The sequence below is a fragment of the Periplaneta americana genome, chromosome 10 (genome assembly GCF_040183065.1).
Source record: "Periplaneta americana isolate PAMFEO1 chromosome 10, P.americana_PAMFEO1_priV1, whole genome shotgun sequence".
Taxonomy (NCBI): domain Eukaryota; kingdom Metazoa; phylum Arthropoda; class Insecta; order Blattodea; family Blattidae; genus Periplaneta; species Periplaneta americana.
This window is the reverse complement of record NC_091126.1, coordinates 108,721,333-109,874,765: the sequence shown is the minus strand read 5'-3', so window position 1 is coordinate 109,874,765 and position 1,153,433 is coordinate 108,721,333. Positions and strand designations below refer to the sequence as shown.

The 1,153,433-nt window shown below is 35.9% G+C and overlaps 3 protein-coding genes, 7 long non-coding RNA genes and 1 other non-coding gene across 24 annotated transcripts; 4 read left to right on the top strand and 7 right to left on the bottom strand.

The window, feature by feature from the left end:
* Positions 1-21,367: 21,367 nt before the first annotated feature.
* Positions 21,368-195,055, top strand: SerRS (Seryl-tRNA synthetase). 6 transcript variants are annotated; one of them, XM_069838017.1, is made up of 10 exons: positions 21,368-21,432; positions 54,137-54,207; positions 106,643-106,918; positions 122,930-123,172; positions 140,461-140,601; positions 171,687-172,064; positions 181,129-181,318; positions 194,239-194,336; positions 194,547-194,676; positions 194,759-195,055. In XM_069838017.1, the coding sequence occupies exons 2-10, from the start codon at positions 54,202-54,204 to the stop codon at positions 194,869-194,871; spliced, it is 1,575 nt and encodes a 524-aa protein (XP_069694118.1). In that variant the 5' UTR covers positions 21,368-21,432; positions 54,137-54,201; the 3' UTR covers positions 194,872-195,055. The 6 variants fall into 6 exon arrangements, with proteins under 6 accessions (XP_069694118.1, XP_069694117.1, XP_069694120.1 ...); XM_069838016.1 differs by having other exon boundaries at positions 21,388-21,656; XM_069838018.1 differs by lacking the exon at positions 21,368-21,432 and adding an exon at positions 25,895-25,899.
* Positions 142,864-149,386, bottom strand: LOC138707949 (uncharacterized). 6 transcript variants are annotated; one of them, XR_011334474.1, is made up of 6 exons: positions 148,750-149,380; positions 147,629-147,785; positions 147,278-147,528; positions 146,888-147,013; positions 146,464-146,671; positions 142,865-146,235 (listed from the first exon to the last, which is right to left on the bottom strand). It is a non-coding gene; the product is annotated as an uncharacterized lncRNA (long non-coding RNA). The 6 variants fall into 6 exon arrangements; XR_011334477.1 differs by having other exon boundaries at positions 147,629-148,909; positions 148,994-149,380; XR_011334476.1 differs by having other exon boundaries at positions 147,629-148,909; positions 148,998-149,380.
* Positions 183,819-189,191, bottom strand: LOC138707948 (uncharacterized). Its single transcript, XR_011334471.1, has 5 exons — positions 188,311-189,191; positions 187,494-187,682; positions 185,862-185,970; positions 185,563-185,768; positions 183,819-184,320 (listed from the first exon to the last, which is right to left on the bottom strand). It is a non-coding gene; the product is annotated as an uncharacterized lncRNA (long non-coding RNA).
* A 22,861-nt stretch (positions 195,056-217,916) lies between the features above and the next one.
* Positions 217,917-217,988, bottom strand: TRNAY-GUA (transfer RNA tyrosine (anticodon GUA)). The gene has a single exon. It is a non-coding gene; the product is annotated as a tRNA-Tyr (tRNA).
* A 75,368-nt stretch (positions 217,989-293,356) lies between these two features.
* LOC138707947 (uncharacterized) lies at positions 293,357-824,844 on the bottom strand. 4 transcript variants are annotated; one of them, XM_069838011.1, is made up of 6 exons: positions 824,576-824,844; positions 757,734-757,846; positions 654,889-654,951; positions 528,322-528,472; positions 405,262-405,508; positions 293,357-293,957 (listed from the first exon to the last, which is right to left on the bottom strand). In XM_069838011.1, exons 2-6 carry the CDS (start codon positions 757,821-757,823, stop codon positions 293,480-293,482), a joined length of 1,029 nt encoding a protein of 342 aa, XP_069694112.1. In that variant the 5' UTR covers positions 757,824-757,846; positions 824,576-824,844; the 3' UTR covers positions 293,357-293,479. The 4 variants fall into 4 exon arrangements, with proteins under 4 accessions (XP_069694112.1, XP_069694113.1, XP_069694114.1 ...); XM_069838012.1 differs by lacking the exon at positions 654,889-654,951 and having other exon boundaries at positions 824,576-824,843; XM_069838013.1 differs by lacking the exon at positions 757,734-757,846 and having other exon boundaries at positions 824,576-824,841.
* On the bottom strand, positions 353,498-358,432 carry LOC138707946 (uncharacterized). Its single transcript, XR_011334470.1, has 4 exons — positions 357,911-358,432; positions 357,523-357,648; positions 357,089-357,296; positions 353,498-356,872 (listed from the first exon to the last, which is right to left on the bottom strand). It is a non-coding gene; the product is annotated as an uncharacterized lncRNA (long non-coding RNA).
* LOC138707325 (uncharacterized) lies at positions 554,835-555,805 on the top strand. Its single transcript, XR_011334174.1, has 3 exons — positions 554,835-555,325; positions 555,532-555,590; positions 555,736-555,805. It is a non-coding gene; the product is annotated as an uncharacterized lncRNA (long non-coding RNA).
* LOC138707945 (uncharacterized) lies at positions 581,950-586,261 on the top strand. The gene is made up of 3 exons (XR_011334469.1): positions 581,950-582,571; positions 582,793-583,000; positions 583,250-586,261. It is a non-coding gene; the product is annotated as an uncharacterized lncRNA (long non-coding RNA).
* Positions 824,845-926,182: 101,338 nt separating the features above from the next.
* On the top strand, positions 926,183-927,609 carry LOC138707944 (uncharacterized). The gene is made up of 3 exons (XR_011334468.1): positions 926,183-926,348; positions 926,967-927,295; positions 927,375-927,609. It is a non-coding gene; the product is annotated as an uncharacterized lncRNA (long non-coding RNA).
* Positions 927,610-1,012,418: 84,809 nt separating this feature from the next.
* Positions 1,012,419-1,089,878, bottom strand: LOC138707943 (potential E3 ubiquitin-protein ligase ariadne-2-like). The gene is made up of 4 exons (XM_069838009.1): positions 1,089,766-1,089,878; positions 1,053,043-1,053,252; positions 1,043,246-1,043,534; positions 1,012,419-1,012,971 (listed from the first exon to the last, which is right to left on the bottom strand). Exons 1-4 carry the CDS (start codon positions 1,089,775-1,089,777, stop codon positions 1,012,736-1,012,738), a joined length of 747 nt encoding a protein of 248 aa, XP_069694110.1. The 5' UTR covers positions 1,089,778-1,089,878; the 3' UTR covers positions 1,012,419-1,012,735.
* A 15,951-nt stretch (positions 1,089,879-1,105,829) lies between these two features.
* Positions 1,105,830-1,107,798, bottom strand: LOC138707324 (uncharacterized). The gene is made up of 3 exons (XR_011334173.1): positions 1,107,469-1,107,798; positions 1,106,753-1,106,873; positions 1,105,830-1,106,061 (listed from the first exon to the last, which is right to left on the bottom strand). It is a non-coding gene; the product is annotated as an uncharacterized lncRNA (long non-coding RNA).
* Between the last annotated feature and the right edge of the window lie 45,635 nt (positions 1,107,799-1,153,433).

The following is a 1,153,433-nucleotide window of genomic DNA, read 5'->3' as shown; positions in this document are numbered from 1 at the left end:
GTGACCGAGAACCTCCCACTTCAATTTTTGCAAGAGTACCGTGATTTTGTTGGCCGTATGAGGCCTTACATTTTCTTTTGCCATTAGACTCTTTTTTTTAGGGGACTAAAAATGACGTTATCGCAAGGAGAGTTCTGGACTGTATGTAGGGTGACCGAGAGCCTCCCACTTGTATTTCTGCAATAGTGCCTTGATTGTGTTGGCCGTATGAGGCCTTGCATTATCGTTTTTGCCCCTCACAGCCTTATTTAGGGGACCAGAAATGGCGTAATCTCAGGGAGAGAGGTTTGGACTGTATGAAGGGAGACCGAGAACCTCCCACTTGAATTTATGCAAAAGTGCCGTGACTGTGTTGGCCGTATGAGGCCTTGCATTTTCGTGAAGCAGAATAACCCCACAGGTGAGCTTGCCTGCTCGTTTAGATTTGATCGCTTGGCGAAGTGTTATCAAGGTTTGCGAGTAACGCTGGGCATTCACTGTTGTCTTGTGCTGCAGGAAGTCTATCAGAAGGGGCCGTCTTGGTCAAAGAAGAACATCAGCATAACATTTCCTGCACTTGTGTGGATGGCCTCGGATTGTTTTGGTGGTGGTGACCCTGGATGCTTCCATTGCAGACTTTTTCGTTTCGATTCTGGTTCGAAGTGATGACAACAAGACATCCTGCAGCACGTGACAACAGTGAATGCCCAGCGTTACTCGCAAACCTTGACCACTCTTCGACAAGCGTTGAAATCAAAACGACCAGACAAGATCACCCGAGGGGTCATTCTGCTCCACGACAATGCAAGGCTTAATACGGCCAACACAATCACGGCTATCATGTAGAAATTCAATTGGGAGTTTCTCGGTCACTCTCTATAGAGTCCAAACCTCTCTCCCTGCGATTACGCCATTTTTTGTCCCCTAAAAAAGGCTCTAATGGCAAAAGACAATGCAAGACTTCATACGGCCAACACAATCAAGGCACTATTGCAGAAATTTAAGTGGGAGGTTCTCGGTCACCCTCCATACAGTCCAGACCTCTCTATCTGCGATTACGCCATTTTGGTACCCTAAAAAAGGCTCTAATGGTAAAAGACAATGCAACGCCTCATACGGCCAACACAATCAAGGCACTCTTGCAGAAATTCAACTGGGAGGTTCTTGGTCATCCTCCATACAGTCCAGACCTCTCTCCCTGCGATTACGCTATTTTTGGTCCCCTAAAAAGGCTCTAATGGTAAAAGACAATGCGAGGCCTCATACGGCCAAAACAATCACGGCACTATGCAGACATTCAAGTGGGAGGTTCTCGGTCATCCTCCATAGAGTCCAGACCTCTCTCCCTGCGATTATGCCATTTTTGTTCCCCTAAAAAAGGCTATGAGGGGCAAACGACAATGCAAGGCCTCATACGGCCAACACAATCAAGGCACTCTTGCAGAAATTCAAGTGGGAGGTTATCGGTCATCCCCTATACAGTCCAGACCTCTCTCCCTGCGATTACGCCATTTTTGGTCCCCAAAAAAAGGCTCTGACGGGCAAACGATTCACCTTGGACGATGATGTCAAGCAATACCAGCGGAACTGGTTTACAACGCAGTCCTGGGAATTTTACGAGACAGCCATTCACCGCCTTTTGTCGCAGAGGGACAAGTGCCTGAACAGCCAGGGCCAATACTTCTGACATACAGGTACTGGTTTCTGTTCCTATGCCCCCGGCTCGTTTCTTTTTTAATGCTCCTCATATATTACACGTTAGAAAATACGTAAATAAGTTTAGTTATATTACACTGAAGGGGGATGTCCGCTAAATAAAAAAGCCTATATACGCTACCCAATGGTATTTTCTAAGCTCCGAATGCTTATAATTCGTGCTCCCCAAACATGGCGTCTAGCGAACATGCGCGAGAGGTTTCAAATTTGTACACGACACCAGCGCCAATTGTGTGTCTAGTGCAGTTAGGCCTATTACACTCCTACGATGAAAGAGGAATGGAACGGAGAAAATTCCCTCCGGCGCCGGATTTGAACCCGGGTTTTTAGCTCTACGTGCTGATGCTTTATCCACTAAGCCACACCGGATACCCACCCCGGCATCGGACAGAATCGTCTCAGTTTAAGTTCCAACTCTTGGGTTCCCTCTAATGGCCGCCCTCTGCACTACGTCGTAGATGTCTATGAATGTAAGACTGAAGTCCACACATGTGCTGAGGTGCACTCGTTATGAGTGACTAGTTGGCCGGGATCCGACGGAATAATCGCCGTCTTAAATCTCGAAGTGATTTACGCATATCATATATATTATTTTAATGTACCGAAGTACATATGATATTTCCATGCAGAAATTCTGCGTCATCATACGATGAAAAAGTAATGGAACGGAGAATAATTTCCTCCGGCGCCGGGATTTGAACCCGGGTTTTCAGCTCTACGTGCTGATGCTTAGTGGATAAAGCAGAATATCTGCATGGAAATATCATATGTACTTCGGTACATTAAAATAAACTACTACACTCCTGTAATCCAGTACAGAAGTCAGTTCATCATGTGGTAGTGGTAGAATAAAGGTAATCGCGTTCTCTAGTTTATCCCTTAAAACAATTAAAGATTTCAGTTTAATAAATGTTTAAGGTAAGATGGAAGAATTCAGTTTAAATTTAAAAACATGATGGTACAGTTCAGTTGCATCTACACGGTTCAGTTTTTCATGCTCGTAAGCATGCAATCTGGCAAGAATATTGAAAGAATAAAGTTGAAAGCGCATGTTGAATTAAGATGCATTAAGATTTTGTATCTACATGGTACGTCGTATTAATATTAAATACCAATCTTGCATGCATTGCTTGAATGTGTGAAGTTGAAAGAAAAGTTGAATCGTGTAGATGACGTGACGTCTTGTAATCTCAAACGTATTTCATTCTTACCGCGAAACTGATATAACCTCTGCAGTTGCGAGCGTAGTTAAATAAAACATAATATTTAACATTTCTTTCTTACCTTTAACGTTGCGAATTATGTCGTTGCAGGAAAGCACCAGTAACTTCTAAATTAACTCGATCTCTTCAAATTTCTTCCTTAAGCGTCTATGTTCGTCCGTTCCATAATTTATACAATATTTAAAGAGAATATAATGCCAACATCCAACAATTGTTCAACTGAACAAATGAGGTTAATAGGTCATACACAGTAGAATAATATGGTTACTTTGTCTTCGAAAGAAAATGCAAGTCGGCTATATAGTAATAGCAATAATAATCCTAATGTTATAAAACTGACACATTCTGTAAATAATGGATATTAATAATATATGTTTAAAACTGTCATATTGGCAAAACTTATAATCACAGATTTTCGAAACCAAAGAGTTCTGTACTGCTAATTTTACAAACGCTTTGATCGAAATACAGCTAGCGCTGTCCTGACCACTGCGGCAAACTAAGGAACATCTATGAGCATCCAACATCTATCATTTAAGTTAAACGCCCCCCCCCCCTGCTCTATAATCTCTTTGCCTCAAAGTTAACGAGTTAGCAATAGAATATAGGTCCCTATTTACACTTGTTCAATGTCGTTCGATTTATAGTTCGGGCGCATGCGCAGTACGGATTTCGTTACTTCCCTTTCGATATCTGTTGAGTAGAAGTTGGTTCTATTTCTATGCGACAATTCCGAAGTTGGTGCAGCCGAATTCACGCGACAGGACTCGAACATGGTTCGGAAAGGGCAGTAGCAGATAACTTTTAATCAGCTGTTTCTATGTTTCCGCGCGCTTTGTAGCATCATGTCAGAGTGGAACAAAATTCAAGTCATGAAATTAATCGAGCTTTAAGAGCAATGTTCATGCTTATATGACATCAGAAGTAAGGACTATCACAATAGGATTCGGAGGGAAAATGCGCTGGAGTTTATTTGTAAAAATTTGGAGTCGCTTCGTCCCAATACTATTCCGTCCGACATCAAAACAAAAATAAAGAACATCAAGAGTCAATATGCAAGAGAAAAAAATGAAATTGAAAAGTCTAAAAAGAGTGTAATGAGTACAGACGATATATATATATATATATATATATATATATACTCCGAAGTTATATTTTTTCGAACATCTTACGTTTTTGGATGACTTTAAAAAATGCACACAATCTGATTCCAACATAACAACACAACAGGTAAGCACTACCGGCACTATTCTCGCGCTCTATTTGTATCACTAGAAATTAACAGTATTAACAAAAATTATTAATTGCTAATACATATTGACAATTCATTTTAATACAATAAAGATTTATTGGACAATTTTTTTCCAGTTTGAAATCTTAGCTTTAGTTTTTAGACAGAAAAAAATGTTATATAAGTATTTATTGTATCACATTATAACTTATCTGAAAATATGACATCAACATTTTTATTTTATGCCTAATTTATTTATTTCAGCTAATAGAATCTGGACAGGAAAGTACCAGTGTTTCAACTGAAATGCCGGGAGAGGTCACTAGGGCCGATTATGTGCCGGTAAGTTAGAAAATACACTGACTACATAAATATAAAAACAGTGAATTGAATGAGTACATTTAGGTTCCATCCGAATTCATTACTCTATATTTTCATCTTGCCAGGATACTCTTCCCTCATTGGAAAAGTAGTTGGCATATGAATCTCGTATTCTTCCTGCTTGTGTGCAATACTTATCGACACTTGGTTGTTGCATGTTTCGTAGACTGTCTAAAAACCCTGCTTCACTTTCTATGTAATCACTGTTACGTTTCAAAGAAAATTGTGGAAGACGCAAGCTGCTTTCACAATACTTTTCACATTTGTCACTTTTAAATCAATTGTGGTTAGTAACACTCTGAAAGGATTAGCCAAGATTCCAAATTAATGTTAAACACAACGACGAGCTCTGCTTATTCTATAATTAAAGACCCGCTTCTCTTTCGATCGCAATGGGTAGGGCTTCATAATATGTTCTTGAAGTGGAAAAGGTATCATCAGTCACAATAACGTACGGTAGATTCCTGTTATTACCAATCGTTGCATTTGGTGGAAAGTGTTCTTCTGCATTCTCTACAAATTTGAGATAGTGTACTACGCCTGTATAGATCACCGTCACTTATGTGGCCATTACAGCCAATAACAATGTAAGTCAACTTATAGTCTGCGTCTGTTAAAGCGAGCAACACTTTACCACAGTCTACTACATACAGTCACGAAGCTTGGGATGACTTTTTGCATTTCTCGCGATAGTTGCTAGCCGCTTGGAGCGGGGAAAAAACTAGGACCAATAGACTGTGCCACTGCCATCGTGATCTAAGGCCGGCTACACACTATACCGAGAGATGTGTAATGTGAAATGTGTGCCGAGAAATGCGCAAGCGAGGCGAGACAGCATTGTCCACACACAGCGCCGAGAAATGTGTAATCGAACCAAGAGTACAGAATAGAAAATAGTTGCAGGTGTCGCGCGGTAGCCATCTTAATTTAACCTATCATTGTATCTTATTTGTGTAATTATTTTGTTTTAAATTGTTTAGTAATATTTTGATAAGTTGAAATATGTCGATCCGGTGTGCTATTTGGTAGAGGAAATAAAGTGTCCAAGAACTTACCTGGAATAACCTATCATGGGTATGTATGACAGACTAATGGCATTATATTCGTAAATATACGGAGTTTTCGTCTGTAGTTTATTAATATTTAAATTTAACTTGTGTTACAGCTTTCCAAAGGATCCTGAGGATAAAGCTGTTCGGACACCTCGTGTTGTCGCAGCACAATTTGTTCCAGTCACTTCAGGGAGGAGGATATGGATCGCACGACCTCATCATATATGTATCAGAAAGGGGGCTGTGCTGTAGGCCTATATATTTCCACCCTGAAGAAATAAAGGTTAAGTAGATGAACATTACACTGATAGTTAACCATAGTAATATAGGTGTATATATTCGCTACAGTGTGTAAAGTAGGCTCGTTATGTTATATGAATTATTATTTTCAGGAAAGAAGCAGAGTAAAATGGAAGTTTGCTGAAATCTTTCTCTCCCTCTCGCTACTGTGACAGTTGTAGACGAAGTTGGGAGCTCCATTTTGGCATTGGAAGCTGATACTGAAAATGAAATTCGGGTTCTGTCGAAGAAGAATAAGAAAGTTAAGGAAACAATAGTTTTGTGCACCAAAAGAGAATAGACATTGCAACCGTATAAATGGCGAGTGGTGAAATCAGTGGGTGATTTGAAAGATGTGTTGCAAATTGTGAAACAAAATCTTGTTTGAACACGAGTTTTGTGATATGTCACGTTTAATTTCAAAGACTTTTGTATCTCTTCTCCAGAGACATACTGTATGGAAGGGTAATTCTAAGAACCAAAAGAAACAGTGTGATGAAAACGTACCGGTAACATTTAATTTTCTTTCCCATAACACATAACATTGTTAAAGAATTTGATACAGCTCTTCCTAATCTTCGGACTCTATATAATTGGTGCAGTATCGTAAATGCAGTTCATTGTAGGCTACAGATAAATGAGATATTAATATTCTCAGTATAATATGAATAAAATGTTAATATACAAATAATTGTGTTTTTTCTATGTTTATTACGTTACAGCCTATAGTTTGAACCTTATAAATCATCTAATTTCTTAATAAAAATATAGCAGTGGAACAAACCAAGACTCAACAGTTTAATAATACTAAAAAGGTACTAAGTAGTTTACATAATTTCGTGGTGCAAAACATGAATTAATGAAATATTACGTTTATTTTCTTTGAGAAGTTTGTTGCTCCATTACCATGAAAAGAAAAAGATTTATATTGCATAAAACTGCAATAAGTGTATTTGATAGACTAATTCTAAAGTGATTCTGGAATTATGCGTTTTCAATTTTTTTCACGGTCTTCAGTAATTATGACAATGTGGTCATATTATAGGAGGTGATGGAGCTTCTTTCCATGACACCAAATTATATAAAATATTTGGCAAAATTATCAACACAAGACGCAATAGTTCCAGCACGAATGACTAGGGAAATGACCAGTTTCCATAGTATTGCATCTTGGACCTAGTGAGTGTTATATTTGTAACAATTGAGGGGGGCTACAACAATGCATTAAAATACAGAAGAATCAAATTTGTATAATTTTAACATGTGTGGGCTACAAAAACATATTAGAATACAGAAGTATCAAAATATTTTTATCCTGAAAGTACAATATTTGTGGCTGCAAACCAAAACCATGTTTTTACCACATTATACATCTCGCAGAAGCCAGTGAAATGAAAGAAAATTGTGCCTTCTTTGGTGCAATTTTTCTGGAGAAATACCATTATTCCCTCACTACATTAAACGGCATGCAGAAAATTGTATTTCACTTTATCGCGAAACGGAATGATACTGCTCACTTTTTCATTAACAGGAATAGCATTCTCTTCAGTCCAATATTGCAACCCCTCCATCACGAATACAATGAAGACAACTGAATCCTTAATAAATGATCGTGTTGACTAGCAAGTAATACATACAGTAATATCTACTATAAAATCATATATTTTCATTGTTAGGTATTACGTGATAATAAAGTCATAATTTCATTCATAGCATTGCAAATCAGACACATATCCTAATTAATGTCTGATTAAATCGGTTGATATCTGCTTCCAGATTTCTTCCTTTATGTAAAGACCTCTCCGGAATAAGGACATAACCAACAAAACTGTAAATTCATGTTTCAGTAGAAAGGAAAATTATTTCAGGAGCATGTTTCATTAGTGCAATTTACTATCACAAACATTTCACTAAACAGGGATAAAATTTATTCAGCCATTGAGTTCAATTTATTGTTATAAATAAATGCTTTAAAATTATTTTCCTACCGACATCATATATTTTAATAATTTGATGTTACATTCCTTTTACCGGGGAGGTCTTCAATTTAGTATTATTATAGTTGTCGTCTCGTGTGTCATACTTATTTGTATAACATCAAAAATTTCAATGGCCGATCTGACATATTAAAACAATTTTGCTAAGTTTTCTGCATTTAAAACAGCTGAAAAATGTTTTCCCGATATCTGTGTGTAATAGTAATCGTTGACAGAGGTCGAATGTGTCTTGAAAAATTCGCTGGGCTAGCGATCAGAGCGAGAAATGTGTTTACCTCGCTCGAGGTGGGCGAGAAACTCGTTGTAGTGTGTGACGTTCCAATTAAAACAATGCTTTTGATTTCACGCAATTCTCGCCAACATTTCACATTACACATCTCTCGGTATAGTGTGTAACCAGCCTAACAACAATACGGCCTACCCGAGACTTTTACAGAATTTTGGGTGAAAGCGTCGAAAATACAATTTTAATATTTTATTGCTATTATTTTTTAACTGGGTTTGAAACGGAATTCTGGTTTTATCCATATTTAGTTTAAGTGCATTAGTAGTGAACTATTTATTTGGTTTATCTTTTGTCTTCGAAATATGCCTACTTTTCATAAGCTACAGCTCATTGTCTTCTTCTATAAGCACTAAGGACACAAGGAGGAGAAAGAATGGATGCTACTGTGGAAATACAATTTTAATATAATATTGCTATGAATTTTTCACTGGGTTCGAAACGGAAATGTAATGTTTTTTTTTTTTCCCCGTATTTAATTTCGTCCATTACTAGTGAACCATTTATTTGGTTTATCGTTTGCCTTCGAAATAGCTCTACTTTTTATAAGCTACAGCTCAGCGTCTGCTTGTATAAGTAGGAAGGACACTAGGAGCAGAAATGAATTATATTACACAATTATTTTTTTCGTTAATAAAGCAATCAAAACGTACAAGATTTTTTCTTCAGTACATATATTAATTATATATTAAATGAAAGAAAAAAAAACACTTTTCAATAATAATAATAATAATAATAATAATAATAATAATAATAATAATGGAGAAACTGCACTTAGTGTCCAATGATGGGACACTGCGCATGCGCAAGACACAGAAAAGTAAAGGAGCTACCACACCATAGATAAAGCTAGTGCTCTAATAGTAACATCACAGTCTACTATATACAGTCGCGAAGCTCAATATGTAGTAAAAATGCAAACATGGGTAGTTGCCCACCACTAGGATCGCTACTATCGCCTCATCATCGCAGATCTCTCTCCTAGCAGCCGACAAAATATGTTACACTTTTGTTGTCGTGTTCTTTTGGAAAAAATTAACACCTTCCTTCCATTATTGAAATATTAAATGCATAAAGTTAATTTATTATTTTAATGAATGCATATTAAATTCCACCATAAGCTCGAAGATACCTGCAAGAAATAAGTTAATATAATTTTTGTGTGTGCAAAACGAACTGAAATTTACTATAATAGCTTCACTCATTCAAGATTATAGCGATAGCGATAATCAATTATGAAACCAATAAATATTAATTTGCATTTCTCTTTACAACAATAATAATAATGGAAATATGAATTAATGGAGTAACTTACGTGTACCGGTACTTCTAGTGTATGCTTACGTAGTTAAAGTGGGATGAGGTTAAGCAATAATAATCACACCAGAATTGGAAATAAAACGTGATCAATAAATGTTATTGTAAGACTTTTTCTACGTCTCTAGTAAAGCAACAAATACAAATAACAACAAAATTAAGAGCTATAATTAAAACATATAGTTTGAAAAAAAAAAGTAGGCCTAAGCAATAATAATCCCACCAGAATTGGAAATAAAACGTGATCAATAAATTTCATTGAAACAAAATTTATTTTTCTACGTCTTTAGTAAAATAACACATAAAAATAATAACAAAATTAATAGCTACAATTAAAAATATATCCTCTGAAAAAAAAAGTAGACCTAACCTTATTTCTCTGGAAATTTAGCAGCCTAAGTGACAGAACTTTAACCGGTATCTAATGTCCTTTCGGTTAGACTGAAACATTTCATTGTGAAATTTAAGGATATGATGTATTCTAACAGTCACAAAGAACTTCAAATTAACAGTTTTGTTTCTGCACAGTTTCTCAATCTTTCGGAAATCGGATAACTCTGGCCTCTTTCTCTTACTGTTGCTAAAATTTATAGCACTACAAAGTCTCCTGCTTGTCCCATATTATTATTCCGATTATTATATTTTAGCCATTAACATTTTCATTACAACCAATAACGAACATTTCACAAGCATCAATGTGAAATACGCAACGAGCTAGCACTCGATAGAAATACGACACAGTCCAAAGTCGATCATGGACAGTCTATTGTTTCTAGTTGCTAACCGCTTGGAGCGCTTTATCACGAGATTTGCAAAAAAACACCTCAAGCTTCGCGACTGTATATAGTAGACTGTGGTAACATGTACTTAAACCGTTTTAGCAGGTACATTTCACAATAGCTGAGACCCAACGAAACAAATGGCGGCAGTTATATTGCATCGTTTAGGGCCGTTTTTTCCAAAGTTAGTTAAACTTGGGATAAATTAAACCCGTTCAACTTTACTATTCAGTTTAAACATGTTTCCATTTTCTCCATAAATGTCCGGCAGCCCATCCGTTTAAACTAATGTTGGCACTAGATGCTCATGGCTTCTCATGTGTTGGCTACACTGAACAATAACTTGATTACTGATGGCGTGTCAACATGTCAGCTGTTTACAGAGAATTAATCCTATAATCAAATCAACGCAAATAAAGAAGGAATGCATCTACTAGTTTCACAAATAAATAAATCTTTTATATCCATGTGAAGTGTTGTCTATCATAATAATGAGTAGTTTTCTTGAATTTATTGGAAAGTATTCTCGATTCCACTTTTCTATGATAGGCAAGATCGTACAATAACTTGTGTCTTGTGTTAATGTGCATTATCTGATGGCATATGTGGATTCATTTTAATATAAAAATTAAGGTAATTTCATAGAAGACGGGCACTTGGTTGAATATAGTACGTATTACCAACTTTTTTATTTCAGAGTTAAATGTTAGTGATCTTGATAATTCTAAGGGAAATTGCTTTTATTTTTAACATTGTAGTATGTGATCTAATCTATTTATGTAATATTCACATGCCCTAGTTTATAATTGGCTAGAATGGGCAAATACCCAGAGCAAGAGAAAGTATTTTAAGGTAGGATATTGAAATAATTGTTAAATACATGCTCAATAAAAATGAATATTTATAAATAATGTAATAAAAACAGCCTTTTGTTTGGTGAATTGGTACAATTATTGTTTCACATTTTGTTTGGTGAATTGGCACAATTATTGTTTCACATTTTGTTTGGTAATAGAATGAAGTTAAAGAAAGAGGTTAGAGTGCCAACATTTGCTCTGTCCAGTTTTCCAGTGACCTAAACCCAGGGCCTAAATATTCATAATAGGTGTCATCCTCTTGTATTATTTTTATTTCAGTAAACGGTTGGTTGCACTGTGTGATTGGTTCATCGTCCATTATGAATTTTGATCATATTATCATAAGCTGATTAATGTACACTGTAAGGTCCTGTGTTCAGAAATGGAGAATTCAGGGAAAAAAAGTAAGAATTTTATTCCAGTAGAAATTGATTTACTGCTCTCTTTAGTTAGTACAAAGAAAGATATATTAGAATGTAAGAAAACCGATAGTATATCTTTAAAAGACAGAAAAAGCTTGGCAAGAGCTAGCAGAAAGTTTCAATGAAATTAGTGGAACTGTAGTACGGTAAGAGATTGGAAGATATTAAAGGGGAAGTATGAAAACCTCAAAAACACCTGTAAAAGGAGATTTTCCGAAGATAAAAAATACACATAGGTGCAGGTGGAGACCCAAATCAACCGAACTTAATAATAACTTATATTAAAATAAAAGAGATTATTGGCACAATACAACTTGAGGGGCTACCATCTGTATGTGACTCAGATTGTACTGGCCAGTCATCACTACTCGCATCTGTGGAGCACCCATCTGCAAACATTGGAAAAGCACAATTTCCTCCTCAAATCCAATCAATTCAAAATTCCAGTGTAATTCCCTTTTCATCTGTGAATCTATACACGTATGTAGCTTCAGAATCCCAAGCATTTGTCGCAGATGACGATTCAAATCCCACTGATCAGGTAACTGAAGATATACCAATATAATAGTATCTCAGGATAATATACAAATTAATGAAGTAGAAGCCATTCCATGTAGCAGTCAATTCAGTATTAGGGACCTAAGGAAACCTACTTCCACTCCACTCCTAGTAAAGAAGAAAAGACCATCACAAGACAGTTCATTGGCAGGAAAGAAACTTATGGCATTATGGCAAGAAAAACAAGTTCTGCAGTTACAAAAACAAGCAATAGAGGATCAAATTCAATTCCAAAGGATGGAACATGAATTTAAAGTACCGGTAACATATATTATGAAAGAAGAACATACAGTGAAAATGAAACTCACAGAACTTTATATAAAAAAATAAAGAGTTTGATCTTGAGATGAAAAGAAGAATTCTTGAACTTGATGTTAGGAATAGGGAATTGGACCTTAAAACAAACAGCTAACCGAAATCACAAGATTTTGATGTAATTATGGTGTTTGATTTGTTCAAGTCTATATGTCCTTTTTTATTTAAATTAAAAAATTTAATCTAACGTATTAAATCACTTTAGGTACCGGTAACTTATATATTTAAAGACAGTATTGATAACTTTAGTTTTGTAGTGATTTTTACTGGTCCTAATATGTTATGATGTCATTTTGATATTTTCATAAAGTCATTCGGTTTATATCATTCACTGTATTAATAATACCTTAATCAACATATCACATCAGGTTATCATGCTACTTAAAACAGAAGATATTTAAATTTATGTAGCTTCCTAAGTAATTGAATAACAAGTTAATCACTGGTAGTTTAACTTAATTCCAATTGAAAAACAAAATTTATTGCATGTTATCACCTATCACATAATATATATGGCTTATTTATAATATAGTAATAATACATAAGAAAAAAACAGTAGGCCTAAGCCTAATTATAACATGACATCAAAATGTTCATAAATCAATTGTTAGTTTCATTTCTAATTATTTTAATAGACATGAACATAATACTGTATGAAATATACAGTATATTCCCTCCAGCTAATTTCTTATATGTTAGAAAATAAACACGCTGCATATTTCAAGTAATTAGTTACGTTCTGTCATTGAAATCCGACATTGATATAATTTTGATACAAATGCAGATATATATCAACTTGTAACATCACTGCGTAATTAAAATAAAGTGGGATTTTTACATAAGTTGTGACTACACTATAATGTGTTAAAATGTTTGTGTATCAGTAGTAATATTTTATACAACACAGTTAAAGTTAAGTCAGGTCATCATTAGATTCTATATTATGGAGGTTGTGTTGCATCTGAAGCTACACCACACAAGATAAAAAGTCAGGTTAAAAAAGTAATTTTAGGCTTAATAATTATGGTGTAAGTTACTGGTACTGCTTAATTTTCAGTGAAGTAAAGTTATAGTATATACTTTTGAAAAATATTCAAGTTTAACATGAATAATAAACAATGTTACATGTACTACAGTGAATGAAACTTACTTTATGTTAATTTCATCCCTTTGTTTCACTGATTCACAAACAAATTTTAGTCATGAACGTACTGATGGAAAAGGTGCTGGTAATGCTTAATTTCCAGTGAAGTAAAGTTATAATATACTTTTGAAAATATGCAAGTTTAACATGAATAATAAATAATGTTACATGTACTGCAGTGAATGAAACTTATTTTATGTTAATTTAATCTCTTCCTTCACTGGTTCACCAAAAAATCATGGAAGTACTGATGGATAAGGTGGTTTCACCTGACATTATTTTCTGCTACATTTCAGTGGTTGTTAGCTGCTTGAGGGAAGTTATGCACAGCATTAATGGCATCCAACTGGTCATCAGTAACAGGAGGTATATTTTCATTCTCATTGCAAGCTATATTGTGTAAAATAGCTGTTGCCGCAATTACACTTTGAATTCTGTCGAATTTTAGTCTGATTCCAGTAGCTAAAAAAGGAAATCTTTCTTTTCTATACCCCATAGCTCTCTCTACTGGACTTTTAGTCCTTATGATGGCCTCCTGAAATAGTTGTTCCTCGGGCGTGTCTGTAATTGTCTGTGGTGTAATGAGACAATTTTGTACAGCATATCCACTCTCTCCAACTAGTATGGCTGCACAAAATTCTCCATCTTTAAATCGCCTCTTAATTATTGAAGAATTAATAATATGTGAGTCATGAGATGAGCCTGGCCACCTAGCCACAATGTCTCGAATCAACAAGGAAGAATCAGACACAGTTTGCACATTAATTGAAAAAAAAAAAATCCTTTCGATTTCTGCATATCCTCCACCTGGTGATTGTATTTTCACATGTGTTCAGTCAATTGCACTTATATAGTTAGGAAAACGCCAAATCGTATAACATCCGTGCTTAACCCTTGCCGTTCCTTTAGGTGTTGTTGGCATGTTGATATAACGCTGTGACAAATGTCCTATAGCTGTAGAAACTTTTGCAAGGACTGAGAGAACAGAGAATGGAATTAGAGTACAGAGAGTGGATTGAGAGGACAGAGAATGATTTGAGAGTACAGAGAGTGAACTGAGAGGACAGAGAGGAGCCTGGGAGGATAGATAGAGCACTGTGGGATAGGGAGTAAGCTAAGAGAACAGAGGGAACAGAGACTGAACTGAGTGACAAGAAGGTGGAGAGCGAGGATGGTGAGTAGACTGAGAGATCAGAGAGTGGACTGAGAGGACAGAGAGTAGACAGAGGGGACAGAGAGTAGACTGACAGGAAAGAAAGTGGACTGAGAGGACAGAACGTGGACAGAGATTACAGAGAGTGAATTGAGAGCACAGAGAGTAGACTGAGGGGCAGAGAATGGAATGAAGGGACAGAGTGGACGGAGATGACAGTGAGACGACTCGGACAACAGTGTGTAGCCTGAGAGGATAGGGAATGAACAAGAGAAATGGGAATGAGTGAACTGAGAGAAAAGAGAGTGGACACAGAGAATGTTGAGTATATTGAGAGAACAGAGAGTGGACTGACTGAGAGGACAGAGAAGGGGCAGAGATTACAGAGAGTGAATTGAGAGTACATTGTGTGGATTGAAAGGACGGAAAGTGATACAAAGAAAACTGAGAGGATGGAGTGGGCTGAGGGGAAAAAGAGTGAACTGAGAAGACGCAGATTGAACCGAGAAGAGAGAGAGAGAGGACTGAGGTAGTAGAAAAGGGAAAGGAAACAGAGTGGACCGATATCAAAACGAGAGTACCGATACTGAAATTACAGTGAGTGAGCACAGAGAGGACTCAGAGGAAAGAATTCTGACTCGCAGTTTCCCCAGTTCACTCTCAGTCTTTTCTCTATCCCCTCAGTCCACTCTCTGTCCTCTCAGTTCACTCACTGTACAATCAATCCACTCTCAGTTTTTCACCCCACTCTGTTCTCTCAGTCCAATCTCTGTCACCTCAGTCTACTCTCTGTCCCTTCCTTGTTCTCTCAGATCACTCTCTGTTCACTCTATGTCCTATCAGTCCACTCTTTGTCTTCTCAGTCCACTCTCTGTCTTCACTCTGTCCTCTGAGTCCACACTCTGTGCTCTCAGTACACTCTCTTTTCTCTCAGTCAACTCTATCCTCTCTGTCCACTCTCTCTTCTCTCAGTTCACTCTCTGGTCCCGCTCTTTTCTTTTAGTTCCCTCGCTACCCCCACAGTGCTCCATCTATCCTCTCAGTCTACTCTCTTTCCTCTCAGGCCACTTTCTATTCTCTCAGTCCACTGCCTGTCCTTTCATTCCATTCTCTGTAGGCCTACTCACAGTCCACTTTCTGTGCTCTCAGTCCACTCTCTGTACACTCAGTTCACTCTGTCATTTCTGTGCCTTCTCTGCCCTCTGCCTTCCCTCTGTCCACTCTGTCTCGTCTCAAAGTTCAGTTCATTAAGGAAAGAGAAGAGTGAGAATAAAACAATGACTGAGAAGACAGTGACGACTGAAATTTAGCGGAAGGGGTTCAATATGTAAGGTTTTTTTTTAGATTTAGGTTTTCCAGCAAATCCTTCATACCCACATTAATGAATTTTAATTTTGAGGGGCTCGAACTAAGGAGATAACACGCTCACCAGGTTCAAACTACAGTCCGATATTAAACGGAGGGGGTTCATTATGTATACAAGTTTAGATTTTTCCTGCAATTCTTTAGTCCTACAATAAGCAATTATACATTTTCAGGACTCGAACTCAGGAAGTAATTCCGTCATTGGGTTAAAACTACAGACTGTAATGTGGCAGAAGATTTGCATTGTGTATACAAGTTTTTAGTTTTTCCTGAAATGTTTTATTCCTTTAATAAAAAATTATAAGTTTTCGGGGCTCAAACCCAGGAAATAATGCCGTTACTGGGTCCAAACTACAGACTGTAATTTGGCGGAGGTCGAGCAGTGTGTATACAAGTTTTTAGAATTTTCCTGGAAATTTTTATGCCTCTAATAAACAATTATAGCCTACACTTTCGGTATTCGAACTCAGGAAATATTGCCGTCACTTTGTCCAAGCAAGAGGCTGTAATTTGGCTCAAGATGTGCATTGTCTATACAAGTTTTTAGATTTTTCCTGCAATTTTTTATGTCTCTAATAAAGAATTATAAATTTTCGGAGCTCAAACCCAGGATATAATGCCGTCACTGAATCCAAACTACAGACTGTAATTTCGCGGAAGTGGAGCATTGCGTGTACATGTTTTTGGACTTTTCCTGTAATTTTTAATACCTATAATGATGAATTATATATTTTCGGGGCTCGAATTCGGCCTTAATTGGTTCCTATGTTGGCGGTTCCATAGATGAACCGTTCCTACCTACTACAAACATAATCTTTGTAATAAGACAGCAGTATTTTACACTCTTTGCGCGTCTTGTACTATCTGCTCGACCTGCAATAGGTTTTATCGAGAGGAAGATTGGCATAAGTAACAATTTTCGTTACAGTGGAGGCAGATATGGTTGGTAGCGCAAAAAGCGCTAGAAATATGTTGGCACTCCTTCAGATGTTACAGCCAACGAGTTAGATACTATAGAGAGGCTAAAGACCTCTGATAAGCGCTCCCTGCGGAGGCCAACAGTACTATGGATCGTTCCCTAAAAAACATGGCGTCTTTAGTACCGCCAGCCTCCGCAAGGAGTGCTTATCAAAGGTACACTGTAACGAGTTGGTACATGTATTATATTTTTCAGATACATCAATATTTAATTTAAACATTTCGCTATAGGTTTTGTAAAAAGCTGATTTATAAATGAAAAAGTAATAATTAAGACTTTAAAATTTCCAAAAATGTCTCATTCCCTCGGATTTAAATGAAATGTACCGTAAATCATAATATTCATTGCTGGATAATTAAACCCTCTCAATACAGGTACCATTGCCGCAGAGAATTATAAGATAAGACGGACTGAGCATAAGCGAAATACCTGTATTAATAAGTTTGACCATCAAGAGTTTAGTATTTATTGTGTTTATAGGGCCTACTCCAATTTTCTTTTTATTAATGCGTAGGGCTCTTTTTGTTACCAAAGAGGAAAGTTAGCACTTGCATCACACACAATTTGTCATTATTGTTCAAAATAATGTAAGAACAGTTTTATTCTGCAAAAGCCTCTGCTTAGTTGCGAGACACGTGTGAGATCAATGCTTGTTTCAAATTATATTAGACTACACGATGTCTCCATCACGCGACAATATTTGTTTCAAATTATATTAGACTACATGATGTCTCCATCACGCGAAAAGAAGTGTAGCTAGCTGTGGCTCCTGTTGTTTCTGATAACAATGTTAATCGTAAGTATCTTATTGTTTCAATCAATGTGGTGAGTTATGATCATGAGTAACTTTCTATTAGTGTCATTCTTTAATTATTATGTTGCATGCTAAGAGATTATTTGTAGTTTTAATAATTTCAGTTTTCAAAAGTTCTCTGTGTTAATTCCAATTTCAAATGAATTTTTCTCAATAACTTAATTACTGGATATTTTTTTTAATTTTCGCCACTACCTTTCCTATATTTTACTACTATTAGTTAAATACGTCGTCTCTCTTGAAATCACCTGGTGAGCACTGAATTACATGATTTCATATTAGGCTAGACTAGCTGTAAGGTAATTAAATTTGTGACGAAGTCAAAAAATTATTTATTTTTCTTCTGCCGATTAAATTCATCCGTCTTTAGGTGCTTTGCTTTGGTTGCATCGAGTATAGCTTGTCATTTAATATCTAGGCTATATTTAGTGAAACTAATAAAACATAGGCCTACAGCTGTTATAAAACGTAAAGTTTTGTGTGTATTTTACTTTTTACTTATTAACATAGTCTTAATATGTAACTCAATTCACAATAATACTAACTTCATCACAGTCATTTCCTACAACATCCGAGCCACGCCCCTTTGTTTTGACTAACCGAAACATGGCGGACCAATGTTCAATTGTCTTCAACTTTCTGAGATCTTTGTCCTCTCTATAGTATCTAACTCGTTGGTTACAGCATAGCGGGACAAATACTGCAGTAGAGCCATAATAATCAACGAGCACAGAATACAATAGAGTAGACACTAGCATCTTAATACCATTGGACGCAGTGAAGCCGGTTTGATGGACCTGACGCCATCTTGTTGCTACCAAAACATTGCAAAATAGCTATTACGTTATAGAAGATCTTATGATAATAAGAATTCCATATGTCCCTAATTTCTTGTAGGACTCACACGTTCTTGTTTGTTTCGTAATACAGAATCGCTATGCACGTATTTTTAGCAAAAATTACGAAACTGTCATCGATAAATCACATATATATATATATATATATATATATATATATATATATAGGTTATTTAAATTGGCAGCTCTTCAAATTGCAGTATGGTATTTAATAGATAATCTGGAAGGTTAAACAAACAATAATGATAAAAAAGGAAAATAACAGTTTGACCTTATTTTGCTACTAGTCCAATAAAAATGCTACCCTATAATAATTACTTTTATAGGTTGATCCATTTGCTTCGATTTAATAATGAAACTTGCTTCTTAACGCAAATTATCATTCTCTTTCTTTTGCCAGTATTTCGTATAGATGTCCCGATTTTGTTTGCAGAAAAAATGGAATGCTCTTAACCATATAATATTTGATAGGCTCTTCGTTTATAGTATATAATTAGATTATAACGGCGAACAAAAGTGAAGTTTTATTACCAAGTGGGTCAAGTCAGTTCACGACCGAGATAATGAAGCTACTAAGTCTGTAAAGCATAAGTCTGATTTCGTGATTATAAAAATTAATTACAATAATATTAATACACTATTTTTCTTCATCAAACGAATACGTGCATTCGGTTTAAGAGAAACCTCGGTACACCCATTTTCTATAGCACGCGACACAAACTTCCAACTTGCGTTGTTAGGTTAGCTTCGCTCGTAAATGCTAAGTCTGCAAAGCATATCTGATTTCGTGATTATAAAAATTAATTACAATAATATTAATACACTCTTTCTTTTTCATCAAACGAATACGTGCATTCGGTTGAAGAGAAACCTCGTTACACCCATTTTCTATAGCACGCGACACAAACTTCCAACTTGCGTTGTTAGGTTAGCTTCGCTCGGAAATGCTAAGTTTACAAAGCGTGTCAGATTTAGTGATTATAAAAATTAATTACAATAATATCAATACACTAATCCTCTCTTAATCAAACAAATACGTGAACAATACGAATCTAACCGACTAACTTAGGCTAAATCATTCATTACCGTATCTAGCCTATCGGTAATAAGTACATTTCACACATGCATATTTACCCGTGAAAAGTTATTCCAGGAATTTGTTTTGAAAACCTGTTTGTGCAGCCATACGCAGAACATGTAGGCATATTGAAATTAGTTAATTTATTAATTAAAACAACGATGCAACATCACAATCAACTGTCCATGTGCTAACCAGGAGCCCAATGTTTTGGTAGCATCATAATGGCGACTGTCCACAAAAGCGGCTTCACCTCCAAGCTGTTTATATCTACTCTATGCATTCTGTGCTCGTTGATAATAATAATAATAATAATAATAATAATAATAATAATAATAATAATCATCATCATCTTCATAATAATAATACTTATGAATTTAGTATATATAACAGAGAAATCTACACCTTTCTTTTAAAGAACAAAAACTTTTTAAATCAGTGAGTAAAAAAAAAAAAAACACGAAAAGGGTTAAATGGCATCATACGAAACACAGCTCCCTATATTCTTCACATTCAGAAGACAAATATATGTACAGTAGTGGCAAAAAGAACCGGACCGACCCTTGTGGGTGATTTCAGAGCCTTGTTCACTCCAGAGCATGATAGACTGGTAACTAAGACTTTCATGGTTCGAATCCTGTTCCTTATTGAAATTTATTCTCAATACTTTTCGATTGCAGCGATATTTTACTACTTAATTAAATTATTATTCCCAGAACATGAATTTTATCAGCAATCGAAAAGTACTGGGAATAGATTTGAATAAGGAACAAAAAAAGTGTCCTTGCCAGGCAGGATTTGAACCACGAAAGTCTTAGTTACCAGTCTATCGTGCTCTGGAATGAACAAGGCTCTGAAATCAGCTGCAAGGGTGGGCCCGGTTTTGTTTGCCACTTCTGTACATGACAAACAATAGGAGGCGGTTGTTGACCATCCAGTACAAACAGTTGCTGATTTTTCTGCACATTTACAGAAGAACATGAACTCTAGATCACCAAAACTGCAGTAAATAATGTATGGACTAGAACAATAGGTTGTGTTAAACTGCAAAGAAAAGAAAAATACTGTACACACTAAATTTTTTCTTTTGTAATTTCCTTGGGCTACCGGCGGTAGCCCGCAAAATACGCCCCTGACACACCGCATGGTATGCGGTCTTTGTTACACATTTACGCGTGAAAAATATGCTGCTAGTTAACAAAACTATGGACTTCATAAAATTTACCTGAAATATAATATACCAATTGCCTTTTTTCTTTTGATATTACAGTTATATGCAGCACACACAAGAGGCATATATATATATATATATATATATATATATATATATATTCGTAGCTGTTATATTCGTATACCCAACGTTGTAAGCAGACGAATTTTTACTACGGTAGGCTCTTATTTCATATGTCGTGTTTCGCGGCAACATCGCAAAGGGCGGTTTACAGGACAACTTGGCCACTCGATAATCTCTCTTTAACTCGTTGCTCAAAGCACACGCGCGCTATCTGTTGGTGCTAGTTCAGGATGTCCCTATAAACGTAGCGAAATGTAGAGGAATTTTGCAGCTCCGTTGCGGATTTGATGTTGCTGGGGTTGGGCACACTGCAACAGAAGTACCAGTAGTCCAGTAGTAAAGTTGGCATAAAGTTTCAGGTTTGTCATTGAACGTGTAAAGAATTAGGTTTAATAATCTGTACAATAGAAGGAATATTGTGTGATTCTGTGGGACAAGTTTTCGGAAATGGTTCTGGATTTGGATCTTTTCCGAATCGAGAAGGGTGGTGACCCCACTAAAATAAGGAAAAATCAAGAAAAACGTTTCAAAGATGTGGGGTTAGTTGATAAAGTTGTAGAGCAAGACACCATATGGAGACAATGTAAGGAGGTTAATAACTGCCTATGAAAGTATATCATATTTTACAATCAGTTATTTTTGGCTAAACTAGCGCTGAGGTAGTTCCCTTCGTATTGCGCTTATGTACCTTGCACGTACGAATCTGTGACAGGTTAGGTTCAGTCTTTTCTTATGCTTTGCATATATGATCAACTGCAGTTCCACAAAGGAAAAAACTCTTATAAATTGAGCGATTTTCACTTCTGAAATAACCGGAATTACCTCAGCGCTAATTTTTACGTTATTTTGTACTATTTGTTTATTTACGCAAATTTTATTTGGCTAAGATTACCTTTTTATTTCTTTACAGTCTTTAATTTTTTGACATGTAAGTGATACAGCGGATGATTTTAGATTATAATATTGTACGATGTTTACCTCTTGTATAATGTACTTTATTTATTTATAGTTGCGTTACCGCGTTAAAGTGCAATTGCATTTATGTACTTGGCTTGTAATCGAGTCATATTTGTCAAAAAAGAAAAAAATGAATAATATGTTTTTCTTTAGAGTTGCGTTACCACGTTAAGGTACGAAACTATTTTCGTACTTGGCTTCTAGTCCAGTCATATCAACCTTTCTTTGCTATTGGTCTCGAAATATATTCGTCAATGGAAACAACTGTGAAGAATATCAATACTTTATTAGGCCTACGTATGTTTTACAGGCTAAAATGCATGTGCAGAGACTCATGGGTATTAAAATGGTATCTTTCAATGGAGTAATGAATATAGGCCCATAGATTCTTTTAAAAGAATTAAAAATTCGTCGTAACATATTTTTCGCGGGTCTTCAGTTTACTTATCAATTAGGCCTCTCATGAAATCCAAATATCACTTAATTTATTTATTATACATAATTTACTAACTGGTGGACTACAGCAATTAGTTCAGCACAGTACTGTTAACACTTCTAATAATTAAGATCATCAAGCTTTTATTTGTTGGTCTTGGCAATAACATGTCATTACAGAAAAGTAGGTACATACGCAATAGCTGTTGCTAGTGTTACTACTCCTACCACCTACTCTCGCCACTACTGCTACCGGTTGCCCAGCGACCAGTCCCCCTCTCAGAACATCATTATATAAAATAAAGACTAATAATGTGCATGCTACACATCCATACTTCGTAATATCAAGACACGTAAAATTAGGCACAACCAAATATGTACATTCGACACGTCTATACTTCGTAATATAAAGGCACACATTATGGTTCTCCCTAAATACATAACTAGTAATCTTTTGTTCGGAATTACTGATCCACGCAGGTTACACAAACAATGAGAAACTGTGATGTGGCATGCCTTTCCTTCCTCTTTCACCCCCACCCTTACTAACCAAAAGACAATGGAAATCACCTCTGCCATTTCTCGTCAATCCATAGTGAACTTATGTAGAATCATTTTCCCTCATCTCGTTTTGTTAGCTGAGATGCTTAGCGTGCAGCTCGCTTACCATTAGCATGTTCGGTAGCCAGGTTCATCAGATTGAAACCCACTCTTGACGAAGTAGTAAGCGGGGAAGAGAGAAGGAGCGAGGAACACAGGGAAGAGGCACATGGAAAGAAGTTCTATTTTTTGTTACCAGATTACATATGACAATTTTCATTTTTACCCGCTAGACATCACCATCCTATTCCCCACGCATTCTGTAGTGTGTCTGGTGGAGGCAATACTGGGCAGGGCTTATCAGCAACAGTCATTATGGTTCTCCCGAAAAGTATTAGGAAAGAAATTACTCGTCCACTGCTGTGGAGAAATGGTTAGTATGTGAGACTGTGAAACTAGTAGGCCCGGGTTCAAACCCTGGTTGGGACAAGTTACCTGGTTGAGATCTTTTCCGGTAATTCGGTAGAAAACATTGGTAAAAATGGCGGACATAGTCGAAGATCAATTACTGGTTAGGTTTCATTTGTTAGGCCTATACCTACTAAGAAATGTAGTCCTATATGCAAGGCATACCAGAAATCTGAACAAACCAAACTGAAGTTGTCACTGATCCTCGATGTCATTTTTGTTCGTCATATTGACCAATGACGTTTCCTACCCAATTACTAGTTGAAGGGTTTAAAAAAAAGAATCATAGTCCAAAAAATGTAAATTTGAGATATTTAACATTTGGTGAGTGCATTGTAGCTGCCATCTATTGAATTAGTTGTTAGTGGGGAAAAAAAAGACCATAGTCCAAATACTTTTTTTGTGGATATAGTCATTGTCCAGAACGTTGGTAGCATTTACAAATATCCCATTTATATCATCTTAACACATTTATCCATACAATTTGAAACTGTAGTAGATTGACAGTTCTTATGTATGCAGCAAAAGCAACCTCAGAGAAAAATACTTTAGCACGTGAATTATTGTATTAGTTATGGAGTCATTTTTAGGTGGAGAAAGAGTTCCATGGAAGAAACGTAGCAACAAAAGGAGAAGAAACAGGATATAATAAAGAAGAAGAAGATTAAAGGAGAGGCACACTTCAATCACAACAGAGAATATTTTCTTAAAACCACCATTGCCCAGAGTTCCCTACATTTACACATGTATTTCTATTAGGCAATTTAAGTTATAAATGTAGGCCTACTTGAGTTTTCCCAAGTTTCTGCAACACCCTAAGAAATGACATGATGAATTTCATACTTTAAGTGTCAACAACACCCATGCAGATAGGGTTTTGTTTCTCCTGAAAATTTATGTTTTTGGACTATGGTTGTTTTTCTAAAAATCCCTTCAGTTTTACCTCAACTCATTAAGAGCAAATGCTGGGTAACTTTCAGAACTGAACCCTGGACTCATTTCACTGGCAGACCAGAAACCTGAACAAACCAAACCTAACATGTCACATCCTCCATGTTATTGATGTCCGTCATATTGACCAATGATGTTTCCTACTCAGTTATCGGTTTTCCCTCAACCCATTAAGAGCAAATGCTGAGTTACTTTCTGGGCTCATTTCTCTGGCATTACCACCTTCATTTCTCTCAGAAAATAGATAACCATGGTAAATATTTACAATATCATTACAAAGGAACAGGGATAGGAAGGACCCTTCCACCTAGGACACTATGGGACAGCATGGGTAGTGATATTCTTAGACAATTGTGAGTATATGCATGGCCTACCAATAACCTGACCTAACACTGATTTGATCTTGCGAAAACTCATCTTTTCTCTGTGATCAATATTGAAATGCACGAAAATGAGTTGTATTTGGGAAGTTCCCTAAAAATGTCAACCAATGTGTCATATTTTAAAACAGACAATAAATTCCTCTCATGTAACATTTTGTAGCTATCAGTCCCTGAAACATTATTTTGGAGTTGAAGAACCTATAAGTTGTAATTATGTAATGTCTTTGTTGTGAATGGAAGTTATATACAGCCATTTGTTAAGTCCTCACTTTCTGATAATTTAAGATGTTTCTTCTAGCTCTTGTAATCGATAATTTAATGGTTGTTAGACACTGTCTCTGTGTTAAAAACATATTTCACATCTAGCACTTCTGATTAATTAGAATGGAAGGCCTTAGTAATGTATGGAGTTCACCAATATGTGCTACAAAACTTTGCACAAAATTTTATTTACCCCCGACACCAAAACATGTGAAAAGGTATCGAGTAAATTAATAAACTTATGAAAGAAAACTGTGACATATACAAAGCAAGAGCTGACTTGGTAATTAGGCCTACTTGATAACAAAGTTTTTTTTCTAATTGTAGTTTTTATAGGCTATGTGGTGTCGAGTGTAAAGGCAGTAGGTCCATAAGTTTTGATTATTTATTACTCAGGAATAAAATTGGTTTTTTATTATTTAGATGTAAAATCTTTCAGCCTACTCTGATTACACTGCCCAACAATGAAAATGTTTCGGGCTCAAAAATAGCTAATTCTTATGTATTTCCACCCGCTGAATTCAAAAATCACCATAAAAATGACATTAGCTCTTGCTTTGGAGATAAAGTGACATTTCATTTTTTAGACACAACATTATCAGTTTGGGGAAAATTTTGTTATGGGAGTTGGCACACCTGTCAAATAACAAAACACAAATGTTCTTCAGCTGTTTGTAACTTACAAACATAGATATTTTTGCTGTGAATGTGAATTTCATATTGTTTTTGCTGTAATTAATGCAGAATTTCTGGTTTGGAAGTGTTTTTAAAGTGTAAAATTTGTAAAAATGCCACGAAAATTGTGTGTTTAAAGTAGAAAATGGAGACAGTGTGGAACAAGAAGAAGAACCCAACAAGCCTTCCACATCCCATGACCCTGATTTTGAGAAAAAGATGATAAACTGCACAGACTGAGTCAAGCGGAACTGAGTGATCTCTGTCAAAGAAGAAGGCAGAAATTCTAGGGTCTAGACTACAGCAATGGAATCTTCTCGAACGTGATGTTAGGGTCTCACAGTACAGACAACATCACAGGGATCTGCTTTCCTTTTTTGAGAAGAAAAACCATCTTGTTTGCTGCGACATTAATGGCTTGATGAAATGTTTGAATTTGAACCATGATCCAACTGAATGGAGGCTATTCATAGACTCCTCCAACTTAGTTTGAAAGCTGTATTATTTCACAATGGCATCCATCTTCCTTCTATTCCTGTTGGTCATGGAGTTCACATGAAGGAGACTTATGCAAATATGACGGCCCTCTTCGACGAACACAAGTGGAAAATCTGTGGTGATCTAAAAGTCATTGCTGTACTCTTGGGAATGCAACTGGAGTACACAATATATTGCTGCTTTTTATGTATGTGGGACAGCAGGGATAGGAAATCACATTATATTCAAGCAGACTGGCCTGCAAGAAATCTTAACCCTAGCGAGAAAAATGTCGCTGCCGAGCCTTTCGTGGACCCATCCCTGCATATTAAGCTGGGTTTGATAAAAAATTTTTTCACAGGTATTAACCAAGAAGGACAAGCCTTTAACCACTTCCCTGATTAACCCAAGTTAACTCGGGTTGCTAACTTGTGTCAAAATTTATTAACCCGAGTCAACTCATTTGAGTCCCATTGTCTATTTCATAGTGATTTTTTAGGTATGTAAGAAAATTAGTGATGTACAGTGATTCTACAATATTAAATGACTTCTTTACGAAAATAAAAAAATGACACTTTTTTCACGAAACTGGTAAAATATATAGTAAGGGAAGAGGTTAAGTACATAAGAGAGAAATTTCCTAAATTAAGTGATGCCAAATTCAAGGAAGGTATTTTTGTCGGGCCACAAATTCGAGAACTTGTAAAGGATCCTGCATTTGACCAAGTTTTGGAGGGGAAAGAAAAGGAAGCTTGGGAAGCTTTCAAGGGAGCTATTCATGGATTTTTAGGCAACAAAAGAGATGATAACTACACTCAGTTAGTGACAGTGCTCCTGCAAAAATACCATCAACTCGGATGCAACATGTCCCTTAAAATCCATTTTCTTCACTCCCAACTAGACTTTTTTCCCTCCTAGTTGTGGAGTTTTCAGTGATGAACACGGAGAAAGATTCCATCAGGATATTTCTGTTATGGAACAAATAGCCTATATCAGGGCTGTTGGAATGAAACAATGCTTGCGGATTACTGCTGGTCTTTGCTTAGGGATGCTCCGGAACTCACAAGAGGCAAGCTAAAAGACGACGATCTCATGAAGCCACACATGATTCTCTTCAGACCCAACCATCTGCCAGGTATTCTTCCATAAATTTAGAACACTTAGAATGTAACTACCATTTTAAAAAATTTAAATGCACTTTTCAGTGTTGTTGGCGTATGTAATTAAAATGTATCGTTTTCTCTTAATCCATTAAACTGAAATACTTCCACCTATTGTGTATCACAGAAACAAGAGCTAAGAAAAATTTTTCATTGTCATATTCGTTTTTCTCAACCCAAAATTAGTAAGAATTGACTCATGAAGTGCAGGAAACATTCAAAAATTTTTTTTTGTTGGCCAGTGTTACCTATATTTGAAGACCACACGGGAAGAACGAGGTAAATCACTTTTTATTTTTTTTTTTAATTTTCAATGGAGCAATTTTAAAGTTTGAAACCCAGTAACTCACAAACTCTTAATGATACTTTTGTGAAAATTTAAATATACTGTCATGTATTACAAATTAAATAAACTTGAAAATTTCAAGTCTTACGATTGCACTATTGTTGAGAAATAAAAATAAGAGCATTGTTGTGCTTCTCTGTACACCAGAAGACTGAGGTAAATACATAATAAAATTCAATATCATTTCTATAAATCTTAAATTATATACTATATCTTATTACTACAACTCAATATCCTTCCTTCTTTCATTTTTAACAATGCTGATTCCCTTTTCTATAAATGCAATGTTAATGCAATTTTCTAAAATTGCCAGTTAGTAGGCCTAAACACAAAATTAGTTTAAGAAATATTTATTACGTTTCAACCTGACTACCTTCAAACATTAATTCATGTCTTCAGTATATACAAAATTTGGATAAAGAAACATTATTTTTCAACCTGATGTACTTCAAACACATTAATTTATGCCTTCCTTGGAAGGAGAGACTAATACTGTTGAGCCTCAGGTCCTACAACTTTCTTGAGTTGTTGATCATTTCTTTCAAAATGCCGTATTTACCTGAATATAAGCCGCACGTACATTTTTGGGAAACAAAAATTTCAGTCCCCTACTTCAGTGTTCCGCAACCTTTTTATACTCACGGCACACCCTAGATGGGCCTCGACTCAACGACTCTCTTAATATAATTACGTAATGTAATTAAATTTATTATTATTATTATTATTATTATTATTACTACTGCTACTGTCATTATTATAAAACAGAAATCGACTCTAGCATTTATTAAGAATTTATTAACTTTAATCCACTGTAGAAAATACGCATTTTTATTATTAATATTAAAGTAAATAACTTTTCCCACACCTTCAATGTGATACTTGGGCCTGCTTAGCTGCACACAGGTGGCTGAACCATGTTGGAATCGTTAACAGTGCAAGCCTCATTTCTTCATCGTTGGATTTGAGTCTCTCCCTCTTTGATGTTTTAATTTTCAGTTAACGTCGAGAAGCCTAGTTCACACATATATGTAGTTGAAAATGGCAATAACATATTAACTGCCATCTCGGAGATAGCCGGGTATTCACTCCTCATTGACGACGACACATTTTCAGGCATTAACAACGTTTCAGCTATTATGTGTGTCTTTTTTTTGGCCTTTACGATAAGTTCAGCTACTTTATAGCTACCTTCCTGTACTTTTTGTGAAACCTGTGTCGACATCGTCATGAGCGTCACTTGTCTTTTTTTTTTTTATTTTTTTTTCAACAACCAATGATAATAATATACATATAATATAGGCCCTATATATTTTTTGACAGAAAAGAATGTTTTGTTACCAAATGTCATTTCAATTTACTGGGAACCGTAGCATTACTGATATTTTCACTACACACAACACACTAGGGGATTGGGCATGTTTTGTCAACACACCATTTTAATTTCAATTAATTTTCGCGTCACACCTTCCATCTTTTGAAGGCACACCAGTGTGCTGCGGCACACTGGTTATGGAACACTGCCCTACTTAACCCCTCAGGACAATGCCTTCAAGAAGGGAGCAGAAACACACTGGAATAGGACTTAACGAGACCACAGTAGCTGGAGAGATATCCAAAGAAGGAGGCAGGAAGTGTTAAACACGATCATCTACTGTCTGATTTGGAAGAAGGGAGGAAGTGCGCAAAATGCGGAGTGATGAACACGATCACACAGTGCCCGATCGCAAAGAAGTGAGAAAGGAACAAAGAGATGAAGTGCGGAAGTGATCCAGTGACTGCCCAGAATTGAGTGAATCCCAACAAAGCTAACCACTTATGCAGACTAGCTCCCCACGTGAGTGTTACTGAGCTACCCCTCGCAAGAGGAGGCCTTAGCCCTTCAGGGACAAATCAGCTGTTCATTCATTCATTCATTCATTCACTTAACCCCTCAATGATATACTGATATGATAGTGAAATAGGTATCAAATGGATTAAATGAAGAGACTAAGTTACACCCAACCACTGATTTTATGCAAAATTAATTTTTATAACTCTGTACAGTTGTCAAAAGAAAAAGTGGCCGCTCTCTTGAAGCAAAGTTCCCTTCGGGTATCTTCGCTATAATTCAGAGACAGGCGATGTTACACGTTGTTGGACCATGTTGCCTGATATCTACAGTTATAATTAAAGTCTCCTCTGTGTTACTTGATAGCGCAAGGGTAGCGTTCTCGCCTCTTATTCGTGAGGTACTGCATTCAAATACGACCTCGTGCTTTTTATGTTATTTTTTGTTTTGTTTTTAAGAGAGAGAGAGACAAAATATACATAATTGCTCCATTCTCTTTTACGATTATTTTAGTAATTATCATCAGGTTCATTAATGTATTATGACATGACTTTATCATTATGACATTGTGGCTGTAAATGGAAAGAAAAAATATTTTACTCTCAACAAAAATATCGTTCATGGCATAAACAAAACAAACTTACTGGTGTCTACCTAAGAACATTCGAATAATTAAGCGTTCAAAAAAAGGAAACGAAAAGCCATGATTCAACATTTAGTCTACCTTCCCCTTATCTCGATCACATCTTGCAGTCGAGTGGGCATGGAATCGACTAGTCTTTGCAAATAGTGACTATTCCTAGACACGACATTCCAGGCATTCTGAACATACACACATAAGTGTTCTGCCCATGGGCAGGTCTTTCATTGCAAACCCAGCATTCTCCAATCTTTCCTATTTTCTGCCTTCCTCTTAGTCTCCGTATATGATCCACATATCCTAATGTCGTCTATTATTCTTCTCAACCAGAGACCCAACCAATTCCTTTTCCTCTTTCTAATCAGTTTCAGCATCATTCTTTCTTCACCCACTTTTTCCAACACAACTTCATTTCTTATTCTGTCTGTCCACTTCACACGCTCCGTTCTTCTTCACATCCACATTTCAAATGCTTCTATTCGTTTCTCTTCATTTCGTCGTAATGTCCATGTTTCTTCCCCATACAATGTCACACTCACTAGTCTCTGACTTAGTTCTTTCTCCAGAGGTCCGCAGAAGATGCTCCTTTTTCTATTAAAAGCTTCCTTTGCTCATGTTTGCAGTTTTTCTTGAGAAGGATAAATGCGATAATTTCCCGTTGCATTCCGCACACCACTGTCTCTTTCGCATCTTTAGATGTCAACGTCTCAGGTTCAATTTCTCGTCACTTCTTTTCATTTTATTGTGGTTCAAGATAGTACAATGTAATAATATAAAAAGGAAAACTAAAGCCAGTATTATGCAACTGTATTGTTCCAAACCTAATATTAAATTTGTTATTTATATAGTTAAAGAACGATAACAGAATACAAATGATGACTTGAATATCATTTACATCTCTAAAGAACGATAACAGAATACAAAAAATTATAACTTGAATATTATTTATATCGCTAAAAGAACGATAACAAAATATAAATAACTTGATATCGATAAAGAACAATAACAGAATATAAATGATAATTTGAATATTATTTATATCTCTAAAGAACGATTACTTACTTACTTACTACTGGCTTTTAAGGAACACGGAGGTTCATTGCCGCCCACACATAAGCCCGCCATCGGTCCCTATCCTGAGCAAGACCAATCCAGTCTCTATCATCATATCCCACCTCCCTCAAATCTATTTTAATATTATCCTCCCTTCTACGTCTCGGCCTCCCCAAAGGTCTTTTTCCCTCTGGCCTCCCAACTAACACTCTATATGCATTTCTGGATTCATCCATACGTGCTACATGCCCTGCCCATCTCAAACGTCTGGATTTAATGTTCCTAATCATGTCAGGTGAGAAATACAATGCGTGCAGTTCTGTGATGTGTAACTTTCTCCATTCTCCTGTAACTTCATCCCTCTTAGCCCTAAATATTTTCCTAAGCACCCTATTCTCAAACACCCTTAACCTATGTTCCTCTCTCAAAGCGAGTTTCACAACCATAAAGAACAACCGGTAATATAACTGTTTTATAAATTCTAACTTTCAGATATTTTGACAGCAGACTGGATGATAAAAACTTCTCAACCGAATAGTAACAGGCATTTCCCATATTTATTCTGTGTTTAATTTCCTTCTGAGTATCATTTATATTTGTTACTCTTGCTCCCAGGTATTTGAATTAAAATTAATTAAGAACGATTAAAAAACAAAATAAAAACTAGAAGAAGGCCCGAACCTACAACCTTCTAATCATTAAGCAAGCACTGTACCGCTGGTCTACGAGACTCAGACATGGAATATTTCCATAGTTCCGGAATTTCTTCTACAAGCACATGCATCGTGTAACATCGCCGTGACCTGAAGTGGACTTAGAAAATATTCACTGTTCACGAGTGCTGCCACTTTTTTTTTTTTTTGACAACTGTACAAGTTGGCTGTAAAGAACAGAGAAACAAAATATGTACACACATATTCACTCATTCACTTGATCACTCATTGGTTCATTCACTGTCATTTTCTTCTTCTGATGAGTCTGAAACATTGTCATTGTCACAAAGAACATAATCTTCATACGCATCAAGGTTGTTTGTTATACAGCACTTCTTGAAGTCTTGTTGCATATTTATGTCGTTCATGCCTGCATATTACTCGTATCTGATTTTAAACCGCAGTTATATTTCATCAGTCTAATGGCCGGTTTGTCCAAGTATTGTTAGAACACTTAACGACTGTTAAACCTTCAACAGTTTAGTTTGTTAAATACAGTTTTCCCATTTGTTCAACACTAGTTTGGCTTAACAGATTCTTAACTGTTTGTTAACTTTAAATGTAGAATTTCAGGCCGTTAACTCATTTAACAAACAGTTAAACATGGCGGATAACACCACAGCTGTTCACACAAAAGTTGTGAAAATAATATGTTATGTTTCTCTTTGAGGAATGTTTAGATTAAGGGCCGGTTTCACCAAGCTTCAGTAAATCAGTCCAAATGAAACATTAACTAGTACTGAACATTAAAATATTTACACGAGTACGTTTATATGTGCGCTGTCTCTGTAGACTTCAAGCCGAGCAGCTATATGTGCCTCGCTGCGCTGGTTACATCATTGCTCTCCGATGGAGCAATCAGTATCGAGTTGGCTTGCCATCCCTGTGGCCCGTGTTCGATTCTCGACGATAACTTTTTTTTATTAATGTAACTAATTTTTATACATGTTACCTTTCTTCATTTTTTTAATTTTGTGTAGTGGAACGAATTATTTTGCAACTCTGGCTCCACTAGGAGAATTTAAAAAACTCTTGGGAGATCAATTTTCTTCCCGAAATAAAACAAAGATAAACAAACAAATTAAAGAAAAATAAAAGAAATACACATGTGGATCTAATACGTTGTCCACATGCCACCAGCGTCTATCACTGCCTGGCATTTTTGGGGCATTGAGTCCACCAGATCACGGAAATAGTTCTGGTCCTTAGCGAAATCTTCCCAGGTAGCCAGAACTTGATCCCAGAACTGATCTGGATTTTGAGGTGGAATGTCTCGATATTTGTCAATCCTCCTCTTTTTCATGCTTTTCCATGAACCGTCTTTGAACGTTTATGGTGGTGTGCATGGGGTGATTATCCTGCTGGAAAATTAAATTTCCATCAGAAAGAAAATGATTATAAATTCCAAGAATCCAGCTCTGTCGCTTCTGTTTTAAAGCCAGTGCAAACATATCTTATTGCTAGCTATAATATAATTCTAATAAATGAAAGTTAATATACCAATTAAGTTTTGTTATGTTTGAATGCACATTATGTGTTAATTTACTAATATTTCTTAGGTACCGGTATGTAGTTATAATAATCACTTTCATGTCTTAAAATAAAACTCAGTTGTATGTTACCTAGTTGACTAGTTTCAGCTTTGTCTCAGCTGTTTTTATGATATTGTAACCTATGATCAGTTTCTTCTAAAATTTTGAGTACCGGTACCACGATCTTCATGACCCGGTATCTTTTGTGAATTTTTGTGTCATTCAAATTTTCAAAATGATCGGTTTTTAAATGGTTAACTTTATCTCCATTTGACTCTTAATTTTCGAGCAGTTCCAGATATAACAATTCTGCGTCGAAACGTTCCTCCATTTTATATTGCAACTAATGAATAATTAAAAATTTAAAGACGGAAATTTCTGTCACTAAATTTAATGATAGTTTTACTGGTTCGTTAGGCAAAAGATGCTTGGTGAGATATAAAAATGATTTAATGAACCAGTAAATAAATTAATGAATCATTAAAACCTTAATGAAGCTTTGTGAAACCGGCCATAAGACTGGTAATATAAATAATTTAAAAGATATTTTGTAATATTAATATAGGGAAGATAATCTTTATGGGTGCTATTCATAGACGTTTCACAGCACGCGCTACGAGCGTACTAAGCTAGCCCCGGCTATCGACTGGTTAGTTGTACAGAATTCAAGTCATATTCTATCACTAACACTGGTTTATGAATACGAAAAACGCCGATCATCCACCGGAAACCCGCGCTAAAAATGTCTATGAATATGGCCCTATAAGTCAACTGATTATCATACTGACGCTTATTTCGATGCTGAGCTATTATCCATTTAATATTAAGAAAATGTGCGATCTCAACGTGGCAAGAAATTGAAGTCAGATTTGAATATCCTACAAACAGAAATAGGCCACTTGTTCCAGTTCACCAGCTACTATTAACTCTAGATTCTATTTTTTTTATTGGGTTATTTTACGACGCTGTATCAACATCAAGGTTATTTAGCGTCTGAATGATATGAAGGTGATAATGCCGGTGAAATGAGTCCGGGGTCCAGCACCGAAAGTTACCCAGCATTTGCTCGTATTGGGTTGAGGGAAAACCCCGGAAAAAACCTCAACCAGGTAACTTGCCCCGACCAGGATTCGAACCCGGGCCACCTGGTTTTGCGGCCAGACGCGCTGACCGTTACTCCACAGGTGTAGTCTAGATTCTATGTTACTGGCTCTTCAACTATAGCTGATGTCAATAGTACTTCAAAATACGCAGTGAGTAAATAATAAAATGTTTCAGCAGCAATTGCTTCTTTAGGACGAAATTACATATAATTTATACATGGACCTGAATTGGAGAATTTTATATGATACGGAATTCTCCTTGGGGTTTTGTGTACAGTTGACTATACACACATTCGTGTAATTATTGTCACCTGGTGGTCATAATGCTGAGATTTTTCTAAACAGAAATTCATATTTAGCATTATAAAATATAACCATACTTATAATAATTATTATTCAATAGTAGTCAATGCAACTTTTATTTATCAACTCTCTGTACTGTATGAATCATGACTACTATAACAGGTTATGATTTAACACATGTTTCATGACTTACTCTACAGTACAGAATTTAAATAATAATATCAGCCAATAAGAACTTGTCTTTTATATGCAAAATCATTACCAACTGCTGTTGAGTAGTTAGAATAGTATTAACGAAAGTTAAAGTTAAGTGTTGGTTATTTTAAACAAAATTATGTTGAAAAAATGGAAAACATCTTAACAAAACGTTAAAAATAAACCAGCTGCTAATTTAACATTTGTTAAGCTAAATTAAACATTACTTGGAAAAACTGGCCATAAATCTAGCAAAGTGCGGCTTATATTAGGGTAAATACGGTAGGTAGCAGATCTGAGATTGAAAAAAGACATACAAATTAGAGTCGTTTATAAAATTAATAATAATGTCCGTAATCTTATTATTTTAATTTAATCATCTGCTGTGATTAATTCTTATGCTGATTACACTGGAATTTATTCAGTTATATAATTTCTTTTTATGTGAAAAAATGAGTCACACAACTTCATCTTCATACCTCTTTTTAATGGGCAACATAGTTATTAACCCTTTAAGATGAGAACTTTGTTCATCCCATTAAGTTATTACAATAGGTTGAAATCCTTTATTGAAGCAAATCTTTCATCTTCAGTAATCACTCTGTAACACTTGTACCTTTTACACCTGGAATCTTTGCATGGTTCGTGACTCTGTATGCTTAATTTCTTGTTTACATTCTCAATTCTTCCTATGATTTACTCTTTCTTCTTATGTGTGTCGGTATTTAGCCTTCTGAATCTGATGAACTAATGTTTAAAACTAAATTAGCCTCACAGGATCCTGCATAATTTTAGCATTGTTAACAATGGTACTCTGATAGCAATGCCAACAATGCTACTAGTTCATTGTTGCAGGTACACACACTGCACTAACTAATAACACGTCAATACAGAAATCATTGCATTGACTTACCTCATTCTTGTTATATTCTAAGATGACTTACGTCATTCTTTTCCTGTGCACTGTTTTCTTAATGTAAATTTTACAAGTGACTAACCTCATTTTCAACATATACTTGCTATGGAATTATAAATTAGGCATTGGGGAACACAATGAATGCAATATCTCAATTTTGCAAAAAAATGACTTGCCTCGTTTTTCCTATGTGGTCTTCATTGTAATCGCTGTGTATACATTTATAGTTTATATTCTTGGCTTCCTAAAAAGTGTATTTTCCACTGTAAGAAAAGGCAACATCTTTTCTGATAGTGCCTGATCACAATTTAAACAGAGATTTCTGTTTTAAAATGTTAAACATTATGAAACAGCTATAACGTAAGACTGCAGTGGAACTTTTTTGTCACTTCTCGAGCAAAGGGATTGTAGGTGGCCTGATGGAACAGTGAAGAGGACAGTATGGCAGCAGGGAAGAGGAAATCACATTAGCAAGTGATTTTTGTGTGATAGCTCAGTCATGCAATCCTTCGATTCATATTAAATATAATAGACAAAGAGGAAATTCTGAAGAATATCACTTTTCTGGAACATTGGCTCAATATCCTGTCTGTAGCTGCCTGTGAAAAGTCCACTGTGGTAAATGTTCGAGTGAAGGTTGCATTTTAGTAAGTGAGACATCTAGTGGCTCAGTAATGAAAGAAATCAGACTTAGAGGCACAGAAGTTACTTTACCAGATCCAACAGGAGATGAAGAAGCAGGAAGAAACACTGAGTACTGTGAAAATGACTGGATTGTTATTAAATATGATAAAGAAAGTAATGAAAAATGGTGACTTGAAAGTTAATGTTATGTCCATTTCAAAGTCAGGAACTTATTATAAGTGGCCAAATCATGAAGATAATTCTTTATATAATAAAAATAATATTGCGAAAAAAATCGGCCCTTTCAAACCCATTGACAAGGGGCAATTAATTTTTAATGAAAATGTATGAATAATAAGATAAAAGTATAAAAATTAGTTAAAACTGTGTTATTTAGTATAATAATTATCATATTTAAATGTGTGTGAAGTTCTGTCATTGTTTCATTTTGTATTATAGTTCGTTGTTAAATTAGTGTCATTATACCAACATTTGTACATTTTACACTTTTTATATTTTCGTTTATGGCATATTTCTTTACAACTGTGTTACTACAGTATATTAAGGTACAAATCTGTTTACGTACTTGGCTTCTAGTCGAGTCATAGGCCTATGTACCATAAACTAAAGAAAATTGAGTTGTGACGCCAATTTTGCAATGAAATAGGGGTGGAAAATGCTGTGAATGTGAGATTGAGCGAAGATTTGTGGATAGACAGGGTTATCCCATCAAGATGGAAGGGATAGGTGATATAGAGTGGCAGGAAATGCATCTCATATCCGTGTGTTTCCATGCTGATCACAGAAAAAAGGTGAGTTTTCACAGGATCGAATCAGTGACGGATTAGGTTAGGTTAGTTGAGGCTTTTGGTATGCTTTACATATACTCACAATTGTCTAAGAATATTACTACCTCACCCAAACTCCTCTCTCCCATGTAATCTCGTGGTGTCTTTGGTGGGGGGTCCTTGCTAACCTCCTTTCTTTGGTAATGTTGTTGTTAAGTTCTACATGTTTATCTACACTGACTGGCAAAAAAAGTGGATCACATAATGTTTTTGAGAATTGTAATAATTTTATGGCTTATGCTTTATTGTTTCTATATTCTGACAAAGACATACTGTAAAATGAAGTAAACATGTGCCCTGTGCACTTCATTCCCGTCAACAAAATGCTTTTGTTTTCAATTTATTTTTAAGTTTTAAAGTGTTGTAATTTATGCAAAATTTCTAGTAATGCATTTCATGGAGTTATTGTTCAATGGCTTACATTAACAAATGTTTATGCCACTGAAACTGTCACTGTGCATGTATCTTGCCTTAATATTGTGTGTTACTACTTCTTGTGGTAATGATATCCTCTATTTGTCACGCCATTCTGACCATCAGGTCCTACAAAGTTTTCTGATGGATGAGGTTCCACTTCTCCTAAAATGCTGCCCGCATTTCGTTCAGGGTTGGACATTATGGCGCAACATATCCCAGATTTAAGTGAGGACTGCATGCTGATCAGTCCAGGGTTGGTATCCCAATGTCACGAAGGTAGTTTGTCCTGCAGCGAGCAGCATGGGGGTGGGCGTTATCATGCGTATGGATGGAATTTCCACCAGCGAAGTAAGCGGAGGGGATTACATGGTCTGCTAAAAATTCCACTATGTATTGGTGCATATTCAGAGTGCCTCCATTGACGAAAACAAACTCCGTTTGAACTCCTAAAGTGATATATTCCTATACCATGACAGAACCACCTCCAAATAGCGTTCTTTTGGAGAAGTTGCAAGGTGAATATCGCTTCCAACACTTTCTCCATACTCTCTCTTTCCCATCAAGTGACCAGAAGCAAAATCGCGACTAATCCATGAAGAGCACCATTGACCACTGGTCCATAGTCCAATTTTGGTGTTGACGTGAGAACTGTAATAGCGCTGACCTGTGATGGAGATAAGGTGTGGAGAAATAGCGGATCTTCTTGAGGTTAAATTGGCTTCCAGGAGATTTTGTCTAACATTCCTTTCACTCACTGTAACCTTCCTCACTGTCTCGAGATGATTTCTGACCTGGACTGTGGTCGTGTGGAGATATTGTAAGACATTGAGAATCAAAACCTGACATTCCTGGTAAATGTAAACCTACCACGGCCTTGTTCCAGTCGTCTGTGGTAGGCACCCAGTTCACAAAATTATGTTAGTGCACATTGGATGCTTCCAAAAGGCGCACCGATGACATTAGCCACAAAATGAATGATTCCTCCACCCTCAACCAATGCGACAGTACTCACAATGTCTTCTCGAATAAGAGGCATATTTCCTAAATCATAAAACCTGTTCAGTTTAATAATACTATCTCTAAATTGGTGATTTGTTGACGATGATTAGGTTTTCACGAAGTGATCCACTTTCTTTGCCGTCAGTTGTATTTTCTGAATGAAATGAAGGTGGTGATGCCTGTGAAATGAGTCTAGAGTCCAGCCCCGAAAATTACCCAACATTTATTCTTAATCTGTTGAGGTAAAACTAGTAATTGGTAGAAAACGTCATTGGTCAATATCACGGACATTAATGACATCATCGAGGATCAGTGACAAGTTAGGTTTGTTTTTTTTTCAGATTTCTGGTATGCCTTGCATATACATTCCTTGGTAAGTACCTATACCAAATGAAACCTAACCTGTGACCTATCCTCGATGTTCGCAATATTGACCAACATTTTCTACCGAATTACTGGAAAACCCGGAAAACACCTCAACCAGGGTTTGAACCCAAGTCCACTTGTTTCATGGTCAGACATGCTAAACGCTTTTCCACAGCAGTGGATGAGTAATTTCTTTCCTTTACTTTTGTGTAATGACATGTTACTGCCAAGATCAGCAAATAGAAGCTTGATAATCTTAATTATTATAAGTGTTAACAGTATTGTGTTGAACTAATTGATGTAGCCTATCAGTTAGTAACTTAGGGTGCTATTCATAGACATTTCGCTAGCCCGCACTACGAGCGTGCTAAACTAGCCCTGGCTATCGACTGGTTACTTGTATGGGATTCATATCATATCGCTAACACTGGTTTATGAATAGGAAAAACGTTAGTTAGATCATCCCCCGGAAGCCCGCGCTAAGAATGTCTATGAATACAAGCCTTACTGTATACAATAAATAAATCAAGTGATATTTGGATTTCATATTAGGCCTAATTCATAAGTAAACTGAAGTCCTGCAAACAGTGTGTTATGATGTTTTTCTAGTTTTTTTTTTTAAGAGGATGTAACTTACGTATTAATTTCGCCATTGATAGATGCTATTTTATTATTGTTGATTTTTTGTATATGCATTTAGGCCTATAAAACATGAGAAGGCCTAATAAAGTAACCTTTTTTATCACAGTTGTTTTCATTAACGAATATATTTTGCGAAACAAATTCACATTTTTCGGTATTTCTTGACTATTGTGTTACCATCTTCAGGTACAAATGTATTCATATCCTCGGATTCTAAAGTCTGTGTGATGTATCTTGTCTCACTGTGAAAAGAGAGAGAAAGGAGATATGTCTTACTTCGTCTGTATTGTTATGGCAATGGGGGAGTGGAGCGGTGCCGTCTATCCATCCAGTGGCGGAAGGGACCAGTTGATACATTCTGTAGCGCAAAATAAAATTACAAAATATCTCTCTTCGTACTGTGTAGTGCCGTCACTGAGCTTGTCTTTCAAGAAATTGATTCCGGTAACCTGTACAATAATAAGGTTTTGAAAGGAATTCTGAAAATTTACAACCCTCCTATAATCTCCACCCTCATTTGAAGGGACTTGGTTTTATTCCTACTGAGACAAGATAAACCTTACCAGGTATAGTCTAGTCATCCGTATCATTTAGAAAAAAATTGAGTGCTGACGTCAATTTCACAGTGAGAATAAGGATCGAAAGTTTCTGTGAAAGTGGTGGCCAGCAGAGAGCTGTGCACAGGCGGAATCACTTGAGGAAGTTGGAAGGATTAGGCAGCAGAGGGGGGCAGAACATCTCATTTCCGTGCATTTTCTTGCTGATGACAGAGAAAACTAGTTTTCGTGAGTTCGAGTCAGTGACGGGTTAGATTAAGTTAGTTTAGGATTTTGGTGTGTCTTGGGAGAAAGGGCACATTCTTAGATAATTGTGAGTATATGCAAGGCATACCAGAAGCATAAACTAACCTAACCTGTTAGTGATTCGACATTACAAAAACTCGCTTGTTCTCTGTGATCAGCAAGGAAACACACTGAAATAAGATGTAAGTGCTGCCCCTCACTGCCACCTACCCCTTCTACTGCGATGGAGTGATCCTGCCTTCCAGCACCTCTCCATCGGCTCTAATTTTTTTTTTTTTTGCCATATCTGTGACTCGTCTAGAACCCAAAAATATAAACACATTTGGTACCTTAATGTATTAATGCTATAGTAAAGAAATACCCACAGTTCGAAAAACATTTCTTTCCAGAATAAGCTTATGTATACAGAATTTGTGCTTTTCATGTTTTTATGTCTACAAAATGTGGAAAATAACATTTGTAAAGTGAAGAATCTGGAATATCAGTATAAGATATATAAATTAGATGTTTATTGGTTAAATGCAAAATAACTGTCTCTCTATAATAATGCGAATTATTTTGGAATAAGTGGGTAATTCTGACAGTACTGCAGTGCTGACCATGCTCGCCATTAGTTACCGGGCTATACCGAGCCATGTCAAACAAAAGAAAATTGAAATGTTGAGAGTAAAATTCGTGACTATATTCTTTAAGAATTCACTGCACTAGTCGAATTTTTACTGCACTAAAAGAAGACGTATGTTTTCGAAGATATAACACGTTATCACAGCAAAGTAAAGTAGAAATATGTGGTCCAGAGAATATTGTTCAAATCGACCTTTTTGGGAAATGGAAATATTACTTGAAAGGGATAACGGACCTAACATTCACTTGTATCATTTTTGCGCGAATCACTTGTTACTAATACAGTAGCTTGCAAATTAATCCGAACAACGTAATTACTTATGCAAAAACACTCAAACAGGATAAAAAAAAGGATCTAAGACATACCTCAGTAATCTATGTGGCCTCCCTTGTTCCTAATAACAGCTCTGAGACAATTTGGCATGGATTCCACTAATTTCCCACAAATATTCTTCATTTCTTCATTGCAAAACCATACACCAATGAGGGCAGAAATCATCTCCTTTGTAGAACAATCCATTTTTTGCATTCTTCTTTTGCAAATTGACCACAAGTTCTCAATGGGGTTGATGTCAGGTGAGTTGCCTGGCCAGGGGAGTACCTGAATATTCTTCTTGTTGAAGAATTCTGTAGTTTTTCGAGACGTATGGCATGATTCCAGGTCTTGTTGGAACACACCTCTGCCATCCGGAAATGATTTTTGCAGCTGGGGTACGATTCTGGTTTCCAATAAGTGAATATATTTGTCAGAATTCATCATTCCCTTGATAGGTATTAATGCTCCAAGCCCTTCATGTGTAAAACAACCCCAAAACATTACTTTAGGGGGGTATTTGAGTGCTTGTTGGAGATGAGCTGCTGTTACTTTTTCAGATCCTTTCCGTACATAAGAAACACGGTGGCTGTGGACCTCGAAATGAGAATCATCGGAAAAAAGTACATTCTTCCAGTCATTCACTGTCAGTGTTGATGTAATTTTGCCCACATTAAGCGTTTTTTGCACATAACAGGGGTTAGCAGTTGCTTCTTAATAGGCTTACGAGCCCTTCGTTCAGCTTCCAAAAGCCTATATGTTGACGACATCATGTAGTTAGTTGCAATCTAATTCTCCAACTTAGCGGAATTATGTAACAACTTAGAAGATATAGAAGAAACTTTAAAAACTGAAATGTCGAAAATTAATGCCCGTTTGACAGGGTATTCAGGTGGCTATTGTTTTAAATTACTGTATCTAAATTGATTTTATTAAATTTCAACAAAATCTGTGTCCAGAACATTATGGGCTTCCATTGTAATTAGTCTTCTAATTACCCACAGGAAACCCAGGTCGCACATTGAACTGTATGGATTTGTATAGTATGTGACATTCCACGAGTAGAAGAGTTACAATTTTTTTCCTTTTTCTTTTCTATTTAAATTAAAATATAGATCAATAGAAAAGAAAAAAGAAGCAAAACACCTATTGAATTTTTAACAATAGCAAAGAAACTTTGTTTTTATGACTCACAAATTTTACTTTATACAACTATAAGTACACCTACAGTACAGTTACGTGTAGAATTGGCAATTAAATTACTCCATGAGGGCAAGCATTGAAACATCACATGCAGTACACAAATGATTCACCTCGATTACTTGCAAGACCCAAGTACAAAAATTATGTTATAGAAAGGGATAAATGAGTAACAAAATATAGAACTTGAGACTTTCCCGGCATTGGATGTGGAATAATTCTTCTTGGATACTCAACCAGGTGAGCTGGTTTCTTGATTCCAAGCTTTCAATGACTAACTCCGCCATCTTCTTGAGAATTTTTCTTAAAAATGTAATTTCATAACTTTCTACGTCAACATAAGTCACTTTACCCACAAAATATTGAGTGTACTTCGTTCTACAGAATACACCACTAAGGCAAAGTTCTCTTAACCCCTTAATTAATTTTTTCTTTCTTTATCTCTTACCTACAACATGTCAATAATTAAGAAAGAAAGGCTCTAACATTTTTTCAAGTATACTTTGTGAAAATTTTACAATTGCTGTATGGCAACATTAGATGTTTCCTTGACATGTTTTCTCCAGACATGATTCTCTGCAACAGCTTTCACTTCACTCCAGGGATTCTCAACACTCTTCGACTCATTACAGACAGTTCTCCATGTTCCAAATGGTCGTTCTACATATCTCGCACCTTGATGCTTCCAATCTAAAGGGCGTTTTCCAACAGGGGCGAAGCTGAAGGGTAATCTGTGAGCCTTAGAATACCCATTGGATTTTCAAGAAATAAGGGCATTTACATTTTCCTGTTTTCATTGGTATAGGTAAATGAAATCTCTCTAGTATTACGCTCTCTAGTTACGGAAGGATTGACGCCAGCTCCTCGGCGCGGAACCAGCGCACAACTACATTGTGGCTGAATGATACTGTTTCAAACCAGGCTCGCTACAGCAGATAGAGAAAGCATATGCGCATGCGCCAACCGGAGTGCTTGCATACGTCACTATTGCTAGACAGCTCTGTGAAGAGCCTAGACTCTTGAACATGTTGCCGACCTGGATGGCTCAATCGGTAGGGCCACGGCATGTCTCTATCGCTTGGTCCGAAAGGTTGTGGGTTCGAGTCCCGCCTTGGGCATGGGTGTTGTGTACGTACTATAGTTTAAGAAAGCTGAAAAAAGAGAAAAGGAAAAGGTAATAGAAAGGGTCACGAAGAAAAAAAAAACTTGTCATTCAGCGTTACCAACCTCGACATGAGCGAGTCGGCAACAAATGTCCCGAAATTCAGCTACAAATACCAAAATGAAGCCACACACATTCAGAAACAGAATCCATGACCTATGCTATAGTTACAATGTTGGAAGGCGGATGTGTTGGATAGGCCTATGTCATTAATTAATTTAGGGCCAATTCATTTTTGTTGCATAGACGACTCCCAATAAAGACACTGTCAGGTGTCGGCGAATTCACGAATCCAGGAATTTACCGTTAAACAATGGGCGCTATTCACATAACGGAAAAGAAAACTGAAAATAATAAAGCTTTCCTTGCCATAAATAATGGTTGCAGTGTCCGGAATTCAGTCCTACCTTAAATTTTCTACTATGTTTTCGTAATTTTTTTGAGGAAGCGAGAAACTTCTTATGGCTATTAGAGTGTGAGAAAATAAAATTTGATAGAAGAACGTGTTTACACATAAAATTGAGTATTCACAAATGGTCATTCGATCGAATCTCATTCGGCTACGACCATTCTGCTAAAAGCTATGTTTAGCCGAATTCGGCCACGGTTGGCAACGCTGCAATCTGTCAGTGTGTGAGAAATTAAGGTATTGAAAAAAAAGTATCGCAGATCTTTTTGGCCCCTGAAATTTTAAATGTTCAGTAAAGAAGCGAATCACTATCCAACCTGCCAAACGCTGTGACAGTAGAAGTACACTCAGAACTCGTGTAAATAGACATATAATGCCGATAAGTTAAAAAAACCAAATGTAATAAAACTTACAGACTGTGCGTTTATTGTTATTGTTAGAAAATTTTGCCAATACACTATCACTACTGCTTTTATTGTAATTTGTTATTATTATGATCTCCATCCTATCTGTCCTCTTATCATTGACTTCTATGTATATAGTTATCTTCCCCATAGAAAATTAAATTATGGTTTATTTAACGACGCTCGCAACTGCGGAAAATATTATTTGTTTACATTGACCACTTATACCTTGTGTTGCAAATAAAGTGTACATCAAATATCAGCATTTGCAATCATGAAGTAAAACTTGCTGTAACAAATGTAAAATCTCTTAGAAATCAGGAAACTGTTGAGGAGTGCATCAAAGATGCCAAGGCACTCAGGCAGGATCAGGATAATTTATGACACTACAAGTCCTAGCTTTTGAAATAATTGATACCATAGTGATACAGATGGAATCGAGTTTTGAAGATCTTAAAAACTTTAATTTTGTTGAATTACTCGATGAAAAACAGTTCTCTGCTTATAGATCAGTGTTTCCGTCACTTAAGTTGAGTGCATTGGTAAAAAAAGTATCCATACTTTGACAGTGAACAGCTTCAAAATGAACTAACGAACGTTTACTCTGACCAAACAAAGCATTTGCCTGCAGGTTTGTTGCTGAACTATTATTTTAACAATGGCCTGTCTATCAAGAAACAGTGCGGCTCATAAGATTGATTCTCACCTTCCCTTATCTACTGCGTCGAGTGAACGAAGTATGAGTGCACTGAAGAGAGTTAAGACATTTTTGAGGAATTCCATGTCAGATTCTAGACTGAGCAATTTGAGTACTCTGGCTATTGAGAAGGGTTTGTTAAACAGTCTTTCCAGAGACGACATCTTCAAAGAACGCATCATTGACATCTTTGCAGAGCGAAAAACACGCCGACTGGAATTTATCTACAAAAAATATAAGGTTTGAAGTTTAGAATACCCAGTTGCATTAATGTAGCTTCGCCACTGTTTTCCAATACCATTACAGTTCTTCCTCAGGATACAGTATGTCAAATCCATAGTGACTTCCTTTTCCTGATTTGTATTGTATCTCAGCAGGTTTCTCATTTGCTAACTCCCAGTGTAAATGAATGAATACTTATTACCTCAGGCCAGTGATTGTTAAGTATTCTTCACAAACCTCGGTTTATAAATATCTGCAGCTTAAAATTTATTGTGTTGCTTACTAGCCAGGTTTCTCATCTATAAAACAGTACTGATTAAACATTATTTCTAAATATCTTCAGTATGTCATTTGTGTCCCAATAATTTGTAGCATGGAAACATCACATTTCATCTTCAGTTTTCTTCGATCTGTACAATTGAGAAATGAAGCATACCATCTAGTTTTTTCAACAAAATGTTCAATCCATTTACTGTCAATAAATTGCTTGTTAATTATGTAGTAAGCATGGGCCAGACCATCATCTTCCCACAATAGAGGTCCAGGGAACATATTTTCTCGTTAGAGACCAACAATATTTCAGTCATAAGAAAACGTCGAAAATTTAATTAAAATACATGTATGTGTTTGGTAATGTATTTGCCCTTAACCTCTGTTGCTGGAAGATGATCTGGCTGATGCTTAATACATAATTAGGCCTACCAATTGCTTAAAATTTTCAGTTATTGATACACATTCATACATAGAGTAATCTTAATTTGGAAAAGTATTTTTTTTTTCAATGTCTAAAACTGCTCCTTAAACCATCGAATACTATAGTAAAGGAAAATTACTTTTCACGTTTATTCGTGAAATATTACCTGTGCTATTGCTTTAATTTCTCTTTATTTTTACTGAAATGTCTGATAAAAAGCATTGTGAAAATTATCATATTATCTTAGATTTGCTAGGAACTAAATAATAATAAGTACAATACAGTACTTATAATTGTATTAATTTATTATTATTCATATTATCAAGTGGTAATTTACAAATTACTTAATTCTTACTTTCACACTGTAACATGTGGGTAGATGGAAACTACCTGCCACAAATACAAAAAGTGAGAGTCTTGGAAAACCCTAAATGGGTATAATGACCCCTTCTTTCTAATGTCTCACATTGAAACTGTAATGCAGCCTATAACCTATAATCATCTTAGTGGAAGTAAGAACAGTAATACAGAGTGGTTAGCACAGCCTTGGGTTTGAAAGTAATTAAGACTGTCCCCATGAGAGATAACTAGTTTCTCGACAGGTAAGTCTGTTGGTAGGGATGCTACTTTTTGGTCTTCTGACAGGCTCCTGTACGTGATATTTCCTCCAGGGTAGATGAGACAGCTATACCACTGTTACTCAGTTGTCAGAGCCTCGTTAGTAAAAGCAGGGTAGACCATGAGCAAGTGAGGTTGACAGTTGATCAGGAGAGGCTATGTATCACTGATCCTTCTTCATCCCTGTTGTCTTTGTCATGGTCCTTATCATGGTCCTTTTTGTCTGTCTCATGGTCTTTACCATGGTCCTTTTTGTCTGCCTCATAGTCTTTACCATGATCTTGTCTTTATAATGGTCCTACATTTGTCGTTTCAAAATTGTTCCCCCCCCCCCCCCCCTTTGGGAAGTGACTCATGTCATACGGTACCTTCCAGACTTTCATAAGAGATGAAAGATCTGGGAGGAAACAGAGACCTATACCAGAAATAGACAATTGATAACATTTTGCACTGGTGTGTACTTTGTAGTAGAGTGAATATATGCATTCACAGCCAGACGTATTCCTGCATGGGTCCATCAATATTATGTGAATTGTGCTATCAAACTTACACTTTTTACCACCAGGATTTGCCGTATTCTTTTTTTTGGGGGGGGGGCGACTGTACAATATTATTTCAAAATTTATTACTTGGACATGACAGCTTTGTTTAGTTTATGATTGATAACAGAGAAACCATTGGGGCTGCAGGCATGGCTCTTGACCAGTTAGCTTCAAAATGTTGTCCTGTTCAATAAAACGCAAATAATTATTCTCTATTGATAATATTTTCAATGGGAGCATTGAAACAATGAAATGAGGATTTCTTAGCGAGACACCTTGCCTCGTAAACTAGGCAACACTGCCTTCTTGTTATTTGCTAGACATGCTAGGAAAACCTCTGCTAGTTCTGCCCGATATGCAATCTAGTTTCATACACAATATAGTATACTTCTGTTGTTCGAAGTTCTCAGTTGCTTATGAACTTCCTTAAAGTCCAAATTTTAAGTTCACTATGAATTAATCTCACAGGAGTGGCATAAGGTAACTCCAACATTAGTCGTAATATTATTTTTAAAAAAACTTTGAATTTGAGGTAAATACTGTATTTCTGTGAGGTGTGCCTCCAGGCAGAACAGGCATATTTTCAAAATTAGTCTAATTAGATTTTATATAGTGTTACTCCTGTCTTTATATCAGATCACAGTTCCTATTTAGGACAGGATGCAATTGTCCAGTACTTGCATGGGTTTTAGCTTTTTGTTGATGTGGTAAAGTTTAATCTTCTGTCTAGCGTGAACTTCAGGTGTTCACTGAAGTCTTGGTGTTCCGTATATGTGAGGTTGCGTGTAATTATTATGACGTAAAATTTCCTTTACCTTCTGATTATGATGGCCTAGGTTTCTTAAATATTTAATTTTATACATGAATTCTGTAGACAAGGTTTAATTTCCGTTAGCTGTCCTTGTAGTTTATTAATAGCTGCTACATTTTGAACAATATTGTCATAAAAGCTGAGTTATTAGCAAACAGCCCCCAGGATGCTGTTATGATCTCCGTTAAATGACAAGTTATTAATTTAAATTTAAATAGATTTGGACCTAGCATGTGCTACTATTAATGTTTGCTTGGAACGTATGGTCCAGCAAGTAGTTTCTACTGAGTTTAACGAGTAGAAGTTATTCAAGATCATTTTGAATAATAGTTCATCATACTTGAATGTATAAGAAAAAGCGCATGAACGGCCTTCTATTCTTTCTCATGCTACCTGACTGAAGTATATTGCTGTACAGGTAGCATTGACAAAAGACAAGGTTGAACAAAATTAACATTAAATAAAATCGAGTTACAATAATTCTTTACACTTTTCTGTACACCTTTCTAATAAATGCAATAAAATTATTTCATAACAGAAGATGTTATATGTGTGATTTGGAATAACTAACCAAAAATTACTTGTACATTATACAATATCGAATGAATAACTTAAAAATAACTGCTTCCTCCTATGAAACTTTCCAAACTGTTGCAGTATTGCATCATAGCCATTATAATAGCATACACTTATGTGAAGATAAACCTTTTGAGATGAAATTTCGCCAGAATCACTTCAATTTCCACCTCAACATCAGCCTTATTATGTCACATAAAATGTTATTTCAAGAAGCAAATCTAAGCATAGTGTGCCTACCATAATCGAGCTTGTCCCTTATTCTTGGCATTGTTAAGTTAATAATAAATACCACCGGTATAGCTAAGACACTTGCCTGCCAATCTAGGGTTGCACTCGGGCACAGGTTCGATCTGTGCTTGGGCGGATTTTTTCCGAGATTTTCCACAACCATAAGGCTAATGTCAGGTAATCTGTGGCAAATCCTTAGCCTCATCTCGCCAAATACCATCTCGCTATTATCACTCTCATCGACATTAAATAACCTAGTACTTGATACAACATTGTTAAATGACCAAGTAAAGAAAATAATAATAATAATAATAATAATAATAATAATAATAATAGTGATCATATTTGGTTCACTGTCAGTAGGCCTACATAAGTGCTGTTAATAATCTTGATAATTTTCATTGCGATTTTAAGAATCTTTGGATGTATTTCATAGTTTAAGGAATTGTAAAGCTATGGAAGCTCTTGTCATTATACATCCATTTCAGTAGTGTATTATGTGACAGATCATTTATTTCTTGCTACAACTGTGGAGAAAAATTTTCTGCTCTACTTGACTTGTGCATGGACAACCTTTGCACCGCTACTCCCCTTTCAGTGCGTTCTAGTAAGGGAAGTATCCCATGCACAGAAAAATCTGTCTATCATGCGCAGTAATCCGTACAGGCTTGAATATGCACTATTGCATCATACTAAGCCCTATCAAATGCCTGTGTGTAATCAAGGAATACAGTAGCCATTGAGCGATTTTGAAGACCGTCATGATAAATTCAGTTGATCTCATCAGTTGCTGAAAACACAAGTACCCAGCTCGGAATCCAATCTCCTCATTGCATGGGAAATTTTGGAACTAATTTCTGAATAACTTTATCCTCAACTTTGCCAAAAAAATACAGAAAGCTAATAGGCCAATATTTGTTAGGATCGCTTTTATACCTTCCAGGGTTTGGAATTTGAATAGTATGTATTCAGATAGCTGGGAACTACTCTGTCTGTAGAAGAGCACTACTGATATTAGTGAACAAATTCAAAGCATTTTTAGAGAAAAAAAATTTAAGTCTTCAACAGGAATACAGTCTGGTCCTGCAGCTTTTTTTTTATAGGCATATGACTAATTAGCCATGTAACCTCAACCAAGCTTTCAGGGCGAATGTTTGTAGTGTCATTTGCCCGTAAGATTTTTAAAAATGTCTGCATCCTAATCTTAACTTCATAGTGTGTCAGTCTGTCAATAACATTTGCATGTGACATAAAAGAATGCTGTTGGACACATGCAAAAATGATGGCTTTCTCCACAACACTATAATAACACGTTCTCATTGTGTAGGATGGGCTGTATATCTTTATAGGATTTTGTGGAAAATTGAGTGATCTTCCAAACTTGGTTCATGTTGTCAGTGTCTTAAGTTAGGGATCGACAAAAATGTCATCATGATCACTAACAATAGTGACGTCACAGGGGCAGCACAGTAAAATGTGTTTGCTTCACCCCCTCCCTTCCGTCCAACTCCCCTACAACTCTAGTTCACAGACATCAGTGGTGGATTACTTGATTAGATGTAGATTGCTTCTTTCTCAAAACTTTCGTCTGTTTGGTAATGTGTGGAGTAACGGTCAGCGTGTCTGGCTGCAAAACCAGGTGGCCCGGGTTTGATTCCCGGCCAGGACAAGTTATCTGGTTGAGGTTTTTTCCGGGGTTTTCCCTCAACCCAATATGAGTAAATGCTGGGTAACTTTCGGTGTTGGACCCCAGACTCATTTCACCAGCATTGTCACCATCTCATTCAGATGCTAAATAACCTAAGCTGTTGATAAAGCGTCGTAAAATAACCTACTAAAAAAAAAAAGGAAGAATGGTAGGAACAGTATTTGTTGTGCACATGGTGACAATGCAGACCCTTCTTTTGTTCGAAAATTCTAATAGGCACTTATAAATCAAACATCTAGCTACATTACGGCACGTCATAAGATTATCACGAAATCATAGGTAAGCATGAACATATCCAATGTAATTTAAAACGGAAGTATATACAGGAAATAAGTAAAAACAATTTTCTTTTCGTAGAGCTGGACGGGACGAAGCAATTAAAACATTAAAAAAAACTAAATTAAAATAGTAGTCCCACTACTAAAATATGATGAAACAAGCTATGAATCAAAGGGAACTCCATGCAAGTTATGTTATTGCTTTGGAAATCGCAAAATCATTGAAGTCTTATAATGAAGGACAGTTCATTAAAATATGTCTGAATAAAGTTGCTAACATCATTTGTCCTGAACAATTTGATGTTTTTAACTGTATAAAATATCCACATGGACAATAAGGAGAATAAGGGATATTGAAATACTAGCTTAACGAGAAATAAAAAATCAAAGATTCATAAACAGTGGTCTAATCTCTCACTTTAGGTGGAAACACAGATATTGATAGAGTAGAATTGATAATGTTCACCCTCGGAGTTACGTAGGATCTCTCTGTATAAGAATATTTGGTTGATGTTATTGCACTTAAAGAAAATACAACAGGAGAATAGTTATTCCACGCATGAAGAAAATATATAGCAGAAATGAATTTGAACATACAGCAACTTTTATTTGTAGTAACATACGAGACTCGAACTAAAACTTTAGAAAAGTCTACTAGGTGGATTAACATGTTATTAAGAGAATGGAAATAAGTGAGGACATAAAACGTTGCCATTATATAACACACCAGACTGGCTTAGATTCATTTAAGATGCTCTCCATAGAAAAAATAATACGTGTAGTCCTATATAGGTCGCCTGCCACTACCCTGCATAGCTATGTTTTTCTCTATATTCAGTATATTTTGGAACACTTGTTTTCTGAACGAAAACTTGTAATATCTAAACAAAAGATTGTGACCAGCAGACAAAATTTTACTAGTTGTATTAGGAGTGGAAATTTTTTACGTATTTTCCTAGGTTATTGTAGCACAGTAGCAATAAAGATGAAATAAAATATAATATGTCCATCTATAAATCAATATTGTAAATTTTATACTAAACAACAATGTAATTTTATTTAAAGCAACAATAATTCCTTTCTACAATTCACCTTAAATGCTCCCATCAACAATAGGATTTGCACTCAACACAGTATTCGTTATTGCACTCCACAGACGACAATGGCAATTTACTAGGATTATTGAGAGCAACAATGAACTGTTAATTTTAACTAATGTTCACAAAGCACTATTTACAAATCAGAACTGTCAGTTCTCAGTTCATTTGCCTTGGCTAGTAAGCTCTTCTACAGTAGCTCAGTCACTCGAGTTCACAGTATCTCGAACCCCAGACCTTCAGAGACAGTCCACTGAACTTCGAACTCAGGTCCCTCCAACTGCGATCCACTGCATTCGAACTCAGGTCTTCTGGCTCTACAGTTACGGACACAAGTCGGACTCTGGCCTCGAAGCTGGCTTCACTGCTACCAAGACTGGCTGGCTTGCTCTCCACTGACTTTAACAACACTGCCTTACTGACTGACTGACTGTTCTACTGCTCACCCACGTTTCTTCTTTTATAACTAAACCATAGTTGCGGGAAATTTCCGGAAGATTCCACTCTCGAATAATCTGGATTTCTCTCCTTTCTGCCGCGGTTGCTCTTTCCCCTTTCTTCTCTCTGCAAGCACCAGATGCGCGCGCAACCTCCCCTCGCCGCGTCGTAGTACACCGCCCCTCTGCCCTCCCTCGCATGCAGTCGCTCCTCTAGCCGCCACACCTAAGTGACCAACGTTTCGTCTGCTGGGCGCCCTGTCGGACATTCGTTTGAATCCCGACGCAGCTGTCACAATATTGTGTAGTCTGTCAGATGATTGGGTTGAGAGTCTGCCACTGGGATCTGAACGGAGTGCTCTTTACTCCTCAATTGATATTACATCTTATGTATTGTGGCTTGCGTCCAGTGATGTCATCGTGAGTACAAATTTGCCAACAGTTGGCCTAAGTTCATAACTTTACTAGTCCAGGCTTGATTAGTACTTACCTCAATTTGGCTACATGAATGGTTCACACGAGGTTTCAGGCGAGGATCGCGAGTTCTTTGTCATGTTGGGGAGAGTTGTTCCTATATCTAATTAATATCAAGCATTGAGTTCATTTCCGCCAGGGATACTCTTTTTATTGAGAATCACTAATATTGATTCCTTGACAGTATTATTTAGCATAGAGCAGCACATTAGATTTCATTTTCTGTATTGAGAGCCATTTCAATTATGAAAGCATTCAGCTTATCCCTGAACTGCTCCCAGTCTGTTTCTTTTATGTAATGGTAACGTTTTAGTTGGTAAAAATATATATAAGTTGTGGTTTCAGTGTTAGAAAAACCAGTTTGTCACAATTAGCTAACGAATCTCAAGCATCTGGTTGTGGAGAGTAATGTTTTTTCTCATTTGTGGGAGCATCATTAAATAACCAATTACAAGAAACATGGATGATTTCAAAATTAGTGCCCAGGATAAACTTTATAATTGGTAATATTGTGGTAAAGAACACGAAAACACTAGTCTGTCAAATTTATGTGAAATGAAGGACAGCATTTTAGTGGAATGAAGTACAGTATATCACACTGTAAGTCCATGGGAAAATTTGTGCCTGGATATGATAATTGATCCATTTTATTTCATGGTTAGTGATGAAACATTTTAGTTACAAGCATGTCCGAAACTTAAAAAGGGATGACTTATTATCATACAGTGGATTTGCGGCCCCGATGCTGAATGTTAGGTATATGTCCGTTGCAGGGATGTCATTGAACTCACTGCTACTCTCCTTCTGTATGCCATGGGACGTGACGTCTTGTCACTGTATAGGGACCGAAAATCCACTGTCTGCTTATTATGTTTCTGAAATATGCATATTTATTATTTTCTAATTAGTCACTACCTTGTTTGTATTACAGTGCGCCACAAGGCTGATACTTTGAATAAAGTAAAGAATTTATGCAGCAAAGAAGTTGGTGAGAAGATGAAGGTAAGTTTACAATTTTTTATAGCATGTGTATGAATTTATTGGCGTAGGTATAGCTTCTGTAAGCTCCTTTATCTTACAAGAAAGATATGTGCAATCTTTTTCCTTTTTTTTTTTACCCTGCACCTTTGCTTACGTGATAAAGAAATTAAAATGATCTAAATTTTATATTAAACCAAAACAAAAGTACAGCTTTAATTAGTTTTTATAACGTGAAAAGAAAACGATAATTTACTTTCTGATACGATAATTTACAGCTCCCACGAAAGATCTGAAAGCCTCGTGACTGTTAAGATTTAAAGGACAGGTACCGGTTCCTGGTCAGACATAAAGTCCACTTGCAAAACATTTGTCAGTCTTTCGCTCGCTCGTAAGTGCTTATAGTGAACCTGTTTGTGTTACTTTACGAAAGTTTTATACATATTCAGAGGATGCATTTATAAGTGTGTATGTATTTAAATTGTGTATATAGATTTTAAGTGTTGTCCACACCTGTGGAGTAACGGTCAGCGCGTCTGGCTGCGAAACCAGGTGGCCCGGGTTCGAATCCCGGTCGGGGCAAGTTATCTGGTTGAGGTTTTTTCCGGGGTTTTCCCTCAACCCAATATGAGCAAATGCTGGGTAACTTTCGGTGCTGGACCCTGGACTCATTTCACCGGCATTATCACCTTCATATCATTCAGACGCTAAATAACCTAGATGTTGATACAGCGTCGTAAAATAACCCAATAAAATAAAATTTTAAGTGTTTGTAATTTGCAATTGGACGACGATTAGCAATAGTGATCCAAGTGCCAAAATTCAAATATTGAGATTATCACTTCAGTGCTTGCAGACAGGCCTATTCTAGTTTAGCAAAAATGATACAAGCAACTGCTGCAATGTGCTGCTAGCTAGCGGCAGTTTAAACCAAGCGTCATCTCCATATCTCATATTTCCATTTTAGCAAACATGATCTAGGCACCATCTGTTATGCAGTAGTGATCCAAATGACATCTTTGAGAGTAATCAAAACTGTTTTATAGTCTCTTGGTATATGAACATTCTGTTAATCTCGAACAATATATGAATCATGGAACTTGCAAGAAATGCAGCTGCAGAGGAAGGGGTAAACCAGATAAACAAAATTTCAAGATACAAAGCACACTATTGTCGACATGTAACAGACAAGGAATGTAAATAAATACAATACAATACAAGAAGACTACAGTAATGTGATGAGGACGTGTAGGGAAAAAAATCCTCCTGTTGTAAGACTAATGGAGACCAGTGATTTTGTTGGATGTTCTAAAATAGAGAATTGAATTGTTAACCATAAGGTTGACACCACAGGAAACAAAATTGATTGGATGAAATTCGTGAAATAATATTAAAAAAGAAAGACCCATTTAAATTATACATAAAAACAGTTTATAATGATGAGGAGTATGTCATTGTGAATATTCAGAAGAAACAGTGAGGAAGGCCTTGTAACTCAAATCTTTATGAACTCTTTGAACCACTTTGATCTCAAGAAAAAACCAGAAGCTTGAATATGTAATATCTATGTTGCACTTGATTCCCAGTGATGCCAAGCACTTTTATCATTCCCTTATTGTAGATGATCAAATCATCGATGATATCGAAGGGTTTAATGAAGTAGTTGATTTCGAAGAAGACATCAGTGACCAAAAACTAAATAGTTTCCAAAATAGAACATTGGACTTAAGAAAGGTTACATATTACATCTCTCTCTATTATATTTGTGATGTCAAATTATTGCTGATGAAAAAAATTTGATCATGTTATATTTACGTGTTTATTATAACCATACTATTTGCATAAATTAAAAAAAAATTAGTGGATGATCCATTGTTGCTAAATTTAGAATAATAGTTTTATAATTAAGCGATAATGATCCAAGTGCCATTTTTTTAACAAAACATGACATAAGGCTTTAATATTCGTGAGAATTAACATGTGCCTAGTAAAGTGTACATTATTACTTAATTAGCTTTTACACAGATTTTAATATGTAAAGGTTTACAATTGATCAATTATCTCAGTTCGGGATTTTGGTGCTTGGATCACTATTGCTAATCACGGTCCAATTGTAGTTACGGAAATGGATCCAGCAGTTATTTCAAAATTAGACGGGAAGAAGCTTCATAGTGAAACCAAAGAAGCTATAAACGATGTAGTGGTGTTTATACCCAAAAAAGCTTCTCAAGGAAATTAAATTACTCTGCACATAGTTCAAAAGCAAGTGGTAATGGCTACAGGCGTGTCCCGTAGCAGTGTGAAAACATGTTGCAGGAAAAGGAAAATTGAGAGTGACAACAGTACATCTTTCGAAACGGTGTATAAGATCTTCGAACTAGACGCATATGACGAAAGTGTAGTATAGAGTCGGGCAAACAGCCTCTTACTCCCGCTCGTCTCGTAGGCGAGACTGGCTGGCCGATAACGCCAGTTCCGAGAATCGTATTCTCGAGATTGGCACTCTCGGGAACGAGGAATACCGGGTCCCGGCCTGTTATCGCACGGCCGACTTATCGTTATGAAATGCGTACACTGACTGCCGGCTTAATTGCCGCTCATCACTGAAATTCGTGACTCTTTCTGAAAAATATTAATGTTCATGAAGTAATTTAAGAAGGCACAGCAGTGTGGTATGCAATAATACAGCACATTATGATTGTCGACATTCTTACAGAAGGCACACTATTTTAATGAACTACTTATTGCCTTTCTGGAGAAGCAAAATAATGCAGCACTTTCAGTCGTTACCTAATCCTAAGCTAGTCTAAAACAATAACAAGTTATGGTTGGAGCTATGATATACTTTCTCGCTATCAGCATTTCGTTGGCATTGCATATTTAATCATTCGATAGTGTTTTGTATACGCTATAGTAATGGATAACACACGACTGTATTATTATATTGCGCGTTCACATCTGGATGTTTCGTTGTTATGCAACGGCATCTTCATCAGCATGGGTAATTATTGTGCTGTGTAAGGACGAAATAAAATAATTAATACTTATTTATATTATTATAAAGGACCAAAGACTCTGACAAAAGATATTTTTGTTTCCCAACTGATAAAATGCTGCATGTGAAATGGAAACACTTTTGCAAGAGGAAGGACAGAATTACGAAACAGAGTAGATCCTTTCACAGATTGATCATAATTACTTACAAATGCATTTTAAGGAACCCGGAGGTTCATTGCCGCTCTCACATAAGCCCGCCATCGGTCTCTATCCTGAGCAAGATTAATTCAGTCTCTACCATCATATCCATTTTTATATTATCTTCCCATCTACATCTCTGCCTCTCCAAACGTCCTTTCCCTCCGGCCATCCAACTAACACTCTATATCCATTTCTGGATTCGCCCATACATGCTAGATGTTCTGCCCATTTCAAACCTCTGAATTTAATATTCCTAATTATGTCAGGTGATAGTACAATGCGTGCAGTTCTGCGTTGTGCAACTTCCTCCATTCTCCATCCCTCTTAGCCCCAAATATCGTCCTAAGAATCTTATTCTCGAACACCCTTAACCTCTGTTCCTCAAAGTGAGAGTCCAAATTTCACAACCATACAGAACAACCGGTAATGAAACTGTTTTATAAATTCTAACTTTCAAGTTTTTTGAGAGCAGGCTGGGTGACAAAAGCTTCTCAACCGAATAATAACAGGCATTTCCCCTCATATTTATTCTGCGTTTCCTCCTGAGTGTCATTTATATTTGCTTTATCATAACAACAGAGAATAAAAGAGGGTTATTATTATTATTATTATTATTATTATTATTATTAAATTAGTTACTTTACGAAGCTTTATCAACTGCTATAGCTATCTAGCGTCTGAATGAGATGATAATGCCAGCGAAATGAGTCCAGGGTCCAGCGCCGAAAGTTACCCAGCATTTGCTCTCAATGGGTTGAGGCGAGAAACCTCAGCCAGGTAAAGGCTGGTTCACAATAAACCGGGAACGGAAACGACAACGAGAAATAATCTATACTAATAATAAATCTGTAAGCGAAATTTTTCTGGTAATTTTCGCTTTTCCAAAAATAATTGGTGTTAACATATATAATTAATTAATCATCCTGAAACCGAAAATCGCTTTTTTGAAATTTTTGTTTGTATGTCTGTCTGTCTGTCTGGATGTTTGTTACCTTTTCACGCGATAATGGCTGAACGGATTTCGATGAAAATTGGAACATAAATTAAGTTCGTTGTAACTTAGATTTTAGGCTATATGGCATTCAAAATACTTTATTTAAAAGGGGGGTTGTAAGGGGGCCTGAATTAAATAAACCGAAATATCTCGCTTATTATTGATTTTTGTGAAAAATGTTACATAACAAAAAGTTCTCTAAAAACGATTTCCGATCAGTTTTATTTCAGGCAAAATTTTGATAGGACTGATATTTAAGTCTGTCTGTCTGTCTATCTGGATGATTGTTACCTTTTCAGGCGATAATGGCTGAACGGATTTCAGTGAAATTGGAATATAAATTAAGTTCGTTGTAACTTAGATTTTAGGCTATGTAGCATTCAAAATACTTTATTTAAAAGGGCGGTTGTAAGAGGGCCTGAATTAAATAAACCGAAATATCTCGCTTATTATTGATTTTTGTGAAAAATGTTACATAACAGAAGGTTCTTCAAAAATGATTGTCGATAAGTTTTATTCCAGGCAAAATTTTGATAGGTCTGATATTTAAGGATATAAAAGAGTTTTAAAATAACAATACAATACATTTTCACTGCCGCCTCAGATTATAGCGTCGTTGTTCCGTAACTGCTATGTGCAAACTATTAATTTTTTTAGTAGGAAGAAAAACAAATTTATTCGTTCTATGGCAGTAGTGCATAGGAGATCGTGAATTCTTACATTTTTACACAATCAACTCTATTAATTTGGAGTGATTTATTAAAGGATGCATTCAAGACTAATTTAGAAAAATGTTAAACGAGTTTTATTTGCACCAAATGAGTGGTCTCTGGACCAAAATGATAGCATTTTAATTATTTAAATACAATTTAAATTAAGTAACATATTAAACGATTTATTCTTCTATCAAACACGAATGTTCCCTGGACCCAATGTTCTATTTTAATTATGTAATTACTTTATATTTATTTCTAATAAGTGCAGCGGAGCGCACGGGTACAACTAGTGTTAAAATAAATGTATTTAAATGTGAACATTCACAATTAACGAGAAGATTGCCGGAGCCCGGAAACGGGAACGTGAAAGTTAATTGTGAATGCTCACATTTAAATGTATTTATTTTAACAATATTTCCGTTATCGTTGTCGTTTCCGTTCTCGGTTTATTGTGAACCAGTCTTAACTTGTCCCAACCAAGATTCGAACCGGAAGCCGATCGTTTCACAGTCAGGTGTGCCAACCGTTACTCTACAGCGATTATTATTATTATTATTAGTATTATTATTATCATCATTATATCATTATTATTATTAATATTACTGTTATCATCATCATCATCGTAATCATTAGGATGATTAAGATTATGATTATCAGGATTATTATGATGGTTATTATTTATTACTGTCTTGTAAGTTATCATTAGGTACAAGTATTAGAAATCTGATTAATTCTTAATTTGTTATTCTCGTTCCTATAACATAGGATAATTATTGTAAATCATATAGGCCTATATAATTTTATATTGTAACATGGCTAGAATACAATAATCATTGTTCTGTAACAATAATTTATAACGTGCACACCAATAGAAAGTGTAGTTTTCTATAGTATAGGCTGGTTCACAATAAACCGGGAATGGAAACGAGAACGGAAATAATGTTAAAATAAATGTACAGTATTTAAATGTGAGCATTCAGAATAGTTAATTGTGAATGCTTACCTTTAAATACATTTATTTTTAAAATATTTCCGTTCTAGTTCTCGTTGCCGTTTCCGTTCTCGGTTTATTGTGAACCAGCTTTTAATATTTTCATGTTTCATATCATTGTGTTACAAACAATTTTTTTATTTAGTTGCTATAAAAGATAGCCTAATTACTATAAAGTGTAAACCATCTTGGACTATATAGCCTCATTTTCAACTACCTTTATTAAAATACCATTTAATACTATCTGTACAATAAAGAGTTTTCATGCGTTGAAGGGTTCCGTACAAGTTTTACGGAACAAACGTTTGAGTCATGAGTCCCGCGCTAACAGGTTAACTCGCCGTTATTCGAGAACCGGTAAAAATTTTGAGTGGCCATCACTTTTAAAAGTAATTTCCATCCTTTCTCAACATTTCTCTCGCTTTGACCCCCCATCTAACGTGAAAAACAAAAAAGTTTTCAGCCTACAAAGGTGAAGTTGCAAATGTCTATTCTGAACACATCAATCTCCATCGAAGTTGATATTTTTTTCTCACTTTCCAAAAAATATTTTCAGTTCGATTTTTTTCCTATGTTTTCCTTAGACATTGAGCTATCAATCCAAAAAATTACAGCGCGATTGATTAAGTATTATAGGAGCTACGACATGATATATGTTTAAAGAACCGGGAAATGTATAAAGCCAATGCTTCCTATAGGAGCACGGCCCGAGCGATATCGCTTCCTTATCAGTACTACAGTCCCGTCTAGACCTCAGAGACTGTCGGGAGTGATCTAGTATCGGTAATCTCGGGAGCAAGAGAATCTCGTGTTCTCTATCAATGAGTCATTTGGCTACATTCGGTACGCGCGCACTAAGCGAGACTGTGGAGATTACGCAACCGAGAACGGACGATAATATGAGGCAGTCTGCCCGACTCTAGTGTAGTATGTACTACTTTACATCACTGAGAAACGCATTGCAACAGTCACTGCATTTAGAATGAAACTGAAAAACGCAATTGACGTTAATAGGGCAATAATAGTGTTAGAACTTTCCTAAAAACTGTTGAAAAAAAAACGAAAAACAAGTACGTTGCTATTAGTTGAAAATGGGCAAAGGAGGGTACACCACTTGAGATTATTTCTAATTATTGAGCTGAGAGAAGAATATCTTGTATCTCCCAGCGACTACTATGATTAATAATACACGTTAAAGGTGAGCTGGAGTTTGTTCCTAATTGCATACAAATTTCTAAATCTCAGACGAGATCTGGGGAATAACACTCTCAAATAATCAAAGTTAATTGTGAGAAATGAATTCGAGTGAACTTGATGCAGAATTTGACCCCACATTCTGTTGTATTTGGTAACACCCCTTATCATAGTGTAGCTTTAAATAGAGCTTCCACTTAAAATTCAACAACTGTAATGAAGGAATGACCTAAAAATGAGGTCATTCCTTACAGTGATGTTATGTTGAACCTCTGTCTGTCAAATATTCCATAGATGCCAATCTTGAAAGTGCTTTCCTTTTTGTGGAAATGTTGCAACATTTGGAAAAAAAAAAGACACTACTGTTTGTGAAAAGTTCAACACCCAGAAAGAATGGCCCGAACGACTCTAAACTCGGGAGATGTGTAGAACAGTGTATCACCAGTAATAATGATTACGTTTCCAGAGAGATGGCATACACATAGGCCCAACAGTGACGTTTCTTGTGTCACCAGCAAAGTCAGTGTTATACCTTGCTCAGTCGGTGCAGAGCTTCCAAACGAAGTGGAAACGTGAAAGCTAGTGCAGGTATGACTCCTCGACGTGGAAGGGCTCAATATCAGCACGTGAGTTCGAAAGGAGCAGAATTGTTGGTCTCCGAGAAGCAGGTTTGTCATACTGTGACATTTTGGCTCGTACAGAGCATGCTGCTATGACAGTGATGCGTGTGTGGAACCAGTGAATAGAAGAGGGTCGTACGCAGAGATGAGCAGATACTGGACCACATGTTGTGACCACAGCACGGGATGACTGCCATCTTGTCCGCATGGCCGTGACGGATCATACAGCTTCATCCACAGTGTTGAGTCGACATTGGAGTACTGCAACAGGTGTGGGCCTGTCTGCGTCAATGGTTCATCGCCATCTTTTGAGGGCTGGACTAGTGGCTCGCATGCCGCTGCATCGGCTTCCATTGTCCAGAAACCACCAATGGGCACGTGAACGCCGTCACTGGCATGCTGAGTGGCAAAATGTAGTGTTTTTGGACGAGTCCTACTTCAACTTGTCCTACAATGATGGCTGCATACATGTTAGACGCTACCATGGTTAATGCAATTTGAGAGCCTGCATTGTTGAGCAGCATAGCCGACAAACGTCTATTGTGATGGTTTAGGACGTCATTGGATAAAATATGCGATCTCGCCTCCTATGTATTCAGGGCAATCTGAACAGCAATCGCTACATTAAGGCGCGTCCACACTATGCCGATCGGCAATATGAAATAGGTATGGACGTATCGTTCGGCCTGTGCCGACTGGCCGATTTGTGCCGAGCGGCTTGCCGAATTCAAACCGACTGATGTCGGTCTCCATGAAAGGAAGCCGAGCCGAATTTCATGTGTGGACGTGCCGACCCGTGTCAGTATGAATCAGTGAGCTGTGAGCAGTGTTTGCGCTATGGAGTGGTCGAACGAACAAGTTACCAAGTTACTGGATCTGTATCGCAGTCGTCCTGTTTTATGGGATTGTGAATATAAAGACCGTAATAAATGACACGATGCCCATATGGAACTCACAATCTCTTTCGGTGTTGGCAAAGAAGAAATTGAGAGAAAAATAAAAAAAATTGCTAAGCCATTTTGCTACGGAAGTGGAAAAGGAGAAGGACACCAATAAGTCGTGTTCCGGTAGTGATATATGTTATAAAAGCAAATGGTTCTGTTACGATAGTATGCTGTTCTGAAAGACAGAAATAAACCAAGAGGAGTTACAGACACAGAGGTATGTATAATTATATTTAAATTTCACTTGTTTTCTAACACAGTATAGGCTGTTTTCTCATGTTTTACTGGAAGTCCAACTTCCCTTCAGCAGAAATAAAGTACGCCTACTCTTTCTGAGGAAATGGTGCAAATAAAGTATTGTTAGTGTTACTTTTGTTGCTTTGTCCTGTTCCAATAACATTGACTTTCGAAGTACTCGAAAGATGGAAGATATTAATCCGAAAACGTTTTCAGCAACTCTACGTCCTCTACTTAATCGATAGTTAAAAATCCTTTGTCTTGCACTCCAGGAAATGGTTTCATAATGTTATGGGATTAGGGGAATACATCATCCGCAAGAAAAACGGAGTAACAGCAGTTCTCCCTGGAAGGGCGCAGGCTGGTGGAAGATTCATTGTGTTAACTTCTAGACATTTCTTGAATTTCGTCTCATTGAATAAGCCACCATCCGATATTCTTCCCTAGCATCCTACACTTGCGTATATGAAATTATAACTTGCGTCGATTACTGCAAATAAGACAATACTGAAGAAACCCTTATAATTAAAATATTCAGTTCCACTGTTGGAGCTTGAAAATTTATGTATTTCCCATCCATTGCTCCTACACAATTCCGAAAGTTCCACTTGCCATTAAAATCCTTTGCTATCATTTTCCATTCAGATTTTTTTGGGGCATCTGAAGAAAAGATGATAAAGAAATATTAGCTGTTAAATATATATAATTTGAATTTAAAACAAAAAAAGTGGAGTTTTGAAACAATGAAATGATTTGATTATAAACAAAATGTTCGTTGTTAGGTTCAGAAGAACTCAGAGCCAGAAGAAAGACCTGATGTAGGTGCTCTTCCTGAACATGAAGACCAGACATCCGAGCCATCGCCGCAATCCGAAGATAGAGGAAAGAAAAGGACATTTATATCACCGGAGAAAGGCTCTACTGCATCACAGAAAGGAAAAGAACGAGCAAAATGCAGCAAATCTTCGGTGCAAGATGAGGCACTTTCAATTATGAGGGAAATTAGGGCAAGGAGACAAGAAAGAGACGAGTACACTGTGTTTGGCGAAAATGTTGCAATGAAATTACGCAAACTCTCGTCACCGCATGCTACGATCCTGGTTCAACATAAACACTACACTATTCGAAGAAGAGATGGGGAAGTACAACAATCCACCAGGACCCCAATACCCAACCTCCATGAATTCGCAAAAGCCAGTGTTTGGTTTTCCTCAACCACAATATGGACCAGTGTTTCCAAATCCTACAGTTACTTCTCTCTCGCGCACCTCAGTGTCTCCTCTCACTGTTCAGTCCCTATATTCAGATTCTGATGCTCCTCCCTCTACAGAATCTCTCGATCTAGAAACTACAGACAGTGATTCAATTGATAATATTCTCCTCAATCTTTAATATGTTCACTTGCAATAATTGTCATTGTAATTTTGTTTCACTGTGTGAATTTTCTAATAAATAAATCCATTATACAAATGTTTGTTGTTTTATTCACTTACCTTAATAAAATCTTGTAGAGCTTCTATAAGTCTATCACACACTTCTGGAGTAATAATTGAAATCACTTGCTTCGAAATCTTACAAGTATACATGAGAGAATGATAGGAATCCCCTATTGCAAGAAGCCGTAACGTTACAGCAAGACGCTCATTGGCAGGAATGGCTGTCCTGTATGAAGTATCACACCTGCTGATTTTCGGCCCAATCATAGTGAGAAGAGTTTCAAAATCAGCACTGGACATTTGAAAAAAAATTATGAGACCCCCTCCATATCTATACTCGAGATTTAACTGGTCTACATCGTCCAATATCAAGTCTTTCATCAGATCACTTCCTCGATATATCTTTCACTCTGGAGACTGGGACGTACCCAAAATCTACGCTTTCGGAACTTACGGCGATTGGCGCTTAAGATTATTACTAAAGCTGCTGAGGCAAGTAGAATGTCCTCCTCGTCGCACATTTTCACTATAGATGCCGACCGATGCTGACCCATGTGTGGACTTACGAAACATTTTCAACAAAGCCGATTGACTTTGCCACTCGGCAATGCCGATCCCTGCTGATCGGCATAGTGTGGATGCGCCTTTAGGGAGGATTTAGAGCCCGAGATACTGCCTCTCATTCAGGCAACGCCACATGCCATATTTCAGCAGGACAATGACCGGTCACATGTGGCGAGGATTGTGCACGCCTTCTTCTTCCCTGGCCTGCACGTTCGCCAGACATGTCGCCCATCGAACATGTCTGGTATATGGTTGGTCAGCAGCTTGCTCATCATGGTCCTCCAGCATCTACGCTTTGTGGACTCGCATACAAGCTGTGTGGAGGGAGATTCCCTAAGAACATATCCAGATTCTCTTTGAACCAAAGAGACGCCATGACACTTAGAGGCTCTGATTGCAACACATGGAGGCTTCACACCATACTGAAATCTCATGGTCACAGATCAGGTACAGTTCTGTGATTCTAATCATTTTTGTATTGTCATGTACCTAATGTGTGGTATCAATTTCATTGCAGTCACTTGTATCCTTCTTGGTGTTGCAATTTCCACAAGCATTAGTGTATATATATATATATATAATATATATATAAAACACACACACAGAGTGGAAGTGAAATAGCCTTGCAGATTTTCAGAGCAAATAGCTCATGTAACAAAAAACTATAATATTTAATAGTCTTTTTCGGAAGAAATGTTTCTTCTCAAATGTTAAACTATAGTATTTAATACTTTTTTCGGAAGAAATGTTTCTTCTCAAATTTTTAACAACCTCTTATTCAGTAAGTATTGCGAGTAGGATCGTGATTTTTGTCCATATTGATAGAAAAGCTAATAAAGAATAATTTATGCTTCCAATATATTTCAATACAGTGGACGGTTTTCGTGTAAATTTAATTTTAAAAATCTCTAAATTCAAGCAATTGCATGCAGTGAGTTGGTTGCAATATAGCGCCAGTTCATCTAGCGAGACACACTGAGTTACTGAGTTCGTTGACCTCTTACATCTGTATAACGAGAAGCATGTTTGCTGAAACTTCAAACTTAATTTTCTAATTACCATGCATTTAATCATAAAACGTAATGTAGGTTTTCTATTCATTTCATTGTACCCTACCATCACTTTCAGTCTGCAAGGTTATTTCACTTCCACCCAATATACATTTACTGATCGCAAATTGTTTGATGACATCACAGCCCCAGTATCATAAGTCTCAGTAGTATCAGTGATGACGATAATGATGGTTCCAACTGTGATGATGAAATAGACAGGATAGCAGAACTTGAGGACTCATACTAGCAGCTCAAGTTAACAGGTCAGTGTTTTCAATTCGATGTTTAGCACACACTTGTTGCCGTTTTCACTCTGTTCTCCCCCTCCCAAGTGACATAGATCAGGCTTTCAGACCTTTCGTGCGAGCTGTACTTTCTGATCATTAAAATTATTTATTCGAAATTTTCTTCCTACTGCTCTTTTAGGAAAGAAAGATCTTTTTTAAAGGAGAAATGTTAAGTTACTTTATGCACACTGATTAATGTCACAGATTTGTTTGGGAAATTTGGTGAATGTGCCTTGAAATAAGGGAGCATGTATTTTGGCTTTCCCATAATATGTGCTAGCTCTTCCAAAATAAAATAAATATGGTAAAATTGTTCGAATTTTGAGCATGCCCAAAACAGCATTTCTTTTAAACCAGGACTTGGGGATGTTTTGTGTGATATTGTTTCAAAAATGAAAGGACACCTGCCTCCGCATTTTCACTTATAAAACTTAAATTGAGAAAAGTAATTGTTTAAAATTCATGTCATCGCCGCTAAGACATGTATAGTTCTTACCCCAGATCATATGTATCAGATTGATCAGTCTTAAGGGCTTTGAAGGCAAAAATTTTGTTATTTTCACTATGTTGCCATCTAACGACTGCAGAAGAAGTTACGTTATAACTCTCATTTGAATTGCATGGAGCAACTGTATCTCCATCTAGTGGTTTTTACCAATTGACAGTGGTGGTCCTGGTGGTTGTTCTATTCCACATATTACTGTTTTAATATGGGGATGGCCAATCTATTATACAGGATGGAAGCGATATAACCCTGCGCATTGAAAGGAGGAATAGATTACATGAAAATAAACAAAAAATCTATTATATGTTTTGAGGTTAAGTGCATGGTTAATTAAATAATTGCATCGACATTTTAAACTCGCTGGTAACGTCACAGTGCCCATGATTCCACATGAAGGCATTGAACTCATCCGACGTGAGATGTAAACAAAAGGCAACGTATTGCAAAATGAAGCAACTACTTAGCCTGAATTTTTCTGGACCAAATTTAAAATCTCTTCCCTGTCAACAATTGTTAACCCCGATTGTGAAATGTTGGAATTATGCTGCCTGTGTCACGGACCAGCTAGCAGACAGCAATGAATATCTCTGCACTTGGTTATGAATGAATGATATAGTCATGATGTCCCATGTTGAACAAAGACCTCCTGTGCTGGGGATAGGACCCTCTATACAGGAGTGGCTCATGAGTTAGCATGGTGAGTCAAACCAGGCAAGTTGTAGTTATTGTCATTGCAAGGTTATTAATCCTGTTAAACTTTACTTTGTTCTTTTGTCCTTTCATGCACTGTCCACATATTAGTAACCCCAGCACTTCGATAAACATTGAGATTACTATTTACAATATTTTAACTAGCACTTCCATGAACACTCACTTTACTATTTAAAATATTTTAGCTAAGTTAGTACTTTCACAAACACTGACTGTACTATTTACAATATTTTAATTGACACTTTCACAAACAATGACTTTACTATTTACAATATTTTGAGACGTATGTTTGCTATTTTCAACTAGCACTTTCAAAATCACTGAGCTTACTATTTACAACATTTAACATCCTACCAGAAACCTTTCTGCATACTCATTTTAACGGCATGCCAGTTGCGATACACTAAGCTGAATGGCAATACAAACTTCACTTAAGATCGGAAGATGACGTAATACTGGGACAAGATGACCTTGATTACCAATTATCCCCTACCCCTACTGAAAGAAAGTCGAGAACAGCTGATCAGTGTTGCCATGTCTAGTCTTGTTAGTCAGGCAACAAATTTCAATAATTTTAATTTAATTTACATGAAAACCGCCCATTCTATTAAAATACGATAAATTTAAATTCTTTATTACACTCTCTATTAGATTAACAGAAATCAAGATCCTGTGGATAGTAATTATCCACAATGACGAAGTTAAAAGTTTTCGGAAAAACTTTTTTTCCTGAAAACTATAAACTTCCACCGATACGGTATTAGACTTTTTTTGTTATACTCAATATAACCAATTCGCTCTGTAAAGCTGCAGGGTTATTTCATTTCCACTCTTGTACTACATCCCTGATCACTTATATAACAGATTGCTCACCCACATAGGCTTTTACAGCAACCGTATGAGTAGTTTCAGAAATCGACAACAGATGAAGCAATACGACTTATACTATATAATGCCTTTATATTGATAGTGTCTCATCTCGCAAGTTGCAAGCAATCAGACTGGCTGAGGCTATTGATAGTTGTCATGTGGGCGAAGCAAGAGATAAGATAAAATATCTTCTTTATATTGTGGCCTGTCTATAGAATTAAGAAGTGAAAATCGTTGAATTTATAAGGGATTTTTCCGTTCTGTTCAGCGATCGGTGTTGGAAGGAAGCTTTATGTTTATAATTAAGCTTACATGTGGTATTTTTGACAGTGCTTCATTGACTGTAAAACGGCCAAAACGACAATACTTATTAAACTAGGACGATAAAATTACATTATATTGTAATTCCAAAATGTGCAATAGTACGTACTTTGTTTAGGGCAGGGGTGCCCAAACTTTATTTGTGAGACCAGTAACTATAAGGATGATCGATAGTGGGCCACATGTTATAAAGATAATCCTTCAAAATAAAAATAGATTTACATGTACCTGGTATGCATCTATGTATTAGTACTGCAGTTAGGTATACTCCTGGTAGCAGTGATATACAATATACATTAAAATTACAATAATTACAGCAATAAAATAAATGTAAAATTAAGTTTAATTATAAGTAGAGACTGAATTATAAATAACACCTAGGCCTACTATAAGGATCATTCCATGCAAAACTAACCAAACAATTGAAGAATTTATTCAACCTTGGATTTTAATTGAAACTTTCAGGAATCATTCTCCCCAAAGATCTAAATTAAAACATATTTTTAGAAAAATTGTATCTTGTTAGGTTTTGATGTAAATTATTTTTAAAGTCTGCAAAACAACTTTTTTTTTTTATTTACAGTAACTTTCAATCTTTAATAATTCTGATTCTGTAAGCCTTACAGAGTTGTTTTACACATCATTTTAAAGAGAAATTCACGAGTTTCAATGTGATATGTATTTCTATTGTCAAATCTCTCATTTCTTCTATGTTGATTTTTAAAGTAATTTCTTGTTTGCTCTTTGAGTTTCAGATTCTATTAGTCAAAAAATTCTTCCTGTTGTTGTTGTAGAATCCACTTTGGTCAATGCGGCAATTTTGTTTACATGTACTGTAATATATCAGGAAATTTAGGATATTTGAAGGACGGAGAAGGTCCATGTGGTTCCAGAAACTTACTTTTACTTCATTGTCTTCTACCCCCTAATACACAATCTATTCATCATTAATTTCAGCATTGGCATGCAACAAAACCGACAATGTCATTGATATCCACATCATCAACCATTACCATTGTTTTATACTCTGAAAATTAGTAGCTTTTCACGAAAACTCTAGTCTCATTTACAGAACTATAACTGTGGATTTGTTGAGTACCCTTTATTGGTTTGCTGATTGAAATCTACTCTTCAGGATCTTTTCCTCTGACTCGTGGCTCTCCTTATTGGAATACAAAAAATTAATGTTCGTGATACTGTCTTTAGTCCGATTATACAGTTGGCAAGGGGTCATAATTTCTCCATTAGAGACCATAAGAAGACTTGCCAGTGCTGCTAAATATTTTACCATCCCTCCCACATCATCACTCATTTTTCCCATGTGAGAGAGCAAGAAAAAATTTCACTCAGCCTAAATGTTAAATTCTTTCTCATGATAAATGCATTTATTTACACTGAAAGTGGGCAAACATCCAGTGGCAGTGGTAACTTAACTACACACATTAAAAATTAATACACAATCATTGCAAAATACAGAATAATTATAATTAATAATAATACATAAAATAACCTAATTAATAATTGAACCTAATTTTCCATTACAACCTGTGTATGTATAGGCCCTACATAAGTTTCGCATTGGTACTAACACTCTTTCACTTCATTCTCATCTCACTCATTGCACTGACACTATGACACATTTCACTGACACTTTAGAACACATTTCTCTGACACTAAAAAACATTTCATTGGCACTATATGTGTCACCTTAAGTAATGTAACATCTTTTTTTTTTTTAATTTACACTTTATACACAACTTTTAAGTTATTTTTGAATCTCCTTGAGAAAGAGCAGCCCTCAAAGACCGCTGCAGGTAGGTTATACCAATCATTTATAGTTTTTTAAAAATGAGAATTTACCTACATCCGTTTTCTGTTTTCTACATTTGATTTTAAAATCATGATCGTTCCCACTATAGTACATTGGCTTCTCTAACCAAGCCATTATGTCTACCCATGCTTTTAAACAAAGATGACAAAGATTAAGAAAGTGGGTCTTATTTTTGTACTGGGATGCTGCTTCATCTGAAAAGTAATGGAGCTTTTCAGGTTTTCGAGGCAGTTTTAGTTTTAAGAAGTCGGTCATGAGGCAATAGAATAAATGAACAGCAACTGTATCATGAGTCATATAAACAGAGTAATAACCAAGCTTAAGTGCACCAGCTTTTTAATTTCCTCACCTACATGGTATATAACAAACATATGCATTGTCGTTTGAGCATTGTTCCAATGAAATCCTTGTGCTGCATCTTGAATTATAAATTAATAATTCTCAGCGAAATCACAATATATTGTATGAAATAGATTTGCTTTCAGATGTCGCAAATAGGCAGATTGTTGAGTAGCGATAAATGTCTTAAAAGTTTTGGTAAACTCTCAAATAAGTTATCAAAAAATTCTTGTAATAGTTTTTAGTACAGACGTGTTATCATTCTGCATCCATTGTTTGAGAGTCACATTTTCAGTACTGTTTAACTCGAAATGTCTTCAAACCTTGTAATTATTAGAAATTAGAATAAAATACTCATGTTGGTGTAGGGCTACAAGCCAGGGCTTGAGGTGCAGGAATGCAGCAGGATGGCATCCTGACACCTTTTGAAATGGCATAAAATCTTCCCTTTACTCGTATGACTCTATTTTAACGCAAGCTATTTAAATTACTGTCATATGTTTGTAGGTCTAGATGAAAAACAGACTGTACATCACACGGTATATTTTCATAACTTACAGTATATCTATGAATTAAAAGGGGGAAACCATCCCAGTTCTTTTTTCATACCACCTCAAGCACTCCTATTTTACCACTACTCCTGATTCCATTGAGATCCTATTCTAAAAGTTTCAGGTTTTGTAGCCTGTAACACTACTGAGTACATATATTTTTTCAAAATTGAAAAAAAAAAAAAAATCTAAAAAATTCTTTTAAATACAAATTTGATCTCTTCCAGTTTCTTTTTATTTTACCAAAGATAGTCAAGTTACATATCAAATTGAAGCTTGTGAAATTCCCTTTCAAATGAGGTGTGAAATAACTGTGTGGGACTTATAGAATCAGAGTTATTCAAGTTTGAAAAAGTTAGCGCAAACAAATTTTTCTTTTCTTTGCAGATTTTAAAAATGAATTACATCAAACCCTAACAAGAGACAATTTTTCTAAAAATATATTTTATTTCAGACCTTTGGGAAGAATGATTGCTGAACATTTCATAAAAATCTGAGGAGGTCAGGTTGAGTGACTGATTGGTTTGGCATGGAATTACCTGTAAAGCATATCATATCTAAGCAAAAGTAAATCTAACTTACAAATAAACCTATTTATATTACACCCAACTATTATTAGTTTAAGTAATTAGAAGTCACCTTAATTAATTACATGACAGCTTATATAAATACATTGCACCTACATTACATTACAATGCACGAAGTCTGGCTTTTCGTCACCTTCATTCAAGCAAATCCCACACTAAGTCTTTCATTATCTCTTCGCCATTTTGACATATTTTGCTGCCCTGCATTAGACCTTTTCTATTGAATCAATTTGGGTTTGTTTGTAAGGATCCCATCCTACCACTCCGTAGCCTATTCCATTATTGGGTGAACAAGGGTTATCTGTTATCTTTTAGTCCCCCTTAAGGGAGGGGCATGGACTGAGACAGATCCCCCTGTGCACCACCCCCTAACTTTCTTATAGCCTACATGATCCCTTCATCTTTCCATGTAGGCCTCAAACACTGGTCTCACGAGTTACCGTGAGCCCAGTGGAGAGCCCACGGTGCATAGTGTTACCACCACCAACGATTGACCACATATTCACAGGGTCCAAATTCGGTAGTGGCCCGCAGCTGACTCTAAATCAGAGTAAGCCTGAAACCTAGGAAAGAAACGAAGATGATGATGAAAGAGGGCAGATGTAATTATGATGGCGAAATGAATCCGAGGTCCAACACCGAAAGTTACCCAACAATCCTTCTTCGATTGGTTGAGGGAAAACCTCGGAAAAAACCTCAACCAGATAACTTGCCCCAACCAGGATTTGAACCCGGGCCTACTCATTTCGTCAGATGTGCTAACCATTACTCCATAGCGGTGGACTGAACAAGGGTTATGTATACTAATTCTTTTGACACTCAGGAGGAAATTAAACACAGAATAAATATGGGAAATGCCTGTTATTATTCGGTTTTATCATCTAGTCTGCTGTCAAAATATCTGAAAGTTAGAATTTATAAAACAGTTATATTACCGGTTGTTCTGTATGGTTGTGAAACTGGACTCTCACTTTGAGAGAAGAACAGAGATTAAGGTCTTTGAGAATAAGATTCTTAGGAAAATATTTGGGGCTAAGAGGGATGAAGTTACAGGAGAATGGAGAAAGTTACACAACACAGAACTGCAAGCATTGTATTCTTCACCTGACATAATTAGGAACATTAAATCCAGATGTTTGGGATGGACAGGGCATGTAGCACATATGGATGAATCCAGAAATGCATATAGAGTGTTAGTTGGGAGGCCAGAGGGAAAAAGACCTTTGGGGAGACCGAGACATAGATGGGAGGATAATATTAAAATGGATTTGAGAGAGGTGGGATATGATGATAGAGATTGGATTAATCTTGCACAGAATAGGGAATGATGGCGGGCTTATGTGAGGGTGGCAATGATCCTCCAGGTTCCTTAAAAGCCATTTGTAAGTAAGTAATTATTTTGATTTTCGGTTAGCTTACTTAAGAATACGCATTGAGAAATATAGTGCTTTCCAGACTGTCCTTGTAATACAGTAAAATCCCTCATATTCAGCACCCAAAAACTGGCAATACCAAAACAATGGCACTTTTGGCTAAGTAAAAAGAAGTCATTCATGCGAAAAGTAAGAGTTGGACGAAGATTTGAGTGGTTTTCGTAGATCGCACATGCCGCATATTGTTTATTCTTTACGTTGTTCACACATGAAAACATTAGAAAACTCCGTTATGTCCCTGGAATAGATCGGGTAATGTCAGTAAGTTGCCGCTTGGGCCTTGGAAATAATTTGCAGAGACGATATCTTTCAATTTATCACTTGAACTCACCCGTTTCGAGAATGTGTTGGATGAGTCTAAATAGGAAAGTGTGAAATTCTCTGTTCCTACAGTGCATAAAAGCTTCATTCGCGTAATAAATAGCATCATGACTGCTACCGCTAAGCACAAGAGGAACATCCTCACACTAAAGCAAAAGCTTGAATTACTCGAAAAAATGGAGAGAGAAGTTAGTAGATGCAAATTAATGGACGAATATACAATATAAAGAAACAAGGCAGTCAACTCTGATGATCCATAAGTAACACTCAATCTACGAAAGTTGTGGAAAATTGGAAAACTGTACATCGATCTCACTGTGAAGAATTAGATCGTGTTCTATATGAATGGCTCGCAATTAAAAGATCTGAGGCAATGTGCATTTCTAGGCTGATACTACAATAAAATGCCAAGGAATTGCACCAGAAAATGAAATTGCAAGGTGAGTGTGTGGATTTTCTGTTGGGTGACTTAACAGTTTCAAAGAGATGCATGGAATCCATAAATTAGATGTGTCCGGTGAACAAAGGAGTGCCAACGAAGTGTCCACAGATCAGTTTATTAATCAGTTTCAAAAAATTTTCTGAGAGTAATGTTAGTGTGGAACAAATATATAACGCAGACGAGACTGATTAATTATGGAGGTGTCTTCATACAGCAACACTGACGTGTGCGACAGAAACCTCGCCTAAGGGCTTCAAACAAAACAAAGATCGTTCAGTGAATATTCAAACCGAAAATTAGTGTATTTTTGTGTTAAGCGATGTGTTTTAATAAAGAAAATCCACACAGTTTTATGTTATTTAGTTATGATCAAGTGACTAAGAAATAAGCTTTATACAGCTGCACTTTCAACAGGTTGACATAAAATACTAACAGGTAATTTGTTAAAATACTTATTCAGTTATCTGTCAAAATCTCGTATCCAGAACTTGCCTGGTCCCATTAGTGATGGTTAAGAGGGATTCTACTGTATTAGTGACTTATTTAAACCAGTTTGTTACTAAAATATATACAGTACCTAGGTATTTACCAGTGTTTTACTTGTGGCACTGGTAAGCCATTTAATTGGTATGTGAGACGATTTTCTTTTTGTTTCCTACAGAAGGATACGTATTGATTTACTTTTGCTCACATTGATTTTAGTTTTGTTTGTTGTTGTCCAGTTTTCAATAATCTCAAGATAGTTTTTGCAAACCGGTGATATATTTATCACTAATTTTTCAATAACTATACAGTCATCCGCGAATAATCTTACCTGAGACGTGGTATTATATATGTATGTACATATATATATATATATATATATATATATATATATATATATATATATATGGGTCTGTCCAGTGTTAGTATCCGGACACTTTTCAGATGTTTCAATTACAAAACTTGATACCACATGCAGTATATAAATTAAACGACAATGTTTCTGGTATGAATCTGTTAACTATTTAGCCATCTTGTATTCTTAGTTCTTTCATTAACATTTTCCCACTTGTATATTGAATAAAACACACATGTATCTTCCGTTAGTATCTGGACAAGGAACTTGGTAAGATAAAGTGGTACATAAATTACAGTGAAATCTCTCCTCATTGTAATGATTTATTAATGTTTTCATTATCAGGGAACATTTATACAACATCTGTTTTATAATTAAGCATATTTATTTTATCTTCCAGTAACTGCATTATTGTGAAATATTAATAGCTACAGAGTTCTGCTTGTTAGTATCCGGACGTTAGTATCTGGACAAATATTAATACCCGAAAACAAATGCAGTAAATAATGTTCGTGTTGACACTAAACTTTAGTAAATCTTTACATCAGCCTCTGGAATTACAGAAAATTTATTATGTGTAAGAAAGACAATAATTAACCAAAATAGTTATAAACAATTTTGAATTTAAATCAATGTGACCAAACTTGAAATGATACATTCTGCTCTTCCCTTATTCCTTTCAATATTTTAAGATTCTCATATTTACAACCTTCAGATTAGTTTCTGAGTCCATTGAATGATATTTAAAGCCAATAACATAAGGGGAAAGAGCAGTCACCTGGTGAATTTTTTGTGTACCTTTAACTGTAATTATGGTTTCCTACTTTTGATCAAGGTTCGTCTTACAAGATTCAGTTTTAGTTAATGGCACAGAAATAGTAGAAATAATGAGATTTTTGCAGAGTTCATGAAAGTAGCATTACAAACCAATGTTTTTTGCGAGCGTGCATTGTTCCAAACATGGAGCTTTGCCACTGCTCAATACCATATACAGCACCTTTCCCGTGAGATGATGGAGAAAAAAATGTTCATTTGAGACTTTTCAGATTGAAATCAACTTTCAAAGGAGTAATATTGGCAAAATTTTATTTATGTTTGAACTGCGATGCAGCTCCATCTGATAATACACGCAGATATTTGAACAGAGGATTCTTTTCGCCATGGTTGCTCAATATAGCTCGCAGAAACGTGTCAACACAATATCTATCATGTGATATGTTGTCAGAAACTACTACATAACTGTTCTATGTATCTTTTCCTTACCATACCATAGCAGTAAACAGCGCTATTTGGGGATTCAACCAATGTGCAGATTGTATTCTCGTCTTGATAGTTGCAAGGATAGTTCTCTGCGAAATCCATTTGCATCGCAACATTTTCACTTAAGACATATTTCTGATAGTCTTAAAGCATCTTTGTGATTGCTCTTGATTAAAAATGAGAGTCATGAAGAACGGTAACTGCTCTTTCAATTCATCAATGGCATCATTTAATCCTTCCTCCAATGAAATGTCTTCATACCGCTTGTCAACCATTCTCCACTGGCGATACTGCACTTGAAGGCTACATTTTTCGTCATTCAGGAAATCTTCAGAGTGATAAACTTTGATTTACACACAGGACAATTGTAATTCATACAGTTCTTATCACTTGGGCCACAAACAATGGAGTGGACAAACTAGAAAGATATTGTGAAACCAAAACTTGTAGATTTTCGAAGTTCTCGTGGTACCAGCAAACACACACATTGTGAGGAATGTCACGGTATGTTTTTACTTGTGAGGGACGTAATTCTGCGAATTTACTACGACCAATGCATAAGTCATCACAGAAACAGAAACTTGCACTGCAGGTAACAAAATGGTTTCAAGGATCAGTTGTTGTGTTAGTATCTGAACACAATAGAGAACTATTTTGTAATGCACTGAGGGATATTAAAAACTTGACAGCTATTCCCACCTCTTGAGCAACAGTAACACTAGCAGATTTAGACGTGTCCTGGAGATGGCTGCAGTCTACAGGATTTTATTGTAATTTTTCTAAAATTTCGTTAGTATCCGGACAAAGAAGATGATCTCAATTAAGGATACAATTTTTCTTAATAATTGGTGACGAAATAAGAAATTCTTTCTGATAAACCACAGTTAAAGATGTCAAGAACTGATTAATGTAAAAAAATTATTCAATACTACAAAACTTTTATGTTCAATAATCTTGCAAATATACACCTTATTTAGGGATTTTTTCAATACTATTTTATCTTGGCATATATGCATGAAAACCTATATAAATAAGATAATATAATCACTTTTAGTGTCAAGAATATTAACTTCAATGCCTTGACTTCAATTTTAATTGAAGTAAGATCCAACATTCACACTTTTATTTTTCACCAAAACAGGACACTTTCTCGTGGACAGACCCATATATATATATATATATATATATATATATATATATATATATATATATCCTACAATAATTTTCAGTAAATATTTTACAAGGAGAAGCTATATATTATGCATTTAATTTTACCTCTGAGACCAGTGAAATATATGTCAATTTTCGTAGAAAAATGCATGTATAATTGTCCAATAGCATGATGGTACCTGCAATAAAAAATTAAAGGTATGAAAAAAAAACTTAACACATTAAGGCTGTGATTCTTAGAGTCCCATTAGAGTGACATGTTCATTGTCCACCGAAAGTTGTAGTTCTCTATTGAAGTGTAGAAGAAAAACTCTCAGAAATTATCAGAAACAAAGAAAGGCATCCCCCCCCCCAAATATGTGGGCTAATTAATTTGATAATGTTATTACCAAGACTTGAAAAAAGCAATAATCTGTAATGGGTGGGGGAAAAAATACTTTTTAATTGTGCTTCTGTAGTTTGACAATGCTGACTATTCAGATTCTTGCCTGACAGGTCTCTACTAACAAGAGTCTGTTTTATTTATACTTGTTAAAATGTCATTCATAGCCTAGTTACCTCTTTCAATTTTGATATCATATCCAATGGAATTGGTTTATTAATATTTGTTATCTTTAAGTATTGATTATATGATTCGGTCTACCTTCATAACACATCTCATCAACAGTGCTCAATATAGAGTTAAATTATTCAGGTGACATGGGTACATTATGTTTCTGTGTTTTGAGTTCAGATTTAATAAGCTTCCATGCTGCATTATTTTTGTGATGATTCTATAGGCGTAGCAGGAATATTAAAAAGGAATTCCTTAAAGCAGATATATATTCACTCCTATACCTATATTTCTTCACATTTGGTTACTTTATAAACACTATGTTAGTGCAAGAACTCTCTTTTTCATATTTAATAATTCTGGAATGTGCCAATAAATATGCGAGGCTTCTGTCTCTCTGGATTACTTTTTCTAAAACTGACCAGAAACATATTCCAAATTTATATAAAAGAGCATTAAAAATCCTCAGAATTTAAAGCATAAGTTTTCCCGAAATAATCATCCTACATTAAATTATTAAGGTAAAAATGATTCATCCTATCGCTTGTAACAATACATTTATGAGCTTAATAAACTGAGAAATAATTTATATCCGGCAGATTTATTTTAAAATGACTGCAGTTACCATCTTGAATTTTGATTTATTAAGGTACAATAAAATTTCATCAAGTTTCAAAAAGAATAATTCCATCTTTCCAACAGGGGGACGATAAATACTTAAAACAATTAATGCTAAACTCGGAAAACTTATTGATACAACTTAATTTCATATTCAATACCACTGGTGCAGTGACGAGGTTTTAGGGGTAAATACTCCTCCCCTCAAGAGCCTTCCAGAAAAAAAAAAAACAATACGCAGTTGAAGCTCTGCAACATTATAATATTGACTTACTTCCAGTAATATACAACCTTTTCACAATAATGGCAATTCTCCGTGTATCTATTTGTACTCCTGAAAAGTCATTTTCGTCACTAAGAAATCATACCTTAGAAACATCAAAGGGGAGAAGAGTAAATTAACTGGCTCTCATGTGAATATATACAAATATGAAATTAAAATTTGAAGAGAGTCTTGATGGGAGTCCACCTGTATTCATTCATTCATAGTGTTCTGCCCAAGGACAGATCTTTCACTTCACACCCAGCATTCTCCAGTCTTTCCTATTTTCTGCCTTCCTCTTTGTCTCCTCATATGATCCATTTATCTTAATGTCGTCTATCATCTGATATCTTGTTCTGCCCCGAACTCTTCTCCCATTCACCATTCTTTCCAATGCATCCTTCAGTAGGCAGTTTCTTCTCAGCTAGTGACCCAAACAATTCTTTTTCCTCTTCCTATAGACAACGATTTCGCACGAATGTCCACATATATACAGGGGCTCTTGTTTACTGCACATGCACAATGTGTTATAAGTGAAACTTATATATTAAGGAAGCTCCAAATTTTATATCCGTGTCTGTACATGAGAAGGGTTCTTGTGAATTAAAATGGTCTGCTCAAGGAACTAGCTAAGAAACGCAGAAAATGGCCATCGGTCATTTAGTCGCACTTTATTTTTTTTTTATTTCAACATATAAAAATTTTCCATTTCATCATATGAAAATGAAAATTTAAGTCTGGCTCACTTATTCTTCATATACCGTGCTCCTCAAGCATTGTATACTGGTACTGGATATCTTGTTCAAAGTGTCAAGATGAATAGTTTCTTACTTGTTTGTTCATTACACTTTTTTTATTTTTACTGTCCTTACCATTTCTATTTCTCGCATTTTTAGTAGGTACTTCACATGTAGTACAGTAGAACCTCTATTATCCGTGGTAATGAAGGGGGTGGACTGAACGGTTAATCCGTACCATAAAAAGTTTTCATAAATGAAGTACATAATATTTTCGTAATTTCTTCCATGGTCTTTTCTTTTAATACGCTAGGTAGTGGATTAGAAGTTCACTGATTTGTCTGTTTTTTTTTTTTTTTTTTTTTTTTTTTACAATTCATGTTTGATTTTCATATAAGTCAGTTATTAAAACATTACTTATTGTAATTAAGTCTGGGTTTCAACGACGGGTTTTTAATGGCCAAGGAAACTCCTTGTGACGACTGTCTGTGGAAAGATAGGAATAGTGAAGGTCTTATGTTGTAATTTTATAGCCTACAATTTATATTTTGTTTTTCATTATCCTAAATCGCGCATAGTTGTAATTCCTATCTCGTATTGTGATGTGAGATGAATCACATTTTCTCTTTTCCCAAACCACTCAATTACTTGCACTTTTCCCCGTAGTACAACATGTTTTCTTTTGACAATTGTAGAAGACATTTTGTATAGAAGTTAAAGAGTACGGCCACTCGAAGAGTAGGCATAATGAGTAAGGGTAAAGGTTTGTAAAAACACTCTGTAGAAAAAATTCGTACTAATAAAATGTACAGTACTTCATTCTTTTTTCTTCGAGAGAGAAAGACAGTCGGATAATTCACCAATCGGTTAATAAGGTGACGGATAATCGAGGTTTTACTGTATATGTTTTTACTATAGAGCGGTTTTTTATGTGCTAAAAATTTAAATATATTTATTTTTTATGCACTAAAAAGTACGAAAATATTTGCTAAAAATAAAAAAAATATATATTTTTTTAAATATGACAAAAATACCTTACTCAGCTTGGAAAAAAAAGTTACTAGGTACTCACCAACCACACTTGAGTGCTAGTAGTTGGCCGAGAATTGCAGTGAACAGCAAAGGTCATCTCCAAATTCTCCATCACAAATGCATGCTGATTATCTCTGAACAACGACTTATACTGTGAAAACACTCTTTCCACATCACAGGACGTCAGACGTGCATATTTAAAGAGAGGAATGTCACAAACACAAACACCGTCAATTTCACTTACAGGCACACCCTCCAATACTTGAGCAACTTTACGCATTTTTTTATATCCACTGTTTTTCCCAAACACATTCTGGAATTTGTCCCTTAGTAATTGTGCTACTGCACCTGGTAGCAAGTCTAGTTTAATTTTCACGGCACGCACCTCCTTGTTTCAGACAACAGGTTTTTGGATGTTTCGAATTTTTTTAAGGTGTCACACAAAAAGCTTAGATTTGCTAATAGGAAAGCCAAATCGTTTTTTAAACAACCATCTTTCAGTATATCTTGAAGGATATCGATTGACGAACCCCAATAACAGGCAATCACAACAAGTTACTTACTTATATTGCCTTACTTGATAGACATGAGTGAGAGGCGAGAGATTTGTTTAAATTAAATAATGTTCGTGCCCGAGCTCTTATCTGTTGTGTTTGACAAACAAAACGTAGAAAGAAATCATCTTCAGTAACAATAAACATTCTTAATTATGTGTTGCAAGATCTCTCCTCCTTGTTCATGTTAATTTATTCTCTAATAATATCACTGATATGCTACCTAGTAGTTCTCAGAACTTGAGGCGATACTATTACAAAAATGGATACACCACACAGCACTTAGAAACATGAAGCAACCAAGAATTCTTAAAAAAGATAACGTACTTCTGAGTGATATAAAAAAAAAGAAGGTAAAGGTATCCCCGTAACATGCCATGAAGGCACTTGGGGGGCATGGAGGTAGAGCCCCATGCTTTCCATGACCTCGGCACTAGAATGAGGTGGCGTGGTCGGCACCACGCTCTGACCGTCTTTTACCCCCGGGAAAGACCCGGTACTCAATTTTATAGGAGGCTGAGTGAACCTCGGGGTCGTTCTGAAAGTTTGGCAACGAGAAAAAATCCTGTCACCACCTGGGATCGAACCCCGGACCTTCCAGTCCGTAGCCAGCTGCTCTACCAACTGAGCTACCTGGCCGCCACTTCTGAGTGATATATTTCTGAGTGATATAATTGATTTAATTTTAAAATAATTCAGGGGAGTGACGGCTCATAAACATTTAATGCCTGGTGTCAGAGATAAGGATAATAATAAACAGCAACAATAATGACATTATTATTATTATTATTATTATTATTATTATTATTACTATTACTATTATTAAACTCACCAAAATGTATACAACTGTACACAAAGTCCAGACAAATTAGAGGAAAAATGCACATTTGTCAGTTAATAGACAGGCATTTCATCAATAATGTAACGTAGTTTATTTATTTACTTGGTTATTTAACGACACTCTATCAACTGCGAAGTTTTATTAGCGTCGATGGAATTGGTGATAATGATATATTTGGCGAGATGAGGCCGAGGATTCGGCATAGAACACCTGACATTTGCCTTACAATTGGGGAAAACCTCGGAAAAAACCCCAACCAGGTAATCAGCCCAAGCAGGAATCGAACTTGCGCCCGAGAGCAACTCCGGATCCGCAGGCAAATGCCTTAGCCAACAGATCTACGCCAGTGGCTCTTAACGTAATAGTAGGAGGAGTTGAAACATCAGTCGTATGGTAAACAATGATAGAAACATGTTCTATAATCATTAGTTCTTTTTTATTCCTATATGGTACACTTTCAATGTGCAGTCAAGCAACTCGTTTTGAATGATTTTAGAAGTATCCTTAAATGCTGTTGACTTGATTAAGTGCTCTTTTAACTTTTTAAGCCTTAACTAACTCAGAACTGAAGTGAACTAATTCACGAAACACGTTCCTGTATTCTAAGTCGTCGGATTTATCATACCTTGTTAATACTAAATCTACTGCTGCTTAAAATTTTATACACTTTATTATTAAATTTAGGACATATCTGTTTTCTTCAACTTGCTTGTTGTGTTTTGCAATCGCGAGTCTGTAATGTAAGTTTAACTGAATTTCAATATTCTCTTTAACCAGCACAGACAAACTGAAGACATTATTCATACAAACCTTTGATTTTTTGTGTTTTAGTTTATCCCTTAGCCCTAAGTGTAGTAAATCTGTAAGACCCCTTTTGACTAGTTACATTCACCTTGGAACAGAACACACGGGAATCAGAAGAACACTTCTCCATATCTCATCCCCACAACTAGTTGTTTTTTTATAATAGGCATCCAAGTTGAATTTACCAGATCTGTTAACTTTAGCACTTTGCTGTTTTTGGTGAATATTTAAATGCCATGTATGTCAATTATTTAACAGGAATTTAGTTTTCATAATATGTTAATACTGAAAACAGAGATTTTAATAAAGTGATAACTGAATTAATTTCTTCACAACTTACATAACACGATAACACTTCACAGGTTTACAGTTTCGCACTACAGTTAGAAATATACTGAAATAAAAGCATTCTTAAACAAAGTATTTTAACAAACCCGCAAGGATTTTATTACCTTATTTTTGCATCCTTTCCTCTAAGAAACTTTTCTGACAAAGCGGGAAAACAGACAAGAGTGCGAGGTAAGGGAGTTAGATAGTAAATGGGGTTATATACAGCTACCCAAGCATTTAAAAACAAAAGAAGTAAACTGTGCCAGGCACGTTTTAGAAGCTGAAATGGGCGGGAGAAGATGAAAATTGCGCGTGCATCCCATTATATTTCTTATGGGATGTATAGTGCCTGGCTCAGATCCATGCTTCAAACACTGGTTACAACGTGGTTGGCAGCAATGATAATATTGGCGGTAGAGTTTGCAAGTACAAGGATAACTTGTTTCTCCGGTTTTGAGCGGAAAATATGAATTCTCCTTTTTTCTCTTGTGTTCTGGTAGTGCCATGGTACGATGGCACTGCCTCTAAAGCCACCCCTGATTCAGGGGGGAGGTTGATGTTTCAATGAAGTTTCCAGAATATGAGAAAATTCAAAACATTCACTAATAGGAGGGACCTCTGATATTAGCTTTCCAAAAACATCTGATACTTCTGATGCTGGTAAATAAAAAAGAACAAAATATTAATATTTTTAACCGCTTTCGAATTTAAGATGTTTTTTTTTTTTTTTTTTTTGGAGCTGCTGTTTGATATACATTTCCTTTAATTTTCCAGAGCAAAAACTGCCCTAAGTTAAATTTAGACTCTGTAATCTTAACACTGGGAAAATTTATTTTGGCAGCATTGTCTGATGCATTTCTTCAGGAAGCAGCACATGTTATATGTTTAGGTATTGGCATTTGAGAAAAACAAATAACCACAGAAATATTGAAAACATTAACATACTAATGTATGCTGTCCATTTGATAGAAATGGTTGGGAGCATAATCAAAAGTACCACCAGCCCAAACAATTATGCATTCATTATTCATGACAAAAAGTCGATTTGTTTTAGAAGACAATTTACAATATGGTTACACACATGTTATGAAAATGTTCTGCAATGTGTATAACTACATTTTCGGCAGAACCATGTTATAAGGCTTTATCAATGGAAGAAGGAACAGGAGAAAGCATTTCGCAAAGTTTCCCTAAACTATCTGCCTGGGTGGATCAATTTTAGAGAAAAAAAATCTCAGAATTATTTTCTTTAATTTCGGCCCTAATCAACTTTAAGGGTTTTGTATATAAATCAGTTGTTACATTTGTTTTCAATGTTGTGCGAATTTCTTTTTTTGTAATTAGATATGATGAAATGTTTTCATGATCATGATGTCTGTTTTATCAACGTTTAAAATTTTCTATTTCTCATGGTCTGTTTCACTGTAAACTCCAATGTTTTGTTCTCTGTTACTGTCGATTATTTCAAAGTTCATGTTTATAAACTTAACACGTTCAAATACACAAACTTATGTAAAACTGTAGAAGAGCATTTGTTTAAAATAAATTTGCTTAAATGTTTTGGGCCTATATTGAAGGCACGTTAATTCCCTAGTCACTATACAGAAAAGGCAAATGTAGTACTATACACTACCACAATCACTAAGCAAAGGCACTCTTTGCCTGCCCTACAAGATAGGCTACAGTAGCATACACTGCACAACGTTTCTAAACCAAGCATGTTGAATTCTGAATGTGGTTACATTAAAAAAAGAAGTTTGATGAAGTAAATCAAAATCCAAAGGGTAAAATGTGACAAAATGTACTACAGTGAGAAAAATTTACATTTCATGTTTGTGCATCAGGACAATTAAGTGATACATGGTGTGAAAGATGAAGTCAAAAAGGATTTTTTTTTTGCAGTACTGGTATGTCATGATAACATATTTCGCATTTGCATAACTGCATTGTTGCTGAGAAAGCATAGCCTATGTTGCGTTTGTGGCGATGTGAACTCAGCAGCGAATGATTTTCTGTTAGCTTTATTTGGGGACCTGTTAAGTCCAATGAGAAATTCTGTTTCATTCAAACTGTAATTATAAAATAATGGCACATTAAAGTTTTGTTACCATATTTGTCAGTTTTTGAAATTTTTTTTCAACCCCCCCCCCCCCAAAAAAACCTAATTCTGGCTGCGCCACTGTCTTTATAAAAGGTTCCATGTCAGTGCCAGACTCTTAAGTCTTCCTTCACATATAGGCCTATACGTACACCTCCATTCTTAAATTGAATATGACAAGAACTACAAGCCATCAAATAGCTGTTCAATTTTAAAAATTCTATTTCATTTTCCCCCGAGTCACTATTTTTCAGCCGGTCGAGGTGGGTTCCACAAAGTTGGTGACTGGGGGATGCAATGGTGGCTCTCGTGCTTTTCTTTTCGGACATTAATCGCCTTATCACCACCCAGCCCTTTTCATTCTGTCATCTTTTTCATCGCTGTATTTCTCCTCGCTGGCCACCATTGCATGCGGAATGCCCACCACATCATAACAGCCATTTTCACCTCTCCATCCCCTCTGTTAGTTTTTGCCACGTCCGTTACCTTGACGGGATTTGTTAAGAATGCCTGATGAGGCTTCATTCTTCTTCCCCTTCTAATTCATATATCTATTATTAGGTTAAGCTTCTTAGGTTTATAACTCCCGTCTCACCAGCGGGGATCTTTCCTATCTCCGTGGTCCTGTCCCACGGTTTCGAGCGCGACTTCCGACTTGTGTGGCCCGATAGGGCGCCCAGCAACGAAGCAATAGTGGATCCTTCATACTGCCCCTATATGCAAGTCTAGGTGCGGAGCCCGGACCAGTAGTCATGTACACTCACGTAGAGCCCCAATGGGGGCCCTGAGCAACTTAAACGTCCCGGTGACCGACTCTGCTCGCCGGGGCAGATATATCGCTCCGACTTGTTACTGCTGATGTATGGGTGTTGCAGTGTAATCAACCACAAGTCCCCTGAAGCTACGTGCGATCTCGGATTGCTCCGGCTTTGGGAGGGTAGGTCGGAGTTAGCCGAAGTAGTCTGGCGGTTGTGTTCAGTGTAGAGCAGGGAGCCACGGGCGGTTATTCCCGTGGTAGGGGCATAAAACTGCACACGCCTTTGGTGTAAGACTTGCCATTAGGTGTGTAATGACCAGTTTGAAAGGTAACTTGCGTGAAGTGGGTTGCTTGGGATCGGGCTGTGGGGGGGGGGGGGTCCCCACGGCCGGCACAGACCGAGAAGACTTTTTTGGTGTCTTTTTCTTCTGCCCCCCCCCCCCCGGTGGCAGGCTGACGCCGACGGTTCCGTAGGGGGGGGCCAGTTTCAAAATGGCTTCTACACGCTCATTCTCTCCTCCGAAGCAAAGAAAACAAGATCAGAGACATAATATGACTGGTGGTCAAGAAACAAATACTGCTATGGACACAGTCAATGCAAAGATAAACGTAAAAATGCCGCCTCCGAAATTCATTAGTATCACACTAGAGGGAACAAAAAAAGACAATGAAGAATATTAGCCCCTTCTATGTGAGACGCGCACTCGACAGTCTTGTGGGGAAGGTCAAGAACGCAACTAGACTTCGCAACGGCAGCTTACTGGTTGAAACATTGTCTCCGAAACAAAGTGAAATGCTGCTGAAGGCGAAGTTGCTGGGGTCTTACCCTATAAAGGTAGAAAGACACTCCTCGCTGAATACCACGCGGGGAGTGGTACACACAGATGCTCTGGATGGCTTGTCTGACGACGAGATACAACAAGAGCTCGCAGAACAGTCCGTGTCCAAAGCTTATCATTTGTTACGCAAGCGGGAAGGACGGACGTATCCCCTCAGCACTGTGTTCTTGACGTTTGAAACATCTGTCCTACCTGAGTATATATTTGTTAGGTATGAGCGTGTCCCTGTCCGAGCGTATGTGCCAAACCCAATGCGGTGCTTTAGGTGCCAAAGGTTCGGACATACGCAGAAACGGTGCACGAACAACATCATATGTGCGAAGTGCGGCAGTGGTGACCATGGGGATTCCCCATGTCCCAACGCCGTACACTGTGTCAACTTTGATGGGGACCATAGCTCAAATTCTAAAGGCCACCCGAAATATATCACAGAGAAGGCAATTCAAGAACTCCGGGTAAGAGACAATATTACCTTCTTCGAGGCGCATAAACGTATTCTTGAAGACGAACAGAAACGCCGAGAAAAATCGTATTCTTCAGTATTGCAGAAAGCAACGGAGGGTATAAATATGGGAACTCAAACGCCACCTCTTGAAGATCTACTTGGGAAGCGAACAGAGACCACAACCCAGACATTTGCTGACGCGGGCACTCAGACTGACTACTTGGACGACAGCTGTGGTCTTGAAATCAGGCCCTATAAGCCAAAAAAGATAGTCGCTGTGACATCCCAGACAGATTCGGCGCCTGTGAGGACGTCACGACGTCGCACTCCTCGTCGGGATGAGAAATCTAGAACCCGCTCTCGATCTCGTACTCGATCGAGATCTGGATCTGGAGGGCGACGTGCTGAATCGACCACAATCGAAAATTAAGCTGTCGCAGTCTAAGGCACAAAGTCATAGAAAAGAGCAGAAAAGAAAATCTCCAGTAAAGCCACCATCATGATATAGCTCCTCGAGATGATTGATATTATACAATGGAACGTGAACAGTGTATGCAGCAGATACGCAGAACTACAACAGTTAATCTATCAAGAGAACCCTGCTATTTTATGTCTTCAGGAGACACACCTCTGACCTGAAAACTCCCTGAATATCTCGGGATACTATGTTCACCGGTATGACCATCTTGCCGGTATCCATACCAATGGAGGTTGTGCTCTTCTACTCAACCAAAGTATCTTTTCCTCTGTCATCAATGTTACCACTCCTCACCAGTGCATAGCTGCCAGAATAAATTTACCGAACATTGAGTTTTCTATAATTTGTGTGTATATACCCCCTAATACACCTTTCACAGTAAATGAAATAGAAGATATTCTGACGCAGGTACCTGCTCCATATCTGTTAGTAGGGGATTTCAATGCATCCCACCACTCTTGGGGCTCCAATTCTGATGATGAGCGAGCTGCTACGTAATCTGTAACAAATTCCCTTAGCATGAACTTCACAAACCTATCGTAAGAAATGTAACAGATATAACAGCGGTCAAATAAATATTAAGTCCCCTATTCCTATTCAATATAAATAACATAAAACCACGATCTTGTCCATAAATTAACTATTTGCTGAACAATAGTCCGACTAAGCAAAATTACTTTCGGCCGGGTAAATTCGTGAGTGAAGCTTACGGATATTACTGACAAACCAGACGAACTCCTAAGTCAACACCACAACACGATAATAATAATTCACTGTATCATCCTAACTGCATAAAAATGAATTGCTATATTGAACGCTCGATGCAATGACGAATTTCCAAGACTAACTTTCATATGACGACTGCCCGAATGATCTTAACAGTACAAAAATAAGTTCGTAATTTTGACTTAACTGCTCAATGATAAATTCAATACAACCTTGCACGTCGCCAACAAGTTCCCGAAATAATCTTTACAATACAACTAGCTCTGCTGTTCAACTAATTCACCAAACAACCTTCCGCGTCGGGGCTGAGTTCCTGAGTAAAGTCAACTGATCAACTAGTTCTCGAAACAACCTTCCACGTCGAGACTGAGCACCTGAGTGAAATTCCGTCCTAATCAACGTAAACACAAAGACTCGGTTCTCTCTCCCTCAATTGTTTCAAACCCTAGCCAACCAATAGGAATTTAGATATCAAAATTGAAAGGAAAAAGATGGCGCTGTCAGCTGTGTGCCAGCAATGCGAACTCTGTCGGTGATATAGCAGGCAAGATGATCCGCTGATACGTCGAGCTCGGCTCAAACTACATTGTGAACATTTTTCTGGTTTGTAACATTGTCTGAATGTGAAATGAAGTAGCAATATTTTCCTAGGGGATTGTACTTCTTCCTGGATTTACTACATCTACTATAGTGACAGCGGTTTAGACTTTCATCACATAGTCTACCTCTATGACCAGTGGACAGGACTGCAATCTGTTGCCCCAATCCTCTGATCTTAGTCAAAATGTCATTTATTGAGACTTGACTTTGCAGGTGATGTTTGTCTTCGTCACATATCACAGAATATAACTCATGATGAGGATTCATTTCTGAAATTTGATCTGTCATTGTAGCTATTTCCTGTAATTCTTCTTCACTATCAATATGTTTTTTTTTTTAGAATGTGACAATTTTTTTAACCCCATTGTTTAAGAACCTTGTCTGAGACATCTGCTCTTGATTCGTTTATCTTCACTTTCTTTTAAGATATTTAAAAGACATTCTTTAGCCAAGGTTTATTTGTTCATTTGAGAGACTTACTTACTTACAAATGACTTTTAAGAAACCCGCAGGTTCATTGCCGCCCTCACATAAGCCCGTCATCGGTCCCTATCCTGTGCAAGATTAATCCAGTCTCATATCCCACCTCCCTCAAATCCATTTTAATATTATCCTCCCATCTACGTCTCGGCCTCCCCAAAGATCTTTTTCCCTCCGGCCTCCCAACTAACACTATATGATTTCTGGATTCACCCATACATGCTACATGTCCATTTGAGAGACCAAATGATTCAATTTAGTCTGTTCTTTTTTAATGTGCTTAATACTAAACTGAGCCTTCACGTAGTAAGACCCAATCTCAGGTTTCTATACCAAAAAGGAGGAATTTTAATGCTAACCTTATTTGTTTCCAATCTGTTTTGTGATCTGCTTTCGTTGTCTGACTTCTTTTTCTTTATCACGTTGTGATCACCAAATATATATTGCGTATACAATCAGAAATTAAAATCAAATTAAATTAAGTACTTCTGAAATATTTTGTTTCACACAATTTTTCATTTAAAACATTACTTCCATTCAATAAATAATATTAATAATGCAATAATCATGGTAACATTTTGTCTATTTTGTATTATCTACTTCATTATGTACCCTACAAATGCAATAGCAAAGCAATTTACAATTTTAGCAAAGGGCCTAATAATTTATGATGAGGATCCTATCAATTTATGTGAGGGGCGAATTTTTCTCTGTTATTAATATATAATAATTTTTGTATGGTTAAGGGGATTCAATTTTGTCTAAACAAAACCAGGCATTTATATTAAATATTGGCAAGAGGAAGAGAATGTGTAACATTGCTAATATAACATGCATTAAGGAACAAATGATTCAGTCTATATATGAAAGTAATTATTGTAGGTTAACATTGTTTGTGGGACTAGTGGTAACATAAAGTCAAAGTCCTTTTTAAAATCTTACAGTGTATTAATTAACATACTGTATTTTGAAGATCTATAAATTTAAACAATCTGTGTGCGCGTGCACGTGCGCACGCGCATGCGTGTATTTAGGTAATGTAATGTATGTATGTGATTTATCGATGATAGTTTTCCTAATTTTGTAGTTTTCATTCTCTGTTATGAAATAAAAAGAAACTGACTCTTTCAGGACATTATGGACATCTGGGATTCCTATAACATAGGATCCTCTATCTATAACATGGTAGCAATCTTGCAATGGTTTAGTAGCAACAAGATATCGTCGGGTGCTTCATAGTGGCTTCATGTCATTCAGTAGTTTTAACATGCTAGTGTTGACTCTGTAGTCTTCTGTGTTCACTGGAATCAAGTGCCTACCAAAGTCTAATGTTGTCTTCTTAGATTATTGCAATATGATGGTTGGAATGTTTATTTCTTTAATACACGATAGGCACTAGAACAGTGATGTCAACGAGAGTGCAGATGTGCTCACAGTCCGTATGCGCTGATCAGAGCACGTAAGGCACTCAGGTATAAGTCACTGGTGAACACAAGGGTTGTACATTACACATTGACGAAGAAGTCGTTCAGTAAGTTTCACACTGACTAGACCGGTGTTCCACAACCTTTTTCCACTCACGGCACACCATAGACAAGCCTAAACCCAACACGGCACACCAAAATGTTAATCCCCTCAAAAATCTATAATGTGATTCTCTTAATATAATTATGTAATAGAATCAAGTTATTGTTATAAAAAATAGATCGACTCTTGCATTATCTTACTAACAATTCATGAACTTTAATTCACTGTAGAAAAGACACATTTCTATTACTAATATTAAAGTAAATAACTCTACTCATACCTTCAATGTGATACTTGGGCCTGCTTAGCTGCACACAGGTGGCTGATCCGTGGTGGAATCGTTGGCAGTGCAAGCCTCATTTCTTCATCGATGGATTTGAGTCTCTCCCTCTTTGATGTTTTAATTTCAGTTAACGTCGAGAAGCCCAGTTCACACATATATGTGTGGTTGAAAATGGCAATAATATATTAACTGCCATCACGGAGAGAGCCGGGTATTCACTCCTTATTGACAACCAAAATGTTTCCAAAGACACTTCGAGAAGTTTTAATTTCAGTGTTCTGTCTGCTCTCAAATCTGCCACCTCTTGTACGAGTATATTATTTGGAAGATGTTTTGAATGCACAATGAATGGATCACGAACCCAGTCAAAATCTTGAACACACTGTCCAAATGATTCTTGAACTTCTACTGCAAGATTACTAAATGTTCTTTAATTAAGTCCATCAACACTTCATTACCGTCAGCAAGGGACCATACAGTTGGGAACATCTCAAACGACCATTTTCAATAATCTGTATCCACAAATTCAGCTTATTCACAAATCCTTGAATCTTATCCATACTAGTCAGAATATTTTCGTTCCTACCTTGCATTTTTCTGTTAAGCTCATTCAAATGTACGAAGATATCGGAAAGATATGCCAACTTAGATACCCATTCATCATCAGCAAATAAATCCGCGTACTCATGCCCCTCAATAGTAAAAAATGCAAGTACCTCATCTTTAAGTTCAAAAATTTGCGCTAACACTTTACCTCTTGATAACCATCTCACTTCTGTATGTAGCAGGAGTGTAGTGTGCTCTGATCCCATTTTCTGACACAAAACGGAAAAAAAGCCGCGTATTTAGGGGTCGCGATTTGATGAAGTTCACGACTTTTACTACTTCATCCATCACAATTTTCAGAGGAGATGGCAAAGACTTAACAACAATGGCTTCGCGGTGAATGAGACAATGGTTGCTCCATATGTTTGGATTTACTTCACGTACTTTAGCCACGAATCCTTTCACTTGGCCTGTCATAGAAGCGGCTCCGTCTGTACAAACACTAACGCAATCCTCACATGTTAATTCATTACAGACCGCATATTCATTAGTTGTACGAAATATTTCTTCACCAGTTGCTCGCTCGGGCAGTTCTTTGCAAAAAAAGTAATTACTTGCAATTACATGCCCATCAATGTACCGAATGTAGGAAAGAAGTTGTGCGTGACCTCTAATATCGGTGGACTTGTCGATCTGAAGTGAAAACTTCCGGCTGCTCTTTATTTTCTCCTTCATAATGTCTTCAATGCCACTGGACATGTCACTAACTCAGCGGCTGATTGTGTCAGCAGAGAGAGGAATTTTTTAAATTTCACTGGCAGCTTCTGAACCCAGGATTATTTTCACCATTTCTTTACAGGCAGGCATTAACAATGTTTCAGCTATTGTGTGTGTTCTTTGGCCTTTATAATAAGTTCGGCTACCTTATGGCTAGCTTCCTATACTTTTTGCGAAATGCGTACCGACGTCGTCATGAGCGTCACTTTTATTTTGTTGCAACAACTGACGAAAATAATTCACATCTTTGCTTGATAGAAAGGAATGTTTCGTTAACAAATGTCGTTTCAATTTACTGGAAACCATAGCAACATTACTGAGTTTTTCACCACACACAACACACTCGGGGATTGGGCATGTTTTGTCACCACACCAAGAAAACCTGTAAGATAAATAATTATCACTATATTGCTGGTGCACTACTTTTTGTTTCTTTTTTTCGGGCTCAATGGTTTCACTACTTGCACTTGAGGACGAAATACTCCATATAACGAACTTGTCCATCTTGAAAGTATAAAATAGTTTAATAATAATAGAAAATAGTAAAACTGTCTAACAGTCACAATTTTACGACCACTTCAGAGCACAACTGTGATAGAACTGAAATAATTGTCACTATTGTTGCTTTGAGATATGAAATAATTGGTGTCTTGTGATTGGTCATCCAAATGACCAATCCTATTTGTCAAAATTTTTTCTCACGCCGCCTTCTAGCGAAATTTTAAATTTGGAAAAATCATGCAGAAACATTTCTTGAAAAATCCTCTCCTAAAGGTAATATGACATGTTTTATTGAACCTGTATGTGACATTAAGAGATTTGAGTAACTCAGACATACTGTCTGCGAAAATTGTAAATGTTCTTAAAAATGTCAGAGAGGGATCGGTTATTGTCGACTATTATAACAAATATCTTAAGGTTGTGAAGCTGTCAGTTATTATAAGAAATGGGAAACTTCAAACCTGGCGACAGTTTCTATATAGTCAGGTCAGCCATGCTCCCAGCTTCTGACAAAGTGGCAGGCAATAAAGTAATAAAATATAATGTTTCGAAAGGCTTAGGTATGGTACACAAAACATACGGCGTTACAAAGAAACTGCAAATAGCCAGCGCAGCGGTAGAGGTGAGAATATAAAAATTAATATATCAGTAAGCAAACAACGATACAACAACATTGTTGAGTAAATAAATTACATTTAATTTCTTTAACGACATAAAATTCGCGGCATGTAAATAAGTACCATCTTACTTAAAATAGAGAATTTTATTACTTTAGTTTTAATTTAATTTCATTAATTTCTTACAATAATAGGTAAAAGTTCGCGTCACACCTTTCACCTTGTGGAGGCACACCAGTGTGCCACGTCACACTGCTTGCATAACATTGGGCTAGACTCTTGACTTCTTATGTAAGTGAAAGATGAGGTGATGCTCTTTGTTGGTTTGTGGAAATTATTTAGTTACAAAGACAAGCAGTGTTTAATGCCTGAAATTGTTAGTTAATCTACAGATTGATATAATATTCAAATTAGTTTGTTTTTATTGACATTAAATAGTAGTGAATGTATGTGAAGATGTATTGTAGAGCTTTTTCCTCACAGCATTTTTTTTATGTTTACAGAATAAAGTACGAACAAGCGTGTGTGCTGCTAATGGCGTAGACTCATTACATATCCGTTACGAATTGTGTCTATAAAATTGACCTGACTTTCGTACATGAATTCTCAGTTTGACGATGTTCCTTACCATTATGATATCCTTTTGTTAAGCCAAGAAAAAGTTCTGTCCAGATATTTTGAATTGCGTAAATATTTATCAGAATTCATAACAGTAAAATAGAGACAGTCCAGAACTAGTTGACTCTACATGGATCGAAGAACTTAACTTTTTCAAGGTTATATTCGAGCATCTGAACGTTTTTAATTTGAGATCGCAAGGAAAGAATTAATTAATTAATTTGTGTCGACATTCATTCATTCATTCATTCATTTATTTTATTCCATAGATCTTACATGAGCAATGAAGCTTTAAGATGTGGAACATGTCAACATTTTACAATATTACAATTACAATTTTTACAAATTTTTATAGTTTTACAATTTATTAATTTTCTACAATTTTTACAATGTTGTACAATTTTTTTACATTTTGGCGAGATGTAGTGAGATGAAATGAGGTCCGAGGATTCGCCAAAATATTACCCGGCATTTGCCTTTTCGGTGGGGGAAACCTCGGAAAAACCCAACCAGGTAATCAAATCAAAGGGGGTAATCAAATCAAAGGTGTTGATGCCAAGGACTCGCCATAGACCATCCGGCTTCAGTCCCACGGCTGTGGAAAACCTCGGAAGAAACCAAAGTCCAAAGGGGGATCCAACCCAAGCCCGAACGCAGCTCCGGATCAGCAGCCCAGCGAGTCTGCCGACTGAGCTACATCGATGGCTCTACTAAAAGTATACAATACATAGCCAATCAGATTATTAAATTTACAAACGCAAACGATCATTCATAAGTTGAGCTATATTATAATACAAAACAATTTAATTAAATTTAAGGCATAAACAATTCAACCAGTTGTGATATACAGAAATTGATAATACATATCATGCAAACTACTTCAAATTACAAACACAAACAATTTATCAGTAGAGCTATATAGATTACTATTCAATTTAAAGCATATACAATTCATCGGCCAAAACTATACAAATATATACAATACAAAGTAGCATACTTTCATTAAGCTATACAAATTTGTGCAATTAATATCAAGTAGATTAATTCAATTTATAATCATAAACAATTCATCAGTTGAGCTATACATATTACCATTCAATTTACAGTAGGTCTATATACAATTCATCAGTAGAGCTACACAGACTAGTAATCATTTTAAGAACATATACAATTCATCAGCCAAACTATACAAACATATACAATCAAATTAGTTCAATTTACAAACTTATTTTCGTTAAGCTATACAATTCATATGAAGTAGATTAATTCAATTTATAAGCTTAAACAATTCATCAGTTGACCTATACAGTATACTATTCAATTTACAGTACATACAATTCATCAGTTATGCTAAACAAAAAATACAATACATAGTAAACAGATTAAGTCAATATAAAAACATATTTTAGTTGAGCTATATAAAATTGTACATGTCATTTAAGTAGAATAATTCAGTTCACAAGCATAAACAATTCATCAATTGTGTAGAAGGTATGAGTATGTAGAAATTTGGTTAATTCTTTTCTGAACCTTTTCTCGTTGTTCTTCAAATCTTTAAGATAATTAGGCAGTGCATTGAAGACTGTTATACATGAATAGCGAACTCCTTTTTTAAAACAGCTTAGACTAACAGAGGGTAGACGAAGATCTGATTTATGTCTTGTATTAAAATGATGAATGTCTTGATTAGTACTGAATTTATCTTGGTTCTTAATATACAGCATCATTAAGGAAAGAATGTATTCACAAGGTAAAGTCAAGATTTCTAAGTTTCGGAAAATATTTTTACATGAGGTCCTTTTATGCACACCGGCCATTATTCTTATAGCTTTCTTTTGTAAAACAAAAACGTGTTTAGCTTCAGACGAGTTACCCCAGAATATTAATCCATATTTCATTACAGAGTGAAAATATGCAAAGTATGACATTTTAAGTAAGTTTATATCACCAATAGTAGATAAGGATCTTAATGCATAACAGGCAGAGCTCAATTTACGAGTAATACATTCTATATGCGTTTTCCAGTTCAAGTGATTATCCAATTCTAAACCAAGAAACTTTGTGCTTATAGATTCTTTGAGATGAGTTCCATTTAATCGAATACTGTAGGAAACCTGAGCACTATTGTGTGTACTAAATTTGACTGCACTGGTTTTATCAACATTAAGTGCTAGTTTATTTGCATGGAACCATTCATTCATTAGATTCAGCACTGTATTAGAAGTGTTTATAAAATGATCGTATTGTTTGCTTGAAATAATTACACTTGTATCATCTGCAAATAAAATTACATGGGATGAATTGTTTATGGTCAAGGCTAAATCATTAATATAAACTAGAAACAACACTGGACCTAAAATTGACCCCTGCGGAACACCATGTTTAATATTTCTAAATTCTGAATAAGTAACTTTATGACTATTTGGTACATTTATTTCTACTTTTTGTTTTCTATTTGATAAGTACGATGTAAACCAACCCAACATCTCATCTTTAATACCATAAAACTTCAATTTTTTTACTAATATACTATGGTCTACACAATCAAATGCTTTAGCCAAGTCACAAAAAAATCCCACCTACATGTAGTTTCGAATTTAATGAATTTAGTATTTCATCCACCAAGCTAAAAGCAGCATTCTCTGTCGATTTTTGTTTTCTAAATCCAAACTGTTCTAAAACTAATATATTGTTGGACTCCAGGTAATGATATAATCTATTATACATAACTTTCTCAAACACTTTTGAAAATGTTGTTAATAATGATATGGGTCTGTAATTAGCAATAGTACATTTATCTCCCTTTTTGTATATTGGTTTTACTATTGAATATTTGAGTCTTTCTGGAAAAATACCACATTGCATTGACAAATTGCATAGATAGCTTAATGGAGGGGATAATATTTCAGAACAAGCTTTCAGAACTTTACTTGGAATTTCATCATATCCAGAAGAATATTTTGTTTTTAGTTGTTTTATCACATGCATGATTTCTGCTGCGGTAGTGGGAATAAATTTGAGACCTAAAAACTCAGTGTTAAATGCATCAGTTAGGTAACCAAGTGCAGCATCTTCTGCACAATCTTGAATGTTTAAGTTCTGAATAATATTTATATAGAAGTCGTTAAAATGATTTGCAATTGATTTTGGGTTATCTATTTTACTATCATTGATTTTAATGCAAGTAATATTTTCACTCTTTGAATATCGATTAGTTTCATTTTTAATAATATCCCAAATAGTTTTAATCTTATTATCTGAATTTTGTATTTTTTCATTCAGATACATTTTCTTTGCATCTTTTATAACTTTTGTCAAAGTTTTACAGTAATTCTTGTAGTAATTAAGAACATGAGGATCATCACTATTCCTACTCATTAAATATAGATTCCTTTTTCTAGCACATGATATTTTAATTCCCTGAGTTATCCACATGTTTTTACTGTTACATTTTTTCACCACCTTGACTGGAAAACATTCATTGAAATAATTCGTAAATGTAGTGAAAAATGCATTAAATTTAGTATTAATATCAATGGTATCGGTACTATATACATTTTCCCAAGATTCATTTTGTAGACATGTATTTAAATGATGAAGAGATTCAGCATTTATAATCCTTTTTTTTTTATTTTTAGATTAACACTTTGGAATTTTTCACTCATATTGAAAACACTTAGAATTTGTGCATCGTGATCAGACAGGCCATTGACTAATGGTACTGTTGAATAGGAATTCAATCTACTTTTATCTATAAATATATTATCAATGGCAGTACTACTTCCAGCTTGTGTTCTGGTTGGAAAACTTATTGTGTGACTAAGATTATAAGTTTCAAGAAGTGAGTTTAATTTTCTTTTACGTGAGCTTTCTGATAGATAATCTATGTTTATGTCACCACAGATTACAAATTCGGTATGTGGTTTATAAAGTCTTTTCAATAATGAATCTAAGTTAGTTGTAAATATCTTATAATCTCCCATTGGCGCCCTATAAACACATAAGATAATTAAATTTGATATCTCATAACCAATTTGTATTCCACAGATTTCAATATCTTGTTCAAGGCAAAAATCAGATATATCAATTTTACTAAATAATAGATCCTCTCTGATAAAAATACAGGCACCCCCTTTTTGGAAGACATCTCTACAGAAATGAGACCTAATACATATCCATGTAAAGACAGTTGTAGTATTTCCTGTTGCTTCATATGATGTTCAGTTATACATAATATCTGAGGTTTATGCTTTTGAGTTGCTCATCAGTTTTTTGTTTTAATCCCCTAATATTTTGATGAAAAATAGTGAAGTTACTGTGTTCATTACTAGAAACATCAGAGCATTTACAATTTAGTTGAACTTGTTTCAAACACCTTACTGGTGGGAGGTTTAACCTAAAAAAGGAGAAGCCCTAGCATTAACTAACACAGGAATATTACAACTCTGCTTTTTAACATGGCTGCCTCTGATGCTATTAGCAATAAGAACCGAAAGGTGCTCCTTGCCTCTACCATTCAGATGCAGGCCATGTGACGTATATTCATACCTTCTTATAGGGCTTACATCTATCAAACCAATGTGTGATGCCCCAGGTCTCATCAGAGCCCGCTCAAGCCGCACATTCACACTCCGCACCCTCCTATGAAGATACGGCTTGTCGTACCTGCTGAAAAGACTGAGAAATCCCACATTGGTATGGCTGCTCATCTCAATTATGTTGTTGACATCTTTCTCAATAGAATAGTTACGATCGTTATCAATACTATTACCTGGCCCACCCACTATAACTACATGATCCCTCTTAGAAAAATCTGAACTCAATTTCATCATATCCTCAACAACATTGAGAGGAGCATTAGGCTTACATACACTAGATACTTCAAACTCATCGCCCAGTTTCGACTTCAAAAATGAGGAAATACCTCTTGCATGGCTGCTTCCTAAAATCAATACTTTACTCCTACAATCATTAACCTTATCTGTTTTCTGACTTACCTTTACTAGTGTCGATACTGGGTCTGAGTTCTCCTGATCAACATTCATTGCTTGAAGAGCACTGAATTTGTTGGTCAGTTTGATTGATGCAGCATCATCCGCAGAGAAACGTCTACTCCTAGATTTGGAATTCTTCGGTTTCATCCAAGTGTGAGATCTCCCTTTATTCGAAACACTAATGCTATCCTTCAAAGCTCTCAATTTATTAATTTCACACTTTGCCTCATCTAATTCCAATTCCAGGGCTCTGATTCTCTCCAGTTGATCGCGCATCTTTCTATCATATATACAATCACTACATTCCCAACTACCTTTGTCAACAAAATTATCAGGATCTATATCTATACATTTCCAATGAAAACAGAAATTACAATTATTACATACCAATCCTTTCACTACAATCCTTCTACAACTACGACAGTTTCCAGACAGAGCAGCCATAGCACACATTATGTATGTACTGTATCTTATTTACAAATTCAATTTCACTCACTTTTCAATTTAATGTACTTACGTATATTAGTTTTAGGTTATTTCTACCCTTTAGTATCACCACACTATAATATTTCAATAGGCCAACACTACACTTTATCACTTCACTATACCACACTTTTCGACGTTGAAACTACACGACACATCACTGCACTTATATTTCGGTCTAGATGAAACTTCACTATTTATGTTTTAAATTATTTCTACTTTGAAGTATCACCACACTACAATATTTCTATGGACCAACACTACACTTTATCACTTCACTATACCGGTACAACACTTGTCGACGTTAATCTACACGATATGTCACTTCACTGCACTTATATTTCAGTCTTGATGCAACTTCACTATTTATGTTATTTAACACACGCAATTTCTTAACCAACAATAGTATTTATATTGAAATGTGCTATTAATAATTTAGCCTAGTCCTTGTTAAAATATGTAAACACGTTCTATATTAGGTGTTACAATTAAGCCTACTTATGTATCAATTAAATATTTCAACTTTACAAATAACAAAGAGCCTTAAAATTAGTCAACTTATGGGTTAAGAATTACTCAAGTTAAAAGAAGAAAAGGTCGGGAATAGTGACCAAAGTGTTGATTTGAGGTTAACTGTTTACAATATGGCGATTTATGTTGTGTATGAAATGCGAAGTATATAATTACAAAATTGCATGGAAAATGGATGTTATGAATTTATGATTTATATATCAAATGATTAGTGAGTACAGTAGCGTGCAAATTAATCCGAACACGACATATTTTTTAGAGTTTCTGTCATTGTTGGCCTCACAGCTGCTCATACCGCTTTAATTGGCATCTGTAGTACGTGTAATTCCATTGTTGAAGGTCTGTTGTTATTATTTTTTTTATAATATGTGACATTTTGCCTGTCGTTTTGTACTTATAAGCATTTCAGTTGTGTTGAAGACTTAATACTGCAATCCTGTGTACATTCTGTCGTCTTCACAAATGGATACAACTCCACGAAAAAGGTCTAAAATTATAACATTAGCAGAGCATTCTTCTATGACACAGAGGCAAATTTCTGCAGAATGTCACATCAGTTTGGCTACTGTTAATTCGATCATAAAACGATACAGGGAGACTGGATCCATCACACCACAGAAAAAAGGAAACTGTGGCCGGAAAAGGAAGACTTCACCTGCAGATGATCGTTTAATTGTCAGGAAAAGTAAATTAAATCCTAGACTAATTGCTGTTGACTTAACCCGCGAGTTAATGGCTACCACTGGGGCGAATATTCACGTCACAACAGTGTGGCGTAGGCTTTTGGAAGCTGGATGAAGGGCTCGTAAGCCTATTAAGAAGCAACTGCTAACCCCTGTTATGTGCAAAAAACGCTTAATGTGGGCAAAATTACATCAACAATGGACAGTGAATGACTGGAAGAATGTACTTTTTTCCGATGAGTCTCATTTCGAGGTCCACGGCCACTGTGTTTCTTATGTACGGAAAGGATCCGAAAAAGTAACAGCGGCTCATCTCCAACAAGCACCCAAATACCCCCCTAAAGTAATGTTTTGGGGTTGTTTTACAAGTGAAGGGCCTGGAGCATTAATACCTATCAAGGGAATGATGAATTCTGACAAATATATTCACTTATTGGAAACCAGAATCGTACCCCAGCTGCAAAAATTATTTCCGGATGGCAGAGGTGTGTTCCAACAAGACCTGGCACCATGCCATACGTCCCGAAAAACTACAAAATTCTTCAACAAGAAGAATATTCAGGTACTCCCCTGGCCAGGCAACGCACCTGACATCAACCCCATTGAGAACTTGTGGTCAATTTGCAAAAGAAGAATGCAAAAAATGGATTGTTCTACAAAGGAGAAGATGATTTCTGCCCTCATTGGTGTATGGTTTCGCGATGAAGAAATGAAGAATATTTGTGGGAAATTAGTGGAATCCATGCCAAATCGTCTCAGACCTGTTATTAGGAACAAGGGAGGCCACATAGATTACTGAGGTATGTCTTAGATCCTTTTTTTTTATCCCGTTTGAGTGTTTTTGCATAAGTAATTATGTTGTTCAGATTAATTTGCACACTACTGTATAAGAGGGCTGGGGTTGGCAAAAATAAAAAAAAGCACTTCAGAATTACGCGAGAAATCAGAAATTTAAATTTGTTTCATCTTGCAGTGGTAGGCCAATAGAGTTCATTTTACTCACCCATTCTTTTTCACTGCTACTACCTGCAGAATAGATTCATTGCAACCCGTGCACGCTTTGTAGCACATACAGTCTGTCATGTACTCTGACCTTAACATCCCTGCACTAGAAACTGATTTATGATACTGCAACAGTTTTATAAAGTTTTTATATTACTATTGAAAAGCTGAAACTCTTAACATTAGTTAATAATTGAATAAGGATTCACCTATTGGTGATTTGATAGTTGAACGAGGTAAAATTTATTGTAGGCTTATAGTAAATTACCAATATGCATATCTAAAAAGAAATCCAGAAATAGACTTGTTACTGAACATGATCTAAGTCTTCATTTAACTTCTTTGGTTCCTGACTTGAAAAGCTCTGTGGCATCAAAAGCAACCACATCTTTCTCATTGTATTTCAGATGAAGAGGGAAGTAACTCTCTAATGAAAACTTTTAGTCTTACTTACAAATGGCTTTTAAGGAACCCGAAGATTCACTGCCTCCCTCACATAAGTCTGCCATCGGTCCCTATCCTGTGCAAGATTAATTCACTCTCTATCACCATATTCCACCTATCTCAAATCCACTTTAATATTATTCTCCCATCTACGTCAACCAGAGGTCCCGGGACCGATACCCGGCCCCGGAACAATTTTTCCCTTGAAATTATTCAAATCTGTTTTACAGGAAGCTTCACCTGAAAGACTAGATTTGCATAATATATACGTCACTCTGTACGTTAACAGAAAAACCACAATTCCAAGTAACACAGAGTTTGTGTGCACTCGATGTGGGTCTCTGGCATTTCGTCAGCCCAAGCGAGTTGTGTGGATATAAAGGGAAAAGTTGAGATGGTGTCGGGTGGAGTTACCAGGTAGCTCAGTTGGGAGAGCGCTGGTACATTCAACCAGAGGTCCCAGGATCGATACCCGGCCCCGGAACAATTTTTCCCTTGAAATTATTCAAATCTTCTTTACAGGAAGCTTCACCTGAAAGACTAGATTTGCATAATATATACGTCACTGTGTACGTTAACAGAAAAACCACAATTCCAAGTCACACAGAGTTTGTGTGCACTTGATGTGGATCTCTGGCGTTTCGTCAGCCCACGCAAGTTGTGTGGATATAGAGGGAAAAGTTGAGACGGTGTCGGGTTGAGTTCCCGGGTAGCTCAGTTGGGAGAGCGCTGGTACGTTCAACCAGAGGTCCCGGGATCGATACCCGGCCCCAGAACAGTTTTTCCCTTGAAATTATTGAAACTAAGTTAAGCTCACATGAAATTCTCTCACTACATAAACATTACAGTAATATCAGTGTAGTAATTCTTAGTGTAACTTATGTTTAAACTGAAATGTGTGAAATCAAATAATCTGACTTTAAAGGTAGGAAAATGCGCTATTGTGTTATTAACTGACCTATTTAATTTTGGTTTTAATGTTTTAAATGTTAAATGAATGTATAATTATTTGAATTTAGGCAGTTTCAATATTTTAAGCTTTGTTGCGTCACTTTGGAGGGGAATCCTAAGGTCGGGCTATTTACCATAACTGCAACAACATTAATTTAATTTAAAATTGTTCAATATTATTTATATTAATAAGGGGTTCGCTCAATTCAGAGCTTTGTGAAAGGACTTCGCGAGTCAAAGTTTGGTAACCACTGGGATAAGGGGTAGATGAATATAAAAGCTTAAGATGAATAGTGTATAAATCGCAACCTCTGGAGGAAGAAGAGTGTTTCTTTTGCCTGAGGAATTCTGTTAAAAATACAAGAATATTCCTGTGAAATGGCAATTTTTATGAAATGAAAAAGCATTATAATTATGACGTTAATTTCGAGATAAAAGCAGTAATATCGTCCTACCACAAAGCTGTAGTAATATCAAGCTTATTGATATATTCTGCACTTTTCATAGCATATAGCAAATGAATTAGCTCTGCCCTTGTCACTTGTCATAGTTTTTCACAAACATAAATAAATACCTATTATTGGAGAAAAATTCGTTCCGGCACTGGGAATTGAACCCAGGACATCTCAGCTATGCGCGCGCTTTCCATCTGAGCTATGCCGAGACCCGATTCACGGTGCCGGCTGAATAGCTGAGAGGTTCTAGGTTCGATTCCCGGTGCTGGAACGAATTTTTCTCAAATAATAGGTATCTACATGTCGATTACTTACAGAAAGTAGTCTTGATTATTCAATGAGGTTGGAGAGGCCTCATATGTGAATATATATAAAACAAATAAAACTTTTCTTAACTCTAAAAACGCACAACATCCTTAAAAACAAATCTAATTCTGAATTACTCTGTTGCTCGAACATAAGTGCCAAACATTCCATGTGTTTCACATACACCTCAATAATATCCTAAAAACAACGAATAATAGTATTTCATAGGCTTACAAACAAAACTGGTGCTAGCAACCTAGCTATGGCAGGACAAGAGACTAGTGTACGTAACAGTTATAAAATATTATATATTTTTATGGGCATGCCTATGGGAGAGAGAGCTGGAATAAATTGTCCTCTTATTTTCTATATGTGTGCAAAAAAAATGCAATAGAACCTCATTAGTCCGAACTAAGTGGGACCAGGGGGTGTTTGAATTATCGAAATTTCTGATTAAGTAGGGAACAGGAATGCAAACAGGGAAACCATGCCTTGTCCCCTCCCTACTTTGTCAAGACTACCTACTCTTTGTCAGAAGAAGCTGACCGATTATCATAATAGAATAGAAAACAAGGACTAATTCATTTATTAGTGATAAAGTATGTTGTACTGTACATTGTATATTTTGAATTTTTAACAAGGACAACTTTTCACCACACCCCTTTCACATTTTAATGGAATATAGCTCATTTCGAAGTTCATGAAAACGAGAATAAGAAACAACCTTGAAAATATGCCGAAGTTGCTTCCAAAGGGTGTAAATCTTAGTTAAAAGTCACTATATGCCAATAGACATACTGTAATACTTTATCATTATAGCATTGTTTGCATAGCTCATCTGGTTAGTGAATGTGCGTTTAGAGTAGAAATTCTAGGTTCGATTCCCTTTCCTTCTTAATTTTTGTTCTTTCAAAAACAAAAATGTGTAGAGGAGAGGACTTCTGAATACCGATAGAAATATAAAGATCCCTCCTCAGTTGGTTCTAACTGAATGAGGAAGAAGATTCTTGCTGTGCATCTACTTGATCTTTCAGTTTGTTTGTTACATATGGTGCATTAGATGTTGAATTGGAGACAACTTTGGTTGCTAGATGAATCCGTTAAATACAGCTCGTGACTTTTCAAACTAGTGCATGGTCATTTCGGAAATTTTGAAGTGTTCGAATTCCCCAAGACACAACACTTTTGCCGAGTACTTGTATAAGGACTTATTACACTTAACAATTAATAGTACAAATGTTTCAAGTATGACACTCTGTCATTTATCTGTTGTAGCATAAGCGTAAATATGTGTTTTTTTTTTAATCATTTCTTCAGTAATGAGATCTTTCACTGTTATTCATTGCAGAATTAAGTTGTTTCGTTTGCAAGAAAATGAGTAAAAAATACTTTTATTCTATTGATTTAGAGTAATAACACCGATTTTTTGTCATTAGAATCCAGATCATGAAAGAACAATAAAAAACTAATAAAAATGATTACACAAGAAAACAAAACATTATAAGAAAAAAAAAAATGACAAGATGTATATTCGATTTGAACACGGTCCCCTACTTAACAACTAAACACGCTATCCGTTGAGCTAACTCAGTGTCTTTCCAAAGGCATTCCATGTTCATTCATGTTTACATAAAACTTTTCATGATTCTTGTAACGTTATTTAAGCCTTTTCACTCACAACTTCGACATGTTTTGATTTCATATTCTGATTCAGATCTCCCAGAGCAATAAAATAAGCTATCATTTGTTAAAATCTTAAGGGAGAGCAATGAAAAGTTTCCCTTGTAAGTACTGTAGCATTAAATTGAGTTTCAGATCACATAGCCCTTCCCCCCCCCCCTTCCTCTCTCTCTCTCCCTCTCTCTCTCTCTCTCTCTCTCTCATGTTCTAATTATCCAGAATTTTGGATTAGTGAGGTTCTACTGTACTTCAAAATAAATCTGTGACATCAGTGTGACTATTTCAGTGGTTTGTAATGGGAGAGTACATAAATGTTTTCAGAATTTGAAGAATATTATATCCACATGCCACTTTGTATTTATTGCATAATTCTTCATTTTCATAGAAAACTTAGGTTAACTTCATATTATTTGTTTTGTTTCTTGATTGTTGCCAATAAAATTTGTTTAATTTCATACATATGCAGCTTATTAATCCTACCTGCATTTTTTGCAGGCATTGGGCAGGAAGAAACCTGGTTTATCTAGCAATACAGGCAGTCATATAATTTCGTCTTTTCGCTTCGGTAATGCCACTAATATTGACATGACTTACTTGAATAACTTTCTGAGTGATAAGAGTTATGTTATGGGATATATTCCAAGTCAAGCTGATATGATTCTATTTGAAGCAATAAAAGACCCACCTTTGCTTTCTCACCCTCACGCCCTGAGGTGGTACAATCACATTGAGAGTTACGGTGATGGGAGGAAACACTTCCCAGTTTCTAAGGTGAGGTGATTTTGTTTGTGTCTGTGAACTGGAAACAAGATGTCTATTCTAATCTCTACATTTTAACTTTCTTAAATGTGATTCTTAGTATATGTGAGTATGTGTACTATGAAGGTTGAGATAAATATTCACCAGGGAACAATATATAGAGCTCAGGAAAATTTCCAATTAGCTATCCTTCTGTTTGGACTGAACATTTTAATATATGCTTTGCTGTAGGTGTCTTTGCGAAAATTATAACTTGTACAAAAGGACATAAATACGTTTGAAGAAGAAAGCACTAGTCTTGCATGCTAGAAATTGTAGTTAATATTTTGTCATAATATACAATGACCTGCAAAAATGTGAATAACTTACCATTAACTAAAATTATTACATCATGAGTTCATGACTAAACTCAACTTCAATACAGCCTTTAATGTATGAGGGGCAGTCAAATGAAAGTGGATTAGATGCCAAAAAGTATAATAGAATATTTATTGCTTAAAAAGTAATCTCCAAAACTATTTATACATTTATCCCACTGCGAGACAAGACGATGAATCCCATTCTTGAAAAAGCTTGTTGGCTGTCTACTGAACCAGTTCTTTACCCAGTCATACACGTCTTCGTCCGATGCAAAACAAAGTCCGTGAATGTCTTTCTTCAACTCTCCAAAAATGTGAAAATCCCATGGGGAGAGATCTAGGCTGTAGGGGGAATGTTGAAGCGTTTCTCAACCAAATCTCTGAATCGTATTCCTCAGAGAGTTGGCAGTATGTGGGTGGGTATTATCATGAAGAAGGATAACACGGTTCAATAGCATTCCAGGGCATTTTGACTTAATGGCACATCTCAGTTTCTGTAAAGTTTCTTCATATTGCTGTGCATTGATTGTGGTCCCATGCTCGAGAAATTCAACAAGCAGAGGACCCCTAGAATCGAAGAAGAATGTCATCATGATTTTACCGTAACTTGTGCGCATTGCTTTGGACTTTTATGGTGGGGAGAATCTACGTGTTTCCATTTTTGGCTCTGCTGTTTGCTCTCCGGTTCAAAATGGTGGCACAACCATTCGTCCCCAGTGAAAATACAGGACAGAAATGCATACGCTTCCTCATGATATGTTGCAAATGACCCAGTGAAGCAGCCATTCTGTTTGTTTTTTGTTCCTCCATCAACTGATGTGGAACCCATTGTGCGCAGATTTTTCGGTAATGTAGGTGCTTCGTTGCAATGACGTGTATGAATCCGTGACTTATTCCCACCAAACGACGAATTTCTTCAACAGTGAATTGTCGATTTCCCCATATAAGACCATGTACCTCAGCAATAACATCAGGAGTGATGGCACGATGAGCCTGTCCTGAGTGAGTATCGTCTTGCAGCATTGACACGCATCCCTCTCGGAATCTCTTGTGCCATTCCAGTACACGCGAACATAACATGCTGTGTTTGCCTTAAACAGCAGACATGCGACGATGGAGTTCTCGTCCTCCTAGTCCTTCAGCTGTCAAAAATTACACTACACCTTGTTGTTCTTTACCTGTCTCCATTAGTGATGTTGGACAAACACATGTATCTCTAACCTCACTTCCAGCACAATAAACGAATGACTAGTGTGTAATCACAGGTTGTAACTGTGCTTTCGCGAGTCGCCATCAGATAGCCATCAGATATCAGTTCAGCAATCAAATTCCAGTGGTACCAACTTGCCCACTGTGAGATAATCACATGGTGACCCATTTTAATTTTACTGCCCCTCATATTTGGGGGTGTTACGAAGTGATCATGTAGTTACGAACACTTACAAACCTTATTAGCATAAAAGAAGGACCATTAACCACTGTCACTTGTATGATTTGTCTTGTCATCAGTACTTCCAGCTTGATTTATCTCTTTATGTCCAATCCCACGTAAAACATTTTAACCCACAATTACTCATGCTTTGTTGTGTAACGCGATCACTTGCATTGTTAGGTAGTTCCTAACATCTAATAATTTTTTATAAATCATGAAATTTATAATGTATTATTTTTATACATCTTGATTACACAACTTTTAACACTATGTCACTTTGGAAAACGTATTATTTTTTTATTGTTTTATTTGTGTGATATTATTAAAATTCTTTATTTTATTGAATGTACAAGTATACAAGTATTATAACTCTGCACCCAAAATTGTTATTTATAAAACATAATTGGCATTTAATAAACAAAACATAGGCTTAATATAACTAGTGCCAGTATAAATGGTATTTAGTCTTGGCCTTCCATCTCCAACATTCTCATTAGACGTTTCAGTATCACTTTCATCTGACTGTCCTGAAGCCGTATTGTGTTCACTATATTCAGTATCTCCATCTGAGTCAGAAACTGGAGTTGGTATAGAGTGTTGATCATTGTCCAATTCCTCTTCTAACCAGCTAATGATTTTCGTTTGACTCATGATGTCCAGAATAACAGTGAGACTGAATTAAATTAAACATAACGTTAAATTCACACTCGTCTTGTCTTGTAATATCACACACGTGATCACTCGTGCTGTGAGACAGGAACTAACACGCCGCATCACTCATTGCTTCCCACACTTTTTCCTCCCATCCCAAACATTGCATCTACTCGACAAACACACCACAGCATGGCCAAATAATCTAACTAGGTATTTTTAAAAGCAAAACAATTCAAAATTAAAAGCAAAGAAATTATAGCAAAAGTATAAAAATGTTAGATTGAACCTCATAGCGTGAGTGATTGTAAGTTTTATGACTGGATAATCATGTGGAATGTCAGTAATGTGGTTGTTTAGGGGGTTTGTAAGCAATTTTACACAATATTATTCAGTTTGTAAGCTCATTTTTCAAGTTAAAGATGCCTTTGAATCATGAAGATATTGCAAGAGCCAGTGCAGTGGTGGAGGATGAGTGGAGCATCTGTTACGTGGCTAATGATATCGGAGCTTCATTTGGAAGTGTCCAACATGCAACACAGTGCTATACCCTCCAAGTCCTTACTTGACCACCATACAACAGCAGTTGAGGCCAGGAGTTGTCTTGAAAATGTGAGGAATGTAAATGTTAGTGAAAGGATAGTCAGTCTAAGGTTAGAGGAAGCCAATCTGTTTTCAAGAAGACTAGCATAAGAGCCACACCATAGAGTAATGCGACTCCAATTTGTCAGACATCATCAACCCTGCACTACAGAACAGTGGGATCCTGTTCTCTTTACAGATGAGAGCCATTTTTGCCTCAAGAGTGGCCGAGAAAGGTTTGGAGGAGGCCTGGAGAGAGATATCCACCCAGTACTTTCTCCTCCAAGCCACTTTTTGTGGGAGACTGGGTTACGTTGTGAGTAGGCATAATTAGTTTTCAGGCTCGCACTGAGCTTGTCATTATTCTCATAGTCATTGGTAGAGAGTCTGGAGATCCTGTGCCATTTCCATCAATAATTGGAGAAAACTTCATGCTCATACATGCTGCACACTGTATGATTGCTAGTCAGGATACAAACACTGAAATGGCCGGCTCACAGCCCTGACTTAAATTTCTGAAACATATGTGGGATATTTTAGCACATAATGTTCAGCGTTATAGTCCCGACACTCCTGAAGAATGCTCTATGTGAAGAATGGGAAATCATTCCCCAAGAGTCGATTTGGGATGTAATGTGCAGTATGCTCCAAAGCATTCAATATCTGTCATTGAAGCTGAAAGTACTCGATGTGAGTGTGTGTATGAAGGTGGTGTGCTAGTTTTTGATAAACAGAATTGCCTTACCCCTTCTCCGGGCAACCAGGGTCCGTCGGGCCCTGGCACTACTATTTTTGTGAATAAAATTAAAACTATGATTTCTACCTACTTGAAATTTCATGACTTTGTTAATTTCTGTGTTTTTTATAGTTAGGGAGAAGGAAAATATTGTAGTATTTTGCGCAAATGTTCTAGAACACTTTTACTTCTTTAAAGTGTTGACCGGGCATGCAGGGTCTATTGGACCATAGTATATTTTATTGGTTTTTCTCACTTCATAACGATGTTTTACTCTTTGAAACCATTCAGTGATAATCTGATGGCAATGGAATGTTAGCAAAATTATTTCCGAAGCTAAACAACAATGAAATTTAAAAAAATGGACCAATTATGCATTATAATAAGTTTAAATAAGTCATTGTGAAGTTATGCTAGCCATAATACGGTGTAGTTTATAATAGAAAGAGTGACAATCTCTCACCTTTACTTTATTTTTATATAGGAGTAATTATTATGGAAAAGCCGAAGAAAGTCAAAGAAACAAAGGTACAGTCTTTAGATGTTACAGTATATTTGAATCCATCTTAGTTATGCTGTTATACTGAAGAGTTGTAATTAGGTCAAATATTCTGACAGACTCAGCGTAAGTACTTGTGTGAAGAATCCAGTCAGGATTTGCTTATAGAATCTGACCTAAGAAAAGATGATTCTAGCTACAGTCCAGACGATAACGCCGATAATAGCAAATCTGATCATCAGAGTGAAGCATCAGAAGTTAGTAATCATCATTTAGAGCCACCATATGACCCTGAAACCCCTCATGATGAGGATCTATCTATCAATGAGAAAAGCAGTTATCACCAATGTGATCCACAAGAGGTTAGTGTCGACCGTCTACAACTAGGATATGGGGGGAAGCATTCGTTCAAACTGCTAATTTCTTTGGTAAAGATGGTACCACGTGGAACTCTCAGCCTTTTTCGACAGGCCGAGCTAGGGCTCACAATATTATCAAAGGGTCAATAAATAAAGTCACTCTTTCACCTGGGAAATCTATTGATGCCTTCAATCTTTATACTGATTCAGTTATAAGTGACATAGATAAATGATCAAGAGGCTGAGCGGCTGTATTTAGAAAGAAATGTTGCACACCCATGGAAGTGTTGTAACGACACTGAATTGCGGCCATTTTTCAGTCTACTAGTAACTGCAGGACACCTCAAAGCAAATTGCACTAATTATGACAGTCCCTGGAGCAGCTTGTATGGTGTTCCAGTATTTAGAGCGACAATGGGTCTCAAGAGATTCAAATCTTTGCTAGCGTTTACTTGCTTTGATGACAAAACAACAAGATCCATTTGCCGTGAGAAGGATACGTTTGCCCTGGTTATAGATGTCTGGGATAATGTTAATTCGAATTAAAAAAAAATATTAGGCCTATATTCCTTGTACTGATATAACGGGTGATGGGCAAATTGTTCCATTCTGTGGTACATGTCCTTTCAAGGAATACGTGCCATCAAAACCTGACAAATATGGCATGAAAGTATGGTGGGCTTGTGACTCCAAAACCTTCTATCCTCTAAATGGTCTTCCATACACCGCAAAAGAAAACTGTAAGGGTACACTCTGGAGTAGGTCGAAGGGTTGTAGAAACACTGTCTTATCAAAGAACAAACAGAAATGTAACTTGCGATAACTACTTTACTGACAAAGAACTTGCTGAGAATCTCCTCAGTAATGGCCTCACCTTAGTTGGAACAGTACACAAAAAATATGTATATTCATCTCTCCTGAGTTTCAGCCAAACAAAAGATGGCCAGAGTGTTCATCCATCTTCGGATTTACAAAATATGTAACATTGGTTTCAATGTACCAAAACCAAATTAGGCAGTTGTTGTTCTTTCTGCAATGCATCACACACAAACCATTTCGGAAGAAGAAAAGAAACCACAAAGTATTCTTCACTGTAATAGCACAAAAGGAGATACTGACACACTCGATCATTAGTGAATGCATATGCGTGCAAGAGAAGTACAAATCGCTGGCCATTTGCATTTTTATGAATCTTTTAGATGTATATGGAATTACTGCATTTGTTGTGTGGATGAGTCTTCATCCTTCGTGGAATCTTGGAAAACAGAACAATAGGAGGTTGTTCCTTGTAGCTGTTGCTGAAAGTCTCATCGAACCTCAAATTGAAAGAAGACCTAGAGTAGGATTTCAGAAAAAACTGTAATGACCATTGCTCCTTTCCTGCCAAGAGCTAGTAGGCCTCTCCATCAACTGCGCTCCAACCACAGGAGAGCACTAAAAGGTGTCATATGTACCAGTATGAAAAAAGTCACAAACAAAATCAAAGCTGTGACAATTGTGGCCAGTCTGTGTGTAATGAGAACAGTGAAGTGACACCTGTGTGTAAAAACTGTAAGAATGATGATGAGTGATGACGTGTGAGAGTGATGACGTGTGAGAGTGAGAGTGATGACGTGTGAATATGTGAGAGTGTGAGTGATAACGTGTGAGCACATGAGAGTGACGACGTATGAGAGTGATGACGTGTGAGTGTGTGAGAGTAATGACGTGTGGGAGTGTGTGTGTGTGTGCTAGAAATTAGAAAATCTAAAATTTGTGTAAATCTGTGTGAGATTTACGACGAAAGTAAAAAAAATTGTAGATCATACACTAAACATGTTTCTTTTATCGCATGAAAAACCTACTAAAATTATATCATTTATGTATATTATCATGGATACATTGGTCACTATAATAATATCATTATTAAAGAAGATTAATATTGTGTACAATAAAATGATTTCCTTATGTCAATGTATTAAAATGGCATGTGGGTCCGACGGACCCTCCTTGCCCATCAACATTACAAAAGTAGGTTGCCCAGAGAAGGGTTAAAATGTCTGCAAAAAAAAAAAAAAATAGAAATTAACCAAAATCGCTAAAAATATAAAATCAGTGATACTTCTTTATTAATGTATGCAAATGAATTTAAACACAATTGTTCATTTTTTCTTTAAACAATATTTTGAAAACAAACAAAATCTGTCATTAGAACTTCTTCAGAGAGTAAGAAATTGAGCATTTCCAAACTGTCTCAAAGTGAACCCCCCCTTTTTTTTTTTTTGCTAGCCACTGTTTTTATTGTTTCACATTAAGCATTTAATAGAAACCTCTAATTCGCAATATTAAAAACGAGAGATATAAAGACACTATTTTGCAGTAGTACTTCCACTGCATACTTTTCCTACGTTCAAGTTGGTTCTTTACTGTTTGTTTTATGTGATTTTTTTCCTTCTCTCATAGCAGAAAACACTCTGGCTCTTAGAAAAGTCGACTGGTTAAATGGTGGTCTTCCAAACAAGTCTTCATCACATAGTGTTTGACTGCTCTCTCCTGCCACCACCCATTCAGATCCTCACCACACACTAGGTCTTGACATTTCTGCACCCACTCGTCTGAGTTTTGGCCATGCCACACCCCTAGAATAATGCTATTGTATCTCCCAAAAATTGAATTTTGAGTTACAGGCAGTTTCATAATCTTTATGTAATTCTCTATTAAACAGTAGAACTGTCGTATGTCTTAAGTTCAAGGGCAAGGTCTGCAGGACTCACACTGATACTTGGCAATCCTGATTTTCATATGACTTTGAAATGTTCATCTTGAATTTACTCAAAACTAACTTCTGATAGTTATGACAGTATTATTTTAAGGATACTGATCTGGATACTGTTGCATGACCAAGGTAACGACTTTGTGGTTCTTCTCATAATACATAATGTTCCTCAGTCGATGTGCATCTGTGTGTTTTGGTGCACATCTTTATCATAGTTAACATTTCATCCCTTTTGCCATTGAAGTATAGGCTATGAGGTTTATGGTTTTCACTCACCTCCTTTTTACTACCAAACTACGATTTTTTGCTGCTTAATCTATGAATTTTATTTTTGTCTATCACTTTTTGTTCTTCCTTTGAAATTATCTTCATATCTTCTAAAACAGCTGAGGCAATAACGGCAACCTTTCTCAGTAGAACACCAGTTTTGTCCTTCATTTTTGGGACATTTTGAAGAGGTATGCTAATTTGCGTGGATGATTGTCGTTTTTGTAGTTTTTTAATTGGGTCCCAGATCCAGAGAATATGACTGTTTGAAATCAGAGTCACTAGATTTTTTCTGTGATGAACTGACACTAGAGCTTCCAGTTTCACAAATCGGTTTCATTGCACTAGTAGAAAGTTGTTAAAAAACTTGTGTGAAGTTGCGTTTCTTTCCTGTTCTTTCTTCCCATTTCTGAATTTTCTGGAATGGTATTATGTCTACACCAGCGATAATCATTTGTCTATCTATTCTCTGGTTCATAATAAATTCTCTTTCTTCTTTGGCAATCTTCTTTGATTTTTCACATTGAATGCATTGCAGCATCACGGAACTGACATAGAAACTTGTGAATGATACAGTCATACAATTTCTTCAGGAGAAATGTCTCGACTAGAAATATCTGTTGTGCAATACTATAAAGCATTATACTGATAGCGAACAAACATAACACAAATAATGTTCAGTAACAAGTGTAGTAATGCAACACCAGTCGGGAATTTTAGGCCTATCTTAATGAAACTGAACACCCGCCCATGCCGCTACAGCTAACCGGTGAGTCACGCAGTAGATTGCAGGCAATCTGTTCCCTGACATCCCCTGCCTAGTGCAGTAACTTTTTGCTGCCTCTCTCTGTAGTTCACTTGGCTAGACAAATTTTTAACCTGAAAATTGTAAAGAACATTTCACTAAGGACTTAAGAGAAATACTATCAAATAAGAGTTCTTGAGGCTAAAATAAAAGAATTTGAGTCTCTTGATTAAATAAGTCAACAAGCTCCTGGGAAGATAGATCTTAGGTCTATTAAAAACAATGTTACAGGAAAGAGAGAACTAATGCTAGTCCATCACATGCTAATGCATATTGTTGAGGCCCATGCTGAACTCAAAGAAAAGTATCCTGATAAAAAGGTCTTAAAATCCAAATTTTTCTTCTTCAGGTCAGAGTATGCTCTTATAGTTACAAAGATTCCTCATAATATTTGCATATGCAAGCAGCATTTAAATTTTTCCTTTTTGGTCTATACACTATATGCAAACTTCGAAAATTTTCCAGTAAATCACAAAAAAGATTTGAATGTTGTGTGCTATGATGAAATAAATGAAGAGTGCGTGTTTAATCAGTGTGATAATCTTCTTATATAAAAGTCAATGTGACTGTATGTATGTATGTATGTATGTATGTATGTATGTATGTATGTATGTATGTATGTATGTATGTATGTATGTATGTATGTATGTATGTATGTATGTATGTATTTTTTAAAAATTTAATACACATAATCGGCATGCTCCGTTACTTGTTGGTAACACTACATGCCTCTATAAACATTTACATTGATTCTTACTAGTTAATTGCAATTATTATTCATTGCATATAAATGGCTTTCACTTTACCTATCAAGTTGTTCTTTTGTTGCTTTATATCTTAACCTAGTCTGTCTCTTAACTTTGTAATTATTCATAATTTCGTTATTAAATAACATGTCTCTTAACAGATCACTTACATAGCCTCTTTTAAGTTTGTAATCCATTCTATTACTATCTCCCTACCATTATTACCACAGTCATTATTAAATACTTAGCCTAGCCTAGTGTGTCCTTTCATTATCTATAAATGAGTCAGTTTCTCAAAGTATATTGAATTTACAAATTTTTATGAAACAGTTTCTATAAGTTCTTTATTAACCTATTTTTCGACACTGGGCAGTTTTCCCTTTTTAGAACCACTATTCACTAGTTTCTCTCTTCCACTCGATATCACTAGGCATTTGTAGAGGATGTGATCCACTGTCTGGTTCCCTCTGTTGCAGGGGTACATTGGAGAATTTACTATCTTGAAGCTGTGGAGATATTATGATCTTGTTTTGCTGTGTCCTGTAACTATTGCAGTGAAGTTTGATGTGGGCCTGATGTTTGTTTTTAACCTGTCATTGATGATTGGGAAGAACTGCTTGGTTTCTACTCCTTTTGTTGTCTGGTTCCATTGCAGTTGCCACATTTCTGTACTCTGTACTTTTATGTGGTGTAATATTTCCTGTCTCGGTATCTTCATGTGTAATGTATGTATGTATGTATGTATGTATGTATGTATGTGTGTATGTGTGTGTGTGTGTGTAATGTATGCATGTATGTAATGTATGTACAGTAGCGTGCAAATTAATCCGAACATGACATATTTTTACATTTTCTGTCATTGTTGGCCTCACAGCTGCTCATACCGCTTTAATTGACATCTGTAGTAAATGTAATTCCATTGTTGAAGGTCTGTCATTATTTTTTTTTATAATATGTGACATTTTGCCTGTCGTTTTGTACTTATAAGCATTTCAGTTGTGTTGAAGACTTAATACTGCAATCCTGTGTACATTCTGTCGTCTTCACAAATGGATACAACTCCACGAAAACGGTCTAAAATTATAACATTAGCAGAGCATTCTTCTATGACACAGAGGCAAATTTCTGCAGAATGTCACATCAGTTTGGCTACTGTTAATTCGATCATAAAACGATACAGGGAGACTGGATCCATCACACCCCAGAAAAAAGGAAACTGTGGCCGGAAAAGGAAGACTTCACCTGCAGATGATCGTTTAATTGTCAGGAAAAGTAAATTAAATCCTAGACTAACTGCTGTCGACTTAACCTGCGAGTTAATGGCTACCACTGGGGCGAATATTCACGTCACAACAGTGTGGCGTAGGCTTTTGGAAGCCGGACGAAGGGCTCATAAGCCTATTAAGAAGCAACTGCTAACCCCTGTTATGTGCAAAAAAACGCTTAATGTGGGCAAAATTACATCAACACTGGACAGTGAATGACTGGAAGAATGTACTTTTTTCCGATGAGTCTCATTTCGAGGTCCACGGCCACTGTGTTTCTTATGTACGGAAAGGATCCGAAAAAGTAACAGCAGCTCATCTCCAACAAGCACCCAAATACCCCCCTAAAGTAATGTTTTGGGGTTGTTTTACACATGAAGGGCTTGGAGCATTAATACCTATCAAGGGAATGATGAATTCTGACAAATATATTCACTTATTGGAAACCAGAATCGTACCCCAGCTGCAAAAATCATTTCCGGATGGCAGAGGTGTGTTCCAACAAGACCTGGCACCATGCCATACGTCTCGAAAAACTACAGAATTCTTCAACAAGAAGAATATTCAGGTACTCCCCTGGCCAGGCAACTCACCCGACATCAACCCCATTGAGAACTTGTGGTCAATTTGCAAAAGAAGAATGCAAAAAATGGATTGTTCTACAAAGGAGAAGATGATTTCTGCCCTCATTGGTGTATGGTTTCGTGATGAAGAAATGAATATTTGTGGGAAATTAGTGGAATCCATGCCAAATCATCTCAGAGCTGTTATTAGGAACAAGGGAGGCCACATAGATTACTGAGGTATGTCTTAGATCCTTTTTTTATCCTGTTTGAGTGTTTTTGCATAAGTAATTATGTTGTTTGGATTAATTTGCATGCTACTGTATGTGTGTATGTATCTACATGCTTTGACCAACATTTGCCAAAGTTTGCACATTTAACCTTCATAACCAAGAAAAGAACATAATCTACATTAAAATTGGACAAATGGACGTTAAATTAAAAAAAATATATAGAAAGAAATACGGCATGAATTTTATATACTAGTATTTTATTTATGCTGTCTCAAACAAATTTACCATACAATTATGTGAATGTACATATGTAAGCTCACTGAAAATAACAGTGTATTAATTCTAAAATATACACCTTTCAAAATATTGTTGTTCATGTCCGAATATGTGTTATTGCTAAATTATATCTGTATTAATTATGTCGTGAATATACAGTAGTATGTATTGGGTTATTTTACGATGCTGTATCAACATCTAGGTTATTTAGCGTCTGAATGAAATGAAGGTGATAATGCCGGTGAAATGAGTCCAGGGTCCAGCACCGAAGGTTACCCAGCATTTGCTCGTATTGGGTTGAGGGAAAACCCCGGATCAAACCTCAACCAGGTAACTTGCCCCAACCGGGATTCGAACCCGGGCCACCTGGTTTCACAGCCAGACGCGCTGACCGTTACTCCACAGGTGTGGACAGTAGTATGTATTTTAAGCCTACTGGAAAGAACAATCTGTTAATTTTGAAATAAACTTCTCTCAAAATATTATTCTTCATGTCCAAAAATGATTTATTGCGAGATTATACTATATTCTGTAGATAAAATAAAAATGACATAATTAATATACGAATATTTGTAAGATGTCATTTTTAAGTCATATTTAAGAAACTGGGTATGACACAAGCAGGTGTGAAGTAGACACGGAGTACAAAATTCTCCAATCCTATTATATAATATATTTCTTATTTACATATTGGTTCTTTGATACGACTGATAAAGAGGTAAATTTTAACTCACCATGATACCCCAAGGAGTTCAGAATGGGAACTAGAGAATTCCCTATTTGTTGTCAACTGTCTTTAAACGTCAAGTGAAAGCACACATAGACAGGAAATTACATTAAATTTGTGTCAGCACAGCTTTAGATCAATGTAGAACATTGAATCTATGCTAAACAGATGTAAAGGGACCCAGGGGGATGTTTTTGTTTAGTTAAACTACAAGAGAAATGTAATTAAAAAGAAAAACAGTAAGGTGCATGATGACATCTTTTCCTTTCAGTGCCTGATCTTCAGCTGTTTTAAATTACGTTAATCTTGGCAGGCGTTTTGTCTAAGAAGGTCATTAATTCATGTATGTGATGCTATGTAAAGATTCATCTTTAGGGACAAGGAAAACTTAGTAAAGACAGTAATTTATTTTGATTTTCTATAGTTGAGTTGCCGAGATCTCCTTAAAAAAAAAAAAAAAAAAAAAAAACGGGTGTCCACACCTGTGGAGTAATGGCTAGCATGTCTGGCCGTGAAACCAGGTGGCCCGGGTTCAATTCCTGGTCGGGGCAAGTTACCTGGTTGACGTTTTTTCCGGGGTTTTCCCTCAACCCAATATGAGCAAATGCTGGGTAACTTTTGGTGTTGGACCCCGGACTCATTTCACTGGCATTATCACTTTCATCTCATTCAGATGCTAAATAACCTAAGATGTTGATAAAGCATCGTAAAATAACTTACTAAAATAAAGAAAACCTGGACAATGCCAGGTGCTTTTAGCTAGTTAGCTAGTGTATTTTATGTTTTCAAAACCAAATCTGACTTACTGAATACGTTATATATTGTTTTTAGTAAGAAAAGTTCATTTATTTTGTTTCTAATAGTATATTTTAACTATGAGACAGTCATTAATAATCGAAGTTTCAGTAATGTCCAAAATATTTCGTGCACTATGCAATAAAGGCAAGATATTCCGTGGTGGTGGTGGTGGTGGTGGTGGTGGTGGTGGTGGTGGTGGTGGTGGTGGTGGTGGTGGTGGTGGTGGTGGTGGTGGTGGTGGTGGTGGCGGCGGCGGCGGCGGCGGCGGCGGCGGCGGCGGTCCATTATTGTTCAGTTTGTTAGTGAAGTGGTTCGTCGAGTGAATTTACTGTACAAGTATGTAATAGTAATGAGGTACATGACAGGCACTATATTTTTTACTAAATAAAATGCAACCTTTCATCAGTCACGTCTTAGTCTCCTCAACTTTCAAACCCACCGTCCACCACTGAAGCCTCGGAGTTCCTCTGAAAGCACCTGAATTAAGAGATGTGACTAAACTTTTGGAGAAGCACTTTGGGACTGATTGGCTAGAGCTAGCTAATACTGAACCTTTTAGTGGAGATCATAAATTCAAGTAATGTCTTTGAAGATGAAGTTGAAATTATTCCTGATTAAATTTACAACTTCTTTACCATGTTAATATTTAGGATTTACCTTGCTTGACTAGTTTCGAAGTCTTGTGCTTCATTGTCCAAAGCCTTATTAATCTTGAGAAAGACGAATGTGAAAATATTTGTATAAAAACAAACTGTACTAACTCAAGAAACTCTTGCACTTTTTAAATCTGTATTCTAAATTGATACTGCTTTGTAGATGTCATTCTTTATAAAATAAAGTTAATGTTTTATATTATGACATACACATATAACTATTTTCTGTCTAGTTTTCATTTGTTACATAATTTACTATGATTAAAATAAAAATATGTTTCTCTTTTCCACATATGTTCGGAAATACTTTCTTTACTTTCAAAAACCTCTAAACCCACTCTTAAGTTTCAAAAACAGTCAAAATTAAATAAAAAAATAGAAAAGAAAAAAAAAATGTTACTTTCCATGAAGAGGCAAGCCTGGAATTAACCTTAATACATCTAATGTTAGTAAACTATTTTATGAAAGCATTACTTAGATTCCAAGAATGTTTGTTCGTATAGAAACTGTTTCCTTTGTTTTCCCGAAAATTTAGTTTTTGTACTTTGCTGATTTGGATTCTAGGCACTTCATTTGTGAAATTATACTATTTATTTTCAACATATAAGTGTTTACTGAGAAGCCAGGGTGCTTTTATTTTGACAATTTATTTATTTTCTTTAACTGGTGTTATATATTTGTTTGTGGTTTATCTAATACTTCATTGAAATGAAAAAAAAAATTCAACAGTAAAAAAGACATGTGTATTGAAGGTCTAGTGTTATAATATTTGACTGTTAGTGTTGACATAAGCACACCTATCATGTAACAGGAAAGCTAATAATTTTTCGATTTGATGATGATAAATAATTTGTGATTCGTTATATCTGCAGTGGTTGGGAAAAGTGACATGTCAGTTTCCACAAACCTTTTTTGATAATTTATTGACAACTTACGGAATATCTGCTCGCTTAGAAAAAAAATACGTAAGTATTTCTCCCATTACAATAATTCATACAGAAAAAATCAAATGGACATAAACCAGTGTAAGTTGTCAATAAATTATCAAAAAAAGGTTTGTGGAAACTGACTTAGGCCTATGTCACTTTTCCCAAGCACTGCAGATATGATGTATCGTATCTTTCAGTGGGACAATACAAATAAATGTATCGAGTTTATTCTTATACATTTTAACGTGTTTAAAGTATAGTGAGTCCCAGGAAACATTCTCGGTGTTTCTATCTGTTGACCAGTAGTAGGTCTCTCTGCCACCACCCGTGCTTACATCTGTGAACTCACAGCGCTTCGCCAGATTAAAACTTACATACTATGTTATACTGGCTATGGACTGGAAGGTCTGGGGTTCGATCCCGTAAGGTGACGGGATTTTCCTGTTGCCAAACTTCCAGAATGGTCCCGAGGTTCACTCAGCATCCTATCAAATTGAGTACCGGATCTTTCCTAGGGGTAAAAGGCAGTTGGAGCATTGTGCTTACCAGATCAAGGAAGCTTCAGGCTCTACCTCCATGCCCCCAAAGTGCCTTCCTGACATGTGAAGGGGCTATCTATACCTTTACCTTACGTAAGTTTTAATCTGACAAAGTGCCATGTGCTCACTGATGCAAGCAGTGGTGGTAGCAGGGGAACCTGCCACTGGTCATCTGACAGAAACACTGTGAATGTTCACTGAGACTCACTGTATAATTATCATATTTTTCGCACCATAAGATGCACCGTGATTTTGGGATACTTTATTGAAATTTAGTTTTTGTATTTTCATCTCTTGATTCCTTGCTTTTGTCATTAACAAAACATTTTTACAGTTTTATTTCTCCTGTATCATTACTATGTGTTTATATTTTTTCAACTTCAAGTTTAGATGCTGCATTCTCTGAAAACTTTTTCTGTACAGGCAACATTGAGTATAGATTTATAGCATTGTACTTCACCACTGTGTATCACTACAAACAAACAACCTGCTACTGAACAACAGTATAAATGCAAAGTGAAATGAAGGTGAATGTAACGTAGTTTTCGTTTTTTTTCTATCCCTTTCATGACCATTACTTCATCTAACGACTGGGTGGTAACATGTAAAGCTCAGTAGCATTTTTGTCGAGCTTCAGACCATAATTTGCAGTTGAATTTCTAGCAGTATGTTTCAAGGATGGGATCTTCTCTCCGAGAAATATGATAAATAGCGTGTACTGTTAGTGTGAAATATTTCAAATTAGTTGTAAAGACTTCCATGCACATACTATTGCAGTTAATACAATAATAATATTCTTGCATAGAATTTGTGTTAGTGAGTAGAATTTGTTTTTTAATTTCTTTTCAGAAAATGGAACTAATTGGTGATGACGAAGAAGTTTCGGAAGAAATAACAAAAAATTTGTACATTATTACTTCGGAAATCCTAAAACCTCTGACTGTGAATCAAATTAAGAAAGTACGTGTTCTTGTTGATGAAGAAATAGAGTCCAATTGTAATGCACTGCAACTGACTATAAAAGAAAGAAATTGTGCCTTACGTGAAGTTGGCAATCATTTACATGAATCTGTTCCTGTAAGTGATAATGAGGTAAGCATTGACTTGTGAAACTAAACTTTTAACATTTGACTCTAGTTACCATTTCTTCTTTGTATTTTTAGGACGAAAAAAAAAATTAGCCCCTGGTTTCTAATGTCACTGTATATGATCAATTAAGACTTTCTAGATACTTGGCATTTTAAATCCAATTTTGAAGTTAATGGCATCTGCAAGTTGGAATTTATTATTTCCAATAATAAGATGACTAGAAGATAAGTTTTGACATTTTTCCTAATGTAAGTACTAAGGAACACTAGAGGCTAGCCAGCTTTACATATAGGTGACAGAAAATGTGTTTTAAGAATTTTGCATATGACATTAATTATACATCTTGATTACACAACTTTTAACACTGTATCACTTCGGAATATGTATGATAAGTCTTTCTTGTGTTAAATTTTAACGTACCTTGTTAACATGTTTCGACCCATTTTGGGTCATCTTCAAAACTGGTTGTTGTTGGCCCACATCCATAAGTTTCTTTTATAGCCACAAACTTTGTGACATAGGATCCCAGTTTTACTTCCCTCCCACAATATGTATTAAATAGTTGCTGTTTTTTCATTTACAAATGATATTTTGTTAGTAATTCTGCCTTTATAATCTCAGTAAATCTGGGAATATCATTAAGATATAGGTCTACATAAGTTATATAATTCCAGATCCCATTTGTTCTATTGAAATAATATTTACAGGTGAAAAAAATAATTAATTGTAATAATGTTCTAAACAAATAGCATAAATAAGTGAGCCAACTCCATTTCACTTTCATGTTAAAATCACAGAGTACCATGTTCCTCACAATTTGCTGCACTGCTGTCAGTACATGGCTTGAAAACGTGCGCAAATGTGATTGAAGTTGTCGTGAAAGTGTCTAGCCATTGAATTGTGGTTTATTTTAAAGACTTCCTCTACTATGGAGTAACAGTTAGTCTGCCTGACTGTTAAACAAGCAGATCCAGGTTCTAATCCTGGTTGGGACAAGTTACCTGGTTGAGGTTTTTTCCGGGGTTTTTTCTCAGTCCATTAAGAGCAAATGCTGGGTAACTTTCGGCATTAGACCCTGGATTAATTTTGCTGGCATTATCACCTTCACCTCACTCAGACACTGGATAACCATAACAGTTGATGAAGCATTAAAATAACCAATTTCGAATACTAAAACTTTCTCTCAATGCTTCATTATTTGTATTGCAATTAAAATACTCTCTTTAAAGAATTACATTGTGTTGGTATTATGATTTTAACTCATGTTGAAATTTTCCTTTAATGCACTGACAATTGCTGGGCAAACTTCTAGGATTATTTGTTCAATAGCCTGTTTTGAAATTCGCAGAAGGTATTGAAGGTTTGTAAACGAATCCCCTGTTACCAAGAATTGTAAAGTCAGTGCGAATCTGTAATATTGACATCTACAGACAGTCAACCAAAAATAGTGTTTTACATACATTGTTAATTACTTTCTGCATAGAATGAATTGAGTTTAGTACAATAAATTGACTTGACTTGAAATTGGTTCTTGCATGTTGGTGGCTGCGTTTTTAAAGTTTGGCCCAATTTTCATCAATAATTCTTCAAAATTGGTGGAAATCATCCGAGTAGTTCTAGAGTTTTTATACTGATTATTGATTTTTTGAAATTTTATAGCACTCAGCAGATTAATCCCTAGCTGCTTCCTGTACAGCTCTGTAGGCCTACGTTTCTTTCTGTTGAAAATGTATGCTATTGCTACCAAAGCACAAATAGCAGTTAGCAAAGCTCCCTTATTTTCCATAGTCGTGCATTGTGTGAATAGAGTGACACTAGAAAGGTGTTCGAGGCTTGTGTGCCCTATTCATATGGTTCGTATCATGCACACCGCTTGCACAATTTACTGTGCGCATTACATGTAATGCTGCGGCGTGCCTGTGTATACCAGGCCTAAGAGATTTAAACAGATTAACACATGAACATTTCTGTGTATACTTATTCAGAGAAATAGCTGACAAACAAATATAGTTCTAAGAAAATTGGAAAGAGAAATATTACAAAATCTTCGATAAGTTGTTTATAAGTTCTTTGAATCATTTAATTACCTCTTGAAACAACACTTACAACAGACATAGAAAATCCATGTGGTTGATAGAGGACGAAATTCGAAATGAAATAACCGACAAACAAGGAATACTGAACACATAGACGAAATGTGTAGAAGAGTTATATGAGACAGGGAATCATCCAGATAAGTTAGTCATAGAAGACAAAGCAACTGTATCAGAAGACGAAAAGGATTTTCTATTTTAAGAGAAGTTGAACTGGCGCTTAGGGAAATGAAGAATGGGAAAGCAACAGGAGTTGATGGAGTCCTCATTCAGTTAGCGAAATGCTTGGGTGAAGACAAGAAGGAAATTCTATTATTATGCAACGAAATATATGAGAAAGACGAATGACTTGAAGATTTTACGGAGACAGTGTTGCTTCTAATACTGAAGAAAAATAATGACAAGAAGTGTAACGAGTTCAGGACTATCAGCCTGATATCGCACTCAGCGAAGATGCTTCTGTGAATACTGAATCGATGTTTATATTCTAAAGTGGAAGAACAGTTGGAAGAAGAGCACTTTGGCTTCAAAAAGGGTAAAAGTACGAGGGATGCAATTGAACTACTACAAACAATTGACGATAGATACCGAGAGAAGATTAAAGAAATGTATATAGTATTTGTGGACTTAGACAAAGCATTTGGCAGAGTGGATTAAACAAACTGAAGGACATCCTGAAGAAAATAGGTGTGGATTGGCAAAAGAGGAGGCTGTTGAGTAATCTTTATATGAAACAACGAGTCAAAGTCAGGATAGGAGAAGAAATGTGTGAAGGAAGTGAAATAGGGAGAGGAGTATGACAAGGATGCCCTTTGTCACCTACCTGTTCAACATCTACTTGGAGAATATGATGAAGAACTGTTTTCAGAACATGGGAGGGGTGATATTAGGAGGAAGAAGATTAAAGTGCATAAGATTTGCTGATGGTTGGCATTTTTAGCAGAAAAGGAGACAATACTAAGGGATATGCTACTGGAGCTAAATGACAGCTGTGAGCAGTATGGGATGAAGATAAATGCAAACAAGACGAAGACCATGATCATAGGAAGAAAAATAAAGAAGGTAAACTTGTGAATACTAAATGAGGCAGTAGAGCAAGTGAACAGCTTCGAATAATTGGGGTGTACTATAAGCAGTAACATGAGCTGCTGTCAGGAAGTCAAAAGGAGGAGAGCAATGACAAAGGAAGCTTTTAATAGAAAAAGGAACATCTTCTGCAGATCTCTGGAAAAAATAATTAAGGAAGAGACTATTGAAGTGCCTTGTGTGGAGTGTGGCATTGTGTGGGACAGAAACATGGACATTACGTTGAAGTGAAGAGAAGCGACTAGAAGCATTTGAAATGTGGATATGGAGAAGAATAAAGTGTGTGAAATGGCCAAACAGAATAAGAAATGAAGTTGTGTTGGAAAGAGTGGGTGAAGAGTGAATGACACTGGCTGAGAAGAAACTGCCTACTGAAGGATACACTGAAAGGAATGGTGAATGGGAGAAGTGTTTGGGGCAGAAGAAGATATCAGAAGATAGACGACATTAAGATAATATATGTATCATATGTGAAGACTACAGTCTATACAAAACTAGAAAGGTATTGACAATCCAGTGGCTTCAAAGCGTCACCATCGCAACAGCTCAAACTAGCCAATCAGAGTCCATGGCAACAGGCCGACGTTGTCGACTGTTTCGCAGTGAGCACGTGTAGTCAGTTGCTTTGTTCGGAAGTGTTGAATCTTTGTTATTGTGTTACAGCAAGTACTGGTGTTCTGTCGTGGCTATTGTTTTCGTAGATATTTTGTTGTTGATGAAGGTAGAATTAGTTTGAATTTAGTTTTAAATTTTATTTAGGTGTGAGTGTATTTATAACGCGATTTACAGTGTCCGTGTATTTCACTTATACAATGTCGTAAGGCATCACTCCAGCAGTTAGTGGCACAAAACGAACCACAGACTCAGAAGGAGAAAAGAGTGCTACAAGGGACAGCAAGAGGTCTAGATGTAACAGAAAAGGTGCTCGTCTTACAAGTCAGGCGAGAGAAATGGTTTGTAATGTGCGGGACTATTTTGAGAAAGAAGAGACAATGAAGGGTCTCTTATTTTTGTACAATAGAGGCTCTCAAAATAGGAAAAGCACCACTGTTAAAATAGGAAATGAGAAATTTAATTTGAATGAGAAAGAGGATGAACTTTCCTGACTTGAAACTCCAGGAAAGAAAAGGAAAGTGGAAAAGCGGGTGACAAATTTATATGCCTTCCAGAAGGAGCAATCCGGCAGCATGTATGTTTGTATTACCGAAGGAAGGAGCATCCTACATTAAAAAGCCGCAAACTTTGCTTCGAGATGGGGGGTCTTTTCCATGGAAGTGTTTTTTCTCTGCACACCGTCTTAAAGAATTTAGGTTTCAAGTACAAAAACATCAATGATTGTAAGGTATTAATGGAGAGAACTTATTGCTATGTATCATATTCGCATTCATTCATACGTTTATTATTATTATTATTATTATTATTAATATTAATATTATATTATATTATATTAGTCTGGTCAAAGACTACCATATGAAACAAATTTATGAGTTTACGAGTTCGTGTCAGCTGCTTAGTTCTGACACGGCAGACAGGCGGCACAAAGAACTGCACTGCACTGCTGCACAATTTCACAACGTCACTCCCTTCCCGTGTGTGCGAGAGAGAACTGTCAATACCTTTCTAGTTTTGTATAGACTGTAATAGGAAGGCAGAAAATAGGAAAGACTGGAGAATGCTGGGTTTGCAGTGAAAGACCTGCTCTGGGGCAGAACACTTATATATGTATGTAGGGCCTATGTATATTTTGATCAAAGAATGTAGAGGGAACAACAGAGACGTATCCAGGGGGATAGTACAAGAGGTTCGATTTTCCCCGAAGATAAAGATAAAATAGAATGACAGGTATTTCTGACCTTGTACAGTGAACAGAATTTTTGTTTGTTTGTTTTTTTTTCATAAACGCATTTATATAAAGGATTGTTTTAAATAATTAAAGCTTTGAGGTAGAACAACACTGACAAGTGATGAATAAGTATGAGCGTAGAATGATTAGATAGCTCTGTATTTTTTGTTTGAAGACACATGTGCTGTACAATTGATAAGTTCTTCAAGCCTACAATTGCAAAACCTGCACCTAGTAATGATAATTGAGAGTCACAGCCACCAAGCAAGAAATCTGTATCACCAGTTAATTCTTCAATCCCAATTTCACTTTCTGTGGTTGAAGAAGAGGTCCCTGTTCTACTTTTAAATCAAGTGAACAGGGAAAAAAATTTGTGGATATCAGCCTAATATCGGACAATCATGTTTAATATAACTACACCATTCCTTAATACAACAGAATTAAGATACACATTATTAAATACCCATAACATATTTTTGCCTGATGAGTCATTTAGTTTTCCAGCAAATGAATTCGGTAAAAGAAAAATATGTTACAACAAAACTGACTTCGAAAGTGGCCACAGCTAACCTGTTTTAGGGGGAAAAAATTGAGCTTCTTCCAAATACTCTGTACTCTTTTGTTCAGATTGTGTAGGAAAGGTAGCCATAAAAAATAGGACTTCGATGGCATCTCCATTTACCAAATAGAAAGATGCCATAAAAAAGTTTGACGATCATACGAAATCCACCTACCACAAGTTTTCAACAAGTGCTGCAGAGCATTTTTTAAAAGTAGGTAGTGGCAAAACTGAGGATGTGGTTGCAGTGCTGGATAGCTAGAAAAAGAACGTGAAAAAAATATAGCTGCTTTAAAGCCAATAATATAAATCATAATATTTTTTAAAGAAAATGAGTTATCACTGCAAGGACATGATGACAGTGGTCCTCTCTCTATGGAAAAACTACAGAAAAAAAATGGAAAATTTAGAGCTTTACTTAGATTTTCTTGTAATACTGATGAATTTGTATGTATCTAATGTCTACCCACTTCACTTTACGTAATTCGGTTATATATTGATGAAAATTTAAGGCAACATATTGTCCAGCGCTGTGGAGTAATGGTTAGCATATCTGAACATGAAATGAATGGGCCTGGGTTCAAATCCTGGTTGGAACAAGTAATCTGGTTGGGGTTTTTTCCGGAGTTTTCCTTCAACCAATCAAAACAGAATTGCTGGGTACAGCCCAGTTACTTTATGGTGACAGCTCATCGATGTGAGAGAGGAGAAGGTTCAACTGTGGGAGGGAGACCGATCAGAGATGGAGCAACATTTTCTGAAAGGAGGGAGGGAAATACAGTCATATTAGAAATGAAGTCTCACGTTGCTCTCCCGCATGTTGCAGCATCTACATAATTTTGAGATCCTGTCACTGTGTTCACTTCATATTCCGGAACAATAGTCACTAATAAACACTAAAGAAGTAAACTAACATGGAAATAGAATGAGCAGCAGTTCGGAACAATAGTCACTAATAAACACTAAAGTAGTAAACTAATGGAAATACAATGAGCAGGAGTTTGGAACAATAATAAACACCAAAGAAGTAAACTAATGTGGAAATACAATGAGCAGCAGTTCGGAACAATACTCACTAATAAACACTAATGTGGAAATACAATGAGCAGCAATCAAATCACTATATTTAACAGTGAATCACCAATTAACAATGAAATATACTCATGTGGAAATACTGGTAATATTCATCAGTGCTTCACTGTTAGCTTTCCCATCATCATCATCATCATCATCATCCATGTAGAAGATGGAGTGGCCTTCTTCTCTGTACTTCTTTATTTTCCTCAAATACTGCAAACTTTCGGCCCTAATGCTGTGATGCTCCATAACAATTTGGAGATTATTTTGTGTTTTCTTTTTCCCAATGAAATCCTAATTTCAAAATAACTTTCCTCAAAGTCGAGATACCTCCCTGAAAGTCTTTCAATTTCAATAATGTGTATGTATATATATATATATATATATATATATATATTTAAGTGTGGGCTGCTATTTCTGTGAAATATAGAACTCGTGCTTTGGTTCGTCTTATGACAGCTTCATTAAAGTTGTCCACAGTTGATTTTGGCGCCGATTATCAATGTCGTTAGTCTCCCTTATTATTTGGCTAACACAGCTCTCAGACACAGTGGTAAACTCTGCTACAAATTTTCCAACATTCGTTAGGTTTTTTTCTTCCGATGCTATCTTCATAAAGCGCTACACGTTGCTCACAACTTCTCGCGACTGCGAATGCAGTACGCGACCTTTCAGTTTGCTTCTAACAGGCAGCATTTTCACAAACAGAAAATAACAGTGAATCTAGACAATAAATACTACATACTAAACAATACAAAACAGAAGCACTACAACTATTTAAGTAACTAAATGAAATGTACGTAACAAACACACTAAATTGCAATACACAAGACAGTGGTGGTGTACTACGTCCTTAGCGCGACTGTACGCCCATACTAATGTTCCCGAGATGTGACTGCTAATGCAGCCAGGGGAAGACTAAAATGAACACCCCTTCGAACAAACAGTGAACTCGCCCAAACCACTGCATCACCAGGCCAGAGCTGTCACCATAAAGTAACTGGCCTGTAACTTTCGGTGTTGGATCTCTGACTAATTTTGCCATCATTAATTCAGATATCATCAACACCCATACCATAGCCTGCATTAAGTTCACATTGCAGCATGCTGTACCTGTACAAGAGCGTGCTCGTTCGGCTACCCAATCATTCACAGGATAGGAGTAGTAAGCACAATAATCCTCAGGCTGCAGTGTAAGCCTTTGGGCCTCTCCTCCGTACAAGAAAAAATGGCAGCAACATATTGCTCATTGTTTGCAAAATTCATCTTATATGAGCTCTAAAATTGAAAATGACATAAAAATGTTTGTGGACAGCTAATCCAACACAAATGTATGAATGCTATCATCACTGCAGAATTTTGTTATTTTAGGAGATGAAACTCTAGATGTTTCAGGCAAAGAACAATTTTCATTGTGCATCAGATATGTAAAGAATGTCTACCAATAATGGAAGTAACCAAAAAGTAGCTAATTTAAGCAATTGGCAACGAAAGTAACAAAATTAAAAGCTGATTAAATTTCCAATTTCTTTACTGTGTTAATATTTAGGATTTACCTAGCGACTAGTTTCGAAGTCTTATTCTTCACTTAAGCTTTGGACATTGAAGAACAAAAGTTCGAAACTAGTTGCCAGGTAAATCCTAAAAATTAACGCATTAAGGAAGTTGGAAATTTAATCAGTGATATATAAGTGTTAAAAGTGTATACAGAAAAATGAAGAAATTAAAAGACTTGACTGATCCTGGGTAATGAAATTGTGCATAATATTCTGCTTCACTTATTTCATATTGATGCTGCTGTCTGAGATGCCATGGTTGGTAGTCAGTGATTACTTAATATTATGCGAGTCTAATACAGTCTAGAAGTTTGGGAGAAAAGTTGGCTGCGTGTCCATTGAAATGAAGGTCAGAGAACTTAAGAAACAAGTTTGATGACAGATCATAAAATGACTTAAATATAAGGTTTTTTCAGCTTATGAGTAATTATTAAATTGTGATAAATAAAAAGTAACTAAGTTTTGTTTCACATTTTCGTTAGATACTATGTATGTATCTAATGATAAAGTCCTAGGCTACGTTAAGGGACTACATACACCTTCAGGAGTAAGAAAAAAAAATTCTATTTTTATTATATAATAATTTAGTATGAACTCTTAGCTTTATGACTGTGAAAGACATTTTAAGATATCTCTAAAATTGACCAAGTCATGCATTAAAATGTTCTCCCATGCAAACACAATATCAGTTAGCAATCTGTATTGCTCATTTATTCAAACATATGATTTTGAGTGTGAAAAAAAAATGTTTTTTCATTTTTCTTATGGTAATTTAATATGAACTTTTAGCTGTATATCTGTAAAAGAAATTTTAAGGTATCTATAAAATTGACCAAGTTATGCATTAAAATGTCCTGCCATGCAAACATAATACCAGCTAGCAATATGGAATTATCGTTTATTTCCTCAAAACTGTTTAAATGATATGTTTTCACAGTTGTTTTTAATAGATAATTGCATGAAATTTCGCATGGAAATTTTTCTTAGTAAAATAAAAAAATTGGAGATTAATTTTTAACCTGTCTTTAACAGAAATTAAAAAGAAAAGTAATGAAAAATGTCTTAAAAATTGAATATATATGTTTTTTTTTTATTTTATGCAGCTAAGAACTTCACCATTGACCATTCTCCTAAAACATACAGTACATACAATGTGTAAACAAACAAAAAAAAATTGAAATATAATATGAAGAAACTTTTCTTTCTTCCTTTTGCAGTGCAGATATTCTAACCATTGAGCTAGGGCTTGTTAACATGCATGTTACCTTTCAGGCAAAAAAAAAAAAAAAAAAAAAAAAAAAAAAAAAAAAAAAAAAAAAAAAATACATATTTAAAGTCTTATGAGTAATTTTTTAAATAGCAGTTTAGTATAAATCACAAAATGAATATTTTGAAAATCCACAATTCCGAAAAAAATATATATATATGTAGACAAATATATTCCTCATTTAGATTAGAGATAAATTTTCAGACATTAAGTAATACATATATAAAATTTAATTAAAATAGAGCTTAAGTACATGGAGGAATAAAAGTTATAAAACATACATTTTTGAATGTGGAAGATGTATACACCCCCTTAAGAGAAGATTTTCTCTGCTTCATTGAGATCAATGATTTATCTGCTGAAAATATATCTACAGTTACTCTGGAAACTTGCAAAATATTGGGACTTACCGGTAATATGGATAAAGTAGTAGGCCAAGGATATGATGGGCCAGCAGCTTTGAGTGGCATCATAAGAGATATTTAACAGAGCATTCACGAACTTTTTTCCAAAAGCCACATACGTACATTGTGCAATGTACATTGCTCATTCTATCATTCGAACTTGGTTCTTAGTGATTCCTCTAGCAGTGCCTTTCATCAGAAACTGCCTTGCTCTTGTTAGATTTAAAATATTTTAGGAACAGTGCTGAAGCTAATGACTTGTTAAAAATGAACATTGTTAAGCTGGTGCCAAAATCAAAGAAAATATGGCTATTAGGCCTTTGTGAGACAAGGTTCATTGAACACCAAGATGTGATCAAAACATTTACTGAATTATTTCCTGCTGTAGTTACTATTCTTCAAGAGTTATTTTGTACAAACAGGACCATATCAACAAGTGCTTCGACTCTTCTGGCTGCCATTGAGAAAAATGATTTCCTAGTTACTCTGATAGTTTGAATATGTATTTATTCCTTTCAAACTACCTCCAAAACCCAAAGCATGATCTGTCATCTTCTCTCAAATATGCTGATGATATTACCAAGAAACTGAATCCGGAACAAGTGAATGTGATGTACAAGAGTTCTGAAAAATAAAAAAAAGCCAAAACTAATGCCAGAGGAAGTTTTCAACAGTGTGATTGACAGTCCCCATACAACATTGATACAGATGAATAGAGACAACCACCCCCACAACTCCCCCGAAAAATTCTTTCGGTAAACGATCTGTTTGTCAAAAATATGGATATATTTTCTGTAATTGAAGTTATACTCCCCCAAAAATGTAAGTCCAAACAGTGTAGAAAATATTTCTAAAACTGAAAATCTTCTATGATTATATGACATCAGAATTAGTTGTCGAAGCCGAGTACCATTTGCAGTGTCAAAAATGACAAGGAATTACTGAAAGACGAAATGGAAGTATGGCCATTTTGGATAAATGTAACAAGAAGTTTTACCCGAAAATACACTGTCTGTGTGTATTAGCAACATTGCCATTTTCAACTACTGAAGTTGGAAGGTCCTTCTCTTCGCTTAAGAGAATTAAGATTTTTCTTCAAAACAAAATGGGAAATGAATGTGTAACTGGATTGGTTCTCATTTCTATCCACTATCCTGCAACTCCTGAAAATGTTCTGGGTGTGATGGCAAGAAGTGGAAAGAGAAAGCTGCTCTTGTAGATGGAAAACCTTTTTTTCCATATACCTGTAATGTATTGATGTAATGTTATTTATACAGCATTGAAAGTATGAAAGCTATTCCTACTGCTATTCTTGAAATAAAAAAGTTAATTACACAGTATTGAATGTAGAATTGTATGAAGTACAAAAACTATTCCTATAGTAGTTCTTTAAATAATACAGACTGAAATAAATAAAAAAATTGTCTCCTCAGTTACTAATCTGTAAACTGCTGCCCACTTTTGAAAAATACTACTGTTAGCAAAATTATATGATCATAACAAGTTATCTTTTACTCTTAAAAATAACAGAAGATGGACCCCCAAAAAACAGAATCCTGGCTGTGTGCCTGAGGAACAGGACAGGATTATTTTGTTGTTGTGTTGCTTAGCACTGCAACTTCTTTTGTTGAGGACGAGGAGAATGTAATGGAAAGTTGAGTATCAGATCTTTTCTGGTGGTAAATGGAAACTGAGGTATGATTGTGATCAAATCCCCTCCTAGTGTTGAGGTTCGGAAAACATAATAACACTAATGGCCGGTTTCACCAACCATCGTTATCATTATAATGTCTCGTTAAATAATTTAATGACACATTAGTCAGTTTTTGTGTTTCACCAAATATCATTATTGCTAACGCATCTTTAAATTCATCGTTAATTTATTAGGACCTATTCGTCGCGTTAAAACAGTAACGATGTGTTAAGAAGTCAACAACATGGCGGACGTAATTATTCGATGATGAAGTTCTTTATTTAGAACTTAACATAACGACGAACTTATATGTTGTAATAACACTCGGAATAATCATTTTGAAAATTTAAGTGATAAAGAACTCCACGAAAGCTACATATTAAGGAAATAAGTAGTAAGAATGATTCTAGAAGAAACTGAATACCAGTATACTGTATAGGTTAGAATACGACAGATAGAAATCACCCACTTAACGCCTCTTCAACAGATTCTTCTCGCTTTAATATAACGTTGCGGGAAGTTTTGAAATAGTAATAGTGAACGGGGTATCAAAAGCTGTATTGTCTAGATATGTGAATAAAGTATCAGACGTACTATCAACATTACAATAGTCATTATTTCTATAGGCCTAATAAGCTTATAGCTAAATCATCTGTTGTCATAGACATCATAGATTGTGTACATGTTCCAATCGTATATCCTGGCAGTAATATAGCCAAAAGATTCTGCAATAGAAGATCCTATTTTTCCTTCAATATTCAAACAATTTCGCATAGAAAAATTGTGGCTAAACTAGCGCTGAGGTAGTTTCCTTCGTACTCTGCTTATACATCTTGCACATACGAATCTGTGACAGGTTACGTTTGATTAGTAGGTTTTTGTTATGCCTTGCATATACGATCAACTGCATTACCACAAAAAAAAATCCCTTATAAATTCAACGATTTTCATTTCTGAAACCAGCAGAACTACCTCAGCGCTAGTTTATTGAAATTGTAATAGGTTAGAATACGACAGATAGGAATCACCCACTTAACGCCTCTCCAACAGATTGTTCTCAGTTTAAGATAATGTTACGGTCTACACGGATAGCACAACATTCCAAAGGAGGATGCCTTTTAAATGGAAAGAGTGCAAAGAGATTTTCTTTTAGGAGACAATGGATACCCCTTAAAATCCAAATTAATGACACCTCTCCTGAATCCTGCCACACAAGCATGGCAAAATTGTTACAGGGTACTAATAAATCTGCATGAAATACAGTGGAAAAGTAGTATGCAATTTATGGAAGAGGCGATTTCCCGTCCTAAATTTAGGCCTAATATAACTGCTTAGAATGCTTTGTATATAATTAATTTTGGCATCAATTTTGAAGCTGTCGACCTTATAGTCCGCTAAATTTTCTTAGATTTCCTTTAGAAGTTACAATTTAACTGCTCTACATTCCTACTATTTACATTTATTTGGAAGCATCTGTCTTTTTTTTAATTGCGGTATGACAACATACTATATTTAGGAAGATGTTCTTAAAATTACTGCCTCTTACCCGTTTGCCTATGATTGTTTCCTCATGCCAAACAAAGTCAGGCATGATCATATGTAACCAATGAAATTCGCGATTTCGAAGCCATGGTCGTATGAAAAACAAAACATGCAAGATACAAGTACAAAATCCCCTCGTTAGTAAACGCCTGTTAATTTTAAAGATACGAGGCTTGGTGAAACAGTCAACTTTTAAAGATCCCGTTAAAATTAAACGATCCATTTGTTGACAAGTCGTTTGTGCTGATTTAAAGAAGCTTGGTGAAACCGGCCATAACTCTTTTTCCCCAATATGCCTCATTAGCATTGTCGCACTTTTTTAGCTGCAACAGTTTTCAGAGTTCAGTGCTTGAGGATAATACTGATTTATTCTTTTACTTCAGAAGTGTTATTGGCGACTTTAATTGTTAATATTTGCTTTTCCCTATATGTTACATTATATTATATTACATTACATTACATTATATTATATTATATTATATTATATTATATTATATTATATTATATTATATTATATTACATTATATTATATTATATTATATTAATATTATATTATATTATATTATATTATATTTAGGGGTGTGATTTTATGTGATTATTTTACCCTGATTTCTGTAATGAATATGGTTTAATTTCGGTGAATATTTCCTTGAAGAAGAAGCAATTTCGTGCATATTTCACACTCAAAAGATATTTAAAAATAATAAGATAACATTTTTTTAAAATTATTATTGAAACTATCCCTTTGATACTAACAGAAAATAATTATTTGCATCACTAATTAAATTCATAATTAAATTTCATTCACCTGTGAGAGGGTGGTGCACTGCCTTCTTGATCTGATGAAAGCGGATGTTGCAGGAAAGAGAAGTAACAGTTGTCTGCTTTCACTGCTACTTGGAAATAGTACCTGTAACTATGGGTACGTCATTGCCAAATGTTACATGCATGTAATGCTGATTGGACAAACATGTAGAAATATTCATGTATATTTTATAAGAAAGAAAATTTTCACTTTGTATTTGAAAGAAATTTTTCCTGCAAATTTTCCATGAAACTTGTTTTTTTGAGGATATTTTGATCATGAAGTAATTTCATGGATTTCTATCAATTTTGTGAAAATTGGCGGATATATTTCACTTAATTTTGGACTTTCATTAAGACATTTGCATTTTTCATGCATAAAATAAAGTTTTTAACACATTTCGCGTATACCGTTAGTACCAACAAATCACATCACTAATCATATTTTGTTACGTTACGTTATGTTACATTGTGTTATATTATGCTATACTAAGGGTCGGTTTCACCAACCTTCAGTAAATCAGTCCAAAATGAAACATTAACTACTGAACATTAAAATATTTAATGATTCACTAAAATGCAAACTGCTCACCAAACAAATTTTCTTAACATTTAATGAACAGTAAGTAATGGCTCATTACGGATAAATAAGTGCACTCTATGAATTTTTCATAACTGTATCAGAACATCTTTCTACGAAACTACAGTCTACTATATCGCAAATCGTATATAGTATTAGAAAACAGTTTTGTTGTATCTCTTGGTAGTGGAAATGTTGAAATTTTGACCGTCATTTACACGAGTATGTTTATATGTGCACTGTCTCCGTAGACTTCAAGCCGAGCAGTTATACATGCCTTGTCGCGCTGATTACGTCACGGGTCTCTGGTGGAGCAGTCAGTAGTTGGCTTGTTATCTCAGGGACCCGAGTTCGATTCTCGGTAAGAACTTCTTTTTCTTATTAACATAACTAATTTTTATACATGTTACCTTTCTTCATTTTTTACTTTTTTTTTTTTTTTTTTTGTATTGGAATGAATTATTTCGCAACTCTGGTTCCACTAGGAGAATTAACTCTTGGGAGATCAATTTTCTTCCTGAAATAAAACAAAGATAAACAAACAAATTGAAGAAAAATAAAATAAAATACACATGTGGATCTAATACTTTGTCCACATGCCACCGACGTCTATCAATGCCTGGCATATTCTGGGCATTGAGTCCACCAGATCACGGAAAGAGTTCTGGTCCTCAGCAAGATCTTCCCAGGTAGCCAGAACTTGATCCCACAACTGATCTGGATTTTGAGGTGTGTTGTCTCGATATTTGTCAATCCTCCTCTTTTCATGCCTTTCCATGAACCGTCTTTGAACGTTTATGGCGGTGTGCATGGGGTGGTTATCTTGCTGGAAAATCAAATTTCCTACAGAAAGGAAACGATTATAAATTCCATGAATCCAATTCTTTCACTTTTGTTTTAAAGCAAGTGCAAACATATCTTATCGCTAGCTATAATATAATTATAATAAATGAAAGTTAATATACCAATTAAGTTTTGTTATGTTTGAATGCACATTATGCATTAATTTACTAACATTTCTTAGGTATGTAGTTATAATAACCACTTTCATGTGTTAAAATAAAAACTCAGTTGTATGTTAACTAGTTGACTAGTTTCAGCTTCGTCTCAGCCGTTTTTATGATATTCTAACCTATGATCAGTTTCTTCTAAAATTTTGAGTACCACGATCTTCGTGACGCGGTATTTTTCGTGAATTTTTGTCATTCAAATTTTCAAAATGATCGTTTCTTAAATGGTTAACATTATCTCCTTCAGACTCTTAATTTTCGAGCAGTTCCAGATATAACAATTCCGCGTCGAAACATTCCACCGTTTTATATTGCAATTAATGAACCATCACTAAATTTAATGATAGTTTTACTGGTTCATTAGGCTAAAGATGCTTGGTGAGATATAAAAATGATTTAATGAACCAGTAAATAAATTAATGAATCATTAAAACCTTAGTGAAGCTTGGTGAAACCTGCTGTAATAGTAATAACTAATACTAAGCTGTGTTGTACTATACTAATACCAATACTAATACTAAAGTCCACATGCATCAACGTTGGTTAGTGTAACAACTGGTTAAAATTGCCACCTAACCCCAAGTTGAACATTTTTATGGTGGATCGACCTCGGTTAGGACTTAAACAGGAGATTAACAACAGTAATCTCTAACTGGCCATATTCAAGCAGTTAAAGGAGATAACCAGTGGTTAGTAGAGCAAGTAAAACAAAATGGCGGCCAGAGCCACAGGTGATTATTTTGAAGACGATTATTATTGTGCAATACTTGAATTACTTGGATAGAGATGATGGTGAGCGTGAAATTTCCTTAGTGGAAAGAGAGAATTCTTATGAGGAATTAGGTGACAGAAAATTTCAGGATGGATTTCGTTTATCAAAATCTACAGTATCATTTCTGCTGCAACAAATGGATCACTTGAAATAACACAAAAACAGTCATATTTCTCCTATGGATTGGCTACTTATATTACAATTCTATGCAACTGTTATTTTCTATATTTTAAGCGGGAACACTCGAATATCTCTTTCTCTTTGTGACTTGCTGAACAAAGAGAGGTTATGGATAGATCTTAGGATAATGCCCAATTCCCTGGTGTAAATGGGTTCTGGATTGTACACACATTCCTTCTAATCTTCTGCATTCTTTTCCTTTATGGATATTCCATCTTTTGTATATAATATATTTAAATCTAGTAATTAAGTAAATGCGACAGGCTCATGTCAGTAGATTTACTGGCATGTAAAAGAACTCCTGTGGGATAAAATTCTGGCACACCAGTGACGCTGATATAACCTCTGCAGTTGCGAGCGTCGTTAAATAAACCGTAATTTACTTTTTCTTGCATTCAATTTTCCATTTTGTACGATTTTAACCTAACCACTGAAAAACAAAGAAATGCAACTTGCAAATATTACAGCGCCCAAAGACAAACAAATGCAACGCGAAAATATAGGACATGTTTGTTTCGTTGTAGAATGGGATATGTGTAGTCGTTTTTAGATGTTGACTATTATCTTTGCAGAGGTATGGATGCTTTCCTTTAGTCATTTTGTAGAAACTGTGTACCATCATAGACTTTACTCTGGTTAAATTAAGTATCAGCTAACCGTGTTTAAGTAATCTGTGATTATGAATGGTGCACAGAAATTACATTTTAACCACGGTTACTAACTAATTAACTATGATTACTGCATTTTTAACCGAGGTTGATGCACTTTGCCATAATACTATACTATACTATACTGCATCATATTGTATTATATTATATTTTTCAGGATGAGAATAGAGTGGAGAGAACCTTTGGAGACTGTAACTTGAAAAAGATGTATTCGCATGTCGATTTGATACATATGATCAGTGGTATGGATGGTGAAAAAGGAGCTATGGTGTCTGGTGGAAGAGGATATTACCTTATGGTATGTTTTTACTGTAATACAATCTTGCTGTTTCTGTGCTGGGAATAAATATTACATTTGTCATTTCTTCTTCCTTTTTTTTTTTCCATGCACCAATATCGTCAACATTAGTCATTTTTTTTCTGAACAAGTATAATACCTCATCTGCTGCTTGCATCCCACTTCCTCAGGATCATATCTGTAAAACCTAAATTTCTTCTACAACACTTAACAGAGCATTATAATGAATTACAAACAATAGAGTATCTCATATTTTCAAAACATCTCTATTCGAACAGTTTTATGAGATTCTACATCCATCTAGAGGGTCCATGGTCGGTTTTTAGATTTTATAGTCTGGGTCAGCTTACTTCATACCCTAAGGCTAAACCTAACAATTTTTTCCCCCATTACTACATATGCTAGTGGATTGTGGTGATTTTCTAGTTTGCAGGTTGAATTATCTTTTGCCAACTTTGTTTCGAATTTTGATACTGACAAATACTACAAATGGTAGTGATTTTGTAACTGTTATGTTGGCAGCTGAGACAGACGTTATTGGTATTGGAGTTCCCTGGAATTAAAATTGTACTAGATTTCTGAACTGGTTACTGGAAGCTAGTGAAATTTGAACACACTACTCCCTCCGTTCAAAAATTTGGTATAGTTACAAACAAAACAAGTTTGATTATTGCACATGCACACATAAAATGTTTTTCAGTGTGGTATTCTGTTCAATAGTAAAGGGACTATCAGACAGTGTGTGAATGTTTCTAATCTTCTGTAGTGCATCAAACTATAATATTTAAATAATTCATTATGAACAGAAATCAAATGGGCACCTGCTATGGTGCTCCTGTTGCAGAAAATGTAACACCAACCCAGTCACTTTTGAATAGAACATCTAAGGCTCAACAATCATACAAAAACAGGTAGTAATTTATTGCAGTTTTTATGTTAATTGGCCTCTCTCAAAACAGTGTTTGTTTTGTATTTTATTAATTTTACATCACACAGAATTAAATGTACCAAATTTTTATGATTTTCTTACGTTAATTTATCAAATAAATAAGTATCTAGAATATATATTACAGTTACATTATATTACTGAGAACTTTAACAAACGTACAGGTATAACATATTTTGGAACAGAATTATATCTTTCTATACCATATTTTGGAACAAAGGGAGTAATAATTAATTAATATCAGTATTAATATTAATACATAATAGTTATTTTGTGTGTTGCGTTGTGGTTACAATTCAAGACTATAGTCAGATAAGTGTAAATAAATATAACATACTTGGATGTGATAATGCAGGTGAGTAATCAATAGAAATATCATTTCACAATTTCATGAATTTCTTTCGTGTTTAGATTTTATTACAATAATGTCAAAAAGAGGAAAAAGCATAAAGCATGCTGCCAGAGTGTAGATAGGCCTAACTTCCCCTACTGGCATTCTGTTCTTTCAGATTTAACTGAAAGAGATAATGAAGAAGGAATTATGCTCATGGAGACAGCAATAAATTTATAACTAGAATAGCAAAATTATTAGAAATAAGTATTCTAAGGATACATTTCATGGTAAAATTCGGTTTTCGGAGGGTACTAATAATTTCATGCGGTCAAAAAAAAAGATACATTTTTAGGTTAGGTCTCGTGAATCAATCGTTTAGTCAAACCAATGAATTTATATTCTAGAGCGAAGTTAAAAAGCAAAGGTGATAGTATATCTTCTTGCTTTAGCCTGCAGTGAATTGGAAAAGCATCAGATAGAAACTGACTCATAAGGACTCTGCTGTAAGTTTCACTGAGACACATTTTAATTAATCGAACTTGTTTCTTGGGAATACCGTATTCAATAGGAATATTATATAAAATTTCTCTCTTAACCAAGTCATATGCCTTTTTGAAATCTGTGAATAACTGATGTATTGTAGCCTTATATAGTGAGGATCACGTAAGTTCAGTTCCCAAACAGCAAATATTTCCGCCTTGTCAGTGTTGCCAACTGTTACCAGATATCACCACATGTAGTAAAATCACGATCCTATGTACTGAATGACTTCTTTACTCACCGTACTTTACCTTAATGTTGGAAGGTTATTCTAAATAGTTTCAATAATAATGAGAAATGTATTGCTATGTTCTATTCTTTTATTCCTTTACATTATTATTAGTATTAGCATTAATAGGTTACTAGACGTAAATATACAACAAAGTATAGTATATAATATTCAAGAATCAAATCTGTTCCAAGACCAATTAAATTATTGTCACTTCACTTCAAAGATTCCAGCGTACATATACTGTACTTCCTAAAGGTAGATAAATTAATAACCAATTGACTTTTGGTTGGAATTCGAATGAACTTCTGATTATCTTTTGAAATTAGTAAGGAAATGGATAATACAACTAGGCTAAAACTGAAATAATAATAAATCAACTTACAAAAATAATTTTGGTCCTTAAAAGCCATAAGTAATTTCACTTCTAGATACCTTTTTAAAGATTTCATTTGTTTGTAAATTGCTTAATAATGTTACACTTACACTTATTATTTCTGGAACTCCACGTCTGTCATTGAAAAAATGTATGATACATAACTGTGAAGTCTCTTTTTGGCTCTTGTGTCCTAAATTTAAATAAGAAAAAACAAATGATTCAAGAAATGTGAGCTGGTGAAAATTAAATACTCAATTAATAAAATAATTACTACCAAAAGAGTATTTTATTAATTCTATACAAAAGATGGATTACACAGAACAGATGGCCAGAAATCATAGATTTATACACAACATACAGCATGAAACGATCATAAAAAAATGCTTTTTGTACACAATAACATCTTTCAAACGAAGTGAAATAGCCAATAAGTTCAATAAATATTATGCTAATAAGTAATAACTATAATTAATAATTATCTACTAGCTGTAAAAGGGAATAAAATAGTATATTGTTGAAATTAGGGGGTATGGTTTATTACGTGTAATTATAATTTTAATTACTTTTTCTACATTTAATTATATTTTAATTTCTATTAGATTAGTTGGTGGTGTGGGTGTTAGTTTTATCTGTGTACGTCAGACTATTAAGGAAAAACTGAAAGAAATATTAAATCTACAATCTACTTTATATAACAATATTTAATCAAGAACTTAATATTACTATTCATTTAATAACATAAGAACCAAAACATCTCCAAGTCCAGACAATACACATGCTGATTTTCTTAAATGTGTTGGCAAACAAGCAAAGTCACTACTTTTATGTTGTAATCTCAACTAAAATACAATATCTGTCTGGAGAAAATCTATCATTAAATCAATTTTGAAAAGCAATTATTCAACTAATATCTTTTCGAGTTATCGACAGATACCACTTACCAGTATGATAGCCAAAATTATGGAAGAGATGATTTCATAGATTGAATTGGTTCCTGGAATCTAGTAACTAACTTTCATCTTATTGAGTTGACTTTAGAAAATTACATTCAACAAATGGACAGATTTTAAATTTTAGTCAAGATATTAAAGATATTTTAAACAGAAAACAAAACACCTTAGCAATTTTAATTTATTTTCAAGGATCATATGGCTCTGTAAATATAAATCACTTAAGAAATTGCAAACTTAGGGTGTCCATGATAAAGTGTTACATTGGATCAGTGACTTGATTATTTGATTCATTGTCACAAATATGTAAATAGAGACAGATTCATCTGGGCTTCCCACATTGTTGTTTTCAGGAATACATTTTCCAATATTAATGTCGATGGTCTAACTAAAGAAATAGGTCTTATGATAATCTCATCATTTGCAGATAATATGGTTGTCTAGAACAAAAAATCACAGTCCACAAATATTAATAAACTGAGCCAAAATCCCAACAGACTTTTTGACTCTACTTGAAGAACTCAAACTTGCTCAATCAAGGGAAACTTTACTAATAAAACACAATCCCAAGTTATTTCAAAATGAATAGTATATAAGTTAACTTTAACAGATGATGTTAAGAAATGTGATACTTCTCCAGACATTTTAAAAATCACTAGAAACGATAAATGATCTGGTCAGTGAGTGACTACATATAGTATTTTTTATAGATGGATCCTGTTTACCAAGCCATAGATGTAGTGGTGTTGTAGTACAATACCAGTATATTCCCTTTTACAGGGAATTATATTCAAACACTTGTTTGCCCCATTTTAACCGTGACAATGCTTTTTAGTTTTTTAAACTTTCTGGTTATTGTATTGTGTTTGTGTTTAGTGAAAGATTTTAGATAAGGGTGCAAATAGCCATAGTAGCTGACGCTCCCTTTTTAAACGCCACTAACTAACTAACTAACTTCAAACACTGACTAATTTTGATAGTGAAAATTTAGATACACTTTTAAGCTTACAAAATCTCCAGTATCAACTTCATAAATCTGAGAAGGCTGTCATACTATCAGACTCAAAATCAGATATTCTTGCTCCAGTACTGGACGTAACAGCATGAAATCTCAATATTTTACAGTGTTTTAATATTTTAAGCAAAATGGTCTAATTACATCGACGACTGGTACTTCTGAGGATCCATGAACTTTATGGAGTGGGAGGTAATGAGGTAGTTGAAAGGTAGCAAAATTACTGTAAGGTTATCTATACCTGCATCTTACCACACTGTTAAAAGAATAACAAGATCAGAACATGACAATGTGGTAACAAAAATCGGAATGATTCTAAAGCAAATGAAAAAATTGCAATAGGCCATCCGGCATCCGCTCCACGATGGAGGAAAATCCTCAGAAGAAACCAACTAATCAGACCAAATGGGGGATCCAAACTACCCTCGAGTGCAGCTCTGAATTTGCAGGCCAACGAGTCTACCGACTAAGCTACATTGGTGGCTCCACTAAAAATATGAAGTACATGGCACTCAGATTATTAAATTGACAAACCTAAACAATTATTCATCAGTTAAGCTATAAAATATAATACATAGCAAGCAAGTTAATTCAATTTAAAAGTATAAACAATTCAATCAGTTGAAATATACAGAAATTGATAATAAATATCATGCAAATTACTTCACATTACAAGCATAAACAATTCATCACTTGTGGTATACAGCCTACTATTTAATTTATAGCACATACAATTCATCAGTTAAGCTATAGGCCTACAGTCTACTATTGAATTTACAGCATATATAATTCATCAATTAAGCGAAACAAAAATATAGTACAATACATAGTAAAAATAATACTGTACACCTAATTTAATAACTGAACTTCTATGAAAATCTACAGTGGCAGTACTCATATTATCACAGGCCATGATTGTCTCAAATATTTACAAAGAACTGATATTTCAGAATCTCCCCATGCCATTTCTGAAATCTCAATGAAGATATGGATCATTGTCTTGACTGTTTAACTTTACACAGCTTTCAATCATCTGGTTAAATATTGGAGTGCAAGATAACAAATGACATCAACTGCTGAACACTTGGTATCAATCAACCAACAACTTCATTAGATTAAAGGGGAAAAAAAAACTGAAAGAATTAATTGTATATAGACACAACACATAAGACAAGGCCGCTTCAGAACAGTAATTGGCAAGGCTCTGTTGTTTTAGGATTCTTATGTAGATTCAATTTCACCTGAAAGAAAAAAGTAGCATCTATAAGTATGCCTAATTATGAGAAATAAGAGAAACGGTTGCAATAGTAGTAGTAGTAGTAGTAATGATAATAATAATAATAATAATAATAATAATAATAACTGCAAAGTATGGAAATTAATATTGAAATATAATATCAAAAGGTGATTTCACACCATCAACTCTTATCATTTAGTACAACAAATCTATTATATTCAGTTGCAATCACCAGTAGCTGTTCTTTCCTCCATTTTGTTGTTGGCTGATTTTTCACAAGTCTGCTATGATATGCAGCACTATCCATGACAATAACACATTGCCCTAATGTTCTCAGGTCAACAACTGTGTTTGCACCCACTTCTCAACTACAGGGCTATTCATAGCACTATGGTAGTCCTGACTTTTCTTTCAATTGCATGAAAAAATTAAATCAGCACCTGCAATAAAAATTATACCTGGGCATATAATTACGTCACATGAATTCACAGCATTTAAATAAAGAAAATAAAACATAACATAACATGACATGAGATCCTCTTTGGTGAAAGGCTTTCCCACGTTTTTATTTAGTCACCAATTTTTATATTTTTGTACCCTGATTTAAAAAATTACTCTTGCCAAATTTATGTAAAATATAAATCAATATAACTTACCGAGTATAAATCCACCTTTCGTTCCGGCATCTAATCTTCCACCCTCATTTGTTGGTCTATGAATAACACCATTCATGTCACTGGAAACTTCACCTGGTTTATTTCATGAATAAGTGGGTGATCCTACTTAAAAAAAAACAGAGAGAGACAAGCAATTCACATTGACACTCTAAGAGACACAAAAATTTTAAAGACAGGAAAACCGTTCAAGAATTTTATAACTAACCTCTAGTTATAATATGAAACTATTAATTGCAAAACATGTTGTTCCCACTTGAATTCATTACTAGTAGCCTATATTAATTGCAATTTCATATTCCACATAAGTGTTAACCTATTTGTTAGTAAAAAATTCAATCACTCAATGTCTCACAATACATTGAAATTTACCATTCATAAAAATCCAAGTCTCATCCAAGAATAATACGGGTTTAGGGTTCTCAAGCTCCACATTTCTTATATATTCTCTTAAAAACGAATAACATCACTTTCTCGTACATGTGTATAAGGATCCCCTTTGCTCCATAGAAATTTCATCTCTTTCAAAATTTTTTTCACCGATGATAAGGATACTCTAAATAAATATGTTTCATAATCATCATTCATATGTTCCAGAACTTTTGCTGCTGTTAGTACTTCCCCTGTAACAGTAAATGAAAATTATGCCATATTTTTATACATATGACTAATATCAGAATTACATTCCATAAATCAACACAATAATTCCTGTAACTTCCCTACCTTTATGTAACTTGTCATAAATAAATCTCGCAATTGCATCTTTCGTAAAATCATCAGCATCAGTCACTGGATGTTTACGTAGTCTATGTTTTCCTGGTGTCACAAGTGGGGTCCCCTTCTGTGAATTTCTCACATTCGTGGCTGTAGTAAAGCCAAGCTGTAATAACAAACAATAACATAACACTTCTAAAAATTGTTATATCATAAAATTCATGCATGATACCAACATTTGCAGCTATATGAATAGAAAATGATCAATATGTTAGGTTGGGTCTACGATAGGTTTAAGTAGGCTAATATTTAGGTAATTCTCCAGAAAAGCTACATCAAAGAAGGCATAATTTTATTTTGTTTAATTGATTTCTGTGATATTTACATAGTGATGAACACGTGGTTTTAGTGCACAGCCACAAATACTTTCAGCACAAAAATCCTTTGACACTTACCTGTATATTCTAATGCATTGTTGTAGTCCCTCCCTCAAACTTGTTACTAATTACCAATATAACATGCGAGAGGTCCATGACGAAGAGAAATGGTTAGTTTCCCAGTAGTGCGTCCTCGTCCTCTCGAGTGTTATATCTTAACAAGTACTTTGGGTGGGGTAGCTTTTCTGAAGAAACACCATATTTAATATTACTTAGACCAGTCATGAATAAATTATTCAGCCAGAGTCAACGTTCCTATGCTTTATAGAGTATGTTATATAGTTATTATATAAAACTGAATTATTTTTAAGCACCATAACAGGCCAACATTCATGTAATATTTGCTGCAATATCAAGTTAATAATTACAATATGACTTGTATTTTCTTCGGCCGATGTGGCATGTAAATTGTGATCTGAACGGTTAATTTAATACTAAAAGAGAAAACTGGAAATTTACTTTCGTGCTGTTTGATTATTTGTTCGTCTAATTTGTAAATGTATTTAAGCTATCACCTACTGCAGTATTACAGTATCTTAAATGTATTTAGTTTGGCAATATGAAAATCACTGACTTGATTAAACATCTAGGCCTAACTTAAAAATTTGTTTTGTTTGACCACAATCATGAAATTATTAGTGCAAACTCCTAAAACTGAATACCACTTTGAAATGTATGCTTAAGAATACTTACTCCTAATAATTTTCCTATTCTGGTTGTAATTGCTGTCTCCGTTAGCATAATTCCTTCTTCATTATCTTCTTTCTTCAACTCATTATACACGTGAACTACAGATTTCTGAAGCGTACTCTGAATGCCACACATTTTCTTCCTTGGAGGAGACACTGCAACACTATTTCATTTTTTTGACATAGTAATAAAAATCTAAACACGAAAGAAATTCATTAAAATTTGAAATAATATTTCTATCCATTACCCACGTGCATTATCACGCCCAAGTATATTATATTTATTCGTACTTATCCGACTATTCTTGAATTATAACCACAACGCAACACATAAAATAACTATTATGTATTAATATTAATACTAATATTAATTAATTATTAATAAGTTCGAATTTCACTATCTTCCAGTAACCGGCTGAGAAATCTAGTACAATTTTAATTTCATGGAACTCCAGTACCGGCAAATATTGTCGATATTTGCCTCAGCTGCCAACATACCAGTTACAAAATCACTACCATTTATAGTATTTGTCAGTATCGAAATTCGAAACGAAGTTGGCAAAAGAAAATTCAACCTTCAAACTAGAAAATCACCATAATCCACTAGCATTTGTAGTAATGGGGGAAAAATAGTTAGGTTTCACCCTTAGGGTATCAAGTTACCTGGTCTTCCCTATACTGGGTGTTCATTTCAAAGTGTGTCATGACGTCACTGTTGTTGGGTCACCGATTTGAAGCGAGTTTCAGCTTATATGTTAGAGAAGTTGCCTATTATTTAAGGCGTTCTCCAATCTGAACTTGTGAACGTGCATGGTATAACTTGAACGTCGTAGCAACAGATGGCGGTCTGTATGGTCTGTGTGCTACCATAACCTCTTTCGAACTGTGTTTTGCGCCTGCAAGTCGTACGCAGGGTATTTGTTATCATCGGTTGTGTACGGTAACATTCCACAACACAAATCAAATGCTCCATGTCCAAGTTGACCATCGAAGTTAATGTCAACAAATACGTAAGTAATCGTCTTAACCCTCTTCCCATATCCCGACAGTACGTATTTCCAAACAGTTTACATTCCTGCCACTACCGGCGTTACCGTACTTATCGGTATGTACTCTTCAGAATGAACGCCATACTTGCTAGGCAACTTCTCTACCTCATAGGTTATACACCTCTGTGGAAGTGTAGGAAGATTGAATTCTCTAGGCTCATCGGCTAGCCATATGATGGCATACAGCGAGCCATGACACACTTTGAACTGAACACCCAGTACTCCCATTTTTCTCCAATATCTGTCAAATACAAAAAACTGATCAATAGTCAGTCTATTACGCCTAAGACCACACTGATGATCCACAATAATTTCATCTACATATGGAGTTAATCTTTTCAAAAAAATATTGGACAATGTTTAATGCATCACCTAACTCAGTGTCAGTTAAGAAGTATGGTTTTTACCTCTATTAATTAAAAAATGTGATTTATTATTTTTACAACTACACATAGCGATATTTAGCAACAGTGTAAATTCTTTAATAGTACATTATGCAACGAGCCCATAATGATAGTAATTAAGACACAAGTATGGATATTTATGAAATGAGCGCAAGCTCGTTTCATAGTATTCATACAAGCGTCTTAATTACCATTATAGGCAAGTTTCATACGACTTCTTATGCTCGACCATATTTCTAACTTGAAATTATTGAGATGTATACATTTTATTTGTATCTGACAAGATCGGAAGTGACCTTGTTCTAGGTCGTGAATTGTGAGATGTGCGCAGACGCGAAAGTATTGATTTTTTCTGAGGAACAATAATGTCATTGACCTTGATGTAATCCCATTGAACTTGATATAACCTTGATTATTGAATTCGACATTGAAAAACGAGATGACAAATTGAATTTATTTGAATATTATTTACAATTAACGCTAATTATTATAGTAACAGAACATAACCTTCTGCGACAGTATTGGATTTCCAACCTCCGTGACTTTTCGCTAATTCTCTTTCGATTGCATTTCCGAGAATAATCGATACTTGCGGTTTTATAACGGTACAAAGCTGACTTATCATTGGCTGAACACCTGTAAGCTGAGTTGTCATTGGCTGAACACCTGTACTTTAATGAGTAGGTGTACTTTAATGACATGCATTAAAGGACTGCTACCAGGTGTATAATTACTACATTTCAGCATGGTCGAGCATAAAAATTCATATTCTGTGTACATTAAACAGAGACTGTTGAGGAATTTGCAGGTAGCCGGTTACCGGTATGTCATCACTAGAGGGTATATTTGCATGTTTTATTCCTTGAAGGTTAAAGATATGCATGTATGGGAGGAATGTGTTTCATGCTATGGGGAATCAAAGGGGGAAGTTTTATAGTACATATAGATGCATATTCAGGTGGTTAGTGCATATTTGTCAAATATGTGCATGTGGATGCATATATGACACTTTTTACCCAAAGATCGTTACTAATGAATGACTTCTCAAACCTACGTTATATTAACTGTTCAGTGTTTAAATCCCTCTACTTCAGTGCAACGACAATCATTCTTAATCGTTGAAATTTTTTAATTATTCCATAACTGTGGAGAAATATTTAGTATACATTTTATATTTAGTTGTGTATTGTAACAAAAATAATTGATCAAATGATCATGAAGTGATTGGTGAATGATATTTGATATGATGAATATAATGATTGACATGAGCACATGACTAATGAGAATTATGTAAGTAAGCCTAATTATATTATTACCAAATAAATTCAATGAAAGAATAACATTTAGCAGTGATCTCGGCTGGGGGGAACACGTTACTGACACAGCGGGAAAGGCATGGAGGGTGTTACACTTTGTGATGAGGGTACTAAGGAAAGTCTCTGATAAATCCAAAGAGAGTGCATATAAATCACTAGTTCGTTCAGTAATGGAATATTGTGCTGCATGTTGGGATCCTTACAGATTAGAACATATTAAGACACTGGAAAAGATTCAAAAACGGGCTCTCAAGTGTTGTCGTAATAATTCACCATTAAAATGGGACATACTCACAGACCAGAGAACACAAATTCGATTATGCGCAATGTTCAAAACATACAGAGGTGAGCCTGCCTGGAGAGAAATAAAAAATAGGTTGCAGCCGCCAAATTACTCTTCAAGGAACGACCACTCATATAAATTCAGGGAAAGAAGACAGAGGACGGACACTGGAAAGTTTTCTTTTCTCAATCGTACCATCAGGGACTGGAATGCTTTACCTGCAGACTTACTAAAGTCTTTACCAATAACCAAAAATGTATTTAAAAATAGGCTTAAGGACTTTACTAATAGACGGTAGTATATTATACACACTACTTACAGGGTGTAATTGATATCTTGTTATTTGAAGTGTCCTGTCAGTGAGGAAGTGTGTTGTGTCAGTGAAGTCTATTGTGTAAGTGAAGTGTGTTGGTGTCAGTGAAGTGGCTGTGCAAAGTATTTGAACAGTGAAATGGTTAGAAGTGTTAGTGAAATCAGGTAGAATCAGTGCAGTGAGTGAGTTGACAGTGAAATAAGTGTAGTGCCGAAAGGTACTTGTGCAGGTATGAACCTGTCACACTCGTGAGTCTTAGTTCGAACTTAGGGTTAAGATACAAATTAGATTTACTTTAAATGTTATTTTAAGTGACCATACTTCATTTAATTTAGGATGCTCCTTGTTATTATTATTATTTTGTTATTATTATTATTATTATTATTATTATTATTATTATTATTATTATTATTTATTCTTTATTAGTTGTGTTTATTATTAATTGTCATTATTGAGTGTAATTAGTTACCACTGACACCGGGTATGTGCCCGTTTGCGGTGTGAATAAATACATACACATACACATGAGTCATTCCACCTCAAATCACACAGCAATAAAACACGACCTTCTCGTAAATGGTCGAATTTTTTTTCATGAATTCCAGACATCAAACAAGGAGACCTGTATTTTTTTATTTTCACAATTATTAATTATTTGTGTAGTTATGACTCTTTGAAATTACCCAAATTATGCGCGCACTGTTACAAAAACTCACTTGGAACTCTGTGTCTACATATAATTTAAATTTGCGGTTGGGCGCATTTGAAAGACTAAATACAACACTTTTTATTACTTGAGGCTTATCACAAATAAATTTAAAATTTGGCCTAATTTTTTAATCATTTATTTTTCAAAGCAAAATTACTATATTATATAGCCAAGTTAAAAATCTGGAAAAAATATAGACTTGTTTCCTGATGTATTACTGCATTTAGAAATGTGGGATCTACACACATACATTTGTAACAATTTATTTTCCGGAGGCATGCACGCGCTTGCGATCCCCAGCTAATGAACTGCTTGTGGCCGTGGACTAGAAGGCTGCCCATGGAAGGTTTTACGAAATCCCCCGATGTCGCTACACTACCAAACAAATGCATTCATTCATCAAATGATTAATACCTTAAGGAACAGTAAATATCTTATCTAAATTTATTTTATTATTGTCAGCTTAACTAAGAGGGGGAGCCCTTCACAATGCTGTATGTTTATACTGTATCATAGCCAAGTGTTTAACGCTAGCAAGGCTGGGTAAGGCAGTAAACTTTATGACAGTAAACAGATGGCAGGAGACAAAATATAGAAGAGAAAAATAATCACCTTACGATTGGGGAAAAGGGTTTGAATTTCATGGAGTGGCATGACTTCTATACAACATCAGTGACAGCAAAGATTGCATAATATATAACAAGTGTTTAAATCCATTTGACCTTCCTAATCACTCTTTTAAAAAGAAAAGTACACTAAGACGCGTAAGTCGCAATTTATTGATAAAGCTCAATTTAGAGGAGTCTTTGAATGTGCGAATATGTGATTCTTTCCGTAAAAAATCTATCAACTTCTGGATAGGTCAGGTGAAATTATATGTGAAGCCGGTAGTTCTTGTGATATTAATAAACATGAATCAAATGAAGTGATTATCCCAGTTCTTCTTCTAGCAGTTATATGGATACAGTGCTAGAAATCAGTAATATTGAGGAATTAAACAAGAGTTCGATATCAATAGAATCCCCTATCAAGAAAACTACAACAAAAACGATACCCCCGTGAAAAGTTTCAAAAAGGAAAAGGCTCCCTAGCAAGTAAAGTTTTTCATGTAGAAGATGCATCGTCATCCCTTCAAAGTCGGCCACATTTTATTCTTGACGGAATGTAAAGAAAATGTACAACCTGAAAATTACATAGTTATTGCAGACTTTTCTGAAAATTATTCATTTGTAATACAAGATACAGTACAAGGTGTGCATTGGAACAAATGCCAAGCCACAATACATCCTTTCATAGTATATTTCAAAGAAGATACAGAAATTCGTCACTAAAGTATTGTTGTCATCTCAGAAAGCATGAAACATGACACCGACTCCTTTCACTTTTTTCAGTCTGAAGCAATCAATTTCTTAAACCAAGAATTCAACGATATGAAAAAAATTCATTTACTTTTCCGATGGATCAAGTTCACAATACAAAAACAAAAAGAATTTTTAAAATAATTGCTAACATGAAGACGATTACGGAATTAGTGCCGAATGACACTTCTTTGCAACGTCGCATGGTAAAGGTCCATGTGATGGCATTGGAGGAACTGTTAAAAGACTTACCACGAGAGCCAGCCTATACAAGATCCTATAACAACACCCAAAATAAAGTGTTTGATTGGTCACAAAAACATTTCTAACGCGTCATTTATATTTTGTCCATTGAATAAGCACAAAAACCACATTGAAAATTTGTAGTACAGATACCACGATCTAAAACCAATAACTGCTACATTAAAATTACTTTCTTTCACTCCATTGTCAGAAACTGAAGATTTAGTAAAATAATTTTCTTTCGAGAAAGAAAGTAAGCAAATGAAAATTTAAAGTGTAGTGTGAATGAAAACAAACGTTTAAAAAAGCATAACGTACAAATATTTGAAGATATCATAACAAGTAAATTAGCAGTGTTTCCTCAAGTGACTTGGTCCGTACTGGGTGTAATGTTGCAACGTTCACTCGATCATCCAGCGCCGATAAACCTCCCAGCGCGCTTCTATGCTTCCTGTCCACTGCTGCTGCACTGACCGCTACACATTGTTTCGTAAGTAATTAAATTTCCATTAAACTATTAGACATCGCATTGTGATTTTTTCTGGAATTATTAAGAATACTTCAGTGCACCTAGTAGGCATTTTTTTAGATTTTTAGTACGGCTATTTCACATTGATATCTAACTTTTAAAAATTGAATCATGAAAAAATATTTGTAATAATTATATTAAAATTAGTTAGTAAATATTAAAAAAAGGCAGTACTTTAAGCTTTTAAATGCATTTTTAAAAAAATTATTAATATCACTATCCTCAGAAATATGACGCTTTAAATGTTGCATTGCGCGACATTTTTAACGAATTTTAACATGCAATATTTTAAAAACATGTGGACTTAGGAGGAAATGAAAACAGATTTGTTGGTTTATTAGACCCATAGAGTTGGTAAAAAAAAATATAAACGCAATCAGAAATATGAAGGTCAAAATTTGTATAATTTTATGCGATTTGACGTGGAATGACTCACATACATCATTCCATTTTTATAATTAGTTCATTACATTTATTACTTGAATAAATGTATGAGAAAATTGTGAATTTCATTGAAAATCAACACTTTTTTTTGGTGCATATTTCTCAATTTTGAGAGCATATTTCCTATGTTTCTACTGCATAAATGCATGCATATATTCACTATTTTAGTACATATAAATCCGCCCTCTAGTCATCACTCATTAGGAACCAACACCGATTTTAGTTACTGTGACAAAAGCATTTTACTGGCCAAGAACTGGAATTCTAACAGAAGAGCAGACTGTGGGGTAGGCCAAACTCTTTCCTCTGTTATTCCAACAACCCTTTACAAGCAAGGCCAAGTTGTGTACCGTACTCTAATTTAGACATTCAATTCAGACTGTAATTTTAGGCATTTAGTTTGCAAACTTGTGTTATATACAGTACAATGGAGCAAAGAAAAGAGAAGTTTCAAGTGTGGAAGATAATGTTAATGGTATAAAGCAAATCGAGAATGGCAAAAAGAAAGCTTATGTATATTGTTAATTTCGTTTTGTTAGGGGAGAATGGAGAATGATTTATGGATGTATTTCGCAAAATGGAAGCAGAAAAAAAATTGCTGATTTCTTCAACATACGTTTTTAATTACTGTTTGTATTTTTTTTACTTGATTATTTAACGACGCTGTATCAAATACTAGGTTATTTAGCATTGGTGGGAATGATGATAGTGAGATGGTATTTTGGTGAGATGAGGCTGAAGATTCGCCATAGATTAACTGACATTCACCTTACGATTGGAGAAAACCTCGGAAAAAACCCAACCAGGTTATCAGCTCAGATCAAACTTCTGCACATTTAAAGGACAAAGCAAAAATTCTTTCAATATTTATTACCATAATACAATCAATAACTGTGGCGCATCAAACCTCACAAAGATTTTGGCCTCAATCACAGTTTTGCTCGAACCTTCTCTATCTTTCACCATGGTCTTGTCCACACCTGTGGAGTAACAGTTAGAGCGTCTAGTCGTGAAACCAGGTGGCCCGGGTTCGATTCCCGGTCGGGGAAAGTTACCTGGTTGAAGTTTTTTCCGGGGTTTTCCCTCAACCCAATATGAGCAAATGGTGGGTAACTTTCGGTGTTGGACCCGGGACTCATATCATCGGCATTATCACCTTCATATCATTCAGACTGTAAATATCCTGAGATGTTAATAAAGCATCATAAAATAACCTAATAAAAATAAAAAAAATAAAAACCATGGTCCTATTTCCTTCTTTTCATTCCAGATCCCTTTGCACCTGATCATTCCATTGGGTCTTCCCAAAGGTCTCCTTCCTTCTGGTAGTTCTTCCTAAGTAATTTTTATCAGGGATTGTTCTTCTCTTCTTATTACATGTCCTAACCAGTTCAGTCTTTAACTAGTGTTACAACATCTGGTTCGGGTACAGGCTTCTTAAATCCCTATTTTTCCTGATTCACCGCTGTATTTTTTCTTGAATGGAGCCAAAAATCTTGCTCAATATTTTGTTTTAAAAAATGATTAGTACCCTCTCTATTTTCTTTGTTACAACCCACGCTTTTGCTCTATATATTAAAATGAGGAGAATTGTTGTTTTTTTGTGGCTGTAGTAAGAATTTTGGAAATCATTAATCAGAACAAAAAAAGCATCTGTTTGCTTTTGAAATTAGATGAAAAATTTCGAATTCTATTAAATTTTTATCTGTGATTTTATGTCCGAGATATTGGAATTCATCAACTTTCTGAAGTTCTTGGTTACTTATCTTAAGTGCCTCTTTGCTGTTGTCTTTTTTTCGATACATTCATGTATATTATTTTTCCCAGATTTATGAATAGGCCAACTTTATTCACTTCTATTAATTCTTCCATTGAGATTAGGACCCATTCTTTGTTCTGCCTATTAGTAATATGTCATCAGCATGGGCGAAAACTGATAAGATATTTGTCTCCAATTGTATACCATGTGTGACTCTTTTCAGGATTTTATCCAAAACAAAATTAAAAAGAAGTGGTGACAGTCCGTCCATGGGCATATTTAGGTCTAGGCAGACTGCCTAGGGCGACAGATTTGAAGGGCAGTTTTTAAGTTATTACTGTTAATTTTTTCACATTTTTTTTAAATTTTATTCATAACTCCTTAAAAGAGTACATGAACTTAAACTCACAATGAAAAGGATATGAATAACATTGGCAACAATCAGTTCAAATTTAATGAATGGTCTGCCAGTAGAAAAAAGGACAGTTTCTCAATAATAGTGTTACAATGCGATCAATGTTACACCCTCTCACCGTGAGAGTCTCACTTGATAATCTTGAAGAACTTAATGGTATAATATTACAGTATGTTAGGAAGGCAAATCTCATTGGTCGCAATCATAAGCTTTGTGATGAGAGATGCTGCTAACTCTGTCATAAGAGTAGCTGGTACAGGCCTCGCTAAAGATTTTGAAGAATGACCTTGATCATCATATCCAAGTGACGAGCCTAGTCAGTATCGCTTATGTAGGAAATCCCCGCCACACACGTGACTGTACCAAAACAATTTCCTTTCCTTTGCTCAGATCACGTCAGCGTAGAGTCCCTGGAATATTCCGAACAGTTGGTCTGATGACAGCAGTTGGTCTGATGATATTTGATGTCTTGTATCCAAAGTGGAGCTACTTATAATCGTCCATGTGGGTGGAAGGTTTGGGTTTATACCAAATGCTCCTATTTACAGGTCGCAACTGAAAACTGGAGACTTTCACAGGGAAATGAATACTGATAACTACATCAAATGGGTTCGTACAATGTTAATTCCAAATTTACTCCATAACTCTCCTCATTATCGACAATCATATCATAATACACAACTGAATAAACCCCCCAAACTCAAATTCCTTACAAAAAGATATGTAGGCTTGTTTGGTGAAACAAAACATCCCAATTGATGAAAGCAGTAACAAAACAAAGTTGTATGATTTAATCTTAGCCAATAAGCTAACACAGAAGACCTATTTGATCAAATATTAGCCGAATATAACCATACAGCCTTAAGACTTCTATCTTACCATCCCACCTGATTCCCATTGAATTAATTTCGGGACACGTTAAGCAACTGGTTGGTAGTAGAAATACCACTTTTAAAATAAAAGATGTCAACAAAGATTTGAAGAAATTGGCCAAACGGAAAGGAAGAAAGTATGTCATAAAGTGGAAGAAATTGAACCAGAGTATTGTGAGAAAGATGGCATTGTGGAAAAAAGAATTGAGAGGATTATAACTGAAGATAATGGGATGGAAAGTAGCAATGAAGACAACGAATGTGAAAATGACCCAATGGAAAATGAAGACGAAGACATGTCGGGTGTGAAAGAAATAGAGGACGATTAGTTTTTGAGTTTGTAAAGTGTGTGATATTATGTAGTATTTAAAACAGTAACAGAATGTCAGTATTATATTTTTGGTAATGAGTGTACTTTGTCCGTGGATCAACATACTGTAAATACGGAGAGCGATAAAATTGCTTTTAAATATCATTTAATACCGGTGTGGGATTTAAAAAAATGAACAGAACTCCTGTATTACATTTAGTCAAGTAGTGACTGTACTTCCAGTAGATAAAATAGTGTTTGTGTTATCGATGACATCTGACACTGCACTGGTTATGAAGTCTGCTGTCCCCCCCCCCCCAACCTCCCCTTCCCCCGAGCCCAGGATTGGTGAGTAGTAACTCGCATCTTAGCTTCCATTACAAATTTTCATTCGTCTAGAACAAATGCTATACCTGTATCAGTACTCAATAACACTCATTCAGATTTCAGTTCAAAGAAATTACTGCCATGCATTGTAGCAGCCAGACGTTTGGCTGTTCAGTTGAATTTTAGTTGTTTTGTACCTAGGTGATTTATATTTTAATATTCATTATAATGATTGACAGTCGGAAAAAGCTAAGTAGTTATAAATACTGGAAACTCGCGAAAGACAAGGCAATAAAAAAAAAGAGGAAATTGTGAGAAAGCGTGCAAAAATACATGTGCTATTTAAAAAACAAACCAGCCAGCTTTTCCTGTTCGGGTTCAGTTAGGTCAGAGTGTAATAATATAATGAACAGTACCGAAAATAGTGGAGCGTGTGGTTTATCTATGTCAGGCATTTCCGATATTAGAAACAGTAATAATTATCCAGAATCAATAATTTCACTTCATCCAAATGATGCATATAGGGCGAATGATGATAGTGATCCAATTTCTGACAATGCTGCAAAGTGGATAATAAGTGAATTCCTTCGCTATCATATCGCTAAACAAGTTCATGTTGCACAAAATATGGACAGTGATTGTGATTTTATGAATTCATGCGAGAAATATACTGACTTTAAGGGCAAATGCTGGGTAACTTTCGGTGCTGGACCCCGGACTCATTTCACCGGCATTATCACCTTCATATCATTCAGATGCTAAATAACCTAGATGTTGATACAGCGTCGTAAAATAACCCAATAAAATAAAATAAAACATACTGACTTTCCGAGATAAATAAAGGTTTGCTTCTCAGAACCCTGAAAAATGGCGAGAAACAATGAAGACAATTTTTAGTATACTCTCAAAGCAAGGGTAGAGCATTTTGTGTCTCATGTTTATTGTATATTGGAACATAGCAGTTTGCAAACCCTAAATGAGGGATTTAATGACTGGAAAAACGACCAGTCCTGATTAACTGCCCATGAAAATTCAGCTGAACATAGAAAATTTGTGTTAACTTTATGAGCAAGAGGACAAATCATGGAGAGAATAGATAATAAACTAATATCTCAGCTTGAGGCAGAAGTTAAATATTGGAGGGACGTGTTAAAACAAGTCGTTGCTGTGGTGAAAAAAAAAAAAATCTGTACAAGTCCTATCTTTCAGAGGTCACAACTATGAGTTTGGGTAAACACATACTGGAAATTTCGAAATGGCTCTAGAGCTAATAGCAGAATTCGATCCCTTTCTAGCCAAACACGTAGAACTTTATGGAAACAGGGGAAAACAGAACACATCATACCTTTCTTCTGAAACATGTGAAGAGTTTATATCTATTCTGGCACGAAGAGTGGTTAAGTATATTGTAGATGAAGTGAAGAAAACTAAATATTTTTATCCTTATTAGATTCCACCCCCGATATTATAAATGTAGATCAGCTGTATTTTGTTATAAGGTATTTATCAAAAGATAGATTTCCTGCTGAAAGATTTATCTGTTTTGTCTCAAATTCAGGGCACAAATCAGAATTAACTAGCGCATTAATAAGTTTATTAAGTAAATATGATTTAGACATTCAATTATGCAGGCTCAGTCATATGACAGTGCGAGCAATATGGCAGGTACATACTCTGGTCTCCAAGCTAGAATTAAACAAATCAGTCCTCTTGCTGTGTATATTCTGTGTGCAACACACTTCCTTAACTTAGTAGGATCATGTGCAGCAGAGTGTTGTCTTCAAGCAGCTTTATTTTTCCTTTTATTCCAACAAATTTACACCTTTTTCTCTGCTTTAACTAGTTGTTGGAGTATTTTTCAATCAAAATTAAATAGTGCAGTCTCTGTAAAATGGCCTTCAGAAACACTCTGGTTAGGTCATCATGATGCCTGTTATAGTCTCAATGTAAATTGGGCAGAAATAATATCAGCTTTGGAAGTTATTCAAAATGATGAATCTCAAAAGACTTCACAAATGTGTGAGGCGACTGGAATGCTGAGCAGTGTACAAAGTCTGGAAACTGCGATAATGACAACATTTTGATTAGCGATCTTGAAAAGATTTAATGCTGTAAATAAATTGTTGCAAAGTGTTGATATCGATATTGGGACTGTAATAAACTTGTACAATTCTTTACTTGAATACCTTCGAGAGAATTATTCTATGCATGACATATGAAAATGCTAGCATCGAAAAGAGCAAGATAAATATGTACAAAACAGCTACGAATAGGAAAAAGTCTAGAAAACTGAAAGTGGACGAAACAGCCGAGTTTCATACTACTTTTGAAGGAAAGGAAGATTTTCGGGTGAATACATTTCTGGTTATTATAGACAGATTGATATCTTAATTTGGAGAAAAGGGGAAAAATCATTGGAAGAGTTTGAATTCCTAAGTAATTTGCCTGGATGAGACAACACTGAACTATTGAAATGTGCTAGAAATTTGCAAGAGTGTTACAAAGACGACTTGGAAAAATTCTTGAGTGATGAGATTATTTATTTTAATGTATATATTAAGAGCAAATGAAAGTATCCTCCTTAAGTACATTTTATAGAGTGTTGTTTGAAAACCACATTCAAGAACTGATATTCTTGTCAACCGCTGCAACCAATTGTTTGGCCGAGTGCTGACTCCTCAAAAGACTCAAGAATTATTTACGATCATCCATGTTGCAAAATCGAGTCAACAGTCTTGCCGTCCTCTTCATGAATTCTGACATTACATTACTTTACACAGCAACTAGACTATGAAGATGTGATCGACGAATTTGCAAAAAAAGAAAGCACGCCGAAGACCACTCATTGCCTGAGTTGAGTTTTGTGAGTTCAGTATGCATGTATTTACTATTATTATTATTATTATTATTATTATTATTATTATTACTACTATTATTATTATTATTATTATTATTATTATTATTATTATTATTATTATTGAGTTATGATATTGTTGATGTTGGTTACTTGGTGGTACATTCATGTCGAAATAAGTGACGGAAATAATTTCTCTGCCTAGAGGTGCCAAGTAGCTAGATTCACCCCTGAATCGATCACCCTGTCTTACATCAGTGTTAACACCAGAATTTTCTGATAATTGACCTGAAATTTTGATTTTACATTTTCTATACACAATTTTAGTAATCTAATTTTTCTGGTACTCTATTTTCTCTTGAAGCATTCCATATCTGAGTTCTAAACACACTGTAATAATTTGAAAAATCTACAAATAATAAGTATATATCTTTATTATATTCCCAGTATTTTACAATATTTGTTTGAGGGCGAAGATTTGGTCAATCTTTGATCTTTCTTTCATGAAACCAGCTTGGTGGTCTACAGTACGTTCTGTAGCTTAAGGTTTTATTTTGTTTAAGAGCACATTAAAAAGGACTATGCATCTGTAATTTACGCATTTTAATTTGTCTCCCTTTTTGAAGATAGGTACTATAAGAGCTTGTTTCCAATCTTCTGGTATTACTTCTTTATGCCATATGTTTAAAATTAATTTGTGAATTGCTTCAATGATTACATTCCCTCCATGCAGTGGCAGCTCGTGTCTCAAATTAGTAAGTGAAGAAGTACTTACATACAAAAAAAAAAATCACTAATTTAAAAAAAAATTAAATATTGGCAAATCAGTAAGTCAGACATGCATAACTCACCTATTTTTTTGTAGATCAGTCCTTTCCCTTAGGCCAGCAGACCTATTGATAATGTCATTGTAAAATGGGTGGTGTTCAGTAAGTTGAGCTAAAAGTTCCTTTTGGATTGCAATGTTCGACAGAGACGAAAGTCGGTCCTATGATGTCGTGTTCCTAAAGCCTTGGTTTTTCTGAACTGACGCATGCGATGTGTGAGGCTTGCATCGCACAAATCCGGACTACACGAAAGATAGTGAATGGTTTCTATAACTGCGAGATGCGAGCTCTTGCACGAAGCAGCCATAGAAACCACTCACTGTTGTGTAGTCCAGATTTGTGTGAGGCAAGCCTCACATCTCCCATGTGATATGCGTCGGTTCAGAAAAACCAATGCTTTACAGAAGTTTTATTCTTTATAGGTAAGAAAAACTCCTTTCACCAATGTACTAGTTGAGAGAATCATCACAGCAAGAGAGAATAACTTGCATGATTCCTGTGAAATTCTTTTAAGACACCATCCAGCAACTGAAAAAGTATTTCTGCTGATCTGTTTGCACTTACTTTAAGAAACCCTAAAATTTTCTCTACTAGTTTCCTCTTTGCATTAACATATTTCACCATAATAGAGCATTGGGATGTCTGACAAATCACTGTGGTATTATCTACTTGCACAGAAAATAAATACGAGCCCTTAATTTCAATTTTTGTATGTTAATATATAGGTATACACATGCACGCACACACCGACACATGCAATCTGAAATGCAATCAATAAGTTAGTTTTGAATTGTCTTAGAGTCGCCACTGAATACACTCTTTATTTTGTTCTAATGATTCTATACATCTAACTAAGGAACTTCTCGTTATAAAAATAGTAACAAGTTCTTTGGAATTTTCAAGATTTAACTAAGAAACACTTTCGTCATGACTCCTGAATGGAAGTTCCTATTTGCATCAATTACCACCTCTAAGAAAAGTCTATTTAATCGTACATTCTCATTAAAACTTTCATTTATAAGTCTCCTATTCTCACGAAGGGCGTCAACTATAATATTTCTGTGTTTTATGAATGCGTTAAGCTGCAATTTACACTTCAAATGTTCTCCCGAATCTGCATGTTTATGGAGAGATCAAGTAATGTGAATGAAGTCAATAAACCTTTCCTTATTCCACACGTTGTCTTTATTACTAAAAAGTAAACCATGGCCAACAGAATGATTGCAAACATCAGCTAGGTACTTTATAACCAAGAAAAGTCAACAAAATAAGAACTTTTAAATTTCGTATTGTATGACTTCTTGGTTTTTAATTGTCCCTTTTTACTGAAATATCAAGAATATCAGTGGGCCGGCCACAGTTTAAACCATCTTTCTTGTCTTCACCTTTATACCTAAAGAAAAGAAGTCTGTAACAAATTACAAACAATATCCTTTACCGGATACATTAAAACATTTCACTAACTCACTATGGAAAACCCAAACACCTTGCACTAAAACTGAACTCACAGTAAGAATAAGATGTGAATGACAACATCAGGATCCAGGCAAGGATTCCTTCTAAACTAGTATTCAGTCCCGTGAAAATATTTCCTTTCTGGTAGGATGTTGTTCACTCTCGGAGTATGAATGCTGTGGGCAAGTGTTCTGTTTACTTTGGTTGCCATGGCAACTGAACCTGATGATGCAAACAATTCTCCGAAATGTTCTCCTTTGGCACGTGTACCACCCTGCGAGGAGTGTGAGGCAAACCTTGAAGGTCATCTACTTTCACTCTCACCCCAGCGCCATCCCCATCACAACTGAAAGCCACAAGCTGCCAGAATAGATTAGGAACCAGGATATTCGAAAGATAGGTATTCATTTCAAGAATGCCTCTTCACCTTCTGCACTTGAAAAGCCGCTACTGTCTCCATATTTCAAAAGTTCTGGGAATAATTCATCTTTACCAGGAGTTCTGTGACATTTTAACGATTCTATTGTTAGTTCTGTGTCTAAATGGTCTGGCTCTGGAGTAAGAGGTTGAACATTATGATTTTCCTTATATTCCACTTCTATTTCTACTGATTGACAGTTCAGAAGGTTGTGAAAATAAGCTTTCCATTCTGTTAACAGTGCTTGTTGATCAAGAATTAGGTTGTTGTTTTCATCTTTCAGTCCTACAGGGCGAGGGCGAAATTCTTGTGTAAAGTAACATATGGGTTTGTAAAAGTTCCTTATATTGTCTATCTGATTCTACTTTTGTTAAGATTTTCTTTATGTACGTTGTTTTTGCACTTCTCAATATTGTGTGATTATATTCTTCTCTCTTTTCTGGTACATCTAAGTTTAATAACTTTTCTTTGCATATGTTTCTGGCCTGTACGGCTTCCTTACATTCTTTTGTGAACCATACTTTCTCCTCTGTCTGTAAATTTTGTTCCCTTAGTTGTTCTTCAGCCTTATCTTTGACAATGTTTTTTGGAATTCCATATGTTACTTGGATCAATATTTTCTTCATTTACATTTTCCGGCAGGCTAAATCGGTTTTCTATTTCTAGCTGATATTGAAATTTCATACTGTCTTCCATTATCATCATAATTTCATTATAATAATACACTGCTCTCTTAAATTGACTGGACATATTTGAAATTAAATCAATGGCTTTCCCAAAACACACTATGAAATGTTTCATATAAAACAACTTATATCTCTAAAAGGAAGCAAAAACGAGCAAAATTGTTCTAAACTTTTTTCTTTGAAATATCTCAAAGCATAACACCCTGAAATTAATGACATTACTTATTGTTCATACTGTATATAATATAGTCCGCAGTGACATATCTTATTTTGTATACCACTGCAATTTAATTTGTAATTTTATAATGGCCTGCAGTTAATACTAATTTTTAAACTACTTTAAACCAGTCTTGTTTTTTTTATTGTTTTGAAAAATAAAATTGCTGTACTGGACTGTAGAAAATCGTGAAAAACAGAGTAAAATAGTATAATTTATAGTAATTAAGATACAAAAAGTACTGCCCACACATGTGGAGTAACGGTCAAAATGTATGGCTGCGAAACCCGGTGGCCCGGGTTCGAATCCCGGTTGGGGCAAGTTACCTGGTTGAGGTTCTTTCTGGAATTTTCTCTCAACCCAATACGAGCAAATGCTGGGTAACTTTCGGTGCTGGATTCCCAGATTCATTTGACTGGCATTATCACCTTGATTTCATTCAGATGCTAAATAACCTGAGATGTTGATACAGCATCGTAAAATAACCCATTAAAATTAAGAATGTGGGTTGAAAAAAGCCGCATTTTTTTCTGCTTCCATTTTGCGAAATACATCCGTAAATCATTCTCCATTCTTCCTTAACAAAATGAAATGAATGGTATACATAAGCTTTCTTTTTTTCCACTCTCGATTTGTTTTATGCCGTTAACATTATCTTCCACACTTGAAACTTTTCTTTTCTTTGCTCCACTGTACTGTAACACAAGTTTGCAAACTGAATATCTGAAGTTACAGTCTGAATTGAATGTCTGAATTACAGTATGGTACACAAATCGGGCTTGATTGTAAAGCACCTTTTTCCCCATGTGCGTTTGCATTGATGATTATGACATGTAAATATTTACATTTTACTCGTAACTATTTTTTTTTTTTTTTTTGTTATTTATTGCTTTAAACTTCCGTATGAATGTTAATATTTTGTGGTTATAAAGCCTGTTCCAAATTCGTGTCTTTTTGTACTTGCATCTATAAAAAATATGTAATTGTTTTTACTTATGCAACATTCCCCTAACAATTTTGTTTCTTGTATGCTAACTATATCATGTAGTGACATATTTATGATATTGTGTTCATTAAAGCTCCCACTCTATACAAACTCAATATATTCCAGGTTCCTACATTCATATATCTTACACTGTAGCTTCTTCCATGCTTATTGCTAATCAGTCTGGCTTTATTTTCATTCTTATTCATAACATCTTAATTTTTCTCTTTAAAGAATATTAGAAGAAACATGTAAATGCTCTAAATGAGGTGATGTTAGAGACCAGAGAGATTACCTATTCAGTTGGGCACAATAAACACAAGGCTAATCTGGCCGACTGACCCCCAACAAAATAGACGACCTCTCCGATCTTACCCTGATGATGGAACTTGTATGTAATTCCGAAATGTTGGAAATGTCAAGTTTCAGGACATGGTGGATTACCCAAAAGTCTAATTCCAATGTAAAAAGTTGTTGGTGAAAAAACAGTGTGTATTGAACTCATGACCATGTTCTTCAGCAAGGTCCGTGGACGGTCGGTCGCTATCACTCTTGCAGGTCCCTTCATAACAGCTTTTAAAGAGAAAATGAAGGCGCTGTAAATCTGTGACGTCACCACGGGAAAACACTCCACTGTCAACTCCTTGGCTTGCGCTGCCTTTATTAGTAGTTATTGCCATTTAGAAAACGTGGAGTGTGTTTGTGATTTTGTATAGACCTTGCTAGTGTGCTGTTTATAATAGGCCTATATTGTTACTATTGTAGCATGAAAAATGCCAATTTGTGTCGGAATTATAGCAGGAAAATTAAAGGCTCGAGTGTTATTTATCATACGTTTCCCTCTGATCCAAAGCTGCAAAAGATTTGAGAGATTAAGTGTTACCGAAAGGATGAAATTAATCTTGAAACTGCGCGTGTTTGTTCGGAATATTTTACATATGATTTCTATGAGCGTGATTTGAAAGCCGAGCTTTTGAACATACCAGTAAAGAAAAAATTGAAATTAAACGCCCAATCATCACTGAATTTACCAGTATGCTATGTGAAAAATAGTGAGATAAACAGTGCTAGAAGTAAACGTGTAGAAGAGAGAATTTGCAGAAAGAAAGTTTTGTCTGAGGTAAGTGAACAATTAGATGCAAAGACAACAGTGCGGCAGGATGATCCATTGGGTGTGTTATCTTTCGCCTGTTCAATAGAAAAAGCATTACAAATAAAATATAAAAAGCAAGCATATTTTAGGGTCAACCAAAATTCACAATGACAAAGAAAGTGTTTAAATCACTTAGTAAATGGAGAAGTAAAACATTTATTAGCTAAAGTGTTCACTCCAGGGCAAATAAAATACTTATCAGCAGGAAAAGAAAACAAAGATGGGAAGAACAAGACATAATTCTGGCAATAGCTCAGCGAGCAATTAGTGATAAACTGTACAATCATTTGAGATCTCTGGTGGGAATTCCTCTACCAAGTGTTGCTACCCTGCAGCGTTGAACAAAAAAATTGCCCTTTTCTCCTGGTATTCTTACACCAGTACTGGAAATTTTAAACGAGAAGGAGGTGTCTTTGAGTGAAATGGATAAGTTATCAGTGTTACTATTTGATGAAATGAATGTCAATGGTGTCATTTGTTACGATCACGAGAATGATTCGATATTGGGCACTCACTGAAATGCTCAAATCATAATGATCCGAGGATTGACAGGTGAATGGAAGCAGCCCATCTATTATGATCTCGACAAAACAATGAACAGAGAGCTACTGTTCGAAATAATAAAACAGAAATTGAAGTGGAAGGTTTCAGAGTAGTTGCAATTGTTTCTGATCTGGGTGGCGGCAATAGAAGACTGTGGAATGAGTTACAAATAAATGTAAATCAAACCTGCTTTTCAAATCCTGCTTCAGACGAAAATATTTGGGTTTTTGCAGATTTGCCCCACCTGATCAAGTTATTAAGGAACCATTTAGTGATAGTGGGTTTCAATTGAATGACACAATTATAGAAAAAAATGTAATTGAATGGATTATTAGGTCCGATTCTTCTGAGTCACAACTATTCACGAAATTACATTGGAGTTACATTACTGTGCAAAAGAATGATAGGCGTGGAGTTGCAGCAGCCATGGAACTTTTTTCGCATCACACTGCTGCTCTGATTAAATATTTGGTAGCCAAAAGTGGAGGAGTTCATTAATTTTTTCAACTCATAAATGACTTCACAGATGTAATGAACTCGGGAATTCCGAAATATCCTGAAGTGCTAGTTTAGCAGAGATGTAACCATTTTAGATTGAGCACCATCTTTTTCTGCTTTGGTGGTTACTTCGCTCATACACTACCCCCAAATTGTTTGGAGGGCCACACCCTTCGTTGGTTGGTGGGTTCATTCAACCTAGCTGGGAGGATTACCAATGTAAGTCCACCGACCTTTTCCCCTGTTTACCAGCGAGGGGATGTCTCACATGCCATGACGGGTCAGCATGTCAATAATTGTCATGGTTATTCTTCTATACAGAGGTGTTGGTCGTCCTCTTCCCATGTTGGGACTATTCTTAGGTTATCCTCACCTCTTACCAACCAGCAAGTTAGAAATGTCCAACTTTCCTGATTTGATCACCTGGTTCATTGGATACTAAGCCCACCCTAATGCAGCAAGGTGATAATCCCTGGGGTGGACTTCAAAATCTTCTGTACAGAATAGCAGAATAGCTCAATGCCAGCAAGCAGTAATTCTTTCTGACTCAAAAGCAGCCATTTTAGCTATAACATACACTTTAACACCAAAAATGAAAAAAATTCTTGAGTGCTGGAAATGTCTATTTCACCTCAATAACCTAAAGAAAAAAATAATTTTTCAATGGATACCAACACATTGCAGATTGACTGGCAATGGCGCTGCTGATTATCTTGCCAAAAAGGGCTGTGGTATTATTAAAAAACCTGCTACACAATTATCCTACTATGCAACAAAAAGAATACTTACTTCACAATATCACAAAATTATAACAAATCATCATCTCCAAATTTTCAGAAATAAAAGGTGGGAATCTGTCTCAAACCAAAATTTCCCTGGATACCCAAGGAAGAATGCAGTTGCAATTTTTAGACTGTTTACGGACCCCACAACTGCTTAGCCAAACATCTCCACAGGATTGGAAATATATCCTTCACAATTCTGCCCCTTATGTGATCTTCAAGAGGAAATGGATCAAGATTATCTTCAACACTGCCCAGCCACTAATAACTTGGCATCCTTGAGTGGAAAATACTTGAGAGCAAGAGAATTAATGATTTCATTATCAGAAATTCAGCATTAGCAAACAACATTTTTGTAAAAATTAGTTTTATAGTGGAAACTGGAACTCCTTAGATAGACTCATTGATTGTTACAAAAAGGGTATTTTTTCCATGTTTTGTTTCATTAGCAATTGGCAAGCAAAAGTGTGGTTATCTGCAAATATGGAACTTGTGCTCTACAACTATTCTTTTTGTTGATAATGAAAAGTGTGTTGGCTACCAAATGAAGTGTTACGATAGAATGTCTGATGATATGTGGTCTAATATTATGCAGCTATTTAATAATATGAATACAAAAGATGAACAGGAAAGGTCTTATAACTACTAGAAATGTTGTTCGTTGTAGAAATGCTGCAGAAACCAAAGGAGGTCCACCAAGAATGAGTAGTTCCTTGTACTTTGTTGAATTTTGTGGAAAGCGCTTTCACATCTGCAAAACTGTTTTTACTGCCTTTCATGGAATAACTCCAAAGAGACTGTGATGAAGGACAAGGTAGAAAGATCCCAAATGAAGTATGCGCCCTCCTTCTTGATTACAGTAATGAGTTATCTCGTAATGTAAAAGAACTCACTCTTTTAGTGGCGCATGTGCAAGGCAGAACCGTAACCATATGCTGGTGTGCTTTCCAGTGAATTGGTTGATATTGGATGACTGAAGAAATCTGTGATATCTTTCCTATCAAAAGGCACTCATTTTTGTCCTGCAATAGAGAATTTTGGTACTGTTAAGAAACTTATAAGAAGAGCAGACAGAATCTACACTCCAGAGTAGCATGCAGAACTAATCATTTCTTCAAGTGCCAAAAGGAGATTTTCTGTAAAATTGGTTACTTCGGCTGACATATTGCCCTTCAAGATCTAGTGGCCAACAAGTTATAAGAAAACAAACATTTTCGAGGAGTCAGCACACAAACCACGAGCAGAGAGAGTGGTGTCCCATATTTTCAGATCTGTGCAGTTCGAGTATGAAGATGCCAATTAATGTCATTTAGTGCAAGAGAGTTTGTGAATGGACTAGTAAACATACTTTCTCACTTGGTTTTGGTCCACCTCCACTGCTACCTCAGAAGTGTGGATATCCCACAAAAAAAAAAAAAAAACTTTCCATAAACCAAAAGAAGCTTAAAGATTTAGCTAAACTAAAACTTTATGTTCCAGGGTATTAATTTTATGGCCTTCCACACTCATTGAAGACTATGCATATGATATTGGTGAATAATCTGCTTTAAATTGTGTAGTGACAAAACTTTAGACTTTCTTAGCAGGATAGTAATGTTACAATATATTGAAGAACATTATTCGTAAAAAAATTACATGATAATATTTCATCTTTTTTTTTTTAAGATAATCCATATTCTACACTATAATATATCTTTTTCTTGCACAAAATGCGTATTGTTGTACTATATAAGCCAAATAATAAAATATTGTTCATTTAGTTCTTACAAAAAATGTTTGGTCTGCAGAAAGAACATATGTTGCAAAATATTTCAATTTATTCCAGGTTACGAAATAGTGATTGTTAGAAGGTGATGTTGTATTTCAGTTACATTTATTGATAAAATTTAATGTAGTAATAATTTCAGTATCAAATTTTCAGTTCTTTTCCTGTAATTCAATTTTTCTTGATTATCTCAAAACTATAAATTTGTAATGTGTCCTTTTTGCAGAAGTCAATTCAGAGGAGTAATTGTTCTGTTTTTAATTTGTCGAAGTTTATCTGAATTAGGGCCTAGTAGTAGTAATACTTAAAAATGTGCTTTTTATTGGCTGTATTAGGAACCATTGTTAGTTCGTTAAATATGATTCATGGTAATAGTGTTCATGATTTTCGTATTTTGTATATAATTAATATATATTTTTTTCTTCAGGGACCAGCTGTGTTCTTGGAACAAGCCTTAATTCAGTTAGCACTCCGAATGCTCCATGATGCCAGCTATAAGCCTATGTATACACCCTTTTTCATGAGGAAAGAAATAATGCAACAGGTTGCTCAGTTATCACAATTTGATGAAGAGTTGTATAAAGTTATTGGGAAAGGTAGTGAGAAAGCTGAAGAAAAAGATATTGAAGAAAAGTACCTCATTGCCACATCCGAGCAACCAATTGCTGCTTTCCATTCTAATGAGTGGATTGCAGAACAGCTTTTGCCAATTCGGTATGCAGGTATATCAACCTGTTTCCGACAAGAAGTTGGCTCCCATGGCAGAGACACAAGAGGGATTTTCAGAGTACATCAATTTGAAAAGGTATGTGAACTACAAAGTTTTACCTTCATGTTGCTCAGAGTTCAACTTAAGCAATTAATTCATTCTCTTAAGTTTAGCATTTTAACAGGAATAAATGGAAATTAGAGTCATTGTAAGTTTCCTTGTATCAATTATAGATAGGATAAACCATATAGTAATTGACCACCTTATAGTGATTAGCCAACTGAAATTCATTTTCCACTTCCCACGTATTTATGTATTTCTGTTTTTTTTTTATGCTGTGTAGCAGCACTTGTTATCCTTGTTTTTTGGTTACAGTCCATTTTTCTTTCGCAAAATATCAGCACTAGTAGCAATGATGGATTGCATATCTAGGTGTGCAGATTTTGTGAATTTCAAGGCGTGTTTAAGATTTTATTAAGCAACAGACTTTCCTTCAAATACATTTTTTGTCATTAAAAGATGTCATAAGCACTTGTATTATATATAGGCATGAACATCAATGTTAGTACATGTTATTTTACTTATTATTCTCTTAAAACAAAATGACATTTTGTATGAAAATGGCGTAGCTAGTCACTGTATTGTCAAATGTGCATACTTTTAGTGATTGGCCATGTGGTCTATCATTATAATATGCACTGGCCAATTGTATGAATTTAATGCAGGTGCAGAAAATATTCAAGATGCTTAAGCAACCCATAAAACCATATGACAGAGAGACAATGGAAAAAACCATTAGTGAAGTGCAATAACCCATACCTTACTAGCAACTTGTAGCTCAAATGTAGCTCCTGTGCTTCATCCTGACTCAATAGAAGAGATCCATTGTTATTCAAGATTTTCTGACACTTTGTAATGCCAATTTTTAAATATGGGAATTCCCAACTAAATATAAGTTACACATAGACTCAATGTGTCACGTCAATGACGAGTTATGTATCAAAGATAAAAATTTTCATGAAACTCATTTTTCTCATTAAGTTGTGTACATATTTATGTTGCCACCACAATGCAATGATTAATTTTAGGTACTTGGCGCTATAACCGAGGTCAAAAAGAAGTTATCTCTTGCCTGTTTTATGACTGCCATTATTTTTAGATGCATGAACAAAAAGTATTTAGTAATTGAAAAGAGTGTTTTTTTTTTTAATTACGTCTGACAATCAAAGTGGTCTTATATGGCACTAAACACAGGAATGCATTAATTTACTGAACATAAATCGAAATCTATATTCCTATCACACTTTCTTTTGAAATTTTATGCCCAGACAAAAACAATCGCATAGAAGAAGAATCTCTCCAGTGTGACAAATCTACTTTTAAAAAAGCCCACCAACCTCATGTGAAGAAATTATTAAGTAAGGTGTATTTCGTCCATTGTTAACATGAGACTCATTTTCAATGTCTCTTATATAATTGCTCTAATTTTGGTCTTTTTCCCTGTGAAAAGAAGCCCTTCTGCATCTAGAATATAATGGCAGTCTCTGCTCAGTTCGTGAAAAAATATCACATAGGCACTTACTGACTTGGTTGTTAACTTATTTTCACACAAAATCAGTAACCCACATGTGTAAACTGTGGAGGAGCACACTCAGAAAATTTTAAGGGTTGTAATTAGGAAAATAAATTATTACACTTCAGAACTGTTTTCCCCATTTCATGGGGGGGGGGGGGGGTTAAAATCATTTTACTCGTAAGAGAAATTGTCAAACTAGCTACGATATAAGACCTCTTTAGAGATGTCCAGAATAACAAACTACTGGTATATCATTAAATGGATAACTCCACTCTTTTACATATCATATGAATGTGTCATAGTAATCATTGACCAAAGATTCTAATTTTCGCATACTAATTTCACTCACAGTCTCTGAATTAGCTAAAAGCTTTTTCTCTTCCATTGTGTGGAAGTTGCTGGTCTTTCTATCACCTATGTTCATGATCGGAACTTTAAATTTTCATTGTACTTCTGCTCCCGAAATATGTTCAATGTCTTTATGACAGAGTTAAACAAATATTGAGTCTGGTTGTACAAAAATATAAGAAACAGCAATGAATTTTCAGTCAAATAAATGTTTTAACGTTGTTGGAAAATTTTTTTTTTTCTGGAAAGTAATAGGATTTTAGACCTGAATATACATCCATTAGTCTCTCAACAGCAGGGATCAATGAAAGCCAACTACAGTTTAGGTATGACCTAGTATTCTTTATATTAAACTACTACGAAGTCACACACCATATACATGTAAAAATGTTTAAATACTTTGCCCACAATTTGTTGATTATCCACAGGTAAACAGCAACTGCCTGTACAGCATTATGGAAATATGTGCTGCAAAACCCATGCCTCTTATGTTCCTCTTCGTCTTATTTTGAGTTTGTGTTACATATTATTCGTCATTTTTCCTTTTTGCTCCTCCAGAGATGCAGTTTGTGTTATCTGTTGAAAATGATGTTATTTCATCTATTAGCTGGCATCATCAAGTACCTGCATTTTGTGATTTGTTAGCATACCGGACATTTCAGTCATCAAGTTTGAGAGAGCTATGGAACAAAATAACGACTTAACACTGAATAGCCTTAATGTGCTTGTAATTAGCTGAGTCCACCATCTCACATATGTATTTTATTTCTGCAAGTTTTTCTTGAATTTGCGTATATGCTAATGAAGCAAGATCATTTACCAAACAAGTCCTTCTGTTATTTGCGTATATGCAAATGGAGGAAGAATATTTACCACTAATGCTTTTACCTTACTCTGAGCACAAGTAAACTTCGGTTCTATTGACTGGAAACTTTGATTGTGACACATTGTATGAAAATAAAATGTCTCCTCTCTGGCCGCGAGAACTGTTTCAATATCACCCATACATTATTGGTTAAATATGATTTAATTGTTTTGCTTGACACCCTAGCAGAATCTGCTTTTGTGTTCCTTAATATTAACATATTTTTGTGTATCATTTCATGGTCAATTGAAAATCAAGACTCAAACAACACAACATTTATCCTTGTCGTTTTTAGCATTAGTAAGAAAAGAAAATTCACATTTTAAAAGATCGGAAATCATGCAGCTACACATCGGGGGCATATTTCCACCACAACGCGTACTCTTACAACTTTCTTCTGTCAGATACTGTTTAACATTGAGATTTGAGAAGTTTAGGTGTTACGATAATCACATGATCACAAGGTGGACTCATTGATGTTTAACAACAAAACTGAAAGTGTGTTTTAATATATTACATTTGTAGCTGTATATACAGTAAGTTATATTAAAATAATTCACATGAACACTTATTTTCATTTTTGAAATATTTTACTGTCTTCAGTTTCCTTCTTATTGTTCATGTTTGCGTTGTCCATTGACTGAAATTATGTAATATGACAGATACCACTGCAACAATCTATAAACTACCAACATTTCTCTGTTTGAAGTAAGCTCATGAATTCATGAAATAATTGGCATAAATTAATTCAAATAAATAATAAATTAAAAATTCAACATTTTTAAAGAGTGGTACAGATGTTGATCTCACGAGAATATAGGCAGGAAATGGAACAAAGGTCTTAAAATCTGTACTGTCCTGCCAAAATTGGGATGTCTATGATCCCTATGCTAAGTTTTTTGGAGGACAATTCTCTTTCATTGCTTTAGGGAGCATGCATGCACCTCGGAACAGAGTGCTCTGGCGGGGTTTCAGTGCAAAACCCTGGTTTCGGTGTGTATAGAGCAAGTGCTATGCTAGACTGGGTGGTGCGGCTTCTTTCTTTCAAGTCTCGCATCATGTCGTAAATATTGTTTTGTGTTTGTGTAATGGAAGTTATAATTAAATATGGGTTTGAGTATACTGACTACATGAATAGCCATAAATCGATAGTGTAAAAAGCACAGCAATTAATTGAGAGCAGTCATGTTTTACAAGTTCGAGATAAACGAACTGCCACAAGAATTACAATTACTAGTTCTACCATATGGCAGAGAGACAAGTGTCAGCAAAAATTCTTGTATGGTAGTATGTTAATATTCTTACAAAATGTGTATTAAAAGTGCCATTGTTGTAAACAATTATTTATGATGTTTTGGATTTCTATTACAACTTGACAATCAACACACAACAACAGTATAAAATCTAAAATAATTACTTTATTGCGAAATTAGCAATGTATGAATTATGGAAAGAAAAGCTCTAATAAAGGTAATAAAAAAATTGTAACTCAGTTTAAACTATCTGAGCAATTTTTAGTTAATAAGTATCAGGTATTAAATATCGAGTTTGCCCAAACGGGTGTGCATTACATCCATAATGTGTATTTATTTAGTATTATATGTAGCAATAAAATATACTATACTCAGCACGTTTTGAACTGGCAGATCAAGGTCATGCACAAACGTACAAACCACTCATGAGTCACTGAACTGAACTGAACTGTGAACTGGAGCATTGGTAATCTTGACTGTCCCAGCTGACTTTGATTGAGGAGAATGATTCAGGATTGGGGGTAAGCACATGTGGCAAATGCAGTCCATTGCTTGACCTTGATCGGCCGGATCAAAATGCGCTGAGTATAAATATCAAAGGACCAGACTAGTGAAGTGTTTTTTGTGGAGTGTGGCATTGTACAGGATAGAAACATGGATATTACGATATTAGTTTTTATTTATGTTTACAATTTGGACTCTGTCACTTGTTAAGAATGAATAAATACTTTTTAAAAGTGACGTAGACTACTAAAACTGTTGAAAATAAAATTATACTTGAATACATATCGTCAGTATGAAATTACAGCAGCCAGGCTTATTCAACCACCTTTACCGCCATAAGCAAAGTTTTGCGTCTTTATTACAGGTGGCAGTAAATTTGCTAATACAGAAGTAACATAAATAAAGTCGTTGGTATAAGGAAACCGATCTTTTGGAATATGTTTCAACATTTTGAAATTCTTCACTCTCTGTATGCATCTGTCAGCATGAGTATGCACACTTGCTCCGACAGTTTTTAACATTTCATTTTCAGTAAATCTTGCGTTTTAAAGACAGGGTGGGGTAACTTACTAATGAATGAGGTAAAAGTGTGTTAATGCTTGGGAACCCTTTGTCTGCTGGCATTCCTTATTCCTCACTCAAAATATTCCCACTAAAATCACAAGCAAATTAGAAAATCGTTACTTCAACCTCAGATGCTGCTTGCTCATTGTCACTAGGGCGAGCATTTTTACTAGAATGTTTAATTCTTTTTATCGATCTTTAAATTGAGAAATATGAGGCACTCAGAAGCAAAGTGATCCAAGTGACATTTTTTTTTTTTAAATTGAGATAAGTGTATATTCTAAATCTTTAACGTCACTTCTGTTCAGAGGAAAAGTAGTATAAGTGCAGTTCCAGTCAGTGCTGCTCCATATTGGCCTTACACTTGTATTACAATGCATACAGAGTTTTGACTGAGATGCAAACTAATACAAGTGCGTTGTTTACATAGTGTTGTTGCGTTTCTTTCTGTTTATGAATAATTCATTTGCCACAATGGAGAGAGGTAACATATTACATATTCGAAACGCCTTTGTGGAAGACCTCCACACATTGAGCTGGACCAACTTTACAATAAGGATAATTTTTGCTAAGTGGAGCAACTTGCAATAGCTAAAGACATTCATCCAACCCATACACTACTCTTTATTTGATGACCTGAAGCATGAAGGATGGTCGTATAATAAGGATTGCAGGACATGGAAGAATGCGTGGAAGAGAAAGTTCAAGGAATACTCGCGGTAGGAGTCCTACAGATACACTTTATGACAGAAACATAGATGTTGCAGCAGAGAGAGATGCGACTTCTTCAGATGAGGCTAGTGATGTATTCAACCTATCAGACACTATGTATTAAAAAAGGATCTAAAAATACATTTCAAATTGCAAGCCTCATCCACATCTCAGATGTTATTCAAACTGTCAGATAATATCCTGGGTAATTTCTACAAAATAAACAAAGAAGAAATACCAGTCTATATTACAGACACACTTATTGTTAAAACTTCAGTTGTGAAATTCCTCCATGGAAATGGGTAATTCCAGAACATAGCATACAATTCCAGGAAATCATTCCAAAAAATATCATCCATACATTCTTAAGTTAGATGCCATGGAGCTACTCTGCAGCACATATAAGGATCATCTTCAAATTTATACAGATGAATCTCTAAACCCTGATGATGGGACATCAGGAGAAGGGTCTTATATTCCAAATATCAAGAAGTTACTTCATACCATGTTCATCCTCCTCCGTCTTGACACTGAATTGCTAGCTATTGATGCTGCTCTTCAGTGTGTTACTCAAGGAAGCTATATTTAATATAGTTAAATATGTACCCAACCTATACACACATAGAATTATTCCAATTCAGAAACAATAATTAAACTAAAAAAAAAAAAAAACTTCAAAACGAAATAACATTTCAATGGATACCTAGTCATTGTGGTATACCTGGAAATGAGAAAGTCAATAACGTTGCGAATTAGCCACATATTTGCTACCAAGACCTCTTCAAGTGATATCTCTATCCATTGCCTTTGCTTCAGTAAAATCTCATTTTATAAACTTATGGATCAACAATTGGCTCTCTTCTGACAAAGTAAAAATTTTACAGTCCGTTCAAAAGAAACCAAATGACCTGGAAATATACAAAAAATTGCCCAGACATGTTCAGACATTTTTAACAAGAGCCAGAACAGGTCACATTGTCACACATTTGTACCTACACTGATTTCACCTTTCTGATACTCCTACTTGTCTGTGGTGTAATAATTATGATGAAGATCTGGAACACGTATAGTTCTTCTATACTGTCCATCCATAAACCACAAGAGAAGTAAATTAAAATCATCAATACCAATTGCAGAAGACACAGCTCTGCAGTATATATTGACTACTCTGGCTACTAGCAACAGGCGTCTATAATGAACACCGTTCAAAATACCTCTCACTTCTCATGAAAAACAAAAACTGAATAGACTATAGTGGACTTTATGTTGTCAGCAAACAGCTGGATATGTTAAGAAGATTGGTTATACAGACACATTTTGTGTTATAATATGATAATCAGAAAGCTCAAGTGCTGTTAACACAGAAATGTTTCGATGTTGTAAGCAATGTTCTTGTACTTGTTTTAAATAATATACAAATACTGAAAACTGTTGCACTTATATTACTTATCCACAAAAATATTTTCGTGGCAAAATAATACAAGTGACTTTAGGAACCTATTTTATCCAAAATGTTTTAGAATAGATAATTTCTATTTAGAAGTTAAAAAATATAGGTACCAACATACACAACTGTAAATTTACAGCAACATAGTCCTGTAACAGATTTTTAAATTTCCTTTTCAACTTCAAAGTCATTTATCTCAAAACTTACTAAATGTCACTTGTATCACTTTGCTTCTGAGTGCCTCATATCTGATTATGTTTTTCGTTTTGTCTTGTAATTCTCTTCAAATACAAATGACACATATGATGGATGATTTTCAATATCATCATCATCATCATCATCATAATCATGGGAATGTTCTAGTGTAGCTAAGCCATATTTTACACCGAAAAAGTGATGTAGTGCTTGTTTGATTTGGGTTATAATTAATTATTATCCTTTAATTATTTGTAATCCAAACGCCAACCACCCACACATCTCCAATATTCCCCATAAAACACTGACATAAACACTGCATAAAAGAAATACTTTATTCTTCTCATTCCTAAAATCCACTTCCTCCATCTTGTCTGTTTTTCATGGACGATTATTAAGAAATGACTGAAATTTGATTTCAGTTCCCTCCATGTTTTGTGCTCTATTGTGGTAATTGTCTACACAATAATTCCGCTTTGATTTAGGCATTTTAACGTATTATTACTGCACATCTAAACCAATGACTCCATTGCTTTGTATGGTCGTTCATGGATAAAATCACCGAAGTTTTGTCACTTTATTTCGCATGCTCCCTATTCCATAATGTCTATTATTTTTCTTATTGTCGTCCTGGCTAGCACAATTGGTATAGTGCTGGCCTTCTATGCTCAAGGTTGCGGCTTTGATCCCGGCCCAGGTCGATGGCATTTAAGTGTGCTTAAATGCGACAGGCTCATATCAGTAGACTTACTGGCATGTAAAAGAACTCCTGCGGGACAAAATCCTGGCACACTGGCGACGCTGATAATATAACCTCGACTGTTGCGAGCGTCGTTAAATAAACCATATATTTTTTTCTTATTTATCATCATCATCATCATCATCGCCCTTGTCTTGTCTATAGATCCAACTGTCATGGATTCAATCCTGACCAAGTGTGATGGATTTTTTTTTTCAAACAGCTTCCTCCAGGAGGGAAGTAAAGTGTTGTACTAAGTTTTGCAACATATAAAATAATCTTAGGACATTTGATTGAATAATTCATAAGCAAAATTATTCTCAAATTTGATAAGACTTCATTATCACTTCCTGTTACCCTGGACTATGGAGTTCTCCCTTGTAATACATACCTCAGTAACATAGATGCTTATAAGATTCATGGCTCTTCAGAATATTCCGTTTTCCCTTCTGTCCGTTCTTCCTTCTCTTTCCATTGGCCTTCCATTCTTGTTCTCTCTTCCGTCCTCCCTGGGTATCGTGTAATCAGTTAAAAATGGAAATGTGAACCAGGAAGATCGTCGTCATCACAATCATTATCGTCTGTACAATATACCTCCCAATTTTTCACTAGGCATTATCTAAGACAGTAAAGTGATCTCTGTGTCTGTGGCACATTATCCTTTTTGGGGGAATAAATGAATGAATCATATTAGAAAAATCAATATCGGCCATTGAGTTGGAGGAATACATTTAAAAGACGATTGTAGAATATCAGTTATATTTTAGTCTATTTTCTTTATCTCAAGACTGATGTAGGCCTAGTAATTGAGGGAATGTTCATGACAGCGTTGATCCCAAAATGTCTTGTATCGGTAAGACCATTGTAAAATATCGTATTCTTGCAATACTTATTTACATGCAAATTAACTTTTGTCACACATTAAGTAGTAAAATTATTTATATGTTGGAATTTTTAGGTGGAACAGTTTTGTTTAACGTCCCCTCATGATAATAAATCATGGGAAATGATGGACGAAATGATTGATAATGCAGAGAAATTCTACCAAGCACTTGGTATTCCATATCGCATTGTCAATATAGTGTCTGGTGCTTTGAACCATGCAGCTGCGAAGAAGCTTGATTTGGAAGCATGGTTTCCAGGATCAGGTAAGCCATGATCTTTTACTCTTCCTTTCTCGAATAATTATCTGTCTATAAAGATAAAATGGTCATTAGCTGTAAACATCAATGATTGACTTTAGTAATTGAAAATCATTTAGTTTAATAAACTACGTAAGTTGCTTTACTCTCACAAGGGGGGGAAAAAAAAAATATATATATATATATATATATATATATATATATTACTTGGTTGCAGAGACTAAGAGAAAAGCAGATTTGCAGTCAAAGATCTGTCCAGGGCAGATGTATGTATGTATGTATGTTTGTATGTATGTATATAATGTATGTATGTATGTATTACTTGGTTATTTAACGATGCTGTATCAACTGCGTGTTTCTTTAGCATTGATGGGATTGGTGATAGCAAGGTAGTATTTGACGAGATGAGGATTCACCATAGATTACCTGACTTTTACCTTATGATTGGGGAAAACCTCGGAAAAACCCAACCAGGTGATAAGCCCAAGTGGGAATCGAACCCGCGCCTGAGTGCAACTCCAGACTGGTAGACAAGCGCCTTAGTCAATTGAGCTACACCAGTGACTAAGGAAAATATATATTGGTCATACAATACAAATTAGTTACAGGATTTCTAATGAGATACAGATCATCCCATTCCCAGCTTAGTTGCCTCATGAATGATGCCTTATTGGTTCAAAACTGTCTTCAGACAGTTGACTAAACAACAATTATATTTTTATTCAGGGGCGTATTTTGCGGGCTACCGGGGCTACCGGCGATAGCCCAAGGAAATTACAAAAGAAAAAGTTTATAATGTAACATAATGTAATAATTTTGTATTATTAGTTTTACCATAGTAATTAAAATTAAAGTAATTGTTAGATATATTTTGTGTAATAATAGGGTAAGCGGTAGCCCAAACCCTTCAACCAGTATACGCCACTGTTTTTATTTCATAATGAGTGACTATAGTCCATGAATTTACAGCTACATTACAATGTCGTTGTTGTTTTTGTTGTTGTTGTGGTAAAGAGACTGTCAGCAACTATGGCTAGATATTTGTGCTCTTGAACTGAAGTCCATAACTGACTAACATGACAGTGTCTCCTAAGTCAAGTGAATTTGGTTTACGGAACATTGATATATATTTGTACTCCAAGTCACTGGTCGAAGTTATATTTTTGTTTCATTTAGCTCATGTTACTCTGTTAGTAGGTTATGTTTAACCGTTGCCTACACTATAGTATTCAAGGCCTCTGCATTGCTGCGATAATTGAACTTAGATTTGACTCCATTGATGTAGTTGCAAATGCACTGATAGACGGCAGGCGATTACACCCTATTTATACATTGCTTTCAATGGTGTAGTTGTCAAATTAAATTGTACAACATAGCATAAATAAAATTAAGAATTTAAATAGTTATAACCAAGATATATCATTTTAAGTGCGATTTATGTGAAAAATTGCGTTACAATAAATTTTCTGTTCAAATTAATACTTTGTATGAGCTTACCTTCTGTCTACAGCTTCAGCACTTTCCTACTTAACGGCTTATAGGAAAAATGTTTTGAACGATAGTACTTGTCTGTCGCTCTTCTACCGATGTTATCTAACAAGGGATTCAGCAACTTGGTCAATAGAACAAGATACAACTTCTGTTGTTACACTTATTGCATGCTAGTTCCCTAAAAAACCTTGGTCGACAGTAATGTAGCAGAACTGATCTTATGCCTTTTCCTGACATCACTGATATGGGACTAGAACAAAAGTCAACAATAATAATCACTTGTGACACAAACGTTGGGCTTGGGTATACTCGGCACAACATATAGTGACGTACTAAAAATCCAAGATGGCCGTACTTCAGTTTTACCAACTTTGAATGTAAAGCACTAATATTAATTCTTTTCAATAAATTGAACAAATTGTCAGTGGAGAGCATTTAAAAATTGTGAATCAGAATAAAACAAACTCTGAAAAAAAGTAAAACAATTTATGCCACGAAAGATGGTATTATGTGCGGTAAATAAAATTTGAAGAACAATTTAAATGGTCATGTCTTAAAAAAAAAATTATTCTTAAAAATTACATTACATTCATCACTATTACTTTCCATTTCTTTTGCTGCACATATTCCTCTTTAATAGATATAGATACGTATGTATAAATATAATTAAAAAGTACAATGAGAAAAGTGAAATTTTATTTTTAACTAACCAAGTAATGAAAATTTAAAAATCATACTTACTTTTCACGACCAATCTCTATACAAAAAGAATTAAACTTTAATTTTTTATAATAAGGATTTGTTTCAACCAAATAATAATAATAATAATAATAATAATAATAATAATAATAATAATAATAATAATATTTATTAATACTATACACTTGAGCTACATTAGGCATTGCAGCCCGAAAGAGCAGTTATACAAAATATATCACAAAATTACGAGAGTTCATTGAGCACAATCACATTAATAAATGGTAAAATATATACAGCATGTAATAACAGGGTCTATATACAAATAGAAAGGACAACTTAAGTATTTTTATTATTTCAGGATTAATGGAAAAGGGTGATGTAATTATTATATTGTTGTATAACATTATGGAATGCTGACAAGTTGATGTATTGAATCAGCATTACACAATTCTAATATCCCGACTTTTGCCTCAGGACTAAGGGAATACTTCGACAAAGGACAGATTGCAAATAACTTTATTTTATTTCTTCATTATACAAATTTAACATAAATCACAGTTAGGCAACAACAAAAATACACAATGAACAATCAACTGTATTATTTTCTGTGTAACAGCACACTTGCTTTATTTTTCTGAAAAATACAAAGTGATATAAAAAGAAAATAACTATGGTTTTGGATAGACATATTATGTTTGCTCCAGCATTTGCATCAGCCATAATTCTTAAATTAGTCATTATATTACCAAATTTCCAGACGTCCTCTTCCTTAACCAACCTCTTGATAATGTTTGGTGGCATCATGGGATCCTTTGAGACTAAAAGAAAGACAGAATTTGATTTAACACAGAAATTGTCAATGTTAAAAGGGGATCTGTGCATGTTTAATATAAGAAAGTAATTACACATAGCCCCATTTAACAATAACTGAATTAATTTTTAGTAGAATTATAGTGGGCATTATGGTGACAACACTGGACTGGACAATTAATCATGTAAATATCAGTAGAAAAAGGGGGGAGGAATTAAAACTAAAATAAAAAATATATTATGTTGTACACAGAGTGAAAATTAATACTGCATAAATAACATTGTACCGGTATCTAAAATATGACATCAGGCTTTGAAACAGAAATGTTGAAAATAAGCCAAACTTTCAGTTCAATCTAGCTCAAGGATCTGGCAAGTTTTGTAGCAAAATACCACCCTCACAGAATTCTTTGCTTTTGAAGGTACACAAATCTAACTATACCATATTTCGTGAAAAAAATAGTGGTACTGATATAAGACATCATATTATCAGACACTTTCACTTTCCTCTGAATTAATGGTGGCCTCTGATATGCCTGTCTAGCTGGAAGTCATTGTGCAAAATGTTAACCCTCATGGCATGGATGTCAGAGAGGTTGGTGTATCTGAGAGACCAATGAAATAAGCCTCACTGGCTTCTTGGAACACCACGATAGCTAATCCCTGGAAGGGAAACTCTATCGTTAAGTCCTAAGCAACATAAAAAAAACAACTTGAATTTATCAATGATGAGATCGTCTAGCATCCTTATATTTGAATGTACAGCAATCTATCTGTAGGCACGTCATATTTTGTTAAAAAAAATAGTGGGTTTTGATATGAGGTGTCTGATCATCAGAGATATTTTCACTTTTCTTAAATTAGTGGTGGCCTCTGATGCACCTGTCCTGCTGTATGTCGTGCAAAATGGTAACCCTCATGGCCTGGATGGTGGAGAGGTTGGTGTATCGAAAACCAGCCTCCTATGACACACCTTGGGCAATGATTGTGTTGATAAATTGGCCTACACAACTCGCTTTATATGGCTGAATGACAAATAGTCAATTAACCACCATTGGGGGGGGGGATTACTTATGAATTACTTACATTTAGAGAATCACCTTTCCAAGTGTCGTTTATTCCTGTTTGCATTGTCTGGCAATGGTAACCCCATTCTGTTTCAGTCATGTCTACAAAATTCACATTTAAACATAAATAATGCAATTTAACATCACAGTTCATTACTCAGATTCTACAGAAATTATATTTACCATTAACTGATCTCGTCTCCTTTTGTTGTGGGTTTGTATTCTGCAATTTTATTGTGGTAGAAAGCATTATCCATAACAATAATCGAGGGACCTAAATTTCTCAACCCAACAATAAGCTACCTTTCCACCCACTTCTGGATTGTATTCATGGCACCATAGTAATCTTGGCCAGTCTTCAAATTGGATGCAAAAAGTTAAATCTGCATCTATAAAAGAGACAAGATATTTAGATTCTTGATAGAACACATAATAAAAGTTACTACACTATATATAGTTTAATAGTATTGTAGTTACATTACCAGGTTCCAGCTTGTACAATGACCAGTCTTCCTTCCACAGCAGGTCGATGCATAACTCCTTGAACCTTACCACCAACGATACTGGTTTGCTCCATGAATGTGTTGCAGTCTATGAAATATACATGGAATTAATAATGTTACAACATTTATTCCCTTTACTATCTTAAAATATTGTAATAAAGCATGCCATTCATAAAAATCCACGTTTCATCCAGAAAAACAACAGACTTTGGACCCTCACTTTTCATATTTCTCACATATTCTTTTAAAATTAATATTTTTACTTTCTCTTACTAATGTGAGATTGCCCTCTTTTTTCAATTTAAACCACATTTCCTTCAAAATTGTCCTTAATGACGAACGTGATCCTTCAAATGAAGTATGTATCATAGTTTGCTGTTACATGGCCCAGTACCAGCATGGCTGTTACTCTTTTTCCTGAACAGGAATGAAAATAGTGCCGGTAGTGGTAAATAAGAAGTAATTATAAGAGTAAAGTCTACAGTCTTTTAACTTATTAAAATTAAAAAAAAAAAATGTTACTGCCATAATTTTCTTCATCTCGATTCGGTCTATTATATACATATCTTGCAATGACTTCCTTGGAAAAATTATCTGATGCCAGTTATAGATTGTGGATATTTCTTGTTTTTCCCTGGTGTAGACAGCATATGCCTCTTTTCAGATTTGGTAATAATTATTTCTACTTCATTCTATGAATGCTGTGATAAAAGTATGGAGATTATATATTTTATTTATAGTATTTACTTACAAATGGCTTTTATGGAACCCAGAGGTTTTTGCTGTCCTCACATAAGCCCACCATTCGTCCCTATCCTGAACAATATTAATCCAGTCCCTAGCATCATATTCCACCTCCCTCAAAATATTATCCTCCCATCTACGTCTCGGCCTCTCCAAAGGTTTTCAAACTAACTCTATATGCATTTATGGACTCACTCATTCGTGCTACATACCCTGCCCACATCAAACGTCTGGATTTAATGTTAGATGAAGAATATAATGCTTGCAGTTGTGCGTTGTGTAACTTTCTCCATTTTCCTGTAACTTCATCCCTCTTAGTCCCAAATATTTTCCTAAGAACTTTACACTCTAATACCCTTAACCTCTGTTCCCCTCTCAAAGTGAGAGTCCAATTTAATGCTTCTTATACATACATGCCTGTGGTGTAACAATATCTGGAACAAGTAAACATATAATAAGCTCCTTTTTAATTATTCCTATAGCCTTAAAGATTATGGTAATACATTGAAGTACTTGGGACAATAATAAAAATATTCTTCTGCGTTATTGAATACATATTTTTTTTTACTTAATTTCTAACAAGAATATTTTTATACATACGAAAGGTTATCAGTGATGGGACTTTACTTTATTTGGGACTTGTATTTCTAAGTAAGCTTAAAATTTTTCAAAATTTAGTTGCATGTAAACTCAACCACATGCATTAGTTTATCATGAAGTTGCATTAGATTAGGTTACAGAAAAGTCTTCGTATGTTAAATTATGTGAAAATATTTTTTAACACACTATCATGGATGCATCCTTATGGAATAAGATCTGTACTGATCCTGTCAAATATTATCTATAAAAACAGGTAGGCCTACTTACAAGAGATTTGCAATTCTTGCCATTAGAACCGCTTTGGTTTGACAGATATCTTCCTATTCTGCTTCAGCCTTCAATTGTCTGTACATATTAACCACTGCTTATTGTAAGCTGCTCTGTAACGAAAGTATTTTCTTTCCTGATGTAGGCCTATAAGTTCTTCAGACTCTTTCCTTCTGGACATGTTATAACCTTAAAATAAAGTGATTATTGCATTTTAAAATATGAACTACAATTAACCTAACTTCAACCTTGATTTTATTCACTTTCATTAGACTGAATATTTGTAAGGTTATGTAAAATTATATTACGTAATTCTCCAAAATAACTGCACCATAGGAGACACCGTTTTCCTTTGTTCCACTGACTTCTGTGAGATGATAACACATGGTTTTAATTTGGAGCTATAAATACTTTCAACATAAAAGTCATTTGATACCTGTATATTCTAATGGATAGTTGGAAGTTTTTATAACAGCAAACTAATAAACCACGTGTTTATCACTATATACATCTCTCATAAGCCAGTGAAACATGCCTTCTTTGATGTAGCTTCTCTGGATAATACCGTATATTATGATAAAAATGTAATTGTTATATCATATAATTTATTTTTATATGGATAATGTTTTAAAGTTAAAATAATGCTCTTACCTCAGCAGAATCATCTGTAGGCCTAATTATAAATTTCACTATTCTAGAATATAAGTATGCCTATCTTAATACATACTAAATAACAGTGAATCTTAATACAACACAACATTCTAATATGTTAATTTATTGTAATATTGCAATGTAATGCTCCACAATTTCTACTTACCTAGAAACATACAATACCGGTAGTTCTGATAATAACAATAATTGCACCACAGAGTTGTATTATGTGATGTGATGGAAATAGTAACTTCACGTACAACTCGCAATTCCCGGAATATATTATATATATTATAATCGCGATATAAAATACACGCACAATATTACGTTTGAATAAATCTAGTGAATTTTAAATAGAGTAGCAGGTAGGCCTGAATAATAATTCCAAGTGTACCAACATAAGAACTACAAAATGACTAACTATCATGATATCTAGAACATGCGGGTGTTGAAGTAAGTGTTGCCAGTAGTGAAGTGAACCTGGGGGCTGCAAAAACACTAGATTTCAGCTGGTGATCACGTAATGGGGGAAAAATGTTGAAGTTGCACCTTAGTACCTCAAGATATGCTGTGCCGACAATATCTTAGTCCTCCTCTGTCCTGAGTTTTTATCAGCATATTCAGAGGCGCATTACTAGCAACTGTTGTGATTTTGTTTAGACATGTATCACAGGTCGTGTTTTCTTCAGCCACTCTCGCAAGGTAACCACATACAAAAGAAATAGATGCAGATTTCAATGACACAGGAGAAGCTGAAAAAAAGGAGAAAAGTTAAGAATTGAGTTACTGTAAGCCTATGTGTAAATAAGTGTAGTCTACACATAACATAAAATTTAATAACATTAATACAAATTTTATTTACCAATTAGGGGACGATCTAGCATCTTCATCACAGAATCTGGCAACTGAATCTCCGTTAGTTGTGATGAACCTGGTGCTGTAAGGGTCACTTGCTCTGAAGTTACTTTTTCATTTGCTTCCACACTTCCATGCACAGATGCTCTTATGATTCCTGTTTTTAATGTGGTCTCTATAGCATGTATCCAAGAACGAGCATCCATCATATCGTTGAAGCCTCCTAATTGTCTGAGGTGACTGAAAAATAACTCTTATGTCGTCACTGGAAAAATTACGCTTCAGAACATAGTGGAAACCCATGTTTAACAAATAGTGTATGCAGGTAACAGTTGACTGAGTAGTGATGAACAGGGCATTGTATGTTTCTGAACTGAACATCTCTTGTCTGATTAGCCCTTCCCTTTGAATTTGCGCCACATACGGCAGAAATGTATCTGTGAGCCATTGGAGACGTTCATCACTAAGTGAAAAAAAGTGCAACTTGTCCTCATTGCGAAAACTGTAGGTCTGTGTTGGATTGCATACGTCGTGATTGTCAAAGCACTTTTTTATCATTCTCATGAACTTGATAGTTGCTTGTAGGCTCTCCTTTTCACCGAAGCGTTCGCCTTGAACAGAACTGCAAGTTTCAAGTACAGGTATGACAGAATCTGAGAATAATAATTTCGCACATTTGACATTCATTTTCTCAAGATTGGATGGGTATACCATTTTCCTTGACAAGCAATGAACTGGAGTGAAAATCATGTTAGTACCAGCACTTTGCAGTTTGTACAGTGTCTTCACATGCTTTCCAGTAATTTCCCTTCCATCTTCACGAAACGATTTCTCCAGGAACTGAGATCGCACGTTTTTTATGATGTGACTTTGATCGAAGCTGAGAAATAACTTGCTGCTTTCATCCAAAGGGTGTTGTGTTTCTGGTGCAGTATTACCACCACACATTTTTTCATACAACGAAATATTTACTTTACAATTATCTGTCACAATCCGCAAGATTGAAAATCCTGTTTCTTCAACAGCTGCAATCACTTTTACTGTTTTCTTGTATAATTGGGTACTGTCCAGATTAAAACAGAAAAAGAATGCCACAGGAATTCATTCTTTGTTGAGAGACCTCTGAATATGAAACAGAGTAATCTGTTTCCTAATTCTTTGCTGCCTTCATTTGCCTGTTCATCAAACAGTTCGTTCCTCCCATGAAATTGGTCTAGTTGCCTGTCATATTGAAGTTTGGGTTGAATAGCCATCTCATCTATAATGAGGGAACCAAATTTCTCTTGTTCTGTGTTAAGATTTTCTACTTCAATTTTTAATCTCTCTCTAATGTCCTGGGTAATGCCTGTCTGTCTGGAGGATAAGCCAATATATTTCTTAAGGGTACTTCTGTGAGGTAAGTGCAAAATATTCATTGATTTGATAAACTCATATTCTTTAGGAGAACTGTTGTGCCAGAGAACACAAAGTTTTAACAAATCCTCAGTATACTTATTTTTTTTCTTTCCAAAAGTTCTTAGTTGTTCCAACAGGAATGTTGCTAGTGAGCTAGCAGCTAATAAAGAATTATATACCTTTTCCTTCTCTGCAAATGATTTTTAATTTTTTTTCTTGAGCCTTGCAGACAACTTGGCACATTTTGTCCTTAGTTCAGTTACGATTTTAGTTTTTCTCCTTAGGGCTCGTGACAAAGTATTTTTGTTTTTATTTAAGACTGTTTTGTTGTTCAAATTACGGACAGTATTCCTATCAATATCAACTTGGATGGCTACAGAAACCTGGTTTTCGTCACATGCTAATTCTGGATCTGGCCCTGTTGGTTCTGGTTCTGAACTTGACTCCAAAATTCGGCTTGTTTTCGGAAAAGCAGAACCATAATTTCTTTTAGCCGCGACATTACATTTGCGAATGCCTTTGTCGTTTCCTTGAAGATATGATGGATAACCTTGAAAAGTGGTTGGGATGAAATTTGGAAGGAGTCGCCTGTTTTTAGTGGAAATACTAAAACAGGTTATGTCAAAATGTGAACTGCACACTACAGATCTTTTTGAAGGTTGCCACAAACTACTTTTGTTTAGATCTTGCCGTGATATTGATTTAACCCATTTTTTCACACAAATCAACATTTGATGGAAATTGATGGAAAGTGATGTCAGTTCCATTTTTATCTTCACTTTTACAAAAGGGTATGCAACAGTAAACTGTTATGAATCGAAGTGTAGATTAGATTATTAATGCCATAATCTGAAAACAATAAGACACAGGTATTCTCTATCTAGGGTTCTAGTCCCCCTCATCAGAAATCTTAATTCACACCCTGGATAAAACTGCGCTATCATATACACTTACCTTTTATAAATCATAATTACATTGCCTTATATTTAAAAAAAATTCAGTGCACACACGAAAAACTTTTGACAAGCTTTTTCCCGCTTTATCTAAACCAAAATCACAATTAATGCCCCAATTCCCCTATACAACCAATGTAAATTCGGAGTAAATAATGGTGTAATTGACTGACAACTAGCGGCGGAGTTGGAACTACTACGACTGTAATGACCCGCAGACGACGATACAGAGGCCTTATATAATAGCGTAGGCAACGGTTTAACAGTACAGTACATGCTACTTATTGTGATCATTTTGGATTGCTGCTAATCTAATAACATTAATTGAATGAAAACAATGACCGAAAGAAGTTTTTTTCAGTTTTCAAAATTACTTATTCATACAAACAAGCTTATTCACTAAATAAAGTACAGTCTTATATAAAACTAGAAGACAGTAGTATAGTATGACCACTTAAATAATTCGTTTGTTGTTAATCTTTCATTAAAATTAGGTAGGCTTCTACTGCAATACAATATAAAATAGCAAGAATAAGTTATATTACCTGCACTTAAATAAATCATATATTCTTGTTTGTCTTTGACTAAAATCAATTAGACTTGCAATGTAATACAATATATTCGCAAAACTGGAAGACAAAATTATATTATCAGCACTTAATAAATCATCTGCTAATCATGCGTTCATTTGTACACAGTATTTTCCCATTTTTTCTATTGGTGGAACCATCAAAATCTTTTCCCATTTTCTTAGTAAGTTTCTCATCTTTTTGTCACATGAGAGGCCTTTCAACACGAACCTAGTGTTAAAGCTGATTACCTGTCTTTCCCACTATGATTCTGCTTTCCTTTGACGCTTATAGGATACCATATTGTATCGATTTTTTAACAGCTTGCACAGAAGGGCCTGTGAAATTTGTAACTGCACTGCTGCATTTCGTTGACTCATTTTTGGTAATTTGTCATAACATTCAATAATTGAAAGTTTATCTTCAGCGTTTAAGTCTTTACATTTATTTTCCAAATTTGCCATAGTTTCACTGTGTCAATAAGACTGCCACAAATAAAAAACTGAAGCTATACTGTTGGTATGTTTGGTTTTACAGCTGTTAGCACACAATTTGAAAAAGAGAAAACTACCATAGCTTCCATCATGTTTTTAGGGTGTTAGAGAGAGGAGGCGAATGTGACTGCATTGTGTTTCAATCACCTCTATCCCTCTCTCTTTCTTGAAATTTGTGCAACCGAGACAATATGCACTTTAGTGCTTGAGAGGAAAAACTACTCTCTTCAAATGGTGATGTCAGGTGTAGTTCCTGGGTAGCTCTGTCGGTAGAGGGTTTGTGTACTAAGCAAAAGGTCCCAGGATTGTTACCCAGCCCTGGAACAATTTTTTTTCTTGAAATTATTTAAGTTGCTTCACAGGGAGCTATACCTGAAAGCCAGATTTGCATAACAAATCAATCTTCTCATATCCATATAATTGTGCAGGGGAATAGCAGAGTCTGCCCTTAAACTTCAAAATACCAGTAAAATATAAGTGTTACTTCTGTTACTGTATTGAAATAATAATAATAATAATAATAATAATAATAATAATAATAATAATAATAGGCCAAATAATTAAAAATCCTTGCATTTTGTTAAGTTTCAATACTCTGTAATGCATTGTGGCTGTCGGCAAATTACTCTTTCTCACTTTTGGCTCTCAAGTAATTTCTAGTGAGTACCACTGCTCTATGGAAATCTCGGACTTCATGTAACATGAATAAACTGCCATTTTTGAAAGAATCTATAAAATTGTGATGTTAGCAATGGACCAAAATGAGTTCTGTTTTCACTGAAAAACTTTCCAGGAACTCCATGACAAGAGAATATTGATTTCAAGTGGCTAATAAGTTCTGCCTCTTTTACACTATTAAGTTTTACGACCTCTGGAAAGTGAGAGTAGAAATCATTGACTAATAGGTACCATTTTGCTTTTAATTTAAATAAGTCTGTTTCAATATTTTACCATGGTCTTTGTGGGAGTTCTGATGATATCAAGGGCTCATGTCAATTATAATTCTCACTCTTTGATACATTCCCTACAGTTATTTATCAGTGATTCAATTGCCTTGAAATAACTGATCACAATACTGCTTTACATACACACTCCCTGCACTTTTGATTCCTAGGTTTCCATAATGAATTTTAACTAGTATATCTTTGCACAAGCTTGATGGTATCCATATTCTAGATCTCTTCAAAAGCAGGCCATCTTCCACGACTATTTCTCAACGATGCTGCCAATATTCTGTCAGATCTGTTGAAGTATGAAATTTTGGTGGCCATCCATTTGGAGAGAACTGAATTAACTTTTGAAAATTGTCGTCCTTGTTTTCATCGAACCTAATTTTTTCCATTCATTTATCTGTTGCTGGGAAAATAGAGATTAACATGCCTTGTGTGCATATTCCCAGCTGGGAGCTGAATGGAGACTGCAATTTTCATTCTCTGTGATAGTGGATGAAATTGTTTTTTGTGAAATAAATTATGATTTGAATTGTTTTTGTTCTGTAGTGATGAGGCTCAACTTATTAGTTTTCTGTTTTGCATTCCAGTATGATCGAAAAATGTCATTCTGTTGCTGGTTTCTTTTGTTATAATTATTAACACAGAAGTGGAATTTCTGACAAAATCAAACCAGATATCAATGAATTGAGATTGTTAATGTGTCATGACAAGTAGAAAAGGGAAGAAGAAAAGGACGTAGTCACACCAAATACTGAAGCCACATTAAAAAATACGCTAAAGAAAAAATCTGAACTTAAATATTGGAACTAAACTGGTATTAGGACATTATCTATTTAAAAGAACATGAGACATGAAGGCACTTTCTTTTCTTACAGGTGCTTTCAGGGAGTTGGTATCGTGCAGCAACTGTCTTGATTACCAGGCAAGACGATTATTGGTACGATATGGGCAGACCAAGAAAATGAATGCCCAAGTAAGGACAAAAATTATTGGTTTTATCCAACTGAATATAATTTTCTTCATCACTGTCAAATCAATAAAAATTCCATTCAAGTGATTGAAATGCTTCTATTCATCAGATGTGTCCATATTGAAGCATTGTGATATTGAGATTAGTTATAGAGAACTTCATTATCTGCTAAGCAAATGTAAAATGAACATGTGTTATTCCCTTTTGTTTCAGACTGATTATGTTCATATGTTAAATGCCACGATGTGTGCTACAACAAGAGTGATTTGTGCCTTATTGGAGGTTTATCAAACAGAATCGTGCATTAAGGTCCCATCTGCTCTGAAGCCATATATGCCACCAGGTAGATTTTATTATTTAGTTGTACATTAAAACAGGTGATATGAATCAGAATATGCCATTTGTCTTATATGTGTGTTAAACAGCTTTTCAGGAAGAAATTCCGTATTTGAAACCAGCTCCCATCCATGAAGCTGAGACAAAGAAACAGAAACGTCAACGAGAGGGTATGAAAAAAAAGGGAGTTGAGGAAGAATGATAAACTTCGAATTGTTAATACATTGACATTGATGTTAATAAGGAAATTGTGAATAATTACAAAGATATGGTAATTAATAAAAGACACTTTATACCTGCCACTTTTGGAGTTAAGCTATATCTTCTTTAAATTGTAAACAAGAGATAAAACTGCAATAAAAATATTGGTTATCGGTTTTTAATAATTATTTACATTATTGCACTGAATGGTGTATATCAGTTTTCTGAGAGAGCAGAAAGAACACTTACAATGTTGCATTTCTTTTGTTTGTCAATGATCATAGTTGAAGTGAGAAAATTGAATTTTAAGATAAGCTACTAAGGTTTCCAAAGATTTAACCCTTACTTGGACAGAAGAATATTTATGAAGAATGCAGCTTCGTATACCTTATAGGAAAATTGATTTTAGTCCTATCAAGTTACTGAATATCTAAATCATTCATTGAATATGAAGATGATGATGATGATGATGATGATTATCAGTTACTTAATACTGTATTTAAATACTTCAGTGAATATGTTAATAATAATAATAGTAATAATAATAATAATAATAATAATAATAATAATAATAATAATAATAAACAACATAGGATATATGTTCCACTCCTGTTTACTTTATTTTTATTTGCTTCACATGTGTCAAACATAAATATCTAATACTTTAGAGCTCTCATTCACTTATTTATGTAGAGGAGACTGGAGGTATTTGATACACAGGGATATATGATATGGCCTGATCATTAGCATTACTGATCTGTGATTCATAGTTCCTAATAATCACTTGTTGGTTTATTGTCATTTGTAGCAAGTGTGCAGTTGAAGAATCTGATCTAGAGCTGGAATTTCAATCCTGACTGATCAAAGTAAGTGTTATGTAAAATATTCCTCATCATTTTTCAATAATATGGATAAGATTGATCAATAATTATTTTGTAGGATTGCAATCTGTATATCTTTATGTAATTATGTCTGGCACCCGTGAGACCTTGATTGGTCTAATTCCTTTTCGAATAAGATTATGTGTTCCATTATGTGTTCCATGGGAATGTATGATACAAGTGAACAGGGGATATGTGATACGTGTATCAGTCATCCCTGTGTGAAACTGCTTTTGCATTCATTATCTCCTCCCACAAACATACGAAGACCATGGATGTCTGAAGAAAAATAAAGAAGGTAAACGTGCGAATACTAGTAGAGTAAGTGGACAGCTTCAAATACTTGGGGTGTACTATAAGCAGTAACATGAGCTGCTGTCAGGAAGTCAAAAGAAGGCCAGCAAAGGCAAAAGAAGCTTTTAATAGAAAAAGGAGCATCTTCTGCGGACCTCTGGAAAAAGAACTAAGAAAGAGACTAGTGAAGTGCTTTGTGTGGAGTATGGCATTGTATGGAGCAGAAACGTGAACATTACGATGAAGTGAAGAGAAGCATTTGAAATGTGGATATGGAGAAGAATGGAGCATGTAAAATGGAGAGAGAAATAAGTAGGTAGGTAAATGGATGGATGGATGGATGGATGGATGGATGGATGGATGGATGGATGGATGGATGGATGGATGGATGGATGGACGGACGGACGGACGGACGGACGGACGGACGGACAGACAGATAGTTTAATGTCATTCAGCAAATTTACAGCCCATAGACAACGTCAAAATATAAATATATAATACATGGCCTACAATAATATGGATAGATATTGAAATAAAATCAAAATAAATATACAATTACCAGACAATCACAAAGATAGATTAAAAGTGTTAAAAGAAATGGTATAAGATCATTTTAAAATGTACAAATGTGTCATTTACATGAGGTTAAAACAATAGTATCTAAAACGTGATATTGCTAAACTCATTGACACTGTAGAGTGGATTTGCCATCAATGCCTTTGTCACTAACCTTCTGAAAGTAAAATATAACCTATTTCTTATATTCATGGGTAAAGAGTTGTAAAGTTTTTATGATATGGAAATAAAACTATTGCTTGTAGTACTAGTATTTTACTTGGTTAAATATATATCAAGTCTGGAACAGATTGAATAATTATGAATAGATGAACAAATAAGAAGATTATGCACATTACGCTTAGCATACAGAAGGCAATCGAGAATAAACATTGACGGTAACATAAGTATTCCTAGTTGAATGAAAAGTGGTTTACAATGAGTTCTAGAAGAGACACCACAAATAATTCTCACTGCTCTCTTTTGAAGAATAAACAACTTAGTATGGTTACCCTACAAAAGCATCCCCTAACTTATGTGACTATAAATATGGGCATAATAAATCGAAAGTAAAGATTTATAACATAAGAAATGAAGCTGTGTTGGAAAGAGTGGGTGAAGAAAGAATGACGCTGAAACTGATCAGGAAGAGAAAAAGGAATTTGGTTGGATCACTGGCTGAAATTTTCAAAAAAAAAAAATATGACGAGTTCAGTTGAGGACGTTGCCTCAATGAGATCTGATATGAGTGATGATGACTTTGTGGAGAAAACTGAAGAACCATTGAAATTTTTTTTTAGTAGGTTATTTTACGACACTTTATCAACATCTTCGGTTATTTAGCGTCTGAATGAGATGAAGGTGATAATGCCGGTGAAATGAGTCCAGGGTCCAGCACCGAAAATTACCCAGCATTTGCTCATATTGGGTTGAGGGAAAACCCCAGAAGAAAACCTCAACCAGGTAACTTGCCCCGACTGGGAATCAAACCCGGGCCACCTGGTTTCGCTGCCAGACGCGCTGACTGTTACTCTACAGATGTGGACAAGAACCATTTAAAGAGAAGATGGAAGTAGGTGAGTAGTTTCATACAAAGGTAAAAAAAAAAAAAAAAAAAAAGATTAGTAGATTTGTTACATGCATTTTAGAGTCAGGACCTATAGAAGAATGGACTGTGAAATTCACAAGACATGTAAGTGACAGAAAATTTAAATGACCACAAAAGGTGATATTTCTGTGATTGACAGTTCTCAATTTGAGACTATACTTTCACAACCTACATTTATAGATAAAAATGAACGTTTAGTTGGTTTTTATTTTAATAAAAGTTTTGAAGGACTCTCTGTGGAATAGATGTAAGATGTTAAAATGTATTGTGATTAGCTTTAGCAAAAATATTATTGTACAACTTTGAAATACCTTTTCAAAATGGACCATTAGCTTTGTGAACTAAAATCTCATTTAAATTTCGTGAATTTTGAATATAAAATAACTGTATCATATACTCCCATGATAGGGAGGACTGATACATTTTGCATACAGGTAAAAATTGACTGATTTTTGTGTGTTCAACAATGTTTTTAAATTGTGTATTTTGTTAATGTTATCAATAAGCTCTGTGTAACTAAGCAGTTGTGTAAAGAAAGCTACAGGACGCATATTTAAGGCCACAATATTCATTTTGTATCCATGTGTATCAAACAACTCCAGTCTCCCCTACATAGAATAAGGAGTGTATATATACACCAGTATATAAACTAAAACCCTAGCATAATGCTTGGTAAATTAGGATTCTCTCGAGTGAAGATTTAATAATAATAAAACTTGGCTTTTAGAGAACTCAGAGGTTCATTGCCACCTTCACATAAGCCCAACATCAGTCCCTTTTCTGAGAAAGATTAATCTAGTTCCTAGCATCATATTCCACCTCCCTCAAATTCGTTTTAATATTATCCTCCAATCCACATATTGGTTTTTCCAAAGGTCTTCCAACTAACACTCGATATGCATTTCTGGATTCATCCATATGTGCTACATGTCCTGCCCATTTCAAATGTCTGGATTAATGTTCCTAATTATGTCAGGTGAAGAATACAATGCGTGCAGTTGTACGTTGTGTAACTTTCTCCATTCTCTTGTAACTTCATCCCTCTTAGCCCCAAATATTTTCCTAAGCACCTTATTCTCGAACATTCTTAATCTCTACTCCTTTCTGAAAGTGAGAGTCCAAGTTTCACAACCATACAGAACAACTGGTAATGTAACTTTTATAAATTGAGGGGGTCCCGGCAAGAAAGTGCCAAGCGACATTTTTGGCCAAATTGAACTAATCATGCCATCTCATGGGAAATAATACATTTAAAATTATGGTGTCAAGAGTTTCCGCAGAAAACCTAACAGATGGCTCTATTATCCGTTGTATGTTCTTACCCTAATACTTCATGCATCTTCTATAACGGCAAGACAATGTCAAGTAACAAAGGTAGTTTGGAGAGAATGGTACATAGGAGGAACCTGAAGTTTTCTAATGAATCAAATGATGAAGGAAGTAATTCCAGCTCTGATTCTGAATATTTGCCACTTTCTGAAGAAGAATTAACATCAAAAACTGAAATATAGTTAAATGTTGCTTGGCATTATATTGCCCTCAGAATGTTAAATGTAGATGTGTTGCTTGGACAAAGTGCGCATTTTATTTCATAAAAGATGTTTCTAATTGCTTTTTCATTATTTATTTAAAGTAATAATACTGTCCATTAATGTCTAACGTTTTGTTCCTTTTATTACCTTATGTGAGTCAAGATATTCTTAAATTTAAAATTGTTGCTTGGCATTTTCTTGCCCTAAATTTTTGCAATATGTTGCTTGGCATTCTCTTGTCCTAAATATTTAATATTTATGAGTGCATTACCATATTATAGAATTACTATCAAGTAGATTTTTTTATAACACGATATTTTATTTCTGGAAGAAAAAATTCATTATTAAAATATTGTTTCAACCATATCAGTAATATATTTCCTTCAAGATGACAATAGAACTATCTTGCCACGAGAAGAAGAAAAAGAGTTAGCTCATGGCAGATCTTCATTCAATAGTCCTGAAAAACAACCTACATTGAGGAAGCAGGTATCTCTTCGGCAGTATTGAGGCCAGTCATATAAAGCGAAGGTACAAGAAGAATTCCCCAGAAAATTACTACAAACAATATACTTTTATTTTCAGAGTTAAAATTAATGGAAGATCAGTGAGAGTTTGGGAAAAAATCATTTATGAGCATTGACGGTCTTAAAAATCATAGAGGACGAATGAACAACAGTAGAATGAATATGGAGTTTGAAGAGGTTTCTTGGAAGAAAGGGAACGCAAGTACCATGATTGTAGACAAAAAAATGTGGTACTTCTGAAAATAAAGAAAATCAAACTTACACATGTAATGAAGCTAATGGAATATGTCCCCCCAATCCACCATGGCTTTTACCTCAACTTGATATCTGATAATGATGGTGATGATGAGGAATATGATGGGAAAGATGTATAGGGTATTTAAAAAATCAGCTTAAACATTAAACCGCTATAAATATTATAATATTTGAGATAGGAGAAAAAAGAAAAACATCAGAGTGCTGGGCAAACAGCAGGGTTTACAAAACATTGGGAAGATGTCCGTCGTTCTCTTGTTCAACGTATAACATTCTGTCTGCGACAACATGCACAGCATTTTGCAGATAATGTCTTGGAATATTGGCAGTTTCTTGCGAGATGGCATCTTTCAGTTGCAGTAGGGTTGTTGGATGTGTCAGAAAAACTCGTTTTTTAAGGTAATCCCACAACCAAAAGTCGGCCGGATTGAAATCTGGAGATCGTGGCGGCCACATTGTTGGAAAGTGCCTACTGATGTCACAAGCGCCAAACATCTGCGTAATTGTTTTGCAGGGATAAAGATGTGGGGTGGAGCGCAATCTTGCATGAAGATTGTTTTCCATATCGTGATTAATCTGTCTAGGGATGACGAAGTTCTGTAACATGCTATAGTAGTGCTCCCCGTTTACTGTAACAGTCTGTTTTATTCCAGTATTATCCACACCTGTGGAGTAATGGTTAACGCATCTGGCTGGGAAACCAGGTGGCCCAGGTTCGATTCTCGGCCAGGGCAAGTTACTTGGGGTTTTCCCTCAACCCAATATGAGCAAATGCTGGGTAACTTTCGGTGCTGGACCCCAGACTCATTTCACCAGCATTATCACATTCATCTCATTCAGACGCTAAATAACCTAAGATGTTGATAAAGCGTCGTAAAATAACCTACTAAAAAAATTAATGGTGGAGTTAACACGCGTAATTGAGGTTCGTTTTTCGACCAAAGTCATCAGTAAGCACTTTCCAACAATGTGGCCTCCGCGATCTCCAGATTTCAATCCGGCCGACTTTTGGTTGTGGGGTTACCTTAAAGAACGAGTTTTCCTAATACATCCAACAACCCTAAAGATGTCATCTCGCAAGAAATTACCAATATTCCAAGACATTATGTGCAAAATGCTGTACATGGTGTCATAGTCAGAATGCTGTTCGTTGAACAAGAGAACAGCGGACATCTTCCCAATGTTTTGTAAACCCCGTTATTTGCCCACACTGTGATATTTTTGTTTTTTCCCTATCTCAAATATTATAATATTTATAGGGGTTTAATATTTGAACTGACTTTTGAAATACCCTATATTTTAAGTTACTGTTTGTCTTTTGAGAAGTAATGAAATTAATATCAAGTTTGTTTGTCTTAAAAATGATAAATAATAGTTGAAAATATAACATTTCTAATGTCAATAAAACTTCACACTATATAATTAGTAATTCTTTTGTCCAAGACAGTGTCAAGCCACAGAACAGTATACACTGTACATTAAAATATAAATTTGTAATATAAAATAATCATTAAAAATGTATCAGGGAAATTAATTATATCTATAGAATCAAAATTTAACTTTTTCTGTGATTTGAGGATTTGATGAAACATTCAACTTGCATTATCTCAAAAGTGTAAAAATGTGGCTTGGCACTTTCTTGCCTGGACCCCCTCAATTCTAACTTTCAGCATTTTTTAAAACAGACTGTATGACAAAAGCTTCTCAACCGAATAATAGCAGGCATTTCCCATATTTATTCTGTGTTTAATTTCCTCTCGAGTGTCATTTATATTTGTTACTGTTGCTCTAAGGTATTTGAATTTTTCCACATTTCCAAAGGATAAATTTATAATTTTTATGTTTTCCATTTCATACTACGTTCTGGTCACGAGACATATTCATATATTTTTGTTGTTTCTGGATTTACTTCCAAACCTATCTAATTACTTGCTTCAAGTAAAATTCCTTTGTTTTCCCTAAGTCCCTGTTTACACAGTCTTGTTTCTGCACCTGCTTTCAGGTGCCTGGCTCTCTGAGTATGCACACTAAATTTTTTCTTCAAGTCAGGGAAAGAATTGAGCTCTGCTGAATTCTGTTCCTGTCCTTTCCGTCAGGAACGTGTTGATTGGTTGTTCCTTAAACAACTGGTGCACTCATCTGCCTCTGTTGTCGTCATCTCTACAGAGCTCTACAGTTTGCTTGTGTCTCACCATGGCTGAAGGGTAAGCAGCTTTGCTTGCGACATTTTTAGTTGCAGCAGCTGGCTCAAAAAGGAAGGGAACTTGTTGGATAAAATCAACTTTTAAATAATAATGATTTGTGTTTAGGGATGTCTTAGTGTGTGTGGGAACTATTTGAGAATGAGTGAAAGTAATAATCGTAATAAACTTCTCAGTTACTTGGAAAAATCACTTAAAAAGCAAGACACATATGAGAAAGGCAATTTTACCTAATGAAAAGTTATGTGCTACATATCATTTCTAGCAACTGGTGAATCATACTAGAGCCTGGAATATCAATCACGTTTGTCCAAGTCCTTCCTGAGTAGAAATACCACTTATACGTGAAGTTACATACAGCTCTTTAAATGGAGAATACTTGAAGGCAGCCTATGGAGATTTTTTTTTATATTTGAGGGAATCATAAAGGGATTGATATTGGGAACTGTTGATTGGTTAATGATAATACTGTTGTTGTTATTGTTCTTGTTGTTATTATTGTTATTATTATTATTATTATCATCATCATCATCATCATCATCATCATGACATCATTATTAAACTACAGTATATAGTTAGGTCTACTTGTTCTGGATGGTTGGTGCTCGCAGCAATTTTTTCCTTATTATGGACAGTATAGCCATTTGAATTTCTCATTTTGTCTCATAAACTTCATCTGCACCACTTTTCTTCGACTTTACTATTAATTGCTTCTCATTGGAATACTGAATATTTTAGATTTCATTTCAGTCACAGTAGTTCCACATTTTATTTTTCCGAGTTCACCGGACACTTGTTGCACAATTGTTTCACGTTTTAAAACAATATTGATAATCCTTGTTTCTTTTATGTCATTAAGGCGTAATTATGTTCTGTTCATACAATTCTGTTAAAATAATTATCACTTCCCTACTCCACTTGGCCATATTAGTAATTTTGTACTGTATTGAATATTAAAAATTATGCTTTACAATTTTTTCGTAATTAACTACACTATGATTTATAAACGAGGAAAAAACTAAGTAGTGTTTTAATATTATAAAAAGTAAATAAAGTAGATTAAATATAATTAATGCTAAGTGACACAAAAACGCCTTATCTTAAGAAGACAGTAAATGTACTGCATGACAACTTTCACTTGAATGCACGGCAGGAAACAGAGTGGGTGTGGGACAGCTGACAGGCACCTGGTTTCAAGATAGGAAACGGGTATGTGTAGCTGCACATCCGATTTTCATTTCTTGGCAGATTATTCAGGTGCCTGAAAGCAGGCGAGGAAACAAGACTGTGTAAACAGGGACTAATAGTTTGTGGATTTTCTCATATCACGTCATCTGCATAAACATGCAGCTGATGTAACCCATTTAATTCTAGATTCTCTGTTTTTTCCTGGACTTACATAATGGCATATTTTAGAACAAAGTTGAAAAGTAAATGTGACAATGCATCTCCTTGCTTTAGCCCACAGTAGATTGGAAAAGCGTCACACAGAATCTGGCCTGTACGAATTCTGCTGTACATTTCACTGAGACACATTTTAATTAATCGAACGAGTTTCTTGAGAATACCAAATTCAATAAGAATATTATATAAAACTTCTCACTTAACCGAGTCATAATCCTTCTTGAAATCTATGAATATCTGATATACTGTACCCTTATGTTCCCATTTTTTTTCTCCAATATCTGTTGAATACAAAAAAATCTGATCAATAGTGAATCCATTACATCTAAAACCACAATGATCTCCAGGAATTTCATCTACATATAGAGTTTCAGTAGCGCTCAAACGTATTTTGTTAAGGTTTTATGTTGTCATTACTGTTTGCATGCAGTTACAACAATGCAAAGCTCACAGCTGTGTCATTCTATGAGTAGCATCACATTGTTGTGTTTACGTCTCTAGGAAACAGACAAGTCCATAGAATAACACTACAAATGTATATTCCATTAGCTCATATGTATTGTGTGGTTTGATTTGTTGGCATGGTATATATTAAATGTTGGTGTTTAGTTATTTAGACCGTGCTTGTTTATTTGTACAGATCATTGCAAGCATGCCAAAACAAAAGGAATATTCTGTGAAAGTGAGACACGCTGTTTTAAATGCTTTAAAGGGAGGAAACTCGAAGTCTAGCATTGCTAAAGATTTTGGTATATCACAACAACTCATAAGTGTGTGATGGAGTCGATGGTAAAAACAAGAAGGGTCAGTAGACAATAAGCCAAGGTCTGGTTGTCCTCGAAAAACAACAGTGAGGAGGACAGAATGATTTGTAAGCAGTTGGTTGCTGCTCCACGAAAATCGGCTCGACAAATTAGGGATGATCTAGAGCAGCACCATCGACTGAACCTATATGTCTCTACTGTGAAATGTAGCTGGTGATTTAAATGGTAGACAACCATGACGAAAACCACTCATAAATTCAAAAAATAGGAAGGCCAGGTTAGAGTTTGCAAAAATGTATCAAACATGGAACACTACAGACTGGTATAAGATGTTATGGAGCGATGACAGTAAATTTAACTTATTTTCTTCTATCAGCTTCTTGTCCATGTGGATGACGTGAATATGTTAGGAGGAAATTCACAAACGATTAGGGAAAACACGGAAATTTTACTTGAAGCAAGTAAAGCTTGGAAGTGAATTCCGAAAAGACAAAGTAAATGATTATGTCTTGTGACCAGAATATTTACATTCGTGGAAAAATTCAGATATCTTGGAACAACAGTAACAAATATAAATGACACTCAGGAGGAAAGTAATGCAGAATAAATATGGTAAATGGCTGTTATTATTCAGTTGAGAAGCTTTTGTCATCTAGTCTGCTGTCAAAAAATCTGAAAGTTAGAATTTATAAAACAGTTATATTACCGGTTGTTCTGTATAGTTGTGAAACTTGGACTCTCACTTTGAGAGAGGAACAGAGATTAAGGGTGCTTGAGAATAAGGTTCTTAGGAAAATATTTGAGGCTGAGAGGGATGAAGTTCCAGGAGAGTGGTTTCTCCACTCAATGCAGAACTGCACACATTGTATTCCTCAACTTACATAATTAAAAAAATTAAATCTAAATGTTTAAGATGGGCACAGTATGTAGCACGTATGGGCGAATCCAGAAATGCATATAGAGTGTTGGATGGGAGGCCGGAGGGAACAAGACCTTTGGGGAGACCGAGACGTGGATGGAAGGATAATATATTAAAATGAGTTTGAGGGAGATGGGTAATGGTGATAGAGACTGGACTAATCTTGCACAGGATAGGGATTGATGGCGGGCTTATGTGGGGGCAGCAATGAACCTGCAGGTTCCTTAAAAGCCATAAGTAAGTAAAATGGTTTGCAGTATGTATGTCGGTTGATTAAAAAGGAAAGAGACAACAAAAAATACCAGGTACCGGCCATTAAGCACGGTGGTGGTAACATCATGATGTGGGGATGTTTTTCTAGAAGTGGAGTTGGTCCTCTAGTCCTAATAGAAGGGAATATGGATTGTTTCATGTACAGTAGCGCGCAAATTAATCCGAACAACGTAATTACTTATGCAAAAACACTCAAACGGGATTAAAAAAGGATCTAAGACATACCTCAGTAATCTATGTGGCCTCCCTAGTTCCTAATAACAGCTCTGAGACGATTTGACATGGATTCCACTAATTTCCCACAAATATTCTTCATTTCTTCATCGCGATACCATGCACCAATGAGGGCAGAAATCATTTTCTCCTTTGTAGAACAATCCATTTTTTGCATTCTTCTTTTGCAAATTGACCACAAGTTCTCAATGGGGTTGATGTCGGGTGAGTTGCCTGGTCAGGGGAGTACCTGAATATTCTTCTTGTTGAAGAATTCTGTAGTTTTTCGAGATGTATGGCATGGTGCCAGGTCTTGTTGGAACACACCTCTGCCATCCGGAAATGATTTTTGCAGCTGGGGTACGATTCTGGTTTCCAATAAGTGAATATATTTGTCAGAATTCATCATTCCCTTGATAGGTATTAATGCTCCAGCCCCTTCATGTGTAAAACAACCCCAAAACATTACTTTAGGGGGGTATTTGGGTGCTTGTTGGAGATGAGCTGCTGTTACTTTTTCGGATCCTTTCTGTACGTAAGAAACACGGTGGCCGTGGACCTCGAAATGAGACTCATCGGAAAAAAGTACATTCTTCCAGTCATTCACTGTCCAGTGTTGATGTAATTTTGCCCACATTAAGCGTTTTTTGCACATAACAGGGGTTAGCAGTTACTTCTTAATAGGCCTTCGAGCCCTTCGTCCAGCTTCCAAAAGCCTACGCTGCACTGTTGTGACGTGAATATTCGCCCCAGTGGTAGCCATTAACTCGCAGGTTAAGTCGACAGCAGTTAGTCTAGGATTTAATTTACTTTTCCTGACAATTAAACGATCATCTGCAGGTGAAGTCTTCCTTTTCCGGCCACAGTTTCCTTTTTTCTGGGGTGTGATGGATCCAGTCTCCCTGTATCGTTTTATGATCGAATTAACAATAGCCAAACCGATGTGACATTCTGCAGAAATTTGCCTCTGTGTCATAGAAGAATGCTCTGCTAATGTTATAATTTTAGACTGTTTTCGTGGAGTTGTATCCATTTGTGAAGACGACAGAATGTACACAGGATTGCAGTATTAAGTCTTCAACACAACTGAAATGCTTATAAGTACAAAACGACAGGCAAAATTTCACATATTATAAAAAAAAAATAATGACAGACCTTCAACAATGGAATTACACGTACTACAGATGTCAATTAAAGCGGTATGAGCAGCTGTGAGGCCAACAATGACAGAAAATGTAAAAATATGTCGTGTTGGATTAATTTGCACGCTACTGTATAGTGACATTTTAGAGTAAGTTCCACATGGGTGGAAGAATATGCCACATAATTGGATTTTTCAGCAGGACAATAATCCAAACACACTTCCGGCCATTTAAAAAAAATCTTTGGAGAATAAAAAATCAAACTTTTGGGTTGGCCAAGCCAGAGTCCGGATCTTAATCCTATTAAACATCTTTGGGATGAATTGGATCGACATGTTCGTCATAGAAGTTACTCAAATAAAGTTTAGTCCTTTGCTGCCTTATTGAAAGAATGGTCACAATTTCCACTCAAGTGACGGCAAAATCTTGTGAATTCAATACCAAACAGATGTGCTCCTGTGATCATATCTCGGTGGTATGCAACAAAGTAATGATTTCTTCCTCAGAATCCAGAATAGTTTTGTTTTGTTATTACATACTTGAACTTACAAATTACTTTTGATCCAGAAGGATTTTCAATTATTTTTTACGCAAGATAACTCTGTTCAAACTAAATGTGTTTTCATACTAAATGGATTAGAAATACAGTAGCATGCAAATTAATCCGAACACGACATATTTTTACATTTTCTGTCATTTTTGGCCTCACAGCTGCTCATACCGCTGTAATTGACATCTGTAGTACGTGTAATTCCATTTTTGAAGGTCTGTCGTTATTATTTTTTTTATAATATGTGACATTTGCCTGTCGTTTTGTACTTATAAGCATTTCAATTGTGTTGAAGACTTAATACTGCAATCCTGTGTACATTCTGTCATCTTCACAAATGGATACAACTCCACGAAAACGGTCTAAAATTATAACATTAGCAGAGCATTCTTCTATGACACAGAGGCAAATTTCTGCAGAATGTCACATCGGTTTGGCTACTGTTAATTCGATCATAAAACGATACAGGGAAACTGGATCCATCACACCCCAGAAAAAAGGAAACTGTGGCCAGAAAAGGAAGACTTCACCTGCAGATGATCGTTTGTCAAGAAAAGTAAATTAAATCCTAGACTAACTGCTGTCGACTTAACCCGCAAGTTAATGGCTGCCACTGGGGTGAATATTCACGTCACAACAGTGTGGCGTAGGCTTTTGGAAGCTGGACGAAGGGCTCGTAAGCCTATTAAGAAGTAACTGCTAACCCCTGTTATGTGCCAAAAACGCTTAATGTGGGCAAAATTACATCAACACTGGACAGTGAATGACTAGAAGAATGTACTTTTTTCCGATGAGTCTCATTTCGAGGTCCATGGCCACCGTGTTTCTTACGTATGGAAAGGATCTGAAAGAGTAACAGCAGCTCATCTCCAACAAGCACCCAAATAACCCCCTAAAGTAATGTTTTGGGGTTGTTTTACACATGAAGGGGCTGGAGCATTAACACCTATCAAGGGAATGATGAATTCTGACAAATATATTCACTTATTGGAAACCAGAATCGTACCCCAGCTGCAAAAATCATTTCCGGATGGCAGAGGTGTGTTCCAACAAAACCTGGTCCCATGCCATACATCTCGAAAAACTACAGAATTCTTCAACAAGAAGAATATTCAGGTACTCCCCTGGCCAGGCAACTCACCCAACATCAACCCCATTGAGAACTTGTGGTCAATTTGCAAAAGAAGAATGCAAAAAATGGATTGTTCTACAAAGGAGAAGATGATTTCTGCCCTCATTGGTGTATAGTTTCGCAATGAAGAAATGAAGAATATTTGTGGGAAATTAGTGGAATCCATGCCAAATCGTCTCAGAGCTGTTATTAGGAACTAGGGAGGCCACATAGATTACTGAGGTATGTCTTAGATCCTTTTTTTATCCCGTTTGAGTGTTTTTGCATAAGTAATTATGTTGTTCGGATTAATTTGCATGCTATTGTACATACTTTTAAATTAACCACTGGCATTTTTTCTATTCAATACTTATCTTTATGTAATTGTGACATATGCTATCTACAAAATACTTTTGAGCGCTACTGTAATCTTCTCAAAAGAATATTGAACAAATTTAGTACACCAACAAAAGTGATATTTCTCGAAAATTACTACAGTTAATCTTTGCCCCTTCTTAAAGATAGGTAGAATTATGGACTCCTTCCATTGTTCTGGTACAATATTCTTTTCCCAAATAGCAAGTACAAGCTTATAAATTTCACTAGGTAATGAGCTTCCAACCTCTTGTATTATTTCTGCTGGATTTTGATCGATACCTGGAGACTTGCCCTTTTTCAGCTTTTCTGTAGCAATTTCGACTTCAGAAGGTGTAGGTACGGTTATAAATGGTTCAACAGTTTGTATTTGAATTTTGTTCCGATCATTTCTATTTGGCTTATGTAGATTTAGTAGTTGCCGAAAATTGTTTTTCCATCTGTTCAGGATTGAATGAGAGTCTGCAAGCAAGTCATCATTCTCATCTTTGATCATGTTTACCCTTGCCTGATATCCTTTTGAAATTCTTTTATGCCCTTATATAAATCTCTAAAGTTTTTATTCTTACTATTTGTTTCTACTTCATTCAGTTTTTCCTTCGAGTATTCTCTCATTTTGTTTTTGAGTGTACGACATTCATCCAGCATTTCATTGAATAGTTATCTCTATTCGCCTGGATTTGATACTGTAAGAATTTCAATTTTGCCTGTTTCCTTCTTTCTACTGCCATGGAACAATCTTCATCCAACCGTGGTTTCTTTTTCTTAGTTTCGTAATAACCTCTGCTCTGCTCAGCTGCAATTTTGATATCTCTGATATTTTCCCACACGCTGTTAATACTTAACTCCTTCTCAACTTCGTTGGAACTACCTAAAGTGGCAAACCTATTTTAAATTTAGACCTGATAATGTTGCTTAGTTTCCTCGTCTTTTAATTTTGGAATATTGAATCTCCTTATATTAACTTGTTGCTCTGCTCACTTGGCTACTGATAGTCTCTCTTAACCTGTCAGTGGTCGCTATGTGAGTATTTCCCTCACACTTTCTTTAAAAAATGCGCATATTTGTTCGTATCTTGATTCTGAATTCTGGTTTTCTCTGTAGTTGACATTGTTACATGCTGGTATTATTTTCAAGGATACTAAGTCTTTACCAAGCCCATAATCGCGGTCTTATTAATCCCATGTGCTACCTGTGAGGGATACTCTCATTGCATGACCAACCATACTGGGTTTTTCTAAGCCCCTTCAATACCTATGATGGATTCTCTCATTGTGTGACCAGTAGTGCTAGAGTTTTCTAAAATTCCTAGAATGTCTATTACGAACATCATTCTTTGTAAACTGCCACTATTGAGATTCCGTTCAGTTCACAGGTGTTCAATGCAGTATGGCACAAAATTGTTTTCATTTCATATTGAGCTCTAATCTGTGAGTGAAGTTATTAGAAGTGAGTGACAATGAGTCAAATACAAAAACTTGTTGAATTAGCTCTCCAACAATATCAAGGTAAGTTTTTGTTTTTCATAATTAGTTAGCATTATTATTTTGCCCACTCATTTCAGAAATAAAGAAATTCATTAGTCTGTATCGTAATTTTTATTTTCCGTAGTTCCAGAAGAAAATGAGTGACTGCAGGAGAATTAAGTTCCTGAAATTCCGATGCGGAATAATGCAGATGAGAGGGATTCCAATTCAGAAGATAGTGACAGAGGTAGTGAACATAGTGACCATGATAATAGTGATAGTGGCAACGAAGATGATAACATTGAAGGGATTACATATTTAGGGAGAGATAAACATATTGGTCAGTGCCAAGGTCCATGGACGGTCGGTCGCTGTCGCTCTCACAGGTCCCTTCGGTAACAGGTTTAAAGGGACAGTCAAGAGGGTTGTAAATCTGTGATGTCACCGGGAACTATACACATTGTCAATCCTCAGCTTGCACTTTCTAGCGATAACCAAGTGATTTAAACATCTATATTTATATATTTGTTAGGGCCACATACACACTGAAGGTGTAAAGGCTTAGAGGTAGAACTCCCACTACAGTATCTCATTTTTTTTTAATTCAGTGATAGTTCACTTTCCAAATTCTTACAGCAATATAAAAACTATTATGAATGCTTCATTGTACTTGCTTGCTTTTGTATCTCTAACCTTTGTAGAATATTTCGGTTCAATTTTAAAGAAAGTTATTAACGAATACACATTGTACAATATATTTAGTTTATTTTACACTTCAATTTCTGTTTCCGAGCTTAAAAATATTAATTAGGCCTATATTAAAGTAGTATTCAATAAATAAAAACTACACATGTGAACGATAGAATTTACATTACACATGCAAAATGTATTAAATTTCCCTTAATAACACTGGAGTAGATTGTGCACTGAAACTAATTAATAATTAATTTTATACAGGATTGTTAAATGAATATTTTGTAAATTAACTTATTTTAGTGAAGTGGTTGAGGAGGGATTTCAATAGCAGTGGGGAGTAAAAATATCCCAATTTTAACACTGAGTTTACAAATAGAACAATTTATTTTAAGAATATTTCACAAAATTTAAACTGACTTACCTAATTTTCAGAAGGATGGGACATCCTATTTTCTTCTATTTAGGGAACGAATAACTCTAAAAAATGTCCGTGCTCTACTAAATAACTTCAAGAATTGCGGATCTTCATTTGGAAGTTTTTTCCTAAAAAATCTAAATAAACAGCCTATTACATTCTTTTTTCTGTTGACTGGTTTTTTATGAAACTTTCTAAATATAACTTTACACTCTTCAATAAAATTGTTGTTATCCACTGAGAAGAGAGATAAACCAGCCCAACACATGAAACGATCTCTATCTATCCTGGAGTTTGTTGACTGGAATTACATCTGAAACAGCACTTGTGTTATTACATTTTCTAGCAATATAACCAGCAACATATCTGAGCGCTTCTATTTCTTTCCTTTTCATTAGATCTATAATGTCAATTATATCATCAATATTTACCTCTATTGGGTTTATTTCCTCAGGGATTTCGTTCACACTTTCATGAGAAATGTCCACGAGATCCTGAAAGACTTACTTTGTTATTATTACACTTCTACTGAAGCAGTTGTAGGATGGACAGACGACATCCTAATATTAATAGGCGTAAGCGATTTTTCACTTCAATGGGCAGAGGGTTATTATAAAATGTCCCATCCCACGAATTTGGGAAAATAGGTTTCCCTGAGTGTCCTGATTGAGTTTCCTGGTCATTATATAATCAATTCCCTTTTCCTTTAAATTGCTATAGGCCTACAAACATTTCAAGCTTTCACTAGAGGTAAGGAAGCCATTCTGAAAGGTAGAAGAGTATTTTTGCTTCTGACTCTCAGTCCTTTTATTGTTTGCTCCATTCTATCTAATATCTCTACTTGTTCCTTGTGTTAATCCCGAAGGCACATTTCAATTTATTGTGTGTAGGATCTTTCGGAATTCCCGAGTTCATTACATCTGTGAAGTCATTTATGAGTTGAAAAAATTCATGAACTTGTTCACTTTCGGGTATCAAATATTTAATCAGACCAGCAATGTAATGTGAAAAAGTTCCATGGCTACTGCAACTCTTTGGCTATCATTCTCTTGCACGTAATGTGACCCCAATGTAATTTCGGGAATAGTTGAAACTCTGAAGAATTGAATTTAATAATCCGTTCAATTACATTTTTCTCTACAACATTGCCATTTGCCATTCAATTGAAACGCACTGTTAATAAAATGGTCCCTTAATAACTTAATCAGGTGGGGCAAATCTGCAAAAACCCAATATTTTTGTCTCAAGCAGGATTTGAAAAGCAGGTTTGATTTATATTTATTTGTAACTCATTCCACAGTCTTCCATTGCGGCCACCCACATTAGAAACAATTGCAACTGCTCTGAAACATGTCGCTTCAATTTCTGATATAATTTCGAACAGCAGTTCTCTGTTCATTGTTTCATCGAAATCATAATAGATAGGCTATTTTCACTCACCTGTCAATCATTACAATTTGAGCATTTCTGTGGGGGACCAATATCGAATCATCCTCACGATCGTAACAAATGACACCATTGACATTCATCTCCTCAAATAGTAACATTGATAACTTATCCATTTTGCTCAAAGGCAGCCCCTGTTCTTTTAAAATTTTCAGTACCGGTGTAAGAATATCAGGAGAAAAGGACAATTTTTTTGTCCAATGCTGCAGAGTAGCAATGCTTGGTAGAGGAATTCCCACCTGTGATCTCAAATGATTGTATAGCTAATGCAGGAATTATGTCTTGTTTTTCCTATCTTTGCTTCCTTTTACCACTAACAGAGCGGGTAGAAGAGAAAGTGACGTTACTTCGTCTAGTTGAGTGGTTTGTTGCCAAGTGGCGCTAGCTCTTTTCCGTTCCCAGTTTCAGGATCCCTATTCGAGCGAATGCAAAAGGTTTTTAAAAATAACTCATTAAATAAGAATGTATTGTAGAGTACTTTGTTACAATATTTTACTTGTTAAAGAAATGTAATATTACTACATTAACAAATTATGAGTTATATAACACAACCCTGAATAGTAAATATAATTAACCGAGAAATGGAACATTGTGCCAGCTTCAGCCAGAAATACACAAAAAAAAGTACGGCTTCGCAAAACTGAACATTTTTATGGCATTATAAAATACGCATTGATATGAAATTTTAGTTTTTTTTATACACAAGAAAGAATGTAATATAGTAAATGAGACACTTTATTTTCACCAATAGTTTTTATCTACTATTTAATCATTAGTTGCAGTTGTGTCTGGTTTATACGTAATTCAGGGGAACAAGAAATATTACGTGCCACTTAGACTCATAAATTAAGCTTCGATATTACTGTATCTCTATGCTAATGTAAGTTTTGAGCTTTTGAAATACCTAGGTTTGTGTTTTGTAAAATTAAAACAATTTAGTAACACTGTATTAACTAGTTGTATGCTACTTATTGGAGAATATTAAATTAACGACTTTTCCATGAGAGCTATTACTTTCTCATATGCTCGATTAGAAACCTCTTATGATTTGGAAACGTAATATACAAATGTAATAAATTGTAAACCAGAGTAAGTTGTAGCCTAGATGCAAAGTAGAATTATACTGTACTTTTGTTACCGAAATAACTTTTACGTTAATTACGACTAAAGTGCTATTATTAAAAATAAAATAATAATTAAACATGTATATTTAATGAAGTAGAAGCTAGGAGCTTGGATTCAATTAGGAGTTCACAATTAGAACTTGAATACAGCACATTTTTTAACCGGCACATAGATTGGAAAATGTTCAGATGTAGAAAGTCTATGGTGATCATCACAAGATAATCATTTTCTAATTTAAAAATGTCGCTCTAGAGGATCCTGGTTAAATTTTTTCTGTCAGAATATATTTAAATCTGCTATCCCACAAGAATTAATATATTTCGTGAGTGCTCTGAATTGTCACTCTAAATAATCCAAAGGTTCTTTCTTACGCAAATCTGTTCTGTGTATTTCCAGTTACGTGTAATATATTTTCTAAAATCGTGTAATGCTAGGATCCATTGTACAGGGCAAAGGGGGCGTCTTTGAGTTCCGGGTATCTGCAAGGTCGTTCATTCTTCTTCTAACTTCTTTTGTATTTTCACTTCCTTCGAATACATCACAGTTTATGATTCTAAAAAATGTATCGATTTTGAAAAACACACTAAACAGCTGAAATGCTGGTCTGGAGTTCATTGGCTGGAAGGAATTACGGTCAGTGTAACTAGACATAATTTTGGGCAGTCAGGTGTGGAGTAATGGCATATAAATGCACACAAGCGCAAGTATAGCTAAGGTGTTCTTCTGATTTTCGGGTGTCACATCCAATTATTTTTTTACTCGGATATTTAACGATGCTGTATCAACTACTGGGATATTTAGCGTCAATGGAATTGGTCATAGCCAGATGGTATTTGGTAAAGTTACATTGTTATGAGAAAGGATTGATGTCCTCTTGGTTGGATATTTTCTCTTCTTTTCTTTTTTAAGATATCGAGGCAAGTTTGGGAAAATATGTGTTATGGCATATGGTCTTGGTCACCAGTTCTTGAGTGGAAGTTCTACCTCTTTACCAGCAATAATAAATTTATCGGCTCTTACAATCAAAACCGCAGAAAAATGGATATCACAGATATAAGAACGAACATACAGTTTTCTGTCTTCGTGGGCTTGCTCTACACCACTTCTGAAGAATAGTGTAGTCTTTGGGTAGATAAAAGAAACGTCTCTTCCTTACAGATTATATAATCGGATTTACATCAAGAACAAAACAATTAGGCTTATTACTACTCGCTCACATAAACGGCACAATAAAAATCACCTGAACACCACAAGAAATATCTCCTTAATTCCATAGCAGAACGAGTTCTACCTGCTCTATCCACAGTATTAAGAGGAAAACTGGAGTCTTAGAACGATCGCCACGCCACTGTTGCACTCATTTGCCTTGGCGACAATAGGGGGTTTAAAAGTCCCATTAGACCCTTGCCGAACTACCACACATTCTATTCTAAATGCTCTGCCACTAATAAGCATTTTTATTTGCCCTGGAGTGAACACTTTAGCTAATAAATGTTTTACTTTTCCATTTACTAAGCAATTTAAACACTTTCTTTGTCATGAATTTTGGTTGACCCTAAAATATGCTTGCTTTTTATATTATGTTTCTAATTTAGACTCTAATGTTTCAATGTCTAATTTAAGGTTTTCCATTTGCTTTACTTCGTTCTTCATTTTCTTTTTTTCGAGATCCAGCCCCTCATTTTCTAATGAATAAACGAAATATAACACACTCAATGAATCGTCCTGATGCACTGTTGTCTTTGCATCTAATTGTTCACTTACATGTACCTCAGACAAAACATTTTTCTGCAATATATATTTTGATGTACCGAAGTACATATGATATTTCCATGCAGATATTCTGCGTCATCATATGATGAAAGAGTGATGGAATGGAGAAAAATTCTCTCCGGCGCCAGGATTTGAACCCGGGTTTTCAGCTCTACGTGCTGATGCTTTATCCACTAAGCCACGCCGGATACAACCCCGACGCCGGTTAGAATCGTCTCAGATTAAGCTCCATCTCTTGGGTTCCCTCTAGTGGCCGCCCTCTGCACTACGTCGTAGATGTCTATGAACGCAGGACCGAAGTCCATATATGTGTTGAGGTGCACTCGACTGAGTGACTGGTTGGCCGGGATCCGACGGTATAGGCGCCGTCTTAAATCACAAAGTGATTTATTACGCATATCATATATATTTTGATGTACCGAAGTACATATGATATTTCCATGCAGATATTCTGCGTCATCATATGATGAAAGAGTGATGGAACGGAGAAAAATTCTCTCCGGCGCCGGGATTTGAACCCGGGTTTTCAGCTCTACGTGCTGATGCTTTATCCACTAAGCCACGCCGGATACAACCCCGACGCCGGTTAGAATCGTCTCAGATTAAGCTCCTTCTCTTGGGTTCCCTCTAGTGGCCGCCCTCTGCACTACGTCATAGATGTCTATGAACGCAGGACCGAAGTCCATACATGTGTTGAGGTGCACTCTACTGAGTGACTGGTTGGCCGGGATCCGACGGTATAGGCGCCGTCTTAAATCACAAAGTGATTTATTACGCATATCATATATATTTTGATGTACCGAAGTACATATGATATTTCCATGCAGATATTCTGCGTCATCATATGATGAAAGAGTGATGGAACGGAGAAAAATTCTCTCCGGCGCCGGGATTTGAACCCGGGTTTTCAGCTCTACGTGCTGATGCTTTATCCACTAAGCCACGCCGGATACAACCCCGACACCGGTTAGAATCGTCTCAGATTAAGCTCCATCTCTTGGGTTCCCTCTAGTGGCCGCCCTCTGCACTACGTCGTAGATGTCTATGAACGCAGGACCGAAGTCCATACATGTGTTGAGGTGCACTCGACTGAGTGACTGGTTGGCCGGGATCCGACGGTATAGGCGCCGTCTTAAATCACAAAGTGATTTATTATGCATATCATATATATTTTGATGTACCGAAGTACATATGATATTTCCATGCAGATATTCTGCGTCATCATATGATGAAAGAGTGATGGAACGGAGAAAAATTCTCTCCGGCGCCGGGATTTGAACCCGGGTTTTCAGCTCTACGTGCTGATGCTTTATCCACTAAGCCACGCCGGATACAACCCCGACACCGGTTAGAATCGTCTCAGATTAAGCTCCATCTCTTGGGTTCCCTCTAGTGGCCGCCCTCTGCACTACGTCGTAGATGTCTATGAACGCAGGACCGAAGTCCATACATGTGTTGAGGTGCACTCGACTGAGTGACTGGTTGGGCGGGATCCGACGGTATAGGCGCCGTCTTAAATCACAAAGTGATTTATTATGCATATCATATATATTTTGATGTACCGAAGTACATATGATATTTCCATGCAGATATTCTGCGTCATCATATGATGAAAGAGTGATGGAACGGAGAAAAATTCTCTCCGGCGCCGGGATTTGAACCCGGGTTTTCAGCTCTACGTGCTGATGCTTTATCCACTAAGCCACGCCGGATACAACCCCGACGCCGGTTAGAATCGTCTCAGATTAAGCTCCATCTCTTGGGTTCCCTCTAGTGGCCGCCCTCTGCACTACGTCATAGATGTCTATGAACGCAGGACCGAAGTCCATACATGTGTTGAGGTGCACTCGACTGAGTGACTGGTTGGCCGGGATCCGACGGTATAGGCGCCGTCTTAAATCACAAAGTGATTTATTATGCATATCATATATATTTTGATGTACCGAAGTACATATGATATTTCCATGCAGATATTCTGCGTCATCATATGATGAAAGAGTGATGGAACGGAGAAAAATTCTCTCCGGCGCCGGGATTTGAACCCGGGTTTTCAGCTCTACATGCTGATGCTTTATCCACTAAGCCACGCCGGATACAACCCCGACGCCGGTTAGAATCGTCTCAGATTAAGCTCCATCTCTTGGGTTCCATCTAGTGGCCGCCCTCTGCACTACGTCATAGATGTCTATGAACGCAGGACCGAAGTCCATACATGTGTTGAGGTGCACTCTACTGAGTGACTGGTTGGCCGGGATCCGACGGTATAGGCGCCATCTTAAATCACAAAGTGATTTATTACGCATATCATATATATTTTGATGTACCGAAGTACATATGATATTTCCATGCAGATATTCTGCGTCATCATATGATGAAAGAGTGATGGAACGGAGAAAAATTCTCTCCGGCGCCGGGATTTGAACCCGGGTTTTCAGCTCTACGTGCTGATGCTTTATCCACTAAGCCACGCCGGATACAACCCCGACGCCGGTTAGAATCGTCTCAGATTAAGCTCCATCTCTTGGGTTCCCTCTAGTGGCCGCCCTCTGCACTACGTCATAGATGTCTATGAACGCAGGACCGAAGTCCATACATGTGTTGAGGTGCACTCTACTGAGTGACTGGTTGGCCGGGATCCGACGGTATAGGCGCCGTCTTAAATCACAAAGTGATTTATTACGCATATCATATATATTTTGATGTACCGAAGTACATATGATATTTCCATGCAGATATTCTGCGTCATCATATGATGAAAGAGTGATGGAACGGAGAAAAATTCTCTCCGGCGCCGGGATTTGAACCCGGGTTTTCAGCTCTACGTGCTGATGCTTTATCCACTAAGCCACGCCGGATACAACCCCGACGCCGGTTAGAATCATCTCAGATTAAGCTCCATCTCTTGGGTTCCCTCTAGTGGCCGCCCTCTGCACTACGTCATAGATGTCTATGAACGCAGGACCGAAGTCCATACATGTGTTGAGGTGCACTCGACTGAGTGACTGGTTGGCCGGGATCCGACGGTATAGGTGCCGTCTTAAATCACAAAGTGATTTATTACGCATATCATATATATTTTTTTTTGATGTACCGAAGTACATATGATATTTCCATGCAGATATTCTGCGTCAACCTCAACACATGTATGGACTTCGGTCCTGCGTTCATAGACATCTATGACGTAGTGCAGAGGGCGGCCACTAGAGGGAACCCAAGAGATGGAGCTTAATCTGAGACGATTCTAACCGGCGTCGGGGTTGTATCCGGCGTGGCTTAGTGGATAAAGCATCAGCACGTAGAGCTGAAAACCCAGGTTCAAATCCCGGCGCCGGAGAGAATTTTTCTCCGTTCCATCACTCTTTCATTTTTCTGCAAGTTCTATCTTCTACACGTTTACTTCTAGCACTGTTTATCTCACTGTTTTTCACATAGCACACTCGTAAATTTAGCGACAGTTGGGCATTTAATCTCATTTTTTCTTTACTGATACATTCAAAAGCTCAGCATTCAAATCACGCTCATAGGAATCAGATGTGAAATGTTCGGAACAACTATGCGCAGTTTCAAGATTAAATTTATCCTTTCGGTAACACTTATTCTCCCAAACCTTTCGCAGCTTTGGATCAGAGGGAAACGTATGATAAATAACACACGAGCCTTTAGTTTTTTTTGCTATAATTCTGACACTCGCTCACCACACAATTTCGCATTTTTCAAGCTATAATAGTAACAATATAGGCCTATTATAAACAGCACACTAGCAAAGTCTATACAAAAATCACAAAGACACTCCACGTTTTCTAATTCCAATTTTCTAATCTTCTCATCTTATATACAGAATCGTGACTCAGTCTACTATGAACATTACAGAATTCAGAGAAAGAATAATAGAAGATCTATTATTCTCAAATGAAGATCTGACTGATCCATCTGAAGACCCACCACCATCGACATCTAGGAAAAGAAAAGCACTAAATACACATTCATTTAAGAAACATGAAGGCCCATGTCATAAGATGAGAAAGTATTACAAAGGATGCTGTGAATGGAAAATACAGTAGCAGGTGCGATATTCAAAAACAAAGTAAAGAAAGTCACAACTTACTGTGAAGAATGCGAGTGAAAGCCTCACTTTTGCTTAGAGTGCTTTGCTAATTTTCATAATTAGTATGTTTGAGATTCTCAGTACTATTCAATTTTTATAACATTGTTCAATAAATCACATATTCATTTTTGTATGTACTCCTGCATATATGACTTTATCGTCTCAAATGCAGGTAGTAAGGCCATAAAAAGCATTACGAGAGGGGTTCGGCTGGTGCCGTGGATCGTGTCCTGGCATAGCTCAGTTGGAAAGAGCGCTCAGAGTGCGGAGCTGAGAAGTCCTGGGTTCGATTCCCGGTGCCGGTACGAATGTTTCTCGTATTAAATAGTAATAATTGTCCAATAAATTAATTTTCGAGGCGAATATTTTCTAATAGGTTTCAGTAGTGTATTTGTCAAACAAAATCTAATGTAAATTACTCTCCTTCAAACAAGATTCAGTAATGTAATTTTTCTGTAACTTAAAAACTGCATTTCGAATATTTTCAACCAAGAGAGTATGATACAATGTTTATCATCAGTCTCAATGTTACTGTAAGTATATTAGAAAACTTTCGGTGTTGGACCCCGGACTCATTTCACCGGCATTATCACCTTCATCTCATTCAGACGCTAAATAACCTAAGATGTTGATACAGCGTCGTAAAATAACCTACTAAAAAAAATATATTAGAAATGGTCAAAATAAAATGTTGTATTCATAGTGATATACATCTTATTATGTTTAGATTTGAGGCACTCAGAAGCAAAGTGATACAAGTGACATTTAGTAAGTTTTCAGATAAGTTACTTTGAAGTTGAAACGGAAATTAAAAAATCTGTTAGAGGACTATGTTGCTGTAAATTTTCAGTTGTATATGTTGGTACCTATATTTTTTAACTTCTAAATAGAAATTATCTATTCTAAAACAGTTTCGGTAAAATAGGGTCCTAAAGTCACTTGTATTATTTTGCCACGAAAAAATTTTTGTGGAAAAGTAATATAAGTGCAAGGGTTTTCAGTATTTTTATATTATTTAAAACAAGAACAAGGATATTGCTTACAACATTGAAACATTTCTGTGTTAACAGCACTTGAGCTTTCTTATTATCATATTATAACAAAAAATGTGTCTGTATAACCGAAAGAATCAATCAATCAATCTGCTTAATGTATCCAGTTGTTTGCAGACAACATAAAGTCAACTATAGTCCACTGTAGTATTTTCAGTTCTTCTTTTTCATAGTAAATTAGGGGTATTTTGATCGGTGTTCATTATAGACGCCTGTTGCTAACAGCCAGAGTTGGGGTGTAGTCAATATATACTGCAGAGATGTGTCTTCTGCAACTGGTACTGATGCTTTTAATTTACTTCTTTTGTGGTTTATGGATGGACAGTATAGAAGAATGTGTTTCAGATCTTCATCATGATTATTACACCACATACAAATAGGATTATCAGAAAGGTGAAATCGGTGTAGGTACAATTATGTGACAATGTGATCTGTTCTGGCTCTTGTTAAAAATGCCTGAACATGTCTGGGCAATTTTTTGTATATTTCCAGGTCATTTGGTTTCTTTTGAACGGACTGTAAAATTTTTACTTTGTCAGAAGAGAGCCAATTTTTTATCCATAAGTTTATAAAATGAAACTTTACTGAAGTAAAGGCATTGGATAGAGATATCACTTGAAGAGGTTTTGGTTGCAAATATGTTGCCTGTTTCGCAACATTATCGACTTTCTCGATTGCAGGTAGACCACAATGACTAGATATCCATTGAAATTTTATTTTCTTTTCGAGTTTTTTTAGTTCACTTAGTTGTTTCTGAATTGGAATAATTCTTTGTGCGTATAGTTATGGTATATATTTGATCATATTAAATATAGCCCCCTTGGAGTCAGTAAGTATTCAAATAGATCTTTTAGAAATCTGAGTAACACACTAAAGAGCAGCATCAATAGCTAGCAATTCAGTGTCAAGACTAGAGGAGGCTGAACATGGTACGAAGTAATTTTCTTGATATTTTGAAATATAATACCCTGCTCCTGATGTTCCATCATCAGGGTTTAGAGATTCATCTGTATAAATTTGAAGGTAATCCTTATATGTGCTGCAGAGTAGTTCCATGGCATCCAACTTAAGAATGTATGGAGGATCATTTTTTAAATGATTTCGTGGAATTTGTAGGCTACGTTATGGAATTATCCATTTTCATGGAGGAATTTCATTTACAACTGGACTTTTAGCAATGAGTGTGTCTGTGATATAGACTGGTATTTCTTCTTTGTTTATTTTGTAGAAATTACATAGGATATTATCTGACAGTTTGAAGAACATCTGAGATCTGGATGAGGCTTGCAATTTTAATTGTATTTTTAGATCCTTTTTTAATACATAGTGTCTGATTGGTTGAATATTATATTCAATTTCTAGAGCAACAGTTGATGTGGTTTTTGGTACTCTGAAAGAAGAAGGCTAAGAAAATTTCAAATTTTAAATGAAATTCAGCCTTAGTCGCTGTTCATTACGTCACTAGCCTCATCTAATGAAGTCACATCTCTCTCTGCTGAAACATCTATGTTTCTGTCATGAAGTGCATCTGCAGTGTTCCTACTGCGAATATTCCTTCAACTTCCTCTTCCACGCACTTTTCCACGTCCTACAGTCCTTATTACAGGCGCATCCTAATGCTTCAGGACATCAAGGAAAGAGTGGGATGAATTTCATTAGCTATTGCAAGTTGCTCCACTTAGCAAAAGTTATCCTTATTAAATCACTGTATAGTTGGCCCAGCTCAATGTGTGCAGGCCTTCCACGAAGATGTTTCGAATATGTAATCTATTACCTCTCTCCATTATGGCAAATGAATTAATCATACAAAGAAGAAACGCAACAACAATATGTAAACAACGCACTTGTATTAGTTTGCCTCTCAATCAAAACTCTGTATGCATTGTAATACAAGTGTAAGGCCAACATGGAGCAGCACTGATTGAAACTGCATTACTTTTTCTCTGAACAGGAGTGACGTTAAAGATTTAGAATATATACTTATCTTACTTTTTAAAAAAGATGTCACTTATATTACTTTGCTTCTGAGTGCCTCATTTATGGTTTTATAATATACCACATCCAAACCCCAATAATAGAAAATCTTTGATAAGGGCCACAGCGGTCCGATCCATATTTAGAATTCAATACTGCAGCAGTCAGCTGGCTTGTACAGTGCGCGAAATAAAGTGGGATGCTGGCGGCCATATGGCGCATGAGCAAATATACTTAGCAGACCCCAGGGACCGCTCAGGTGCTTAACGTGTCAATAAATAAACATTTTGAAAACTATAACATTTCGTTATATGAATACGAAAATGGTATAGTGGGCGTACTTCCATTACCTTTGGTCTCTGAGTAGGAAAGTGGTGATACTAAGGTAAGACGAATGTTTTTAGAAAGAGTTGAAATGGATATGCCTGCACGCTCTGAGCTTGAGAACCACAACCCATACAACCCCCACTCCTCTACCTTGCTGGCTGGCAATTTAAAACTTCATGCAGGTTGGTGCCATAACATCTCATCTTGGCTCTACATCTATTAGGATAAAATTACACACTATGTCATTTTACCCGAATTTATAAGTTTATGCGTTTTAGGTGAAAAGCACATCCATTCTATATGAATTTGGAATGTTGATGAATTAGCACTATTCACAGGTATTCAGAGACCACAGAAAATCCTTGCAGCTCGAGGAAAGAAGCAAGTAGGGGCTATAAAATATGCCAGGCAAGATCAACAAGCTACAGTGGTGTCATATGAGCTCTCCTGGAAATTTTGCTCTGCTTGCTTTGATATTTGCCATGAAGTCAAAACAAGAACTTTTTGATGAAGTGTCATTTGGAACATTAGGACTAGTGTATGAATTGGCATTGGTGACGGGGGAGTTGTTTACGCAGTGGCTGAAATGCTTGAACAAATATGCCAACACATCCAAAAACAACAGAGTATTTCTCCTGGTTGGTGATCATTTGGGCCTCTGAAAACATATCACAGCAGAAAGACTCCAAATGATTGAGGGTTCATCTTAGGAGAGTTGAGTGACCCAATACCAGATTTGGTAGTTTATTTTCATTGGCCTGCAGGAAAGCAGCCATCATCCACAATGGCATTAGTTGATTTGCACAAACAGAAATTTGGCCTTTGAATCCTGATATATTTCCTGATAATGTTTTTAGTGCTGCAGCAATAACTGAATAGCCTATCAGGAGAATGAAAGCCCAGAACTGGAAAATGCAAATGCTGAAGACATTGCATAACTGGAAGTACTTGCTCTGATCCCTGTAACTGCAACTGGATCAGAAATACCAATCAGTATCTTCAACAGCTGATCTGAAGTATCTGTGATGATCTGAAGTATCTGCCTGTAGGTCATCAAAGGAAACTGCATCAAGCTTATTCGTGAGATCATTTTACATATCCCCACTTTCGTTTCAACACAAATTGGGCATCTCTATAGGAAAAGAAGCACAAATGGTGATCTGGAATGCAACTCAGATGACTGTGATGATGATGATGATGTGTCATGCCTCTATTGAAATGACTTATTCAGCCATTCTTGATCTAAAGAGACTTGGCTCAATTGTATTAAGCGCAAAGAGACTAGGCGAAATTGTACTAAGTTCAATATGTGGGCACTCAGCAAGTGTGCTCGTCTCTCCAAAAGAACAAAGTCATTTTCATGCCATATAGTCAAGTAAAAACATTCAATATGTCACTAAAAGATGGGTATGTCATTTTACCCAAGTACTATTGATAAAACAACAGTGTTACATTTTTTGAAAATCTGTATAGAGGACATCTCATTTAAAATATTCTGTTTTTAACTATGCCGTAGTATAAGTAATGTAATGTAATATTTGTATGTGAGAGGCTCAGAAGCAAAAGGGGTACAAGTGACATTTGTAAGAATATGAGTTAGGTGCATCCAGGGCAAGCTAAATCATCTAAAGCAGCGGTAATCAACACACTGCACTCTCGGGCTAGCGTCTCTTACCAGCGGTGCATCCGTGGCTGCTGACGGATATGCTCTCTACCTCTTCCTGCTGCATGATGAGGCACATTATGTTGCTCCACTTATTCTTTACCCATTTCAGCAAGTGCTGACAACCACTGATCTAAAATGTTATTGGCACATCACACACTAAAATTGAAATAAAAAATTTTATGAAATTTACGAAAACTTAAGTACTTTCAACCACATTTTCTAAAAAATAACTTAAGTGCACTTATACCCCTTTGCTTCTGGCCCCCTCATATGTAATATCAGTACAATGTTCTAATTCTAAAGAAACACACCACCAACAGCAGTTTTTTCTTATGATATGTCACTGATAGGAGTCATAGAGTAGGTAGGAGAGACGAAAATCGACCCAGACCAAAAAATTGTGAAATTCGCTAGTTATGGGAAGAGAAGCGAGGTCTTCTGAAACAACAGAAAATTAAAAAATTCTGGTTGGACAATTCGCGAAGACTTGACGAAAACTCGCCACAACATATTACGCGAAGCGATTACCAAATTTGGACAAACTAACGTGTGGACTCAAGATGGCGTCATCATGGTAAAAAGCGGCGACGCGAAAAGAAGGATCACCCGTATGGCTGAGTTACATAATTAGTAAGTCAAGGCAACTCCTCATAAATTGTTTTGCTATATTAAGAAAGTAATAGTTTAATAATTTAATACTAATTATTTAATTATTGTATTAATATATTTAGTTGCATTACATTACCTCAGTAAATTTAGTCTATTTTTAGTTAGGTTGGTACTGTTGCCTACATCGTCCCCCTTTCTGTGGCGTGCCCTCAGGCTGATGGCGACTCTAGCCTCTCTGACCCTCCTCACTGTCGACAACCTGTTCCCACAACTCTATCCACTTGTCTGTCATCCTCCCCAACCCCTCTATTATCTACCTCTCAGCTGTTAAAGTAGTCTTTCTCACCTGACCCCAAATCTTTGAAAATAGCACACTTGAATTCTCAGAGCATTATTCCACACTTCCAGAAATTGTCTTCTATTTTCACTAATATATATGTCCAATGTATTCTTGTTGGCGAGACGTGGCTAAAACCCTCATTGTCTTCTTCACTTGTTCACTTAAACGGCTATACTTTATGTAGAAATGATAGATTATACAAACTAGGGGGTGGAGTTTGCGCATATATTAGGAATGATCTGCACCCTAAAATTATTCTAAAATCACAAGGCGATTAATTACAACCCGAATATTTATTCGTAAAAATACAAGCAAGTCTTCATAAATGTCTCTTAGCAGTTATTTATAAGTCTCCCAAAGCTGGACATTTATCTGATTTAGAAAGCCCATTAGCTGATCTTTTACTGCAATATGAACATGTCTTAGTTATAGGGGATTTTAATATTAATCTTCTTGCTGTCTGATCAAATGGGACTAATCAACTCCGTAATTTGTTCGAAACTTTCAATCTAACAATTCTTCCACTCAATCCTACCCACACCTACTTCCGATACTTTAATTGAGCTAATCATTACGAATAATTCTGATAGAATTCTAACTTCAGGACAGTTACCTGTTCCGGGAATATCTGGTCATGATCTCATTTTTGCCGAGTACTCTCTTCAGTGCCCAGAAAATGCAGCTAAGGTCATTACTTAAAGAGATCTAAAAGGCATTGACAACGACCAACTAACTTCTGACGCCCTACAAATGCCATGGCATACTATTTTTAATTTAATCACAGTTGACGAAAAAGTTGCCACCTTTAATGACATGGTAATACAATTATTCGACAAACATGCACCTTTGAAGAAGAGACGTGTCACCCACTGACCCACCCCATGGCTGAATGACAGTATTCGTAATCTTATGACGTCACGTGACGCTGCTTTCCTGAAGTACAGACACAACAAATCTGCCGAAAACTTTAACAACTACAAAAAAATTAGAAACAGAACCACACAAAGCATTAGGAATGCTAAATGCCATCATGCCCTGAGTCTCGTCGACCCGTCCATTCCCCCACGGTGTCTCTGGAATAACTTATGTGATATGGGAGTAGGGAAGAAAGCATCAGAAGCTGAAGTTATAAACATACCACTTGATAAACTCAATGAATACTTTACCTCACCTCCCACTATATGGCCTGAAAAACATTCAAAACTAAATAGAATTAATACTCTCCTAGCTAATCCCCCTCCTTCTCGCGAAAAATGTTTCTTCTCGCACATTACTGATTCTGAAGTAAGGAGGGCTCTTAAAAGCATTAAATCTGAAGCTCAAGGCACTGATAACATAAGCATAGTTTTTATCAATAAGTTAGTCGATGTCATGCTTCCCGCAATAACCCATATTTTCATTTCTTCAATTATCACTCTGTTTATCTGCAACTATGGAAAACAGCTTTGGTACGGCCACTTCCTAAAGTAAATTCACCTACTTCTGCAAAAGACTATAGGCCAATCTCCATTCTTCCTGTTTTATCTAAAGCCCTGGAACACATCATTCATAAGCACTACCTACCTAATAGAATTTAATCTTTTAGACCCTTTAAAATCAGGATTCAGAAATGGCCATAGCACTTATACTGCTTTGTTTAATGTTACTGAGGACATACGCGCAGCCATGGATAAACGACAGGCTACTGTACTAGTTTTATTGGACTATAGCAAAGCCTTTGATTCTGTTGACTTCGATCTACTATTGACTAAACTACAAACGCTACATCTTTCTGATAGTGCTATCACCTGGATGTACTCCTACCTTACTGTCCGCCAGCAGCATGTCATATCTAATAACCGTTTCTCATCCTGGCGTACTGTAGACACAGGAGTTCCTCAGGGATCAGTATTAGGCCCCTTGCTCTTCTCTATTTATATAAATGGAATTTCTAAATCATTTAAGCACTGTAGATATCAAATATATGCAGACGACGTTCAATTGTATATTTCAGCCCGTCCTGATGCACTAAATGATAGCATTAATAGTCTTAGTGAAGATCTTGATTCCATCTCTTCCTGGTCTCAACAATTTGGGCTTAACCCAAACGCATGTAAATCACAGGCTATTCTGTTCACGAACCGTAGATTAATTCCTGATGTCAACGACCTGAATATTCCACCTGTGAAACTGAATAAAACAATCATCCCATTTAGCTCTACTGTAAAAAATCTCGGAGTGCATTTTGAATCTAATCTCAATTGGGATACACATATTAAATATACATGTAAGAAGGCATTCTCTATTCTCCATTCACTAAAAAGATTGTATCATTATCCATCTAAATTAAAACAGACGCTGGTACAGACATTCATTCTACCTCACTTCGATTATTGCGACATTTTGCTCAGTGATCTCAGGATTGATTTTGCTCAGAAACTACAACGTGTTCATAACGCGTGCGTCCGCTTCATTTGTAATGTTCGATACTATGATCATATCTCACCTTTCGAGAAGTTATCATGGCTTAGGTTACATGAGAGGAGAAATCTGCACTCATTTTCTCTCTTATATCGAATTATGCACACTTCATCCCCCTATTATTTATTCGCTCGTTTTCATACTCTTTCTCGCTATCATAATATTAATACTCGATCACAACGCGATAACACGCTAGAAATTCCACTTCATACATCATCTCTGTATTCCTCATCTTTCACTGTTGCTACCTCTCGTCACTGGAACTCTCTGCTGCCTGAAGTCAAGGGCTGCCGAACATTGAAATCTTTCAAATCCAAGTTAGACAATTATCTTATAATGAGTTGCCAAACTAACTTACTATTATGACAAGTGTTGTATTGCATGTTACCACGTATTCACATTTTTTTCTGTTCTAGTGATATTTAACTAATATTATATATTTTTGTTTTCATATTTTCCGATAATGGTATATCTATAATGTGATAAGTTTAACTATATATAATCATAATTTTCCTTACTGTGTGTACTTAAAAATATTGTATTCATTGTATGCTTTGTACTGCACTATTTTATTACTACGATTAGTATTATTATTATTACTATTCTTATTTTTTATCATTATTATTATTATTATTATTATTATCATTATTATCATCATCATCATCAATAATTGTCTTATTTTTTATACTCTGTATGTTTCATGTATTTTGACCTGCTGTTCACATTTTATTATGCTTTCTCCTTTTTCTGTATGTTATATATTATGTCTGATTTCTACTTACTTGTTTTTACATTTATTGTTATTATTATTATTATCTTATTCAGTTTTTGTGTGTAAAATTGTAGTGTACTTTGTAAATTTGTAGTGTTTTTTTGGAACGCAGTTTTACTCCTGGTTGAGTGTTAGAGAAGGCCGTATGGCCTTAACTATGCCAGGTTAAATAAATCATTGTTGTTATTATTATTATTATTATTATTATTATTATTATTATTATTATTATTATTATTATTATAGGATGGTTTCCCCTACTAGGCTATGCAATATTGTGACTGATGTTCCTGGAGTGAAAGGGTTGCGAAAAATGCAGAAACAATTATCCAGGATGTTTCAAAATTACGGGGCATAATTTCAGGTATGTATTTCCCACGTGTAGACAATCAAAATAATTCATTACAACATGTGTCCGGAAATGCTTCATTTCCGAGTTATGGCTTTCACAACATTGAAATTCACCGGAACGTTTTTCTTTCCGGAGGTCGTTGTCATTACAGAAGATGTTCAAAATGTCCACCTCCTGCTTGAATACAGACCTCACATCGATGTCTCATTGACCTGCGAACACGATCCCAAACTCCAGGAGTATTGCGTATGTCCTCAGAACATGCCACAATTCGATTCCGAAGGGATTCCAAATCAGGCACCAGAGACAAATAGACCAATGATTTTAAATGGCCCCACAAGTAGAAATCGAGAGGGTTCAGATCAGGTGAGCGTGGAGGCCAAGCAATTGGGCCACCTCTACCTATCCATCGACCAGGAAACCTTCGATCCAAGTACCTACCGGCGAGCTGTACGACTGAAGTGTGCAGGAGCGCCATCATGCAAGAAGTGAATGTGTTGACGATTGATCAGTGGAGTGTCTTCTAAAAACATGAGGTATGGTGTTTTCCAGGAAGTTTGTGTACGCCTGCCCCATATGTCTGCTTACAAGTACATGGGGTCCAACTAATCGATCACTAATGATACCGGCCCACATGTTGAGGGAGAACCCCACCTGGTGCACGTGGGTTTTCATACGCCCATACATGCTGATTGTGGAAATTTGTTATGCCATCTCGTGTGAACTGTGCTTCATCTGTAAATAATACTAAGGCAGGAAAGTTCGGATTTACACCACACTGCTGCAAGAACCACTGACAGAACCTAACTCGTGCAGGGTAATCTGCTGGTGACAGGGCCTGTACACGTTGCAAATGATAAGGATACAATTGATACTCTTTCAACAGTCTCCAGACAGTCGTATGAGGAACATTGACTTGCAACGCTACCCTTCGTGTGCTGATAGAAGGAGTCATGTTCACAGCCTCCAGAAACGTCTCCTGTACTTCTGGAGTTGTAGATCTTGGTCGTCCCCTTCCCAAACCAGGAGAGTTAAATTTTTTTATACTCGCACAGACGGTAATGGAGACGTACAAATGTCTTCCGATCTGGACATTGTCGCTGTGGGTACCTCTCCTGGTACAAACGATGAGCCAGCGCAGCATTGCCGTCTGCCTTACTGTACATGAAGTGTATCTCTGCCAGCTCTTGATTTGAATACATGTCGCACAGTCTAACGCCTACACAACACTGAATGTAACCTTCGCCTCGGAATGAACTGTCAGAGTGCCCTCTTAATGTCTCCTTTGACGGCAACGACCTGCGGAAAGAAAAACGTTCCTGTGAATTTCAATGTTGTGAAGGCCATAACTCGGAAATAAAGCATTTCCGGACACGTGTTGTAATGAGCTATTCTGATTGTCTACATGTGAGAAATACATACATGAAATTATGCCCCGTATTTTTTAAACACCCTGTAGACTGCTGGAAATTATTTTTCCCCGATGTTATTAAAGATAATTGTGGAGAACACAAATATATCAGTAAAATTCGCTCAAACTACAACTGCGAACGAGACTATAATCACATTGTTTTTGAAGAGATTTCCGCTTTGCTAGGTTTGCTATATATGGCAGGAATAAAGAAGGCTCAGCACACACATTTGCAGGAAATGTGGGTTGATAATGGAACTACTTCAGACTGCTTCAGAACTAAGATGTCGATGAAAATAATTGATCTTCTCCTTTGTGCTATGAGGTTTGAAACCTCACTCAAACCGATAGCCGTGCAGTTATTCACAGAACAAATATCCGTCAGGTGGGCCAGCTTGGACGGGCCCCAATGAAGCATATATTTGTAACTGTAACTTCATAACACTTCGTGAATTTCCATCGGTAGCAAATGCGACATTGCGCACCAAGCACCATGGCAATTGAGTGCTAAAGTGATTCAAGTTTTCAGGCCCTTTGATGCGGGCCCAAGCTCTCAATATTTAGTGTCATACAATCTTTGATGTTTTATTGATACACATTGCATAATGTGATGAAATTTACTGAAACAATCATGAATCCAGTACATTGTCTTGAACAAAATTTACTAATTTTAAATGCGAAAAAAAAAATTATGGGGGACGAAATATTAGTAGGGCATGGCCCCGGTGGCCCCTAAGGACGACTTTTGTAATGTAGCCCATTGGCAAGGTTTCACACATGATAGCACAATATTCCTCATGAGCAGGTTATGTGCTCAGTTTGTAATTGGGGAAATTGAATCCTGTTAGGTGACGGTAGCTATTCTTGCTCTAATTTTCTGTGGACACCTCCATCTAATTCAAGGACTGAACCAGAGAAACTGTATAACACAACTCACATGTGAACATGGAACTGTAGAGAAGAAACAGTTGGGTTGTGGAAAGGAGATTTCCATGTTTATCAATGGGTCTTAGCTTCAAGCTGTACAGGGAGCGATAAACTACACTTGAGTGCATTATTGCATCAGTTTTTTTTATTTTCAATAATATGTATATATCCGTCCACTATATTTAATAATAGAGATCTGTCAGGGAGCTAAAATTTGGATCTTTTGGTTTCTTCTTATTGAAATCACACATCTTGATCTCCTAACCTTTAAAAAAGCATATAATAATGAATTTAAGTCGCCCTCAGTAGCATAGTTGGTATAGCGCTGGCCTTCTATGCTCATGGTTGAGGGTTCGATCCCGGCCGAGGTCGATGACATTTAAGTGTGTTTAAATGCTACAGGCTCATGTCAGTGGATTTACTGGCATGTAAAAGAACTCCTGTGGGACAAAATCCTGGCACATTGGCGATGCTGATATAACCTCTGCAGTTGGGAGCGTCGTTAAATAAACCATAATTTAAACATTTTAAAATAAATTTAGTGTTTATGTACTGCTGCTAAACCGCTGAAGGTTGTATTGGGGGCTGATTTGGCACAGTTGCCATGTTCATTTCTCAGTCAAATCGACAATCTGTTGACCATAGACATCTGATCATACATGAACTTTTCTATAACTCAATCTGTCAGTCAGTTAAGGGGAGGCAGAGGTGAATATTTCAAAATCCACAAAATTTATCCGATTTGTTTGAAATTGATCATGGATACTAAATATGTTATTAGTAATGGACATACCAACTTTCAACTTTCTAAGTGCAATAGTTCTGTAAATATTAATAATTTTATAAAACTTTATATCGTTTGATATAAAATGCTCCATGCACCATATTGTAAGAAATTTTCAATATTTCTTTTTATTTATATGTTCTGAGAAGGTATATAAATAATGATAAGTATTAGTTTATTATGGGAATAATATAGTAATACAAAAATAATATAGTAATACAGTTATCTTGGTTTTAATTTCATACTTTTAAAGGGCACAAAATCAAAAACTAACATTGGAATATGAAAATATAGTGTATAAAGATAATAAAAAACAAATTTTCATTTTTTTCATCAGTTTTGTTCAAAATTTCACCTCTGCCTCCCCTTAAACGAGACATCAACTGATCTCCGATCACAATCAGATTTGATCAACGTTTCTGCAACTGGTCATAGACTTAATGGCTGCCGATCTATACAGTCTGTTCTATAAGCTTACTTGACACAAAGCCATATGAGGGGGTTAGAAGCAATGGGGTATAAGTGGACTTAAGTTATTTGTGAGAAAATGTGGTTGAAAGTACTTAAGATTTCGTGAATTCCGTGAAAACTTTTATTTCAGTTCTAGTGTGTGATATGGTTAAAAGATGTATTACTTTGCCACTAAAATTTTGAATGTTTTAGCTTGTCCTGGGTGCACTTAATGCATGTTTTTAGAAATGTCACTTATACCCCTTTGCTTCTGACCCCCTCATATACAATCTTAATTTGGCCAGTAACAATCTATCAGCAAATATCTCTACAATATTTAATAATCACAAATATAGGGTAGACCAACCCTGTCCAAACGGTGCTCATTGAAGGCGAGCACTCAGCTGAAGGAGGAGAGTCGAAGAAATAACTTGCGAGTGCAGAGTAGGGGTGGTATCTTTGCAGTGGAGGAGAAGGTGTGGGGTTCTCTAGTTAACTGTTCAGAATTCTTCTATTTTCTCTTGTCTCTTGATTTGTGATTATCTGTAGTGCATAATGAACGTTATGGGAAAGCTGTTATTTTTTTGTAGCAGCTGGAGAACATTCTCAGTACCTTGTATGTCAGAAAATTATAAAAGGAAGACGAAAACATAATATAATGCACCACTATGACACCATACCGTAAAATGGGGTGAATAGCTACACTTTCAGAGGAAGAATACCATATACATTATTCACAACACCTAATAAAAAATCACAGTTAGGCTAAAACTTGCGTCTATACTAGGGCTATCCAACAGATTTATAAATATTTTTTATATTTTTAGATTTTCGAGAAAAAAAAAGTTCGTTGTAGCTATTCATCCCTGAATAGGGGTCAATAGCTACAAACATGTAAAAATGCCATATTTAGCTATTGGCCTCCTTGAGGAGTGAATAGCTACACGTTTAATGTTTTTAAAATATTTCTGAAGCTGGATAATCAAACAAATGACAAAAAAAAGTTAGGAGAGCATTTAAACAATACTTATAAAAGTACATTATTTTGAACATTACAATGTAGATAGATTTATGGTAAATTTAAACAGACCACGACCATAATTAGTTGGTGGAACCATGTTCCCACAATCTGGCTATAACTGAACTCACAAATGTCAAGAACATCAGGGTACCTATAGATGTATCGATTGAAATCTCTTGTTGAATTTGAGCGGAGAATTGAGCCCTGAAGTGGGTTGATTTTCAAGACCTCTGCAATGGATCATCGAGTTTTGGATGTTCCTGGCTTATTACCGATACTTTCTCTTGGAAATTCAACCAGCAGCCAGTCGTCAAAACTTATTCCTGTCTCTTCAATTGTATGAACATTAGCGGTATCAAATGGTACTGATGACTTGTTCCGGGACTTGGTTATTGCAGATTCCATGTCTGCTAAGGACATGGTACTGCACTAGGTTCTGGCAAATCGTCTTTAGACGTGTCATCTTCAGGCAAGCCCCTACAGCCAAAGCTGCACAGAAGTTTAGAGTAGGGACAAATTGAAGCATGTGTCTGTCGTCATATTTTGGGGGAAGTGCCAGCTAGCAGAAGGCTGTGCTATGCAATGTTGAATGTTTAATTCATATGTTTGGTGTATCTTAGAAATCAATCTGAATGGATAAATGCAAAAAAATCTTATTAACATTTAAAGCAACCACATTATGGACATAATCAAGCTTACAGTAGTTACCGTTAGTTTCATATGAAATAAAAGAAGACTGGAAAAATTTGATACCATAACCAAACACGTATAGTTATTTGACAACATATAGAGGGAACAGAAATACACATGTAGCCTATATTGTTCAGATAAAAAGAAATTATTAGACTACACGGCGTTTCGGAAGCGGCCAGCTGCTATATGCGCCATACCATTTCTCACATATGACGTCACAAGCATGTACAGTATAATCAATGGGAATCAGTCTATAACAAGTACTTCCCGAGTTCGTTTATTCATGTGTGAGTATTTCAATACACTGAATAAATAAAACCAACATTTTTTGTGTGCGTGCGTGCGTGCGCGCGCGCTTTTTTTGCGATGCTAACTTGTTGGTTCTACAAAACTTGATACAATCAATAATAAAATTCTAGACAACTCTTCTCTGTTTTTTTTTTCTGAGAAAAGACGAAAGCAAGAGAGTGTGTTAACAGTGCAAGAAGATTATAAGAGCCTTTATTGTGTAATCTATGACACGGCAACACTGCAGCTTCAGTCACGTTTTGCTTCACTGCCAGAATTATATTTTCTGGAATTCATGGATTGTTCAAAATTTTCACAATTTTCACATTGCCTGGAGTAACAATTTTCCCAGTTAGAGAAAGTGTACGGCATTTTTTTTTAATTTACTGCGATTGAAAGCTGAACCAGAGGCCTTTTTAATTCTGACCATTTCAAGGGAAAGTGTTTGGGAGATATTCACCAGTGTTTAATTTCAAACGGCCTTCACAACGGTCTGCAGGAACTTAATAAATTTTGCGAATATTTAGGACTATTCCTTCAACTACATCATCAGTAGAGCGTTCGTTTTCGACTTTGAAACATATAAAAAACTTCCAGAGAAATTTTCATGGGCAAGAACGTCTGACTGCATTGGCAATGATGTCAATTGAAGAAGATCTACTTTTAGACATGAAAATCAACCCCGTCTTCTTTGACAGATTCACTGAGGAGTTCTGCAAAAAGACCATGAGGGTGGAATTTTCCTTGAAACAATAGGTGAGTGTATATCACTTTTAATGACTGAACAGAAGCTGTTAATGTAATTTATATACTACTGTTTACATTGGTATTTCCTTTTACGGTATGTCTTAATTATGAAATGTGTTTAATATTAAGACTTACATGTTATGAAGGATATCATAATCATTTTTAAATGTCTGATTGATTATTGTATTACAGGAGCAATATCAATAGGCCCTATATATTAGGGTCTATGCTTCTTAAGATAAATATTTTTGTGTTGCATGCCTTAGCTTAAAGTTCAGGATACGGCACTGAGAAGGGGGGGTAACTGTCACATGGGACAAGCACGTATGTAGGGGTGTAGAAATGCAGGGAAAATGTGCGATTCCACGTCAAATTCGGTTTTCGATTATTTGGTCCAGTGTACAGGCATTCTTCGTTGAGAATCAGTAGACAATTTGCAGTTCAAATTAAAGAAATAGTACTTGCCTTCATTGCATTGAAATACATTTCCCTAGACAGAGGAACAGAATACAATGAAGAGGTTTACTCCCATCTTACGTAAGGGATCTATGTTCTAAAGCAGCGGTTCTCAACGCTTTTCAATGACGTATGTAACACTATTTTAAATTTAGAACATTAGCTAACCAAATTTATAATGGCAAATCATGAAGTGTCGCTCCCAGGGTCGTAATAAACGTTTCTATGAACCAGTAGTTGTAATTGATTCCTTTATTTACGCGTGTTTAATTGAAAAATTTACTATTTGAATTTATTTAATGGAATGTTCCATAAAATATACAGGCAACAGCTATTTATGTTTATATTTTATGATAATTTATGTTTTTATTTCACACTTTAAGCACAGTCTAGTATATACAGTCACGAAGCTAAATACGTAGTAAATATCATCTGTAGATAGTTACTAACCACTAAGATCACTACTATCGCCTCATTACAGACAATGCGAAATAGTATCGACACAGTCTATTGTTCCTAGTACCCTCAACAACTCAAGCTTCGTGACTGTATTTACTAGACTGTGCTTTAAGTACCACTCAGCAGTGGTTCACGTACCACCAGTGGTACGCGTCCCATAGGTTGAGAACAGCTGTTCTAAAGGATTAAGTAGTAGTATAATGAAAGTATCCAAGATCTTCCCATGCAGTTGCCTCCACATTAATTTATTCCCACGGAACAGTTGCTGTTATTGTAGGTGCAAGAAGTACGTGTGTATGGGACTCATAGGATTGTTTTATTTCCTTAAAAATTGTGTGATTTCTATTAAAATAGCCTTCTCTTGGTTACAGGCAAAAGTTGACAATGCAAAGAAGACTTGGGCTAAGGGCGGAATCGATTGCAAACTAGATGCCAAATACTTAATCGTCCTTGACATTGTGGGAAGAGATTCATCTGTAATAAGAGAAATTGGCGTAACAGATTCGTTAGGAGGTAGTGGGAATATCAATTCAATGTTTAAAAAGCAGACTGTAGTTCTGTTATTATAAATCTGGAGCCTTCGGTGCCTCTTGCCTCTTTTCAAATGGACACTCAAACTGATACAGCAAATCACTCAGGACAGATCCATGTAGCCGGGTGCAAAAAACGAACAGCAGATACACACGATGTTCCCAACATCGAAGACAAAAAAAAAAAGAAAAAGTTTGACCTTCAAATAACTCAGCTGGAAATAAATACCTACAAAACGAAATTAGAACTAAGACAGTTGGAAAAATCTTGAGGCTATCCCAAATCAGAATATACGAAAGATTTACCTATGTCACCTACAAAATTTGTATTTAATAATGTAGAAGTGTTAGGAGATTCAGTATTGTTTGGAATGAAAATGACTGATTGAGTACTCTCAGTTTACAGAGTTCTAAGTTATTAACTTATTATATATTTAAAATGTTGTATTTAAGCTGCTTACAAATTATAATAATTTATTGTGATTGAAGAAAATGATCATTTTAAACTTTGTTATTATTAAAGCAATTTGTCAAAATCAATACATAAACAATATTATCAATTAATTTGTAATTAACAATATCATGTCAACAACGGACTGAGCAGATATTTTATCATGGATATTAAACTTTTGTTAAATTGTTGTGATATTTTGAATGTTTTAGGTATTACAGTATTAATAATAAGTCAATTAACTTTTTTTCACAATTTCAGTCGTTATACAGTTAACTACGTGTTGTGTGTGTCTTGTACACAATCAGCCAAATAGAATTACTTTATACCTATCTGCTGAAGGAAAAAAGAAAGTACGAAACAAAGAAGATGTTAAAGTAGCCTGATAAAGTTGATAATTTCACTCAGTCTTTGTACTCCAGAGATAAAGTTTTCTACATTTTCGACAGCAAGCTTTTCATTCAAATTATCAGCATCTTCATTCTGCTCATCATTATGAATTTGCTCCTCAGGCTCCCGAGAGTAATTGCAAAGTGTAACACAGTATTTCACAATTTCACAATTTCACACGAAAATTTGGGATTTACTTGGAGATGATTAAAGGCACGGAAATTTTTCCCTCAGAATTCCAATGGTATTTTCAATAATCCGTCTCGTTCTCTTGTGGCTCCTAAGGAAATGTTGTTCTGCATCACCAATCGGGTCCCCTCAAGCGTTATTAACCACTCTTTAATGGGGTATCCACTATCACCTAAAATAATTCCATTAGGTACAGGTCTCCTTCCAGTTTCGAAAAACTGACACAGTGTGCTATTTCTCAAAACCTGAGAATCATGAACGCTTCCAGGTCAGTTAGCATTGACATGATAGAAATGCATATCTGGGCCGCACACTAGGATTACATTAATGGAATGGTTTTCATGTCTGTCAACGTAAGCTGCTTCATCCACACTTGGTGCATCAATGTTAATGAGGGTTCCATCTACAAAACCACATACTCTTTGAATTCGTCCTATTTCATAAAATTGCTGTACAACATCATTCATGTTGATTGGCCAATTAACTATGTTCACAGTAAGATGTGTGTTTATACCCTATAAGACACTACTTTATGGAGTATACGACAGACGTTTGACATTTATACCGTGCAGATCAGCAACACCATGATATTTCCCCCCATTCCCTAACCAATGAAGTAGTACTTGCATTTGAATGCAAGATGACAATGCATAATTCCTCCGAGTTTCAGAGCGTAAATAAGGCTCTGCAGAAGCAAGCAATGTCTCAAATTTAATTCTAGATATGTGAAATCTTTCTTTAAATTGAAACTCTTGAAAGTCAATATTTATTCTTGGCCTGAATGTTCTCCTCCGCCTACATATGAATTCTTCTTCTGTCACTACTTGAAGTTGAAGTCATATTACATTAAAAACGTTATTACTACACTTTCAAGAAAGTTTACCAAGAAGAAATGATTAGTGGAAAATGTGCTCGCGATTCAAACTATTTTACAAATGACAAATTTCTATGTAACAAGTCGTTGGTAAAACAATGAAACTACTGTATTAGTAATTACTAGTGCTTGTCACTTGTGACAAATTTACCAGTACAGATTTATGCAACAGAAATAACTAGATCTTCTACTTATTTACTAATTTGTCGCTAGTGAAGTAGTAATTTTAGCTTCATGCAATAGGCCTCAGATGTGTTCTTGGCTACATCGATATCGAGTGAACAGCGTTGTAGAATTTTAACTTTCGACGACCAAGAGTAGTCTCATTCTTTTTTGGGGAACTGTACCTAATGTTTAGTTTGAAATATAATAAGGCCTGTCACGCATTAGCTTAATATCACAGCTGTAGTAGGAAATAAACGTCACATGCATGAATTAGTCATATAATAGAACTCAGGTCTAGTTTACAGAACAACTTTCCTATTGATTTATTATTATTATTATTATTATTATTATTATTATTATCTTCGTTAAATGTTATCTTACAACTTTTTTATATAAAGTCGTGTTGTACCAGTAACTTTAAGCTGTGTGCTGATATCTGCTCTTTATGTATGCTATATTTTAGTTGGTTATTTAACGACGCTGTATTAACTACTAGATTATTTAGAATTGACGGTATTGATGATAGCTAGATGGTATTTAGCGAGATGAGGCCAAGGTTTCTCCATAGATTACCTGAAATTCGCCTTATGGTTGGGGATATCGAAAAAACCCAACCAGGTAATCAGCCCAAGCGGGAATCGAACCCACGCCCGAGCGCAACTCCGGATCGGCAGGCCTTAGTCGACTGAGCTATGCCGGTAGCTCTTTATGTAAGTCTACTTCTATTATTAGTTTAACAAGTTTAAAATGTAATTCTCGGAAGAATCTGGGGATCCATTATCTAAAATATGTTGCAATAGTTGTAGAAAGATTGTACAGGTGTTCTAGTGTTATCACGTTGTTTTTCACACATGTAACCGCTATTTCAATTAAGCGGAATATTTCTATAATATGAGATGATGATGCGACAAGACTTCCTTATTCTTTCGTTAAAGAAATAGAAAACAGATTTTGTTTACTGCTGGTACTTACCATAAATTGAATCTCTAGATTTGTTACACCATATTTTCTTAATGTTAACAACAAACCCAACAATGCATACAATCACATTTTCACAATATTCTGTCATTGACAATGATTTAAGAATGAGAAAAATGTAATGAATGTCTGCAGTTGCAAGTTCTGAAGAGTCATATCGCCTCTGATTCTCAAAACACTGAGGATTATTATTATAGTGCGTTAGGTGTTTGGAAAATACATTGGGTATATAGACATCTTTTTAGCGGACATCCCCTCTTTGTAATATAACTGAAATAAGTTATTTACGTATTTTCTAACGTATATAAAATAACATAAGTAAAAATATTCCATGTATTTGGTCATTGGAATTGGGATAGAAATAAACTAATAAATCTATTTATGAGCAATATAAAGCTTTTTATATTTAAAACAATCATTGTGCTCCCAAAACATGGCGTCGCGCAAACCTGCGCGAGAGGTTTCAAATTTGTAGACGACACCAGCGCCAATTGTGTGTCTAGATATATAACTACAAGGTCTTTGGTACAAGGAAACATTGATATGAGCATAGATTAGATATTAAGGGAACGAACAGGTGAAAAATGTGGAAAAATGGAAAAAAAATACAAATTTTTGTTTTTATGTTCATAATTTTATTTAAACCTTCTACTTTCATAATATGGCCTAATTTTTTTATTTGGGAGCCCTTTAAACCGTGTCACATGACGTTTAAATGTCTGCTTGCACGTGCTTCGTTGCCCTTTAAACGAGCTGTCAGCTCTAAAGTTTATGTTGCGCTTTGTAATTTGAATAAAGCGGGCTAGTTTTTTTTCTGGTGTGTATCTAGTGAAATTAAGTTTGTTGTCACTCCTGAATACACTATCAGCTTGTCTGTCAGCCCTGCAAATACTTTGTTTTTAAACTGTGAACGGCAAAATATTGTTCGTGGATCGTTTCTTCTCGAGTTTGTGCGTTTGTACGTGAATATTCATACTTGTTTGGCTGATTTCTTGTTATTTAGGATGTTATTAAAGTTTTACACTAATTTTGTATTCAATTAGTTGTATATATTAGTGTGAATAAGTTAGTATAAGTGCATTAGGTTAGGAATCGTCACAATAACATTCAAGACCACGTGTATAACTCAACATTTAGCATTTTAGGCATAGTTTTAGTTTTCTAAACATGAATAGACTAAGTGACATTCATAATAAGGGCAAGAAACGATCAAAATATGCTAATAGGGCTAAAAATTTAGCAAATATAAGGTGGAAGAATGCCAAAACTATTGTGGAATGTGTGCAACAAGAAAATGTGTTAGGCCTAGTTGGTGATAATGAAGATCAAGTGTCAAAAGAACCAAATAATAAACAAAGTGCTAGTGAGATAAAGTTGATAAAATATGGCAACTTGCAGGAGAATTCAAATATAAGTGCCCCCCAGTGTAGTGAAGACTACACATTAGTGCATGTAAGTTTGTGGAGTGAACTGTATAAAGGAGTAAAATGTGGTGAATGTGGAATGGATAGTGTAAAAGCTGAGCTTACTGAACCATCAGGCTTTGCATTTAAAGTGATAGTGAAGTGTTATAATTGCAACACAGTGTTGAATGAAATGTATACAAGCCCTAAGGTAGGTAACACTGAGTCAACTCGACCTCCTTTCGATGTAAATAGGAGAATGGTCAACGCCTTTGTTACCATGGGAAAAGGACACTCTGCTATGGAACAACATTGTATGGCTATGGGTATGGCAGGTTTGAGCTCACCATCCTTAAACTCTCACCTGATAAAACTGACGGAAGAAAACAAACTTGTTAGACAACATGTGTTGAGAAATGCTCACTCTGCAGTTAGACGAGCTCACATGGAAGTGGACAGTTCTATTAGTGATAGTGATGTTATAAATATTGGTGTGTCATACGATGGCACATGGATGAAGCGTGGACATACATCAAAGTATGGTTTAGGTTTAGTCATAGATATTTTAACAGGGCTAGTGTTAGATTTTGAAATAATGTCAAAATATTGCAGTACTTGTGAAAAGACAGAAAAAAAATGGATGTTGCAAGTGACGAATATAAACAGTGGTATCAAAGTCACAAAGATGCTGGTGTTTGTGAGAAAAATTTTGATGGATCTTCAAATGCCATGGAGATGAAAGCTGCAGAAATTCTCTGGACCCGGTCCATTAGGTTGTGTAATATGAGGTACACAACCTTATTGTCTGACGGGGATGCAAAAACACACCATCACCTTCAGCAGCTTCAAGTTTATGGTGAAGGCATTGACATTAGAAAAGAAGAATGTGTGAACCACGTTGCTAAGAGAGTAGGTAAAGGTCTACAGAATATTGTTAGGGAATGGAGAGGGACAGATTTCTCAATCGGAGGCAAAAAAAAGGGAAGTCTGACTGCAGAAATGATACCTCGACTGCAAAATTACTACAGAAAGGCCATTATTGATAATATCCCCGATGTAAACAAGATGAAGAAAGCCATCTATGCAACACTTGACCATGCAATGTCCACGGATGACAAGCCCCTGCATTCAAGATGCCCTAGTGGTGAAAAGTCATGGTGCTTCTTCAACCGGGCCATTGCGAAGCAAGAAGCTGTTCCGAAGCATGACTTGAAAACCATGAAGACAGTGTTGTGACCTGATGTTGTGGCTAAAATCATGCCAGTGTACTGTAGACTAGCTAGTGATGAACTTCTTAGCAAGTGCACTGCAGGAAAAACTCAAAATGTGAATGAAAGTGTTCATAGTGTGATATGGCGGAAGTGCCCAAAAGAAATTTTTGTATAAAAAAAAAAAACTTGAAGTGGCTGTTACTTCTGCTGTGACTGAATTTAACATGGGTTGTACAGCAAACATTTCCATGAGAGATTTAGTGTCAACAGTGAAATTATCTCCTGCAGCATACAAAATTGGCAATAGGAGAGACAAGCGTCGACTGCAGCAAGCGGCTACTTCAACCAGTGAGAACTTCAAAACAAGCAGGAAGAAGCTACGTTTGTCAAAAAGTGTCACTGAAAGTAGGAAAAAGCAGCAGGAGGGGTCAACATATCAGGCAGGAGGGTTTTAAGCAATTTCCATAACGTGTAAGTACTCAAACATAGTGTTATACTTTAAAACTTGATTTTCTCCCTTTTAAATTTTATTACATTTTAACATATTCAAATTGCTCCATATGATGCATTTCTTAACCAATTGTGATGAAATTTTTACAAGCCCACATTACCTAAAGGAAAAAGACTGTCACATGGATTTTTAAAATATTTATTATTTGCCAAGATATAATTGATTAAGATGCATCAAATTAATTTTTTTCTTTAAATTGGCACTCACCCAGTTTTGAATTTTTTTTTTCTCAGAAACTAAGAAGTGCTAACTAAAAATCATGTGATAGATGTTTTATTATTGTTAGAGGAACTGTTCTATATTTTTTTTAAATTCATAATGTTAAGCGTTCATCGTGCAGCATTTTTTAAATATTAATTAGTATTAATTGGTAAATAATTAATTTCTTCAAAACTAATTAAGATACATTGATGAAATTTATAGGGATGTTTTAAATACACATCAGCACTCTGTGGTAAAAATTTCAGTCCATTAGCATCACAAATGCATAATTTGAATATTTCACCTGTTCATTCCCTTAACAAGACCAGAGGCTCGCGGAATGATGTGAGTGCACCAACGAGTTATAATACAGGGTGGTTATAATTAAACTGACGGTGTTCAGTGTGGCACAGTACGGACTCTAATGATCATAGGAGTGTGAAACCTCGTAGATATGCTAATTAACCAATGCGCTAGCGAATTATGCCAAAAAGTAATTAGTTCCTAGTCTCGCCACCAGGTGAAAATATGGTGCTGTAAGCAGTCAGAACGTGCAGTTGTCTGTAACTCTGAGGTCAGTATGTTCTTCCCAGAGACATTATATAAAGCATTCGGAGTTTAGAAAATATCTTTGGGTATATAGGCGTTTTCTTAGCGGACATCCCCTTTCACTATAATATAACTAAACTTATTTACGTATTTTCTAACTTATAATAAGTAAATCTAAATACTATAACTAAGCATTGCTTTAAATATAAAAGCTTTATATTGCTCATAAATAGATTTATTACTTTATTTCTATTTTCTATGACCGAATACATGGAATATTTCTACTTATGTTATTTTATATATGTTAGAAAATACGTAAATAATTTATTTAAATTATATTACAAAGAAAGGGATCTCCACTAAAAAAAAGTCTATATACCCAATGGTATTTTCCAAACACCTAACGCACTGTAATAATAATCCTCAGTGTTTAGAGAATCAGAGGTGATGTGACTCTTCAGAACTTTCAACTGCAGACATTGATTGCAATTCCCTCATTCTTACATCATTCTCAATGACACAATATTGTGAAAATGTGATTGTATTCATTGCTGGCTTAGTTGTTAAATCGTTAAGAAAATATGGTGTAATAAATCTAAAGACTCAATTTATGGTAGTACCGGCAGTAAACAAAATCTCTTTTATTTTTTTAACGAAAGAATAATGGGAGTCTTGTCATACCATCATCTGAGATTATAGAAATATGTCGCTTAAGTGAAAGAGCGATTATACAGATGTTGGCAGTTCAATGGGCTATTACCACCCACTCTTACATCGTGTGAAAACAATGTGATCGAACAGTAGAACACTTGTACAATCTTTCTACACTTATAGGAACATATTTTAGAAAATGAATCCCAGATTCATCCCGAGAATCATATTTTAAACTTGTTAAACTGACCATAGAAGAGCTACATAAAGAGCTACTGGCATAGCTCAGTGCGCTAAGACCTGCCGATCCGGAGTCGCGCACGGGCTGATTACCTGCTTGGTTTTTTTTCCCCGATATCCCCAACCGTAAGGCGAATGTCAGGTAATCTATGGCGTATCCTTGGCCTCTTCTCGCCAAATACCATCTCGCTACCATCAATACTATCGATGCTAAATAATCTAGTAGTTGATACAGCGTCGTTAAATAACCAAATAAAAGAAAGTATATACTGCATAAATGGTAGATGTCAGCACACAGCTTAAAGTTACCAGTACAACACGACTTACATAAAATTGTTGTATAACAACATTTAGCGGAGTCAATAATAATAATAATAATAATAATAATAATAATAATAATAATCAGTAATAATAATAATAATAATAATAATAATAAATAGGCAAGATGTTCTGTACACTAGGCCTGAGTTCTATTATACGACTGATTCATGCATGTGACTTCTATTTCATACTACAGCTGTGATTATAAGCTAATGCGTGGTAGGCCTACTTATATTTCAAACTAAAACATTAGGTACGTGTTTTTAATTTACAGTTGTATATTATGTGATATGAAAGCGGATAAATAATAATTGTTCGTTTCTCGTCCACATCAAAGCAAACATGTATTTATAATAATATAGGCCTAATGTAATGTCTTACAAAGGCTGTGTTTTGTTAATAGTAATAGTTAATACTAAGAATTTTCTTTTCATCTTAATTATTGCTACAATATTCATTTGTATTTCTGTTCGCTCTATATGCTGTCAAATAACTATACAACATCTTTGGTTGCGGTATCAAATTGTTACAGTTTTCTTTATTTTCATGTCAAACTAACGGCCAGCTAAGCTTGATTATGTCCATAACCTGATCGCTTTAAATGTTAATAGGATTTTTTTTTTCATATATCCATTCAGATTGATTTTTAAGAGAGACCAAACATATATATTAAACATTCAACATTGCATACTACAGCCGTCTGCTAGCCGGTGGTTCCTCCAAAGCATGGCGGCGGACGCAAGCTTCAATTTGTCCCTACTCTAAACTTCTGGGCAGCCTCTGCTGTAAGGCCTTGGTTCTTCCGGTGACATATTATTCTGGACGATGCATTGAATACACAGAAATGTCGCGTATAGGGGTTCGACTCCTTTACATGTTGTGCAGGAATAACCATTGCACTCAGCTTCCATTACTGTTTGGTATTGTTTCACAAGCTCCTTCATTCTTGGTCCTTTTTTTTTTCTTTTTGAGGAGATGGCACCTCGCGGGCCTGTTAGATGTACAGAGACATATCTGCACGTTACAGGACTGCTTGCGCAACATGTGATTCCAGCTTTGCAAGAACACATCTGACCACTTCATTATGTTCATCCAACATGGGGCAACACTACATGTAGTCGACCTGGTTGGCGAGTTGGAATAGCGGTGGCCTTCTATGCCCGAGGTTGCGGGTTCGATCCCGGGCCAGGTCGATGGCATTTAAGTGTGCTTAAATGCGACAGGCTCATGTCAGTAGATTTACTGGCATGTAAAAGAACTCCTGCGGGACAAAATTCCGGCACATCCGGCGACGCTGATATAACCTCTGCAGTTGCGAGCGTCGTTAAATAAAACATAACATTAACACCACATGTCGCTAGCCAGGTGAAAGATTTGCTGCGAGAAACTTTCAATAACGACCGCATCATCTCTAGCCAATTTCCAGGTGCGTGGCCTTCAAGATTTCCCAACCTGAATCCATGTGACTTCTGGTTATGGGGATATTTGAAAGATAGTGTCTATGAGGGACATATCCGGTCTATGCCTGATCTAAAGGCGACATGTCGCTCTGTTTTACCAGATATGCTGCAACTGTCGACCATTCCATGTTACAGGTGCAACATGTTGCTGAGGTGGAAGACCATGTTGAACCAGTATTTGTAACCATAGTTTCTAATAAACGTGCCAGAACTTCCATTGTCATGTGTTTGATCTTCCCTGCCTTTTTGCTGCGCCCATACCATGTTCTGGCTGCTTACAGCGCCATATTTTCACCTGATGGCAAGAATTGGAACTAATTTTTATTTTTCATAATTTGCGAGCGCATTGCTTAATTAGCATATCTACGAGGTTTCACGATCATGCGATCATTGCAGTCCGTGCTGTGCCACGCTGAACACTGTCAGTTTAATTATAACCACCTTGTATTATAGAGATGCTGTATAACTTTGATAAGCGCTCCCTGCGGAAGCTAGTGGACCACCATTTTTTGTTTGTCATAGGGAAGCAGAATGTGCTGTACTTAACACGTGTTAACCTTGTCAGTTTGGCGTGAAAGAATATTTTAATGCTGGAACAATGCTGGCTGTGTGCTTAGCCAAAGAGTTTGTAATATATAACTAGAGACACCAACGGCGCTAGTTTCGCGTACAAAATTGAACCGCTATTCGGCCGCCATTAAAGGGAGTTGATGCTTTGCCAGGAGTGCAAGCACTTCATGCTTATTGAGGAGTACGAATAAATATAAATACACTTGAAGGGAAATAATAGGAAAATGGTGAAATACTGCGCCACAAATAATTGTTCGAACATAGCTACTAATGTAGGATGCCCAGGAAAGCATGCATATTTTAATATTTGGAAGAATGTTCCAAATGCAGTTCCTCCTTTGAATGTGTTTACAGAATGTCGGAATATTTCTTGGATAAAGTTTTTCCAGAAACACATTAATCAGGTTTATAAGGTTGATTTCAACAATGTATGTAAGGGTTAGGCGCCATCACATTACAGTGGATTATTATAGCAGAGTGCACAAGAAAATCCTCAGACTATGTCTAAAACTGTTTTGTTTCACAATAAATGAATTAATCATGTAATTTTCGTTTTGTACAGTATGTATTTCCAGTTTTTGGTTGTATTAAATGCAAAGAAATTAGTGAAAATATAGCTGATGGCCTAGCTAGGCCTATTATTACCACTACTACTAGTGCCCGTGTGCACCATTCTTGATTAAAATTCGACCATGGTTAAGTTGGCACTTGACCATCTTCAACGCCAATTTGCGGAGTATCAATCTCAATCAAAGTTAAACAAGCGAGTTGATGATGATCAAATTTGATCACAGGTGTGGGACCGATTATCTTGAATTGAACATGGTCAAGTCGATTTGGCGGCACGATTTGACGTACTTGACGGAATTGAAGATGAAATGATGTATCTTGAACACGCAAATTACTGCGGAAATAACAGAATTGGTGTTATTGTAGAAAGAGTAAGTTTGTAGATGAATAATAAAAATGTTCTTTTTTCTCAAAATAGACTAATGTTTTATATCAAGGGCGTATTTTGCGGACTACCGGGGCTACCGGCGGTAGCCCAAGGAAATTACAAAAGAAAAAGTTTATAATATAACATAAGGTAATAATTTTGTATTACCGTATTAGTTTTACCACAGTAATTAAAATTAAAGCAATTGTTAGATTTATATGCGCTCTCTGCTCTCGAAAAGAAACAAGTTGCCAAGGCGGCATCACTGGAGAAACCGCTGCTACAAGGGGTAGCCTGTGACAGTTCCGCTAAGCTGTCCTGTCGCACAACTGCCCATCCCCCGCTCCCCTCTGTTTCCATCGTGCAGTGTACTAGTGTAGGCCGGGTGAGTTGCCGCTCTCGCGATCGGTTTCTTCGCAGGCGCGAAGCAACATTACGCTTAGTACGCTAGCAATTGAATGTGATTGTGTTCTTGCAGTGCAGTATTTTAAATTTGTGATTTGTTCAAGTGTCTAAGAGTTATATTAATTGTGAATTATTAAGTTTTTAATTTCCCAATTAAGTGATATTGTGAAAAATATGGCAGAACAAGTTTCTGGAGAGGTTTGTGTTGAAAATGACTGTGTAATAGAAGGTTTATTAAAAGTGCCTTTTAACCGTCGTACATACAACGAGAAAGTTGAAATTGTGAAAATGGAAAGACCAACTCCTGAGTTAAATTTGTCCATGGACGTAAAAGAAAAACAGCGTGAGTACACACGCCATTTCACTTCAACATCATATGGTAAGTGGAATTGGTTGTGTGGTACTTCTAAACTGTCTAAACTATTTTGCTGGCCATGTTTGTTATTTAGCCGCGAAACTAATGTGTGGTCAAAAGAGGGGTTTTCTAATATGAACTCCCTTCGAACGGCAGTCCTAAAACACGACAAATCAAAAGCTCATATTTATAGTAGCATGAACTTTGCAAACTTTGGGAAGACAAGAATTGATTTACAGCTAGATAAGCAAAAAGCTCTACACATCAACCAACACAATGCTCTGTGAAAAAAAATCTGGAGATTTTACTGCGTCTTATTAACGCAGTCTGCTTTCTAGGAAAACAAGAATTGGATTTTCGGGGTCATAATGAGAGTGTGAAATCAGACAATAGAGGAAATTATATTGAATATTTAAGTTCCTTAAGTGAATTTGACCATTTACTGGCCAATCATCTTGAGAGTTCAACAGTATTTCGTGGTACTTCTCTCGCAATTCAGAATGACTTAATATTTGCTATAAGTGGGGTTATGATAAATAATATGAAACCTTTTGTGGCCATTGTTGTTGATGAAACAAGTTACTGCTCTAATCAGAGTCAACTGTCCACTGTTTTAAGATACGTCGACAGTACTGCTAATGTTCAAGAACGGTTTATGGGATTCACAAATGTCAGTTCGGGCAAAACTGCTGCTGCTTTGTTTCAGCATGTGGAAGGTGTTATAGCAGAATACAATGTCGGAAATAAGTTAATTGCACAGACGTACGATGGTGCTTCAGTTATGGCGGGAAATATTAATGGCTTAAAAACAAAAGTTCAAGAAAAGTATCCTCAAGCACTATTTGTCCATTGTTACAGCCATGTTCTCAATTTAGTTTTGCAACAAACTACTTCAACCATTCCAGAATGCCGCATTTTTTTTTCAAAACACTGTCGGGTTTAGCTGCATTTTTCTCATCATCTCCTAAAAGATCAGAAAACTCAAGGAATTTATGAACAAGAAACTCCCAAAAGTAGCATCAACTAGATTGAATTTTACATCTCGGCTTGTAAATACAGTAAAGGAATACAGAGAAAAACGGACTGCTTTCTTTAAAAATATCATTTGTAGTGACTCTGAAGAAAACTGGGATGATGCTGTAAATGTGCAGGCTCAAGGATATTTGAATTTTTTCACATAGTTTCAGAATATATTTCTTCTTGAAGTCTATGCTAGAGTGTTCGCACATACAGATGTGCTCTACAATATTCTTCAGACAAGAAGTCTAGACATAGCATACTACTTGCAAGAGGTATCAAAATTAAAAAAAAAAAATACTATATCCGAGTTCAGACGTACTGGGTTTCCGTCCATATGGAGTAATATGGAAAATGAAAATTCTTCAGCCAATACAATGGAACCACCATTGAAGCGAAGAAAAGGAGATGATGAATTGAAATACAGGCAGCTGTACTACAGCATACTTGATCGTATGCACATGGAAATTACTGACAGATTTTCTGATTATGGAAAGCTTCAGTTCACACATCCTCTAGATTCTCAAAAATTTTTTGCTTATAGAGAAAACTTCCCGAATGAGGCACTTAACAAATTATTTCAGTCCTATAACAGTCACTTTGATCAAGTACGTTTGAAAAATGAATTACGTGTAATATATTCAGCAGAAGTTTTTGATTTTTCGAACAAACCTATCCATGAAATATTATCTGCCATGAAAACCATCTGAACCAAGTTATTCCTGAAGTCTTTAAATTGGCAACATTAATTGTGACAATACCAGCTACGTCAGCATCGGTAGAAAGAACATTTTCTGCGTTGAAGACAATAAAGTCCTACTGTAGATCAACTCATACACAAGAACGTTTATCCGGCTTGGCACTGATGTCCATTGAAAAGTCATTTCTACAGAAACTTCGCAAGGGGCCCAACTGTAATTTCAATGACGAAGTCATCAAAGTATTTTCGTCCCAATCAAGACGTCTGGAATTCACATATAAATAGGTAAGGAATTTTATTATAGGGATTTTAAAATATATTTTGTGTAATAATAGGGTCAGTGGTAGCCCAGACCCTTAATCCAGTATACGCCACTGTTTTATATATGTTTCTGCTTTGGAAGATCGGGACTTTACTTGACAAAATATTATTTAGGCCTATTTGTCCAATTTTGTTAACATAATAATAAAGCAGTTATTCTATGCCGGTAATAATATAGCAAAACTAAATGACCATTTTGTAGAATGCGAGATTATCACTTATTAGCTATAGATTTGCCGTTTGAAACTATTGGGACCTACATGACGTTTTGGACAATTAGGCTATTTACGATTGAATTAAGAGAAATTACACGGATACCTTCCTTTCCCTCTTACTCCAAAATTCGAACCTTGTGAACACAAAATAAATGGATAAATTTCAGAACAAGGATACTTTCCTTTCCCTCTTCAAAATTCCAACCTTGTGCACACAAAATAAATTGGCACTAAAAACTTCCTTTTCGTATGCATGATGATGCGTATTCGACATACACAGACGATTTTTTTTTTAAATTTTAAAATAATTGTTAGCGAGGTATCCGTATACTGAAATTTTCCCAAATAAATTATTGGCACTGCAATGTGTCTTTTCGTAAGCAAAATGATGAGCATTCGACAAACACAAATCTGCTCTTTTTAGTAGCCTATTTCAAGATAATTGTCAGTGAGGTATCCATATACTGAAATTTTCCAAATTATTATCAATAATATGAAATAAGCACTGTATAAATTACGTTACAAATTATGTGGAATTATGTAAACATGTATAACTCATGTGAATTGTGAGGTTAAATCCAACCAGGTAGCCTGCTTTTCTCTTAGAGAACTTCCGTCATTACTTTTATTCTGTAATATGGATGCATAATTGCTGACAAGTTCTAAAGGAATTCTCACTTCGAGCTGTGAGAAGTTCGGTGCTCTTTTCTTTTTTCCTTCCATGATTAGTGAAACTTGTTATTTGAAAACTGCGAGGATGTTTGAAAGCAGTCCGACAAACAAAAACGAAGCGATAATTGACAGAGTGCGTTCGTTCGCTTTTTCATACGCGGTAACCTAGCGCTCAGATGATTCTTCTCAAGCGAGCGTACCGTCAGCTGACGGTACTGAGTTGATCGAGGGAAACTGTCGGTGCACCGCATCTGTAACTTAATCATTGTCAAGAATTAACCATGTTTCCATGATTGCTCATAAACGCGCTAGATGATCGAGAATGGTGCACACGGCCATAGGTCTACTATGATCACTACTACTAGGCCTATTACCACTACTACTAGGTCTATTATTACCACTACTACTAATTAGGTCTCACTATTACTAGGCCTACTAATACCACCAAAACTAGGCCTACTATTACCACAAAAACTAGACCTACTACTAGCACTAATACTAGGCCTACTATTACCACAAAAACTAGGCCTACTACTACCACTAATACTAGGCCTACTATTACCACTACTACTAGGTCTATTATTACCACTACTACTAGGCCTACTATTACCACAAAAATAGGCCTACTACTACCACTAATACTAGGCCTATTATTACCACTACTACTAGGTCTACTATTATCACTACTACTAGGCCTACTATTGCCACAAAAACTAGACCTACTACTACACCTACTATTACCACTACTACTAGGCCTACTATTATCACTACTACTACGTCTAATATTACCACTACTATTAGGCCTACTATTACCACTACTACTAGGTCTATTATTATCACTACTACTAGGTCTATTATTACTACTACTACTAGACCTACTATTACCACTACTACTAGGCCTACTATTACCACTACTGCTAGGCTTACTATTACCACTACTAATAGGACTACTAATACTACCAAAACTAGGCCTCCTATTACCATTACTACTAGACCTATTACCACTACTACTAGGCCTACTATTACCACTACTACTAGGCCTACTATTACCACTACTCCTAGGCCTACTATTACCGCTACTAATTGTATTAAAAAGTCTGTACTGACCTCTAACTTGGTGGTCATCAACTACACAATGAATAGATTGTTTTGTGATAAAATTTATTCTCATCATATTTTAAATCAGTTTTCAGAATTTTTATGATGTCATATTTCACCACTAAATATTTTCTAAACCCCATATACTTTCCTCTTCCTTTGCATGAAAGGACTGAAATATAGATCATTTTAAATATTACAGTAAATATCCATTATTAGTCCTTAAAACAATACTAGTAATACTGAAAATTAATGTTGACATTTCCATTATTCAGTATTTCACATACTTATCCCGAGTGTATATGGGTGATTTAATTTATTTTTTAGAATATCGCCAAAGATGAATCATTATAATACTTTAATAAATATAGCGCTCCTGTGCCATTCATGTTTATTTCATCACGACTCATCCTTTGTAAAAGATGTTTAAAACAGTGTCAATCTCCAGGCTACATCAATGTATTGTGGTACTGTTCTCTAATTTCGCGCCGCAAACACTCCCTTTAATGACGGATGCTAGCCGATTCAATTTGTGACATTTTTCTTGCCTGCCACTCACGGGTATGTGTCTCTAGTAAGTATTACAAACTCTTTGTGCTCAGCATACAACTGCATGCACAGAAGCAACAAAACAGAAGATATATCTTATTTTAAGCAAGAGCGTAAGCTTCGTTAAGCATAATTCTTTTGGTGTATATTATCTTATAGGCTTGTACAATGTACGGATGGATATGTCAGCATACCTATTTAATTACAATAAAATTCTTGATGCGAGTAAATAATATGAAAACTAAGTCTTTTAATATCATTTCAAAATTATTACAAGTTTGAAATTATGTCAAGTGGTAATTAGGTTATAATGTGACTAACGGAAACAACGGGAGACTTTAAATAATAAGCTTTCCCGCAGTTTTCAATGAATACTTGATTCCATATTCTTGTATGATATAGTTTCAATAATATTATCTATTATTATTATTATTATTATTATTATTATTATTGTTATTATTATATTATTATTATTACTTATATATTTGTATTAATTGTAGAGTCGGGTCAGTGGAAGAGAAGGTCTTAACTCTGCCGGGAAAAATAAAATAATTTTTATTATTATTATTATTATTATTATTATTATTATTATATTTTTCGAATACATCAATATGTAATTTAAACTTTTCGCTATTGTTTTTGTAAAAAGCTGATTTATAAATAAATGAAGTAAGCCTAATGGTTAAGACATTAAAATTTCTAAAATTGTCTTATTCCATTGAATTTAAATTAAAAGTATATCCTAAATCGTAATATTCGTTTCTGTATGATTAAGCCCTCCCAATACAGGTTGCATTGCCCCAGAGCATTATGAGATAAGACATACTGAGCATAATCGAAATATATATATTTAATAAGTTTGTACGATCAAGAGTTTAGTATTTATTGTATTTATAGGGCCTACTTGGATTTTCTTTTTATTAATGTGTAGGACTCTTTTGTTAACAAAGAGGAAACTCAGTACTTAAATCAAACACAATTTGTCATTACTGCGTCAAATGTAAGAACAGTTTTATTGTCCATAATCCTCAGCCTAGTTGCGAGACACGTATGAGATCAATATTTGTTCCAAATTATATTAGACTACACAATGTATCCATCACGCGAAAAGAAACGTAGCAAGCTGTGGCTCCTGTTATTTTTGAGAACAATGTTAACCGTATCTTATCGTGTCAATAAATGTGGTGAGCTATGATTAACTTTCTGTTAGTGCCATTCTTTAATAAAATTATTATGTTGCACGCTAAGAGGTTTTTGTAGTTTTAATAATTGAAGCGTTGGGCCGAATAACAGTCTATGTTATAATCTGATAATTGTGCAGGAGGCCCAAGAATATTACATCGTAATTCCGCTCATAAATTTACTATCGGACGGGCAACATAGACCGTTATTTCATCAATATGTTTTGTACACTAAGCGAAATATACGATTTTATGTTATTGAAGCGTTGGGCCGAATAACAGTCTATGTTACAATCTGATAATTGTGCAGGAGGCACAAGAATATTACATCGTAATTCCGCTCATAAATTTACTATCGGACGGGCAACATAGACCGTTATTTCATCAATATGTTTTGTACACTAAGCGAAATATACGATTTTATGTTATTGAAAGTTTGTACTGTATTACTTTTAACTCAACAGAAATGCTACTGGGGAATACAGACAATAAACAGTTTTGTAGAATCAAAATATTATGAAATATACAAAATTAATAAAAAGGTTATATTATGAACAAAATTATTATGACATTTACTTTTAAATGTTATATATTAATAATGAATTGACATCATATAATTTATTAAAGTTACACTCATTGTCATATTATGAATAAACATACAATATTGACCAAATAATAACACTATTATTAAAAAATAACTGCAGTATTGAGATGCAGGGACACCATTAAATTAATGAAAGTTGTAACAATAGCAAATGAATAGAGAAAATTAAATATTACAGTTATAAATTGTTGGAGGATGGAATTTGAACCCCTGGCCCGAATATTCAGTATCCATCCCAACAGGTAGCTTATCTGTTAAGTATAAATTTTATTAATAATTACAATCACAGTTTTTAAATACTGACAGCTCCTTTCAAACATCAAGCGTAACCTGTGAGCACATCTCCTTACAAGAATTTCCACAAATCTGTTCCTGATACGAACTACCTTGATAAAATTATAAGATAAACTATAGTGGCAAAACACAACATAGACCAACTAACACTAGGTAAAGTGTAAATTAAAATACAACTAATAAATTACTACAAAAAATAGACAGGAACTTACATTAGTCGGGGGATTTTTGGCACTAACTTGCGACTTCGTCTTCTTGTTTTATACTCAAGACCACTATCTCTCAGCGACTTCCGTGACACACCTTTCCACATATTAATATTAATTTGTCTGGATCCTTTTCTTAGATTTATTTAGCCAGTCAATATCTACCGAAGAAATTGTTACTGTCTTGCAGTCGTCGATTTTACGCAATAGATCAACCGTAACCTGATAGAGTTCAAGTACCCAATCAATATTCGTAAAGAGAACAAACTCCCATGCAATAACTCCCTATACGATGTAAACAACTGGATACGCTAGAAGTGACTAGTGACATAGACCGTTGTTCCAACCAAGAAATTTATGGTTGTAACTCGTGTAGAAGCGCCTCTGATACAGATATTGAAAAACAATTTTTGTGTAAGACTATACAGAGCATTATTCCATTAAAAATTCGATTTTGAAAAATTGTAACATAGATCGTTATTCGGTCCAACGCTTCAATTGCAGTTTTCAAAAAGTTCCTGTGTTATGTTCCATTTTGAAGTTAATTTTTCTAAATAATTATTGAATCTTTTATAATTTTCGCCACCACCTTTCCTATATTTTACTCCTATTAGTAACATAACATTGCCACCCTTAAAATCACTTTGAGCACGAATTATTACATGGTTTTGTAATACGTTAGATTAGTTGTAAGGTAATTAAATTTGTGACGAAGCCAAAAATTATGTATTTTTTTACCGTCTTTAGATGCTTTGATTTGGTTACATTGAGTGTAACTCCTCATTTAATATCTGGGGTATATCTAGTAAAACTAATAAAACATAAAGCTGTTATAAAACGTGAAGTTTTTTTTTTTAACATAGGCTTAAGATGTAACTCAATTTATATACAATAGTACGAACTTCATCACTGTCATTTCCTACAACATTCGAGCCACGCCCCTTTGTTTTGACCAATCAAAACATGGTGGACTAATATTTTATTGTCTTCAACCAGAAGTCGTTATCGCCACTCTATAGTAATATAACTCGTTGGAGTGCACTCACCAGCCTCAGATGCCACTCTCTGTAACTCATAGGTTTTGTAGCTATTCGCCCCACAGTAGCTATACACCCCATTTTACGGTGCATAAAGCTGTGTATGATGATTTTTTGTTTGCGAAGATCGCAAGCGAAAAGTTGACGAATTAAAACTATCTCTATACCCTGAGGTAAGTTATAAATTTATCGTCGCATATTGAGTGGTTTTAAGCATTTAAAATATATATTTTAGTTTTATTTATAAAATACTACAAAATTAAAAGCACAAAATTAATTTTATTTAGTAATTCTATATTACAATATTTTAAAATGTTGTAATATTTATTAATTTATGTGCAATATATTTCTACATTTCATAAATTATTTAAATCAGAAATGCAATATTTGGAAGAAGACAACACTAAAGAAAACTACTAATACTAATGAAACTACTACTACTACTATTACTACTACTGCTAATAATAATAATAATAATAATAATAATAATAATAATAATAATGATGATGATGATGAAACAAGATCGCAGAATTGAACGTAAAATACATTGAAAAAAATATTTTCCCATCTGGAGTGACAATAAAGTTAATGAAATTACATTCAAAGTTGCATAAGTAGAAAACTATTTCTTTTCATTCTTTCAATATATAGGACTCTGACCAATATACTCTCAAAATAAATACAAAGAAAATCAATTAATTCAAACTCCATATGAAAAAGCTCTTTCTTCTGTGTATGCGTATACCAAAGAGTTTGTAATATATAACAAACTCTTTGGCGTATACATTTTCAATCGCCTGTAAACTCCCAATCCCTCTTTCACCTGTTATGCCCTCTCACTCCTTTTCCGTACAGCGGCCGAGCGTTCTCAGCAATCTGTTCCACTTGCGAGTCGCGAGTGTCTTCAGTGAGTACAAATCGTGTACAGTCCTCGCCTAGATTGATGAAAGGAGGAAAGTGTGCCAAATAGAAAACAGCCAGTCAACACTTTACCAATTTGACGAATCTCTGTTAATACTCAATAAACGTCACTATAACCTGACATCTTGCGGAATAGTCCATCATAAGGAACATGTGGCTTCAGCGTTCTCGGGACTTCTGTGCAACATAAATCTCCGCGGCACAATTCCCAATATTATTATCTTATACAACGACGATTCTCAACTAATGTTTTAACAATATAATCTTCAATGACCATACAATATAAATCTCCGCGGCGCAATATCATTTCCATGTAACCCAAATCTCCGAGAATAACCTATCTTCACTTCCAAGCAGAAGGCAAGTTCCCGAGTCTATTGTTCACGTGTTTACACGACAATTTTGCGAGTATATCGCAACACTAATTCCAGAACAAAACTGAACTTCATATCTAGACCTAAACAGGTTTCCAAGTTTAACGATAGCTATCACAGACCGTAAGTTAACTACTTCTCTAGGCCGAGGCAGGTTTACGAGTTTAATGAAAACTATCACTGAGCAAAAATTAGCAACATGACTAGACCGAGGCAGGTTTCCGAGTATTTAATGAAAACTATGACTGAGCGCAAATTAACAACATGACTAGGCCGAGGCAGGTTTCTGAGTACTTAATGAAAACTATGACTGAGCGCAAATTAACAACATGACTAGGCCGAGGTAGGTTTCTGAGTACTTAATTAAAACTATGACTGAGCGCAAATTAGTATCATGACTAGGCCAAGGCAGGTTTCTGAGTACTTAATGAAAACTATGACTGAGCGCAAATTAGTATCATGGCTAGGCCAAGGCAGGTTTCTAAGTACTTAATGAAAACTATGACTGAGCGCAAATTAGTATCATGACTAGGCCGAGGCAGGTTTCTGAGTACTTAATGAAAACTATGACTGAGCGCAAATTAACAACATGACTAGGCCGAGGCAGGTTTCTGAGTACTTAATGAAAACTATGACTGAGCGCAAATTAAGAACATGACTAGGCCGAGGTACGTTTCTGAGTACTTAATGAAAACTATGACTGAGCGCAAATTAGTATCATGACTAGGCCAAGGCAGGTTTCTGAGTACCTAATGAAAACTATCACTGAGCGCAAATTAGTATCATGACTAGGTCGAGGCAGGTTTCCGAGTACTTAATGAAAACTATCACTGAGCGCAAATTAGTATCATGACTAGACCGAGGCAGGTTTCTGACTACTTAATGAAAACTATGACTGAGCGCAAATTAGTATCATGACTAGACCGAGGCAGGTTTCCGAGTGTTTAATGAAAACTATGACTGAGCGCAAATTGACAACATGACTACGCCGAGGCAGGTTTCTGAGTACTTAATGAAAACTATCACTGAGCGCAAATTAACAACATGACTAGGCCGAGGCAGGTTTCTGAGTACTTAATGAAAACTATCACTGAGCGCAAATTAGTATCACGACTAGGCCAAGGCAGGTTTCTGAGTACTTAATGAAAACTATGACTGAGCGGAAATTAGTATCATGACTAGACCGAGGCAGGTTTTCGAGTGTTAAATGAAAACTATTACAGAGCGCAAATTGACAACATGACTAAGCCGAGGCAGGTCTCTGAGTACTTAATGAAAACTATCACTGAGCGCAAATTAGTATCATGACTAGGCCGAGGCAGGTTTCCGAGTACTTAATGAAAACTATCACTGAACGCAAATTAAAACATGACTAGGCCAAGGCAGGTTTCCGAGTACTTAATGAAAACTATCACTGAGCGCAAATTAACAATATGAGTAGGCCAAAGCAGGTTTCCGAGTACTTAATGAAAACTATCACTGAGCGCAATTTAACAACATTTCTAGGCCGAGGCAGGTTTCTGAGTACTTAATGAAAACTATGACTGAGCGCAAATTAAGAACATGACTAGGCCGAGGCAGGTTTCTGAGTACTTAATGAAAACTATGACTGAGCGCAAATTAACAACATGACTAGGCCGAGGTACGTTTCTGAGTACTTAATGAAAACTATGACTGAGCGCAAATTAGTGTCATGACTAGGCCAATGCAGGTTTCTGAGTACTTAATGAAAACTATGACAGAGCGCAAATTAGTATCATGACTAGGCCGAGGCAGGTTTCTGAGTACTTAATGAAAACTATCACTGAGCACAAATTAACAATATGAGTAGGCCAAGGCAGGTTTCCGAATACTTAATGAAAACTATCACTGAGCGCAATTTAACAACATGACTAGGCCGAGGCAGGTTTCTGAGTACTTAATGAAAACTATGACTGAGCGCAAATTAGTATCATGACTAGGCCGAGGCAGGTTTCCGAGTACTTAATGAAAACTATCACTGAGCGCAAATTAACAACATGACTAGGCCAAGGCAGGTTTCCGAGTACTTAATGAAAACTATCACTGAGCGCAAATTAACAAATTACATTTGCCAAAATGTGTTCGTAGACTTCTACCGTAATCCGACCGTGGATGCGTTCCAGAAGTCCTGCCCCATCGTATGACATCCACCTCCAACACGCGACCCTCACGCAACCTGACCTGTTAAGTCGTCTCACGAAAAGTTCATCGTATCGATGGCCATCCATACGATAAACTATGGCAGGACTATCGTTGCTACTGGGGACAATTACCTCGTCGGAGAAAATTACATTTCTCCAATCGAAGTCGTGTCGGAGAGTAGCATACGCAGAATAACCTATGCGAACCAGGGCAATGAGTTATTGTCTCTGTGCCATCTTCAAGCGTAATGACGAGACAGAGCGTTTTATTAACAGATAGGAGTATTGCTTGAAAGAGAGAGGGAGGTTTATTATTTATTAGAGTTTGGGCATATTCTAAGAGATATCGCCACATAATTATAGCTTTGCGAGACATATATGATGGCACATTTGTAATTAAAATAAGAAGATTGGGGGAGATTCGAACCTTGAGCTACTACTACTAACTTGTTCAATAGACCAGTACCGTAACGACTTACGCTATTGTGACTGTTAATGTCATTTCGGCATAATACGTGGTGTTCCTGTTCATATTCGCTTCTGTTTATTGTGTGTTTATCAATTTTATTACTATTTCACCCTTCAGAGGACTGATGTATCTAGAATCAACCCTACATACGGTTTTATAACATATTTTAGACTTTTAAACAAAATACCGCAAATTTAAATGGTTTAATTGTGTGTTACCTGGTGAACTACGGCTTTTTACGAGACGAGCATGCGCAATGTTATGTGTCTAGAACTTAAGAAATTGTCGCCGGCTCATTCTTTTTGCCGCTAAGTGTACTTCTAGATCCGGTTTCAAGTTGTCTTATATAGGAAATTTGTATTATAAACAAATAACCAACAATAATAACGGACGCACATACTGGTTATACATTAGGAAAGGAATGTGCAGGGGCGGAGCTATTACTTATGGTCACCCACAGAGACTTTTTAAACACACCGATATCCAGGCCAGGAAAGACGCGTCCTATTGTCATCCGCTTCACAAAGAGGAGAAGTCGTGATGAATGGCTCCAGCTGTTCAGGAACGAGGCCAAGAAAGACGACAGCGGCCCTGGGATTGCGACAAAGAAAGTCAACAGGGAACTTCCGGAAGGAAGAATCACAGCAGGTGACCAACTGACAGCAGTGACCAGAGACCTTTTGAACAAGACAAGGGATGCAGCACGACTGAAGAATTATAAATTTGTATGGACAAGAGACGGTAAGATATTTGCAAGAAAAGATGAAGCCAGCCCCGTGAGTAAAATCACTAATGTTGACGATGTAAATAATTTGTAAATACTATTGTGTCGGTAACCACGTTTAATTATACAATATAATTGACTTAAAAATGGCTAGTAATACTATATTAAATGAAATCCATCAGTGCAAATTTAATAACAATAATAACACAATGGTTTTTAACGATTTACTTCACTGCAATGAGTATATTACCAATATTCTATCAGATCTTAAAATATATCACTTAAACATTCGTAGCATCAACAAAAATTTTTCCGAACTCTGTGTTTTACTTAATAATTTTTCCTTTTACTTTGATATTATAGTTCTAACTGAAACCTGGCTTGATCATGACTCTGGCTATGATATTAATGGTTATAAAAAATTTGTTAAAAGTAATAAGTATAATAAATGTGATGGTATAGTTGTATATTTCAAGGAAAACATCGTAGTGTCTTTAAGTGATATTGACATTTCCCATTGCAACGCTATACATTTTCAATTAACACTTATTAATGATACTCTTGTTAACCTAACTGCAATTTACAGATCTCCAAAACTATGCAAAAATGAATTTCTGAAAAATTTTGAAAGCTTCTTGTCAATATACAAAGATTTAAACAACCATGTTATTCTTGGTGACATAAACATTCAAATTTTAGAAAATAGATTAGATAATTTTGGCAACACGTATTTAAATATCATGCATGCATATGGATACGTGAAATACTTAAATTCCATTACTCGTCCATCATCCAATTCATGTCTTGACCATATTTTCCTAAAAACGGGAAATAACTTAAATTTTATACCTGGAGTATATGCAAGCGCAATAACAGATCATTATATGACTTTTGCATTGTTGTCAATCAGTAATAAAAGTATTAGCAGAGAAGCCACTGAACCTTCGGACAATTATAAGCTAATTATAAACCATAAAAGCCTAATATCAAATATTAATAATATTAATTGGGAATCTATATTCTACAATGAAGACGCAGATACATGTTTCGATAATTTTTATAAAATACTCTGTAACCTAATTTGTAAATATTCTAATCATGTCCCTCTCAAATTCTCAAGTAAGTACAAAAAAATTAAACCTTGGATTACCACAGGTATTGTTAAATCAATACGATCTAGGGATAAGTTAGCTAAGCAAGTTAAACGAGACCCACAAAACAATGTTTTATTAAATTACTACAGAAAATATAGAAATATTCTCACTAATATAATAAGAAATCAGAGAATCAAATATTATTCTGAAAAATTTAACAAAAATAAAAATAATCCAAAGCAATTTTGGAAGACCATAAACGAAGCTACTGACACCCAATGTAATAAAGATAGTATATTAAAGACAATTATAAGTCGAAATGGAATAACAATTGAAAATAAGGAAACTATCGCAAATGAATTTAACGATCATTTTACTAATGTAAGTCATGACATCGTATCTAATATAAAAAAGAAAGTATTTGGTACTCATCACTATAAGCTTTATAATAAAAGTATATCATCTATGTTTATGTTTCCTGTAAACGAATGTGAAATCATTAATATTGTAAACAGTTTAAAAAATAATGTGGCTCCTGGTATTGATGGTATTACAACAAATACCCTGAAACTTATTATCGAAGCTATTTCTAAACCACTTGCCTTTATATTTAATTTGTGCATATCTCAAGGTGTATTTCCCTCAGCCCTAAAACATGCTGTGGTGATACCAATTCACAAGTCTGGTGACAAAAGTAATCTTAATAATTACAGACCCATTTCACTATTACCCAGTCTCTCTAAGGTATTTGAAAAATGTATAAAAACACGGTTAATAACATTTTTAGAAAAAAAATAAACTACTAAATGATAATCAATTTGGTTTCAGAAAAAATTTGTGCACTGATGATGCTATTATGGCAGTTACCTCAAAAATAATTCAAGAATTAGATGTAGGAAATAAATGTCTAGGAATTTTTCTAGACTTACAAAAAGCTTTCGATACGGTCAATCACAGTATACTTTTGAATAAAATGGATAGATTAGGAATTAATGGAATTGCTTTAAAATTATTTAAATCTTACTTAAGTAACAGAACTCAAGCAACTAAAATAAATGATCACCTTAGTAAATCACGTAACATTGATATAGGTGTACCTCAGGGGACGATTTTAGGTCCTGTTTTGTTTTTAATATATATCAACGATTTACTTAAAATTGACATTGAGAAATATTCTGGTACTCTGTATTCTTATGCTGATGATACTGTGGTTTTATTTAGCGGTTCGAGTTGGAATGAAACTTATCAAAATTCTAACAGTGGTATTAATATTATTAAAGAATGGCTGGATGCTCACTTACTTTCTTTGAACGTTTCTAAAACAAAATTAATACCATTTTCATTAACATCACATGGCCTTGAGCAACTAGAAATAAATAATAATATAAGTATAACTATACATGATTGTAACCTACCTACTTGCTCATGTAACGCTTTGAGTATATCCTCACAAGTTAAATATTTAGGCATTATTATTGACCAACATTTAAAATGGGACAAGCATATCTCCTTTCTGTGTAACAGATTGCGTAAAACAATCCACAAATTTTCCATTCTACGCTCTTATTTACCTGTTTATGTTCTGCGTACTGTGTACTTAGCTCTGTTTCAATCAATAATTCAGTATGGTATTTTAGGTTGGGGAGGAATGGCAAAATCGACTCTCCGTCCTTTAAATCTGCTCCAAAAAAGAATTATCAAAATTTGTCTATTTAAACCTTTTGATTACCCAACAAAATTAATTTTTCAGGAATTTGGCGTATCAAATCTAGAACAAATTTATAAACAAAAATTGCTGATTTACTTCCATAAAAACCACAATAAATTTAAATATGATCCTCATGAATACCAGACGAGACAAAAATACAGTTTCTTTCTAAATACTCCCAAATGCCACACAACTGCTGGATTAAAACACAGCAGAAATTTTGGACCCAAAATATATAATACATTAATTAGAGCTTACCCTGAGCTAAGTACACTTAACACACATAGATTTAAGAAACAAATCAGATTAATTATTTAATTGTTTAAGCTAATTGAGTTAAAATTGTTACTCTAATATTCATGTATTTCTGTATTTTCTATTTGTATATAGACCCTGTTATTACATGCTGTATGTATTTTACCATTTATTAATGTGATTTTGCTCAATGAACTCTCGTAATTTTGTGATATATTTTGTATAACTGATCTGAACTGCGCCCGAGCACGAGCTTCTGCTCTTTCGGGCTGCAATGCCTAATGTAGCTCAAGTGTATAGTATTAATAAATATTATTATTATTATTATTATTATTATTATTATTATTATTACCGAGCATAATCGTGCTTCGAATCATGAGGCAATACAAGAAAAAAAAAATTAAATGACATCTCTCGACAAGCTATGGAGGATCCAGAAGAACCACCAGCTAGGATTCTAAGGAGGAACTTGTCAGAGGTAGGTCCAGGTATATTACCACATTTACCAGAACCCTAGATCATATATGTAACAGATAACTCCTCGCTACGTTAAAATCGGCAGCACTTTGAAGAGAACAACCGCCAGGATCGCCACCCGTCCGCCGTAAACGAACACGAGATGGCAGCACAGTCGCTAATGCAATTCAAATGGGAATTATGATGTGACTCCTTATGTAACAACTAGATGGCAGCGTAGTAAACCTGACAAAAGTTGTTAACCTCAAAGCCTATAAGCCCGGCATATCTGTTACATATATGATCTAGGCCAGAACGGAAAGCACCGACTCGTAAAATGAATAGACACTGACAGTCTGTTCTTCTACCAAACACAAAAGGTTTGGCATATTTGACAGAATTGGCGCAAGAGTTCACAATAACCAATAGAGGCGAAAGATTTCTCTTGTACAACTTACGAGGAGACAATGAAAACAAAATCTTAGTGTTTGCTGCTACTAAAGATCTACGCCGATTAGGTGAATGTGATGTCTGGTTTATGGACGGTACGTTTAAAGTGTCGCCCAATATTTTTGTTCAACTTTTCACAATCTACGGTTTCTACATGGAGAATGCTTTACCTGTTGTGTACGCACTTCTATCGTCTAAAGAAGAAGCGATATATACTATAGTGAGGGTCACATAAGAACAGTTCCTAAACAGCAAATATTGCCGTCTTGTCAGTGTTGCTGTTACCACATATCACATGATCCTACGTGCTAAATGACTTATTTACTTACCGTACTTTATGTTGGAAGTTTATTCTAAATAATTCAATAATTTGTAACATATTTTCGTAGGCAAACAACACGGGAAGGGGATCAACATGTCAAGTATTTTGTCTGGCAGTACGAAATTCATTGGTTTGAATAAACAATTTACTCACGAGACCTAATCTAAAAATGTATTTCGTCTGAACACATGCAATTATTAGTACTAACTCCGAAAACTTACCTGACTATAGTCTTGAATTATAACCGCAACGCAACACATAAAGTAACTATTATGTATTAATATTAATACTGTTATTAATTAATTATTACTATGTTCAAATTTCACTAGCTTCCAGTAACCGGCTCATAAATCTAGTACAATTTTAATCTCATGGAACTCCAGTACCGACAAATATTGTCGAAACTTGTCTCAGCTGCCAACATACCAGTTACAAAATCACTACCATTTGTAGTATTTTTCAATATCGAAATTCGAAACGAAGTTGGCAAAAGAAAATTCAACCTGCAAACTAGAAAATCACCACAATCCACTGGCATATGTAGTAATGGGGGAAATTGGTTATTTTTCGCCTTTAGGATATGAAGTAACCTGATCCAGACTATAGAGTCTTATCAGAAGTACGTAATTATTGTACAGGTGTCAATATTAAACCTTCATCCCCAAACCATAGTAAGTGATTTTGAGTTAGGAATAACTAAAGCCCAGCAAACAGTTTTTCCTGCTGCAACTACCAGACTGCGCTTCTATTACCTTGGGCAGAGTATGTACCATACAGTGCATGCTAGAGGACTTCAGGCGGATTATGACAACGCTGAAGACAGAACTTTGAGGTATGGTGTACATCGGCTTTTGAGTTTTGCGTTTGTACCAACTGAAGATTTCACTGCTGCTTTCGATGAACTTTATGATGCTGCTCCAGAATTACTAGTTGACATCATGGAATACTTCGATATCACTTATGTCTAAGGAAGACCAGCACGTGGCAGGAGGACGGCCGTTGAACCTCGATACTCTCCACAACTCTGGAACCAGTATCTTGCTGTAGTTAAAAATGAACCAAGAACTAATAACCTTGTGGAAGGCTGGCATAATCGCTTTGCTGTTGTGGTGAGAAAGCTTCACACATCTTTATATTCACTCTTAAGGGCAATTGAAAAGGAACAAGAAGATGTTCACCAGATGTTCCAGGAATTGGATGCAAGGAGAAGGATAAAGGATACATAGAGAATAAATAGGTAGCTAAAGAATATTTCACTGAATTACAAACAATGCATGCAAAATAAGAGAATTCTAGATTATTTAAGTGCTTATGGTCATAACTTTAATCTATGAGTAATATATTACTACTGTGTCTGTATTTCGCACCATATTAAATTCATTCTATGTCTGTTTGTTAAGATATACCAAATTTATTAAATTTATTCTATTTCTGTTTGTTAAGATATACGAAATTTATTGTATACGAAATATTTGTAAATGAAAACGTAGTATGCCAAATAAACGTATTCCAAATATATGTCTCTCAATTTTGAGTATGCCAAATGTCCGTATGCGAATTTTCGTATGCCAAGTGACTTGATATCTTTCATAATTCAAAATTCAGTTAGATTATATTCTGAATATTGAATAATGATATAAAAAGGTTACGTTTATGACAGTAATATTTGTAGTTGTAGTAGCAGTAGTATTTGTAACTATAATCAAAGCAATGACTAAGGACGTATTGTGTGTATAGTTCAATACAGGTCTTTCGAAAACAAATTACGGCTCTGAGGTCGAGATTATGACTATATTTTTTAACTCTGTGAAATTTATGTCTGCGAATGATATTGTTATTAATAAGACTCTAACATAATATATTTGAGTAGTTTAATATCAAAGACTGACATTTGTCATATCCATAGTTTTGATCTAGAGGCAATTTTTTAATTCACAGTGTTCTTTGTAATATTTAACACAATTTATTTAAAAAATGTGGTGTTAGAGTTTGCATATCTTTTCACTATAACTGGAAAGAGCATGAAAAATTGTATAAAAAACCACAGCTACCTAAATTTCGATTGAGGTCAGATGTCCGCCTTTGATATTAAGCTACTCATTTATATTATCATTTTGTAATTATTGAAGAATGTATACTTTTATCATTTGCCATTATTTTAAGACTTAGGTAGAGGCTGAGACTCTACGAGGAAGCCCCGATGCCAATTCTGCCTGCAACTTTGACTGACATGGCTCCACAAAGAGGTTCAGGAACGAAAGAAAGTGTAATACGGGCTGTGATTCATCTTCGTTTTTCGGGATCCGAGGCAGGTAGGCGTTTCAACGTTTCAGAAAGGACAGCTCGGAGATTGGTGCAAAATTACCAACGTTCGACAATTTTTGGACGAAAACCTGGAAGTGGTTGAAGGAAAATTTCAACACCACAACAGGACGCCAGATTAGTGGCAGAGGTTGAAAGGAATTCCTATTATACCGCTGCTACTTTGAAGGCAGTTGTTAATTTCCCTGGCCACGACCAGACGTGAGAAATTGTTTAAGGACCGCCAATTTTTGATCTCGACGTGCCATTCCTAGAGAAGTTCATAAGGAGGAACATATAGAAGAGCGTTTAGCCTTTGCAGTGGGAAATGGTGATCGGGATTGGAAAAGGGTAATCTTTTCTGAAGAAGTCACCTTCTCTATAGCAAAGGAAGGACACACTCTTGTGTATCGTCTTCCTGGCAACCGATTCGACCACATATACTCTGCCATTTGTGTCCGCAGTGTTAGAGTGACTGTGTCGTGTTGGGTTTAATTTCTCATCGTGGAGTGGGCATAATTCATTGCATTCACAGCAAATTCAACTAGCAGAAATATCAACGGTTGCTGGAACACTATATGGTTCTTTATGCTAGGTTGTTATATCCTGCTGGAATTCTTCAATTTCAGCAGGATAATAATCCAGTCCACACATCTCAACTGATTCTATACTGGTTTGCGAGGAGACAGGAATAGAATTGATATACTGGTCTTGTCGCTCTCAGGACTTGAACCCTTTGGAGAATATGAGGGCACAAGTAAAGAAGTATATGCGGAAAAATTGGCCCAATACCCCTCCAAGACGTCCTGATAATTTGTGGAAGCTCGTCCAGGATGCGTGGGATGCCGTGGCATAGCAGTCGCTATTTGAAAAGACTAGTCGATTCCATGCCCACTCGGCTGCAAGATGTGATCGATATTTGAGGAAGATGTACTAAATATTGAATCGTGACTTTTTGTTTCCTTTTTGTTTTCTGAAATTTTAATTGTTTGAATTTTCTAAGGCAGACGCCAGTAAGTTTGTTTTGTTTATGCCACGAAATATATTTTTATGGATAATAAAATCTTTCTTTCTTTCTTTCTTTCCATTGGCAGTCATAATTTTATAATAAATCATGATAAAGTCATCGCATAAAACATTCTTGAACCTGATGTTAATTATTAAAGAGACAGAAGCAATTATATTCTCTCTCTCTCTCTCTTAAAAAGTTAAAAGAAAACATAAAAACACAATGTTGTGTTCGAACGCACGACCTCATGAATGTCAGTCCAGAACGCTACCACTACGCTACAATAGTAACATACCAAAACACTTCAATTATAACTGTAGAGATCAGGCCATGTGTTCCAACAACATATAACATCACCTCTCTCCGAATTGTAGCGACGATACCCGAAGGGAAAGTAGATTCTAGAGAGCGGTCACTTTTTTTTTTTTGACAAATATACATATAGCTTAAAAAAAATAAAAATAATAATAGCATTTTGAATATTTTTTCTAAGTATATATGACTTGCAGAAAATGTAACAATGTAAGACTCTGAAAGTCCCTTCATTCTACTTCATATTAAGACCATTATGCATTTTTTCATTTTAATACATGTTTTAATTTTTCAAAATGGCGACTGCTTTCTGTTCCAAAGTTCGGCGTTTTAATGATAGGCCAACTCAACTAATTTTAAACTTTGACTTGTTCTATTTTCTTCAGTTTTAAACCGAAAGTTAGGTCTACAAATGTAGCCACCATTCAGGATTCTAGGTAAATATATATTTTCATCTATAATCTACGAGTACATTTAAAATTAAGATTCAATTTTAAAGGTATGTTTGGTAATTACTCTTTTCCACACAATTTATCCAACACAAGAGCATGATCTTGGTACACAAAAAAATTCGGAACTTTCTTTTCAGTAGTTTCAGAGACTTCATTAAAACGGATTTGAAAATTGCTGTTGTGAATCTCCTCTTCACAATTTTTAAACACAGATTAGCAATATGCATAAAAATCGTAACTTTGAAATTAATGTAGATATTTAAATAATTATTTAACAAAATGTAACTGAAGAGTTAGGGCATATATTAAAATTATTTTGAAAAATATAATATTTTATGCTGTATATGTGTATCTATCTCTTAAATATACTGTATTTACATTTTATATACATTCATTCGGAGTCGTCTAACGTTTCAGGCTCCTCTATCACTTTCAGGAGGCTAAACACAGGCGGAGTAGCTTATTTTTCTTATGTTTTCCGGCAATGGGCTCTCTGTAGGTGGAAATCTTTGGATCGCTTGAGAGCAGCAGCCGAAGGAGCACATATTCACTCATAGTGTTTTCTCTTGAGAATTTTCGAGAATTATGCTTTCGGTAGCCTACTCTTTTATTGTCCAAGAATGAAATTTATCTGGATCGAAGTGCAGGCCACAAGACAAGGCCTGTAACAGAACGGCACGCTCCTCTATAAACTCCTCATTCAGGCCTATTATTGGTGCGACTTTCTGGGAGTTTTGAAAAAAGCGACGGGCTGTGTCGCCATCATTTTACGTTCCGTTGCCGTCTTGTATCGGCTCGTCTATAATGAGGCCTAACTCGGCCCTCATGTTCTTTTGGTTTTCTTCTTTTGCATCGCCTCCTGGACTTCTTTCCCGCACACCTGCCATCTCTGGAGGCCGGGAATACACGGACGCGGCGCGGCAGTAATGCAACAAGGGTCGAACAGAATTCGAGACCTCGTTCGCTCGTTTGTACGCGATTTCAAGCACGCGCTACGGCCAGAACGCGCACACCTCGAATGCCGCGCAGCGATCCGTTTCTTGTCGGTTTTTCTCGCGAACACAAAGAGATTCGTTGCCGCAGTGTGGACGGGTTCGTTGCCGTTTGTCTCGTGAAGCGCGCACACCCCAAGCATGGAGTGGTCTGAAGTAGACTGGACCTCATAAATTATGTCCTGTCTTGTGGAAACCTGGTGATATTGACTATTATAATAAAAACAACGGAACGTGCCAGTGAATACGCAAGATGAGACAGGGCTCCAAAACGAGCGGAAAAGCAGGATGATAGAACAGAATTACTGACAGACGCTGTTGGAATTATGAAAGCCGCTGCTGGGACGTTAATTTTTTTAATTAGTTATTTTCCGACGTTCAATCAACTACTACGTTAGGTTCTATTTAGCGTCGATGAAATTTGTGATAGCGAATTGGCAATTGACGAGATGAGGCCGAGGATTCGCCATAGATTACTTGACATTCGTCTTACGATTGAGGAAAACCTCAGAAAAACAAAATTAGGTAATAAGCCCAAGCGGGAATCGAACCCAAGCTTGAGCGCAATTCCGGATCAGCAGGCAAACGCGCTACCGCCTGAACCACGCCGATGGTTTCTGGGAGGTTAAAGATCACTGTTGAACAGTGTGAAGTCAAATCATTTTGTACTTTCTTTTATCTAAAATAATAGCATATCATGCGACTACTAGGAAAGGAATTCAGCAAGCTATTTATGACATTCTTCGAGTTCTCATGGGGGAAGAAATTTTCTCATGAAATTTCGGCCAGTGTATGGGACCGGTGCCCACCCAGCATCGTGATACACTTGGGGAGCTACAATAGGTAGCGAAATCCGGTTGCGAATACCAGCTATAACGGCTGGGGGGGATCATCGTGCTAACCACACGATACCTCCATTCTGGTTGGATGATCGTCCACCTCTGCTTCGGCATGTGGGCGTGAGGCCAGCAGCCGGCTGATCGGTCTAGGCCCTACACGGGCTGTAGCGCCACGGATTATTATTTATGACATTCAGGTGAAAGCAAAACGAAACTTCTTTGAAATACCAACTGACTATGGACAAGAACGTTTTCATTCATCTGCACCTTCATTTGATGTCTTATTCCCAAATGGGTTACCCTAGACAACCTATTCAATCAATTACTCCCTCAACTTACTATGGTTCAGGTCCCGAACCACCGCAACGTCCTCCGACTCAAGTCTTCTCAAGTCGACTTTAATGACAAAATCTCCAATCCCATTCTACACTACACCCTGTCACTTTCGGATTTGAATCAAACTCTCTTGGCTCTCCCCAACATCATCCAGTCAAAACTCCGTCCCCAGAATGTTAATCACATAGGCTACTCCGATAGTCAAAACCAGCATGTTTAATGTCTTCTGTTTTCTCTTATTATTTTTAATGAATTGAATAACAATTTTTGTAGTATTTGTTGTATATATTTTGCATTCCTATGTTTTATTTTAAAACCATTTCTTTGGGTGATTTAAAATACTCGTTTTGACTACACTTAAATTAAAAACATCATTTGGCAAAGTCGGCCTGAGTAGCATAGCTGGTATAGCGCTGACCTTCTATGCTCAAGGTTGCGGGTTCGATCCCGGCCCAGGTCGATGACATTTAAGTGTGTTTATATGCGACAGATTCATGTCACTAGATTTACTGGCATGTAAAAGAACTCCTGCGGGACAGAATTCCGGCACACCGGCGATGCTGATATGACCTCTGCAGTTCGCGAGCGTCGTTAAATAAACCATAATTTCTTTTTATTTGGCAATCAAATTTTGATTACTCGAAAAGAAAGTGTTTGTAGTTTCATTGTATGTGTTTCTTTATTACAATGCGACTTCGAAATATTATTTATTTTTCTTTGTGTGATATTTCCTATTTTTAACTGTAATTCTCTCAATGTCTCATTATTTGTATTGCAATTAAAATATCCCCATTAAAGAAGCACATTATGTTGGTACTAGTATGATTTAACTCATCTTGATATTTTTCTTTAATGACAATTCCTGGGCAAACTTCTGGAATTATTTCTCCGATAATCTGTTTTGAAATTCGCAAAAGGTATTGAAGGCTTGTAAACGAATCCCCTGTCACCAAGAATCGTAAAGTCAGTGCGAACCTGGAATATTGACATATACAGAAAATCAATCGAAATACTGTTTTACATGCTTTTTTAATTACACAATAACATTCTTCAAAGGATGAATTGAGTTTAGTACAATAAATAGGCCTACTGTCCTACCTTGACTTCAGGGTGTTTCTCGCATGTTGGTGGCTGATTTTTTAGTTTGGCCCAATTTTTATCAATAATTCTCCAGAATTGGTGGAAATCAGCCGAGTAGTCCTAAGGTTTTTATACTGGCGGCTTATTGAAAGTTTATTACATTTAACTAATTACTACCTAGCAGCTTCATGTACAGCCTGTAGGTCTACGTTTCTTTCTGTTGAAAATGTATCCTATTACTACGAAAGCGCAAATAGCAGTTAACAAAGCTTCCTCGTTTTCCATGGTCGTGCATCGTGCTAGATAAAATGGAACTAGAAAGGTGTTTGAGGCTTGCGCGCTGCTCAGATGGTTCGTATCGTGGCCACCGCTTGTTCGAGAGTACACAATTTCCTCCGCGCATTACATGTAATGCCGCGTCCGTGTATTCCCGGCCTAATCAGTAAGCCTATAGAGTAAGTAAACTGTGTGCTCGTTGACGAAGCCTTGGGAATAATTTATTTGCACTAAAACCAGTAAAAATGAGTAAGTTTTATTTACTGGTACTGATTCTTAAAAAAAAAGAAGAGGAATTGAACTACTTCTGGAAAGAGAAATCTGAGCGGCAGAAGGTGGCAGTCAAATTAAAACTCTAAATTTTTGGACTCAACATACTTCCGTGTAATCATTTATAGAACAGTAAGTTTACATCGAAACAATCCAGAGTATATAACTGAACATTTGAAAAAGTACTTATACTGGTTTTTGAGTTTTTTAATTTCGAAGTTGCTAATTTGAAAAACATGGATATTTGTGGCTCTCGAACGGCTTTTCACTTCTGATGTCTCTGTCGGACTAGGGACTACGAATTTCACCACTACACAGTTACTTTAGAATACCCCAGACTATTGACACCTTGGATTGCTAGCTCGGTGACAAGTTTTACCACTTTGTATTTTGAGGTTTTGGCCAGGTTTTGGGGGTCTCTGGACCAATATGCACTTGTGAGGGCTGTGGCGTTTTATAGTGCATTGCAATTGAAAACATTATTACAAAAACAACCCCAGCCACTTTTAATGAAATTGAGTTAAGGACGCATTTGCTACTATTTCAAATGTTTATAGACTCCAAAATTGACACCTGTTAGGTGGAATAGCCACAACGATAAACATCAGTTGTACGGAAACAACTGACATGTGTTGTTCTACTTATTTTTATTGTTCTCCTGAAAAATAGAAATTTTGACAAAGTTTGTTTTTGTAATAATGTCTTCAATTGAAATGCCAAATCTAAAACTGTAAACTGCATGCCGTTTAAGAATAATGTGTCAGAATTCGGTGAAAATATATTATCAACTGATGGAATATATCCTGGAAAGTATGTGAAAAGAATGTCGCTATACATGCTCTTCCAAAACAACACCTACAACGCTTAGTATGTTGTACGGGACAGCAAACCGACCACTTTTCAATAGGAAACAGATGTCTGGATATGAATGGTGTGGAAGCTGAGTGGTGTCGAAGTTTGAGAGCGGTTCGGATATGGTGATGGGTGTGCGTTCCACATTTCGTCAAGAAACCCAACAAAAGCATCACATCGTGCAATGAATTACAAAAGGTGTTCACAATTTTCACCTCCTACTTGATTACAGAGCTACATCGGCGGTGCACAGATTCATGCACATGGTCAAATAAGTGCGGTTTTGTGCTATGTTTTTGAGTCGCTGCGTGGATGCGTGGTTTAAGATCCTCCCCTATTGTCATAGGAATAGCATACACTATGCTCTTCATAGTACCCTACAGAAAATAGTCAAGATATGTAAGGTCTGATGACCGTGGTGGCCATGGAACAGGTCCCAATCCATTGATTTAGATATTGAACGTCTAGGTGGTATCGCACATTTCCATCAAAGTGAGCTGGAGTTCCCTCGTGTTGCAGCCACATTACCTGACGAACACAACACAAACTACCAAATTAGGATGCGAACAATGGACTCTGGAGGAAGGTAGCGCATGAGCAAGAGCAGTTCGTTCATCCATCTTAAGCTGATGGCTAATAGTTTGCTTAAGTATTAGAACATGAAAAACAATCCGAAGAAACTCTGACGCCCAACAGAGCACAAACCATGCTTTTCTGAACATGGATTCCCTCTTGAAAAATGATCAGTTTGCCGTCCCGCACAACACACTAAGCGTTGTCGATGTTGTTTTTAAAGGTCTGTAGATAAACGTTCAGTGTGTAAAATATCAGCCGCGAGAAACATTTGAGATCTCTTGTGAAAGTGAACCAAAGAAAAATGTCTCAATTGCTGCTAAAAGAAAAATACTTTCACATTAAGTGGAAAATCATCTTCCTTCTATAAAGAATTGTGTGAAGTATTTGTTATTGCGAATATTCTGCTAGTAAAAGTGAGCAATTCTAAATTACATAATCCCTTGAACGCCACACTGGTCACATAATTCCGGACGAATTAACATTGCATGAAAACTACTTTAATAAAATATTATAAAGACACTTTAAAACGAAAATGTGAACGTGTGAATGGGAAAATTTTGTTTATCAATTGACGAGACTACTGATTCAGAGGGTCATTATGTAGCTATTATAGTGATAGGGATTCTAGAAACAAACACTCCCGCACAAATATTTATTCTAACCTCAAAGGATTTGGAGGCAGTTAACCACATTCAGACTTGCAAACTGTTAGAAAAATCCATATGTTTATTGTGGCCTAATGGAGTACGAAATGAGAACGTGTTCCTCTTTCTAACATACACATCGCCTTACATGGCAAAATTAGCGAAATTTATCAACTAATTTTATTGTAAAATGGTGCATGTTATTTGTCTGGCCAAGGCCTTTAATCGAATTGCGGAGAAGGTGAGATCAGAACTTTCAGAAAGAGATAGACTAATTTCCACATTGAAGAAAATCTTAGTGAATGCTCCGTCCGGAAATAAATATTTCAAAGTCAAGACATCGGACATAGTTTTACCCTCAGTACAAGTTTAACACGCTAGGGTACGTGGTTGACTGCATGCATATACCATTGTGGCAATTTTTAGATAGTATGAATTATCAGTCCCTATCACCACGTCATGGCCCATCCTCAGGTTGCGGATAGAGGAGACGGCTCCAGATATGGAGGGTAGCTGCGAATCTATTGAATAAGCAGTCGTGGACAGCCGATAAGGGGTGGTCCTCCAGCTTGGGAGTTGGGCGAAGGGCTAACAACCCATCACCGTAAAAAACAGCTTGTTACGAAACCTAAAAGTAAGCCTCGGAATGGGACTGATTCTCCCACAGCAAAGGAAAAAGGTTATAAGATTTGGTACATGGAACGTAACTAGTCTTTATAGAACAGGTGGGGTAACATTAGTAGCAAAAGAACTAGCTAGATATAGAATAGACTTCGTGGGAGTACAAGAGTTAGGTTAGATGGGAATGGCATATCACAAATAGGCCATTACTTACTGTATTATGGGGAAGGAAGCCATAATCACCAATTAGGAACAGGATTCTTTGTACATAAAAGAATGAAATCAGCAGTAAAAAAGGTCGAATTTACCAGTGACAGGTTATCGTATTTAGTACTTAAGGGTAGATGGTGCGATATCGTAGTTATAAATGCTCACGCCCCTACAGAAGAGAAAGACGACCCGATAAAGAATAGCTTCTATGAGGAATTGGAACACACTTTTGATCAGTTACCTAGATAACACATGAAAGTTTTATTGGGGGATTTCAATGCTAAAGCAGGACGGGAGGATATTTTTAAACCAACAATTGGAAAAGAGAGCCTACACATAAGTAGTAATGACAATGGAGTTAGGTTAGTCAACTTTGCCACATCAAAAAATTTAATTGTCAAGACTACAACATTCCCCAATAAGGATATACATAAATATACGTGGACAGTAGAATACAAATGGTGGGTACTAACTGGCTCACAATGGCTCCCCAAGTGACGTCATAGTACTAACTGGCTCCCATGTGACGTCATAGTGGGCGTGGCCAAAGTATTACGTCAGAAGTGGGCGTGACGTCATGGGCGTGGCTAAAGTATGACGTCACGAAGGGGGTGGGTGGGGGCTTAAAGTATGACGTAGGAAAAGGGCGTAACTTAAATTACGTCATAAGAGTTCAAGGTTAAAGTGTGACGTAATGCGGGTATGTAATGGCAAGACATGTTTATCTCAATGTGGAAATTATGACGTAAGAAAGGGGCGTAACGTCATAAATGGCAATCTAAGAGTTCAAGGTTAAAGTGTGACGTCATGCAGGTATGTAATGGCATGACAAGTTCATACATGTTTATCTCCTGAATGTTGCTATGTGTGGAAATATTATGCTGAGTCATATCCGGCAATTGTTCTCAGGTGAAAGACACAAGTTCATACATGTTTGAAAACTGCTATGTGTGCAAATATTATGCTGAGTCACTCGCCTGCTATGTATGCAAGGTCACATCCGGCGAGTGTCCAAGAATTAATCTATCACACTTAAACACATACATTATTTTTCTTAAGATTCTAATGTAATGGTAATTTAATTGATTGGGGAATGGGTGTTGGAATGTAGGACATAAATGGATAAAAAATTAATCTAGCACACTTGTAAATTAAACAGGATGTGGCTGAAGTTGGAAATGGGGGAGGGGGGGTAATAATTTGAAATACACATGGCATAACTTAAAGTGTGACGTCATTCACAAGTGCAGGTTGGGGCGTAACGTAATAATTTGAATTACATATGTTCATACAAGTTTGTATAGTTGAAATACACAAGTTCATACATGTCTGAGATTTCATCTACACAATGATGTGATTACACGAGCAAATATTATGCAATCTCACATCCGGTGATGCAATTGCTGAGTAATAATAAAAGCATGTTTTTGAAGCAACGTGTCATATTACACAAATATTGCATGATGCAAATAATATGCAAGCTGTTAATTCACATCCGGTGAAGACGCAAGTGCTGAATAATGGCCAGCTGTCCAATGGATGTCCTGAAACTGGTTGTACTTTAAGCCAATTGTTGAGTAATTGATAACAAATATTAAGATTCTAATGTACTGGTAATTGAATTGATAAATAGTAATGGGAAATGGAAATTGGAATGCGGGAATTATTGATGTCGTAAATGGTTGTACTTTAAGCCAATTTATAACAAAATTAATCTAGCACATTTGTAAATTAAACACATACATTCTTCTTCTTCTTCTTCCTCTTCTCATTATTATTATTATTATTATTATTATTATTATTATTATTATTATTATTCGTCATAAAGAAGATTAAAGTGTGACGAGCCAATTGTTGAGTAATTGATAAAAAATATTAAGATTCTAATGTACTGTAATTGAATTGATAAATAGTAATGGGAAATGGAAATTGGAATGCGGGAATTATTGATGGCGTAAATGGTTGTACTTTAAGCCAATTTATGAAAAAAATAATCTAGCACACTTGTAAATTAAACACATACATTCTTCTCATATTATTATTATTCCAATGTAATACATTTTGAGTGGTTTGTTTAGCGTATTTAATACATTATTACCAACATTAAATTCATCAGAATGTAACATTATTATTTCGTAATACAATAATTGTAGCAGATAAATCAATGTAGATGTATATGTTGTGTAATGCATAAGTGTGCAAATATTATGCAAGCTTGCTGAATCACTTCCGGCGACGATGCAATTGCTGAGTAATGATAAAACATGTTTTTGAAGCACCTGGAACGTGTTATATTACACAAATATTGCATGATGCAAACATCCGGCGATTGTTCTCGCAACGTCTTATGTTACACAAATATTGTACAAGCGCTTTCTGCTATGTGTGCAAATATTATGCAAGGTTGCTAATTTTACATCCGGCGATGAAATTGCTGAGTGATGATAAAAAAATATTACACTCTATTCGTACGTGGTATTTGATTAAAAAACAATCGCAGAACATGGCATTATTATTATTATTATTATTATTATTATTATTATTATTATTATTATTATTATGGTTCCAATTTAATACATTTTGAAGTAACATTTATTGGATTTATTTTAAGCCATACATTATTACCGAAGCAGTTCGTAATACAGTAATTGCTTCTTCTTCTTCTTCTCATTATTATTATTATTATTATTATTATTATTATTATTATTATTATTATTATTCGTTATAAAGAAGATTAAAGTGTGACGTTATAATTTTGTAATTGAAGTTGGAAATGAGGGGGAATTTGATAAAATTGTAATGTAATAGTAATTTAATTGATAAATAGTAATGGGTAAGGGAAATTCGCAAGTGTTAATTGAAATTGGAATGGGGGAATTATTGATGGCGTAAATGGTTGTACTTTAAGCCAATTTATAAAAAAATTAATCTAGCACACTTGTAAATTAAACACATACATTCTTCTCATTTTATTATTATTCCAATGTAATACATTTTGAAGTAAAATTGAGTGGTGTGTTTAGCGTATTTAATACATTATTACCAACATTCAGAATGTGACATTATTATTTCGTAATACAGTAATACAGTAATGTATGGCTTAAAATAAATCCAATAAATGTTACTTCAAAATGTATTAAATTGGAACCATAATAATAATAATAATAATAATAATAATAATAATAATAATAATAATAATAATAATAATGCCATGTTCTGCGATTGTTTTTTAATCAAATACCACGTACGAATAGAGTGTAATATTTTTTTATCATCACTCAGCAATTTCATCGCCGGATGTAAAATTAGCAACCTTGCATAATATTTGCACACATAGCAGAAAGCGCTTGTACAATATTTGTGTAACATAAGACGTTGCGAGAACAATCGCCGGATGTTTGCATCATGCAATATTTGTGTAATATAACACGTTCCAGGTGCTTCAAAAACATGTTTTTTCATTACTCAGCAATTGCATCGTCGCCGGAAGTGATTCAGCAAGCTTGCATAATATTTGCACACTTATGCATTACACAACATATACATCTACATTGATTTATCTGCTACAATTATTGTATTACGAAATAATAATGTTACATTCTGATGAATTTAATGTTGGTAATAATGTATTAAATACGCTAAACAAACCACTCAAAATGTATTACATTGGAATAATAATAATATGAGAAGAATGTATGTGTTTAATTTACAAGTGTGCTAGATTATTTTTTTCATAAATTGGCTTAAAGTACAACCATTTACGCCATCAATAATTCCCGCATTCCAATTTCCATTTCCCATTACTATTTATCAATTCAATTGCAGTACATTAGAATCTTAATATTTTTTATCAATTACTCAACAATTGGCTCGTCACACTTTAATCTTCTTTATGACGAATAATAATAATAATAATAATAATAATAATGAGAAGAGGAAGAAGAAGAAGAAGAATGTATGTGTTTAATTTACAAATGTGCTAGATTAATTTTGTTATAAATTGGCTTAAAGTACAACCATTTACGACATCAATAATTCCCGCATTCCAATTTCCATTTCCCATTACTATTTATCAATTCAATTACCAGTACATTAGAATCTTAATATTTGTTATCAATTACTCAACAATTGGCTTAAAGTACAACCAGTTTCAGGACATCCATTGGACAGCTGGCCATTATTCAGCACTTGCGTCTTCACCGGATGTGAATTAACAGCTTGCATATTATTTGCATCATGCAATATTTGTGTAATATGACACGTTGCTTCAAAAACATGCTTTTATTATTACTCAGCAATTGCATCACCGGATGTGAGATTGCATAATATTTGCTCGTGTAATCACATCATTGTGTAGATGAAATCTCAGACATGTATGAACTTGTGTATTTCAACTATACAAACTTGTATGAACATATGTAATTAAAATTATTACGTTACGCCCCAACCTGCACTTGTGAATGACGTCACACTTTAAGTTATGCCATGTGTATTTCAAATTATTACCCCCCCTCCCCCATTTCCAACTTCAGCCACATCCTGTTTAATTTACAAGTGTGCTAGATTAATTTTTTATCCATTTATGTCCCACATTCCAACACCCATTCCCCAATGAACTAAATTACCATTACATTAGAATCTTAAGAAAAATAATGTATGTGTTTAAGTGTGATAGATTAATTCTTGGACACTCGCCGGATGTGACCTTGCATACATAGCAGGCGAGTGACTCAGCATAATATTTGCACACATAGCAGTTTTCAACTTGTGTATGAACTTGTGTCTTTCACCTGAGAACAATTGCCGGATATGACTCAGCATAATATTTCCACACATAGCAACATTCAGGAGATAAACATGTATGAACTTGTCATGCCATTACATACCTGCATGACGTCACACTTTAACCTTGAACTCTTAGATTGCCATTTATGACGTTACGCCCCTTTCTTACGTCATAATTTCCACATTGAGGAGATAAACATGTCATGCCATTACATACCCGCATTACGTCACACTTTAACCTTGAACTCTTATGACGTAATTTAAGTTACGCCCTTTTCCTACGTCATACTTTAAGCCCCCACCCACCCCCTTCGTGACGTCATACTTTAGCCACGCCCACGACGTCACGCCCACTTCTGACGTAATACTTTGGCCACACCCACTATGACGTCACATGGGAGCCAGTTAGTACTATGACGTCACTTGGGGAGCCATTGTGAGCCAGTTAGTACCCACCATTTGTATTCTACTGTGGACTTCTCCAGACGGAATGACAGATAACCAGATAGATCACATCTTGGTAGATGAAAGAAGGCACACTAATATAGTAGACATTCGAACTTTCAGGGGGGCAGACTGTAATTCTGACCATTATTTGGTAATTGGAGAATTAAGAGAAAGACTATCAGTAGCCAAGCGAGTAGAGCAACAAGCTAATATAAGTAGATTCAATATTTTGAAATTAAAGGACGAGGAAACTAAGCAACGCTATGAGGTTGAAATTTCAAATAGGTTTGCTGCTTTAGCAACTGCTGACGAAGCTGAGGAAGAGTTAGATGTTAATAGCCTGTGGGACAATATCCGAGATAATATCAAAATTGCAGCTGAGCAAAGCACAGGTTATAATGAAACTAAGAAAAAGGAACCATGGTTTGATGAAGATTGTTCCATTGTAGTAGATAGAAGGAAACAGGCAAAATTGAAATTCTTACAGGATCCAATTGTGAAGAATAGAGATAATTATTGCAATGAAAGACGGGAAGCAAATCGTACACTTAGGAATAAAAAGAGAGATTACTTGAAGGAAAAACTTAATGAGGTAGAAACAAATAATAAGAATAAAATCATTCGAGATTTATATAAGGGTATAAACGAATTTAAAAACGGATATCAGGCAAGGGTAAACGTGATCAAGGATGAGAATGATGACTTACTTGCAGACTCTCATTCAATCCTGAACAGTTGGAAAAAAAAACTATTTTGGGCAACTACTAAATATACATAGGCCAAATAGAAATGATCAGGACGAAATTCAAATAGAAACTGCTGAGCTATTTATAGCGGAACCCACACTTTCTGAAGTCGAAATTGCGATAGAAAATCTGAAAAAGTACAAGTCTCCAGGTATTGATCAAATTCCAGCAGAATTAATACAAGAGGGTGGAAGGGCATTATCTAGCGAAATTTATAAACTTGTACTTGTAATTTGGGAAAAGGAAATTGTACCAGAACAATGGAAGGAGTCCATAATCGTACCTATTTTTAAGAAGGGGGACAAGACTAACTGTAGTAACTTTCGAGGAATATCACTTTTGTTGACGTCGTACAAAATTTTGTCGAATATCCTTGTGAGAAGATTAACTTCATATGTAGATGAAATTACTGGGGATCACCAGTGTGGGTTTAGGCGTAATAGATCGACTATTGATCAGATTTTTTGCATTCGACAGATATTGGAGAAAAAATGGGAGTATAAGGGTAAAGTACATCTGTTATTCATAGATTTAAAAAAGGTGTATGACTCGGTTAAGAGAGAAGGTTTATATAATATTTTTATTGAATTTGGTATTCACAAGAAACTAGTGCGATTAATTAAAATGTGTCTTAGTGAAACTTACAGCAGAGTCCGTATAGGCCAGCTTCTATCTGATGCTTTTCCAATTCACTGCGGGCTAAAGCAGGGAGATGCACTATCACCTTTACTTTTTAACTTCGCTCTAGAATATGGCATTAGGAAAGTTCAGGATAATAGGCAGGGTTTGGAGTTGAATGGGTTACATCAGCTTCTTGTCTATGCGGATGACGTGAATATGCTAGGAGAAAATCCACAAACGATTAGGGAAAACGCGGAAATTCTACTTGAAGCAAGTAAAGCGATAGGATTGGAAGTAAATCCCGAAAAGACCAAGTATATAATTATGTCTCGTGATCAGAATATTGTACGAAATGGAACTATAAAAATTGGAGATTTATCTTTCGAAGAGGTGGAAAAATTCAAATATATTGGAGCTGCAGTAACAAATATAAATGACACTCGGGAGGAAATTAAACGCAGAATAAATATGGGAAATGCGTGTTATTATTCGGTTGAAAAGCTTTTGTCATCTATTCGATTGTTAAAAAATCTGAAAGTTAGAATTTATGAAACAGTTATATTACTGGTTGTTCTGTATGGTTGTGAAACTTGGACTCTCACTTTGAGGGAGGAACAGAGATTAAGGGTGTTTGAGAATATGGTTCTTAGGAAAATATTTGGGGCTAAGAGGGATGAAGTTACAGGAGAATGGAGAAAGTTACACAACGCAGAGCTGCACGCATTGTAGTCTTCACGTGACATAATTAGGAACATAAAATCCAGACGTTTGAGATGGGCAGGACATGTAGCACGTATGTGCGAATCCAGAAATGAATATAGAGTGTTAGAGGCCGGAGGGAAAAATACCTTTGGGGAGGCCGAGACGTAGGTGGGAAGATAATATTAAAACGGATTTGAGGGATGTGGAATATGATGGTAGAGACTGGATTAATCTTGCTCAGGATAGGGACCGATGGCGGGCTTATGTGAGGGTGGCAATGAACCTCCGGTTTCCTTAAAAGCCAGTAAGTAAGTAAGTAAGTAAGTAAGTGAGAGAAAAATTGAACAGCTTCGATAGGGCAGATGCTAAGGCAGTTGGGACTGCACAGAGCTTTTCTTCTGTACTGAAATGGAAGGTAAATTGGCTAGTATTAAATACAATTTTGCACTTCGAGAAACCACAATCCCCCTAGAAAAAATTGCCATAGCATTGGACAAGTCAATAGAGTTATACAGATTGTAGAAAATGATATTGGGAACACATTGAGATGGAATATAAAATTTGTATTGAATAAAAATAAAGAGTGTAAGATAGTGTGCCAAATAGGCAGTACTTTGTCAGGAGAGTATACTTCAGAACTGACACTTTCGAAGACGATTTAGCACACAATGACGTAATGTTTTTTCAAATATGCTCCAATTACATCTGTGAAAGTGGAAAGAAATTTCTCCAAGTACAAACAGTGTCAGCTGATAACCGCCGAACTTTCTTTTCCGTAATTTGAGGTTGACTGTGGTGGTATATTGCAATACTAACTGAGATATGTTTAGTTATTAACTTTTTCATTTTATTTTAATAGAAGTGATATAGTGATAGATATTATTTCAATAAATAATACAATAATTCCATTAAGAAAGTTTATTGTATTATGATACAGCTACTTAGAAAGTAAGCATTATAAAGATACCGGAACCAAACTATGCGCATGGCGTACGTTACAGTTACGTCACAACTCCATACCCGCGCTGGCAGGATTTCCTGAACTGAAAACGTTGCTCTTAAGTTACCTTATCTCTTACATGTTGGTCCATCACGGTGGGAGGCAATGTTGGTTTTCAGAACACTATCTGCTCACAGCCACCTTGTCTAACTCCACCCTCCATCCAAGTTTTGTAACGGTCGTGCAACGCTCTTCAAGCGCAGAGATTGGTCCCGGTATCTATACCGATATTAATTATATAGATCTAAAACTATAATTTTAATTAAATCGTATTTTTACTGTTTTAGATCTTTTAAGAGCATTTTAGGGGAACTTCATAGCTCGTTTTTCGTGGAAATTTTTGGTCATAAACTTTTGGGCACTACTAATGATAATGTGTAGGTAAATTATAGTGTTCATTTGCAGAGTTGCCAGCTCTTATGCGTGAGTTGCTCTACATTTAGGGGAAAAATCAACAGTTTCTGGCGCTGATTGTAACTTTAAGACTAGAGCTAATCTGAATATTTCAATGCCATATTCGAATTTAGCTGAGTTGAGTTATAAAAGACTCGCTAGTCTAATTTTTACATCACTGTGTGTGCTTACCAGTGATATATTTATACGATGTCATAAATGGTACTACTGTAGACTAATTGGAGAGAAATTCTACTCAAATTTATCAACATGTCAAATTTGCTTTTAATAGAACACGTATAGTACATTTTCAAATCAATTTCGCAAGTGATTAGAAACAGCAAATGAATAGTTATTAGAAGCGGGTTAGATTAGCTCTCCTTACCTGAGACATAATGGCTTCACTATGCCTACAGCTCTGGCTCATTAATCATTTTAAGAAATGTATATTTTCACCCCCCCCCCCGAGCACGTGTTCTACTCTTTCAGGGATGAGCTAAAATTTTATGTGTGTATACTATATTTTATGTTACAAGTATTAGCAAAATGAATAAATGAATGAGTGAATGAATGAATGAATAAATAAATAAATAAATAAATAAATAAATAAATAAATAAATTTGATATCCTCAGCACTTGATACCAAGCACTTGTTATCGTAACCTCTGAAACTTCATATTAATGATCAGGGAAAGGATTTATATGTAAATACATATTTACTTATAAAGCTAATATAATTTATATTTTGCATTATCTTTATGTTTCACAATGTGTAGGGTTGAAAAATCCTACTTTTATTTTCCATATTTTTCCATATTTTAGAGTTTAGTACATATTTTCGTTAATTTCCATATATTTTCCATATTTCATATAAAACAGTCCATATTATATTAGGTTTAACAATAAAACAAAACAAAATTCCATTAACTTTTAAAAATACATTTCAACAATAGAGATTTAAACACATGTTCAGTAATCCCTTTAACATCAGAGTTATTTGAAAATTAGCAGTCCTATCAACAATGGGAAAGTAAGTTACAAAACTGTATTAATTTAATTTAAAATTTTTAACAGACTTCAGTTGTGCAGCTCAACAGTTAAATGCCAGTCAGAGTACACATAGGTTCAGTTTTGTAAATCATACTACAAAGACGGTAAATATGCCAAAAGTACGTCATTCAGTCAATTTAAAATCAAAACTAACAAGTTACATTTCAGAATTTAAAGAAGATGGTTTATCAACTGACAATAAAATATTATTTTGTAATTTGTGTCAGTGTGCAGTATCATCTACACAAAAGTTCCTGGTGCAACAACACATTACAACTAGTAAACATCAGGCCAACAAACAACTAAATTCCAAGCAGAGACAATTGTTTTTAACACAACCAACAACATCGAATGTAAGATCTGAGTTTAACATCGACCTGTGCCGTTCTCTCATCTCTGCTGATATTCCTCTCTACAAACTAAAGAATAAGGTCTTCAGGGAATTCCTTGAAAAATATACTCAACATACAATCCCGGATGAGTCAACACTTAGGAAGACGTATGCTCCATCCATCTACGATGAGACAATACAGAAGATAAGAGATGAAATTAAAGATAGTTCAATTTGGGTTTCCATTGATGAGACTCCCGACAAAGAAGGTAGACTTGTTGGTAATGTAGTTATCGGTTTGTTAAGTGAACAATATTCTGAACGAATTCTTTTACATTGTGATGTTCTAGAAAAGTGCAATAACAAAACTATAGTTAAACTGTTCAACGAAGCTATGGGTATCCTGTGGCCAAAGGGTATTATGTACGATAATGTGTTATTCTTTATTAGCGATGCTGCCCCTTATATGGTCAAAGCTGGACAAGCATTATCTGTTGTATATCCTAAATTGACTCATTTTACTTGTGTGGCGCATGCATTTCATCGTGTGGCAGAAGTGGTCAGAGACAATTTCCCTAAAGTAGATTTGTTGATTTCATCAGTGAAAAAAGTATTTCTCAAAGCTCCCAGTAGAGTTAACGTGTTGAAAGAAATGTACCCTGAAATTCCATTGCCACCAAAGCCAATTTTAACTAGATGGGGTACATGGCTAGAAGCAGTTGAATATTATGCCGAACATATAGACTCTATTAACAATGTTCTCCTTGCATTGGACTCTGAAGATGCAGTCTCAATTGATACTGCGAAAACAGTTACCTGTGACATAAGTGTGAAGAATGACTTAGCTCACATTCAGCATACATTTTCATGCATCATAAAAACGCTCAAAAGTCTCCAAAATAGGCACCTTTCACTATCTGAAAGTTTTGAAATTATAAATAGTACTGTGGAACAACTGAATCGTGGTAGAGGTAAAGTTGCAGATGCAGTAAGAGCTAAGGTGGACACTGTACTTTCAAAAAACCCTGGATATGAAGAACTACAAAAGGTTGTTGCTGTGATGAGTGGTGAATCAACAGTGAAGATTAACTTGGACTTATCCCCAGCAGACATTGTGAAATTGAATTATGTACCAGTTACTTCTTGTGACGTCGAACGCTCTTTTAGTCAGTATAAATCTATCCTCAGAGACAATAGAAGAAGATTCACTTTTCAGCACTTGAAAGAAATGTTTGTAACCTATTGTTATGGTAACAGACAATAAAAATTGTGTTTTGTTGAAACTACATTGGAAGATAAGGTACGTCCATTATATTTTTTGTTTAGTTTGATTAAAATGTACCAATATTTAACGTACATAGTCATTTTTTTATAATTTTAAGTCCATATTTAATTCCATATTTTGGTAAAAATCCATATTTAATTCCATATTTTGGTAAAAATAACTACATATATATTTACATATTTCATATATTTTTAGTCCATATAAATCCGTTCCCTGTTAATGATTAATATACAAGGCAATACTAGTTGACCAACAATAAGATCGATACAAAGAAAGAAAATAACCACTACAATTTATTACTTTTCACATATAGTTAAACATAACGTGCCATTAGCCGAACAACAAAAACTGAAGGTTAATTTTCCCGATAAATTGGTTTTAAAGTACCAGACTCCAAGTGGAATATTTTTGTAGGCAAAAAAGTTTTTGGAGTAGATTTTTTTATAAGTACTAACCTTCCCCCTGCCAACATTCGAAAATTTCTCCATTAAATTTAATCGTCGCCACCACTACCATCATCACATCATCATCATCATCATCATCATCATCATCATCATCATCTTGGCATAACATCCACGTCCATACAGTCCACTACTGACAGTGTCTAAAGACAAGAAAGAGATGTACAGTTCTGATGGATTATTTCTGGTGGGGAATGCTTGGGTCAAGGTCAGCAATCTTGTATCCGCCGTTGCGGAAGGAGGGAAATTTTCAACATAAATGTCTGCGAACATATTTCAGCAATTGTAGATCTATCTTTCCAAAGAGACTAAGTGAAAATTTTTCGAAATTCATTTCATCCAGTCCAAGCGAGGTGCATGCATATACTTGCCTCTAAAACATGACGGCCTCTTTTCTTGGAGTTGGTAATCCTTCATAAACCCCCATCCTCTACTCAACCCCTAGCTGCGTGGCAGAAACAAAGACGTTATAATAGTATACTAGACTCACACAGAGCGCTGGTGTGCTGTCCAAAATTGAAACCAGTCTGCGCATGTTTACGCCGCCATGCTACTGGTAGAAATAGAGCGATAAACACGATTGTCATACTTGTCCTTTGTTTTGTCTCGGGTGTTTTTAGTGAATAGTGTGAAAGTAATTGCGATATAATTTTGAAAGATGATATATTATCGCCGCGGACTCATGCTTAACATGTCGGCATCATACAATAACGTGCGGTGCGCTTTTAAAACATAATTTAGCCGACCGATTGTTGCTCTGTAGGTTTCACTCTAAGCGTCACGTTGTCACGTCTACTTCCTCGATAAGAATAAGCACTAGTTTGTTATATTGTTAAATGGCTATTATTATTATTATTATTATTATTATTATTATTATTATTATTATTATTATTATTTCATATACGAGTACGTTGGCTTTCTTAACTCTTAATAATAATTTTTAATCACATACCTTAATGTTCGTCCTCAGCACAAGACATTGCAACCTCGGGTTTAGTCTACGTGGATTAGACAAGTAAGTGTCATTTAATAATAATTGAAGCAGCTTATTGGTTGCATTATTGAAATTGAGGCGAGTGATTGGAGCGGCGACACAAGAAATTGAAAACAATAATACAATTAAATTTCAAAGACCTGCCGAACGCATGAGGCCGCTCAAAGACCTGCCGAATGTTAACCATGAGAGCGCGGCGATAATACCATCCCTGTTTAATTTTCCAAGCTATTTGCAAAAGGTACGATATAATATTATCTCTGTTGTTACAATATCAATATTATTAAAAATCAATCGGCAGTTTACGACAATAAAGAATACTTAATTATTAGTAGAGGTATATCAGACTGTAGAGAAATCCCACTGAGTGAATTATTTAGACTTACACATCAGATGTTAAGACATTAGTGGAAAGATAACTTTTTGTTTTTATTATGTAAATGAATTTATCTGCAAGATAATAAACTTACATTCAAGATCCATATATGGATAAATAAATATACAGATAATAAATAAATAGCTATAATAGCTAAGCCTCCTTTGTGAATTTATGATTCAGAGTTCACCTATAAATAACTCTTTTACATTTTGCCGGATATATTTTATTAACAAAAGCAAGGAGTGGCATCTTATTGATATTGCATATGTGCATAAAAAATGTGTACCATCACTCCGCAAGCAATGATAATATATCTATTTTATTTATTTGAAATAAAAATACAATATGTAAAAAATCCACACATAAAAAATATGTGGTTTTTTTTATCTTGCATAAAGTGATTGTTTAGTTTTTAGGTCTTCACGTTACCTATTGTTTGCAATGTATTAGGTACCGATACTTTTTATAATTGATAGCATTCCCTTTATTAATTGAAGAATAAATTCAATGTAATTTGGCTACCTTCGCACATTATATTTTGCCAGATTACCTATGTCCTGTGGTCTAAAAGTACCGGTAATATAATTTATTTTTGATTCTCTAAAACTTAACAACAAGTCTATACTGATTATCGCATATTTATTTCACTTAGGAATTTGATTATAACAAGAACTTGTGTAATCAAGGTGCATATATTTATGTTTTGTGATCTAAGAGTTAATATGTTAGGCCTAATATAATTTTAGATTCTCTGAAACCTAACAATTTGCTGATTATCGTAAAATTATACAATCTATAATGTGTATTGTGTAGGCCTATTTATGGATGTATCAGTATGTTTTCTATAAATTGCTGCATACGTATTTTCTTTTCTTTAACGTTCTAACACATATCAATGAAACTTTGAATATGTTTATTTCGTCCTAATTTTACGTTAAACGTCGAAAATGGCCATAATATGTCAATTTTAGATCATCACAGCGTTAAATTGCGTGATTTACGCACTGCTATTATTTGTCTACTCTCCAACAATATGGCGGCAAGCGCAGCGTTCAATTTGCCCCGGTTTCCTCGTTTCGCGCAGCCGAGACTGTAGGGGCTTGGGCAGAAATGCAATAGATCCCAGCATTGCCAAATCTAACAGTCATTGCCTCTATCTCTTGGCTTTCACTTGTTCTCAGTGTCTTTTTAGACATTTGTCGACGTGTTTGTTTTATACCGTTGTGCGCTTCAATATGTCTAATTTATTCCGGCCATGATTAATGAGATCTCCTGATTCACCTGAAGATCCAAGACCATCACGACAAGAACAAATAACACCGTCGAAGAAAACAGAATATATTATTTGCAGAGGAGCGTAGCTAAAAAACGAAGTGTTAAAATTGTGTCTAATGTTAGGAATTTTATCCATAGAGTAATCGAAAGTTGCGGCAGTTTGATAAGTAAAAATCTTAATCACTTAACATCGGACGCAACCGGCGGCGTTAGTATTACTACAGTAAAAAAATACATTGGTTATAGAAATTAAAAATTACGGTTCTCCAACTAAAAAGAAAATAAACAAACTAAAACAGATTTCTGTAAGATAGACGATTTTATAAGTGATTTACTTCGTCGAAGAGTATCTGAACAGTACGCGAAAGAAATATCACTAATAGCGAATAAACTTGCGGAAATAATTATTCTGGCCTGTTTTGTAAATTATGTTTAAGAATGCTGAAAAAATTTTATTCTATTCTATCCAGTACTTTCGGAATTACCAGGGAAAGGGTTTTTAAGGAATATAGCTTGCGAAGAAAAAAAAAAGCTTATGCAGTTTTTCACTTAACAGCAATTATAATCAATGCCGCACTTTACATTAAAAATCATAACTTTAGAATTAATACAGAGCCACTGGCGTAGCTCAGTTGGCTGAGACACTTGACTACCTATCCGAAGTTGCACTCGGGTGTGGGTTCAGTTCCCGCTTCGACTGATTATCTGATTCGTTTTTTCTGAGGGTCTTCCCAACCGTAAGGCGAATGTCAGGTAATCAATAGCGAATCCTCGGGCTCATTTCGCCAAATACAATTTTGCTATCACCAATCCCATCGACAGTAAATAACCTAGTAATTGATATAGTGTCGTTAAATAACTAAAAAAACTAATACAGGTTCTTTTAGCTGAATGAACTTCAATAGTTGGTGTAGAAATTTAAATTTTATATAGGGCCTATATTTTACGTAACAGAATTTTAAGGTATAAGAAGTGTACATGCCCCATTAATTAATGAAATCTTATTTCGCATCTTATAACGTTTCTTAGGCTTACAGAAAATTTGCATCGAATCGAAAACTAAACTGGCAGAGAAACAAATATATTCTTTTGTGGTTTAATATAATGTTTGTTTTATGAAAAAATGATGTAAAAGGAATACATTTATCCACGACTGGTATCTAAACTGGTCTTTATTTCACCGTCATTAGCAACCTAAATAATGACATTATTCACAGCAATGCTTAAAAGTTTCTAACTGACAGCAGTGAATTAAATGTTTTTTTTTAATCACTCTCTACATGACAACCAACATATTAGCAATAATAAAATTAATATATTCTTTCATTTAAAACTTCTTCGCCAACAACACATTACAAAGAATAGACCTACAATTTAAAATTAAATTCACATACCAGTAATGGATAAAATATTGTATAGAACACTAGAGTAAACAGATTTTATGCGCTCGTGGAAATTATCACCCAAGGTGAAGCGTATAAAATCTAATTTTACTCTCTTGTACTATAAATTGCTATTCAATGATCACAGTTTCCGAAAATTTTACCAGCGCATATTTAATTAAATATGAAATTCTGGAACTTCAATAACATGAGAATTTAACACTTATTATATAATTCTGCATTTCTTTGTTTATTTAGGCAGAATGTGTTAGAGAAATTATAAGTATAAAAGTGTTTTTAAAATAAGTTTGTTCATTTTTATACCAATTTTGTTTTAGTAATTATAATTTAAGGTGTATTTACAAAGATAATAAAATATCTCGCTGAAAATCACGGTTTCACGGAACACAGTTTGAAAAACGGTCGCATATCACAATGACTTCAACAAATGGCAACTCAGCAAAGGGTTTATCCCTTGCGCGTGCCTGCAGTTAACTGGTGAAGGGGATAAGGGAAGGTCATCATGTTTTGGTGCGAAGTATATGAGCATATTGTGCTAAATATGCTCTGTCGTAGTTAAACTGTGTCCAATTCGTGTGGTGAAAGATGGTGTTGGAAGTATCTCATCATTTATCTGACAGTGCTTTTCATCATCATCACAGAAACTTAGCTCCCTTGGAAAGATAGGTCTTCAATTATTATAGATATGACTCAGTAATATATCTAGACATTCCTTCCAACTCAATATAGTAAAGTAAAAATATATTTTCGAGAACACTACAGTGCATAATAACATTATTCAGATTTTTCTATAATAATTCATAATAATATAATCCTCTTTATATTACTAAACCTAGGAAATCACAAATCGCAAGATTACACACAACAACAATCCAACAAAAATTATACTTAGTATAATCCATAGTACAATTATGTGCCCCTTACAGCAATGCATATGGTTTTGCTTCGTTTCCTTTGGTGGCAATGGCGATATTGACGATTTTGGATCCCTCACTGGCAAGGGTTCTGGAGGGGCTGGATTATCTGCAGGTAGCACTAGGGGTCTTGGTCTCATCATGGGTGGCAGCAACATGGGAGGCGGTGGTGGTGGAGGTGGAGGTGGAGAAGGTAGTGCTAGCAACGGGTATTGTGGTGGTGGCGGTGGTGGTGGTGGTGGTGGTGGTGGTGGTTGTGGTGAAGGCAGCAATACTGGTACAGTTACAGGCATGTGATGCACGGGGCATGGCTCCCCGTCCCATGTTGACAATGTTGATTGTACTGACCGCAATGTGCCTAGTGCTGGTTGGGCTCCCGGAATGAGATCTGGTTGGCTGAAATGTTAAAACAAATATATAATTTTAAAGGAGATCATGTTATATTTTATATGGATTTGTGTTGTGAAGAAGCATTAGGTTTTTCAATATGTGTTTGGTTTTTAGGCATTACTGTTTTAAAAATTGGAAATGAAGTAGTCTACTGATTCTATTACACTGCCCAACAAATTTTTTGTTGCATTTCTATCAACAGTTGTTATTAATTAATTTGTGGATGCTGAATTCAGATCTGAGGTTAGTTCTTTTCTCAAAGTTCTGGTTTCTTTGCAATCGACATATGTCAAAATTTCAATTTTCATTTTTTCTCATTTACTTCATAGCGCATGTGGACAGATATTCGATTAAACTGTCTTAAAATTAGCTGGGCAATAAAGATGAAATTGCAACATATTATAAATTTCTTCACTAATTAAACTGAAACACATATAGTCATAAACTCTCTTAAAATTAGCCGATTAAGAAACATTAAATTGCAATGTATTCTAAATTTCTTTAGTAATACAAACTGAAAGACTCATAAACTCTCTTAAAATTATTTGATTAATAAACCTTAAATTGCAATATAGTCTAAAATTTCTTCAGTGGTACAAACGTAAACACATACAGTCATAAACTAATTGCTATATAACACATTTGTTATTATGCCATTATGTAGTAGAACACACTTCAGGTCCACACCTGTGGAGTAATGGCTAGCATGTCTGGCAGCGAAACCAGGTGGCCCGGGTTCGATTCCCGGACGGGGCAAGTTAACTGGTTGAGGTTTTTCCAGGGTTTCCCCTCAACCCAATATGAGCAAATGCTGGGTAACTATCGGTGCTGGACCCCGGACTCATTTCACCGCCATTATCACCTTCATTTCATTCAGACGCTAAATAATCTGAAATGTTGATACAGCTTCGTAAAATAACCTACTAAAAACACACTACAGACTGCGCTTAGAACTGTCTACAAACAAACCCCAATTATTTGCACTGTATAATGTAACCCCTAATTCCTGTAGAAGCCCTGAGACATTATGACGATAAACAAACTTATTCTCCTCTGTAAAATATGAAAGAAAATCCTCCTCCCGTTTTCGGAAGTATGAAACTTTTGTGTTGGGGCTCAGTAATCCTTTTTCTTGCAATCTAGAGGCTAACACTCCAGCTGCATGTTTGGAGAGATTCAAATCACGCACAAGGTCATTTAGCTCAGGCTAGTTAAACGTTTGAGTAGTTAAGGACTCTTCAATACTGGAAGAATACTCGTCCTGTGCTATTCCTTCAGTCTCATCACTTGCCTCCGAATTTTTATCCTCATTTCCAGATATAGAAAACCCTTTAAAAACTAGAACTGGTGGCTCATCAGAATGCATAGTAGGTGGAATTGCTGAGGGGATAGTTTGGTATAAGGTATTGTGTCTGTTTTTCTTGCCAATACTCTTTATATTGACGAGACAATAATAGCAATCACTTGTATAATCCTTTGGTTTTCGCCAGGTCATGAGAATTCTGAAAGGTAAACCCTTACGTTTCCCTTTTGTCCAATCACGCAGTATTTCTTCGCAATTGTGACACATACCATTTGGGGCCCATTTCTAGTCTTGGTCCTCAATAGTAAGTCCGAAGTACGCTTTATAAACGCGCCTCACAAAGGATGTTATTTTATGCGTTTGTCGAATAAGGGTGAAGTATCCACAAATGTAGCAAAAATTATCTGAGTTGTTTATACATTGACATCTCCTTGTAGCCATGATCAGATGTGAAATAACAACGGAAACAATATTCATATCTAAACAATATTACCTTACAGTATTACCTGTAAATAATATAAACATAAACGGCTAGAATGCAAAAGTTCCAATTGTATAAATCTAGAGCATGTAGGAAAACCCCGTTTTCAGATTTGAAATCAGCACATCAAAAATGTTAAGAATCAGTGGAAAAATATCATACAACTGACATTTCAAAAAAATTGTTGGCCAGTGTTATCAGGGTTGTTCATCTAAGGTCTGGTAATTCGCCAACTTTGATTGTCCGCTAGGCTTGTCTAGCCCAAACAATTGGCTTTTCTATGTGTTTCCTCTCCACAGACACTATGGGCAGAGATATTTGGGTGTTCATGGCAGATAAGTCGTGAAGAACTAACAATTACACCACCGACTAATCTAATAGAAATTCAAATATAATTAATTTTAGAAAAAATAATTAAAATTACAAGTACACGTAATAATCCGTACCCGTTATAACATTTTTATTTGATTGGATATCTTTAATATTTATAGGTTTTGTTTTTTCTTTATTTCTTCTTTAGTTATTTTGTATAGTGATGACTATATAGATGGGGATATAAATATTAATCGATTTATTGTTGAGATTTAATAGTTCAGACATTTCGGAAGCAGTCAAGACTTAGGAAGTGTCGCATGTAAGTACATAATTCCGAAATGTCGGAGATATAAAATTTCAAGATACTTAAAACAACTTTAATAAATGTTCTTCACAACCAATCATTATGAAAGTATATAATATCATATATTCGTATTTTACATAGAAGGAAACATCACGGTGTTGTTCTTTGTCTAAACTATTGTCAACATTTGGAATGAAGTCTTTCGTTCTGAAAAGTAACATTAATTTTGAGTAACATGTTAATTTTGTGTAATGAAATTACTATAAAATATTATTTGAAACTCATACCACTAATTTAGAAACAAAGTAAGCGTGTTGTAGGTAGAGAATATTGTAAGTACATATAAAATCCCGGTTCTGCGTCAGCCTCTATAACCATAGGATTTTTTACTCAAGTACCTTAGACACTTACTACCAACTGCATGGTTATAACAATGACATAATTCAAGAAGCATTGTTACGTATATACTTTAACTAACCTGAGCTTGTGTGTATGTTTCAACTGAGTGTCCTGTCTTTGCCTATTGGTTACACTACAGTACACATATAATACTTAGACAAGTGAAGGGTACACGGGAATAACGATCAAGGTCCATTTTAGAAAGTTTCGAAAAAAAAAAACGAATTTTAAAGTTTAAGCACTTAATACTTTGTTATGTGTGTATTTAGTAGAAATTGACGTAGTGGAATGTCAAGAACGATGATTTCTTATTACTAGCTAGACCACATGATAGTACTTCTTTTCCACTATAAGATAGCATTATTAACTCAGTTTCGATTTTTGATGGAACTTGATCATTTTTCCCGTGTACCCTTCAAGTGTCAGCAATGAAATTGAATTTAAAATGAAAATGAAATGAGAACCAAATTTGCAAGAAAGAAACAGAGTATTGTCAAGGATGCTATACTTAAGAATTTGATTAAGAATCAGAGATCGAACACATACAAGAGCTAGAACGTTCTGCCTAAGAATGAAAGGCTACGAATCAAGAAGGTTAAGATGGAAGATACTAAGTACCGGTACGGTAAACAAGTAGCTGCTTACATTGAAGTCTATAAAGTTTACTACAAGAGCGATATACTGAAGACTTTGACAGTGAAACAATTAAGGTTATAAACAAACATGAAGAACCTATATATCTTGTGTATGAAGGTAAGGTCAAAATTGATAAGCATAAGTCATATCATAAGATAACATTCCATGGACGAGATAAAGCTGAATCATGCAGTGATTATGATGAGTAAGAGTAGTGCATAATGTTGTGTTATGTGATATCTTTTATAGTCTTTGCTATAAAAGGATTTACATACTTACACTTATAAACAACAACTGTTACTGAAGTAACAGTATTTTTTAATAAATGCTAGATTTACACAACTATGAGTTTATCACAGGGTATAAACAAGCACAAATATTAGGCCTACCTATTAATGAACGAGAACACATCATAGTCTAGACATAATTGATGCAATTGTTACAAGCAATCCTAACATGAAAGTAAATACAGAAGTGTTACGTGCCCCAGATGTTAAGAAAGTAAAGTTTAAAGAACATGCACATAACAAGTTATTACGTAAGTATTTGATTGCTTTTGATGGAATGTATAATTAATTATTGTTGTGCCACTTTGTAGGTAAGGAAATCCCTGTTCGTAACAATTAAACTAGAGTTTGACTCATTCTCTTTCTAATAAGTGCTACTAATAATATTGTTTATAACTACATTTACATGTGTCATTAGTATGAAGATCCCATCACAGACGACGTGTTTAGTTTTACTGCTCATCACAAGTGGAATAAGAATAACCTTAATGGCAATGTGCATTGGAAAGTCATGAAGTTATGAAATTAGCTGAGAAGGCTTTTAATGTATGATTTGAGGCTTTCTCGGCGTTGGTTCGCTAATATGTTTTCGCGGGATATCAGCCGAGTTAAGATTTTGGAATGCTCCAAGCTTTCGACTGCTATCTCTGCAGCCATCTTCAGGGAAGTGATGTCCGAACAGAAAGTCGAAAGGTAATATAGATGTTAGGCTGTCTCAGGTGAAACGGGATTGGTTGGCGGATCGGCCAATCCGGGGCCGGGAATTGTCATCTCTCGTAAGCTCCGCCCCTCCCGGGATTCCTGTGTGAAGTTTGGCGGGCGGCGAGCCCTGTTCCGCCGGTTGGAATCGGTTGCCGTCCTCGGTCCGTGATCTTCATGACCTTGATTGTAAGAGGGCCTAAGTTGGTCCAAGGCCGGCGTCCATGCCTGACTGAGCTGGAGTCCACTGTCTCTGTTAAAGTTGTTTTTCTCCAGCTTGATCTCTATGGCCTCCTTGATTGTACGATCCCAGTAGTGGCTTGATTTGTTAATGACCTTGGTGTGGTCAAACAGTATTTTATGCTCCTTTTCTATGCTGTGTTGCGCCACTGCAGATTTTTCCGGGTAATACAGCCTCAGGTTCCTCTTATGTTCTTTGATTCTGTCTTCTATTGTGCGGCCAGTCTGCCCTATGTATACTTCGCCACTAACAGGATCATAAGAAGAACCACCACGCTGCTGAAATCTTCCTCGCTGCCTGCCGAGGCTATAAAAGTTCTACTACCACACTCGGCCACACCACCTCGGATTTATGGGTTCCCCAAGATCCACAAACAAGGGCTACCATTACGACCCATTGTTAGCACCATCGGGTCGCCCACATACCACCTGGCCAAGCATCTAACCAACATGCTCCAACCCCTGATTGGAACGTGTGAACATCATGTGAAAAACTCTACAGAATTTGTTAGAATTCTGGAGAACATCAGAGTGGTCCCATCAGATCTACTAGTGAGCTTCGATGTAATTTCACTCTTCACAAAGGTTCCGATAAAAGAGGCTCTAGAACTGGTAGCGGAACAATTCCCGGATGATATTCTACAACTCTTCCGACTGGCCTTGACTACAACTTACTTCACGTACAACAGTGAGTTCTACGAACAAACCGACGGCGTGGCAATGGGCTCCCCGCTGTCACCTGCTATTGCTAACTTTTACATGCAGCACTTGGAACACCAGGCCCTAGACTCAGCCACACACAAGCCAAGCCACTTCTTCCGCTACGTAGACGACACCTTCGTGGTCTGGCCGCACGGACAAGATAAGCTACAGGAGTTCCTACAACATCTCAACAGCATCCACGCGAATATCCAGTTCACCATGGAGGTCGAGTCAGAGGGCTCACTGCCGTTCCTGGATATCCACATACACAGGAAAGCAGATGGTACTCTCGGACATGGCATGTATAGAAAGCCGACGCACACAGATCTGTACCTGAATGCACTCAGCCTCCACCACCCTTCGCAGAAGAAGTCCGTCCTGACTAGTCTACTACATCGCGCCATAGTCATTTCCGATATCAACAACTCGCCTGCAGAAATGGACCATCTTCGTAGAACACTACAACAAAACAACTACAGCCGGAGAGACATCACCAAAGCCCTCAAACAAGTTACCACGAGAAGTAACGCAATAGACTTAGACAGCAAGCAAGAACCGAAAAAGAAAGCTTTCATTCCATTCTGCGGGAGCGTGTCACACAAAATAAGCAGAATCCTCCAGAAGGTAAATATCAAAACCATCCATAAACCAATGAGCAAAATCCGGAGTCATCTACGTCAGGTTAAAGACAGTCAGGGCCTAAGGACTCCAGGGATTTACAAGATTCCATGCGAGTGCGGCGAAGTATACATAGGGCAGACTGGCCGCACAATAGAAGACAGAATCAAAGAACATAAGAGGAACCTGAGGCTGTATTACTCGGAAAAATCTGCAGTGGCGCAACACAGCATAGAAAAGGAGCATAAAATACTGTTTGACCACACCAAGGTCATTAACAAATCAAGCCACTACTAGGATCGTACAATCAAGGAGGCCATATAGATCAAGCTGGAGAAAAACAACTTTAACAGAGACAGTGGACTCCAGCTCAGTCAGGCATGGACACCGGCCTTGGACCAACTTAGGCCCGCTTACAATCAAGGTCATGAAGATCACGGACCGAGGACGGCAACCGATTCCAACCGGCGGAACAGGGCTCGCCACGAGTGGGTCTACTTCCGTCGTTGACTTCTAGCAGAATGTAGTGCCCTCAAGTGGCGAGGTAACACGTTAAAGTTCAAAGTGTCCAACATGCCCGACTGTCCAACAGACCCTAATTTACCCTATTAGGATTAGATCACACACAAAAGACCAGAACTCTATAATGTTCAATACTATGCAAATAATGGTTTACAGTTAGAATTAGGAAAGGACAATATAAAAGGCATACAAAACCTACATGGTTCTCATACTAGTGATAAGTTAGCAACAAAGCAGTTATACAAACAAATCAAAGCAATTAAACGTCTTAAAAGTCTTATACTGAAAATAAATTCAACGGTTATTACTAATTAGTTCTCACCACAACGTATTTTTACTATGTCTCTGATGGGTCTTCATCGTGTTCAGGTAGCCTATGTATAATTATATAACATGGTCAAAGAACATGGACCATTTTGCAACATCAATACTATTTTTATGGACAACATTCATAAAAATCAAACACATTCTACTTAATCTCCTTCTTCTCTTTCAATCTTTTGTTGAAGTCTTACTACAGTATTTGATAGGCTAAATCTGCACCAGTAATTCTGTATTATTATAACTACGATAACCCCAAATGTTTTCTTTGAGCCTCTTAAACAGCTTCATCCCACAAGGCTCACTTACAGTAAGTACGACATGATAATTAGGATACTTTAATTCCAAATTTTTCAATGTGTCTTTAAGCTTCTTATTTTTACATCTAGCAATCAAATACTTGTAGTCCCTTTCAACAAATAAACGTTTTCCATTTGATGTGTTACTATCAGTGGCAGTTCATTAGTCCTCGCTTAAGTCGTTGTCTGTCAAAACAAACAGACCTACTTTGTTATCGGTAGTTGTATCCGAAGCGGAATTTCCCAAATTACGTATAACATCTTTCTGAATTTCTACTTGTTCTTTGTAATTAGACTCCAGTTGCTTATAATTTAACAATTGCTATTCATAATTAAGTATTAGTTCCTTATATACAGTGCCTACCAAAAGTTTAAAACCACCAACTTATTTCATGTAACAGATTGCTGGTCTTATGTTTTTGTTACAAATGTTTCCTAGAATTTTATTAAAATAATATAGTCTCTTAGACATCTATTTATGTAAACAATATTGGGATAAGACATGTAGTTTGTGAGATATAATTTTTTAATAAAAACTGGTTAATTAAAAACACCATAAATTTGAATTACAGTTGATCTGTGAACACTAAACGAATTGTGTTATGTCAATACTGGTTTGTTTTCAGTGTTGCAGAAGGCGAAGGAATGTTTTGGCGGAAGTAAAAACAATCCCAAAAATTTGCTTGTAATTTTATACATTTTGTTTATACTTTTGCAAAACAAAACAGAATTTAGCTAAAAGTGAAAGGTTTTAAGATAATAATATCTTCCAAAGCGATTGAGCTAGGACTACGGGACTTGCACCATTCGATAGTTTACATTTCACTTAAGAGAATGCTCATACTTCTAAGAACAAAATGTTTTGACTTGTAATCAGTTCCCTTGACACTCTGTGAGAAGCAGGTTGTTTTCAATACGAAGCTAAGTGACAATGCGGAGAAAATCTGTGACCGAGATAATTGGTATGCACAGGTGTCGTAAGTTTCGCGGAGAAATTTCTGTAGCTTAAGTCAGAGCAGTGTATATTGGAGAGTACCGCATTCTTTTGATCCGACAAATGCCGACGCGGCCGCCATATTTACTCCTGCGGAGACTCAGTACACTGCAAGACTTGTGTAGGAACACAGGTTTCTAGTGTGATATTCCATCGTTATCTTGAAGAATGCCATGTTGTTGTGCAGTTAATCAATGTGTAATCAATTGCCGTTGTACAAAATTAGCATTAAGTCGCAAAGAAGAGGCGGAATATACTTCAATGATTAATTTTCTCAATGACAATATTTTTACTGCGGGCTAAAGCAAGGAGCTGCACTATCAACTTTAGGCTACTTCTTAACTTTGCTCTAGAATATCCCATTAGGAAAGTTCAGAATAACAGAGAGATTTTAGAATTTAACGGGTTACAGCTTTTTATCTATGCGGGTGACATGAATATGTTAGGAGAAAATACACAGACTATTAGGGAAAACACGTGAAATTTACTTGGAGCAAGTAAAGAGATAGGTTTGGAAGTAAATCCCGAAAAGACAAAGTATATGATTATGTCTCGTGACCAGAATATTATACGAAACGAAAATATAAAAATTAGAAATTTGTCCTTCAAATATATCTTGGAGGAACAGTAACAAATATAAATAACATTAGGGACGAAATTAAACGCAAAATAAATATGGGGAATGCCTGTTATTATTCGGCTGAGAAGATTTTGTCATCTGATCTGTTATCAAAAAATCTGAAAATTGGAATTTAAGAAACAGTTGTATTACCGGTTGTTCTGTATGGTTGTGAAACTTGGACTCTGACTTTGAGAGAGGAAAAGAGGTTAAGAGTGTTTGAAAATATGGTAATTAGGAAAATATTTGGGGCTAAGAGGGATGAAGTTACAGGAGAATGGAGAAAGTTACACAACGGAGAACTGCGTGCATTGTATTCTTCAACTGGCATAATTAGGAACATTAAATCCAGACGTTTGAGATGGTCAGGACATGTAGCGCATATGGGCGAATCCAGAAATGCATATAGAGTGTGAGTTGGGAAGCCGGAAAGAAAAAGAGCTTTGGGGAGGTCGAGACGTAGATGGGAGGTTAATATTACAATGGATTTGAGGTAGGTGGGATATGATGGTAGAGACTGGATTAATCTTGCACAGGATAGGGACCGATGGCTGGCTTATGTGAAGGGGGCAATGAACCTCCGGTTTCCTTAAAAGCCATAATTAAGTATAATGACATAATATTCATAATTTAAAATATCAAGGTGGGCAAAACCGGACGTTGGAAACCATTCCAAACTGGTTTAATACTGGTAATAAAAACAGTTGTTGATTTTCAAGAATGTTGTCTTAATAAAGCGAACTTCAAATATCTTATGCTAGATAGATGCACTCAGGATGCTTTAGAAAATTTATTTTCTACTGTCTGTTCCTTAAATCCAATCCCGGATGCAATAGAATTCCAAACTGCATTACGATTTATCAGTTTTTCTATAAAAAAAAAAAAAAAAAAAAAAAAAAAAAACATGGAAATTGCGCAGTTTGCTATTCAGAACAATTAGTTGAGTTTCTAGGTACAGATGTAAGTAAACCCGAAACAGAAAGGTTTAGTGAAGATGAATGTGAGCAAAAGAAATTGATGTAGGTTAAATTGTAATTTAACTGAAAATATAAATATTGGCTTCAGTGAACAACAAGCTCTTTACTATTTGTTGGAATCAGTTTTGTTCAAAATAAAACAAAATAAGTTATAGGGCTATAGTATTTGTGATAACTGTTTTTCATCTCTAATAACTGGTAACAGGGATGAATGTATAAATTTTATTAGCACATTAGTAACTCTCAAGTCACACAAGGAAATGTCACTTGTGTACCCTTGTAAATTCGTGTTTGATATAATTCTAAATGCAGAAAAATGTGAAACGTTGGTAGAAAATGAGTTGACACTAAATGATTTGAAAGCTTAAAACTTCAACTCATACGTTTCCAACTTGTTATAATATATTTCAAAAAGTCTTATCACTGTCTTTTAGGACTAGAATACATTTTATTGTTAAGAAAATTGTCTTTTATAGCAAATGCACTACAATAGTCTGCTAAATGTGGCGGTCGAAGTGTAGGTATGAGAATTGCAGTAGAAAACTGCTGATGTTATCTCTATTGAAATGGACATAACATGGGATAGACTAAATAATATAGTGTTATCTCTAATGAGTCATCTCACTGTGACAATAATGTTTATTAATTCTTGTCTCCTGTACTCAATAAACCACAATAACATGTATAATATCGCCTTTAATCGCCATCGTTCTAGCATTACTCCTTACTCTTCTGTGCCGAGCAAGGAGTAAATATGGCCGCCGCCGCCGTCGTCGAGAATGCGGTACTCTCTAATATACACTGCTCTGGCTTAAGTGTTAGTAAAAGTTTGTGGCTAAAACAATTAAAAAATTTCAAGAGCAAGGTGAAGTGTTAATAAACCACGCAATGGCCGTCTCAGGGTAACTTCTTTACGCTAGGACCGGGTCGTCGCTAGATTGGCGAAGAAGTACCGGAAAGCATTACTTCCAACAGTAATGAGGGAATTTGAAGATTCTATCGATACAAACGTGTAAAATAATTACGCCCCAAGAATGTCAGAAATTTGTCCAAAGTATGAGGAAACGTATTAAAATGCGCTGAAAACATAAGGGTGGACCTACTGACTATTAAAGTATGCACGTTCAGTTTGTGAAATAAAGAAAAATGCATTTTGTCTCTCACTTGATTTTCATTTTGTTTACTTCAGTGACATGCTTCAATTAAAAAAAGTGTGAAATATTACGTAATACATTAATGACCTTGATGAAACTTTCATGAACATTAAATAATAGTCTTTTTTATTAAAGTGATTATTTTGTGAAAATTGTTTCAGTTAATTTGTTCACAATTAAAAATATATCAAATCACAAGCTGGTCCTAAACTTTGGTTGACATAATACATATGTTCTTCATAATTACTCACTTGTTCTTCTGTATCCATATTTATTATGTAAAAAATAAAAACCTGTGTTAATAGTTGACATCAACAACAAAATGAATACAACTTAAATACATTAAGAAGAAAGAGAGCGACAACTCACAAGAGTGAGATGGTTACGGAAATATAGGCTCATTGCCAACTCTGCAAGTTAACTTCGAACTTATGTTGATTTTTATAGTTTATAACTATGAACATCCTTAAACAACTAACTTAATCCTACACATATGAGAAATATGCATCCATACTTATATAAAGGACTGATTCTTCTGACATAGTTAAATCATCTCTTGAGCCGAAAGATATTTCATCCCCTTCAACAACCAATACTGTGTATATTGCTCCTATCTCTATCTTTCCATTCAATATTATTCTCAAGTGAAAAGTATCTGTTGTGTGATAATATATACAATAGCAGCACTATATGGGAACTTAAAGGCAGTTTAATTGTATTGTAAGGGGAAACATTTTTTTACTTAATTTACCTATTAAATATATTTTTCTTAACCTGTGTGTGTCAAAGTAATTAAGAATAACAATATCGTTGGGTGCAAAAGGACCTTTGAAGTTTTATTTATTATTTTTTTTTTACATTCAAAGTCTAAATCTTTATTGTCGTTTACTTTTAACGATGCGATTATATATTTTCAATAGACCTTTTGTCATGTGTATTATCTTTCAAAAAGGACTTCTGTATATTATTATCCTCTTCAATATAACTAATAAACTTTTCATTGAATACAGTATTTATATTCTGTTCGAATTTTACTTTAATAAGGGCGTCTATGCGTTCTTTCACTTTATCATACTGTATTATGTCACCTATTGTTTTTCTAATCTTTTCAATTTCATATTAATTGCTGAGTTTATGTCGTCTTTACTTCCTTTATTACCCTTGAATGTACTATTTCCAAATATGTCTATTGGCATTTATGAAACTGTTGAATCCTTTTATCACTAAACATAAGGTTATCTTCTTTTAAGTAATTAACAAATTGCAAAGGAGGACTTCCTCCGAAAGATTCGAATACATATTTTGTGTTATGTTTCCAGTAACATATCCAATGGCTGGCAGGATTTTCAGAGCTGTCAAAGTTAACAATCCCACACTCTTTCTTCTTAACCTCCTTAGGTAGTTCATAAATTATAAACACCTCTAAAGTTCTTAATGTTTAACTTCTTAACAAGGTCTTCAATACCTAAATTACTAAGGGGTTTTGTTTCTTCTTATCATTTTTTTAAACCAGCTTCCTTAGCTTCTATTGCTTGGATATAACGTTTCTGCTCTTCCAAATCTGTTTTATTCTTATTCGCTTCGCTTTTAGCGAGAGTTGAATTACCAGAAATTAAACAACCCAGAGCGCCAGAACCTGCCAAATATTAATGACAAGAAACCACCTGTATGTTATTTTATCCCAGATTCTATTTTTAAACATTTCTCTAGCTTCTTATGTTGATATATACAGAGACTTCAGTAAGTAACGAGTCTATCGAAAAATAAACTTTTTGGATATTTTTTTGAAATGATGTTCATCCCCACGAGAAAGAACCTTTCCCGGTGCCGTACAGCCGATTTGGAAACAAACACCCCCTCCCCCTCGGCCAGAGGAAGCTGCTTATCCATGTGTAATGTGCATTTGTTGCCAACTTAAAATGACCTGGAGCATGGCCTTCTATACGCCAAGTACTTAAAATGACCTGGAGCATGACCTTCTATACGCCAAGGATAATGGCACACGACCATGCCTATACATATCGTTGTGATAGACTGGAATGATAAAATGCCACGCAGCCGCTTAACGTTATGGCAGAAGAGAAAAATTGCTCCCTGGTTTGAGCTTGGAAACAGTGTCGCTCAAATTATGCGTTTATTTCGTTAGCATTTCGGTGGTTGCTGCCTTGCTAGACGAAGTATTTCCAGGCAGGTGGATTGGTCGCACAGGTGGTCGCACAGGTAGAATCCGTTGACCTCCGCTATCACCTGATTTGACTCCCCTGGACTTCTTTTTCTGGGGATTCATCAAGGATCGTGTCTATGCGACTAGTTAGTGGAACGAATTGAACACACAATACAAATGGTTACGCCTCACATGATCACCAGAGTCCATGAAGAGTTGATACGTCACTTATATTTGTGCATTCATTTTGAAAATTGTACACCATAATTTGTCAACAATTGAAATTGCTTTTACAATTATGTGTTTTAATAAAGGTTTAAGACACTAACCATTCTTTCGTTTAAAAGCTCTGGCGGCGAGGGGAGGGGGTGTTTATTTCCAAATCGATTGTACGGCACCGGGCAGGGTTCTTTCGCGTGAGGATGAACATAATTTCAAAACATAATCCAAAATAGTTAATTTTTCGATAGACTCGTTATTTATGAAAGACCCTGTACTTAAAGTGAATACTAAAACTTTGCCTTTAGATTGTTGTTCAGTCTGTTGCTCCAGCTGCTTCTTATTTAGAACACTGCCAATTTTCAAATTAGAGATCTCAATAGCAACTCATTTAACTTTCATTCTGATTATTTATTTAAAGAGAAAGTTATATTTTGCTTATTATATGTTTGAGTTTATACAAGAACTAATGTATGAAGGAAAACATTGTTATATCACAATCAAGAACAAGTTGGCTATAGTACGCCATCAACTACGCCATAGTATAATGATGCCATTCAATATGTAAAAGCGTGACACACAACCGTCTATCCCAAACGTACTGTTTCCAGTGTACTGTACCAACCGACGTGTCCCCAAAATTTCAAAGAAAGAATCGTCCTCGTAAAATGCGAATCTCTCTTCAAACTACTTGCGGCTCGACACACTTGCTCATGAAGCTGTACATGCAACGTTCACATTATACATGTTATGAGGGCCAAAAGAATCTTTTACCTGTAACTTCTAAATTATTATTACTTTTAACAATGGATCTACACCTATCATACGACTTTAGTGCAAGAGTGGCCTAAAACCCATATTCATTAATTTTCCATTTGCTTGAACCAATCACCCGTATTCAACAATGCTAAAACTATCTACTCTTCAAGCTGCATCTAACAATACTAACATGTTCGACCTTTATGGTATAAACGTGAGGTTCAGAGCTGTCTTCGGACAGTTGACTAAACAACAACATAAAGGACTTAAGTGCTAACATAAAATATTACAAATTATAATTTCTTAAATATTCTCTCTTTCTCTACATTACATATAAAGTCCTTTTCACCAAATAAAATTACGTAACACATTGTATTCTTAGGTACACCATTATCAAAATCAGCATCATTCTCTAGTTTGGTGCTGCTGCTTACTATCATTTATTTTCTATAATGTGTGCTTATATAATACAGGCCTATTGGTCTAATCTTGATAAACTCACTTGGACTATAGTATATATCTATGTTACCACAAATGATCCTTTCAAACATTGTGTAAGCAAGCATAGTACATGTTTAAATAGTCATCATTAGAATATCTAGATGCCATGTTTCTAGAGCAGTGGTCGTCAGCACTCGCTGAAATGGGTATTGGGTAAAGAGATCAGGGAAGCCTGCACGTCCGTGCATGTTTCGAGGGAGGGAGAGGAGGAATCTGGCCTTAGTTGATGCGAACGATTAGTGGAGACCACAGTACTAGTACTAGACACTCGTGTACGTACAGGATGGCAGAAAGTCCAAATAGTGATTTACGTAGGTCTTCCACCCCTACGTTGTTTAACCCTTCATGGGAGGAGGCATTTTTTTTACAGAGTTTGAAAATGTAGCAAGATGTTTAATTTGCAGTAAGATACTCAATGTGATAAGAAAATATAATCTGCAGCGTCACTATGACAACTGACTCGCGGATCAGAACCTAAAAGCATCACTTAGGCTCAGCTGTGCTCAAACATTAGTGCCAAATATAAAAAATTGGTTGAAAAGAGAAAGAAAACTTCAAGAAGAAGCCAATTATAAGTACAGACAATCATAAGTAGGCTACAGACTATTTCCTCAATATCCATATTTGTGTCAATTTTGAATATGCCTATATTTACAATTATTATTGTAGTTTTATTTCATGGTAATTGTCTTTCTTTATTAATTTATTACAATCTTTTGTTAAGTTTGTTTACACACGCTTTAACCCTGCTGTTCTTTTCGGGTCTATATGACCCGAAGTGAATATTGTTTTCTTAATATTTTCTTGAAATAGTGAGATATGCTTATGAGACTCAGTGACTTTGTCTAATAATGCAATATGCATTTGTGATTTAAAAATAATTTAAAATTTTCAAATAGATTTGTCATAATCTGTAATTGTTACTGATGTAACGTTCGGGTCAATATGATCCAACATAAGATTTTATTATTTCCTAATGTGGTATTAACATTTTTTCAAGAATTTGTATCATGCTTTTATTATAATGAGTAGAAATTGAATTATTGCCAACAATCAGATACACTAATTTACAACAATGGACTGGTTTCCTGTTGTTTTTCTGAATAAATTCCTTCTAAACTGTTACATTTTATCTGGATAAATATTTCAATGTTGTTTCTCAGTTTGAGTTCACACACCATGACGGAAAGACCATTGAGTAATGCTCAGTTAGTATCAATTGTGAATTCCTCCGACAGTGAAGAGTTTGTGTCAGAATTTGAAGATAATGTAAGTTACGAATCTGAAAGTGAAAATGATGACGATTTTGACAGTGAACAACCAGTCAATATTGTTCAGTCAATTCTTTCAAGAATAAAGCTATAGAATGGAAGTTGAATCCACCTCCACAACAGGGCCATCTTTCTGCCTCGAACCTCATCAAGACTACACCAGGATTTACAAGGTGTGCCACCATAATGAAATAATATAGATGCCAAACATAAGAGGACGCGAGTTTGTGGCCAGCAATGGCAAATATCGACTGTATTGTTTTCCAGGCTTATGTAGGACTCTTGCTTCTTGCTGGTGTTACTCGATCTCATGGGTAGTCAACAAAAAGTTCGTGGCATCAGAAAACGAGCAGAAACATTTTGCGAGCAACTATGTCACTTGAAACCTTTTGCAAGATATCGCGTGTCTTTCGATTTGATAAGAAATGTACTAGAGAATAACGAAGACCCACTGATAAACTTGCTGCTATTCGTTGCATTTGGGAGAAATGTCTGGAGATCCTTCCCAAATTCTTCAATCCTGTCAAACTGTCAAACAGTTAGTAGGATTTTGAAGTCGCTGTCCATTCAAGGTGTATATTCCCAGCAAACTATCGAAATACGGAATAAAAATACGGATGCTTTGTGACAGCAAAACTTCATATGCATTGGTAGCACAAGTTTATACAGGGAAAGAATATGGACCATCAAAAAAAAGTCAGGGTATGAGGGTAGTGTGTGATCTTTCCAGTAAGCTGAGGGGTCAAAATGTAACTTGTGACAAATTTTTCACTTCTTACAATTTGGAACAATACTTTAAAAAAAAAAATGACAATGTTGGGGACTATCCGGAAAAATAAGCCAGAACTTCCACAGCAAATGAACAACAAGGAAGTACATAGCTCTTGAATGACTTGAGGCTTTCCCGGCGTTTGATGTAGAATAACTCTTCTCGGGTTCTCAGCCAGGTGAGTTGGAGATTAGCTTCCAAGCTTTCGACGCCTAGCTCTGCCATCTTCTTCAGGGACGAAGTGATGTGGGACCACGTCTAGCCGGTATATATGCAAAAGTAGGGCTTCCCGCTGCGGGCCAATCAGGAGCTAGTTCCTAGTCCCGACCGCCAGGCGCATTCTGGTTGGTGGACACGTCAGCCAATCAGGAGCCACTTGCTGGTCCCGACTGTCTGCCGTGTGCTGGTGGTCTAAGCGTATTGATGGCAGGTTTCCATGCTGTACTCAGCTGTAGACCCCCGTCTCTGTTGAAATTATTGCCATCTAGCTGGATTTCGATGGCTTCCTTCATAACTAAGTCCCAGTAACCTGATGTCTTGTCCAAGATGGTGGTGGCGCTGAAATCTATCTTGTGGCCAGTTTCTAGGCTGTGTTGGGCTACTGCAGACTTATCAGGATAATATAGTCTTATGCTGCGTTGGTGTTCCTTGCAGCTTTCCATAATAGTTCGTCCCGTCTGCCCGATGTAGCATTTCCCACACTCACAAGGTATTCTGTAGACACCAGGTGTCCTGAGACCAAGGTCGTCCTTAACTGGTCTCAGCAAATTCTGGATCTTTGTGGGCGGCTTATGGATGGTTTTAATCCCGTGTTTTCTTAGCATTCTGCTAATTTTGCCCGAGATGGGGCCGTAGAACGGGATACATGCCATGCCCTTTGTCTCCTCTTGTTCCTCGGCAGGTGGTTTGTAGGAAAAGGCCCTTCTGAGGGCCAAGCCGATTTCCCTGTTGCCGAAGTTGTTCTGTAGGAACGTCTTACGTAGGTGACAGATCTCAGAAGGGAGACTCTCTTTGTCCGAAATCCCTCTCGCCCTGTGTAGAAGAGTCGACAGGACCGTTCGTTTCTGTGCCGGATGGTGGTGGCTGTGTCCATTGAGATATAGATCGGTATGAGTCGGTTTCCTGTATATTTTGTGACCCAGTGTGCCATCTGACTTCCTGGAGATGAGAATGTCTAAGAAGGGAGACATCCGTCTTTTTCCACCTCTTTCGTGAACTGGATGTTCGGGTGGATATTGTTCAGGTATTCTTGGAACTCCTGAAGTTTTTCTTCTCCATGAGGCCAGACGACCAAAGTGTCATCTACATAGCGGTAGAAGTGAGCTGGTTTCAGGGGCGCGTTCTCCAGGGCTCTGTGCTCGAAGTCTTCCATGTACAAATAGGCTATGGCGGGTGACAGAGGTGAGCCCATGGCTACACCGTCGGATTGCTCATAGTACTGCCCTTTGTACATGAAGTAGGTGGAGCTGAGCGTATGGTTAAAGAGTCCAATTACCTCAGGCGGGAAGTGAGGTCTCAATAACTCCAACGATTCCTTGAGTGGGACTCTAGTGAAGAGGGATACAACATCAAAACTCACCAGAATATCAGATGGATTTGTTCTGATGCTCTGTAGAGTCTTGATGAACTCTGCCGAATTCTTCACATGGTGGCTGCATTTTCCCACAAGAGGATAAGGCCGCAGGAGCCGACGGTATCCAAGGAATTATATTGCAGCATCTCCCAAAGTCAGCTATGAAGCGCATAGCAGAGATAATTAATAACATCTTGGCTTCCGGTCACTATCCCATTCCCTGGAAAGAGGCTCACGTAGTTCTCTTTCCAAAGCCCGGAAAGGATAAGACGAATCCAAGCAACTATAGGCCTATTAGTCTCCTCAGTTGTCTCAGCAAACTGGCGGAGCGGGTCATACATAGACGCCTCACTGAAGTAGTGTTGCCCCAAATCAGGAACGAGCAGTTCGGTTTCCACCCTGGTCGTTCCACTGCACTCCAGGCACTCCGCATGACGGAGGACATTACCTGGGCTATGAGCACGAAGCGTGTAGTAGCTGCAGCTTACCTGGACATCGAGCGAGCATTCGACAAGGTTTGACATGAGGGACTCCTCGTTAAGTTACTGGGCATGGGAGTCCCAGATGGAATGATACGCCTTATTTCTAACTACCTCCGAGGCCGTACATTCAAAACCCGTGTAGGCACTAGTTTCTCCACCCCCCGTGAAATTCACGCAGGAGTCCCACAGGGTTCCATTATGGGGCCCATACTTTTCAATATATTCATTAATGACCTCCCGTTTCGCTATATCCACGGCAGAAGTAGTCATCTGTATATCTATGCAGACGACACTGCCTTCTTGGCGATGGGCAAAACCTATAGATTAGCGTCCCGTAGATTGCAGTCGATCTTAGATCACCTCCAGCCGTGGTTCCACGACTGGAGAATCAAGGTCAATGTAGAGAAATGTCAGGCCATACTCTTTTCACTAAGAGCGAGGCTCGAAGACATACCACCACCACCCACACTTTTCGGACGAGAAATGCCGTGGATGAACCAAATTAAATATTTAGGGATCATTATGGACTCTCATCTCAACTTCCGAGATCACATCCAATCCCTTCTTCGTAAGGCCAACGGGCTGATAGTTAGACACTATCCCATTCTGGCGGCCTTAACTCCTGACAACCTGAGGGTAGGACTTACCATGTATAAGGCCCTCATTCGCTATGTCATTACCTATGCCGCACCCGCATGGGGGTTTGCGGCAGTGTCCCATCTCCGTAAACTCCAAGTTGTCCAAAACCAGGTGATTCGACTCATTACCCATCTCCCCCGAGTCGCCTCGAGAAGAAAGTTCCATGATGAACTAGAGTTGCCAACCATAGACGAGTTCATTGCTCGACTGGCTAGGAACCTGTATGCGGAAGCTCGTGCTAACCCCAACCCGCTCATATCTGGCCTCGGCCAGTATGATCCTAGGTTACGGCGTAGACACCAGACAGGTCCATTAGCTATACTATTGAGACAGGAGGACAGGGAGGCTGGCGTTACTCCCAGGTTTTGGTAGCCACGACTCAACTCCATGAGACTCCTTGGATAGTGCAACCGCTTTAAAATGACCTTGTCTTAACTGGGCTAAACAAAATCTCTCCCTAACAATATCTATTTTTGTTGATCGATGGAAGTATCATAGAGCCAATTGGCTAGTATATATCCATCGATTCATAGAGTCATTAAACCTAAGAGCCAACTGGCTAGTCTCTGATATTGAGACAACCCATCCTGCCTAAGGTTTTTCCGTGGTTTTCCTAAGGCGCTAAGACAAATGTCGGGATGAGCCCTAAAAGAAATGGGCCACGGACCTGCACTCATATCCCCATTAATCTCCCTAATTACTTTAAATTAATTAACTAAGTACATCTCTCCCCCTCTTCGTAATTGAGCCATCATATAGCCAAATGGCTTGTCTCAAAATTGAGACGATTCAACAAGGCTCAGGACAACGATCACCTCCTACATAATAGCCAAATTGGCTAGTCTCTTATATGAGACAACTCATTCTGCCTAAGGTATTCCGTGGTTTTCCTCAGGCGTAAGACAAATGTCGGGATGAGTCCTATAAGAAATGGGCCACGGACCTATATGCCCTTCCCCATATATATTCCACCCTTATTATAAACGATGTATGCCCTAGTTCAGATAATATAAGTAGTCTATTAAATATACGAGGTCACTCAATAAGTCGCAAATTGAAAGGACAGGGACCTCTCAAATTGCAGATTAGATTACACGGCGCTTCTTCCGACGGCATTCACATGCTTTGTCATCGAACAACAGATGACGGCGTCTTACCATTCTAACGGCAAACACCAGCCAACTCCTCCTCGCCCCGTTCCGTGATCACTTGATCAATCTCAGCCCCCCTCGCGTATGTGGTACCTAAGAGTTTACGTCCAATTTCGGCTTCCCCTTCAAAATTTTCTAGAGCTCCTCCAGAGGAGCAGCGTAACCCGGAGTGAGACTAGTGGCCAACAGGCTTGGAGCTCACATATTTAGTTTTGTACAGCCCCCAACCCCTTGCAAGGACGCGTTTTGCGTACCTTTTAAAATTTACCTCCCAATTCTCCTTCGATTTTTCGATTTTTCGATTTCGTCCCACATCACTTCGTCCCTGAAGAAGATGGCAGAGCTAGCCGTCGAAAGCTTGGAAGCTAATCTCCAACTCACCTGGCTGAGAACCCGAGAAGAGTTATTCTACATCAAACGCCGGGAAAGCCTCAAGTCATTCAAGAGCTATGTACTTCCTTGTTGTTCATTTGCTGTGGAAGTTCTGGCTTATTTTTCCGGATAGTCCCCAACATTGTCATTTTTTTTTTCAAAAGTATTGTTCCAAATTGTAAGAAGTGAAAAATTTGTCACAAGTTACATTTTAACCCCTTAACTTACTGGAAAGATCACACACTACCCTCATACCCTGACTTTTTTTTGATGGTCCATATTCTTTCCTTGTATAAACTTGTGCTACCAATGCATATTAAGTTTTGCTGTCACAAAGCATCCGTATTTTTATTCCGTATTTCGATAGTTTGCTGGGAATATACACCTTGAATGGACAGCGACTTCAAAATCCTACTATCTGTTTGACAGTTTGACAGGATTGAAGAATTTGGGAAGGATCTCCAGACATTTCTCCCAAATGCAACGAATAGCAGCAAGTTTATCAGTGGGTCTTCGTTATTCTCTAGTACATTTCTTATCAAATCGAAAGACACGCGATATCTTGCAAAAGGTTTCAAGTGACATAGTTGCCCGCAAAATGTTTCTGCTCGTTTTCTGATGCCACGAACTTTTTGTTGACTACCCATGAGATCGAGTAACACCAGCAAGAAGCAAGAGTCCTACATAAGCCTGGAAAACAATACAGTCGATATTTGCCATTGCTGGCCACAAACTCGCGTCCTCTTATGTTTGGCATCTATATTATTTCATTATGGTGGCACACCTTGTAAATCCTGGTGTAGTCTTGATGAGGTTCGAGGCAGAAAGATGGCCCTGTTGTGGAGGTGGATTCAACTTTCATTCTATAGCTTTATTCTTGAAAGAATAGCTCTTCATTCTACTTCACAAATGGTACTACTGTGGTCAATTGTATCCCAAAGAAAACAAAAATGTTGTGCTAATGAGTACACTACATCATGTCAATGAAGTCAGCAACAGGAATGATAAGAAGCCTCAGATGATTTTAGATTACGAGTATAATGCATCCAAAGAGGCTGTAGACACACTTCACCATGTAACATATACATATTCTTGCAAACGAAAAACAAACAGATGGCCAGTGATATTTTTCTACAACATTCTTGATGTGTCTGCTTACAATGCGTATGTCTTGTGGACTTCGATAAACCCAAATTGGAATGCAAATAAATTGACTAGAAGGAGATTATTCTTAGAGGAACTTGAAAAATCACTGACAAAGGAACATATTTAATCAAGAAAGCACTTTTCAAGAACAGAGGAAGGAATCAGAATTGTCAAGAACATTCAAAATCCTAAAATTGTGACTACATTACCGGTATCAGAGTATACAAGAGGAAAAACTGTAAAGCGTGAACGCTGTAAGTTCTGTCCATCAAGCAATGACAATAAAACGAACATGTTGTATGGAAACTACAGCAAACATAATGTAAAGGTCGTGTCACATATTTGTGTCACATAATTGTAAGCAATGAGAAAGAATTGTGATTATGTATATCATCTGTATTACACAAAACGTAAGACAGAAGTTAATCATTATAACATAGCACAAGCATGTAGTTCAATCTATAATTCTTCAAGGCCTATTGTTGTATTATTAGTTAAACATTTCATTGAAACAAGTATGTTTCTTCAATTTGTTGTTATTAATTTTTAATAAGAATGTAGAAAAAAACAAATGAATAATATTACAAAATAAAATATCATGAACGAATAATAATAAAAAAATCAAAATAATGTAAGATTATAATAAAATAAATAAATAACAGTAATATTAACAATAACAATAATGATAAACTATGTTATTTTAGTCATGCAAATGTTCACAAACATGGTTTTGTAATTTTATATGCAATTATAATAGGTCGGGTCATATTGACCCGAACAGCACATTCGTATAGTAGAATCTAACAGAACAGCAGGGTTAACATCTGTGGTCACATTGCGTGTGTAGGATCTTTGGATAATCTTTGGGTCGTTTTTAGTATTATTGAGTTCCTGTTTCTATTGTCATGTGTTAATACTGTAGATAACTTGTGTTCATGTGACTGAATTTAGATTTTGATTAATGTTTATGATATTGGTGATTGAGGCGGTGATAAATCATGGTATTTAATTTTCAATCCGGCATTGGCGTTTCTGAGGGAAACCATGAAAAACCCCAGTCAAATTGGCCGGTTACGGGGTTTGAACGCGGACCTGCCTGATGCGAGTCCCAAACGTTAATGTCTGAGCCAACTCGCTTGGTCTAATTTATTATTGTTTTGCATAAATAATTAACAAAATTGAGGGGCCCAGTCAGATAAGAGAATAAACCACAATTAAAATATTTACACAAATTTAAATATTCTGCCGTCTGTGCTCATAAATTCCAAATTTTACAGATTTTAAATATATCCTCTCATTAGAATAATATGTTGTCATAGAATTTAGTCCGGAGAAATTATTTCCTCACATTCCAGTGAGAAATATCAGGATTTGTGGCTTGTCTCCTCCTTTGACTGGACTCCACAATTTCAGAGGTGACTTTTTTAAGTTATTTGGCATTAAAAACAAGAATCCTGAGTATTTATTAACTATGTAAAATATTCTTACTTAAAAACACATATGAACATTGGGTGCTTTATTACACTATTATTACTATTGAATTCCACTGAGTTACGTACGAACGAAAACCCGCCACTGCTTACCCGTCCGCTCCCATAAATGCACTAGAGGGCTCGCGGGTAAGCTACGCTAGCCCGAGCGTGCGCCCTTCTGACGACCGCTGTTCTAAAGGAAACTATTCATTTCTACCATTTTGTAGATATATGTTCTTCACATTACTCACTAGTCTCCTTTTTGGTTGTCATTTCTGTTAATTTGAATCAAGACTAGTACATAGTTAGGCATATCGAACTCGCATGAATGAAACCGAGTTGTTACATCAAACTTGAATGTCCTAGCAGCTTCTGGAACTATCTTTTCTAGGTACTGACTCATAAGGTAAGATGTCGGTATTTCAGGTTGCTTTAAATATTCTGCTTTAGATTAGCAGTATAAGCTGTTTCAAATCTATAGGTATTCTGCCTTCTAAACTCGATAGCATAACTTTGCAAGGATAATCTTATTATCAGTCTTTACAATGAAAGCATTGTAATCATTCTTGTTTCTTGTAAGCACAATAGTCCACCCTTCCACATGTAGTTATTAAAGTCTCTAAAGAATCCAGACAGAAGCTTAAAAAATATACTAATATTTAACTCTCATAATTATCTTCTATTTCAAATCCTATCATCTTAAATGGAACAGCTTCTTGTTTAGAACAGTAGCTTATTATACCCAAACGCTTGAAGTAATACTGAAATATCAATTTGTTCTATAGTCTGTCCGATCATTTTACTTGTAATCCTTTGAAACAGATGTGGGAAATGACTTAACTAGCTTGATGTTATATGCATCTCTAAACGTAGGCCTACCATCTTTAACCCCTACATACATTTTAACTGTAAAGTTTGCATATATATTACCCATATGATTATGATCGAATTCATCTCCACTGTTGATTTCAAAGTCTGTATTTTTGTTGTAGTTTAAAGTTTTTGCTGTCTTAGAATTTAGTGAAACTGTTTCATACTGACTACCGTAATTATATTCTGTTCGAACTTTTCTTTAATCAGAGCGTCTATGTGTTCTTTCACTTTATCGTACTGTACCTATTGTCAGATTTTCTTTTTTCTAATCGTTTCAATTTTTCATTAATTGAAGCGTCGGCTGGAACAACGTTGTAAGCTACAAAATTTTCATTCGGCGTGTTTCCGTGTAATAATGTTGTATGTCATGTTACTTTGCTATACTCCTTGGCTTGCAACTGTCCATCAATGCAGTACGTGAAATTTGTCCACTGAAAAGTTTGCGACCCTAATAAGAACAACGTTGTACGCGTATTCATTTTTGCAGCTCCTGTAAATTTTTCCAAATGTAACTTATAACCAGGGAACGGATTTATATGGACTAAAAATATATGAAATATGTAAATATATATGTAGTTATTTTTACCAAAATATGGAATTAAATATGGATTTTTACCAAAATATGGAATTAAATATGGACTTAAAATTATAAAAAAATGACTATGTACGTTAAATATTGGTACATTTTAATCAAACTAAACAAAAAATATAATGGACGTACCTTATCTTCCAATGTAGTTTCAACAAAACACAATTTTTATTGTCTGTTACCATAACAATAGGTTACAAACATTTCTTTCAAGTGCTGAAAAGTGAATCTTCTTCTATTGTCTCTGAGGATAGATTTATACTGACTAAAAGAGCGTTCGACGTCACAAGAAGTAACTGGTACATAATTCAATTTCACAATGTCTGCTGGGGATAAGTCCAAGTTAATCTTCACTGTTGATTCACCACTCATCACAGCAACAACCTTTTGTAGTTCTTCATATCCAGGGTTTTTTGAAAGTACAGTGTCCACCTTAGCTCTTACTGCATCTGCAACTTTACCTCTACCACGATTCCACAGTACTATTTATAATTTCAAAACTTTCAGATAGTGAAAGGTGCCTATTTTGGAGACTTTTGAGCGTTTTTATGATGCATGAAAATGTATGCTGAATGTGAGCTAAGTCATTCTTCACACTTATGTCACAGGTAACTGTTTTCGCAGTATCAATTGAGACTGCATCTTCAGAGTCCAATGCAAGGAGAACATTGTTAATAGAGTCTATATGTTCGGCATAATATTCAACTGCTTCTAGCCATGTACCCCATCTAGTTAAAATTGGCTTTGGTGGCAATGGAATTTCAGGGTACATTTCTTTCAACACGTTAACTCTACTGGGAGCTTTGAGAAATACTTTTTTCACTGATGAAATCAACAAATCTACTTTAGGGAAATTGTCTCTGACCACTTCTGCCACACGATGAAATGCATGCGCCACACAAGTAAAATGAGTCAATTTAGGATATACAACAGATAATGCTTGTCCAGCTTTGACCATATAAGGGGCAGCATCGCTAATAAAGAATAACACATTATCGTACATAATACCCTTTGGCCACAGGATACCCATAGCTTCGTTGAACAGTTTAACTATAGTTTTGTTATTGCACTTTTCTAGAACATCACAATGTAAAAGAATTCGTTCAGAATATTGTTCACTTAACAAACCGATAACTACATTACCAACAAGTCTACCTTCTTTGTCGGGAGTCTCATCAATGGAAACCCAAATTGAACTATCTTTAATTTCATCTCTTATCTTCTGTATTGTCTCATCGTAGATGGATGGAGCATACGTCTTCCTAAATGTTGACTCATCCGGGATTGTATGTTGAGTATATTTTTCAAGGAATTCCCTGAAGACCTTATTCTTTAGTTTGTAGAGAGGAATATCAGCAGAGATGAGAGAACGGCACAGGTCGATGTTAAACTCAGATCTTACATTCGATGTTGTTGGTTGTGTTAAAAACAATTGTCTCTGCTTGGAATTTAGTTGTTTGTTGGCCTGATGTTTACCAGTTGTAATGTGTTGTTGCACCAGGAACTTTTGTGTAGATGATACTGCACACTGACACAAATTACAAAATAATATTTTATTGTCAGTTGATAAACCATCTTCTTTAAATTCTGAAATGTAACTTGTTAGTTTTGATTTTAAATTGACTGAATGACGTACTTTTGGCATATTTACCGTCTTTATAGTATGATTTACAAAACTGAACCTATGTGTACTCTGACTGGCATTTAACTGTTGAGCTGCACAACTGAAGTCTGTTAAAAATTTTAAATTAAATTAATACAGTTTTGTAACTTACTTTCCCATTGTTGATAGGACTGCTAATTTTCAAATAACTCTGATGTTAAAGGGATTACTGAACATGTGTTTAAATCTCTATTGTTGAAATGTATTTTTAAAAGTTAATGGAATTTTGTTTTGTTTTATTGTTAAACCTAATATAATATGGACTGTTTTATATGAAATATGGAAAATATATGGAAATTAACGAAAATATGTACTAAACTCTAAAATATGGAAAAATATGGAAAATAAAAGTAGGATTTTTCAACCCTACACATTGTGAAACATAAAGATAATGCAAAATATAAATTATATTAGCTTTATAAGTAAATATGTATTTACATATAAATCCTTTCCCTGATAATTAGTGTTGTTATATTTCCAGTTAAATATCAAATGGCTGCCAGGGTTTTCAGAGCTGTCGAAGTTAACGGTCCCGCACTCATTCTTCTTAACTTTCTTAGGTAACTTCTTAATTACTAAGCGGTTTTGTTTCTTCGAAACTTTATTTTTTTAACCAGAGCCCTTAGTTTCTATTGCTTGGTTATGACGTTCCTGCTCTTCCAATTCTGCTGTATTCTTATTGGCTTCTTTAATAGTTTAAGCAACAGCTTAACCATCAGCAATTAAACTATACGGATCGCTAAGACCTGCCAATATTAACGATGTGAAACCACCTGTATGTTCTTTTATTCCAGATCTTGTTTTTAAACATTTATCTAACTTTTTAAGTTGATATATATGCTTAAAGTTATTACTAAACTTTTGCCTTTAGATAGTTGTTTGGTTTTATGCTCCAACTCCCTTCACACAAACGACTTTCACTTTTCTGAATTCCTTTCCACAGCCACACCCCCATCCACCCCAGCCACTCCAAACCCACTACCTGCACCTTCGACCAGTGCCCTGTTAAAATCATCTTTCAGCTCGCATGCTAACACTTTAAGGGCCGATTGTATAAACCATTTAATTTTAGATCAGAGGTTAAATTGATCCTTGTTTCAGCTGAACTTGGAATTTTGTGTTGCATAAAGTCTAATCTGAGATTAATTTGTCTCAAACTAAAGTCAACTTTGACTGAAGAAATTTCTCCGATTAAGTTAGATGATCCAAGTTCAGTTATTTCTTTTCTGTTTGAAATATACGAGTGACAGATTGTGCAAATAAAATATCCATTATTATTAATATTAATAGATATGTTAGGTACTTTTATATACATATTTCTTTCAATTTCTTGCCTTAATACACAAACATTCTTATATTTTATAAGGCTCTATCGTGTTCAGCAGTATCAAATGACATAACCTATAATTATATTATGTTTATAACAACCATTAATTATTAATGGATATGATAGGTAGGCCTACATTCATAAATGTTCAATTAACTGTATTACTAAACGAAAATTGTCGTTTTATAAAGCTTTATTATGTTTAGCAGTATCAAACACCATAACATGATAGCAACTAGGAGAACAATCAACCTTCTTCTTATTGTCCGCCATTATTTACATTGCACAAAAAAACCAGTGTCTCCAACAGAGTGTAATACGGAAAGTCGCCAAAAAGTAGTTGTAAAGTCGCTAGATTTCTCATTATCAACAAAGAAAGATTAAATTTTGTCACTATGGGGTGCTAAAAAGGTCACTAAATCCCTATTTAAGCAATATAAAATTTAAAAGAAATTGTTGTTGAAAAAGAGTTAAAGTCGCTAGATTGGCAACACTGAACAAACCTGTATAACATGGTCCGCGCATCACGTATTTCACCTGTTTATGCGATGTTGCCAAATCCTTTTCATGTGAATTTAGATTGCATTTGAACCAAGGTAATTTGATCGCAGAAAAGTTTTACACAATAGAAGAAGTGTCTGAACTCGGTTCACTTTCCGATCTTCGATCAAAGTTGATCTTTAGTCAGGGAGTTTTATACAATCGGGCCAAAGTAGCCCACATAAATTCTCAAAGCCTTCTCTGTCATTTCAATGAAGTTCAATCTATTTTCTCTCGTTTGTCTCTTCACACTATTCTTATCTCTGAAACGTGGTTGAAGCCTTCCTTATCATCTTCTCTTGTAAATTTAGATAATTACACCCTCTGTAGAAATGACCGAATCGGTAAACGCGGAGGTGGTGTTGCAATATATGTGCGATCGGACTTACCGTTTAAAATTGTCTACCAGTCTTCGAATGAAGGCTTCGAACATCCTGCATATCTATTCATCGAAGTCGGTGCAAGCAACAAAAAGTGCCTTCTTGGAGTTGTATATAAACCCCCTAAATCAGGATTCTTAAGTGATCTTGAAACACCTTTGCTTAATCTTGTGCCTCACTATGACCATACTATTATTTTAGGCGATTTCAATACAAACTTATTAAATTCAAGTAATTACGCTACAATTCAACTTAAGAACATGTTTGAGTCTTAGAATATATCCATCCTTCCTTCCGCAGCTACCCACTACACCCAGGAATCGGAGACACTTCTTGACATTATTGCCACGACCAATCCTCAGCTAGTATTAACGAATGGACAACTACCAGCGCCGGATATCTCAGCTCACGAAATAATCTTTCTAGAATATTCCTTGTATTGTCCAAAATATAAACCTCACACATTATACCGTGACTTGAAGCATATTGAGCATGATGAATTAATCAATGACGCACTTAGCCTACCTTGGACTGAAGTGTGGAATTTACCAGACATTGACCACAAAATCGAAAAATTTAACGACCTAGTAATTCAGTTATACGATAAACACGCACCCTTGAAAACCAGACGAGTTGGTAGACGCCCTGCGCCTTGGATGTGCGATGCCATAACATTACTCATGACAGACAGAGACACTGCTTATCGTAAATACAGACGGAGCAAGGAGGAATTAGATTTTAATACTTACAAAGTTTTAAGAAATAAATGTAATCAAGCAGAAAGAAATGCTAAATTACGCCATGCACATTCCCTTATTCTACCTTCGGTCAATGCGAAAGAATTGTGGCGTAACCTTAATAACCTGGGTCTAACATAAGCAAAGCCTCGGGTAGATAACATCAACTTGTCACTCAATAGTCTAAATGAACATTTCGTCACTGCTCCACCTGAACCATTACATAAACAACAGACTCTTGAATTTCTCAGATCTTACCCCCAACCTGTGTGGGATAAATTCTTCTTTAAACACATTAACCCGACTGACGTAATGAAGACGCTGCGACGTATGAAAACTAAAGCCCAAGGTATAGACAATATAAATATCACCCTCCTGTATAAAATAATAGATGTGATCCTGCCGACCGTCACCCATATATTCAATGCATCTATTATGACTGGGTCCTACCCCTCACTCTGGAAAATGGCATTAGTGAAATTTACTTAAATCTAACACACCTTCTACAGTAAACCAATACAGACCGATATCAATTCCCACTCTTTCAAAAGCATTAGAACATATTGCACACGGACAACTTACGAACTATCTCGACGAACACAAACTCCTTGATGACTATCAATCGGGTTTTAGGCTTGGACACAGCACTACTACAGCCCTACTTAAAGTGACTGAGGACATCCGTGAAGTTATGGATAGGGATGAAGTAACGGCACTAACTCTTCTCGATTTCAGCAATTCCTTTAGTTCTGTTGATATCGACTTGCTTCTTGCAAAGATGAAGACTTTGCACCTGTCAGACAATACCTTGAGCTGGATGGACTCCTACCTACGGGACCGCCAACAGTGTGTTTCACTTGATAATCAGTTCTCCCAATGGCGATGCACAAAGGCGGGAGTGCCGCAGGGCTCCGTATTAGGACCACTACTCTTCTCTATCTACATTAATGACGTATCAAAAAACTTACAGTATTGTCGATGTCACCTCTATGCCGACGACCTACAACTTTACATACATTCCAGACCCAATACGATCAATGAATCGACTGACAAGTTGAATTGTGACCTAGCCACTGTCTACACTGGAGGGCCAATTTCGGACTCGCATTTAATCCAAGTAAGACTCAAGCTATAATTATTGGACAAAAGCGTTTAGTTAACTCCCTTAAGGGTACACTGATGTGACATTTGAAATTTCTAAACTATTTTATGTACATCTCTGAAATTTCGTACAGTTGTCCTACTGTATACAAATAGTCTGTGTACAAAGTTTCGTCTCATTTGATGCAGAAATATATGAATTATTAATAATTTTGTAATTTTAAATTGTGTAAATTTAGCTTTTCAAAAGTTGCTACTCCTCCCACAAATTCAAATATTTTGGCCTGAAATTTTGTCTACATACTTGTCAGACCCTCGGAAATAAAACTTACTATACAATTTTTCTTTTTATTCTACTAAAAATAAAATAAAAAAAATATTTTATGCACTAAAGTGTAAAAACGGAAAAAAAAAAATCAACTCGAGCATAAAGAAAAATTAATATTAAATAAAATATGAATGTTAGGTATAATCCTGATAGTGAGTTTCATTAAGAACACATTCAGAAACCTCTACAAAAAATCATGCATGTAGTACACAATTTGTAGGAAGGGTAGCATTTTTAGCAATGCAAAATTTACGAAAACTGAAAGTGGAGAAAATTGACTTCAGAGTTTGGGATGATAATAATAAACAAGAACTCTATCTTTTTGATTTTCTAGGCATTTTGAGATATATAGGCCTTGCTTATTATACGTAGAACTTACTATTTTATACACTACCATGCAGTGTACACCTAACCTGCACTAGTAAATAAAGATGAGGACTGAAAAAAAACATGTAAACTTACGAAAACAAATCACCATAGACTGTAGACACTATTATAACACTAACAATAAAACTGTTAGAAACTTGCAAATATTTCTTGTATAACAAAACAAAAACCAAGCATGGAAAACACGTTGTTATGGCTACTAGCAAGAAATGGAATTTTCTTTAGACAAGAGTTGTGGTCTCCTTGGTAACTGAATATTTTTCAAAGGAAAGCATCCTTTGAAGTGACATCTGTTGTAACCTATGAAGAAATATTTCGAGAAGTCGAGAAGCTACACTGTCTGAATTGAAAATCTAATGTACACAAATGTTTGTGGAAATTGCAACACCAAGAAAGATATATGTGACTGAAATGAAATCGATAACTCAGATTAGGTACATAACAATATACAAATGATTAGAATTACAGAATTGTACCTGATCTGTGACCGTGAGATTTCAGTATGGTGTGAAGCTTACATGCGCTGCAATCAGAGCTTCTAAGCGTCGTGGCATGGAATCAATGAGAGACTGGATATGTTCCTGGGGAATCTCCCTTCACGCAGTTTGTATGCGAATCCACAAAGAGTCAAGGGTCGATGCTGGAGGACCATGACGAACAAATTGCCAACCAACCATTTCCCAGACATGTTCGATGAGCGACATGTCTGGCGAACGTGTAGGCCAAGAAAGAGGATACCCTCGTTCTTCAAAGAAGGCTTGCACAATCCTCGCCACATGTTGCCGGTCATTGTCCTGCTGAAATATGGCATGTGGAGTTGCCTGAAGGAGGGGCAGTACTTCGGGCTCTAAAACCTCCCTAATGTAGCGGTTGCTGTTCAGGTTGCCCTGAATACATAGGAGGCGAGATCGCATATTGTATCCAATGGCGCCCAAACTATCACACTAGCGTTTCTCCGCTATGCTGTTCAACAATGCAGGTTCTCAGATTGTGTTCACCACGGTAGGGTCTAACATGTATGCAACCATCATTGTAGGACAAGTAGGACTAGCATGACTTGTCCGAAAACACTACATTTTGCTACTCAGCACTCCAGTGACGGTGTTTACCTGCCCATTATAGTCTGAGACGTTGGTGGTTTCTGGACAATGGAAGCCGACGCAACGGCATGCGAGCCACTAGTCCATCCCTCAAAAGACGGCGACGAACGACGGCAGATAGATCAACACCCGATGCAATACTCCAACGTCGACTCAAAATTGTGGGTGAAGCTGTACGGTCCGTCACGGCCAAGAGGATAAGATGGCGGTCATCCCATGCTGTGGTCACATTACTTGGTCCAGTATCCGCTCGTCTCTGTGTACGACCCTCTTCTATCCACTGGTTCCACACACGCATCACTGTCATAGCAGCATGCTCTGTACGAGTCGAAATGTCACGGTATGACAAACCTGCTTACTGGAGAACAGTCATCCCCCCGAACTCATTCACGTGCTGATATTGAGGCCTTCCTCGTCGACGAGGCATACCTACACTAGATTCATGTTTCCACTTCCTTTGGAAGCTCTGCACTGACTGAGCAAGTCATAACATTGACCCATTGACCTTGCTGGTGAAACAAGAGACGTCACTGTTGAGCCTATGTGTATGCCATTTCTCTGGAAATGTAATCAATTATTGATGGTACACTGTTCTACACATCTCCCGAGATTGGAGTCGTTCGGGCCATTCTTTCTGTGTGTTGTCTTTTCACAAACAGTAGTGTAATAAATAATACATGAAATACAGCGTAATTTCCACAATCATCGCAGAATTCAGAGTTGAGGGCGTGGACAGGGAACTTACATTACCAGTCAGAGCGCGCAACCTTTTCGAAATGTGGCCCTAAACAGCTGATAGACCGATCGTATGGCCATGAAAATTGGCAGAGGACATCTCTACACCATGAACAATTTTTTAAAGATAAAAACAAAAAATCAATATTTTTGACCAAAAATAACAAAAATTTCACATCAGTGTATCCTTAATAACAATAATCTTTCAGTCGTTAACCTTAACAAAACGCTAATCCCTTATTCATCTGTCGTAAAAAATCTTGGCTTCTTTTTTGATAATAATATAAGTTGTTATTTTCAAGTTAAAGAGACGATAAAAAAATCTGTTCCTCCATTCACTGTTTGAGTCGCTTGAGAAACTTCTTGCCCCAGCAACTAAAACTTACCCTAGTACAAATCCTAGTAATGCCTCACTTCGATTATTGTGACGTTTTGTTAAGTGACCCTTAGTTCTGAACTGTCAGTCAAGTTACAGCGAGCTCAGAATATGTGCGTCAGATACGTGTACAACATCCGACGATATGATCACATATCACCGTCCTTCGCAAGTCTTTCGTGGCTCCGACTTAAAGAACGCAGAACTTTACACTCTTAGTCTTTACTCTTTCGAATTCTGCACACCTTTCGTCTCGTTTCTCTTATCTATACTCTAACCACGACGTAAATACCAGATCACTTATCTGTGGCATGCTAAGTATACTTCTTCATAGAATATCTTGTTATTCATAATCTTTTACAGTATCTACCTCGCGTCAATGGAATTCCTTGTCACAAAGTATTAGGGGCTGCAAGACAATAAACACATTTAAAAACAGCTTAAAAGATAACCTTATTAGCATTTCACTCCAATCATACTGATTTAAACTATCACTGACTACATTGTTACTTCTTTCTTTAGACATCATCCTGATAGTGCTGTATTTTCAAAATTGTCTCATAATAATCTCTTTCTATTATCTAATATTATTTGAAATATATTAACATTCTATGTATTTTAGCTTAATTCTGCTACACAGTTTATTTCAGTGTTTAATTAATAGTTCATAGTATTTTGTTGTTTAATTCGTAAATAACTCTTGTATATATGTAACTCTCATCTAAATCAAATTATTGAATTCTTTGTAAGTTCATGCATATGTATACAGGATGTTTAAAAAATACGGGGCATAATTTCAGGTATGTATTTCCCACATGTAGACAATCAAAATAGTTCATTACAACATGTGTCCGGAAATGCTTCATTTCCGAGTTATGGCCTTCACAACATTGAAATTCACCGGAACGTTTTGCTTTCCGCAGGTCGTTGTCATTACAGAAGATGTTCAAAATGTCCACCTCCTGCTTGAATACAGACCTCACATCGATGTCTCATTGACCTGCGAACACGATCCCAAACTCCAGGAGTATTGCGTATGTCCTCAGAACATGCCACAATTCGATTTCGAAGGGATTCCAAATCAGGCACCGGAGACGAATAAACCAATGATTTTAAATGGCCCCACAAGTAGAAATCGAGAGGGTTTAGATCAGGTGAGCGTGGAGGCCAAGCAATTGGGCCACCTCTACCTATCCATCGACCAGGAAACCTTCGATCCAAGTACCTACCGGCGAGCCGTACGACTGAAGTGTGCAGGAGCGCCATCATGCAAGAAGTGAATGTGTTGACGATTGATCAGTGGAGTGTCTTCAGTGGTGTTTTCCAGGAAGTTTGTGTACGCCTGCCCCGTAAGTCTGTTTACAAGTACATGGAGTCCAACTAATCGATCACCAATGATACCGGCCCACATGTTGAGGGAGAACCGCACCTGGTGATGAGATGGAACAGTTGCACGTGGGTTTTCATACGCCCATACATGCTGATTGTGGAAATTTGTTATGCCATCTCGTGTGAATTGTGCTTCATCTGTAAATAATACTAAGGCAGGAAAGTTCGGATTTACACCACACTGCTGCAAGAACCACTGACAGAACCTAACTCGTGCAGGGTAATTTGCTGGTGACAGGGCCTGTACACGTTGCAAATGATAAGGATACAATTGATATTCTTTCAACAGTCTCCAGACAGTCGTTGCTGATAGAAGGAGTCATGTTCACAGCCTCCAGAATCTCCTCCTGTACTTCTGGAGTTGTAGATCTTGGTCGTCCTCTTCCCAAACCAGGAGAGTTAAATTTTCCATACTCGCACAGACGGTAATGGAGACGTACAAATGTCTTCCGATCTGGACATTGTCGCTGTGGGTACCTCTCCTGGTACAAACGACGAGCTAGCGCAGCATTGCCGTCCGTCTTACCGTACATGAAGTGTATCTCTGCCAGCTCTTGATTTGAATACATGTCGCACAGTCTAACGCCTACACAACACTGAATGTAACCTTCGCCTCGAAATGAACTGTCAGAGTGCCCTCTTAATGTCTCCTTTGACGGCAACGACCTGCGGAAAGAAAAACGTTCCGGTGAATTTCAATGTTGTGAAGGCCATAACTCGGAAATAAAGCATTTCTGGACACATGTTGTAATGAACTATTTTGATTGTCTACATGTGGGAAATACATACCTGAAATTATGCCCCGTATTTTTAAACAACCTGTATATACTTTTTGCTAGTTGAGTGGAAGAGAAGGCCTTACGGCCTTAACTCTGCCAGCTAAAATAAATTATTATTATTATTATTATTATTATTATTATTATTATTATTATTATTACTACTACTACTACTACTACTACTACTACTACTACTACTACTACTACTACTACTACTATTATTATTATTATTTACAACTCTGCCAATTTTCAAGTTAGAGACCTCATTGTTTGGAATCTCAATAGTAACACATTTCACTTTCATTATAAAAGGAAAAGTAATGTGGTGTAATATTATATCACAATCAAGGTGTTGGCTGCAGCACGTCATCAACTACGTTATAATACAGACTGATTCATAAGTCACTGTAGAAACTTCATGGGTGTAATGTAGAAGTAAAAATAAGAGTAAAATATTATATAGCACTTTTTATGAAATTGGTTCATTTCAGAGTTATGCAGCAGAGTAGGGATCACAATTGCAACACAAACGAAACAAAATTAATTCATCGCAGAATTCAATTAAACGACGGGATCACAAATTCAACACAAACAACTTACGTACTTACGTACATATATCCCAAAACATGTACAGAGTGACGTCCATGAAGGTGAAGACAGTGACGTGATCGTCGTCCTACCGCTCTTGGAATATTGCAGACCCTGTTCAACTCATTCCGAACAATTTCAAAGCCATTTTAAATTCGCTATTGTAATTCTACTACGTTCGGAATTTCAGTACCATAAACGAGCACATTGAGACGGCTCCGAAGGTATAAGTTCAGGGCGTTAAGGTCTGGTGATCTGGCTGGCCAAGCAACTAGTCATGCATGACCTATCCACTTATCGGGATATGCAACGATGAGATACGCCCTTGCCTCACAACTGAAATTCAGGGGCAATATCGTGCATTAACCATAATGTGGTTCGTGTATCGAGTGGGACATCTTCTTGAAGCAGACCACCCAATTAATGTTCCAGAAACTGTCGGTACTCTCGACCAGTCAGGCGAGGTGATAGAACATGCGGTCTCATTAACTGACTGTCCACCATACTGGCTCATGTTTTTTAATACATTATTCGTCATAATTCTGAAATAAAGTAAATTCAGAAAAAGTGTTATATAACATTTTACTCTTGTTTTTACCACTACATTACACCCATGAAGTTTATACAGTGACTTATGAATCACCCTGTATACTGATGTCATGCAATAGTCTAAGCGGGACGCTCATCTGTCCGTCCCAAGTGTACCGTTCCTAGTTTACCATACCAACAGACCTATTCCCAAGTTTTCAAAGAAAGAATCGTCCTCGTAAAATGTGAATCTCTCGGCAAACACTTTGTGGCTCAAGACACTTGCTCATGAAGCTGTACATGCAATGTTCATCTGATACATGTTATGTGGGACGTATACCCAACAGGCGTAAGCAATCTTTTACCTGTAACTTCTAAAGTATAACAGATAATTAACTTTTAACCACGGATATACACATCTTACGACTTCAGAGCAAGAGTGGCTTAAGTTTACATTTTGTATATGAGTGACCTATGTACAGATATTTCTTAATTTCCCATTTACTCGACAACCAATCAACCGAATTGAATAATTCAATAATGCTAAAAGTATATCTACTCTTCAAGCTCTATATAACTATACTAATAACACATTAGACATGTATGGTTTAAATCATAACGGACTTAATTACTAACACAACTATTACAGTCCACACCTGTGGAGTAACGTTTAGCGGCTCTAGCCGCGAAACCAGATATCCCGGATTTGATTCCCAGTCGAGACAAGTTAACCTGGTTGAGGTTTTTTCCGGGGTTTTCCCTCAACCCAATATGAGCAAATGCTGGGTAACTTCCGATGTTGGACCCCGGACTCATTTCACCGGCATTATCATCTTGATCTCATTCAGACGCTAAATAACCTAAGACGTTGATAAAGCGTCGTAAAATAACCTAATAAAATAAAAATAACTATTACAACTTAAATCTTCTCATTGCTTCTCTCTTTCTCTACATTACATATCAAGTTCTTTCTACAAATTGAAATTACGTAGCACATTGTATTCTTAGGTAATCTTTTATCAAGTCGACATCAATTTCTAGTTTGGTTCTGCTGCTTACCACTATTTCTTTTCTATACTCTGTGTTTATGTAGTATATTGTCTATGCTTGATAAACTCGCTTGGACTATAGTACATCTCTATGTTATCACACATGTTCCTTTGAAACATAGTGTAAACATAATACATCTTCAAAAAGACATCCTGACCAATATCTGGATTCCATGCTTCTAGAGGGAACTTTTCATTCTACCATTTTATAGATATACGTACTTCACATTACAATAATCGATCTCACTAGAGTCTCTTTCTTGGTTGACAATTATGTTAGCATGGAACAAGACTAGTAGGCCTATATAGTTAGACATATCAATCTCGCATGAATGAAACTGAGTTGTTACATCAAACTAGAGTGTCTTAGCAGCTTCTGTAACTATGTTTCTAAGCATTGATTCATAAGGTAAGATGTCGCTATTTCAGTTTGCTTTGAATATTTCAACTTTTGATTAGCATTACGAGCTGGTTCAACAATATGTAACAATAGGCATTCCGACTTCTAAACTCGATAATATAACTTTAACAGGATGATCTCTTGCATCAGTCTTTACAATGAAAGCGTTGTTGTCATTTTTGTTTCTTGCAAGCACAGTAGTTAATCCACCCTTCCATATGTAGTTAATTGTCCAAAGACTACAGAGAGAAGCTTCAAAATATATATAATCTTCTGTACTTTCTCATATTAAGACTCTTATAACTATCTTCTACTTCAAATCTCGCCATATTTAATGGAAGAACTTCTTGTTTAGAACAGTAGCTTATACCCAAAGCACTTCAAGTAATACCTGGATTGTCACTTTGATATAAAGTATGTCCGAATTTTTTAATTGTAATCGTTTGAAACAGATGTGTGAAAATAGTTTTTAATTAGCTTGATGTTATGTACATCTCTAAACTTACCATTTGAATCATTACGTTGACCCATATGACTGTGATCGAATCCATCTCCACTGTTGATTGGGCCTTAAAATGTCAATCATTTCTTCACACTTAGTATCCGGTGCTAAACGATACACATGCAATGGACAGGATTTAGGAACTCCTTTCAATTTCACTTTATTCTGTTCGACATTTACGTTACTACACACAACTGTAGGACGTTTACGTCTTGTTACCTCTGCCCAAGTTTCAGATGGACCTTATGTCGCTCTTTCACCAACTTCTTTAGAACATTGACCTTTACCGTCCGTATTGTATGATGATTGTTTACTTTAGGGCCATATTCATAGTCATTATTAGCGCGGGCTTCCGGTGGATGATCAGCGAACTAAGGTTTTTCGTATTCATAAACCAGTGATATGAATCCTGTACAAGTAATCAGTCGATAACCGGGGCTAGTTTAACACGCTCGTAGTGCGGGCTAGCGAAATGTTTATGCATAGCACCCTTAGGTTTTACCACTGAGTCATTATTTTTAGTATCGTCACTAACAACTTTACTATTTGAAATACCTTGTGTATTTTCTACTGGAGACACTGTTTTTTCAGCATTTGATGTTAATTTATTACAACTTTTCCCTGAAGCAATCGACGCACTCTTACTCACAACAGATGTATCAATGTTCAATAATTCAACATGCTTGTTCAGAATATCAACTTTTTTTCACGTAGTTCACTTATAAGTAGACGGCTGGCTTGGAATACCTTCAAGGCGGGAATAGGTTGATGCACAACGGAGCTTAGATATGTGACGTTACTCTCGTAGCTACATTTTGTTAAGAACGCAAAATGACCTGTCAGCCGTCCCGTTGCGCGCTGTAGGAACCGAACCTAAGCCAGCAGAGTACTGTGCGCAGTCATAGTGAAGAGTTATGTGACGTTAGTGTCGAGGTTGTTTGTCACAATGTTTACGTGTACAGTAGAGCGTCTCGTTTAGGCACAGTGGAAATGTAAATAAGGTGCAGGTAACATGTGGGGGAGGTCGAGCCGTACGATAAACACGAGGGGTACACAAGGTTTTAGTTACAATTAATTATATTAATTAACATTGATTGACATTATATTTTCCAAAAACACAACAATTAAAAGAACACAAATTGCATAATATTATCATAGACACATTTTAACAAACAAGGAATTGTAATGTTGAAATAATTAAATATAACAAGTCAAATTTTGCTACTTAGTTTATATGATGTTGTTTTCAAGCAACATTTTTACGGTCACGAATTTCATTTTCTGTATGACTAACATAATATCACCATCTTCTGTACTGCACCTGAATATATTGAACTTTGAGACGGGATAATTATTATGTTTAGGAAATATTGTTGTCACTTCAGACCAATAGACTATACAGTAGTTTTGTTAATTCGGCCACAGAAGACGGTGATATTATGTTAGTCATATAGAGAATGAAATTTATGACCGTAAAATAATGTTGCTTGTAAGTAACATCATAATGTAGCAAAATTTGATTTGTTATATTGAATTATTTCAACATTACAATTGCTTGTTGTTTTAAAATGTGTGAATGATAAAGTTATGCAATTTGTGTTCTTATGTTTTGTGTGTTTTTGGAAAATATAATTTCAATTAATGTTCCCCCATAAATGTAACTAAAACCTTGTGCATCCCTCGTGTTTATCGTACGGTTCGTCCTCTCCCAAACGTTACGTTTTCACTGTGCCTAAACGAGACGCTCTACTGTATTTGGCAACGTGTACAAGTGCAATGTCGAAACACCAGTCGTATTATTTGAATTCACAATTGACATCCTGTGATGCTGAACAGTCGTTCTTAAAATATAAAAACTGTTTGAGTAATCGCCGCAGGACGTTTCAGTTCGCAAATCTTCGGACGTATTTTGTTGTTCATTGTAACGCCGGCAACGAAACCGAAGAAGACGGAACCTTGCATGTATAAGGTATGTATTCATGTACTTTATTTTCAATCATATCCAGACTGTACTACCTTTGTTTATGTCCGCAGTGTGTGCTCAGTAAAAACTAGTGTGTGTGTAAAAGCTATAGTCAATGCTTGCGTACATTGATTGCTAAAGTATCTCGGTTCCACCCTCTACTTATAAGTTTCACTTTTTGAATCAATATATATTTAACAATTCTAACATCAACTTTATTATTACTGTCCGCTACTGACATAAGCTATAGCATTTAATCACACTTAAATGCCATCGATCGAAATGCCGGGATCGAACTCGCGACCTCGAACACAGAAGTCCAGCGCTATACCGACTACGCTATCCAGGACCGTGGGAATAAAGAAATGATTAGTGCATAGTAGTATGTAAAATGAGATCGAGATAAGTGAACTTGTAAAAAAGGGTCAAGAAAGGAGTAGTGGAATTAGATTATAACGAAAAAATAAAATTGGAAAATAAAATAATATTACTTAGGAGAGAAATGGGAGACAACTTCATGATTGGTATAAAGCATTGACTAAGCATAACATTATATTTCAAGGGCGGGATAAGAAGATATAAGGATGACGTTTGTGTAATAAGAGGGAATAAAATAGTAAATATGAAATTTCAGGTATAATAATGTGTTCCACAAAAAAAGTGTTTATACAGGATGAGTCATAAGTATGTTTGAAAAACGCGTGAGCGTGCTCCTGGATAAAAAAAAATAAGAAATATTCCTTATGTGAAAATTTGACGGAAAATGCTTATTTATTGGGGAAATGGTCATACCTTTTTTTGTTCTTTTTTGTTGTGTCACAAGTTCATATTTGGAAACTTGTCATTTAACGTTTACAAAAGGTGCTCAATGTGTCCACCTCCATTGTTTACACATCCCTGAGCACGACGTACATACGACTGGCGAGTTCGCTCAAACACCATGTTGTCATCACGGATCAGTTGGCATGCATTTTCAACACGTTAAAATAGCTCCTCTGCATCATTCACTGGTGTTGCAAGTGCCTTCAAGTGAACCCAAAGGTAAAAATCTAATGGGGTGGTGTCGGGTGATCTGGGAGCCAAGACACTGGACTACCACGTCCAATAAAAAAAAACAATGTACTATTGTCTTGTCACTGAGTTGTTTGTGAACTAACACCGGTACAAAATCAAAACAAAAACAACGCAATAATATGATCAGAGAGTTATGAAAATAAAAGTCACAATTACTACTTTTTAACTAAATAAGCATTTTCCGTCAAATTTTCATATAAGGAATTGTTCTTATTTTTTATCCAGGAGCACGCGCAAGCGTTTTCCAAGCATACTATGAGTCACTCTGTATAATAAATGTATTTGGGGCACCGTATGCAAAATTGTGAGTTCCACATTTCATCAATGTTACTACTGACATGAAATATACAAATATACATACACTTTTAGCAAGCTTTAACCCATTTTGCGCCCTATGTATGCGATTATTGTCCAAGTCCGATAAGTGACCCGGGTAGCATTCGTCGATCCGACGCTGAGAGGTGGGCCATCCTACCCTAGCCCCTGATGGAGCCAGGTCCCGTCCGCATACGAGTAGCTTAACCCATTTATGCCCAAGACTTTTTTTTGTTGAATATTTTCATAATTTTTCCACCGCCACATGAAATTGAAATGGAAGTTAATTATTGTGCTGCAGGCTCCTTTGATTCTTCTAGTATACACAGCAATGAAATAAAAGTTAATTTTGTAATTCATTCCTTTGCATTTTTGCTGAAAAATAGCTGAAACGCAACACTAGGCAGATATGGGTTAACAGGCCCCAAGTCTTTCCTATATCAGCATCGGAAACCATCGGAATTTACCTCAGCGTATTTCTCTTATTGCAGGTGATAGATGAAATGAGGGAGAGGTGGAGAATATTGGTGAAGCGATAGAGGGGAAAAAAAACCTCTGCATGATTTGCTTTGTCCACCACAAATTTCATCACGACCTGGCCGGGGATCAAACCCGGGCCGCTGGGATTGAAGACCTGCGCGCTTGCACTTGAATCAACTTTCATCATAGACGAGGCCAAATATCATGTCATAACAGATTATGGGAGATAACTTACATCCGCCCGTGCTAGCAGTTTTTCATTCGATCTTGACGGTAGTAACCTACTTTTTAACATCTGATGTTACTATGTCAAAATTTAACGTCGACAAGAAACAGCCGACAAAATAGCAGGGACTGGCATATTTACGTGCCATAAATCTACGACATGTGCGTCCCAGTTTTATAATAACATCTTGAACAGTTACTCATTACCGATAGTAGTCCAGGGCCCGGATTTAAATCTACTGTAAACTAAAAATATTATTTACATTATATTTGGGTAGGTGTAGTGTACATTACGGTTGAGAAAGCGTGGTTTACAAAAATGTAAATCGTTCAGTTCTTATGTAACAACACCTAAAGACTCGTTCACACATTTTAAGTAACTTGAATTAAAGTTGGTTCATTTTAAGTAGCCTGAGTTGAAGTTGAGATCCAGACTATTAAAGTTATTTTGTTTTCGTGTAGAATAACTTTATTTCGATGGAAGCAGTGGAAATATAACTTTCTGTAGTAGTAAGCTTTCTTGCCAGGGAACTGAAAATGATATATAAAGAAATGGAAGAAGCGTCGTTCAATATGGGTTAGGAAATGGATTAGTAAGAGATATAGACTACATGACCATTGGCCATTACAAATAGAATAAGTGAAATCTTCAAGCAAATATTTAAAAATTCTTAAAGTAAATGTAATAAAATAAGCAGGTTTAATTTACCACATTTGATACTGATTTTTAAGCTGTTACAACTTCCAAAAAAATCTATCAGCCACATGGAACCATGCCAGATTCTGATAATAAATATAATCCGTTCAAGCAACACTTTTCTTAATCCTTTCTATCTTCCTCATTTCTTCTCTATAAGCTTATAGCCTGCAGATTATGGTTTTTAATTTTCTTTCGTACCGGTATATCAAATTAAAATCTCTCCTGTTAAATTTCTCAGTCAATTGTTACTTGGCAGGTTCCCTTGCATTTCAGTTACGATACTTTGCACTCTCTATATTCCAGAGACATTCGTAAGTTTCATACAACTCCAGAAACTCAAGTACTTGGGTCATTATTCCATTTACTCATTATTTCCTCTTATTTTGCTTTCTTATCTAGTGCAATAGAAAAAAGGAATCCGTTGTTAATTTACCGCGCTTAAAATACATATGTGTAAGTCTGAATTCGCGCTTTTTTCACTTAAATTTTATTCGCGTTATCAAGTGACATTCATACTCTTCAAGTTGTTTCAGTTATCCTTTCAAGTCAAGTGAAAAGTACAGTTCGGCAGAAAAAAGTTAGACAGCCTATAGTTTGACTGCTTACGTAGGAGAATTAGACACGCCCCTATACGGGCACTAAGAAAATATGGGTTTGCCATTTGAATGGGAATTGGTTCTGTGTTTTGTAGTGATACTTTTGTTAAAGGAAAACAGAATATTTTATTGATTAGGACATCTATATTTATCACTGATTTTAAATGAATGAACTCTTCTTTTTCTATTTGAGAATTGTGCTGTTTGTGAGACGGAACTGCCAAAACCCACTGTGGTACTAGAAGCGCATACACAAGTCTCGGAGCGGGCAGGAAGTGCAAGTACAGTACTGTATTCGTTGATGGATAACCAATAAGAATTTGTATTTATTTCACCTGCCACACCCACTACCCTTATTGGACTGAACTTTCAATTCTGTTCAGTAGAACTTAGGAGAGTCCACTGTATAAGTCAAGTGGCATGTTGAACTCAATTTTCAAGAGAATAGAAAGGGATTCACTTGAAACTTGAATTCAAGTTGCCACTTGAACTCAACTTGAAATACTGTTCACACTTTTAAATTTCGATAAACCAAGTTATATGATTCAAGCTACTTGAAGAGTGTGAACGAGGCTTAATGGAGGCCAGTAGTCACCTATTGAACCACACGGCTATCAAGAGACGCTGCACTTAAGTTTGTTATATCTTTAAAGGCTTCTCTGATTGGACAGAATATGCATTGATTCCCTCACCACGGCTAATTATCTCCAGATATATCAGACTTTTGTGGCACGAAGTAGCAATACCACTGTATTGTGATTAAAATCCTGACACGGGTATTACATTAAATACAAAATAAATAAACTACATAGGCCTACGGTAGCTTTACAGTGGGAGCCACTGATTTTGGCGTATGGATTTTGTTAATCTGAACTTCAGAGCTAGTTACTCACCAGTGCAATTTCAGTTGATATCTGTCACAGGCTGCACCGGCAGTTCATAAGAGTAAAGGAAAAGTATCAGGACCTCCAGATTTTGAAAGAGTTTTCCGGACACGAAGCTAGAGTGTTTACACAAACCTACCACACTAGGCTGTGATGTGCATTTTGGGACAAAAGTGAGCTTTAGTATAATAATAATAATAATAATAATAATAATAATAATAATAATTATTATTATTATTAAGCCCCGTGCATTTTGGGACGAAAGTGATCATTATTATTATTAGAACCTCTGCATGTTGAGACAAAAGTGATCTTTATTATTATTATTATTATTATTGTTATTATTATTATTATTATTATTATTATTATTATTATTATTATTATTATGCTCTACGCATTTTGGGACAAAAGTGATCTTTATTATTGTTAGGCCCTACTCCACTTTATTGTAAGAAAAGTTAAAATAGAAAAGAGAAAATATTTAACGTTATGCATCATTTATATGTTTGTCAATCTTATGATTTTGAAATGCTGAATGTTAATTAAAAATATTCATCCATACATACTATGGACAAACACACATATAAACACGTTTCACGAAGAAGACAGCTTTACTTGTGATATTTTATCTAAAAGTACAGTAATTCCTCCGTACATAAGAAGCACGTTTTTTCCCTTTAACTTATGACATTACTTTAAATAAATGTCAATAAAACTGGAGTTTTCAATAATAAGGATGCAAACTTAAGTTAAACTTCATTTACACAATCTGTCCTTCCATATTGACTTAATTTTCATTAACTTTCTCCGTTAATACCTATGGAATTTGGTTTCAAACTTTGAAATTGTTCTCCTGAAAAATTTGGTAAAGTGGACAAAGCACGTTTTTTCCTGTGCTCTTCGTTTATTATTACTTAAAATCTTACTCACATTGATCAGCCGGATGATGATGGCGGCGGCGGCGGTGGTGGTGGTGGTAGTAGTGGTGGTGGTGTTGGTGGTGGTGGTGGTGTTGGTGGTGGTGGTGGTGGTGGTGGTGATGATGATGATGATGTTGATGATGATGATGACGATGAGAGCCATGGTTCATCAGAAAATTTCTTCATTTGTTATGTTAGTAGATTCTTTGACAAATCTTATTTTAACAAGGCGATAATAACGTGCCGAAGAAGGAGTTGTGTTATGCCAGATCAACTTTCTATTTGGCTACAAATTAGTTGAAGTGCAAAAGAACTCTGAGAAATATTTGTACCGGAATCATATAATTCTGAAATCTCTCTTTATATTGAGCTTGCTGTGATCCGTCACATCACCATTTGCAAATTAGCATTAATAACTTATTTTCGTCTTCACTTAAAGTTTTTACACCTCATTCCAAATGTGTCAACAATCATGTAATCGTATAGTCTAATAAACTTTGTAACTTTATCATAGCAAAATTATCAGTAGCAGCATATGACTCTTTATCCGAATAGCAATCCCATTTTATCTTCTATAACATACTATAGAAGGATATAAGTTGAACTTTTTATTAGCTCCTATTATTTCACATTGTCTTCCTGAAACACCAGCTTAAATAAACATTACAAGTTCCTAATTTCTCCTGGGCAGCATATTTAAGTAAATACTTAAGTATATGTAGTTCCATCTTGTTTCTCTTGCTTCTCTCACTCAACTCCTGAAATGTCTGCGTTAGCCGTCCCGGTCGATTCACTACTTTAGGAATCGCGAATATTTCTTCGAGCCAATTACTTTTTGTTTTAATGAATCTATGCTTTTTTGTATGCTATGGCCCATCTTCCTTTCAATTCAGACTTAAAATATTAAAATTTATGCTTCATTTCTTTCATTTGTTCGTCAAAGTAATTTTCATAGGCTAGTAGATAATTTTTTACAAATCGTGTTTGGTAAACTTTGCCGCTGCATCATGTTGCAAACCTTTCTTGGAGTCATTGTATTTACGTCCGGAGGCCATAAAATTTCGAATAATATAAGCAGAAGTGAACATAGGATCGAAAAATCTACATTTCTACTAACAGGAATAGTTTACTTTTCAATCCTGAATTTTCATTTTTACATAATCTTTTTTTCTCTCCCTTCTTTTTTTTACATGATGGGTCCTAAAGGTAATTTCTTGCAAATTTAAATGTCCAAAACTTAAAAAATGATTTTACCTCCTCTTACATTTTTTCAACAGGTAGGGGAGGGTGTTGTACCTTTAGCCATCTTTTAAAATATACGTTATAACTCTGATTGTATTAGCATATTTTGTTTTTTTCTTAGGTTACAATGAAACTTCATACTTTTTAAACATATTTTATTTGGAAATAAACATTAACTCAGCCAAATACATTATCAGATAAGAAAAGAAAATTATGCTGCATAGTGGACCAAGTTACAATACCCTCGTGTACCTAGGACCAGCCATCCTGTACCTTGGACCATATTTTAAAAGAAAGTTTTAAAATAATGAATCAACGTATTTTTATAACTATCTTGAAAAACGTGTATATGAGCATGGCCCTAGCGAGAAGCACAAAAATCAAAGCAATTAGTTTTCCATTCATTGCCTTCAATCCCAGCACAAAGACAGTGTGTCCAACGACCACATTTTATGCATGTACACCACTTTTCTCCACTACAGTCGGATTCTTTAGAAATGTTCCAGTAAATACATTCTTCATTTGCACTATCGTCATCGTCGGTAAATACAAGAGGAATAGGGGCTTCATCTTCGCTTTCGGATGACGATTTCTCCATTATTTTCTGCCTTTTCATCAGTTTTGAAGATCCATGCGACTTGCCGGTGACGAGTTCTCTTTTAATCCCTGGCTGTAGTTTCAGAAAGCCTGCTAAATTCCTTACCACTTTTTTTTTTAGGATGTTGCACTTTTTCTGTTGCAACATTTTTGTTTCTTTGTTTTTTCTTTTCTTTTCGTTCCTTTAGAGCCAATTTTTCAGGCGTGTCTGTCGCTATCATTGTCTTTCCTACCCTTCTTCCTCTGTTTGATTTTTTCCTTGGTGTGGCTTTTGGATACGGCTGAACTTCTTCAGGAGTGAAAATATTTGCCACTTCGTGCTTAGCTTGGGGAGTAACTGAGCCAGAACTTTTGTTTCCCGCATCAAAAGAGGTTGCAGGAGTTGGTTCATTCAAATCTGCTCAAGTGATGTGTGGTCTTGAGTTTTCTTCTACGCTCTCTGGCCTTGCTGTAACATTTTCTGTTGACTGACTATCTGCAATTCGATCGGTTACGTAAGCGCCCAAGAAATCGTCGAATGTGAAGATCTCTGTGTCCAGTGGATAGATCCCTGATTTATGAAATCCCGACAAAATATTTGGTGGCGTAAATGCTCTTGGATAGGCTATCCCTAAAGTCTCCGCAACTGAATAGATGTCAAAAGTCTTTCTTCTGTTGTTGTACAGCCGTGACTCGACAGCCTGATTGTAATATGTCTTCATTGCAGCATACACAGAAATTTCAAACGGCTGGAACTTGTGCGAAGTGTGTGGGGGAAATGTTAACATCACCACACCAGCAGCTGATGTCTTTTCTAGGCCTTGAACAGAGAGATGCGTCTCGTGGTTATCCAAGATCAAGAGAACCCTATCTTCCTTGGAACACTTCACTGACCCAAGAAAGTGATCAAGAAACTTCAAAAAGGTTCCATCATTTGATCACCCTGATATATTGGCTACTCCGATACACCCTGCAGGACTATACACCAAACAACATTCTGTCCTTGAAGTGAACGCGAGGAAAAATAAACATGGGAGATAAGGAATTTCTCACAGCATTCACAGCTGCAATGATAGTCACAAGTTGCCCCCTTTCACCTGACGTTGCACTGCCTATCTGTTTCATGCCTTTAGGAGCAACAATCTTTGATTGCCCTTGCATAGTGCTGAGACCAGTTTCGTCCAAGTTCCATATTTTCTCAGGGGAAATAGGGCTACTTCTGCTGAGGACGTCTTTGATGTTGAAAAAAACATTCAACATTGTAGCTGTTGAAGCTTATAGCCCGACTTAAACTTGTTGCTTTTGGTTTCTTTATTGACAGTGAATTGGAATGTCTTTTAAGAAAACCGCGCATCCATTCCTCTCCTGCTATCTGCTCTTCACCCCAGGATTGCGGATATTTATTTCCATTCGCCTTTGCAAATTTGTAGGCAATTTGCCTAACATCCTTTTTGTTAGTCCATATTGCATTTTTGACACAGTTTCAATACATTTAACCTGGCAATTTTCCTCGTATTCAGAAAATACCTTCTTAACTGAGTAATTTACAGAATATTCAAAGTTTTCATCTCCGAAACCTAAAAATTCGTTTAAATGCATAGTAAGAGTCGAACGACTGACATTGAAAACTTTCGCAGCCTCTCTATAAGACATTTTCTTTTCGGGATCATCAGAATCAATTGCCTTAAGGGCATTTTTCAAAGCATTTGCGTCTAAATGTTCCCTTTTCTTTCCAGCTTTCCTACGAGGCATATTTGTCTATTATTCCAGCACTGAAACACACATAAACAAAAAAAAATATATATTTTAACCTATTGTACCATGAACCGCCGGCGCCAGGTGCAAGATGCAAGGTACATGAGTGTCTGTTACTATACAAACATAGCAATCAGCGTGCTAGAATATAATATAATGTAAAAGTTTTATGCTCATTTTACTCGCCAAATAACGTGGAATCCAATGTACATTCACACAATAATCCTCGTACACTAGTAGAAATATAATTCTCAAACTATTGGAGTGAAAAAAAATTACTTTTTAGAAGAAAAAAAAACTTTTTGCTCTTCCACACGCAGCCCTTACGCAAAAACCTACCTACTCACACAGACACTCCACCAAGATACAAAGAAGCACGTGCTCTTGGGGTGACTCGCTAGGTGGCAGTGTCTCTCAGATAAAGAAACCGGTCCAAGGTACACCATAGTCTAGGTATAACACTCTCCTCTATATACTATATTTCTACAAAGTAATTTTTATAAATTAATATTTAAACGTCCTAAAATGAAGACAATTTTATAAAATCTGTGCTCTTATTGAAGAAAAAGAAAACGAAAGTTTATCCACACAAGGTCGGAAAGAGTTAATATCTATATCCTGGAAAAACTGCGCCATTCTGCGGCTGGTTTTTACGAAATCGTGAAGTAGAAGCCTTAACATTTCTATTACAGTAAAAAAAAAAAAAAAAAAAAAAAAAAAAAAAAAAAAAAAAAAAAAAAAACCAGTACCGTGAAATACCCGGAAGCGAGCTGATATACTCGAGTTTACAAAAATTAGCCTAAGAAAATAATGAAGAAACGACATTTTTCACAGTGCTTTGTCTTCGTTAAAATACTTACATCAGCGAAAATATTTAAACTGTATTCACATTTACCGGCTTCATCAGAATAACTTGACGCCACAAACCGAATAAATAATATTCACTGCATAATGTAAGCTTACACAAACAATACCGAGAAAAGATACGTGCACTAAAGAGATGATCATGTTTCGACAGTTATACGGCCTTAAGATTTACGCGAAGCGGAGGGGGTAAGGTAGTTTATTGTTCCCTGACTATTCAGCTTTACCAAGAGTGAGATTTAGAAAATCGATTTTTGGCCTGCGTCCCGGTTCACAAGAACGGAATGTCTGCTGGAACGGCAGCCGCGCGGCGGCAGCACCATTTTCTATGGCACACTAATTTAAATGTAGCAGTTCATACAGGACGGACAGTCTGCGGCAACGGAACGTCTCCGCATGCCAGCCGCATCGCCCATAGCGGAACGGACTCCGCACGGTGGCCGCAAGTTCGCTATGGGCTATTGAATTATATTGTATCAATCACACGAGCGGACGCGGCAGTTTGGCGGTGAGTGTCCAGACGAGATATCTTGGCTTTTACGAGAGCAGGACTCGATACCTTAGGTATGCTTTGGCCCTTTGTGTGTCTATAGGCCTATATGCGACGATTGTCCAAATCTGACAGGTGACTTGAGTGACATTCATGAATCTGATGCTGACAGGTAGGCCATCCTGCATCAGTCCCTAATGGAGCTAGGTCCCATTTCACGGACAAGTAGCCTGATAAGTCTCAGGGGCCGGAGTCCCAAGCCCTTTCTGTCATCGTCGGCTGACAGATAGGCATCCTATCTGAGCCCCAAACCCTTATCAGCATCGGAAATCCGTAAGTCCTTTTACTATTGCAGTTGATAGATGAGGGGAAAGTGGAGAGTGTTGGTGGAATGATAGAGGGAAACGGGAGTACCCCGAGAAAAACCCTCTATAACGTCTGCTTCAGTCACAGTCGACATATCACACGTGTATTGTAGTACTGGCTGTTGCAATTTTTTTAAACTTGTAGTGGTGCATTGCACATTGTGATTGTATTCGATGAGTGATATAGATGTAGATAAAGTTGACGTTGAGGTGATCGAGAATGAAGAAAGGCTATATATTTAGGACATTCAAAATGAAGAGTACAAGGACAGAAACAAAAAATGTTCAGCATGGTATGAAATTTGTTGTGCACCGTTTCTCACTTTCATGGAACATTCTAACGCAGAAAGGAAATGTGTTAATAAATAGTCCTTGTCAAATATTTCTCGCATAAGCCTATACAATAATACATAAATTATTTTAATTTATGACATTTACCTTTTACTTCATTAATTTCTCTATGTACTTTTTAATAAAAAGTGGTAACTGATAACATTACAGTTTCTGAAAATAAAACAAACGGTAACCTTAACATATTTCATCCCAGTAAGCTCTATTTATTATTGATAATTCCTTCTAATCCCCTTCTACTAAAGTACCGGTAATATACGTACAGTAATATATTTTCTCCAAAGTGAATACGAAATTAAATACACTTATTACTTATTCATTTCAACAATTAAATGCATATAACTATTGGCATTAATTTGTCATAGATGTTATAGAAAGCATTCTATTGGAGGTACAGCCAGTCTTGCGTTAATATATTCTTTCTGAAGGCATTTTTCAGAGTGTGATACAATAAAATTCATCGAAGCTGGGAAATGTCATTTTGAAGTTAATTAAAATAAACTGGTTCCTCCTTGCGCAACTAGTTAAACAACACATGAAAAGTTCCTTGTAATAAAGGACTGTTGACTATTGGATGTACTCAATGTCTTCATCTTTACTTTTCTTATCAATAATTGCATTTCGAAGTACACTAGTACTGCACGGTGATTAGCATCTATGGCGACTGTCTACCTCAAATCTTTCCGTCCATCTTTTATCCGCTCGTGTGGCCTCAGAATGGTGCGGCCGCCACGCGACTGCCGTTCCGCAGACATTCCGTTCGTGTGAACCAAGCTATGGTTCCGCTACGGCGCTAGCTCTACGTGTAAATATACGGAGCTGGTTTCTTTACGACGTTCATCGCTGTCTGCAGCGATTTGCGCCGGCGTTCATCGCTCTGGACTGATTTGACTTCAAATTGAGAACTGTGATCGTCGTTCATTTAGAAAACAAAAGATGACGATAAAGAAAAATGTCTTCAAAACGTGTATTTAGCAACTTCTGTCAAATAAATGATGACATTTTAATTAATTTTGTTTCCAGTCATCCTGTTGTATGATATGGGTTGAAAAGAATATAGAGATGCCCATAAAAAATGTTGCGGAAGGAAGTTGGTGAAATTATAGGGAAGATATTAAAGTATCTTGTTTTCAAGAAGTTACAGTAGGCGAATACATTAGAAAAACAATATTACATACTGTATGAACTTTTTAATGACAGTGTTTATAAAAATGTTGAACTGAGTGTTTTTAAAGCATGAAATTTCAACCTTTAATAACGATTACAGTAATGTAGCTCTAATTAGTTGCTTACTTGAGACTATTTTAAAATTCAAATGAAGTGTGTCTTATCACTAGATTTAAGTTGAAAAGCTTGGCCATAGCTTGAATATTGAAACGACTAAAATTTATAACAAACGATGTAATTTATTTTGACATGATTCGCTCGCTCGGAAAATAAAGGTATTTTTCCAGAAATGCCACAAAAGAGAGGGCACAATATTCTTTCTCTTCACTAAATTCTGTGAGATGTAGGTACATATGTTGATAAACCCGTGGTTTTAGTTTGCAGACATAAATATTTTCAATACCATATACAAATCGTTTAATACCTGCCTATATATTCTAACGCACTGTTATATCCTCACCCACTTGTCAATAATTACCAACATAACATGCGAGAGACCCAGAACGAATTACTGTAGGCTACTAGGGAGTGGTATTGCTCCTGGACCTCTCGAGTATTACGATGTATATTTGTAACAAGCAGACGGAGGGATACTACAGCAGTGCATGAGTCTAATTTACAGGTAGATATCAAACGATTTTTATGTTGAATGTATTATTGTTGCAAATTAATACCACGTATTTATCAGTATATAAATATCAAAGAAGCCAGTTAAGAAATAGAAAAGTGTGCCTTCTTTGATAAAACTTTCCTGAACAATTACTGGTAATTTAAATATACGTCCCTGTGTCAGAAATGGCGTAAGTACACGATGTATCTTACTCATACTATTTAGCTCTTCCTTCTCTACTAGAAAAGTAAGCCCTAAATTTGTCCCTAACGATAAATGATTCTACAGAATTATTCCCTTCAAACTTGGTTAGTGCTGTCAGATTTTCTGATCGCATAATATCCTCTTCCCTAATGCCAATGTTTGAACTTGAAGACCTTATCATACGTATTATGCAGACAGCAGCACGCAATTTATTAACATGTCTACAGTTTCTATGTTTATTGGAGTGAATAAAACTCTGAAAGTCTGGCTCATGATTCCAAATGCATTTTCCACAGTTCTTCATGTTCTGCATAGGCGACAGTTGAATTCGCATTTGTTTTCATCTTCTGTACATTGTGATTTTGGGTAAGGCCTCATTAGATATCGTAATAAATTAAATGCTTCATCATCCATAATTAAGTGAAGCAAAATTGTAGTTGTCCCAGGTAATCGCGAATCATCTAGGATCAATGATAGTATCATTTGTTTAATATTGGATTTCTGGTAAATGCCGCTGTCGTCCTCTTTCCCATACGATCCTACATCAATAGCAATAAACCTATATTTAGCATCAACCAATGCAAGCAGTGCTAGTGAGTGAAACTTTTTATAATTTAAGTACAAAGAGCCACAGTAATCAGGACACACAATACGACAGTGTTTACCGTCCATTGGTCCAATTATTTGGAGTCTCTGTCTATTGGTGTACATATATTTAATTCGATCATCATCTTCTTTCTCAAGAAGTAATACATACATTATCTTTTCATTACTTAAAGCTATTTTAGCAACTTGTAAATTTTCAAGTTCATTGTTAAACAGCTGGAGACAATCGATATTAATCTGCGATGTTCTCAATCGAATGATTATCGTTTCTTAGAGATCGATTATTCTCTGCAGCAGTGGTAGTCAGCACTCGCTGAAATGGGTAGAGTGCATGGAGGATAAGGAAATATGCCCCGTTGTGCACAAGGGATAGGGAGACAGCATACCCGCCAGCACCGCCAGCAACCACGAATGCACACTAGGGCAGTGTCTTGTCCGCGGGTAAGAGACGCTAGCCCGAGGGTCAGTGTTCTGATGATCGCTGCTCTACAAAAAAAGACGGTGATGTTCGCTGTAAAAGAAACACCTCAGCTGATGTTGTTCGGTCAGCGATGATCCCCAGCGTTGTACGTACGACGATCATCGACATAGCGGAACCAAAGCTTAAATCGACCAAACACCCCACTGTGCGGCGCCGGGGATTGACCTCGTGTCCCCCAGGTCAACGCACTGGGCGCTCTAACACTGAGTTACGCAGGCTCAATCCACAGCACCGGAGCGAATTTTTATCCGTTCGTATTTTATCTTAGTGGCCTTACTCCATGTTCGATATATAAACATTATATTAAGTCAACAGTCATTACACAAGGAGTGCACTCATTTGACTGGCTTGGTGGCCGGGACTTCACAGTACATATGCGCTGTTGGGCGACTGATCTACGTAAAGATTAACATTTTGGTCCTACAGAATTATCTGTTATGGTTACCACTCTTCTCCATTAATAATAATCAATGGTAAAGATTAACATTTTGGTCCTACAGAATTATCTGTTATGGTTACCACTCTTCTCCATTAATAACACCATTCTGCATTTCAAAACCTATTTTCTGTTGTTTTCAATCTGGTATGCGATTCTAAACGGATTTTTTGTGCTGAATTCGAAAATAATCTCCATTTTTCCCCATCACGTCAGGTTTTCAGACAATTCATGAATAACCAGAAATGAAATTGTAGCTTTGTGAAACGTCATAAAAATTAGTTTCGACAAGAATTTTGTGAGAATAGCTAGGCCACAATTTGTTGTTTGCCACTAATTAATCATTAATTAATATTAATTAATAATTATAAGCACTTTCATAACCTTACCTCGATATCGCACTTCAAATTTTCTCCTCTTTGACCTCCTCGCATGTTGTTCAGAGCAGTCCCTTTTTAACATACAGCAATAGTCCGCAATGTTTCCATTATGAAGCAAAACACCTTTAAGATTTTTCTGAGAAGAATCTATGAAGAACCTCCACTCTTTGGAATTATAGTTTATGTTATAAAATTTTAAGACAGCAAGGATGTCTTGGCAATAAACTAAATTTTCTTCTTCAGCAAAAAAAGGGACAAGTTCCTTCTCACGATGCCTGTACCATGAAAAATATGTATCATCAGCCAATACTTTCTTTTCTTTTAAACTAGAACCCAATAGTTCTGCTGATTCTTTAGGTAAATTTAAATCCCTCACTAAATCATTAACCTCATTTTGATTAAAACATCTATCATCGCTAGTATTGTCTGATTCATAAGTATGATCTACTGGAGATTCAGTTTCATTGCTACTGGATGCAGATGGCAATGTATCTGATTCAGAGTGTACCGGAATTGGAATATCAGGACCATGAGGTACGGGCCGAATGGCAGAGGGAATGTTAGGATATAGAATATCTTTCTTGTTTTTAGCAGTATATCCAGCTACCTTAACTACACAAAAATAACAATCGTCTCCATGATTTGTAGGTTCCCTCCAAATCATAGGATACCAAAGGACAATGATTTCCTTTTTCCATTTTTCCAGCACCTCAACTATTCAACACAACTACGACACACTTTATGGGGGCACCAGGATTTATCCTGGTCTCCTAACTTAATGCCAAAATATTGAAAGTAAGTATTCTTTACAAAAGCTGTTGTATTCTGTCTCTGTTTACCAACGTTTATGACCCACATATATAGCAAAACAAATTTCGATCATTTACACAACCATGTTTCGACATGTCTATGAAACAACACTATTAAGTCTTCTCGCAGAAAAAATGAGAACTCACACACTTCACTTTTACACGACAACCAACAACAGAAAACTGAACCTCTAATTTTAAAACAACTTTTAAAATGGGATAGGTTTATTATCTCAGTAAGGAAATCTGTAGCCACATAAGCTGGATTGCACTTCCAATATATATATATATATATATATATATATATATATATATATATATATATATATATATGGGGACCCTCTGTCATTTCTCTAATTCATTGTTAGTTTTAATAGCAATCTCTAAGAGTAAATATTTTCTTCATAATTTTTATGACCTGAGACACTAAACATTTCAACTTCCTGTTTATAGATAACGTTGGGTGCAGACAGATAAAAATCTCCAAGAATAAACAACGGATGTCTTAACCTCGATTCATTTTAAGGTGGAGGATACAATTTTGTACATCCCTCATGGGCGGATATAGTTAGTAGATTTTAATAAATATCAAATACGAACATAATTAAAATATGTTATGTCACATTTTATGTAATAAAGTTTAAATTATAAGCTGTCGTGCCTTTTTAACAAATGAAAAGCACACTGTAATATTACTATATTACGAAAAATATTGAAAACATAAAATTTTGAATTGTAAAAAATTCTGACGTGGTACGCGAAAACGGATTTCATTTTGCAATCAGTGTGAAATTGTGGTTCAGAAACGCTAATTTATTTCAAAACAACAAAATCCATGCAGAACGGTGATATTCAATGGTAACCATAACAGATAATTCCGTAGGACCAAAATGTTAATGTTTACGTAGATCAAATTTCTACTGATTTCAAGTATAACAATATCGTTATCGTGCACGCTCTACAGTTCTACACCTTACTGCGATTACAATATTGGTGAAGAAGAAATATCTGATTGGTGAACGTCACTGTGGATGTGATCAATATAATTATAAGTAATAGTTTAACTATTTTTATTGGAACTGAAATTTATGGTAGGATTATATAGTTGTATGCTTAGCCAGAAGTATGAAGACTGGAACCTCATAAGTGATAGGAATGTTGTGTGTATGTAGGCCTATGTATGTGTGCATGTGTGTATATGTGTATGTATGTATATATGTACTTACGTACGTACAGTTTCCCTAGAAAAGAATCAGACGATTGAATATTCCTAAGTCTCTCAGATGTAAGACATTGCGCATGATCGGAGACCAGAGAACTAACACACAAGATAACGAATATTGAGTTACTTAAATTCATGCTATTTGGTTTGTTACTAGCAATTTTCCGAAATTCACTTCGAAAATTGTAAAGATATAGTAATATGACGTAAATAATAGGTAAATATATACATAAATCGTGTAGTTAAAGCGATATTGGACTTTCATGACTAGATCGACACTCCGCACAGGAAGAAAAACTTTCGTGTCGTTTCAATAGCTCAGACGCTAAGACTTCTGCGTGTTGTGTAGAAGAGTGCGAGTTCGATTTTTAGTCTACACAACGATTTTCTTGCCTAATAACGTTAAAATAGCTAAATAACGTTGAAATAGAGTTTTACAAAGTCCTGAGATTAAGTGTTAATGATCGCAAACAATACAAAATTACAAATTATAATATTATAAACGTTAATCTAATGGATGCATTTACACCATTTATATAAACTAACAATTAGAAAGAAATTTAAAAAATATTCCTAAGCCACACAGACAAACTTTTCCAAAGGTTTAGAATCCTTAGGCCTATGCCAATTGTTGAGTAATTATTACAATATTTTATTAGAAGCTTTCCAAACTCTGTAAGAAATGCACTCGCACAAAACAATTTTTTGTTAAAAGTGTGGCTTTGGACTATTACATTCTCACCCCTTCAGTTTTTTTTAACTATTTTACCTACGTGTTTGCAATAGTGTTTAATTTAATGTGCATTCAATTTTATTCATGTTATGATTGAATGAAAAAGCATTGTTGCTGTTACTGACTGATTACTTACTTACTTACAAATGGCTTTTAAGAAACCCGGAGGTTCATTGCCGCCCTCGCATAAGACCGCCATCGATCCCTATCCTGCGCAAGATTAATCCAGTCTCTATCATCATATTTCACCTCCCTCAAATCCATTTTAATATTATCCTCCCACCTGTGTCTCGGCCTCCTCAAAAGTCTCTTCCCCTCTGCTCTCCCAACTAACACTCTAAATGCATTTCTGGATTCGCCCATACGTGCTACATGCCCTGCCCATCTCAAACGTCTGGATTTAATGTTCCTAATTATGTCAGGTGAAGAATACAACGCGTGCTGTTCTGCGTTGTGTAACTTTCTCCATTCTCCTGTAACTTCATCCCTCTTAGCTCCAAACATTTTCCTAAGAACCTTATTCTCAAACACCCTTAATCTCTGTTCCTCTCTCAAAGTGAGAGTCCAAGTCTCACAACCATAAAGAACAACTGGTAATATAACTGTTTTTTAAGTTCTACCTTTCAGATTTTTTGACAGCAGACTAGATGACAAAAGCTTCTGAACTGAATAATAACAGGCATTTCACATATTTATTCTGCGTTTAATTTCCTCCCGAGTGTCATTTATAATCGTTACTGTTGCTGCAAAATATTTGAATTTTTGCACTTCTAATCTCCAATTTTTGTTTCCATTTCGTACAATATTCTGGTCACGAGAAATAATCATATATTTGTCTTTCGGTAAACTTTTACCTTCATTAAATTACGAATTCGAAAGAGGAGGGACTGTCTATAGCAGGCCTGCAAGAAATGGCGCTCATTGAGCGCGGCCGCTCCTTCGGAGCGGGAGAGCCGTCTAACAGCTCGCCGGAAAGGTACGTCGGAATGACGTAAGCCTGCTATAGGTAGAGGATAGTCCACGCAGCTAAAGTGAGGATCACGTAAGTTCAGTTCCCAAACAGCAAATATTTCCGCCTTGTCAGTGTTGCCAACTGTTACCAGATATCACCACATGTAGTAAAATCACGATCCTATGTACTGAATGACTTCTTTACTCACCGTACTTTACCTTAATGTTGGAAGGTTATTCTAAATAGTTTCAATAATAATGAGAAATGTATTGCTATGTTCTATTCTTTTATTCCTTTACATTATTATTAGTATTAGCATTAATAGGTTTCAACAAAGTATAGTATATAATATTCAAGAATCAAATCTGTTCCAAGACCAATTAAATTATTGTCACTTCACTTCAAAGATTCCAGCGTACATATACTGTACTTCCTAAAGGTAGATAAATTAATAACCAATTGACTTTTGGTTGGAATTCGAATGAACTTCTGATTATCTTTTGAAATTAGTAAGGAAATGGATAATACAACTATGCTAAAACTGAAATAATAATAAATCAACTTACAAAAATAATTTTGGTCCTTAAAAGCCATAAGTAATTTCACTTCTAGATACCTTTTTAAAGATTTCATTTGTTTGTAAATTGCTTAATAATGCTACACTTACACTTATTATTTCTGCAACTCCACGTCTGTCATTGAAAAAATGTATGATACATAACTGTGAAGTCTCTTTTTGGCTCTTGTGTCCTAAATTTAAATAAGAAAAAGCAAATGATTCAAGAAATGTGAGCTGGTGAAAATTAAATACTCAATTAATAAAATAATTACTACCAAAAGAATATTTTATTAATTCTATACAAAAGATGGATTACACAGAACAGATGGCCAGAAATCATAGATTTATACACAACATACAGCATGAAACGATCATCAAAAAATGCTTTTTGTACACAATAACATCTTTCAAACGAAGTGAAATAGCCAATAAGTTCAATAAATATTATGCTAATAAGTAATAACTATAATTAATCATTATCTACAAGCTGTAAAAGGGAATAAAATAGTATATTGTTGAAATTAGGGGGTTATGGTTTATTACGTGTATTTATAATTTTAATTACTTTTTCTACATTTAATTATATTTTAATTTCTATTAGATTAGTTGGTGGTGTGGTTGTTAGTTTTATCTGTGTACGTCAGACTATTAAGGAAAAACTGAAAGAAATATTAAATCTACAATCTACTTTATATAACAATATTTAATCAAGAACTGAATATTACTATTAATTTAATAACATAAGACCCAAAACATCTCCAAGTCCAGACAATACACATGCTGATTTTCTTAAACATGTTGGCAAACAAGCAAACTCACTACTTTTATCTTGTAATCTCATCTAAAATGCAATATCTGTCTGGAGAAAATCTATCATAACATGAATTTTGAAAAGCAATTATTCAACTAATATCTTTTCGAGTTATCGACACATACCACTTACTAGTATGATAGCCAAAATTATGGAAGAGATGATTTCATAGATTGAATTGGTTCCTGGAATCTAGTAACTAACTTTCATTTTATTGGGTTGACTTTAGAGAATTGCATTCAACAAATGGACAGATTTTAAATTTTAGTCAAGATATTAAAGATATTTTAAACAGAAAAAAAAACAACTTAACAATTTTAATTTATTTTCAAGGATCATATGGCTCTGTAGATATAAATCACTTAAGAAATTGCAAACTTAGGGTGTCCACGATAAAGTGTTACACTGGGTCAGTGACTTGATTATTTGATTCATTGTCACAAATATGTAAATAGAGACAGATTCATCTGGGCTTCCCACATTGTTGTTTTCAGGAATACATTTTCCAATATTAATGTCGATGGTCTAACTAAAGAAATAGATCTTATGATAACCTCATCATTTGCTGATAATATGGTTGTCTAGAACAAAAAATCACAGTCCACAAATATTAATAAACTGAGCCAAAATCCCAACAGACTTTTTGACTCTACTTGGAGAACTCAAACTTGCTCAATTAAGGGAAACTTTACTAATAAAACACAATCCCAAGTTATTTCAAAATGAATAGTATATAAGTTAACTTTAACAGATGATGTTAAGAAATGTGATACTTCTCCAGACATTTTAAAAATCATTAGAAACGATAAATGATCTGGTCAGTGAGTGACTACATACAGTATTTTTTATAGATGGATCCTGTTTACCAAGCCATAGATGTAGTGGTGTTGTAGTACAATACCAGTATATTCCCTTTTACAGGGAATTATATTCAAACACTTGTTTGCCCCATTTTAACCGTGACAACGCTTTTTAGCTTTTTAAACATTCTGGTTATTGTATTGTGTTTGTGTTTAGTGAAAGATTTTAGATAAGGGCGCAAATAGCCATAGTAGCTGACGCGCCCTTTTTAAACGCCACTAAATAACTAACTAACTAACTTCAAACACTGACTAATTTTGATAGTGAAAATTTAGATACACTTTTAAGCTTACAAAATCTCCAGTATCGACTTTATAAATCTGAGAAGGCTGTCATACTATCAGATTCAAAATCAGATGTTCTTGCTGCAGTAATGGACGTAACAGCATGAAATCTCAATATTTTACAGTGTTTTAATATTTTAAGCAAAATGGTCGAATTACATCGACGACTGGTACTTCCGTGGATCCATGAACTTTATGGAGTGGGAGGTAATGAGGTAGCTGAAAGGTAGCAAAATTACTGTAAGGTTATCTATACCTGCATCTTACCACACTGTTAAAAGAATAACAAGATCAGAACATGACAATGTGGTAACAAAAATCGGAATGATTCTAAAGCAAATGAAAAAATTGCAATAGGCCATCCGGCGTCTGCTCCACGATGGAGGAAAATCCTCAGAAGAAACCAACTAATCAGACCAAATGGGGGATCCAAACTACCCTCGAGTGCAGCTCTGAATTTGCAGGCCAACGAGTCTACCGACTAAGCTACATTGGTGGCTCCACTAAAAATATGAAGTACATGGCACTCAGATTATTAAATTGACAAACCTAAACAATTATTCATCAGTTAAGCTATAAAATATAATACATAGCAAGCAAGTTAATTCAATTTAAAAGTATAAACAATTCAATCAGTTGAAATATACAGAAACTGATAATAAATATCATGCAAATTACTTCACATTACAAGCATAAACAATTCATCACTTGTGGTATACAGCCTACTATTTAATTTACAGCACATACAATTCATCAGTTAAGCTATAGACCTACAGTCTACTATTCAATTTACAGCATATATAATTCATCAATTAAGCGAAACAAAAATATAGTACAATACATAGTAAAAATAATACACCTAATTTAATAACTGAACTTCTATGAAAATCTACAGTGGCAGTACTCATATTATCACAGGCCATGATTGTCTCAAATATTTACAAAGAACTGATATTTCAGAATCTCCCCATGCCATTTCTGAAATCTCAATGAAGATATGGATCATTGTCTTGACTGTTTAACTTTACACAGCTTTCAATCATCTGGTTAAATATTGGAGTGCAAGATAACAAATGACATCAACTGCTGAACACTTGGTATCAATCAACCAACAACTTCATTACATTAAAGGGGAAAAAAAACTGAAAGAATTAATTGTATATAGACACAACACATAAGACAAGGCCGCTTCAGAACAGTAATTGGCAAGGCTCTGTTGTTTTAGGATTCTTATGTAGATTCAATTTCACCTGAAAGAAAAAAGTAGCATCTATAAGTAGTAGTAGTAGTAGTAGTAGTAAAGATAATAATAATAGTAATAATAATAATAATAATAATGACTGTAAAGTATGGAAATTAATATTGCAATGTAATATCAAAATGTGATTTCACACCATCAACTCTTATCATTTAGTACAACTCTTATCATTTAGTACAACAAATCTATTATATTCAGTTGCAATCACCAGTAGCTGTTCTTTCCTCCATTTTGTTGTTGGCTGATTTTTCACAAGTCTGCTATGATATGCAGCACTATCCATGACAATAACGCATTGCCCTAATGTTCTCAGGTCAACAACTGTGTTTGCACCCACTTCTCAACTACAGGGCTATTCATAGCACTATGGTAGTCCTGACTTTTCTTTCAATTGCATGAAAAAATTAAATCAGCACCTGCAATAAAAATTATACCTGGGCATATAATTACGTCACATGAATTCACAGCATTTAAATAAAGAAAATAAAACATAACATAACATAACATGACATGACATGAGATCCTCTTTGGTGAAAGGCTTTCCCACGTTTTTATTTAGTCACCAATTTTTATATTTTTGTACCCTGATTTAAAAAATTACTCTTGCCAAATTTATGTAAAATATAAATCAATATAACTTACCGAATATAAATCCACTTTTCGTTCCGGCATCTAATCTTCCACCCTCATTTGTTGGTCTATGAATAACACCATTCATGTCACTGGAAACTTCACCTGGTTTATTTCATGAATAAGTGGGTGATCATACTTAAAAAAACAGAGAGAGAAAAGCAATTCACATTGACACTCTAAGAGACACAAAAATTTTAAAGACAGGAAAACCGTTCAAGAATTTTATAACTAACCTCTAGTTATAATATGAAACTATTAATTGCAAAACATGTTGTTCCCACCTGAATTCATTACTAGTAGCCTATATTAATTGCAATTTCATATTCCACATAAGTGTTAATCTATTTGTTAGTAAAAAATTCAATCACTCAATGTCTCACAATACATTGAAATTTACCATTCATAAAAATCCAAGTCTCATCCAAGAATACTACGGGTTTAGGGTTCTCACGCTCCACATTTCTTATATATTCTCTTAAAAACGAATAACATCACTTTCTCATACATGTGTATAAGGATCCCCTTTGCTCCATAGAAATTTCATCTCTTTCAAAATTTTTTTCACCGATGATAAGGATACTCTAAATAAATATGTTTCATAATCATCATTCATATGTTCCAGAACTTTTGCTGCTGTTAGTACTTCCCCTGTAACAGTGAATGAAAATTATGCCATATTTTTATACATAGGCCTATGACTAATATCAGAATTACATTGCATAAATCAACACAATAATTCCTGTAACTTCCCTAACTTTATGTAACTTGTCATAAATAAATCTCGCAATTGCATCTTTCGTAAAATCATCAGCATCAGTCACTGGATGTTTACGTAGTCTATGTTTTCCTGGTGTCACGAGTGGGGTCCCCTTATGTGAATTTATCACTTTCGTGGCAGTAGTTAAGCCAAGCTGTAATAACAAACAATAACATAATACTTCTAAAAATTGTTATATCATAAAATTCATGCATAATACCAACATTTACAGCTATATGAATAGAAAATGATCAACATGTTAGGTTGGGTCTACGATAGGTTTAAGTAGGCTAATATTTAGGTAATTCTCCAGAAAAGCTACACCAAAGAAGGCATAATTTTATTTTGTTTAATTGATTTCTGTGATATTTACATAGTGATGAACACGTGCACAGCCACAAATACTTTCAGCACAAAAATCCTTTGACACTTACCTGTATATTCTAATGCATTGTTGTAGTCCCTCCCTCAAACTTGTTACTAATTACCAATATAACATGCGAGAGGTCCAGGACGAAGAGAAATGGTTAGTTTCCCAGTAGTGCGTCCTCGTCCTCTCGAGTGTTATATCTTAACAAGTACTTTGGGTGGGGTAGCTTTTCTGAAGAAACACCATATTTAATATTACTTAGACCAGTCATGAATAAATTATTCAGCCAGAGTCAACGTTCCTATGCTTTATAGAGTATGTTATATAGTTATTATATAAAACTGAATTATTTTTAAGCACCATAACAGGCCAACATTCATGTAATATTTTCTGCAATATCAAGTTAATAATTACAATATGACTTGTATTTTCTTCGGCCGATGTGGCATGTAAATTGTAATCTGAACGGTTAATTTAATACCAAAAGAGAAAACTGGAAATTTACTTTCGTGCTGTTTGATTACTTGTTCGTCTAATTTGTAAATGTATTTAAGCTATCACCTACTGCAGTATTACAGTATCTTAAATGTATTTAGTTTGGCAATATGAAAATCACTGACTTGATTAAACATTAGGCCTAACCTAAAAATTTGTTTTGTTTGACCACAATCATGAAATTATTAGTGCAAACTCCTAAAACTGAATACCACTTTGAAATGTATGCTTAAGAATACTTACTCCTAATAATTGTCCTATTCTGGTTGTAATTGCTGCCTCCGTTAGCATAATTCCTTCTTCATTATCTTCTTTCTTCAACTCATTATACACGTGAACTACAGATTTCTGAAGCGTACTCTGAATGCCACACATTTTCTTCCTTGGAGGAGTCACTGCAACACTATTTCATTTTTTTTGACATAGTAATAAAAATCTAAACACGAAAGAAATTCATTAAAATTTGAAATAATATTTCTATCCATTACCCACGTGCATTATCACGCCCAAGTATATTATATTCATTCGTACTTATCTGACTATTCTTGAATTATAACCACAACGCAACACATAACATAACTATTATGTATTAATATTAATACTAATATTAATTAATTATTAATAAGTTCGAATTTCACTATCTTCCAGTAACCGGCTGAGAAATCTAGTACAATTTTAATTTCATGGAACTCCAGTACCGGCAAATATTGTCGATATTTGCCTCAGCTGCCAACATACCGGTTACAAAATCACTACCATTTATAGTATTTGTCAGTATCGAAATTCGAAACGAAGTTGGCAAAAGAAAATTCAACCTTCAAACTAGAAAATCACCATAATCCACTAGCATTTGTAGTAATGGGGGAAAAATGGTTAGGTTTCACCCTTAGGGTATCAAGTTACCTGGTCTTCCCTATAACTGATGTAGTGTGTATTATCAGTAGCGATTTCACTTTGCCTATCTACGGCTACATAATGAAGGAATCTAAAAGACGGAAAAGTGATCATCAAGCAGATTCTTTCAATATTGGGTGGGAAAATACTTATTTTTTTCACAGCAGCTGGAGTCAATACTTATCTGCCACAAAAGTTTCAAAGAAATAGGAAAACATAATATAATGCGTTATTACTAGTTGACACATAGATACGATGGTATTGTTGGTGAAGATTGCAGTATAAAGGTTCAGGAATTGAAAGTTGTATTATTACATGAGATAGGGTACGTTAGAACTTACCAATCTTAAACAATTTAAATATCTCTCTTCAGGGAAAAGGCCAGTTCATTGTTGATATGTTGATTAAATTACGAGATTTCAGTCGTAAACTTGCACTTTTCGTAAGTCAGTTTCGGGAAGGTAGTATGGCTCACTTTCGAACGATAGAAACTGCTCGTGGTGAAGCCATGTTAAACGATTATGTGCAAATATTAATTGAAATTCAAAATGAATTTAATTCTAGGTTCCAAAATCTTATCTTAATTGAAAAGAAGTTTAAAGTTGTACTAAATTCCTTCAACACCAGTTGAAACAGTGTCATACAATTTACAGGTCGGCCTGTTTGGTGCAGTTGGTATAGTGCTGGCCTTCTATGCCCGAGGTTGCGGGTTCGATTCCGGACCAGGTCGATGACATTTAAGTGTGCTTAAATGCGACAGGCTCATGTCAGTAGATTTACTGGCATGTAAAAGAACTCCTGCGAGACAAAATTCCGGCACACAAGTAATAATAATAATAATAATAATAATAATAATAATAATAATAATAATTAGACTTCGTGGAATTGCCACGAGAATCGCAAGGTTTACTGCGCACGCGGTATAGACTGTATGAGAAGGCAGCGTGCAAACGATGGAGTATACCTCTGATGTAAACACTGAGCAGTATACTGCGGTTACAATACAACCTGTATCCTGTATTCAAGAAATATAATGAATGATCACTGAAGTAGCAAAATGTCTAAAAATGTAAATACACTATTATTTTGTAGTGAGATATATTAACTCTTAAAATTTAATGTAAGACACTCACATCATCCTTGAATATGTGCATTGGAGTGAACAGTTACGTACATTTTGAGCGACTGCAAAGTAATCTCCTCCGATGGTCATTTAAACAGTTTTTATTTTGGGGAAATGTACAGTTACCCTTAAAAGGAATGAGACGACTCTTAGTCGTCGGAAGTTAAACTTCTACAGCGCGGTTCACTCGATATCGACGTAACGATAAGTTTCATGACAATACAACAAGAATTGTTACAAGGACCACAACAAGGACAAGGACCAGAATAAGGATCACGAAGAAGACAGCCATTTAAGGCCACGATTTCACAACATAGCTCGGGTCACAAAATATCATTGCTTCTCTGTACCGAATGGCAAATGCCTGCTATCGGATCTACATTCTAGACTGCTGCTGTCACTGTCTTGTCTCGGTAGCTCATATAGTAGCGTGTCGGTTCCACTGCTTAACCGAAATGTTTCGTGTTCGATCCCAGGTAAAACTTTTTTTTATTGAGGTGTAATTAATTTCTTCAGAGTTCCTCGACTATCTAATTTGTCGAAAAATATGAATAATTTATGCCCAATTTCTGGGTCTTACAAGTGGGCTGAACCTCGTCAAAAAATAAATAAATAAATCTTACTTGGAAGTTAAAAGTATTCTTCCTCAAACAAAAATTATACGAAACAAAAAGAGACCTGTTAACTTAAAATCTTGTCCACATGCCATCAGCTTCTATTACAGTTCTAAGTCAGTCCGGCATGGATGTCACGAGATTGTGGAATAAGTTCTAATCCCCGGCGAGATCTTTCCAGGTGTCAACAAGTTGATCCCACAATTCGTCTCGATTTGGATGGCGTCGGTGGGCATAGGTGGTTATCCTTCTCTTTTTCAATTATGAAAGAGGGAAATAGAATACATTTGAATAGAAAAGTATAAAATTCAGATAATGCAATTAAAGCTATTCGGAATATTATTAAAGTTGAACTTGTAGATATCCTAAGAAAGAAAATATTTTTTCATTAAAACAAGTGATTATAAAGTAGAGGGTCCCAAATCTATTGAAAATTCTTTTAAAGTCTTATAGTATATAGTACAGAAATATTATTGACAACTTAAACATTCAATATATTTCAAAAGATACTGCAATTAGTTACTTAACAGATGCATTTAATAATTAGTATTAATATATGTAATCAGTCAATAACTGCAACAGTCCTTTTTCATTCAATCATAATATGAATAAAGTTGAAAGCACATTAAATTAAACACTATTGCAAACACGTAGATAAGATAATTAAAATCAACTGAAGGGGTGAGAATAAAATAATCCAAAGCCACACTTTTAACAAAAATTGTTTCGTGCGAGTGCATTTATTACACATTTGGAAAAGCTACTAACAAATTATTCTAATAATTACTCAACAAATGACATAGCCTAAGGACTCTAAACCTTTGTAAAAGTTTGTCTGTGTGGCTTAGGAATATTTGTTAGTTTCATTTTAATTGTTAGTTTTTAATATATGTGCATTTACATTGTATATGTGTGTATATAAATGCATTCATTAAATTAACGTTTAAAATATTATAACTTGTAATTTTGTATTGTCTGTGATCATTAACACTTAATCTGAGGACTTTGAAAAACTCTATTTCAACGTTACTTAGCTATTTCAACGTTATTTAGACAAAAAAAAATCGTTGATGTAGACTAAGAATCGAACTCGCTCTCTTCTACACAACACGCGGAAGTCTTAGCGTCTGAGCTATTGCAACGACACGAAAGTTTTCCGTTCTGTGCGGAGTATTAATCTAGTCATGAAGGTCCATTGTCGATTTAACTGCACGATTTAGGTATATATTTATCTTTTATTTACGTAATATTATATTTTTTGCAGTTTTTGAAGTGAATTTCGGAACGAAGCTAGTAACAAACCAAATAGCCTGTATCTAAGTAACTCAATATTCGTTATCTTGTGTATCAGTACTCTGGTCTCTGATCATGCGCAGTGTTTTACATCTGAGACTTAGGAATATTCAATCGTCTCATTATTTTCCAGGGAAACTGTACGTTCAACATCACACGATGTAATACGTACATAATTGAAGAACGGAAAGTCACTACTTTTTAGTACACCAACTTCAGATGTCTTGTCGTGACCTGATAGTACATCATTTATAATACGAAGTTGTGAATAGGCAGAATTTTTAGCAATAATGTTTCTCAACTTACATTTCACTTTTTCTGAAATTAATGAATTGTTATTTTGGATAATGGTTTGTGATACTTTATCCACTATATTAAGGGCTTCTGAGAGTTGAGTTCAGACTATTCTAACAGGATGATGCTTTTGGACACGATTTTAAAATTAGAATCAATGAACAGAATATCTTCCAATAGCTGTTCAGAAGGCAATGATTTTACAGCTGCAACAGCGGAACTGTCTGTGCTATATAATGCATCAATTACCTCCATTATTTTGGCGTAATATTCTGCATAATAATTAACAGCATCCAACCACGTTTTCCAGCGGGTCAAGACTGACTGCGGGGCTAAGGGTATTCCAGGGGCAATTGTTTGGAACAGCAACATTCTCATTGTAGTATGTTTGATGGAATTTTTGTCTGCACTGAACAAATGTTAAGCTTTGACTATTCCAACCACAGTAATGCAAAAACAAGTGCTTACATAGGTAACATTAGCTGTAGCTGCTCTATCTATTTGGACCGGTCACAACTCTTAACATGAACTGCTTATACTACGAGACCGGGCGGCCGCTCACCTCCTCTATACTACCGTACATCGGCAACCTGATAGCATGCTGCGTGTGGCAATTTTTTTTATTGGGTTATTTTACGACGCTGTATCAACATCTAGGTTATTTAGCGTCTGAATGATATGAAGGTGATAATGCCGGTGAAATGAGTCCGGGGTCCAGCACCGAAAGTTACCCAGCATTTGCTCCTATTGGGTTGAGGGAAAACCCCGGAAAAAACCTCAACCAGGTAACTTGCCCCGACCGGAATTCGAACCCGGGCCACCTGGTTTCGCAGCCAGACGCGCTGACCGTTACTCCACAAGTGTGGACCCGTGTGGCAATTCAACGAAGTCTAGTAATAATAATAATAAAATAATGTTGCGTTATAGACGGTAATACATGAAGACGAAACAATCTTGAAACGTTTGAAAGTGAACAGAAGTTGAAACAAGAGGGCCGAAATGTGCATTTATATATTTCAATATTAACTGGTTTTTAATTTTATTCGAATTTCAATCATTTCAAAAAAATTATCACATTATTTATTTCTAAACACATATTCACATTGATGAAATATATCCATTTATTTTAAAAGTACAATTTAAATATTCAAAGTCTGTGAATAGGAAAAAGTAACGAATACCGGTTTTTACTTTTTGAGTGAAAAATATATTGTGAAACAAAAAAGCTTACCTATCTGGAATCTATTGTGGAAATAATCTTCTGTTGCCCATAAGATGGCTTAAAATAGACATTTTGTTTATATTAAATCCACGTGACAGTATATTTGGTACGTGAGTAATATTCTCATTTTCAGTGCATATACTGCTGTATACAAATAAGCATATTTAAATACACGAAACGGAGCGAGAAGACGAGTCAGAGCTCTTATTCCAAGCTATGTAGTATAACCCCTGTGTGTCCACCGTTGTGGCTGTGGGAATAGCGAGTCTAACTCTGAACCCAGCGGTCCCGGGTTTAATTCCTAGTTAGGATAAGTTGCCTGGGTGAGGTTTTTTTTGGGTTTTCCCCTCACTCCTATGAATGAATATCAGGTAACTTTATCAGGCGATTGGAACTCTACTCATCTTCGCCACTTACTTTCCCTCCCTCATCATCCCTTTTCTGGGTTTTCAGATCACTCTACAGGCGGCCTCCCGAAGCTGCTGACTCCCTCGACGGGCCTTCGTGGAATGTAGTTCAACGATGTTGGATAGCTTCTACAATGGCACCCGAGGCGGACCTACTCGGGGGAGGAGTTTTTCCTCGACCGACGGGGGGGGGCTTTGGGGGTATTTGCCGAAGCAGGAATGATGTATGAATTCTGTCGGCTGTAGGGACGGGTCGTTAAGGGAGTCGTGTGATTAGGGCGGTGCGCGTAGGGGATCTGTGGCACGCAACTTATTCCATATCGAGGGTTAGCGCAATAGATCTCAATAGGTCGCAGTGCTGGGCCATCCGTGCCCTCCTCAGTTAAATTCCATTCCATGATCCATGTGCATCTAAGCTGTACTCAAAGTAACCAAACGGAGGACTCCAGTGTTATTACCTATGGAGACAGTGAACAAATAACTGGCGTTCCAAAATTATGAACCTCTTTCAACAAGGAACAGACAAATAAATATTTTAATGTATTAAAAGAGGGAAAATTAGAAAATAAAGTTAAAATTTTTGCTGTGACATAACTGCTTCACATATTGGTCACATTAATGGTGCCTATATATTAATTGAGCAAAAGTTGAACGGAGAATAGCTGTTTTTTCCTTGCCGCCATCACAGTAACGATCTAGTTTTACGTAGTACACTTGAAAATAAAACACCTTATATCGCAAAGAGTTCTGATAGTCAGTTAGAAAAACTGAAAGAAAGCTGAGAAAATATAAACGCTAACAATTTTTACAATGACGAAAGATTCATACAAATCAACTTCAATTAAAGAAATTCTGGAATTCTCTTCAAAACGAATTTCTACATGTAACATTAAAAGGTGATTACCCTCAACTAATTGAGTTATCATCATATTTTAAGGAGAAGATTTGGAGAAGAAACTATAAATCCGTTCACAAGGTGCAATGCACCAAGCCCGGTGGATGGCAAGAGTAATCTATTCATTAAAAATATCTCTGCTAAGATGTGAAATTCGAATGCCGGAAAAATACCACCAAGCATTAAGAGGTATTTGTTCATAGTGAAACTTCCCTTAAACTTTGACTTGTGTCATTCATTTGTAAATGTCTGAAATCAATATTTGTTTTTTTTTTATTTATAAGGAAATACAAAATGATTGACCCAACTATTTCAAAGACAGTTTTGAATACATTCCTGAATCGCTTATGGTACCTGACAGAGGAGGTGTCAATTTCATCACTATTTGATGATGATGTAGATGTGACAACAAAAATTAGGATGATGGGAAATATGAATGAGTTGTATGGTGAAGTGGATTACACATTGGTTGGTGAATGAATTATTTATCTTTATAAAGTGACGGACCTTGTAACACCTATCGGGCGCGTCCCTCAGGTGGCGGATGAGGGATCCCACCAGATATGGTGGGGTGGTCCGAATAATTAACAATAAGGACCCGTGGACCAACAAGGAGCCAAATTCCTGGGGGCTTTAAAATACTGGGACACCCTCTCTCCAGGGGACATAAATATGGAGGGCCCTGCCGGGGTTATGGTGAAGAAGACCTCAACGGCGACTCAGGCGAAGAAAGAATCTTTCAGTACGGCTCAGTTGGCGGAGAAGGCACCCCTCCCGTTTGGTAAATTAAACGAGGATGCCAGTCCAGAGGCATTAAGATGGCAGCCCCATCACTGGATTAACCCATCAACAGGCTCGTAACCTGTCATGGGGACATTTTTAAACTGACAGCATAACGAATAGAAAGAAGTAGTGGTCGCACTCTGTTAATTCAAACGGCCGATACCACGCGGCGCTAGTGCAGAATTCGCTCAGTCTGTTCCGTGTGTAAGTACGAAAATACATTTAACGTAAGTTTCACTGTTTACCATTCGCTCCATATACGTACGTAACTGGCATTGTACTTAAACTATTTGAAAGAAAAACACATTCATATACATCACACTATAAAACAAATAATAGTTTAATATGTAAAACTTAACTTAGGCCTACTTGTAGGAGTGCAATATGTATTCACCTACAGTTACTTGTCCGACACTTTGGAGAATTTACGAGATGATTTGGCGGCTCTCGGAGCTTGGAGTTCTCGTCGGATTTGTTTCGTCCGGAAGAAGAACCGACATTTCATATAGTGAAAAATTAGTTTCGGTATGATATCCATGGCATGATCCAAGCAGCATCCTGTTCCCGGTGGCTTAATTACAATTGAGGTAATACTGTCTATGCACTCGTGAAATATGTCGCCCCACATTCCATCGCTCAATTTTTCTTTTATTGTCTTTCCTGTTTGCATAAGCATATGAAACACGCTCTTCGAAGGATGAGTCAGGAAGGAGATGTCACGATCAGATCCGTAATCCTTTATTTCTGTAAGTGCGGAATACGGTGATTTGTGTCCATGATGACGGAGGGAGCGGGCACATTGGTTACATTGAATAAATTTAGAACTATTTTTCACCACGTATCCAGCCAGGTGATATATCAAGCATTTCTCTGCGAGAGTAGATGAATTTTCTAATTCTGGAATAGCACTTTCCCAATGTTGAAATTCGGAATCATGTTGAAGGACAATTTTTTGTTTAAGATTTTTTTCCGTCGATGTTTTTATTTCTTTATTACGCTGTTCTACATTTCGGACTAGTAAACGCATTTGGTTCACGAAAGATGTCAAGGGCGCATCCGATTTTGGTTCGCAGTTCCCCCCAGATGACAAGGTCTCTTTTATAGGGACGTAAATGCATTGCAACATATGTAATTGGAGGAAATCAATAGTTGAAAGATGGTCGTCGTAGCTCAATGATCGCATGATTCCGAAATGGCGTTCCAGGGGATCTTGATGTAATTTTGCAGTTAACACATATCGGAACCCTTTGCTCCAAAGAAATTCACACAATTCCAGTGTACTTTGAAGAGAAACTCTCAAAGATTCCATGGTTCTGTCAGATGCGAAAGTATTGTTTGTAGTGTTGATGGAATGAAGAAAATTGATGAGGACGGTGTGAGAATTCGAACCTTTATAGAGACCTTTAATGAGGATACTTGAATTTAAGCAATCTGCAACTTGATTTAAATCCCTTGTAAATTGTTCAGTACTTTCGGTGCCTTCGAAACCTGATGTACAAATTTCTCGATAAAATTTCATGCCGTTGGTTACACTGTTGCTGAAAATCTGAAAGGCTAGTCTTGCACTCATTTTTTCAAAGGAAGAGGGTTCTATATGTGCTGAAGACAGTTTAGGACATACTTTAAGCCCTTTACATGCTGAAGAATCTTCATTATACAGCAATTTATAAAAACTGAAGTATATTAATTCGTTCTTATAATAAACGACGTTTTTACAATTAAAATTGTTTCGTATACATTTTAAGATATGAACGAAGTCAGAAAATGCCCACAATTTCCTTTCATCGTCTGCAGGATTTAAAATAAAACACTTAGACTGACCCTTCTTTCCACTTATGCCTAACGATTTCCAAGCTTTCTTATTTGTTTGGCTTCCATCACATATAAAGCCTACAACTCTTGCTCCTGCTTCCTCCAGTTGCAAAATTACTTGGATGAATATTTTTGCAAGAATATCCCCAGGTGCAGCATTTCTACTGGCATAAATCGCGACGGGTTACACCCAGCTTTGCAGGAAGGGAATAAACATGAACACCAAAGCGTGGTTTGCCAGTTGATGTTTATGAGGTCTGGTGTTAGATCCCCGAAATCAACGACGCCATCTACTTGAAGTGTTGCATTATTAAAGTGAATTTCTTCCCTAAGTTTCACTTCATCGAATATTAATACACCGTATTTATTATTTTCGTCTTCATCTTTGTAGCACTGTGCAATAGCATCAATGGCGTGTGGATTTACCCCATAGGGGCATTTAAGTCCCTTACATAATTTTCTTAGGTGTTTTTCAGAAGGGAGTGGTAGCAATTCATGTTGTAAACAATGTCTGTATCCTTTAGGTGATTTTATTTGAAGCAATAAACTTTCTAGAATGAATTCACTGCTGTACCTCATTCCATTAGGATTCTTAATATTACATTTTTTTAACATGGTATCTACTACTATTTTCTGCTTTTTACTGAGACCTGCAGTGTCCTTATAATGCAATTCTGTACTTTTAACTTCGCTTTCTAAAGCGCTGATTCTAGCTTTGGCTGATGACAGACAGACCTTAGCGCGCGTTAACTTCCGATTTACATACCTCAGTTGGTTTTTCAGCTATGCTATTTTTTTCTGGGGATCAGAAGCAACAATTAGTTCTTTATTAGTAGTAGTAGTAGAAGAAGAAGAAGAAGAAGATTGAATATCAACATAATTTGGTTCACCTCTTGTTTCCGGAATATGTCTCAGGAAGATAATCTTCATCCTTTCTCTTTCTTTTACGAGGAGATGTGGATTCTTGAATTTTCCGTATTGGTCGTTTTCGGGATTTGATAGGCGTTGAGAGGTACTTGGGCAGGTTCGGAAAAATATTAGGAACTGCACCTGGTTTTAATTTCCACTTCAGTCTCGGCAATTCAACTTTTTCGTTATTCACAACGAACGCGCCTACTTTAACAATAAAATCGTCTGAGAAATGAGAGTCACAAATAGAACTTGTTCGCGACAATGGCCTGTCTTTTCTTGGGATCGCCCTTGACCATTTATAAAATTCGTCCTTGTCCTTGGGAGGGGTGAAAAAGTGTTTATTGGCTGCCTTTCCGCCATATCCCGCCCTACAACCCGGAACAAAACACGAAGGCATTGCTTCAAATATAACACGAGAAAAACATAATAATCTCGTCCTTTAATAAATAAATCGTGAGAGCTACTCACTTGTCACTCGTGTACGAATAATTGCAGATTAGTTTATTGGCACTTAAAGTATTTAACGCACTTAATTACACTAAAAAAGCAAACGAAATTAACGAACACTCTACTGTTTCTTTTATGGATATTCGCTTCCAATTGAGCAATACCGATCGCAGCGCCACTGATTCTCTTGGTCACCGTCGACAATGCTGAAAAGATAGGAGTGCACACACTTCTTCTTTCTATTCGTTATGCTGACAGTCCGCAACAAATGAAGCCGGACGGAAATAATGGTAACGACCACAGCAAGAAGAAAAGGAAAACGAGTTGGTGTTAAGGATACAATATACTTGGGAGAATGGAATGTAAGAGGACTACGAAATAAAGAAAAAGAATTGGAAAATGAACTGATGCCTAAGAGAATAAACATAGCAGTAATATCAGAGACAAAACTAAAATGTACAGGAATGAAATACTTAGATAATTATGTAATGATTTATAATGGAAAACCTCAAAATGAAAGAGCTAGCAGTGGTGTCGCAGTATTGATAAGAAATGAAAAAATAAGCTACATGGCTATACTTTTATAAACAACAGAATTTTAATGACAAGGTTTAATTTAGAAAAAGGACATCTAACCATAATTACAGTATATGCCCCGGAGGAAAGCGAAAAAGAAGATACAGAAGAATTTTATTAAAATCTTCAAAAACAACTACGTAAATGGAATACGAAAGACTATCTTATTTTTGCAAGGGATTTCAATGCTAGGGTCGGGAATATAAATATCCCTAATGCAATCGGAAAATCCGGAGAAGAGACTGTAAACAAAAATGGAGAGGAACTGAAAGAGTTTGTAACATATAATGATCTCAAAATAACAAACACATTCTTCAGGAAGAAAGATATCCATAAATATACTTGGAGCGCTAGAGGAAGTAGATCAATTATAGATTATGTAATTGCTAATAGAAAGATAGCATTACAAATAATTGATACAACGGTTTATAGAGGAAATGATGTGAACTCAGATCATTTCTTAGTAATGTCAAAAATCCAAATAATGGTTACATGTAAAAGACATAAAATAAAAAAGAACCACCAACAGAGACACAAATGTACAAGATTTACCTTTTGAAGCAAGCAAGTATCAGGAATTTATATCAGACACGAATAAATTCGATCACAGCTAATACCCCAATAGATTTGGATATAAATAAAGAATTGAACAACATACAGGGAATCATAAAAATAGCAGCAAATGAAGCTTTAGGATCAAAAACTAAAAATAGAAGAAGGAAGGGTTTAAGAATTTGGACACCCGAGATAGCTGTAGCCATAGAAGGAAAGAAGGAAGCGTACAAAAAGATGCTACAACTAAATGCAGAAGAGACGAAAGAGATATATATATAAACAAAAACGAAACTATTCAAAGATATTAGTCACAAAAGCACATCAAGAATCCTGGGACCCGTTTGCACGTAATATTGAAAATGATTTTCATGGAAGACAAGAAATAGCTTATAAAATTATGAGACACTTAAATACGGAAGAAAAAGATAATGCAGAACTAAATATTATTAAAGAGAAGGGATGCCTGGAATATTACAAAAAATTATGGTATGATCCAGAAATTGATGAAATGGACTCAACCCTACATGAAGTACCGTAGTTTCCCCTAACAATGGTCCACATTTTTTCACATTTTTCTTTGTATATTCGGTACTATTCATCCAGATTAAGTGAAATTTTGGCTTTGGACTCTTGTAAGTTTATAGTAAATAAATATTGACATATGTGTTTGAAATTATTTAATTACAAGTGTTAAAAAATAATAAGCATTGGTACATAGTTGTATTCTGAGTTGCCCAACTGTGGTCCACTCATATATTCATGCTTGAAAGCATGAATGGACTATAGCTGGAGCTGTAATTATTCGTAAATCAACACCTTGAGTTTTTAATTTAAGGGTAGAAACATAATCTAGCACAGAAATATTAAAAATAAATGAAAAGTACATGGATTCTATTTACTAGTACACATTACATAAACACTCAATAAACAAGTGAAATCTGAAAGTCATTTTTCTGCAATAATAAACAACTACACTCACCGGCAAAAAAACCGGGCCACCTAAAGTTTCTCAATTTTTAATGAAATGAGAATCATAAAATCCTTTATGAAATGAAGAAAACATTGCTTCCCAGAAAAAAAAACTTATTCATTAACATTTGCGCTATTATTTTCAACGCCAAACAATGGATATAATTAAAAGGTGTAAAAACTTACAAATTATATCAATTTTCTTCCAAATGTTCAACTGATTTTGTGGCCACACAGATGTTGATAATAGCGGGTATTGGCTCCCCGTGACTGCATTACTGTTACCATTCGCCGATTCAACCCTTCGATTAGATTGTGGATGTCAGTCTGGTCGATTCTATTCCATTCTTTACTTAGAACATTTCGGAGCTGCTGTAAGTTGCTGTGAGGAGTTAGACGAGTTCTAACTCGCTTCCCTAGCATTCACCACACATGTTCAATAGTGTTTATATCAGGACTTCTTGCTGGCCGTGTCATCCTATTCAATCCAGCGTCGTGAAGGAACTCATCCACGATTCTTGTAGCATGAGGGCGTGCATTGTGATGCAATAACAGGAACTTTCCACCATTAAGTGGGGCATATGGTACCACATGTTAAATTAGACTTTCATCGATATATTTTTTATTTTATTGGGTTATTTTACGACGCTGTATCAACATATAGGTTATTTAGCGTCTGAATGATATGAAGGTGATAATGCCGGTGAAATGAGTCCGGGGTCCAGCACCGAAAGTTACCCAGCATTTGCTCCTATTGGGTTGAGGGAAAACCCCGGAAAAAATCTCAACCAGGTAACTTGCCCCGACCGGGATTCGAACCCGGGTCACCTGGTTTCGCAGCCAGACGCGCTGACCGTTACTCCACAGGTGTGGACATTCATCGATATATCTTGGAGCAGTCAAAGCACCTCCTTTAATGAAAACAAGTTCTGTTTGAGCTTCATACGAAATTCCACCCCATACCATTACTGATCCACCTTGGAAACTGACACGTGAACTGAAGGTACATGAAGAAAAACGTTCTCCTTCTCTTCTCCACACTCTTTCACGTCCATCTGTAAACTAAATCTCGATTCATCTGTGAAGAGCACTCGTCGCCACTCCCCCAGGTTCCAATTAGCATGATTGTGAGCAAAACGTAATCGTTCAACATGATGTTGCTGGAACAATTCTGGGCCTTTAGCTGGTCTTCTAGAATCAGCCCACATTCATCCAGACGACCTCTTACAGTTCTCTCACTCACTTTAACTTGTCTTATTTTCTGGAAGGCTCTTCTGGTCTCAATAGCTGTGGAATGGCGATTTCTTAATGTGTTTAGGACAATAAAATGTTAAACGGAAAATATTAAAATATTAAAACAAAGATTATTACATCTTCTGAATTTATGCTGGAAGAGCTGCAAAATACCAGATGAATGGATAAAAGCGAAAGTAATATCTCTTTTTAAAAAAGCAAAAAGAAGCTCACCAGTGAATTATAAAGGAATTACGTTATTAAATGTTGCATATAAGATATATACGAAAATTATAAATAAAAGATTTACAACTATATCTGATAAAATACTGCAAGAAGAACAAAATGATTTCAGACATGGAAGATCTTGCATGGATGACATATTTACAATTAACATGATTATACAAAAGCGAAGAGAGCATAATTTAGAGACACATATTGGCTTTATCGATTACGAAAGAGCCTTTGATACACTACATCCCAAGACGTTATGGAAAATCATGGAAAGAAGAGGCATTCCACTGCACTTAATACAAGTTATAAAATCGATTTATTCCAAAACAATGAATAGAATATCAATAAAAGGAAAATTATCGGAAGAATTTGTAATTAATGAAGGTGTCAGACAAGTACGTGGTCTGTCAACAAGTCTTTTTAATATATACATAGACGACATTCTCAAAGAATGGAAGAAATGTACTAATGACGGGATTTCACTAAATCGACAAAACATTTTAAATACCCTTCTATTTTCAGATTATCAGATAATTATCCAGGATAGTGAAGATAACTTGCAAAAGGCCATACACAAATTAAATACAAAATGTGGAAAATATAATCTAAAAGTCTCAATACAAAAGATAAAAGTGATGGCTTTCAGAGGAAAACATCCAGTTAGAAGTAAAATAATAATAAATAATACTGTTATAGTACAGGTGAGCCATTTTAAATACCTAGGTTGCGATATTACTATGATTATGATAAGGATGTGAATATTAAAACACAAAGCTTCCAGGCTATATGTGGCACAATTGCCAATAATTTAAATAAGAAAACAAGGAAAGAAACGCAAATAAATTTTATAAGACAATCGCTATACCAACTCTCTTATAATGATGTGAAGCATGGGTCTTGAAGAAAAATGATATTAATAGAATCCAGTCAGTGGAAATGAAATTTCTCAGAGGAGTAAAAGGATTTACAAGATTGGATAGATATAGAAATGATGATATAAGGAATGAACTAAACCTGCTCCCAATTATAGATAAAATAAAGGAATATAGAATTCGTTGGTCGAATTATTTAAGAAGAATGAACAATGGACGAATACCGAAATAGGTATTGGATTATAAACCACAAGGGAGGAGAGATATTGGTCGGCCAAGAACAAGGTGGAAAGTTGAGGACGGAACAGGAGACTCTCCTACTCCATGAAGAGAAGAAGAAGAAGAAGAAGTATTGCATTTAATTGTAGTAGATATTTTATATTAATATTAACTTTTATTTTAAGTTTTAAGGATGACTATTGCTGACTTCGTATTTAAGAAAAACAGAGATTTGTTCTCTCGTCTAAGAATAAATTCTGACTTCTTCGAAGAAAGTCCTTCTACATGGGGACAAATATTTCGTTTGTAAATGCTAAAGAAACAGATCATTATGTAATCCTCCTGCTGCCAAGGAGGGCAATAGGATTACCCCACGAATGATTTTTGAGTATTCTTTCCATTTTTGTCCATATGTATTTCTTAAATTCCTTGTATTTGCCTGTTATACAGAGTGTAAGGGGTATAAGTACCATTATTTTAACTGATGATTATTCATGTCATAAGGAAGAACAAATGTCCTCAATTTTTTCTAATTGCAATATTTAACTAATTATTAAAGTTCACAATATCAGACGTTTGACAACATTGCTGGATGGGGATAGGGGGTTTAGAAGTACACAGTACAGCTCAAGCAGATACAGACATACCGGTACAAAAGAGATGCTCTGTTCTAATGCAGGTGCGGACCAGGACAACTGTTGTTTACATGAAACGAGCAGCAAATACAAGCTTTCTATCTCATTAATAGGATATAGTGGTAAATTTCCATTTTATTTAAAAATATTGCTCCATTTTTATTGTACGTCTAAGAAAGAAACAATAATGGTTTACTGCACAAAATCACACGAATTTTTTTTCTAATGCAAAATTTTAATCTCTCCCGCTCCCGTAAAGCAGTACCATTTTAAAGAAATTTCTCGTTGTGTGATTTTCGAAACAGGATAAGAAAATTCCAGTTTCTAATAATCGTTGAGAAACTGCTACAAACGTTCGCCGATTAGGTAACTTTCTTTCAGTAAAACGTCGGTTTTACATCCTTCTTGCCGCACTTGAATTACGACGACTTTCTCCATAAATTAATAACATATGATATTTCTGAACTGTGAATGGCATTGTACGTTATTTATCGAATACCTCTACTGAACTGCTATTCGCTGGGCAGGAGACCTATGGACAGGGAGCTTGAACTCAGCTGAGCTGTACGTCTGAGCGGAATAAATACTGCTGAACGTTGTCACGTCTTTCACGCCAGAATATTAACAAATTTACGCATGCATTATTATTTAATTTCTTGAAAACGTAATAGAACATACAAATATTTATTGAAACTAATATTAACTCTTTGCTAGATATGCCTACTGATGTTTTCGTAATTTTATAAACTATATAAACAGTACAACGCAAACAAAACGAGGAAAGAAATATTTTTTCTGGAAAAAATAGAAGGTTTTGACCTTACGTTGTATGAACATTTTTTGATCCTGTAGATCGTCCCCAACGACTGTGAAAAGGATGGCACTTATACCCTTTACACACTGTATGTTTACTAATACTTTGAAATAAGAATAACATAAATAATTCATCTACTTTAAGGACTAATTCGCTTTATTCATTTGGAGTGATTTTGTTACCTTCTTGGTAGTCTGACATGAAAATTCTAGGATATAAAATCCAATCTTTAGCTTAATTTTCTTTATTTATGAGTTTTTCTGGTTCCAAATTATTTTTTTCATGTTATTTTTGTTAGTATTCATATTGTTATTTATATTATCATGCCCTTTGGTTTCCAATATTTTTATTGCTGTGTTTTGTGGTTATTCTAAAAACAATCTTGTTAGAAATAATTGGAGGGATCAGAACCATAGTGGGCCAAGCGCCACGTATATGAAACGTAGAAAAAAGGATTAAAATTAAGTTAATACCATAATTAAATGGAAACATATAGCAAGTAACATAAAGTGTGCACATTTAAATTAAATGATACGTCAATCTTCATTAAACTATTGTATTCACTTAACTTTAAACCTTGCTTTCTCCGTTCTTAATAAATGGCGCTTGGCCCACTATGACTCTGAACCCTTCAATTATCAGTGGATTTTTTTTTTTTTTTTTTTCGAGATGACCATTGTGGTATAGTTGGTAGTGGAATGTTTTAATTTCACCTAAGAACGAAATTTTGTTTTATTGGATTTATATTTTTATGTATTCATTTTTAGAAGTTTTTATACATCTTTCTTTATAATTTTACTTTATTATAAACACAACTTTTGAAAATGTTCATGGTTGTATGGATAATATTAAAATATTTAAGTTTCAACAAATAACTGTAATGATTTGCTTATTATATAGTACTCTGACATTCATAGCTTATAGCTGTGTTGTCCACTATGTCAAAACTATATAGCTTTGAGAAGATTGTCTTAAAATGGAAGTGAGTCAAGTTTAAATTTACTGTATACCGGTATGTTATCTTGTAGTGTCACCAGTAACATACGTATCTAAATGTTTTATTTTTATTTTTGATATATATGTTTTCAACAATATGGAATGGAACTTTTGAATCACCCTATATTTTAAAAATAGGATGATTATTTTACATATTTACATTTTCTGGAGATCTACAATCAATAATACATACTGTAAATTGTTAAATATTCCAAGTTCTTAACAAAGATTGGTATATGATTTTGATGGAGGTAATTGTATTACCCCCTTCGTATTAGTAAGTTGAAATAAACCTTGGTAGCAGTAGGGTTAAAGAAGTGAATAGCACGGGAGAAGGAGCTCTTAAATTAATGCAAGACTTCAATGGGTTATTAACTGCAGATCAGGAGCAGAAAGAATTATGAAGAGTACACGGGAAAAACAAAGTCACAATTTTCTTAAGGGTGATATAATCATCTAATTCAGTATATTACTGCAAAAGTTTTGCCGTTCCTAATGAAAAAGTAGGAAAGGATAACAGTATCCGTGGTGTTAATTTTCTCCTTTACCAATTTTGATAAAAAAAACACTAAAGTTTGCAGTGGGCCTAATATACTCCATTAGATGATGACATCATCCTTAAGAGAATTATGACTGTTTTTTTCCCGTGTACTCTACAGGTGTTATGCTGTGTTAAAACCATCGGCGTCTTTTTCCAGACTGCAAGAAACAGAGTTTAAAAGGGAAATGCCCTCAATAGTTTCGTAACGTGCAATGTTCGAACTCTTATCATGTTTATGAAAAAAATATAAAATTTGATACAAATTTGCTTGTCACCAATCAATTGAAGTGAAATTAAAATTTCAATGTAAAGTCGGCACAGGTTAGAGTCATGCAATTGAGTTTAAATTTTACACAAGAGGAAATGAGATCATATAAAACAAAATTAGGGCGTATGCGTTTGTTGATAAGTAAAAAAAAATGCTCATATAAGAGACACCCTAATATGAGCTATATGAACTCATTTTTGTGCGTGCTTTGTGAAATAAATTCACAAGTACTGTCGACAGTACAAAAATTGAGGGAAAGTGAGAAATGTACGATATTTTTATGCTGACGTTGTTTGTTTTCTGCATTTAAACTACATATTAATTATGATCAGCCCTGCCTAAGTATGATGGTGTCACTAATCTAGCATTGACGTCGGTCTATTCTTTGTGTCCCATTTTTGTCTTAAACAATGCACTAAGTCAGTGATGTCAAAGCAAGCGTATTTTTTCTGACCTTGACGTCGTGAGCGGGCATCAAGCGCTAAGTATGGAAAGAGGAAGGGTTGTACATATGAATAAGCAGCTTGTTGGATTAAGAAAACAGTGGCGCACAAACTTCAGGCGGAACGTGAAATTTTATGTCGTTATTTTTATATGGCTTCTTTCTGTTTGATATTATCTACACAGGTTGTAACTTTAATAATGGCAACTATTTATTTATTACGAATATACAAGTGATATATCTGTGAAACTTCTACAGTCCTTCAGTGTAGTAACCAGCATTGTCTACAACTCGTTGTCAGCGATGTGGAAGTCGTAGTATCCCTGTAGCAGCTCCTGTTCTGTTGATGTTTCTGATGGAGCGCCAGTCCGGAATCGAACGTCACTAAGTGGTTCCTTCATCTTTGGGATTAAGTCATAATCACAGGGGCTTAAGTCCGGTGGATGTGGTGGATGCAAAAGCACTTCCCACCCCCAGCGACGCGACGGTACAAATCAGCTATAGGGTGTGCTGTGTGCGCCCTTGCGTTATCCTGCAAAATGATGGGAGGATTCTGCAAAACGTGTGGGATGGAAATACTGTGCATTATCACTCTGTCTTTGCATGACGCCGTCACAGTCGTACACAACAATCAGCATAACTTTCACATTCGTAGGGATACGACGCACTACTGTTTTGCGTGGTGACCCGTAATGACGCCACTCATTTGAGTAGAGGTTCGTATGACCTGGCCCATGTCCCATCAAGCGCAACAATACGCAGTAAGAAGGCGTCTCCTTCACGATCATAACGCTCCAAATTGAGTTTGAGCGGTGTCGTATCTTATCCATCGCTGTGCCTACATCAAATCGCTGTGCCTACATCAAATCCCAGGGAATCAACTGAGGTGCAATTTTTCTCATTTTTAGGTCTGTTCTTAAATACGAAACACAGTCATATGCGATATTCCTATCTCCTGGGTTAACTCGCGTACCGTCTGTCGTCGATCGTTGTCTAATAGCGAAGAAACAGCTTGCACTTCCTCTTCACCAACACTCGGACGACCCGGCCGAGCCATGTTTTCTACGTGGTCACGCCCCTCGTTGAAAGCTCGAACCCACCTCGCCATAGTCCTGTATGATAACGCCGTCTCTATACATGCCTCAACAAGACCGTCATGACATTGTCGTGCTGTACGACCACGGGCAGATTGAATATTCAGCCGAGATCGCTGTTCTTGCTTTGTAAACATGGCGAGACACAACCACTTAGGCCTGTAACTAACAGGAGACTAACTTCAACTCTCCACAGCGCATGCACTGTGAGTCGGACGGAAGAGTGCTTTTAGGGAGAAGGAGGGCAGACATAGACTAACATGTGGTAGAAGTAGGAACAGTTAACTCCGTCTCGTTTCGCTTTTACAGCGTTGTTGCCACTATTGAAGTTACACCCCGTGTATATTTTCTGTAAAAAAAGTACTAACACCAATTTCTTAATATTGCAGTTGTGTTTTAAATGTTAATAACATAATAAAGAGGTAAGAAGGAATATTCACATACATTCCATAGTAGTACAACTATACTGTACTAAATGGATGAAACACATCATTCATAAAGAAAGGGATATCCAAAAAAAAAAAAGAGAGAGAGAGATTGAGTATGACATAAGTTGGAATTGATATTGGTGGTACCTTTAGCCTTATAAAAGTAATCAATAACTAATCAAAACAATATTACAGTACAAAGCAAAGTTACATAGGTGCTGTATATGTTTTAAGTGTAACTAATATTCCATAACAAAACTCTTATCGCATTATGCTTTTAAGGTGATATCGGTGAGCAGCTTCCTATCATCAGAATATTAAATTATGTTCTCGAAATGTGCTGAAGCTATAGAGCTGACATTTTTACAACATATGGGCATGTATCTTTTGTTTATGATGTAACAGTAGTTACTTTGTTAATTCATTTCCTTACAAACATTTTCCATGCGAATATTTTCAAAATTTTCAATACACTATCTTCAGTAATACGTATTTACGGTATATTAGATTTACGAAAACATTCTGTAGGGCTACTAAATAAATAGCCCTATATCTGAAAATGTCACTTTTCTATAAAAAAAAAAGTTGAGAAAATATTTCTTTTGAATAAAAAAATCAAACTTGTGAAAAATGAGCATTAAAATTAAAACTTACATTCTTATAATGTACTTATACTTCTTAGACAAATCTAAAAATTAACATGGATACTGTTTTAATAAGTTCTATTCCCTTTATCTACTGGGTCAGTACTGGCCATCCCTGAATATAGTTCGACCAAGCGGCATATACCACATCTTTCCTCTGTCTCTTTCATTTTCGCTGTAAAGCGCTCAGACTCTCCAGAGCTCTAAAGCGCGCGCTTGCTCCTATGGGCATCAATTGACATGACTGCACTAAGTGTAGCTTTGCGTCTTGGTTCCAGTAATTTACACTCTGTATTTTGTTCTCTCTTGGCGATGTCCCTTCCCCATTTTGACATATTTTGTTGCCCTGCGTTGGGCCTTGTCTATTGACTCAATTTGGGTTTGTCTGTAAGAATCGCAACTGACCGCTCCATATTACATTATTGGTCGAACAAGGGTTATTCACGCTAATTCTTTAGACTTTAGTTTAGCTTTCTTAAGAATACGGATAAAGAAATACAGTGCTTTCCAGGCTTTCCTTCTTATATTAGTGACTTGTTTCTCCCAACCCAGTTTTTTACTTAAATATATACCTAGATATTTACAAGTGTTAGTAGTTTGGATTGTCACATTCAGAGCACGAATTATTAGATCAGGCTTCATCATTACAGTACCCTACCGGGCTTCAGATACTTGCCCCGCTACCCGCACGGGTGAACGAATCAAGATCGGATATCGTACGGCTGTGACGCTTGTAACGGCGGCTTTAAATTGTGCATCCTAAGACAAAAAAAAAAAATGGGAAGGCTCGAGAAACTAAGTGCTGATCGGCAGAGTTCGGGCGCACTCGGATAAAACTACGTTCATACTAGAACATTTTATGTTTTCCTTCGATATTTTGTGGTGGGAGTCATGTACCAAGAGTATGCGTAACATACTCATAAAAACATTCGACCTACCGTACCGCTGTGGCTCATCGTTTTAAAGTGCTACTACACTAATTGTAAAATCGCAGGATCGAATCTTCCCTCCATTTTATCTTCATTTTTTGTTTAAGAAAAAACGTTTAGAATGCAGGTTATCGTCTGTTTTTTTTATTTAAATCATTTGTCATTTGTGGCATTGATGTGCACGCAAAAAAAAAGAAAGAAAAATAAGATTTTTTCTTTCTTTCGTTTAAGATCAATGAATAATGAAGGAACAAATCCCAACGAGAATAAATACTCTCATAATAATCAAATACTCTAATAATACTTCTAATATCGGGCATGTGACCCCTCAGCCCGAATTACTTGTCACAACCTTCGAGGCATGGATGAAATCAAATTTCTACAGTACCGACGATGTTTCGATACTGTATCCCAGACCTCCGTCAATTCGACTCCACTTCTTTTTTCATCTCTTTCCATACATTTTCAATGGGACTAAAGTCTGATGAACAGGGAGGTCAGTTCACACAGTGACATCCTGCCTCTCGACAAACCAATATAAAACTGCATTGGATGTATGGACAGGATGATTATCCTGTACGTAATCAATGATTCCGTCCGGATAACGTATCCTCATAGATGGAATCATGACCTGTTCAAGGATGAACTTGTATTGTTGTATTTTTCCCTGTTCAGTGTTTCGTCGAACATCCACAAAACACCTGGCTCATCATAAGACATCCCGTCCCGACAAGACACAAATACACGACCACGGCGAAATTGCGTAATCACGTATCTTTCATCGTATCGGGCTCCTCGTGGACGGTAGACGATCACTTTCCTTCCTCATGTAGAAGAAAATGTTACCTCACCTGAGAATATGACTATTCCAATTGCGATTGGCATTGTTCTCTGCAAAAGGGAGACGAAATAGCTTATGATCGTCTTTTAGGTGTTCTTTCTTTGCTGCTATGCGAACGAAGAGTCCTGCATCTTTTAAACGCCGCAAAGATGTTCGAGAAGATCTAGGGAAATTGGAATTAGTTCTAATGGCAGAAAGAGACTGGTGAGGATTCCTGACTGCTTCTGAAACCAGAGCTGCATTCTGCTCAGGAGTGGATACGTCTTCTTCCAGAACCTGGACGACGACGTTCAACCACTTCTCTGGATAATTACACCCACCTATGGGCAGTAGATACAAGGACTCCGATCCTTTTTGCAGCCTGGGAAATCGCGTAATCTGTAGTATTAACAAGAGTAAGAAATAATTTTCTTGTGCTTACGTCCTTGTGTGTGCGATCAGCCATGGTAGAACTCAGTATGATGACAGAAAACAAAACACAGGCATGTTCTGCTCCTTATATGCGAGCGCATACATCTACACGACTACCAACAATATTGCAATTCAGTAAAAGTGACCGAAACGCAATATAGGTATATTACACATAATATATTTTGCATTAAGTGAGAAAGTTAATTCTATGAAGCAATGAGGATGAAAATAAAATGTTTATTTAAAGACATTATTTAGTGAAATAGTGAAACGTTATAAAAAGTCACATCTAGGAAGATTCGTACCTACGTACTCTTCGTTAATGATCAGCATTCCATACATTACCATTCAGCTAACGCAAGATGTAGCATTATCACTACGTTCAAACCTTATACCGTAATTCAAGCTAACTACACGTCAAAGAGTACATTTCAGTATATTATGAACCGGGCGCACGGCCGAGTAGGACTTAGATGAAATCTGACTTCACGAGTCTTCCCATTTTTCTTTTGTCTTATGGCGTGTACATATGAACGTGGGATAGGCCTATTATTACGGATATGATAATTTTAATTATGACTATGACGATAATGATAATACCGTAACAATACACAGACAAAGTAATATTTTGCCATAAATTAAGAAAATAATGGACATGAATATGAAGTATCAGATAATTTTCATATTTCAAAAATGAAAATATATTAATTTACCAATGTTAACATGTATAAAATTGCAGTGATTCAAAAGCAAATTATAACAAAATAACTACAGTAGTCCAAAAGACTGTAGATGTAAACTGCTTTACATATAATTTTGAAAATACACTTTTTATAACTGTGATAATGAAATTCAAAATATTATTGAAATATTCATTCTTCACTAACTTGCAATTTTGATTTTCTTGGTCTTACTAAAGTAGCTTGTTATGTCCAAACAGAAACCGAACCACATCCCTATTTTTTATTCAGCAGTTCTTTAACTGGGTTCTCTGTTAACTACATAAATAAAGGTATCTCTTCAAGCAACTCGAAAAATCGATCTAAGATTAATCCTGAATAGAATATAATATATTCTTACATTATATTCCTTTTAATAATACATATAAGGAGCACTCGAAAGAGTATTAAGTATGACTTTTATATATGTTGATCTTGTATCACACATTAGTCACTGTAGTCTGTTATGGATTTTGTTCTTCTTCCACACATTATTATGTGATAGCGTTCGCACTTTCGGTCGCACAGTGAGCAAATGCAGTCGTCGTCTGGATGGTGGAATCTTTGCGTCCTACATATCTTGTGGTGGAAGCCGTGGATAGCGAGTCTGGTTACCACGTGTCTTTGGTCCTGGCACGTCTCTGTCCACTTCCGGTCCGTCATTGCGGTTGTACAATAGAAGTCCGGGTCGATGTCTTCTTGCTTCCTACGCCGTGTCTCCAGGTGTGCTTGATATGGGCCTGTTGATGGTAGCATTAGTTCCAGCCTGAGGTCCTCTATGAAGAAACTCTCTTTGGCCAGCACGTAGACGATCCTGGTAGGGGACTGCTTTCCTACTCCTAGGACTCTCTTCAGGAACCTTGCCTTCACATTTTCTAACTTTGCAAGGTCGTTGTTCGTCAGTTTCTCCCATATTAATTCTATTCCATAGGAGGCAATTGGTGTTATAACTGCATGAAATAATGACATAGCTGTGGTCAGGGAGAGTTTGCCGATGTTCTGAATTCTGTTTATGGCTTTCGTGGCTGCCGTTGCTCTTTCCTGGATATGTATCCTGTAGGAAGTCATTGTCGGTTGCAAGTATACACCTAGGTAACGAAAGGTGTTCACGGTCTCCAGCGTATCTCCTTGCAAGGTAAATTTCTCGTCTTTTGCTGGTTTTCCTCCCTTTCTGAAAACCATATGCACTGTTTTTTCTTTGTTGATCTCGAAGATGTGTTTTTGCAGGCCCACTGTTCGAGCCTCTCGAGTGCTGTTTGCAGATCGCTCTTGCAGTGCGACCCTAGAGCCATGTCGTCTGCATACATTATTAACTTCACTGTGGGTAGGTCCTTAACTATGTCTATGATGTCTGCTGTTAAGATGTTGAACAGCAGGGGGCTCATAGGGTCGCCCTGCGGTACGCCGTTTGTCTGTCTGACCTTTTCGGATAGGACTGTGCCGTCGTTAATAATAATGTGGTTATATGTCAGAAGAACCTCAATCATAATGGCTAGGGGATGTGTGTCTCCCAGCATCTGTTTTAGCTTGTTTATGAGGATGTTCCGATTGACTAAGTCGAACGCTTTCCTATAGTCAATGAAGACAGCGTGATATTTGCCTTTCTTGTATCTAAGGGTCTGCTCTGCTTCTTCTTGTAGAACTTTCACCGCTTGTAAAGTGCTCCTTTTTTCTCGAAAGCCGAATTGACAGTCTGGGATGAATTTGTCCACTTCCATGATCAGTCTTTTAGTTAAGATTTTAGAGAAGATCTTATATATAGTGTTCTGTAGAGCTATGCCCCTGTAAGAGTTAGGGTCTTCAGTGTGCCCTTTGCCTTTATACAATATTGTCAATTGGGCCGTTCTCCAGCTGTCGGGGATTGATCCGTTTTTCAAGCATCGATTAAATAGCTTTTTCCATATGGACAGTAGCAGTTCATGTGTTTCCTTTAGGTGCTCTGCGTATATGCTGTCCGGTCCTGGTGCCTTTCCCTTCTTTGCAGTCATGATAGCTTCCTGGATTTCGTTTGCGGTGATCAGGATGCTTGCTTCTGGTATGCTGTTTGTAGCTTTGACTTGGTAGGCTGTATCTGCGCCGTTCCTGTTGAGTATATTGGAGAAATGTTCCTCCCAGCTCTCGATTGGGATCTCTCTTGCCTTGGGAGCTTGTTTTCTTCTCAGCGCTAAGAAGGGATCTGATTTCGCTTGTTCAGCTGATTCCCTGGCTTCTTTCTCGATGAACTCTGCTTTTTTTGTTTTTATTATTAGTTTGTATTCTTTCCTCTTCCTGGCGTAAATTTCTATATCTTCTTTCTCATTCGTGCTCTTTGCTCTGTGCAGTGCCCGCAGTGTTTCTTTCCGTGAATTGTAACACTCGGCGTCGAACCATTTTTTACCGTATCTTTTCCTCCTTAGGATAAAAGCCTTGTTGAAAGAGCTGTTAACAAGTTGCATCGCTTCTTCTGTGCGGTCCTCTGATATAAGTGCGCTTACTTCGTCTATGACTTTCATGTCCTGCAGTTTTTCCGTGTCTAGTTTCCTAGAGGGTCTTTGTTCTGGTGTTATTCTCGCTGGTGCTATCTGGTGTGTTATTTCTAATGTTGTAGACACAGGTATGTGCTTTCTGATGAGTGCTGCTCCTGAAGTCCATAAACCTTCTTGTTTCAAGATGCGCAAGGATTTCCCTCTGTAAAACACTTGGTCGATAGCACTTGCCCCGTTGTGGGCGAAATACGTTTTGAATGTTTTATCGTTTGCTAGTGTGTACCCTTCTTCTTCTAGTGCCTCTAGCACTAGGTCCGTCTTTTGACTTGCTTTGTCGGTTCTGCAGTTGATGTCCCCCGCCAGTATTACGTTTGGTTGATCTGTTGTCCTTAGTAGGGTATCAATTACTTCTTCAGTTGCTGTGTTTGGTGGGATGTATACTCCTATCAATGTGAGTTTTGTTGTCTTGACTATTGTGGCATTTGTCTCTTTCCTGCATTCCAGTATCTTTCCAGCTGACGGTTTGAGGAAGCAGGACACCCCTCCCGCTGGTCTACCTCCTGTCGCTCTTGCGTATGCATGCACTACATAGAACCCGGGTAGGTCTAGTGGTTCTTGTAGGAAAGTTTCCGTCATAATCACTAAGTCATACTGTTTTGTGAGGTCCGGTGGAATATATTGCAGAACGTGTCTGAGTCCCTCAGTATTCCATAGGAGCAGTTTTAAGGTGTTCTTATTCGAAGGCAGCCCTTTCGGTGCGTCTGTGGCCTCGAAAAAGGTATCTTCTAACGAGGATCCCTTTAGGCCAGAACTCTGGCTTCTCTGCTTCGGTGAGGTGTTTAAAAGGAATGCCAACCCTGAAGGCTTCCATGGATCCTTTTGTAGTTAGCTTTTCGCAGGTTATGCCCTCTTTTATGTTGTTTTTTAATAGGAAGTTTCTGATTGATTCTTCGGTCGTGCCGTGCTTCACCTTGCCCACGTACAGCCACGCAGTCCTGTCTGCTGGTCTTAGGTCGTTGTCATCTCCTTCTTTGGAACCTATGATCGGGACTTTTTCTTGTCTCTGTCTTCTCCTTGAATGGTAGCGCGTCCAATTTTCTTCATCTTGGGTGTCGACCACATGAGCTGCTGAGACCTCCTCTGCGTCATTTTTACCGCCTAATGTAACGGCGGCTTCCCTGTTGTCTTCCTCGTCCGTATATAATAAACCGACTTGTTCCGCCCCGCCTATACGTGGCGGTGGATCCCTGTTTCCTGTGTTGAGGTTTGAATTTGAGTCTGCTTTACTGGGTTTCTGCCGTGGATCCATTGCTTGGTGTTGTATGGATTCTATTTCTTTCTTTATCATGTCTTGCATACTGTTTGTAAGTGCTTCTAACATGTTCGTTAATTTTTTCGTTACTTTCGTAGTGACTTTCACTTCTATTTCGTTGAAATCCATATAGAGACTAGTTTTTCCGCTAGGAGACGGTGGCTGTAGGATGACGTTGGCCGGTTCGGTACGTCCACCTTGCTCGCTCGGTTCAGCTGCAGCCGACTGCTCCCTCGAAGCCAGTGTCGATTTGTCGGGTTGACCGTCAGATGCCACTAGGTGTTGGTGCTCGTTCTCTAGTTGATCTTCTGGGTCGGGAGATGGCACTACTTGTCTCATCAACCATCTGTCTCCTCTCTGTAGGTCGCCTTCTGATTGTACACTCTTAACCTCTTTTGCTGTGTTTGCAGCGTTTTCTATTTCTCTACTATTGTCTTCTAAGACTACTTTCATTTCCGCAAAACATTTCCTAATCTCACTTACCGCTTTACGTAAGTCTTCTCTATTTTCTTTCTTTAGATAGCCACTGCTGCTGTCTGCTGTGTTTTCAATAGTTTTGAGAGCACTTTCTATACGGTTTTCGAACGTGTCCGCCATGTTAGATATTCCTTTTCACTCTAACATATTAAGTAACTAATGTGGCTTAATAAACAATAGCCCACCTACAGGTCGCATGGACAAATATTTCAATGCACACGCTAATGAAATTAACGCTGAAATTAATATCTCATATAAAATGTGTCTTCCAGTTAAAACAGAACATTTAAATATTTTCAATGAAAAATAAAATATGAGATATAATTTTATGAAATATTTTTATTCTTCTGTGATAGCCATTATCCGGAAGTAGGTAAAACCAGTAATTTTATTAATGCTTGAAATAATATAAAAATACAAAATACTCAACTGACGATTTAAACTTCTGTAGATTTTATATCGCCAGGAAGAAACCTGGGGCTTTATTTTCATTTTAATAACAAATTATCAGAACATGTAATACTGTATGTACATGTGTATTTGTTGATGTTCTTGTTGTTGTAGGCTATATAGTGGTGAAGATGACGAGGTGTGTATAATAACACTGAACAACCAATTTTTACTTTTTGTCTTGCTCCGAAATAAAAATTGGTAACTATTACTAATATGTGTGCCCTAAATCTGAATTTAAAATCCAAATTGCTCCATCACGTACCATTTTCTGGGGAAAATGAATTGAATTTTTGTTATGACAAAACTTTTTTTTTTCACTGCTACTGATAAAATACGACACACGAGGGATTGAAAATTCCTCATAATACTAGAAAAATGTGTACTGGATACAAAAATGATTTTGCATAGTTTAAAACACAACAATAAAACTATTTAATGCGTATAATGAGACAAATTTCGGAATTTGAACTTCCACTTAAAATAATTTTCTGGATGAGTTCTGTTTATAACTAGACCCGGGACTGTCTTTTACAAGGAACCAGCAATAGTCTGCAAGCATGCTGGATGATGATCTTCCTTTATATCGCCTTTCCATTACAGGTATTTCTTGATGAAATATTTCCCCATGCTCGTAGCTTACCGCTCCAAAGTTAGGAGGAAAGAAATCCAAATGAGAATGTAAAAAGTGTATTTTGAGAGACATTTTACACTCCATTTTGTCATATGCAATTAACATGGTTTCCACAACAAGTTCTGTATAGTTCTATGTCCTAAAATTTCCAAGGAAATTTGAGTAAACGTCTTTGAAAGAGCGCCACGCCATTCTTTCTGTAACGGAAAGATTTTCCTCAAACAAATGGTCAACCATAACTTTGTGAATTTGTGGACCGATGAAAATGCCCTCTTTTAATTTTCCTTCACTCAAACTGGTAAACGTTTCCTTTAAATACTGAGAAGCACATCCTTTCTTGTCCATTGCATAGACCTCACTTTGAACTGTTATAAAATTTACTTAATAGAAGGGATCCAATATCTGTTTGTTTATTAGAAGTACAAAAGAACATGCCAACAACCATAAGAAACCTGAAATAAGTTATAAACTCATAAAATTCATTAGCTTTTGTTTTGATTTATACCCCCCACCCGCGCCAGATATTTCCTGGAGGAGCGCTTATCGAAAAGTGAAATCATAGTATATCTTAAAAACCTTACGTGATAAAAAAGAGATGCATTTTCGGATTCAATGCACATCAAACCATAAGGGACACACTGTTTTAAGTCGGAGCAAAATTCTTGTTGTTCAGTGTAATTAGAGCTGTGCATACAGCAACATTCAGCCTGCCTGACCTGCTTGGACTGGTGAACAGGCAAGATCGTATTTAACCCAACAGTACACTTCGATTATTGAGTCCTGACAGTCGCCGGCGATGTGAGCCTAAGTCAGGCGAGTCCATTTAGTTACGCCAAGGGGTGTATGGGTTATTCACTCGCTTGCCTTCGAAGCGATCGGATGTCATGCGTGCGGTAGACCGGTATGTTTGCAGTCCAATTAAGCTGAACTGCATTCCTTTACCGATCGCTCGCCCTTATCTCTACTCCGGAACTCTCTCTACTCATCCTATTACTTGCTCTGTTTCGCGTCGCTGAGCTGTCAGGACGAAATAATCGGTCTGTAGAAGCAAGTTTGTGTGTTGTGTTGTGAGTCGGGTTCCACGTGAGCTTGCTTCTAGGATGGCAGGCTCTTATCGTGCCTGTTCTGCTTTGTTTTACGTGTAGTTAACTTTTACAGTCAGTACTGGATTCAATAAATATAAAAGTTGTTTCTAAGGTAACTATTAATTTTTTATTTTATTGTTAATTTCAAAGTTTATTTCTCGTAAAACTTCAATTATTGAAATCGGTCTAAATAAATGCTGTTTTAAGGAGAAAAAAATCCAATAGGTCCTGTTCTAACTTTAAGAATCCTTCCCCTTCAACAGTAGAAAATGGTTTCAAGCCTTTCGCGCACATTTCCACACACCTTTCCACTAAACAATCTTTATCAGTTTTCAAAATGTTTTACTCATCTTGAACATTTCTTTCCACTTACATAATATATGACGCAACATGCCTAAGGTAGTCTACCTGTTTTCACTATTAAAATTTTTCCGTACGTATTGAGTTTCACAGCACCCTCTGGTTTTAGTGTTTCTTTTCATTTACACAAGATAATTTTTTCTAGGCTTCAGATACATTCCTATAACCAAAACATAGTCTCCGCACCTTAACTTGTCTTGCACTTGTTGAGAATCCATAGCGTAGAGTTAAACTGCACACAGGCTTCGTATAACAACCCATTGGGTTCTCTTGGGTTACTACGCTTGGTATGAGAAGGAGCGGATATTGCCAGGCAAGCTTGCGCTCGGCCTGTTGTTTACAATTACATGGTCAAGAGCGGAATGCCAGAAGTATTCTCAATGACACGGGGCAGGCAGACTTGAAAGGGAAAACGCACAGCTCCAATAATAAAAATAAAAAAAAATAATAATAATCATAACAATAATAATAATAATAATAATAATAATAGCAAGAACAACAATAATAATAGTAATAATAATAATAATAGTAATAGTAATAATAATAATAGTAGTAATAATAATAATAGTAGTAATAGTAATAATAGTAATATTAATAGTAATAATAGTAGTAGTAATAATAGTAATAGTAATAATAGTAGTAGTAATAATAATAATAGTAATAATAGTAATAGTAATAATAATAGTAGTAGTAATAATAATAGTAGTAATAATAATAATAGTAATAGTAATAGTAATAGTAATAATAGTAATGGTAATAGTAATAATAATAAAAGTAATAGTAATAGTAATAATAGTAATAGTAATAATAGTAATAATAGTAATAGTAATAGTAATAATAGTAATAATAATAATAATAAAATTGTTGGTTGACTTTTTTTCGAGGTTTTCCCCAACCATAAGGCGAATGTGAGGTAATCTACGGCGAATCCTCGGCCTCAGCTTGCCATATACAATTTCAATATTGCCTATTCCATCTACGCTAAATAACCTAGTAGTTGATACAGCGTCGTTGAAAAACAACTAAAAATACGAACACGACAACACATACATACGTTGCTTTTTCTCACGATTTAATTATTAAATTTTCAATACTTCCATGATATTTTTGTACGCCAGTAGGACTTGGATTACAATAGTAATCCATAGTAATTAAACACTGAAACATGAAAAGCAAACGCAACATAAATTTTTAATACATCATTACAGTATGTGTATTAATAATTATATATTAAAATCATAAGGCATTTCCAAAAATATATTATTTCACATATATACTTACTGTTGGTCAATAATTACTTCAAATATCTCATATGGGATTGCTTATTATTACTTATTTATGGCTCTTTAAGGAACCCGGAGCTTCATTGCCGCCCTCACATAAGCCCGCCAATGGTCCCTATCCTGAGCAAGATTAATCCAGTCTCTACCATCATATTCCACATCCCTCAAATCCATTTTAATATTATCTTCCCACCTACGTCTCGGCCTCCCCAAAGATCTTTTTCCCTCCGGCCTCCCAACTAACACTCTATATTCATTTCTGGATTCGCGCATACGTGCTACATGTCCTGCCCATCTCAAACGTCTGGATTTTATGTTCCTAATTATGTCAGGTGTAGACTACAATGCATGCAGCTCTGCGTTGTGTAACTTTCTCCATTCTCCTGTAACTTCATCCCTCTTAGCCCCAAATATTTTCCTAAGAACCTTATTCTCAAACACCCTTAATCTCTGTTCCTCTCTCAAATTTAGAGTCAAAGTTTCACAACCCTACAGAAAAACCGGTAATATAACTGTTTTATAAATTCTAACTTTCAGATTTTTTGAGAGCAAATTGAATGACAAAAGATTCTCAACCGAATATTAACAGGCATTTCCCATATTTTATTCTGCGTTTAATTTTCTTTCAATTGCAATTTCTATTTGTTACTCTTGCTCCAAGATATTTTAAATTTTCATTTCTTCAAAGATAAATCTCCAATTTTAATATTTGCATTTCGTGCAATATTTTGGTCACGAGACATAACCACATATTTTGTATTTTCGGGATTTATTTCCAAACCTATCTATTTATTTGCCTCATGCAAAATTTCCGTGTTTTATCTAATCGTTTGTGGATTTTCTCCTAACACAGTATTCACGTCATCCGCATAGACAAGTAACTGATGTAACGCATTTAATTCCAAACCCTCTCTGTTATCCTGGAATTTCCTAATGGCATACTCTGGAGCGAAGTTAAAATGTAAAGGTGATAGTGCATCTCTTTGCTTTAGCCCGCAGTGAATTGGAAAAGCATCAGATAGAAACTGACCTATATGGACTGTGCTGCACGTATCACTAAGACATATTTTAATTAATTGAACTGGTTTCTTGAGAATACCACATTCAATAAAAATATAATATAAAACTTCTCTCTTAACCGAGTCATATGTCTTTTTGAAATCTATGAATAACTGATGTACTCTACCCTTATACTCCCATTCCTTCTCCAATATCTGTCGAATACAAAAAATCTGATCAATGGTCCATCTATTACGCTTGAAACTACACTGATGATCCGCCCAATAATTTCGTCTACATACGGAGTTAATCTTCTCAAAAGAATATTGGACAAAATTTTGTACGACGTCAACTAAAGTGATATTCCTCGAAAGTTACTAGAACTAGTCTTGTCCCCCTTTTTAAAAATAGGTACAATTATGGACTCCTTCCATAGTTCTGGTACAATTTACTTTTCTCAAATAGCGAGTACAAGCTTATAAATTTCGCTAGGTAATGCGCTTCCTGCGTCTTGAATTATTTCTGCTGGAATTTGATCGATACGTGGAGACTTGTAATTTTTCAGATTTTCTATCGCAATTTCGACTTGAAAAAATGTTGGTTCGGGTAGAAATGGCTCAGCAGTTTGTATTTTAATTTCGTTCCGATCATTTGTATTTGACCTATGTACATTTAGTAATTTTTCAAAATAATTTTTCCATCTGTTCAAGATTGAATGAGAGTCTGCAAGCAAGTCATCATTCTCGTCTTTGATCACGTTTACCCTAGAACGATATCCGTTTTTAAATTCCTTTATTCCCTTATATAAATCTCTCAGGTTATTTTTCTTACTGTTTGTTTCTACCTCATTTAGTTTTTCTTTCAAGTAGTCTAATCACTCTTTTTATTCCTGAGTGTACGACTTGCTTGCCGTGTTTCATTGAAATAATTATATCTATTCGCCTCAACTGGATCCTGTAAGATTTTCAATTTTGCCTGTTTCCATCTTTCTACTACCATGGAACAATCTTCATCAACTCACGGTCTCCTTTTCTTAGTTTCATAATAACCTATGCTATGCTCAGCTGAAATCTTCATATTATCTGGTATATTTATATAACATTTATATTGGAACTATTCCTACACTGTGTTCCTATTCATCTCGTGCACTGATTTTCTACTGAAATTGCTCATCGTATTGTGTTTTCGCATAAATTTCAAGATTATAAGCAGTCTATGAACTGTGCAAATCTAGCTTACAGGTAAAGTTCCCTGTGAAGCAGACTTGAATAGTTTGAAGGGAAAATTGTTCAGGGGCCGGGTATTTTTCCCTTCAAATTCCTCAAGTGTGCTTCACAGGAAGCTTTATCTGAAAGCATAATATAATATATAGACCTACGTTACTATGTTACTGTACGTTAACAGAAAATCACAATTTCAAATCACACAGTGTTTGTGTGCACTCGATGTGGGTTTCCGGCGTCTTGTCAGCCCACTCGATTTATGTTGATATAAAGGGAAAAATTGAGACACTGTCGGGTGAAGTTCCTGGGTAGCTCAGTAGGTTAGAGCGTTGGTGTGTTGAGCCAAAGTTTCCGAGATCTATACCAAGTCCCGAAACAATTTTTCCTTCAAAAATTTTCAAGTCTACGACCTGTTACAAAACATCTAATCCGTATTTCGCTGGTTTGACTGGAATACACATTCTAAACGAGCATCGCCTTAGAAATGCGAGCAACTGCTCGTCAGTAGTTAGATATTCACTAAGTGTGTATGCTCGCTGTAAATTTTGGACAAATATGTCAAATACATCGTGTATTGCTCCAGTTTATCAATCTCTTTCTGTTCAAAACTGTTACGAACGCTGTCAAAGTGCAAAAAAAAAAAAAAATAAATAAAAAATAAAAAAATAAACTAAGTCTGTTGTATTATATGGTATATAGCTTCCCCTGCGGTGGATGATAGATCAGACTATCAGGCGGTTTGTGTTCGAATCACTGTGACATCTGAAATTTTTTATTTAAACTGTTTGCAGAAACTTGTTGCGGTTATTCTCGGGGTTCTCCCGATTCTCCATAATAGGCACATAATATATCGTTGGGTCAACATTACTCCATTCCGTCATAATTTCATAGAATTTCCCGAATGCCACCTGACGATGCACGGAAGTGTCTGGAGTAGAAAGGAATGGAGTTTCCTGTTCGAAAGCCTGTGTACGCAGTTAAACTTACAATTAGTGTAGTCAGCCGGTGTGGGTTTGGCAATGCATCTAAGTTCAGAGTTAGCGCAGTGAACGGGCTGGGGACTGTCTTTGCATATAGATCGCTTGGGTGGGCCTATTGCAGCCGTGGCGAAAATGTGATTCTGTGCCGAGCCACTGTGTAACTTGCAACGTGCATAGCACCTATGGTGGAAGGCGGACAGCCGAAGGTGAAGTCAAGTAACTGTCTGACTTATTAACGGATTTTAGTTTTCCTTACATCAACTACTTAAACATAATTTTATACAGTATAAGGTTACAAACTGATGTTTAGTACATGTAACGAAGAAAAAAATGAATAAGAAAACATAGGACACATTATCACAACCTAAAATTAACTGTCTTCAGAATATGTGTGCGACAGAGTTTCAAAATCAGAAATATGTCACTTACTGCCAGTCGTAGTTGATCACGAAGGTATTTGTCTGTCAGTCGTGATCTAAATTTGGTTTTTACTATTTTCATTGTTGAAAATAATTTTTCACAAACGTAAGTTGTAGCGAACATAGCTTCAACAGAGCAAGCGAAAGAACGAAGCTTTGGATAGGGTAAACTAGGGTCTGTTGGACAGTCGGGCATGTTGGACACTCTGTACTTTAACGTGTTACCTCGCCACTTGTGGGCACCACATTCTGCTAGAAGTCAATGACGGAAGTAGCCCCACTCGTGGCTACTTCCGTCATTGACTTCTAGCAGAATGTGGTGCCCACAAGTGGAGAGGTAACATGTTAAAGTACAGAGTGTCCAACATGCCCGACTGTCCAGCAGACCCCAGTTTACCCTATTTATTTTTTGGCAAAGATTTGAAAAGTTCAACATTTGTCAAGTCCTTACATCTAGTTTTCATTGTAATATTACATTGTAAATCTGTCAGTTTAAATTCTTTATTGCTCGGGAAAAGTGGCAAAAGTAAAAAATGTTAATTTTACAGGAGAAGGAAAAAAACTGTCTTCTCACTGGTTTATGTCGATTTAATTTTCATCTGTATGAATTATTTTAATGGGAGAAATATTTATGTCTCTTTTCCCAAGCGAACAGGTGTTCCGTAAATTGTCAATAAATTATTAAAAAATGTTTGTGGAAACTGACTTATACCACTTTTCCCAAGCACTGCAGAATTGAAGATCTAACCGCATTATTCGTACACCTGCTGAAAAAGGATCGAAGTACAGAAATAATAATAATAATAATAATAATAATAATAATAATAATAATAATAATAATAATAGGCCCTAATAATAATAATAACATAACCTTTTAATGTTTCATTAGTTATATGTAATATAATGCCTTTTTATGTTATACAACCGTTTTCCTCGTAATACTTGTGAACAAATCATACATTTAATATTCTCATCATATTGGCAGCAAAAAAAAAAAAAAAAAAAAAAAATGCCTCCTCCCATCCTACTTGAAACTTTCAATTTTGTAGAGGTACATGGTTTCGAGATAGACATTGCGATTATACTCCATTCGCATGTCAGAGACAAATACAAATGGAACGGAATTTGACTCCAGTGAATGAGAGGGTGGGGGTTGGAGGAGGTAGGAAGTAAGAGGAATGCATAGCTATCACTGCGAGCCACAATGTGCTCGCGAGTTACACTTTGGCCACGGCTGGGCTATTGTATTGTCCGGAATGGAAATGTGTATACGTCCTAAGGTCCTCCTCGCGCTTCATATTCCCCTGCGCACCGGCTCCGAACTCCTTAAAGTCCGCAGAATCCCTTTACCTTACCACGTATGCATCACCACGATCTATCAACTCCAGTCCCACGAACTACTATGAGCCCAGGAGAGATTCCACGGTACATGGCACTACTAGCAGAGAATAATAACCACATGCCACGAGATTCGAGTTCGGTGGCAGCCCGCAGCCGACTCTGTACCGCAGCAAATCTCAAATGTGGGAAAGAAACGTTGATGATGTTGACGATGAGAATGATGATGATGATGATGATGATGATGAAAGAGGAGGAGTGTAATAATTGAAGAGTCCACTGCAAGAATGATGGATGTCATTTTCTTGTCGAAAATGAACCAAGACTGTCAATGCATAGCTTAAGACATATAGAATGTACATAGAGAGTTATATGGCATTAACACTGATAGTCATTGTCCAGTAATGATCGGAAAATTTCAGTTAAGCTTTGAGCGCTAAGCATTTCAAACTTTCAATTGCTTCTCCTGCAAAATGTATTCCAAATGACATCCATCATTCTTGCAGTGGACTCTTAAATTATGATCGCAAACTGACTTCAAGTTCCAACGCCGAAAGATATCCAGTAATTCTGCTTCAAATGGTTGGAGAAAAAATCTGAAAAAAAAAAAAAAAATCTTAACCAGGTAACTTTTTCCAACCAGGATTAGAACCTGGGCCATTTACTCAACAGCGGTGGACGTATCACGGGTCATTACCACCATGGGATAACAGGGTAATTAAAAATATGTCAGTCATAATGATAAAGAAATTCACGTCAGTAGTCGCTTGGCATACAATTGTAATTTACTCAAAACTAATGCAAAATAAAACAGTTATCAATATATTCCAGAGCATGCGAACACATTGGAAGTGTGCAGCGCAATATTGCAGGAAGGTACACGAGTTCCCGTACGATTGATGGTATTTGCGTGATGACGACAAAATAAAAGATATGACTGGATTACTATTGTATACCGTGCGACTACTGAAGGATTAAACAAGACGATGAAGAAAATTACAAAAAAAAAATATATATATGTACAGGTTGTTGAATCGTAAGTTATATCATTAATTCTAGGGGTCATTCTTTGACATATTTCAAACAAAAAAGTTTCATATTATTTTGCTTCCTTTCGAGATAAAAATTGTTTTACATGAATATGATGTGTGTTGAAATTTCCTTGCTGCTATAAAAGAAAGTTAATAATGTATGCACATATCTGCTGCAATATGAAAACGTGAAAACGTTAAAATTCGAATAAAGAAATTTAGGCTTTTGAGACAAATTTTGATCATTCTCTTTTTTACTAATTTCAGTGGCTTTCTCATGGATTTAGAAACCCTGCTCTATCCGACAAAGTCATAACGCAATACTTTTAAGAAAATGTTTTATTTTGTAATGCATTTTATGCTTACTCGTTGGTATTTGATTTTTTAGGTTGCACCAAGGACAAATAAATTAATCTTAAAATATTATTAGGAAAGTAAGGACGCAACACAATTGAGTCAGACATTCAACATTGAGTGCACGCAAACTCTGTATGACTTGAATTGTGTTTTCTCTTAACGAACAGTGACGTGTATTATGTAAATCTAGCTTTCAGGTATAGCTCCCTGTGAAGCTGATTTAAATAATTTCAAGGAAATGTTGTAGGTTTGATGGTTTGTCAGCCCACTTTGAGATGTGTGGATGTAATGGCAAAGTGAGTTAGTGTGTGGTAGAGTTCCTTAGTAGCTCAGTCGGTAGGTCGCTGGTGCGCTTATCCAAAGGTCCCGGGTTCAATACCTGGTCCCAGAACAATTTTTTATTCAAATCAGCTTCACAGGGAGCTCTACCTGAAAACTAGATTTGCTTTTCAGACATATTTTCAAACCTCCACCGAACTGGATAAGATATTCTTTCTGCATTTCAGAAAAACCTGACGATATGTCCCGTATTATGTAAAAACATTGCTAGATTTTACATTAGACACAACATTAAAACAAAGATCTAGCAAACTTTCCCTCACTGAAGTCTGGTGCAGCCTTCTTGAGGAATATTTCGAAATTTCCAAGAACATATCTGTGCGAAGTAGAATTTTCACGATATGTATCAAAATATCGCAATCTCCAGGATGTCACACGAGATATGAGAATTCAACTTTCTTCTGTCTTTCCTAACTTGAAAGAAATATGTGTTACGAGGGAACATCAATATTCTTCACCTTAGAATTATTACAAGGTAAGCTGTTTATAATTATGTGTGTAATTATTGAAATTATAGGAACATTATTACTACTGTCATGTAGAGTAGAGCTGTACTGTAAGCAAGTGCATAATGCCTTCAAACATTTACTTTCTAAATTGAGTCTCAAAACAAGAAGTTAATATTAAAAATTTGAGCTAAGTTTTATTAATATTAAAATATCCTATGGCTTCAACTTCTTGTCAGCAGTGGAGTTAGTTAGTTAGTTAGTGGGGTTTAAAAAGGGCACGTCAGCTACTATGGCTATTTGTGCCCTTATCTAAGATCTTTCACTAAACACAAATACAATACAATAACCAGAATGCTTAAACGAACTAAAAAGCGTTGTCACGGTTAAAACGAGGCAAACAAATGCAGTTTCAACAAGGTGAAGCATAAAAACCATATAAGTGAGAAGTTCTCAGACCCTAAGTAGTATTTAAAAAGAAACAATAAGTCAATAAAACAAATGCCACCAGAAATAAATTGTCTGGGCCATTTATAAAATGCACGCATGTAAAAGGTCCGAATGTCAAATTTGTTAAAATCATATAGTAAAAATGTATCCTCCGGGTATAAAGTCAGAAGGATAAGTAAAACGGGTCATCAAAAAACTACATCACTTTGTCAAGTCCTGTATTCGATAAAAATCTCAGAACTGCACTTGTACAAATAAAATCATTTCCAAGAGCGTCACGTAGAGTCGGCCGAATTCCATACTGCCGACGGGCACGGTCGTATTTTCTACACTGTAATAAAAAATGTTCCACGGTCAGTGGAACATGGCATAGATCACACTCCGGCTGAGGCTCGCCACGTAGGAGATGGCCATGCGTCACATGACAGTGGCCAATCCTCAACTGGGTGAGTAAAATTTCTTCGTGTCGTGACGCTCTTGTGAACGAATCCCAAACGCGAACAGTATTCTTTATTCTTCGTAATTTATTTCCCTCTTGTGCAGCCCATTCGCCTTCTCATTGCTACCATAACGTATGTTTCAAATAATTTTTAATATCTTGCCACCTCTCACGCCAGTACACCTCAGACCCATTTATAGCACCGTCCCTTGCTGCAAAATCCGCTGCCTCTTTTCCAGGAATGCCAACATCACCCGGAGTCCACACTACACCAATCTCATAGTCAGAGGTTAGAAGAGTGTGGAAAAGTTCCTGGGTTCTCAACACAAGCGGATGATCAGAATTCAGACGCTGCAGGGTCTCAATGGCGCTTAGAGAGTCGGAGCAGATAAGGAATCTGCCCTGGGGTTGCCTAATTAAAAACAATAAAACTCTATAAAAAGCATATAATTCTGCAGTAAAACACTGGTGTACTGATCACGATAAAGTCGTAAAAGCACTATGCGGTCTGCACCCCAGCGAACCCCTGACAAAAGGCGTAAAATGTTTAACGATTTTTCGCAGCGCCTTCTCAGATCACGTATATGCGCCTCCCACGTTAATTTATAATCAAAGATAAGGCACAAAACCCTCGCAGTGTCTGTATACTGCAATTCCACTCAATTAAGACGCAGTTCATGATGTGGATGGAGTCCACGATGGTTGTAGAAGTGGACACACTGCGTCTTCTGAGTGGAGAATTTAAACCCATTGCGAACAGACCACTCTGATAGCACGTTGATGACCAGTTGCAACTGTCTACCGATGGATGGACGGTATCGGGAGAAGTAATATAAACTAAAGTCATCAACGTACAACATAGAAGATACTCGGTCACCCACACAGTGGGCAATTCCATTGATCGCAATGCAGAAAAGAAGGACATTTAATACAGATCCCTACGGAACGCCGTTTTCTTGAAGATGTTCATTAGAAAGTGTGGTGCCTACTCGAACTTGGAAATACCGCTCTGCCATGAACTTCGCAACAAACGTTGGGAGACTGCCACGAAGTCCCCAATCATGCAGAGTTTGCAGAATGCCATACCGCCATGTGGTATCGTAAGCTTTCTCTAGATCAACGAAAACCGCCACAAGATGCTCCTTCTTGAGGAAAGCATCTCTAATGGCGGTCTCCAGCCGAACAAGATGGTCTGCGGCTGATCTGTGCTTACGAAAACCACATTGGATATTAGATAATCGGTTTTCTGATTCGAGTACCCACGTAAGGCGTTTGCTTATAATCATTTCTATAACCTTGCATACGCAGCTGGTGAGACAAATTGGCCTGTAACTGCCAGGAAAAGAAGGATCCTTTCCCGGTTTCCGGACAGGGATTACAATGGCGGAACGCCAAGCAGATGAAAATACACCATCTGTCCAGATTCTATTATATATTGACAGGAGAAAGGATTTTCCAGCTGGCGGTAGATGGCGAAGCATACGATTATGGATGTTATCAAGGCCAGGGGATGTGTCTAGTGCCGCCTCCAGCTCGTCGGATGTGAACGGTGTATTGTAATACTCTGTGTTATCTGATTTAAAATTGAGGTTTCGTTTTCCGCAGCATCTTTGATGTTCAGAAATTCCGGGTCACAATTATTTGAGCTGCTTATCTGTGCAAACGAGCTGGCGAATGTTTCTGCAATTTCTATAGGACTGGTGGTCGTTACTCCATTATTGAGAATTCCCGGAATTACAGAACTTCGTTTCCCCATTATCCGACGGACTTTGTCCCATACGATGTTAGCTGGGATGTTTGCTTTTTCAATGACGTCGTCTTAGTATCGCATACAGTGCGACGAGCTTTGGCTCGAAGACGTTTAAACTGGAAAAAATTTTCTTGGGTCGTGTGGCTCTCAAATTGGCGTAAGGCACGTCTGCGGTCTCGGATTGCATCTCTGCAGGCATCCGTCCACCAGGGGACTGAGAAGCGTTTTGGCCTGCAGGACGACTGAGGGATAGATAATTCCGCAGACTTTATAACCACATTTGAGAAATGTTTCACTAAGGAGTCCACATTTTCTTATCGATTATCATCGAATGATATGGACTCCGAAAATCCGACCCATCCGTCTTATTAATAACCCAGTTTGGAGAGCGAGATTCCGCAGGACGTAAAGCGGACATACGCATTCGAATGGGATAGTGGTCACTACCATGTAGGTCGTGAATCACAGACCATTCGAAATGCATGGACAAAACTGCGCTACGAATGGTGATATCTATCATGGAGTATGTACCATAAGCCAAGGAGAGGTGTGTTGCTTCCGCTGAATTCAGGGTAACAAGATTTAGACGGGTACATACCTCTGGTATTTTATTTCCTCTGTCGTCATCGGCATTTGAGCCCCAGGAGTGGTGGGATGCCTTGAAATCCCCCACTAAAAATATATGGAGCAGGTACCTGTGAAAGAATATGTTGAATTTAAAGCACTGTAAAAGGTGTATTTGGGGGCATATAAACAGAGACTACTGAAAACTGTATGGTTGGTAAAGTTACTCTAGCGGCTATGCATTGATGAGGAGAGTTAATATTAATGACAGAGGAAAAGATAATTCGGCGGAGTAGGAGGGCACAACCTCCGTTGGAACGAATACCGGCAAGATGATCATACCGGTGAACATAATATCGCGAGATATTCAAGGAATGTTCAGGTCTGAGGTTTGTCTCCTGAAGACATAAAATAGCAGGATTCTCATGATAGATCAATTGTTGTAGTTCTGTATATCTGCTGCGTACACCGTTCACGTTCCATTGTATAATATCAGTCATCACGAGGAGCTAAATCATGATGGTGACTTTACGGGGGATTTTCTTTTCTGTTCCTTCCTATGACTGTCCCTTCGACTGTTACAGATTATTTTTCGACGGTGGCGACTCACTTGCGGTACGTCGCGCTCCTGACTTTGACCTTGATCGGGAACGGGATCAAGAACGAGTTCTCGATTTCTCTTCCGTACCAGGAGTGCGACGTCGTGATTTTCTCTCAGGTTCAGGATTTGTCTGTGACTTCGCCGCACCTGTCTTTTTTTTGGTATATAGGGCCTGATGTCGAGGCCACAGCTATCGTCTGACACGTCAGTCTGGGTACCAACGTCCACATATATCTGAGTTGCGATCTCAACTCGCTTCCCAGGTATACATTCAAGAGGTGGCGTTTGAGTAGATACAGCGATTCCCTCCGTTGGTTTTTGCAAAACCGCAGGATAGGACTTTTCTTTCTGTTTCTTTTCTGAATCAAACTAGCGCTTACGTGCTTCAAATAATGTGACATTGTCCCTGACTCGGACCTCTTGTATCGCCTTCTCTACCTGGTTCTTCGGACAATCCTTGGAATTTGCGGCATAGTCCCTTTCACAATTCACACAGTGCGCGGTGTTGGGACATGGGGAATCTCCATGATCACCACCGCCGCACTTTGCACATGTGATCTCATTCCTGCAACGTTTCTGTGTATGTCCGAACTATTGGCACCTAAAGCAGCGCATTGGGTTCGGCACATACGCACGTACAGGGACACGCTCGAAGCCGACAAATATGTACTCAGGTAGGAGGGATTTCTCGAAAGTCAAGAAAACGGTGCTCAGTGGATAAGTCCGTCCGTCCCGCTTACGCAATAAACGGTAGCCCTTGGATACGGACTGGTGTGCGAGTTCCAGCTATATTTCCTCGCCATTCATGTCATCCAGAGCATCCGTATGAACCACTCCCCTCGTGCTGTTCAGTGAGGGGTGCCTTTCAACCTTTATAGTGTACGATCCCAGCAACTTAGCCTTCAACAACGTCTCACTTTGATTGGCAGTCAAAGTTTCGACGAGGAGGCTGCAGTTGTGGAGTGTAGTGGCATTCTTGACTTTCCCCACGAGTCCATCAAGTGCACGTATGATATAAAATGGGCTGATCCCTTTAATGGTTTCTTCCGTTCCTGACAGTGTATTACTTATGAACTTTGGAGGCGGCATATTAACATTCATATTCTCGGGAACCAGATCCATAGCTGTGATTGCCATACGACCACCAGTATCTGTACCTTTCTTTGGTTCTTTTTTCGATTTTTTGTGAGGGTTGGGGGAAGAGGAGCGCGAGGACATTTTGAACTGCCCCCCCCTACGGAACCGTCGGCGTCAGCCTGCCACCGGGGGTGGGCGGAAGAAAGAGACACCTAAAATTCTTCTCGGTCTGTGCCGGCCGCGGGGACACCCCCCACAGCCCGATCCCAAGCAACCCACTTCACGCAAGTTACCCTTCAAACTGGTCATTACACACCTAATGGCAAGTCTTACACCAGAGGCATATCGCAGTTTTATGCCCCTACCACGGGAATAACCGCCCGTGGCTCCCCACTCTACACTACACAACCGCCGGACTACTCGGCTAGCTCCGACCCACCCATCAAAACCAGAGCAATCCGAGACAGCACGCAGCTTCAGGGGACTTGTGGTTGATTACACTGCGACACCCATAAGTCAGCAGTAACACGTCGGAGCGATATATTCGCCCCGGCGAGCAGAGTCGGTCACCGGGACATCTAAATCGCCCCAGGCCCTCATTGGGGCTCTACGTGAGTGTACTTGACCTCTGGTCCAGGCTCGGCACCTAAACTTGCATATAGGGGCAGTATGAAGGGTCCACTATAGCTTCGTTGTTGGGCGCCCTGTCGAGCCGCACAAGTTGGAAGTCGCGCTCGAAACCGTGAGACAGGACCACGGAGATAGGAAAGATCCCCGCTGGTGAGACGGGAGTTATAAGCCTAAGAACCTTAACCTAAGAATGAATATAATGAACTAGAAGAGGAAGAATAATATAGCCTCACCAGGCATTCTTATGAAATCCCGTCATGTAGGCGGACGTGGCAAGAACAAAACAGCGGTAATGGAGAGATGAAAATGGCTGTGATGATGTGGTGGGCGTTCCGCATGCAATGGTGGCCGGCGAGGAGAAATAGAGCGATTGAAAAGACGAGGGAACGAAAAGGGCTGGGTGGTGATAAGTCGAATAATGTTCGAAAAGAAAAGCACGAGTGCCACCATTGCATCCCCCGGTCACCAACTTGGCGGAACCCAACTCGACCGGTCGGCAGTGGATCTCTACTTTATTTATGAATTTATAGGTGTGCATCGTAATTAAAGTATTTTCGATGTTAAATAAGGAATATTGAGTTGTTATGAACCATACAAGAATATCGAAAATACTCCTTGATAGAGGATTCGGTGCTTTCTAACTCTTTAAGCCCTGAGGATAGTTGTATGTGTTATCTACACGAATACTTTTGTAATATTTATTTGGGGATCCGCGAATATTTTTCGAAGTGGAATGGGATCCGTGAGCAAAAAAGTTTGGGAACCATTGCCTTAGAATGTTTCACTGTTTTATGCTCATAACTAGTCGCACATTTCCAAGCCTAAATAGGCCAACTATGATGATTTTTCTTCAGTTTATTTTCAAAACAAGAAACATCTTAAATTACGAAAGCTACTCAACATTATTATGACGATGAAACGACTACAAAAAAAAAAAAAATAATAATAATAATAATAGTGTAACGATGAGATGACATTGATGGTGGAAAGCTAAATTCTTGGAGAAAATTGAAACTTGTTCTTTGATTTCTGACTTTTTCAGAAATCCATGATGTTGACAGAATTCTAATAGTATTCGTTTTGAGAGAATCTGTCTCCGAAACGTTCCCCTTTTCCTCCACACTTCCTGTCATTTCTTCTTACCTACCACCGCCACCACTGCCACCATCACTACCACCACCACCACCACCACCACCGCCAAGAATAATCTCTACACTTAAAGCTACATCAAGCATTAAGTTGCATTTATTCTACAAGCATTATTTCTACCTTTGTATACTTTGTATATATTCATCACTTACAAAGGGGTACCGCCATTGTACTTCATCTGTGAATCAGTGTCTGGCTCTGCAGTGCTGGAGCTTGTGGCACTTGTTTCTGTACTGGGGGACAAGGGCCGAGCTTGGGCATGGGATCGAGGCCTGTAGTGTTGATTTCTCGGAACATCTTGAATAGCAATCTCTTCTATGTAGGGATTTGTTCCGGCAACTGCTGGTATAATTCCATCAGTTCCAGAGCTCATACCACGATAAGAAGATTGATGTGGCACTGAAATAAAATCATGCATTCTATCCACTACCTTCATCATTTTCAAGTATAAAAGTAAGGACCATTATATTGGAGTGTAGGCTTTCACGGCCGGCGTCAATAGTAGAAAAGTTTTCCGGGCTATGAGGCCGTGGTCTGTTGGTTGTGAGACCAAACGTTTCGTTCACTGCTGCGGTGAACATCTTCAGTGGTGTCTATTGCTGGTGCGGCTGGTTCTACTGCGTGTGCTGATTACAGTCGAGCGCGGACCGAGGCGACAACAGCAAGCCCCCCCCTCCCGCACTATATATACAACGATGCAGCCAGCGCAGACTGTAATCAGCACACGCAGTAGAACCAGCCGCACCAGCAATAGACACCACTGAAGATGTTCACCGCAGCAGTGAACGAAACGTTTGGTCTCACAACCAACAGACCACGGCCTCATAGCCCGGAAAACTTTTCTACTAAGGACCATTAGTTTTTTTCCAGCTATACAGTAGGAGATTTGAATAAATTTCGGAATGATGAGAAAGTAAGTATAAACAAAAAGTTGAACTTAATTTTATAAGGTACTATACAAGGAACATTAATTTGGGAAGTGACGATGGATCAACCAACAAAAAGAGATAAAAGTTAAAATAAATAATTTGTTGTACTGTATCTTTCTTAGTGTAATCACCATGAAGAATATCCTCGGTTGAATCCGAGGTTCGTCAGTTCAAATCCTAACAGCGACAATTAATTCAGCTTTTCTCACTCCTGCAGAGTCTTGTGTAGATTTATGACATACAAATTAATCCTATCTTTGATACAAAGCTTGAGGCAAAATTGGTTTTTTATTCCTTCTCCATGTTCAATTTTGATGCCGAATATCCCCAGCAGTTGGAAGAGTATTTAAATAAAATATTATAATACTTCAGGTTTTACTTGGTACGACGTTTTGAAATAAAGAGGAAGGAACGTTTATACTCACTCCACCTATTTCATTGAAAAGAGAAAGGGGATGCAGCAGTGAGGGTAGAGTTGGGCAGATTTCTTCTTTACCCTAGGATGCATGAGTTACTTTTCCTACACATTTACATAACATGGATCCATTGGACCTAATTAATGCTATTTAATGAAGAATTAGGCAAAAATGATATTAATGTATTACTTTATTTGATTTTATTTTAGGAGTTTTAATTGTGGAAAATAATAAAATTGTATACCAAAGTAACAAGTGAATATACAAACATATATATTTATTTTTTCTAAAAGATAATAATGCTTTTCTTTGGGGAAAGAAAATAATAAAGTTTTATAACTAAGTTGGGAGTGAAAATAAATTTCTGTTGTAACACAAACATAAGCCATATGTATATATGCATATACATATATGAGGCTGCCTGAAAAACCCCACCTTAAGTCCGAAGACATATTTCAGTAGAGAAAAATAAAGCGAATCGAGAAAAAAAAATCTATTTTAAGATCTCTTATGAGCTACAAATAAAATACACCTCCAAGACTGCCAACGATGTCGAAACATGTTATATTAGCGTCTAATTTTGTAAGGTCAATCTTAAATGCAATTTAACCGAAATGCCTTTTTTAAAAGTAAAGTTTTCAGAATCCAATAAAAATGTAATTTTCGTCGTAGAAACATAATTTTTTGTTTAAAATGTTCAGCATTTTCTTTTCTTTCCAATACAGTAAAAAAAGAGAGAATATTTATATTTGCCGACTTAATGTGGGGTTTCACAGACAACCTCATATATACAAAGTGTCTCACCTAAATCTGCGACCTCAAATGAAGAGTTCGCGGGAAAAACTATGAATGTCACAGTTTTGTTAAGGTTGATGTCATTATCTAATTCAATGGGTCACTACGAAATTTAATGTTGTTCTTATGAAAAATGGTGAAAAGGAGAACTATCACCACGAATACAGTAATCCTTTCCTTTATTTTCTATAGAAACAGCACTACATCTTGCAGTTATAGACTCAATTAGATCATTATCTAATCCTTAACAGAAATGTGACATTCATCGTTTTTCCCCCGAACTCTTCAAATATTTTCGAAATGAAACAAAATGTGAAAAATGTACTTGCGCTGGCATTTACCCATGTCAGGGTCTCACACAATGGGAGGGTATGCACAATCCAAAAAAAAAAAAAATATATATATATATATATATATATCACTTTCAACTCAAAGTTACCTTTTTCAAATGTAATATGTATGCTTTTTCTAGCGAACTGGGAACTAGAGGTACAATTTTAGTGATAACAGAATTGGTTTCACTTTTCTAAACCTCATACTTTCTGAAATAACTAAACGGAGACACTGTTTGTGTCGTTATGCAAAGAGTGTAGTACTCTACATACAGCAAGATCTGCTTGCAATGTCGCTGTACTAAAAGCATGTATTAAACAAAACAACATCAGTACATACGCTCCACTTGTCAATGTACTAGTGCCACCTGATATCGTCTGCTGTACGACTATCAGTGACAGTTACCGGCGTGGCTCAATCGGTTAAGGTGCTTGCCTGCTGGTCTGAAGTTGCGCTCGGGTGCGGGTTCGATCCCCGCTTGGGCTGATTACCTGGTTGGGTTTTTTCCAAGGTTTTCCCCAACCGTGAGTTGAATGCCAGGTAATCTATGGCGAATCCTCAGCCTCATCTCACCAAATATCATCTCGCTATCACCAATCTCATCGACGCTAAATAACCTCTAGTTGTTACAGCGTCGTTAAATAACCAACTTAAAAGAACTGTCAGTGTCAAACCGATAAATACCGTAGGTACGTATTGTAACGTAATTTATGTTTATGTTCTCAAATATTATTTTCTTTTTTGATATTTGGAACCCTGTTTTGTTACCACTTCGTTCTCTTATTTCGTCTAGTAGTTATGCCGGTCTTCATTAATGAAGAAAACCTACACATTATTTTAATTTACGGCGAATGACACAGAAATGCAACCACAGGTGCAACATTGTACGCTGAACGCTGCCCAGATCGACGGTGTCCTTCACCTCGTACCGTTGTCAACATCTGCACAAGTCTCACAGAAACAGGAAACTGTGCTCCCAGAAAGCGTCAACGTACAAACACAGCAAATAACAGCGGAAACGAAGTCGCTGTTCTAGCGCTGTAGCTCACAATCCGCAAGTGAGTGTACGACAGATTGAACGCGGTTCTGGAATAAGCCGCAATAGTGCTCGGTAAATTTTGCACAGGTAGGCATAAGTTTCATCCACATAATATATCACTGCACCAAGATCTGTACGGTAATGTCTTTGAAGCCCGCATTGTAGCCTGTCGTTTTACACTTCAGCAGTTGCAAGATAATAATACATTCCTAAATAATATTGTGGTTACAGATGAACCTTCCTTCAAACATCATGGTAATGTGTAAGATAGAGTGTATCAGGAACTCCCAACGACACTAGAGAATATATAACAGCTTATTACTGAGCGTGTGCGACAATATCTGCACAAACACTACGATCTGTGGAACGCTTTCTTGTTCACCGTCTCCACAAGTGTATTGATGCAAACGGTGGTCACTTTGAACATCCGCTGAAGTGACACAGTTTCATCAGAAAATACGTTACTGATTATTTGTGAGTTCGTTTTCCGTGCTGGATGTAATTTACAAGCGTGAAGTTTCTTTGAGCTATAGACCACTAGTATTTTGTTTAGAAAAGTAAAACCACTCCCGTTATCAGTAATTGTACCTCTAGTTTTCAGTTTGCTAGAAAAAAACATACAAGTTCCATTTAAAAAAAGCCAACTTTCAGTTGAAAGTGATATTTTTATGATTTTTTTGTATTGTGCATACCTTCCCATTGTGTCAGCTTCTGACATGGGTGCATGCCTGCACAATTAGATTTTTCACATCTTGTTTCATTTCGAAAGTATTTGAAGAGTCCACTGCAAAAAGGAGGAATGTCGTGAATTTGTGAAAAATGAGATGAAGGTTCAGTACTATAGATGAAAGGGAGTAGAATATAATACACTTTGTTGCACTGCAAGAAAGATAATAGTTTCAGCTCTACATCGTGTTGACGAATTGATATACCACACAAAGAGTGGGAACGTCAAAGTTTAAATTGCATTTCCTGCAAAATGCAGTACATTCGACAATACCTCTTTTCTCAGAGTGGGCTCTTTATTTGAGGTCGCAGACTTAGGTGAGACACCCTGTGTGTTTGTGTGTCTGTGTGTATAAAAATTATAATGTAATGTATACACGAGATAGAAGAAAAACAGCATGGAAAAACCACAGTTGTCAGTCAGTGGCAGACAGGTTAGTACTGTTGATGTGCAAGCGAGTAATATTTTTGTGAAATTTATTAGTCACATTGAAAATGCAACAAATAGGAGGTATAGTTTACTTAGTTCCGTACATGGTAGTGATTGCTTTCGTGGTTGCTATTTTCAAAGCAATTTGATGGACGGCATAGCCCGATGTGCTTAACGTCCATAAATACACTATCTACCAAAAGTAATTGGGCACTGTTTTTGCCCCTTCAGAACCTCGTGGTACCACCTCTTGTTGCTATAACAGCAGCCACCCTGACAGGCATGCTCTCCACTAGTTTGTGAAGGATATCCACTGGAATGAGTCGCCATTCCTCTTGCAACATGGCACTCAGTTGGACAATGGAAGTTGGCCCCATGTTTCGGCGACTACTATGCAGTGGTATGCAGACAATAATGTTCACCGGTTGGACTGGCCTGCACAGAGTCCTGAACTCAGTCTCATTGAGCACCTTTGGGTCGAATTGGACCGGCGATTGAGGTCTCGGGAGATGCGGCCAACTTCCATTGCTCAACTGAGTGCCATTTTGCAAGAGGAATGGCGACGCATTCCAGTAGATATCCTACACAAACTAGTGGAGAGCATGCCTGACAGGGTGGCTGCTGTTAACAGTTGAGTAATTACAATAATTTATTTATTAAAGAAAGCCATGATTGCACGCATCGGAAAAGTTGCTCTTCGGAGAATCGTGGGCGGATTTACCGACAGTTGATGTGTGCGATACGATGTAGTGAACACGGTCACATAACAATTATACCAAAGATAGTTTTTCTTCGATTCGTGAGATTCGTCCGGTGAGTGCGATGCGATGCAGTGAACGCGTTCCTTTAATGATAAGTTAGTGGACGAATCAAGAACAAAAGTGCGAACTCCATGAAAGAAACGGCCTAATAGGACACTTCATTCATTCATTCATTCATTTATTTTATTCCATAGATCTTACATGAGCAATGAAGCTTTAAGATGTGGAACATGTCAACATTTTACAATATTACAATTACAATTTTTACAAAGTTTTATAGTTTTACAATTTAGTAATTTTCTAAAATTTTTACAATGTTGTACAATTTTTTTACATTTTGGCGAGATGTAGTGAGATGAAATGAGGTCCGAGGATTCGCCAAAATATTACCCGGCATTTGCCTTTTCGGTGGGGGAAACCTCGGAAAAACCCAACCAGGTAATGAAATCAAAGGGGGTAATCAATCAAAGGTGTTGATGCCAAGGACTCGCCATAGACCATCCGGCTTCAGTCCCACGGCTGTGGAAAACCTCGGAAGAAACCAAAGTCCAAAGGGGGAACCAACCCAAGCCCGAACGCAGCTCCGGAACAGCAGCCCAGCGAGTCTGCCGACTGAGCTACATCGATGGCTCTACTAAAAGTATACAATACATAGCCAATCAGATTATTAAATTTACAAACGCAAACGATCATTCATAAGTTGAGCTATATTATAATACAAAACAATTTAATTAAATTTAAGGTATAAACAATTCAACCAGTTGTGATATACAGAAATTGATAATACATATCATGCAAACTACTTCAAATTACAAACACAAACAATTTATCAGTAGAGCTATATAGATTACTATTCAATTTAAAGCATATACAATTCATCGGCCAAAACTATACAAATATATACAATACAAAGTAGCATACTTTCATTAAGCTATACAAATTTGTGCAATTAATATCAAGTAGATTAATTCAATTTATAATCATAAACAATTCATCAGTTGAGCTATACATATTACCATTCAATTTACAGTAGGTCTATATACAATTCATCAGTAGAGCTACACAGACTAGTAATCATTTTAAGAACATATACAATTCATCAGCCAAACTATACAAACATATACAATCAAATTAGTTCAATTTACAAACTTATTTTCGTTAAGCTATACAATTCATATGAAGTAGATTAATTCAATTTATAAGCTTAAACAATTCATCAGTTGACGTATACAGTACATACAATTCATCAGTTATGCTAAACAAAAAATACAATACATAGTAAACAGATTAAGTCAATATAAAAACATATTTTAGTTGAGCTATATAAAATTGTACATGTCATTTAAGTAGAATAATTCAATTCACAAGCATAAACAATTCATCAATTGTGTAGAAGGTATGAGTATGTAGAAATTTGGTTAATTCTTTTCTGAACCTTTTCTCGTTGTTCTTCAAATCTTTAAGATTATTAGGCAGTGCATTGAAGACTGTTATACATGAATAGCGAACTCCTTTTTTAAAACAGCTTAGACTAACAGAGGTTAGATGAAGATCTGATTTATGTCTTGTATTAAAATGATGAATGTCTTGATTAGTACTGAATTTATCTTGGTTCTTAATATACAGCATCATTAGGGAAAGAATGTATTCACAAGGTAAAGTCAAGATTTCTAAGTTTCGGAAAATATTTTTACATGAGGTCCTTTTATGCACACCGGCCATTATTCTTATAGCTTTCTTTTGTAAAACAAAAACGTGTTTAGCTTCAGACGAGTTACCCCAGAATATTAATCCATATTTCATTACAGAGTGAAAATATGCAAAGTATGACATTTTAAGTAAGTTTATATCACCAATAGTAGATAAGGATCTTAATGCATAACAGGCAGAGCTCAATTTACGAGTAATACATTCTATATGCGTTTTCCAGTTCAAGTGATTATCCAATTCTAAACCAAGAAACTTTGTGCTTATAGATTCTTTGAGATGAGTTCCATTTAATCGAATACTGTAGGAAACCTGAGCACTATTGTGTGTACTAAATTTGACTGCACTGGTTTTATCAACATTAAGTGCTAGTTTATTTGCATGGAACCATTCATTCATTAGATTCAGCACTGTATTTAAAGTGTTTATAAAACTAAGATAGATTCCTTCACTGCAGGTGTTATTAAGAGGAAAATTTACTCCTTATACTTCACCATTTACTTACCTAATTTGGCAGATATGCACAACATTTTTGTACATTAAGCCAAATACTAAGTAACTAAACCTACTCTACGCTAAAAATGGCCGAAGATGGAGATTTCTGATAGATAGACCTAATGTTCAAATTCTCTCATTTTTTCTCAAGAAATAAAATAATTTAATCAAGGGCAAGTGGAAGAACTATTGTGTATCTAGACCAGCGGTTCTCAGTCTTCTTAAATAGCGTACCACTCTTTTGAACTCAGGAAATTTTGCAGTATCAGTAGCCAAATTTATTATGGGAAAACGTCATGTATCGCTCCAAGAGTCAAAATAAACGTTCTCTGCCCCAAAACAAAAAAAAATGTATTGCTTTATTCAGGTGTGTTTAATTAAGAATCAATTACTCTTTTAATTTATTCATTGAAATGTTCCATAAATTATATAAAAAAACAGCTACATATAAGGTGAAGTATAAGGAGTAAATTTTCCTCTTAATAACACCTGCAGTGAAGGAATTGATATTAGTTTTCTTTGGTGTATTATAGATATATTAGGCCGTTTCTTTCATATATATATATATATATATATATATATATATATATATATATATATATATAATTTCTGTGAATTTAAATTTTTATTTCAAAATTTAAGTACCACGCAGCAGTGGCTCGCTTATCACAAGCGGTACGCGTATCATAAGTTGAGAACCGCTGATCTAGACGAACATTTGATTAACATTAATCACACCAAAGTTAAAATGTGGATGTTTGTGAGAAATCCGACGGTGACAACATTCTCACGAGGAAAGAGACAGAAATGTACAATTCTTCGTGCAGGATATTGATCTGGATTCATTCCGAATATTCTCCTTTGCTTTCAAGGTCTAGAAAGGTCTATCACGAGACAATTGAGGCTACCGTTTTTAAGGACTGGCTTATTAATAAACTTCTTCGAAACATTTCACAAAACAGTATTATAATTATGGACAATGCACAGTACCATTTCACAGAATTAAATAAAATTTCAGTATCATCATATCAACTTGAAATGCAAACCTGGTTAACAGAGAATATAATTGAATGTGATCCTAGAACCACCAGGGTAGTAATATATGAACTTATTAAAATTAAAATAACTAGGCTTAAAAGAAAAATAAAGACACAGCCGTTAATAGCACAAGATTGTTATTTGAAATAAAATTGTAAAATATTATTACAGAAAATTGGATAGCTGCATGTGCACATTTAGAGGAAGAGAAAATATTTTATTGGGAGAGGGACGGATTGGTTGATCTAGTCATAGATCTCAAGTAAACATTGTCTGGTTGTGTGATAATTAGACCGCGGGAGTGCGGGCTCTAATACGGCGATTGCAGTTGAGTATGCAGACGGGTATAGACGATGACGCAAGTCTCTCTCACCTTTCGCCATACTGTTCCGTGTATCGAACCCGCAACATTCAGAATGTGTTTAGCTGTCATACTGAAGAGTTGCGTATGTCAAATGAGACATATTCCATTGCCTAAAACACCTCGCTCACGTAGTGTAATAGTAAATAATTTAGTGGTACAATTCGGACGCGATACATAGGCTATTATAGAAGAAGGAAGTGTTGTATGTGTCGTGTGTAATTTCAGATTATTACGAACTAAGAAGTACTATTCTGAAAGACATATGTAATAGTAAAGCACACAAGGAAAATGTTGAACGCAATTCCAACAAGAACCAATCGAGTTCAAATAGTCGGTCACAATTCAATGTAGACTTATGTGATATGTTGATACACACAAACTTTGCATTCAGAACTTTTTACAAGCCTCACTTTACATTATTTCTGGAAAAATACACAAATCAACATATTCCAGGAGAAGCAACAACATGTAAAGAATATTTAACAATTTCGTACCAGAATACGATTGCCAAAATTCGAGAAACCGTGAACGATCAGAAAACATATGGGTTTCAGTTGATGAGTCTACAGACTTACAGTAAGTGGTAGATATGTGGCAAATGTGGTGGTCGGTATACTTTCCGAGTACTGTGTAGGGAAAAAAATTTGTGCTAACTTCAGAGAAATTGGAAATGGTAAACCATGCAACTATTGTCCAAGTTTTTTTCTTTATAAGGCTATGTGCTTTTTATGGCCGGAAGGGATTAAATATGATCATGTACTGCTTTTCGTCACTGATGCAGGTGCATATATTATTACGGTAGCAAAACAACTTAAAGAGCGGTACACCAACATGGTGGATTTAACTTGCCTGGCGCACGGACTGCATGGAGTTGCTGAAACAATTCGTGCTTTATATAGCGATCAGGACTGTTGTATAGCGTCTGTGAAAAAAAAAAAATTCTCAAAGCTCCTTGAAGAATATTAAAATTTCGAGAAATTGCACCAGATGTCCCCTTTCCACCTCAACCCGTAGTTACAAGAAGGAGCACCTGGCTCGAAGCTGCCTTATATTTTGCAGAACATTACAATAAAGTCAGTCTAGTTATACATGCATTAGATGGCGAAGATTCAGCTGCCATTACAACAGCAAAATCCCTGATTTCAGAAAGTATGCACCAAAATCTACAATTCATAAGGACCAATTACGGAAACTTGGCCACAAGTTATAACTCAACTGGAAACTTCTGGTCTACAAATGTCCGAGTGTATTAAATTAATTGAGAAAGTATCGGAAACAATTAACAGGGTACACCAAGGACTGTATCCTGATAAGATAAATGACAATTTACGTAGTGTAATAAAAAGACTAATGGGTATGTAGTGTTGAATAGTTTGGTGAAAAAACAGGACAAAAACTTAAATGACAATGTAAACCTTTTCACATACTCTCCATTAACCCCATCCGATGTCGAAAGAAGATTTTCGCAGTACACACATATTCTAACATATAAATGCAGGAGTTTCTCCTTTGACAATCTACGTATGTACAGTTACCCTTAAAAGGAATGAGACGACTCTTGGTCGTCGGAAGTTAAAGTTCTACAGCGCGGTTCACTCGATATCGATGTAACGATATGTAACATGTCAAATACAGCAAGAATTGTTACGAGGACCACAACAAGGGCAAGGACCAAAATAAGAATCACGAAGAAGACAGCCATTTAAGGCCACGATTTCACAACATAGCTCGGGTCACAAACTATCATTGCTTCTCTGTACCGAATGGCAAATGCCTGCTATGGGATCTGCATTCTAGACTGCTGTTGTCACTGTCTTGTCTCGGTAGCTCATATAGTAGCGTGTCGGTTCCACCGCTTAACCGAAACGTGTCGTGTTCGATCCCAGGTAAAACTTCTTTTTTATTGAGGTGTAATTAATTTCTTCAGAGTTCATAGACTGTCTAATTTGTCGAAAAATATGAATAATTTATGCCCAATTTCTGGGTCTTACAAGTGGGCTGAACCTCGTCAAAAATAAATCTTACTTGGAAGTTAAGAGTATTCTTCCTCAAACAAAAATCACAAGAAACAAAAAGAGACCTGTCAACTTAAAATCTTGTCCACATGCCATCAACTTCTATTACAGATCTAAGTCGGTCCGGCATGGATGTCACGACATTGTGGAATAAATTCTAATCCCCGGCGAGATCTTCCCAGGTTTTAACAACTTGATCCCACAATTCGCCTCGATTTCGAGGGCGTCGGTGGGCATAGGTGGCTATCCTTCTCTTTTTCAATTCCGCTCATAAATGTTCGATGACATTCAAATAAGGTGACTTTGGAGGCCAATTAATGATTTCGATCTCGGGTCTCCTATGCTTGCGGCATAGTGCACGGGATGGTTATCCTGTTGGAACAGCAATGTTCCTTCGGGAAAACGTTCTAGGGGCGGAAGGAAGGAATATATTTTCCAGAATGTGCTCGTTAGTTCCCGCATTAAACCGGCCATCGATGCGTTCTATAACGCCAGGTCCATCGTAAGACATCCACCCCAACACGATATCACAGTTTATGGTTCTACTTTCTTTATTGCAACAGTCTACTATATACAGTCACGAAGCTTGAGTTTTGAGGGTGCTAGAAACAATAGACTGTGACGGTACTATTTTGCATTTCCTGTAATGAGGCGATATTAGCGATCCTAATGGTGAGCAACTATCTAATGTTTGCATATTTACTACGTATTGAGCTTCGCGAGTGTATATACCAGACTGTGACGATATGCTAAAGTGCCCCGATCTTTCACGTCGGTGCACATAGCGCTGATCATGTCGGAGACCATCCTCACGATACACACGGACAGGACTTTCGTAATCACTCGAGATGGTTGTTCGTCGGAGAAAATTACATTTCTCCAATCGAAATCCACTCGATTGGTAGCGAAGGCAAGACGGTCGACAGCTTGTGCTTCCCCCAATATTTCCATTTGCGCAGCCCTGCGGCTCCTAATACCGCGGTTCCTCAACCTGCTGATCACAGTCTGTGAACCGGGAAAGTTAGATGCTGCTCTTATTTCGTTAGCAGTCCGAAAGGGGGTCCTGTCGAACTGCCTCGAATAAGAGAGCATCCTCTTCCAATGAAGAAATCCGGGGACGCCCAGGAATAGGGCGATTTTCGACCTCCCCTGAATTTTGGTAACGATGAACCCACCTCACGGCTGTACTTCCAGGAACACCGACCAAATGCCAGCAGATCTAGCCCCATATCCAGCCTCAACTAGAGATATAACTCGCTGTCTCATGTCACGTCGGTTCGCTATTAAGATGAGAAATGAGGGATGATGATAATACTTTAGTGTAGACAATGACTATTTAACGTAATAAAGAATTATTGAAATGAGGGTCATCTTGCACAATAAGAGTTAATAAATCAACTCTAACTGAAATATTTAAATAACAGGATATAACAAGAAGTCCAATTGTTGCGAAGCTAATCAAATTAAATCTAATTACAATAAGTAAACAAACCCAAAGTTATGACACCACATTGCTACACCTAAATTGTAGGTTATTAACATAAGCATTGAATAGGTCCGTGCTTATGCGTTGGACGACAAAACCAAACATCGAAAAGTTCGAATCTTGCTGAGGAATGTAACTTCTTGCTTTTTATAATGTAAATCAGACTTCTAATTACAATCATTCAGTCGACCTGGTTGGCAAGTTGGTATAGCGCTGGCCTTCTATGCCCAAGGTTGCGGGTTCGATCCCGGGCCAGGTCGATGGCATTTAAGTGTGCTTAAATGCGACAGGCTCATGTCAGTAGATTTACTGGCATGTAAAAGAACTCCTGCGGGACAAAATTCCGGCACATCCGGCGACGCTGATATAACCTCTGCAGTTGCGAGCGTCGTTAAATAAAACATAACACTTTTAACAATCATTCATATTTCTTAATATTTATAGCCAACATTGAATTTGTAAAGAAAAGACTTTAGAAATCTCATATGGAATTTGTGATCTGTAATGACATGAACATAGATTTTCTCTCGGAACTTTTCCGTAAAAGTAAATTAAATTCACTCCTTGAAACTGGAAACCTTAGTCGTAAACTCATTTTCCCACCAGCATACAAGCTGAAGTAGCACAGCCATTGATAAAAGTTTTGTACACTGAATTAGACTGAATTCCTATTCGACAGCACCTATAATCAATGGCTTGCATGAACAGGATAAACTAATCCTGTTTCCAATGTTACTGAACAATTTCACAATATTAATTTAAAAACTAAAAAAAGGGTCGTAAATGCTGTATCTAGTGATTATTTACATTTATGTCTACAAAATGAATCTTGGAAAAACGTATATGTTACTGGTACTGCTGATATTAAGAGTAAATATATTGTATTTTTCACTTCATTTCAGAATCATTTTAGTGGATGTTCTCCACTCAATGTTGTGAAAAAATTAAAAAATAAAAACATGTAGATAATGCAGGGACTTAAAAATCTCATGTATTAAAAAGAAGAATCTATATGTACTGAGCTGCAATGTAACTATCCTCATATTCTTAAATACTACAAGAAGTACAGTGCAATTTATCAAAATTAATGAAAGAGGAAATAGAACATATTTGAATAGAAGAGCACAAAATCCGGATATTGCAATTAAAGCTATTCGGAATATTATTAAATTTAAACTTGTAGATATCCTAAGAAAGAAAATATTTTTTCATTAAAATTAGTGATTATAAAGTAGAGGATCCCAACTCTATTGCAAATTCTTTTAACATCTTATAGTATATAGTAAAGAAATATTATTGACAACTTCAAACATTCAAGATTTTGCAAAAGATACTGCAGTTAGTTACTTAACACATGCATTTAATAGTTAGTATTAATATATGTGATTAATCAATCACTGCAACAGTGCTTATTCATTCAATCATAACATCAATGGAATTGAATGCACATTAAATTAAACACTATTGAAAACACGTAGATAAAATAGTTAAAATCAACTGAAGGGGTGAGAATGAAATAATCCAAAGCCACACTTTTAACAAAAATTGTTTTATGCGAGTGTATTTATTACACATATGAAGGGTACACGGGAAAAACGATCAAGGTCCATCAAAAATCGAAATTGAGTTAATAATGCTATCTTATAATGGAAAGGAAGTACTATCATGTGGTCTAGCTAGTAATAAGAAATCATTGCTCTTGACATTCCACTACGTCAATTTCTATTAAATACACACATAACAAAGTATTAAGTGCTTAAACTTTAAAATTCGTTTTTCTCGCAACTTTCTAAAATGGAACTTGATCGTTATTCCCGTGTACCCTTCATATGGGTAATAATTACTCAACAAATGACATAGCCTAAGGACTCTAAACCTTTGTAAACGTTTGTGTGTGTGGCTTACGAATATTTTTTTTAATTTCATTTTAATTGTTAGGTTTTTAATATATATATATATATATATATATATATATATATATATATATATATATATATATATATGCATTTACATTGTATGTGTGTGTGTATAAATGCATTCATTAGATTGTTTATAATCTGAGGACTTTGTAAAACTCTATTTCAACGTTATTTAGAAAAAAAATCGTTGATATAGACTAAGAATCGAACTCGCTCCCTTCTACACAACACGCAGAGGTCTTAGCGTCTGAGCTATTGCAACGACACGTAAGCTTTACTTTCTGTGCGGAGTGTCGATCTAGTCATGAAGGTCCATTGTCGATTTAACTACACGATTTACGTATATATTTATCTTTTATTTACGTAATATTATCATATTTTTTGCAGTTTCTGAAGTGAATTCCTGAACGATGCTAGTAACAAACCAAATAGCTTGAATCTAAGTAACTCAATATTCGTTATCTTGTGTATCAGTGCTCTGGTCTCTGATCATGCGCAGTGTTTCACATCTGAGACTTAGGAATATTCAATTGTATCATTCCTTTTCAGGGAAACTGTACATACAATAGTTGTACATTGTAATTCCTTATTGTAAAGAAAAAGATTCCGTCGACATCGTATCAATTAGATAAGTACTAAATGTATGATTTTTGTATGTATGCAATTCATATACTCAAGACTGTACGTCTGAAGCACGCACAGTAAGTTGCTTACCAGAGAGTTCATTACACTCGCCACGGAACGCTCCAGTCATACATAACTTGACGGTTAAGGGCCCGCACTCCCGCGGTTTAGTGATAATATTTGCAATAGCAGTACTATATACAAACTTGAAAAGCAATTTAATTGTATTGTAATTGGAAGATCTTTTTACTTAATTTACCTATTAAATGTATTTTTCTTAACCCGTGCGAGTCAAAGTAAATAAGAGTAACAACATCGTTGCGTGAAAAAGGACCTTTAACGTTTTTAGTCTTTTACTCTCAAAGTCCATATTCATTGTCTTACTTTTAACGGTACTATATACTTTCAATAGACCTTTTGTCACATGTATCACCTTTCAAAAAAGAACTTGTGTATGCAGAGTAATTCATAATTATGTACTATAAAGTATTGCAAAGTATTCTATACACAAAAACATACATAATTTTTGTCACATAAACATATAGCCGATATTGCATTGTTATCAAGATATGGCAACAATGAGTTATTTCGAAGTTAGACTAACAGTTACCCGTGGCTAAAATTGGAACTAACATTCGGTGGTGTTTTGAGGTTAAGAAGAGTTGTATTCATAGTTGACCACGTCTTGTAGTTATGGTGATGTTTTGTTGATTCATGATGTTGAGTATAGGGATATCTTATGCGAAGGTTTACCGCTAGATGGCAAAGCGTTCCATGCGGTGCAACATGTTGTAGGGCTATGTTATGTCATATGCTACAGTTGATTACGTTTTCCCGCTTTTGGTTTTCTGCGCGTGTCAAAATTATATTTATAACATTATTTTGCATAACCTAGTATAAATTAATATAATTCAGTATTTTCTTACCTCATGATTTATTTTAATTTACAATAAATAATAACGTAAACCTGTATAATATTGAGCGATTCCCCGAGATGAGTGGGGAAATCTACAATATGCAGAGTATAGATACGAGTAAATTGAATGTTCATGAACCTAAACGAGAACTTTAAGAACGAGATGCACGAATAAAAAAATAGGAACTATGTCGAAGGTGAATATGTATAGTAAATCCATATACCTTGGGTGAATATTGCCCTCTTTAGTCATTAGTATTTAAGAACCGTAGGCCTACGCTAAAAACAGGATATGCAGCCACCAATGTGTGTTTTTTTTTTTAGGGAAGGGACTATCGAGATTGAATTCCTTGTATTTTTTCTGTAGTTGCAGAAAGATCATATGCAATTTTTAATGGGATGATATAATATGATTGCAGTAGTATCACGATTAGTAGTGCGTTTTGTAGGTTAAGGACATGCAGTTTTGAATACTATGTGGGATGATTTTGAAAATTTGAAGTTAAAAAATGGTTTTGGTAATGAGGGTACAGTACATTAAATACATTATTCACGAAATGGATTTCACTACGGATCGTCCTGTGTAATAAACATCCCAGTTTATCGAGAGTTTACTGCAGGCGTAAACTTCGGAGACTCCAACTACTGCATATAATCTAAGCTAACATAGCTCGCTGTCGAGGCTGTTATTAATTTTTCTTTTTCCTCTTCCAAAATAAAACTATAGTCAACAATTCCTTACTTGAAGTAGTTACTTTTATTTAATAGCTAGCACTTTCGAGGCGCAATTTAATTACTTACATTTTTTAAGGTTTAAAGCATATTCAGATTATTTCGGGACCTGATTGAAGACGAAAAGCTTTCCCTGGTTTTTACATATAGGGACATAACAAAATTGGCCATTTTTAGTTGTTTTTAAGAGTATTTAATATACAAATACACTACGTAGATCCTCAATGTTTATATATCGAAAAACAAATGCACACGTAAAGCGCATCCCTCAAAGTACACGTACGCTATCTGTTGGTGCTAGTTCAGGATATCCCTATTGTGACTGAGATTAGTGTTATTTTTATTTTACTGAATTGCATATCATAACAGTTGGCACCAATAGAGTATGGGGAGAACCATATATAAACAGTGAAATGAACGATATGATCTTCAAAGCTTTGAAGTAAGAAACAATTCTGCTGCTTCTGCTCGCATCTACGCTGATCGTTTTCCTGCCCGACAACACAAAACTTCAAAAACATTTTTAGCAGTGGAACATCGCCTTAGGGAAACCTGTCGTTTTGCACCTGTGATGAACAATCCCGGTAGACCGCGAAGTCGCAGGACTGCTGCTGCTGAAGAAAACATTCTGGGTTTCGTAGACCGTTCACCAGGTACAAGTACATGGCGATTAGCTGCACGTCATCACGTCTCAGAAGACAGTATGGAGAATTGTATAGTTGTAAAAAAAAAAAAGTGGCCGCACTCGTGAACAGCGAATATTTTCTAAGTCCACTTCGGGTCACGGCGATGTTACACTATGCGTGTGCTTGTAGAAGCAGTTCCGGAACTATGGAATTATTCCACATTTGCGTCTCGTAGACCAGCGGTAACGTGCTTGTTTAATGATTCGAAATTTGTGGGTTCGGGCCTTTTTTCAAGTTTTCATTTTATTTTTAATCGTTCTTTAGCGATGTAAATAATATTCAAATTATCATTTATATTCTGTTATCGTTCTTTATCGATATCAAGTTATTTATATTTTGTTATCGTTCTTTTAGCGATATAAATAATATTCAAGTTTTAATTTTTTGTATTCTGTTATCGTTCTTTAACGATATGAATAATATTCACGTTTTTTATATTCTGTTATCGTTCTTTAGCGATATAAATAATATTCAAGTTATCATTTATATTCTGTTTTCGTTTTTAGCGTTATAAATAATTTTAAAGCTATTTATATTTTGTTATTTTTCCTTCGCGATATAAATAATCTATATTTTATGTAAGTAATTACTATAATACAAATAACTATTTTTCTTTGTAAAATAGGACATTTTATTGAAATAATTAAATATATATTATGTAATATCTTATATTACTTAAACAAACCGATACTTATGATTTATAATCCGTTATCTTTCTTTAGTGATATTGTATAAATAATATTCAAATTATTTATATTATTATCGTTTTTAGCGACATAAATAATATTCAAATTATAATTTATATTCAGTTATCGTTCTTTAGCGATATAAATAACATAATTTAATATTAGGTTTGGAGCAATTCAGTTACATAATACTGGTGTTAGTTTTTCTTTTTGTATTATTACATTATACTATCTTGAACCACAATAAAATGAAAAGGAGTGACTAAGAATTGAACCTGAGACGTTTGACATCTAAATTCCGACGTTCTTCTCCTGAGCTACGAGGGCACAAGTGTGGAAACATTTGCGAAAAAATTGGCCCAATCCCCCTCCAAGATTTTCTGATGATTTGTAGAAGCTAGTCAAGGATGCGGGGGGCAAAGATTAATTGGGATTTCCCTGTCTCTGATCGGGTCAAACATCCTGGTAGAACTAATATTTAACCCTTGCGGTGAATTTCAGTGCAGTCGGAGGGTCCAATTAGTCAAATCCACTCTCCTCATCTCCACGCTTGGGCCCCCTGGGATCTAATAAGATGCGAAAGGGACAATGGTGTGCAGAAAGCAACGGGACGTTGCCGCATTTATCCTTCCCAAGAGAAACTGCAAACATGGGGAAAGGAAGCTTTTAATAGAAAAAAGAGCATCTTCTGCGGACCTCTGGAAAAAGAACTAAGGAAAAGATTACTGAAGTCCTTTGTGTGGAGTGTGGCATTGAATGGGAAAGAAACATGGACATTACCTGCCTCTTTCTGTACATGTTTATTGTCTGGCGGTAAAACCAGGCAGCTCCAGGAGCCACCTTATTGTTTCACCAAAATCTTACATTATTGTCGATAGGAAGCAGCACTATTATCACAGCTTAAAAGACAAATAAGAAGGTTAATATTAATACATTGTTGTCAGTATTTTATTAGTGGCACATGGCAATGGCGTATACTGGTTAAAGGGTTTGGGCTACCACTGACCCTATTATTACACAAAATATATTTTAAAATCCCTATAATAAAATTCCTTACATATTTATGTGAATTCCAGACGTCTTGATTGGGACGAAAATACGTTGATGACTTCGTCCTTCAATTACAGTTGGGCCACTTGCAAAGTTTCTGTAGAAATGACTTTTCAATGGATATTAGTACCAAGCCGGATAAACGTTCTTGTGTATGAGTTGATCTATAGTAGGATTTTATTCTCTTCAACGCAGAAAATGTTCTTTCTACCGATGCTGACGTAGCTGGTATTGTCACAATTAATGTTGCCAATTTAAGGACTTCAGGAATAACTTGGTTCAGCTGGTTTTCATATATGGCAGATAATATTTCATGGATAGGTTTGTTCGAAAAATCAAACACTTCTGCTGAATATATTACACGTAATTCATTTTTCAAACGTACTTGATCAAAGTGACAGTTATAGGACTGAAATAATTTGTTAAGTGCCTCATTCGGGAAGTTTTCTCTATAAGCAGAAAATTTTTGAGAATCTAGAAGATGTGTGAACTGAAGCTTTCCATAATCAGAAAATCTGTCAGTAATTTCCATGTGCATACGATCTAGTAAGCTGTAGTACAGCTGCCTGTATTTCAATTCATCATCTCCTTTTCTTCGCTTTAATGGTGGTTCCATTGTATTGTCTGAAGAATTTTCATTTTCCATATTACTCCATATGGACGGAAACCCACTACGTCTGAACTCGGATATAGTATGTTTTAACTTTGATAACTCTTGTAAGCAGTATGCTATGTCTAGACTTTTTGTCTGAAGAATATTGTAGAGCACATCTGTATGTGCGAACACTCTAGCATAGACTTCAAGAACAAATATATTCTGAAACTGTGTGAAAAAATACAAATATCCTTGAGCCGGCACAATTACATCATCATCCCAGTTTTCTTCAGAGTCATTACAAATGATATTTTCAAAGAAAGCAGTCAGTTGTTCTCTGTATTCCTTTACTGTATTTACAAGCCGAGATGTAAAATTCAATCTAGTTGGTGCTACTTTTGGGAGTTTCTTGTTCATAAATTCCTTGAGTTTTCTGATCTTTTAGGAGATGATGAGAAAAATGCAGCTAAACCCGACAGTGTTTTGAAAAAAATGCGGCATTCTGGAATGGATGAAGTAGTATGTTGCAAAACTAAATTGAGAACATGGCAGTAACAATGGACAAATAGTGCTTGAGGATACTTTTCTTGAACTTTTGTTTTTAAGCCATTAATATTTCCCGCCATAACTGAAGCACCATCATATGTCTGTGCAATTAACTTATTTCCGACATTGTATTCTGCTATAACACCTTCCACATGCTGAAACAAAGCAGCAGCAGTTTTGTCCGAACTGACATTTGTGAACCTTTAAACCGTTCTTGAACATTGGCAGTACTGTCGACGTATCTTAAAACAGTGGACAATTGACTCTGATTAGAGCAGTCACTTGTTTCATCAACAACAATGGCCACAAAAGGATTTATGTTCTTTATCATAACCCCACTTATAGCAAATATTAAGTCATTCTGAATTGCGAGAGAAGTACCACGAAATACTGTTGAACTCTCAAGATGATTGGCCAGTAAGTGGTCAAATTCACTTAAGGAACTTAAATATTCAATATAATTTCCTATATTGTCTGATTCCACACTCTCGTTATGACCCCGAAAAGCCAATTCTTGTTTTCCTAGAAAGCAGACTGCGTTAATAAGATGCAGAAAAATCTCCCGATTTTTCTTTTCACAAGAGCATTGTGTTGGTTGATGTGTAGAGCTTGTCGCGTATCTAGCTGTAAATCAATTCTTGTCTTCCCAAAGTTTGCAAAGTTCATGCTACTACAAATATGAGCGTTTGATTTGTCGTATTCTAGGACTGCCGTTCGAAGGGAGTTCATATTAGAAAACCCCTCTTTTGACCACACATTAGTTTCGCGGCTAAATAACAAACATGGCCAGCAAAATAGTTTAGACAGTTTAGAAGTACCACACAACCAATTCCACTTACCATATGATGTCGCAGTGAAATGGCATGTGTACTCTCGCTGTTTTTCTTTTACGTCCATGGACAAATTTAACTCAGGAGTTGGTCTTTCCATTTTCACAATTTCAACTTTCTCGTTGTTATGTACGACGGTTAAAAGGCACTTTTAATAAACCTTCTATTACACAGTCATTTTCAACACAAACCTCTCCAGAAACTTGTTCTGCCATATTTTTCACAATATCACTTAATTGGGAAATTAAAAACTTAATAATTCACAATTAATATAACTCTTAGACACTCGAACAAATCACAGATTTAAAATACTGCACTGCAAGAACACAATCACATTTAATTGCTAGCGTACTAAGCGTAATGTTGCTTCGCGCCTGCGAAGAAACCGATCGCGAGAGTGGCAACTCACCCGGCCTACACTAGTACACTGCACGATGGAAACAGAGGGGAGCGGGGGATGGGCAGTTGTGCGACAGGACAGCTTAGCGGAACTGTCACAGGCTACCCCTTGTAGCAGCGGTTTCTCCAGTGATGCCGCCTTGGCAACTTGTTTCTTTTCGAGAGCAGAGAGCGCATATAAATCTAACAATTACTTTAATATTAATTACTATGGTAAAACTAATAATACAAAATTTTACATTATGTTATATTATAAACTTTTTCTTTTGTAATTTCCTTGGGCTACCGCCGGTAGCCCCGGTAGTCCGCAAAATACGCCCCTGGCACATGGAGACTAGTGAAAGTGATTTTGCTGCTTCTGAGAGTGAATATAGGTCTAATCCAAATGAAAGTGTGTCTAGTAGTGAAACTTCCAGTACAGATTCATTGAAAAAGAAAAGAAAGCGTAATCCAAAACGGTGGCTCTCAAATACAAGAAAGGAACTAGAAATGCAGGTAAATCATACGTGAACAAGAAATGCAAGCATTTTTCTGTTCGTATTATTGGATCCGACTGTAAATGCAAGCGCCAGTGTTACCAAAAACTTAGTAAGTACATGAAAATGGACATACGTACTGAAATCATTTGAAGACATGAAGAATAAAGAAACGCAAGATGCATATTTGGGTGGCCTGATATCTGTTCGTGATGTCCAACGACGCCATATTGATAAATAAGGCAAGATGGCGCCGAGTGTGGATGTTAGTAACGCTACCTCTGCAAGAAATAACGTAAAACGTGTGTCTAATTGTAAATACTGCGATAAAACAGTGCTGAAAGGTATTTGTTGTGATAAGTGTAACATGTGGATGCACGGCATGTGTGCCCAAATTAACATTAACGAAATAAATGATGAGGAAGTTTGGTTCTGCAATGCATGCATCATCCAGAATAACAAAGAGTGTTGTGAAAATGAAATAAAATCAAAATCTTCCATTATAGATATACTCACTGAACAAATTGAAACTCTGAAGAGGGAAAAATGCAGTATTAACACAGTATAATTCTGAACTTCAAGCAAAAGTAACTAGTTTGGATAATGGATACCACGTGGTGCAACCTAACCACAAACGACGCTATTCAGATACAGTTATTAAAAACAAATCAAGATACAACCCTGCATCATCATCTCAAATTAGCTTGAACAACAGATTTAGTGTTCTTGAAGAACATGAAGAAGATTACCTTCAAAGAGGTGAAACTAGAGTGAATAGTCACGTCCAGGCGCCAATAAACAGCGAACTTGCAGACGTGGAAAAAACAGAAGTGTCAGTACTAGGCGATTCGCTATTGAAATTCTCCGGTGTAGTATGCAGGGAAAGAGGTTATGCAGTTCATTGTTTTCCTGGAATAAAAACTGATGAACTTCGGCACAAAGTTGAGCAAATGGACTTAAAGAAATACGAGCCAGAAATTGTAGCTATACACGTAGGGACTAACAGCATTCGGAAGGGTGTAACAGCTGAAGAAATTATGGGAGACATGTTAGATCTGGTGGATAAAATAAGATCAGAAGTGACAGATGTGAAAATAGTAATTAGTAGTCTGCTCAGAAGATCTGATATAAATGTTAGAAGAATAACTAGAATTAATAATGAACTTGATTGGCTGTGTTCAGTTAGACAGTGTACAATGGTCGATGGAAACTGCTGGTTGTATGATAACGATTTTGCAAGAGATGGAATACATCTAAATCGCAGGGGATCCTTTAAACTGGGCGAGTTGTTGTCTAATGCAATTGAATCAGCCAAACAGGGAAGCATCATTGATATTCATCATGGTGCTGAGGATGGCAGTCCACGTGGACCGCGGGCACCGGAGTCCGAGGCTGGTGTTGCTGGCGGAGAGTAGCATGTGGGCGGTGCTGTGGACACCAATGCGGTGGAACTGCGGGTGCTGGAGCCCAAGACCGGTGGTGCTGACAGGGAGCAGTATGTGGAGGACACTGGGGACGGCGATGCAGTGGGACCGCAGGTCCCAGAGCCTGAGACCTGTGATGCTGACAGGGAGGGGCATGTGGGCAGCGAGACGGTGGGACTGCAAGTACTGGAGCCCGAGGCCGGTGATGCTGGCAGGGAGGAGCACGTGGGTGACGGTGGGGACAGCAGTGCAGTGGAACAGCAGGTGCCAGAGCCTGAGACCAGTGATGCTGGCAGGGAGGAGCACGTGGGTGATGGTGGAGACGGCAGTGCAGTGGGACTGCTGGTGCCAGAGCCTGAGACCAGTGATGCTGGCAGGGAGGAGCATGTGGGCGAGGATGGGGACGGCAATGCAGTGGGACTGCAGGTGCCAGAGCCTGAGACCGGTGATGCTGGCAGAGGACAGCATGTGGGCAACACTGGGAATGGCAATGGAGTTGGACCACAGATGGAGAATACCAACACGAACAGCAGCAGCCTGGGAACATCAGAAAGATCCATCAAGCCTCCATCTCACCTAAATGATTTTTTATGCTTCAGCAACCAGTAATAAAGGAAGAAAAAGAAAACAGCAAAATGTATCCAGGAACGAGGAACAAGAATTTTTGCAACCCTAAAAGCTCCTCACGTGGATGATGCAGCAGCAACAGTAGATGGGGAAATTCTTACTGGTAAGACTTGTGGCAACATCCCATTTTCCAACAACATATCACTAGGCCTATTACACCAAAATATGCAGTGTATCAGAAACAAAACACATGAACTAGAAATAATCCTAAATGGTAGTTTAAAACATGTAAACATCTTATGTGTAACTGAACATTGGTTAAAAGAACAAGAAATTAGTTATTATACAATACAAAACTTCAAACTCTGTAGTATATTCTATAGGACAAACAATAAAAATGGTGGATCAGCTATCTTTGTAAAAGAAAATATCTCCTGCAAAGAAAAGCTACAAACAGCCTACTTAAATGAAGAAAAAATTTTTGAACATGTGGTTTCTGAAATTCATATAGAAAATTCAAAAATATTGATAGCATGTATATACAGGTCACTTGATGGTTGTGTAGAAACTTTCTTATATAAACTTGAAGTTCTGATAAGTAAACTAGAAATCAAAAACAAGCCTCTAGTTATATGTGGCGATTTCAGTATAAACTTCTTAATAAAAGATAACACTGTATCAAAATTAAAATCATTATTTCAATCACATAACTCACCCACTCGCATCACAACCACATCCCAAACGTGTCTGGACCAAATAATTGTAGATAAAATATTTTTCCCCTTCACAAAAGAAAATGTCAACTTAGGTTTATCAGATCATAACGGAGTTCTTCTACATTTTGCCCTAGAAAAATTCTCAGACACTTTAGGGAAATCAGTTACAATGGAATGGCAATATAATAAAGAAAATACTGAATACTTTAAACGCCTCTTGCATAAGGAGAGTTGGAACAATATACTCCATGAACCAGATACTAACCTTAAAACAACAGAATTCTTAAACGTAATAACTCACTATTTCAATAAGGCATTTCCAAAATTAAAAGTTTATCAAAACAACAAAACTAACAGACAAGGTACCCATAAAACATGGATAACGGCGGGAATCATAAACTCTTGTAATAGAAAAAGTCTTTTAAGTACCATTAATAAAACTACAGATAACCAAGAATTTAAAATATACTTTAAAAAATACACTGCTATCCTCAGGAAATTTATCCTAGAAGCAAAAAAAACTATATAATAGTAAGTTTATTTTAAAAGCGGAAAATAGGAGTAAAGCCAACTGGGAAGTCATAAACAAAGAAACGGGTAAAAACCGGAGAAAAGAGATAGAAGATATCAAAATAAGTGTTCAAAAAACACAATAACAGATCCAAAGGATGTGGCAGAAATTTTCAATGAATATTTCACCAATATGGCAGAAAACCTACATAAAAACATGATCCCACCATGAAATTACAAATCTGTGCCAATAAATATAGCTAAAATAATTTTTCTATCTCCTGTTAATAATGAAGGAATCACCAAAACTATTCAGTGTTAAAAAAATAAATTTTCATGTGGTGCCGATGGAATACCAGACTATGTAATAAAAAGTTGTGCACCCCTCATTTCTGTGCCCCTAGCTGATATATGTAACAATTCCTTATCGACAGGAATCTTTCCAGAATGTTTAAAAATAGCAAAAGTCCATCCTGTCTTTAAAAAAGGTAACAAACAAAATCTGGAAAATTACAGACCAATATCATTGCTCTCAGTATTCTCAAAAATCTTAGAAAAAATAATGTATAACAGGCTAGTTCCCTTTCTTGAATCGCAAAGTGTTTTTTTCAAACTTTCAATTTGGCTTTCGGAAGAACCAGACAATAAACGATGCTCTCTTTTCCTTCATTGAAAGTCTTCTCGAAGCAAAAGATAAGAAAGAAAATAGTCTTGGTCTCTTTATAGATCTCAGTAAAGCCTTTGACATGGTAAACCATGATCTATTAATAACTAAATTAGAGTCATATGGTATAAGAGGTCTGGCAAGTAATTGGTTTAAATCATATCTTGACAGTCGAAAACAATTTGTAGAAATAAACACAATACGTTAGACTTCACCTCTATGAAGCACGTTGTTCCGCAGGGCTCAGTTCTTGGACCGGTACTTTTTTTATTATATATAAATGATCTCCCAGATCATATACCTTTTGCTAAGACGGTTTTGTTTGCTGATGATACAAATATGCTATTTAACTCTAGCGATAAAAATGAGTTGCTAAGTACAGTCAATCAGAGCAATGGCCACCTCCAAAACTGGCTTCAGCAAAATAAGTTATAACTGAATATTAGTAATACTGTTTACATACTCTTTAACAATAGCAGCGATCAAAATTCTACTCCTATCAAAATAAATGATAACGACATAATGGAAGTTAAAAATACAAAATTTCTAGGCATCTGGATCGACTCTGCTTTAACCTGGAACTATCATTTGAGAAAACTATAGAAAAATTGAGCCGCTATGTATATGCTTTCAGAATATTAAACAAAACAACCTCTAATGAAGTTCTCAGATGTATGTATTTTGGCTATGTACATTCCCAGATTCAGTATGGCATACCATTATGGGGCGCAACAAGCAAAATTACGGAAATTTTTAAGCTACAGAAGAAATTTATAAAAATTATGAAACAAGCACCTATGAGGTCGCAAAGTAAAGAAATTTTTAGGGAACTCAAAATTCTGCCAGTACCTTGTATATACATTCTAGAAACAGTGTCTTTCATTCATAAAAAAGGTAAAAAAGGTAAAGGTATCCCCGTAACATGCCATGAAGGCACTTGGAGGGCATGGAGGTAGAGCCCCATGCTTTCAATGACCTCGGCACTAGAATGAGGTGGTGTGGTCGGCACCATGCTCTGACCGCCTTTTACCCCCGGGAAGGACCCGGTACTCAATTTTATAGGAGGCTGAGTGAACCTCGGGGCCGTTCTGAAAGTTTGGCAACGAGAAAAAATCCTGTCACCACCTGGGATCGAACCCCGGACTTTGCAGTCCGTAGCCAGCTGCTCTACCAACTGAGCTACCCGGCCGCCCTTTCATTCATAAAAACAAAGCAAAATTCAAATTGAATTCAGACTACCACATGTATCAAACAAGAACATCAAGTCATATCCATTTGTCCACTCATAGAATAACCACAAGTCTTAAAAGTATTTTACATAGAGGCATAAATATGTATAATCAAATTCCAAGCTCCATAATAAGTAGTAAACAAAAGAAGTTTTAAAGCATAGTCAACAGGTTGCTGCTGCATCATATGCCATATACTGTAGAGGAATTTATGTCTTTAGACCTTGCGGAAAGTTCCTACTAAAGTGTAATTGTATCATGTCAGCAGATGTCCTGCAATAACAAAGCTACAAATTCATAAATATGTCCATAGTATAATCAGAAACGCGTTGGTACGTTAAACCAAAGGTCCCGGGTTCGATACCCGGCTCCGGAACAATTTTTCCCTCGAAATTATTCAAATCAACTTTACAGGGAGTTATACCTGAAATCTTGATTTGCTTGCGTTGGTACGTTAAACCAAAGGTTCCGGGTTCGATACCCGGCTCCGGAACAATTTTTCCCTCGAAATTATTCAAATCAACTTTACAGGGAGTTATACCTGAAATCTTGATTTGCATAATACACGTCACTGTTCGTTAACAGAAAACCACAATTTAAGTCACACGGAGTTAGTGTGCACTCGAAGTTGGTTGCTTGACGGTTGTCAGCCCACTTTGAGGTCTGTGGATATAGAGGGAAAAATTGGATCAGTGTCGATTAGCGTTCCCGAGTAGCTCAGTGGTAGAGCGTTGGTACGTTAAACCAAAGGTCCCGGGTTCGATACCCGGCTCCGGAACAATTTTTCCCTCGAAATTATTCAAATCAACTTTACAGGGAGTTATACCTGAAATCTTGATTTGCATGACGTCTATATGTTCTGCAGGACTGGTATAAAGTCGTCAGAGACAGCTCTAAAAAGTTTGAAGTCATTCCAGTAAGTCAATATATGCTGAAGAATTTCAGTGAGTATTACCAAAGCCGCTACAAGAAAATATTAAAGAATACTAGAAATGTCAAGTTCATGATTTCTACTTACAGACTATTTCAGTATAACATGCGACATAAGTTGGTTGTTCGGTGTGGTGAATCATTGAATGCAACTTCATTTTTTGACTTTCCTATTGTGTACAAGGATGACCCTTCTTCCTTCATATATCAAAAAATATATTCCGAACATCTCAAGATAAAAGCAGTCAAGTATAAAAATGCTATGAAGTTGGCATGTCAGTATGTGCCACCAGCTCATATGCCATTTTATGAGAGTTTACTGTGCGACTCAAATACACGTCAAACTGGAACTTCTCAATCTAATGATTAATGACAACTGAGAACGAAAATATATTCACATTTTCATATACTTAACTATCAAACAACCCCTACGTATGCTATCAACTTTTAAAAATTAAAGTTACATAAAAATTATGTTTAAAAATACAATAAAAGTGGTCAGTTTCTATATTTGGTGGAATAACAAGGTGGCTCCAACAACAAATTCAAAATTTCTGTAATACTAAAAAAATAATTACAAAATCATCTGTTTCTTAAACAATCATTTACTTATGCCAATTACCATGTTCTGTGTTAGTTTGAACATTAGAGGAAGCTTTATTAATTTTTTAAAGAGATTTTCTTAATTATCTCGAAAAGTACTAAATTGGAGCTGCCTGGTTTTTCCCCCAAACCTCTCAATGAGGTATATTTTGTCTCTCTCTCTCTCTCTCTCTCTCAAAAACAAAACAAAGAAGAACATAAAAAGCACGAGGTCGTATTCGAATGCAATACATCACGAATAAAGGGCCGGAACGCTACCGTTACGCTATCAAGTAACACACAAACTACTTTAATTATAACTGTAGATATCAGGCAACATGGTCCAACAACATGTAACATCGCCTGTCTCCGAATTGTAGCGAAGATACCCAAAGGGAAAGTTGCTTCAAGAGAGCGGCCACTTTTTCTTTTGACAACTGTACATGAGGCATTACTCTACCCATACCATCTACAATCTGTGTAAATATTGCAAGGAGAGATTGATTTTGGACGTCGGAGAATATTCTGTGAATTGTTAGTTCATGAAAATGCAGCTGATCGACATTTCGTAAGCAAAATTGTGGTACTGGATGAAGCAACATTCACTATAAATGACATCTTCAATCGCCACAACGAGCATGTCGGGGCATACCAGAATTCAAATGTTACTGAGGAAGTACATTCGCAACATCACTTCTCTATCAATATCTGGATGTGTGTAATTGGGGATATTCTACTAGGATCATGTGAACTACCTGCACGATTGATAGGTGCTGCTTATTTACGCTTTCTGCAGACTGAAGTAACCCAACAATTGGACGTCATAGAATTGGCAACACGATTTAACGTGTGGCTACTTCAAGATGGAGCAAGTGAACATTACGATTGTGCTGTGAGACATCATTTGGATGAATGGTTCCCATGCAGATGCGTTGGACACAACCAGTGGCGTTTTCTCCATGAATGCAAGGCATGCAATGCATGTTCTTAGATTTCAGTTGGGATGATTGATTTTGTATTTTAACAGGAAAATTGTAAAATAACACTTAAACATAGTTTAAATTCCCACCCAAAGCAGGAGATACTTGTAGTTCAACAATACTTAGACGTGTGGCACTACGGTATTCTCGGCTTAGGTGGCTACATTCAGTGACGTCATCTAAACACTGGTTTCTATGAAGCTACTGGGTAAAATGTGGGCGGGAAAGGCTTGTTGCATGCGATTCCAAAACTGCATCCGGGGACAGCAGGTAGTAATTTCGTAATTGTCATGAAGACAGAGGCACTTGTCACTGGGTTTGTCAAAAATAACTGCCACATATTGGGCTAATCGTGAACTACATACAACTATTTGCTTCAGGTTTAGATCTACTACGAGACGTGACAGAGTTCGCATCGTAACCGAATTTCGTGCTCTAGATAGAGAATATTAATATTTCTTTTTCTTTATTTCTCATTTATAGTGTAATATTGTGTTTGTTTAAACTCAGTGAATATTTGAAATAGTGATTATTCAATTTATCTGTTATAAATAAATCAACTCGGATACCGTTACGCCGTGCAAAGTGGTGTAGCACGTACATACGACGACCATGGCAGAGAATACTACGCAAGATATGGAAGTTCAAGACTTAGCTGAATCCGAAGACATCACATCGGAACTCACCTTACTAAAATCTACAAATCCGAAAGTATATACATCCGCTGAAGGTCTGCGATATATCATCAAGCCAATTATTAAACACGCATCAGATATCAAACCGAAGAAGAAAGAAATCGCCAAGAGGAATCTATCAGATGATCCTAGCTTTCAAAACCCAAAACGAACCATCGCTGCTAAACAACAGCAACACTTCACCATCACAACGTCAAATAAATTTGCGGCATTAGACACCACCACTACGTCAACAGCAATAGGCACAATAACATCACCACAACCTCACCATAGTAGGCCCAACGCCTCAGAAGCCGGCCCATCAACGGTAAATATCCAGAACAACTGCAACCAGGTCAGTAAGAAAATACCACCTATAACTCTTATTACCAAATTGCAACCATTGGACCTCAATAATCTGCTAGGAGTCAACAAGCAAAACTTAGAATTACAATTCACACAGCAAGGAATCAAAATATTTCCTAAATCCATAGAGTGTCATAACAATTTAATTGACATTTACAAAGTAAATGAAATTCAGTACTATACGTATGGTCAACGAGATAAATCCATCCGCAAGGTCATGCTAAGGGGATTACCACCTACAACAACTGCAGACGAGTTAAAAGAAGAATTTATTGCTATGAACTATACAGTAATAGCAGTCCGCCAATTAACAAAAACTGTTCTTAACGAAAATAACTTAAAGTCAATAGAACTTCTGCCGCTGTGGGCTATTACTTATAAATATATCGAAAATACCCCGAACATTAAACACCTTACAGGTACACAGCATTACAGAGTTTGCATAGAAGATTATATAGGAAAATCAGGACCAGTTCAGTGTTAGAGATGCCAAAACTTTGGCCATCAGGCACAATATTGCACACTAAACCCTCGTTGTATGAAATGTGTTGGCGATCATTTTTCATACACTTGCACCAAGCCTCCAACTTCACCAGCTACATGTGTAAACTGTAAACAACATCACCCAGCTAACTTCACAGGTTGCCCCGTTAGAACCGACTATCAAGAAAAAACCTCCTACGTCTCTCAACAAGCTACGCAATCACCTCTCAAATCGGTTGAATTTCCGGATACACTTAAAACAAAATCCACAATCTCTTGGGCCAAAAGAAGAACTGCAGCTTCACAAGAAAACACATCTGACATGTCAGCTGGAGGACTTCTCAAAGACATCATCTATTTCTTCAGAAACTTCCAGACACGAAATATTTTACAAAAAATAAAATAAATCATAAACATTCTGAAATCTTCTAAATCCAACATTGATAAATTCACGGCAGTATTTGAAGTTATTATCTCCTTCTTTTCATCCTCGGAAGAAATAATTCAAACACATTTCAACACTCTTTCAACACCATCTACAAGCTACGAATAGAACACAAGATTCCAGATCACATCCTCTTCGCATTGTAACTTGGAACGCTAACAGCATTCAAAGGGATAAATATCTCTTACAACACTTCCTTCAACAATATGATGTAGACATATTTCTTGTAACAGAGACACACCTTCAACAAAACGATCGGCTTTCAATACCGAAATATTCCATCCACAGACAAGATCGACCAAATGGCCGACAGGGTGGTGTTGCTATAGCAATTAAATCATATATTCTGCACAACGAAATTCCCTGTCAACAACCGCAACATCTTCAAATAGTGGCAGTTCAAATCCCAGTACACAAAGAGCAACTCTTAATAGGTTCAGTTTATGCTCCTCCCAGTCGCCCTTTAACAAATCAAGACTTGGATACAATAACTACAATTTCTCCTAATTTCTCATTAGGTGGAGATTTTAATAGCAAACATACAAACTGGAACTGTCGGATTACTAACTTAAGGGGAACAATTTTAATGGAACACTCTGATAAATTTAATTACAATGTATTCGGACCACAGTCGCCAACACATTTTCCCTCTGTCCAAAATCATCAACCAGATGTATTAGATATATTCCAACTGAAAACAGCTAAAAACTTAATGTACATAGAAACCTTAAATGACTTAAGTTCAGACCATAATCCTGTTATTGGAATACTCGACATCAAACCAACAGAGCTACATCATAACCATCTATATCTCCGACACACAAACTGGCAACTCTTTTGCAGCTCTCTAAAAGAAAATGTACCAGGCAATGTAACCATTACTTCAACTCAAGACATTGAAACCTCGTGTCACATTATCACTAATACAATGAAACAAGCGTATATCTCTTCACAAATTAGACAGAAACAAATTAAAACTCCAGAAGACTTTCCAGAATTACAAGATCACTTGCGCAGAAAGAGAAAAGCAAAAAGATTGAAGAACAAATTTCATAGACAAGTCGATATACAACAATATAATTAAAAAAAAAAATTATATTCACAAACGCCTTCAAGATATTAAAATCAAACATTTTGAAGAAGCTGTGTCACAGGCTAAACAAGAAAATAAAATATGGACTATCTCCAAGCAATTAGCTCCAAAAAACTCAATACGAAACACTCGATCATCACTTCCACTGGACCAGTCTACAATCCTGAAGAAAAATAGAGGCAATAGCAAAAGTATATGAAGCTCAATTTACACCGAATCCAGAAGTCAGAGAATTAAGACAACACTATGAGAACATACAACGAGAAATGCAACACATTCTTCAGTACAGATCAGTACAAGAAGTTCCATTCGTTACCCCTATGGAAATTTACAAAATTCTAAAACAATCCCCATGCAATAGAGCTCCTGGACCTGATGGAATTCCTTACGCTGCACTAAAAATGTACCTCGAAATGTCATTACATTTATAACTAAATTATTTAATTCTATCATAAAATTCGAATATTTCCCCAAATGTTGGACCAAAGCATATATAATCTCGTTTGCCAAACCAGGGAAAGACTCTAGATACCCTCACAATCGCCAACCCATCAGTTGTTAAACACAATGAGCAAATTATTCGAGAAAATAATACTATGTCGCATCAAGCAAATAATTCTAAATGTTATTCCTGACGCCCAATTCGGATTTATCCCAGAAAGAAACACCACTCTACAGTTATTGCGCGTTACAGAGGAAATAACGAAGGCATTTCAACACAGACATTACACTACAATGCTGCTATTGGACGTGGAAAAATCTTATGATATAGTATGGCATCCTGGTCTCATCTATAAACTCTATCAAGCAGGAATTGATCCCAGTTTAGTTCGCCTTATAACCTCCTTCCTAACAAACAGAAGCTTTCAAGTAAAATATCAAAACTCATTATCTTCCATTAAAGAAAGCAAAGCAGGTGTTCCCCAAGGATCAATATTATCACCATTTTTATATAATCTCTACATCGCAGATATTACAACTTCAGCAAATATTAAAATATATCAATATGCAGATGATACAGCCTTCACATCAACTTCGCGAACTCCAGACTTTTCTATAAATAAATTACAGCAATACCTCCCAACACTAGAACTCTGGCTTCAGAAATGGAAAATCAAACTCGACGTCGCAAAAAGTCAAGCAACAATCTTCACGAAATGTTATTCTAGACCACACAAAAATATCATTCTGCTTCAGACACCAATCCCGTGGACATCAACAGTTAAATGCCTAGGAGTTACATTGGATTGTCGACTTACATGGCTACCACATATCAACACAAAAATAAAGAAAGGTTATAGAAGGCTCCATTTATTATACCCACTCATAAAATCATCTGCTCTCAATTACAAAGTCAAAGTAAACATCAGGGGCGGCTTTCGAAGAGGGGCTACGGAGCTGCAGCACCCCCAGACATTTGTGACTCTTGTCTCGTTTTATGTTGTGAAATACATTTATTATACAGTCTCTATTTAGCGGCTCGAATTTTTTTTTAAATTTCGCGCTAATTGACATGCACGCAATCATAATGAAGTCACTTCCTCCTTTGGTGCTGCCAGAGCGAAGCCAGAGACAAGGACTGTGGGTGAAGCCACTTCCTCCCCTGGAGCTGCCAGTCTCGTCTCGGATGCTTTGCGCGTTAGTTTTACCCCTCCCCCTACTGCCCCTGGCCATGAATCACGAGTCACCAGACGCTGCAAAATTTGCAGCAGCTTATCATTAGCGCGCAGTTTTAAATGCCTTTTCTTTAATGTTGTGAGTAAAACAAGTGCAACAATGTTTAATTCTGTACAATATTTACAATCTATTCAGTTCAGAACATAAACAGTTCAGGAGAAATATGAAATTAAGTGCCCATCAGTTGAATCTCATAATGCAAAGAGCCGGTAAACAAAATACAAAGGCTCGCATATTTTTTGCTGATTTATCCAGTATCCCTGCTTTCTTCTCTTAATTTCCACTCAGTCTGTATTAGATTAATGTGTTTCAAAGACAATTCCATCAGCTGGGGCAACAAGATGCAAGATGAAGTTTTAAAATAAGAAAGTAAATGTTGCTCATGAGAAGAAGGAGCCATTGCTAGAATGTTTTCAAACCATAATGGAATCTGAAACATCTAACAACACCACAAAAAATAAGACAAGCGCCCTTGTGCGTGCTCTTGAAGATCCTGAATTGAATTTCTGGCTCAGTTTTTTTGTTTTTCATTTATTGATGTATCATGTAGATATATTATACAACCAACTGCAACATCGCCAGTTAGATATTTCTGAGATCCAAATCTGCATATAAAAGAATTAAATTATGGTTTATTTAACGACACTCGCAGGGGTTATATCAGCGTCGCCGGTGTGCCGGAATTTTGTCTCGCAGGATTCTTTTAAATGCCAGTAATCTATTGACATGAACCTTTCTCATTTAAACACATTTAAATGCCATCGACCTGGGCCGGGATCGAACCCGCAACGACTATGCTACCGAGGCCGACTCTGCATATCAAGCTTTGTTAATGCCATTCAGACAATACGAAACAGTGCACAGTTGAGCAGCGAGATCTGTGAAAATGAAAACCATAAAAAGCGTCGTAAGGTCGAAGGGATTCAGACAAGGGTTGCGGCAGCCAAGGAAGTGTGTGACCTCATTTTCACACAAGCTAACACCCGATTCCAGTTCATAGATCATCTGATATCATCTTCTCTTCTGAGTCAAGAAAAATTTGAATACTACAAAAGCTCATTTCCTGAAAATGACCTAAATGTATGTGTGAAGCTTTTTCTAATGTTCAATAAAGACAAACTAAAAACGTAACTCACTATGTTGTATCAGAGACAAGAATTCAGAAATATCAATGACGCAGTCAAGCTCTTGCAGTTTCTTCTATCTGAGAACTTCCAGGCCTCATTTTCAGAAGTTGTGAAACTACTACGCATAGCTATCACCATAAAAAATGACAATTTCCGAACCAGAACGTTGCTTTTCGTGTTTGAAAAGAGTGAAATCCTATCTTAGAAATACGATGAGAGAAGAGAGACTGGCCGCATTAGCTATGTTTTCCATTGTAAAGATTATGTTAAACGACATATCGGATTTTAATAAGAAGATGATTCAAAAGTTTGCAACCTACAAGACAAGGCGCATGGAACTAATCTTTAAATAAGATAAGTTGCATGGTTTATTTTTGTATGCAGCCCCCCTGAATTCAATACCCACGTGCCGCCAATGGTAAACATATACAGAACTCTCATTTTATCTGCTATTGTGTACGCAGCTCCAGCATGGGCATTCATACCCAAAACTACAATGAAAAAACTCCAAGTCTTTCAAAATAAAATACTACCGGTACGTATTATTCATGACAGTGGCTGGGATACACGAATAGTTCAACTACATGACGACCTGGAACTAAACACCGTTTCCACAACCATCAGAAATATGACAACGAAACTATATCACAAGACTTCACAAAACACCAACCCGCTAATACACAGCCTTGGCACATATTCAACTGCAACAGATAAACACCGAAGACCCAAAAGCATTCTCACCACCATCTTTTAATAACAACCAAGATGTAACTACAAATCAGAATACCTCAACCCCTTAGAGGTCTGGAGCCTTCATGCTCAAGAGACAGCTCACCATGTTACACAACATATAAGAGGAAGGGTCGACAGACCGATACTGGTTTGAAGAATATGACGAAACAGATTTCGTCACTCATTTCAGATTATCAAAAGAATCGGCACTTATTGTTCTTCAACAAATTGAACATAATTTGGAGTATCCAACCGATAAGTAAGTTCAGAAAATTTAAATGTATGTAATTTGTGCATGTAGCATTAGTGTGGAATGAGATAGGCCTAATCCATAACCTCACTTCGAGCTAGGTACAGCATGCTTTGCTAATGTAACCTGTTTTTCCTACTATACTTACTTACTTACTGGCTTTTAAGGAACCCGGAGGTTCATTGCCGCCCTCACATAAGCCCGCCATTGATCCCTATCCTGAGCAAGATTAATCCAGTCCCTACCATCATATCCCACCTCCCTCAAATCCATTTTAATATTATCTTCCCATCTACGTCTCGGCCTCCCCAAAGGTCTTTTGCCCTCCGGCCTCCCAACTAACATTCTATGTGCATTTCTGGATTCGCCCATACGTGCTACATGTCCTGCCCATCACAAACGTCTGGATTTTATGGTCCTAATTATGTAAGGTGAAGTATACAATGCGTGCAGCTCTGTGTTGTGTAATTTTCTCCATTCTCCTGTAACTTCATCCCTCTTAGCCCCAAATATTTTCCTAAGAACCTTATTCTCGAACACCCTTAACCTTTGTTCCTCTCTCAAAGTGAGAGTCCAAGTTTCACAGCCATACAGAACAAATATTAATATAACTGTTTTATAAATTCTAACTTTCAGATTTTTTGACAGCAGACTAGATGACAAAAGCTTCTCAACCGACTAATAACAGGCATTTCCCATATTTATTCTGCGTTTAATTTCCTCCCGAGTGTCATTTACATTTGTTACTGTTGCTCCAGGATAATTGAATTTTTCCACCTCTTCGAAGGATAAATCTCCAACTTTTATAGTTCCATTTCTTACAATATTCTGACCATGAGACATAATCATATACTTGGTCTTTTCGGGATTTACTTCCAAACCTATCTCTTTACTTGCTTCAAGTAGAATTTCCGCGTTTTCCCTAATCGTTTGTGGATTTTCTCCTAACATATTCACGTCATCCGCATAGACAAGAAGCCGATGTAACCCGTTCAATTCCAAACCCTCTGTGTTATCCTGAACTTTCCTAATGGCATACTCTAGAGCGAAGTTAAAAAGTAAAAGTGATAGTGCATCTCCCTGCTTTAGCCCGCAGTGAATTGGAAAAGCATCAGATAGAAACTGGCCTATACGGACTCTGCTGTAAGTTTCACTAAGACACATTTTAATTAATCGAACTAGTTTTTGGGAATATCATATTCAATAAGAATATTATATAGAACTTCTCTCTTAACCGAGTCATACACCTTTTCAAATCTATGAATAACTGATGTACTGTACCCTTATACTCCCATTTTTTTCTCCAATATCTGTCGAATACAAAAAATCTGATCAATAGTTGATCTATTACGCCTGAAATCACACTGATGATCCCCAATAATTTCATCTACATATGGAGTTAATCATCTCAAAAGGATATTCGACAAAATTTTGTACGACGTCAACAAAAGTGATATTCCTCGAAAGTTACTACAGTTAGTCTTGTCCCCCTTCTTAAAAATAGGTACGTTTATGGATTCCTTCCATTGTTCTGGTACAATTTCCTTTTCCCAAATTGCAAGTAAGCTCATAAGTTTATAAATTTCGCTAGATAATACGCTGCCACCCTCTTGTATCAATTCTGCTGGAATTTGATCAATACCTGGAGACTTGTACTTTTTCAGATTTTCTATCGCAATTTCGACTTCAGAAAGTGTGGGTTCGGGTATAAATGGCTCAGCACTTTGTATTTGAATTTCGTCCCGATCATTTCTACTTGGCCTATGTATATTTAGTAGCTGTCCGAAATAGTTTTTCCATCTGTTAAGGATTGAATGAGAGTCTGCAAGCAAGTCACCATTCTCATCCTTGATCACGTTTACGTTTTTCCTACTATTAATAATAATATTATTATTGTTATTATTATTATTATTATTATTATTATTGTTGGTATTGTTACTATTGGGGAATAATTCTCCAGAGGAACTACACTGAAAAAGACACAATTTTATTTTGATACACTGGCTTCTGTGAAATGTGTATAAGTTATAATCACGGGGGTTTTAATTTGCAGCCACAGATACTTTCAACATAAAAATCGTATGATACTTATAGTATTGAAGTGAGAAAACATTGTGCCTCATACAGAATAGCTTTTCTGGAGATAAGCTTATATAATTTTTTTTCGCTTCTGAAACATCACTGTAATTTCGTACCAGTAACAAATTTTCGGATTTAATTCCTTGGTGTATACTTCATGTAAAAAATCTTAAACATAACCTTAAACTATGTACCAAAATATTTACATACATTAGCCCTGCATATCTTATCTCATTTAAGTCAACATTATTTTAGCCTATACATACATGTCTGCCACTTAATACCAATATTTTTATGTTTCTTTTCATTCTTTGTGACTCATTTTAAATAGGAATTTCTGTGTGTCACCAATGAACCAACTTCTGACAGCACTGCGTTTCTATGCCACGGGATGTTCCCAGTTAACTGTTGGTGACTACGGTATATTGGTGTGAGTAAACCAATAGCTCACAGGATTATACATAGAGTGAGTGCTGCAATTGCTTCTCTTCGTGAGCGATACATAAAGTTTCCGCACAGAAGAGAGGAAATAAAAAGGGAATAGTTGGAGTTCTATAAGCTTGCTCGCTTCCTGAAAGCTGTGGGTGCTATGGACTGCACTCATATCAAAATTTCTTCAACAAGTAAATTTTTATTATCTTCTACAGTCATTGTAGAATCAATTTTATTTTCAAATTATGCTAAAACAAAGAAAACCTGTGTTTTAGGTGGAAACGATGCAGCATTATACCGCAACAGAAAAGGATATTTTTCACTCAATATCCAAGGTATTTACAATGTAAACTTGGAGTTTTTGGACATTGTTGCTAGATGGCCAGGGTCGACGCATGATAGCACTGTGTTCAACAATTCTTATCGTCGTGTGATGTTTGAGAATGGTGAGTATGGAGATGCAGTTTTGCTTGTTGATAGTGGCTATGCAGCCACTGCCTATATGATGCCTCCACTAGAAAATCCACAGACTCCGGAAGAGCAGCTCTATAACGAATCACAGATTCGATCTAGAAATCTAATTGAGAGAGTATTTGGAGTCTGGAAAAGACTGTTCCCCGCTCTTGCAATTGAATTTAGGTTGAAACTTCAAAAGATTTTCCCCATCATTGTGGCAACTGCAGTATTTCACAACATGCTACGGCAACGTGGAGAAGACTTACCACCAGATGACCCTCAAATGGACCTTCCAGCCCCATGGGTTCAACTTCTAGCAGAGGGGCAGGTGCAACAGAATCCAGTAAACCATGGCCGAGTACCTCGGCGTGTGATCATAGACAGCTATTTTCGTTCGTAAGTGAAATTCTTGTTACTATCCACTTCCCTTCGAAAACATGTTGAAATATAGAGAGGCTTTTGGTGCCCAATGCTTTCTGTATCATTGACTGATTTCTTTATTTTCGTAGATTCTTAGAAAAATATTGTTGCAATATGCATCATTTAATTACTTTCGTAATTCTCTTACAAGTAATCATTATGTCTTCTAATAACCAACACAAAACTATCATAACTTTGTGGACTGGTAAACAGTTGATCGTAAGTTCTTAATGTTCTTTTCTCTCTGTTCTTTCAGACTGCTGTAAAGTACCAGCCATTGTCTGTATACACCGCACTTGTCACCAGAGAGAACTTCATGAGTGGTTAAGGCACCAAGTCATCTCCAAGACACAGGTACCTATCAGGATAAGTAACTCTAGAACAATTACATCCAATATGAATAAGACCCGTAGTAAAGCAAATAAAGTTAATTCACTGTCAATAATGCATCAGAATTTTCAATGTCTTAGAAATAAAATTTATGAACTAGAAATATTACTTAATGATGAATTGCAGGAATTGGATATTTTGGCCTGCACAGAACATTGGTTAAGTCAAGAAGAAATAAATTCCCATCACATCCAAAATTGAAGACCTGAATTGCAGAACATCCCAAGTCCACTTTTTTTCGATTTTCACTTTTTTTGTTAAAATGAATGTACAGCTGTCTAAAAAAAAGTGGCCGCACTCGTGAACAGCGAATATTTTCGAAGTCCACTTAGGGTCGCGGCGATGTTACACGATGCATGTGCTTGTACAAGGAGTTCCGTAACTATGAAAGTGTTCCATATCTGCGCCTCGTAGACCAGCGGTAGAGTGCTTGTTTAACGATTCAAAGGTTGTGGGTTCGGGCTTTCTTCATGTTTTCATTTTATTTTTTAATCATTCTTTAGCGATGTAAATGCTATTCAAATTATCATTTATATTCAGTTATCGTTCTTTATGGATATCACGTAATTTATATTTTGTTATCGTTCTTTAGAGATATGAATAAAATTCAAGTCATCATTTGTATTCTGTTATCGTTTTATAACGATATGAATAATTATTATTATTGTATCTCCAATGGGGGTTAGCCCTATTTTACATATGTATGTTAGGGCTATAGTTCCATACACAAAAAAGATGAGCATAAAGAGAAATGGAAAAGAAAATTATATTAGTTTACGCGATGTAAACAAAACATAAACAATCCGTAAATTAGGCATTGCGATTGCAAAACAAATATCAGGTATCAATTTGAAACATACAAAAACATTAACAACACACATACGTAACACTTCTATAACACAAATATGCAGCTTTCCGTACCATACATCATAAATTAATACACAATAGTCACACAAACACAATCAAACTATGTATAATTACGACATTGCGACGACATCAAGCATCCCATAACTGACTCACATACATAACAAATCAAGCATCCGTTACAACACATACACTTCAACATTAGTAACCACACTTTTAAAAGTTACAAATTTGGCTCCAAGAAGAATAAATAGGACACTGTTACTAATTACTATTCTTCTACAATTTCTTAAATACATCTGTAATAAATCTGTGAAATTTCGATATGAATAATATTCACGTTTTTTATATTGTTATCTTTCTTTAGCGATATAAATAATATTCAAGTTATCATTTATATTCTGTTTTCCTTCATTAGCATTATAAAATAATATTCAAGTTATTTATTTTCTTATTGTTCTTTCGCAATATAAATAATCTGTATTTTATGTAAGTAATTATTATAACACAAATAACCATCTTTCTTTGTAAAATAGGTTATTTTATTTAGATAATTAAATACGTATTATATAATATATTATATTAATTAAACAAACCGATATTTATCATTTATATTCTGTTATCGTTCTTTAGTGATACTGTATAAATAATATTCAAGTTATTTATATTGTAATCGTCCGTAAGCGATATAAATAACATAAATTTAATATTAGGTTTAGAAAAATCCAGTTGCATAATACTGGTATTAGTTTTTCTTTTTGTATTATTACATTATACTATCTTGAACCACAATAAAATGAAAAGGAGTAACGAGGAATTCAACCTGAGACGTTGACATCTAAATTTAGACGTTCGTCCGCTGAGATACGACAGCAAAAGTGTGGAAACATTTTCGGAAAAATTGGCCCAATCACACTCTAATATTTTCTGATGATTCGTAGAAGCTAGCCCAGGATGCGGGGGGCAAAGACTAATTGAGATTTCCCGGTCTCTGATCGGGTCAAACATCCTGATAGAATTAATATTTAACCCTTGCCGTGACTTTCGGTGAAGTCCGGAGGGTCCAATTAGTCAAATCCATTCTCCTTATCTCCACGCTTGGGCCCCCTGGAATTTAATAAGATGCTAAAGAGATAGTGGTGTGCGGAAAGCAACGGGATGTTACCGCATTTAGACCTATCCTTCCCAAGAAAAACTGCAAACATAAACAAAGGAAGCTTTTAATAGAAGAAGAGGAAGGATCTTCTGCGGACCTCTGGAAAAAGAACTAAGGAAGAGACTAGTGAAGTGCTTTGTGTGGAGTGTGGCATTGTATGGGGAAGGAACATGGACATTACGACGAAATAAAAAGAAACGAATTGAAGCATTTGAAATGTGGATGTGGTGAAGAATAGTGCGTGTGAAGTGGACAGACAGAATAAGAAATAAAATTGTGTTTGAAAAAGTGAGTGAAGAAAGAATGATGCTGAAACTGATTAGAAAGAGAAAAAGGAATTGGTTGGGTCTCTGGTTGAAAAGAATAATAGACGACATTAGGATATGTGGATCATATGCGGAGACTAAGAGGAAGGCAGAAAATAGGAAATATTGGAGATTGCTGGGTTTGCAATGAAAGACCTGCCCATGGACAGAAAACTTATGTATGTATGTTCAGAATGCCTGGAATATCGTGTCTAAGAACAGTCGCTATTTGCAAAGACTAGTCGATTCCATGCCCACTCGACTGCAAGATGATCGAGATAAGAGGAAGATAGACTAAATATTGAATTGTGGCTTTTTGTTTTGTTTTTTGAACGCTTAATTGTTTGAATGTTTTAAGGCCGACGCCAGTAAATTTGTTTTGTTTATGCCACGAAAGATATTTGTATTGAGAATAAAATCTTTTTTCTTTCCATTTGCAGCCACAATATCGTAATGATAAAGTCATGGCATAATATATTAATGAACCTGATGTTAATTACTAAAATAATCGTAAAAGAGAAAGGAGCCATTATATATAGTTTCTCTCTCTCAAAAACAGAACAAAAAAGAACATAAAAAGCACGAGGTTGTAGTCGAACGCAGGACCTCACGAATAAGAGGCCTGAACGCTACCATTACACTATCGAATAGCACACAAAATACTTCAATTATAACTGTAGATATCAGGCAACGTGGTCCAACAACATGTAACATCGCCTGTCTCCGAATTGTAGCGAAGATACCATAAGGGAACTTCGTTTCAGGAGAGCGGTCACTTTATCTTTTGACAACTGTACATATTTAGGGCTACCTCCTTGCACTATATTACCGCCGAAGTCCAACTCTTACCATATATAGAGTCATTCCACGTCAAATCGCACAGCAATAAAACACGACCTTCTCGGAAATGGTCGAATTTTTTTTTCATGAATTCCAGACATCAAATAAGGAGACCTGTATTTTTTTTATTTTCACAATTATTAATTATTTGTGTAGTTATGAATATTTGAAGTTACGCAAATTATGCGCGCACTGTTACTTAAACTCGCTTGGAACTTTGTGTCTACATATAATTGAGATTGGCGTTTTGGCGCATTTGAAAGACGAAATACAACACTTTTTATTACTTTAGGCCTATCACAAATAAATTTAAAATTTGGCCTATTTTTTTAATCATTTCTTTTTCAAAGCAAAATTACTATATTAAATAGCCGAGTTAAAAATCTGAAAAAAATATAGACTTGTTCGCTGATGTATTATCTGTAAACTACTGCATTTATAAATATGGGATCGGCACCCATACATTTGTAACAATTTATTTTCCGGAGGCATGCACGCGCTCGCGATGCCCAGCTAATGAACTGCTTGCAGCCATAGGCTAGAAGGCTGCCCGTGGAAATTTCCCGTTGCATCTGATGTCACCATACTAATCATCAAATGATTAATACCTTAAGGAACAGTAAATATCTTATCTAAAATTATTTTATTATTGTCAGCTCAGGGGGAAGCCCTTCACAGTTTATACTGTAATATAGCCAAGTGTTTGATGATAGCAAGACTGGGCAAGGCAGTAAACTTTATGGCAATAAACAGATGGCATGAGAGAAAAATAATCAGTTTGGGTTTGAATTTCGCGCAGTGACGTGACTTCTATAAAACATGAGTGATGGTAAAGATCGCGTAATATATAACAAGTGTTTAAATCCATTTACCTTCCTAATCACGCTTATAAAAAGAAAAGTACACTAAGACGCGTAAGTGGCGACTTATTGATAAAGCTCAATTTAAAGGAGTCTTTGAGTGTGCAAATATGTGATTTGTTCCGTAAAAAATCAATCAATATCCGCATAGGTCAGGTGAAATTATATGTGAAGCCGGTAGATCTTGTGATATTAATAAACATGAATCAAATGAAAGTGCGGACAGAGAAAGTGATTATCCCAGTATTTCTTCTAGCAGTTCTATGGATACAGTGCTAGAAATCAGTAATATTGAGGAATTAAACAAGAGTTTGATGTCAATAGAATCCCCTATCAAGAAAAGAAAGATACAACAAAACGATACCCCCGTGAAAAGTTTCAAAAGTAAAATACTCCCTAGCATGTTAAGTTTTTCATGTAGAAGATGCATCATCATCCATTCAAAAGTCAGCCATATTTTATTTTTGACGGAATGCAAAGAAAGTACAACCTGAAAATTACATAGTTATTGCAGACTTTTCTGAAAATTATTCATTTGTAATACAAGATTCAATACAAGGTGTGCATTGGAACATATGCCAAGCCACAATACAGTACAATTTTAATTTTACTTCCTACTTTATACAGTACAATTTTAATTTTACTTCCTACTTTATTTTATTTTATATTCTCTTATAGGCCTATTAATATTATATCTGAACTGTGACCGAACATGAGCGCTGCTCATTCGGTCTCAAATTTTGTTAATACTACTGCATCTCCTTTTTTTATATTGATTGTATTATTTTATTTCTATTTCTCTTATTTGTAATTAGATTCTTTATTCTGTATATTTAAATAAATAAATAAATAAATAAATAAATAAATAAATAAATAAATAAATAAATAAATAAATAAATAAATAAATAAATAAATAAATAAATAAATAAATAAATAAATAAATAAATCCTTTCGTAGTATATTTCAAAGGAGATACAGAAATTCGTTACAAAAGTAATGTCATCTCAGAAACCATGAAACATGACATTGATCCCTTTCACTTTTTTCAATCCGAAGCAATCAATTTCTTAAAGCAAGAATTCAACGATATGAAAGAAAAAATCATCTACTTTTCCAATGGATCAAGTTCACAGTACAAAAAAAAAAAAAAAAAAAGAATTAAAAAAATAATTGCTTACATGAAGACGATTATGGAATTAGTGCTGAATGACACTTCTTTGCAATGTCGCATGGTAAAGGTCCATGTGTTGGCATTGGAGATACTGTTAAAATACTTGCAAAGTTAGCCTATACAAGATCCTATAACAAGTCGACCTGGTTGGCGAGTTGGTATAGCGCTGGCCTTCTATGCCCAAGGTTGCGGGTTCGATCCCGGGCCAGGTCGATGGCATTTAAGTGTGCTTAAATGCGACAGGCTCATGTCAGTAGATTTACTGGCATGTAAAAGAACTCCTGCGGGACAAACTTCCGGCACAACCGGCGACGCTGATATAACCTCTGCAGTTGCGAGCGTCGTTAAATAAAATATAACATTTTTTTAACATTTTTTTTCCTATAACAACACAAAAAAACTGTTTGATTAGTCACAAAAAACATTTCTAACGTGTCATTTATATTTTGTCCATTCAATAAGCACAAAAACCACACTGAAAATTTGCAGGCCAGATACCATAATCTAAAACCAATAACTGGTACATTAAAATTATATTCTTTCATTCCGTTGTCAAAAACTGAAGATTTAGTAAAACAATTTTCTTTCAAGAAAGAAGGTAGGCGAATGAAAGTTTAAAATGTGAATGAAAAGAAACATTTGAAAAGCATAATGTACAATTATTTGAAGATATCATAATAAGTAAATTAGCAGTGTTTCCTCGAGTAACTTGATCTGTACTGGGTGTAATGTTGCAACGTTCAGTCAATTATCCAGCGCCGATAAACCTCTTAGCGCGCTTTATCGCTTCCCGTCCACTGCTGCTGCGCCGACCGCTACACATTCTGTCATAAGTAATTAAATTTCCATTAAACTATTGGAGATCCCATTCTGATTTTTTCTGGAATTATTAAGAATACTTCAGTGCACCTAGTAGGCATTTTTTTAGATTTTTAATAGGGCTATATCACATTGATGTATATGTTTTAAAAATTGAATTATAAGAAAATATTTGAAATAATTATATTAAAATTAGTTAGTAAATATTTAATAAAAGACAGTACTTTAAGCTTTTAAATGCATTTTTCAAAAAAATTTTAACATCAATATCGTCAGAAATATGACGCTTTAAATGTTGCATTGTGCGACATTTTTAACGAACTTTAACATGTAATATTTTAAAAACATGTGGACTTAGGAGGAAATAAAAATACACTTGTTGGTTTATGAGACCCATAGAGTTGGTAAAAAAAATATAAACGCAATCAGAAATATGAAGGTCAAAATTTGTATAATTTTGTGCGATTTGACGTGGAATGACTCTATAGTGACACAATATAATTCTTAATGAATTTAATAACTTCCCAAGTCCATGGACTTTGTTAGTTTTTCCATGCAGTGAAATGTTTATTTATTTCAGTCAGTTTCCTTAAGACCTTTGCAGTGAGAACATTAAAATTTGTGAGAGTTGATATTTTACTATTTTTAAATAGATTATTTAACGACGATATATCAACATCTTAGGTTATTTAGAGTCATAATGAGATGAAGGTGATAATGCCGGTGAAATGAGTCCAGAGTCAAGCACCGAAAGTTACCCAGCATTTGTTCAAAGTGGGTTGAGGTAAAACCCCGGAAAAAATCTCAACCAGGTAACTTGCCCCGACCGGGATTCGAACCCGGGCCACCTAGTTTCCCAGACAGACGCGCTAACCATTACTCCACAGGTGCGGACTATTTTACTTTTTAAAATAGAGGAAGTTTCAAGTGATTGAAAAATACTTGGGGAAAAAAAACGTAAGGTGTGTGAGAAGTGGAAAAGAAATTTAGCAAAACGGAAACGCAATGCAGGGGAAGAATATACAACAAGCATAGAGAAAATACATCCAGATAGAATGTCAGGCCCTAGCTGCATATGCAGAAGAAAATGTCGTGATATGTTTAGTGAAACAGAAAATGCATCTTTTCTAAGTAATTTAACGTTTTCGCTAACAAAAATAAGCAAAACGTTCATCTTTGTGGATTGATGTCACCAAGTGTTGTTTCCTGCCGAAGACCGCGAACAGAAGAATGTTCCCAAAATAACTTCAATATTAAGTAAAAAGTAAGTTGAAATATTCAAATACTTTTTTCATATTTTATATACCACATTAAACAAATAACCAATGGTAGCTACAATGAAATACTGCCATCGATTTCATTAACTCTTTCATAAAATATTCAGTGTTCAATTCGTCCCTGCTAGACTACAGTTTTTTTCGATGAAACTCTACTTATATTATTATGCATTTTTAGGTATCCGTAGCAACAACTAATAATCTTATATGCCGGATATTGCAGCTTGCAGTCTTCATGGCATCGGGGAAGGGAGAGTAAAATGCCTCGCAATGATAATTGCAATGGGGGAATCTCCTACTGGTAAAAGAGATCTCTATAATAACAGACCCCATAGTAAATCTGCTGAGACCTTAAGTTAGGTACTGTGTGTTTAATAGGTTTTATTCCGATTTTTTAATTTTAAAAATTTCACTAAATATATATTTAGTGTAGTCGTAAATGTGGTAAGTTTTATTTTCTTATTTGTAACAGGTAGGTGATCACATACAATCCTTTCCTTTATAAAGTGAGCCATTATGGAACGAATAAAAGTAAGAGGCGATATCTGTCATCAGAACTAAGTATTATGAAAACCTACATCTGGAGAAGCATTACCCAGAAAGTTACTTAAAATCAAAAGTGGTACTACTCCTGAAAAAGTAAATGGAAAGTTGAAATATCGTTGGTTCCACAAAATATTATACTTACAACTTCAACTATGCTTTCGGATGTCCTGCTATGGACGTATATAATACATGTGCTGAGTTAGGAAACAAGTGAAATTCTGCACAAATGATGGCTTGAAGAGGGAGTTGACACAAAAGCTAGCAATATTCTACGACAACAAGAAAAAGTTCTCAAATCTTGTCAAAGAAAGGAATAACATTGATGTCCTATATTTTCACTTCCAACAGAACTTGCCATGCCCTTACTGCCTGTGAATGAGATATTCTACCTCTGTCAGCTGTGGCAATTCAACTTTTGTATTCACAGTGCAAAATCAACAAAAAGCACAATGTTCATGTGGAATGAATCTAAGGGACACGAGGATATTAACGGAGTTGTTTCTTGTTAAAACAAATATATTACAAATGTACTGCCTGCAGAAGTTGACTCTCTGTACTTGTTCTGCGATGGTTGCATTAATCAGAACAAAAATATGACAGTGGTTCAATATTTACAACTTTGGTTGCTTCTGAACGATTCAAGTGCATAACTCACTACTTCCCCGTAAAAGGTCACAGTTTTCTTCCATGTGAAACAAACTTTGCAAGAATTGCAAAAATCAAAAGGAAGAAAGAAAAAGTAGAAACTCCGAGAGAATGGGAAGACATTGTGATGAATGAGGCAAATTTCAATGTGGAGACTTTCAGGAACACAAACAACACTTGAGACAGTATTATAAAATGTCAGCGAAGTGCAGAGGTCAGGAGTTGTCTGTTTCAAAGTACAAAATATTTAAGTACTCAAACAAGTTTCCGGGGAAAGTCGCAGTTACAGAAAATTTGAGAGGAACAGATTTTGTGATATATTCCTTGATGAAAAATCCTTTCCAACATGTTACTTTTAGCAACCTCACCTTGTTGCGAATACATTGCCTGTAAAGTCAGAAAAGCTGGAAAATCTAAAACGTTTAGTGAAGTATTTATCAACAGCACTTGCAGCATTATATTTATTTCACAGGATTTTCTCAACCTGAAATAATATTGATGGACTCCGGAGAAGAAGAAGCAGGTGACTGAAATTTTTTCAATAAAGGAACAGCTGATAATTTAATTTTCCTACTTGCAAATAATGTAATTTGTTATTTTCTCATGTTATTACCATCATTTGTGTTACAATGTCTAAATAATATCTTAAATAAAGTGATTTTTTCTTCCATAAACTATTTTTTTACAATGAATTGAAAAACATCTCAAGTCCATGCCTATATATTAGTAATTTCCTCCTAAATTAGGCACTGTAGGTTGTTAAAATTTTTATGGCGTGTAAATAGGAGCGTGACACACACGCTGACCAAAAATGACTTCAGTGAAACAAAAAATTTTATAGTTATGAAGTTTTTTGTCTCTACTGAAAAAAATAGTTCCATGGACTTGGGATAATCTGCAATTCAGGTCTTCAATTTTATTCTTTCACCTCATTTCTGTCGCACAACCTATAAAAACGGAGGTACAGCAATATTTTTAAAGAATCACTTATTACATAAAGAAAAAACTGAGCCATACTATCTAAACCAAGAAAAACATTTCGAACATGTTGTATCTGTAATAAAAGGTAAAAATTTTAGCTTTACAGTAGTTTGTATCTGTAGGTCACCAGATGGTTGCCTGAAAACATTATTTGAAAAGCTCGAAATTCTTCTAACCACCTTGAAAAATAAAAATAAACCAATAATTGTGTGCGGTGATTTCAATGTAAACTTTTTAGCTAATGAGAAAACAGTATCTGAATTTAAATTACTAATATACTTATATGATTTAATTGAGACTATAGATACACCAACTCACATAGCGCCAACATCCAAAATGTGTCTCGATCAAATAATTATCAACAGAGACCGCTTTTTGTACACAGCAGAGAACTTACACATAGGGATCTCACGCCACAATGCTGTCTTATTTCGTATACAAGTAGATGTAAATTCGGAATTTAAAAGTATTATTTCTTCTGTACATAAACGACCTTCCATTAACCATACGCCCAGCCAAAACAGTATTATTTGAGGTTGACACAAACATTGTACTACATGACTACAGGAATACTGACTTGCAACATAAAATTAACGAAACTTCCAAAACACTTGAGCAATGGTTAACAGATAATAAGCTCAAATTAAATGCAAATAAAACAGTATTTATGAATTTCAATCAACAACGGTTGCAAGACCCTGTACAGATTACACTTAATGGCACCATAATTAAAGAAGTTAAGAACACAAAATTTCTAGGTATCTGGGTTGATACAGACCTAACTTGGGAAAACCACATTCAGTTCTTAACAGAAAAAATATCTCGAATATGCTATGTATTCCGAGTCGTCTCAAAAATATTACCCATTTAGCTACTGATGTCAGTTTATTTTGGCTATGTACATACAGTCATTTCATATGGAATTATATTCTGGGGATCATCGTCAAAATATTCCCTTATACTTAAACTACAAAAACGAATAATTAAAATTATGAAGCAAGTATCCATTCACACAGAAAGTAAAGAACTTTTCAAGGAACTTAAAACTTTACCAGTAACCTGTGTTTATATCCTAGAAACGGTATGCTTTATTCATACAAATTTAAATTCCTTTAAAACAAACTCAGAATATCACGAGTACAGTACTAGGACATCCAATAATATACATTTGAATTATCACAGGCTTGATAAAACTCTCAATATCCCTACACATACTGGCAGTAATTTATATAATAAACTTCCCCCACATGTCAAGGCACATAACAATAGTATGTTTAAGAAATCTGTTAAAAATATATTACTGACACACATGCCAATGTGCACAAAGGAATATTTAAATATAAAGTTTTAAATTTTAACCATTTATTCTTGTGTGTACTGCCCTTCTGTTCTCTCTTGTTTCATGTGCCTCGAGACCCTACTGGAAGAGAGGCAGCATCAAGATCCAGAAGAAAGAAAATCAATTGCCTGCTAGTGTGTGATTACAAAATAATTAACTGTGAATCTCTTAAAATAAACTAAGCATCTTATTTACAAGTAACTATTCTAGTGTGTTATGCATTACCGACTGAATAAGTAGTATTAGTAGTACGTTATTTGCTTAGTGATTAACTACATTATATTTTAAGTAACTAGTATCCTATTTAATAAGCATGTGACATGTTACCATAGATTAAGAGGACTAAAATTATTGTATCATTGTTAGATTAATGTACACTGACGATTCCATGAATAATTGTATTCCAATGGTTAATAAAATATGTCTGTCTATCTAACCTATCTATCTTATCTGTCTCTGATTCTGTATTATTGTAATTATGGTTGTTAGTGGTGTGCTCTGTATAATTTGATATATTGTATGGTTTGGTTATTGCTGTAATATGTTCATTGTATCTTATTTGGAATGATCTTCCAATTTGTCATGCGTAGAAATCTGTGCAATTATTGAATTTTAATTTGTAGTCTCCAGTTGAATTGTTTTTATTTATTTGTTTGGTATGATTTTTTAGATTTTTCTGTTGTGTTAAATTTGTTTTATATGCTATGTTGTAGGCCTATTTGTTTATTTTTTAATGGAGCTGCGATTTTGTTTCTGTTGGTGTTGATATATAAGTGTTATGTACTAATCATATTGTGTTCGCTTCTTATGCTTTCGTTTTTTATTTTTAATGAACATGCCTATTATATTAGGATTGTAACAATTATCTTATGTTGTAATTATATTGTGTAGTATCTATTCTTCATTGTATTAGTCACAGCTACAACAGGATTCCAAACCTTCCTTTCCTGGAAATGTATTACAACTCCTAGCTTGCTGAGAAATAAATTTCATTCATTTGCATTAGAAACTTAAAATATGCATAATTGTGAAATATTTTATCATTGTCATTTATATTGGGATAAATTTCAGAACACAGATACCTTCCTTTTCCTCTTACTCCAAAATTCCAACCTTGTGCGCACAAAATAAATTATTATTGGCACTGAAAATGCCTTTTCGGCTTAATTAAACCGAAAAACATTTTCGGTTTAATTAATGTTTATCGATATGCTAAATTAAAAACAAGGTGATTTTGTAATACAATTAGATAAATTTTGACGGCCTACTAGTAATAAACTTCGATTACCTTGTTAGAGGTTCTTGTTATTAATCAGGTGTTTGTGTAATTAAAAATAACATAGCAGATAATGTCTTTCATTGTTGTGCTTCACTCAATCAATCCCCGAATCAAAACAGAATAACTGGACTTACATTTCCCCATTCAAAATATTACTAGAGCCAAAAAGGCCAAGCATTAAATGCACTTCCTTCTGTATGGAATTAGGCAGCTAGATTAGCATTATAATTATTGAAGTGCAAAGAACAAATTTTTTTTAGGAGACGTGTATTTGTCTCCATCCAAATTATATAGTGCCGGTGATAACTGTGATTCTATAATTATATTAACTAGGCCTACTTCCACTTAGAATTTCAACATATGACTTTTATAGGCTATCAGACTTCATGCATACAACCTGTTTTGACAACCAGTTAAAAATTATTAAAATGGCTTTTACATTCTTTGTTGTTCACGCTCTTCAATTTTAGACTGACTACATTGTGGCTTTATAGAATCATAATCAAGCACTCCAATTCTGTAATCATCTCGTTAAAGAAAGAAGAAATCTAAATGCCAACAGTCTTACTATACCAAAGCTGAGGGAAAATCTACTGCATCACTTTAAAAATAAAATGAACTTTAAATGTCACATCCAATTATACCACAACTATTACGGTAAATCTACTACATCAATTTTAAAAATAAAATTAAATATAAATGTCAAATCCTACAATACCACAACTTCGAAGAAAAATCTATTGCATCACTATAATTATTTTTTTAACTAAGAGTGGGTACTTGACTGTTCAATTGCCCATTTGAAGCCAATTGTGTAGACCAATTAACAGACAGTTGTTGCCCAGGGTGTGCCATTGGAGGATGATCTACATTACCTGCAATGAGATTCTTAGGATGCCACAGGGAAACCGGAGCTCTCAGAGAAAAACTCGTTACCTGAACCATGGACTTTCCCAAGACGGTTGCAAATCAGGGTACATTGAGGATCAAACCCGGATCCACAGAATTATAAGTCTAGTGCTCTAGCCACTAGACAGCTGTGGAATCTCATTTTAAAAATATTACTACAGGGCGACCCATATTTATATTCAACCTTTTATTGCACTGTAGTAGCGTAAATAGTTAAGTGACCCATTCCACCGCTGAAATGTACTGTGATACATACCATTTGAAGCACAAATGAAGCTTTAATTTTATTTTATTCTCAGTGCGTTCTGAAACCTGTGCATTTAATGAGACGATTTACAGAAAACGTTCTGTGTATAGAAATCTTGAAGCAGTAACCATGGAAACAAGACTGTCTTGTGTATGATCGTACCCGAAATACTGCTCGAATGGAGGTGGTATGATGCTGACGTTGTGCACTTCATGCATGATGATACACTGCCCCATTTTGCATTGATAACATGGGAATAGCCTTACCAATGGATATCCTGCATGGGTCATCAGCTGTTGTGGAAATGTCAAGTGACCTGCAGAAGTCCAGCTATTACATCACTGGAGTTTTTCTGTGGGAAGACCTTAAAGAAAAGTGTACGCCAGGAATCCTCGGGATGTGATTATTTTGGAAGTAATTCGAGAGGAGTGTGGTCAGGTGCCATATGAAACAACGTTCAGTCATGTCAGAAAAAAATTTGCAGCCAATACTGGTGCTTACTTTGAATTTTTTTAAGTAATCCTAATGACTACCACAGTTTGATTCTCATTTTATCCTCTCATGTAATGTCATTTATGTGTAATAATTTAACGAAAATTTGGGTATAAATATGGGTTGCCCTGGGGCAACATACGATGGATGTTATGTTCGAAAATCCTATTAGGCATTAATACATTTAATATACAACGACATTACTCCTTATGTCATAAAGAACATGCTGAATTAGAAGCTAAGACAAATTAAATGTTATTTTTCGTACTATTCCGAAGAAAATTTATGTTCTTAACATTTGCATAGTATACTAAACACGACATTATAACTTAAACACGCTGCATTAGAAGGTACGAGGAATTAAATGTTATTTGTACGTATTATTTCCAAAAGAAATTTATAAAAAAAAAATATTAAATGTGCGTAGAAAACGAAATATGATTTTCTGAAATTATTTTAGGTCGCGAACGTACAAATCTATTAGTTATCTTGAGAAACGCCGGAATATTAAAAAAAAAATGAACGTAGACAACGTGATGGAATATTACTGGCTAGTTACGCAATTTCTCGCCTGTGATTTAAATCAATTCAATGATGGAGAAATAGTAAAGAGCTGTATGATTTAAGCTGCCGAATTAATTTGCCAAATTGAATAAAAGTTTTTCGAGTCTCTCACGTTAACCAGGCGCTTTCCTAATAATTCGCCACTGACGGCTTTAGCGATTACGATAAGGTGATGCATGTCACAGGAGTTTATATTTCCCATCCTACTCTGCAGTCTCCTCTCCTAGTAAACAAACTATTTCAAATCGAGTGCCTCACGTAACCGAAAATTGTGCCCATGTATGTCCTAATGGCTGTTACAAATTAAAAAAAAATTCAATAATGACGTGCATTATAGATCATCCTATCAGTTCTTCTCGTACTGATTACTCTAAAAGTATAAAATGAATAAGAAGAAATAATTAGCTATCAATCTTAAATGTTTACACATACTTTGTAATTGTCATGTTTATGAAACGCTGTTGACAATTCACAAAATGTATTTGTCAAACACACACACACTATTCGAATCGTTGCTTACACCAACGATTCGAATAATAGAGAGCTAAAATTGCCTCTTGGTCTTGATTTTAAAACTTCCGGTCGCCGCAAAGTATGAGAAATTCAACAACCAACGACATTTTCAGAATAAATCTCGGAGTAACTAATCGAGATTAAAATTGTGCTGTGAAACTCAAAGGGTGCTATTCATAGACACTTCACTAGCCCGGGCTAAGAGCGTGCTAAACAGGATTCATATCATATCATATCATATCATATCATATCATATCATATCATATCATATCATATCATATCATATCGCTGACACTGGTTTATGAATACGAAAAACGTTAGTTCGCTGATCATCCACCGAAAGCCCGCGCTAAGAATGTTTATGAATACGGCCCAAAACCACTACCCTTGGGTTAAAAGCAGAGAGTAAAACTTACTCATGTTTAACTAATCTCGGGTAAAGAGAGCTTTGGTGAAACCGGCCCTGAAACTTTTAACCAATCCTCAGCAGAAGCAATCCCAGCTCAGTTGGTACGGGAATTCCAAGTGGTACTGTTAAAGTTTTACGTGTGTAGAAAGTTTCATTGTGAAATAATGAGTGTTCTGTTGTTATATTTTTATTTAGCCTACTGTATTTATATAGTTTATGAAGAGTTAATGTTCATTAGTTATGGACAAAGAAGACATTATTATAAATTCCAAGTGGTACAGTAAAAGATTTGTGTATGTAAAAAGTTTCGTTGTGAAATAATAAGTGTTCTGTTGTTATATTTTTATTTAGCCTACTGTATTTATATAGTTTATGAAGAGTTAATGTTGATTAGTTATGGACAAAGAAGACATTATTATAAATATATATGAGAAGCCTTTCCATGCTCGAACTATAGATGAGAAACTTATTATAGTGAAAAATAGACGGCCAATTGCCCGTCTCACGAACTTGAAATCAGAGAACAAAACTTGCGTGCGAAATCTTAATCCCGATCTGTATAATAAAACTGTGTGGTTATGCGGTTCTGAAGTACAATGTAAAATATTCTGTTGGCTCTGTTTGCTATTTGGAAACGATAGTTCCCCATGGAACAGTGAGAAACGTGGCTATTCAGATCTGAATACTGCGATATCAAGATATGAAAAATCGGACTGTCACATCCATGCGCTCATAACTTTGGGGACATTCGGGAAAAATAGAATAGACTTACGAGTAGGTAAACAAACGAGAGAGCATTATTAGGCATAATGAAACTGTGAAAGAAAACCGCGAAATTCTGAAAAGATTAACGTCTGTGACGTGCTATTTAGGAAAACAGGAATTGGCTTTCCGCGGACACAATGAGAGCGAGGACTCTAACAGTCGTGGCAACTATGTTGAACTTCTACATTTACTTGCCGAATTTGACGGTAAATTAAAACATCATCTTGCAACCTCAACAGTTTTCACGGGAACATCACGTTCAAATCAAAATGACTTAATTCAAAGCATTGGCGCAGTTCTGATCCAAGAAATCAAGTCACAAATTAAGACAACAAAATTCGTTTCAATTATGGTAGATGAGACTCAAGATGTTACCAATTTATCTCAGTTATCTACAGTGTTGCGTTACATACATGGCGACGTTCTTGTGGAAAGAGTTCTAGGGTTCAGTGACGTAAGTTCTGATCGAAGTGGAGTAAAACTAGTGACTCTGGTTATGGACGTTCTAGATAGATTTGAATGTAGAGATAAACTGATTGCCCAGACTTATGACGGAGCTGCGGTTGTGGCAGGTCAACTAAATGGAGTACAGGCGAGGGTTAAGGAAATCATTCCTGAAGCAATTTTTATACACTGTTTCGCACACAAGTTGAATTTAGTGCTTGCCGTATATTTTTTGCTACAATTAGCGGCTTTGCGTCATTTTTTAGATCTTCAACAAAGAGAAGTAATTTATTGGACGAATTCCTCCAAATACGATTCCCTCGACTTGTACCTACGAGGTGGAATTATTCTAGTCGATTGATACAAACTCTTTCCCAATATCGTGATCAACTGGAAGAACTATTTTTGGCCATCCTAGAATCCCCTGGAGACTGAGATAATGCTGTTTTAATGAAAGCAGATGGATATCTAACCAAGTTACGTGATTTTCAATTTAATTTTTTTCTGAACTTATTTGAAGACATGTACTCATTTACAGATGTGCTATACAATATTTTACAATCGAAGTTTTTAGATATTACCTACTGTTCGAGGGAAATTCATAACTTGAAGGAAAATTTGCCTTCAAAACGTAACAACGGCTTTGAAAATATTTGGCAAGAAATGCAGCAGTCATGTGAGCCACCGAAGAAAAGACGAAAGCAAGACAGTGTGTTAACAGTGCAAGAAGAATATAAGAGACTTTATTGTGAAACCTATGACACGGTAACACTGCAGCTTCAATCACGTTTTGCTTCACTGCCAGAATTATATTTTCTGGAATTCATGGATTGTTCAAAATTTTCACAATTTTCACAAAATTTCCCGGAGCAACAATTTTCCCAGTTAGAGAAAGTGTACGGCAATTTTTTTTTTATTTCGTGCGATTGAAAGCTGAACCTAGAGGCCTTTATAATTCTGAGCATTTCAAGGGAAAGTGTTTGGGAGATATTCACCAGTGTTTAATTTCAAACGCCCTTCACAACAGTCTACAGGAACGTAATAAATTGTGTGAATTATTTAGGATTATTTCTTCAACTACATCATTAGTAGAGCGTTAATTTTCGGCTTTGAAGGGTATAAAAACCTCCCAGAGAAATTCTCAAGGCCAAGAACGTCTGACTGCATTGGCAATGATGTTAATTGAAAAAGATCTACTTTTAGACATGAAATTCAACCCCATCTTCTTTGACAGAGTCACTGAGGAGTTCTGGAAAAAGACCTGGAGAGTAGAATTTTCCTTCAAACAATAGGTGAGTGTTATCATTTTTAATGACTGAAGAGAAGCTGATAATGTAATTTATATACTACTGTTTACATTGGTATTTCCTTTTACGGTGTGTCTTAATTTTGAAATGTGTTTAATATTAAAACTTACATGTTATGAAAAATATCATAATCATTTTTAAATGTCTGATTGATTGTTGTATTATATGAGCAATATCAATTGGCACCTACATATCAGGGTCTATGCTTCTTAAGATAAATATTTTTTGTTGCGTGCCTTAGCTCAAAGTTCAGGACACGCCACAGGACACAACATACCTATTGCATGGCCGGCGCGATAACCCGATCTCTCTCCCTGCGGCTTTTGGTTGTGAGGCCACATGAAAGAACTACTTTACTCCCAACGATAAGCTGCGAGACAGCATCTGCTGAATGCAATCATGACTTCTGGAAATACAATCCAGGACACGCCTAATATTTTCCAGCTAACAAGTTGGCGATGGTGGGCGAAATTATGTTGTGACGTTAATGGTGGACATTTCGAACATCTTCTATAAACCTGTAATGTCAATAAATATGCCTCTAAGAAATTATCTGTTGTTTATATTTCAAAATTGCTCCCATAACGAAGTTGTCACGACCAAAATTATATATGACAAAATATGTTTGCTTTGGTGTATAGAATACTCTGGGAATACTTTACAGTACATAATTAGGCCTACCACTCAAACTGTATGCTCATCATTATAAATATTAAACTTCTCGTGGACTACAGCAGTTAGATTCTGTTCGAAAATTTCTTTAATAACAGCGTCTTTGTATTATTTCACGTTATCATACTGTATTATGCCAGATATTCTTTTTTCTGATCGTTTGAATTCTTTATTAATTGCTGCGTGTATGTCGTCTTTACTTCCTTTATTAACCTTCAATGTAACAATGTACTCTTTTCAAATAGATACGTGTATTGGCATTCATTACGGTATATACAATCTTATTAAACTCTAATCCATCTGATAACAGCTTTAAAACAGTTACACACAAGTTATCACACACATGACATCATTGAACTGTTGAATCATTTTATCGCTGAACGTAAGGTTATCTTCTTTTAAGTAATTAACCCTTCTGCTACCAAGGGGGGATAATAGGATTACTCCACTGATAATTTTTTAGTATTGTTTCCATGTTTGTTCTTATTCATTTTTAAAATTCCTTGTATTTGTTTATTATATGTCTACTCACATTTTGAAATATGAATAACATATATAGTTCAGCTAGTACTTTAAGAAGTAATTCGCTTTAATCATGTGGGGTGATCTTGCTATCACCTTGGTAATCTGTGTCATGAAAATTTCAGAATATTAAATTCAAATTGTGGCTTAATTTTCTTTATTTATGAGTTTGTCTGGTTACAAATCATTTTCTTTGGTATTATTTATGTCATTATTCATATTGTTATTTATATTATCATGAACTTTGGTGTCCATTATTTTTATTCGTGCGTGTTTTGGTTATTCTAAAACCGATTTTGTTACAAATAATTATCAGTGGCCCATTTTTTTTTCGAGATGACCATTGCACTGAAGTATACGTGGTATACATTTAAATTTCAACAAAAAACTAAATTTTGTTTTCTTAGATTTATAATTTTATCAATTTATTTTTAGAAGTTTTTTTATAAACTTTTACAATTTTATTTTATATGAACAAATCTTTTGAAGATGTCCATGGTTGTATAGATTGCATTCAACCTATTTAAATTTCAACAAGTAACTGAAATGATTTCCAATTTATGTTATAGTACTGTGACATTCATAACTTATAGCTGTGTTGACTAATGTGTAAAAACTATATAGCTTTAAGGAGTTTGTCTTGAAATGGAAGTGACGCAATTTTAAATTTACTCTATACCGATACGTTACCTTATAATGTCAACAATAACATCTAAAGTTTTTTTTTTATTTTGGTATATGTTTTCAGCAATATGGAACAGGACATTTTAACCACGGAGTAATAAAAGAACGATTTTTTTTATATTTTTTACATTTTCTGGTGGTCTTCAGTTAATAATACATAAATTGTAAATATTTCAAATTCTTAACAAAGTATGGTAGCTTATATGATTTTGAGGGGGTAATAATTACCCCTTTGAATTAGTAAGTTGTAACAAACCTTGGTAGCAATTTAACAAGTTGTAAAGGAGAATTTCCTCCGAAAGAATCAAATACATACTTTGTGTTGTTTTCAATAACATATCCAATGGCTGCCAGGGTTTTCAGTGCTGTTAAAATTGGCAATCCAACAATCATTCTTTTTAGCTTTTTTTTGGCAATTAGTCAATCATAAACACGCATCTAAAATCCTTAATGTTTAACTTCTTAACAAGGTTTTCAATATCTCAATCACTAAGTGGTTTTATTCGTCGATCCTTTTTTCTTTTCTTTTTTTTTTTAAGCCAGCACATTTGGCTTCCATTGCTTGGTATATATCGTTTCTGTTCTTCGAATTCTTCTTTATTCTTCTTCGCTTCGTTAATACTTTTGACGACAGCAGAGCCAACAGCAATTAAACTGCCAAGAGCGCCAAAACCTGTCACTAATAATGATGCGAAACTTCACTATGTTCTTTTTTACTCCAGATCGTGTTTTTAAACATTTCTCTAGCTTCTTAAGTTGAAATATACGTACAATTAATATACAACTCTTACTTTTAGGATGTTTTTTATTCTTCTGACCTACCTGCTTCTTTGTCAGAATATCATCGATCTTCAAATTAGAGAACTCATAGTTTGGATTCTCAATAGTAATACATTTTACTTTCATTGTATATATTTATTGAAAGAAAAAATATATATTTTGTTTACTATATTTTATAAGAGTAAATGAGCATTATCACAGCAAGCTTTTTCGCTTATAAATGTCCAACCTTGAGGCTTAAGTCAAGTAATCGTGCTCTGCGTATACAAGTAGTGTCTACTTATTCTTATTGAATTAATCTGTGTACGAACCATTCTCCTTTCTTCTTTTCTGAATCATTTCTTTTGACTTAGCCTTCTGGGAGACTTCTCTTTAATTCCTTTCATTCCATTCTTATTGCGTACACAGACAAGTATTAGGATATTTGAGAATATACATGCGTGAATTCACAAGTAGCACGGGTAGTTGGAACAATAATATCAGTACTGTCTCACCTCCAATAACATTGGGCAGTTGTCAGAAGCCTTCCTGGCTAGAAGCTCATAATCAGAGGATTAAATCTCGGAACATATGTTTAGAATAAGCTTCAATGACGACTTGTATGTGTTAAGACTTTCTGCTAATTGTAATAATTGAATGACACTACGAACAGAGGAAAAATGTTTTGTTTGATGGTTATTAATGTTAACTTACCTAACAAGTATGTATCAAATCAGATAATTAACACATGCGTTTTCTATTTACGTTTATCTGCGTAAAAAGGATTGTCTTTTAACACTACAATCTGTCAGCAAACTAAGGAACTCTATATCCCTGATCACATACACGAGTATGCTAATTCTACATACTGCTGGTGAAAGGACGTGCTTTTTGATGCTACTTCTTACGAGCAAGTCATTGAAGAAAACTTAGTGTATTAGAACTATTTTCGTGTTGTGTTATTTAGTGCTACTTTTGTGTGTAATATATATATATATATATATATATATATATATATATATATATATATATATATATAGAATTAAAATATTAGTGATTATAAAACGTAAAACTTGTGTTGGCAGAATATCAGCACAACATCATCACAAGTGGAAACCCGATAGCGGGTTCTCACAACATGGCCAATTCGACTGAACGTGTCAACATGGAACACGAATCTACTACACAATCATCTGATTCTGTCGACGGCACAGCTTCTACACCCGTGCGATTTTGCAGACGACCAAAGGAAAACCTGAGCATCATTGAAAGTCAATCAGGAGTATTCACTATCGTGACTGCGAGTAAAACATCGCCAACAACAACAGTAACAAACAGCACCAAAACTGTAAGTATAAATATCACATCATCAGTGACAACGACAATAAACAATTCTTGAGCTTCCTCTTCAAAGAGAGAACCTAAACAAAATGAAATCATAAAGAAACAAAAATTAAACCAAGAGGGAAACGAACACTGGGAGTCAAATATGCACCCAAGTATACCATTAAATAATTCATTTTCTCCTCTCGAACAAGAAATGGAACAAGAACATATTCATGAACCCAGAGATGACAACAATAAGCAATCGACTACCCCAGATAATACGATTAAAAGAATTAGAATACCACCAATAGTTTTAAAAAAATTACCAGATGGAAATTTCTTTGAACAAAACAGGACAATACAAAGTAGGCTAAGTCAACCCATACAAATTAGTTACACATCTGACGGCATAAAATACTACACCTCATGCAGAGCTGACTATAACAAACTCTATAATATCTTACAAAATGATAAACTTCAATTCTATTCCCATGAATCATGAGAAAACTAACTCATACAAGTAGTACTAAAACGACTCCCCGCATCTGTTGAATCAGCTGTTGTGAAGGAAGAACTAGAAAACCTAGGCTACGCAATAGAACACGTGCGACAAATGACGATGCCATATCATACACCAGACGGATCCACTCAGCGACGCCCAATTCCAATCTGGGTTATAACACTTTCAAACATTGAATTTTCTAGAACCATTTATCAATTACACGACATCAACAACCACTTAGTAACTATTGAAGCCTACCGACCAACTCCTCACGTAACACAATGTCACAAATGTCAGGGATTTGGACACACATCAAAACGTTGCAATCTGGAAACTCATTGCTTAAAATGTGGAAGCGATCATTTATTTGTAGACTGCCCCTCGAAAGGAATCAAATACCCAGCTAAATGCGCCAACTACCAAGGATCACATACTGCCAGTTACGGACAGAGCCCAATTCAACAAGAAGAACGAGAATTGCTTCGACAGAAACTGAGAAACAAACAAAACATAAACTCCACAGTAAACAGACATCTACCAATACCAAAACAAAACGACTTTCCTACATTGCGACAACCAAGATCGAGAAATTTAACAGCTTTCGAAAACACTTTCGGCTCATTTTCAGCACACTCACAATCTGTTCCTGAATCTCTTGCGGATTCATTAAAAGATATTATTGCTCTTCTCCGAGGAATAAACATAAAGGGAATTATTCGCACAATTAATATAATACTACAACGCCTCAAAACGACACCAGACCCTTTGTCTAAAATAATGGTTCTACTAGACGGATTTACTCTATTCACAAATATAAACTCCACTGTCGATGGACCTTAAACCAATGGTAGGACACAAAAATCTCTTATTACTTAATTTTAATGCAAATGGAGTCAAAAATCAAACCTACGAACTACAACAACTACTAAACAAATATGACATAGATATAGCATGCATCACTGAAACACACAACCAAATACGAAATTTAAAATCTGCAACTATAAAATCCATCGTACAGACAGACATCAGAGAAATGGTGGAGGAACCGCTATAATTATAAAATCCAATATACCTCATAGACGAGCAATATTACCACAATTCAACATATTAGAATTAGTTTACATTAATTTCAATAATACTGAATTATTAGTGACATCTGTTTACCATCCACCGTATCTGCAAATGAACGAACCTGATATGACTTCATTAGTTTCCGTCCATAACAATTTCGTCTGCTGTGGTGATTTTAACGCAAAGAATACAGCCTGGAATTCCCGTATCACTACTCCAAAAGGTCAATTTCTATTGGACCATTCTATAAAACATCATTATGCGATTGCAGGCCCATTAATGCCAACCCGATATCCTTGGTCACAAATACATAAACCAGATGTTCTAGACATCTGTTTATATAAAACCAATAGGGGAGACTGTTGTACCTTGAAACACTTTTCATATATTTTTTTTAATTTTGGGAAATGAAATTTTTTAAATGAAAAAATGCTTGAAATAATTATTGAAGATTTCTTTACAACTCCCTGTATGTATTTTCCTGTTTTACAGATCTATTAAGGATGGAAAAAATAAAATGAAGGGATATGTAATGTGTTTAAAGGTACAACAGGATCATGTACCTTGGAACATACCCTCTTGTAAGTTGGAACACATGCAATATAGGTGGGAATATAGCTGTAAAAACTGACAATTATATTTAAAATATATTTTCAATCATAAACCAGTGCAGGCTTCTCTGATTGAGATTTTATTTCCTGGAGAAGCAATAACTGCTTCAACAGCATTCTTCAAGACATCCGAATCATTTGGGGACCTCTTTAATTCCAGAGTTACTTCGTGACATGACCTTAAAATAAAAGAAAAACAAAAACCGATAGTATCGTATAATTTGGAACATGCTTCATGGTACAAGATGTTTTGTGTTCAAAGGTACAAGAGGGTGCACGTTTAAACAAATATGTCTCCGAAAACTAGAGAGTCCAATAAATCATGGAATTTAAAATATGTTATTACTCACTAGATGATAGGGAACACACCGTACTTGAAAGATATTAACAAATGCAATCTGGTTTTGTGTTAGAAAACACACATCAATGAACGAAATGTTTACTTTTGGTACTAAAAAACTTATTTTGTCCACGGAACTCGCATTTTGCAATAAATCAAACTGAAACTACAACCAGACCTACTTAGCGGCTTTATCTACAATCTACTTCATTTTGAGTCCTCTAGGTAGCAGCAAAAATTAAAAATAAAAAATGTTCAAAGGTACACTATGCTAAAGGTACAACAGTCTCCCCTACTATCCCAACCAATCAGCAATGTCTCACAGCGTTGGATTCCGATCATATTCCAATCCTAATTACAATAAACAAACCGATCACAAAATATGAAATGAAAAATGTAATAGCAAATACGACAAATTGGGACGACAACACAAAACAACTCCACGAGTCAATACCAGTAAATCTCCGTATTTTTTAACCATCGGATATAGATACAGCACTACAATTATTTACGGACACGATTATCGCAACCCACAACTCTGTCACTACAACATCACCAATACCTCCATCACTCAAGGAATTTCCAGACCTGAAACCACTCCTTACAGCCAAAGCTAAAGCAAGGAAAAGATGGCAGGAATTCCGGAATCCACAAGCCAAGAGAGAATTTTACAGATACCAAAGGGCACACGAAGAAAACATCAAATATACAAAATAAACGCCTTCGCCACAAAAATAGAAAATTCTCCACCAACTAAAAAAGATTTCTGGAAATTAACAAAAAGACTATTAGGTAAAACAAATACCTCACATAACACACCTATACAAAGTGCCAACCACCAAATGATATATGATCCTGGAAAACAAGCTGGAATTCTTGCAGATTCGTTCCAACATCGTTTTGAACCACATGAAGAGCCATCCCAACGTAAATTCACAGAGGAAGTCACGCAAATTGTGAAGAGTATACTACAACAGCCTCCAAGACATACTATACCAGTCACCACCCCACGAGAAGTACATAACATAATCCGCAAAATCCCACTTCAGAAAACAGCTGGTCCAGACAACATTCCTCCACAGGCATTGAAGAAATTACTCCGACGCTCCATAATACACCTAACGAAGATCTACAATGCTTGTTTAAAATTCATTTACTTCCTACAATCATGGAAAGAAGCCATAATTATTGCAATCCACAAGCCAGGAAAGGACCCCACACTTCCTACAAGCTACAGACCTATCAGTTTACTTGACTTCCTAGGAAAGATACTGGAAAAACTTCTGCTATCACGACTACGTCCAATCTTAACTGCTCCAGGTGCTATTCAAAATGAACAATTTGGATTCAAATCTGAACACAGCACTCGGGAACCATTGGTCAGGCTAACGCACTTCATACAGACAGGATTCTTATCTCAACAACATACCGTTGCTACATGTTTATATATAGAGCAGGCATTCGATACTATCTGGCATGATGGACTTCTGTATAAGTTACAAAAACTCTCAATCCCTGATGTATACAGTCACCTAATAGCAAACTTTCTGGAAGGAAGAACATTTCAAATTCGTTATCACAAACTTCCACCTCCAAACCAATTCATGCAGGAGTACCTCAAGGTTCCATATTAAGCCCAATTCTATATTCAGCTTACGTTCAAGATATCCCTTCGCACTCAAAATGCCAACATGGTCTCTATGCAGATGATAGAGTCATATATACGAAGCACTTCAATATACAGTATGCCCGCAAACATATGCAAGAAGCTCTAGATAAAATAACGCAATGGTCAACGAGATGGCGGCTTAAAATAAATAACACCAAATCAGAGGTAGTCATATTCACAAGACGTTTCCCCCGTATAAATGAGCCACTTCATATTCAAAATCAAGCCATCCCCTTTAGTTCATCAGCAAAATATCTTGGAGTCCTCCTTGACAAGAGACTAACGTTCAGACACCATATTCATTCTTTAGAAATAGAGCTTTTCAACGATTCATGTTCCTATATCCCATCTTCAAGAGCTCAATACCAACAAAATATCTCAATATCCGGTAATTTCATCACTATAGAATTTTGTTATTGTAGGTTTAATTTGTAATTTAGTAAATACAAAAATATTCTTTGTTCTTAACTTCTATGATAAAATGTCTAGCTTTCATTAATCAGGTATTCTTGTCGTACTTTAATTTTTATTGTAATTGTAATTGTAAATTTAATATTAATTGTAATCTTATTGTTCATGTTATAGTTGTAATCCCCTGGTAGAGGGGCAGAGAAGGCCTGACGGCCTTATCTCTACCAGGTTAAATAAATAAATCTAATCTAAATAAATAAATCTAATCTAATCTAAAAAAAACAAAAACCAAATTACAACTGTACATATCCGTCATCAGATCACTTATGATGTATGCATGTGAAGCATGGTCTCACGCCCACCCCCGCCATCTTCTAAGACTCGACGGTATCCAACGTGCAGTATGCAGAACTATCACTGGAGCAGATTACCACATCCGAAATACCCAATTGGACAGAGACCTCAACATCAGTTTATTTAGTGACTACGTTCGAACATTACGGAAAAATTATCTGGAAAAGCTACATTCTCACATCAACCCTCTCATGCACGAATTAACTCAGTGATCACCCTCCACTTGCTACACTCAGCTCACCTATCTCCATCACTGATGAAGATAAAAGGAAGATGAAAACGTCAATGACACATAATCATATTTCTCCATACGACTGCGAAAGGCAAGGGTCCATAAGAGACCTGGAACTTATTGAAACAGGCATATAAAGTGCCACCAATTAAAAAAAAACACGAGTATAACAGATAGCTCACCCATACGCCTATAGGCTTTTACGGCAATCATGTGAGTAGTTTCACAAATCGACAACAGATGACGTCATAGGACCAAAACCGACAAGTTCCATCAATTGTTAGTCATACGGCACATCGATTATGCGATATTGACAGCTAAATGTGGAGACCTTGACAAGTTGACAACGTTAAGCTAGCAGCGACTAATTTCAGTTGTCACGTGGGCGAATCGAAGAGATGAGAAAAAAAATCTTATTTATACTGTGGCCTGTCTATAGAATAGAACCGTGCTTCCAAGTCATCCCTAGGACTAAAGTAGTTCTGGTAATTTCGGAAGTGAAAATAGTTGAATTTATAAGGGATTTTCTGCTCCGCAAAGGTCTAAATTGAAATATATATTTTTTTACAGAAGTTATATCTTGTTAGGTTTTGATGTAAATTATTTTTTTGATCTCCAAAACACCTTTCTTCGTTTACAGTAACTCTTTCCATCTATATTAATAAAAAATTTGTAACCAATTTTGTTCTGGTAATTTTCGCTTTTCCAAAAATAATTGGTGTTAACATGTATAATTAACCATCCTGAGACCAAAAATCGTATTTTTTTTTTTCAAATTTTTGTTTGTACGTATGTCTGTCTGTCTGTATGCTTGTTACCTTTTCAAGCGATAATGGCAGAACCGATTTCTATGAAAGTCGGTATATAAATAGTTAGTTCCCACTTAGATTTTAGGCTATATTGTTGATTTTTATGAAAAAAAAATGCTACGTAACAAACGTTTCTTTGCTAAAGATTTCCGATAAGTTTTATTGTATGGAAAATTTTGATAGGAATGGTATTTAATAAGATATACAAGTTTTAAAATAACAATGCGTTTTATCAATGCCGCCTCAGTCTAATATTATAATGAAATGAAAACAAATGACTGCGTATATGACACCTTTAAGAACAGCTTAAAAGATAACCTTATTAGCATTTCACTCCAATCATACTGATTTAAACTATCACTGACTACATTGTTACTTTTTTCTTTAGACATCATCCTGATTGTGCTGTATTTTAATTGTCTCGTAATAATCTCTTTCTATTATCTAATATTATTTGAAATATATTAACATTCTATGTATTTTAGTTTAATTCTGCTACACAGTTTATTTCAGTGTTTAATTAATAGTTCATAGTATTTTGTTGTTTAATTTGTAAATAACTTTTGTATACATGTAACTCTCATCTCAATCAAATTGTTGGATTCTTTGTAAGTTCATGCATATGTATATACACTTTTTGCTGGTTGAGTGGAAGAGAAGGCCTTACGGCCTTAACTCTGCCAGCTAAAATAAATCATTATTATTATTATTATTATTATTATTATTATTATTATTATTATTATTATATTTAAGACTGTCTTGCAAAATAAACGGAAGATATTCATTTAACACTATTTAATACTGATGTAATTATATTTTATGATGGAAATATATTAATATATAGAGAATGTTTCTGTGTTTGTATGAAGTAATCTGAAAAGGTACTTAGCCGATTTAGATATTAATCATTTCACCATTGAAACTGTAGTTTCTCTAGATGGACATAATGCTATATGCCATTACAATAACTTATGAGTGAATCGAGGACTGAGGTAGAATTAAAATAGATCCTTACGCACCGAAAACTTGATATTCTGCCGCAATAATTTATTCCTTGTTTATTTAAACTTTATTTGGTCCACATAAATACTCTAATTTTATACATTTCAATTTTGTTTTGTACACAGAAAAACAATAGTATTTTTACGAGTTTTGTCGCACATACATACATAGGCCCTACATACATACATACATACATGCATACGCAGATACGCACATACATGTTCTGCTCATAGGCTGGTATTTCACTACAAACCCAGCATTCTTCAATATTTCCTACTTTCTGCCTTTCTCTTAGTCTCTGCATATGATCTATATATCTTAATGCCGTCTACTGTAACATCTGATATCTTCTTTTGCTCCGAACTTTTCTCCCGCTCACCATTCCTTCCAGTACAACTTTCAGTACATACATACATACATACATACATACATACATACATACATACATACATACATACGCAGATACTCACATACATGTTCTGCCCATAGGGTAGTCTTTCACTACAAACCCAGCATTCGTCAATATTTCCTACTTTCTGCCTTTCTCTTAGTCTCTGCATATGATCTATATATCTTAATGCCGTCTATCATCTGATATCTTCTTTTGCTCCAAACGTTTCTCCCGTACAACTTTCAGTACAGTATGTAGTTTATTCTCATTCAGTGACCCAATCAATTTATTTTTCTCTTTTTGATCAGTTTCAGCATAATTCTTTCTTCACCCACTCTTTCCAACACAACTTCAGTTCTTATTCTGTCTGTTCACTTCACACGCTCCATTCTTCTCGATATCCACATTTCAAATATTTCTATTCGTTTCTCTTCATTTTGTCGTAATGTCCGTGTTCCTGCTCAATACAATGCTACACTCCACACAAAGACTTCACTAGTCTCTTCCTTAGTTCTTTTTCCAGAGGTCCGCAAAAGATGCTCTTTTTCCTATTAAAAGCTTCCTTTGCCATTGATATCATCCTTTTGACTTCCTGGCTGCAGCTCATGTTACTGCTTATAGTACATCCCAAGTATTTGCTCTACTGCCTCATTCAGAATTCGCAAGTTTATCTCCTTCATTTGTCTTGCTACAATCATAGCCTTCGTCTTGTTTGCATTTATCTTAATCCCATACTGTTCACAGCTGTTATTCAGCTCCAATGGCATATCCCTTAGTATCGTCTCTTCTTCTGCTAACAATGCCATATCATCAGCAAATCTTATGCACTTTATTCTTTTTCCTCCTACTTTTATTCTTCCAATGTTCTTAAAACAGTTCTTCACCAAATCCTCCAAGTAGATGTTGAATAGGGTAAATGATAAGGGGCATTCTTGTCGTACTCCTCTCCCTATTTCACTTCCTTCAGACATTTTTTCTCCTATCCTGTTTTTGACTCGTTGTTTCATACAATATATATCATAGGCTACTGAACAGCCTCCTGTCTTTCCAATCCACACTTATTTTCTTCAGGATGTCCATCAGTTTATTGATAATGATAGTTTCCTTCTTGTCTTCACCCAAGCATATATATCATAGGTTACTGAACAGCCTCCTGTCTTTCCAATCCACACTTATTTTCTTCAGGATGTCCATCAGTTTATTGATAATGATAGAGTTTCCTTCTTGTCTTCACCCAAGCATTTCACTAACTCAATGGGGATTCTACCAACTTCTGTTGCTTTCCCATTCTTCATTTCCCTAAGCGCTAGTTCAACTTCTCTTAAAATATAGAATCCTTTTTCATGTTCTGATACGGTTGCTTCGTCTTCTATGGCTAACTTATCTGGACGATTCCTTGTCTCTTATAACTCTTCTATATATTTAGTCCATCTGTTTATTTTTTATTTATTTTATTGAGTTATTTTACGACGCTGTATCAACATCTAGGTTATTTAGCGTCTGGATGAAATGAAGGTGATAATACCGGTGAAATGAGTCCGGGGTCCAGCACCGAAAGTTACCCAGCATTGGGTTGAGGGAAAACCCCGGAAAAAACCTCAAACATGTAACTTGCCCCTACCGGAATTCGAACCCGGGCCACCTGGTTTCGCGGCCAGACGCGCTGACCGTTACTCCACAAGTGTGGACTCCATCTGTTTAGTATTCCTTGTTTGTTATTTCATTTCCTAATTCGTCTTCCATCAACCACATGGATTTTCTTTTCTTATTTGTTAAGTCCAAACATTTAACTTTGCGGTACATTAAATCATATCTTCCTTTTCTCTCTAGGTCCTCTACTTCTTTAAATTTCTCTTTCATCCAGTCTTCTTTGGCCTTATCAGTTTCTCTTCTTAGTTCGTTGTTTAGTTCCCTGTAGTTTCTTCTTCCCTGAACCAAATAATCCTATTTTAATTATTTACATATAACAATTAAGAAACAAGTGGAAGGAATTATCCTTGCTTCAAATGAGTGCTGTCTGGACCAAAATGATTGTACATTAATTACTGAAATACAATTTCAATTAACAACCATGTTTAACGATATATCCTTCTACCAAACACTGATGTTCTGTGGACCAAATGTCCTATTTTAACTATGTAATTACTTTACAGTTTCATCTGGTATTGTAGGACGTTATAATGATTGAGATACGTATTCTTAATTGTAGTCCATAATGATCGAGTATATAAGAACTCGCACACAGTGGGGCGGAGGTTGGGGCTTTGGATGGCCAACAAACCATAGGTCATGCAAAATATGTTACTTCGCTAATTACTCAGTAGGGAGTGTTGTGCATTGTACAGAGCTGTTATCCATTAATTACATAATTTTCTCAGTGACCACAGCGTGTCTCTAGTGTAGTATGTTATAATGCTGAGGTTATTTTAACCTATTCAAGTAGTATTTTTCTCCCGTGTGTGGTGTGGGAGGTTATCGAAGTTGTACCTTATTCTATAGTGTAGGTTGGACATTAATACATTTTAGAGTGTAAATACTAATCGATCTAAGTGCTAAAATATGACATATTCAGTTTTTTTGTGATCTAAGTTCCAATTCCGTTCTTGTTAGTTTTATAAATGTTAAAAATGGAGCAGTTTGTATGTCCCTTTTTTCAATTCTTCTTGGATTTTGGTACAGTATCGGACTTTAGGGTCCCTGTCTGCACCATTATTATTATTATTATTACTATTATTATTATTATTATTGTTTTACGACGCTTTATCAACATCTAGGTTATTTAGCGTCTGAATGAGATGAAGGTGATAATACCGGTGAAATGGGTCCAACATCGAAAGTTACCCAGCATTTGCTCAGATTGGGTTGAGGGAAAACCCCGGATAAAACCTCAACCAGGTAACTTTCCCCAACCGGGAATCGAACCCGGGCCACCTGGTTTCGCTCCCAGACGCTCTGGCCGTTACTCCACACGTGTGGACATGTTATTATTATTATTATTATTATTATTATTATTATTATTATTATTATTCCTTGTGTTATTAGTTCACACAATTTCTTCTTCACATAGATGCGAAGAAATTGATATCCTTCAAGTTTGTTTGTAGATATGCTTCTTTATTTCTTAAAATCACCTGTTAGATGATTACGTAATATTAAATATAGCCATTTTTGGCGTTCTATACATTGTGAAGTCATCAACATTATAGTCTGCAATTGTTTTAATGAAAGAATTTGGGCTTCTTTGAAGTCGATTGTAAAATTTCCTTATAAATTTGATAAGAACTTCATGAATATATGACATACTTCGATTTTCATGTTTTTGAGATGTTCTAGTAAACCAGTCAGACCCATGAATCAGTCTAAGAGCCTTATTTTGTGCAGCGTGGTGATTTATAAGCATTGCTGTTCATAGAGCCCCAAGAAGGTGCAGCATTATGTTATAATTGGAAGTACCAAAGCCTTATAGGGACGTAATTTCCGTTTAATGCTTATGGCATTTGACTTTAATACTAGAAATGTATGCAGTATGCGTTCAGTGGTTTTTCCTTTAGTCTGATGGAAATGCTGATGTCAGGACAACTGGTGGTCCAGCAGAGTTATACCAAGATATTTGACACTCCGTTTATACTCCAGCTCTTTATCGCATATGATAAGCTTAGGATTTTTTTCATAATGCATTTCCTGAAAGAGATAGCCTATGTTTTATCACTATTTAGGATCAGGCGCCATTTCTGAAACCAGCTTTCCAAGAGATGAATATGAACTTGTAGGGATCTGGCTGCATTCAAAAGATTCTGATGAGTTATGAAGACAGCAGAACCGTCGGAAAATTCCGCGATATTAGTTTCTCGATGGACAGGCATAACAGCTGTATAAATGTTATATAGTATAGGCCCAAGGACCGATAATTGAGAGATATCTGCATGCACTTTATGGACAGAAGATAAAGCTGCTCCTTCTTTGATTTGACACTTCCGCCTGCTTAGAAAGGATCGATGAACTTAACGAAGATATCAGATAGGTCACTCTTCATTAGTTTATATATAAGACCTGTGTGCCACACTGAGTCGCAGGGTTTTGAAATATCAAGGAATATAAGCTATTGTATCCTTTGGTGCATGTCCTCAGGGTCTGTATCACTACTTGATCTAAGTGCCAAGAGATGGCAGTAGTGCGACTTCTGTCGTCATAGTTTTTTATTTTTTATTTTATTAGGTTATTTTACGACGCTGTATCAACATCTAAGTTATTTAGCGTCTGAATGATATGAAGGTGACAATGCCGGTGAAATGAGTCCGGGGTCCAGCACCGAAAGTTACCCAGCATTTGCTCGTATTGGGTTGAGGGAAAACCCCGGAAAAACGTCAACCAGGTAACTTGCCCCGACCGGGATTCGAACCCGGGCCACCTGGTTTCGCGGCCAGACGCGCTGACCGTTACTCCACAGGTGTGGACTGTCGTCATAGTAAAGTCTGTTGTTTGTTCTTTATATGTACCGTTGCTTATATGATTCTAAAACTGTAGCATAGCGCTTGAAATACCACTTGCTTTTAGCGTCTAACCCAGGCCTGGACAAACGGCGTTCATTGAGCGCGCTCGCTCCTTCGGAGCGGGAGAGTCGTCTAGCAGCTCACCGGAAAGGTACGTCGGAATGACGTAGGCCTGCTATAGGTAGAGAATAGTCCACGCAACTGTCTCGTGTAGTGTGTATTATCAGTAGCTTTGCCTATCTACGGTTACATAATGGAGGAATCTAAAAGACGGAAAAGTGATCATCAGGTAAATTCCTTCAATATTGGATGGGAAAATGCTTATTTTTTTCACAGCAGCTGGCCTCAATACTCAGTGCCTTAACTCCCACAAAAGTTTTAAAGAAAGAGGAAAACATATTATAATGCGTTATTAATAGTCCACACATACAGATACGATGGTTTTGTTGGTGAAGAGCGCAGTGAAAAGGTTCAGGAGTTGAACGTTGCATTATTCGAAGAGGTAGGGTACGTCAGAATTTATTAATCTTCAACAATTTAAATATCTCTCTTCAGGGAAAAGGTCAGCTCATTGTTGATATGTTGAATAAATTACGGGATTTCAGTCGTAAACTTACACTTTCGTAATTAATATTTGCAAATAATCGTTTAACGTGGCTTCATCACGAGCAGTTTCTATCGTTCGAAAGTGAGTCATATTGTCTTCCCGAAACTGACTTAAGTTTAAAGTTGTCATAATAAACTCCTTCAACACCAGTTGAAACAGGGTCATACAATTTACAGGTCGGCCTGGTTGGCGCAGTTGGTATAGCGCTGATCTATGCGCGAGGTTGCGGGTTCGATCCCGGGACAGGTCGATGTCATTCAAGTGTGTTTAAATGCGATAGGCTAATGTCAGTAGATTTACTGGCATGCAAAAGAACTCCTGTGGGACAAAATTCCGGCACACGGGCGACGCTGATATAATCTCGGTAGTTGCGAGCGTCGTTAACTAAAACATAACATTTAACGATTTACAGTTTAATCTTATTGATTTTCAATGCGACCTAAGGACTAAAGACCGTTTGAATAATACTACTAGCCTGGTTGAATTTTACAAGACTATACTTCAGCAATAATATTCACCACTACACAGGCTGGCTGTGAAAATGATGGCTATGTTTGGCTCAATATTTATACTGTATTTGTGAGCAAGTGCTTTCAATAATCAACTTTAATAAAGGCAGGTATCGAACATCTGTAACTGATGTCTCATTACGATCAGTACTGTTCCTTTCAGCTGCCAACAGCATAAAGGCCCTTTTTGATGTACTGATAAAAAATATAACAAAATGATATTGTATATTTAAGTAGCTATAGAATTTCTATTAGTTCTGTAAAATAAATATTTCTTTATTAATTAATAATAGTACAAGATAGTTTTGTAAACACTGAACTGGAATTCTTTTCATGAACACTCGTACTAGTACTTTCTTTTGTGTACATTTTGCACGAGATCACCCTTCTTCCATTCCAGTCTTATATAGAGCGCAGCCAATATCTGCATTCCGCTCGAAAGCTCTGAGCCGACTTGGATAGCGCAAACCTTGTGCAGGCATGGCCTAACCCATCAAAAGTTTCCACTCGAGTAAGTAGTTAGAATTTCACTCGCCAGATGGCAGTGGTTTCACAGTTTTCTTATTAATAGAATATTTTGACGCTAGATGGTGGGAACACTGAAGTCGAAAAATAAACGCTTTCGTGTTAAATTGCTCTGTTAATTTACTGTTTTATTAAGCTTTGCTGCTTTACACTCTCTTGCCTAAGGAACATTCAGTAAATATATTAATATGGCAAAAATTAATTTACAGATCTCGGATTGTATCTCTACCGGTTAAATTTTAAATGGCTTATCGTAGAACGTGGGCGTCAAATTTCCTCCCCTGGTCTTAGTTCCCCACCGCAAATATGACGTTGCACAGAGGCAGAGATAAAATCCGAGATCTGTACAACCTGTGCGACAGAGAGTATCATTATTGTACTAATCAAAATCAAGTAATTAATAACAAAAAGAAAAAAAAAAACATAATTCTGATGACAAAATGTATTCTGATTTCCTGAAACATTATGACTTAACATAATATACCATTTTATGAGGCCAAACATTGGTCTGAAAATGTCGATTCCTCAAAATATTCTCAAATACCTGAAGATAAATCTCATCTACCTCCGATAGACAATTAAAATCAGAAGAATTTCACACAAGGCAGTAATACCACGCCAAAAAGTTATGTTTCCAATAATAATTATTATTGTTAATAATTGCAATTTTTATGAGACTCTATTGCATAGTACAATTATTGAACAATGCAATATAGTCTCATAACAACACTTCATTAGACAGGAATAATATTTCAAGTTATAAATCTCATACATTAGATTCTACTCGTACTTGTGTAAAAATAGGATCCCATTATATAAAATTTATCCTTCAACAATTTATGAACTCTGGAAACAGCGAATGAACAATTAAAAAAAAAACAACAATTAGCCAACCTTCCCGTTATCTCCTGCCTTAGTTTCCTCATGGGTAGTGTCTTGTTGGTTCAGACCTGTCTTCGGACAGTTGACTAAACAAGAACAAGACAAGAGATATAATTATGCCTTTACTGAAATCAGACGTTCTACCTAGGATTGGTATTTAATTTTAACATTAGGATAAATTACTATCTTGGAAATTTCAAGCTCATAGGGAACTAAATATCGTTCAGTGGATTACCAGGGGCGTTTTAAATGAAAATAATGATTATTGGTCTTATTTCTCATTACAAATATCATACCTTAATAATAATAATAATAATAATAATAATAATAATAATAATAATAGAAACGTGTTAAAACTAGGGTTGCCATAATGACGAAAGAAAAAAAAACAGTACATGATTCACAAGTCAATATTGTGACAGCCGGGAGTCGATCGCGTCCCACAGTGAGCGGGGCGCACGAGAAAACGAGCGACGCGGCAAAGAAGGCTGCAGCCGCTCTGGTCTGGAGGGGACAGACATAAGGGGAACGACGGCACGATGGGCCGCGGCAGAGAGGGGGAAGTAATGCGCCTGCGACTGAGGGGAGAAATCAAGAGAAGTTTCAGGAAACGTCATCCTCTCGGCATTTGTAGATTGTTCGCGAAATCGTAGCTTCTGGTAACTGTGGTTTAACTAATAAATACAGGATGCGAGGAGAAGAGAGTTCAGTTTTTGGCCAGCAAGCCAGTCAGTCTTGTGTAGCAGTGAAACCAGATTCGAGACCGGAGTTCGACTTGAGTGTGTGTCCGCAACTGCGCGAGGGTCCAGGCGGAAGCAACGCAGTTGGAAGACTTGAGTTCGAGTGCAGTGGACTGTCCCCGGAAGTCCTGAGTTCGAGTGCAGTGGACTGTCTCTAGAAGGCTTGGGTTCGATATACTGTGAACTTGAGTGAATGAGCTAGAAGAACTAGCCAAGGCAACGAACTGTGGACTGAGAACTGACAGTTGTGTTTTGTAAATAGTGCTTTGTGAACATTAGTTAAGATTAGCAGTACAGTGTTGTTCTCAATAATCCAAGTGAATTGTCGTTGTCGTCTGTGGAGTGCAATAACGAATACTGTGTCGCTGTGTGGAGTGGAAATCCCATTGTTGACGGGAGTGTTTAAATTCAATTATAGAAAGTCAGTATTGTTGTGACAATAAAAGTTTCATTATTGTTTGAATTAAAAGTTACAATATTATCGACAAGAGGAAACACATGGATTTCTAAGAAACTTCTAAATTTCATTTATTTTCCGAAGACACTAATGTATCACTTGTTTTCTTAACTCTTTGCAGCTCAAATTAATTGTTTATGTTTTTCATTTCATGGATCATAACAAAGCTTCGATCAACTTTTTTCAACATTTTAACTCTGCACACAATTTCAAAACATAGATGTCACTTCTATGTATACTCAAGAGGTGGCTCCTTGGAGGAATATCTGTGCCATAACCACTATGCTGCAAAGGGTTAATATGGATGGGATTGGCCATTTCAGTAATACACTTTATCTTATCTAGCAACTTATTATTTGGCATGGGATTTACATTATTACCGCTTATTTTAGCACCACACCAATCAGGTCTGTATATCACGATCACAGAACCACTCATACTTCTCAGCACTTTGCTCGTTTGTGGATGGGCTTGTGAAATTAACTGCAATTTACTCTACTGCAGATGCGTTTACTAACTTAAGTGATAATTTGTTGTGTTTTTTTGTAACGCAGTTTTACTCCTGGTTGAGTGTTAGAGAAGGCCGTATGGCCTTAACTCTGCCAGGTTAAATAAATCATCTTTATTATTATTATTATTATTATTATTATTATTATTATTACTATTATTATCTGCTCCTTTCTTCTATCCCCGGAGTATTCATCAAAGAAAGCTGTCTTTGAACGTTGGCATTATATCCTCGTAGAGAGAAATAAAAATCCTACAATTTTCAGCAGTTCTAAGTACTGCACCACAGAAATATAGCTGTGACAAAAATTTACTAGATTTCGTGTGAAAAACATATCTTTAGAAATTTCCTCTTTGTTATGCAGTATAAAAAAATTAATTTCGTCACCTGGTTAAACAGAAGGCTCTCACTGAGTTCGTAAGGTGTATTATCTTGCAGCCCATTGAGTATCATTTGAACACTATCGTACAAAGTATTGCAATTTTCCAGATTTCTCTCCTACATCATTCAAAATCGTGGACATCCGTCTTTTCGGCCCAGACTTTCTCCTTACACTTTAAAACCATGGACTGTCCGCGAAATCCGCGGCTTATGGCAGCCCTTGTTACAACCCAATTCCAATTAAATTAAATGCATTTTCTCAATCCTATTCATCAGATAGATCAGATCATTATGAAGGGATAAGTGCTTACATTCACAAAAACATACAAGTAAGCTCTTGAAGGATGTTTGATTTACATTCAAACAATATAATTTATTATAAACAATAACAAATACTGCATATCTTATTCCATTAGCATATAATGTATGCACACATAACGAGGGCTCGGATAAATATGTAAATAAACATTTTTAGTTTTCTAGTAAACCGTATGCTGATTTGAAATTATTTGCAAATTTGGTAATTTTGAGTACCTGGTAGACTTTTGAAGCACGTATCTTTACATATTTTGGCATTCAACATACATAAATACAAATTTTGGCATGTTTACTTGTAAATACACATTTTCTTTATTTTTTAGAAACCGTCGTTATTCGTGAATTCCCACATATTATCTATTGTTATGACGTCATGGATTCTTTATTTGTTTGGAAATTGTTTAAGTCATGTTGTAATGAATGTATTAAAAGTATTCCAAATGATATATTATTTCAACACGAACTCGAACTGATATATTTCATTTATTGAAGTTTGCGTTCAGTCAAATTTAAGCAGTTATATGTCAACTAGATTTAAAATTACAATATTTTACTTAATGGGGTGACCATATGTGTTTTTCTTCCCGGACATATCTCCTTTCTTAAGCCAATTACAGCGTCTGCGGATTTTAAATAATCAGAAAGGTCTTCTTTTTTTAGGGTTTCTTCAAAGGCTTAAACCAATTTTGTAATTTTCTGAAATTTGTGAAATGTCATCATACTGATATTTCCAAGATAAGTGAGATTTTTTTAAAAATTATGGTGTAAATATTTTAACGATTCACCAGATTTTTAAACTTGCAGAATTTTTCTCCTGCATCCAATCCATAAGTTAATACTAATGGTGAGACAGTATTTTCTTTGATAACTTTTCAGTGAATAAAAGCGAAAGAATTTCATATAGAAACCACGAAAAAATCAATATACAGTATAATTTCAGGTAGTTAAATTGCGTTGAATTTCACAATTATTTATTAAAAACAAACAATTGCATGAAGCAGGGTCTTCTAAGAAATAATACTAATTTTATTTTTAAAAATCATATTTAGTTTATTTTGTAGTAACAATAAAAAATAACATAATTTTAACTTAAACTATGATGATTATGATGATGTTTAATCTATTAAAATGTTTGAAAGTGTTATAATCAGACATGTAAAGTAAGCCTCAGAATTTAATCTAACACACTAACAAGATATTTTGTAATTTCGTAGCATTTTTAACAAAGCATTGTAACACAAATGCGACTGAATTTTGGCTTTTGTGTTTCTGCCATCTAGCGTCAAAAGTTTCCTTTAATACTAAAAACTAACACCACTGCCACCTGGCGAGTAAAATTGTAACTCCTTACTGAAGTGGAAGGTTTGATGGGTTAGGCGCTAGATGCAAGTTGAAATCAAAGACGTTATAATAGTATACTAGACTCACACAGAGCGCTGGTGTGCTGTCCAAAATTGAAACCAGTCTGCGCATGTTTACGCCGCCATGCTACTGGTAGAAATAGAGCGGTAAACACGATTGTCATACTTGTCCTTTGTTTTGTCTCGGGTGTTTTTAGTGAATAGTGTGAAAATAATGGCAATATAATTTTGAAAGATGATATATTATCGCCGCGGACTCATGCTTAACATGTCGGCATCATACAATAACGTGCGGTGTGGTTTAAAAAAATAATTTTGCCGACCGATTGTTGCTCTGTAGGTTTCACTCTAAGCGTCACGTTGTCACGTCTACTTTCTCGATAAGAATAAGCACTAGTTTGTTATATTGTTAAATGGCTATTATTATTATTATTATTATTATTATTATTATTTCATATACGAGTACGTTGGCTTTCTTAACTCTTAATAATAACTCTTTAATAATACTTTTTAATCACATACCTTAATGTTCGTCCTCAGCACCAAGACATTGCAACCTCGGGTTTAGTCTACGTGGATTAGATAAGTAAGTGTCATTTAATAATAATTGAAGCAGCTTATTGGTTGCATTATTGAAATTGACGCGAGTGATTGGAGTGGCGACACAAGAAATTGAAAACAATAATACAATTAAATTTCAAAGACCTGCCGAACGCATGAGACCGCTCAAAGACCTGCCGAATGTTAACCATGAGAGCGCGGCGATAATACCATCCCTGTTTAATTTTCCAAGCTATTTGCAAAAGATACGATATAATATTATCTCTGTTGTTACAATATCAATATCATTAAAAATCAATCAGTAGTTTACGACAATAAAGAATACTTAATTGTTAGTACAAGTATATCAGACTGTAGAGAAATCCCACTGAGTGAATTATTTAGACTTACACATCAGATGTTAAAACATTAGTGGAAAGATAACTTTTTGTTTTCATTATGAAAATGAATTTATCTGCAAGATAATAAACTTTCATTCAAGATCCATATATGGATAAATAAATATACAGATAATAAATAAATAAATAGCTATAATAGCTAAGCCTCCTTTGTGAATTTATTATTCAGAGTTCACCTATAAATAACTCTTTTACATTTTGCCGGATATATTTTATTAACAAAAGCAAGGAATGACATCTTATTGATATTGCATATTTGCATAAAAATTATGTACCATCACTCCGCAAGCAATGATAATATATCTATTTTATTTATTTAAAATAAAAATACAATATGTAAAAAATCCACACATAAAAAGTATGTGGTTTTTTTATCTTGCATAAAGTGATTGTTTAGTTTTTAGGTCTTCACCTTCACGTTACCTATTGTTTGCAATGTATTAGGTACCGATACTTTTTATAATTGATAGCATTCCCTTTATTAATTGAAGAATGAATTCAATGTAATTTGGCTACCTTCGCATATTATATTTTGCCAGATTACCTATGTCCTGTGGTCTAAAAGTACCGGTAATATAATTCATTTTTGATTCTCTAAAACTTAACAAGTCTATACTGATTTTCGCATATTTATTTCACTTAGGAATTTGATTATAACGAGAACTTGTGTAATCAAGGTGCATATATTTATGTCTTGTGATCTATGTTAATATAATTTTAGATTCTCTGAAACCTAACAATTTGCTGATTATCGTAAAATTATACAATCTATAATGTGTATTGTGTAGGCCTATTTATGGATGTATCAGTATGTTTTCTATAAATTGCTGCATACGTATTTTCTTTTCTTTAATGTTCTAACACATATCAATGAAACTTTGAATATGTTTATTTCGTCCTAATTTTACGTTAAACGTCGAAAATGGCCATAATATGTCAATTTTAGATCATCACAGCGTTAAATTGCGTGATTTACGCACTGCTATTATTTGTCTGCTCTCCAACAATATGGCGGCAAGCGCAGCGTTCAATTTGCCCCGGTTTCCTCGTTTCGCGCAGCCGAGACTGTAGGGGCTTGGTTGAAATACTGTACCGGACCGGGCTAAAGTGGTTCCCGCGTAACTCCAATTCGGAGCGCTGTTCGGATCTAGATATTCACTTCAATGACATTGACATTTGGGTCATTCAAAGGATTCACCATTGCTTATTCAATGCTTTGTACAATATGTTATGGATAATAGACGCAATATCCAAACTTCTACTGTACGTCATAATTGAGTCGTTCATTTCCGATACCTGTTAAATCTTTACAACAAAATTTTACAGAAATCAGGAAAAATTGTCATTTGTTTCCAAATTCGCTTTTCTGTAATTTCTTTGTTTAGTTTTATATGGTAATTTATTTCCATCTGATCTACATGAAGTACTGAAATCATACTGTAATAATTTCTTTTTAATTATATATTTTAAATTGTACTTAACGGTGTTAGGTTCTGTAACTGGGATATAACAAACTTTGGAACTATATTTGACTATTCAAGATGGCACACAACAAGGGAGAACACTTAAGACGTTTTAAATAAAAGTGACTTAATTAATGATTTATTATTTAAAAAATGTAAACTAGAATTAGTCTGTTACTATAGTATATTAGCATCAGTTTATCACTAGCAAAAAAAAAAAAAAAAAAAATTGCAGATGGAACATAAAATTTACAAGAACTATGATTCATGAGTGGCACATTAAGTAAGTTAAACAAGCCTTTTAAGAAGTTATTTTTAGTAACACAGTTAATATAATAACGTGGATAAAAGCTAAGAAAATAAATATATTTTTTATGATTCTGTCTTTCTAATGGATAATAATTATTTTCCACTTTTCATTTAAAGATTTATCATTCTGTCATCTTCATTTGGTAGTTCACCTAATTCATTATTCTTCTGGCTGTTCAATTCCTATCTGTCGTGTTAAATTTTTGTAAAATAGAACTCTCTCATACAGGCCTATAGTGATTATTTAAGAGGATTGTGATATCTTTCATTTTGTCTATTGTTTAGCTTTACATCCTTTTCACTTTCTGTGGGCTGAGTTTTCATGAATGAATTCCCTCTTCTGCAGTTACGTTTTCCTACTCCATCATCAAGGTTGCAGCTTTGCTCATCTTGAACAGTTACTGACTGACCCCGTAGTGGTTTTCTTCTTGATAATGTTCCTTTTACATCTTTAACTGGAAATGCCAAGGTTTTACTATATCTTTGACAGCTGATTTCCAATCAGACACCTGTACAGTACATCTGTTCCCAGTTTTAATATATTCCCAAATTGAATAATATAATGTGTACATAATCAGTAGGTTTCAAGGTAGGCCTAAGGCTTCTTGCTTTAACTTGCTCCTCTATATGACCAAACAATCTATCGGGAGGTATAAACGAGTGGCCAACAATAAGGGACAGTAGAATAATATTCTTGGCAGTTTTTGGAGATTCTTTGGCTAACCAGGAGCATAGCATACCTAACATAATGCGGTTGTTATTTATTAATTTAGCAGAAATGAGGGATTAAAAAAGTGTGACTGTAACGTTGACTGAAACTGTATCTATTATAATGCACGTTTTTCTGTTGGACTTAACAGGCTTTGCTTCTGTATATGCTTATGGACATAACATTTTAAGGACCTGTAACAGTCATGGACTTAACGGGTTCTGGAACTGTATCCAACATTCAGTCGTGAATTTGAATAGGAAATAACTTGTATAATACCTGTAAATGTGGCTTAAAATGTGTAAGGCAATGGTGCACAAAACTCAAATTTTAATTTTTGTAGACTTAACGGTTACTGGAAATGGGCGACTCAATTATATTACAATAAATGGATGTCATTCTTGATATTAAAAGATACCGTAGTACTTATAAATTGCGGCACTGTCTTTCCTGTACATACGCACTGTAGCCTATCCTTTTCACCTATTGTTATGATTATGATGATGATGATTATTATTATTATTATTATTATTATTATTATTATTATTATTAATAATATAAGACATTGCAATTAATTAAGGTACTGCATTATCTTTAATTTCGCTGAGTTCATAATTAAGCATTTTTGCAAGTAGGCCTAACTTTCCCTTTTTTTTTAAATACGATATGAACGTTGAAGTGCTATGACTTTTACCAACTAAACTGCAGTCACAATGCATGAAAAGTATAATATTATTGCGTGACTTTTTTCTTGCAGTGGTTAAAAAATATCTAATAGGCCTATTGATTAATCTCTTGAGTATAATAAGAGTAAACGCTGCAGTATCTTAGTGTGGGTAAATATATTTTGAATTAGAAGTTATAAGTAAATTAGAAAATTAGCCTGTAATTCGTGTGATTAAAAATGGTTACTGCTGTGTGCCATTGTGCAAATCGAGGTACAGTAAAAAATGTGATTTATCGTTTCATCATTTGCCATAAGATGATGGACTAAGGAAGAAGTGGTGTTTAGCCATTTCTCGTCAAGGAGACAAGCCAGGGACTCCCTGCATCCCAAGCAAAGCATCACCTGTCTGCAGCAGACATTAAGAAGAAATTGATTTTAGCATTAGCGCAACAATAAAACCTTTGCTTCCCAATGTGGTATCAACCATATTTGATGATTTCCCAAAATATAAACAAAATTTTTCAAACTTAAGTAGGGACAACAAAAGAAGAGTAACAGAAGTGGTAAATAACATCCATCCAGCAAAAAAAAAAAAAAAAAACAATGTTGAATCAGGTACATCAGCTTTCAATGAAGCCATAAAATACAGGCAAATATATAGTATATTAAATAACAAGTAAGTACAGCATTAATATAATTAATTACATTTGTCGATATTTTTTAAAAAAGAAAGGGAAGAAAGAAACAATATTAACTTCGATATTTACATCATGCCGTTTACTTTCTCACTTGGCCTATTCCAATAAGTGAAACAAAGCATGAAACAAATTTACATTTTGGGTAACATCATTTGAGAGTTAGACAATGCATACTGTATTTAACATGTCATCAACAAACTTCAAATAACATTGTAACATGCTTGGCATATTTATAATTTTGGTACTCAATCAGTAATGGAAATTAATCAAACAATTTCCACGATACACAATGCTTAGTAATGGAACTAACCATCATTTTATAGAATTGTGAGGCGAACCTAGCAGCAGAAATTGTAATGACGCTCCGAGTCCCACATTTGATATTTGTATGTGCCAGCCTGTATAATCATGTAAGCAACGGTATATACCGTGTTGCATGTTATAATGGATGAAATCAATGTTTTAAATATTAATTCTAGGCTTGTGGGAAGCCGTTTATTATTTAAAAGAGCAAGATTGAGAAACCAGCAAAACAGCCGCCTACAAATGAGGTCAATACGTATTTCTGCTTATTTCACTATTATTAGGCCAATGATAAATTTTATGGCAATTATCCATAAGTACTGGTTTTGGTTTTTTTATGAACTTAATGTTTTTAAAGTTTGTGATTATTATTTCTAATATGCAAACACTTGGATATCAGCCGAGTGGAAGTAGTGATGTGTCATTTTTTAATGTTTATAAGAGGACAGGAACAGTTTCGCTATGGCACATGCGCTGATCTGTCATGGAGTGTCGGGGTGGAGTGGCATTTATGACGTGAATTTATTTTCGTGTGTACATTCCAGATCAAATCAAATCAAGCAATTTTCTTTGCGCTGTGGTTACACTTCTTGTATATACGAAGGTTAGGTTTATTTTTATTTTATTGGGTTATTTTACGACGCTTTATCAACATCTAGGTTATTTAGCGTCTGAATGAAATGAAGGTGACAATGCCGGTGAAATGAATCCGGGGTCCAGCACCGAAAGTTACCCAGCATTTGCTCGTATTGGGTTGAGGGAAAACCCCGGAAAAAACCTCAACCAGGTAACTTGCCCCGACCGGGATTCGAACCCGGGCCACCTGGTTTCGCGGCCAGACGTGCTGACCGTTACTCCACAGGTGTGGACAGGTTAGGTTTGGTTAGATCAGGTTTTTATTAATAATTCCTCGCAAGATTCTATCGCGAGCTAGACGTGTATAAGTCGATATTTAGTGACGTAAAATTAATTAGATATTCGTTGTTTTCATTTTCTTTCTGTCACTTTGACATTAGTTCTGGAGATGGCAGGAGGACAGTATGAAAGAGCGTGTACTTCTACGTCTCGTGATGGTGGTTTGTGTGAAGATTGCAGTATACGTGCTACGAAATTTATAAGGTTATGTAAGGATGAAGAAGAGTTGCGTGGGTGTTTGTTTCGTCATGGTGTTTTGTGTGATAAATACGTATGTGAAAATTGTGGCTCAAGTTTGAAAGCAGATTGAAAATCTGGTTCTGTCCTTTCGACAAAGACAAAATTGCCCTAAAATTGAAACACTTCAATTTTTTCCTTGAACTTTTTTCGAAATTTTAACGCTTTCCGCTCAATTTCCTAGTATTTTTATTTTATTTTTTTTAGCAAATATCGGGGGTTTATGGAATGTTTTTTTTTCTGTTGAAAGAACAGAACCAGTACTTATGGAGATTACCGTGTCCGTTATTTGGTGCGCCGAGTTTCGGGTTTCGTGAACTACATCACGTAATAGATTGGCCAGCACGAGTTAGGCATAGGTTTGCGTGTGTTTGTGGGTTATGTGTGTGGTTAGGGCCACTTGTGTATAGGATATGTTGTGAGTGTTAACGGTACATGCAGTCAGATATGTACCGCATTTTTATTTGTTCGTGTTCCTTTTTGTCTTAGTTATTAATAGTAATATGCGTTACAAGAGCGGTATGTTGAAGTTTTCATGTTCGAGGAAAAGTTTGAAAAAACGAAACGTAGTTGAGCTTTTTTAATTTCCAAGAATTGAAAGAAAACATACCGCTCGTGCATCGTACATTATTTTGTGCGAAGATCGTTTATTACATACCTGAAAGAGGAATTTCTAATTAGTTGCAATGAAATCTCCATCTTGGTTTCTGTTCAATGACGCAAATTTGGAAAACAAAAATATCTATCTTCAACATTGTTGCTTTAAAATGTTTTCTGTGTTTACTATACTCCAGCAGGCCGTGATATACGTCTGTCTTTTTTTCCCCCAGTCCATAAATGCGAACTTAAAACAAACGGTAAGGTTATGTAATGATTTATTTTTCATTTTAATGTTTTAACAATATTATTTATATAACATATTGCAGCAATAACATCGGCATCTGGAATCTTGTTGATTTTTTGACGGCTTCCTTAATGTTACTTGCATCACGAATACAGTAACTTTAGTGGAGTTGTAGAGTTTACTTATTTTTTGCAAATATTTAAAAACAATAATTAACAGTGCAATTTAGGTGAAATTGCAGTGGTAAGTTTCCAATTTATAATTATTACTATATTGAACGTCTCTAAAAATAATATGTTAAAAGCCTAAAGCAGTAAAATCAATATGTCACTTAAGCGGTAAGACGAGGGAAATTGTTATGTGTGTTAGGTTGGGAATACTGAATGTGGAATTTTAGACTTACCGCGGATTGGTTTTGTGCGGAAACCAAGCAAATACGCACGATCTCGCACAAATATCATTATTCATGTTATCATTGTCAGTGTTCACTGCTATTCATATCCATGCCCAATATAATAGGGTATTCCCAAGAGGTTTCCTGTGAGGAGATAACTGCCCATCATCTTAATACTCAAAACAGCGCACCACAGTTTCTTCAACCGAGTAACTGGTTTGTTGAGTTTGGTTAGCTTCTGGACTATTGTATCCATTTATTATAAGAAAAAATATTTTTATCTAAACACTTCATCATACTCACTATCATAATCATAAACTTCATCATAATCATAACTGCTACCGTTAAACGAATACGTCTCATCATTGTTGTTACTCACAAAATACTTTCTCCTCTCCCTACAAATAGAACTGTCATGACCTCTTGGCCATTTGGTTAAACACTTTTCACAGAATATATATTCGCAAACAGTTTCAACTTTGAATAATTTTGAGGGAAAAATTGTTCCGGGGCCGGTTATTGAACCCGGGACTTTTGGTTTAACGTACCAACGCTCTACCAACTGAGCTAGCCGGGAACTCTACTAGACACCGATCCAATTTTTCTCTCTATATCCACAGACCTAAAAGTGGGCTGACAGCTGTCAAGCAACCAAAGTTGAGTGCACACTAACTCTGTGTGACTTAACTTTATTGACTGTTTTCAACATTCAAACAAATAGCACATGTCTCTTCCTATATGTCAGTACTTGTATATATACCTTTTGTTGAGTTTATCAATTAGTGATTATGATATATTTTTATTACATTATTAAATAATCTCAATCCATATTATCTGCAAACTCCATTATTTTCTTCTGATACATGTTTTTGATACATACTCATACTAATATTAAACCAGTCGACTTCATATTTGAGGCTATCAAGTGAAAAACTCGCCTTAACCAAAATAAAAAAAAAATTATTTACATATGGGATGTTGTACTTCTTGCAGCTCTCTATCTACTGATATAGTCGGTTTGTGCAAATCTTGTCTAATTTCTCTTCCATAGAGCTCAGAAAACTAATATCAAATGCAAAACTGTCCATTGTCGGAAGTCTAGAGGACCAGATAGTATTGCTACAGAGATTCTTAAATTAGGTTCCGAGGCCATAATTCCATACTTAATGCGTATATTTCATGTTTCCATAAACAATGCAGCTATTCCATGTGACTAGAAATCAGCTATAGTGGTACCCATACATAAAAGTGGAAATAAATTAGATGTCGGAAACTACAGACCGATTAGCCTTACATCTGTCGTATGTGAAGTCATGGAGCATTTGATATCGGATTATATTCGTCATGTTCTAAATGCGAAAGACTGGTTTTACAACCGCCAGCATGGTTTTAGGGAAGGCTTCTCATGTGATAGTCAAATTACGTCGCTGGTTCAGGATCTAGCTGAAGAGGTAGATAGAGGCGGAAGAATCGATGCAGTTGTGATTGATTTTTCGAAAGCATATACACTCCTAGGTATTTACAACATTGTACTTGCGGAATTACAACACCACTGAATTCGTAATTAAGACTAGTTTCCTCTCGGGTTTTACAAAATGTTATAGATTTACTTTTAGAACCATTTATTTTCATCCTATGCATTAACGCCCAGTTATAAATTTTATTCAAGTCTGTTTGACTAGCATCTATATCTGAATTATTTCTAATCTTTCTATAGATAATGCAGTCATCTGCAAAGAGCCTCACATTTGATGTGACATTCTGGCATAGGTCATTTACGTATATTATAAAGAGTAATGGACCCAGCACGCTGTCCTGTGGAACCCCTGAACTTATATTTCCAATTTCCGATATTTCATGACCTACTCTAACTCTCTGGGTTCTACCTTTTAAGAATTCTTGGATCCATAGCACCACTCTTTTACCTATTCCTAGCCTACTTAACTTATCTATTAATATGTCATGTGGCACCAAATCAATTGAATACGGAACTACATATTGGGATCCCTATAGAATATATCAGATAAATTCCTTAGAAAGAATCCAGTATAGGGCAGCTAAATTTGTTAAAGGTAAAAGAGAAGATGGAAACGATACGATGAAAGAACTTAAATGGGAAACTTTGGAAAACAGACGTAGGAAAACTAGAATAACATAATTGTATAGAGCACATCTAGGTCAGAAAGCATGGGTAGACATAACGGCTCGGTTAGAAAAGCCAACGTACAGTACTATGGTAGGAACGATCATGATTTCAAAATCAAATGTAGGAAACAGAAAACGGATGTAGGTAAATTCTCATTTTTAAATATAACTATAAATGATTGGAATGACCTACCTGCAGAGGTCTTTGAGAGCTTCCTTCCTTAAGGAGATTCAAGAATAATTTAAAAAGTTGTGTATAAAGTGCAAATTAAAATTACGGTGACATTTAACATTTAATTTTTTAAGGCGACGTGTATTTATTTAGCCTGACGAGTTACTTCCTTGGTTTGAATTGTAAATTATTTAAAAATAGCGTGTAAGAGGGCCTTAGACTAGAAATGTTTAGTTTAAATGTAGTTCTGTTCATAAGTATGCATAAGGGTGTAATTATTTGACTTATTTGAACTGTTGTATCAGTGATGCGAGGTGAGTCAGTGAAGTTATGGTTTTACAGTGCAGTGAATAGTTCCGATCAGTGAAAATTTATGGCGTCAATGAAAAGTGTTCTATAGTGTCAGTGAAATGTGTTATAGAGTGTCAGTGAAATGTGTGCTAAAGTGTCAGTGAAATGCGTCATAGTGCCACTACAGTGAGTGAGATGAGAGTAAAGTGAAAGACTATTGAAACTTATGTAGGGCCTATACATAATTATGTAGGTTGTAATGTAAAATTAGGTATTTTATTTATGTTTTATTTTTATTGTGTTAAATTATATTGTGTATTCTTATTGTATTGTGTATTGTATAATTGTATTGTGTATGTAAATTTATTGTGTATTGTTTATCATTTTATTGTGCATTGTTTATATTGTGTATACCACTGCCACCGGGTGCTTGCCCACTTGCAGTGTAAATAAATACATATCTATGACGGTTTTTCCTGTTTTCTGACAAATCACTTTACTTGGATAAGGCGAGTTTTGCATTTGATAGTCTCATTTATACTCTCTTATAAAGTCCTCATTTAGTTTCTGAAACATTGTTATAACAGTCAACTTTATTACTATATTGTCTTATAAAGTCGTCACTTAATACTTCAAACTGAGAAATACACCTCCAACAATCATCATTTAACTTATAACACTGGCCAACAGTCATTTTGCGCCAGTTACAAAACTAACAAATTCTTAGTCATTTCGACGTCCTGAATTAAAAAATAAGAAGCAAAATGTTCCATCAGTTCCAGTTTTCGAGATGCACAATATGATTAATTTTTTATGCATTTTATCTAAAAAAAATCACTGTATTTCGTGTGTAGCTATTTTGTTTTACAAATTTGACGACCCATTATGTGAAAACAATATTAATGTAAGTAGGCCACCATGTTAGAAGGACTTGTAGAAACGGAAATTATTTTATTGCCCTTTTACCAGTCTATTTGGAGGGGGTGAAACAGGTTCGGGGTATGAATTCCCTGAGTTTACCAAATTTTACTTGAGATGTATATTTCTTTCACTGTAAGCTTTAATGACATTATTGTAGTTAATATTAATTTGCAATAGACTACCCTATCAAAACCACTTTTAGAAGCGGAAATTGTTTTGTTGTCCTTTTCGGTTCCATTTGGAGGGGTAGAAACATGTTCGCCATATGAAATCACTTCAGTTTACCTGGAGATTTCCGTTGTCTCAGTATTCTGTGTAAGACAGAAATTTGCATAAAGTGTGCTTTAATGATGATATTTAAAGTACATATGATTTATATGTGCGGATTTGAAGGTTATAGCATTGCATCTTGGAATGCTATTACGCTACACAACATATTGCTGCTTTCTGTGTGAATGGGACAGTCGCGCTCGAGATAAGCATTATGAAATAAAAGCAATAAAAGCATGACCAATACAACAATCACTAGAGACAGGGAAGAAAAATATCATACATCGACCCTTTTATAACTCAAAGTAATTTTACTCCCTTTACACATTAAGTTAGGGTTAATGAATTTTGTTTAAGGAATGAATCACGAAACTGAAGCATTTAAACATTTCCAGGAAAAATTTCCTGCTATTAGTGACTCATAAATAAAAGAAGGAATTTTCAATGGCCCACAAATTAGAGAAATAATGAATGACAATCACTTCGAATCTTTCTTGGAAGGAAAAGAGAGAGCTGCCTGGACTGAATTCAAGGAGGTTGTATTAAATTTTCTGGGTAACCTTAGAAGTAAGAACTGTTTAGAACTAGTGCAAAACTTACTGTTAGCATATGAAAGTATGGGTTGTATCATGTCCCTGAAAAATTCACTTCCTTCACTCCGAAATTGACTCTTTCCCCGAGAATTGTGGCGATTTCAGTGATGAACATGGTGAGCGCTTTCATCAATATGGTAAAAAGATACCAAGGGTAGTGAAGTACTAATATGCTAGTAGACAATTGTTGGACTTTAGTTCGTGATTTACCTAATGCCCAGTATAGAAGAAAATCAAAAAAAGAAAGCTGTAACCATCTGAACAGTAAGTATTTAAACTTATTTTCATGATATAAGGCAGTATTTTGAATAGATATTGTGGCACCATGATTGAAAGTTCTCGCTGCCTCGGGAGTCGATCACGCGTCCCACAGAAGGGAGGGCGCGCTAGAAGACAGGCGGCGCAGAGAGGAAAGACGCAAGTCGGCAGACAGGCGGCGCGGCGAAGGGCAAGGAGACTGCAGCCGCGCGGACTAGAGGGGACAGACGTAAGGGGAGCGTCTGCATTCCGAGAGGGGAAGGAGGCCGACTGCGGCGGAAGTGGAGGAACTCGAGACGTTTCCAGTAACAGATTATTCCCGAAGACCGATTGCTGTAGAAACGTCGAGAATGTGTGATTTGGTAATAAATATCAGACGCGAAGAAGGCCAAAGCCAGTTTAGTTTGGACAGTAAGCCAGTCAGTTTTTATGAAGCAGCTTTCGAGTCCGGGGTTCGAATTGAGTGAGTTTGTGAAGCAGCAGTGAGCGTCCAGGCGGAAGCAATCGCGGGCGGAAGTCTTGAGTTTGAGTGCAGTGAACTGTCTCCGGAAGTCTTGAGTTCGAGTGCAGTGGACTGTCTCTGGAGGTCTTGGGTTCGATATACTGTGAACTTGAGTGAATGAGCTAGAAGAACTAGGCAAGGCAAACGAACTGGGAACTGACAGTTTTGTTTTGTAAATAGTGCTTTGAGAACATTGGTTGAGATTAGGAGTATTGTTATTCTCAATAATCCAAGTGAATTGTCATTGTCGTCTGTAGAGTGCAATAACGAATACTGTGTTGCTGTGTGTAGTGAAATACCCATTGTTGACGGGAGTGTTTTAAATTCAGTTATAGAAAGTCATTCTTGTTGTAATAAATTTAGCATTATTGTGTTGAATTAAAAGTCACAATATAAATTCGAAAATTTCTCAAAAACCGTAACCAACAACTGATTTTTATTGTCATATTCATATTCAGGGGGTTCAAATTATATAGAAGACATATATCACATACCCAGCGCAAAAAAAAAAAGTTGAAATTTGTTACGCAGTGTAATCGAACTCTTTATGAAAGTCATCTGACAGTTTTGGATGATGTACAAGTAGGCCTAGTTTCAAATATATAGGCAATCAAAACACTTATATAAACTCCATTATGAAATCTTGAGATACTGTTTGATAATATAAAATATACCGGTGAAGTTTGTTTTCGAATGCTCTTATAAAGTCTTTAATTTATACATGACTACATCCTACACAATACCAATGTACTTTATCTTTAAACACTCTTATAATGTCTTCATTTAATCCTGAATACCTCGATGACATATTCCATATTATGATGTTCTTAGTTCTTAGTATTCTAACTATGTGTTCTATCATTTTGTTATCAGTATATAATTCTACTGATTTGTCATTGGATATGACATGTAGGAGTGTATTAATATTATTCTGTTGGTTCTGTAACAAGTCAACCAAGTCCTTCCTCTTTAAATATTTCAACTTTTTACTATTCACAATGTTACAATTTAATGTATAAGAAAATATGATTCTCATTTCATTTTCGTATGGAAATGACTTCAATTCTATATAGCTTCATATACAATACCGTAATTTCCCTAACTATGGTCCAAGCACCCAACTATGGTCCAAAACGCATTATGTACTATTTAGTCCCCACAAGAGTTCGGTGCTTGACATTTAAGGCCCCACTGTGATGGAATTAAGTTCCCCATAGATGATTCCATCTACCATTACACGTGGAAATGATATGGATGCTTAACAAGGTCAGTGTGCATCGTTCTATTTAATGTGTGAAGACACGAAATCATTCAGTTTGTGTTTTTCTGTTTTATTAAGCTCTCCTCTGTAGAACTGGTGTGTTATAGATATATGATTCTTTGTACAATTAAAACCTGGCTATTTAGTGTTTACTTTCAGGTAATAATTATACTGGCAGAGGTTAAGGACTCTGCGTGAAAAATGTTTAACCTCAAGGCTAGCAGTCAGTCTTCAACTATGAACCACAATTTTTCGTGGTCCATAGTTGTATTTAATTTTGAAATATTTCTTTTAATTTAATGTGATCAATGCGATTATTTACTTCTGCAAATACGGTATCACAGTAGGTATATTCTAAAGCACCATTTAACATTACAGTCAAGTAAATAAAGAAACAGGCCGTTCCAGCATCAATGGTACTAGTACAAATGATGGTCCGGTAAAACGCATACTTCAGGGTAAAAGGAAAACAACCTTCCCTGTAAGTGACTATGAGAGCGATGAAATTGAATTGAATACAGATTATGATGTTTCCGGTGTTTTCTACATATTTAGAGACAGTGAGTCAGATATGGAAAAGAAGATAAATTAATGCTAGAGGCACATAGTTATATGGTAGTTACTTAAGAGCAGGAATTGTGGCAAGAGAAAGTTTTGGAAGTGAAGAACAATGGAGCTATTGTTTCATGTATAGTAAGAAGCGGAAATTACTGAGGTGGCGAGAAATGGAAGACATTTTATTCTATAGAAAGGAAGACATAATAAAACAAATTGAAGACTCCAAATGCGTCTCGAAAAAGAGAGATCTATTTTAAATTTCAGAATTACAAGAGAAGTGGAGATTCAAAGGATCGAAATAAGCCTACAGAATGTAGTTCCCAGTATGATAAATAAACATTATCATTGAATTTATTTGCATAATATTTTGCTAATAATGTGTTAGTTTATTTTGATACCGTACTTTTGTTCTTTAATATACACTCACCGGCAAAAAAAAAAAAAAAATCGGGCCAACTACATATTCTTTAATTTTTTTATACTGTAAGATTTTTAAAAATAATTATAGGTGTGCTGAGGTTCATTTAGTTATTCATTTATTTTTAGATACGTAACAAAGTAATACTGAATACGTAATAGCCAACAATGATCTGAAAAGAAGATTCGTTCTTCTTGTAATATTATGTCTAAACTTCTCGGACTCATTTCAAGCTAAGCTGAAGAAGTCTACAGACTGGTAAGCTCTTTTGAGGCAGTATTGGAGTACTTCATTGTCTACAAATGTTACTAAGTCCTACCGATTCAGCAAAAGTGCTTGCATTGATAGAGACGACCATTTTATTGCCCTAAACACATTAAGAAATCGCCATTCCACAGTTATTGAGACCAGAAGAGCCTTCCAGAAAATAAGACAAGTTAACGTGAGTGAGAGAACTGTAAGAGGACGTCTGGATGAATGTGGGCTGAATTCCAGAAGACCAGCTAAAGGCCCAGAATTGCTCCAGCAACATCATGTTGAACGATTACGTTTTGCTCACAATCATGCTAATTGGAACCTGGGGGAGTAGCGACGATTGCTCTTCACAGATGAACGTGAAAGAATGTGGAGAAGAAAGGGAGAACGTTTTTCTTCATGTACCTTCAGTTCACGTGTTAGTGTCCAAGGTGGATCAGTAATGGTATGGGGTGGCATTTCGTATGAAGCTCACACAGAACCTGTTTTCATTAATAGAGGTGCTTTGACTGCTCCAAGATACATCGAAGAAAGTCTAATCTAACACGTAGTACCATATGCCCCACTTATTGGTGAAAAGTTCCTGTTAATGCATGACAATGCTCGCCCTCATGCTACAAGAATCGTGGATTAGTTCCTTCACGACGTTCGATTGAATAGGATGCCATGGCCAGCAATAAGTCCTATTGAACATGTGTGGGGAATGCTAGGGAAGGGAATTAGAAGTCGTCTAACTCCTCACAGCAACTTACAGCAGCTCCGAAATATTCTAAGTAAAGAATGGAATAGAATCTACCAGACTGATATCCAGAATCTGTTCGAAGGGTTGAATCGGCGAATGGTAACTGTCATACAGTCACGGTTAGGAAATACCCGCTAATACCAACACCTGGTTGGCTACAAAATCAGTTGAACATTTGGAAGAAATTTGATGTAATGTGTAAGTTTTTACACCTTTTAATTATATCCATTGGTTGGCGTTGAAAATAATAGCGCAAATGATAATGAAAAAGTTTTTTTTTTCTGGAAAGCAATGTTTTCTTCATTTCATAATGGGTTTTCTGATTCTCACCTCATAAAAAGATTGAGAAACTCCAGGTGGCCCGGCTTTTTGCTGGTGACTGTAGTTGTTCATTATTGCAGGAAAATGACTTTCAGATATTACTTGTTTATTGTGTGTTTATGTAATGTGTACTAATAAAAAGAATCCATGTACTTTTCATTTATTTTTAATATTTCTGTGCTAGATTATGTTTCTACCGTTAAATTAGAAACTCAATGTATCGATTTACGAATAATTACATTTCCAGCTATAGTCCATTCATGCTTTCAAGCATGAATTCATGAATGGACCAAAGTTGGGCAGCTCAGAATACAACTATGTACCAATGCATATTATTTTTTTAACACTTGTAATTAAATAATTTCTAACACATATGTCAATATTTATTTAATAGAAACTTACAAGAGTCCGAAGTCAAAATTTCACATAATCTGGATGAATAGTAGTGAATATACAAAGCAAAATATGAGAAATGTAGATCAAAGTTAGGGTACGGTACTGTTCGTAAAAAGTGCAACACGCAGAAATAATGGCCGAACGACTCAAAATTAGGGAGATGTTTAGAATAGTGTACCGCAAATAATTGATTACGTTTCGAGCGAGATGGCATATAAATAAGCCCAACAATGACATCCCTTGTGTCACCAGCAAGGTCAGTGTTATGCCTTGCTCAGTCAGTGCAGAGCTTCCAAACGAAGTGGAAACGTGAAAGTTAGTGCAGCTATGCCTCGTCGACGTGGAAGGACGCAATATCATCACGTGAATGAGTTCGAAAGGGGCAGAATGTTTGGTCCCCGGGAAGCAGGTTTGTCATACCGTGACATTTCGGCTCGTACAAGCATGCTGCTATTATACTGATGCGTGTGTGGAACCAGTGGATAGAAGAGGGTCGTACGCAGAAACGAGTGGGTACTGGGCCAAGTAAAGTGACCACAGCACGGGATGACCGCCATCTTGACCGCATGGCCTTGACGGACCGTACAGATTCATCCACAGCGTTGAGTCGACGTTGGAGTACTGCAACGGGTGTGGACCTGTCTGCGTCAACGGTTCGTCGCCGTCTTTTGAGGGCTGGCCTAGTGGCTTGCATGTCGTTGCGTCGGCTTCCATTTTCCAGAAATGGCCACGTGAACGCCGTCACTGGCGTACTGAGTAGCAAAATGCAGTGTTTTTGGGAGAATCCCGCTTCAACTTGTTTTACAATGATGGCCTCATGCGTGTTAGATGCTACTGTGGTGAACGCAATTTGAGAGCCTGCATTGCTGAGCGGCATAGCCGACAAACGCCTAGTGTGATGGTTTGGGGCGCCATTGGATACAATATGCGATCTCACCTCCTATATATTCAGGGCAATCTGACTAGCAACCACTCATGAGGGAGGTTTTAGAGCCCGAGGTACTGCCTCTCATTCAGGCAACTCCACATGCCATATTTCAGCAGGACAATTTCCGGCCACATGTGGCGATGATTGTGCAAGCCTTCTTCGAAAAATAATGGGTATCACTGCTTCCCTGGCCTGCACGTACGCCAGACATGTCGCCCATCAAACATGTCTGGGATATGGTTGGTCGGCAACATGTTCGTCATATGGTCCTACAGCACCCACTCTTGACGCTTTGTGGACTCGCATACAAACTGCGTGGACGGAGATTCCCCAGGAACATATCCAGACCCTCTTTGATTCCATGCCACGACGCTTAGAGGCTCTGATTGCAGCGCATGGAGCTTTACACTATACTGAAATCTCACGGTCACAGATCAGGTACAGTTCTGTAATTCTAATCATTTGTGTATTGTCATATACCTAATCTGTGGTATCAATTTCATTTAAATCACATGACCCTTCTTGATATTGCAATTTCTACAAACATTAGTTTATAATAGACATGCATGAGTAAAACCCGTGGAAGTCTCTGTAGTACATGTGTTACGATTAAACTGTTATCATTCACGAAGACATGGTCCACGTTCAGATACGAAGACATGGTTCAGATCTTCTAATTCATCTGTTATGGTTCACGAAGTCATGGTTCATGTTCAGGTACGAAATTATGATTCACCTGTATTGGTTCAATTGTTATCTTGTAGTGGTCCCATAACAGTGTATTTATTCCATCAGACATTATACAGGGTGTCTGACTCAAGCCGTAATAAATTGTTTTAGGCATCACGCACAACACGACTAGAGGTGGACACAATACTTTTCGTCGTTGAAATTATTTAACTCGTAGCTCTGGTATTTTAGTTTAAGTAACGACTGTGTTAAAAACCTTGGAGTTTAATTCGATACGCATTTAAACTGGAACAACCAAGTAACTCATATTATCGAAAAAGTACTTTCCATACTACACTCCTTACACAGCATTCGAAAATTTCTCCTGATATCACTAAAAATACTAGTGGAAACACTAGTAATGCCCCACTTTGATTATTGTGGTTTTCTACTGTCTGACCTCAATGTCAACCGGTCGCAAAAATTACGTGTTCATAATTCTTGTGTTCCCTTCGTCTGGGATGTCCGTATCGCTGACCACATTACCCTAACTTTCCAAACTCTGAACTGACTACGGCTTAACGAACGTAGAAATTTTCATTCCCTATTTTTCCAATTCCTTCACAATTCTACACCTGCCTACCTTGCCTCCCGCTTCAGTTACCTATCATCTTATCACAATTTCTTCACACGCACGCAAAATATCCGCATACTAGCCATACCAACACAGAAGACATCATCGTATTCATCATACACAATCTCGCTTTGGCGCTTGTGGAATATCCTACCCAGTGACACCAGAGACTGTCGGAATTTAACTGTGTTAGAAAAAACTCATTACGCATATTCTTACTGCGTAGAGTAAAATGCAGTAAAGTGAGTATTCTAACTCACTGCAAATGTTTCGAAATTTTTACTGTTTTGTTGCTAAATACTCTGGCAAAAGTATTAGTTCCGTGAAGAGAATTAAGAATAATATTGAATTACAACCGAATGAACCTCACACTACTCCGGGAAAGAATAGGTATGTAATGTTTAGAAATTATTGCTATAATAGTTATGTACAATAGTGTGTGTGTGTACTGTGAGCGACATAATGAATTACTGTTTTAAGTTATTATTTTGTTATAGTTCTGCAAAACATATTATTTCATTACAGAATTAGGACTTGTGTGAAGTTGAAGTGGACGACTTAGATCAACATTTATTCGGGATACAATCGAAGAATTCTACCTTGTTTTTTTATTTTAGTAGGTTATTTTACGACGCTTTATCAACATCTTAGGTTATTCAGAGTCTGAATGAGATGAAGGTGATAATGCCGGTGAAATGAGTCCGGGGTCCAGCACCGAAAGCACCTACGATTAAGAAGATAATTCCGAATGGATGAGGCCATTGACGAAATAATAATTAATTTTGGACCAAGCGATGAAGACGATGACGATAATGGCAGAAATGATAAATATGGATTTTGTATAATTGTAAATTAATGTAAATTCAAATAATAAGCCTGTAAAATATTGTTATAAGAATATATACATATTAGCTGTAGGTGTAAGTCATGTAGGCCTATATAATGTATAGAAATAGATGTAGTAACTCTGCCATTGCCGGTCCCCAGCCCGGATGAGAGAGGAGTGTACACATGATTATATTTAAATACTTACTCATTACAAGTTAATTAAAACCTGCTACGAAACCATGTTCTCCTTTCAAAACCGGAGTGTCATGAGATGATGATGTCTGTATTTATTTTTTATTTTATTAGGTTATTTTACGACGCTGTATTAACATCTAAGGTTATTTAGCGTCTGAATGAGATAGTGATAATGACGGTGAAATGAGTCCGGGGTCCAGCACCGAAAGTTACCCAACATTTGCTCATATTGGGTTGAGGGAAACCCCCGGAAAAACCTCAACCAGGTAACTTGCCCCGACGGGGATTCGATCCGGGCCAGACGCGCTGACCGTTACTCCACAGGTGTGTGATGTCTGTATTGAACAAAGTTCTTTTACAGTAGGGAGCCGTGAAATGAAAGAACCAACGTTTTCTGAAAAGAGTCACGTTACCCGAGGGAGGGGCATCCTTGCCGTGCTGTTACTTTGATGAGTACATGCCTTACGGAGCAATTCGAAAGACAGACTTATGGGATGTACGGTTCAAGATAACTTGCAATAACAGTAGATTGTTGTGTTCGTATGAATGTTTCGACTGTCTAGTGTGTTCGATACTCGGTTCTTCGTGCCTTTTAATTTCGAACTTCGCTTCCAGGTGATTCTAAAATATTCTAATAATAGGCTACTACTTTAAAATAGGAATACGCAATCTATCGCAAAATCTTATGAATCAGAATCTTCCACAACAGTAGCTAAGAAAGCTCAAATTCTACTGTCGGTAACCATCCGCGGTTTGAATCTCTGAAACTCGTAACAGCAAAAGTGAAAGATAGCGAGATGAGAATTTAAATATAAGATGTTCCAGCAAGTAAACTACGTCGACTTCGTCCAACTCCATGCGGGTTGTTACAGATCTTACAGATCTTGTTACAGATCTTAAGACCATATGGTTTGCCACAGTCTGAATCCAACTTTTTTCTTGGTCTACTCAGATTTTGACATTCTCATGGTAGTGTCACTAGGCGTGACATATTAAAAATATATTGAAATAAATTTAAAAATTATGTTTAAATTCTGCGCTGTCTGTTCTTTAAAGATAAGTTGCTTATTCCGAATGAAACAAAACAAATACATTAATTTGAAGGATTGAATAGAACTTGCGTATTAAGAAAACGATATTGTAGGAACTATAAGATGGCTCGATAAAAAAATTGTCCAAGACTGGAATAAACGTAGGAGAGGAGAGAGAAAATAACATAACAGAGAGTATGTGTTTAACATAAAATTATCGTACGAGACTAAAATTCGTATCACTCACGTGTTGATGTCAGTGAACATTATACCAACCCCTGCTTCCGCATTCGAAACCATTAAATACCTACCACATGCCTTGACTGTTCTTTCGGCTACCTAAGCAAAAATAAACGGCTTAAGTCAGACACCGTGTACAGAGTTTGTCATCTTTATAACTTAATGCTAGTTTGTTTACCTCAGTCGAGTATAACTTTAACTTATGTTGAATAGTCTACTTCTAATCAAGTTCATAATCCAATACACTTCTGTTTGCTTCTCCAGGCATGTCTTATAATCTTCGGAAGATAAATTCTTTTTATTACACACTTTTTGATGACTCAGGAATGTTTAATTTCTGATTACTTTCGATCATTTGTAACAGCTTTCATTGAATACATCTTTGATCTCAAGCCAACAAACTCACTCATTATTGAGCCATTCATTTCATCTTTCATCCTTAAAAGAACCCTCTTGCTAACTTCTGGTATATTATATCGATTGTCTTTAGAGTAATCACTTGTATCGAAGAAGTCAATCATCTGTTTCTTGTCTTTATAGTATTCATCTGTTTTCATGCCATAAGTTAAGGAGTCAGTACGTAGCAGATTATTATGTTGTCTTTATACTTTGGTTTCATAACGTTGTAATGGATGTCATACACAAGTTCTTTCGAGAGATATAATATTGGCATACCTACATATTGGTTGATTATATTTTATTCTTAGTTTTGTTAATGTGGATAGCTGCAACTTTCTCTGTGTATACTGTTCTATATTTGAAGTTTGGTTTTGACATTAACTTCTCACACAGAATTAGATCAGATACTAGTTTTATATATACTCTGTTTCTGATGCTCTCCATTGTTTTACCAAACAGTGAGCTGTTCATTAACTTGTAGAAGTCCTTCTCAAAATCATTAGTTGCTTTTGTCCTCATCTGTGTATTGAGTTCTATCTATAGTTTCAGCGAATCTGTAAACTTGTAAACTATATCACTCTGTGTATCTTATTTAATTGCATACAAAGCTGTAGATAAAGGCTCTGTAAAGTCTAGGTAGGTAATATCATTCGCAATTTTTATTCTTTCGTTGGCGAGCTACCAGACGAGGAATCTATTTGCAGTACCGTTAAACATTATCATGTCTTAGCTCTTATGATACTAAATCAAACGCACTGTAATTGAGCAAATAACTGAGAGGCAAATAACGTCCTCGTGTGCTTTCTGCGAACACCAACGAAAGAGCCAAAATGGCGGGCGATTATATTAAGTATTTATTGAGCCTTAGGAAGTGCATAACGTTATCGGCAGCGAATCACAAGACTCACGCGTTTAAATGTAGCCTAACTGCAACATGATTGGCTGTCGGAAATAAGAGCGACGGGACTATAATTCCTTTCTCAATCATCAGTATCATATAATAGTCCGTTAGTAAATCTAGTTTCAATTTGGTAGTCTTTAACATTGCGTCCATGCAAGTTCTGGTGAAGTGTAATATCATGCTGGATCAAGTCCATAATCTTTAACGCATGTTGATTGGAAGTTTTCGGATACGTCCGCTAGTAATAGTACATCAGTCTTTAGATACAAGTGACGGCACTCACCCATATTCTTTATCTTAAAGTGCTTTCATACTCTCTTAGCATATTCATAGCCTTTGTCATCAATAAGAACAGTAATTTAGTTTCTTATAAAACTTGTCTTTACAAGATAGCTTTGTTTCTTTAAATCGTTCCCAACTGTACATGTAGTAGTAAGGATAAACAACCTTTCTTATAACTAAACTTCGTGGAATTGCCACGAGAATCGTAAAGTTTACTACGCACGCCGTATAGACTGTATGAGAAGGGGACGTGCAACGGATGGAGTATGTAATCACTGAGCAGTATACTGCGGTTACAATAAAACCTGTATCCTGCATTCAAGAAATATAATGAATGATCATTGAAGTAGGAAACGTCTAAACATGTAAATACACAATTATTTTATAGTGAGATATATTAACTCTTAAAATGTAATATAATATATTCGCATCAGCCTTGAATATGTACATTTTGAGCGACTGCAAATTAATCTCCTTCGATGGTCACTCAAACAGTTTTTATATTGGGAAAATGTATGTTCAACAACACACGATGTAATAGGTGCATATTTGAAGAACGGAAAGTCACTACTTTTTAGTACACCAACTTCAGACGTCTTGTTGTGACCTGATAGCACATAATTTATAATACGAAGTTGTGAATAGACAGAATGTTTAGCAATATTGTTTCTCAATTTACATTTCACTTTTTCTGAAATTAGTGAATTATTATTTTGGATAACGGTTTGTGATAGTTTATCCACTATATTAAGAGCTTATGAGAGTTGTAGTTTAGACGATTCTAACAGGGTGCTGCTTTTGGACACGATTTTAAAATTAGAATCAATGAACAGAATATCTTCCAATAGCTGTTCAGAAAGCAATGATTTTACAGCTGCAATAGCGGAATTGTCTGTACTATCCAATGCATCAATTACCTCCATTATTTTGCCGTAATATTTTGCATAATAATTGACAGCATCCAACTACGTTTTCCAACGGGTGAAGACTGGCTGCGGGGATAAGGATATTCCAGGGGCAATTGTTTGGAAAAGCAACACTTTCATTGTAGTATGTTTGATTGAATTATTGTCTGCAATGAACAAATGTTAAGCTTTGACTATTCCAACCACAGTAATGCAAAAATAATTGCTTACATAGGTATACATTAGCTGTAGCTGCTATATCTATTTGGACCGGTCACATCTCTTAACATGAACTGCTTATGCTACGAGACCGGGAGGTCGCTCACCTCTTCTATACTACCGTACATCGGCAACCTGATTGCGTGCTGCGTGTGGCAATTCAACGAAGTCTACTTATAACCAATTCAAAGTTATCTTCTATGGGAAAATAATTATTGGTGCAGTTCATCTGTTCTGGTTCCAAGTTCTCAACTAGAGACTCTAACGATGAGGAATGGAACCCAAATAAAACTGAGAATCTCAGTTTAGTGTCACCTACTTGTTTGGAAAATGTAATGTACTTCTCTTCGTTGTTAGGTTTTAAGTCAATCTGTTCTTCATCATAACCAAATTCTTTCACAAACAAATGAGCCGTTCAGAGCAGAAGTGGTGTAGGTCAAGAATGGGTAATGAGGGTTGACGTAAACATTCTGTAAAATACAGCGCAAAGTAGCAATTAATATTCACTTTATTTAAACTATTAGTAATCAGTGAATAGCAAGAACGACATATTAATTGCCAATTTGCGCTGTGCTTTACAGAATTGTTACTATAGACCTCATTATCCAATTTTTACTTACACCACTTTTGCTCTGAACGGCTCAAATGTGAGTCATAGTTCCTCAAGTTATGTATGGAGACAGGTACAAAATTTTGTATTCTCAATTTGAGATTACAGTTATTAAAGAAAGCACCAGATATTTACCTGTTGAATGATTATGATGGAACACTTTATTATTGTATTTTGTGAACTCATACTCATAGAGGACACATTCTTTTGTCTTGAAATACTCTTTCTTTTTGTTCAGTCAATTCTGGTATAGGTCTCGCAAGTGCGGATTACCGACGGAAGGAATGCGAATCAAACACTGCGCTAAGGAAGAGCGGGCGAGAGGAAAGGTCACGAGATAACTTGAATGATATTCAAGAGTACAGTCGGAAGAGAAATGACATAAATAGAATCAGTCTTGCGTTGTGATAGTTACATTAAGTTTGTTCCATTGCATGTGAATACGTGTCTTGTATCGCACGGTATTATTATTTCATTCGTAAACATAGCCTATATTGCGCGTTTAATTAGCTTCGAATTTTTCTCTTGCTACGTTCTTTATTTCCACAGCGATGTCCTCATTTGTTCATCTTCTTGGAAGAAACAGTACTTCCATCGGCTCGCACCTCTCCTCCCTCGGCGTGCCTACATACACACGTCAAAACAGACAGCAACACCACCATTGGTTTTCGGTAATCGTTTCTTGCGGGAGCTGTAATCATTTATATTTTTGAAAGATTTTTTCAATCTCTTTAACTCGTTGAACTAGGCTTTCAATAAACTTCTTAAGAGTGTTTTGTCCTTTGTAGATTCTAAGTGTAGTAACTTGTCCATTCTTAACAACACAGAACGAGTATCCACAAGGTTTACGCTTTTGATACTTGTTAGTATACACTACCGCTCAAAAGTTTTCGGTCATCTATGAAAACAACTGTATACTTTATTTTAATGTACAAACACATCGAAGAAACTAAATAGACCGACAAAATATATATTTTCTCTCTCTCGCATTATGATATGATAGAATATTATTCAAAACGAAATCCCTGTTTTAACCACAAATCCATAGTTGTGATAGGTGATCGAAAACTTTTGACCGATAGTGTATTTCTTAACAGAATTAGGTGGGCATGTATCCGTCTTTTGAGTTAGACATTCAACGTCAGCATAAATAACATATTATGAAACATCCATAGTGGGTTGTAAGTTCTTGATCTGGATTACATCTTCTTAAACTGACATCTTTATTTTGACTCTTTCCTCAATATACCAGTCTTGTTGATGATCCTTGTATCTTTGTTCGGTATTAAAATGCAATACACAAATTCGGCAGAGATAATTTTTCTCTTTGTGTTTCCTGATCTCCTTAGACACTAGCCGTGATATGTTTCTGATCAAAAAGTAATGCTTCAGCTTTCATTTTGTTGCTAATATTAGATCAGCTGGGTTACCTGTTTCCTTCCTTCCGTTGTTTGGATAAAGAGGATAGACATTAAACCTATTGTCATACCTAAATAGGATGACCAGCTCAAAAAGATCAAAAGCAGGACATTTGAAGAAAAAAAGCAGGACATTTGGAAAAAGATTGACAACACATTAAATTCTTTTTCATTCACTGAAAACAATACAATTAATAGGCAAACACAGTACCAAAGCTATCCACTATTATTAATCTTACAATTTCATTGTTCATACTTCTGTGGAAAGGAAGTTTCCTTCAGTAGCTTTGGGGATTTCAATAAATAGATGTGAAATTCTTTACATGTAAAATGCTTCAAATTATATTGTACTGTTACAATACCCTTTACTGCTTCTACTGTTACTTTCATCTGACCATTGGTTATTGATTAGTGAAAATACTCTTTCAAAATTGATATTATGTGCAATTACTGAAAAAAAGAATTGACATATACAGGGTGTTTCCGGGCGGGTATTACAAACTTTCAGGGATGATGGGGAAGGGAACATGTATCAATTTGTGATAAGGAACCGTGGTCCGGAAATTACTGATTCGAAAGTTATAAGCAAAAATAGTTGTGTGGAAATGCAATTGTAATTTGGCACCACAGGCCCTCCTTCCCTTAACATTAGGAACAGTCGTGGAAAGATGGTATGCGCCGGATATCTTCTACGTGGGTACTTGACCCGATAGAATCTGTGAGCTTGTCTACTGTTCCCATTGGCTCATCCGTATTCGAAAATCATGTCTGCATATTCCGCTCTCGTGTTCTCCTCCATTTCACTAGGAGTCATCGACTGGACACTGCAACTTCTACACATACACTGCTGTCTACAGACGTGCATATCAGGACCGACCATGTCCGTTACACATTACGCTATCTGTATTGCTTTAGTGTAGTTTCCTGTCCCCACACCTCAGACAGCGCACTGAATGGAATACTGTAAGTAGACAACGTAAACAACGTCAGATGAATACAGTATGTGTAAGATGTACAGAAAAAATACACATAAATAGGTGTACAGAGGAATAAAATTATTTCATTTCCACACAACTATTTTTGCTTATAACTTTCGACTCAGTCATTTCCGGACCAGGGTTCCTTATCTCAAATTGATACATGTGCCCTTCCCCATCATCCCTGAAAGTTTGTAACACTAGCCCGGAAATACCCTGTATACACTTAACATTCACAACCTATTCAAAAATATACTCCACTGAAAATCTATTGTTTCTAAGAAAAATGCTTCATCTTGCTTCAAAACAAATTCTTTTAGAGCATAGAACTCATAAAATGCATATTTTTCATGTAACGCCAGAAACACTTACTTGTAACCTCACATTTTATCTTATATATGCCCTACTGTATTTCAGTATCTGGTACATTATGTTGTTGAAAGGCAGAAATGCGGAAATTTTGACTTCATCGTAAAAAGCCGGTCGGACGCTCACAAAATACTAAAAATCAGGACATGTCCGGCGAAATCCGGACGTCTGGTCACCCTATACCAAAAGACATTTATCTGAAGACCTATTCTTAGTTTGATCTTTGATGTCTTTCAGTTCTACTGGGAAGTCAATGTCGTTGAACGCTTTGCCGAAGTCGTCTTCGCTTCGATGTTTATGTAGTTAATTAACCACTGTGGGTTGTTGTTCGACCTTGGAACGGGATGCAGAAAATCTTTCAGGCTGTACAGGAAGCATTTATCATCTTTGCTCTGACTGTTAAGCACTGCCTTCTTGGTCTTGATAGGCTTTGGTAGATAAAAGTATGAACTACCTCTAATTAGAACGTACTTGTTTAGACTCAGCTCGAAGTCCTTGGCCCTATGTAGAGTCCACGCTGAACCTCTTCCTTGAAACTCACTCATCTCTTTGTAATTTAGCTTTAACTTGTGCTATGTAATCTTGTAAATTAGTTGGTTGTAAGATGATGTCGTTCTCTGTTTTAAAGTTAAACTCTTGTATTTCTTATAGTCACAGAGTAGCTGTATATTAACTTTCAATGCATTATGATTTAAGATAGAGCTCTGTATCTTCTTGATCATTTCATGAGGTATTCTATTTATAAAATCAACTGCTGGATCAGAGCCTACTGTAATCTCTTCTTGTTCAAATGTTCATGTTTCTAGTCTACTTTCAAAAGTCGTACCTTTCTTGTTCACTTGTACTTGATCTCTTGTCATTGGTTATGTAAACATGTCATTGTCGCCTTCATTAATAAAAGGAAGCGCTATAAGAGTCACAATACAAATATGTGGTTGGGGGTTAAACCATGGATTGCAAGACGTGATAAGAGAGGATATATCAGAATTTATTGAAAGAGCTACAATGAGAGGACTTGAAAAGTTATACAAATTATTATAAAATATTACTTACTTACAAATGGCTTTTAACGAACCCGCAGGTTCACTGCCGTCCTCACATAACACCGCCATCGGTCCCTATTCTGTGCAAGATTAATCCAGTCTCTATCATCATAACCCACCTCCCTCAAATCCATTTTAATTTTATCCTCCCATCTACGTCTCGGTCTCCCCAAAGGTCTTTTTCCCTCCGGACTTCCAACTAACATTCTATATGCATTTATGAATTCGACCATATAATATTGATATTATATTATTATAAAACTTATTTATTTACAAGATTTTAATTCCTTCATATTCCGATATCAGAATTTTTGTGGTAGCAACAGTCCAGTTATGTTTGCGTTCTGCTGTATTTGTTTCAAGGTATAGAAATCTTTTATCAAAGATAACAAGCTGCGCTTACATTTTATAAAAGATCTTTTATCAATGGAACTTTTATGAAAGAAAACCCATTACACTGCCATATATTGTATAATGTATATTTTATAAAAGGATCTTTGCCAAAAATCTTTGATAATGTAATAGCAGCCTGATGAAGGTTTTCCGGGCTGACATGCCGTGGTCTACCAGTCTACCAAAAGACCACGGCATCTCTGCCCGGAAAGACTTCATCATATACATTCTGAAATACAATCTCTCTAGAGAAAAAGTGTGTGTAATGCCTATCCACTTCACTTGCGTGATTCGAGTTCCGCATACTGCGGATAGATGGCAGGACTGTGACTCATTTTCAAGTTGCACACCACTTCGGCGGGCCACGTTATGCATGATGTGTGTCTGTGAAGAGTAATGTAGTGTAGTAAGGTGAGTGTATGTGTAAATGTTCGTGTAAGTGTAGTGCAGAGAATGGGTGAGGATGATGATGAAAGTAAAGGATGATGAGCGGGAGAAAGGAAGTGGCGAGAATGAGTGGGGTTGCATAGCCTGATAAAGTTACCTGATATTCATCTATAGGATCGAGGGAAAACCACTAAAAACCTTACCCAGGCAACTCGTACCAAGAAGGGTATCGAACCCCTGCCCGCTGGGTTCGGGAGCGAACACGCTACCACGAGACCACAGCGGTGGACCGAGAGAAAAAGTAGTGAAGAAGAAAATCGCTGCTAGATAGTTTAAAACAACAGAGTCGGATGGAAATTTAAAAAGTACCATAGGTACCGTTTTGAAATCTGTGTTTGACAGCAATGAAAAATAATTTCATTTTGTAATGTGTCCGGTATGCTCATGTCACACGCCAAGCGAAAACACAACCAATGCGGGCAAGCAGGAAAGCAGTAGAATGCAATCAACTGGTGGGATGATGTCATTGCAGTGCTAAGACGAGTGTTGAGCAGTGCGGTGGGCTAAGTGGGCTGCGAAGTCCAGTGCGATGGGCTAGGAAGCGGCCGCGTCAAGCAGTGTTGATCTTGGATGAGCTGGGCTTCTTACGCATTAGGAATGGCAGTGCTGAGCAGTGGGCCAGCCTGCAGGACTCTGGAGTAAAGGTGATAGTACATCTCCTTGATTTAGACCGCAGTGATTTGGAAAAGTGTCAGCAGAAAATGGTATATACAGACTGTGCTGTACGTTTCACTGAGTCACATTTTAATTACTCGAACTCATTTCTTGGGAATAACAAATTCAATAAGAATAATATTACATAAATCTTCTCTCTTAACAGAGCCAATAACAGATTATTAAACTACACACGTGTTATAATTATCATTATCATTGTTACCCATATTGTAGGGTAAAGTTGCCTAATTCCGTGATACTTCTAATACCGTGATACTTTTTTTTTAATTGAATGTCAGTCAAAGCTTTGCATTCGACCATAGCGCCAGACATCTTTCTCGAAAGATTACATCTTTCAGCTACTTTTGATACATTGGTGAACTTCCTAGCAAGATAGGCAATCCCGTGATATTCAGTGAAATAAATGTGTCACGGAATTAGGGGTATCACGGAATTAGGCAACTTTACCCTACTAATTTTATGTAATTTTTTCTACTAATTTCGTATGGAGTTGTACGTGAAATTTGTGGAAATGTGTTGTGAATTTGAAAAGTGTGGAGCACCGATTTTGGAAATTTTTGATACCCACATAATGAACAAAGTGATTGTTAACGATAGAAAGTCAGTCGATTCTTAAGAGTCTGTCGATTCTTACCTAAAATACATTCATTCAAACGTCTGTGAACTGCCTAAACAACAAACTGACTTTTGTTTTACTCCTAAAGTTATGCTCCAAGATACTCGATAATTGACAATTTCTTTGTTGTTTACCCTTATGTGCAAGAATTATTTTGTTTGTAATTTTATCCATTTTTTTAATATTAGTTACCGCATAGTTGATGAATACCATGATGCCATTAATAGATTGGATATGGATTTCAGTTGAGCGTAGGGAACTGTTATTTTTCATGCCCATTTGGGAACGCTAGGCGGATATATAAACACTTTTTCTGTTTCATAATAATCAATTCTTTTCAAATAAATTACACTCTCGTGACCTTATTGGCTTTGAACTAGAATATTTATAGACGTATGCAAGCATGCTTCATACAATAAAGCAATATAGAAAATAGCACAGAAAAATGAACAAATAAAATACAACGTGTTTTGCATTTATGCAATATTATCAGAAACACAGGACTGTTCATTTTGTATGGTAAATCCGAAAACAAGCTATGCAAAGTCCAACATTGCATTACCACATTATGTTCCTGTTCTTGAGACACATCTCTCATATGTACAACGACAAGGGTTGCATTCTTGTGGCCAGTGTCCTGATCCACAGCATTCCTGCTCACTGTAGTAGAGATCCAAATTTCGACAAATAGCTAAGCACCACTTGCCTTATAAATTCCAGATGACCGAATTTGTTGACATAGCAATTCCGATGAATGATCCATGCATTGTGAATCGTAGTGTCCAGAAGCCACAAGAACACACACACACCACTACCACCACCACCACCACCACCATTTTTCCCTCTGATGGAAATGCAGTACTTATTTATTATCACCTCTGTCAACACCACCCATGAATCAGTTGTAGGCCTAATTATCAATCATCTTGGGACGTAGAACTGATATCTTCCTTCGTTCAGATTGACCCCATACTGAAACATTGCTGGTGGGTTGATCACTATGGGCTGAGGAAACAACTATTACGACTGTGTTGTTCTTCTATCTGCTTATTATGACTCGATTTTCAGTATTATTAGCTACCTCAGAAGAACCACGTTTCTTGGCTTTCGTTTTCTTGCCTCGCGTTAGAGGAATATCTTTAGGAACACGGTTTTCTCTTATAATACCAGTTCCTCGATAATTCATTTCATTCAATTCTTGGATAAAAACATCACAAGAATTGGAAGGAGTCTCTTCATCATGAATGAGATCAGCTGGACATGTAGGCCTAATATGTAACATCACTAACTCAGAGACCTTGAGTTGCTTTCCGAACAAGTCCACCACATTTCCTCCATGTTATTTCGCATTGTCTTCATCTGATACAGCACTACACTCTGGAGGTTCCATGAAGATATCAGAAACTCTAGATACATCATCGTTCTCGATAATATCTAATATCTTATTTAGAGAAAGTGGCCTGAAACATAGAAACAAAATTTAACCTCAAAAAGGTTTTGCTATCGTAACTGCCAAGAGTGCCCATATGGGCATACGAAATACAATATGTAAAAAGCGAAGCTTATGTATGTATAAAAACAAAGTTTACACAGTGACATACATATTACGCTACTTAAGTACCATTCTGTTGGAAAATTCGATAGATTACTTTCAATAATGCTTCGCATTAAATAAAATTCTTACCTAGTGTCAGTGTACATTGCTGTTCACTTCTTCACAACTTCTCTGTAACTGTTGAAATGTCTTGGTATCTGTGTTCTATTCAAGATAATACCAACATGACATCTGTTGGAATGTAAGGTAACTAACTACGTACATAGAATTCACCATCATTGTTTGCCAACTGTAGGAGAAAATACTAATTTATTTGACATGCTTCACTCGAGCTCATACTGGTTGGCGAGTTGATATAGCGCTGGCCTTCTATGCCCAAGGTTGCGGGTTCGATCCCGGGCCAGGTCGATGGCATTTAAGTGTGCTTAAATGCGACAGGCTCATGTCAGTAGATTTACTGGCATGTAAAAGAACTCCTGCGGAACAAAATTCCGGCCCATCCGGCGACGCTGATATAACCTCTGCAGTTGCGAGCGTCGTTAAATAAAACATAACATTTAACATTCGAGCTCATATGGGCACGCTATGCAGATATGGGTTAATATGTTGCGTAAAAGAAAGCAAGTCACTTCAGGAACTTCACAACTAGTGGCATTCTCCACTTTACCGATTATTTTCAACCAACAAATTGCAACGATAAATGATCTCATGAGCTCACAATGTGGCTCATAGCTTCCAAAATTTTCACTCTAATAGGTTCTGAAGAAACAAATTTAACCAAGATAGAAAAAAAAAAATATCGTAAAAATATAAAGAAATGAGAGAAGAACCAAGTACTTGTTTTGCGGCATTATGTGTGACTGCGAAACATAAGTGCCAGAAAATCAGCTTATTGGTAACCCCAACATGTTCTCCAGTAATAACTTCTGCTCTTGCTATTCTGTTTCTGCATAGCTTAATGCAGTATAATAATTTTATTGTTGAAGTTGTGCTGATATTTTAAATCGCTGTGTGGGGTCGTAATAATTTAAATTACTAAGTATGGTGATGATAGAATAAGTGTGGTAACAAACGAAAACTGCTACACATGATGTGTAGTGCATTAACATTTCACCAACCTGACACTTCCACAATACTGTGGACATAAATCAGAAAATAATCAGAACACAACAAAATGTAAAAAAATAGACACTACATGGAAAGACAGAAGAATTGAATAATATTTAACATTTCTTTATATACATAGTAAAAAGAAAATATACAGGATGTATCAAAAAGTCAAGGTCAATCCTTAAGGATGTGATTCAGGACCTTATTTGTAACAAAAAATCCTAATACATATTTTCAATATTCATCGCTCGTTCCGCCTCATTTCAGCGTAGGTTCCGTGTAAATGTTTGGACAGGCATTCTTGGAGATAGAATGATTGGTCCATTTATCATTGAGGACAGGATGAGAGGTGACAATTAAGTGAATTTGATAGAAGGTGTGGTTACGCCAATGTTGGATGATATGCCTTTACAATCACGACATCTATTGTATCAACTAGACGGTACTCCAGCACATTTCAGACTTCCAGTACGCCGATGGCTAGATTACATTTTCCAGGTAGATGGATTGGAAGGGGTGGTTCCGTTGCCTGGCCCGGGCGTCGGAAACTGCACACCAAAATGTTCTATACTTCGCACGAAAACATGACGACCTTCCCTCATACCCTTCACCAGTTAACTGCAGGCACGCGCAAGGGATAAACCCTTAGCCGAGTTGCCAATTCTTCAAGTCATTGTGATTTGCGAACCTTTTTTCAAATTGTGTTCCGTGAAACCGCGATTTTCAGCGAGACTATAATATCTTTGTAAATATACCTTAATTTATAATTACTAAAACAAAATTGGTATAAAAATGAACAAGCTCATTTTAAAAACACATTATATTTATATTTTCACTAACATGTTTTGCCTAAATTAACAAAGAAATGCAGAGTTATATAATAAGTGTTAAATTCTCATGTTATTGAAGAAGTTCCAGAATTTTATACTTAATTAAGGATGTTGCGCTAGAAAAATTTTCGGAAACTGTGATCATTGAATAGCAATTTATAGTACAAGAGAGTAAAATTAGATTTTATCCGCTTCGCCTTGGGTGATAATTTCCACGAGCGCATAAAATCCGTTTACTCTAGTGTGCTATACAATATTTTAATCATGACTGATATGTAAATTTAATTTTAAAGTGTAGGTCTTTTCTTTGTAATGTGTTGTTGGCGAAGAAGTTCATATATATATATATATATATATATATATATATATATATATATATATATATATATATCCATTTTAATTAATGCTAATATGTTGGTTGTCATGTAGAGAGTGATTTAAAAACATTTAATTCACTGTTGTAAGTTAGAAAACTTTTAAGCACTGCTGGGAATAATGTCATTATTTAGGTTGCTAAAGACGGTGAAATAAAGACCAGTTTAGATACCGCTCATGGATAAATGTATTCCTTTTACATCATTTTTTCATAACATGAAAATCATATTAAAGCACAAAAGAATAGGCCTATATTTGTTTCTCTGCCAGTTTACTTGCTGATTCGATGCAAATTTTCTGTAGGCCTATGGAACGTTATAAGATACGAAATATGATTGAATTAATTAAGGGGGCATGTACACTTCTTATACCTTAAAATTATGTTATGTGAAATATAGGCTTAATATAAAATTTAAATTTATACACCAACTATTGAAGTTCATTCAGATAAAACAACCTGTATTAGTTTTTTTTAGTTATTAAACGACACTGTATAAATTACTAGGTTATTTGTTGTCGATGGGATTGGTGATACAAAAATGGTATTTGGCGAGATGAGGCCGAGGATTCGCTATAGATTACCCGACATTCGCCTTACTGTTGAGAAAACCTCGGAAAACCCCCAATCAGATAAATCAGCCAAAGCGGGAATTGAACCCACGCCCGAGTGCAACTTAGGATCGGCAATCAACTAAGCCAACTAAGCTATGCCAGTGGCTCTGTATTAGTTCTGAAGTTATGATTTGTAATGTAAAGTGCGGCATTGGCTATAATAGCTGTTAAGTGGAAAACGGCATGAGCTCTTTTTTCTTCTTCGCAAACTAGGCCTTTATTCCTTAAAAACCCTTTTCCTGGTAATTCCGAAAATACTGGATAGACTCGAATGCAATTTTTTCTGCATTCTTAAACATAATGTACAAATCAGAATATTTCCGGAAGTTTATTTGCTGTTGGCGATATCTCTTCCGAGTACTGTTCGACGAAGTAAATCACGCATAAAATCGTCTACCTTACCGAATTCTGTTTTACAGTAGTTTATTTTCTCTTCAGTTGGCGAACCGTAATTCTTAATTACTATGCCCCATATATATTTTTTTACAAACTCCGCCGGTTGCGTCCGATGTTAAGTGATTAAGATTTGTACTTATCAAACTGCCTCAACTTTCGATTACTCTATGGATAGAATTTCTAACGTTGGATACAATTTTAACACACTCCTCTGCAAATAACATATCCTGTTTTCTTTGACGGTGTTATTTGTTCTTGTCGTGATGGTCCTGGATCTTCAGGTGAATCAGGAGGCCTGACTGCGGATCATCGGCTCCTACACTCATTAATCATGGCCGGAATAAATTAGACATATTGAAGTGCACAACAGTATAAAACAACACGTCGACATATGTCTAAAAACACTGACAACAGGTGAAAACAAACAGGTAGAAGCAATGACTTACGAGTAAATTTGGCAATGTTGGGATCTATTGTATTTCTGCCACGCGGCTAGGTGTTGAGTAGAGGATGGGGGTTTATGACGGATTACCAATTCCAAGAAGGGAGGCCGTCATGTTTTCGAGGCAAGTATACCTGGATTTTGGTCATATAGGAACTGCACACCAACATTTTCTACCTGGATTACGGTCATATGGAAACTGCACACCAAAATATTTTCTATCTGCTTTGCCGATACTATACATAGTTATAATTCACCAAACTGTTTTAATTCAGTTCGAAATGGAGCGTTTGTTTACATTTGAATGTGAACGGGAAATTTAGTGCTGATATATGAGAACTGTACATTTTATAAAGCCAAGGAGTTGAAAAACTATCAAGTAATGTGGAAGTGTTGTGTTAGAAAATTCAATGCGAAAATTTATACCTTGCTGAACAATATGAAAATTATTAGAGAACGCGGTGAGCATAACATGTGGTGGACAATAGCATATTAAATCGTCAAATAATTAATACAGCCATGAAAAGAAAAGCCATCTATAATGTTAATAGTAAGTCATCAAAAATATTTCATGCTGTATGTTAAATCTTGCCTACAGAAAACCTGAAAGTGCGTGACATATCTCGAATAAAAGATAACTTATATAGATCGCGGAGAAAACTTCAGCCTGTTCTACCTAAAGTTCATGAGAGACTGAGTCATTTAAACTTCATTACTAACCGAAGCGAACTTTTCGTTCTTTTAAATGGCAAAGACAGTGGAATAATTGTTTGCCTGTGTTTCCAACCTGGTATATTTATGTGGACTTGTTACAATATACATAGACGGAACTTTTCGTTATTGTCTTCAGTTTTCATACGAAGAGTTCGCGGGAAAAACGATGAATGTCACAGTTTTCTTAACGTTGATGTCATTATGCAGGGTGTTTAAAAATACGGGGCACAATTTCAGGTATGTATTTCCTACATGTAGACAATCAAACTAGTTCATTACAACATGTGTCCGGAAATGCTTTATTTCCGAGTTATGGCCTTCACAACATTGAAATTCACCGGAACGTTTTTCTTTCCGCAGGTCGTTGTCATTACAGAAGATGTTCAAAATGTCCACCTCCTGCTTGAATACAGACCTCACATCGATGTCTCATTGACCTGCGAACACGATCCCAAACTCCAGGAGTATTGCGTATATCCTCAGAACATGCCACAATTCGATTCCGAAGGGATTCCAAATCAGGCACCAGAGACGAATAAACCAATGGTTTTAAATGGCCCCACAAGTAGAAATCGAGAGGGTTTAGATCAGGTGAGCGTGGAGGCCAAGCAATTGGGCCACCTCTACCTATCCATCGATCAGGAAACCTTCGATCCAAGTACCGGCGAGCCGTACGACTGAAGTGTGCAGGAGCGCCATCATGCAAAAAGTGAATGTGTTGACGATTGATCAGTGGAGTGTCTTCTAAAACATGAGATGAGGTATGGTGTTTTCCAGGAAGTTTATGTACGCCTGCCCCGTAAGTCTGTTTACAAGTACATGGGGTCCAACTAATCGATCACCAGTGATACCGGCCCACATGTTGAGGGAGAACCGCACCTGGTGATGAGATGGAACAGTTGCACGTGGGTTTTCATACGCCCATACATGCTGATTGTGGAAATTTGTTATGCCATCTCGTGTGAACTGTGCTTCATCTGTAAATAATACTAAGGCAGGAAAGTTCGGATTTACACCACACTGCTGCAAGAACCACTGACAGAACCTAACTCGTGCAGGGTAATCTGCTGGTGACAGGGCCTGTACACGTTGCAAATGATAAGGATACAATTGATACTCTTTCAACAGTCTCCAGACAGTCGTATGAGGAACATTGACTTGCAACGCTACCCTTCGTGTGCTGATAGAAGGAGTCATTTTCACAGCCTCCAGAATCTCCTCCTGTACTTCTGGAGTTGTAGATCTTGGTCGTCCCCTTCCCAAACCAGGAGAGTTAAATTTTCCATACTCACACAGACGGTAATGCCTTCCGCTCTGGTCATTGTCGCTGTGGGTACCTCTCCTGGTACAAACGACGAGCCAGTGCAGCATTGCCGTCCGCCTTGCCGTACATGAAGTGTATCTCTGCCAGCTCTTGATTTGAATACATGTCGCACAGTCTAACGCCTACACAAGACTGAATGTAAACTTCGCCTCGGAATGAACTGCCAGAGTGCCCTCTTAATGTCTCCTTTGACGGTAACGACCTGCGGAAAGAAAAACGTTCCGGTGAATTTCAATGTTGTGAAGGCCATAACTCGGAAATAAAGCATTTCCGGACACATGTTGTAATGAACTATTTTGATTGTCTACATGTGGGAAATACATACCTGAAATTATGCCCCGTATTTTTTAAACACCCTGTATAATTCAATGGATCACTGCGAAATTTAATGTTGTTCTTATGAAAAATGGTAAAAAGGAGAATTATCACCACGAATACAGTAATCCTTTCCTTTATTTTCTACAGAAACAACACTACATCTTGCAGTTATAAACTCAATTAGATCATTATCTAATCCTTAACAGAAATGTGACCTTCATCGTTTTTCCCGCCAACTCTTCATATCAAATCTTTACAATTCACGACGTAAAGAACGATCAATATGCCCTTTGATTTTTTGTACTTCACCTAACAAAAGTGTTCAAACTTATGAAAAGCTATTGCAGGTAATTACGTATAAATAAATGTGGAGTGTTGTTTCAAATCGTATTAAATACATCCTCGGTCGAAATTTAGTTTGAAGCGATTTTGCATAGCTGAGACGGTTTTCTTTAAGACCCTGATCTCATATTGGAGCAATTCGTATTCTTTCCCGCCTTTTTTCTATGATGAAAATTATGTGTTGGATCAAATCGTATTATGTACAACTCCCATGATGTGTCGGATCGAATCTTATTATGTACAACTTCCATTAGTTAAAATCTTAAATGGACAGCGTTGGCCAGCGTGCTGTATCTTCCCGCCATTATTGAGTTTCCAGCTGTTTACAACATTGTGATTAACAAGGTATGTACAATAGCAAAATCTGTTAAGAGCAGTAGGGGAATCAGAGAGAGGAGAGGTGGTGCCCGAAAGAGAGCACTATAATATGTAACTAAGAAGAGGGAAGTAGTGTAATTTATCTCTAATTTAAGAGCAAGTGGTCCACACCTGTGGAGTAACGGTGACCACGTCTGGCCGCGAAACCAGGTGGCCCGAGTTTGATTCCCGTTCGGGGCAAGTTACCTGGTTTAGATTTTTCTGGGGGTTTTCCTCAACCTTATATGAGCAAATGCTGGATAACTATCGGTGCTGGACCCCGGACTCATTTCACCGGCATTATCACCTTTACTTCATTCAGACGCTAAATAACCTCAGATGTTGATAGAGCGTCGTAAAATAAACTACTATAAGATAGAGCAAGGGAATCACATTACAATAGAAGTAAAAGTCAGAGACTTTATTTGGCTTCCGACTTAAATATTACAAAGCTCTTCAAAATGTACAATTAAACTGTTTATACCCGACTTAAGAGTAATTTCTCCCCCTCCAAATATTTCTCGGACAGAATTCAATAGGCTATAGGGTTTTGTACACCGGCCAATGATGAATGCAGTTATTGCGCACACATGCTGTTCCCAATAAGAAACTGCGATGATACACTGAAAAAGACTAGGCTCTTAGTCGATTTAGGCGCACATACGCTTCCTGCCAATACGTTCCATAAAATTATGAGAACAGAACCTAATGAGACACAGTCATTTTGTTTCGACTTACAGCAAATGCAACCTCTCTCGAAACTCAGCATAGGTGAAGTATATTATTCAAGACAATTAGCTTTCTATTCTCTCTGTGTAACTGGTAAAGCTTCACAGAAGCCAAATTTATTTACACGAAATGAAGCACAGACTGGACGGGTGCTATTGAAGTGGCATCTTGTGTCACTACATTTATCAGTGAATTTAATTTCGACAGTTCACCAAATGTATTAGGCTGTTCGCCGATGAATGTGGTGGACAAAATAGCATGCATGTTGTACATGCTCTTGGTCTTTGGCTCCAAAGAAAAGCACGTGCTCAGGTTTCTGAAAATCTGTTAGTTTTACCAGTAAGAGGCCATTCTTTTCTATCAGCTGACAGAGCCTTTGGGCTAGTAGAAAAGGTTTTGCGTAAGAAGAATGAAATTCTTACTCCTGAGGAGTATAAGGCGATATATGAAACAGTGGGGACAGTAAAATATTTAGGCACAGACAATATATGTAGGCACAGATTGGCATGTCAGGGATTTCAAGCTCTTGGCTAATGAATTTCATAACCTCAGTGGCATAAAAGAAATGAAAATAATAATGCTAAAGAAATGCGAGAAGAATGGGAAAGTGAATGTCACTTTTAAAATGGAACCTACATAACGATGTGACGATCCATCTAAATCGTGTGCTAGTCTGATGAAACGTGGTATGTTCATGGATCATGTCAAAGTACCTCCGAAAGTCACCACCTTGAGATGCCAAAAAATCTGATCTGCGAAACCTACTCAATAGTAGATTCGGAGACAATTGGTAAGAGGTTGATTCAGTGAAATTGTATGATTTTGTTATTAATACAAATCAGATTAGTGAAAGTTAAAACAATGAGAATGAAGAATGTTATTGTTTGCATGAAGAATCACGTATAGGTAGAATTTAAAATGTTAATGAAATTGTGTGTGCAATCTAAAGCAATCATTAATACATTTTCCAGTGTTTACCCCACATTTCATAAATTTGTTACAAAGCTTACTTACTTAAATACTGTAATACTGTATTTTAATACAAATGTCTACAACATATTTTTTATAATTCTATTATAAAGCTTACAAAAATATGTAATATTGTAATACAAGTGTTCACACATTTCGTAATTTTGTTATTAAAGTTTACTTAGATTTTGCAGTAATTGATACAAGTGTTCACACCATATTTCATAATTTTGTTATAGAGCTTAATAATATACTGATATATAAGGATTGAAAAATAAAGTATACAGGGAGGGCACAAAGTCCCATTACTCCATATTATTGTGTGTCGTGAGAATAATGGGGAACATACTGACTCTTTAGATGCTTAGGTATAAACAGTTAGTGTACAGTGGTTATTTTGTTTGTATGATTGAACTACGACCAGAATTACATCAATAGTGTGCATATTTGAGGTATTTGAGGTATTTAAGAAGGTAACGGAACTTTGTGCTCATCCTGTAAATGCCATAATTATTTAAAATGTATATTCAATGTGAGTTAGAGATCGACCCGGGTGGCCGCACGATCCAAATTATGTCTCTTTAGGCAGCTCCGTTCGAAGGGTTGCAGGTAAGAAACTCGCCGTTCCTTATCACTATTTTCCAGCAGAAAGCAATAAAAACTATTGATGTATCGTCCTACGTAGTATGCTGCTGTAAGAACCACTTCTGACAAATGACAGGGCACAATTGAGCCTGGTTTATAGATGCAAATCGTATTATGTCACAAAATCGCTTCAAAACGTATTAAATCCACTGTGTCGGTGCAAAACATATTAAGTGCAAACTTCAATTGACAATATCTTGCATTAGATTAAACAATCAGTGTCAGTGTTTATTACATTTGGTGTCATTTCACAATGCCTAAAAAGTGACATTAAGATATTTTAAATTTTTGCATTATCTTAGCCGTGAAACGTTTTTTTTTACGTTTCCTGTAAAAATTGTTTTTCTGCATTTAATACGATTTTAAACGACACTCCATCAATGTGCAGCGTGTAACATGAGCTTCACTCCATCTAATGTAGTAATAGACTTTGAACTAGCTACACATGCTGCAGTGGTGAAAACTTGGGAATGCGTTACTATTATACTCGTAGGTTGCCGCTTCCATCTTGCGCAAGCATGGTGTCGTAAAATATAGTGTGTAGGACTGGCGAAGGAGTACAAAGAAGACAGTGAGATAGGACAGTGGCTCAGGATGGTTTTTGGAATAATGTATTTGATTACAGAGGAAGTCGGGGATTTCTTAGCTATGGAACTGGCTGGGGTAAAACCGATAGTTACTAGACTTGAGATATTCGCAGATTATTTACAAGAAACGTACATCTCCGAAGATGCAGTTTTCCCTCCTACTGTATGGGCAGCCATTACTGCATTCACTTCTCTCACAACAAATGGCTGTAAATCATTTCACTAGCATTTTAATGTCAGTTTTTACAGCAGTCATCCATCATTGTATAAATTCGTGAATCAACTTTTGGACATACAAACTGAGACTTATATTAAACTGCAAAGCAATGAAGGAAGAAAGTAAGCGAAATTTCAATAAAAAAGTCAGCCAAATGCAAAAGAATCATATTTTGTAAATTGTGCAGTTTCCGGATACGATTAGTAAAACCCTCCTGAATCAGTGTGCATTATCCGGGTAGGATTAGTGGATCACTGGAAAAGCGGTGTGCAGTTTCCGCCTACCCGCCTGGCCAGCTCGGTCCCCAGACCTAACACTATTGAATTTCTTTCTCTGGGGCTGTATGAAGGAGAAAGTGTACCAAACGGAGATAGCAAGCAGAAAGGAGCTAGTTGCAAAGATTAACACGTCTGCAATGGAGATATATCAGCACGGATGGATAATGTGCAGCGAGAGGTCAGACGGCATGCTGAAGCGTGTCTTTGTGCGAGATGGGAATATTTTGAGCATCTGCTCTAGACAACTGACAATTAGCCTACCTTCTCTCAAGCAAACAGATCCATTAGGTTAGGAATCAAATGGGGATAGATACGGTACGTGATATTCGTGTAACTCGGAAACGGGGATGAATATTGAAAAAGTGTATTAGGATTTTTTGTTGCAAATAAGGTCCTGAATCACCTCCTTAAGGATTGACCTGACTTTTTTTTATACATCCTGTAAATTGAATAACCACGTTTGTGTGCAATAGGAAAGTGAAAAATTCGCGAAGAAAAAATAAATAACTAATTTTTTCGTGCAATTCTTGGATATTTACGTTACGTGGAATGTGGAAACATACGAGGCTGAGTCAAAAAGTAGCCATGATATATAAATAAAAAATCAGACTCACATAATAGATCGCAGTACTAAACAAATATATAACATCTGTATAACAGGAACACTTGCACTGAAAGTAGTGGGGACTATGTTGGAAAGTGAGGAAGTGTTTGTAGTGTTACTGTACATATTCAACTAACAAAACAAGTATTAAGGTTAATTTTTGACTCTCACTCGTTGTGCAATATGCACATAAGTATAACAAATATCCCTATTACATTTTTTATATAGTATATTTTTCGTACACGTTCATAATATGGTTTTACAATACCATTGTTTATGAACTTGTGTATCACACCGGAAACTAGTAACCATCTAGGTTTTTGGTATCAATTTATAATACTTACTTAATCCATAACGCTCATTGTATGTGTTATATTGCTGCTGATAATTGATATTTCTGTGTTGCCAGGCCATTGGTGTTCTAGGATCTCCATGATCCAGTGGCCTTGGTCTTGGTGCCCCAGATTGTCTTTTCTCCATTACGATTCGTAAGATCTGAAATTAATATCAGTAACTTGTGATAATAGTATTTAAATTCAATTTTTGGCTCTTAATTCTTCAATGTTAAGGTCATTAGTTTTTTTTACCTAAACAAATCTAACTTTATATATATATATATATATATATATATATATATATATATATGAAGAGTTCGCGGGAAAAACGATGAATGTCACATTTCTGTTAAGGATTAGATAATGATCTAATTGAGTCTATAACTGCAAGATGTAGTGCTGTTTCTATAGAAAATAAAGGAATGGATTACTGTATTCGTGGTGATAATTCTCCTTTTTACCATTTTTCATAAGAATAACATTAAATTTCGTAGTGATCCATTGAATTATATAATGACATCAACCTTAACAAAACTGTGACATTCATCGTTTTTCCAGCGAACTCTTATACATACATACATACATACATACATACATACATACATACATACATACATACATACATACATACATACATACATACATACATACATACATACATACATACATACATACATAGAAGGTGGAAGTGAAATAACCTTACAGATTCAAAAGGACGATAAGGTACACTGAAAGGAATAGGAGGAACTGTATATCACGTGATTAAATGCACGATTAGTTAGAAAATTAAGTTGGAAATTTCAAAGTTTCAGCAGTCTGGCAACATCGCCGATAACATCGTCGTCTTTCTTCTCATAGTAAGTATATATAAGAGGTCTGTCTCAGTACGCATGTCTCCCTTTCTCGCTACGACGCACAGTGGTTCTAAATACAAATCTAGCAGGACAAAATTAATAACGCTCCTCATTTCTAGCATATTTTCATAAAATTTTGTATACAGGTTACAAATGGCATTTTGCATTTGCGTGTAAAGTCTGATTACGATTGGATAAAATAAACCACCCTTTTGCAGGGGTTGAATTTTAAAGAATTATAATAATTTTACAAAACTGATTTTCGCTGGGATTGGAACGAAATCACAAATGCATTATATATTTTCTATTTGATTTTAATGTGTGGAAGAGTTAAAAATACACAACAGTCGTACATATTGAGTCAAATATCATTTAATTTTTTTTAATAAAATAGCCTACATATTATTACAATTTTAACAAAACCGCTAATTCTGGTTAAATAAACCTACATTTGAAATATTTATAGATATTTGAGAGAGTTGTAACTCTATTACTTATCAAACATCATCATCATCACCATCGTGATCCTGGAGCAGTCTCAATAAGTCTACATCAGAAGATACACTTTTTATACTCTTTTGGCGGTAGATCCGAAGAATGCTTACCATCGGGCCAGAGGAAATTCCATCAAATCGATCGTCGTATTGGCTCTACAAAATTTGCGCGCGTGATAAGCTTATTCCCTGAAATTCTTGTAATCTTTATTTCGGACTTCTTGGGGTTCCTCGGAAATCATCGCAACAGAAGCACGGCTTCCTTTATCAACTGCGCACCATGGGTAAGTATTTTATGCACACTTTGCGGCATGTAATATCACTTATATTTCTGGATGTATAATTCTACAGTGCCCAAACAGTATTTTTTCAAACTCTCCAATATCAATACTGTACCCACTGGTGATTGTTTTAAGCAGTGGTCGGCAAAGTTTACATCATATAAAATGCAGCCCGCAATACAAAGCGAAGGGGAATGTAGGAGAGAAGGATATCCAGATTGCTTAACGTTGAATGAACAAGTGTTGGCTAAGGGGATGGAAATCATGCCTTACCCCTCCGCCCTGCTTGTATATTAGCCTAAGGGGCTAATTCGCGAGTTACGAAAAGACGACCACTGGTTTTAAAGATGGTTCCAAATCACTGAATCAAGCCTTCATCTACGCCAGTAGTTTCTGATGCCAAACCTGGATCTTCAAAGAACCTCTGCGCGTTAATCCCGTCATTAGTCGTACCAAATTCTGGTTTGGGAATGTCGACAAGAAGTCCCATTTCTTTACGTAAGCGATCTTGTTTTCTTTTCTTTCATTCATTTTCATGATCCTTTCTGAGTAAAAACTTAACACTTGCTTTACAATTTCTGCTGGATCAGGCCTGTATGTTGATCTCAAATCCATTTCTGCGACAAGAGCAATCTCATCAACCTAGTGTGTTTCCACAAAAGGCTTCAGCTTCATCTTCTGACTTTTCTCAGTACATTCATGAAACGGCTTTTGTGGACGATTTTTGTTTCTTCGTTGCTAGATACAGTCTATTAAAAAAAGAAGTCATTTTAACACTTAACCAATCCTTGTATTTCCTTAAGAAAATTTTTTAATACGTAGAGGGAATTAGTCCATTGCTCTTTAAGTTTCATTCAGAATTTAGCACTTTTTTCTGCACTAATTTACGACCATGTCCCTCAGAATCTCCTAAACCATTTTAATTAATACATACTCATACGCACAGGCTAATCTTCTTAAAATATTATTTTCATTTTACGAAATGTCAACTAGTTCTCTTCTTGAAATTCCGTCCACCATCACTAAAATATAAATAAAAGGAGAAGGTGGTTGAAGTTGGTTATAAAACCTTTATAATTACATACCTAAATGACTAATGTAAATGCTGAACCTGCTCTGACAATGGCCTTTTGTGGCCTTTGCTTTTGCGGGCCTGCTACAGCAAATAAAATTTAAAAATTTTCATGGAACACTTCTGTGTATTAATGAGTATTATAACTAAATAACACAATGTTAAAGTTCGAAAATGCACTAAAAATGTAGGGAAATACCTGTAGTTTTTTTTTCATCGAAGCTCGAAGGGGATTGGCAATATATTATATCTTCACACATCGATGTTCCGAAGGTAACTTGCCGGACGATGCTAACGAGAATAGAATGTCTGTGCTGAACACTTGACTTCTACCTGCTCCTGCGCAGACCACAATTATTTTTATGGAAAACTGAATACGAATCGTAGATACACGACTATTTAGGATTATAGAACTGCAGTATTTATATTGTTTTGAAGCTCAAACTTTTATACCTTTTGTCCAGTCAGATTTGAGTTTGGAACCACTGTGCGACGTTGCAATCTGCTCGCATCGTTAAGTGGTTTGAATTTATTGGTTTTTAAATTAAATGTACACGGAAACCGTTCACGCTATTGAAATACGCCAGAAGAATAAATAAATATTAGATTTTCTATCGATATAGACAAAAATCATGCTCCTACTCGCAATAGTACCGAATAAGAGTGTGTTAAATATTTTGGGAAAAACATTTTTTTTTCTGACGAAAACTATGGACTTTCCATCAATATGATATTATACTTTCATGTTCCATACAACATGAGCTATTCGCTCTGAAACTCTTAAGGATTATTTCACTTCCAATTTGTGTAGTCCTTGTGTGCTCAAACATGTTACGAGAAACATTCACAATGTTTAATAATAATAATAATAATAATAATAATAATAATAATAACAATAATAATAACAATAATAATATCATTATAGTATATTATTAGTAGATCTAGTATTCTAAACTATATGTCCGTAACCTACAAAACGCACGAATAATCATTATACTATTGCGATCATATCGCATCATCCTATTAAAAATTGCATTTGATCTTTCTGCAACTAGAGAAAAAATAAGAGAACTGAAGCCCGATAGTCCTTTCCCTATAAAAAAGACATTGTGGCTGCATATCCTGTTTATTGCGTACGATACCTAGTTACAATACTTATGGTTAAAAAGGCAATATCCACCTTCGACAAAGATCCTTCTTTTTTTATTCGTGCACAAAGTTTCTCATTTAGGTTCATGAACATTCAATTTACTCATATCCATATTCTGCATACTGAAGATTTCCCCATCCATCTCTTAAGGGGAATAGATATGTTTACGCTATTATTTATTGTAAATTAAATTAGATTATGAGGTAAGAAAATACTGAATTATATTAAATTATACTAGGTTATACAAAATAATATAAATATAATTTTGACACGCACAGAAAACCAACAAGCGGGATAACGTAATGAACCGTAGCATATGACATAATATAGCCCTGTGCCGCATGGAACGCTCCTGCCATCTAACGGTAAAATTTCGCATAAGATATCCCTATTGTAGTCAGCCGGTGTGAGTTCGGGAATGCGCGTAGCTTGAGGGTTAGCGCAATAGATCATGAAAGTTCGCAGTGCTGGGTCATAGTGCTTCCTCCAGACAATTCCATTCCATACTGTATGTACAGACTCAGAAGACCCAGAAACAAAATTTGGGCTAGTGGTCCAAATTTTGTTTCTGGGTCTGTACACGCAGGCAGGTAGAATATTTGTGGGGGGACAATTGAACGATAATGTATACAGTGCCCGTGCTCGAACTTAGTGACTATACCTGTTCTAAAGAACAACACATACACCAAAATTTTATTCACGGCTTATGATCAGATAATTTATTAATGCACTTGCGGGTATATGGTATGTATTTTTTAGTAGGTTATTTTACGACGCTTTATCAACAACTTAGGTTATTTAGCGTCTGAATGAGATGAAGGTGATAATGCAGGTGAAATGAGTCCGGGGTCCAACACCGAAAGTTACCCAGCATTTGCTTATATTGGGTTCAGGGAAAACCCCGGAAAAAACCTAAACCAGGTAACTTGCCCCGACCGGCAATCGAACCCGGGCCACCTGGATTCGCGGCTAGACGCGCTAACCGTTACTTCACATATAGTATGTAGCCCCGACTATTGAAGTTACCTAAATTATTGTAAAATAACAATGAACTATACATGTTTCACTAACATCCATTAGAAATATGGATAGTAGGCAGAAAGAGCGTATGGAGTCAATATTTAAAACGCTCACGTGATGATTAATAATGTAATGAGCACATGCATCAACGTCGGTTAGTGTAACAACCGGTTAAAATTGTCCTGGTTAAGAATTTTTATGGTGCATCGACCTCGGTTAGGACATGAACAGGAGGTTAACCATGGTAGACTCTAACCGGCTATATTCGAGAGGTTAAAGAAGATAAGTAGTGATTAGCAGGCCTAGTACAACAAAATGGCGATGAGATATAAAGCTGATTATTTCGAAGACGATTAGTATCGTATTTAGATAGGAATGATGGTGAGCGTGAAGTTTTATTAGTGGAAAGAAAATTCTTACGAGATGACACAAAATTTCAGAAGGGATTTCATTTATCACAATATATCGTGTCATTTCTGCTGCAACAAATGGATCACTTGGAATAACCCACAAACATTCCTATTCCTCCCATGAATTATTGTTTACATTACGATTCTATACAGGATTTCACGTTAAGAAAAAAGCATTGAATATATGGGGGCTGTTCCCATCAACTATTTATAAATAATGTTTTCTTTAGAATTAGTAATTAATTAGATTCTTTTAATTAATGGTACACAATTTCATTGAGAACTAGAGCTATTTCATGTGCTAAAATATTGTTACACTTCTTAAATTGCCATATATTTAATTTACGAATAACGGGACTCCCTTGCCAAACATATCCACTGTGTACTTCAACAGACAAGTAGGGGCGGTACAGTTCAGGCCAAGATTTCACACTGTTAAAATAAGTAGGCCTATAGTCCCGCGCCGTGGCGTTGTGGTCTAAGGCATCCTGCCTGGAACTCGCGTTACGGAATCCGCACTGGTTCGTGTCCTCACGGGGAAAGAAATTTTCTCATGAAATTTCGGCCAGTGTATGGACCGGTGCCCACCCAGTATCGTGATGCACTTGGGGAGCTACGATAGGTAGCAAAAATCCGGTTACGCAAACCAGCTATAACGGCTGGGGGGCTCATCGTGCTAACCACACGATACCTGCATTCTGGTTGGATGATCGTCCACCTCTGCTTCGGCATGTGTCCGTGAGACCAGCAGCCGGCTGGTCGGTCTTGGCCCTTCGTGGGTTGTAGCGCCACGGATTATTATTATTATTATTATTATTATTATTATTATTATTATTATTATATAAAATAAGTATAACATTGTCTGCGATGTTTGGAAATATATGTGTAGGCCTACTGCATGCAATATGTTATAATTAGACCTCGGATTTTAAACTAAATGTCAATTTTTTTCTGCAGGAATAAACTAACACTGCTGAAATAGCTTCAAGTTCAAGTTTTACACAAAATGTTAACATTTGGTATGGGATTCATGATGCGTAAAATACCTTTTTTCCCCCATTATGAGTTATTATAAAGTTTTGGAGTAGGAAAATAGCTTTTTATTTTAGCAGTAATAGCCTTTATTAAAAATAAATGTGTACAACTATCAGCTATTTGGTATTTGTTTTGGAGGATTGATTCGGGACTCTCAGAATGAGGATGTTGAAGTGTATTGCAACGGGAGAACTCCGAGAAAAAATCCGCTCGCCCGCATTGTCCACATAAATTTCTTTCTGGCTCATTGTCAGATGGAATCGAACCCGGTTCGGCACGTTGGAAGGAAGGTAGGCTAAAGGCTGGTCCACAATAAACCGGGAAAGGAAATGATAATGAGAACGGAAATATTGTTGAAATAAATGTATTTAATATTATTTCCGTTCTCGTTCTCGTTTACGTTCCCGGTTTATTGTTAACGAGCCTTAACCAGTCCGACACGGGCGAAACATTTCTAGTGCAGCAATGAAAGAGGAAGTTCTGGCTGAAAGAAATTGTAATAATTTGGTTGCAGGAATGAAAAAATTCCCGGAAAGTAACAGGTTTTTTGAGCACTTGAGCGGGCAGTAAGAATACAAAAGAACAGTGTTCCGTGTAAGATAGAACCATTTAATAAGAGCAAAACTAACAAAAGGTAAAGTCTCATAACAGAAAATTTAGTCTTATATTATGATCATTGATCATTACATCCTGCAAAGCCAATTATGAATAATGTGTTAATAAGAAATTAATTACGTAGTTTAATTGTAATATTGAGATGTATGTATCAGCAGCCATACAGAGCAATGAGGCCAATGAATTCACTAATAATAAGTTGATTATTCATAATTTAAGACATAATAAAATGAAGTTCCTACCCACAATAATTTTTACTGTCTTTATCACTGTATGGCATGATACTTAATATTCACTAATGATTTGCATCGTTTTAGTCATTGTAGTTGGAGTGGGTAAAGATATTTAGGTGCCTAAAATCGTATTTCCAGCTGCCTAAAATTGTATTTTAAGTGCCTAAACCCTATTTTAATGTCTATTTTTATTTTTTATTACCTAGTTCAGGTATCCAAAAGTTGGTTAATGGCCAAAATGTCCAAAGTTTAATTGTAACGTATATAAAACATAATGTAATTTTTTTTTTCAGAAATCATTATGGCATCACTAGGTTTTTTCAATCATTTGGACTCGACATGCCTATTTTGTGCGATAAAATGTACGTGTTGGGAACAGAGTGAGACAGAGATCACTCTTTCTTCAAACGGAGGCACCTTGCGGCAACAGTGTACTAAGTAAGGCCCATAACATCAATGCTTTTTTTTTAACGTGGAATCCTCTATATGCAACTGATATTTTCAGTACCCCTATTTCAAAAGCGATAACAGGACTCCTTTCCTAATTTGCAGGCTGAATGAAGAGAGATTACAGATAGATCTTAGGATATTACATACTTCCCTGTTATAATTGGGTCCCTGGATTGTACACACATTCCTAGTAATCTTCTTCATACATTTTCTTTTTGGATATTCCATTTTCTTTAATATAACATATTAAGTATTCCTCGTACAGTGCAACCTCTCTAACTTGGACACGTATGGTTCAATAAAAATTGTCCAACCTACCGGGGTGTCGAAAGTAGAGGGAAGTAGAATATGTTTAATATGCAAGGGAAAGTAAATTACTCTACATATTATTAAGGAACTACATTATAAAAACACTTTATCATTTAATTCGTCTTTAACAGTTTTGCGAATTCTTTTTCTTTCTCCGCTGAAATTTTGTTCCCATGTTGTTGAGGTACTATCATTGCTAATGTCTGAAACTGATTTAGAAATTCCAAATTCTTCTGCAATTTTCCTACAACTAACACCATAACACATACGATCAATAACTTCATTTTTTCCTTTCAATGTTTAATTCACCAAGTCACGCTTACTCATATTGAGGCACTGTACAAACTGTTCAAACTGACTCTTACATGTAAACATCACAACAGAGACTGATTTCTACACTGCAGGCCTACTAAAATAATTTCGCATCATAAAGTTTACTGTTATGAAAAATAATGGTCCAACACTCCATACTCAAATTTAACCACAATACAGTTGCGAAAAGAACAAAGTGAGTAATTCCAGGAATGTAGAAAGATGTTCAGCGTTACAGTACTGTACAAGGAAAACCCTTCTCATTCCACTGTGCTAGTAGTCCTCGTAAAACACAAGGGTTCAACGAAACAACTCTAAACAGCAGGAATACACAATAGAATAAGAGAATCGTTCAAGAGAACATAGAGAATATATTGGACATGGAAAATCATAGAAATTTATCCGGTTCAAAGAAATGTACGTCGAAAATAATGAGGTGTCTAACACACAGGGATGTTCAAATACAGAGGTTTCTCTGTATTTAAATCTAGTAATGAAATCTATCAATATTACAGACTGACATTGGGATATAATCATTTTTGCTTTTAACTTCCCATTTTGCTCGATTCTAACCTAACAGCACTGAAAAATTAATAAATGCAACCCGTAAACATATCGGCGCTCAAAGGCAAACAACTGCAACGTGAAAATATAGGATACATATGTTTTGATGTAGAATGGAGTAAACAGTCATTTAGACATTGACTATTATCTTTGCAGAAGTTTGGATGCTTTCCTTTCTCCATTTTGTAGAAGCACTGTACACTGACGTTCAAAGATAACTGACACTAGTTATCGATAGTGATCGATAATTTGTTGGTGTAAGTGTAGATTCCTTAGTTACTACTTCTATGAATAATAATCACTGTTGTCATTCGTAGATAAATATGCCCGTGTTATAGAATTTGATTTTTCATCCCCATCTAATGATTGAAAACAACACTGAGTTTGGCTGGAAACCGTTGATATTTTCTATTAGAAGAATAGTTTATGCTTAATGTACACCAGTCTTGCGATGGTGACTAATAATTGCGAGCGAGACCTATTTTATGCCCGCTGCGCGCGCGCGGAGCTCTTTTACCTGTAAACATTGCTAAAGGATGTACAGATCTTAGAACACAGCGCATCATGACGGAACGGAAGCGCTGAAAGCTTTCAAGGAAGAGTGGAAGATACAATATTTATGCTTCGAACATGATGATGAAGTCCAGTGTTTGTTGTGTAAAAAAAAAGTATATATATCATTTGCAAAAAAAAAAAAAGCAACATAAAACGGCATTATGAGAAGCAACATAAAAATAATATAGGCATTATTCAGGAGAAGAGAGAAATAAATTCATTTCGGAACTGACATCGAAGATAAATTAATTTACATTCCTTTTATTTCTTTATTTTAAATGTATTGTTGATGTTTTATTTGTTGCTTGTTTCTGGATATTTACTTTTATTAGACTGCTTCTTTAATTTAGAAATAATATTTTATCTTTGATTGCACTTTAACTTATACTATTACTAAGCTCAAAATGCTAATTCACTTTTATTCCAATAACTATTTTCAGGATTTTGAACAAATATCAACTATACATTTTGAAAACTTTGATACAAGGAGCTTTTTTAGTAACGTCAATATAAAATATAAAGATATAATTTCAAAACTATTATACCTAATTGCACCAAATTTTGTACAGATGATATTATTATAGATCTGTTTATATAGTTTAAATTTCACAAATTTTAGCCGAAATTGTGGAAGTTTTAATTTTTTATTTTATTTTATTGGGTTATTTTACGACGCTGTATCAACATCTAGGTTATTCAGCGTCTGAATGAAATGAAGGTAATAACGCCGGTGAAATAAGTCCGGGGTCCAGCACCGAAAATTACAAAGCATTTACTCGTATTGGGTTAAGGGAAAACCCTGGAAAAAAACCTCAATCAGGTAACTTGCCCCGACCGAGATTCGAACCCGAGCCACCTGGTTTCGCAGCCAGACGCGCTGACCGTTACTCCACAAGTGTGATCTGAAAGTTTTAAAAATCATACATATCCCTTTAAATGATTGACCCCAAAAATTACGATGGCTCTCAATATCTTAATTTAATCAATTTGTTTTTTTCGTGTTACGTGCATCTCACAAATCACTCTAAGAAAACTCATTACATAATCACTACTGGACAGTAAGGACTACATTTTCACTATCACATAATCAATATACTCTATTTCAATCAATATTGCCATTATTATTTTTTTAACAAATACTCAAAAGTACTTAGAGATCACACACGTCGAGCAAGTAGGCCCTATTAGTTTCTCCTAACCAATGAAGTGAAGTATTTACATAATAAATAATTGCTTTTAACAATAAAATGGCTTGCATACAATTAACTTTTCCTATTTCTCATTTTGTTCGTAAAAAAAACCCCTTCGCTTTGCGATTTGTTTATATATGTACATGTATATTAAATAACTTAGTAATTAGCTCTATTACATAGCCAGAAATTTAGTAACGCAAGTTATTGTAAAAATTGCTGCCTTTATTCGATGTGCTATATATGCATGTACATCCCTGTTGTCTACGTTACGACGCTACGTAGTGGATGCGCTATGCGCTCGTGAGCAATGTCGAGCTCTTCTACCATAATTGGGAGCTAATATCGTCTCATCCCTGATGTACACAATCATTTTACCCGACACTTTTTAACTGCTCCCTATAATAGTGCGACTTATTGAGAACTAGCGCAACTGTTTCAAAGTTTATCAATGTTTCATACCTTTGGTTTTGACTTATCCCGTTGTTAGAAAGTTCGCTTACACGATCATAAAATCGTAGGTCGTATACCTTTGAACGTCAGTGTACAATCACATACTTTATCCTCCTTGAATGAGTATCAGCTAACCGTGATTAAGCGACCTATGATTATGAATTGTGCACAGAAATTACATTTTAACCATGGTTACTTTTTACCGTGGTTCCGCAACCCACGATTACTATATTTTTAACTGACGTTGATGCACGTGACCATGAGCGGCGAAAATATGTGAAGAGTTATTTTATGTTATTTCTTATTAGTTCCGACAGTTAAATCAAATTAAATTAAATTAATGAGAAATCTTATTTTCTGACACAATATGCCTGACACAGTGTTTACAATAGCTTTGCCCTCCTTCATCCGAAATGCCACTCATGATACAGAACAGAATTTTAACGATGTTTTGTAACTCATAATGTCGGAATAGACTATCTTTGCACAATGCGCAGAATTTTGAGCAAATACTGATCACTTCTGATGTAACTCATCGTTTAAACTTCTTGGCTTCAAGCTTCTTTGAATGAAATACTAGCGGGTACAAGCCTGACTCATTAATGTGATTGCAAGTTTTTCAAAGGGTTTCAATACAATAGACCCTTTTAAAGTCTTTATAAGTTATTAGTCTTTCTTCATCTGATGGTATATTGAAGTCATCGGACTCAAGATTACTTAGCTTGTTTTCATGACACCATGTTCTTTGACTTGAAAACGTGGTTGTAAATTTCTAGCCCGTTTTACCCTAACATTGATTTGTACGTACGCAAGTCTTACTTCATAATACGTTACATTGAAGCTCCTAATATGTGAGGAGCTTGGTTTTGTATTGTAGTAACCTATTATCTTTAATAAGGTTTTCATCTCTGTAAATCTCCATGGATGAAAATTGTACTATTGGTACGTGTGAGCCTCTTATAACAACGTTGATTCCACCAGTACTTACTTACAAATGGCTTTTAAGGAACCCGAAGGTTCATTGCCGCCCTCACATAAGCCCGCCATCGGTCCCTATCCTGTGCAAGATTAATCCAGTCTCTATCATCATATCCCACCTCCCTCAAATCCATTTTAATATTATCCTCCCATCTACGTCTCGGCCTCCCCAAAGGTCTTTTTCCCTCCGGTCTCCCAAGTAACACTCTATATGCATTTCTGGATTCGCCCATACGTGCTACATGCCCTGCCCATCTCAAACGTCTGGATTTAATGTTCCTAATTATGTCAGGTGAAAAATACAATGCGTGCAGTTCTGCGTTGTGTAACTTTCTCCATTCTCCTGTAACTTCATCCCGCTTAGCTCCAAATATTTTCCTAAGCACCTTATTCTCAAACACCCTTAACCTATGTTCCTCTCTCAGAGTGAGAGTCCAAGTTTCACAACCATACAGAACAACCGGTAATATAACTGTTTTATAAATTCTAACGTTCAGATTTTTTTACAGCAGAATAGATGATAAAAGCTTCTCAACCGAATAATAACGCGCATTTCCCATATTTATTCTGCGTTTAATTTCCTCCCGAGTGTCATTTATGTTTCCACCAGTAACGACCTTAATAATGCCATCAGATGGAATTGCTGCCGGTGAGATCTGTTTGGTTTGTCTGAGTGGCCCAAGCCTGGTTCATTGAATAAGCACTGTATGAGGCTGCATGGTATTTAAAGGGGATGATCGTTTTTGGTCACCTTATGTGTCTATCTATTTTATAACATTACAACATGGACCACTTTGCTATAGCTAGTATAAGCTCTTGCGGTACGTATATGTAACAATATTGTTTCCTCATGTAACAATTTTAACAATGTCATGAGACTAAATTCCGATCAATAAGATTAGTTATATTAAGATGTATCTTTTTGTACACATATATACCATATATGATATTACTTATCTCTGACCTACCAGATGGTTCAGTAAAGCAAGACATACATCTTAGCTGACCCGAAACTGAGTAGGCTAAATTTGCATTGTAGTGGCCAGAGGAAAAAATACCTCTGGGAAAGCAAAGACGTAGATGAGAGAATAATATAATAGTGGATTTGAGGGAGGTGGAATATGATGGTAGAAAATGGATTAATCTTGCTCAGGATAGGAACCGATATCGGGCTTACGTGAGGGCGGCAATGAGCCTCCAGGTTCTCTAAAAGCCATTTGTAGGTAAGTGGTCTATTAATTCTTTAGATGTCTTGTTCTCTAACCACTTTAAAAACATTTTACATCATATATAAACTGATGGTCGGAGTTCCGGCCATCGATATTATAATATTCAATTAGCTCTTTAGATCTCTTGTTCTCTTACCGTAGCACTGAGATATCCTATTGACCTATCAATGGTCAATCTAAAGTTGTCAAAGAAACCATACCAATAGTTGTCTTTGATCTGCTTATAACATATATTGTCTAGACTAAAGTTAGAAGCCTGTGTCAGAATTCTGACACGGCTTTCAATATGAGATTAGTTCTTTATTAAACTCATTATATTTCCATTTTCTAAACTCTTTACCAGAATCTTGACATAGTTTAGTAGAACTGAAGTAACCTGTTGACTGCCTCTGGCTGCAGTGCAAGCATTCGGGGCTCTCTTCCATACAAGAAAAAAACTGTTGACTTAACAATGACCAATTTAAAGTAATTTAATTGCTCACTTCGCTACTAGCAAATCTTATCTCATATGACACAATTATGTTACCCGAATTCGATTCTCCAAAATTTTTATTTCAAATGTGTAATTGATAGGGTAAACATTGGTAATTTCCTGGCAGTGGTTATTTTGTGATACCTTTTCTTTGCTCTTTCGTGAACTAACCAATGGTGTTTCGAGATTCAAATTTCCGCCAAGGGATTGCATATGTTGTCCAGTTTCCAGAAACATACAGCTACGCTCTGTGTGACTATTGTAGCTGCTTCAGTGAGCTTTTATGTTTGGAGAGAGCAAGTTAGCGTCGACTTCTCAGGCGTACAAATTTTGTGGATGTTTGCAATTACATTACAGGCTTATTACTAAAGTTAAGCATATGATATTTGGTACAAAGATTTATTATATCTTAATGATATTTTAGGAAATGTTTTTGGAATTTTAGATACAGCTGTAGTCGCCATATAGGCTTAGCTTTACTGATAGAAATCTTAGCTGTTTGAGGCGAAATTTTGTTGAGCATTAAGCGTTACATTTTATACTATTTTAAAAATTGTATTACAATATGAATTTTAGAAATCTGAAGATAAGATGTGATAACAAAAAAGAAAAGGGGCACGCAATGGGTTCAGTGTAGCTTCTGTTTGATTTGTTATCATGCTAAGTGTCAATGATAAGTGCTAGATGACTTACTTGCAAAAATTGTGCCAGGAGATGAAACATGGCTCCACCATTTTGGACCGGAGATAGAGGCAGACAATGGAGTGGCATCACACAAATTCACCAAAGAAATAGAAATTCAAAAGTGCACCTTCGGCAGGAAAAGTTATGGCTACTGTGTTTTTCGATTCAGAAGGACTCTTGCTTATGGACATCATGCTACACGGAACCACCATTAATTCCGACGCGTATGTGGCATCTCTCAAGAAACTTCAAGCTCGACTGAGTGGTGTTCGACGACATCGGGAGAAGCAGGATGTTCTGCTATTGCACGAAAACGCACAGCCATATGTCAGTCACAAGACCACAGACCAGATCAGAAAATTCAGATAGATAACACTGAAACAACCGCCTTACAGTCATGAACTGGCACCGTGCGATTACCATCTCTTTGGTAAACTGAAGGATCCCTTCGCGGAACGAGGTTAGAAGATGACTCCCTTGTGCACGCTGCTAAAGAGTGGCTCAGACGTGTTGGTCCAGACTTTTACCGTGCTGGTCTACAGGCCCTCGTTCCTAGGTTACGTAAGGCAGTTGAAAGGGACGGGGATTGTGTGAAAAAGTGACATTTTGTTCCTAAAGGATGTATCTATCTACATTCTGTGAAAATAGCAAAGCTGTAGGATAAAAATATAATTTTTAAGCAAATGTTATGCATTACTTTTGGGGTTACCCTACTAATATAGACTATAGTAAAGTCCGTAATAAAAGTGTTCACCCTTTCAGGGCAAAGAAGATGCCTTTACAATTTCAATTATTACTTTGATTTCATTCTTATTATGTGTTGATATGTATTTCTATGTTTTCTTGCTATGAATATTAGACGGAATTACTATGTTTGAAGTCTTGTAACAATAAATGAGAATTCCATTTGACTTTAATGAATTTTTACACAATTCTTCTACCTCTCACGAAATTATCAACGTAATATCACGAAATTACCAAGGTTATCACGAAATAACCAACCTTTTAGCTTAAGTTGTAAAAGTGGTTTTTGGCACTTGTTCAAGAACGTGTTGGATCTTTTATGTCTCCAGATTTGTACAGCAAATTATCGTCTTTTAGATGAAAAAATCGGAATTAGGTTATATTTACACAATTGCATTTTAAATTAATTTTCATGAAATTATCACGAAATTACCAATGTTTACCCTATATTAAAATATGAAACTATTATTCATTGTCAGTTATGAATTCTTCTATCTTATTGTGTTATTGTTTAATCCTTTTCACCGATTGTTTTACTATAATACGAAAATATTTAAAGATGAACAAAAATTATCCCCCTTTGTTGAAGAAATTTTGGTCTGTTCAATATGTGAGGATGGATGTGAAGAGAGTGATGCGTAACATTTCCCAGACTGTTATGTTAAAGTAATTATTATTGAAAATATACAATGACAATTACATTTTTCTCTTTTATTATAATACATACTAAAATGTTTACAAAAATGTCCAAAATTAAACATTTTCGTAATGGTCATTCAAAATACCTTAGTATTGCTAGGATTAATATAATATAGTACGATGATACTAGCTAGCTCTGTTCTGAGCCAGCTAGTTTGTTGCTATGTTAGTCTAGCATTCTTTCAAATCTATTTTATTTTCTGTTACTTCATAGCTATACCCGCCCCGAAGATCCCTGGAAGGGAGATTTTATATACTGTATATATCTTTATGGTTCTGAACCATAAAGATTAAACGTACACATACCTTGTATAATTACATCTTTCTTGTTAATCCAACTGTTATGACTGCTATCGAATTCAAATCACTAAACATACCTTTCCTTCTTATTACTTCTCCAACAAGATACACATCTGAATACTTTGTCTTCTATAATTCTTGCTCCTTCCATTATATCCCAACGCATGAAATATCATTCGAGAAATACGTAGGGGAGGGTCGTGTAGTATCGGACATCGGGTAATATCGGACAGTGCGTTTCTTTCATCTACCACCATATGGTAGTACCTGAATGGCATGGTTACGTTTCTCTATGCGACATCACAGAAACGTAACCATGTCAATCAGGTACTATCATCGTGTGGTAGATGAAAGAAACTCACTGTCCGATATTACCCGATGTCCGATACTACCCGACTCTTCCCTAAGTTTGTTTATTCAATCAACAATGTAAATATTTTTTGTTATGAGGGATTTGTCTGTTATTATTATTATTATGCAAGAATGTTTGAATTTACCACACAGGAAGTTTCACTGTTGGTGACACTGTCTTTTGTCCTTTAGAACAGTAGACAACATCAAGATGTCTGTCAATGGAAGCAAAAACGCACCAAGGTAAACAATTATGGTTTTATTTAATATAGTACTAGAATTTTCTTGCTTTCTTATGTAATAATATAAAGAATGACCTTTATTGCTTCTATAATCCCATTATTGACAAATAGCTCCGTTATAGTATTGTAGTAGGACATGTTGAATTGCTGTGTATGATAAATCATACGTTGGGAACTAACGAGTTTCGTATTGTTTTAGGGTTCTGGAAACCAGTGAAGAGATATTTAGTGTATTAGGACAACTGGGTGGGAATGATGAAGTAGGGCAAGACATAGGCTAAGACAAACTTCTCAGTTAGAATTGGTTCCTGTACCACCATGTGATCGTCTAGATGGCGAACAAGATGATGCTGGAAGTGACTACGAGGACGTGGAAGTACATTTTCTAGATTTATGGAGAGGTGTTCTGAGTCAGGAAATGGAGGTATGATCTCTATCCAAAAACTTTTCCACGTTACTGGAATTTTGTACAGACAAGGAAGATTCACTTCAGGTCATAACAAAACACAAGGAACGAAAAGCAAAAGTAGTGTACACAAAAGATCTAAGAAAGTAAAAGGAGATGAAGTTCAGAGACAATATATGAGAAAATTTTGGATTCTAATAATAGTATTGCAAAAATACCTGATTCCATTCCTACATATATAAATAGTTTACACAATAAGGCCTATCTATTGATATATTCAGGCATATAATTGATGCCATTGTTGAACACATTGTTAGAGAAAGTGTAAAATATGCATAAAAAAGGGTTTCATGATCCAGTTGTCCTCAGAAAATGGTATACAAATACATAGCGATTTTGCTTTTGTCTGGATACTGCAAAATTATACATCGTCGAATGTACTGGTAGAGTCGACCTGACACCAACGCAACGCAATTTCAAGAAATTCCTTCGATCAAATATATAGATTTTTTCACTTGAATGATAACAAGAATCTTATTCAGACGCTTGTAATGCCCCATTTTGATTATTGTGATTCCTTACTAACTAATGTAAGTTCACTCTTAGCTGAGAGACTACAACGTGTTCATAATGTGTGCATACGATTCATCTGCAATACTCGTAAATTTGACCATATAACACCTTCCCTCCAGTTACTTTCATGGGTGGGTCTGAAGGAACGAAGAACAATACATTCACTGTCTCTTCTATTTAGAATCATGCATACTTCTACTCCGAATTATCTGTTATCGCGCTTTCAATTTCTTACAACTCTTCGAAACCGACATCAAGCACTTCTTTCTATCCCTCATCATAGAACGTCTCTATACTCATCCTCCTACACTGTAGAAATACCTCGTCTCTGGAATTCGCTACCTAATGATGTCAGGGACTGCCGGACTTTATCACAATTCAAAATTAAATTGGAAAATTTTGTCTTGTTTAATGCTTTTTAGATATTGCTAGAAGTGTTGATTTGTGTTTTTTTTTACTCCAGATTAAAATCGCAAGTTTCTTGTTTATGTTAGTTAATTAGGATACGATTAATTTTACTTAAGCACTCATTTAAAGTTTGTGTGACTGCAACCTGTGTATATTTTTGTGTGACTTTACTTCGTTTATAGTGTTTTTTTTTCCTTTTTATTTCTGTTATTGTATTTGTATTCCTGGTGTTGTGGAAGAGAAGGCCTGATGGCCTTAACTACACCAGAATAAATAAATAAATAAATAAATAAATAAATAAATAAATAAACAAAACAAAACTAGAAGACAAAATTATAAGATCCGGCCACTTATTACGCATCTCAATGATACATTTGGAAGCCTCATTGTCCCACTAGGGAATAAATTCTCTCTGAACGAAGCAATGAAACCATACTATGTGCACCACGCCATGAAAAAATTTATTCGTGGAAAGCCCATTCGGTATGTATCAGGGGCGGCTTTAGAGGTAGTGCCGTTGTGCCATGGCACTACCAGAATACAGAAGGAAAAGGAGAATTCATATTTTCCGCTCAAAACCTGAGAGAAACAAGTTACGCTTACACAAACTCTACCGTCAATATGATCTTTGCAGCGAAACACGTTGTAACCAGTGTTTGGAGGATGGATCTGTGCCAGTCACTACAACCCATAAGAAATATAATGGGATGCGCGCGCAATCTTCATGTTCGCTCGTCCTTTTCAGCATCTAAAAGCATGGTCTGAAATGTGCCAGGCACAAATTGCCGCTGGCTTTTGCAATGCTTGTAAAACTGTATACATCCCCATTTACTATGCCGATCCCTTACTACCTCGCGCTCTGTCTATCCTTCCGCTTTGTCGGAACAAGTTTCTAAGCGAAGACTGCAACAATAAGATAATAAAATCTCTCCCGGTTTCTTGAAATCTTGGCTTGAGAAAGTTTTCACTTTATTATTTCTACCAACAGTACCAAGCAGTGTTGCCAGGTCTCCGGAAATTTCCGGAAATCTTCGGAATTTTTTAACTTCCCGGAAAAATAGGAAATAAAGTTGTAATCTCCGGATTTTTTAATGTAGGAAATTATTTATTTTTTTAGAAAAACCAATCTCTGGCATACATTAAAACTGGTAGATGAACATTATATAGTTAAAGTTTTGTTAATATTTTATAACTTGACTACTAATGCTTCCCTAAATATAAAATATGTAACGCATAAAAACGAACATATTTGGTCTGGAGAAACATCTATGAGAGGAAGGTGGTGACTACTAAATCAAATTGGTGAGTAGAAAAATTAAAGTAGAAATCTTTTTATTATAGGTTCATGTATTGTAATAGTTAGAAGGTTATAATAATATTTTATGTGATTTTCAAAAGTGCCTCCGGAAATTGTGGACAAATCTCCGGATTTTTTTCATTACGACCTCCGGAAATATTTTTTCAAGATCTGGCAACACTGGTACCAAGTGTAGTGTGAACGTGTTAAGTCGTGAGGTTGTCATCGTAATAGTGGTCGTGTTATCGTGTTGTGTACTGTTAAAAAATGAATTCGGTTGGCGCTTTATTGAAATCTCAGTTTTCAACATTAACATATGAAAACAAACTTCGTGTTAAAGAATTAGGCAGACCAACACCGCACTTAAATATTCATCGAAAGCAGCAAAGTGCTAAAGTTAACAGATCTCGCAAATTCAACCCAGATATTTATTTAAAAAACAACTGGTTGTGTGGATGTGATGTGAAAAATGCGTTCTTCTTTTTCCCGTGTGTTCTGTTCGGAGGTGAACTTAGCTGGTCAAAAGTGGGTGTGACAGATTCAGTACACTTATGGGGTAAAATAAAAACACATCATAAGTCAAAGGTTAATATGAATAACGTCTTCAGTTTGTCTATGCTGGGTAAAGCGAACACTGAAAATCAGTTAAATTCGCGATTGCAAAACACAATGAGCAAGTTGATAAAAACAGATATGTGTTAAATTTAATAATAAATTGTATACGATTTTGTGGGGCACTAGATTTAGCACTAAGAAGGCACGATGAATCTGAGGAGTTTTGTTTGCAAAATAGACAACTTCAACAAAAAAATGATGGATTTATTTTCAAGTCAGAAGAATAGGCGAATGGGTTTTATCTATCGCGCATATTAACCTGGTCAACAAAAGTGCTCAAGTGCTCCAGTTGTATAAATTTTGGTGAGTGATTATTATTATTATTATTATTATTATTATTATTATTATTATTATTATTATTATTAGAGACGAGAATTTTATGCACTATAAAATCCCAAAATATGCATGCATTCATGTACTATCAAACTATGAAATATGCATGATCAAGCGAAAAATACATTAAAATATGCACTTTTATTTTTGTTTCAAAATGTCTTATTTCACTTCACTTTTTTTGCACAGTTAAAAACCTAATAACATTTTTAAATTGGTTTCTGTGAGGTTCCTGCACTTGTCTCTATATTGCAAGAAGTTACGGGTTTAAACTTGAATGAACATATTTGTGACAGTGTCACGTCAAACTCTTCATTCAAGTTTTCGCCACAAATAACCTTCTTCACTGAACAAAAGAATCCGCAGTCCGGGTTAGCATTTAGGACCCTGTCCAATTTGTTTTTCGCCGCTACATTCACTTTCCCACGGGCATAACTGAGGGATCTATGAAATCCTTTGAAGATTATTTCTTTTGTTGCATTCTTGCAATATGTGAAACAGATGCGACATGCTGGTCGACTTGAAATTTTTTAGTACATTTCATCTGAAATTATAATAGACCTTAAGGTTACCTAGATACGATTTAAAAACGGACATCGTAATTTAATAATTATTTTGAACAAGTTTTGTGATTTTTTTTACAAAGAACAATTGCCATATAAAATGTTCGGAAACAGAACAGAATTGCTTTATTCTTTACTCCAACAGTCGCAAAATACGACATCCTCATCTGATCTAACAAAATCTTTTCCTTTACAGTAATCCACTGTGCAAAGAGTACACTTTTGGAATCTTTAAATTGGAAACATATTAGAACCACATTAACCCGCGCAAACAGAATAAACAAGCACATTAACAACTTACGACATTCACACACTGCAAACACAGTTTTACGGTGATTCCAATTTTAGAAGAATCTAAATTGCTACTAGTACTAGAAAAGGAAGATAATTTACAACCTCCCTGAAAGAGGATGCTTTTGACCTAAATTATTTGTCGGCAATTTCCTTGAACCCTCTATATTTCCTCTCTACTTACTATTCTCAAAATATCCAACGTAATAAATTTATAACACGCAGTGTATAGAGGGTCGTCGGTAAAGTGTTGTAAAAGTGGACTTCCGTCCAGGGAAAGGTCCTCTATCACCTTATTGAGAAAATCTTAACATTTTATTTAATTTTTCTGTGATGTAGTTTTTTCTTTTTTTTTTCTTTTTTTTTTTCAATCCTGATTTCTGAAGCTAAAATATGGGACATAAAATCGAGAAACTAAGGTGTCCACACAAAACCATTAAAACATGCATTTAAACTGAATTTAATGTATATTATATGCATTACTAAGCTAAAAATTACCTAAATATGCATTATGCATGTTTTTATCCCTAAAAAGAGGAAAACATGCAAATATGCACGGGAAAAGTACACATATTTGGAACCGGAAAGTAATGAAATGGATAAGTACTAAGTTTGAGCTATGTCCTATGTTCCTATAAAAACATGCATTTGCATGGAATTCTCGTCTCTAATTATTATTATTATTATTATTATTATTATTATTATTATTATTATTATTATTATTGCTTATAGTAGGAAAAAAAGTTACCCTTCCCCTTAGGGTATCCTGGATATACCACTGATTTTGGCACTATGCATTAAATATGTATGAGCCGCCACTGGTATGTATACAATTTAGTGTCTTGTTCATCCACGGGTTACCTCGTTACGTTTCAACCCTACAGGCTACTGGTGCAAATGATAGAGAAGAAGACAAAACACTTGGAACTGCTGTTACCGAAAGACTGTGTATTGGATTCCTTCCTAAGAGATGTACAATGCATATTGACATTTACTTCAATTCTCTTCCTCTTCTGAAAACCTTGTCAGAAAATGGAATCAACTGCATAGGAACTATACGTAGTGGTCAAGTGGAGAAAGCTCCATTACACGATATGAATAGAGATCCCAGAGGTTCAGACCACGCACTACAAGATGACAGAAATTGGATAACACTTATCAAGTGGTATGGCAACTATGTAGTTACTGTAGTTACCAATATATGTAATGATAATGTTCTGGGACTAGGAAAATATTCTCTATGGAGTAAAAATCAAAAGAAGTGTGGAAAGTGTTCTAAGTTGCTATGTGTTAATGTAGGTCTAATGTTGCTTTACATCCAAAGAACTGTTTCTTCCAATACCATCTGTGATAACAATATATTTGCTAACATGAAACAGTAGGATTTTTTACAAATTGTATCAACTTATTATTGTTATTAGTTGATAATAGTGTAAAACACATACTTAAATGGTGATTACCAGGGAAAGGATTTATATGTAAATACATATTTACTTATAAAGCTAATATAATTTATATTTTGCATTATCTTTATGTTTCACAATGTGTAGGGTTGAAAAATCCTACTTTTATTTTCCATATTTTTCCATATTTTAGAGTTTAGTACATATTTTCGTTAATTTCCATATATTTTCCATATTTCATATAAAACAGTCCATATTATATTAGGTTTAACAATAAAACAAAACAAAATTCCATTAACTTTTAAAAATACATTTCAACAATAGAGATTTAACCACATGTTCAGTAATCCCTTAACATCAGAGTTATTTGAAAATTAGCAGTCCTATCAACAATGGGAAAGTAAGTTACAAAACTGTATTAATTTAATTTAAAATTTTTAACAGACTTCAGTTGTGCAGCTCAACAGTTAAATGCCAGTCAGAGTACACATAGGTTCAGTTTTGTAAATCATACTATAAAGACGGTAAATATGCCAAAAGTACGTCATTCAGTCAATTTAAAATCAAAACTAACAAGTTACATTTCAGAATTTAAAGAAGATGGTTTATCAACTGACAATAAAATATTATTTTGTAATTTGTGTCAGTGTGCAGTATCATCTACACAAAAGTTCCTGGTGCAACAACACATTACAACTAGTAAACATCAGGCCAACAAACAACTAAATTCCAAGCAGAGACAATTGTTTTTAACACAACCAACAACATCGAATGTAAGATCTGAGTTTAACATCGACCTGTGCCGTTCTCTCATCTCTGCTGATATTCCTCTCTACAAACTAAAGAATAAGGTCTTCAGGGAATTCCTTGAAAAATATACTCAACATACAATCCCGGATGAGTCAACACGTAGGAAGACGTATGCTCCATCCATCTACGATGAGACAATACAGAAGATAAGAGATGAAATTAAAGATAGTTCAATTTGGGTTTCCATTGATGAGACTCCCGACAAAGAAGGTAGACTTGTTGGTAATGTAGTTATCGGTTTGTTAAGTGAACAATATTCTGAACGAATTCTTTTACATTGTGATGTTCTAGAAAAGTGCAATAACAAAACTATAGTTAAACTGTTCAACGAAGCTATGGGTATCCTGTGGCCAAAGGGTATTATGTACGATAATGTGTTATTCTTTATTAGCGATGCTGCCCCTTATATGGTCAAAGCTGGACAAGCATTATCTGTTGTATATCCTAAATTGACTCATTTTACTTGTGTGGCGCATGCATTTCATCGTGTGGCAGAAGTGGTCAGAGACAATTTCCCTAAAGTAGATTTGTTGATTTCATCAGTGAAAAAAGTATTTCTCAAAGCTCCCAGTAGAGTTAACGTGTTGAAAGAAATGTACCCTGAAATTCCATTGCCACCAAAGCCAATTTTAACTAGATGGGGTACATGGCTAGAAGCAGTTGAATATTATGCCGAACATATAGACTCTATTAACAATGTTCTCCTTGCATTGGACTCTGAAGATGCAGTCTCAATTGATACTGCGAAAACAGTTACCTGTGACATAAGTGTGAAGAATGACTTAGCTCACATTCAGCATACATTTTCATGCATCATAAAAACGCTCAAAAGTCTCCAAAATAGGCACCTTTCACTATCTGAAAGTTTTGAAATTATAAATAGTACTGTGGAACAACTGAATCGTGGTAGAGGTAAAGTTGCAGATGCAGTAAGAGCTAAGGTGGACACTGTACTTTCAAAAAACCCTGGATATGAAGAACTACAAAAGGTTGTTGCTGTGATGAGTGGTGAATCAACAGTGAAGATTAACTTGGACTTATCCCCAGCAGACATTGTGAAATTGAATTATGTACCAGTTACTTCTTGTGACGTCGAACGCTCTTTTAGTCAGTATAAATCTATCCTCAGAGACAATAGAAGAAGATTCACTTTTCAGCACTTGAAAGAAATGTTTGTAACCTATTGTTATGGTAACAGACAATAAAAATTGTGTTTTGTTGAAACTACATTGGAAGATAAGGTACGTCTATTATATTTTTTGTTTAGTTTGATTAAAATGTACCAATATTTAACGTACATAGTCATTTTTTTATAATTTTAAGTCCATATTTAATTCCATATTTTGGTAAAAATCCATATTTAATTCCATATTTTGGTAAAAATAACTACATATATATTTACATATTTCATATATTTTTAGTCCATATAAATCCGTTCCCTGGTGATTACAATGCTTTACTGTCTCGAACATCACGTGCAGCAAATGTTTACTCATATGAACAGAAACTCTGTTTGTACTAACTACCAACGCCCAGTGTGTAATTTTTCATGCGGCTTAAAAACATATGAAACATATTTTTCTCTAAATAAAAGCATTATATTTAATAAGTGATCTAAGGGAATACTAGAACTCAAATTTAGTACAAAAATTCAAAAATATTTTATTTCGGGATATAATGGGACAGAACTTCAATCTCTTACCATTTGACTCTATTTCCATAAGGTGGTGGGTTACAAGGAATAGCTTCATACACTTCACAGATCTCAGTTGACCAGTAAGGAGTGTAACCTTTCTCAGGTAAGCCTTTCAACTTACTTCTTCTTACTTTGTCAGATATTTTCAACCCTTCTTAACTGTCTTATAGTTGAACTTATAAACAGTATTCAAAAGGTCTTGTTCATGATCTGTAGTTATTTGTACACGTTTCATCACTATACTTCTCTGCTTTGTATTGTTGTAATCTTTTATTAGCTTTGGTAAGATGTCAGTCCCATTTAGATGTTCATTCAATAGTAAAGTGCTTCCATATCTTCTCTTTCAATGTTGTGTTGAATTTTTTAGAGACAGAAGCCTTAATACCACTGTGAGTTGAATAATGAGTTATGTTATGTTACTTCACTAGTACCTTAAATCCCTTGTTGTAGAATTCTTTACCAAAATCAGTATTTAGATTAGATGGTTTCTTTCATTACAGACACATATGAAGGGTTTTTACTGAAAAACAACCATAGTCTAAAAACATAAATTTTCATGGGAAACAAAAACTGTCTGGCATGGGTGTTGTTGACACTTACTTACTGGCTTTTAAGGAACCCGGAAGTTCATTGCTGCCCTCACATAAGCCCTATCCTGAGCAAGATTATCCAGTCTCTATCATCATATCCCACCTCCCTCAAAATCCATTTTAATATTATCTTCCTATCTATGTCTCGGCCTCCCCAAAAGTCTTTTTCCTTCCGGCCTCCCAACTAACATTCTATATGCATTTCTGGATTCGCCCATACGTGCTACATGTCCTGCCCATCTCAAACGTCTGGATTTAATGTTCCTAATTATGTCAGGTGAAGAATACAATGCGTGCAGTTCTGTGTTGTGTAACTTTCTCCATTCTCCTGTAACTTCATCTTTAGAATATTAATAATTCCTACCATATGATAGTATTTTGGTTTTAATTAGTAGGCCTAAACAGGACGGATGCTGGTTCCAGCAAAAGTGCGTTTTTCTCCATAATCATTGTTTTATTCATGTGTAACTGCACAAGAAGTGTAGGTGGCAATTATTTTTGTATTGTAATTAAAATTAAGTGTGCTTTCAGTTTCTTGTATAGCCTACATTATTAGTGAATAGGGCCTACTTCGATAATTTTTTAGAAATAGTGTACTTCACGGTTTCAAATCATGGGTCGAAGGCACAATAACTCGTTTAAAAAAAAGAAAAGTTCACTGATACTGATAATAATGAATGATGTCTTTGGCCTGGGATTTCTAACCAACATTAGTACAGCAAGGTACACTGTTCCTAGCAAATTACCAATATTTCAGTATGTTAGGCCTACGTATTTTACTGTTAATAAATGGGCGGATATTTTGTATTAGGCTTATAATACTATTCAATCACAGATAACATTATTTTTTAAAAGAACAGCATGAGGTGGAGAGACGTTTCCACTAAAATGCAATATCTGTTGCTTCTACCAGTTCGACTATAATCACTCGCTGTAATGCACATTCAACACCTCGTAAAATAACACAGAAACAGCAGATATTAAGTTTTTTCCAAAGTTTCTATGTACAGTACAGTCATGTACATTAAAAGCTTTTGCTTATTTAGATATAGAAACTTAGATAAGGGAAAAAGAGAAATACAGGATATTTTCTAATGTTGTAGGTTGCATCTGGAATTAACCTAGTTTTACTTCCTTTTTAGTAATATAGAATGAAGCATGGGAAGAATATAGTAACATCAGCACAAATAAAAGGACTGAAAACAGCTGAGAAGCAAATTTGAATTCTTGGAAATGAACATAAAGAAAATTGCTGCTGCAGAGAGACAATGCAGGCTACAAACAATTGGAGCCCCTCCAACTGAAGCAAAACCAAATCCAAACTTAGCCAAGGTAAGTGATTTAATTCTCCTATCAATTGAGTGACTTCTCAGTGATTTTGATTCATATTCAATGCATAAGTTCACTTAGACCTATATGTTAAGTTATACAATTATTAAATAATAAGCAGAGGAAATTGTATAACACTAGTTTGAATTCTTTATTATTTATATATTTATTCATTCACTCATTTATTTATTTACTTACATTTGTTACAGCCGAAGTAGTAACTAAACCAAGTTCCACTGATACCAGTGCAGCTAATAACACGAATGAGGTTAGTGTGTAAGGAATTAAGAGTCAGAAGAAGAGATGATGAGCTTTAGAGATAAAAAAAATATTAGATTCTTGAAAATTGTTATACAAATTTAATTTAATGTCGGTATTACATTATAATACTCTTATTTCTTTTTTATTTACAGTACCATTCAGGTTCACAGTGCAATTCTTTAGTTTTTGAAGTGAAACAGGACATCCCAACAATATCTCCAGGTAATTTGATTTATACTACAAAACATTCTTTCACATTCTACATATGATGCTTACTTTTCCAATCTGAAATAGCTATAACATGTAAACACATTTTCAGCCGACAAGTTGAAAATAAAACTAACACATATACTCTATGAAATCTGCAGCAAGCAGTAGATAAATTAGATGCAAAAAAAAATAAATAACAGACACAAATTCAAAATATACAGGAAACCCACTACAACCACAACACATATACACAATTCATCAAATCATCCCATACAACATAAACATGCAGCTTTCCGTACAATGACACACAGATTAATTAATATACCAATGAACAATGACAACTACACTGAAGAATTAAACACAATAAAATATATAGCACAAGACAATGGATACAACCCTAACATAATAGACACGCTAATAAAAAAGGCAAAACAAAAACAGAAGAAACCAACACAAACAGCACGCGAGAATAAATACATAACATTAACATATCACAATACCAATACCCACAAAATTGCAACTTCATTCAGAAAACTAAAGTACAAAATTGCATACAAAACAAATAATACAACACAGAAATACTTAAATAACCACACTAAACATTCAAATAAATATAATTCAACTGGAGTTTACAAATTAAAATGCAATAGTTGCCCACATTTTTACATAGGACAGACAGGAAGATCCTTTCATACAAGATATAATGAACATATTAAAGCTATAACCAAACCTTACATCACATTAAATTATGCAGATCACATTATCAACAATAATCATGACTACAATAATATAGAAACAGATATGGAAATTTTACACATCACACCAAAAAGTTCACAGTTAAACATCCTAGAACAGTACGAAATATATAAGAATACAATAGCACACCCACAATATATACTTAACACACAACTACAGTTCGATACGCACACATTATTTGACGTCCTAATACATCATAACATACAAACAGCCAACCCCCACCATAGGAGCAACACACCCCCACCCCTACCATCGACAACTGCACATCGCAGAGTCAAGATCACCAGTGGTTCAAGAGACACTGAAGACGACGACACATAGCGTCGAAATGGGCCGTCTGTCAAAGGTAAATACCTTTTTTAACAATTTTAACACTTTTAACGTATGACAAAGTAAATTTTATGTAAATAAAATATATATATATATATATATATATATATATATATATATATATATATATATAAATTGTACATAATGATGAAATGGTCACAAGAAATGGATGTCATAAAAACTAATCATCATTGTATTATAATATTATGTGGGATTTGAGTGGGAATTTGAAATTTATAAATGTAGGCCTAAAAATAGAAAGTACACTAAACTGAAGAATTTATTTTGAGATTTCTCTGTAATGGGTTTGTAATCAGATTAGGCCACATTACGTTAAGTTTTATTTAAATTTTACTGTGGGGATTCTCACTTTGAAACTTGCGAATGATTTCTTGTGTACAGAAAAACTGAAAAATATCTTTTCATAAGATAAAACAGAAACTGACTACACTCTATTTACAATAGAACTATTTGCTTGGTTTTTTCTCTCTCTTTATTGCAGCTTCACTTTCTTATTGTTAAAAATGAGTTTGGATTAATAGCACGTTAGAAAATACAATACTGTTACAGCTGCTGACTTTGAAGTGTCCACACTTTTATGATAAAACATCATCTTTCTCCAGAATTAAATATCTTAAGAATTAATTCCACTCTTACAGAAGGTCTTCCACTGTACGGGTGTCTACACAGTGTAATGAAAGTAAGTTTTAAGTGAAATTACTGGTTTATTCAGTGTAGGTAGTGTAGGCTAAACCCAGAAAGGTCTGAATATAAGCATATATCCCTCTCTTAAATATTTCAGCTGATAATGGGATAATAGCTGATCGAGTTACACCCCAAGGATGCTTAAAAAAAAAAAAAAAAGAAAGAAAAAGCAAACCTCTGAGGAATGCATTAGCCACATTGAAAAATCTTTCTCCATCTGTGAACTGTAAGTTTAATGTTGACTTAATTATACTTGAGATGTTAGAAATGCATGAACTTCAGTACTATTACAGTGATTTCTTTAAAAAATACATTAGTTGAAAGTTGGATGCTAACATTATAACAAAGAATGATTTGAAATAAAAGTAAGTCATGTCCTCATGTTTGGAAAGAGATGGGGTTTGGAATATCAAAAGTAACATTTGCAGTTTTTACATTACTTTTTCCTACTCTTTAATGGGTGGTCCATCTACAAGGACATCTTCAATTAGTGGCAGAAAGTAAATGCTACAATAATCACCCATTCTTTATGTTTTAACAAAAAATATGTTTAATTTTGTTGTCCAGATTTGTTTGACCTGGATGACTGGGAAATTACTTCTTCTCATCCTTCTAATGGAGTGATAATCTCTTGCAGCTGTTCTTGATCCCTGTGGTCTCTGGCCTCTGCTTTATCTGCTAGTCTTCAGAATTAGGTTCGAGTCAGGTGATAATTATAAGCTAATCTAAGGTTTCTGGTTGGGTTCGGGTCTGGTTCAGATCAGGCTGAGATGGGCCGGGCCTAAGAATTATGGCCCATGCAGATCTCTAACAAATGGGGCTTATGGCTGAAGTTGGCTCTGCCACAGTTTTCTAGGCCTATAATAAAATTATGTTCCAAGTTTTGTGTATTTGCATATGTATTTGTGTTGTGTTTAATTACAGTTACTATGTACTCTAATGTATTAGCCTGTATATTATTAATTTGTAAATATGACATGTACCATAGCATATATAATGAGACAGTGGATGTAATAAATGATTATGCTTATTGTGTTTCCTGAAAAATGTTGTGTTACTATATTTTGTTTACACAAAATAAATAAATAAATTTTAAATTTAATTGCAGCTATAGTGCATCTCTATCGTTTTAAGTACACATTCAGAGTACCTGAATACAATTGAAGTGTCGGCTGGAACAACATTGTAAGTTACAAAATTTTCATTCGGCGTGTTTCCATGTAATAATGTTGTATGTCATGTTACCTTGCTATACTCCTTGGCTTGCAACTGTCCATCAATGCAGTACGTGAAATTTGTCCACTCAAAAGTTTGCTACCCTCATAAGAACAACATTGTACGTGTACACATTTTTGCAGCTCCTGTAAATTTTACCAAATGTAACTTATAACGTTGTTCCAGCCGACGCTTCAATTAATGTGCCTCTTGAAAAATGTTGTTTTACCATATTTTTCTTGTGTAAAATAAATTTGAATTGCAGATACAGTGCATTTTTATTCTTTTAAATAGCCTACACATACAGAGTACCTGGTCATAATTTTTTTAATTTATTCATCAAACCTTTGTGTTTGAATCATTTTAGCCTCTTAAGAGATCACTGTGAGGGATCGAAGCTATAAAATATATTTAAAAAGTAACGATATGAATATGTTTGCATACATGAATCACTAGGCCTAGCATGAATGAAAGAGCTCCCTTGCAAAACATAAATGCCAATTCCAAAACTTTCAGGAAATGAAGAAAAACTGTCACGTCTAAAATTCAATAAACTGTTACAGTTTGTTAAATAATAATATATAGCAAGCATATCTTAAGTCTGATTAGTGAAATATGTTAGGCCTACTCCTACTGGTGAGCGATATATGCAAGGAAGGAGAAGGGAACTTTCCACCCTACCACATTATCTCCTGACAGTTGCCTCATGAGTGATGCCTTATTGGTATTCCAATCTATCTTCGGAGAGTTGACTAAACAACTAGCAGACACAAAATGAAACAGTTCTAGGAAAACTTTACTCAAGACCTATAATATGTACATAAAATCTGTATTAAAATGCTATTCAGAAGTATTCGTAACAGCATCAAAAAAAGAGACAGAATCCCTTGGGGAGGGGGGGGGGGAAACAAGCCTTGCACTTAATTACTGGTGCAAATAAAACTACTCCCAATGAAGCATTAAAAGTCATCACTTCAATTAAACCAAGCAGCAAGTGCAGCACTAGCTCGATTGACAACAGTTCCTGCTGTAACTTCGTGGACCCCACAAAAATCTCCTACTGTTGTCAATGTTCTCCCAGTGGCATAGAATCTCAATACGAGTAGTAGTTGGTCCATTGGAGGTAAGGCATTATATCTGGAAAAATGCACAAACAATGAGATTTGGTTACACCTTTACCGGTAAATCTTTACAATAGCGTTACCAAAAGAAGGCAAAGACTCCCTACAGGATAGCCTGGAAGAGAGAGGTTTGGATGTAGTATTGACTTTTTTTTTTTTTAGACAATTGTAAATATATGCAAATCATACTAACCTAACCTGTCACTAACTCGATCTTACGAAAACTTGTGTTTTCCTTTTAATTAGTAAGGAAACAGTAATGAAATGAATGTGCTCCCTTCCCTGCCGCCTACCCCTTCTATCTCGACAGAGCAATGCCGCCTACCAGTACCCCTCCACCGAACTCCACTTTCACAGCAACTTTCCACCTTTATTTGGGAAATTGATGTCGGCACTCAATTCTTCTTTCGTTTACAGTACATATGACTTGACTAGAAGCCAAATATGTGAATACATTTGTATCTTAAAATGGTAACGCAATTGTGAAGAAATGATAGTTTACCATATAAATGATTATGATATATTATATACTGTTATTATTTTTTATATAAAAGTATTTTGAAACTGTTATTATTGTAGGTTGCCCTATATTATTATATCAATCACCTTAATACCTTGTAAGGGCAACAGAACACCTGCATGAAGCAACATTCTAACCTCACTTCTACTGTATTACAGTTTACTGTACTTCAAAATAATTATTATAGGCTAGTGCTATTATATACAAAATATTGATGCAATACCTACCGAAATAGTGTAGCTTATTATTAACTGTGTACTTACGATCTGTGTCTTGTTTCAGTTGATCATTGATTTCATGTAGTAGGTTTCGTTATTCGAAACCGTCTCAAAAATTTCTCGTCATTCCACTCTTCAAAATTATTTGGACGCAGCCTAATTCGTTTTGCTGTTCTGTATAACGGAGCTGCTCCAGAACTTCATCATCAGAATCAGTATCAAAATTAAATTGATCCTTCAAATCATCAGCTGTACGACGTGCAGCCATCTTGATTTCAACACCGAGTTCCAACCTCCGGATAACGCCTATCTGCCACTCTGCCTTCCGGATTGCTAATCTAGAAGTTTAGCCTCCAGATTTCACATAACCAAAAGTCGTAGTATGCAATTACAACCCAACTTCCGGATAAATATGCCATCTGCCGGATAAGTTTAAAGTAGAACTTTATCCGAGAGTTGTAGTACAGGCCCTTAGTCCCAAATATTTTCATAAGCACCTTATTCTCAAACACCTTTAACCTATGTTCCCCTCTCAAAGTGAGAGTCCAAGTTTCACAACCATAAAGAACAACCGGTAATATAACTGTTTTATAAATTCTAATTTTCAGATTGTTTGACAGCAGACTGGATGATAAAACCTTCTCAACCGAATAATAACAGGCATTTCGCATATTTATTCTGTGTTTAATTTCCTCCCGAGTATCATTTATATTTGTTACTGTTGCTCCCAGGTATTTGAATTTTTCCACCTCTTCGGAAGATAAATTTACAATTTTTATATTTTCATTTCGTACAATATTCTCGTCAAGAGACATAATCATATACTTTGTCTTTTCGGGATTTACTTCCAAACCTATCTCTTTACTTGCTTCAAGTAAAATTCCCGTGTTTTCCCTAATCGTTTGTGGATTTTCTCCTAATATATTCACGTCATCCGCATAGATAAGAAGCTGATGTAACCCGTTCAATTCCAAACCCTCTCTGTTATCCTGGACTTTCCTAGTGACATACTCTAGAGCAAAGTTAAAAAGTAAAGGTGATAGTGCATCTCCTTGCTTTAGCCCACAGTGAATTGGAAACGCATCTGACAGAAATTTACCTATACGGACTCTGCTGTACGTTTCACCGAGATACATTTTAATTAATCGAACTAGTTTCTTGGGAATACCAAATTCAATACGAATATCATATAAAACTTTCCTCTTAACCGAGTCATATTCCTCTTTGAAATCTATGAATAACTGATGCACTGTACCCTTATACTCCCACTTTTTCTCCATTATCTGTCGAATACAAAATATCAGATCAATAGTCGATCTATTACTCCTAAAACCACACTGTTGATCCCTAATAATTTCATCTACATATGGAGTTAATCTTCTCAAAAGAATATTGGACAAAACTTTGTACGACGTCACAAAAGTGATATTCCTCGACGTTACTACAGTTAGTCTTGTCCCTCTTCTTAAAGATAGGTACGATTATGGACTTCTTCTATTGTTCTGGTACAATTTCCTTTTCCCAAATAGCAAGTACAAGCTTATAAATTTCGTTAGATAATGCGCTTCCACCCTCTTGTATTAATTTTGCTGTAATTTGATCGATACCTGGAGACTTATAATTTTTCAGATTTTCTATCGCAATTTCGACTTCATAAAGTGTGGATTCGGGTATAAATGGCTCAGGAATTTGTATTTCAATTTCGTCCCGATCATTTCTATTTGGCCTATGTATATTTAGTAGTTGCCTAAAATAGCTTTCCCATCTGTTCAGAATTGAATGAGAGTCTGCAAGCAAGTCACCATTCTCATCCTTGATCACGTTTACCCTTGCCTGACATCCATTCTTGAATTCCTTTATGCCCTTATATAAATCTCTAATGTCTTTATTTTTACTATTTGTTTCTACCTAATTCAGTTTTTCCTTTAAGTAATCTCTCTTTTTATTCCTAAGTGTACGATTTGCTTCCCGTCTTTTATTGAAATAATTATCTCTATTCTCCTCAACTGGATCTTGTAAGAATTTCAATTTTTCCTGTTTCCTTCTTTTTGTTACCGTGCAACAATCGTCATCAAACCACGGTTTCTTTTTCTTAGTTTCATAATAACGTGTGCTCTGTTCAGCTGTAATTTTGATATTATCTCGGATATTTTCCCATACACTATTAACATCTAACTCTTCCTCAACTTCGTCGGAACTTGCTAATAAGGCAAACCTATTGAAATTTCGACCTGATAATGTTGCTTAGATTCCTCGTTCTTTAATTTCGGAATATTGAATCTTCTAATATTAACTTGTTGCTGTACTCGCTTGGCTACTAATATTCTTTCTCTTAATTCTCCAATTGCCAAATAATGGCCAGAATTACAGTCTGCCTCCCTGTAGGTTCGAATGTGTTGTTGACACTTCAAGTATGAAATTCGTCATGTCATTTCTTAGGATGTTGTAGAAAATTGGGAAAACTGAAATACATTAATTATAGGCCCTAACTTAAATTGCCTCATAGAAATACATATGAAGGGTACACGGGAAAAACGAACAATGTCACAATGCTGTTAAGGGTGATGTCTTTATCTAATTCAAACTTTAGTGTTATTTTTACGAAAAGTGGTAAAAGAGAATTAAATCCACAGATACACTCATCATTTCCTTCATTTCAAGTGGAAACGTCAATAAATTTTGCAGTAATATACTGAAATAGATCACTATCTCACCTTTAATGGAAATGTGACATTGTTCGTTTTTCCCGTGCACCCTTCAAATGTAAACGTAGGTAACTGTGGACAACGGTTGTTTAAAAAAATTCTCTGTTGTGGTTGAAGTGTTCCTCTACTTTAATCTTCTTTTATATTCCGTTTCTTCCACTTTCGTTGCTTACGTTTCTTCAGTGGTGTTACTTCTTTACCTAAAGAGAACTCCATAAATAATACAACAATTCACGTGCTAAAGTATTTTTATCTGAGGTGGCTTCTGCCGCGTTCATAAGACGCAGTACTGCCATTATACTAGAGTTTAAAATAATTGTAAGGATAAATGTTTCAAAATGACATGAATGGAATATTTCTACAATGGCTCTGTTCATAAAAAAGTTTTTGTGCTATGGTTGTTTTATGAAAGCCATTGAAAATTTTCACTCTTATATCATAGGACTATGGTGTTTTATCCACTAAAAATTAATTCAATAAATGGCCGCTACAATACATACACCACATTTATTTTTTGCACTATGATTATATTACTAAACCACGGGAGTGCGGGCCCTTTACCGTCAAGTTATGTATGACTGGAGCGTTCCGTGGCGAGTGTAATGAACTCTCAGGTAAGCAACATACTGTGCGTGTTTCAGACGTACAGTCTTGAGTATATGAATTGCATACATGCAATAATAATACATTTAGTACTTATCTAATTGATACGATGTCGACGGAATCTTTTTTCTTTACAATAAGGAATTACAATGTACAAGTACTGTATGTACAGTTTCCCTGGAAAATAATGAGACGATTGAATATTCCTAAGTCTCAGATGTAAAACACTGCGCATGATCAGAGACCAGAGTACTGATACACAAGATAACGAATATTGAGTTACTTAGATTCAGGCTATTTGGTTTGTTACTAGCATCGTTCCGAAATTCACTTCAAAAACCGCAAAAAAATATGATAATATTACGTAATAAAAGATAAATATATACCTAAATCGTGTAGTTAAATCGACAATGGACCTTCATGACTAGATTAATACTCCGCACAGAAAAGAAAACTTTCGTGTCGTTGCAATAGCTCAGACGCTAAGACTTCCGCGTGTTGTGTAGAAGAGAGCGAGTTCGATTCTTAATCTACATCAACGATTTTTTTTGTCTAAATAACGTTGAAATAGCTAAGTAACGTTGAAATAGAGTTTTACAAAGTCCTCAGATTAAGTGTTAATGATCACAGACAATACAAAATTACAAGTTATAATATTATAAACGTTAATTTAATGAATGCATTTATATACACACATATACAATGTAAATGCACATATATTAAAAACCAACAATTAAAATGAAACTAAAAAATATTCCTAAGCCACACAGACAAACTTTTACAAAGGTTTAGAGTCCTTAGGCTATGTCATTTGTTGAGTAATTATTACAATATTTTATTAGTAGTTTTTCCAAATGTGTAATAAATGCACTCGCACGAAACAATTTTTGTTAAAAGTGTGGCTTTGGATTATTTTATTCTCACCCCTTCAGTTGATTTTAATTATTTTATCTACGTGTTTGCAATAGTGTTTAATTTAATGTGCTTTCAACTTTATTCATATTATGATTGAATGAAAAAGGACTGTTGCAGTTATTGACTGATTACATATATTAATACTAATTATTAAATGCATCTGTTAAGTAAATAATTGCAGTATCTTTTGAAATATCTTGAATGTTTAAGTTGTCAATAATATTTCTGTACTATATACTATAAGACTTTAAAAGAATTTTCAATAGATTTGGGACCCTCTACTTTATAATCACTGGTTTTAATGAAAAAAATATTTTCTTTCTTAGGATATCTACAAGTTCAACTTTAATAATATTCCGAATAGCTTTAATTGCATTATCTGAATTTTATACTTTTCTATTCAAATGTATTCTATTTCCCTCTTTCATAATTGAAAAAGAGAAGGATAGTCACCTATGCCCACCGACGCCATCGAAATCGAGACGAATTGTGGGATCAACTTGTTGACACCTGGGAAGATCTCGCCGGGGATTAGAACTTATTCCACAATCTCGTGACATCCATGCCGGACTGACTTAGAACTGTAATAGAAGCTGATGGCATGTGGACAAGATTTTAAGTCAACAGGTCTCTTTTTGTTTCGTATAATTTTTGCTTGAGGAAGAATACTTTTAACTTCCAAGTAAGATTTATTTTTTTTTGACGAGGTTCAGCCCACTTGTAAGACCCAGAAATTGGGCATAAATTATTCATATTTTTCGACAAATTAGATAGTCGAGGAACTCTGAAGAAATTAATTACACCTCATTAAAAAAAAGTTTTACCTGGGATCGAACACGAAACATTTCGGTTAAGCACTGGAACCGACACGCTACTATATGAACTACCGAGACAAGACAGTGACAGCAGCAGTCTAGAATGTAGATCCGATAGCAGGCATTTGCCATTCGGTACAGAGAAGCAATGATATTTTGTGACCCGAGCTATGTTGTGAAATCGTGGCCTTAAATGGCTGTCTTCTTCGTGAACCTTATTCTGGTCCTTGTCCTTGTTGTGGTCCTTGTAACAATTCTTGTTGTATTGTCATGAAACTTATCGTTACGTCGATATCGAGTGAACCGCGCTGTAGAACTTTCACTTCCGACGACCAAGAGTCGTCTCATTCCTTTTAAGTGTAACTGTATATACGTAGATTGTCAAAGGAAAAACTTCTACGTTTATATGTTCGATTATGCTCCTTATCGCAGACACTTTCAGCTGTTTCCATAATCATTCGTCAGCAGTATCTTACATTAGGCTCACACTTTGTTTTTCTCCTTGGTTCATTCTGGTTAGCTGTTTCGTTCTCGTAGTCGGACTCGGGTACCAACATTGTACATCTTCTCTTGTATCACTGTTGTTGAACTTTCGTGTGGTCTATATTTCTTTCTTCTTAGTGTGTGCCTTCTCAATGTTGACGTACGTATATTTTCACGTTCATTGCACCTCGCTTGACTGCACATTGATTCACCTAACTTTGCTCGATTTCAGTCGTCACAGTTCTTTTACAGTATTCGAGATAATAAACTTTATCATTAATTTTCAATTTGTCCTTATTCATGATCGGAAAATGTCATTTGCTTCTGGCTGTTTTTAGATATGGTAACAATGGTTCTCTTATTCTTCTTACTTCGTAAATATCATAATTTTCATAGAGCAATTTTGTTCCCCTCGCATTTCCCACTCTGTTCATAATTATTTCTTTCGTCCTTAAATTTTGAAATTTCAGTAAAATTGGCCGGAATTTTCCCTTGCCCATTCTTTAAACTTCTTTAAATCGTCATCTAGGTATATCTACTTCGCAAAGCTCTCAACACACTCTCCGGACTCCACTGTAAGTTTTCTCTCCATACTCTCTTTCGTCCTCATTAAAAAAAATACCAGACTATTCTTCCTCTGGTTATCTACCAAATCTCAAATTCTCTATTCCAACTGCGACGCTGATATAAACTCTGCATTTGCGAGCGTCGTTAAATAAACCATAATTTAAATTTCTATTCCAACTGGTTGTTTAACTGTAGTAGCTCTTCAATTTTTTGTTGTTTTTCTCCATGTTTGTCTTAAAATTTGTTACTGTCTGGCTGAAATGCTGCAACTGTAGTGTTATTTCCTGATTAGTTTTTATGAACCATATTTTCATTTCTTCTTTAATTACTTCTCTCATCTCTTCACTATTCCCACTCGTAGACCCCTGATTCACTTCAATTCCTCCCATTATTAATGTCATCACTATGACTGCTCTAATCGCCCAGTTCATTTCTTTCTTCTCCCCACTCTCCTGTCTTCTCTCTTCGTTAACGCTTCTTATATGTAAATCCACACCTATTTTACTTCCTCTACTGCTGTTCCCGTTTCTCGACGACTTCTTCTTACTTTAGCTTAGAGCACCCGTGGCGAAAATGTAACTCGCGAGCACATTGTGGCTCGCAGTGATAGCTATGCATTTCTCTTACTTCCTATCTCCTCCAACCCTCACTCTCTCACTCACTGGAGTCAAACTTCGTTCCATTTGTATTTGTCTCTGACCTGAGAGTGGCGTGTCATCGCAATGTCTCTCTCGAAACCATGTACCTCTACAAAAACTAATGTTTCAAGTAGAATGGGAAGACCCACTTTTTTGCTGCCAATATGATGAGAATATTAAATGCATGATTTGTTCACAAGTATTACGAGGAAAACAGTTGTATAACATAAAACGGCATTATACTACATGTAACTCATGAAACATTAAAAGGTTAAGTGTTATTATAATAATAATAATAATAATAATAATAATAATTATTATTATTATTATTATTATTATTATTACACTATAATCTCGATTTTCCGTCACCCTTTTAACCGATTGATGGATTATCCGACTGACTTTCTCTCTCGCTCTTTTTTTATGTAAAAAATATGAAGTACTGTACATTATATTAGTACGAATTTTTTCTACAGAGTGTTTTCTTTACAAACCTTTACCCTTATAAAGTATGGTCTACTCTTAAAGGGGCCGTGCGGTCTAACTTCTATGCAAAATGTTTTCTACATGTGTCAAAAGAAAAGGTGTTGTGCTACGAAAAAAATAAGTACAAGTAATTGAATGGTTTGGAAAAAGATAAACTGTAGTTCATCTCGCATCAGAATACGAAATAGGAATTACAACTGTGCACGATTTAATGAAAAACAAATATAAAGTGTATAAAGTATGTAAATCTACAACATGAGACCTGTATGCCTACTATTCCTATCTTTTCACAGACAGCCGTAATAAGGAGTTTTGTCGTTGAAAATCAGACTTAAATTAGTGAACGTCTGATCTATTATCTAGAATTTTGCAACAGAAGACCACGGAGGAAATTACGAAACTGTATTAATCTATGCACTTAATATATGAAAACCTTACATAGTACGGATTGTCCGATATTTTCGATTAACTCCAGCCCCTTCATTACCACGGATAATAGAGATTCTACTGTATTATTATTATTATTATTATTATATTATTATTATTATTATTATTATTATTATTATTATTATTATATCTGTACGTGGATTCTTTTTCAGCAGGTGTACGAATAATGCAATTAGATCTTCAATTTAATCTTACAGATTTACAATGTAATGTTACAATGAAAACTAGATGTAAGGACTTGACAAATGTTGAACTTTTCAAATATTTGCCAAAAAATAAATATCCAAAGCTTCGTTCTTTCACTTGCTCTGTTAAATTCATGTTCGCTACAACTTATGTTTGTGAAAAATTATTTTCAACAATGAAAATAGTAAAAGCAAATTTAGATCACGACTGACAGACAAATACCTTCGTGATCAACTACGACTGGCAGTAAGTGACATAATTGCTGATTTTGAAACTCTGTCGCAGACATATTCTGAAGAAAGTTAATTTTAGGTTGTGATAATGTGTCCTATGTTTTCTTATTAATTTATTTCTTCGTTACACGTACTAAATATTAGGTTGTAACCTTATACTGTATAAAATTATAATTAAGTACTTGATGTAAGGAAAATGAAAATCCCTTAATAAGTCAGACAGTTGCTTCACTTCCCCTTCGGGTGTCCGCGTCCCTCAATAGGTGCTATGCACGTTGCAGTTTACACAGTGGCTCGACGCACGATCACATTTTCGCCAATGCTGTCTTAGAGCATCGCTCTCTCTATGCTGTTTCTGCAATTCGTAGCAAGTGACAGTATATCCACACGGCTTGGTTTCAAGTTGCTGACTGCTATCTAACTTTAAAAAAAACAAACAAACAAACAAATATGGACAAACTAAACGCAAAGAAACTATTGGCATATGTTCCTACTTGAAAAGTGGCTTAAATAATTTACGTATGAGTTTATTTTAATTTGAAGTCAGTAAATTCGCTTTGCTCTTTGGTGAGTTATGGTTTAACTATTGTTAACTAAATCTTGGGACATGTCTATCTTGGGAGCAAAAGTGGATTGGGATAAAAGTGAATGCATTTGCAATGAATTTTATTTTCTTGAGCAGTTCATTTAGGGATTAAAGACATCCCTGTTTTCCCCGGACAGTCTCGGTTGCTTTCTTATTGTTCTAATCTTGACCCAGTGTCCCGAATTATTCTAGCTAGAGATCCCGGTATTCGAACATATTGCAATAATTTGTTATAAATCTGCCCACACACAAAAGACGAATAAATGTGTGCGCATGCCGCGACGTATCACCGATAAATTCAACGCTTTTTATAATTATGCAATCATCATTGGGAGAAAATTTTTTTCTGCTTGCACATTTCTTGATAGTACAAGGATAGATGCCCAGTTTCATTACATGCTTCTAGCATAAAGGCATGCTTGGAAATGGAAAAAATAAATGCTTTAATCTGTGAATTACACTGTTCTTGCATTTTCAAATATGCAAGCTGAAATGTATTTAATGATTCCTTGAAAGAACAGTTTCTGTTTTGAAAGGAAAGTGACGTTGGTAATGTTGGCTTCAATGTTGAATGCAATTTTTCTCAGGCTGCTTTTAGCATTAGACATAGAGGAAATGTCAATGTCGTGGATCGCTTGAGCAAAATTAAATATAAAACTGCCGTGTCCACGAGATGTTCAGTAACAAATTTACTTTTTAGAAAATTTTGATTTTGTGGCGAATAAACGGAGATAGCTGCAAAAGTAGCAACAATGACATGCTATCCAATGAAACATAATCACAGTTTCCGATGTGAGCATATACTGCTGATCAGCAATAACGAAAAAGTTAATAAACAAAAATTCACCTGTGGAGAAACAAAATCAAGTATATTATTATGAATATATTGGCTCCTATTACAAGGAACGAAATTCTTGATGGTCTGAAGGGCGCAAGCTATGTATGATGTGAAAGTAAATGCTTAAAATGATGTCAATATAAAGGATGCAAATCAAGCTTTCAGGTATAACTCCCTGTAAAGTAAATTTGAATAATTTCGAGGGAAAAATTGTTCCGGTGCCGGGTATCGAACCCGGGACCTTTGGTTAAACGTACCAACGCTCTCCAAACTGAGCTACCCGGGAACTCTATCCGACACCGATCCAATTTTTCCCTCTATATCCACAGATTTCAAAGTGGGCTGACAACCGTCAAGCAACCAACATTGAGTGCAAACTAACTCTGTGTGACTTAAATTGTGGTTTTCTGTTACGTACAGTGACGTGTATTATGCAAATCAAGCTTTCAGATATAACTCCCTGTAAAGTTAATTTGAATAATTTGAAAAAATTGGAACGGTGTCGGATAGAGTTCCCGGGTAGCTCAGTTGGGAGAGCGTTGGTACGTTTAACCAAAGGTCCCGGGTTCGATACCCGGCACCGGAACAATTTTTCCCTCGAAATTATTCAAATTTACTTTACAGGGAGTTATACCTGAAAGCTTGATTTGCATCCCTTATATTGACATCATTTTAAGCATTTACTTTCACATCATACATAGCTTGCGCCCTTCAGACCATCAAGAATTTCGTTCCTTGTAATAGGAGCCAATATATTCATAATAATATACTTGATTTTGTTTCTCCACAGGCAAATTTTTGTTTATTAACTTTTTCGTTATTGCTGATCAGCAGTATATGCTCACATCGGAAACTGTGATTATGATTCATTGGATAGCATGTCATTGTTGCTACTTTCGCAGCTATCTCCGTTTATTCGCCACAAAATCAAAATTTTCTAAAAAGTAAATTTGTTACTGAACATCTCGTGGACACGGCAGTTTTATATTTAATTTTGCTCAAGCGATCCACGACATTGACATTTCCTCTATGTCTAATGCTAAAAGCAGCCTGAGAAAAATTGCATTCAACATTGAAGCCAACATTACCAACGTCACTTTCCTTTCAAAACAGAAACTGTTCTTTCAAGGAATCATTAAATACATTTCAGCTTGCATATTTGAAAATGCAAGAACAGTGTAATTCACAGATTAAAGCATTTATTTTTTCCATTTCCAAGCATGCCTTTATGCTAGAAGCATGTAATGAAACTGGGCATCTATCCTTGTACTATCAAGAAATGTGCAAGCAGAAAAAAATTTTCTCCCAATGATGATTGCATAATTATAAAAAGCGTTGAATTTATCGGTGATACGTCGCGGCATGCGCACACATTTATTCGTCTTTTGTGTGTGGGCAGATTTATAACAAATTATTGCAATATGTTCGAATACCGGGATCTCTAGCTAGAATAATTCGGGACACTGGGTCAAGATTAGAACAATAAGAAAGCAACCGAGACTGTCCGGGGAAAACAGGGATGTCTTTAATCCCTAAATGAACTGCTCAAGAAAATAAAATTCATTGCAAATGCATTCACTTTTATCCCAATCCACTTTTGCTCCCAAGATAGACATGTCCCAAGATTTAGTTAACAATAGTTAAACCATAACTCACCAAAGAGCAAAGCGAATTTACTGACTTCAAATTAAAATAAACTCATACGTAAATTATTTAAGCCACTTTTCAAGTAGGAACATATGCCAATAGTTTCTTTGCGTTTAGTTTGTCCATATTTGTTTGTTTGTTTGTTTTTTTTAAAGTTAGATAGCAGTCAGCAACTTGAAACCAAGCCGTGTGGATATACTGTCACTTGCTACGAATTGCAGAAACAGCATAGAGAGAGCGATGCTCTAAGACAGCATTGGCGAAAATGTGATCGTGCGTCGAGCCACTGTGTAAACTGCAACGTGCATAGCACCTATTGAGGGACGCGGACACCCGAAGGGGAAGTGAAGCAACTGTCTGACTTATTAAGGGATTTTCATTTTCCTTACATCAAGTACTTAATTATAATTTTATACAGTATAAGGTTACAACCTAATATTTAGTACGTGTAACGAAGAAATAAATTAATAAGAAAACATAGGACACATTATCACAACCTAAAATTAACTTTCTTCAGAATATGTCTGCGACAGAGTTTCAAAATCAGCAATTATGTCACTTACTGCCAGTCGTAGTTGATCACGAAGGTATTTGTCTGTCAGTCGTGATCTAAATTTGCTTTTACTATTTTCATTATTGAAAATAATTTTTCACAAACATAAGTTGTAGCGAACATGACTTTAACAGAGCAAGTGAAAGAACGAAGCTTTGGATATTTATTTTTTGGCAAATATTTGAAAAGTTCAACATTTGTCAAGTCCTTACATCTAGTTTTCATTGTAACATTACATTGTAAATCTGTAAGATTAAATTGAAGATCTAATTGCATTATTCGTACACCTGCTGAAAAAGGATCGACGTTCAGAGATAATAATAATAATGATAATAATAATAATAATAATAATAATAATAATAATACAGTAGAATCTCTATTATCCGTGGTAATGAAGGGGCTGGAGTTAATCGAAAATATCGGATAATCCGTACTATGTAAGGTTTTCACATATTAAGTGCATAGATTAATACAGTTTCGTAATTTCCTCCGTGGTCTTCTGTTGCAAAATTCTAGATAATAGATCAGACGTTCACTAATTTAAGTCTGATTTTCAACGACAAAACTCCTTATTACGGCTGTCTGTGAAAAGATAGGAATAGTAGGCATACAGGTCTCATGTTGTAGATTTACATACTTTATACACTTTATATTTGTTTTTCATTAAATCGTGCACAGTTGTAATTCCTATTTCGTATTCTGATGCGAGATGAACTACAGTTTATCTTTTTCCAAACCATTCAATTACTTGTACTTATTTTTTTCGTAGCACAACACCTTTTCTTTTGACACATGTAGAAAACATTTTGCATAGAAGTTAGACCGCACGGCCCCTTTAAGAGTAGACCATACTTTATAAGGGTAAAGGTTTGTAAAGAAAACACTCTGTAGAAAAAATTCGTACTAATATAATGTACAGTACTTCATATTTTTTACATAAAAAAAGAGCGAGAGAGAAAGTCAGTCGGATAATCCATCAATCGGTTAAAAGGGTGACGGAAAATCGAGATTATAGTGTAATAATAATAATAATAATAATAATAATAATAATTATTATTATTATTATTATTATTATTATTATAATAACACTTAACCTTTTAATGTTTCATGAGTTACATGTAGTATAATGCCGTTTTATGTTATACAACTGTTTTCCTCGTAATACTTGTGAACAAATCATGCATTTAATATTCTCATCATATTGGCAGCAAAAAAGTGGGTCTTCCCATTCTACTTGAAACATTAGTTTTTGTAGAGGTACATGGTTTCGAGAGAGACATTGCGATGACACGCCACTCTCAGGTCAGAGACAAATACAAATGGAACGAAGTTTGACTCCAGTGAGTGAGAGAGTGAGGTTTGGAGGAGATAGGAAGTAAGAGAAATGCATAGCTATCACTGCGAGCCACAATGTGCTCGCGAGTTACATTTTCGCCACGGGTGCTCTAAGCTAAAGTAAGAAGAAGTCGTCGAGAAACGGGAACAGCAGTAGAGGAAGTAAAATAGGTGTGGATTTACATATAAGAAGCGTTAACGAAGAGAGAAGACAGGAGAGTGGGGAGAAGAAAGAAATGAACTGGGCGATTAGAGCAGTCATAGTGATGACATTAATAATGGGAGGAATTGAAGTGAATCAGGGGTCTACGAGTGGGAATAGTGAAGAGATGAGAGAAGTAATTAAAGAAGAAATGAAAATATGGTTCATAAAAACTAATCAGGAAATAACACTACAGTTGCAGCATTTCAGCCAGACAGTAACAAATTTTAAGACAAACATGGAGAAAAACAACAAAAAATTGAAGAGCTACTACAGTTAAACAACCAGTTGGAATAGAAATTTAAATTATGGTTTATTTAACGACGCTCGCAAATGCAGAGTTTATATCAGCGTCGCAGTTGGAATAGAGAATTTGAGATTTGGTAGATAACCAGAGGAAGAATAATCTGGTATTTTTTTTAATGAGGACGAAAGAGAGTATGGAGAGAAAACTTACAGTGGAGTCCGGAGAGTGTGTTGAGAGCTTTGCGAAGTAGATATACCTAGATGACGATTTAAAGAAGTTTAAAGAATGGGCAAGGGAAAATTCCGGCCAATTTTACTGAAATTTCAAAATTTAAGGACGAAAGAAATAATTATGAACAGAGTGGGAAATGCGAGGGGAACAAAATTGCTCTATGAAAATTATGATATTTACGAAGTAAGAAGAATAAGAGAACCATTGTTACCATATCTAAAAACAGCCAGAAGCAAATGACATTTTCCAATCATGAATAAGGACAAATTGAAAATTAATGATAAAGTTTATTATCTCGCATACTGTAAAAGAACTGTGACGACTGAAATCGAGCAAAGTTAGGTGAATCAATGTGCAGTCAAGCGAGGTGCAATGAACGTGAAAATATACGTACGTCAGCATTGAGAAGGCACACACTAAGAAGAAAGAAATATAGACCACACGAAAGTTCAACAACAGTGATACAAGAGAAGATGTACAATGTTGGTACCCGAGTCCGACTACGAGAACGAAACAGCTGACCAGAATGAACCAAGGAGAAAAACAAAGTGTGAGCCTAATGTAAGATACTGCTGTCGAATGATTATGGAAACAGCTGAAAGTGTCTGCGATAATGAGCATAGACAAGACTGACGGAAGAAATAAAAGTGAATACATGATGAGAACGAGCAAAGGAACCAGGCAATTACCAGATATGAGTGATTGTGAGGACAGAATAGGTAGATATTTTGAGAGGATATTAAATGACGAAATAAAGGAAAGAATTGTAAGAAGGAAGAAATCAACGGAGAGAAGAGTGGTAAAAAGTGATTGCAAGAAATTGAGGGGTGGTAAAAGTGATTAAATAAGAATGGAGAATGAAGTGTTAAGTGAAAGAAGATAGTAGACCTATAGGAGTGTAGTATGATAGATTTTATTTTAGTAGGCTATTTTACGACGCTTTATCAACATCTTAGGTTATTTAGCGTCTGAATGAGATGAAGGTGATAATGCCGGTGAAATGAGTCCGAGGTCTAACACCGAAAGTTACCTAGCATTTGCTCACATTGGGTTGAGGGAAAACCCCGGAAAAAACCTCAACTAGGTAACTTGCCCCGACCGGGAATCGAACCCGGGCCACCTGGTTTCGCGGCTAGACGTGCTAACCGTTACTCCACAGGTATGGACAGTAAGATAGACATATAAAGAATTAATAAATGAGAATTAAATGAAAGAACATTTGAACGAATGAGAAGTGGAAGAGAGAGAAATTGGAAGTGTAATTAAGTGATTTAATGTTGTGGGTTGAGAGTAGCGTCAGGGGTACAACAACTATAGGAGTATTCTAGATATAAATTTACGAAAAGAGACAATAAAAGTGGGGAATTTAGGAGTGAAGCGAAAAGAAAGAGGTCAATACGTAAATAGAGTATAGAATAGTAAGGAATAATAAGTGATGTAAATGTTGCAAAATAGAGAAAATGGAAATGTAGACAAATAATATAGGAGAAAATAGCTGGAAAATAATTATTAAGAGTAGTAAATTTCAAAAGAGAGAATAAAAAATGTGAATAAAATAAATAAGTAATGCAAATTACTAAGGAAAAGAAAATACAATATTTAACAGAAAAGTGACCGATGGTAGGGAGATAGTCTAGGTATGAGAGAGAATAGAAGAGGATAGATAGGGAAGGATAGGTAACAATTCTGTTAATATAGAAGAATAGAAATTAAGGAAAAATATGGCGAATTAATATATTAACATAACAGTATATATATATATATATATATATATATATATATATATATATATATATATATATATGGGATGGCGGATCGAAAAGTAGAAATGTAAAGGTCGACCATAACTATGAATTATAAAGTTGACTGACAAATATGTACTAAATATCAAATAAATTAAAAAATAAATTAGATCGAGTTACATTTTATTAACAGTAGCAATTTGTTTAGTCACTCTTCAAAATTAAACGTCAGCGAAAAATGGCCGACAATTTTTTCCTGAAGCCTCTTACCAGGAATAAATTTTATTCACGTGTGTGTCTAGAAAATGAGCCTCCCAGCTTTAATTCCCTTCCGGGGCAAGTCATACTGGGACGGAGGAATTTCATTCGCGTTAGAGTTTCAACAACTGAACACATGATGTATTGTGGCAGACTTGCTGGATAAGTGCCAGAAGATAAGTCGTGATTTCAAATCCAGGCACAGTTTAATTAATCTCTGGATTTTAAAACCAAAGCTTGTTCCATGAGTGACACTACAAGCTTTACTTCTCAAAGGGAAAACGTAATTTCAATTAATTTGGTGTTAGTTTAGCATTCTCATCTAGGTATATCATTTTTATTCTACCTTCCCTGAAATGTGTATACTTATTCCTATATTCACGAGACCTAGTTCACCAATGTCGGTTATGGTCACGTCTTCGTCATCTATCGACCTATTATATAGGGAAGACCAGGTAACTTGATACCCTAAGGGTGAAACCTAACCATTTTTCCCCCATTACTACAAATGCTAGTGGATTATGGTGATTTTCTAGTTTGAAGGTTGAATTTTCTTTTGCCAACTTCGTTTCGAATTTCGATACTGACAAATACTATAAATGGTAGTGATTTTGTAACTGGTATGTTGGCAGCTGAGGCAAATATCGACAATATTTGCCGGTACTGGAGTTCCATGAAATTAAAATTGTACTAGATTTCTCAGCCGGTTACTGGAAGATAGTGAAATTCGAACTTATTAATAATTAATTAATATTAGTATTAATATTAATCCATGTATGGTGGGTCCCTATCACCACGGCATGGCGCGTCCTCAGGTTGCGGATAGAGGAGACGGCCTCCAGATATAGAGGGTAGCTGCGAATATATTGAATAAGCAGTCGTGGACAGCCGATAAGGGGTGGTCCTCCAGCTTGGGGGTTGGGCGAAGGGCTAACAACCCATCACCGTAAAAAACAGCTTGTTACGTATCCCTATAATAAGCCTCGGAATAGGACTGATTCTCTGGCACGACCACAGCAAAGGAATAAGGATTTGAGATTTGGCACTTGGAACGTAACTAGTCTTTATAGAACAGGAGGGGTAACATTAGTAGCAAAAGAACTAGCTAGATATAGAATAGACTTTGTGGGAGTACAAGAGGTTAGGTTAGATGGGAATGGCATATCACAAATAGGAGATTACTTGTTGTATTATGGGGAAGGAAACAATAATCACCAATTAGGAACAGGATTCTTTGTACATAAAAGAATAAAATCAGCAGTAAAAAAGGTCGAATTTGTCAGTGACAGGTTATCATATTTAGTACTTAAGGGTAGATGGTGCGACATCATAGTTATAAATGCTCACGCCCCTACAGAAGAGAAAGACGACCATATAAAGAATAGCTTCTATGAGGAATTGGAACATACTTTTGATCAGTTCCCTAGATATCACATGAAAATTTTATTGGGGGATTTCAACGCTAAAGTAGGACGGGAGGATATTTTTAGACCAACTATTGGAAAAGAGAGCCTACACGCAATTAGTAGTGACAATGGAGTTAGATTAGTCAACTTTGCCACATCGAAAAATTTAATTGTCAAAAGTACAACATTCCCCCATAAGGATATACATAAATATACTTGGACTTCTCCAGATGGATTGACACACAACCAAATAGATCACATCTTGATAGATAAACGGAGACATACTAGTATAGTAGATATTCGAACTTTCAGGGGTGCAGACTGTAATTCTGACCATTATTTGGTGATTGGAGAATTAAGAGAAAGATTATCAGTAGCCAAGCAAGTAGAGCAACAAGTTAATATTACTAAATTCAATATTTTGAAATTAAAGGACGAGGAAGATAAGCAAAATTATCAGGTCGAAATTTCGAATAGGTTTGCCACTTTAGAAAGTTCCGACGAAGTTGAGAAAGAATTAGATGTTAATAGCGTGTGGGAAAATATCAGAGATAGTATCAAAATTGCAGCTGAGCAGAGCATAGGTTATTATGAAACTAAGAAAAAGAAACCGTGGTTTGATGAAGATTGTTGCATGGTAGTAGAAAGAAGGAAACAGGCAAAATTGAAATTCTTACAGGATCCAGTTGAGGAGAAGAGAGATAATTATTTCAATGAAAGACGGGAAGCAAGTCGTACACTTAGGAATAAAAAGAGAGGTTACTTGAAGGAAAAACTGAATGAGGTAGAAACAAATAGTAAGAATAAAAACATTCGAGATTTATATAAGGGTATAAAGGAATTTAAGAACGGATATCAGCCAAGGCTAAACGTGATCAAGGATGAGAATGGTGACTTGCTTGCAGACTCTCCATCAATCCTAAACAGATGGAAAAACTATTTTGCGCAACTACTAAATGTACATAGGCCAAATAGAATTGATCGGGACGATATTGAAATACAAACTGCTGAGCCATTTATACCCGAACCCACGCTTTCAGAAGTCGAAATTGCGATAGAAAATCTGAAAAAGTACAAGTCTCCAGGTATCGATCAAATTCCAGCAGAATTAATACAAGAGGGTGGAAGTGCATTATACAGCGAAATTTATAAACTTGTACTTGCTATTTGGGAAAAGGAAATTGTACCAGAACAATGGAAGGAGTCCATAATTGTACCTATTTTTAAAAAGGGGGACAAAACCAACTGTGGTAACTTTCGAGGAATATCACTTTTGTTGACGTCGTACAAAATTTTGTCCAATATTCTTTTGAGGAGATTAACTCCGTACGTAGATGAAATTATTGGGGATCATCAGTGCGGTTTTCGGCGTAATAGATCGACTATTGATCAGATATTTTGTATTCGGCAGATAATGGAGAAAAAATGGGAGTATAAGGGTACAGTACATCAGTTATTCATAGATTTCAAAAAGGCATATGACTCGGTTAAGAGGGAAGTATTATATGATATTCTTATTGAATTTGGTATTCCCAAGAAACTAGTTCGATTAATTAAAATGTGTCTCAGTGAAACATACAGCAGAGTCCGTATAGGTCAGTTTCTATCTGATCCTTTTCCAATTCACTGCGGGCTAAAGCAGGGAGATGCACTATCACCTTTACTTTTTAACTTCACTTTAGAATATGCCATTAGGAAAGTTCAGGATAACAGGCAGGGTTTGGAATTGAACGGGCTACATCAGCTTCTTGTCTATGCAGATGACGTGAATATGTTAGGAGAAAATGCACAAACGGTTAGGGAAAACACGAAAATTTTACTTGAAGCAAGTAAAGCGATCGGTTTGGAAGTAAATCCCGAAAAGACAAAATATATGATTATGTCTCGTGACGGGAATATTGTACGAAATGGAAATATAAATATTGGAGATTTATCCTTCGAAGAGGTGGAAAAATTCAAATATCTTGGAGCAACAGTAACAAATATAAATGACACTCGGGAGGAAATTAAACGCAGAATAAATATGGGAAATGCGTGTTATTATTCGGTTGAGAAGCTCTTATCATCCAGTCTGCTGTCCAAAAATCTGAAAGTTAGAATTTATAAAACAGTTATATTACCGGTTCTTCCATATGGCTGTGAAACTTGGACTCTCACTCTGAGAGAGGAACATAGGTTAAGGGTGTTTGAGAATAAGGTGCTTAGGAAAAATTTGGGGCTAAGCGGGATGAAGTTACAGGAGAATGGAGAAAGTTACACAACACAGAACTGCACGCATTGTATTCTTCACCTGACATAATTAGGAACTTGAAATCCAGACGTTTGAGATGGGCAGGGCATGTAGCACGTATGGGCGAATCCAGAAATGCATATAGAGTGTTAGTTGGGAGACCGGAGGGAAAAAGACCTTTAGAGAGGCCGAGACGTAGATGGGAGGATAATATTAAAATGGATTTGAGGGAGGTGGGGTATGATGATAGAGACTGGCTTAATCTTGCACAGGATAGGGACCGATGGCGGGCTTATGTGAGGGCGGCAATGAACCTTCGGGTTCCTTAAAAGCCATTTGTAAGTAAGTAAGTATTAATATTAATACATAATAGTTATTTTATGTGTTGCGTTGTGGTTATAATTCAAGAATAGTCAGATAAGTACGAATAAATATAATATACTTGGGCGTGATAATGCACGTGGGTAATGGATAGAAATATTATTTCAAATTTTAATTAATTTCTTTCGTGTTTAGATTTTTATTACTATGTCAAAAAAATAAAATAGTGTTGCAGTGACTCCTCCAAGGAAGAAAATGTGTGGCATTCAGAGTACGCTTCAGAAATCTGTAGTTCACGTGTATAATGAGTTGAAGAAAGAAGATAATGAAGAAGGAATTATGCTAACGGAGACAGCAATTACAACCAGAATAGGAAAATTATTAGGAGTAAGTATTCTTAAGCATACATTTCAAAGTGGTATTCAGTTTTAGGAGTTTGCACTAATAATTTCATGATTGTGGTCAAACAAAACCAATTTTTAAGTTAGGCCTAGATGTTTAATCAAGTCAGTGATTTTCATATTGCCAAACTAAATACATTTAAGATACTGTAATACTGCAGTAGGTGATAGCTTAAATACATTTACAAATTAGACGAACAAATAATCAAACAGCACGAAAGTAAATTTCCAGTTTTCTCTTTTAGTATTAAATTAACCGTTCAGATCACAATTTACATGCCACATCGGCCGAAGAAAATACAAGTCATATTGTAATTATTAACTTGATATTGCAGCAAATATTACATGAATGTTGGCCTGTTATGGTGCTTAAAAATAATTCAGTTTTATATAATAACTATATAACATACTCTATAAAGCATAGGAACGTTGACTCTGGCTGAATATTTTATTCATGACTGGTCTAAGTAATATTAAATATGGTGTTTCTTCAGAAAAGCTACCCCACCCAAAGTACTTGTTAAGATATAACACTCGAGGGGACGAGGACGCACTACTGGGAAACTAACCATTTCTCTTCGTCCTGGACCTCTCGCATGTTATATTGGTAATTAGTAACAAGTTTGAGGGAGGGACTACAACAATGCATTAGAATATACAGGTAAGCATCAAAGGATTTTTGTGCTGAATGTATTTGTGGCTGTGCACTAAAACCACGTGTTCATCACTATGTAAATATCACAGAAATCAATTAAACAAAATAAAATTATGCCTTCTTTGATGTAGCTTTTCTGGAGAATTACCTAAATATTAGCCTACTTAAACCTATCGTAGACCCAACCTAACATGTTGATCATTTTCTATTCATATAGCTGCAAATGTTGGTATCATGCATGAATTTTATGATATAACAATTTTTAGAAGTGTTATGTTATTGTTTGTTATTACAGCTTGGCTTTACTACAGCCACGAATGTGATAAATTCACAGAAGGGGACCCCACTTGTGACACCAGGAAAACATAGACTACGTAAACATCCAGTGACTGATGCTGATGATTTTACGAAAGATGCAATTGCGAGATTTATTTATGACAAGTTACATAAAGGTAGGGAATTATTGTGTTGATTTATGCAATGTAATTCTGATATTAGTCATATATATATAAAAATATGGCATAATTTTCATTTACTGTTACAGGGGAAGTACTGACAGCAGCAAAAGTTCTGGAACATATGAATGATGATTATGAAACATATTTATTTAGAGTATCCTTATCATCGGTGAAAAAAATTTTGAAAGAGATGAAATTTCTATGGAGCAAAGGGGATCCTTATACACATGTACGAGAAAGTGATGTTATTCGTTTTTAAGAGAACATATAAGAAATGTGGAGCGTGAGAACCCTAAACCGGTAGTATTCTTGGATGAGACTTGGATTTTTATGAATGGTAAATTTCAATGTATTGTGAGACATTGAGTGATTGAATTTTTTACTAACAAATAGGTTAACACTTATGTGGAATATGAAATTGCAATTAATATAGGCTACTAGTAATGAATTCAGGTGGGAACAACATGTTTTGCAATTAATAGTTTCATATTATAACTAGAGGTTAGTTATAAAATTCTTGAACGGTTTTCCTGTCTTTAAAATTTTTGTGTCTCTTAGAGTGTCAATGTGAATTGCTTTTCTCTCTCTGTTTTTTTAAGTAGGATCACCCACTTATTCATGAAATAAACCAGGTGAAGTTTCCAGTGACATGAATGGTGTTATTCATAGACCAACAAATGAGGGTGGAAGATTAGATGCCGGAACGAAAGGTGGATTTATACTCGGTAAGTTATATTGATTTATATTTTACATAAATTTGGCAAGAGTAATTTTTTAAATCAGGGTACAAAAATATAAAAATTGGTGACTAAATAAAAACGTGGGAAAGCCTTTCACCAAAGAGGATCTCATGTCATGTTATGTTATGTTATGTTTTATTTTCTTTATTTAAATGCTGTGAATTCATGTGACGTAATTATATGCCCAGGTATAATTTTTATTGCAGGTGCTGATTTAATTTTTTCATGCAATTGAAAGAAAAGTCAGGACTACCATAGTGCTATGAATAGCCCTGTAGTTGAGAAGTGGGTGCAAACACAGTTGTTGACCTGAGAACATTAGGGCAATGCGTTATTGTCATGGATAGTGCTGCATATCATAGCAGACTTGTGAAAAATCAGCCAACAACAAAATGGAGGAAAGAACAGCTACTGGTGATTGCAACTGAATATAATAGATTTGTTGTACTAAATGATAAGAGTTGATGGTGTGAAATCACCTTTTGATATTATATTTCAATATTAATTTCCATACTTTGCAGTTATTATTATTATTATTATTATTATTATTATTATTATTATTATTATCATTACTACTACTACTACTACTACTACTACTATTGCAACCGTTTCTCTTATTTCTCATAATTAGGCATACTTATAGATGCTACTTTTTTCTTTCAGGTGAAATTGAATCTACATAAGAATCCTAAAACAACAGAGCCTTGCCAATTACTGTTCTGAAGCGGCCTTGTCTTATGTGTTGTGTCTATATACAATTAATTCTTTCAGTTTTTTTTTTCCCCTTTAATCTAATGAAGTTGTTGGTTGATTGATACCAAGTGTTCAGCAGTTGATGTCATTTGTTATCTTGCACTCCAATATTTAACCAGATGATTGAAAGCTGTGTAAAGTTAAACAGTCAAGACAATGATCCATATCTTCATTGAGATTTCAGAAATGGCATGGGGAGATTCTGAAATATCAGTTCTTTGTAAATATTTGAGACAATCATGGCCTGTAATAATATGAGTACTGCCACTGTAGATTTTCATAGAAGTTCAGTTATTAAATTAGGTGTATTATTTTTACTATGTATTGTACTATATTTTTGTTTCGCTTAATTGATGAATTATATATGCTGTAAATTCAATAGTAGACTGTAGGCCTATAGCTTAACTGATGAATTGTATGTGCTATAAATTAAATAGTAGGCTGTATACCACAAGTGATGAATTGTTTATGCTTGTAATGTGAAGTAATTTGCATGATATTTATTATCAATTTCTGTATATTTCAACTGATTGAATTGTTTATACTTTTAAATTGAATTAACTTGCTTGCTATGTATTATATTTTATAGCTTAACTGATGAATAATTGTTTAGGTTTGTCAATTTAATAATCTGAGCGCCATGTACTTCATATTTTTAGTGGAGCCACCAATGTAGCTTAGTCGGTAGACTCGTTGGCCTGCAAATTCAGAGCTGCACTCGAGGGTAGTTTGGATCCCCATTTGGTCTGATTAGTTGGTTTCTTCTGAGGATTTTCCTCCATCGTGGAGCGGATGCCGGATGGCCTATTGCAATTTTTTCATTTGCTTTAGAATCATTCCGATTTTTGTTACCATATTGTCATGTTCTGATCTTGTTATTCTTTTAACAGTGTGGTAAGATGCAGGTATAGATAACCTTACAGTAATTTTGCTACCTTTCAACTACCTCATTACCTCCCACTCCATAAAGTTCATGGATCCACGGAAGTACCAGTCGTCGATGTAATTCGACCATTTTGCTTAAAATATTAAAACACTGTAAAATATTGAGATTTCATGCTGTTACGTCCAATACTGCAGCAAGAATATCTGATTTTGAATCTGATAGTATGACAGCCTTCTCAGATTTATGAAGTTGATACTGGAGATTTTGTAAGCTTAAAAGTGTATCTAAATTTTCACTATCAAAATTAGTCAGTGTTTGAAGTTAGTTAGTTAGTTAGTTAGTTAGTGGCGTTTAAAAAGGGCGCGTCAGCTACTATGGCTATTTGCGCCCTTATCTAAAATCTTTCACTAAACACAAACACAATACAATAACCAGAAAGTTTAAAAAACTAAAAAGCGTTGTCATGGTTAAAATGGGGCAAACAAGTGTTTGAATATAATTCCCTGTAAAAGGGAATATACTGGTATTGTACTACAACACCACTACATCTATGGCTTGGTAAACAGGATCCATCTATAAAAAATACTGTATGTAGTCACTCACTGACCAGATCATTTATCGTTTCTAATGATTTTTAAAATGTCTGGAGAAGTATCACATTTCTTAACATCATCTGTTAAAGTTAACTTATATACTATTCATTTTGAAATAACTTGGGATTGTGTTTTATTAGTAAAGTTTCCCTTGATTGAGCAAGTTTGAGTTCTCCAAGTAGAGTCAAAAAGTCTGCTGGGATTTTGGCTCAGTTTATTAATATTTGTGGACTGTGATTTTTTGTTCTAGACAACCATATTATCTGCAAATGATGAGATTATCATAGATCTATTTCTTTAGTTAGACCATCGACATTAATATTGGAAAATGTATTCCTGAAAACAACAATGTGGGAAGCCCAGATGAATCTGTCTCTATTTACATATTTGTGACAATGAATCAAATAATCAAGTCACTGACCCAGTGTAACACTTTATCATGGCCACCCTAAGTTTCCAATTTCTTAAGTGATTTATATTTACAGAGCCATATGATCCTTGAAAATAAATTAAAATTGCTAAGGTGTTTTGTTTTCTGTTTAAAATATCTTTAATATCTTGACTAAAATTTAAAATCTGTCCATTTGTTGAATGTAATTTTCTAAAGTCAACTCAATAAGATGAAAGTTAGTTACTAGATTCCAGGAACCAATTCAATCTATGAAATCATCTCTTCCATAATTTTGGCTATCATACTGGTAAGTGGTATCTGTCGATAACTCGAAAAGATATTAGTTGAATAATTGCTTTTCAAAATTGATGTTATGATAGATTTTCTCCAGACAGATATTGTATTTTAGATGAGATTACAAGATAAAAGTAGTGAGTTTGCTTGTTTGCCAACATATTTAAGAAAATCAGCATGTGTATTGTCTGGACTTGGAGATGTTTTGGGTCTTATGTTATTAAATTAATAGTAATATTCAGTTCTTGATTAAATATTGTTATATAAAGTAGATTGTAGATTTAATATTTCTTTCAGTTTTTCCTTAATAGTCTGACGTACACAGATAAAACTAACACCCACACCACCAACTAATCTAATAGAAATTAAAATATAATTAAATATAGAAAAAGTAATTAAAATTATAAATACACGTAATAAACCATACCCACTAATTTCAACAATATACTATTTTATTCCCTTTTACAGCTTGTAGATAATTATTAATTATAGTTATTACTTATTAGCATAATATTTATTGAACTTATTGGCTATTTCACTTCGTTTGAAAGATGTTATTGTGTACAAAAAGCATTTTTTGATGATCGTTTCATGCTGTATGTTGTGTATAAATCTATGATTTCTGGCCATCTGTTCTGTGTAATCCATCTTTTGTATAGAATTAATAAAATACTCTTTTGGTAGTAATTATTTTATTAATTGAGTACTTAATTTTCACCAGCTCACATTTCTTGAATCATTTGTTTTTTCTTATTTAAATTTAGGACACAAGAGCCAAAAAGAGACTTCACAGTTATGTATCATACATTTTTTCAATGACAGACGTGGAGTTGCAGAAATAATAAGTGTAAGTGTAACATTATTAAGCAATTTACAAACAAATGAAATCTTTAAAAAGGTATCTAGAAGTGAAATTACTTATGGCTTTTAAGGACCAAAATTATTTTTGTAAGTTGATTTATTATTATTTCAGTTTTAGCCTAGTTGTATTATCCATTTCCTTACTAATTTCAAAAGATGATCAGAAGTTCATTCGAATTCCAACCAAAAGTCAATTGGTTATTAATTTATCTACCTTTAGGAAGTACAGTATATGTACGCTGGAATCTTTGAAGTGAAGTGACAATAATTTAATTGGTCTTGGAACAGATTTGATTCTTGAATATTATATACTATACTTTGTTGTATATTTACGTCTAGTAACCTATTAATGCTAATACTAATAATAATGTAAAGGAATAAAAGAATAGAACATAGCAATACATTTCTCATTATTATTGAAACTATTTAGAATAACCTTCCAACATTAAGGTAAAGTACGGTGAGTAAAGAAGTCATTCAGTACATAGGATCGTGATTTTACTACATGTGGTGATATCTGGTAACAGTTGGCAACACTGACAAGACGGAAATATTTGCTGTTTGGGAACTGAACTTACGTGATCCTCACTATACCAGTAGAGTAAAAAAGTAACCGAACATGTGTAGATAACTTTGTTGCAGATGACATGTAACCATTTACACAACACCATCTTCAAAGTACGCCCCCTGGGCAGTGACACACTTCTGCCAGCGTCCATATCACTTCTCGAAACATTCCTGTAGTCCATCTTTGTTCACTTCCCGCAGAGCGTGCGCCGCATGACTTTTCACCTCTTCGCCTGACGCAAACCGCCGTCCCTTGAGTAGGACTTGACCCAAGAGGAGTCTTGACTTGACCTTTGGAAACAGGTAGAAATCTGCTGAAGCAAGATCTGGAGAATATTGTGGCTGTGGAAGGACAGGTATTTTGTGTTGTGCGAGAAATTCGCTCACCAACAGCGACAGATGTGCTGGGGTATTGTCTGATGGAGATCCCAATTCTGTCCTTGCTACAAATTGGGTCTTTTTCGTCGAACTGCATGGCAAAGACGTCGAAGAATTGCAACATGCGTCTCCTTACTGAAAGTTCGACCCTCAGAAATGAAGTCGAATTACACAAGACCCTGGATATCGAAGAACACTTCAAGCATTAATTTTCCCTTTGATCGGTCGGCGCAATGAGACAGTACGCCTGGAGAGTAGGCCACGTACGAAACAGACAAGGCAGAGAAGTTGCGTACTGAGCATTGCATTTCCACCTGAAGTTCAGGTACTTTCTGACTCTACTAGTATTTACAACTTTGTAATTGATAATGAATGGAATATTTATAAATGACAAAAAAGTTAATGTAGCACGAGAAAATTTCAATACCATTTTCGTTCAATATAAATATACTTGATCCCAGATCTCCGCCACGAATAATTTATAATATAGTCATTAGTTCAATGGCGTGCTTTCTTCTAACAAGTAAGAAGCTGACGTGGCTGGTCAGAAATGACGTCGTTATGTATTGAAGATAGGACATTCTGAATAGCAAACAGGACTATCTAATGAGATAAAATATTATTGTATTGATGAAATACTGAAAGGACTAAAGATGTTAGAGTAAAGAGTATTTTGTTCATCACAAATTTCATCTTGGACTCATAGGATATAATATATTATATAATGTATGTACTTTATATATTATAAAATGTACATTATATATCACATAATGTACCTATTATACGTATTAGGAACAGCGAAGTAAAATTTCGCATTACTCAGTTTTATCGCATCTGAACTGTTTCCACTCATTGGCTGGTGCTGCTATCTAACGGAGGAATTTTCTTTATGTAGTACCATCAATATGCACTTCAGAAACTAGATAAGCTAATGATATATTTATAAAAAAGAAAATTAATTTCCAAATATCGAAAATGTTACACCAGAATGGAGAAAAATGAACTTGCCTCATGATATGGCGAAGATTTAGCCAGACCAAACACAGATCCCGTTAACTACTATTTTCCACGACACCTTGTCGACAGCAGAATCTTTGTAAACTTAAAAATCGCCCAAAGGAAAATATATACACTGCGAAATTTTACTCGCCACAAACTTTTACATCACTTTAAACTGATGGTAGTTGATGTGTTCCTGTACTATTTTATTTTTGTTAAAGGAATTATGATATTTCGTATCAGATAAATCTAAATTACATATTACCACATTCTGTCGAAGATTAATATTATTGAAACATAAGGAGGTGTCATCTGAATGAGGGATACGCAATAAAATAATGTTTTAACATTTTATCAATTATTCGGTTCTAGCACCGAGAAACAATTTAGACAAGCCGTTCAATATTCATGACAAATACATTTTTATACTTATTAAGGAATTAACCAAATGCAGTTGCGGATTTACTCTGATTATACCTAGTGGAATTATCCGAGCCACACAATTTTTGCTCAATAGTAAAACCATATGTTCATCAAAAAGTACTCAGTGTAATCTCATCAACAGAGTTTTTATACTGACATACGTATCGGGTATCTATGAAGGAACTCGCAGATACAGAAATGTATTATTCCAATACATTTGGGTATTAGGCCTATGTTAAGTTTTATAGCTCATATGATGCACGAAGATGTTCAAGTTTTATTTCACAATATTGATATTACGGTGGCTCCATTTGTGCGCCGCTTACGCATGTAACACGACAAATATCGACGCTGCATTCGAAATCTTATCAGACTTTGGATAACATGTCAAATTCTACCATGATTGCATCTTCGTCATTCCTCATTCAGAGTTCGCACAGGTCACTTGAAAGAGGAAGCACAAAGTTAAGTAATTTATATAACAAGAAATTATGTCACATGGAGTTAAGTCAGGGAACCGTGGTGATCAAGAAATGAAGACATTGTCCTCATTTCTGATTCGTCCTATACAAAATTTTGTTAGGCACTAACTTCACAATGACAGTGGGAAGGGTCCACACCTGTGGAATAACGGTTAGCGCGTCCGGCAGCGGGTTCGATTCCCGGTCGAGGCAAGTTACCTGGTTGAGATTTTTTCCGGAATTTTCCCTCAACCGAATATGAGCAAATGCTGGGTAACTTTCGGTGCTGGACCCCGAACTCATTTCACTGGCATTATCACCTTCATCTCATTCAGGCGCTAAATAATCTAAAATGATGATAAAACGTCGTAAAATAACTTACTAAAATAAAGAAATAAATAAAACTACAAAAAAGGTATTTTAAATAGTGTAACTCTGAAAATATTGAGATTAGGACACAAGTTTTTATATCATGTTTTGCTCAGAATGTCTTCGGAAATAAGCTCCGTAAGTGGCGGTAAATCCTCGTGAATCACCTTGTATATATAACACAATAATAATAATAATAATAATAATAATAATAATAATAATAATAGTAATAATAATAATAATAATAACACACAAATTTAAAATACCGATATTGTAAATTGTACATATTTTAATAATGACCCCCTTGACAAAATTCTGCGTACGTCACTACGTTGCAGCGACTTGTCTCTATGTCACGAAACCAGTATTTCTCAGCTATTTTTTCTCGTTAGAAAGACCGGGTTCTCTATGTAAAGCTCAGGCGTGCAAACACAGCGCACACTATGATTCCCGAGCTATTCCGAGGTGGGAATTAAGTCTCTGAACGTAACCAATTTCCGTGTGAAAGAGTGTACAGTAGGCTTTTCTTTTGCCTACAATGCAAAAGTGGTAAGTTGGTTAATATATTTCGCAATCGGTTTCCCGTCGGGTGTCTCATTTCCATATTAATTTCGAACAACATTTCTGTTGAATAGAAGGACTCAAAAAGTTTTCTCAGCACCAGAAAAGACCACTGTTTCGAAAAGCGCCGCTTGCGGAGAACTATCCAGTTGTAGTCAAATGAGAATAAAACCGGCTTTGTGTGTTCTTACAATCTCGGAATAATTTCTGTACTGAAACCTCTGAAGTTCTGACTTAGAAAATAGACTATACGGGTGCTATTCATAGACATTTCGCAGCACGCGCTACGAGTGTACTAAGCTAGCCCCGGCTATCCACTGGTTACTAGTACAGAATTCAAATCATATCCTATCGCTAACACTGGTTTATGAATACGAAAAACGCTGATAATCCACCGAAAACCCGCGCTAAAAATGTCTATGAATACGGCCCTACAAGTCCTACAAACGGAGTTTCACAAGTCGGCCAGTACTAACAACTAACTTTTCAAAACGGATCTGCAACCTCGACAGCAGAGGACACAGTCGCAGCCCTCCTGGACATATTATTTCCTGATGATCTTATCGTAATCGACAACGAAGAACATTGCAATGTCAGAACACAAGCACTATGAAGAAGAGAGCCACTGACTCCGCAGAACTTGAATTCGTCTACTATGAAATAGAAGGAAGAATAGCAAACCTCAAAACAAAGAAATACCCAACATACAATGGAATTGACAGATCCATTGTTAAAAGATTACAAAATATTTAGGCCTAACTGCCTTCTATAGGACGCTGTGAATAAATGTATAAACCTAGACTGCTTACCAAAGGAATGAAAAAAGATCAACGTAATAACAAACTCCAACCCTGACAAGAGTAAACATCAATCTCTATCAGGCTATCGAGAAATTAGAATGTTTTCAATTCCAGGAAAGTGTCTGGAAAATTAATCATTAGACAGGCTAAATTACTTCCTGGAATTTACTCAACAGGCACCATCTCAACAATACGGCTTCGCAAGAGAAAAATCCACTGCGGAAGCCATAAAGGCCGTCTCTGGTTTTGTTCACCAAAGAAAACATAAGAGGCTAAAGTGTTGCCTTCTTGCTCGGAATATCGCTGGTGCATTTGATAATACACCCAGGCCTTCTATCTCGAGTGTATAGCTTAAACTATACTCCAAACATATTCAATATGCTCAAGGACTTCCTACAAAATCACATAGTCCACTTTAGATTACGCAGTGCGTCAAGGACTAAAACAGAAACGAGCAACTCGGCTTCCACTCTGGTCATTCCACTACATTCCAGGCATGCCGGAGAACATTCCTGCAGACTTAGCAAAAAGCGTACCGTAGCTCTGGTTTATCTGGACATGGAACGAGCATTCGACAAAATCTGACAAAAGGGTCTCGTGGTTAATTTACTGGTCATGTTAGACCCAGGTGTAATTGTACGTCTCATTTCAGCTTACCTCTGATGCTGTAATTTTAAGATACCAGTAGACAGTAATTTCTTCACCCGTCGTGAAATTCTAGCACAAATCTCTCAGGGATTTGTCATTGTGCCCCTACTTTTTAATGTTTTAATCAATGACCTCCTTTTTTTTTTGCCACAGCTATAGCAAAATTGTCATCTGTATATCTATGCAGACATTGCTTCTTAACGATGGGCAACACCTACAGGTTAGCGTCCCGTAGACTACAGTCGATACTAGATCACCTCCAGTCGTGAGTCCATGACTGGAGTTTCAACGTCAACGTAGATAAATGTCAAGCCAAATTCTTTTCACTAACGGTGAGGCTCGAAGATATACCACCAGCTACATATTTCCGCCAAGCAATACAGTGGATGCAACAAATTAAATACTTAGGGATCATCATGGACTCTTGTTTCACATTTACATGTCACATCCAAGCCCTTATTCGTAAGGCCAACGGACTGATAGTTCAACTCTATCCCATTCTGGCGGCCATAACTTCGGACAACTTTGGTGGTAAGACTTGCCATGTATAAATCTTTCATTCGCTCTGTCATAACTTATGCCGTACCCGCAGGGGGGGTTTACGTCTGTGTCCCATCTCCGTAAGCTCCAAGTTATTCACAACCAGATGATTCGAATCATTACCCACTTCCCTCAAGTCGACTCTTGCCAACCATCCACGAATTCATTTCTTGACTTCAATAGTCTGGCCCAAGTGTCAATTATTGGCTAGTCTCCTAAACTGAATCAACTCTTCCTGCGTAAGATTTTCCCGTGGTTTCCTATGGAGCTAAGATAAATGTCTAGATGAGTGTTCAAAGAAATGATCCACGGACCTACATACTGCCCTCAAATTTAGAAAATTTTCGCTAATAGAATTCTTTGAAACAGGAGTCCTTCCTTTAGATTTCGCACATTATCCTTGTTACATGAGCGAATTTAATCGTCTTCCACTCGCACTATGAAAGGATACGGTTTTTTTCAAAGTCCATTTTCAGCTTTCCCCTTCAAAATTCTATAGTTCCTTCAGTGGAACAAAAAAACTCGAAGGGAGACATGTGGCCATAAAGCTTGAAGCTTACATATTCAGTTTTCCTCACCTTCACCTCGCTTGCAGTGTCGCGTTTCGCATATTTTTAATGTCTCCTCCCATTTCCCCTCTCATTCGTTCATCCACTAAATTTGTTAAACAAAGGGCCCCCCTAGGGATCGGTCGCTGACCATACTTTATGTAACATAATCGTCGACGGCCTCATTGAACAGCTTTCCAACGTTCCAGACCTGGAGATAGTAATCTATGCAGACGACATAATGATAATGTTTAAAAGAATGGAGTGATACAGTTAGAAAAGAACTAAAGCAAAATAAAATAATAGAGAAATTGAGTGTACTATATATTCTAACTCTTGGACATATGTTTTAACATAGCTATAGCGAAAACTTGAATCGTGATACATAGTGAATCTGTTTACAACACATTGCTGACGACTCAACCATCTATCACCGCTGGGCTTGCAGTTCTACCTGTTCTATTTGCATATTAGCTGTATACGTGGTGGATAACATTGTCGCTTTCAAAACTATCTACTACTAAAATGAGAAAATTTCATGAAGAGTAGAAGCAAGAGAATTTTTTGTTCTGAATATGGCGAAAACACAGGCCTAATGAGTCTAATTTGATCAAAAATGTTACTTTAGCATTATTGCGCAATATAAAACGTCATTACAATTTATATCAAGTATGAGAAATTGCAAGATATGGGCCTATTATTATTATTATTATTAATTAATTAATTAATTAATAAGGAGAAATTATTATTATTTCTTTTGTTATAGGTACAATATCAGTTTTCCGTGTGATTTTTTTTAGCCTTAAACCCGTTAACAATAGGCTGCAGGCCCGCCGAAAAATATTGTCGAAATGTATGCTACAATTCAGGCATTCATATAGAAATTTATTCTCTTAATGCAGCGGTGCATATTCAAGCCCTTGCGGGCTGAAGCTTGCTCTGCCCGCGAGTTAACTTTCTTCCCCTAATGAAAGAGGGGTAGCGGTGCAGAGGTTGTCCATGCATATGTTAAGTAGATCAGTGATGTATAGAACAAGGAGACATTCTGTCCTTAACATGTGGAAAACATTGCGCTAATAAGAACTGGAGTATTTAGAGATTCTAAATCGAAATAATTCAACACCATATTACAACTCGTCTGTTGTCCCCATTCCGCAAATCCCGAAGATGTGCCTCCGGAGTTGCAGCTAAAATTAATTGATTTTTCACGTACTGCACAGCTGAAGTGTAGGCTACCTATAATGACAAGGACTTCTTTAGCTTTTACAATTCCTTAACATATGAACTGTTTCCGAGAATTCGTAAATAACAGTGAAAATTAGTAGAGGAAGTGTTACAAATATGCAATAGGGGTAAAATTAATATGAAATAGTGTGATATACGATCTGAGACGAGTTGTATTCTAGCGGAAACCTTCCAAATTACTACGCACTAATACTCTCTTTCACGTGAACGTGTTACATTGTAGTTACCGTAGAAGCTGAACTATTGAAACTTTTATCATTATTGCGTTTTCGAGAACAGTGAAAATTTTGGCTGCAAGTTCTTTTCTTGAATATAAATTGTTACTTCTCAATTATATAAACATTAATGATATAATATACTCTTTAAGAAAAATAATCTACGTTTATATCAATGTATCTTTAACTGATTTAGTTTTTAAATTATGGTATGTTTTGAGATCATGAAATCACATGCCTACTAGTACACATTATTCGTATTCCATCTTATACCCCGGTTTTCTGTTTTGTTCCTAGTGTTGGCACCTGTAAGAAGAGAGAAAACATCACCTTCCAACAAACTTAGAAAACATTGGAATGAAAAGCCAATGCAAGAAGCCATAAAGCAAGTTCGAGAAAAGACGTGAGATACGATTCATCTGGATTCAATATTACGGTTGGAAAACATTCTAATGAAGATGCTGAATGCTTGTTCTGTGCTTTCCTTGGTAGAGGAAATTTTGACTGCAATTTTGTTTATCTTGTAACTTGTAATCCATATTTGTAACTCCATTTTTATGTAGGAATTATGTTATATTTTAAGGAAATATTATTTTCAAACATTTTATAACATGTTACGAACTATTTTTCTATTTTAGTAGTTATTTTACGACGCTTTATTAACATCTTAGGTTATTTAGCGTCTGATGAAGGTAATAATGCCGGTGAAATGAGTCCGGTGTCCAGCACCGAAAGTTACCCAGCATTTGCTCATTTGGGTTTAGGGAAAACCCTGGAAAAAAAAACCTGAACCAGGTAATTTGCCCCGACCGGGAATCGAATCCGAGCCACCTGGCTTACCGGCCAGACGCGCTAACCGTTACTCCATAAGTGTGGACATGAATATCAACTTATACGTCTGATGTATCATTCACAGGAACGTTCAGCAATAAATAGGACGATTCTCAACGTTCAGTATTCAAAACATATATATATATATATCTTAAATTTCCATATTTGTGCCTCTTCCTCTATATTACGATTTTCAGATGCACATATGTACCGATAGGTTTTCACGAACCTAACAAAACTGAGATTAAAGACCAAGCTATGCGATCATGACAAGCGCCCTATGCTCTGATTTTCTCCTTGAAGTAACATTTTGCGAGACGTAATAAGGCTGGTGTAAGGTGTAAATCGAAGAAATCCCTGCGAAATTTTATATTAAGAGGTTCATTTTCGCATAACACTATTGCTATTATTACAAAATGATGGAATATTTCAGCAGTTTCAAAAGTTGCATATGCAGTTATTTTTAAATTATTAAACTCGTGTTTCAATGTACAAGGAACTTTCGTTAATTATTCAAAATCGGACATATAGACTATAACAGTTTCTGCTGTGAACTAATTGTGCTGCATTTATAAAAAATGTGTAAACAAAATTATGAGTTATCACATCTCAACTTCATACAGTTAATTTTGTTCCCCCTTGTCTTTTGGTTGTTCCTATTTGTACAGCATAATACTGCTGCCTGGGAACAAGCGAAAGAATCGAAGATTGTTCGCCTGCTATTTCTAATACATCCCTGTCCTAATGGAACACTTAAAATGCGAAATTACAGTATTTTTATGCTTAAAGTCTCTTCATAACATATCTTTTAATAAAATTAATAATTATATTGGAGTAGCTACTTGTAATACTAAAAAATCAATTTTGTGAGCACAGAATTCCTGATTTAAGGCTTTTGGAACACGACATTACTTTGTATGTACTTCTCGGTAGATATTAAAAGACTAGAATATACAGAGTTAACACAAAATCTTTCCCTGAATATGAACAATTTTAACTTAAAAACTATTTTAGGTAGAAAAATGAGATTTGCATCATTATATTATCCGATTCGTTGATTTTTTCTTTAAATGTAGCACTGCAGTACAGTACAGTTTAATAAAAAAATGGCTTTTACAGTAGCGCTCAAAAGTATTTTGTATTTAATGTTTTATATTGTCACTACTGTTTGCATGTAGTTACAACGCAAAGCACACAGCTGGGTCATTCTGTGAATAGCATCACGTTGCTGTGGTTACATATCTAGGAAACAGGCAAGTTCATAGAACAACAAAATAAATATATATTCCTTTATCTCATAAGTATTTTGTGGTTTGATTTGGTGGCATGGTTTATATTAAATATTGGTGTTTAGGTATTTAGACAGTGCTTGTTTATTTGTATCGACCGTTGAAAGCATGCCAAAAGAAAAGTAATACTCTGTGAGTTCAGAATATGTTTGTTTTATTAGGCCTATTACATACTTGGACTTACAAATTACTTTTGATCCAGAAGAATTTTAAATTATTTTTAGACGAGATAACTATGTTTATACTAAATGTATTTTCGTACTATATGGATTAGAAATACAAACTTTTCAATTATCCACTGCCATTTTTTTCTATTCAATACTTATCTTTATGTAATTGTGACATATACTTTCTACAAAGTGCTTTCGAGCGCTACTGCATGTACGAAAAAGAGAAGTGCGTTTTGTGGTATCACGAAACGATGTATGGTAGCACATTACCGTTCATTGACTCTTCTGGAGAGAGTATGGACAAAATTCACCATTTGTGAAGACCATCATAGGGTGGTATGTAAAGTTTGAAAACGCTGGCAGTGTTGGAGACCAGAGAAGTGGTACACCTAGAGCAGGGGCGCCCAAACTTTCTACCACAAGGGCCAATGATTACTCTAGTGATTGACCTCGGGGTACATTAGAGTGTACTCAATATTTAAAAAACGCACGTTTAAATTTTTATTAATATTACGACAAAACAAACAATAATTAAATTAATTAATTTTATAAAATTTGAATTACATAATCTTGCAAAATATTTAAATAAAAGGGCATGCATAATTACTCTCTTCATGAGAAGTGTAGAACTGGTGTTTTGAAGATAATAAGTTGTCGATATCCGGTCTCTGATCTGTGGTGCTCAGAAGTAACACGTCTTGGAGATACTAGCCATTTAAGCTTGATCTTGATCTTGATTTCTGAATTTTCATTTTCGAAAATGTTTGTTCATATACATATGCTGAGATCAAACGCCGAGTTTGGTTTTTCACGTTCGTTTCCGTTGAATTTATCAAAATCATGAGAGTGTTTTGTCTGGTAATGTATTTTAATGTTATATTCCTTCATTGCAAATATGACAACGTTGCAAATAACATATGAATCACTTTGTTTCCATGCTCTTAAACAAAATAATTACCGAGTCAAGATTCATTACACTTTCTACACTCACTATCGAATTTTCCTCGTTCCGAAAACATTTTTCACTTAAGTAACCTGAAACCACACTATCGCACGAACAGTGGAGCACTGACGAAGAATGACGATTGAAGTTGTAGAATTGGTGGACAACGGAATGTAAGGGATGAATGACCTACCCTGTGGTTACTGACCGGCCTGCCTTGGGATGGGGGTGGCCTTGCAACGTCTGCTAATCCACAAACTCCAGTCATAGAGTCGCATTTGGTAAGTTTCTGGTTACTCAATAAGAAGAATGCGCTAGTCTTCATTTTCCAGGAAGTAATGGTTACAGGCTTCAAACTTTCGAGCCATGCTCAAAACATATTATGCTGCTGGAAATTGAACTTTATAAAGTTTTCTAAATTAACGAATTAATTTTTAGATTATTGCGGGCAACTGAAACGATCATGGCGAGCAGTGTGTGGCCCGCAGGCCGTAGTTTAGGCGGCTCTGATCTAGAGTGACATATGAGACTGTAAGTGCTGTGCGCACAGCTTTTAAACGCTGTCGAATAGATCGAGGTGTTTTACCTTAAAATGAACTTGGCGTACCTCAGAGTAGTATGGTTGAAAATTTGCACAAGCGGCTTCAATTTCAAGAGTACAAAGTGCAAATCATGCACGCTTTCTTCCCAGACGATCCTGAAGTGTTGCATTTGCTGCGGACATCGTGGAAGAATAGAACAACACAGTGAATAACTAAAGCCAGTTTGCTTTTCTGGTGAGATATTCTTTCATACCTCCGGTAAAATCAACAGACATAATGTTCGGATTTGAAGTCAGAAAAGCGAAATGTTTGCGAAAACATAGCATGAAATCGGCAATCGATTAGAAGTTCTCCGGAAAACAAACGGAGCACATATTGCACCGTATGCATGAAAACTTTGTTAGTTGAAATATCATTTCCTGAAAACCGCATCCCTGCATCTACCTTAGTTTTTCAATATTAAACGTTTATATACAGGGAAAGAGTTTGTGATCACCCTCTATCTTCAAAGAGAAATTATTACTGATTTACAACATGATATAAAATTAAAACTAGACATAAGGAATTAACGGGTCGATTTCTAAAACAAGGACGAAATCGTAGTTCCAAACCTCGGCTTTTAAGCCGCGATTGAGGTCTGAATCCTTATCCGATTTCTAAAACGAAGTTGAGACGCAGCTTGAGAAGAAACCGAGGGTCCTGGGCTTTATATATGGCAACACAGCTAAGAATCGATTTATATTCCTGTAAACAGTCGATATTAGAAAGAAATGAACATCGGGATTAATATTTTATTGAATTGCAGTAAGTCACATTCTTTTGTTCTCAGCTAAGGTATTGTTGTATTTACTAAATTACAGAATATAATTACGAGCGTTTAAATACTAACATTACTTAATATTTAATAGGGAACGAAGTTTTAGATACCAGAATGATACTGACCAAATAATTAGGACAAGTTGAGAGTTTATGTTGTCATCATTTGTCCATAACTAGTACCAACATTAACTACCAGAAAACCCAGTTCTAAGGAATTGATAACCTAAATATTAACGTTTGCTTCATATTCTTGTAAGCCCACATCATATTCGAGTATTAAATAAAATGTCCAAAACTAGTGTAAAGACTAACAATTAAGATATATCGTCTTATAGGCATAAATGTATAATTAATATAAAATAATATTATATCTTACTTCCCTCAAAGCAACAAGAAGGTGTCAACCTTCAACCTCTTGCATTTCGTTGTAGATTACTAAATTTTGCGTTGATTCCTTGGAAAATCGAAATATTAGCCTGAAAATATCGTCGTTATATAGTTACAAAGGATTATTCCTGTCTCTCATCACTCTAATCCGGAGATTTAATACTTGTAGACATATATTTTCCTTTGATAATCATCCAGGTGATCTACTACCTCCATCTTGTGTACATGAAGCCGTGGTTTTAAACCTGTCCCAGCCGTGGTCTCTGCTTCAGACCATGGTTTCGAGCCATGGCTCAGAAAAATGAAAGAGACCTCGTTTTATAAATCCAAACGCGGTTTAAAGCCATGGCTGTGGTCTAGACCTCGTTTTAGAAATTGACCCAACAGGTTCTCAAGTGTTCATTAGTTTGTGTAAAAACATATATCAAAAGCTTCGTTCCTTTGCCTATTCTATACTGAAGCTATTTTCGCTACAACTTATGTTCCTGAGTAACTATTTAGTGTAATGAAAACATGTAAAATCCAGACGTAGAACCCGACTGACTATCACATTTTTGATCAACTACGGCTGACAGTAAGTGATATAACTTCCAATTTGAAAAACTAAAATATAATAATTCTGTATAGGGTAAAGGTTGGTAATATTGTGATACTAATAATATTATAATAGTTATTTTTGAGAATTTCTTTTACAATTTTACTGAGAGAGAGGAAGATCGGTTTTTTGCGTCAAAGTATTAAGGGAATGTTCGTGAACAAGTTTCTGCACAAAACCGGTCCTTCTCTAGCTCAGTAAAATTGTAAAAATGTCTCAAAAAGTACTATCATAAGTAGAGAAGAAATTGTGGCCACGTGACAGATGTGAGGTACACCCTCAGGTGTTAGGGGGGCGTGGTATGTGACGTCATTACTCGGCAATTGGCTTAAAGTACAACCATTTAGGCCTCCCATTCCAATATAAATTAACACTTGTGAATTTCCATTCCCCATTACTATTTATCAATTAAATTACCATTACATTAGAATCTATTTAATTTACAAGAGTGCTAGATTAATTCTTTACTCAGCAATTGTGCGTCTTCAGACACTCGCCGGATGTGAGCTTGCATAATATTTGCACACATAGCAGATAGCGATTATGCACTTGTACTCACATTACATGACAATCATCATTGAGCAGGTGGGATTTATAACATTCACATCTCACTTTCAAATATACAAACATGTATGAACTTGTGTACTTCTACTATACGAACTTGTATGAACATGTGTAATTCAAATTATTACGTTACGCCCCAACTTCAATTACATACCTGCACTTGCGCATGACATCACACTTTAACATTGCACTATTAGATGGCTCTTTATCACAACACACTTTAAGTTACGCTCCATTCCCCATTACTATTTATCAATTAAATTACCATTACATTAGACTCTGTTTAATTTACAAGTGTGCTAGATTAATTCTTTACTCAGCAATTGTGCATCTTCAGACACTCGCCGGATGTGAGCTTGCATTATATTTGCACCCATAGCAGATAGCGATTATGCACGTCTAATCACATCATTTTAAAGTACGGTACAACCATTTACGCCTCCCATTCAAATATCAATTAACACTTGCGAATTTCCATTCCCCATTACTATTTATCAATTAAATTACCATTACATTAGAATCTGTTTAATTTACAAGTGTGCTAGATTAATTCTTTACTCAGCAATTGTGCGTCTTCAGACACTCGCCGGAAGTGAGCTTGCATAATATTTGCACACATGGCAGATAGCGATTATGCTCATGTACTCACATTACATGACAATCATTGAGCAAGTGGGATTTTCAAACACGTATGAACTTATGTATTTTGCTGCCCGCAACTACAATTAACTATACAAATTTGTATGAACATGTGTAATTCAAATTATTACGTCACGCCACAACTTCAATTAGATACCTGCACGTGTGCATGACGCCACACTTTAACCTTGAACTCTTAGATTCTCCTTTATGACGTCATATTTTAATTTACGTCCCTTCGTGACGTAAGCCCCACCCCTTCGTGACGTCACTTGCCACGCCCACGTGTGACGTCACTTGCCACGCCCACCTATGACGTCACATGCCACGCCCCCCTAACACCTGCCTTACACCCTCACACCTGTCACGTGGCCACACTTTCTTCTCTACTATCATAATATTATTAGTTTCACAATAATGTTACATTAATGTTTTGTTTTCACGATGCAGAATAGCTATATAAAACGAAAGAATATTAATATTATCGTAATCTGAGAAATAGGGGTACTAATAAAGTATGTAAAATATATTTATTAATCACATTAATTGAGTTGAATTAGAGAACAGCTGTGAAAAGTTCAATACAATGGATAGTTTGCAAAATATTTTTATAAAAGATTAGGCCTATGCGTCTTATAATTACGGAAAACTAAAAAATCCACTAGTGACAGAGAAAGTTCTTGCTGTGGCTTTATTAACGAAAATTCGACAGGATTTGCTAGTGGATATTGATCTTTATATATCAAAATGGTATTAGCTTATTTTATAATCGCTTAAAGAGTCACTACCTATAAATACCAGGAGTGGTCAATCAGCAGCTAATACTTTAAAACTGAAATATTTTCTTTGGTTTCAGTTTACAGAGATTTATTTTGATTCAACTTCTGATTAGTAACTTTTTGAAACTATTTCTATGAAGACAATAAAATATAAAACATATCTGACATCGAAATATTTATTCTTCTTAAGAAAGGTCAATAAGAAAATCTTTACACATAGGATAGAATTTTACATATTTGCAACTGATCTCTTTTTATAATCGCAAAAAATATTATTATAATGTAGAAAATTATAATCTTTGATTCACGCCACGGTGATAGGGGATTACGTTACTTTTTTCTTTCTTTTTCTTTCTTTCCTTTTCTTTTCTTTCTTTTTTTTTTTGTTGCAATTTTCAGTTTCTGACAAGCTATTACTGTAACTATAAAAACTCCAGCTTTCGTTAGATATTACGAGTGTATATCTGGGTGGAATGCAAGATGTAATTATATACTGTACTTGTAAATTTTTACAACATAAACATTAAAGATTTTGGATAATTCTTGAAGATTGTTTTGGTTCCCTTGAAAAATTATGTTGTTTGACTTGTGTCCCTTTGGCCGTGTATCAATGTTTTATTTTGGAATTTCTTCACATTTGATGCTTAATTTTATTTTGCTCAAACATGATCCACATATATAGGCCTATTGTAAATTTCTTACATTTTGAACACACTGTATTTTATTTTGCTCAAACATGATCCACATATATAGGCCTATTGTAAATTTCTTAAATTTTGAACACACTGGTTTTCTTTATTTCCGTGGCACAACATTATACGGCATTACCTACGGCTACCACCAGACAGAGTGTTGGGACAAATTTCTCTCTGCAAGATCGATGTGGGTTGTTGCATCCTCTTGTTTCTGTAGGGACCTACAGGTTCTTTAACAACGCTCTTCATGTACGAACTTGGAGACATCATAGAGTCGGAAATTATTTGGTACAGTGTATGAGAATTTATCAGGCCTGCAGAACCCTTAAGTAGGGAAAATATGACGTCAGCCTCACTCCACTTCTCTTGGGGATGATCGACGTCCGCATAGAGTTGTTTACATTCTCTGCCTGTAGTGAGCCGTGGGGAGAACGTGACTCGCGAGACATTGTTGCTCGGAGTGATAGCTGTGCATTTCGCTTGCTTCTAACCTCCGCCAACCCCCACCCTCTCACTCACTGGAGTCAAACTCCGTTCCATTTGTATAAGCTAGATGTAAGGACTTGACAAATGTTGAACTTTCAAATCTTTGCCAAAAAATAAATATCCGAAGCTTCGTTCTTTCTCTTGCTCTGTTGAAGCCATGTTCGCTACAACTTACGTTTGTGAAAAATTATTTTCAACAATTAAAATAGTAAAAACCAAATTTAGATCACGACTGACAGACAAATACCTTCGTGATCAACTACGACTGGCAGTAAGCGACATAATTTCTGATTTTGAAACTTTGTCGCAGAGACATTGTGAATACAGTTAATTTTAGGTTGTGATATTGTTCATTTATTGTTCATTTCTTCCTTCGTTACACGTACTAAACATTAGTTTGTAGCCTTGTACTGTATAAAATTATATTTAAGTGCTTGACGCAAGGAAAATGAAAATCCGTTAATAAGTCAGACAGTTGGTTCACTTCCCCTTCGGATGTCCGCCTTCCTCCGTAAGTGCTATGCATGTTACAGGTTACACAGTGGCTCGGCGCACGATTACATTTTCGCCACAGCTGCTGTAGCGGCACTGTAATTTTCGAAAAGGATTGTAATAAATTCATTGTATTTATAATGCGTTAACTCGTTTCAAGGTTTACAATTATGCTAGATTTCCTGTTGGTAGTTTCTTTGAAATTTCTTTGCACCTACCTACTTTAGATTTTCGAAAACTTTCGCCCTATCACCTACGGGAACATAAATATATAGCATTTAAGTAATGAACCTTGAAAGTTACTATTAATTTCAATTCAAAATGAACACAACGAATTATGTCCTTACTCCAACAGTGTATAAATAAATAATAATCAATATACAGTTCGCAAAAATGAACTTACCCGAAAGTTTGTGCAGTCCATAATTCTTAATATGGGCTTTGTTGAACTGTGGCATAATATTGAAATGACGGGTAGAAATAAATTGGATGGGACACAGTAAACAAGCAATTCTTTCGTCTTCTTTCACAACAAAATAATCATATTCTCATTTCCTTTGGAAGCAATATTTCTTCACGGGTTTAGATTTTGCCATGTTCCAGTTCTCTTTAAACTGCAGCACGCGTATTCATTCATTCATTCATTCATTCATTCATTCATTCATTCATTCATTCATTCATTTAGCTGTAGTGCGTTACAATGTTGAATGAATGACAGCATTGACATCCGATCATATAGCAATCATTCACTTATCAACGTACAATATTTTTATCGTCCTATTACTAGTAAACCCAGTTAAGACCAGTAGCCTAGTGCAAGTTTTGTAAAAATAGAAATTAAAACTTTATTAATGCACGAAAAATCATAATAAATTCTTCAAATAAAGTAATTGGTTTGTTGCCTATATGCAACATATCGGACTTATTTCATTTTAGTAGAATACAGAGGACTGAAAAACAAGTCGGGGACTGTACTAAACTTATTTTACACAAAAAGTGGACTTAATCGGCTTTACTAGTAATAGGACGATATATGCATAGGTAAACCTTCTTACATTATATCCACACATACATTTTAAAATTTATTTTAGATGTTTTTCACTTATTTATTTCCCTCATTCATTTTTCTCTTATTTTCTAAAAGGTATGTTCCTAAGAATTTTACTATCTGTTCATTTGTAATTCTTGATAGCGTATTGTATACATCCCGCCGAGAGAATGAATGTTGATGCAGTCGAGCGTAACTATAACGTATGACCGCAATGGTAGAAAAGGTGGGTGGAGTAAGGAGAGGTAGTAAAGCAGTCACTCTGAAGAGCTACAGTTCTGCAGGTCTGAACATTTATCATAGCTAAATTTAGTATATTATAAACTACATGAAAAGGCCATCTCAGGCTCATTGCTCGCACGCTATATTTTCTGTACATCTGATCGACGACATCGACACCAAATTTTGTCTTATTGTAAAATATTATGGTCTCAGGAGTTTGTTTATTCTGTGTTTCATTAATCGAAACTGAGAATTAGTACATTGTTTGCTTTTTTAGCTTGGTAGGAAGTCTCCTGCTTTATACAGAACAGTGTCATACAGAGAATTTCGGGAATTCTTTACAGAAGGTGGCACTTCTTTTCTAGCTCTGTCCAGTGTGCCCAAAATACCGGCAGCTCTTTTCTTCAATTCCAAGACTAAGCTAAATGGATTGAAAGAATTGTCCGTTGTGACATTTCTCCCTTTATCGAGGAAAGGCTCAAGAAGGCGTAAAACTACATGCTCACCGAGCATTATGCCAGCTGTCTTTCCCTAGACATGGGAAACCATTGAGGACGTATCTAACCTTCGCATCAGTAGCAAGCCAGAATTTAATACCAAATTTATCTAGACATCTGCACTTTGAAGGGCACAATTATTGTTCATCTATAGTTATACATTGTGAAGGCCTGTAGCAGGTAATGCAGGTGTAAATAAACCTATTCCATATTTCAGAGGCCAAACAAAACTTGTCATTTTGCTTTGGGTGATTTCTCGTTGCCCTCAAATCAAAAATCCCAGAAATTTCATAATTTCTAGAAACCTGTTTTTTTACATAGTATCTGTAAAAAATGGAGAACCCCCAACTCTCGACTCCAGAGGTCAATAGATTTGAGAGCTTAGGTGTCATATACTGTATTAATATACTGTCGGGTAATATTTTAGCGAATCCTCGGACCTCACCTCATCTCACTACATCTCGCCAAAATATTGTAAAAAATTGCACAAAATTGTAAAAATTGTAGAAAATTACTAAATTGTAAAACTGTAAAAATTTGTAAAAATTGTAATTGTAATATTGTAAAATTTTGACTTGTTCCACATCTTAAAGCTTCATTGCCCATGTAAGATCTATGGAATAAAATGAATGAATGAATGAATGAATGAACTGGTGATTTTATTGCATCCACAACACAATGCTCTAATGTAAAATTTTATATTAACTTGTTGATGAGGATCGGAAACTTAATTTAGAAGGCTGTGTGATGTAGAAAGTGAGAGTCCTGAAGAGTTTACCAGTTTGAAGTAAATATTAATTAATAAGAGATTTAGGATTAGCCAAGGATAAGCTGAGCTCTTACCCTCCACATCAAAGGAATGAATTTGCTGACACCAGGAATATCTTTTTATTACGACAGGAGTAGAGAAGATGAACTTACTCCATACTTTTCAGAAAAGAGTGCCTTAGGCCCGTATCACATTAGGATGCCACAACAGCTCTGCTGGTAGCGCTCCTAGCATCTGTAGGGTCTGCCACACTAATGTCAACCAAGCTTCCAGCGTATGCTACAGTCTCAATATGGATGTTGAAATGTTAGTAGACCTACACATTGCCTGTTTATGTCATCGTTCAAGTAAAAAAGAAAAGGAAAAAGGATCGGTTGTGGGTGCATCCTTATGTTGGAGATATAATACACATGGTTTGCTTTTTATTTTTTTCTTCAGTTTGTGATTCTTCTAATCATCGGACGAATCCCATATCGCTCGTCTGTTTTATAATTCTATAATGAATTTTCCTGTACCAAATTGCCCCCTATCTGACCGATTGACACGCTTTACTTACAAGAAATTTGGCATACTTGAAATTGACAGATACAATTTTAAAACTCAATTTATTGATATTAAAAAAATATATTTACTTCACAGTTTTTCTACGCAATAAAATTTACGTACCGATGGTTTGCATAGCATTAATTTTGCATATCTAGATCAAATAACCTATTGGTAAATATAATAAAAATAATAACAATTAATATGAAACATTCTATAGAGAAATATTGTGGCCACAATATATTCTGAAGAATTCAAAATATGTCTATCATTATATTGTTGGTCAGTTCACAAAGCGCAGGCGAAGAGAACGGTTGTGTTGTAGGCCCAAATATTGTCCACAAGTATGTCTGCGTGCTAAGCACTAATGGGCGACGACCTGAATTCCTATAGGTTATATATAGGTTGCTATAATGCAAGGCAGTGTAATAATAATAATAATAATAATAATAATAATAATAATAATAATAATGATTTATTTAACCTGGCAGAGTTAAGGCCATACGGCCTTCTCTAACACTCAACCAGGAGTAAAGACTGCGTTACAAAAACACTACAAATTTACAAATTACACTACAATTTTACACACAAAACTGAATAAGATAATAATAATAATAAAAAATAAACAACAAATAAGAAGAAATCAGACATAATATATAACATACAGAAAGAAAGAAAAAAGCATAATAATATGTGAACAGCAGGTCAAAATAAATGAGGCATACAAAAAAAGACAATTATTCATAATAATAATAATAATAATAATAATAATAAAGATGAATAGTAATAATGATAATAATAATAATAATAATAATAATACTAATAGTAGTAATAAAATAGTGCAGTACAAAGTATACAGTGAATACAATATTTCTAAGTACACACAATAAGGAAAATTAAGATTATATATAGCTCAACTTATCACATTAGAGACATAACATTATCGGAAAATATGAAAACAAAAATATAAAATAAGTTGAATATCATTGGAACATAAAAAAAATGTGAATACGTGGAAACATGCAATACAACACTTGTCATAATAGTAAGTTAGTTTGGCAACTCGTCATAAGATAATTTTCTAACTTGGATTTGAAAGAATTCAATGTTCGGCAGCCCTTGACTTCAGGCGGCAGAGAGTTCCAGTGACGAGAGGTAGCAACAGTGAAGGATGAGGAATACAGAGACGATGCGTGAAGTGGAATTTCTAGCGTGTTATCGCGTTGTGATCGAGTATTAATATTATGATAGCGAGAGAGAGTATGAAATCGAGCGAATAAATAATAGGGGGATGAAGAGTGCATAATTCGATATAAGAGAGAAAGTGAGTGCAGATTTCTCCTCTCATGTAACCTAAGCCATGATAACTTCTTGAAAGAAGGTGAGATATGATCATAGTATCGAACATTACAAATGAAGCGGACGCACGCGTTATGAACACGCTGTAGTTTCTGAGTGGAATCAATCCTTAGATCACTGAACAAAACGTCGCAATAATCGAAGTGAGGTAGAATGAGTGTCTGTACCAGCGTCTGTTTTAATTTAGATGGATAATGATACAATCTTTTTAGTGAATGGAGAATAGAGAATGCCTTCTTACATGTATATTTAATATGCGTATCCCAATTGAGATTAGATTCGAAATGTACTCCGAGATTTTTTACGGTAGAGCTAAACGGGATGATTGTTTTATTCAGTTTCACAGGTGGAATATTCAGGTTGTTGACTTCAGGAATTAATCTACGGTTCGCGAACAGAATAGCCTGTGATTTACATGCGTTTAGGTTAAGCCCAAATTGTTGAGACCAGGAAGAGATGGAATCAAGATCTTCATTCAGACTATTAATGCTATCGTTTAGTGCGTCGGGACGGGCTGAAATATACAATTGAACGTCGTCTGCATATATTTGATATCTGCAGTGCTTAAATGAGTTGGAAATTCCATTTATATAAATAGAGAAGAGCAAGGGGCCTAATACTGATCCCTGAGGAACTCCTGTGTCTACAGTATGCCAGGATGAGAAACGATTATTAGATATGACACGCTGCTGGCGGCCAGTAAGGTAGGAGTACATCCAGGTGATAGCACTATCAGAAAGGTGTAGCGTTTGTAGTTTAGTCAATAGTAGATCGAAGTCAACAGAATCAAAGGCTTTGCTATAGTCCAATAAAACTAGTACAGTAGCCTGTCGTTTATCCATGGCTGCGCGTATGTCCTCAGTAACATTCAACAAAGCAGTAGAAGTGCTATGGCCATTTCTGAATCCTGATTGTAAAGGGTCTAAAAGATTAAATTCTATTAGGTAGTCTGACAACTGCTTATGAATGATGCGTTCCAGAGCTTTAGATAAAACGGGAAGAATGGAGATTGGCCTATAGTCTTTTGCAGAAGTAGGTGAATTTACTTTAGGAAGTGGGCGTACCAAGGCTGTTTTCCAGAGTTGCGGATAAACAGACGTGATAATTGAAGAATTGAAAATATGAGTTATTACGGGAAGCACAACATCGACTAACTTATTGGTAAAGACTATGCTTATGTTATCAGTGCCTTGTGCTTTAGATTTAATGCTTTTAAGAGCCCTTCTTACTTCAGAATCAGTAATGTGCGAGAAGAAAAATTTTTCGCGAGAAGGTGGAGGATTAGCTAGGAGAGTATTTATTGTATTTCGTTTTGACTGTTTTTCAGGTCGTATAGTGGGAGTGAGGTAAAGTATTCATTGAGTTTATCAAGCGGTATGTTTGTAACTTCAGCTTCTGATGCTTTCTTCCCTACTCCCATATCACGTAAGTTATTCCAAAGACACCGAGGGGGAATGGACGGGTCGACGAGACTCAGGGCGTGACGGCGTTTAGCATTCCTAATGCTTTGTGTGGTAGGATGCATATGGAAGGTGAAAACTCTTTGGATGCAGTAGGCTTCAACATATTTCTGACCGCTGCAATTTCAACGATGCTATTTATCATTGGAATAACTTTGGAAACGTGGAATTGAACCAGGACATGGCTCATGGAAGAAAGAGACAACAACGATGAAATGTTTAAACGGGAAGTGAAAAATTACATGAAGGAGATGAGAGAAGACCGACTGAATGTACTGTAGGTGTTCTACTAAGTAGCAAATGATTTAGATACGCTAGTAAACAGATATACTGAAGTTGAAAATAAGTTAAAAATCTTATACAAAAACAGTTTGTGTTAAAGTCAATACTTAGAAGATGGGAAATCGACAGCAGAATAAATAACATTGTAATTTATGATATCGAAGAATATGTATTACTTAGTGTTAGAACTGTTGATTAAATATTTCGGGTTAAACTTGGACGAAAGTGTAATAAATTATGCTTATAGAGTTGGTAAAGGGAAAAAGAGACCTAGTGTTGTGAAATTTAGGAGCTATTTTATTAAAGAACACATCATAAGAAATGCCCATCTACTTAGAGGCTCTGATATCAACATAGATAATGACTACACAAATGAAATCAGAGATAAAAGAAAGAAATTAGTGCCACTATAAAAGAAGCTCAAAATAAAGGTCTCAGAGCATTCTTAATAAAAGATAAAATCAAGATCAACGGAAACATATTCGATTTAGAATACTTCAATAATCACAACACTGAAGATATATCGAGAAACAGCAACGAAAACAGTACTAGAAAAATTGTGACAAATAGAAATAAGTCAACCTCTCCACAGATCGCAAGCAGGAGGAGAAGTTCGTCAAGAAACTGAAAATCAAGACGGTTAGAAAGGAATGAGCAAGTAGAAAAATTAAGATATTGGAATAAGCAAACAGAAACAAATAATAGGATACTGTCTTGCCCTTCAAGAGGAGTCGACATTAGAGACTACTTAAATAAAACTGACAGCATGGTTAACACAAAGCAAGAAAAAAGCAATACAAGTGAAGAAAGAAGACCTAGTGTTCAAGCAGTTTTTTTAATTTTTTATTTTAGTAGGTTATTTTACGACGCTTTATCAACATCTACGTTATTTAGCGTCTGAATGAGATGAAGATGATAATGCCGGTGAGAAGTTATCCAGCATTTGCTGATATTGGGTTGAGGAAAAACCCCGGAGAAAACCTCAACCAGGTAACTTGCCCCGACTGGGAATCGAGCCTGGGCCACCTGGTTTCGCGACCAAACGCGCTAACCGTTACTCCACAGGTGTTGACTTCAATCAGAACATCCAATGAAGATGGGGGTGTAGGAGCAGCGCCACGAGGCGAAGGAATGACCAGGGATGGAAGTTCGAAGCGCTCGAGAGGACGCGAGATGTCTACAGCTATAGGAGGAGCAGTATTAGATCAACAGACGAAGAGGATGCAAGTAACGGAGGCTCACTACCAGGTAAAATGTCAAATAAAGACTTTAATAAAAATAGGCCAGAACAAGCAAACGCGAATAATATACTAGTTATTGACCATAATTACTTATTAAAAAAAAAAAAAAAAACTTTGCTGCGCTAAGAAAAGCTAATAAATAACTAAATAATGAAGGAAGTCATGTTTTGAAAATAATGTTTGATAACGTAGGTTTAAGAAATAAAATTTAAAATAAGGAACTAATGAATTTGTTAGGTAATAATGATATTATACTGCTTGTTGAAACATGGCTTCCTAAAAAGTTTGAATTAAATATTGATGAATTTAAATGCTGGTTATTTGAAGGATGTAGAAGTAATAAATTTGGAAGAGAACAAAGAGAAATTGCAGTAATAATAAAAGATGAATTGGAAGAAATTATTACTATAAAAAAATCAAATATAAAATATTTAGCATGGATAGAGATTGGTATCTGTAGAAACGAACTTAAAATTATGGTAGGCGTGGTCTATAACCCTCCAAAAAATTCTAAATGTTATAATAATGAGTTTTTTTTAAATTTAAGTCAAGAGATGGAATATATAACATATAATGAAAGTAATAATAAATTCTTAATTTTCGTGGATTTTTAACGCAGACCTAACATTAACTACTATAATCCGTTAAAAATATATTAGATGAAATAGGTAGTTAGGTTAGGTTAGTAGGCTACTTTACGACGCTTTATCAACATTAGTTATTTAGCGTCTGAATGAGATGAAGGTGATAATGCCGGTGAAATGAGTCCGAGGTCCAGCACCTAAAGTTACCCAGCATTTCCTCATATTGGGTTGAGGGAAAACCCCGGAAAAACCTCAACCAGGTAATTTGCCCCGACCGGGAATCGAACCCGGGCCACCTGGTTTCGCGGCCAGACGCGCTAGCCGTTACTCCACAGGTGTGGACTAAACAAAACAGATATAGAAAAAATGAGTATGGATAAGTACATTAACAACGAAGGAATAAAATTAATTAACTTCTGTAACGAAAATAATTTATTTATTCCAAATGAAAATTTTGGTAGTGGTGAATCTGAATATTTGACATATATCCCCAAAAACGGCAGCAGTGTTAATTGACTTAGGACTATGCTCAACCGATCCATTATAATTAATCGAATTTCTTTTACAATAGATATGACTAGCTTTAGTCACCATTTCAGCCATAAAGTAAACATTCGTTACCGGTATGTGATTATGAACGAGATGTATATTAGTCAAAAGCAGAATAACACAGTGAATAAAATAAGTATTAATAATAGGAAACAGTTATATAAATAGGATAATAATAGTGAAACTAATTTCTTTGCAAAGCTAAATGACAAAACAAATGAAATGTTACGAATAGGATTTGACCTTCTTTGTGATAGTAATAATGTCATGAAATCATTGAGTTTCTATATAAAATTGTTAAATACCCCGCTAGTGATCTGGTAAGATACAAAACTAAAATATTATTTACTAAAGTAAAAACATGGTATGGTGAAGAATGTAGATTGGCAAGAAATGAGTTGTTTAAAAAATGTAATACTTGGAAAAAAAAAAAAAGATGATAAACAGGATTATGTAAAAAAAAAAAGAAAATATTGCAAGGTTTTGATAAATAATAAGAAACAACATTTTCTTTTTAATGAATTAAAAATAAATAATTGGATTGAGAATAATAATATAAACGAAGTCTGGAATATTTGAAGAGTAATAAATTATTTTCAGTGCCAAACAATGAAATAAATCAGGATAAATGGAGGGAATATTTCTATATAATGTATAATAAAGAAGTTATAAATAAGGACTTAAACTTTATAGGACCAATTAATGATTATAGCAATGAATTAGACAGCGACTTTAAAATTATTGAACTAAAAATAGTACTAAAAAATCTAAGAACAAAGGAGCGGGCAATGACGAAATCCCTACTATTTATTGGAAAAAAATGAAGACGAATAATAATTATCTTCAAAGAATATTAATACTATTTAATAAAATAAAAAATTCCGCTAAACTGGAGAATTAGAACGGCAGTTTTGAACCGTGCCGTTATTGTTACGGCCAAATTTAGCTAAATACACAATCACAATCTGCATGGAAATGTACTTCGGTACATTAAATAATATATGATATGCGTAAATCACTTGTGATTTAAGACGGCGCTTATTCCGTCGGATCCCGGCCAACTAGTCACTCATAACGAGTGCACCTCAGCACATGTGTGGACTTCAGTCCTTCGTTCATAGACATCTATGACGTAGTGCAGAGGGCGGCCACTAGAGGGAACCCAAGAGTTGGAACTTAAAAAACTGAGACGATTCTGTCCGACGCCGGGGTGGTATCCGGTGTGGCTTAGTGGATAAAGCATCAGCACGTAGAGCTGAAAACCCGGGTTCAAATCCCGGCGCCGGAGAGAATTTTTTTCCGTTCCATTACTCTTCCATCGTATGATGACGCAGAATATCTGCATGGAAATATCATATGTACTCCGGTACATTAAATAATATATAAATACACAGTGTTACCAACATAAGAATATGACTTTGGTCTGTGCTGTCGTTAGAAGGAGAAATTTGTTTCTTTTTCTCTCTACTTCCTTTGTTCTGAACATTACTGAGAGATAGCACCACTATTACTTTCATCCAACGAGTTATACAAGGTCCCAGTTTGTAATAAAGCCCATCGAGAAATAAGGCCTAACTTTGAAATTCGCGTATCAAGTCTAAGAGGAAGAGTGATCACTCTGTAGTCATGTTGGGGAACTAAAAAAACATCTGCCTAATAATTTGTGCTCAGCTATGTTGGTAGTAATGGAGTAACAAGAAGAAAACGCGCCGAAACATTGTTGAGGAGACAAAACTATAATATTGTAAGTAAAGGTAAATGTAATAATATATTTCAATGCTCAGAATATTGACAATGTTATTGCATGTTATGCTTGAGAGATATTTCATCGTTCCAGATACAGGTTCAAAATAATTTTTCAAAATCGCCATGACACAGATATAACCTCAAAATCATACTAGGTCTGTGATCGTGCAATAAGGCCCAAGGAAAAACAGGTAAATAAGGCCCGGGCCTTATTTCCCTATAACTATTAAAATTTACAAGACGATTAAATAAGTTAATTATATTGTTGAGTATCAACTTCCACTTCAGATTGCAAATGTTTTAATAATAATAATAATAATAATAATAATAATAATAATAATAATAATAATAATAAATATCTAGGGATAAAATTAAAGTAGGCTATATAAATAATTTAAGTACGGATTACTACTTTATTCGCAGACATTACATTTAGTCTTATGTATTTGTGAACTGCAACCATTTGACAAAACAGTCTATACATCTTTCGAACACTATTGGGATGAAACATTGCTCAGATACTGGGATCTTCAACCTGAAAGGCGACTACATAAAGAGAGATTCTCAGCAATATTTACACCTGTCTGGAATAAGTGCATGACCGTACAAAATGTCGCCAATGGTTTCTGAGCCACTGGTATCTATCTTTTTGCGCCAGATGTTATACCAGAAACAGCCTTTGCTCCAAGTTTGGTCCTGAACGTCCACTGCAACAACAGGAGTCAGAAATACCAGCAGCAACTCATTCACAAATTACAACTGAATCATCTTTATTTGGTATAGAAAATAAAGCATTTGGCTCCCAGCGTTCAACACCTCAATCAACTACAATAGAAGGTAGCCAGAGTGATGACAATCAGGGTGCCAGAACAAGTGGAGTACAAATTAAAAATACTGGTAAGATAACAAGCTCATTCACAACTATTCTCAGCACACCGAAGAAAGTAGCATGCGAGAAACGGGCAATCGGTAAAAAAGCATTAAATTATAAAGTAGTCACACTTACAAAGGAATTCTTTGTGAAAGTAACCAAAGACAGAGAAGAAGAAAGATATAAGAAAGACAATAATAAAGGAATAGGAAATAAGAATCCAACCCCTAAAAGGAAAAACACTAAGGAGGAAGGTATTGACAAAACGAAAACAGTTGGCTTGAAAAAGAGCAATATCTCCCAGTCGAGACATGATGTTAATAATGATTGGTACTGTTTTGTCTGTGAATCAGCTGAAGCATTGGATATGAGACAGTGTGCATCATGTTCATTGTGGTCCATAAAGTTTGTGTGGGCCTCACTGCCTCTGATATAGATGTTCTTGTACGCCCTAAATGTTTGGAATTGTCAGATTTTTTTCTGTGACACACTGTTTCAGATTATCAGAAGTTTGTCACTATTGTTTACAAATACGATTGTTCAGATATTCCAGTTCATGTAATTGTTGCTTCTATTCGTTTCACGTTATGTTATTGTGATATTAACTCTGTTTCCTAATTTCATGAGTTAATTGAAATGTATTCTCTTTGGGCTTTATTACCCTACGGCATGGGCCATATTAACAGACTACTCGGGAAATAAGGCCCAGTTGGAAAGATTTGCTAAATTTGGAATAACAGGAAAACATTTTGATATATCAGTCTGTTCTTTTTGTATTTTGTTACATAAATAAACACCTTTAGACATTACCTCATTAGTGTATTTCTAAACCAATGTCAGTAGCGGTCATAATGAAAGATCCGTTAGGTGGGCCTTAATACCCACAGGGACCTTACTATAGAGAGGCACTATACATTTGATAAGCGCTCTCTGCGGAGGCTGGCGGTATTATGGATCGTACCAAACAAAACATGGCGGTCCATAGTACCGCCAGCCTCCGCAAGGAGTGCTTAGCAAAGGTATACCACAGGCAACGAGTTAAATACTACGGGAGACTTTAAATAATCAGGTGTCCCGTAGCTTTCAATGAATACTTTTATTTCATATTCTTCTATGATACAGTTTCAATAATAATATTTCTCTACATATCTATTATTATTATTATTATTATTATTATTATTATTATTATCATTACTTATGTATTTGTATTAATTGTAGACTTGGGTAAGTGGAAGACCAGGCCCTAACTCTGCCAGTTAACTCTAAAATAAAATAAACTAAAATAATAATAATAAATTAATATTTATTATTATTATTATTATTATTATTATTATTATTATTATTATTATATTTTTCGCATACATCAATATTTCATTTAAATATTTCGCTATTATTTTTTGTAAAAAGCTGATTTATAAATAAATAGAGAAGTAATGAATTTCTAAAAATGTCTCATTCCCTAGGATTTAAATTAAATGTACAGTAAGTCGTAATATTCGTTTTTGGATGCAGGTTGCATTACCCCAGAGAATTATGAGATAAGACGGACTGAGCATAAGCGAAATATAGCTATATTTAATAAGTTTGCACCATCAAGAGTTTAGTATTTATTGTGTTTATAGAGGCTACTCCAATTTTCTTTTTATTAATACGTAGGGCTCTTTTTGTTAATAAAGAGGAAAGTCAGCACTTGCATCACAGAAGATTTGTCATTATTGCGTCAAATGTAAGAACAGTTTTATTTTGCAAAAGCCTCTGCCTATAATGCGATACACGTGTGAGACAATATTTGATTCAAATTATATTAGACTATATAATGTGTCCATCACGCGAAAAGAAATTTAGTGAGCTGTGTCTTCTGTTGTTTCTGATAACAATGCTAACCGTAAGTAACTTATCGTTTCAATAAATGTGGTGAGTTACGATTATGAGTAACTTTCTATTAGTACCATTCTTTAATTTTATGTTGCATGCTAAGAGGTTGTTTGTAAATTTAATAATTGCAGTTTTCAAAAAGTCCTTGTGTTCATTCCATTTTCAAATGAATTTCTCTAAATAATTATTTGACTTTTTTTATTTTCGCCACCACCTTTCCTATATTTTACTCCTATTAGTTACATACGCCGTCTCTCTTAAAATCGCTTGGTGAGCACTGAATTACATGATTTTATATTAGGTTAGATTAGCTGTAAGGTAATTAAATTTGTGACGAAGCCAAAAATTATGTATTTTTCTTTTGCCGAATACATTCATCCGTCTTTAGGTGCTTTAGTTTAGTTGCATTGAGTATAGATTGTCATTTAATATCTGGACTATATTTAGTGAAACTAATAAAACATAGGCCTACAGTTATTATAAAACGTAAAGTTTTGTGTGTATTTTACTTTTTACTTTTTAACATAGGTTTAATATGTAACTGAATTCACAATAATACTAACTTCATCACAGTCATTTCCTACAACATTCGAGCCACGAGGCGAAGGAATGACCAGGGATGGAAGTTCGAAGCGCTCGAGAGGACGCGAGATGTCTACAGCTATAGGAGGAGCAGTATTAGATCAACAGACGAGGAGGATGCAAGTAACGGAGGCTCACTACCAGGTAAAATGTCAAATAAAGACTTTAATAAAAATAGGCCAGAACAAGCAAATGCGAATAATATACTAGTTATTGACCATAATTACTTATTAACAAAAACAAAAAAACTTTGCTGCGCTAAGAAAAGCTAATAAATAACTAAATAATGAAGGAAGTCATGTTTTGAAAATAATGTTTGATAACGTAGGTTTAATAAATAAAATTTAAAATAAGGAACTAAAAACAAACAAAACATGGTGGACTAATGTTCAATTGTCTTGGCGAACATTAACCGGATATTTACTTTCCGTTATTTAAATGATTTTCCGTGAAACACACCTTTTTTCCCTTTATTTCGTTGTCATAACTTACTTTAACATCTTACTACACGTGCATTTTCTTTTGGTGCATTCAAAACATCGTCGTTTTACTGCATAAACCTTGCATTTGACTAATGGAGTGATTTATTTTACTACCACAATTTCAATTGTCTTTTGTTTGACACAGCTCGGTACGGCCCGGAGACTAGTGGCCAGCGAGTAACGTCGACTATCGACAGTGCTCTACCGTGCGTATTATCAAGTTGTTCCAAAAATTCTAACTATTACCCTGAAAAATGGCCATGTGCAAAAATAATTACATTACATAAAGAAACAGGTGAGGAAAATAACCCTGAAAATTATCGTGGTATTTCTATATTATCCAGCCTTGGAAAATTATATATCGACCTTCTAAAACATAGGCTTGCTAAATGGTTGGACGAATAATATTATTAATAATTTTCAATTTGTACATAAATTGATAATTTAATATTAGTTAACGAGCTAATTAATAAATAGATTAAAAACAAAGGTGGTAAATTATATTGTTGTTTAGTAGATATATCAAGAAGAAAGCTATATTTTAATTCAGCCAAGATTGGAATAAGTAATAAGTTTATTAATAACATAAAGGCAATGTATGAAAATGGTTGTATGAGGTTCAATGATGAAAATGGAATAGATTATGACTATGCAATTCCCATGACAAATGGAATTAACCAAGGATCTGCCTTAAGCGGTTATTTGTATGTATGTTACGTAAACGATTTAGCTAACGAGCTAAACGGCAAGAGTAGCCACTGTCCTACATTAGAGAATGTGCCGACACCAGCAATTCAATATGTTGACGACACTTACTTAAAGTTGACATCAGTGACCGGAATGCGTAAATTTTTACATGAAATCGAAGGATATTACGTAAATTGGGACCTAAATTAAATAAAAATAAAATAAAGCTGATAATTTGTAAAAAAAAAGGTTGCAAAAGATCTAAGTTTGAAAATACAGTATATTAATTGATGAATTTAATTTAAAAACACCTACGAAGTTAAAATATTTAGGAATCAACATAAACTACAAAGGAGACTGGATAAATCATATTAATAATGTATATAATATTGGTAAAGAAACATTAAAAATTATTGATAAAAGTGTGTATAAATTGCCTAATATCAATATTAAAATGTTGAATACAATTTATTTTATGACGGTTAAATCAAGATTACTATACGGATGTGAACTGTGGGGATTAGAAGAAAAAGCATTGATATATTTGAATAGAATAATAGCTACATATTGTAAAAAAATACTAAATGTTAGGTTAAAAAAATAGTCCCACAAGAATAGAAATGGGAATGGATAATATCACGATTATGATTCTAGTTGGAAATATGAAATATTTAATTAAAAGAATTCAAGGTGATCAAAATACGTTTATAAAAACATATTTATTTAATCAAATAGCAAATACCGAATTTCCCATAACTATGGTCCAGGCACCCAACTATGGTCCAAAACGCATTATGTACTCCTTAGTCCTCCAAGAGTTCGGTGTTTGCCATTTAAGGCGCCACTGAGATGGAATTATGTTCCCCATAGATCCTTCTACCATGTATTGTGGGTCCCTATCACCACGGCATGGCGCGTCCTCAGGTTGCGGATAGAGGAGACGGCCTCCAGATATGGAGGGTAGCTGCGAATATATTGAATAAGCAGTCGTGGACAGCCGATAAGGGGTGGTCCTCCAGCTTGGGGGTTGGGCGAAGGGCTAACAACCCATCACCGTAAAAAACAGCTTGTTACGTATCCCTATAATAAGCCTCGGAATAGGACTGATTCTCTGGCACGACCACAGCAAAGGAATAAGGATTTGAGATTTGGCACTTGGAACGTAACTAGTCTTTATAGAACAGGAGGGGTAACATTAGTAGCAAAAGAACTAGCTAGATATAGAATAGACTTCGTAGGAGTACAAGAGGTTAGGTTAGATGGGAATGGCATATCACAAATAGGAGATTACTTGTTGTATTATGGGGAAGGAAACAATAATCACCAATTAGGAACAGGATTCTTTGTTCATAAAAGAATAAAATCAGCAGTAAAAAAGGTCGAATTTATCAGTGACAGGTTATCATATTTAGTACTTAAGGGTAGATGGTGCGACATCATAGTTATAAATGCTCACGCCCCTACAGAAGAGAAAGACGACCATATAAAGAATAGCTTCTATGAGGAATTGGAACATACTTTTGATCAGTTCCCTAGATATCACATGAAAATTTTATTGGGGGATTTCAATGCTAAAGTAGGACGGGAGGATATTTTTAGACCAACTATTGGAAAAGAGAGCCTACACGCAATTAGTAGTGACAATGGAGTTAGATTAGTCAACTTTGCCACATCGAAAAACTTAATTGTCAAAAGTACAACATTCCCCCATAAGGATATACATAAATATACTTGGACTTCTCCAGATGGATTGACACACAACCAAATAGATCACATCTTGATAGATAAACGGAGACATACTAGTATAGTAGATATTCGAACTTTCAGGGGTGCAGACTGTAATTCTGACCATTATTTGGTGATTGGAGAATTAAGAGAAATGTTATCAGTAGCCAAGCAAGTAGAGCAACAAGTTAATATTACTAAATTCAATATTTTGAAATTAAAGGACGAGGAAGCTAAGCAAAATTATCAGGTCGAAATTTCGAATAGGTTTGCCACTTTAGAAAGTTCCGACGAAGTTGAGAAAGAATTAGATGTTAATAGCGTGTGGGAAAATATCAGAGATAGTATCAAAATTGCAGCTGAGCAGAGCAGAGGTTATTATGACACTAAGAAAAAGAAACCGTGGTTTGATGAAGATTGTTGCATGGTAGTAGAAAGAAGGAAACAGGCAAAATTGAAATTCTTACAGGATCCAGTTGAGGAGAAGAGAGATAATTATTTCAATGAAAGACGGGAAGCAAGTCGTACACTTAGGAATAAAAAGAGAGGTTACTTGAAGGAAAAACTGAATGAGGTAGAAACAAATAGTAAGAATAAAAACATTCGAGATTTATATAAGGGTATAAAGGAATTTAAGAACGGATATCAGCCAAGGCTAAACGTGATCAAGGATGAGAATGGTGACTTGCTTGCAGACTCTCCATCAATCCTAAACAGATGGAAAAACTATTTTGCGCAACTACTAAATGTACATAGGCCAAATAGAAATGATCGGGACGAAATTGAAATACAAACTGCTGAGCCATTTATACCCGAACCCACGCTTTCAGAAGTCGAAATTGCGATAGAAAATCTGAAAAAGTACAAGTCTCCAGGTATCGATCAAATTCCAGCAGAATTAATACAAGAGGGTGGAAGTGCATTATACAGCGAAATTTATAAACTTGTACTTGCTATTTGGGAAAAGGAAATTGTACCAGAACAATGGAAGGAGTCCATAATTGTACCTATTTTTAAAAAGGGGGACAAAACCAACTGTGGTAACTTTCGAGGAATATCACTTTTGTTGACGTCGTACAAAATTTTGTCCAATATTCTTTTGAGAAGATTAGCTCCGTACGTAGATGAAATTATTGGGGATCATCAGTGCGGTTTTCGGCGTATTAGATCGACTATTGATCAGATTTTTTGTATTCGACAGATAATGGAGAAAAAATGGGAGTATAAGGGTACAGTACATCAGTTATTCATAGATTTCAAAAAGGCTTATGACTCGGTTAAGAGGGAAGTATTATATGATATTCTTATTGAATTTGGTATTCCCAAGAAACTAGTTCGATTAATTAAAATGTGTCTCAGTGAAACATACAGCAGAGTCCGTATAGGTCAGTTTCTATCTGATGCTTTTCCAATTCACTGCGGGCTAAAGCAGGGAGATGCACTATCACCTTTACTTTTAACTTCGCGCTAGAATATGCCATTAGGAAAGTTCAGGATAACAGGCAGGGTTTGGAATTGAACGGGTTACATCAGCTTCTTGTCTATGCGGATGACGTGAATATGTTAGGAGAAAATACACAAACGATTAGGGAAAACACGGAAATTTTACTTGAAGCAAGTAGAGCGATCGGTTTGGAAGTAAATCCCGAAAAGACAAAGTATATGATTATGTCTCGTGACCAGAATATTGTACGAAATGGAAATATAAAAATTGGAGATTTATCCTTCGAAGAGGTGGAAAAATTCAAATATCTTGGAGCAACAGTAACAAATATAAATGACACTCGGGAGGAAATTAAACGCAGAATAAATATGGGAAATGCGTGTTATTATTCGGTTGAGAAGCTCTTATCATTCAGTCTGCTGTCGAAAAATCTGAAAGTTAGAATTTATAAAACAGTTATATTACCGGTTCTTCTGTATGGTTGTGAAACTTGGACTCTCACTCTGAGAGAGGAACATAGGTTCAGGGTGTTTGAGAATAAGGTGCTAAGGAAAATATTTGGGGCTAAGCGGGATGAAGTTACAGGAGAATGGAGAAAGTTACATAACACAGAACTGCACGCATTGTATTCTTCACCTGACATAATTAGGAACATTAAATCCAGACGTTTGAGATGGGCAGGGCATGTAGCACGTATGGGCGAATCCAGAAATGCATATAGAGTGTTAGTTGGGAGACCGGAGGGAAAAAGACCTTTAGGGAGGCCGAGACGTAGATGGGAGGATAATATTAAAATGGATTTGAGGGAGGTGGGATATGATGATAGAGACTGGATTAATCTTGCACAGGATAGGGACCGCTGGCGGGCTTATGTGAGGGCGGCAATGAACCTTCGGGTTCCTTAAAAGCCATTTGTAAGTAAGTATAGATCCTTCTATCTACCATTACACGTGGCAATGATATGGATGCTTAACAAGGTCGGTGTGCATCGTTCTATTGAATGTGTGAAGACACGAAATCACTCAGTTTGTGACTGTCTGTTTTATTAAGTTCTCCTCTGTAGAACTGGTACGTTATAGATATATGGTTCTTTGTACAATTACACCTGGCTATATAGTGTTTACTTTCACGTAGTAATTACACTGGCAGAGGTTAAGGACTCTGCGTGAAAAATGCTGAATCTCAAGGCTAGAAGTCAGTCCTCAACTACGTACCACAATTTTTCGTGGACCATAGTTGTATTTCATTTTGAAATATTTGTTTCAATAAAATGTGATAAATGTGATTATTTACTTTTGCAAATGCGGTATCTCAGTATATTCTAAAACACCATTAATATTATAGTCAAGTAAACAAAGAAACAGGCTGTTCAAGCATCAATGGTACTAGCACGAATGATGGTCCGGTAAAACGAAAACTTCAGGGTAGAAGGAAAACAACCGTCCCTGTGAGTGACTATGAGAGCGATGAAATTGAATTGGATACAGATTATGATTCAATTTCAGAATTACAAGAGAAGTGGAGATTCAAAAGATCGAAATAAGCCTAATGAATGTAGTTCTCAGTACGATAAATAAACATTATTAGTGAATTTATTTGCATAATATTTTGCTAAGAATGTGTTGAGTGTGGAGAAGAGAAGGAGAACGTTTCTCTTCATGTTCCTTCAGTTCACGTGTCAGTTTCCAAGGTGGATCAGTAATGGTATGGGGTGGCATTTCGTATGAAGCTCACACAGAACTTCTTTTCATTAATGGAGTTGCTTTTACTGCTCCAAGATACATCGAAGAAGGTCCAATTTAACATATGGTACCATATGCCCCACTTATTGGTTAAAAGTTCCTGCACGCCCTCATGCTACAAGAATCGTGGATGAGTTCCTTCACGACGTTGGATTGAATAGGATGGCATGGCCAGCAAGAAGTCCTGATATAAACCTTATTGAACATGTGTGGGGAATGATAGGGAAGCAAGTTAGAAGTCGCCAACTCCTCACAGCAACTTACAGCAACTCCGAAATGTTCTAAGTAAAGAATGGAATAGAATCGACCAGACTGACATCCAGAATCTGATCGAAGGGTTGAATCGGCGAATGGTAACAATCATACAGTAACAGGGAGGTAATACTCGCTATTACCAACATCTGGGTGGCCACAAAATCAGTTGAATGTTTGGAAGAAAATTGATATAATTTGTAAGTTTTTACACCTTTTAATTATATCCATTGTTTGGCGTTGAAAATAATAGCGCAAATGATAATGAAAAAGTTTTTTTTTCTGGAAAGCAATGTTTTCTTCATTTCATAATGGGTTTTCTGATTCTCACCTCATAAAAAGATTGAGAAACTCTAGGTGGCCCGGTTTTTTGCTGGTGACTGTAGTTGTTCATTATTGCAGGAAAATGACTTTCAGATATTACTTGTTTATTGTGTGTTTATGTAATGTGTACTAATAAAAAGAATCCATGTACTTTTCATTTATTTTTAATATTTCTGTGCTAGATTATGTTTCTACCCTTAAATTAGAAACTCAATGTATTGATTTACGAATAATTACATATCCAGCTATAGTCCATTCATGCTTTCAAGCATGAATTCATGAATGGAGCATAGTTGGGCAACTCAGAATACAACCACAGTCTACTATATACAGTCGCGAAACTCAATATGTAGTAAAAATGCAAACATTGGTAGTTGCCCACCACTAGGATCGCTACTATCGCCTCATCATCACAGATCTCTCCTAGCAGATGACAAAATATGTTACACTTTCGTTGTCTTGTTCTTTTGGAAAAATTAACGCCTTCCTTCCATTATTGAAATATTAAATGGATAAAGTTCATTTATTATTTTAATGAAGTATATTAAATTCCACCATAAACTCGAAGATACCTGCAAGAAATATTATTTTTGTTTGTGCAAAACGAACTGAAATTTACTATAATCGCTTCACTCATTCAAGATTATAGCGATAATGAACTATGAAACAATATTAATTTGCATTTCCTTTTACAACAATAATATAATAACAATAATAATGGAAATATGAATTAATGGGAGTAACTTACGTGTACCGGTACTTGTAGTGTAGGCTTACGTAGTTAACAAAATGGGATGAGGTTAAGCAATAATAATCACACCAGAATTGGAAATAAAACGTGATCAATAAATTTTATTGTAACAGACTTACTTTTCTACGTCTATAGTAAAGTAACAAATAAAAATAACAACAAAATTAACAGCTATAATTAAAAACATATCCTTTGAAAAAAAAAAAGTAGGCTTAAGTTGTCTGAAAATGTACAATTATTCAAGGAATCAGCTGATACAGACGTAGAATTACTCCAAAGCTTTTGTTTCTCAGCTGCAGGTAATAACAGAACAGGTTTATTTGAAACATCAAATAAAGTTGGAACTGCATTCCAGATTAATTTATTTTTGTTTTAATTCATAAATTGTGTGTTTTCGAAATGAAGAGAGCAAAACTTTATATTATTATGAAGATATGCTTCATTTTTTGTCATTAGATCTTCCCTCCTGCTGTTTATTAACCACTTTTTGCATCTAGAAGTAAAATAAGAAATAGATGTTAGGATTTTTCTTCACGAGCATCAATGCGAAATACGCAACAACCTAGCACTCGATGGAAATACGACTCAGTCCACTCTAAATCCAAAGTCGAACGTGGACAGTCTATTGTTTCTAGTTGCTAACCGCTTGGAGCGCTTTATCGCGAGATTTGCAAAAAATCACCTCAAGCTTCGCGACTGTATATAGTAGACTGTAATACAACTATGTACCAATGCTTATTATTTTTTTAACACTTGCAATTAAATAATTTCAAACACATATGTCAATATTTATTTAACATAAACTTACAAGTCGACCTGGTTGGCAAGTTGGTATAGCGCTGGCCTTCTATGCCCAAGGTTGCAGGTTCGATCTTGGGCCAGGTCGATGGCATTTAAGTGTGCTTAAATGTGACAGGCTCATGTCAGTAGATTTACTGGCATGTAAAAGAACTCCTGCGGGACAAAATTCCGGCACATTCGGCGATGCTGATATAACCACTGCAGTTGCGAGCGTCGTTAAATAAAACATAACATTTTTAACATTTTTTAAACTTACAAGAGTCCGAAGCCAAAATTTCACTTAATCTGGATGAATAGTACTGAATATACAAAGAAAAATGTGACAAATGTGGACCATAGTTAGGGGAAACTACGGTACTACAAATAAAGCCATCCTAAAAATAAAAAATAGCATTTATAATATTGGATTAGTTTGGTTATGAAATAATTTAGCATCTAGAAACAGCGCAGCCACTTCAAATTTAATAAAATCAAGATGTAAAAATGTAACAAGAAAAAATGACTTTAGCAGTATTAATTAAATGCGATAAAATAATTTTCAAATGATTATAAAAATGTCTGGAGACGGTGTGAATATATTGATAGTATGGAGATGAAAGAAAATTTTGGATTAGCTTAGTTTAGACTTGGAATTTGGAGGTTAAGAAATAAAAGAGGTAATTTCCCTCAAGGTATATGCCCTTTATGCAGAAAAATAGAAGATGACATTCATATTATACTAGAATGTCATTTTACTAAAAAATTCGAGATAAATTAATAAGGAAAAATTCTTATTAATGAATGAAGAAATAGCAATTAAGAACTAATGAATAATAATAATAATAATAATAATAATAATAATAATAATAATAAAACAAATAGATCTTTATCCTTTTTAGTTTAAAATAAAAGAAATGTAATAATGAAAAACTGGTAATGAATGAGTAAATCTTAGGTAAGAAAGATTGATAGTCATAAGATTTAGTAAGGAATTATACAAATATGTTTTATATAATACGAATGATTATGCGTTTTCTGTGTTATAAATATACAATTGTACGAGCTTCATAAAATAATATTTCTGTTGTGAAAGAGGAATGGAAGAAAACAGCATAATGAATGATTTATATATACTGGCTGCACATACGAGAAATACAGCTTAAACAAGTAAATAAATATTAAGGTTTAAAATAAACTGTTTGAATCTTGCACTAACATTAGACGTAAATGTAGGATAAGACAACATAAATTAAATACTTAGATGATAGAAATTGCGTTATAAAATTGTATATTTATTGTGTGAAATTACTAATTGAGTATAGATTACTTTTAATTATTCAGTGTATGTACTATATTTGTGAACTATTAATAAAATTGTAAATTGTATATTGTTGATAAATTTCGACTATATATTTACTCTTCTGTTGATCCTCGCGTATCGTGCAGCCTTCGAGCGTAGAAATTAGTTAACATCTAGTGCAGGCGGAGGGGATACCGGGTTTGAACCCCGCCTTTGAACTTAAAAAAATATACATTTAGATTTGAATATTTTTATACATAATCGTTTTCTCTTTTCTAATTTTTCATTGTCAGAGTAACAGAATCTACATCGACTTCAGGCATAGTCCTTCTACCCCTCCTTCAATATAATACCTGTGCTCGATGCTGCGGCAGTTCGAATTATAACAATGTCATCTTTATTATAGAGACACCTTTCGCCTATTACCGACCTTGTAATAAAATGAGCCGACACAATATGAAATTTAACTTATTGTGAAACATTTAAGATCGGTATTCACCCGTTCGTTAGAGTTCTGACTTTATTGGGAAACGTTCGTTTAACTTTGTGTGCATTTGGCAGTTCATATTTTTAATAATAGTAATAATAATAATAATAATAATAATAATAATAATAATAATAATAATAATAATAATACACAACACTTAAAATACCGATAGTGCAAATTGTAAACGATTTTAATAATGATCCCCCCCTTGACAAAAATCTGCGTACCGTATGCCACTGTGTGTGTTCCGGGATGTCATCGTTATGTTTCTAGGGAAAATGCATGTTTTTCTTATAATTCATGAACAGTGAATATTTGGGTTAATATTAGTGACGGAAACTTTAGCCAGACTTTGCATTATCCTAAACGGTGAAGGTTATCATCATCATCACGGGATGCATATTGGCCTATTAGTATATCTCGTTACCAAGTAGTACACTTAAGTTTTGCAACAGAAGAAACCGATGTACTCGCAACGTAATCGTCTACTCATGGTCGATATGATATTGTTTTGGGGTTTGGCGATAACTCCGATTCATTAATTCTTTAAGAGAATTTCCTCGTGAAATTCTTCGCAGTAAACAAAGTGCAGTATCACAGTCATCCGGGTATCAAATTGTCCATGTTGCAAAAAAAAAAACACAACAATGGAACAAGGCGGTAGCGATGCAACAAGTGCTGAAATAATGACTGGCAGCTCTGCTGGCATCGGAATGTGAGAGACCTGATCTTACTTCATGTACAGTATTTTGATGGCAGCGCAGCCAGGCTTGCAGCGATACCACCAGAATAGTTGTCTCGGCGTCCGGACTGGCAGCGATGCCCGACTGGCAGCGATTCCAAGTGTGAGATGCACCAATAGATTCTCTGTTTTGTTACTGGCAGCGCTGCCAGCAGAGTTGCCGTGGCATCCTAGTGTGATACGGGCTTTAGTATACTGTAGTCATATTCCTGGTTTGATACAAAAAATGTTTGTTCAGTACGAAATGGATGAATGGAGACGTTTATTGACTCCTCTAAAAGAAGTCCTGAAGGCATGATCAGTGCTTTTGCACAATGGTCACAAGTGTGCTTTGTTACGTATTGGTCATTCATTACACCTTAAGGAAACTTATGAGAATCTTGAACTGCTTTTTACAAAGATAAAATATAAAGATCATAACTGAATGAACCGTAAAGATCTGAGAGAGTTATGCGTTCTTCTTGGTCAGAAGGCTGGGTATAATAAGTTTCCACATTTCCTCTGTGAATGAACCAGAAGAGCGAAGCAGTCATTGGGAATAAAAACACTGGCCACAAAGAACATCTCTTGAAACTCATTCAAGAGGAAAAGCAAAAAAACGCAACGTTACCATGAAGAGAAATGCGGTACAAAGAACTTGACTAAATGTGAGTTGTTAATCAGGACAATTTAATGGTATTTGTAAAATATACACTTAATATTTGCCACAGGACATGTTTTACTTCATCACTATTATATACTAAATTCAATAACGCTATATTTACACTGCTAAAAATGTCTATGCATGTTGCGGAAGAATGGTACGTGATAGAGAATATCTGAGATCAGTTTTGGATTAAGCAACTCAAGAAACTATAAACATAGTACAAATTTTTAGAAAACTGTTTATGACCCTTAATTTTGCAGGCAAGTGTAATTTATGGTACTGGTAGTAGCATTAACATTTTAGTAGCAGCAGCAGTAGGAATAGGAGTAGGAGTAGGAGTAGCAGTAGGAGTAGGAGTAGTAGTAGTAAATACGTTTACATATTATTATTATTATTATTATTATTATTATTATTATTATTATTATTATTACTTACTTACTTATTTACTTACTGGCTTTTAAGGAACCCGGAGGTTCATTGCCGCCCTCACATAAGCCCGCCATTGGTCCCTATCCTAAGCAAGATTAATCCAGTCTCTACCATCACATCCTACCTCCCTCAAATCCATTTTAATATTATCTTCCCATCTACGTCTCGGCCTCCCCAAAGGTCTTTTGCCCTCCGGCCTCCCAACGAACATTCTATGTGCATTTCTGGATTCGCCCATACGTGCTACATGTCCTGCCCATCTCAAACGTCTGGATTTTATGGTCCTAATTATGTAAGGTGAAGTATACAATGCGTGCAGCTCTGTGTTGTGTAACTTTCTCTATTCTCCTGTAACTTCATCCCTCTTAGCCCCAAATATTTTCCTAAGAACCTTATTCTCGAACACCCTTAACCTTTGTTCCTCTCTCAAAGTGAGAGTCCAAGTTTCACAACCATACAGAACAACCGGTAATATAACTGTTTTATAAATTCTAACTTTCAGATTTTTTGACAGAAGACTAGATGACAAAAGCTTCTCAACCGAATAATAACACGCATTTCCCATATTCTGCGTTTAATTTCCTCCCGAGTGTCATTTATGTTTGTTACTGTTGCTCCAAGATATTTGAATTTTTCCACCTCTTCGAAGGATAAATCTCCAATTTTTATAGTTCCATTTCGTACTATATTCTGGTCAAGAGACATAATCATAGGCTTAGTCTTTTCGGGATTTACTTCCAACCCAATCGTTTACTTGCTTCAACTAGAATTTCTGCGTTTCCCCTAATCGTTTGTGGATTTTCTCCTAACATATTCACGTCATCCGCGTAGATAAGAAGCTGATGTAACCCGTTCAATTCCAAACCCTCTGTGTTATCCTGAACTTTCCTAATGGCATATACTAATATACTAGGGCGAAGTTAAAAAGTAAAGGTGATAGTGCATCTCCCTGCTTTACTATTATGATTATTATTATTATTATTACTATTATTATTATTATTAATACAAAAGGGTGGAAACGCATTATCTACCGAAATTTATAAGCTTGTACTTGCTATTTGGGAAAAGAAAATTGTACCAGAACAATGGAAGGAGTCCATAACTGTACCTATTTTTAACAAGGGAGACGAGACTAACTGTAGTAACTTTCGAGGAACATCACTTTTGTTGACGCCCTACAAAATTTTGTCCAATATTCTTTTGAGAATTTTAATTCCGAATGTAGATGAAATTATTGGGTATCATCAATTTAGGCCTAATTTTAGGCGTAATAGATCGACTATTGTTCAGATTTTTTGTATTCCACAGAAAAATGGGAATATAAAGCCTCGTACAGATATGCGCGCCGAAACCCGTAGCGCAACCACGACCCGCGCCAGGGCAATGTTACGCACGGTGGTTGCGCTATGACGTTGCGCGATGAATTTTTTCAACCCGCGCCGAACTCCGCAACACTACTGCCTGGTTGCACCAACCCTCGTTAAATATTAAACATTACGTTAAGGCAGTTTAACAGGAAACTGAACGGAAGTGATGTTTCATCAACTGTTGTTACTGCTCTCATCATGTTAAACCCACTGTTAAATTAACATAGTATACTCCCTCACTTAAATCCTTAACGTCCTGTTACAGCGTGAAACATGGCTGCCAGAGAACATATGTTACACGCCGCTTTATTATATCGAGATATATTTGCAGTGAAAACAATTAGCTGCAATCACTACTTCAGCATTTTCAATTATTCAGAATAGATATCTTCATAAATACTAAAATTATTCATATTAATATTAGCACTGCATCCACAGTAAAGAGAAGATGTGTGTTTATTAACGTAAGCATTTCTGTTATTATTATTTCGTATTAATACTCAGATATAATTGCAGATTTTCAAAACGACATTTCTTTATTTCACTGATTTAAGAGTTCACATGTAATTATGACTAATAACGTGTGAAGATATGTTAGATATATAAGATATGAAAATAATGTTAACGCTTATTCAGCATCACAATTATTTTCACTTTCTATTGGTTCTATTTGATCCTGGATAATTGGAAGAATCTTCGTACAAATATCAACTTTGAGAGTGAAAGTACCACCGTCAGTTTTCAAATGTTCCACTGTATCTTGTGCATGACCCGTCTTAGCATTTCTTTTAATATTTTCATAACATTGATTTGTTTCATAGTTTGCGTTTTCACATCCAAATGGCGATTGAAAATATTGGGTTAAAGAGACCCATCTTTGTTCCTTTTTCCTAATGAAAGTTCCATCACTACGTTTGAGTTCAATTACATTCATATAATTGCTAGATATACTAAAATAATCATATTTCTCATATGAGGTAAAATTACTGCTCCTTACAATTTCCTTTTCTCGATTTCCGTTGTAATTATGTTGGTCTCCAATACTTCCATAATGTAAAAAATAAAATTCCCCGCTGAAACAAATGACTACACCAACTAAAGGCACATTCAGTAAACTTTCATACAATCACTGCTTCTTTGATTCCTGTTACATTACTCTTAACATCATGTTACCAAACTACCTCAAATGATTGGTGAAACACTATTATACTAACAGGATGTTTAATTTTAACAACACGTTAGTTAACATGCTGTTAGCATTATTGTAACGAAGTTTGGTAAAACTGGGCCCTAACCTACCAGCGTCCGCCAGTTCAGGTACTCCTACTTTGAATCGTGGACGTAGTTGCAGCAGCCTATATTTATTTGCATTTTGCGTGCAAAAAGAAATGGAAACAGAGGCAATGGTGGCAAACATAGTTACATATCATATACAAGTAGAAATAAATGTGGTGATTCAAGTTTTCTGGCTGACTTGAAGTTCAAAACAGTTGGTGGACATTATAAAAATTTTACCAGAATGTCACCTACAGATTTTAAATATTTGCTGGCGCCTAATGTTGCAAAGAAGGATACCACATTCACTTCAAGAAAGAGTGGCAGTTACGTTGCGATTTCTGGCAACCGTACAATAATATGCAATAACATTGCTGAATCATACTATGTTATTAAAGGCATAGCATAACAGTGGTTTGAATCATATCTCCATTTCAGAAAACAAAAGTTGAAATCAACGCATTCAGTGACACCTTTAAACCTACTTCAACGTGGGGAAATGTTCATACAGGGGTCACGCAAATATCTCTATTAGGACTTCTTCTTTTTCTAATTTTTATAAATGATCTTGGCCCCTTAATAAAAGGAACAGATTATCCCATACTATTCGCAGGTGACACAAGTATCATAATTACAGACAGCAACTTTACCACATTCAAATATAAAACAGAAACACTTTTCCTTAAAATTTATGACTGGTTTACAACCGATAAACTAGCTTTAAAGATTATTAAAACTAACATAATTCAATTTAAAACCTCTTCAAATTAATATCTGAAGCATGAGACAGAACTATCAACAATATACCTCTGCTAGAAACATCAACAACCAAATTTATTGGTTTGCATATTAATAATAGGTCTACATTAAACTGCAACCATCATATTAACGAAATAACCCCCAAACGTAGCTCAGCATGCTTCACAATTAGGTCGTTACAACAATTCGTAGATAGGAGTATCTTAAAGGCAATGTATTTACCTATATTTATTTCATTATGTTCTACGAAATAATATTTTGGGTATAGTAAAAATATATTATTAAAAAAAGAGAAATTAGAATAATAGTTGCAGCAAAGGCTATAGAATCGTGTAGACCAATTTTTTTAAAATAGAGATTCTGACTTTAACAAATCAGTACATTATACTCTTCAATAAATTTCCTCTAATGTAATAAATAAATTTTCCAACTAATTTAGCCATACATGTATAAATACCTGCAGAAAGAATGATTTTCAAACGCCATCATCAAACTTATCATGCTATCAAAGGGAGTACCTTGCATGACATTAAAATTTTTTTCAGTAGTCTTCAAGACATTGAGTCATAATCAAAATCCTGCAATATTTAAAGTAGAACTAAAAATAACCGTACTTAATATTTCACACTTTCTATTCTGTATATGAATCCTTGACATTTCACATATTGGTAGTGTAAATATTTTAATACTATGAAATGGTAAATATATTCTATTGTATAATATGTTATTGTCATTAAGGTATTACTTCTGTATATATTTCATATTGGCATTTTTATATTTTAAACGAAAGAATTTGACATGTTCTTTATTCTATACTCTAAAGCAACTGTAAGATATTATGGAACGAATAAATATGTCTGTCTGTCTGCCTGTCCGTCCATCCATCTATCAATTTTAATAATTGTTATATTACATGTGTGGAGAGCAGTAAGAATGATCTGTAATGTTGATAACCGTACACATTGTAAACCTTTATTTCGCAGACTTGAAATTTTAACTGTACCGTCTTTGTATATTTTAAGTTGATTATGTATGTACAAACAAATATTAATAATTTTACTACAAATAGCTCAGTGCATAGCTATTCTACAAGGCATAAAATGATTTAAGAAAAGGACAATGTAACTACACTACTACTAATAGCAGCTTTGTAGAGATTTGTAAAAAGTTATATAATGTTTTACCATACAATATTAGACATTTAAGCTTGAGGCTTTTTAAGAAAGAAATTAAAAATAAATTAATAGTCTTGTCACTATATAATATTGGTGAGTATTTTAGCTCTATACAGCTGTATAACTTATAGGGAGAATTGTCCATACGATATTATATAATGTGATTATTTCATTGTATGTAACTTATGAACTTACTGCTTACTTGTAAATCATGAAATTTTCCGATGCTGCATTGTACAGTCTTTGGAATGAAATGTTTAAAATAAAGTAAAATAAAATAAATAATATTAGGTTTCTTGAATTTTTTGTCGACAACACTTTACAATGGTAGGCCTATATTGATTTTATTTTAAAAAAGCTAAATACCGTAAATTCTGCTATTTTTACAGCTTAGGTCTAGTTGAATGTACATTCTTTCTTATCTATATATTATTCTCATTTTAACCATGGTACCTTTTAACCCATTACTGCATAGCGTCCTAAATAGGACATGCGTAAATTACTGATTTCTATGGAACTTTTTCTTGTTTAGTACAGTTGGAGACATTGTTTAGAAGGTAAATTATTACATTGTAGTATGGTGTTGCAGTGTTTGAATTCCGCGCGAACATTTGTTCATACCAGCTAATTTTTTACAAGATTGCAGGTTAACAGTATTTTTTGACGCACCGCGGGTAAGTTCATTCTTAGTTACTCTGGTAATGGTGGTACAGAAATCTGATTTTTATTTTCACATAATGGGTTGAATACTTCAGTTATCATGTGGTATATAACAACAATAAAATTTTCTTATATGTTGCTAGCTACAAGGTGAAATAAAGTGCCGTCCTAAAAATAGGACGCCATGCAGTGTGCACTCCTGTAGTATTCTTTATAATATGTATATGGTTTCCATTACATTGTTTTATTTTCAGTCTAACCGTGAGTGAAATTTTGGGGTTAATGGAAAATCAAAATAATAGTGAGAGTCTAATATATGTGACCCCTCCAGAAGTTTCCCATGATACGGATAAAGACAGTGATAAATAGGACGACGAGCATGAAGCCAATTTGAATAATTTTGGCAGTAAAATGCTACTTAGTAAAGCGGAATTTTATATATATATATATATATATGTAATGATGATAATGAAGATGACATTGTTGATGAAAGTATGCTAGAGTTTTCTAACATAAAAGCTGCAATAAGTGATTTTGAAAGTACATTAGACAAAAATGAAGCAGAGGTTTCTCGCACAAGTTATTGCCGTCCGAAAAGAAGGTAGCTAATATACGAAAATTTCCAAGACAGGGAAGGTAATTCCAGGCTAGAAGGCCATCGTACTACTACAACTACAAGAACTATTATTACTACTACAACCTCCAACGTACCGCGCCGTGGCATCGTGGTCTAAGGAATCCTGCCTCGGAATCGCGTTACGGAATGCGCGCTGGTTCGAGTCCACATTGAGGAAGAAATTTTCTCATGAAATTTCGGCCAGTGTATGGGACCGGTGCCCACCCAACATCATCATGCACTTGTGGAGCTAAGATAGGTAGCGAAAATCAGGTTTCGGAAACCAGCTATAACGGCTGGGGGAAATCATCGTGCTAATCACACAATACCGCCATTCTGGTTGGATGATCGTTCACCTCTGTTTCGGCATGTGGACGTGAGACTAGCTGCCGGCTGGTCGGTCTTGGCCCATCAAGGGCTGTAGCGCTACGGATTTTTTTACAATCACCACCATGAGCACCAGAGCTAGCAGCAGCAATAGCAGCACCATCACTAGCAGCAACAGCAGTACCAGCGCTAACACAGAAACAGCAGCACCAGCGTTGGCAGTACCAATGTTAGCAACAGCGGCAACAACAGAGTGGTGGTCCATCTTCGCTTATTTTCTTGATGTTGCCGTATTAAATGCTTGGATTCTGTACAGAAAAATGAAGCCTCAAAACTCTTCAGAACCGCTCCTCGACTTTTGCCGTCTCCTGGCTTTTACAGTACTGAAAAGGCATGGGGTGAGTTCCCACTAAGGAAGAATTGTTCCCAATCCATCAGGAGACATAAGATTTGATGGTCAACACCACTGGCCAGCTGAAAATGAAACTCAGCGAAGGTGAGCTAATTGTACAGGGAAAGCAAAGTTCATCTGGAGTAAGTGTGAAATTGGAATCCACCCTAAATGTTTCCACCCTTACCACACAAAATAGTGATATACAATGCGTAGGCTTGTGTGAGATGGGCAGTTGAACTACTGATTCTAATATTATGTAGGCCTATATGTATTTGCTACATAATAAATACATAAATACTATTTGAACTACAAAAAGGGGTTATTCTATTCAACTACTGTATCACTGACCATTATGCATAGCGTCCTATTTATGGGACGGTCCTTAATTTTTATCCCAGGAAGTAAATAAAGATGAAAATGGTAAGAAAGCATTCTTAAGTCACCAACTAGCAGACTTAAACTCAGAAACGCATTTTTCAAGTCATTACTAACTTTATGCAGTAATGGGTTAAGGAGAAATGCTGTAAATATTAGCAGAGTCTTTATTGCTCGAAAACGAGTTATTAGAATGATTTTGTTATTTAAAGTACAAAACCTTGTATTTGTTTTATTAATATAAAAACTTGGTATTTCTTTGTATAGCCTATGCTTCTATTTATAAATGTTTAATGCTGTTTACGCATGACGAAACTGAATATAATAAAATATTACGAGTAAATTGTCATGATTTTAATACACGTAATGCAGAACTGTAAGAATACAAAGTCACAGACAGAAGAAATATGATATGCCTAATTATTGTAGTATTTTTTTGTTTAATAAGTTAAAATCTAGGGAGTTGACCACCGTAATTGGCGGTGATTTAAACTCATTTCGTATCGGTGTATTGAATTATGTTCAATTAACAATTGAGAAATTGAGAGTAACTTCAATTTTGTGTTCCTAAGAAGTATTAATTACTTTTTGGTGTTTGCGTGTATTTAAGTTTTAATAAGTAATTCATTATGGCGTGTGTTTGAGCGAAGTGTAGACATCAGCACTATGTATACAAATAATAATTATTATTTATACTTGCTAGTATAATAATATATTATTGAGATATTTTTACATGCCAATAACTTCATACTTGCTGATTATTGGTATTATTGACAGTAATATTTTGTATATGGACAGTGATTTTGGTTTCCGAATGTGAATTAACATAGATGTTACAATTTTGGATCTCATTGAATACTACAATAAATCAGGAAATAATCAGAGTCAATAAAACAGTCGTATTAATATAAATGATGATAATGATGATGCTAATAATAACAATAATAATAATAATGAATTGAACATAAAATAAACATAAATAAGTATAAAGCAAGAACATGGTACTGGTGCAGCACGGTTTGCTCAATTTAATAATAATTCGGAAACAATAAAATTCAAATTGCAATCATTAACATCCCAGTGTGACGTCAGCATGCGAAGTCCAATGTATTTGTGTCAGGGTCCACACATACTGCAACTTGAGAGCTGAAACCTTTTACTGTTACGCAGGAATACCGACTACTGACGGCTCGCTCCGCATCATCGGTCCGCAACGCTGGGTAGTAACATCAAGGTCGCGCCAGCTGCTCCCAAGCATCGTTCCTTAAAATTTTGTTAAAATTCCTTGTGGTGTTTGGCATTTCACAACATTTCTTTACCTCCGTATAATTTCATAAAGTGCAACGTGTTTTTCTCGGTCCATTCCATGTTCACTGCCCACACAGACAGACGAATGGGTGTTGATTCATTGGTTGATTGATGGTTGATTGATTGATTGACTAAATGATTGACATTAATCCTACACTAACAAGTGGGCTATCTTTCCTTGACCCTGCAGGTAAGGTTTCATCATCTACTAAAGAGCCCGAATAGAACCTGGAGCCTCAAGCCCTTAGAACCTAGATTAAAATCGGATACCCGTACTTGCCATAAGTATAGGGGTTGAATCATTTTGCAACGCAACTTATTTGCGTACATATTGCGAGTTAAAAGGTTTCATGGGTTAAATGAGGGTATAGCTAAGCGACATAAAGCCGAGGAATGAGACAAGTTTGGAGTGGATTAGATGAGGGGCTAAATAATGTGAGAGGAGACATACTACGTAGGAACTAAAACTCCGCTCGCATTTTCTTTTGTTTCAATATGGTCGAATGTGCTTTTCGCTTCGCTAGTGATGTACGAGTATTTTTTGTAGTGGGTTATTTTCTGAAGTCAAGGGCTGCCGAACTTTAATTTCCTTAAATGTAAATTAGAAAAATATCTTATGATGAGTTGCCAGACCTAACGCGTACATATTGTGAGTTAAAAGGTTTCATGGGTTAAATGAGGGGATAGCTAAGCGACATAAGGCCGAAGAATGAGACAAGTTTGGAGTAGATTAGCTGAGGGGATAAATAATGTGAGAGGAGACATACTACGTAGGAACTAAAACCCCGCTCGCAATTTCTTCTGTTTCAATATAGTCGAATGTGCTTTTCGCTTCGCCAGTGATGTATGAGTATTTTTGTAGTGGGTTATTTTCTGAAGTCAAGGGCTGCCGAACTTTAATTTCCTTAAATGTAAATTAGAAAAATATCTTATGTTGAGTTGGCAGACCTAACGCGTTGCAAACATTTAATGGAATGTGTTCCACTGTATTTATTTTTATTTTTTGTTTCTTATTTTTATTGTGTAATCACGTAAATCGTGTTTATTTATCACTTAACGCCAATATGTATCCCACTGTGCTGTTTTTTTATTATTAACTTAATCTATTTTTTGTGTACATTTTATTCAATTGTCGGTTTCTGGTTTAATTATGTGAATCCTACTTAATTGTAATCTAATACTAATATGTATACTAATGTGTTTATTTTTATTTTTACTGTGTACATTTATTATTGAATTATCGGCTTCCGTTTTTATGTAATTCGTATTTGATTCTAACAATATTAATATGTATTCCACTACGTTTATTTTTATTTTACGAGGTAAATTTTTATGTAACTACCTCTTTTGATCTCATTATGTACCTAAATTGTATCAGTATGTAATTACTTAATTCCGATCCAGTTGTACAGTATGTTCAACTATGTAAGCAAGTTTTAATCCTGGTTGAGTGTAAGATAAGGCCTTACGGCTTTAACTCTGCTAGGTTAAATAAAGCCATTATTATTATTATTATTATTATTATTATTATCATTATTATTATTTTGCGACGCTGTATCAACATCTAGGCTATTCAGCGTCTGAATGAAATGAAGGTGATAATGCCGGTGAAATGAGTCCGGGTCCAGCACCGAAAGTTGCTCAGAATTTCCTCGTATTGAGTTGAGGGAAAACACCGGAAAAAACCTCAACCAGGTACCTTGCCATGACCGGGATTCGAACCCGGGCCACCTGGTTTCGCGGTCAGACGATCAACATCTACGGGTATCTAGCGTCTGAATGCTATGAAGGTGATAATGGCTGCGAAATGAGTCCAGGTTCTAGTGCCCAAAGTTACCAATCAATTGCTCTTAATGGGTTGACGTAAACTCCCGGAAAAAACCTCAACCAGGATTTGAATCCGTGCCCGCTCGTTTCACGGTCAGGCAAGCTAACCGTTACTCCACAGCGGTGGACACTAGTGATGTTTCTAGTCGCCCATTGTTCTGATGATAATTTTTTCGTAAAATTGATAAGCAGTGTTATGAAAGCAATAATTAATTTCATGTCAGCTGAACGTTTCTTTTTTAAAGACGAGCTCTTTTCTCTGAACCAAAAATACAACGCCAATGCGGTTATAATTACGTACCCTAGCTAGCGCTTGACGACGATTGCCACGAAATTTGATTTCGTCGATTTCAGTGATATTTCCTAAATCACATCATATTTTTCCTTCATTTCGCTGTAATAATCTGATATAATATCTTACTAAATCTGTATTTTCTTCTAGTGCATCCAAAAGACCGCCGTTATACTCCGTAAACCTTGCATTTGAAATAATGCTTAAAGAATATAGTCGCGAATTTACTAGCGAAATTTCGATTGTCTTATTTCGGTACGGCCAGGTCACTAGTGGCGAGCATAGTCGGCGCTGCTGTGCGGTCCGCCTTATCCAGTTGTTCTGAGAGATGAAATGAAGGAGAAGTGAAGTGTTGGAATGAAAGAGGAAAACAGAGTACCCCGAGAAAACACTTATGTAACGTCTATTTTACTATCATACATTCCACGGAGACCGAACCCGGACCGTCTTCATGGAAGGTCAGTGCGGCACGAATGGGTGTTACACGTTCACACTTACTGCAACTTCAACGCTCTGGGGCCTGTTTCACAATGTTTACAATCTTTGTAAATTGTAAACTTTGCTTGTAAATTGTAAACTTCTATTTCATAATCTTTGTTTGTAATGTTGAACTTTACAAAGGAAATCAAACCTTTTCAAATTAAATTTTGCTCACTTTACAAGTATTCTGTTTCACAATGAAGAGTAATTTTACAAACATGTAAATTTTACTTGTAAAATTAGCACATTTTCTACAATATCTCTGAGATGTGTAAAGTTTGATATTGCAACAAATTATGAATAAATACAAGAAGTACTTATTAAAATTAATTTTTGAGTAACTGGATAATATTAAGAATTAAACTAAAGCAGTTTTTATGTAATTAAAGAGTTCTAATGACGCAGACGAAGATATTGAATTTAGGCCTAATCAAACGAAGACGTATACGTAAAATTCTCCGGGCAAGAATTAATAACACGTTCGTATCACTGTATAAATTTAATGAAAGGTTTCGAATGAGTCCCGCGCTATACTTCATCATACCGCATAAGTATTTATATACGAAGACTGTATTTAATAAATACTCGCACTTAATAAAGAAGTTCTCTGCACCAAAAATAAATAATTCAATAATGCAATAGCGACACTACTTACACGGTATTCTGAAGTCGTTTTGAGTCCCGTTTCGCTGGAATCTCTCCTACAAGATATGGGACATCATATATCCAACATCCAAAAGAGAAAAGTGATGCCCTAACCTCAAAGCGAGAACTGTATTGTTTTGCATTGGATGCAGTCATTTCCGTGGGTTAGCAGATAAGCACGGAGTTTCTAAGATATCAGTGTGCAAAGGTGCGTACAGGGTAGTTGATGTTGTTAAAAGAGTTAAATTCGGGGCAGGTTTTTGATCACCAAAATGTTATTTACTATAGCACAGAATTTTTATGCTGCTGATGGGATCACTAATGTTTGTGAGGTTAGGGTTGAAACATTAATAAATACTGATGGATCAACACAAAAAATTAACTTGATTTTGTGTTTAGACATCGTAATTATTTGTTTATCAATTGCATATTTGTACGTAGACCAAATCTGTTATTTACTTATTTGACTGAATTTTGTGCTAACTTTGGCCATTTAAGTGATAGACGGATTGGTATATTCGACTAATCACATCATATGAAACTCCATTGTCGCCAATATGTAAAAATCTAAATCCTTTAATATTTGTAACAATACTTTATATTTTCTGTTGGTGAAATATGAATCAGCAAGCTTAGAATAATCTATTTTAGTACAAAATATAAACATATGTATCGATAGTCGTAAAAATACAGCGACTTTAGCTCTGCTCCTTAGCGATTTTTGTAAACTGTCATTGGCGATATTGTGTAACCAATAATGCATATTTGTAAATTTCTTTAGCTGATTTTGTAAAGTTAGTCAGACTTTACAAACTAATAAAATAGCATTGTGAAACACAATTCACAAGCATTTGTAATCTTTTACTTGTTATTTGTAAATTGTTAATTTGTAATTTGTAAGGATTATGAAACGGGCCCCTGGATCCTTTTTGATTTTTTCCTTGGAATAAACGACAAGTGGTGCAACTCAGCGCCTCTCGGTCTATAACGCTCAGGTTGGAGGCTCACGCTACGCGCCGATGTTGCGAAGTATCGTTCGCTGTCCAGATAGGATCGCAGCGCGGTTACGCTACGATGTTCTGTTGCAAGTCTGGACGCACCTTAAGGGTACAGTACATCAGTTATTCTAAAGCCTCGTACAGTTATGCGCGCCTAAACCCGTAGCGCAACCACGACCCGCGCCTGGGCAATGCTACGCACGGTGGTTGCACTATTACGTTGCGGGATGGACTTTTTAAACCCGCGCCGAAGTCCGCAACACGACGGCCCGGTTGCACCAACCCTTGTTAAATATTTAACATTACGTTAAGGCAGTTTAACAGCAAACTTAACGGAAGTGATGTTTCATTAACTGTTGTTACTGCTATCATCATGTTAAACCCACTGTTAAATTAACATAGCATACTCCCTCAGTTAAATCCTTAACGTCCTGCTACAGCGTGAATCATGGCTGCCAGAGAACATATGTTACACGCCGGATTATTATATCGAGATATATCATCATCATCATCATCATCATCAACATCATCATCATCATCATCATCATCATCATCACGCTTTAAGCCTCTCGACCTGTTGCGAACTTCATACATATTGCTTATTCTTGGTCTTGCCATCGTTTTCTTGGTCTACCAATATTACGGAAGCCCTTAGGTTGATGCCCGAAGATTAATTTAGGCAGTCTTTCATCACTCATTCGTTCCACATGGGATCTCCAGTTCTGTCTATATTCCACAATTTTGTAGTTTAAGTTGTAGATATTCAGTGATTGCCTAATTTCTTCGTTTCGTATTTTGTCCCTCCTTGTTACATCCATCACTGAGCGAAGGAACCGCATTTCTGAAGCTTGAATTCTACTTTTATCTCTATTGGTGAGGACCCACGATTCTACTCCATATAAACCCGCTGGTACTGCCATTGTCTTATAAAACTTCAACATTGTTTCCTTCCTTGCCTTGTTTTTTAAAGTTCTAGTTATTGTACCGCACATTCGGTTGAATATTTCCGTTTTTTGTTTGACATCCGCTTCTTCAAAAGGCGATATTGTGTAACCAAGGAATTTGAACTGGTTTACTTGTTTAATCAATTTATTATTAATAACAAACTTACAGCGGATTTGCGTTGGACCTTGGAATGCCATAGATTCTGTTTTAACAGTTGAAATTTCAAAGTTATACACCTCTATTATTTTCTGCAATTCAAAGAGAGTTCGTTGGAGTGTATTTTCAGAATTTGAGACAATTAATTGATCATAGCAAACATAAGTGTAAGCACAAAGTTATCACTGTTTATGTGATTGTCAAAACCCAACTGTAATAATTTTCTCTTCCATGCTCTAATGGCTTCGTCAATATACAAACTAAACAATATAGGTGACATACAACAACCCTGTCGGACACCCATGTTGATATATTCGGATTTAATGTCTCCAGAGTTTATCTTAATGCTTATTTGGGTCCCTTTATAGAGGTTCTGTAATACTTTTATGAGGTGCTTAGGTATTCCCCTTCTGTCCATAATTTCCCAAAGCTTTCCCCTCAGCACTCGATCAAAAGCTTTGACATAATCTATGAATACAATGTAGGTGATCTGATTCCATTCTCTACTCTTCTCAATAATTTGTTTCATGATGAATATGTTGTCAGCGCAAGATCTACCCTTACGAAACCCAGACTAGCCTCGGAAAATCAAGATATATTTGCAGTGAAAACAATTAGCTGCAATCACTACTTCAGCATTTTTAATTATTCAGAATAGATATGTTCATAAATACAAAAATTATTTATTATTTCGTATTAATACTCAGATATAATTGCAGATTTTCAAAACGACATTTCTTTATTTCACTGATTTAAGAGTTCACATGTAATTATGACTAATAACGTGTGAAGATATGTTAGATATATAAGATATGAAAATAATGTTAACGCTTATTCAGCATCACAATTATTTTCACTTTCTATTGGTTCTATTTGATCCTGGATAATTGGAAGAATCTTCGTACAAATATCAACTTTGAGAGTGAAAGTACCACCGTCAGTTTTCAAATGTTCCACTGTATCTTGTGCATGACCCGTCTTAGCATTTCTTTTAATATTTTCATAACATTGATTTGTTTCATAGTTTGCGTTTTCACATCCAAATGGCGATTGAAAATATTGGGTTAAAGAGACCCATCTTTGTTCCTTTTTCCTAATGAAAGTTCCATCACTACGTTTGAGTTCAATTACATTCATATAATTGCTAGATATACTAAAATAATCATATTTCTCATATGAGGTAAAATTACTGCTCCTTACAATTTCCTTTTCTCGATTTCCGTTGTAATTATGTTGGTCTCCAATACTTCCATAATGTAAAAAATAAAATTCCCCGCTGAAACAAATGACTACACCAACTAAAGGCACATTCAGTAAACTTTCATACAATCACTGCTTCTTTGATTCCTGTTACATTACTCTTAACATCATGTTACCAAACTACCTCAAATGATTGGTGAAACACTATTATACTAACAGGATGTTTAATTTTAACAACACGTTAGTTAACATGCTGTTAGCATTATTGTAACGAAGTTTGGTAAAACTGGGCCCTAACCTACCAGCGTCCGCCAGTTCAGGTACTCCTACTTTGAATCGTGGACGTAGTTGCAGCAGCCTATATTTATTTGCATTTTGCGTGCAAAAAGAAATGGAAACAGAGGCAATGGTGGCAAACATAGTTACATATCATATACAAGTAGAAATAAATGTGGTGATTCAAGTTTTCTGGCTGACTTGAAGTTCAAAACAGTTGGTGGACATTATAAAAATTTTACCAGAATGTCACCTACAGATTTTAAATATTTGCTGGCGCCTAATGTTGCAAAGAAGGATACCACATTCACTTCAAGAAAGAGTGGCAGTTACGTTGCGATTTCTGGCAACCGTACAATAATATGCAATAACATTGCTGAATCAACACAAGACCAAAATTAGGTTAAGAATCATAAATGAAGAATCTTTAAAGGACTTTGAAGCTAAATTGAAGATATGAATAGTAAATTCAATGCGTTTCATAATACATTCTTAAATATCTTTGAACTAATTTTTCTTGTAAAACACAAAAATTCTCAAACATCTAAAAATAATTGGATTACACAAGACATAAGAATCTCATGCAAAACAAAGAGAACTCAATATATTTAAAGTTGAAATAGTAATGACCGCAAATTAATTGGTCTAATTTCTGTAGTACAATTTTATGATTAATAAAAACGAAGGCTTTGGAGAGATCACAGAATACCCCTCCTACTTGTAATTTTTTATTAATTGCTTCCAGAATTTTATCAGTTAAATGAAACACAAAGTAATCTTAAAAGCCAAATAACTTTACTTTAACAATTTATTCTAAACTTGACTAATAAAATCAAAACAACTAGGAACATTTACTTACTTAGTGGCTTTTAAGGAACCCGGAGGTTCATTGCCGCGCTCACATAAGCCCACCATTGGTCCATATCCTGAGCAAGATTAATCCAGTCTCTATCATCATATCCCACCTCCCTCAAATCCATTTTAATATTATATGTGTATCTAATGCTTACTCACTTCACTTGCGTGATTCGGGTTCCGTATACTGCACATAGATGGCAGGACTGTGGCCCACTTTCAAATTGCACACCACTTCGTCGGGCCACGTTATGCATGATGCGTATCTATGAAGAATTATGTCGTGTAGGCTACTAGGGTGAGTGTATGTGTAAGTGTAGTGTAGGGAATGGGTGAGGATGATGATGGTGAGGAAGGAAGAAGGGGAAACCCGGTGCCGGCACGTAGCCTACTCTGCCGAGTAGCACCAAGAGGGCCGCCAGGCTTAACGTCCCCACCCGACGGACGAATCACTATCACTATTTACATGAAAATTTCTGACCCCGCCGGGAATCGAACCCGGACCGGCTAGTATGGATGTAGAACTTGCTACCACAGAACTAACTCTGTGGGTAAAATTTGTATGCATTCAAACATAACATTTAATGGAGAATCGGATTATGTAAATTTTAATATAGAGTATCATTAAAAAAAATTAACTTTACTGTTACACACTTTATGTCTGAATATCTAACTTTTTTCGAACACTGGTATCATATTGTATGGTTTATCTCCAACAGATTTTTGTATAAAACTTTTTTTGTAAAATTTAAGAAATTATTAGCAATGTGCCATACTTATTGTTCACTATGTTTAGAAAAGAGTATATCAGCATCTTAATTGCTGCAACATTCTTATTTCAGAACAATAATGTGGATTCAGAAAGAATACATCAAGTGAGCAAGCTTCGTTTAATTTAACTGATAAAATTCTGGAAGCAATTAATAGGAAATTACAAGTAGGAGGGATATTTTGTGATCTCTCCAAAGCTTTCGATTGTATTAATCATAAAATTCTGCTTTAAAAATTAGAATACTATGTTATTAAAGGCATACCATAACAATGGTTTAAATTATATTTCCATTTCAGAAAACAAAAGCTGAAGTAAACGCATTCATTGACACCTTTAAACCTACTTCAACATGGTGAAATGTTCATACAGGGGTCACGCAAATATCTCTATTAGGACTTCTTCTTTTTCTAATTTTTATAAATGATCTTGGCCCCTTAATAAAAGGAACAGATTATCCCATACTATTTACAGGTGACACAAGTATCATAATTACAGACAGCAACTTTGCCACATTCAAATATAAAAGAGGAACACTTTTCCTTAAAATTTATGACTGGTTTACAACCGATAAACTAGCTTTAAACATTAATCAAACTAACATAATTCAATTTAAATCCTCTTCAAATTTAATCTCTGAAACATGAGACACAACTATCAACAATATACCTCTACTAGAAACATCAACAACCAAATGTATTTGTTTACATATTAATAATAGATCTAAATCAATCTGCAACCATCAAATTAATGAAATAACCCCTAAACGTAGCTCAGCATGCTTCGCAATTAGGTTGTTACAACAATTCGTAAATAGGAGTATCTTAAAGACAATATATTTCCCTATATTTATTTCATTATGTTCTACAAAATAATATTTTGTGATTAGTACAAATATATTATTAAAAAAAGAGAAATTAGAATAATTGTTGCAGCAAAGGCTATAGAATCGTGTAGACCATTTTTTTAAAATAGAGATTCTGACTTTAACAAATCAGTACATTATACTCTTCATTAAATTTCCTCTAATGTAATAAATAAATTTTCCAACTAATTTAGCCATACATGTATAAATACCTGCAGAAAGAATGTTTTTCAAACGCCATCATCAAACTTATCATGCTATTAAAGGTAGTACCTTGCATGACAATAAAAATTTTTAGTAGTCTTCAAGACATTGAGTCATAATCAAAATCCTGCAATATTTAAAGTAGAACTAAAAATTACCGTACTTAATATCTCACACTTTCTATTCTGTATATGAATTCTTGACATTTCACATATTGGTAGTGTAAATATTTTAATACTATGAAATGGTATATATATTCTATTGTATAATATGTTATTGTCATTATGGTATTAATTCTGTATATATTTCATATTGGCATTTTTATATTTTAAACGAAAGAATTTGACATGTTCTTTATTCTATACTCTAAAGCAACTGTAAGATATTAAGGAACGAATAAATATGCCTGTCTGTCTGCCTGTCCGTCCATCCATCTATCAATTTTAATAATTGTTATATTACATCTGTGGATAATATTAGGTTTCTTTAATTTTTTGTCGACAACACTTTACAATGGTAGGCCTATATTGATTTTATTTAAAAAAAAAGCTAAATACCGTAAATTTTGCTATTTTTAGAGCTTAGGTCTACGTTGAATGTACATTCTTTGTTATCTATATCTTATTCTCATTTTAATCATGGTACCTTTTAAGGAGAAATGCTGTAAATATTAGCAGAGTCTTTATTGCTCAGAAACGAGTTATTAGAACGATTTTGTTATTTAAAGTACAAAACCTTGTAATTTTTTTTCTTTTTAAGAATACAGAATCTTGGTATTTCTTTGTATAGCCTATACTCCTATTTATAAATGTTTAATGCTGTTTACGCATGACGAAACTGAATATAATAAAATATTACGAGTAAATTGTCATGATTTTAATAAACGTAATGCAGAACTGTAAGAAAATATAAAGTCACAGACAGAAGTTATATATTGATATGCCTAATTATTGTAGTATTTTATTGTTTAATAAGTTAAAATCTAGGGAGTTGACCACCGTAATTGGAGGTGATTTAAACTCATTTCGTATCGGTGTATTGAATTATGTTTCATTAACAATTGAGAAATTGAGAGTAACTTCAATTTTGTGTTCCTAAGAAGTGTTAATTACTTTTTTTAATAAGTAATTCATTATGGCGTGTGTTTGAGCGAAGTGTAGACATCAGCACTATGTATAGAAATAATAATTATTATTTATACTTGCTAGTATAATAATATATTATTGAGATATTTTTACATGCCAATAACTTCATACTTGCTGATTATTCGTATTATTGACTGTAATATTTTGTATATGGACAGTGATTTTGGTTTCCGAATGTGAATTAACATAGATGTTACAATTTTGGATCTCATTGAATACTACAATAAATCAGGAAATAATCAGAGTCAATAAAATAGTCGTATGGATATAAATGATGATAAAGATGATGCTAATAATAATAATAATAATAATAATAATAATAATAATAATAATAATAATGAAGTTGAACATAAAATAAACATAAATTAGTATAAAGCATGAACATGGTACTGGTGCAGCATGGTTTGCTCAATTTAATAATAATTCGGAAACAATCTCATTGAATACTACAATATATCAGGTAATAATCAGAGTCAATAAAATAGTCGTATGAATATAAATGATGATAATGATGATGCTAATAATAATAATAATAATAATAATAATAATAATAATAATAATAATAATGAAGTTGAACATAAAATAAACATAAATAAGTATAAAGCATGAACATGACACTGGTGCAGCATGGTTTGCTGAATTTAATAATAATTCAGAAACAATAAAATTCAAATTGCAATCATTAACATCCCAGTGAGACGTCAGCATGCGCAGATCAACGTATTTGTGTCAGCGTTAACACATCAACTGTAGAGCTCTGGATCCTTTGATTGTTACGCAGAAAAACCGACAAGCAGTGGATCGCTGCGCGTCTCGATCCGCAACGCTCGGTCGTAACATGAAGGTCACCAGCTGCTCCCAAGCTTCGTTCCTTAAAATTTTGTTAAAATTCCTTGTGTTTGACATTTCACAAAATTTCTTTACCTCCGTATAATTTCATAAATTGCAACGTGTTTTGCTCGGTCCATTCCATGTTCACTGTCCACGCAGACAGACGAATGGGTGTTGATTCATTGGTTGATTGATGGTTGATTGATTGATTGACTAATTGATTGACGTTAATCCTACGCTGACAGGTGGGCTATCCTTCCTTGGCCCTGCAGGTAAGGTTCCATCATATACTGAGGAGCCCGAATAGAACCTGGAGCCTCAAGACTTAGAAACTAGATTAACATCGGAAACCCGTACTTGCCATAAGTATAGGGGTTGAATAATTTTGCAACGCAACTTATTTGCGTACATATTGCGAGTTAAAAGGTTTCATAGATTAGATGAAGGGATAGCTAAGCGACATAAGGCCGAGGAATGCGACAAGGTTGGAGTGGATTAGATGAGGGGATAAATAATGTGAGAGGAGACATTTTATTGTTTTTGTATTGCATAATTGTATTGTGTATTGTAATTTTATTGTGTATTGCTTATATTGTGTATACCACTGCCACCGGTTGCTTGCCCATTTGCAGTGTAAATAAATACATATATACTACGTACAAACTAAAACCCCGCTCGAATTTCTTTTGTTTCAATATGGTCGAATGTGCTTTTCGCTTGGCTAGTGATGTATTTTTTGTAGAGGGTGATTTTACGACGTTTTATCAACATCTAGGTTATTTAGCGTCTGAATTAAATGAAGGTGATAATGCCGGTGAAATGAGTCCGGGGTCCAGTACCGAAAGTTAAACAGCATTTGCTCGTATTGGTTGAGGGAAAACCCGGACTAAACCTCAACCAGGTAACTTGTCCCGACCGGGATTCGAACCGGGGCCACCTGGTTTCACGGCCAGACGATCAACATCTATGGTTATTTAGCGTCTGAATGCTATGAAGGTGATAATGACAGCTAAATGAGTCCAGGGTCCAGTGCCGAAAGTTACCAAGCAATTGCTCTTAATGGGTTGAAGTAAACTCCCGAAAAAAACCTCAACCAGGATTTGAACTCGTGCCCGCTCGTTTCACGGTCAGGCAAGCTAACCGTTACTCCACATCGGTGGACGCTAGTGATGTTTCTAGTCGCCAATGGTGCTGATGATAATTTTTTCGTAAAATTGATAAGCAATGTTATGAAAGCAATAATTAATTTTATGGGAGCTGAACGTTTCTTTCGTAAAGACGAGCTATTTTCTGTGAACCAAAAATACAACGCCAATGCGATAATAATTACGTAGCCTAGCGAGTGCTTGACGACGATTACCACGAAATTTGATTTCATGATTTCAGTGATATTTCCTAAACCACATCATATTTCTCCTTCATTTCTCTGTAATAACCTGATATAATAGCTTACTAAATCTGTATTTTCTTCTAGTGCATTCAAAAGACCGCCGTTATACTACGTAAACCTTGCATTTGAAATAATGCTAAAGAATATAGTCGCGAATTTACTAGCGAAATCTCGATTGTCTTACAGTAGAACCCCGTTTATCCGCCACCCTATTAACCGATTGGCGGATTATCCGATTATCTTTCTCTCGCTCGTTTTTTTTCGGTACAGAAACGTATGAAGTTGATACTGTTGTACGCTATATTATTATACGTATTTTTTTCTAGAGTGTTATTACAAACATTTACACTTAGGCCTACACAGTTTTGGTCTACTGTTCGAGTTGCTGTACTCTATTACTTCTATATAAAATGTTTTCCATGGCAGTACGTAGTGCTAGTACTTAATAATAGTCTATTTATACTAATAGTAGACTTTTATTTTGTAGTAGTCAAAGTACCAGCAGTAGTACTAGTGATTTTAGTAGTATTATTAGCAGTAGTACTAGTATCACTGGTATGGTACTATTACTAGTGGTGGTGGTGGTGCTAGTAGTAGTGGTACTAGTGATAGCATTAATATTGGGATATTTAGTAAGTGTATTATTACTCTTAGAATCGGTACTAGTAGTAATAATAATAATTTCATTAGTATTACTATCAGTAGTAATTTATTTAACGACATTTCCGACTTTAGAATTTATTCAGCGTCTAAATTCAATTTCGGCGATAAATGACTGACAAATTTTAACCTGGAACCCTTTATCAGGGTAGGGTTTTTTACGTTTAGTAAATGTACTGTATGACACGGAAACCACAGCTACACTTCTCTGTTGGAGGCAGCTATTATGCACATTATAGCCTACCAGTTGATTATGGTTACCTAAAGCCTCCAAGTGACCTGCAGCAGCGTGGGTATGTATGGAGTATAAATCGGCGGCACTGAACTCTATATCACAACTGGTTGAATTATTTATGCCTTAAATTTAATTAACTTATTTGTTTTGTATTATACATATAGCTCAACTGATGAATGATCGTTTGCGTTTGTAAATTTAGTAATCTGATTGGCTATGTATTGTATACTTTTAGTAGAGCCATCGATGTAGCTCAGTCGGCAGACTCGATGGGCTGCTGATCCGGAGCTGCGTTCGGGCTTCGGTTGGATCCCCCTTTGGTCTTTGGTTTCTTCCGAGGTTTCCCACAGCCGTGGGACTGAAGCTGGATGGTCTACGGCGAGTCCTTGGCATCAACCCCTTTGATTTGATTACCCCCCTTTGATTTGATTACCTGGTTGGGTTTTTCCGAGGTTTTCCCCAACCAAAAGGCAAATGCCGGGTAATATTTTGGCGAATCCTCGGATCTCACCTCATCTCACTACATCTCGCCAAAATATTGTAAAAAATAGCACAAAATTGTAAAAATTGTAGAAAATTACTAAATTATAAAACTATAAAAATTTGTAAAAATTGTAATTGTGATATTGTAAAATTTTGACTTGTTCCACATCTTAAAGCTTCATTGCTCATGTAAGATCTATGGAATAAAATGAATGAATGAATGAATTAATTAATTAATTAATTAATTACATAGATCAGGTCTGCTGTTCAGTGAACTTGCGAAAACGAAACAAAGCCTGGCGCTTGGAGATCAGTGCTAATAGAAGATTTTGATAGCCAGCACTTTATTAGGAAAGAAAAACAAGTATTTTATCAGGAAGAAGGAGAATTTTTTCATTTGAAACACTTAAAATATTTAGTCATTGATTGTAATGTGTAGAGATTAGTAAAGCATGAACTCATAATTTGTTTAATTTTAAGTTTGTATTGACATCTATGTCTTTTTTTTTTCATTTGTTAATTCCAACCTTTAACTATACATCTAAAATATCTTAATGTGTTTCACTTATTGCAAAATTCAGGAGTAGACACATTCCGGGTAGCATATAGCCAAGGCGACAAAATGTTATGTGGTGTCTGAAATGTTTATATAGTTGAATGGATTTGAGAGTTCCATTTCTTTTATGTCACTACAACAAATACATGAGACGTCTAGATTCAAAACCCTCCATATTTCTCAAACTTGATTTTATAGGAATTGCAATTTTTTACAAAAAAAAATGAGGTTGTATCCAGAATATATGGTTTATGAACATTATTAGTTGTCAGGATGAGTTTTAGAAACCGAATCTGAATTGTGTATATATGAGTAAAAGAGCTACATGGGCATTTAGCATACATAGTGGGTTTTGTTCCTAAATTACTGAGATAGAGGGTTTTGAAACTTAACTGTGGTTCAGGGTTCAGAGTGTAGTAGAGATTGAAATTCAAAGGAATGTACATGAGAAAAATAAAATAAAAGAAATGAATTAGTGACGTGGTTTATTGAAAAAAATTTATACACAAATGAATCCAATTTGTTGTTATCATATTATCAAATAAACTAAATATTCTGTACGGTTGAAAACACAAAACTTTACACGTTTAGCAAGATGTCATCTTGAGCTCCTTCACAAGCACAATCGTTATAAACAGTCTCAGAGTTATTTTTTTTTTCATTTTGTATGATATTAACCTTAGTTTTGGTTCTGTATATAAAAAAAAGTTTACAGCCTTGAAATTTGAAATGCCAATTGGCTGTAGCTTTGAAACGTGTCTGAATTGCATCCTTATAATCAAATAGGCATAATCCTGAACTCTATCGAAATTCCTTTCTAGGTGGTCTAGATCTGAAAAAAGACATACAGGAATTAGGGAACCTATACACGAACGTTGTGTTTAAATGTTAATCCTCTCTTTGAATTCTGTACACGAGTAATCTTTACTGTAGAACACTTGCAATGTTGTAGAATAAAATTATCCTGTTGTATTTTGTCTTTAGACTGATAAAATAATAATAATCCGTGGCTCTACAGCCCGTGAAGGGCCTAGACCGACCAGCCGGCTGCTGGCCTCACGCCCACATGCCGAATCAGAGGTGTACGATCGTCCAACCAGAATGGAGGTATCGTGTAGTTAGCACGATGATCTCCCCAGCCATTATAGCTGGCATTCGCAATCGGATTTCGCTACCTATCGTAGCTCCCAAAGTACATCAAGATGCTGGGTGGGCACCGGTCCCATACACTGGCCGAAATTTCATGAGAAAATTTCTTCCCCCATGAGGACTCGAACCAGCGCGCATTCCGTAACGCGAGTCCTAGGCAAGATGACATACCAGTGTTCCGCAACCGGTGTGACGCGGCACATTGTTGAGCCTCCACGAGGTGAAAGGTGTGACGTGAACTTTTAGCTATTATTGTAAGAAATTAATAAAAATAAATTAAAATTAAAATGAAAGTAATAAAATTGTATAATTTAAGTAAGATGGTACTTGTTTATTGTTTATTACATGCTGCGAATTTTATGTCGTCAAAGAAATTAAGTATACTTTATTTACTCAACATTGTTGTTGTATCGTTGTTTGCTTATTGATATATTAATTTTTGTATTCTTGTCTCTACCGCTGCGCCGGCTATGGTGCGGTTTCTTTGTAACACTCGTATGTTTTGTGTACCATACCCAGGCCTTTCAGAACATTATATTTTATTACTTTATTGCCTGCCACTTTGTCAGAAGCTGGGAGCATTACTGACGTGAATAGAAATTTTCGCCAGGCTTGAAGTTTCTCATTTCTTACAATAACTGACAGCTTCACAACCTTAAGATATTTGTTATAATAAACGAAAATAACAGATCCCTCTCTGACATTTTTTAAAACATTTACAATTTTCGCAGACACGTACAGGTTCAGTAAAACGTGTCAGATTACCCTTAGCAGAGAATTTTTCAAGAAATGTTTCTGCATGATTTTTCCAAATTTAAATTTTCGCTAGAAGGCGGCGTGAGAAAAAATTTTGACAAATAGGATTGGTCATTTGGATGGCCAATCACAAGACACCAATTATTTCATGTCCCAAAGCAACAATAGTTACAATTATTTCAGTTCTATCACAGTTGTGCTCTGAAGTGGTCGTAAAATTGTAATTGTTAGACAGTCTTACTATTTTCTATTAATATTAAACTATTTTATACTTTCAAGATGGACAAGTTCCTTGTAAGAAGTGTTTCGTCCGTGAGTGCAAATAGTGAAACCATTGAGCCCGAAAAAAAGAAACAAAAAGTAGTGCACTGGTAATTTAGTGATAATTATTTATCTTACGGGTTTTCTTGGTGTGGTGACAATCCCCAAAACATGCCCAATCCCCGAGTGTGTTGTGTGTGGTGAAAAACTCGGTAATGCTGCTATGGTTCCTAGCAAATTGAAATATTTGTTAACGAAATTAAAACATCAAAGAGGGAAAGGCTCAGATCCACCAATGATGAAGAAATGAGGCTTGTAATGTCAACGATTCTGCCACGGATCAGCCACCTCTGTGCAGCTAAGCAGGTCCAAGTATCACATTGAAGGTATGAGTAGTGTTATTTACTTTAATATTAGTAATAGAAATGTGTATTTTCTACAGTGAAATAAAGTTCATGAATTGTTAATAAGATAATGCAAGAGTCGATTTCTCTTTTATAATAATAATAATAATAATAATAATAATAATTATTATTATTATTATTATTATTATTATTATTATTATTAAGAGAGTCACATCATAGGTTTTGGTGTGCCGTGTTGAGTCTAGGGCCGTCTAGGGTGTGCTGTGAGTAGAAAAAGGTTGCGGAACACTGCCTTAGACCACGATGCCACGGCGAGACTGATAAAATACCTTATAGAAATTCTTTATATCAGTATTTTATAATGTTATACATCGTAATATTTTCGTCTTGTGGTTAATTTGGAAACTGTAAGAGAATACATGTAACAATTAAAATGCCAAATAGTTACCGTATCGATGTTGACTGCAATAATAGTACATAAAAAAACTTGGAGGTTGTGTTAAAAGGCTAAATGCAATTACCTTTCTTGGAGCATTTCGTTTCATTAAGCTTCCTGTTTGTCTCTGTCGCTTTCTGGATCTATCCTGTAGGATAAGAGAAGCATGTGCACTAAATTCGCTCATGTTTTATTGTGATTTGCAACGAAAAACAACTACGTTTTCACAACAGGACCGTATTTAAGCTACAACAAAATGCATGACTCCATATTGGCACGTGACCGTATCCTCACCACCGATTGACTCTTTTGTTGATAGAGGATTTTGAATCTAACGATTGTGTAAGTTTTCCGTTCTGTAGGGGATTTTTAAACTAAAGTCGATTTTCATCGCTCTATTTCAGTGAAATTTAGATGGCATTATACAGATTCAAATGGTATAAAACATGAAAATTTAAAAAAAAATTGCGTTTATGGGGCTTTTAATATAGACGACTCACACAATGTTCAACAAAGCGGTTGTATGAAGACATTCGAAAGTGCTTCTTAGATTAATATTACTACAAATTTTGTTGCAAATCTCAAGATATTGCCACTACATGGCTTAAATGGAAAACACAGAGCGTCTCTGAGAGCGTGAGTTTGCATTTCATATATGCAATATTGTTTAATGTGTAAGGCTCGAATGTTTTCCTCATTGCATGTGTGGCAAATGATGACTATGGAAAATAAAGGAGCTGGCTCATGAAAATATTTAGTTTTGTCTAACCGTGGTAAAAAAAATACGTTTTATTACATATAAGTTGACTTTGAATAAATACTTTTCGGCGTTAGTACTATTTCTGTTGTTCACCGACTTATAGACACAGATACACGAATAGATGTAAAGGCACAGTACCGGAGAGTGTAGAGAGAGACCGCAGCGTGAACTGTTGGCTCGCAACTTGCTCTCCGTATCAAGTTGTTATGATCAACGTACACTTTACTTGTACTCAAAGTAACCAAACGCAGGACTCTAATTATGAGTAAATGACTAATGATGATTGTGGTACTTATAATAGAGAAACAACCTAAATACCGTTTTAAGCACCATAAATGTGAGTTTCAGTCGCCGGAATTTGAAATTGAGGAGCTGGGTGCAAGAAGGACATTATAGAGAATGTGACTTTTTCGAGTAAAAAGCTTTATTGTGTTCTCTGATCTGTTATGCACATGATCACTAAGTTGTAGTTCAATACTGTGATCATAAACGTCAGGAGTATCCAAAATGTAAAGGCGTGCATAGACAACATTATTACGGTTTGAATTTTCAACATCAATTTTCTCAAAACTTGCATTTGAGATAAGTGCCTTTCTTGCACCAAACCCCTCAATTGTTCCCCAATATGGAAAGCCGATATTATAAGGTGTCGTCTAACTATGCTTCAACTAACTACATTGGTTGTCTCTAAAATGTACAGACCGAAAATGACCTCTAATCCTCATCAGAAAATAGTTTACTGTTGGACAATGTAATCATTGTGCCGTGAGAATTGGAACACACATTTCTTGGAGTGTTCCAGTTACATCACTTGCGTGACAACGGTGCTTCTTGTCCTGGGAGTCTGTCGTTGAAATAATCAAGCCAAAACTTATTATTACCTGAAGCATGCATTGAACTGAACAATACTCTTGTAACTGCGTGAGGAAATTATGTGTCATGGGACTACTATGGCGCTGGCATTTCCGTCTAAATATAACGCACAAATTGAATGTCTGACAGTCAAATTAAAAATTCCATGTAATACTTGGTATTAGAACTCTGCTAAGAAATGATAGCGGACAGAGACGATTAAATTTAGTATAATGAATTTGATACTCAGCACTTAAAAATTACAAATTTAGCACTTTGTACCATGTGTGAATTTCACATTTTGCATTCGGAAGCACTTGAAATGAAAAGCGTTTTGTGTCATTTGTGGTAAATAATTGCGTTATAGTTAATTAATTTCATTGAAAACTTAAATTACGTATGTAAATAAGTTAAAATTCAAATATATTAATAATTTAATTTGATAAAAATAACGCCTATGGTCCTATCTCCTCTAATAGAGAATGAACATTTACACGAAAAATATATGTATACCGTTAAAATTTTGACAGTTAGAATTATTGTCCATTGTAATTTACTATTCTCAGTCTATATACTTAGAAAGTGTACGGATGTTGAGTACATTTCATTTAGGGATGACAAGGGACGATTAATTGAAAGTAAAGAGGTGTACTGTCACTTATTTATCTATCTATTTATTTATCTATTTATTTATTTAAATGGTAAATATGAATAATGCTTTGATTCTTTTAAAGTTATTCTAATTAGACCTACATATTTTTAAGTGCAATATACAATGACAAATTCCCATTAATTTTGAACCTGTTTTGTTAAGGGAAATTTGAATTTATTGTAAAAGTTTCTGAATAATACAAAGCAAGTGGTAAGTATTAATTTATAGATTCATTTTAAATTACTTTTGCGTGTAGTTATAACGTACATAAAATCCTCTTAAAGGTAAATTAAAGTTTTTGTAGATACGAGGTGTCACTTCTTAGCCGTCGATACTGCATATATATTATTGACGCTTATTCGTCAAATCGCAAGAATTGAAACTAATGTAAGTACGAGATTGGAGCTCTAGTATGTACTCTATTAATAAGAGATTCTTTTCAACAACCCGAGACCGCGCATAATTTTCAGATTTTTCTAACTTAAAATTTTACCTTTGATTTGTTATACTTGACTGCCCGTCACCTTGAGACACATTTAATTTTACACGTCATACAACTGAATTGAATTGAATTTATTAGAGGGAGCACTATGGCCCAGCACTGCGACATGTTACGATCTTTCGCTCTAACCATCAAGCTAGGGGCATTCCCAAACCCACACCGGTTGACTACACTAAGGTTCGCTGCGTACAAACATCAAATTTATTCAAAATGACGAACGACACTAGTATTATAAATACCGCAGAAGAATAATTATTTTACAGTTAAATATCACAATGATAGTATTCCATTAATTAATGAAATAATATCTGACCCAGACAATTCGCTTCACAAAATCAATAACTAATATTTATAACTTATCGATCAGTTCTGCCATGTAAGTCACTGCCCTACATGAAGACATATTGAAATCTGTAAACTCAGTAGCTAATAATGCGCTTGCTGCGAAAGGAACGACACAATACCAACATACATAATAGACATAAATACCGTATTTCTGTGTCATTCTTCAGTAGGTGCTAAATATCTTTTCCAATGTACAATACTTTCGTTTTATTTTAAGCAGCCACAATACTTCCTCTCCAATACGGTCACAAAAGAAACTCTTGGCCAGACATTCATCATTGATAAGAATTAATTATCATTAACTACCGGCGTATAAAATAAAATTGAAATACTCAGTTTTATTGAAGAACGTTTTACACGAAGTGTTAGTTGTTTGTGGTTTCTGCATCAAAATACGCTTTTCATCATGCACACTTCCAGTCGCCCCTCTGAGGTTCTGGGTGATATGTACAGTACATCTATTATCAGGCAGTACATCTCACTTGACGATATGTTTCAGAGGAAAAACAATAATATTGCTTGTATGCATCTGAAGTCTGACTAGTCTAATGTGTAGCTAGTCGGCGATGTATGCAATGGAGGGGTAAAGCAACTGGCCACCCTACTCCATTATCTCCTGGCCTAGTTGCCTCATAATTGGTGTCTTCTTCGTATCACATGTGAAGTTCAGACCTGTTTTTGGACAGTTGACTAAACAACAACTTCCAGTCGCTCCCAATTTTCTAGAGTGTTTAACAAGTTTTAGATCTGGTAAATTCTCTCCAAAAAGTTTTTTTTTACTTGTAAGACAAATTTAGTGAGTACTTAAGTCCTGCGACGGCTGCGTGGTAAACACAATTATCATGTTATTAGGGCGGTTCGAGTCCCGGTTAGACATAGAATATTTTATAAAAACATTCATGTGACAACTATAGCAAACGAGGTCGCAGTTGGGTTGTTTTCTGGGTTCTCCCGTTCATCCTACATAAGCATTAAAGTCATTCCTGCCAAATTTCATTTAATTAAGGGTCAGACCCCCCCCCCCCATGGAATGCACTTTCATAGAAAGGACTTTGCCGACAGACCTTCTACTGCCCCCTACAAATTGGTTGTCATAAATAAATGTCTTCCTTACGGTGACGGAAAGCTTGTCTTCTCCTGTCAGTAACCAATCACAACCCTTGTTCAGAAGAATTGACAGGCTCTCGTCAAATCCACGTGGAGGCAGAGTTGCTGCATCTTTTCCGAATTCCAAGAATCCCGTCAGTCTCATTTCAGGGTCACCAGGATTGTGGCAACTGTGCAATGTTGGGACGAGGGGACAGGATGGAATTGTCAGAGGTGTTTGTGTAGGAAGTCATAAATCTGTAAATGGATGTTCAAAGGAGCCACCGAACTGCACTCCTTGAAATAAAATAAGGTATAGTGTGAGGAGGATTTGAATCCTTGGGGACATATGGGGCTACCTGCATGAAACCTAGGTATGTGGAGAACATTAGGGCAGTCAACTGTTGTGAATGAGAATACGCCTAGCTTGGGGTTTGCGTAATAGTCCACTATGATGTCCGTAGCTCTGGGGTTCATCCTCTTCAGGTTAATGAGTAGCTTAGATGAGAAAAATAAACATTTGACTTTGTATAGTAAATCGAAGGAAATTTATTCAATCATACCAGCATAACAAAGTAAATTCTCACTTGTACTGTCTGTAAAAGCTGAACTACCTTCACTAGGTTCTGGGTAATTGCAATAAAAGTTTTGTTTTCCATGTGTTAACTCTTCTTATCTTTAGTCTTCAACTTAGCCAGTGGCAGGATATACTGCCTCTTTGCAGCGAAAAGAAAATATGAACTCTGTAATTATATATATATATGATTAAGTTTTGAAAAACATATAATTATGTAAGTAAGAAATTACATTGTATCTATGACTTTATTTCTAACTCAATATTTTATTCAATATAATTTTAAATAATACAATGTATAATTAAAGTAGGTATAAATTATAGGAACTAATATAATAATTAAATATATGAAGCATAAAGATAGGTCAAATTTATTGATTTTCACAGGTATGATTCAGGAGAAATCTCACGTATTATGAAAGAATCATTGCCAACTACATGGCACACACTTCCTCACATTACATTTCCCACAATAATTATTAAAACTCCAATTTTACGCTTTCTTGTGCCAAAATATGACTTGTGGGCTAACAGTGTCTATCAGACAATTTTTCTTAGAGAATTTGCAAATCTTCCCTATTTTTCACATAGTTATGCCAAAATTAAATTAATTTTCCAATAAAATAAAACGAGTGTCAGGAAGGTGGCATATTCATTCTGCACATAGATTCCATTATGCGTTCTACTCTTTTCGCAATAATTGTGGAGGTTGTGAAAAAAACCGGTCATTTTCAAATTTTTTTTTCAGGAAATAGAAAAAACTATATCAAGCCTCCACTTTATCCCAAAGTGAACGACAATTTTATGCGTCGTGCATTTTACGTCCGTTGTAATGGTGTCATAATCATGATTTATTCATTTTCTGTGTATTTTATAAAAAAAAACATGTTTTGGAAATTTCCGGTTTTGTTTGAAAATATGAAGAAAATGTTCACTTTTGTTCGAAAAAAGCTATTTGACTATAACAGTAAACATACAAATCTCCCTATATCCTGCACTTTCATTCTACTGTATCATGGAAAACAGAATATATTATAACACTTACAATAATTTCAATTAGCATCAAGATATGTACTCTTGTACACAGAAGTGGAAATGACCGACTTTGAATGAATTGGTAATTGCAACTCAAAAAAAAGTTGGAGATGTCCGTTTTTGATACAAAAAAGACAATCGAAATATTGGCATTAGTATGACATGGAAGTATCCGGTTTTGATTGAAAATACCGATTTTACCATACTCTTTCTCATGGGAATGACCGAGTTAGAATAAGAATAGTAACATATTCAAAAAGATTCCTCTCTAAACATACCGAAACCATAAAAAAACTTTTTTTTTTCCGCGGAAATGTCTGGTTTCGTTCGCAACCTCCACAATTCGCTCTAAGACATGTTACGAATATTATCGTGCAGACCTATAAGTCTGTTCGTCAGTTATTATTTGAATGACATGCCTGTATGGATTCATTTACCAAAGACATTTGAACAAAAAATCGACATTTGAATAGACTAAAAGCAATATTTATTATTATTATTATTATTATTATTATTATTATTATTATTATTATTATTATTATTATTACACTAACCAAAAAAAATGTTCATACCTTCACGACAAAAATAGGCGGTTCTTAACGAAAAAGTTGCGCTATTCTTAAAATCGCCATAGAAATCTCCTACCGCGTCAGGTTAAAAAGATATGAACACATTTAGAATCTCACATATGCGGTTTCAGGTAAAATATTATCTTAGATTAATTCTTATGATACAGTATAATGATATAGGATATAATAATGCATTCATGCTAGGTTAATTCACTAATGCATCAAATAATATTTGGGATATGTTTTAAGTGAACAAACCTGTAACTTTGTTCAAAAGTGTTTGGTAATACGTGATTTTCTCTTATGCTTCTATCTGCTCTCTCTCTCTCACAAGAAACCAACAGTAATCCCCCATCATTACTGGATTCTTACGACCTTAGTACCTCTTTCCATGATGGAAATGTCTTGATGAATCCGTTCCCCTTGTTCATCACTAACATCACCCAGGTTCTCCGGAAAAATGTTTAGAAATGAATGAAGGAAAGAGATTTTCAAAGATATTCGACAACCCATGCTTTTGTAGAATTTCAACAAATTTGACACGAAAGTTTTATAGTTTTCATCTTTTGTATTGCCCAAAAAACCACGCACAACCCTTTTAAATGCCTGCCAAGCTACTAATTGAACCGTTTATAAATTTTCTCAAACATTTCAACCTCCGTGAGTTTTCTAATTTGAGGTTCAATAAAAATTCTATCTTTCAATTTTACGTACCCTATGTTAACTGTGGAAACTTGCCTTCTAAATATGCAATTCCACTATCGTACTTGTTGACTACCTTAATAAAATTCTTCGTCGGCCCAAGTTTTATGTGTAAGGGAGGAAGAAGAATCTTATCAGGCTGAATCAATGGTGTTTCATTTACATTACTCTCCCACGGAATATATTCCTGCCGCTTGTCCCATTGTTGTACCAAATAATGTTTTTCTGTAGCACGGCTGTCTCACAAACACAAAAAAACGACAACAATATTTTGTGAAGCCCCTTGCAAACCAAGCAGCAAACCAATTACTTTAAGGTCTCCACATATCCTCCAACAATGAGTCTCATATTTTAAAACACGCACAATCTTAACTATACTTTTATAATTTTCTTTAAGACCTACGGAATGGAAAACCGGAACAGATGGAAATTCATTACAATTATGAAGTAACACTGCTTTTAAGCGAAACTTAGATGAATCTATAAACAATCGCCAGTCATCTGGATTATGCTCAACCCCTAGTTCACTCATTAAACCATTAGGGTGCTATTCATAGACATTTTGCAGCACGCGCTACGAGCATACTAAGCTAGCCCCGGCTATCCATTAGTTACTTGTACGGAATTCAAATCATATCCTATCGCTAACACTGGTTTACGAATACGAAAAACGCTGATCATCCACCGGATATCCAGCGCTAAAAATGTCTATGAATACGGCCCTTAACGTCTACAGAGAAACGCATATTCTCAAATAAGTTACATCACGTTATATGCAGAAATAATATTACTTTACAACCACATTAATGGCCGGTTTCACCAACCTTCGTTATCATTATAACGTCTCGTTAAATAATTTAATGACACGTTAGTCAGTTTTTGTGTTTCACCAAGTATCATTATTGCTAACGCATCTTTAAATTCATCGTTAATTTATTAGAACCTATTCGTCGCGTTAAAACAGTAACGATGCGTTAAGAAGTCAACAACATGGCGGACGTAATTATTCGATGATGAAGTTCTTTATTTAGAACTTCAACATAACGACGAACTTATATGTTGTAATAACACTCGGAATAATCATTTGAAGATTTAAGTGATAAAGAATTCCACGAAAGCTACACATTAAGGAAATCAGTAGTAAGAATGTTCTAGAAGAAACTGAATACCAGTATACTGTATAGGTTAGAATACGACAGAAATCACCCACTTAACGCCTCTTCAACAGATTCTTCTTGTTTTAAAATAATGTTGCGGGAAGTTTTGAAATAGTAATTGATGATATGAACGGGGTATCAAAAGCTGTATTGTCTAGATATGTGAATAAATTATCAGACGTATTACCAACATTACAATAGTCATTATTTCTATAGGCCTAATAAGCTAAATTTTATGTTGTCATAGACAACATAGATTGTGTACATGTTCCAATCGTATATCCTGGCAGTAATATAGCCAAAAGATTCTGCAATAGAAGATCCTATTTTTCCTTCAATATTCAAACAATTTCATAGGCCTATGTAACACTCCGCATAGAAAAATTGTGGCTAAACTAGCGCTGAGGTAGTTTCCTTCGTACTTTGCTTACAGCCTACACCTTGCACATACGAATCTGTGACAGGTTATGTTTGATTAGTTTAATTTTTTGTTATGCCTTGCATATACGATCAACTGAATTACCACAAAAAAATCCCTTATAAGTTCAACGATTTTCACTTCTACCTCAGCGCTAGTTTATTGAAATTGTAATAGGTTAGAATACGACAGATAGGAATCACCCACTTAACGCCTCTCCTACAGATTCTTCTCGGTTTAAGATAATGTTACGGTCTACACGGATAGCACAACATTCCAAAGGAGGATGCCTTTTAAATGAAAAGTGTGCAAAGAGATTTTCTTTTAGGAGACAATGGATACGATTTTCACTTCTACCTCAGAACTACCTCAGCGCTAGTTTATTGAAATTGTAATAGGTTAGAATACGACAGATAGGAATCACCCACTTAACGCCTCTCCTACAGATTCTTCTCGGTTTAAGATAATGTTACGGTCTACACGGATAGCACAACATTCCAAAGGAGGATGCCTTTTAAATGAAAAGGGTGCAAAGAGATTTTCTTTTAGGAGACAATGGATACCCCTTAAAATCCAATTTAATGACATCTCTCCTGAATCCTGCCACACAAGTATGGCAAAATTGTTACAGGGTACTAATAAATCTGCATGAAATACAGTGGAAAAGTAGTATGCAATTTATGGAAGAGGCGATTTCCCGTCCTAAATTTAGGCCTAATATAACTGCTTAGAATGCTTTGTATATAATTCATTGTGGCATCAATTTTTAAGCTGTCGACCTTGTAGTCCGCTAAATTTTCTCAGATTTCCTTTAGAAGCTACAATTTAACTGCTCTATATTCCTATTATTTACATTTGGAAGCAGCTGTCTTTTTTTTTAATTGCGGTATGACAACATGCTGTATTTAGGAAGATGTTATTAAAATTACTGCCTCTTACCCGTTTGCCTATGATTGTTTCCTCATGCCAAACAAAGTCAGCCATGATCATATGTAACCAATGAAATTCGCGATTTCGAAGCCATGGTCGTATGAAAAACAAAACATGCAAGATACAAGTACAAAATCCCCTCGTTAGTAAACGCCTGTTAATTTTAAAGATACGAGGCTTGGTGAAATAGTAAACTTTTAAAGATTCCGTTAAAATTAAACGATCCATTTGTTGACAAGTCGTTTGTGCTGATTTAAAGAAGCTTGGTGAAACCGGCCATAAAAGTGCCAGACCAGTCTCTACCTGGGTTTATCTCTGCGCTTTCTACTTCTAGAAGACAAGACAAATTTATTACCGGTATTGTGATAACTGACAAAGGCTTGGTAAGATGGTATAACAAATAACACATTTTCAACTTTATATTTTGTAAGTATGTAAATAATCGTGTAGAACAGGAGTAGTCAACGTATGATAAGCGTGTTACCAGGTGATACGCGAACTTGTTTTTGTTATAGGATATCTAAAATATAAAAAAATTGTAACGTGATGTGACATTTTAAGCGTTGTTTTCAGAATATACGCGTGAAAATGACCTAAAAATATATATTATATTCAGTGACGTCGCCAGGATCAGAGGAAGGGGGATGCGGATGGGGTGCGAGATTTAAGAATGGGGTGCGAGTTGTAAAAATGTGGTACATAAAAGATCCTAAGTGTTCTCTCATGCACTTGCGCGCATACTATACATCTGTTTATTAATATTACTATGTATTATTATTATTATTATTATTATTATTATTATTATTATTATTATTATTATTAGGGGAGAGTCGGGTAGTATCGGACATCGGGTAATATCGCACAGTGAGTTTCTTTCATCTACCACACGATGATAGTATCTGATTGACATGGTTACGTTTCTGTGATGTCCATAGAGAAACGTAACCATGTCATTCAGGTACTACCATATGGGTAGATGAAAGAAACGCACTGTCCGATATTACCCGATGTCCGATACTACCCGACTCTCCCCTATTATTATTATTATTATTATTATTATTATTATTATTATTATTATTATTTATTTATTTATTTATTTTTTTCCATCACATCCATAACGATACATTAAGGGACGTAGTTTTTTCACAACCAAGAAATTGTTTGTTTGTTTTTGTTCTTCAAAATAACTTATGCGTAGTATTTTTTAATAAATTGCCCTTTGGGGTGCGGAAAGGGGTGCTCCGATTTTTATAGGGTGCTTGCGCACCCTTTCGTACCCCCCTAGCGACGTCCCTGATTATATTCACGGAGGTAAATTTCATGTTGGGTATTATTTAAATTTAAATTTACAATTTTTCAATTTTTATAAAATCCATACATAACTTTTTAAGTTTAATACTAGAACTATTAGAAGTGACAAGATTAGGATATTTAAATATAAATTTGTTATATATTCTTAGGCCTAAATTACTACTATGATTAAATACTGTAGCAGTGTTGCATTTTGGTTCAAACAATCTTAAAGAATTCATACCTTTTGTTTCATAAATATGAGAATACTATTCAAAATTATTTCGATTTTTATGTATAAATTTTATTAATACATTATAATAAATTTGTCTTATATTAAGAACATTAAAGTCTAAAAACAATTTTTGAGATGGGAAATCAGTAGGTTTATGAAGACATATTTTATTTATTTTCTTCTGTAATAAATAAAGTGAATTAAAATTGGATTTAAATAAGCTACCCCATCCTATAATTCCATACATAATTACCGATTGAAATAAAGTTAAGTATATTGTGCGTAATAAATTTATTGACAAGTAATTCCTCAATAAAACAAAATAATAGATTGTTTTACGTAATTTATTACAAAAGTAATTAATTGTTGGTTCCATTTTAAATGATTGTCGAAAATTATACATAAATACTTAACTTCAGAGGACTCCTCAATGATCGGACATTTACACTGTATAATACAACAATCAGAATTATGTAATTTAATACTTAATATAGATGTAGGAGGTTTGTTACATTTTTCAGGTAATGAAAATGGAATAATTATGGTTTTATTTTCGTTGGTAGTAATAATTCATAATTTTTTACTGTTCTTTTGCGTAGTAATAATGAGTGCGCCAATTTACTCAGACGTGTGCAACAATCGAGAGAATATTCTCGGACTACCAGATCCCGCGCAACAAAATATTGCAGAAAGCAGTGTTCAGTTTTGTGCTGAGTGCCGAGTGTATAAGAAGTGTCATGAGGTACAGTACAGAACAACGCACATTTATTTGTAATATTTTCGCCAGAAAAAAAAGTCTTCGTGGAGAAGGTGTCACCGTAAGTTCCGTCGTCAATTTCCCGATTCCCCTATGACGGGTAAAAAAATATACCGACTAGTAAAGAAATTCAAAGAGACAGGATCTGTACAAAATAAGAAGTCTAGTTTGAATAAACGTGTATTAACAGAAGAGAAATTGGACGAAATGGGTTTTTGGTTAGAGCAAAGCCCTCAAAAATCTTTGCGCCGTTTAGCACACCAAGTAGGAGTGTCTAAATTTTATTTAAAGCCAATTTGACTAGAAATACGTTAACATCTGATGATTGTAACAATTCCACAACATACTCTCGTGTAATTAGTAACTCTACTATCCATTATTTTATTTCATTACTTATCAATATAAATTGTATTTTACTTTATAATATTGATAATATTAACGATAAAGTCAACTATTTTACAAATGTTTTAATGAATGTAATTGATACTGCATTTCCTTTGATTCCTGTTAAACAAAGACACTGTAGACTTGGTAAGTGTTCCAAGAGGTTTACAAGTGAGCTTCGAGAGCATAAAGAAACCTGTTTATTATATTACAACCTAGTAACTTATCACGGAATATCTGAACTGGGGATAAATATAAACAACTGAAACGTAAATATAACAAGGCTACTAAAAAGGCGAAAATGCTATTTTACTCTAATTTAATTAATTTCTCTGCTAATAAATCTAAAACTACGTGGTCTATCGTTTCTGAATTATTGAATAATAACTCTAAACGTAAGAACAAACATCCCGTCATAAATGCTGAAGAAATAAATAGCCATTTTATCTGTCAAGGAGATGAAATTGTTAATAAGCTTAAAGGAAACAACGATTATTCATCCTTTATAAATAATTCATATAAACCTGACACAGATTTAAACTTAATTACGTTACTGTTCAGCAGGTTTACACTGCTATTCTGAAACTTAGAAACAGTTCTTGTCCAGATGTTTATGGTATTAGTCCAAAAATTATCAATCAAAACTGCTGCTAATTTTATCTGTGAACCATTAACTCATATTTTCAACACTTGTATTGATAAATGCACCTTTCCAGACATCTTTACATATTCCAAAGTTATTCCGATCATAGAAAAGGTAATCAGCTAGATTATTCAAATTATAGGCCAATTAGTATAATACCTACACTTTCCAAGGTATTTGAAATCTTATTACATAATCAAATTACAGATTACTTTGAATACAATCGTCTATTTATTAATCAATATGGGTTTAGATCCTCCCACAATACAATTGAAGCCATAGTTAAATTTGTGGAGAAGTGCTTTAGTGTTTTAGAAAACTCCAGGTTAATGTTAGGGCGTTTTTACGATTTTACCAAAGCTTTTGATACCATTTCTCACGATATACTCATACAAAAACTAAAATTTTATGGTTTTAATAATTCTAGTACTATGTTTTTAAATTCTTATTTAACAGGCAGACACCAATCTGTTTACTGTAATGGTGCAATGTCTCAATTTGAACCTGTCAGCTGGCCTTCTATGCCCAAGGTTGCGGGTTCGATCCCGGGCCAGGTCGATGGCATTTAAGTGTGCTTAAATGTGACAGGCTCATGTCAGTAGATTTACTGGCATGTAAAAGAACTCCTGCGGGACAAAATTCCGGCACATCCGGCGACGCTGATATAACCTCTGCAGTTGCGAGCGTCGTTAAATAAAATATAACATTTAACATTTGAACCTGTCAAGTTTGGTGTCCCACAGGGTTCCGTTCTTGGTCCTGTGCTGTTCATTATATATATATATATATATATATATATATATATATATATATATTAACGACCTCCCAACCAGCATTGAGAATGACTGCCTTGACACTTTCATGTTTGCTGATGATTTGGCACTTGGAATTTCTCAGGATAATGATGTTTTGATGAAAAGACAGCTTGACAACACATCGCTCAGGATGAAAGACTGGTATAATGCCAATAAACTTAGCATCAACTCTAATAAGACTGTAGATATTAAAATTTTCTTTTAATATAACTATTACTGACTTGTCTTCCTCAGTTAAATTCCTAGGCATTCACCTCGAACCCGGTCTGGGCTGGAGTACACACATAGAATATCTTGTTAATAAAATTAATAAAGGAATTTTCATGCTACTAACCCTCAGACAAACATTATGTTATAATTCTTGCTGCAGGTAAGCCCGGTCAGTTGGGAATGCCTGTCACCTCTTTATCTCCAAAACAATAATTCGATTTTGTCTTCCGGCTGGTGCTGCACTTTTGGAAGGATGACATTAACTATGTGCAAGACTCTTTTTTTAGTAGTTGAAGCCTAGCTGTTACGAGGAGTGCTTGTATGTTTTCATTGATATTCTTGTAAATCAAAAGGAAATTCAGGCTGCTGCTGTAAGTAATTAATCTTGTTTTATTTAATACTTTCACACTAGGAATATACCCATACATGTTGCTAGTCAATGAGTAGCAGTTTCATATTGGTACCTACATTCATTAATTTATGGTTGGATTTTTACAAACTATCTGCAATGAAGGCAGTACTGGTCAACTGACCGCCATTACCTTCACTATAACGGCATTATCTTCTCGTGAATATAACATTTCGAAATGCATATAATGCATTATGTCAAGTGATATAGTTTCATTCTTAATAGTTCATGCGTTTAATATTATTTATTTATTTTTTATTTATTATTTATTCATTAGTTAATTAATTAATTATGTATCTGTGTATCTAGTCATTTATTTATTTATTTTTGCATTTCCTTGAGATGGTTAGCAAATACAGGCGTAAGACAAACAGAGGCAGCTTGACAGCAGAAGATCTTCAGAGAGCCCTAAGAGCTATACAGGATGGAAAGTCCATCAGGTCAGTGTCGAAGTCTACTGGAATCTCCTTCAGCACACTTTAGGAGAGGATAAGTAAACAGAACTATAATGATCCTAAATTAGGAAAAAAAAAAGTGAATTTTTACTCCTGACCAAGAAGCAGAGATGTGCACACGCCACTGTGATGTGTGCCATGAGAGCTGCTGGGAACTATATTTGCCCGATGTTTATATTTGGTCGGAAAGGAATGTGTCCGACTCTTGAAAAAGGCGGACCTCCTGATGCACTGTACAGCTGTTCCAAAAATGGGTGGTCCAATTAACTTTTCTTGAAGTGGTTGGAACATTTTGCTCATCACTCCCGTCCTACTCTAGAAAACCCTAACCTTCTGATCCTTGACAACCATTACTCACATTCCACCTTAGAGGCATATGAATTCTGCAGGGTAAAAAGTACTGTTATGGTTTCATTGCCACCCCACACTTCTCACAGAACCCAGTCACTTGATGTGACATTCTTTGGACCTCTCAAGACGGCATTTAATAAGGAGTGTGACATCTATATGAAAATGAACAAGTAAAAGTGTATCAGACCTGATGATCTTGCCAGAGTTGCAAACATAGCAAATGCTTTGTCAGATTTTGAAGCAACAGGAATTTTCGCTTTAATTCCCAAATTGTCTTCAGATTCTGCTTATTATAACCCTGATCTTCACCCAGCCACATCGCAGAGTAATCCCTCTAATCAGTCAAATATCTGCTCATCTGATCCTGTTTCTACTCCACCTGAGTGCAATGTTGCAGTCAACCGTTTCTATAGCTGTCAGTGAAACACCAGGAGAAAAAAAGCAATTAAATACAAATCAGTATTTCCGAAATTTTGAAAGAGGTATCAGCTGGACCTATTACATCTAACAGTAGAAGATCAGGAGGCACAAAAAAGCAGCACTCTGAAGTACTCACTTCTACACCTATGAAGAAAACGTTTGATGCTAAAAAACAGAAGAAACTGTCGCAGAAAAAAAGAAAAGAAATACGATCATAAAAGATCTGCTGCGAAGAGATCTGATGCAAAGAAAAAAGTCCCAAAGAAGTTGTTTGAATCTTCATCAGAGGATAATGATCTAGTCATGTGTGATAACAGTGGTGATGAACTGAGAGTGACAGAAAGAAGTGCTCTCTGTGCAATGATTATGGTATCAAGCTGCTGAAAGTGGGTATCTGCAGAGTGTAGTGGTTGTGATAGTGCCAAGGGGTATGAATGTGACTACTGTCTTAACATGACTGATTAAATTCGTTCAGAGACCTAAGAAAAACTTTTAACTATACCTGTAACTGATAAAAAATATAAGACTGTGTTTCATGCAACTTCCTTAAGGCGGATTTGTAGCTAACAAAATATTGTATGCAGTTATTTTGTTTTTTTTAAATATGATTTCTAACCTATTTTGAAGAAAGACAGATATGAACATAAGATTTTAAATTTAGATATTCATTATAACATTGTTTTTGTGTAATTGCATTTATTGGTACACACATTGTAACGTAGAAAATATTAAATAAATCATATAATAGGTTGTTCCCTTTAAATTCAATTGTAAATTTCATGATCGTTATTACCTTCATATGCTGGGAATGCCGGTCAATGCAATGGTCTTTAATTAAGGAATTTATATAAAAATTAGCAACTGTTTATAAACTGTAAATGGATGCATTTGAAAGTGGATAGTTCAACAGTTCTAATGCCTTCACTAAAATTCAAATTGGTTTATTAGTTGTCTGATACAGTCACATTTTGCTTAGGTGACATCCATTGCCTGCATCTCCCCTACTTACAGTTTATTATGCCCATATTTACAGTCACTTAAGTTACGGGACGCTTTTGTGGGGCAACCATACTTCGGTTTCTAAGTTGTTTACCCTTCAAAAGAGAGCAGTGAGAATTATTTGTGGTGTCTCTTCTAGAACTCATTGTAAACCACTTTTTGTACAACTAGGAATACTTACGTTGCCGTCAATGTTTATTCTCGATTGCCTTCTGTATGTTAAGCGTAATGTGCATAATCTTCGTACTTGTTCATCCATTCATAATTATTCTACTCGTTCCAGACTTGACATAATTATATTTCACCAAGTACAAATATAGTACAACAAGCAATAGTTTTATTTCCATATCTTATCAACTTTATAACTCTTTACCATTGCATATAAGAAACACGTCATATTTTACTTTCAGAAGGATGGTGAGAAGGACATTGATGGCAAATCCAATCTACAGTGTCAATGATTTTAGCAATATTACGTTTTAGATACTATTTGTTTTAACCTCATGTAATTGACAAATCTGAACTTTTTAACCTGATTTTATACTATTTCTTTTAAAACTTTTAACCTGTTTTTGTGATTATCTGGTGATTGTATATTTATTTTTTTTATTCTTACATTTATTCATATTGTAGTAGCCATGTATTATATATCTGACGTTGTCTATGGCTGTAAATCGCTGAATGACATTAAATTCATCTGTCTGTCTGTCTGTCTATCATCTGTTCAACTCGCCACTAACCTATTAAAGTAAAAACCGTACAAAACCCGCGTAGTGCACAGCTTTTGGCCCCTGACGACGCAGCTAGGATCCATTTTTGTAATTTGGTGCCTTCAATCAGTTCATGATGACTTAGTAGACCCCACGTTGTTTCTTTTTCTTTTTTTTTGTGATGAGGTATGGTTCCGCCTCAGTGGTTATGTAAATAGAACAATAGATGTTGGAGGGCTGAAAATCCCCATAACAGCTTAGAATTGTCGCTACATTTTGAAAAGATAGGTGTGTGATGTGCCATATCAGGAAGGAGAATAATAGGCCCTTTCTTTTTCGAGGACACTATAAATTCTGGAGTCATGTGCAGCTGATTCTGCAGCCTTTCTTCGCCGAGCTCACAGATGAGGAAAACGAATACTTTGTTCAGGACAATGTGACGGCGCATACTGCACGTTTCAATGCAAGCAATCTCTAATGTTTTCGGCGATCGTATAGTGAGTCGTGGTTTGTGCCCCTCCAGGTCCCCCCGATCTAAATCCTTGTGACTTTTTTTGTGGGGGAAATTAAAGAGTGTTGCATACAGAAACAACCCTCACACCTTGAATGAAATTAAAGAAAATATCCAACAAGAAGTGCGGAACATTAGTGAAAATGAACTTCAGAAAGTGTCAGGAAATGTGCTCCAAAGATGTGAAGCTTGTTTGAATGAAGAAGGCCACCATTTCCAGCATTTACAAGAATTAGTTAAGCTTTAACGTTTTTATCGTACCACATATTACTATCGCTTTGGCGGTAAACTTTTCATGTTTCTATCGTACCGCATATTACTATCTTGCTTTTACGGTAGGAAGTCCACTCATATAGCATACGGGGTCCGCTAGACTTTCGATTAAGCGGTGGCGTTTCGTCTCGTCCATTCGGTACTTCCTGATAATAGATGTACATATCAGCCAAAACAACAATCAGAGACAATTATTATTATTATTATTATTATTATTATTATTATTATTATTATTATTATTATTATTATTATTATTATTATACCAACACTCATCTGTCAGCTTTTCCGAGATGCATAAGACGCCAGGTTCTGGTTTCCGAGAGGGAGCTTAGAGTTTGAACCTCGCATCTGACAATGTAATTTAAATTAACTTGGGGTTTTAAAAGCAAATTATTTCAAAATACATGGAAGTTAACGTACCAGATATTAGATCTAGTCCACACCTGTGGAGTAACGGTTAGCGCGTCTGGCCGCGAAACCAGGTGGCCCGGGTTCGATTCCCGGTCGGGGCAAGTTACCTGGTTGAGGTTTTTTCCGGGGTTTTCCCTCGACTCGATATGAGCAAATGCTGGGTAACTTTCGGTGTTGGACCCGGGACTCGTTTTACCGGCATTATCATCTTCATCTCATTCAGACGCTAAATAACCTAAGCTGTTGATAAAGCGTCGCAAAAAATAACCCACTAAAATAAAAAAAAAATATTAGATCTAGTAAGTTTTCCAATATCACTGACGAATTCGGAACTTCGCATATTAGGGTTAATGTTCAATTTGTAAAGTTACAACAGAATTTAAACAATTGTCGAACTGCGTCGAAGAACACCAAAGATTTAAACCATCAATTCTGCTTTTTCATCGTGAGGATTGTATGTCTCATTCCAAAGTACAAGAGCCGATAAGGGATCTGGGATACGAGAAGTTTACAGGGAGGACGTTTCTTCATTATTAAATTTATTTCTTTTTCCATTTAAATTCACAAAGTGCAATGTCTACATCACTTTGAATATAACCCTCTTTACTCAAATTTATTTTATCGCATCATTATTACCGTATTTTCTCGCGTAATTTGCACACTTTTTAATCTGCATTAGCTGCTTGAAAAATTAGGGTGCGTAAAATACGCGAATTTTTTTAATTAGACTTTTTGATCTGGGTTTTATTCAAGTATATAGTAATTAATAATACAGTACTTTTGTCATCTAAGACTACTGGTAATCCTGAATTATAAATAATAATTAAATTGGATATATGACAATCATAATAAAGGCAAAGTACATAGCAGACGTGGCATTCTCAATAGATATTCTTTAATTGAGTTTATAGGCCTACAGGTGGTTGATCGATGCATTCTACATGTTGCGGTGACAACTGCATTATACCTGTAAACAGTAAAACTTGTCACAGTCACTGCCCTTAGGGATAATTTACAAGAATAAGCATCGGTGTTGTAGTAACGTTATTTAGGGTTTCTTTGTGAAGCTAAATACCATTGGGTGCTCTTCCTCTTTATTATTTGTGAAGCAGGTAGTTGAGTAGGGTACTGGTCAATGAACAATGCCGTGGAATGCAAATATTGACAATGGAATTTAGGCAATGATAATTCACACTTCACTGAAAAAAAAAACTGTACGTAAAATGTGTGCGGAAAATACACGGAGCAAAATTAATGTTCAAAATAATCCTTTAGGGTGCGTAAAATACGCGGTGGCGCAAACTACGCGAGCAAATACGGTATCACCAGCTACATTCGGCGAGTTATAGGCTTCCATGAAATTTCAGACTTTTATCCATCCTGATTTGACTCGTCCAGCGTTCTTACACTCATTTATATGTACTTAAATTTGTTTCTGTTGGTAGTGTTCTCTTTCAATTAGCGGATTGTGTTGAAATCCAGTCTTGTAATTTATAAAATTGCTTAATGATTGTGTTTAATTGTGTACGAATGATGTTCCAGGTAGACGTGGCTTATCAGTATATACAAAAATAATTTTATTTCAAGTTATCATAGTAATTCCATGGTGTATTCTCACATAGTATTATTTCTACATTTATCATATATCTCAGATTTTCAGGAGCAGTAAGCTGTTATAAACTCAACTTTTCCGGTTTTTGTAAGTTTGCATTTAATAATTTTTCGGGTGTTCTGAGTTTTTCCATTTGATCTGGAAGTCATACCATGCTTCTCTGAGATGTAGATGAATGAAAATAGCTGTTTGCTGAATTTTCAGTGTCAAGTGCTCAACGATCAACTAACAGTCGTTACTTCTTCTTTATTAATCTGAGCTTATTCCTTATTCATTTTCAGTTGTGCATTTCTTTTTTTTTCTCCTTATCTATTAGCAAGAGCTTAGAGCGGGACGTTTCGCAGAGGTATAAAATATGATTTCCAGTACCAAACATTTAAACATGTCTACCGCTTTGGAATAGTGGCCAGCATGTCTGACTTCGAGACTAGCGGACACGGGATCATCGAATTCTGGTTGAGATAAGTTGCCTGGTTAGGTTTTTCGGTAGTTTTCCCCCTCAATCCATTAAGAGCTAATGTTGAGTAACTTTAGCGACGGAGCCTGCGTTCATTTCACCGCCACTATCACCTTCATTCACCAAAAGTTTCCTCTTTCCCCAGTAGTTAGGTTGAATGAAGTCTATGGTGTAAGAATACTGGTCTCTAAAGGTGATTGGAATTCAAGTGCTTGGGGCTCCGGATTCTGAGGTTTATCAAATATTCGTCTCGGAATGGGATTTCACTGTGTCAGGGCTGAGAAATGGTGATCCGCCTTCACCATTGGATTCAAGAATGTCACCTGGCCACTTGTAGAATTGGAGCAATTATTCATATATTGGGCGCACAATGGCCAATGTGAGCATCAAAGCTAGAATTCGTCCGGTTCCGGCCCTAGAGAAGCCAGCGTATCATTCGCCTTACTCTCAACCTACAGCAAGTGGCAAAATTTTTGGTGGAAAGAAATCCGAAGATGAGAATGGTGACGTTGTTAATTGGCTCAAAGTAAAATCTTTCAATTACACGAAAGAAACACTTGGTTCCTCGATACAAGTATGGGTATCTGATGAATATCGAGCAATCAGAATTCTTGGAGAGGGACGACCACTTGTTTGTCAAAAACAACTGCCAGCAGGATACTCAAATCCGTTGCCAATAAGCTCAGCAAAGAAAAATAATCTTCTAAAACTCTCTCGAGCAAGTATAATTCCTGAAGAGTTGCATGGCTGGTACAACAGTCTGCCAACATGTGACACTGCAGTTGACAAGATTCCAGAATCTGCTGTTGATGAGAATGGAAGTGATGATTCTGAAGTTGACTGCTAGAAAGCTTACGATTTAGCTTCTAAGAAGGAACGTTCATTTGATGCACTCTTTATATGAAGAAGTTTAAAATCTGTGAATATTATATATATAATTTTTTACAAAAAAAAAACCTAAATAAGGGTTCGAATAGATCGGCCTATTAATCAATTCATAAAGAATAATCATTAAAACCAATTGTGTGACAATTTGAAAGGAAAAGAAAACATTAAGATAAATGATACCAAAACACAGGAAATCATTTACAATAAAAGTTTATTGGGTACAAATGATTTCATTCAATTCAGCACTAATTGTGTTAAAACAATAATTCAATCTGCAAAATGTGCTAATATATAGCTTAATACATGTATTTTGTAACAAAAAGAAGTAAATGTGTTTACATGCAAAACAACACTTTTCACAAAGATTTAAACATTCAAGTTGATATAACCCAATATTATCATTTTGGACTTAACATCTTTTTCTTGTAAACCTACGACATATTTTAATTAAATTTCGAATATTTTCTTATGACTAGCATATTGTGTGTCCCTTTTACACTCAAACGGGAAAATATGTGCTCAGAACCTCTACTGTGGGAAGATGGCGACCTCGCCAGTGCTTACTACATAATCACCCTTATCGTAACACTTTTACAATAATTTCAATTAAAATACATTAAGCTCAACTATGTGAATGCACATTGCATATATCCTTCACTTTCATTCTACTGTATCACGGAAAAATTAATATATTATGACTTTTTACAATACTTTCAATTAGCAATAAGGTATTACCACCCTTGCATATAGAAGTGGAATAGACCGATTTTGAATGTGTTGAAAATTGTAGCGCATACAGTGTCCAGAGGGATTCCATTTTCTCGAAACAAAACCGAGACATCTGTATGAAATATTGACAAAAGGAAAAGAGTGGGTAACTTGGATAATATGCATTAAGGAACAAATTGTATTATTAACACAAAGCAAGTGTTTCAAACTGTGAAAGCAATTATTGTAGGTTACTTACTTACTTACAAATGGCTTTTAAGGAACCCGAAGGTTCATTGCCGCCCTCACATAAGCCCGCCATCGGTCCCTATCCTGTGCAAGATTAAGCCAGTCTCTATCATCATATCCCACCTCCCTCAAATCCATTTTAATATTATCCTCCCATCTACGTCTCGGCCTCCCTAAAGGTCTTTTTCCCTCCGGTCTCCCAACTAACACTCTATATGCATTTCTGGATTCGCCCATACGTGCTACATGCCCTGCCCATCTCAAACGTCTGGATTTCAAGTTCCTAATTATGTCAGGTGAAGAATACAATGTGTGCAGTTCTGTGTTGTGTAACTTTCTCCATTCTCCTGTAACTTCATCCCGCTTAGCCCCAAATATTTTCCTAAGCACCTTATTCTCAACCACCCTTAACCTATGTTCCTCTCTCAGAGTGAGAGTCCAAGTTTCACAGCCATATAGAAGAACCGGTAATATAACTGTTTTATAAATTCTAACTTTCAGATTTTTGGAGAGCAGAATTATTGTAGGTTAGCATTTTTTATTGAACTAGTGGTACAATAAGGTCAAAGTGATTTTTTTAACCTTCCAAACTATTAAATATCACACTGCATTTTGAAGAGCTGTCAAATTAAGCAACCTTGATCTATTTATGTATGTTTGTGATTTATCGATGACAGTTTTCCAATTCTTGTTAAAAATATGTGCTTAGCAAATATGTGTTACGAAACAAAAAAAAAAAGGGATGTGACTCCTCCAGAAAATTAGGGACGTCTGAGTTTTCTATATCATAAGATCTTCTATAACAAAGTCATTTTGGAAAGTTTTGGTAGCGACAAGATGGTATAAGGTCCATCAAAGTGGCTTCTCTTCACCCAATGGTATTAACATGCTAATGTCTATTTTATAGCCTTTGTGCTCGCTGAAGAAATCGAAACACGAAAGGAGCTCACTAGTCCTGATGATGGCTGACACTAAGCTAAAAGTAGCCAAGTAGATAATTTACAACTTAGTCTACAACACATGAATGTGACTGTTATTACTACTATATTCCTAAGTCAAAATAACATTGATATATAGTATATAAAAATATAAAGCTTTCTTAAAACTAAAACGTTAAAAGTGTTAATTATGTGTGTATTATATATACCTTAATGGCAGACGAACCCGTTTTGACACCGGTGTAATGTCATTATCAGTGTCTCTCGAACTACAGTTTTTCTCACAGTTACATGACTGATTTGTTCATCTCATATCTACAATGGACTATTTTCGTGATGGACTGGGACATCGTTTGATTGTGAATTGTCCTCATTTTGAGCACCTGTACTAGAGTTTGTCAGTCATTACGTTTTTTTTTTTATTTTTATTGCCCACTCAATATGATTTTACATACTTATCCATCTCAGGTTTGAAGTCCACAAAACCAGTTTAATGAAACTGGTGATTGGGTCAAATTTCTACACATTCATACGTAAAATTTAATGGAGATTCGGAATATGTATATTTTAATATAGTGTGATAATTAAAAATAAACTTCACTGTCAACCCTGTATGGCTGAATAACGTTTTTCGAAAACTGGTAACATATTGAATGGTTTATCTCCGACAGCTTTTGTATAAAACATTTTTTTTTGTAAAATTAAAATTTAAGAAATTGTTAGCAATATTCCATTCTTATTCTTCACCCTGTATTACTTATATTATTTGGTTACAGTCCCTAATTTCCGTTTTTGTCCCTGTTTCTGTTTCTACAATAGTTATTTCACTACTCAACAAGGTTTTCATAACATGGACAAGAATAACTATTTTTATGTAATTTGTATGTCCTGATTACGAATATGGCATTGAAAAAGTTCCTACACGTCACATTTTTTCAGAAACTTATATTTTTTAGTTAGTGAATTTTATAAAAATGTGTTAAAACTTAGCCACTTTGAAAGAGGTTCTTTTCTTTAACATCGATCTTTTACACAATTATATAGCATTTCCGTTCTTTTAAGGTACCATTTGAAACATACTTTCACTTTTGTGGGTTGAATGAGTGTTACCCTTAGCGATGGTTTATTGTTTTATTACCCTTATTATACAGCTGCACGGAGGGTAGGTCACATCTGGCTATAAAGGGAAAGGAGGAAATACGGTCTCTGTTGTATCGTTGGATAAGAAATGAATAATTTAGCGATTATTTCTTATTGTGGAAGTGTTGTGAGCGGTACTAGTTATTCTGTAATAGTGTTCAATGGATAGCAATCGTCGTTCCTGTAAAAATTTTCCAAATAGTTTCTGCCATGTTTGTGGGGAATTAACTTTGAAATCACAACGTCTATAAATAACAGAGAATGTAAAAAAGGCATATTACTTGTATTTTTTAGTAGTATTTATTTATTTAACCTGGTAGAGATAAGGCCGTCAGGCCTTCTCTGCCCCTCTACCAGGAGATTCCAACTATAATATGAACAATAAATTACAATTAGTATTAAATTTATAATTACAATTAAAAATAACATTACAATTAGTATTACATTACCAATTACAAATACAATAAAATCAAAGTACGAAAAGATTACCTGACTAATTAAAGCTAGATAATTTATCATAGAGAAACAAAGAATATTTTATATTTACTGAATTACAAATTAAATCTAGAATAACAAAATTGTATAGCGATTAAATTACTGGATATTGAAATATTTTGTTATATATTAAGGAAACCATTTACAAGAAATCAATTACTGACCAAGTGCCTATAAGTTTGCGTTTGAATTCAATTTTATTTCGACAGTCCCTGATGCTAGCAGGTAGCGAATTCCAGAGTCTTGGCAGGGCTATTGTGAAAGAAGATTAGTATGAGGAGGTGCGATGGGATGGTATTGTTAGGCTGGTATTCATAGTCGACACTTTATATCACCACTTTGCGAAGTGACACTTTTGACGAAAGTGGCTCTTTCATATTAGTGGTATTCATAGACGATTGAAGAAGTGCACTTCACAAAGTGTCACTTTACGCCAGCAAAGTGTAGAGTTACAATTTGGTTGGTAATAGAAGTCCCCCAATGCCTTTCAAAACAAGTGAACAAACAATAACAAATTAATGACGTATAACCTATGAATTACAATGCTTGTGATTTGAATTGGGAGCCTATTAATCGCGCGAGGAAGAAAATATATATTTAAAGTTGTTTTATTTCAGTTTCTAGTTTTTGTTGCCGATAGTTTAGATTATTTCAGTCAGTTCAGATATATAACATTTTATTAAATAGTTAGTGATACTGCTGGTGAAATCAGGTTAGGTTTTGTACAGTACATAACTGATCCATTAATTTATATAGTTAGATTAGGTTCTGTAGGCCTACATATCTTTTTCATTGATTTATGTCGCTAAGTTAGATTTTGTATGTATCCGTTCCACTGATTTACACAGTTCGGTTAGATTTTGTAGCCTACATATCTTCTATTAGTTTATATAGTTAGGTTAAGTTAGACTGAGTAGGGTAAGTTTTCTGTGTGTGTGTGTGTATATATATAATCATTAAATTTATATCGTTAGGTTAGGTTTTATACGTATCTGCTTCATTGATACATATATCGTGTTATTTCCGTTATTTTCATTTTTGTCTTTTTCGTGAATAGTGAATAGAAGTAAAAAAAGAATGAGATAAACACATTACTACTGCTATTATTATTATTATTATTATTATTATTATTATTACTGCTACTACTACTACTACTACTACTACTACTACTACTACTACTACTACTACTACTACTACTACTACTATTTTCTCTCTCTCGTTTCCATTATTGCCTGCTCTTCAGGAATATTTTGAATACCAAATGTTTCTACAATGCAAAACAAAATAGGCCTAATAGTATGAGATCTCTTTTCATGGTGAGGTTATGACTGCACATGAACTAGAGACAGTAGATGTATTGCTTACCGGCATGAAAATATATATTACCGGTATCAAAACAGTAATGATTATATCAACATCAAGATAAATCTTATCTCAAAATACAGGTAGTCAACAAAAATAAAAATCATTTTAAACGCAATATAATTATGGAATCTGCTTAGAAGGCAGGCACGTGAGGTCTCTCAATGCTAATTTAAGATAATTATGCCTATATTAGATTGAAGTTAGTTTAATATTATTTAAGTCAAAAAAATCGTTTCAGTAATAAAAAAATAGGTTATATAGGCATATCTACGTACATACCACTTCATCGAATTGAGGTTATAAATATACGAATGTTACTACAGAAATACCTGAACTATAATATTATATATATATATATATATATATATATATATATATATATATATATATATATATATATAAATGTATGGTAGGCCTACATATCTGTAGCATAGAATTTTAATGCAGTCAATAACCCTGTATTATTGGAGGCACTGGCAAACGTCTATTATTCGTTTTTGTCAACCAGTCATAGAAAATATAAGCAATCTCAATAAGTTTCTTTATCAAATCGGAACCGTTTTTTTTTTAATTCTATATCATTATAAAATTCCACGGGATTGTCTTTAGGCCTATCTCTAATTTGTACATTGTCCACTAATTGTGCCATCTCTTCCGCACGTTCTAATAATTCGACAACTTCCAAGACGTCCGCCATTTTTATACAAAGTGCCACTTTCGGCTCAAAGTGTGATCGGAACTACACTTTCATCCAAAGTGTTCCTTTGCACCAAAGTGTCGACTGTGCAACGGAAAAGTGATACTTTGCGTCTTCCAAAGGACACTTTACTCGAAAGTGTCGACTATGAATACCAGCCTTAGTATTGTTTCATGACGAGAGCGTGTGTTCAGATTGTGGTGGGAAGAAAGGTAAGTGAAGCGAGACGACAGGTACGAAGGAATAGAAGAGTTCAAGATTTCGAAGAGAAAGAGATGTGAATGTTAATTTCTTTTCTTAACTAGTTTAAGGCAACCTATTGCTTCCAGGGATGGGGTAATATGATCATATTTACGAACATTGCTTACAAAACGTACACATAAATTATGAACACGTTGAAGTTACATTTTGTTGTCGCTGGAGAGGTCAGTCAGTAAAATGTCCGCATAGTCGAAATAGGGAAATACAAGTGTCTGCACAAGGGACATTTTTAAGCATGAGGGGAGATGAAAATTTATCCTTTTTAGCACATGGATAATGGAATATTATTTTCTGCAGGTTTCTGTGATTTGCATGTCCCAGTTGAGATTATTATCCATGTGAATGCCAAGATTTTTTACTGAAGAACTGAAAGGGATATGCACTGTACTTACTTTAACGGGGGTAATGTCGAGGTATTTTACAGCGTCGGTTTGCCGTTTGTGTCCTAATATAATTGCTTGTGTTTTTCCAGGATTGATTTTAAGATGGAGTTTCTTTGTCCATGTCACAATCGAGTCAATGTCCTCGTTCAATTTATCTATAGCGTCATTTACTCGGTCTAAACGGGAAGAGATGTAGCATTGAAGATCGTCAGCATACAAGTGATAGTTACAATGCCTTACAAGAGATGTAATATCATTGACATATATTGTGAACAACAATGGTCCGAGTACCGACCCCTGTGGTATACCTGATGTTATGTCATCATATTTTGGCTATAAAGTGGGTGAACAAGATAAAAATTGGTCACCACATGTGAGTTGTGTAACATGTTACGTGAAGTTATCAGAGTGGTTGCGGGGGAAACTAACAATGATTTGGCGACAGCTAACCAGTCATCAAAGCTAAGCTTAAAAGCAGTTTTATTGCACAATGGCAATACAAAACCTTCCATCAGTGGCTCATTCAGTCACTATGAAAGAAACTTATGAAAACATGTCACTAAGATTGAATGCAGTAAATTGTAATGAACATCGTTGGGCAATTTGTGGAGATTTGAAAGTAATAGCTTTGTTGCTTGGATTACAATGAGGGTTTACTGAGTTATGTTGTTTTTTATGTTTGTGGGACAGTCGAGCAACAGCAAAACGTTATGTAGTGAAGAACTGGTCTATCACAGAAGGTTATATTCCTGGTGAGCATAATATTAAATATCCTCCGCTACTGTAACGTGAAAAAGTACTTCTTCCTCCACTGTATATAAAACTAGGGCTAATGAAAAATTTTGTGAAAGCTCTAGTGGAGAAGCCTTTCAACACTTAAAGACTTTGTTCCCTAAAATCATTGATGCTAAATTAAAAGAAGGCATATTTGTCGGTCCACAAGTTAGAAAACTTTTTAAGGACAGCATTTTTTAGAAAAAAGTAAACCCAAGGAATTGTCAGCATGGAAATCTTTTACATCAAAGGGCTTTCAGGGAATCACAAGGCTGAAAATTATCACCAATTGATAGAGATGTTACTAAGAAACTACAAAAAAATAGTCTGCAGTATGTCACTGAAGATCCACATCTTACATTCACATTAGGACTTCTTTCCTGAGAACTTGGGGACTGTAAGTGATGAGCAGGGAGAGCGATTTCACCAAGACATTGCTACAATGGAGCAACGGTACCAAGGAATATGGGATCCAGCGATGATGGGCGATTATTGCTAGTTTTTAAAAAGGGAAGATTCCAGTTCCCATAAGAGAAAAAATGAAGGCTTTTTTATCTTTCTCTATTTTATTGCACGAAGAGTTATTTTTATAAGTCTTAATAGCTAATCAGTTATTGATGCATCAGTTTTATCATATCTAAGCTGCCCTTGGAAATTTTCACACAAGAAATGAGAACAAAATAATTTTTCATAGGTCAAAAATCCTGATTTTTTCAATGTATCAAGTAAGTATATATAACAGAAAAAAGTGACGTGTTACGAACTTTTCATTGCCATTTTCGTGTTCAGCGCATGCGAATTAGTTAAGATCAGCCTATTTTATTAATGTTATGGAAAAAAAAGTTCAAATTTGTTGAGTAGTGAAATATATTTGAAGGGTACACGGGAAAAACGAACAATGTCACATTTCCATTAAGGTTGAGATATTGATCTATTTCGGTATATTACTGCAAAATTTGTCGATGTTTCTACTTCAAATGAAGAAAATGATTAATGTATCCGTGGTTTTAATTCTCCTTTACCAATTTTGGTAAAAATAACACTATGGTTTGTAGTAATACAGTGAATTAGATAATGACATCACCCTCAACAGCATTGTGACATTGTTCGTTTTTCCCGTGTATCCTTCATTTGTCATGATAGGCGCTGATTTATGTATTAGAAATATCCGCGCAACTCCACATTCGCACAAATCACATGTGGAAGACATTACGTCTTCAGCATTCAATAATGATAGCTGTTGGATTAGTGAACTGTAAGAAAATTGTTTCGTATTTGTCAATTCCTTAGAAATTGTACATTACTATCATCCATCGCATAAATTGGACTGTAAGGTGGCTCGCGAAGGTTTATTCAATTTTGTGGGTCTTTGACATTTACTATTAATTACTATTAATTAAAGAAATGAATCCTGCTGTCCCTTTAGTAGGTTTATTTTTCAATTTATTTTCAAAAGCCTCCAAAGCTGCTACATTTTTTGTCGTCAAATATTTTGAGGTAAGGTTCACATTTTCTCTTTTAATGAACGATAGAAATAATACATTTCTACTAAACACTGATGCTAATTTAGTATGGTTATGTTTTGACTTTCAATCAATCAATCAATCAAACTCCTGTATCTCCTCAAGAGGAGCATAGGGCATTCACAAAGTACCTCCATCGAACCCTATTTGTAGCCAACTTCTTCACTTCGCTCCATGTTTTCCCCTCCCTAGCAATTTCCTCCAAAACTGTTCTCTTCCATGTATTTTTTGGCCTTCCTCTTGATCTACTACCCTGGGGTTCCAATCCATAGCCATTCTTTCTACTGCTCCATCTTCTTTCCTGAGTGTGTGCCCTAGCCAATTCCACTTTCGTCTTTTGATTTCTATTGTGATTTCTTTCTGATTTGTTATCTTCCATAGTTCTGAGTTTGTGATTATATCTGGGCATCTAATTTTTAAAATTCTTCGTAAACATCTATTAACAAATCTTTGCAGTTTATTTGGTATAATTTTACTTGTTTCCCATGTCTCACAGCCATACAATAAGATTGATTTCACGTTACTGTTAAAGATTTTAATTTTTGTAGATCTAGATATAAGATTTCCATATTGGGTACAACTGGACAAATGCACTATTTGCATTTTTATTCGGTTTTTTACATCCTCAAAGGCTCCACCATTCTTGTCAATTATACTACCCAAATATTTAAATTCTTGAACAGTATCAATGATATTATTTTTTACTATAACTTTATCTGTCTTTTTACTATTTAATCATTAAAACCTTAGTTAAAAGCATTTGTTGTCAACGTAAGGTCCATCCGACTTTATTTTCATTAATAAAATTGTTTTAAGGTTTGCTGGTTATTAGCCAAAACAGCACCCGAGTCCGGTCGTGAGGCTGCCACCTAGGCCTCCTGACCTGCATGTTTTGACTTTACATAAATTTATTTCAAGTCATCAACACACGCCTTCAAAATATCACCACATTTTAATTACGGATAAAGAAATGTTTGTGAATTGTCTTTTTGGTTACTTTAATGCAATTTTATATCTTATTGATTTTAATAAGTGCACATAGTCAAAACAAAAATTTCTTGTGATCTGATTTAAATAGATTAACCACGCTGGATTTTAATTTGCCATTGCCTAATTTGCCAAACATTGTACCATTAACGCGATTGTTATCAGATGTGATGGAAATTATTATATATGCAGATTCTGTTAATAGTTGTGTAACTTTGTAAATTCTAATAAATTGTCATCTAATTTTGTAACAGGAAAAACAGGTGCATATTTTATGGTGAAAATTAGTGAATTTATCATGAAAGCTTGAACTGTTATGTAATTAAAGGATTTTTTGTGTAACTCTGTGCCTCCTTTATAACTAATGAAGGGGAAACGTGTATTTGATCTGGAAGATGATTAACGTATTTTTCATGTTCTCTGAGAGACTAATTTTTCTCTCGAGTAACATAATGTGAATTATGTATTCCATTTGCATTTACGTGAAGAATGCTTGATTAAATTTCTGTTGCAATGATAACAATTCTTTTGTGGATGATTTTAAATGAAAGACATTCGAATTTTTACAATGATAGCACAATAGTTTGGGCCCCAGAAATCGCTTAAAAGCAGAAGGGGAAACCATAGCATTATTATGTTAAACGTGGGCACTTAAATCATTGGGAATTTTAAAGGAAACAGAAACTATAGGACAATCTTCATCTTTAATTTTTACAGAAAGAAACAAATAGAATTTGAATATTAAATTTGAAGACCGTGAATCCTGCTGTATTTTTACTTGTAAAGTTTTCTTTCAACAGTTTAAAAGAATTGATTTTGTCATTGTCCATCCAATCTTTAAAGAGTATAATAATTTTTGTCTAAATTCTTCTGCCTACGGTCATCTGGAGGTTTTCGTTTTGGACTTGGAACAGTGGTAAGTTAAGGTACGAAGGCTGATTTTCCAAAGTTGACGAGTAGGCAACGTCAGTTAGTTTAGACGTATTACTGGGAACTACTAATACCAGTACTGTAACATCGCGTCGCCCCTAGTTGTTTTACGTTCTCGACTGATAAAGCGGTCATGTTTAATACAACTGCAGAATTTTCTGGCACCAAGTTGTCTCTCTGAATATGTATTATTATTATTATTATTATTATTATTATTATTATTATTATTATTATTATTATTATTATTATTATTAGTAACTAATTGAATCAAATTTACTATACTGTATAGTATTGTAATGACTAGAGTCATATGTTTGGTTACCTGAAACCTCCAAGTGATATGTATTCCTGTAGTCACACACAAATATTTTCTATGAAATTTGTCACTTAGGCCCCTTTTTATATGTTGTAATTTCTTGCTTAATTCATATTAAAAACAATATATCAGGACTTTAAAGTGTTTTTCCAAATACACGTTTGTTTTCTAAACAGTTAATGAGGATTACTTTAGTATCACGGAATTAGGACATCACTCACAGAATAAGGAAACCACTATCACGGAATTTGGATCCCTGTCACGGATTTAGGAGCCACTTTATAACAATGAAGAATCATATATTGTATATCAAACTTGTGAAACTGTTGACATTGAATGTTGTATAAACTATAGATAAAAGTCCATATAACGTCATTTAGGTGTTATTTTAAAATTTTAGTACAATTTTGGCACAAATATAGACTTTATTAAACATGTCACGGAATTAGGCAACCTTACATTATAGATTGGCAGCATCCGACTCTAATGCATAGTTCAGGTCTGCTGTTCAGTGAACATGGGATACAAAAAAAAAAAGCACGGTGCTTGGAGATCAGTGCTCTAATTAATACAAGAGTTTGGTAGCCAGCATTTCATTAGGAAAGAAGAACATGTATTTTATAAAAAGAAGAAGAAATTTTTATTTGAAAAACTTCAAATGTTTACAGTCAATCATTGCAATGTGCAGAGACTTGTAAAGCATGCAGTCATATGATTTTATTTTAAGTTTGTGCTGACATTTGTTTCTTTTTTCATTTTTTTAATTCCAACCTTCAATTAGATCTGAAGTATCTTAGGCTAGTATTCATAGTCGACACTTTATATCACCACTTTGCAAAGTGACACTTTTGACGAAAGTGGCTCTTTCATATTAGTGGTATTCATAGACGATTGAAGAAGTGCACTTCACAAAGTGTCACTTTACGCCAGCAAAGTGTAGAGTTACAATTTGGTTGGTAATAGAAGTCCCACAATGCCTCTCAAAACAAGTGAACAAACAATAACAAATTAATGACCTATAACCTACAAATTACAATGCTTGTGATTTGAATTGGGAGCCTATTGATTGCGCGAGGAAGAAAATATATATTTAAAGTTGTTTTATTTCAGTTTCTATTTTTTGTTGCCGATAGTTTAGATTATTTCAGTCAGTTCAGACATATAACATTTTATTAAATTGTGATACTGCTGGTGAAATTAGGTTAGGTTTTGTACAGTACATAACTGATCCATTAATTTATATAGTTAGATTAGGTTCTGTACATATCTTTTTCATTGATTTATGTCGCTAAGTTAAATTTTGTATGTATCCATTCCACTGATTTATACAGTTCGGTTAGATTTTGTAGCCTATATATCTTCTATTAGTTTATATAATTAGGTTAAGTTTTATGTGTATATATATATATATAATCATTAAATTTATATCGTTAGGTTAGGTTTTATACGTATCTGCTTCATTGATACATATATCGTGTTATTTCCGTTATTTTCATTTTTGTCGTTTTCGTGAATAGTGAATAGAAGTGAAAAAAGAATGAGATAAACAAATTACTACTGCTATTATTATATTATTATTATTATTATTATTATTATTATTAATATTATTATTATTATTACTATTTTCTCTCTCTCGTTTCCATTATTGCCTGCTCTTCAGGAATATTTAGAATGCCAAATGTTTTTATAATGCAAAACAAAATAGGCCTAATAGTATAAGATCTCCTTTCATGGTGCGGTTATGACTGTACATGAACTAGAGACAGTAGATGTATTGCTTACCGGCGTGAAAATATATATTACCGGGGTATCAAAACAGTAATGATTATATCAACATCAAGATAAATCTTATCTCAAAATACAGGTAGCCAACAAAAATCAAAATCATTTTAAACCCAATATAATTATGGAATCTGCTTAGAAGGCAGGCACGTGAGGTCTCTCAATGCTAATTTAAAATAATTATGCCTACATTAGATTGAAGTTAGTAGTTTAATATTATTTAAGTTAAAAAATCGTTTCAGTAATAAAAAATAGTTTATACAGGCATATCTACCTACATATCACTTCATCGAATTGAGGTTATAGCCTAAATATACGAATGTTACTACAGAAATACCTGAACTATAATATTATAGGCTATATATTAATGCATGGTACATATCTGTAACATAGAATTTTAATGCAGTCAATAACTGTATTATTGGAGGCACTGGCAAACGTCTATTATTCGATTTTGTTAACCAATCATCGAAAATATAAGCAGTCTCAATAAGTTTATCAAATCGGAACCGTTTTTTAAATTCTATATCATTATAAAATTCCACGGGATTGTCTTTAGGCCTATCTATAATTTGTACATTGTCCACTAATTGTGCCAGCTCTTCCGCACGTTCTAATAATTCGACAACTTCCAAGACGTCCGCCATTTTTATACAAAGTGCCACTTTCGGCTCAAAGTGTGGTCGGAACTACACTTTCATCCAAAGTGTTCCTTTGCACAAAAGTGTCGACTGTGCAACGGAAAAGTGATACTTTGCGTCTTCCAAAGGACACTTTACTCGAAAGTGTCGACTATGAATACCAGCCTTAGTACGTTTTACTTATTGTAAAAATCAGGGGTAAACAAATTCCAGGCAGCATGTAAACTAATTTTGTTTATGAATAAATTGTTTATTGAGTTCAGTTTTTTTAAAACTTCTATTTATTTTATGTCACTACAATTAATTCATAATGTTAACAGAAGCTGTTATACGAAGAAATTCGAATGTGTTTTTAGATTAATTTTGTTACAATTGTTGCGCATCTCACATTATCCTACACAGCTTCAGACTGTCTCTAAGAGCGTGTGTTTCTATTGCAGAATATTTATTTTTTAATACATTTCAGTATATATATCTTAGCTCGAATGATTTTCTCAATTCATGTGTGGGCTCCCGAAAATAAAGAAGCTGGCTCATGAAAATGCTTTGTCTAAGCGTGGTAAAAATTTATCTTTCATTGCATATAAACTGCCTGAAATAAATACTTCGTTATTACTGTTACTTACTTACAAATGACTTCTAAGGAACCCGGAGGTTCATTGCCGCCCTAACATAAGCCCACCATCGGTCCCTATCCTGTGCAAGATTATTCCAGTCTCTATCATCATATCCCACCTCCCTCAAATCCATTTTAATATTATACTCCCATCTACGTCTCGGCCTCCCCAAAAGTCTTTTTCCCTCTGGCCTCCCAACTAATACTCTATATGGATTTCTGGATTCGTCAATACGTGCTACATACCCTGCCATCTCAAACGTCTGGATTTAATATTCCTAATTATGTCAGGTGAATTAAATTGTTTGATGTCGCAAAGTTGACTAACCTAACTCCATTGCCATTACTTGCTACGTGTAGGCTCTCTTTTATAATAATTGGTTTAAAAATATCCTCCCGTCCTACTTTAGTGTTGAAACGCTTCAATAAAATTTTCATGTGATATCTAGATAACTGATTAAAAGTGTGTTCCAATTCATATGGTCGTCTTTCTCTTCTGTAGATGCGTGAGCATTTATAACTATGATATCGCACCATCTACCCTTAAGTAGGCTATTAAATACGATAACATTTCACTGTTAAATTCGACCTTTTTTACTGCTGATTTTATTCTTTTATGAACAAAGAATACTGTTCTTCCTAATTTGTGATTATTGTTTCCTTTCCCATAATACAAGTAATCTCCTATTTGTGATATGCCATTCCCATCTAACCTAACTTCTTTTACTCCCACGAAGTCTATTCTATATCTAGCTAGTTCTTTTGCTACTAATGTTATCCCTCCTGTTCTATAAAGGTTACGTTCAAAGTACACAATCTCATAACCTTATTCCTTTGCTGTGGTCGTGCAAGAGAATCAGTCCCATTCCGAGGCTTATTATATGGTTTCATAACAAGCTGTTTTTACGGTCATGGGTTGTTAACCATTCGCCCAACCCCCAAGCTGGAGGACCACCCATTACCTGCTGTCCACGACTGCTTATTCAATATATTCGCAGCTACCCTCCATATCTGGAGGCCATCTCCTCTATCCGCAACCTGAGGACGCGCCATGCCGTGGTGATAGGGACCCACAATACATGGATAACTGTTATTAAGTCAAAGTGTACTATTCCTGTTGTTAACCAACTTATATGGTACACACACGCACACGAATAAATAGAATAAATATATGTAAACACACAGTGCGAGGAGAGACAGCAGAATGAACTGTTGGCTAGCAACTTACTCTCCATCCCAAGCAAAGCTATATGAGTCATTCCACGTCAAATCGCACAAAATTATACAAATTTTGACCTTCATATTTCTGATTACGTTTATATTTTTTTACCAACTCTATGGGTCTAATAAACCAACAAGTGTATTTTTATTTCCATCTAAGTCCACGCGCTTTTAAAATATTACATGTTAAAATTCGTTAAAAATGTCGCACAATGCAACATTTAAACCGTCATATTTCTGACGATATTGATGTTAAAATTTTTTTGAAAAAATGCATTTAAAAGCTTAAAGTACTGTCTTTTATTATATATTTACTAACTAATTTTAATATAATTATTACAAATATTGTTTTATAATTCAATTTTTAAAAGTTATATATCAATGTGAAATAGCCCTACTAAAAATCTAAAAAAATTCTTACTAGGTGCACTGAAGTATTCTTAATAATTCCAGAAAAAACAGAATGGGATCTCCAACAGTTTAATGGAAATTTAATTACTTACGACACAATGTGTAGCGGTCGGTGTAGCAGCAGTGGACGGAAGCGTTAAAACGCGCTGGGAGGTTTATCGGAGCTGGATGATTGACTGAACGTTGCAACATTACACCCAGTACGGATAAAGTCACTCGAGGAAACACTGCTAATTTACTTATTATGATATCTTCAAATATTTGTTCATTATGCTTTTTAAATGTTTCTTTTCATTCACATTTTAAATTTTCATTCGCCTACCTTCTTTCTTGAAAGAAAATTGTTTTACTAAATCTTCAGTTTTTGACAACGGAATGAAAGAATATAATTTTAATGTACCAGTTATTGGTTTTAGATTATGGTATCTGGCCTGCAAATTTTCAATGTGGTTTTTGTGCTTATTCAATGGACAAAATATAAATGACATGTTAGAAATGTTTTTTGTGACCAATCAAACACTTTTTTTTTCTTTTGGTATTGTTATAGGATCTTGTATAGGCTGGCTCTCGTGGCAGGTCTTTTAACAGTTTCTCCAATGCCATCACATGGACCTTTACCGTGCGACGTTGCAAAGAAGTGTCATTCAGCACCAATTCCATAATCGTCTTCATGTAAGCAATTATTTTTTTTTTGTACTGTGAACTTGATCCATTGGAAAAGTAGATGATTTTTTCATATCGTTGAATTCTTGCTTTAAGAAATTGATTGCTTCGGATTGAAAAAAGTGAAAGGGATCGGTGTCATGTTTCATGGTTTCTGAGATGGCAATACTTTTGTAACGAATTTCTGTATCTCCCTTGAAATATACTACGAAAGGATGTATTGTGGCTTGGCATATGTTCCAATGCACACCTTGTATTGAATCTTATATTACAAATGAATAATTTTCAGAAAAGTCTGCAATAACTATGTAATTTTCAGGTTGTACATTTCTTTGCATACCGTCAAAAATAAAATATGGCTGACTTTTGAAGGGATGACGATGCATCTTCTACATGAAAAACTTTACATGCTAGGGAGCCTTTTACTTTTTGAAACTTTTCACCGGGGTGTCGTTTTTGTTGTAGCTTTCTTTTCTTAATAGGAGATTCTATTGACATCAAACTCTTGTTTAATTCCTCAATATTAGTGATTTCTAGCACTGTATCCATAGAACTGTTAGAAGAAGAACTGGGATAATTACTTTCTCTGTCCGCACTTTCATTTGATTCATGTTTATTAATATCACAAGAACTACCGGCTTCACATATAATTTCACCTGACCTATCCGGAAATTGATTGATTTTTACGGAACGAATCACATATTTGCACATTCAAAGACTCCTTTAAATTGAGCTTTATCAATTAGTCGCGACTTACGCGTCTTAGTGTACCTTTCTTTTTAAAAGCGTGATTAGAAAGGTAAATGGATTTAAACACTTGTTATATTTTACGCGATCTTTACCATCACTCATGTTGTATAGAAGTCACGTCACTCCGTGAAATTCAAACCCAAACTGATTATTTTTCTCTTCAATATTTTGTCTCCTGCCATCTGTTTACTGCCATAAAGTTTACTGCCTTACCCAGCCTTGCTATCATCAAACACTTGCCTATATCAGAGTATAAACATACACCACTGTGAAGGGCATCCCCTCTTAGTTGAGCTGACAATAATAAAATAACTTTAGATAAGATATTTACTGTTCCTTAATGTATTAATCATTTGATGATTAGTATGGTGACATCAGATGCAACGGGGGATTTTGTAAAACTTTCTCCGTGTAGCCTTCTAGCCTATGGCTGCAAGCAGTTCATTGGCTGGGCATCGCGAGCGTGTGCATGCCTCCGGAAAATAAATTGTTACAAATATATGGGTGACGATCCCATATTTATAAATGCAGTAGTTTACAGATAATACATCAGCGAACAAGTCTATATTTTTTTTTTCAGATTTTTAACTTGGCTAGGGGAGAGTCGGGTAGTATCGGACATCGGGTAATATCGGACAGTGCGTTTCTTTAATCTACCGGCATATGGTAGTACCTGAATGACATGGTTACGTTTCTCTATGCGACATCACAGAAACGTAACCATGTCAATCAGGTACTATCATCGTGTGGTAGATGAAAGAAACTCACTGTGCGATATTACCCGATGTCCGATACTACCCGACTCTCCCCTATTTAATATAGTAATTTTTCTTTGAAAAAGAAATGATTTAAAAATAGACCAAATTTTTAATTTATTTGTGATAGGCCTACAGTAATAAAAAGTGTTGTATTTAGTCTTTCAAATGCGCCAAACCGCAAATCTCAATTACATGTAGACACAGAGTTCCAAGTGAGTTTATGTAACAGTGCGCGCATAATTTGCGTAACTTCAAATAGTCATAACTACACAAATAATTAATAATTGTGAAAATAAAACAATACGGGTCTCTTTATTTGATGTCTGGAATTCATGAAAAAAAAAATTCGACCATTTCCGAGAAGGTCCTCTTTTATTGCTGTGCGTTTTGACGTGGAATGACTCATATGTGTATTATGCTCGACGCACATCTAACTTGTATTCAGAGTAACCAAACGCAGGACTCTAGTAATGACGTAATACTAAAATGACTACTTTGTTATATGTCAACATATTCCTTCAGTAACTGAAGAATAGAGATACAAATCAACACATACATATAAACACACAAAATTATGTTACATCACATAATTTACTTGAATATATCAGACATTTATAAATATAGATCACAACAGAAGTGTTAATGAATCAATCTCACGCGATACACTGCATACTGAACTGTGGTTAGCCGTACCTTCTTGCATCCAGTGATAGCACTATTACGGCGAGATCATACTCATTGGAATTTAAATTGTCTCAGGCCATGTTATTACTAAAGCCGGATGTTAGGCAAAATGCCTTTTTTAAACTGAGTGAATGTATGAAAGACTTATTAGAGATAAACACGTTTCTACACATATGGGGACGACAGGCCCAATTTTTATTTTGCCTATTTTAGCTCCCATTCCCTATTTTAAGTTTAAATGCCTTTTTTAGCCTTTTTACGTCGTTATTATACATTTTCTGTATATTTAATGCATTTAAAATAAACCGCACATAAATTATATTTAAAAAACAAAACAAAAAAGAACTGTTGTACAATTTAAAAATATATATTCACCTCACACAAATATTTGCTGAGAATCTTATTCTTCAGCAATATATATGTTTCCAAGAAGTCGTAAACTTTTCTCCCCTACTGATTCCATCTTTTATATCACTTAACAAAGATGTTTGAACAGTATAAACCTATGTGCTCAGGTAACTTCGGGGTTTACTAGCGAAAGAAAGGGGATGAGGGAAGTATTAAAAGCAAGTCGCCAGGTCCCGTTACTGTTGTCGCTTGCACGCACAAGTCACGCGTAGTTTGAAGTCTCTAATCCCTTCTCACGCCCCTCTTTGTGAGACAATACATAGTCGGTTTTTCCCGATCTCTGAAAGAAATTAGAGACTGTCCTTCTGAAATAAGTTGTTTCTAAGTTTGCTCCAATCACTTCAGTAGAGGTAGAAAGATCTTTCTCCACCATGAAAAATGTTCTCTCTGACAGGCGGCTCACTATGGCAGTTGACAACTTAAAGAAGCATCTTTTTGTGACATGCAACCAAGGAAAGTGAGTACAGTATGGGATAGTTTATTATGTATTTGTCTATTTTTGGCCTGTTTCGATGAATAATAAATGCCTATTTCACTGCCTATTTTTACTATTTTCATTGCCTATATGGCTGCCTATTTTAACCAAAATAAATACCTAAACATCCGGGCCCTAATTATTACGATGGCCACGGCTGGACTCGGGACGGGTCCGTACACATAGACACGATTTGGGCCTTTGTGCTCCTTTACATGCGCTTTACATTGTCCAACTCCGACAGGTGATCTGGATGGCATTCGTGAATCCAGACGCTGACAGGTGGGCCATCCTGCCTCAGCCCCTGATAGAGCCAGGTTTCGCTTCGCGGACGAGTAACCTGATAAGCTCTAGGGGACCGGAGCACCAAGCCCTACCTATATCAGCATCGGAAATCCGTACTTCCTCCAAGACTTCAACCTGGCCTAATTTTACTATAGGATAGATGAAATGAGGGCGAGGTGGGGAGTGTTGGTGGAATGATAGAGGGAAACGGGAGTACCCCGAGAAAAACCTTCTTCAACTTCTACTTTATCCACTACAAATTTCAACACTACAGGGCCTGAGATCAAACCTGGGCCGCCTGGATGGAAGGTCAGCGCTATAGCAATGGAGCCACAGACGCGGTTTCATCATCTCCACTTGTAATCGTACTGTTGGAGTAATTGAGTCTATCTTATAGATGACCAAAACTTAACATGATTTTCGATACTACTACATATTAAGCTTCAAGGAAAGTCCTAGATCAATGATTCCCAGTTTCTTTTCTTCATGAGCCACATGGAGCTTTCAGTGTTCAAACATAGGAACCAAGGAACATGAATAATTATTTAATACTGAAATGCTTAAGAATATATATATATATATATATATATATATATATATATATATATATATATACATATATGTATAGCAGTAGGTAAAATGCAGTATGTCAATCCACCCGGAAACACACCTAGTCTCCATGACATAAAGATTAACCTCCATTTTCTTTTGGAATTTAATTCCTGTTCTCTGCATTTCTAGCGAAAAACACCACCACTTGGTCAGTGTAGAATGCACGATATTCGAATGGATGAATGAATGAATGAATGAAGTGGATTTATTGATACACAATTATACAAACTCATGTAGGCCTACACAAAATCCTTCGCACGAGCCCTTATGGCCATTCGTGCTATAACTACAGTAAATGCACAGTTTGAATCTTGAAAGAAAACAAAAATAATACTACTAATAATAAAATAGTAAAACAACAGTAATTGACATTATTACTACCGTTACCATTAATGATCACAATTACAACTAATCTAACTTCATACCAAATTTCACAAAAATAATAAAAATAAAATAAATGTAAGATATGAAAGAGAGAAAAAAGCACAGTGAAACTCCTTATTGAAGCTGCAATAAATAATCCAAATAACAAATATAAAGTTGAGACATAAAACATATACACACGCAATAAAAAATAGAAAAAAACACAATAAATACAACAAGAACATTATCCCCTAATTACCTTATTCGCTAAGTGTTAATACTACTCATTACAACACTAATAAATAACTCTTCTCCTTATTTCCTCGGCCCCCTCTCCCTCTGCCGGTTCCATCCTCAGCTGTCGAACTTTTTGCCATAAATTTTCCCACATTCTCACAGAATTTAGCGTTATTTAATATATCGTATGTTGCCAAGTGTCCCCTGCTAGATGTAATGAAGGACTTCGGAAAGAATTGTTTCCTCAGAGCTTCTGTGGCTTCACACTCCGATAAAATATGGTGTGATGTCTCGCCTCTACCACAAAGAGGACATATTCTCGCCCTCTCTTCGTTGACGACTTTTAAGTGCCCTACAAACTCCTACGCGAAACCAGGTTAAGCCCAGTCTGCCTTCTCTGCTTCCTCCATAGAGGTACAACTCGCTTCCCCAATTTGTTTTGATCTTCGACTGGATCTCCAGAGCAACATTATCCCTAGATTCCCCTCTGTTATTTGCCTGTCTATATCCTTTAGGCGTTTCTTGACTTTCCGCCAGATATTTCGCTTGTTCCTGCAATCTTCCCTGATTATAAATTCCATGCCTATTTCCTCCAACCCTCTGCGTAATCTACCTGCCCAGGTTACTTGGTCTCTCCTCTCGAGTTGCTCCCTATAACAGACCGCTCTAATAAGAGACTGATCTCCAGCACAATACTTAGGTTGAAGTCCACGGCAATTCGGAAGGCGGGTTGTCTGCTAGCGTTTGCGTCGAGAGAGACAGATAGAGAGAGCAAGGCAGCGTACAACATTGCCACATCGTACTTCACGCACGTGCAATACAAATAGCGCAGGAGAGAATTTAAATTATCAAAAGATAATAATGACCTTAGCCGTTGATTACTGTAAGCATGACACCAAACAAACCCTATTTCCTTCACTAACAATATTCTTTGCACGTTTCTCAATCCCACACCACATGCTTCTGCAGTCGTTTCTTGCACGTTGGCAACGTTGCTGCCAGCATCAAGATGGCCGGCAGCGTTCTGTTCGTTAAAGTTTTTATAATAATTATACACCTTAAACACAAATTTCCGCGCCTGCTTATGTAATACTTGTGTTTTTACAGTCTCTTCTTCCATTTATTTACCTTACATACACATAGTAAATGTTAGTTTTACTTCTTCACTGTATTGAAACACTCGCACGTGAACAAACGAACTCAGGAAGTGCTTGTTAAGACTGATTCTGATTGGTTCTCCCGTTCAAGCTTGTGACGTCACATGCCATACAGGCTACGGCGCATCTAGTGGCCACCCGCCTTCCGAATTGCCGTCTAGTCTAGTACCACAGTCTAAGACATACAGTCATGCAACTCATACGTATAAAATATGCCAACATTTGACAGCTGGCGCGACAGTAGCCCTCTAGCGGCAGGCAAGTTAAAAGTGTGCACACGACATATGATAACATATCAGAAAACGGGTTTTGCGTAATTTGTTTTATATTTTTATGCTATACAGTAAGTGTATATGATTCTTATTAATTTTAATTTAGAATCCTAGAAGAATTTCACACGCAGTTAATCTACAAGTTTCAGAAGCTGAGAATAAACGTAATTCTTTCTGCTCCTTACAACTGAATCATGGAACTGTTCACGTATCATGGTTTGAAATAGTATAATTGTTCGTACGTGGATGGTTAATTAAATTCATTCCTGAATATATTTATGAATCATTAGAACTCTATATTTCCTGTGAGAAGAGTCAAAATTAGTAGCTTCAAAATTGTAGGTTACATTGCGTGGTGAATTCCTCTCCCTATTTCCTGAGAAATTAACTATTTTCCATACCGCAAATTGGGGTAAACTCGGCCGCTGAGGTAAACTTGAAAATAAAAAAGGGGAATATTTAAACCTTAATATGACAGACATTGATTTATGAAGTTTATTATTTTTCATTTCTTAAGAACCGGTATTTCCTTTATTATTTTGAGTGACAAATAGTGCTGATATTATGGTTTAAATGTTTATGGCAAGTTTACCGCATTTTACATTACATTTCCAGTTTTCACACATAATGCCTAATTTTAACTTATCCTAACTATATATTACGTAATTTACATGCCCTTACTTTTAATATGACGTAGGTGAAAACAAATGAATGAACACACAATTTTGTTGAAAAAATTGTGACTTCAATTAACTCAGAAAATGTAGGCCTAATTTTATTTTCAGAGCAGAAGTAGTGTAAGTCAAAATGGGTAATGAGGGTTAAAGTAAACATTCTTTAAAATACAGCGCAAAGTAGCAGTTAATATTGAATTTATTTAAACTATTAGTAGTCAGTGAATAGCACGAAGGATATATTAATTGCTACTTTGCGCTGTATTTTACAGAATATTTACTTTAAATCTCATTACCTAATTTTGACTTACACCACTTCTGCTCTGAACAGCTCAAATAATCACTGGGAATGTAAAATCAACACCAATAGCAGTCATACAAATTATTACAGAAAAGATTGCTTTTTATATTAAATTTAAAAAGGCTCTTGAGAACTTAATACGTCTGCCACATGAATCTACACCAACACATCAGAAATCTACCGACACAGTCTGGATTTATTCAAGAAGTGAATATCAGTTCACAAAGTGCAGTCGTAGAGAGCGGTCGTGTGGTAAACAGTGTCTATAAGTAGGTTAGCGTGTGGAAGAAGTTATGGGTGACGATCTAGTTTCCTACAGAGCGCGGATCGGAGGCTATAATGCAGGGCATTACCACAGGCATACAAAATGTGAAAATGCTGTAGTGATAGATAGTTTCAATATATTTCTGACCGCGGCTGTTTTATCAATCCTCTTAATTATTGGAAATGTGGAGTTAAACCCTGGGCCTGGCTATAGGGAAGGAAGAGATAACAGTGATGAAGTGTTTCAAAGAGAATGGATAAACTATATGAAAGAAACGAGAGAAGACAGACAGAAAGCAAGTGTTCTACTAAATAAAGTTTCAAATGACTTAGATGCACTAGTTAATAGGTATAATGAAGTGGAAAATAAGTTAAAAGAGGTCATTCAAGAGCAGGTGGTGTTAAAAGCAATAGTGAAAAGATGGGAAATTGAAAGCAGAAGAAATAACATTGTTTTCTATGGTGTGGAAGAGGAAAATTATGAAAAAGGAAGTGACACTTGTTTCGTTGTGTTAGACTTATTAACTAAATTTTTCAGACTTAACTTGGAGGTAAGCGCAATAAATAATGCTTATAGAGTTGGGAGAGGAAAGAATAGACCAATTGTCGTGAAATTAAACAGTTATTTCATCAAAGAACACATCATGGCTAACGCGAATCAACTTAAAGGATCTAAGATTTACATCGAGAATGACTTCTCGAAAGAAATAAGAGAGAAACGAAAGAAATTAGTACCGTTATTAAAAGAAGCCCGCTTTAAAGGCTTTAAAGCAAGCTTAGTGAATGATAAAATAAAGATAAATGGGAATATAGTCGACCTAGAATTCCTCAAAGATAAAAATATTGAGGATGTATTGAGCAGCTGCAAAAATAATAGAAATACGAAAATGGCAACAGATAGAAATAGATCATCCTCTCCACATAACGCAAACAGAAGAAGAAGTGGGTCACGAAGTAGAAAATCTAGAAGCGTAGAGAGAACCGAGCAGATAAGTAATGCTACTGATAAGCTTCAGCAATCTGAAATAACAAATTGGAGAATGGATGGGCTTACAGGAGCAAAGGAGTTAATAAGCTACTTAGATAAAACTGAGAACGATGTTAACAGAAATCCCGACAGACGAAACAAGAGTGGAGAAGGAAAACCTAGTTTGGAAGAAGTTACAGGAGCTAGAGAGGATGCTGTTAGGGGAAGTGTACCACAGGCTACCAGGGAGGGTAGACCGAGGAGCTCGAGTGGATGTATAGCAAGAAGGAGCGGTTTTGGAGCAACTAATGAGGTCAGCGCAAGTGAAGATCTGGTGACACAGTCTGGTGGAAGTTCGTGGTGCTTGAGAGGAAGTGAAACGTCTACTGTAAGGAGAAGCGTTGCTGGATCAAACGATGAGGTCGATGCAGGTGACGAACATTTGCTCAGAGGTAAAATGACACATAGGAACTTTAATAAAAATAGATATGAACAATCTAATTCGAATAAGGATATAGTTAATGAAATAATTTACTCGCTAAGAGATAGGCAGCAACAACGAATAAACTTTCCTGCTATTAGAAAAATTAATAATTAATTAAGTAAGAATGGTAGACATATTTAAAAAAAATAAATAAGATTTATTAGTGTCGAAGTTTTAATAAATAAAATTGAAAATAATACTTTTATGAATTTATTAAGTAATAACGGTGTAAATTATTATAGATGATAAAAGTGATAAAAAGATTACGACGTTATAAATTGGTAAATATTATTCTTTAATTTGACAGGATGGTACTAAGTTATAAATGTATTAGAAACATAATAGCAATGAATGTAAATGAGTGCATGCGATTGAATTGATTAAAGTGGAATTTATGTTATCATGTAATTAGTTTGACAAATAATGTGTTTAAACAAGTAAGCTGACAGCTGTAATAAGGTTACGCCGAGGATTTTGCTGACAAGCGTAAGCACGAGGTTAGACACTGCCCTACATATTCACATAGAATGTACTGATTCAGCTATTCTGTTTGTTCACATATTGTCTGCATCTGCTAACCTCTATGCGATATTTATTACATGAAATAGTTAAGTATTGTGTAAACGAGGAACTGAAATTTAAATATAAATATGACTGTGGTAAAAGATAATTAGATGAATATAGCAGCAAGGACGATTTATATACACTTGTTTATTATAGAAAAAAAAGAGAATTTCTATCTTAGCATGTAAACAAGTTTTGAATGTGTAAAAAATAAATGCGATAGGGTGAAAACTTGCACTAAAACCAGAAGTAAGTGTAAGTTAAACCACATAAGTTGAATAATTATATGATAGAAAATTTGTTATTAAATTGTGTAAATATTGTGTATTATCATTATTTGTGAATGTATCAGTTTTAAGATTAAGTTTATGTACTTTTGAACTATTAATAAATAATATCAATATATCAATATCAATATATAAGAAGTGAATATTTTGCAAAAGGATTACAATACTCCATGAATTCTTGAAAAATTAACACCATGATCCCTACTTGAATGCAATATAAAGTTCAACTTTTGAAAAATATATAGAAAAAAAACACGAATACAAAAAGTATGGAATTACTTGCATTAAAAACTGTAGATACATTATCCAAAATCGGAATGGTTACACATTTACACATATGATTTCTACAAAAAAATAATATACTGTAACAGGTATTTACTTTGTTTTTATTTAAACTCTCCTTCCTGACATACAAATAGGAAACTGATAAGTAATAATAATGTTTTATAGAACACAATACGTAGGCTACCTACAACGTGGATTATTGGTTATTCCTGAGTTATGATTTTCTCATGGTCTTTAGGGAATCTGAAGAACGACAAATTCGGAGATTTAAACTTGTTGTTACTGCAATTTTCGTCATTGCACACATTGCCTTTATTCCGATGCATGATTAAAACGTTATTATAACATCTCGCATTACTTTAAAGCACGTGCTGGCTGAACGAGACTATGGCCAGTGCCTTGCCTGCCGCTTGGGCGCTAGTGTCGCGAATGTTGGCAGAAAAAGTGTTTGAAGTTTCGTGACTGTATGTCTTAGACTGTGCTAGTACTTTAAAACTTTCACCTTGCATTCTATTGAGTCTCTATGGCGCCCGAATTCTCTTAGGATTCCGCTGTTAGCCGTTCCCCTCCACACCCCCCCCATATTCGTTTTAAAAACTCGCTTTGTACCTGGTTAAGTTTTCCGTTCGTCCCCATAGCCATTTATACCCCAACCCACGCTTTCAGAAGTCGAAATTGCGATAGAAAATCTGAAAAAGTACAAGTCTCCAGGTATCGATCAAATTCCAACAGAATTAATACAAGAGGGTGGAAGTGCATTATAAAGCGAAATTTATAAACTTGTACTTGCTATTTGGGAAAGGGAAATTGTACCAGAACAATGGAAGGAGTACATAATTGTATCTATTTTTAAGAAGGCGGACAAAACCAACTGTGGTAACTTTCGAGGAATATCACTTTTGTTGACGTCGTACAAAATTTTGTCCAATATTCTCTTGAGAAGATTAGCTCCGTACGTAGATGAAATTATTGGGGATCATCAGTGCGGTTTTCGGCGTAATAGATCGACTATTGATCAGATTTTTTTGTATTCGACAGATAATGGAGAAAAATGGGAGTATAAGGATACAGTACATGATTTATTCATTGATTTCAAAAAGGCTTATGACTCCGTTAAGAGGGAAGTATTATATGATATTCTTATTGAATTTGGTATTCCTAAGAAACTAGTTCGATTAATTAAAATGTGTCTCAGTGAAACATACAGCAGAGTCCGTATAGGTCAGTTTCTATCTGATGCTTTTCCATTTCACTGCGGGCTAAAGCAGGGAGATGCACTATCACCTTTACTTTTTAACTTCACTTTAGAATATGCCATTAGGAAAGTTCAGGATAACTCAGAGGGTTTGGAATTGAACGGGTTACATCAGCTTCTTGTCTATGCGGATGACGTGAATATGTTAGGAGAAAATCCACAAACGATTAGGGAAAACACGGGAATTTTACTGGAAGCAAGTAAAGCGATCGGTTTGGAAGTAAATCCCGAAAAGACCAAGTATATGATTATGTCTCGTGACCAGAATATTGTAAGAAATGGAAATATAAAAATTGGAGATTTATCCTTCGAAGAGGTGGAAAAATTCAAATATCTGGGAGCAACAGTAACAAATATAAATGACACTCGGGAGGAAATTAAACGCAGAATAAATATGGGAAATGCGTGTTATTATTCGGTTGAGAAGCTTTTATCATCTAGTCTGCTGTCAAAAAATCTGAAAGTTAGAATTTATAAAACAGTTATATTACCGGTTGTTCTGTATGGTTGTGAAACTTGGACTCTCATTGTGAGAGAGGAACATAGGTTAAGGATGTTTGAGAATAAGGTGCTTAGGAAAATATTTGGGGCTAAGCGGGATGAAGTTACAGGAGAATGGAGAAAGTTACACAACGCAGAACTGCACGCATTGTATTCTTCACCTGACATAATTAGGAACATTAAATCCTGACGTTTGAGATGGGAGGACATGTAGCACGTATGGGCGAATCCAGAAATGCATATAGAGTGTTAGTTGGGAGACCGGAGGGAAAAGACCTTTGGGGAGGCCGAGACGTAGATGGGAGGATAATATTAAAATGGATTTGAGGGAGGTGGGATATGATGATAGAGACTGGATTAATCTTGCACAGGATAGGGACCGATGGCGGGCTTATGTGAGGGCGGCAATGAACCTTCGGGTTCCTTAAAAGCCATTTGTAAGTAAGTAAGTAAGTAAGTTCGTCCCCAACCCTAAATTTCTGCTCTGTACGTAATTGTAGATCTAAATACCACGTTATATACTTTATCTAATAAATTTAGAGAGACTTCTGGGATTTTGTTACGTATCTCCAGCTTTTCCATCGCTTTTATCAGTGCCCTGTGTTTCGTGGTGTCTATGCGTGCTATTCATAGACATTTCGCAGCACGCGCTACGAGCGTACTAAGCTAGTCCCGGCTATCCACTGGTTACTTGTACAGAATTCAAATCATATCATATCGCTAACACTGGTTTATGAATACGAAAACAGCTGATCGTCCACCGGAAGCCCGCGCTAAATATGTCTATGAATACGGCCCTATATAGTTATTCCATTTTCCGTTCATCGTCATTTTTACCCCTAAGTAAACAAAACTTTTCACGCTGTTCAGTGCTCGACCTTCGTATACCCAAGTCCCCGTTTTACTGTACACACACCTGTTCTTAAAGGTTTTCGTCTTTTCAGTATTTACCTTCAATCCCCAGATCCTAGAGTATATTTGAAGCTTGTCAAATCCTTTCTGCAATCCCTTAACGCTTCTAGAACACAACGCCAAATCGTCAGCATATAACAGTACTGGAATATTCACGTCTCCTATGACGGGGGCGTCAATGTCCTCTCGTAACATAATCTCTGTTATATCGTCAATAAACAGGTTAAAAAGTAAGGGAGACAGTTGTTTCACAACTCTGCGACTGGAAAAGCTTTCAGACACTGTTCATGTCGCACTTAACACAAAATTCCACTTTATCATATATCCCCTGAAGCACCCTAATCATCTTACCCGACATCCCTTTCGTCCATAATTTATACCAAAGCGCTTCTCTCTCCACAGTGTCGAAGGCCCATCGAAAATCCAAAAATCGCAGTGCAGTTCCCCCCCCCTTTTAGGCATTTGTTTCTGTTTCATTGAATCCAAAATAAATATGTTGTCAACTGTGTTGCGATCGTCCATAAAACCCACCTAAAATTTTGAAATTTTGCCATGCCGACACACCCACCCCGTCATTCTTTCATACAAGATTTTACAATAGATTTTACCCATAGTAGGTAGTGAGGCCACGCCTCTATATTTGTTTGGAGATACAATCGAACCCTTATTTTTATAGATCGGATGAATGATGGATGTAGCACAAATTTCGGGGTATTTACCATACTTAAATCATTAAGCACAATTTGCATTTGCACCCTTTGACAAGAGCAGCCTTAAATATTTCTGATTGCAGGCCATCCCAGCCCGGTGCTTTATTATTCTTCAAAGAGGAAACCGCTTTTCTAATTTAACCCGTGAAATCCCTGCGTCCAGCTCCGGAATCACCGGAAACCCCATTAATTCTTTCGTTCCTATCACTAATGCCCCCCAACTCTCTCCTTCCCCATAAACGCCCCTAAAATCTTCCCGCCATACTTCTGGCGTAATTTCGTTCCTTACCCACCCCCACCTCTTATTCTTTTAATAGAATGACACATTTCAGATATATCCCTGTTCTCTACCACTCTACTCAGCTCACCTGCTTTCCTCAGTTGCAAGTTAGTCTTTTTGAGCTAAATGATATCTTTGTAATTTTTCCTCAATAGAACATATCCTACTTTCATCATTCCCCACCCGTCTAAACACCCTTAGGACTTCTTCAGCCATCTTCTTAGCCACCCTACATTTGTCGTCATACCAGTCATCAAGCTTGCTTCCCTTATTCTTCCTTCGTTCCACCATATTACCCGTTGCCGTTCTTAAAATATTTGTCAGCGTCTCAGCCGATTCCCCCCGCCCCCAACCAAAGCTGTTCATTTAAGTTAGTGAGAAATGTATCCTGTAGCTCGCTCTTCCATTTATATCTGTTAACAGTTCTGCCCTGGTTATCCGCCCAAACTCTTATCTCTTCCTTATTTTATATATCACATATATAGGCTAATATATATAATTAATACCGTATATATATATATATATATATATATATATATATATATATCATGCATATTAGCGTGTGCACTTCCCAATCAAACGATCCAAGATTCGATTCCCGGCGTGGACAATGAAAGTAATTTTTCTTTAGTCCACGAGACTAGGTGTTTGTACTTTGTCTTGTGATTGGCCTGTGGTGTCTGGCGGTGGCCCTACATCATGACGACCCCATGACCAGAGAGGCCCACATTTGTAAGACGGTCGTCTTGTGTCTAGTGTTCGATCTAATAAATCGCCCTCCACTACCCACAATGATGTGCAATTTGGACGAAAGAGGAATAATTAAAATAGAATATGAAAGAAGAATTAATTAGCCTACAATATTTAAAATGTTTACATAATGTGTAATAGATTTGTCAACTACAACTCTTATTTCGTAATGTGTGTTTCAGCAAACGTTTTTATAAATGTCGTATATTTAAATTGATTTAAAAAACCGAGATGTTCAATTGACATTTTCCCTAAGTTGAGGGGTAACATATTACATAATTGCAATATATCTTCAATGTGGCTATTTTTACAGTTCATTTGGTAACAATTTTTTATATTGTTCATGTCAAATAAACTTCATTCACACTTGTAGATTGAAGGAAATATCGACAAAACATGCCATGCAATTCTTTTTTTTTTTTTTGCCATCTAGAAAAGTATTCACATACTATTTTGCCTAAGAAGAAAGAAACATTCATATCATTAAAATTACTTTTAAATTCTCCTGAGCTCTGAAATGAACAGATTCCAAATTTTACGCTATCTTGTTGTTAAATTTATTTTGCTCCTTGATAAATATTGTTTTTCTGTGAGTGTTTTAAAACAAGAGAATTTTTATGAATACCTGGAGAAATTTTGGAGATGTAATAAATTCTGTGAATATAGCCTCAATGTGATTACAAAATTTTACAGAAAAAAATCAATCAAATCTAGAAAAAATCAATCAAACCTAGAAAAAAATGCGAGTACCATTTTATCACCTCCCTCACGGTTTTTGAGACGTTTAGTAAATAGGACTACAGTAACTTCAAGTGGACAGATTACTGTTTGACAAAGTTCACAAGCAAAATTTTTGATCTGAAATTGTTAATGCTTTCCAACACTACTTATACTAGTTTTCTCCTTATCCTGCAATTTTATTTAACATATTGTTTAAATTACCAATCATAAGTTCTATAAATTCATCACAAATTAAATGCTAGTTTTCTTAGTTTTCTCGACACATTTCTTTTACAAACATCAAATTTCATTCATCAGTTAAAGGTGCATTAATTTATCTGTTGCTTTACTTCGCTTAGTTACCTTACATCGTTGCGTAAATACATCATCATACTACAGTAGGAGACCATTTTGTAAGAGGAACGTAAACAACGGTGCTGCGATCTTATGTTATTACTCCGTGGGAAAGAGAAAAAAAAAACATAATGTCATCTATGACTAGAATAAAAGAGCGATCGTTAATACTGATGATAGACTACAGTCGCGATAATGCTAATCGCGATTATCGAAAATGTGGTGACACACTAGGTCACGCTTGGTCCCGTCTGGTCAACAGCTGAATTACCATAGAGGAAAGAATTTTCTCTATGTAAATATGTATATGTTTGTTTGTTTCCCTCCTAGACAACACCTAAAATTAATATTTTCTTTTGATGTTTGTTCATTGTTTTTTTTCCTTTTTTTTTTGTTGTTTCTTGCAGCTTGATATGGGAATGTATTTGTCAAAATTGCTATAGGCTTTACAATGCAAACTGATACAATTTATATCATTACTATTTATATTATTTTGAAAAGAGATTTTATAACCTATAAAATTTATATCATCATGCCAAAAATTTATATTATTTTGCAATAAAACATATTTTTAAAATGAACTCTAATCTCAACGATAGCGTCGTAATGGAGACTGAAATTGAAAATCTGAAAAAGAAATCAGTTCCAGTTTGTAGTTCATTATTTATTGAAATGAAACATCTTTCAGCAGCCTTCTATTGCTCTATATATATATATATATGAAATATGAATAATTCGTCTGTCATTTGTTAATATATTTCTTTTTACTTTTTTCACATCTGCATTAAATTTCTCCACTACATATTGTGACGGCCACGTGAGATTCGATCTCACGACCGACGGAGGAGAGGCATCTGCTTCCTGGGACATGTACTGTGGCGGAGAGAAGAGAGGGGAAGGGCGACGCGGCGAGGGGAGGTTGCGCGCGCACCTTCTGCTTGCCTAGAGAGGCCGAGAAGTCCGTCGAAGTGGAAAAATCGCGAACTCGAACTTTCTCGGTTACGTCGCTGTGGTTATAAATTACGGACGCGAATGAACGACAGATTCAGTCATGATTAGTTCAGTCAGTAAGCCAGTGAACAGAGCAAGTCAGCCAGTCTTGTGTACCGGAGTTCGACTTGAGTGTGCGTCCGCAACTGTGTGAGCATTAGAAGGCCTGAGTTCGAGTGCAGTGGACCGCAGTTGGAGGGACCTGAGTTCGGGTGCAATGGACAGCAGTTGGAGGGACCTGAGTTCGAGTACAGTGGACTGCCTCTGAAGGTCTGTGGTTCGAGATACTGTGAACTTGAGTGACTGAGCCAGAAGAACTGTGAACTGAGAACTGACAATTCTGTGTTGTAAATAGTGCTTTGTGAATATTAGTTAAGATTAACAGTTCATTGTTCGTAATAGTCCAAGTAAATTGTCATTGTCGTTTGTGGAGTGCAATAACGAACGCTGTGTTACTGTGTGGAGAGCAAATCCCATTGTTGACGGGAGTGAAATTAAATTGTAGAGAGTGACGAGTTTTATTGTTGTGACAATAAAATTACATTGTTGTTGAGTATAAATAAGTTACAAAATAATAGTAGCCAAATTCATTTTCTAGCCATTCATTTTCGTTTCTATTTCATAATGATACAATGGAAGGGGTAACAAAATTGAACAGCAGAAGCTATCACGACTTCCTAAATAATGTAAATCAAGGTGATTCGAAACCAAAGATTACTAAAATGTTATTTTCGTCCACTGGGCCGTGCCTCAGCGCGATTATATAGTTCTGGAAACAGGATTTAGCTCCTGATCGCGATCGGGACGGTGACACTACAAATCCGATCGCGATTAGGTCGATAATCGCGATTAGTGACTGTAGTCTGTCACCGGTATAATCAATGACGTTATAGTATAATGCACAGGTGACGTAACAGCGGCGCGCTGTGCATTAGTACAAGAAATTGCCGTTCCACAAACAGAATGGTTGGGTAATACTTATCGTTCACCACAGAAACAATCTCCTTAAACATTTTATGTTACAAATATTGAGAGATGTGTAAATGAATCGGTCACTGTTAAAAAATACTAATAAGTCATTTTTTTCAATACTGTGATAATCGAAGAAAACTGTTTACTAGCTTAATATTTTTAAAAATACGTTTCTGTTGTGTTTACGCGTAAATACCATGATAATACTAAGCTGGAAAGTATAATTGGTTTGTTTCATCCTTCATTAAGGGGTTAGGTACAGCTTACAGCAGTAACATTTTGGAAATATTCAACATTTTTCTCCTCCATTACTGTATCTTGTACAATAATGAAAATTAGTACGTATAAAACACTGTCCTTCTGCTATATGAAAAAATATATATATTTTTACGATTTAAAAAAATATTTCCATTTATTTTTTTTTTCAAAATTCATTTCACTGTGTAGTGATGAAGCGTTTCCCACATAATTAAAAAACTATATAACATTCTGTGATGAAATTTTTTATGTGTATTTATGCATGTCGTGTCTACAATATGATGCAAGATCACTTCTCTAACTTTGTTAGATTGCCTGATAAAAATAAATTCATTTAAAAGAATGGTCAAATATCAGTATTTTCTTCTAACACAAAATAAAAAAATACATATATTATTTATTAAGGAATGTAGTTGAAAGAGCATTATACTGTAGACATGCGTTTCAACAATAAAATAAAAATGAACATGAAAAATTTAACAAGGTTATGAGTTGTGAGGGGAAAGCTTCATCATTGCACAGTGAACTGTCACCGTTTTGAATTTTGAAAAATATACAGAAATATTTTTTTAATCGTAAAAATATTTTTTTAATAATGCAGAAGGACAGTGTTTTATACATAACAATTTTCATTTTTGTACAATTTACAGCAATGGAGGAAAAAATGTTGAATATTTCCAAAAAAATTACTGCTGTAAGCTGTACCTAACCCCTTAAGTCTAGAAAAAAAAAATTAAGAAATCGAACACGTGCATTTAGTGAAGGATATATTTAGTGACTTTCAATAATGATCGATTCAAATAATTTATCAGTTTCGTAATTTTATCTACACTCAGTTCTCTTTCGTGTGGAGAGGGCAAACCCTTTTCACTACTGCCATCTCATGTGGAAATTTATTATTGTACAAAGCTCATAGCTAGGCGTATTCTCACTATCACCAACTAACTAAACTAAGATCCGCTGCGCACACAGGTAACGTGTATGCTAATGCATGACCCTAGTTCAGCTCCCTCCCTGTGTCGTCAGCCGGAGATCGCAGAATGCTATGGAATGAGAACCAAGTGGAGAGTAGGCGGAATAATGTAATTGCTAATATATTGGCGAAACGGGAGATTCCATGGAGAAATCCAAAATTATGTGCAGTCAAGGACAGAAGTATAGGCTAAGCACAGAGGAACTCCAAACAATAAGTTCATGCTAACGTTTATGTATATATATTATAGAGGTATCGAAAATTTGTGCTGCTACGACACTTCACCCTTTTGTTGTGCAAGATACTACATATAAAGAAAACAAACTGAAAGCACCAAAGCAAATAGTACATTAAAATATCTGTTAGGGGCGCTTCATAATGGGACACAAATATAGGCACAGCAAAATAAATCCAGCAAGCTATTACTTCATAAAAAACAATGCAAGTATTACTGAGCACAATGGGAAAGAAGAGAAAAAGTTGACAATTAAGGAAAGATAAATTATAACGAACCTACATAAACAACAAAAATATTACAGTGAAATAGGCAAAGTTGTGAAAAGAAGCCGCTTTACAGTAAGAAGTAATCACCAGGAATTTCAACAAAACAAAACAAAAAAACTGATAAGCAAGCAGCTAACAGAGCAGCCATCTAAGTTAAACAGGGAGAAGAGAAAGATTATGGAACTGACTGAATAAAATCCCAGGATTACTTGAACACAAATAGCAACAGAATTAAAATAGTAGGCCTATTTAGCAAAGATGTACATCCCCGTACAATAGGAAGAGTACGATACTACACAAAAATAAGTACCATGCAAGAGTGGCAAGAAAGAAGCCCTATATAGGCAAAGTAAATATGAAGAAAAAACTGCTGTTTGCTAATGAATAATTATGTCCAAAAATTCTGAGTTCTGGAAAAGAGTTATATTTTCTGATGAGAGCAAATTTAAGTTTTTTCAGAATAATGGACGAATTTTGATGGGAAGAACAAAGAACAGAGAGTGGGATTTGGAAAATATCTAATTCACTGTAAAACATGGAGGTTGTGACGTTACGGTATGGAGGTTAATGGCAGCTAATGGGGTAGGTGAACTTGTGTTTATATATAATTGGAAAATAAATAATCTCGAGAAAATTGGAAACAAACTGTCATTAACTGACCACTCAGTCACCACAATGGGAATTATTCACTATAGGCCTACTACATAAAGCAACTGCATGTTTTGATTCATTAATTTTAGCCTAGAAACAAATCCTTAACATTTTTCTTTCATGGAAGAAGTGTTAGTAGTTACTGATAACCACGATCAGACTGTCTTCTTTCGGAGTCCTCTCATGCATTTGCACAGTGTGATTCCTTGCCTGCCTTCATCGTGCAGTGTGCAGCTTTACACCTAAATACAATATTTTGTAAAAAATAAAAATCGGATAAATCATGTCCATACGAAGAATACAACCAGACACCGAACAACAGAGAGTAAAACCGAACTGTCCAGGCGAAAACCGGACGGTTGGCAACACTAGTTTATGTTATAACTACATTCTTCAAGTATACGTAGTCTGGCCTGCGTAACTGGATTCCGTGATCCGCAAGATGATGGCTGAGGTCATTCAACCCACGAATAACCTGCTGCACGTTTCTCATATCAGTCATTCTTAACTGAGCATCTTTCTCGTTTCTTTTCGTTTTAGTGATTTATCTTGGAATGATTTTGTAAAGATTTAATCATGAAGACGTGTTTTTTTCTACATCAAGTTTATCATTTAATGAAACATGAATTTACTTTCTCCTTGTACACGTTACGCAGAAATAACCACCATATTGAATTAAACTTACGGAAATAAATTGTCTTCCGACTACATTTTCCGGAACAACTTCCTTTCGTAAAGTCTTAACATTTCCACTACTGTAGTCTCTGCTGCTTCATCGTTTCATAGATAGGGTAAACTAGGGTCTGTTGGACAGTCGGGCATGTTGGTCACTCTGTACTTTAACGTGTTACCTCGCCACCTGTGGGCACCACATTCTGCTAGAAGTCAATGACGGAAGTAGCCACGAGTGGGGCTACTTCCGTCATTGACTTCTAGCAGAATGTGGTGCCCACAGGTGGCGAGGTAACACGTTAAAGTACAGAGTGACCAACATGCCCGACTGTCCAACAGACCCTAGTTTACTCTATTCATAAGGCTATATATATTAAGCAATAAAAACTACTAATACTCGAGTTATATTTAATTACAAAAATTATATTATTAGGCTACGTTTATATAGAGGTACAAGTTTTCAGTAAATTCACATTTTATTGTCACAGGTAATCGAAATAGAACTTCTCAAAATATAAAATTTTGTTGGATTTTTATTCAAATTGGACGGTCAATTTTGTATATGTAAATTAACACCTGAATTAAATTGTTTTGTAGCTACGCGGTCTAAGCTCTTTCATTTGTTAAATTGATGAGAACAATTTTAGATACAACTTTGAGTTACATAATGTCTTGTGCAAAGTGGAGTGATCGCCAACTGTCTTTACGTGCCTCGTAGGAATCCTTAAAGTTGGTGTTCTGGGGAACAGATTCCCTTTGATATTACACCGACGATAGTCATAAATTTGAATTGCGCGGAAATGGTTTAATAATATAAGGGTAAATGAGAAAAACAGAAAAAAATCAAACACCACAAATTCGAGATTTAAATTCTGTCCCCGGAATCAGAAGTCGACGATTTAGTCTTTAACCATGTGTTGGCATAATTAATCTTCAAAATATTCACGCAAAATTAGAATATCTAGACAATGTATATGTTTATGCGTTTCGCTACGGCAGTAAGTGACGAAAAAAGTAAAACATATAGGCGCATACAGTTTATGATGTGATTATAACAGCATTTACTGAGTCTGACTGCCGTGGAGGAAGGTTGTGTACAAGTGCTCTGTGTGTTCTGCTTGAATCTGATGTCGAACGGGGCCAGTGTAGTTGTCTGTAAGCGATGTAATGCTATTTGTAAGGTGGTTAATGCAGTGAAATGCATTAAGTGTTTAAATTCGTTTCATCTTAGCTGCGCTAAATTGATTAAAAATATTGTATTAGTTGATATAATACAGTGAAGTGTTCTAATTTTGAGGTTAAGAATAATGACGACGAGGTTGATGACCTATGTGCAGCATTAAGTGAGATTTCAGGTAACAACAACAAGATCGACATTCATATAGTCAATTTTATTTTAACTCAAAGAAATATTATCAATAAACTTGGAAGTAAAATATCTATTCTTGATGAACTACTAGATAAAAGTAATGATCTAACGACGGTTCAGCAGTGTGTCAACAGGAAAAGACGTCTTCAGGCACTAAGGACTCTGTTAAACATCAAGGGCCGTATTCATAGACATACTTAGCGCGGGCTTTCGGTGGTTGATCAGCGAACTAACGTTTTTCGTATTCATAAACCAGTGTCAGCGATATGATATTATATGATATGAATCCTGTTTAGCACGCTCGTAGCGCGGGCTAGCGAAGTGTCTATGAATAGCACCCCAAGTTACTAATAATGTGAGCTTGAATAAATATGGCCAGTCAGTGAATTATTCAAATAACCCTACTTGTGAAACGATTCAGTTTCCCATTGTTGGCAAGTCAACTGATAAATTGTGTGGATCTACAGTAAGTAAGAGTAAAGTAGACAGCAATTTGTACTCTGGTGAACTATGCACTACTGTTGTTAATAAAATAAGAAATTACAACGACCTACAGTGGTAGGAAAAAAAGTTGATTTTAATAAGTCTAAATTGCACGATGTTCCTAAAATTGTTGCATTACACGTGTATAGATTTTCGCCGGACACGAAACCGGAGTGTGTGAGTGATTTCTTAAAATCATATTTTCCTAAAGTGACCGTAGAGTAATTAGCATCCAGGTATCCAGGGCTGTATTCTTCGTTCAAAATAGATATTTACGAAGAACATTTACAAGAAGCATTGAACCCGGATTTGTGGTCTGTTAATGCCAGTGTTATAAGTTTTTCCCGCCTCCTCATCAAAATTAACGTTTTTTTTAGAAATTCAACAGTGAAAGAAGGGATGAAGCTGATAAATTGATTGAAAGTGAAAGATGTAATGTAATTGATCATTCGTCCTATATGAACAATAGTTGTCATGATTTTCAGACTTTTAAATAATTTGGATTTAATTTACTATATTGGAATGTGCAGATTGATTAAATTTCTCAACTAATTAATGATTTAAAAATGACATCCTTTGTGTAACTGAACATTGGCTAACTTTATCTGAACTGTCTTTAATTAAAATTCCAGGATTTAATTTTATAGATTGTTATTGTATAGGGACATCATTTTATTTTTACTAACATTTTTAATATTAACCTGGCTATACCTTTGGATCAACGCCGTTTGCTACCCCCTTCCACGACTGGAGTTCGATGATACTGGCGTAATGTACAAACAAATCACTTTACTAGGTATAGGAGGGAAGAAAAGTAGTTTATCCATTTACGTAAACTAGGAAATATCGCGATTTTGAGTTTGATCATTTTCATTATGTTTTTGTTTAATCAAAATACAGTACAGTAATAACAATGAGTGTTTTTACTCACGAACTGAGCTGTCCATGTGGACGTATTCATTATGCAGTGTATAGATAGCTTTATTGACATTAGTTCACAAAAGTACAAAACTTAATAATTTAACAAAAAGATCTATATACGAATGTAGTTATATATATTGTGAATTTTATCAGTAACAACAATGTAATTTATTCGTCACAACAATAATTCCTTTCTACAATTCGCCTTAAACGCTCTCGTCAACAATTGGATTTTCACTCTACACAATATTCGTTATAAAACTCCACCGACGACAATGACAATTTACTTGGACTAGTACGAACAACAATGAACTGTTAATCTTAACTAATATTTACAAAGCACTATTTACAAATCAGAACTATCAGTTCTCAGTTCACAGTTCTTCTATCTCAGTCACTCGAGTTCACAGTATCTCGAACCACAGACCTTCAGAGACAGTTCACTGTACTCGAACTCGGGTCCCTCCAACTGCGGTCCACTGCACTCGAACTCAGTCCCTCCAACTGCGGTCCACTGCACTCGAACTCAGTCCCTCCAACTGCGGTCCACTGCACTCGAACTCAGGCCTTCGGATGCTGACGCAGATGCGGACGCACACTCGAGTCGAACTCCGGTTTGCTTGACTGGCTTGCTTGCTCTGGCTTACTCACTGACTGAATAACTGAAAAACTGCTCGAGTTCGCTGGCGCTTCTTCTTTTATAGCAAAATCATAGTTGCGAGAAATTTCTACAAGTGTGTAGAGAATTATCTGGATATCTCCACTTCGACGCACTTCTGGAAGGGTCGGGAAGGTCCATTCCCCCTTACACCGCATGTAGCAGTTGCGCGTGCACTCTCCCCTCGTCGCGTGGGCCTTTCCCCTCTCCGCCGCGCGCCGTCCCTCATGCTTCATGAAGCCCGCGCGATATGCTCTCTCTCGCGGGACGCTGGTCGTGAGTTCGAATCTACGTCGCTGTCACAATATAATAAATATACAATTTCCTAAATTAATTAATTTATCGCAAATCTCAATAATTTATTGGTTCAAACTTGCACTTACGTCTGGTTTTAGTATATGCAGTATATATTATACTGTCTATAGCACATTAGCGTACAATATAAAGAATGAAGTTAAATTGAAAAATAGTCATAATATGGATATTTAAACACATTTTTTTTTAAATGGTGGCCGTTCATTTCGATACAGGCTTCAGTTCTAATGTGCATATTATCGCACTATACAGGGTGTTTAAAAATACGGGGCATAATTTCAGGTATGTATTTCCCACATGTAGACAATCAAAATAGTTCATTACAACATGTGTCTGGAAATACTTTATTTCCGAGTTATGGCCTTCACAACATTGAAATTCACCGGAACCATACCTCATGTTTTAGAAGACACTCCACTGATCAATCGTCAACACATTCACTTCTTGCATGATGGCGCTCCTGCACACTTCAGTCGTACGGCTCGCCGGTAGGTACTTGGATCGAAGATTTCCTGCTCGATGGATAGGTAGAGGTGGCCCAATTGCGTGGCCTCCACGCTCACCTGATCTGAACCCTCTCGATTTCTTCTTGTGGGGCCATTTAAAATCATTGGTTTATTCGTCTCCGATGCCTGATTTGGAATCCCTTCGGAATCGAATTGTGGCATGTTCTGAGGACACATGCAATACTCCTGGAGTTTGGGATCGTGTTCGTAGGTCAATGAGACATCGATGTGAGGTCTGTATTCAAGCAGGAGGTGGACATTTTGAACATCTTCTGTAATGACAACGACCTGCGGAAAGCAAAACGTTCCGGTGAATTTCAATGTTGTGAAGGCCATAACTCGGAAATGAAGCATTTCCGGACACATGTTGTAATGAACTATTTTGATTGTTTACATGTGGGAAATACATACCTGAAATTATGCCCCGTATTTTTTAAACACCCTGTAGACTATTGTACCTAATCCCAATTACCAGAAACTTCGTACTAGTAACTCATGTTGAAATAATTCTGTATCTACTCTATAAAAGAGTACCTTACGCACTGTAAATTCAATCTTCACTTCCGCCCGATCCGAAAAGATAAAATTACTCAGACATACTATCTACTGTCCGCCCAAGTGGTTATGTCGTAGGGTCGTAGAAAGGGGGGAAATCACGCGACAGTTAATTACTTAACGAGGCCCTTTTATTTAAGTTATTTCAAACAGTTGTATAATATTACGTAGACGTCCAATTCCTAACAGAAATTAATGTTCTCAGAAAAGAGCTAAGACAGCACAGCCACTAGCTGGCGAACAAAAGCTGGTGGGGGAAACCGGGATACGACGTAGGCAAATGGACGACAGTACCTGTGCGAAAATTATTCAATATTGTAAGCTCTTTCGTCACTGGAAAACGCGAACATATATTTGGAACGTACTGTTTACTATGACCGTAAGGCTACTATGACTGTATATGCGGTCTTGGATCTGTGTGGAGGACGGTTGAGCTTCATTAGTGGAAGGGGTGGGAGTGAAGTATATTAAAAAACTCAGGTACAATAAAAATTGAAGTAAAAATAAAATTATGTCCCTGTAGTTTGATTAAATGTAAACATTGGGGATCTGCAATATTTGCTAGAGATGATATTTCAACTAAGAATACAATCGATTTTACTTAATTGGCTACTGATAATATATTTGAAGTATGTGATAGTTTCATTGTTAATCTTAATGCATTTTGTATAGTATCTACAGAATACCTGATAATCGCAATTGCCCCTTTGAGATATTCTTATCTAAATTATATGAACTTTTTAGCAGTATACTTAAATCTTCTTTCAATATTAATGTAATTCTCTCAGCTGATTTTAATGTAGACGTTTGTAGTACTAGTAATCATATGAAAGATCTTACAGATTTGTTACGACTTTCGGACTTCATGCTGTTATTCATCAGCCAACTCGTCCAGGTAGAGGATGTACGAGTGGTAGTGGTGTTGATAATATTGTCACAAACATTCAACATGACAAATACTCTGCTCCGACTGTTTTATCGGATCATGATGCCATAATATTTTCTACTTCTTTATGTAACATGAAATCTGCTGGAGATCATTCTAAATTTAAATATATACGATCTTTTAGTATATTAATTTATTTTATTTCTTATATTTATTGAAACAGATTAACTGGCTTGGTTTGTATTGAATACATAATACTAATGATAAGATACATTATTGCTTTTCTATTTTACTGAATATTATAGACAAGTTATTTCCATTAATTTATGTCAAATCAAGAACTAATGTGAGGGTTAATACCTTTAACTCTGGAGCTCCATTACTTAAGAAGCAAATGTTTATATTATTATAACCTTTACAAATGTTATGGTATGACTGAATATAAATGCCTATTTGCTGATCTTAAAAAAAATTCTAAAAGACTGCTCAAATTGACCAAAATTAATTATTTTTCTAATATTAATAGTAATTCAAATAATAAATGTAAAACAACTTGATCGTTATTTTCTGATCTATTAAATCTGCAGTGCTTGGGAAAAGTGACATAAGTCAGTTTCCACAAACCTTTTTTGATAATTTATTGACAAGTTACACTGGTTTATGTCGATTTCATTTTTTTCTGTATGAATTATTGTAATGGGAGAAATACTTATGTATTTTTTTCCAAGCTAGCAGATGTTCCGTAAGTTGTCAATAAATTATCAAAGAAGGTTTGTGAAAACTGACTTGTGTCACTTTTCCCGAGCACTGCAGAAATAATAGTTCTAAACCTAATCAATTTTTACCTGAATTTGATTCTAATGCCTTTAAGTCTATTTTTTGTTGATATTGCTGATAGAATTGTCTCAAATATTCCTAATCATAATGCTGTTAATGATTCCATTTTGGTTACAGATAAACTTACCAGCATGTTTACATTTGGTCATGTTACTGTTGAGGCTGTATGTCAAGTTATTCTTAAACTTACTAACAGTTCTTCTTTGGATATGTATAGTATGAATTCTAAAATTCTTAAATTAGCCAATGAATATATGTGTGAACCTTTGGCACATATTTTCAACTTCTGTATTAATAATTGTACTTTTCCTGATTCCTGATATGTTAAAATTTGTGAAGGTTATTACTATATATAAAAAGGGTGATAAACTTGATTTTAATAATTACAGACCTATTAGTATTGTCCCCATTGCGTCTAAAGTCTTTGAAATCCTGCTTAATAGCCAAATTACCTACTATTTTGAAAGTAATTCTCTTTTTACTCCAACTCAATATGGCTTTAGAGTTGGTCGTGTCCACACGTGTGGAGTAACGGTCAGCGCGTCTGGCTGCGAAACCAGGTGGCCCGGGTTCGATTCCCGGTCGGGGCAAGTTACCTGGTTGAGGTTTTTTCCGGGGTTTTCCCTCAACCCAATATGAGCAAATGCTGGGTAACTTTCGGTGTTGGATCCCGGACTCATTTCACCGGCATTATCACCTTCATCTCATTCAGACGCTAAATAACCTTAGATGTTGATAAAGCGTCGTAAAATAACCTACTAAAAAAAAGACTTGGTCGTAGCACTATAAATGTGGGTACAGATTTCATTACTCAATATTTAGATGGCCTTGAAAGTGGTAATTTTGTCTATAGTAGATTTTTTTTATTTATCAAAGGCTTTTGACACAGTTTGCCACAGCTCTCTTCTTCATAAGCTGGCATTTCATGGATTTGATAACGCCAGTATTGAAATTTAACGTCATATTTAAATGATAGATATCAGTCTGTGAGTTTTAATGGTAATACTTCTCAGTTTAAGCATAGTGTTCCCCAGGGTTCTGTACTTGGTCCAGATTATATATATATATATATATATATATATATATATATATATATATATATATATATATATATATATGATTTATATCTCCTAATGTTCAGAATGATTGCATTGGTACTTACATTTTTCTGATGATTTGGCCATGACTGTGATCAATATGAATACTGATATATTAACAGGTGCACTTGACGAAACTACTGGTAAAATACTGCAGTGGTGCAATGCTAATAAATTAAGATTAAATGATGAGAAAACGTTTGACATTAAATTTAAGATTAATCGTCCAGGATAAATCTTTTAAGTTTCTCGGCATTTATATTGATCCTAATTTAGGATGGCATACGCACATAAATTCTATTGCTAATAAAATTAGTAAAGGTATTTTCATTTTAAGATTATTAAGTCACAGTCTTAGTCCAACTTCTTTATTGACGATTTACTATGCTTCTATTCAAAGTCATTTTAGTTATGGGACTCTTATGGGAGAATCATAGCTTGACTGTTAAACTTCTTATTTTGCAGAAGAGAGCTGTAAGGATCATTTGTGGAACGACTTTAAGCTTGCATTGTAAATCGCTTTTTGTCACGTTGGGCATACTTACTTTACCATTGTTTTATATTTTGAGCTGCCTCCTTTATATAAAGAAAATATTTTAAATTTAACCTCAAATTGTTACCTTTATCATTATTCCACCCGTAATAGAAATAATAATTATCCTAAAACTTATTATCACTCAAAATAGTTTTGATACGGTTGCAATAAGACGTGATAATAGATTATCTTCTTATATAAAGGAATCATCTTTTCAAATATTTAAAAGGTCGCTCAAGACAAATTAAAGGCAAATCCTCTTTATGGCCTTGAGGGGTATTTTAATATTAATTGCTAGTATATTTTGTTTTGACGTTGCTATACTTTTTTAAGGTCTCCAGCATGAAATATTCATCCATCCATCCACTTCATGAAATTAAGTTAAGAGGAACTAAACAAAAATTAATGGGAACGAAAAAGTAGACCAAAATAAAACAGAACATTAGAAGAGACCATGATGAAATATCTGCAATGCGGACTTAACATGAATTGGTGTTTATGATAGAGAAAAACCAGAAGCTGAAAGTAGACTAACAAGTCATTCTCTTCATAGGCGAGACTTGATTCCACGACGCTTGCTCCCAGGTACCTGTAATAATATGTGATTTTTAATTATCGTATGTCTCAGTCAGTTGAGAATCAACGCGTATATCTAACGCAGTCTATAACAATTTTAAAACCGTACTCCTTAATTCAAATTGTACATTATAAACATGTTCAATCAGATATGTCGAAACCAAAAATGTCCAAACTGAAAAATTTTCAAAGCATAAACGTCCAAAATTTAAAATGCCCAAATTAAAAACGTCCAAACGGAAATGGTAAAAAAAAAATGAGAAGTAACTTATGTTACATACCGAGTTTCATAACAATCGGTTTAGCCATTAAATAGCTTATCATGAAATGGTGTTATAATACTAAGTACAAAACAAAAATGTCCAAATATAATAAAACGATTTCCAACACAAAAAGTTAGAAACAAAAATTTACGGTGTACTACTAAAATTCTAACAACAAAAATTCAACACAAGTTGTGAATTCAAATTTCTTAAGCAATTTCTCAACAATATTTTAAAATTTTAACAGTATTAGTTGATTCTCGACTCTTAACAGAGTAAGGTTAGCAGTGAAACATGACTCAAATAACTGTCTAAAAAAGGTCAATCATTACCATAGATATTTATATCAAAAGTATTATCAACAGTAATCTCACTAGACGTTTTGATTTATCTAGAGAAAATCAAAACTCGAATGGGATTTAATTGACTATTACACGATTAGAAGAAAGTATATAAAGATTAGGAGTAACGAAGTACTCCAATACAATAAATATTAATTGACTTACGAAAATACAACTGTCTTCAAATGTATTATTGTACCATCTCAACATTACAAATATTACGCTAGATGCATGCTAGATGGCAGTAGTGAGCAATGCCTTCTCGTCGAGAAGTTCTCGATCTATTATACACGATGGCAATGTTACTAGTCAAGAAGGCTTTGTTGATTCAGTTTCATTTTTTATTAAAATGCAACATTCCACTTCAATTTTCCGAATCCCAGTAATCAACGTCACTTGGCAGATGATTTTCAATAAATCTTAATATTAAACAATCTCTGATAAGTGACTATCCATAATATCATATAGCAGAAGCTATAACATAACCTAACTAATACACACAAGTGTTAGAAAAGTTTTAATTAAAGACGATGACATAAAAAATAAACAGGAATAATTTTAAAAAGAATAATTATTGAATGTACAATTTTCAAATTTGAATGTGGTTGGTGGTTCAATTGATGTTATATTGGACGTGTGCGTAATAGAAGTGGAACTCGTTGATTTAGGCCTACATGGTGTATTCAACTTATTCAGAATTTCCGAATGAATAATTTTAAAAGGAATAATTATTGAATGTACAATTTTCAAATTTGAATGTGGTTGGTGGTTCAATTGATGTTATATTGGATGTGTGCGTAATAGAAGTGGAACTCGTTAATTTAGGCCTACATGGTGTATTCAACTTATTTAGTATTACCGAATGGTGCTCTTCATTTATTTGTAAATCGGATTTGAGAAGATGCATAGGTATGATCAGTGATTTTTATTAATTCTTGTTCACGAACGCCAATGCGAGTCATATTTGAAACTGCTGTGCATCGACTGGAGTGGTTTGTAATTATATATATATATATATATATATATATATATATATATATATATATATGGTGGGTCCCTATCACCACGGCATGGCGCGTCCTAAGGTTGCGGATAGAGGAGACGGCCTCCAGATATGGAGGGTAGCTGCGAATATATTGAATAAGCAGTCGTGGACAGCCGATAAGGGCTGGTCCTCCAGCTTGGGGGTTGGGCGAAGGGCTAACAACCCATCACCGTAAAAAACAGCTTGTTACGAATTCCTACAGTAAGCCTCGGAATAGGACTGATTCTCTGGCACGACCACAGCAAAGGAATAAGGTTTTGAGATTTGGCACTTGGAACGTAACTAGTCTTTATAGAACAGGAGGGGTAACATTAGTAGCAAAAGAACTAGCTAGATATAGAATAGACTTTGTGGGAGTACAAGAGATTAGGTTAGATGGGAATGGCATATCACAAATAGGAGATTACTTGTTGTATTATGGGGAAGGAAACAATAACCACCAATTAGGAACAGGATTCTTTGTACATAAAAGAATAAAATCAGCAGTAAAAAAGGTCGAATTTATCAGTGACAGGTTATCATATTTAGTACTTAAGGGTAGATGGTGCGACATCATAGTTATAAATGCTCACGCCCCTACAGAAGAGAAAGACGACTATATAAAGGATAGCTTCTATGAGGAATTGGAACATACTTTTGATCAGTTCCCTAGATATCATATGAAAATTTTATTGGGGGATTTCAACGCTAAAGTAGGACGGGAGGATATTTTTAGACCAACTATTGGAAAAGAGAGCCTACACGCAATTAGTAGTGACAATGGAGTTAGATTAGTCAACTTTGCCACATCGAAAAATTTAATTGTCAAAAGTACAACATTCCCCCATAAGGATATACATAAATATACTTCGACTTCTCCAGATGGATTGACACACAACCAAATAGATCACATCTTGATAGATAAACGGAGACATACTAGTATAGTAGATATTCGAACTTTCAGGGGTGCAGACTGTAATTCTGACCATTATTAAGAGAAAGATTATCAGTAGCCAAGCGAGTAGAGCAACAAGTTAATATTACTAAATTCAATATTTTGAAATTAAAGGACGAGGAAGCTAAGCAAAATTATCAGGTCGAAATTTCGAATAGGTTTGCCACTTTAGAAAGTTCCGACGAAGTTGAGAAAGAATTAGATGTTAATAGCGTGTGGGAAAATATCAGAGATAGTATCAAAATTGCAGCTGAGCAGAGCAGAGGTTATTATGACACTAAGAAAAAGAAACCGTGGTTTGATGAAGATTGTTGCATGGTAGTAGAAAGAAGGAAACAGGCAAAATTGAAATTCTTACAGGATCCAGTTGAGGAGAAGAGAGATAATTATCTCAATGAAAGACGGGAAGCAAGTCGTACACTTAGGAATAAAAAGAGAGGTTACTTGAAGGAAAAACTGAATGAGGTAGAAACAAATAGTAAGAATAAAAACATTCGAGATTTATATGAGGGTATAAAGGAATTTAAGAACGGATATCAGCCAAGGGTAAACGTGATCAAGGATGAGAATGGTGACTTGCTTGCAGACTCTCCATCAATCCTAAACAGATGGAAAAACTATTTTGCGCAACTACTAAATGTACATAGGCCAAATAGAAATGATCGGGACGATATTGAAATACAAACTGCTGAGCCATTTATACCCGAACCCACGCTTTCAGAAGTCGAAATTGCGATAGAAAATCTGAAAAAGTACAAGTCTCCAGGTATCGATCAAATTCCAGCAGAATTAATACAAGAGGGTGGAAGTGCATTATATAGCGAAATTTATAAACTTGTACTTGCTATTTGGGAAAAGGAAATTGTACCAGAACAATGGAAGGAGTCCACAATTGTACCTATTTTTAAAAAGGGGGACAAAACCAAATGTGGTAACTTTCGAGGAATATCACTTTTGTTGACGTCGTACAAAATTTTGTCCAATATTCTTTAAGGAGATTAACTCCGTACGTAGATGAAATTATTGGGGATCATCAGTGCGGTTTTCGGCGTAATAGATCGACTATTGATCAGATTTTTTTGTATTCGGCAGATAATGGAGAAAAAATGGGAGTATAAGGGTACAGTACATCAGTTATTCATAGATTTCAAAAAGGCATATGACTCGGTTAAGAGGGAAGTATTATATGATATTCTTATTGAATTTGGTATTCCCAAGAGACTAGTTCGATTAATTAAAATGTGTCTCAGTGAAACATACAGCAGAGTCCGTATAGGTCAGTTTCTATCTGATCCTTTTCCAATTCACTGCGGGCTAAAGCAGGGAGATGCACTATCACCTTTACTTTTTAACTTCGCTTTAGAATATGCCATTGGGAAAGTTCAGGATAACAGGCAGGGTTTGGAATTGAACGGGCTACATCAGCTTCTTGTCTATGCAGATGACGTGAATATGTTAGGAGAAAATCCACAAACGATTATGGAAAACACGGAAATTTTACTTGAAGCAAGTAAAGCGATCGGTTTGGAAGTAAATCCCGAAAAGACAAAGTATATGATTATGTCTCGTGACGGGAATATTGTACGAAATGGAAATATAAATATTGGAGATTTATCCTTCGAAGAGGTGGAAAAATTCAAATATCTTGGAGCAACAGTAACAAATATAAATGACACTCGGGAGGAAATTAAACGCAGAATAAATATGGGAAATGCGTGTTATTATTCGGTTGAGAAGCTCTTATCCAGTCTGCTGTCCAAAAATCTGAAAGTTAGAATTTATAAAACAGTTATATTACCGGTTGTCCTGTATGGTTGTGAAACTTGGACTCTCACTCTGAGAGAGGAACATAGGTTAAGGGTGTTTGAGAATAAGGTGCTTAGGAAAATATTTGGGGCTAAGCGGGATGAAGTTACAGGAGAATGGAGAAAGTTACACAACACAGAACTGCACGCATTGTATTCTTCACCTGACATAATTAGGAACTTAAAATCCAGACGTTTGAGATGGGCAGGGCATGTAGCACGTATGGGCGAATCCAGAAATGCATATAGAGTGTTAGTTGGGAGACCGGAGGGAAAAAGACCTTTAGGGAGGCCGAGACGTAGATGGGAGGATAATATTAAAATGGATTTGAGGGAGGTGGGGTATGACCTTTAGGGAGGCCGAGACGTAGATGGGAGGTTAATATTAAAATGGATTTGAGGGAGGTGGGGTATGATGATAGAGACTGGCTTAATCTTGCACAGGATAGGGACCGATGGCGGGCTTATGTGAGGGCGGCAATGAACCTTCGGGTTCCTTAAAAGCCATTTGTAAGTAAGTAAGTAAGTATATATATATATATATATATTTTTTTTTTTTGACGTCCAGGCCAGCGCAGTTTCAAATGTTGGCAAACAAAGAAACAAATGGGGGGGATGCCATAAAATTAAACAAATGCTAGGGACGCGATAAAATTGTGCGATAAGCAGCCATGATTGGTTGAAATACGTCCTTTCGTACCGTTTTATTGGTCAAAAGTAATATGACGTAGTAAGAGTGTAATAGTCAATATAACAACAAAATTTACTGGCGTTGTATACAAGAGAATGAATGCAATGTCCGCTGCACAATTGAAAACAATTTTCAGGCGATAACTATTTTATAGATGGAACTGAGGCAAATTTGCATAGGGAATACTGTAGATGCACCTAGAACAGAAACAGTGATACCAATAAAGAGAAGAGCTACCGAGCACCCGAATTAACAACCAGAACGTGTTGTGCGTACAGTTTTGAACGGCATCCAGGGTGAAAAACGTTTTATTAATTTAAGAGCTCGCAATAAGCTGAGAAGAACTATCAATAGGGCTTAGAATCGGCACAAACCAGGTAGGCTTAACGTGCAGTCGATGCAGGATTTTTGCAACATCCATATACCCATACTACCAGAAGCGAGTGGTCCCTAATGTTTGATTCGAATGTGTATAATCCTACCAGAATTTTGATCTTTGATGCAGCGAGAAACAATGAAATTATTTGTATTAGTAGGCTAGTAATACCCATATACACCGTGGTTACAAATTATTTGACGATTTCAGAACGCTATATTTTGACAAATATTGAACATAAATACATGATCTTACCACCATTTGAAAGAGGAAAGTCTGAAGTTTCATAGCGACCTTAGATGGACTCGATATGAGTCCCACGCGTAATACGGCAGACGTCCAGGCGGTAATCCCATTCTTGCCTAGCTCTTTCAAGCATGTCTTTTGTGACGTTCCTGATTGCTGTGTTATCAGCCTTCTCAATTCGGCCAACATCGCTGGAAGTGGAAGTATGTAAACATTTTCCTTGACTAATCCCCACAGGAAAAAAATCACACTGTGAAATTCGGTGAACGGGGTGGACATGTGTAGAAGGTGCTGTCTGCGTCCGTTGCACGACCAGCCCATCGACCTGGTAGGTGTTGATTTAGGAAAATTGGCTGATGCCACAATTCAGGGACGAGGAGGAACAGGGGTTCATTTTCAACAAGACGGAGCCTCTCCACATTGACATACGGAGGTCCGGATGTACCTAATGCTCACATCGAGTGCATCTAAGGTCAGTATAAAACTTCAAACTTCCCTCTTTCAAATTGTAGTAAGATAATATATTTTTAATATTGGTGAAAATATAGCCTTCTAAAATCGTCCAATAATTTGTAAGGACGGTGTATTTACTGAGAGCACGTTCAAAAGTGTATCAAGAATATTAATGCAATTACTTACAGTTCATGGAAAATTGGATTTGTTTTAACATTAGTGTTCGCATTGACGACACGAAAAACTGAAGATACATATTTCAGAATATATGGAGAATTAAAATCTTTTTCTCTGAGAAACGCATTACAATAATTGAACCCTGAAATAGTTATGATGGATTATAAAATGGCTAACATGAATAAAGTCCGGCATTCTTTCAGTGGTGCCACAGTGAAGGGGTGTCTTTTCCACATGCCACAATCTTTGTAACAAAAGGTTATGAACCAGAATTTGAGAGACGTCTATATAGACAGTGTGCATGCGGAAGTGCGACACGTAATACTGGAGTTTATGGTTCTATCATTTGTGCCTCAAGATGACGCGTAACAAACATTTCTCCTGCTATACGATGGTCTACCAGATGCGTTTGTATTGAAGTGTTGTATGTTTTGTATTGTGTTTTTAATATCATAATATTACCTAAAGAATAATACATTTTTCTTCGAACATTTTACACTTTAGACATTATTGCTTTGGACATTTTACACATTGGACATTTTGCACCTTGAATAAATATCTGAGTTTGCATTTCAAAACCTGTCCTTGCGCAGAAATAGTACAATAAAATCTTACCTAGAAAGAGCAACAGTCCTTAAAGGCACTTCTAAAACTAATCAAAATTAAATTTTGCAGTCTATATATTATGAAGTATATGGAGAGGAAATGTCAAAATAAATAAAAAAAGTCAGAATTTGACTGTCATGACAGATGAGACCAGTGATATGGCAACAGTGTATCAGATGGTTGTTGTGTACATGTTCATATCAGTTCTAGGGAAAATCGCACTCCCAATAAATATTGTCGTAATTTGAAAATTGTAAATGTGAAAAAAATTCTATTTCCCACTACGTAATGCTGTAACTATATTTTAATAAATATTTACCCAAACCTTTCGTAATTAACTACTTTATTATTAGAATTTCATACCTTTAACCAGTAAAACAGGGTTGGAATTTATTTACTAAAGTAAAATGTGATTTTCGACGTGTCACAGTCATAATGCTCAAATGAAAATGTCCGAAGCAAAAATGTTCAAAATGTAAAATGTCCAAACACAAAAATGTCCAATCAAAATAATTCTAAACCAAAATTGTGCAAACTGAAGAATGTCCAAAGTAAAAATACCCGAAATATAAAATGTCCAAAATGAAAACATCCGTAGTAAAAATGTTCAACGTGAAGAAGTCCAAATACAAAAATGTTCAATACAAATACGTCCAAACTGAAAAATGTCCGAAGCAAAAATGTCCAAAATGCAAAATGTTCAAATAAAATGTTCGACACAAATATATCCAAATCTAAGACGTCCAAACGAAAATGGTCCAAATAAAGAAATGTGAGAAGTAACTTATGTTACTTACCGAGTTTCATAGCAATCGGGTCAGTCATTCCCGAGTAATTAAGTAGCTTATCATGAAGTGGGGTTATAACAGTAATTAACGAAGAAACTGAAATGTCCAAATATAATAAAACGATTTCCAATGGAAAAATATTCGAAACGAAAATGTACGATATAGGTCTACTACTTAAATACCGGCAACAATCAAATTTTATTCAAGACTGTTTATGAATTAAATTCCTGAGGAAATTCCTCAACAATAGAACAAATTAAATTTTAGTTGTCAGAAGACAATTTAAGTTACACATTATAAATATTTAACAGTATTACTAGACTTTTACTCTTAACAGAGTAAGATTAGCAGTGAAACATGTCTCAAATAATTGCGTCTCAAAAAGGCCAATCATTAGGCCTACTAAATTACCGTGGATATTTACATCACAAGCATTATCATTATAACAAAAAAAATTTACAGGTGTTATTCACAAAGGAATGAATGCAATGCGCGCTGCACAAGTGATAAAAATTTTCAGGCTATAACTATTTTATGCGGTGGGGCTGAGGCACATCTGTATGAAGGAATTACTTAAGATGAAGCTAGAACAGAAACAGTGATAGCAATAAAGAGAAGAGCTATCAAGCATCCGAATGAACCCCAAGAGCGTCTTGTGCCTACAATTTTTAACGACATCCAGGACGAAGAATTTTTATGTAGTTTAACAGATCGCAATAACCTGAGAAGAACTGTCAATAGCGCTCAGAATCAGCACAAACCAGTTAACGTGCAGTCACTGCAGGATTTAGTGTTGCAATCCATACACCCATACTACCAGAGGTGACCAGTTCTTAATTTTTTATTCGGGTTTGGATAATTCTAACAGAATTTTGACCATTGCTACAGCGAGAAATATTGAAGTTCTTTGTAGAAGTAGGATTATATTTACCGACCTCACGTTAAAAACTGCACCAAGAATATTCATGCAATTGTTTGCAGTTCATGGAAAATTGGAAGGTTTGTTTTCCCATTAGTGTTCGCATTGAAGACACGAAAAACTGAAGGTACGTATTTCAGAATATATGAAGAATTAAAATCTTTCTCTCTGAGAAACACATTAAAATGAAATGGTTATGATGGATTATGAAATGGCTAACATGAATGCAGTCCGGCATTCTTTCAATGGTGCCACAGTGAAGGGACGTCTTTTCCGCTTTACACAATTTTTGTATCGAACGGTTATTAACCAAGGGTTCAGAGAAGTCTATATAGATCGTGAGCATCCAGAAGTGCAATAATGGAAGTTCTGGCTCTACCATTGTGCCTCTAAATGGCATTAAATTGTGTTTCATATCATATTATTACCTAAAATAACAAATTTTTCTTTAGACTTCGCAGGCCTACACTTTGGGCATTTTTGTATTAGGCTGTTGTATGTTTTTTATTACAAATGTCTAATATCATATTATTACCTAAAGAGTAATACATTTTTCTTTTGACATTATAAGTCTATACTTTGAAAATTCTGCACTTAGGACATTTTTGTATTGGACTTTTTACTCATTGGACAGTTTTGGTTTCGATATTTTGCTTTGGATATAATGACCTGGGACGATTTTCGACATACGTCAGTCAAAGAAGACTGAAGTAGAAGAGGAAACTGTAAGAAAAACAGAGATAAATGAGTTTTGTAACATAGCATGACATAAATTATGGATTTCGTTGGAACTTTGCAGTAGCTATTTTATTTCATCCAGGTGAATTTGCTCAGTATGAGCAAGTGTTTTCAGAAAAAAACATAAAGGCTACCATAGAATCATACAAATTTATTCAAAAGAAGAAACTTCGCACTAAACATGGATTAATTTATAATAGCCTATTGAGAAGTTTAGGAACATATCAGGGGTTCTATCACATAGGAATTTTCTGGAGAAAATAATTTATGTTCTAAATTTAGTGAGTGATAAGTTACTCAGTGTCCTTCTCACAATCCCCATGAAAACTAGCGAGGCAGAACGGTGTTTTTCGACTCTGAGAAGGATCAAAACATTTCTATGGAAGATATTATCATAAGAGAGGTTATCAGCACTTGCTATGCTGTCCAATTTCAAGATGAAATTAAGGGATTTCGATGAAAGAGTGATATGTTTACAAGCAGTAAGGAAAGACGAGCTGATTTTCTTTACAAATAAGTGTGTGTTATGCCTAATAATAGTTGCAATACTATAATACAAGACCAATCTATCTGAAGACTAATTAGTGTAATATTTAGCTAGTCGACGATGTATGCAATGGAATGGGCACACTACCTCTTTATCTCCCGGCTTAGTTGTCTCATAAGCGGTGCCTTGTTTGTATCACTTGTGGGGTTCAGATCTGTCTTCGGACAGTTGACTAAACAACAACAATACATGGCCTATATATTAATTACACGGTTTTTTCAGATACTTGAACTTTACTCTAAATTGATTTTGACTTATTCCGCGTATTTTAATAATATCAAATTTATATCCATTACAAAGTGATATGATTTAACGTTAACAACTTTAAATGAATAATTATTTTAAATTTCGCTTCCACTGTAAACCTCCTACTTTCAAAGTGACCAGCCGCCACTGATTACTGCTAATACTAACATTATTACTCTTGGAAATAGTCTATTCGCTCTGTTGCACAACGAATTCATTGCTGTTACTATCTGTTGTCAGTCGTCCATCTGACTTAAATAATCTTGTTACCTTACGTAATTTTGATTCAAAATAATTGGAATTTAATCAGTGGTATTGCGTTGCGTCTGTGAGAGTGCAAGAATACGTGAACACCATGTTTCCTTCAAAGCATAACTATTTTTATTATTTGTTTAATGTCTTATTAACATACTGAGAATGTATAATATCCGAATCGATTTCTTTAAATTTTCCGCAACTTTCACAGAATTCTTGTGTAAATTTGGCAAACTACGTTCACATGAAAGCAATGCTCCTTTCAAGGAGGCAACACAACTTGACACGCCCGGGACAAAATTGTCTGTAGCTGGCCGCTTACGAGCACAAAGCGTTGAGTGAATACTGAATCTATCCTGCAGATCTCAGGTGCGTCGATGAGTTCTCGAGATAGGAAATACTTCAGAGTATTTTAGTCAGCTATATGTGCCATGCTATAATCACAGTCACAAAGCTTGAGGTGATTTATTTGCCTCTCTTGCGATTACAGCGCTGCAAGCTGCTAGCTACTAGGGAGAATAGACTGTGGGCTGGTGCTTACTCATTTACTTGTGAAGACAAGACTTGTGTAAACTGTGAAATGTTCGTTACCGGCTGTGATTAGTGCTGCTCATCGGAGTGACTACTACCGCGGAGGAATCGGAGATTACGAATAAAGCTCTCCACCGGTGATCTCCGGTACTATCGTAGGTGGAACAGGGGACATACGGAGGGATGCGGTGGTTCGGAGCGAAGCGAAGTTGGAGGACGTAGAGCTCAAGGACGACCGGCGCGTACGGACTGACGGTAGTTGGAGCGGAATAAAATGGCACCAAATCGAATATCCGTCGCATGGAAATTCTTTAATTTAGTTGAAGATAATAACAAAGTCGCACGCTGTGAACTTTGTGGGGGAATTTACTCTAAGGGTAGTGGGACTTCGAATTTGTTAGACCATTTGAAGCGATCACACAATCGCGAACTTGAAGAAAGCGCCGACAATTATGTTGGACAGCAGCTCGAACACTCAGCACAACTATCGAACAGTGCTGAAAAAGTTAAATTGGACAAACTTTTAATTCAGTTTATGTCCAATGATATGCAACCACTCAGCGTCGTCGAAGATGCCGGATTTAAATATATCGTCAAAGGGTTTAAACCCAAGATATTCACTGCAGTGTCGTAACACTTTTTCTCATGTAAGTAAATAGAGCACGTGGTTTACGTGATAAAAACATTGTGATAGTGTGCAGAAAACATAAAAAACTATTCATTATAATTTAACTAACCAGGGTTCTTAGTTGCTTTTTACGTGAATATTGCAATTTATTTAGGCGACTTATACGATAGCGTTCAGAGTAAACTGCGAACGGAATTAAAGGACTTAAAAAACTGTTGGTCCTCCAACAGGTAAGATGGATACGTAACAGTAACAGGCCACTACGTGACAGGTGACCAATTAACTTCTGTTCTTTGGAATTATCTATCATCAAGGGAAGTCATACTGCCGACAAAATTGCTGGTTGAATTCAAGTCATTAATTCATGGGGACTAAACAATAGAGTTTCTCCCACTGTCACAGACAATACCCCAAATATGTTTGTTGCCGTTAAAAAAAAATAAATTTTTGCCATCTAGGTTGTGGTACGCACATCTTGAACCTTACCGTAAAAGTAGGGATTTATAAGACCCCAGATGTGGGTGAATTTCTCTCACACTTTTCGACAATCGTCACTTTTTTCAAATAAGTAAATTTAACTGTTCAAAACACTTTTGAACTCTTTTAAAAAGCGTGTTTACTTTGATTTATATATAAAAGTTCTAATAAATAATTTCGTGGTTTGGTTTGTAGACAGAGTAGCATTGCGAATGAAAAATTGAAAAAACAGAAGAATTTCAGCGAAAAAGGACCCTCTAAGATTGATCCAGCATATTGTGCTATTGTTCCAAAGGTCCACAGTCTAGAAAAACGTCTTGAAATTTCTATAAAACGTAACTTTCGAGGCAATAAAAACATACATAACTTATATGGAATATTTAAAGGCAACTTGAATTATATTTTAATGTTTAGATTAAAATATTGAGTTTCATTCTGAAACTAAAGAAACGTGTGGTAATAATATAATTACGATTATCCTTAAGTTGATATCAGCTTATATTTTTTATTACAGAGGAAGAGTGACGCGTTTTAGAAGAAACAGTTCAAATACTGGCACCCTTTAACACAATGATCACAATCCTGTTCGGTGAAGAATCTGAATAAATTATTTTGGACAGTAAACTTTAATCCATTGATGCCACACGTTTCTTTTGTTCCATTCTGAAGCTCCCTTAATATATTTTACATTAAACTAAACCGATTAGAATAATAATTGACAATAACTGTTTGTGAATAAACAAGTATTTCCAGGAAAATTATAAATGTTTACATTAGCTCCTGAAAAGCTTTACTTCTGTGTTAGTTTTCAGTTAATTTTAATGTTATTAATTTGATCATTGACTTAAACTAATACGCTTTTCCACATATACTATGAATTTCTAAACTAGAAAAAAATCTGTCAGCTTACTTAGTACTTCAAGCAAAACAAGAAAAGAAAGAAGAGCCGAAGAAAGAGAGAGAGAGAGAGAGGTGTAAATAAAAAAGAGAAAGTAAACAACAAAAAAATTACAAATTATACAAATTATATAAAAGATACGCGGACGTCAGCGGACTCGAATCACTACGTGATCCGATTAAAGGAATGCTCAGCGGAAATTGTATGTCTGCGCCGCAGCACATATGCAACCCGCGCGGCATCAATCGGAGGTAACCGGAGGTCTTCGATTGAAAGCGCACAAACAACCGCTCCGGAGAAAAACCTAATAATAAGCAGCGCTAGCTGTGATAAATATTAATAACTAAAATACAATTGGAATAATAATATGGGACAAGAAGTAGGCCTACACGTTTGTAGCTCTATAAATTGTAGTAACAGTAAGAAAAAGAGATAGGAGTTAAGCACCCCTTTGTAGTTGACTATGATGTTTTAAAAAGTAAACGTGAAAAAAAATATAATATCTATGAGTGAATTATCCTACAAATGCACATCAGTAGGTCTACATCGGTGATATCTTAACCTCTATTTCTTATTTTACTTGTAGATGCAAAAAGTAGTTAATAAACAGCAAGAGGGAAAATCTGATGGAGAAAGATCAAATAGATCTTTATAATAATATAAAGCTTTGCTCTCTTCATTTTGGAAAATCACAATTTGTCAATGAAAACCAAAATAAATTAATCAGGAATACACTACCAATTTTGTTTAATGTTCCAAATAAACTTGCTCTGATATTACTAAAGCGAATAATACCTACAAGAAGTCTGGAACTTACAGCTAATAAACGAAAACTCTGCAAAGATTATGTGTCCATATCATCAGATTCCTTTAACAATTACACATTTTGAAGCAATTCGTCAAATTCTTTACCAACACCGGAACCATCTTCAGAATTCTGCACAGAAGTTGTAAAACTAAATACCTACATTTTTTTGGTAATTGAAGGAAAAAAGTGAGGTAAAAGTCAATAGAAGTCACCTGTTATGTAGAAGTGTAAAGACCTTAGAAGGCCAAATTATTATTATTATTATTATTATTATTATTATTATCATTATTATCATCATCACTATTATTATTATTATTATCATTATTATTTTGTAATGGTAACCGCAAATGAATGCTTTATCAGTCTCTTAATTTATATTCTCCCCATTCATTCAAGTTTATAGTAAATTTCAGTTCATTTTGTGTAAACACTCAAAAACAATATTAGGTCTATTATTACTTCTTGCATCTTCTAGTTTAGGGCAGGATTTAGTATACTTTATAATAATAATAAATAAAATCTGCTGTATTAAATATTTCAATAATGGGAGGAAGGTAATTATTTTTCCAAAAGAACAGGATAACGAGAGTGTAATATACTTTGTCGTCTGCTAGGACAGGGGTCTGTGATGAACTTTCTTGAAGCTACTATTGTCTCAACTGTCAAACGGATGTATATTCCCTAAATATTGAGCTTCGTAACTATGTACTACTGTACTGTAATGACACATCCTACAAGTAAAATGTGGTAAGCAAACTGGAATAAAATAATTGAGGTTTCATTATTATTATTATTATTATTATTATTATTATTATTATTATCATTATTATTATTATTATTATCATTATCATTATTATTTTTGTGTTATTGTTGTTGTTAATATATATTTTCATGTAGATGGTCTTTTTCGGTAGTGAGACGTTAGAATCATAACATTTTTAAAACATATTAATTTTGTCTAATGGATTCAAGTTCTCTTCGGTTTTGTATCACAAAATTATGAACACATGCAATATTTCATCACGAGCAGCCCCTAGATTTAATACTCCAGCAGCAGCCTTTAGCCTTGGAATCATACAAGGCTATTAACCCGGTCCAACGTATATAGGGGGCAAGTTGTTGAAACTATATACAATTGGGTAATTCTTGACAGACGCGTTCTCGTCGCGGGGGTGAACACTAAATTTAGTGACTAAGTGCTGTCAAGGACCCAGTCTCTCGGGGTATAACGAGAGCCCCTGCCCAGGGAAACGGGTGAAGACCTCAACGGTTGGATCGGCGAAATCTCGGCGAGACAAGCGGACAAGGCAACCCTGCTTGTTGGGGTTAGTGCACAAGCAGGCTAGGAGAAACGCCTTAAGGTGGCAACCCCACCATTCTCCTTACCCTGCTTGGCGCCAGTAACAGAACCAGGGAACATTTTAATTACTCTAAAAACTAAAGGAAACGAACGGACGGATACAATGGAAGACGATCATAGCAAACAATTTAGGACTACTCTATTGGAACATATGACAATTACCACGTGGAACATGAAGATGTCAGAAATAATCAATAAAATAAAGAAACGAGGTATTGATATATTAGTAATAACTGAAACAAAAAAGAAAGGCAAATGTACAGAAGAAACTGATGACTACATCCTTATATATTCAGGGGTAGAAAAGAACCAACAAGCAGCATCTGGTGTAGGTATCCTCATAAAAAATAAATTAAAACGAAGAATAATAGAATATTCATGGATAAATGACAGAATAGTTACAATGAAACTAAAAACAGGAAGATCTCACTGTAATGTAATTGGTGTCTATGCCCCAACTGAAGGAAAACGACTAGAAACAGAAATATTCTATAAAGATCTTCAGGAATGTGTGAATAAAGTAGGAAGGAATGATTATACAGTCATTGCAGGGGATGTAAATGCTAGGGTAGGTCAGGTGACGATACCAAAGCTAGTAGGACCACATGGAGAAAAGACATTTAATGTAAATGACCGACAACTAAGAGACTTCTGTACGTACAACAATCTAAGGATAACTAATACATTTTATCCACATAAACATATACACAAATATACCCGTATGGAAAGGGGAAGTCACTCCATCATAGACTATATAATTGTGAATGAAAAGATGTGGTCATATATTTTGGATACAAGAAGTTACAGGGGTGCTGAACTGGACACGGACCACTACTTAGTGTGTCCCAAAATAAAGCTTCCAAAGAAGTATATAAGACAATCAAAAGTATCTCATTTAAAGAAGATACAAAGATCTACAAGATACAATATCCAATTACTCGAACAACCAAGTATAAAGAATCTATATGTAAGTAGATTAGATAAACACATAAAAGGAAGGACAGGAGATATAAATAAAGATTGGGAATTGCTGAAAGTAGCAATTAAGGAAACAGCTATGGAGGTATTAGGAACACAAGGAAGAAAGAAATCCAGAAGACTAAAAATATGGAATGAGGAATTGGCAAAGGCTATTAAAGACAAGAAAGAGTCTTATTTAAAATGGTTAAATGGGAAGAAACCCGAAGAATACATTGAATATAAAAGACATCGAGCAATAGTGCGAAGACTATCTAGAAAGTCACAACAAGAAGGTTGGGAAATTTTCGTTAAAAGGTTGGAACATGACATAACAGGAACTCAAAAATTTAGTTTCAAAGTATTTAAACACCTACAGGATAAAAATAAAGATAAAGCAAAGATAGATGTAATAACAGAAAATTGTTGGAGAAATTATTATGAGGAAATGTTGACAAAGCAAGGAGAAGACTACCATACCAATACAAATAGAGTTAATGAATTCAAAGCAATAAATATGCAGGATTTAAACAATGCTTTGAAATCAACAAGAAATAGAAAAGCACCAGGAATGGATGAAATAAATATGGAACTAATTAAATATGGACGTGAAAAACTAAAAAAGAGAATGATACAACTTTTTAACTACATATGGAGTTTAGGACAGATACCTGAGGATTGGAAAACCGCAAAATTAAACAAAAAGGGAAACAGGAAAAGTTGTGGGAACTATAGAGGAATCTCTCTCCTAAATTCGGCATATAAATTATACTCAACAATAATAAAATCCAAATTACAACCGATTGCAGAAGACATTTTACAAGAAGAACAATGCGGTTTCCGCAAAGGTAGGTCCTGTATAGATGCAGTCTTCGTTATTAAACAAATAATGGAAAAGAGGAGAGAGTTTAACCTTCCACTATATCTATTGTTTATAGACTACGAAAAAGCGTATGATAAAGTGAATAGGAAAATGCTTTGGAACATCCTAGAAGACTATAATATTGAACCTAGTTTAATAAATGCTGTTAAATCTCTTTATGATAACAAGAGTATTGTTTTTAATCAAGAGAACAGACAGGTACTAGGCACTCCCTTAAAAGTCAATACTGGATTAAGACAAGGTTGTGGACTATCCCCACTTCTGTTTGACTTATATATCAACAGAATACTAGAAGAATGGAAATCATTAAATCCAAAATATATACGACTAGGAAAGAATAAATATATGAACACTATACTGTTTGCAGATGACCAGGTTCTACTAGCAGATTCTGAAGAACGACTACAAGAAAACATAACAAAGTTAAATACAGTTTTGAAAAAATACAACATGAACTTCTCCAAGAACAAAACCAAAGCAATGGCAATGCAGGGAAAGGCACTTAAAAGAGTTAAAGTGGTAATAGATGGAAATATAATAGGACAAGTAAATAGTTTTAAATACCTTGGATGTGTTATATCTATATACCAAATGAATAAAGATTTAGAGGAGAATGTGCGAAAGTATAAGCTAAATGGCTGTATTAGGAGATACCTAGGAAAAAACATGAGAACAGAAGTAAAGTTAAGGATGTATAATGTAATCTCAAAACCCGCCCTACAATACGGGAGTGAAATTTGGGTTATGAGGGAGGAAGATAAGAGACGGATCGAGACTTCGGAAATGAGATTCCTGAGATCAATGCTTGGTGTAACACGGAGGGATAAACTAAAAAGCGAAGATATAAGGAAACAACTGAAGTGTGAAAGGATGGTCGAAGAGATTCAGAAGTACCAGAATACATGGTATAACCATATTAAGAGAATGTCCCCTGGACGTCTCCCGAGGCAAGCATACTTTTATAAGCCTACCGGCAGACGAGACGTTGGCCGTCCAAAGAAGAGATGGACGGAACAAATATTCCTTTAGTTTCGGAACGGGACAAAAACCCAATCCTTGAAAGGAAGAAGAAGAAGAAGCAGTATCTTTTGAGACTTTTCGACATAAAGCCTACACAAAATCGCCAGTCACTCTATTTCATGCAAACATGTATTACTTCTCTGCATTTTTCTTTGTCATTCGCAAAATTTTATTATACTACATCATTTCATGCTCGTCTTTTTCATATTAAGTTCAAATTTCACTGTTATCGACTCTCGAATAAAATTTATCAAATTGCACTTACCGAAGAGAGGACTATGGACTCGATGAAGGACTATGGACTCGATGAGTTCCATCCCAGATAAAAGTGGGACTTTTCGTATCGTTATAAATCCAAAATGGCTTTTTATTCCCACCTGCTCACTCAAAAATTAGTATCGGATTTTGTTCGGTCCTGAAAGTTACAACGATATGTTGACCACATCGTCTTCATTATGTGCTGTGGTCAAGAATGCATGAGATTAGTACTTCATTTCTTTTACTCCTCATTGGCCTACACATGAAAATCTTTATCGTTTTACTTGAATGAAATAAGTTCTTTGTGCACAAATGGAGGGAATGAAACTAAAGTCCTGCATTCTAATTAAGTCCGTGTTGGTGAAGCTTAAAAAGTTAACAAAAAAAATCACTAAAAATAATGTCATATAGCAATGATAAAAGTAGCCAACATGAAATACTGCAGAAGATAAAAATAAACTAATGATTTAAAAGAAACTTCAAAAGAAAACAGTTTCCAATTACGTGGGGAGGCTTGAAAACCCTTGCCATGAAAGCCTAAAAGTTTTTCGCCTCTCCCAAAACTTCCATGCTTGTATACTATTACCGTCCCATCATTTTTTTCGACTTGTTTAAGGTTCCGTAGTACTTGTACACTCGAACGAAGTGTTGGTCTTCCCAAAAGTCTTTTACCATCTGGAAGTCCAAGCAGTGATTTTTGTTGCAAGCTCTCGTTCTAATTTTGAAAAAGATTCTAAATAATATTTCAGCAGAAATCATTTACAAGCTATTGCAAAAATACCCAATTAATAACGCAAAAAAGAGGCCATCTGACTCATAAAACAGTTCAGAGAAAATCATTAATAACATTATCACTCATTAATCCATTTTCCTGTATATATTTTCAAAAGTCCACAAATAGAGACCCCTAGATGCATCGTAAATTCCAGTTCCCCTACTTGTGGTCTAGTAAAATTCCTTTCATACATGCTCGAAATTGATGTTCGAAATTCACAACACCATATGAAAAATTCAGAATCATCCTTTGAAACTTTAAATAAATTCATAATATAAGAACCAGATCTATTTGTAAACTCTGATTCTACCTTATCATTTACCAGGATTCTCCTACAGATAACTAAACATTTACTAGAAAATATGTTCAATCGTAATATAGTACAACTCTTTCTCATTTAGCTGTAATTGCTGTAAACAGAGAGATCGTGTGACCATGGCTTCTCCTTTAGTTCCAATTGTAGCCAATACCCACATGTTACTTTTATAGAGCTAGTTATTGGTTTCCACATGTGGACGAAATATTAATTATACGTAGTTTGGCTACTTACTTACAAATGGCTTTCAAGGAACCCGAAGGTTCATTGCCGCCCTCACATAAGCCCGCCATTGGTCTCTATCCTATGCAAGATTAAGCCAGTCTCTATCATCATATCCCACCTCCCTCAAACCCATAGTTTGGCTACACGTTTTCAAAAATCTAAATTTACTTCACAACCATATCAATCCGTCAGAATCCGAACAATTCACCATGTAAATGGAATCAACATGGGCATTATGCATTTTAGACATCGATATACATAGAAAACTGAAATTCGGACGGAACACAAGGATTAAGGAAATAATACGAATACAAACCTACATTGGCATGCCTCATCACAATTTATTATTACCATCATAAGAAGTAAAACATGAAACTATAGGCAGATCTAGCTCTTTGACAACAATTCCGTACGTGGGAACTATCACGAATCGAATTAGTAGAGTGTTAGTCAAAGATAATGCAAAACTACTTCCGTATCCCCTAATAAGGTAAAGATTAACTTAAAACTTGTGCAAGAACAGCACAAAATTTAGAAATTTCGGGAATACATCAAATTTCATGCAAAGTATAGATACTACACAATCACTCAAACAGGTCATAGTATTGACACACGTAAGAAGTGATCTCCTCAATACATTAATTTTTTATAACAATTTTCTTATAACAACAACAAAACAAGATACAGTACTACACATTGATTCCAGCCTAGAATATCTAATAACACCAACGTGATATTCAACCCAAACGAAAAAAAAAAATTACTTGAAGAAGGGTTCAAACTTACAAGACAAAAAGCACAACAAATACAAAAAATTATTCATACAGAAACAGCAATACAAAACACGCAAACTCAACAATAAGAGTATACCAAGACATACTAAGGAATATAAATAAAGGAACCCATACCCGATGAACATGAAATTCAAACAGCAAGGATATTAAGAGTGGAAATAAGTTACTTATAAATGGCTTTCAAGGAATCCCTAAGTTAATTGTCACTCTCACATAAGCCCGAAATCGGTCCCTATTCTGTGTAAGATTAATCCAGTTTCTATCATCATATTCCACCTCCCTCAAATCCAATATAATCCTCCCATCCACGTCTCGGCCTCCCCAAAGGTCTTTTTCCCTCCGGCCTCCCAAATAACACACTATATGCATTTCTCGATTCGTCCATACGTGCCACATACCCTACCCATCTCAAATGTCTGGATTTAATGTTCTTAATTATGTCAGGTGAAGAATACAAAGCATGCATTTCTGCGTTGTGTAACTTTCTCCATTCTCCTGTAACTTAATCCACCTTAGCCCCGAATATATTCCTAAGAATCTTATTCTCAAACACCCTTAATCTCTGTTCCTCTCTCAAAGTGAGAGTCCAAGTTTCATAACTATACAGAACAAACGGTAATATAACTATTTCATAAATTCTAACTTTCAGAATTATTGACAGCAGACTAGATGACAAAAGCTTCTCAACCGAATAGGGGAGAGTTGCCTTATTTGTACCATTTTACACATTTTATTTTTTATAATTTTAACTGACAAATGTTGAATCATTTCAATAGCGACACTTTAATTCCTGGTATGTTGGGAGGATTTTCCTAAAAATAAAAGTTTACAGCAAGTTAACATAAAGTCATGACGTTCAGTTCCTAAATGTCTGCAATGAGTACAAATTAGGCAACTGGTTTCCTAAATTGTACCACATACATCAGGGCATCAAAGTTCTTGCTGTGGATGGTGTGTCCATCAAGCAACAGCAATACTGGCCTTTCTTTGGTAGGATGGACGGAGGAAATGAATTGTTGCATCCATTTGACGAACAATTCAGAGTTGATGTAGCCAGTTTCTGAAACTGTAATAATAATGATCTGTGGAGCACCAACAGACAGATCTTAATCATGGGAGGAACATATTGACCAGATGCACTGGCACATCGTTGTATTCACTCCTTTTTCTACGCTCGATATCACACCCACTTCTTTCTTGCCTTTCCTCGCTACGATTTTCTGTGTCTTCTTCTGTACTGTGGAGAAGCCACTTTCGTCCACATTGAAAATTCTCGTGGATTCCAATTTGTATCTTTAACTCTAGATCATATATACTAACAGATAGCTCTCTTATATAGGCTTTAGAGTTTGCAGTCGAGGCCGGCTTGATATAGTTCAATAATCGTCAACAGATGACACAATGACCAACACCATCACGAGACACGAACTCTGAACCGGTCTGGTCGGTCTAAATCGATTATTTCTTGCTTACGAGATAATCTCGTAAGCGACGGTATGTACTGTCGACAACTGATGACCATGGATAAATATTATTGGCCTATATGACCTTGGCAAGTTCGGAACGAGGCAGCTATTTATAGTTGTCACGTGGGCGAAACGAAGAGATAAGATAAAGTACGCCTTTGTATTGAATATAATTCAGAATCTCTGCCAGGCAAAGCCAATGTACCGGTAAACAGAATATGTAGACCATGTTGTAATGGTACCGTATCGGGCGGCAATAATATGATTCGTTATCTCTTCTGTTTTTATATATTTGTCGTGAATATTATTTATATTATCAACTGAGTGTATAACATACTTTATCCGTTAATTGATATTTTACTAATGATAAATCCAAAGAACAATGGGAAATAAGGGACTAAACACTGAAAAATAAATAAAATAAGAGAATTTGACGTTCATGATTATAATGTTGTCGGAGGTTTGTTATACTTTACTTTGAATTATTTTAACTTGCACCACAAAAACGTATGAAAATTAATGTTAACATTACCTATTTAGTTATGATAGTAGTATATTGGAAAATTTGTGCATATAGCCTGATTACAATATATAAGTAATACTGTTTATTTCATACATGTTCGTATAATTATACAAACACAAGAATAATCTAGTTTGCAGCCTGTGATGTCTCGTTTACAGTATTATATAATATACATATTACGATATTTTCTAGGTACTTTAACAATATATAGTTAATAATATTATAAAATATACAGGCCTAATCCATTACCAAGGAATAGCCCTTCCCTCACATTTTCAATATTGTTTGCCTCAAAAGGCCTTCACACATTATTAGACGCTGGATTAAAATAGTCATGTTGATGTAGGCCTACAACATTACATTTTTTTGTCACTACTCCTGATCCCATTTTAACAGTTTCAGGTTTTGTAATTTGTAACAATACTATCAATACTGATGGGTCATTCCATAGTGACACACATAACATTTTCGAAGTAACTATGATCTTCACAGGATATTTAATTAAATACTTAAGAGTGTATGAAAGAGACATCACTGTCTTTTAACGTAAGCATTCCAAAATATAAACAGAAAATCTTAATGAAAAGGAATAATTAATAATGTAAAGAATATAAAATATTATATGGTGTGACACATGAACATTTTATTGCCACTTAACCCATTAATGCCCAGATAAAAAAAGGTTTTCATAATCATATAATTTTATAATATTATATTTGTTACATCTTACTGAGTACAAATACACAAAAATTACAATTTTGTCTCTTCCAGTATAGTAGATAGTACCTGTATGATATAACATACGCTGGGCAGTTACAGTATCATTTTCATACAAATATTTAATAGGCCCCTACAATGTAAGAAAGGAATTTTGTACTAATATTTGAACAATATATCCATGTCTAATCACTTTAATTATTATTTTAGGTACTTCAACAACATTTTTTTTCGGTTTTCTTCATTTTATATGATATTTTAGAAAACAAGTATCAGGATAAAGATCAACGTTACATTTGACGCAACAAAATTTAGCACATATCCCACGGTAAGCACATCTGCGCCGAGTGCTTTACCAGACAACTAGGTGATCAAGTCTATAAAACATATTTCATTGAGAACTTGGTTTCTCCCTGTAGGTGTTACAGTCTTAGAAATGCTTATTAGTGGTGTTGCAAGCAATGACTTTCCAATTTTTCTTGTGAATTCCAGCAAAGATATTGCCTTGTGATATTATCTGTACAGCATTCACAAGTTGACTATTGATCTGTTGATATAAAAGTCTGATAAGTGGCCAGTACCATTTCTTGGACCATAGTCGAAGTCGATAGTGTCCTCTCAATTTGCCAAACATGTCCACACCACCCATACACGCATTATACATTTTTATAACTTTCGGTTGTTGAACAATGATTTTTCTCTTATCCTTAGTTCTCCACCGTGAGCATGAGCCTAAACAAACTACATCTAGTGTTGCTGCATTTGTTGCTATAGTGACCTGAGCATTGTCATTCCATCGTCAGATTACTAGATGTGTCTTTGATGGCATGGCAAGTACCTCTAACGGATTTTTTCCAGATCCTTTGGAGGTGGCTTTTCAATTCTATCAGCTGTTGTAATTCCAAAACACGTGATATTTTCTGCTGAAAATTTTTACAATAACCCAAAGGAAGTGAAATAATTGTCTATAAACAGTTCACTGTCATCAGGTAGCAATCCAATACAAAGCATCTATGTAATAGCATTTCCTAGAGTCACCCCTGGTGCTCGTTCGACTCTCCCTGTGTACGGTTCGAACTTTATAAGGTACCCAGCAGGCGTCGTCAAGCACGAAGGCTTATACCCAGATCTGATTGTTTTTCATCGTATGAATTGCTTGATACTATGATGAAAAAAATGTGGTTCCTTTCCTTCGTCAACTGAATATGAATTTGGAACAATGTCAACAATGTTCTGGAACATTTCATTTAGACTATTGAAGAGGGGCCTTAGTTTGTATATTTTATCATTCTTGTCAATTGTGTTATTGTGACTGAAATGAAGAAATGATGAATTGTTTCAAATTTGTTTCTGGTGATACAGTTTGCAACTAGAATGTTATGGCTATCAGGACGAATCTCCCAGTACATCCTTCGCGAAGGTAATTAGAGATATCCAGACAAAAGCAAAATGTCAAGGTATTGATACATGTCTTCCATAGATCCTATGATATATGGATAATCTTTCATTACAGCATATTATACAGTTTCTCGAATTGTGTGAGTAATAAACAGTAAGCTAAATGCCATCACTGTCTCGAGTACGGTACCTATTCACTCACCCTGTGCAGAAGGGATAATACGTCAGTATTCCGTAGTATACCCCTTTCACCTCTTTGCAAGGGTTGTAGTTAAAACTTCACTTTTGAACACCTCTGCTCTAGGCTTATAGTTTGTAGATTTTTTGCCGTCCATTTCACACATGCTCCAAGGAGAATTCATCTAACAGAATATACAGAAAATGATATCGTTACTGCTCAGCGTATGATATATCATACCATATGTAGAAACTGAAATTGCAATGCTTCTATACAAAGATACATGTACACCAAATGGCCTGAATTATTCACGAATACCTAACAAGTAATATTAGCACTAGTTTCATAATTCATTATATAATTTATATTGAAAATAAGTACATTTATTCCAATCAAAGTTTTCTTTTCTTTAAGATCCAAACTCGAAACCTCATACCAACAAGAGAAACAATCACAGAGCATTCAACAATGCCTGAATCTTAAACCACATCCATGTATTGCCTATATGAAAAAAATTGTTAACTTGAAGTCAAAGGAAAAGGAATGAAAAAATCTTTCTCACCCCGTATTTTTAATCATACGCTGGGCATTAATGGATTAATTTATTACCAAAATGGAAAATGTTCATATTATTGTGCCAAATGACATAAATAGTTGTTTTCCAAAGAATTAAGACACTTGTGTAGTACATGTAACTGCTGACGTACTTTAATAATAATAACAGTGCCATTAACAAATAAAATATTACGAATTATATTGTGACACACGAACATTTCTGCCAAGTTGATTACTATTTTTTTGACATGCATATCGAGATTTATACACAGTGCCTACAGTTCTTATTATACAAAGCAATACTTGATTACACTAAAATACACATTCAGATTTAAAATGTCCTTGGTTATTTACAACCATATGTGGTGATATCTCCTGTGTAATATCATGTGATGAATACACCAATATAGGCTATCTACTTTTCCTCCCATTTGTAGTACTTTCCTTTCTTGAACATCACGGAAACTTTAAATTCTTCGTCACCACAAGCTTTTGTAACTTCCTCTGCTTATCTGACGTCTTTTTTAAAATTGATTATTTAACGATGTTGTATCAACTACTAGGTTATTTAGCCTCGATGGGTTTGGTGATAGTGAAATGATATTTGGCGAGATGAGGTTGAGGATTCGCCATAGATTACATGACATTCGCCTTACAATTGGGGAAAACCTCGGAAAAAACCTCAACCAGGTAACTTGCCCCAATCAGGATTTGAACCCGGGCCCAGTCATTTCACGGTCAGATGTGCCTACCATTACTACACAGCAGTAGACCGAACATGGGTTACGTACATTAATTCTTTTGACTTTCGGTTAGCTTCCTTAAGAATACACATAAAGAAATGTAGTGCTTTCCAGGCTATCCTTGTAATATTAGTGACTTATTTCAACCAGTTTGTTACTAAAATATATACAGTACCTAAGTGTTTACTTGTGGCACTGGTGATCCATTTAATTGGTATGTGAGACGAATTTAATTTTGTGTTTTACAGAAGGATACATATTGATTTACTTTTGCTCACATTGATTTTAATTTTATTTGTTGTAGTCCAGTTTTCAATAATATCAAGCTAGTTTTGCAAGGCGGTGATATAAGATTTATCACTAATTTTTTCTATATATCATACAGTCATCCACGAATAACCTTGCCTGAGAAGTGGCATTGCTATTCAAATCCTACATTAATTTTCAGTAAATATTTTTCACCAAGAAGCTATTATACATTTAATTTTACTTCTGAGACCAGTGAAATATATGCCAATTTTATTAGAAAGGTGCAAGAAAGAAAAGACGAAAACATTAATGCTGTGGTTCTTAGAGTTCCATTAGAGTTACACGCTCATTGTCCACTGAAAGTTGTATTTCTCTATTGAAGTGTAAAAGAGAAACTCTCATAAATTATGTCAGAAACAAAGAAAGACACCACCCAAATATGTGGGATAATTAATTTAATACTGTTATTACCGGGACTTGAAAAAAGCAATCATATGTAATGGGTGGGGAAAAAAATACTTTTTAATCGCGCTTCTATAGTTTGACAATGCTGACTATTCAGAGTTTTGCCTGACAGGTGAGCTACCATAAATTCCTTGAAGTCCTAGTTATTAAGCCAAATGTGTGTCTCTTGTCAAAAGTCCATTTTATTTATACTTGTTAAGACATCATTCATATACTAGTTACTGCTTTCAGTTTTGATACTACATACATTAAAATTAATCTATTATTATTCATCCCATTTATACATTTATATTGAATGATTCGGTCTACCTTCATAACACATCTCATCAACAATACTCGATAAAGAGTTGAATTAGCTTCCATGCTGCGTTGTATTTATTTTTTCATGTTCCTATAGCAGGAATATTAAATAGGCATTCCTTAAAACAGATTTATATTCACTCCTATGCCTTTATATAGAATACCAGTACATATACGGTCTTACTAATAAAAACTCTATGTACAGACGTTTAACTGTCTTATACTTATACAATGAGTAGCTCGTTTATAAGTCGTGTGTAAATTCCTTACTAATAATCACTACATACGTCGTGTATAACAGTATAACTGTTACACAGCTACGTCTTAGTTTCGTCATTACTTCGTTACGAAAGGTAATAGAATATCTGAGGTTCTCTACTGCATCCGGTAGAGCGCTGTAGTGTGGCGTGTTAAGTATCGATAGTACAACTGGCTCTAATCGATTACCACACTACATTTTGGTCAAAGAGTACAAGCTACAGCAATATTATTCTAATAATTCTATGATCTTTGGTTTGTTCGTCTGTGGTTACAAGGCAACCATCGTCATAAAATGACAGTCGATACGAACAGCTGTTAGAGGGGAGGCCATTTTTTTTCTCTATATACAACGCTTAAACATGGGGTTTCGTGTATATAACTACTGCAAAGCAATTCGCATTGTATAGTTACAGCCTTTTTATACGTCCATAGCTTATTCACGGTTTATTAGTAACGTTTTCTGTCTCTACTCTGCATAAGTCTCGTATAAAAACTATACACGGTTTATTAGTAAGACTGATACTGTATTTATTAAGATGTGGTTACTTTATAAACAGTATGTTAGTGCAAGAACTCTTTTTTTTCATATTTAATAATTCTGGCATGTGTCAATAAATATGCTTGAGACCTCTGTCTCGCTGAATTACTCTTTACTAACTGGAAACATATTCCAAATTTATATTTTAAAAAAGTATTAAAATATCCTCACAATTTAGAGCATAACAATTCCCGAAATAATCATCCTACATTAAATTATTAAGATAAAAATGATTCAATCTATCGCTTGTAAAAATACATTTATGGTCCTAATAAATTAAGAAATAATTTACATCCAACAGATTTATTGTAAAATGACCTGCAGTTATTATATTGAATTTTATTGTACCTTAATAAATTGAGTTAAGGTACAATAAAATTTAATCAAGTTTCAAACAAAGTAATTCCATATTTCCAACAGGGGGACAATAAATACTTAAAGTAATGCTAAACTCGAAAAACTTATTGATGCAAATTAATTTCATATTCTATACCACTGGCGCCAAAAAAATGTGTCCTATTGTTCATACTGATTCAAGATGAATAGTTTCTTAGTGTTTGTCCATTCCACTTGTTTTATTGTCCTTCCCATTTCTATTTCTCTCATTTTTAGTAGTTACTTCACATGTAGTATATGTTTTACTTTAATATGTATAATGACCATGAAGATATTTGGATATGTCTTACAAAATTCTTGCTGAAGACCATTGTGGTAACATTCTGCCGCATCTGTAGTTTGTACATTTCGAAATTTTCGTGCTTCAGCCCAGAATTCTGGCGGGGGGAAGGGAGGTTGATGTGCCAATGTAGTTTTCCAGAATATAATAATATTCAAAACATTCTCTAATAGGAGGGGCCTCTGATATTAGCTCTGCAAAAAATCTGATACTGGTACTTCTGTTGCTGGTAAATAACAAAGAACGAAATATAAAAATTTTTAACCACTTTCGAATTTCAGGTGCTTTGTGTCTCAGCTGCTGGTTTGATATACTGTTTGTTTCCTTTAATTTTCCAGAGCAAAAACTGTCCTAAGCGAAATTTACACTTTGTAATTTTAACACTGGGAACATTTATTTTGGCAGCATTGTGTGATGCTATTTCATGATATAACAAGAGCTTTGAAATGATTAACTGCTAACTACTACCTGGGTGAAAGTAGCACTGAAGCGGTTCCTGTGATTTCTGAAGTGAAAACCGTTCAATTTATAAGGCATTTTTTTTTGTGGAGATGCAGTTGATTGTATATGCAAGGTGTAAAAGTGCCTAAACAAACTGACCCCAGTGCTGTCATGGAGGCCACACGAGGCCATATATCGTATGGAACCTACAATTTTTTTTTAATTAATCGTATGGGGAAATGAAAATTTTGTCTGTAAGGAGCCATACGGCATATGGGTGCCTAAATTTTGTACGTGGAGATCTATACAGTTCTTAGATCATCTCTTGCTGTTCCTACTGTACCTACCGGTATTTTGTTTGATGTTCATAAACAAAAATTATCCACCTCTTCAGCAGTGGAATCCAGAATTATATAAAATAATGGTTAAAAAACAAGAAGTGCTGCAAATATACACTCCAAGATTCATCGAGACAAGTGTGCATCTATGATGGTGCTACATGGTGTATTCTTTAAATCAAACTTGTACAATTAAATTGTAAAGCAAAACAATTTATTTACTTCTTCTTTAATATTAAAAAAATAATTAAATGACAATTGGAGAGATAGAGAGAGGAGAGTAAAATATATTTCAAGGGACAAAACAAGGGGTGGGGTGCATGGCCAAGAAAAAAATTACCATGACAGCACTGACCAAACCTAACCTGTTACAGACTCATGTATGTAAGGTGAAGAAGCCGAGTATGAAGGAAACTACCTCAGCGCTAGTTTAACTCTTATAGATGAACCATATAAAGAACTTCAAGTGTCAATATTGTCTCAAAGGTTTCTGTGTAACAAACTTCATTTAGAAATGTCCATCTGCGATTATGTTAACTGTAGAAGAAGAAATATTGTCGTAATATGAAGTTACTCAAATTTCCAATTAAGGACAAGGAAGGGCTACAAAAATTATTTTTGATTTCACCCTAATAAATTGAACGATTTTCACTTCAGAAATCACCGTAACTACCTCAGCACTAATTCATGTAATTTAAGGACCAGTATAAATGAAATTTGATTAAAGTGAGAAAGAAATCCGTAAGGGAGGCGGTCAGGAGGGATTGAGGTTGTCTACTAATTCGTTACAAACAACTATTATAGACTATTTCATTTGACTAACGATGATTTGTAGAGAGCAAAATACCTACAGTAGGGTAAAGAATTTAAATCAGTACGTTTATGAGAACGGATATGAAAGTGTCAGGAAAATAACAGGATTACCGTATATTGCAATTAACTCTGCATTGGCAGAGAAACCGCACAGGGTATCGTAAGTCTGCTGAAAATTAGAAAATTGTGTAAAAAAATGCATTCAGAGCGAATTTTCCAGCCTGATAATATCTCGCCCACGTAATGGACATAATTCAATACCGTAAGACTGATATGAAACGAATACTAGAACAATTTGTTAACGAAAGACGATGTTCAGTAGTTATTTAACAACATACAGAGCAAATAAAAACACAAACGCATATTCTAGCAATAGTTCAGATGAAAAGAAAATGATTAGTACGACCGCTTATTCGTAAAAAGAACACTGCCAGCTGTGTAGCCTACATGAAGCAATATATCAGGCCTACGTTATGAACACGTTGAATTTAATGTGGACGAGAAACGTACAGTTATTATTTATCTGCTTCCATATCGCATCATATAATACACCTGTAAAATGAAAACATGTAGGCCTAGCAAAGAGGAAACATGTTTGGGGGGGGGGGGGAGGAAGTTGTAATTCTTCCCCTATCGGATAAATTTCAGAAGAGGGTGCCTTTTCGTGAGCATCATGATGTGCATTCAACAAACGCAGACAAATCTGCTCTTTTTAGTATTTTGTGATAATTGTTGCTAGTGAGGTACTGTATACTGGAAATTAAAAACAATTAGATATCGTACATCAAATGATGACAGATTATATATTGAACGCAAACAACATTCTATCAGCCATGTACCAAAATGTCATCTATGTGTGTTAATGAATTTGGATAAAACAAGCTTCTGTATGCTACAATTTAGCGACACATCAAAGTAACATAACCTCACATTACAATGAGAAAGAAATTTGTAGGTGACATGACGTAAAAAAGTCATCCCACAGTCGTATTACTCTATGTACTTTTCAGGTACTCTGCCATCTAGTATTGGTTATTGCAAGCTCATTTCTCGACACTAGTGACTCATAGCGTCCGTTATTTTCCAGTTGCGTCCAAATTTAATATAAGCTTGGCTGATCTGTTTTATATATGATCTAGGCTTTAACTAATGTTTTCCAGCAGATCGAAGAATTCATAGACACGTTCCTTGTTGAGCCCATTCGCTCGACCCATGGATGTTACCTCTCTCTGCCTTCACAATTTGGGATGCCTCTTAGGCTGTGCATAATACCATTTCTTCAATGCTTGGTCCTTTTCACGATTGAAATTAAATGGCAGTCCATTTCTCTGAGCTATATCAAAAGCAAGTTTCCTAACATCTGTTGGAGTTAAACCAAATATCATTTATTCAAACTTTAGAATGTGATTTTCAAGTTCATTTTCAATTTTTGCCGAAAATACTGTGGTTCTTCCAAACGATTTCACAACTCCATTAGCAATTACGTTTTTGTTTTTCGCATGTTTTAGTATTGTAGGCTTAGGCACATTGTACATTCGGGCACATCCATTTATTCCATGATCGCCATTCATAAGCTATATGCAGCAACAGCAAGATTTTTGCCATTCTGGAATTAATGTAAAATGCAATTATAATTTGTTATAAAGGAAGAAACTTAAAAACGCCAGAACATGAAATGTGGAAATTATTCGATTAAATTCTAAATGCATAATTTATTGTGTTTATGCTATTTTTGTCCCAGTAATTTTTTATTATTTGTAATGAACGTCTGACATGACTATTTCAAATTCAGAATTGAATGTGTTTTATTTCCTAAAAATAAAAATTACCGTATTATATTCATATTGAAATGGTAAGAATTTAATAAATTATAATGGTTGATTTAAATTAGGTATGTTTTTCTTCATACGTCACTATAATTTCAAACATATAATGAAAGTTCCTATATTCTTCCGGTACATTATAGGAAACTGAAGCCGGTACAAAATACGCAACCTCGCCATATTTTCTTTGTTAAATTCTTGCTGCTTAATGGTTTCTAACAGAAGTCTGTAACTTAATGGCAATTACAATATATAAATGTAGTTTTAAATAATATATAGCATTGTGGACTTCCACTTACCTTCCGCAAGTAATTGTTGTAGCCATGTAGCGCAAAAACTAGATTGAAACTACCTAAAACAAGTTTTTTTCACTTCATGTCTACACAACACAACCCACAGGCTCCGTCTCTCATAAAATGGAATATTTGTAAATATAGTTCACAATGTTTGACGTAGATGACAACACTTAACAAGGAACTAATTTTCAAGACGGTGATACAATTTAGGCAACAACGGTACAAATTACGCAACTCTCCCCTAATAACACGCATTTCTCATACTTATTATTAATTTCCTCCCGAGTGTCATTTATACTGCATTTGTTACTGTTGCTCCAAGATATTTGAATTTGTCCACCTCTTTCGAAGGATAAATCTCCAATTTTTATATTTCCATTTCTTACAATTTTCTTGTCACGGGACAATCATATACTTCGTCTTTACGATATTTACTTCCAAACCTATGACTTTACTTGCTTTAAGTAAAATTTTCGCGTTTTCGCTAATCGTTTGTGGATTTTCTCCTAACATATTCACGTCATCCGCATAGACAAGAAGCTGACGCAACCCGTTCAATTCCAAACCCTCTCTGTTATACTGAACTTTCCTAATGGCATATTCTAGAGCGAAGTTAAAGAGTAAAGGTGATAGTGCATCTCCTTGCTTTAGCACACGTTGAATTGAGAAAAAAAACATCAGAGAGTAGCTGGCCTATACGGACCCTGCTGTAAGTTTCACTGAGGCATACTTCAATCAATCGAATCAGTTTCTTGGGGATACCAAATTCAATAAGAATGCTATATAAAACCTCTCTGTTAACCGAGTCATATGCCTTTTTGAAATCTATGTATAACAGATGTACTGTACCCTTAGATCCACACTCCCATTTCTTCTCCAATATCTATCGAATACAAAAACTCTGATCAATAGTCTACCTGTTACGCCTAAAACCGCACTGATTATCGCCAATTATTTCATCTACATATGGAGTTAATTTTCTCAAAAGAATATTGGACAAAATTTCGTAGGACGTCAACAAATGTGATATTCCTCGAAAGTTACTACAGTTCTTTTCCGCTTCTTAATGGTAGGTACAATTAAGGACTCCTTCTATTGTTCTAGTACAATTTCCTTTCCCCAAATAGCAGGTAGAAGGAGATATAAGTTACATAAATTAATATTTGTAACAGCAGGTACAGGAAACTGCACATTAATAACGAAAGCACAAGATATGGAGGACAAAATCAACACATCCTTTAATGATATTAATGCCATTAAAATAAAAACAGACCAAACAAAATACAGAATACCAATCTGTAGTGAAAAGCAATGAGTCAAAACACACACATAATGCCAAACAACAAAATGCAGCAACGAAAGCAAATTAATTCTGAGGCAATAAAACTAAACGCATTGCCGGAAATGCACATACAACACTTATCAAATAGGTAACTAATAAATTACAGAAATCCACCAGCATGCAAATTACGGAAATACATATATAACATTACAAGAAATAATACAAAATTTGAGAATGCAACCGCAGTGATTAATACCATAAACCTAGTCAACAAAATCAAACACAATTATATTCCACATAACAGAACATTAGCATCATTTGATACAGCAAATTTATATACAAACATAGCAATAATTCTAAGTAGGATGGAAGAATACGAGTCCCAAAGAAGATATTTTGAGGAGATTTCGGAGGAGGAAGGCCGGTGGGAAGACCGCGTAACAGATGGAAAAATGGTGTATTTCAGGATGCACTACAAATCCTCAAAATCCGGAATTGGAGAGTCGCAGCACAGTATCGACAAGTTTGGTGGAGTGCAACTGGATAGGCCATGACCCGAAAACGGGCCGACGCGCCATAGAGAAAGAAGAAGAAGAAGAAGAAGAAGAAACATAGCAATAATAGAAACGCTCAAAATACTCGAACAAATGCTCAACAAAGAAAAGTACCTCTGACTCGTAATTTCTGTTAGAGGCTGAGTAGACCTCAGAGCCCTAGTGCGGCTGGAAGGATTAGATAAGTGGAAAAATCCATGACCCCATCGAAAATCGAACGCGCGACCTTCTGGCTCGCCGAGTTACCCCTTAACCGCCACGCTATCGCGCTTTCCAACACGGAACAAACACATACTAAGTAACGAGGCTAGCAAACACGCAGAAAAAATAATTACCTGATACAAATACGAGTACGTAATTGATATGTTAATTTTATACAATGACAATAAAAGACAAACAGAAAAGTTGTTTAGCTTGGTTTTTAGGACTCGATCCGATATGGGTTCGTACTCGTGTGCGTCCTATGTATGCGATGATTATTCAAGTCCGACAGGTGGTATTCCTGAATCCGATGCTGACAAGTGGGTCATCATGCCTCAGTCCCTGATAGAGCTAGGTACCATCCACACATGAGAGTAGCCTGATAAACCCCGGGAGCCTGGAGCCCCAAACCTTTCCTTTATCAGCATCGGAATCACGTACGACTCTCAAGACTTCACCCCAGCCTATTTGTTACCAACAGACTTCCATCAACATCTAAGAAATACACATTCTAAACTAAAGCACGCAATAGAAATAGAGCACGAAAATCTGTATTTTTTATACATTATGAAAACAAAATCTACAAGTACGAATTTAAGATGCACAGAAAATTCACAACAATTATAACTAGAGCTAGGATTTATATGTAATAAGAGTTAAGAATGACGCCGAGTATAGTTCAGTCGGTGTGATGCCGGTTAAGATGGTTTTAAGCCTGGTTGACAAGACTCGAAATGGAAGAAAAGTCACAAGGACTAGGCAATGCAGCTTTTAAACCCCCGCTATTTTGTAAGTGGTGGTTAAGAAGATTAAAGACTCTTAGCGCTAACTAATGGAAGTACTGAATGACAAGAAAGCCAAGTATAAGGAATGGGGGGCATGGCTTGCATGTTTACAAACTATACCGACTAAACTATTAGCTTTTACTACATACCAATCCTACCTTTAATTATAACAACCGGGTTGAGGTTCTTTCCGGGATTTTTACCTGAACCCTTTAAGAGGAAATGCTGGGTATTTTCTGACACTTTACCTTGGATTCATTTCGCTGGCATTATAACATGCATTTCACTTATACACTAGATAACCGTAACAGTTGATAAATCGTCGTGAAATAAACCAATTAACAAGATAACACAAACTTGCAGATTTCCGTACTATAGTACTGAGATTGATTAACATACCAATGAACGACGACTATATCGAAAAAAAATATTACTACATATATATATATATATATATATATATATATATATATATATATATAGTACAAGATAATGATTTTAATTGTAATAATTATAATAGGAACATTAATAAAGAGGCCAAACAAAAGCAGAATAAACCGAAACAAACAACAATAAGGTAATAAATACGTAACACTGACATATCACAATACTAACATACGAAATTGCAGTTCCAATAAAAAATTAAACACAACATATCATACAAAACAAAATAAGACATTACAGAACTATCTAAACAATCACACCAACAAACAAATACAATTTAATTCGAGTCTACAAATTAAAATGCAACTGATGTCCAGATTTATGCACAAGACAAATTGAAAAAGCCTTCCAAATAAGATAAAACGAACATTATATTAAAACAGAAAATAAACCATATAATACATCACATTGTGTAAAACACATAACTGATAACAACCATAATTACAATAATATAGAAACATATCGAGATACTACACATCATACCTAAATTTACACAATTATTAGAACAATATAAGTTATACAACCATACAATAACATATCCGCAACATACAGAGTGATTCAAAACCTCTGCGACAAACCCTGAGGGGTAATAGATCTAACAATAAGGAACACTTTTTGTTAAACAACCATGTCTTGTGACTTGTCGTTTCGAAGTAACCGTTGAAAATGTTTTTGCGCGGGCGTATGTCAATGTATGCGAATGTGTGCACCCCTGTTTCTTTGTTTGTTGAGATGTTTGTAAGAGACGAGAAGAGTTGTTGTTTGTTTACGTTTTATGTTCAATACCTTCTCGTTTCAGTTCAGTCTGATCATCAATTGAGAATGGATGTCTACACTTTTCCCGAGTTAACCGACATGGTAATGTGTTATGGGGAGGCTCGCGGAAACGAAACAAGAGCTCTCAACATGTACCAACAGTAGTTTCAAAACAGAAATCACCCTCACCACACAATGTTTGCTCGACTTTATCTCGCCTTCGAGACGATGGATCTCTTCGTCCCCAGCGCATTGATGGAAGACTGCGTAGACATCCATTCTCAATTGATGATTACACTGAACTGAAAGGAAAAGGTATTGAACATTAAACGCAAACAAACAACAACCACCCTTCTCGTCTCTTACAAACATCTCTACAAACAAACAAACAGGGGTGCATACAATCGTATACATTGATGTACGCACGCGCAAAAACATTTTCAACGGTAACTTCGAAACGACGCGTCAAAAGACATAGGTTGTTTAACAAAAAGTGTTCCTTATTGTTAGATCTAACACCCCTCAGAGTTTGTCGCAGAGTTTTTCAATCACCCTATATATGGCCGTGTATACCATTCTCGATCATCTAGCCTGTTTATCAGCAATCACGGAAACGTGGTTAATTCTTGACAACGATCAAGTTACAGATGCGGTGCACCAACATTTTCTCTCGATTAACTTAGTACCATCAGTTGACGGTACGCTCACTTGAGAAGAATCATCTGAGCGCTAGGTTTCCGCGTATGAAACAACGAATGAACGAACGCACTCTGTCTATTATAGCTTCGCTTTTGTTTGTCGGACTATTTGTTTCAAGTAACGAATTACAAAAATTATGGAAGAAAAAAAAGAAAACAGCACCAAACTTCTCGCAGTTAAAAGTGGGAATTGTTTTAGAACTTGTCAGAAATTCTGCATCTGTATTAGTTATTATACACACACACACACACACACACACATACACACACACACATATATATATATATATATATTGTTTTGCTAATGTGTATTAGTTCTAGAACTATTTCTAGTTTTAATTTCTTTTGACGTGTCCAACATCATCCTGTATGATCCTTAGGACGAAATAAAATTCACACATACACACATAAAAACACACGAAAGTACTGACGGAAATTCTCTAAGAGAAAAGCAGACTATCTGGTTGGATTTAACGTCACAATTCAATGCTGTCCCAAGCGTAAATATTTGTGTCCAAAACATAATGTAATATTTAAAACGGCAAATCTATATCTAATAAGTGATAACCTCGCATTTTACAAAATGCGCCATTTAGTTTAACTACATTATTACCGGTACAGAATAACTACTTTATTATTATGTTAACAAAATTGGATAGTTAGCTAATATTTTATCCTCGAGTAGAAGTCCCGATCTCCCAAAGCAGAAACATATATAAAAAATTCGTCTATTTAGAGAAAAACATTTCTATTATTCACCTGCAATTTTACAGATACGAGGTATCACTTCTTAGCCATCGATATATTACTAGACCTCCTTGTGAAAACTGTTGGATAGTGTAAGGAGTGATGAAATGAAATTGATTATTAGACATAAGTGAATAAAATGAATTCATTGCAATTGATCAGTTTTTGTTGTTTAGTCAACTGTCCAACAGGTCTGAACACCACAAGTAATACCACGAAGACACCACTTATGAGGCAACTAGGCCAGGAGATAATGGGGTAAGTTGACCAGTTCCTTTCACCCTCCATTATATACATCGCCGACTAGCTATATATTACACTAGTCAGACGTCAGATGCATAGGAACAGTAAACTGTTTTTCCTGTGACACATATCGTCAAGTGCCTGAATAGATGTACAGTTCCCCCCCCCCCCAAAAATGAGACGATGGAATATTCTTAAGTCTCAGGTGTAAGACACTGCGCATGATCGGATACCAGAGAACTGATGCACAAGATTACGAATATTTGAGTTACTTAAATTCAGGCTATTTCGTTTGTTCCGAAATGCACTTCAAAAACTGCAAAAAAAAGTATGGTAATATGACGTAAATAACAGCTAATTTTCGTCGTTGTTCCTGCAATAACTCCTATGTGACATATTTACCGATTTTCAGATTTTTTCTGTGTTAAATAACTTAAATAGTGATACAGCCTATATGTTATTATATTTCTTTCTTTCGAAAATGTAACAATTGACTATCTGCTATTTACCACTCCCATAGAATAAATAAATGTGTTTTTCTTCCTACTGAAAAATTTTATACTTTGCACATAGGAGTTATTGCAAGAACAACGACGATATATATATATATATATATATATATATATATATATATATATATATATATATATAGTGTAGTTAAATCGACATTTGAATCTTCATGGCTAGATCGATACTCCGCGCACAAATGAACACTTTCGTGTCGTTTCAATAGCTCATATATTAAATCTGCTGCGTATTGTGCAAAAGCGAGCAGGTTCGATTCCTAGTCTATACCAACGATTTTCTTTTTGTCTGAACAAAGATGAAATAGAGTTTTACATAGTCCTGAGATTAAGTGTTAATGATCACAGACAATACAAAATTACAAATTGTAATACTATAAACGTTAATCTAACGACTGGAATTACACCATATATATATGGTGTAATTACAGTCGTATATATATATATATATATATATATATATATATATATACACACATACATACATACATACATACATACATACATACATACATACATACATACATACATACATACACAGTGTAAATGCATAGGATAGTAAAAACTAACAATTACAATGAAATTGAAGAATGTAAAATGCTGTAACAACAAGCATTACGAAATTAATTTTAAATAACTAGATTTAAATATTAACCGTATCATCCACCGAGACATGGTGAGACAAACATTTATCCAGCTTTTTAATTTCAACGCTGGCAGGTTCCCATTCAAAATACTGACAAAGTATATTATAGCCCGGATCATTTAGAAAGACTTTCCCAGAGAGAAAACGTGCGAGTTAGAGTGCTGACTTCCCCTCCTCGAGAAGGCTTTAAATCAAGTTTCTTTGTTCATTTCATTTACTGTATTCTATAGATCTCACATTAGTATTGAAGCTTCAAGATGTGGAGTAAGTCACAATTTTGTAAGATTAAAATTGTACAAATGTTTGTACTATATAGATGAGGAGGCGAGATGTGGCATATGACTGTGTCACATGGAAAATAATGAGGTATCAGAAAGAGAGTTGTTTCATGATATACGAATCTACTGACACGAAAGTTCATCTTCCTCCTCTATACCCAATGGTGATATAGCCAAGGCACATGATAAGATCGCAGGATAAGTCTTGCCTCCTCTACTACAGTATAGCTCACCTCAAAATGAGTTACATGGCGCTTGGCGCTCGATAGAAAATACGAGTATCCTGAGTAAATCTGTGATCGGTCAGACTGCCGTACAGCATCTTAAGACCCCCCTTTGAGGATATTATTTACCGAATGGAGCAATAGTCACTTGCAAAAAGGGAAACATTATCATTTGAAATGACAATTGTAGGAGCATGATAAAAACAAGGATCACAACAAGTACAAATACGAAGACGACAAGCACCACAACCACAACAAGGACAAAGACAAGGACGACGACAAGGATCACAACATGTGCTGCTACAAGCACCACAACAAAGATCACGATAAGGATCAAGAAATGAACCTCGATAAGGATTATGATAATGAATAAGATCACAATAACGACGCTGACAAAGAAAATAAGGACCATGATAAGGTCCACAATAAAGACAACCATCATCGCGATAAGAACCATGACAAAAATAAGGATCACAGTGAGGACTAGAAGAAAGAAAACAAAGATCAGCATAAGGGCCCTGACAAAGACAACAAACACCGCGATAAGGACTACGACAAGGTCAACGACAAGAATCACGACAGGCCTAAGTATCACGACGTGAATCATGGTCCTTGTCATGATCCGTGCCTTGATACTTGTTATCCTTATCGTGATATATGTCGTGGTCCTTATCGTGATCGTTGCTGTAGATCTTATAATGATCCTTGTTGTCTTTGTCATGGTCCTTACCGCGGTCACCGTTGTGTTTGTCATGTTTCTTATTGTTGTCTTTGTTGTGGTCCTTATCATGATCCTTGTCACTGCAATGGCCCTTATCATTCTTGTCATCTTGTATCGTGATCCTTATCGTGGTATTTGTCTTTGTTATGGTCCTTATAGTGGTCTTTGTCCTTATAGTGGTTAAAGTCGTGACCCTTATCGCGAACTTTTTCCATTTCGTAATTATTATCATGGCCCTTGTCTTTGTCCATGTCGCGTTTCTTATATTGGTCCTTGGTTTTCTTGTCATGGTTCTTATCGCGATCCTTATTGTTTTTGTCTTGGTTTTTGTCTTTGACATAATATAAATGACATAATATGTATAGGATATTATTCTTTATCGTGATTTTTGTTGTTTTTATCGTGGTCCTTATTGGCATTGTAATAGTCCTTATTGTCTTCCTCTGCTTTTGTCATAGTTCTTATTAGGTAATTGTTGTTTTTGTCATTGTCCTTATCGTGGTCTTGGTCTTTATCATGGTTCTTGTCTTCATCCTAATCGTGGCCCCTATCGTAGACATTCTCGTGGTGCTTGTCGTGTATCCATGTTGGGATCTTTGTTGTGGTCCCTGTCTTTGTTATTGTCGTGGTTCTATAGTGGTCCTTGTCAATCTCATAGTTCTTATCGCAATCCTGTTCCTTGTTACCCTTATCGTGGCCTTTTCATGATCATTCTCGTGGTGCTCGTCGTGGCCCATGTCATGATCTCCATCGTGGTCGTTATCTCTGTCCTTATCGTTATCCTTATCTTTGTCCTTATGGTCATTGTCTTTGTCCTTGTGGTCCTTGTCTTTGTCCTTGTGGTCCTTGTCTTTGTCCTTGTGGTCATTGTCTTTGTCCATGTGGTCACTGTCTTTGTCCTTGTGGTCACTGTCTTATCCTTGTGCTCATTGTCTTTGTCCTTGTTGTGGTCCTTGTCATTCTCATAGTTCTTATCGCAATCGTTGTCCTTGTGATCTCTATCACAGTCCTCCTTGTGAACTGTCGTGGTCCTTATAGTGATTCCTATCAAAGTGCTTTTCGTGGCCATATCGCCATCCTTATTGTGGTCCTTGTCTTTGCTTTGTCCTTGTCGTGGTCCTTGTTCTGTTTGATGCAGTCCTTATCGTGATTCTTTCGTGGTCTTTTATGGTTCTTTCTTAATTCTTATCTTAGTCTTTCCGTGGTCCTTGACGTGATCCTTATCGTGGTAGTTCTCATTCTCCATGTCGTGGTCCTTATAGGGATCGTTGTCTTTATCGCAGCTATCAGAGCGGTCCTTGTTTTCTCCATGGCCCTTATCATAATTCTTGTTGCCATTGTACTGTTCTTTATCGTTCTACTTGTTGTCATTGTCATGGTTTTTATAGTGGTATTTCTTTTTTCGTCATGATCCTAATCTTGTTAAAGTTCGAAGTCCTTATCGTGATCCATGTCATGGTTCCTACCATGATCCTTGTTTTTTGTCATTGTTCATGTCGCGATCCTTATCGTGATCTTTGTCATGGTGTTAATAGTGGTCCATATCTGTGATCCTTATCGTGGCCCATGTCGAAGTCCTTATCGTGATTCTTGCCATGGTACTTGTCACAGTTCGCGCCGTGATCCTTATCCTGATCCTTGTGATCCCTATCGTGGTCCATGTTCTGAACCTTATCGTCGTCCTTATGAACCTTATAGTGGTCATTGACGTGATCCTTATCGTGGTCTATATTGAGGTCCTTATTGAGATTCTTATTTTGAAGCTTGTCGTGTTTCATGTCGTAATCCTTACCGTGCTCTCTATCGTAGTCCTTATCGTGCTTCTTGTCGTGGTCCATGTTATGATCCTTGCCGTTTTCATGTTGTGATCCTTATTGTGGTCCTTGTCTTTCATAAACTTTGTCCTTTTCGTGACCGTTTTGAAGGTCGTTGATATCTTTGTCGTGGTCCTTGTTGTCTTTCTAATAGTACTTTTCGTGGTATTGGTCCTTGTAATCCTTATCGTGGTTCATGTCGTGGTATTTATCGTAATCCTTGTCCTGATGTTTGTCGTGTTTCTTGTAGTATATTATCGTGGTCCTTGCTATCTTTCTAATGATTCTTTTCGTAGTTCTGGTACTTGCAATTCTTATCGGTCCATGTCGAGGTATTTATCATAATCCTTGTCATGGTGTTTATCGTGTTCCTTGTAATATGTTATCGTGGTCCTGATCTTTGACCTTGTCACGGTCCTTGTTGTTTTTGTCGTGATCCTTACATGTTCCTTGCTGTCTTTTCCGTGGGCCTACATTTGTCATTTCAAAATTAATATTGTTCTCCCTCTTTGGCGAATGACTTTCGTGTTACACGGTATATTTCAAACTTTCATGAAAAGATAAACGTTCAAGGACGTAAAAAGAGACCTACACCAGAAATAGACAACTGATAACAATTTGCACTGGTGTGTACTTTCCAGTTGGATATAAATGGGTTTACGCTACGTCGATATCGCGTGAACCGCGCTGTAGAACTTTAACTTTCGACGACCAATCAACCAGAACCTCAATCAGAGTATTTTAAATCAATGTTCAGTATTATAATCAAGTAGTATTATTATTTTTAAAAAAATCTGGTGGTCTACTTTAAAACAAACGAACATGACAGTTGTGTGATAAATTAAATAATTTGCATCAATAGAACAATAGGTAAATAGTCTGTTTACAATGAGGTCAGTATTCAACTATTCAACTACTTTTCACTTCACAAAAACACAAACAAAAACACATATTTAAGCAATTTTCTCTTTTCTTTATTAATGCAGGGCTGCCAAGTTAAAATTCTGAAACAAGCTGAAATGTGTGTTAAAAAACAACAAAAATAAGCTGACACCTCTAATATTACTTTCGTAGTATGATAAAATAAGTAAATACATTACCATGCATACAATAACAAATTATTCAGGATTGAAAATGTGAAACATACAACAAATACAGCTAGATTACTATGAATTATTTTATTACACTCTTCAGTGGCACATCTGACTATTAAAACATTTTTTATCGAACACTTGTGCAGGGCACTTTCCATCATAGTTCAATTTGCAACACACAATGGAAAAGAGAGTTCTGGATCTTCTCTTTGCACAATAACACCAATCCTGCTATTTCCGCAGTGCTTTGCGTGTTCAAGATGCATCATTTCGTCTTTGATTCCGTCAAGTACGTCAAATCATGCTGCCATCTTGTTTTCCTCTACTTCACCATGTTCAACTCAAGATAATCGGTCCCACACCCGTGATCAAATTTGATCATCATCAACTCTCTTGTTTAACTTTGACCGAGGATGATGCACCGGAAATTGGCGTTGAATATGATTAAGTGTCGACTTAACAATGGTCAAATTTTAATCGAAAATGGTGCACACGGGTGAATATCAATTTACATTGTGAGTAAAAAATGCAACAATATCCGTTCACAGGATCCTCTCATATTTTCTGCGGTACATAGAAGTAGAGAAGAAGAGTTTTAGGGCCGCATTCAGAAACGTCACTTCAAATTCACAGTCACTTACGTCCGACTTTAGTATGCAGAAAACGCAGAATTTATATTCAGAGTAACGATTTAACTATCACTTTAGTCGTTTATTAGCCAAAAGCTAGTACGTCTCAAGACATTAAGGGTGCTATGCATAGACATTTCGCTAGCCTGCGCTACGAGCGTGCTAAACTAGCCCCGGCTATCGAGTGATTACTTGTACAGGATTCATATCACATCACATCGCTAACACTGGTTTATGAATACGAAAAACGTTAGTTCGCTGATCATCCACCGGAAGCCCGCGCTAAGAATGTCTATGAATATGGCCCGTAAAGACTAACATTTTACCTCACTCAGTGCTATAATTTGTAGTGAGATATAGTGAGACACTTGTTTAGTACGATAAAGTTAAGCTTACGTCTTGAAATGGATTTAGAAGATGGCAATTTCCAAGAATATTCATGGATGATGCGTTGTGTCTCTTTTAATTGAGTTATTTTATGACGCTGTATCAACATCTCAGGTTATTTAGCGTCTGAATGAAATGAAGAGATAATGCCGGTGAAAGGAGTCCGGGATCCAGCACCGAAAGTTACCCATCATTTGCTCCTATTGAGTTGAGGGAAAACCCCGGAAAAAACCTCAACCAGGTAACTTGCCCCTACTGGGATTCGAACCGAGGCCACCTGCTTTCGTGGTCAGACGCGCTAATCATTACTCCACAGGTGTGGTCTGCGTTGTGTAATTTTTACTTCTTTATTTTCAAGTTATGAATATGTAACCATAACCTCAATTTTATCTCTAGTTTTTCTAGTTTATTCCGAAATTATGTAGCTATGAAGTGTATTTCAAATTTCTCAATTTGTATTATTATTATTATTATTATTCTTATTATTATTATTATTATTGTTATTATTATTATTATTATTATTATTATTATTACTGTACCTATTATTCCACTACCCAGCATGATATTTATTTCTGTGAAGATAGTACATGTTTTTAGTTCATTTTTACGCGTAGATCCTGAAAAAAATGCTCAAAATGCCACTCAAACCACAATTTTTAGATATTTTAGATATCCTACATTGAAAACGTGTTCGCATGCCACGTGCTAACACGCGTGTACACCTGTCCTACACGATTACTTACATACTTACAAAATGTAAAAATGATAATGTGTTATTTGTTATACCCTCTAACAAACCTTTGTCAGTTATCAGGATACAGGTAATAAATCTGTCCTTTCTTCTAGAAGTAGACACCGCAGAGAGATAAACCCAGGTAGACACGGTCTGGCACTTCTAATGGGGTTGTAATATTATTTCCTGCACAAAACGTGATGTGACTTATGTGAGAATATGTGTTTCTGTTTAGACGTTAATAGCATAATGAGTGAACTAGGGTTTGAGCATAATCCAGATAGCTGGCTATTGTTTATAGATTCATCAAAGTATAGCTTAAAAGCAGTGTTACTTCATAATTGTAATGAATTTCCATCTGTTCCGGTTTTCCATTCTGTAGGTCTTAAAGAAAGTTATCAAAACATGATTAAGATTGTGCGTGTTTTAAAATATAAGACTCATTGTTGGAAGATATGTGGTGACGTTAAATTAATTTGTTTGCTGCTTGGTTTGCAAGGGGGCTTCACAATATATATATATATATATATATATATATATATATATATATATATATATATATATATATATATTGTCCCACAAACGCCACACACACACACACACATATATATATATATATATATATATATATATATATATATATATTGCGTTTGTGGTACAGCCGTGCTACAGAATAACTTTATGTGGTACAACAGTGTATGTTGTAAGCGGCAGGAGTATGTTCCGGAGGAAAGTAATGTAAAACGAACACCATTAGTTCAGCCTGATAAGATTCTTGTTCCTCCCTTCCACATAAAACTGGGCTGATGAAGAATTTTGTTAAAGACCCTGTCAACTTAAAAATAAAGTAATTCTCAAAATAAAGGCTTTGTTTAGAGAAATGTAACAGTGAAAACCGCAAGTTTCTACGACGCTCCGTTCTCTTAAAACTGCGTGTATAATGATACACCAGGTATAGTCCGACCATTGGATCTGTGCCCCCGTAAGATATGCGAACTGAACCTTAATTCCTTTTCAGCCTCGGCAATTCATTTCTCTCCCTGTATTCCTATTTTTCTCTTGTCTATCCCTCTCTCTTTCTCTCCCCCACTACTCACAATTTTGAGCCTTCTCGAGGGACAGTTTATTTGCACTTGCAGTCCGGTGTTGTCAACTCAACATGAATACTGTAGCACGGAGTGGTGAAAGAAATATTATTAAGCAAGTAATAGCATTTTGCATAAGTCAATCAGCGTCATTAGACGTACTTAAATTAAATTATGAATAAGTAATCATTAACCTTACATTATTATAAGCAATATTCAAGAGACATGACACTGTTTCACGGAAGTTTGGCAACATCCCTATTCGGCAAGGTTCGTGGCCTGCTGCTTGACGTAGTGGGAGAGAGACGGGTGGAATGGGGTGAGTAGAGGCGTTAACTTTTCCAAGAACGACGACAGCGCTGAAGGGGCATAGATTCGATGGTCCGACAATAGTTCACTGCAATTCTTCCTTAGAGCTTCACTCAGTAGCGTTTCGTACAGTGAAGCAAGCAGTATCTTATTATTTTATATATTTAAGTTTGTGTTGTATGTTGCAATATTCATACTTGTATGTCACATATTATACAATTTATACAATTTCATCATTATGTAATACATATTGCATTTTACATTTTTATGTTTTATATGTTAATCTGATTATGTCGTAAAAGGCGAAAATATTAATTAAATATGTACACGTTTGCTAAGGAGAAATGTTAATTTTGGACCAGTTTATGCAATTTTTATTCTATTTTTTCCCCTAATATGTATGGATGTTTTCTGTACATTTCACATAACTGGTGCCAATGTGATCTTTTACATCTCTGTATTAAAAAATACAAATCGATGCCGAAGTGTCGACTTCTGCCATAATGGGGGAGATTTAGACTTAGTACGACAAACATAGGAATCACTTAAAAACCCAAAACTTACAACACAAAATTTGCTCTTGAAATATATCTGATTTTTTTTTATAAAATCATTACTTAGTTGGTCACATGTGAATTTTTCATTGGTGCCATTTTCCATTCATGCCCCGTGAAGCAATGTTTGGTGTTCTCCAACACATTCAAACCAAAGTTCTGTAGCATTGTCACCGTAGTAATACCCACCATACGTGGCACAATAGTTTTTTTTTTTTTTTGATTGTCCAAATTGTTTGATGAACTAGCTTCCTCCTCATACTCGCCGAGCATTAGATGGCTTCCATCTGTGGGAAAGCCTAACTTCTTTTTGCTGCTTAGTCTCCTTCAGCTGTTTGCTATAGTTTTCAGACGTTATTACGTCTGAGTTTTGCAGTTTTCTCGATGAAGTGTTAGCAGCGGAACTGGCGACATTTCCTCAAAGGAAGTAGCAGTAGCTGAGGAATTAGGAAAGCTTAAATGTCCTTGCGCAGATGGTGTCTGTGGTATTCTTGGGGAAGGAGAAATAATGTCTTCTTCAACGCGAATTTCACATCAATTTTTCCCTACGACCAGATCGTACTCAAGCATATTATCCTGCAGTACGTCAGGAAGTCAATTCTCTTACGTCATTATTTGTTAATCCAAATAGCCTTTAGAATCAAGGCGAAGGATATGCTGAACTAACTGATCTTCCATGTATGTATCGAGAGTTGTGGCTTCTCCTATTTGTCCGATATCAATTAAAATTAAAATATAAAGTTTGATTAAGATTTGTTAAATGGAAGATGAGCAGTTTCACACATGCAGGCAGACACAAAGAGAGAAAAAAACAGAGGGACAAAGTGACACTAAAAGGCCCTATGAAAGATTGCAAACTTTCCTAAGACAAAAAAAAAACACAAACATTTTTATAGAGACAATCCCGCTGGTCTTCTTAGAAGGACCACAAGCGAAATCTATACATGTCGATATCTACCCAAAAAAAACAGTGTCGAAATCTGAGTTACACTTTCATTCAAAAGACGACAGTAAACACGAAACGAAGATAATTTTTAGTGTAATCACTTTGGCATCTTTACTAATTTGTAAAATGTATAGGTCAATACAATGATTTGTGCATTTATTAATATCAGGCATGTCCAATCAAAGTACAATAAACTGAAGATGGTGTCTTATATTTTACGAACGAAAAGAAAGGTGTAGCTCACATTTATTGTGTTTATTGCCTTCTGTCAACGTAAAACATAAGTTGATGGCATGAGATTCACTTACACAAAGAATTTACAAACACAGTCAACACAGATCTTGTATAGTTCGAAATTTTTTCACTAGGAACAGTGCTCGCAATGGCTACATTCCTTGAAAGTGTCGAGATCTCCCAGCATGACCCTATACTTGTTAATTTTAGTACAACGAACAGATAAGTTTTACTCTGAAAATTAAATTGATATGTAATTAATCTACAGAACTCATTGGAATTTCAAATATGAATAATAAAATAAAGGTTTTCTTCTTGTGCTAATGCTATAATCGGCTTCTTTGAATTGTCTGCTCCAAACACGTGATGTTTTGCTTGGCGACAAATGTTTAAACACCACTTATTTATTAGTCCACCATCTTATGGAAAATAATGAACATCACATTTTTTAATGTGGTTCGATTTGCAGACTGGCACAAACATTATACCAGTTCTAATAACATACATTGCGGACTAACTTACTAACGTGTTTCCACTGGGTCGATGACCAAATACTAAATTTTACTGATAATAAAGTTATATAATTTCATTCATAGCCACTTGCATGTTGATTCACAGAGCATATCAGAAGCCTCTTAACCGATGTTTATATCGATTAATACTTTCTTCCTGATTTCTTCTTTTAATTTAGTATTTTTAGTTATCGTCTCTTGTGTCATACAAATAGGTATGATACCTTACAATTTCAATGAACCGATCTAACACATTAGAAGACAATTTGTTATATTTTCCGAACATTGAATTCCAAAAGGCTGAAAAAAACATTTTCCGCTAGAGTTCGTAGATAGAGGCAAATGTGTCTTCAAAATTCGCTGGGGTAGCGATCGGAACTAAAAGTATGTTTACCTCGAGTGATGTGAGAGTGGAAACAGTTGTAGCTTGTGACGCTAGATTATAAAACAATGCTTTCGATTTCTCGCATTTCTCGGCTGACGTTTCACTTTAAACATGTCTCGGCAGATAATTTCTATAGTGTGTAACGAGCGGGCGTCAGCCGCTCTTGGGCCGTCCACAGAAACGCTGACAGTCACTGCTCTATAAAATAATGAACTCCCCTCTCACAAGCAATACTCCTGCCTGTAAATAAATGGTCTGTCTCGTCCAGTGATTTCAACATTATAAACTTGATACACAACTTTTGTAGACAAAAAACCGTGACGTGTAACATCCGTACTATTGGCACACCTGAAGCGTATCTCTCTCTGCAAATCTGGCTTTCAGGTAGTAGCTCCCTGTAAAGCAGGTTTGAATAATTTCAAGGAAAAATTGTTCCGGGGCCGGGTATCGATCCCAGAACCCTTCGCTTACCGCACGAATGCTCTCCCGACTGAGCTATCCCAGGAACTATACACGACACCGTCACAATTTTTCCTTTATATCCATACAACTCAAATGGGCTGACAAGACGCCAGAATCCAACTTTGAGTGCACACAAATACTGTGTGACTTAAATTGTGGCTTTCTGTTAACGTACCTCCAGTAACGAATATATTATGCAAATCTGGCTTTCAAGTAGTAGCTCCCTGTAAAGCAGGTTTGAATAATTTCAAGGAAAAATTGTTCCGGGGTCGAGTGTAACGGTGTCGTGTATAGTTTCTGGAGTAGCTCAGTCGGGAGAGCATTCGTGCGCTAAGCGAAGGGTCCCGGGATCGATACCCGGCCCCAGAACAATTTTTCCTTGAAATTATTCAAACCTGCTTTACAGGGAACTACTACCTGAAAGCCAAATGTGCATAATATATTCGTTACTGGAGGTACATTAGCAGATAGCCAAAATTAAGTCGCACAGAATTTGTGTGCACTCAAAGTTGGGTTCTGGCGTCTTGTCAGCCCATTTGAGATGTGTGGATGTAAGAGAGAAAAAATTGTGACGGTGTTGTGTGTAGTTTCTGGGTTAGCTCAGTCGGGAGAACATTCGTGCGCTAAGCGAAGGGTCCCGAGATCGATACCCGGCCCCAGAACAATTTTGCCTTGAAATTATTCAAACCTGCTTTACAGGGAACTACGTCTACGTCCGAGTTCAGAGAATTCATAATCCATATTAAATAGATAGAAATAGTTCATGATAACCCACAATATCACTAATTTCAATATGCATAAACGAATTTTGGAGGTAACATCGTGCAGCAGCTGTGTTAGAAAGAGAGAGAGATTCCCTCACCAACATGGCGACGCGCGAACCCAGTGGCACGAAATTTTAACCTACGGTGTTTACTCCGTTTTAGTATAGATCTCAATAGTTTCGTCATTACTCTGGAGATGGCAAGCAGACACAACTTCGTCAACAAAATACAGTATTATTTTCCTGGTCTCTTAGTTTATTGTGCCTCGAGGGCAACAAGGATGATTTTAGTCTCTGTCACGTGCTAAGAGGTGGACTAAATGTTTTCTCGAGAATGATGAAGTTGTGAATCGTCACATACCTGCTCGATCGCGAAACTTTACAAGAGAAGAGAACGCTTTGTCATTGAAGGAAGTTGAAACCCATCCTTTAGAACTGCCTTGAACTCTAGGTAGCACATAACTTTCCCGAGCTGTGAGGAAGGAACATTTGAAAATTGAATAATTGATTAAATGGCGATCTTACTCGTGTTAATTGTGTAAGCATGTGCGGCTTACAGCTGTTTCGGTGCTACTTGACACCATCCTCAGAGCCTTCTGTGTCTCGGCGCCATCTTAACTTCGCTGCCTGTTGTGTGGGTGCATTCATATGATGAAGATTTGTGTCAAATAGTGTGTGTGTTCTGAAAGTGATCTGTGTGTTGAGAATTTGATTAGGGTGTGTTTTGGTGTGTCTGTATATTTCATATTGTTCTAGTGTGTTGAGTTCTTGGTTTTTGGGTTGTATGTGTAGGATTTCCATGTCTGCATTTATAATATTGTATGTGTGGTTACCATTAGTTATGTGTTTGAAAATTCATCATATCATGGACCGTCTTGCGGTCTAGCGTATGTTACTCTCGGCAGCACTTCGATTGGAGAAATATAATTTTCTCAGACGACGTAATTGCCTCCAGTAGAAACAATCGTCCTGCCCTAGTTTATAATATGGATGGCCATATGACCACCGATACGATGAACGCTTCGTGAGACGACTTAACAGGTCGAATCGCGTGAGCGTCGCATGTTGGAATGGATGCCATATGATGGGGCTGGACTTCTGGAACCCATTCATGATCGGTTTACAGCAGAAGTGTATGAACACATTTTGGCAGATGTAATTCCTTCCGCCCGAGAACGTTATCCAGAAGGAACACTTTTCTTCCAGCAGAATAATTTTCTCAGACGACCGATCATGAATGGGTTCCAGAAGTCCAGCCCCATCATATGGCATCCATTCCAACATGCGACGCTCAAGCGATTCGACCTGTTAAGTCGTCTCATGAAGCGTTCATCGTATCGGTGGTCATATGGCCATACACCGTCAACCGGGTTCAAAGATAGTTAACGAAAAGACCTGATGTCGAATTGGTCGACTGGTCTCTAAATCAGTCTGATATAAATTCGATTGAAAATGTTTGGGCCAGAGTGAGAGGGATACTATACTCTACATGGGCAGAACAACCATCCGTTCGAACATTTATGACGAATTGTGGGGCAAAGTTCTAGATGGCTAGAAGGAGGTGGCCACGCATGTTAACCTGTTCCATAATCTTGTGTTCTCCATGCAGCACAGAATGAGGACTGTTGTTGACGCAGTTCGTTGTTGAACGAAATACTGTCTCTACCACAGGACTTTCGTTTATATATTTGTTTGTTAATTTGTTTATTTGTGTATGTTCGATTTGTTTCTGGTTCTTTTAGGAAGTGAAACTATTATTTTTATTGATACAGGTCAGGTATCGTCTCTTAATGTCCAACAAGTAATGGGCAATTATATTTTTATTAGATAGGTATAACGAACTAACAAATGCCACTTATCAGTTAAAATAAATCAATTAAATGGAACTAAAATGAAAAATAATTTTACTGTATCGGGAGGCGAACTCACAACGTACAATACGGAAAGCAGACATATTACCCCTACGCCACACACCTCGTAAGGTTAGCTACATTGCAGGCGGACTACTCTCTATGAACAAATATCACAGCAATGGTTTCAAGTGCACTTCGTTTACATGCGCAAACCGAGAGGAGAGGAGAGGAGAGGAGAAGAGAGGAGAGGAGAGGAGAGGAGAGGAGAGGAGAGGAGAGGAGAGGAGAGGAGAGGAGAAAGAGTTCTTAAAAACGTAGAAACGAAAAGGAGATAAAAGAAAAATTAACAGAACTGATTAAAAATGACAATAAGTTTTGAACCTATAACAACGTTCTGAAATGTACATAAAATTACAAGCAACCAGATCACTATGCTATATTTTGAAGTTAAAATCATCTCGTTTACTGAAAGGACCGTCACATCATGTTACAATTATACATTTATTCATTCACGGAAGCCTCGATAAACTATACCAGAGAACCTCTGACTGAGTCTTTAGGTCAGTAGAAAGTTACCAGTTCGAGTTATTAATCAATTAATTCCTAAGAACTTAAATGTACATTTGTCATGACATTAGCAATTAAAAATAATAAAACTAGTCAATATAAACACTATTCAATTTCATTTTTAAGTAATTATAAGCTGCCCCGTGCTAAGTCAAAGCAAACAAGTGAATTCCGAAATACTGTCGTATGTACGGGCCTCACATCCGAGAGAAACTTGGACATAATATGCTGTCAAATATAGTGCCCAACATTTTGTTACTTACTGTGCATCCTAATGGTTCCTCATCACGATAATACCGGATGATTTCCATGACGTCATCATTCCGTGGTACGATTGGAGAACGCGGTTATAAATGCATGTCTCCAACAAATTACTCTTACTTTCACAGGAAAACTGATGATTTCACATAGTGTAACGCCACATTCTTGTGTTTATCAAATGAATATTATTCTAGCCTAATAAATCAGATATGTTTTATGTAATAAAATATGTGATTTTACGTATTACTTAAATGAAGGCCTCTATAAATTTCTCCAATAGAATGTTGGGAAATTATGGCATAACATACACTCAATTTACGAATATTTCAATTTATCAATCATTTTCGTAATTAGTACATGGCAAGATCATTGCTATATCACCTGTTGAAATTATGATACTACCAGCATAAAGACAGTAGTTCCTTATACTCCTGGGAGTGGGGAGTGTAACCGAAGAAGTAGGCCTGACACTAGCATCTACGGCAGTGTGCGGATGGCAAAGAAGGGAATGTATGACGATATCACTTCCTAACCACGGTATGAATTTATTATTATTGTTATTATTATTGTTATTATTATTATTATTATTATTATTATTATTATTATTATTATTATTATTAACCGTCATTTATTTTCTACAAATGAGTTGTGACATTGTAAGCATGGTTTTCAGGTTCGTAAATACTCCAATTAAGTATATAAATTCTTCGAAATCTCAAAATAATTAATAGGGAAATAGTTTTCCTCATTATAAGATGCCGAGGACTCAGGCATCGATGAAAACTCCAAGGCTATCTGAGCTTACGTTGTCCCTACAACGTTCGTAGCAGAAATGCCATGGATTTGCACTCCTGGAGGGCAATTGTATGTTCAAGTTTGTCATGGAAGAAATGCGTAACACTTAATACTAGTGTATAAACTTAGAGGAGAATAGACTAACAACTATTTTGTTTCATACATCTCACAAGGAAAGCTCACAAAATGATAATTTATTTTTACAACGATTTTTCTCCCATACATTTCACTTGACATAAGAAGTCTCCCTATAAATTTCTACTTCCTGAAAAGGCCTAGCTTTCGAGATATGACTTTTCAAAATAATTGCTTGACACTCATATAAATCTCTTATCTCCATTGTCATCGTGAAGAAGAAAATGTTTAAGGCCCCATATATTTATGCATTGCCCTCAAAATCGGGGAAGCTTATGAAAACTCACCTCTTCAAGTTCTTTTAAGAAGTATATTTCCCATCTGTCAGTGATCATAACAATCCTTTGTAGACTCGTGGACCCATTACCGAGGTAGACAAGCTATAGGAAGAGTAACTCCAGAAGGTAAAACGGTGGAAGTATTAACAATTCCAAAGCACACAGCTCCGATTGTTCAGCCTGTTTATTTTTGTGCCTTTAGGCCTTGGAAGAATTTTATTCGGAAGATCTCTGATAGTGTTTTGTTATCTGGCACGAATATTAAATAGCATCAGAGAGATAATGTGATAAAATTGCAGTCCTTAACACATAATCAGTTTTAGTCTCCTAGATAAGTAAATATGTTTAAATATTGCTGGCATAAAGCCGGGTATTTTGAAAAAAAAAACTGATAAATTCGTCGCTCCTGTACAATTATGTTTTCACGTTGATGCGCAGAACTGCTCTAAAGCTGACTGTGAAAATCTTGTTTTATTGAGATGTTCGTGGTGCTGAGTTCCACTGTGTTCTAAGCGGTTTTAAACGATTTCCAGTACGTGATCAGTACAGTGAGTAATTTCAGGTATGCTTACATTTCCTTATCATTTCTTCATAAACTATACCAGCGATGTCAAGGTCAAGAGCACGTAGAAGGTTCTGCGTGCAATCAAGCGCTCACTGGTTGCAATGAATCTGTTCTGCAGGCAAAGCAGTGAATAAGAAGGGGTGAGCAAAATGAACTCCATTGGCCGTGTTACATTCATACAAGACAACAAGAAATTAGAACATGATTTGTAGAGTGTACCTCTCTAATAAATTCAATGAATTATAAAATAGTAGGCTACAATAAATAATAAACATACCTTCTGCTTAACTTATATACTTTCAGATAATAGCTAGAATATAATTAATTTTTATATAATTATGTAATAATCCAACTAGTATAAAACAGTGTTTTCCTGTTTTAAACTTACCAATGCAAAAGTGAAAGATATTAGGGGAGAGTCGGGTAGTATCGGACATCGGGTAGTATCGGACAGTGCGTTTCTTTCATCTACCGCCATAAGGTAGTACCTGAATGGCATGGTTACGTTTCTCTATGCGACATCACAGAAACGTATCCATGTCAATCAGGTACTATCATCGAGTGGTATATGAAAGAAACTCACTGTCCGATATTACCCGATGTCCGATACTACCCGACTCTCCCCTACAGGACATTGTGCATATGGAAAAATTAAATAATAGGTCTGCAAAAAATAAAAACATAGTATATTTTCTTTATCTTAGCGGTTTTAGATAATGAGGCGTACCTAATTATTTGCTATGTTACATACTTAATAATGTACTTATTATATGAACAGCACATTTCTACAAACAAATTGAATTCCTGACTTCTCGTCTAATACAGAAGTGTTTTTTTTCTTGTTTTAGCCAACACCAAACTTCTTCTTACGTCCGGCAAAATTATATTGCCTGCAGCATGACGTAGCATAGCACGCTTATTATCATCTGATAATCTTGATATTAGTATTGATTTTGTAAGGTTCATAAGTGAGGAAAATTGCTCACATACTTGCTTACTGCCAAATATAAAAATAATTTGCGCAGCAAATATTCGTACCCTGGATATATTACTCGGCAAAGCGAACTCCCAACTTGGCTCTGTTAACGCAATTCAAAAGAACGTGGAGGGAACTTTTCCTCGCTCAACCAAAGGATATCACAATGGTATGGAACAATGTCAAACTGAAAATATATGGACGACATATATTCACAATTTTTTAGACAGAATTCATAACGAGTCTACGCTATTAGCATCATACTCTTTTTCTATTATATTCTGTAAACTTAAATGCAATGTAGTGAGGAAGAATCTCTACAGTACATCTAAACATATATGTATTACTATTTAATATCAATAAAACAACAATATTTCAATACATCATTATGTACATCAATTAATAATTTGAGGCGTTTCACATTGCTTCTCTTTGTAACCAAATGCTTTCCATATAACAAAGAACATTATCCCCTCTTTCACTCATAAGAAGTGAAGAGTCCAGTCAGCCTAAAATTTGCTGAAAGACTTCTTCATCAATATGTAATGTACAACCCTTGAGTTCACCAGTGACTTGTACCCGCGTGCCGTACGTGCTCTGAAGAGCGCATACGAGCGATGAGGCACGCTTGCGTCTCGTTGACATCACTGAACTATACTATAGTCAATTTCATGAATATTATATCGTCGTTATTCCTGCAATAACTCCTATGTGCAAAATATAAAAATTTTCAGTAGGAAGAAAACACACATTTATTCATCCTGTGGTAGCCGAACATAGGAGACTGTAAATTCTCAAATTTTCGAAACAAAGAAATATTATTACATACAGGAGATTTTTATTATTTGCTGTATCACTATTTAAGTTATATAACAGAGCAAAAATCTGAAAATCGATAAATATGTCACTTAGGAGTTATTGTAGGAACAACGACGATATATCTGTTATGTTATTTTCATAAATCATATTTTAAGGAGATTTTGGCAGTATGGTATGCACCTAGATGAGATTTATTGCCTGATAGGTCTAGCACATAGCACTGTTTGCATTAGTTGTTATGGCTCTGGATTGAAGAAATTTGAAAAAAATCATATCTCGAAAACTAGGCTTTCTCCGGATGTAGAAATTTATAGGAAGGTTTCTTATTTCAAATGGAACGTATATGGGAACAATCGTTTTGAAAATTCATTATCACTTGGTGAACATTCCTTGTCAGTCTGATATAATTACACAGATATTTTCCAAAAAATTGAAAGCTATAGCTAATATTTCAATTATAAAGTATACTTCCAACTATTCTTCAGAAACTGTATACCCGTTTCTTCTTAATTGCAAGACCGGAGCAAACGCTGTTCCTGTTCGTGAAAAAAGTGAACACGTGCTTTCTGTTTCGTGATAAATTGGAATCCAGTTAAGTTCACGGTCTATAGTATTATGGTGCATACCGAGAACAACTATGCCGGTTCCTGGAAATTTGCATTTCAACTGCTGCTCTGATGGACAGGGTAGGCCGGGGCCAAGACTAGAACCACAAATGACCACTGCTCTCAAAAAAGTCATTTTTACTGCATGCAGTAGGAATGTGACGAATGGATAGAATGTACACTCTTAGACAAAAAAAATGACCGGACTCTTGAAGCGTAAATTTGTCTAAGTTCCATTCGGCTGTGCGCCTGATACACAAGACTAAAATCAGAGTAGCCAGGACGAAACCAACGAGATCCAAGAACATACTCTTATATCGGCAAACAACGGATTGAACGGTGTGTGTGTGCGTGTGTGTGTGCGTGTGCGTGTGCGCGTGCGCGCGTGCGTGTGTGCGTGTGTGTGTGTGTCATAGCTCCGTGGTAAAATTCTGACTTCACACGCAGAAAACCAGAGTTCGTATCCGCCTTCGTATAAGTATATATACATTTGTTTCGTTTTATTTTTTTTTCTCTAGCTGGAAACTAATGATACATTTATTAACGTGCACAGGAGTTTGGATTAGTTGAAAAATTAAACAAAAACGTTCAGTAATATCGGAGACTTCTTCCTAATTACCCTTGAATTAAAACAGATGCTCAGTTCTTGGATCTTCTCCCTTCTCCATAAGGAGTATTGTTCAGTTACTAAAATTAGTAGGCTAGTAGTAGTAGTAGTAGTAGTAGTAGTAGTAGTAGTAGTAGTAGTAGTAGTGGTAGTAGTAGTAGTAGTAATAATAATAATAATAATAATAATAATAATGAGTCTAATAATAGTATTGCAACCTTGAGAATAATAACAATAATAGACACTATTCATCATCATCATCATAATCATCAGCCTTCAAGTGTTAGACCCCAGTGGATCTGTTACGGTCTCTTGCCAGCGTTTCCTAGGTCTTCCTAAATTTCTTCGATCTCTTGGGACGTACGACAAAATCTGCCTGGGCCATCTAGAGCGATCCTCCTCTTGACATGTGTCTGCCACTGAAGCCAGTATTGCCGCAGATAATGAACAATAGTCAATCTTTAATTCCATCAGAATATCTACGTTCCGATGATGGTCGAGAAGGGAGTATCCAGCAGTTTTTCCCATGAATCTCATTTCGGCAGTTGTTAGCCGTTTATACTATTCACAGTAATACAAACACGAGAATAATAATAATAATAATAATAATAATAATAATAATAATATTAATAATAATAATAATAATAATAATAATAATAATAATGTTAATAGTATTGCAAAAACGAGATGAATAATGTTAAAGACAAAACCAATGCGTTCCAGATGTAGGCTACACTCGTAAATAGTGCCGTTACGTATCTGCTTCGTAATAGCCCAAATCATATATAGATTGTGCATTCCTATGTTAAAATCGGTTGCACTTTGAAGAGAACAACCGCCAGGATCGCCACACGTCCGCCGTAAACGAACACGAGATGGCAGTACAGTCGCTAATGGAATTCAAATGGGAATTATGACGTGACTCCTTATGTAATAACTAGATGGCAGCATAATAAACCTGACAAAATTTGTTACCGTCAAAGCCTATAACGCAGAGCAATCAGGGTATATAATATAAATATGATCTAGGGTAATAGCTCCGTGGTAACAGCCTTGCTTCTTGTGTAGGCGATTCAACGTCGTGTATCCCGTAAGGACGTCAGATGTTTATTATTTCTATATTGATGTGTAATTCATTTAGAGACATCTGGAACTTCTGAAAGCAAACATAGTTCTGTGCACATGTAACTGCGCATATTAAAAGTGAAACAACCATTCTCTCTTGTAATTATTAAGGGTAACATGGCTGACAGAAGACATAGGCCAGATACGTGTAGGCAAGCTCTTCTCTCTTGTGAGGGAGGCCTGATTTTCTGCTACTGAGGCAGGTAGGCGACTAGGAATGCACGATTCCACAGCTAGAAGATTAGCGAGATTATCCAGAGAAAAAAATTGAACATCGTCAGCCAGGTTCCGGTAGAAGACGTGTTTCAACTCGTGCACAGGACACTGCTTTAGTTGCAGAAGTAGAAGCGAACACACTTCTTCAATTAAAGTAAATGCCCGTTTCCCTGGATCTTCTCGCACTGTCATAAGGCGTCTGCGGGACGTAGGACGTTATCCAAGAGTGGCGGCAATGAAAGGGTGCATCACTGATGATCACAGATTATTCCGCCTTGCATTTGCAGAGGAAAATGTTAATTTCGATTGGAATAAGGTAATATTTTTAGACGAAGTTACTTTTTCCTCTGACAATTACGGGCGGCTAGTCTACCGTTCACGAGGATCCCGATACGATCCTACGCATGTGACAACTCGCTTTCGCAGAGGCCTTGTATCTGTTCCATGTTGGGGCTGGATGTCCAGTGACGGCCTGGGTGTTCTATGGCGGCTCGACGGAAAACTTAATGCCCATCAATAAAAGGTCTTATTGGAAAAGTTATGCTTCCCTCTGTACGGATGATATATCTTGATGATGATGAGATCATATTTCAACAGGATAATCATCGTGTTCACACATGTGGCGAGGTCATGAGATGGTTTTCAGAGAGGCTGATAGAATGGCCTCCCTGTTCACCAGATCTGAATGTCCTAGAAAATGTGTCGTCGGAGGTGAAGAAAACTGTGAACGCGATGATAATACAATGCCACGTCGGCCGACCACAAAAGATGCACTCTGGAATATTATCGAGGACGCTTGGGATCGTGTATCTTCACGTCGACAGTACCTGAGACGCCTGATCGCATCCATACCCCGTAGGATGCAGGCGGTTATAGATGCGGAGGGATTACATACCCGGTGTTGAATATTTTGTCTTTTGATTTTTGCTTATTGGTCTTCGAGATGTATTTCTTTATTTTGTTGAATACACAGAAAAGGATTATTTTTGTTTATTCCTATCCAAGAAGGATTTCTTTTACTTAAGGTATATTTTTGTTTATTTCTATCCGAAAAGATTTCGTTTAGTCTCTTTAAATACAAGATACAAGGGAAAGGATTGCTATTATGTATCTAACTTTCCCTTTGTAAATATTTAACTTTTTGTTAAATATTTCACAATACTGGTTATTATCAGTATACAAGAAGTAAAAAATGCGAATGAAAAAAATTAAGTACAGACTGAGATTCGAACCCGAAACCTTTCGAATGCAATACCACAATGATACCGACTGCGCTATGCGAGAGAGATGACGAAGCTTGTCTTTAAGAAGCATGTTATATAAAGTGGTGACTGGAGTGTTGGAAACATTTACGACAGAAGAAATTCGTCCGCGTGTATATCATGCTCTGACGAATGCACCCGAAATCTTCCGAATCGGACATAGAATCTGGAGCCCGGTCATTTTTTTTTTTTTTTGTCTAAGAGTGTACTTCTCCGTAAAGAAATCAGCAAGACTATGTCACTAGATTTAAATATGCACCCATTAACTTGGGTATCATTGGAAAGATCCTTTCCTTCTTGAAAAGGGTTTTATGTTTAAGAGGTAAAGTTTCACAATAGAAAATTTAGAGAAAAACCTTTTTATGTCTTATCAATATCAATTATGAATAACTGTTAATTGTAAATTCATTGGAAGTTAATTAATTAAATTGTAATATATATTAACACTTACGTATCAGAGGTCATAGAGCAATGAGTCTGATCAATTCATTAATAATATTGTTCATAATTTAAGACATTACAAAAATAAGTTTTCTAAGTGAAATAATTGTTTATAGTTCTGTCGCCAGTAGAAACAATGGCAAATGTTTGTGTGGCAAAGTGGGTCACTAACTTTATTACTTATTTACTCTACTCTCATCAACGAATTTCTCCATCACTTTCCTGTCGAAATCTGGAATATCTTTTACCACGTTCTTCTGAGTAGATAACATTTCTAAAGGTGTTAACCTGCCCTTTCCTATAACATTTCTTGAATATGATTTTTACCAATTTTATAGATGAAAAACCTCTCATGGTTTCACAGGTAGTCATCGGCATCGTCAGTAATGTTTTTACCGTTTTTTTGTATTCTTTTTTATAAAAGCAGTTGTGTCGAGTCGAAACGAAAGAAGAAAATACTGTAAGTGTTTTCAGAAAGTAAGATATGTCATAATTTCGAGGCAATTCCTGCCGAAATTACAATATGACAAATTCAGTTTTCAATGCTTCTTTGGTAATCATTGTAAAAGTATCACAAAAATTAACTGTCTTCAAGAGGTAGACTTTTTCTATATTGTTAATAGATTTTCATGAAAAACAATTTTGCTCCACGAAAATGACTTTCGAATTCAAAATATTATTTTAATTGAGTGAGCATGCAGCCACAGATCTCCCTCGCGGCAGCATTTAAATCTCTTGGAGAGCTTCCGCATCCTCTTTTTGCAGCTGATTCTTCTTGTCTCTTTTCTAACAAAGATGGCAAACTGCTCCTGATATTCAATAATGCGGCCTCAAAACAATGTCCACATGAAGCGTGTCATTGTTGAATAAATTCAGCCAAAATATGAAGATATTATAATGCAGCCACATTATAAACCCAGCAGTTTGACGTTTGTTTCTACGTTGTTAGTTTTTGGCACCCCAGAGGGAATTTTTACAAAACAATCCAAAATTGAATTTTTATTTTGAAAAATCATCTCTATCTATTCGAACTAAAATTCCATCTGGTCTCGCAGGGCTTTGGTTTTCTTAAGCTGCATATTCCGTCTAATACGATTGTCCTATCAACAGAATTTGCAAAAAGTACTCAGCCAGGAAAGCCTTACGTGATAGCTTACAGAATCTTAGTGGAAACTACTATTCCAGTTTTGCGCATTTTATTTACAATACTCCAAAAATACTCCGATCTGGAGAAAATAACAAAGACAAATTTCATCGTCTTCTTCCGAATTCGCGCTTATTTATTGCCTGGCTACATCAGTTTCAAAAGTATCTTATTCACATCTGATTCACTTTACTTATATTGTGCGGCGGCTCTATAGGCAGTAAAAGTAGTAGTGTAAAAGTTTCCAGAATTAGTTCAAAACTAGTACTACTAAGGTGTTTGCGAAGATTTCTATCTGATCAAGCATCTGTCAAGAGAAAATACCCGAATTTTTTTACTCGCTGGGGTACGTGAATAGATACTTTTGTGTTAATATTTTAATCAGGCCGGGTTTTATGGCTCTCAGTTGCGTAGAATGGCTTCCGAAGCAGTGGAAGTAGCGAAGATGAAGTTAGGGCCTTATCGTATGTAATGCATTCTACTAATTTTTTCATATTTTGTTCAATATACAGATATTCAGATTTTCAATTATTATGTCATGAATATCCAATGAAAACCATAAATGAGTTTCCTTCTAATTTAATAATTACACAATTTGTGGTTCCTTGCTAGGTTATTGTAATTCAATATAATATCAATATAGGCCTATTTTGAAACTTCACTTCTATGATATGCATATAGCCTATTTTCAAATATATTAATATATTAATTAATTACGTAAAGGGACATAATTTTAGTTTTCAGTTTTATTATCACGGAACGTTTAAGTGGGCTCCTATTGGGTAAGAAAGTCCGTTGCCATTTCTGTAATACTCTACGTGCACCTTGCTCCTTAGTGGCAGTGATCGAATGCAGATATTGTTTAGATTTCGATATTATACCATTATTATTTATACCGTTACATTTGTATAACTCGGGGGATCCCGACTGCATGCAGACCCAAAATTTTACCTGCTCTGAAGTGGTCAACTGCGGGCGCGCGGTCACTTTTCGAAATGGGTCAACTGCGCGCGGAGGAAAACACAAGTTAATTTGGCACTATAACATTTTCCTTCTCATTTTCAGAGATTTAGGACTCTATGACTGCTAAGCTATACCAGTCATAGGTATGGTTAAAAATGCTTTGTCATATCCTCCTGCCCATAATGGGGCACTCGTCAAGATATTTAAAAAGACAAGGAAACTATTTTCATCCCTTATAATAATAATAATAATAATAATAATAATAATAATAATAATAATAATAATAATAATGATAATAATAATAATAAAAATAATAATAATAATAATAATAAGAAGAAGAAGAAGAAACGCTTTTTGAAAAATTCAAACGTGTCTTAATTCCATTTCTGTATTTAAAATAAATTCCTGTATATACCTTACTCCATATGATATATGATAGGTGAGGCCTATCTGTATCATTCATTTTAATGTAAGTGGTTGTCTGAGTTTGAACGATAGCGCCAGCAAAATGATTTTATATATATATATATATATATATATATATATATATATATATATATATACACACAGAGTTAGTTAAAAGTCCCGCACCACCTAAAAACTTTTGAAGCATACGGTTCAGTGCCATGAAACTTGATATGTGAGGATATCCAACTCTCTTATTTTAAATGGAACATCCAATATATTATTTTATTTTTGAATAGTACTCATTAAGAGGTTTTCAAAAATTATCCACACATGATACTTTTATACAAATCCAGTGTTACTAAGTCAAGGAAACAGAAAAGTTTATCGAATATTAAAATAATAAACGCACCACCTAAATAACTTTTGAAGCATACGGTTCAGTGATATGAAACTTGGTATGTGAGGATAACCATATGCTAAGAACTCAATAATGGTATTACCGAGTTTTTTTCTACTTCCGGTTTAACCGGAAGTAACTCCAACTCTCTTATTTTAAATGGAACACCCAATATATATATTTTTATTTTTGAATAGTGCTCATTAAGAGCTTTTCAAAAGTATCCACACTCAATACTTCTGTACAAATTCAGTGTTGCTAAGTCAAGAAAACAGAAAAGTGTATTGCATATTAAAATAATAAAATACTCCTTCTTTAACAAAAACAAAACAAAGCTAGCTCACCTTCTAAATTATGTGTTCAAATTGGTAGCCCTCAGCTGCTTTACAATGTGTCACTCGATCATAGAAACCATTTAAGGGATGATTTAACCAGGCTTTAGGAATATCTTCCACCACTTCCATTTTTATTTAGCAACACTGAATTTGTACAGAAGTATCAACTGTGGGTAATTTTTGAAAAGCTCTACATCTACAAAACATAATAGAAATAGGAACTCAACAATAGCAAAAACGGCCTACTGCATACCCGCACGACGCGATATGACCACAAATGTTAAAGTGTATATTAAACTTAAAAAAAAACAACAACAGAATGCCGAGTGAACCAGTAGGCCTATCAGTGGAGTAAAAGTCCCTAAATTAAATTCAAATATTCATGCTGTAGTAGTACATTAAAATGTTATAGCAGTATTTAATTAATGTTGGCTACTATACCTATATCGGTAAGAAGTTCTATAGTGTCATATCCGTATTAAGAATAGATACAATTTATTATGAAGGAATTGTTAAGTATTACTAAACAATTAATCTACCTATTTTTGTCAATATTTTTAGTTTAGATTCGGACAAAAGTTTTTTTGTTCACTTTATAGTGTTTTACCGGTATTATACCGGTATTTTATTAATGCACGTCAATAGCGGTAAAAACGTCCTAAACTTACGTCATACCGGTATTAAGGATTTGCGATATTCTTTATCGGCATTGAAAAATATCGACAAAAAATAGGACTACTGGTATTTACCGCTATATTCAATAGCGATACGGTCTCTGCTTAGTTGGAGCACGCTGATGCAATCCGCAACATAGCTTATTATTATTATTATTATTATTATTATTATTATTATTATTATTATTATTATTATTATTATTATATATTATTATTATTATTATTATTATTATTATTTCTTAGCAGCAGCTGGCTGATGTAACCCTTAGCATATAATTATTGGAAAAGTGAATTAATTTATGCACTACATTCAAGATATAGCTAATGACTTGAGGGCTAGGTTCAGCGCAATTACAGGAGTTCTACGAATCCCCTTGATTGCTTGCTGTTCTCTTCTAAGATAAATACATGTGACATCAAATTTATGTAATCATATTTAGGTATATAATTTTATCTTCTATATTTTAATTCTAACGGAGATGTCCCCTTCTAAGGTACCTATAATGAAATCAAATTTGCGTAATTATATTTAGGTAAATAAGTTAGGTCCCGCGCCGTGGCGTCGTAGTCTAAGGCATGCTGCCTAGGACTCGCGTTACGAAATGCGTGCTGGTTCGAGTCCTCATGGGGGAAGAATTTTTCCCATGAAATTTCAGCCAGTGTATGGGCCGGTGTCCACACAGCTTCGTGGTGCACTTGGGGAGCTAGGATTGGTAGCGAAAATCCGGTTTCGCAAATCAGCTATAACGGCTGGAAGGATCATCGTGCTAACCACACGATACCTCCATTCTCGTTGGATGATCGTTCACCTCTGCTTCGGCATGTGAACGTGAGGTCAGCAGCCGGCTGGTCGGTCTTTGCCCTTCATGGGCTGTAGTGCCATGGATTTACTTTACTTTTATTAAATAAGTTTAGTTTTCCATATCTTAATACTGATATTGCTGTCTTCTTCTCACGTGGCCATAAGATGCCTAATAAGTGTATTTTAAAGTATGTTTTAATACTATAAAATGTACTGTAGGTGTCTAAACCAGCTCTTCTTTATAGTTAAAATATCAGAGTTCTTTTCATAAATATGATCATAATCATTTTAATAACATTGACGCTATGGGCATGGACAGGGAGGCGGACAGAATCACGAAAACAACTTATTCGTAGTTAGTGATTCCGATTATTATTATTATTATTATTATTATTATTATTATTATTATTATTATTATTATTATTATTATTATAGATATGCTACTCAGTATCGCGTTGTGCTATTTTCTACAGGGACATCATTTTATTTTTACTAACATTTCTAATATTAATCTGGCTATACCTTTGGATTAACGGTTGAGAACCGGAAACACCGTTTGCTACTCCCTTCAACGACTGCAGTTCGATGATACTGGCGTAATATACAAACAAATCACTTTACTAGGTATAGGAGGGAAGAAACGTAGTTCATCCAATTACGTAAACTAGGAAATGTCACACTTTTGAGTTTGATAATTTTCATTAGATTCTTGTTTAATCAAAATACAGTACAGTATTAACAATGAGTGTTTTTACGCTGTCTATGCGGACGTATTCATTATGCAGTGTATATTATACTGTCTATAGCACATTACTGTACACTATAGAAAATGAAGTTAAATTGAAAAATATAATATGGATATTTAAACACATTTTTGAAAATTATGGCCGTTCATTTCGATACAGGCTTCAGTTCTGTTGTGCATATTATCGCACTATGGACTATTGTACCTAATTCCAATTACCAGTTTCGTCTTTCGTACTAGTAACTCACGTTGAAATAATTCTGTACCTACTCTATAAAATAGTACCTTGAAATGAAATGAAATAGCCTATTACTGTCCCTTAGAAGGGCTAAGGCCTCCTGCAAGAGGGAAAGCTCTGGCTCCGTTTTGCTCACGTGTCGAGCTAGTCCACTTGGGCGGATTTGTGTACTACTCATCGACAATTATGATTAAATATTAACACTTTGTCACTTAATTATAACTAAGATATTCAACACTTTTGTCATTTAGGATTGTACTCATTGCTGTTAGTCTGTTCTGCACGTTAGTTATCACATTAGAATATTTAGGCTTTGTCATACAGGTGATTTCAGTTCCTACTCATTGGTCTACGTTTAATTCGCACTAAATTAACATATTAAGATATGTATCACTTTGTCCTTGGGATGCGTTGTCTCTACTCAACTAGCTGTCGTCCTAGCTCCTTCCATCCTCTCCTACATTGTGCTACTCTGCTCCAGTGTGTTCCGATCTGCTGCCTGAAGGAGTCAGCCCATCTGACTCTCGGCCTTCCCGGTCTTCTCTTTCCTTGGTAAGGGTCCCAAGTAGTTATTTGCGCCCACCTATTCCCCTGCAGCCTTACCACATGTCCTCCCCATCTCCATTTTATCCTTGCCGCTTCATGAACTATGTTCTTGGAGGATGTGATTTCATGCAACCTCTTGTTGTTAATCCTGTCCTTCAAAGATATGCCGAGTATTTTCCTCTCCATTCCCCTTTAGCATACTGCTAGGGTGTTTTTCTGTCTAGCTGTGAGAGCCCACGTTTGGCAGCCGTACAAAAGGACTGGAAAGATACAGGTGGTGAGTGCTTGGAGTCTGAGATTCCTATTTAGTGACTTGTTTTGTAGTATGAATTTTAATGCCCAGAAGGCTTTCCACGCTTGCGTCACTCTTCTTTTGATTTCTTTTTCCATCCTGTTGGTGAGTGAAACTAATTGTCATATATATATATATATATATATATATATATATATTCATCCACATAGTTCAGTTCAGTTCCTTCGAGTTTGATTGGTATTGGTGCTTTGTTGGTCATAAGTTGTGTCTTACTGAAGTTCATTTCCAGGCCTGTTGACTTGCTTATGTCGTTTAATTCCTGAAGCATTTGTTGAAGTTGCTTGTGTGAAGTTGCAAATAATACATCGTCGGCGAGCGTAGGTTTGTCAGTCTCCTGCCGTTCACGGTTATCCCGCATTTGCTGCTCCATTGTAGCTTCCTGAATATTTCTTCTAATACACATGTGAAGAGCTTCGGGGAGATGGGATCATCTTGTTTTACCCCTCTGCCGAGAGTGAACGTTTGTCCCACTTTCTCTGTTTTTACATTGGCTGTGCTTTGGCTGTAAATTGTTTTCAGCAATCTGACGTATTTTGTTTCTACTCCTTGATTGACCAATGCTTGGAATACGCTGGCATGTTCGAGGGAGTCAAATGCCTTCTTGTAGTCAACGAAAGCGATGTATAATGGTAGATTGAACTCTTCCATTTTTTCAATAATTTGGTTCAGAGCTTGGAGGTGATCCGCTGTACTGAAGCCGGAACGGAAACCTGCTTGTTCAGGAGGTTGATTTTCATCCAGAATTTGTGTTAATCTTCTTGTGATTATCTTTGTGAAACAAATATATAGATTAGACATTAAACTTATGGGTCTGTAATTGCTTAAGTCATCTTTCGGGCCTTTCTTGTGTAGCAATATTATAGTGCTAGATTTCTACTGTTCGGTTATATCTTCTGTTTCCAAAATCTTGTTGAATGTTATGCTGATTGGTTTTATTAGAGCTCCCTCGCCTAGTTTAAGGTATTCGTTCCATATACCATCTTCTCCCGGTGTCTTCCCATTCCTCAGTTCCGTTATCGCATTTCTTATCTCTCTGTACAGAATAGGTTGAACTATGTCTTCATGGTTTGCCTTGAGTTGAGTTGTGTCGTTTTTTAATGTGCCCGTGTATAATGTTCTATAGAAATTTGTTGCTTGTGTTAGTATTTCTTCCCTTGAGGTTGTGCGGTCTCCATTTTTCTTCTTCGTTCCCAATATCCATTGCCTCCCCTGATTTAGGTGTTTCTTGGCTTTCCTGGTTGATTTGGTATCTTCAAGTATTTGTTGTGTAACTGCCGTGCGGTGCTGACGAGCATCTTTTCGGATCTCTCTCTTTGTGTGTTTATCTAATTCCGCATATTCCTCCTGTTGTCTTGCAGAGCCAAATCGAGTGTTGTACAGTTTTTCCCTCTGATCTATTAGTGCAATGGTTGCTTCACTAAGGATGGATTTACTATTTCGTGTGGTTTTCGACATGGAGCTGAGTTCGTGGGCCTTCAGTATGCTTTGCTCTAGTGACTTGTACAGTTCCGAAGTTCCCTTTTCAATGTCAAAGTTCTCTTGTGACAGCTAGTTTCTAAGATGTGTTACGAAGTTTCTTCCGTCTAATCTCTCAATTCTTGGTCTTGGTGGTTTGACGTAGAATCGTCTTCTTTTGAGTTTCATTACTGCCCTTATCATTCTATGGTCCGTTGAGAATTTTATCTTCTGGACCACTTGCACGTTTGATTGCACGTCATCGCTCAAAATGAAATCTATTTCATTGCGTGTTTTGCCGTCTGGTGAGCTCCATGTCCATCTTGCTTCTGGGTTCTTCCTAAAAAAAGGTGTTGGCTATTTTTAGATTATTTTCCTGTGCGAATTGTATCAACCGTTCGCCTCTTCCATTTCTTATTCCGTATCCGTGCGGCCCTAGGTTTGCCTCTTCATCGGGGGTGCGACAGCCTATTTTACTATTAAAATCCCCTATGATTAGGTTTGTAGGTGACTTGTACTTTGCAAGGTTATCACCTAATATTTCGTAGAACTCTTCAATCTGTTCTTCACTACTGGCTTCTGTAGGTGCGTACACTTGGATAATTGTTGTTCTAGTTTTGTTTGTTTCTAGAACCAGCACCATTACTCTGTCCGTTACTCCGACTATTTCTCGTACCGATTGCTTGATGCTCTTCTTAATTTAAACCCTACACCTCTTTGTCCTGGTGTAGTTCCATAGTGGTATAGTAGGTCTCCAGTACCTTACGTACTGTAAATTCAATCTTCACTTCTGCCCGATCCGAAAAGATAAAATTACTCAGACATGCTATCTACTGTCCGTTCAAGTGGTTATGTCACAGGGTCGTAAAAAGGGAGGAAATCACATGACAGTTAATTACTTTACGAGGCCCTTTTATTTAAGCTATTTTAGACAGTTGTATAATATTACGTAGACGTCCAATTCCTAAGAGAAATTAATTTTCTCAGAAAAGAGCTAAGACAGCCCATCCACTAGCCTTTACAAAGGGGCGAATAGAAGCTGGTGAGAGAAACCGGGATGCGACGTAGGTAAATGGACGACAGTACCTGTGCGAAAATGATTCAATATTGAAAGCTCTTTCGTTATTGAAAAACGTGAATATATTTCTGGAACATACTGTTCACTATGACCGTAACGCTACTATGACTGTATATGGTTCTGTGTGGAGGACGGTTGAACTTCATTAGTAGAAGAGGTGGGAGTGAAGTACATTAAAAAACTCAGGTACAATAAAAATTGAAGTAAAATAAAATGATGTCCCTGTACATATTGATACTAGTTGTCAACACAGAGGAGAAACGTCGTAAATAGGTGGAAGCCACTTGCAAGTTACTGTGCAACTCTCAAAAGAAAAATTGGCCGCTCTCTAGAAACAAAGTTCCCTTCGGGTATCTTCGCTTCAATTCGGAGACAGGCGATGTTACTTGTTGTTGGACTACGTTGCCTATGTACAGTTATAATTAAAGTATTCGCCGTCTTATTGTTATAGCATAAATGTAGTGTTTCGGGTTGGTACTCGTGCGGTCGTGCGTTCAAACACAACCTAGTACTTTTTCTGTGTGTGTGTGTTTATTTTTTCTTAAGAGAGAGAGATTGCTCCAGTCTCTTTTATAATGTTTTAGTAATTACATCAGGTTCATGACTGTATTCTGCCATGGCTTAAGAGTCACTACTTATTATGACATAGCTGCAAAAGGAAAGAAAGAAGGATTATATTCTGAACAAAATATATTTCGTGGTATAAACAAAACAATCTTACTGACGACTGCCTTAGAAAATTTAAAACAATTAAAAGTTCAAGAAACAAAACAATATTCAATATTTATCTATCTTCCTCCCATAAAGATCACATCTTGCATTCGAGTGGGCATGGAATCGACTAGTTTTTTCAGTTCTCATCCTCGGAAACCCAGGCATACTGAAGGAGTTTCCACAAATCATCAGGACGTCTTGGAGGAGAATTGGGCCAAATTTTCCGCATATCGATGGCCCAGTACCAGAGTGTTCCAAGTCCACTTTACTATTTTTTTCAGGAGAGCTATTTTAAGTTCCTGACATTCAAAGCTTCAAGAACCAATTTGGAATAGCTTCGTAGCAACCTTATGGAGAGGAATATTTATAATATTGTTCCATTCATATATGCAGACAAGAACTGGAAAACAATGAAACACAGATTTCTTTCTTATAAAAATTTGGACTTAGAACAGTCTGGTTCTCAGCCATCGATATGTTTCTTTACTTGTGCCCCGTAGCTTAGTCAGAATAACGTTAGAAACGTTGGAATTTAGATGTCAACGTCTCAGGTTCAAATTCTCGTCACTACTTTTCATTTTTTAGCGTTATAGAATAGTATAATGTAATAATATAAGAAGTAAAACTAACACTACTATTATGTATAACAGTCTTCAATGCACTGCCTAATTATCTTAAAGATCTGAAGAACCACGAGAAAAGGTTTAGAAAAGAACTAACCAAATTTCTACATACTCATACCTTCTACACAACTGATGAATTGTTTATGCTTGTGAATTGAATTATTCTACATAAATGGCATGTACAATTTTTATATGGCTCAACTAAAATATGTTTTTATATTGACTTAATCTGTTTACCATGCATTGTATATTTTTGTTTAGCATAACTGATGAATTGTATGTTCTGTAAATTGAATAGTATACTGTTTGATGAATTGTATATAGGCCTACTGTAAATTGAATGGTAGTCTGTATAGCTCAATTTATGAATTGTATATGCTGTAAATTGTATAGTAGTCTGTATAGCTCAACTGATGAATTGTTTATGATTATAAATTGAATTAATCTACTGGATATTAATTGCAGATATTTGTATAGCTTAATGAAAGTATGCTTGTAAATTAAATTATTCTGCTTACTTTGTATTGTATATATTTGTATAGTTTTGGCCGATGATTGTATATGCTTTAAATTGAATAGTAATCTGTATAGCTCTGTTGATAAATTGTTTGTGTTTGTAATTTGAAGTAGTTTGCATGATATGTATTATCAATTTCTGTGTATCACATCTGGTTGAATTGTTTATGCCTTAAATTTAATTAAGTTACTTGTTTTGTATTATACATATAGCTCAACTTATGAGTGATCGTTTGCGTTTGTAAATTTAATAATCTGATTGGCTATGTATTGTATACTTTTAGTAGAGCCATCGATGTAGCTCAGTCGGCAGACTCGCAGGGCTGCTGATCCGGAGCTGTGTTCGGGTTTGGGTTGGATCCCCCTTTGGTCTTTGGTGTCTTCCGAGGTTTTCCACAGCCGTGGGACTGAAGCCGGATGGTCTATGGCGAGTCCTCGGCATCAACCCCTTTGATTTGATTATCCCCCTTTGATTTGATTACCTGGCTGGATTTTTCCTATGTTTCCCCAACCAAAAGGCAAATGCCGGGTAATATTTTGGCGAATCCTCGGACGTCACCTCATCTCACTACATCTCGCCAAAATATTGTAAAAAATTGCACAAAATTGTAAAAATTGTAGAAAATTACTAAATTGTAAAACTGTAAAAATTTGTAAAAATTTGTAAAAATTGTAATTGTAATATTGTAATATTTTGACTTGTTCCAACATCTTAAAGCTTCATTGCTCATGTAAGATCTATGGAATAAAATGAATGAATGAATGAATGAATGAATGAATGAATGAATGAATGAATGAATGAATGAATGAATGAATGAATGAATGAATGAATGAATGAATGAATGAATAAATGAATGAATGAATGATTGAATGAATATGTAACTGTGTTGTTTCAAATGTAACGTGAAATTAATTTTTCTTATATCGCTAACAGAATGCAAATGATAACTTGAATATTATTTATATCGCTAAAGAAAGATAACAGAACTAAAATTATAATTTAAATATTAGTTATAACGCTAAAGAGCGATAACAGAATATAAATGATAAATTGAATATTATTAATATTGCTAAAAAACGATATCAGAATAAAATGATAACTTGAATATTATAGGCCTATATAACGCTAAAGAACGATAACAGAATACAAATGACAATTTTAATATTATTTATAACGCTAAAGAACGATAACAGAATACATATGATAACTAGATAGTTATTTATATCGCTGACAAACGATAACAAAATAAAATGATAACTTGAACAAGACTCGAACTCACAATCTTCGATTCATTAAGCAAGTTCTCTACCAATGCTCTACGAAACGCAGATATCGAGAAATTTCATAGTTACGAAAATAATCCTACAAGTGCATTGCATCGTGTAACATCACCATGATCCGAAGTGGACTTAGAAAATATTCGCTGTTCACGACTCAGGCCACTTTTTTTTTAAGCTATATATACCCTGAGAAATTTAAACAAAAGGAAAGCACTATCCTTCTCTCTCTCTCTCTCTCTCCCCCTTCTATTTCTCAGCAACCTATTGCCACAGGCATTTACGGTAGAGGAGACAAGACCTGTTCTGTGGCCCTATCATATGATGTGGCTGTAACATCAATGGGTATGGAGAGGAAGATAGGTTTTAGTCTGAGATGAACTTCCGTGTCTGTAGACTCGTATAATATTAACCATCATGAAATAAACTCTCTTTCTGAAAGCTCATTCTTTCCCCTCTGGCACAGCTCAAAAGACAGATCTCGCCTCCTCATCCAAAGTAGGAAGCTAACATCTCACATAACCCGCAAGTTCATATTCATCCCGAATCAAAACATTAGAAGAAAAAAAAAACATGTAATAATTAATTTATCCGTATACACATAAAAAAATTTCCTTTTTAGTAGGTAATTTTACGACGCTTTATCAACATCTTAGTTTATTTAGCGTCTGAATGACATGAAGGTGATAATGCCGGTAAAATGAGTCCGGGGTCCAGCACCAAAAGTTACCTAGAATTTTCTCATATTGGGTTGAGGAAAAACCCCGAAAAAAAAACCTCGACCAAGTAAATTGCCCCGACCGGGAATCGAACCCGGCCCACGTAGTTTCGCGGCCAGACGCGCTAATCATTACTCCACAGGTGTGGACAAAAGCTTTCCTTAAAAATGAAAAGTGAAGCAATGATTCCACCCTATCCCTGGACGAGTCGGTCTGGTTGGTGCAGTTGGTATAGCGCTGGCCTTCTATGCCCGAGGTTGCGGGTTCAATCCCGAGCCATGTCGATAGCATTTAAGTGTGCTTAAATGTGACAGGCTCATGTCAGTAGATTTACTGGCATGTAAAAAAACTCCTGCGGGACAAAATTCCGACACACCGGCGCAGCTGATATAACGACGCGTCGGCAGTTGCGAGCGTCGTTAAATAAAATAACATTTATAACATTTCCATGGACGTTACGCCCCTGGTGGCTCTATTTACCTTCGTAATAGATCCTGCTTTCTCTCCTCGACAAGGGAATAACGCATTTCCTTTCGCAATACTTTTACGAAAAGAAAATTCGTGGAAAAAGTGTTATCGAAAATTCCATCATCAATTTTCCGAATTTGTTCTGCCGTATAAGACGTCAATATACAGACTCTCTCATATATACATATGTTATGATCCGCAAATTTAAGGGATAAATTACGGTGGTCAAACATAGCAACTGTCATGCAATTCATAGTAAGTTTTACGAACGGCACCATGTATGCAAAAGTCCTTCACAAACTGTACACGTTGCATATAAGACGCAAACATGTGGACTCGCATTCTCGAGGAGAACGCGGAGTTAGCATTTCTCATAGCTTCATCCTCCACGCCCTACGACGCGTGCGAGATTAGATTGTTCCATAGTCCTCTCTTGCTTTGGAACTCATATGTAAGACCGGCTGTTCGCAGAGAATCCCATGATTTTCTGTATGCTAAATTAACGCAAACCCAGCGTTTGCGTTGAGAGTAAGACTGGCGTATACGAAATACACGTCATCTCAGTAGTAGCCATATTTTTCTCACGCGGCCGGATAGCGTCATGACGCTACCGACATAATAAAAATTACGGTCTCCGCCGACGCGCATTACAGATGACAGCGTCTTGCCATCCTAACGGCAAACAACAGCCAACTCCTCCTCGCCCCGTCCCGTGATAACTTGCGGCGCATCCCCTTCAAAATTTTCTAGAGCTCCTTCAGTGCAGCAACGTAACCCGGAGTGAGACTAGTGGCCAACAGGCTTGGAGCTCACATATTTAGTTTTGTACAGCCCCCAACCTCTCGCAAGGACGCGTTTTGCGTAACTTTTAAATTTGTCCTCCCAATTCTCTTTCGATTTTTCGATTCGATTTCCATTCGATGCGCATTCAGAGTCAATTCAGACGAACCTAGCTGCTGTAGGAGCGGAGAACGGTAGAAGCCGACAAAGAGAAGCTGAAGTCATGGCAAGCACGGCTGCCCCCGTCACCACATTCGTTTTATGAAAGTCAAAATAATTGTATTATATACCAATTTCTACTAATGTCAGAGTAATATACCACATAGAATATAATAAGGAAATATCAGTGCTTGAAATTCAGTGAATCGTGTTTATTTCAAAGTTATATTTTGATCGCATTTATTTAAGACATAATGGATTATTCCGAAGTTTATGAATGACACTATCTCATGAGATATTTCGATGGACAATATTATTACCAGTATTCGGGAATCAAAGCCGAATGGCACCTGAGTCAACAAACGCCTTTGTGGATAAAAACTTTAAATGATTCTGCATTGTGTAACGAAGTTTGTTCGACTAATTGCACTTTACGTAACCAAGTCGACGCACTGAAGTTTCCATATTATTTCACTGTTTAATCAATCGCATTCAAATATAATCAATGATTTATTTTCCATTTTGTTTTCATTTAAACTCATGTAACTGAGTAGGTATACCAAGTACGTATATCCTAGATTTTCCTAGATTCTCTTTTATTGCTAAAGTAAAGTAAAGTAAAGTAAAGTAAAGTAAAGTAAAGTAAAGTAACAAAAAGCATACATAACTTACTAGACGAGTTAAACATTCTGCAACTTTTCATAATTTAGCTGAATAGCTAAATGTATAACTCATGTATATAAGAAAGTTTACAATATATTACAGTATAACCAGTGAAGTGACTTATTTGATTTGATTAATTTGATATTCTTCGAGCCTGATCCAACCTGTGATCCTGTTCTTGAATACGCAGTACCTAATTGAGATAATAGCTCGACCATTACCATCCTCAAATATCCTGACGTAAACAATAATAACAATTTTGTGCCAGAAGTAGCTCAACCACAACATTTTGGTGTCCAGAATCGGGATTCTAACCGCGACAATTGAAATCATGAACAGGAACACGTCAGGCTAATGTTAATCAAGTGTTTATTTTCAGCAGCTGAGTTATTTCGTGTGTATTGATTTTGTTTTTGTGTGTTTATTGAATTAATATGTTTTCTTTGCATCCCTCCCATCCAATCGTTACTCGCTGATAATTTTACTGGATAGTTATTATATTAAACATGGCAGAAATAAAGTCCTGCGGTATAGGTCTCAAGTGTTTAGGGCTTAGTGGTGAAGTCGGTCGCCAAGTTCGTCTTCGTATGCCAAAGACGATGAGTGAAGCAATACAGGTAGCAGTTACGACGCAAAATAATGAGCAGCAGAGCGAGGGACGAAACCGTCAACACGAATCACAAGGACAAAATGTTTTCATGCTAAAAAGAGAAATTAAGTGTCATGCTTGTAATCTAATGGAACTTTAGACAATAAGGTTCAGACTTGTTTTTATTGCAAGAAGCTAGGACATATGATGAAAGACTATAGAAAGAAGAAATGGGATAACCAAAAATCGGAAAACGCGAACGCTACGTCTGTAACGGTTGCCCCGCCGACACGGCGCAATTAGACACTTCATGCCCGAATAACTTGCAAGGCCCGGTGGAGTTACTGGTCATAATGAATGTTGAAGGTAGGCCGGTTCAGTTCATAGTAGACACAGGCGCTACAGTATCAGTGTTGAAACCAGGCGTTTCAAATAGCAAGTTACAGGAAACAGAAGTGGCTGCAATTAGGGCAACGGGACACAGATTATTGACACAGGGCTCACAGGAAGTACCCATTGAATTTTTAAAGGAGAATGCATTCGTCATAGGTTTATGATATGTCCCCTGAGTGTGAAACAAGACGGAATCTTAGGTCTTGATTTTTTGTGCGCGAACGAAATCAATGTCGACATTGTAAATAGAGAACTCCTTACTAAACGAGGGAAGATACCGCTGTCGCAGCAGCCCACTTGTTGCGAAAGGGTGCAGAGCGAAGACTTCGGCCTGATCACCCGAAAACAGTCTCTCACCGGATTTTGTATTAAATCGAACGGTGACTCTCATCAAGTAGGACAAGGAGAGGTGGAAACGACAGATCGTTTAGACGACTCCCCAAAAGTAAGCGAGGATCCGATTCCTGTATACTGTAACGAGAATGTTAAGATCCCTCCGAGGAGTGAGGTGATTGTAAAGAGTAAACTTGTTCAGATAAGAGAACCCCATTGGAGAGGACTAGAGCAGAGTCCTACAGAAGTAATCACAGTGTTAGAACCTGAAGAGCTAGGAATAAATGGAATTTATGTAGCTCGGGTAATTAATTCATTTTCTTTCCCCATGAATCAAGGAAGATTAAGATACCTGTTAAACTGATAAACTGTTCGAATGAATTTATTGAGATCCCTAAATATAAGAAATTGGGAGTAGCGTATGTACAACCCTCACAGGCAGGAAGTGAAGGGGGTGAGAAGTTATCAGAAGGCGGTAGGCACATAACGAAATCGAGAATGTAAGAATGGACGACAATTATGACACCGCGGGCCTGAGTAACTTAAGCTATGCGATCACGACGAAAAAAAGAAAGTAATAGAGAATGTACTGCTTGAGTATAATGACGTATTTCAAAACCCTAAAGATAATAAGCTGGGATGTACGCATAAAGTAAAACACAGAATAGAGACAGGTAACGCCCGTCCAATAAAAGTAAACTCCTACAGAATACCGTATAGTTTGAAAGAGAAAGCAAGGGAAATGATAACGGATATGTTGGACAAAAACATAATACGCCCATCCAGTTCACCCTGGAGTGCTCCGATTCTTCTTGTAAAGAAACGATCCGCGGACAACGAAGATCAAGTTAGATTTTGCACTGATTTCCGAGGACTAAATAGTGTCACACATGGCGATACGTATCCTATACCCAATATAACGGAGACCCTAGAGAATTTAGCAAACACAAAATATTTTAGTAAAATTGATCTGTTTAGTGGATTCTGGCAGGTCGAGATAGAAGAAAAGGATAAAGAGAAAACCGCATTTTGTTCCCCCTACGGAAGTTTCGAATACAACCGTATGGCATTCGGTTTAGTGGGAGCCCCTAGTACATTTCAGAGATTAATGGATGGAGTCTTATCAGGACTATAGGGCATATCTTGTTATGTGTATCTTGATGATATTCTTACGGTCGGTCCCACGATCGAAGAACACGCACAGAGACTAGAAGAAATTTTTAACAGATTGCGAGAATCTAATTTGAAAGCAAATCCTTTAAAATGTTCTTTTGCTGTAAGCGTAATTGAGTATCTAGGCCACATAGTGTCACGAAACGCAGTGTCACCTGATCCATTGAAGGTGGAAGCAATCAAAAACTACCCCCGACCTAAAACGCCTCGCCATATCAGATCCTTTTTAGGACTGGCAGGTTATTATAGGCGCCATATTTGTAATTTTGCTGAGATAGCTAAACCCCTCACAAATTTAATAAAAAAGGATGTAAAGTTTGAATGGACAGATGAGCAACAACAGGCGTTCGACACCCTGCGAGACGCTTTGAGCGACGAACCAATCTTCAAATTTCCCGATTTTAAGTGCCCGTTCATCCTTGCCACCGATGCCTCAGACGTAGCAGTCGGTGCTGTGTTATCACAGAAAATAGGAGATGTAGAACATCCGATCGCTTACGCCTCCCGAGTGTTCAATTAAGCGGAAAGGAATTACTCCGTAACCGAGCGAGAATTACTGGCACTCGTATGGGCAACAAAACATTTCCGTTGTTACCTATACGGCCATGAGTTTGTAGCAGTAACTGATCACTCAGCATTGAGATGGTTACTTAGTCTGAAAGACCCAAGTTCGAGACTTCTCAGATGGAGTCTTCGACTAGCAGAGTTTAAATTCACTGTCCAATACAAGCCAGGCAAAAAGCATCAGAATGCTGACGTCCTGTCTCGCGCATATCTTATTTCATCCATACCACAGGACCCCGACTCAGACTCTGTAGGAAGTCTTCAGCTGACTGAGACTGAGTATTATAAGTGGTTAGCTGATCCCGAGATATTCCGACTGGATGAAAACGGAATTCTATTCTACCAACCAAAAGGAAGCAATCCTAGGCTAGTAGTCCCCAAGACTATGCGGAATATGATTCTTTACCATTTCCACGACACACCATTCTGTGCCCACTAAGGACAAAGACGCACGGTTGAGCTCTTAAAGCGTAGATTCTATTGGCCCGGAATGAAAACGGACGTAGAGACATATATTGGTAAGTGTGTACCATGCAATGAGAGAAAAGTCGGAAAACACCCTGTAGCTCCCCTCCAGTCATTTGAACCTATTCTACAACCCTTTGAACTTGTGAGCATGGATATTGTAGGACCTTTACCGAAGACCACTGCAGGTAACGTCTATCTACTAACTTTCATGGACGCTTTCACCAAATATAATGAAGCTATTCCAATTCCCGATCAAACAGAGCAAACGATAGCTCGCGAATTCGTGTTTAAAATCGTGAGGCGACACGGAGTGCCCCAGCGTCTTCTCACAGACCAAGGTCTTAATTTTACCTCACAACTATTCAGAGAAGTGTGTAAGCTATCACAGGTTAAGAAAATCCAAACTACTCCTTACCACCCGATGTGTAATGGCCTTGTAGAAAGGAGCCACCAATCACTTACCAACATTTATCGCATTTTGTTCGGAAAGATCAAAGAGACTGGGATAAATGTGTACCGATTGTCCAAATGGCGTATCGAAGTACCCCACATTCCATCACACGTTATTCACTCTACTTTCTACTGCACGGAAGAGAAATGAGGTTACCATTTTCCGCTGACGTCGTACCCGCTTTTCGAAGGCAGAAATTAACAATGACCATGTCAACGCGCTAGCTGAGAAACTAGAACAATCGTACCGAGTTGTAAGGTCTCATTCACTAGAGAGTAAGAAATCCCAAGCTAAGCAGTACAATGAACGAAAAAACGTGAAGTTCAGAACCCTACGAGTCGGAGATTTAGTATTCTTGCACTCAACTGTATTGAACCGAGGAGTAACTAGAAAATTACACAAACCATGGACTGGACCCTATGAAGTTGTTGAGAAAATAAATGACGTAAATTATAGAATTAAGATGTCAAATGGCCGAACATTAGTCGTCCACATTAATCGACTAAAATTATACCCTGTAGGGAAGGACATTGTAAAAAGAAGATACAAAGCTCCGGAAGCAGACGAGTTGTCAGATTTAAGTGAAGCTGAAACGATCGTGATCAGGCATAGTGACCAAGAGGAAGATTACGGGGAAGAACATGGTGAACAGCCGAGTTGGAAGTCGCTCCCCTCTCGAAGAAAGACAGCCAAGACAGATGACGTGTGGTCACCTGCAGATGAACTCCCGTTGGCGGAGTTTCAGCAGTCGCAGCTGCGTAAGAAAAGGCGAGAAAGCCCAAGTAATAGTGATGATGAAGATGACATCCCCTCTCAGTGTTGAGAGATAGGACAAAGGCCGAACCAAAGGTAAATAGTGAAACAGTAAGCGATGATATAAATGACCAGATAACTCCCCGCGAGCCACCTACCCTACTACAAGAAACTCCAACTCCCACCCCAGAATTAGGGCAAGAAACGGTTGAACCCAAATATAACTTACGATCGCGACCCGTATATTTTTACAGGGACCGTGATTCTGGTTAGCGACCCATGTTGTTCCTCCTACCACAGCGGCAACTCCAGACCGAGGTGAGGTTACACTAGATAAGGGACTAGTATCCCTAAAAGAGAAGGACATTCTTGTCTCAGGTGACAAGTGGACGATAGTTATCGACTTCGAGATAGAAGAGTACAAGCAGGTACTGGCTCACATTGAAACAGAAATTAGGCACATAAAAGATTTTGTTAACACCCCGAAATTTATATTTACTTCTATTTTTCCTAGGATAACTACCAAACCTCGTAACGCTTTAGTAAAAGCAATAGATAAAGCCGAGGACGCTGCACAGAGACTAGCGAATAAAGTAGACGAAATTAATAAGGAATTGTTTTATAGTGAAAAAGGAACTACAAAGAAACTAGGATTAGTTAATCTTGGAGGACATACACTTAAATTTTTATTTGGATCAATGGATTCCGATGATATGGAAAGAACTGATGGCCAGCTACGAAATTTGAATAAAGCCCAACACGACATAGTAGACTTAGTCCAAACCCAGTTAACATACTTACAACGATTAGACGAGCAAGTACATGAAAATAGACAAGACTTGAAAGAATATGTAAAATACATTAATCAAACAATAACGTCTATTCAAGTTAGAATCACTGAATCTATAAATGGAGTCCTAAATGCCACCACACTTCTTAGCGATGTTTTAAACGCACTCACTAATCTTCAATTCATCACCGACACATTGAGCGAGTTAGAACATCAAGTAATGCAGTTCAGAGGAGCGATAGACGTCACCGCAACAGGAAAATTGAGTTCGTACCTAGTACCCCCACATCTTTTTGCCTACTTATTAAGCCGAATTGCTTTGAAATTACCAGATAGTGTTTCTTTACTTTCTTTTGTTGAAACAAGCACCATTTTTATGTACTATTCGATCGCTCAAGTTCATGCATTAGCTTCGGAAAATAAACTCAGAATTTTTATTGATATACCTCTGAAATCTCCTGACAGATATTTCGAATTATACCGTGTAAAGGAATTGCCCTATATAAACGAAACAAGTAAATTGTCGAAATTGGCTCAAATGTGATTATTCCCGATTATCCTTATTTTGCTGTTACATCCAATCGACTTTATTACGCTCTGTTAGAAGACCGAGACGTTTATAATTGCCACAGAGATTCCTACACCCTATGCCCCGCAGATTTTGTAGTATTTTCAGCAACCCAGCCACATTGCCTAGCAGCTCTATTCCTAGGACAATCTACGTCAGCCCTGGAGACCTGTGATCGACGCATCATTCGACACCAGCGCTCACCCATTTGGTATCGACTACCATAGAGAAACTTTTGGATCTACAGTGTGCCTACTGTGACAAAGCTCACAAAAAGTTGTATGTATGTCAACAACTCCAGAGCCATTACTCAATCTGTGTTGATCCACAACACAGGAATTCTAGAAGCCTCCGCAAATTGTTACTTTTACTCACAAAATTTTAAACTGTTTCCCCACAACAAGGGAAATATGCATGCATCGTATAAAATTAATGATATAGTAATACCTGAAGTAAACAAAGACTTGTTCAGTCTAGAGGGTCTCGCCCCAGAAATTACTTTAGATCAAATCAAAGGAACTTTACCTACATTAAAAGACTTCCATACTGATGGCATAACCATGCATATAATGAAAAATAAGTTAAAGGAATTAACCAATTCAGTAAATACATTTGGCGAGCAAGACAATCACTCAAAGAGTTTCATAATTATTATAGTTCTTTCTATGCACTCTAATCGGGTTATTTTCTATTATACAGATGATCCAGTGCTGCAGGAAGAAGCCGTATTTGACTGTGTGCCTCCAACGCGCCAACCCAGGAGTCCTGAGGAAAGTCGACACCCAACCCTCAACGACTACACTGATAGCATCAACAGAAACCATAACTTCGCCAGAACGTCCTACTCGAATCACTCCTCAGCGTCGCAGCACCCGAGGAAGACAAGAAAAAATAATTGAATTTGTAGAATAGAAAGAATTGATGTCACTTTGTTTATCATGTAATAATAGGTTAAGCACACTCAAATGACTTAGTAGCAATTGTGAGGTTGGTATAAAACTAAATTTCAGAACTCTCCTAGCGAAGCATGTCTACTACTGAATGATTCAGTTACGTTTCACGCGACAGTACAACTAAACTAAAATCTAACACTCCTAGTTAACCACCTAACAGACCACATATGAGCCCCACCGACTAGTATCGAACCGTGGAGCCACCCAGTTTAACTGTATTGAATGAATGTTGGCCGCTGTCGCAACGTAAGTTTCACAAGCTATGAATGTTGGCCACTGTCGCAACGTAACGTTCACACGCTGTGAGTGGAAGAATGAATTTTACACAGTCCAAACAATTGCTCCACAGTGGATTCTAGTAAGGAAGTGGAAAAGCACGTGCTTTCCTGTAGCATCGTCTTTTTCATTGGAGAGAGCATTGTTATGCCCCGCTAATTTAAGGGATAAATTACTGTGGTCAAACATAGCAACTGTCATGCACTTCATAGTAAGTTTTACGAACGGCACCATGTATGCAAAAGTCCTTCACAAACTCTACACATTGCATATAAGACGCAAACATGTGGACTCGCATTCTCGAGGAGGACGCGGTGTTAGCATTTCTCACAGCTTCAATCCTCCACGCCCTACGACGCGTGCGAGATTAAATTGTTCCATAGTCCTCTCTTCCTTTGGAACTCATATGTAAGACCGGCTGTTCGCAGAGAATCCCATGATTTTCTGTATGCTAAATTAACGCAAACCCAGCGTTTGCGTTGAGAGTAAGACTGACGTATACGAAGTACACTTCATCTCAGTAGTAGCCATATTTTCCTCACGCGGCCGGATAGCGTCATGACGCCACCGACATAATAAAAATTACGGTCGCCGCCGACGCGCATTCTGAGTCAATTCAGACGAACCTAGCTGCTGTAGGAGCGGAGAACGGTAGAAGCCGACAAAGAGAAGCTGAAGTCATGGCAACCACGGCTGCCCCCGTCACCACATTCGTTTTATGAAAGTCAAAATAATTCTATTATATACCAATTGCTAATAATGTCAGAGTAATATACCACATAGAATATAATAAGGAAATATCAGTGCTTGAAATTCAGTGAATCGTGTTTATTTCAAAGTTATATTTTGATAGCATTTATTTAAGACATAATGGATTATTCCGAAGTTTATGAATGACACTATCTCATGAGATATTTCGATGGACAATATTATTACCAGTATTCGGGAATCAAAGCCGAATGGCACCTGAATCAAAAAACGCCTTTGTAGATAAAAACTTTAAATGTTTCTGCAGTGTGTAACGAAGTTTGTTCGACTAATTGCACTTTACGTAACCAAGTCGACGCACTGAAGTTTCCATATTATTTCACTGTTTAATCAATCGCATTCAAATATAATCAATGATTTATTTTCCATTTTGTTTTCATTTAAACTCATGTAACTGAGTAGGTATACCAAGTACGTATATCCTAGATTTTCCTAGATTCTCTTTTATTGCTAAAGTAAAGTAAAGTAAAGTAAAGTAAAGTAAAGTAAAGTAAAGTGAAGTGAAGTAAAGTAAAGTAACAAAAAGCATACATAACTTACTAGACCAGTTAAACATTCTGCAACTTTTCATAATTTAGCTGAATAGCTAAATGTATAACTCATGTATATAAGAAAGTTTACAATATATTACAGTATAACCAGTGAAGTGACTAATTTGATTTGATTAAGTTGATATTCTTCGAGCCTAATCCAACCTGTGATCCTGTTCTTGAATACGCAGTACCTAATTGAGATAATAGCTCGACCATTACCATCCTGAAATATCCTGACGTAAACAGTAATAACAATTTTGTACTAGAAGTAGCACAACCACAACACATACATACATACATACATACATACATACATACATACATACATACATACATACATACATACATACATACATACATTATTATTGAAATGTATTATTTGAAATTATTGCCATCTATCTGGATTTCGATGGCTTCCTTGATAACTAAGTCCCAGTAACCTGATGTCTTGTCCAAGATGGTGGTGGCGCTGAAATCTATCTTGTGACCAGTTTCTAGGCTGTGTTGGGCTACCGCAGACTTATCTGGATAATATAGTCTTATGCTGCGTTGATGTACCTTGCAGCATTGCATAATAGTTCGTCCCGTCTGCCCGATGTAGCATTTCCCACACTCACAAGGTATTCTGTAGACACCAGGTGTCCTGAGATCAAGGTCGTCCTTAACTGGTCTCAGCAAGTTCTGGATCATTGTGGGCGGCTTATGGATGGTTTTAATCCCGTGTTTTCTTAGCATTCTGCTAATTTTGCCCGAGATGGGGCCGTAGAACGGGATGTATGCCCTGCCCTTTGTCTCCTCTTGTTCCTCGGCAGGTGGTTTGTCCGAAAAGGCCCTTCTGAGGGCCAAGCCGATTTCCCTGTTGCCGAAGTCGTTCTGTAGGAACGTCTTACGTAGGTGACAGATCTCAGAAGGGAGACTCTCTTTGTCCAAAATCCCTCTCGCCCTGTGTAGAAGAGTCGACAGGACCGTTCGTTTCTGTGCCGGATGGTGGTGGCAGTGCCCATTCAGATATATATCGGCATGAGTCGGTTTCCTGTATACTATGTGACCCAGTGTGCCATCTGATTTCCTGGAGATGAGAGTGTCTAAGAAGGGAAGACATCCGTCTTTTTCCACCTCTTTCGTGAACTGGATGTTCGGGTGGATATTGTTCAGGTATTCTTGGAACTCCTGAAGTTTTTCTTCTCCATGAGGCCAGACGACCAAAGTGTCATCCACCAACCAGAATGCGCCTGGCGGTCGGGACTAGGAACTAGCTCCTGACTGGGTGTTCTTCCAAGACCAGGTAGCCGCTACGCTTCCACCACTCCACCCTGAAGTCACTCATGCAGGGATAGATAGGTTAGTTAGCGACCTGACAGAGTGCATAAAGAAGGCAATGGTTGCTGCAATACCGAAACGGTCTTCACAACCGGGACGGATGCAGCTCCCAGCCGATATTAGAAACCTAAAGATCGCCCGCAATAGAGCAAGAACGTTGTGGAAGCGTACTACGTTAGATCAACGTAGAATAGAAATGAACCGCTTGCGCAGGCGGATCAGTGAGGCGGTCCACGAAACGGTCGTGGATGCTTGGAAATCCAAGGTTGAGAAGATGGACAGCAGCAACATGTCAGATGTCTAGCGTGTATCTCGATTTCTGTCCAATCCGTCTCAATCTATTCACCCATTAGTAGTCGGTCCAGATGTCACGGCCTTTACTCCTGAGGAGAAGGCTACCGCACTGGTAGACGTTCTAGAGACCACTTTTCAACCCGTGGAACAAAATTTAAACTTGCCCCATATCAGAGCTGTTGAGGAATCGGTTCGAGACCTCCTTAGCAGGGAGCCGGAAAATGGGATACGACTTACGAACACCCACGAGGTCGCCCATTTCATTCGTCGCCTCGGCCATCATAAGGCCGCAGGAGTCGACGGTAACCAAGGAATTATATTGCTGCATCTCCCAAGTTCAGCTATGAAGCGCATAGCAGAGATAATTAATAACATCTTGGCTTCCGGTCACTATCCCATTCCCTGGAAAGAATCTCACGTAGTTCTCTTTCCAAAGCCCGGAAAAGATAAGACGAATCCAACCAACTATAGGCCTATTAGTCTCCTCAGTTGTCTCAGCATACTGGCAGAGCGGGTCATACATAGACGCCTCACTGAAGTAGTGTTGCCCCAAGTCAGGAACGAGCAGTTCGGTTTCCACCCTGGTCGTTCCACTACACTCCAGGCACTCCGCATGTCGGAGGACATTACCTGGGCTATGAGCACGAAGCGTGTAGTAGCTGCAGCTTACCTGGACATCGAGCGAGCATTCGACAAGGTTTGGCATGAGGGACTCCTCGTTAAGTTACTGGGCATGGGAGTCCCAGATGGAATGATACGCCTCATTTCTAACTACCTCCGAGGACGTACATTCAAAACCCGTGTAGGCACTAGTTTCTCCACCCCCCGTGAAATTCACGCTGGAGTCCCACAGGGTTCCATTATCGGACCCATACTTTTCAATATATTCATTAATGACCTCCCGTTCCGCTATATCCACGGCAGAAGTAGTCATCTGTATATCTATGCAGACGACACTGCCCTCTTGGCGATGAGCAAAACCTATAGATTAGCGTCCCGTAGATTGCAGTCGATCTTAGATTACCTCCAGCCCTGGTTCCACGACTGGAGAATCAAGGTCGATGTAGAGAAATGTCAGGCCATACTCTTTTCACTAAGAGCGAGGCTCGAAGACATACCACCACCACCCACACTTTTCGGACGAGAAATGCCGTGGATGAACCAAATTAAATATTTAGGGATCATTATGGACTCTCATCTCACCTTCCGAGATCACATCCAAACCCTTCTTCGTAAGGCCATCGGGCTGATAGACACTATCCCATTCTGGCGGCCTTAACTCCTGACAACCTGAGGGTAGGACTTACCATGTATAAGGCCCTCATTCGCTATGTCATTACCTATGCCGCATCCGCATTGGGGTTTGCGGCAGTGTCCCATCTCCGTAAACTCCAAGTTATCCAAAACCAGGTGATTCGACTCATTACCCATCTCCCCCGAGTCGCCTCGAGAAGAAAGTTCCATGATGAACTAGAGTTGCCAACCATAGACGAGTTCATTGCTCGACTGGCTAGGAACCTGTATGCGGAAGCTCGTGCTAACCCCAACCCGCTCATATCTGGCCTCGGCCAGTATGATCCTAGGTTACGGCGTAGACATCAGACAGGTCCATTAGCTATACTATTGAGACAGGTGGACAGGGAGGCTGGCGTTACTCCCAGGTTTTGGTAGCCACGACTCAACTCCATGAGACTCTTTGGATAGTGCAACCGCTTTAAAATGACATTGTCTTAACTGGGCTAAACAAAATCCCTCCCTAACAATATCTACATTTGTTGATCGATGGAACTATCATAGAGCCAATTGGCTAGTATAGATCCATCGATTCATAGTCATTCAACCTAAGAGCCAACTGGCTAGTCTCTGTTATTGAGACAACTCATCCTGCCTAATGTTTTTCCGTGGTTTTCCTAAGGCGCTAAGACAAATGTCGGGATGAGCCCTAAAAGAAATGGGCCACGGACCAGCACTCATATTCCTATGAATCTCCCTAATTAACTCTAAATTAATTAACAATTTCATCTCTCACCCCTCTTCGCAATTGAGCCATCAAATAGCCAAATGGCTGGTCTCGAATTTGAGACAAATCAACAAGGCTCATGACAACAATCACCTCCTACATAATAGCCACATTGGCTAGTCTCTTATATGAGACAACTCATCCTGCCTAAGGTATTCCGTGGTTTTCCTCAGGCGTAAGACAAATGTCGGGATGAGCCCTATAAGAAATGGGCCACGGACCTATATGCCCTTCCCCATATATATATTTCTCTCTTTATTATAAACGACGTATTTCCTAGTTCAGAACATATAAATTGTCTATTAAATATACGAGGTTACTCAATTAGTCGCAAATTGAAAGGACAGGGACCTATCAAATTGCAGATTTAGATTTCACGGCGCTTCTTCCGACGGCCTTCACATGCTTTGTCATCGAACAACAGATGACAGCGTCTTGCCATCCTAACGGCAAACATCAGCCAGCTCTTCCTCTTCCCGTTCCGTGATCACTTGATCAAATCTCACTCCCCCTCGCGTATGTGGTACCTAAGAGGTTACGTCCAATTTCGGCTTCCCCTTCAAAATTTTCTAGAGTTCCTTCAGTGGAGCAGCGTAACCCGGAGTGAGACTAGTGGCCAACAGGCTTGGAGCTCACATATTTACTTTTGTACAGCCCACAACCCCTTGCAAGGACGCGTTTTGCGTAACTTTTAAAATTTTTCCTCCCAATTCTCTTTCGATTTTTCGATTTTTTTTTTCGTCCCACATCACTTCGTCCCTGAAGAAGATGGCAGAGCTAGCCGTCGAAAGCTTGGAAGCTAATCTCCAACTCACCTGCCTGAGAACCCGAGAAGAGTAAGTCTACATCAAACGCCGGGAAAGCCTCAAGTCATACATTATTCACCTTTACGGGGAGGAAATGCATCGCAGCATCTGCAAGTTCGAACAGCTGCGTAAGAAGAGGGCCAGTTCACTTTGTTCCCTGGCCTTTCTACAGAGGTGCCGGGACCAGGACACCATCCCCCGATTTGCCGTGATTCGACACCATGTCAATTCACTGGCAGCTCGGAGAATCTTCAGACGCACGAGCCTGGCGCTCGTAAGAGAACGGATACACCATACTAGGAGAGTACTGGACACCATCGCCCGCGAGCTTCTAGACATCCACCTCCAGTTGGCTTCCGCGCTTCATCCGCAGGATTGGGAGTGGATTGACAGTTCCACCACGGCACAAGAGCAACTTTACATTAGAAAGGCGACCACTAGGCAAAGTGACAAATTTAATAGACTGTCTGTTGCCAACCAAGTCACACCACCTTTGGATTCTGACCGCGTGGTGGTCAACCTGACTGGCAAGACATTGGACCCGAACCAGGTATCGGTTCTAGCGAAAGGACTTATCTTTGCCCTAGCACCCAAGAAACCTCCTGTAAAGGAAATCATAAGCGGGGTGGAACAGGCTATCCACAAACTCCCGATCGACACTGCGGAAGAGATTCGCAGGGACGTCTGCGGGGCCCTCATAAGGGCCGGTAGAGCCACACCCAACATCACAAAGGCAGAACACCAAGCACTCCGCTCGTTACGAGAGGATGAAAGTATTGTGGTGCTACCGGCAGATAAAGGAAATGCTTCGGTCGTCATGGAGTCCAATACATACCATGAGAAGATCCTGGAACTACTAGCGGATCCATCATACAAGACACTCAGCCGCGATCCCACGATCTCCATAGAAAGGCGCACAACAGCCCTACTAAAGAAGGCCAATCTGCCAGCCGAAGTGACGAAGTCCTTGACTCCACATTCTACGAGACCACCTAGACTCTACGGGTTGCCGAAAATTCACAAGAAGGAGGTTCCCCTGAGACCTATTGTCAGCGCCATAGGTTCTCCCACCTACCGGCTGCCTAAATACCTCACCAGTCTTCTGAATCCTCTTGTGGGAGAATGCAGCCTCCATGTGAAGAATTCAGCATAGTTCATCAAGACTCTACAGAGCATCAGAACAAATCCATCTGATATTCTGGTGAGTTTTGATGTTGTATCCTTCTTCACTAGAGTCCCACTCAAGGAAACGTTGGAGTTATTGAGACCTCACTTCCCGCGTGAGGTAATTGGACTCTTTAACCATACGCTCAGCTCCACCTACTTCATGTACAAAGGACAGTACTATGAGCAATCCGACGGTGTAGCCATGGGCTCACCTCTGTCACCTGCCATAGCCAATTTGTAGTTAGTTAGTTAGTGGGGTTTAAAAAGGGCGCGTCAGCATCTATGGCTATTTGCGCCCTTATCTAAAATTCTTTACACAACAGAAACTATACAATAATCAGAATGCTTAAAGAACTAAAAAACGTTGTCACGATTAAAACGAGGTACACAAATGCAGTTTCAACAGGGTGATGCATAAAACATTATAAAAAAATGACCTTAACTAATATTTAAAAAGAGATAAAATAACAATACAAATGCTACCATAAATAAATTATCTGGCTTATTTCTAAAATACTCGGATGCAAAAGGTCCGAATGTCAAGTTTGTTAAAAAACTTATATACTAAATAACAAGTGTAACCTCCGGATGTAAAGGGTCCGGAGGATAATTAAAACGGGTCAAAAACTAAATCACCCTGTCAAGTCCAGTACTCGATAAAAATCTCAGGACTGCATTTGTACAATTAAAATCATTTCCAAGAGCGTCACGAAGATTCGGCCGAATTCCATATTGCCGACGGACACGGTCATATTTTCTACAATGTAATAAAAAATGTTCCACCGTAAGTGGAACATGGCATAGATCACACTCCGGCTGAAGCTCGCCACGTAGCAGATGGCCATGTGTCAGATAACAGTGGCCAATCCTCAACCGGGTGAGTAAAACTTCTTCGTGTCTTGACGCTCTTGTGGACGAATCCCAAACTCGGACAGTATTCTTTATTCTTCGTAATTTGTTTTCCTCTTGTGCAGACCATTCTCCTTCCCATTGCCACCATATTCTACATTTCAAATAATTTTGTAAGTCTTGCCACCTCTCGCGCCAATATACCAGAGTGCCATTCGTGGCACCATCTTTGGCTGCAGCATCTGCGGCCTCATTCCCACGAATTCCGACATGGCCAGGAATCCACACTACTCCAATCTCGCAATCAGAGCTTAGGAGTGTGTGGAACAGCTGCTGAGTTCTTAACACAAGGGGATCCTCTGAATAGAGACACTGCAAAGACTGAATGGCACTTAAAGAGTCGGAGCAGATTAGGTATCTACCCCGAGGTTGTCGAATTAAAAACAATAAAACTCTGTAAAAAGCATATAATTCTGCAGTAAAAACACTGGTATATTCGCTCAGTTTATATTTAAATATCTGTCCATTTGCAACGAAGGAGCAACCAACACAATCATTTACTCGGGATCCGTCAGTATAAACTAATGAATAATTTGGATATCGGGATAAAAGTTCACTAAAACATAGTCTATAAACAAAAGCTGGTGTAAAATTCTTAAAACTTTGGCTCAGGCTTACATCAAACATGGGGCGTCGCATAATCCACGGTGGAGTGGTGGTGTATTCTAGTGTGCGAACGGATGGTACATCGACGTCGAGCTCAGAGAGCAGTTCACGGAATCGCACACCTGCTGGACGAGGTCTCCGTGGATTTTCACTGTATCGGCCGTAAAGAGACGAATGATGGAAAGAGTCGAAAGAATTGTGCTCAGGCTGCGAGCGGAGTTTAACCGCATATGAGCACAACAGGACATTACGTCGCCGATACAGTGATGGTTCCCCCGCTTCACAATACAGGCTCGCTATCAGACTCGTTCGGAAGGCACCTGTAGCGAGTCGTATCCCATGATGATGGATAGTGTCTAAGAAACGTAGCTTAGATTTATTTGCTGAGCCATAGATAAAACAGCCATAATCCAGCTTTGAACGAATAAGAGAACGATATAGACGTAAAAGCACTATGCGGTCTGCACCCCAGCGAACCCCTGACAAAAGGCGTAAAATGTTTAAAGATTTTTCACAACGCCTTCTCAAATCACGGATATGCGCCTCCCACGTTAATTTATAATCAAAGATAAGGCCCAAAAACCTCGCAGTGTCTGTATATTGCAAATCCGCTCCATTAAGACGCAGTTCAGGATGTGGATGGAGTCCACGTTGGTTGTAGAAGTGGACACACTGCGTCTTTTGAGTGGAGAATTTAAAGCCATTGCGAAGAGACCACTCCGATAGCACATTGATGACCAGTTGCAACTGTCGACCGATAGATGGGAGGTATCGGGAACTGTAATATAGACTGAAGTCATCAACGTACAAGAGAGAAGATACTCCGTTACCTACACAGTGGGCAATGCCATTGATCGCAATGCAGAAAAGAAGAACACTTAATACAGACCCCTGCGGAACGCCATTTTCTTGGGGATGTTCGTTAGAAAGTGTGGTGCCTACTCGAACTCGGAAATACCGCTCTGCCATGAACTTCGCAATAAACGTTGGCAGACTGCCACGAAGTCCCCAGTCATACAGGGTTTGCAGAATTCCAAAACGCCACGTGGTATCGTAAGCCTTTTCTAGATCAAAGAAGACCGCCACAAGATGTTCCTTCTTGAGGAAAGCATCTCTAATGGCGGTCTCCAGCCGAACAAGATGGTCTGGGGCGGATCTGCGCTTGCGAAAACCACATTGGATGTTAGATAATCGGTTTCCCGATTCGAGTACCCACATCAGGCGTTTGCTTATCATCTTTTCCATAACCTTGCACACACAGCTGGTGAGACAGATTGGCCTGTAATTGCCAGGTAAAGAAGGGTCCTTTCCCGGTTTCTGGACTGGAATTACAATGGCAGAACGCCAAGCAGATGGAAATACACCCTCAGTCCAGATTCTATTGTACATAGACAGAAGAAAGGATTTTCCAGCTGGTGGAAGATGACGAAGCATGCGGTTATGGATATTATCAGGGCCAGGGGAGGTGTCAGGGGATGTGTCGAGTGCCGCCTCCAGCTCCTCGGATGTGAACGGTGCATTGTGGTCTTCAGTGTTGTCAGATTGAAAATTTAGGTTTCGTTTTTCTGCAGTATCTTTGATTTTCAGAAATTCCGGGTCGTAATTATTTGAGCTGCTTATTTGTGAAAATGTGGTAGCAAATATTTCAGCAATGTCTATTGGACTGGAGGTCGTTACTCCATTGTTTAGAAGGCCCGGAATTACAGAACTACGTTTCCCCATTATGCGACGGACTTTGTCCCATATGGTGTTAGCTGGGACGTTGTGTTTCAATGAACTGACGTAATTTGTCCAGGACGTCTTCTTAGCATCGCACACAATGCGACGAGCTTTAGCTCGAAGACGTTTAAACTGGACAAAATATTCTTGGGTCGGATGGCGCTCAAATTGGCGTAAAGCACGTTTGCGGTCACGGATTGCATCTCTGCAGGCATCCGTCCACCAGGGGACAGAGAAGCGTTTTGGCCTGCAGGACGACCGGGGGATAGATAATTCCGCTGACTTTATAACCACATATGAGAAATGGTCTACTACGGAGTCCAAATTTTCATGTCCGTTATCATCGAATGATATGGACTCCGAAAATCCGACCCAGTCCGCCTTTTTAAGAACCCAGTTTGGAGATCGAGATTCCGCCGGACGTAAAGCGGACATACGCATTCGAATGGGATAGTGGTCATTACCATGTAGGTCGTGAATCACAGACCACTCGAAATGCGTGGACAAAACTGGGCTACAAATGGAGATATCTATCATGGAGTATGTACCGTAAGCTAAGGAGAGATGTGTTGCTTCCCCTGAATTCAGGGTAACAAGATTTAGACGGGTACATACCTCTGCTATTTTATTTCCTCTGTCATCATCGGAATTTGAGCCCCATGAGTGGTGGGATGCATTAAAATCCCCCACTACCAGATATGGAGCAGGTACCTGCGAGAAAATGTCTTCAATGTCATGCACTGTGAAAGGTGTGTCTGGGGGTATATATACAGAAACTATTGAGAACTGGATGGAAGGTAGAGTGACTCGAGCGGCTATGCATTGATGTGGGCTGTTGATGTTGATAACAGAGGAAAAGATACTTTGGCGGAATAGGAGAGCACAACCTCCGTTGGCACGAATACCGGCAAGGTGATCGTACCGGTGAACGTAGTATCCCGAGATACTTAGGGAGTTTTCGGGCCGAAGGTGTGTCTCCTGGAGACATAATATAGCAGGGTTTTCATGATAGATCAATTGCTGTAGTTCTGTATATCTGCTGCGTACACCGTTCACATTCCACTGTACAATATCAGTCATCAAGAGGAGCTATATCATGTTGGTGGCTTAACAGGGGATCTTCTCTTCTTTTCCTTTCTATGGGAACATGCTTTTGCCTGCGACTGCTTTGTCTTCGACTCCGGCGACTCACTTGCAGTTCGTCGCACTCCTGATCGCGATCTTGATCGAGGACGTGATCGAGAGCGTGATCTCGACCTGCCACCCGAACTAGGAGTGCGACGTTCTGGTGTTCTACTAGGCCTACAATCCTTCTCTGCTGTCATAGCAATAATTTTCTTAGGGACGTAAGGCCTGATGTCAAGTCCACAAGTGTCGTCTGACTCAGCAGTCTGAGTAGCGGCGTCTACATATGTCTGGGTTGCGATCTCAATTCGCTTCCCAGGTATGTTCGTAAGAGGTGGCGTTTGTGTGGTGGCATCGATTCCCTCTGTTGCTCTCTGCAGTACAGACGCATATGACTTTTCAGTTACCTTCTTTTCTTTATCTAAAATACGCTTACGTGCCTCAAAGAAGCTAATATTTTCCCGGACTCGAAGCTCTTGAATCGTCTTTTCCAGCATATACTTTGGGCAGTTTTTAGAATTTGAAGCATGGTCCCCAGAACAATTCACACAGTGCTCGGCGCCAGTACATGGGGAATCCCCATGGTCTGCACCGCCGCACTTTGCACAGATGATATTGTTTGTGCAACGTTTTTGCGTATGTCCGAACCGTTGGCACCTAAAGCACCGCATTGGGTTCGGCACATACGCACGCACAGGGACACGCTCATACCCAACAAAGATATATTCTGGCAAGAGAGACGTTTCAAAGGTCAGAAAGACTGTGCTCAGGGGTTCAGTCCGTCCGTCCCGCTTCCGTATTAAACGGTAAGCCTTGGACACGGACTGTTCCGCCAGCTCTAATTGGATCTCTTCATCTGCTAGACCATCTAGAGAATCTGTAGGCACAACTCCTCGCGTGGTGTTAAGCGAGGAGTGTCGTTCAACTCTGATGGGGTATGACCCCAGCAACTTTGCTTTCAACAGCGTCTCACTCTGTTTAGCAGATGCAGTCTCAACGAGGAGACTACCGTTGCGGAGTCGAGTTGCATTTCTGACCTTTCCAACGAGTCCATCGAGCGCACGTCTCACGTAGAATGGACTAATGTCTTTCATAGTTTTTTCCGTTCCGTCCAATGTGATACTGATAAACTTTGGAGGCGGCACTTTTACAGTAACTTTCTCAGGGTCCAATTCCATAGCAATTTTCGTCATATGACCACCAGTCGTACTTTCTCTTGTCTTATGTTTCTTATTACTTTTTTCTGAAGAAGGAGAAGAAGAGCGCGTAGAAGCCATTTTGAAACTGGCCCCCCCTACGGAACCGTCGGCGTCAGCCTGCCACCGGGGGAGCGGAAGAAAAAGACACCAAAAAAGTCTTCTCGGTCTGTGCCGGCCGTGGGGACCCCCCCACAGCCCGATCCCAAGCAACCCACTTCACGCAAGTTACCCTTCAAACTGGTCATTACACACCTAATGGCAAGTCTTACACCAGAGGCGTGTCGCAGTTTTATGCCCCTACCACGGGAATAACCGCCCGTGGCTCCCCACTCTACACTGAACACAAGTGCCAGACTACTGCGGCTAACTCCGACCGACCCTCCCAAAGCCGGAGCAATCCGAGACCGCACGCAGCTTCAGGGGACTTGTGGTTGATTACACTGCGACACCCATACGTCAGCGGTAACACGTCGGAGCGATATATCCGCCCCGGCGAGCAGAATCGGTCACCGGGACGTTTAAGTCGCTCCGGGACCCCATTGGGGCTCCACGTGAGTGTACATGACTACTGGTCCGGGCTCCGCACCTAGACTTGCATATAGGGGCAGTATGAAGGGTCCACTATTGCTTCGTTGCTGGGCGCCCTGTCGGGCCGCACAAGTTGGAAGTCGCGCTCGAAACCGTGGGACAGGACCACGGAGATAGGAAAGATCCCCGCTGGTGAGACGGGAGTTATAAACCTAAGAAACTTAACCTAATAATAGATATAAGAATTAGAAGGGGAAGAAGAATAAAGCCTCATCAGGCATTGTTAACAAATCCCGTCATGGTGGCGGACGTGGCAAGAACAAAAACAGCGGGGATGGAGAGGTGAAAGTGGCTATGATGATGTGGTGGGCGTTCCGCATGCAATGGCGGCCGGCGGAGAGAAATAGTGATGGAAAAGAAGAGAGAACGAAGAGAAGTGGTTGGTGATGGGACGAAAAATGGCTGAAAAGAAGAGCACGAGAGCCACCATTGCACCCCCCGGTCACCACTTGGAGGAACCCACCTCGACCGGGCCAATTTGTACATGGAAGACTTCGAGCACAGAGCCCTGGAGAACGCGCCCCTGAAACCAGCTCACTTCTACCGCTATGTAGATGACACTTTGGTCGTCTGGCCTCATGGAGAAGAAAAACTTCAGGAGTTCCAAGAATACCTGAACAATATCCACCCGAACATCCAGTTCACGAAAGAGGTGGAAAAAGACGGATGTCTTCCCTTCTTAGACACTCTCATCTCCAGGAAATCAGATGGCACACTGGGTCACAGAGTATACAGGAAACCGACTCATACCGATCTATATCTGAATGGACACAGCCACCACCATCCGGCACAGAAACGAACGGTCCTGTCGACTCTTCTACACAGGGCGAGAGGGATTTCGGACAAAGAGAGTCTCCCTTCTGAGATCTGTCACCTACGTAAGACGTTCCTACAGAACGACTTCGGCAACAGGGAAATCGGCTTAGCCCTCAGAAGGGCCTTTTCGGACAAACCACCTGCCGAGGAACAAGAGGAGACAAAGGGCAGGGCATACATGCCGTTCTACGGCCCCATCTCGGGCAAAATTAGCAGAATGCTAAGAAAACACGGGATTAAAACCATCCATAAGCCGCCCACAAAGATCCAGAACTTGCTGAGACCAGTTAAGGACGACCTTGATCTTAGGACACCTCGTGTCTACAGAATACCTTGTGAGTGTGGGAAATGCTACATCGGGCAGACGGGACGAACTATTATGGAACGCTGCAAGGAACATCAACGCAGCATAAGACTATATTATCCTGATAAGTCTGCAGTAGCCCAACACAGCCTAGAAACTGGTCACAAGATAGATTTCAGCGCCACCACCATGTTGGACAAGACATCAGGTTACTGGGACTTAGTTATAAAGGAAGCCATCGAAATCCAGCTAGATGGCAATAATTTCAACAGAGATGGGGTCTACAGCTGAGTACAGCATGGAAACCTGCCATCAATACGCTTAGACCACCAGCACACGGCAGACAGTCGGGACCAGCAAGTAGCTCCTAATTGGCTGCCGTGTCCACCAACCAGAATGCGCCAGGCGGTCGGGACTAGGAACTAGCTCCTGATTGGCCCGCAGCGGGAAGCCCTACTTTTGCATATATACCGGCTAGACGTGGTCCCACATCACTTCGTCCCTGAAGAAGATGGCAGAGCTAGCCGTCGAAGGCTTGGAAGCTAATCTCCAACTCACCTGGCTGAGAACCCGAGAAGAGTTATTCTAAAAGTGTGATTTAAAAAACAAATGACCGACTCACTTGCTGTCAATGAAGGACACAACCAAAAGACAGACGCGTACTTACGTAATGATACTAATAATGTGATTTCTCTAAGAATGACAGGGTGTGAGCTAATGTTATACGTATACGTGTCTATTTGTTAAGAGATATGTGTAAACTGTGAAAACATATTTTACTACGTATCATTTGAGGTCATGCCTTATTGGTGTTACTTACGATGTTCCAACCAATCTTCGACTGCTGACTTGAAATTGACTACTATTTATTTTAAGACTGTATTTTTGTAATACGTTTTCTCATATTGCATGAAAGACAATTTGAGTTAGCTTCCCCTGCTCAAAATTTCTTGCTACGCCACTGACACACTTACATACATACATACATACATACATACATACATACATACATACATACATACATACATACATACATACATACATACATACATACATACATGCATACAGTAGCGTGCAAATTAATCCGAACAACGTAATTACTTATGCAAAAACACTCAAACGGGATAAAAAAAAAAGGATCTAAGACATACCTCAGTAATCTATGTGGCCTCCCTTGTCCCTAGTAACAGCTCTGAGACGATTTGGCATGGATTCCACTAATTTCCCACAAATATTCTTTATTTCTTCATCGCGAAACCATACACCAATCAGGGCAGTAATCATCTTCTCCTTTGTAGAACAATCCATTTTTTGCATTCTTCTTTTGCAAATTGACCACAAGTTCTCAATGGGGTTGATATCGGGTAAGTTGCCTGGCCAGGGGAATACCTGAATATTCTTCTTGTTGAAGAATTCTGTAGTTTTTCGAGACGAATGGCATGGTGCCAGGTCTTGTTGGAACACACCTCTGCCATCCGGAAATGATTTTTGCAGCTGGGGTACGATTCTGGTTTCCAATAAGTGAATATATTTGTCAGAATTCATCATTCCCTTCATAGGTATTAATGCTCCAGGCCCTTCATGTGTAAAACAACCCCAAAACATTATTTTAGGGGGGTATCTGGGTGCTTGTTGGAGATGAGCTGCTGTTACTTTTTCAGAGCCTTTCCGTACGTAAGAAACACGTTGGCCGTGGACCTCGAAATGAGACTCATCGTAAAAAAGTACATTCTTCCAGTCATTCGCTGTCCAGTGTTGATGTAATTTTGCCCACATTAAGCGTTTTTTGCACATAACAGGGGTTAGCAGTTGCTTCTTAATAGGCTTACGAGCCCTTCGTCCAGCTTCCAAAAGCCTACGCCGCACTGTTGTGACGTGAATATTCGCCCCAGTGGTAGCCATTAACTCGCAAGTTAAGTCGACAGCAGTTAGTCTAGGATATAATTTTCTTTTCCTGACAATTAAACGATCATCTGCAGGTGAAGTCTTCCTTTTCCGGCCACAGTTTCCTTTTTTCTGGGGTGTGATGGATCCAGTCTCCCTGTATCGTTTTATGATCGAATTAACAGTAGCCAAACCGATGTGTCATTCTGCAGCAATTTGCCTCTGTGTCACAGAAGAATGCTCTGCTAATGTTATAATTTTAGACCGTTTTCGTGGAGTTGTATCCATTTGTGAAGACGACAGAATGTACACAGGATTGCAGTATTAAGTCTTCAACACAACTGAAATGCTTATAAGTACAAAACGACAGGAAAAATGTCATATATTATAAAAAAAATAATGACAGACCTTCAACAATGGAATTACACGTACTACAGATGTCAATTAAAGCAGTATGAGCAGCTGTGAGGCCAACAATGACAGAAAATGTAAAAATATGTCGTGTTCGGATTAATTTGCACGCTACTGTACATACATACATACATACATTTTTTTTCAGTAGGTTATTTTACGACGCTTTATCAACATCTTAGGTTATTTAGCGTCTGAATGAGATGAAGGTGATAATGCCGGTGAAGTGAGTCCGGGATCCAGCACCGAAAGTTACTCAGCATTTGCTCCTATTGGGTTGAGGGAAAATCCCGGAAAAAACCTCAACCAGGTAACTTGCCCCGACCGGGAATCGAACCCGGGCCACCTTGTTTCACGGCCAGACGCGCTAACCGTTACTCCACAGGTGTGGACTACATACATACATACATACATACATACATACATACATACATACATACATACATACATACATACATACATACATACATACATACATACATACATACATAGGAGATAGGCTCTGTTCAAATTAAAAAACGGTTCCCAACAGGGGAATAATTAGAAGACTTATTTCGATTAGAAAAAAACATTCGAAAATTTTTTGCGCCGATTAGTTCATCAAGTAGGAGTGTTTAAACCTTCAGTTCAAACCTCACTAAATTATTAAATATACAGTAGTATCGTAAAATCTCATGTAGTAATTTTGCTCCCAGACTACGCTGCTAGGACTAAAGAAAATATCCTATAATAAATACGGAACAAAAATCGAAATGAACTACAGAAAGTGTCCGAGAATATGCTCAAGAAATGCAAAACATCCTTGAAAGCAAAAGGTTGCCATTTCCATTATTTACAACAATAACGTAAGCTTTCTTATTTCAGTTTATTTTGCCGTAAAATACGATAGCAGTTTGGCGGGAGATGGTCTAACTCTTTTGCATGCGGAAGAAGCTAGACTTTCGGTTGAGCGTTGACGTTTCGTCTCGTCATAGACATATCATACCATATAAAATTAAGCCTAAAATTAGAAGCTTCACACAAAAAGATAATCTGCCTATACGAATTACATCGTTATAAAGAGGGACTAATAAATAGTTGATCCTGGAATTAATTTGACGTTTTTCAATTATCCTGGTGGTGATGACGATCAAGAAGAAGAAAATAATGACAATCATAATATTAGTAATAATACGTAAATATTAATTCTCAACACAGTAATATCACTGTCATAATATTAAGTTCAGAGATTAGGCATTAATTCGAGCTCCGTCTTCGTATTGTGTTCTATGAAACGATGTCAGTTTCAGCCCTAACATACAAGTCGTGGATATTGAAAAAAATTACACAAGATAAATTACAAGTAGAGTGGATAAGATTTCTTCATATAATAATTTTTTATTCATCATTATTATTTTATTAAACTGTTATTAATATTATAATTATTATTTTATTATCATTAATATTATTTCTATTACTACTATTAATATCATTATCCATTTAACGGTTACAGCAAGCAACAAATATAGGAAATGTATTGAGAGGAAGACAATAACAACTTCTACGTATATTGGTATCCTTTGTGCACAATATTCTCCTGCAGTGTCTTATCCTAATTCGTAAGTTCCTTCTGGTTACAAATACATGTTACGATTTCTATGTTTTTGTTGGTCTACTAATTTGTGGTCTTTAACTTATTTGAAGAAACCTATGTAATTTTATTGATTCTGCTGAAGTGTGAAGTATTGACAAGAATCTCACACCACGAACTTCAAGTCCTTAAGTTGCTACGTTAAGGGGTTAGGTACAGCTTACAGAAGTAAAATGTTTGGAAATATTCCTCAATTACTGTATCTTGTACAATAATGAAAATTGATATGTGTAAAACAGTCCTTCTGCTATATGAAAAAAAAATATTTTTACGATTAAAAAAAAATACTTTTTTTTAATTCAAAATGGCGGCAGTTTACTGTGCAGTGATGAAGCAATTCCCACATAACTCAAACTTGTTAACTTTTTCATGTTCTCTCTCATTTATTTTTTTTTCTCAAACTCATGGTTACAATATCATGCTCTTTCAACTACATTCCTTAATAAATAATATTTCTTTTTATTTTGTGTTAGAAGAAAATACTGATATTTGACCGTTTTTTAATTAATTTATTTTTTATCAGACAATCCAGCAAAGGTAGAGAAGTGATCTTGCATCATATTGTATATATGACATGCATAAATAAACAAAAAATATTCATCACAGAATGTTGGATAGATTTTGAGTTATTCACTGCACAGTGAATTGAAATTTGAAAAAAATATATATATAAATAATTTTTTTTTAAATCGTAAAAATATTTTTTTAATATACTTGGCAGGAGAGTGTTTTACACATATTAATTTTTCATTATTGCACAATATACAATAATGGAGGAAAAAAATGTTGAATATTTCCAAAATTTTACTACTGTAAGCTGTACCCCTTAAAGATGTCGATAAATTTACGTCGTGTTTTGTCGAGCAGTGATGATAAAGTTATTAATACGTTTAATAATTATTTCGGATAATTATACAGTATGAACACCCGCCCGAATTGAAAGTAACTGAAAGTTGAAAAATTAAATTCATTCTAGTCCGCCGCGGTGGCTCAAAGTATCCTACGGACTATCCATCTAACCTGCTCGTGGTTCAATTCTCGGAGTAAGTGGTGGAAGAATTTTATCTTCAGTCTATGGGACTGGATGGCTGCCAGTAATTTTGCGACTGTCTTGTGATATTTCTGTGCGAATTCCCCATCCAGGGAGGCCCGCAATGTGTAACGTATATTGTTAATTCACAAAAAAATTACCCTTTCTATCTCTCTCTGCTACACCGGAGTGGTCTGTAACTCGATATTACAAGGGAGGCGAAACAGATAAAAAAGAAAAAGAAATCACTATTAAATATTTCTGTTACCGATTTACACAAACTATGGATTACTAATTGTTAAGCACACGACGTAATTAAGATCATAAAAATATCAATAGTATTCTACTATTTCGTATACAATATTTCGCTATAAAAATTATTTGTGGAAATATATTACACTACAAAAACTGTGATATATCTGTCGTTTATTAAGTATTACATATAATGCACAGAATTGTCACTTTTGAAAATGATGCGAAATTATAGGTCCCTTTAAAGACAATAAATATAATTTAAAAGTACCGTTTTCATTGGCTTGCTAAATTTAACACGTGTAGTCTGGAAAATTAATGCCGTATATTCCACTACTTTCCAGTATATGAACTAAACATCTATTATTTGTATGAAGGTTCTGCAGTAGTCGCAAAATTATATTTCAAATTAACGATTTTCATAGCTTAAATATTTTGAAGCGAAGCGTGACAAAATTTTTGGGTAAACTGGCCAGAAGGCATGGTTCGGAAATAGTGATCTAGGCCGTGCTTTACGTCGTTAAAAGGTAAACGAAACGCAGAAACACTCCTCTTCTTATTTAACTAAATTCTAAATTGATCTTGTCCCTTCTTCGAAAATATTTAGGAAAGCTCAGCTTACCCTGCCTAAACTGAAGCTTGACAAATGTCAAATAATACCTTAATAATTTAGCACATACACATTGTAACGAATGTATATAAAATTGTAGCAATATCTCAGTCTTAAAATATAATCACAAAGTAGCAAAAAAATAAATTCTGAAAAGTATTAATAGTATTTTGGAGGCTTCCTTAGCCATTGTGTCAACTCTTGTTATTCGTACTTACGTTATTTTCTTAGTACGTGTAGATTACAGCCATTTTCCTGGAAAGTGTTCTTTTTTACACGTACAGAACTTACAACTGAAGTCACAAACACATATGAAAACTTGCCTGCACTTAAATGTTTTCACTACGTAATGTTTAGAAGGGAGACCTATGCGCCTCGATGTATGTATATGACCTTCTTCTGGAAACGTACAGTTACATCTGCTCAGGTAGATTCTTGCATCATCGTTCTCAAGCGGAATTCATAGTCCCCTCCTTTGAGGGGAAAGAAGCTTAACGTCCGCACGTCGAATTATATGCTAGAACGATGTATGGAACATCGTTGATTCACTACCCAGTTAAAATTTTGCCCACAGTTGTCTTGCTTGTGTATGTATAAACAGAGTAGAAGTAATATAGCCATGCAGATTTTAACATCTTATTCAGTGGCGGCTCGTGTGTATTGAATTAAGGGGGGCTGCATACAAAAATAAACCAAACAACTTACTTTATTTAAAGATTAGTTCCATGCGCCTTGTCTTGTAGGTTACAAACTTTTGAATCATCATCTTATTAAAATCCGATATGTCGTTTAACATAATCTTTACAATGGAAAACATAGCTAATGCGGTCAGTCTCTCGTCTCTCATCCTATTTCTAAGATAGGATTTTACTCTCTTCAAACACCAAAAGCAACGTTCTGGTTTGGAAATTGTCATTGGTATGATGATAGCTATGCGTAGTAGTTTCACAACTTCTGAAAATGAGACCTGCAAGTTCTCAGATAGAATAAACTGCAAGAGCTTGACTGCGTCACTGATATTTCTGAATTCTTGTTTCTGATACAACACAGTGAGTTCCGTTTTTAGTTTGTCTTTATCGAGCATTGGGAAAAGCTTCACACATACATTTAGGTCATTTTCAGGAAATGAGCTTTTGTAGGATTCAAATTTTTCCTGACAAAGAATAGAAGATAATACCAGATTATCTATGAACTGGAATCGGGTGTTAGCTAGTGTGATAATGAGGTCACACACTTCCTTGGCTGCCGCAACCCTTGTCTGAATCCCTTCGACCTTACGACGCTTTTTAGGGTTTTCATTTTCACAGATCTCGCTGCTCAACTGTGCACTGTTCCGTATTGTCTGTATGGCATTAACAAAGCTTGATATGCAGAGTCGGCCTCGGTAGCGTAATCGGTTGTGGGTTCGATCCCGGCCCAGGTCGATGGCATTTAAGTGTGTTTAAATGAGACAGGCTCATATCAGTAGATTTACTGACATTTAAAAGAATCCTGCGGGACAAAATTCCGCCACACCGGCGACGCTGATATAACCTCTGCAGTTGCGAGTGTCGTTAAATAAACCATAATTTAATTTTTTCTATGCACATTTGAACCTTAGAAATATCTAACTGGTGATGTTGTAGTTGGTTGTATAATATATCTACATGATACATCAATAAATGAAAAAAAACAGCCAGAAATTGAATTCTGGATCTTCAAGAGTACGCACCAGGGCGCTTGCCTCATTTATTGTGATGTTGTTAGATGTTTCAGATTCCATTATGGTTTGAAAACATTTTAGCAATGGCTCCTTCTCATGAACGACATTTACTGTTTTATTTAAAACTACATCTTGTTGCCCCAGCTGATGGAATTGTCTTTCAAACACATTAATTTAATATAGACTGTGTGGAGCTCGAGAGAAGAAAGCAGGGATACTGGATACATTAGCAAAAAATATGCGAGCTTTGTAGGCTATTTTCTTTAGCGGCTCTTTCCATTATGAGATTCAACCGATGGTCACTTAATTTCACATTTCTCCTGAATTGTTAAGGTACTGAACTGAATACACTGTAAATATTGTACAGAATTAAACATTGTCGCACTTGTTATACTCACAAAGTTAAAGAAAATGTATTTAAACTGCGCGCTTCTTACAAACTGCTGCAAATTTTGCAGCGCCTGGAAACTCTGGATTCACGGCAAGGGGCTAGCAGGTGGAGGGGTAAAACTAACACGCAAAGCTTCCGAGACGAGACTGGCAGCTCCAGGAGAGGAAGTGGCTTCACCCTATAGTCCTTGTCTCTGGCAGCACCAAGGGAGGAAATGACTTCACTAGCGATTACGTGCATGTCAATGAGAGTGAAATTTTATAAAAATTAGAGCCGCTAAATAGAGACTGTATAATAAATGTATTTCACAACATAAAACGAGACAAGAACCACAAATATCTGGGGGTGCTGCAGCTCCGCAGCCCCCCTTCGAAGACCGCCCCTGATCTTATTCCTTGGATGGAGTCCAACAAAAATTTCTTATACAATATTAGTCCAGAATGAATACTTTTATCAAAAAAAAAATAATAATTTTCTCTCTAAAAGGTATAGTCATTTGGGGTAACTTTGTACCAGTTTCCAATTTTACTAGAAGATTTAATTTCGCATTTCCTAAGTGTCCGGGGTTCGATCCCAGGTGGTGACAGGATTTTTTCTCGTTGCCAAACTTTCAGAACGGCCCCGAGGTTCACTCAGCCTCCTATAAAATTGAGTACCGGGTCTTTCCCGGGGGTAAAAGGCGGTCAGAGCGTGGTGCCGACCACACCACCTCATTCTAGTGCCGAGGTCATGGAAAGCATGGGGCTCTACCTCCATGCCCCCCAAGTGCCTTCATGGCATGTTACGGGGATACCTTTACCTTTTTTTTTCCTAAGTGTAATATCACAGTCTACTATATACAGTCACGAAGCTTGAGTTTTGAGGGTGCTAGAAACAATAGACTGTGACGGTACTATTTTGCATTGCCTGTAATGAGGAGATATTAGCAATCCTAGTGGTGAGCAACTATCTAATGTTTGCATATTTACTACGTATTGAACTTCGCGACTGTATACACTAGACTGTGGTGATATCTTTGGACTGAGGCCATCTTCATAAACTACGATCTCTATGCTTTGCTTTCTATCTATTATGTCCGGTCCCTGAAGAATATTTAAGTCTCCAAATGATTAAATTTAATATTGCATTCTGTTTGTAGCAGCTAGTTTATGAACGATTTTCAACTTTATATTATAAGTACATAATTTTATCTTACAGTTACAATTATTGTAAATGACAATGCTTATCGTTTCTTCTTTAAAGTACAATAATAACCTCGTAAGATGCATAATCCTTTGTCTTGTAAAATATAAAATTAATCCGACAGTGCTGTTTTGGTTCGGTTTCAGGGTTACTTTCCACCGTTACAAAGTTTGTATGATGATATTGATCCTATTATAAGCATTTAAATTCGCTTAAGAATAAACAATTAATTCGTTTATAAAATACCATGAGACAATTATTACATAAAATTAATATAAAATACAGAGTAAGTCAGGAAGAAACGAACAGTTGTCAAAAGAAAAAGTGGTCGTTCTCCAGAAACAAAGTTCCCTTCGGGTATCTTCGCTACATTTCGGAGACAGGCGATGTTACATATTGTTGGACCACGTTGCCTGATATCTACAGTTATAATTAAAATATTCCGTCTGTTACTTGATGGTGTAATGGTAGCATTCCGGCCTGTTATTCGTGAGGTCCTGTGTTCGAATACACTCTTGTGCATTTTATGTTGTTTTTTGTTTTGTTTTTGAGAGAGAGAGAGAGAGAGACAAAATATACATAATTGCTCCTTTCTCTTTTATGATTATTTTAGTAATTAACATCAGCTTTATAAATGTATCGTGCCATGACTTTATCATTACTTATTATGACATTATGGCTGCAAATGGAAAGAAAAAATATTATATTCTCAACAAGAATATCTTTCGTGGCATAAACAGAACAAACTTACTGGCGACTGCCTTACAACATTCAAACAATTTTAAGCGTTCAAAAAACAAAACAGATAGCCACGATTCAATATTTAGTCTATCTTACCCACATCTCGATCACATCTTGCAGTCGAGTGGGCATGGAATCGACTACAGTCTTTTCAAATAGCGACTGTTCTCAGCCACGATATTCAAAGCATCCTGGGCATGCATAAGTGTTCTGCCCATGGGTAGGTTTTTCACTGCAAACCCAGCATTCTCCAATCTTTCCTTTTTTCTGCCTTCCTCTTAGTCTCCGCACATGATCCACATATCTTAATGTCGTCTATTATTTGATATCTTCTTCTGCCCCGAACTTTTCTCCCGTTCACCATTCCTTCCAGTGCATCTTCCAGTAGGCAGTTTCTTCTCAACCAGTGACCCAACCAATTCCTTTTTCTCCTTCGAATCAATTTCAGCATCATTCTTTCTTCATCAACTTTTTCCAAGACAACTTCATTTCTTATTCTGGCTGTCCACTTCACACACTCCATTCTTCTCTACATCCACATTTCAAATGCTTCTATTCATTCCTCTTCATTTCGTCGTAATGTCCATGTTTCTTCCCTATACAGTGCCACACAAAACACAAAGCACTTCATTAGACTCTTCCTTAGTTCTTTTTCCAGAGGTCCGCAGAAGATGCTCCTTTTTCTATTAAAAGCTTCCTTTGCTCATGTTTGCATTTTTTCTTGGAAAGAATAAATGCGGTAACATCCCGTTGCTTTCCGCACACCACTGTCTCTTTCGCATCTTAATAGATCCCAGAGGGCCCAAGCGTGGAGGTGAAGAGAGTAGATTTGACTTAAATGAGTCCTACGGAATTCACCGAAATTCACCGCAAGGGTTAAATATCAGTTCTATCAGGATTTTTGATTCGATCAGATACCGGGAAATCCCAATAAGCTTTTGTCTCCCGCATCTTGAACGAATTTCTGCAAATCATCAGAAAATCTTAGAGGGGGATTGGGCCAATTTTTCCGCAAATGTTTCTAAACTTGTGCCCTCGTAGTTCAGTCGGAAAAACGTCCGAATTTAGATGTCAACGTCTCAGGTTCAATTCCCCGTCACTCCTTTTCATTTTATTGTGTTTCAATATAGTATAATGTAACAATATAAAAATAAAAAACGGAGAAAATGCACTTAGTGTCCCGCAAGAAATTTTTCAGTCCAATGATGGGACACTGCGCATGCGCAAGGCACAAACAAGTAAAGGAGCTACCACAACATAGATAAAGCTATACTTGGGAAGGTCTATGTTGGCAGAGCTACCTGATGTCTTGGGAAGGGTCAGGGAGGGTGAGTTGAACTAATCCTATGACACAGACACTTGTATAACAGCACTTCCTCTTTCTTTCCTCCCTCTCCCTCACCAGCACATCTGGAAAGGTTGTCAGTGGTGGATGTTATTACAACTATGTGTTAGCGACATTTTTCAGTGTAGTTTGAGAAGGTGCCCATAATCATTTTATAATTAAAATGTTAGAAGTGTTGTACTTTATATTAGGTCTATTGTCCTAGTGTTTGTGATTCTTGGTCTATGAACAAGAGGAAAGAAACTGCAGTCTGACGCCAGGGAAATAGTGTGCAATGTACGTAAGTTTTTCGTAGAGGAGTATGATGCCTTGAAAGCCGGAAATCCTACAATAAGCGTAGCGAACTGCTGCTGCGTGTGGAGTATCTGAACGCACTGTTTACCGTATCCTAAATGAAAAGAGAGAAGCAGATGAATCAGGATGAAAAGTGTCAACTCCGGGCAAAAAGCGGTCGCAAAGAACTCCCACGAAAACCAATACAGACTCGTTCACTGCGGCCGCCATCAAGAGGCAGATTTACTCCTTGTATAAAGCTGATTTCATTCCGAGTGTGGAAGATATTCGTGATGCTCTCGATAAGTCTGGGTTATTTTCTGGCAGCAAATGGTCGGTATGGGAATTACAAAAAAACTTAATTTCCGTTACGCTAAGAATAACTTCGGACGGAAGCTTCTGCTAGAGAAACCCGACATAATTGCTAAGCGATTCCATTTCTTAAGGAGGATGCGCGACTTAAGAATAACGGCCGCCGTATAGTTTACCTGGACGAAACATGGATAAACATTAATTACACGAAGAGCAAAATTTGGGTTTGTGACGATAGTGAAATTCCTCTGAACGTGTCCTTAGGAAAAAGGGGACTATTTATTATTGTGCATGCTGGATCTTCCTCTGAATTTATACCAGGAGCCTATCACAGTTTTAAGTCAAAATCTACCAACGATCCCTATAAGGAAATGAACGCCGTTAATTCCAAACATTGGTTCGAAAACAAACTCCTTCCGAACATTCCACAAAACAGCATCATAGTAATGGACAACGCCTCTTACCATTCTGTACAGTTAAATAAAACTCCCACTTCTGCATCTTCTAAATCAGACATGCAGTCTTGGTTACGTCAGAACAACATAGAGTACGACCCAAAGGTGACAAAAATCGTACTGTACGACATAATAAAATTAAATGGTAAGGTACGAACTGGATACCTTAGCTCAAAGTGAACCACACCGACATACCGTAGTACGACTGCCACCATACCACTGCAATTTTAATGTCATTGAGTTCATCTGGGCTCAAGTGAAAAATGATGTCGCTAAACACAATGTATCTTTCAAATCCAGTGAAGTTATAAAATTAGTTAAGAAGCGTTGTCCAAGATCACGCCAGAGAATTGGAAAAATGCGTGTGAACATGTTAAAAGGGAAGAGGATTTTTATTGGGAAAGGGATGGAATGATTGACAAGGAGGTGGATCATTTCGTAATAAGTTTGGACTCTGATAGTGACAACATGTAAGTAGAAGAATCCGCCACTGCATATACAAATAATTTCATGGAGGGTTTCTGTCTCTTGCCACCATCCCCCCCCCCGCAGAAGACCGGTCAGCCACGGAGTGAGTGAGAGGTAAGAACTATATCTTTCTCTGTCTAAATTTCTCTGCCAACTAAAGAATTCTATACTATAGTGGTCTAATAGTAACATGTACTTAAACCGTTTTAGCAGGTACATTTCACAATAGCTGAGACTCAACATAACAAATGGCGGCAGTTATATTGCATCGTTTAGGGCCGTTTTCTCCAAAGTTAGTTACACTTGGGATAAATTAAACCCGTTCAACTTTACTATTCAGTTTAAACATGCTTCCATTTTCTCCATAAATATCTGGCAGCCCACCCGTTTAAACTAATGTTAGCACTAGATGCTCATGGCTTCTCATGTGTTGGCTACACTGAACAATAACTTGATAACTGATGGCGCGTCAACATGTCAGCCACAGATCACGATGCCAGCTGTTTACAGAGAATTAATCCTATAATCAAATCAACGCAAATAAAGAAGGAATGCATCTACTAGTTTCACAAATAAATAAATAAATCATTTATATCCATGTGAAGTGTTGTCTAACATTTAATCAGTAGTTTTCTTGAATTTATTGGAAAGCATTCTCGATTCCACTTTTCTCTGATAAGCAAGATCGTACAATAACTTGTGTCTTGTGTTAATGTGCATTATCTGATGGCATATGTGGATCCATTTTAATATAAAAATTAATTTCCGTTAGTTTATCCCTTTCCCTCCGAAAGATAATCTTAATTAATTTCAAGGAGACAACTTCCAGCATTTTAATGTGTTCGATAACCCACTAAATTAGGCCTACCTGATGTACCCAGGATCTTGATAATTCTAAGGTAAATTGCTTTTATTTTTAACATTGTAGTATGTGATCTAATCTATTTATGTAATATTCACAGGCCCTAGTTTATAATTGGCTAGAATGGGCAAATACCCAGAGCAAGGGAGCAAGAGAAAGTATTTTAAGGTAGGATGTTGAAATAATTGTTAAATACATGCTCAATAAAAATGAATATTTATAAATAATGTAATAAAAACAGCCTTTTGTTTGGTGAATTGGCACAATTATTGTTTCACATTTTTGTTTGGTAATAGAATGGATGAAGTTAAAGAAAGAGGTTAGGGTGCCAACATTTGCTCTGTCCAGTTTTCCAGTAACCTAAACCCAGGGCCTAAATATTCATAATAGGTGTCATCCTCCTGTATTATTTTTATTTCAGTAAACGGTTGGTTGCACTGTACGATTGGTTCATCGTCCATTATGAATTTTGATCAGATTTTCATAAGCTGATTAATGTACACTGTAAGGTTCTGTGTTCAGAAATGGAGAATTCAGGGAGAAAAAGTAAGAATTTTAGTCCAGGAGAAATTGATTTACTGCTCTCTTTAGTTAGTACAAAGAAAGATATATTAGAGTGTAAGAAAACTGATAGTATATCTTTAAAAGACAGAAAAAGCTTGGCAAGAGCTAGCAGAAAGTTTCAACGAAATTAGTGGAACTGTAGTACGGTAAGAGATTGGAAGATATTAAAGGGGAAGTATGAAAACCTCAAAAACACCTGTAAAAGGAGATTTTCCGAAGATAAAAAATACACATAGGTGCAGGTGGAGACCCAAATCAACCGAACTTAATAATAACTTATATTAAAATAAAAGAGATCATTGACACAATACAACTTGAGGGGCTACCATCTGTATGTGACTCAGATTGTACTGGCCAGTCATCACTACTCGCATCTGTGGAGCACCAATCTGCAAACATTGGAAAAGCACAATTTCCTCCTCAAATCCAATCAATTCAAAATTTCAATGTAATTCCCTTTTCATCTGTGAATCTATACAAGAATGTAGCTTCTGAATCCCAAGCATTTGTCGCACGTGACGATTCAAATCCCACTGATCAGGTAACTGAAGATATACCACTATAATAGTATCTCAGGATAATATACAAATTAATGAAGTAGAAGCCATTCCATGTAGCAGTCAATTCAGTATTAGGGACCTAAGGAAACCTACTTCCACTCCACTCCTAGTAAAGAGGAAAAGACCATCACAAGACAGTTCATTGGCAGGAAAGAAACTTATGGCATTATGGCAAGAAAAACAAGTTCTGCAGTTACAAAAACAAGTAATAGAGGATCAAATTCAATTCCAAAGGATGGAGCATGAATTTAAAGTACCGGTAACATATATAAAAGAAGAACATAGAGTGAAGATGAAACTCACAGAACTTCAAATAAACAAATAAGGAGTTTGATCTTGGGATGAAAATAAGAATTCTTGAACTTGATGTTAGGAATAGGGAATTGGACCTTAAAACAAACAGCTAACTGAAATCACAAGATTTTGATGTAGTTATGGTGTTTATTTTGTTCAAGTCTATATGTTCTTTTTTATTTAAATTAAAAAATTTAATCTAACGTATTAAATCACTTTAGGTACCGGTAACATATATTTAAAGACAGTATTGATAACTTCAGTTTTGTAGTAGTTTTTAGTGGTCCTAATATGTTATGATGTCATTTTGATATTTTCATAAAGTCATTCGGTTTCTCCTTGCTTTAATTCACAGTGAATTGTATGTATGTATTTATTTACACTGCAAGTGGGCAAGCACCCGGTGGCAGTGGTATACACAATATAAACAATACACAAAAAAATGATAAGCAATACACAATAAATTTACAATACACAATACAATAAGAATACACAATATAATTTAACACAATAATAATAAAACATAAATAAAATACGTAATTTTACATTACAACCTACATAATTATGTATAGGCCCTACATACGTTTCAATAGTCTTTCACTTTATTCTCATCTCACTCACTGTAGTGGCACTATGACGCATTTCACTGACACACTATAACACATTTCACTGACACTATAGAACACATTTCATTGACGCTATAAATTATCACTGATCGGAACTATTCACTGCACTGTAAAACCATAACTCCACTGACTCACCTCGCTTCACTGATACAACAGTTCAAATAAGTTAAATAATTACACCCTTATGCATACTGTACTTATAAACAGAACTACATTTAAACTAAACATTTCTAGTCTAAGGCCCTCTTATACGCTGTTTTTAAATAATTTACAATTCAAACCAAGGAAGTAACTCGTCAGCCTAAATAAATACATGTCACCTTAAAAATTAAATGTTAAATGTCACCTTAATTTTAATTTGCACTTGATACACAACTCTTTAAATTATTCTTGAAACTCCTTAAGGAAGGACAGCCCTCAAAGACCGCTGCAGGTTGGTCATTCCAATCATTTATAGTTCTATTTAAAAATGAGAATTTACCTACATCCGTTTTCTGTTTCCTACATTTGATTTTAAAATCATGATCGTTCCTACCATAGTACGTTGGCTTTTCTAACCAAGCCGTTATGTCTACGCATGCTTTCTGACCTAGATGTGCTCCATACAATGATGTTATTCTAGTTTTCCTACGTCTGTTTTCCAAAGTTTCCCATTTAAGTTATTTTATCGTATCGTTTCCATCTTCTCTTTTACCTTTAACAGATTTAGCTACCCTATACTGGAATCTTTCTAAGGAATTTATCTGATATATTCCTTAGAAAGAATCCATCATTCACTGTATTAATAATACCATAATCAACATATCACATCAGGTTATCATGCTACTTAAAACAGAAGATATTTAAATTTATGTAGCTTCTTAAGTAATTGAATAACAAGTTAATCAGTAGGTAGTTTAACTTAATTCCAATTGAAAAACGAAATTTTTTGCATGTTAACACCTATCACATAATTTATATATGGCTTATTTATAATATAGTAATAATACATAACAAAAAAAACAGTAGGCCTAGGCCTAATTATAACATGACATCAAAATGTTCATAAATCAATTGTTAGTTTCATTTCTAATTATTTCAATAGACATGAACATAATACTGTATGAAATATACAGTATATTCCCTCCAGCTAATTTCTTATATGTTAGAAAATAAACACGCTGCATATTTCAAGTAATTAGTTACGTTCTGTCATTGAAATCCGACATTGATTTAATTTTGATACAAATGCAGATATATATCAACTTGTAACATCACTGCGTAATTAAAATAAAGTGGAATTTTTACATAAATTGTGACTACACTATAATGTGTTAAAATGTTTGTGTATCAGTAGTAATATTTTATACAACACAGTTACAGTAAAGTCAGGTAATCATTAGATTCTATATTATGGAGGTTGTGTTGCATCTAAAGCTACACCACACAAGATAATAAGTCAGGTTTAAAAAAATAACAATTTTAGGCTTAATAATTATGGTGTAAGTTACTGGTACTGCTTAATTTTCAGTCAAGTAAAGTTATAATATATACTTTTGAAAATATCCAAGTTTAACATGAATAATAAACAATGTTACATGTACTACAGTGAATGAAACTTACTTTATGTTAATTTCATCCGTTTGTTTCACTGATTCACAAACAAATTTTAGTCATGAACGTACTGATGGATAAGGTGTTGGTAATGCTTAATTTCCAGTGAAGTAAAGTTATAATATACTTTTGAAAATATGCAAGTTTAACATGAATAATAAACAATGTTACATGTACTGCAGTGAATGAAACTTATTTTATGTTAATTTAATCTCTTCCTTCACTTGTTCACCAACAAATCATGGAAGTAATGATGGATAAGGTGGTTTCGCCTGACATTATTTTCTGCTACATTTGGGTTGTTGTTAGCTGCTTGAGGGAAGTTATGCACAGCGTTAATGGCATCCAACTGGTCAACAGTAACAGGAGGTATATTTTCATTCTCATTGCAACCTATATTGTGTAAAATAGCTGTTGCCGCAATTACACTTTGAATTCTGTCCAATTTTAGTCTGATTCCAGTAGCTAAAACAGGAAATCTTCTTTTCTATACCCCATAGCTCTCTCTACAGGACTTCTAGTCCTTATGATGGCCTCCTGAAAAAGTTGTTCCCCTGGCGTGTGTGTAATTGTCAGTGGTGTAATGAGATAATTTTGTACAGCATATCCACTATCTCCAACAAGAATGGCTGCACCAAATTCTCCATCTTCAAATCGCCTCTTAATTCTTGAAGAATTAAAAATATGTGAGTCATGAGATGAGCCTGGCCACCTAGCCACAATGTCTCGAATCAACAAGAAATAATCAGACACACTTTGCACATTAATTGAAAAAAATTCCTTACGATTTCTGAAGATTTCTGCATCTCCTCCACCTGGTGATTGTACTTTCACATGTGTTCAGTCAATTGCACTTATATAGTTAGGAAAACCCGAAATCGTATAAAATCCGTGCTTAACCCTTTCCGTTCCTTTAGGTGTTGTTGGCATGTTGATATAACGCTGTGACAAATGTCCTATAGCTGTAGAAACTTTTGCAAGGACTGAGAGAACAGAGACTGGAATTAGAGTACAGAGAGTGGATTGAGAGGACAGAGAATGATCTGAGAGTACAGAGAGTGAACTGAGAGAAGATAGTGGACTGAGAGGAATGACAGTGGACTGAGAGGACAGAGAGGAGCCCTGGGAGGATAGATAGAGCACTGTGGGATAGGGAGTAAGCTAAGGGAACAGAGACTGAACTGAGTGACAAGAAGGTGGAGAGCGAGGATGGTGAGTAGACTGAGAGACCAGAGAGTGGACTGAGAGGACAGAGAAGACGGAGGGGACAGAGATTAGACTGAGAGGAAAGGAAGTGGACTGAGAGGACAGAAAGTGGACAGAGATTACAGAGAGTGAATTGAGAGTACAGAGAGTAGACTGAAGGACAGAGAATGGAATGAAGGGACAGAGTGGACGGAGACGACAGGGAGAGGACTCAGACAACAGTGTGTAGCCTGAGAGGATAGGGAATGAAGAAGAGGAATGGGAAAGAGCTAAAAAACAGAGAGTGAACTGAGAGAAAAGAGAGTGGACACAGAGAATATTGAGTAAATTGAGAGAACAGAGAGTGGACTGAGAGGACAGAGAAGGGGCAGAGATTACAGAGAGTGAATTGAGAGTACATTGTGTGGATTGAAAGGACGGAAAGTAATACAAAGAAAACTGAGAGGATGGAGTGGGCTGAGGAGAAAAAGAGTGAACTGAGAAGACGCAGATTGGACCGAGAGGAGAGAGAGAGAGAGAGAGAGAGAGAGGACTGAGGTAGTGGAAAAGGGAAAGGAAACAGAGTGGACCGATATCAAAGAGAGAGTACCGATACTGAAATTACAGTGAGTGAGCACAGAGAGGACTCAGAGGAAAGAATTCTGACTCGCAGTTTCCCCAGTTCACTCTCAGTCTTCTCTCTATCCTCTCAGTCCACTCTCTGTCCTCTCAGTTCACTCACTGTACAATCAATCCACTCTCAGTTTTTCACCCCACTCTGTTCTCTCGGTCCACTCTCTGTCACCTCAGTCTACTCTCTGTCCCTTCCCTGTTCTCTCAGATCACTCTCTGTTCACTCTATGTCCTATCAGTCCACTCTTTGTCTTCTCAGTCCACTCTCTGTCTTCATTCTGTCCTCTGAATCCACACTCTGTGCTCTCAGTACACTCTCTGTTCTCTCAGTCAACTCTATCCTCTTTGTCCACTCTCTCTTCTCTCAGTTCACTTTCTGTTCCCTCTCTTTTCTTTTAGTTCCCTCGCTACCCCCACAGTGCTCCATCTATCCTCTCAATCTACTCTCTTTCCTCTCAGACCACTTTCTGTTCTCTCAGTCCACTGCCTGTCCTTTCATTCCACTCTCTGTAGGCCTACTCACAGTCCACTTTCTGTACTCTCAGTCCACTCTCTGTATTTTAGTCCACTCTCTGTACACTCAGTTCACTCTGTCATTTTTGTGCCTTCTCTGCTCTCTGCCTTCCCTCTGTCCACTCTGTCTCGTCTCAAAGTTCAGTTCATGAAGGAAAGAAAAGAGTGAGAATAAAACAATGACTGAGAAGACAGTGACGACTGAAATTTAGCGGAAGGGGTTCAATATGTAAGGTTTTTTTTAGATTGAGATTTTCCAGCAAATCCTTCATACCCACATTAATGAATTTTAATGTTGAGGGGCTCGAACTAAGGAGATAACACGCTCACTTGGTTCAAACTACAGTCCGATATTAAACGGAGGGGGTTCATTATGTATACAAGTTTGGATTTTTCCTGCAATTCTTTATTCCTACAATAAGCAATTATAATTTTCAGGACTCGAACTCAGGAAGTAATTCCGTCATTGGGTTAAAACTACAGACTGTAATGTGGCGGAAGATTTGCATTGTGTATTCAAGTTTTTTAGTTTTTCCTGGAATGTTTCATTCCTTTAAAAAATTATAAGTTTTCGGGGCTCAAACCCAGGAAATAATGCCGTCACTGGGTCCAAACTACAGACTGTAATTTGGCGGAGGTCGAGCAGTGTGTATGCAAGTTTTTAGATTTTTCGTGGAAATTTTTATGCCTCTAATAAACAATTATAGCCTACACTTTCGGTATTCGAACTCAGGAAATATGGCCGTCACTTTGTCCAAACAAGAGACTGTAATTTGGCGGAAGATGTGCATTGTCTATACAAGTTTTTAGACTTTTCCTGCAATTTTTTATGTCTCTAATAAAGAATTATACATTTTCGGAGCTCAAACCCAGGATATAATGCCGTCACTGTCCAAACTACAGATTGTAATTTCGCGGAAGTGGAGCATTGCGTGTACATGTTTCTGGACTTTTCCTGTAATTTTTAATACCTATAATGATGAATTATATATTTTCGGCGCTCGAATTCGGCCATAATTGGTTCCTATGTTGGCGGTTCCATAGATGAACCGTTCCTGCCTACTACAAACATAATCTTTGTAATAAGACAGCAGTATTTTACACTCTTTGCGCGTCTTGTACTCTCTGCTCGACCTGCATTAGGTTATTATCGAGAGGAAGATTGGCATAAGTAACACTTTTCATTACAGTGGAGGCAGATGAGTTAAGGTTGGTAGCGCAAAAAGCGCTAGAAATATGTTGGCACTCCTTCAGATGTTACAGCATAGCGGGACAAATACTGCAGTTGAGCCTAAAAACTAGTATTATGCAACTGTATTGTTCCAAACCTAATATTAAATTTATGTTATTTATGTCGTTAAAGAAGGATAACAGAATATAAATGATAACTTGAATATTATTTATATTGTTAAAGAACGATAACAGAATAAAAATGATAACGTGAATGTTATTTATATTGCTAAGGAACGATAAGAGAATACAAATGATAACTTGAATATTATTTATATCACAAAGAAAGATAACAGAATATAAATAACGTGAATATTATTTATATTGTTAAAGAACGATAACAGAATACAAATGATAATTTGAATATTATTTATATCGCTAAAGAACGATAACAGAATATAAATGATAACTTGAATATTATTTATTTCGCTAAAGAACGATAACAGAATATAAATTATAATTTGAATATCATTTATGTAGCTAAAGAACGATAACAGAATACAAATGATGACTTGAATATTATTTATATCAATTAATATTTGAGGAGAAAAATTCGCTCCGGCGCCGGGGATCGAACCCCTGTCTTTGGTTCTACGTACCAAGCGCTCTGACCACTGAGCTACTCCGAATTCAATCCACATCACCGGATCGAACCTTCCTCCTTCAATGTTTCCCTTTGTGACCTGACTCCAAATTAGGCATATATGTTGACGTATATATCCAATGTCAACTGTCATTATACTAGGAGCGCACTCAGCTGAGTGACTTGTTTGGCCGGGATTCCGCAGTTATGTGCACAGTAATCTGTACAAATATATGCACTGCAGCTATGAGAATATTATAGATTTTTTATATCGCTAAAGAACAATAACATAATATTAAAATATATAACTTGAATATTATTTATATCGCTAAAAGAGCGATAACAAAATATAAATAACTTGAATACTATTTATATCGATAAAGAACGATAACAGAATATAAACTGTAACGAAAATTTTATTTATAACGTTAGAGAACGATAACAGAATATACATTATTATTTGAATATTGTTTATAACGCTAAAGAACGATTAAGAAATTAAATGGAAGATTAAGCAAGGTCCGAACTCACAACCTTCGAATAATCAAGCGAGCACTCTACCGCTGGTCTACGAGACGCAAATATGGAATTGTTCTATACTTTCTGAACTACTTCTACAAGCACATGGAACGTGTAACATAGCCGTGACCCGAAGTAGACTTAGAAAATAATCTCTGTTCACGAGTGCGGCCACTTTTTTTTGACAACTGTACATGGTGTGAGGGATGATAATATTGGTGATTCTGAAGAAAACAGTTTATATGAACATATGTCCTGTTCTTAACAGTATCTGACATACATGATACAACCTTTTGAAAATCACGGGCGTCAGTCTCATGTCCTTCATCAGCACTCACATGAGGACGCAACGAAAACATTAGTTTTTTGTATTTTTTTTAATTTTAGTTGGTTATTTAACGACGCTCTATCAACTACTAGGTTATTTAGCGTCGATGAGATTGGTGATAGCGAGATGATATTTGGCGAGATGAGGGCGAGGATTTGCTATAGATTACGTTGCATTCATATTACGGTTGTGGAAAACCTCGGAAAAAACCAACCCAAGCGGGGATCAAACCCGCGCCCGAACGCAACTTCAGACCGGCAGGCAAGCGTCTTAACCGACTGAGCCACGCCGATAGCTAGTTTGTTGTAGGATCAATGAAAGTATCCTGGGCGTTGAATCGGTCGCGGTGGACTCATTTCTTTTTCCACAGAGGTCACCCGACTTTACTCCATTGGATTACTTTGTTTGCAGTTGACTTAAGAGCGAAGTCTACAAGCGTAAAGTGGAAACAAGGGAGAAACTTCTCGCTCGCATTTTACATGGTTGTGCTCAAGTAAAGAAATGTCCGAATCAGCTCAGATCAGCAACACAGCAGCTGTCTACAAGAGCAGGAAATGCATTGAAATTAACGGTTGACTTTTTTTACATGTTCTGTAAAGAAAATCATATAATTAACAGAACATAAGGTAACAATGTTTTAATTTACTATCACCTGCACTTTACTCATTCCTCATTGTTTCCATTAGTTTTCCCTGAAACCGTTAAGAACAGGATATATGTTCATATAAACTTTTTTGTTCAGAATCACCAACATTATCACACCTTAAACCATGTACCTACCTTTCCTCCTGACTCACTCTGTATAACTACTAGATCTAATACAGACACAATTTAACCTCTTCCTTTACTGTATATTTTACCAGGTTTGTGAAAAAAGTGTCATATTTTTTTATTTTCGTATAGAGGTCATTTAATATTGCAGAATCACTGTACATCACTAATTTTCTTACATACCTGAAAAAATCACTATGAAATAGACATATATTCATACCTGAATTATTATCCCGAGTTATCTCGTGCACCTTGATTCCAGCTCTGGTAGTTGTCCCACTTTGATTTTCTCCTGAACTATTTACCAACTGATGTATTTTTTATGGATTAATTTATGAGGTACAATACCAGTGCTGTTATCAAGGCTTTAAATGTTGCTTGTCGTGTGATAGACTCGAAAGCAGGGTATTACGCACACTGGCACATTGCATTCCGGACAATAGTATCTGCTCTTGTGTCGAATTTGATTGTATTTTGAGTCTCTCGCAATACTACACACGAAACACTGTCTGGTTGGTTGTTCTTCAGATTTCGTGGAATAACTTCTGGAGAATGTCTACCTGTAAGCCGGAGTGGGTTGGGCGATTTTCCTGGCCGTCCTGCCTTGAGTGATAGGACATTCGGGGTGTATTTTTCGAAAATCTTACAAATTACCACTATTCGATAGTCCAAGGATGTTTTTCTGCCTTCAGATATCATATACAAAACGTAGGAATTCCACAAGGCCAACTCGAGAAGATTAAAGAAGATATTTTTAAAATATCGCTTTCCACAATTTCGCGGGACAGGATAAGCTGCCAAGTGCTGGTCTACCTTGTCGACTCCTCCCATTGAGTTGTTATAGTGGACCACCATTTTCTGCTTCAAATCATCCTTGCTGACAACCATCTCAGCGCTCTGTATTGTGCTAAGAAGCACCACATCTTTTTTATCCTTCAACCTGAGGGTAATGTTCTTGTCCCTCTGGAAGGGAAGGCCGCAGTTTCACCCTTCTTCTCTTCATTCCTGGTGACATCTCTTTCCTACTCATTCTCACAGCCCCGTAAGTGTCTGTAGTGCGTGAAATGCATGTTGGATAACTGGGGTGATGTGTAAAATCGTCAGTTGTAAGACAATAGTCCCGGTCAAGTAAAGACTTTATGAGTGTCATGACTACTTGGAATATCCTTGTAGTCGTTATCAAGAATGGGTTCTTTTCCAGTGTAAATTATACTGGGCTAAACGTACTCGCTCTTAGATTCACAGAGCATATATGTCTTTATCCCAAACCTGGCTCGTTTTAGTGATATATACTGTACCCATCCTAGTCGCCCCTTGTAAATCAACAGGCTCTCTTCGATGGTGACATCTCTGTCGGGAGTGTATTTGTCTTCAAGATTCCGAAAAATAGGCCAGACTTCATTCAATTTCAGATTTGGGTGAGTTTCCGGGTCGTAGTCCTCATTGTTGGCGAAGTGCAGGAATTTTTCAATTCGACAAATCTCCTATATTGGAGCGTTTTGGGAAGAATGGTGTAGCAGTCATTAAATATTTGTACCAGTACATCTGTTCTCCAGGTTTGTGAATAATGTTCTGCAGTATCACTATGCCCAAAAGTACACGTATTTAAGAGTCTGTAGTAGGCCGCCACGAATTATATTCAGCATTCTGTGAACACTTATTAGCATGCCGAATCGTCTCCTCGAATATAATGTTGATGAGGTCATTATCAAAGAATAATTTAAAAAATTGAGAATTATCGTTATCAGAAAAAAAAAATGTTAAAATTTCAGGGAATGGGGACCTCGGAGGTGCAGAAGAAATGGTGCCAGATGTCTTCTATTCAAACCACTGTCAAAAAGACGCGACATCAACTGATCTGAATTTGTTTGTTGGTCTATAACTTCGACTTCTGATAACGATGTTTCATTTCCTAATTTTCTACAGGAATATATTCCTGATCAAAAGTTTCGGAATCACTAACTTGATCCATCTTTACACAAAACAGCACAAAAAACACTAAATACAAACAGAAACCGCCAAAACTAACTAGCATCTACTCACTACTGTGTGTGAATGCTATATGAGCATAGAATTCCACTCGCAAGGAAGAAGTACAAAAAAAACACCACCATATATAGCAATATCACTAACTTCTGTAGCCATCTGGTGAGGAAAAGTTTAATGAAAGAATGGAAACGTATATATTAGGGATAATAATCCTTAGCAGCGAAAATGGGACTCAAACGAGTTAACTCGGGTTAATAAATTTTGACACATGTTAGCAACCCGAGTTAACTCGGGTTAATGAGGGAAGTGGTTAAGTTTAGGCTCTATTGAAGAAATTATGTTTTACTAAGTTCCGCATGGTTGGCTTATTAATTAAATTTCTTTGACCTTGTTTATTCAACTACTGTTATAATTATTTTTACACTCGTTTTGGATTTCCAAATGCCTTGAAATTTTTAGATGGCAAGAGGTCAAAAGGATTCTCTAAAAAGAAAACAGTATGCATTAATGGCAAGATATTCCAATGAGACGCTATAGCAAGTACTGGATGATGTAAACACTGGAAAACTTGTTCGAAGAGAAGCTGCACGTTTGTATTCTATCCCAAGACAAACAATCTACACTAATAATGAAACTGTAACCTAAATTTTTCTGGTAATTGTCGCTTTTGAAAAAATAATTACTGTCAACATGTATAATTGAGGAGTTGAATCGAAAACGGGCGTAACCCAGAAATTGAAATTTTGAGGAAAAGGTCTTTGAATTATTTGCGTAGCTGTATAAATAACATTTTTAGACAGGGTAAACAACGGATATTCACGCTGTTATTCAATACTTTATTAACTGAAAAACATTTCAATTGATATAAATGTGTTTACAGAAAGGAAGAAATAATCGTTTTAAAATATCGTTGCAATTGTCCTTATTCCATTCAATGACCTTTCTTCCATTCAATTACCCTATGCATGGAAAAACGGCAGAACAAATTTCCTTCTGCGATTTCTTGTTGAGGATTAAATAAAGAGGATTACACAAGGAATATGAACACAATTTATACTGTTTTAAGGACAACATTGTGATTCGTCATATTTTAAAATTCGTGAGAAATGATTACAAGTAAAATGCTTTCCTTTTTGTAAACACAACCATATTTTCAGAACAATATTAAAGATTCCACTTGTGTAAAAAAAAAAGAAAACATGAGGAAAATAATGAAAAAAGTACTAGATACAACAAAAGTCAAATAAATTGATGACACTTAGCAACGATTAGTTTAAAGTAACCTAAGTCTTCTGTTCTTCTGACAGGAATTTGTACAGACTACTTTCATCATTTTCCTTCCTCGATTTCACAGGGTTTGGTTGGACTGCTGGAACATCTAAATCTGTTAAATGCTGCGTCTTCTTGCTAAAAGAATATGGATAGTAACAACCAAGAAAATTCTCTGAAGCAGACACATTAATAGGTTAGGTACAGCTTACAGCAGTAAAATTTTTGGAAATATTCAATATTTTTTTCCTCCATTACTTTATCCTGTACAATAATGAAAATTGGTATGTGTAAAATATTGTGCTTCTGTTATATGAAGAAAATATTTTTATGCTTAAAAAAAGAATTTGTACATATTTTTTTTTCTTCAAAATTCATAATGGTGGTAGTTCACTGTGCAGTGATGAAGCGTTTCCCTCATAACTCACAAACTTATTCACTTCTTCTTCATATTCTCTCTCTTTTACTTTATTGCTCAAACACAAGTTTACAATATCATGCTCTTTCAACTACATTCCTTAATAAATATATATATATTTTTTAATTTTGTGTTAGACGAAATATTGATATTTCACCATTTTTGTTAAAGAATTTATTTTTTATCAGACAATCTATCAAAGATAAGGAAGTGATCTTGCACCATATTGTCAATATGACATGCATAAATACACACAAAAAGTTTCATCACAGAATGTTGGATAGTTTTTGAGTTATGTGGGAAAGGCTTCATCACTGCACAGTGAATTGAATTTTGAAAAAAAAAATGTAAATAATTGTTTTAAAATAGTATTTTCTTTTCATATAGCAGAAGGAAGTGTTTTACACATACTAACTTCCATTATTGTACTAGATACAGTAATGGAGGAAAAAAAAGTTGAATATTTCCAAAATGCTATTGCTGTAAACTGTACAGTTGCCAAAAGAAAAAGTAATCGCTCTCCAGAAGCAAAGTTCCCTTCGGGTATCTTCGCTACAGTTCGGAGACAGGCGATGTTACATGTTGTTGTATCACGTTGCCTGACATCTACAGTTACAATTAAAGTATTATTTGTGTTACTTGATAGAGTAATGGTAGCGTTCTGGCCTCTTATTCGTGATGTCCTGCGTTCGAGCAAAACCTCGTGCTCTTTTTGTTACTATTATTTTTTTAAGAGAGATACAAAATATACATAATTGCTCCTTTCCCTTTTATGATTATTTTAGTAATTAACATCAGTATATTAAAAGTATTTATTTCAGTCACTGACTTCACAGCATAAGTTTAAGGTGTTGAACCTTTGCATTACATGTTTAAAATACGTATGAACGTTTTCGTTGGACTACGCCAACATCATCAGATACGTAGTACATTTCAGCAATATCAATAATCTCTACATAATCTCTACACATACAATACATATTTAGTGGCATGCAAAATGAAACATACTAAAAACCAACATGGTTATGATACACACTGACATTCTTGTATGACTGCCCTTATTGTCAATTAATTAAAATACACGTGTAAGTTGCAAAATATCTATGTTTGCAAGTCTTCACACATGGAATAATGAGGTAACATGTTGTAAAAGAAATAAAAAATAAAATATAAAATTAAGGTAAATGTATATCATGAATGTGAAGAGTTGCAAATTACAGTATTTAATTACATTTATTATAAGTTATTCATATTTCTGTTTCCCAATAATGCACATATTTCAACCCTTCAGAACGTGTGTATCATGGTATGTGTCTCGTAATTTGTCTTGAATATTTTTCAAATTAATATGGTTGTCTTATAAGTGCCAATATATTATAAGTTGGGTTGTTTAATGTTGATTAATAATGTATATTAATTTGACGATGATGCTGTTCATCCAATCTGGAAATAATTGAAATCAGTAAGTTGATGGCCCAAGTTTAAACGATTTAAAATTTTAATTTGTGTACGATGTTACATGAATGGAAACTTACATGGCAATATATGGTCGATATCCAATACTGTAATCGTAATAAACTGTGTGATTAGGCGCAAGTCAGGTGTCAGAATTAACTGGAAAAGATCAAATATTAAATAAATCACTATTGATAATGTTGATGAAGCAATTCGGTTCTGTTATTTGTGTAATGGAATAGTTACGAGGATGAAATAGTTGTGTGCGATTATTATATACTAGTAGCAAAGTTTAAAAATTTGTAATTTAGTTGAGTGAATGCCTAAATCGAGTTTTTAGATATATTATCCAAATCAGCATAAAAATATCTGTATAGACTTACTTAGTCCTTAGATGTTGGTTGTGTGATGGTTGTATGAAGACTGTGTAATGACTGCGTCTAGCATGCTCTAAGGAAGATGGGGACAGTGCGCGTATGAATACATTACGTCACATATTGTATAGTGTGTTCTGTAAATTAGGTAAATTTTCATTGATTAAGGATTTATCTCTTTTGTAATATTTTGAAATATAATATTCTTCCGCTGTGTTTATATGAGTGTTATCTTTGTATGTTTTAATTATTGTTAAAGTATCATTTATTGAACCAAGTTCGTGTCCGTTTTGAATGAGATGGGATGCATATTTTGACTTTGTTCTGTTATGTTTAAAGTCGGAGATGTGTTCTTTATATCTTGTTTTGAAGTTCCGTTTTGTTTGCCCGATGTATTTGGCATTGCAGGTTTTACAATTTAGCATATACACTCCTTTCTTATTAATTTGATCAATGTGGTGCAAATGGTTATTGATGTTATTGTTAATTGTATTGTTAGTTTTATAAGCTATTTTTATATTTTCTTTTTTGAAGAAATGTGCTAATTTGTTAGAAATTATTTTGTTGTAAGTCAAAGTTGACCATGTTTTGTTGTCCTCTTTAGTAGATCTAGATAAAATGGACGAACTTTTCATTTTTTGTTCATTTTCTTTCTTAAATATTAGTTTTCTAATTAATGTTCTATTATAACCGTTTTCATACGCGATGTCAAGAATGTTCTGTATTTCTTTTCTGTATTTTGTACGGGATAAGGGAATCTGCAATGCTCTATTTATTAAATAGTGAAACATACTCAATTTATGGGAAGGAGGGTGCTCTGAAGTTGCTGGTATAGTATGGTTCGTATGTGTTGGTTTCCTATAGATGTCAAAGGATAGGTTACTTTTTTGTTTTATTATCTTTATATCCAAGAATGGTATGGATTTGTTTGTTTCCAATTCAACTGTAAATTTTTTATTATTGTGAATTTGTTTGAAATCGTATGCAATGGAATCACTATTCGATTTGTTGTTGTGTATTATGATAGTATCATCTACATATCTACGGTAATATATTATATCGTGTTTGTTTAATAAGTTTTGAATGTGTTTTTCTTCTATGTGTTGTAAAAAGATTTCTGTTAATATGCCAGATAACGGACTACCCATTGCTAAACCACTGTTCTGTTTAAATATTTTTTTATTAAAAGTGAAATGATTTTGTGATGTACATAGTGTTATTAACTGAACTATTTGTTTGATTATTGAATCGTGAGTTTTGTTTTCAATAAGCTTTGTTTTAATTAATTCTATTGTTTCTTGAACAGGAATGTTCGTATAAATTTTCTATATCCAATGACATTAGTCTCGTATCTTTATCAATCGAAATATTTTTCAATTCATCTACTATATGTTTTGTATTTTTTATTGTATATACATTGTTCATATTAAGGGTCTGTTGTAACCATTTCTGTAAACATTTACTAAGTTTATAATTAGGTGAATTCATGTTGTTAACTATTGGTCGCATTGAAAGAACGGTTTTGTGGGTTTTGGGCAAAGCTTTTAGGGTTGGTATTGAAGGATTCATCTTTATATATTTATTAACGTCTGACTCTGGAATAATGTGTGGTGCTGACTTTAATCCTGTTCTAATTTGTTTTTGGTAATAGTCCGTTGGGTCCTGTTTTATTTCTTCAAATTCAGATTTTACTAGAAAATCTGTAGTTTTCTCATTATATTGTTCTTTAGTCATAATTACAATTGCGTTATTTTTATCTGCCTTTATATGGATCAAATTGTTTTCTCTTAGTTTCCGCTTTAATTTTGTTATCTTGCTTTTCAGCTTCTCTGCATTTTGTATAAGGTTGTTTGTTCTGGGGTCATTTATGTAATCATTTATAATTTTAGATGCGTTGTACCTTAAATAATCTTTATTTTCGTGAGAACTGTTTTGTATTATGGTTTCGGTTTCGATTATTGTGTCTTCTATTATTTGATTAAGGTTTGTTTGAGGAAAGTTGTTTTTATATCCTTGAGAGAACAACAAAACATGGTCAACTTTGACTTACAACAAAATAATTTCTAACAAATTAGCACATTTCTTCAAAAAAGAAAATATAAAAATAGCTTATAAAACTAACAATACAATTAACAATAACATCAATAACCATTTGCACCACATTGATCAAATTAATAAGAAAGGAGTGTATATGCTAAATTGTAAAACCTGCAATGCCAAATACATCGGGCAAACAAAACGGAACTTCAAAACAAGATATAAAGAACACATCTCCGACTTTAAACATAACAGAACAAAGTCAAAATATGCATCCCATCTCATTCAAAACGGACACGAACTTGGTTCAATAAATGATACTTTAACAATAATTAAAACATACAAAGATAACACTCATATAAACACAGCGGAAGAATATTATATTTCAAAATATTACAAAAGAGATAAATCCTTAATCAATGAAAATTTACCTAATTTACAGAACACACTATACAATATGTGACGTAATGTATTCATACGCGCACTGTCCCCATCTTCCTTAGAGCATGCTAGACGCAGTCATTACACAGTCTTCATACAACCATCACACAACCAACATCTAAGGACTAAGTAAGTCTATACAGATATTTTTATGCTGATTTGGATAATATATCTAAAAACTCGATTTAGGCATTCACTCAACTAAATTACAAATTTTTAAACTTTGCTACTAGTATATAATAATCGCACACAACTATTTCATCCTCGTAACTATTCCATTACACAAATAACAGAACCGAATTGCTTCATCAACATTATCAATAGTGATTTATTTAATATTTGATCTTTTCCAGTTAATTCTGACACCTGACTTGCGCCTAATCACACAGTTTATTACGATTACAGTATTGGATATCGACCATATATTGCCATGTAAGTTTCCATTCATTTAACATCGTACACAAATTAAAATTTTAAATCGTTTAAACTTGGGCCATCAACTTACTGATTTCAATTATTTCCAGATTGGATGAACAGCATCATCGTCAAATTAATATACAATATTAATCAACATTAAACAACCCAACTTATAATATATTGGCACTTATAAGACAACCATATTAATTTGAAAAATATTCAAGACAAATTACGAGACACATACCATGATACACACGTTCTGAAGGGTTGAAATATGTGCATTATTGGGAAACAGAAATATGAATAACTTATAATAAATGTAATTAAATACTGTAATTTGCAACTCTTCACATTCATGATATACATTTACCTTAATTTTATATTTTATTTTTTATTTCTTTTACAACATGTTACTTCATTATTCCATGTGTGAAGACTTGCAAACATAGATATTTTGCAACTTACACGTGTATTTTAATTAATTGACAATAAGGGCAGTCATACAAGAATGTCAGTGTGTATCATAACCATGTTGGTTTTTAGTATGTTTCATTTTGCATGCCACTAAATATGTATTGTATGTGTAGAGATTATGTAGAGATTATTGATATTGCTGAAATGTACTACGTATCTGATGATGTTGGCGTAGTCCAACGAAAACGTTCATACGTATTTTAAACATGTAATGCAAAGGTTTAACACCTTAAACATATGCTGTGAAGTCAGTGACTGAAATAAATACTTTTAATATACAATACAGACTTCTCTGAAAACTATAAAAATGAATTGCAAAAAATTAACATCAGGTTCTTGAATGTATTATGCCATGCCTTTATCATTCCTTATTATGACATTATGGCTGCAAATGGAAAGAAAAAAAAAAAGATTTTATTCTCAACAGAAATATCTTTCTTGGCATAAACAAAAGAAACTTACTGGCGTATGCCTTAGAACATTCAAACAATTAATCGTTCAAAAAACAAAACAAAAAGCTAGGATTCAACATTTTTAATCTATCTTTCCCACATCTCGATCACATCTTGCATTAGATTATTTTTACGACGCTTTAACAACATCTTGGTTATTTAGCGTCTGAATGAGGTGAAGGTAATAATGCCGGTGAAATGAGTCCGGAGTCCAGCACCGAAAGTTACCCAGCATTCTTGCAGTCGAGTGGGCATGGAATCGACTACAGTCTCTTCAAATAACTACTATTCTCAGCCACGACATTCCAAGCATCCTGGATATACCTAAGCGTTCTGCCCATGGGCAGGTCTTTCACTGAAAACCCAGCATTCTCCAATCTCTCCTATTTTCTACCTTCCTCTTAGTCTCTGCGCATGATCCACATATCTTAATGTCGTCTATTATTTGATGTTTTCTTCTGCCTCGAACTCTTCTCCCGTTCACCATTCCTTCCAGTGCATCCCTCAGTAGGCAGTTTCTTCTCAACCAGTGACCCAACCAATTCCTTTTTCTCTTTCTAATCAGTTTCACCATCATACTTTCTTCATCCACTTTTTCCAACACAACTTCATTTCTTATTCTGTCTGTTCACTTCACACGCTCCATTTTTCTCCACATCCACATTTCAAATGCTTCTATATGTTTCTCTTCATTTCATCGTAATGTTCATGTTTTTTCCCCATACAGTGCCACACAAAACACTTCACTAGTCTGTTCCTTAGTTCTTTTTCCAGAGGTAGCAGAAGATGCTCCTTTTTCTGTTAAAAGCTTCCTTTGCTCATGTTTGCAGTTTTCTTGGAAAGGATAAATGCGTTAATTTCCCGTTGCTTTCCGCACAACACTGTCTCTTTCGAATCTTAATTGATTCTAGGGGGCCCAAGCGTGGCGGTAAAGAGAGTGGACTTGACTACTTGGGCCCTCCGGACTTCACCGAAATTCACCGCAAGGGTTAAATATTAGTTCTATCAGGATTTTTGACCCGATCAGTTACCGGGAAATCCCAATTAGCCTTTGTCCACCACATCCTGGACGAACTTCTACAAATCATGAGAAAATCTTGGAGGGGAATTGGGCCAATTTTTCCGCAAATGTTTCTTTACTTGTGCCCTCGAAGTTCAGTCGGAAGAACGTCGGAATTTTGATGTAAAGGTCTCAGGTTCAATTCCTCGTCACTGCTTTTCACAATAGTGTTTGAAGATAATATAATGTAATAATGTAAAAAGAAAAAACTAACACCAGTACTATGCAACTGTATTGTTCCAAACCTAATATTAAATTTATGTTATTTATGTCGCTAATGAACGATAACAGAATATAAATGATAACTTGAATATTATTTATACCGCTAACAACGATAACAGAATATAAATAACTTCAATATTATTTATACAGGACCACTAAAGAACGATAACTTAATATAAATGGAAAATATCAGTTTGTTTAATTAATATAAGATATTATATAATATATAATTAATTATTTAAATAAAATTACCTATTTTACAAAGAAAAATGGTTATTTATATTAAAATAATTTCTTATATAAATTCAGAGTATTTGTATCGAAAAATAACGATAACAGAATATTAATGGTAACTTGAATATCATTTATAACGCGAAAGAACGGTAACAGAATACAAATTATAATTTGAATATTACTTATATCGCTAAAGAACGATTAAAAAAATAAAATGAAAACTTTAACAAGGCCCGAACTCCCAATCTTTCAATTATTAAGCGAGCACTCTACCGCTAGTCTACGAGACGCAGATATGAAATAATTCCATAGTTCCGGAACTGCTTCTACAAGGATATGCATCATGTAACATCGCCGTGACCCGAAGTGGACTTAGAAAATTTTCGCTGTTCACGAGTGCAGCCACTTCTTTTTTTTTTTTTTTGACAACTGTACCTAACCCTTAAAACAATAATAAATTGAGTTCTCCCTTAATTCCCAAGTATGTACAGTTGTCGAAAAAAAATAGTGGCCGCACTCGTGAACAGCGAATATTTTCAAAAGTCCACTTCGAGTCACGGCGATGTTACACGATGCATGTGCTTGTAGAAGCAGTTCCGGAACTATGGAATTACTCAATATCTGCGTCTCGTATACCAGCGGTAGAGTGCTTACTTAGTGATGCGAAGGTTGTGGGTTTGGGTCTTCTTCACGTTTTCATTTTATTTTTTAATCGTTCTTTAGCGATATAAATAATATTCAAATTATCATTCAAATTCTGTTATCGTTCTTTATCGATATCAAGTTATTTATATTTTGTCATCGTTCTTTGAGCGATATAAATAATATTCAAGTTATAATTTTTTTGTATTCTCTTATCGTTCTTTATATATATATATATATATATACATATAATATTCAAGTCATCATTTGTATTCTGTTATCGTTCTTTAACGATATGAATAATATTCATATCATCATTTATATTCTGTTTTCATTCTCTAGCGTTATAAATAATATTCAAGTTATTTATATTTTGTTATTGTTCTTTCGCGACATAAATAATCTGTATTTTAGGTAAGTAATTATTATAATAGAAATAACCATTTTTCTTTGTAAAATAGCTTATTTTATTTAAATAATTAAATATACATTTTATAAAATTTTATATTAATTAAACAAACCGATATTTATCATTTATATTCTGTTATCGTTCTTTAGTGATACTGTATATATAATATTCAAGTTATTTATATTGTTATCGTTCTTTAGCGATATAAATAATATTCAAGTTATCATTTATAATTTATTGAGTTATAGTTCTTTAGCGATATAAATAACATAAATTTAATATTAGGTTTGGAACAATACAGTTGCATAATACTGATGTTAGTTTTCCATTTTATATTATTACATTATACTATCTTCAACCACAATAAAATGAAAAGGAGTGACGAGGAATTGAACCTGAGACGTTCACATCTAAATTCCGACGTTCTTCCTCTGAGCTATGAGGGCACAAGTGTGGAAATATTTGCGGAAAAATTTGCCCAATCCCCTCCAAGATTTTCTGATGATTTGTAGAAGCTAGTCCAGGATGCGGGGGGCAAAGGCTAATTTGGGATTTCCCGGTATATGATCGGGTCAAAAATCCTGATAGAACTAATATTTAACCCTTGCGGTAAATTTCGATGAAGTCCGGAGGGCCCAATTAGTCAAATCCACTCTCCTCATCTCCACGCTTGCGTCCCCTGGGATCTAATAAGATGCGAAAGAGATAGTGGTGTGCGGAAAGCAACGGGAAGTTACCGAATTTATCTTTCCCAAGAAAAAGTGCAAACATCAGCAAAGAAAGCTTTTAATAGAAAAGGGAACATTTTCTGCGGACCTCTGGAAAAAGAAGTAAGGAAGTGATTAGTGAAGTGCTTTGTGTGGAGTATGGCATTGAATGGGAAAGAAACATGGACATTACGACGAAATGAAGAGAAGCGAATAGAATCATTTGAAATGTGGATGAGGAGAAGAACGGAGCGTGTGAAGTGGACAGACAGAATAAGAAATGAAGTTGTCTTGGATAAAGTGGATGAAGAAAGTATGATGCTGAAACTGATTAGAAAGAGAAATAGGAATTAGTTGGTTTCTGGTTGAGAAGAATAATAGACGACATTAGGATATGTGGATCATATGCGGAGAGTAAGAGGAAGTCAGAAAATAGGAAAGATTGGAGAATGCTGGGTTGTGCAATGAAAGACCTGCCCATGGGCAGAACACTTGTGTGTGTTCAGAATGCCTGGAATGTCGTGTCTAAGAACAGTCGATATTTGCAGAGACTAGTAAATTCCATGCCCACTCGACTGCAAGATGTGATCGAGATAAGGGGAAGATAGGCTAAATATTGAATCGTGGCTTTTTGTTTTGTTTTTTTACGCTTATTTGTTTGAATATTCTAAGGCAGACGTCAGTAAGTGTGTTTTTTTATGCCACGAAAAATATCTTTGTTGAGAATATATTTTTTTTCTTTCCATTTGCAGCCACAATGTCATAATGATAAAGTCATGGTATAATACTTTCATGAACCTGATAATTACTCAAATAATCGTAAAAGAGATTATGTATATTTTGTGTCTCTCTCTTAAAAACAAAACAAAAAAGAACATAAAAAGCACAAGAGTGTATTCGAACGCAGGCACCCAGGAATAAGAGGCCGGAACTCTACCATGAATATATCAAGTAACACACAGAATACTTGTCTCCGAATTGTAGCGAAGAAACCCGAAGGGAACTTTGCTTCAAGAGAGCGATCACTTTTTCTTTTGACAACTGTAATAATAATAATAATAATAATAATAATAATAATAATAATAATAATAATAATAATAATAATCCATGGCGCTACAGCCCGTGAAGGGCCTAGGCCGACCAGCCGGCTGCTGGCCTCACGCCCACATGCCGAAGCAGAGGTGGACGATCATCCAACCAGAATGGAGGTATCGTGTGGTTAGCACGATGATCCCCCCAGCCGTTATAGCTGATATTCGCAACCGGATTTCGCTACCTATCGTAGCTCCCCAAGTGCAGCACGATGCTGGGTGGGCACCGGTCCCATACACTGGCCGAAATTTCATGAGAAAATTTCTTCCCCCATGAGGACTCGAACCAGCGCGCATTCCGTAACGCGAGTCCTAGGCGGGATGCCTTAGACCGCGACGCCACGGTTTGACAACTGTACGTAGGAATAATTAGAAAACACAACCTTCCAACCACCACCTGATAACTAACATTAAACCACAGTCTAGTATATGCAGCTCGAACCTTTAGTTGTTGTGGGTGCTAGGAACAATAGACTGTGCAGGTACTATTTCGCATTGTGATGAGGCTATAGTAGCGATCCAAGTGGTTAGAAACTATCTATGGATGCATATTTACTAAGTATTGAGCTTCGTGATTGTATATACTGGTAAGCGTTCACTACATCGTACCGCACTCTTCGTACGAATCGCACGCAATGGATATTTGAAGTGCAGTGCGTTCACTGTAACGGCTCTACCTCATCGTCTAACCGGATTTTCTATCAGCTGTTTAAAACATATGACGTACGATATTGACATTGCTGAAAACATAGGAGTTTTGAGGTTAGGTCTATTAATCATGAGTGTTACCGAATATGAATTTGTAATTGTTTCATGCTTCTTAATTGAAGAGGAAGAAACGAAAGGGATATTGGTTACATAATATATGTAAGAAACGATTTGATTACTGTAATGGGAATGCCTCAAATTATATAATTCTTCGCAGTTTTCTACAAGCGAAATAAGTTTTCCGTCTGCCATTTTGGCGCGACACTGAACATGGCACAACATAATAGTAACCGTTCCTTACGAGATTATTGTTGGCTGAGGAAAACATTATAACAATTATGTTATATGATTCGTAATTTCTCTTCTTCGTTATCTGTGAACTAGATATTCTCTTCCCTAATAATCCGCTAGTTGGACTGGCACAACATGCAGACGAAGTCGCATATTATGCTACACACCCCCTCCGCTAGGAAGTTAATAAACGCAACACTCAGGCAGTATCTAAATTGGACCAATACGTGGCGGATCACAGTCAATGCAGACAAAACACAGATATGCGTCTTCCGCCGAAGACTCCGAACTCGAGTTCTCCAGAACAACCCAATCACAATAGCAGAAACTCAACTTCCACTCCAGCGAAATCTCACATATGTAGGAATACCCTTCACCTCCAAACTCTCCTGGACCGAAGTAGCTAAAGAAACCTGGAGGAAATACTTATAACGCAGCCACCAGAGCAATAAGCTACCTAAATGACATCAATCGACCTGGCTGTATAACCGAAACACTCCTCCACCTATACCAGGCATGCCAAAACCCTACACATTGTGCAGTAGTCTATGTGCGATGTGCACTTTCTATTCCCCTACCTGGAGGGAGTGAATCGGCTTGGAGGGGAACGCGATAGGGCTATACAGACCTGCAACATCATATCAGCTTTTCTTTCAGTAACGCAGTTTTAGTACGGATGCTGATTTGGCTGTGTCTGTGAATTAGTTATGATAAATAAAATGAGGAGTTCACAGATAACGAAGAAGAGAAATTACGAATCATATAACATAATTGTTATAATGTTTTCCTCAGCCAACAATAATTATTTTAAAATGAAAGGGTTTCATCAGCCCATGTCGAGGTAATAGTCTTGTGACAGTTTAGGTCAAATTAGTAAAGTTCTCAAAATATGATATTGCCAGCGCTTATTTCTTAATCAGTACTCTCACGGCGAAACGAACTTGACAATGGCGTTGTTTTGGAGTCTGTACTAACACAGCCATCAAAGATTAGACGACTTACGACTTTCATTTCATAAGCTTGTAAGTGATGAGAATATAGTGAGGAATACATGTGAGGCTCTTGAGGTTGTAAGGAGCGAAGAAAGCAACTATTTGCAAGGTGGAAAAATTTTCTGGAAAAATATATAATGGCAAATTTTCCATCTCACGTCACTGTATTATGCTAATATACTTACATAAATAAACCTTTAAAACTAACATGAATAGAATATCGTCGCTTCTCAGCTTGTGAACTACACTTTTAATTTCTTTCAGTAACGCTTCCAGCTTGTCGATGCTTGCTCTCAACGTTTTCCCAATAAACTATATGCGAATTTTAATTCTATTAATGTTAATTTATATTGACATACAGCAAGGAAATTATTTCAGTGTAAAAACTTCACAATGTCCTATTGCATGTAATTAATTGGGAGTATAATATTTTCTTCAACATTTGTACCAATGGTCCCAATAAAGAATAATGCTCGACGAACAACGAAAGAGTAGGGTCTATTACTTTAAAATAATTAGTAGGCCTACCTACTACGTAAAATGAAATACTTGTTCGTTTTTTGTTGTTTCGAAATTACTGAAATATTTTTTTCTTCAAATACTATATAACAATCATATTAATAAATTTTGCTTTACAAACCACTGTTTTGTGAAGTATAACCGAGTAAGCCTAAACTGTCTTGTATTACAATTGTCAAGTATAGACACTGATAATAACCGTGTTTTTTTCCTTCTGCTAAGTGTGTTTATAATATCCAAATGCCTATTTAATCCAACCCTAGAAGCGCAGAATAGATTATTGTACACCCCTCCAGCTAAAAAAGGGTAAGAGCAACGCTCGAATGATGCAGTCTGCACAGACCGGCGATGAGCGCACAAAACTGCACATTTAAAGTATGATTTCTGGCATGCCTGACCTATACAAAGCATTGGTTCGATCTCTATGCATACATCCCTCAATTTTCCTCACACAAGCCCCTCCAACGACCCAATCAAAATTCGAAGCACGCGAAAGAAGAATTTTTCGCCAAATCTTCCACCTGCACAGACGCACCAGAAACAACACAGTTTACACTATGACAAAAACGAAGCCACTCTTCACACATCTAATCAACATAAACAGAAAATACATACATTCGGCAATAAATCGCGTATATACATAACACATTTTCGCAAATCCACCGAACACAAATAACAGAACAGCAGAACAACACTGGAGAAACTCCTCTACATCTACCACCAGCCCCAACCACCAAACTAAAACGCAAACAAAACCGCAAACTCCTGTTGAAAATTTGAATACTGTCTGAGAGGACACACGACAGCAACAGAGAGGCAGATCAATAAAATAGCTCTACCCCATGGAAGTCTCCATAACCATTCAGATGCTTCTGCCAGCGGAAAGGGAAACTTAAAAATCTTATGTATGTACGTACGTACGTACGTACGTATGCATGTATATATATATATATATATATATATATATATATATATATATATATATATGTGTGTGTGTGTGTGTGTGTGTGTGTTTGTATATATATACAGTATATATATGTATGCAATGTGTTCTGCCCAAGAGCAGGTCTTCAACTGCAAACCCAGCATTTTCCATTCTTTCCAATTTCTTGCTTTCCTCTTAATCTCCCCATATGATACATATACCTTAACGTTGCAAATCAAGCTTTTAGGTATAACTCCCTGTAAAGTTGATTTGAATAATTTCGAGGGAAAAATTGTTGCGGGGCCGAGTATCGAACTCAGTACCTTTGGTTAAACTCGAGAGTTCCCGGGTAGCTCAGTTGGTAGAGAGTTGGTATGTTTAACCAAAGGTCCCGGGTTCGATACCCGGCCCCGCAACAATTTTTCCCTCGAAATTATTCATACCTTAACGTTGTCTATCAGCTGATATCCTTTTGCCCCTAACACTTCTTCCGTTCATTATTCCTTATATGTAGCCTATGTATATTATATTTCTACTCACTAGTCCCCTACAAATGATGCAAATTAACAAATTAGGCTTACACCGAAATAAAAGGAATCAATCACTGCACTCACACACCTACTGGTACTTATATATATATGTATATATATATATATATATATATATATATATATACAGGGTGTTTCAAAAATACGGGGCATAATTTCAGGTATGTATTTCCCACATATAGAGAATCAAAATAGTTCATTACAACATGTGTCCGGAAATGCGTCATTTCCGAGTTATGGCCTTCGCAACATTGAAATTCACCGGAACGTTTTTCTTTCCGCAGGTCGTTGTCATTACAGAAGATGTTCAAAATGTCCACCTCCTGCTTGAATACAGACCTCACATCGATGTCTCATTAACCTGCGAACACGATCCCAAACTCCAGGAGTATTGCGTATGTCCTCAGAACATACCACAATTCGATTCCGAAGGGATTCAAAATCAGGCACCGGAGACGAATAAACCAATGATTTTAAATGGCCCCAGAAGTAGAAATCGAGAGGGTTCAGATCAGGTGAGCGTGGAGGCCAAGAATTTGGGCCACCTCTACCTATCCATCGATCAGAAAACCTTCGATCCAAGTACCGGCGAGCCGTACGACTGGAGAGTGCAGGAGCGCCATCATGCAAGAAGTGAATATGTTGACGATTGATCAGTGGAGTGTCTTCTAAAACATGAGGTATGGTTCCGGTGAATTTCAATTTGTGAAGGCCATAACTCGGAAATAAAGCATTTCCGGACACATGTTGTAATGAACTATTTTGATTGTCTACATGTGAGAAATATATACCTGAAATTATGCCCCGTATTTTTGAAACACCCTGTATATATATATATATATATATATATATATATATATATATATATATATATATATAAGGTAATTCGGGGGAAGACGCCACAACTAAGGTATTTCTTGGCTATACAACTCAAACCTGAAGTGATAAGGCAATACAAACAAATTTATCGTATTTTTCAATTATAATTTGCTCTGTATAATGATTGATTCCTTTGCAAGTTCGTATATTGTTAATAATTTTTCATGTTAAAAGAACTCGCGTCAGGGTGGCATCTTCCCCCATATATACGGGGAAGATGCCACTTGGTATGGGGTAAGATGCAACAACACAGTAAATAGCATACATAAAATAAACATTGGAATATTTTATGTGTATTTTATTACAACTGCAGAGAAACATCTATGAAATTAATTATAAACTTGTTTAATGATTATTTTGCAAAAATTGATTAATTAGGACACAATTCTGAATGTTAGTACGAGCCTGCACCACATTTCATACACTGCAAATTATCACCACTCCAATCTTCGTGCAAGGATTTCTTGCATGTGGTGCACTGAATCCAGTCACACTTGGAACCTGTCTTAGCGTAAAAGTGTCCAGAACAAACAACAAAAATCATCTTCCTCATCAAAACTATTACCACTGTCATCGTGACTAATTTCGTCACCAGAAGAAGAAGAAGAAGAAGAAGAAGAACTTACAAATCTCTTTTTCTTTCTTGGTTGGGAAGGTTTATTTTTTTCTGGCCTTTTCCCGCATAGTTTCTCTTCTCTGTGGTGTAGTTGAGATCTCCGCTGTTTATTTTTTACGCGCAAAGAATTCAGATTTCCTTACTTAGGAATAGGGCTGATTGTTTCCATAACTGAAATCCCGTTATACGTTCTGATGGAAGCAACTATTGATGTAGGTCTACTGCCACATGCTCCGCTAGTGGAAGGACCTCGTGAACATTTAGTAAGGTTTGAAGATTCCATTCGTCATTTGAGAGTTCTGTATGGAATGCCACACACCCTCGTTGCAGCCCATGACGATTTTTGTCCATACTAAAATCTTCAGCAGCTCGAATTAAATTTTATTCTGACCAAGATGTCCAATCTGTTTTTATTTTGCAGTCTCAAGTCTTCGTCTGCATAAAAATTTAATGTGAATTACATTTTTAATCATTGATACCTTTTGTAAAGTATCAGAGAATATGTAAAATAATAAAATGTATTATATTATCAAATAATAATCTTCCCAAAACATAATTTATGGGTTAAATAATGTATTTCTTAACCATGTTGCGTCTTCCCCCAGTTACAGGGGGAAGACACCACTTACACTTACTTGCCTACTGCCGCAAGCTTGTTGCCGTAGCTGAATGTCTAGTATGCGTAACAAAATGCACAACTCACGTATACAGCAGATATTCCATTTAAAATATAACATCAGTCTATGAACCTTAAATATAAGCAACGAAATATTATAAAGTGTGTACTCACCAGACTATATTCTCACAAGATCCCAAAGAACGGCGATGAAAGACGATAAAGTAAGACAAATGCACACGCTACGTGTCCACCCCGTCAACACTCTTCAAACTAGAGGATCCGAGCTGTCAATTGCTGACACATAAAAGAACTGCAAAGAAAGTTGCGTCTTCCCTCAACTGGCATCTTCCCCCGAATTACCTTATAAATAATTGTTATTTATGTATCATGGCTGGAGAGGACGTCCTGCGCGTAGTGGACAACTACCAGCGCCGGGTATCTCAGCACACGACATAATCTTTCTAGAATATTCCTTGTATTGTCCAAAATATAAACCTCACATCACATCATACCGTGACTTGAAGCATATTGAGCATGATAAATTAATCAACGATGCACTTAGCCTGCCTTGGACTGAAGTGTGGAATTTACCAGACATTGACGACAAAATCGAAAAATTTAACGACCTAGTAATCCAGTTATACGATAAACACGCACCCTTGAAAACCAGACGAGTTGGTAGACGCCCTGCGCCTTGGATGTGCGATGCCATAAAATTACTCATGACAGACAGAGACACTGCTTATCGTAAATACAGACGGAGCAAGGACGAATTAGATTTTAATACTTACAAAGTTTTAAGAAATAAATGTAATCAAGCAGTAAGAAATGCTAAATTACGCCATGCACATTCCCTTATTATACCTTCAGTCAGTGCGAAAGAATTGTGGCGTAACCTTAATAACCTGGATCTAACAAAAGCAAAGCCTCTGGTAGATAACATCAACTTGTCACTCAATAGCCTAAATGAACATTTCGTCACTGCTCCACCTGAACCATTACATAAAAAAGACTCTTGAATTTCTCAGATCTTGCCCCCAACCTGTATGGGATAAATTCTTCTTTAAATACATTAACCCGACTGACGTAATGAAGACGCTGCGATGTATGAAATCTAAAGCCCAAGGTGTAGACAATATAAATATCACTCTCCTGTATAAAATAATAGATGTGATTCTGCCGACCGTCACCCATATATTCAATGCATCTATTATGACTGGGTCCTACCCCTCACTCTGGAAAATGGCATTAGTGAAACCTGTACCTAAATCTAACACACCTTCTACAGTAAACCAATACAGACCGATATCAATTCTTCCCACTCTTTCAAAAGCATTAGAACATATTGTACACGGACAACTTACGAACTATCTCGACGAACACAAACTCCTCGATGACTAGCAATCGGGTTTTAGGCATGGACACAGCACTACTACAGCCCTACTTAAAGTGACCGAGGACATCCGTGTAGCTATGGATAGGGGTGAAGTAACGGCACTAACTCTTCTCGATTTCAGCAATGCCTTTGGTTCTGTTGATATCGACTTGCTTCTTGCAAAGATGAAAACTTTGCACCTATCAGACAATACCTTGAGCTGGATGGACTCCTACCTACGGGACCGCCAACAGTGTGTTTCACTTGATAATCAATTCTCCCAATGGCGATACACAAAGGCGGGAGTGCCGCAGGGCTCCGTATTAGGACCACTACTTTTCTCTATCTACATTAATGACGTATCAAAGAACTTACAGTATTGCCGATATCACCTCTATGCCGACGACCTACAACTTTACATACATTCCAGACCCAATACGATCAATGATTCGATTGACAAGTTAAATTGTGACCTAGCCACTGTCTCCACTTGGGCGGCCAATTTCGGACTCGCACTTAACCCAAGTAAGACTCAAGCCATAATTATTGGACATAAGCGTGTAGTTAACTCCCTTAATAACAGTAATCTTTCAGTTGTTACCCTTAACAACACGCTAATCCCTTATTCATCTGTCGTAAAAAATCTTGGCTTCTTTTTTGATAATAATCTAAGTTGGAATTTTCAAGTTAAAGAAACGATAAAGAAAATCTGTTCCTCCTTTCACTCTTTGAGTCGCTTGAGAAACTTCTTGCCCCAGCAACTAAAACTTACCCTAGTACAAACCCTAGTAATGCCGCACTTCGATTATTGTGACGTTTTGTTAAGTGATCTAAGTTCTGAACTGTCAGTCAAGTTACAGCGAGCTCAGAATATGTGCATCAGATACGTGTGCAACATCCGACGATATGATCACATATCACCGTCCTTCGCAAGTCTCTCGTGGCTCCGACTTAAAGAACGCAGAACTTTACACTCTTTGTCTTTACTCTTTCGAATTCTGCACACCTCAACACCAAATTACCTTTCGTCTCGTTTCTCTTATCTATACTCTAACCACGACGTAAATACCAGATCACTTATCTGTGGCACGCTAAATATACCTCTTCATAGAACATCTTGTTATTCCTCATCTTTTACAATATCCACCTCGCGTCAATGGAATTCCTTGTCACAAAGTATTAGGGGCTGCAAGACAACAAACACCTTTAAGAACAGCTTAAAAGATAACCTTATTAGCATTTCACTCCAATCATACTGATTTAAAATATTACTGACTACACTGTTGCTTTTTTTCTTTAGACATCATCCTGATGGTGCTGCATTTTCAAAATTGTCTCATAATAATCTCTTTCTATTATCTAATATAATTTGAAATATATTAACATTCTATGTATTTTAGTTTAATTCTGCTACCCAGTTTATTTCAGTGTTTAATTAATAGTTCATAGTATTTTGTTGTTTAATTCGTAAATAACTCTTGTATACATGTAACTCTTATCTAAATCAATTTGTTGAATTCTTTGTAAGTTCATGCATATGTATATACACTTTTTGCTGGTTGTGTGGAAGAGAAGGCCTTACGGCCTTAACTCTGCCAGCTAAAATAAATCATTATTATTATTATTATTATTATTATTATTATTATTATTATTATTATTATTATTATTATTATTATTATAAGACCCTAAAACTGCCTCTGGGTCAAAGTCAGAGATATCAATAAACTACTTACTAGCGCTTGAAATACGGGTCTAAAGTGTTCCCACGTAATGCCAATTCCGCCGCTCGGAGCGCTTTTCGGTTCTAGAAATTCATAGCATAACACTTAAATAACATTGACATTTGGGACATTTAAAGGACTCACTGTTGCTTATTAAATGCTTCGTACAATATTTTATGGTCAATAGACGTAATTTCAAAACTTCTACATCTCAATTATATTAAAATGAATGGCTGTCATTGTCGACATTAAAAGATATTACATATTATAGAATAAGGCACTACCTTCCTGTTGTTCAATTAATAGGCTATACCATACCTTTTCGGAAATAATGAAAGAAACTTAAGACATTTTACATGAACACTGTAGTCTACCCTTTCACGTATTCATTCATTCATTCATTCATTCATTCATTCATTCATTCAATTATTATTATTATTATTACTATTATGATTATTATTATTATTATTATTATTATTATTATTATTATTATTATTATTATTATTATTATTAAGTTCCAGGGAATTAAGGTACTGTATTATCTTCCATTTCCCTGAATTTATAATTTAATAATTTGTAAGTGGGCCTAACTTTTCCATTTTTTTATATTTTTACGTTGAAGTGTTAAGATTTTTACTAATGCAAACTGCAGTTACAATACATGATTAGTACAATTGTGCGATTTTTCTTGCACACCTTGCAATGGTGAAATAAATATCTAATAGGCCTACCGATTGATCTGTAGTGGATAGTAATAGCAAATGATAGCCTATAATATTTTAATGTGTTCAAACAGTTTTCAAATGAGGAGTTAGAATTAAATTAGGAAGTCAGTCAGCAATATATATAATCAGAAATGAAGTAATTGATTAACTAGCGGACTTACTCGTGTTAATTATGTAAGTTTGAGCGGCTTACAGCTGTTTCGGTGCTTCATCACACTATCCTCAGAGCCTACTACATAGCCTACCAGATCCCTACTAGAGCCTACTAGATGGGGATCTAATAGGCTCTGAGGATGGTGTGATGAAGCACCGAAACAGCTGTAAGCCGCACAAACTTACATAATTAACACGAGTAAGTCCGCTAGTTAATCAATTACATATATTCAAGTGTTAAAAGTAGTGTACGCAAGATTCAAAATGGATCAGAAATGGTTTCCGCATTTGACGATTTCCCAAAACATAAACAAATATCTCAGAATTCTCAAGGGCGATTTTTTTTATAATTTTGCCGCCCATAGGCACATGCGCTTCTGCTCTCCCAGATTCCCATTTCGCTTTTAGTAAGGTCTTCATCTCGTTTCTCTGAGGTGTTTTCTGTCGTCACTCATGATATGTCAATTTAATGAAAACATAAAGAAAAGTCTTCGGTACACCATACAGTGATAGTTGTATCTTATCACAACGAATAATTGTAGTAATTATTATTTATTTATTACTCGTAATGTCGTAATAATATTTGATTTGGCTTGGAGGATGAGGGGAGCACGTTACAATAAACTCGGCACGCGCAACATTAAAATCACATTGCTGCTATGTTGTATCCTAAATAATGCAAATCGTATATGTGTCAATATTCAACAATAATAATTAACCATTGTCGTAGAATAATTCGCCATTACAAATGATTTTTAATCATACTCTTTTTCTCGAAAATATTGAATATTGATATTGATATTTATTATATTATAGTTCACAGACAAAGTACATACAAGTAATCATTTAAACCCTTACATTACACACTTTATAATTTTATACACACACACACACATATACATATATATATATATTCAATATTTTAATTATATATATATACTATTAAAATATTGAATAACGCTACTCATTGTTTAAGGCAAGACAAACTAAGAACTATTGCAGTTAATAATAATAATAATAATAATAATAATAATAATAATAATAACAATAACAACAATGTCCGAAAGTAGAAGACACCGGTAGCTCACTTTCAGCAATTAAAACGAATTAGAGGGAACGAAATCAGAAGGAAGAACAAGGAACTGAAAACAATCAACTTGCCAAAGTGAATGAACCAGATGGAGATTGTAGTTTGAAAGCAAAATTTTTAATTGAACAAATCCAGACTTTCAATCAATCAAAGGACATTATGGAGCATGTTGACTCCATGCCAATTTCACAAAACGCTTCCACTCTATCCTGTCTTTTGCTAGTTCCTCCCAGTTGGTAATTCCCATTTCTATGCATTCCGTCTGAATTTCAACTTTCCATCTACTTCGAGGTCTTCCCAGTGGCCTTGTGTTGTTAAAGGTTAATCGAGACTTTCGGAAAACAAAATTGTAAATTCCATTAAATCACACTGAAAATCTGCATACTGTTATTTAACAAGTCATCAATAAATCTCAAATAAGACTGTAATATGCTTGTCATGTTTATAATCTTCGTACTCGATCAGTAATGCAAAATTACTCAAAGAATTTTCACGATACACAATGCTTTGTAATGGAACTATTCATCATTTAATAGAACTGCGAGGCGAATCTAGCGGCAGAAATTGTTAGGAGTCATGACGCTCAGAGACCCACTCTTGACCATGCTATGCGCCAGCTTGTATAATCTCGTAAGCCACGATAGTAACAGTTGACCAATTAAAACTGATTTATTAAAGAAGACCATGATCGCACATCGGAAAAGTTGCTCATCCGAGAAAAGTGGACAGATTTATCGAGAGCCGATGCATGCGATTCGATGTAGTGAACGCGGTTACATAACAATTACAGTAAAGATTGTCATTTTCCGAACCATGCAATTCGTCCGATGAGTGCTATACGATGCAGTGAACTTTGCCCTACTACCTTTAGGGAACTCTGCCGAAGTATAGGTAGGTGGAACAAATTACGGAACACTTTAACAAAATAAGAATGGTTAAGGTAAGCGTTCACTACATCGTATCACACTCCTCGTACGAATCGCACGCAATGGATATTTTAAGTGCAGTGCGTTCACTGTAACAGCTCCACCTCATCTCCTCATTAGATTCCCCTATCAGCTGTTTAAAACATGACGTCGTACGATATTGACATTGCTGAAAACATAGGAGTTGAGGTTAGGTCTATTAATTATGATTGTTAGAGAATAAGAATTTGTAATTGCTTCATGCGTCTCAATTGAAGAGAAAGAAACGACAGAAATATTGGTTACATAATATATATGTAAGAAATGACTTGATTACTGTAATGGGAACGCCTCAAATTATATAATTCTTCGCAATTTTCTACAAGCGAAATAAGTTTTCCGTCTACCATTTTGGCGCGACACTGAACATGGCACAACATAATAGTAACAGTTGACCAATTGAAATTGATTTATTAAAGAAGGCCATGATCGCAAGTATCGGAAAAGTTGCTCATCCGAGAAAAGTGGACGGATTTGCCGAGAGGCGATGCGTACGATACGATGTAGTGAACGCGGTTACACAACAATTACAGCAAAGATAGTCTTTTTCCGATCCGTACGATTCGTCCGATGAGTGCGATATGATGTAGTGAATGCTTACCTTTATACTCCAAAAAGTACCTTACTAAATACAATCACATCCATTACAGTTCATAATAAGGTAAATTCTTAACGTTCAAATATTAATTTCCGCCTTTTGTCACTTAATATATGCTTATATTGGGAAAACGTCCTTTCAACACTGCATGATGTCACGGGTGCATAGGATAAAGGTTGGTAATATTCTGATACAAATAATATTATGATAGTTATTTTTGAGAATTTTTTACAATTTTACTGAGCGAGAGGAAGACCAGTTTCTTGCGTCAACGTATTAAGGGAATCTTCGTGTACAAGTTTCTGCACAAAACCGGTCCTCTCGCTCAGTAAAATTGTAAAAAATTCTCAAAAATAATTATCATAATATTACTAGCATCACAATATTACCAACGTTTAGGCCTACCCTATTTAAAATAGTTATATATATATATATATATATATATATATATATATATATATATATATATATATATATATATCCTCTAATACAGACGTCTCTTAAAGCCTACTCGCGAGTAAGCCCCTGTACGGAACCGAAGCCGGTACGTAATGAGCGCGCTCCGCCTTACCCATCTCCACCTGTACTGTACTCAATGTTTATACCAGACGTGGGCATCAGTAGTACATGTCGCACTGAGTCGAACGCAACTACGTGATCTCCCTCCCTCCACACCCCTAGCTGTTCACCATACCGGGGTACCTGTCAGACCGGTTGAGGTACTGGCACTCAGAGTGGATTTCAGTAAAAATTTTCGCTCTCTAAGGAAGCTCCTGAAGTAAAAAAAGTCGAAAAATATTACTTCCACAAAGAATGGAAAAATGTATTCTTTTGTTGCGAAGAAGGGGAAAGTGTTAGGTTCTTATTATGCTACAAAATTTTACTAGCAGTGAAGAAGAGCAACGTTCAGCGACATTATAAAAAGTCGTCGTTTTAATAGAACATAATTCTTAATTTAATTTTTATAATAATAGTAATAATAATAGTGGTGATGGTGATGGTGGTGGGTAGTAAGTAGTAGTAACGTAATAATATCGTCGGTTTACAAGCAAAACACATTAATCTAAATGAGGTGTTCGAAAGCAATGGTGGATCGTTAATGTTTAGGTGAGGGGTTTGGACTTTTTCCATTGCTGGTTGTCACAATCAAAAATTAAGACACAACGTTTCGAAGAGTGGTTCTCCCTTCGTCTTCAGGTGGAAGGAAGGAGAGGAGGAAGGTTTCTTCTCTTCTCTCCTTCCTTCCACCTTAAGACGAAGGGAGAACCACTCTTCGAAACGTTCTGTCTTAATTTTTGATTGTGACAACCAGCAATGGAAAAAGTCCAAACCCCTCACCTAAACATAAAACACATTAAGTCAAAAATATTAGGTCTGAGAAAAAGGTGTTTTTATTCCGACAAAACTGAATCCTCAAAATATTATTAATTTTATTTTATTTTCCAATTCTAAGTTTATACATTTGCAGTATGTATAATACATACGCCTTTTTTCTCAGAAGTAATATTTCTGACTTAATGTATTTTGCATGTAAACCGACGATATAATCATAATGCGTTTCCTTTTCAGGGTGAAACGATAAATGAATTGACGGACGAGAGGTGGGTCACTGATTTGGCTTTTCTGTGCGACATAACCAGTAATCTTAACGATTTCAGCATTTCTTTTCAAGGAAAAGATTAAAAAATATCGTACACATGTAATGCAGTTAAATCACAAAGAATTTTTTTATCATTTTCCGTCTTTAAAATCGCCACTTCTATCAAATATTGGAAAATGTAATAAATGAATTCACCGACAAAAGATTCAGTGATTTTAAGAAATTAGAGAATTAATTTTTATTATTTGCTAATTCATTCTCCGGTAATGATCAATGTGTAAGATTAGACCTTCAGTTAGAAGTTCTTCGACTGGAAAATGACACGTTTACCAAGTGAAAATGCACAAATATGACTGGTTTATATATATATATATATATATATATATATATATATATATATATATATACATATATACATACATACATACATAATACAACTTTGCAAAGTAAAATATCCACATCTTCGGAGTTTTGTTATGAAAATGGATTCTATGTTTGGCTCAATCTATACTTGTTGTATAGTTGTTTTCTCAGTTGGCCATTGTAAAATCCAAATCAAGATCACGCATTTCAGACGAAAATTTATTCCATCAGCTCACAATTGCAATGTCTGACATGACTTCAAATTTTGAAACACTTGCTGATTTACGTGACGAAGAAGAATAAATGAATCGTATTCTTGTTGCGATAATGCAAAAAACATGTCGAAGTTGCTACATATATGTCGCAAGATTACTATTTTCGACAAGTTGCGTTATTGCAACGACATGCTGTTGCGTTATTGCAACGACATGCTGTTGCGTTATTACAACGACATGCTGTTGCGTTATTGCAACGACATTCTGTTGCGTTATTGCAACGACATGCTGTTGCGTTATTGCAACGACATGCTGTTGCGCTATTGCAACGACATGCTGTTGCGTTATTGCAACATCATGCTGTTGCGTTATTGCAACGTCATGTTGTTGCGTTATTGCAACGTTTACGACATAATCCACAATGACAAGGACTTAAGGTGAGGTTACTCTCCCATCCCCAATGACAAGGAATTCAGGTTCATTCGAAATAATAACTCATTAAATTCATTTTTTATTATTACTATTCTCATATTATGCACACTACATATATGTATTGTTTTAACAACCAATTATTATTATCTTTTGTCCTTGCATCTCACTTGATCACAACCACTTTTCTATAAAAATGTCACATTTATTTTCTATTTTCTATACACTCAATTGTTGAACAATGGCTTCAATATCCATCACCTCCTCCTTCAATGCGCTATGTTTCCTCTTTTCTCCTCTTTTAGTTGTCTTCTGAAAACAATAATGTAAATTAGTCATGTATATGCTCTACATAATCACCATTCAATATCAGAACACAAAACATACACTCACCGCTTTATAGTTGAGGCATGTTTCAATGCATGTCTCCCGCCACAATCTGTTTTTCCTCCTTTTTCCTTTTTTCTCAACAATTTTCACACTTTCCGACTTCTGTTAAACAAAAACAATCACAAATATAGCCATTTTGAACCACAAATATAGACATACTTCATGTGGGGAAAACAAACTTACTGCTTTGTAGTTGGGACAAGCTTCATCACATCTCTTCCGATAAAATCTCATTTTAGGTGCTTTGACATCCATGGCAACAATCTCTGGTTTCTGCACAAAAACAAAATAACAAATATCATCATTAAATAAATCACAATATTATAATTAATAAAAGCAACATAAACTGTACTCACCTCTTTGTAAGTAAGACAGCTGGGATCACACAGTTCCCGCCACACATGTAAGCTGGACTCTTTGGGATCTGTGCATTCAATGCGATGTTCACCGTTACCCAAACAGATATTGCGGTGATATGTGTCCTCATGTGTTGAAGGTGCATTTATAAAACTCATTTCCGTATTACCACAAAGCAACACCAATGACCAATCCGTATGTAACTGATTAGCACCATAAATTTTTCTTACCACCTCAGTGTGTACTTTTTCAGAATGTATTATATTGTATTTGCGTGTTATTGCATATGGTTCATTTAACCACTCATCTCTCACATCTGGAAAATATGCGTACGTTACCTCAAATGGTACTTTATGTCTTTCTTCTTTCAATATTAGTGGATTATAAATGGCTAGCGCCACATCGTTTCTCATAATTGTGCTATCCATGACACTCAATTATGATTTCATATCCTCAGCTTTTATATCACTCATCATACAAACATGTATGAACTTGTATATTTCAAACCCCCCACTCCAACTGTAATTACAAACATGTATGAACTTGAATATTTCAAACCCCCACTCCAACTGTAATTACAAACATACATGAACTTGTATATTTCAAATCCCTCACTCCAACTATAATTACAAACATGTATGAACTTGTATATTTCAATCTCATAACAGATATTTATCTGCTACAATTACTGTATTACGAACTGCTTCGGTAATAATGTATGGCTTAAAATAAATCCAATAAATGTTACCTCAAAATGTATAAAATTATTAATCAATCCAATAAATGTTACTTCAAAATGTATTAAATTGGAACCATAATAATAATAATAATAATAATAATAATAATAATAATAATAATATTGCCATGTTCTGCGATTGTTTTTTAATCAAATATCATGTACGAATAGAGTGTAATATTTTTTTATCATCACTCAGCAATTTCATCGCCGGATGTAAAATTAGCAACCTTGCATAATATTTGCACACATAGCAGAAAGCGCTTATACAATATTTGCGTAACATAAGACGCTGCAAGAACAATCGCCGGAAGTGATGTCTTATAAGCTTTGCATGAGACCGTTCACATACTTCAAAATGTATTAAATTAGATTCCTAATAATAGTAACGATGATAATAATAATAATAATAATGAGAAGAAGAAGAAGAAGAAGAAGAAGAAGAAGAATGTATGTGTTTAATTTACCAATGTGCTAGATTATTTTTTTATCAATTACTCACCAATTGGCTTAAAGTACAACCATTTACGCCATCAATAAGTCCCCCATTCCAATTTCCATTTCCCATTATTATTTATCAATTCAAGTACCAGTACATTAGAATCTTAATATTTTTTTATCAATTACTCGGCAATTGGCTTAAAGTACAACCATTTACACCAGTAAAATTAGCAACCTTGCATAATATTTGCACACATAGCAGAAAGCGCTTATACAATATTTGCGTATCATAAGACGCAGCGAGAACAATCGCCGGATGTGAATTAACAGCTTGCATATTGTTTGCGTCATGCAATATTTGTGTAATATGACAAGTTGCAGGTGCTTCAAAAACATGCTTTTATTATTACTCAGCAATTGCATCACCGGATGTGAGCTTGCATAATATTTGCACGTGTAATCACATCATTGTGTAGATGAAATCTCAAACATGTATGAACTTGTGTATTTCAACTATACAAACTTGTATGAACATATGTAATTCAAATTATTACGTTACGCCCCAACTTCAATTACATACCTGCACTTGTGAATGACGTTACACTTTAAGTTACGCCGTGTGTATTTCAAATTATTACCCCCTCCCCCATTTCCAACTTCAATTACAAATTTATGACGTCACACTTTAAGTTACGCCGTATGTATTAAAATTATTACCCCCCTCCCCATTTCCAAGTTCAATTACAAATTTATGACGTCACACTTTGAGTTACGCCGTATGTATTTCAAATTATTACCCCCTCCCCCATTTCCAACTTCAATTACAAATTTATAACGTCACACTTTAAGTTACGCCACTTCAGCCACATCCTGTTTAATTTACAAGTGTGCTAGATTAATTTTTTTATCGGAAAGTACAACCATTTATGTCCCACATTCCAATATCCAACACCCAACCCCCCAATTTTCCATTCCCCGTCAATTAAATTGCCATTACATTAGAATCTTAATAATAATAAGAAAAAGAATGTATGTGTTTAAGTGTGATAGATTAATTCTTGGACACTCGCCGGATGTGAGCTTGCATAATATTTGCATACATAGCAGATAGCAGTGCGAGAACAATCGCCGGATGTGAATCAGCATAATATTTGCACACATAGCAGATAGCGATTGTGGGATTTTCAAACATGTATGAACTTGTGTCTTTCACCCCCCCCCTTAAAATTGACTCGAGAAGAATCGCCGGATGTGAATCAGCATAATATTTGCACACATAGCAGACATTACATCTGCATTGAGGAGATAAACATGTATGAACTTGTGTATTTCAACCCCCCAAACTTGTATGAAAATGTCATGCCACAACTTCAATTACATACCTGCACGTGTGCATGACGTCACACTTTAACCTTAAACTCTTAGATAGCCATTTATGACATAATTTAAGTTACGCCCCTTTCCTACGTCATAATTTAAGCCCCCCACCCCCTTCCTGACGTGATACTTTAGCCACGCCCACTTCAGACGTCATACTTTGGCCCCGCCCACTTCTGACGTCATACTTTGGCCACGCCCACTATGACGTCACTAGCCACGCCCCCTCACTCCTGCCTAGCTCCCTAGCTCCTGTCACTCCCAGTCATTTCTATTCTACTTACATCCTTGATTAGAAGACATTGTGGAACGGTGGAACACTCCTAGTCATTTCTATTCTACTGATGGAGCACATTCAATGATGAATAGGAAGAGAAATATTTTTTGTATTAGTGGGGAGAATGTGAAATGTTTAATTTGTTCGAAAATTATTAAGGCTGTGTTAAAATTCAACATGCGACGACAATACTCGACTCTTCACAAAGAATATCATACAATTACAGTCATGTTGGACATGTGAAAATAATTTATTTTGGAGCTACAGTATCTGTATAAGTGTTGGTTATACATAATAATTAGAATAATTCAATACGTTTACAATCAGATCCGCTTGACAAACATATAGTTTTTCGTTTAATTTTATGTGAAATGCATAGGCCTACAAATATTTTGATAAGTATAAAACAAGAAAATACAAACACAAATCACACACGTGTCCTCAATCTTAAACAAAAAAAGCTTCTTGCTAGCTATGTTCTAGCTTGAAATATTGAAAAATCAATGAAGCCCTTTACAGAAGCATTATTTGTAAAATCGTGCATACAGGACGTTACTAAAATACTATGTCCAGAACAAAGTCAAAGTTTAAGAAAATTAAATTTGATTCCAATTACAGTTCAGAGAAGGAATTTCAAGATAGTAAATGTAATTGAATCTGAAGTCGAAACCACAATTAACCAGTTTGTAGTTTACTCACTTGCATTGGACGAAAGCACAGATAGAAATGACAAAGCTCACCTAGCCATTTTCATCCGAGGAGTTAATGAACATTTTACAGTGTCTGAATGTCTTCTAGATGTAATTACAAAATACAACTGGAGAAGATCTTTTCCAGACACTAAAAGCTCCATAGAACAGAAGAGGTTGAATTTGAAATGGCTTGTGTCAATAGCAACAGACGGGGCTCCAGCTTCATAGTATGTCAAAATAATATACAAACGTATGATATTTCTTATTCTTTTGATGTTATTTGTAAACATAAGCAGACCATTGCCGCGAGCCCCCACTGATCGCTTCCATCTGTTGAGGTACGAGTCTCTCCCCCTTCTCTAGCCTTGCAGCACACTGTGTTCGGCTGGCAGCATCGAGAGCACGAATGACGATACGCTTTTTGGAGACCTCTGCTCTAATACTATTTTTTTCTAACAGCGTGTTGATATCACAGTCTGGAATAAGCATGGTTTTGTGCCAAGACAGTTTGTAATTTTAGTTCAATTCTTTCTGTAGCAGGGCAATTAGGAATTTTGTTAATAGTATTTGAAATTTTAACAACACCAAGAGTATCACATAACTGTGCATTCGTCGTCTCGTAAAGGGTGATGGCTTTAGGTGCGTCCTTGAGGTTATTGGCAACAAAAAGGAAATGTTCATGAACTTCTTCTGAAATCAGAGAATATGTAGTTCGAATTTCACAACTGTCTGCACTGTTAGAAGCACTTATAACGTAAACTATTTTAGCGTAATATGTTCCATCATACATTGCTACATTAAGTCATACTCCCCAACACGTTAATATGGGTTGTGACCGTAAGGAAATGTTTGGAGCAATTAGTTTGAACTATTGTACTCTATAAGGGGATTTTGACAATATCTTCTTAACACTTGATATAAACCTGTCTACATCTCCATAGGAAAAACGTATTTCTTCCTCTACTCTGTGGAGTGCATGAGCTAAACAGGTCAAATGTGAAGGGTACAGAGAAAGAACGAACAGTCACAATTTTCTTAAGGGTGATGTCATCATTTAATTCAGTATATTACTGCAAAAATTTATTGTTGTTCCTAATGATAATGTAGGAAAGGATGATTGTATCCATAGTGATAATTCTCCTTTATCAGTGTTGATAAGAAAAACACATAAATTTTGCAGTAATATACTGACTTATATGATGTCGTCACCCTTATGAGAATTGTGACTGTTCGTTCTTTCTCTGTACCCTTCATGTATTATGTTGAGATACAAACCATTAAGCTCTTCTCCTGCTTTTACCATGTAAGAAGCAGCATCGCTTATAAGAAGTAAGACTTTTCTCGTGCGACACCTTTCGGCCATAAGAGGGTCATCGAACGTTCAAAGAGATTAACGATATCGTATGATCCACTTTTTCTAAAACTTCACTTGTTAACAAAAATTTCTTCCCTATTTTCAGTGGGGACAAGACAACTACAATAAAATTGCATTTGCAACATATCTACTGCAACATCAGTTGTTTAATCTATGGGCACTCATACTTTGTTCCTACCTATAGATGTTCTCATGCACTTCACAGTTTTTTTCATAACAAGAAGGCAAGTAAGTCTTTCGCAGTAACGATTCACTCGTAATTTTCTGGCTGTATATTAAAAAAAGTGTTTAAAATATTGGTTCGTTAAGTTTGTTAAATGGAATATTAGCAGAAATCATTTGGCATAAGTCACTATTAAATTCTGATTGTGTTATATTAATTTCGGAGGATGACATTAAGGGAGGAGTAGACTAAACAATTTCACATTTACGTCATGCTTTTTGCTGTAGCAGTGTTGCAAATCTAGACGTCTTGTACACACTTTGCACACTATATTTTCGTCTATCATCACAAAGTATTCACTTCCGAACTCCGCTAGTAATGAATCCAATACTGTGCAACGTATAATGGCATCTAATAATAGATGCTATCATACGTTGCACAATATTAAACAATTTTCATTCCGCACTATGTATGACTGTCTTCTAACTAGCATGTAATGCAGACTGAAGTAAAAATTGTTAATTTGAGGTTGTAGCTTTATGTAATTAACCAACTAATGTATCACAGTGCAATGTAAACAAACCAATTGCCGAAGCTCAACACTGAAGCCTGCGCACGAGAAACATATCCTCATTCGATTGCTGCGATACGCATTTCAGTTGTAACCTGGCCAAACCTCAGACTTCACGTCATTCATGACGTAACTTTAGTCTAAGCACAACTAACCTAATATCCTCATGTTGTTGTATAAATTCCTACTTTTAATAATTAGCTACCCTGGGATCAAAAATAGTTATTTTTTAATTTTTGTTTCTATATCTCTCTGGCTGTATGTTTGTTACCTTTCCACTCGAAAATGGCTAAACGGATTTCTATGAACATTGGTAAGCAAGATAAGTTAGTTCCCACTTAGATTTTAGGCTATATGACATTCAAAATTATTTTCTTAAAGGGGGGGGGTTATAAGTGGGCCTGAAGTAAATCAATCAAAATATCTCGCTTGTTATTGATATTTAGTAGAATTGTACATAACAGAAGTTCCTTTAATAATGTACCTGACAAATTTTGTTCTGTGCAAAATTTTGGTATGACTGATACTTAACGAGATAGTCTATACGAGTTTTAAATAACATTGCTTTCTATGTCAGTGCCGCCTGTCAGACTAATATACAAGTAATAAAGATAAAACAAATGACTCTGAATTTACTTAAAGTAGTCTTGCACAACAATCGGAAAATATTCATTTAACAACACTTTTTATAAGGTTATCATTGTATTCTATGTTATTCATGTGTTTATCTTTACTAAATATAATTATAAACAGAGAGTGTTTGTGTGTTTGTATGAGGCAACCTCAGAAACTGATTAACCGATCTGTATTGTTCTTTCATCATTGAAAAGTCTAGTTCCTTTAAATTGACATAGGCTTTATGTCATTACAGAATCTCCTGAGTGAATCGTGGACTGGATGCAAATGCATCATAAGGTAGGACTAAAACAGGTCCTTATGCACAAAAAATTTTATGCGAGATCGTGCGTATTTGTTTGGTTTCCGCACAAAACCAATCCGCGGAAAGTCTAAAATTCCACACTCAGTATTCGCAACCTAACACACATAACAATTTCCCTCTTCTTACCGCTTAAGTGACATATTGATTTTACTGCTTTAGGCTTTTAACATATTATTTTTAGAGACGTTCAATATAGTAGTAATTATAAATTGGAAACTTACCACTGCAATTTCACCTAAATTGAACTGTTAATTATTGTTTTTAAATATTTGCAAAAATTAAGTAAACTCTACAACTCCACTAAAGTTACTGCATTCGTGATGCAAGTAACATTAAGGAAGCCGTGAAAAAATCTACAAGATTCCAGACTCATCATAGACTGGGAAAAAAAAAAGACAGACGTATATCACGGCCTGCTGGAGTATAGTATAAACACAGAAAACATTTTAAAGCAACAATGTTGAAGATAGATATTATTGTTTTGCAAATTTTCCGTCATTGAACAGAAACCAAGATGGAGATTTCATTGCAACTCATTAGAAATTCCTCTTTCAGGTATGTAATAAACGATCTTCGCATAAAATAATGTACGATACACGAGCGGTATGTTTTCTTTCAATTCTCGGAAATTAAAAAAGCTCAACTACGTCTAGCTTTTCAAACTTTTCCTCGAACATGAAAACCTCAACATACCGCTCTTGTAACGCATATTACTATTATATAGGTCGAAACTGAAGATGAAAGAGCGATATGTATTTAAATGTAATGCTATTTGAATAACATTTCATGTCTGGTTTATGTTGCGTTTATTTATGAACGAATGAAAGTCAGATGGAAAAAAAAACTTTACAAATATACGAGCGGTACATAACACTAAATATTAATTATTGACTAAGATACCGGTACATATTTTGTTGTTGCCTAATTACATATTTATGTGAGCTACGAGCTACGGCAATGTATGCTTAAACTTTATTTGAGCCACATAAAAAACTATTTTTTACTACATTTTATTTTGTTTGTCCATGGAACATAATCGTATTTTTACGAATCTTGTCGTAAAAGACGAGTACTTCCCCTGGATCAAAAATAAAATATTAATGGATAAAAATTAGTACTTTACCTTGGACTCACTGAAGTTGTTCATTTTCTAGATTATCCGAGTCATTTTACGAACTGTCATGAAATGGCGTTCTTGTGCTCATCATTTACCCACGTTTGTTTCCTGCGGTCCTTAAAATAATATTTGTGTACCATGTTAAATTTTAATGTGTTTTTATATAAAGAAAGATGTGCAATTTGGCCAACACAAAATATTACCTTCTTACACAATCCAAGCTATATTCATATTGGCTTGAAGTGATTTGTTAAGGAATGTAGGCCTACTCTAGACTAATTTAGAAACATGTTAAACAAATTATTCTTGCACCGGATCCTTCCTAGACCAATAGTCGTATTTTAATAATTGTGTAATTACAGTCAACTCTGGATATAGTGAACTCGGTTTAGTTAACATTCGGGTATAGTGATCCTAAATCGTTGGTCCCGACCCCCATACATTAAAAAGTACATTAATATTTCCGTTTATAGTGAACCCTAGCTTCGGTTATAGTGAACCTTGTATCCTGGTAAAATTCTTATTTGAAGTCAGACCTTCTTGTATAAAATTGAAAGAATGTGTTGAGAACAACAGTCTAAGTTTCTAAGATCCGATTGTATAAACCATTTAATCTTAGATCAGAGGTTAAATTGATCCTTGTTTCAGCTGAACTTGGAATTTTGTGTTGTATAAAGTCTAATCCGAGATTAATTTGTCTCAAACTAAAGTCAACTTTGACTGAAGAAATTTCTCCGATTAAGTTAGATGATCCAAGTTCAGTTATTTCTTTTCTGTTTGAAATATACGAATGACAGATTGTGCAAATAAAATATCCATTATTATTAATATCAATAGATATGTTAGGTATATTTATATATATTTCTTTCAATTTCTTGCCTTAATACACAAACATTCTTATATTTTATAAGGTTCTATCGTGTTCAGCAGTATCAAATAACATAACCTATAATTGTATTATGTTTATAACAACCATTAATTATTAATGGATATGATAGGTACATTCATAAATGTTCAATTAACTGTATTACTAAACGAAAATTGTCGTTTTATAAAGCTTTATTATGTTTAGCAGTATCAAACACCATAACATGATAACAATTTGGAGAACACCTTCTTCTTATTGTCCGCCATTATTTACATTGCAAAAAAACAGTGTCTCCAACAGAGTGTAATACGGAAAGTCTCCAAAAGGTAGTTGTAAAGTCGCTAGATTTCTCATTATCAACAAAGAAAGATCAAATTTTGTCACTATGGGGTGCTAAAAAGGTCACTAAATCCCTATTTAAGCAATATAAAAGTTAAAAGAAATTGTTGTTGAAAAAGAGTTAAAATCGCTAGATTGGCAACACTGAACAAACCTGTATAACATGGTCCGCGCATCACGTATTTCACCTGTTTATGCGATGTTGCCAAATCCTTTTCACGTGAACTTAGATTGCATTTGAACCAAGGTAATTTGATCGCAGAAAAGTTTTATACAATAGAAGAAGTGTCTGAACTCGGTTTACTTTTCGATCTTCGATCAAAGTTGATCTTTAGTCAGGGAGTTTTATACAATTGGGCCTTAGACGCCTTTGACACTAGCTCTCGTGAGCTGGCGCACGTGAGCCGCTCAGCAGAGCCGCTTGATCCGAAAGGCTAGAAGACACTGGCTCTTGTGAGCCGCTTCAGTTGCCTACGTAGACCGGTAGCAGGACAGCATTAGTGTGATAAAGTCATGCTTGAGCCAGAAGAAACTGCACTTTTATTAATCTTAGCAATTAATAAGAAAAAGGAAAGGAAAAGAAATCGAAAATTATGGGTTCATCCTATAGTTAGCTCGAGATTTGAAGACGATTATTTTTATAATCTGTTCCGTAAGCTAAGGGAAGACGAAAGAAATTTTTTCAATTACTTCAGAATGCCCACATCTTCTTTCGACTAATTATACAACAAAATGAAGTTTTCATTCCATCAGAGAGACACCAAGATGAGGAAATGTATACTTGCTGTGGAAAGGATAGCAATGACATTGAGGTAAGGAAAACAATAATCTACAGTCTACATTATAATAAAACAAAAGAATTTCATAAGTATTTTTTTTTCTGAAAGCATTATACATATAATATATAGGACCTATGTGTGTCTTTCAGTTATGTATTAAAACCCGTCCTCGTAGTTATATCAGCATTTTGCTCAGCATCAATTGTAAATGACAATGGGATCAATATGGAAGGGGTTACAGATTTTTCCCTCTCTTTGTCTGACTTTAGAAGTGTTGGCTGTTACTTGCAAGAAGAATTTTCTTCGAACAATACACGGTATTATGTAGAGAAACTATCTCTCGGACAATAGCTCAGTTATGATGGAATAATTCCTGTCATTCTTCGTAAAATCAATGGCCTATTCGTATTTATTATTTTCTTTTAAAGGTCCCTAAACCTGTGAATGTAAGGATTTCGTCAAGCAACTTATCCCTTCTTAAAATAAAATAGAAACATGTATTTTGCAGTACAAAAGCCAGTTGATCATAAATAGGGGCTGGAAGTGTTAAAGCAGGTATGGACATTCTTTTGGAAGAAACTACATATTCTGATACAACAAAACAAAGATCCATATCTTAAGAAAACACATGTTCTCACTTCACCTCCACAATTCATTCCTTTCAAAAAATACATACGAAAAAATACAATGTTGCGCCGGTCACCGCAATATGCAGGATATGCTACTACCAGAGCTATATTAACCAAAGCGATCACTGCAGAGTTAATGGACAATATAGAGGTCTAAAATGCTGGATGAGTCTGTCAGCACTGACGAATGACTGAAATCAGCTGTAGAAAAAGTCGTATCTGAGGAAGACTGAGAGAAATGAGGTGTTGGAAGAAGCGATGCCTGACAATGATAAATATAGGATAAAGTAATCAACATTAGGTACAGTGGGGCGATGTCCATCTTTATAGGGATTAGGAGTACTACGTATAATGGATGGTGGGATTGGTGACGCATATGTGGGATGGATGTTGGGATGGAAGTCAACATATTTGGGATGGATGGTAGGATAGGAGACTGCATATTAGGCCATTGCATAAGGATATAGAGAAAATTATTTTTTTAAATTTCCAAAATACACCACTTCTATGTTGTTTCACTTGATAAAATATAAGTGTATACGAAGTTTTAGGTAATTGGGTCATGTCTTGACCACCGCCCAACATGACTGACTAATAGGCTAAGACATTCTTTTCTTATAGTAAAGTAATGAGAAAATGTAATATTAAATGTTTTTGTTTTAATGCAGTTCATTATACAATGCTGTAAATTCACATAGAGTGGATTGGGGGAAGATGCCTGACTTTTTCTTTGATTGAAAATTTATGATACTGTTCATTTAGTTATGAATTTCATATTGAAATATAAAAGTCTGGAAGGTATTTTGAAACTATATTTTTGGTATAAAACAGAAAACATTAATTACCTTGTTTATAGATACAGATTTTCTTCGTACCTGCACTGTAGACATCTTTCCCCGATAGTCGGGTAAGATGGCAAATGCAATTAACACATTTACTGATATATGTATTTTACCTGAACTTGGTTTGATAAATGTATATTATAAAATTTACTTAATCTAAAGCTCATGGACACTTTCTCACTCGTTTATCAGTACTTAGGAACACAGTCATTGCACATATTTTATTGTCGTGTGCAAGACTCGTGAAATCACTTCTTGCACACAATGAATTCAATCCAGTACATTTTTTGTTATCATTCTTTTTCAAGAGGCTTTTAAGTGTATGGTAAGAAATCCCGTATGCTTGCGATGCTCTAAAACAGTTCATACCCTCCGTTATAACATGTTCCATCGCAAGTTGAAGACTGTGTTCAATCCATTGACTTCTATCAGAGGATTTTACGTAATGTTTACACATTCCCTGCAATAAAACAAAAAATAAAACTCTTGTAACAAGTTGTCATCTTATCCCGAAAAAAGTGATCATCTTCCCCAAGTACCGGGGTAAGATGCCTAGTGCTGTGACGCAACCTAAGATGGCGGAAGAAGGTCGTTGCTTGTTAACAATACAAACTTTAGAACTTTTACTGCAATATCCATTACAAAGTTTGACAGTTATTACGAATTCAAGGATGTATTAAAATTTTAACACACTTTTGCAATTATTTTATAGCAGAAAAATGAGCTGTTTGCTTGCTTTTCTTCTTCTCACAACAAGAACACGTGGAAAAATGAGTTAGCTTTCACTCTACAGACATTCAATTGTCTCAGTGGTCATGAAGACCAGAGTCCGTGGATAACCAGAGTACTGCTATCCTTTGCGCCGGCAAATGCCGACAAATCCGCCATTGTTATTCCAGCGCGCGCTAAGCAGTATACAGTTGTATAGGGGAAGAATGTAATTTATGTGCGAAAAAATGCAGTGCTGCTGTGTTCAGAACTGTTCACAGATAACTGAAAAAGGCGCAGATATGTTTTCTCTATTACAGTAAGAAAGAAATAAGGAAAAATGAAAGAAGTGACTATAAATATAAAAAGGAACGATCCGCTACCTAAGCGAGCATACATTGTGAGATTAATGAATGACTGTATTTTGATATTTATTTTTTCAAAATTTGGGCCCCAAAATGTTTTTCTAAAACTAATCTAGAATTTAAGTTGTTGCAGCAATGATATTTCTACATAAAACAAATTAAAATAACGTACCAATTAGGATCAATGTCAAATTTTTACCATCTTCTCCCTTTCAAACCAAGCATTTCTTAATTTAATCCTATTTGCGAGAATGCCATAATATATTTACGAAAGTTCTGAATTCATTCTTGAGACAAGATTGTATTGTTTGGCTCGATTGGAAAATACGAAGATCGTAGAAACTCTATTAAGGGGACATTTTACTTCAATTACTAACTTCCATATTTTTAAAGCTAAATTAGCAAAATGTTTATCACTGTCTGGTTAATAATAACATATGTACAAAATTTCATCCCTCTATGATAAGTGGTTTGCATTTTATTAATATCTGAATAAAATATTGTATTGCTTTATGTAAGAAGTCTCTGCGCCACAATTTACATTATTTTTAATTGATATTCACTTAAATGATTCTTTATATACATTGGAACAAATGTTATTATTGTTGTTTTCTGTACAGTGAATGGGTAAATTACTAGGAATTTTTTTATGACTATTAATTTTTATAATAAAAATTTCTAGTAATTTACCGTACTTAATTTTACAACAAATCCCTATAGTAAGCTATGATCCCAATGTATGTAAGGATCCATATAAGAGAATATCACTTAACAATAATGTAAATTGTAGTCCAAGTGACTTTTTATATAAAGGTGTTAAATATTTTAATAAAATATTAATAAAATGCAAACCACTTGTCATAGGCGGATGAAATTTTTTACATTTATCACTATTAAGCAGATAACCAGTGATCAAAATTTGGTGGATCTAGCTTCATAAGTATGGTAGTTATTGGTTTCACTATTGTGAACTCTTGAAACTAAGGAACTTGGAGAAATTTCAGTATAGTGTCCCCTTAAATGTGGAAGCGGGAGAATTTGCACGAGGAATGCAGTTGGAAATGTTTAGATTTTTTGTTTTGTTTTTTTTTTTATTTGCAACATTTTTTTTTCATTTATTGCTTATAATTTATTAAGTTCTTGTTGCTGTAATACCTATAATTGTGATGTGTATGAAGGAATATATTGAACACTAAAATGCATATTTATGCTGTAATAATTAGTAAATGAAGTTTTTTGTACATTAGCATGTTGACTGACAATAATGTTCTGAAATATGTAAAGATCCTTTTGAAGTTTTTGCCCTCAAATTAAAAATATCTGAGTTTTACTTAAGTATTCCTATACCACGAGTGTTGAAAAGGAATAACAATGGCGGCCGACTCGGTGATTGCGCTACTCTGCTACATCCGCGGACTCTGATGAAGACATGCGCGTGGCGTTCTCTCTTGGAAGAATGTTAAACTACAAAGAAATAAGCATCTTCCTCCTATAGTCATCTCCCCAATTCACTCTATATAAGAATTAGCAAGTACTGTATTTAAATCTTGCCCTCAGCTTTATAATATCCACATCAAATCACTATATTTATTAAATTTAAGGTTTGTTAGAGGCTGCTCTTAATATCATTAGTGTCTCTTTTAAATTTGAAAATTTGTTTGCGGTGATATTCAACAACTTGCAACAAGTACTGTTTTTTGAGTTTCGTCATTGGTAAAACTAGTTGAGAAGTCTTGAATCACTTTCACAGCCCGTTCAGAGAAATTACCCACCACTTTGGAATGCCGTACATATGTCTCAGCTTCTTGATAATTGGGATCAAGATGCCATTGGCTAACGGATTTTCAAAGCCATTGGACCTCGACACCGATGCTGTAAAAAAGAACCACGACTTAGGGCCAATAAGAGGTAAGAGTTTCGTACTGTGGTTCAGGATTGGAAATGTTGGAATACCCCTCTCAATTTCTTTTGGTCTCGGAAATCGAAATAATGTCCGAGTAATTTGCTCCTTTCCTAATCAGTAACTCTGTTTGAAAATAGGGAGAACACTGCACACTCTTCGGTTAAATACCACAAGTGTCTTTCCATGGCTGCATTAGGAACTTGAGGATCATGCTTACGGTATTTGATCAAGTCATCCCACAGCTTCAGATCACTGTAGACTGCAGCGGCACCATTGGATGAAGAGAGCCATTTTTCAACATAGAACAGTGCGTTGAATTTGCATAGTGCTTCTAATTTGTCGATCACGATCTTGTCATATCCTGCTTGAGCACTGGAAGCAAACATCTTTGCTGGAGACAAAATGGATTGCATCGATCGAGCATAGTAAGGTGCTCTAGGTTTTAGTCAATGTATTCCTCGTTCAGGCGTTTCTCTCAGAATTAACATCAACTCAGCACACTCCCGATAATCACCAGGAGATAATAAGTTATATCTATTTGGAGTGAAAATAATTCTCTTCAGTGATTGAATTGTATCTTCCATTATCAGTTTCAGTGACCTGTCCTTGCTTTGCATGGTCTTAAATTTTTCTTCTGTATTGATAGTTTTCCAAATAGAGTCCGTAAATTGAATGAAATTGTCATTTTCAAGACCTGGTGTTTCACCAAAAAATGTCTGGTGAACTGAGCACAAGATTCTCTCAAAAACGTGATGCCGACAAGCAAACATAAACAATATTCTGTTCAGTAATTTTTCGAGCTGTACACATGCTCTTATTTTTCATCCTGAGTTTGAAGCTGTAGTGTCAAAAACGAGGGATCTCACATTATCAGAGAGCTTCCATTCATTTTCGAGACTAAAAATAGCTCTTGCTTGTTCTGTACCTGTTGTGTTTGTAATTACCGGATTACCAAGAAGTTTACCTTCTTCAAATCTGGTGTACCAGATACTAGTATCGCTAGTCTTTCTATATTTTATATTTTACTGAGTTTTTGTGTGGAATGTTCAGCTCTCATAGGAATCGTAGCAATACCATACAGTTCCCAAAATTCTTCTATCTTCAAAATAACATATTTAATAACATTATCTCTCTTATCTTTCTGCATTGGTCTACGATTAAGAAAAACAAAGAAACGAAGGACATCCCCATTGGAAGGCAGTTGAGAGCCTTCTTTCGGTGTCATATCTTGTAAATTCCCTATGAGCCACGCTTTTGGAGCTCTTCCATGATCTTTCCTAAGTACCGGGCGGTTTGGTGTGGACAAAAGCGGACAAATCATTCCTTCAAGTGATGGCTTTTCCATATCTTCATTCATTGTTGGTTACAACCAGTAAAGGAAAAAGGAAATCAATTTTTACCTTATAGCAAAAGTTATTATTGAGGTGAGCGGGGGTCAAAATATGTCCTAAGCACCTAAAAACTTATACACAATATGTTTCGACAATTGTAATAACATGGCGGGGGTGAACTTAGGAAATTTAAGAAAAAATGTTTGCAATGTCCTACTGCATATATTTCACGACAACATTCATTATCTCCGTCCTCATTTGCATTTTAATGCTCTCAGGTACTTTTTTGGTTGACGATAAAAGGGATAATAGAAAGTGTCTGTCTTCATTACCGCTCTGTTCTTCTTTTATTTTTTGCTCCGCAACTGTTCTTCATTGGAGACTATCGGTGATAATTTGACAAACACTGTCCACTTGCTACGTTTCGTTTTTCTTTTTTTCTAATCGCTCTGGTGTCGATCGAAGGTCCGTATGGGCCCTTTCTTCTTCTTTTTCATGTTCCTCGTGTGACTCCATCCTCGAAATGTTAGTAGTAGTTCTAAAAATAAAAGGAAGTACAAATAATTAATATAAAAATTATGCGTTTGTTAAGTAATCAGAGTAGTAAGTACTCGTACTTATATTTTTGAAATCATTACTTACTCTTTGTTAGTCACAACTATCTTCAAGAAAGAAAGGATACCAAAATACATATATTTTGATTTATTCTCTCCCCCCGACCCAGATTTCTTTCCTTTCATTTTATTAAGTTCCCGGATAAAGCTGAGCCTCAAATTCTTCCATTTTTTTTCAGATCGGCCCCTGAAATTGAAATTATAAAATTTATATTTTAAAGAGTGGTGTTAAGTGAAAATGGTTAAAAATTCGATCCTTTTTTATTTTCATTTTATTATCTGATGTTTAAAGATTAGGTTGCCATAATTTTACTCCAAAATTTCATTAGCAAGTGCCCCAAAATAATTATTCAATGCCATGGTACAATATCATTCTTCTTTATAATCCTAAACTTTACGCTTCATTTTCCGAAAATTACAATTTTATACAATTAAGAAACGTTTTCTCAAAATCTACTTGAAATAAAGTACTGAAATTTTGCACACATCTCCATTACTAAATAATAAAAATTTTCATGTTGGCATATTAGTTGTATGTATGAATTTAAAGTAATTTACTTAGATAAGGTAGTAGTTTTTTATATGTTTGTAATAAGTATATATAATTTTATACAAAGAAACTAAAGGATATTTTAAAATTCTATCTACAGGGATGTGTTAAATATAACATAGGCAAACGTGTACAAAATTTTAGATCAATATCTACATCAGGTTATGAGAAAATACTTATCTTCTGTAATGTTACATTAGGTTGGATCGTTTTATGATTGAACTTTCTGTATTGCTACGATATTGTATTTGAGATCCAAAACACATAAATTCACTTTAAATAACGAAACCGAATTTCAAATCGTTAACTTAATAACTATGTATCTGTGAATAATTTTAATATTACAGTGTATTTGGGCAGACATCTCCCCTTAAAAATAAAAAATAATAGTTATGAATTTACAACAGTATGCAATTCTTCATTGCAGGTACCTTGCAACTGGATGCACTCTAACTGAATTGCACTGCAGTTATAAGATTGGTATATCGACATTTAGTTCAATTCTCCAAGATGTTTGCAAAAAGATTTGGTTTTATTTAAAGGATAGTTGTATGCCGCAACCAACTAAAGAAATGTGGCTTCAAATTGCTCAAGATTTTCACAGGCATGCAGACTTTCCAAATTGCTTTGAGGCGATTGACGGAAAGCATATTCGGATCATAAAACCAGAGCAAAATGGATCATTGTTCTACAATTATAATTCTTTTTTCAATTGTTCTACTAGCTGTTTGTGATTCAAACCACTGCTTTATGTTTGTGGACATTGGTGGTTTTGGGAAAAGTTCGGATTCATCTGTTTTTCAAGATTCCACTTTCTGGAAGAAGATGACGCAAGGACAGCTGGAAATTCCCGAAGAGGCTCCGTTACCTGGAACGACCGATCCTACAATGCCGTACGTGTTTGTAGCATACGAAGCGTTTGATCTTTCTAAGTATGTAATGCGGCCTTATGCTGGAAAGTGTTTGACAGTGCAGAAAAGGATATTCAATTATCGCCTTACAGTAGCTATGCGATATGTTGAGTGCACTTTCGGAATCCTTGCCAAGAAGTGGAGAATATTTCACAGGCCATTAAATGTATCGCTTGACTTTTGTGAAGATATCGTTAAGGTTTGTGTTATCCTGCAGAACTTCATTCGTATTAGGGATGGATTTAAATTCGAGGACACACTCCACTACGAAGGATATCATGATATTGAGCAGTTCACTTCTACAACACTGGAAAAACTGTGCGCAATATTTTAACAGATTACTTTAAAAGTGCCGGTGAATTGGAATGGTAGTATTCAAGAATCTAGGCCATTCCATTTTAGTGTTTCTCAGTTTTAATGTAACAACATTCCTACAGTAATCAGAAGACAGTTTACACACCAAGCTGGACTGGCAAAAAAAAAAAATACGTAAGCCTCACCTAATTGTGAGCAATAATATTTGTATAAGTTAACTGTAAATAATATAATAGATATTCCACAAAATATAAAAATTATATTATTTATAAAATAAAATTACATACCTATCTCCTTCCTTCCTTCTTTCTGAAGACAGCTCATCATAACCTTGAGTAATGACTCGACAGACTTCCAGCCAGCACTCCTTCTTCTTTGTTCGTTTACTATAATCTGAAAACAATGTGTCCCATATTGCTGGGCGCTGCTGAATTTCGAGAATAAAACTTTCCCAATCGAACACCGAAACTGTCTTCTCCATTGCGGCTCACGTGCGCCAGCTCACGAGAGCTAGTCTGAAAGGCTCCTTAAGGTTGATGCTCACTGGCACGAACCGACCGCAACGGAACGAACCGAAAATATTCTGCGAAAGACGTATGCATGTATTTTAAACGGCAAACGCTCACTTGTCCGAACGGAAGCAACCGGCTGCCGGTCCTGACGGACAGGGTTCTCGCGACACGACCCTAGCGGAATTTCCGATGACGATCGTCAGCATTCGTATGTCTTCGCTTGTCTTCGGAGAAAAGTGTGTTGGCTGTTCTCAGTACTTTCTCACTCAACATGTGCTGGTACGTTGTCCAGACAGATTATTCTTAAAATGGGTGATGAAAAGTTAATTTTAACAGTGCTAATCGCGCTTCTGTGCTGATTGGCCTTCGAAATGTGATGTTTGCCTTCATTATTTCAAGTGCTAATAACAGATGAAGTTTTAAACATTTTTCTTCGCTCATACGAAAGTACTAAAAAAACTATTACTCGATCTTTACACAAATCTGGGAAAAGATGTTTAAATTAATCAAAACACTTTTTTATAATGTTATGACTAGAGCCCGGATTGTATGTAAATACATATTCCGTTCCTACATATGTAGCTATAAGGAAAGCTAAAAGTCCGCGAATCATATTAAAGGAATCATTATTCCGAAGTTTTAAATGTTTTTACATATTCTGGTGCATAATAAATATTTTGGCATATATTATATTTTTTTACATATTTTGAAGGATATTGCATATTTTGAAAGAATGTATACATTTTTTTCACCAATTTTTTCTCTACGTAATTCTTAAGTTATTTTTTAAAATTGTTTATAAAGCTTATCCCTTCGTCTCTAGTGTATAAATATAATTTAATAATTGAAAATAATAACGTATTCTGTCAAAAAATGGACATCTCTTTGCAATGCTAATAGTTTGTAGGCTATATCCCTTGGGAAGTAACGGTAAAGTAGGTACAAATACCAATGCAAATGGTTGGTCATTGTACTGCTAACGTAGTGAAGGAAAGAATGAAAATTACCCTGTGGGTATGACCGTTTCGCACAAACACCCCCAATCAGTTGCTCTAAAAGAAAACAATAGTTTTTTCTGTTTTTTTAAGAAACTTATTTCGACATCAGGTAATACAAGTAGCAAGCCTACTGCCATTCGCATCCAAGTTAAAAGACTGGATTTCAATTGACGATTCCTTTACTAAAATGGTAAAATCGTGCAGTCCAAAGTGTGTGACAAACGCATTGGGTGCTCCATGAAGTTACAATTAGAACAGCATTTAAAAATTGGACTTCATGTGAGAAATAAAAAACGTGCTCCGTCGAAAAGAAACAAGTTCTTCTTACACAAGTGGTGCTGAAACGTTCGTCTTCTACAAGTGAATTTAATAAAAATTTGTGCATGGCAATGGTTGCTGCAAATGTACAGTGGTATAAACTTGGAGTTCCAAAGTTCCACGCATTCCTACGCAAATACTGCAACTTCAATATTTCGCATGAATCAACACTCCGGAAAAAATATTTGAACTCCTGCTACACTGACACAATGGAAACGATTAGAGATGGACTTGATGATTCCTACGTATGGGTTGCCGTTGACGAGACGATCAATGATGGCAGAAAATATGGAAAAATATTTAATTATTAATTGCGCCTCCAAACGATAATTAAATGAGGTTCAATAACATGTGCACCTGTAATTTTTATTAGTGTGCAAAAATACATCTAATAAAGCTTAGATTTTAAATTACCAACGTTTTTTTTATTTATTACATATTTATCTACATACTTCGTCATTTTTAGCTTTATATTTATGTAGTCTACATAGTTCTCATTTTCACATTACATAAAATCCGGGCTCTAGTTATGGACCCATATTTTGTTTTCTTTTTTTCTTCCTCATTAGCTAAAGACTCAGTAAAATAAAATAATGTTCGGAACTACTATCCCACTCCATGTTTAAACCAGACTGCCTGTCGACTGTACCCGGAATATTCCGAGCAGTGAGCGTCAGAGCTTCCGCGGAAGACGGACTGCTGTAGATTTCCGTTCCGGTCGGTTCGTGCCAGTGAGCGTCAGCCATAAGACTGTGTACCCCGTCAATAGCACGTTCGAGCCGACTGCAAGCGGGGAGAGACACCTAGTCGCTCACGCGAGCCGGCTCAGCTGAGCCAGATGATTAGTGTGAAAGGCGACATTAGCTACAATGCCGGCTCACGAGAGCTAGTGTGAAAGGAGTCTTAACTCCTTTAGTCAAAGGACAAAGGAGGGATTAGTGATTCCTAGACAATGAGCTGTACTGTAAATCCAAGCAACGCGTGACGAACTTGCCTCACTCCACCGTCGAAGGATTGACATTCTGTTCTCAGGCACTCTACTGTTATTTCTAATCCTCCACCGTCAAAGGGTTGCCTTTAGTTCTCAGAAACATTTCCATTATGATTGATAGATAACATCGAAACAAAGGAGTCGACCTGGTTGGCGAGTTGGTATAGCGCTGGCCTTCTATGCCCAAGGTTGCGGGTTCGATCCCGGGCCAGGTCGATGGCATTTAAGTGTGATTAAATGCGACAGGCTCATGTCAGTAGATTTACTGGCATGTAAAGAACTCCTGCGGGACAAAATTCCGGCACATCCGGCGACGCTGATATAACCACTGCAGTTGCGAGCGTCGTTAAATAAAACATAACATTTCGAAACAAAGGAAAATAAAATTGCATTCTTTTACTAAAAGGGTACGGACATTATGTCCAGAGCATAAATGAAGGTAAGATTTCGATAGCTTTCAAACTGCATCAACGCTCTCTCAGTTTCCATTAAGTGACCCGGGAAATTCCAAAGCTAAGTACGCAGTCACACCATAACAGCGTTTGTCATTTCTACCTGATCTAGTGTTCCAACAGTGAATGTAATGTATAAAATATCGAAGCGTAAAGTGTTTTCTTTGGAAGATAAGGCGAATATTATAAGTGACATTGAATGTGGTCTTTCGCAAGCGGACTTAGCTCGACAGCATAGTTTAAGTAAATCAACTGTGAGTAATAGTATACAGTGTAATCCATTCCTCAAAAATGAAATATTTTATTTTATTGTTCACAATTTCATTCATTTCTGTCATTTAAGGTTAGGGGAGGGACACTTCGGATATAGTGAACGAACTATGCAAGTCCGCAGAGGTTCACTATATCCGGAATTGACTGTATTTCATAGTTTCACTTAATGACTCAGATACCTACTGTTAATTGTTTTTATTTATAACATAAGGCCATAACTGACCGAGTACATATTAAGGTCTTGCGCTCAGAGGGGTGGAGTTCGGGGTTTGGAGTGGCCTACAAGCGACAAGTAGTGCTAAAGATCTTGCTTTGCTAATTATTCAATTTGGAGTATTATGCCCTACACAGAACTGTTACCTATTACGTATATAACCTTCTTATTGGTTAATTTCAATGTGTTTTCATTTACGTAAACAACACAAAAAATTACCCTAGTACACAATCGACGCCTAAATGAGGCAGTACAGCAAGTAAACAGCTTCAAATACAGAATGCTGTACGTTGAACAAGAGAACGGCGGACATATTAATGTTTTATAAACCCCGTTGTTTGCCCAACACTGTGATTTTTTTTTCCTATCTCAAATATTATAATATTTATAGCGGATTAATGTTTGAACTGACTTTTGAAATACCCTATATATATATATATATATCATGGTATAACAAAGTTTTACAACGTAGAGAGTTTGAAAAAAAGAAACAATTTAATAAAATCATCCGAATCATACTCGTTCATTTTATAGGTAATCTTGGAGGTCGCATTAAAAAAAATAACATTTCCTTCAGTATACAGAGTGATTGAAAACCTCTGCGACAAACTCTGAAGGGGTGATAGATACAATAATAAGGAACCATTTCTGTTAAACAACCTATGTCTCTTGATGCGTCGTTTCGAAGTTACCGTTGAAAATGTTTTTGGGCGGCGTACGTCAATGTATGCGAATGTGTGCACCCCTGTTTGTTTGTTGAGATGTTTGTAAGAGGTGTGAAGAGTTGTTTTTTTGTTTACATTGACATCGCCCGCGCAAAAACCTTTTCAACGGTAACTTCGAAACGACGCATCAAAAGACATAGGTTGTTTAACAAAAAGGGTTCCTTATTGTTAGCTCTATCACCCCTCAGAGTTTGTCGCAGAGATTTTGAATCACTCTGTATTTGCTGTAACTCTTGTCGTACGTACATGACAATTTTGCTCCGTTAGGTTATTCTTTTAAGCTTTCCTTCTAGGAATAGCTTAAGTGTTTTAAATTTAGTGCACTTAAGTTCTTTATTTTATATTAAGTTACGTAAGTCAAATTTTTTACGAAACACTAGGTTTATTCACTTCAGTTTAACTGATTTATGTAACCGAAATTTTGACTGCTTCTTGATTCTAATCTTAATTATCGTCACGGCCACTTTGTTTTGGGCGTTTATGTCAATGGCGGTCGCTCTTTCAATTTTCTTCAAACATGGAGGCGCAATGGCCAGTCTATAATCTCTTTCCAACTCGTTGAGTATAAGCAGTAACATGAGCTGCTGCCAAGAAGTTAAAAGGAGAATAGCAATATCAAAGGAAGCTTTTAATAGAAAAAAGGAGCACCTTCTGCGGACTGGAGAAAGAGCTAAGCAAGAGACTAATGAAGTGCTATGTGTGAAATGTGGTATTGCATGGAACAAAAACATGGATATTACGACGAAGTGAAAATAAGCGACTAGAAGCATATGAAATGTGGATATGGAGAAGGGTGGAACGACTGAAATGGACAGACAGAATAAGAAACGAATCTGTGTTGGAAAGAGTGAATGAAGAAAGAATTATGCTGAAACTGATCAGGAAGAAGAAGAGGAGTTGGCTAGGTCACTGGTTGAGAAGAAACTGCCTTCTGAAGGATGCACTGGAAGGAATGGTCAACAGGAGAAAAGTTCTGAGCAGAAGAAGATATCAGATGATAGATGACATTAAGATATATGAATCATGTGCGGAGATTAAGAGGAAGGCAGAAAATAGGAAAGACTGGAGAATGCTGTGTTTGCAGTGAAGGACCTGTCCTTGGGCAGAACACTGTGAATGAACAATCCACGCTATATTCACATTGGTCTGGAATGATTTTTTAAGGAATATATTCTAGACTAATTTAGGAACTTGTTAAACGAATTATTCTTGCACCTGATTGTCCCTATACCAAATTAGTGGTCTTTTAATAATTATGTAATTGCTTCATAGTTTTATTTGGGATTATATGACATTATGGCTTAGATACCTACTGTTAACACTGTTACCTATTAAGTATATAACCTTCTTTACTGTTAATTGTAATGTGTATTTACTTACGTAAACAAAGATGCGCAATGGGGCCAACACAAAAAAATACCTTCGTACACAACCCACGCTATATTCATATTGGTTTGAAGTGATTTGTTAAGTTATGTATTCTACACTAATTTATAAAGATGTTAAACGAATTATCCTTGCACGGGATGCTCCCTAGTTCAAATGAGGAGCGTTGTTTCAAAACACATTTCCTCAACTGAAGCATTTTTTTTTTCAGAAAACTGATTTTTTTTTTAATTTGAAGCTGCAACAGAAAAAAATATAAAATAATTGATGGTCCATGAAGAGAAAATAAGCTTAATTTATATAGAAAATTAGTGACATCAAAAGTTTACCAGTTTCGGTAGAAATTTGAAAAATATGTTGCAGAAATTGCAGTTTGATCCGACGAGATGGAGAAATTGGTTTCTGATGCAAAATCTGTTTTCATTTTGAGCCAAATGAAATAACACAATACTAGTTAAAGGAAAATGAATAGTTTTATTTGATATAGGCTTACTTGAACTGAAAAAGCGTTTTTGGACTTCATATCAAAACTTTCCGAAGGTCTTAAAATATAAAAAATGAGCAATGGACATGACACTTCTTTAAATTTGATGAAGACCTTCCTCTTCATAGAAACAGTCACACTGAAGAGAAAAATTTTAATTATGGTTTATTTAACGATGCTCGCAAATGATCTGGAATTAAGGATTCATGACTTTCGTTCTCTTGAAGCAGAATGTTAGCGAATAGTTTTAACTCTTCTACCTCCATTCAATTATCACCAAGTCGCTTTTTCAGCAGCTCCCTTGTATTCTTTTTTTAAGGGGAGAGGATGGTATTTTTTGGTGAAAAATGAGTAAATTAAAAAAAGAATTCTTTAAAATACTCTGTGATATGTGTGGAATGCATAGTATAATATTTTGTGAGTATTTGTGCCCTTATCGGATGTTGAGTCGCCATTTTTAAACTTCCTGCGTTATGGATTTTTAAATCACTCGCCCACTTTTATTGTTGTTTCCGGTAAATTAAATTTTCAAAAAAAAAAATTCTTTAAAATACTCTTTGATACGTGCGAAATGCATTGCATAACATTTGGTGGGTATTTGTGCCCTTATTGGATGTTGACACGTCATTTTTAAACTTCCTACGCTATGTATTTTTGAATCACACGCCCCCTTTTATCGGTTTCCAGTAACTTCACTTCTTTTGCTACATTGCCAGACAAAAATGGATATAATTTCTGAACTATTAAAGATACATGAATGAAATTTAGAACACACATTCTTTAGACTATTAGGAAACTTTTCTCTGTAACAGAATTGTGTTAATTGATTTCAGTTTAAAAATATGTCCGTTTGTTTGCAAGAAAGGAAATCAGATAATTGTTATTAAATTTTAATTGTTTATTTTACAAACGTAGGGACTAATATCAAAATTATGTTACAGACAGTTTGTAGAACGTGGTTTTGCAAATACATTGCAAAAAACTGTTTGAATCTATCTTTAAAAACGGTTTAGATATACAATCCTGCATTGGGTACATTTTTTTTTTTCAAATTTTTACCCCCAAATAATTTTTTTGAAAATATTTATATTTGGTTGAGTTGCTACAGGTGTGAGCTCTCCACATACAAAGTATTAATATTTTACACCAAATGAGAAAAAAGTTTTAAAAAATACCATCCTCTCCCCTTAAGATCTGAAACCTTCCTATGTAATGGAATGTTTGGCACTACAATTGGGATAGTCTCAATTCTCACACCTCGATTCGAGATAGTTGAATAAGCATTTGTTGGATTATCACAGCGGAATGTTGGTCCATTTTGAAACTAATGTGCACATTATTATGCCGGGATTTTATCAAAAACACTTTCTTCATGCTACTGATCCCTTTCATTTTTAAATACATAACTTGCTCAAACGCTTGATATTCTTCATAAAAATCGTCAGAAATGTAAAAGAAAAACATGTTTATTCTGCCAGAATAAATCTGACATGTCTTTTAGCTGAATTCAAATGTTACACAACGGCTGAAATAAATCACAGCCAGGGTTACACAACCTTATTTTGGTAATAAATTCTGATCTAGGTTATTTTGATATTAATAAAATTATGCAAATTATTTAGCAAGCTTATTCAGTATTCATGTACCCTTTTCCTTTCTTCTTTTTCTTAATTTCAATATACTACTTATTAATTCCTATTTATATTCTGTTCTTGACCAGATTCTCTACTTTTATCTTCGTAATTACCCTTGTTTTGTAATAATTGTATTGGTTTTGTAATTATTTTATTGCACTTTTGTTGTGTTTTATTGTGTGCAGAATAGTTATGTTTGTATAGGAACTGCCCCGAATACGAGCTTACTCAAACGGGTGTGTTCTACGTCTATTGTATAATACAGTTATTATGTATTGTATGTAGCATACTAATTACTTAACACATACAGTGTGAATGACTCATTGTCAGTAGTAATAAGCAACGGCAGACTTCCATCACGCATGCACAAGCAGGAAACAAGCTCTTGTAATAAAGAATTTGCTCTTTGATCCGAACACAACGGTGGAGAAAACTCTTTCTGAACCAGACTGCTGTTTCCGTATCATGTTACGCTGGGAGAAATTACGATTTAAAAAAAAACATGTTTATGTATAAGATATTCCGCATTATAAATTACAAAAATAAGCTTCAAAGAGAAATTTCTCCGAGGGTGGAGAAAATGCGTTTTAAAGCAACGCTCCTCAAATAGTCGTATTTTAATTGTGCAATTACTTCATTGTTCCATCTGAGATTGTATGACGTTATGACTTAGATACCTATTGGCTAATTGTTTATGTGTATATATATATATATATATATATATATAACATTAGGCCGTACGGGACATTTCACGATAAAGTGGACATAAATATAAAAAATGAAGTGCTAGTCCCATCAACTGAACATTATTAATAATAAATTATGTTACTAGAACTTCATTAATCTGATAATACCGTATAGAAGAAACACTCTGTGACTCTTCATTCCTCTAGGAGAGTGGAGTGAGTCAAAAGTACATTTTGCACCATAACTGGTAACCTTATTAACTGCACGATAAAAATCACATAACTTGATCGTGTGTGCATAACTATCTGTTTACTGTTAGTGCAGGTATTCTAGTTCTAATTTGTGGTTGTACAGGGACATCATTTTATTTTTACTTCAATTTTTATTGTACCTGAGTTTTTGAATGTACTTCACTCCCAACCCTTCTACTAATGAAGTTCAACCGTCCTCCACATAGATCCAAGACCGCATATACAGTCATAGTAGACTTATTTATTTATTTATTCATTCCTTCCTTCATTCATTCATTCATTCTTTCATTGATTCATTCATTCTTTCATTTATTGATTGATTCATTCATTCATTCATTCTTTCATTGATTCATTCATTCTTTCATTGATTGATTCATTCTTTCATTGATTGATTCATTCATTCATTCTTTCATTGATTGATTGATTCATTCATTCATTCAATCATTGATTGATTCATTCATTCATTGATTCATTCATGCATTCATTCATTCATTAATTCATTCATTCATTGATTCATTCATGCATTCATTCATTCATTAATTCATTCATTCATTGATTGATTTATTTATTTATTTATTTATTTATTCTGGTGTAGTTAAGGCCATCAGGCCTTCTCTTCCACAACACCAGGAATGCAAATACAATAATAGAAATAAACAGAAAAAATACACTATAGGGGAAGCTGGGGGAATATGGGCACCTTAGTACTATTTCGGGTGCAATATCTCTCGGTTTTTTCCTAATAACTAATTTTACAGCTGGGATATATTTCTGAACAATTTAGTTATATTATACAATAATCCTGACTGCTTACTCCTAAACGTATGCAAGTAAAACTGGAAAATGCAAGTTAATGTGTTTTGCCCATATTCCCCCGAGCGTGGGGGTAAAATGGGCAATAATGATGTGAATCACAGTCAACTGAAAGAAGTGAAAAAACACTTAAAATACTTGAAAATATAACTGTATTAACCATATTATATATTGTATATGCAATTTATGATGGTTATTGCGCAACGCCTTTGGCAGATGATGTAATTCTTTGGCGATGAATGACGTTTGGAGATTCTAAGGCATTTTAATCAGTGGAAGGACTTGTATGAATTGTAGGTTAGCCACCTGATGCTGCAGTGCCAATGTAAGCATAATCAGGAATGACACTCATGTGCAGTGGAAAAGGGCCTGAAGCTCGGATGGCATTTACAGCCAGACATGCATTGACACATTTGTTCCATGCTTCTTTGACAATGGAAGCAAACTCGGCATTCGTAAAAGGTGTCCCATGTTGCCTGAAGAAATCTGTAGCACCACCGTTGTAAGCTTTCTTCAGAGGACCAAACAGACCCTTATCTGCTGATTGAAGCCAGGCTGTGTGTGTGGAGGAAGACAAAATATGCATAATCAGTTTTCTACTGCAAAATTAAGAGTTATCAGGTTTACAACTATGTGAATCACGTCCATCCACTATCAAAATTCCAGATACATGCTTACTGATGTTGAAATAAACAACGAAGTTCTTGATTATTGAGAAAAATATACGAGTTGTGATCATTAAATTCCGAGATTGTGTCTGCTGTGGGCGAAGGGAAAACGTGATTGACACGCGTGCGCAGCAGTGATACTAGACAATCTTGAAGAGACATGAAACAAAGTTTCGAAGCGCTATCTTCATTGAGACCTGTGTTACACAAGGATTTGTCACCACGTGCATCCGTGCATTTGCGAAATCACGATGGAGTCTAAACTGGAGTGGAGAGCCAACGTCAAATTCTTTGGGAAATCGGCAACCGTAACCCATGGAATGTTGAAGCAAGCCTACGGGAATGAAGCAGTGAGTCAGGCGAAGTGTTTTTAGTGGCATTCTCATTTCAGAAATGGCAGAACTTCGCTGAAGGACGACGAGAGGTCAGGTCGACCACACACGTGCAACACTGTAGAAAATGTCAAAAAATTCGACAAATTATGCATAATGATCCTCACGTCTATTTTGAATATGAACGACCACAATTCTGAACAAAGCACAAATGGATGCTCCACGACGACACTGCGCCAGCTCACAGAGCTCTCGCAACACTCCAGTTTGCACCCGTAATAAGATGGTCATCGTTCCTTACCCCCGTATTCACCAGATTTGGTCACCTGCGATTTTTTTTTTTTTTCGAAGATGAAATTCAAGCTAAAGGTCACCGTTTTGTCACTGTGGAGGAGATCCAACGGGAATCGCAGAAGCTGCTTGACAGGCTTCTTGAACGCGACTTCCAGGAGGCATTCCAAGAATGGCAGACACGTTGGGATCAGTGTATAGATCAGTGTATAGCTGCCCAAATGGAATACGTTGAAAGGGATGGCAGCCCAATTTAAATGAGGTAATTTTATTTTTACTTATGGGACAGGTCTCGTAATTTAATGATCACAGCTCGTATCTCCGTTAATCTAGGCAGACAGCTTATTGAAGTACAACTCACTGACAGCAGGCAGCCGTTCTTTCAGTCATTATTGTCTTCAGTCCTTTTATAATGATACTTGGAGGAAAGTAATTCCCTGTTGCATTGAAACAGGCCACAAGGGTGATGGTTTTTCCCTTTTCTTTGGGGTAAATGCAATGCACCACTTTGTGTTCTTTGGGTTCAATGACATCTTTCGCTCTTGTAATCATTTGTAGGCCATTTTCATCAAGATTGAAGAGTCATTTTTATGAAGTGTAATGCTTGCCCATATTCCCCCGAGCATTAGCGCCCACATTACCCCGACATGTAGGGTTTCCTTTCAACAGTTGGCACTACCGTAAACTATTCACAAAACAACGTCCGACGCAATAGAACGGCAGTTCAAGATGTGTACTCTGTATGTATACTATTAGATTTAAACTATTTTCTAAAGTTCATGTGTAATATTTTGCATATAACATTTCTAAAATAAGTATTGTGAAATTTTATTATACTTGGAAGTCAATACTCACGTTCCAGATGGCTATTTTAACAACAATACGAAACAATACTGCACAGCGCGCTTCCCACAACAACCATTACGATACTCTCACATTATACTAAACGTTATTAGCGAAGAAACATAATTCGTTGCGAGAGTTTGGACATGAAAACGTAATATTGCCCATATTCCCCCGAATTCCCCTATACAAAGTAAAGCTACACAAGAAATAAAGAGAGAGAGAGAGAGACACTATAAACAAAGTAAAGCCACACAAAAATATATACAGGTTGCAGTCACACAAACTTTAAATGAGTGATTAAGTATCATAATTAATTGTATCGTAACTAATTAACTAACATAAACAAGAAACTTGCAATTTGAAAATTGATTAAAAAAGAAAAAGAAAAAAAAACACAAATCAATACGTCTAGCAATACCTAAAAAACATTAACTAAGACAAAATTTTCCAATTTAATTTTGAATTGTGTTAAAGTCCGGAAGTCCCTGACGTCATTAGGTAACGAATTCCAGAGGCGAGGTATTTCTACAGTATAGGAAGATGAGTATAAAGACGTTCTATGATGAGGGATAGAAAGAAATGCTTGATGTCGGTTTCGATGAGTTGTAAGAAATTGAAAGCGCGATAACAGATAATTCGGAGTAGAAGTATGCATAATTCTAAACAGAAGAGACAATGAATGTATTGTTCTTCGTTCCTTCAGACGCACCCATGAAAGTAACTGGAGGGAAAGTGTTATATGGTCAAATTTATGAGTATTGCAGATGAATCGTATGCACACATTATGAACACGTTGTAGTCTCTCAGCTAATAGTGAACTTATATTAGTTAGAAAGGAATCGCAATAATCAAAATGGGGCATTACAAGCGTCTGAATAAGTTTCTTTTATAGACTAAGTGGTAGAAATTCGTTCATATGAAACAAGGAGTGAAGTTGAAAAAATATTTTTTTGCAAATGTGTGTTACTTGAGTGTTCCAATTTAGATCGCTATCCATAAAAATCCCAAGATTTTTAACTGATTCGCTGTATTTAACTATAATCCCATTCAATATTATATGTGGTATTGTACTACTATCAAGAGTGCTTCGTAGACGATTATGTCCCATTACGATTGCTTGCGATTTCTCTGGATTTAACCTTAATCCAAATTTGTGTGCCCACAGTGAAATCGAATTCAAGTCTTCGTTTATTTTATTTACTGCGTCACTAGTCTCGTTAGGGTGGAAATGCAAATAAATTTGCAAGTTGTCAGCGTACATATGTTATCTGCAGTATTTTATCATATTAGTCACGTCATTAATATAGATCATGAAGAGTAAAGGTCCGAGAACTGATCCTTGTTGAATTCCAGATTTCACGACACACCATTTTGAAGAATAATCGCATGCAATGACACATTGTTGACGTACGCGAAGGTAGGATTCAAACCAAGTAACAGAACTTTCAGAAAGATTCAAAAGTCTTAATTTACATAATATAAGGTCCGTGTCAACTGTATCAAATGCCTTACTGAAGTCAAGTAATGTCAGTAATGTTAATTTACGTTCATCCGTAGCTTCACGTATATCCTCATTCACTTTTAGTAGTGCTGTAGTCGTACTATGTCCATTTCTGAATCCGGATTGGTATTCGTCCAGTAAGGCATGTTCGGTTAGATAGTTCATTAGTTGTTTGTGAAAAATTACGTTCCAGAGCGTTTGATAGAGCAGGTAGGACACTAATTGGAAGGAAATCATTTGCACATAATGGGGTTTTAATTTTAGGGATCGGACGGATAAAGGCTTTCTTTCAGAGGTTCGGGTAGGTAGAAGTTATGAGTAAGGCATTGAATATATGTGTTAATGTCGGCAGTATTATGTCCAATATTTTCTTCCATAATATTATACCAATATTATCCACACCTTCAGCTTAAGAAGTAATGCGTTTTATTGCCGCTCTTACTTCAGTTTCTGTGACATAAGTGAAGAAAATTTTTTCTCTATTAGGAATTGGAGTCATTTGTAATTCGTGAACTGTCTGCTGTTTGTCGACCGTATCCAAGGTTATTGACTGTACCGTTGCAAAATGGTCATTTAGTTCGTCAAGAGAAACTGGCACTCTGTCTACCTGAGTAATGGGATTTCCTAAACTAATTGTCCCTAAGTTTCTCCACAGTCTGGAAGGATCAGCTCCCACCTTCATATATGTTATGAAAATGTCTCAGCTTTGCGTTTCTAATGGCTTGAGTCATAGCTTACGGTCAAAGTAAACAGTACGTTCCAAAAATATATTCGCGTTTTCCAATGACGAAAGAGCTTTCAATATTGCATCATTTTCGCACAGGTACTATCGTCCATTTGCCTGCGTCGCATTCTGGTTTCCACCACCAGCTTCTATTCGCCTCTCTGTGAAGGCTAGTGGCTGGGCTGTCTTACCTCTTTTCTGAGAACATTAATTTCTGTTAGGAATTAGACGTCTACGTAATATTATACAACTGTTTAAAATAACTTAGATAAAAGGGCCTCGATAAGTAATTAACTGTCGCGTGATTTCCCCCCTTTATACGATCCTGCGACATAACTACTTGGACGGACAGTAGATAGCATGTCTGAGTAATTTCATCTTTTCGGATCGAGCAGAAGTGAAAAGTGAATTTACAGTACGTAAGGTACTCTTTTACAGAGTAGATACAGAATTATTTCAACATGAGTTACTAGTACGAAGCCTGTATCGAAATAACATTTTGAAAAATGTGTTTAAATATCCATATTATGATTATTTTCAATTTAACTTCATTCTCTATATTGTACGCTAATGTTCTATAGACAGTATAATATACACTGCATAATGAATACATCCGCCTGGATAACTCAGTTCGTGAGTAAAAGCACTCATTATTAATACTATACTGTATTTTGATTAAACAAAAATCTAATGTTAATTATCAAACTCAAAAGCGTGATATTTCCTAGTTTACGTAAATGGATGAACTACTTTTCTTCCCTCCTATACCTAATAAAGTGATTTGTTTGTATATTACGCCAGTATCACCGAACTCCAGTCGTGGAGGGGGTAGCAACCTTTCATCCAAAGGTATAGCCAGGTTAATATTAGAAATGTTAGTAAAAATAAAATGATGTCCCTGTATTTGCATACTACTCTGAATCAGTAAGTACTTGTAACATATTGAATACAAACTAAATCTTGGGTTACGTTAGAAAATGAAATATTTTTCAGTTCCTGAAACATGTATAATATTTATTCAACTAAAATGCTACATTCTCTTAGTACTACATATACTGAGTGCCATCAACCATAAATTAAATTTAAATTTAAAAACAGTTTTTAGTATTACTGTAACTATTGTAACATACAACTTCGTCTATCGTAACATTAAAATGATGTTACGTTAGTCACGCCTCATGTAGAAAAGTTATAAGCTATAACAGACATATTCTTTTCCTGTCAAAGTCTTGCTGTTGTTAGGTGCTTTAATAGTGGGTTCTAGAGCATGGCAAAAGACTTCTAAGGGGAGAACGTCGTGCACTTAGGACTGCAGATGAAATAGCCGAAGAAAGGCAAAAAGCGAAGAAAGATACGAGACGATAGAGAGAAAGAGAAAGAAATAATGTGTTCAAGACGAATGAAGCAGAAGTAGGAAATATCTGTATGCGTAATATGAGAGGAAAACGCTAATTAAAGTGCAGATGTCCATAGCTCTTCATTTACCATACAAATCACTACAAACATTTTGGAAAACTGTAGGAAGAGTTCACACTTCACTTCTAGCAAGTCCATGCAAGAGAAAAGTTGTCCTGAAAAAGCATGTGTGGAAATGAGGAACAAACAAAAACTAAGAGTGGATTCCAGATCAGAAGAGACTAAAAAAATTGGTACAAGACTTTTATCAACACGATTATATATCACGTCAGTGTCTTAGCAAGAAAGACTATAAAATTGTAACAGATTCAGAATAAAAAGTAGTTAAATATTAAAAAAAAGGGTCTTGATATTCAATTTGAAAGAAGGATCTGTTATTCGAGCCAAGATATCCCCATGTAAAAGTTGGCTTCACAAAATTTCAGGAATTCAAACTATTACATGTAGAACTGTCATCTTGTAATTATCAATATGTTTGCCGCTGTCCCTATTGCGAGAATTTATTGCTCCTATTAATTACTTTTTAGTTCTGCTTTAAAATAAAACTATATACACATTAGAAATTGATTTGTATGGTTGATTGTAATCAAAGTAACCCAGAATGCACGCTGACATGGCCTTGTCAGAGCTGCTGTAACAAACTTGATATTATTTCAATTCCTATAAAGAACACAGACGATTGCAATGAAGCCATTGGTATTCATTAGTGTGTTATTTTTTCAAGATGTTGAAGGAACATATCTTAAAAATGTTGGATCACAATTTTCACACAAAACAAGTACTCGAACTGAGAAAACAAAATTAAATCTCGAAGCATGGGGCAACAAGGCAACAATTGTCTTCACATATTTTACCGAAAACTACCAGATTAAGCACCAGAATGAAGTCATGGTTGCCCATTCGACAACAAATCAACATAAATGAGTTACAATTTATACTGAGGATATATATATTACAAGACTGATGAGAAAGAAGATTTATAAATTGAAACCAATGGTGTTATTTCGGACACAAAATCGCACACATCAGAAGTAAAAATTTAACCGGCACATTGTGGATGATTTCAACAAAAGACATAGTCCTGTTCAGAAAGTAATCTTGTGGTATGATGGTGCTTTAGCTCATTTTAAAAATCGCTACTCAATGACAACACTCTCATCAGATCAACTATACATATCCTGTAACTTCTTGAATTCCTACCCAAGGAAAGGGTCCCCATGATGTTGTTGGTGCTACGTTGAAACGTTATATTCGGGAGTAAGTCCTAGGAAATGAAAAGATTGTCATTAGCAGCACCAAGGCCTTTTATGGAAAAAGTCATTACCTTTAATATAAAAGTTAACTTCTTGTGTATACCCCTAGCTGCAGAGCTATTATTACCATACGTCCCAGAAAAGAGCGGCAGGCCGCGCCCTGCGTGGTTTCCGCAGAGCGCATAATATATTTCTTCGGCGCTTCTCCAATATATAACAATACTAACAATAAATGTTCAATAATTTGGACTTACCATGCTCGCAGTCGTTGCTGAAAATGGCTCCCGTTTCCCGCCACACACAATTGACATCTTCTGATAAACGAATGAACAACACCCTGAATTTCCACATCATTGATACCTTGGATTTCTTCTCGTATATATTATTTTAGTTCATCTATAGAATGAAGATTTTTCCTATAAACCCTACCTTTTAGTGTTCCCCATAAATAAAAGTCACAGGGTGTTATATCTGGGCTTCGTGGAGGCCTCAAATTATTACTGATTTGTCACGTACCGAAAATACGCCTCAAATTCCTCATTGACACGGCAGCTGTATGAGCGGTGGCGGAATATTGTTGGAAATAAACTGACAATCGTTTCGCATAAGAACACTACGTTTTCTGCTTGATTTTCGATTCTTCACTGAGCCTGTTTCTTTAAATCTTTTAGCGAGTCGTCTAATTGTTTTGGCAGAAGGCACAGGTCTGTTTGGAAACTTAATTCGAAATTTTCGTCTTGTTTTCGCATACGACCTTCTGTCTTTTATGTACGTACTCTACATATATACACGTTCACACAGTGAGAATTTTTTGCTAGGCATTACCTAAATACACAATAATCACTAAACTTTATAAACTAACGTTGTACACTTGAAGAATCGAGAGTTTCATTACACGACTTCTAAGCACACTGAATGCCATATGACTACTGGAGCTCGATTGCGCGGGAGAAACGGTTAGCGCGCGGCGGAAACCATGCAGGGCGCGGCTGGCCTATCGGCCGCTCTTTTCTGGGACGTATGGTAATAACAGCTTTGTAGTATAGAAGATGATGAGAATGAACTTGGAAATATGTTTGCTCAAGTTAAGTCTATACACGGAATAAAGGCATGCCACAGTGTAGTGAAAGTAGGACATCTCTACATTAACCTCTACAGGAATACAGTCGACCTGGTTGGCAAGTTGGTATAGCGCTGGCCTGCTATGCCCAAGGTTGCGGGTTCGATCCCGGGCCAGATCGATGGCATTTAAGTGTGCTTAAATGTGACAGGCTCATGTCAGTAGATTTACTGGCATGTAAAAGAACTCCTGCGGGACAAAATTCCGGCACATCCGGCGACGGTGATATAACCTCCGCAGTTGCGAGCGTCGTTAAATAAAACATAACATTTAACATTCTACAGGAAAACAGGAGACGAGGAGGCAGTTGCAACAGATGTGAAACTGTTATAAGATTCTGGAAATAGGAGTGACTGTTTCCGTATGGATATTAAGTATTATCTATTAATTGGTTAATTATTCACTGTAAAAGCTTGCAGAAATGATACCTTAGATGGAATATGTAATGCTATTCTTCTTACTCAGTAGTAAAACTTGTCCAGTAAATGCGTATTAAGTTACTTTTGTGCGTGTTATTTCTGTTACGTTAATCACACACATTTATTGATATATATTCATATACTGGGTGACCTATTCGTAATTGAAATATGAAATTTTCAACGAAGCTTATCTAAAACACATGATTAAACATACAGTTTATAGTTTCATTTTGTAAATAACGAAATCACAGAAAAATTCTTCAGTTTATGTCTCTATTTTCAGAGGGTAATAAAAATTACGTTTGTCACACTACCTAAAAGGAATATTGTTCAAAATAGAGTTCTTTGTAATTCCATTAATAGAGCTTTAAGTACTAAATAAAATGGTACTAATATAAAGATACCAGCACTTATTTTGTTTCATGTATGTATCCACAATTTATATACGACTGTCACGTTAGGGTACGTACAAGACGGAGCCTGGTTCGTTACCGAGTTGGTCGCTTGTAACCCAGTTGGTCGTTGAGCAGAAAGTCGGGGTGTACAAGACGGAGCCTGGCTGGTTACGGTGTTGGTCGCTCGTAAGCTAGCTGGTTGTTGAGCAGAAGGTCGGAGTGATGAGAACGAAGCTTGTTTGCGCCTGCCAGTCAGTGTAGCTAAACTTATTGTGCTTTCTCAAAATTGTCTTTGAAAAACAATAGCGTTTTATATTGTATTGGTCTTCAGGTTCTCCTAAACGTACCTGAGATATTTGGGTATTTTCAGTACGGAAATAAACCACGTAAATATTTCTGGAAAGCGTCATAATAAAACCCTTTCATTAAATCCCATATAGTTCAATCTGATACACATAGAGTACTGATAAAATAATATATATTAATTGCCAAAAGGACAGTACCGGTAATTATATTGTTTCTAAAATCGTCACTTTGTGTAAAATATCAATTATTAATTTACGAAGTTACTGATAATTGGTATCCATTTCACACCACCTCATTCCAGTGACGAAATCAAGAAAGCTTGGGGCTCTACCTCCATGCAACCCAATTGCCTTTAGGCATGTGAAGGAACTACCTTTACATTTATTATCCATTTCAACTCCTACTTCAACTCACAATTTCAAAATAAGGTGTGGGCTTTGGTGGTCGGGTTGAACCTGATTTCAAAATTTGTAAACATTGATTGTACTACCGAAAAATTGCTTTCAGAATTTAAAGTCTTGAAGATACATCAAATTTGTATAAATGCGTTATTAAATTTTATATATAAAAATGACACATATTTCAGATCATATACTCACAAACAAAACCAAAAGCATGAATACAATACTTTTGTTGGAACCCAAGTGTTTACGAGCACTGCTCTCAACCAAAATACTGATATCTGTCCTATAATTTATAACAAATTAATAAAGATATATGCAAATTTATTTATATCCGATAGTTTAAATTTAAAAAATGTATGTAAGCAATTTGTTATGAGTCATATTTAAGTTTTAGATGTCATTATATTGTAAATTTGCGTCTATGTATCGAATCCTATCCTGAGCACGAGAACATTCTCTTTTAGGGGAGTGCTGGAATATTGTAAATTTACAATTTCTTTGTATTGTATTTTTCTGGCAATATTTATTATTATTTCTATTATTATTATTATTATTATTATTATTATTATTATTATTATTATTTGAAATTAATCTTTCCCAATCCATTATACGCGTCGAAATGACAAGCAGTAGGCGTTTAGCGCGTGGGGAAGTTCTACGGACGCATGTGGAGTAAAGACATTGCTTAATGTTAGGGTACGTGCAAGATGGAGCCTGGTTGGTAGTTGATAGACTGGCCGGCTACCTAGTCGGAAGGAATCAAGAGGACTAACAATATATATATATATATATATATATATATATATATATATATATATATATATATATATATACAGGGTGTTTCAAAAATACAGGGCATAAGTTCAGGTATGTATTTCCCACATGTAGACAATCAAACTAGTTCATTACAACATGTGTCCGGAAATGCTTTATTTCCGAGTTATGGCCTTCACAACATTGAAATTCACCGGAACGATTTTCTTTCCGCAGGTCGTTGCCGTCAAAGGAGACATTAAGAGGGCACTCTGACAGTTCATTCCGAGGCGAAGGTTACATACAATGTTGTGTAGGCGTTAGACTCTGCCACATGTATTCAAATCAAGAGCTGGCAGAGATACAATTCATGTACGGTAAGGCGGACGGCAATGCTGCGCTGGCTCGTCGTTTGTACCAGGAGAGGTACCCATAGCGACAATGTCCAGATCGGAACACATTTGTACGTCTCCATTACCGTCTGTGCGAGTATGGAAAATTTAACTTTCCTGGTTTGGGAAGGGGACGACCAAGATCTACAACTCCAGGAGGAGATTCTGGAGGCTGTGAACGTGACTCCTTCTATCAGCACACGAAGGGTAGCGTTGCAAGTCAATGTTCCTCATACGACTGTCTGGAGACTGTTGAAAGAGTATCAATTGTATCCTTATCATTTGCAACGTGTACAGGCCCTGTCACCAGCAGATTACCCTGCACGAGTTAGGTTCTGTCAGTGGTTCTTGCAGCAGTGTGGTGTAAATCCGAACTTTCCTGCCTTAGTATTATTTACAGATGAAGCACAGTTCACACGAGATGGCATAACAAATTTCCACAATCAGCATGTATGGGCGTATGAAAACCCACGTGCAACTCTTCCATCTCATCACCAGGTGCGGTTCTCCCTCGACATGTGGGCCGGTATCATTGGTGATCGATTAGTTGGACCCCATGTACTTGTAAACAGACTTACGGGGCAGATGTGCACAAACTTCCTGGAAAACACCATACCTCATGTTTTAGAAGACACTCCACTGATCAATCGTCAACACATTCACTTCTTGCATGATGGCGCTCCTGCACACTTCAGTCGTACGGCTCACCGGTACTTGGATCGAAGGTTTCCTGATCGATGGATAGGTAGAGATGACCCAATTGCTTGGCCTCCACGCTCACCTGATCTGAACCCTCTAGATTTCTACTTGTGGGGCCATTTAAAATCATTGGTTTATTCGTCTCCGGTGCCTGATTTGGAATCCCTTCGGAATCGAATTGTGGCATGTTCTGAGGACATACGCAATACTCCTGGAGTTTGGGATCGTGTTCGCAGGTCAATGAGACATCGATATGAGGTCTGTATTCAAGCAGGAGGTGGACATTTTGAACATCTTCTGTAAAGACAACGACCTGCCGAAAGAAAAAACGTTCCGGTGAATTTCAATGTTGTGAAGGCCATAACTCGGAAATGAAGCATTTCCGGACACATGTTGTAGTGAACTATTTTTATTGTCTACATGTGGGAAATACATACCTGAAATTATGCCCCGTATTTTTTAAACACCCTATATATATATATATATATAGGCCTCTTGGAAGGAATGCCCGAACGTTAAGCAATGGAGACGTGCAAGACGAGGCCTGGTAGGTAGTAGACAGCTACATAGTCTGTTAGCCCGTTGGTAGTTTGTAGAATGAATCACCTCATTTTTCCAGCTACCAACCACCTAAATGTCTTTACTGCGCATGCATCCGTAGAACTTTCCCAGGTGCTAAACGTCTACTGCTCGTCATTTCCATGCGTATAATGGATCGGGAAAAATTAATTTCAAATAAAGTCACGCGCTCAGAAGTGTGGAGTTCGGGGTTTGGAGTGGCCTACAAGCCACAATTAGTGCTGCAGATCTTGCTTTCCTAATTAATCAATATGAAGTATTGTGCACTACACCGAACTGTTACCTGTTAAGCATATAACATTCTCAGTGGTCACAACATGTCCCTAGAATGCTGTGTTATAATTCTCAGATTAGTTTCAATTATTGTAGAGGTTTTTCCTCCCGTGTATGGTGTGGGAGCGAAGTTTCACCTTATTTTGTAATGTAGGTTAATCATTAATAAGTAATATGTCCCATTTCGTGAGTTCTATATAGGCCTACTACTCAGCGTTCGTTTACACTATGTAGTTCGACAGGGCGGCGCGCGACCGGCACGAAGACCATGCAACACGCGGCAAACCATTTCCTGCACGCCCGGCAGTTTTTTTATTACTGAACTTATCTTGCTTATAACAGGTGATGACCTGCTGCAACACATCTCTGACATCTCTTAAGGAAATAAGAATTTTAGTGGCTTCATATTTTGTTTTAGAGACACCAGTTTCTTGCAGGAGATGATGTAGGTATTTCTATGAGATGTGTTCCGACCTTTCCCCTATTTCATCCAGTAAAACCTCAGTACGTACACGCAGTGGTCTTTTGCTACCTTTATTCAATACTAGTTTCTCTAAATGTTTAACGAGTTTGCATATGGTGTTCCCATGTGGAACGGTGACATTTGGAAATCTTCTTGCAAATCTTCTTTTTACCTTTCCGCAATCACTTCTTTACAGATAAGTCTCTACCATGAAAATTCTTTGCTCTAATATACATTTCTGTGGTGTCATGTAAACAAGCTAATCTGAACATTTCACTAACACAGTCAGAACAATGACACGCAATCTAACATCAGCACAACCACTCCTACAGAGATACTGAAATGGACTGCCGAGCCACAGTATAAGAAGAATCAGTAGGGACAACTCTTGTCGGCACCTTTGATGTTGGTACTAAATTCGAGCTCAGTAAGGTCTAGTTCTCAATGAATCCACTATGTCGCTAGTATCAAACCACTATCAAAATATTAGTAAAAATATTTATTTACAGTATTTATTTTATTGGTCAGTAATACGAATAATCTTGTATGTATATTATTGTGACAGCGACGTGAGATTCGAACTCACGACCAGCGTCCCGCAAGAAAGCAGATCGCGCGGAGCACGAAGGGACGGCGCGCGGCGGAGTAGTGGGGAAAGGGGCCTACACGCGCTCAGCTGCTAATTAACGCAGTGAATGGGGAACGGACCTTCCCGACTCTTCGAGAAGTCCGTTGAAGTGGAGATATCCAGATAATTCTCTACACACCTGTAGAAAATTCTCGCAACTATGATTTTGCTATAAAAGAAGAAGCGCCAGCGAACTAGAGAGTTTTCAGTTATTCAGTCAGTGAGTAAGCCAGAGCAAGCAAGCCAGCCGGAGTTCGACTCGAGTGTGCGTCCGCATCTGCGTCAGCATCCGAAGGCCTGAGTTCGAGTGCAGTGGACCGCAGTTGGAGGGACCTGAGTTCGAGTGCAGTGGAGCGCAGTTGGAGGGACCCGAGTTCGAGTACAGTGAACTGTCTCTGAAGGTCTGTGGTTCGAGATACCGTGAACTCGAGTGACTGAGATAGAAGAACTGTGAACTGAGAACTGGTAGTTCTGATTTGTAAATAGTGCTTTGTAAATATTAGTTAAGATTAACAGTTCATTGTTGTGCGTAATAGTCCAAGTAAATTGTCATTGTCGTCGGTGGAGTGCTATAACGAATACTGTGTTGAGTGAAGATCCAATTGTTGACGAGAGCGTTTAAGGTGAATTGTAGAAAGGAATTATTGTTGTGACGAATAAATTACATTGTTGTTACTAATAAAATTCACATTGGTGTCAGAAGTGGGATATTATCGACAATGGAGAACCTACAGCAGATCCTGCAAGCCATCGCAGAAATGAAAGCAGAAATGAACGTGCACATTAGTGAAGTAAAAGATAACATGAACGACATGAACAAGCACATCAGTGAGGTTAAGAACGACATAAGTGAAGTGAAAACGGAGATGAAAAGTGACATAAGTGAAGTGAAAGGCGACATAAGTGGAGTGAAAGGCGACATAAGCGGAGTGAAAGGCGACATAAGCGGAGTGAAAGGCGACATCAGCGGAGTAAAAGATGACGTCACTACGCAAATTGAAAGCGTTTCAGCCCACGTAGATGGAATTGTCGCCATCGTGAAAGACGAACTCAAAGCCGATCTTGACAACCTAAACAAGAATTTTACAACTATAAACGAGACAGTAACCGAATTGAGACAGGAGGTAGACCATTTCGACGGCAAAATCCGCGATCTCGAGCGTCGTCAAGAGCAGACGAGCGAGTTGCTGGACAAGACGAGTGAGGTGATGGACAAACACGCCGAGGAAAACAAGCACATACTCACGTTGATGGACCGACATGCTGAAGAAAACAAGCACATCCTCGCGTTGGTGGATCGCCAGGCTAAAGAACAGAAACAGATAATTGCCGAGGAAGTTCAACGGGCCGTGGAAAGATCGGCGACAGATTGGAGGACCTCATATAGTGGCCCTGGGGAACCATCGCCTTCAGCCAGACATTACAACGTCAAGACGCCAAAATTCGACGGTACGACGTCTTGGGCGATATTCCGTCGCCAGTTCGAGGCCATCGCAGAGCACAATGGTTGGACGCCAGCAGAGAAAACCACTCAGCTGCTGGCCGCGCTTCAGGGACAGGCGTCGGAGATTCTTCACAGCGTTCCAGAAGATGGGACAGCCGCTGAGATAATGGCGGCCCTGGAGGGACGTTATGGAGACCATCAACTTGCTGCAGCATTTAGGACCCAACTAAAAACGAGGGTCCAACAGTCAGGCGAGTCCCTACAAGAATTCGCGATGGCGGTGGAACAACTGGCCCATAAGGCCCTCAGGGGCCTACCTAATGATTTCATCGCTGGAGAGGCGGCATACACCTTCGGCAGCGGAGTTCGAGACCCCGAAATCAGACAACAGCTACACTTGGCAGAGCATCGCACCATCAATGCAGCTCTCGCGGCGGCCCTCAGGATGGAGGCAGCCAAGTTGACGGCGAACGTCTCGGCATCGCACCGGATTAGGAGCGTCGCGGCGGCCGACGTCGAGGAGCGTCAACCGAAATCACCCGAGCGACGAAGACGAGGAGTGCTGGTCCTGCGGCGAACCTGGGCACTTGAGGAGGGACTGTAAAAGATCTGGTCACAAACAGGAAAACTAAAAGGGGCCGATGCGATGAGGGGCACGTCGGCGCTGTCATCACCATCCCCTCAGCTGATCTTGAAGACGGTTAACAGAAGATGTGATGATGGGCTTATTGCTGACGGATGAATAAGAGGCCGCCCATGCAGAGTACTGGTAGACACAGGGGCGTCGCTCACCATCGCCAGATCGGAAGTCGTGCGTGGCCTACCTGGGAATCGCCTCTGCGCCGGTATGAGCTACGTACTGCCTCAGGCGAAAACCTGCCCATCCAAAAGGAGGTTTTCCTGGATCTGACATTGGGAAAGAGGAGACTGGAGATGTTGGTGTTCGTCGCCAACATCACTGAAGACGTCATCCTGGGACTCGACGCCATGCGGATCTTCGATGCAACGGTGGACTTCCGGCGCCGTATCCTGCGATTTGGTCAGGATGAAGTGTTCCTTAGGTACGTCGAAGACCAACACATTGCAAGCAGACTCACCTTGGAGAATCATGTGACAATCCCGGCAGGCTGCGAGATGGTGGTGACGGCAAGACTGGACGGACATCCGAAGAGAAACCTGCTCCTGGATTCGCAAACAACTCCGATAGATGGGGTTTATGTGGCCAGATCCCTACTCCCGAACCAGAAGGTGGTACCGGTGAGGGTCCTGAATGTCACCAATCGGGACAAGGAGGTACCTAGTGGAACTGTACTAGGTAACGTCGAGCCGGTGGTATCTGTGACGTCGCTGGCAGAAAACGAGGAGTGTCATCGACCACGTCCAGATCTAGACCCATCACTGAAAGAGCTGGCTCGAGAATTGCCGGCGAATTTAAGCAAAAAAGAAAGAAGACAAGTCCACGATCTACTGACAGAATTTCAGGACGTGTTCAGTCTGTCTGAAAATGACTATGGGAGAACGGAGAAAGTTCAGCACTGCATCGACACCGGAAATGCTCGCCCAATCAGACAACCTCCTCGACGCGTCCCTCTAGCTAAACAGAGGGAGATTGACAGCCAACTGGAGGGCATGAAAGCAAGAGGAGTCATCGAGGAATCCGACAGCCCTTGGTCATCACCTGTGGTGCTGGTGAAGAAGAAGAATGGGGACCTGCGTTTCTGCGTGGACTACAGAAGACTGAATGACGTCACTAAGAAGGACTGCTTTCCGCTTCCACGAATTGACGACACCTTGGACACCCTGGCCGGAGCAGAGTGGTTCTCGACGTTGGATCTCAATTCAGGATACTGGCAGGTGGCGCTACATCCTGAGGACAAGGAGAAAACGCCATTCTCTACAGGCCAGGGACTATGGCAGTTCACCGTTATGCCGTTCGGCCTATGCAACGCCCCGGCTACATTCCAGAGACTAATGGAGTCCGTAATGAGAGGCCTGACATACGACACCTGTTTGCTGCACCTTGATGACGTCATCGTGGAGAGGGCAAGGCTTTCGGCGAACAGCTGTTGAACCTCAGGAAAGTGTTCGAGAGACTGCGACAAGCCAGACTGAAGTTGAACCCGAAGAAATGTCATCTATTCCAGAAGAAGGTCAACTACTTGGGACACGTAGTAGGGATCAACGGAGTGGCCACGGACCCGGAGAAGCTACAAGCCGTCAGAGGATGGCCGAGACCGAGGAACAAGCAGGAGCTGCGACGCTTTCTCGGACTCTGCACTTATTACAGAAGGTTCGTAGCTGGGTACGCCAACATCGCTAAGCCTCTAACCCAGCTGGCCGAGGAGAAACGACAATTCCAGTGGACAGACGAGGCGGAGTCATCCTTCCAGTCGCTGAAAGAGGCGCTCTGCACTGCTCCTGTACTGGGGTATCCCATCCCTGGAAGGAAGTTCACGCTCGACACGGACGCTAGCAACGTAGGCATCGGCGGAGTACTCTCTCAGGAACAGGACGGGCAAGAGAGGGTGATTGCCTACTTCAGCCGAACACTATCCAAGGCTGAGAGAAACTACTGCGTGACCCGTAGTGAACTTCTTGCCATTGTGGAAGCCCTGAAGCATTTCCACAAATATTTGTATGGCCAGGAGTTCCATCTGAGGACAGACCATTCTGCACTCACCTGGCTATTGGGCTTCAAGAATCTGGAGGGGCAGACCGCCCGTTGGGTTCAACGACTGCAGGAGTACAACTTCACCTCCGAACACCGCCAAGGGAAGAAACATTCCAACGCTGATGCCTTATCACGACGCCCGTGCCCGGATGGCTGTAAACACTGCCTGAAAGTAGAAGAGCGGGATGGCGCCCACGCAGTCCGAGCAATTGCCGCCCAGCCGAGCCCAGGATGGGATAACGCCGCCATAAGGAGGGAGCAGCTGGAGGACCCAAACATTGGACAGCTACTACGTGATGTGGAGTCCGGCCAGAGACCAGTATGGGCCGATATCGCCAACCGTAGCACCACTTATAAGAGCTACTGGGCCCAGTGGGAATCCTTCACTGTCAAGGTATCCTGAAGAGGATTTGGGAGTCGGCCGATGGAAGGACCCGCATAGAACAACTTGTCCTGCCCAGGAGCAAGGTGAAGGAAGTGCTGGAGGAGACTCATGCTGGAGTGACTGGAGGCCACCTGGGAGCCAACAGGACGCTGGACAAGTTAAGGCAGAGGTTCTATTGGTTGCATCAGAGAACCGACACGGAACAATGGTGCCGAAGATGCGACACCTGTGCAGCCAGTCGCGGAAAGAGGACCCGCAGCAGGGGAGCCATGCAGCAGTACAACATGGGAGCTCCTTTTGAGAGGATCGCCATCGACGTTGCTGGACCGTTCCCGGTCACGGATCGCGGGAACCGCTACCTGCTAGTCGCCATGGATTACTTCACAAAATGGCCAGAGGTGTAAGCGATTCCCAACCAAAAGGCTTCGACGGTGGCAGACGCGCTGCTTGACAACTTCATCTGCCGATTCGGGGTGCCCCGAGAATTGCATAGCGATCAGGGGCGCAACTTCGAATCCAACCTGATGGGAGAATTGTTCGAGCGTTTGGGGGTGCATAAAACCAGGACCACTCCCCTCCACCCACAGTCCGATGGTATGGTGGAACGCTACATCAAAACCTTGGAAGAGCATCTGCGGAAGGTGGTGTCCAACCATCAACGAGACTGGGATGCCAGAGTCCCACTGTTCCTCTTGGCCTACAGAGCTTCGGTCCACGATACAACAGGGATGACACCGGCAAACATGGGCTTCGGGAGAGAGCTTCGCCTGCCCTGTGATCTGCTGTTTGGCACGCCACCCAGCGCCGACCAGCCAGCGACTGACTATGTGGCAGAACTCACCGAGAAGTTGAATGGAGTTCACCAACTGGCCAGAGAGCACCTCAAGATGGCCAGCGACAGGATGAAAGTGCGCTACGACAGATTAGCCAACTCTGCAGGATTCCAGGAGGGCGACCTGGTGTGGCTATATCGACCTACCAGGACCAAAGGGAAATCACCAAAGCTGCAGCGTGCCTGGGATGGACCATACCGCGTGGTGACCCGGATCAACGACGTGGTGTACCGCATCCAGCGACAACCCCGAGGGAAGATGATGGTGGTGCATCTGGACCGATTAGCAGCCTACCAAGGGACTGCCCGGGACGAGCAGCCCTAAGGAGGGGGCAATGTGACAGCGACGTGAGATTCGAACTCACGACCAGCGTCCCGCAAGAAAGCAGATCGCGCGGAGCACGAAGGGACGGCGCGCGGCGGAGTAGTGGGGAAAGGGGCCTACACGCGCGCAGCTGCTACTTAACGCATTGAATGGGGAACGGACTTTCCCGACTCTTCGAGAAATCCGTTGAAGTGGAGATATCCAGATAATTCTCTACACACCTGTAGAAAATTCTCGCAACTATGATTTTGCTATAAAAGAAGAAGCGCTAGCGAACTAGAGAGTTTTCAGTTATTCAGTCAGTGAGTAAGCCAGAGCAAGCAAGCCAGCCGGAGTGTGCGTCCGCATCTGCGTCAGCATCCGAAGGCCTGAGTTCGAGTGCAGTGGACCGCAGTTGGAGGGACCCGAGTTCGAGTACAGTGAACTGTCTCTGAAGGTCTGTGGTTCGAGATACCGTGAACTCGAGTGACTGAGATAGAAGAACTGTGAACTGAGAACTGGTAGTTCTGATTTGTAAATAGTGCTTTGTAAATATTAGTTAAGATTAACAGTTCGTTGTTGTGCGTAATAGTCCAAGTAAATTGTCATTGTCGTCGGTGGAGTGCTATAACGAATACTGTGTTGAGTGAAGATCCAATTGTTGACGAGAGCGTTTAAGGTGAATTGTAGAAAGGAATTATTGTTGTGACGAATAAATTACATTGTTGTTGCTAATAAAATTCACATTATCTATCATTAATATAATGTCGCTAGGAAGTCAAAACACTTATATCCATTATTGACGTTCATGTTCGCACTTCACCGCAACGGACGCCATGATGTATTATGTTGTACTTGGATCAATTTTACCAACATAAGCCTCAAACAGAGACTTGAACGTTAGCGTCAATTAGTGAATATTTTCATGATAATTGCATACGGAATAATTATTATCATGGTTATATTGCGATTCCTTTTCCAAATTGTTAAAAGATGAGTATTGATTGTTTTCAGTTAATATTAAATTATGCCGCCTGTCGTAGATGGAGGTTTCAGATAATGCACTCAGTTTCGTGACATGCGCACTCTGAATTTGTTCCTACGTAATGGCTTCGGTGTCTTTACTGTATGTTCTCTATACTGTGGCCGAGCGTGCAGGAAATGGCTTCCCGCGTGTTGCTATGCCTTCGTGCAGCAGCGACTGAAGACAGTAGTAGCTCAGTTGGTAGAATAGCTGGCTACGGACTGGAAGGTCCGGGGTTCGATCCCAGGTGGCGACAGGATTTTTTCTCGTTGCCAAGCTTTCAGAACGGCCCCGAGGTTCACTCAGCCTCCTATAAAATTGAGTACCGGGTCTTTCCCGGGGGTAAAAGGCGGTCAGAGCGTGGTGCCGACCACACCACCTCATTCTAGAGCCGAGGTCATGGAAAGCATGGGGCTCTACCTCCATGCCCCCCAAATGCCTTCATGGCATGTTACGGGGATGCCTTTACCTTTACCTTTTTTACGCGTTCCACTAAGTACACATGCACGGAAGTGACGTCAAAAGCAGACGATACGTTACCACGTTGACGATACCAGAATTACGCGCGTCATACATATTATACCAAAGTCTAATACATGGATAAATATATTATATATTTATCCATGGTCTAATATATACAGTCGCGCAACTTCAACACTCTTTTTGCCAACATTCACGACACTAGCGCTCAAGCGGCAGGCAAGGCACTGGTCATAGGGTGGATACAGCCAGCACGTGCTTTAAAGGTATGCGAGATGTTATAATAACGTTTTAATCATGCGTCGGAATAAAGGCAATGTGTGCAATGACGAAAATTGCAGTAACAACAAGTTTAAATCTCCGAATTTGTCGTTTTTCAGATTCCCTAAAGACCAAGAGAAAATCATAACTCAATCATAACCTATAATCCAAGCTGTAGGTAGCCTACGCATTGTGTTCTATAAAATATTTATTAGTTATCAGTTACCTATTTCTATGCCAGGAAGGAGAGTTTAAATAAAAACAAGGTAAATACCTGTTACAGTATATTATTGTTTTGCAGAGATCATGTGTAAATGTGTAACCATTCCGATTTTGGATAATGTATCTACAGTTTTTCATGCAAGTAATTCCATAATTTTTGTATTCGTGTTTTTTTTTTCCTTATATTTTTCAAAAGTTCAATGTTATATTGCATTCAAGTAGGGATTATGGTGTCAATTTTTCAAGAATTCATGGCGTATTATAATCCTTTTGCAAAATATTCACTTCTTGAATAAATCCAGACTGTGTCGATAAATTTCTGATGTGTTGGTGTAGATTCATGTGGCAAGAAATAAAAGAGCATTTTTAAATTTAATATAAAAAGCAATCTTTTCTGTAATAATTTGCATGACTGTTATTGGTGTTGATTTTACATTACCAGTGATTATTTGGGACATTCAGAGCAGAAGTGGTATAAGTCAAAATTAGGTAATGAGGTTTAAAGTAAAAATTCTGTAAAATACAGCGCAAAGTAGCAATTAATATATCCTTCGTGCTATTCACTGACTACTAATAGTTTAAATAAATTCAATATTAATTGCTACTTTGCGCTGTATTTTACAGAATGTTTACTTTAACCCTCATTACCCATTTTTTACTTACATCACTTCTGCTCTGAAAATAAAATTAGGCCTACATTTTCTGAGTTAATTGAAGTTACAATTTTTTCAACAAAGTTGTGTATTCATTTGTTCTCATCTACGTCATAATAACAGTAAGTGCATGTAAATTACGTATTATATAGGTAGGGTAAGTTAAAATTAAGCTTATGTGTGAAAACTGAAAATGTAATGTAAAATGCGGTAAACTTTCCATAAAAATTTATACCATAATATCAGCACTATTAGCGACTCAAAATAATAATAACAAAATTGAAAAATAATGAACTTCATAAATCAATGTCTGTCCAATTAAGGTTTAAATCTTCCCCTTTTTTATTTTTAAGTTTACCTCAGCGGCCGAGTTTACCCCAATTTGCGATATGGAAAATAGTTAATTCCTCATGCGATGTACCCTACGAGATATGCCCTACAATTTTGACTCTTCTCACAGGAAATATAGATTTCCAATGCTTTATAAATATATTTAGGAATGAATTGAATTAACCGTCCACGTACAAAAAAATTATATTATTTCAAACCATGATACGTGATCAGGGCCATGATTCAGTTGTAAGGAGCAGAAAGAATTACGTTTGTGCCCAGCTTCTGAAACTTGTAGATTAACTGCGTGTGAAATTCTTCCAGAATTCTAAAGTAGAATTAGTAAGAACCATATACACTTATTGTATAGCATAAAAATATAAAATAAATTACGCAAAACCCGTTTTCTGATGTGTTATCATCAGGGGCGAAGCTGAAGGGTAATCTGTGAGCCTTAGAATACCCATTGGATTTTCAAGAAATAAGCGCATTTACATTTTCCTGTTTTCATTGGTATAGGTAAATGAAATCTCTCTAGTATTACGCTCTCTAGTTACGGAAGGATTGACGCCAGCTCCTCGGCGCGGAACCAGCGCACAACTACATTGTGGCTGAATGATACTGCATGGATAAATATATAATAGGATGCGAAACTGCGGACAGCACGATCTAGATGCGGTATTCTGAAATAAGGTGATCAGCGCCCGACGTCGTATGTGGTAAATCATAGAACTACGTGAGGACCAGCGTTCTCCACTCTCCCAGTAGCTGCGTCTTTTTGCGTACAGTGCTCACATTGTGTTTAACTTTCACTAGTGTTCAGATTATTTAAAATTTGTGCTGAAAGCAAGTTCTTAATTTTTGTGTGTTAATTACAATTATTATATTTATTTGAGTTACATTCTCTTCGTTTTTGGGCCGTCTGTAGACGGACCCATTGTGTTGTTTATTCAATATGACTTCTAATGAAAATTCGAGTGATTTCAGTGAAATTATAACTACTGCTCAGGTTCATTCAGACATCTATGATGCTGCTATAAATCCACAACTGGAGAAGAATGCCATTTCTTCGCATATTGATGAACTTCACAACTCTTCTGGAACACGGCGTAAAGTCGGAAAAATATCCTCAGCTAGAGAAGCCGACATACATGAATTTAAATTCAAGTCAGTACATAGTAAAATGAAGGGAGTTCTTCCCCGAACTTCAGCTACTCGTTTGTATAAGAAAATGGGAACTACAGTTCCGGTGAAAACTAACAAAGTTTTCCAACCACTATTAGAAGATCCAGAAATTGAAATAGATAATTCTATAAGTCAACAACCTACATCACAAATGGATTTTTCCACCACAGAAGAAAAATCTGCAAATTCCCAAAATGGAAGTCGGAAACATAAGCCACCACCCCCTATTGTGGTAACAAGTAAAGTTGATTACTTCAAGTTGCAACAAACTTTGAAGAACTCGCTTCAAATATTAGCAGAAGGAAAGTTTAGTCCTGTCGGTCTGAAACTATATGTTTCAACAAAAGATGATTTTGAGAAATTACAAGATTATTTGATGCTGCAAAAATATAATTTCTATACCTTTCCTTATAACATTTCAAAAGTATTGAAAGTTGTTCTAAAAGGACTTCCAAATGAATCCTCGTCTGAAGAAATCCTAACTGAACTTCGGAGTTTAAATTATCCTATTGAGTCAGTTCGACAATTAAGGAAAAAAGTCCAAGATGAAAACACAGGCTTAATGACATGGTTGCCTATGCCAATTTGGGTCCTGACAGTAAATCAATTACAAGACAAACCCGATATTCGTCAGTTACGCAGTCTTTGCCATCTTAGAGTGGAAATTGAAGATTACATCTCCCGGCAAGGGGCGATTCAATGTTACAAGTGTCAAGGGTTTGGCCACAAGGCTTATTCATGCCACATCCAACCACGATGTGTTAAATGTGGTGAGAACCATGAATCATATTCTTGTCAAAAACCTACTTCTATTCCTGCAAAATGTGCAAATTGCCAAGGGGATCATCCTGCTAATTTTAGACAGTGCCCAAAATACCAAGCTTACATAAATGGAGTGAAAACCAGGAATCCTACCCATAAGAAGCAGCCAGATCTTTCTGCCCAGTCTTTTCCTCCACTTCCTGTCACTCAACAGGTTATTAAAGGATTCCGAAAGGTAAATATCGATAATAATACTCGACAGGCACCAGATCAATTTGCTGACAGTTCATCTTTCAGTCAATTTTTTCATGAATTGAGAGAATGGTGGAACTTTTTAAAAACATTCAATATCAGTTATTATTTAAGATGTTTACATCAAACCTTCTTGCAAGTGAAGCAACAAAATGATATTTTTAATAAAATATCAGTGTTCATTGATGGTGTTTCCAGTCTGTTTGGAAATGGAACAAAATAAACCCAGACAAAAGTTACACAAGCCACTAAAAATAGTGACCTGGAATGCCAATGGAGTGACTAGGGATAAAAATGTACTTGACGACTTTTTACATCAGCATGATATAGATGTGTTTTTAATCACAGAAACTCAATTAACACCTAATAAGAGACTCAGCGTTAAAAATTATACAGTGTATCGCTCTGATGGAAGTAATGGCCCTTTTGGTGGAACAGCTATCTTAATTAAAAATTGTATTAGACACTACAGAATACAATCACCCCAGCTTACACACATATCTATAACTTTAATTGAAATTCAGTACAATAACGAAACCATTTTAATTGGATCGATGTATTGCTCTCCAAATAAGCCTTTCTTAGTTTCAGAACTTGATGCAATATCTTGTATATCAAATAATTTTATAATTGGCGGTGACTTCAACGCTAAGAACATTGAGTGGAATTCACGCGTAACAACAACCAGAGGTCGCATACTCTCAAAACATGCTGACAAGCACGGCTATCAAATCTTAGCTCCTAACAAACCTACTTTCTACCCTCAAAATGCAAATCATAAACCAGATGTACTTGATGGATTTCTTTTCAGATGTAATACTGTACCCCTGTTTATAGACACTTTACAAGAACTGTCCTCTGATCATAACCCTGTTGTTTTAATCATTGAAAGAGCAACTACTGAGAGGCTATTTCCTCAAGCTTTCTTAAGCAGCATGGATTGGTCGTCCTATCGGGGATATATTTCACAATCAATTTCTGCTAATCTATTGATTACAACAAAAGAAGACATTGATGAAGGAATTAAAATCTTTGAAAATACTTTGAAAGCAGCAAAATATGCTTCACTAGAGAAAGAACCAATACAAAGTTATCTCCATCAAAACTCGAACTTACGTCTACTAAGAATGGCTAAACAGAGAGCTCGTAAGCGCTGGCAAAAAACTAGATCACAAATTGACAAAAACGTATATAACATTATGAAAAATAGAGTGCACAAAATGGCACTAGAAATCAAAGTTTCGAAATTTGAAAAAGATGTTGCTGATGCAGGACAGTCAAATAAAATTTGGACAATCACCAAACGGTTAACCAAACATGATTCCTACTCTAAAAATCAACCTTTACATGGCAAAGATGGCCCAGTTTATAAGTCTTGTGAAAAAGCTGAACTGATAGCCGATTGTTTTGAGAACCAATTTAAACCTGCTAATGAATGTGACAGCTTAGTTGAACATTATCGCCATGTCGAGGAAACTGTCAGCACATTCCTACTATGTCCCGTATCCCAGTACATTTGTTTAACGAGCCCGTCAGAAGTCAAAACCATTATTAAACGCCTTAAACCAAAAAAGGCACCAGGTCCTGATAAAATTAACAACATGGAACTTAAAAACTTACCTAGAAAGGCACTTATGTATATTACCAAGCTTTTCAATCAGTGTATAGCTCGTCGATATTTTCCAGATGCTTGGAAACTTGCATATATTACTGCCATTCCCAAACAAAAGAAAAATCCAAAGGTTCCAGCAAATCGCAGACCAATAAGTTTGATTAATGCCCTTGGCAAAGTATTCGAACGAATTCTTATGACCAGACTTCTACAAAGTGCACCAAACCTTATTCCACCCTATCAGGCTGCATATCAACAAGGTCTCTCCACAACACACCAACTGCTGCGTCTTGTTGAACAAACAACTATCGGTTTCAACAACAGAGCTACTACCGTAGCAATATTTCTCGATGTCAAAAGTGCATTTGACTCTGTGTGGCATACTGGTATAATTTATAAATTAATCCAATCAGAGGTTCCTGATGCACTGATTCATATTATTGCTGATTTTCTTCGGAACAGACGTTTCTGTGTTAAGGAAGCCGGCTGTTTATCAAGACAAAAGAAAATTCAAGGAGGAGTTCCGCAAGGCTCAGTACTGGGCCCTTACTTATATTGTGCATATACTTCAGATCTTCCAGAAACTGACGTCACCAGGTTAGCCTTATATGCAGATGATACACTAGCATACACTACACATCGTAATGCCGATCTAGCCATTGGTCGACTTCAACGGCATGTCCACCTTATAGAAGAATGGTTCCAACATTGGCGCTTAACTGTAAATACCATGAAGAGTCAAGTCATAGCCTTCAGTAGAACTCGAAGTGTACCACAAACTAAACTCACACTGTATGGTACTGCCCTTGAATTTCAGGATTCTGTTAAGTATCTTGGAATCCATTTGGATAGTCGTCTGTTATGGCATACCAACATTGCAAACATACGAGCAAAAACAATAGGAAGAATGGTACAACTGTATCCCCTTTTAAAAACACGTGCATTGTCAACATCTAAAAAAGTAACAATTTATAAATTGCTGATTAGATCAGTGCTTTTGTATGGTTCTACAGTATGGGGATACGCACCTAAGACAACATTAGATCCCATTCGAGTTGTACAAAATAAAGTATTACGTGTAATTCATAACAGCGGGTGGTACACAAGAAACGAAGAGATACATCAAGATCTAAAAGTGGAAAGTATCCCAATTATCATTAGGAGATTTGCTGAAACATTTTATAAACAGGCACATTCCCACCAAAATGTGTATGTATCAAAACTAGGAACTTATAACCCTCAGTACTACACAAGACATCGTACACCTTTGTTCCTCTTCTCATAGTTATCTGTCAAATTTGTTTTCACGCTGTTCATCCTGGTTATGACGGGAGTGCAGCATCATAAATGAACTACCTCTCAGCAATAAGTTAAAGTAATTAGGAACAGTCGGGAGATCACCCAAGATTTCGATACTGTATCCAAAAGTTGACGAAAAAAAAAAAAAAAAAAACCACTCTCCGATACGAAGTAGTCAGAACGTTGGCCGATGACTAGCCAACAGCGTTATGAAGGCAAGATGGATTCCAGAAAAATGCAAAAGATTCGAGGAAGATGCTCAGCGCCTGGATGCAAGACTGTTAATACTGTGGGAGGGAAGCATTTTTTCTATTTTCCTCAGGAACCTATGAGGTAAGCTTTAGTATTATTATTGTGTCCTGTGTAGCCTAAACCTTACACTTGAAAACAATGTACTTTTTGGTGAAGTAGGTTAGACGAGCTGTGCATTGCTTTCTGCTAATTTATTTAGGATTATAGTAGGAGTATAAATTTAGATGGTTCCGAAATTCAGTCAAACTGTAACGAAATGTGAAATATTGACGAAAAAGAGCAAGAAGGCTGAAAATGAAACCTCGTAAACCTGAATTGTAGCATTAGGCCACATGGCTGCAAACTAAAGCCACGTGGTTTTTAGTATAAACATCTCACAATTATGGAAAATAAAATTATGCCTTCTTTGATGTAGTTAGCCATTCTGGAGAAATTCTCAATCGTGTGTAGTAATAATAATAATAATAATAATAATAATAATAAGCTTAGGCCTAATATTTAATTTAGTTTGTACCCAATATCTGTTGCTGCTACCAGTTTTCGTATGGTCACTCACCACCTAGTGATGCGCATTAAACATCTCTTAAAATAACTCAAATGCAGCAGATAACTTATTATTTTTTTCCCCAATTTTTGCATGATTTCTATTCAATTTTTCTTCTACTTTATCTCATTAGTAATTGTAATCCATTGCTTTAGGTGTTGGAAGTGGCTCTGATTTTGTGGGCTAGAGGACCGGTATCGAGTTGCCGCAGATGCCACACACAGGTTGAGAATCTGCATGGACCACTTCATTGAGTCTGACTATTATAGCTCTTCACAAAAAGTGATACTTAAGCAAACTGCATTGCCCACTGTTCATGCTAATGGATTAGTGGTGCCATCAAACCCTAAAATCCGGAGCCCACCATCTAGCCCAGTTATGCCTCGAGCGACCTTATCACCGGGGTCTACCCCAACTTTCAGGCATCACAAGACTTTGCGGACGTATGCTAGGAGGGCGAAGATTGATTCTGCAGCTGCTGAAGGTAATTAGTACACTAGCAATGTTTTTATGTCATTCATGTTTAAAATTTCCGATTTCATTACTCTTTTCTTTATTTTCAGGTACGCGTAGTCTCATAGGTTTACAAGCTGCAACTGAGTAGGCTGCAGGCTTGGCAGCTATGCAAACAATTCCTGCTCCTATGAGTACTCCAGCTTCAAAGATTACTGCTTCGACGGCATATGCCGGGATGAATAAAGATGCATGCCAAAAAGGTAATTATTCCACTTAGTCAAGTTTATGGATTTCAAGGAATGCCTTAGTTTCTCATCAGCTGTTCTTACATTACATGTTTCAAAATACATAATTAATTATGTTTCGTTTTTTTTTTGTGATTATTACAGGGAACAGTATGATTGGTGAACAGCTGAGGGGCTATCAGCAACCATCGCTCCTATTCAATGTGGTTCCCACAGCTGAAGGTAAGCGATAATGTCTTGTGAGCCTGGTAACATGCTAGTAATCATTTAAGTTAATTGCCCCCTGCCATATGTCTGCAGTTTTCATACTTCATTCTTTTACAGTAGCGAATAATAACAAATCCTCTTAACTACAGGGCAGGGTGTTTATCTTGTTATATATTGATCGTCCAGTTCAAAAGTGCGACAACTCAAAAATTGCCATTTTTTAGTTATTTATACTACTGAAAGCCCCTTTCGGAGCTCTTTCCGATTCAATATTGAGATAAGTCTTATTTACAACCAAAAAGAATAAAAACGAAATAAACTGCTTTAGAAATAATTATAACTGTGGACTTTATTAATTCATTATTACTACATTTCGAAATCTATTAATAATGAACTGGAAGATCGTGATATACTCGTCCTGAATACTGACTCAATTCTAATTGTCGTGGTTATGAACCACAACTCTGTCCCTTTTTAGGGGATTTATTTGAAACTTTCAACTGAAGATATCTCAAAACTTGTTTTTTTGTGTTGTCGCACTTTTGAACCAGACGATCGATATTGCAACTGATATCCTGACAAGTCTCCCTGGCACACGAAGTACACTATCATTCCCTCTTACTGACTTCTCTTTAATATCCCAACAACTCTGCTGATTATCCCTTTCTGTTAGTGTCAGTTGTCCTCTATAGCCCAGCCTATTAGCAAAAAAATATTTTATATTACATTACAACGAACAATTCAGATTAACACAATCAAATTTGTTGCAGCATTAAACTTTTGGATTGTTACTATTACTTAACATTTATATGAGTTATAATTTGTACAGTTAAGAGCAGTTTGAAATGAATGGAGCACAAAGTCTGTTCAATTCTTGCTTCAATTTATCATTTATTTCCTTATATACTGACATGAATACATCCAAGATGTAACAGTTTCCTTCAGCTTCAGCTACACCTCCTTCCAAACTTGGTAAATATTGATCACATTTTGATGTATTGTCAATTTTGTAGTATGTTATATAGCCTATCCATAGCTTGCATGCCTTTTGTTAGGCCTACATTAACTTAACAAGGCTAAAGGTGTTGTCACGTTTCATTTTTTATTTAAAATAGTTCCCAGCAATTAGATTAATCTGAAGTTAATTTCGTAATCTTTAGGTCCTGGTGTTGCAAAACGAAAACTTTTCTCGAGTCCTCACTTCTCATCTTCACCCAGGAGCAACAAACTAAAAATGGCAGCTCTGAAAGCAAAGGTGAAGAGACTGGAGAAAAAATTGCAGTGTCTTTAAAGTAGTGTAAATAGCTCATATTGTGTGTAACAAAAAGGTATAATATCATATTGGTGGAAAGTTCATAGCTTTTTTTATTATTTTTTTATATTTTTATTTATTTTTTTTTTGCCCCAGAAAAAAAAATTTTTAGCAAATGTTAAATATATTGTGTAATTATATGGAGCAAAGTTGCAGTATGTGGTACATGTGTGCGTATGTAAGAGAGATATTTGACTTTGGAAGTTGGGGGTTAACATACCTTCAGTTCACCTAGTAAACTTTTTTGCCCAACATAATGCAAGTAAGTGATGCAGCTCATGTATTTCACTCTGACCCTCAGTACATACAACATTTTGGTATATGTTACCGTTATGTGTATGCCAAACAACAATGTCTAAGAACCTTAGATGTGATCCTAGAAAAGTGTTCTAAAATGTGTTGCAAAATAGTAGATAGTAATATGACAGTTTCAATTATCAAACATTTTTTTGTAGTATCTGAAATCCGATTAATGTAATATGTATCTAGTCAGTGATGTATGCAACGGAGGGGAGAAAGGAATTGGCCACTCTTACTCATTACCTCCTGCTCTGATTGTCCCATGAGTGTTACTTGTAGGGTCCAAACCTGTTTTTGGACAGTTGACTAACCAATAGTTGATGGGTCCAGGCAGACAAGGGGACAAACCATAAATTTTGATATGTAGGATATCTCATTGGAATGTGAAGAAATATGTTCTGACTAAACTATATGACAACACATTATTCAAATGGTATCATTTACATCTGTAAACGAGCACAGATGGCAGAGCATTCCAAAATATAAATATATAGATGTGGCTTTTTCTCTTATCCGACTGGGCCCCACAATTTCAATTATTCAATTTGTTGTATAGACTTTACCAATGTACTGCACACTAAATATGTAAGTGTATCTGTGTGTATAGGATTACCAGATGTTCTGGATTTCGCTTGACATGTCCTGCATCCTGCCAGGGTTCGTAAAAATCAGAAATTGTCCTGCTTTTCTTTCTTGCCAATTCCCAATGGACAAAAGAGAGTAACTATTGAGTTGGGGTTCATTAGAGGAATTATGTTTGTAAAATCCTTGCTCAAACAAGTCGAGTCACCAGAGAAGTATTAACAATCCGAAAATTAAATAAGGTAAAAGCTAATTTAGAATCCGTATACTTCAATTCTATTCATGATAATAGTTTTGTATCAGTTTTATTGTACAAAGACAAACAAATTACCTAATTATATAACAGAATGTAAAAAGACGTCACGTCAAGTATCAAGTTAGTCTATTATGCCCTGCTTTTATATGGAAAATTCTTTTTCATTTAAAATGACCTGCTTTTAAATTGTTACAATCTGGTAACCCTAGTGCACATGTAGTGTATGTTAAACAGTGATATGATGGACCTTGTCAAAATTGTGTTGTTGAATGTATTGTAAAATAGTATACAGTAATATAGTAATTTCAATTATGTAACTAGTTTTTGCAGACTTAAAGTGCACTATACACTATTACCTAAAGAATAAAATCCCAATTATCTAACCTTATTTTCTTTTATTTTCTGTCCCTGTTTGGCTGTATTTTAATTAGTTACATTATAAGGTAGTGTAAAATAGACCGTCTCTTCCAACTATTGGCTCCAATAACAATATTCAGTGAAAGATGATGTGAGGAATAAAAATTTTAAAGTTTTATTTAAATTGAGGGTTTGGGGCGGGGGGGAGGAGGAATATTTACTGCATATAGTTCAACTTTTCGCCGCCAGGCGCGCTGCTAGATACGCGGAGTAATTAGTTATTATTTTCGCTACTTGGGTGCGCTGCTGGATGTACGGAGTAGTTACTCTTTTCGCTACTTGGTGCGCTGCTAGATGTAATAACGCCTCTAACCGCATATAGATGGCAGCACGATCAATTCTACAACAGCGCCTCTAGTATGTGTTACGGGAAACTCAGTGAGTTTCGCATCCTATTATATATTTATCCATGGATACTGTTTCAAACCAGGCTCGCTACAGCAGATAGAGAAAGCACATGCGCATGCGCCAACCGGAGTGCTTGCATACGTCACTATTGCTAGACAGCTCTGTGAAGAGCCTAGACTCTTGAACATGTTGCCGACCTGGATGGCTCAATCGGTAGGGCCACGGCATGTCTCTATCGCTTGGTCCGAAAGGTTGTGGGTTCGAGTCCCGCCTTGGGCATGGGTGTTGTGTACGTACTATAGTTTAAGAAAGCTGAAAAAAGAGAAAAGGAAAAGGTAATAGAAAGGGTCACGAAGAAAAAAAAAACTTGTCATTCAGCGTTACCAACCTCGATATGAGCGAGTCGGCAACAAATGTCCCGAAATTCAGCTACAAATACCAAAATGAAGCCACACACATTCAGAAACAGAATCCATGACCTATGCTATAGTTACAATGTTGGAAGGCGGATGTGTTGGATAGGCCTATGTCATTAATTAATTTAGGGCCAATTCATTTTTGTTGCATAGACGACTCCCAATAAAGACACTGTCAGGTGTCGGCGAATTCACGAATCCAGGAATTTACCGTTAAACAATGGGCGCTATTCACATAACGGAAAAGAAAACTGAAAATAATAAAGCTTTCCTTGCCATAAATAATGGTTGCAGTGTCCGGAATTCAGTCCTACCTTAAATTTTCTACTATGTTTTCGTAATTTTTTTGAGGAAGCGAGAAACTTCTTATGGCTATTAGAGTGTGAGAAAATAAAATTTGATAGAAGAACGTGTTTACACATAAAATTGAGTATTCACAAATGGTCATTCGATCGAATCTCATTCGGCTACGACCATTCTGCTAAAAGCTATGTTTAGCCGAATTCGGCCACGGTTGGCAACGCTGCAATCTGTCAGTGTGTGAGAAATTAAGGTATTGAAAAAAAAGTATCGCAGATCTTTTTGGCCCCTGAAATTTTAAATGTTCAGTAAAGAAGCGAATCACTATCCAACCTGCCAAACGCCGTGACAGTAGAAGTACACTCAGAACTCGTGTAAATAGACATATAATGCCGATAAGTTAAAAAAACCAAATGTAATAAAACTTACAGACTGTGCGTTTATTGTTATTGTTAGAAAATTTTGCCAATACACTATCACTACTGCTTTTATTGTAATTTGTTATTATTATGATCTCCATCCTATCTGTCCTCTTATCATTGACTTCTATGTATATAGTTATCTTCCCCATAGAAAATTAAATTATGGTTTATTTAACGACGCTCGCAACTGCGGAAAATATTATTTGTTTACATTGACCACTTATACCTTGTGTTGCAAATAAAGTGTACATCAAATATCAGCATTTGCAATCATGAAGTAAAACTTGCTGTAACAAATGTAAAATCTCTTAGAAATCAGGAAACTGTTGAGGAGTGCATCAAAGATGCCAAGGCACTCAGGCAGGATCAGGATAATTTATGACACTACAAGTCCTAGCTTTTGAAATAATTGATACCATAGTGATACAGATGGAATCGAGTTTTGAAGATCTTAAAAACTTTAATTTTGTTGAATTACTCGATGAAAAACAGTTCTCTGCTTATAGATCAGTGTTTCCGTCACTTAAGTTGAGTGCATTGGTAAAAAAAGTATCCATACTTTGACAGTGAACAGCTTCAAAATGAACTAACGAACGTTTACTCTGACCAAACAAAGCATTTGCCTGCAGGTTTGTTGCTGAACTATTATTTTAACAATGGCCTATCTATCAAGAAACAGTGCGGCTCATAAGATTGATTCTCACCTTCCCTTATCTACTGCGTCGAGTGAACGAAGTATGAGTGCACTGAAGAGAGTTAAGACATTTTTGAGGAATTCCATGTCAGATTCTAGACTGAGCAATTTGAGTACTCTGGCTATTGAGAAGGGTTTGTTAAACAGTCTTTCCAGAGACGACATCTTCAAAGAACGCATCATTGACATCTTTGCAGAGCGAAAAACACGCCGACTGGAATTTATCTACAAAAAATATAAGGTTTGAAGTTTAGAATACCCAGTTGCATTAATGTAGCTTCGCCACTGGTTATCATATGTCGTGTGCACACTTTTAACTTGCCTGCCGCTAGAGGGCTACTGTCGCGCCAGCTGTCAAATGTTGGCATATTTTATACGTATGAGTTGCGTGACTGTAGACTGTGTAGTATACTAACTCTATGCGAGTTCTCACTGAGCGACGAGTGGAGGTGGACGTGAATGACCGCGCGTCGTACAATGTAGCGAAGTGAAATAGTACAAACAAATCGTTCCTAAGTTTAAAGAATTTTGAAGTGAGGGTTCCGACTAAAATGGATCCGAAAAGTATTAGTGAAAGGATCGTTAAAATTAATAAGATAGAAGAATTACAGGAGGAAAACAAGATGTTAAATAGAAAAGTGAAAGACTTGGAAGAAGAGAATCCGAAGAATAATTTAATATTTTTCGGGATTGAAAAACAGGAAAGAGAGTAATCTTAAGAGACATATGAGGTGATATTGAATGTGTGCTGGGAGTGGATGGGATTAGACATTAGTAACGGGCAAGTGAAAGAGGTCTATAGAGTGGGACGTGGGGCCAATCGGCCTATACTAGTCAAATTGGCGAACGCTATGATAAAGGAGAAGATAGTGAACAAAATGAAAGAGTTAAGAGACTCAAATATTAATATTGATAATGACTTTGACTACGAAGTGAGGTGCAGGAGGAAAGTGCTAGTGCCTTTTCTGAAAGCAGCTAGGTCCAACGGTCACTACGCGAGACTAGTGAAAGGCAAATTAAAAATAAATGGTGAGGTATTCGACGTAGAATTGTTTGGATAGCTTAAATAAATCTGGGATAGGAGAGAATATAAATGAAGAAAAAAGAAAAGTGATCAAGAATAAAGTAATGGGAATAGCGAAGAAAAACTCAGTTACTATCAGGAACGAAGTCGTGAAAAGCAAGGAGTCAGAAATGCAAGAGAGTGCGGAAGTTGGAGTTTTGTTGAAGGCAGCAAATTCCGATCGAGCAGCAGGTAACAGTACGAAGACCCGTGACATTTGCTGACAGGAGAAAAGAGAGGGAAGGCCATGAAGAGTAGAGTGGGGAGGAAGTCGGTAGTGATGTCACCACGAGGTCACGATAGGAGTGAAGTGCGTCAAGAGAGTGGGAGCGATGACAAAGACATTTGTGATGTCAGCGAGGGAAATAAATGCAACGTGAGTCAACAACTGGTAAAGGTGAAGGAGCATAAGAAAGACGATAGGGAAAAAAGGAGGGTTAGGAATAAGAAGAGGAAGTATAGTAAAGGTAAATAGAGCAGATAGTGAAAATCAAGCGGGCAGTAGCAAAGATAAACCCTCTTATAATCTAACAGTCTTACTAATAAACAGTGTATAGTTTTTATACGAGACTTATGCAGAGTTGAGACAGAAAACGTTACTAATAAACCATTCATAAGCGATAGATGTATAAACAGCCTGTAACTATACAATGGGAATTGCTTTGGAGTAGTTATATACACGAAACCCCTTGTTTAAGCGTTGTATATAGAGAAAAAATGGCCGCCCCTCTAACAGCTGTTCGTATCGACTGTCATTTTATGATCATGGTTACCTAGTAACCAAAGAAGAACACACCAATGAGCACAGAATAATTAGAATAATATTACTGTAGCTTGTACTCTTTGACCAAAATATAGTATGGTAATCGATTAGAGCCAGTTGTACTATCGATACTAACACGCCACACTAGAGCGCTCTACCGGATGCAATAGAGAACCTCAGATATTCTATTATCTTTCGTAACGAAGTAATGACGAAACTATGACGTAGCTGTGTAACAGTTGTACTGTTAGACGCGACGTATGTAGTGATTATTAGTAAGGAATTTACACACGACGTATAAACGAGCTACTCATTGTATAAGTATAAGACAGTTAAACGTCTGTATATAGAGTTTTTATTAGTAAGACCGTAAGAAGATGATGTGTTAGTGGATTCAAGGATTAGTTAAGAAGTGGGCAGTGAAATATGGAAGAACAGTGATTAAGAATTAGGAGTAGGTCATGATGATTTTATTTAAATAGTGGGAAAGAGTAGGACATACTATAAAGATGTTATGAGTAGGTGAACTAAAAGTAAGGATTAGCCTAGATAGATATCAATAAGGACTAAGAGGAAATATAGACAGTTTTAAAGCAAATAACATAGTGTAACTAAGATTATTATGTGTTACATAGTACAGTAACATGATTGTAGTGAAATTGTAGATAAATAGGGTCTGTTGGAATACGGTGTATTAAAGGAAATTATTAGGTTTTGTTATGAATAGGAAATAGTAGAAGCTAGGATTAGAAGATACGCAGGGTTAGATAATAAACGTAGAAATATAGTAAGTAACAAGTATAGTGAATGAACATGGAGGACAAAGTGGATGACAGATGAACAATGTAATGATGAATATACGTCGGTCTTAAACGTCTGGTAGTGTAAAAGTTGTAAATATTGTAAGAACGGGACTGCTGACCCGAATACAGAAATGCGAAGGGCCAGCAGGACCAGAGAGATTAGTGTGAGAATAAACGATACCATACCATACTAACTCTATAGCTCCACACCACTAGCGCGCCATTAGCCATCGTATGACCGTTGTTTATGCATGCCACGTGGACGACACAGCTCGCAACATGGGTGTTGCTTGTTTATTATGTAATAACATTTTTTTTCAAACCAAACAATTAATGTCAATAAACATAAAAGAGAAGTTCACGACATCAGAGAGAAAGAAATTATATAATACGACAAAGATGTTTCCATGTATAAGTGATTAGAAGTTTGTGAGGTGGCCTTTAAAATTAACATAGATTTAGGAATTCATTGACCGATGATCTTCAAATAAATTATGAAGCTGTCATTCCCAAGACAATACCAGTAACTAGATAAGTAATTTATTTAATGTCGGCATCTCTTGATTCATTCTGCAACAGAGACTTTGTCTTATAACAACTTCTGGGGAATCTATAAATTAATTTTAAATGTTATTTCATTAAACAAAAATAATTGAAGACCTTGGTGCAAGAAGGTGTCAACTCATTTTTCTTAGTTTTGAGATATTTTGAGGTAAAGTTAAACCCTTGGAACTTCTAATGTAATTTGAATATCACTGTTTTTTTTCTTCACAATATGAAGAGGATATATTCCGTTTTATTTACTATGAGTAACAATGCTTCAATCTTATAATTTAATTTAATTTAATTTAGTAGTCTGACCCAATATTTTGGGTTTGCCCTGCGACACAGAATAGCTCACAATAAAACTTAAAATAAAAAATTATATAAACAGGTTTCAGACAAAAGTGAATAAGACATACGAAAGAAAATAGAACCAAGTGTAATTTAAATTGAATGTACACCATATCGCTACAGAAAATTTTATTATGGTGGTGACGATGGCATCTTGAAGATCTCTCGTCGGCTTGTATTTTTCCCTCCACTTTACAAAGGCTTTCGGGATGGTGCCTCTCGCTCCGAAGAAGAGACCGGTAACTGTGATTTTTTTCTATGTTCTATTTCTCCGGTAGGTACTGAATCGTGGGCTCGTAGATTTTCTTTTTCTCTTCGTTCACTTCAGATGGTTGAGTGGCTGAGATTTCAAATCTGATGGTGGGATCAATTATTTCGGCTGTCTGTTTATTCCTATTTATAGCTATGATATCGATCCTACGATTGCTTCCACCATCAGCAATACAATGAACTTCCTCGTGAACGTCTAGATTTTTGGATCGAAGTGCATCTGCGATCATAGAACGTATGGTGTTGTGACGTTTTATTCTGAGTACTTCTCCCTGTGGACAACTCCCAAGCACATGTGGTAAAGTTTCATACTCACTGTAGTGCCTACAGTGGGTTGTGCCTGTAGATCGACCAGGGAGAGAATGTACTGGTGCCACCATCGCAGTCATTTTTAGCATTTCTCTCCATTCATAACTTGATAATCCGTCATGCTTGATGATCTACGAGTTGGCTGCAGGTACTTATTCAAACAATACAACTCCTTTTCCTTTCTGGGGGTATGCACACCAGATTTTAAATTCACGGTACCGAAGATGTTGCCTTAATTCCTTCACGGATCCTGTAGCCTCATCTCTGCTCACTTGCAATTCCGACAAGCAACGGGTTCTTATAGTTTCATAGTCTCGTACAGCATTAACGTGCTGGTCATTTAGGGTTTCTAGCTTGATATTGATGTTGAGTTACTGTAGATAGGCTTCCCATGTAGCGCGCATCACTGACAATCTTTTGTATTTGTTACTTGTATATTATATCATGCTATTAGGGGTGTCACCTGGTAATTGTAATATTTCCTTTACTGCGCTTTTAATCATATTGTCAGCTTTAATGAGGAATTTTTTGGGGATCAGATCCACAGATGCAGTTTGAAATGGATATATTAAAGTTGGGCCGATGAACTGGTTTAAGACGACTAATTTTTGTTGTGGCTGAAGCAAATGACTTGATGTTAGTTTGTTGAGGTGCGTCTTTAGTTTATCCAATACTTGGTTTTCATTGAATGTTAGTGTTTGTTTTTAAATGTATGTATGTATGTATGTATGTATGTATGTATGTATGTATGTATGTATGTATGTATGTATGTATGTATTTATTTACACTGCAAGTGGGCAAGCACCCAGTGGCAGTGGTATATACAATATTAACAATACACAGTTAAAATGATAAGCAATACATAATAAAATTTACAATACATAATACAATTTACAACACATATACAATTTTATACACAATACAATAAGAATACACAATAGAATTTAACACAATAATAATAAAACATAAAATAAAACACCTAATTTTACAACACAACCTACATAATTATGTATAGGTCCTACATAAGTTTCAATAGTCTTTCACTTTACTCTCATCTCATTCCCTGTAGTGGCACTATGACGCATTTCACTGACACACTATAACACATTTCACTGACACTATAGAACACATTTCATTGACGCTATAAATTATCACTGATCGGAACTGTTCACTGCACTGTAAAACCATAACTTCACTGACTCACCTCGCTTCACTGATACAACAGTTCAAATAAGTCAAATAATTGCATTCTTATGCATACTTATAAACAGAACTACATTTAAACTAAACATTTCTAGTCTAAGGCCCTCTTACACGCTATTTTTAAATAATTTACAATTCAAACCAAGGAAGTAAACTCGTAAGGCTAGATAAATACATGTCACCTTAAAAAATTAAATGTTGAATGTCACCTTAATTTTAATTTTCACTTTATACACAACTCTTTAAATTATTCTTGAATCTCCTTAAGGAAGGACAGCCCTCAAAGACCGCTGCAGGTAGGTCATTCCAATCATTTATAGTTCTATTTAAAAATGAGAATTTACCTACATCTGTTTTCTGTTTCCTACATTTGATTTTAAAATCATGATCGTTCCTACCATAGTACGTTGGCTTTTCTAACCGAGCAACTGGCTTTTCTAACCGAGCGGCTATATATTTAATTTCTTCATCTACACCGATGCTATTAATATGACCCACAACAGTTGAAATTTGATCTTGCTCAAGTTTTCCATTGTTGATAATGATGGCGCTTGATTTTTCTGTATTGATATTCAAACCTATTTCATGCAATAGTAGTATTGCATTCGTAACAAGAATAGAAGCAGCTTCTTTGTTTTTCCCAACAATTACAATATCATCGGCAAAGCAGAGTGATGTAAGAGGATCAGTGTCTGAGATTAACTGGAAACCGTAGTTTTTAGAGACATTCCTTTCTGTCAATTCATTAAGTAAGTGTTTTATGCCCCAATTGAATAGAAGAGGTGAAATAGGGTCGCCCTGCATTACACCACAGTTTAAGCTCATTTTCCTTGTGTAACCATTGCTAGTTCGTATTTGCGTGGTGTTGCCTACAAGCAAGTTGATCAATAGTCTTTTTGCGGTTTCTGGTAAGACAGAATTATCAATCGTATTTATTAGATGAGCGTGTCCAATGCTATCGAAGGCTCTACTAACATCAAGAAATACCAGGCAAGCTGAAGATTTTTTATTACCTGCTGTGCGTAGGTTTCCATCTAATATGTTTACATTCATAAAGGTGCCAGGCGTCATGACACACCCACGTTGATAGTGATTTAATTTTATATATTCTCTGACAATTCTATCTAATGCTTTAACTATGACTCTTCTAACGACAGAGCAGATAGTGATCGGCCTCCACTTTCTTAAATCGTTCTCGTCTCCACCTTTGAATATTAATATTGTTCTAGCATTTTTTAGCACTTCGGGGACTATACCAGTTTTCAACATCTTATTAGCTATTTATGCTATCACATGAGCTCCAATTGGATCTCTGATTGCCTTCGCTAATACTCTATCTGGACCCGGACTAGTATCTACTGCTATACTCTTGATAACAGACAAGATTAAATCTTGGGAAAATGTAATGTTTTGAGCCAAATCTTCATTATTTGATACTTCATAAAAACATTCTTACGTGAGGGTTGGACGTTTCAAACTTGTTTTTTGAAGAAATCTTCAACTACATCTTTTCGCAATTTTAATGTCTGCGATTTATCATTGGAAATAATTTTCCTTACAGCTTTCCTGCGCTGATAAAAGTATTCGTATTGAATTAGTTCATAGTCAAATTTAGCTTTTTTCTTTTGCAGTCATTTTTTTAATTACGTTGTGGGTTGCTAGAAGTAGAATATTGGCGGTTATTTTTTTTTAATCTCCCACCTTTTCGAGCCTCATAATATTTAGAAATTTGGATTTTTTGGTCCGGATAGTAAATCTAACGCATCAGCCAAGAATTTAAGAAAGTTTTCAACATTTTCCTCAAATGCTTTGTCAGTCATATCATATAATTTGAAAATATCGAGCCATTTGTTTATTTCTTTTTTATAAATGCAATTTCCATTATTTTATTAGTATTTGGACAAGTCTGGTTTGAAGATGCACCAGTTTTATTTTGAGATATATTTGGGAAAAGCCCAACATGTTTGTTTGTATCATTCGTAGACGATTGGACGAGTATTAAAGATTCTCTGTATTGTTCAGGATGCGCTTTACTGATGTGTATTTTAATTTCTTTATAATACTGACCACAGAATTGGCATGCTGTTTTGGAAATATTGACGTCTGTACTTACATTTGACATGAGTGTTTTAAAATAATTCACAAAATCAGTTGAAATCTGGGATCTTGTTGATAGCAACCACAGCAACCATGCAAATAGAATCCTTCGAGTGATAAAGATAACATCAGTGGCGTAGCGTCAATGTAAGCTAAAAAGCTCAGCTTCCCCAGTTAATAACGTCATAATAAACCTGCAGTTTATGAACAAATTGTTGTATTAATTTTAATACAATTTATATTTACTCGTTAAATATTGTGATGCGGCAGCTTAGGATGATTTGTGATGCAGCAGTAAACATGAAGCCTGCACACACCAGCTTCCAACCCCCTCCACTGTTCTCTAAGCAAACTGTTTTCTTTCACGCATTCTTCTGTGTAACCCACCCCGCAGATTTTCCATTCCTTTGTAACTAAACTACCTGGTCGCAAGACTAACAAGAAGCTAGCTTTCACATTGAAAACAGTTTAGTTTCCGAGTTATCCCTTTCGTGAGTTGTGTTCAGTTGTAGTGTTAGTGTGCATTGTGGCTGATATAATAAATAATGAGCGAAATAACAGTTCCTAACACTAATGTACTTGAATTTTTGAGGACAATTCCATTATCAAGACTGACTTACGAACAAAAGTGTGATTTAAAAGCAAACGACCGACTCCTTTGCTGTCAATAAAGGACACAACCAAAAGACAGATGCGTACTTTTCAACCATCATGGTACACGAGATGCAAGTGGCTTACAGGGTGTGTGGTGAAGAACAAAATATATTGTTGTGTGTATTATGATGGGGAAACATAATTCTGAATGGTGTACTGAGGGGGTTTCTGATTTGAGCAATTTCATAAAGAAAGCCGAGAAACATCAATAATCGAAACAACACTTACTACACAGCGAGTCGTTTCATCTCCTAGGATCAAGTCGCATAGAGCATGCTCTTTCAGAATCTGCCCGCCTTCAAACAATGAAACACAATGAAGAAGTTTCGTCCAATAGACATATTTTAGCACGACTTATTCAGGCAACAATATTTCTGTCAAAACAAGAACTTGCATTCCGGGGTCATAGAGAAAATGAAAGTAGTGGCAACAGAGGGAATTATTTGGAATTATTGGACATACTTGCTCAAAATGAGTCATTAATTCGAGACCATCTGCAATCAAATTCTCTTTTTAAAGGAACATCTCCAGATATACAGAATGATTTGATTGAAGTGATAACGTCTGTATTAAATGAGAAAATTAGAAATGAAATTGAAGAAAGTTCTTTCGTTTCTGTTCAAGCAGATGAAACCTTAGATGTATCGTGTAAAAGCCAAATGAGCATCATATTTCGCTATTGTATTGAAGACCACATAGAAGAGCGATTCGTTGGCTTTTATGACGTATCCGGAGACAAGACGGCTTTGGGATTGTCCGAAGTTTTGCGCAAGGTTTTATCAGAGTGGCAGATTGCAGGGGATAAAGTTGTAAGTCTGACATATGATGGCGCAACGGTGATGTCTGGTACGGAAGGAGGAATGCAGAAACTGGTGAGACAATTCTGTCCATACGCTATTTTTATTCACTGTTATGCGCACCAATTAAATTTAGTGCTTTTGCATGGTTGCAAAACTGTGAAACAAGTTCGTTTATTTATATCTGCTCTAACTGCATTTCACAGCTTTTTCAGTAAGTCTTCCAAGCGAACGGTTTTGTTAAATGAAAAGGGGTTCAAATTGCCACAAGCATGTACAGCTCGGTGAAACTTCCATTCTAGAGCAGTTTCAACAATTCTCAAACATTTCAATGACTTGTACAGTGTCTTCACTGCAATAATCGATGATGATTGTCTGTGGGATGGTGATTCCCGGAATTGTGCTGTGAGACTGAAGAGACATATGGATGATCCAATGTTTGTGTACTTGTTGTGTGTATTTGAAGCTTGCTTCGTATACATTGAGCCGCTCTTCAGACTTTTGCAATCTACCTCTGCTAGTATCACAGTGTGTCATGCCGAAATACATCTTGCTATTCGCAACTTAGAAAATCTAAGAGAAGATATCTTCATTGAAAACTGCGTCGAGAAAAGTAAAAAGCTAAACGACAATTTGTCATATAATGAAAAACACCAAATATCTTTGAGAGCTGTAACTTATGAAATATTAGATTCTCAAATAGTTCAAATGAAATTGAGATTTGAAGACTTTCCCCGTCTTGAGTTTGTAGAATTAGTTCAGGAAAAAAAATTCATGGACTACAGAACAAAATTTACCTCTAATCAAGTGGCTGACTTGGTGAAACAGTATCCATTCTTTGATTCGGAAAAACTTGAAAATGAACTACACAACATTTATGCAGATGAGAAGAAACAGTTACCTCCTCAGGAACTCCTAAAATACTTTGTGACTACTGGACTGGATTCCATATATCAAGAAACGACTAAGTTATTAAGACTAATTCTAACTTTCCCTGCCACGACAGCAAGCAGCGAACGGGGTATGACCACACTCAAAAGGATCAAAGCATGTCTAAGAAACTCCATGTCCAATGATCGACTGTTGTGTATGAGTGCACTAGCCATTGAAAAAAACTACTTAGTGAACTCTCTTCAGAATCCTCATTTCTGGAGTACGTTATTGACGTCTTCGCAGAGAAGAAAGAGCGGAGAATGGAGCTCATCTACAGAAAGTTTTAAGGTAAGGGCATCTGATTTTGTAAAATCATGTAGTCAAAAGTAATCTTCTGATAAAGATTTTAACGTTGATTGACGTAATTATACTAATACTGTATCTATTGACGGTTAATATTGTGATTTCTCTAAATATGACAGGGTGTGAGCTGATGTTAAATTATACATACTGTACGTGTCTATTTGTTAGAGATATGTGTAAACCATGAAATCATATTTTACTATGTACCATTTGAGGTGATGCCTTACTGGCGTTACTTATGAGGTTCCAACGAATCTTCAGACTGCTGACTTGACATTGACTACTATTTATTTTAAGACTACATTTTCGCAACATATATGAAAGACAATTTGAGTTAGCTTCCCCTGCTCAAAATTTCACGCTACGCCACTGGATAACATTACGGAATATTAAACAGTACCGGTATCTCAGTAAAATGTTAATGAATTTCACAAGTTAACACGTATAATTGCAGACCACATATCACTGCCAATCTAGACACTTGTAAGAATATGAATAAAAGGTAAATATAACTGGAGCACCAAACTTCCTGTTTTATCTTCAGTCATGGCCACAACTTAACAACTTTAATTTTGTGTAAAATTCTCCAAAAAATCTGAGTTATCACCTTATTGCATAATTGAAAGTATGACATGTAATATTTTTCCGTGATAAAAGACAGTGTTATCGTCAATATTCTCTTTATTTATACAGTAATTTAACATAAAGTGAGAAATGGAAGTTCAAAATGAAAATTCTAAACACAAAATACATCATTACCAGTTAATTGAACATGTAAGACTTCATGTAGTTTTCATCTTAAGTTTAATATCAATGGTCCTCGGAAAGTATAAGTTCAGTCATTTTTCTTAAAACTTTTTGTGTTTCGTTCCAGTTATTTTGAAAGGCTTCTTTTCCTTTGCCTCTGTCATTAAAGTTGAATGTTGGTCAACGCTGCATATATTTTCCCCGTTTCATACTTGTTTACCCAGCTACAAAATCACGATCACAATCCATAACTGCATGTCAAAATTCTGGAAACTTGTAATGAATTGTTTTTATTTTCCCTCTGTGTACAATATACTGCCATAGATATAAACCCAAAAATTCTTATTTTGTCCAGCAGCCGAATCGCTGCAAGCTATAGACCTAATATTCTTACAGTCGTAGGTGGAGCTCACGTTTTCAAGAAGAGATAATATGCAACTAGAGACTTCTAATGACAATTTGTAACCTTCACCTTCTCTCCATATATGAAAAAAAAACCTTGCCTGTTGTATCAGTTTTACTTGTAACATGCATTCCAAAATTGTATAACCATATTTACCTCAAATAGAAAGATATTTTTGCAGAATGTTTTAAAGGAGGTAGAGTTTTCTGAAAATCGAAAGTCATATATAATGTCTTATCTTCAATCCTAGCTCTATCTCTATCCATTTTCTGAGTCTCAAAAGGAGCTTTGCTTTTGCATGTGTTCTTTGTTGCTATCATCTGCACCACAGGTTTTACATGACATATCAGAAACTTACGTGGAAAGCCAAAACCTAAATTGCAGTCATTAAAAATATTTGTATACATAATAAGAGATACAGATTTCATGGATTTATTTATACAGTCATTCTTACACAAATAATATATTTTATTTACAGATAATGTATGAGTTAGGTATCTGCAATGGGGGATTTTGTTTCCAGAATAGTGGGACATATTTTCACTTGGAAAAGATTTTATATGTTCACAAACAAGCTCTTCATCCTTTTTTGATATTGAAAATATTGTGATACCTGCCTCTCATATCAGCTTGAGGTGTAGAAACCCTTTCGGATTTTTGGTCTCTTATTAGATCTAACGTTTTCCTTCCTATGTCACACATAGAGAAGACTGTATGTTTACATATTTGCCTACGTTTGCCATTAACTGTAAGAAAATATCTACAACACTTCTGGCGATGTTTCTGAGAAACACTTTGATAAATGGTTTCATGATTTCAAACAAAAGTATATTTTTCCCATTGCCACCTAACTAAATTATTCATCAAAAATAGTTTGTCTTTCTTTGTCTGTGAACATCTTGTCACAGTTCACACAACATTTATCTTTACAGGTAGGCGTACTATACTGGAGATCTTAGTGCCTATATCCACACCTTTCCTATTTGTGTAAGCTCTCCCGCTTCTCTGCTTGTCTTATATATATTCCTCTTCCATAATGTTTAATGTCTCTTCCTTTTCCTTGACATCTCCTTTTCGCTGCTTTCACTCTACTGAACAAAATATTATCATGAGCCATCTAATTGTGATAATGATACGAATATGTAATCTAATCATTCAGAGTGGATGATATTAAGTTCTAAAAAATTATTTTTTGAAGAAAGCTTTACCTGTTGGTGAAATATTATCAGTAACATGTTGTACATTCCTCTGTCTCAGAAGTCAATTTCTGTGATTTATTGCTAATATCCATTACTAAGTCATCTTCTTAATCAGAACTCACTGAAACATATGAACTGGTCATAAATATTGGATTATTGCAAATTTGGCCTAAATAATTAAATAAATGTCACAAAAGAAATAACACAAAAATAATGGATGAGAAGTAGAATGTATTCCTTACCTGGACTTGATCTATTATTCTGGGCCAGAATCTTCAGATATTTCATCTACATTGCCACCATTAAGTGTATTACAATGATAATTAATATTGTAATCCTCTTTCGTATTATCATTAATATCATCTGTATTAATAATATTTAGCGCTAACTTTACCAGCTTCCTTCCTCTCTCCATGCTGTTATCACAAACTCAGTAATAGGAAAATAAAATGGAATAATATTAAGCATGTATAAAGTAGGTACTAACTACTGAATAAATAATATCTCATCATAGCAAGAAAATGTTATTTCCTGAGTTAACACCTTCTTACAATATTAAATTTTTTTACACATTTTCTTACAAAAATGAAAGTATCAGAATGCATATATAACACCTTCTGCAAGTTGAATATCTCAGTAACTGCTGACATCTAGAGGATTTTGACGAAACTATATGATAACGATTAAGCTGACACCTTCTTCCATCAAGAGAACTCAAAAAAAAAAAAAAATTAACACCTTCTTGCACCAAGGTCTTCAATTATTACCCCGGCAAAGTGCTTTAAGTTGTGTAATCAAGATGTACAATAATTATTGGTGTCTTTTAAATATGCTGCATGTAAGTTATGGGCAAATTTGTCATGTGATGTTCTCAGATCATGGACTTACTAATCTTTTCTTCTGTTTCGTCTTGTTAGATTCTGCAGGAGGAAAGTCCATATATATTTACTTACAATTCCGAAAAAAAAATAATGAACAAGGGTGGGGGACAATTTCCTTTAATGTCATTTTTAAAGTGAAAACTGCAAACTAGGCAGTACTTTGAAGGTTCTCTATCAGTTATCCTGCAAAACAATACATAAAATCATGTACATAGGTACAACAGAAAGAACCATAGGCATGCATTTTCTTTTAATTATAACTTTGATATTTGTGTATGAAGGTATGTCCTTTATACAAACTAACATTATTTAGTCCACACCTGTGGAGTAACGGCTAGCGCATCTGGCCGCGAAACCAGGTGGCCCGGGTTCGATTCCCGGTCGGGGCAAGTTACCTGGTTGAGGTTTTTTCCGGGGTTTTCCCTCAACCCAATATGAGCAAATGCTGGGTAACTTTCGGTGCTGGACCCCGGACTCATTTCACCGGCATTATCACCTTCATCTCATTCAGACGCTAAATAACCTAAGATGTTGATAAAGCGTCGTAAAATAACCTACTAAAAAAACATTATTTATCCATTTCATTGCTATATTCTTCTCTTTAAGGAAATGAAAAAAAACCTGCAAGAATCTCTGTCACTTGTTTTCGCAATCAGTAGAAACGCAACCATACTAGTATATTGAAATAATTAGACCTCGTATACTTTAAATGTACACAAACACGCACACAAAAAAATTCACATAATTTGTAATAAATGCACTTAAAGCTACTTAAACTATTTTTTTTACTTTAACACTATAAACGCGCTACCAATTTATAACAACACAATACACGATTTAGAAATGACAGTTTTTTTTGTAGTAATGCTTGTGTCCAGCTCTGCGTCGTCGTCTGCGTGGCTACGGTCGTCTGCTTGTGATGTCACTTCCGCACATGCGTTTCCACGCATGCTTACTTCGTGGAAAGCGTTCCTGTCGTTAGTCGCTGCTCTTCGTGCCTACATTATGTAAACAAACGCTCTATAGGTGACATCGGGCGATTGTGCTTTGCTCTATCGAGAATCATGACAGATAACACCCAGGTTCCGTTGCCTGCTAGAGGAACGTAGGGCATATGCTGCATTGAATTCGATTTATGTTTCATTTATTAATGCATAAGTTGGACATTAATAATTTTGGGTAGTATTCTCTGAGGAAAGATCCTATACATTAACGTTAGACAGACAGTCCCTTGCTACACCTGAAAATGCCAAACAAAAGTCTCAGTTATACCGAAACACTTCTGCCTGAAGACAAAATAAAATTCGGAGACTTAATAAGAGTAAGGAAGAACGGAAGAATTATTTACGAAATAACTATGCAAACATTTCAGTGGTTCCAGCAAGAGAAACTAGCATCGAACGCTTTGAGCGACTTGCCAATAAGAGAGTTCGAACTTATCAGTCTCGAGAAAGAGGAAACAGCGCTGAAAGTTTTCACAGAATTAGCGAACAACTAGAGTGTATTATACCTGGTAAGGTTTATCTTGTCTCAGTAGCAATAAAACCAAGTCCCTCCAAATGAGGGTGGAGATTATAGGAGGGTTGTAAATTTTCAGGATTCCTTTCAAAACCCTGTCATTGTACAGGCTACCGGATCTCAATTTCTTGAAAGACAAGCTCAGTGACGGAACTACACAGTACGAAGAGAGATATTTTGTTATTTTATTTTGCGCTACAGAATGTATCAACTGGTCCCTTCCGCCACTGGATGGATGGACGGCATCCCCATTGCCATAACAATACAGACGAAGTAAGACATATCTCCTTTCTCTCTCTTTTCACAGTGAGACAAGATACATCACACAGACTTTAGAACTAGAGAGCGTAATTGAGAGTTAGTACGCAGTAATAGTTGTTAGTATTCGATTACGATCTAAATATCAATTACACTCATTTTAATGATATTCATATTGGTAAAATGAATAAAATATTTTATAAAATCAATGCAAAAAATGGAGTAACGATCCAAATGGATGATGTTGCGCTCCTGGAAAATATTTTCTTCCTGAGATTCAAGAGCCCCTACAACCAATTATAAACTTATTTATAGTAGTACATCCGTTATAAACTCGTTTTAAATAATATGAGACGGTACAACACCTTATTTCAAATGGTAAGGCTTGGTAACAAAGACTTCTTTCAGCTGAGAGTAACAACCCTCTGTTCTTACAAATATAGCCATTCTGTTTCAGACGTTCTTAGGTCTAACATAGTACCAAGCTTTAAAGTAGAATTAATTGAACACCTCCAGAAAGCATTGCATGATAATAACAGTTCATTTATAGTTCTAAATACAACTGTGAAAATAATTCAGGAGCAAACGACTTATAACTCATATTAAACTAATTTTTCATTAATAATAACAACACTATATTTGAAATTATAATAGAGTCAATTCAATGGTATTTATTTATACCAATTGCAGGAAAACGCACGGGTATGGCTAGTAGTGAATAAATTGGAAAATGAACACAGAAATAATTTTGGGAGGCCAAATATATTTCCACAGGACAATGTTCTCTGTGCTTTGATGACTTTGTAATAGTATCCTATAAAAGATCGCTGTTCTCTGGTAGACCTACAGTCAATGGCATTGAACTGTATGGTCCAATCTCCAGACAGAAAATCAGTTGTAAAGTCAAGAAGGAGAGGAATTGGGATGTGGCCTCACCAGTTTGAAGTAACAAAGAAAATTAATAATTTGTCAAATAAAAGGAACACGTATGAACTGGTTATGTTAAGACTGTGAAGCATTTGATTTGCATCAAAAATATATATGTAGGTATTAAACACATGAAAATTAGTTAGTAGTTGGTGGTAGTTAGTTTTACTCTTCCATGGATGTTCAACGTTTTCAATAAACATTTTTCAGTTCATATGAAGTAAAATTTATTATATTTTCTTACTTTGTGGTCAAAACTTACCTTGAATTTGATGACGAATATAAGTAGGTAATTGAATTTAATACGAAAACACATATGTGGTACAAAGTTACTCCAAGTAGCCGTGTAACTTTGTGCCACCATTAAATGTCAAATTTCAATGTAACTTTTGATGTCTATTACGTCTGAATCCAAAAAATAAGTAGTGTTCTGAAATAATTTACATTTAAATATCAATAGAAGGGCTGAGAGCCATAGTGGGCCAAGTGCCATTTTCATGAGAATGAGAAAAATTGAGGTAAAGTTAAAAACATAAAATAATTCATTGAATGCATATTAATAAGTAATTATGAATTTAATATATAAATAAGGTATTGATGAAATTATATATAGGCCTATATAACATAAAAAGGAAAAAAAATATAGGCCTATTTTGCCCTAATTATAACATCATGAAATTACACGTATTTCAAAGTCTTGGAGTTGGCTTACTATGGCACAAAATGATCTTGTCTTAACAAAAATGTGCTAGTGGGCCATCTTCAAAAACTGTCTCAGTGCCTTCTCTTCCATTTCTAAATTTTGGAAAAACTGCTTCTAAATCATTTAGAGAATAACTTACTTACTTACAAATGGCTTTTAAGGAACCCGAAGGTTCATTGCCGCCCTCACATAAGCCCGCCAGCGGTCCCTATCCTGTGCAAGATTAATCCAGTCTCTATCATCATACCCCACCTCCCTCAAATCTATTTTAATATTATCCTCCCATCTACGTCTCAGCCTCCCTAAAGGTCTTTTTCCCTCCGGTCTCCCAACTAACACTCTATATGCATTTCTGGATTCGCCCATATGTGCTACATGCCCAGCCCATCTCAAACGTCTGGATTAATGTTCCTAATTATGTCAGGTGAACAGTACAATGCGTGCAGTTCTGTGTTGTGTAACTATCTCCATTCTCCTGTAACTTCATCCCGCTTAGCCCCAAATATTTTCCTAAGCACCTTATTCTCAAACACCCTTAACCTATGTTCCTCTGTCAAAGTGAGAGTCCAAGTTTCACAGCCATACAGAAGAACCGGTAATATAACTGTTTTATCTTTGCTGTGGTCGTGCCAGAGAATCAGTCCTATTCCGAGGCTTATTGTAGGGATTCGTAACAAGCTGTTTTTTTACGGTGATGGGTTGTTAGTCCTTCGCCCAACCCCCAAGCTGGAGGACCACCCCTTATCGGCTGTCCACGACTGCTTATTCAATATATTCGCAGCTACCCTCCATATCTGGAGGCCGTCTCCTCTATCCGCAACCTGAGGACGCGCCATGCCGTGGTGATAGGGACCCACAATACATGGATTTAGAGAATAACAAAATTTAATTTTCATTAGTTCAGCTGATTCACACCTGAGCCATTTATTTTTCATCCATTGGACCTGGTTACCACCTGTAGTGCCTTTGAACACCAAAAAATTGTACTTTGCAATATCTTTGATATTAAGGAAGTTTAACTGTTCCATTTTCTTTACAACAAAGGCTTTTCTTTCTCCTACAGTGTTCATTAAACACACATAATCGTCTCCGATAAAGAGAGTTTTGGCTTTGCGTTTAGCTGACTCAATAGTGCTGAAGTCCCTGTCATTAGGGACTAAAAATGCCCAAATTCTAAAAATTTATGGTCTATTTCTTAAAATATGAATGATGGATAATGGAGGCTCAAAATCAAGCTATGTACTGGTTTCTATTTTGTCCTCACACGTTATTTCAATATACTATTAAGTGGTTTGCTCCAGTATTTACAGTTTTAAGGTATGACAATAGATATGATTCCACTTCAGATGTCCCCCCTCTGAACAGTGTTTTCTCTCCACAAATAGCCTAACATCATGTTCACAGTCATGCACTCCCACGTTTTCTATGCAAATTGAAGAACATTGTATTGCATATTCGGATATTAGTGTCTTCGTAAAAATAAAAATTAGTGTTTACCATAGGTACACATAGGCTACTTTTATAGAGATAATAATTTAAACATGTTTCCTAGTCCAAAATTCGCCTTCTTTTGAAATACAATTTTCTAAATTGAATGAAAATTAATTTATTAAATAATTTATTTTTTCAATTCGTTATAAATTAATACAAACTCTAACGAAGTTAGTTAAAATTGTACAGTACACCGCTATTTTAGTGAAATTTTAATAGCTCAGAAATAAGGTTTTCATATTAAAAGAGACAATTATTTAAATAGGTACCTTGTTTATGAATATAGTGCAAATATATTTTTTGAAGTTATGGTACGTACCTTTAACTTCATAAGATATCTCCGTGAGTGCTGTTCATGACTATCGTCTACATCAGTAGATCCTCTGTGCCTTCTTATATTCATTATATAAACCATTGCTGCAAGATCTGAATTTACTGGTCAAAATTACTTATTGACGAGAATGTATCATGCACATTTGCTCGATCATTTTCATTATCCAAACGTTCGACACAACATAATCCACATTTGCAGTCTTTGTCAATGTACATTTTTGCAGACACAGGATTTCCACGTGCATTTACATACTCTTGGCCACTATTTATTTTCCTTTTTCGTACATTCTTTTCCCACTCATCACAGTTCTCCACACGCTTTCTAGATTTCATCTTAGTCGAGTTATTTTCTTCCACTTCGTCTACCATGTTCTACAGCAAGTCACGTGGCAAGAAGCAGCAGCTTTCATTGGACGTTTGGATATGGCCCACTCTGCTTCTCAAAAGAGCTGTGATTTGCTTGAGAGAGTACTTTTGTAGCTTTAATTATTTTATAACGCGAGGGTATTGGGCCAAATGATGCTATTTGTTGAGTACGTGATGATCATGATGATGATAATGAAAAGATGAGATAAGTTTAAAATCTCTGAAAATGGATTTGGCCCACAACGGCTCTCACCTCTTCAATTTCAATAGAAACTATTTTAGGCAGTATAAAAATTTGACAAAAATGGTACAAAGTTACTTCAAATGACTGTAAGGCTGTTTTACTCGATAAGTAAATCGTAAATGGCAGAAACTTCACAAAGCACTTTTTTTTACATTCAATTTTTCATATGGTTGTAATATTCTAACATAGGCCTTTCAAATGGTGCAGAAATCTCACACGTCTAGTGCTCAGTGTACATTACACAGCAGCATTACTTTACAGTGAATTCAGGAAATTCCAGTAACACCACAAATCCAGGACATGTGGAATATTTCAGAAATTCAAATAATTTGAGTTTCTTTGGTTTTTTTTTAGTATAAAAGGATTTTGAAGAATTAAGTATGCTATTCACATAAGGCATCCCGACTAGGACTCGCGTTACGGAATGCGCGCTGGTTTGAGTCCTCATGGGGGAAGAAATTTTCTCATGAAATTTCAGCCAGTGTATGGAACCGGTGCCCACCCAGCATCGTGATGCACTTGGGGAGCGACGATAGATAGCGAAATCCGATTGCGAATACCAGCTATAACGGCGGGGGGGATCATCGTGCTAACCACACGATACCTCCATTCTGGTTGGATGACCGTCCACCTCTGCTTCGGCATGTGGGCGTGAAGCCAGTAGCCGGCTGGTCGGTCTAGGCCCTTCACGGGCTGTAGCGCCACGGATTATTATTCACATAATATTGAATTTTTGTGTGTTAGTGTACACTTTTTTTGCTAAAATTTTTATTTAAAGACAAAAAAATTGTCCTTCTCTGTCTTCTTCATCTCAAAATTGCTTTAAAGAAATAAATTTATTATTAATAGCCTAACTCTAACACACCAATGGCTAAACAGAGTTTCTATATAATTGGATATTCAATAATAATAATAATAATAATAATAATAATAATAATAATAATAATAATAATAATAATAATAGTCGTAAATTGCAGAAACTACACATGTCCAGGCAATTGAGAGTTTTTTTTTTCCAGAAAATACTGAAGAAAAATATTAAACTCCATGTATATCAAAGGAACATCATCCGCGGACCTCTTGAAAAAGAACTAAGAAAGAGACTAGTGAAGTGCTTTGTGTGGAGTGTCACATTATACGGGACACAAACTTGGACATTACGATGAAGTGAAGAGAAACTATTAGAAGCATTTAAAATGTGGATATGTAGAAGAATGGAGTATGTGAACTGGACAGACAGAATAAGAAATGAAGCTGTGTTGGAAAGAGTAGGTGAAGAAAGAATGATGCTGAAACTGATTAGGAAGAGAAAAAGGAACTGGTTCGGTCACTGGCTGAAAAGAAACTGCTTCTGAAGGATGCACTGGAAGGAATGGTGAACGGCAGAAAAGTTCGTGGAAGAAGAAAATATAAAATTATAGACGATATTACGATATATGAATATATGGAGACTAAGAGGAAGGCAGAAAATGGCAAGATTGGAGACTGGGTTTGCAGTAAAAGACTTGCCCTTGAGCAAAACATTATGAATGAATTAATGAATGCCAAACACTATTTAGAACTTATTATTATGCTTTAATAAAAAGCCACTATACCAAATCTTCATGAAACAATTTGGAATAGCTTCATAGCACCCTTAAGGAGAGGAATATTATAATTTTGTTAGATTTTTTTTTTCCAATTTTTTTTATTAAGCAAATGAAACTAATATAACAGTATACAATACTAAAGATTATGCACATGTAGATTTCAAGCTAAACAATAACCTAATATAAACAATATGCAGTACTGAAAACAATTTCGCATGTATACTTCAAGCTAAGCAAATTAACTGATATTAACAGTATGTAGTACTGAAAACAATTTTATATACATTTCAAGCTGAACAAATAAACTGATATAATCAGTATACAGTACTGAAAACAAATTCGCATGTACACTTCAAGCTAAGCACATTAACTGATATTAACAGTATGCAGTACTGAAAACATTCTTATATACATTTCAAGCTGAACAAATAAACTAATATAATCAGTATGCAGTATTGAAAACAAATTCGCATGTACACTTCAAGCTAGGCAAATTAACTGATATTAACAGTCTGTAGTACTGAAAACAAATCACATATACATTTCAAGCTGAACAAATAAACTGATATAAACAGTATGCAGTACTGAAAACAATTTCGCATGTACACTTCAATCGAAGCAATAAACTGATAGAAACCAGTATGCTGTAGTGACAACAAATTCCATGCATACTTTTTCCCTCGTAAATATTTTTAAATAACCATGTAAATGAATTTTATCCATTATAAAAATATAAAATAAAAATCTGACTTGCACTATTAAAGTAATTCCTTAACTCTATAAAAACAAAACAGTGCATATTCATTCATCCAATAACAAGAAATCATTCACTCCGGGAGAAACCTCTCATTCTATACTCAGAAGGAACTTTTATTTTATTAAGACAAGTTAAAAGAAAAAAACATGTATTTAAATATCCTTACATTTTCATATTTGAAAGTTTTTGTACTATCAAATTATAATTAATCTAAGTGACAGAAATAGTTCCCAAACAAAAGGTCCCATTTTCGATGGACAGTTCTGTTCCTTCTAGCCTGATTAATATAAGCTACATAATGTGTTTTAACCATATTCTCTTGGTTCTGAATAAGAAACGTTACTGTATGATCTATCAACCACAGTGCAGCATTTTGTCTTTGCTGTGGCTTGAGATTGAAGACTGGTAATTGAAATGTTGTAGGATGAAGAAAGTCCTTAGTAAATATATTATTGTCCTTCACATACTTTTCAAATTGTTCTCGTATGGAAATAAGCCTTGTACAAGTATTAAGACGATGATGCAAGGAGTCTATTTGTTAACAATACTGACACATATTGTTGTCTACTCTGTTTATTTTAAATAAACGTTGTTTGTTACAATTATGTCATGAATTACTGTATACCACACAAAGCGCACTGTCACCGGTAGTACCCGAGAACTAATATTCTTCCAAAGTTGAGTGAAATTGATATTCTCTGGTACAATACGCTGAATACGAAAAGGGGCAACAGAAACAGTTGGTACTAATGTATTGTAAATTGCCTTTGATAGACCTTTGTCTACTAGGAACTGAGCGGGATCTAGATAACTCCATTCTTGTATATAAACCCAAACGTACTTGAGATAACGTGGCACAACACGTAAATCAGGAGGATTTCGCAAATCACCTGCTGTCGTCCAAAACTGTAGCCAGAAAGCGGAAAAACACGATAGAGTATGCTGTATTTTCCGTCCACGACTTAAAAATAAAGCCATACACTTTAGATGAATATTTAGTAATCCTATCCCCCCTTCATTGGGTTGGAGACACAGAGTTGACAGGGGCACACGAAAGGTGGTTACTTTCCATAAAAACCAACAAATTGCCCTCGTTATTTGCCTTGCAGAGGTAATTGTTATTGGAAGCACCTGGGCAAGATACCAATATTTCGATAGTAGAAAGGTGTGCACTATCCAATTTCTCTGATATAAAGTGAAATCACGATAATAAAGCTGTTGAGTCCACACCTGTGGAGTAACGGTCAGCGCGTCTGGCCGCGAAACCAGGTGGCCCGGGTTCGAATCCCGGTCGGGGCAAGTTACCTGGTTGAGGTTTTTTCCGGAGTTTTCCCTCAACCCAATACAAGCAAATGCTGGGTAACTTTCGGTGCTGGACCCCGGACTCATTTCACCGGCATTATCACCTTTATTTCACTCAGACGCTAAATAACCTAGATGTTGATACAGCGTCGTAAAATAACCCAATAAAATAAAATAAATAAATAAAGCTGTTGAGCGGTAATTTTAATTGTCTGGGATACAATTTTCCAATTTTGTTGTTGCATTTCAATAATGGATGGTGAGAATAGAATACCTAGAATTTGTAATGATGTAATTGTTCTGAAAGGAGCAGCTTGAGGTTGAACATCCCAGGGACCAAGAGGTAATATATGTGGTTTGTGATGTTTACCGTTAGTCCAGACATCGCAGAATATTGATGTAGAGATTTCGTCATGTGCTGAATATTCTCGTCATTTGCAAGTACAACGTTCACATCATCAGCATACGCCGCCACAGACAGATGATAATTATTAAAGGATACACCAGTGATATTTCCATTTAACTTCAGTAACAGAGGATGTAGAGCTAAGATAAATAATGTCATGGATGCTGGACAGCCCTGACGAAGTGATTTAGACACAGGAATCTCTGGTGTATGAAAACCATTAATTTGAATGACTGATACAATATGAGTATACAAGGTATGTATATAAGATATAAACTTCACACTAAAACCATACCAAGATAAGCAGTGAAACAGATATTTATGGCTAATATTGTCAAATGCCCTATGAAAATCCAAGGAGGCTATAAAGTATTTGGTTCGGAAGTGATTGGCATGAGCGATGACATCTCTTAAAGAACATATGACATTAAATATATTACGTCCTATTATTCTACAGTGTTGTGCTGAATGTAAGAGCTGGCTAAGAAGTGATTGTATCCTGTTGGTCAGTACCTTAGCTAATAGTTTGTAGTCATAATTGAGACTGATTGGTCTATAATCATTCACATGATCATGTCCGTTTTTCTTTTCAATTAGGACCACTATCCCACGTTGTTGAGATGTACAAAGTCGCTGTCTAGTAATAATAACATTGAGAACTTCTGTGATATCGGTTCCTATTATGTCCCAAAATTTAAGGTAAAATTCATGTGGGATTCCGTCACTGCCAGGTGTCTTAGATTTTTCTCTTGCAAAAGAGCTACATAGACTTCTTCCTTACTGATATGTTGCTCCAAAATTTCGTTTTCCATATCCGAAACTCGACAAGGTGCTTGTCCAAAAAATTGTCTAGATTAGTATGTCGAACTGTTTCGTTATTAAACAAGCGGCTATAATATTCATAAAACACACGACTAATTGAAGGTTGTGTAGTATATTCTTGTCCATCGTTATTATAAATTTTCAGGATCATACTTTTAGAACGACGTTTGTGAACAGCCAATAGGTGATACAGACTCGTTTTTTCATCTGACACATTTAGGGCCACACGACTGCGTCTTTTGATTCCTTTAAGTCTCCTCCGGTATATACTTGTAATTTCAGCTTTGATACGACTCATGTCAGATCGACTTTTCGCTGTAGGCACATAAAGTTTCTGTATGTCCGATACACATCGGAAGTAAAAGTTTAATTTATTTTCTTCTGCATGATGTTTATTATACGAATATTGTTTGAAAAGATATTTGATTTTGGGTTTTACAAGTTTTTCCCACCATTCAGCTATATCAGAGTATCGGGTTTTTTTGAAGAGTTCACACATCCCAAGATTGTTGTAAGAGATTTTTAAGTTCTATGTCATCCAAATAACTTATGTTAATTTTCCAATACGTTCGAGCCATAGGAATAAAGTAGGCATTCAATGCTATATGAAGTACAACAGCTGCATGATCAGAGACGGGGATGGCTGAAGTTTCTACACGACTAATTTTCTTTTTAATGTTCTTCAATACATAAAATCGATCCAATCTTGCAGCAGAATTGTGTGAAAAATATGTATATTCCATATTGCGGGCTGTGTGTATCCATGCGTCTTCCATTTGCAGTTGATTAATTAGATGTTGTAAAGCAACACTAGGTTGGTAAGCACCGGTACAGTCCTCGGGCCTGAGAACACAATTGAAGTCCCCTCCAAGTATGTATGATGAGGGTAGGTCACGCAAAAAGTAAGGAACATCATTTTCAAAAAAGTCATTCCTCGCTAGTCTCTTGTTACTTCCAGAAGGTGCATAAATATTTATAAAAACATTCCCCGGTAAGTGCCACTGATACCCCTACGAGAGGGGAGTTTTTCTATTTTCTTAAAATTCAACCCAGGTTTAGTTAAGAACCCTGTACCCAAATGTTTCGATCCAATGTTGATATATGAATTATAACCAAAAATTGAGCAAAAACTGTCACATACGACTTCTTGTAAAAGGACAATGTCTACGTCATTTGCATTTAGAAAAGACTGTAATATTTTCATTTTTGTAGGTGATGAACTGATATTAAAATTTACCGTTGCAATAGTCAAGGTCAGTGCCATAATAACACTATAAATTAAAGGGGAAGCCATGAAGACTAATATTGGTCTGCTTTCCGTAAGTGCAAAGTACCTGACTTGCTTTCGTCAGGCTTGTAGGGATGTACACGTTGTTTTGTAATCACTTTCGTTAGTTTTTTTGAACCATGTGTCTCAGCTCGTGAATCGATCATGTCTACTTCACTTTCCAATGTCTTCCCTTCCATTTCTATCTCGTCATTCCAGTTATCACCTTCCACTCGCGTCCGAGACTCCTGTATACAAGTTGTTACATTAGACTGGTTACTGCTCACCTTTGTTAATTTAACTTGATTTCCATCATCCTTCATATGGGAATCCAGTTGTGATGAGTTCCCAAATATTTTTGTTTTTTCTATCTACGTAGATTGACCATCATTTTTGACTTGATCAAGTTCAGGATTTTTCTTACGGCGTTTCTTCCCAGGCTCTTTAGCTTCAGTATATGTTTTAGAAATTTGTCCATTACTTGTGTCACTTTCGCCCCCATCACCCGTTATAGTATCAGAATCTTCCATTTCAACAAGATTGTTCTTTATATCGTCTCGTATGGGATCATGTCCTAATAACATGGTCGGTCTGGTAGTAGTTTCAGTAGAAATTCCATCTTCGCTTGTGAAATCTTGACCACCTTGCCCATCTTCTCTAGTATTCGGCTCAGTCGTACGCGAGCTAGCACTAGTGTTGGCCTCCTCTGAGATCGGAAGAACGGTCGAAGGATGATTATCATCAGGCAAGTCTCGTATCGGTTTTAGAAGATCACTCATTAGAAGGGGTCTATTATTATTATTCCCAATTTGACGCTAACATTTACCAGAACAATAACTGCGAATGTGAGATGCACTGCCACAAAGGAAACAAGATGGTTCCTGACCGGGATAGACAACATAAGCCTCATAGCCAGCAATATATAGTGTAGATGAAATTTGCTTGTTAATTTGCATATTCACTAGTCTAATACCAGTATCCACCTGAAATCGATATTTATTGGACCACTTTTCATTTATTATTTCTTGCACTTTCACGTAATTTTGCAAAACATGTATAATTCTGTCATTTGGCACTTCTGGTGGCATGTTTAAAATTCTAACTGTAGTAGCATCAAACTCACCTGCTGTTATGTTTACAGTTGTTGTTGCACCATTCATTAACTGGATTGTTGAAGTTCCAATGTGTAGATGAAGATATTTCTCGTAGCTATGTTGATTATTAAACTTTATGTACACTGCATTCTGTTTACTCACTAGTTGTAATGTGTCTAATTCATCTTCTTGATTGTTGATATATTCTTCTAACCATTGGTGTATTTTATATGCAGTAGGACGTTGTTGATCTTTATTAAACACTGCTTTAATAGTATTCTTCCTGCAGATTTTACTTGCCATTGCTAGTCAGAAGTTATTCAAACGAACCAAGAAATAACAAACCGCGAGCACACTAGTCGGAACACAGCAGCTCAACAAGCCCGAGAGATGAGACGTCCGTCCACCACAAGGGTTGGAACGTAACTCTGATTCATATATGAAAAAGTTGGACTTAGAACAATCTGGTTCTCAGCCATCGATATATATATATATATATATATATATATATATATATATATATATATATATATATATATATATACTACCGGTCAAAAGTTTTCGATCAGCTATGAAAACAACTATATACTTTATTTCAATATACAAACACATCGGAAAAACTAAATAGACCAACAAAATAAATATTTTCTCTCTCTAGCATTATGATATGATAGACTCTTCAAACCGAAATCACTGTTTCAACCACAAATCCATAGTTCTGATAGGTGATCGAAAACTTTTGATCGGTAGTGTATATTATGCTTCCTGAAAAACTTACTCAAACGGATATGTGGAATTTCTGCAAATTACGATTCAAGTACATTCTACATGGTTCGAATTTTAAACTTACAATTAGATTAACTGATTAAGAATTGTTTATCTCATATTTTTTTTATTAAAATGAACGTTTTTCTTGCAAATTAAATAAAGATTTTACTGTAACTCGTATTGTTATTTCCTGTCATTACCCTACAGCAGTGATTAAAGGACAAAACGCAATCAATCAAAAGATGTGTGTGTGTTTTAATAGGTGACGATGCGCTTTTGCCTAACTCCGCAGATTTTCGACCTAATTTTCTAACCAAACAACCACATAATTACAAAACGCAAAATACGCTTTTTTTATTTATTTTAATGCATACTTTTACCGCCTTAATTGTGCAGAGTCATATCACTTCCACTCCTCTGACAAAAATGTATATTTAAATTCGCACTTACCTTTTCCTAAAAAGATCATTGAATTTAAAAATAAGTCATCTTCAATATTTTAACGCTTTAACATTATTATCATCGTTGAACAGAAACTATGACCATTGCTTTCCGAAATGTAATAGGAGAGAGACAGAGAGAGAGTGGGAGTAATATCAAATATATGTTTTATGACAAATAAGCTACTCACCAGAGGCGTGTCACTGAGAAGAAAATGAAACTGACAATATCAAAGAAATATATTTAGTTGCTTATCTAAAATGTAAAATTCCACGTGTTAAATTTTATATTACTTTGTTAACAGGTTTCGGCCTGCTATTGGCCATCTTCAGAACTGGTTGTTGCTGGTCTTGGCGCCTTTTGTTTTGTTTCCTGTGGGGGTGTGTTTCTGTAGTGTAATGTGGAGTCAAAGAGTGTGTACGTTCTGAAACTGAGTTGTGTGTTGAGAATTTGATTTGGATGTGTTTTTGTGTGTTTGTATATTTCGTATTGTTCTAGTGTGTTTAGTTTCTGGCGTTTTGGTTGGATGTGTAGAATTTCCATGTCTGTGTTGATGTCTCAGTATGTGTGGTTAGCATTTATGATGTGTTCTGCATAAATATGTGGAAGTGTTTTGTAATTTTGTTATGGCTGTGATGTGTTCTTTGTAACGTGTTTGAAATGATCTGCCTGTCTGTCCTATGTAGTAGTTGTTGCAGGTGTTACATTTGAGTTTGTATACACCTGTGTGGTTGTATTTGTTTATTTGTGTTGTTTGTGTGTTGAGATCAGGGGGGGTTTAACCACAGTCTAATATACACAGTCGCGCAACTCATACGTATAAAATATGCCAACATTTGACAGCTGGCGCGACAGTAGCCCTCTAGCGGCAGGCAAGTTAAAAGTGTGCATACGACATATGATAACACATTAGCAAACGGGTTTTGCGTAATTTATTTCATATTTTTATGCTATACAGTAAGTGTATATGGTTCTTATTAATTTTACTTTAGAATCCTAGAAGAATTTCACACGCAGTTAATCTACAAGTTTCAGAAGCTGGGAATAAACGTAATTCTTTCTGCTCCTTACAACTGAATCATGGCCCTGATCATGTATCATGGTTTGAAATAATATAATTGTTCGTACGTGGACGGTTAATTCAATTCATTCCTAAATATATTTATGAATCATTGGAACTCTATATTTCCTGTGAGAAGAGTCAAAATTAGTAGCTTCAAAATTGTAGGGTACATCGCGAGGTGAACTCCTCTCCCTATTTGCTGAGAAAATAACTATTTTCCATACCGCAAATTGGGGGTAAACTCGGCCGCTGAGGTAAGCTTGAAAATAAAAAACGGGAGGATTTAAACCTTAATATGACAGACAATGATTTATGAAGTTCATTATTTTTCCATTTCTTAAGAACCGGTATTTCCTTTATTATTTTGAGTGACAAATAGTGCTGATATTATGGTTTAAATTTTTATGACAAGTTTACAGCATTTTACATCACATTTCCAGTTTTCACACATAAGCTTAATTTTAACTTATCCTACCTCTATAATACGTAAATTACACGCACTTACTGTTAATATGACGTAGGTGAGAACATATAAATCAACACACAATTTTGTTGAAAAATTGTAACTTCAATTAACTCAGAAAATGTAGGCCTAATTTTATTTTCAGAGCAGAAGTGGTGTAAGTAAGAAATGGGTAATGATTCTGTAAAACACAGTGCAAAGTAGCAGTTAATATTGAATTTATTTAAACTATTAGTAGTCAGTGATTAGCACGAAGGATATATTAATTGCTACTTTGCGCTGTATTTTACAGAATTTTTACTTTAAACCTCATTACCTAATTTTGACTTACACCACTTCTGCTCTGAACGGCTCAAATAATCACTGGAAATGTAAAATAAACACCAATAAAAGTCATGCAGGTTATTACAGAAAAGATTGCTTTTTATATTAAATTAAAAAAGGCTCTTTTATTTCTTGAGAACTTATTACGTCTGCCACATGAATCTACACCAACACATCAGAAATTTATCGACACGGTCTGGATTTATTCAAGAAATGAATATTTTGCAAAAGGATTACAATACTCCTTGAATTCTTGAAAAATTAACACAATGATTCCTACTTGAATGCAATATAACATTCAAATTTTGAAAAATATAAAGAGAAAAACACTGATAACTAATAAATGTTTTATAGAACATAATACATAGGCTACCTACGATATGGATTATTGGTTGACTGAGTTATGATTTTCTCTAGGTCTTTAGGGAAACTGAAGAACTACTAATTCGGAGACTTAAACTTGTTGTTACTGCAATTTTGTGTCATTGCACACATTGCCTTTATTCCGACGCATGATTAAAACGTTATTATAACATCTCGCATCCCTTTAAAGCACGTGCTGGCTGAACGAGACTGTATTAACCCTATGACCAGTGTCTTGCCTGCCGCTTGGGCGCTAGTGTCGCGAATGTTGGCAAAAAAGTGTTGAAGTTGCGCGACTGTATATATTAGACTGTGGTTTAACTCAAATGATAGATGTTGGATGCTCATAGATGTTCCAAAGTTTGCCGCATGTGGTCAGGACAGCGCTGGCTGTATTTCGATCACAGAGTTTGTAAAATTAGCAGTACAAAAATTTTGGTTTCGAAAATTCTTTGGTTATAAGTTTTGCCAATATGACAGTTTTAAACAGATATTATTAATATCCATTATTTACAGAATGTGTCAGTTTTATAATATTCGGATTATTATTACTATTACTATATAGCTAATTTGCATTTTCATTCGAGGACAAAGTAGCCATATTAATGTACTGTGTATGACCTATTAACCTCATTTGTTCAGTTGATCAATTGTTGGATGTTGGCATTCCTATTCTGTTTAAATCTTGTATAAATTATGGAATGGACGAACATGGCTGCTTAAGGAAGAAATTTGAACAGATCGAGTTAATTGAGAAGTTACTGGTGCTTTCCTGCAACAAGAAATAATTCGCAACGTTAAAGGTAAGAAAGAAATATGTTTGAGATTACATCTACACGGTTCAACTTTTCTTTCAACTTCACCCTTCTACCACTACCACATGATGAACTGACTTCTGTGTTGAATTAGAACAGTGTATTAGGCCTAACTGCAATTACGCCAAGAGCTTTAAAGGTAAGCTAACAGTTAATATACACTTTGGGTATGAACGAACATCTTATTTTTGTATATAGCTAAGTTAAGTTGGTCAGACATCTTAAAATTCGTGGGACAGAATCTGATATGACTAAATATGTTGTTCCCGGTGTAATTCTTTACAGTTGCGTTACCAAAGGATGGCGGGGTACCTTATCTTGGTAACGCAATAGTAAAGAAGTGTTGTTCCCGAAAAAAGATATTTTAGAAATTTGACTTTACAGTTAACAGTAGTACCTTTACTGGAATAATTTTGATAAAATAAAAGGAGTTAAATTGCCGGAGATATTTATTATTTTTATAGACTCGTGGATAGAATTCTTCCAGGAATATTTCACAAACGTTGATTATGCTGCAATCCTTCAATTGTTCTATGAAATGTAGTGTTATTAATGCATTATATGATACTAGGCTACTGCTGGTTTGTTTCAGTTAATAGAAAGACAAATGGCGGAGTTTTACACTGTGAATGTGCTGCAGTGTACTGTCAGAAATCGGATAGTAATGAGAAGATCAGGTTATTCCTGTTTCTTGCGCCAAGTAATGCAGCACAGCTTAAAAGGTAAGCAATGGCATTGGCATAAGCTCAATGCAAAGATATCCTTATATATCATCAGTAAATAGTCAGGGTTGGTAAACTGTAGTGATTTTTAAATTTAAGTGAGAATTATTTGTCAAATTCATATTTGTTTATTAAAATGAGTTTTTGCGTTCTTTTGTAATTCATTTAAACTTAATTTGTGCATTAGTTCCTACATAATTGTGTATTTTGTTAATGAGTTATTTTAAGTAATTAACAACATCGCTTCAAAAATAATTTACTATGTTTACACATAGGCCTCATTATTAATACATGAAGAGTTACAGCACTAATAACCTGCACTTAATGATAATAATAATTAGCTTAGACTTAGGCAAGATATTATGCTCAGTTTGTTATTCATTAGAAAAGAATTCAACTATTTAGGGAGATTAATATTTACAAATAAATTTATCAGAAGAGCTTAGCATTATGTGTTTTCAGAATAAATACATAGTCCATTTGGCATTGTGCAACTTTTACTTTGAATATTGTTATGAGCTACAACTATTCATTTCAATCCTCAGCATCATACTGTGCTTTAATTAGGTGGTGATTCCGAAAGTAGGCTCTACTTGACTACCTGTACCATGTGTTCTGTTGCTCCTTAATTAGGAGTTGGGAAAAGACATATGAGAAGCAAACTTTCAAAACCTGTCCATTTCTTCAGAAAATGCTAGAATTATATGTCTGTAGTAAACAAAGATTTTTCTGTGGTGAAATTTTATATGAATTCATAGGAAGAAAAATATATTTCACCATAGAAAATATTTTGTTCATTGCAGAGATGCAAGTTTGCTACTCGTATATATTGCTAATAGTTTTAAGAAGCAGCAGAACATTCATATGTAAAAACGTTTATATATATATTTTTTTTCAGGAAGTTAATTTCTCATCTTAATCATGTTAGGTGCATATAATTTTAATCTGTGATTTAAGTAGTAACAATTATTTGATGTAAATAAAATGAAAATTATTTTATTTACATCATGATTAAATCATTAATTTAAATTAATACCAACCCTGGTTTGTGTATTTTTTTAAGATAATAATAGAATTTTGATTGTAACAGATACCACATGTGGGCAGCTGTGGCAGAAAATCCTCATCCTTACAGAAGGGCCTATATATCTGCAAGCCATTTTCGCAGTAATCAGTATAACGGTGACTTCAGATATAACTTACTAAGAGGGGCCATTCCATCAAGGGATGCTTGGTATCCCACTCAAGAACTACGATCCACTTCATCACCAGCCTTCTTACATTAACCTTTTTCACCACCTAACATAATTGCTTCATTCATTGCACTTCACTGTGGCATCAATTTGAACCTGTATTCTCTTTCATGAGTGATTCATTCATTGTCTTTATCTTTTAACAAAATTGTGTTTAATTTTGTTGACAAGTGTATGGTAATGGACTTCATTCATTACTATTATTATTATTATTATTATTATTATTATTATTATTATTATTATTATTATTATTATTAAAGGTAAAAGGTAAAGGTATCCCCGTAACATGTCAAGGTGGCATTTGGGGGGCATGGAGGTAGAGCTCCATGCTTTCCATGACCTCGGTACTAGAATGAATTATTATTATTATTATTATTATTATTATTATTATTATTATCATTGTTATCTCATTTCGTTTAATGTGTTGATTTCTTCAGTTAATTGAAGGAAAATAAGGGGAATTCATTCATTCATCTGAAAAAAAAAAGTAGAGTACTTTACTTCTACATTATGAGCAATATAATTTTTGTAATATATAGGGCAATGATAAATTTAACGATCTTTAAGACCCTAAGTTAACATTACATAGTAATATAATTACACATAATAATTACTAGTACAATGAGCATTTCAGTTGTGTCATCTATAGGGCATAGGAGGGAGTCCAGTGGCAGCGATACGAATCTGCAGCTTCTGCAACTGGTGAGATTTGGGTGCATTATTTAGAATGTTTAGAGAGTAAATATGTTGTTGTTTTCTAATGTCAGGCATTTGACAATAAAGTCATTTGACCTCTTGCACTCCAATATTTTTCAAAGATATTATCATGACCAGAGTAAATATGTTGATGTTTTCTAATGCCAGGCATTTGACAATAAAGTCATTTGACCTCTTGCACTCCAGTACTTTTCAAAATTATTGTCATGGTCAGCCACTGAAGCACAGAATTTGAGGTGTTCCGAATCCATTTCTTGGTTTGAGTAGCACAATGGACAGTTAGGAGACTGATATATTCCAATTCTATGCAGCAAAATAGTCCCCCAATCGGATTTCTGGGCGGGACTACTTTATTGGTACAGAAGGAACTAAATTTTTTATAATGGAATGCTTGTATAACATCAGCTAAGAAGAGAGTAAGTATGGTACAATATTTTGTCTCTTCTCACTTTATAGATCTCTTGGATATGGAACAACAAGTTTTGACGGAGAAATCATTGTAATAAGTGAAAGTCTCAGGAATCTTCTATGCCACATCAATAAATTTAAGAATGCAGTTATATTGTCAGACTCCAAAGCAGCTATTCTATCAATAGTCTCTAAATACATACTTTCATTTCAAACAGCAGAAATAACTAAAATGCTCTCTCAATTAATATCACTCAATAAAAGAATTGTATTCTAGTGGATACCATCCCATTGTGGAATCCTGCGAAACGAGAATGCTTATGCTTTAGCAAAGAAGGGCAGCACTGCTACTTACAGACCTGTTACCAAATCTACGTATTACTCTGTGAAAAGATTTATTAAATCTACATACTTAGACTTCAACAAACAAAATTTGATAACACAAATCTCAAGGGAAAAAATGGAACTCTCTGCATCATAATCCACAGTTAATTCCCGATTTACCACGAAAATCGTCTGTAGCTGCATTTAGATTGGCAACAGGCCATGACTGTCTGGCCAAACAAACACCTGCATAGAATTGGAATATATCAGTCCCCTAACTACCCACTGTGCAACTCAAACCAAGAAATGGATTCGGAACACCTCAAAATCTGTGCTTCAGTGGCTGGCCATGATAATATCTTCGAAAAATATTGGAGTGCAAGAGGTCAAATGACTTTATTTTCAAACCCCTGGCATTAGAATACAACAACAACATATTTTGAGCAATGGGGCCACAACCAAATCAAACACTCAGTATCAAAGCTCAAAATTAGGAAATGTTGCGAAGTATAGACTTATCTCTAATAAATTGTATTGCACTTTTTCCAATATGTTCTGTGTTTTGAATCAACTATACATCAGAGAATGAAAAATATTTTTTTACTTGTATTTCTTAATGGTGTTTTTATTAAAAGTCTAAGTTAATTTTATGTCTGTTGTAGATAAATAGTTTTCTTTGTATTCTTTATCAGTGGTGATTATTGATTACTTAGATTTTTAATATCCATATATTAAACTAATGGCAGTTACTTTTAAAAATAGATGTTCAGCTCTGACGGTGTAAAACAAATAAAGTGGTGTTTTATAAATGTTTATGAACGTGCGTTGTACTATGTCACAGCAAAACATCTTATGACTATTTTCAAGCTAATGTTTGACATAAAAAAATTAAGAGCGAATTATAATTATATAACTGACCAATAATAACTTCGAAGTCAATATTCCAAAGTCAATCTTTGTTTTTATCTTCCAATACATGATACATAACATTATTTAAAAATAGTGCTTAAGGTGTTTTGGAGAGAAGTATCCTATCCTATTCGCATCCTGTTATCTTAATTACATATTTGATCTAGAAGATGCATAAAATTTTATTAGTCAAATTTGATAAATTAATTTAATAAAAGGGTTAAATGACGGTGTTAAAAGAGGCAGTGTGTTAATGTTTTTCAGTTTCATGTTCAACCATTATATTTATATTCACATGTTAAAACAAAAATGTGATATAAATATTGTGGTTAAACATGTTATTTAAACTGATAAACCATTACACACTCCTTTGGCGATATGAAAAACACCAGTATGTGTTGGTATAATAGGTATCTGCAGTACCGATCGTGCTCTAATGCTGGCATAACGGATACCTGTAATACCGATCGGGCCATGTAACAATGGATGTAGTTCCGCATTCTGCCGCTTTTTTTTTCTTTAATTGGTGGCACTTTATATGCCTGTTTCAATAAGTTCCAGGTCTCTTATGGACTCTTGCCTTTCGCAGTCGTGTAGAGAAATATGATTATGTTACATTGACTTTTTCATCTTCCTTTTATCTTCATCAATGATGGAGATAGGTGAGCTGAGTGTAGGAGGTGGAGTGTGATCACTGAGTTAATTCTTGCATGAGAGGGTTGATGTGACAATGTAGCTTTTCCAGATAATTTTTCCGTAACGTTCGAACGTAGTCACTAAATAAACTGATGTTGAGGTCTGTGTACAGTTGGGTATTGCGGATGTGGTAATCTGCTCCAGTGATGGTACTGCATACTGCACGTTGGATACCGTCGAGTCTTCGAAGATGGCGGGGGTGGGTGTGAGACCATGCTTCACATGCATACATCATGAGTGATCTGATGACGGATATGTACAGTTGTAAGTTGGTTTTTGTTGGTATTGAGCTCTTGAAGATGGGATATAGGAACATGAATCGTTGAAAAGCTCTATTTCTCACGGAATGAATATGGTGTTTGAACGTTAGTCTCTTGTCAAGGAGGACTCCAAGATATTTTGCTGTTGAACTAAAGGGGATGGCTTGGTTTTGATTATGTAGTGGCTCATTTATACGGAGGAAACGTCTTGTGAATATGACTACCTTTGATTTGGTGTTATTTATTTTAAGCCGCCATCTCGTTGACCATTGCGTTATTTTATCTAGAGCTTCTTGCATATGTTTGCGGGCATACTGTATATTGAAGTGCTTCGTATATATGACTGTATCATCTGCATAGAGAGCATGTTGACATTTTGAGTGCGAGGGGATATCTTGAACGTAAGATAAATATAGAATTGGGCTTAATATGGAACCTTGAGGTACTCCTGCATGAATTGGTTTGGAGGTGGAAGTTTGTGATAACGAATTTGAAATGTTCTTCCTTCCAGAAAGTTTGCTATTAGGTGACTGTATACATCAGGGATTGAGAGTTTTTGTAACTTATACAGAAGTCCATCATGCCAGATATTATCGAATGCCTGCTCTATATCTAAAAATGTAGCAACGGTATGTTGTTGAGATAAGAATCCTGTTTGTATGAAGTGTGTTAGCCTGACCAATGGTTCCCGAGTGCTATGTTCAGATTTGAATCCAAATTGTTCGTTTTGAATAACATCTGGAGCAGTTAAGATTGGACGTAGTCGTGATAGCAGAAGTTTTCCCAGTATCTTTCCTAGGAAGTCTGTAGCTTGTAGGAAGTGTGGGGTCCTTTCCTGGCTTGTGGATTGCAATAATTATAGCTGCTTTCCATGCTTGTGGGAAGTAAATGAATTTTAAACATGCATTGTAGATCTTCGTTAGGTGTATTATGGAGCGTCGGGGTAATTTCTTCAAAGCTTGTGGAGGAATGTTGTCTGGACCAGCTGTTTTCTGAAGTGGGATTTTGCGGATTATGTTATGTACTTCTCGTGGGGTGGTGACTGGTATAGTGTGTCTTGTAGGCTGTTGTAGTATGCTCTTCACAATTTGCGTGACTGCCTCTGTGAATTTAGGTTGGGATGGCTCTTCATGTGGTTCAAAATGATGTTAGAACGAATCTGCAGGAATTTCAGCTTGTTTTCCAGGATCATATATCAGTTGGTGATTGGTATTTTGTATAGGTGTGTTATGTGAGGTATTTGTTTTACCTAATAGTCTTTTTGTTAATTTCCAGAAATCTTTTTTAGTTGGTGGAGAATTTTCTATTTTTGTGGCGAAGGCGTTTATTTTGTATGTTTGATGTTTTCTTCGTATGGCCCTTTGGTATCTGTAAAATTCTCTCTTGGCTTGTGGATTCCGGAATTCCTGCCATCTTTTCCTTGCTTTAGCTTTGGCTGTAAGGAGTGGTTTCAGGTCTGGAAATTCGTTGAGGGATGAAGGTATTGGTGATGTAGTAGTGACAGAGCTGTAGGTTTCAATAATCGTGTCCGTAAATAATTGTAGTGCTGTATCTATATCCGATGGTTCAGAAATGCGGAGAGTTACTGGTATTGACTCGTGGAGTTGTTTTGTATATTCGTCCCAATTTGTCGTCTTTGCTATTATATTTTTCATTTCATATTTTTTGATCGGTTTGTTTATTGTAATTAGGATTGGAATATGATCGGAATCCAACGCTGTGAGATATTGCTGATTGGTTGGGATAGTATTGGTTTTATATAAACAGATGTCTAGAACATCTGGTTTATGTATTTGTGACCAAGGATATCGGGTTGGCATTAATGGGCCTGCAATCGCATAATGATATTTTATAGAATGGTCCAATAGAAATTGACCTTTTGGCGTAGTGATACGGGAATTCCAGGCTGTATTCTTTGCGTTAAAATCACCACAGCAGACGAAATTGTTATGGACAGAAACTAATGAGGTCATATCAGGTTCGTTAATTTGCAGATATGGTGGATGGTAAACAGATGTCACTAATAATTCAGTATTATCGAAATTGATGTAAACTCCAGTGGCTTCTAATATGTTGAATTGTGGTAATATTGCCCGTCTATGAGGTATATTGGATTTTATAATTATAGCGGTTCCTCCACCATTTCTCTGAAGTCTGTCTGTACGATGGATTTTATAGTTGCAGATTTTAAATTTCGTATTTGGTTGTAAGTGTGTTTCAGTGATGCATGCTATATCTATGTCATATTTGTTTAATAGTTGTTGTAGTTCGTAGGTTTGGTTTTTGACTCCATTTGCATTAAAATTTAGTAATAACAGGTTTTTGTGTCCTACCATTGGTTTAAGGTCCATCGACAGTGGAGTTCATATTTGTGAATAGAGTAAATCCATCTAGTAGAACCATTATTTTAGACAAAGGGTCTGGTGTCGTTAAGAGGCGTTGTATTATTATATTAATTGTACGAATAATTTTATCGTCCCATGCAGAAAGGGCTTCAGTCCATTAGACCTGGTTTTGAGAAAACTAAGGAAAACAGTCTGTACTTTGTATTCCTTTCTGCATAGAACTCTGAGCCTGACGCTTCAGTTTCTGTCTTTCCAAGCATTGGACTGAATACCTTTCTGCACAGGCTGATGGAACCATCCATAAAGATATGATTTCCATCGATATCTCGTTTTTTTTTTTTCAAAATTTGTGACTGAAGCCCTTTCTGCATGGAGCGATTCAATTCCCTTTATGTTTATTCCTCGGAGAAGAGCAATAATATATTTTAATGAATCGGCAAGAGATTCAGGAACAGGTTGTGAATGTGCTGAAGATGAACCGAAAGTGTTTTCGAAAGCTGATAAATTTCTCGGTCTTGGTTGTCGCAATGTAGGAAAGTCGTCTTGTGTTGGTATTGGTAGATGATTATTTGCTGTGGAGTTTATGGTTTGTTTGTTTCTCAGTTTCTGTCGAAGCAAGTCTCGTTGTTCTTGTTGAATTGGGCACTGTCCATAACTGGCAGTATGTGTTCCTTGGCAGTTGGCGCAATTAGCTGGGTATTGGATTCCTTTCGAGGGGCAGTCTACAAATAAATGATCGTTTCCACATTTTACGCAATGAGTTTGTAAATTGCAACGTTTTGATGTGTGTCCAAACCCCTGACATTTGTGACATTGTGTTACGTGAGGAGTTGGTCGGTAGGCTTCAATAGTTACTAAGTGGTTGTTGATGTCGTGTAATTGATAAATGGTTCTAGAAAATTCAGTGTTTGGGAGTGTTATAACCCAGATTGGAATTGGGCGTCGCTGAGTGGATCCGTCTGGTGTATGATATGGCATCGTCATTTGTCGCACATGTTCTATTGCGTAGCCTAGTTTTTCTAATTCTTCCTTTACAACAGCTGATTCAACAGATGCGGGGAGTCGTTTTAGTACTACTTGTAGGAGTTTGTTTTCCCGTGGTTCATGGGAATAGAATTGAAGTTTTTCATTTTGTAAAATATTATAGAGTTTGTCATAGTCAGCTCTGCTTGAAGTATAGTATTTTATGCCGCCAGATGTGTAACTAATTTTTATGGGTTGACTCAGCCTACTTTGTATTGTCCTGTTTTGTTCAAAGAAATTTCCATCTGGTAATTTTTTTACAACTATTGGTGACATTCTAATTCTTTTAGTCGTATTATCTGGGGTAGTGGATTCCTTATTGTCATCCATGGGTTCATAAGTATGTTCTTGGTCCATTTCTTGTTCGAGAGGAGAAAATGAATTACTTAATGGTATACTTGGGTGTATATTTGACTGCCAGTGTTCGTTTCCCTCTTGGTTTAGTTTTTGTTTCTTTGTGGTTTCCGTTTGTTTAGGTTCTCTCTTTGAAGAGGAAGCTGAAGAATTGTTTATTGTCGGTGTCACTGTTGATGTGATATTTGTACTTACAGTTTTGTTGCTGTTTGTTACTGTTGTTGTTGGCGATGTTTTACTCGCAGTCACGATAGTGAATACTCCTGGTTGACTTTCAATGAAGCTCAGGTTTTCCTTTGGTCGTCTGTAGACTCGTACGGGTGTAGAGGCTGTGCCGTCGACAGAATCAGATGATTGTGTAGTAGATTCGTGTTCCATGTTGACACGTTGAGTCGAATTGGCCATGTTGTGAGAACCCGCTATCGGGTTTCCACTTGTGGTGATGTGCTGAAATTCTGCCAACACAAGTTTTATGTTTTATAATCACTAATAGTTTAATTCTATATATATATATATATATATATATATATATATATATATATATATATATATATATTACACACAAAAGTAGAACTAAATAACACAACAAGAAAATAATTCTAATTCACTAAGTTTTCTTCAATGACTTGCTCGTAAGAAGTAGCGTCAAAAAACACGTCCTTTCACCAGCAGTGTCTATCGAAGAGTATTCTGCCGCTATGTGTAACGAGATGTAGTTCCGATGTTTTGCCGCCAAGTGTCTCGACGTCGCGTCAATAGCGTGTCGAAGGTAATGCATTGAGTTGGGGGTCTTTCTATTTATTTGTCTATGGTTGAGATGTTTGTCTACAGTCTTACTAATAAACCGTGCATAGTTTTTATACAAGACTTATGCAGAGTTGAGACAGAAAACGTTACTAATAAACCGTGAATAAGTTATGGACGTATAAACAGGCTATAACTATACAATGGGAATTGCTTTGCAGTAGTTGTATACACGAAACCCCTTGTTTAAACGTTGTACTGTATAGAGAAAAAAAAAATGGCCGCCTCTCTAACAGCTGTTTGTATCGACTGTCATTTTATGATGGTAGATGCCTTGTAACCACAGAAGAACTCACCAAAGAGCACAGAATAAGTAGAATAATATTGCTGTAGCTTGTACTCTTTGACCAAAATGTAGTGTGGTAATCGATTAGAGCCAGTTGTACTATCGATATTTAACATGCTACACTAGAGCGCTCTACCGGATTCAGTAGTGAACATCAGATATTCTATTACCTTTCGTAAGGAAGTAATGACGAAACTATGACGTAGCTGTGTAACAGTTACACTGTTATACACGACATATGTAGTGATTATTAGTAAGGAATTTACACACGACTTATAAACGAGCTACTCATTGTATAAGTATAAGACAGTTAAACGTCTGTATATAGAGTTTTTATTAGTAAGACCGCTAGAGTATTATTTGTTCTGTATCCGATGTTGTAATTTAATTTCTTGAATGAGGTTGCAATCTTGTGTGTTTTTGTTTTAGTATGCTAGTGTGATGTATTTTTTGTGTTCTTGTGTTTGTGTTGTATTGTATGTTTTTTGTGATTATGTTTTGTCTTTCGTATTATGTTGTCTATTATGTTGGGGTTGTATCCGTTTTCTTGTGCTATGTATTTCATTGTGGTTACCTCTTCTTTGTATTCATGTTGGTTCTTTGGTATGTTGAGTAGTATGTGGATCATTGTTCGGAATGCAGTTTGTTTGTGTTGTGCTGAGTGATTGGATGTGTTGTGTATATGTTTCCTGTAGACTTTGAATGTGTGTTTGTTGTCGACTTTTGTTATTGTGAAGTCTAGAAAATTTATGGATTTGTTGTTTTCACTTTCTAATGTGTAGTGTAGCTTTGGGTGTATTTGTTTATGTGTTGATATAGGTTTTGGATCTGCCTTTTATTTCCTTTCTATACTATTAGTATGTCATCTACGTATCTGTGCCAATATATAATGTTGTCGCGTTTTGTGTTGTTGTCTTTGTTTAGTATGTATGTCTGTTCTATGTGGTGCATGAATATTTCTGCTAGTATGCTGGAAATGGGTGATCTCATGGGTAGGCCTTCGGTTTGAGTGTAATATTTGTTATTGTGTGTGAAGTAATTTTGTTTTGTGATGATGTCTGTGATGTGGATGATTTCTTTAATGTGTTCTTATCATGTGTTGTTGTTTTTGAGCATTTGTTCTAGTATGTGTATATTTGTGCATAGGTTAGTTATGTCGAAAGTTGCTAATGTTATACTGTGTGGGATATGTTTGTCTTTTATTTTATTCAGTAGGTCTATGTTGTTTTTTTGATCCGAAAAACAGACAACAAAACGTCTGGATTTAATATTCATAATTATGTTAGATAAAGAACACAATGCGTGCAGTTCTGCGTTGTGCAAGTTTCTTCTTTCTCCTGTAACTTCATCCCTCTTAGCCCCAAATATTTTACAAAGAAACATATTCTCAGACAACCTTAATCTCTGTTCCTCTCTCAAAGTGAGAGTCCAAGTTTCACAACCATACAGAACAACCGGAAATATAACTGTTTTATAGATTGTATTTTCAGATTTTTTGACAGCAGACTAGATGACAAAAGCTTCTCAACCGAATAACAGGCATTTCCCATATTTATCTGTGTTTAATTTTTTCCCGAGTGTCATTTATATTTGTTTCCCCAAGATATTTGAATTCTTCCAACTCTTCGAAGGATAAATCACCAGTTTTTATAGTTTCATTTCGTATAATATTCTGGCCAAGAGACATAATCATATACTTTGTTATACCTCCAAACTTACCGCTTTACTTGCTTCAAGTAGAATTTCCGTGTTTTCCCTAATCGTTTGTGCACTTTCTCCTAACATATTCACGTCATCTGCATTGACAAGAAGCTGATGTAACCCGTTCAATTCCAAACCCTCTCTGTTATCCTGAACATTCCTAACGGCATATTCTAGAGCGAAGTTAAAAACCAAAAGTGATAGTGCATCTCCTTGCTTTAGCCCGCAGTGAATTGTAAAAACGTCACATAGAAACTGCCGATACGAAGTCTGCTGTAAGCTTCACTAAGACATATTTTAATTAATCTAAGTAGCTTCTTGGGAATACCAAATTCAATAAGAATATTACATAAAACTTCTCTCTTAACCGAGTCATATGCCTTTTTGAAATCTACGAATAACTGATGTACTGCACCCTTATACTCTAATTTTTTTCTCCATTTCTGTCGAATAGAACAAATCTTATCAATAGTCGATCTATTACGCCTAAAACCACACTGATGATCCCCAATAATTTATCTACATATGGAGTTAATCTTCTCAAAAGGATATTGGACATAATTTTGTAGGACGTTAACAAAAGTGATATTCATCTAAAGTTACTACAGTTAGTCTTGTCCCCATTCTTAAAAATAGGTACAGTCACCCTTAAAAGGAATGAGACGACTCTTGGTCGTCGGAAGTTAAAGTTCTACAGCGCGGTTCACTCGATATCGACATAACGATACGTACCATGACAAATATAACAAGAATTGTTACAAGGGTCACAACAAGGACAAGGACCAGAATAAGGATCACGAAGAAGACAGCCATTTAAGGCACGATTTCACAACATAGCTCGGGTCACAAAATATCATTGCTTCTCTGTACCGAATGGAAAATGCCTGCTATAGGATCTACATTCTAGACTGCTAGTGTCACTGTCTCATCTCGGTAGCTCATATTGTAATATAGTAGCGTGTCGGTTCCACTGCTTAACCGAAACGTCTCGTGTTCCATCCCAGGTAAAAATTTCTGTTACTGAGGTGCAATTAATTTCTTCAGAGATCCTCGACTGTCTAATTTGTCGAAAAATATGAATAATTTATGCCCAATTTCTGGGTCTTACAAGTGTGCTGAACCTCGTCAAAAAATAAATCTTACTTGGAAGTTAAAAGTATTCTTCCTCAAACAAAAATCATAAGAAACAAAAAGAGGCCTGTTGTCCACATGCCATCAGATTCTATTACAGCCCTAAGTCGGTCCGGCATGGATGTCACGAGATTGTGGAATAAGTTCTGATCCCCGGCGAGATCTTCCCAGGTGTCAACAACTTGATCCCACAATTCGTCTCGATTTCGAGGGCGTCGGTGGGCATAGGTGGCTATCCTTCTCTTTTTCAATTCCGCCCATAAATGTTCGATGACATTCAAATCAGGTGACTTCGGAGACCAATTAATGATTTCGATCTCGGGTCTCCTTTGAAACCATCTTTGAATGCTTGCGGCATAGTACACGGGATGTTTATCCTGCTGGAACAGCAATGTTCCTTCGGGAAAACGTTCTAGGGGCGGAAGGAAGGAACATATTTTCCAGAATGTGCTCGTAAGTTCCCGCATCAAACCGGCCATTGATGCGTTCTATAACGTCAGGTCCATCGTAAGACATCCACCCCCAACACGATATGCTAAAGCGCCCCGATCTTTCACGTCGGTGCACATAGCGCTGTTCATGTCGAAGACCATCCTCACGATAGACATGGACAGGACCTTCGTAATCACTCGAGATGGTTGTTTCGTCAGAGAAAATTACATTTCTCCAATCGAAATCCACTCGATTGGTAGCGAAGGCAAGACGGTCGACAGCTTGTGCTTCCCCCAATATTTCCATTTGCGCAGCCCTCCGGCTCCTAATACCGCGGTTCCTCAACCTGCTGATCAGAGTCTGTGAAGAACCGGGAAAGTTAGATGCTGCTCTTATTTCGTTAGCAGTCCGAATGTGGTCCTGTCGAACTGTCTCGAATAAGAGAGCATCCTCTTCCAATGAAGAAATCCGCGGACGCCCAGGAATAGGGCGATTTTCGACCTCCCCTGAATTATGGTAACGATGAACTCACCTCGCGGATGTACTTCCAGGAACACCGACCAAAGGCCAGCAGATCTAGCCCCATATCCAGCCTCAACTAGAGCTATAACTCGCTGTCTCATGTCACGTCGGTTCGCCATTACGATGAGAAATGAGGGATGACGATAATACTTTAGTGTAGACAATGACTATTTAACGTGATATAGAATTATTGAAATAAGGGGCATTTTGCACAGTAAGAATTAATAAATCAAACCTAAATTAAATATTTAAATAACAGGATATAACAGGAAGTCCAACTGTTGCGAAACTAATCAAATTAAATCTAATTACATTAAGTAAACAAATCCCAAGTTATGATACCACATTGCTACAGCTAAATTGTAGGTTATTAACATAAGCATTGAATAGGTCCGTGCTTATGCGTTGGACGACAAAACCAAACATCGAAATTTCGAATCTTGCCGAGGAATGTAACTTCTTGCATTTTATAATGTAAATCAGACTTCTAACTACAATCATTCATATTTCTTAATATTTATTAATATTTATAGCCCACATTGAATTTGTAAAGGAAATATTTTAGAAATCTCATATGGAATTTGTGATCTGTGGTGACATAAACATAGATTATCTCTCGGAACTTTTCCGTAAAAGTAAATTAAATTCACTCCTTTGAAACTAGAAACCTTAGTCGTAGAGTCATTTTCCCATCAGCATACAAGCTGATGTAGCACATCCATTGATTTTTAGTAGGTTATTTTACGACGCTTTATCAACAGCTTAGGTTATTTAGCGTCTGAATGAGATGCAGGTGATAATGCCGGTGAAATGAGTCCGGGGTCCAACACCGAAAGTTACCCAGCATTTGCTCATATTGGATTGAGGGAAAACCCCGGAAAAACCTCAACCAAGTAACTTGCCCCGACCGGGAATCGAACCCGGGCCACCTGGTTTCGCAGCCAGACGCGCTGACCGTTACTCCACAGGTGTGGACCACATCCATTGATAAAAGTTTTGTACACAGAATTAGACTGAATTCCTATTTGACAGAACCTATAATCAATGGCTTGTATGAACATGATAAACAAATCCTGTTTCCAGTGTTACTGAACAATTTCAAAATATTAATTTAAAACTAAAAAAGAGTCGTAAATAATGTATCTAGTGATTATTTACATTTATGTCTAAAAAATTAATCTTGGAAAAGCTTATATGTTACTGGTACTAGTGATATTAAGAGTAAATATATTGCATTTTTCGCTAAATTTCAGAATCACTTAAGTGCATGTTCTCCACTCAATTTTGTGAAAAAAATTCAAAAGTAAAAACATATAGATAACGCAGGGACTTAAAAATCTCATGTATTAAAAGGAAGAATCTATATGTAATGAGTTGCAATGTAACGAACCTCATGTTCTTAAATACTACAAGAAGTACAGTGTAATTTATCAAAAATTATGACAGAGGGAAATAGAACACATTTGTATAAAAAAGTACAAAATTCAGATAATGCAATTAAAGCTATTCGGAATATTATTAAAGTTAAACTTGTAGGTATCCTAAGAAAGAAAATATTTGTTCATTAAAACCAGTGATTATAAAGTAGAGGATCCCAAATCTATTGCAAATTCTTTTAACTTCTTATAGTATATAATACAGAAATATTATTGACAACTTAAACATTCAAGATTTTGCAAAAGATACTGCAATAATTAGTTACTTAACAGATGCATTTAATAATTAGTATTAATACATGTAATTAGTCAATAACTGCAACAGTGCTTTTTCATTCAATCATAACATGAATTAAATTGAATGCACATTAAATTAAACACTATTGCAAACACCTAGACAAAATAGTGAAAATCAACTGAAGGGGTGGTAACGAAATAATCCAAAGTCACACTTTTAACAAAAATTGTTTTGTGCGAGTGCATTTATTACACATATGGGAAAGCTACTAATAAAATATTGTAATAATTACTCAACAAATTACATAGCCTAAGGAGTCTAAACCTTTGTAAAAGTTTGTCTGTGTGGCTTAGGAATATTTTTTAAGTTCATTTTAATTGTTGGTTTTAATATATATGCATTTACAGTGTGTGTGTGTGTGTGTGTGTGCGTGTGCGTGTGCATGTGTGTGTTTTTTTAACTGCTTGTTCCATTACTACAATAAGTAATACTACATGCGTAAGTTGACCTTTGTCACAAAATGATTATCCTTACCCTGCTATTGTTTGTGCTAATATGGCTATTTATTTAGTTTTGTATCCTAAAGTTACTTACTTAGTACCTTTGATTAATTTAAATGATTCAAATTATTCTAAAGTTAAATCCTTAATGTAGAAAGTCTAAGTCTATACTATTGGCAAATTTTTCTAAATGTTTTACATAGGTTACTCCCAATTCGTTCTTTTCAACAGGCCACTTCCCTCCACTCATAAGTACACAAGCTTTTAATGTTTCCCTTTGTGTTTTTAGTTTCTCACATACATATATTATGTGGTCGACTGATTGTTCCCCACCTTCACACACGCACATTGGACTATCTTTAATTCTGAATCGGTGGAGATAACAATTGATTCTTCCGTGCCCGGTCAGCAGTGTAGTCAGGATGTGTGTGTGTGCGCGTGCGTGTATTCATTAACGTTTATAATATTATAACTTGTAATTTTGTATTGTCTGTGATCATTAACACTTACTCTGAGGACTTTGTAAAACTCTATTTCAGCATTACTTAGCTTAGACAAAAAAAAAATCGTTTATATATACTAAGAATCGAACTCGCTCTCTTCTACACTACATGCAGAAGCATTAGCGTCTGAGCTATTCAAACGACACGGTAGCTTTCCTTTCTGTGAGGAGTGTCGATCTAGTCATGAAGGTCCATTGTCAATTTAACTACACGATTTATGTATATATTTATCTTTTATTTACGTAATATTATCATATTTTTTGCAGTTTTTGAACTGAATTTCGGAACGATGCTAGTAACAAACCAAATAGCCTGAATCTAAATAACTCAATATTCGTTATCTTGTGTATCAGTGCTCTGGTCTCTGATCATGCGCAGTGTCTTACATCTGAGACTTAGGAATATTCAATCGTCTCATTCTTTTCCAGGGAAACTGTACGATTATGAACCCCTCCCATTGTTCTGCTACAATTTCCTTTTCCCAAATAGCAAGTACAAGCTTATAAATTTCGCTAGATAATGCGCTTCCACTCTCTTGTATTAATTCTGCTGGAATTTGATCGATACCTGGAGACTTGAACTTATCAGATTTTCTATCGCAATTTCGAATTCAGAAAGTGTGGGTTAGGGTACAAATGGCTCAGCAGTTTGTATTTGAACTTCGTCCTGATACTTTCTATTTGGTCTATATATATTGAGTAGTTGTCCAAAATAGTTTTTCTATCTGTTCAGGATTGAATGATAGTCTGCAAGCAAGTCAACATTTTCATCCTTAACCACTTTTACCCTTGTCGGATGTCTGTTCTAAAATTCCTTTATGCCCTTATATAAATCTCGAATGTTTTTATTCCCACTATATTTTTCTACCTCATTCAGTTTTTTAGAGAATATATGAACCTAAAATTAAGTATTATTTGTGTTGTGTGATGTGTATTAATAAAGCAAATCCGCAAAGTTTTTATGTTTAATTGAGGGGTTAGCTACAACTTACAGCAGTAAAAGAAGATGCCGTTCTTGGAAATAACGAAACTTTCGTTTTTTGCAGACTCCTATGATTTTCACGTAAGTGTACTTGACATTGGAAAGGGCCGTAATGTACTCATCCCAAAAAGGCTCGATTTTCTTGGCCATTGCTGCCGTGAGAGACAGTGCACTCTGGCTATAAAATTACTCACTACTGGTCTGTAATTCTCGCTGCAGTTCAGCTGTCGCGTCGGTTGATTCCTGGCGTACATGACGTCATTCAAATTCTTTTTCACAGATCAGAAACAGCCCTCTGTATAATAATAATAATAATAATAATAATAATAATAATAATAATAATATAAGCTTATATTATGTAGTTCACAGTTGTGGGGTAACGGCTAACGCGTTTGGTCTGGAAACCAGGTGATCCCGGTTCGCTCTCGGTCGGGGGCAAGTTACCTGGTTGAGATTTTTTCCTGGGTTTATCCTCAACCTAATATGAGCAAATGCTGGGTAACTTTCGGAGTTGGACACCGGATTCATTTCACCGGCACTATCAGCTTCATCTCATTCAGACGCTAAATAACTTAAGATGTTGATAAAGCGTCATAAAATAACCTACTTATATAGAAAATATATTATGTGACGTAATACCGATATCATTCATTAACAAAATATAGGAGTCCTATAGGCTTTATCAGTTTCTGGTAATTGCTCTTGTGCTTAGAGAGTGAGAAATTAAGCTATTAATTGTAATTCCTACTAGATTAAGCAATTATTACAGTGAAACTTCTCATTAACGGACATCGAAAGGACGTAACAATCTGTCCTCATCTGGCAGGTCTCCTTTATTGGGAGAGAGGCTCCCCAATCTGTCAGTAAATTTATAATATGCATTATGTATCCCTTCACGCTTTAAATGAAATATATTATGGCGCCATGTCGGAAGATGTGGTTGCCTCGGAATTTGCGCACGCATCTAGTGCAAGGGAAGGCGCGGGGCGACGCGGAGCAGAGAGGGGCAAGGGGGGAACATCTAGAAACGTATCCCTCTGGAAGTTTCGCAAAGCCACGCGAGCCGAAGATTCGAGAACGTGTGATTAAATAATAAAAGGGGCGAGTGAGTGAGTTTGTTCTGTCTGCAGTCAGGAGCTAAAGCAAGCTTTAGGACTGTTAAACAGCTGTCCCTGTTCGTGTATGAGAGTGTCCGTAAACGAGAGTTAAATTTATCATTATTTCTATATTATTTCAGTTGGGATATAAAAATCTGCCCGTATATGAGGAGTGTCCGTATCTTGGGGTGTCCTTAAGGAAATGTTTCACTATAATTAGTATCCTTTAAACTCCACACACATTGTTACTAATGTTTGCGACATGAGTAACAACCTGGTTACTGAGATGCTTATCTGAGCAATGTTTATATCAATCAGCGCTCACAGTCAAGGTCACATTCCTTCCATCAATAATACCTCTGTCATTCGGTTATTCACTCAAATGTCATACAGGTACAATAATTACTCTACACATATGTTTGTTTATGATTGAAAATATGAGAAATTATCATCTAAAATCCTCTATAAATTCTTCAACTAATTTGCAGAAAATATAATGACTATCTTCACTTTTATACAGACGGATCACGAAACCACCCTGACAATGGGACATGAGCAGGATATTACATTAAAAACATCAACAAAGTTACTTTATACCATGTTCATCTTCCCCCAGTCTTGATACAGAATTTTTGGCTATTTATGCTGCTTTGCAATATGTTTCTCAAAATTGTTAGTACTCTGCTTTCATATTTACAGGTTTCTGTTTAATATAATCAACATCAAGAACCTCCAAAAGAAGAAAATATTGCAATGAATACCTAGCCACTGTGGTATACTGGTAATTAGGAAGTTGATAACACTGTGAAATAGGAAACTTATTTGTAGCCAAGACCGTTGCAAATTGTATCTTTATCCAGTACCTCTGTTTCAATAGACTCTCAGTTTTCAGACTTTAGTGATCAACAATATTGACAATCTTCTGACAAAGGCAAAATGTTACAGGCCTTAGAAAAGACACTAATGCCCATTTTTACGATTGCCAGTTATATGTTTACGGTTACTTCTACTGAACTTTACCACCAGTTTGGTTTTACAAGCTATGTCTCGGTAAAATATTGTCTAACCAGAACTTATCTTTACCGTAGCATATCTTCGAGTAAAGTCCTATCCAGATGATAACTTGAGGTTATGTTCTGACAAATTGAGCAAAATGACGAAAAGAAATTATGTAGTTTCCTTTGAAAGTGTTACCAGTACTGATGATGAACAGTTTGAGATACACGTGAGAAGACCTAATATATTCAAATCAATCAATCTTTATTGCACTGATAAGCATCCTTGGATGCTACAGATAATGTCAATAAAAGCTTATAATGAGTAATACATAAGTTACAAAAAAACTAAAAAAGAGAGATTGAAATCAAATATTTTACATGTATATTAAAAAACTCATTTAGAGTATAAAAAGGATTATTTACAAGCCACTGTTTGAGTGTAGCTTCAAACCTAGTCAGATTTAAATTATGGGTTTCAGGCAGTAATTTGTTAAACATGTTAAAAGCCACAGTTTTAATCCACCTTGTAATTACGTTTAGTCTTGCAGTGGGCACATCTAACTGATAATTAGATCTAGTAGTGTGCTGATGCACATCGGATTTCACATGGAATTGATTTTAAATTATTTTTAACTTTCTTAAAGAACTGATATATTTAAAGGTTAATGGCTGTCAAAATACCCTCCTTAACAAATAGAAGTCTGTAATGGGCGTCATAGGAAGAACCAGTAATAATAGGAATAGCCGTCTGCAGGAATAATATCTAACCAATGCCACTGCCATTCTCCCATATATGAATCTCATATAAAATTACACTATTAAAAAAGGCATACTAAGCATTCTTGAGGTAGAACTTTGGGACCAATTTCTTTAATTGTTTCAACAAATAGATGTCCTTGATAATCTCGTACGGAGTTTATATAAGATTCCCAAGTCACAACTGGGTCAAATATAATTCGTAATAATTTCATGATTCAATTCCATATGTAAGATGCACAGAAAAAACTATTTCCTATGTTTTATTCATATTTAGACAAAATCCATTAACATTAAACAATTTTGTAGCCATATCAAGAGCACATTATGCAAATTGACAAGATTTCATCACGGTGTGCTGAAACATGAAATCATAATATGTCTGCAGAAAAAATGTACAATTCGCCTTATCCATGCTTAAGGAAGACCTTTAAAATTATTTCTCGCCAATAAACCAGCGCAGAAATCCTATAAAATAGGCACCATGCTTGTTTCACATTCTCACACTGTATTGTGACTACCCCCTTACATGTGTGAACCTAGTACAAATGAACTGATCTGAGCTCAAATGAAGCACACAGTGCGAGAAAATAATGCTACAAGCGATCTGTCGTTACAGGCGCTGAATAATATTGAAAAATATGCAATATCGTCTATAACGAAAGACGACTGGAAACGCTGCTGACCATGTGAAGAAACTGGAGGACTCATATTGGGAAACAGATGGAAGACTACCTGATGTTATCGACAGCATTACTTTTCTGTAGGCGGTTTCAGCACTAATAGTGATAGCACAGTCTAGTATATACAGTCACTAAACTCCATACTTACTAAATATGTAAACATAGATAGTTGCTCACCACCAGGATCGCTACTATCGCCTCTTCACAGACTCTTTCCCTAGCAGACCATAAAATATATTGTACTTTCGATATCGTGTTCTTTTGAAAAAATTAACACCTCCCTTCCACTATTGAAATATGAAATACATAAGATTTATATATTATTTTCATAAAACATATATTATATTCTATAAACTCACCTTCCTGGATCTTTCGGAAGAAGGATAACTCTAACCTATTATTCTTGCAATTTATAGTACTACAAACGTCTCCTTGTCCAATATTATTATTCAAATTATTGTATTTTAGCCATTTACAGTTATTACAACCGATATCGAACGTTTCACAGTTTACATAGCTTTTCACAAAAATACGAAATACGGCACATTCGATTTAGACCAGACCGTAAAGTTTGTTCGGCTTTTCTATTTCAGTGTATGGAGCTCAATGAAATATTATATTATAACTTTATTGCGTATCATTGCTAAGCTTTATTTAGTGTAATGTGTCCATAAGTTCCGTTTACTTCTTGTTGCATAATATGTTGCAGAAATAATTACAAAACTGTGTTATTTTAATGTGAAGAGAATTTTGCATGTTAACATAATCTGTTCGCGTCAATATTTTAAGTTTAGAATGGAAGCTATTTTGAGGTCTAATAAAAATGAATTTATATTGTGATTTCAATTTAGCACATCTACCTTCCTTAATTTTAGACAAAACATTTACCATACCACTCCTTTGAAATTAGTGTATGTACAAATGTGTTACTTCGTCTCTTAAATAGTAGATAAATACAATAATTCAGTACTCAATTGTAGTTTTAAAATACAGACTAATTGAATGTCCGGGGTATCATACATTATATTATGCTTAATTATAATGTACTATAATTGTGAATTTAGGAATATAAGTTAAATATAGTAAACTTAACCTATAATTTTCATATGAATGGCAAGGCATTGGAGATCACTAAATTTAGACAGAAAGGGACAACTGGTACAGTAAACGTAACCTATAATTTCAACATATCTAAATATCCGTGCGGTGCAATTGAAAATTATTGAATCGTGTATAAATGAATGTACAAGAATTTTTCAATATTTAATCGAAATAAAGGCAGGTATTACACATACGAACAACGTAATTTTCACAACATAAATAATATTACACCTTAACTCGCAAGTGAATTATGTCTGAAGTGTCTCATAATCATTGTTTTAAATTTTATTAATGGAATCACACTACATTTTAGAGAAACATATGTTACTCTTTATGCATTGCAACTAATTTATATGGCTGAAACGCCGCCCTTCGTGATCGGGTTAAGCGAGTTACATGGTCTGCCCTACGGCCTGTATTAGATCACGATGGCTGTGGCGCAGTCTATTGTTCCTAGTACTCACAGCGCTCCAAGCGGCTAGCAACTATCGCGAGAATTGCAAAAAATCATCCCAAGCTTCGTGACTGTATATAGTAGACTGTGGTGATAGTGTGAGTAACAGTGATAATGACAGTGATAACTGTGATAAAAGTGACGATCAGACTTGATCTCTGCGCATGTCGGACCTGGTGGACCTCACTTTCACCATGAGCAATACGTGAGTAATATTTTCTACTTAGGTACTGTATAGTATGCATGTTTCACCGCAACATAGCTCTGTCCTTGTCTTGCTAGCAGGCAGTCGCCGCATTCCAGCCAGGGGCGCTGAGCTGGTGGTTACACAGGTGTGGAATAAATCAGGTGAGAGAGCACTCATGCACAGTATGAAAATAATGTCCGATAATGCTTTCCAGCCAGTGGCGGCTCATGAGCTTTCACATTGGGTGTGCACACATGTATTATCTTTTACAGAAAATTATCAAAACTTCGCCTCTTTGGGGCGAATTGGAAAAGAAAACTGGAATTTTATCCAAGTCAGCAAAAAATATTCTTACATCCTTAGTGTGGATAGTACCGTACCCTGGGAAATGATCAGGTTGAGTTTGTGTGCATAACAGTGCACATAACAAGCAAAAGGATAATCCTGATTTACTAGATTTCAAACACCAGACCGAGAACCACTCATGATATTAGGTCCATCATAACTTTGCACAACTAGTTTATTCTTATCAGAAACAACAACCTCTAATATTAGAATAATTTCGAGGGAAAAATTGTTCCGGAGCCGGGTATCGAACCCGGGTCCTTTGGTTTAACGTACCAACGCTCTACCACTGAGCTACCCGGGAACTCTAACCGACACCGATCCAATTTTTCCCTCTATATCCACAGACCTCAAAGTGGGTTGACAACCGTCAAGCAACCAACTTCGAGTGCACACTAACTCTGTGTGACTTAAATTGTGGTTTTCTGTTAACGAACAGTGACGTATATTATGCAAATCAAGATTTCAGGTATAACTCCCTGTAAAGTTGATTTGAATAATTTCGAGGGAAAAATTGTTCCGGAGCCGGGTATCGAACCCGGGACCTTTGGTTTAACGTACCAACGATCTACCACTGAGCTACCCGGGAACTCTAACCGACACCGATCCAATTTTTCCCTCTATATCCACAGACCTCAAAGTGGGCTGACAACCGTCAAGCAACCAACTTCGAGTGCACACTAACTCTGTGTGACTTAAATTTAAGTCGGGTTCGATACCCGGCTCCGGAACAATTTTTCCTTCGAAATTATTCAAATCAACTTTACAGGGAGTTATACCTGAAATCTTGATTTGCATAATACACGTCACTGTTCGTTAACAGAAAACCACAATTTAAGTCACACAGAGTTAGTGTGCACTCGAAGTTGGTTGCTTGACGGTTGTCAGTCCACTTTGAGGTCTGTGGATATAGAGGGAAAAATTGGATCGGTGTCGGTTAGAGTTCCCGGGTAGCTCAGTGGTAGAGCGTTGGTACGTTAAACCGGGTTCGATACCCGGCTCCGGAACAATTTTTCCCTCGAAATTATTCAAATCAACTTTACAGGGAGTTATACCTGAAATCTTGATTTGCATAATACACGTCACTGTTCGTTAACAGAAAACCACAAATTAAGTCACACAGAGTTAGTGTGCACTCGAAGTTGGTTGCTTGACGGTTGTCAGCCCACTTTGAGGTCTGTGGATATAGAGGGAAAAATTGGATCGGTGTCGGTTAGAGTTCCCGGGTAGCTCAGTGGTAGAGCGTTGGTACGTTAAACCAAAGGTCCCGGGTTCGATACCCGGCTCCGGAACAATTTTTCCCTCGAAATTATTCAAATCAACTTTACAGGGAGTTATACCTGAAATCTTGATTTGCAACCTCTAATATTTGTTTCACAAATGCGGACAAAATTGGTGCGTTCTGTCCCGAGGGATTTAGAGAAGTCCAGAATCTTTCTACAGGTTTACCATTTCATAGTACGTATCGAAACACGATCACATTGATTAAACATCTGTAGTTTCATGAGCAATTACCGAAACATAATCACAACTTTGGATTTCGTCCTTTATTTCATTCTGGCAGGCTTCAAACACGCATTTCAGTAAGTCATTTTGAATTTTTTTCGATGTACTTTTGAATACTGTAGCATTTTTAAATGTTCTTTTAATGGGGGATGTATACGATTTTACACTCGGGTAGAAATTTGATCATAACACAGTTAGTTTTAGAGATAATGTATCCAAGATTTGTATGCATATAAATACACATTCAAGAACTGTATCTTCCTGTTTTTAAGATGAAATGTTTGTAATTTAATTAATTATGCAAATTTATATTTTTATTAAATCAATTTAGATAATAGGAACATTTTCTCAAAAACTGTTGGTACTATGAACTTCATTTTTACACAGCATATATAGAGGATAACAATGAAAACACCTGTGGAACAGAATTTTTTTAAACTTCTTAGTTTTCAAGAAATAAAATTATAATGTCTACAGGTAATTAAAAAAATAAAAATTTTTGCACTCATTAGTGAATATTTTCACTCAGGACAAATTTAGAAAAAATCTGTTCCACAGGATTCTTTAACTATATGCCTAAAATCACTGTACCAAATTTTATTAAAATATCTCTATTAGTTTAGAAGAAAATGTTCCTTATAAGTTAAAAATTTAAGTTAAGGGAAACGAAGAAAGAAAATTTAAACTATGTACCTGACAAAAACTGTTAATGCTGGCCATATCCATACTCATCTTCCTCTTGTAACTCTTCAGTGACCTTCCTTTTCAGCTGGTTCTCTTGTCTAGGTTGTCTGCTGAAGGACTGTGCTGATAATTCTGATGAAGCAATGCGGCGGTCATCGATCATTTTCAGAATTTTCAGTGTATACACACCAGCATCAAATCCAAGTCTCTGAAGGGTCTTGATTCTTCCAACATTTCCATTATTAAACACAACACAAGCATCAAATGCACCAATCCTTACTACATTAGATGAACAAAATGTTGTTTTGGGGCATCTTTTCCAAATCAATTGGTTGTAACTCTCATTAGGATTTTGGGTTTTTCCATGTGTGCACTTCATCAGGAGGTCAGGATTTGCAAGCAACTGGAATGTAGGCTTGATGGTCCTCATTACTGCTTCAGGAAGACTATATCTGTGTATGTATGACTTGCCTTCTTCCTTTGCCTCCTTGAATTTGCACCACTTTATGTTGCAAAGTTCATGTGATGGCCTGTCTTCGGTAGAGAGCTTGTGGAAATAAATGGCCCAGACTGCTTTCTGCATGGCTTTGACATCCCGTCCTACATTGTCCCTTATTGCTTTCCCATAATAAATTTGCAATGTGTGAATTTCTTTATCTGTGAGTCTGTGTTTGCCACCTAGTAATTTCCTATCTTCAAGCTTCTTTCCTTTCAGTTCACGTTTCAGTTTCATTAATTCATTCATTCATTCATTTATTTTATTCCATAGATCTTACATGAGCAATGAAGCTTTCAGATGTGGAACATGTCAACATTTTACAATATTACAATTACAATTTTTACAAATTTTTATAGTTTTACAATTTAGTAATTTTCTACAATTTTTACAATTTTGTACAAATTTTTACATTTTGGCGAGATGTAGTGAGATGAGATGAGGTCCGAGGATTCGCCAAAATATTACCCGGCATTTGCCTTTTCGGTGGGGGAAACCTCGGAAAAACCCAACCAGGTAATCAAATCAAAGGGGGTAATCAAATCAAAGGGGTTGATGCCAAGGACTCGCCATAGACGGATGGTCTATGGCGAGTCCCACGGCTGGGGAAAACCTCCGAAGAAACCAAAGTCCAAAGGGGGATCCAACCCAAGCCCGAACGCAGCTCCGGATCAGCGGCCCGGCGAGTCTGCCGACTGAGCTACATCGATGGCTCTACTAAAAGTATACAATACATAGCCAATCAGATTATTAAATTTACAAATGCAAACGATCATTCATAAGTTGAGCTATATTATAATACAAAACAATTAATTAAATTTAAGGCATAAACAATTCAACCAGTTGTGATATACAGAAATTGATAACATATCATGCAAACTACTTCAAATTACAAACACAAACAATATCAGTAGAGCTATATAGATTACTATTCAATTTAAAGCATATACAATTCATCGGCCAAAACTATACAAATATATACAATACAAAGTAGCATACTTTCATTAAGCTATACAAATTTGTGCAATTAATATCAAGTAGATTAATTCAATTTATAATCATAAACAATTCATCAGTTGAGCTATACATATTACCATTCAATTTACAGTAGGTCTATATACAATTCTTCAGTAGAGTTACACAGACTAGTAATCATTTTAAGAACATATACAATTCATCAGCCAAACTATACAAACATATACAATCAAATTAGTTCAATTTACAAACTTATTTTCGTTAAGCTATACAATTCATATGAAGTAGATTAATTCAATTTATAAGCTTAAACAATTCATCAATTGACCTATACAGTATACTATTCTATTTACAGTACATACAATTCATCAGTTATGCTAAACAAAAAGTACAATACATAGTAAACAGATTAAGTCAATATAAAAACATATTTTAGTTGAGCTATATAAAATTGTACATGTCATTTAAGTAGAATAATTCAATTCACAAGCATAAACAATTCATCAATTGTGTAGAAGGTATGAGTATGTAGAAATTTGGTTAATTCTTTTCTGAACCTGCCACCCATTCTTTTCTGTATGTGACCAACACATTCTAGCTTTTCAATTTTGCAATCTGGGCCATATGGTTTATTATCTGAAAAAGTTTTGAATGAACTTGAATCCCCATCACCTAAATATTGTGTATATCTTACACCGTATAGTGTTGGGCTGCGTTGGAAAATTATTTTCATTCCAGCTGCTTCCATTCCTCCGCTACTACCTATATGGTGTCTCCCACAAAACATTTTATGTTTCTCTAACCACCTCTCTTCTTCCTGTATATCTGCAGTTGGTTTCCTGAGAGCACATGTACTGCAGTACTTACTCATTACCTGTAAATCTGGGATTTTTCCTGTATCAATACTTCTTACAGATGTGACACAATGAAGAGAAGTGTGGACTCGCTTCATCCAGGTGCCATCACATGAAACAGCCAAGTCAGTAACAGGACTACTATCATTTTCATCTCTGAGTTCACTGTTCATTACAACAGCTTCCTTAGCAGCATCTGACATACTGCTTCTACTCAGTGCAGGTTTTTACATAAATATATTTTAGATACATTTCCAGACAGAATTCAGACTTGAAATTTGGGAATATATTCTCAACATAACAAACTAAATTATGAACCTCTTTCTGAAAAAATCGGTTTTTTGACACAAAACCGCATACATTCCCCCTTAAAGTAGAGCCCAATTCTGAAGTAAGGGTACGGCCACACGAGCTACATTAGTAGCAACTTTTCTGCTACAAATGTAGCTGTAGTAATTGTCGCAAAATGGGTGGCCACACGGGCTCTACAATGACTGCTAGTTTCTGCGTTAAATGTTGCTATGTGTGGCCATATGACATGCCACACGTAGCGACGTTTGTAGCTAGTTCTTTTGCGTTTTGCAGCACTCAGCAGTAGTGTAGTGGAAGCTTTCTTTCGAGATGGAGTATGAAGCCAAAGTCGCTTTGTGCGTTTTTGTTAGTGTACATTATTACGGTCACACACAGTTGTAATGCGCATGAGAAGAAAATTTATAGCAGTGCCATAAAGTTAACTTTTATTCCTGCGTCGATTTTACAACAGTCAATATTGTTCGTCAGTAACAATCGGAAGTACAGTGTGGGTGAAGGGTTTTCTGAAAGGCTGTATGAAGACCTAATTTCTCGTGGTTCTGTAGAAGGGTCATTGGGATTGTACGACAGATTAGACATGCTCTTCCCTTGTCAATACACGAATTTCTGAAGCATCTCCAAGTAAAAAGGAGTTTTAAACATGACACAAAACACAAGTCAAAGAGGCAATCTGTTTGTAACATATTTGAGAGATCTGGCTTGTAAAAGAATTGTGTTTTATTTTTTTACGAAATGAAGTCGCTGTGAAGGGTTTACTGGAATCCTATTGTATAGATTTTATTATTGAAGGAAACCTTTGGTCGAAAATGAAAGAAAAAAATGTGTACTCTCAAAGAACGGTATTTTGAAAAGAGTATAAGTAAACACATCTATCATAAAAGTTCTCCTTTTCTTGGTTTTGCAGAATTCTTACTGGACGTTGCGGCAATTTAAACTTGACCCTTATATACAAAAATACAATTCAAAGTGGAAATGTCTCTATAACACAATAATATTTATAAAGAACACTGATTTGTGAGGTCTGTCCTGCAAAAGAATTGTACGTTTTTTACAAAACAAAAATTGCTGTGAAGGGTTTGCTAGAACGCTTTTGTATACATTTTATTATTGAAGAATTCTTTAGGTCGAAATTGAAAGAAGAAAAATGTATGTACTTTTTAAAGAAAGATATTTTGAAGAGAGTTAAAAAAAAAGGGCAACTTAGTTGGACTATACATAAACGAAGCAATATTTATTAGCACCGTATTGTTAGTAACAAAATATGTCATATATATTGGCATCGTATTGTTATAAATCTGTCATGATAATAATATCCCAACTAAAAGTCAATATCCCTCTCTACTTCACTCCCTCACAAACACATGTTGATTCTGTTGTTATGATTACATATACAAACTGAGAATTTTAACAATTAAAAAAACGGGTTTTCCTTCAAAACACACAAAGCGACTTTGGCTTCATACTCCATCTAGAAAGAAAGCTTCCACTACACTACTGCTGAGTGCTGCAAAACGCAAAAGAACTAGCTACAAATGTCGCTACGTGTGGCATGTCATATGATCACACGTAGCAACATTTAACGCAGAAACTAGCAGTCATTGTAGAGCCCGTGTGGCCACCCATTTTGCGACAATTACGACAGCTACATTTGTAGCAGAAAACTTGGTACAAATGTAGCTCGTGTGGCCGTACCCTACTAGTCCCTGAAAAATGCCAAGATTAACTCATCCCTCCGACTAATCATGTCCTCTAAGAGCCAGTTTCGAAAGCGCCACAAAACTCTATACAATCGATAATTTTTGAGAATATGTATCTATTTTTAGTTATTTCTTCCGAGGTTTTCCTCAGCCGTGGGACTGAAGCCGGATGGTCTATGGCGAGTCCTCGGCATCAACCCCTTTGATTTGATTACCCCCCTTTAATTTGATTACCTGGTTGGGTTTTCCCGAGGTTTTCCCCAACCCAAAGGCAAATGCCGGGTAATATTTTGGCGAATCCTCGGATCTCACCTCATCTCACTACATCTCGCCAAAATATTATAAAAAATTACACAAAATTGTAAAAATTGTAGAAAATTACTAAATTTTAAAACTGTAAAAATTTGTAAAAATTGTAATAAAATTGTAATATTGTAAAATTTTGACTTGTTCCACAGCTTAAAGCTTCATTGCTCATGTAAGATCTATGGAATAAAATGAATGAATGAATGAATATTTCTTCGAAACGCAGTGTCCAATTGCTTTTTTTTATTTTTGTAGGTTATTTTACGACGCTGTATCAACATCTTAGGTTATTTAGCGTGAGATGAAGGTGGTAATGCCGGTGAAATGAGTTCTGGATCCAGCACCGAAAGTTACCCTGCATTTGCTCATATTGGGTTGAGGGAAAACCCCGGAAAACCTCAACCAGTCCAATTGTTGCCTTATGTCATATTTACCTAAAACACTCAATTCTAGCTGTACATTTTTGCGCGCTTTAGACATTTCGTGTTTCGTAATTTTCTGTTTCAGATGCCCAACATCACTATACCATTAGCCTATTTATCCATGTGCCAGCTTTCTCACTCGCGAATATCGAACAAGGAAAACAGTATAATCTGTTTGTAATTTCACAACTGCAGAGCCACTTGTATTTGCTATAAAACTCAGGATTGAATTTCCTAGTAAGCTTAATATCTCTACCATTGCATTTGCTCGTCTGAATCAAATTTATTAAAGGTTCCCAACCTCTTCCTCTACTTTTAATTTCCAACTTCTCTTCCATACTTCCATTACCGAAATTTGTTTTCTTCAATTCTTGAACCGAATTCATTATTAATTTATTACACGTAAAACTATCACAATGTAAACATTATTTACCAGAAAGAATTATTGAACGAACACCCGCACAGACCACGATAAGCTACATGCAACGAGTTAGATACTATAGAGAGGCTGAAGACCTCTGATAAGCGCTCCCTGCGGAGGCCAACAGTACTATGGATCGTTCCCTAAAAAACATGGCGTTCTATAGTACCGCCAGCCTCCGCAAGGAGTGCTTATCAAAGATACACTGCAACGGGTTGGTACATGTGTTGACCAAGTGTTGACATTGTAAGCTTGGTGTAAAAGATATCCTAAATTGTTTCAGTTTTCTGACTGAAAAGAGGATTATGTTTTTTTTTTTATTTTGATAAATGTAATGATTTTTTTTTCATTTGTGTTTGTGTACTGGTACCGTTATATCATATCATTTATTTTTGCCAGCTGCCGTACAATGTGCAGATGGACATGTCAATATATTTCATTACAATAAAATTCTTGATCAGAATAAATATTATGAAAACAAGTAGTCCTTTAACACCACCTTAAACTTATTACAAATATGAAATTATATCAAGTAGTAACTTGGTTATAATGTAGCAACCGGAAACAACGGGAGACTTTGAATAATAAGGTGTCCCGTAGTTTCCAATGAATGCTTTATTTCATATTCTTCTATGATACAGTTTCAATAATAATATTTCACAACATATCTAATAATAATAATAATAATAATAATAATAATAATAATAATAATAATAATAATAATAATAATAATAATAATAATATTATTATTATTATTATTATTATTATTATTATTATTATTATTATTATTATTATTATGTATTTGTATTAATTGTAGACTTGGGTCAGTGGAAGAGCAGGCCTTAACTCTGCCAGGTAAAATAAAATAAATTATTATATTTCTCAGATACATCAATATTTAATTTAAACATTTCGCTATAGTAGGTTTTGTAAAAAGCTGATTTATAAATGAAAAAGTAATAATTAAGGCTTTAAAATGTCTCATTCCCTCGGATTTAAATGAAATGTACCGTAAATCATAATATTCGTTGCTGGATAATTAAACCCTCTCAATACAGGTACCATTGCCGCAGAGAATTATAAGATAAGACGGACTGAGCATAAGGGAAATATCTGTATCAATAAGTTCGTGCCATCAAGAGTTTAGTATTTATTGTGTTTATAGGGCCTACTCCAATTTTCTTTTTATTAATGCGTAGGGCTCTTTTTGTTAACAAAGAGGAAAGTTAGCACTTGCATCACACACAATTTGTCATTATTGTTCAAAATAATGTAAGAACAGTTTTATTCTGCAAAAGCCTCTGCCTAGTTGCGAGACACGTGTGAGATCAATATTTGTTTCAAATTATATTAGACTACACGATGTCTCCATCACGCGACAATATTTGTTTCAAATTATATTACACTACATGATGTCTCCATCACGCGAAAGGGGCATTCCATGTCAAATCAACACAAAAAAATGGACTTTTCAACCCTACCACCTCAGATTTTCATTAAATTTGGTAGGATGGTAAAGAACCTTAAGTTAAGTAATTATGTAAAATTTTAGCCCTCAATAATGCACGATATCCATACAGCAATTCTGTCAATACGAGAAAAAACGTAAAAATGTCGCATACTATGTCAACAAAAATAATTCATAACTTCTCTTCTAATTGAGGTAGAATCTTAAACTTGGGCTTATTTTAAAGCTAAGGGATCATATGTTTCAATAAAAATAGGTTTGCATCAAAGTAATGAATTCTTTATTGCATAGTCACGTGAAACACATTTTAACATTGAATATCTATAAATGCGGGACATAAATTACTTCGCGAAAAATGTATGTTATAGAGGTAAGAGTATTCTCCCCTTGGTTTGTAGCACTTAACCCCGTCTTACACCAACACTGCATGCGCACGAGTTCCTACTTGTCTGATAAGCTGCGTCATCGATCTGTCAGGCCGTCATTCAATTTATACAAAACGTGCAATCTGTTTCAAGTGCAGTGTCGTCGCTGCAATCCCTTCGAGAAATTAGGGCACTGTAATTAGAGGAAAAATTTAAGAAGTGTTATATCGTGATTGCTTAATGTATTTCCTGATTTAAAACAGGAACAAAAGGTGTGCGCTATGTGTCGCAAAGAAATAAAAATATAATATGATGCTATTACGCAGAATCCTCATAATGACTCTAGTAATGAAGAATACGTCGACCCTACAGCAAATGTAAGTTCATTAAATACAAGTCTTTTTGACCAAGGTGTGTTCCTTATTAAACAAGAAAGGCTACAACAAGAGAAATATAAGAGACAGAAATTTGAAAATATTGTTAAATACAAAGTCTTCGATATAAAGATGCCGAGGAACCAGGACCTTTCTGATTCTGAAATTTTGTCTCAGTTGCAGGAAAATTTTCAAAATTCAGGTAAAAGTGAGAAAATCACCATTTTAACACTACTACCTAAAAGCTGCAGCGTAAATAATATAAAAAAGAGTTTCTTTCAGCTTTCGAATACATAATTCGGAAAGCCAAAGTCCTGGCAAAGGGAAAGGGAATTTTGTGTTCACCAAATCCGAAACCTGGAAAACCCTTACTCGCGGCTGTTGCCAGTAAAGTTAAAGAATTCTGTTGTTCTGACGAGATAAGCAGAATGATGTCTGGTAAGAAATATTTGTTGTGATTAAAGAATCAAGGAGTAAATCACATGAGCAGAAATTAATTGTATGCAGTGTTTAAAAATTCTAACCCTGACCAAGAAATTGTATTCTAGCTGGAGTTAGTGGACTATATTGTCTGTGTTTGTGTCCTACCCGAATGTAAAACTTATGCCGGAAGCAATTTATTAAAATTTCAGGTCTACGTAGATTTCAAGAAAATTTTTCTTTATACTTTCCAACTTAACATTTCTTGGCTACTATGGTGTGCAATCCTTCTCATTTAAATTGCTTGTTCAGGAAATGTACAGAATGTCCTGAACCATTCAAAATAAGAGAGGGTTTAGAGAAATGTTTCGTATAAAACTGCAGTGAATCAGTGACCTACAAGCAGTGGATGACGACTGACCGATCAACGCTTGAGACTATAATGAAACCCACAGACAAATTTTTCGACTGTCTCTTGGAGAAACTTGGTGATTTACTGACTCACTCATTTATATCATCTGAACAAAGTAAGTTTCTACGTGATATGAAATCATTTCTACAGCCATGCCTGCTGGTTGTGTTATGCGACTTCGCTGAAAACTATTATTTCGTAATCCAAGATGAAATTCAGTCATATCGCAGGACTAATGTGCAGACAACCATTCATACTTTCGTAATATATCATAACGAATCGTCATCCGATACAGTCTCTATTAAAAATCTGGCAATAATTTCACACTGCCCGAAATATGACACTACAGCTGTACATCTGTTTCAAAAATATCTAATGGAGTCATTAAAACAAACATCTGTAATTCACCACAAAAATTATGTATTTCTCCGATGGATTCTCTGCTCAGTATAAAAATAGAAAAAAATTTCCTGAACCTCACATTACATGAAGAAGATTTTGGATTTCCAACAGAATTGCATTATTTTTGCATATCGCATGGCAAATGAGCATGCGACGTTGTAGGTGGGACACTTAAAAGGTTTGCGGCTTGTGCTAGTTTGCAGAGACCATCCAATAAACAAATAACTACACCTATGGAATTGTACGACTGGACAAGGCATCATCTCCCAAACATTAATACCGTTTATGTGACTAAAAAAGGCTATACTGAAGAGGAAAAAATTCTTGCTCTTCGATTTGCAAAATCCACCGCAGTGCCTGGAACACAAGTTTCATACAGTCCTGCTGTTTAGGATGGGTATTATATTTGCTAAGCAGTTTTAAAATGCAGTTGAAACAACGCAGCATCCTGTCTGGAAAGATGATCAGGCTATTTCATCTCAGCAATGAAAGGTAAGCATTTCTTACAGAACTTAAGGTTTAACAAAATCCATGTGACAATAATTTATTTCAGGTAATAATTTAAAAAATTCGAATTATGTACTACATGTTAAATTACATAGCGACATTCAAGAATATGATCAAATATAATTAAATACAACGAATGTGTGGGACATTATTATACGGTTAGCTTATGCTTGCTGTGACATAATAATTTTTATCTTTATAACCTATGAAGATTCCAAGTTGAAACTTATCATTTCATTACATCACTAATTGAGGCGTACTATATATTTTTTTCATTAAAATAGAACCCCTGCATTTTTAAATATGAATATATGAAAATTGTTTCACCATGTTTTTTTAGTGTAATTGAATACATGCAGAAAACAATATAAGTAATAAAAACTATCACATATTAAGAATGTATCACCCAATTTTTGTAAATTTATCTGGAGATGTTGTTGAGATATATAATTTTAATTGAAGCGGCGTGCTTACAAAAATGTGATTTTTCTTCATGTTTGAAACGCCACTGACAGAAAACGAAACGCACAGGACATATGAAACTCGGCAGTTTTAGTTAGCGCGGCAGGTCAAACAAACCCTCAAATTTTGAAAGAAATCTGAGTCGGTCGGGTTGAGTGCCTTGTTGATTTGATATGGAATGACCCGAAAATAAGTGTACCTAGCTGTGGCTCCGGTTGTTTCTGATAACAATGTTAATCGTAAGTATCTTATAGTTTCAATAAATGTGGTAAGTTATGATCATGAGTAACTTTCTATTAGTGTCACTCTTTAATTATTATGTTGCATGCTAAGAGGTTATTTGTAGTTTTAATAATTGCAATTTTCAAAAGTTCTCTGTGTTAATTCCAATTTCAAATGAATTTTTCTCAATAACTTAATTACTGGATATATTTTTTTTAATTTTCGCCACTACCTTTCCTATATTTTACTCCTATTAGTTACATACGTCGTCCCTCTTGAAATCACCTGGTGAGCACTGAATTACATAATTTCATATTAGGTTAGATCTATCTAAGATGGGGGACGAAACGTACGACGTGATAGAAGTCTCGACAATAAACCTAGTGAAAATTGCCGAAGGAAGCAATAAACTGAAACAGGAACTCAAAGAGAAAATTCTGCAATCGGTAAGCGATATAAGAAAAGCATTTGTAGAACTGTATGACAAGTTGAGAGCGAAAAGTGAGGAAATAAGTGAGCTGAAAACAAAGCTAAAAATAACGGAAGAAAACATTTCCAACCAAGAGGACACGGACGGCCCAAGCGGAAAGGACAAGTGGCGCCATCTGTTGACGCAAGGGAGGAAGCGCTGACAGCGGGAAACGTGAGAGAGGCGACGCCACCCTCGAAATCCAGCAAGCTAGCCATCCACAAGTTCGCATCGAGTGCTGATCGGAGAAGCATCTTATCGAACAGTGCTCCGCCCTGATTTGTGTTTACGTAGTTGCGTAGTTTTTTCAAGTTATATTTAGTGGAATTATATTATTATCTAACAGTTTAACGACATTGTGTGGTGTTTGTTTAAGTTATAACTCTATTTCTTCATCATTTTGTGTTACGTGCGCGAACATAATCGAGTGATTGTGTAGTAATTACTTTAGCTTGGCTCTCGGAGCCAAGCGTGGTGCCTGTTAAAATGACTCAAAATACTGAAGACTGGTGTCTAATCGAAAATCAACCTGGTGTATTTAACATAGTGACTTCAAATACGACAACAACCACAACATCTGTAACAAGTAGTAGTACCCCTACATCTACAATGACTACATTATGTGATCCTACTCGCGTACCCAATTCAACTAGCAAACAAATTAATCCCGCGGAAAACGCAACTTCAAGTAAAAGTAAAGTAAGAGATCATGTCGTTAAGAAACAGAAACTAAATACGGACAAAGCCAAACCGAATTCTTCAGTTTCCGATACACAAACAACATTATCTCATGAAACATTAATTCATCCGGATATCAAACTACAAAATGTTTTTGATCCTCTTGTCCATGAAATGGACACCGACATATCACCACAAAACCAAAATAACCCTCAAGTAGGAAACCAAAAAGATAACAACAACACAGATTTTCCTAGACCCAAATCAACTCGAATGCCGCCAATTATTGTGAAGAATATCCCAGCCGGAAATTTCTTTGCAAATAATAAAAAACTGCAGTCACTACTTAGCCAGCCACTGAAAATCACATACTCTGCTGAAGGAATGAAATATTTAACTAGTTGCCGCGCTGACTATGACAAGTTATATAATATCTTGCAAACTGAAAACCTTCAGTTTTATTCTCACGAACCTCGGGAAACTAAATTACTACAAGTAGTACTGAAAGGACTTCCAGCTTTTGTAGAATCTGCTACTCTCAAAACAGAACTTGAACTCTTAGATTTCCAAATAGAACACATTCGTCAAATTATTGTTCCTTGCTACGACACTGATGGCATACCGACACGACGTCCCATCCCCATCTGGATAATTACACTTCCAAATAATGAACACTCCCGAACCATATACCAATTGCAAGATATTAACAATCATATCATAAAAATTGAGTCATATAGACCTCGTCCGCATATTACACAATGTCATAAGTGTCAGGGTGTTGGTCACACTTCACGTCGATGTAATTTGCCTACTCGATATGTTAAATGCGGAAATAATCACTTATCCGCCGATTGTCCTCTGAAAGGCCCTGTACATAACCCTAAATGTGCAAATTGTGACGGTGCTCATACTGCCAGCTACACCCAGTGCCCAATTCAACTAAAGAAGAAAGCGGAACTTCAAGAGAAGATGAGGAACAGGAGAATTCTTTCCGAAGAACGTTCTACACCACCGACATGGAAACACAGTGACTTTCCTCTACTTGCTAATCCTGGCAACACCAAAGCTTTCCAGTCAACATTTAATTCTCAAAGTGCTACATCAACATCATCTGAATCAATATCAGACTCCTTCAAAGATATTGTTAATATATTACGCTCACTGAACATTCAACGTACAATTCAGCTTGTCCGCACAACACTTCATAAAATCCAAAATGCAAATGACTCAATATCCAAGGTCATAATATTCATTGAAGGTTTCATTAGTCTTTTCAATTTACAACAGTCTATAAATGACCCCTAAATGCTTTCCAAACACAGAGGACTAAACATCTTAAATTTCAATGCCAATGGAATAATCCACCAGACTTACGAACTACAAGCCTTGCTCTTTAATTATGATATTGACCTCGCATGTATTAGTGAAACTCATCTAAAACCCACTATAAATTTTCGTGTACGCAACTATACTGTTACCCGTACAGATAGAAACAACCGACCTGGAGGAGGAACTGCTATTTTCATTAAAAATTCCATACCATATCGAACAGCCATTCTACCGATTTTTCAGAATCTTGAAGCCACTGGTGTATTCATCCAGCTTGAAGGAACAGAAATACTCATAGCATCTGTTTATTACCCGCCATACGCTCAACTCAATGAAAACGACCTGACCCTGCTTATCACACATCACAAACATTTCATTTTCTGTGGTGATCTCAATGCAAAACATAAATCATGGAATTCTAAACTGAATACTCCGAAAGGTGAAACTTTGTTATTACATTCCAATAAATTTCATTACTCAATTACAGGACCAAAAGCACCTACAAGATTTCCCTGGATAACCACTCATCATCCAGATGTACTTGATATTTGTTTATGTAACACAAAATATTCCCCAGTTCAACAAATCTGCTTAAACGCTCTTGACTCCGACCATATTCCAGTACTTCTGACCTTCAAGGCCCCTTTCCATATGATATCAGATCAACCTTCTACAGAAAAAGTTACAGATTGGAATGGCTTCACAAAACGCTTGCACCAAATCATCCCAGGTACTCTACCGACTTTAAAAACTTCAGAAATAGAAACTGCTATAAAAATATTTTCAGACACTATCATAGACACATTCGATGAAATGTCCTCCACATTGACTTTTGAGAAATCAGATAACAACGCTTATGGTAAAAATGAACTAAAATATCTTCTTAAAGCCAAAAACCAAGCTCGAAAACGGTGGCAACTTTATGCGGATCCTCAAGCAAAAAGAGCTTTTTATCGGTATCAACGTGCTATCCGAAGAAAATATGAACTTTACAAAATCAATAAGTTTGCCGACACAGTGGAAAACATAAAGCCTACAGGAAAAACCTTTTGGTCGTTTACAAAACGAATGTTAGGAAAATCTATCACAAAAAATTCAACACCTATTAAAGACTCAAGTGGTACATTTAATTATGATCCCATTGATAGGCTTGAAGCTCTTGCAAACTCCTTTCAAAACCGATTCTCCTCCCATCATCACTCTTCACTACAATACTTTTCAACAACAATATCGCAACATGTACTGTCCATATTACATCCCCCTGAACCGGGAAATGCACCTCACGTACGACCACAAGAAATCAAGATCATAATTCGAAATCTAGCACCAAAGAAGACACCTGGTCCGGATAATATCACACCAGCCATACTGAAGAAATTACCAAAAAGAGCAATAACACATTTAACGAAGATATTCAACTCATGTCTACATCATAATTATTTTCCAACAGCATGGAAAACAGCACATATTATACCAATTGTTAAACCGGGAAAAGATCCAACATTACCCCAAAGTTATAGACCAATCAGCCTAACCAACTTCCTTGGAAAAATTTTTGAACGTATCATTCTGGCACGACTAAAGCCATATTTAACTGCACCAGATGTCATCCACCATGAACAGTTTTGATTTAAACCCCACCATAGTCCCAGAGAAGCACTTCACAGATTAACAACATCCGTTCAAAGAGGATTTCAACTTGGACAACATACAGTAGCTACATTTATCGACATTCAGCAAGCTTTTGATACTGTCTGGCACACTGGTTTATTATATAAACTTCACAAACTTAACATTCCTATAAATTATATTCAACTTATCGCCAGCTACCTTTCAGATAGAACTTTTCGTGTTCAAAACGGACGCTGTCTCTCAAACGCTCACGTCATAACAGCAGGAGTTCCTCAAGGATCAGTTTTAAGCCCAACACTGTACTGTGCATATGTCTGTGATATACCAATTCATCCAAAATGTAAACTTACACTATACGCTGATGATACTGTTATTTATACGAAGCATATAAACATTCATTTTGCTTGTCTACAAATGCAGGAAGCCTTAAATATTATTACCCAATGGTCCACAAAATGGCGCCTTAAGATAAATGGCTCCAAGTCGCAAGCAGTTGTTTTCACAAGAAGATTTCCGCGGCAATCACAACCCTTAACCATTCAAAATGAAAATATACCTTTCACAACTACCGTCAAGTATCTTGGAGTTTTTCTTGATAAGAGACTTACTTTCAAACATCATGTCTTACATATTCGTGAGAAGGCCTTCCAACGATATACGCTTCTTTACTCATTTTTCAAGAGCTATACATCTTTAAATGTTAAAACCATGTTGTACAAAGTTCTAATTCGATCCTACATGACATTCTGTTGTGAAATATGGGCTCAAGCAAATCCGCGACATCTTCAACGACTGGACGGACTTCAACGAGCCATCTGCCGAACCATCACTGGAGCGGGCTATCTCATTCGAAATAGCCAACTGTACGACGATCTTGGCATACTGTACTTCTCAGCTTATATCAAAACTCTTCGTACAAAATTTCTAACATCCCTCCATAAACATCCAAACCCACTAATAAGTAAAAATATACCGGTTCCTTTTACATGACATTATCAAAATGCTCACTCTGCTATTGGTAGAGTTACGGTGCCTTGAAATATTTTAATTTCTAACTTGTCATATGATCTCCTACACTTCTTTTAAAAGGAAAGGGTCAATTTCGACCTGGTACTTATGAAAAATCAATCAATGAAAAGAAAAAAAAAGGCGACGCCAAGCGGAAATCTCCAGAAGCTTCAGGCGGCTGATAGCAACCGACAGGGAAACACAAAAGAGAGAGAAGAAACGCGTAACCAGTGGTTACACAAAGATTGCGGAGGCATCAAAGAGAGAGAATTCGATAAACCGTGTAAGAACGGATGTAACCTAAGCAAGCTCTGTAGCTGCTGCAAAACCGCGCTACAGAAAATTATACACCAGGAGGTAATAACACAACAGCTACTGACAAAAAACGACGAGATAACAAACAACAACCCCGTAATTCAGAAGCTAACGCAAAAAGTCGAGAGCCTGACCGACTTCCTACAAAACAAGCTAAACGCGACAATTGAGATGAAAATTCAAAACGCTACACAGAAGCTGAAACCACCAGCACCAAGACCACCGGTGATGACGGAGCAAAAGGAGAGGATAGTATAGACAACACACCATATCATCGCGGAAAAGGAAGAGTTCCCGCCATTAACAAGAGAGGGACACGAGAGGACCACAACTGAAATCGAAAATGACGCCCAAGACAAAATGCAGATCAGCGATGAAGAATCATGGACGGAAGCAAGACCCAGGAGGAGACAGCAACAACCTAGAAGCTCGGGTACGCTGACAGGCACCGGAACGGAAGACAACGTCCTAAAGGCAGCAGAGAGAAAGGCCTGGCTCTTCGTGGGAAGGCTGAGACAGGAATCAACACCCGAGTCAGTGAAGAACTTTCTAAGTAGGAAGGGAATCGCCGAAGAAATTATATGCGAGGAACTACCAACCAGAGGCAGCACCAAGGCGTTCAAAGTAGGAATTCCATTCAACACCTTGGAGACGGTGAGCAAGGATGAGTTTTGGCCAGCAGGGATAAATGTGAGGCGCTTTCGTTTCTTTCGGAGAGGCGGGGGAGCAAGCCTCGATTAGAACCCACATCACGCCGCGAAATAGACAAGACAGTGGAAGAGCGCAATTGACCATGTTTCTGTGGAACATAAAAGGCCAAAGAAACGTAATGAGCATCGTCCCGGAAAACATATTACAAAATTACGACATTGTAGTCCTTACAGAAACCCTTGCGAAGGAGCCTGTCGACATCTCAGGAAAATACACCACCCACGCACCAGCAATACAGACAGGGGAGGGCAGACCCTCAGGAGGAGTATCCTGTTACACCAGCCCCAGAATAGGCCAAAAAATCTTTGAAGAGACAGAGGAACACGTAGTAATCATGAACACCAACTTAGTCACAATCATAGGCCTCTACTTCAGGCCTCAAACTAATATCGCACAAGTCATGGACACAACGATGAACTCCATCAAAAGTACTGCACCAAATAAAAGAATTGTACTAGACGGCGACTTCAATTGCAGATTAGATAAAAACAACCCTAGAACCAGGATATTAACAGAAACACTAGAAGAAGAAGGCTTCACGCTCATAAACAAGGCTCAAGAGAAAACATACATCGCCCCAAACGGCAGCAGTACAATAGACCTGGTATTTGTAAGAGGAAACGACATAGAAGTACAAAGACAAGAGGTTCTCGCCACATCAACACTGACCCCACTCAGAAAACACCTCCCGGTGGTCACCACGTTCAAGATTCACCATCTCATAGCCCACAAAATGAAACACCAAAGCCCAAAAACATCCAGAAGAATAAACACCAAGGTACTGGAAGAGTCGGCCTTGGAAATCCAGTCCATCAGGAAAGACATACACAACAACGAGCTAACGGAAGCAATGGAGAATATTGAAATTCTCATCAGCTCGGCAACATCACAAGCGTCACAGAGAAAAGCCAAACCTTGGTTCAACGCTCAATGCCACGGCCAAAGAAATCGCACTCTGAAAGCACTACACCTGGCAAGAGCAACAAATAGCCCTCAGGACTTAGCTTACTATGCTGAAGCCAGGCGTGATTTCAAATCACTCATAAAGCAGAAGAAAGACGAGTACACGGAAAGAAAAGGGCGGGAGACAGCAGAAGCCGCAAGAACGGATCCTTTCGTCGCGTTAAAGAGGAGGAGCTCAAACCACTCTCCAAACATTCAAATGGAAACCTGGCGGAACCATTTCCAGACAATCCTAAACCCAAACGGGGAAGAACAAGCCTACATGAAAATAGATCCCGCCCAAGCAGCACCATCCCAACCAATCACAGCACAGGAGTTAACCACTGCAATTGTAAAACTCAAAAAGGACAATGCAGCCGGTCCGAACGGAATCTTCAACGAATTCATAAAGGACACCAGCACAATACTGATAGACACTTGGGTAGAACTCTACAATAAATGTCTAAAAACCGGAGAAATTCCACACTCATGGAGACACGCCACCCTGAAAATGTTGTACAAAGGGAAAGGCCCGACAACAGACCCGAACTCCTACAGGGGGATAGCACTGGAAAATAACCCCCTTAAACTGCTTACCAACAACCTAGCTACCAGGCTAACAAAAGTATTGGAACCACAAATCCCCGATCAATAATTTGGTTTCCGGACGGGGCGCTCGACCCTTCAAGCAGTGTCGGCCCTCCTCGGAGATGTCGAAGAGGCCCTGAGAGTACCGAAGCAGAAGTTCTACGCGGTCTTCGTAGACTACTGCAAAGCATTCGACAGTGTAACCAGGCAGCGGCTAATGGACAAGCTGAACAATATGCAAGGTCTGGACAAACACGTCCTCAACCTGGTCCACAATATATTAGCGCAAAACTTCATCCAAGTAGACGATACAGTCCAGAAGTCCAATGAAGTCTGCCAAACTAGAGGGGTACCACAGGGAAACCCTCTAAGCCTGCTCCTTTTCAACATCATGGCAGCGGACGTAATACAGACACAGGCTCCCTCAACAGTGATGTACATGTACGCAGACGACATGGCGCTCGGGTCTACCAACATAAGAGAGCTACAGGTCTCCATGAACAACCTTTCAGCTTGGGCTGACGAAAACGGTCTGCTCATAAACCAGTCGAAAACTGTCCAAATGGTATTCAGAAAGGGAGGAAGAATAGCAAAAAGTGACACAATCTGGATACAAAATCGACCCCTGCAAATTACAAATGCTTTTAAATGCCTCGGTGTAACAATACAGATGACAGCAAAATCCTTCAGAATCCACACTCAAGAACGAGCAACGGCCGCAGTAATAGCTTCCACGACATAACAGACATTACCCAACTAGCATTCTCAACAGCCATGCAGCTTTTCTATGCCAAGATACTCCCTATACTGTCATATGGACTGGACATCACATGGACCCGGCTAAACTACAATGACCTCAAGACCATGGAGAACGTCAAAGCAAGGTTCTTAAAAGCAGCACTGGGAATATCAAAATACGCACCCTCCAGAATGGCGTACGAACTCGCGCGAGAACCCTTCCTTATAGAGGAACTACGAAGCAGACTCATGCTGCCATCTACCTCAGCAGAACTTCGACTACGCACGGTCATGCAAGAGAAGAAGGCGGAAATAGAAAGTGAATTCTATGGAACGGACGCGATGATCAACCGCAACTGGACAGGGCCGAACAACAAGTTACAAAGCGCCATAACAAGGCTAGCAGTTCACGGTTTTCACCACAAACTGTGCAGAAGATCAGAGTACCACGAACCTTCCCCCGAATGCGTGTGCAAACTGTGCAACGAAATGTGTCCAAAATATCATTTTAGTAAATGTGTGAATAGAACGAAGTCACTGGTGGAATATAGTAAAGAGAAGTAACTCATACCAAACTAAATTGCACGTTTGTGCGCACTTCTTTCTTATATTATATATTAGGTTAGATTAGCTGTAAGGTAATTAAATTTGTGACGAAGTCAAAAAATTATTTATTTTTCTTCTGCCGCTTAAATTTATCCGTCTTTAGGTGCTTTGCTTTGGTTGCATCGAGTATAGCTTGTCATTTAATATCTGGGCTATATTTAGTGAAACTAATAAAACATAGGCCTACAGCTGTTATAAAACGTAAAGTTTTGTGTGTATTTTACTTTTTACTTATTAACACAGTCTTGCAGTCTTACTAATAAACCGTGTATAGTTTTTATACGAGACTTGTTCAGAGTTGAGACAGAAAACGTTACTAATAAACCGTGAATAAGCTATGGACGTATAAACAGGCTGTAACTATACAATGGGAATTGCTTTGCAGTAGTTATATAAACGAAATCGCTTGTTTAAGCGTTGTATATAGGGAAAAAATGGCCGCCCCTTTAACAGCTGTTCGTATCGACTGTCATTTTATGATGAAGTTTACCTTGTAACCACAGAAGAACAAACCAAAGATCATAGAATTATTAGAATAATATTGCTGTAGCTTGTACTCTTTGACCAAAATGTAGTGTGGTAATCGATTAGAGCCTGAAGGCCTCTCTTCAAATTTTACACTATCATCTATATATTAACTCGTAAATTTTTGTTTTAATGTACAAATCTAATCCATATTTTGCCCGTTTCATTTCCCATTATCTTTTATTTTTGTTAATTCCGGATCCCAGTGGTCAACCTCACTTGAGAACGGATGATTTTAAATCTTAGTAGTACTATCGATATTTAACACGCCACACTAGAGCGCTCTACCGGATCCAGTAGAGAACCTCAGATATTCTATTGCCTTTCGTAACGAAGTAATGACGAAACTATGACGTAGCTGTGTAACAGTTATACTGTTATACACGACGTATGTAGTGATTATTAGTAAGAAATTTACACACGACTTATAAACGAACTACTCATTGTATAAGACAGTTAAACGTCTGTATATAGAGTTTTTATTAGTAAGACAATATGTAACTCAATTCACAATAATACTAACTTCAGCAGTCATTTTCCTACAACATCCGGGCCACACCACTTTGTTTTGACTAACCGAAACATGGCGGACCAATGTTCAATTGTCTTCAACTTTCTGAGGTCTTTGGCCTCTCTATAGTATCTAACTCGTTGGCTACATGTGACTTGATTACTTTTTGTCAGTCTGTGACACTGACATCTTGAAAAGGGTATGAGAATTATTTCGCCCAAAACTGTTTTACTTAAAAAGAAAATATATGGTTCGCCTGACATCTAAACCTCACTAGTATATTTTAAACATATACTATTACATAAATAAGTATAGTTTTATTAGTGTAATCGGCCACGAAGCAATAGCAGTACATGTATTCCAATACACTGAAGAAAATATGAAAGTGATTATTTCTCTTACTTCCCGAAACCCAGAAAGTGTAAAATTCAAACAAGTGAATGAATGTGCGTGAGGGTAGTGTAGGGAGAAGGGAACACATACCAAACGCGTCTGAGGAACTGCGTACGCGCAGGAGATTCTGGCAACCGATGCGATTGAATGAGGATTGTTGCTGTACTCCACCTCCTTTACCCGGTGCCCGTAAACATGCCTAAATATGTTCGCATAGTCCCAAGTTGCGAGTCCTAGAGTGACTGGAATAGAAATGGATCCGCTATAGTGCGTGGAATCGAACGAGGATTACTGTAGAAAATGTTGTTAAGTTGCGGAATATTTTAAAATTTTAATCGAATCCTAAAACAGGTGGTGAGCGTAAATATTTAGGGTGTGCACATGCTACCATGCGAATATACCAGTGGCGTGCGGTGCTATTTCTCGATGGGGAACAGGTCAGAAACAACACTAATAGTAATAGTAATAATAATAATAATAATAATAATAATAATAATAATAATAATCTGTTAATGCATATAGAGTGTTCGTAGGGAGACCGGAGAGAAAAAGGCCGAGACGTATAGGAAGGATAATATTAAAATGGATTTGAGGGAGGTGGGACATGATGATAGAGACTGGATTAATCTTGCACAAGATAGGGACCGATGGCGGGCTTATGTGAGGGCGGCAATGAACCTGCGGGTTCCTTAAAAGCTATTTGTAAGTATAATAATAATAATAATAACAATTTAGCAACATTACCAATTCTTTTTTTTTACTTCATTTACAACTTAATCAAAAAAGAATATGTTAATGTGAAATATATTATTATTATTATTATTATTATTATTATTATTATTATTAACCATTTCACAGAATTATAGTAACTAATTTGAAAATGTCTTGTATAAGATTTTAAGTTATGTAAGGAGAGGAGTATGTTTGCCATTCAAAATAACCGCGCTTTTCTCAGCAACATTGATCGAACTAAACGCTCTCGACTTCAGCTGATCGATAACACAACACTCGCTGTCTTGGTTCGCATCAGGGCGCTCGCGCTCGGTCTCGTTGCAGTTGGAACAGGCAGGAGTCACCTGTTCCATTGCTATTATTTCGTCAGATTTAACTCAGGCCGTGAATGCGTAAATCGTACGGATTTTTTAAGAACTATTGTATAATTTCACACACAATATTATGTCACACGAAAAACTCTTCGAACTGTAAACTTAATTAACAATACCAACACATTAAATATAGCAGACGAATTCTACCTAGCCAAACACTACAATCAGAAAGATAATTTAACAAATGAAATAACTACAAATAAAAATAATCCGCTATATAGAATCACTGTATAAAACATAGTTCCTGGTTGCAACACCAGCCCGCTGTCATTGCATTTGCCATTTAACCATGTTACTAATGTAATGCCATAACAGGCCACTCGGCCTAATACTTGTTAGGAAGACGACTAATGTAATGCAGTTGAGAACTAAGACATGCAGTGACAACATTGTAGCATAATAGAAAAGCTGATATGTAAGTACAATACCGCTTCTAAATTATAAATATGTCACTGAATACAACATATGGATCATTTTAAATAAAATTGAAATATATCACCCTGTAATAAATTGATTACTTTGCAGATATAATAAATCACTTCCATGCAATTAGTACGCCACAATGAAAATTTATATTGTAAAACTTGTTTTAGAGTGTCCATGTGATTGAATTATGTAACTGTTAATCATGTATGACCTGACGATGCTGTGATGAGGGCAAAAACATTCGTCCAGTAAAAGAATACTGGAACCAGTCATAAGTTAGCTGACGGAAATTGTATCTTAATAAAATAAATTTTTACTCTTCAGAAGGGAAAGAAAATAAAGCTGGGAGTACATGAGCACTTAAAAAACCCTATCCCAAAATGGCAGGGATTAAGGAAATATTTACGAGCTATTTGTCAAGCACTTAACTCAACTCTGCTAGTAAACATTCTTTCATCGGAGTAATGAATTTCTACTCACAGGTTCTGAACTTGGAAATAAAATTATTCAGAGTATTTAGAGTCCAGAAAGATCTTCATTAACTATATCTGGTGGTGGCGGTAACCACAAATCACATTGGATTAAAATCGAATATTCTATGTATGTTACATTATGAATCCTTCTCTTAATTTTATTACTAATAGTGAGTAATTAATTCATGTCATTCGCTCAAGCATACCGTACTTCTCTAGGAGCAACATGTAGCACTATGAACTGTGGTTTACAGCACACCAATATGATTATGATGATTAATGAAGGAATGGTGGAATGCCAGTAGGAGAAACGGGATTACACTGTGAAAAACTGCCACCAAACACTTTGTCCTACTACTTGGATTCACTGGGATACGAACCCAGATTAATAACGTGAAAGCCAATACTCCAACCTCCTTCCCTTAAATCTAACAATACAATTGGACTTTTCTGAGTTTCACAATATAATAAAATTACATATCTTCCTAGAAGTAAAAATCTTTACACGTATATGACAATTCTAAGAGTTCCACATCAAATTTAAAATTAGGAGCCTAATGAAAAGTTGACATTAGCAAAATCTGATAGATGTTGGAATAGGATCATAATAAGTACTACTGCTTAATAGATGTCACAAAGATTAAAAGAATAACAACTGTACACACAATGTATGCTATCTCATCCATGTTTGCATATTTTACATCTCTTACAACAACTTTCACTTAATTCAGAAAATATACATGAATTCTCTTGCAACGTAAAAGCAATAAGCAGAATGTATTTTGTAAATTTTAGATTACGTGTATCACCTGTTAGGTAAAAGTTCTCTTTTTATTTAAGTGTGTATTTCAGTCTAACTCTGATACACTTGAGTAAAGGGAGGAAATTTTTCTGTAATAAAAATATTTATATACTAAGCAAGGCATTAAGGAAGAAATCTATTTATTTGTATTACATATTATTATAATCATAAACACAAAACAAGAAAACGACTTTTAATAGCTTATTTTCTCTTGTTTATTTTAAATTAATTATTTTGTACCTCTTTAAAAGAAGCAAGTCCTATGGGCAACTGAGTTGAAAATTAATCTCAATACTAATAATAGCCAAAACTTTCCTATCATAATGTCTAAACTGATGTAAAATTTAATATATGTATGCACAGTAATAAGATAACGATTTTTAGAGGATGTTTCATTCAACCTTCATTTTCTACTTCTAAATGAATTTATTGGTATTTCTAGAACAATGCCTCACATACCAAAAGCAATGGCTTACACCACCATAAACTAGACATAGATAAGTCTCTTCATCAATTAATTTTTGAAGACTAACCTAGGATGCTCTTTCTGAAAAGATAATATATCAACACAAGTAACATTTTTACTAGCAACAACAAATTGCATTGAATAAACTCACCAAAATACAGTCCTGCATACATTACAAATGGCTCTTTTGGCCCAAGGCTCCTTGGCTCTCACAACAAATTGACAGTTGGGTCCTGGACAAAATCGAAGTTGTGGATGAGACTTAACATAATCCCGAAATGCGAACTGCTGATACTTGTCACGTGTGCTCGGCCGACTTAACATTGTTAACACAAAATCTTCTGGAGCCAGAACTTCACATTCTTGGGCCATACACCCAATTCCTGTACAGATAAATTTCAAGCAATTACCTTTACAGTATTAATCAACATAATTATAGAAGTAAAGAGTGTAATATATTTCATGCATTGCTGTCGGTAAGAGAACGACTCTGACAGCTCTTTCTGTTTAGAGAGAGGTGGAGAGGGGGGGGAAGGGGGGAGAGAGACAGACAGACAGAGAGAGCAAGTTCCAGAACTTGTTCTGTCTATCCCATTAAAGTTCTTTTTCGTTGCTATGGCTATTCCCTCCCCCAGCATTTTTTTATTTCCATGGAACAAAAGCAGGTGCTTTCCGTCTGCTCTGACCTTGAAGACAGTTTACAAAGAAATCCCCTGTGTTTTCTTTGTCTCTTGATTATTTTAGTTATACAGGGTGGCGGTTGGAATCAGACGAGAAAACTCACCAAGGTGCGAAATCTTGCACCAAAATAAACAATATTGCTATGATATGGAATACATATATATTAGACCTACTCTCAATATATTCAGTCCTGCTGACCCTTCACATTTCTGTATTTGGATCAGGATTCCCTTACACTATTTACAGCTTAAGGCACAGATGAATCGTGACCTTAATGCCTGCTCTTACTATGTCTTTCATAACCTCTCATTTTCATTTATCCCTACTTTTAATTAATCACACTTTATTAAACTACTTCACTTCTCATTTACACTGACAGCTATTTATACTAATTTTCTCATTCAACTTCACTCCCAGCTTTCTCATAACTAACTAAATAATTTCCCCTGTACATAAACATAAAAACCTTTAAACTTATTAAGTATAGAAGACCTAACCCTTGTTGAGTATTTCAGGAAAATTCATCGTCAAAACAATTTTAACAAAATCACATTAGCGCTCATACCCTAGAACATTGGTTTCACTTGATTTATCACTTGGTCTTAAACAAAACAATTCCATAACCTTGACAAAGTGCATCTGTTCAAATCCATTTTTACACTATATAACTAACCCTGCTATTATCTCATCCCACTAATACACCATTTCCTCAGATTATACACCGTTTTTCCTTCCCTACTGCCCCCTCGTTCCACACTCCTCACTCGATTAACCATTTCCGAACTTCCCCTTCTACTCCCTCGCACTTGTTTCACTTCCCCTTTCTCCACTCTCTTCTTCTGTTGTTTCACCATTCTTCTCTCCCTCCTTCTGCCTTCCAACTCCAAGTTCTCCGCCTATGTTACCATTTGATACTTTGCTTATTTCTTCATTCTTATGCAACTTCGCACTTCTGACTTGGCCTTAGGGTGACGTCATTGCTGGTCTTCTCACTGATGACGACGTCGCAGCTATCACCTGAGAATTCTTTAATGCCTAAGCAGAATTCACCGACATTGATGATTTCTTCCAACATCCTTCCATCGCAATCTTCTGTGTCACTGCACTCATGCCTTCCACAACTTTACCTTTTCTATTCCCTGCAGTTTTATTTACAATCCCTCTTACTTCCGCCTTTATCTCTATTCTTTTTCTTTCATTTATATTCTCTTCATTTGTCAACTCATTCAAGTTTTCTAAACAAAATTCGACATTGAAAAACTCCCCATTAATTTTCAATTTATCCTTAATTAATTTTGCATAATGTCCATTTTCGTAGCTGCTTTTATAAACAGCAGTAACACCTTCCTTCTACACATCACCTCGTATTCAAAATCTTCCTCTATACTAATACTCGGGTCAGTGGCATGAGGTGACATTTATTAGTACCCAGCAAATAAAAAAAATATATAAATTTGTTTGACATAATAGTGAATAAGTGCAATTTAATCATCTTAAATATATTAACATAAATATTTTAAATACATAATGCAGGTATGTTATGAGATGACAGTACGCCAGGAATGGAAGTGCTGTTTTGTTACTTAATGGTGAACTCCATTCTCCTGTCCTGCACAGCAAAGAAACCTACAGCCCTTTCGAAGAATGTGTCCTTTTGCCTTATTTTTTCAAGAAGATCGGCTTCAATTGATAGCATCGCCAGATTTGATAGTCTTTTTTTCGCCAGTCCTGTTTCTTGAATAAGTTTTAATTCGTTTTAATGCTGAGAAAGACCTCTCGACTGAAGCTGTAGATACTGGTATTGTACATATTAGTGAAATTAGCTTTGAAAGCTGTGGAAAACATGTCGAAATGGATTTGTCTGACATTATTTGTAATAACTCAAATGAGTTTTTTTTCTTCAAAATCATCAGCAGCATAGAACACAGTTAGCTCATTTCGCAACCTGACTTCATCAAAATGATTATCATAGGCACTAAGTAAGTTAGAGAATTCAATCTTTGAAAACTGCTTTTGATAAGTGTCATATTTTCCATTTTCAATTGATATTAGTCCTAAAAAGCCTAAGCTACCATAGTCTTGGAATCGACTTTCTAGATGGCTCTCAACATTGTAAAATATTTCATAATATATATGTTTGTAATTTACATTTCTTTTGCATGGTTCTCCGACTTCATCTGCTGTTTCTGCAAAAACAGTTTCAAATTCATTTCTCATAGCTGATTTGTTTCTGCGAGTTTCATCTACTTTCTCCCTACAGAAGGCAATGTCAAAAGATTTACTTTGAAGAATGCTATATAAAACACTAATAAGTGCAAATATTTTGTCAAAAGTTCTAGCAGAAAACAGACAGTGATATCTCTCAAATTTAGAAGGTAACCCTTTACAGGTGCCAAAATATCTTTCTCAATTTCACTAGAATTGTCCAGCATTGCATCAAACGCCTTATATAAGTCATTTCTAGGGACATAGACTTATTTACCAGTCTCTTTGTATAATTCCATCAAGTTGGTGCAACACTAGGTAGCCTCCTCTGTAGAAATGCATCACTTATTTACCAGTCTCTTTGTATAATTCCATCAAGTTGGTGCAACACTAGGTAGCCTCCTCTGTATAAATGCATCTAGGAACTTGGTTCTCTTGGGTGACTGGGAGAAGAAGGAAGCAATGCCACTCAAAGTACTAAAAAAAATTTTGCACTCTTTTCTGTTATTGACTGTGTTTGATAGTACCAAATTTAGACAGCGCGCATAACAATGTACAAATAACTCCTGTGAACGTGCCTGTTTAATAAGTCCTTGTACCCCATTTATACGACCTGCCATTGAGGCCGCTCCATCATAAGACTGTGCAATTAGTTTGTCATTGCTGTCAAATTCCGTCAAGTATTGTCTTATTAGCTCAGCAATCTCTGGAGCTGTGCGACTTTCACTTACATCTTGAAAGCCAATAAACCTTTCTTTTGTTTGGCCATTATGCACGTACCGGAGTACAATGGAAAATTGTGCAGTATTAGAGACAGCTGTTGTTTCGTCAACTAAAACTGTAACATAATTGGCTAATTTTATTTCTTCTAATAAAGATTTGGCTACTGCTTCTATTACATCATTTTGTATTGTATTAGACACGCCTTTGAATACTGTAGAGATTTCTAATTGTGCTTTCAAGAGGGGATCGTATTCTGCAGTAATTTCAGAAGGTCAACATAGTTACCCCTATTAATGAAAGTACTGGATTCATCATGGCCTCTGAATGCAAGTTCCTGCTTGGCTAAAAAACACACAGCATGAATAAATCTCTTAAGGAGTTCCCTGTTTTGCTGAACTTTCTTATTGTGAAAAGTTATTTCATTTTTAAGCTGGTCACTTTAGTTGCATGTCCATCCGAACTCTTCCAAAAGAGGCAATTAAATAGGATACTTTAATATGCCCAACAGATTGCTCATGAGAAACTGCTGCTTTTGTGAAGCTCCCTAGGTTAATATAACCTGATTTTGTCCAGCTGGTTTTTCTATCTCGGCCATATAACAGACAATTCAAACAAAATAATATTTCTCATAACAAGAAACTGTAAAATGTCTGGTACAATTTTTAGATTTATGTACCAAATCTGGCAACTCAGGGTTTGCCTACCTTCTTGTATAATGCTCTTTTCTTCAAAAGACCTAGTTGAAAATGGTCGCTCATGTAGCTTCTCAATTATGCACTCTGACACACTCATTTTTCATGAAGACACATATAGGCTAACTAGCCGAGATAATATATATTAAATAATAAATTACAAATGTTCTTAATGAAATTAATATAACTAGATGAATACTTAAATCACAATACCACAATGCGAACTGCATTAACTACTTTTCTACACGTGTAAATTCTAAAGAGTAAACACAAATTCCAATTTTAGTTGGCTGTGCTTACCAAGTTAACAAACTGAATGCAATAAAAGTCAGTCCAGAAATAACTACAGCATTATAAAACATATTAAATAAATTAACTATGTAGGCCTACTGTTTATTAACAAATTACATTCCAGCTAAAAGGAAACTTCCAACTTGATACGAGTAAAACATGTTCAATAATATTATCATCAGTATTTTCAAAATTTTGTGGCTACACTATTGCCTATCCTGACTTGATCAATTCACCATTTATACCTCTATGGCTCCATGCTCTAAGAACAGTGAGCACTCACTGGCTAAGAATTGTGATCTCACCTAACGCCAGTTTGCAGGGTTTCTCAGTATACATAACTAACCCCCTCTAATCCTCTTTCCCCAAAGCATAGCCGAAATAAATAGAGCGCATGTGCTAACTCAGCAAATTCAGTATTGCTAGGTCTGGCGAGCTCTCATCTGACAGCATATCATAGTAGATTCGCACGTGGGAAATTCAAACTAGATTTATGTAACAATGAATATAGTAAAACAATTGTGTATAGAAATTACTTACCCCAGCAGTGCTGGGGTTGATGGGGTTGACTGCACATCACTGACTCGAGTCTTTCTCCTTAATCATTCAGTTTGCCAGAAATAAGCATAATTAAGATAGGAACCAATACTGTATCTCTACATTTGTCACCCTGGTCAAATTGGGCACCTGAAGATTTCAATGTTTAAACCACCTGTAGTGTGTGTTCACATTCTAGCTCCATTTTCGGATTGAGTACATTTCCCTATCTATCCGTCATTTTCATACACAATTATTTAAATTTCAGAGCTAGAAAGAGTAAAGTAGAACCACACTTCACGCTTCGAGAACCTGGGCTGTTTACAACCCTAGTATTATAGACAATTTGTATGTCCTGTATAATGGGTATAAAAAGCAACCAATTGCGAGTATGTCCCATCATTTCAATACTACACAAGCATGGATGCGTACAATTTAGAGTACCATGATATGTACCTTGTTTTGGGGGCTTGTCATAACTTAACACGTCCATTATAGAGTGCACTGAACAATACACATGAAAACAAAATCTCATTTGTGAAATGTTAATGGTTAGATGACCAGATAAGGACAACAGGCCACACTGTCCCAGTCTATTCTGTAGATGCTGGTCGAATACTCTTTTGACGCACACCACAGCTAGAGGAGAGGGGTCTAACAAGTCAATGAAGAGAACCCTACCCTCACGTTATTGAACAATGATTTGGTATGCATCACAGTCTGGTATGAGTCATCCTCATGACAACGAGTTGTATCCTTTTTGGTACAGTACCATGTAACACATCTCCACATCTTTCACACAAACCACCCTAGATGCTTGAACTTCTGTCAGTGGTTAATGACAACACTGCAGATCGAAACAGTTTCTGGATCTCATAATGTGGACTGACAAAGCCCTCTCCACTCATGATGGGCTCGTCAACTCCCACAATAGACACATATGGGTCCACGAAAATCCACACATGTCACATGTGAGAGGGTACCAGGTATAATGGAACATCAATGTATGGGCTGGTATTCTCAGTACCAGACTAGTGGCATCATAGAAACTTACTGTATCAGCATGATGGAGCATCTCCTCATTACAACCTCACTGCTGGGAGACAACTGAACAGGATGTTTTCTCAAAGATGAATCATCAGTGGTGGACCTGTACATTAGCTGGCAAGATTCTGGGGTTGAATCCTGTTGGATTTTTCCTTATGGTGATTAGTAAAAGAGTTTGTCTACCAAGAATCTCTCAACAGCCCTGAGACAGCTATTGCAACATTAGTAAGCAAGGAGAAGCTTAGTCCCATCCAAGAAGGTTTTGCCCACCATGCAGCAGTCTGCATCCAGATGGAGAGAGGCATATCTGAACAACTCTTGTAGAAGTCTGTACAGCATGCTACAGTGGGCACCAGGGATTTTGGCAGGTGGATTTTATTAATCTGAACTCCAGAGCGAGTTACTCAGTACTGCAAAGTCTGTTGATATGTCACAAGTACGCTGCAGTTGCAATGGGTGGTACATAAGAGTAAACATACAGGCCCGAGAATCCGACAGGACAGTCACCTCCAAAATCTATGCACATATAGTTAACTATAGAAGTACTGTAGTCTATGTGTGTGCATGCATATGAAAAGGGACCAGTTCCCGGCATGCAGTTTTCGAGATAATTCCAGTTCCCATTGCACAATCTTTTCCCTGTCACTGTAAAGTACAAAGACAATCTGTATAATAAAAAAAATCTATTCTATAATCAACAGACAGACTGACTAATCACCTTAAATCTCCTTAAACCCTGTGTGTAGGTTTCTGTTAATCTTTAGTCACAAGATAAGATGGAGTTTTACGAAATATGAACATTAAGGGATGAAAAATGGGAGGTACTAATGATCAAATTAATATACTGATTAATTTTTTTCGACCAGCAGATAGGCAGTCTTTAAATTTAAAACGAAAGCTCCTTTGTAAATTTGGTTGAACTATTTATCTCATCTCTCAGAATTGTTTATAAAATACGAGGGCTATTCATAAAGTAACTGCCATTTATTTTTTACAAACCTGTGAGTGACGTTACAGAATTGGGTTAAAATACATTTGAAAGTATACACTCTAGTTTATTTTTCCACATAGTTTCCAGTCACATTGAGACACTTGTCGTAGCGTTTGACGAGCTTTGAAATTCTGCAATCATAGAATTCGGTCATCTGCGATTGAAGCCAACCTACAATACTGGTTTTCAAATCTTCGTCATCGTCAAAGTGCTTCGAGCCAAGTCACTTCTTCATGTGCATGAAGAGATGGTAATCGCTAGGCGCCAAATCTGGGATATAGGGAGGATGATCCAATACTTCCCAGTTGAACTCTTGCAGTTTGGTCACAGTATGACACACTGTATGCGGCCAGGCGTTGTCATGCAGGAAAATCACCCCAGAGCTCAACATGCCACGACGTTTGTTTTGAATGGCCCTTTTCAAGTTTGTTAGTGTGTTACAGTAACGCTCAGCGTTAATTGTGGCATTCCTCTTCAAGAACTCCACTAGCAAAATTCCTTTTCTGTCCCAGAAGACAGTTGCCATGAGTTTCCTCGTGGAAAGTGTTTGACGACACTTTGTGGGTTTTTTCGGGGAGTGAGTATGGCCCCACTGCATTGATTGAAGCTTTTTTTCTGAATTCACATACCGAACCCAAGTCTCATCTCCTGTCACAATCTGATCGAGAAAAGCATCACCTTCTCTTTCTTAACGCTCAAGAAAGAACAGTGCTAACAGTGCTGCTCCCATCCGCTGAGACTTTTGTTCCTCAGAAAGGAGTTTAGGCACCCATCTGGCAGAAAGTTTCCGGTAGCCCAAATCTTTGGTAATCACTTTGTACAGAAGAGTACGACTAATCTGTGAAAAATCCTCACTAAGCTCCGACACGGTGAACCTGCGGTTTGCTCTAACCCTTTTGTCAACCAAACGAATCAGATCTGCATTCACAATACTTGGTCGACCACTTTTCTCTTCATCATGGACATTGCTTCGCCCATTTTTTAACATATGGCACCATTGTCTTACACCACCTTCATTCATTACGTCTGGTCCATAAACTTCACAAAGTTGGCGATGGATTTCACTAGCTTTACAGTTTTTGACCACAAGAAATCTTATTACAGAATGTACCTCACACCTGGAGGGACTTGCGATTGCAGCACACATTTTGACAGCACGTGGCTCAGAGAGGAACAAATACACGACCTTGACTCTACTGTTGCTCGATGTGTACTGCTTCAAGGTACACTCCACAGCAAGAGTGGCGCCACTGTCTCTGTTGTTACGCACGCTATATGAAAACGGAAGTTACTTTATGAATAGCCCTCGTATAGAAGGAACATAAATTGCAAACACAGACTATGAAGATGTGATTTTCTGCATTCCGCAGTTGATAATGGGGGCATCTTAATGAATAAAAATTTTAATCAGTTAACGGCAGATGCGACAAATGTACAAATTACCACAGTAAAAAAAAATCATCAAGTTCGACAACTATCAGACTCAGACTAAACAACACAAGACTCGAAACGACGATTTTTCTCGTGAAATATTTCTCAGAGACCACCTCTTTGTCCAAGGATTACCATTCCTTGTAAACATATGTTACGCGTGAATTAAATCACTAACTTAAAGTTCTCATATTCAACTATTTCCATTAATCCTTTTGAAACATGGTTTCTTGCCTGGTGTATCGAATGATCTTATTTCTGTGAGCCTCTGTTGGTTATTTGACACTCTTGACATGTCAAAGATTCCTGTTGCTTCCGCAACTCGTTCTTGTACTGTTTGAATGTATGGGAATACAATTCGAAACAATTCATATCTATTTTTCGCCTCTCACTTCATTAAGTCATAAATATCACCAATAATTTCTTGATTCTGACTATGTAATGTTTTTAATTTTAATTTGAAAAATGTAGGAGACATACTGTAAACTCATTTTGAAACGAAAGTCGCTTACGGCACACTACATATTACCCACTCAGACTGTACTGTGGTTCATTTCTATGTTTCATAATAATGATATGAGCTGAGACTGTGAAAATATAAACAACAAAGGAGACCTCATACAGAATAACAGTAGCTAGTTTACTGGCACTGTCAGCAAGGTCATTTTCGCCAAAATCAGTGACTAACGCTGTAACCCATAATCACCGATTTTTTTTTTTTCATGGAACCATATTTGCTCCATTTAACTAGATACAATTTCTCGCCATATCCATGTATGTGCTAATCACACCTGCATGGTAGCTATTCTCAATTTACTTACTGTCACATTACAATTCACCTTCTGCTATTTTTGCTCAATCGATTCTGACCAACTGTACAGTGTAGACTAGTGAATCTTTGAGTTAAAAGTGGAAGAGTCTAGAAGTGTTTTTAGTGTAGAAACCTCACCCGATAGTAGTTTTAAGTTTTAACATTAACATTGATGTGTAATGCAAAGATGTGAAAAATAACCACATGTATTTGAGAAAAGAAACTTAGTAGAGATGGCACTCTCAGAAGTCAGGTTCGTGAATTTCTGTAGTTGGATTGTAGTTGATCTGAAAATCAGACTCTGTAAAAAAAAAAAAAAATAAGAATTCTCAACTACAATTCCTCAGAGGCTTAATGGCTGCAGTGAATCTGAGGAGTGTGGCATTGCCTAGTCAGGACTGTCATGCCTCTCACCATTAAGGTGAAAAATTGGTTCTAGTATATAAATATTACATTTTAAAATTCCATAAATTCGATTACTTAAAGACACTGCATCATATCAACTACTAGGTTATTTAGCATCGACGGAATTGCTCTTAGCGAGATTAGTATTTCGCGAATTATTATAATTATTATCATTATTATCATTATCATTATTATTATTATTATTATCATTATTATTATTATTATTATTATTATTATTATTATTACCGCGCTGCCATTATGCATACTTATGAAATGCAAATTTGAGTAAGATGCAATTAGGACAATTATTGTTTTAAAAAGCAGGGTGCCCCAGGTTACAAAAATAAGTACAGAGGTCAGGGGTGGCGCTCTGACAGGCCTTGGCATGACTGCACCCCTGTCAACAAGCTAAAGTAGTATGAGAGACTTAACAACTGCACTCTTTTGTTCCAGTATCAGTACCTCAGGCCATAATAAACAAGTATTCATTTCAAAGGAAGGGGTGAGTGATGGACATTCAAAATTACTTTACTCATAAGTGATTATAATTTTGAAAGCAGTGTGGCATAAAAAGTAGTGATTGCTTTTATTAAAAACTATATATTTTAATGAATGATTATAATGATAATTAAATATAAAGTGGCATGTTGAGTTCATGTAAAATAAGGTGATGAACGCGGTAGTCTGTAAAGCGTAAAGTGATCATTATCACTGATAAATGGCTTATTTGTACCTACACATCCAGAACTTCGACCTTGTACACTTTGTGGCATGACACCACACTGCAACACAGCAGTACTACTTATATTATCAGCCAGCCGGCCAGTTCACGATGCATGACTTGATACCTTATTTAATTTCTCAGTATCTATTAAGAATGCCATTTCGAATTTTCTAGGATCTTCGAGGTACTCATGGAATTTTTACTGAAATTTTAAAGCCAATTTCTGGCATTGAAAATAATTTTTATAATATTGTTTTGTAAAAATAGTAAATATTAAAAGAATTGCTTTTTGTTTTACGTGTGTATGAAGTGCGTATTTTATCCTTCAAACTAAGCCTCAGATCGTAAATCTCAGACAACTAGTACCAGTACCAGAAATATTCAGATTTAACTACAATAATGCGCGCAATATTTCAGGAACTTCAATGCTTTCTAGTTACAAAAATAATCAAAAGGGAGACTATTAAAAAAAGCATGTGTTTCATTTTTTCACTCATAGGATATGTAAATTTGATTTCAGCGAAATCGGGGACATGAAGGTCAAATTTTCTTTAAATTTGTGCGATTTGACGTGGAATGACTCATTCCTGGATTTCCATTTTTAATTATTACGATTTAATGATCCCTGCACACTGCTGTGATAAATTTTGCTAACGCAACTTTCCTGCTTTATCATGATGCCATAATCAACACTGAAGATAAGGATCAGTGGTCTGCATCAGACATTTTAGCTGGAGCGCCAGATAATTCATAGTATAATCCGATAGGCAGTGCACATGCATGATGGGTAAAAGTCTTGTGAGTGACAAATCCTTGAACGGTATAAGCTAAGCGTAGGCATTCGTTCTTGTGTCTGGCAAGTAGTACACTATCAAAAATGGAGCATGAGCTAAAAGATGTGGTGAAGTTGAAACTACTCAACAAGGAATACAAGTTAAGTGCAAAAGATGGTATGAAGAGTGATGTGTGGGACAAATTCTTACTTGTGACTACACATGATGATAAAAGGTAGGTTACGTTTCTTGTAAACACTGTTCAACTTTATTGTCATTCTCTTTTGTTACAACTCATCTGAAGACACGTGTGTAAATTTCGTCCAGAAGAAAGATGATCTTTAAAACAGTGTTACACAGAAGTATGTTGAAATGTGCACGAGTGATCTTCGCCCATTTAATATTGTTTTGGGTACAGGACTTCAAAACTACTCTCAGAAACTTATTAATATAGGTGCAGATTATGCACGTGTAAATGTTAATCATGTTCTTCCTCATCCCACAACTATCTCCAGGAACATTCAAGCACGAGCAGATGAAATTAGAGAAAAGATGTCATAAATCATTTATGCTGCTGAAAATTACGGTTGTGCCTCTACTGCAGACTTATAGATTGATCTATACAAAAATAGAAGTTTCTTCACCATTACTGCCCATTTTATTGACGATGAATGATCACCAAAGTGTTGCATTTTAGCTACGACACAGTTTCCAGACAAAAGTAAGATGGGAGAAAACATCAGAGAGGAGATTGAAGAAAATATGACAGAGATGGGAATTTTTCCAGAACACATGGAGAAGATATCCTTCGTGACAGATCAAAGACCAAACAGAAAAGCTCTGGAGAATTATTCTTATTTTCCATGCATTGCACACTGTTTAAATACTGTGCTAACATACCTACTGTATTCAATGACACATTTCTGAATAATGAATTATCTACATGTCAACGTACAACTGATGCTGCAAAACATGTAATTCATTACATGAAGAAGACTGGTGCAGTGAAGTGTCTACAAAATACACTGAAACAGGAAGTGGATACTAGGTGGAGTAGTTTATATACAATGCTTAATTCATTGTTTGTGGAGTATGATAAAGTAGTCGAAGTGCTGACACAGAAAAATGCAGCAAAAAAACTACAAGGCTCCAACAACTTGGCACTGCATGTCAGAGACTTCTTACAACCCTTCAAAGAAGCCACTAACTCACTTCAAGGAGATACCTATCCCAATATACAACTAGTACTCCTTTGGGTCCATAAACTGAAGAAACACTGCGCGATTACTGGTGAGAAAACTGAAGAGATTACAAAACTCAGAGAACGTGCACTTCGTTTATTGGAGGATAAAATTAAAATTCAAGCTATCGACACGATCGGTACTTTTCATTGTCCATCATTCAGAAAGCTCAAACAGCTCAGTGCAATAGAGAGAGAGAGAGAGAGGAAATACTGTGTACTGTGAGACGAATGTGTCCTGAAATTGAAACCTCCGTTGGCGCTCTGTTCAATATACACCAACAACCCTCACCCACTACGAAATTGAAGTCAAGAAGATGGTGACGAGCCTACAGGAAATGAAATATATTTGTACATCACAAGGGAACATGTTGATGATGAACCTCTTTGCTGGTGGAAGAAAAACAGTAAGGTGTATCCTAGACTTGTACCAAGTAGCTAGAAGAATATTCTGTATTCCTGCCACAAATGCAGCAAGCGAAAGGAATTTCAGTGCAGCTAGGAATCTAATATCAGAAAAAAGAAGCATGTTCAATACAGACAGGGTTAATGATATTTTGTTCATTCATAGCATTGGGAAGAAATTTAACATTTAAGTGTACAGTGATGAAATGTGTACTATCATAACAGATGTTTATGATTTCAAAACTTTGCAGTGTTTAACTACCCCCGCCATAGAAGAACTACAAAACCTGCTTTAAAATATAATATAAAAGTTGTAGGTAAATGTATTTTTATTTTCACACAGGAATGATTTTGTTTTTGCCACTTCTGATACAATGTTATTGGATGTGAATGTAATTATTATAAATGGAGAACACAAACACAATAATGTAAAAACCATATCAAGTTTTCTAGCAGTAGCAGTAGCAGTAGCAGTAGCAGCAGCAGCAGGAGCAGGAGCAGGAGCAGTAGCAGTAGCAGTAGCAGTAATAATAATAATAATAATAATAATAATAATAATAATAATAATAATAATAAACTTAATAATTAGTGTTTCTATCTTTGCATCTGTAGAAGTTCTACAGCAAGATTGTTTGTTTCATTATATTTTCTGTGACGTTATCTCTGTACTGATATTGTTATTAATCTACTGCTTTAACAATAATATTTTGTAAAACGTTTCTACATTGTCGCAGTATATAGGCAGAACATTATGTATGGACCTATCATATTATATCTGTGGTAAATCAAATATTGAATAATTATTAATTAACAATAATAATTGAATCGCACTTTTTAGAAAGGAACTAAGTCAAAATTTGCCATTTTTGTTTTTATTAGCCAAATGATTACTACTTCCAAGACACACTGATCGGTGAAGAAAGGAACTTAGACCTTTCCATGTGTCTCTAACATCACCATGATGTTTATACTACGGTAAAGGAAAGAACTAAGTCAGGAAGTTAGTGCGTTTCTTCACCATTTGGACATCGAAAACATGACAACATATCATTTGTAACTCTGTTATGGTACCGGTACATTGATTTTTGGTATATAGTTAAACTTGCTTACGAAACATGTGTTTATACAGACAACAATGTATGTTTGTATAGGTAATAATAAAGTAATATGTTGTTTACATAATCATTATTATTTTATTCTTAAAGTATTTTCATAACAGAGAAAGTTGTGTGCGTCAATACATGAGCCAGTAATTTCACTAAGATGACCCCTAAAATATAAAGACATGATGAATGTTGTCAGCATAATATTATAAACCTGCCCTTCCACCAATTACCAGTTCAAAGAAGTCTTCTATATGAGGCAATTATAGAATAATATATTTTGCATTCATGATCTTAAATCCAACCAATTTGTGCTGTATGTGTATTACGAAGGACAGGCTTGAAAGGGAGCCAAAGATGTTTGTTCGCTTTTTAAATATTATTTTGATGTAAACATAGACATGTTTTTAGATAGCTGCCCAGGCCAAAACAAAAATCATACAATAGTTAGGTTTTGCCTTGGTCTGGCAGCTTCTGGAAGATTCAAAACTATAAAAAAAAAAATATTTTCCTGAGTGAGGCCATTCCTTTCTCCCTTGTGATAGGGATTTTGGGGTTTTCAGAAAAGCAATAACAGGGGGCCGATAGGGTGTACACAATAAAAAAATATATAGAAATAACCGTACAAAGTGGACTCTGAAAAACTGATCAGTAACTTTGATATGTGATGGTCTAATTTTTCAAAAAGAATATCATATCGGAAGAAACTTCATAAAATCCTCGTGAGGGAAAGATTCATTTCACACCCTCTGTATGAAAAGAATTCACATACAGCTGAGACAGTCCTGGCATTGTAGAAGCTCGTCCATACATTAAGAGTTATGTAAGCAATAGGTTTTTCCTTGGGAAGGGGAATTTACGAGTTTGACACTGGAACTAACAAAGGCATATCCAGAAGGAAAAGTTCCCATCAATGTCCAAGAGATTGAAGACCTTAAGAAACTAATGAAGTACGTCAGTGATGAAAATGCTGAAGCAATATTTTCATATTCTACTACACAGGTCCTAGCGCACCATGAATGAGATCCACTAGTCATTTCACATGTGTTAATTTTTTATGAAACATGTCCATTTTGAATTATTTTTTTATTCATAATATTATTTTAAAAATTTCCAACATGTCAATTTAATCAAAATATATGTAGATCTGCGTTGAATAACTGTTGTTAACTTAGTATATTTACTTTGTTCTTTCAAAAACAATTTCCAGTGAAGAAAGGAACTAAGTCTCAAATTTAGAAATTTATGTATACTATTGTAGCACAAAATTTTCTTCAAAAGTCTGTTATCATTAAATTCAATCCCATGTTATCTTTATAGAATGTAAGTCTTAAATGTTTTATTCAGCTCTCCTGAAAAGTAGCAAATTTTGACTTAGTTCCTTTCTAAAAAGTGCGATTCAATTGTATATCTAAGTTTTTTCATAGTATTTCATTTATAACTCCATGTTACTGTTGTTTTGGTACATTTCATTAGACATTTGTCATAAACGCAGAAAATAAAGCCTTATTTTTACAGTGTAAGACGTCTGTGTATTTTACTTGTCGCCTTCCATACAAGATAAGACATGTCGATGAGATGACCTTGTAATGTGCTTGTGTTTCCTACGAGCGTATCACAACAGACCTGATCTCATTCGAGGCAACAATACTCAACTGAGTTCAAGCAAGGGTTTAACTCCAATGCAGCACTCTGGTAAGGACATAACTGCAGTCAAGTCTTCCATTGTTATCGAAGATAATAAAAAAAAACTGAATTCCAGGAAAGAAGAAACATTTAAGCCACCATCTATTAAGGAACTTTGGGCTTCTTTAGAAGAAGTGGCTCTTATATCACAACAGAATTCTCAGTGTCTCTCATGAGTTTTATGAAAATGCTGTTGAATATACCAGTGCCTGTGTTATTCATTCACAAGATAAGAGATCTATGAAATGTACTTGTATTGCTGAGACTTCCTCTACAAGGAAGAAAGAAATTTAAAGAGAGAATCCATTATTTTTCTTCAAATATAGATGGACTTAACTTGGATGAAAGTAATTTATTTGATGAAATATCTTATTTGAAAAAATATGTGACTTCAGAGAAAATGCCAAAGCAGAATGAAGAAAATGCTACTGTCTGTTTAAAATGAAACGAAATATTTATTTATAGTTTCTTTCTGAGAAAATTATTACCTATGAACAACTCCAGAAGCTGACTGAACCGTCTCTGTGTCCTGGAAGTAATACTTCAATGGATGGTTTTATCAATGAACATGATATGGACATCCTAAAAATCCAGAATGAGTTTAGAAACTGTTCGAGCCATGCTTGCTATCTTAACCAACTTCAACATGACCCGTCACAATTGTTCTCAAAAATTGGGATCTAGAGAAGACCTGCTTAAAAAAATTGATTGTTCTGAAAAAACAGTAGTTTAATAATAATAATAATAATAATAATAATAATAATAATAATAATAATAATAATAATAATAAAATAATAATAATACATTTTATTTTATCTTGCAGAGTTAAGGCCTTCAGGCCTTCTCTTCCACACAACCAAGTATATAATTAACACAAATACATAAGTAATAATAATAATAATAATAATAATAATAATAATAAATAGAATGATTACCAGTATTTTAATTCTTTAAATTATATAAAAACAACATAAGTGAATGGCAATCTAACAAATGTATTTTTCTGCATGTTGATATCTGTCCCCGGAAGTAGGGTGTATCGAAAAAAAACTTTTCTTGAAAAATGAAGGCGGCTATTGCGGAAAAGTTGCTATTAGTGGCAGAAAGAACGTAGAAAAAAAGAAAATAGCAATTCGACAATATCCTGTGTCTCCACATCAGCTCTAAAGTTTTGCGAGCTTAATGCTCTATGTTTTCAAATTTTGTTTCTTAGTGCAACTCTTCGCCTATTTCTTTAAATTTACACCCAAAAATAACCCAGGGCTCACTACGAGGAGGTGGTTGCACCATCCCTCCACCCACCCTTAGTAGTACACTCCGGTGTCAAATGTTGATTTACGCTGCATACTCAGACTTCGTTTCGAAGCATGGCATTTCTCAGCAATGCACACTAAATTATGTGAAGGGTTACTACAGCTCACATACAAACGGAGAAACCTATAAGCAGTTGTAAGTCATCGAGATTGAACAACTGGCCCTGGTTTCTTCCTTTCAAGCTCTATCGGACAATGGCCAGAATGAACGGCTTGGTAGATCCCCAGAAGATACCCCTAGTCAGTAGGCCTACTAAGATCGGAGATCCGTTCCACGTTAATTTTGTTGATCCAGGGTACTTCAATAACTTTGAAATTCGCCATGATTTTGTCTCACAATGGAGAAACTCTTCTCCGATATGTCCAGAACGTGTTTCTGGACCTGTAGTGATACCAGCAAGATGTTTCATGACATAGCGGAGTCGAAGTTCATTTGCATGGAGAAGACAAATTATTCGTTGGATGGCCTGCCAATTTCCTTTTCGATGCACACCATCAATCCGTTCTCTCTTCCTGTATTTGTAGGGGCTCCATCAGAACCAAGTGCTGCTAGGGGCGATACATCTAACTTACTTGCCTTACTTGCACGGCTCTTCAAATCTGATGTCCATGTCCAGAGGAAGGGGAGACATGTCAAATATACTTTGCATGTAGTTCTTCTAATAAAGTTATAATTATGCTCCTCTTCTTTTTCTCGGCGATATAGTCTGTTGTCCTTTTTCTCCTGTTTTAGTGCCTTGTCCTTTCGACCATCAAAACATACTGTTCGAATGAACTTATTATTAGGTGTGTTTTCTATCTGAATTTTATCTCCAATCTTCATTTCTCTCGTGACCATCTATTATAAGACCCTTATTCCTAGTAGATATTATTCTCACGCTTGTAGCATAGCTGTCGCAATTAGAGCCACTTCTCTCCTCGAGGTGCCTATCTGAAGGCTGCTGAAGATAATTTTGGTAGAGGCAAGCGAGCCTGAGCACCAGAAGGCTTCGATTCGAAGTCAGAATCCACACTGCTTCACTGCTGTTCCGAGTGGTGCGAAGGCGAAGACTCAGAGCTTGTAACTGATGTCTGTTTTTCTCTTCCTCAGAATTCAAATCGCACTTCTTCAGATCGATGGCGAATGGGCCTCTTCGCTTTTCTCTCTTCACTTTTGAATAGTGTCTTCGTCGTCACAATGTCGATATTATCAATAATCATATTTCGTTAATTTTCCTGATCCAATAGCAAGGATACTCCTATCAATGGAACTTTCCTACTTAACTCAGATTCACAGAGACTTTCCGGGTCCGGGCGCTTAAAAGTACATATATCAAACAATTTTCGACCTTTATTAATAAAAGCCTATTCATGCGCCCTTGAGGTTAGCCCATTTCGTTAGTGCGATTTCAGAATATTCTGATATTTACTATGATACTATTTCATCTTTTCCACCACTCTACGATTGCTGATGATAGAAAGGCTTGCTGTTTTTCAAACCTCAATAAGTCTGTCGGCAGTAATATGAGCGATGTATTTTACTGAAAGATGTTTTCCACCTACTTCATTTGTCTTTAACTCTCTGATCCAAAGAAAATGTGTTATCACATCTTTATATGTTGGAAGTTGCAACTCTCTTATCGGTCCTGGTATATCGAACAAAGGACTCAGCAGTACGCCGAGTACGGAATTATTTTTTCCACTCTTGACAACACAATGCATAAGAACTATTACATCTACCACTAAACCACTGAAATGGTACACGATTTCACAGGAACAACAGCGATACAAACCTGGCCAGCATAGCCTACCAAATACGACTGCTGGGCAGATTCTACCATGACTGCCAGCATTCCTCTCTTCTCTCATTCCACAAGAAGATGCTGGTGCCAGATACTTCTCTTCTTGTACTATCTTTGCTAACTTTTAAAAGATCTGGTTAACGAGGGGTAGCTGTATAGGTATGCAGACTGTCGTTATAATAATTTTTACAAGAACGCGATATAAATTCGAATCTTCAGTATTGATGCGGAGACACAAGATATTGATTAAATTTAATTTTCTTTCTCCTGCAGTCTTTCTGCCACAAGTCGCAACTTTTCCACACTAGCCACCTTCATTTAAAAAAAAAAAAAATTTTTTTTTCGATACACCCTATTGTGAAACAATCTGTTAACTTCAAACTATACAGGGTGTTTAAAACATACGTGGCATAATTTCAGGTATGTATTTCCCACACGTAGACAATCAAAATAGTTCATTGCAACATGTGTCCGGAAATGCTTTATTTCCGAGTTATGGCCTTCACAACATTGAAATTCACCGGAACGTTTCTATTTTCGCAGGTCGTTGCCATCAAAGGAGACATTAAGAGGGCACTCTGACAGTTCATTCCGAGGCGAAGGTTACATTCAGTGTTGTGTAGGCGTTAGACTGTGCGACATGTATTCAAATCAAGAGCTGGCAGAGATACACGTCATGTACGGTAAGGCGGATGGCAATGCTGCACTGGCTTGTCGTTTGTACCAGGAGAGGTACCCACAGTGACATTTGTACATCTCCATTACCGTCTGTGCGAGTATGGAAAATTTAACTCTCCTGGTTTGGGAAGGGGACGACCAAGATCTACAACTCCAGAAGTACAGGAGGAGATTCTGGAGGCTGTGAACATGACTCCTTCTATCAGCACACGAAGGGTAGCATTGCAAGTCAATGTTCCTCATACGACTGTCTGGAGACTGTTGAAAGAATATCAATTGTATCCTTATCATTTGCAACGTGTACAGGCCCTGTCACCAGCAGATTACCCTGCACGAGTTAGGTTCTGTCAGTGGTTCTTGCAGCAGTGTGGTGTAAATCCGAACTTTCCTGCCTTAGTATTATTTACAGATGAAGCACAGTTCACACGAGATGCATAACAAATTTCCACAATCAGCATGTATGGGCGTATGAAAACCCACGTGCAACTGTTCCATCTCATCACCAGGTGCAGTTCTCCCTCAACATGTGGGCCGGTAGCCTATCATTGGTGATTGATTAGTTGGACTTCATGCACTTGTAAACTGACTTAAGGGGCAGGCGTACACAAACTTCCTGGAAAACACCATACCTCATGTTTTAGAAGACACTCCACTGATCAATCGTCAACACATTCACTTCTTGCATGATGGCGCTCCTGCACACTTGAGTCGTATGGCTCGCCGGTACTTGGATCGAAGGTTTCCTGATCGATAGATAGGTAGAGGTGGTCCTATTGCTTGGCCTCCATGCTCACCTGATCTGAACCCTCTCGATTTCTACTTGTGGGGCCATTTAAAATCATTGGTTTATTCGTCTCCGGTGCCTGATTTGGAATCCCTTCGGAATTGAATTGTGGCATGTTCTGAGGACATACGCAATACTCCTGGAGTTTGGGATCGTGTTCGCAGGTCAATGAGACATCGATATGAGGTCTGTATTCAAGCAGGAGGTGGACATTTTGATCATCTTCTGTAATGACAACGACCTGCGGAAAGAAAAACGTTCCGGTGAATTTCAATGTTGTGAAGGCCATAACTCGGAAATGAAGCATTTCCGGACACATGTTGTAATGAACTATTTTGATTGTCTACATGTGGGAAATACATACCTGAAATTATGTCCCGTATTTTTTAAACACTCTGTATACACAGGGTAGGCATGTTTAAAACAAAAGTCCACACCTGTGGAGTAACGGTCAGCGCGTCTGTCTGCGAAACCAGGTGGCCTGGGTTCGAATCCTGGTCAGGGCAAGTTACCTGGTTGAGGTTTTTTCCGGGGTTTTCCCTCAACCCAATACGAGCAAATGCTGGGTAACTTTCGGTGCTGGACCCCGGACTCATTTCACCGGCATTATCACCTTCATATCATTCAGACGCTAAATAACCTAGATGTTGGTACAGCGTCGTAAAATAACCCAATAAAATAAATGAATTAAAACAAAACGTTTTAAACAAAGTATTCAAAATTCTTTAAAACAATATCCGATGATTAAAACATTTTAAACACAACCTTTAAAACTATATGACATTAATTTTTAAGCCAACAGAATTCTCTGTTATGTTAATTATTTATTTCTTCATTAATAATAAACGATGTTTAAAACTATATCAAAAGGTCCTTTCCCCCTCCCCCTCCATACAAGTTATTTCTCTCGTTTTCTGGTTGTTTTATTTTATTCTATTTGTTTACCATATAAAATCATGTTTGCCTTCTATTCAGGCTTTTATAAAATGTACAGTTATGAATTTACAGTGGTGCTCCTGACTGTATGGAGCCAAATTTTAACTTTTTTTCCAAACAAACATTATTATTAATAAGGAATTTTTGTAGGATATATAGTGCAAACCATATGAATGCTGATATCTGCATGTAGGTCTATCATGTGAAGCAAATTTTGTTATATTTATAAGAAAACGACTGAAAAAGGATTTTAAGATGCTTAAATTATAAAACATTTTAGTCTTTTTTACTTTTCTACAAATTAGCTTAAAATTCCAAATGGAAAACTGAGCTATAAAATACAATATAAAAAAATTTTGACATTACACCACAGAGTACCAATTTTTTCTTTTGTACCACTGAGTCATTAAACCACCAAACACCACTTCTATTTCATGAAATATTTTGATTGTTGAGTGCACGATAAAGACATGCAGTTTTCAGCCTTCTCTGTGGTACAAGTAATCATGTGATCATGACCACTTGCTCAATAATCGATACTCAACAGTGGCATCAAAAGAAAGCAGAAATCCGGATATTCAGTTTGATTGCAAATGTGTTTTTGTGTTTCTGTTGTGTGATCTAAGTAATACATGGTAAATCCAAAGTAATCAATGTTTTAAGTATGCTGTCTAAATATTTAGGGAAGCGAAATTCTGAGGAACCTCCATTAAAAAAAAAAGTGTTCATTTAAAGAGGTGAAAAGATGTGTACAATATTGGTATGTGCCCACGTGGAATAATCCCTCTTATGCCCACATGCATCAACGTCGGTTAGTGTAACCACCAGTTAAAATTGTCATCTAACCTCTGGTTAAGCATTTTTACAGTGGATCGACCTCGGTTACGACTTAAATAGGATGTTAACCACAGTAATCTATAACCGACCATTTTCGAGCAGTTAAAGGAGATAACCAGTGATTAGTAGAGCAAGTAAAGCAAAATGGCGGCCAGAGCCACAGATGTTTACTTCGAAGACGATTATTATTGTACAGTACTTGAATTACTTGGATAGAGCGTGGGCGTGAAGTTTCTTTAGTGGAAAGAGAGAATCTTTATGAGGAATTAGGTGACAGAAAATTTCAGGAGGGATTTTGTTTATCAAAATCTACAAATGGCTCACTTGCAATAACTCAAAAACAGTCATATTTCTTCTGTTGATCAGCTCCTTATGTTAAGATTCTATGTAACTGTTATTTTCTGTATTTTAAGAGGGAATACTTGAATATCTCTTTCTCTGTCACTGGCTGAACAAAGAGAGGTTATGGATGGTTAGGATAATGAACAGTAACCTGGTGTAAATGGGATCTTGGGTCTTACACACATTTCTACTAATCTTCTGCATCCTTTTCCTTTATGGATATTCCTTCTTTATTATATAATATATTTAAATCTATTAAGTAAGTCTATCGATACTTAACCTCACATTGGGATATAATCATTTTTGCATTCAATTTTCTATTTTGTACGATTTTAACCTAACAGCAATGAAAAACAAAGAAATGCAACTCGCAAATATAACAGCGCCCAAAGGCAAACAAATGCAACGCGAAAATGTAGGACATGTTCACTTCGATGTAGAATGGAGTGAGCGCAGTCGTTTTTAGATGTTGACTATTATCTTTGCTGTGGTATGAATGCTTTCCTTTAATCATTTTGTAGAAACAGTGTACCATCATAGACTTTACTCTGGTTAAATGAAGTGTCAGCTAACTATGTTTAAGTAATCGTCGATTATGAATGGTGCACGGAAATTACATTTTAACCACGGTTACTGTTTAACCGTCATTTCGTAATCTATGATTACTGCGTTTTTAACCGATGTTGATGCACTTCGCCATTAAGCTTACAATGAACCACAAATGGTCGAACAGCAGGAACAGATGCCCCACTGTTTTAATGAAATCAGAACTATAACTTTGTACCAATTCAAAACTGGACTGTCAAGCTTTTATATAATGTTGTAAAAAAATATTTCTCCCTGTTAATAGATGACAGATCTCCAGAGAAATATAAGCAATCAAACTGAGTTAAATTTGAAAGTACTATTTTTTTTTATGAAATTCATCATTAAGTTTCATAAAATGTATTTTCTTTAGTTAGTAGGATATTATTTGATTAATAAATAACCTTATTCAATTTAATAAAGAGTGCAATAAATTTTAAATGTCTAAAATGCGGATTTCCCGAATTTTTCTTACAAAATCTGAATTTTGCTAATTTTTACGATGTACACAGTCATATTTCCTGCAATACAATACAATACAATATGTTCGACTGTAATTGGTACATGGTATATTATCTCTCACTCTGGTTAAGGCTGGCCATGTAGGAGATGGCCATGTGTCAAGACGACAGTGGCCAATCCTCAACCGGGTAAGTAAAACTTTATGTTGTGATGCTCTTGTGGACGAATCCCAAACACGGACTGTATTCTTTATGCTGCGAAATTTATTTCTCTCTAGTGCAGACCATTCTCCTTCCCATTGCCACATATTCTATACTTTAAGTGATTTTGTATATCTTGCCATCTCTCACGTCAATATACCAGAGTGCTAGTCATAGCACCATCTTTGGTTGCAGCATCTGCGGCCTCATTTCCTGGAATTCCGACATGGGCAGGAATCCACACTACTCCAATCTCAGAGTCAGAGCTTAGGAGTGTGTGGAATAGCTGCTGTGTTCTTACCACAAGAGGATCATCGAATGAAAAGACTCCAGAGACTGAAAGAGTCAGAGCAGATTAGATATCTGCCCCAAAGTTGTCTAATTAAAAATAATAAAGCTCTGTAAAAAGCATATAATTTCGCAGTAAAAACACTGGTATATTCGCTCAATTTATATTTAAATATCTGTCCATTTGCAACAAAGGAGCAACCAACACAATCATTTACCCAGGATCCGTCAGTAAAAACTGAAGAATAATTTGAAAACTGTGATAAAAGTTCACTAAAACGAAGTCTATAAACAAAAGTTGGTGTAAAATTTTTAAAACTTCGGCTCAGACTTACATCAAACATGGGACATTTGCATAATCCATGGTGGAGTGGTGGTATACTCCAGTGTGCAAACTGATGGTTGTGGCAAAGATTTTGAAATTCAAGGTTTCGAATATTGTGGGCCTAAAATTAAGTTTTTAGAAACATGAAATTGTGGTTCACTATTCAAAATGTAAAGAATATTACATATTATGTTCATTCCCGAGATGCTAGAGCCATGCATTATTTCGAAATTGATGACTCAAGATTATGAATTATTTCACAAACTGAAAGGACTCCTGCAGGAAGATATGTGGCAAGATAGGTGTACCCCATGCAATTTACAATCCTAACCCACTTCATATTCTATGGGATGTATTTCAAGATAGCTTGATCAAGGGCCCTAATATGCACTGCAATAATGCAACTAAGGATGTGCGGAAATTATGTAGTCTCCAACTGACAATATTTCTAAAACTATACATTCCGAATTACTGTAAAAAAAACTGCAACCATTGTTGTTAGGAAGAGTAGTTTAAAACCAAAACATTATCTAGAAAAATTCATAAGGTGTAAATAAATGAACGAGCGTTTGATATACTAAATTATAAAACATGTGTAAGTGTAAATAAATGTCAAATAGAGACAAAACTGAACAAAATATTAGTGTCCATCTTGATGGTTCAGCAATCAGTAACTTCATGGATTCATCGAGAAATTCATATTTTACATAAAGAGCAGTTCGGGTTAGAAACAAGATGTTATTAAATGAAATAAGATGAAAAATTAAGGGAACATATTTTTTACTTTTCGCCTATGCTGCACCATTCCTGCAATATCACAATAAGAGTAATGCACCATGGCTGAACTGTGATGCCACATGCAGTACTAACTGTGGTATGCTGTTAGCCTGCAGTTATACAACAGTAGGGCGAGTGAAGGTATGTTTTAAATGAAATTAGAACAAAAGGCCTAGTCACTGTGTTTATAAATGTAATTCTTTACAACAGTGGTCGTCAGCACTTGCTGAAATGGGTTATGGGTAAGCAGTGCATGGCAATATGCACCCTTGTGCAGGAGGAAGCATACCCGCCAGCAGCCACAAATGCATGCTTGTGCTCTAAGAGACTTGCAGGTAAGAGATACTAGCCCGAGAGTGCAGTGTTCTGATGACCGCTGCTTTAGAAGGTAAGAGTTCTGATCAAAGGCTGTCATTCCATGTCTTTCCTAACCTTGAAAAAATAGGGTACCTTTAAAAATAAACGTTATGGGCAAAGAAGATAAAGTTTTAAAAACTTATCCCTTCAAAACGTAGTTTCATATGTTCAAAACATTTTGAAGAATTATCACTCCTAAAGGAAAAGTTATTGTTAATTTATAAAGGAAAGAGACTGCTTAAAAAGAGTGCATACCCTAAATATTATTTAAAAGGAGAATCACGAGAATTGCAAAGCAAGTGTTCTTCTATTTGTAAGTATCAATGAAAGAAAATAGTACAGTCATTCAGGAAAGCATGGAATTTGAAAAACTCGAGTCACAGTCTGTGGTTCATATCCCTGCATCCACAGATAATAATAGAGACATCCAATTTGAACTTGGAAGAGAAATTTTGCGTGAAGTGAATACAGATAGTGATTTTGAAGATGAGCCCTAATGACAGTAATTCTTCAAACGAAGGTGAAAGTGAGAGCAAAAAATACAATAAAGCTGGTAACACAGAAAACAACGGTTTTCAAGAATATTTTGTGTTTTGGCAGTTTTTACTATTATTATTTCACTTTTGCAATGTGTGTTATGCTCCTCTAATTTGTGTTACAAATCCACTTTCGGTTTCTCTCTATGAATTTCTACGAAATGTCAAAACAACCACAACTACCAGTGGTATTCACAACCTAAGAATAAAAAACTCGCATTGGAGCCAGGCTTCGAGACTTTTCAGAATTTCTGTAGGACACTGAAATGGTGCTCCATAGGAAGAACTCCATTTCATTCCCTAATAAAATAAATGTTGAATGAATAATAAGATATAACTTTTGCAACAAAGCTGCATATAATAAATTCAATGAAAAAGACAGAAATATATGTTGCAGGTGATGGACAGTATGATTCATCTGGTTTTTGTGCTGAATTTCTCACATATACTTTAATGGATTTAAAATTGGATAAAATCATTGATTTTATTGTTGTACAGACAGGAATAGTAAAAGATGACATGGAAATGGCTGGGTGTAAAGCATTGTTAGAATGAGTTACAAAACATCTTAACATTACTATGATTTTGACTGACCATCACAGGGGTATCAAAAAATTAATTAGGATAAATTCTGCATATATTGAACACCATTTCATGTATAGCACTTTGCCAAATGCTTTACAAAGAGGTTAAAAACAGAAGCAAAGCGTTGTGAAAAGTTAGTAAATTGGAAAAACAGATTGGTTAACCATTTGTGGTGGTCATCTGAAAGTTGTGGTGGAGATAAAGATGAAATTAAAAATGTGAACATAAAAACTGGATAACCCCCAGCTCCCATGATTATCAGGTTTTACATAAAATCACGACTGATGCTCAGTTTTCAAATGATTTGAAACAAACAATTTGTCTTACCAATGCTTTAGAATCAGATACACACCAAAAAGAAAACATTTCCCTTACAATGGAATGGTGGCAAGAACCATGTTGGTCATTCTCGATTACAATAATAATGTGAATCCCAAACAAACTGGAGTAAAACCGGAGTTTACTAAATCTACAAATCAATGGATTCAGAAAAAGACATATAAAACTAAAAGCAATACCTGGAGAGAAGACTTAAAGAGTAGTTTAAGTTAAAAAAAAAAACACACACAGTGGTAACTAATTGATTAAAAGACAATCTTTCAGTATCTAAAACCCCCTGCTGCACTTGGTTTAAAGCCTGTGTAAACTTGTTTTACTTTAGGAAAAGCAAGTCGCTTCTTTTTTTAACTACAGACAATGGTATAAATTTTCTCACACTTTTACCTTATGTGTTCCATGAATTTACACAGTTTATAAATTGTTTGTAAGCATTATGTCTCAAAGTGCCATTGTTGGTTTTCCTTAGCTTTTGTTCTGTATCTTTATCAATAGCGTGCACAATAAGTAAATGCCTGGCAATATTCAATGTAACTAGATTTAAAACTACACTTTCAAAATTCTCATGCAGAGTGATACACTCAGTGCTTCCCATCACTTTGTTTATAATCTTGCTTTCCTTACAGCAAAAATATTCAAGTTCTCTTGGTATGTCTTCACATAAACCACAAATACACCAATTTAAATTAAATGTTCTTATACTTCTTTCTTATGATTCATCTTGATTACTTTCACTAGCAGTTGGTTCAAACTGATAAGGTTTAAGCACATATTTAGATTCCAAAAAAATTTAACTGTACAGTAGTGGCAAAAAAAAAAACCAAACCGACCCTTGTAGCTGATTTCAGAGCCTTGTTCACTCCACAGCACAATAGACTGGTAACTAAGACTTTCGTGGTTCGAATCCTCCCTGGGAAGGAAACTTTTATTGTTCCTTATTCAAATTTATTCCCAATACTTTTCGATTGCAGCGATATTTTACTACTTAATTAACTTATTATTCGCAGAACATGAATTTTACTAGCAATCGAAAAGTAATGGGAATAAATTTGAATAAGGAACAAAAAAAGTTTCCTTCCCAGGCAGGATTCGAACCACGAAAGTCTTAGTTACCAACGAAAGTCTTAGTTACCAGTCTATCGTGCTCTGGGGTGAACAAGGCTCTGAAATCAGCTACAAGGGTCGGTCCGGTTTTTTTGCCACTACTGTACAATAAATTACAGTAATTTGTATGTGTGAGTAACAAACAAGTGGAGCAAAGACATCCACAGTGCAAGTAAGAAACGAGTGGAAGAAAGAATATGTTGCATCCACAACACACGACTTTCAGGTATCAGCAATACTGCATATGACATCACACATCATTTCAACAAACAGCTGTTACAGCAAAACCACTGCTCTGGTTTAAATGGAACAGAAACTGATGGACATAGAACAGCTTCCATTACCACTTCAAATATTCAGCTAAAAACCGATTTTGAACCCGAACTCCTTCCTTAAAAGGTATGCTTGCTATTATATCCATTTACTATTTAATTTATCTTAAAATTTTAGGTGCTAAAATTCGTATTGGACCGCACTTCATTTTAACTACATCTTACTGCATGTTAGTATGTAACAAACATTTTGTAGACCCATTTATGTTAATGTCCAAATATGTCAATGTAGAAGGAAGGTGTAGTTGTGGCTCAGCATGCAGGCAAAGAAGATGCTATTGTTTGTTGCTCAGGAGAAAGAGAGCATGGGATGAAAAGGGAAGGGAAGTATGTTAGTGATGTGAATGCTTACAATATGTGACACAAGAGCAATACTACTCATTAACAAACATACCGACTTAATCATTTGCTCGACATTGCTGTTGTGCTTAAGAAGTGAAAAGTAAAGCTATTAATTATAATTCGTACTAGATTAGGGAATTATTAATAGTTACTTGTAACTAACGTTTTTCAGCATGAGTAATAACTTGGCTACTGCAATGATTATCACATTCCTTCCACTCATCTTCTCCTGAGTAACAATACAATGCAGACTCATCATAACATGGTTGTAAGTAGAAATGGGGTGATTAGTTAAACACATGTAGGTCTAGATTTTAGCTAAGATTTCGAAAGCCATTTTCTTTTATAGCACCACACATTTTCTCTAATATGTACTTCCTACAATGAGAAAGTAGAAGTATATATATCACTTATAATTTTTGCAAAGCTAGTTTCAGAAGCACCTGTCTGTAGCTCAAGCATAGTTGATGTTCATCACAAAAAATCTCATGATGAAACATGAAAAAGCTTACTGCACATCACATAAAGTACGTATATGAAAAAGGTAAGTATATCATGTACGTACATACATACATATGATTTAGAAATAGAGAGCACCAATCTATGGCAAAGTGAATGGGAGAAAACAACAAAAGGAGCTGAAACAAAGAACTTTCTCCCAAGCATTCCAGACAGATTAAAAATGAAGATAAGCATTACTCCTAACTTTTCTGCACTTACGACAGGACATGGGAAAACCAGAGTCTACTACCAACGATTTAAAATTCTAGAGAACTCTATGTGCCCCTGCGGTACTGGTGACCAAATAGTGGACCATATAATATTTCATTCTCCAATTTTACTAACGCAAAAAGACACCTTCCAGAAATGTATTTCACAAGATATATGGCCGCTGAACAAGAGTGTGATAGTGAAAAAATATATGAGACAATTTCTATGCTTTGTACAATCAATAGACTTTGAAAGTAATGTAAATTTTGTATCAAGAATTCTAAGAGAGAAGCATGTATTATTACTCCAAGTAATGGAGCACGCACACACACACACACACACACACATACACACATATACATTACATACATATAATTAAAGCACTAGAAGCATTATCTACAATAGTATTACAAGACACCAGTGAAAGGACAGCACAAATTTATACAGACAGCCAGATAAATTTACACTTGATAAAGAACACCAGGAATCATAAATAGCCTCTCCGAAGAAATTAGGAAGAAAGTGATGTGTCTTCAAAATCTTGAATGGAAAATAGGATTCGCATGGGTTAAAGCACATGTGAGAACATATGGCAATGAGCTGGCAGACGTTGGCAAAACAACAGGCATGAAGAAATGATATTGAGGTTTGCTACAACAAATTGCTAAAAAGTGCCATACTCAAGGAATTGGAAGTGGAGAGCACCAACATATGGCAGAATGAATGGAGCACGACAGTGAAAGATGGGACAACGAAAACATTCTTCCCAAGCATAATAGGCAAATTAAAAACAAATATAAATATCATTCCTAATATCGCAGCAATTATAACAGGACATGGGAAAACAAGAGCCTATCTAATAATTGAAAATTCCATTTGTGTTTGTGATAGAGGTGAACAAACGGTTGAACACTTATTATTCGAGTGTCCTATCCTAGAAAACAAAAGACAAAATCTAAAAACAAGAGTTTCGTATTCGAAACAATGGCCAGTGAACAATGAGTATTAGTACAAAATTATTTGAAACCATCCATTTTATCAATTCAATAGATTTTGAAAAACTCTAAAAAGAGATACTTCAAATCTAACACAGTGAACTAAACACCTAAGTCATCAGAACAATATTTGTCAAAAACCCATGTATATATCACTAGTGTGTAAATGCGTAGATATGTATACTCAAAGCATGTAGTATTACTAAAATTATGTATTGGGGCATTTGTAAATAAATATTATATTAAAAAATACATACATACATACACACATACATTACGGGCATGCATACATACATACATACATACCTGTAGAGATACCCTGAGCAATTTGTACTTCAAAATGCATAGTCCAACAGTCTTTGCAGAAGAGGTGACCACATGCCAGACTGTTAAACCTATCTATGTTCTGTGTTGCCACACAAACTGGACACACCTGGTGTCGCATGTGCCTGGAGGCAACAGGTTCTGGAGGATGTGGTGGTTTTATTTTTGACAACACCAACAATCTGCATGAGTCTCCACGATATTTAACAATAATGTCTGGTATTGCCCATTCGTGAGCATGGAGGAGAACTTTAGCCAAAGATGGTGTTATCTAGAAACAAGAACACAAGCAAGAAAAACTCAACGCGAATGTTGCACCATAAAACTTATTGAAAGTAATTACAAAATCTGCACCATTTTCTCTAGATGAGTTTGTTTTTCGCAGTGTAACAGTCTTCCTTTGCGAGAGTCATCCAATTAATTTTGTCAACACGCCATCTCTTTGTTCTAGTTTTCTAAATATCTGACTCAGAGTGTGTCACTGAAGTGTGAATTAACGTGTAGCATTTGTGCTATCATTGAGCATGATACTTGTTGCCATGTGTGGACACTGTTGGCAAGCAAAAAATATGTAATTTCGTTACAAGTGTAACAAAATTCTGCTACATTCTACTTCTCAAGTAAAGCGTGATAATAGCACAATATAAACAATTCAAATATATCAATTATTAGTGATGTCTGTTGAATGTGTTGTATAACTCGTCATGTTGGGGTTACTAACAGTTAAGTGAAAAAAATTGTCACAAATTTAATATTAATATTAGAGGAGAAAAATTCGCTCCAGTGCCAGGGATCGAACCTGGGTCCTTGGTTCAACGTACCAAGAGCTCTAATCATTGAGCTACACCAAAGTTTAATCCACAGCACCAGATCGAATCCCTCTCCTCCAGTGTTTTTCTCTTTGTGGCCTGACGCCAAGTTCGACATGTATGTTGACATAGTTGTCACAAATTTAATATTCAATAGTATAATAAATCCCTTATATATATATATATATATATATATATATATATATATATATATATATATATGAAAAAGAAACAGCAAAACAACATTTTTACAGCATTTCACCACAGTTTTACTAGTCCTCATTATCACAAGATTCAATGCCATTCTTATCACATTTTGCATACTGATCACGACCACTGGTACAATAACATAGCAGTTGCCTGACTTCGATTTTTAAATCCAATTGCACTTCAACAAATCAAAAGTTCAAGGACTTTACCGTTACTTCACTTGGATTTAATATTCTCATCGTAAACAAAACTCTTTTCACATCTGCATTTCCATGAAACAGTCAGTAAAATTGCAGTTAACTTGGCATTATAAAAAACTTCATTCCCTTCAAAGATTAAACATTTTCTTGACTTACAGAGTAACAGCAAGCAGCAACATTCTCGGAATCTAACAAATTTTTTTTTTTATTCTCATAAATACTGTACACTGCAAACTTCAATAAATCTTTTAAAGCTTTTTGTTGATCCAGGTTTTAATGTATCGTACTTCATTGCACGTCCTAATATGTCATAACTAGGGTCCAAATTTGGAGTCGAAGTTTTGTTTGGAGTAGTAAAAGCCACGTTCATGAATAGATTGCTATTTAATGGATACTGATACACTGTTTGCAAAACTTAAGAGGTGTTCTTAATGCTTTATGGTATTCTCCCCAACATTTATTTCTTCAAAAGGCGGCAGAACACGAGAATCAAAATACAGTGAGTCCCAGCGAATGTTCTCAGTGTTTCTGTTCGTTGATCAGTGGTAGGTTCTCTCCACTAACGACACTTCCATTCATGAACTCATGGCACTTCACAGGATTACATTAATAAAGTTAATAATTTTTCAAAATTGGACATCCCTGTTTTATGACTAAACACTAAAAATGCAGATTCGATATTCTCATGAGTTTGTTCCACATCATCTGCACAGCTGGTGAATTCCCTAATGCTTAACTTATTTCACCATTTTCTGATTTGTGTTTATTTTTTTTAGTAGGTTATTTTATGACGTGTATCAACATCTCAGGTTATTTTGCGTCTGAATGAAATGAAGGTAATAATGCCAGTGAAATAAGTCTGGAGTCCAGCACCGAAAGCTACCCAGCATTTACTCATATTTGGTTGAGGTAAAACCCAGAAAAAAACCTCAACCAGATAACTTGACTCAACTGGGATTCAAAACCGGGCCACCTGGTTTCGCGGCCAGACATGCTAACCGTTACTCCACAGGTGTGGACGACTGGTGTTTATGTTATCCTTCAGGTATGAGTTGTTTTGTGCATGTGGCAAGAGAGAGCGAATGAGGGAATGGGAGTAAGGGATCACTATGTGAAAGTTGCATAGTTGATGAATCCCCATTCCCCAAAATCAGCTGTCATTCTGTAACTGGTCTTTGACAAGTGGCAATAAATACACACAGTGATTGAGCTATGATAACGTGCAATTTATTATGTTGTGTTGTTTTGCAATGGTTACATATTCAGTGCGTGAACATGTACACATTTTGCAAATGTACAAAAGAAAAAAAAATTGTATGGCAGAACAAAGGAAAATGTTATTAGATGTAAATTTTCTGGCCACACAGTTCTGTGTAGAAAAACAATACTAATTTTAGTGAACAGGTTTAATGAAACAGGTTCTGTAAATAATGTCACGTGAATTAAGTATCATACAAAATAGGCAACACTACCAGCAGCTGGAGGTTGAGTACTGATTATTAGAAATATAATGTGAGTATGTATGCTTTAATCTGGCAGAGTATCATGAGTTCTTGGGTGCAAAAGTTAGCAGAGGGGACCTGCTGCTGGTTGGTCAACAGAAACATTGGGAATGTAAGCTGGGACTCACATTACATTTAAATTATATCAAATTTGTCCTTGTCAGAGAATGAGGAATATTTCACTAATTGCATTGCCAAAATCTTAACTAATCACTTTCTGGGTACAAGTCTTCTATAGTATCATTTGAGATTGGAACATAGCATTGCATCGATTAAATAATGTCCAACACATGATTTAATAAATGCAGATATGCTTTTACATGAGGATTCTGAAGTTCCGAGAAAATCATACTGACTACTGGATTTTCGTTCTCAGTTGTCTCTCTAAACAGCTTTAAAATTACATCGCACAGTTCAAAAATATTATTTACTTAATTTGACAAGACAACCCTTTTTTACTTGAACTTATCAACGGTTCAGAACAATTATATCGTAAGTGCGATTATTGGTGCTGCTAATTACGATGGTATTGTTCTGAACCGTCATTATAACCTTTCATGCTAAAGTATGTATAATTTTTTTAAATACCTCAAATGCATTTTGACATTATGGAAACGGGAAAAATAAATAATTATAAAAATGTGCAACATAGCTTCATTGTGTGATGCATGTGATGCTGCTACAACGTCTATATGTGAATAGTGATGTATGTAAGCAGCCTTTTTGCAGATACCTAATTTTGAATTATCATTTATTTTATTTACTATATTCCACAGATCTTACATTAACATTGAAGCTTTAAGATGTGGAACAAGCCAAGAGATGAAATGAGGCCGAGGATTCATCATAGATTACCTGTCATTTGCCTTATAGTTGGGAAAAGGCCTTGGAAAAAACCCAGCCATATAAACAGCCCAAATGGGAACCTAACACAAGTCCGAGTGCAGCTCCGGATCAGCAGGCAAGCGAGTCTGCTGACTGAGGAGCTACACTGGTGGCTCTACAAAAAATATACAGTACATAGCAAGAAGTTAATTCAGTTTACAAACCTAAACAATTTTCATCAGTTGAGTTAAAAAAGTAATATATACCAATTAAATCAATTCAATTTAAAAGCATAAACAATTCAATCAGTTGAGAAGGAATTAATATGAGGATTAGGAGTTACTTACTGGCTTTTAAGGAACCCGGAGGTTCATTGCCGCCTTCACATAAGCCCGCCATTGGTCCCTATCCTGAGCAAGATTAATCCAGTCTCTACCATCATATCCCACCTCCCTCAAATTCATTTTAATATTATCTTCCCACCTACGTCTCGGCCTCCCCAAAGGTCTTTTCCCTCCGGCCTCCCAATTAACACTCTTTATGCATTTCTGGATTCGCCCATACGTGCTACATGTCCTGCCCATCTCAAACGTCTGGATTTTATGTTCCTAATTATGTCAGGTGAAGGATACAATGCGTGCAGCTCTGCGTTGTGTAACTTTCTCCATTCTCCTGTAACTTCATCCATCTTAGCCCCAAATATTTTCCTAAGAACCTTATTCTCAAACACCCTTAATCTCTGTTCCTCTCTCAAAGTGAGAGTCCAAGTTTCACAACCATACAGAACAACCGGTAATGTAACTGTTTTATAAATTCTAACTTCCAGATTTTTTGACAGAAGACTAGATGACAAAAGTTTCTCAACCGAATAATAACACGCATTTCCCATATTTATTCTGCATTTAATTTCCTCCCGAGTCTCATTTATATTTGTTACTGTTGCTCCAAGATATTTGAATTTTCCACCTCTTCGAAAGATAAATCTCCAATTTTTATAGTTCCATTTCGTACAATATTCTGGTCACGAGACATAATCATATACTTAGTCTTTTCGGGATTTACTTCCAACCCTATCGCTTTACTTACTTCAACTAGAATTTCCGCGTTTTCCCTAATCGTTTGTGGATTTTCTCCTAGCATATTCACGTGGATTAGGAGTTACATTGGCAATTATTCTAATAATTGGTGAAGTTGAGAACTAAACCCTGGTCCTCCAAAAAAAATCAGTTAAACCATCTCAGTTGTTAATAGTGAGTTGATAAAAGATGAAATAAACGAGTTTAGGTACGAAATTAATTAAATTAATCAGACACTCAATGATATGGTTCCCCCATTGCAAAGATTCCATACATCCATCGATGCGATTTCAAAGACTCTTCAATAAGATATAAGTTCTACTAATAACTATTAGTTACAGGATTCATGGAAACAACATCACACCTGCCAATCTATAGAAACGGAAAATAGGGAGATTTTGATTTCAAGAATAAAACTGCGAAAATACATACCTGTCTTACTGCACCTCGTTGCTTGTTGTCTTCAGTGATGCTATGGTAGCAGATTTTGTCTTTCTTAAAAAATTGTCATCAAAAGCTTGTTCAAAGCACTGACCATGCTGTCAAGACTTGAAAGTTTTTTTCAGGTTATTGTTGGACATTGATGCTCGAAAGTGAGTTCTTGTCTTCTTCACCTGACTGAAAATTCTTTCACATGCAGTATGGTTAAGATGCCAGGCATGGCTTTACTTAATTTGTCGTACTTTAAATGATCATCTGCATTTTTCATTTCACCCACTAGAGACCACTGTGTATCTATTCTCTTCTGGAGTATAATACTGTTGGGCAAATCATCCAACTGCAGCTCACAGAACTGTGACTGTAAGTCATCTTCAGCTGCTTCTCTATTTTCATTGTTCTGTACAGGCAAAATTACTGGGAACATATCAACAAATTTTACACTTGTAAATAAACAATTGATGAAATTGGATATGTTAATAACTTCACTTTTGAGGGGGAACTTGTGGATCATGTAGTCACATGCAGCACTGTAGTAGTTTCTAACCATAGAAAAGAACTTCAGTTTGTCTTCTGTTTCCAGATGTTTTACTACTTTGAAAGCTGCACTTCCTATCACCAGGTTCATATCATCTCTGATTTGTTCTACAATGATAGTCAATTTCAAAAATAGAAGTGCTGTCTTTCACAACTACAGGTTTTACAAATCTTGACAAAACACTTTTAAACATATCATATAGCAGTGACCGTAACACATGGATATGAGGCACTTGAGATTGTAAAATAATATTTGTTTTCTCAAAAGAATGTAATGCAGTCAAGAGAAACAGACAAAAGGCTTCATTTATACTGCTTGTCAGAAAAAGAAACACCCTTTCTTCACGCGAAACAATGCAATTTTGTTCTTTATTTGAACACACTTTTTTTTTACTGTCCATGTGATGTAATGCTAGATTCAGGTTTTTTTTCCTGCACAACTATTTTTTTTTCCAAATGTTCATTTTTCTTTGAGACTAGGCCTACAGCAGTAGGCAAAGAAATAGACCTAACCTTGTTTGTAACACTGCTGGCAGGCCTGTCAACTTTGTTTTTACTGAAGATGCAGGACTGTTACCCTGTGAATTTACTGTTGAGTCAGGTCTGAGGCCTTGTGATGTTACTGCATGGGTTCCTGCAATGGTGTAGGCTTACACTTGGAGATTTTCTAAGTGACCAAATTTGATGTACTTTTTCTTATTCTTTATTTCTCCATGAAAGAAGGTGACTAGGGGCTGCCACTGTTCCACCACTCATTGCAAACATGTGCTTATGGATAACCAACGAGTAGATACATGTTTCAGGATTTTTCTGACATCAGTGTCATGCAGTTGTTGCAATTTCAACTTGTCTTTTCTTCTTGAGCTTTTCCCTAAATAGAAAAATATATCTATAATGATTTCATTAACTTTAATTGGTAAATAAGCTGCCTTCTTGGCTGCTAAATTAACAAGGTGGCATGGGCACCCCATGACAACTAGATTTTCTTGTTCTTCCTTTAAAACTGGAGCTACGCCATTTTTTGATCCAATCATAATGAGTCCGTTATCCGCACTCAAGGCCAAACAATTTGAGAGTGACAGCTCATGAGATTTAAGGCAGTCAACAACAAGCTTATCATTGTTACGTCTGGTTGATTCTTCTTCTAGTGCTGGCAAGGCAAGAAGACAGCTTTCAATTTGATTTATTTCTTTATTAAACACAGTAACGACTACAGGATATAATTTACTGTCACATGTCATTACTGCCATCTGTTGCCATACTGAGTGGTTGCTGCAGTAAAGAAGTAATGATCGAGTTTTCTTGCTTTAATGCAAGTTCACCAATGATGGCAGTGTCTTTGTCCTGGCACACCCATATTGTTTTGCTATATCGGATTTCGGAAACATTTTCCCAAATAGTGAGTCAGCATGATCTGCACAGGCAATTGGCAGATTGTGTTCCACTATGAATGAAGTGAACTAACACTCCGCACATATGGCATATGGCACTATTATTTTCGTTTGAGAAGAAACTTTTGTCAACTTTACGATTCCATTTTTCACAGTGAACATTGTCTTTATGTTTTACAGTTTTGAAGTATGTAATAACATCACCTTCACCACCATGACACACTCAACTCACACTGGCAGATAGTACAAAAAGCAAAAGTGGCACCTTTCTTTGATTTGGTTATACATTGAAATTCCATGGCATACGCTTCTTTATAATACTGTTCATACTTTTTACTTGTTTTAGGTTTTTTCAATGACATCGTGTTCATCTTGTCTTCTACACCGCAATTACAGAAACTAGAAAACTTATTCCCTTGCTGCAATGTAACTGTAGTGATGCTTCCAAGTTCCATGTTGTCGACTGGGATATTCATTTCAGAGCTGTGCGCAACTATTTTATCTGGGTGGGGGACACTAATACATTGTCAGAGCAAGCACTCAAATTTCCCATCACGGCCAGCAGCCAATGGCATGAATTTCGTCACAAGCGATTTTTCCACACAAAATGCGAACACGGGGAAAATTCAGCAGAATAACATACAATGTCAGAAAATCGGAAATCTTTCGACTAATTCAGGAGGGTTGGCAGGTATGCAACACTGATCAGGGCTCTCAAAGCCCTGTTGTGTCTACCTCCTCTAGATTTGTCAATCCAAAATGAAGTCATGTGCCTCTAATCTCCAAGGCACTGACCAATGGATAGGGAGTGAGAAGGGAGGCTTTGGTCATGCACGTATTTAGAAAATGGCAACAGACATCAATATTCTGTTGCTGAAATGAGACAGGATAGTATGATTCCTCCTCACCATGTTAACTTTTCTGTTGGCATTATTCCTCATAGGGAAGAATGTGAGGGAGATTATCTTAAACATTTCCTAGCTGAAAGTCTGGTATGGTTTACAGATAGTTCCAGAATAATAGTGAGGGCTAGAATTTCTATCCCTCTTAGTCATTGTACTGAGGATTTCCAGGCTGAAGTGTTTGTTATTCTAGCCTGCGCTCAGGAAAACCTAAACAGAGCATGCAAAGACATAAATATCTACATTTGTTCTGACAGCTGGACTACTTTGGATATGCTAAGCGTGCACAAAGTAGATTCAGACCGCTTGAAGACTGCAGAACTACCCTGAAAACCTTATTCAGAAATAATAAAGTACACCTCATTTAGGACTCAAGACACAGTGGAATATACAGTAATGACCAAGCTGATTTACTATCTAATGCTGTGCTATGGAACCATATGTGGGAATCTCACAGTGTATAAACAAACAGGGTCTAAAGGACAACCCGGTTAGGAGTTTATTGAGAGTCTGAAGCTCTATACCAGCCATGAGACAGGCCAAACTCCTTATTGGATAACCAAGATTGACTTAACTAAACTAACTCCTAGTATTCACAGAGCTGCACGCATTGTATACTTCACCTGACATAATTAGGACCATAAAATCCAGACGTTTGAGATGGGCAGGACATGTAGCACATATGGGCAAATCCAGAAATGCATATAGAGTGTTAGTTGGGAGGCCGGAGGGCAAAAGACCTTTGGGGAGGCCGAGACGTAGATGGGAAGATAATATTAAAATGGATTTGAGGGAGATAGGATATGATAGTAGAGACTGGATTAATCTTGCTCAGGATAGAGACCAATGGCGGGCTTATGTGAGGGTGGCAATGAACCTCCGGGTTCCTTAAAAGCCAGTAAGTAAGTAAGTAAGTAAGTAAATAAGTAACTCCTAGTATTAAAAAGGAGAAATTTAACATGGACAACCGCACTTCTAATTGGAACTAAACTAACTCCTAGTATTAAAAAGGAGAAATTTAACATGGACAACCGCACTTCTAATTGGACAATGCCATCTGTATAAACACCTTCATGTAGCCTATTGGGTCTCTCAGAGCACCCAACCTGTAAAAGATGTGGGATGGATGTTGAGTCATCATCCCACATTCTACTGCATTGTTCAGGCTTAAGCCATATCAGGCATTAATACTTCCGAAAACACATGTTGTCTCTCAAGGAAATTAAAAAAAATGCAATCTAGCAGCATCGTAAAGTTGCACACCCACTGCAGTCTCCTGTGAGGATTTCTAATTAATGGGTCACACAATAGGCCATTTATGCCTAAGAGCTTCTATAGTTTTCCACGTCCACAGTTTGGGAAGAAGAAGTAAAAGAAAATGGCAGTGCACAGACATACATCCAAAAATTTGATCATGGAGAAAGAAGATAAAACATTAAAAAAAGTACAGATATTAAATATCTGAGAAGTATATCTGACGATACCCTCAGAGTCCTGGCAACCAATCAGGATAACAAAACTATTTTAAGACTTGTGAACATAAATGAAAAAATTCACACTTGTCTTGGTGTACCTACTACTTACCTTAGGCAGTTCATACATATCATATGGGTGCCAGATGAAAGGTACGAATATTTCAAGAAATCTTTAACAGAAATCCATAGACACAAGTCGAAAGACAAGCATAAGAAAATGTGAATTCATGATGTGGATGAAGACTTGAGAATGATAAGAGCAATAAGGTGAAGTCAAATACTAGTAATACTTTTTATATGGAAAAGGACAAAGTGTAAATCTAAATTGCACAATAGACAGTTCATTAAAATCTTTCCTCATAATTCTGTTTCGCTAAAAATCCAAACATATTTAAGAAAAATGCGTGTACTTACTTGTAGGGTATTGCTCAATATTTCAACTGATTCATTCAGGAGTCTTTCAACTTCTTCAACAGTAAGGCAATCAAATACGAAATATTCAGGGTCAGTTTTGCTTGGATCTACTTGCTCTGCATCATAGTCTTCCTCATTGTTATAATAATCTTCGTAACATATGTCATCATCTGAATATTTCATATCAGAGTCATACTCCTCTCCAGACATCTGAAATTCAAGTCAGTGATCATTGTTACCATAAATTCGCTTTTCCCTGGGCATGTCCTATTTTACATACCTAATACAAAGGGCATCCAGGCAGATGTTTTTTCAGAGGAAAAATGTCCGCGTTTTCTATAAATCCTTAACAAAGGTATTGAAAAATTAAAAATAAGTGTGATAAGTAAGAGGCTACTCCAACATCGTCAACAGCAAACAAACGGTTGATAACAGAAATCTACACAAACCATTCTGCGTGTCATGTCAACTCAAATCTATATACATTTGAATGTGGTATCGTGTAGCGTGTAGTTTATTTTACATGGTTTTATTATTGTATTTTTACAGTTACATTAGAGAACAGAAATGTCGAAAAGAAAATGTATGTTTATTAATGAACTTCAAAAAAAAAGATACAATTTTTTCGAAATGACTTTCGACTTTGCAGCAAATTAAGTAATGAATAGATATCGGAAGTTAAGGCAATAAAAATGATATTTTAGGCGCCTAAAAAGGCTCTAAAAACAACAAAAATAGGGCAATAAAAGGCAATGAAATTATATTGAATCACCCATAATTCATAAAGTAGAAAGTCTGTAAGATCATAAGTAATTTACAGTGCCTGTACCTAATGTTACAGTAGCAATACAAATGGTCGTTAGGTTTAAAAGCCCACATGGAAATGAGAAAGACAAAAAAAATGTTAGAGAAGAAAAATGTTCCATTAAATTATTAACTCCTTCATTCAACCAGAATCAAATGATAAGGATCGTGCAGTAGAGGGGAATTTGGCATTTCATTGTGTGAAACATCATAATACTTATCAGTATTTCAATGAAGAGAGTTTTTTCTGACTCTGAAATAGTTCGGAAAGTGTCAAGTACATGCATAGAAACAGAAGCACTTGTGGAATGAGTGACCTCTCCTCACGCTGTTTAAATTGTGAAAGAAAAATTTAGACAAGTAGGCATTCTTTCTCTCAGGCACCTCCCCAAGTGGCAGATAGGGGAATGCTCACCAGATATGGTGGGTACTGGAGAAATAAAATACCCGAGGTGGACCAAAACCAGCTGTTGCTGCCTTGTATCATATGGAGTTAGTTCTCCAAAGGCTAGGGGAAGATAACCCTGATCAAAAATTACCCGGTCCTCTGGGCAGAGGGTTTGGTAATGGGCCGACTACCCATCTCAGTAAAAAGCCTACAGTTACGAAACCAACACAAATAGAAGCCAGACTGTCTAATGGAAATGAAAATGGCAAGAACAATGGACAAGCAAATGGAACATAAAGAAAAAAAAAGGAGGAATCCAATTATATGTATAGGAACATGGAACGTAAGGTCTCTATACCATCCTGGAGCACTGAAAATGCTAATAGACCAGATAGTAAAATTAAAGCCCAATATTATGGCCCTATAAGAAGTATGATGGATAGGAAATGGAATTATAGAGAAACAAGCCAATGTATTTTATAACTGCAGCCAAGAAAGATATGAACTTGGTACTGGATTCATGATACACCACCAATTTAAACACCTATCAGCCCGAGATTATCAGTGCTTAGAATAACAGGAAAATTTTTTAATTATTGTTTTAATTAACATTCATGCCCCGACAGAAAAATCTGAGGTGGAAGAGAAGGAACAGTTCTACGAAACTCTAGTATAAGTATATGATAACTGCCCAGGTCACATAAAAATAATAGTTGGTGATTTCAATGTGCAAGTGGGAAAGGAGCAAATATTTAGACCTACGATTGGAGATTACAGTAAACATACTATAAGTAACGATAATGGAACAAGACTTCTCTTATTTGTTACATCTAGAAATATGATTGTGGGATTTACACTATTCCCACACAAAGAAATTCACAAAGAAACATGGAAATCACCTGATGGTAATTCTGTAAATCAAATTGATCATGTACTGATTGATACCAGATATAGATCAGATTTAGGCTACTAGATGTAAGACCCCATATAGATTCAGATCACTACTTGGTATGGGCCCAAATCAGAGCAAAATATTTCCAATGCATATAGAAGGGTTAGAGAAAAAAAATATAGATATAATTTAAATAAGCTGGTATTACAGGAAAGTAGAGAAAAATATCAAACCAAGGTGACATAGATACTTGAAGAGGCGATGGATCATAACAATATTGACGAAAAATGGGAGATAACTAAGAAAGCAGTTGAGAGTGCAGCAAATGAAATACTGGTAATGGAAGAGAGAAGTAAAAGATCTTCGTAATTTGATACTGAATGTGAGATTGCTACACAGGAAAAGAATAAGGCATATGGAAAGACACTACAGGGACAAAAGTATTTGGGAATATTATAAAGATAAAAGAAGAATTGAAAAGAGGGTTCATCAAGGTAAGAAGAGAGAATGGATGAAATTAAATGTTGAAAGTATGGAAGCATTAAGGAATCAGAATGAGGCAAGAAAGTTCTATAGGGAAGTCAACAATATACGGAGGCCTTTTAATTGTAAAAATACTTTAGTGAAGGATGAACAAGGACAGATTGTATTCGTATGGGACAAGGAAAAATGCAAGTGTATAATTCTCTGCTTTCCAAATATGGAGTTTCAGAATAAGTGAAGAGAAAAAGACATGTGAAAGATGGCATAGGTATTTTGATGGGATCCTTAAAGTTACAAATCCACAAGAAAATTTTTCATCCGAACAGCACCAAGAATGTGAATTGCATCAGAATCAAAACCCCCCCAACTATTGAGGAAATAAGAATTGCCTTGAATAAATTGAAGAACAACAAAGCCCCTGGAACAGATAATACACCAGCGGAATTACGTAAGTAAGGTGGTGCAAAGTTGAAACAATAATTGATGGATATTGTTGTTTCAGTATGGATACAGGAGAAAATGCCACAACAATGGATGGAAGGGATTTCATGTCCCATTCATAAGAAAGGAGATTCAATGGCATGTGAAAATTACAGAGGAATAATCCTTCTTAATGTGGGCTGTAAAGTATTCACAAATAGATTTTTCGATCATCTTCTCCCGATGGTTCAGAAGCAAATAGGTATACAACAATGTGAGTTTCTTCTAGGCAAGTCAGCCATAGACCAGATTTTTACATTAAGGCAAATTCTAGAAAAAAACTATTGAAGATGGAGTTGGTACACAACATCTATTTATTGACTTTAGAGCTGCTTATGATAGCATTAATAGAGAACATTTGTATAATGCTCTAAGAGAACTCGATATTGCTGAAAAGTTTGTGAGACTGGTAACAATGACAATGACAGATGTATGAAGCAGTATAAGAGTCAAAGAGATGTTATCAAATCCATTAGATATTACAGTAAGAATGGTGTGCGACAACGAGATACGCTGGAGAAAAGGTGGCAAGAGATGCAAACCTACTTAGCAGAGGGACCATATTTTATAAATCGGTGCAAATACTCGCATACACCGATGATATAGATATAGTGACAAGATCTAGAATGACAATGAAAGATGCATTCCTGAATGTAGAAAAGGTAGGAAGGAATATGGGATTGACCATTAATCAATCGAAAACTAAATACATAGCTGTGGAAAGGCAAACATCAAGAATATGCCATCCTCAATAATAGGCAGATATGACTTCGCGGGAGTCGATGAATTTAAATATCTGGGATCAACAGTTACTTATTCTAATGATATTTCCTAAGAAATAAAGCAGAGGTTAATGGCTGCCAATAGAGCTTACTTCGCCTTAAGAAAATTACTTTGCTCAAGAATTTTATCTCGTGCCACAAAGGTAACCATCTATAAAACACTTATAAGACCTGTACTAACATATGCTGCTGAGACGTGGTCCCCAACACTGGAAATTTGAATGCCTTTGAGAGGAAGATACTCCGTAAAATAATTGGTCCAGTATACGAGAAAGGAAGATGGAGGAGGTGATATAATAATGAGTTATATTCCATCTATAAAGATTCGCCTATTAGAAGAATGCTAAAAGCAGCAAGATTAAGGTGGGCTGGGCATGTGGCACGGATGAATGTCGTAGAAATTCCTAAAAGGATATTAAATGGAAATCCCAGGGGCAAAGAAGCCGTGGACGACCAAGAATAAAAAGGTTGGATGGAGTTGAGAAAGACATACATAAGATGGAATATAGGAATTGGATTTAAGCAATTTCGCAGGATTTAGACAACTGGCGAATAATCATGGAAGAGGCCAAGGTTCACATTAAGCTATAGTGCCAAGGAAGAAGAAGAAGAAGAAGAAGCAGCAGCAGCATTCCTTTTCATTGTGTAGCTCAGGGATGCCAAAACCCTGCACATTGTGCACTTGTCTCTGTGCGATGTGAAGTTCCTTTTCCCCTACCTGGAGGGAGTGAATTGGCTTGGAGGGGAACACGACAGGGCTGTACATTACCTGCAGTAGCAGAACAGCTTTGGTTTCAGTAACAGAGAGCAATACTGGTGCTCACTGAGCTGTGATTGTGAATGTGATGAAAAATAAAGTGAGAAGTCCACAGATATAACGAAGAAGAGAAATCACGAATCATATAACATAATTGTTATAATGTTTTCCTCAGCCAACAGTAATTATTTTAAAATGAAAGGCTTTCATTATCTCATGTGGACCTAATAGTGATGTGAGAATTTAAATCAGATTAGTAAATTTCTCAAAATATGATATTCGCGCCAGCTCTTATTTCTTAATCAGTACTCTCATGGCAAGACAAATGTGACAACAGCGTTGCTCTGGAGTCTACAATAATACAGCCATTAAAGGTTAGACGACTTACAACTTTTATTTGATGAGGTGATAAGTGATGAGAATATTTAGAGAATAATACATGTGAAGCTCTTGAGGTTTTAAGGGAAGGAAGAAAGCAACTATTTGTAAGGCGGAAAAATTTTCTGGAAAAATATATAATGGCGAATTTTCCATCTCACGTTACTATATCATGTTAATATAGCTACTTACGTTAATACATCTTTAAACCTGACACAAAGAAAATGTCCTCGCTTCACAGTTCGTGAACTACTCTTTTAACTCGTTCCAGTAACACTCCCAACTTGTTGATACTTGCTCTCAACGTTTTCCAAAGAAACTACATATAAATTTAAATTCAAGCTTAATTTATCCAATTTATTAATAATAATGTGAATTTATATTAACATACAGCAAGGAAATGATTTCAGTGTAAAAGCCTCACAATGTCCTACTGCATGTAATTGGGAGTAAAATATTTTCTTCAACATTTGTGCACCAATGGTCCCAATAATGCTTGACGAACAATGAAAGAGTATTACTTTGAAATAATCAGTACCTACTACGTAAAATGAAATACTGTGTTCTTTTTTTGTTGTTTCGAAATCACTGCAATATTTATATTTTCTTCAAAATCTGTATATAAATCATGTAAATAAATCATTCTTTACAAACGACTGCTTTGTGAATTATAACTGAGTAAATCTATTGTTTCTTGTGTTACAATTATTATCAGATATAGACACTGACAATAATTATGTTTTTTTCCTTCTGCTAAGTGTGTTTATAATGTCCAAATGTCAATTTAATCGAACACTAGAAGTGCAGAATAGATTCTTGTACATCCCTCCGGCTAAGAACTAGTAAGAGCAACACGTGAATGACGCAATCTGCACAGACCGGCATTCCGCACACATACACTGCACATTCAGTGTCTGAATTCTGGCATGCCTGGTGTAGCTATTGAAGCAAGCAATAATTATGATATTCCCTTTGTTGTTCAGTTAACAGTCCGAAGACAATCTCATAAGTGTCACCAATAAGGCATCACTCATGAGGCAACTAAGTCAAAAGATAATGGGGTAGGGTGGCTAGTTCCTTTCCCCTCTTTGATGATCCAATGCTTCGACTGGGAAAAATGTGGAATACATAGTAAACTTCAAGACACTCAAACCAAGCCACATGAAATTGCGCAAAATATTGCAGTCTATGTGCATGCAACTCTGACAAAGTTTGGTCTTATTGACAAAACAATTACTTTTTGTGGGAATAATTGTAACACCATGTTTTGTAGATAGCAATAGCCGATAAGGCAACACCTACAGCCAGATGGGAAAGTGGGCGAGCAAGGATTAACTGGTTTTGACCTGACTCTCATGTGACACAGTTAGTGCTGTTTGAACAGTGCAAGCAAATACACGTGTACAGTCTGCTAAGAATGGCACATAATAGGCCTAATTATTCTCTTCCGAGTGCTTATTTATGATTGGTATGTCAGTACAGAATCCTCTTTTGCTATCAGGAGATTACTTCAAGATAAATTCTCAGGTGATCGAGTTCCAAGTCATGATATGATCCCTAAATTAGTTAATAAATTTCAGGAAAACGGGAAGTGTTCAAGATAAGAAGTGAAGAAGACAACATATAGTGCTCAAAGAAGAAACTCTTGATGACATTGGACAACATCCGGAAAATTCCCTAAGAAATTTCTTAAGCAGATACCAGAAGTGTGTGGAAAATGAAGACAGGCAGTTCCAGTGTCTCCTTGTGTGACATGAGTGAGTAACTTTTGAAGTGCATTAGAATTTATTATGCAGTCACTCTAGCAAAACAAGTAACTGGTGAACCACGGATTCATGTATTGCCTGGCTGGTGCAAAGCGATAGCTTATCAGCTGGCACAATCTCTGCAGAATCTCTGGTCAGACGATACATAATTGGATGATCCAGTATAAAGGGAGAGATGACTGGAGTTGCCCAGTTCACGTTTTAACTTTTTGCAATATGGAACTGATGTTCTAGGCACTGATTTGTAATTTGTTGTTCTGAAGATATACAACTATATTATAACAACAGAGTTGTTGGGAGATTTCTGCAGTTTTTTTTTAGAAGAATAAAAACAGTTATATCAATATATAAAAGATGGTTATCAGTAGAGAACGGATGTTTATGACCTATAATATTCCCCTAAAATTATCTTAAAATGACCTAAAACAGTAAAAAAAATATGACCTACTGAAAATGATCAATTTTGGCCTATGATATAATTATTACCTACTTCGTAAGTAAACTGTATTGTAAAGCAAACTTTCGTAATGTAATTATTGTATTACTTACTGAAATAATAATTATCACTACGTTGCTTCTATTAAAATAATATGAAAAAAAATAATAACTAAACATACCACAGATGGCATTGCAATACACCACCATAGTTTCTTTTTTAGTTGGTTATCTAACGATGCTGTATCAACTACTAGGTTATTTAGTGTCAATGAGATTGGTGATAGCAAGATGTGATGCTGCTTACATTGGACAGACGGGACACACAATAACTACGCGTCTTTGGGAACATCAAAGAAGCATCAGATTGATGCAGCCCAAAAAATCCGGATTGGCTGAACACTGCATTGAAAAAAGCCATAGGGCTAATTTTAATAACACCGAGGTCCTGGCGAAGTGTTCAGGCTACTGGGATGGGATAGAAGAGTAAAGGAAACCCTGGCCATAGCAGCAGAATGCGGTAACCTGAATCGGGACTCGGGTCTCCAACTAAGTGCGGCATGGGCACCAGCTATTAAATTTCTCAACACCCAGACGATGGGCTGTCATCAGTGAAGGACACATAAGAACTCGTCCACTGAGCCCATTGTGAGACCCGTGGTCAATCAGCCGAACACCACAAAGCAAGACGACACGTCGGCCACGTTCAAGCCGCGGTCCGCACTAATAAGAGCCAATCAGCGCACAGCTCCTCGGCTGACTCCTCCCTCTGTCACTATAAATTAAGGAGCTAGGTACCCCTAGTTATCATTTAACCCTGAAGATGAGGATGATGAACATCCTCGAAACGTCGGTGGACAACCAACTTATGACCTGGCTGGAAGCCCAAGAAAATTTTGATTTGTCAATTCTGAAGTCTTCTCCTGACAAAATACTGGCTATTTGGCACAATGTTTTATACCTTTCGTTTTTATCCAATACAGATTTTCTGTCCCACTGTGTCCCCAATTTCACCTTTTACGTTTTTTGTATACAATCTTCAGCATTCCTTACTAACTCTATTGACTTGTCTAATACCATGGCACTTTCTTTTAGGTGGGTTACGATTTTTGGCAAAAAAATGCAAAATTTTATTTAATGCAACCAATTTACCTTCCATTTGAGTATTAGAAAATAGGTCCTGTGCACTCCCTATTGCCCTATCGAAGCTATTCACTATTTCTCTTGCTATCTGAAAATTGCCACAGTGGTATATGCATGCAGTCAACCGTGTACCCCAGTGTGTTAAAATGGATGCGGGAGGCAAAGCTATGTCTGGGACCTTGTCTTTGAAATATTTAATTCGGGATAGAGCTTTCACAAAGATTTTCTTTACTGTGGAAATTAGTCCATGTACTTCTGAAAACTTTCATCTCATCTTTTCTGCGATTTGATGAAAGACATGGGCCAGAGAAGAAACATGCATTTTCTTACTGTAAAACGATCTGATAGATTTCGCTGTTAGGAAGACGAGCACATTCTCATGTTGTAGGCCTACTCCATTAGGCCACAGTAAACACAAAAATTTATCTAGCAATTTGCATATCTGAGTGTGGTTAATCACCTACTAAACTTCTGAGGTAAAAAAAAAATTTGTCCAGGATTAGTTGTTTCTAGGGACCCTAACTACATTAGCTACATAACAGTCCTCTGAATAGTAGTCTCGTCAATTGATACAAAATTATTTTCCCAATTCACACATTCAAGTATTCGGTTTAATGTGTTTTCATAACATTTTCTTAAGTAGATTTTATGCAATGCTGACTCGTCTGGAATAGTATGACCAGTGTGGCAGCAAAGGAAATTATGTAAATTAAACTTGCTTAGTTTTCTCTAGTGGAATATTCGCACTAACAAACTAGAAACAAGGAAAATGCTGACATAGAAAATAGGTACAGATGACAACACTACAACTAGCTATAAAATAAAATACGCAAAAATGAAAATTCAACCACAGACAACGTAAAAATGACCTATAAAAATCAGTAAAGTGAATAAAATAGCCTAAAATTACATCTACAGAGTAGTTCAAAAAATATATACACTGTTTGTTCATCAATAGCTTTCGAAATTGTAGCTTAATGATGTCAGTTGACAGTGACCAGATGAGTGAGCAGGTGTACTGTGAAAACAAAATGGTGATGCAAGGTTTTCGTTCGAACAATGGAAGGTGATTTGGAAGTGGTATTTTAAGTTTGAAAAAATTGGCGAGGTATGGTGGCAATGGCAGAACGAGTTTCAAACAATACTGCAGACACATCTAACAATTGCGTGTATTCGACACAAATTCGAAGCCAGTGATACTGTTAATAATTTGCATAATGGACGTTGACGTTCCGGGCAACCTGTAACAGGAAAACCGCAGGCAGCTACCCCCATAACAGTAACAATTTACACATTCACCACAGAAGTCTGTGAAACAGTGTACACGTGAAACCAGTGTCAGTCGATCAAGTGTACAGTGAATTTTGAAGACTGCATAGTGGAAGGTGTCCAAGACTGCTGCATGCAATGAATGAGGACGACCCTAATCGACGAATTGAGTACTGTGAGTGGTTTGAAAACATGGGGAGATTGCAAGGAACACTGTCTGTCTGACAAGGCACAATTCAAACTGAATGATACTGTAAACCGCCATAATTGCGTGTACTGGACCCCAGAAAATCCGCAAATCCATCAGAACAAAGCTATCAATTTACTTGGACTTAATGTGTGGTGTGGTTTGTCCTCCGGGTTTGATTGGGCCATTATTCTTTGAAGGCACATTTACTGGTGCGGTATATCTCGAAATGCTTCAGACAATAATTGTACCTTCCATCTGAGAGCCGTATGGAGACGAGAGATTTTATCTGCAACAAGATGGAACCTCAGCCCAGTACCAACAAGATGTCAGGGCGTATCTGGATGAAACTCTACCTGGACGATGGATAGGTCGAAGAGATGCTATCGAGTACTCAGCATGGTCCCCAGACCTAACACCAATTACTACCTATGAGGGACCCTAAAGGATGTTTTTGTCGGGAAACACCAGCTACACTAGATAGAACAAATCGAAATTTAACGTCATGTGCAGCTATCACACTGCACATGTTACAGAACTTAGTTTGAGGAGAAGTTTGGCGGCATCGGGAGTGTTTGGATGCTGATGGTGGCCACTTTGAACACCTACATTAAGCTACAATTTCCCCAAAAACGAGAATTTATCTCAATTTGTTCCAAAGTTTTTGATGAACAAACAGTGTATACATTTTTTTGGACTACTCTGTATATATGTTAAAAAATTACTTTAGTCTCAAAAACATGAAAAAATACATTTTGATGACCTATAGAAACCTCATAGATCTAATATATTTCTTGAAAATGTACTTAATTGCCACTATGTATTGTCTCAAGACTACTCAGAAAAAAGATGACTTTTCATTAAAACCAGAGGCATACTGATGATCTATAAAAACCCCATAGGCCTAGATCTAGATATATGATATATTTATTCATCCATCATATATCTGTAAGACAGACCTGCTACAATTCTATATAATCCCAGATCTGCCTTACTTTACAATTTTATTCACCTATGCCAAGTCTTACATATCCTTAAAAACTAGTTCATTTTTTTTTCTTTTTAAACCTAACACATTCAATTAGCTGCTATCTAAACACAACCCCTCTCCTAAACTTATACATATACCACATTCTATTTTCCATAGATCTAATAGATTTCTTGGAGAATGTACTTAATTGCCACTGCTTCTTCTCTGACTACTCAGGAAAAAAAAAAAACGACTTTTCATCAAAATCCAGGCCCTAATTATAATATTCCAACAGTAAAAATATGACTCCACAAAAGGAAAAATCCAATAAGTTCACCATTGTCACACAGAGGTATTATATGCAGATACAATCCCTATGGTTCTGGAAAAAGTATTGAGAATTAATTTTTCTCCAATAAGAGCAACCTTTTCTTTGTTAACTTGTTTGTTAGCCCAAGTAGGGACGGACCCTGCTAATATTAATAAATTATAAACACTCTAAAAAGGAATAATATCTAAAATGTAAAGAAAATTAAAGAATATATCAAATCAACAAACCACCTTAAAATTAATATTTTGAAACATGGATTTAAAATCAAAGAAATAAACATTGCTATTAACCTAAGATCCAATAAACCTCAAGCTTCAGATCATATACATGTTAAATTTCTTTTTTAAATTTCAGCAAAGCAAAACTAATATTACTTTTCCTTTGTAATCTCTCCTGGAGTAAAACAATATGTGGTGACTAGAGAGATAACTATTTTAATACCACTTTTGGAAAGCAATAATACACTAATACTTTTTCGAGTTACAAACTGATATCACTTACTAATGTGATAGAAATGATGATTTCGTACAGAACAAACTCGTTCTGAGATGTAATAACCCACTCGCCTCTAATCACACTGCTTTTAGATAATTACATTCAACAAATGAACAGATTTTAAATTTTAATCAAAATATTGAAAATAGTTTAAACAGAAAGTAAGATAACAACATTCATTGATTTTCAAGGAGCATAAATGTTTTAAGATATAAATTACTTGAAAACTGCACACTTTTGGTGTTTAAGGCAAATTTCATGCTGATCAGTGACTTTATTACCCAATGATTTATTGCCACAAAATATGACAAATAGTTTTACCTACTGTATACACCAACACAAAACATACGAGACTAAAAGGCTATAAAACACTAGCTCGACCAGACTTACGGCAGTCAGGCATGGACAATCAGAAAAGCTGATGAGAAAAGGCTCACACCAGCTGAAATGAAGTTTATGAGATGGACAGTGGGATGCTCTTTGCTAGAATACCGTAACAATTGATGACATACTGAAAGAACTAAAAATAGATCCTATAGTTAATTTTATTCAACAATATAGACTTCAGTGAAGAAACATGTCGAAAATATGACCTAGACAAATTCTTGCCTATGTACCAGAGACCGGCAAACCCTCTTTCAGGCCTGCCCATAACCGTTCTAATTCGTGAGTGAGCTAACGTAACCTACCGCTTGCCTGCCTTCAACCTTCCCTTACAAGCAGACAAGCAGTGTCATTGCATGTGACGTCAAACTGTCCTATTAGTGACCCGAAAGGACTGTTGTGTTTTGCCAACCTGTGCCAGACTGTGCTCCTTTCAGATGCATGATAAATATCAACCAAATCATTCAAACCTGATAGGAAGCATGTCATTAATAAATACTGCAAAGAAAACTATTTCTCGTCAACATAATATCCATTATATGCCAACAGTTATTATACATTACTTGCACTTTCCTTTTCATCATAGTAATATAAATTTAATGCGAACCTTTCAAACTTTCAGCTTCATAAATAAAAAGAAATCTGCCCCTCAGAAGTTAAATAGCAAATCAATATTCTGAAGAACAAAAACTTTTTTACATTTTACAGGTCTTCATGAGGGTTTTAATTGTTGATAAGGAAAAAGTTAAAATGGTGTATTTTCCTACAATAGTTGTATTCATAATAATTGTTATCAATATCTTTCAACATCTTCCCTTCCCTTCCCTTCCCTTCCCAACTAGTCACAAGTTACGAAATGTTACTATTTTGTTGAGTCCGATACATTTTGCAGGAATATGAAATGTATAATATTGTCTTATCATTTTATGAAATTTTGTAGCGCAATAAAATGTAAAACTGTGTTTCTTTAATCAAGAATTATCTGCTGTTATTTCTTGAGTCAGATACACTTTGTAGAAAAATTAAATGTATAATATTTATCTTATTATTTTATGAAATTCTGTAGTGCAATAAATTGTAAAACTATATTTCTTTAATCAAGAATTTTCTGGCATGTTGGACCAGAAAATAAAGATTTTTAGAAGTGACTAAATAGCCAACGAACTTTGATTTCAAACTAGTACTGTTTCATCTTAACCAGCATAGACTGGCTTCTGTGAATGCAAGTCACTCTATAATACAAGCACACAGGCAGGCTTTCTCGGGTCCCGCCTGGACTGGGCTTATAAAACCCGGGCTAAATGGGCCAGTCTTAACTTTTAAAATAAATATTATTTTTATTTTCCTGTCAAAGCAGGGAGTGCTGCAGCTCTGCAGCTCTTATGGACGAGCCGTCCCTGGTTATATCATAGTCTACTATATACAGTCACGAAGCTTGAGTTTTGAGGGTGCTAGAAACAATAGACCATAGCGGTACTATTTTGCATTGCCTGTAATGAGGCGATATTAGCGATCCTACTGGTGAGCAACTACCTAATGTTTGCATATTTACTACGTATTGAGCTTCGCGACTGTATATACTGGACTGTGGTTATATGTATATTCATCCACGTAGCCGGTTTGTTCCGGAACGGTTCGTGGTTGACCGGGACAAATCTGCAGTGCTTGGGAAAAGTGACCTTTTTTGATAATTTATTGACAACTTACACTGGTTTATGTAGATTTGATTTTTTTCTGTATGAATTATTGCAATGGGAGGAATACCTACGTATTTTTTTCCAAGCGAACAGATGTTCTTTAAGTTGTCAATAAATTATCAAAAAAGGTTTGTGGAAACTGACTTGTGTCACTTTTCCCGAGCACTACAGAAATATTCAATGCAGTTATCTGCAGCCTCATAACAATGCTTGTAATCACCATAACATTGGAAGGTGAAAGAAAAAACCGTCCTGTCCGAGACAGAATGTCAGCTGCAGTATGCTGCAGGCCTAAGAATACAGTTTCTGTGCTAATAAAGGAGCAAATGATGAATTGAGGCGTGAGGTGGAGGGAGAGTCGGAAGCAGTATATGGTAATTGTGTTCTCGCAGTTTATATTTTTACAGAATAAATTCCTTATTTTTGTTTTATAACACTAGAAATATTGAAATATATGACCTAATAGCAGAAATACTGAAATATAATGGTCTTCAAGTATAAATAAGCTATATCTTTACAAATATGCCTAATGAAACCTTGCACAGCAATCCCAAACAACGAGAACTTAGTTAATTCTCTGTATGCATATCATTATGTTTAAGGAAAAAACATGCAAACATGCAAAGTTCGCAGCTTGATGTTATTTTCTCTTATTACTGAAATGTCACATTTATGCCACCATACCTGCCCTTGAAATACAGATTTTATGCCTAGTCACTGCTATATACCAATCATAAACTTATCTTCTATTTCTCTCCTTGTAAGTAATATTTATTTTCCAATACTATTTTTCATTACCATCTAGTAATATTAATCTATTTATTTTACTATACTGTGTGCTCATTCCTCTAATTTTCTTCTATTTTTAACTTGTCTCATACTATCTTTCCCTATAATATTTTTTATCACTAGACATTACTTTGGACTATAACAGTTCGTTTTTCTCTTCACTATTTTGTACAACCTCTTACATCCACCCCGAACTAATTTCTTCTACCCTCACCTTCATTTCAAATCTAATTTTATTACTTAATTTACTTACTCAAAAGTATCACTTTCACTACTCCTTTCTTGGTCCTTTTTTACTAGGTTACGTTCCTTGATCTCATTTTACTTACTATTAATCACTAATCATTGTTTTATCCCTGTATAATTAGGTTCTTTGTTCCGATATATTTCTTACATTAATCCAGTGTTCTCTAATTTCACTCATTCGTTTCTTGCATTTATTTACCTCATTTGTTGTTGTTTTTTTTTGTGACTTGTTATCCTAGTTCGTCACCTCCTCCATACTTTTGTTACATCTGTCTTTCTCTCCTTACTAATAATACTTATCACTAGTCATTGAGTCACCATCTGAAAAGACAGACGCGTTATTATATTTGATTCTTCCACATGTTCACTCACCACTTATTTTCACACTTCATTGTTTGCACTTCACTCACTCATCTTCATTGTACTATGATTTGCTATTCTAACACATTCCCTTCCTATACTCTTCGCCTCCTTTACTATTCCCTGTCAACTCATTTGACGTTTTCCATAACTCCTCGGGCTTTCTTTCATCATATTTATAAAATTCTCAAAATCTTTAACAGTCACTGTAATTGAATCTTCTATATTCTCCATTCCTGTTATAGCTTTGTATTCTTTTTTCAACTCTTCAACTAACCCCTTTTCACTCGTAGGATCACTTTCACTTTCACTCCTAGCCCTTACCTTATTTTCCCATGTGCTACTTGATCTTAAGTTATAGTTATTCTAGGGTAACCAGATTTCCAAAATAAAAAAAACCGGACACTTACTGAATTTGACATGAATCAATATTTTATCTAAACATTCATTATTACTTGTGTTTATATGATGTCAGTGAGAAATAAGGTCCAGTTTTATTTATTTTAAAGTAACGAACACTACACTGTTTACAATAACTAGGCTATAATAATTATGCAAGTACATAAAATAGTAGCATGGATACTTGGCTAAAGCTATTGTTGACAATTGTTTACATTGCAACTAGTGTGGATTAATTAGGTTAACTTATCTGTTTAAAAATACTTCAGGTTAAATTGGACCTTATATTATATTCATGTCACTGTATTCTGAACTTGTTTCATAACAAAACTTTTTGCCTCATATTAACTTCTAACTATTTTAACATTCTCCATGAAGATCAATCTGTACATTCCGCATCATATTTCTTTGATAAGTACTTTTGCATAAATTGTATAAATCGTCAGTTCAATGAACATTTTCAGTACTGTTTGTTTTTGTGTATAGCCTACTGTAATAACTGTCGAAGTAAATGGTATTGTTAATATTATTATAAAATTACATGTTTATGGTGCATGTCAATATGGATTGCAAACTATCGTCTTTCTGTTCCAACCTAAGACAGAAGAATGAGATTTTCAATTTTGGCATTTTACTTCAAAAGAGGGACATTTAGGTCAATTATAACACGAAATACCTGCAATAAATAATTACTAAACTGAGATAAACATGGTAGATTCTTTTGAATAATTACAGTGGAATACCCATACTTTAAAATATACCAATGTTTGACATGCTCTTTAAAATAAATACCGGTACTTCACATATTTAATCCTTTTCAGACTTTAGATATGTTGGCTAGCATATATGAACAGAACAAGTATAAATTTTCTTGATTGGATGGTTCAACACCAACTGGACAACATTTGAACATTGTCAAAAATTTTAATAGCCAGCACTGTGATCACTGTAAGTATAATTGAACTCATAATCAGCATTAGTGTTCTTATCATCTACTCTTCTACTTCGACAACAAATCAAAGAAAGAGCAGAAATTTGGAATTGGTAAAACATTTTATGAACATGACTTAAATTGTGTTCTCAAAATGCTGTACATATTCCATATGTGGAGTGTCGTTTCAAATCGTATTAAATGCAGAAGAACAAATTTTACAGGAAACGTAAAAAAGTTTCACGGCTAAGATAATGGAAAAATTTTTAATATCTTAATGTCACTTTTTAGGCACTGTGAAATGACACCAAATGTAATAAACACTGACACTAATTGTTTAATCTAATGCATGATATTGTCAATTGAAGTTTGCACTTAATACATTTTGCACCGACACAGTGTATTTAATACGTTTTGAAGCGATTTTGTCACATAATAAGATTTGCATCTATAAACCACGCTGAATCGTGCCCTGTCATTTGTCAGTTTTTTCTGTAGTTTTTACAGCAGCATACTATGTAGGACGATACATCAATAGTTTTTGTTGCTTTCTGCTGGAAAATAATGATAAGGAACGGCGAGTCTCTTACCTGCAACCCTTCGAACGGAGCTGCCTAAAGAGACATACTTTGGATCGTGCGGCCACCCGGGTCGATCTCTAACTCACATTGAATATAAATTTTAAATAATTATGGCATCTACAGGGTGAGCACAAAGTTCCGTTAACCCCTTAAATATCTGAAATACCTCAAATATGCACACTATTGATATAATTCTGGTCATAATTCAAACATCAAACAAAATAACCACTGTACACTAACTGTGTATACCATACCTAAGTATCTAAAGAGTCAGTATGTTCCCCATTATTCTCATGAAGTAAACCCCCACAACTTTTGTTTCTCTGATCACTCTGGCCTTATAATGCATGTTAAGGTAGAAAAACACTTATCTCATGACAAGAATGAATACGTACTACTACGTAACTTTAATGACAGCAATTTTGTTAAATTTTGTGATATGGTAAGTTCAATAGATTGGAACCCATTAATCATTTACACAGAGGTTGACATATAATTTCTGAATTTTGTAAATCACCTTCTAAATTGCTTTGAAACCTGTTTCCCATTACAACACAGAAAAAAAGTTGATGCAAGTCTATCTAATTCAAAATGGTACACAAAAGAACTCAAAGCTTTAAAGAACTCTGTACTTGCCCACCATACAGCCTATATGTGCACTAAAGCTGAGGAGGCAAAGAGACAAAACTCAATTTTAAAAAAAGAATATAAAAGGAAAATAAATGAGGCGAAAAGAAGCATGTGAGTCATTCCACGTCAAATCGCACAGCAATAAAACACGACCTTCTCGGAAATGGTCGAATTTTTTTTCATGAATTCCAGACATCAAATAAGGGGACCCGTATGTTTTTATTTTCACAATTATTAATTATTTGTGTAGTTATGAATATTTGAAGTTACGCAAATTATGCGCGCACTGTTACTTAAACTCGCTTGGAACTTTATGTCTACATATAATTGAAATTTGCGGTTTGGCGCATTTGAAAGACGAAATACAACACTTTTTATTACTTTAGGCCTATCACAAATAAATTTAAAATTTGGCCTATTTTTTTAATCATTTCTTTTTCAAAGCAAAATTACTATATTAAATAGCCGAGTTAAAAATCTGAAAAAAATATAGACTTGTTCGCTGATGTATTATCTGTAAACTACTGCATTTATAAATGTGGGATCGGCACCCATACATTTGTAACAATTTATTTTCCGGAGGCATGCACGCGCTCGCGATGCCCAGCTAATGAACTGCTTGCAGCCATAGGCTAGAAGGCTGCCCGTGGAAATTTCCCATTGCATCTGATGTCACCATACTAATCATCAAATGATTAATACCTTAAGGAACAGTAAATATCTTATCTAAAATTATTTTATTATTGTCAGCTCAGGGGGAAGCCCTTCACAGTTTATACTGTAATATAGTCAAGTGTTTGATGATAGCAAGACTGGGCAAGGCAGTACACTTTATGGCAATAAACAGATGGCATGAGAGAAAAATAATCAGTTTGGGTTTGAATTTCGCGCAGTGACGTGACTTCTATACAACATGAGTGATGGTAAAGATCGCGTAATATATAACAAGTGTTTAAATCCATTTACCTTCCTAATCACGCTTTTAAAAAGAAAAGTACACTAAGACGCGTAAGTGGCGACTTATTGATAAAGCTCAATTTAAAGGAGTCTTTGAGTGTGCAAATATGTGATTTGTTCCGTAAAAATCAATCAATTTCCGTATAGGTCAGGTGAAATTATATGTGAAGCCGGTAGTTCTTGTGATATTAATAAACATGAATCAAATGAAAGTGCGGACAGAGAAAGTGATTATCCCAGTATTTCTTCTAGCAGTTCTATGGATACAGTGCTAGAAATCAGTAATATTGAGGAATTAAACAAGAGTTTGATGTCAATAGAATCCCCTATCAAGAAAAGAAAGATACAACAAAACGATACCCCCGTGAAAAGTTTCAAAAGTAAAATACTCCCTAGCATGTTAAGTTTTTCATGTAGAAGATGCATCATCATCCATTCAAAAGTCAGCCAAATTTAATTTTTGACGGAATGCAAAGAAAGTAAAACCTGAAAATTACATAGTTATTACAGACTTTTCTGAAAATTATTCATTTGTAATACAAGATTCAATACAAGGTGTGCATTGGAACATATGCCAAGCCACAATACAGTACAATTTTAATTTTACTTCCTACTTTATTTTATTTTATAGTCTCTTATAGGCCTATTAATATTATATCTGAACTGTGACCGAACATGAGCGCTGCTCATTCGGTCTCAAATTTTGTTAATACTACTGCATCTCCTTCTTTTATATTGATTGTATTATTTTATTTCTATTTCTCTTATTTGTAATTATATTCTTTATTCTGTATATTTAAATAAATAAATAAATAAATAAATAAATAAATCCTTTCGTAGTATATTTCAAAGGAGATACAGAAATTCGTTACAAAAGTAATGTCATCTCAGAAACCATGAAACATGACACCGATCCCTTTCACTTTTTTCAATCCGAAGCAATCAATTTCTTAAAGCAAGAATTCAACGATATGAAAAAAAAATCATCTACTTTTCCAATGGATCAAGTTCACAATACAAAAAAAAAAAAAAAAAAAAAAAAAGAATTAAAAAAATAATTGCTTACATGAAGACGATTATGGAATTAGAGCTGAATGACACTTCTTTGCAATGTCGCATGGTAAAGGTCCATGTGTTGGCATTGGAGATACTGTTAAAAGACTTGCAGAGTTAGCCTATACAAGATCCTATAACAAGTCGACCTGGTTGGCGAGTTGGTATAGCGCTGGCCTTCTATGCCCAAGGTTGCGGGTTCGATCCCGGGCCAGGTCGATGGCATTTAAGTGTGCTTAAATGCGACAGGCTCGTGTCAGTAGATTTACTGGCATGTAAAAGAACTCCTGCGGGACAAAATTCCGGCACATCCGGCGACGCTGATATAACCTCTGCAGTTGCGAGCGTCGTTAAATAAAACATAACATTTTTTTAACATTTTTTTTTCCTATAACAACACAAAAAAACTGTTTGATTAGTCACAAAAAACATTTCTAACGTGTCATTTATATTTTGTCCATTCAATAAGCACAAAAACCACACTGAAAATTTGCAGGCCAGATACCATAATCTAAAACCAATAACTGGTACATTAAAATTATATTCTTTCATTCCGTTGTCAAAAACTGAAGATTTAGTAAAACAATTTTCTTTCAAGAAAGAAGGTAGGCGAATGAAAATTTAAAATGTGAATGAAAAGAAACATTTGAAAAGCATAATGTATAATTATTTGAAGATATCATAATAAGTAAATTAGCAGTGTTTCCTCGAGTAACTTGATCTGTACTGGATGTAATGTTGCAACGTTCAGTCAATTATCCAGCGCCGATAAACCTCATAGCGCGCTTTATCGCTTCCCGTCCACTGCTGCTGCGCCGACCGCTACACATTCTGTCATAAGTAATTAAATTTCCATTAAACTATTGGAGATCCCATTCTGATTTTTTCTGGAATTATTAAGAATACTTCAGTGCACCTAGTAGGCATTTTTTTTTAGATTTTTAATAGGGCTATTTCACATTGATGTATATGTTTTAAAAATTGAATTATAAGAAAATATTTGAAATAATTATATTAAAATTAGTTAGTAAATATTTAATAAAAGACAGTACTTTAAGCTTTTAAATGCATTTTTCAAAAAAATTTTAACATCAATATCGTCAGAAATATGACGCTTTAAATGTTGCATTGTGCGACATTTTTAACCGATTTTAACATGTAATATTTTAAAAACATGTGGACTTAGGAGGAAATAAAAATACACTTGTTGGTTTATGAGACCCATAGAGTTGGTAAAAAAATATAAACGCAATCAGAAATATGAAGGTCAAAATTTGTATAATTTTGTGCGATTTGACGTGGAATGACTCATGTATGATAATTATATTAACTCCTCTGGCAATAAATGTAAATCAGCAAGAAACTAACATGACCAACAACACAAAAAATGTTCAAATAGATCCTTATGCTTTTAATGAATTCTGTATTAAATCAATTGAGGACATTGCTGACAAATTTGATGGTGATATACCTCAGCATTATATTAGCACTGCCCCTGAAGGAGAATTTACTTGGCGTAGTGTGACAGAAGATGAAGTTATGAAAGCAGTTGCTGAACTCTCTTCCTCTCATAGCTCTGATATTTTCGGCTTCTCTAACTTCTTCATTAAAAAAATAGTGAATTTAGTTGTCATACCATTAACTCTTTTAATCAATATGTGCATTCATGAAAAGTCCTTTCCAGATTGCTTGAAACTTTCTGAAGTAATACCCATATACAAACGAGGTGATATAAACGCAGTGTCCAGCTACAGACCTATTAGCCTTGTCCCAAGTTTCTCAAAAATTATTGAATCTCTCCTCTACAAGCAAATGAATGAATGGTTCGTCCAACACCAACTTATCTCACCTAGGCAGTTCGGTTCCTGGTCAAAGAAATCATTACAGCATTTGAAAACAAAAAATGTGTCTCTTTAACACTATGTGATCTCACTAAAGCATTTGATTGCATATCCCACGATCTTTTAATAGCTAAGTTACAACACTATGGTATTAGAGGAGAAAGTTTAAACCTTATTAGATCTTATTTAAAAAATAGAAGACAAATTGTTAATATATCAAATAAGCTCTCTGATGTGAGACTTGTCACTAATGGAGTTCCTCAAGGCAGCATATTAGGCCCTTTTCTCTTTCTTGTATTAATAAATGATTTACCATACAGTCTGCCTCAAGATCTAATCATGTATGCAGATGATACCACCATAATAACATCTCACTCAGATCTTAACCAGTTAAAGTTGTCACAGATGAATAATCTTAACATAGCTAAGCAATGGTTTCACTCAAACAAGTTAATGCTTAATGAAGAAAAAACCCAGAAACTAATCTTAGGCCTCCCCAACACACTAGATAATGAAATATCTTATGTTAAACTGTTAGGTTTTTATATGGATCCAAAATTAGGATGGCACAAACACATAGAAAGTATATGTACTAAATTGTCGAGGGTAATTTTTGTTTTTAGGAAGTTAAGGCCATTGGTTTCAACAGAAACTCTCAGACAGGTATATTTTGCACTGTTTGAATCTCACATTAACTATGGAATTCATATATGGGGAAGTGCAACAGGAGTCAATAACATCTTATTACTACAAAAAAAGAGCACTGAGGGTAATATTCAATAAAAATACCAAGGAATCATGTAGACCACTATTTCCAGAGTTAAAGGTAATGACAGTTTACAATCTATTCATTCACAGAACCTTGATATTCCTTAGACCCAACATAGATCTTTATCGGACTAGATCAGATATACATTCCTTCAACACTAGAAATAAAGATAAATTAGATTACACAAGGTGCAGATTGAGTGTGAGCTCAAATACCTGCTTTTTTAATGGCATAAATATATTTAATAAGTTACCATTGGAGGCGAGAAAGTTACCAATAAATAGGTTTAAGTCCTGCATACATAGATGGTTGATGAACAGACCTTTTTATTCAGTGAATGAATTCATGGAGTGTGATGTAAATATTGTATTTTAGAAATGTAACCCTTTCTTTATATTTTAATTTGTCTCTTTGTACTTTAATTATACCTTTTGTCCTTATATAAATGTGTTAACCTACAGCATACTCTGTATATCTCACAGTGTTTGTTTTGTTTATTTCTCAGTGTTCGTTTATTTGACTATGTATGTTTATTTGCTTATAATTATTTGTTTACTTGTCTATATTTATTTGTGCTAAGTTTGTTTCTGCATGTGTGAGTGTATGTGTGCGTGTGCGTGTGTATTATCGAACCTGATGATGTCATATCCAGGCCTTGTACACTGGTTTCTGACAAATAATATTATTATTATTATTATTATTATTATTATTATTATCACAAAATAAAATATTAAAAGATTTGTATTAAAATACAGTATTACAATATTTAAGTAAGTAGGCTTTGTAACAAATTTATGAAATGTGGCGTGAACACTGGAAAATGTGCTAATCATTGCTTTAGATTTCACTCACAATTTCATTATCATTTTAAATTCTACCTATACGTGATTCTTCATGCAAACAATCAGATTCTTCATTCTCATTGTTTTAACTTTCACTAATCTGAACTGTATTATTAACAAAATCATACAATTTCACTGAATCAACCTCTTTCCAATTTTCTCCGAATGTACTATTGAGTAGGTTTCGCAAATCACATTTTTTGGCATTACTGATTGATCTCAACGTGGTGACTTTCGGAGGTACTTTGACATGATCAGACTAGCACATGATTTAGATGGATTGTCACATCGGTATGTAGGTTCCATTTTGAAAGTGACATTCACTTTCCCATTCTTCTCGCATTTCTTTAGCATTATTCTTTTCATTTCTTTTATGCCACTGAGGTTATGAAATTCATTAGCCAAGAGCTTGAAATCCATGACTTGCCAATCTGTGCCTAAATATTTTACTGTCCCCACTGTTTCATATATCGCCTTATACTCCTCAGGAGTAAGAATTTCATTCTTCTTACGCAAAACCTTTTCTAGTAGCCCAAACACTCTGTCAGCTGGAAGAAAAGAATGGCCTCTTACCGAAAAAACTAACAGATTTTCAGAAACCTGAGGACGTGCTTTTCTTTGGAGCCAAAAACCAAGAGCATGTACAACATGCATGCTATTTTGTCCACCACATTCATCGGCGAACAGTCTAATACATTTGGTGAACTGTCGAAATTAAATTCACTGATAAATGTAGTGACACAAGATGCCACTTCAATAGCGCCCGCCCAGCCTGTGCTTCATTCCATGTAAAGAAATTTGGCTTCTGTGAAGCTTTATCAGTTACACAGAGAGTATAGAAAGCTAATTGTCTTGAATAATATACTTCACCTATGCTGAGTATCGAGAGTGGTTACAGTTGCTGTAAGTCGAAACAAAATGACTGTGTCTCATTAGGTTCTGTTCTCATAATTTTATGGAACGTATTGGCACGAAGCTTGTGTGCGCCTAAATCGACTAAGAGCCTAGTATTTTTCAGTGTATCATCGCAGTTTCTTATTGGGAACAGCATGTGTGCGCAATAACTGCATTCATCATTGGCCGGTGTACAAAATCCTATAGCCTACTGAATTCTGTCCAAGAGAAAAAAAAAACAATCCTTTTACTCTTAAGTCGTGTATTAACACTTTAATTGTACATTTTGAATAGCTTTGTAATATTTAAGTCGGAAGTCAAATAAAGTCTCTGACTTTTACTTCTATTGTAATGTGATTCCCTTGCTCTTTCTTATAGTAGGTTATTTTACGACGCTCTATTAACATCTGAGGTTATTTAGCATCTGAATGAAGTAAAGGTGATAATGCCGGTGAAATGAGTCCTGGGTCCAGCACTGATAGTTATCCAGCATTTGCTCTTATAGGGTTGAGGGAAAACCCCAGAAAAAACCCCAACTAGGTAACTTGCCCCGAACGGGAATCAAACCCGGGCCACTTGGTTTCGCAGCCAGACCTGCTCACCGTTACTCCACAGGTGTGGACCACTTGCTCTTAATTTAGAGATAAATTACACTACTTCCATCTTCTTAGCTACATATAGTGCTCTCTTTCGGGCACCACCTTTCCTCTCTCTGATTCCCTTACTGCACCTAATAGATTTTGCTATTGTACATACCTTGATAATCAGAAAGTTATAAAACAGAGAGAAACTCAATAATGGTGGGAAGATACAGCACGATGGCCAACGCTGTCCATTTAAGATTTTAACTAGTGGAAGTTGTACATAATACGATTTGATCCGACACATCATGGGAGTTGTACATAATACGATTTGATCCAACACATAATTTTCATTGTAGAAAGAAGGCGGGAAAGAATACGAATTGCTCCAATATGAGATCACGGTCTTAAAGAATACCGTCTCAGCTATGCGAAATCGCTTCAAACTAAATTTCGACCGAGGATGTATTTAATACGATTTGAAACAACACTCCACATATGTTCTTATAAACAACACATACAGTATGCTAGCTATGCTCTGTCTATAGTAACACCCCCTTTCTTGTAAATTTTTCATATTAATATATGTTTATAAAATTGTATTGTTAATAGTTAAAACAACCAATTGTTTGCTATGCTCTGTCCTGTAGTGGCAGTCCGTAAATTCGGGGGGCAGTTACTGTTCAACAATAAATTTATATATAGCATGGGTATCAGCTGGTTCGAATCCTCATGGGGGAAGAAATTTTCTCATGAAATTTCGGCCAGTGTATGGGACCGGTGCCCACCCAGCATCGTGATGCACTTCGGGAGCTACGATAGGTAGCGAAATCCGGTTGCGAATGCCAGCTATAACGGCTGGGGGGATCATCGTACTAACCACACGATACCTCCATTCTGGTTGGATGATCGTCCACCTCTGCTTCGGCATGTGGGCGTGAGGCCAGCAGCCGGCTGGTCGGTCTAGGCCCTTCACAGGCTGTAGCGCCAGAGATTATTATTATTAGTAGTAGTGGTAGGGTTCAAGAAGGGCGCGTCAGTTACTATGGCTATTTGCGCCCTTCTCTAAAATTCTAAATATAACAAATACATAAATAATATAATAATCAGAGTGCTAAAAGAACTAAAAAGCGTTGTCACGATAAAACGAGGCACACAAATGCAGTATACATAAAGTGATTTCTACAGAATCATAAAAGTGAGCAATTCTACCACACTAGGTGGTATTCAAGACGAACAAATAAAACAATAACACTAAGGCCACCAGAGATAACTTGTGAATCATATTTTAAAACCATAAAATTTTATAAAATATTCGGATGTATAAAGTCCGAAATGTCAACAATGTAAAATCAAATATAAAACAACAAATGTAATCTCCGGATGTAAAGGGTCAGGAGGATAAGTAAAACGGATCAATAAAAAACTAAATCACCTTATCCAAACCTGTATTTGATAAAAATCTCAGAACTGCATTTGTACAATTAAAATCATTTCCAAGAGCGTCACGTAATGTCGGCCGAATTCCATATTGCCTCCGTGCATGGTCATATTTCCTGCAACGCAATAAAAAGTGTTCCACCATAAGTGGAACATGGCACATATCGCACTCCAGCTGAGGTTCGCCACGTAGGAGATGGCCGTGTGTCAGATGACAATGGCCAATCCTCAACCGGGTGAGTAAAACCTCTTCGTGTCTCGACGCTCTTGTAGACGAATCCCAAACTCGAACAGTATTCTTTATATTTCGTAATTTGTTTCCCTCTTGTGCAGACCATTCTCCTTCCCATTGCCACCAAATTTTATATTTCAAGTAGTTTCGAATGTCCTGCCACCTCTCGCGCCAATATACCAGAGAGCCTTTCATTGCGCCAGCCCTAGCTGCAGCATCCGCGGCCTATTTCCTGCAATCCCTACATGGCCAGGAATCCACACTACTCCAATCTCATAATCTGAGCAAAGGAGAGTATGGAACAGCTGCTGAATTCTTAAGACAAGCGGATCATCACAATTAAAAGACTGCAAGGACTGGATGGCACTTAAAGAGTCGGAACAGATAAGGAATCTGCCCCGAGGTTGCCTAATTAAAAACAATAAAACTCTGTAAAAAGCATAGAGTTCCTTGTTGAGCCCATTCGCTCGACCCATGGATGTTGCTTCTCTCTGCCTTCACAATTTGGGATGCCTCTTCAGATAGGCTGTGCATAATACCATTTCTTCAATGCTTGGTCCTTTTCACGATTGAAATTAAATGGCAGTCCATTTCTCTGAGCTATATCAAAAGCAAGTTTCCTAACATCTGTTGGAGTTAAACCAAACCAAATAGACTAATGTTTTATATATGTTTCTGCTTTGGAAGATCGGGACTTTACTTGAGGACAAAATATTATTTAGGCCTAATTGTCCAATTTTGTTAACATAATAATAAAAAAGTAGTTATTCTATGACGGTAATAATATAGCAAAACTAAATGACCATTTTGTAGAATACGAGATTATTACTTATTAGCTATAGATTTGCCGTTTGAAACTATTAGGACCTACATGACGTTTTGGACAATTATACTATTTATGCTTGAATTAAGAGAAATTACACAGATACCGTCCTTTCCCTCTTACTCCAAAATTCCAATCTTGTGAACACAAAATAAATGGATAAATTTCAGAACAATGATACTTTCCTTTCCCTCTTACTCCAAAATTCCAACCTTGTGCACACAAAATAAATTGGCACTAAAAACTTCCTTTTCGTATGCATGATGATGCGTACCGGTATTCGACATACACAGACGAATTTTTTTTATTTTATTTTAAAATAAATGTTAGCGAGGTATCCGTATACTGAAATTTTCACAAATAAATTATTGGCACTGAAATGTGTCTTTTCGTAAGCAAGATGATGAGCATTCGACAAACACATACAAATCTGCTCTTTTTAGTAGCCTATTTCAAGATAATTGTCAGTGAAGTATCCATATACTGAAAATTTTCCAAATAAATTACTGGCACTGAAATGTGTCTTTTCGTAAGCAAGATGATGAGCATTCGATAAACACATACAAATCTGCTCTTTTTAGTAGCCTATTTCAAGATAATTGTCAGTGAGGTATCCGTATACTGAAATTTTCCCAATTATTATTATTATTATTATTATTATTATTATTATTATTATTATTATTATTATTATCATCAATAATATGAAATAACCACAGCATAAATTACGTTACAAATTATGTGGAATTATGTAAACACGTATAACTCATGTGAATTGTGAGGTTAAATCCAACCAGGTAGCCTGCTTTTCTCTTAGAGTACTTCCGTCAGTACTTTTATTCTGTAATATGGATGCATAATTGCTGACGAGTTCTAAAGGAATTGCCACTTCGAGCTGTGAGAAGTTCGGTGCTCTTTTCTTTTTTTCTTCCATGATTATTGAAACTTGTTATTTGAAAACTGCGAGGATGTTTGAAAGCAGTCCGACAAACAAAAACGAAGCGATAATTGACAGAGTGCGTTCGTTCGCTGTTTTATACGCGGTAACCTAGTGCTCAGATGAATCTTCTCAAGCGAGCGTACCGTCAGCTGACGGTACTGAGTTGATCGAGGGAATATGTCAAGAATTAACCATGTTTCCGTGATTGCTGATAAACGGGCTAGATGATCGAGAATGGTGCACACGGCCACTAGTGTTTATTGTCTGGTCCCTTAGTCTCATCAGCAGAGTAATTGCTGCATCTGATAAGGTGCAATGTTGCTTTAAAAATGCCCCTTTAGCTTTTGCACTATTGTAGTTCTCAGAAAAATAACTTTTTCCATACATGGTGCTAGAAATGGTTCCAGTTTGGTTCCAGCTACACAATGTTTTGAACCTAACAACCAAGTAAACCCAACTGTATGGTGATCCTTCAATGAAGAAAACACTATCTTTTATGTTCATTGCAGGCTTCTTATTGAAAGGATTATATTCCTTTTCCACTCGGAACAATTGTCCAATAGTCTTAATTTCACTATATTCCTTCTGCTTTCTCACACTCCAACTGCACGACTAGTCAGTCACTGACACATTGTGATGTGCGTGTATAAGCAGCGCTGCCATATGATGACATCGAACTGCTCATGGACAGAAACTTGCAGCACCACTGATATTACCATCTTCCATCGTCAACTATTAAAAGTATCAGAAAATCTCAAATTAGTAGGCCTATTCACACTAGTAGCTACGCATGTTGAACTAACCTCAAACATGAAGTATCAATTTACACAGTAGTTTATACCAACCTAAAATTTGTTTTATTTTTCATACTAACTTTAACAATTCCTTTAATGATCCCATATCCTAACAAATAGTTCATCGATTTGATGTGTCCCTATTCCATTGCATTTTTGCCCCCCCCTTTTTTTGACAATTCATGCATTCCACAAGTGATGGATGTAACATCTGGTAGAATATAAGAGTAAATAAATAGTGTCTTATTTACTTTAATACTTTATTTCTATTTGGTGTTCACTTTTAAGCATCAGGAAAATAAAACATGTTGGCAGTTAGATTAGATAGATTACCAAAACAAATTATGGATTATGCACCAACAGGATATAGAAATGTTGGAAGACCGAAAATAAGATGGACAGATGATTTAAACCTTGAAGACGGAACAGGCCAATAGGCCTAATCCCTGTAGCTGAAGAAGAAGTTGGCAGTTACAAACATTTACTTTCACTTCTATCTGTAATTTACAAATGTAATGATGTGACAGATGTGACAGAGGTTGAGCCTCAGGGATGAGCAGTACAAGTATAGGTAATTATTTCTGCGAATTTTCAATACTTATCTAAATATCTATAATTTATACATAATATTCAAGCACTGAAGATTACACTCACGTTAGTTTCATGCTGAATTATTTATAAATGTAAATTTTAAAAGTTTTAAGAACTGTGTGACAGCCGTAACAGGTAATGTGATGGATGTGACACATCCAAAGACTAGGTCTTGTTAAGATCATAACTGAGTTTAACACATTTGAAAAAATGACACCATGTAAAAACGGTATTCTAAGATAATATTCGAACTTCACTGAATTAAAAATATTGTTAAAGTTGTCAGTATATAGGCAAATTAGTAATACATTAAAAAGCAATTAAAAATACGAAGTCTTATTTAAAAGTCATTCAACTTCAAAACTCTCGCGCTATTCACTACAATAGGATGAGAAATAATTTTGAGCACTTCAGATTTGTTGTAGCATATGCTGTCCACAGACTGAGGCCATTTGGACATGTCTCACCATCGCTGAAACTTTAAATTCATTTGGAGAAATGACCCTTACCACTTCACCGGGATAATTACTTTCTTCCTTCAGATTACAACAACCCACTATCCATGTGTTACATTTATCAACAGTTCTACACAGCTTTCCATCTAATAATATCCTGGTTCATTTGAAATAGCACTTTCCAAATCATGAGACTCATTCAAAGAATGAAAATCTTGGTATCTTAAACGTTTTGGCTTGATGTCTTTTTTTATATTGCACACAATCATTTCTGATGCACCTGTTTTTCCTTTCAACAAATTATGTGTGTTGTATGGTCAGAAAAAGTGGCTAGATTGTATCTTTGGTACATCTGACATGGTGGACCACTGCTCAGAGAATATTTGTTGATTTTCCAACATTGATTTTTTATTGATAAAAATAACTGAGATTCCTTTAATTTCTTTCTTTGCACAGTCAAATTAGGATGATACTGACATAAACACACATTGTGAAACATACAGCACATATTCTGGACGAAGTTGATTAAAATAAAACGTCCACACCTGTGGAGTAATGGTCAGCGCATCTGGCCGCGAAACCAGGCGGCCCGGGTTCGAATCCTGGTCGGGGCAGGTTACCTGGTTGAGGTTTTTTCTGGGGTTTTCCCTCAACCCAATACGAGCAAATGTTGGGTAACTTTCGGTGTTGGATCCCGGAATCATTTCACCGGCATTATCACTTTCACATCATTCAGACGCTAAATAACCTGAGATATTGATACAGCATCGTAAAATAACCCAATAAAATAAAAAAAATTAAAAAATAAAACTTTTCTTAGTTACATTTCCCTGTTACATGATTCTTTATGGACTTAACGACTTAAAACAACTTGTTGCCTGCCGACTGAACACTGATGTTTCTCAGATAAAAATCATAGATCATTTGTTTTGTTTCTTCAGTAATCTTGGGCTTGCAGTATGTAGTGTCACGTCCATCACAAATAAACATGTCACATACATCACATTGTTTTTCAGAATATAAACAATGTCAATTAAAATACGAAAAGCACAATTAGATAGCCTCTGTCAGTGATACAATGAATCTGAAGTATTATTTTATTATCTTTAAAATAATGCATGATTTTTAGTGACGGACATGACAGCTGAGACAGCCGAACAAGAATCTAGTTTCAAGTATCTAGGAAATGTGTACGTGTTTTCAGATTTTTTTAGAGATCTTATGAAGACACTGTCCTTCAATAATTAAGGGATCCAATCAGGTGATTCCTTAGTAATCATGAAATAATCATGGGTAACTCAGCAATTAAAAATTTACTTGGTGCAAACAAAGAGAAACTGCATTAAGATGGAGGAAATACAAATCTAAAATATATATTTTTTGCTCTTTATGATATTTTAATACTTTATTAAGTAACTGAAGTTGCTTATAGCAGTAATTTTCCAGTTTCAAAATTTTATCCTCAGGCTCATTTACTCGTGGAATGCATGAATTCCCTTTCATCTCCAAAAAATAAAAATAAAAAAATAATACTGGTACTGTGGAATTTTATTATGCTCTTTCTTGCCATTCCATTAGCAATAAATACCACAATGAATCATTAAAATCATTAACTGCGATATTAAACCAAACATCGTATATGATGTTAGTGGCACCAAGTCTCGATATTTGGAAATACTTGATAATAATGAATGAATTCTGTATTAAATGGCAAAACAATCAAGTTAACCACGTAGTATACAAATTACTCATAATACACTTACAATACCTGATAATTAAAACTTCATATTAATAAATGTTGCGAATCTAATAAACTGAAAAAAAAAAATCTACTATAGCTATTAATGGTCAACATTGCACTTAAAAGGATGCTGAACCACATGTAATGCCAGCTTTTATGGTTGCAACAGGCAAGATATGTGCTACAGTGGCTCAAAATGAAACTCGTACAGTGAAGTATCAACTAGTATTAAATGTGATAAACAATGAATAGGCGTATGTTGATTCACTGAAGCCAAACCTGCGTTTTCTAATGCCTGCATTATTGAAGATTATATACTAAAGCACTAATTTCATAGAACAAGACAATAAAACTAAACTAAATAATGTATTTGTCTTCATAGCAATCCAGGGTCAAAGTAAAACTCGTACAGTACATTTATAAAGAAAATAAGTATGGTACACACAATGTTAATCCCCTCATTTGCACTCAAGTTTTGCTCCCTTGTAGACGTGCTTCACTCCGAGGGAGAACTGCTTGTTTAAGACTACTGTGGGTCGTCAAAAGGGCAGAGTTCTATATCTCAACGTGAGACGATCTTACATCATGATCAATGTGATAAATCTTTAAGTAAAATGGCCAGGTTGGTGAAAAGATTGCATTCCACTGTTGAGGATGTTGTAAAACGTTTTAAAGAACAAAAAATAATAAAAACAAGCAAAGAAAGAGCTCCAGAAAAATCTTTAGTAGGTAATAGGGATGAACGTTGGTTACTCAAAATGAGTGCTAACCCAAAGTTATCTGCACCTAAGTTGGCTTTAGAGACTGAAAAATGTTTAGGGAAGAAATGCAATCCCTAAACAATTAGAAATGTATTGCGAAAAATCAACCAGCACAGCCGATTAGTGAGGAAGAAATCTTGCATTTGTGAGGTCAACAGGAGGAGAAGAGTAGAATTTGCTAAGGAGCAAATAAATAAACATTTTGAATTTTGAAAAGCAGTTCTATTCATTGACTAGAGCAAGATAAACCTTTCTAGTTCAGATGGGAGGGCTTATGTTGGAGCAAGCCGAATACAGAACTCAGTGAAAAATAAAGACCCTCTATGAAACACGGTGGAGGATCAGTTATGATATGAGGTTGTATGGCTGCTAGTAGGGTCAGTAATTTAGAGTTCATTGAGGACACCATGGGCCAGAATATATACTGTATTTATACATTTTTAAAAAGAATATGAAGCCCAGACTCCTAGGGATAAATAACACATTCAAATTTTATCAGGACAACGACCCAAAATATAAGGCTCTAGAAGTACGCATTTGTCTTCTTTTCAACTGCCCCAGAGTGCTGGAAACCCCACCCCAGTCACCAGAAAATAATAATACAACATTTATGGTCTGAACTAAAAATTAAAATATAGCAGCACGCCATAAAAAAAACAAGACTTGAAGGAAGCCATATTAGAAGAATGGTCGAAGACTTGAATCTTATTGTGACAATTTGGTAAAATTTGTTCCAAGAATATTGCAAGAAGTTATGAATAATGATGGATTCCCAACAAAATAATAATAAATCATAGTTGTAGCCTGTTTTCACTAGATTTACTGTGGTGAAAGATTATGTTAGGCCTATTTTGTTTTAATCAGTGTGTGTATATGAGTTTTATTTTGAGTCAGGAAACGTTCTATTTGCGTCCAAATCATTTATTTTGACTCAACTGCAGTATTTGTCCCACTATGCTGTAACGTCTGAAGGAGTGCCAACATATTTCTAGCTCTTTTTTGCGCTACCAACCTTAATGCATCTGCCTCCACTGTAACGAAAATTGTTACTTATGCCAATCTCACTGCCATCGTGATCTATCTATAATCTATCTATAATACAGGCCGTAAGGCAGACCATGTGACTCGCTTAACAGCTGATCGCGAAGGGCAGTCTTTCAACCATATGAATTAGTTGGAGTGCATGAACAATAACATATAGGCTATTTTTCTGAAATGCAGTGTAATTGCATCAGTAAAATTTGAAACAGCGATTGTGAGACACTTGAGACATAATTCACTTGCAACTTAAGGTATAATATTATTTTTGGTGTGAAAATTACGTTGTTGCAGCCAAAGTTCGTATGTGTAATACCTGCCTTTATTTTGATTAAATATTGCGCTCTTTATGTGGTTAAGTGAATTTTTGGTGTTATAAACAATAAATAATTATGTGTAATAATATACACGTGAAAGTGAAACATTGACTGGCATGTAAAGTAAGTTGTGATTAGGCCTAAGTGCAGCGTTACTGATGTTACTCTTGTCTAATCCATTATTGTTAGTTTACCGTATTTGTTTTATTAAATTTAAATTATTGCGCCCTTCTTATGTGTGAATAACCTACATTATAAATAATACGACGTTTGATAATATACACAATTTGAACTAAAAGCGAGATGCATTATTAGTCCTCTTGAACCTATTCTTCCACCATGGTTTGGTGTGTTGTGCAGTTACTCAAAATGCCATCACATGTTAAATGCGAATATTTCGAGTGCAAGAATCGGAAGGACAGCCACCCGAAGAATTTGCCAATGTTTCTTCAAAATATCGGGAGATAGTGAAAGGTGAGTTTTCATTTACAATGTATTAATATTATCATTTAAACTAACTTGATGTATTGTAGATTTTTCTAGCCACATGCATCATGATGCATGAATTGCCGGATACTAATATTTAAGTTATATATATATATCCTTACACTCCCCACTTTATTATTTAAACGTATTATACAGTATATATTTAATTTATGTAATATGTACCGGTATTGGTCTAAATTAACAGTACACGATACCACGTGGGAGATATTTTTCAAGAGAAGGATCTATCGGTTTATTGTTTTTACTGAAACTCTGGTACCTTGCTGCACACAACACTGAAGTTTGATTTACTTGGTTTGCTACAATTTTAGATGTTATGTTCAGATGGATATCAGAATTTCTTAGTCAAAGATTCATTGCCACTAAATTCAATAATTCACTTTCTAGTTACAGACAAACATATTGAGGTCTACCTCAGGGCGCTGTCCTCAGCACAACTTTATTCAATATTTATATAAATGACTTACCCTCCCTATTAGAGGAATCAAACATGAAAACAGCACTATTTGCAGATGATATAGTTTTGTGGACTTCCGGATCTTACAGACATAGAGACAAAATTCAAAATTCTGCTCTTAAAGCTCTAAATCAACTACATGAATGGAATACATCAAATTTGATGACACTTAATTTAAGCAAAAATAACTACCAAATATTTTCACTCGGTAAAAAAGAAAGAGAATTCAATATCCAATACAATGGCCAACACCTTCCTAGGACGGAGTTATTTTCGATAGTAAGTTAACATGGAGCAATCATTTGAAATACATTTCTGAAAAAGCTCGTAAATGATTCTCCCTTCTAAAAAGACTAGCAGGAAAGAAATGGGGATGCTCTAGGAATACTTTGAACACTACATACAAAATGTTTATACAGCCAGTGCTGACATATTGCGGAGAAATTTTAATTACTTCACCTCTCATAAACGACATAGAATATGTTCAAAACCAAGCTCTCAGACTCATTACTGGTGGAATCAAAACAACTCCAATAGATTCTATGAGATTCCTCACTAATATTAACAGTATCAAAATGACAATAGAAGAAAAAGCACTGATTCAATATGAAAAACTTATCAGATTACCAGGAAACAATTGGCATTCATACAGTCCTCTCTGTAGATTGGAAAAGTTTCATATCCATTGTTCAAGAATTAAAACAGAAAATCAATATCCCGAATTTAAAAGAAAACTTAAAAAATTAAACCAAACCCATTAACTCTATTAGATATAGAATATAATCTAAATTTAACAGAAGAAATACTGAAATCAGAAGTAAACACTGAAATACTGAAACAATTGTCTTTAGAGACAATTATTATTAGGTACCCTCCACAAAACTGGCTTCATTTATACACCGACGGATCCTTGATCTCCAGAGAACAACGTGCCGGTGCAGGTGTTACGTGCTGTCTCTTCTCACTTTATAGATCACTTGGATATGGAACAACAAGTTTTGATGGTGAAATCATTGCAATAAGTGAATGTCTCAGGAATCTTCTATGCCACATCAATAAATTTAGGAATGCAGTTATATTGTCAGACTCCAAAGCAGCTATTCTATCAATCGTCCCTAAAGACCATCTTCATCTCAAACAGCAGAAATAACTAAAGTGCTCTCTCAATTAATATCACTCAATATAAGAATTGTATTCCAATGGATACCATCCCATTGTGGAATCCTGGGAAACGAGAATGCGGATGCTTTAGCAAAGAAGGGCAGCACTGCTACTTACAGACCTGTTACTAAATCTACGTATTACTCTGTGAAGAGATTTATTAAATCTACATACTTAGACTTCAACAAACAAAATTTGATAACACAATCCCAAGGGAAAAAATGGAACTCTCTGCATCAAAATCCACAGTTAATTCCCGATTTACCACGAAAATCGTCTGTAGCTGCATTTAGATTGGCAACAGGCCATGATTGTTTGGCTAAACACCTGCATAGAATTGGAATATATCAGTCCCCTAACTGCCCATTGTGCAACTCAAACCAAGAAATGGATTCAGAACACCTCAAAATCTGTGCTTTAGTGGCTGGTCATGATAATATCTTTGAAAAATATTGGAGTGCAAGAGGTCATATGACTTTATTGTCAAACGCCTAGCATTAGAAAACAACAACAATTTTAGATGTTATTTACTGAAGTAATTTTTTTTCTGTCGTCTGTGGTGCAGCAAAGTACGAATGATACATCACATACGCCATGATCACATGCACGTCATTTAGTATCACTTTATAAAATCACTCAGATAAGGTAGAAAATCGAAGAGAACAGATGCAGTAAGCCATGGTAGTACACCGTTTTACTACAAATTTTCGGCATATGAAAAGGCTAACAATATTAATTTTTTATTAGGCCCACATTTAAATTTGTTTGATTCACATCGTATTTTTACAAATGAATAGCTAAGTGGGAAAACGTTGAAAACGATATTATTTCTAATCCTCTAAATTATAATTTGGAGCTTGCAAGTTTTTCTGCTTTGCTATTAAAATGTTATCGTAAATTATGAGTGTTTTTCTCCAAAAATACGTTACAAATGGAGTAATAATTAGTATTTTACCTTTAAGGTCATTGGAGCAGGTTTTTTTCATTTTCTAGCTTATCTATATCTAGCTTATACCCGAAAGTTGTTTTCTTGGGCACATTCACCATTAGGTCTTCTCTGCCAATTGCTTCTAGCCATGTCTTGCATCTGAAATCAAAAATGAGAATTTAAAATATAAATATAAATGATGAGCACAGCGACACCATTTCCTGGTATTTCACAAGTACCCTCCGGACACATCTGAATAGAGAAGTCATACCTTGCAAAGTTCAGGCTATCTCCAACAAGTCAAAGTAACTTATTTAATCGTATACTTTTTAGGTATCATCGGCTTACTTCTAAAACCAAGTCACCCTCTGTTCTCTTAGCTCATTCCCACTCCTCTTGCTCATTCCCTATCCTCTCAGTCCACTCCCTATCCTCTCAGGCTACACACTGTTGTCTGAGTCCTCTCCCTGTCGTCTCAGTCCACTCTGTCCCTTCATTCCATTCTCTGCCCCTCAGTCTACTCTCTGTACTCTCAATTCACTCTCTGTAATCTCTGTCCACTTTCTGTCCTTTCAGTCCACTTCCTTTCCTCTCAGTCTACTCTCTGTCCCCTCTGTCCACTCTCTGGTCTCTCAGTCTACTCATCATCCTCGCTCTCCACCTTCTTGTCACTCAGTTCAGTCTCTGTTCCCTCTGTTCTCTTAGCTTACTCCATATCCCTCAGTGCTCTGTCTATCCTCCCAGGCTCCTCTCTGTCCTCTCAGTCCTTGCAAAAGTTTATATAGCTATAGGACATTTGTCACAGCATTATATCAACATGCCAACAACACCTAAAGGAACGGCAAGGGTTAAGCACGGATTTTATACGATTTCGGGTTTTCCTAACTATATAAGTGCAATTGACTGAACACATGTGAAAATACAATCACCAGGTGGAGGAGATGCAGAAATCTTCAGAAATCGTAAGGAATTTTTTTCAATTAATGTGCAAACTGTGTCTGATTCTTTCTTGTTGATTCGAGACATTGTGGCTAGGTGGCCAGGCTCATCTCATGACTCACATATTTTTAATTCTTCAAGAATTAAGAGGCGATTTGAAGATGGAGAATTTGGTGCAGCCATTCTAGTTGGAGATAGTGGATATGCTGTACAAAATTATCTCATTACACCACTGATGATTACACACACGTCAGAGGAATAACTTTTTCAGGAGGCCATCATAAGGACTAGAAGTCCAGTTGAGAGGAGCTATGGGGTATAGAAAAGAAGATTTCCTGTTTTAGCTACTGGAATCAGACTAAAATTGGACAGAATTCAAAGTGTAATTGTGGCAACAGCTATTTTACACAATATAGCTTGCAATGAGAATGAAAATATACCTCCTGTTACTGATGACCAGTTGGATGCCATTAACACTGTGCATAACTTCCCTCAAGCAGCTAACAACCACCCAAATGTAGCAGAAAATAATGTCAGGCGAAACCATCTTATCCATCATTACTTCCTTGATTTGTTGGTGAACAAGTGAAGGAAGAGATTAAATTAACATAAAATAAGTTTCATTCACTGCAGTACATGTAACATTGTTTATTATTCATGTTAAACTTGCATATTTTCAAAAGTATATTATAACTTTACTTCACTGGCAATTAAGCATTACCAGCACCTTATCCATCAGTACGTTCATGACTAAAATTTGTTTGTGAACCAGTGAAACAAAGGGATGAAATTAACATAAAGTAAGTTTCATTCACTGTAGTATATGTAACATTGTTTATTATTCATGTTAAACTTGGATATCTTCAAAAGTATTATAACTTTACTTCACTGAAAATTAAGCAGTACCAGCAACTTACACCATAATTATTAAGCCTAAAATTGTTATTTTTTTTTTTAAACCTGACATATTATCTTGTGTGGTGTAGCTTTAGATGCAACACAATCACCATAATATAGAATCTAATGATGACATGACTTAACTGTAACTGTGTTGTATGAAATATTACTACTGATACACAAATATTTTAACACATTATAGTGTAGTCACAATTTATGTAAATATTCCACTTTATTTTAATTACGCAGTGATGTTACAAGTTGAAATATATCTGCATTTGTATCAAAATTATATTAATGTCGGATTTCAATGAAAGAAAGTAACTAATTACTTGAAATATGCAGTGTGTTTATTTTATAACATATAAGAAATTAGCTGGAGAGAATATACTGTACATTTCATATTATGTTCATGCCTACTAAAATAATTAGAAATGAAACTAACAATTCAATGGCTTGGTTCCAAACGTGGCTATCTCCAAAATCATAAATTTTCAGTATTCACAAATTAAACTTTGAAGCTACACATCAAATCAGGGTTTTTATTTGGTTACTTTTTTATTTCACTATAAAATTTTGACATTAATAATTTAAATAATGTATTAGCTACAAATGTTTTGCACTATCAGTTAATATAAATTTTGATGATTTTTTTTTAAATAATAAGATAGCCACGTATGGAATTGTTAATATATAAAAGAATAACATTGAAATAAACTAGTACATAATGAATCATACTTCATTCATTTCAGATAAACACAAATAAATGTCAGCTACAGTAAACGTATTCAATTTTATCAATGCTTGTTATCCTAAGCTGATTGCTTATTTAAAAACTTTAATTCTGACAAAAAAAAATTGTACTAGTTCTGAACAAAATTTAAAAAACATTGTAGAATGTAATAGTGTATTTTATCACACACTGAGTTTCCTCTTACAAAGAAATAGAGGCAGATTATTATTTTCAAATACTTGGTAAACTATAGTCTTACTCATTTAAAGAAAATCTTCATCTTCGTCATCATTGATATCTGGCACCACTGTTTCATCATTTTGAAAAGCAGAATCACTTAATTAATTCTGAAATAAATCTTGACGTCATTATCAACGTTACCTGAATTGCAAATTTCTCGTAAATGCTTCATCTTCAATGCAGAAATTCTCCTCTTCTCAATATGCAATGGTTTAAGACCTTCCTCCATGGTATTCATTATAAACCGTCGACCTCTCCTTGGTAAGACATTGATACTGCGGAAATCCTCTTCAGAACTGATCTTAATTTTCATTACAAATGGATCTGCCTTTTCGTACCTTAATTGTACTAGTTGTACTGAACAAAATTAAAAAAAAAAAAATGTAGAATGTAATAGTATATTTTTTCACACACTGATTTCTCTTTACAAACAAATAGAGGCAGATATTATTGTCAAATAATTGGTAAACTGTAGTCTTACTCATTTAAAGAAAATATTTATCCTCGTCATCATTAATATCTGGCACCACTGTTTCATGATTTTCAAGAGCAGAATCACTTAATAAATTCTGAAAGAAATCTTGACAGTCATTAGCAACGTCCCTGAATTGAAAATTTCTCGTAAATGCTTCAGCTTCAATGTAGAATTTGTCCTCTTCTCAATGTGCAATGGTTTCAGACATTTCTCCATTGTATTCTATTCATCATCACTAACGTTGCTAATGCTTTCCAGTAAACAAACTTGATATCTTTATTTTGGTAAACTTGATACTTCGGTTCTGTACGATTGGCTGTTCTAGCAATCGTCATCCATTCATATGGCAAGTAAACTGGTACATTTTTTGACGCAGTTTCATTCTGGCATGCATCAAATTGCACTCCATCTGACTATGGCGAGACACAAGAAACTTTTGGGCAATAGTTTCTTTTGGTAACACCATTACAGCATAAATGAATACTGCAGCTACATACTGGTTCTTATTTTGTCCTTCACATGTGTCACTTAAGAGCCTTACACTCTTTACTGCTTCTGAAATATTTTTCAAGGTGATGAAAGATACATGAAACAATTTCACAAGGCCCTCGTCCACCTTCTATTTCATTCCACATGTAACATTTTCCACTCCCATCTCCAACATTAAATATAGTAAAATTATATGTAGTTAACTTTGTTTTGTAGAAAGGATGGGTTCGTTGGATTTGTGGGGACATACAGAACTTGTTGTAAGTCAAAATTACAAGAATGTATTGTATCAGGATTTAGCTTAGCTTCATTTCTGTCAAGTTCTTTTTCTTCTCTTGCTCTGTCCTTTAGTGCTGTGTGCCTGTTATGTTCATCTTGCATTAGTATTAGCTTTTGTTCCGCATTAGATGATTCATAGGTTGTACATTTACGTAGTCCATGGAAAGACAGGTTAAAATACCGTAAGTTTTGAAAACATGATGGTAAAACTGTTCTTGACAGGTTATAAACCAGTATCCTTACATTCAATTTTGTATAATCCGTATATCTTTGCCATATTCAATTTTGGACTCAAGTATTTCTTTTTTAATCGTTCCTGCAATAGTGGGATGACATTGTAGGAAATTACTAAAGATGCCAACTCCTGAGATATTTTTGTAGATCCATACCCACTCCGTTTGTCCATTTGTGTTGTCCTGCTTTGAATAGCAAAATGTAGTACGCCCTTCTTAATAGCCAGAGTATTGAGAAACGTCTTCTTGCATATTTCTTTTCCCGAGTTATCAACATTAAAAAAGAATTTCAGTGTTTTAGACCGTTTAGAATTTTCTACACATGTTTTTCTTTTACATTCAATCACCACTACAAGACTGTTAAAATCACGTTGCCTATTAAAATTGCCAAATTTCCAATAATTAGTGAAAATTTCGCTTCTTTGGATGATACGTATTTTTCAATTTAGCTTACAATCATAAAGCTCAGCCATTGATTTACCTGGAATATGTTGATTCTTCGAAGTCTATAAAATTATAATAGAGTCAATTTTAATACATTTATTCTAATTATAAAAATATAATAAAAGAAAATTCATAACAGCAAATAATGAACACGTGTGCAATAATTAATTTCAAATAAAAATAACAATAAGTTACCAGCTGAGAGTTGTATTTCCATATCACTCTGCATTGCAAATCCACATGTTGCGATGTTTTCGTAGCAGTGGCTGTACTTGTCTCTGGACTTATTACAAAACGGCTATTATCTTCACTTGAAAGAGGCAGTGTATTCATTTCCTTAGATGAATAAGTAGCAGTAATATGGGAATCATATTTGTTTAAATGTAATAGTTCTAGCATTATTTTACTTCTGGAAACCATCTTCAATACATTAATTGTATCACTAATTATCAGGGAACGGATTTATATGGACTAAAAATATATGAAATATGTAAATATATATGTAGTTATTTTTACCAAAATATGGAATTAAATATGGATTTTTACCAAAATATGGAATTAAATATGGACTTAAAATTATAAAAAAATGACTATGTACGTTAAATATTGGTACATTTTAATCAAACTAAACAAAAAATATAATGGACGTACCTTATCTTCCAATGTAGTTTCAACAAAACACAATTTTTATTGTCTGTTACCATAACAATAGGTTACAAACATTTCTTTCAAGTGCTGAAAAGTGAATCTTCTTCTATTGTCTCTGAGGATAGATTTATACTGACTAAAAGAGCGTTCGACGTCACAAGAAGTAACTGGTACATAATTCAATTTCACAATGTCTGCTGGGGATAAGTCCAAGTTAATCTTCACTGTTGATTCACCACTCATCACAGCAACAACCTTTTGTAGTTCTTCATATCCAGGGTTTTTTGAAAGTACAGTGTCCACCTTAGCTCTTACTGCATCTGCAACTTTACCTCTACCACGATTCAGTTGTTCCACAGTACTATTTATAATTTCAAAACTTTCAGATAGTGAAAGGTGCCTATTTTGGAGACTTTTGAGCGTTTTTATGATGCATGAAAATGTATGCTGAATGTGAGCTAAGTCATTCTTCACACTTATGTCACAGGTAACTGTTTTCGCAGTATCAATTGAGACTGCATCTTCAGAGTCCAATGCAAGGAGAACATTGTTAATAGAGTCTATATGTTCGGCATAATATTCAACTGCTTCTAGCCATGTACCCCATCTAGTTAAAATTGGCTTTGGTGGCAATGGAATTTCAGGGTACATTTCTTTCAACACGTTAACTCTACTGGGAGCTTTGAGAAATACTTTTTTCACTGATGAAATCAACAAATCTACTTTAGGGAAATTGTCTCTGACCACTTCTGCCACACGATGAAATGCATGCGCCACACAAGTAAAATGAGTCAATTTAGGATATACAACAGATAATGCTTGTCCAGCTTTGACCATATAAGGGGCAGCATCGCTAATAAAGAATAACACATTATCGTACATAATACCCTTTGGCCACAGGATACCCATAGCTTCGTTGAACAGTTTAACTATAGTTTTGTTATTGCACTTTTCTAGAACATCACAATGTAAAAGAATTCGTTCAGAATATTGTTCACTTAACAAACCGATAACTACATTACCAACAAGTCTACCTTCTTTGTCGGGAGTCTCATCAATGGAAACCCAAATTGAACTATCTTTAATTTCATCTCTTATCTTCTGTATTGTCTCATCGTAGATGGATGGAGCATACGTCTTCCTAAGTGTTGACTCATCCGGGATTGTATGTTGAGTATATTTTTCAAGGAATTCCCTGAAGACCTTATTCTTTAGTTTGTAGAGAGGAATATCAGCAGAGATGAGAGAACGGCACAGGTCGATGTTAAACTCAGATCTTACATTCGATGTTGTTGGTTGTGTTAAAAACAATTGTCTCTGCTTGGAATTTAGTTGTTTGTTGGCCTGATGTTTACTAGTTGTAATGTGTTGTTGCACCAGGAACTTTTGTGTAGATGATACTGCACACTGACACAAATTACAAAATAATATTTTATTGTCAGTTGATAAACCATCTTCTTTAAATTCTGAAATGTAACTTGTTAGTTTTGATTTTAAATTGACTGAATGACGTACTTTTGGCATATTTACCGTCTTTATAGTATGATTTACAAAACTGAACCTATGTGTACTCTGACTGGCATTTAACTGTTGAGCTGCACAACTGAAGTCTGTTAAAAATTTTAAATTAAATTAATACAGTTTTGTAACTTACTTTCCCATTGTTGATAGGACTGCTAATTTTCAAATAACTCTGATGTTAAAGGGATTACTGAACATGTGTTTAAATCTCTATTGTTGAAATGTATTTTTAAAAGTTAATGGAATTTTGTTTTGTTTTATTGTTAAACCTAATATAATATGGACTGTTTTATATGAAATATGGAAAATATATGGAAATTAACGAAAATATGTACTAAACTCTAAAATATGGAAAAATATGGAAAATAAAAGTAGGATTTTTCAACCCTACACATTGTGAAACATAAAGATAATGCAAAATATAAATTATATTAGCTTTATAAGTAAATATGTATTTACATATAAATCCTTTCCCTGCTAATTATGCAGAAAACTCGCAGTAGTAACTAGCATGCTGTTGTTCACAACAGTAACCGAGCTATGCTTACATAAAGGAGTGAGAAAATTATTATTGTTGGAGTATTATGATTTCTAATTTTAGCATCCGTTAAGACAAACAACTATAGGTTAAAAAGTTTTATTGTCATTGTTAAGACACTTAGTATGTTACTGAAATTCAGATATTAAATTTTAACATAACGAATTAACGACTGTAAATCTAGTTTTCATTCACGAGTAAGATTCGTAACAAAATTACCTGTTGCATTTATTATTATTCTATGTATCTATCTGCAGAATTCACAAACTTTGTGCAATAAACAAGCCATTCCACAAGTAGCTATGTGATATAGCTATATATGGAAAACATAAAAATAAAGAAAACTCTAATCCTATTATGGCTATCTGTTTTGAGACACATTTGGAACTGATATTCAACCTTAGGTTTCACATAGCTACATTGATACACCATGATTTGAGGCACTATTTTTTAACTTAACGGATAGACACTTTTACAGCTGATAGATAATCAGGTTCTGAGTCAGAATATGCTGAAAACTCAAAATCGAAAATTTTGCAGATTTGGAACCAAGCCATCGAATTGATTTATTAACATTTTGATGTCATGTTATAATTAGGCCTAGCCTACTGTTTTTTTCTTATGTATTATTACTATATTATAAATAAGCCATATATAAATTATGTGATAGGTGTTAACATGCAATAAATTTCGTTTTTCAATTGGAATTAAGTTAAACTACCTACTGATTAACTTGTTATTCAATTATTTAAGAAGCTACATCAATTTAAATATCTTCTGTTTTAAGTAGCATGATAACCTGATGTGATATGTTGAAAATGGTATTATTAATACAGTGAATGATATAAACCGAATGACATTATGAAAATATCAAAATGACATCATAACATATTACTACCATTACAAACCACTACAAAACTGAAGTTATCAATATATAAGTTAAATATATAAGTTACCTAATGTGATTTAATATGTTAGATTAAATTTTTTAATTTAAATAAAAAAGAACATATAGACTTGAACAAAATAAACACCATAACTACTTTAAAATCTTGTGATTTCAGTTAGCTGTTTCTTTTAAGGTCCAATTCCCTATTCCTGACATCAAGTTCAAGAATTCTTCTTTTCATCTCAAGATCAAACTCCTTATTTTTTTTATATGAAGTTCTGTGAGTTTCATCTTCGCTCTATGTTCTTCTTTTATACATGTTACCAGTACTTTAAATTCATGCTCCATCATTTGTAACTGAATTTGATCCTCTGTTGCTTGTTTTTGTAACTGCAGAACTTGTTTTTCTTGTCATAAAGCCATAAGTTTCTTTCCTGTCAATGAACTGTCTAGTGATGGTCTTTTCTTCTTTACTAGGAGTGTAGTGGAAGTAGGTTTCCTCAGGTCCCTAATGCTGAATTGACTGCTACATGGAATGGCTTCTACTTCATTAATTTGTATATTATCCTGAGATACTATTGGTATATCTTCAATTACCTGATCAGTGGGATTTGAATCGTCACCTGCGACAAATGCTTGGGATTCAGAAGCTACAGACTTGTATAGATTCACAGATGAAAAGGGAATTACGTTGGAATTTTGAATTGATTGGATTTGAGGAGGAAATTGTGCTTTTCCAATGTTTGCAGATGGGTTCTCCACAAATGTGAGTAGTGATGAGTGGCCAGTGCAGTCTGAGTCACATACAGATGGCAGCCCCTCAAGTTGTATTGTGCCAATAATCTCTTTTATTTTAATATAAGTTATTATTAAGTTCGGTTGATTTGGACCTCCACCTGCACCTGATGTGTATTTTTTATCTTCGGAAAATCTCCTTTTACAGGTCCTTTTGAGGTTTTCATACTTCCCCTTTAATATCTTCCAATCTCTTACCGGTACTACAGTTCCACTAATTTCATCGAAACTTTCTGCTAGCTCTTGCCAAGCTTTTTCTTTGCCTTTTAAAGATACACTATCGGTTTTCTTACACTCTAATATATCTTTCTTTGTACTAACTAGAGAGAGCAGTAAATCAATTTCTACTGGACTAAAATTCTTACTTTTTTCCTTGAATTTTCCATGTCTAAACACAGGACCTTACAGTGTACGTTAATCAGCTTATGATAATCTGATCAAAATTCGTAATGGACGATGAAGCAATCATACAGTGCAACCCACCGTGGTCAATGTAGAGTATCAAATAAAAGCTATTTCCCTTAGAATTATCAAGATCCTGGGTACAGCAGTTAGGCCTAATTTAGTGGGTTACCGAACACGTTAAAAAGCTGGAAGTTGTCGTCTTGAAATTAATTAAGATCGTGATTTTCGGAGGGAAATGAATAAACTAAAGGAAAATAATTTTTATATTAAAATGGATCCACACATGCCACCAGATAATGCACATTAACACAAGAAATTCAAGAAAACAGCTGTTAAATGATACACAACACTTCACATGGGCATAAATGATTTATTTATTTATTTGTGAAACAAGTAGATGCATTCCTTCTTTATTCGCGTTGATTTGATTATAGCATTAATTCTCTGTAAACAGCTGACATCGTGATCTGTGGCTGACATGTTGAAAATCTGACGCGCCATCAGCAACGAGTTAGATACTATTGAGAGGACAAAGATCTCAGAAAGTTGAAGACAATTGAACATTGGTCCGCCATGTTTCGGTTAGTCAAAACAAAGGGGCGTGGCTCGGATGTTGTAGGAAATGACTGTGATGAAGTTAGTATTATTGTGAATTGAGTTACATATTAAGACTATGTTAATAAGTAAAAAGTAAAATACACACAAAACTTTACGTTTTATAACAGCTGTAGGCCTATGTTTTATTAGTTTCACTAAATATAGCCCAGATATTAAATGACAAGCTATACTCGATGCAACCAAAGCAAAGCACCTAAAGACGGATGAATTTAATCGGCAGAAGAAAAATAAATAATTTTTTGACTTCGTCACAAATTTAATTACCTTACAGCTAGTCTAGCCTAATATGAAATCATGTAATTCAGTGCTCACCAGGTGATTTCAAGAGAGACGACGTATTTAACTAATGGTAGTAAAATATAGGAAAGGTAGTGGCGAAAATTAAAAAAAATATCCAGTAATTAAGTTATTGAGAAAAATTCATTTGAAATTGGAATTAACACAGAGAACTTTTGAAAACTGAAATTATTAAAACTACAAATAATCTCTTAGCATGCAACATAATAATTAAAGAATGACACTAATAGAAAGTTACTCATGATCATAACTCACCACATTGATTGAAACAATAAGATACTTACGATTAACATTGTTATCAGAAACAACAGGAGCCACAGCTAGCTACACTTCTTTTCGCGTGATGGAGACATCATGTAGTCTAATATAATTTGAAACAAATATTGTCGCGTGATGGAGACATCGTGTAGTCTAATATAATTTGAAACAAGCATTGATCTCACACGTGTCTCGCAACTAAGCAGAGGCTTTTGCAGAATAAAACTGTTCTTACATTATTTTGAACAATAATGACAAATTGTGTGTGATGCAAGTGCTAACTTTCCTCTTTGGTAACAAAAAGAGCCCTACGCATTAATAAAAAGAAAATTGGAGTAGGCCCTATAAACACAATAAATACTAAACTCTTGATGGTCAAACTTATTAATACAGGTATTTCGCTTATGCTCAGTCCGTCTTATCTTATAATTCTCTGCGGCAATGGTACCTGTATTGAGAGGGTTTAATTATCCAGCAATGAATATTATGATTTACGGTACATTTCATTTAAATCCGAGGGAATGAGACATTTTTGGAAATTTTAAAGTCTTAATTATTACTTTCTCATTTATAAATCAGCTTTTTACAAAACCTATAGCGAAATGTTTAAATTAAATATTGATGTATCTGAAAAATATAATACATGTACCAACTCGTTACAGTGTACCTTTGATAAGCACTCCTTGCGGAGGCTGGCGGTACTAAAGACGCCATGTTTTTTAGGGAACGATCCATAGTACTGTTGGCCTCCGCAGGGAGCGCTCATCAGAGGTCTTTAGCCTCTCTATAGTATCTAACTCGTTGGCCATCAGTAATATTGGCTCCAACGAGATAGAAAGAGAAGACTATAGAGTGGCCATGTTGTCCTGTACAGCGCTCTTTGCGGTGCCACCGCGAAACACGGCAGATCTGAGCTAAGCGCCCACCTTTGTAAAAATTCGTCTGCTTACAATGTTGTTTAACGGAGGTAAGGAGTACAAAACAACGAAGAAAAAACATGCCTGTTGTGTGTGCTGCATATAACTGCAATGTCAAAAGGAAAAAGACAACTGATATATCATATTTCATGTAAATTTTATGAAGTTAAGTCCATAGTTTTGTTAATTAGCAGCATTTTTTTTTCATGCATAAATGTGTAACAACGCTCGGCATAAACAAAATAAATGGTTCACTGGTAATGTACTTTAACTAAATACGGATAAAACCAATACAATTCCGTTTCAGACCCAGTGAAAAACAAATAGCAATACAATATTAAAACTGTATTTCGTCACCGGCATCCTTTATTTCTGCTACTTCTGTCCTTACTGCTTATACAAGAAGACGATGAGCTGTAGCTTATAAGAAGTAGGCCTATTTCGAAGACAATCGATTAATCAAATAAATGGTTCACTAGTAATAAAGTTAAACTAAATACGGATAAAACCGCTACAATTCCGTTTCAAACCTAGTAATAGCAATCAAATATTAAAATTGTATTTCGACACTCGCATCCAAAATAACGCAAAACTCTGGGGTAGGTCGTATTGTTGTTAGTATTTTGACTGGAAGGACATGAAAGAACATAATTGAGCACCCACTTGCAATAATGGGGTAAGTATGAATATATTTCGTAACTACTTACCCCATTATTGTACGTGGGTGCTCAATTATACACTAATAATTATCTGTGGTGCCACAGCCCTTGAAAGGCTCAGACAGACAGCCGGCTGTTGGCCTCACGTTCACATTTCGATAATAATTATACTTTACTGTAACAAAAAAACTGAAAGCGTGTTTTGTCATGTTTCACCCACGTTACAAGCTTGGAAGTAAAGGTTGTTTACTACATAGGACCTACTTTCATTCTATATCTTATGGTATAGTAAATAGTTTTGCAACGTGTAGAGACTGGGAAAACAATTTAATAAAATCATCCGAATCATACTCGTTCATTTTATAGGCAATCTTGCAGGTCGCATTTAAAAGAACCTAGGAATATTAACATTTTCTTCAGTATATTTGCTAGGACTTCTTGTCATATTACATGACAATTTTGCTTAGGTTATTCTTTTAAGCATTCCTTCTAGGAATAGCTCAAGTGTTTTAAATTTAGCGTACATAAATTTAGATTAAGTTCCTAGCACATATTTGGCGAAATACTAGGGTTTTCCACTTCAATTAAACTGATTTATGCAAACGAAATTAAAACAGCTGACGATTCTAATGTCAGTTATCACCACGCCCACTTTGTTTTGGGCGCATAAGTTCATTACCGACGGTCGTTCAATTTTCTTCAAACATGGCGGCGCAATGACCACTCTATATCTTTCTCTTTCTAACTCGTTGATTGGCTCTGATTGGCTAGTTCAGTGTAGCCAACACATGAGAAGCCATGAGCATCTAGTGCCAACATTAGTTTAAACGGGTAGGCTGTCAGATATTTATGGATAAAATGGAAGCATATTTAAACTGAATAGTAAAGTTAAACGGGTTTAATTTATCCCAAGTTTAACTAACTTTGGAGAAAACGGCCCTAAACGATGCAATATAACTGCCGCCATTTGTTATGTTGAGCCTCAGCTATTGTGAAATGTACCTGCTAAAACGGTTTAAGCAGAGCCTTCTTTAGTTACAAGCCGGGGTCATACCACAGTCTAATAGATAGTCGCGCAACTTCAACACTTTTTTTGCCAACATTCACGACACTAGCGCTCAAGCGGCAGACAAGGCACTGGTCATAGGGTTGATCAAGAGGAGTAGAATAGAAGAGAGGGGCTCAAGAGGCGGATTAAGTGTAATCTGTCAAGAAGCTTCTTTTTACCAGCAGTGGAGCGCCACATGCACAAAAATGGCGGTATTTTCAAACGACTTCCTGCACCGGAAATAGCGGGAATTTCAAAATACTTCTTTGCACATCACCGTTACATTCATATTAACATGAATGTTTGAAATGTAACCATCCCTATTACAATTCCTTTTTTGTTTTGTTGTTGTTTTTTTTAAGATCTTTAGCCAGAAACCTTTTTTTTTAATTACAATACCATAAGTGTTTTCAGAACGAGATATCTCATGAAGTAGAGTAGTAGAGGTAGGAAATGGACTGTGAAATTGAAATGATTTAGACATGACCAAGCAAATCTGTTATGTTGGAATGTATCAGATTTATTTATTAATAATATTTCATTTTGTACATAAACACAAAGATCTTTATTGAAATTAACTGTTTGATGTTTTACTGTAATAGAGAAAAGATCGTGAGCTCACGATAGGTGCTATATATAATATATAAAATTAACAACATAGTAGTAAATGTTACACAAAGAAAAAAATCATACCTAAACATTCTTAACACTCTACATATTTATTAATGAAGTAATCTCTGCTCTTTGAAGTCAGCTAACCGCTTAATTTTCTGATATTTTCAGATATACTACCATTAGTTATTATTGTGTTGTAAGGAAAATAATTTCAAATCACCCTTAGTAGAAATTGGAGTCTACAATGCTGTGTTCTTATTGTCTCCAAATAAGTAGCTATAATGTGTAAAGTCTCCTGGTTACATTGAAGGCAATCATGCACAAATATTTTTTTTAAGATTAACACTTAATGACATTATGTCAGTTTGTTCATGAACTTCTACATTACATTTTGGACTATATGTAGGGAATATTGGAAAATATTGTATTCGCTAGTGTAACTTTGTGTTCAAATATTACGAACATTTGTGTTGTAGTTAGTTAATTTAAGTTCCATTTCTCTGAGAAACACAAATATAACAAACTGAAGAAATAAAATCCTACACAGTACATGATAAACATAAAATTAAAACAATAAAAATTAATATTTAATGGCATTATGCCAGTTTGTCTGTAAACTTCAACATGAAATTTTAAGCTGCCTGTGGGGAATATTAGAGAGTAGAGTAAGAGAGTTAATGGGTTTATTGCCAAAAACTCAGCATTTGTTGATTTCAGTTAAGTTGTACAGGTTTAAGAATTCCAACGTATATGTGGCACCTACTACTGTATTTATTTCCTCAATGGCATAATTTGTCATTAAATATGAAAATATTCTAAATGCTAGTGCAGAATACAATAACTTTATGTTCCAACATTGCGATTATGGTAAATAGAGTCTACAGTACATTTCACAGGTTTTGTTGAAATATGCCAACAACATCGGTCCTGTGTTTGATATTATGATGTTATTTCAAGACAAAAAAATTATTATTGCCTTGAGTTACTTCGTATTGTAGTTAATTTAGGTTCCTTTTGTTTGAGAAAAATACCAAATCATAACAAGAAACATAATGTAACAAAAATACAAGACCAATACAAAATAGCAATAAATAGCAACTAAAATTAAACATGCAAAATCTTAAATAAAAAATACACAAAGAAAACATACTCATTTGGCCACAATACCACAGTATCAGTAAATGTGCACATCACTTTTCTGCATCCAGTTTCACAAGCACATTAGGTGCAAAACTTCTCACATCTGCACTTCTCGTTGACATGAAGAAGAGGAGTGCCAGCGAAGATAAAGTTGTATTTGAAAAGTAATGTTAATATTATTTTACATATACAATCCTGCAGACAATCCTCTGGTTCATGATTTGTACAGGAATGTCCCTGGTTAACAGAATTCAAATGTAAAGCCCTTAATATCTACTTACACAGTACAAGTGAAACAGAATTGTTAGAAAATTATTGAGTATTCCTTGTAAAGCCACTCTTCTACGAAAGTATACCTTATATACAAATGATGTTGGGTTTTGTGAGAAAATACTGGATAAGCTAAAATATGCTTGTGACAAAATGAGTGACATAGATGAGCTGTGCTGTCTCATATGCGATGAAATACCATTAAAATCAGCTTGGCTTGTAACAATAATGATGATTTTGTTGATGGGTTTCAAAGATTTGAAAAACACTTGTCAGGTAAACCTGCAAATCAGATGCTTGTGTCTATGGTGAGTGGTCTATGTCTTTATTACAAGCAGGTAATGAATTACTTCTTAGCAAATTCTGCTACTCCTGGTATATGTTCAATAGTGCAACACGGACATTAAGCCATTTAGTTGCTTGTCAACACTGCTTTTAAAGATATTTCATCCCACATAAGGCAACCTACTTTGTCAGTGTGAGTCATCTTACTACAGGCATTCCTTAGTATGTCGAATAATTTGTCACTAAAACCAACATCAGTGGTATACTTTCGCAAAACTCTAAGCAATGTAGCCTTAGAAGGGAAATTTAATAACTCCCTAATCATTCTTTAGGCACTTGGGCTCTGTAAATAAATATTAAGAGCCTTTTCTTTCAATTCCGGTGACCACCGAACTCTCTGTACATACCTTGCATTTGAGAAGACACAATTTTTTACCAATTCATATAATGGCCCTGGAACCTTCTTCCTTAAAGTTGCAAGGGCAATGTCAATCTTCAGATCTCTCTGTGTGGTCTTGAGGACTCTTCCTCTCAGATGATGCAGTTGTACTCGAAGACTGCAAATTTTCCTCCTCTTCAGTGTTACTATCGGTGTGGCCGTGGTTTGCATTCTTGGGGGCTCCCCAGCCTCTTCTCACTGCCTCTCCTCTCTTGGGGGGTCACCAGCCTCTCTGGCGGGGGTCCTCTGTTTCTTCCCGTACAAAATAAAACAATCAAAAGGTTACAATTATGAACTGACAGCAAGAGTAAGTAGTCCTGTACCACCAAGGATAGAGGTTACAATTGAAGCGTTGGGCCGAATAATGGTTTATGTTACAATTTTTGCCATTATACTTTATCTTAGAATGTTATCAAGTTATTTCGTTTCAGGAACAGATTTGCGGAAATTCTTTCAAGATGTGCTCACAGCTTGCTCTTGATGTCAGAAAGGAACTGTTTAAAATGTGTTACTCTCTTATAGTCAACATTTCAAAACTGTGTTTGTCATTGTCTTCATTATTATTCTGTTCATAATGTTACAAACTTCTCCGATGTGTAATATGACTTTCAGTAACATACAATCTATACTTTGCTTAGTGTACAAAACATATTGATGGAATAACGGTGTATGTTGCCCGTCCAATAGTAAATTATTTATGAATGGAATGACGATGTAACATTTTCGTTCCTCCTGCCCAGTTAGCAGATTGCAATACAGACCATTATTCGCCCCAACGCTTTAATTATGGGATCTACTTAGCCTGATACTTCACTATTTGTGTGAATGGCTTTTTCTTTATGTATTCATTCACAATTTGCAATTACGACAGAATTTATAGGTATAGATATGAATCACTGAAATTGCATAATATAAAAGGCTTGCAGTTACTTTAGTAAGTTACCTTGACCATTGGAGATAGCTTCAAATTTGCAAGGTATGGCTCCCGAAAGCTGTTGTGCAGTTTGTTGGGCTATTTAACCATCAGATCTTATATGCCCAATGCTTCTAGGCATGCCTTGCATCTGAAAAAATTGAAATAAAGTGTAAAATAAATATAAATTATGAGCACAGGAAAACCATTTCATGGCACTTAATAAAATCACTTTGAGAACCAAGAAAAATTAAAATAAACTCCTCCAGTCAGCTTCACGTTAAAATACTAATTATCTCATCATTTCTATTGTAGGCCTAATTTTGGTCCAGGAAAAAATTCGTATTTAAAGACAACATTTGTAAAAATACAATGTAGGCGAAACATAAAATAAAATATAGGTGGATAAAATATGTCATAAAATGGTTTAAGTATAAGCTACATCATCATAGCTCACTGCAGCTGTTCCCTTTCACTTTATAGGCTATTAGAGTGATTTTATAAAGTGCCACGAAGTCACGTTCCTGTGCTTACGGTATTTACATACACATATACAGTATAGCCTAATAATAAAAGTCTGTTAATATGTAACTAGATGTTACAAATTCTGTATATGTGTGTATGAATTAATATCTGATAACCTAACCTATATAATTTAAAATGATGCACGTGGCTAGCAAAATTTACAAGTATATCAAATTAGTTATAAGTGATAACATTGCTATATATTGTAAATGAAAACTCACCTCTCACTATCCCAGGTATTTTGAAGAAACATTTCGAGTGGTGACTACTCTTCTTACTTCCGCAGTACGGATATTCGCATTTAATTCGTCCGGCCATCCTTCCCTCGCCTAGGCAAGAAAATTCAATATGTCTTCTTCTTCAGTTCTTGAAATACGGCAAGAAATTGATCCAGGACTAACAACTTAAACCAAGAGCACGCAAGTTCATTCTCCATTTCCAGGAGTCTAAAATCAGTAACGGAATGTTGGTAAGAGGCGATGTTAGCACTCATCGTGGCAGTGCCATAGAATTAACAGCGATTAACAGGGAATAGATACGATTGACCCCCTCTCTTCTATTCTACTCCTCTTGGGGTTGATACAGCCAGCACGTGCCTTAAAGGTATGCGAGATGTTATAATAACGTTTTAATCATGCGTGGGAATAAAGGCAATGTGTGCAATGACGAAAATTGCAGTAACAACAAGTTTAAATTTCCGAATTTGTCGTTCTTCAGATTCCCTAAAGACCAAGAGAAAATCATAACTCAGTCATACACGCTGTAGGTAGCCTACATATTGTATTCTATAAAACATTTATTAGTTATCAGTTACCTATTTGTATGTCAGGAAGGAGAGTTTAAATAAAAACAAAGTAAATACCTGTTGCATTATTGTTTTGCAGAGATCATGTGTAAATGTGTAACCATTCCGATTTTGGATAATGTATCTACAGTTTTTAATGCAAGTAATTCCATAATTTTTGTATTCGTGTTTTTTTCTTTATATTTTTCAAAAGTTGAATGTTATATTGCATTCAAGTAGGGATTATGATGTTAATTTTTTCAAGAATTCATGGCGTATTATAATCCTTTTGCAAAATATTCACTTCTTGAATAAATCCAGATTGTGTCGATAAATTTCTGATGTGTTGATGTAGATTGATGTGGCAGACGTATTAGGTTCTCAAGAAATAAAAGAGCCTTTTTAAATGTAATATAAAAAGCAATCTTTTCTGTAATAATTTGCATGACTGTTATTGGTGTTGATTTTACATTACCAGTGACTATTTGAGCCGTTCAGAGCAGAAGTGGTATAAGTCAAAATTAGGTAATGAGGTTTAAAGTAAAAATTCTGTAAAATACAGCGCAAAGCAGCAATTAATATATCCTTCGTGCTATTCACTGGCTACTAATAGTTTAAATAAATTCAATATTAACTGCTACTTTGCGCTGTATTTTACAGAATGATTACTTTAACCCTCATTACCCATTTTTGACTTACACCACTCCTGCTCTGAAAATAAAATTAGGCCTACATTTTCTGAGTTAATTGAAGTTACAATTTTTTCAACAAAGTTGTGTATTCATTTGTTCTCACCTACGTCATAATAACAGTATATGTAAATTACGTATTATATAGGTAGGCTAAGTTAAAATTAAGCGTATGTGTGAAAACTGGAAATGTAATGTAAAATTCGGTAAACTTTCCATAAAAATGTAAACCAAAATATCAGCACTATTAGCGACTCAAAATAATAATTAAAAAAATTGAAAAATAATGAACTTCATAAATCAATGTCTGTCAAATTAAGGTTTAAATCTTCCCCTTTTTTATTTTTAAGTTTACCTCAGCGGCCGAGTTTACTCCAATTTACGGTATGGAAAATAGTTAATTTCTCAGGAAATAGGGAGAGGAGTTCACCACGCGATGTACCCTACGCTATATGCCCTACAATTTTGACTCTTCTCACAGGAAATATAGAGTTCCAATGGTTTATAAATATATTTAGGAATGAATTGAACTAACCATATTATTTCAAACCATGATACTTGATCAGGGCCATGATTCAGTTGTAAGGAGCAGAAAGAATTACGTTTATTCCCAGCTTCTGAAACTTGTAGATTAACTGCGTGTGAAATTCTTCCAGGATTCTAAAGTACAATTAGTAAGAACCATATACACTTATTGTATTGCATAAAATATAAAATAAATTACGCAAAACCCGTTTTCTGATGTGTCATCATATGTCGTGTGCACACTTTTAACTTGCCTGCCGCTAGAGGGCTACTGTCGCGCCAGCTGTCAAATGTTGGCATATTTTATACGTATGAGTTGCGTGACTGTATCTATTAGACTGTGGTCATACGTTGGCTTAAAAATCGATAATGTGTTAAATTGGAAAAATCATATTAAAGAAATTACCCCCAAACTAAATTCAGCTTGTTTTGCTATTAGATCTATGCAAAAGATAGTAAATATCAATACCTTAAAAACAATATACTTTGCATACTTCCACTCGGTAATGAGTTTTGGAATAATATTCAGGGGAAATTCCACAGATAGCAACAATGTATTTCTATTACAAAAAAGAGTAATTAGAATAATAGTAGGTGCCAAATCTAGGGAATCGTGTAGGACTATTTTCAAAAAACTACAAATAATGCCCATGGCTTGTCAGTATATCTTTTCATTAATAGTCTTCCTCGTCTCGTATGTAATCGTGAAAACTTTGTAACTAATTCAACAGTTCATAGCATAAATACACGTCAAAAAATGACTTTCATACTCCATCGGCAAGTCTATCGTGCTATCAAAAAGGAGTGCGTTATATGGCAGTAAAAATTTTTAATAGCCTCCCTATCGATATAAAAAACGAAACTCAAAACATAAAATTATTTAGGGCCAAATTAAAGAAGTACCTAATTTCTCACGCCTTCTATTCTGTAGGTGAATTCGTGACATTCAATAACACTTCATGAAATTGATACTAAAACTATGTGTTGTACTAGTAGACTATATTGTAAATCTCGTCCTTGTATATTTCATCTAGACTGTGACTATAAATTAAGATTTTATAATAGTATTAAGTTTTTTGACTTGTTCCATATTCTAGCTGTAAGCATGTATGAATACCATGGAATGTTAATAAATACAATACAATACAATACAATACAATACAATACAATACAATACAACATTCTAATTAACTGTCACCCGGAGGCCGACCGTATAGTACACGTGTTTGTGCTAATGCCGATTTTCAATATAAATTATTGTTACAATATAAGTGTGTGTCGATGGAATTATGTTTACGGTCGTACCAAACGTTAATTGTTCATGTATTATAAACTAAATGCGTGTTGGTGATAAAAAAACAAGACAATAAATTAAAATAAAATGGTTGCAGTCTTTGGGAATTTGTACGGTTATGGATGACAAAGTAATTGACTATTCTATGAAATATTAAATATTGTATAACCACATTATTATATTCTTGGTTTGTGTGTATCAGAATTCTAGTCAAATTGTTGGGTCTCGCCTGCTATATCAATAAAGTTACGCCGTTGGTTTTCAAAGTCATTGTAAACAGCTGTTTTGTGATCCCATAAATGTTGCAGTGGTCAATGTTACTTATGTCCCGCCCACTATAGAGACATAGACCAATTTTACACATATTTAGTATAACTTGTTACTTCTTTGACAGGTTAGGTTTGGTTAGTTTAGGTTTTTGTTATAGCCTACCTTGCATATACGATTATAGCGCAACATTGGCAGTGATAAAAATGAAATATTCGTTCAGTGGGCGTTGGATACTCTACATTCACCCACTTCGTATTTACAGGATTTAAAGTTTTTATTTTTATTTCATTGGGTTATTTTACGACGCTGTATCAACATCTAGATTATTTAGCGTCTGAATGATATGAAGGTGATAATGCCGGTGAAATGAGTCCGGGGTCCAGCACCGAAAGTTACCTAGCATTTGCTCGTATTGGGTTGAGGGAAAACCCCGGAAAAACCACAACCAGGTAACTTGCCCCGACCGGGATTCGAACCCGGGCCACCTGGTTTGGCGGCCAGACGCGCTGACCGTTACTCCACAGGTGTGGAGGGATTTAAAGTCCACTGAATTTACGCTAATTGTTATATACATGTACTTAATAGATAATTTTGCGTTTTGTTACGTATTATGTTGAAGGGATGTGTTTTCATTTTTTCATGGATTGTTTTACTTGGCTTAATTGTATTTACATCCTCAACTTTTATTATAATAGGAATGTCAATAGTTTCTTCTGTTTACATTTTATTTTAGGCCTATTTGCATAATTCACATTCTTAGCTTGTGTTCTGTAGTTATATTTATTTAAAATTATATTTTAAAAAGTTTGTAACAAATAATTTAGGATAACAGTATTGTTATGGTGACTGGCCAGGTTCAAACTAAAACTGGCTTCCTGCACATCTGAAATATTTATAGAAAAGCTCGACATAATCTACAATCAGAAAACAGTTTCCTTTATTCTGGATCTTTTCTCCTACAAATATGTTTTGTTAAATACTTAGGAAATTCTGGAAATATTGTAGGGCAGGCATCCGAAAGAAGCTCATTGGGCTTAGGAGGTACGAAAAGAACATTTCCTTTGGAATCACACAATGTATCACCTTTAGAAAAACTGTCATTTGAAAAATGTTTTATGCATACTACAGAATCTTTCTGGGGTTCCCAATTGCCTCTTTTTATATTTCTAACCAACTTCTGCCTTTGTTCAGGATCAACAGGAAATCTAAATGTAGTGACATAACCATCTGTTTTGGTATTGTACTTGCTACGACACATAGGCACACAGCACCTTCTAGGCATCTGAAATATTTGTAGAAAAACACGATAGATAATCGCAGAAGATAATATTAAAATATATCCTAAACCTTTCACAGATGAAACACCATTAAGTCGCAAAACATTGTCAATTTGCTAGCCACAAATTTGTTAACTGAATGGAACTTAAGAATACTGCGTAGGAACTTACGTCTTTATTGCATTATTGATTTTATTATTTTCGGTAAAAGGAATATCTTTTTTATTTATTTATTTATTTACCTTCGTACTATCAATAAAAATATGTTTTTTTTTGTAATTATTTTAAGTGGCAGCCTTTGTATGTAAGTAGCCTACTTACGCCGTATTCTGAAGTATAGCTAATTGATTGAAATAAAACACTATTTCGAACCCTCAATAATTTACATCACTACTCTGAATCTTGATCTTACCTTTGTGCATGAAGTAATATTGAAAAAATACGCGTTACGTATAACGAAAGCAATGAGCAAACAATATCACTCTAAAATCTCCCGCCTCCACTCTGCGTTGCCAAACCCACCCATGCCCCGGCTTGTAACGTTTAAGACGTTTAAGTACATGTTACCACAGTTACATACAGTTGCGAAGCTCAATACTTATTAAATATGCAAACATAGACAGTTGAAATATGCATCCATAGGTAATTGCTAGCCACCAGGATCGCTACTATCGCCTCATCACAGACTCTTTCCCTAGCAGACGATAAAATGTATTGTACTTTTGATATAGTGTTCTTTTGAAAAATTAACACCTTCCTTCCACTATTGAAATACGAAATACATGTGACGAAGCTTGAGTTTTGAGGGTGCTAGAAACAATAGACTAATATTTTGCATTGCCTGTAATGAGGCGATAATAGCGATCCTAGTGGTGAGCAACTATCTAATGTTTGCATATTTACTACGTGTTGAACTTCGCGACTGTAAATACTAGACTGTGATAATACCACAGTCTACTATATACAGTCACGAAGCTTGGGATCATTTTTTGCAATTCTCGCGATAGTTGCTTGCCGCTTGGAGCGCTGTGAGTACTAGGAACAATAGACTGTGCCATAGCCATGGTGATCTAATACAGGCCGTAACGCAGACCATGTAACTCGCTTAACCCGATCACGAAGGGCGGCGTTTCAACCATATAAATTAGTTGCAATGCATAAAGAGTAACATATCTCTCTCTAAAATGTAGTGTAATTCCATTAATAAAATTTAAAACAATGATTATGAGACACTTAAGACATAATTTACTTGCGAGTTAAGATGTAATATTATTTATGGTGTGAAAATTACGTTGTTCCTATGTGTAATACCTGCCTTTATTTCCATTAAACATTGCAAAATGCTTGTACATTCACTTATGCACGATTCAATAATTTTCAATTGCACCGCACGGATATTTAGGTATGTTGAAATTATAGGTTATGTTTACTGTACCAGTTACTCCTTTCTGTCTAAATTTAGTGATCTCCACTGCCTTGCCATTCATATTAAAATTATAGGTTATGTTTACTATATCTTATATTCCCAAATTCGCAGTTATACATTATAATTAAGCATAATATCATGTATGATACCCCGGACATTCAATTTGTCTGTATTTTAATACTACAGTTGAGTATTGAATTATTGTATTTATCTACTACTTAAGCGACGAAGTAACACAATTGTAGGTACACTAATTTCATAGGAGTGGTATGGTAAATGTTTTGTCCAAAATGAAGGAAGAAATTGAAATCACAATATAAATTCTTTTTTATTAAACCTCAAAATAGCTTTCATTCTAAACTTAAAATGTTGACGCGAACAGATTATGTTAACATGTAAAATTCTCTTCACATTAAAATAACACAGATTTGTAATTATTTCTGCAACATATTATGCAACAAGAAGTAAACAGAACTTATGGAAATATTACACTAAATAAAGCTTAGCAATGATAAGCAATAAAGTTATAATATTTCACTGAGCTCCATACACTGAAATAGAAAACCCGAACAAACATTACGGCCTGGTCTAGATCGAAAAAGCATTGACTGTGCCTATTTCGCATTTTTGTGAAAAGCTATGTAAACTGTGAAATGTTCTTTATCGGTTGTAATAACTGTAAATGGCTAAAATACAATAATTTCAATAATAATATGGGACAAGGAGACGTTTGTATTACTATAAATTGTAAGAAAATTTGGTTAGAATTATCCTTCTTCCGAACGATCCAGGAAGGTGAATTCATTGAATATAATATATATATATATATATGTTTTATGAAAATAATATATAAATCTTATGTATTTCATATTTCAATAGTGGAAGGAAGGTGTTTTTTTTTTTCAAAATAACACGATATCGAAAGTACAATACATTTTATCGTCTGCTAGGGAAAGAGTCTGTGATGAGGCGAAAGTAGCGATCCTAGAGGTGAGCAACTATCTATGGATGCATATTTCAACTGTCTATGTTTGCATATTTAGTAAGTATTAAGCTTCGTGACTGTATATACTAGACTGTGGCTTCGTGACTGTATACAGGGTGTTTAAAAATACGGGGCATAATTTCAGGTATGTATTTCCCACATGTAGACAATCAAAATAGTTCATTACAACATGTGTCCGGAAATGCTTCATTTCCGAGTTATGGCCTTCACAACATTGAAATTCACCGCGACATTTTTCTTTCCGCAGGTCGTTATTACAGAAGATGTTCAAAATGTCCACCTCCTGCTTTAATACAGACCTCACATCGATGCCTCATTGACTTGCGAACACGATCCCAAACTCCAGGAGTATTTCGTATGTCCTCAGAACATGCCACAATTCGATTCCGAAGGGATTCCAAATCAGGCACCGGAGACGAATAAACCAATGATTTTAAATGACCCCACAAGTAGAAATCGAGAGGGTACAGATCAAGTGAGCGTGGAGTCCAAGCAATTGGGCCACCTCTACCTATCCATCGACCAGGGAACCTTCGATCCAAGTACCGGCGAGCCGTACGACTGAACTGCGCAGGAGCGCCATCATGCAAGAAGTGAATGTGTTGACGATTGATCAGTGGAGTGTCTTCTAAAACATGAGGTATGGTGTTTTCCAGGAAGTTTGTGTACGCCTGCCCCGTAAGTCTGTTTACAAGTACATGGGGTCCAACTAATCGATCACCAATGATACCGGCCCACATGTTGAGGGAGAACCGCACCTGGTGATGAGATGGAACAGTTGCACGTGGGTTTTCATACTCCCATACATGCTGATTGTGGAAATTTGTTATGCCATCTCGTGTGAACTGTGCTTCATCTGTAAATAATACTAAGGCAGGAAAGTTCGGATTTACACCACACTGCTGCAAGAACCACTGACAGAACCTAACTCGTGCAGGGTAATCTGCTGGTGACAGGGCCTGTACACGTTGCAAATGATAAGGATACAATTGATACTCTTTCAACAGTCTCCAGACAGTCGTATGAGGAACATTGACTTGCAACGCTACCCTTCGTGTGCTGATAGAAGGAGTCATGTTCACAGCCTCCAGAATCTCCTCCTGTACTTCTGGAGTTGTAGATCTTGGTCGTCCCCTTCCCAATCCAGGAGAGTTAAATTTTCCATTCTCGCACAGACGGTAATGGAGACGTACAGTCACGGAAGAAAAATCTGGCCGATGAGCAGGAAAACTGATAAGGTTACTTACGTCGGTTTTGTTGTAATTATCACAGTACAGAGTATCTAAGAGGGATACTGTTTACTCCCCCTGACGTTGCTGGTCTCGGAAGGAGAGGCTTTCGAACTGTTTCTGTTCACATTCCATAAGTTTGAAACTCTTGTGTTCTTGTCGACATAGGCCTACAAAAATTTTCTTAGTAAGCATTGTAGTAGTAATTTTCAGATAAGTCAATATACAATACAATATAACATAAATATTTATTTGTTATTCAGTCTAAATGACTTATCAGTGTTTTAAAAAAAAGATCAATAAAATGTATAAATATAAATATTCATTGAAGTTAAAGTTTAAAATAATGCTAACGTTTTCGCCTATTAGCATATTTAGGCATTTGAGCAATATTTTATATCAGTTACTTACGATACGTATAGATTATAGATTATAGATTATAGAACGAATTGCATCAACTTCCTGTTGAAAGTCATACCTGCATTCTACGTTTCAACCATCTGAAATTATTTCGACGTCCGCTCAATATGAAGTTTAATATTGGAATCAACAAGAACCATAAGATTATATCATTGTAATACATATAATTACTTCAATAACAACGGCACATACCAGTAATTGGTAAAAATATACGACCAAATGTAAACATTAATAAGACATTATAGAAGTAGTCAATTTTTATTACAAGGTAATATTTTATTTAATTTGAATCCATTTTAAATCTACAATTTAACCTTTGTGTCCTCTAGTTGTTTTAATTATTGTCGTAAATTTAAGTAGAGATGAGGATAATTAATTCAACTATCACACATATCAAAACAATAATTAACTCAACTATAGTTTATCATTTAATTTGCACAAATGATTTTAATATGTTAGTTTTAAGATTGATTATTGTATATATTCAACAGCCATGCCCTTTACTGTAAATTAATGTATCACATGATATTGTTGGCTCAAGTGCCTGGCGCAAAACGTTAGCATTATTTTAACCTCAACTTCAATGAGTATATATTTTATAAATTTTATTGATCTTCTTTAAAACACTGATAAGTCATTTAGACTGAATAAAAAATAAATATTTATGTTATATTATATTCTACAGAAATGTGTTATTTCATTGTTTTTACCATTGCGGGTATGAGGAATGTTACTGATTTCATTATCATCTCCTCTGTTCGTCTCTCTTTAGTCTATAGACCAGGGGTGACCAACCTTATGAATACTGCGGACCAATATTAAAAAAAATATATATATTATTGCAGGGCCACAGACATCGTCCAATATTAAATTATTTACATAAATGTCTTGCTAATTAGTGATTACTGTAATTTATATTAATTAATAATACAGGTCTGTTCAAATATATATTTTTTTAACTTTAAGTTTGAAAGTTTAGTATCGGGCACAGCTGCTATAGACATACTACGTTTATTTATGGTTTATTCTTATTTTAATATCTTCCTGGCAAAACAGACTGCCAATATGGCGAAGAGTAAACAAAATTGAGAAAGATACAATACATAGGAACTTCGTTCTAAGACGATATAGAAGTGAACAGTCAGATAAAGTAGAATAAATATAAATTGATTGAGGTAATCCAATACAAATGGTATAAGTGAACATTAACATAAATTGAAATAAATATATATAAATTAATTTAGGTAAACAATTAATAATAGTGACGAAAGAGGAACATAAATAGATTTGTTAATTAGAAATAATTTTTGTGCGATTTAAGGAAACGTTTGATTATATAAGCGGTTTACTATAACTCATTTATTTATTCTATTTTTAAACCTACAGTATTTACTTTAGTTCTGAAAATAAGGGAAAATATACATTCCTGAAGTAAAATAATTTATATTGAATGTTCTCTTTATCACAAATTAAAATGTCCCTCTTCCTATGTAGCTCTAGTGATATACAATAGTTTCCTTCTGGACTTAATAATCTGACCAGAAACAATTGACATTGTTCACTGTATCCATTCTTCTACTTACAGAATTAACAAGGTTGTGGATATATCTATCTGAAAATGCAACATCATCCCAAGCATCTGAAACGAGATCCCGCAATTCGTCTGTATCCCTAGGACGCCGACCCTGCAGTTGTTCATTAACACAGCGTTGCACTTCCGCCCAACATTTTCTATGGGATTTAAGTCAGGACTTTTTGGCACCCTTGGAACCTCTACGACATAATCCCTGTGAATGTTGAACCACCGCTGCACGGCAACACATGTGTGTACGGAAGAAAAATCGTGTTGGAATTTTATTTTGTTTTCGGGCTGAAACACACGCACACTAGGTAGCATCACATTTTCCAGTATATTGGTATACTGATGCCCATTCATATGGCCATGAATCCTCCATAGCGCGCCGCCACCATACCCAGAAATCCATCCCCACACCGACATGAACAAACGACCAATGCGTTGCCTCTGGACCACATATTCAGGGTCAAATCTCTTGGATTGTTTCGGTCAATATACTTGCACTGGCCCTGTGCTGTGGTTCATAAACACTTTCTCATTCGAAAAGATGACCTCTGACCATGGATAGTTGTAATGCATTTGGCAAAATGCGACACGATCAATTCGATGATCTTCAGTCAGAACTTTACCGCCACTCTTCTCGGCACAATATTTGCACTATTGAGGCTTTTACGAGCCGTTCTGTTGGAAGCAGGAAATCCCGTGTCGGCAACAAGCATTTTAGAAGTATGAAATGGAAAGTGCCTCGAACGTTCATTTAACGTTGTGGTGTTGATGCCTTGGGTCTTCCGCTACAAGGTTTACGAGTTACGTATCTTCGCTTTTGATACTGCGCTCACCACCTGGACGCTGTTCCATAGCGCAACTGTCGCAACTCCATAGCGTTCTCCAGCTTGCGCCGCGCTAAATCCGCCTTCCTCGATCAGTCCAATTACTTTGGCTTTGACGTCCATAGCTATCGAACTGAAATACTAATGATGATTTTCGAAGTAGTTGTGGCTATTTATAGACAAAATCTGTTGGTAAAGATGGACAGGGTCACGTGTCTAGGACTCTAGAAAAAACACGAAGTAGACTATACAGTGGTAATAAATCATAAACGTAGTATGCCTGTAGAGTGAAGACAGACGAACATAAGGGATGAAAATTACATTAACAACATTCTTCATATCCGCAATGGCAAAACCAATGGCAACACAACTTTCTATATGTCGACTAAAACACAACAAACGTTGCAATTATACAAATACAGTATATTGTAGACTTTAAACAAAACCATTCCGAAAGTCAGTCTCTCGTAGCGTAACAGCTACGAGGGGAAGTCAATAGTGTCCCTATTAGACACTCTGAACAGAAACAGTCCGAAAGCCTCTCCTTCCTAGCCCAGGAACTTCGAAGGGAGGTAAACACTATCCCTCTTAGACACTCTGTACTGTGATAATCACAACAAAACCAACATAAGTAACATTATGAGTTTTGCTGCTCATCGGCCAGATTTTTCTTCTGTGACTGTACAAATGTCTTCCGATCTGGACATTATCGCTGTGGGTACCTCTCCTGGTACAAACGACGAGCCAGCGCAGCATTGCCGTCCGCCTTACCGTATATTAAGTGTATCTCTGCCAGCTCTTGATTTGAATACATGTCGCACAGTCTAACGCCTACACAACACTGAATGTAACCTTCGCCTCGGAATGAACTGTCAGAGTGCCCTCTTAATGTCTCCTTTGACGGCAACGACTTGCGGAAAGAAAAACGTTCCGGTGAATTTCAATGTTGTGAAGGCCATAACTCGGAAATAAAGCATTCCCGGACACATGTTGTAATGAACTATTTTGACTGTCAACATGTGGGAAATACATACCTGAAATTATGCCCCGTATTTTTTAAACACCCTGTATAGTAGGCTGTGGTATTATTGTGAATTGAGTTACATATTAAGCCTATGTTAGTAAGTAAAATGTAAAATACACACGAAACTTCACGTTTTATAACAGCTGTAGCTATGTTTTATTAGTTTCACTAAATATAGCCCAGATATTAAACGACAAGCTGCACTCAGTGCAAGCAAAGCAAAGCACCTAAAGACGGATGAATGTATTCGGGAGAAGAAAAATAAATAATTTTTTGGCTTCGCCACAAATTTAATTACCTTGCAGTTAATCTAACCTAATATGAAATCATGTAATTCAGTGCTCACCAGGTGATTTCAAGAGAGACGACGTATGTAACTAATAGGAGTAAAATATAGGAAAGGCAGTGGCGAAAATAAAAAAAAAATCAATAATTATTTAGAAAAATTCATTTGAAATTGGAATTAACACAGAGAACTTTTGAAAACTGCAATTATTAATACTACAAATAACATCTTAAGGTAAGCGATCACTACATCGTTTTTTTACTGGGTTATTTTACGACGCTGTATCAACATCTAGGTTATTTAGCGTCTGACTGGAATGAAGGTGATAATGCCGGTGAAATGAGTCCGGGGTCCAGCACCGAAAGTTACCCAGCATTTGCTCGTATTGGGTTGAGGGAAAACCCCGGAAAAAACCTCAACCAGGTAACTTGCCCCGACCGGGATTCGAACCCGGGCCACCTGGTTTCGCAGCCAGACGCGCTGACCGTTACTCCACAGGTGTGGTCACTACATCGTCTCGCACTTATCGGACGAATCGCACGGATCGGAAAAAGACAATCTTTGCTGTAATTCTTATGTAACCGCGTTCACTACATCGTATCACACGCATCGCCTCTCGGTAAATCCGTCCACGTTTCACGGATGAGCAAATTTTCCGATGCGTGCAATCATGGCCTCCTTTAATAGGTCAATTTTAATTGGTCAACTGTTACTATTATGTTGTGCCATGTTCAGTGTCGCGCCAAAATGGCAGACGGAAAACTTATTTCGCTTGTAGAAAATTGCGAAGAATTATATAATTTGAGGCGTTCCCATTACACTAATCAAGTCATTTCTTACATAGATATTATGTAACCAATATTTCTTTCGTTTCTTCCTCTTCAATTGAGACGCATGAAGCAATTAAAAATTCTTATTCGCTAACAGTCATAATTAATAGACCTAACAACTCCTGTTTTCAGCAATGTCAATATCGTATGACGTCATGTTTCAAACAGCTGATAGGAGAATCCGATGAGGCGATGAGAGGGAGCCGTTACAGTGAACTCACTGCACTTAAAATATCCGTTGCGTGCGATTCGTAAGAGGAGTGCGATACGATGTAGTGAACGCTTACCTTTAGCATGCAACATAATAATTAAATAATGACACTAATAGAAAGTTACTCATGATCATAACTCACCACATTTTATTCAAACGATTAGATACTTACGATTAACATTGTTATCAGAAACAACAGGAGCCACAGCTAGCTACACTTCTTTTCGCGTGATGGACACATCGTTTAGTCTAATATAATTTGAAACAAATATTGATCCGACACGTGTCTCGCAACTAGGCAGAGGCTTTTGCTGAATAAAACTGCTCTTACATTTGACACAATAATGACAAATTGTGTATGATGCAAGTGCTGACTTTCCTCTTTGTTAACAAAAAGAGCACTACGCATTAACAAAAAGAAAATTGGAGTAGGTCCTATAAACACAATAAATAGTAAACTCTTGATCAGGAGCGGCTTTAGAGGTAGTGCCGTTGTGCCATGGCACTACCAGAATACAGAAGGAAAAGGAGAATTCATATTTTCCGCTCAAAACCTGAGAGAAACAAGTTACGCTTATACAATCTCTACCGTCAATATGATCTTTGCAGCGAAACACGTTGTAACCAGTGTTTGGAGGATCGATCTGTGCCAGGCACTACATCCCATAAAAATATAATGGCATGCGCGCGCAATCTTCATGTTCGCTCGTCCTTTTCAGCATCTAAAGCATGATCTAAAATGTGCCAGGCACAATTTGCCGCTGGCTTTTGCAATGCTTGTAAAACTGTATACATCGCCATTTTCTACGCCGATCCCTTACTACCTCTCGCTCTGTCTGTCCTACCGCTTTGTCGGAACAAGTTTCTTAGAGCGAAGACTGCAACAATAAGATAATAGAATCTCTCCCGGTTTCTTGAAAACTTGGCTTGAGAAAGTTTTCACTTTATTATTTCTACAACAGTACCAATTGTAGTGTGAACGTGTTAAGTCGTGAGGTTGTCATTGTAATAGTGGTCGTGTTATCGTGTTGTGTACTGTGAAAAAATAAACTCGGTTGGCGCTTTATTGAAATCTCCGTTTTCAACATTAACATATGAAAACAAACTTCGTGTTAAAGAATTAGGCAGACCTATACCGCACTTAAATATTCATCAAAAACAGCAAAGTGCTTAAGTTAACAGATCTCGCAAATTCAACCCAGAAATTTATTTCATATACAACTGGTTGTGTGGATGTGATGTGAAAAATGCGTTCTTCTCTTTCCCGTGTGTACTGTTCGGAGGAGAACTTAGCTGGTCAAAAGTGGGTATGACAGATTTAGTACATTTATGGGGTAAAATAAAAACACATCATAAGTCAAAGGTTAATATGAATAACGTCTTCAGTTTGTCTGCTGGGTAAAGCGAACACTGAAAATCAGTTAAATTCACACTACAGACTCGCGATTGCAAAACACAATGAGCAAGTTGATAAAAACAGATACGTGTTAAATTTAATAATAAATTGCATACGATTTTGTGGGGCACTAGATTTAGCACAAAGAGGGCACGATGAATCTGAGGAGTTTTGTTTGCAAAATAGACAACTTCAACAAAAAAAATGATGGATTAATTTTCAAGACAGAAGAATCGGCGAATGGGTTTTATCTATCGCGCATATTAACCTGGTCAACAAAAGTGCTCAAGTGCTCCAATTGTATAAATTTTGGTGTGTGATTATTATTATTATTATTATTATTATTATTATTATTATTATTATTATTATTAGAGACGAGAATTTCCTGCACTATAAAATCCCAAAATATGCATGCATTCATGCACTATCAAACAATGAAATATGCATGATCAAGCGAAAAATACATTAAAATATGCACTTTTATTTTTGTTTCAAATGTCTTATTTCACTTCACTTTTTTTTCACTGTTAAAAACCTAACAACATTTTTAAATTGGTTTCTGTGAGGTTCCTGCACTTGTCAGTCAATATGTTTTTGTAGGCAGAGACTGACCTCTCTATATTGCAAGAAGTTACGGGTTTAAACTTGAATGAACATATTTGTGACAGTGTCAGGTCAAATTCTTCATTCAAGTTTTCGCCACAAGTAACCTGCACTGAACAAAAGTATCTGCATTCTGGGTTAGCATTTATGACCCTGTCCAATTTGTTTTTCGCCGCTACATCCACTTTCCCACGGGCATAACTGAGGGATCTATGGAATTCTTTGCAGATTCTTTATTTTGTTCCATTCTTACAATATGTGAAGCAGATGCGACATGCTGGTCGACTTGAAATTTTTTAGTGCAATTCATCTGAAATTATAATAGACCTTACAGTGACCTAGATACGATTTAAAAACGGACATCCTAATTTAATAATTATTTTAAACAAGTTTTGTAATTTTTTTACAAAGAACAATTGTCATATAAAATGTTCGGAAACAGAACAGCATTGCTTAACTCTTTACTCCAACAGTCGCAAAATACGACATCCTCATCTGACCTAATAAAATCTTTTCCTTTACAGTAATCCACTGTGCAAAGTGTGGAATCTTTAAATTGGAAACATATTAGAACCACATTAACACGCGCAAACAGAATAAACAAGCACATTAACAACTTACGATATTCACACACAGCAAACACAGTTTAACGATGATTCTAATTTTAGAAGAATCTAAATTGCTCCTAGCACTAGAAAAGGAAGAGAATTTATAACCTCCCTGAAAGAGGATGCTTTTGACCTAAATTATTTGTCGGCAATTTCCTTGAACCCTCTATATTTCCTCTCTACTTACTATTCTCAAAATATCCAACGTAATAAATTTATAACACGCAGTGTATAGAGGGTCGTCGGTAAAGTGTTGTAAAAGTGGACTTCCGTCCAGGAAAAGGTCCTCTAACACCTTATTGTGAAAATCTTAACATTTTATTTAATTTTTTTTTCTTCTTCAATCCTGATTCCTGAAGCTAAAATGTGGGACATAAAATCGAGAAACTGAGGTGTCCACACAAAACCATTAAAACATGCATTTAAACTGAATGTAATGTATATTATATGCATTATTAAGCGAAAAATTACCTAAATATGCATTATGCATGTTTTTATCCCTAAAAAGTCGAAAACATGCAAATATGTACGGGAAAAGTACACATATTTCAAACCAGAAAGTAATGAAATGGATAAGTACTAAGTTTGAGCTATGTCCTATGTTCCTATAAAAACATGCATTTGCATGGAATTCTCGTATCCTGGATCTACCACTGATTTTGGCACTAGGCATTAAATATGTATGAGCCGCCACTGCTCATGATGGTACAAACTTATTAATACAGATATTTCGCTTATGCTGAGTCCGTCTTATCTTATAATTCTCTGGGGGCAATGGTACCTGTATTGACAGGGTTTAATTATCCAGAAACGAATATTACGATTTACGGTACATTTCATTTAAATCCGAGGGAATTAGATATTTTTGGAAATTTCAAAGTCTTAATTATTACTTTTTCATTTATAAATCAACTTTTTACAAAAACAATAGCGAAATGTTTAAATTAAATATTGATCTATCCGAAAAATATAATAATTTATTTTATTTTACCTGGCAGAGTTAAGGCCTGCTCTTCTACTGACCCAAGTCTATAATTAATACAAATACATAATAATAATAATAATAATAATAATAATAATAATAATAATAATAATAATAATTATAGATATGTTGTGAAATATTGTTATTGAAACTGTATCATACAAGAATATGAAATAAAGCATTCATTGAAAATTACGGGACACCTTATTATTCAAAGTCTCCCGTTGTTTCCGTTTGCCACAATATAACCAAATTACTACTTGACATAATTTCACATTTTTAATAAGTTTAGGGTGGTGTTTTCATAATATTTATTCGCATCAAGAATTTTATTGTAATTAAATATACTGAAATGTCCATCTGTACATTGTAAGGCAGCTGACAAAAATAATTGGTATGATAGAACGGTACCAGTACACAAACACAAATGAAAAAAAAAGGCATTACATTTATCAAAATAATAGAGAGGCATCTGAGAGGCAGTATACCTTTGATAAGCATTCCTTGCGGAGGCTGGCGGTACTATGGACCGCCATGTTTTATTTGGAACGATCCTTAGTACTGCCAGTCTCCGCAGGGAGCGCTTATCTGAGGTATACTGCCTCTCTATAGTATCTAACTCGTTGCGCAGCACGAAAAGTACCGTGCAACGCGCCACTTTTGGCTTATGTGTGAACACGACAAGCAACTTTTGCAGCTGCAGTACAAAAGTTGCGCAGCAATAGTAGCGACGTGTGACCGTACTGGTACCTTTAATTGAGTTGTTGGTATATGCCTTACCCTTTTTAAAACAATACCCGCACTTTTTTCGGGATTAATTGAAAGTCCAAGCTGATTTACCACTGCAATTAAAGAATTTGTGTCTTCTTGAACATCAGACGCATTATATTTGAATTGTAAAAAATTTATGCGGGATAACAGAACCATGTCACCAGCAAACAATAAAACATGACTAGTTAAAAGGAGAATTTCGCTGATTGCCTGAATATATATAATAAATAAGATTGGACTTACGGGTGATCCTTGTGGTAGACCCTGTGATGTTATACGGACATTTTTATTATGGAACCGAGGTTGTAGAGATATCCTACGATTATAAAATAAGTGAGAAATAAGATGGATAAATGGAGTTGGCATATTAAAACTATGTAATTTAGTTAGCAAAATATCTAAACATACCGAGTCATATCCTTTAGCAAGATCTAAAAAAGTAGCAAAAACCTCGGATTTTTGTTTCCATGCATTATGGATTTCAGTCGTTATGTGTGTTAGGTTAAAGGTGGTGTTGCAACCTTTATGAAATCCATATTGATTTTTTGGCCATAGGCCGTATCGTTCTAAGTACAATGTTAATCTTTGAGCCGTGCCCGACATCGTAGCTGTTCACCTAGTACGTCACTTCGTCCGTCAGAGCGCTCTCAGACGTCATATTATAGATAGCGCTATGAATCCTTTCATTTTCTTATCCAAATTTTCCTATGGGCCGGTTGATTACGTCTCTCGAGGAGAGGGGGGAAAGCGAGTTTACTTGGTTACGTGTAGTCATATGTTACTTCACTCAGGACTCGGACGCCGTAGAGTTAACATCACTCAGGGTTCGGACGCCGTAGAGATAACATCACTCAGCAGTTGAAGTTGGTAGAGATAACATCACTTAGGAGTTGGAAGCCGTATGGGTAACATTACTTGGGAGTTGCAGCCCGCATCGATAGTTTCATTCAGGCAATTGACGTGCACTCGCGAAATGGAGCTCGAACTGTTTTCTATTCTACTTTGGTAACTTATGTTTATCGTGATAGATTGTTCGAGAATAGGGTGTCATTCTATTTCTTTTGAGTATTTACGGATTATATGGAACCTTGTTTCAGATGTATATCTTGTGATTTAGCGTACTTACAACTTGTGTCAGATTTTTAATCAGTGGAGTAGGCAAATTTGGGTTGTGATGTTCTTATTTTTGGTTGTATGTGTTTGAGAAATTGTGCTGGATCGTATTTTGAAAAATCGCTCGCTGGTGATACGTCTTGGGTTAAGTTATTGCGATTACGTGAAGTGATGTATTGTGATATTGCACGTTAGATTGTATTAGGGGATTACGTGATGAAGTATAAGTTGATATGTGAGCTTTGATGTTAGGGGATTACGTGAGGAAATATTTGATGTGTGAGGTTTTGATGTTCCAAGACGGTTTGTGTGATAGCGTAGCGATTACGATCTTTGGGTTACGTCCTATTTGACGCTGTAATGAACTAGAATAGTATGAGCCTCATTTAATTGTTCCAGTATTTTCCCTACTCCATTTTGATTATTGGTTCCCACGCCGCTATTCAGGAATCGAGTGCATTGACTTTCCGTTGCTATTCAAACGATCATTGGGATTTGAAATTATCGTCAGTTACTTATATACCGTATATATATCTCTCTCTCTCTCTCTTGGGCATTGTTTGTTGTAGAATACAGAGATTGTTGTTTGTCCAATCTGCATAGTTTATGTAAGACATATTGGTAATTTATATAGTGATCAGTCATGTGACGCTTCGTACTGGGTAAAGTCTTCGTGTTATATTGAGTTTATGTGTACGTTCAGTTTGGTTAGTCTGATTGTATGGTATCTGTAATTGAATGGGCCATGTATTGAGTTAGTGTACTGACTGGGCGTTTGTGTTGAGCTTTATATATATATATATATATATATATATATATATATATATATATATATATATATATATATATATATATTCAGTGAGTGTTTTAATGACTAGATGATTAATAGGTCAGTTATTGATTATTGAGAGATGGGCATATTAGATTGTATTATGACCTATGAGTATGTTTGCCCAGTCTAGTTAAACTTTCACGATTCAGATATCGCTTTGGTACTTGTTCAGATTAACTTGTGATATTTTCATTCGCTTATTTCATACTTATTTGTTATTTCATTTATCATTCATGTATATTGTTATCCATTAATGTTAATTATATCTGTTATACAAATTCACACTATTTATTTCTAAAAGTCTTCCACTGCGCACATCTAATCTTCCAATGTACCATCCACTTGGCGAACAACAGCCACTATAAGAAATGTAGAGGAGGAGTGGATGATCGTACACCTCGTACACCCTCTCAAATGGTAGCAGAGCTAGAATTTTTTCAAAAAATTTCCGAAAAGCATTAAATAAAATAACTGGTCTATAATTATAAGCTATATGGCTTTGTTTACGTGGTTTCAAGATCGGGATAGCTTAGCATTCGAGCCATTGTATCGGAATATCCTGTGTATTTATCAAATCTGAGAAACCCTGTGCGATGTAATTGAAAAAAAAAATATGAGTTAAATCCTTTATCATGGAATAAGAAATTTTGTCAGGGCCAGGTGCCGTGTCTTTTTTATGTTTCTTAAGTATAATCTGAACTTCGTGAGGAGATACAGGTTGTAATAACATATGATTCTCTGACTTTTGACCAGCCAGATGGTGTGTGCAATATTCTTTATGCCTAGCAGATGGAGGTGCTATCATCATCAAGGATTCGTTTTGTATTTCTATATTGCCATCAATATGTTGGAACTCATAATTTCGTTTGTTTGTAAACCATCTAATTTTTTTCCATAACTCTGTAGTAGATTGCTCCGCTGATATCGAATTACATAATTGTCTCCATCCCTGTTGTTTCCGTGTTTTAAATAATCTAATTGTGCGTACCGTTTGTTTTTTTAATAGTAGGATATTTAGTTGTGTCACATTAAATTTATATAGGTGAAATAACTTCCGCCTCTTTGCTATTTCCTTGGAACATTCGGGTGGCCACCAGAAGAGAGGGTGTTGTTTTTGTTTGTCGAGAATTTCCGTATTGGGCAAAAATCCCTTAAGTATTTTGTTATATAATTATGAATATGTTGAATCCAATTCTGATTAGAGTTCTTAGACATATTAGAAGCATTTAGTGATAATGTCGAAAAATGGTCCCAATTTGTTATTTTATCCTGTACAATTATGTCTCTAACTCCCAACGACATACCTGCAATATTAATTGAGATTTCTATTGGTAGATGATCACTACCCATAGCATCTGAATTTATGATCCAATTTGTTTTGGAATAGAGTGTAGCCGATATAAATGTAAAATCTGGTGAGGAGTTATTTTGAGTTAAATTACCTATTCGCATAAAATCATCTGTGCTCAGGAGAATTAATTGATATTATTTAATTGATGTAGAAATTCATAATTATGTGCTTGGTCTCGAATGTGTGCAGGGGGAAGTCCAAGATTGAAGTCGCTACAAATTAAAATGTGCTCACTATCATGAAAGTTAAATGAAGCATTCCAAAACGTCTGTGAAATATAATGATCACTAGTATTGTAGACAGCAACTTTAGTTAAATTTGGGATTTTCATCACAATAGCCTGGAAATTATCAGTAAAATTTTGTACTTTATTAATAGAGGAGACCATAATATTCCGTCTTTAAAGTATCATCACTCCCCCACCTGCTGTGGTTCGGTCGATACGAATAATCTGAAATTGTGACAATTTGATTTTATATTGGTTTTTAACCATGATTAAAAAATAATTATAATATCGAATGTTTTTTTTTCGTATGAAATGGTGTAGATCGGATGCTTTGGACTTAATACTATGTGCGTTCCATTCAAGGACGGATAATTTCATTGTAACTTATTTAGTCTAGGTATCATTCTATTGATAATGCTTTCTGTAACATTTTAATCTGTGTTTCCAATAGTGCGTATGTTTTATCTGATGTCTAAGATAAATGTTGTTGTAAATTAGTAATTATTTGTTTGTATTGCGATAGTTCAACCATCAAATATTGTGGTAGTTCTCGTTTGTTGTCATGAGTAGATTTACGATTTGTTTGGGATTTTGTTACAGCTAAAGCATGTGAATAAACAGGTCCAGAATGTATTTGTTATTCTCTCGTTTGGTTCGGCCATTTCGTTATTTGTATGGACAGCTTTTTTGCTTCTCGATCTTTCTTCTGGGAAATTCCTGGCGTTATCTTCCGTTTCTGACTTCCAGTTAATGGATCTTCTTGTGGTCTTTGTAAATATGGAAACTGTTGGGTCTGCTGACTATTGTTTTGGAATACAATGTTGTGTAAAAGCTCTGGAGACGAATGTAACGAAGGGATGTTTTGCGTCAGTTTCAGAACTTTCGCCGCGTAAGTTTCCGAACCGTTAAGGATCTGAATGGCTTCATAACGTGATATCTTTAGTTCATTTACTTTCCTCATTATGTTGTCTTATTTTTTGAAAATAGTACAAATACGTTTGTCAGCTTTATGAATACATGTGCAATTGGCACATTTTATCACATCGAATTTACATTCTTTGATATTATGGTGCCCTGCACATTGGAAGCAAATAGTTTGATTGCGGCATATCTTTGTTGAATGCCCGTATTTTGCGCAATTTTTTGCATTGTAAAATACGTTCTTCATATTGAATTATCGGTATATTACTATAGAATAGTTTTAATTTTTGCGGCTGGAATTGCGATCTGAATGTGATTAAACATACACGCGTAGGTATCAACTGAACTTCTCCCGCTTCTGTTGTAATAGTTTTCCTGAAATGATACACATTTTTAATCGTATATCGTTCATCTGTCTGACCATAATTCCTGATCTCCTTCTCCGAAATCTCAATATATACATTTTTGATAATACCTTTTGAATGAATATGAGCGAATGGGATAAATGCTTCAAACTTATGCTTATTCAAAAATTCAGACATCAGGAATTTGTTTGCCGTTTTATAGGAACTGAATGTCACTTCATATCTATGTTTACCTGATCGTTTGAGTTTAGTGATACTCGTGTCGTGGTAATATTTATACAGTATTTTCCCTAATTTGAGGGGATGCATTAGTTGTGATGCTCGGTCTTTGGCTTGTAGGATTACTATATACGGCCCTGAATCCAAAATGTTATATAGGTAGTTGGATGTCTTTGCTATTTCCGGAGTATTATTCCTGTTTGTGTTATCTTTCCTACTCGGATAAGTGTCATCACGTTCTTTAGTGAGTGATGAAGATTTGGCTAATTGTGTCTCGTTAGTTAATTTCATTTCTGTTGCTGTCGTAATTTCGATGGTCTGTGCAACTGGGATATTAGTATTATCACTACTAGAAAGTAATTCATTATCTATTTGAAATACATCTTTAATTTAATTTTGTTGCGATATACTATCATCAGTGACCATGTTTTCACTTTAATTTTGTGCACTTCGTGTCCACGCCGCCATTTTTTTATATTAAAAATTACAAAAAGTGTACTGTAAGAAAGATGATACTGTTGTATTAATATATATCACATCCCTAACCAATGAAATGGAAAAAGTTTGCTAAATATAATTACTGTCATCTCTATTCAGCGCACGTAACTAAGTCATGCAAATTTTGTTTTTACACAGTAATGTCTTATTGACAATGTTTCGCATTAAAATGTATTAATCAGGAATTTTTCATGTATTCACAAAAGTGTTTCGATACAGCGAGATTTATTTTATAGGCGATATTAAGTACAGTACTGCATTAGCTGCGATTATAACAGACGAAAAATTATCCCTTTTCTTGCTTTTACATAACTATCCTTCAAACTGTTCATAATTTTCCCACTCTGATTTATAATATTGTGGGAGTATTTACTTTTCTTTCTTGCTGGGACACTTTCACTCAATTTAAAAGATCACTGTGCAAGATAAGTAACACAAAAATGTCATTACCTACACTTCACTCTCTCACTGTTTCACGTGCACACAATCAGAAACAAATTTCACTACTGAATAAGTTTCGTTCTTCCTCTGTTCCCCGAGTCCGCAAAACAAAAAATCATAACAGACTTAAAATGTTCATGGATCCTGAATGTATGTATCCATAGTGATCTAATTAGAAAAAAATATATGAACGTTTTAATTCAACTTATAATTTTTGCGATTTTCCAACACTTTGTTATTTTCGACATGTCTCCTTTTGCAAATTGACGACAGTTATCACATACTTACTTCGCATGAAGATTATGTATGTGTGTGTGCGTGCGAGCATGTGTGTGTGTGTGTGTGTGTGTGTGTGTGAGGAAGTGGGTGTGCATCCTTTCGTGGTAAGGTTTCAAACATTCGTTCTCTATCATTCTGTAATTATGTTTAGACTATCGAGTGGATTGGAGAGACCCATAACTCTGAGCCATATGTATAAAACATGGTCTTTATCTGCTGTGTGCTGATATAATCCGCTGCTGGACTCCAGGCGAGAGGCGACTCCTTGCTTCTTGTAAGCATCATTGTGGCGACGCATTATGAGCAGGGAGACAATTGAAAATATTGACTTGTGTATAAGATGCAAAAATAACACATAATGACATAATACATGTGTTCCAAATTGAATGAGTTGAAACTCCGGACATAGAACTAGGTGACTACAGCATGCCAAAAATGCAGGAGGAATTCGGACTTTTGACAAAAAATCAGTAGACTAGTAGATTCAATGGACAAACAGGAAATCTCCAACTAAATCAGTGGGTATGGCAACACTGCCGAGCAAGGTGCTGAGCGGCGAGGGTGGGGATAACTTCCCTAGCCTTTACAGGCAGGTACGCAATATTTACGTGACATATTTGTATATTCCAGAATATTTACATGTGAATATATCAAAGACGTTGCAATATACCAACGAGTTAAAAAGAGATTTGGTGGACCTGACGCCATCTTGTTGCTACCAAAACTTTGTAAAATAGCTACTACGTTATAGAAGATCCTATGATAATAGAAATCCCATACGTCTCCAATTTCCAGGAAGAGTCACAATTTCTTTTTTGTTTCGTAACACAGAATCACTAAGCACGTATTTGTAGCAAAAATTGAAAAACTGACATCGATAACTCAAATATACAGGGTGGAAAGTAATCTTTCACAATCCTTCACACACATTACAGATTATGTCATTTGGGAAAGTTTTGTCAAATAATATTTTTTCATACGACCAATAGGCCTAGTTTTTGTAATATTTCGAGATAATGAATGTTGCAATTTTGCAACGTTGTAGACAGTAGCAGTGTTTACTTCGCGAGATCATTGCTTCCCAGGATACTGAATGCCGCTCAAATAATCTACTTGACAGGGGTTTTGAGAGGATGTACACACATACCGTTTTGTAAACAATAACATCTGTTGAGAATGCAGTCAATTCAAAATTTATGTAATCGTAACATGTTAATTACATGAACTATGTTATTCGTTATCTATGATGAAACGTTCGTTATTGTATCGTTTCAGCACTAAATTCAGTACAAACAAACACGTAGTTTCCGTTACATTTTAAGGAAATTTCATCAATAATACAGTAGAATGAAAAATTATGTATAAAATAAAATTAATTCTTTAAGTACAGTATTATTTTACATTGAGGATCACACAGTTGATGTCACTCCAACTCAATTACAATACAATGTTTGGAAGATAAACAACATTGAAACTAAATGAAAATGATACACATTAATGTTAAATTTTGTACCGGTACAACATTCTCTACAGAGTCTTTAAAAGGTATTGTTCAAAGTATCCACTAGTTGCGTGTCTACAACTTTCACATTCCTGATCCAGTTATCTGTCACGGTATAAGAGAGCAGCTGCAGCGGCATTGTGACCAGTTTCGCCATAAATTAATAACATGTCCAGATACTCACGATTAAAAAACTTTTTCTTTCTTTTTTTTTTTTTTGTTAAATTCGTCAACTTTTGGATACAGTATCGAAATCTTGGGTGATCTCCCGACTGTTCCTAATTACTTTTACTTATTGCTGAGAGGTAGTTCATTTATGATGCTGCACTCCCGTCATAACCAGGATGAACAGCGTGAAAACAAATTTGACAGATAACTATGAGAAGAGGAACAAAGGTGTACGATGTCTTGTGTAGTACTGAGGGTTATAAGTTCCTAGTTTTGATACATACACATTTTGGTGGGAATGTGCCTGTTTATAAAATGTTTCAGCGAATCTCCTAATGATAACTGGGATACTTTCTACTTTTAGATCTTGATGTATCTCTTCGTTTCTTGTGTACCACCCGCTGTTATGAATTACACGTAATACTTTATTTTTTACAACTCGAATGGGATCTAATGTTGTCTTAGGTGCGTATCCCCATACTGTAGAACCATACAAAAGCACTGATCTAATCAGAAATTTATAAATTGTCACTTTTTTAGATGTTGACAATGCACGTGTTTTTAAAAGGGGATACAGTTGTACCATTCTTGCTATTGTTTTTGCTCGTGTATTTGCAATGTTGGTATGCCATAACAGACGACTATCCAAATGGATTCCAAGATACTTAACAGAATCCTGAAATTCAAGGGCAGTACCATACAGTGTGAGTTTAGTTTGTGGTGCACTTCGAGTTCTACTGAAAGCTATGACTTGACTCTTCATTGTATTTACAGTTAAGCGCCAATGTTGGAACCATTCTTCTATAAGGTGGACATGCCGTTGAAGTCGACCAATGGCTAGATCGGCATTACGATGTGTAGTGTATGCTAGTGTATCATCTGCATATAAGGCTAACCTGGTGACGTCAGTTTCCGGAAGATCTGAAGTATATGCACAATATAAGTAAGGGCCCAGTACTGAGCCTTGCGGAACTCCTCCTTGAATTTTCTTTTGTCTTGATAAACAGCCGTCTTCCTTAACACAGAAACTTCTGTTCCGAAGAAAATCAGCAATAATATGAATCAGTGCATCAGGAACCTCTGATTGGATCAATTTATAAATTATACCAGTATGCCACACAGAGTCAAATGCACTTTTGACATCGAGAAATATTGCTACGGTAGTAGCTCTGTTGTTGAAACCGATAGTTGTTTGTTCAACAAGACGCAGCAGTTGGTGTGTTGTGGAGAGACCATGTTGATATGCAGCCTGATAGGGTGGAATAAGGTTTGGTGCACTTTGTAGAAGTCTGGTCATAAGAATTCGTTCAAATACTTTGCCAAGGGCATTAATCAAACTTATTGGTCTGCGATTTGCTGGAACCTTTGGATTTTTCTTTTGTTTGGGAATGGCAGTAATATATGCAAGTTTCCAAGCATCTGGAAAATATCGATGAGCTATACACTGATTGAAAAGCTTGGTAATATACATAAGTGCCTTTCTAGGTAAGTTTTTAAGTTCCATGTTGTTAATTTGATCAGGACCTGGTGCCTTTTTAGGTTTAAGGCGTTTAATAATGGTTTTGACTTCTGACGGGCTCGTTAAACAAATGTACTGGGATACGGGACATAGTAGGAATGTGCTGACAGTTTCCTCGACATGGCGATAATGTTCAACTAAGCTGTCACATTCATTAGCAGGTTTAAATTGGTTCTCAAAACAATCGGCTATAAGTTCAGCTTTTTCACAAGACTTATAAACTGGGCCATCTTTGCCATGTAAAGGTTGATTTTTAGAGTAGGAATCATGTTTGGTTAACCGTTTGGTGATTGTCCAAATTTTATTTGACTGTCCTGCATCAGCAACATCTTTTTCAAATTTCGAAACTTTGATTTCTAGTGCCATTTTGTGCACTCTATTTTTCATAATGTTGTATACGTTTTTGTCAATTTGTGATCTAGTTCTTTGCCAGCGCTTACGAGCTCTCTGTTTAGCCATTCTTAGTAGACGTAAATTCGAGTTTTGATGGAGATAACTTTGTATTGGTTCTTTCTCTAGTGAAGCATATTTTGCTGCTTTCAAAGTATTTTCAAAGATTTTAATTCCTTCATCAATGTCTTCTTTTGTTGTAATCAATGGATTAGCAGAAATTGATTGTGAAATATATCCCCGATAGGACGACCAATCCATTCTGCTTAAGAAAGCTTGAGGAAATAGCCTCTCAGTAGTTGCTCTTTCAATGATTAAAACAACAGGGTTATGATCAGAGGACAGTTCTTGTAAAGTGTCTATAAACAGGGGTACAGTATTACATCTGAAAAGAAATCCATCAAGTACATCTGGTTTATGATTTGCATTTTGAGGGTAGAAAGTAGGTTTGTTAGGAGCTAAGATTTGATAGCCGTGCTTGTCAGCATGTTTTGAGAGTATGCGACCTCTGGTTGTTGTTACGCGTGAATTCCACTCAATGTTCTTAGCGTAGAAGTCACCGCCAATTATAAAATTATTTGATATACAGGATATTGCATCAAGTTCTGAAACTAAGAAAGGCTTATTTGGAGAGCAATACATCGATCCAATTAAAATGGTTTCGTTATTGTACTGAATTTCAATTAAAGTTATAGATATGTGTGTAAGCTGGGGTGATTGTATTCTGTAGTGTCTAATACAATTTTTAATTAAGATAGCTGTTCCACCAAAAGGGCCATTACTTCCATCAGAGCGATACACTGTATAATTTTTAACGCTGAGTCTCTTATTAGGTGTTAATTGAGTTTCTGTGATTAAAAACACATCTATATAATGCTGATGTAAAAAGTCGTCAAGTACAATTTTATCCCTAGTCACTCCATTGGCATTCCAAGTCACTATTCTTAGTGGCTTGTGTAACTTTTGTCTGGGTTTATTTTGTTCCATTTCCAAACAGAATAGAAACACCATCAATGAACACTGATATTTTATTAAAAATATCATTTTGTTGCTTCACTTGCAAGAAGGTTTGATGTAAACATCTTAAATAATAACTGATATTGAATGTTTTTAAAAAGTTCCACCGTTCTCTCAATTCATGAAAAGATTGACTGAAAGATGAACTGTCAGCAAATTGATCTGGTGCCTGTCGAGTATTATTATCGATATTTACCTTTCGGAATCCTTTAATAACCTGTTGAGTGACAGGAAGTGGAGGAAAAGACTGGGCAGAAAGATCTGGCTGCTTCTTATGGGTAGGATTCCTGGTTTTCACTCCATTTACGTAAGCTTGGTATTTTGGGCACTGTCTAAAATTAGCAGGATGATCCCCTTGGCAATTTGCACATTTTGCAGGAATAGAAGTAAGTTTTTGACAAGAATATGATTCATGGTTCTCAACAAATTTAACACATCGTGGTTGGATGTGGCATGAATGAGCCTTGTGGCCAAACCCTTGGCACTTGTAACATTGAATCGCCCCTTGCCGGGAGATGTAATCTTCAATTTCCACTCTAAGATGGCAAAGACTGCGTAACTGACGAATATCGGGTTTGTCTTGTAATTGATTTACTGTCAGGACCCAAATTGGCATAGGCAACCATGTCATTAAGCCTGTGTTTTCATCTTGGACTTTTTTCCTTAATTGTCCAACTGACTCAATAGGATAATTTAAACTCCGAAGTTCAGTTAGGATTTCTTCAGACGAGGATTCATTTGGAAGTCCTTTTAGAACAACTTTCAATACTTTTGAAATGTTATAAGGAAAGGTCAGCGCCGGCAGTCTCCGTATATTTGGGATCCCGGAAAACAACAACGAGGACACAGACCAGATCGCCATCGAAGTCGCGGCAAAAGTCGGGGTCAACCTGGTGGTGAGCGACATCGATAGGAGTCACCGGGTTGGGAGGCAAGGAGACCGACCTCGGCCGGTGATCGTAAAATTCGTAAGTTACCGAAAAAGAAGAGAAGTGTTCACTAATAAAAAATTGTTAAAAAACTCAGGTGTAACGTTGAGAGAGGACTTAACGCAATCCCGGCATGCACTATTGAAAGACTGCATCACGCGATATGGACTGACTAATGTCTGGACCACAGACGGTATTATTTTTGTTAAAATTGGGAATGTAAAACACAAAATTGTAAAAGCTTCTGATCTGCCGTAGTTAATATGCAAGCACTAGGTCATAACATCATACACTACCACATTTTCTTAGTCCGTAATTCAATTTTTAGTGGTAGGATTGCAATATTCACTATTACTGTTATCATATAAATATTATTATTAATCTCTTTCATTATTGCATTACTATTAGTTTATATTAATTTAGTTTCTGTAAGTTGTCAGTATTGACTGCATCGAGGTGAATGACTCGCTGTCTGCAGCCCCTCACACAAACGACTTTCACTTTTCTGAATTCCCTTCCACAGCCTCACCCCCACCCACCCCAGCCACCCCTAACCCACTACCTGCTACTTCGACCAGTGCCCTGTTAAAATCGTCTTTCAGCTCGCATCCTAACACTTTAAAAGTAGCCCACATAAATTCTCAAAGCCTTCTCTGTCATTTCAATGAAGTTCAGTCTATTTTCTCTCCTTTGTCTCTTCACGCTATTCTTATCTCTGAAACGTGGTTGAAGCCTTCCCTATCATCTTCTCTAGTAAGTTTAGATAATTACACCCTCTGTAGAAATGACCGAATTGGTAAACGCGGAGGTGGTGTTGCGATATATGTGCGATCGGACTTACCGTTTAAAATTGTCTACCAGTCTTCGAATGAAGTCTTAGAACATCCTGAATATCTATTCATCGAAGTCGGTGCAAGCAACAAAAAGTGCCTCCTTGGAGTTGTATACAAACCCCCTAAATCAGGATTGTTAAGTGATCTTGAAACACCTTTGCTTAATCTTGTGCCTCACTATGACCATACTGTTATTTTAGGCGATTTCAATACAAACTTATTAAATTCAAGTAATTACGCTACAGTTCAACTTAAGAACATGTTTGAGTCTTACAATATATCCATCCTTCCTTCCGCAGCTACCCACCACACCCAGGAATCGGAGACACTTCTTGACATTATTGCCACGACTAATCCTCAGTTAGCATTAACGAATGGACAACTACCAGCGCCGGGTATCTCAGCACACGACATAATCTTTCTAGAATATTCCTTGTATTGTCCAAAATATAAACCTCACATCACATCATACCGTGACTTGAAGCATATTGAGCATGATAAATTAATCAACGATGCACTTAGCCTGCCTTGGACTGAAGTGTGGAATTTACCAGACATTGACGACAAAATCGAAAAATTTAACGACCTAGTAATCCAGTTATAAGATAAACACGCACCCTTGAAAACCAGACGAGTTGGTAGACGCCCTGCGCCTTGGATGTGCGATGCCATAAAATTACTCATGACAGACAGAGACACTGCTTATCGTAAATACAGACGGAGCAAGGACGAATTAGATTTTAATACTTACAAAGTTTTAAGAAATAAATGTAATCAAGCAGTAAGAAATGCTAAATTACGCCATGCACTTTCCCTTATTATACCTTCGGTCAGTGCGAAAGAATTGTGGCGTAACCTTAATAACCTGGGTCTAACAAAAGCAAAGCCTCGGGTAGATAACATCAACTTGTCACTCAATAGCCTAAATGAACATTTCGTCACTGCTCCACCTGAACCATTACATAAAAAAGAGACTCTTGAATTTCTCAGATCTTGCCCCCAACCTGTATGGGATAAATTCTTCTTTAAATACATTAACCCGACTGACGTAATGAAGACGCTGCGATGTATGAAATCTAAAGCCCAAGGTGTAGACAATATAAATATCACTCTCCTGTATAAAATAATAGATGTGATTCTGCCGACCGTCACCCATATATTCAATGCATCTATTATGACTGGGTCCTACCCCTCACTCTGGAAAATGGCATTAGTGAAACCTTTACCTAAATCTAACACACCTTCTACAGTAAACCAATACAGACCGATATCAATTCTTCCCACTCTTTCAAAAGCATTAGAACATATTGTACACGGACAACTTACGAACTATCTCGACGAACACAAACTCCTCGATGACTATCAATCGGGTTTTAGGCATGGACACAGCACTACTACAGCCCTACTTAAAGTGACCGAGGACATCCGTGAAGCTATGGATAGGGGTGAAGTAACGGCACTAACTCTTCTCGATTTCAGCAATGCCTTTGGTTCTGTTGATATCGACTTGCTTCTTGCAAAGATGAAAACTTTGCACCTATCAGACAATACCTTGAGCTGGATGGACTCCTACCTACGGGACCGCCAACAGTGTGTTTCACTTGATAATCAATTCTCCCAATGGCGATACACAAAGGCGGGAGTGCCGCAAGGCTCCGTATTAGGACCACTACTTTTCTCTATCTACATTAATGACGTATCAAAGAACTTACAGTATTGCCGATATCACCTCTATGCCGACGACCTACAACTTTACATACATTCCAGACCCAATACGATCAGTGAATCGATTGACAAGTTAAATTGTGACCTAGCCACTGTCTCCAATTGGGCGGCCAATTTCGGACTCGCACTTAACCCAAGTAAGACTCAAGCCATAATTATTGGACATAAGCGTGTAGTTAACTCCCTTAATAACAGTAATCTTTCAGTTGTTACCCTTAACAACACGCTAATCCCTTATTCATCTGTCGTAAAAAATCTTGGCTTCTTTTTTGATAATAATCTAAGTTGGAATTTTCAAGTTAAAGAAACGATAAAGAAAATCTGTTCCTCCTTTCACTCTTTGAGTCGCTTGAGAAACTTCTTGCCCCAGCAACTAAAACTTACCCTAGTACAAACCCTAGTAATGCCGCACTTCGATTATTGTGACGTTTTGTTAAGTGATCTAAGTTCTGAACTGTCAGTCAAGTTACAGCGAGCTCAGAATATGTGCATCAGATACGTGTGCAACATCCGACGATATGATCACATATCACCGTCCTTCGCAAGTCTCTCGTGGCTCCGACTTAAAGAACGCAGAACTTTACACTCTTTGTCTTTACTCTTTCGAATTCTGCACACCTCAACACCAAATTACCTTTCGTCTCGTTTCTCTTATCTATACTCTAACCACGACGTAAATACCAGATCACTTATCTGTGGCACGCTAAATATACCTCTTCATAGAACATCTTGTTATTCCTCATCTTTTACAATATCCACCCCGCGTCAATGGAATTCCTTGTCACAAAGTATTAGGGGCTGCAAGACAACAAACACCTTTAAGAACAGCTTGAAAGATAACCTTATTAGCATTTCACTCCAATCATACTGATTTAAAATATTACTGACTACACTGTTGCTTTTTTTCTTTAGACATCATCCTGATTGTGCTGCATTTTCAAAATTGTCTCATAATAATCTCTTTCTATTATCTAATATAATTTGAAATATATTAACATTCTATGTATTTTAGTTTAATTCTGCTACCCAGTTTATTTCAGTGTTTAATTAATAGTTCATAGTATTTTGTTGTTTAATTCGTAAATAACTCTTGTATACATGTAACTCTCATCTAAATCAAATTGTTGAATTCTTTGTAAGTTCATGCATATGTATATACACTTTTTGCTGGTTGTGTGGAAGAGAAGGCCTTACGGCCTTAACTCTGCCAGCTAAAATAAATCATTATTATTATTATTATTATTATTATTATTATTATTATTATTATTATAATCTTGTAATTTCTCAAAATCATCTTTTGTTGAAACATATAGTTTCAGACCGACAGGACTAAACTTTCCTTCTGCTAATATTTGAAGCGAGTTCTTCAAAGTTTGTTGCAACTTAAAGTAATCAACTTTACTTGTTACCACAATAGGGGGTGGTGGCTTATGTTTCCGACTTCCATTTTGGGAATTTGCAGATTTTTCTTCTGTGGTGGAAAAATCCATTTGTGATGTAGGTTGTTGACTTATAGAATTATCTATTTCAATTTCTGGATCTTCTAATAGTGGTTGGAAAACATTGTTAGTTTTCACCGGAACTGTAGTTCCCATTTTCTTATATAAACGAGTAGCTGAAGTTCGGGGAAGAACTCCCTTCATTTTACTATGTACTGACTTGAATTTAAATTCATGTATGTCGGCTTCTCTAGCTGAGGACATTTTTCCGACTTTACGCCGTGTTCCAGAAGAGTTATGAACTTCATCAATATGCGAAGAAATGGCATTCTTCTCCAGTTGTGGATTTATAGCAGCATCATAGATGTCTGAATGAACCTGAGCAGTAGTTATAATTTCACTGAAATCACTCGAATTTTCATTAGAAGTCATATTGAATAAACAACACAATGGGTCCGTCTACAGACGGCCCAAAAACGAAGAGAATGTAACTCAAATAAATATAATAATTGCAATTAACACACAAAAATTAAGAACTTGCTTTCAGCACAAATTTTAAATAATCTGAACACTAGTGAAAGTTAAACACGATGTAAGCACTGTACGCAACAAGACGCAGCTACTAACTGATTAAAAAACTGTGGCATCTCTTGTTTCAACCATAGACTTATTAAATAACCGCTAGACCGCTCACTGGCGCTAGTGTTATGTTCCCACATTGAACAGTCGACGAGCGGCCATTTGTTTGCTAGAGCTGAATAAGTATGGTTCGTTCGTGTGCTACTTTTTATTGCAGCAATGCACACGGGTGTAACGATAAAAAAGGAAGGAATGTTATATTTCACTGGTTAGTTAATCCTTAATTTCTACGACGATTTTTTCTCCATATTATGTTACAGAAGACAAACTATTGTACTTGCCATGTAACCCTTTTTGCTTCAAGCTTCCTCTGAGTAAAGATTCCCTTAATCGAAAGTGAATAGGTGCAACCTGCAGAGAGAATTTCTACCCTACATTGAATCATTCAGTATTTCAACTAATTTCGAAGATAGTAATTACCTTTCAAACTACGTTATTATACACTGTTATTGTCCTTCACTCACTCTATATCATTCTTTTTCCTCAGACAGCTGTTGTTTCAGTGCATACATGGATCATAAAATTATTCACAGAACTTAAACATACAGAAACTGCATAAATTATAAAAATATATATTTTTTTAATCTAACTGATTGAAAGTAATTCCTGTCTTAGTTGCAGTACTGATTAATGAAACATTTTCTTATGCTATTGCTGCTGCTACTGCTATTATTACTACTAATATTCCTGCTACTGCTGCTACTACTTTTTTGACTTCATACAGCAGTTTAACCTACAGATTGAATTAAAAAGTTGACATATTAATTCTTTTATTAACCGTGGTTATGAATGTTCCTATGAAAATTATGCAAGTCTGAACACAGTACCTATGTCTGACAGCCAGGGTTATCGGGTATCCCAATTTAGGCCCGATTCTCCCAATTTCCTGATTGAGTCCCGATTAAAGGGAGTCGGGATTGACAAAAATCCCGATTTTACAGATATTAGGCTTGAACATATTTAAACAAATTAGTCTGCATTTCCTATTATCCGATATTTTTATTTATATATTGACTCAAATGGTAACATTGTAAACAGAGACATAACCTGCGGATATTTAGCAAGTCTATGAGGTAGCCCAGCTGATTGCCGTAAGGCAACTTAACTCGCAAAATAATACTTCTTCTAGTGCTACCGCATTGTTGATTATTCCGTTCCGGTCCCTAGTCGCTGTTCTCGCAATTAGTAAACATTGTGTATTTCAAGTGCGTTGACTGGCAAGAAAGATGGCGTTTTTTATCGTAGGCCTACTTTACACTAATAACAGAGACATACAATTGCTGCGTTTTATAGTTTAGTGAACTATGTTTAAACATGACGAGTCCACTGCAAGAATGATGGATGTCACTTTCTTGTCTAAAATGAACCAAGACTGTTAATGCATAGCTTAAGACATATAGAATGTACATAGAGAGTTATATGGCATTAACACTGATAGTCATTGTCCAGTAATGATCGGAAAATCACAGTTAAGCTTTGAGCGCTAAGCATTTTAAACTTTCAATTGCTTCTCCTGCAAAATGTACTCCAAATGACATTCATCATTTTTAGTTGGTTATTTAACGACGCTGTATCAACTACTAGGTTATTTAGCGTCGTTGAGATTGGTGATAGCGAGATGATATTTGGCGAGATGAGGCCGAGGATTCGCCAGAGATTACCTTTTATTCACATTACGGTTGGGGAAAACCTCGGAAAAAACCCAACCAGGTAATCAGCCCAAGCGGGGATCGAACCCGCGCCCGAACGCAACTTCAGACCGGCAGGCAAGCGCCTTACCCGACTGAGCCACGCCGGTGGCCATTCATCATTCTTGCAGTGGACTCTTCATATGGATTCATCGTCAGATAGTGAAACTGTTGCAGTACCGGTTCCAAAATTAATTTATTAGCAAATTGTTAAAACTAGGCTATTCGCGATTAGTAAAAGAAAAAAATTATTGTAGTGTTCACTGTACTGTGTGTCCTTCGTATTTTAGTGTTTCTCACGGAGGCGAATAGGCCTATTACATTAAAAAGCACGTGAACACTGCAGAAAAATGCTATAAATCTTATGATAGGCTAAATTGTTGACAAGTCTAATGTCTTAGGTTAGCTTCTGATATCCCGAATTCCCTCGTAGAAAACCTAGCAACTCTGCTGACAGTAGAGACACGGTATTAAAGGTATCGCAAAGAAAGTATTGTTGCTTTAAGCAAAATATTTAGCTTTCGGATACGCAATACAACACGTATTCAAATATCGGTTTCGAAATCCCGCGCGTTTTCTACCTAACAAATGGCGGCTTTCTGCTGCTTCAATTTGGGAACATATTTCTCACTTCTCCGCTACGGCGTGGTAGGGGCTCGGTTTCAACCAAAGACCACAGAATACATAGAGTAGACACTAGCATCTTAATACCATTGGACGGAGTGAAGCCGGTTTGATGGACCTGACGCCATCTTGTTGCTACCAAAACATTGCAAAATAGCTATTACGTTATAGAAGATCTTATGATAACAAGAATTCCATATGTTCCTAATTTCCTGGAGGACTAACACTTTCTTGTTTGTTTCGTAATACAGAATCGCTAGGCACGTATTTTTAGCAATAGTTACAAAACTGTCATCGATAAATCACATATATACAGGTTATTTAAATTCACAGCTCTTCAAATTGCAGTATGGTATTTAATAGGTAATCTGGAAGGTTAAACAAACAATAATGATATAAAAGGAAGATAACAGTTTGACTTTATTTTGCTACTAGTCCAATAAAAATGTACCCTATAATAATTACTTTTATAGGTTGATCCATTTGCTTCGATTTAATAATGCAATTTGCTTCTTAACGCAAATTATCATTCTCTTCCTTTTGCCAGTATTATGTATAGATGTCCCGATTTTGTTTAGAGAAAAAGTGGAATGCTCTTAACCATATAATATTTGATAGGCTCTTCGTTTATAGTATATAATTAGATTATAACGGCGAACAAAAGTGAAATTTTATTACCAAGTGGGTCAAGTTAGTTCACGACCGAGTTAATGAAGCTACTAAGTCTGCAAATCGTAAGCCTGATTTCGTGATTATAAAAATTAATTACAATAATATTAATACACTATTTCTTTTTCATCAAACGAATACGTGCATTCGGTTGAAGAGAAACCTCGGTACACCCATTTTCTATAGCACGCGACATAAACTTCCAACTTGGGTTGTTAGGTTAGCTTCGCTCGTAAATTCTAAGTTTACAAAGCGTGTCTGATTTAGTGATTATAAAAATTAATTACAATAATATCAATACACTAATCCTTTCTCTTAATCAAACAAATACGTGAACAATACGAATCTATCCGACTGACCTAGGCTAAATCATTCATTATCTACCGGTAATAAGTACATTTCACACATGCATATTTACCTGTGAAAAGTTATTCCAGGAATTTGTTTTGAAAACCTGTTTGTGCAGCCATACGCAGTACATGTAGGCATATTGAAATTACTTCATTTATTAATTAAAACAACGATGCAACATCACAATCAACTGCCCATGTGCTAACCGGGAGCCCAATGTTTTGGTAGCATCATAATGGCGACGGTCTACAAAAGCGGCTTCAGCTCCAAGCTGTTCGTGTCTACTCTATGCATTCTGTGCTCGTTGGTTTCAACTGCTTCGAACTGCACGTAGCCTGCAACCAAAGACGTTGTACATCATGGGGATGCAGAGTAACGAACTCAAATTGACATCGTCTTTACAACTGCATTAACAACCTTGGTCTCCATATTCTCGCACCAACTGAACCAACACACTATCCATATAATCCCGCGAATCTTCCCGATATCCTTGGCATCGGAATTCAAAAGAATATGCATTTACCAACTTATATTGCATCATTAACAGCACTTGATTCAGATCATTGTCCAGCAACAGATATTGACAATGATATTCAACATTTTACGGACACAATATGATCATGTGTAAATTATTTTATAATGTGCTCCAAGCGGCCATTAACGCGCTACTACTTACCATCTTCCATACTCCAATTAATTAAGGAAAAACATCGTATTCGTAGACAATGGCAACGAGAGAGGCAACCATGGCAGCGGAAGAAGCTGAATCATCTCATACGATTAGTCAAGAAAAATCTTGAACAACATCGCCTGCAGTCATATCAGTCTCACTTATCATCTCTATCTGAAGCTGATAATACTCTTTCGTACGCTACAAAGCGTATTCTACGCGAGCCAACAGTCATCCCGACACTTCGGTTAGACTCTCAAATAGCCACAGACACAGAGTCGAAATGTAACTTGCTTGCATCTCATTACCAACATGTATTCACCCCAAACGAGAATAAAAATGAACAGACTACCTCTGAATTAGAAAAAGAACTTATAGAAAATATTAATAAACCGACTGTGCCAGAGAAAATTTCCTATACTACTCCACAAGAATTATCTCACTTCATTCAAAGGCTTCCAAATAAAAAATCTACAGGCCATGATCTTATACCCAACATTGTACTAAAGAAGCTCACCAACAAAGCTCTTACTTACTTGACGATAATTTTCAATGCTGCCCTTTTAATTGGGTACTTTCCTCGAGCCTGGAAGCTTGCTGAAATCATTGTTTTTCATTAGCCTAACAAGCCTAAGCACTTTCCATCAAGTTATCGACCTATTAGCTTACTGCCCACGCTATCGAAATTGTTTGAGAAGGTTATTCATCATCGCATTTGTAAATTTACGTTCCAAAACAAGATAATACCAGATTTTCAGTTTGACTTTCGTCCAAAACATTCTACAACACACCAACTGCAAAGAGTCACTGAATCCATTATAAAAGGCTTTGAAGAAAAACAGTATACTGCCACTGTGTTTCTGGATATTGCCCAAGCATTTGATACTGTTTGGCATGATGGTTTAATGCTAAAATTATATAGAATTGGTTTTCCTGACTATCTCACACGCATCGTGAAAAGTTTTTTATCTGAGCATCAGTTCTCAGTACGTATAGATGGCATTAAATCAACGCTTCGTCCAGTTTTAGCCGGAGTACCACAAGGATCTATATTGTCACTACTTCTCTTCAATATCTTCACATATGACATTCCAAGTTTACAACCGTCACACATAGCTATGTATGCTGACGATACAGTTCTCTTTTATTCTCATAGTAACCTAAATACTGTAATCAGCACTCTTCAGACATCCTTACAGGAGCTATCTAAATGGTTCTCTGACTGGAGATTACTACTAAACATTACCAAGACAGAAGCTAAAATCTTCTCTTTAAGGCCTATTCATAATCCACCTCCTTTGGTTATTCTAAATGAACAAGTTACATGGCTCTCTAGTCAAGAAGCTGTCAAATATTTTGTCAATTACAACCGTCACACATAGCTATGTATCCTGACGATACAGTTCTCTTTTATTCTCATAGTAACCTAAATACTGTAATCAGCACTCTTCAGACATCCTTACAGGAGCTATCTAAATGGTTCTCTGACTGGAGATTACTACTAAACATTACCAAGACAGAAGCTAAAATCTTCTCTTTAAGGCCTATTCATAATCCACCTCCTTTGGTTCTTCTAAATGAACAAGTTACATGGCTCTCTAGTCAAGAAGCTGTCAAATATTTGGGAATATTATTAGACACGAAACTTACATGGAATGCCCATATAACTCGCATTGTCACACTAACCTCTTCTAGAATTCGAAAGTTATACCCTTTGGCTAATAGACGTTCACAAATTGGATTGGACTGTGCAATGCTACTCTACACCTCGCTTGTACGACCTCTTTTAACTTATGCAGCGCCAGTGTGGGGGACTGCAAATAAGACACACATGCATCGCCTACAAGTTCTCCAGAACAAGTTCCTGCGTACTGCAACAAATGCCTCTTGGTTTGTAAGAAATCAACAACTGCATCAAGAATTGGGAATTCTTCCACTAGAACAGTACATCCATTCAATGTCAAAATCTTTCTTCAACAAACTTCCTGGTGTTCCTGGAGCTGTGACATATAACATTGGAGCAAGATCTTGTCAGCCAACTCGACTTAAAAGGAAACTCCCTCAAGACAGCCTTCTTAGTGATACTGACGACTCTTCATAATTTAACACAGAAAATCATCATATTTTTGTTCACATAATTCACAACAATGTTCAATTAATTAATTTAAATTAATTAGAGGAGCCTTTAGAGCCAACCTCAGCATGATATTCTGCATGTGATATTCCATAATTAACAGTGGTCTGTATAACCCGAGTCACACGGGGATAGTTTACAGGATTCAAGTGCTTGAAGTCTCTAAACTTGATGCTATATTTGTGATCACACGGAGACATTAAACTTTAAACAAGGCTTGAAAAAAAGCGCGCGCTGAATGTTGTATTCGTAGTGGTGTTTGAATTCTTGTATTCTGTTATAGTTAATAAAAATCAATAGTGAACTAGCATTTTTAGTTTGGTGAAACTGAAGATGCCACCAGCACATATTAAAGCATGTGTGCAGCTAATTTGAGCCGTGTTATCGTATGATTACAAAATATTCTTGAAAAAAAGGAAAAGAGAACATGGGTTAAGAAATGGACCCGTAGAAGAATTTTGCACGGTGCATCTAATACCTTGTTGAAAGAATTAGCTGAAGAAGGTCCTGCAGAATACAGGAAACATCTCAGAATGAGTCCTGTTTTAAAGGTTTTTAACTTTTTTCGAACCACTTCTACGTCTATGTTTTCGAAACCTTGTTCCATGAGTTCACTGACTAGTTTCTGGAATAATAATTCCCGCTTGTTTTTATTGCGGTATTCTTTGTCACGTATATTCCATAGAAGTTCATACTTCTCATACACTTCCAAAAACTTTATGATATCATTAGAATTCCACTTAGGGGCCCTCATTATTAATAATTATTAATTTACTTCGACAATAGGCCTAAAACTACAAACTTTCTACTTACCAAGTTGCTATAAGTTCGCATTCACACGCGGAAAGTGGTGGAGTCAAGTTGATCACGTGACGGGAAAGTGGACATGAAAGTTGACTGGTCGTCAACTCCGATTCTGCTTGACCGCCAAGTCACAACTTGACTCTCGACCATATCACACTGGGAAAGTTGAAGGAAAGTCGACTTGCTCCAAGCACTTGACTCCTGTAAACTATCCCCGTGTGAATTAGCCTTATAGCAAGTATGCTGGTCGACCAATATTAAAAAAAAGACGTTGTAGTTATATATCTAGGCACACAATTCGCGCTGGTGTCCTGTACAAATTTGAAACCTCTCGCGCAGGTTCGCGCGACGCCATGTTTTGGGAGCACGAATGATACTTTCTATAAAGCATTCGGAGTTTAGAAAATACCATTGAGTATATAAGCGTTTTCTTAGTGGATTTCCTCCTTCACTGTAATATAACTAAACTTATTTACGTATTAATTTCTTACGTATAATATAAAATAACAGAAGTAAATCTAAATATTGTAACTAAGCATCGTTTTAAATATAAATGCCTTATATTGCTCATAAATAGACTTATTAGTTTATTTCTATTTCCTATGACTGAATACATGGAATATTTTTACTTATGTTTTTTATGTACGTTAGAAAATACGTAAATAATTGATTTAAATTAGATTACAAAGAGAGGGATGTCCGCTAAAAATGTCTATACACCCAATGGTATTTTCCAAACGCCTAAAGCACTATAATAATAATCCTCAGTGTTTTGAGAATCAGAGGCGATATGACTCTTCTACTGCAGACATTGATTGCATTCCCACATTCTTACATCATTCTCAATGACACAATATTGTCAAAATGTGATTGTATTCATTGCTGGCTTAGTTGTTAAATCATTAACAAAAAATATGGTGTAATAAATCTAAAGACTCAATTTATGGTACGTAGCCTACCAGCAGTAAACAGAATCTCTTTTATTTTTATAACGAAAGAATGATGGGAGTCTTGTTATACCATCATCTGAGATTATAGAAATATGCCGCTTAAGTGAAAGAGCGATTATACAGATGTTGACAGTTCAATGGCATATTACCACCCACCCTTACATCGTGTGAAAACAATGTGCTCTAGAAGTAGAACACTTGTACAATCTTTCTACACTTATAGGAACATATTTTAGAAAATGGATTCCAGATTCCTCCCGAGAATCATATTTTAAACTTGTTAAATTGAACATAAAAGTACAAAAAAGGTCTACTGACGTAGCTCAGTGGGCTAAGGACTGTCGGTCCGGAGTCGCGCTCGGTCGCGGGTTCGATTCCCGCTGATTTCCTGGTTGGGTTTTTTCTTATATCCCCAACCGTAAGGTGAATGTCAGGTAATGTATGGCGGATCCTTGGCCTCGTCTCGCCAAATATCATCTCGCTATCATCAATACCATCGATGCTAAATAGTCTAGTAGTTGATACAGCGTCATTAAATAACCAAATAAAAGAAAGTACTACATAAAGAGAAGATTTTAGCACACAGCTTAAGGTTACCAGTACAACACGACTTTACATAAAAATGTTGTAAAACAATATTTAACGGAGTCAATAATGATAATAATAATAATAATAATAATAATAATAATAATAATAATAATAATAATAAATCAATAGGCAAGATGTTCTGTACACTAGGCCTGAGTTCTATTATATGACTAATTGACCAATTCATGCATGTGACGTTTATTTCATTCTACAGCTGTGATAATAAGTTACTGCACGGTAGGCCTACTTATATTTATAACTAAAACATTAGGTACGTGTTTCTATTTTACAGGTGTAGGCCTATATTATGTGATACGGAAGCGAATAAATATTGTTCATTTCTCGTCCACATCAAAGCAAACGTGTTCACAATGTAGCCCTAATGTGACGTCCTACACAGCCAGTGTTTTGTTAATAATAGTTAATAGGCCTATTAATAATTTTCTTTTCATCTGAACTATTACTACAATATGCATTTGTATTTCTGTTCGCTCTATATGTTGTCAAATAACTATACAACATCTTTAGTTACGGTATCAAATTGTTACAGTTTTCTTTCGTTTCATGTTAAACTAACAGTAACTAAGCATGATTATGTATTTAACTTGGTCGCTTTAAATGCTAATAAGATTTTTTTTTCAAATATTCATTCAGATTGATTTATAAGAGACACCAAACATATATATTAAACATTCAGCATTGTATACTACAGCCGTCTGCTAACCGATGCTTCTCCCAAAGCATGGCGGCGGACGCAAGCTTCAATTTGTCCCTACTCTAAACTTCTGCGCAGCCTCGGCTGTAGGGGCTCGCCTGCAACTAATGACAAAGTGAACGTAAGCGTATTGTCCGCTCCGTATACCTAGCTCGGCCACATAGTTTGCGTACGTAAGAAACAGTGTTGCCAGCGTGCGACGGCCCTGTTCCCATGCAATGTGTACACGACTATTAACGCGATTTATTCGAAATCTGTGTTATTTCCCATGCAAATAAGGTGTACGGTACAATCGTTGGCAGTGTGATAGTTCTTGGCATGTGTTGAATATAGCTAATAATAATTTCAATTTTTCCTACAGACAAATCTACTTAGGGAAAAAATACCTTATAATGTTGTTCACGTTGTTATGTGAATGTTTTCCCTCCATTTTTCTCTGAGTCTTCGTGCTGTGTGTTAATGTTCTGAACTGCATATCTATCTATTTATTTGTCTATGATATCTATAGTTGAATTATAAAGAAAAAAATAAGAACACGTGAGTGACATACTCTGTAAGTACTTGCTTACTTTGTATATTACATATTTAAAATACAGTTATACTTGATCTGTATGTTTTGCTGGTTATGTAATTAAATTCATTTAATCTCATAACCTAATTTTACTTAAAATAATTTGGGTGCCAACATCTGTATCATTTTTTTCTACATATTATAATTATTGGCACCCCCTGCCAACAACTATATTATTGTGTATTAGTCGTATAAATACAGATTTTGAATCGCCTTCTAATGTAGTTCAATTAGGTATATTTTCGACTCCCTTCTGATACTTAGAGTTCTTATCAGGGGTGCCAATAAACTGTAATGTTGAAACGAAAAAGTGTGATAATTGTTGGCAGTATTGCGATATTATAGAAAACTTTCCCCCCCTGCACAGGGTGTCAGAAATGTTGTCAAAAAAGAAAAAATAAACATCTGAGGATTTAGAAGCTGCTATTAATGATGCCAAGAGTGGATTTCCAAAAAATGCAACAGCGAAGAAACATAACGTTCCTCGGGCAACAATTCAGTTTCATCTAAAGCAAGATTTTGTGAAAAGTCGCCCTGGCCCCAACACAATTTTGACTGATGAAGAGGAAATCACTCTAAAAAAATGGATCATTGATAGTTGTAGAAAAGGATTCCCTCGTTGTAAGACAGATGTGATTGCAAGTGTCAAAGAATTTCTCCAACTGAAAAACCGGCCAAATCCATTCCTAGACAATACACCAGGTATAGGTTGGCATAAGGTTTTTCTGAAAAGACATCCAGATATTGCGACTCGGACTAGCGAGCAGCTGCGTCAGCGAAAAAGACATTCGAAACTGGTTTGGCAAAATATCTGAATGTCTAACGGAAGAACAGAACATTGATCTTCTTAATCAACCTGACGGGATATTCAATGCTGATGAGACAAGTTTCATGTTGAATCCTGTAAATTCAAAAGATTTAGGTCCAAAAGGAGCTAGAAACATTTATGAGGTGGATCAAGGAAATGCCAAAACCTCCATAACTGTAATGTTCAGCTTTTCAGCTAGTGGCTTGGTGATACCACCTATGGTAGTTTTTCCGTACCAGAGGATTCCAGCAGAAATTGGGTGCTCAGTTCCAGATTCCTGGGGGATTGGTTACAGCGATACAGGCTGGATGAAAACTGAAGTCTTCTATGAGTATATTGGAAATGTTTTTGTGCCATTTCTAAAAGAGAAAAACATCCAAATACCTGTTATTCTATTTGTAGATGGGCATAAAACCCGCATGTCATGCCAAATTAGTCAACTCTGCACAGAACTTGGTGTTGTATTAATCGCGTTTTATCCCAACGCAACGCGAATTTTTCAACCAGTCGACGTAGCAGCATTTAAACCCATAAAAATCTAGAGGAAAGGAGTACTTAATTGGCGCAAAGATCACCCTCATGAAGACCTGAAAAAGGAACACTTCTGTCCAGTCTTAGAAGCAGTCCTAGAGAAGTACGTTAAAGCTAAAATGCTCCAAAGTGGTTTCAGAGTATGTGGGCTATTTCCTTGGAATCCTGACTCCGTTGATTACTCAGAATGTCAGCTCAATCATACAATGAACTATTGCCAAAATTAATTAGATTATGAACATTTCAAATTACTGGTGGGTGAAGAATTAATAGAAAAGTTTAAAGACATTAAGAGTGAAACTGAAATAGATCACAGTAATGAATTTTATATTCTCTTCAGGATGTGGAACGAAGTGCTTCATAAAGGTGTGCAACCCAAACATAATGAAAAGACAAAGCACTGTGTTAATTCTATAATTCAGCCAATTATTTCAGAGTATGAAACGATACATAGGCCTACATTTGATAATGAACAAACAGCTGGTACTGTACCCCAGGAAAAAGAGGAGAATATTAGTGAAGAACAAGGAAATAGGCCTACATTTGATAATGAACAAACAGCTGGTACTGTAGCCCGGGAAGAAGAGGAGACAACTAGTGAAACACAAGGAAATAGGCCTACATTTGATCATGAACAAACA

Coding starts and splice junctions, on each gene's coding strand:
- SerRS (XM_069838016.1), top strand. CDS start 21,521: ATGGTTCTGGATTTGGATCTTTTCCGAATCGAGAAGGGTGGTGACCCC. Junction 123,173..140,460: donor TTCCTGTAAGTGATAATGAG/GTAAGCATTGAC, acceptor TATATTTTTCAG/GATGAGAATAGAGTGGAGAG. Junction 181,319..194,238: donor AGCATGGTTTCCAGGATCAG/GTAAGCCATGAT, acceptor CTTTTCTTACAG/GTGCTTTCAGGGAGTTGGTA.
- LOC138707947 (XM_069838011.1), bottom strand. CDS start 757,823: ATGGATGTCTACGCAGTCTTCCATCAATGCGCTGGGGACGAAGAGATC. Junction 405,509..528,321: donor CAATGAGCGTTATGGATTAA/GTAAGTATTATA, acceptor ATTTTATTTCAG/TGCCACATCAATCTTCTTAT. Junction 293,958..405,261: donor TACAATGGCGGTACCCCTTT/GTAAGTGATGAA, acceptor TTAACATTTCAG/CCAACCAGATCTCATTCCGG.
- LOC138707943 (XM_069838009.1), bottom strand. Junction 1,043,535..1,053,042: donor TATTGAGCAATACCCTACAA/GTAAGTACACGC, acceptor TCTTGTTTCTAG/ATAACACCATCTTTGGCTAA. Junction 1,012,972..1,043,245: donor TGCTCAGGGTATCTCTACAG/GTATGTATGTAT, acceptor TTATCTGTACAG/GAATTGGGTGTATGGCCCAA.